Consider the following 1,066,564-nt stretch of genomic DNA (forward strand, 5'->3'; position numbering starts at 1 on the left):
CTTAATATACCACAGCTCATGTGACAATTCACCAACTGAAGACCATCATGGCTGAGTCTACATTCTGGCATTTGTGAATCAATCTGCTTCAAACTTGCAAATGCCAGCACTACCTCTGCCCTCTCTTGCAGACCCAATAAAGGAATTCAGATTCTCTTGCAGCCACCCAGGGGTGCTGCTCCGAGGTTCACTCCTGATGAGTAATTTCACTGACCCGATGATATCTTTGTGCCAGGCATTTAGGAGTGCCTCGCCATTTCCAGAGATAAATGGCAGGCTGCACATTTTGAATTTTCATCTGTTTTGCATTCCCAGGTAGGAAGAAGTTGGCTAAAAACTGAGATGGTGGGGTTTCCTCTGGTCTCCACTATCCGTGGGAGAATGCTGAAGGGATGTTGAGGGATCCTCGAGTGTGTGACATTATATTCATTTTTTTTGCAGGTTTTCTCCCCAGTTCTGGCAGAAATAGGCAGAGCAGCATATGGGTGAATCACCAGGACCAGAGCATTGCAGCTTTCATTTCCTTTTCCACTATCAGGCCAGGCACATGACGTGAAATGCCCATGTTCTAGTTACATAGGGACAGTTTCTTCTTATTCTTTTTCTGTAATGCATTGGTAGTCACTACCAAAAAGGAGAGAGAGAGAGATAGAACTCCATTTGTCTCATTTCAGACTCAGATAAAATGTACAGAAATACAGTGAGGAGCTCCCATGGACTCTCTGATCCAGAAATTGATAGCATTAGGCAGGGCCAGGGTTTGTCTTTATTACTAGGCCTTGAAGAGCACTGTACTTCTTTATCCACTGAACTGTTTCAATGTGTATCTGCAGTATATGGATGGAATAACTAGAAGTTTTGGAAACTTAATACTGACACAATGTTACAAATTAATTCTGAAAGCATGTAACTGTTCCAATAGTGGTTTTGTTTAGGTTTTTTTTTTTAATAGCTAAATGTTTTTCTGGGTCAGAACTGAATCTTGGGTTCCTTGTAGCATTTGGTTGAATGATTCTTTTGACCATTTACTCTGACCAAGTTCTTCCAACCACATGAGTGCTTTCTTGGTTTGAAAATTAACTGAGAACACAGTCTTGTCCTAAACAGCCCTGTATCGCCAGCTGTCTGTTTCTCTACAAATGACTTTCCAGTTACACAAAAGAACACACTTTATCTCTCTGGCCCTAAGATATCCCAACAGTGTATCTCACCATTCAGACTAGGCTCATACTGAGCCTCCCGTACAGCAGCTCTACTTCTGACAATCGCAACCCCTCTGATGCAGATACTAGTCAGCAAAGGGGAATTGCCTCTGAAAAATAATATTTCTAAAACACATCTTAGAACTTAGGGATCTCTTAAAATCCCCTCCTTTTTCATTAAGTTTGAAAGGTTTGAGTAAATACTCAGAGCCTTCACATTCTCAAAGGAATTCCCTTTAGAAGCCTGGTACTTTTTATTTTTTGTGGACAATGTGATCAGAGCTCCTTCTTGCCTTCCTTTTAGAGAGGAAAAGAACAATTTCCCTGTTGTGTCCAAACACTGCTTTGATGATAACCTGTCAGCCTGCCACTTGGATGAAAATATTTTGCTGTGTCTCTTCCTTGGTCTCCTGGCACAGATGTTCGCCTTATCTGTCAACTATTTAATGGAGCCTTTTAGAGTCTGGGGCTGACTGTAACTTTGGTTCCTGTTTGCCCAGGTCTTCCTTTCAGTGCGGTGGAAACCAGCTGTGATTTCGAGGAAGACCTCTGCAACTTTTATCAAGACAAAGAAGGCCCGGGTTGGACCAGAGTGAGAGTGAAACCGAACATGTATCGGACCGGGGACCACACAACAGGGGCAGGTGAGTCAGAGGCCTATCAGGCCACACGTCTTGGGTTTTTTCTCACACATCACTTGCTATTCTCATTCCATGTATGCAGAGGCAATGTGGGGGTGGGGGAGAAGAGAAGGAAAGGATGAGAATGAGGAAGTGACACTTGGTGACAACTGGGCGCTTTTAAAGGTTGTCATTCAAGATGTTGCACTATGGCAAAGTGTTCACCATTCCGCTCATTAGATATTTGAAAACTGAAAACTGTTTTGCTATTCATTTCAGATAAAATACTAAAAAAAAAAAAAAACTCACTGGATTCCATCTGCATGAAATCTACAGAGGAAACCATAGCGACATGAGGCAGATTAGTGGTTGCAGGAGTTGAGGTGTCAGGAATGCAGTGGCTGTGGAATGGCGGAATGGCATGGAGTTTACTTTGGGGATGAGGAAAATGTTAGGGAACCAGAGAATGGTGATGGTATAATAAATACCATCGTGAGGAAAAAGGTACTGGGGAAAAAAAATTGAGTGGACACCTCATGGGCATATCTGTCCCAGAACCCAAGGTCTGAGTCCTGCTTGAGTATTGAAAATACTTTAATGATATATACTCAGGAATACCACTCAAGGGGCACAGGACAGGCAGAGGGCTAAGTAATTCTGTATTTCATTTATTTATCTACATCCTGGGTGCTATGATGAATTTGCCATGAAGCTGAGAGAGCTAAATTTCTAGTTGTGCTTACTCACATAGACCCCAAGATGGCCTTGGAAAGGGCCTTGCAATTTTATGCCTATAATTTTACATTGTTTTCTTACAGGTAGTCTAATTTGAGGTGGAAATACAGGCCCTACAAAGCATTTTCTGAATTTTGGCAAATTAACCTAGAGAGGATAAAATAGTGATATGAACCTCACTCCCTTGGCTGAGAGCCATTTCAAGGAGCAAAGAAAGTGATAGATAAACATATACACAAATGAACACGATTCCAAGCAAAGCAAAGGGATGAAAACTTGTCCCCTTCTCTCTTACTTTCGATAGCCAAGGCTGACAATTAAATGGACATGAAGCAAGTTAGCAAGAGAAAAATTTAACATTCTAGTAAAAATACTTTACATGCACATGGACACCTTCACAGGGAGAATGAAGACTAGAAAAGTGCATAGGCCTGGAAGCTTCTGTATCATTTTTAATAAAAATGATAAAGTTGCATAAAGTAGCAAGATATGGCAAAGGGAGGGATGGTAAATTTATGAAAAAGCGACTAGGAAATCTATGGAGGAGACTAATAAAAGACAGTGGCTGTGTTGCAGGTTTGTTTGTAAGGATCCACTTTGGTGTAGTCTCAGTCTCGACTACACTGACTGCCTAAATAGGATGTGTGCCTTGCTCACAGGACATTTTATGGCTAGAGGGCAGAGACGCCTCCCTGCCTCTACTGTCCTCAAGTGCCCTCCGCTCAAGATAACCAGTGTGCCTTCAGTGCTCCGTCAGAGAATAGAGCAAGGAACTGATTTTGGTTGGGGACTTAGGAGGGGTCTCTGCAAGGGAAGCTGCAGAGGACAAGCATCTGTGAGGTCTTTCAGTGTGGAGAGAACTGGACGTAGCAGCTGTGTAGTAGGAGGGGCAGCAGGGCTGCCTTTGGGGAGATGGGGAGTGCAGAAAATTGGGCAATGAATGACAGGTTGACAGAACAGAGAAGCATGGAGAGAGGGGGGGTAATTATAAAGGAAATAAAAAGTCACTGAGAGGCTTTGAGTGGAGAAGAGGAGGGTGATATTTAGGTTACAAAAGGGCCTGGCTGCTGTGTGGCCATCCATAGTTGTTCATTGCCAGAGCAAAGTACCACAGATTGGGGCCTTTGTTATATTCATGAGGCTGGAAGTCTGGAATCTGGGAGGCCTTTCTTCCTGGCTTGCAGACAGCAGTCCTATCACACAGTGTCCACACATGCCCCACCTGTGTGGGGGAGAGAACAAGCCCCCGACTCTCCTTACAAAGATGAGAACTTAAAAATGTTTTGGGAAAACTAAATTGGAGAGCAAACACTAAAGTTGAGGAGAACTCACAGAACTCTGTTCTGTTCTGCCTACCTTTGCATACAGGGATCCATTTTAAGTTGACTATGTGGGTAGTAGGGTTGGTGGTAAGGGAACCTTTGCTGCTAGAAATTTCCTCATGTTATTTAGAGGAAACAAAGAAATGGAACACAGCCTCAGCACCTGGGAGGGCCCATCCAGTTAGAAACACAGTTTACAGGGACAGGTTTAATGTGTGTCAAGAGAACAGCAGGTTCTTCCCAGACACAGAAATCTCAAATGATGCCAGGCCAGCCTGCCACTGAGTGTGACTCAGAACCAGATATCCAGAGAGCCAGACAGCCAGTAGTCCCAATCCCATCCATTCATTTTTGTGTTATAAAAAGTATATTTCTTAATGAATGCCATGAATCGAGTCTGCTTTATGACATTTGCCTGAGTTTCTAAGAGGTTTCATTTGCATTGGCGGTATCAGATGTTTCTGTCACTTAAATCACAGATGTTAGGAAAAGCATCTTCATAGTTTGAAGCCTATGGATGGATTCTCTGCTGGCAAACTCCATTGCTTTGGCCAATTTGCACCTGGCAGTCTGCACTACTCACTCTGTGTTGCTATTGCACTAAGTGCTTTGTTTCCCTCACAGGGCATTACCTGTTGGCCAACACTAAGTTTACATCTCAGCCCGGCTACATCGGAAGGCTTTATGGCCCCTCTTTACCAGGAAACATGCAGTATTGTGTGCGTTTTCATTACGCCATCTTTGGGTTTTTGAAAATGAGTGATACCCTAGCGGTTTATGTCTTTGAAGAAAACCACGTGGTTCAGGAGAAGATCTGGTCTGTGCTCGAGTCCCCAAGGGGTGTTTGGATGCAAGCTGAAATCAGCTTTAAGAAGCCCATGCCCACAAAGGTACAGTAGGACCTGCACTACCTGTGTCCATTTTTAGTTGCTAGATATGTTTGCGTTTTCTGTTTAGTTACTGTGCACTGATGGTGTTTCTCATCTTCTGTCCAGATTAACACCTGCATTAATACATATAACACACATGACCTGCCCCCAGACAGGCACATGTTCAGTCCTCCATTCTTTTGCATTTTCTGAATTATGCCCACCTAAGAAACCAGAGAGTGAGAGAGAGAGAGAGAGAGAGAGAGAGAGAGAGAGAGAGAGAGAGAAAGAGAGAGAGAGAGAAAACAACACTGAAATATAAAAGATGAGATCACTGTGCCTGAGTTTTCACTGTGGCTTTAAGTCAACACTTAAGGCCCTTAGCAGAGCACAGGATAAAGACAGGATGATCACTAGAGCCAGCTGACCCCACTCAGAGACTGACACTGCAGCCATCAGCAGCTGCTTTTGATAGCAATGAGAATACGCAAACAGACCTACAAATCAAGGAGAATACAAAACAATGGCAGTAACCTCCCAAGCTTAACAATTCATAAACTCTAAGGAAGTTTCACAGATGCAATAAATTCTGTGAACTAAGACAGGGAACCAGTGTGGGAAAATTCATTTTACTTTGGCCTGTCAGCCAACTAACAGATTTTCCACTCTGTGTAAGAAGGAGGCCCAAAGATCACAAAGGTACTTTCCTCCAAATGCATCTCATACAATGGGAACTCAGTAGGTATTGTTGAGTGAATGGGCAAATTAGCTGATCATAACACCATCCAGGAGGTACCCCAACTCTGAGCCCCCAAGAAAGGGGAGGGCAAGACAATGCTTTAGCTTGTTGCCTAGACAATCCCAAATGTGTTCCCGATGAGTCTTTCTTTGTATAAATGTCATTCAACACTTTCACTTCCTCTTTGATCCATTGGTGCTGGAGCAGCCCGGCTTCTCTATACCTCTCAAGTATCTCCAAGAATGAAAGTGTTTTCCCATCACTAGTCATTTAACTCTCACAAACAGTTATCACAACAGGCACATACACAAACACATACATATTTCAGTTTCACATAATCAAGGGTGCACCAGAAAGTAGAATTTATGTTACGTTTTAAATTAAATTTTATTGATTTTTAAAGGAAAATATAATAAGCATCTCATTTATTTGACTTGCATGTATTTATTCACTCAACCATGAGACTGTTTCCTATTTCAACCATCATTTATTCTGCATATGTTTGATGTAAGGTATATAAAGATAAATGACTCTCGGATCCTATTCATGAGATGGTGATCACATTTGATAGCAGATTGAGATACGTTCACTGAATGTCCCTACCCCACAGAAAGATTGCTCAGAAAGTTATAAAAGTGGTTCTATTGACTGTTAGTGAAAATAATGTCATCCAAACTTGGCAAACCTAATGTTTGGAGGGTCAAAGTTCAAGCTATGATGGCTTCTAAGCCCTGCTGTTATTCTCCTCTGTAACCTCTACTGGCAACTTCTGGGCTGTTTAGGAGTCTGCTGGATCCTTTACAAAGAGTCCCTGATGTTACCTGACTCCCATGAAGCTGGAGAAGCCTCCAAGCAGATAAGGCTGCCCCAGAGGTTCTGCCCAGCCACTGCACAGTTCCTCAGCCACAGCAGGGAAAGCAGAGTCAGACCCAGTCAGGGTAGGGGAGCTCTTACAGCTCTTGGAAGGAACTGCTCATGGATTCAGATGGAAGTTCAACACAGAAATTTTCAGGTGCATGTCTGAAGCTGGCTTAGTTCTAGACGATTTCTGCTGGACAGAACTAGCTCTTCGGAGTTGGAGATGTGCAGCAAGTGGAGAGGAGTAGAAGCTTTCTTACTTACGGTATATACACACGTGGACTTAGGTCTTTATATGCTATGTTTCCATCTGTTTATACACATGAAAGCTACTTAAGACAAGGATAAAATGTTTTCCATCTACTTCTGTTTTTTTTTTTGTTTGTTTGTTTGTTTGTTTTGTTTTGATTTTTAGGAGTTTCTTTCCACATTTGTAATGTTTTCCTCCACTAACTTTAACTGTGTTTGCTGATTCTCTGCTATGAAAAAGTTAAGGACTTCTCATAGTTTTTTAGTTGTTTTTATTTTGGCTCTTAGAACATAACTTTAACTATACCTCATTGTCAAACTTTAGATACTGTCTGTTTACACCTATTTTGTAAGATGAACAAATTCCCACTCTTATAATTTTCCCTTTGCTTTCTTTGTCCATCTCAAATATATAGTGTTTTTATGTTGTTATGACTTAAACATACACTTATATTCCTACTGAGCCCTCTGTGCTCAAACTTGAACAGCTATCCTATGTAGGCCTTGTTGACATTATAAGGCAAACAATTCTGACTTTGTATAGAGCTGTCCCTCCAGATTAATAAATTTTAAACTTCTATGGTTATTGCAACAACCGAAATTATTTGCATATTTCTAAATGACCCCACATGTGCCAAACCATTCTTGGATGAGAACCATTGCTCTATAATAATTCTGTCTAATTGAAAGCCACGTTTGCTTCCCTGCCCTTTGTTTTGTAGCAGGGTTACAATGAACCTTTCTCTTGCCACAACCCCTTATCGTCTTATTTTTTGTGCCTACATGTTATCTTTTGTTTTTCTACAGTACTGGAAATTGAACTATACTGAACCCAGGATTGGTAGACTAGCAGGATTTTAGCGGGTAAAGATCTAGGCAAGTGCATGTTTTGTGTGAATTCCATGCCCAGTTCTCTTACTCTGTGATGCTGGGAGATGTCTCTGCATGGCTACAGACTTGGATAGGACTCTTCATACCCCTAAGAAGGAGTTAGATGTGTAGTCCTTGTGTAAGCACCCGTCAATGCCTCTGAGAAAAAGACTTCAGAGGTACTACACCAAACCTGTGAGATTGTTCCCCACATGTGGTTCCTGTCCATGTTTCTCCAAATATTCCTCACACTTAGAAAGGATTGTAAGTCGCAAAGCACTGAAAATAGGCACAGGGTGAATGCTTGTCAGCTGATATATGTTGTCTAGAAGCTTCTATTGGCTGCTTTCTACAGTTTAATCATTCAATATGTATTTTAACTTATTACAAACTGGTGGAAGCTTAAGAGTTTTCTGAGCATATTGAGCTTTGCATACATTTTTATAATAGTTGGAATTTATAATGACTAAGATTCTGAAATGAACCTGCTGGTACTTCTAGAAAGTTCCAGATCAACCCAGGTCAAACCCTGGGTGGCTATTCATCACATGCCTACCTTATGCCCTGCAGTGTATTCCCTCACTCCCAATCCTTAGCATCCTCCAACAATCCATTTAGAGAGGAGGACCCTGAACCCTCAGCATGTTAGAATGGCTTGATTAATCTTAGTTTCTTGGTGCTCTCCTTCAAGCTGCAGGCAATATCATTACACTGGGGTTCTAAGATTCATTTCACACTTGTTCTCTCTGTCTCACTTGCCACCCCTCACACAAAATCACCACCACGTTCACCTCAATGGTGAGGATACCTTGTTATTTTGTGTGACTCTGGCTTGTAGCTTCTCTGCTCTGAACCAGCAGCCACGTTACCTTCCATAAACAGGAGTCAGCAGGACTTCCACAGCCTTCAGGACAGAGCTGCCTCCCTAACTACAGCTTCTAAACCCCACGTGATCTGCGATCATTGCTGAATTCTACTCCCTCTGCTCTGCTCATAGGCACATAGTCAAATGCAACTTCTCTCTGTCCCTGAGTGTAAAGGCTATTCCTTCGCCCTTTCAATTGCAGTCTCTTCTTGACTGGATATCCTTCCCCACCAATTCCCATATCCCCCTGGTTCAAAGGCCAGCCCCTCATGAAGGGCTTCCTCTCTAACAGGAACTCTGCAGACTACTCCATTTATCAGCTCTTTCTCCATCCTCGGATTGTTTGCCCCATCATATTGTCTGATTTTGTATATCAAAGCTATCCAAATCCAAAACTTACTTTTCCTCTCTTATTAAAGCCTTCGTTTAGACAAGGAGTTTATCAGCTTTAATCATCTCTGTGTCCACAGCCAATTTCTGTACAAATATATTTTGTTTGTGGATATGCGGTGAATGAATGAATGAATGACCGACCTTTCTAAGGGTATTATGTGGCAGCACTGGGGAATGAAATGTGATATTCTTAGCCCTGAGGCTTGCCCCTTTGTGCAGGAGAACTCTGTGAGGTACAGGTCCAGGTCTGGTCTTAGGGAAGGCCCTTTGTTGGGGTCTGGGTACCATTTATTATTTTATTTAATTCCCATAATTAACATACTGGATCTCTTCGTAGAGGGAAAGAGGAGGAGAGAGGGGAGGAAAGAAGTGAGAGAGGGGAGGAGGAAGGGAGGGAGGAAGAGAAAGAGAATGAATGTAAATTCTGGTCATGCACAAAGATTCATCCACAGATGTTTGTTCAAGTAGTCTTGGTAAAACTGAGGAATGGAAAGTAGCAGGTTACCTATTATTCAGAGGCTAAATAAATTGTGGCATAGATACAGAGGGGTTAGTATTATGTGAGCTGTAGCCCATGGCTCTCTAGTCAACTTGAATGTATTTGCCTTGGGAATTGCTGCTCATATGGATAACACTTGCCTCAGATATGAGCTGAGCAAAGCAAGTATTACTATTTGTATACCTACAGGAGGCTGCCTAAGTATCTGCTGTCTTCTGCTGGCCATGAGCTGCTCCTTTGGAACAGAGTGAACCCTTGAGAGTCAGAAAAACTAGTAAAGTCTTCTTTTTCTGCTCTTTGCTGACTGCATTCTGAATGTGTTCTAGTGGATCTGACATTTCTATGTCTCTTTTTGAGTGAGCTGCAACAATAACTCCACGGTATGGCGTCTGCTCTTGAACATGACATGCAGGGAAAGGGAATTCTAGCTTTTATCACTTCCCTTAGAGAAGAAAAGTTCTAGTCTCTACAAGCTGTTTTTGAATGACCTGGAGACAAAAGTATAACAGGGCATCAGCAGATGTCTACAGGGTTGCTGAGTTCATTCCCTAGAATGCGCCCACAGGAAAGAGAGAAGACTGAGCTGCAGAAAAAGGGAAAGTGACAGCTGCATACATTCCAGATAAGAGAAGCCTGAAGCTGGAAGTCCTTTAAATGGTAGCTGACTCAGGTACTTTATTTATAGACCTCTGGACCCTCCCTTTCCACTATTGATCCTGTTTAAATGTTGGCCCCATGCCTTCCCATCTTTTTCCTTATAAGGTTTTCTGGGAACAATAAGCAGCCATGATGGGAGATGTCATTCTGTAAATATGCTTCTCTTATTGGTTAATGAATAAAGCACTGTTGGCCAATAGGAAAGCAAGATAGGCGGGACTAGGAGACGAGAATTCCGGAGGAGGTAGGTAGGAGATTCAACATGGAGGTCAGAGAGAGTAGAACTCTCTCCAGTAAGCCAAGACCACGTGGAAACTTAGATTAATAGAAATGGATTAATATTTAAGACAGAGCTAGCCAATAAGAAATGCTAATAATAGGCCACCAGCATTATATACAGTATCTCTGTGTATTATTTGGGGCTGGCACGGCTCTGGGGCCAGGCTGGCGGGAAAACATGCACATAACACAGCCATCTTAGGAAGTCTGCTTTCCTTTGGTAGTCTACCTATGTCACTCTAATTCTCCTTCTGAAGGGCAAGAAAGTTTGCTTCTGAGGCCCTGCCAATGTCCTTTAGTTCCAGGTAGGTAGTAAAGCATAATACTTTCAGAGCCCCAACTCTGAAAACTCTTAGATGTAAGATGGAAGTATCTGGTATAAAGTCAGACCCACAGCTATTTAACTGGGCAGTTCTAAGATCCCATCTTTCAGAAACTTATCTTCATTTTATTTCCCTTTTATTAAAAATAGATCTTTTTTCTCACATAATATATCCCGATTACAGTTTCCCCTCCCTCTATTCCCTCAGTTCTACCTCACCTCCTCTCCTATGTGGATCCACTCCCTTTCTGTCCCTCATTAGAAACAAACAGTTTCTAAGGGATAATATTTAATATAGTATAATATGATAAAGCAAACACTAACACATTGTAATTAAATAAAATAAAGGATCAGAAGGAAAGGAGCCCAAGAGAGAATACAGAATCAGAGACCCACTTGTTCACACTCAGGAATCCCATAGAACACTAAACTGGACACCGTGATACATATGCAAAGGACCTGTGCAGACTTGTGCAGGCCCTGTGCATACTGCCTCAGTCTCTGTGAGCTCGTACTGATTTAGAGGCCTTGTTTTCTTAGTGTTCTTCATCCTCTCTGGCTCTTACACTCTTTCTGCCTCCTCTTTTGCAGTGTGGGGTGGGGTGTATGTGGGTGGGGGTTGTTCCTTGAGCCCCAGGAGAGATTTGATGGAGACATCCTGTTTAGGGCTGAGTGAGGAGTAGTACTTTTAAGGACCTAAAGGCAGGAAGGAGAAGATGAGCAGGATGGTATAATTTTCCCCATCACAGATGTGGCAAAGGTCTGCTGGTTTGTGCTTGCATATGCAGCTTGTGGTCATGTGGATTTGTCTTGCTCTAAAACTGATAGATTCTGAGGTCTCTTCTGCCCTCCCCCCCACTTCCCAGGGGCAGGAAGATCCAAAAATGATGCATATTTTTTTAGTCAATGAATTGTGAGGTTTGAATGTTTGCCACCCAAAGAGCAATGAAAAAAAAAAAAAAATTGGACATGGCCTGTATTTTATCCCAGCATGCCCTCTACCTCAAACAGAAGGCATATATGAACAAAGAGGATTTTGCACTGGGAAAATCTGGAAGCTGATCAATCTGTGTTGCTTGTCAAAGCTAGAAGTTGAATTAAATCAGATGAGTCTTTACAAAAAGAAAAAGAAAACAGATGGGTCTGAGAAGAAAGCATTGGTCAGCAAAAGACTTGTTTAAAAACACATGGTCCTTTTGTAGTTTGTGGGACATGCAAACCAAATATAGCATCTGCAAGAGGCATGCTGTTAGGGTTAGCAACAGTTTCCTAAAATATAGCCAGGAGCTAAGAATGCCTAAATCTCACACTCTTTTCCAGGTAACACTCCTCTTAGCTTGTCCTTGGAAATGAGTGAAAATTCCTTCGTTTCCACCAAGTATCTTCATGTTGAAATTTGTGTTGTTTTCTTTGTGTTTTTGTAGTTTTAAGAATCAAACACACTAACTGTTGAAAGACTCGCAGAGTGTGGACCTTCATGCTCCCATTTGGGGGGAAAGGCTGCCCCCCCCAAATCACTCATGAGAAGTGGTCTTGATGTAAAAGCATGAGGTCTTTTATATTCCAAGTACACTGGGGTCCACAATCATGCGCCACACAGGAGCAGAGGACCAAGGACCACGAGGGCAGAATTAAGATAGCTTTTATAGGGTTACAAAGCCTGTGCATCGTAAGCCAATCATCTCATAGCATCCAGAGCCTGTGCAGTGTAGACCAATCAATTTAAACCATCCAAGCCAATCAGTTTCCTATAGCCCCGGAGGTTTGCAAACACGTGGGTCCTGGGTGGGTAGACAAAGCTCATGTACTTACAGGTCCTGACGAAAGCAAAGAATGTGACCTTTTGCCTATTTATTGGCTGAGGGCAGGGTCTGGAATTTAAGGTTTAAACTTCTAGCTTCCTGTGGTCAGTGGAGAGTTAGGATGTATTTTTTTTTTCATCCTTTCACTGTCAGTCATTTAAATGAGTGCAATGATATTAGATGGTCCATAATATTCTTATGTCCACAGCATCTTAATGAATGGTTCTAGAATTTCTATAAATTTATTATAGTAATTTTATGAATAATTCCACCAATTCTGTACCTACCACACCAAAATATATATGTGCAAATGATTTCAAAGAGTTTTAGCATCACAAGAAGAAAAGTTCCACTTAATATGGGATCTGAGATTGAGGCCCATTATTGATAACAAGAAATAACTGAGGTCTGTTGACATGGCTTATTTATGGTTTTACTGGCAGAGGATTGAGATGTTTTGACCTGATGATCATTTTTGGAGCTGTCCTTCACATTCTAAATATAGGCCTAACAGGGCTTTCCACTGCAAAACTCACCAGGCCACTACTCAAACAAGCCACAGAAATGTCTTTAGAAATCACCATGCAGTTTGGCCAGGTTAGCTCTTTAATACAGACAATCCTTGTTAATGGGTCAGCAAAGGCCATATTTTATTAAATTCCACAGCTTTTTACAAAGCCTGATCTCCTCTGCCTTGCAAATCCTTTCATTGTGCTGACTAGCATTTGCACTTTGACACCTCTAAAGTGAAAATTGGTAAATTTTTCTGAAATAACCTGATGCGGTTTGGCTACATGAATTCCTGATAAACTATTTCTCCAGGTCGCCCCCCCCCCCATGGCTCTAACCAAGAACTTACCAAGACTTTCACTATCTTAGGGACAGTCTGGCCCCTTTGACTAACAGAGCCATGAGTAGGTTTTCACACAGACCCTCACTTCATCCTCCCCTCTAAAATCAGCCACATGTCTTGCTTGCTCAGCACCCTAAGTTCTTCTGCTTATTATTACTATCTTGTTTCTAGAGAGTAGAACATTATGAGAAAAAGATGAAAACATAGATCACTGAGCCATGCTACAGGACCCAGAGCATCTACAACTAAGAGTCGTCTGTCTTTAAAGTATCAGTAGCACTAAGACTGAAACACCCTGCTGTGAATAAAAGAACAAATGTGGTATTTTTTTTCTAAGCACAATGAAGACTAAGTTAAACGCTAATATCTGTTGCTGCTTAACTATAATGTTTGCAAGAATATTTGTGTAGTTCTCATTTGCTATGTATTTATTTTCAAAGCTAGTCTAGAGAGATTTCCTCAGTGATGAATATTCTCCATCAAAACAAACACTGCTCAAGTGAAACCCAAGAGCAGACACCATCAGGCACTGAAACACACTGATTTAATGAGTATAACTAGTCCTGACTTCTGAGCACGACTGTAGAACCAGAACACCTGTCTAAAAGATGCTATCCATCGTCATGCCTAGGAAACACTGTTCTTCATCTTTCTCCTTCTTCAATATATTTTAATATATATTTGAGCTAAGGTTTATTTCCCACTTTTTAGAGATGGTTTACTGTCTTTGAAATATGATCAAAATTGATATAAACATTGAGATTTTAAATCTATAAATAAGAGACTAATCCTCTCATGAACTTAGATTATGCCTGATCCTTTGACAGTCTCATCTCAATCCATATAGAAAGGGTTTCTAGTGGATATTCATTGTACAGAATCATGGGTTGTTGGTTTTTGTTTTTGGTTTTTGTTTGTTTGGTTGGTTTGGTTTGTTTTTGTTTTGGTTTGGCTGGGGTTTTGTTTGTTTGTTTTTTGTTTGTTCGAGGCAGAGATCCACCTTCCGTGTGAGGTTGTTATATTTTTATTCATATACAAAATGTACTTTGATCATAAGCCCTCATCATTCTCGCTTCTCATTCCTACTGGTCCCCTTTCCTCTTTCCATGTAGTCCCCCTTTTATTTTCATGGCTCACAAATGTAATTTCTGTATATAAGAGGAAATGTGTGGTATTTATCTTTCTGTGTCTGACCTGTTTTACTTACATGACAGCCTCCATCCATTTTTCAGCAAATGTCACAATTACCTTCTTCTTTATAGCTCAATAAATTCCACTGTGTATATATTCTTTATTTATTGTGAGTTGGACACTTAGGCTGAGTCTACAAATTTGGTTATTGTAAATAATACCGTAAGAAACATAGGCTCACCACTATGCACAGACAGAGTTCTTAAGAGCCAGCAGCAGTAGCAGTTTAACTTTTGTTTTGTCCTGTACAGCATCAATGCAGGGTAAGTCAGCCACTCCCTCAGTCACTAACTTCCTGAAAATAACTTCTCCATACCAAGTAGCTTACAAGAGCCATAGAGCTTAGTATTATCGGTGCCTAGGTGGAGAATGTCAGCTGCTAGCCTGGTACGTCTTTCATTTTCTGGAATGCTCACAGAGAATTGCCAAACAAATGTGAGGTTTGAGGTCTTAACCTACATCTAGTCAGAAGCTGATGGGTTTGGGAGCTCTGTGGTCAGATAGAATGACATGAGGGCTGAGTAGTGTTCTACATGTGGGAGAGTCTGAAGTAGAGACAGCCTGGTGCTGTTCCAAACACCTTTAGTATTTTGTTCAGCATAATTGACATGGGGGAAAAAGGAGCAAAGTATGTTATTTGGTATGGCAAAAGAAGGAGCCAAGAAGTCCATTCAATGTTACTTTTTACAATTAGGGAACTCTATGTACCTGTTGGTTCAACTCAGTTAGGCATTTGGCTGCATTTAGTACTTTGGTATGTGGTTAATGAGACTGAATAGCTTTAATTTAGATAGACTTTATGCCTATGGGCTGTAATAATAAATAACACTAGTCTAGAGTAAGTATTAAATAACTCATTATTCTACTGTTGTCTATATCTTGCTGGGAATTGAACCCAGTCCTGCGCATGCTAGACAAGCCCTCTGCCGTTGGGCTACATCACAAACATTCCATTTCTGTTGTAGATATCCTGATTCTTTTTTCAACAGTAAAATAGCCATAATTTTATAAGTCTAACATAATAATTATATAGATAGTAAGTTTTCTAGGCCTCTTCTATTATTTTAGAAGAACTAGAGATTGTTTTCTCTTTTAATCAGCTTTATATGTTAGCATTGTAAATCTGTATCTGTGGCTACGAATAATTTTCACAACACTCAGATTTAATGATCACCTATGCCTCATACTGTTGTATTCTAACTTATTTCTTTCCTTTTGAAATTATAGGCTATTTCATATGTTGCCTGCCTGCATGCTTCTTTGGCTTAATGATCATTATAAAAATAGTGCTATAGTAAACATATAAAAGCATACTAATATTTCTCATCTTTAGAATGTATTGTTATGCGAAGTGTTTGAGCTTTCTACAGGGACATATTTAGAAGGTGGATTATTTTACTTCTTTATATTCATTGTGCAAAAGTACTCTTCCAGTGTACTTCTGAAAAACTGACTTTAAAGCTGACAAAAGAAAAGAATGCCATTTTTCCCCTCTGTAGCACAATCAATTCCATAAACCATGAGACACACCAATGTATTTCTTCTAATATAACAATAAAATGCTAATAGAATGTGGCACTGGTTGGGATTGATGGCAGAGATCTTTACTTCCCAAATACAGAGTAAGTTCCCACGCATGAGCCTAGAAAGTCAAATACTTTATATACTATTTAGATAACCTCTACAATCTCTCCAGAAGATTTAAAAAAGAATCATAAAAGCCACCCTGTGTTGTTTTGTTCTGTGTAAATCCACAGAGATAAACATTTATATCTCTTAGCTATCCTATTTATATAAGGATATGAACACAGAGCCAGAAGACATTCACATATCAGGCGATTAGAGCTTCCTCTGGGGAGATTAGCTTAGGACATTTTATAGTTTGCATAGTGGCAAAATGTCACACAATCTAGGATTTTTCTCTTAAAATAAATTCTGTATTCTAATAAATCTGATCATCATGAGCAAAAAGACTAATAATAACACTAATAATAAAATCACTAATAACACACATAAATCAAATTAAACCACAACAAGCATAGTAGAACCTAGAAAGTCAAGTTCTCTCATTAATTATAAGTAGAATTTTTGCTTCTGTTATGTCATCCTTTGTCTTTTTCACTTGAATGAAGATTTGCAGTTGGAAGCCAGGATATGGACCATCATAGCTACATATATGAAGCAGCTCAATCAACTACAGTGAAAATGCAACATAAATTTTTAGGAAGCACTATTTAGACAGGATATATCTTTAACATACATTTTTAAACTGGTCCAATAATAAAAAAAAATCAAAATCTCCCCCAACTCTTTCTCTCTTTCTCCGTCTGTATGTGTGTCACACACACACACACACACACACACACACACACACATTCACACACACACAGAGTATGAATTTTTTCCTTCATATACAACAATAAAACTACCAAGGCTGATAAAATAAACATGTTAGAGATTTTATTCATCTTTGTCTTGGAAATGGAGCAGAAGTTTCTGGACGGGTGGTCAATGGGACTTTGTGCATAGTGTAAATAAAGCACACTGCTAAGCAGTTCTTTCCAAAACAACCAATAATGTTTGTACTGGAAATGTGTGAAAGATGCTTGGGAAACAACCACTACTTCATGTAGCATGAAAAATAAGACCCACAGACAGATATCAGGGTTCAAGCTTCAAGCTGAAGATCAGAGAAGGAAAGCAGTCAAGCCACTAGAAATAGCAATTCTGTCTCCATGAATTCTCAGAGGCAAAAGCTCTGAATTCCTGTCTCCTCTTCTGTTTATCCCTTTCTGAGCTCACCCATATCCTCCTGTCTCCATCTCTCTAGTGCAGGGATTAAGAGCCTGTGATCCTAAGTGCTGGGATCAAAGGTGTCAACTCTTTTACTCTTCACTCTTTTGTAGGCCAGGGTAGCCTCGGACTCCAAGAGATCCATCTGCCTGTTTCCTGAATCCTGGGATTAAAGATGTTTGCCACAAATGTCTAGTTAGATAGTATGTCTGCTGGTATTAAAGGTGTGCATCACCTCTACCTGACCTCTATAGCTTGAGGCTTGCTTTGCTTTCTGAGTCCTCTGGCAAGCTTTAATAAACCATAAATAATATATCAATACATTTCCCCCTTTCTGTATAATACAAAAAGAAGGCTACAACTAACATTAGGAAAACTATAAAAGTAAGTACATTAATTATATACAGTATATATATAGATAATAAATTCTTCAACAATATCTAGTCCATTTGCATTTGACAAATTCAGAGAAAATACTTCATTATCTATTCTGTCTTGGTGAGTCCAAAGTCTTGTACCTAATTTATTTTCTATTTTAATTTGCATTATCACATTATCTTTTTATGTCTCTCAACTTTATATATTCTACATTTCTTGAGTTTCCTTTCTGAATCTGATAAACCAGGAAAAGTATGATTGTCTAGTTAGTCTTCAACTCCCTCAGAGACCAAAGATGGAAATAATAATAACGGAGTAAGCAGGAAGTGTGAGAATTGACAAAAACAGCTGGCTGCCTGGAGAGTCATCCAAGGAAAGGGCACTGTCTTGTCCAGTGGCTTATTTTTGCCACAAAGAAAGTAAACTCCAGGTAGAGTTTCTTCAGTGCCCATCATCTCTGTAGTAGATTGGTGCTGCCAAGAGCAGATATATCTCATTGTAAAAAACAAACAAAAACTATGCTTTTAAAACATTTTAAATGTCATACCTTGCAGGTCTCTGAAGTGTTTGAAGACAACCTTTCTTTCTAAAATATATCTTTTTGACCTTGAAAATGTACCTAATGTGACTGTAAGTTCGATTCTAACAGTTGACTAACTACTAACCTACATTTCCTTTTTGTCCAAAACGAAAACCTTTGTTCAACTTTCTTCCTAACTGTAACCAACAACATTTTACAACCAATCCCCCTAAACAATGACAAATATCCATAACCCAATGAGTGATCAAAAACCACCTCTTGGGAATGTGGACATAGTGTTCTTAAAGTTATTTCCTGCTGTCTGGGGGTGATAGCATCTTTAGGAGATACTGAAAAGAAAAATTTGGGTTAATTGTCAAGTCCTGGGAGAGGTAGCTGTATCATTTATTGTCCAGACTCCTACATAATGGGAAGGTACAGAGCTTGTCTCAAGTTCTGGCTAGAGTAGTATATGAGGATGGATCATCTCAGCTGGCCTCCTTGAAATTGTTCTGAATAGTCCAAAGTTGATCTTTAGTTGGTATTGTTCGGCTAATGGTATTATCATAGTCCTAGTGAAATTGTCATTGCGGGTGCCACTTCCTCCTCCTCTTCTTTCTCTTCCTACTCCTCCTTCCTTTTGAGACAGGGTTTCTCTGTGTTAACAGTCCTGTCTGTCCTGAAACTCACTTTGTAGGCCAGGCTGACCTCAAATTTACTGAGATCCACATGCTTCTGCCTCCCAAGTGATGACATTAAAGTCATGTGTGACCTCCACTTAGCTTAGATTCAATCTTCTTTTGGAGACTTCTGAGATCGCATTAAGTCAGATTCTTTTCTTGGTAATTTTTTCTAGATCTCTATTCTTCTTTGGATGTTTATTTGTCCAAAGGTCTTAAATTCCTCAAGATGTTTGTTTTTATTTTCCTGAAAAGACAAAAACTCAACCAGCCCTAACTTTTGAGAGATTCCTAATCTAATCTTTTATCAATTTTAATTTATGATCTCTCCTGATTTTTTTTATCTTCTAAAGCTCTCCTACTATCCAGAGCAGTATGGTTTCTTACTATAGGCATTAGGTTTTTAATTACTATGAGAAGAAATTTCCTCCAAGATTATAGGAAACGACTGAACATAATTTGGCACGGGGGTGGGGTGGGGGGGTGGAGGCTTTGAGAGGCCCCTCAAGGCATCTTCCAAAGGCAAGGTATTGCCTTGGACATTTCTTGTTGATCTACATTCCTTAGTCCAATGCCTGCCTTTGCCACACCTTCTGCATAATCCAGAAGGGCAGAGAATTCTGTTTATATTTATAAAAGTAATTGTTTCTGGAAACATCCTGTTTACAATCCCTTTTCAGGTGACCTATCTGGCACAATTAAAACATTTGACATTCAATTTTTCTTTAAACCTCTTGAAATCACCTCTCCTATCCATGTATCATCATCATGGTCATGAGCTTCAGTATTGATTGTATCTTTGAGCCAATCCTCCAAAAGTGCTGACCTTGCTTTTAAAGGTTTAATTATCTTTTGCAATGGTCAATAGCATTTTCAAAAGCCATAGTTTCAATTATTGTTTTTCTAGCTTCTGAATCTGGTATCATTCTATTTACTGCTAATGACAGTCTTTATAAGAAATCTGTGCATGCTTCCTTTGAGCACTGTATAACTTTTGTAAATGATTCAATTTTCTTCCCTGGTTCTCCAATTCTGTCCCAAGCATTTGAGGCTGCTATACAAGCCCAAGAGATGATCATCATATAGATATCGCCTTATTATATGCTTCACAAATGGTGAATAGATGTCATATGAGACTACTACTTCCTTGAGTTTCCCTAAATCTAAAATTGTCACAGGCTTCCAAGTAGCTCTCATAGAACCTCTTTTATTTGGCACTTCCTGTAAGGTTACTTAATATATTGAATTTGGTTCTCTTAAGACCTTAGAGTGTTCCTTTTTAACCTCAAAATGCAGTGCTGAACTTCTCCCATGTAATTCCATTGTCTGGGTTTGAACATCTCTATAATCTGCTTTTATAAGTTTTTCTAAGGCCTACATCTAAACACTCATCAACAAACGTTTTTAGAGATAAACTAAAAATTATCAAACTGACAACAAAGATTATCAAAATGATAATTAATGGTATGTCAATTCCATTTAAGTTAATTATCCCTTCATTTAATTGTTCCATTTTAAAATCATCCATTAAGTAGTCATATGGAGACCCAATTCTCTCCATTTTAATAGTGTTCTCCATTTTTTATTTTGGGGGGAAACTCTCTCTCTCTCTCTCTTTTTTTTTTTTAACTAATCTCTTCCTTTAAGAATTCCCAATAGACTTAACAAATCTGCTGTCAATATCAGTGAACTGCGAGGCATAGCATAGCTTGTGGCCATGAGCTGAGAGTTTCAGCCTGAGGAGAGGGGCTCTAGGAAAAGCCTGAAAGCCTCCCGAGTTTTGGTGGCAGCCAAAGACTGTTTTAAAAAGCAACAACCAAAATACCCCACACTTGCTCAAAGATTTCAGAAGGAATCCTAGCTGGTCGGGCAGGGACTCAGGCAGGAGAGACTCAAGCTTGGGTCTGGGTTGGTGGTTGGTGGCCTCTTTTTTGTGAATTTGTACTTTGATGTTGGGCACCAATTGTAGCATGAAAACTAAAAACACACTGACATATATTGAAGTTCAAGCTTCAAGCTGAAGATCAGAGAAGCAAAGCAGACAACTCAGTAACTTTGGGGACTATCAAGGGAAGAAACTTAAAACTTTATAGGCTTTTCTCTATCACCTAGCTAATTGCTTGCTTTCCCCATAGCAGCTGTCAATCTTTAGAGACTACCTCTAGTTTTTTTTTATTAATTTACTTTTTACATTCCAATCCCAGTTCCCCCTTCCTCCTTCCCTCCCACTCCCTGAACTCCCCCCTCCTCCCATCTGCTCTACAGAGGCCTTATCCTCCCATAGGAAGTCTACTAAGTATGTCCCATCATCTAGTTGAGGCAGGACCAAGGCACCTCTCCACCCCCACACCCCTGTATCTAGGCTGAGCATGGTATCTCTCCATAGAGAATGCTACCTCTAGTTTTTATATTCATATACACAGTGCATTATTGTGAAGTCAACTCTGCTTAAAAGAATGCAACTCCAGTGGCATATACCAATGGTAACCATTCTTCATGACACTGTTTCCTGTTACTCATATAGGCAATGAGAGGATGTTTCAAATTGCTTGTGTAGATCTGTCATGTTGAGTAAATCTCAAGGTTGAAGGGTTTCTGTTTTCAGCTAACAGAATTCATAACTTTATTTTTATGAATTACAGGTGGTTTTTATGAGCCTATGCAAAAGTTTTTGGGACTGTGGACTTGTAGCCTTGGATGACATCACCATACAATTGGGAAACTGCCGGTCTACAGGTAAGAGGATCATTAATCATTCCAGCTGTTTGTCTCTCCACACTTTGATGGACATTTCCAGTTCCTCTAAGAACCTCATACATTTGATGCATGCTATTCTGTCCCTTGTTTTCCTTAATACACACATTCTCACAGAACTTTGTAGTAGATTCTACAAAGTGAAAATATAGACCCCGGTGTTCAGTGTGGCTTTGTATGTATGACTTGGCTTCCATTCCTCATTGTAAGGAGAATTAGCAATGCCTCCCTGAATGTTGGAGACAATGCACATACATACCCTAACCCTATGAACTCTAACCCTTACGAACTGTCTCCAAATAGTACTTTAAAAGCAGGCACCCTCTATCCTAACTAGTATTATAATTATTATTGTACTTTTAGAGAAGGCACATTTTCAATATTGATGGCATTGCTATTTAACAAATACTTATGAGAAATATACCATTAAATTTTTAATAAAGCCAGTACTTCAGTACTTTCTAAGTCAATTAAGTGGCAGTAAAACAATAGACCCTACAGCAGCAACAGGAGACATAGCCTTGTATTATGTTGCTGATTATAGCAGCTTAATGGTTATTTGTTGTTTTATTTTTCAGTTCCTTTAAAGTTTTGTACAATGTTGTTTTGATCATATTTATCTCTCCAGCTCTTCCCAGAATGATTACTTTTCCCCTATTCACCTAACTTTGTGGGTTTTTAAAAACCCTTCGAGACCAATTTGTGCTGCCTAAAATATTCTTAGATGTATAGTCTTCCACTGAGACATAGTCAACTTGTAAAGGGCTACACTCTTTGATAAATCTGATCCTTCCTTTCCCAGCAGCTATCAATTGTGAGGAGTAGGATTATATACCCATCACCCTGTTGCATGCTGGGATTTAGTCTGGCTTGGACTTGCACAAGTTTTGTGCATGCTGTCACAAATGTGAGTTCATATGTGCAGTTGTCCTGCTGTGTCCAGAATATGGTTCATCTATAGATGCTGGTTCTTATACTCTTTGCACCCATACTCCCACAATGATTCCTGAGCCTTGGGATGAGGATGCAGTGGTTCTTTCAAAGACCTCAGCTCAGGCTTCTATACCTCAGGAAAGAATCTCTCGATAAATAAGAAGCAAACTTGGAACTTAATAAGAAAAAGTTTTAACACAGATTTATGCTCTAGTATCAACACAAGATGCTTAGGAAAAGTTAAACACCCAAGACACGACCATGGGGCTTCTAGAAGAGAGAGTCTTCTCTCTCTCTCTCTCTCTCTCTCTATATATATATATATATATATATATATATAAAAAAAAATTTTGGTGGCCTCTGGAATTACATTGGTCAAAGGGTTTCTAAGAACTTTTTCTTTTTATGATGAAAGAGATAATAAGGTAGTTTCTGGTGTATACTGATAAACATAAGGGCTGTAAAGAAGATAAAACCATGGGCCACAGGGTTGATGGATTCCTTACTATCTTAGCTACAAGGGGGTTGAGACATAGTTTGTCTGCAAACCAAGTTCATAATCTTGTTTGTGAGATTCTCAGGACATATTTCCATATAAAAAGTAGAGTAAGGTTAACTGTAAGTCACATAAAAGGCTCACTGCTATTTTAGCATTATTATTTAAAATAGTTCTAGACTTGTACCAAATCTTCCACTCTTGGCTGGCTTAAGACTCTAGAATGAGCTTCCCCAGCCATTTCTTCCCCTTTATTTTTATCTTAATTCAGACTAAGCATTGATGATAGTGAGAAATGGTGGGCAATGAGTAAATGGTATATTTCTCAATGATTCTCAGTATTCATCTCTAACAAATAACCAAAGTGTAATAACAGTGTGTTTGTGGAGAATAGTTGAAAACTGTATTAGGGCCGGTGGCCTAGCTCAGCAGCAGACACTACACAGCTTACATAGGCTCTGTGTTTGCTCCTCCTGATATAAAATCAATTTAAGACACCTTGCTTTCAGACCCTTGGTTTCTGAGTCCTTGGAAGGACAATACCAGTAAGAGTATCCGCACTCAAGGCATAGGACAGGGAATGGGGCCTCATTGATTAACACTGTATATAAAACAAAACACAAGAGAAACATAAAAAACAGAGTATCATTGAAAATTTTACTAAAAAAAAATATGGATGTGGGGAGGTGTTAGAGGCAGTGCATCTCCAGTTTTCAGCGCTTCATAATTCCACTCACAAAATTCCCAGTGGGGTGGGGGTTGTCTTGTTCAAAGTAACCCAATATTTCAGATCTAGGTTTCTGATTCTGTGTCATGATAGGACCCATGATGGAGCACAGATTAGCTGAATATAAGGCTTGGTAGGCCACCTGTGGGGGTCTACCTCTCCATAGGTTTGACATTGGGCCAGACACCTCTCAGACATGCAAAGTGGGCTGATAGGAGCCTTGCGATTATACATATTCACCAAGTGTCTCAGCAATTGCAACACCTGCTGTTTCCTTGCAGAAAGACTTCCACCTCCGCCTGGAGAGTGCACTTTCGATCAAGATGAATGTGCATTTGCACAGGAGAAAAGAAATCCGAGCAGCTGGCACAGGGCGAGAGGAGAAACACCCACCTCTTACACAGGGCCCAAGGGAGATCACACTACTGGGGTAGGTGAGTTATGCCACACGGTGATATTTCCTAAGAACGTAACTTAGCATACTGGAGGTCATTTACTGCATTTTGGATGCACAGATTCATGTCTTGTGGCTAGAATGAACTACATGTGATGCTATACACATGGGATTTTTTAATAGGTTTATTGGAAAAATAGTCTTTTATATTTATAATACTGATTAGTGTATATTGTTGCAAAGATAATTTAGAGCTAGGTTTAGAAAACTAAAAGGAACAAAAGTCAGGGGAAAGAAGTTAATCAAAATTGGAACTGAGGTTTGGTATATAAATGTACGGGCAGATTGGGAGCATGCAGATAAGTTCAGATCCATGTTTCTATAGCTGAAACAAGGACAGAAAAATCTCCCATGAATTGTGATTCCCTGTGTTGTTGTGATAACTCAGCAGGAGCAGACAGTTGGAGGTACAGATAATCAGGTGATATGTTATCTATCTCCTCCTACCCCCAGACAAAGTATTCTTCAGAATGGCCTAGAACTCAGGATCTTCCTGCCTCAGCCTCCTGTGAGCTCAGTGATGTAGATGTATCCTGCCATGCCTGGCTAAGGAGTATGTTTTCAACACAGAATGTGCAAACTATAATAGGACAAACTCAAGGTTGCTTGATCTGTTACTACTATATATCAGCAAGTGAAAATGGTCTGTGGTAAAATACGCTCCCATTATCAGTTAAGGCACAACCATAAGTTCATAAGGAAAATTGTCCCTGAACTAAACTCACAGAGATCCTTGACACTAAGCTTCGGGTCCTTAAAGAAAAGTCAAGAGGATATGGTGGTGGTGGTGTGTTATACCGTGCTTACCTATAGAGCCCTGGTTGGCCTGACACTTGCTATTAGGCAAGGCTGGCCTTAAATTTACAGATTCACCTTCCTCTATCTGCCTCAAAGTACTAGAATTACACCATGTCCAGCCAAACTGAGACTTATTGACTCTGAATAGCAATGTCATGAGGGCAGAGTACGATATAACATTGAATTCTCACAGTACTTATGACTCATACAAGATTCATATGCAAAAAACCTTTATAAGTGAACAAATGCATGAATTAGCAAAGTACTAAATGAATGAACAAATGAAAGCCTTTACTGAAACACATAAGAATGTTCATTATTTAGCAAGACCTCCAATAACTAGCACAGTGATAACACACCTATAAGCCCAGCACTCAGGAAGCTGAGGCAGCACTTTTACAAATTTAAGTCCAGCCTGGGTCATATAATGATATCCAGGTCACAATGGGCTATATAGCAAGTCCTGCCTCAAAACAAAAAACAAAACCAGCAAAACCCTCTTTAGAAAAAAATAAGATTGTGGGAAGATACTATTTTTAACATCCACTTCATTTTGAAGAGCCAATCAATTTAGCTCAGCTGTTATGAGATCCCCCCCCAGGAGAAAGTTGGGAGTTTTTATTCCTTTTATGCAGGCATAAAGAAGGCTTTAGTTAGAGGTATGAAAAGATGCTATGGAAAATAAGCATAAGATGACTTTGGGGGAAGTATTCTGGATAATGAAGATCATGAAATGCCTTGGACATGGAAAACAGGGGTGAATCAAAGTACTAAATAGTGAAGGAGCCATTCCTGAAAAGAGCAAAGGGAACCAGGCCAGAGGTAGAAGAGACCCATAGGCTTTGGAGTTGGGAAAACTCAGCATATTGCATTCATTGGGTATGGCCTTAAGAAAGCTACTTACTTCCCAGTTTCAGCTTTGGCATCTAGAAAACAAGATACCTACAACTACCTACTCATTTACATAATTTTAAGGAGTGATCCAAGATCAAGATGTGTTCCCTCTATGCCAACACATCTCTGATGCCTCTTTGGTTATGACACTTGTATTGAATCAGGATCCACCTTAGCAATCCTCTTTTAATTCAATTACATCTTTAAAAGCTCAGTCTGTAAAAATGTAACCACACTCTGATACACTGGGGTTAGGTCCTCATCCTGTGTGTTTTGGAGAGATGCAACTTAACCCATAACAGACATCTTCCCAGGAATCAGTGTCATGGGCTGAATATTGAAGGAGAAGGAAAATTCTCTCAAGTTAAGTGAGTGACAGGCCTGCCCCTGCCCCTGCCCCTCATGGCTTTATGCTACAGTCTGGGTTTGTCTCACTCATAGAACATGTTCTATCTCTTCCTCACACATTCAAAACTATGAAAATCTACCAAAAACATGTGCAATATAATACATAATTCTAGTCCTTTACTGACAATCATTACTGAGCTATGGGGACATATGTTAATTAACTTGGGGTGGCTTTGTTTGAAGATGGTGTGGTTGTGTTTTCTTTGTCTCTTTGAAAACTTAAAAAAAAAAAAACATGTTTCAACTGGCTAGGGTGAAACTTCACAGCAAAAGAATGAATGCAAATGTTTCCGTATTTATTCTGAATGAATACTAGATATATTAAATGAAAGTCTCTGGTGCACAGTGTAGAGAATGTTGATTTTAAAAAGTAAATTATTTCAGCCAATTCAATATTAAATTCCAAAAGATTCTCAAAATGCCTTTAAGATTTTAACTCATAAAGTATTTTTATTCCTGCACATAATCATGCAAGTAAGAAAACAAATTCTACTATACTATGCCCAAGGTACTATAGATGTATATAGCATTTGGTCAGGGCTATCAATTACTTTAATAACCCTTTCACTGTAAAGCTAGGGATCATTTGTGAACATTTACCCTGGAGGCAGGCCCTGTACCTAGAATCTTTATACCCTTCCTATAATCTGTAAAGGAGGTGGAAGGTCCCATTCAGACAGGTAAATAAAAGCTCGGAGATGTTAAGTGCCCTTTCAAAGCTACATACTAATATCTGGTAAAGCAGGGACTGGGTTTTAGGTTTGTTTGGTTCCAGTGACCATATTCTCTCCTCAATGCCTTATTGGAGTCTCCCAGCATACATGACACTGAGACATCATACATGACTCATAATGCATGTGGCCATCAGAAATAAACAGGTTTCTTGAACTATTTCTAGTGTCTGTATTCTGGTATTATGAGCGTAACTCTAGGAGTATACCCCATAATCCTTATATATGGAAAAGTAGCTTTCTTGTCTCCCAGACTTTAGTCATGTGAGCTAAATAAGCTGATAAATGAACTCTCAGGTCAAAAAGAGAGAATTGGGGCTGGAGAGCTGGCTCAGAGTTTAAGAGCACTAGCTGCTCTTCCAGAGGCTCCAAGTTCAATTCCCAGCAATCACATGGTGGCTCACAACCATCTGTGATGAGATCTGGAGCCGTCTTCTGGTGTGCAACCACACATGAAGACAGAACACTGTATACATAATAAATAAAGACCTATTTTAGAAAGAGAGAAAGAAGTGTGACCTACTCAAAAGTGAAAGCATAAACAAAGACTCTCCTAAAACAACTGACAGGTGTTTTCTACATGTTTATTTAATTGGAGAGAGAGAGGGAGGGAGAAAGGAGGGAGAGAGAGAGAGAGAGAGAGAGAGAGAGAGAGAGAGAGAGAGAGACCACATGCATGCGCATGCCACAGTGTGAGTGTGGAGGTCAGAGGTCAGAAGACAAGTTTCTGGAGTTTGTTTTCCATCTACCCTGTGAATTCCAACCAATCTCAAGTCATTAGGCTTGAGGAAATCACCTTTACCCCCTCAGCCATCTCACCAGCCCCCTAACAACTAGCTGTTCAAGCTACCAGCATCAGAAGCTACATGTATATAAGAATCAAATATCTTGAAATGGAAGTTAGCATTAGTATCACACAATCCAGGGTCTCCATTTGATTCATTCCACATCTCTAAGCACTCAGTATTCATTACATACCAAAAAACAATCATCCAAATGACTCAAAGCTACAAGTAAAGCAACAAAGGTCAAGATCTAGAGCTGATGGAACAATGCAAGGCAGCAGCTCTCCTTGGCAGTCTCTTAAAGGATGAACCAGAGCAGATTAGGAATGGTAAGGAATATGAGCGCATGTTTGAATGAAGAAACAGCAGGCATGGGACAGCTTTCAGGAACTCTAAGTTACAATACTGGCCATAGGATACAGTCAACCAGGAGTTCCATGAAAAACGGAGCCTCAGATGCGACCTTGTATGGAGGGAGTACACTTAAAGCTGAGTTCCCACACCAGGAATGGGTACAAGGTCATATGTCAAGGAAATCGTCCATCCATGCAACAGAGATGCATCCTTGACTTGGCCACTGCTACATCCTATTGATTGCTTGAGATAGTGGGGACAGCTAATAAACCATGTTGAATTATGTCTCACGGCCATCAACTAGAGAGTAAAAGGGAAAATACGTTTTCATACACTCCTACCCTCACTGGCCTAGATATGTGCCCATTTAGCACCAGCTCCTCACTCCTACCTCATCACATGGGTGCAGAGAAATTCTGCAGAGGTTAAGCTAAGAGTGACTGGTGATACCTCTACACTGAAGACCAAAAAGCCATTGGTACCTGCCTTGGGCCCAAGAGACGGCATCTACCAAAGTGTTTTTTAATCAGTACTATCTCTTCACTTTCCCTGCTTAAAGCCTGGCAGTTTACAGTTGACAGAACTCAAACAATGGAGGAAAAAAGAAAGGTAGGTGGGGAAGGGAGGGGGATGCAATCCTGTTTTATAGACAGCTGCATTAGATAAACAGTCGATACATGTCCAATAAATGAAAAGAAAGGCTCAGAAAAGCCACACTATTAATATGTCAAGCTGCTGTGTGTCTGTCAGAATCAATATATCATCTCAGGTTAAATAAAGACAAGCCCTGTGAATGAAGCTCTTCAATTTAGCTGCCAAATGGGTCAAATAATGTTGATTTTCCAGGATTATGGTGTTTGGGAATTGGCCCACCTGTTCTGACTCAGAGTCTCTGCCCATCCTGACCTTGCAAATGTCTTAGTCATAAAGCTCTTAGTTTATAGTTCTGTCACAGGAGAGGTGCAGATGGAACGAGGCTGAGTAAAAACTGTCACTGTTCTTAGCAAGAGCCAAGCATTTCTCTTGGACAAGCATTCTTGAGCTGTTAGGACTGTTGGTTAATTGCCAGAATACTGAAAAGGTTAGCTTCGATCATTTTGCTTTTTCCAGTGTTCTTCTTGCTTTTGTGGTGATTTTTAGATCTTCAGAAGTCCTTATTCTGCTTCTGGAACCCTTCTGACCACCTGCTTGTTTTTTAATTGATTCAAGTTCATTGGTGAAATTCTCTATCTTTCCACTTTCTTGAATGTATCCACATATTTACATATACATATAAACATGTGCGTGTGTGTTATAGTGCTGAGGATTGAACTCAGGGCCCTGTTTATACAGGGCAAGTGTGACATTATTAGTCTATATCTCAACCTTTCAAACTTGTTATTATATACTCAAACTATTAAACTACAGTCTCTTATATAAGTCCATGTCATGGTTACCTCTTTCCCCAGATGGAATTTGTCTGTGTATACACACATACACCTTAAAATCTATAATAAATTTGACTTAAATCTAGATGTTGTAAATGTAAAATTACAGAGCACTTCTGTGATGGTGTTTCCCTCTCAGAGAATAAGAACTGAGACGACGTGAGGTGGCTGTGCCTGTGCTTTCTTGGGCACCCATCTGGTTCTGCCTACAGTCCAGGCATATTTTCCAAGAATGGAGTCTGGAGTTTATTTAGGAATTATCTTCTCTAATATGTACTAAACTTAAACTTTGTCTCTAGCTGGTGAGATGGCAGAAAACCTTACTTTGTTTTGCATTTTACTTTCTGTTTCTTGGCCTTTTCAAGTTAAGAATGTGACAAACGCCTCAACAGAAGATTGCCAAGCAACGTGTCCTCTTTCTGCCCCTCTTTCCTCATAAAATGTGTCCCTCCCAACCCAGCTACTTGAGCGACTTTGAATACTGGTTACTTTCTGCACACATCAGTAAGTTTGTTGGTGTCTCTGCCACAATGTCTAAAGAGGGAAGCAGCTCGGAGAATCTTGAGCTCATTTTGTGCACCTTCCATTTTCTCTGAACTCTGTTGGTTCCTCAATGCCTTGGAGCTTGAGACAGTCTCTGATAGCTCTGAAACAGGTTCCTCCCCTGTTAGATCAGGATTGATCAAGCCAATCTGAAAATGAAAGAGGGGAGCTATGTTGACAGAAGTGGGTTGTTCTTTAACCAGAATAATGAAGACAAGCAGGAGTGAAGACAGACATGCAGGGGGGTGGGGGCTGGACTTTTATAGGGCAGAACAGAAACTCTTCTAGTGGATCTGTTCCCTTGCAGTCTCAGGGTTGCAAATGCAAACAGAGGTTGGAATGCTGACCTTGTCAGGAGTTGCTTGACCTGAGTCTGCAACTTTCCTGTGGGATTCTCAGCTCACCTGAGGCTTTTAAGTCATTAACTCTTCAAGACCCTGAATAGTTTTTTCTTTTTCTCTCTCTCTCTTTTCTCTTTTTTCTTTTTTTCTGTTTGTCTGTCCTAAGTTTCCTCTAGGCATACTAGAAGTAGTTCCAGTCACACACTAGAGCCAGAAGAGGCTGCTCTGATATCAGGCATCTTCCAAAACATCATTTATTTACAACAGATTTTTAAATAATTTATTTATTTTTATCATGTTTATTGGTGTTTTGTCTGCATATATGTCTGTGTAAGGGCGCTGGGCCTACTGGAACTGGAGTTGCTGACAGCTGTAAGACACCACATGGGGCTGGGAATTGAACTCAGGTCCACTGGAAGAGCAGCTAGTGCCCTTAACCACTGAGCCAGCCATCTCTCCAGCTCTCACAACAGATTGTTTTTCTCAGAGGTTAGGAGCATTGCTCTGTTCTGAACTACAAATGAACCAATCATATTTTTAAAATATTTTTATTTATTATTGACAACTTCAAACATTTATATAATGTATCTTGATCATATCCAACCCAAATCACTTTTCCAACCATCCCCAGATTCTCCCCTAAGGCATCCCCTTCCCACCTTCATGTCCTCTTCCTCCTTCTTTTCTTTTTTTTTTTTTTTTTTTTTTTTTTTTAGAAATGACCCATTGAGTTTGCATTTGCATGGGTGTGGGGTCATCTAGCAGAGCATGGACCTATTAGTGGCCACACCCCCAAAGAAAAATGGCTCCCTCTCCCAACAACCATCAACTATCAACAGCTCCTCAATTAAGAATGTAATATAATGAACCTCTCCTATACCCATGCCAGAATGTTGATTGGCTTGATCTTATGCAGGTCTTGTGTCAATAACCATGGATGATATAAGTTCATGAGTATAATGGCCATGACATGCCTAGAAAACAGCATTTCACAGCACCCTTCCACATCCTTGAGTTCTGCCTTATCCACTGTGTGTCCTAAATCTTAAGAGATTGATTCAGATGACCCATTTGGAGCTGAACATTCAATAGTTACTTATTCTCTCAGCATTTTGGATCAGTTATGAAGTTCTGCATTAATCACTGTCCTATACAAAAAGCCTTTTGACTAAGTTTGAGAGTAGCACTAATTTATGGGTAGAGACACAAATACACAGAAAGCACTTTGACATCATGTACATTTACAAAACAACAGGAGTAAGTTCTCCCCTAAGATTTATGACCTCCCCAACCATGGGTTTTTGACCAAGTTTAAAATGCCAGGCATCAAATCCCTCATATGGAGTAGATCTCAAATCTAATCAAAAAGCAATTGCTTGTCGCATAACGCCCATGCCACTATTGCACAAGTAGGTATACCTTGCCTCGCAGGTCAGTATTGCAGCATGTAGGATCCGCCTCTAGCAAGTCTGCCGATGAATTTTCTCCCCCAGTAGCACTATGAAAACTAGGAATATGCTGCTATTCCTACTCCCGTTAAGGGCCTTTCTGCTCCCCTCTCTCTATGCCCCCTTCTAGATTTTGACCTCTAAAGAAACCCCAAATTAAACACACAAACAGAAAGATTTGAAGCTAGGATCTATGTATGCGAGAGTACATGCAGCATGTTTTCCTGAGCCTCAGTTCCACACATTTTTTATAAATAATTGCATTTTTATTTACAACTGAATAAAATTCCGTTGTATAGATATATCACATTTTATTATCTATTCAATTGATGAACAGCCAGGCTGATTCCATTTCCTAGCTATTGTGAACAGTGTGGCAATAAATGTGGCTGGACAAATATCTCAGTAGTACAATGTGGAGACCATAGAGTATGAGCCCCCAGAAATGGTGTAGCTGGGCTAGGTTATATGGTAATTCCAGTTTTAGCTTTTATTAATATATTTATTTGTGCATTTGTGTATGTGTGCTTTACACTTTGTATTTTCTTCCCTTAATTTCTTTGGCAGTCAAATCATGGGCATAAGAAAAGTGTACACAATTCAAAATGTTTATTAGTAGTAGTCATTACTGTATATGTATATACACACACGTGTGTGCCACCAAGAACATGTAGAGGTGTTCATTTTCTCTAAGACATTCCTGAGCAATCTAGCAGTGTTCTTTTGTACTTATATGTGAATTTTGAGATTGTTTTTCTATTTCTGTGAATAATGTCATTAGAATTTTTATGTGGATTTCATTGAATTGTAGACTGCTTTCAACAAATAAATTTATTTTACATGTATGGATGTTTTGCCTGCATGTATGTCTGAGAACCATGTGTGTGCAATGTCCACAAAGGCCAGAAGACAGGGCATTGAACCATCTGGAACGAGTTTCCTATCTATCATCTTACCCATAAGTCCCTCTGATCACAGTATTTAGAATGAGATCTTTACATCTGTAGCCTCTTAAGACTATAAGTATTTGTTGGTGTTTGCTGCCTCTGGCCAAAGGACTTGTTATATATGAGATGATATTGCATAGTGTCCTATTCTTTGGCAAAGGGTAGCAGGAGAATAATAAAATTTACACAGACTGGCTGTAAACTGCCCAACAGAGGGTGTCACTGTTTGTGGCTTTCCTTTTGTAACTCCCCATCCTGAGTAATACATACCATGGCCATTATCTTAAGAAAAATACCTCAACTGTACTTGTTAAAGCACAGTAAGGCAGACTTTACTGAAAACCATTGTGGCAGGAACAAGGTTAGTGTAATTTTTTAGTAGAGGGGAGAGACTGGGCCCAACCTGAATACAACATGGCCAAGGAAGAATTGAGAAACAAGTTGCTGCATGAGATCAGGCCATGGAAAATAAGCAGAAAGAAATGTCCGGGGCAAGAAGGACTCTGGATGAGTTGACCTACCAGGATTCTTGCTGAAGGCAGCCCAGGGTTATCATACATCACCTCTGGGATGGTGGAAGGTGAAGGAAATGATCACATAGTTCCTTGATTAGACGTCAAGGGTGGAAAGTTTCTGACTTGGAAAACCCTCTTATGTGATAGGATCTTGTGAGGAAAGGTTAGGTCTAGGCAAAGATTTAGAAGCTAAAGTTGGGTCAAGCAAGAATCATTTGCAAACTCTGAGTATTAAAGTACTGTAAATGTCTTCTTTTTATTTGGCTGTCAAGGAAAACACTTAGAAAACCATATCATATTATTTAAAGTGACTTGTATAGTTAAAAAAAAATAAGTGACTTGTATAGTTAATAGAATTTTGCTTAGATAGATAGCACTGAAATTTTTCTTAAAATAATATATTTTGAAATGTTTCATTTACTCAACAAATTAATAACAGTTCATAGATTTTTAGAATACTGAAGGTAGACAGCCTATTATAGATCAGCTAAAGCAAGATATACATTACATGTTATGGAAATCCATTTAGTTTAGTTTTAATAATTATCTGCTGTTATCCTTAGGTAGAAACATTAAATTTCTTTGTTACTAAGTATATACTGTAAACAACAATGAATTGCATTGGGGGGGGGTAGGTAGAGAGCTAGTGCCTGCATGGGTGACTTACTGCATTTATTCCTAAAAAACTTTTCTAGGGCTCCTTTTAAAATATATATAATAAGATAATGGTAGGAACAACTTTAAAAGCTGGGACTTTCTATTTTATACATTGGAAAGTGTTCCTCTAAGACTTGGGGCCAGTAGCACAGTGTGTTTCTCCTTGATGCTTACCATATATGTTGGCCACAGGGCCCTTTTCAAATTAACATAATGCATTCTAGGACTTTTGAAGGATGTGCCTCTATCTGTAGGCTGAATTCTACCTTTTCAGTTCCCATCCTTAAAGCCTATCAACTTACAGTTGGAAAAGCATATATAGGGAAAAAGAGGAAAGGAGAGAGGCATCAAAGCTGGTTCATAGATAACTATGTTAAATGGTAAATCAATATATATTCATTAAATAAAAAAATTCAAAATAGAAGAAGAAACATCCATAATTTTGTGCCTGTCAGGATCAATACATCATCATATATAGCAGTTTCAAAGGAAATACAGTGTCTGTCTTCCTAAAGAACAATGTAGAAAGACCTTTCCATATTCTGAAGTTAGCATGATATAGTCTAGTAGAAAGACAAAGGATCCAACAGTGAACTGTCCCAGCTCTTTGCTAGCTACAGAGCCTAGGGCATGATTACATGGCCTTCAGTTTCCTCATACATAAACCAGCAATAACAGTTAATGCCCTACCTCTTAGGGTTGCTGTGGTAATTAACTGGTAATATATAAAAGCCACTGAAACATGGTGTTGTGATTTCCACAAGTCGTGAATATTTTATTGAATCTGATGTCTGGCTCTGTAATACTTTCCTAGACTCTATGTTTAATGCCATGGGGGCATCTATAAAGTATAAAGCCATTGCCTACAACCACTAATAAACCTTGGTTAAAAAAACTTGGTAGAGTTATTAAACCAAAATTTTCCCTAATCTCTCTATCTCTAAGCATATCAACTTATGAGAGTATGGATATTTTTAGGTTTGCCAGTAATACCCATTGCAAATGAAAAACCCATAACCAGAATGTTATTTCATAGATGTGTAACTCATTTTCTGTTTTCATGCTGACATGAAGCTTCTTGTTTGGATATATATATATATTAGAACTATTAAAAGAAAATGAGTACAAGTAAACTATTGAAAGGAAAATATTAAATGCAACTAGCATATGATAGACAAAAAGTATAGAAGACAGAATCTGTACTTGAAAGTTTAAGGAATGGTTATCAATAAATTATTGACTAAAATAACAACAAAGACACCCTCCAAAAAAAGTCTTGCCCTACCATTTCACTGCCATTAAAAGAAAGCATTCAGCGACAGATGGTATGTCACTTGCATCAAGGTGGCATGGACTTTGCAGTATTTATCTCTGGTTCCTACACCATCTGCGGGAGTAGCTCTGTCCTACAGAACCAGAAAGTTTCCTAACACAGATGCCACTGTGTTTCTTATTTACCAGACAGTGATAATGGTCATAACAAACTTCCCAGGGTTTTATTGCCATTTATATACCAGGCTGTCAGACTTCTTTGTAAGCATTTGTTTTACAAGGTTTATTTTTTTTTTAATAGTGACGTTGTAGCCAAAGGATAATGAATAAATAAGCCAACAGATAACTTATGAGAAATCTCTCCTACCCCCATTGTCTCAGCTCCTGGCCCACTGAGTCTCCAAACAAGTGGACTGCCATGGGTCTCTCCACCCCATCCCTCCTCCTCCCAGAAAAAGCAGCTCCATCCACTGTCCTAACAACTCCAAAGAAAGACACCATCACTCTTCCAAGGTGGTCTTTGATGTTTGTTCTGGAAATTAAATTATCTTCCAACATACTAATAATTAAAAGTAGGAGTCTTCTTTATTTATAAAAACACATATGAAAGAATAATTTATTTATAGAAATGTGCTATTAAATGAAAACTCTGAATTTGCAATGTTGCTTGGGTTTAGTTTCTTTGTTTCATTTGTCTTGTTTGTTGAGCCAGGTGGCTGCAAACTTCTGACCTGGCAGGATTATGGGCATGTACATGTGTGCCTGTGTGTGCGCATGTGTGGGTATATCAGATTGAGGGCCAGTTTACTTCAGGTCCTTGTCTTTAAGAATCAGATGCTTGCCACCCAGGTTATGTAACCTAGCTGGTCTACATTGTTTACGAACTCCCCAGGGTGATCCCACAGTGATGTTTTCATGACAGTGTCTGATACCGTCAGGTCCCACCAAAATGAAACCCATTGCTCCATATTCTGCTACAATTCTGGACATCTGGTGGGGCTGACTGGAATGCCCCTCCCCAATACCTCACCCTCATTTCTTCCAAAAATCCTTTTAAAGGCCCCAAGAGTAGCAGCCTGATGGTGCCTGTAGCCTGGGCCCTTCCTCCCTCTTGAGCTCTCACAGGTGACTTTGTAGTACATGTCTCTCTGAAGCTCACATCGGTGGTAATATGTACATGGTAAGTGCTTGGTGCCACTAAGCACGTGCATATCTCTGTGCAGCCACCATCCACCTCCATAAAATTTCCACCCTCTTAAGCAGAAAGTATATCCATTAAACACTAACTCCTCATTTGTGACAGGCTTTTATGTTATTAATTAAGTTTACTCATTTATTTTACATCCCAACTGAAGTTTCCTCTCCTCTCCTCCCATCCCTTCCCCTCACCTTTCCCCCTCCCTGCAGCCTAAGCCACTCCCCTGTTTGAGCTCAGAAAGGGGCAGGCCTCCCATGGGTGTCATCAAAGCATGTCATATCAAGTTGAGGTAGGACTAAGCTCCTCCCCTTGTATTAAGGCTGGGCAAGGCAACCCAGCATGAGGAATAGGTTCCTGGAAGCCAGTCAAAGCATCGGGGACAGGCCCTGCTCTCACTACTAGACATTCAACAAGCAGATCTATATATACAACTGTCACACATAGGTAGGAGGCCTAGGCCAGTCCCAAGCATGCTCCATAGCTGTTGGTTCAGAGTGTGTGAGCTCCTGTGAGCTGAGGTTAGTCAGTTCTGTTGGTTCCCTTGTGATGACCTTGACCCCCACCAATCCTCCCTTCCCCTCTTCAAAAGGATTCCCCAAGCTGAGCCCATTGTTTGGCTGTTGATCTCTTCATCTGTTCCTATCAGTCACTGGATGAAGGCTCTCTGATAAAGGACAATTAGGGTAGTCACAAATCTGATTACAGGAGATGGTCAGTTCAGGCTACCTATCCACTTTTGCTGGGAGTTCTATCTGGGGTCATCCTTGTAGATGTGTGAAAGTTTCCCTTGCACTAGGTTTCTACCTGAAACCCAAGATGTCTCTTTCATCCACTCTTCTCCTTCATCCACTCCCCCAACCTAACCCCTCATGTTCCCATCCCTCCTGGCCACCAATCTACCCAGGAGACCTCTTCTATTTCCCCTTCCCAGGGAAATCCAGGCATCCCTGTTCCCCTTTGGCCCACCCTTGTTAATCTAGCCTCTCTGAAGCTGTGGGTTGTATGTAGCACTGTTATCTTTTACTTTAGAGTTGGTATCTGCTTATGAGAGAGTACATACCATGTTTGTCTTTCTGGATCTAGATTACCCCACTCAGGATAATTTTTTCTAGTTCCATCCATCTGCCTTCAAATTTCCTGACGTCATTGCTTCTAACAGATGAATAATACTCATTGTGTAAATGTACCACATTTTCTTTATCCAGTCTTCAGTTTAGGGACATCTAAGTTATTTTCAGGTTTTGACTCTTACAAATAAAGCTGCTATGAACATGGTTGAGCAAGTGTCCTTATGATGGGAGATGTCATTCTGTAGAGAAACATATTTACAGAATGACATCTCCCATCATCCTTGTGGTATGATTGAGCATCCTTTGGGTATGTGCCCAAGATTGGTATAGCTGAGTTTTGAGGGAGATTGATTCTAGTTTTCTGAGAAACTTCCATATTGATTCCTAAAGTGGCTGAACAAATTTGCACCAGCAGAGGAGGAGTGTTCCCTTGCTCCATATCCTCTCCAGCCTAAACTGTCATTAGTTATTTTGGTCTTAGTCATTCTGACTGATGTAAGATAGAATTACAAAGTAGTTTTGATTTGCATTTCCCTAATGGCTAAGGATATTGAACAATTCTTTTAGTGTCTCTCAGCTATTTGAAATTCTTCTGTTGAGAATTCTCTGTTGAGATCTGTTTACCCCATTTTTAAATTGGACTATTTGGTTTTTTGATGTCTAGTGTTTTGAGTTCTTTATATATTTTGGAGATCAGTCCTCTTTCAGATGGGGTGTTTGATGAAGATGTTTTCCCAGTCTGTAAGTTGCTGTTTTGTCTTATTGACAGTATCTTTGCCTTATAGAAGCTTTTTAGTTTCATGAGGACCCATTTATTAATTGTTGATCTCAGCGTCTGTGCTACTGGTGTTCTATCTAGAAAGTTGTCTACTATGCCAATGAGTTCAAAGCTTTTTCCCACTTTATCTTCTACCGGTTCAGTGTAACTAAATTTATGTTGAAGTCTTTGACCCACTTGGACTTAATTTTTGTGTAGGGTGATTGATATGAATCTATTTGCATTCTCACAAGTACTAGGATTGCAGATGTATACTACCACACACACCTAACTTAATATGCTTAATTGAGTATGGTTTATGGTATTATCGAAATCTGTGCCACTAATTTGCACATAGGAAAGACAAAACTCCTTAGTATATGGTTTGATGACATACCACAGCCATTTTCATTCCTTACCCTTGTTTTTCATGGAACTAAATTAAATATACTTTTCCTTATGATTGTGTGTGTGTGTGTATTTGTTTACACTGACACTAGCTTAAGCAGTACAGTAATATAGAAAATACACTAAAGTTTTCCTGGATGGCTCAATGTGAAAAATAAAATAAAATAAAATAAAAACACCCAATGGAGCAATTTTTTGTGCCAATGAACAATGAAAGTTACACAGTTAAAGATTATCTATGGAGCATTTTTTGAAACAAGGTCTCAAGTTTTTTTTTTGTTTGTTTGTTTGTTTGATTTTTGTTTTGTTTCTTAATATAGTTCCAAGAATTTTTTTGAGATAAGGTCTCAAATAGCCCAGGCTGGTCTCAAACTCAAGGCCAAATGTGACCTTGAACTCGAGTTTCTTCTGCCTCTGCCTCTGCCTCCAATGAGCTGAAATCTCAGGCCTGTACCACTACTCCCAGCTTTATTCATGTTCATTTTTAGAAATACCCCAGATGCTTTGGAACTTGTTTGAGAACATTTGCTTTACTAAGACTGTGATTTTATCACTTCTTGGGTTTGTAGTAGCTTTGCCTTAGAGCATCTGAGTCCAAATGCCTTTCTTATTGCCAAGAGCTTCATACTTTCTGTGTGAACATGGTGGAGCCATGTGCTCTAGAAATGATCAGACTTGTTTGTGGCTTAGTACTATGAGAGAAAATATGCTCATCCATCCACTCACAAATACTTTTGAACATCTACCGTGCCTAGAGTGCTGCTCTTGGAACTAGGGATAGGGTACTGAAATAAACAAGATCTCTATCTGTGCTACAGGGAAGAGGGAAACAAAGATTAAAGAGGAAAAAAATTAGGTGACCCATTAAATGGCAATTAAATGTTATAGAAGCATAATAAATTAAAATATAAGGGATGAGGAGTGCTGAGGGAGCAGGTGAGAAGGGGAGACAGCAACCTGAACTAACTAGTGAAGTTACAATAGGAAAGGTAGCATCTAAGCAGAAGCTTAAAGGTGGAGGGAGAATGAGTGTATCCTGAGTGTATCTCCAGGAGAGCCAGGGTTAGTACATGCAAAAGCCTGAGGTGACATCCAGGAACAGTAAAGTCCACTTAATGAGGGAAAAGAAAGATAGTACTGAAAAGAAGGTGGGGATGGGCAGGTTGTTCAATCCTGAGGCTGTCAGCCTAGATTTTGAGCTGAACTAATGGAAAATTTAAACAAGACCATGGTACAATTCAGCTTTGAGGGTTTGGAAAGATGCTCAGGAGACAAAAATAATGAGGACCTGAGTTTGGATCTCCAGGAGCCATGGCTGCATCAGCATCAGCATCCGCAATCCCAACACTCCTATGGGGAGAGGCAGAGACAGGAAGATCCCCAGAAGCTCACAGGATGGATAACCTGGCATTTACTACAGAAAACCAGCACATAAACCCTCTCTCAAACAAGATGGAATGCAGGGCCCAACATCCAAGGTTTTCTCTGATCTTCACACAGGCATGGTGGCAGACACAGGCTCACCTTGATATGCACAACTGGGTGTGAACACACACATGCCAAGCATTTAGAAAGACTGCTACAGACAGATAGTACTGAGGTTAAAGTATAGGGGACAAGGTAGGAGCAAACACATGAGACAGGAATCTGTCACATTAGTTCAAGGTGACATGATTGGAGCAGTACAACAGGAGTGGAAAGAGTGGCACGGGGCTCTGGATTTACTTTGAAGGTAGAGCTATCAGGGTTTCCTGATGCCTAGAGAGAAAGGAGAGGGAGGATGCTGTGTGACTTCCAACTGGAAGGGCTAGAATACATTGGGGGAGGCTATGCTTTGGTTCTGTTGGACTACTGGACAGCTTATAAACAACATGTATTTGTTCATCACAGTTGTAGAAGCTGGGAAACCCAAGATCAAGGCATCGACAGATTTGGTGCTGGAGAGGGGGTGGGGGCTTCTTCTTCGGCTGTGGCCATCTGCTCACACTCCTCTCTCATGGCATAAAAGATGAGTTAGTTTCAGGAGTCCTTGATGAAGATGCTGATCTCATTTTGGGGTCACTGCCCTTGTAATCACCTCTCTAATATGGCTATCTTAGGCATTAGGACTTTAATGTATGAGGCTAAGGGAATACAAAATCACAAACAATTCATAGTATTATCTGTGAAGTACTGAGATCAATTCTGATGTAATAGTTATACTAGTGACGTAATACTGGTGCGGTAATTCACTTCTTTCTATTAAACTGAATTATAAACCATTAAATGAAAAAATCATTTTGTGGTTTAATCCTTACAGGATGTCTGTTTTTGTCGGATCATGCATACTCTCCAGGATAATAAAACCCTTTTCTCAGTATACTATAGCCAAAGTGCCTATGTTTCCAAGAATACTACAAAGGAAGAAAAATGTGATTAGGTTCTTTTTTTTTTTTAAACCATGCCTGTTTTGTATTCCTCTCAAGGCTACTACATGTATATTGAGGCTTCTCACATGGTGTATGGACAAAAAGCACACCTCTCGTCCTGGCCCTTAAGAGGCGTCCCTGGGAAACACTGCCTGACTTTTTTCTACCACATGTATGGAGCAGGAACTGGCCTACTGAGCGTTTATTTGAAAACAGAAGAAGAGAGTAAAGAGTCCCTGTTGTGGAGAAGACGAGGAGAGCAGAGCATCTCCTGGCTGCGGGCACTGGTTGAATACAGCTGCAGGACACAACACCAGGTAAGCCAGGAGGGATGTGAGTCCACCAGGGAAACATGAACTCAAGTGTCTGGTGCTCTGTTACTTGCTACAAAAGAAAATACTTTGTCCTTTTTCAGAGTCAGAGATAAAGGCAGGATTAGTTGAAGAGTAAACATAATTACCCTGTTATTGATTAACTTCTAAGCAGTGAATGGAAAATTAGACAGGGAGCTAAAGCTTTGGACATTCATGCATAAAGTGATTGTTTTTTACAATTCAAGGATGAAAGGATTCCAATTCTGTCTTAGTGTGCTGTGAATGTCAAGTACTTTTCTCCCAAAAGGAAATCTCCTTCCTTCTAAATACACTAGTACTGCTCCTATTACCCATGATTCACTTGCATGTAAGGGCTTTTGTTCTAAACCTCCACTTATGAGTGGTAAGCTTTTTAAGCCTCTGTATGCATTACTATACCATTTTAGAAGAAACTGGGGGTCTTAATACCAAGTCCACAGTCATCTCCACCCCAGACCCCCAACTACCCATGTGCTATAGAAAGCCCTTGTCCTAGGTGTATTCAATCATTCTAGTAGGTGGGTCTAAGCAACTACTGTAGCCCAGAAAGCCTAGACTTGCCTTCCTATAGCCACAGACTTCACACAGTCACCAAAGTTAACGTTCTGGGAAAACTACCTTCAGACTCTCAACTGTTATTGAATTCACTCTATGGAATTCTGGCATGAGCATGCTCTCCAACCAATGCTACATAAACCTCCTGGGACCACATTTAATCACTGGCTAGCTACCTGGCCTAAGGTCAGGTCTTCCTGAGAAGATGTAGCCAAAATATGGATTTTCTTTTTTCACTACTCCACAACACAAACTGATTTTCTAAAGGTCTAAACTTAAGAAATTGCAACTCAAGCTACAGCATTGATAAGCAACACATGACAGGAGGAAGATGTTCTACTATCTAGGAAGGATCCATCAGCTAAGCATGAATAAATGTTTGGAGATCTATTAGAGAATGGCAGATTGCTCCAGGAAGATTTTTTTTTATGACTATTATGGAAGGAAGGTACATGAGCCAGATGAAAACTTACTAATGTAATTGATCATCATTCAGAGATGGTGGCACAATCTTGTTAGGCTCCAGGGATGTCAGATCCTTTATCAAATGGTTCCCAAGGTGTGATCTATATACCAGAAGCTTCAGAAATACCTGAAATATAAGTTCATCCAAAATGTTAATTCTCAGACTCCACCTCAGAATACTATATCAGAAATTCTGGAGGACTTTCGAGACTTACTTTAATATGCCCCCAAGTGATTCTGATGCAATCTAAAATTAGAAAATCTCCAAACTTAAATGAATATGACTCTATGGAGGAAAGTATCTGAGAACACACAAACACACACACACAGACCAAGCAAGTGTTCCCTCCCTGAGCTATACTCCCAGGCTAGCACTATTATTTTTTAATCTCAAATGACACCGATAGACAAATGCACTAAAATTTGAGCTCTGGGAATCAGCACACATGGCCTTGCTTGCTGGGTAGATTGTCTTTGAAAGTGTTTTTGTTTCTGCTTTGAGAGGTCTGGTTATATAGCTCCAACTCAGGATTTTCCTTCCTTAAATTCCCATTGCTGGGATTCTGAGCATGCACCACTATACCCAGCTTGAAGTACGACTTAAATGTAGATTGGCAAAGCATCAGGGGAGTAAATTTAGAATGTTGCAGTTCAAAGGGTGCAGAATAGTTAGATTTTCAGTTCACAATCTAGAAGGAAGACTGACCCCTTTGGCTAGTAATAGAATAGAAAATCAATTTCTTCCTCTGCATATAATGCTCACTTCAGGAATCCCAAATGACTCTAGATGGTCTAGGATGCATAGTGCTGTCTATAAAATACAGACACATTGTACATATAGCCTATCCATCTGTTACATAGTGGGTAATCTTAGTGCTAAGAGCTCTATGTAAGTTGTTTCAATTGATCTCATAGCTCCATTTCATAGGTAGAGAAAAGCAAATGGCTGGTACAGAACTTACACTCAGACTTACCTAGTGCCATAGTCTGTTTCCATAATCACAGTACTACCCTGTAGAACTGCCACCTGCCCTGTAGAACTTCTAAACTGTCCTCATTCCCTTAGGGTCACAAGCACCAAGTGGCCTTGGATAAACCTTATCTGTTCTGGGATTGTTTCTACATATTAAAAATGGGTAAATAATTCCCATCATACTGACACCAGCATCAAATGGGATTGTTTGTGTGAAATGGTTTTATAAACTTCAATGTACCAAATTATTAAAAAGTGTTTCACTGTTTCTAAAACTACATTTTCCTCCCAGACTTCTCTGGACTTTAACTCTCGTTAACATGGCAGAAATGGTGATCTCATTAGCTGTTTCAGACATACAGAGTTCTTATAGTTTAATAGAAAAGTTCTCATTTTCATAAATATTTATTGACCACATGCATGTAATACATCCTAAATTTCTACCATACATATATGAAGTAGTTCTGAGTTCCTTTGGAGTTTATATTCTTGTGGGAGAGTAATTTACAAAAACACTAATCTATGAGCTTGGGACTGGAGAGATAGTGAGATGGCTCAGTGGTTAACAGCACTTGTTCTCTTCCAGAAAATCCGAGTTTGCTTCCCGAACCCACGTTGGGTAGTTCACAACTTCTGGGAACTTCAATTCTAGCTTCCATGGGCACCTATGCACATGGCATAAACACACGCAGATATACATACATACACATAAATGAAAAACTTTTAAACCGTAAGCCAAAAACAGATAATGTAATATCAGTAAAAATAAGTCAATGTGAACTCAGAGCTGAATAAAGGACAGCCGAGGTGAGGAAAGTCATGGAATGATAAGTTGTGATGGAATGTTTGTAGTAGAATTTTTCTGTCCTGCCTGCCAGTTCCCAAATAACCACACTAAGACTTCTTAATAATTATGAAAGCTTGGCCAATAGCTTAGGCTTGTTTCTAATTATCTCTATAACTTAAATTAACCCATTTCTTTTCATCTCTCTGCTACCCCAGGGCTCATTTATTTCATCTACATACTGTCCATGCTGCTTGTTCTGCATCTGGCTGGCAACTCCGCCCTTTTTTCCCAGCATTCTCTCTGCCCCCAAAAAATCCTGTATAGCTGTTAAACTCTTTATCACACCACCAGCAATACATTTTCACACAATGCACAGGAATATTCTGCAACAAATGATAAGTTGTGATGGAATGATAAGTTGTTGGTGAAAGGCTATAACACGTGAGATAGACAAAAGGAACGAGCTTTGAGATCTAATTGCACAACAAGGTGACCCCAGTCAATAATGATGCATTACATATTTCAAAATGACTAGGCTAATAAATTTTAAATGTCTCATCACCAGAAAAATGATGATCTATGAATAATCTGCTTGATTTAATCTTTGTGTATTGTTAACGTATATTCAAATATCATGTTGAACCTTATAAATATGCAGAAGTATGTTTTGCCCATTAACAATAATATTAATTGGGGAGAGAGAGAAGAGGAAATAAAGATGATTATGTGATAAAGCCAAAGGAGTACTGGGATAATTTTTGCAAAACTTCACAGGACATGGTAAACATTTTGAAATTGTTCCAAAAGCAGTAAGACTCCATCAGATGGTTTTACAGCAATGATCTGATTCTAAACAGTAGCTCCAGCAACTACTTGGAAAGCACAGCATAGCAGGGGCAGGATATTTGGGGCCTACAATACTAACCCTGGCAAGAAGTTGACCAGGAAGCAGCAGTAAGAAAGAGAAGGCTACAGGGTCTTGCTAGTATCCCCTTCTAAGATGCAGTCAAGGCTGGTTTTGAGTTCAGAATCCTCCTTTCTTAGCCTGTGATTATGGGCATGGACCATCACACATACCTGCACTTTGTTGTCTTATAGCTGCCTGACTTGGTAATCTTGACCTGGTTTTCTTTTTTCTTTAGGATTTTCAAGACAGGGTTTCTCTGTGCAGCCCTGGCTATCCTGGAACTTTCTCTGACCAGGCTGGCCTTGAACTCACATAGATCTGACTGCTGCTGCCTCCATAGTGCTAGGGCTAAAGGTGTGCACCACAACTCCCAGCTTTTGGCATGGTTTTCTAAACCAAAAGAAATACCTATCAGCTCCATTTATTAAGTATTTAGGTCCAAATAGCTTAAGAAAAATTATATTCTAATGACTTAGTAATTTCACATTTATGCATATATAATATATAACATGCGTATATGTATGTATTATATATATATATGTATACATATATATATATAAAATTTTATGTACCTATTGGGTATAGAACAACTTTTCACATCAGCTAAGGCTTCAGAGCTTGTGAAAGTTAGACTAGTTTAGCTATATGACCCTCATTCAAAGTTCTACGCAGAGTTTTACATGTTACTTCCTTTTAATTACAGCTGCTACCAAAACCACAACTGAATAATGATATTATCAAAAGGAATATAGGCCCATCTAATGTTGAATCTTTGAATGATTTTCAACTAGTTGTTCCCACAGTATTGCTAAATGTTGAGTATTTCTGTCTGTGGTGATATCTTGTTTATACTCTAACAAATAAAGCTTGTCTGAAGATCAGAGGGTAGAGCTAGCCATTAGCTAACCATAGAGGTCTGGAGATACAGACAGACAGACAGACAGGAAATGAGATGGCTGGGCAGAGACAGGAATATAGGTGGGAGGAAACAGGAACTCTGTCTCTTTCCAGTCTGAGGATTTCATAGAGGTAAGCACTCTAGTGGATGGCTGCTCTGCTTCTCTGACCTTTCAGCTTTCACCCTCTAATATTTGACTCTGGGTTTCTATTGTTACGACCTATTGGAACATATGATACATCTGCCTGAAATTTCAAACTTTCCTACAGCACCCTTGGCAATACACTTGGATAGCTCAGCCTGCAACTTGGGAATCAATAAGAAACCTAATTTAATCCTATATTTATTATAGGTGTTCCATAAATAAATATTTGTTTATTAGTTGCTACAGGATAGGGTTGGTTAGGCTTAGAACCCAAAGATAAGCTAAAATAATTTTGTAAATGAAGAAAAAGGAGAGCTGCTACCACATATCTAAACTCATGAAATGGAGTCCACCAACCCCCCCCCCAAGTCACACTGGGGTATGCCTTTGATGTTATAGTATTTAACATAAGTTATCCACTATCTTTTGGTCAAGTTAATTATTTAGCAGTATTATTTAGCTTTTCCACCTAATGCCAGGTTGTTACAATGGAAGCCTAAAGAAACTGAAGACACTGAGAGGAGCTAAACAAAGTGCTCTAAGGGGAAGTGGGGGGAGGGTTACTAGGTCCCTAGGAAGCATTCTTGTTTAAGCATCTCTGGAGAACTCCCTAAAGATGTCAAAGAGTCATGAAGCATCACACTTCACTGTGAAAAATTTCAACTCCAAATAATCTAATTTGAATTTGTGATTTTTTTAATTTTTGTTTGGTTATTTTAGAGATTGGTTCTCACTATGTTTCCCTGGCTGGGCTCCAGCTTGCAATGTAGGCCAGGCTGCCCTAGAACTCACTATGTAGTCTACACTGGTTGAATTTACAACAACCCTTCCGCCTTAGCCTCTTGATTTGTTAGATTTCCAAGGCCAGACTTGAATTTGTAATTTTGTGTCCTTCTCCTTGGAGTCAGTCCCACCAGTTATCAAAGCTTTTAGAGCCACAAAGCCTAGATCTTCCCTAATCAACACAGTTTTACCAACTTGACTCTATTTCTAAAATCAAACGTCATTCTTTTTCAGATAATTTTTGAAGCTGTTCGGGGAGTGTCAATAAGAAGTGATATTGCCATTGATGATGTTAAATTTCAGGCAGGACCATGTACAGGTAAAATTTCCCCAGTTAAAATAACTTCATTCATTGGGAAATGGATTTTATAATGTAATCTCAAATTTTAAGAATTCAAAACTATCTTTTCTATAGAGAAAATAATTACTGTCTGTCTTTCCTGGCAGATGTGGAGGATATAACTCAACAATCATCAGGCTATTCTGAAGACTTAAATGAAATTGAGTATTGAGAAATTATCTAAATTGGATAAAGTAGACAAAATTTGCACCTCTCTTCAATCAAAGTGAAAACAGAAGAAATAGATACTGGATATTCTTAACTATTGCATAAGTTGAAATGATGTCAGAACATCCCTCTTGTTACTTTTGAAAACTATATATATATATGTGTGTGTGTGTATGTATATTGACTCAGGGCTTACCTTTTTTATTCCCCTGCACATTTGACAACTGTTACTAGAAGTACAGGCTACTGGTTTTACACAAACCATTTCATCTTAATTTTGGTGCCAGTTAAAAATACAAACATACTATGTTGTAGCCATTTCAAAGTGCACATATAAAGGGCACAATCAAGATTATTGTGCTTATTTAAGTCTGCATTCAGTGAATGTATTGGAAGACTAGGTCTTGGTGGTTTTCCTTTTGAGTTTCAAGTACAGAAATATTTTCTTAAATAATGCAAGGTGTCAATAATATCTGCAAAATGAATGCAGTTTTTATGGTAACAAGTTACTCTGGAAATAAAGCCTTATCTGTATATTTTAGTCACAGGAAACAAAAAGCTATAAATCTTTAGTATTTCACCATAGTTATAGGAAAGGAGCTTTCATGGAGCCCCAGTGTAAATCCATACTAATTAATGCTGCATACAAGGCAAAGCTACCTTTGTTGTTTTTCGTTTGAACTACCATGACAGTCACTATGAGCACATGGACAGAAATGCACCTTTTCAATAAGGCAAGCTTGAATTTTTCATATGTGCACACCCAATGATATTTATAAACTTGTTCAACAATTTGACTAATTTTTATAATAAATGTTTTGGTGAAGTTTTGAGTATATGAACTCAACTATATTTACTAAACTGTTGTTTTTTTTATTTACTAAGAGAATTGTATATGTGCGTGCAGTTTTGTGGCCATGTAGCTGTTGTGAAACTTCAAAATTACCTAATAAAAGATAATTTGAAACTCCTTTCATTAGCAATTAACTCATTGCTACATTATTTGTCTTTATCAGAACATATTCATTATATGATTACAAATACTAATTTGAATCTCTATTCTGCCATAATTAAATGTCTGAAGTCACCTTATTAGTGACATGAACACTGCATATGTTTATATAGTAATTAATATTTAAAGAGTATTTTATTTTCCATAAGCAATCTCAATTTCCCTAAACTTTATCCATAGAATCAAACTATAATGACACAAATTCTTTTCTTTTATCTTTGAAAATTAGACTTACTTACTGGGGAGGGGCACATGAATGAGGGAGTCGCTTCTGTTTTATCACATGGGTCCTGGGGACTGAACTCAAGCTATCAGGCTTACCAGCAAGCACCTCTAACACTGAGCCATAGAACCAACCCAGGACATGGACTCTGTTGTTTACCTTGATGTTCTTAATGCCCAGAAACAAAATTGAATAAACAGATGGGTTTATTGTCTCCGTCATCCCCTGAAGTGGAAATAAAATTAGCATTTTCCTAGATGTGAAAGCTAAGTATCAGCACTGAGGACATATAGCTCAATGATGGAGCACTTGCTAAAAGATCTTATCTGACCTTAAGCATCACAGACAAAATGAAATGACTGAGTATCAGAAGGTGGAAAGCACTGAAGTGGTGGCATGTAAAAATGGATTGCATGGCTATAAATCCATTGGCCTCATCTGTAAAGAATACCACACCTCTCTGCATGCCACATTACTTAGAAAATAAAAATACACAGCTATTCAAAATGAACATCCTAAGGCTTATAGGAAAAACTATTTTATTAATGACATTTTCCTATTATGATTATTTAGCCACAGAGGTACATTTGGAGTTTGACATACATTACACAACATAAATCCTTCACAGAATTATTCCCACCTGTAACTATTACATTTGCTAAATAAAGGAACGTAGAGTGTGTCTCCAGAACCCACACATATCTGAGTACACAGTAAGGGATTTGTGCTATGTGACAAGTGAAAAAAGTAGTTCACTGGCATCCTTGATGGTGACATGACTCTCATGTAATCAGTCATTCCATCTAACATTTATGGAATACCTACTGTTTTCAGAAACAGGGCAAATATGTTTTTATACTCATTAACTTACTGAATCCTGACAACCCAGGAAGTAGACCCAAGCAGCAGTTCCATTTTATAAATAAGAAAACTAAATATGTTCAAGATCAGTAGCTAGTGCAAGTCCTGGCTTTGAAACCAAGCCTGTTGCATTGCCTGTCCTGTGCTCTAATCTTTCTAAAATGGCCTCCTAAACCTGCCAGAACTCCCCTAAACTCCAACAGCAATAAGGATTACAGACTATCCAAAGGTTCCTAGTTCCCCTTTTCTAGACTTTATTGGCTACATAAATAGCTCCAATATGGAACTTAGGGGAGTGCTCAGCCTGCCTTGCCATCATGAAGACCTCAGTTAAGATCCCCATGCACCCTTGGTAAAAGCTTGGCATGGTGTCAACTAGATGAGCTACAGGTTCAGTGGGGGACCCTGTCAAGAAAAAACAAAAACAAAAACAAAAACAAAAAAAAAAAAAAAAAAAAAAAACGAGCTTAGCAGGTTGGAGAGATGCCTAGGTGGCTTAGAGAATTATTTGTGGGTAGCAAGCAAAGAGGTAATTATTACTGGTGGTTGCTAAGAAACAACAGTTGTTTTTTTTAGAGGCAAGGAGGTAAAAAGTGAGCTGAGTGACTCGCCTTCTCTCACTTAAGCTCCTTTGCAAGATTCCACTGTTTCATGCCTTGGTTCTCTTTCCAAATGGCCCTTAGCATTTCGACTATATTTCATGTGGATGAAAATATAGGCAGATGGTAAGCACAACATAGTTTTCCCAGGTTCAAAAATGCCCAAAGAAAGGCACACTAGTTACTAAGTGCTCCTTAACAATTTAATCCTAGTCTTTGCATTTTTTTTCCAACTCTCAGCAGCACCTAAACACCCAAGCTCTTTAAATAGAAACAGCTTTCTACGCAGATTGCCTTCGCTCTTACAATTCACCATCTGCAGTGGAGGTTATTTATGTATAGACAGCGGGAATGGCATAAAAAACAAGAAAATAGTACCTCTGGTGTAGGGTCTAGCTTAATATGGAAGAACAGAGTTCAGAGATGATTTCTTCAGTTACTATGTTTGGAGCATCTTACCAAGCATGGAGGTTTACAAAGATGCTCACAGATTAGTGAAGAAGGAGAGATATAAGACATCCAGCAAGCACAATTTCAAGAAATAATGTGGTCATATGCTCAGAGTTTACAGGAAAGCCTGGGAGGGGCATCTGACAGCAGAGATCCATAGTATAGCATTCCAGAGGCCTGGATGTGTTCTTGTTTTACTCTTGGAGGGATAAAACATGGGCTCCTTGACTTCTCATCCCCATATTTCCTCCATACAACCAGATGGAGGAAAAATAAGTTTTCATAACTAGTAAGTTTCCTAATACTACTAAATTTCTGGTATGTGGATCACTGTAAAGATATAGCAGAGCCCAGAAATTAGATGTCCTGCCTCCATTCAAATCCTGGTTCTGCAGCTTACAAACTATAATTGACATCAAGTCATTTACCCTCTTTGGCTCCTTTTCCTGCTTTGAAAAATGAGGTAAGGTAGTTGCTATGAAGAATACTGAAAATAATAGATGGTATGATGAGGCCACATGCCTTCAATCCCAGCACTTGGAGGGGCGGGGGACTGGAGGAAGGTGAACAGAAAATTCAAAGCTGTGTGGTTAGTTCAATAAGGAATTCATGGCCAGCCTGAACTATATAAAACTTGGTCTGAAAACAAAATAAAGCCAATAAAATACCCAACAACAACAGCAATATAAAACCTATAAGAACATAGACATATTTAGTTTCTGACACAAAAGTCTTCCCAGTTCATATGATAAGGAATTGGTGAAATTTCAGATAAATCTCAGTTATTTTTGTGTCTCTTTTTGTATAAAGAAACTGTGAGCTTATAGTGCCATCTTAAGGATAAAACAACCATATAATCTTGTCATGCTGCCATCTTTTTAGCACTAGGTGCTTTTTTCAACACTCACTAAGTAGCAGTTAGTCAATGTCCTCTCCTTGTTCCCACAGCAGTTGCTGATTATGATTCTTCTGAACTGTACATGAATTTTTCGGAAACCATATGTTAAATTGGACTTCCTATTTATAGACCCATCTTTTCAAAAAGTGTCACCTCACTTAGCTTTTATGAGGTATTTCTGGATAACTAAATGTTCAAAAAAAAACCCCACTTATTAACCACTAACATGCACATGGGTTCCGAATACCAGAAGGGTTATAAAAGATCCTTTTGGAGGTCTATGTAAGGAATAGGTTTTTCCACCTGCCACTGGTCTTGTCCCGCTGCCTCATCAGCCCCAAATAATGCACCGAGATTCTGTACTTGATATAACGCTATTGGCCAGGTACTAGTTTCTTATTGGCTAGCTCTGTCTTAATTATTAATCCATTTCTGTTCATCTAAGTATTTCCACGTGGTTTCATCTTATGGGGGAATGGGCTGACGTTGTGCTCTCCCCAGTCTCTCCATGTTGACTCCTCCTTACTACTTCCTCGAAACCTCCTTGTCTCCTAGTCCCACCTATCTTGCTTTCCTATTGGCCAACAGTGCTTTATTCATTAACCAGTATGAGAAACATATTTACAGAAGGACATCGCCCATCAGGTCTATAATAATCTCACTGGTCCTTTTTATGTATTTATCTGGATATTACTGTCCCCGACTTAGCCATCTTCTAACACTTCTTAAGTTATTAGGCTTCACAGTGGATAGTTGCATATTGCAAAATATGCAATAGATTCAAACCCAACCACACATCTTCTAAAACCACCTTTTAAGTAAGACAAAACAGCCAGTTAGATGACTCATCAAATAAAGACGCTCACCATTAAGCCTGATAGACTGAGCTGGATTCCCAAACCCCATATTGTGGGAAGAGAGAATGACTCCTGCAAGTTGTCCTCTAAGGGCCACAGAAGCACATACATACTGGATGGATGGATGGATGGATGGATGGATGGATGGATGGATGGATGGATGGGCCACCAGGCAGACAGACAGAGTTAAAATATTTTTAGGAAAATACAGCAAGAAATGACGAAGGTGGAAATGAGGTAAAACAGAAAAGAATATCAAACATATTTTACAATATATATCTATTGACATGTTACTGTTCAAATATTAAATTAAAAATATGGTAAGAAATAAATTCTGGGGGAATGCTGAGATGGTTCAGTAGTTAAGAGCATAGAGACACTCACACATCCTAGCTGACTGCTGCTCTCTTCACAAGAGCCAAGATAAGGGATCAACATTTATTGTCATTTATTTACTTTATGATAGTCATTCTGACTAGAATGAGATATAATAATCTCCAAGCAGTTTAATTTGAATTTTCCTAGTGACAAAGGGTGTTGAACACTTTCTTAAAATATTTATTGACCATTTGTAATGTTTTAGAGATTACTTTCTGAGAATTATTTGTTCAGTTTATGTCTAGTTTTTGTTTTTGTTTTTTTTTTTTTGTTTTTTGTTTTTTTGTTTTTTTTTTTTTTTTATTTTTTTTTTTTTTGTTCAGATGACTTTGGGTTTTAGTGTGACGTGTTCCCAGTCATTGATAGTTGGGAAAGCTCCCCTCTCATTCCACAGATGATCTCTTGATTCTGCTGATTGTTTCTTTTGCTGTTCAGAAACCTCTTAACCTAATGCAATTCCATTTATCAATTCTTGGCATTATTTCCTTAACTACTACAGTCCTTTTCAAAGACCCTTGATGATGCCTGTATCTTAAAGCACTTGCCTTAAGCAATTTTAGGGGTTTGGGTGTTAAAGTTTTTGGTACATTTTGAATTGATCTTTGTATGCAGTAAGAGGTAGAGATCTAGTTTATTTTTGTGCAGGTGGATATCTACTTTGCCCTGCACCATTTGCCCAGAAAGTCTGAAATTAGCTGGGTAGATTTCTTTGAGTCATCTACTTTATTCCATTGATCATGTATGTTTCAGGGGCAGTACTGTGCTCTTTGCTATTTTGGGCTGTGTAGAACAATTTGAAATCAGGTATATTCCACCTCCAGAACTGCCTTAGCTTAATGTTGTTTTGATTATTTTTGTCTTATGTGTTTCCACATGAAATTTAGTGCTGGTTTTATTTTTATTGTTGTTACTGTTTCCTAGTTTTGTGAAAGATGTCATTAGAATTTTTATGGGGATTGTATTTAATCTGTAGTTCATTTTTGGTAATAAATCACTCTGGAATGTTCTGTTAATCTTTAATTTTGGAGAGCTTTCCATCTTTTAGCACCTTCTTCCATTTTTTTTTCTTCAGTGTCTTCAAGTTTTCATTGTTTCCTGGATATGTTATCATTTTGAAGCCATTTTGAATGGGTTCATCACCCCCAATTTCTTTCTAATGTATGTACTCTTCTAAACCATCACTTATGTGGATTTATATCCTGCTACATTGTTGAAAGTGTTTAACAGTCCTAAAGGTTTTCCAAAGAGTTCCTTCTGCATCACCCTACATGTGAAGTGGGGGTGGGGGGATGGGATAGAGAGGGAACTGGGATCAATATATAAAATGAGAAAAATAAATAAATAAATAAAAATAATATATCCTTAAAAAAAAAAGTTCCTTCTGGGTAGGTGAACATCACACCATCTATACATACAGACTATTTGAATCTTCCTTTCCTGACTATATCTTCTTTATTTCTCTTCTTATTGCTTCTTATTGCTCTAGTAAGACTTGAAGTAAATGAGAGTGGAACAAGTGGAAATTTTGTCTCATTCCAGATGTAGCAGAAATGCCCTTAAGTCTTTCCCATTCAGTGGATATAGAATTGCCACGTATGATCTTTTCTTTTCTTTCCTTTTCTTTGTTTTTTGTTTGTTTGGTTGATTGGTTGGTTGGCTGTTTCTAGACAGGGCTTCTCTGTGTAACAGACTTGGATGTCCTGAAACTCACTCTGTAGACTGGGTTGGCATCGAACTCACAGAGATCTGCTGCCTCTGCCTCCCTAGTGCTGGATTAAAGGTGTATGCTACCACGCCTGACTCAGATATGTTTCTTATATTCCTGGTTTCTTCAGGACTTTTATTATCATAAGGGTATGTTGAACTTTATCCAAAATGAAAATAAAAATCTGTATCTATTTAGATACTTAGGGTGCTTTCTGTCCTTAAGTCTATTTATATGGTAGAATAATTTACATTTAGTGATTTGCATATTTTGAACTAATTTTGCGTCCCTGAAATCAAATCAATTTGGTCATAGTGTAAGATCCATCAATTTTTTTCTGCAATTTGGTAAGTCTTTTGACTTTGTAGTGTTTATTTCCTCTTCCTCTCTTGCTTACTGTTATTCTAGTGTGGTTTATTCTTTCATGGGTGGATTTGTTTGTTTTGTCATTCTGAAAGATTCCTTCAAGTATTTTCCATAGAGCAAGCTTAGTGTTCACAGATTTCTATTTTTTTTCCCTCGTGGGAAGGAAGTTTTATTGGGGGAAGGGAATGGAATGAGGAAAGGGGAAAGGTAGAGAGAAGAGTGAAAGAGCGAGGGGGTATAGAAAGGGGGGAGAGAAGGAGAAAAAGGAGAGAGAGGGAGAGATCTGTCTGCCTCCTCAGAGAAATGGCTCCTTTATTATTATTTTTTTAACCGTGGCCACTTTACTTTTCCTTCAGTTATAATAGATAGCTGTGCTGGTCTCCATTAGCAGGTGTTTTCCAGATCATGAAGCATATATGTCCAGGGTCTCTTGTCTTTTAAAGTTTCAGTTGAATAATCTGCTCTTACGATGGCTTGTCTGTGTATGTGACTTCATGGTTCACTATTGCCACTTTCAATATATTTCCTTTGCTCTATGTATTTCGTGTTTAACTCTAACTCTAACGTAATGAAAGGAGGTTCTTTTCTAGTCTTGGCATCCTTAATTCCTCTTGCACTTTTATTAGCAACTTCCCCATAAATCTTGGGAACTGGTTGCTATGATTCCTTTAAAAAATATTTTATTATTTTATTTTATTTGTATGGGTGTTTTGCCTACATGTATGTCCATTCACAAAGTGCAGTTAGTGCCTTCAGAGGCCAGAGGAAGGCATTGGTTCCTCTGGAAGTGGAACTATACGTGGTTATGAGCCACTATACCATGCTAGGAATTGAACTTGGTCCTCTGGAAGAGCCATGAGTGTTTTTAACCACTGAGCCATCTCTCCAGTCCCTCCTTTCTTTCTTTCTTTCTTTCTTTTTTTTTTTTTAAGAATTTTCTATGCCTTTAGGAGATTCTTTTCTTTCCTCTATATACCTATAACTCAGTCTTTATAGTGTCACATAAATCTTGAAATTTCAATTATTAGTTTATCTGTGTTCTTTGATTGTTCAAGTTACTCCACAATGTCTTCAAGCTCACATATTTTGTCCCTTCCTCATCCATTCTATTGTTGAGATTTTCCACCAGGCTTTTTACTTGACTTACTATATTTTTCAGTTCCAGCATTAGAGATTGGGTTTTCTTCAGTATTTCTAGCTCTTTGTAGAATTTGTCTTTCCATCTTGCATTACTTTCCTTATTTCACTCAGCTGTTTGTGTCTTGAGTATATTTACATTTTTTTTTGTTTTCTGCCTGAGATTTCATCTATGTAGTTCAAAATAAATATTCCCTCATGCTAGAAGTTCAAGTGCCAAGTATAAGTGCTATATTACTCCAAGTAGGTTATTAACTGAGACAGCAATCACAAGTGTTTGGTATTATCATTATGCAATTGTCATCCTAGACAACTAAGAGTGTCCCTGAGAGACAAAAAGATGGCTCAGCAGTTAAGAGACCGGAGTTAGCTTCCGAGCACCCACATCAGACAACTCATGATTGTATATAATTTTATCTCTAAGGATTCAGTATCTCTGCTTTTGCCAGTGCCTGCACTCACACACACATACCCACACAGACATATTTTAGGCTGACTAGTTTAATACAAGTTCAATATTTTTAAAAATAAAAATAGTTGTGGCCCTTTAGACTTCAAAAACTGTTTAAAAGTAAACAACGAAGGATAATATGGGGTACACCTAGTTTTAGTTAATAAGATTAGTCATGGGAACAGTATTACAATGGATAAGAAATAAGTATTAAATCTATTACTATTTCGTGGGAAATAAGATTCTGGGACACAATATAGACTGAGGATGTTTACTCAGGGAGAAATCACTTACACTAGAAACAGATGACCGCCACTGGTCCCCACTCCAAAGATGCCCCCGGATGCTCTCTGTCTCCAACCAAAAAGTAAGAGAGTGAGATGGGGTCCAGGACCCCAGACCTAGTCCCCACTAATCATGTTCACACCTGTTCCCATGCCCCAGTGGGTGTGGTCAGTACAACAGGTGCAGGCAGGGTGGATACTCACTACAATTACCCTTTTAGTCTAAAGAAAAGATTTAGGCTTGATACAAAACTATAAATAAAGACAGTAAATATAAAGTATGCTCTAGGAGAAGGAAAAATAAGAGCATACACACTTAAGACCTATTGCCAATGAGGTGACAAGGGCAAATGGCAAGAACTACATATCCAGTCCTAGTATGGAGGCATAACAGAGATTACTATAGAATTGTCCTAAGCTGGAAAGTTTAAGTCTTGTACATAATATTTCTATCTAGGAAGAGAGAATAATAATTGTGACAGTCTAATCTTCAACCTCATCAAAGACCTAATAAGGAAGATAACAATCTAGGGTAGGCAGGAAGTGCAGGTGAATAGCTTCCAAAAGGTGCAGTGAAGACAGAAACAGCGGGCTAAGTGGACAGAATATTGTGCTGCTTGATCAACCTGCTTTCTTATATAACTCAGGATGACCTGCCCAGGGTAGTACCCCCATGATAGGATTAACCCACCCACATCAATTACCAATCAAGAAAATGTAGTACAGACTTGCCTACAAGTAAATCATACAGAGGCAGTTTTCTCAGTTAACATTTCCTCTTCTAAATTTGTCTGGGCTTGAGTCAAGTTGAAAAAAAAAAAAAAAGAAGGGAGGAAGGAAGAAAGAAAAAAAGAAAATAAATCAGCACAAATGACCTGTTATCCTGTTTCAACTTGACACACAAACATCATTTACTAAGCCCCAACTTTTCCTTACTTGTTCATTCCCAAGACCTCATATTAATTATTAATAGCACAATATAAAACATTTCAACTTTTGAAAGCACCATAATCCTTAAAATTCAAATACTTTTAAAAATTTAGTCTTTCAACTGTGGGCTCCTTTAAAATTAAAAAACAAATAAAGTGATAAAATAACAATAAATAAATAAAAACAAGTTGATACTTTCTTAGTACCAGAAGAATCAGGACAAAGACACAATCAAACAATATAACAGTATAAAATGATCAGTGTCAGTCATCTAGGTATCACTCACTATCTCATGAGCTCCAAAGGGCTTGTGTAGACATCTACAAAACATAAATCTTGTACCATCAGGCTAGCTCTACTCCATATCTGATGCTGTCCTTGGTGATAATTCTCATGGTACTGATATCTCCAAAATGCAGGGTTCTCTGTTATAACTAGGTTGTACCTTCACCAATATCCTCTCTTGGGCTCTCTTCAGGGATTCTGATTCTGCCACATGGTTCCAAGCCTTAAATTCTCTCCATGACTCCTTTAATCCCCTGGACTCCTGTTGCAACTAAGGATACACTTTCACCAAAGTCCTTTCCTGGACTCTCACAGAGCCAAGACTCAGCTGCTCTCCATGACCCCTTTATGCCTTCAAAACTTACACACAAGGACTCTTGCATGTTACCAATTTTGATTACCAGCACAAGACACAGTCTTGGCTCCTCCTCCAGAACACAGCTTCTGTGTGCTGACCCTGAAGAAACACTTCTCAAAATATTTCACTCAATGATGCTTGTCTCTTCTTAAAGTTAATTTCTTGGCTACAGCTAACTAGCATCAATTGTCCCAACAAGGTGGTTATGGCCTCTTATTAATCACAGAAGGTTCTTCAACCCCAGCTGACTAGAACCACTGCTTCTGATTGAAAATATTAAATGGACTTGATCAGAGTCTTTAAGGAACTCAACAACTTCCCTCTTAACTTCCCAATCCAGACCTGCCATCAGCTGCCTTTCTCTCAACACTCTTACCTTCCAAACACCCACAGAACAACCCACTGAGCTCTGAGCACTTAATGGCTTTCCTAGCCCAAAGTCCAAATGCCACCACAATCCTCCCCAAAACACACAGCCAGGTCTGTCACAGCAACACACGTCATAATCTAACACCAATTTTGGTGTGTGTTAGGGTTTCCATTGCTGTGATAAAGCACCATGACCAAAAGCAACTTGAGGAGGAAAGGATTTATTTCTACTTACATGTCACATTAACAGTCCATCACCAAAGGAAGTTAGGGCAGAAACTCAAGACGGGAACTTTGAGGCAGGATCTGAAGCAGAGGCCAAGGAGGAATGCTGCTACTGGCTTGCTCCTTGTGTGTGGCTTGTTCAGTCTGCTTTTTTATATCACTCAGGACCACCCACCTGGGGTGGAATCATATCCCATGAGATGGACCCACCTACTTCAATCCTTAATCAAGAGAATGTACAACAGACTTGTCTACTGACCAAGACAGCACTTAACTGAATCCTGGGGTATGCAGAAATCAAGTTGATACTCTCCTGGAAGCTTTATCCCTACTGGCTAGCTCTCATACTGTCAGAAGGTGCTATGCATGATGCTGAAGGAGAAAAGTAATCATCAGTCTTATTCAGCTGTGAACCCTGTGAAATACGATAACAACTAGCCTAGCAAGGCATGCCTGCTGGTGCAATAGTGGCACAAAATGTCATAGGTGTAACCATCTTCTGATTGAACCCACATCAAGTGCCATTATCAGGGTCACAACCTGTGGTTGAATGAGTCATAGGTCTTAGGGGAGGATTTACTACTATTATTCTTGTACACAATATTAACCAAACTCCTAATGACTTACTATTATACCCATAGCTTAGTACATCTCTCAACTCCCATCAACAAAGCTTCTTTCTTCAGTCGCAATTTATACAGAGATATACAATTGGATGAGGTGCAGTAAATAAGAAACTGTGGAACATCTCTATTATAACCACTCCTCCCCTCCAAGGATTAGGATTGTGATCCAAATTTGTATTTATAATGTTGTGTATCTTACGAAACTAAATAAGCATCAGGTCCCACAGAACCTGGATCTGGAAGAAAAAGGACACTAGAAAAGGTGTGTGTGTGTGTGTGTGTGTGTGTGTGTGTGTGTGTGTGTGTTGTACACTGTTTGACAGAAAGGTTATCAAGCCACTCTCGTTGCTAGAGAGACAGAAAGAGAAATTTCTGATGTGGTTTTCAAAGGATCATAGTTCCCAAGAAGTCTCCATATAAGCAGCAATAACCACAGTATTGAGAAACTAAAGGAGAATAAAATATATGGCATGTGGTCTGGTGATTCTTACAATCTCACCTAGACAAATGCTTGCACAAAGGTGAGTTCAGCCAGGCATAATCCTAGTCAAAAATCTGAAGCCACCCGGTCAACATACTGAATGTAAGGCCAGCCAAGGCTGCATAGTAAGATTCTGCCTAAAAAAAAAAAATAAATAAAAACAAAACAAAAACTCATTTTAAGGGATAGTCTCTGAAGTAAAAAACTGAAGGCCATCTATAAAGCAAATCACTGGAGTAATGGATAAAGTATGATATACCCAGAAAATCTATAATAGCTGAAGAGAGGCCAGTCTTGTATTTGTCTATACTGGCATATCTCAAAAACATTATGACTATAATTATTTTATTATAAGAGATTGAATTTTGGATTTTTCACATGCTAAGCAAGAGTTATATGACTGAGCAATAGCCCCAGACCCTAAAAATTACTTATTTTGCAAATTAAAATCCATGTTGTATAGCTATTGCTACTGTATTTTTATATGTATCCATGTAGTAATGTAATGAATTCACATTCATAATACTACTACATATTTTTGAAGGAAAAAATGGATGTGAAACACAAAAATGGCTTGGAAAGGTATATTAAATGCTGAACAATTGTGTAAGAACAGTGAACTCCAAACCAGGCTTGACACTCATGCCTGTAGTCCAAGGACCTGGTAGGCTGAGGCAGGAAGATCTTACACACGTGATCTGGAAGCTCATATGTATCTGATGTCACCCTGGGCCACCAGTGAGCTTCCAGCTAGCCTAGACCTCAGAATGAAACCCTGTCTCCAAAAACTAAACAAAATGAGGCACTGGAGGGGGGGGGGCTGGCTCACTAGATACAAGGCTTGCCACACAAGTGTGAGGACTGGAGTTTAGGTTCCTAGAACTTGAGTAAGTGCCGGTAGGGAATGTAAGATGCTGTCATTGTAGCACTTGGGAGATAGAGGCAGGGAATCCTTGGCAAATCTGCCTAGATAGCAGCCAGTCAGTCAGTAAGCTTAGAGGCGCTGCTGCCTCAATAAAGCAGGGAGCTATACAGGAAGACACAAATCTGTGTACTTTCAGTTCCCTTGTGGTAAGGGCACTGGTTGCCTTCAGGAATTCTCATTCAAGCCTAGGTCTTTCTCATCTATTGTTTGACTGCATTGGTTAGAAATATGTTTGTGTGGTGCTGAGTGTTGGGGAGGAGATTTGTTCCTGGATGCCAAGACTTTGGGTTTTCCCATCTGATCTTTTTCTTCCCTCCCTGTCAGGTCCCTGAAAATTCACTTCTCTGCTTTATGAATTTGCTAAAAGAAAAAAAAAAGCAAATGTGGTATCCCCTTTCCCTTGTTATTTAAACCAGAGACTAGTTCTTGGAGTCCTAAGTGTCTTCATTAGAAGAGGGATAGCAAAGTATCCCAAAAGTGATCACAGCAGAGTCTGATCCATGCATCTTATCCCACCTTCATGCTATTGTGTATGCCATTTGCAAAACCTGAGGTGAAGCCAAGAAAGAAAACACAGAAGAGCTTACTAGGTCTGAATGTTTGTGACCTAAAATTTCTATGTTTCAGTGTGATGTTATTATGAGATAGGGACACAGGGAGATATCAGGTCTTTTGGGTGCAGCCTCATGAGTGGGATTAGTGCCCTCACATGGGGCTATCAAGACTAGTGTTCTTCCTTTAGCTATGTGAAGACACCATCTAAAGGGTTTATTTTTGGGAAGCGGGTCCTCATCGGACACCAAACCTGCTAATGCCTTCATTTGGAGCTTCTCAGTTTACAGAACTATGAGAAATAAATTTCAGCTGTTTAGAAAGATGTGGGATCCTCTCATAGCAGCCTAAATGGGCTAAAACAATGGTATTCTAATGAAGAAATGTATTTATAATTCTTGACCCTAACCATATCTGCCAACTTTTTAGGTTTTTGCAAAATTGGAAAGCTGACATCCAGAATGGCCCCTGGTCACTCAATCCTTAGGCAGTAAATGCAGTCTCTTTGCCATATTTATATCCCATCAAAGGGAGGGTGATGATGTTAGTTGGTGACTTCCATGGGAGATAGTCTGGAAGTTGGTTCTCTCCTTCCACTATTGGTTCCGGGGACTAGAATCAGCTAGTCAGGCTTTTTGAGGCAACATACTTTATCTGGAATAATGTCAAGCCTGTTGTTGTGGCTCAGGTATCATTAGCACAAAATTCCATGTAAGTGAGGTTATTTCTGAACATTTTCTCTGCCTCCTCAACATTACCTCTTTGAAGAACATTTTTAGATGTCTGTGTGGGGTAGGTAGTACACTTGAGTGCAGTTGCCTGAGGAAGCCAGAAGAAGGTAAGGAAACCTCTTGTAGCTGGAGTTGCATGCAGTTCTGAATGTTGTGGAATATTCCTTTACACTGTGTAAAGATGTGTCACTGTGACTAGTTTAAGAAAGAGCTTAATGGACAATACCTAGGCAGGAAGAGGTTAGGCAGGACTTCTGGGGACAGAGCAGTTTTAGGGAAGAAGAAAGGCAGACACAAAGGGAGCAAGACATGCTGGAGGAGAGGTAAAAGCCAGGAGTCATGGTGCCAACACGTAGATGAATAGCAATGGTTAGTTTAAGTAATAATAGCTGGTGGGACAAGTCTAGTTTTCATGATTAATAGTCTCCATGTTTTGGTATGTGTGTGTGTGTGTGTGTGTGTGTGAGAGAGAGAGAGAGAGAGAGAGAGAGAGAGAGAGAGAGAGAGAGAGAGAGAGAGAAGAAAGTGTGTGTGTGCTGGTGGCTCAAATTAAAATCCACCAACTTCTGAAAGTTTGAAATGGGTGTTGGGAACTAAAACTCTCATCTTCCACAAGAGCTGTTTATACTCTTGACTACTCAAAATAGTTCTTATCAATGGAATTAAAGACTCCTGATATAGCAAAGACAAATGTATGTACTTTCATGCATGAGTGAAATTTTTAAAGCATATTAAAAGGTATGTGTTACTAACAGTCTACCAGAGTGTCTTTGGTTCATATTAATTTTCAATCACACAGAAGCCAACAAAAGTTAACTATGTAAATCAGTTAACAATATATTGTAGCACAAATACTAATTGGTATTAATAACAAAAACTCTGAATCAGCTGTCACGGGATGGATGCTAAAGGATCAGAGAAGCAAAGCAACCAGTCACTACAGTTCTTACTTCTACCAATGCTCAGATGTCACACTGACTGCCTCAGGCCATACTGCTCCTCAGACTACTTCCTCAGACTGCCATGAACTCATGTCCTCCTGCCTTATATTTCTCTCTCTGGCCAACCACAGCACTTCTGTCTCCACCTCCTTAGTGCTGGGTTTAAAGGTGTGTCACTCCGCATGCTGGGATTACCTTCGTTTGAACTCTGTTTCTCTTTTAGACAGGATCAATTTCGTGTAGACCGAGTGGCCTTGAACAGAGATCTGTCTGCCTCTGTCTTCTGAATGCTGGGATTAAAGATCTGTGCCACCACTGCCTGGCCTCTAATGGCTAACTAGGGTGGCTAGCTTTGTACTCTGATCTTTAGGCAAGATTTATTTGTTAGATTATAAACTAAATATCACCACAGTATATGCATTCGGTAAAATGCTAATTTCTTAAGACCATGTTATGAAAACTATTTAATGGTATGAAAAGTAATATTTTAAGAGGGGATAAATACAATATAAATAATGTAATATGTATATTGTATTATTACCTTCCTTGAGGAACAAAAGGAATACACCACACACATACAAGAAAAAGGACACCAAAACTGCACTAAAATCTTAATGATTAGTTGGAATAAAGGAATTACGAGTTTTTCCCTTTGTAATTGTTCTTCCCCAAATTCTTGGGCTTAATGGGTATTGTTTTTAAGGCTGGAGGTAAATCCAGTGACATTTTCCTTTAAAAACAAAAATTCAACCCTTATTTTTTTTTTTTTTTTTTTTTTTTTTTTTTTTTGTGTATGGTGTTGTATGAGTGAAGGCACACATATAAGGGTCAGAGGACAACTTTCAAAAGTTGGTTCTCTCTTTCTACTATGGGACCCCAGGACCATAGCAGATGCAGTTAGGTGCTAATCATCCTGCAGGTCCAACCTTTTCCTTTTTAAAGGATGGTATCTGTTAGGTCCCAGGCAGGCAATATATGTAGAAATGAAGTCAAGCAACTATAGAAGGATTTCTGACAGTTAGATAAAAGCCAGCATTCCTCAGAAACTTGTCAAATGGTTTTCTGTCCCCAAAAGGACACTGCCACTGGCAGAAGGGGCGTATGGCTTCACTGACAAGCACCTGTGGTTACATATCAAACTCTCCATGACACTCTGAGCTCGAGGCCAGCCTGGTCTACAGGGTAAGTTCCAAGGCAGCCAGGCCTTCACAGAGAGAACCTGTCTCAAAACAAAACAAAAGCCATGCTAGCCTCCAGGCTCCCTTGTAGTAGTACCTGTTATGCATTCCACAGCCCCTATACTAACATCTTGACCCTTCTTACCTCCTACCCATTCTCTTTAAGACACTCAAGATTCTTCCCCACTCTCTCTCCTTTCTGCTTTCCCTGGGCAGACAACCTTGGCAGTTTGGAATAAATGTTTCCCTTTCCACCCACGGAGAGTCCATTTCCATGGTTTCTTTACTATATCCTCATATACAGTGTCAATTATGACTAGGTGGTTGAAACACATAGTATGGCTGTATTTCTGAAGTCATCCAACTTTGGGGATTTACTCTTACCTTTCAAGTTTACAAACACAATTTCAATAGTATTCTAAAAGCCTAATTCTGGCATGAGAATGGTGAAGCTGGTGCCCTACCCTTAATCCCCACCGTTGCTGCCTGTGTATTTATCTGTCCATAGATTTCCTCATAACTAATTACTTCTTCAGAGTGTGGCTCTCCTTCTCTTCCTCCTCCTGGATAGAATTTGTGATCCCTCTGGCCAAGGACCCAGAATATTGAGACTGCCAACACATGTTGTCATGTTTGGCAGCATTTAAACTTTTGAAGCTACTTTTCAACAAGTACATACCAGCGATGTATGAAGGAACAAACAGTATGGTCTCCTAAGCACTAGGTGTTTTCATTTCTTCTTGTCTTGAGTATTTCACAAGTTATTCCTTAATTTGCACTAAAATAAATAGATAAATAGATAAATCTAGTGCCCGTGAGAAGTTTACATGCGTCCTACAATGATTTTATTTTCTTTGCTTATAACTGTTAGTGAGCAGATTCCACTTGTGTAAGAGGAAGAAGCAGGAGCTTGCAGAAGGAGTTTTGGTCTGCTGTCAAGAAAGGACTCCACTGCAACAGATTTCTAAATGTCTTCCCCCACGCCCACATTTGACACCTTTCAATTAATCTCCATACAGCAAGCAGAATGACTTAAAAACTTTAATTCGATCACAGCCCTCTCCTACTTAAAACCATGCACTGGTTCCCCTTGGCCTGCACTCCCCATTATCTATTTATTCTCTGGTTGGTTTTGCACTCATCATTGGTTAGGTGAATCCTGTCTATGGCGCTCTGTGGCACCATCTTTGAAAGGGCTACTGAGAAGAATGTGAGCATACTTTAAAAGCCACTTTTAAAGAAATTCGCTTATTCTGGTTCAAGGATTTCTGGAAACCAACAGGGAGCTTAAGCAGGGAATTAAGGAACCTCCCGCAAGAATCCAGTGGCCTGCACTGGAACCCTATCACCAAGGAAATAGAAGCAAATGAGTTCAAGACCAGCCTGAGATGTACAGTGAGTAAGTAGCAGGCTGTGCAGAGCTGTTTAAAGAGTCTGTTTCAAAAAATAAAAGGGCAAGGAAGCGTGCATGGGCGGGTAACCAATGCAGTGAATTCTTCACAATTTTGAGAGCGCCAGAAGGCTGCTAGCGCCATGCTTCAAACAACCGGTACAGAGCCAATGGGGACGAGTACCATTTATACTCTTTGGAGAAGAGAGGTTATTTTGAGCACCGGAGAAAGAAACCACAGTGTAGAACCAATGACAGGTATGACCCTGGGTTCCAGGGAGCAGCAATCGCAAACTCGCAAGCGACCCAAGTACGGGAAGTGCCGAGGTAGGTTTCAAAATAGGAATTGCAGTTCATATATTGCTCAAAAGTTAAGGTTCTCTGAGAAGAAAACCCCAAAACCTACGGAAAGCTGTTTTCGACTCTCAGCCCTTCCAGAAGCACAGGTAATCAGCATCTCCTGGCCTCTCAGGCCAAGCTCTGCGGCGGGCGGGCGCTGGGGCGGGGTGGGGCGGGGCCTCGGCTTTCCCGGGTAGAACTGCGCAGGCGCTGCGCGGTCGCGGGGCGGGGTCAGGAGGGGGTCAGTTAGCGCGGGAGCCTGGGCTGCGGCTCGCCGGGAACGGAAGCCGCTGCAGAACGCGGAGGAAGCCAGGATGGCGACTCCGAGTGGGAAGCCTGCGACCGTGAATCCCCAGGCTTCCAAGAGGGCTCTCCCCAGAGATGCTTCCTCTGAGGTCCCGAGCAAGAAAAAGAACTCGAACCCGACGTCGACTCTGCCGCGGCCATCCGGGCCCTTCGTGGAGGGCTCAATCGTCCGCATCGCCATGGAGAACTTCTTGTGAGTGGCCGCAGGCCGCGCCTGGGCGGCAGCAAGCGGCACACAGGCCCCGGGGCCGTGGGGTGTGCTGGGCGGTGGGGAACTCGTGCCAGGTTCCCCCGAGGCCGTCCCTACCTAGGCCGTGGAGACTGGCAGGGTTAGTTGTAGTAGAACTGTCGCCTGATTTATATATATATATATATATATATATATATATATATATATATATATATATAAAAATTTTATCCACTCGCCAATGGTTTTGGAAGGCATCGGATGCAGTCAGCTGATATACTAAAGGGCCAGGTCTTCTAGAATAGCTGCCAGTCGTGGTCTACCGAGGAGTTGTGCAATTCACAAAACTCAGGAGGCAACAGTTAGAGCGGAGTGGCAGATTTTGAATGTGTAAACATTTTCTGAGTGGGCCTATGAGGTGGTAATGGTTATTGATTGGAGATTAGAGTCCGTATTCCCTGATTTGTACCCCCTTGCAGACTCTTGACCCTTCAGATCCACATTTCTTCCCAGCCCTCGCCCCAACTAGTTAAGTAGATTCTAAATGTTACCAAAAATATCTTAGCGTCTTCGTTGGGGGGACATTTTTTTTTAATGTAGATTCAGAACTCTAGTAGCAATACTACCTTTCTTTTCAAGCACTTAGTACCAGGTACACATCTGTCTTATTTACACATTGCTGTTTTCTTCCTTTATTGATGATCTAAGCTGAAAGGTGGTGTTTTTGCCCAGGTTTATATAGATTCTAGTAGCCGAATTTCTAGTTGAATAGAGATGAGGAAAGGCAAACTTATTCAAATGAGGTATCTGCTGTAATTTAACTAACCAGGGTTTGGTAGGAGACGCTCTGAGAAGGATGTATTAAAATTTGAAAAGACAGGAAGATGATGTACAAAGAAGGAATTGCCTGAAAGCCAGTTTGTAAGTTAAGAACATATGTGGCTAGAGGTCAGAAGCCTTTGTCTCCTCTGGTCTGTTGCTGTGTAGAAAAACTCCAGTTTCCTCCTGAAGGCAGTCAGCAACCTGGAGGCAGTCTGTAGGATGATTTTCAGAGGGTGTTAGACAGAAAGCAAGAAGACTTCAAATATGAAAGCAAGAAACAGAGCTGGGCTGTAGTGGCGCTCACCTTTCATCCCAGCACTTGGGAGGCAGAGGCAGGCAGACTTCAGTGAGTTCATGCCAGCCTAGTCTACAGAGTGAGTTCCAACAGCCAGGGCTGTTCCACAGAAAAACCTTGCCTTGAAAAACCTAAATAAGTAAATAAATGGAAGAAAGAATGAAATACAGGATGAACATAGTAGGAGGTGAGAGGAGCAATATGACAAGATCTGCCCACAGATTGTGAGGCATGAAAACAGTAGTTCATTAGTTCTTTCCAAGACTCCCTTTCAGCTAGCTGCTTGGTGTTATCCAAGAGAGATTGGTGTGGGAGAATAAATGATGAATGCAGTTGAACGCCCGTGTCTTGAACTTCCTTGTGGGATATCTAAGAGAAACAAATGTTCTATAGGTGTAGTTTATAACTGCTTGGAGCTCAGAGGCAATGTGAAAAAGTCACAGACTTGGGAGTCATATGTATAGGTGATTCTGATGTTGCAGAAGTTGTTGAAACTACGCAAAAGGAAGTAGAAATTCGAGGCATAAAAAGCCTGTTTATTATAAGAGTGAGAGGAAGAGCTCATGGGGACTGCTTTCAGGGAAGCTAAGTCAAAGTACTGCTTCAAAAATACCAGCTCCATTGAATCCTAATGAGACTGAAGCCTCCTATACTTAGCAGTTGGGAAAATGTTGCCCCTTTGATAAAGCAGCACAAAAGAAAACTTTGTAGACCAAGGGGGAACAAGGAAGGGAAGCTTTGACAGAAACAGCAAAAATAAAAAGTAGTTGAAAAATGTAGAGTTGGGTATGGTTTGGGGAGTGTATTAGGATTATTATTTAAAAGAGCAGAACTTACAGAATGAATCTATATGTGTATATAGAAAGGACACTTATTAGAATGACTAACAGGCTTTGGTCCAGCTAGTCAAACAATTGCTGTCTATCAGTGGAAAGTCCAAGAATACAGTAGCTGTTTAGTCCATGAGGCTGGATGTCTCAGTATGTTCCAGAATCCCAAGCAAGTTCTAATGCTAGTGAAGGAATTAATGGGCTTGTGAGAGTGAGGGCAAGCAAGCAGGCAAAGACAGCAAACTTCTTCCTTCCATGTCCTTTTGAGGCTGGTAGCAGAAAGTATAGCCCAGGTTAAAGATGGATCTTCCCACCTCAAGTGATCTGGATTAAAAGTGGGTCTTTGCACACAGGTCCAATGATATTAATTAAGAAAAAAATTCCTCAAGTGTACCCAGCTGCTTGGGTTTTAGTTAATTCCAGATGTAAACAAGTTGACAACCAAGAATAGTCAAGAAAAGCTGAGAAGTAATAAGCAAGTAGGAAGGCTAGGTTTACAGAATTCAGAAATGTACTAGAAATAATACATGAATTTGCTATGAATGAACTAAGTCTAGTGGGCTTGAAAATGAAGGGAAACAGTTCTAGGCTATTGCAGAAATTAGTCAAGAAATTAAGAGAAATATATAATAGAACATAGGATTCTGAGCAGAGATAGGAAAGCTGAAACTAGGACTAAGTTACAAAAGATCATTTTCCCCTCGTGTGTGTGTGTATCACAGATTCCTTTGGAAGCCAGAAGAGGACATCATGCTCCTTGGAATGCAAGTTATAGGTGGTTGTGAGCTGTCCTGTGTTGGGGCTAGGAACCAAACTTGGGGCCTCTGGAAGAGGATGAACTCTCATGACAATGGCACTATCTCTCTAGACCAGCCCTTTAGCTTTTCTTTGCTTTTTTTTTTTTTTTTTTTTTTTTTTAAACAGGTGATACTAGGTTTCATGTATATTCATGTAGTTGTTTGTCACATATTTATTTTTGCTATCACCTGGGATTTTTAAAGTTTTAAGTATTAAAGTTGGTGTGTGTTGTTTATTTATTTAGCATGTTAGTAGCACTGGCATTTATCTTGGGGAATTAGGTGTTCCTGAGCCTAAGCACTAAAGACTTAGAGAGGGAATATTACTTATAAATTCCAATTAAGGATTTTGAAAGCCAAAGTGGTTTGCTTCATGTCTTACCAAAGCTGTACCCAACAAATGAGGATTAAACAGATAAAAAAATTAATAAAATAGATCTGAAAAATATGGAGAAAATCATTTAAATGAGAAGCTCACAGAGGCAGTATATGAAATTTATAGGTACTGAATATAAGTTAAATATGTTTACCTCATTTAAGTATGGACAAGCTGTTCACAGCGTGAGAGAGTACTAGACAGCATGGTGCATGCGTGCAATCATTACAGATCTCTGGTCATGCCTTCTTTGCCTTCTCCCAGAGAAACAAGAATTATTGAAGCCTAACCTGTTGTAGATTCTTGGAATCTTCTTGCAGTATATTAAAGGAAATGACGAGCTTTTTTTTAAATTGATGATAAAATGAAGCTGTTGATTTGATAATATATCTTTTGTCATTTGAAAAGAGTAACAACTGTTAGATTGCTTTAAACATTAATAGATAAATATAGATAAATAAAGTATAAAATATTAGAATTTATAAAATAGAATGGCTATTGTTTTAACTTTTAATGTAGTTTTAAGACATTAGGAAAAAAGCTACGGCTTCTTGTATAAATTTGTTTTAATTATTTTACTTGTGAGGTAGCTTTGTTATAGTCTCCCCAAAGAGGATAAATTGTTTCAAACTTGGGTATTGTGTGTGTGTGTTTGTTTGTTTGTTTGTTTGTTTGACAACAGGATTTTCTGTGTATCCCTGACTGGCCTCAAGTTCACAGATATCTGCCTGCCCCTGCCTCCTGAATGCTGGAATTAAAGACTACCACCATACTCAGTCCCTGTGTTCTTATTTTACATATGCATTATTAGTTTTTTCCATTGATAGAGGTTTCCCTTTATAAGTTGATTTTTAAAACTTAGAGGGCTAAGGATATAGTTGGATGATAAAGTATTTACGAAGCATGTAAAAGTAAAAGGCCCTGGGTTGAACCCTTAGTACCTCACTCCTAACCCCCAAAATATATAGTATTATATTCATGAGGTTAGCTAGCTTTCAAATGAATTTTAAAGGGGTTGCGGGCAGTGATGCTGCAGAAAAACGGAAAATGCACCTGCAGAGAGAAGTCTTTCCTCTTGGTTCTGTTTAATGACTTTACCTCTTTACAATTCAGAACGTATGATATCTGTGAAGTCTCTCCTGGACCCCATCTGAATATGATTATTGGAGCTAATGGAACAGGGAAGTCCAGCATAGTGTGTGCCATTTGCCTTGGACTAGCAGGCAAACCTGCATTCATGGGACGTGCAGATAAGGTGAGTTAACATACTAAGTTTTTAAGAAAATTGAGGGCCCTCTGTTTTTAGAAACAATTCAGTTTCTACATTTCAGGTTCTTGAGTATACCACTGCACTTGGTTGCATTCTCAGTCTGTACAGTTAGAATGGGTTCTGCTGGTTTTATTTTAAAGAAATCACATCTCTTCTTGGAGTTGTAGGGTTTTTTTAAGGAAGGCCCTGGAGTATAGTGGTTCTTAAATACAGACTGTTGGCCTTCTGTATCTACATATTTAATATTTAATTGAGATCCAAGCTCTCAGCAAGAATACTTTAATATATTTCTGTTTAAATGTTAGTATAAAATTTTACTACAAGGACAATCTAAATCATTTATATGGGTATTTAATATTAAATAAAAACTGCTTTCTATTTTTACCCCTCATTAGTACCAGATATTTTAATTGTTGCAAGCCAGTGCACAATTAGGTCCTTGCAAGATGTCCTTGTTTTCTGCATAAGTAAACAATGTTAAATCATCTCTCCAGCCAAGGCCAGATAACTTACTTGTGCATGACAGAGTTGTGACTTGAACCTATAGTAAAATTTTAAGATAGTATTCTCAGGGTATGAGAACAGATGCCCTTCCCCCATTTTTCTGATCCTTAATTTCATCATCTATAAAATGGGTATAATATATACTTCAGGGTTACCAATTGAATTTGGAAACTTGCCAGTTGATCTTAATAGCATATAATAAATGGTAGTTTATTTACAGTCATGATCACAAATCATTATTAAAATAATTATTGCAAGGCCTCATTCCTTTTTATTTTGTTTTATGAGTTATATGTGGCCAGGCAGTGGTAGCATATGCCTTTAGTCCCAGCTCTCAGGGGGCAGAGGCAGGCAGATCTCTGAGTTCAAGGCCAGCCTGGTCTATAAAGTGAGTTCCAGGACAGGCTCCAAAGCTACACAGAGTAACCAACCCTGTCTTTAAAAAACAACAAAACAAGAGTTGTGGAGCTAGGGGTGTCCTGTGGAGGCCACAGGAGGGTGTCAGATTTACAGTTAGTTGTGAACTACCCATGTGGAAACACATCTCAGATCCTTTAGGAAAGCATGCAAGTACTCTTGACTCTCCAACCCTTGTTCTGCTGGTCACTACATTCTGATTAAATTTTTTTCTATTGTTGGTGATTTTCTGAAATTTACTTCTCTGTATATTTTATAGTACTTTAAAATATAAATTTTATGATGCTGTGCCCACCTTATTTTGTATTGTTGCTACTTGTCCTTATTTGTGTTGTTTTAATGTTTTTATTTATTCTTTTATAATAACATACAATATATTTTGATCATATTCATCCCCTCCCTACTTGTTTTGTAGTTTTGAGACAGGTTCTCATGTAGCAATAGCTGACTAGTGCTGGTATATAATTGAGGGTAACCTTGAACTTCTGATATTCCTGGCTCTCCACCAGATAGATGCTAAGAAGTGAAGCCACAGCAAACTTAAGATTTGGTTTGATGTTTCATGCCTTCAGTCTCTGTTGTGTTTAAGCTCACAGTAATAAGAACTAGTTCAGATGTCTATTTTACTATGTAAATTATAATTTTATTAATCATTTTTAAAAGGTACTTGATGACAGGTCTGTCTTTAAAACAGGATAGGCACTATTAGAGTGGTATTAATGTTTAATCTATATACCTCTGTGGGTCTCTGCCACTGTCATAGATTTGGTGCAGTGCTCTGTGGTTGTAGTGTAGAACTTGTTCTCTCTGGGGTTTAAACTCTTCTGAGAGTACATAGTACATAGGCTCTGGGACCGGATTGCCCAAATTTTCATCCCTTCCATCTAGCACCCTGAAACCAGCTTTGTAAGAGTCTTAACTGCCTGGCACTGAAGTGATCCATGATTTCTATTGTGTAAGAGGAGTATGGAGACCTAGCCTTTCTGGTAAATGGTGAGGATGGACATTCATGTTGTCACTGAAAAAAAAAGTCTTGATTTGAGGAACAGTAATGACTTTTCTAGATCTCTGATTGTTAGTCTGGAAATACTGTTGCTGTAGCTCATGTATTCTTTTTACACTGTAGGTTGGGTTTTTCGTGAAGAGAGGATGTTCCAAGGGCTTGGTTGAAATTGAACTGTAAGTGTGAAATCTTCCAAAATATCCCTTCTCTGTATAATTTTCCAGCTTGTGTTTTTACTTTATTGGTAACGTTGGGAAAGAATATAAATGTAATATTGTGGCAAATATAGAAAATCATATTTAAAGAATATATAAAGCAAGTGAATATTTTTATTGTGTTTTTTAAACAAATTTTAAAAATAGTTTTGAAAAGTTCTTTAAAAGTTATAGTTTAGTCGGAGTAATGGAACAAAAGTATATGACTGAAAATATACACTAACGTTATAGCCAAGTTTGATGATATACTTCATAATTTTAGCACTTAAGAAATAGAGGCAGGAGAGTAAAGAGTTGTGTGGTATTCAGGAGAATCAGGAGTTTAAGGTCATCCTCCACTAGATAAAAGTTTAAGTCCAGCCTGAACTACTTGTGACCTTGTCTCAAACAACAAACACACAAGAGAGAGGGAGAGAAAAATTGTAGTTTTTCACAAAATTTAAGGCTTTTTGACAGTTAAGAAATACTTGGACTAGAATATAGGGTAGTGGTGGAGAGCTAACCTGATATGCTTTAAGTCTTGGCTTTGATCCCCTTATGACAAAGGTGGATAAACAGGCAGTTGAAGCAAGTACTTCTGAAAGCATGACATAAGTAAATACTCTTCTTTCAGATTCTGTTTTACTTAACGGTCCTTTATAGGCTTATACTTATAGTTCTCTCAGGATTCAGAATGGAGAACATTGTAAGCAACCCATGATTTCACCGTTTTGGGCAGAGTTTCTATTAGAGAAATTCCTATGTGGAAGTCAGTTTTTATTCATGCATTTTCCAAATAGAGGAAGTTTCTGCTGACTATTATGTTATATTAGCTTTTAATGTACTAATCTCTTTTAAATTGCAGTGAGTGTATGTGACTGAATAGTGTAATGCTTAAAGGATAAGTAAACTTGATGTGTTTGGTGATTAGTATTGGCACTTGTTTTAATTTCAACAATTTAAGTAGTTTTGAATGTTAACTAAATAGTAACTGACATGGCCAATTGTGGGATAATTACAAACAAAAAGCCAAGGCTTCTAACTTGGAAGGGTTCTAAAAATAAAATTTTAGTAATATTTCTTAACCTTGGATATAAGAAAAGTAATAGAAATGTTATCCTTAGTCAATGTGTATTTTGAATATAAAAGCTCTTCAATTATTCTTTAATTAGGTTCAGGACTTCGGGAAATCTTATAATCACCCGTGAGATTGATGTGATAAAAAATCAGTCCTTTTGGTTCATCAACAAAAAACCTGTAACCCAGAAAATAGTGGAAGAACAAGTTGCAGCCTTAAACATCCAAGTGGGCAATCTATGCCAGTTCCTGCCTCAGGTCTGAGAAAATACAAGTGAACATGGGAAAATTTGGGGTGAATGTTTGGCTTTATGCCACAGAAAACATAAATATTATTCAAGAGATATTGCATAGTATTTGTATCAAATGCAGCATTAACATTTGTAATTCTTTGTAAAAGGAAGCATCCCACCACTTAATGCTGTTAATTTCCATTAATAAGAATAGTATTACTCTTTACATTGAGCATAGCACTCAGAACTTAACTGTGGCATGTGGCATGATGACACATATCTATAATTGTAGTGCTTCAGGCCGTGTAAACCTCAGTCATCCATATATTATGTTAATAATTTTAAGTTACAAAATGTTTTTAAAACTATATATTTTTTCACGTATATCTATGTGGTGTGCATTAGTATTTGAGTACACGCGTGCACATATTAGAGGCAGAGGTTGACATTGTATGTTTTTCTCACTTACTCTCTGCTTTATTTATTAAGATGTGGTCAGCAACAGGATCTTTTCAGTTTGACTAGAAGATTCCATATCTCTGCCATAAATGTGGGATTACAGGCAGGTTGCCATGCTGAGTACTAGAGATCCAAACTCTTGTCTGTCCTCACACTTGAAAGCACTTTATCACTAAGCTATCTCCCCACCCCATGAGATGGGTACTTAAAGTACAGAGTAGAAGCAGTACTTCATTTACAAACTTTGACATTTTTCAAGGAACAGGGTCTTTAAAATATTTTTATTAATCCTTTGAAATTTCATACAATGTGTTTTGATCATAATTACCCCTACTTTCTCCCCTTAACTCCTTCAAGATCCCTCCAACTCCACCTCCCCATCTACTCCCAACTTTGTGTCATTTTTAATTTTTTTGTAATAACCCATGGAGTCCAATTTGTACTGTGCAGATACTCCGTGATTTGGGCATTGCACTGGTTAATGTACCAGAAGCCATAGCCATAAAGAAAGCTGATTCTCCCTCTCCCAGAAGCCAACAACTTAATTGTTCATTGCTAATTAGGTGCTGGGATTCATGAACCATTTCTAGTTAGAATATTAACTGACTTGGGACAGGAGAGATGACTCAGAGGTTAAGAGTACTGACTGCTTTTCCAGAAGACCTGGGTTCAGTTCCCAGCACCCACATGGCAGCTAGCAACTGTCTGTAATTCCAAGATCTGACATCCTCACACAGACATACATGCAGGCAAAACCCTGATGCACACAAAATAAAAATAAATAGGATATTTAAATAATACATATTAATTGGCTTGTTCAGGCAGACATAGCTGATCCTAAGAAGCCACAGTTAATGAAGAACTTTTTGTTGTTTTGTTTTGAAGAGAGGATTTCCCTGTAACCCTGCCTGTCCTAGAACTTGCTCTAGCTAGCCTAGCTAGCCTTGAATTCAGAGATGTGCTTGTCTCTGCCTCATGAGTCCTGGATTTAAAGGCATGAACCATCACACCCAGCTTAATGAACAACTTTTAATACATTTGCATGAAATAATTTGGTTAAGATAAAATTCTTTTGTGTGTAGGTGGACTTTCTAAAGTCTAGTAATATTTTTATTTATTAATAATAAAATATCCTGGTCTGAAGAGATGGCTCAGTTGTTAAGTGTATATGCTGGTCTTTCAAAGACCCGAATTTGGTTGCCAACACCCACATACAGCAGTTTACAACTACCTGTAACTCGAGCTCTAGTGGATTTTATGCTGCTTCCTTGACTCCATGGACATTGCTTTCACATGCACAAACCCACACATAGATACACACATATAAACAGTGATATAAAAGAAACATTTTAAAGAACTTTTTAAAAGTCCTGGTAATCCACATTTAAATTTATAGTCACATACTTTTTGTTTTAATGTTGCTAGTGACTACACTATAGCTTATTTTCTTCACAAGCATAATGATTTGATTTAATAAGTCCAAATTAAATGCAGATTTAAAATTTGAAAGTTTTATAGTTATCTGTTCATGTCACATTATCTCTATACAGAGATGTTTTAAATTTTTCCCCATTCCTGTAATTGTTAGTGATCATTTTAGTCTGGAAGACTATTTGCTTTTATTTCCAACTTGTTTGTTTGTATAAACATTTCTACCTAGGAATAGTGACACAAACATTCTTTGAAGATTATAAAAAAACATGCTGTTGTTTTTGAAACACAGTATATAGTAAAGATTATATGAAGATTCCTATCTCAAGATTTTTTTAAAAAATAAGATCCATTTTTTTAAATGAGACTCATTTTGGTAAATTTAATGTATTTTAAAGGTATTTATGGATGATAGTTGCTAATACTTAATTTTGGTGCTGTAGGACAAAGTTGGAGAATTTGCTAAGCTCAGCAAAATTGAACTACTTGAAGCTACTGAGAAGTCAATTGGTCCACCAGAGATGCACAGATACCACTGTGAACTCAAAAACTTCAGAGAGAAGGAAAAACAGCTGGAGGTATTTAAAATAAACAACTCATTTCTGTTGTCATTTACTGATTCTGTTGTCTCAAAATGTGCAAGAATGGGTAGTATTTCGGTATATTGAGTAAATTCATAATTGTGGTTGATTTTTTTTTTTTTCACCCCATCTTGTATTTCCAACATCAACTGGTGGCAGAAAGTGAGAATGATTTTGATTTTATGAAATTTGAAATATTTGATTGTTTCAGTAAATACATGTCACCAGTTGGGTTTTTAAGGAACTTTTTCATAGGAAAGTACATTTTTCTTTCATTTGGTACCAATGAAACAGCTGTCATGTGCTAGGCACTGTGTAAGGATTTGAGTATTACAGAAGATAAGGATGTGGTGTTTAAAAACACTTCTGTTGATGACTCTTGAGGTATTTTTTCTTAATTTTTCTTCACTTTTCAAATAAACAGTATAAGCAAAATTATAGGATCAGCTGGTGTTGTAGAATTAGCTGAAGTGTTAATTTTTAATTTTTATCTTTAATAAATTGATACATAGAATTGTATTACCTATCATGTTTAAATATGGTTTAGTTAATGGTTCTAGTTCTGGATCCTTAGATCTTAAAGCAGTATGTTTTTAGAATTAAAAATCAAAGTGTGCCTTCTCTTTAAGTATAACTGTCTATGATAAGTATTTTATTAATAAGACATTAGTTTTGTTGGCTTCATCAAAAGGAATTGGTTCAAGATTTTTGTGATTATTCAGTTCTGTGTCTGGTACTCCTTCAATTCTTTTGTCTTATTTTGCACCAGTCTAATATTTCCATTTGAAATAGATTTCTAAATTACCTCCCACCCACTGAGGGTGACAAGTATTTATTTTTTCTTCAAGGCTCTTCGGTGCATCTTTGTGTTTGTTAATATGCAATAGAAAGATTTAATTTTAGCTTTCTGTCATCTCAAAGTCCTTAAGTCCTAAGCATTCATGAATACTAATCCTGATATTACTTTGCATTTATATGCTATTTTTTATGGCCTTTATTAAGCTTTCATCTGGGCAGACAGGACTAAAATCTAAACTGCTTTAAACTTCAAATACTAGATGGCATATGGATGTCTACAGAGCTTCAGTTTAGGAGTATTTTAGAGCTTCAGATTATAGATGCTTAACTGGTAGTTGCATCCATTCACATACTTCAAAAGTAGAAGCACTTTTAGTATTATGCATTTCAAATAAAAGATATTTAACCTGTATTAAGTGAATTGCTTCTTTTATCTTTAGACAAAGCTTAGAGATGTTGACAAGACTTCCTCATAGTTGATATATTTTAGAACCTTGAACCAGAACCTTTCTGCATGAGTGTTACTTTCACCTAAGGGTTTTTTTGTTTTGGTTTATTTTTGTTTTCCCACTTGCTTTTAGATAAAGTCTTCTGTAGCCCAGGCTGGCCTTTAACTCTGTGTAGCTGACAATGGCATTGAACATGTGATGTTCCTTCTTCCTCCTCAGCACTAAGGTTACAGATGTGTTGTATCACTAGGCTGGTTTAAAACAGTGCTTGTGATCAGATCCAGAACCACATGCCTTCCAGGCCAGTATTCTTCCTAGCCTCATTTACTTTAATTTCTACAGTATTCTTTTTGTGAAATTTTGGTTATATTGTGTTTCATTGTTAAAAAAAAATTTGATTTCCCCATATTTTAATTTAAACCAATTGTCAACAAATACTTATTTTAGACCTCTTGCAAAGAGAAAACTGAATACCTTGAGAAGATGGTTCAGAGAAATGAAAGATACAAACAAGATGTGGAAAGATTCTATGAACGAAAACGACATTTAGATTTAATTGAGATGCTTGAGGCAAAAAGACCATGGGTGGTAAGTGTTAACTATCTGGGGTAACAATAGGTGGGTGACTCTTCAACTATCTCAGGTTGCTGCTTTCTATTGCTGTGAGAAGAAAGTGTTTATTTCAGCTTATAATCATGCTCGATTCTCAAGGGGTGTCTGGGCAAGAACTCTAAGCAGAAGCCTGAAGACAGAAACAGAATCAGAGGCCATGGAGTACAGCTGCTTCCTGGCTTGTTCCCCATCTCTTTGTCAGTTGCTATCTTATTTCCTCAGAGCTACCTGCCCAAGAGATGGCACCACCCACAGTGGGCTGGGCCCTGCCACAGCAATCATAATGTAAAAAACTGTAGGTCAGTTTGATGGAGGCAGTTTTTCAATTGAGGGTTATTCTCAGATGACAGTAGGTTGTCTGAAGTTGACAACCAAAACAAAACCCATGAATGTAGTGACTGAGTACTTACCAAGTCCCTTTTTATAAGTAGGCACTCACTTTGTATTCAAGTTAGCTACTGTTTTTAAAGTTTACATTAAATGTCATGACTAAGTGTTTTTCTAATTCTTTATTTGATACATGCTAATTAGCACATAGCAAATATTGTGTCACTGTTGTTAATTCTTCAGTTTTTAAGTCCTTAACAGATCTTTGCTTTTCTCCTTAATGTTAATGAACTAAAGTATTTGTTTATTCATATTAAAAATAAAATTGGGGAGGCAAGGGCCATTGCTCATTGCCAGAGTGCTTACCTAGCATGCTTGATGTCCTGGGATCAGTCCTCAGTGCCACTGAAAATATTTGTGTGTGTGTGTCCCTAGTAAGGTCAATAAGAATTCAGTTGAGGTGTGCCACTTGTAATTAAAATATCTTACTGTCTTCTCATACTTTGTAATTTTCCTAACTCTGCTATACTTCTGTTTACAATATGACACAAATTTATTGCCTATGACCAGTTTGGAATGAATAGTGGATTCCCCTGATAACATTACTTAATGGATGGAAAAACTAATTTTCCTAGTGTTTGTTCCATGTCTTTAGTAGAAACAGTTATTAGTGTGAAAGTAAGGTATGACCATATGTATACACCCATGTATACATATAAGTGTGTGTGAGTGTGTGTGTGTGTGTGTGTGTGTGTGTATACATATACATACATACATTGTTTTGGGTTTTGGGGGGGTTGTTTGTTTTTTGTTGTTGTTGTTGTTTTTTATTTTTCTAAACAGGGTATCTTTGTAACAGCCTTGGCTATCCTGTAACTCACTCTGTAGACCAGGCTGGCCTCAAACTCAACAGAGATCTGCCTGCCTTTGCTTCCCGAGTTCTGGGATTAAAGGCAAGGACTACCACTGCCTAGCATGACCATATACTTACGGCACTCTTTCTTCCTCCAACCAGGTTTTACAATTTCATTATTCTTAACTTTTCTCCTTTCTATATCTTATTGCATTTTTCCTGTTTATTATTTTTCACTATATCATTTGAAGTATTTTAATTCCTTCTCCTATTTTTAAAGATTTATGTATTTTTACGTGCATTGGTGTTTTACTTGCATGTATGTCTGTTTGATGGTGTCAGATTGCCTGGAACTGGAGTTACAGATATTTGTGAGTTACCATGTGGGTGCTGGGACTTGAACCTAGGTCATCTAGAAGAGCAATGAATGTTCTTAAGCCCTGCCTGAGCCATCTCTCCAGCCCCCAATTCTTTCTTTTTTAAGAGATTGATTTTAATCTTTTTTATTTAAAATTTGTAGAGTTTATTTTTTTTTCTCTCTTTTGCTTTATTTCATTCACTTTTTGCAAAAGATTTTTTTATTTTTAATTGGGGTTGTGCTATGTACATAAGTGCTGTACCTAAGGAAGCCAGAAGACATATGATCCTTTAGAGCTGGAGTGCTGAGTTTCAACTGCCCCTTGAGTGTACTGGGTCATCTGAGCAGGAAGCATTCAACTGCTGAGCCATCTCTCCAGCCTCCCCAACCCCTATTCACTCTTATATCTACTTTAACATTCTCTTTTCTTGTTATTCAGCAAATATTTGGCTAATTCCTCTGGAGTGACACCCCTTTTTGTAGGAGGTTGTTCTTGATTTCACCATGTGAGCCCCAGGAATTTAACTCTTGTCAACAGGCCTAATACCAGGTGCCTTTACTTGCTAAGCATGTCTCTGGCCCAGACATTGTTTTTGTTAAGCTAGTAGCTGCTACATATTTCTTTTTGGGTTCTTTTTTTTTTCTTCTGAACCAATTTTTACCTTTGAAAATTGATAGTTTTGTTTTGTTTACCTATTCCTTAATCTTTATTAATAAGTTTTTAAAAGAAAATCACTACTTATACTTTGGCTTTAGTATGTGTTAAAGTACTTGATGTATTAATTTCTGTTTCTTGAATAATATACAAGGAGTATGAGAATGTCCGGCAGGAATATGAAGGTGTGAAGCTAGTTCGTGACCGAGTGAAGGAAGAAGTCAGAAAACTTAAAGAAGGGCAAATCCCTATGACACGCCGAATTGAGGAGATTGAAAGGCAGCGTCGTACTTTGGAAACTCGAATCAAAGAAAAGGTACTGTGTTGTTCAGCTTTGGTTTGTCTGAATTTTATTTAACTTAGACAAAATAAGTACTTCTCATGTCTTTGAAAGTATTTTCTAGGGTTCACTTTCAGCTTGTATTCCTCAGGTTCTTTAGGAATTAATTATGATTTTCAAGAGCTTGTTATTGTTACAATTAGAGAATTACTACCCTAAAGAAACTTCAAAATGATTGTTGCTGGGTAGATTGGCGTCTCCAAAAACTCTATGAGCCCATGCTTATGTAGAAATGTACATGGTCCATACATAATATTTTAGAACTCTTCCTGAAGAGGTGCCTGCAGCTCATGAAGTGGCACATCATATCAGTCTGTGTATTTTAAAATTACTCTAAATCATGTAATAGGAATAAATAGTTAATTGTATTCACCATATTCTTACACCTCTCTTTTTCAGTAGAAACCTTTCTAACACTCATTGCTTTTCCCCAAAGTCCAGAGAGGCGCTGTAATGATAGAAGCCATTGGCTCTGAATTCAAACACATTGTATTGTAAATGCTCATGCTGTCATTTAAGGGTTACCTGGTCTTGTTTTCTTCACATAGGAAGACAAAATGTCTAGTCATCAAATTGTTTTCAAAGTCAGACCAAACATCATATGAAAACAAATATGTAGAAACAAATATATGTACATGTATTGCTACACCCACTCTTTAGTATTACCATTAGTAATTTTGGTGATAATTATGAACTTGTTTTGAATTCTAATATGGAAAAGTGTTGTGTATTGATTCACCTAATATTTGGATGGATGGGACCATATAATTGCCTTAATTGAGTTGTTAATTAACCTTTCCTTTCTGGTTCAATCTTGCAGGCAACTGAGATTAAGGAAGCATCTCAGAAATGCAAACAAAGGCAAGACCTTATAGAACGGAAGGATAGACATGTAAGACTCTCTACCAGAAAGTTGATTACCTTAACTTACCATAACTTGTTTTCAGGTGGGGACAAATAGTTATTGTAATTGCTTGGAAACTATCCAAAATCCTCTTTATTCTGTTAGTTTCTCTGTGAGGGAAACTAAGATTTGTAAGTGTAGTAGAAGATGTCCAAAAGATAATTGGAGGAAATTCCTCAAAAGATACTCATGTGGCTACATCTCATATGTTTTATGGTGTTTTTGGTTAGTTGGTTGGTTTGGTTTGGTTAAAATGCTGTAATTTTTATTATTTCTCTGTCTGTCTGTCTATCTGTCTGTTCTACTCAAGACAGTATTTTTCTATATAGCCTTGGCTGTCCTGTAAGCCACACTGGCCTCAGAGATCAGCCTGCCTTTGCCTCCTGAGTGCAGGGATTAAAGGTGTGAGCCACCACACCTGGCTTCAAATGTTGTAATCTTTAGTGTTATCATTTGGCTAAGATTGCTTAGAGAATTTTACTATTTTAATTCCATAGATAGGTGATTGCTTTAGGGACTGGAGTGGTAGGGAGTGAAGCTAGGGTTCTACTATACTCCAGCTTCCCATATTCAGAATTTAAGGTGTGGGCTGTGGTGGTGGTTTTGTATACCGTGCAAAATGCTAGTTATATTGCTATAAGATCACTAAATGTAGCCTTTATGACTAGAATGGTTCTTTAATTTTAAAATTACATTTATCTATTTAATATTTATGTGCATGTACTACAGCATATGTATATAGGTCAGAAAAAAAACTTGTAGGAGTTGGTTTTCTCCCATCATATGGGTTTTTAGCTTGGCACCTTTACCCATTGAACCCTTAGCAGTCCTTGAATCTTGCATTTCAATCCAGCTACTTGTCTCTGGTCTTTTGATTGAGGAAATGGCACCATTATATTCAGTTTTTATTGGAAGGCCTATATTGGCATTTTGTTGATTTTGTGTGTTTGGTGTTTTCCTATTCCTTGTTTACCTCACTGCTATTTCTGGTAGCTTCTTCTTTGTAGCAGTGTACTCATGCTGTCTTTCTCTTTAGTCTGAAGGATCCCTTCAGTCATCTTTCCTGGAGCTACATTAGTCATAAATTCCTTTAGCCTTTTGTTGTTTTGGGTGTTTTTTTGTTTGTTTGTTTGTTTGTTTTGGTTTTTTTTTTTGTAGAATGCTTGTCTTTTTCCTTAAAATGGGACAGATTGTTTAGCTGTGTCTAGTAGAGTGGATTGGCACGTGTTGTCTTTCAGAGCCTCCCAGCCTATTGGAAAATATATTGTTTTTCTAGTGAGCCTGCCACTCCATGTGATTGGTGTTTTTCTCTTGCAGCTTTCAATATACTTTCTTTGTTCTGTACATTAAGTGTTTTAATTATAATCCATTTGGTGTTCTAAATGCCTTCTATACCTGGATCAGTATCTGCATCTAGATTTCAGAAATTTTCTGTTATGATTTTGTTGAAAATATTTTCTGTAGATAGGAGGTTTTTGTCTCACCAGGTCGTACAGCCATTTAGTCCCAAATAAACAGACAGAGGCTTATATTAATTATAAACTGTTGTCCGATGCCTTAGGCTTCTTACTGGCTACCTCTCTCTTAATTATTAACCCATAAATATTAATGTCTGTATTTCCACATGGCCTTATCTTGCTGGAGAATACCCTTGTATTCTACCTTCCCTGTAGCTACATGGAGTCTCCCTGGTGACTCCTCTCTGCTTTCCTCTTCCCCGCATTCTCCTAGTCTGTAGCCCCATCTGTACTTCCTGCCTGGCTACATCCTGCCTGTCCATTGTCCAAAACAGCTTTATTCATCAACCATTAAGAGGAACATATATTCAGAGCATACAGAGGAACATCCCCCATCAGTTTTCTATGCTTTTGGCATGAAGTTATTCTTTTATGATCATGATTTGGTGTTTTGTCATAATACCCCATAGCCCTTGAATGTTGTTTGTACCTTCTGTTTTCAAACTCTTAATTGTCTTAAGTATTCCAGTTTCCTCTGCCCTGTGTTCAAGTCTCGATATTCTTCTGTACTTCCCTTAATCCAGTATGTTGGTAAGGGTTTTTGTGATGCTTTTTATTTGACTTAATGAATTTTCTGTTTCTGTTATTTCACATTTACTCATCGATTCAACTCGTGTGTGTGTGTGTGTGTGTGTGTGTGTGTGTGTGTGTGTGTGTATTATGTGCCATGATAGGTGTGTAATGATCAGAGAACTTGTGGGAGTCATTTCCATCCTTCTACCATGTAGGACTTGGGGACTGTCTTAGTTTGGGTTTTATAACTGAAGAGACACCCTGTTCGTGGCAACTCTTATAAAGGAAAATATTTAATTGGGGCTGGCTTACAGTTTCAAAGGTTTGGTTCTTTATCATCAAGGTGGGGAGCATGACGTCACGCAGGCAGACATTGTGCTGGAGAAAGAGCAGAGAGTTCTACATCTTGATCTGCAGGAAGCAGAAGCAGCTCTGTGTCACACTGGGTGTAGCTTGAGCAAAGGAGACCTCAAAGCCTGCCTTCACATTGACACACTTCCTCCAAGGCCACACCTACCCCAACAAGGCTACACCTCCTAGTAATGCTACTCCCTATGGGCCAAGCATTCAAACACACAATTCAGATCACCACAGGGTTCAAAATCAAGTCTTCACAATTGCTGGCATGTACTTTTACCTAACTTTGAGGAGGCTTTTAATGAGAATTTAAATATGTCTTTTTCTTGAACTTACTGTGTACCTAGCCCATGATAATCGTGAACTTTGGCGTCTCCTGTCTCTGGTGTGTACCACCACTCTGGGTTTACGCAGTGTTTAGGATAGAACATGGTACTTCATGCGTGCTAGGCACTCACTCTGCCAATTTAGGCACTTCCTCCACCCTGTCTTCAGTTTTCATGTTTGTCTTGCTTCTTTATGAGACTTTCCTTGAGTTTATCCTGCTTAGAATTCATGAGTTTAGTGGTTTTCTGTGAAGTTGGAAAATTCGGGGCTATTTGTTCTTCTCATATTCTTTTTACCTCCTCATCTTCTGAAATACTGTTTTGCATGTTTGATAAAACACAGGTCTCTACAGATATGTTCATTTTTCCTTTTTGTTTTCAAACTGCATAATCTCAGTTGACTTTGTTTAGTTTACTTATTCTTTGTTAGGCTTTTTTAGATTTGCCTTTGAGTCCCTCTAACTAATCCTTGTTTTGATTGGAACACTTTCAGTTCCAAATTTCTTATTGCCTGGTTTTTGTGTTGTTTGTTTCTAGTGTCTGTATTCATTGATACTGTCTCTTCAGTGAAGCTATTGTTCTTTTTAGATACAGTTTTCTTACATTTGTAAAATATAAATAGATGTTTTAAATAAAGTCTTTAGTCTTCTCTGAGTCCATTTCTGGGCTTGTTCTGATGTTTTTTTTCTGTTGACTGTTTTGTTGTTGTTTTGTGTTTTCTTCCCTGTGTGGGTGCCAAACTTTCTTATTTCTTAGACTGTATTAACCATTTTTGGTTTTTGGTCAAAAGTGCACAGTTTATGTAACAAAATGTGGCAAGTCTAAAACTCCGTTCTCTTTCTTTCACAAAAACATGATGTTCTTACTCAAAGATGATGAGTGTCTGCTTGTTTGTAATACGAAGTCTTGAACCTAGGTTCCTACTCCAGGCAAGCCTGTAGCACTGAGTTACATCTTCAGCCTCATTAATGATGTTAGTGATTATCCAGTGGCTTTCCTCAGTCTTTAAAGTAGTGTTTATTGGCTTTTAAGTCAACGTTGGGTTAGTCTTCTCACAACTGGACAGATTTCTTTACATGCCTGGAACCATTATGTGTGCCAGACTTTGGAGAGTGGATGTGTTGGTCTATGCCCTCAGCACAGAGTTCAGTCATGTTCTGTTTGTTAATTTCCAGTCATTTTTTTTTAAAGTGTTGCCTCGATTATAATAAACTTGGGATCATTTCTATTGCAAATACACACATCTGTTCCAGCCTTCACTTCCTGTTTTTATAAAAGTCAAGGTGAAACAGATGAGAGTTCAGGTCACCCTGGTTATTCACAGTCCTGTTTATATAGGTACCACTCAGGATGCCAGAAGCTTCCAGAGGCCTAATTGAACAACTCAGTCCCAGTGTCTCTTTAAGATATTTGATTTGCTTGTTGTTTGCTACAAATGTTATTCTTATCTCTCTTCAAGCAGCTATGACAGTAATTCTGCTGATTGATTTTGACAAGTATGTTCAGGAACAAAATTGTTTTGTACTGAGTAAGCTGTGAGTTAGACTGGATAAAGACAATACTGTTTTCTAGGAAACTGCCATACAGAACAGATAATGACAGTTCTCCTAAAGTTGTTGGGTTGCTGACTTTTGCTATCACGTGGGTTATTATCGAGGATATGGTAGAAGTGGGGAAACGAGATAGGTTTGGGAATGGGGCATGTTTAGAACTTTACAAAGCTTACAACTTTTACCAAGATTCATCGTGGATTTGGTTTGGCTAGTTAACGTTTCCAGGTTTGCTACGAACATTTAGTTAATTTTGACTGTTTTAGGATTGTTCATTGGTTTTATAGAGAAGAGGGTTGTGGAGCTCCTTATTTCACTATTCCTGATGAAATCTAAATCTTTTCTATGTCTACAGAAAAGTGTTGCTGGGAATTTAATAAGAATTGTGTTAAACCTTGGGGGAGAATTGAAATTTTTACTGTTTTGAGTTTTCCACTCTAGGAACACAGTATGTGTCCATTTATTTAAATTTGCTTTTCTTTTGTTAGCATTGCCTCCTTACAGTACACATTTCATCTGTGTTTTGTTAGTTATAAACTTTAATCTGCTATTCCTTGGCTCTCTCCTCTCCAACCAGACTCTGTGGATATTCTTGAATATGTAAATAGGGAAAGCCCTAGCTATTCTTTTCTGAATTGTTTGTGGTTAGTTTCCTTTTCTTGTCTTACTCCATTGGTCAGTCGTTCTAGCACTGTTGGATAGCAGTGATGAAAAGGCTGTCTCGTGATCTTAGGAAGAATTGAATTTCTACCATTAAGTATGTATATTGTAGGCTTTTATAAATAGTATGCACTTTATAAGATTCAGGAAGTCTCTACAGGTTGTTTCTGAGAATCTGTATTTTGAATAAAGTTAAATTTTTGTCAGGTTCCCTTTTATCTGTTGATATGTTTGTAACATTTTCTTCTTTACACTATTGATATGATGGATTTACATTAGTTGCTTTTTGAATAGTGAATCAACCTTACTTCCCTAACATGAACCCCACCTAATTTTTGTGTATAAATGGGCATCTCTTTTTCATATATGAGTGACATTGCTAACATTTTGTTAACGGATTTTTTTTTTTTTTTTTTTTTTTTTTTTTAACTGTGTTCATGGAGGATAGTGTTTTTCTGTGGTTTTCTTTCTTTACTGTCTGTTTGGGTGTTGAATAGTAACTAGTTTCCTAAAGTAAACTGGGAAGTGACTTTCCAAAAGATTGTGTATGGGACTGTGCTAATTCTTCTTTAAACATTTTACATAATCCTGAAGTAGGACTACTTGGTCCTAGAGGGTTTTTAAATTTATTTTTAATTAATGTATTTATATATATGCTTGTAGAAGTCAAAGAACAATTTGTAGTAGTTGGTTCTTTCCTTCCACTATGTGGGGATCAAATCAGCTCAGGTTATCAGGCTTGGTGGTGGGCACCATTACCAGCTGAGCCATTTTGTAGGCTCCCTAGAAATTTATTTTAGAAGTATTTAAAATTTTGAGTTAAATTTCTTAAACATGGTTTTCAGATTATTCATATATCCTCTATTTCATAGTCTTATAAGTTTTGGTAATTTGTGTTTAGAAAGCAAACTGGTTTGCTTTGTTCAAATTGTCAAATTTATGTGTATCCTTGTATCCTCCAGTACATCTCTAGAGACTATAGTGAGATCCATGAGTTATTTCATGGGCAACTTATATTTCTTCCAATTTTTCCTCCTAGTTATCTTTTTAGTGTCTTTCCAGAAGTTTGTTAATTTTACTGATTTACCCTCTTTGTTTAGCTTCATTGCTTTTGGGTGTTTTTTTTATTTTGTTTTGTTTTGTTTTGGTTTGGTTTCCTACTTTATTTTTCCTTTCTGTTTATTCTTGTCTTACTTTTCTTCTGCTGCTTGCTATAGTTTTATTTTGCTCTTTTTCAGGGTTATTGAGATGTAATTTACTGATGTGAGACATTTGTGAACACTCTTGGTGTTACACATTCCTTTCAACACTGCTTGCGCTCTACCCTGTATGTTTTGATATGTTGTATTTTTATTTTCATTCAATTTAGTGTGTTCGCTCGTTTTCTTAGGATAACTTACTTGCTATTTAATAAACTTTTAAAATAGTTCCTAGCTTGAGAGCTTGAGACTGTTAACTTCTCTGTAAGTATCCTTGTGTATCTTTGCGTTTGTGTACATGTGGATGCTGGCACTTACATGTGCCACAATGTAAATGTAGAGGTCAGAAAACGTCAGCAGCTAGCCCTCATCTTTTATCTTGTTTGAGACAAGGTCTCTTTTGTTGTTGGCCACTGTAAGCTAAGCTAGCTGGCCCTTGGATTTCTGAGGGTCCTCATGTCTTTGCCTCTATAGGAGCACTGGAGTTACAGAAGTCCAGATTTTACATGGGGTCTGGGCTTCTGTCTTAGTTAGATTTCTATTGCTGTGATAGACTATGACCAAAATCAGCTTGGGAAATAAAAAGTTTATTTCACTTATAACTCTCAGGTCACACACAGTTCATCATTGAGGCAAGTCAGGACAGGACTGGAGGCAAGAATGTCGAGACAAGAGCTGAAGCAAAACCCATGAGAAACTCTGCTTACTGGCTATCTCCTCATGGTTTTCTCGGCCTACTTTCTTAGAATCCCAGGACCATCTATCTGCCCAGAAGTGGCATTGCCCCCACTAGACTGGACCTTCCCACATCAGTCATTAATCAAAATAAATATACTTTAGACTTGCCTATAGGCCGTCTCATGCAAGCATTTTCTCATTTGAGGTTCCCATTCCCAAACAACTCTAGGTTGTAATAAGTTGACCAAAATCAACCCATACAGGATCTAAACTCAGGTTCTCACAGTTGCACAGCAAGTGTTTTACCCTCTGAGCCATCTTCCAGGCATTTGTATGCCTTTTTGAATGGCCTTATGCTTTCATTTCTCTTGGAATTCCTAAAAGTGCATTTGTCTTAGATTGTGTGTTTCTTAAGACATCTATTGATATTTTATTGTAATAATAATTGATAAAACTAGGCTTACAGTGTCTTGGGATAATTTCCAAAGGTTTTTCTTTACAAATAATTTGGAAAAACTCACTTGAAGTGGTCTTGGAGGGGATAGAGTTAGGTATTTATAGGAATTGGTCTTACATTGTGGATGATGAAAACTGCAGATGTGATGAGTTTAAAATAAGACAAGAGGAAGAACACTGATTTTTAAACTATTCTTTCAGTGGAGTGTGTGGCAAGGACATGAGCTGACTTAATAGTGGGAGACAGCATTAAGGCTTAAGAATGGAAGAAATGAGAAGAATTTACATAAGAGTGCAAATGTGCCCATAGTAGTTTTGAGAGCCGTTTTTGTGACTATAAATGCAAAATTAGGCCAGTTTCCTAGGATGCTTTATCTTGTTTCAGTTGCTTAGATATAGCAGAAACATGTAGTCAGAATTAAGGTTTTTCTTTTCTAGTATAACATATATGTGGAGGATCAATGGGTCTTAGCAAGGGAATGATTGAGTGGCATGTTATGGAACCCAGTTGACTAAAGAAGTAAAGGAGATGATGGATAGAGATATTAGTAAATGGGTCAGTATGTCCTGTGAATTTAATTTAGATAGACTGGGGATATAGGCTGAATATAGTGGAAAAAAGGAAGTAATTAATAAGTTTTCAGAAATACAGTTTTCAGTAGCAGTGTGGGTTTTGGTGATTTACATTGTCTACAATATAAGGAAAATGTCATTGAAGTTAAAGAAGTAAAGAAACACAGAGACCAAAAAAGATTGACTTTCTGTGTTTAGGTTGAAGTCACATGACCCACAGGCATAATGATGGATTAAAGAAGACAGTGAATCAGGTGCTCGAGTCATCAGTCTGTAAGTAGTGAGGGAGAACTTTGAGGGAAGTAGTTAATCCACAAGGATAATGGGTAGCAAAGTCTGAGACCATGGCATTAAGAGGAACTGAATAGAGTGCAATGGAAAAGGAAGGAGAGTAATTGTCATGAAGGGGACTTCTGCCTGTGGCATTAAACTTAGCATAAAGGTTTATGGTCAGTCACTACTTGGGAGAGCTCAGTAGAGAAATATCTTCCAGAAATACCCAAGTTTTTGCTAGAGTAAGAAAGTACATTCAGAGAGATTGAGCAACAGTAAAGTAAGATCTAACAAAACCTGGAGATGTAAGGTTTAAACTTGCTGTGTCCTCAAGTTCATCATCATCAGTACCAGTCATGGCTGGACTGATGTGATTATCGATGGTGTTGATAGTATATAGGAAGAAGGTAGCAAACATGTTACAGTTGAGAAAACAACCAAAAAGGAAGGAGTCATTGGGGTGTGTTTCTATTTTTTAAGGTCTAAGTTTAAAGACTTTCTGGCAAACTTTGCCTAATCCACGGTATTTTTTTTCTTTTTTATTATTATTATTATTATTATTATTATTATTATTATTATTATTTTAATAGCATGATGCTGAGAGTATAAAATTTATGTATGTTCGGTTTCTTGTCTCTTTTTTGGCTTAGACATTTTCATGTGTTTAGTAGTTTCTTGTTCTTACCTTCTGACACAATCACTTATTCTCCTGAATGATTTGGATTTTGTGAGTTTCATGGCTGAACACTGTGATTTCTTGTCTGTTTCTTTAATTTTCAGTGTGTGCATATATGTAAACATTCTGTTATTTTCATTTATTTCTCTGAGTTTGATATACAAGACAGGATTTGGCATATGTTTATTTTCTTGATAGCCCCAAATTTGAATTTTCAGAAAGGAATTCCTAACTATAGGGAATAAAGTGTGGTGCTGTCACATGACAAAACATGATAACAAACTAAAATTTTATTTTGCAAGAATATGTGGGGAGGATAGTGAAAAAGCTTCCAGTAAAGCTTGAGTGATTCCATTTAATACAAATATTTTATAAATAAGATACAAGTAGGCATTGAAGTATAAAATCTTAAAGACGTTCCATTTTAAATTATTTTATTTGTTCTAAGTTTATATTTTCTGTATTCTTTATTATAGCTTATAATGGAAAAAAGAAAATGTGAATTAGAAATAAAATTATATAGTGTGATAAAATTATCTGTTTTAACACAACATTCTAGTTATAAAAGTAAATTAAATGTAGAAGTATGAATTTGTGTATATCTGTTTTTGTTTTTTGGTTTGTTTGGGGCTTTTTAGGGGTTTTTTGTTTTGTTTTGTTTTATGTATCTGGTGTTTTGCCTCCTTGTATGTCCGTGTACTATGTGTGTTCCTAATGCTCTCAGAGGCTACAAGAGGGTAATGGATCCCCTGAATCTGGAGTTACAGATGATTGTGAGCTGCCATATGGGTGTTAGGAATTTACCCAAAACCTTTAAAGGGCTCTTAATCACTAGCCACCTTACAGTCCCCCATTTATATATGTTTTTAAAGATAGTGGTATTTCTTGGTAAACTATTATTTTGATTAAATTCTGTTGACAACAAGTGACAGCTAATACATCTGATTTTAAAAAATAATTTATGTTGATTATAAGTCAAAAGTTTAAATATCAAGATTGATGATAAAAATTTCAATGTTAACTTGAACTTGGTAGAAGATAATTTTGTTGAAAGAAGATTCTTTTGGCTTAAAAGAAAGAAGTTACAATTAGTATCATTTCTTTTTTAATTTTGGTCATATGTATGGTTTACATTTACTTTCTGTAAATATTTAGGCTACTGGTTTTATATGTTTTTATTTACTGTTTTAACGATCACTAACTATATGTTAAGTTGCTCTTAAGTACTTACCTGCTAGTATACCTCTCTCTTGTTCTTGTTGTTTTTTGTTGTTTTCGAGACAGGGTTTCTCTGTAGCTTTGGAGTCTTGTCCTAGAACTAGCTCTGTAGACCAGGCTGGCCTTGAAATCACAGAGATCCGCCTGCCTCTGCCTCTTGAATGCTGGGATTAAAAGGTGTGTGCCAACCACTGCCTGGCCCTATACCTCTCTCTTTTAATGAGAGGAGTGCCCACAGTGTGTGAGTGCATGGTGAACCAACTAACTCTAGGTCTGTGTATTAAACAAGTCAGCTCTTCCAGTGGGTACCATACCACTGCCCTAGGCAATTTAAAACTGTATTACTGCAAAAAATGAATAGACCAGGAGAAAACAATCTCAGACACTAACTAATCTACTTTTTTGTTTTGTTAGATTAAGGAACTTCAGCAGGCCTTAACAGTCAAACAGAATGAAGAGCATGACCGGCAGAAGAGGATAAGCAACACCCGCAGGATGATAGAGGACTTGCAGAATGAGCTCAGGAGTGCAGAGAACTGCGAGAACCTTCAGCCTCAGATTGATGCCATCACAAATGATCTGAGGCGAGTTCAGGAGGAAAAGGGATTGTGTGAAGGCGAGATCATTGATAAACAAAGAGAAAAGGAGATGCTAGAGAAGCAGAAACGGAGTAAGTTTCCTGGGGGCAAAGAATAGTTTATAAAATGGAGACTTGCTTATAGATCAAACTTGAGAGCTTTGATCCATTTTTATCTGTTTATCAGAATACTTGGTACATACAGTTGAAAACAATTCAGGAAAAGTGATGCTCCCCATCAGACCCATTGTTTACTGGGACACTCCTGCTTCTATTATCACATCGTATTTCAGTGTTCCTTAATTAACTTTACATACCTAGTTTTCTCTGAGTATAGCTTTTAACTCAAATTTCCTCTCCCCTCCCTCTTCTCTCTCCCTCTCTCTCTCTGTCTCTCCATTTTTCAAGATAGGGTTTCTCTTTGTAGCCCTGGCTACCCTGGGACACTGTAGTCTAGGCTGGCCTTGAACTCACAGAGCTCCAGCAGCCTCTGCTTCCCAAGTGCTGGAATTAAAGATGTGCCACCATCACCTAACCTCCTTTTTATTGTAATTCCCAAAATTACTATATTAGTAATACTGACATTTGTTACTGTAGTAGTTGTCAGTATTGAGTGAACATTTTATATGCTCAGGTACTAATGCAGGATTCCCATCCTTACTTTTCATAGTCAAGCCTCTCCTGTCTCTTTTTGCTGTTTTCAAAGTAGTTTTATTGGGACCATGACTGTATATGCTTTCTTAACAGACTTCTAAACTTACCTATAGCCAGGTATATTATAATTGGATTGCCTCATAGTGATAGATTTTTAAGGTTTTTAATTTTCCTTTTTTTTGAAAACAATATTTGTTGTAGTTTATTTTTGTGGCTGAATGTACAGTTGCTACTGAGCACACACAGAGGTCAGAAGACAGTCTTCTGGTGTTTCCTTACATTCATCTCACCAGCCCAGCATTTCTTTAAATTTGGAAAGAGAAAAACCTAACTTTTTTTTCTTAATTCTGCCTCTTGCTATCCTGCTCTCCATCTAACCAGGTTGTTTCCAAGGCCGCCTCTGTGGTCCTCATCTGGGATTTGTCTCCTGCCACGCCTGCACTGAGTAAATCTATTCCTAAATTCTGTCATTTTCCCCCAGCCGCCTCTTCCTCCTCTGTTTATTTTTTTACGATTTTAGTTAACTTTCTAAGAAAAGATACTGAAAATTAATATCAGTGTTTTTGTATTACCTGAGAACATTTCAAATTTAGTATTTCCTTTTCCTGATTTTGTTATGTGTTCAGTTCTACATTAAAGGTGGAACTGAATATTCATTTTTTTTTTCCTCTCAAAAATAAAATTTTTCATGGTCCATGCTACTGTCTTTTGCTAGGAAAAAAAAAAAAAAAAAAAAAAATACTGTTGTTTTTTTGGTGTGTGTCTGTGTGTGTGTGTGTGTGTGTCTTTTAAATTTTTTATTTATTCATTTTTCCCAGGTGCCCTGCTTTTCAATAGCTTCAGGGTCTTTTTTTTTTTTTATCTTAGGTGTTAAGTAATTTTAAAAAGATTTTGGAAGATTTGTCCTCGGTGGTATTTATAACCTGTAGATTGAAGATATTCTGTATCATTTATAGGTAGATGTACTTATGTGTCCAGAGTAATGATACTTTTCTTCCAATTTAGGTGTGGGTGATCATATCATACGTTTTGACAATCTTATGAATCAAAAGGAAGATAAGCTGAGACAGCGGTACCGGGACACATACGATGCAGTCTTGTGGCTGAGAAATAACAGAGAGAGGTTTAAGCAAAGGGTCTGTGAGCCCATAATGCTCACGGTAAGAAATTTCATTCATTTTTGTAGTATCAGTTTTACTATTAGAGTAATTGCAGATTTTTATTGATATAAGAAGTCTTATTCTTGTTAAGACCCTGGGGTTTTTAGGTTTGTTTTTGTTTTGAGACAGGGTTTCTCTGTATAGCCTTAGCTGTCCTGGAACTCACTCTATAGCCCAGGCTGGTCTTGAACTCATGAGATCCGCCTGCCTCTACCGCCCTCCTGAGTGCTGGGATTAAGGTGGACACCTCCACCATCCATCTAAGACCCTGTTTTTTCATCATTGGCCTTGTAGTTGCAGGACTCAGTTCATAATGAGCTTTTTAAATGCCCTTAAACCATAGTAGTTTATAAGCCTGTGGATTTTTTTTTTCTAGAAAAAGTTTAAAAACTAAGGGGCTGGAGAGATGGTTCAATCTATAAAGTACTGATCATGCAAACATGAAAACCATAGTTTGATCTCCAAAAACTGTATAAAAAGAGGAAAAAAAGAAGGTGGATACTGGTGATGGCATGCCTATAATCCCAGTACTGAGGAAATAGACAGTAGGATCTAACTTCAGGTTCAGTGAGAGACCCCCATCTCAAAATCAAATAAATTGAAGCAAAATTGAGGGAAACATCCTACATCAACCTCTGGCATCCACATGTACGTGCATACATGGGCACACCCTTTTTTTTTTTTTTTTTTTTTTTAAATTATCTCTTATAAAAATATTCTGGGGATTTTGTGAATGAAGCAAGTGATTGATAGTGTTGATGACTGGATCATCGGGAATAGAAAAGCTGTGGCAAATAATGTAATGAAATTGGTCATGAATTTAATAGAGTAATTTCCATCAAACTATCAAGTGGCATTATTAAATAAGTTAAATAGAGTATGTAGAAATTTTTCATTTAAAAACAAAGTGAAACAGGAGACTGCATCAACCAGATGCTCTTAAGAGTGGTATATCTGCTATACTTGCCAGTCTAACTATAAAATTCTTTTAAAAGTTTAGTTTCCACTGAATACCAGAAAGAAAGGAGAAGGATTCTAAGAAACAGTAAGTTGAAGAACGGGTGCACTGTATAAATTTTACTTAAGGATATGCATTTACCTGGAAAAAAAAATTATCCACTGATAGAATTACACACATTGGCTAGTGACCAAAATGACTACTTTTGAGATTTTAAGGAATTGTCCATAGAATGAATTGCTTGCACAAGATGAGGGCTTTTGGTTCTCAAATGGAAAGATATTTCTAATAAATACACCCTGGAAAAACTTCGAACCAAATCCTGTGCTGGCTCATCCAGAACAATTATTTTTGTCCATTCTAGAAGTTAAAGTGAACATCAACTTACATTTTCATTCATTTGCACTTCTTCCAATAAAGAAATTGAATATGAAAAGAATGTAAAATGACAAACACCAGATGTTTATAGAGGGTGTGCTTAGATGATTGTATCTTACATAGATTGTTGTCTGTGTGCATTCCCATTTTCTACACTTGCTGATATTTTCTAGAGAATAGTATTGGCCAATGTTTGTATAACAAACCTTTTTTTTTAACCATACTGTCTTTTTAAAAAAACAAAACAGTATTACATAGTAGACAAGTGTTTTCCCACTAAGCTTTATCGCAAGACCAAGGTCCTGGTTAAAAATAGTTTGTTTCATGATAAAGCATCCTGTGTGAATGAATACCTTGTCTTTCATCTAGCTCTCCTGTGAAATCTAATAGCACTTTCTAGTGTATCTTTGTTAATGAGAACTGTATGTATGGTGCTTTGCTTTGTATTTTGCTTATCAGTCTGTAATAAATATTTAGTATTCTTGAGACAGTTCTTCCCTTACCTGTCTTAATATCTTTCATAGAAGTGAGTCATTTATGCTATAATGTATAATTAGTAAATATTTTTTTGACATGTTAGTAGAAGTTGTGTGCAGCTGTATATGCCTGTAATACCAGCACCTATGAAATTGATGTGAGAGAACACAAGCCACATAATGAATTGAAGGTAGAATCACACAGTAGGGGGAGGAAAAAAACCCAAATAAATAAATTTATGTTGCAGTGATGCAAAACTTTACTTCTCCAAGGCTCCAATTGGTGATTGACATAACAAGGTTTTTTATGTTTTTGTACCTCTAAGCTCTTACCAAGTATAATAGAAGATTTTTTGCCAAGAAAAGTATTGGCCAAGCTGTGAGGTGCCACACCCCTTTAATCCCAGCACTTGGGAGGCAGAGACAGGCAGATCTCTGTGAGTTTGAGGCCAGCATGGTCTACAGAGCAAGTTCCAGGACAACTCCAAAGCTATAAAAAACCCTGTCTGGGGGAAAAAAAGAAAGAAAAGTACTAAGTTTGGGGAAAGGGGAGAACTGTTTATATTCCCACCCTGACTGGGATAAGTCTCCAACTTCAGTGAGTTAACCAGAAGAAACTAAAGCTCTTTCTAAGATAATTTAAAACTCACTGTGCAGCAGATCTTCATGTGGCTGTTCTGAGTAACAAACAAAATGCTTTAAAATTACTTAGCAGTAAATTTAGTCTGATGAAATAAATCCAAGATATATGTGCATATACTCAAATTATCAATGGATTTCAGAAAAACTAACTTTTTCCTTTTTTAGATTAATATGAAAGATAATAAAAATGCAAAATATGTTGAAAATCATATTTCATCAAATGACTTAAGAGCCTTTGTGTTTGAAAGTCAAGAAGACATGGAGGTTTTCCTCAAAGAGGTAGGTACTAACCAACAATATGTCCTCATTGACAAGGCACCTTCTGAGTTTCTCCTTTATGAGTTTGAATTCCCCTTGTGTATTTTCTGGAAAATATCCCCTTTCTTATCCTCATTTTTTTAATGTAAAATGACCTGAAAGAGGTTTTAGAATGTAAATATGTCCATCACAAGTGAAACTCCTTCCTTCTGCTGCCTCGGCATTCGTTGTTGTGTCTTTTGCAGTATGTAAAAGGTATGTCATTCCGGTTTGGTTTGGTTTTGTTTGTTTGTTTGTTTGTTTGTTTGTTTTGGTTTAGTTTGGTTTTTATTCCCTTTGGAGTGGAGATGGTTGTTTGGTTTGATTTAGGTTTCTTTGAGACCAAATTCCTTACTCACCTAGAACTCATCAGTGAGAGTAGGCTGGTTGGCCAGCAAAGTCTGAGAGATCTTCCCATCTCTGCCCTCCCCTGCACTGGGATTACAAGTGTGCATACCTAACCCCCACTCTTTATATGGACTCTGAGGATCAAACTCTGTCCTTGTGCTTACAAAGCACAAACTTTACCCCTTAAGTCTTCTCCCCAACCCATGTATGTTTTAGATATATTTTCTTAAATGTGTGCTTTATGGCCTGTCTTAGTTAGGGTTTCTGTTGCTGTGAAGAGACACCATGACCACAGCAACTCTTATACAGAAAAACATATCATTGAGGCTGACTTACAGTTCAGAGTTTTAGTCCATTGTAATCATGGCAATAAATTAGGTGTTTTCCTTTTCTTGTGTCCTAGGCAGCATGTGCTGTTATATTAATCAGGGTTAGCTAAAGATCAGAACTGATGGAATGAACATATATACATATGAAAGGGACTTACTGGAGTGGCTTACAGTCCAAGTAGTCCAATAATACTGTCTCCTGATGAAAGAGTCAAGGATCCAGTAGTTGTTCAGTTCATCATATTAGACGACTCAGTAGTACCAGTCTAGTGCTGGAGTCCCAGGAAGGTTCTATACACCTCTGAGTTTTCTGTCCAAGTTGGAATCCCAAGGAAGTGGGTCCTAACACCAGCAAAGAAATGGCTCGGGATAGAAGAATTTGCCAGTGAGTGAGAGGGAAGCAGACAGAAAACACAAGCTGCTTCTTCCATGACCTTTTATGTGGGCTGCCACCAGAAAGTATGGCCCAGATTTAGAGTCGGTCTTCTGACCTCAAATGATCCAACCAACAAAAATTCCTCACAGGTAAGCCCAGCTGCTTAGGTTTTAGATGCTTCCAAATATAGTCGAGTTGACAACCAGGGTGAGTCATCACTGCTGTCAGTTTTTATTGATTTTCCCACCCTGACTGGGATAAGATGAAGTTTCAGAGTAATTTTAATTTACATTTCCTAGATGGCAAAGGGTGTTGGGCATTGCTTTGGGTGTTTCTCAGCTTCTTGTTTCATCTTTTGGGAACTCTGCTTAGTTCATGCCCCATTTTTTAAAAAGTGGCTTATTTTCTTGATGTTCTACTTTTTCTTTGCTTATTGTTATTCTTTATATATTCTAGACACTAACCCTCTTCTTTGAGTGAATTTATTTTGGATATTATACATTTTTATCTAGAGTTTTTATTGAATTGTTTACTTACTATGTTGACTATGGTTGGCCATCAGTTTATTTCGTATGGTAATAGTTTTCTTGAATAAGCTTAACTGCTTTAAAGTGTGTGTGTGTGTGTGTGTACTAAATGTGACATTTGTGTTTCTGTGAGGTCAGTTCTCTTGAGTGCTTTTCCTAGCTTTGGTGGAATTTAATTGTCATACATAAGAATTATTGTAGTTCACTAGAGTTGCAGATCATACTCCCAGGATCAGTTACTTTCTGAAGAGACTGGCTGTGAACTTAATTGGATTTAAACTTCAAAGTGTGTGTGTGTGTGTGTGTGTGTGTTGACATATGGAATCCAGAGGTCAACATCTGGTGTCTTCCTTTCCATCCACCTAATTTTCTTTGGTTTATTACATGATATAAAAATGTTTGCAGTGACACTTGGGAGAACAGGCCTCGCTGAGGCAGCACAATAGAGCCAACCCTATTAGTGCAGGTGTAAGTGAACCAGCCCCAAAGTTGTGAGCATAAGAGAGCTGCCCCTATTTCTCATCTGTCTTGTGGAGGCATGGGTGGGAAAGTAAGCCCTCCCCACACCCACCAGTGCCTCAGGCAAATGGGAGAGCTGTCTCTGTACCTATCCAATGTGTTGCTTATAGATGCATGCTACCCTAGCCAGCTTTTATGTTAGGGTGATGAACTCATGAGAGGCACTTTATGCACTCCCTAGCCTCTCCCATCCAGGCCCCCTCCCACTTCTGTCTGTTGCTTTCTCATGGTTCACTGGAAGTATTCTGTGTATTTATGGTTGAAGGATCAGCCAAAGATTGAAACAGGTTTGAGTATTCTGAGGCCTCACTTGGCAGAATCCTTCCAAGAATCTACACTTTCATTTACATAGCCATTCTAGTCACCACAGATGCCATCCTCTGATTTCTTCAAGCCACAGACTACATCTTTCTACATAAATTTCCATTCCTATAACTCCTGCTGGATTAAGGAATGTTCTCAAGACACAAGTCACATAGACTCAGATTGTAGTTAGTTCCATCCCTCCAGTTTGTTTTCCCAGTACTTTAAAAGTTATTTGAAATTTTGTCTAGAGTTTATAATCGTTATTGACAGATAAGTAAGCGAGATAATCTGTTTTTTTTTTTTTTTTTTAAGATTATTTATTATGTATACAGTGTTCTGTCTACATATATCCCTGCAGACCAGAAGAGGGCACCAGCTCTCATTACAGATGGTTGTGAGCCATTGTGTGGTTGCTGGGAATTAAACTCAGGACCTCTGAAAGATCAGCTAGTGTTCTTAACCACTGAGCCATCTCTCCATCCCAAGATAATCTGTTATTAATGAAAGATAGCTGCCATCTATATATTTTGAAGTCAATTCCAGACATCCTATTTCATCTGAAAATTCAGTACATATTTCTGAAAGAAATGGACTCTCAGATGGATGTAGGGGCACATTCCTGTAATTCTAGCCCTTGAGAGGCTGAGGCAGAAAATGGGGAGTTTGAGGCTAACCTGGAGTAAGTAGTGAGTTCCTGTCCACAGAACAAGTAAGAGCCTGTCTTGAGCAGAGAACCCATAAAGCAGAAAAGCTCATAATGAATTTAGGGGGGTAAAGGAAAATATAAAAGATAATGCTTTGCTTAAATTTCTGATCATCTTAGCAATGCCAGTGGTATTGTACCTACCGGGTTTCCTCAACCTCCAAGGAAGTGACTCCCGACTGCAAAAGGAAAAGGTTTTTATTGCTAAGAACCAAACCAGCTGGGACCTCACTCTATCAGAAGAGTAAGGTGCCCACTTAAATTGCAAAGCGTTTTTGGGGAAAGGGAGGTTTGAGACTGCTAATCTGGGCCCATAAGGTTTCCAAGGTTACAGAGATTTCATAGATACAAAGTTTTTACAAGGCAGGATTGTTTAGCACACCTGCAAGGTTAGGGTATTTTCTTTCTCTAGGACCAGCGGGCTTAGTGGCCTTGTCCTTAAATAATGGGTGCCAGGGAGAATGTACTCTCCAGTCAGGGAGTTATCTATATCTATTGGCAGAAGCACTTGTTCTTTCTGGTTTTCCCTTCTTGCTATGAGTCCTGTATCTTTTACTTATTAATTTTCCCTCACAGTGGGAATACAGTGACTTTAAAAATTATTTCAATTAAGCACATGGTAATTAATACTGTCTGTTTCCTGAATTCAGGTCCGTGACAATAAGAAATTAAGAGTAAATGCTGTTATTGCTCCCAAGATTTCATATGCAGACAAAGCACCTTCAAGATCTCTGAATGAGTTAAAGTAAGTTGAAAGTATTATTAGAACTGATTTGAACACTGAATAACCTTAAATGAACTTTAATTCTTCTCATGTTTGTTATAAGCTGTATTAGATCTGCTGAAGTCTCAAGTTGGGGAAAAAAAAAAAAAGAATATGTCAAGTTTCATGTTTCATAAATGTGATTTTTCAGATTAGTAGAATAGCATTGGATTAGTTAAACACATTAAATATCTTTTACTAAAGATAAAAGGCATAAGTTAGCCATTGGAAATAGGCAGTGATGTATCATTTTCTAATGCAAAAATAATTTCTGTGACAGGTGATGGTGGCACCCGCCTTTAGCCCAATCATTTAGTGAGGGAAGCAGACAGAAAACACAAGCTTCCTTCTTCCAAGTCCTTTTATGTGGGCTGCCACCAGAGGTATGACCCACATTTAGAGTGGGTCTTCTGACCTCAAAGGTCCAATAAAGTCCTCACTGAGCCCATCTGTGAGTTTAAGGCCAGCCTTGTCTTCAGTGCAAGTTCCAAGAGAGCCAGGGCTGTTAAGTAGAAAAACCCTGAGTTGAGAAAACCAAAAATAATAATATTAATAATTTCTGTAGGGGCTAAATGTAAAGAAACACAGTTTTATACAATTATGTAAATATCTCTGGATATAACTAGACATTCTTAATATAAAAAATTAAGAACAGGAACAGAAAAAAAATAGTTTGTAAAAAAGTAGATTGTAATCATAAAAGGCTTAAGCTTAGCAGCAAGGAAGAAAATAGCACAAGTGATTTTAAAATCCTCTATCATTGTTAAAGTGTCTGTCTTAGTTACTTTTCTTTCTTTGTTTTTTGGGTTTGTTTCTTTCTTGTTTGTTTTGGTGTTATTTTGAGACGGGGTCTCACTGTATAGCTGTCTGTTTTGGAATTCACTCTGTAGAACAGGCTGGCCTTGGACTTACAGAGACCCACGTGTTTCTGCTTCCTAAGTGCTGAAGTTAAAGGTGCGTGCCACCACCTCCAGCTTAAGTTACTTTTTCATTGCTGTAAAGAGACACCATGACACCACCTTATAAAAGAAAGAATTTAATTAGGGGTTGCTTACAGTTCCATGACCATGATGGTGAGGTGTGTGGCATCTGGCTGGCAAGCAGGCACAGGAGCAGTAGCTGATCCACTGGCACAAGGCAAAGAGAGAAACTGAACCTGGTGTGGACTTTTGAAACCTCAAAACCCACCCCCAATGATACCTCCTACTCCAATAAGGCCACACTTCCTAATCCTCCCAAATAGTTCTACCAGCTGGGACCAAATATTCAAACATGAGCCTATGGGGGTCATTCTCCCTCAAACCACTGCACTGTAGTTACTTAGTGCTTATTGACTGCTTGTCAGAAATCAGGTTGTATTCCTGTGCGGACATCTGTGTGTGCGCCTATGTATAGAAGACAGCCTCAGGTGTCGTTCATTTCTCATACTTTACCATCTCAAACTCTTTTTGGGGGGGGGCACAAAATCTCATACTGTCCTGGACTTTACCCAGTACGGCAGACCTCCCCATTTGCATAATAAGCCAATGCCATTGCCCGGAGATTCTGTATAGATAGTGGGGCCTGAACGCCAGTCCATTGCACCCAGACTTGCTTGTTGTACTTGTAAGGCAAGCTTTTCATCTGCTGAGCCATCTCCTCAGCCTACTAGTCAGGTTTTTAAAGTAATATTTTAAGAAGAAAAATCAATTCAGACATTTTCTTTTCAGACAGTATGGCTTTTTTTCATATTTGCGAGAGCTATTTGATGCACCTGATCCTGTGATGAGTTACCTTTGCTGCCAGTATCATATTCATGAAGTTCCTGTGGGAACTGAGCGGACCCGAGAAAAAATTGAACGGGTAAGAAAGAAAAGATGTAGAAACTCTTCATATTTAACAGTTGTAATAGGACATAAAACTGTGACCATTAAGGAATATTTTGTAACAGAAGTGATACAGAATTACCTAGAAAAAAATAATAAATATTTTAATTTTAGAAGAATTGAGTAAAGTTAAAACCTGGAATGCCTATATGCTCTTAGCTGATTCTGCCTTGCTTGATATGTATAGGGTGATTTAATCTTTAAAAATCTTGCACTCTGCTGGGCTGTGGTGCACACATTTAATCCTAGCACTCAGGAGGTAGAGTCGGGCAGATCTCTGTGAGTTTGAGGCCATCCTGGTCTACAAATAGAGCTCCAGGACAGGCTCTAGAGCAACAGCGAAACCCTGTTTTGAAAAACCCAAGATAGATGAATGAACGGACGGATGGAAATCTTTCACTCTATATTAGATTATCTTTCAAGTGTACTTAGAATGGTAGACTGGGATATAGGTCTGTTCTGGTAAACCTTTGCCTTGGTAAGCTTTCACCTTCTTAACGCTTTTATTTAAGACTGTCTCAATAAAACAAATGGCCACTTTTCATAAGATTTTTTTATTTTTTTATTTTTATTTTTAGCAAATACATCCTTAAGCTTTTTTGCAAGCAGGAACAGAACAAATCTCTCTTAGAACAGGCTTTTCTCTTTAGAACACGTTTGTTGTTAATTTTCTTTTTTGTTTTCTGAGACAGAATGTCATATTCCCAGGCTCTCCTTAAATTACTGTGTCTGAGTCTGGTCCTGAATTCCGTTATCTTCTATCTCGGCCTCCCAAATGCTGGGATTACAGTTGTGCACCACCACGCCCAGCTTGGGCTTTTGCTTGTCTTTCATACTACTAAGTTTATGTTTTGATACTATGTGTGAACTGAGAATTAATTATATTCCTACCTTCAGTTCTCGTTATTCTCCTCCTTTATGTTTCCAAAACACTTACCTGGGATACATTAAACCATATTTCAGAGGTGTTAGTTAGACAATGTTATTTTATAGGTGGTGTATTGGTCTTCTAGAATTCTCCTGGTTCATGTTCTTAATTCTTTAGTGCTTTAAAGCATGTATCATAGTTTTTATTAGAATGTTTATGAATTCCTACTTTACATTATAGGTAATACAAGAAACTCGATTAAAACAAATTTATACAGCAGAAGAAAAGTATGTGTTAAAAACTTCTTTCTATTCAAATAAAGTTATTTCTAGTAACACATCCCTGAAAGTAGCTCAGTTCCTCACTGTCACAGTGGATCTAGAACAAAGAAGACACTTGGAAGAACAGCTAAAGGTTGGTTCACTGCACAGTTACTGAGTTGTTGGCTGGGTTTTTAATACTTTAGAAATTTAAAAGTTTTGCTAATAATTTGAATATCCCATAGGAAATTAATAGAAAATTGGAAGCAGTGGAATCGGGATTGGTGACCTTGCGTGATACAAACAAGCATCTCGAGCTCAAAGACAATGAGCTAAGACTGAAGAAGAAGGAACTTCTTGAAAGAAAAACCAAAAAAAGACAACTGGAGCAGAAAATCAGCTCCAAGCTAGGAAGGTAACTTGTAGCTTGGGTGGGGAGCTCAAAAAAACATGGCCTGAGTGCCTACTAGTTCAATCCTGTAATGTCAACAACAGTTTAATTTCTAAAGTTTCACTATTAATGCTCAAATTGCAGTTGTGATGCAAAGGGCAGTCAGACTAAACTGTTTTCTTTCCAGTCCTTTGAACCATTTAATGCCTGTGTGTTTAGAATACAGTTAGAAATTGTATTGGCACAGGAAAATGGCAGTTGTAGGCCTGTGACCTCTCCAGCCATGGGTAATTGATTAGGTTTATAAAACCAGGCGTGAAATACCTCTTATTAAGTGGACCTTAAGTCCAATTAGATAGCTATTAGTTACGTCCAAGATAAAAGTGCACTTTTTAGGATATTTTGCTGGTGTGGTAAACATGCCAACATAGAAAGGGATATTTCACCCGTCAGTAAAGAGCTATAAGCAGTCAATAGCTTCAGATAGAAGGGGAATCTCACACACACACACACACACACACACACACACACACACACACACACACACACGATAATGGTGAATTTGAGAGGGATAGGGCATAGAGTAGTTGGAGGTGAGTAAGGGTGCAGTGTAGAAATTATGTGAGTGTTCTATTCTAGTTATACTGATTTCTAGGAAAATAAATTTGATCAAAATTTTTTTTGAAGAGGAAAACAAAAGTGTGTTAGAAAATTTTTCTTTGTGTTTAAAAAAATAGCTTCCTTTCTAGGTTTTCTTTTTCAACTTTTAGCATTATTTATCATCTTCAACCCTTCACTTTAATCCTACCCTTCAACTGTTGATAAACCACTTAAGCTTTACTGTTGGACCTATTGCTTAAAACTTTCTTTTCTTTGAAGAATCTAATGATTTTACTTGCCCATTACCAGCCCTCTAGTTTTATTCGTGATGTCCACTGTACACTTTGTGCTTCTTTGGTAATGGTTGGACTCTCCATGCAGTTCATCCAAAATATATTGCAAAAGCCTTTTTTTTAATTTGTACTTTTAAAGAAAATTTGCCAGCCTCCACGTAGTGCCAGCCTAAGACTGGCTTTTACAGTTATTCCTCTCCAGCAACCCTTCCTTGTACACCATCCACTGTACTTGATGGTTCTTATTTATTACTATTTCTGTCATTTCTTTAGTCCTTTGGAGTCACCTTACTTAGTGGAAAAGCCATGAACACCAAATTAGTGTTAAAGTTTTCCTACCAGTTAATACCCATAATCTTAGGTGATTTACTTAACTTTTTTTTTAATTTTAATGATTTATTTATTTTTGGTTATTTTATGTGCACTGGTATTTTCTTTGCAAGTATGTTTGTGTGAGAGTATCAGATTCCCTGGAACTGGAGGTACAGACAGTTGTGAGCTGCCATGTGGGTGCTGGGAATTGAATTCAGGACCTCTTAGAAGAACAGCCAGTGCTCTTACCCACTGAGCCAACTCTCCAACCCTGATTTACTTAACTTTTCAAACCTTTGTTGTGATTGAGCTTAGCTCATGTAGGCTGGCCTCACACTTGATGTAGCTGAGAGTGACTTGTGATTTTCCTGTTTCTGCCTCACCACCACTCCTGATTAATGCTGTTCCCAACCTTGTGTTGATTTTCTTCTGTTTTTTACCTATGAGTCAGCTCTGCCTGCCTAATGATTATGTTTCATGAGCACTGTAGTAACAACTTTTATTAATAAATAAATTTTGGACCAGGTATTATGCTATGTGTGTGATTTTTTTTTTTTTTTTTTTTTTTCTCCAAAGTTCAGTGGGAAGAAGTTTCATCCTCTTCAGTCTATAGATGAAAAGGCTAAAGCTCCTTGTCAAGTTCTGCTTATTGGTGAATAACAAAGGGAAAATTCAAACTCCCTTTCTGACTTCACATTCTGCATCAGCACTATTACTGATCCTAGACAGCACTGGTCATATAGCGCCGTGATATATTTTGATCCTGAGTGATTTCATTAAGAGATGCTTAATCTAGGAGCTAGCATTTATACTTCTGATTACCATTGCTATATAACCCATAATAGTTCAGGGGACCTAAGGCTTTGGGCTTGGTCCTGTGTTTAGTTCTGATCTCTCCATCATTATGTGTTTCTCTTATACAGTATAAGGCTGATGGAACAGGATACCTGCAATCTGGAAGAGGAAGAACGGAAAGCAAGTACCAAAATCAAAGAAATAAATGTTCAGAAAGCAAAACTTGTTACTGAATTAACAGGGCTAGTGAGGGTAAGATATTTTCTTAATTTCTGACATATTTTAAAAAATACCTGCTTGATAATAAAATTTAGTAATTTTTAGAGGATTTTGTGGGAAATAATCTCTTAAGTGTTTTCCTGTCTTAGTAATAATAAGAGATTTTTATGATTAGTTTCAGCTTGTTTAGGTTTTAATTCTTACACAGAATTTTAAACATTATTAGGCTAAATTTTCTTTTTCCAGATCACTTAAGTATGTAGGAAATTACTTTTTTTTAAAGATAGTTTTATACTGAACTATTTGGAGATGTCAATCATAGTAGAAAGATTTTAATTTTTCATGATTCATAATTTTGTCTTGAAAAAACTGGTGTTTTTCATAATTGTAAAATATAGGCAATATAAAAATAAAATTCTTATGGGTTGTTTGTTCATAGATTTGCACTTCTTTGCATATACAAAAAGTCAATTTGATTCTTCAGAATACTACAGTGATCTCTGAGAAGAACAAATTAGAAGCAGATTACATGGCATCATCTTCACAGCTTCGTGTCACAGAGGTAATATATTTTTGTCTTTTTTTTTTTTAATTTTGGAGTTCATCCTCAAACCAGTTTGAAAGTGTACATCACATACTATCATTTGCAATATGCAGTTGTTGTATACTATATAAATTAAATTTTAGAGTCCAGCACAGTAGCCTATTGGTTAAAAGTGCTTGCCACGTAATGGCACTGACCAAAGTTTAATCTCGAGAACCCAGGGAAAGGTAGGAAAGAGCTGACTCTACAGAGCTTCTGTGTGTATGCCTTTGCTCTCAGACATATTAATAATCAGTACTAATAAAATAAAACAACACATTTTGTTAATAAGGAAACGATACTTGATGTGTATAAGACTGGGTGGATAATCACAACAGTGTAACCTCAACTTTAATATTTGGCAGTGGAGTGTTAAAATTGTTCTGGCAAAAGAAGTGTGGAATAATACACAAACTTAATTCTAAAGATGTAGCATCAAGGTAATGGTGACAGTTATTTTTCATTTAGTTTTTGTTGTTACTTAGTGTTTTAATCTCTAAATTCCTTTCTCAAAAATAGAAAAACAGCTTTTCTTCTAAGCATCCATGGACAATCTGTGCAGTAACAGCTGAGCTTTAAGGCAACTCTTGTCAGTGACCTATAATCCTGTTCTGATGCTATCTGTATGAAGTTAGCACCAAATTGGACAGTTTATAAAGAATACCCTACTAGACCACTCAGAATACCCCAGTAGACCACTCTTAATTCACTGGCTATAAGTTCAAGGCTCATAGACCATCTGTACTTCTGACTATCTACTGCAAAACCCTCGTTTTCCATGGCTCTTTCATGGTTGCTAATTCACTAGAAGAGTACACGACTCTGAACAGCACTGACTTTTATCATAAAGAGATATATAGAACAATATCTGAGAGGGTCCTGAACAGAGTCTCACTGCCCTTCATGAGGAGTCATGCTGTGTCTGTCAATCTACTGATAATTCCTTGTGCTTACCATCCAGGAAGCTGCATCACACTGCAGGGTTCCTGTTGAATTTATTTCATGAGCATGGTTGCACCATTAGCCATGTGGTTGCACTCCGTTTCCAGACCTATCTTAATTTGGAAAGTTAAGTGCTGATGTCATATGGTTCAAAACTCTGTAACTATAAGGTTAGTCTTTCTGTCATTGTCCATTAACATCCTGAGTTCACCCCCTTAAAATACACTCAGGTGTGATCCAAGGAATCCTTGAATTAAAAAAAATGATCTCTCAGCATCCATTTTTAAAGGTTAATCACATTCTTCATTTCCATCTGAGAACTCCAGAATACAGTGGGGCAACGTAAGTTGATAGGAACATCAAAACTATCCTGATGTTACCAAGAACCCCAAAAAGAAACTGCCAGCAGGATCTCTTCTCTAAAGAGATGAGGCCCTGTTAACCATAGTCCAGTATCAAAAGAGCTAAAACTGACTAGGAATAATGCTGGCATTGCCTAGACTTAAGAATCTCAAACTTACTGAAAAGTGTAAGAGCTATATAATTAAGGGACAGTGATACATGTACTAACTGTGTGGTTATAAGTCAGATATATAACTAAATTCTCTGAAGAGGAAAGGTATAAGTAAAATGGCATATATTTGCTGTTGGTTTTTTTAGGTACAGTATTGTTATATCAGTTGATACTTTAGTATAGGGAAATAAGGAGTGTTTCAGTATTTCTCACTGTGAGGAGCCAACAGATAATTTCTTTCCCAAGAAGTCAATATATAAGGAGGTATGAATAGCATGTAAAGTATAGTGATGTACAAAGAAGCAGTATTAAGAGCAGGGGCAATAGAACTCAAGTAAAAATTACTGTTGGAAAACACAGGTGGAATTAAGGCCAGGCAGATGCATGACTGTAATCAAAGCACTTGAGAGGCTGAGACAACAGGATCATTTGAGCTCAAGGGATTGAGACCAGCACAGGCAACATGGAGCCCCATCTAAAATAGCCAAATATAAATCAGATTACTAAATTTAAATGTCTACAATTTCTCTACCAAAAAACAATTTTAGGCCAATTCTAACATCAACAGAATGTGCAACACATATAAAAGAAAATATGTTTGAGAAAGTGTAAAAATACAAGAATAAAGTTATCTTTTTGGAGTGATAAAAATATAACATTGGATTTATAATATTTGTACAGCTATGTAAATTTACTAACAATCACTGACTTATGCTCTTATATAAATTCATGGGAGTGGGAAACTAAAGTCTTACCTCTTTATTAGGAAGTTACTGGCATCTTACAGATATCACTAAGTGAAAAATAAAAAGGAGATATATAGTATTTCTACTTTGTAGGAAATGGTCAGGGGAGGGTGGTGAAGCCCCACAAGGCCAACAGCTTTCCTACTTGTTCATGGGGTTGAATTTTAGTTGTTAGGGTTTTTTCCCTACTTTGAAATAACCTACAAATAAAATTAATTTTTCTTCAAGACAAAAGCAAAATGAAACATAATCTATTTTTGTTTTGAGTTAGCAGTACAGCCTCACAGAGAAAAAAAATCTTCCAAAATAATTTGATTCTAAACAGTAAAAGACATTTCAAAAAGCATCTTAACCTGTTTTCAGTAATTAAGCTGCTAGTATCTGTGGTGTTCTTATACAAGTGAAGAAAATAAATGATGCCATTAGGATACTTAGCCTAAAAGAAAACAGCTTCAGTGTAAAATAAGGATGTTAAATAATAAAAGCTTTGAGGACTGAGTTGGGAATAGCCAGAATAACTTCACAATTCATTTTATCTAAATGGACTGGGACTGGGAAGAGTGGGTGAACAAGCCCAGCATGGTGATTCATGACTTTAATGCCTGCACTTAGGAGGCTAAGTCAAGTAAGTTTGAGAACACCCTGTACTACATAGTGGACTCTTGTTTCAAAAAGAAAAGAAAAATCACCCGCCCCAAGAAAATAAAACATTTCCTCATTCTATTTACGTGACCTCAAAGTACTGTTTTGTACTAAAATGGCTCATTGGAAAAAAATGCTTGATTCCAAGTCTAGAAAAAAAAAGTATGTATTTAAATAATTTTAGGTAAACTTTGATGATTTTGTCATACATTAAGACAAAACAAAGAATCCCAGATGACTCTTCCATAAGAGTGTCAGAAATGTAAATTGACATTGAGAATGATTCTTTAAATATCTTACTAGATTAGAAAATGTTTACAAAAGCCAATTTACTGTTTTGAATAATTCTAGACAATTAAGCATTTATCCTTTTGTTTGTTTTTAAATAGTGGGGGTAGGATAAGAGAAGGTCTTGCTTTTTTTTTTTTTTCCTCCTTGACTAGCCTGAAACCGAGCTGGCCTTGAACCCACAGAGATTTGCCTCTACCTCCCAAGTGCTATGATTAAAGAGGTTCAATTATTTATGTGTGTGCATGCATGTCTGAATATATCTGCAACTTTTGTACAGATGCCTGCATAGGCCACAAAAGGGTGTTGGCTCCCCAGGAGCTAGAATCATAAGAGTTGTGATCTTCTGCAAGAGCAGTATGTGCTCTTAACTGATATCTCTCCAGCCCCATTTCACACATTTCATATGTGAACTGTTACTTATTAGGAATATAGAAATAAATGAGATCTTCTTTATGGACATATTCTAGCTGATGAATGAAAAAATTATAGTATCAGAGATGTGTGTCCTGATGTTATATTGCCACTTTTGAAATGACACTGGGAAAAAATCAAACTTCTATCTGTATAAGCCTCTATCTAGAACAGGGTATTGTGATGTCAGAACTATTGGCATTTGGACCAAGTAATTCTTTCTGTAAGAGACTTACTATCCTGTGCAGTAGCAGCACCACTGACAACTCTACCTAAGAGGAATGAATAGTAACACACACACACTCTAAAGACATTGCCACATATACTCTTGGGATCAGTACCACCCACTTCTAATACAGAACCTCCAGTTTACTTTTGAGACGGGGTCTCATGTGTAGACCAGGCGGACCTCAGACTTAAAGAGATATCTGCCTCTGTCTTTTGCTGCTGGGATCAACAGGGTGCATCACCAACCTGGCAAGAAATGGGTTGCGTGGGTGGCTCAGTGGATAAAGTGCTTGCTGTACAAGCATGAGAACCTGAATCAGAACCCATGTAAAATGCCAAGCATAGCACCATGTCTGTAACCCCAGTGCTGAGGGAGCATACAGGTGAATCACTTAATAATCACTGTCATAATTTTATGTATCCCTCACCTGAAAAAGTTTGTTCTCAGAAGCATTTCTTTCCCATTTCAGATTCAGATTTTAGAGATTTGTTTTCTACATAATGAAATGGGATCCAACGCAAAACACAATCACATTATGTTTTATGTACACATCATACACATAACCCGTACACATAACCTGATATCTCCGTGTGCTGCAACAGTTTTGACTTTGGCTTACCATTGGTGAATTGAGGAACTTTCCACTCGTGACATCATGACAATGTTTCTGATTAGGAACTCAGATTTTCAGATAGGGATGCTCCATCTATACTACCAGAGTTCTTTAAATATAGATAAGTCAAACTTGTAAGCTTGTGTATTGAAAAAGTCAGTTTAGGGCTATGATTTTTAAATTTCAAATAGATATGAAGATTTCAAGTTAGCATTTAAGAAAAATAACGATTTTCCTGTTTTTAGTTATATATTTTGTCTAGCATCAAAGACACAGTTAAAAGTCAATCAGATTGGAGCTGGGAATGTAGAGACAATCCCATCACTGAAAAAAAAATGAAGAAATAAGTTAATTTATAGCCAGTGTTTTACTAATGGTATGACACCTAGAACTGTAATTCTGTTCATACAGGAAGTAGTATTTATTTTGTTTGAATCTTTATTTGATGAAGTGTTAAGTCAAACCAAAAAAAAAAAAAAAAAAAAGGTGAATAATTCTTTCTTCCACAAGAGGGCCTTCTAGGAAAAGCTTCTCTTCGTTTAGTACTTGACACAGTATTTCTGCACAACTTTCATAACAATTCAACTTCATGTAGAAAGAATTTCAAAGAACAGGTAATAATCAGTTCTTCAAGATATATGCTTAATGTTTTTCTCATATATTAACTATAGATGTTTTTGTAAATTTTGGAATTTTCTGTGTGTGTTTTTTGTTTGTTTGTTTTTTTTTTTTTTTTTTTTTTCTTTTATGGTGAAAAGGTGTCTGTTTGGAATTAGGCAGGGACTCAGCTTAGATGATCCCAGTTTTGTTGGCAACATTGAGAGCATCATGATCAGGAGCCAACCAAACACATGCCTTCTTCTCTCTGTCAGGCTTTAAGAGGGTGTTGGCTGTTTGATCTGGTACTTGTTGGCCTTGACATCACAATGAACACAAGCATGTTGTTGTCTTCTTTCTTCTTCATGGCTGACTCAGTGGTCAAGGGGAATTCATGGTGGTCATGCTTGTTTCTTCTGGGCACACTCTTTCAAGGGTGGCCTCCAGAGCCACTGGGTCTTGGACCACCAGAAGATGAGTAACGTGCTGACCTTTTTGTGTCTGGACGCCTTTTAGTACTTCCTTCTTGGCTTTCAAAATCTTCTACTTTGACTTCAGCTTTGGCAGAGGCAGGAGCTTCCTTCTTTGCTTTCAGCTCCATCTTGGTGAAAAGGTTTTGTATATTAAACTGATAACATTATTTTCTGTACATTTATTTAAGGCTAGAGTAGAAATAGGAATCCAAATAAAGTCTTTGATTAACTTGATTTTACAGCTCTTATATGAATACATACTCCCTTTTTTTTTTTTTTTTTTCCCCTGTTACACCAACAAAGATCAACAAGAGTTGTGCTTTAAAGTGATGGAACTTTTTTCTTACTTAACTGCCATGGAGCTTACACTGTCTTTGGCCTCTTCCTTGCTTCCCCATATCTTTTGTATTTTTTAATAATTTTTTTGAAAATTTTGTATGTGAATGTACTACATTTATATCAGTTTTACTCCATCTCCAATTCCTTTAGAGGTTCCTCCAATTCTGTCTCAAGTTCATGACCTCTTTTTTTATAATTATGATTGTTACATACATACACATTTGTGTGCATATGGTTGTGTATATAGACATGTAACCTATTTAGTGACATTTATATGTACATACATTTAGGGCTGACTACTTGAGATTGAACAACCTATAAGAGGTCTCTACCACCAGGCGATGGTAGTGCACACCTTTAATCCCAGCACTCAAGAGGCAGAAACAGGTGGATTTTCGTGAGATAGAGGCCAGCCTGGTCTACACAGCAAGTTCTAGGACAGACTCCAAAGCTATACAAAGAAACCCTGTTTTGGAAAAATTAAAAAAAAAAAAAAAAATAGGTAAAAGGTCTCTTCCTTCAGCAGCCAGTGGTTGCCTATAGTTCTTCATCTAGGTGGGGAGCATTGTACATTTCCCTATTTCCTTTAGTGTATCCAGTGGTGTGGTCAGTGTGCAGGTCTTATATAGACAACCATGTTTTTAAGATTTCATGGCTATAGTACCCTTCTTACATCTCAGTATCTAGCAGTAAGCATCCCTGTCCTCTGGCTCTTAAATATTTCCTCATCTTCCATGATGTTCCTTGGGCCTTAAATGGAGGGGGGGTGTGTATCATAGATGTACTAACTGGGCCTGTGTATCCCTGATTCACTTGTTCTTTACATTTTAACAAATTGTAGATCTCTGTAGTAGAACAGTGTGGACAGAGTATGTAAGTAGGAAATGGGACATAAAAGGTCAAATGGCTGAACTGTGCCAACTGCACAGTTTTAATGGGAAAAATTTACTAAGAAGCAGTTATAAAAGAAATTTCAAGAATAGAAGATTATGAATATATAAGATTGGAAGCATCAAAGATGTTCTTCTTACTATGTAACCTAATATGGCTGGAGGAAAGGAATGTAGAAGTATATAAAAATTTAGTCTTACCAAAGTGGACAAGGGACAGACTTTCAAGTTTCATGTGTGATAAGGAGGATACCTAAACTATCTAGTGCCACTTCTAGACCAAAGTATTATCATAACTACTGTTCCACACATTAGTCAGTTTAATGCCCATTATGGACCTAGGAAATGTGTTATCATTGAGATGTGACTGAGAGGCCCTGAGGCTATAGAATTAGGATTGAGGAGGTTTCTAATAAAACATGTTTGTCTTACTCTGTACTAAATTTCAAACTAGTTTTCCTATTTAACAAAATAAAACATAGAAGTAGGGGTTTGATGCCCAAGTCATATCTCAATTCTGTTTGATTAATGTCTCTGAGGGACTTGGAGAGCACTATCATTAAAAGGTCTTCGGGTGATTTATGTTTACCGGTTTGACAACAAACAAATGAAAGAAAGGTAATGCTATAAAAAATAAAAGGTTATGTACTGGATTGAACTGAAATAAAAGCAAGCCTTTATCTAATTACTTACTACTATGGTTCCCTTAAATAAATTCCTCTAGCCTGAGAGAAATAAAAATTAAAATAAAAAAAAAAAATTAAAGCTTCCCAATTGCCCTACTTTACTCTCTAAGAGCCATTAGCAATGTAAAACAAGGGACAGCTGGGTAGAACTCAGCATTCCTAAAGACTTCTATTCCTATTCCTGTTCCTCTGGACTTTGCTAAAATGAAATAGTAGGATATTATAGGAATGAAAATATCACTGAGCTGATTATCTGAAGGTCTAAACTGACTGAGAAGAGCCAAAATTTCTGTTTGGTGGCATTTGCCTAACAGTTTTTATCTGAGAAAAGACTTACTATTACATACTTATATGTGACATTACCTCATAACAAAGTCCCTGTTCATTTTCTTTTCATTTTCATATAACTTGCTTTCATTGTCATTATTTTGACAAAGAAGCACATAGTTAGGCATATGTATACAAGTGTATAAAGTGTATATGCAAATGTATTTATTTTACAATACATGTGGATACACAAGGGAGCTGCTAAATAAGAATTCATTTGATAGAGAGATTATAAACATGAAAGTTGCCTGGCCGGACGTGGGGGAGGAGCACACCTTTAATCCCAGCACTCTGGAGGCAGAGACAGGCAGATTTCTATGAGTTCGAGACCAGCCTGGTCTACAAGAGCTAGTTCCAGGATAGGCTCCAAGCTACACAGAGAAACCCTATCTCAAAAATAAATAAATAAGCATGAAAGTCAAGCTAAATTAGAAAGATTTCATTCATCTTCTGGAGAAAGACACTACACAAAATACTAATCTGAATAAGTAACTCCAAATGCAGATTTTAAGTTTTTTGCTAAAGCTAATTTAAAATCTGATCATCTTCCTGTTGCCTGGATCATGGAGATTCTGAATAGGTAAAGCATGGTACCTTATGACTATAATCAAAGCCCTTGTGATATAGAAGCCAAAAAAGAACTCCAACATTAGTGTTGGCTACATAGTAAGTTTGAGGGGAGCCTGGACTATATGAGACCATAACTCCAGGATAGCAGGGTTGTTTTCTGTTTTTGTTTTTCCCCTTTTGGTTTTTAAAATTATTTATTTTGTTTGTTTGCTTGTTTTTAAGACTATACTATAATTACAACATTGTCCCCTTCCCTCCCTCTAAATTCTCCTACATACTCTCCCCACTCTTCTTCAGATTCATGGCCTCTCTTTTTAATCAGTTGTTACTGCATGTACATATATGTAGTTTCTTATACATAAATATTTCTAAATATAACTCAATATAATTGAGTTCCTATATTATTGTATATATGTTTTTCAGGTTGACCATTTGGTACTGGAGAACCAATTTGTGTTATCTTAAGTGTTTATTGCAAAGACCTATTGATCTGGTTCCGGTCCTTTGGTTTCTGCTGCACTATCACTGTTGGGCCCTCACTGGGACTCCTTGGATATCCTGCTGTTGCCCTGTGTTGTGGGATCCTGCAGCTTTGGGTCTGCAGGACTGGTCCCTTAACATGCTCTAGCAGATCACAGGTGGGGTGGATGTTGGGGTGGGCTGACTCAGCCCTGGTTCTGGGCCTGGGTAGTTGCAGGGTTGGTAAGCCCACAAGCTCTCCCCTGTCTTCACCACCTGGTGAGCTCTTCAGCATTGACCTTGCTAGTTCATGCCTTGCCAAGGGATGGAGCCAGTTCTCCTGCTTTCACATCCTCAGGGTCAGCTCTCTCACACCTATACCTTCAGGACCAACTTTACTGTGTTGCCCAGGCAAGATGTAGGGCCATTCTCCCATGCTTTGCAGCTGGTGAGGGGCAGGAACAGCTCTCTAACAACCTCAGGGCCAGCTCTCCCACCTGACACAGGCAGTGCAGGCTCAGAGGCAACATCTCTCCCCTAATATGAGGGATGATGTCAGATCTCACATGCTCAAGTTCTTGGGCAGTTCACCTGCACCCAGCTCAATAGGGTCAGCTCTACTATGCTGCCCAGGTGAGGAGCGAGGTCCACTTTCCTAAGGGCTGCAGCTGCTAAAGAGGAGGGGTCAGCTCCCTTGTCTTTCGTAGGCAGGGAGGGGCAAGGGATAAAGTGGGGGACATCTTTTTCCAGCCCACACTGCTACATGACAGACAGTAATAGGGACAGCTTTCCCACAATCACAGCTGTGGGTCTGGCTCACCCACCCACCTCCGCCAACAGGGTTAGCTCTATCGTGCTGCCCAGGTGAGGTGCAGGGCCTGCTCTCCCAAACGCTGCAGCTGCTAATTTTATCTTTCTTGATTATATGTATTTAGGTGTTGGGGTATGTGCACATGGAGCTGGAGTCACAAGCAGCTGTGAGCCATCTCTCCAGCCCCCTTTTCAGCCTATTACTGTATAGTGTTGTGGGAAATAAAAGATACATTGTCTTGGCAAAGGGCTGTGTGACTATAATCTCCTTGCTTAGAAAGCAGGAGGATCAGGAGTTCAAGGCCAGTCTTGGCAACATATAGCAAGTTTGAAGCCAGACTGGTCTACATGAGACCTTACTCCACTAGCACCATGTCCCCAAAATGGAAAAAGAAAAAAGAACAAGCAGGAAAAGAAAAGAAAAGTTAGATGAGAAGCACCTATGCAAGGGCCTGACAAACAAGCACTCAGTGGATAGTACCTATTTCTGTTGTGATGTTGCTTCACCTTGCAGTATTTAATTCAGATTGTTATGTGGGCATCTCATAGATCTTGCAAATCATTTGATGGAGAAAATAAGTTCATGAGTAAATGATAAATAGGTAAAACATACTTCGAAAATTATCAAAAATATTTTTTAAAGTTTATATTTAATGCTGTTTTTTTTTAGTGAAGTTAATGTGTGGCAATATTAAAACTAAACATTCAGAAAAGGGTAAACTTCAGAGTTCTTGTACATTAGAGAAATACTGGCTCTGATATATTTTAAAGTTTACTTTAAAATTTTATTTTTATAATAAAAGGCTAATGTACCTTTATAATAAAAAGTCATGGTTCAGACAATATGGTTATCAATCAGAATTCAGCAATTTATTGGGTTGTAATTGTTTATACGAGCCTCTGATTTAGTAGTAACATTTTTAATGTTTACTATTTTCTTAACAGCAACAGTTCATTGAATTGGATGAAAATAGACAGAGATTGTTACAGAAGTGCAAGGAACTTATGAAGAGAGCTAGGCAAGTATGTAACCTGAGTGCAGACCAAGCCGTTCCCCAGGAATTTCAGACAGTAAGTATAAAATATATAATGCTGTAGTTGCCATAACACAGTATTTTAAATTTAAGATATCCCACTCTGGGCATAGTAACAGGACATGAAAAACATGAAGTGTTATTTAAAAATACCCTTTTCCCCATTCTTGTACTGATTATCATATACATAAAGTAATTTTGCTTAACTTCCTCTCATATTTAGTCACCAGTCTTTGCTTAGTATTAAAATTCTTAAAGTATGGGAAATTTTTTTATTTTTTTTTTTTTTTTTTTTACTATTAAAGTACATCTTTCCCCCTTGGCCATATTTGAGAGGTTGGCAGTGTGAAATACTCATGGGAACTAGTTAGTTTGTTCTTGACAAACAGTAAGCAGGGGCAATATTTAGAAAAACAAAAGCAAAAATAAAGGTGTTTTCCTTTATTTTCCTTAGAAGTCCTGTTGTTTAATTAGGGCTCATCAGGTTCTCAGTCTTCAGAGCTGGTATATGCTAATTCGTCAAGAGTCCAGTCAAGCAGTGCTGCCTTTCAGTTCACACTCCACTGTTGACGTTGCTCCCGTGTTTTATCTGACATTGAAGCCTTTCTGTGTACCTATTCAAATTAATATCAAAATAGTTGCTAATGCATTTTCAGTAGTTTTTGTGCACTTTGTAAGATCTTAAATGTATCACTTTTTATAGATGATGAAATATCCACTAATCATGGAGAAAGACTACTATAGTTGTCAGACCCTGGTAGGGTGTATTTTATGCTCTCAGACATAGAAACCAAGCATGGGTTTGATTGGGTACAGAGTCAGATGAACAGAAACTTATAATGCTAATTGAGACGTTTGTGTCTAAAGATAATTATAGACCTCATCTAAAATAAGTTTGTTTTAATAAAATTGGTGTGATATCTGTCCTATAAGTTATAGTTTTTGTGTGCTGGGCATAGTGGCAGTTGCCTGTAGTACCAGCTCTTGGAAGGTAGAAGCAGGACGAGCCTAAGTTCAAAGTCTACCAGGCAGCAAGAGAGACTAAGAAGAAAATAAAGGTGATGAAAATAAAATAGCAAGAAAATACAGTAGCAAGGATGGACAGCTGCTTATGGATGGTTCCTTTGAAATACTATTTGCCATAAGTGCTAGATGAAGAGAAGAAATCAGTCAAGCAGAGAAAACAGCTCATACAAAGCCACTGAGGTGCAAATATATTTAGCATGTGTTAGAAGCAAAGGAATCTTGGGGGGATTAAAAATTACATTCCTCAGATGGACATGATTGCACATGCCTGTAATCCCAGCACTGGAAAGACAGAGGCATGTGGATCTCTGTGAGTTCAAGGACAGCCAGGGCCTGCTACACCAAAAAAAAAAAAAAAAAAAAAAAATGCATTCTTGCCTTGCAGTGGTGGCACACACCTTTGATCCCAGTATTTGAGCAGCAGAGGCAGACAGATCTCTTGAGTTTGAGGCTAGCCTCATAGTGAGTTCTAGGATAGCTGGGGGGGATACACAGAGAAACCCTGTTTCAAAAAAGAAAACCAAAAATTACATTCCAAGCAGAGAGGCACAAGCCAGATTAGTATGGCCTTATAGAGTATACAAGGTGTTTGAAATTTTTCTTTCTCCCTTTAGTGTTAGAGATTAGGCAGGTATACCACTAGTCTATATCCTTAGCCCTGGGCTCTGTTCTTTTTGAGACAGAACCCACTGGGGGATTTTAAATGCAAGAGTGGTAGTGTGTTCAGTTTATAGGTGAATACTCTTAACTGCTCTAAAAGAATAGACCTGTAAGAAAGGAAACAAGAAAACCACTTTGACCATTATTATTTTGACTAGGGAAGAGATTTCTGTAGTAGCACAAATGGCTAAAGGAAAAGGGACTATTACTTTAGTGATGGATATGAGAGAGGTAAGAGAGAATTCCTAAATGTTTGCCTGGACAAACTGTGAAGCTCTTTCCTGATAAGAAGTTGATCTGCTGGCAGGGTGGGGAAGGTGGATAAGGTAGAAATTATGTTTCACTATCATAAATTTAGTATGCCTGTTAGAGTCTGGTGAAGATACCACCAAGTAAGTGTCGGAACATAAGCTCACACACACCTCAACAGACAAGCCAAAGATGTAGCACATGTACATAACAAATACCTGGAGTCTTTTGCAGAGACTGGACTGTGTTCTAAAAGGTTAAAAAAGATACTAATCAAAGTTACCCTGTAATATTTATAACTCATCAAAACCTTTTTTAGGGTTTCAGATACATTGCATACCTTTTACTGTATGGCTCTGCAGGTTGTGCTAGACAAAACAGTGTACTGCATGCCTCTCCTTGTAGGAAAGTGTCTATCCTAATGAGTCCATGGCATAGATTCAGAAGGTAGTCTTAATGAAATTCTGTCTCAGTGATTGAATTCTAAGGATGCTTTTGTAGGTCTTCATGAGTACAGTATAAAGTTCTAACTTCTTGCTCTCTTTCAATGCCCCACATATTCTGGACCCATTCTACCAATTCAGCAAGTACCCACCATTCCAAATGGACACAACTCCTCACCCCCCATGGTATGCAGTACTCATTCTTTTTTCCAAGTCGTTTTCTCCTTTTTGCATTGCTTTTCCCTAGCCATTGCTTTGAGACCCGGAGATAAATTATAGGCCTTTGAATTCTTTTAACTCTCATGTAGCATGAACTGACACTTCATTATTTTAAATTCCAAAGCCTATATAATATGTACTGCTTATTTTAGACTCAACATCAATACATTGCCTTAAGGTACTATCCAACATGTATACATTCTGTTTTCTTTAAAGTGTAAGCTTGTTAAAGGCAAAATTCCCTGTTTTAAGATTCCTTTGTATTGCTGTGTGCTAGCATGCTATTAATCAGATAGTAGATATGTAGCAAATTAATTTCTTTTAACTATTCTAATAAAGCTTTCCACTATTCCATTTTTAATGATAAGACTTTTTTTTCTCTCTTTAGGCTTTCCAAGATCTTCCAAACACATTGGATGAAATTGATGCGTTATTAACTGAAGAAAGATCAAGAGCTTCCTGCTTCACAGGACTGAATCCTACAGTATGCCTCTTTCTCTGCTTCTGTTCTACAGCTCTCACACTGCTACCTTCCCCCAGTGCACACGTACACACGTGCATGCATGCATGGGCGCACACACACACACACACACACACATACAGCTCTCTCCAGTACTTGCCTCCCACTCTGTACTGGAGCTCTGGGTAATAATAAGCTAGACAGCAGGAACAATGCCTTAAATGCCAGATTCTGAATCTATTAGAATTTTAAATAGAGTCTTCCTAAGGAACACAGTGTTCTGTGCTTTTTCTTTATAAAAAGAATAGTTGAGTTAACTTGAAATACAGCAGTGTGTATTTTTTTCAAGGATTAAAAAGTAGCACTTTCAGTGTGCAATAGCATAAATTAATTACATACAACAATGCAATGCAATTGGCATTTTTAGCTAATAGCTTTAATTGATGCAAATTTTTATATAATTTTATTCTTTGATAGATTTTTCTTAAAGAACTTTTTTTTTAACCAGGTAGTTGAGGAATACACAAAAAGAGAAATAGAAATACAGCAGTTAACTGAAGAACTAAAGGGGAAGAGAGTTGAACTCGATGAATACAGGGAAAACATTTCACAGGTAATTTTTCATCTTTTTTCTTCTGTGTTGACCACTGATGGAATTAAGCATATAAATTATACAAATTTTATGCTCCTAAGAGAAATGGTGTTTTCATGACCAGATTGACTCTGTTATATAATTTGTTTTATGTAAAATTTTATGTCAGACTGGGTAGTACTGCTTTCGCTTTGTGCTTTTGTCTTTTATTTGTAGGTGAAAGAAAGGTGGTTGAACCCCTTAAAGGAGCTAGTGGAAAAAATCAATGAGAAGTTCAGCAACTTTTTTAGTTCCATGCAGTGTGCTGGTGAAGTTGATCTTCATACAGAAAATGAGGTAATTGCATTGGGGTTGTATTTTATGACTAGAGTTTTAATTATGTGCTGAGGATGCATATAAATGTATTTACTTTAGAATTAGACGTACTGAAAAATTATGAAAAGGAAGGAAAAAGACCATCTATGGATTCCTAACATTAGGTTTGCTTGATTTTAGAATGGGGATTGTGTTTTGTTAAGTGGCTAAGGCCTATCTATCTGTCTTTATTTTTAGGCAGTCTGAATAGGGATTATTCAGCTGTGTTGAACGAGTACAATGCTTTATAAATCTACCACCACTCTACTTAATTGCCATAAAAAATTAGGAAACACAACTGGAATACAGTTTATATCAATGAGGCTTAGTTTGTTTTTCTTGTTTTGGGGTGTGTGTGTGTGGTAGTGGTGGTGTTTTCTAATTTTTTTTGAGTCAGGGTCTTAAATAGCCTAGGCTGGCCTAGAACTTGCTATGTAGCCAAAGATGACATTGAACTCTCCTGAACCTCTTGCCTCTACCTCCCAATTAAGGCAATAGGCTTCCACCACTATGCTCAGTTTCCTTGGTTTCTTTTTTTTAACCACAAATTTAGAAGATAATAGGAAATGTGCTAATTTCTTGAACTACAACTTTATGCATTGCTATTTTGAATAAAACAAAATTTCCATTATGAAAATTGTGTGAAGAAAGGCAGGAGGCATAGTGAAATGAGGTGGCTCAGCTGCAAGAGGCCCTGGATTTATTCCCAGCACTAACTGTAAGCAGTGAGGAAAGGAAGAAGAAATGACTGATTTCTTTGAAAATAATTGGGAAAGTAAAATAAATGGAAAGGAGTATAGCTGATAAAAGATTGGCAATTTTTGATCTTAGTTAAAAGTTTTTGCTGGTACACTAGAGTCATTTTTGTATTTTCATTTTGCATGTGCCAAAATGTTTCAAAGGTGAAATTTCTTTTAAATAAAAACAACTTAATAATGAATATTTTTATATATTTAAAATTTTGCATTTTAGCAAGTGTGTACCTTTTCATTCTGTTATATATATATAAACATAAAGCAAATTAGCACCATTTGTTCCTTTGGGGAGTCTTGCCTTACTGTAACTAAGAAATGTATGTACAATACTTAGTTCCTGATATGCTTCCTTTGTTCCAGGCACTTCTAAGTTTATCGTACTTAATCTCTTATAACTATCCTATGAAGCAGGATGTTACGTCTACCCTATTTAGAAAATTGAAACTTACCATTATTTTACTGAAGGTCACATTGCTATCGAGTGGCAAAGACTCAAACTTCTTATCCCAGACAGAGAGAGCCTTAGCTCTTAGATAAATTTGATTACTGTGTGCATCATCCTGCTCAAAGTAGCAACAGGATCTTTATCATTTATCAGTAGCTTGACTGTGTGGGGTCTAAATGTGATCCAGTAAGCAAGGTGAGGCCTGTGTTACAGAAATCCCATCCTTTATGTCCTTGTACATGGTACTCCTCTTATCTTACAGTGTTTCTTCTCAACAGTCTTTCTGTTTCAATGCTATGGATAAACCGCCTGTGGCTTCCAGTGTTCTCCTGGACCTTCCCTCTTCTCTACCTTTCACAATTTCTCCTTTCTGTTCTAGCCTCCTTCCTATTGGGAAATGATGTGAGATGGGAGAAACTAGAAGGAGGCAGAATAAAAGGATGATCAATTTCAAGAGTCAAAAAAAACCTCCAGTAAATCAGAGCCCATGTAGTCAAAAAGTGACATAGTTTTAATAAAATCATTGGGGAAGAAATACGGTTTAAAAGTAATCCTTGGTAATTAAAACTATTACAAATTATTACAGTTCTACCTTTGTTGTTGTTTTGTTTTTCAAGATAGGGTTTCTCTTTGTAACAACCCTGGCTGTGCTGGAACTCGCTCTATAGACTAGCCTGGCCTCAAAAGCACTGAAATCCTCCTGCCTCTGCATCCTGAGAGCTGGGATTAAAGGCATGCTCCACCATGCTCTGCTCAGTTCTGTTGATTGTTTATATAGGGGGTGGGGTGAATGGAAATGTGATCACATTAAGAGTACTTACTATTTGTAAAGCTTTTAAGGCCTGTTTGAACCCATTTGCATTTATGCTTAAAGCGGTTTATAGTTTGTAAAAGGAAACTCTTCCTTTCTCATATGTCAGAAATTAGAATGTAGGACTCTCTTTGTAGCAGCAAAGTCCAAACTGCTGGCAAGGATCTTCTGCTGTTTGACAGATTATTGTTAAAAGGAATGCAGCCAAAAATGTAACCAAAGGTGGCAGCATGCTTCTAGGAGGGTCTCAAGGAAAAGTTTTGCCAGCAGAAATGATAGCTATGGGATAAGAATCTACATGATAGCCTGGTACTGGTGGCTCACGCCTTTAATCTCAACAGAGGCAGGAGGATCTCTGTGAGTTTGAGGCCAGCCTGGTCTACAGAGCAAGTTCCAGGACAGGTTCCAAAGCTACAGAGAAACCCTGTCTTGAAAAACAAAAAAACAAAAAGAAATCTACAGGAAAGGTGGAAAGATTTAGCCAATTATTGAGAGAGTTGACACGGTTCTTCCAGAATATGGAGGCACTACACTTATAAACAGGAATTGTTTCTTACTTAAAGGTGGTGACATTATTACAAAGAATGTGAACTGAAATCATTGTTGAGGTGATCTTCCGTGAACCTGCCCATTCCACTGACATTCTGAGCTACTTCATCCATAAAATAATTACCACACCTCCTTTATGAGTAACTGATTATATCCAAACTAAAATAATAAATAAAACAATTTTTGTTGCTCTTAGACCTCTGCTATGAATACCTGCTAAATACATATAATTTCAAAGATTTAGTATGAAAAATATACAATATTCACAGATAACATTTTGTATTATGCTGTTTGAATATATTGGGTTAAGTAAAATACACCACTGAGGTTAATTTTACCTATTTTCTTTTTATGTTTTAAAATTGTGACTGTTGAATTGCCTGTTTCTTATACTCTGTCTCTCTTGATTAGACACTTATCTAGACTAGTTAAGTTTTAGCTAGTTAATGTTTCCCTTTAAAGGTAAGTCTGAATATTAATGACCTAGAGTAGCTAAGAGAAGTAAGTAAACCTTAGAGTGGTCTCAGAGTTGGCAAAAAGTTATAGAACACTAAATATTTCCCTTTTTATAAAATAAAATTTACATTTGTGAGTGTGGCCACACACATAGGCACTCAGGCGCTATTAAAATTTCTTATGTTTTACAGGAAGACTATGATAAATATGGAATCCGAATTAGAGTAAAATTTCGCAGTAGTACTCAACTGCATGAATTGACTCCTCATCATCAAAGTGGAGGCGAAAGAAGTGTGTCTACCATGCTGTACTTGATGGCACTTCAGGAGCTCAATAGATGCCCATTCAGAGTAGTTGATGAGATCAATCAGGTACTGTGGTTCTTTTCGGGGAGCACACTGCATCCTCTAAAAGATACAAACATAACAATATTGTCATGATGATTTTAGGGTATGGACCCAATCAATGAACGAAGAGTGTTTGAGATGGTTGTAAACACTGCCTGTAAAGAGAACACTTCCCAGTACTTCTTCATCACACCAAAGGTAAGCGAATTCATAGAAGCCATCTGCTCACATGCCCTTGGGCTAAGATGTGAATGTGAGCAGGAAGACTCCCTAAAAAGGAGCTAAAAGATTATAGTAATCTACAGTCTTAGAAGGGACAAATTCCAGTGACATACTTAATGAGAAGCTTCATCTGAGGAAGTGAGGGCGAGGCACTTCATTATGTTCTAGAACTTAGATCTCCTCCTTGCTTTTGATACTCATTCCCATTCTAGAACAGCTCTAAGCTGCCGAGAGATGACTAGGAATGCAAACCCCAAAACTCTGTCATGTCAAATATGGCCCTTGTCTTTATTTCCCACTGCTGGTACCCTAGCCCCAAAGAGTCTTAATTACCCAAGGTCTTGTACTGACAGATCACTTTTTATAACAACATAGTTTGTTACGAGTCCCACGGCCGCACCAGCCCCAATTAACGCACTGAGGCTCTGTATTTGATATAATGTTGTTGTCCAGTGACTTGTTTCTTCTCGGCTAGCTCTGTCTTAAGTATTAACCCATTTCTATTAATCTAAGTATTTCCACATGGTCTCATCTTACTGGGGAGTGGGGCCGGCATCTGGTCTCCCCAGTCTCTCCATGTTGACTCCTCCTTACTACTTCCTCGAATCCTCCTTGTCTCCTAGTCTTGCCTATCTTGCTTTCCTTTTGGCCAACAGTGCCTTTATTCATTAACCAGATGAGAAACATTTACAGAATGACATCTCCCATCATCTCCTCTTTTCTGTCTAAAAAAAGGGAAGGGTTTTAACCTTAACAAAGCAAAAAATATAACACAATTAACAATATCTTGTCCATTAACATTTAGCAAGATTTGAAGAAAATATTCCATCATCTATATTATCTTTGTGAGTCTAAAGTCCTATATGTAACTTATCTTTAATCCTAACAGCTTTAATCCTATCTAAGGAAAACTACAACCATAACTATTTGTCTTCAACTCCCTCAAAGACCACAGAAGGATAATATATAAACTCTAGAAATGACAGAGACAACTCCACTGCCTGGTCAGTCACCCGAAGTGTTTCTGTAATCTTTCATCTTCAGCCCATAGGCCGTACTGTGTCTGGCAGACTCTTCAGCAAAGCGGGAAACTTTAAACTGTCTTCTTGTATTGACAGTTTGTCATTCACTTTTCTCTGTGTCCTGCAGACGGTCTGGCAGACTCTTCCATGAAGCAGGAATCCTGTAGCATTGTCCATCTTGCATCAGCAGTTACTTTCCTGTGGGTCCTGCATGTCCAGTTTATACATCACAAAGTCAAACAGTCCAGACAAGAGCAGTATCTTGCCCAAATGGCTAGTCTTGCCATATTGAAAGTAAACTCCATACGTCTTTCTTCTATATCCATCTTCCTTTCTGACATAGGTGGTGTTGCCAGGAGCATTTATGTCTCACTGTCAAGAAAAGCCCTAAACCATTTTAAATGCCATATTCTGTAGGTCTTTGAAAGGTTTGAAGAATGCCTATCTATCTCAAATACATCTCTGTGTATCTTGAAAACCTAACTAACTTAACTCTAAGCTTTGACTATCATAGGTAACTATCTATAATCTGTATTAAATTATACATTACATTTCTAAATGAGCTTTAGAAACACAATACCTAAATAAGAGGAGAAATATACTTACCACAAGATTGACCTTAAATTTGTATCAATAAATGAAAATCCATTCCAAAACAAAGTATTCATATCTATATCATAATCCCCTTTTTACCTTTAAAAGGTTATTGGTTATGATCATTAACCATTTATAACCAATCCCATTTAAATGAAAACAAACATTTATAAACAATATTTGGGAATTTGGGCGTCATTCTTTCCAAACTACTTCCTGCTGGTAAAGGGCGCTGTTATGGGGGATCCCAAGAAGATGAAGAAATCCTGGCTGTATTCTGCAAAGCTGCCTTGTCCCAACTGTTTTGAATGTTGGATCACCTGTGACTCTGTTTCAGGGGGTCTGGCTTGATCAAACCACCTTAGTCTGGAAGGAATCCACAGCTTTTCATTTTCTGTGGAAACAAAAATAGAAATCCTTTTCCCCAGTAACTTGTTTTTACATTTAAATTTTGAAGTCAAAGCATTTTTAAAATATATAAATTGAATTAATCCAGCAGCATTTCTTTTATCAGTTATTATTTCCTCAGCAGTCAAACAATAAAGACAGCAGAATAGCGTATAGTATCCACAGTTTTTCTGTGCTTTCCATCTTTACGTGGCTTTTTTATTACTGTTTCTTTTACTTTTTATTTTTTCATTTTTTGAGACGGTTTCTCTGTGTAACTTATCTGTCCTAGAATTCACTCTGCATACCAGGTTTACTTTGCAATCACAGAGATCTGCTTGGCCTCTGTCTCCTGAGTGCTGGGATTAAAGGCGTGTGCCACCACACCCAGCTCCTCGCTGTATGTTTAAAACAATTTTATTCCTTTTCTCTCCCAAGCCTACATATATTTTAAAACACACTGTAAATCTTTAGAGGTTTTCTTAATGTGAATCTGTCTTTTCTGTAAATAGTTATCTTTTCTGGCCACAAGTCTTTTATCTGGTAAACAACAACATTGCTAAAATGAAAGTCATAGCTGTGTTAGCCGCAGTCTATCCAAGGTGGTGGCAGGTACTTTTACTGCCAGAACTGAGAGCTGTGCTCACTGCCTTGGTCTGTGCTGCCATCCAGCAGCATGCTGGCGGTTTGGAGATGTGGTCACTGCCATTGCCAGCTCTAATAACACACCAATAAATTGTTAGCAGAGTTTCTTAAAAGCTGTGCAGTTTTGCCGCTTATGCTGAGTCAGGATATCTCCCTTAAAGGAGCCGCTCAAATCTGTCTTTAGCAAAACAAACCCAACCAAGAAAATGCTGCTACCAAAAAGCCTTGCTTTTCTCTTTTTGTTTTGTTTTGTTTGTTTGTTTGTTTGTTCCTAAAACCCTTTTATAAGCTTTTGTTAAATTTTAAGTGGAAGTTCTTAGCCACATTGTGGCGTCATATGTAAGAAATAAGGTTTTTCCTGCCGACCTGGACCCACCATGGCACCAGCCCCAAATAACACACAGAGACACTAGGTTTGCATTCCTAGTCATGTCTAGCTCTAGCTCTCTCTGTCATGTCACATATGGCCCCTGTCTTTATTTCCCACTGCTGGTACCCTAGCCCTAAAGAGTCTTAATTACCCAAGGTCTTATACTGACAGATCACTTTTTATAACAACATAGTTATATTCAATGGTTATATTCAATCTAGTGCTGTAAGTTATCAAGTAAATGCACTCAAAGATGTGTTTATTACTAACCAGACCTTTTCTTTTTTTAACTAAATATTCATAGATATCTCAGTAGAGAACCCACCTAAATGTACATTTTTTTATACTTAATCATCTTTTATCATCATATCTGTGGACTAGTCAGATCTGCCTCTATTCTGTTTCTTACCAAACCCTTTGTCTCAGACACCAAACCTCCCCCACATTTCACACAACTGTCTATCACAATGCTTAGCCATAGAAGTTGTTGAAATGTTTTGTATAGAAGCCAAAGTGCACATTTTTCCAAGGTGTCAAGGTTCTTGTTGGTTTATGAATAGAGGATTCCCAAGCAACTGGAATATTCCAGGTCAATTACTAGGCCAGGCTTTAATTATGCTTATTTAGGAAGTTGTCATGGTTTGGCAAGATGTATTTGAACATATGTAAGACTGGAAAAGTATCTCTCTCAGTATACAATTTAATTATGTGGCAATTTGTTTCAATCCTTACAGCTTCTACAAAATCTTCCTTATTCTGATAAAATGACAGTGTTATTTGTCTACAATGGTCCTCATATGTTGGAACCCAACCGATGGAATTTAAAGGCTTTTCAGAGGCGGCGGCGAAGGATTACTTTCACTCAACCTTCTCAGTGAAAGAAAAGGGAGGGGACTTCAGAGGTTTTTCTTTTAACTGTTTATACGTGTGGCTCAAGTGAATAAAAGTTAGCAGATTTACTGAAAGAGAAAGATTGGTTATTTTTGGAAACCTGCTTTTAAAAACAAATAGGTTGATGAAATGGAGACTGCAATGACTCTGGAACATTTTCTAGTGACAATTAACTCTTCTGTTTGCTTGAACTTGACTCCTTAGTCCTCTGTGAGCACTGGATGGTGTGTAAAGATGTCTGCTGCCCCATGGTGTAGTGGCTCCCGTCTAATCCAGCACTTGGGAAGTGGAGGCAGGAGATCATGAGTGTGAGGCAAGTCTGAACTGCAAAGCCTGATCCAAACCATGTAGGCTGTATGTAGAGTGGGATCATGTGTCATAAAAAGGGTATTTCCTGTTGGAAACCAGAGGTATGGGAGAATGAGGTTGCACTCACAAAACATTTACTAAGTGTGGCAGCTCTGAGTATTGATTGCAGGAGAACTTTCTGACTTTCAAAACTTAAAGGCAACTCATAATTAGAAAAATCCCACTTTTCTTCCAGTGCTATATTTAGTTTTTAAAAACTGATATAGGAATGTCTACTTCCTGGATACTGGTTTGTGGCAGTTCTGTTCATTTCTTTGTGAAGGTTACCTTATTTTCATAGAAAGTGGGCCTTTAACACTGTTAGGCAACTTGATGCTGTAATTTTATTGGTATTTCAAAGAATTGGTACAGCATATACACATGGACCTTCAAAGTGGCAGCAGGATTTTAAGAGGTCACAAGGTAAAGATGACAAAAAAATACAGCCCAAACATTGGCAGAATGAAATCAGGTGGCAAAAACTCAAAGAATAGCACTATAAACTACAAGTTTTGTGGTGGAGTTCCTTGTTCTGTTTTGGGTTTTTGTTTTGTTTTAAAGTCAAATGTATTTTACATCTTAAATTTCTAAAAGCATTTTTATAATTACTTTTACTAAGCTTTTTCTTAAGATTTCATATACGAATTTCTCTAATTTGTATTTGAAATTTCTCAGTGCTGTGTAAAGATAGAGAAGTATTGATTTGTTTAAAATCATAATGTTTTTAGAATATGTAGGTACTTCTTTACAAGGTTAATCAGACCCTGTATTTTAGAAAAATCTCATCTAAATTCTTTTCTTCCAGCTTGAAAAAAAAAAATGAAAGGAGAAAACCTTTTCGTTGAGTATGCTAATTAACAGTGCCAAACAAATTTTTAAAATCTAAATCTTGCAAGAAAATAGAAATGTCTTTGAATAGTAGACTGGACCATGTCTCTGCTGATACAGACTTGCTAGCATGAGTAAACCAAAGTTCAGGTTTTGGATGTTATTGTAATAGCCACTTGTATTTAACCAATAATAGGTTAAAAAATAATGAAATATGAGCATATGTCATCTCACTTAGACATTTTCTCTTTTAAAAGTTGTATTTTTTTGTAAAACGTGCAAAAGAGCCCTCCCCTTCTAAACTTGGTCTCATACATGTACAACAATATTTTTAATAACATTTTTACCAGCATGAATAAGTCAAAAAAAATTTACAAACTTGATAACATATTAGTGAAGAATATTTTCTAAACATTGTATTATTGCTTGATTTTATGATCTAATAACTTCACTAATATGTGCCTTATGTAGTTTGGTTTTATCATGTCAGTGTATAAACTGACTCAAGGTTAAAAACTGAAAAAAAAAAGATTGAAGATTAAACATACTTAAAATTTACATCAGCAATTCTATTTTAGTTTACATATACCAAAATTTACTCCATATCATGTTTATAAGCATTCAGTGAGCAAAATTAATGTTCTGTTTTATATTGAACTTTGGGTTGGGGAGGATAAATTATGTATCAGTTATCATATTAAAAATAGTCAAACATAGTATAATGTCATATTTTCTGCAACTGTTGACTTTTTAAATTACATGTAAAAATTCCAAGTAAAAGCTTGATTTGATAAATAAAATACTTAAAACCTGAAGGTTACAGATATTTTTTGATGACTAAATCTTTACATTGATTTGCCAAAGGACAGCCTCTATGGAAAGGTCTTTCATTTAAGAAAAGAAGAAGAAGCTGGGGCTGGTGTTTTGTTTTTGATTTGTTTTGTTTTTTTGTTTTTGTAATGTGTATGATGATTTTGCCTGAATGTATGTCTGTATAGTACATAAGTGTCTTATACTTGCTAAGGCCAGAAAAGTGCATCAAATCTCCTGGGAGTGGAGTAAAAAAATGTGAGCTGTCTTGGGAATAGAAACTGTGTCCTCTAAAAAGATTGACCAGTTGTCTTAACTGTGATCTGTCCTTCCAGAGAGGTTTCTTGCTACTTTCCAATAGCCTTGGACATAAGCCTATAGCCTGTAAGGGGTATCTTTTCATTCTGGTACGTGTAACTGTAAGTGATTAAAACTATGTTGTGTATACTACTTTGTTGGTAATAAATACATATTTTTTTCATATTTTGGTATAGGTTATTTAAGATGAGAGATTTTTAAGTACTTTAAATTTTCTTAAAAGTCATTTTTGTTTTCAGGATTACAAAAAACTTTTCAGTGGCTGTTCAAGTGTCTGCCATTAAGATGCAGTGTTTAATAGTCTGTTTGTGTTCCAAAAGATAAAAATTTAGACTTTTTGTCTATTTACAGTCGAATTAGAATCTAATAGCAGTAAACATGAAAAAGCTTGAAAATACCCAAAGAAGCCAAGCTAGAAGGCAAGTATAACTGTTTGTGTTGAGACAGTAACTTTTCTAAAAACATGCCCAGTAGTCTTTGTTATCTTAGTATTTCGTACATTGAACCTTTTAAAATGTATCTTGAATCAAATTCATTACCACTTACATTCAGCTGTTTCCGTACTAGCAATATGAGGACATACCTAATTCATAATTTTTAGATGAGAATCAGGTCTGTGAGTGAACATTGTTGGTGCTTTATAAATTTTCTGCTTTGTATGAAGTGTTGTCTGACTTGAAGGCAGGATTAGCATAGAGACTTTTATGTGTTAGTGATAATGTTGTTCACAGGATACATATAGTAATGGACTTCACATAACAGGTACAAAATTTTATATACCATATTACTTTCATGAAATCTGAATATAAGTAAGATGACTGAACCTATTTATAATAGTTTGTTATATTACTTCATAGCCAGCCATATATATTAGGACAGCGCATTACTAATAGAATGTGTATACTTATGTATACTTGGGAGATTTGACTGTTAACAATTTGAACTGTTTTTGTTTTGTGTTGTTTTTGTTTGCGAGACAGTTTTTCTGGATAGCTTTGGAGCCTGTCCTGGAACTTACTCTGTAGACCAGGCTGGCTTGGAATTCACAGAAATACACCTGCCTCCTGAGTGCTGGGATTAAAGGCATGGGCCACCACTGCCCAGCAACAATTGAACTTTTTATTCCCAGTGGAACAATTGAAGGTGTGGAATTTTATCTTTTTATTTTTTTTTCTCCTCTTCCTTCTTTTATTGTGCAAATGTATATAATATAAATTTTATTATTTTAAAGTATAGAGTACAGTGGCAAGAAATACATCTACAATGTTGTACAGTCATCATCCTTATTTACTACCCATTCACTATAATCCTAGTGTGTTACCTTGTATCTGTTCAGACAGACTTTCCATTTCCCTCTATACTCTAGCCCATGGAAAACTCTTCTCATTTGTCTAATTTGTAATAGTAGCATTAAAAACCAGAGTAAATGGTTTCATTATGATATTTTCATATATATATGTCACTGCTGGGTTCCTATTCATTCCCCTCCCTTGGCTGCTGTTCAACCCCCTCCCTCCCCATTTCCCTCTTCCTCAAAATAATGCCCCCCTGCCTCCTTTCAGATCTCATGTTCTCCTTCCTAGTTTCATGAGCAACATACATGTATATGTCCACACATTACCATGTCAGCATATGACAGGAAACATGAAATATTTGTCTTTCTATAAATGGAGTTCTTAATTGGACCAAATAATAAAAACCCAGAGTCAGATATAGAGGAAAATCTGAGAGACCAGAGAGAGAAGGAGGAGCAAGCCAAAGCCACTTTTAATTAATTCCCAGTGGAAAAGAGTGAGTTCCTGTTTCTGCTCACTTATATCCTCTCTCGGATCAGCCATCTCACTTCCTGTCTGTGCAGACATCCAGATCTCTGTGGTTAGCTAGTGACAAGCTCCATCCTATGATTTTCAGACAAGTTTTATTTGTACAAGCATGATATCACCACATCTTTCTACTTATTTTGTTTGCTTAGTGGGTAGGCTTTAATATTTCAAAAGCCTAGACAAGGCATAATGTCTATGTCCTGGTTTGGCTTTTCTGTCTGTCTCCTTCCCCTTCTTAACCCCTCTCTACCTGGATCAGGGTGTAAAGATCTCCACTACTATTGTAGCAGATTGCCTTGAAAAAAGTGCATTTATTGACTACATCATCTTGATAGCCCCTGTTGTTTGGTTTGGGTTTTGGTTTTTATTGTTTTTTTTTTTTTTAGCTCAGACTGGCCTGCAATTTGCTATGTAGACCAGGTTAGTCTTCAAATCACAGATAAGCCTGTCTCTCCTCCCATGTGCTGCGACTAAAGGTACATGGCACCGTAACTTGTTCTTGATGAATTGTTTTCTTTATTAAAATCTGGTGACCTTCTTGATCTCTTCTAAATAGGGTTTGAAGTTTTTTATTTTATCAGAATGTCTATGTGAATTTGTTTTGCATGATAGGTTGACTTTGATCGTTTGATTCTCAGTCTTTGGGTATCTTTGCCAGTGAGTTGTATTACTTGGACACAGTAGATAATTTGTCTAGATACTTTAGTTTTCATTTTGTTTTTAATGGTCATTTATATTTATGATCATGTATGTATGCCTGTGTGAGTTTATGTGCACAGGCCCACAGAAGCCAGAGGGCATTGGGTCTCCTGGAACTGGGAGTTGTAAGCTGCCATGTGTGTGTGCTGTCAACCACACCTGGGTCATGTGCCAGAGCACTATGTGCCCTAACATCTGAGCCATCTTGCTAACCCTGAAGTAGATCTTTTAATTCATTAAGCTAATTTGTGTCTTTTCTATGCTAAGTTGAGGCCATTTGCATTGAAGGTTAATACTTAGAGGATTTGGTAATTTCTGTGGACTTTTGATTGTTTTCTGTTTGGATTGTTGCTTTTCTTCTCTTTCTAGGAAATTGTGCCAAACATGATGGATTCCTTCTTTTTTTTTTTTTTTTTTTTTTTTTTTTTTTTTTTTTGTCTTTTCGTCTCACAGAATGTATGCATGCTTATAGTCCTGGGATTGAAACTGTTTTTGCTCCTGCCCTGTGTTCGATTTTTCCTTTAAATGTTTGCTTCAGTGCTGGCTTCCTTGCCATTCATTATTTGCCTTAGTTGTGTCTGTCTTGAAATAGCTTTATTTCTCTGTTAATTTTAAATGGTAGCTTTCCTAGGTATAACTATTGTCTTGGTTCTTTCTAAGTTTCAGGACTTGAAATATATCCTTCCATGGTTTCTTGACTTTTAGAATTGTTGATTACACTGGTGGTGTTCTGATGTTTGTTTTTGCAGTTGCATTGAAATTTTCCCTCTGCATTGGTTCATGGGGGGAGTATTTTTATTTTTAATTATTTTATACCTATTATATATGTTTGTGTATATGTGTATGTATATGTATGCATAAATGTTTGTGTGTCAGGAATGCATGTGTTCAGGAGTTTACTTATATGTTTAAAGAATGTGCTTGTATGTATATGCATATCTACTGGAGGCCAGAGTTCAATCCCAGATGTTGTTTTTTGGGATGCATCCATCTTGGGGTTTGTTTGTTTGTTTGTTTTTTGATAAGATTTCTTACTAGAACTCGGAACTCATTGATTAGGCTAGTCTTACTGGCCAGCCAGGCCCAGGAGTCTGCTTATCTCTACCTCTACCTGGAATATAAATATACTCTTCCATGCCTGGGTTTTTACACAGGTGCTCAAGATTGAACTCAGGTCCTTCTGATTGAGTGGCAAACACTTAACCTACTGAGCTATCCCCAGCCCTCCTGTGCAGTTCTGACATCTTGACCTCTATGTCATAGAGACTTTCATCTCTAGTCATGTGTATGGCAACTTATAAAAGAAAATGTCTGTGGTGGCAAAGCAAAAGCATGGCAGCAGGAACATCTGAAAGCTCATATCTGTCTGCAAGCAGGAGGCACAAAGCATACTAGGAGTGGCTCAAGTCTTTTTGAAACCTCAAAACTTATCTCCCAGTGGCATAACAAGATCACGCCTCCTAATCTTTCCCAAACAGTTCCACCAACTGTGAACCAAGTATTCAGATATATGAGCCTATAGAGTCCCATCTTATTGGCCAGTCCTTAGCCCCCATAGGGCCATATCTTAATGCAAAATACATCCAATCCAACTTCAAAATTCCTTGTGATGTTTCTACAGTCTCTACACTGTTCAAAAAATAAAGATCTCTTTTGAGACTCAAGGCAACATCTTAACTGTATTCCCCTGTAAAATCAAAAAGCAAGTCACATACTTCTAATATATAATGACACAGAATATAGCTTATTATGCCAAACCAAAAAAAAAAAAAAAAGGATAAGGATATAGTGAGGAAATACTGGACCAAAACAAGATCTAAATGTGAGATCCATCTTCCTTTGTCTCCTTGGATTAAAGGTATGTACCAGCACCGCCTGATCTCTATAGCTTGTGACTGGCTTTGCTTTCTGATCCTTGTAAGCTTTAAATTAAATATCACCGTAATATTCATTGCTAAAACATAACAAAATAGTCTGTAGTTCAGTTGCTAGTAGTTTTCTCCTCTGAAACTTCCTGAGCTCAGCCTCTGCAATCTGCACAGCTCATAGCACTACTGTCTTCCAGGCTCCTGCTAGGATGACTAGTGAGCTTTGCTTATATAACATTCAGCAGCTTTCATAGTGCAGTGTCTTCCACTTTCCTACAAAACAACAAACAAACAAAACACTTGGTTGGGTCTGCTGCAATGATAGTCCCAATTCCCTGATTTGTATTGTCTCAGTTACTTTTCTGTTGCTGTGACAGAATACCATGAAAAGTGTTGATTGGTTCCGGAAGATTAGTGTATATGATGGCAGAGCAAAAGTGACAGAAACAGCTGTATTCCACGAGCAGGAGACAGAAAGCACACACACTAGCAATAGCACAGGTCTGTTGAAACCTCAAAGCCCAGCCTACCCATAGTGATACATTCCTTTCAATAACACCACACTTCCTAAAACCTCCCAAACATTTCTCTAACTGGGGACCAAGTGTTCAGTCACATCAGCCTTTGTGGCCCTTTCTTATTGAGATCACCACAGGGTTCTTAAATGCTTCTTGTGTGTAGATGTCTGTTTTTCCTCTAGAATTGAAATAGTTTGTACTAATTCTTGTTTTTGTTATGTGGATATCAGTGTGTATGTGTGCCTGTGTACAGACAGATGTGCACAGGCTAGGTGTTAACCTCAATTGCCATCTTCATGTGCCCTTCACCCTGTTTGTAGAGAGAGGGTCTCTCAGATTTGGTAAACTCAAGATTCTCTTATTCAAAGAGGAGAATAAGTATTTGGGTTACAATCAGTACTCTCTGCCACTGTTGCCAAGAAATAACCTCACCATAGGCTCACTGAGAGTGTCCTCAGATGAAGGAAGACTTGGTAGATAACCCTTTGTGCTCTTAAAAATTGGTTATCTCCGTCTTTGAGGTTACTTACTTGTTTATGGTTTGGTTGGTTGGTTGGTTGTCTTGGTTTGTTTTAGTTTTTTTTGTTTGTTTGTTTGTTTTTGGGTTTTTTGTTTTTTGTTTGTTTATTTTTTTTTGTCTTTTCTAGTAGAGTATGAAAGTTCTCTGAGGAAAATTACTTCGATGTATTAGTTGTTACCTCCCCAGAGCCTAGAAAAATGCTTACTATGTAGTAAGCACTCAATCACTGAGGCATGAAGGGATGGTCTTTCTAGCTGGGTGTGGTATTGCCTGCTTGTCATACCATCCCTTTAAGGACTGATCACTGCCATAAATCTGAGGCCATCTTGAGCTACATAGTGGGTTCTCAACCAGCCATAGTTTTATAGCAAGATCACATCTTGAAAGAAAAATGCTCTCGATACTGTTGATTTTAATGTGGGTCACTTGTTTCTTTTATGTACAGTGAAAAGTACTTTGTATTCTCAAGTTTGAGGAATAAAATGTTTTGTATGTCTGTGGTTCCATTCTTAAGCCATCTAGCAGGTTCTGTACAGCCTATTATTATGTGATCTATCATAAATTGTACACTGCTGGATCAGAGAGGACCTGAGGGCTATGGGGATCAGCAAGCCTTCATAAAGTTACAGAACTAGGTACTTGGAGTGAGCCTTTGGAAAAGAAGAAATAGAGCATGTAGGATGGTAGACATGGTGTGTTAGAGTAAGTTAAAAAGTGTTGGTTAACAACAGACATCACACTGATCAAAGACTTTATACTTTGTGAAAAATAGGAATAGTCTTTGAATACATACCTTTTTTTTTTTTTTTTTTTTTTTTTTTTGAAAGTGTTAGTCTCCTGGAAGACCAGACTGACCTTAAACTCACAAAGATTTGCCTGTCCCTGCTTCTCAAGTGCTAAGAGTAAAGTTGTGCACTATCACTGCCTAGCTTTAATACATGTCATCAATATCTCATTTCTCAGTGAAAACCTATTTCTCATACTCATCATGTTTATTATGAGCCATTAGTTTACTTTAAAAAAAAAAAAAAAGCAAAACAAAACACTGACCTTTGTGCTAACAGCGCTAATGTTAATCAATGGATAGTAGCACTTAGGACAACTGCTGTTCTCTTCACTTCATGATTAGAGCACTTATGTATGAACTAGTGTCAGAGATGACTGACTAGACTTGTAATTTACCCTAGCATGTAACTTCTGCTTATGCTAGAGTATTTAAAGAGAATATATAACAATAGCTAAAGGCACTAGTAAAAATCATTTAAGAAGGTAAAGTAGATTAGTGATGCTTGACAGTTAGTGCAGAATACAAGGCTGGAGAAGGCTCCAGGGTGTATGTGTGTGTATATGTACTTTTTGCTGTTGTTTTTCAAGACTGTTTTTCTGTGTAACAGCTTTAGCTGTGCTGGAACCAGGCTGGCCTTGAACTCACAGAGGTCCACCTGCCTCTGCCTCCTGAGTGCTGGGATTAAAGGCATGCACCACCACTGCCCGGCTTAAATAAATACTTTTCAGATCTGGGACAAGATTGAGAATTTAATTTTTGCTTTGGATGGGTGGGAGTTAAGATGCCCTCATATAGCTCAGGCTGACCTCACACTTAGCATGTAACCAAGGCAGTCTTGAACTCTGATCTTTCTTTATCTCCCCAGTACTTGGAGATTGGATTCAGGGAGTTCATTTGGCTGGGCTGATTTGGATGGTGGGCAGAGTATGTGAAAAAAGCAATGAAAAGAGGAAAATAAAGGATAACACCAAGATATTTACTGTATCAAGAATGGAAGTGGTGTGGAAAGTATAAGAGTTATTTGTTTGTAAAAATAATCAGCTTTGATCTATCATTTGCTGTTAGTCTTTTAACATCTCATTTAATTTTCTTGGAGGTTCTGAAGTGGGTATTTTCAAGGAGGAAGAAGACTTAGAAAATCACATTGATTTTTGCAAAGTTTAAACTGGTAAATGTTTGTATTGAGACTTAGAGACAGGTGATGTTCTGGAAAGAGTACAGACAATGATCACTCAGGAAGGTGGCAGTCTCACAGTGAAAGACACATAGACATTGTTGGTGACTACTCTGATACCTCTTTATTGTGAGAAGCTTAGCAATGTGTTTAAGTGAGAATCCCCTTCGACCTAATAAACCCACTTACAGAAATTCATACTGTATATATTCTCTCACATGTATTTCTAGACATGTGTGAAAATACCAAATTTCGTATTATTTCAAACAACTATATATGAGGACCAATTAATTTTGATGCCTGATGTGGTCAGATCTCTGTGTGGTTAAATAAAAAGAGCAAAGTGCATATCTGTGTGTTTGGTTTTATTTCTCACACACTTACACAGAGCAAGGTTTTCTGTCTCTGTAGAAACTTAACAGTGGTTGTTTGTGGGAGAAGTAATCCTGGAACTGGAATTACAGGTGGTTGTACACTGCCATGTGGGTGCTGGAAAGCAAACCCAATTCCTCTATAAGAGCAAGAGCTTCTTGCTTCTCTTACCCACTGAGTGATTTCCCTGACCTTATTTCTTTTTTAAGTATGATCTCATTGTGTTGCCCAGTCTAGGCTCTCAATTTTTTTTTTTCTCCTTCCTGGAAAAGAGCATGAATTTTGGAGCCAGAGTTGATTCTCTTATTTAAATACTTGTGTGGCCATGGGCTAGGACCTTTGCTTGTGTAAGCATACCTCTGTTCCTAAGCTACATACATGTTGTAGTTTGAATCTAGAATATACCTCAGTGGCCCAGGTATGAAAGGTGTGGTTCCTCAACCCATAACCCTTTTGAAAAGGATGGGACTCCGGTCCTAGGAGGTAGGGCTAATGGGAGGAAGTTGGGTTACTGAGGGCATACCATTTATAAACATATTAAGACTAGACTCTTTCACTTAATGCTTATCAGAATCCTTAAATCCTGCCATGGAAAACTGCCTAGTATTGGTTCTGCAGTCATGCATTACTACATATGTTCTATCTATAATATAGTCACATGAAACAAAAAAACTCAACTTGGAGGTTTCCTTGCTTCACCACCACAGTAGCAAACATCTAAGATAAATCAACTATAGGGAAAGGTTTATCTCGGCTCATAGTTTTAGAGTAATGCATGCCTGCAAACCCAACATTAGGGAGGCTGAAGTAAGAGCCTCCCTGAAGGCTCTGAAGACAGTCTGAATTACAGGAAATACTTTGTGTCCAAAAAAAAAAAAAAAGAGGCAGGGAGATCCATCTTATAAAACCAATATTGTATGATATAATTTCTGTAAAACTTTGTAATTCTATCTGATCATTTTTAAAGGCTCTGGCTATAAAACATTTTAAACTTATTACAAAAATTAATAAGCCCTTATGAAGTACACACAATGACTTATTCATGAAAGGTAGAGGAAGTACCTACATATATATGTACATATTGTTCAGTAAGTATACCATAATTTCCTGTTCAAGTATGGTTATCCTCTATTACAAATACACCCTGTATAATCGCACTCTGAGGGGGAGAGGGGGATGATATTTACTAATTTAAATGGCAGACAGAGCACTGAGTTGGTGCTAAAACAATATAGCTTATCTTGCATATGCATTTCCCTAGTTCTATTTATTTATTGCTAGATACATTATTATGTGACAGTACATCATCCATTGATTTCTAGTGACTGTCAGAGATTCTCACTATGCTTCATTGATTATGAGGGCAAATGCAGGGTTTACCCAGAATATACAGAAAAAATATGAGCCATAATTCATTTTCTGATCATGTTAAGGTTATCATTGAAAATTGTATAGCATAAATGTAAAACCAAGTATTTTGTAGCATTGCCTTCACATAAGCTTTAAGCCATAATCACTTTTGTCCACAGCCCTGCCTTCCATACACTTCCAGGAAAAGAAAGGTATTAGAGTCCCTGTTTACACAAGAAGTATCTCTCATTCTCATGATTAAAGGCCAGCCTAAAATGTCATGGTGTTGCTACCTCAACTGGAGACAAAACTGAGCACTAGTGGAAGGGGCCCACGGCATTGTATTATAACTGGAGGAAGTGTCAGGCCACCCCTGGAGAACTGTTAAAGGCAGAGCTTGGGAAGAGGGGTAAGAGTTGAATCATGGGACCTAGAGCAAGGTATCTGCTTGTAAAGCTGTCCAGATTGACCTAGACCCTTCATACCCAAAATAGTATAAACAGGAGAAAGGAAAAATCTTTGAAAATGTGTAAGTGTACTAAATATGCAGAGGATTTTTTTAATCATTCTCTAAGTAATATATCAGCTCTAGAGTAGTTAGATCTTTTCTGTCTTGTCTGGTTCCCCTGGGTCATCTCTAGCCTGCCGGTCCCCGAAACTGTTTATTAAATGATTATTCTATGGCTTAAAATTAATTACAGTTGTTTGGCCAATGGCTCAGGTATATTGCTGACTAGCTCTCACAATTAAATTAATCCATATTTACTAATCTGTGTATCACCACATGGCTGTAGCTTACCAGTAATGTTCTGGCATCTTACCTCTACAGTGGCTCCATAGTGTCTGCGCCTTCATTCTCTCCGTAACTGTTTGGATTTCCTACCTACCATATTCTGCTTGGCCATTAGTCAAAGCAGCTTTATTCATCAATCTGTAAAAGCAACACATTCACAGCATACAAAAGGGCATCCCATATCACTTTGGACATTATGGTTGCATTGTATTAGCTATTATAGGTAATGTAAAGATAATTTAAAGTTATGGGTGGAAATGCAGTGGTTATAGGCAAATGGTGCACTATTTCATTAAGACTTGAGTAGCCCCTATTCTTGTTACCTATGGCAGGGACCTCTACAGAGACACTGAGGAACAAATGTATTTTACTTTGGTCGCTCTCTCTCTCTCTCTCTCTCTCTGTCTGTCTCTCTCTCTCTCGAGGTAGATGTGATGCTAAACATTGACTGTCAACCTCACATTATCTAGACTCATTAGACTCATCTAGAAGACAAACTTGGCACACTGGTGAGAGGTTATTTGCCTGAGTTAATTGAGGTGGAAAGACGACTTTAATTACAGGTAGCACCACTCCATAAGCTGGAGTCTGCTTGATTATGTTTGGTTGGTTGGTTGGTTTGGCTTTTGCCTTCCATTTGTAGTCCTGGTTGTACTGTCCTGGAGCTCACTATGTAAACCGGGCTGACCTCTATCTAACTCACACAGATCCTCCTACCTTTGCTTCCTGAGTACTGGGATCAAAGACCACCATGCCCAGCTTGGAGTCTTAAACTAAAGAAAGAAAGCAATAGTGAGCATTGTTCTTCCCACTTGAAGATGCAGCGTGACCAGCTGCCTCCTACCCCTGCTACCATGCCTTCACCGTAGTCAAATGTATGCCCATGAACTGTAAGCCAAATAAACCCTTCCTCATATTGTTTATGTCAGGACATGTTATCACAGCCATGAGAAAACTAATTCAGGAGGACATATTTGGCATATTTGGCTCTTGGTTTAACAGGAGTATAGTCCCATCATGGGGGGAAAGGCACAATGCACCATATATGATAGGAGAATATTATAGTGCAACGTGTTACAGCTCATCACATTATGAAGCAGAGAAAGCCTGGGCTGTAAGCAAGGCTGGCTATAACTCTCAAGACCTACCATCTGGCAATCACTTCCTCTAGCAAGACCCTATCCCGCCCCACCACACACACACATATTTCTACAACCTCCCAAAATAGCTCTACCAGCTGGCTACCAACGTGTTCAAACATATGAGCCTGTGTAGGACATCCAAACTATAAAGCCCACAGTCTCTTCTGAAACTCAAGGAAACCTTTTAACTGTGAGCCCTTATAAAAAGCAAACTAACTTAATGGTATATAATAGCAAAGTGAATATTTTTTTAAATTAAGGCTTGCCTTATGGCCTATATAATGCATTCAACTTTAGAGAAAGTCCCATACACCAATGAGAAGAATTTGTATTCCCTATCTATTGGGTGGAAGGCTCTGTAGATACCTGGTAAAAGTACAGTTGGGAGCCGGGCAGTGGTGGCACATGCCTTTAATCCCAGAATTTGAGAGGCAGAGGCAGGTGAATCTTTGAATTCGAGGCCAGCATGATCTACAAAGTGAGTTCCAGGCCATCTAGAGCTACACAGAGAAACCAACCCTGTCTTGAAAAAAAGAAATGTTAAGTTGGTCTGGATTAATTTAGCTCTGAGATTTCTTTACTGGCTTTTAATTTAGAATACCTATTTAAGTGGGAGAGTGGAGAATTGAAATCTCCCATTACCACATCTGAACCTATGTGGTCTTTAATGACCTTTTAGCATTTTTTTATGAAATTTGGGCCCCCAGAATTCAGTACATACATATTTATATTAGTTATACCCTCTTGATGAATTGTCTCATTATGTTTGGTGGCTTTTGTATCACTTCTGACTTACTTTTGTTTGAAACTTGCTTTATAGCCACAGGTTCTTATTTGAGGCCCCTGTCCACCTTTGCCTCTCAGCTTTTTGTTTGTTTGTTTGTTTTTATTTTTCAATACATGGTTTTTCTCTGTGTAGCTTTGGAGCCTGTCCTAGTACTTGCTCTGTAGACCAGGCTGGCCTTGATCCACCTGCCTCTGCCTCCAGAGTGCTGGGATTAAAGGCGTGCATCAACACTGCCCAGCTGCCTCTAGGTTTTTAGAAGTCTTTCATAAATAGAGACAGAAAATAGTTGGGTGGTTTTAATCCAGTCAGCTGGTCTATGTCTTTTAATTAGTTGTAGCCATTAATAGTCACAATTGAAATTGAAAAAGGTCTACCATTTCTGATCTTGCTGCTTGCTTTTCTGGCAGATTGATTGGTAGTTCTTTTCTCCCTCACCAACATAGTGCAGTTCTCTGAACTCATATAGTAGTTTACAATCACCTGTCACCCCATTTCCAGGGGACCCAAAGGCTTCTTCTGACCTTCTCCAGTTTATGTATATAAATGGTGCTATTCATATATAGAATCGGGCACATGCACATGCAAACAATATAATTAATTAAAATTTTTCTGTAGTGCTCTTAGTTGCCTTAACTTGCATTATCTTGAAATATTTTTATTTTTATTTTTCCATTTTAATAGATAATTTTACCTGGTATGACAATCTTGGTTAACACTTTCAAACCTTGGACTGTATTGATGATGGGAGATGTCATTCTGTATATGTTTCTCATACTGGTTAATGAATAAAGCCAATAGGAAAGCAAGATAGATGGGTCTAGGAGACAAGGAGGAAAGAGGAAGGAGGAAGGAGAGTCAAGATGGAGAGTCTGGAGAAAGCAGTATGCTGGCCGGCTGGCCGGCTCCCCGGTAAGAGAAATACATAGATCAGCAGAAATGGGTTAATAATTAAGACAGAGCTAGCCCATAAGAAACTAGCACCTGGCCAATAGCACTGTACCAAATACAGAGTCTTTGTGTGTTATTTGGGGCTGGGGCTGGCGTGGCGGCGGGACCAGACCAGGCGGCAGGCGGAAAAACCGTACTCCATATTACTCCTTGCTTTTCTGGCTTTTGGCGTTGCTGAGAACAGATTTGTTATTATTCTGCTATCTGTGTCTTTGTATGTTAGTTGGTATTTTCCTTACAGTTTTTTTTTTAATTGTTTCTTTGCTTTGTATTTTTGACAACTTGACTATGTGTCACAGAGAAGTTCTTCTCTGGTCACGTTTCTTTGGGAATCTAAATGTTTCCTGTGTTTGAATGCCTGCTCTTTTCTCTAGGTTTAGGAAAGTCTTGGTTATAATTTTACTGAAAAACTTGCCTAAGCCATTGGCTTTTATCTCAACTCTTCCCTCTACCCCATAAGTCTTTGCTTTGGTCTCTTCAGTGTGTCCTAGACTTTTTGGAAATTTAATCATGCATATTGATATATGTATTTCCTTGCAGAATTTTTCTCCATAATCTTGTTTTGCCTCCAAAGTGCTGATTCTTTCATTCGCTTTGAGAACTTTGTCTGTGTCTTGAGTTGGTTCCTTAGGTTCCTTTTCCATGTATTGAATTAAATTCCTTACCTATTTGAATCCTCAGCTTGGTCCTTGAACCTGTGATCTTTTCCCAGGGATTCCCATCGTCTTTGAGAGACTGTCAGTCTGTGGGCTGTCAGGGTGATGGCTCTTATTTCCAGTGTTGAAGGGAAGTCAGAGGAGCCTAAATAAGATCAGAGGCAGGTAGTTTGTCCTGCCTGCAGAGTATTTTGGGAGCCTAGCAGAATTGTTGTCATCAAGAGACTTCATCCAGCAACTGATGGGAGCAGATGCAGAGTCTCACAGCAAATGTTAACAGAGCTCAGAGTCCTGTGGAGGACGTGGAGGAAGGATCAGAGGAACCAGAGGGGTCAGGGACACCATGAGAACACAGCCCACAGAATCAAATGGAGCATTGCAGAGCTCAGTCTATAGGGGTTTGACCCTAGGCTCTGCATAGACATTATGACTAACTTGATCTTCTTGTGGGATTCCTAATGGTGGGAGAGGAGACTGTCTCTGACCCTTGCCTACATTTGGGACCATTTTCTTTTCTACTGGATTACCTTGTCCAACCTCAATATAATGGTATGTGCCTGGTCTTTTTGTAGGTTGTTATACTGTAGTTGGTTGATGCGGGCAGTGGGGGTGGGGATCTGGGAGAGAGGGGATGTGCGGTTTTCAGGGAGAGAAGGGAGGGGAACTGCAGTTGGGGTGTAATATATGAGAGAAGAATTAAAAAAAAAAAAAAAAAAGAGCGGAGACAGGAATCATGGAAGATCCCTGCTTACTGGCTTTCCTCTCAGTGTTTGGCTCTTGCTTATACAACTCAGGACCACCTGCCCAGAGGTGGCACCACCCGCAGTGGGCTGGGCCCTTCCACATCAATCATAGCTTTGCCTATAGGCCATCTGGTGAAGGTGTGTTCTCCATTGAGGGTCCCCTCAATGGTTTGTATTAGTTAACAAAAGACTAAGCAGCTGAGGGTGCATGTGTCCTGGTTTGTAGGTTTTCTCCCTCTTCATTCTGTGTTTGTTTGTTTTATGTGGGTGTTTCTGGTGGCTCTCTTCACTAGGATTTATGTTCAGTGTTGGCAAGATTGACTGCAGCAACTATCATGAAGATTTGACAGAAGGAAGTGTCAGGGTCAGCTGCAAGAAAACTGCTCTTTACCTGTTGCAGACCTTATAGGAGTGCTAGGCCCTGGTTAGGCAAAGTGTCTATTTTAAGTAATGGCAAGAGTGGGTCAAGTAGGAGTATGGGGAGCATATGAGATAGTGGTATGAAAAGCAGTAGAGAATATACTGTATATTAAGTCTTGAGAAAGTGACAGATACAATAGCTCTTTCCAGCAGGGTACAACTTACAACTTAGTTTTTATATCTGAAAATACAGAAATGTGTATATTAAGAAAAACTTTATTTTAAAAATAACAAAAAATTAAACAAGATTTTGTGTGTATGTGTCTCTGTGTGTGTGTCTGTGTATAAATGTCTCTGTGTGTATGTGTGTGTGTGTGTCTGTGTATAAGTGTCTCTGTGTGTGTGTCTGTGTGTGTGTGTGTCTGTGTGTCTGTGTGTGTATGTTTAAAGATAAAAAAATCCAAATGAGCAATAAACTGAAAGTGGTTTGTTGAAGATTGAAACAGGTGTGTTCTCAGTCAACATTTCCTCCTGGTTGCAGGAGAGACAGCTCCCTGATTTACTTCAGCTGTCTCTGTCTGGACACTGCAGTAAATTCCATCCCAAACTCACTGAGCTGGGTTTTGCCCCTTCCTGCTGTGGCTGGGCAGAATTCCTCACCCCACTTCCACAGTCACTACATTCTGTGTTATCATCGTGGAGCCTGTAGTTTCCGTGCAGATGCAATTCCCCAAACTGCTTACATACTTCCTGTGGTTCCAAAGGCTTTCCTGCTCCACGTGTATGCACGTTTTTCAGCTTTTGGGACCCTTACCCATTCTTAGGCTGCTAGAGGGTGGCAGACTTCTTCACTGAGGGCCAGCCAGCTGAGGATAGCCTCTGCAGTGATGAAATCTCATGTGTGTTCCTGGCATAGTCAGACTTCTTCTCAGGAGATTGTGTTTGTTTTTCAGAGGGAGTGGATTCACTGCTCAGGAGTGACCAGGTAGGTGTAGAATTGGGGTGCTGTTTCTCTGCTAGGCTGGTGTTGTAATACCAACTTGAACCCCAGTATGCTTTACCAACCTTGCCTGCATGGAGTTGTCTGTGATCAAAGACTGCAGGGTAGCTGGGATGGCCCTGTCAGGTGGGTGTCTCTACAAGGATAGTCTGTTTTAGTTTTGATGCCCTCCCCAAATCATTCTATCATCGGAGAACACTGGTTAATGCCTTTGTTGAGTCCTGCTTCACATAATATTTTGTTTCTAGTAGCCTTTATTGCTTTTCCCATTGTATGTAAGATTTCCCTTTATTACATTTGATCTTTCTTAATAATGCATAGATTATTTCTGCTAAGTCCCTTTTATTTTATATTATTTCTGATATGGTCTTCACTTCTGTAATCTCTTCCTTGCCTTAAATTGTACCTGTTTTGGGGTGAGTGGGGTGAGGGGGTTGGTGAATAGGTTTGGATTTTCTCATTGTTCCCATCTCCCTTGTTTTCATCCTGTTTTTTACTTTATAGTTAAATATTTTGTACTTGAACTCTTTCTGAAGTAATTTTTTCATTAAAAATCCTCCATTCTGCTGATACTTGATGGTTTCTGTACTGATTTGGGTTTTGTTTGTTTTGGTGAAGGAGAGTTGTTTTTGTTTGGGGTAGATTTTTTTTCTATTTACTGACTTATTCTGTATAGTATATTTTGATCATATTATTTCCTCTCCCCCAACTGCACTCAGATCCTTCCTACCACCCAACCTCATGTTCTTTCTCTCTCTCAAAATACAAAAACAAGGGCTAGAGAGATTGCTCAAAAGTTAAGAGCACTGACTGCTCTTCTAGAGGTTCTGAGTTCAATTCCCAGGAACCACACGGTGGCTTACAACCCTCTGTATTGAGATCTGGTGCCCTCTTCTGGAAGGCAGACAAACATGCAGACAGAACCCCATACATACATAGTAAATACATCTTTTTTAAAAATACAAAAACAAAACAAAAAATAACAACAAAAAAAAGCATGCAAAAAAAAAAAAAAAAAAAAAAAAAAACCATGGCGTTCTTTTTGTGTTAACCAAGTACTGAGCATGGTACCTGCCTTGTAGTATTGATGATATACCCAGTGTTACTCTATTGGAAAAAAAACTGATTAGCAGGTATGAATTGTAAATAGCTTTTGGTAAGGGATGGGAGTTTGTGCCCACTGACCCTCTCTGCTAGGATTTTGTCTGGCTTGAATTTGTGCAGGTCTTGTGAGTGCTGTCCCAGTCTCTGTGATTCAGTCCTGTTGTGTCTGGAATGTGCCATTTCTTTGACGTTTTCTGCTACCTGTGGCTCCTACAGTCTAGGCAACTTTTCTTCCTTATAGACCCCTGAGCCTTGAAAGGAGGGGTTTGATAAAGACTTCCCATTAAAGATTCAGTACTCCAAAACCTCTCTGCACATTGTCCAGCGGTGGGTCTCTGTGTTAATTCCCCCCATCTGCTGCTAGAAACAGCTTCTCTGATAAGGGTTGAGGAATGCTGTGATCTATGGGTATAACAATATGCCATTAGGAGCCGTTTTTATGTTCCTTTAGCAGAATAATAATAGTTTGTCCCTAGGCCCACGACCTGTCTAGTCTCATATTCTTGGTCACTTTAGCAGTGTTGGGTTTGGATTTCATCTCGTGCAGTGTGCCTGAAATCCAATTAGATAGTGGTTGGCTATTCCCATAGCACCTGTGCCACCATTGTACCTTTATACCTTCCAGGCAGGTCTCTGGAGATCACAGGTTTGTAGCTGGGTGAGGTTAATCGCTTTTTTCCTCTGATGCTGTGCAAGTACCTTCCAGCACTGTGCATGCGAGTCAGTAGAAGTGAAACATCTGGTCAGGCACCTCCATATTTGATGACTTAAGTGATGTCTTTAGCAATAGCACCTTATTGCCAAGTTGTAGAGAGCATCCAGTAGCCTTGGCAATACATGATGCTTGCAGGAGTGGTGGTCTCGTTTCTCCCTTACCCCTTTGTAACACTGTATTCTGTTCCCCCTCCCTTGGTTTCTATTTTTGCTTTTTTCTTTATAGTTTAGTGGTTGAGTTTTTTGTTTGTTTGGTTGGTTATTTTTTGGTTTTGGTTTTTATCTGAAATGCTTTGTAACTTTTTTTCTCTCAAAACACCCTTTTCTTCTCACACTTGGTAGTTTCTTTCCTGGTTTGGGTTTTTGGGGAGAGAGTGAGTTGTTTGTTTCTGTTTGCATTTGTTGTTGTTGTTGTTGTTGTATTTTTCCTTTCTTTCTCTTTCTCTTGTTGCTTTGCTCCTATATCTTTCCCCCTGTATTTAATTCTTGTTTGAGTCAAGTGAGGTGGAGTCTGGTTAATACTTGCCCTGCACACTGACTTCCTCTCCATCCTGTTACCCAGGAATACTGAAAACATTACCTGGAACTTGGTACCTAGAGCTGGAATATTGGTTGTACAGAGGTTTACCTGGTTTGCTGCAAGCTTAGGGAGGTGGGGCTCTTTGCAAGCAGAGCCAACTGGTAGTTTCAGTTCAAGTTATTTTGATCTCTTTTATCCATTTTACCAGCCATTTTCAGTGTAGCCACATCCTGCTGTTCCCATGGCTCTGTCTTTGTGTCTACAGGAAGGGTTTAACCAGGCCCTTCTGCAGTGGCTGGAGTTGTGCACCCTGAGTTGGCAGCAATAATAGCAAACGCCGCCACCAGGCATCATTTTTCAGTTTCATCCAGAAGACATTGCACCTAACATACTCTTCCTGTGTCTCCGTGAGGCTATAATTAGTGCCTAGTTTCAGGATCTTCAGGTTTGCTATATTTTATTCACTTTATTTTAGTGAACTTCAGGGAAAATGAATACAAGGAAGGTACCTTTCTGGAAGCCCACTCATATACAAATATATGTATTTTCATTTATTTATTATTTATTGCAGTACCGGGGAGTGAACTCAGAGCCTAGGCAAACTATATTGCCAAGTTCCACTCTTATTTTTATTTTATTTTATTTTTGAGATAGGGTCTCTTGTAACCCAGTCTGGCTTTATGCTACTGTGTAGGCTGAGAATGACTTAAACTTTTGGTCTTTTTATGTCCCCCTCCCACATGCTGGGATTGCAGATATGCACTACCATACCTGGTTTATCTTGTCTGAAGAGTTCAACCTACTGTTGCATGAATGCTAGACCAGAACTCTACCAACTGAGCTACATCCCCAGGCTCTGAGCTCTCTTTTTAAAATGGTATATTTCAAACCATGCCTCATTTAAGTTGCCCAGAATGATGTAGAACTCATTTGATATCCTAGACAGGCCTCAAGCTTGTAATTTTCCTGCCTCAGCCTCCTTAGTAGTTGTAATTCTAGGTCTTTGCCACCTGGACTGTCTGTCTGTATATTTTAATCATTTGTAATCATTTCACATAATTTGTAATGTTGCTTATCAGTATTTTATGTACAACATATTAATCTTTCTGATCTTTTTCACTGCTTTGGATAATTACATGTGCCTTGAAGACAGTTAAGGACTAGACAGTGTTGTACCTCTAAATTACAGTGGTCACCTAGGGCTTGTTTGTTTGTTAATATCTCTTTACTTCTAACTCAAAACAGCGCAGTGGCTTTCACTAGTCAACATCACTGATCTAAAAGAAAGTTGGTATCTGAACTCAAGTCTGGCCATTGGGACCAGTTAAATATTTTGCAGGGTCCCATGCAAAGTAAAAACAGAGTGCCTGCTCAAAGTTAGTAATTTCAGGTCAGGGCCAATAGGATGACTCAGCCTATTGAGGCACTTGCCTCCTAGCTTGTGACCTAGGTTCATTCCCCAGGATCCATGTGGTTTTGTTGTCTTCTACATTGTGCTTTATACACACACACACACACACACACACACACACACACACACACACACACACACACACACACATATTTTAGTTTGATTTGGTTTTGGTTTCTTCAAGACAGGGTTTCTCTGTATAGCCTTGGCTGTTCTGGAACTGACTCTATAGACCAGCCTGGCACATTGTGTGGTATTTCTCAGAGTAGAAAGCCAGTTCAACCTTAAGCAGTACTGTATTTGTTAGAGTTTGGTGTAAAGTATTCAGTGTAGGGAATCATAGAAGCTGACATGTCACAAAGGGTAGGAAAGCCAGTGAAAAGATGAAGGCTTGCTCTCCTGGGCAGGGATCGTGATACACAATCCCTGTTTTCATTTTGTGTTAGTCTTTCACATTCTGGTCCCAGTTCCCACTGAGTGGCTTTTCAGAAGCTAGGTGTTGAGTCTAAAAAGAGAGCCCTATAGCAAACGAGACATGTGGGATATCAAATGTTTTCCCCACTGAGATTTGAATTGGCTGCTAGAAGCATAATAAATGTGTGTATAGCCTATGAATAACACATGAAAATGACAAATAATCAATAAAAAAAAATGTAAAAAGAGACACTGAGTGACTTTATTTTGGGGACTAGGTTTCTTTGTGTAACAGTCTTGGCTGTTGTGGAACTCTCTCTGTAGACCAGGCTGCCTTAGCACTCAGAGATCTGCCTGCCTCTGCCTCCCAAGTGCTGGGATTAAAGGTGTGCATCACCACTGCCAGGTGAGTGACTCTTAAGTGGAGCTGTTTGTATAGATACTTTCTTTGTATTTATCATACATCTTGCCCCTTTAAAAAGGTACCATAACAGGCAGATTTCCGTGAGTTCAAGGCCAGCCTGGTCTATAGAGAGAGTCCTAGAACAGCCAAGGCTACAAAAAGAAACCATGTCAGAAAAAAAAATAAAAATTAAAAAAAAAATAACCATAGCCACAAAAACTGCTTCCTAAAATTGTGCCCATGTGCATGGAGGGCTCCTGTTTCCACAATTTTCTTGTTGGAAAGTTTTTTTGCCAGATCAACTCCATGTCTCTTCTTCACAGGTTTTAGTTATAAGAGCAATCTTCATATTTACGTATACTTTTCCCAAGAACTTTTCCACAAACTGCCTAATTGTCTAATACAGCATATATATAGCCATTACACTTCTGTCCACTGCTTTTTTTTTTTTTTTACTTTTTATCTTTACATAACATCGGGCCATTGGATCCATTCTTCTGCCTCCTGCTTGTTGTCTTCCATGTTTCTTTGTTCTTAAGAGTCATTACCCTTCCACTCTTCTCTTGTGTTGCATCCATCAGTGAGTAGCAGAGAAAATCAAATTTGGTACAGCAGAGTCTGAGATTCTAAAGCCTAAAGACCTTCATTTTCTTGCTATTCAGGACCAGTGCCTATTCTGGACCAATAATACTGAATATGTGTTTCTACTTCTTTAAAATGGTTATATTAGTGATAAGTGCCCTATAGAGTTGTAGGAGGTATTGAGTGAAATAATATACAGTCCACGAAGAGCAGCTCCCTTCCCACCTTTTTTACCAAATAGTCCCAAGATCTTCTCATCAATCTGTTAATACAGCATTAGCCAGGCCTCTTCCTCACCAAAGCCTGTGTGTGTTCACAACACAAAGCCTGGGTGTGTGTGCATGTGTGTGTACATGTGTACATATGTAATTTAATCATACTAACTCTGTTAGTCTTGACACTAGCCCTATTTCACAAAGGTAACAAGGCTTACAGAAGCAGTTTCACTTACTCAAGATCACTGAATGTGTAGCAGGAACAACATTTGAACCCAGCTGCTGTGTGCTAGAGTTTGGCCTGCCTCCTTGGTTTTCTGTATTATCTCCATGCCCTTCTTTTCAGTGTATCACATCTTATTATTTTTCTATAAGATATATTGATCTAATCACCAAATGCTTTCTAAGCAAAATATGTATAACTAAAAGTTGGATATTAATATTTAAAGCCTGTTATAAACAAGCCATTTCCTGTGATTCTCATTTTTATTGTATTGCTTTTGAGCCTATAGCCACATTATACCACTGTAGCAACTGTGCCTGTAAATACCCTTGACTTCTTATCATCATTGAGATTTCTGGCATTTTACTTACATTTTTTTTTTCATTGTTACTTTAGCTTTATTCATTCCTATTAGCCTCTTTCCCTCTCCTATTCCTGCCATCCCCTTATATCCTCAACTAGTCTACTTGTGTGTCTGTCTGTTTCGGGGAATCTTTCCTTCTTCCTCCCTTTCTCCCTCCTTTCTTTCATTACCCACTGGTTGAAGTTACTTAAAGGAACAAGAGTCAAGAGTCATGAGCAAATTGCCAAGAAAATGTCTCTTCATCCTCAGGTAGAGGCGGAACCTTGTAAGTCCCTCCACCCTCCAGAAATGTTGCTGCAGATAATCAAGGCTGCTCTCAGCTCAAGAGTGCATGCCTAGAAGATGGTTCCCTGCTCCTTCCTCTGGTCTTTGAGCTCCTGCCTCCATAATGTTCCCTGAACTGTGGAAGAGTCATTTATTCTCAGCACTTGACCAGTTATGACTTTCTGCTAGATTTCCTGTTGTTTAGAATCCATGCTGTCCTCTCATGCTTTTCCACATTTGTTATGGCCTTGTTTGTGATTTGTCATCCAGAGGTACATGGGCTGGGAGCTTAGTGCCCAGTGTCATGGTATTAGAAGGTGGAGTGTGACTCTCAGAAGGGAGTCTATTGCACCTCCTCCTGTTCTGTCCCCCCTTGCCTCTTGCACCAGAAGCCAGTGCTGGCACTATCCATTTAGACTTTCCAAACTGGGGTTAAATTGCACACACCCATCTCTGCCTTTCCCTCCCTCCCTACTTTCCTTCCTTTCATATTTATTGGAGCAAATCTCACACTGTAATCTAGGCTTGCCACAACTCCGTGACAATCCTCCTGCCTCAGTCTCCCAAGTTCGAGCCACTACACCAGCATTCTTTGTAAAGTCCCAGGCTTCAGGTGAATGAAGACATTGTTTCTGTGCATCTCATCTTATTCTCTGAAAGGAGAAGGCAGCAGCATCCTGTTTTCCCTCCAATCTCTACATCATATTGAAATAAACTAATGGGAAATGGGTTTACATTGATGAAGCCTCCTTTTAGCTATGGTGAAGAATCTTCTGTTGCTGTGATGCAACACTGTGACAAAAGCAACTTAAAAGGAAGTCATTCTGGCTCCCGGTCTGGTAGTAATGCAGATACAAAGGCAGCAGGAACTTGAAGCAGCTGGTCATGTTAGGACCGCGGCCAAGAGACAGCAAGGAATGCATGTTCAGCTCACTTTCTCCATGTTACACATTCAGGGATCCCCTATCCCTGATTGGGACCCCAGGGAATGGACTCACCTACAGTTAAAATAAGTCTTCCCAAATCCTTAGTGTAACCCAGACAGCCCTCTTCAGGCTGCCCAGACGTCCATCTCCCATGATTCCAGATCCTGTCACATTGATGGTCAACACTACCACACAAGGCCAGCATCCTTATCATAGGCCAGCATCTGCAGTCACACTTCAGTTTGAGGCGGGGATGGTGTTTGGGTGCTGATGCTTTTATCTTCATTTCCTCCTCCATTTTCCTTTGCTTCAGCAAAAGACTGAAATCTTGCAAGCACCTGCGCATCTGAAGCAAGCTGATCCTCCTCGAATCCACGTGAAATCCCCGTGTTGGCCTCTCACGCCCTCTGGACAGATTTAGGAGGCCTGGCTCACTTCGGGCCTGTTCATACCTTCTGAGCTTCTGTGTGTGTATGTCACATGACTTTTGCTTCAGTGTCTGATGTCACCTCTGAATTTCTCATAAGCCAGTACATTGCTTAATCTTTATTTTTTGTTGTTTTAGTACAGGCAGTTTCCACTATCCCATCTTTTTTTTGTACTCCTTTAGTATTAATAATCCATATTTTAAAGATTATTATTATGTGTGTGCATATATGTGTGCATGAGGGTATGTGCACGTATGTACAGGTTCCTACAGAGGCCAGAGGCATTGGATTCCCTGGAGCTGGAGTTAAGGTAGTTGTGAGCCAGCCAATTGGGAACTGAACTTGAGTCCTCTGAAGAACATTAATTACTCTTGGCTGAGCAATAGCCCTTAATATTTTAATAGTCTCCTTTTTTATGATTTATGCTTTCATGGTTTTGCTTGACCCTTACTCCAGTTTATCTAATATACTTTTAATTCACTTCAACAGTGGAACACCACAGAGAAGCAGACACACTGAGTGAGTGATAAGTGGGTATTCTGGTCATAGATTTGCAGCATCCTATGATTCTTTGGCCTTAACAGATGATGCTACTTAAAGGGGAGATTATAGTTGCTGCACGTAATTTTACATTTTAACAGTAATGTGTTTGCTTTATGCCAGGCATGGTGGGACATCCACCCTTGTGATCTCATCATTATGGCGGATTACCATGAATTTAAAGCCAACTTGCCTACTTAGTTACTTAAGCCAGCTAGGGCTAAATAACAAGAACCTTGGGATATAACTCGGTAGATTGCTAGTCTAGCATGCATGAAGTCCTAGATTCATACCTAGCACTGCATACAACTAGTTGCAGTGGCACACACCTGTAATCCCAGCGTTTTGGAAGTAGAGATTGGCAGATGAGGAAGTTCAAAGTCATCTGTTATCATAGCAAATTCTGACTAAGCCAGACTGTCTCAAAAAAAAAAAAAAAAGGCAATGCAGAGTTTTCATTGCAGGCATAGTGCTACTCATCTATAACCCTACAACTTGGGAGGCTGAGGCAGAACTTTTGTGAAGGCCACTTTGGGCTACATAACAACCCCTCCCCCAACATCTCAACCAAAAAGAAAAATAATAGTGTTACTAATTGGAAAGGTCATACAACATATGGTTAAAATGTTCAGATACTACACTAAAGCTAAATGGGGAAGTTTCCCCCTTACCTCAAATACCCCCAACACATACTTCCTGGAGAAAAATCACATCAACACTTTATTAGGTAATCTTCCAGAAATTTGCAAAGCAAACATGAATAGATAAATAGAATAATTTAGAGCCCACAGACAGGGCCCTGCAGATGGTTCAGCAGATAGAGGCACTTACTACGAACCTTTACAACCTGAATTGAATCCAAAGAACCCACATGATAGAAGAAAGACCAACTCCCAAAATTGTCCTCTGACTCCCCACATGCATATTGTGGCATTAATTTCCCAACCCAATAAATAAACAAATAAATAGAACAAAAATAACCTAACCCCATAAATAAATGACAAAAAATAAGACCCATAGCCATCTTTTAAACTACACTTTTATATGTTATGTATTTGCATGTTTGTTTAAACGGACTATCTTTGTGTGTGGTCTGTACTTGTAATCAGTACTTGAGAGGCAGAAGGATCAAGAGTTCAAGATGCCTGTTGTGGTAGCACATACCTTTAATCCCAGCACTTGGGTGGCAAAGGTGTGGGGTCTCACTCTTCCTTGTGGTCCATTGGCCACCAGTCCACGAGGACAAAGGGAGCAGAGGCAGCATGCAGGGCTTTGCAAGACCTGTGAGTACCACAGAAATAGCCTTCCAAAAGTCTGCTTCAGTGAGACAGCTCAACTTTATTTCAGAGTAAGGGGAATATATAGGATTCGGACTGTGACTGGGGCATCACCTAATTTGCATTTGACAGCACCCTCCTACTGTACAGCTGGAGCACAATACCTAATTATAATATGGAGATCAGAGGGGGAGCATTTGCAGGGAACTATGTCAAAGGTCACACTTAAGTCAGCCATCCAGGCTCAGGGACAGCTTCCAAACAAAGTCAAGTATCTGGGCCTAGAGACACTATCCAATAGGGTAGGGAGGGAGTACTGCTGCAAAGGGAGGTCTCCATAGTATGTCAGACTCAGAGACTGCAACCTTAAAGGCAGGGGACTCCAACACAGAGGCAGGCAGATCTCTGAGTTTGAGGCCAGCCTGGTCTACATAGTGAGTTCTAGGACAGCCAAGGTTACATGTCAAGACCCATTCTCGAACAGAAAAAGTTATTCTACTGTACAGCAAGCTCAAGGCCAGTCTTGGATACATGAGACCCTGATCTTAAAAAAGCAGAAACTATGTATATATTGTCATATATATGTATATGTCTATGAAATATGTGTTGGTACAATAGTATCTGCACTACATATAATAAAAAATATACATACTGTATATATTTTATAATACTATATATAATAACAAAAAACTTATAAGCTTTCTTGTCAGACTTTCTTTTGTGACTGCTAGCCCCCCAATAATGACATGGAGACTTATTAATTATGAAAGCTTGGCTTTTATCTTAGGCTTGTTCCCAACTAGCTCTTATAACTTAAATTAGCCTGCTTCTGTTTCTCTACCTTCTTCCATGTGGCTTTTTACCTCTTTTTCATTCTGAATGTCCAACTTACTCTGTGTCTCTCTGGCATCTCCCATCCTTTCTTCTCCTAGAGTTCCTCTCTCTCCCCAGAAGTTCCACCTATTATCTCTTGCCTAGCTATTGACCATTCAGCTTTTTACTAAGCCAATCACATCTTCACACAGTGAAAACAGATTGCAACACTGTGTGTGCCATATTTACACACAATATGTAATAGTATATAACATGTTTTCTTAAAAACTTCATAAATAGTCAGGTGATATTCGTGCATGCCTTTAATCCTAGCACTCAGGAGGCAGAGGCAGGGGGAATCTATGAATTCAAGGCCAGCCTGGTCTATAGAGCAAGTTCCAGGACATCCAGGGCTACACAGAGAAGCCCTATCTCAAATATATATAAATATATATATATTATACATATAAAATATGTAATATATATGTAAATATAGTATATATGTATATATATTAATGTAGTCATGAGATTCAGAGACTTGTCTGCCCTAACTTCTATTTCCCTATTGTTTGGGACACTATCTGGCATTCAGAAGGTGCTCAATAAATAGTTGTCGATTAAATCATCTGTTCACGAAATGCATCTTGGCAATTGCTTCCTGTCACACATACTGTATCTCATTTTTTTCAGCTGCCAATTTTATTGCATTTTTCCAGATATGTCATAACAGCATCTCTGATAGACATTTTAAGTTGTGTCTTCACACAGACAGTGAATGAGAAATTGTCCTGACAATGCCTCACATTCCAGTGCTCACACAGTTTTAGTCTTTTCAGGAATGTGACATTAAAACTTGAAATTTGAAATTTTTCTTTTTGAATAAAACATATCAAAACTGTTGGAATGTAAAATACCTTGGAGTTTTAGCCATGCAGTGGTGGCACACACCCTTAATCCCAGCACTCAGGAGGCAGAGGCAGGCAGATCTCTGTGAGTTCAAAGCCAGCCTGGTCTACAAAGTGAGTTCCAGGACAGCCAGAGCTACATAGAGAAAACCTGTCTAGAACCCCTCCTCCCCAAATAAATAAAATGATTAATGTATTGGATTAAGGTGGAGACTTTTAAAATATGCTTCTTAGGGTCTGCAGAATTGGCTCAGTGGTTAAGAGCACTGACTGCTCTTCAAGAGGACTCAGGGTCAGTTTCTAGCACTCACAGGACAGCTCACAACTGTTTATAACTCCAGTTCCAGGGGACCCAGCACCCTCACACAGGCAAACATCAATACACATGGAATAAAAATGAACAAAATATTTTACAAATGCTTCTTCTTAAGGCATGGTGGTGCATGCTACGGTCTAGCACTAGGGAGAGGGAGGCACAAATAATAGGCTATCATCTACTATGTAGTGAGTTCAAGACCAATGAGGCCCTGTTTCAAAAACAACAGAGTGTCTGTGCTTTGTAAATTTCTCTGGAATGAACTGATATCAATATGTGAATTAATTGTAGAAAATAATGATTTTTTTTTTTTAAAAAAAAAGGCAATTTGCTCATAGGTGATTTACTTAAAGACAGAAAATTTTCTAATGATAACACTATTGCTTAAGTAGCAAAATAAGTCTAAATAATTTTTAAATCAGATATATCCAGAGGAACTTAAAAGCTTGTCAGGGGTTGAATTCAGGAGTTCATTAAAATTACTACCTGCCTTCATCCCGAATTCACTTCTGGAAAAAAAAAATGGTTAAAAACTCACTATTCAATGAAACATTATGATCCTTTTTGGCCTATAACAAATTAACTAGCCTAAAAATCATAAAAGACTTGAAATAATTCTTTGTTACTTTTACATTTTTCCACCAACTTGTCAAAACTTAGATTTGTGCAGAATCTGTGGTAGAGAGTTAACAGAGGCCTCACTTAAATGAAAGCAGGAACAGGAAGTAAGGTGTTGGGGAGAGCTCCATTGATAGGGTGGCCACACAAGCATGAGGGCCTGAGTCTGAATGCTGGAAGTGATGCTGCATGCCTGTGGTCTCATTTCTGGCAGAGTAAATAAAGGGATCGTCGGGCTCCTTGTCTGGCCAGGTTAGACTAATCCAGGAGTCCCAAATCCCAACACGGACCCTGCCTCAGAAATAAAACTCAATGTAGATGACTTTCAAGGTTGGTTCCTGGTCCCCGTATGCACAGGGGACTCCACTCCCTCACCACACACACACACACACACACACACACACACACACACACACACACCAGTAAGCCCAAAGCTGAAGCTGAGGTTCAGGTACAACTAGGTGTACAGAGATTTCCTACCACATCTACAGGCTCACCTGGGTTCCATGTCTGCCCCTGGCTCTGAGTTTTCTCCTGCTGGGGAAGCCCTTTCATGCAGCCAGAAAAGATAACTTGGCAATTTCAAAGAAAATGGAGAAGGCAAAACCAGTGCTCTTTCCCCCTGAGGACTAGGCCGATCTAAATGGCTAGAGGAAGACTAGATGTTGGAGCACCCAAGAGGAGGGGTTACAATGCTAAAATAACCCAGTCAGCAGGAAGACAGTGGTGGCATATGTCTTTAATCCCAGCACTGGGGGGGGGAGGGGCAGAGGCAGGTGGATCTCTGTGACTTTGAGGACAGCCAGGGCTACACAGAAAAATCGTGTCTTGAAAAACCAAAACAAACAAAAAAGAGAATCCACAGTCTGGCAGCTAAGAACCTAGGAGAGGGAAGAGGGAACAAATGGATAGACTTGTATAATTTGTCATGTCACTGGAGCCCCAAAGACTGACCAGATACTTGTTTTAATTTTTTTTTCTTAGATTTGATTTATGTTTATGAATGTTGCCTTCATGTATGTATGTTACCTGAAGATGGGTGCTGAGAACCAAACCTGGGTCCTCTGTAAGAGCAACTTAACCACTTAACACTTAACCACTGAGCCTTCGCTCCAGCCTCTCCGATGCGTATTTTAAAATGGATTACTTTAGTCTTTCCACAGTGTTATATACAGATGTTAAAGTGTCTTGATGTGTTCTATTTATAAGTATTTGTTTGGGTGGGAGGGAATGCATTTAGTCTAGAGATCAGAAGACAACATACAAGGGAGTTGGTTCTTTCCTCCTACCATGTGAGTCCTGGGGATTGAACTCATGTTGTCAGGTTTGACAGCAAATTTCTTTACCCTCTGAGCCATCTCAAAAGCCCCCTGTGTTCTATTAACAGCTGTTGTTGTTGTTGTTGTTTACGTAGTTAACAATGCTGTCTGAAGTGGAAGGCCCTAAGGCTTTCCCTAGAATTAACAGAAAGCAAGTCTTGGAAGAAAACCTGAATGCTGTCTTCAGAGAAATGTGTGACTTCTGCCTGAGACAACCTGAGGACATCTCTTAGAGTAAGCAGATGACTTTGGTGTGGTCCTGACTCATCAATGCTTATGCAGCCATGGCTGTGACCTTGTATAGCCTGGTCTCATGTCGTAAATGCATTTAATGAGGCTAGGGATTTGGCTCTGAGATTGCCTGCCTTGTCCACATAAAGACCTGGGTTCAATCCCCATCACTGTGTAATCCCCAGCACTCTGGAGATGGGAAGCAGAGAATCCTTAGCTGTATAGAAAGCTGGGCCAGCCTGGAACAAATGAATTCCTGTCTCAAAAAAAGATTCCTCACATACTAGTGACAAATACACACTGACAAGTATGAAAATGGTCACACTTGTCAGAGGAGCACAGATCCCTTAATCTTAGTGATGGGGGTATCCTTCTGTATGCAGTGATACATGTTTCTCGTACTGGTTGATGAATAAAGCTATTTCAGCCAATGGAAAGGCAGGATGTAGCCAGGCAGGAAGTCTCCAGACTAGGAGAAAGCTGGGAAGAGAAACAGAGAGTGAGTCTCGCGAGATACCGTGTAGCTGCCGAGGAAGAAAGAAATCCAGGCATCACCACTAAGCCAATACCACGTGGAGGTACACAGATTAATAGAAATTGGTTAACATTTAGGAGAGAGCTAGCCAAAAAGAAGCCTGAGCCATTGGCCAAACAGTTTATAATTAATATAAGCCTCTGGGTGTTTATTTGGGACTAAATGTCTGTAGAACCATCTTAGTACTTCGAAGATGTTTATGTATCAAGTAACAAGGGGTCAGTGTCCAACAAAAGCATCCTCAGGTGCTGTTGATCAATGTGGATTTGCAATTACAATAAAAATAAGTCTGAAATATCTTAAATGGAAATGTGCAGCCTGAAAGCTGTTAACCCTAAATGCTAATCTTGAGCAGTAACCTAGCAGCTCCCAGCCAACAGACAAGCAGAGAAACCAGAAAGAAAACTGCAACCTTAGCAGAGTAACACTTGTAAACACAGACCTTTTGTGGATTCAGTGGGATTAGGAGGACAAAAAGCAAGGCGTTCAAAAAGTAATCAATTTGTTTACATTTTTAAAGATGCTATTCAAGCTTGGTATGGCAGCATGTGCTTTTAATCCCAGCACTCAGTAGACAGAGGCAGGTGGATCCCTGTCTTAGGGTTTCTATTGCTGTGAAAACACACCATGACCATGGCAGCTGTTATAAAGGAAACATTTATATTCATTTATATTTAATTTAATTTATATTTGTTACATTTGTATTTAATTGGGGTAGCTCACAGAGGTTCGAGGCTCAGTCCATTGTCGTCACGGTGGGACATGGCAGCATGCAGGATGACAGGGTGCTGGCAAAGGAGCTGAGGGTGCTGCATACTGATCCTCAGGCAACAGGAAGTGAGCTGCCACACTGGTGTAACGAGTATAGGAGACCTCAAAGTCCCCACAGTGACACACTTCCTTCAACAAAGCCGCACCTACTCCAACAGTGTCACACTAATAGTGTCTCTCCTTTTGGGGCCACCTTCTTTCGAACTAACACAGTCCCTGTGAGTTTGAGGCCAACCTGGTTTACATATCCAGTTCCAGGCCAGCCAAGACTACATAGTAAGAGCCTGTCTCAAAAAACAAAAAAGGAATTCAATGAGCAGCACCCTTCTTGTTTTTAAACTGGCTTTTAAAAGCATACAGGTGGTGCTGGATAGATGCCTCAGCAGTTAAGAGCACTGTTGCTCTTACATGAGACCTAGGTTCAATTCCCGGCAACCAAATGGTAGCTGAATGCCATCCTTAATTCCAGCTCCAAGGAACTTGATTCCTCTTCTGACCTCCTCAGCAAGAGGCATGCACATGTTACACATATATACATGCAGGCAAAGCATTCATATGCATAAAGTAACAAATCTATCTTAATTACTCTTCTTTTGTTGTGGGGAAGCAATGTGACCAAGGTAACTTTTAGAAGAGAGCATTTAACTGGAGAATTGTTTACACTTTCAGAGTCTTAGTCCATGACCATCATGGTGGAGAGCATGACAGCAAGCAGGCAGGCAGGCACTGGAGCAATAGCTAAGAGCATGTATCTGATTTCCAGTTTGCAGGCAGGCAGGCAGAGAGAGAGAGAGAGAGGGAGGGAGGGAGAGGGAGAGAGAGAGAGAGAGAGAGAGCTCAAATCCTACCCCCAGTGAAACCGTTCCTAGTCCTTCCCAAACAGTTCCACTCACTGGAGGCCAGCATTCACACATGTGAATTGATGGGACCCACTCTAATTAAAATACCACAAACTTAAAATATAAGAAAAAATTACAGAGTCTTGGAATGTAGTTCTTGGTAGTGTTTGCTTAGGACTCAGAAGGCCCTGGGTTTGATCCCAAAACCCTTATACATAGAGTGTGGTACAAGCCTGTAATTCCAACACTGGGCAGTTAGAAACAGGAGGATCAAAGTTATTCTGGACCATACATCTCTCCCATTTGGGGGCCAGCCTGGCTACCTAACACCTTGTTAATAAAGAAAAACAAATAACAACCAAAACCACTGTACTAGGCCTAGTGGAACAGGTTTGTCATTGAAGCAGGAGAATTATAAATTCAAGCCTTGCCTGGACTATAAAGTAAGTGGAAGGCCATCCTGAGCCATCAGTAAGACCCTGTATCAATAGTGAGAAGAGGTTCAGGGATAGAGCTCAATGATAAACACATATCTAGTACCCATGAGGTTTTAGATTTGATCCCCAATATAATCTTCACCTCCAAAAGAAGACATAATAGCTGTAAACTTGTCCTGTAAAGTCACTGTGGACTGTGTAGTCTCTGTCACAACCATTCGGCTGCCTTGTGGTCACAGGCAATATATAAATGCCTATGAATAGCTGCATTTCAATAGCATCTTATTATAAACACTTCCATTTGAATTGCATCTATTCTCCATGTGCTCGGGAGTACAACTCTCTTTTATGCTTTCAATCATAAAGACCATTCTCTCAGCTTACGGCTGCACTAAACTGACCGTGGGCCACAATTTTGCAAACACCAAACCCCCTTTTCCAGGTTGTTTTCATAAACAAAGCTAATGTGAGAACAATGGACTCAGAGGGGAGAAAAGATTTCAACTCTCACTTGAACAAGGGTATGTGTACCCTGAGAGAAGAAAGGAAAGTTGAAACCCTAGAGCCTGCTTGGTGCAACCCTAGATGTTTACACAGCCTGCTTTCTGCAGTGAAGCTACAGGATATTACATTTGAACTTGGCGTTTCTTAAGAGGACATGGAGCCTAAGAGAAATTCATTAGACCCAGCTCAGAATGGAAGATGGGTTAGTTTTCTCAGCAAACTTTAGATGTGGCATCTTGACCTAGTAAGAACTGAATTTATGGTGGCAAGAGAGAGTAGAATAGACTGAACTCAACCCCTGCTCTGGTGCAGAAACACAAGAAGCAAGTGTTTTACTGCCAAGGTCAACAGAGGAGAGCTGATGAGACAGCTTAAGAATTCAGAGCTCGCTGTAGCTGTCTTAGCAGTCAGACACGGCCCTGTGTCAACCTAAGTGGACTTACAGGGGTGATCCTGGGGTGTGCTGCCTCAGGTGGGCGGGGCGGGCAGTACTTTAGTAAACAACAAACCTCGCTTTCTTAAGAGCACACAGCAGGTGCTCACGTAGAGCAAAGGGCTTGGGCTGCTGTCCTGAGATGATGGCATTAGAGTGATTTTCTGGACGTGTCTTTTCTTCCCCCTTTATAAACAAAATCTATACTCATTCTAGAAATTTGACCATTGGGTACATATGGGACATGGTGGGACATCACTGAGCAGTTGAACTTTTCCCTACCATGCCTGAGGCCCTGGGCTTTTCCTAGCACTGAAGGAAAATAATGGTGGCTATGGTAGTTCGTGTCTGTAATCCCAAGTACTTGTGAGCAAGGCCCTCCTCAGCTTTACATCAAGCTAAAGGCCTGTTAGGACTACTAAAGAAAAAAATCCAGATTCCTGCTGGTCCTGCTGATCCCCCTAGCTTTATTTTTTCTAAACACATCTCTTGGATGTTTTAAATTAAATAATAAATAAAAAGACTTTAAAATGAATTTGCAAAAATAAAATAATAAGGGGCTGGAGAGATGGCTCGGAGGTTAAGAGCACTGGCTGCTCTTCCAGAAGTCCTGAGTGCAATTCTCGGCAACCACATGGTGGCTCACAACTGTCTGTAATGAGAATTGGTGTCCTCTTCTGGGCTGCAGGCATAGACAGAACACTGTATACATAATAAATATATAAAACTTTAATAAATTAATACATAATAAAAAGGCTGCGCATATTTTTTTACAGTAAATATATCATGAACATATGTAATGCTTAATCTCTTGTCAGCTGGAGTTAGAATCACTTAAGTTACCTCTAGGCATGTCTAATGAGGGCATTTCTAGAGAGGTTTAACCGGAGTGGATATTTACCCTGAATGTGGGTAGCACCACTCCATGGTCTATGTTCCCAGACCAAATAAAAGGGAGAAAGGGAGGCCCCACAGTATTCGGCCTCTGCTTCCTGTGAACTGTGACCAGCCTCCTCATACCCCTGCCCCCACATCTACACTGTGTTCCCCTCTACACCTCTCCTGCTATAACTATGTCCTTAAACTCTGAGCCAAAAGCAAACCTTTACTACCTTTGTCAACTGCCTAAGCAAATAATGCTTCATTATTGTACAATGCATACCTTTGAAAGTATAGAGAACTGTTAAATGTTCATAAAGTTTCATTTTAGATTACTTGTCGGATTTTTCTCAGTATGCATCCATCTTCAAATGTGCACTTGTGAGTTATGTACTGAACATATTAATCCCAATGTTGTAATGGAGCCCATGACTTTATGTGCTAACTAAAAATAGTTCATTTTAAAGTGATGTCTCTACTTACTATTTAAAGTGCAACACAGGCCAGTGAGTAGACACATGGTTCATTGGGTAGAGGCACTGCCATGTCCTGCGGCACATGTCTGTCCTCCCCCACTACACACACTAACAATGCTTTTATCGTGCATATACCTTTTTAAAACAAGTACTTCTTAATTTTTTTTTAATATTTTAGTCCATTCATGTTTCACCCACCAGAATTTTCTTCCTTAGAAAATCAGTGGGTTTTCATTAAAATGTCCAAAATTATTAGCATGTTGTATCTATAGCTATGTATTTTTCATTCACAATAGATAGTTTGTTGTCGCTGTTTGTTTGGCTTACCACACTGTAGCTAATTTACTAATCTCTTTGGAGCTCTATTTTTGGGATTTATATTTAAGTCCCATTTTATGCCTCCTTGAATTCACTGTCTCTTTTATTTTCACACATTCATGAAATATAACAAGGTATGTGAGTGTCTCCAGGATGATGTACAAAGTGAGTTCCAGGACACTCAGAACTATTACACAGAGAAACCCTGTCTTGAACCCACTTCCCAGAGAGAGAGAGAGAGAGAGAGAGAGAGAGAGAGAGAGAGAGAGAGGAATTTGGTGCTCACAGTTTCAGAGGGTTACAATCCAGGGCCATCATGGCAGCAGGCAGGCAAGCAGGCAGGCACGGTGCTGAAGCAGTAGCAGAAAGCTTACATCTTAATCCACAGGCATGAAGCAGAGCTAACTGGGAATGATGTAGGCTTTTGAACCTCCTCCTCCAACAAAGCCACACTTCTTTCATCCTTCTCAAACTGTTCTGCCAAATGGAGACTAAGTATTCAAATCCATGAGCCTATGAGTCCATTCCCATTCAAGCCATCACAATGAGACTTGGAATTTTTCTCTGTTTAGGGTATATTTTGAATATTTGAGTATTTTTTCTACTTCTATAGACTTAAACTCTATGTATTGATTTTTCTTTGACCTCATTTTTAATAAAGATTTACTATTGTTTTTAATGTGCCTGGGTTGCAGTATGTGCACTTGTGTGCAGATACCCCTGGAAGCCAGAGTTTTTGGATCCTCTGGTTGAAGCTGGAATTACAGGCGGTTATGAGATGCTGGCTGTGGGTGCTGGGAACTGAACTTGAGGACAGTGAAAGCAATATATGCTCTTAACTTCAGAACAATCCCTGCAGACCTTAAAACTTAAACAATCAATAAGCAAAACAAACCAGAATCTCAATAGGTATACCTGGCTGGCCTGGAACTTGTTACATAGACCATGCTGGCCTTGATCTGCCAGTCCCTCCCTCCCAAGTTGGCCAGTACACTTGGCTTGACCTAAGAGTTTTAAAGGAAGTCAGTCACCTTGTCTTCTCCCTTTCCCCCTGCCCCTCTCCCTGGTCCCCCCACACTGGCCTTGAACTCATAACCTTTCTGCCTTCCAAACACTTTTAGCCCTAAAATCTTTGTTGATTCTGTTAAGTACTCCCTTCATTGATTGCCTGGTGGTCAGAGAATGTAGTCTGGTGGTTTGAATGAGAATGCCCCCCATAGGCTCATTGATGGAACTGTTTGGAAAGTATTAAGGGGTGTGGCCTTGTTGGAGGAGATGCATCACTGTGTGGCTTTGAGGTTTCAAAGCCCATAACAGTCCTAATTAGCTCTCTGTGCCTCTGTTTGTGAATGGAGATCTGAGCTCTCAGCTACTGCTCCAGTACCATGCCTGCCTGTCTGCTACTATGCTCCCTGCCATGATGATCATGGATAAACCCTCTGAAACTTAAAAGATCCCAATAAACTTTCTTCCACAAGTCACTTTGATCATAGTGTTATCACAGAAATAGAAAAATATCTAAGACATAATATATGTGTTGTTTATAGTCTTACATTACATACTTTTATGGATGCTTAAAAATAATGTGTAAATGTGCAATGATATCTTTCACCATTCAAGAGGTCCGGGTAAAGGGACTGCTATGAGTTTGAGGCTAACCTGGGCTACTTCCAGGGCAGCATGAGCTATTTTGTGAAATACACATTATTCATATTACCTTTGGGGGTTACATTTTATCAATTCTTTATCATTTTACTTTATATTTTAATGGAAAGTTATTAGTAATAGGTTTTTCTGCCTCACCCCACCATAAAAATTTATCCAATAATGCAGTAAGCCAGATCAAGCCAAACTGAAAAGGCATTAACAGGTATGTTTAAGCAGAGTGACTCCCAGGTGAGTTCTCTGGTCCCAGAGACCAAGGCCAGAGAAGTCTCGCCCCCAAAACCAAAACAGATTTTGTGGGTTGTAGGCAAGGGGTGATGATGTGTTTGCCACAAGCTGGGTTTGTGTTCAAATATGGTTTAGTGCTTTGGTGGGGACTTGGACGGGGGTGGGGGGGGAGCAACTTCACGGGAGGAAGCTGGTATAGCCACCAAGAATGTGGAACTGGGCTCCTCTCTGAACACATAGGGTTTGGAGACAGAGACAGGATAGGGCTGTAGGAATGAGTTTGGGGTTCCAAAGAACAATTAGACACTGTTATGTCTCCACATAATAGATGCTGACAAAATTATCTCTGTGATCCAGTTATTTCTATCTTAAATTCTATTAGTTTTATCTGTTTTGATATTAGTGACTGAACTATGTTCTTTGACCTTTGTGTTTTAACAGCTTTGCTTTTTAGCCTTTGCCTTTCTAGTGAGTTGCTAAGATGACAGTTATACCCACCCCCACATAAGGATTCGAATATAAGTATGTACACATATGAGTATGCATATACAAGCATGCACATGCAAATGATTATGCAGATATCCATACACAAGCAAACACACACAGTTTTGGTTTTACTCAAGTTGAGAACCTATCATCTAATGAGGAAGTTTCTCTCAATGACACGTGGATTCTATTTTCTTCTGTCCCTTCTTGTGTGTCACCCTTTTCCCATATCTTACTATATACAGATTAAATCTATATTGCAAAATATGCAATAACTGACTCCATTTCTTTGTGGGTTTCCCCTCCTACTTGCTCCTTTAAATGCCAAATCAGATTCAGCATTTGAGTGAAATGCCTCCACCCAGTCACCAGTAAGCTCAGATTCCTCAACATGGTGGGGGCTTTTCAGCACTGGCCTTACCTCAATACCTCAACACTATTTCACACAAAGGATTCTCCCCCACCGCTTATGTTGCCACCCTCAAGTTTCCTGGCTCTTGTTTGCCTTGTTCCCTGAGTCCTATGTAGTTGTGTTAACCATGCTAGCCCGTGTAAAGGAATGATCTTTTTGTACACTGTAAAGATATGTCTTTGCCAAAGCACTCTCTGATTGGTTTAATAAAGCGCTGAGTGGACAATAGCTAGGCAGGAAGTAGTTAGGCGGGACTTCCTGGCAGAGAGAAAAGAAGGGGAAATGAATTTAGGCAAGGAGAGGAATCAGGGCATTCAGGAGAAATGTCAGGACCCATGCAGCAGCACATAGATTAAAAGAAATGGGTTCATTTAAGTTATGAGAGCTAGTTATAAACAGGCCTAGGCTAAGGCTGAGCTTTCATGATTAATAAGTCTCCATATTATTTTTTGTTTGCTGGTAGCCCAAAGAAAAATTCATCTACAGGCCTGAATTTACAGAGATCTGTGCTTGGATTAAAGGTATGCACCAACACAACTGGCCCTTCAGTTTTTGTTCTGGTTTTCTTTTTTTTTTTTTTTTTTTTTTTTTTTTTTTTTTTTTTCTTTTTTTCTCCACTTCTCTCCTGGCCCTCTGGCTGTAGGCTCTGACAACTGCCCGGGGACTTTCCTCTACTCTAGTTTTAGATAATGTCACCTATGACTATGATTACTAACTCTGCAGTGTAGACTCTTATGAACTCTTAAGTATCTCTGATTGTATTCCCAGATGAGAGATGTCTGAGGAGGAATCCACTGTAGCAGGAAAAATAAAATACCCAGAGACTGATACTGGGGTTCAAGCTGAAGATCTGAAAAGCAAAGCAGCTGGCCACCAGCTCTTTCCTCCACCTCAACTCAGACAAAAGGAGCAAAAATGTTCCCGACTTCACCGTTCTCAGATTCACTCAAACTGCTATGCTCTCCTCAACATGGCTGGGCACTAATTCACAGACTGAATGCCTCTACCTTTTATACACCTCAAATTCTGAGAAGTGTGAGCTCTGTTTCACTTTCCGGTAGCCCAACGTGGTCTTAGATACATCTACCTCTTAATCCTGAGTCCTGGGATTAAAGGTGTGTACCACCACTACCTGACCCCTATAGCTTGAGGCTGGCTTTGCTTTGTGAATCCTCTCAGGCAAGCTTTAATAAATCATAAATAATATACCACCACAATCCATGGCCTTCCTACTGCCACCAACCACTTCATCTCTTCTATCCCTAGTGACCTGTTGCTCGGGTAACAAACTTGAGGTCATTATCAGGAATCTTGCCTTCTCACATCTTGATGTCAACTTCAATGGTATCTGGACCTATTTCTTGGAACTAGTCATGTTTTTCTACCTCCACTGCTAATGACTTTGTGCTGTGACCAACCTAGCAAGGGTGACAGCCTCCTTTCTGGTCACCAAGCTTCCACTCTATTGCCTATACTATCCATTATCCATACAGCAACCAGAAAGAGCTTGTTAAAATCCATTATTAGACTTTCACACACTCTGCCTTTGAACCTTCCTTAGGGACCCTTCTTTCTTATCTTTTCTGTTCCTATGTGGTCACCCATCTCTCCTCCAGGTCCTCCTGGGATGCTGATCACATGCCAAGCTCCCCCAACCTCCTGCCACATCTATGCATGCTGGTTCCTTTATGTCCCGGTGGAAATGGTGAGTGACCTTGGAGAAACCTTCCTTGAATTTTCTCCATAGATGAGCCTTTCCCAGCTCACACCATTGCCACTCATGGCATTGTCATCATCATCATGCTTATCTAAGATCATGGAATAATTTGCTTCCTTGTTCATCAAGTGTTTTCCTCCACTTCCATGTAACCCTGACTGCAGGGACCTGGTCTATTTTTGTCACTTTATGTCCACATTGACAGCAATTCATGGTGCACAATAAAATAAGTCAGGTGAATTACTACCCTCTCAGACACAGGCACAGAAAGAAAAGGGGGTTCACTCAGCAATTATCTACAACAAAAATTGAGCATCCCTAATCTTTAAATCCAAAATGCTTCCATGATCGGAAACCTTGAATGCAAAATGATTACACAAATAGAAGATTCCATGTGTCATTATGGTTTGCAGTCAAAGTGCAGATACACAAACCTTCAGGGTATTTTTTTGAGTTGCATTTGAAACAAACATGAATTCTGAGTCGACTATGGCGGCATAGCCTAATCCCAGCATTAGAAGCAGGAGGGTTGAGAGTTCAAGGCCAGATTGGGCCACAAAGGCAGTTCTTGAGCAGCCTCAGTTACCATTACCAAATGAAGGTCAGCTGAGAGGAAAAGACACAAAAGGGAAGTGTGTGCATTTGGGGAGGGGAGAATTGTTAAGGGAGGGAGAGAAAGGCTACTTCACAGGAGGAGAAAGAAAAGGGAAATCAAACCAACCCAGGCCTGGGAGTGCAGGTCTGTAATCCCAGCAACTCAAGAAACTGAGGGAGAAGAACCAAGTTCAAGGAAGACTTGGGCAACTTAATGACTGTCTCAAAACAACAAAAAGGACAGCCAGGTGGTGGTGATGGACACTTTTTATCCCAGCTCCCTGGAGGCAGAGGCAGGGGATCTCTGTGAGTTTGGGGCTAGCCTGATCTATAGGGTGAATTCCAGGGCAACTAGGGTTGTTACATAGAGAAACCTAATGGGAGCTGTCATTCTGTAGATGTGTTTCTCATACTGGTTAATGAATAAAGCACTGTTGGCCAATAGGAAAGGAAGATAGGAGGGACTAGGAGACAAGAAGGATTCGAGGAAGTAGTAGGGAGGAGTCAACATGGAGAGACTGGAGAGAACAGAGGTCTGGGCCCACTCTCTGGTAAGATGAGACCACGTGGAAATACTTAGATTAATAGAAATGGGTTAATACTTAAGACAGAGCTAGCTGATAAGAAACTAGTACCTGGCCAACAGAATTATATCAAATATAATGTCTATGTGTATTATTTGGGGCTGGTGACACTGTGGGTTCAGGCCGGCAGGAAAAACATACTCTTAACAGAAACCCTGTCTCAAAAAACAAAACTGACTAAACAAATAAACAAATTTTAAAAAATAAATAAAATAGAAGAGGGCTAAAAGCTGTAATCTGGTATGTACAAGGCCCTGAGATCAAGCTCTAGCAGGGCAAATTAGAAATATACATGATTGCTTTGACAAGGTGTTTCCATGAGAATCGATACATATGCAGATAGTATTCATTAGGTATATGCAAATAATCCAAAATCCAATCTAAGCCTCTCAAATCCAAAAGCCTCCTGGTCCTAAGCATTTTAAAGAAGGGACACTCAGCCTGGGTTGTTTATGCTACTTACATTTTTTTCTGCCAAGCCACTTGTTCCTCAGTTTCCTCACCTAAAACATAGAGAACAGCAAAACCACAGAGCAGCTGCAGGGATTAAACACTTGGTACCATGGTTTGGCACACAGTTTAGAGCTCAATAAACAACAGCTAGTGTGTTACAGAAATCATTGCCTACACACACATATACAGATAGACATACACACACTCCCATGCTCACAGACACACACATACATTTACACCCTCTCATGCATATAGATAAAACACAACTTGGAATTCTTTGCTTGCCATGACTTCTCCTGACTTGGGAAAACTGTTTATGTGTTCCTAACCCACAACAGCAAGAGCTCAGGCCAAGTCTTTAGTATCTTCTGATCTGACCCTACCATATACCCCATAGAGGTCTGGGAAGAACACACACACACAAATTTAACCCAATATGGCAAATGCTAAAAGGCACAGGGTTAAATCACCCCGGGACTTGTCATGGGATTCTGTCAATACAGTAACAAAATGACTTCCTACAGAGTGAAATGTGACCCTACGGAAGAACAGAATGGCAGCAACAATTTAATCTTTATCATTTATTATTTTTATTTGGACAACATATATACATATGTACAAAATACCTACGGTCAGAATCCTCTTTTATAATTTCATTTGATTTACAAAAACGGGACAGCAAAATAACTTAGGTCACTAATACTGTACAAAAATAAAACTGATTAAACAGTTGTAAAGATCAGTATCTTACAGTGTTACAGACCATTCATCCGCTGTGAAAGAACATCTTATCTATCCAGAGTGATGAGTACTGTGCTAAATCTATCTGCAAACTGACAAACTAATTGGTTTCTGTAATTGTAACTACCAAATATAATTCTCAAAAGAAGCGTGATGTGGAGCTTAAAGCCAGGGTGTCATTCCACAATGGTGAAGGGCTTTCTTCTTCCCTAACCAAGGAGAGGAGATATCTTAACTCTAAAACTAGTATATTTTCCATGAATGACAACTACTTACAGTATTAGATAAAACGGCTTCTCTTTCTTTTTAAACACCTGCGATAGTCTTTCAAAAAATTCAGTTTGGTTAAAAAAGTAAACAAAAATTACTATCCTGCATTTGGATTTTTATACGTTAAATCCATGGTCTTTTTAATATAAAAAGTAATTGTTTCATAGTTTTAGTGTTCAATGAACTCTAGTAGTCCTATTTGAACCATATCTCCGTGTAGTAAATCTAATTAGAATGCTGCTTCCTGTTCTGTGACGCAAAACAGGACTTATCACAAAGAATAAAAAGCCTTGAGTGTATACGTTAGGTTACTAGAACATAGAAGAGAATATCAAATGTGTGTCTGTCAACAACTTGAAAAGGCAAGTAGCAACTCTTCCGGGAAGTAAATTGTGCATTTTTTTTTTTAAACAAGTTGCTGCATTTATATCCATCTAAGTGTTTGACAAGAGCCACATACAGATTTACTCCTGAAACAATAAAGATTGTCTTTCACTGACTTGGTTTTCCTTCATTTCTTTCTGTGAGGGAAAGCTGAGTTTATACAAGTTAGCAAGTTGCTAGGCAACCTCAAACTCCTCACTCACTAAAAGGCAGCGTGCAGAGTACCCTATGCATAGCCTTTCCATGAGCTCAGGAAGAAATAGGCAGCCTAACCTATTTCATATGGAAGAACAGATGTCCTTAAAACTTATTTTGGACACAGAAATTAAAATTTGGTTTAAAATAAGCGTTTCAAAAATCTGAAACAGAGGTAGAAAGTGTTCTTTATTTTTCCTGACATGTTTTCTCGTGAGAAAACACTTTCCTTTTTAGCTCACGGACTGCTCCCAGTCCCTAATGTTAAAAGCAGTTCTCTTGCTAGAACTACTGATACAACTCCATTGGTTAAACAGAAAACGCTGTGCTAGTGATGGCTGTTGTATTGGAAGTCGGAGTCAGCTGTGCCCCGTGCCGGTTACAGGAGCACCGGCTGCTGAGATGGAAGCGAGCATGTCCTGGGTGAAATGTGGAGCTCGTTGCAGGTGAAAACCCCGAGTTTACACACCATGTGCAGCACATGGCTAAACCAGAGTGTGCCATAGCTCCCTGTGTTAAATATCAGATAAAATCACCAGAAAAGTGGTTATTTCTGAAGGAAAGAAAATGTAAACATTTCCCCATGATCACTGCTGACTCCCCTCAATTGAGGTTTTTTGTTTTGCTTTCGTTTTTTTTTAAACTATGAAAACTAGTTTGTTTTTCTGGCCGTGTGGAAGCCAAAATGAAGTTTTCAGTAAATGGCATAGGATGGATATAGTGGTTCAGGCCATTGTAGACACCTAAATACAAGCTAAGTAGTGGCAGGGCTACTGATGCAGACAGCTGGTGATGTGATGTCACTCCTGTGGGTTTCTCTGACCTGTGTTCACCAGAAGGTGCTGTTCTGCAGGGTCACCTTTGAAATTAGTGTGGTGTCTTCCCTTGATACCACTTATAGGGGCAAACTTTTTCTCATTTTTCGTATTTCAGCTCCCTTTCTTTTGATATAACTCTTGCACCTTATAGTGAGTCTCACAGGAACACAAGAAAGCGACCAAGAAACATCCCCCCCCCCCCAAACAAACAAAAAAACAAAAGAAAACAGGCATTTCCAGGCCTGGTGACCATTATGCACCCATTGATCAGCTAACCCTAGACAGAGCCCAGTGCTCTGGCTCTGTGTCCTGGTGCCACGAGTGTAATAAGATGACGTTGTTATCTGAAAGGACGGGGAAATCTGAATTCCTGAAGTTAAAATTCTTTGCTCACTTTCACATTTTTGAAACACTATCTTCTTCCCCCTCCTCCTCCTCAGCATGCGTTTTATACACTCTGCCCTCACTCACATCTCTGCCGTGGGTTCTCAGGGAAATGTGTATACTGGAAAATAAGCAGATTATAACGTGGTGCCAAACAGAACGTCTGCTTCTACCCTCAAAGCATGTGTTTACCTTATCCACCCTCGGTATCAGAAAATAAAAGTGCAGTTTATGTTCAGATAGTACGATTCATACAAAGCAGGGTTTGAAAGTTCCGGACTTATCATGACCTCTCGAAGCTTTGTCTTGATTAGTGTGAATTCGGACTCTGCTTATCCATTGACTATAAGTAACTTTTTTTTGTTTTGTTTTGTTTTCAAGTCTTTAGATGACAGATCATGCTGGAGTAGATGTGCTCAATTGCTTGCATAAAAGACAGCTGTGCTATGGAGGATTTTTTTTTTTTAAATCTCAAAAGTTAAAGTGATTCAAGAGTGGTTTTGCTAAATAAACTGAAGCACACTGGTCGTTACATTAAAGAGAAGAAAACAATTCTGAGAGTCGACAAGCATCAACGACCCATTGTCACTGTGGGAGGCCAGGGGTCAACTCACCCAGTCAGACATATGTACACCAGTGTGAATCTTCAAAATCCTATCCCGAGTCTTGGCCTTGCCTCCTCCCTCCCACCCACCCCCCCAAAACAAAGGAGAAAATACCAAAAGCATTTGCTTGCCCTCCAACAGTCAAGAGACGGTTCCAGGTTGCCTCTGCAAGCCGACCAAATGTTGACTTTGATCTTAGGCTACCATGTGCTTTTTGGAAACAGGACAGGGAGAGAGTATCAGACTATTGACCAAAGAGCGGTGACCTCCTGTGGCCGCGCGCCTCTGCTCGGGCGGGTTTCCACATGTCCCATGTCCGTCTGTTTCCTGGGAGCTTTGTCCTTCCGGGGACCATCTCTGCCTGGCTGCCGTGGGGAGCACCTCACAAGGGGCTGGCAAGAGCCTTTTTTGATCGCTTGATCATGCTGGGGTGGAACTCGGTGTGACGCCGGGCGTGCTTGGTGAGGTGGTCACTCCTCATGAATCTCTTCTCACACAGCGGACAGCGGAACTGCTTCTCACCAGTGTGGGTCCGGTAGTGGCGGGTGAGCTCATCCGAGCGAGAGAACTTTTTAAGGCAGTCTGGCCACGTGCAGGGAAAGGGCCGTTCACCTACGAGAAGAGAATCAACAAAGAACACTGTTGAGACGCCATGTCAAAAACACTCTGAAGGCCATCTACGGATGACAAACCCTATGACACAATCCCCTTGTCATGAGTTTTAAGGGCTCTGCTGAGTTTCTCTCAAGCTCTCAGGTCAAGCCCTAACCCCTCACACACATCCCAGAATGTGGCTGTATGGCTGTCCCCCTGATCCATGGGGTCCATATCCGGAGTCAACCAATAATGGATAGAAAAATATTTGGAAAGGAAAAACTGTCTCGTGTACTGACGTTTTACCGTCATTTTCTTCATGATGGAATGCACGTTTACCCTGTATTAGAGATACTGTAAGCAAGCAATATCTAAGCAAATAAAAACTTGCATTTAAAAAATTTTAAAGATTATGTATGTGTATGTACACGGGTATCTGTGTTATGACTCATATGGATGTCATGGGGCAAGCTGTGGAGTCAGGTTCTTCCATTTTTACTGGGGCTCTGGGATTGGATTCAGGTCACCAGACTTGCACAGAAGTGCTATCTGCTCAGCCACCCCACCATCCTGAATGCTCACATTTTTGTTCAGAGCTTTGCACCTGAGAGGATCCTGGCATGGAAGAGGGTGGGGGGCTTGGTCCCTACACCGAGTCCTTAAAGAGGTAATGGGGATTAAATGAGGTCACTGGGGGTGGACCTTCATCCCATGACTGGTGTCCTTGAAAGGGGACAGGGCAGGGCCATGAGAGCACAGTGAGAAAGCAGTCACCCTGAGAGAGACCTCCGTGACAGAGATAACTGTTGACCCAGCCATAGGATGTCTGTGGTTCCTTCTTCTGGCAGCCCTCGCAAGCCAGGCCACAGGGAGTCGCTGAGAACCCTCTAAGCAAATCAGCTTGGTCCCCATACCCAGTGATCACTCACAAGTCTTTTTATACCCACTTCTAATTTTACCCTATACAATTGTTGGTTTCATGAGATCTTCCAATCAGGCCAACGGCCGAGCCCTTTGCTACATTTCCTGGCATTGTAGAGATGAAAGAAGGAAACTGAGAGGCCACCTTCCCTCCCACAACAGGCACTTCCCTTAGACCTCCCCAGGACTGTAGCCACCTAGCATCTTCCAGCAAGTCTGATGACAGGAAGCCACTACCTGGGGTGGCAGCCTGGCACTGCTTGAAGAGAAGCTGCACAGACTCTTCTGTGTGAACTGCACCCTTCTGCAAATCTGTCTTCTATGTCAGTGTCTCAGCACCCGGCTGTCACTGTTTGATTAGCCATCTCTTCCTCAGATTAAACAACCCAGCCCCTCCATGCTCCTGCCATTAAGAGCAGGCAGACAACTTCCCATTCACTGTTTCACTGGCTTCTCACAGGGTCCCCCACATGGTGGCCATCATACAGATGAGAAAATGTAGATTTGGAGGGTTAAAGTTACTTGCTCGGAAGCCAGGAGCTCACTGTCTGCCTGATGCCCTGGGTTTCCAGCTACTCACTCAGCTGTCCTGCCTCTCATGGGTCATGGGGATTTGGCACTTTTCCCACATCCCTCCCGGTTTCTAACTTGCTTTCTTAATGTTGGAGTCACACTAAATCTTGCCACACTTAGAATACAGCAAAATGCAATCTGGAAGACACGCTCATGGTAGCGTTAAGAGAAACCCACCCCTTACACACCCAAGATACTAGCAAGGGGGGTGGGGTGGGACGGTGTCATTACCCCAGGACACATACCAGCACAAAAGCAGACTATGCTGGTTAAGACCTCAGTTGCTCTTCCAAGTACCTGTCATCACCCTGCTCTGGGACCACCTGCCTGCCCTTCACACTGTTCCAAGCACAGCCCAAACCAGCTGCTTTGTACACGCAGGGCACCCAGGCCCCTGTTTCCACACAGCTCTCCAGACAAGCCTTCGGTAAGTGTGAGGAGCGATCATTTTCTCACTCCTGACCCAGGCTTGCTGGAAGTTGGAAAGACACTGCAGAGGCTGGGAGCTGTCCAGCACGATGCATCTGAGTCATCAGGGAGTCACTCTGTCCCTTCTTCACCTGCACCCATGAGATGCAGAAATATGAAGCCAAGCCAGTCAACTATACCTGCTACCTGCGGTGTTATATACGTGCCAAGCGGAGGAGCCCAGGTCTAACGCTGCACAGCCTGGTCATTCTGATGGGAACGCAACTGGGCAAAGCATAACTACATACAAGCTCAGGCTAAACCCTGACAGCAAGAATGCTGGAGCCAACCACAGATGAGAGCAGAGAACCAGGAGTGATATCGGCGCACAGAGAGTTCCCGAGGGGGTCAAGAAAAAAAGGCAACCGGAAAGCTTGCCCTCAACAATCGAAAGCAAATCCAAAACAAAAAGGCAGGGGCTGCAAACTCTTGCCGAACAAAGAGCATTGCACCGACTTCAGCAGATCTTGGAACACAAGTCGAAATCCAGACTGTAACAACTCTAGGATTGGGCTTCTTGTGACTTTTGTATTACCTGTTTTGTCCAGCATTTATGGAATGCCCAGTACCAGTGGAGGGGGGGCTCCAAGACCCCCACCCCAACACAGAGACCATAATCTTAAGACTTTCAAGGTCCTTGTAAGACTGTATCTTTTTATATTTCCATATATCATAAGCACATCTTATATACTTTCAAAGATCCCTAGGCTGCTTATTTAAACAGCTGTTATATTTCATTGTTTAGGGAAAATATCAATACATGTTTAGTAGAAACACTTTTTTTTTTTTTTTTTTGGAAACAGGGTTTCTCTGTGTGAACAGGCCTAGCTGTCCTGGAACTCACTCGGTAGACCAGGGTTTCCTGAATATTTTTTTATCTGTATTTGATTGATTCAACTGATGTGGAACCCACAGATTTGGGACCAGGGAGGGGTGTGTATGTGTGTGTGTGTGTGTGTGTGTGTGTGTGTGTATTTGTTTCCAACCCACTAATATTGACTAAAACCTTGTCAGAAACAGACTTCAGAACTAGTCTAGAATTAGGTTGCACCAAAGTCCTTCTAACTGCAAAAAAAGTATCTATAGGGATTTTTTTTTTTAAATAAACAATGGTATGCTAAAAACGTAGTAACAGTCAGGCAGTGGTGGCACACACCTTTAATTCCAGCACTTGGGAGGCAGAGGCAGGCAGATCTCTGAATTTGAAGCCAGCCCAGTCTACAAGCTAGTTCCAGGACAGCCAGTGCTACACAGAGAAACCTTGTGACAAAAAACATAAACAAACAAACAGAGGAATAAGTAAAATAACAAAAAAAAATTAAAAAAGCAAGCTGGGCTTAAGATCCCAGCATCCCGGCTATCGAAAAAGGAGAATTATGAGTTCATAATAGCCTGGGCTGTGACTCCTATTATAAAATTCATATTATATAATGGGAAAGATATGACATAGAACTCATAGAATAAGCTTCACACAAAAGAGAGACAAAAGCTCTTGCATTTACTCTTGTGACCTCTTATCTACTGCTCTACGATGCTCAGGAAAAGCGGTCTAAAAATAAAAAAAGTCTAAAATAAAGCTTTTGTCTTCCCGGAGTTTGTTAGTGAAGTGGCTTTCTTGGCAGCAGATCACATGGTTTAACTTTCTCACTGGCACCTATAGTTATGAGTCAACTGAGTCAGAAAAAGGAGGGGTTAATCCCATGATCTGTGTCTGCATCCAGGGGAAAATGTTCCCAAGGGCCACTCTATTGCCAGAGCTACCAAGGAGAAAGGGTTGTCCCCCATTTGGAAGGTAGCCGCATGCTAGGCATGGTGGTACACACCTTTAATCCCAGCACTCAAGAGGCAGGCAGACCTCTGTGTGTTCCAAGTTAGCCAAGTCTACAGAGTTCCAGGACAGCCAAGACTATTACACAAAGAAACCCGTCTCCCAAAACCAAACAGAACAAAGAAGATGGCTACAGAGAGGTGTCACAGTGGAAAGTGTCACAAATCAGTTGTAAGGACCACAGGCACACTGTTCATGTTTACACTTATGTAAGGAGAATGTAAAGGGCACATAGGGTTTATTCTCACCTTTTGTGACTCTTCCCATGGCACCTAATGCAGCTGCTGTCACTGGGGAGCCTCCTAGTCCCTGAGTGTTTCAGAGAGAAGAGACTAGGCCAGACTCCAGAACCTGGCCAGAGCCAAGAACAGCCTTTGCTGGACTCAGTTCACTTGTATACCAAAGCCAGCAAGCAGTTCACAAGCAGTTAAAGCGAGCTACAGCTGTAACAGCAGGCTTGAGTTTTCTTATGGAGTTCTTTTTGAAAAACCATCAGTACTTTGGAAAAGCACCCAACAGGGTGCTTGCCAGAAGCCAAGACCAAATGCTTAAGAGAAGGGTGCCCCGTGTCAGAGAAAGTGGGTCCACAGTCACCTGAAGAGTGATAGCCTCTTGACAGCCACACAAACGCAACACGATTAAAACCAGCCAGCGGTGTAAACGCAGGCCTGACTCTGCACGGACACCTACTTACTGTTTTCTCCTCTTCACCCCAGTGAAATGTACAGAGAACCTATTATGGGATACATGGTGATATGTGAGTGGCAGAGACAAGTTGTCACTGACTAGTGATCCGAGGTTTGCACCTGAGAAAGCCAGGCATGGTGGGCAGACTTGTAAACCTGACTCTCAGGAGGCTGAGACAGCAGGCTTGCCTGTCTCAGATAAGCCTGTGCTGCATAGCAAAAGCCCATCTCAAGGAAAACGAGGAGAGAATGGAAACTCGTTATTCAGAGAGGAGCACAAGGCTGAAAGGAACAGAGACCTTGCTGAGAAGGGAAAACAAGCCTAGGAACTGTGGCCTACCATGTCATAGTTCCGCTCTTAAGGGGGAAACCAAGTCAGGCTCCCTCTTTCAGCTTTGTGCTAAGGTCAAAGGGCAATCACTGGCCAGCCTTCTCCATGGCACTTACAACAAGGCAAGCATCAGTCAGAGGGTCCTTAAGCCCACCTGCAGTGTTAACGAGAGTTACCATTCTCCTGGAGGAAATGCAGGCTTGTACAGGAATTTGTTTCTGGCCTTCTCAGGAAAACACACCCAGAGGCAATAAGGCAATAAACTCTGCCTTCCTGGAGCAGAGCTGCTGCTAAGAGCCCAAGTTGCTGAATTCTCTTTATTTACATCGCACTCCCCACCCCTCTCAGCACAGGCTAGGCATCCCTGTCAGACAGACTCCTCAGAGTATAAAATAAATTTGACCATAAAAGCTACTGAACTTGGCACAGACTTGCTCTGTGGAGACAACCAGGCCTCCAGAATGCTCCCTGGCCCACCATGGCAGGAGACAGGCTAAGGAGGGCCTTCCAGTTATGCTCACAAAGGACCCACATTGCTTCTCAGGAGGAATTTCCTGGCTACTAGCAATTAGTCAGTCTTAATGGACTGGATCTCAAATGTGTCTCAGAGATTCCGGTGTTGAAGGCTTGGGTCCCAGCTGATGGTATAAGAGGCGATGGGTCGGCTAGGAAATGGAGTCTCACGGGAAAGTTAGGTCATCCAGGGCATATCCTTGAAGGGCATATGGACCCTGGCCCCTCTTCTCTCCTAGTTTTTCAGCTACCATGAATGAGATGAACATCTACTACCCCTCACACTTCCACCATGATGCACTGACTGCCCTACAGGCTCAAAAACAAAACAAAACAAACAAACAAAAAAAAAAAAACCTCAGGCAACCAACCATGGACGGATCCCTCTGAAACCATAGCCAAGATAAACCTCTCCCCTCAAAACCGACATGCCTCAGGTGTTTTGTCACAATGACAGGAAGCCAGTTGATACAGCCGATGGCAAATAAAGCTCATTCTTATGGAGAAAGTCTTGAGATGAATGGAACTGAGGCCCCACATATCAGAAGTGGGAAGGGTGCTTGGCGGGTACACAGCCTGTCTGCTGGCCCTCCTCAGCACCTTGCAGGCTCCCCTGTGATGACCCAACCAGAACCAAGAGAAGCACAAGCCTGTCCTGGACCCCAGACCAAATACCACATGCTCACCTACGCTAACCTACGCACCGTTTGGGCATGGCCACAGGTGAGGCTGGGTGGATCTCTCACGACATCCCCATCTTCTCAGCCAAGGCTGCCATTGAGGGTCTGAACCTGGAACACAGAGACCTCTCTCTGCCTTCAATCCCTCTATCTCCTGGTTTTTCTCACCTTTCCTTCTTTAGCCAGAGAGGGCTCAAGGGGGGGGGGGGAGTCCTAACCTTGTCACATCAAGGTTACAAATCCAAAATCAAAAGCTCTCCACCTGGTAACCAACCTGGTAACAAATTCAAGGGAAGGAAGCTTCCTTTCCAGAACAAAACTCTACCAGTGTCAATCAAGAATCCTAGCTTCCTCCAAGTACATTAAACCAAACCTGCTTCTTCAAGAAAAACAGGTTTGTTTTTTGACAGCAAAAAATACACTAAAAGTCTATGGGCAAAAAAAGAAAAAAAGAATAATTTGGTATTGGAAAATACATTACTGCTATGCACTTACAGGTGCACACCTTGATAGATGCAAAACACTTGATAAAACTTAATGTTCCTCTCTAATGAAAGCTTTCGGGAAAACAGAAAGAAAATTATTCAACAAGTTTAAAGAACACAAACCTGAAACCTTCCTTCAGCACATATCAGCAGTATAATAAAAGTCCAAAGCCGTCAGGGAACACCTGCCCTGTCGTTACAATGGATCTCTGTTCAGCAAATGGGAGTGGATGCAGTTAGGGGAGGAAACAAGAGTGAAGGAAGTCTATGATTCGCAGCTGATACACCTTTTTTAGCTGGGGGGGGGTCCCATCTAAATTACAACAGCAGGAGCCACAGCTTTGTGATGAGCCGCTCAGGAGCACTCAGGATGGACCTGAAAATGAAGGCTCAGGACCTTCACAACTGTACCACAAGGATCAAAGAAATAATGAAATAGTTCTCGTGTCCTCAGAGGGTGAAGATCGGCGGTGGGAACATCATAGTTCTGCACAAGCTCACCTACGACATTCACACATACCGTGCAAATTTCTTTTTCTTAAACTTGACAAATTTCTGAAGTTCACTTATAAGAATAAATATGCCTGGCTTGCCAGGATAATTCTGCAGAACAGTATGTACTTACTTGCAAGAGTACTTGTTAAAATATATTATTAAAGCTACAATAATTAAGATCGAGAGACACCAACCAGCTCAGCGATAGAAAAGAAAATTGAAAACAAACCCAAGAATCCATTGGGATTGAATATGTGATTTAGCACATGGTTAAATATGGACTCTATAGGGATTCTGTATATGGAATATTTCAAGTCAATGACTATATATATATTGTTTTTATAAACAGGAACAGACAAAAAATTAAATCTGCACTCCTATATTTTTTTTACTTAAAGGAATTGTAATAGGCTATAAAGGTAAAAACTAAACAAAATACAGATCAATGTTTTTGAATCACTGTGGACTAAAGAGTTTCTAAACATAAAGCCAAAAGCAAAATTTATCAGGATATTTTTTTCTTAGTTTTTGTTTTTGAGACAGGGTCTTTCTCTGTGTGGTTTAGACTGACCTCATATTCACCATCCCCCTGCCTCAGATTCTACATGGCAATATATATGTATAAAACTTTATACACATTATAAAACTTTATGAAACAAGAACTTGAGCAATGGATTCATGAGATTATAGCACATAATAAAGATTAAAATCTATAATACAATTAAGAACACTTGCAAATCAAATAGCAGGAGGCCGGCAAGATGGCTCAGCCAGTAAAAATGCTTGCACCAGAGTTTGATCTCCAGAACCCAGTAAAAGATAGATGCGGCAGCACACATCTGTGCAGCATTCCCAGAAAGATGGGTAGTAAAGGCGAAAAAACCACTTAGAGGGTGGAGGGCCAGCTTGCCTGTAAGCAGCATGTAAAAACGAGGTACTCCACCCACAGCATCTGAAAGAAGGAAACCAAATCCTAACACACATACACACACCCCTTACAAAAATGTTTTAATACATTAAGACTCTACACAAAGCTGGGTGGGGGAGAGATGGTGTTTCCCAAGGAAGAGCACATCACTTGGTTTCCCAGGGCCAAAGGGGTCAGCCCTGAAAACATATATACAAATTAAAGAGGTTTTATTTACACACACACACACACACACACACACACACACACACACGTATGTATGTAATATCAATTAGTGAAAAAAGAGGGTTGGAGAGATGGCTCAGCCATTAAAGGCTAGGCTCACAACCAAAAATATAAAAAGAGGCCATGAATTTGAAAGAAAGCAGGGAGGGATATTTGGGAGGGCTTGAAGGGAAAAAAGGGAAGAGAGAAATGTAATGTAATTACATTATAATATAGATATAATATAGATCAGTGACACAACACTTGTCTAGTATGTGCAAGACCCTGGGTTTGATAGGTAGCATAGCCCAGGGCACACACACACACACACACACACACACACACTTGGGCTCTAGGGAGATAGTATAGTGCTTGCTATGAAGACCTGAGTTCCATCTCTGGCACATACTTTAAAAAAGAAAAAGAAAAGCTGGGTGTAGTAATATGGACATGTAATCCCAGCATTAGGAAGAAAGACACAGGAAGGTCTAAAGTTTGACAGTCTAGCTGAATTGGTGAACTCCAGGTTCAGTAAGACACAAGCAGATCTTTGAGTTCAAGGCTAGCCTGGTCTACATAGTGAGTTCCAGGACAGCCAAAGATATGCAGAGAGACCACCCCACCACCAACTCAAAATTAGTGAATTAAATGAGGGAGGGAAAGAAAACTGGTCGAGATGTATTGTATGAAAGAATAGATTTTTAAAAAGTGGAGATTGACTAAGAAGGACAAGAGGTCAACTTAGTATGCACTTACACAGACATGAACACACACATACATACTCATACAAAATAATAGTCTAATGTAATAAAAGTGGACAGGATGCAAATAGGAAATTTACAAGAGGTACTAATGATCAAGCAATACTACATACCTATAGGCGTGGTGGAGCACAGCTGTAACTCTACACTCTGAAGGCTCATGTAGGGGGATTAGACTACACAGTGAGACCTTGTCTCAAAAATAAAGAAATTCAACATTACAAAGTCATCAAGACATGTTGACCACGGCACAAATGAGCCAGGGATGGTAGCTCACATCTAAAATCCCAGTACTTGGGATACTGAGGTAGGAGGATTGTCATGAGTTTGAGGCCAGTTTGAGCTACTTAGAGAGACTATCTCCTAATCAAAAAAGAAAAAAAAGAGAGGGAAGGAAAGAAAAAAGGAGGTGGGGGTGTGGCTCTCACTTGGTAGAGTGGCTGCTTCCTATCGTGCATGAAGCCTAGGGTTTGATTTCCAGGACCACATAAACCAGGCAGTGGTGCGTGCTTGTAATTGTAGCACTGGGAGACAGGCAGGAAGGTCAGAAATTCAAGTTCATCTTTATAGTGAGATCTAGTGAGCCTGAAGTCAGCAGAGGCAGCAAAGGAAAAGTCATGTCCATTCTCCTGTGCTCCCATGTGCAGATTAGACAGACAGACGTCTAATATTTAAAAGAGCATGGTGACATATTACCTACAACCCTAGCATTCACTAGGCTACAACAGGGAGCTTACAAATCCAAATCCTGCCTGGTTTACACAGTAAGTTCTAGGCCAAACTGAGTTATGTGAAGACATTGTTTCAAAAACGGATAAATGTTTTCTATGTGGACATACACATTTATTGAAAATGATGATGCATTTGAGCTAAAGCTGTTCTACAGATTATCAAGCAATATTCCAAGATTGGTTGTGGTGGCACATGCCTTTAACTCAGCCTTTGGGTAGCTGAGACTAGAGTATAGAGTTTGAGGCCACTTTAGGTAGCATAGTGAGGCTCTGTCTCAAAAACAAAAACAAACAAACAAACGAGAGAGTCAGAGTCTAAGGCCAGCCTATACTGTGAACTCCAGCCAGCCAGGTGTTGGGATACCCAAAACAAACAAACCAATGTGTTCTGTGGGAGCCTAGATGCATACTTCCTATGGACAAGTTAGTGGGTACTCCAGGTTCTAAGACATGAAAGAAGTCAGTGTTTCCTACTGGGATACCTCACTAGAAAGTGAGAACCTTTTGGGATATAAGGCTGCTGTCCCATACTTCCCATGTCTCCTTCCCCTCCCCTTTCCATATATGACCTAGAAATGGTGTTGGGATACCCAAAACAAACAAACCAATGTGTTCTGTGGGAGCCTAGATGCATACTTCCTATGGACAAGTTAGTGGGTACTCCAGGTTCTAAGACATGAAAGAAGTCAGTGTTTCCTACTGGGATACCTCACTAGAAAGTGAGACCCTTTTGGGATATAAGACTGCTGTCCCATACTTCCCATGTCTCCTTCCCCTCCCCTTTCCATATATGACCTAGAAATGGCCCTAAGTAAGCACAAACAAAAGGCGCCCTCCTCCTGAGTGGTGTGTTATGCCCCACATCAGGAAAGGCTGTCCAATTACTGCCATCCTTGCTAGGAAGAGGGCCAGTCCAAGAACACAGCCTCACTCATGGTGGTTGATGGCCGGGTTCCACACAGACCTGCCCCACTCGCCTAGCTGTCCACTGCCACCTTCCCTCCACCCATGGAGCATCTGCAGGGGCAGAGCAATCACAGCTACCTCCAGTCTCCAGTGAACTCACGTGTAAACCCAACCTAACACAGTTTGGGGACCTCTCAGACAGAATCCCATCCTGTACATAAATCATTTTCATGAACACTGAAATCAAAAATCAAGACACCGACTGTCTCCTCCTCACCGGAAGTATTGTCACACCCGGAGATGTTCTGAATGAGCAAGGATGCCTGGCAGTCTCTGAAGGAACAATCCTGTCCCCCATGGTTACCGATCTCAGTACCACCTGCTACACCTCACTCCTGCAGCCTTTGTGGTTTTATGCCTTTTATGTTTTTTTTTTTCCTTTGATGTGCGATATTAGTGCTCTGTCGGTACCACCCATATCTGTGGGAAGGTATCTGTGGGAAGGAAAACAGCTTGTGCTCCAGTGTAGGCTCTTTAAAGGAAGTGGGTGTGTCCCAAGGCATACTGCATCACAGCTACTTGGTATCTGTGAAGCAAACCTGCTTGCTATTGCTTGCATGGCCCCCACACTCAATAGACCTGGGAGAAACCCACAAGTAGACAGGATTCTATGAGGCTCCAGGTACTTAGTACAGCAGGAACTGAGTCTTGTGACCTCATCGCAGAAACCCTAAAACCAGTGCAGAGGCAAAATAGGAACCCCAAACAGATTTTAAAAACAAGGTCTGCATCTTGGTATATTCACTAGAAGGCATTATTTAAGTCAGTCACAGAATTTAGAACTGGAAGCTCCTAGCCATGCTCCCAAGGCCCCACGAACACACACAGCTGGTTCCTCAGAAACCAGATCCCAGCTTCCATGAGCTGGTTGTCGGATCAGCCTGACTCCTACCTCTGCCCAGTCTACTGCAGCTGTGAAAAGTGAATGGCTGAGTGGGTCTTCAATATCAAACAAGAAGCAAATGCTCAATAACTCTCTTCCTCCCTCCATTTCTGTGATCAATGATTTCTAACTGGTCAGGTTTCACAAACAGCCAGCTCAAGGGGCGGGTAATTTGCCCAAGGACACTGCTCCAAAGTGCATGACCAGTTTAAAACCCAGTTCAAATGCTTGCTTCAGTTTCATGACTACAAAGAGACTTGAGAAAAGAGCTGAGGCTTCAACTGAATAGAGAGAAACTTTCATGCCAGATTTTGCTTCCTGGCTTCCTGGCCCTTCTTTCCATATGCGTTATTAGGGGGCAGGGGTAGCATTGTTAAGGCAATTAAGTGGCTATCCTGCCAGCTTTAAGTTTCAAAGTAGCATTTTTAAAATGTAGAACACCAAGTCTGGAGCTGTGGGCACACCTGAAATTGTAACATGAGGGGCTGACTCAGGAAGGAGGATCAGGAGTTCAAGGTCATCGTTGGCAGCCTAATGAATTAAGACTAGTTTAGGGTACATGATGAAGCCCTGGCTTTTTGTTGTTGTTTTTGTTTTTATTGGGGGAGGTTGTTTTTGTTTTGAAACAGGGTTTCTCTGTTCTCTGCACTCATTCTGTAGACCAGGCTAGCCTTGAACTCAGGGAGATTCTGCCTCCCAAGTGTTGGGATTAAAGGCATGTGCCACCACTGCCTAGCTGAAGCCCTGTCTTAATGAACAAAAAGCTATACACCTTAAGCCTACTCTCCCTGGATTTGCTAGCACTTCCCTACTATGGCTCTTCCTAGAATCTAAGAATCTAAGCCTGAAGAGTCGTTCATCTTCGTTGTAGTGCAGAAGCAACAGGACTCAGTAAAGACTGTACTTGAAATTTGATCTTTTCCTGGGCACAATACCCTCTGCTGATGCTGGGCAACAGTAAGTTACAACCCCAGCCAGCCACAATCCGGAAAGAAGCCCTATGGTCCATAGTGGACTGTGCTAAGTTATGTTTGAGGCTTACATGGATCTTTTCTACAATAGGCTTGTGATCAGCACAGGGACAAACAGCCAGCATCTGTGCAGATGCTAGAGGACTCTAGGGAGCGCCAGAGCTCTTTACTCCCTTTTCTTTCTTTCTTCTTCTTCTTTTTTTTTTTTCTTTTTTTTTTTTTCTTTTTTCTCTACTCTTTGTTTTTTGAACTCACAGAGATCTTCCTATCTCTTCGCTCCCTTGTAAAGACAGACCAGGAAGCCAGGTGTTGGTGGAACAAGCCTTTACTCCTAGCACTCAGGAGGCAGAGGCAGGCGGATCTCTGTGAGTTTGGGGCCAGCCTGGTCTACAGCTTGAGCTCCAGAACAGGCTTCAAAGCTACACAGAGAAACCCTGTCTCAAAAAGACAGACCAGGAAGTAACCCAAGAAAAGCTGCCCTTGCTCAGCCTCTCCAGAACACAAGTGAAGCTTGTGTAAGCTCAGGTTAGGCAGGCCCCCCAATGACTAGTGGCCGAGTGGGTCATTCCTCTACACAGACCTGGGTTTCCTCCCTTCCAAATGGGTAGAGAAAGGACTAGATGCCACTGGAGGAAGTCAGTGTCATGGAGCCCAGGGTTTCACTCCTGTAGTTGCTGTGCAGAAACCCTCGTCAGCGCAGGCTACCAGTGAGGATGGGACACACAGTGGGTTTGTGACAGTCAGGGGAGACCGCCACCAAGCTTACAGGAAGGCTTATCACATGGATAACCCTTCACGATCCCACAGCAACAGGTGAGTCGGCTATTTCAGATGAGGTATCACTCCAGGGGAGTAAGGCAAAGGACCCCAAGATAGAGCGGCTGTTTGGAACTTTACCCTAGAAAGACAATACAGTGTCACAATTCTGTAATTCCAGAACTTGGGAGGCTGAGGCAGAAGGATCACCTTGACTTTGAGGCCAGGGTGGCCCTAAATAGAGAAGTGACCAAGAACTCCTATTTTCCAACAGAAGAAATGGGAAGTCTGGGGGCCTGAACAGTGCTGGAACCAGGGAACAGCTGTGGTGACACAGTTGTACTCCACACAGGTCCCCATGAAACAGCTTGAGCCACCAATTCCTCCAAAAAAAAAAAAAAAAAAAAAAAAAAAAAAAGTCACAGATTACCCTGGCTTAGTGTTTATTACCAGAGACTATGAAGTATTATAGGTCTGAGCTCTCCAAACATGAAGCAGCCGCAGTACCATGTCCCCACAGGAGCTGGCCAAGTGACGCAGGCTGGCCTTGGATACTCTAAGAATTCAGTCCTCCTGCCTAACCTTTCCCAAGTGCTCAAACTAGAGGCATACCCTTCACGCCCAGCCTCATTCTGCTATTGTCTTTGAAACAGTAGTGAGTGATATAAAACTACAATGGAATATGGCAGATCGGACATTAAATTCGTGTGTGTGTGTGTGTGTGTGTGTGTGCGCGCGCCCCCGCGCGCGCGCATTTAAGCTCTATGTTCTGTTTCTTGTATTTATCGTGCTGTTTCTGTTGAGTAGTGTGAACACTGAAAGGATTCTGGAATCTCAATGGAAACCACTACATAAATGGCTCATCTTTACACAGACCTTATCTATTAGCACTGTGGATAATAAATGTTCATGTGAATGACTCGCTCCTCCAGGCACTGAAATAGACAATCTGGAGCGAAGATCGTGTAAATACCCTTGAAGATCACACTGCTGCTGATAAAGCTGTCTCATGTGAAGCTTTTGGTCTTAGATCTATCTCCTCAGGAGGGCCTGTGGGTAGTGTGTGAGCACTCGCAACACATGTTGAAATCACCTGTTCTCTGCAAAGTCCTTCCTGTCCATTCACTCACGGCCCCCACATTTTCCACTAAGCTCCAGAGAGCAGAGAAAATAAATGCTGCTCTTTGGCACATCCTGCTTGCAAGCTAGGTGGACATAGGTGTTCAATTTGCCTTGTCTGGCCTGTAACCCTCTCCTTGTAAGGAAAAGAGAGTGCCTTGTTCCCTCCTGCAACTGATCCTTCCTCTGACTCCTTGTAGTTCAGGAGCTGAGCTCACACCTTCACACTTGACAGGCTTGGATGCGATGGAACCCAGACCTGCCACACTGACGGTTTTCACGAGGGACACACAATTTAAGCTCAGCTGTGGTTAAATGCCTGGGTCATTTGCTGGAATCATTACGAACGGGAAGTAGTCTTTTCCGTGTGTGTGGCTTTGCTGAATTGGCAGGAAGTGAGTCTGGTCTTGCTTGGCAGCCATTTTAGCACCATTCAGAGAGAACCAGCTCATGAATGAAGCCAGAGCCAGCAACAGGGTGGCAAAGCCATAGAGAGAGGGGACAGAGGGAAAAACACTGAATGTCTGCATCCAGCAACATCTGAACCTGGAGCTCTATTTTCAACTAAAAAAAAACAAAAACAAAACAAAACAACAACAACAAAAATGAGTTTTGCTAAGTAGCCATGACTGCAGCCTAATGCCCAAGCCAAGCAAGTGTTAGGATTATAGGCGTGAGACACCACACTTGGAGCACTGTTTTCTATTAAGCAAGCCTATATGCCCTTTCTTGCTTGCAACCTGTGTATGGATCCAAAACTCAGACCCTGCGGTTGTTGTGGCACTGGCCTATAATCACAGCTGAGGCAGGAAGACATCCTGGATCACAGTTTTAGTCTGGCCTGAGCTATAATGGCCAGACCCAGTCTAGAAAAAAAAAAAAAAAAAAAAAAAAAAAGAAAGCCAACAAAATAAAAGCAAATTGACAAAATAGGTTCTTTTTCCAGTTAGAAGTAAACAATTTCAGATGACACAGCTGGGAGTCAATATCTCTGTTGACTTTCCTGACCAAGGCTCATGAAAACCATCTTCACATCAGAGCTGGGACACAAAGACGACAACTCAAGATGGCTCTAGGGCCACCAAACACAAAAGAGCCACAGGAAACACAGAATCTCTTCTCACTGGGAGAAAGCCAGGAGGTTAAGGTCAGCAGCCCTCACATTACAACTCTTCCAACCTAGAAACATAGTTGGAATTGGTTAACTAACTAGTCTGATCCCCCCCCCATTAAATGGAGAAAGCAGTACATTTTCTGTCTCGTGGGATTGCTGTTTAATCCAAGACCTGACATACTACATACTCAACATGGCACTCACAAAGTCACCATGGCCATTAGCTTTTACAACACCTTTCACTTTGTCACTCCGTATCATCTAATGATAACTGAGTCCACCTAGAATTTTAAACAAAAAGTTCTAAGACCCTCAACAGTCAGGGTTAGGTCCATGAAGAGTATACTAAAGGCCCATGCTCCCAATTATGATACCCCTGCCTCCACGCTGAAGGTAAAGGCTCTTCTGGAAGCCCCTTACCTTCCAGCTCCTCAGAGAAGATTGCTCTGATGAGCCAGGGCCTCCTCTTCACTGACTAAAATCTTAGTGGAGCCGGTCCCCTAGAAAGGGCAGATAGTGAATGTTCAGTAAGACCCTAGGGGGGGCAAATGTTTTGGACCCCATTCTCTTCAATATTAGTCTTACACTTGCAGAAGGCTACTTGATGCCAAGACAAGACAAATACACTTGACCTTAATGCACCAAACTGGTATTGAAATTCTAGGAGCCTTCCAGGGAGAGCAAGGACTGACCCAGGGCTTTGCCTGGCTGCTTCAGTAGTGGAGTTGGCTGGTAATAAAAGGACAGAGGCCAGGCCATTCCGCCAAGCCCCTTTAACCCATTAATCCCTATGAGCAGCATCTCAGGCATAGATTTAAAACAACAAAAGTAACACAGTGTTAATTACAGAGTCAAACCCTCAGGAACTCACAATGGAGGGAGGACCGAGCACTCACAGAAGCTAGCTGCAAGCCACAGGCTTTACCGTCTCCTACTGAAAACTGCAGGCACTAGAAGATTCCAGGATAAGCTTGGAGTCACATGCTAGTGAAGGCAGGAGGCCTTTTGTGTCCTGGCAGTGTGCCTCCAAATCTCCTAAATTCTTCCAAAGGCTTCGGCCCAAACAAGTCCATCTCAGAGGGTGGGCACATGCTTTCATAGACAAAATGATGGATGCGATGACCTTTCAAGGTCATTTCCAAACTCCAAGGTCTATTCTTTTCAGACCAACAACTACTGATACCAAGTGCTCTGAGTTTAGGCCTAGGCCTGTGACTAACTTCCAACAAAAAGTGGGACATACTGGACGCCAGGGTTACCCACGACCACTGCTGGACGCCAGGGTTACCCACAACCACTGCTGGAAGGATCACTCTTTCCCTTTTTAACATCAGTGGGCTTGTTTTTCCTCCCCCCTTCTTTTCTGCCTCTCCTTTTTGCGTGTGTTGCATAGAAACAGAAAGTGCCTTTGTACCAATTACTAGGCATTAATTTACGCTCCTCCGTGGGTGCTGGGCTTGCTGGAGAAATACTAGGGAAGAGTGGGAGGGTGATGTGGGGGAGGTTTCTAGCTGTAAGTCCCCCCCCCCCATCCCTGAGAATAGATAAGGCAAGAGAGAAAATAAAAACCAGCCTGAGAAACACAACAGGCCCTGTGTTGTTTTTCAATACCAGCAATGCTAATGATCGTTAGACATCCAGAAACCAGGCTGAAAGCAGGTTCCAAAGCAGAGCTGGTCCTGTGGTTTTAGGGGCTGCTGAGAGAGAGCTCAGGAATCATCTGCCCACTTTCCCCCTCAATGAACTTATTAGGGAAGACCTCCACCAGCCACTTTCCCAATATGTCCTCTGATGTTTCTCCCTGGGAAGTTCACTTTGGGAGTTTTCCACAGAGACTGCAAAATGACTGGTTTTTGGGATAAGCATCAACAACTCCGGAATGGAGCCCTAAGAGAGTCCACTTGCCTCCTGTTTAGACCATTGTGCAATGGAGTGCCACCATCCAGAGGACCCTGTTTCCTCTGGTGCCTCCCTTCTCCAACTCCGGGCGCACTCACACTCTGAGAGGGAAACCAAGGAAACACCCATGTGCTTGGTAATTGTGCCCCATTTACATTTCATGCTGTGAATCGAGGATCCTTGCCAGCTTCACAAGAAGCTTGGGAGGCTACCCTGCTTTAGTCTGTGCTAGGTCGAGGAGATGGGGCAAGTAAGAGACGGAGGAGGACTCCTTCATTTAACTGGTTCTTGAAGAAGTCTCCCAGAACAAGAGTCACCACGGTGGGTCTCCATCTCAAAGGCCACCTTGTCTGGAATTCACTAGCAAACCTACAAGAACCCAACAAACTCGGGAACCCATCTTCCTAGGGGCAAACTGCATGTGGCCCTGTGCTTGCTTCTCTGCAATGTATTGCTATTTCTCCACACAGGGCACTTGAAAGTGGGTCTAGACATTCTCACTGGGTGGGTGGGAGAACGCCATCCCCTGGTAGGCAAAACTCTTTAATGGAAACAGTCTTAGATATCTGAATGATTTGTGGCCTTCTAAAAGGACACAGTCCCTAAGTAGCTCTATAATTTATGCTCTCAGTGTTAAGAAACCATAGAGTATAGGTGGGCATTTGTAAAATATGGTCTCAAGTCATCTCTTCACCACTCAGGCAGGGTTAGTTGTAAATATACCCAGGAAGGATGCAGTTTATGAAATACTATCCGCATCAGTGTGGGGAGAAAGAGGCCAGAAAAGAATAGAGGCAGAGAGCACACCTTAAGGACCAGAGCACAGGGTTTTCTTGTGCTCATACAGGAGAAAATGGTGGTGGGGGATGGGGTGGCACATGCCTTTAATCCCAGCCCTCAGGAGGCAGAGGCAGGCAGATCTCTGTCTACAGAGTGAGTTCCAGGACAGGCTCCAAAGCTACACAGAAAAAAAAAAAAAAAAAAAAAAAAAACCTGTCTCAAAAGGCCAAAACAGAGGAGAAAGTGATAAGGTCCAGGTGACAACACTTAAGCCACTAAGTCTAGGATGTGGTACCATAGATAGAGCTGATGCTGGCCTTGAAATCCTGCCTTTGGGTGCTAAGAGCTGAACTCAGGGCCTTGGGCATGCTAAGCATGCACTTTGCCACTGAGCACCTCTAGCCCCTGTAAACAGCTTCACATCACATTTCTTTGTTTGAGACAGGGTGACTCTGTAGCCCTGGCTACAGCCCTGGCCTGTAACTTGCTATGCCTCTGTCTCCTAAGAGCTAGAATTAAAGGCATGTGCTACCACATCCAGCCATATCATACTTAGAACGACATTAAACTCTCAAACAGGTGACTCCAAAGCCACACAGAACACTGACAGCCAGAGTGCAAACTTCCCCACCTGAGTTAGAATTGGCCAGCATAGGCATTCCTAAGGAGACCAAACATTCTATTCCAAAATTGGAGGAAGGCTTCTGTTATGGATGCTATGCCAGTCCCTTCTGCCAGACACTGAGCATCCAAGGGAAAAATGTAAGTCTGGTATACATGCCAGTAACCTCAATATTTGAGAGGTGGGGGGCAGAGATGGTCAGGAATCTCTCAAATTCAATCCAGTTCGGCTAATTCAAAAAGACCCTGTCTCCAAAAACCCAAAATAAAAATAAATAAATAAGGTCCACCCAATATAAAGCAGTTCCAACCAATTGTTGCTAGGCAAGGATCCGGACCCACTCCCTATTTGCCAGATCTTCTGATTTTTCCAGAGAACTAGAAATCTGGCCTTATGCCAGAATCCTGATTTTTAGATGCTGGTAACTAATGAAATTTTTATAAACTCTGTGCCGTCCACAGCGAACAAATCTATGCAAAGCAAATTCTGCAGCAGCCTACTCCAGTTTTCAAACCCCAAATTATGAAGACCTGCTAGGGTTGGAGTAAAACCACAAACCAGATCCTAGTTTGGCCACCTCAACTGTGTCCTTCCCTGGGTCACCATGGAAGGAGCTCCACTGAATTAAATAAAACACTTTTTGAGATGATTCAACTTCCAAAGCTGCTGGCGTATGGCAGCAGAGCTGTTCAGGGCTCTATAAGGAAGTGAGCAAGCAGGGGGGGGGGGGATTCTCCAGGGAATGAGTTGAGTGTACTGAACTCGGGGGGTGTGGCAGGGACTTCAGCTCTTAAGATTTTCACAGAACGCAGATGATCCAAGGCTGTCTCCATGCACCTTCAGGATTTAAGAACCGGTGGAAATAAAATCAGGAAGCTCCTTAGCTCCTTACCCCACCCAACCATGATCTAACCTGAAGCTGCTGCTTGAGAATCCAGGCGCCTAAAACTCAGCTTGGCATGTGCCTCCTCATCAGTACACTCTGGGCAGGATCTGTGGAGGCTAGAGGTTTTGTCCACACTAGCAGGACAGAGAGTCCTTCACCCCCATACCCCGTATCCCTGCTCCCCCAAACATAAATAAGAACCCTGCAATCACCACACCACTAGAACCAAAAAAATGAACAGTAGCATTTAAAATGGAAAGAGTATTTGCTTCACTTCCTGTGATCTGTGTGAAGGCTTCTCCCGAAACAGCTGAGCTGATGTGCCTTATGGAGAATTAAGGAGCAGCATGCATGCCCGCACACATAAGCAGCCATTTCTATAAATGCCCGAGAAAAGCACTCAGCCGAAATGGCCCAGAACGCTAGGTATCTACTGCTGAGCCACACAGGCACTGTGGGCCTCCCCACTTACACCACTGGGCAGCCCTCCTGAAGGAGAAAATGCCTTTGCTCAAGGTGGCAGTGGGTGTCCATGTAAGCAACTGAACCCTGGGAACATGGCTGACATGGCTGGCCCGCCCAGCAGCTGTGGTGAGTAACAAGCTGAGTTAATATACCACTCTTCACCTCCCCGAGCCCTACTAAAGGTCACACCCCTCACTGAGGGTACAGGCCTGTCTAACTGCCTTATAGATTCAAACTTTCAAAGGTGCTGTTTCATTTGGCAACCTAGATGTGGACCCCAAGGGCACCTGTTTTCATTATCACTAGGAAATTTAGATTTATATGGGTGCTGGCAGCCACCTCCAAGAGACTTCTTTTTACAAAGGAAATAAATAGGAGGTGGTTACATACTACTCCTTTAAAAGGCAAACAAAGCCGAAAACCCCAACAAGAGTACCATTTTGAAACCAAAGGTTCAGGATTTTCTTCTACAAAATATCAAACCTTCACACCAAAACGTCTCTACGTCTTCCCCTACAATGCCAACAATTTCTAAAACATGCTGTCTCAGGGCAGAAGGGACAGGCCTGCTGCGTGACCATAACAGACAGCCGTTACAAATGACCCTTCCCAAGCTAATCAGACAGCACGCCCACATGTGAATGCTTTCCAACGTTTCCCGTACATGTGTAATTAAAACAACCAGAGCCAGTTGACCAAGGTCCTTCTAAGTCCCTAAAGCCCATTCCACATAGCTGGTGTCTTTACAGCCATGTTGGTGTGTGCTGCTTGGCCTACAGCTAGCAGAAGCACCCCACATTCACCCCCCCCCTAGGCCTTGAATTCCAGCAAGGACCACACCTCTCTAGGTAGGGTTCAGGCATGCTACCTAATTAGTTACATGGGGACAGATCAGCACTGAATCACGTCCCTTAGGAAGGCTAACTTAGTCAAGAAGTTAATCCACCAACCACTCCTTCATCGGTCTCCCCTGCAGCCTGAAGCAGTTTTATTTTAAACCTCTCAGGGGACTCTTGGCCAAATTTAAAACCACCTTGGCAAGCCCTGAAAAAAGTAGCCGCCATTTAGCTAAATGAGTCCTTAGTCATCCCTAAAAGGATTCACACAGAGTGTGGCTTCCCCCCATGCCGCGACCCCTCCGCTGCAACCCCACCAGGGAAATGGAATAAAAGCTGCGCCATCTGACTGCCCGCCGCCAGCGTCTCCCCAGGTGGGGCGGCCCCGCAGCAGCAGGGTGCGGAGTCCTGGGGGCGGGGCGGGCAAGGGAGGGGCGGGCCCGCTCCCAGCCAAGCCACGCAAAGCCACTCTTTCAACCCGCCGGTTTGGGGCTCCGGGTGGCTCCTAAAGGTTGGGGCCAAGTAAGGAGAGGGTGCAAGAGTTAAACAGCATCTTCTCCAATATGTTTGCAGCCTCTAGGCCGAGTGCGGAGTCCTGGGCACCCAGTAACGCTGGCCGGCCAAAGGTTAGCTAAGCCCGGAGCGGGGGAAGAGGCGACGCCGCTAACCTGTATGCACTCTGTAATGGGCTTTTAGATGGGAGGATTTTCCATAGACTTTCCCACAGCCACTGTAGGGGCACTTGTGCCTCTTTTCGGAGGCGTGTTTCCCCTTCGCAGCCACTCCAGAGTGGAGGAGGGAGAGCGGGCTGGGCGTGTTGCCAGAATCCTGTCTCTCCTCCGGGCTGTGGGAAGGACTCGACCCAGATTCAGTGGTCACGTCGCTGTCGGATCCTATATCCTCATCGGGACTCTCCAGACTGTCGCTGCACACCGAGGGGGTCTGGATGGGTCGGTACTTGTTCAGGTCCAACAAGCTCTTGGCGATGGTGACCAGTGTGCAATAATCCTTCCAGGTGTCCCCCGGGTCACCGTGCTCCTTGGTCACCTCGCGCTCAGGTAGTCTCAGCCGCTCGGCGTCCGGAGCGCCCCCATGTTCTGGCACCGCGGTGCGGTTGGAGATAGAAACCAGACACTGGGCAGCCACGAAGTCCATGTAGGCGGCCGCGGACATGGTGCGGGCGACGGCACCCCGGGCGGTGCGGCCAAACTCGACGGTGGCTGCGGAGCTTCGGCTCGCCCTGCCCTGGCCTCGGACGACGAGCGCGGTGCGGCGAGGCCGAGGGGGCGGGGGCGCGGGAGCTTGCGACTCGCGGGAGCGCCGAGGCGACCTCAGCCCCTCATCTTTACGTAACCGGCTGCGCCTCCGCACGCAGCAGCCGCGGCCGGCTCCGCCGCTGTCGCCGCCGCCCTGCCCGGCGCCCCGCGCGATCCCCCGACGGGCGCGCCCTCCTCCTGAGCCGCCTCCTTGGAGAGATGCCACACGTGGCGGTCGCAAGTTTATTCGACTGCAAACGCGTCCGAGTCGCCGGGACAGGCAAATGCGAGCCAGGCGCACGCCCTCGGCTGCCTCTCCGCCGAGCTCACGCCCCGGGGCATCAGCCGAGTACACCGACGCGGGGGGCGGGGGCCGAGCGAGGTGCCGCGCCTACAAGACACTTCTTCGCACGTCCGCCGACGGCCACCGAGCCCCTGGTCCTGCCGCGCCGCGCCGCTCCGGCATTCTCCAGCTCAGTAACAATTTCGCAGAATCCCATCACGTCACAATCCAGGCCCCCTCCAATTGGCCAGTGGGGAGGGTGATTCAACTCTGTTTACTTTCTCCCCCTGCCAGTCAGAAGGGCCCTTCGGTGGAGAGGTGCGTCTAGAACTACAGCGCGCGGCCAATCCGACCGTTCCGTTCCGCCGCCGCGTGCTGCCCCTCCAGCCCCGGAACGCTGACATTTAAAAGGGAAACTGTTCGGAGACGAGCGGCGCATCCCCGCGGATGCCGCCCGGTCCGCGCGCTCGCCCACGCCTCCCGGCCCACGTGCCAGCTGGCGTGGCTTGGAGACGTATCTCCCCCAGGCGGTTACACCCGTCCCTAGGGACGAAACAGAACTTCAGCTTCGGGTTTCCAGCTTTCAAACAGTTAAGTGACTTCCTGCAAACGCTACAGTCCCAGCAACCAGCCTTCCAATCAAAAGTAAGTTGGTTGATGTCACTGGCATTGGCTCAGCCAATCAGAAGGGCGTTCCGAAAGCAAGCGCTCGACACTTGTAAACCTGCGGGGCTGTAGTGAAACTGGACATATCTTTACATTTTGGGTTGCTGGTGGTAACCCTGAAATATAGATGGGAGTACGGGGTGATTAATAAGTGCAGTGTGACTCTATAACTTTAAACAAACCCTCAATATGGCAGGCCACATTGCCCAAGGACAAACTCTGAGGAGACAGCATCAATTCGTTCCTGTTTGAATTGCAGCACTTTGAGGATGGTTAAAAGTTCTTCCATCCCACACATAAACTATGAGAAATTCATCGAAAACATTCACAGCTAACAAAACATCTGGTTCCAGAATCTTGCACAGAAGCACCATATCTCGGTATTTTGCTATACCCCAATGTTTCTTCTGCCCCACGTGCCATCTTAATCCGAGGAAAGCCTTCGAAAGCCCTCATTTGCATAACTTTAAAAACCCTTTTCAGGGACTATTCCCAATTCCTGCCTGGTACATTTCCTTCCCCTTGCTTTGCAAATGTTGGAAGAACAAGACTTTTCTAACCTTATCAGGTAGATAGTAGCGGGACTCAGTAGAAACCACAGGGTTCCTGATTCCCAAGTCTGCTTTAGAAGAACCAAGTCCCGGTGAAATATTAACTAACTAAATGGATTCTTAAGAACTGGAATCAGCCAGAAATCCTTACCAACTGAACCTGTGGCATTACTTGATCAACAATTAGTGTGGGTTTGTCATGAATGCTGGGGTTGTTTTCCATCTTGATAGCTGAGCAAAGAATCTAATGCCAATAGCCCTAGCAGGGGCATACGGTCAGGGGCACTACTGATTCAAAATGCATCCACTTATCCTGAGTATGAAAGGCTCTTGTCTCTATGAGATGCTAATTTCACAATATCCAATCCTGCCTCCCACTACTGATTAACCTTTAATGTTTGGGATGGTTCCACAGCGTTCTTCTGGGTCTCAGATGAATCCTTCCAGTTTGAAGCATAGGGTAAATTATTTTGATTTTTAAAGTGATGTAGGAAAGACACCACCCAAGGTTATTTCCTGGGAAAGGAACATGTAGAGAGGAGGGCTGACCTGTGGAGAATTACCACCATGATCGCATCAGTATCCAACCCCAGAGAACATGGAGACTTGCTCTGTGCCAGGCCCAGGCTCAATTTATCCTCATGGACACTTGTAGTAACTATGTGAGGTTAAGTAAAAGTTTAGCACACTATGTAACACGGAAGCCATCTTCGATTTTTTCTTTTTCTTTTCTTTCTTTTTTCTTTTTTTTTTCATTCTAAAAACCTTACTTTCAGGAAAGAATTCACAGAAGCTGGCCAAGATGGTGTACACTTGAAGTTCCAGTAGTTAGGAGGATGGAGCATTTGAGGAGGCCAGCCTGGCGGTCGCCTGGGCTACAGAAGGAGATCCTGTCTCAAAAAGAAAGGGAAAGGAAGGGACAGAGGGAGGAGGGATTGATTCTGCCTAATTTGTGATCATTCTTTTCTAGAATAGATGCTGTCCCTAGGATACAGATTCTTGGAATTTGCACCTCTACCTGACTCCTGGGCACAGCACAGACAACCAGAGGATTTCTCCAGGAGCCCCCTGATCAAGGCCTCCCAGACCTGTGTTTTCACTGGCATGAGTTACACTCATGATAATCTCTGACCTAGGTCTGAGCGGCTACCAAGAACTAAGATTAACATCCGAATTATTCTCAGAAAAGAAAAAAAAAAAAAAAAACCCTGCATCTTTCCTTAAAGATTATGATTCTAAATTTGAATATAGTAACTTCAGGATTTTTTTCCCTATATGTATAAACTTTAACTTCCCTTACTTCTTGTGGCCTTCTCTTTAGTGCCCTTTAATTTCATGTGGTTTAGACCAAGTTTTCTGATACCCTCAATTCAGTTATGAAGAAGATCAAGAAGGCAGATTCCATCTGTGTGAGTTTCTCTTATAGATTTGTCACTTGATTTAGAGAATGGTCTCAAATCCAGCAAATCTAGCACTGTACAGCATGCTCTCCTTTCCCTACCATTCATCCTCAGACAGCTTTGTTCTTGGCAGAGAGGTAGACATGAGGACAGAAATGCAAAGGGAGTCTGCCCTAGATGAGTGCTACATGTTAAAAACATACATGTGTTTAATGACATATAGCACAAGAGATAGTAATTCCTGCGTCATGATTTTTCCTTGTATTTCTCAACAATATTTTCCTCGCTGTGTTGGAATGTACTGTAATAGTTTCATGACTAAAACCAGCTTATGTTATTTAGCCAGAATGCCGTTGTCTCAAAATTTGGTAAATTACCCCATTAATATTATGCCACATAAAAATAAGAGGTTTGCTTTCCCAAGTTAGTCTTTATTACATTTCTACTCCAAATACCCCCACCCAAAGGAACATTAGAATTCGAAGATTGTAATTTTATATTGATTACCTCTCTGCATTCTTCCTAAGCTTTGTTTTATTATTCAAGTTTTCAAGGCTATGGCTCATAATCCTGATGCCAGAACAATGAGTCTCGTTTCCAGCGCTTCCTAAAATAATTATCATTAAATTATCTAGTACAAAGTAGTGCCTGAAGGTGATAGGCCTCTTGGGCCTAAGATGAGATCTGTGACCTCACCCAACCTCCCTGAGCCATTTCCTTATCTGTAGATTGATAGGATTAGAATAATACAGTTGCACAGACTCTTTCAAACTCCTGCCGTGCAGGCATCTTTAAAAATTCCAAAAGGCCAGGTTGGGGTGTGGAAGGACACACCTGTAATCCCAGTACTAGGGAAGAAAAGGAGGGGAAATTGTGGGTTACAGGCCTGAGTAGGCAGCAGGAGACTCTCAAAAATCTTGGGGCAGGGGCCACTAGAGTAAGATTTGATCTCTCAGAACATTACCATGTCTATTTACAGCACATGTTACAGCAGTATGGGTTGGAGAAACTTAGGTCTGGTACTTAATGAGAAGACTTTTTTTTTTTTAATTACTCTTTTTCGAAAACAGGGTCTAGGCTAGCCTCCAGCTCTAACACCTCCCAAAAGCTAGAGATAACATACTTTTTTCCCCTAATTTCATAACCTCACCTCCACCCACTTCTCTCATTGGTCTATAGGAAGTGGCCTGGAGGCTTAGAATCTGTCCTTTTTCCTAGGTAAGCCCCAGGAAGATATTTTCAGGCTAATGCTGCTGATTCCTCCCTGGAGATTTATTTAGACCCAAGCCGGGCTTCCCCATCTTGATGGGTGGGGTCAATCACCTGGCATTCTGTTTAAAACACAGATGGCCCGGTATCATCCCTGCTCTATGACCGAAGTTCAGCCTAAAGTCACATGCTGTAGATACAGGGTTCTGCCGATTCTGGCTTTTAGCAGTCTTTTCCTGCTGAGAGGCGTGGACTGTGCCTGGACAGAGTTTGCCAGCCTCCCGGCGGGAAGGAAGAAGAACAGATGGCCCGCTGGGGGTAGGGGATCACGTGTCAGACCTCACATTGGGCAGGATCCACACCCCTCCCTTTCCCGGCCTGGGCTCTGCAGCTTTGCAGATCCCACCCAGTGCACAAAAAGGGCCTACCGGGGAAAGCTGTGTTCGTTTTAGTAAAAGCAGAATTGGGGAAGGTGGTGGGCTTGGGGGGCAGGGGTAAAGACAGAACTGAAGGGGTGGGCTCTTCACTACAGTGATGTACCTGGACCTGAAACCTAATCCGATAAAGCCGGATCTGGCAAAACGATTGTAGCCAGGTTGAGTTAACACCCAGTGTCTAGAGGGGGCGGGGAGCTCCAGCAAGCGCGAAAAGTTACACGACGCCCTACTTTAATCTCGCTCCACTAAGCAGCCTACCGCAAACTCCAGGCCTCTCCATTGCAGAGCGGAAAGGCCATCCGTTCATGCATATGCAGGAGGATAAGTTTAGCCCGCAGCCCCCTGTGTTCAGAGCGGCCCCGCGTGGCGCTCGGAGGCGGGTGCTCTGCTCCGGCCGCAGAGTGGCGGGCGGTTCAGCCACTTGCGCGCCGAGCGTCTGGGACTGGCATCGCCCTTTTAAAAAGTCTTCCGCAGGCGGCCGCCGCAGCAGCAGCCGGAGGAGGCAGGTTCATCTGAGGACAGTCCCAGTTCTCAGAAATCCCTTCCCTGCTGGAACATCAAGCTCCCTTTGCTGCAGTTGAACAAACTGCCCTAGATTGGGGGACGAGGAACCCGCCCCAAACTCGTGCAAGGAGCTCCGGGCGCCTGCGCCCACGTGAGCTAACCTTGAAATTAGCCCCCACACCTGAGATGGGGGTGGAGCGACTCAGGAGGGTTGCTGGCCCCTCGGGGCTCTAGCCACCGGGTTTGCACCCTCCACGTGCGCGCACCACCCTGTTTCGTAACTCTAGAGAATTTTTTTTTTTCTTAAATGTCTGCGGTGCCATGGGTGTGAGGTGTGCTGAGAAGGCAGGCCACCTTCCACCCTACCCCCCCACCCCCCGTCCTCGAAGATCAGGAAAACCTGCCCTGCGGTACCCCCTGGGAACACTGCGGAGTAGGGTGTCACAATGACATCAGCCTCTAAACATAGTCCGCACCGCACCCCAACTCTGGGCGCTGCGAGCGAGGCGCGAGCAAGACGCGGGGGTGGGGTGGCTGGTGCTGCTGTCCCCGAGCGGGGCGGGGCGGGGCGGGCTGACCGGCCGGCCAGGCTGTGCGGTGAAGATGACTTTGCAGGAATCGTGCTCTCGGCAACTGCAGACATAATCTCTCCCGCGAATGACCCGACCATGCGGCTAAAAACACAGTAATGTCTTTCCGCGCCCTCCTTTACCCCACAAAAGCTTCGCGCACACGCGTCAGGCCTTCCGACCCAGTGAACCTTTTATTTATAAGCCAAGCCATCCCCAGCCTGGGTACTCGGATTTGGTCCGGCGACCCCCACCTCCCGCCCCCGGCTCCGGTACTGCCTCGGGGCTAAGATTGCGCTGGGGTCGGCGCGGCCCTCTGGGTGAGTCACAGAAGGGCTGTGTTTCCTGTGGTTGTTGTGGAACAGTTTGTCCTTTTTACCCCCTCCCACCCGTCTCCACCCCCTTGGTAAATATAGCGCTCACGTTTCATCATCTCTTTGTCCAACGAGCGCCAGACACCCCGGCCCGCGGCCCACGCCGCCTCCCTCCTCCTCCAGGCTCGGTTACCTCGCGTAACCCCGCGCACTGGCGGCAGCAGCAGCCGCCCCTCAGTACCGGCGCCGATCCCGGCGCTTCCCACCACAGGACACTCCCGCCCTCTCTCATCGCCTCCCCTGCTTCCAAGTCCCGTCCCCCGCCGCCCCCCCCCAGACTCTGGCCCCACCCATTCTCCCTGATGACCCCTACTAGCTGGGAGGTAGACACCCCACGCCCTGGCCGCTGGGTCCTCCACCCCCTCCCGTCTCAAGTCCCACGTCCCAAGGATGATGCCATGTTTCCCTCCCGAGTGAGCATAGGGGACAGGCGGCTGAGACAGTTCTGATTCACCGACAGTTGCTCGTACTTAGTTAGGTGTGGGTGCTTGGCGAGCTGTCTTCCTCCCACCTCCTACCACCCCTACCCCAGTAGGGACGTGGGCTCCAGGGTCGGGAAGGCGAGGTGAGTGGATGACAGGCAGAAAGTGTGTGCTTGTTCACTCTCCACGCATACAGCCACCCACCGGGATCGGAGGCGGCGGGTGTTCACTGAACACCGGGAATTGGCTCTCTCCGTGGTCTCGTGTTTACTTTCCTCCTCCTCTCTCCCCCTCCCCTCACCCATCACCGGGGCTGCCTCCCTCCTGCTTAGAGCAGCTGGGAAACCTGCCGCAAAACATTGCAGTCCTGGGACTTTCCTGGGCCCATGTGCCCCTAGTTTGCCTTGTCCTGTACTGCGACTGCTTGGGGCACGTCTTCGAAAGGATGGCATTTGGGGCTCCTAATCCAGCAGCTCTCTCCTTAACGCTTGTCTCCTCTGCCCCCCACCCCATACCTCCCTGTAGAGGCAGGGCCTGGCAGCCTTTTTTGGCTGAGTTTCTGGGCCACCCCCATGAGCAGCCACCTGTCTGGGGAACAGCTGACAGATCCTAAGAACTCTGCGCCCAGGAGGCAAGAGAGCTGGCTTCTTGGCCACTACAGACTGTCCTGTGTATGCCCGATGCCCCAACTTTTCCCTAGTGCCCCCCCCCAAATCTATTCCCAGGGACACACCCAGCGAGAGGCATACCCTCCCCTTTCAGGCTTGCTTCCCTGCAGGAAGGAATTCAGCTTTTCTTAACAGTTAAAATGAATGAACAAAAGGGCCTTGAGGACAAGAGGTTCCAGCTCTGTATGCCGCCTGCTTGAGGTTCACCCCGTTTTAAAAACCACCTCTTTGCCACCCTCTGCTCACTGCCATGGTTACCACCGCCCTGTCCTTGAGCAGCACTGGTTGTATAAAGGCAGAAGCAAACAAGGGCATTTTAAGTGTTCTTTTAAATACCCAAAACACTGGGTTGGTATTTGGGAAGCAGAGAAATAGGAAATGAAAGGTCTGGCTGTTGACTGTTTCCTTCTGACTCCAGGACCCTGAATAAATCCTTTACCCTGGATGTCCTCCTACTCCCAAAGAGAGTGGAATTCAGAACCTGTTGTCAACATGGGCATTGTTCCCCAAGTTGGTCTGTCTCTCACGCCTGCAGCTTTAGACCTTGTCCCCAAACTATGCTCATCCTGCCTTGTGCCTTTCTGCTGACTTTCTTCTCCTTCATGCTCCAAGAGTCCCACACACTTGACTCACAGCTCTCCACCCCCACCCAGCACTGTGAACACTGCTGATGAACTTAACAGTCAGGTAGGTAAATAGCCCCATCTGAGACCCTAGTCCCGAATCACCCCATTGTTATACAGGTACCCTAGACCTTTTGCAACACCAGATACCACAGCCATTTCGGAACTCCTGTCCCCTACTTCCCGACCCACACTTCTTTCTCTCCTAGTCTATTTGCTTCAATAACCATGTCTGAACAATTCTTGGACTCAGTTTTGGCCTCCAGTCTCCTTCTCCTTGTCCTTACATCCTTCCTACCCAGCTATGACATCATGGTTTGTACGCATGCACCCCTCACCTGGTTCCTGGGACCTCTAGGCAAACACAGTTGCCCTCCAACTTGCCATGCTGAACTAAAATAGCAAGGCTACACTGTTGCCACTCTAAATTTATGATCATGAGTCTCCAGTGGGCTCTCAATACTGTCCTTCTGCATATCCCCAGGGACTTTCCCACACTCTGAAATAACTAAATTGCACCTTCTGTCCTCAGACACCCTCCTCCTTCCACACTCTGAGCCCAAAGCCCTGCTGTTTATTTTACTGAGGAAATAAAGGCAATGTGAGAAAAGGCTTCACCTTCCACCTACTGCACCCTCCATGCTCTCTGTCTTTCTGTGCAGGTGCTGGCCACACTTCTGTCCCTTGGATACTCATCCATACCTCACCCACAGCACCAGGATGCCTCCCTGTTGTCTACTGTTATGGGTAGGATATTCTTTGAATGGCCCCACGGCTTCATGTGTTGAAATTTAATCCCTCTTGTGAGATGGGAAAAGAATAGGCCAGGATAAGCTGCACTGGTAGAGCATGAGAGTATCATTTAATCTGAGAGTCCAAGGTTCATGTCCCTGCTCACTGCTTCCTTGGGCTTTATGCCTGTTGCAGAAGCAAGAAGACAATAGTTTAGATTCCCAGGAGCCATGCAAATGCATGGTGGGCAGGGCAACCTGCTCATAATTTCTGACATCCACCTCAGGCTTCCACATGCATGTACACATATGTGCCTCCCAACACACATACACATGTGAACATGCACACATGAAGAAAGAAAACTTCTGACTACCGTGGAGCCCCCCTGTTGCTTGTTTTTCCCTCCCAGGAGGAAATGTAAGCAACATCTAACTAACTCTTTTACCAAGACCCCAGCAAAACTCCAAGGCAGATTCCTGCCTAAATTCACTCTGGGTAACCAATGACAGTAATGGGCTTTCTTACAGAGCACAAGTAAGTGGATACTTACAGGGGTGTGAGCTTTCCTCCCCCTCCAATAGGCCACCCCAGGAAAGCCTTTACCCACCCAAGTGATGAGAGCTTCCCAGCAGTCTTATAGACTGAGCTTCCCTCCAGAAGTTTTCTCAGGCCTATAATCTTGACCCCCTCCCCTTACACGTGAATAAGAGGTGCTAGATCCTCATGTGAGGGTCTCCCAGTCCCCCCTACCTCTCTGTGTCAGGCTATAAGAAGTCAATAAAGCACAGTGGGATAATCCTTTTGGAAGGGGGAATATAGCAGTTGCTTGGCACAAAGGATAGTCATTGGCAACACCCCCAGGAGTGAATCCTACTAGCTTTATAAGCAGGTGAGAGGCATGTTCTAACATCCTTGTCTTTTGCCAGCTGATGTTCTATGCCTTCAAGACTATCTTTACCCTCTCAGGCTTTGTATCCGGAATCCTGAGCCAAACTATACCTTTCTTTGTGAGGTAGTCTGCCTTGTTTTGTTACAGTGGTGAAAAACAGATTTAAAAAACTTTTACCATTATTATTACTGTTGTGTATATGTATATTGTGTATAGATAAGTGTGGGTTCATGAGAGCTGTGTGTGTGTGTGTGTGTGTGTGTGAGAGAGAGAGAGAGAGTGAGAGAGAGAGAGAGAGAAATAGATGACTTTCCTGGGTAGGGTTTAGAGGCAAGCACTCTTACCAGAGCCATCTATTAATAATTTCTGGACTTAGCCCCACCTTCTGCTCATCATCAGAATCATTCACATTAGTACAAAAATGTGTTTACTTGAACATATGAACTCTTAAAGCCAATAGAAAGTCTTTATTTGCCTACCAGTGGGCTCTTACCCAAATTGAGTAGCTACTTGCTTACCGTTCTTGGCTTTTTATGCACAAAAATCATTTCCTGGTTGACACACTTTGATTAGTAAGAACAGTTAACAAAAGGCAGAGCTATAGAAGTCAAAAAGCACAGTTAGCACACTTAAGGACTTTCCCAGAATCATGGCCTATGATAGATTAGGTCTGTATTATTGTTTTTTTGCTTGTTTGTTTGTTTTTCTTTTGTTGGTTTTTTTTTTTTTTTTTTTTTTTTGGCAGGTCTTGGGGTCTGTGTGCTGGGCTTTAGGTCAGAATTGTGTGTTGCAGCCTTTAGCATGGTACCAGTTTGTTATAAGGTCTGAGAACCTGTTACATATTCTCCTGTCTCTGTACATGAGTATTCATACATGCACATGAGTATTTTTCAAGGACTCCATACTCCTCTGTAATCTTTACTCACTGTTTTTACCGGGCTGCACATACCCTGGGTTGGTAGCACTCACTGCACACTCCTCCTATTCTCTATCTATCTGAGGCCTGTCACACTCTGACCCATCACTAGACCAGAACCACTCTTGTCAAGGTCACAAATGACTTTCATCCTGCAAAACCTCAGCAAGTTGTTTCTCTCCATCGGCTACCTCAAAGCACAGAAGACAAGGGAGAGGCAGCAAAACATCACGAAAAGAACAGACTCCTAGAAGCCAAGGCCAAGAGAGGCCAGTTCCTCAGCCGTCTCCTCCAATGCCCTCCATTCACCTCTTTTTTAAAAATGTCTATTTATAAGAGACTAGAGAGATGGTTGTACAGATAAGAACACTTGCTGCTCTTCTAGAGGACCCTTCATTTCCAGCACCACATGGCAGCTCACAACTGTAAATCCAGTTTCAGGGGATCTGACATTTTCTTCTGGCCTCTGGGGGCAGAATTTGATGCACATGAAATGAAGTTGAAACAAAAAACAACAAAGGCCAGGCATGCCTTTAATCCTGCCATGGGGGAGGCAGAAGCAGGCGAATCTCTGAGATTGAAGCCAGCCTGGTCTATATCAAGCTACAGGCCAGCCAGGGTTATGTAACGAAATCCTGTCTCATAGAGGGAGAGAGGGGTGGATGGATGGATAGATGGATGGATGGATGAGTAAATATTATTTCATGTCACAGTATCTATGGAGATAAGAGACCCCTCCTTGTATTTTGTGGGCTCCAGGAATCGAATTCAAGTTGTCAGGCTAAATGCTTTTACCTGCTTAGTCATTTCTCCAACTCTCTTCTAACTCTCTTACAGCCAAGTGGCTCCAAAGCTTTGTCCTCATCTTTCCTACCCCATTGGTGACTTCATACCTTCTGTTCAGTGGTTCCCTGTATTATTTGGTGGCTTGCATCAAAAGCAGATGTGACAGATGTTCATTTAAAGACAGTCTCACTGTGTAGCTCTGGCTGGTGTAAAACTCATAGTAACTTTCCCATCTCGGGCTCCGGAGTATTGGGGTTACATGTGCGCATCATGATGCCTGGCTATCCCTGCCTTTATCCCGTACAGAAACTTCTATTAGTCAAATTCCCCCGATGTCTCCACAACCTGACCTTTCCCATCACCTCCACCATGCCATCTGCATCTCTTGCTGCAGTCACTGCACTGGGCTCCCAGCAGGTCTCCTTGCCTCCCCCGGTCCTGATCTCTCTTCTCACACAACTCCTAGAGACTCCTTAAAATACATCAGGTTACAGGACATCTCCTTGTAAAACCCCTTGTGTCCTACAGAGCACCTGCTTTAACCTGCACAGTGGGAACAAGCCCCTCATTGTAGGGCCTGGAGTAGCTTCCTGAACTTTCTAAGCCCTCTTCTACTCTTTCCTTCCACCACTCCCGCCACTCTGCTCCTTTTGCATGGGAGCTAACCAGCTGCTCTGCTGCCTTAGAAACCTTCACAGAGGCACAGCTCATTATCCTCGAACCCTGTTCTCTAATGTCCTGCACAGCTTCCCTGTCCCCAACCCCCACCCGGCAACTCCTTGTTCTTTTTGGTTCGTTCATTCGTCCATCCATTTATTTGAGACAGGATCTCAGGTTGACCTCAGGTTCTCTATATGGCCAAGGCTAGCCCTGACCTCATGATTTCCCTGCCTCTACCTCCCAAGTGCTGTGATCATAGACATGCAAACCATGCCCAGCTTTCCTTCACTCTTTTCAGACCTCTGCCCTTCTGAGAGAAAACTGCGCTGGCCAGCCTTGCAAACCCTGCCACTTCCTATTGCCCCTGGCTCCCTTTTACATTTTCTTTTCCAAAGAAAACATTTGTGGTCTTTTTTTTTTTTTTCCACCCCTTCTCGGCTTAGTTTCCTCATTCCATATTAATTGTTAATTCTGGGTCTCTCTCTCTTGTTGGAATACAAGCTATTTTGTTCATTGATAATATTCTTCATTCCTACAACAATGCCTGGAAGACAATACATTCCCATCGAATGCTGCCAAAGCCAAATACAGAGGATAAAGTCCTGTAACATTTGAACTCTTGTATTTCCCAGACACCGATAAAATATGCACTCTGTGATTGGGACACTCCGTGTTTATTGATGACGAAATTAAGGTACAAAGCCAAGGTCACACAGGGGCAGAGCTGGTATCTGCTCTCAGGACCCTGCATCCAGAGCTCCTGTTTTTGAGTGTTCCATTATCCTTCTGCTGCCTGTGAGTAAGGCAAAGAACAGTAAACAAGCTCTTCCTGCTGTGGCTGTAGTCAGCTGCTGAGAGACACAGGCATTTCCAGATGTCATCTGTATGTGTGGGGGAGCAGGGTGTGCCACGTGGGCCCTTTTCCCTACTCCAGACACAAACACTGAGGAGAGAGTGCCTGCCATGCAGAGTGAGGACACAGCTGTGTGTTTGTCTTGGCTGGAGTACTTGATTCCTCATGACGCTGAGCATGTGTAATGGCGTCATAGTGTAGTGGGAAAAGCTCCTGGCCCGAAGGGCCCACAGACATAACGTGATCATAACACGATGTCTCTTTTCATCTGCATACTCCGATAGTCTAGCCTCAACATCACCTATTCTCCCCTCCTCCTCTCGCCACTCTGCCATCACAGTATCATTTTCCTCCGGGGCCATTTCCTCACACTGGGGGAAATGCCAACCAGGGGCAGTGGTATAGGGTTCACATTTGTCATGATAAAGAGGGAGATACCCATGGCTTATGCAAGTCTTTCCTTTGGTTTGATTGGGCTAACTTAACTTACTTTCATGAACCTGTATCATGGCTGGGGGGTACTTGGTGAAGATAGCTTTGGCAGTCTAGAAATCCAGCAGCCCTTTCTAGAAGGGTTTGGGAAATATATATATATATATATATATATATATATATATATATATATAATGAGTAGCAATGTAGCAAGCCTTTCATTGGCTGGGAATTGCATAGCAAGGAAAGAAGACACATTGACTGCAATGCTGGCCCCTTTGAGAAGCAGGATGCATTGGCTCATACCTGATGCCCCAGGGATTAGGAGGCAGAGGCAGGAGGATTGCCAATTCAAGAGCAGCCTGGGCTGCTGTCTAAGACCCTGTCTTAAAAAAAGAATGGAAGGAAGGAAGGAACAGAGGGAGGAAGGGAGGGAGGGAAAGAAGGAAGGAAGAAAGGAAGGAAGGAAGGAAAAAAGAAGGGGGTGGGAGAGAGGGAAGGAGAGGGGAGGAAAAGTGGGCAGGACCCTAGGACTTATTAGAATATACTTTTGGATTTTTAAGTGGATTTTGTTACTATGATCATAGTGAAGTGTGTGACATTTGAGATATTAGGAAGGAAGGATAAGACAGGAGCCTCTGCAGGCTACCTCCACCTGCTTTATACACCCCTCTTTTGCTAGCCTTCAGAGATGGACTTGAGTCAAAGTTTCTCACTGAATGTGGAGCTCATTGTTTTGGCTAGACTGACTTTCCAGTTAGTCCCTGGGATCCAGGTGTCTCCTCATCCCTCTCCCACAGCACCGGGGTTACAGGTACATATCACCACACCTGGCTTATGGCTCTTTATTGGATGCTGATGATTTGAACTGGAGTCCTCATACTCCCCAGAAAGTACTTCTGTGTTTGAGTTCTTGCCCCGTCCCCACAGCAGCTCTCTTTGTTTTAAGACAGCTCTCATTACATTGGGCAGGCTGGCTTGGACTTTGCTACATAGCCTATGCAGACCTTGAACTCTCAAGCCCCCTGCCTTCAGCCTTCTGAGTAGCTGAGATGCTAGGCCCACCTGCCAGGCCCTGATCTTTTTCAGTTTTAATTATTTAATTCTTTTTGCTCGAAGTTTTAGAGTTTTATTTATCACTGTTGTGGGTCTACATGATGGGCCCATTTGGATGGGCAACTTTGTGGAGTTAGTTCTTTCTTTCCACCTTTATGTGGGTGCCAGGGACGGAACTGAGATCAGCAGACAAATGTCTTTATCTGCTGAGCCCACTTGCTGGCCCTCTTTTTGAGACAGGGTTTCCTTATACAGCTATTATATATATTAGAACATAATAGGTTTCAGACTTGTGGCAGTCCTCCTACTTTACCTGCCTAGTATTGGGTTAGGGTGTGCGTACCAGGCCCTGTTTCTTTTTGGTTTTGGGAACAGGGCTTCTTTGTGTAGCCCTGGCTGTCCTAGAACTCACTATAGACCAGGCTGGCCTCGAACTCAGAGATCCACCTGCTTCTACTTCCTGAGTGCTAGGACTAAAGGTGTGGCCCACCATGTCTGGCCTTCCCAGACTTAATATGAGAAATTCTATGCATTGGAAGCTACTGTGTGTTCTTTCTGGAGAGGTGCAATACACTGAGTGGACATGCTCTAAGGTCAAGCCTGTTAGCCCTTATCAGTTGGATTCTACCACTTTTTATTTCTTCTAGAAATTCATGGATGGAGGGGTGTTATTTGTTTTTTGAGATGAGGCCTCATTCATCCCAGGCTAGCCTAGAACTAGCTACAACGCTGAGAATGACCTTGACTCTCAGATCTGCTTGCCTCCACCTCCAGAACGCTGGCCTTCCTCCCACACACCACACACTGGTGTGCATTTTTTCAAAGACAGCCTCACTGGGTAGACCAGTTGGCTTGTGTACTCTCGGCTGTTCTTCTGTATCATGATGACAGGGTTTACAGACATTAGCCGCTACACATGGCTCTTAAAATTTCGTCTAAAAAGGGGTAAAAATAGTACCTCTTCACAGAATCGATCTAAGTACAACATGTTATAAATGACATGGAATTCAGCACAGGGCTTGGTGCTGAGCAAGTTCCACCTTAGTGTTTGTGATAGAAGCGAACCTTTAAACAGGTAGGTAGCTTCTCCAAAGACAGTCCCAGGGAAGGAAAAGAGCAGGTATTGGGAGCACAGTTGAGATCCTTTCTATAGGGAAGCCTCTTACAATTATCCATTCCAAGAATGGGGAGCAGAGGGACTTATCCACCAGCACTACATCCTCACTGACCAGAGTCTCTTCCAGGAAGATTAACCTCTCCATGTCTGGGCTCCTCAACTTTGAAGAAAGCTCTAGGGCAGAGGGTATTCAGGAATCATCTGGAAATTTGCACTCCACAGAAATGTTTGGTGCAGCTGAGGTTAGAGGTGGGTCATGAGTGTTTGAAGAAGAGCACTTGAAGCACCTATTGAAAGGGCTCAATCTGTGTTAGCCATTGTTATTAGATTAGATGACTCACCCCAGTACACCTCATCTTTATTGAATGAGAGGCTCACCTGGGGAGCTTGTTAAAATGAAGATTTTGGTTCAGTAGGTTTGGGGTGGGCCAGAGTGCTACATTTTAATGAGCTCCCGTGTGGTGCTAATGCTAATGGCAAGATTTTATTTAATTGATACACACTTATCGAGCCCCTCCTCTGTCTGAATTACTGTGTTAGAGACGGTGGCGGTTTTGGATTGCTTACTCAGTAGTCTCCCCAAATGCCCACGTCTGCATCCTCAGCCTTTAAATATGTGACATAGCAAAAGAAGTATTCAGACGTGGCTCAGTTGAGGACCTTGAGATTGAATGTTTATCTTGGATTAAAGGAGTAGGTGTGACATGCTCACAAACTCTTATGAGAAGGAGAGAGGAGGCTGGAGTGATGATGCCACACCTAGCTCTGAAGGTGGAGGAGAGGAGCACAGGCAGCGATGTTTTCCTCAAGAACTTCTGATGGACACACCCCTGCAGACAGATGCTGAGATTTTTTTATTATTATTAGTTTTAATCCACTAAAGCTGTGGTACATTGTCCCAGCAGCCACAGGAACTAATACAAATGAGAACAAAATGAGGTCTGGATTAGTCAGGAAACGTTAGGCGAAAAAGCTATAATAACGCACGACTCCATAATGTTAGTTGCTTAAATGAAAAAAAAAATGTTTATTATTCAGAATGTATTCAAAACAAAGATGAGTTGATGTGTCTGTCAATTCAGGGACCAGATTGATGGGAGAGCTACCATTTGGAAACTTGAAAGCAGAACCTCCACTCACATCTCATATGTAGTCATCCTACCCTTAAGGGGAATAGAAAGCACGATTCATCCACATGCCCAGAAGGTAGAGAGATGGAAATAGCTGTTGGCCCTATATCTAGTATAGCTGAGTAAGCTCCTGCTATATATTCATCTAGATACAAAAACAGAATAAACTATATACTCTGTATTAAATATAAAAATAAGCTTGCCGTGTGGTATATATCTGTAGTCTCAGCACTAAGGAGGCTGAGGCAGGAGGATTACTAGTTTGAAGCCAGCCTCAAACAAAACAAAGCAACCTATATAGCTCTATAAAATAAAACTCTAGATGAAAGAGAAAACAAAACAAAGCAACAGTTTGGGCCTCGGGAGGACAGCAGAGCAGTCAGTAGAAGGCAGCTGGTCTTTTGAAGAAGGCATTGACAATGAAGAAACTCACATTGGTAGAGATAAAAGAGGGTGTTGACTTTAAAGGCACACACCTTTACTTGTAAATCCAATAAGTTCTGATGTCTAAGGTGGTAACAGGTGTGTTAATTCATTTGATTGGTGTAGTTAGTCATTGCTATCATGTGCATATATAATATTTGTTTATTTATTTATCTTTGGGGACAGGGTTTCTCTGTGTAGCTTTGGAGCCTGACTTGGAACTTGCTCTGTAGACTAGGCTGGTCTCAAACTCACAGAGGTCCATCTGCCTCTGCCTCCCAAGATCTGGGATTAAAGGTGTGTACCACCACTGCAAATTTTGACAAACCTTTATTTGCAATCAAATATTTAAAAAATTAGGGATTCAAGGTATAACTTCTTGCTTATAGCAGCTTTTAAGGTAAGGGTAGATCCCTCAGTGATGGTTAGTCATTTGTCAACTTGATACAAACTGGGATCATCTGGGAAGAGGGAACCTCAGGTGGAAAAAAAATGCCTCCATCAGCTGGGCATTGGTGACACACCTTTAGTCCCAGCACTTAGGAGGCAGAGGCAGTGGCAGAGGCAGGCAGATCTCTGTGAGTTCAAGGCCAACCTGGTCTATAGAGCTAGTTCCAGACAGGCTCCAAAGCAATACAGGGAAACCCTGTCTAGAAAAACAAAACAAAACAAAAAAAAACAAAAAACAAAAACAAAAACAAAAAAAAACAAGCAAACAAACAAAGAAAAAAAAAAAAAAAAAAAAAAAAAAAAAAACCCTCTTCATCAGATTGTCTGGTGAGGAAGTCCATGGGGCATTTTCTCATTTTCTTCATTAATGACTGATATACAAGGGCTCAGCCGACTATGGTCAGGGCCATTACTGGGCAGATGGTCCTGTGTTGTATAAGAAGAAAAAGCAAACTGGTATGCATCATTTCTCCATGCTCTCTGCTCGACATAAGGTTCCTGCCTGAGTTCCTGCTCTGACCTCCCTCAGTGATAGATAGTGACCTGGGAGTTGTAATAAGAAATAAATTCTTCCTCTTCAAATTGCTTTTGGTCATAGAAAGCAAATGAGGGCAGTATCAATCTATGCCATTTAAAGTAGTTAAAATGTGAACAGGGTGTGTGTGTCTACACAAATAGTCTCATCTTTCTTTTTTGCTTTCCTTTCTTTCTTCCTTTTTTTAAAAAATTTTTTTGAGACAGGGTTTTACTCTATAGTTTAGGATAACCATGAACTCACAGAAATCCTACATTTGTCTCCCAAGTGCTAGGATTATAGATCCAAGGCACCACACCTGCCTTTATTGTCTTTAGAGTCAGAGGACAGAGTTTGGGTAACCTTAGCTGATGAAAATCTAAGGAAGAAATTCCAAAAGAGTAAGAGCTAAAGAGGAAAAACTAGGCTGTGGTGGATGCATTATATACAATGCCCAGAATAGATTTTAAACTCAGCATGTAGCAAAAGAGAAAATCATAACCCGCTACCACCAGAAAAGACCGTCATGGATAGAGGTTGACCAGGTGATGGGTACTAGAGCTAGGACTTCTAAAGCAGCTATTGTATGTATAAATGGAAAGAAAGAATCTATTCACAATGAGTGCATAGGAACCCTCAGCAAGAAATAAAAATTCAAATGGAAATTCTAGAATTTGAAAACATATGTGAAGGGCCTAGAGATGTAGGCGGCAGAGTACTTTCAGAGCAAGCACAAGGTTCTGGGTTCGATCTCCAGTACTACACAGACAGAAAGAAGGAAAAAAAGGAAGGAAGGAAGGGTGGGGAAGAGGGATCGAGGAATGAAGCAGTCATTGTAAGGGTTAACCACAGACAGCGATGATTAACCAAGAGTCAATGAACTTGCTGATTGATCAGTTATAATTATGTACTTAGAGGCACACAGAGGAGAAAAAAAAAAGTTGAATGAAGAAACAAAACAAAAGGAAGAGCAAGCCTTGGGGACTTGGTGAGCAACATTAGAAAACTTAACATTTGCACTGTGTGGTATCAGAAAGAGAGAGTGAGTGAGACAGCTGGTGTATTTGAAGACATAAGCCCAGCCTTGTTACCTACTGTCAGCTGCAGGTAAGAAACATGAACACAATACAGTAAGATTTTACTTATATATTTTTATCACATTTATTTATTTATTGGTTGGGGGGACATGCATGCTATGGCACTTCTGTTGAGTTTAGAGGATGTTGTGCAGGGGTCAGTTCTCTCCTTCTGTAATGTGAGTCCTAGGGATAGAACTCAAGTTGTCAGACTTGGCAGCCAGTGCCCTTACCCACTGAGCCATATTTCCAGCCCTATATATTTGTTTTGAGACAGAGTCTTGCTATGTACCCTAGAATGGCCTCACACTCGTGATCTTTTTGCCTTTGGCTTTCCAAGTACTTGGATGACAGTTGTGCAATACCACACCTGGCTTACCACAAGATATTTTGAGAGTGGCAGGAGAGGGAAAGAGAGAGTTGAGGAATCATATAATTTTTATTACAGTTATATTGTTATAATTTTCTGAGGTGCAGAGGACAAAACCCATAGTTATCTAGGCAAGCTCTCTATCACCGAGCTACAGCTACAGTCCATTAATATTCTGTTTTATTATTAGTTATTATTAAGCAAGCATTCTGTCTCTCAGCTCCACCCCATCCTTTAGTTATTCCCGTTAATCTCTTATTTTGCTGAATTTATTAATTAATCTTTATCCTTGACACACACATATATATGTAATATAATATATCTGTATTATATGTTTGACTTGATGTTATCTGTGGTTTCAGCATCTCCTGGGAGTCTTGTAACACATCCCCCAAAGATAAGGGAGGAAGAGCATAATAAGACATATACTGACAGATGCAAAAACCTCAGTGCAACTTAAGCAGGATTAATACAAAGAAAATAATAAGTAGGCATATCACAGCCCAACTCTGGAAATGTGAAGATAAAGGGAGAATTTTAAAGCTGTCAGAGGAGTAGTCATCCGGTAACCACAGGAACAGAATCTGAGTAGCACAGATTTCCCATCAGAAGCAACAGTGGCATCTTACAGGACTGAAAGAAAAACTTCCTGTCAGCCAGATTTCTGTGTCTACTGGAAATACTCTTCAGGGATGAAGACAGAATAAAATACTTTCCCGTTAAAGGAAAACGAGATGACCCATATAAGAAGTTTTTGATGATGAAAAAAAGTGAGTTCTAATGTGTAATGTGTAATGGGGGAGAGTTCTTGTTTCATTTGGCTTCTAATTTGTTTCTTCCCCACCCCACTCCCTTCCCCCCCCATAGGATCTTACTTTCTAGCCTAGGCTGGCCTAGAACTCAGGGCAGTCTCCCTAATCTTAGGGGGTGGCTAGGATTATAGATATGAGCCATCAGGAAAGAGTGCAGAGTCTTGGCAGTGATAAATATGTGGGTAAATTCAGGCAACATTTAAAATATTTATTATGAGGCTAGACATGGTGACACATGTCTTTAATCCCAGAAGTGGGGAGGCAGGAGGATCTCCAAGTTTGAGGCCAGCCTGGTCTACAGAGAAAGTTCCAAGACTGCCATGGCTACACAGGGAAACCCTGTCTTGAAAAACAAATGAACAAACAAGCAAACACATGTTAAGTATTTAAGTCCAAAATTATAGCTTTATGGGGTTTATAATAAATTCACTATATGCAGCAATTCTAGCATAAAGGATAAGGTAAACCCATACCATTACAAGTTTTCTATGTAGTATAATTTAAAATGTGAATTGATATAGTTGATGTACAAATGACTGCAACAGTATATCTTCCCAAAGATGTCATAGTATGGTGAAGGAAGAGGTTTTCAGATCATCACAACACAGCTCTTTCTTCTTGGGAAGGTTTTTCCTGGAAACTATTAGTGCTAGACTATGAAGGGTGATAGAAGATAAGAAAAAAGGCATCTTGTAATTGGCCAACAACAGGAGTGAGGCTGTAAGAGCAGACAGTGCCACACACATTTAATGTACACAGCAGTCATTGGGCTTGACTTCTGAGAGTGGGAGGGACTATGAATACACCATGAAGGCCCTTGTATTGGTACATGTACTGCTAGGCAAAGTGTCATAGTTTGGGTACTTTAATGAACTTGCACGTTAGTTCTTGAGGCTGGGAAGTAGATGACTGAAGGATAGGTAGGTCCAGTATCGAGTGAGGGCTCACATCTTTCCTTCTAAGTTGGTACCTCAGATGCTGTGTTCTTACACAGCTGAAGGAATGAAAGACCCCCCCCCCCATGCAGAATTTACTCCCTCTCTCAAGTCCTTTTTGTAAGCACCCCAATCCAGTCCACAAGGCTGTAGCCTTCTGATGGGGACTCACCAAAAGTCTCATCTCTTAATATCATCACATTGGTACAGTGTATGAATTTTGAGGACACCTAGTCCACAGCCTCACCACGAAGAATTGCTATGGAATAAGTTGGGGGATAAATTCAGGCAGACAGAGCTAGGAAGCCTGAAGAAAACTGCAAGGTAATTATAAAAATCTTGATTAAAAGCAGGGCAGTGCATTCCACATAGGACTCTCTCTCAACATAGACACATGGGGGAGGGCCTACGCCCTGCTCCAAATGATATGACAGACTTTGAAGACTCCCCGTGGAAGGCCTCACCCAAGCTGGGGAGCAGAAAGGGGATAGAATGGTGTTGGGGGGCAGGGGAGGAGGGGAAGGAGAGAGAACTGGGATTGACATGTAAAACAAGCTTGTTTCAAATTTAAATTTAAAAAAAGGAAAAAAATAAATAAAAGTGGGGTGGTGGTAGCACACCCCTTTAATCCCAGTGTTTGTGAGTCAGAGGCAGGCAGATCTTTGTGAGTTCGAGGTCAGCCTGGTTTACGAAGCAAATTCCAGGATAGCCAGGGCAACACAGAGAAACCTTGTCTCAAACAACCAAACCAAACCAACCAACCAACAAACAAACAAAACTTGATTAAAGATACAAAAGCCACACCAGGGGGTGGTTTTCACAGCACTCAGGAGGCAGAGACAGTCCAATCTCTGAGTTCTAGGACAGCCAGAACTACAGAGAGAAACACTGTCCCAAAAATCCAAAACCAAACCAAACAAGCAAAAAACAAAACAAAAGATACAAAAACCTGAACCAGGGCCTGGGCAGTGGGATAGGATGAGGACATGCTAGGAAGGTCAGGAAGAGCATCAATAAGGGCTCAAGAATGGTTGGAATACTGAAGGAATCTAGACAAAGCTCAGGTTCCTGACTCTGAGGGCTGGTATCAACTAAGACAAAGGAAAGGCAACAGAAGAAATTGAAGATAGAGGCACAAAGGAAAGAGTTCATTGAAGTACATAGCGAACAAAATTCAAGTGCTTGAGAAGGAAAGAGAAGGCTAGCCACACTGTTCTCTGAAGCAGAAAGAGGAAGCTGAGCCTGTCCAGAAATGGGAGAAGTCAGGAGATGGAGAATTAAAATAAAAGGGGGGGGGTTGGGCTTTACTGATGGTGGTATTTGTTTTCTCTATTAAACAAAGGGAGGTAGTTTGTGTGTGTGTGTGTGTGTGTGTGTGTAAGTGTGTGTCAGAGGCACGTCGACAGGGGCAAGAACTTACAGGTCTTTCTGACCTATGACCTGTGCTCAGGATATGGCATGTTCTGTCTGCTGAAACAGTGAGTTGGCTCTATGAGATCCATGGGGACTGGTTCCAGAACCCTTTGCTAATACCAAAGTCTAGCTATCCAGGTCTCTTACATGAAGTGGTGTAGTATATGCATATGACCTTTGCACATCATTTAAAATCGTCTATAGTTACTTATAATACCAAATGACATGTAAGTCTGTACAAATAGTCATTGAACTATGTTTACAGAATAACACAAAAGTGTGTATATGCTTACTACATACACAACCCCTAAACTTCTTCTTCTTCTTCTTCTTCTTCTTTTTTTAATTCTTTGTTTTCAAGATAGAGTCTGTATAAACCTGGCTGTCCTGAAATTCACTCTGCAGACCAGATTGGCCTTGAACCCACAGAGATCTGCTTGCCTCTGCCTCCCAAGTGCTGGGAGTAAAGGCATGAGCCACCACCACCCAGCTATATACTTCCTTTTTGAGCCACACTTGGAACCTATACAGAGAACTGTGTCATCAAGTACAAGAATTGTTTAGCTATTGCAGCTGTCTCCCTGAGAAAGAAAACTTAATTTAAAAATTAATTTATTTTGCATATTGTATGTGCACACATTTGTAGGCACAAGTGTGTATATGTATATGGCGCAAGGGTGGTGTGGGAGGGTCCATGTCGATATGGGTGGTGCTGCTCCTAGGCAGGCAGTCCTAGGATGTATAAGAAAGCAAGTTGAGCAAGCCAGGGAAAGCAAGTCAGTAAGTACCATTCCTCCACGGTTCCTGCTTCTGTTCCCGCTTGAGTACCTGGCTGACTTTCCTCAATGATGGAAATCAAATATACCCTTTCCTCTCCAAGTTGGTCATGATATTTGCCTCAGCAACAGGAAACAAACTAGGACACTGTTTGCAAAAGAAAGCTGTCTTATTCTTTAGTTAACACCCCAATTCATGAGGTCATAATGGCATTTTCATACAAGCTTTGTTTCTGGTGCCCCTCCCCTCCCTCACCTCTCCCACATGCCCCTACCTTCCCACCCTTGTGCCCCTTCTTCCCAGTAGTCCTTTCTCTTCATGTCCATGTGTTTTACTGCCTTCCCCATTCCTTCCTTAAAATCCCTTTCCCTTCTCATGCTTACCTTCAATCCTTCTCAGGATATTAGATGTATATCTAAGTCACTATACATACCCTCCCCAGATGTACACACAGTTACTGTTATAAAGGTACTGCATCTTACCTTCCTAACAATAATAAATCTTGAAGGTTATAACATGAAGGTCAACTAAATATTGATCTTCAATACATAATTTGCCCATGTTTAAGGGCTGCCATAGAATCCCAATAGAAATGTACATTATTTTTCTTAGCAAATTCTCTCTTGCTCAGCATTTAAGTACACCAAAACTCTTGGGATTCCAAAGACTATCATATTTTTTTGTTTTGGTTTTTGCTTTTTTGAGACAGGGTTTCTCTGTGGCTTTGGAGGCTGTCCTGGACTAGCTCTTGTTGACCAGGCTGGTCTTGAACTCACAGAGACCCACCTGCCTCTGCCTCCTGAGTGCTAGGACTAAAGGCACACTCCACCACCGCCCAGCAAAGACTATCGTATTATAACAAACAACCTTTTCCATTGGGGCAATATAGTGTAACGTGAGAGTTCTAGAAACCCAACTGCTGAGTTAAAGGGAACATACATTAGTATCATTTTGAGACAAACCCTATATAAGCCAAGTTGGCTTTAAACTAGCAATCCTTCTGCCTCAGTCTCCAGAGTACTGGGATTGCTGGCATATCAACATGCCCAGATCACATTTGTAATTTTAGTAAATGTTAAATTGCCTTCCTTAGGGTTTGTATCAGTTCATATCATTTTTACATTTTAAGGTGCTCTTTTCCTTTTTTATGTGCGTAAATTTTCATTGGGTTTCATTGTGATGTTTTCATGCATGCATATAACATACTTTGATCACATTGTCCACCATTACCTTTCTTATCCCCTCTCCTCCTAAGTTTGTTTCCTCTTCAGTGAGTATGTTAAAACTGTGTTTGAGCTGGATGGTGGAATCCCTGTGAATTCTAGGCCAGCCTGGTCTACAGAGCAAGTTCCAGGACAGCCAGTACTACATTGAGAAACCCTGTCTTGGGAAACAAACAAACAAACTGTGTTTGACTTTTGCTAGTCTGATTGATAAGAAATGATATTATTGAGATGGCTTCAATTGGCATCTTTTCACTGTAGGAAGGTTGAGGAATATGTTTGAGGGCTCTTACTTCCTTTAGTCTCTCTCTTTCCCATTGACCTCAGATTCTACAGACTTCTCCTCTCTAGAGTCTGTGACAGGAATCACAAATACCTTTTCAACTTATTTGCCTTTTAACTTTGTTTTTGAATTCTAGCCAGCCAGAAGTTTTAAGATCTTTGTCACAGGGGATGGAGAGATGGGTCAGCGGTTAAGAGCACTTGTTGCTCTTGTAGAGGACCTAGACTTGGTTCCTAGCACCCATACTTAGCTTACAATAACCTGTAACTCCAGTTCTATGGGATCTGACACTTCTCTCCAGCTGATCTCTGATTGTTTCCATGTTTGATTTTACTTTGCTGTTACATGCTCACATCAGCCTTGAGGAAGGACATCTTTTCTTTCCTGACATTCAAGACTTTTATAGCTTTTTCTGTCTTGGTTGACTTTGCTACAACTCTAGTAAAATGTTGACTTGTATAGAGGTAGTAGGCACTGTAGCTTGTTTTCTACCTATCTGAGAGCAGGCAGGTAAAATTACTACCTATGTGGCTTTTCTTATCTATCTACCTACCTACCTATCTACCTATCATCTATCCATCTTGTATAAGTGTTTTATCTTGTGTACATATGAAAATCAAAGGACAATTTGCAGGGCTCTGTTCTTTCATTCCACTAGCCAGTGAATAACAGGGACCAACCTCAGGTCATCCAGTTTGGTAGCAAGCACCTTTACTGGCTGAGCCATCTCCGTGATCCTGGCTATGTGTTTTAAGACTGTTATTCACAATGGTTTTTTTTTTTTTCCTTTTTCTTTTTGCCAACCTGAACCATACTTGAGAATATGTGTTGCCTAGGAAACCATAAATAGTAAGTAAGCTTAGCTGTGTTTTTTTTTTTTGTAGATGCCCTTTATCAATCATATTGAGAAAGTTCTCTCTTTATTATTAGCTTGTTGAGAGTATTTGTCATGGATTTTGACAAGTGCTTTTCTCTTATTGGTGGAAATCATCTTGCTTGACCTTTATCCTTTTAATGTGGTATTTATTTATTTTCAAGACAAGGTCTTGCTACACAGCTTAGGTTGGCCTAGAACTCACTATTTGGCTATATTGTCCTTCCACTCAAGAGTCTCTTACCTTGGCCTCCTCAGTGCTGGAATTATAGGTGTGTATCACTTCACTCAGTGTTTTTGTTTTGTTTTTTGCTTTTCCTTATTTTTTTGGTTTTTCAAGATAGGATTTCTGTGTGTAGTCCTAGCTGTGCAGAACTTGCTTTGTAGACCAGACTAGAAATCTACCGGCCTCTCCCAACAGTGTTTATTTCTTTTTAACTATTAATTTGTTTGGGGGAAGAAAGCCCAACTATCATTGGCAAGACCTTCAAGGTTTAAGGGTTGATCTAACTGAGGCAACAGAGAATGGAGAAACAACAGGGAAACATAGAAAAGGTGGGATCAGGTGGGGCTGTGAGCTCCAATGGAGATATGCCAGCACAGCCCGAAGACTCAGCCAGTTTATTGTATACAACATGAACAAGGAGGATGCAGGCTAGTTGATCTCTGTAGGGCAGTAGTTCCAGGTTGCCAACATCTAGGAGGAGGAGAAAGCTGTGGCTAATGGTTTCTGTATACACTTGTTTTAGCTAAAGGTCAGTAGTTCATAAATGCCTACTGGGACCAGAGGAAGATTTTGCTGACCCTGGGGAAGGCTTTGTTGTTCTCCTGGATATGAAGTACTGGGGTCCTTGGCATGGTTGTGCTCACATCAGCTACACACATCACTTAGGACTTAATCCATTCCCCACAGGTCGTGATTTATTATCCTTTTAATGCATTTATTGAGTCTATTTACCAATTCTTTGTTAATTAAGTTCGTATTTTGTTCATATGAGATATTTTGTTTTGTTTTCTGACAGTGTCTCCTTGTGTAGCTCTAGCTCTGTAGATCACAGATCCACCTGCCTCTGTCTCTCCGGCGCTGGGATCAAAGGTGTGCGCCACCACCGCCCAAAGGAGATCTTTTGGTCTGTAATTTTCTTTTCCTGTCTTTACCACACAGCGACTTGAAAGACCACCTGAATCGTATACTAATATCCCATTTCTGGATTTCATGTTACACTTTGTCCCATTGGTATTTGTCTTCCCTATCTTACAACGGCTGCATTGGTAGATATTAAGAGTTAGGCTATTTCCTGGCTCTGCTCTTTTAGCAAGGCACAGGAGACAAAATGCAGTATCAGTTTTGTTATGTCTCTTCCCACTCCACAGTATTTTCCATAGGATGTAGCCTTCCGAATTGAACAGCTGGGTCAGTGGGGAAACATCATTTTAAGGACCTAGCCATTTGTCAGCCAGTGTCTCACCAGGAAATTAGAAATGGTACTAATTGTTTTAACCAGGGGCCTTGATTTAAGGAATAGTTGTTAATGTTGGAAGAGCTGAAGGAGCAAAATGGGAAGGTAGAGTAAGCCTGAGGGCAGTGACTTCAGGAAACTGCTATTATCCCTAGGAGTATGAGAATAGGGAGGAGTCGGTTTTACTAGAGCCCTGAAAGCACTCATTGCTGTCCCTGCTGAAGACAATGCCTGCTGCTGGAACCAGTGGCAATGTTCACTCCATGCTGGCACGCTGCATAAGGACTACCAACAATGGACTGCACATTTGCCAGGGTCCCCAAAAATATAATGAAGATGAAAAGCCCCTTATGCTTGGTGCCTCTGTAAGCATAAGAGCACAAGACAATGAATTTCTCCCCGTGATGATTCTGATCTAAGCACACATACTGTGTGGCCAGTGCTATAAAAGAATAGCATGTATCATTATTCATGTCATATACTACTTGATCGTCATAGCAAATGGAGATGCTGGTGGTTTTATGTGTCCATTACACAGTAGTCTAGCCATTATTTTAGAGTGGCTTTTATTATAAGATAAATGTTTACTGTTGGGTTGGAGGAGATGGCTCAGCAGTTAAGAGCATTTGCCTTTCTTACAAAGGGCCTGGGTCTCCTTCTCAGCACATCTTGGCAACTACAACCATCTGTAACTCCAGTTCTAGAGGGTCTGATGCCCTCTTCAGTACACAGACACATGCAAGCCGTTCATACACATACACATTTTTTGGAAAATGTGTACTGTGGCTGGCTATGGTATTGTGTGCCTGTATTAATCCCAGCACTGTTGAGTTTAACATAGCCTTGGATACACAGTCTATTTGGATCAAAGATCTCACCCCAGATCAGGCACCAATGTCAGCCCAAAGATACGATTCCACTTCAGTCCTGCTTGGTAAACCATTAGATGTATTGGCCTTGCTTCCAGGAGCATGCGTGATCCCAACAGCAGTGGAAGTCCCGGCCTAGCATGGATGATGACTTCTTACAGCTGTGCCATGAGGGTCCCCCTTCAGTCCACTGTCTACTTTAGTACAGAGGCAGAGTCACAGCTGGGAGGGAGACTCAGGAGGCAGTGAGAAGAATCTCAAGGGATGGTGTGATGACCCTCTCTAATATTATTATTAGAATATGAGCATCCTCCCCTTGTTAATCAGCTCTTGGGGGGCAGTCATAGCTGCTGTGACCACACTTTTGCTCAGAATATAGTGTTCTACAACACAGGGATATGTAAGGGAACTGTCTTAACCAAGTTGAAAAATATTTACTGTAAACCAGTTTGATGTAGCAATGGCTTCATATATCTTGAGTTTACTGTATTCTGGTCATAGCACCTTCTCTCCTGCTTGACTTAATGTAGGGTTTTGTTCCTCTGTAGCCTTTGGAACAATAGACTGTACCATATATGTATCCCATGTGGTCTAGGTATGTGATATGCTATACTGTGTAGGTTTGTGTAAGAACATTGTATGATGCTTGCGCAAAGACAAAGCCAGCTAAAGAAATCTGAAAACATGTCTCCTTTGCAAAACTACAGAAGCCTGGTTAGAATCCCTGCAGGATGCTGGAACCAGAGTCATCGGCTGCTGCAGCTGTTGCATTTGTGAAAAAATGATCTTCCCTGTTGTGGGAAACTTCAGAGACAGCTGCGGCAGCAGAGGAATACAATGTTTTCTTCCTCTCTGCCCTCTAGTCAACTCTGCCAGTGTCTCCTATCCAATGAACTAACCAGAAGCAAACAGCAAAGGAGTTGGCAGGGTCCAGCTTCCCAAGGTGCAGAGAGAACTGTGGGCATTCTACTTGTGCAGTCACCCAGGGCCCCGCCCTTAAAGAGCCCCGTGCTTGGTTTAATGTTCCCTTGTCACTGTCTAGAAAATTTAATTTAAACACAAGCGTCTCACACTTTTCTTTTGCATTCGCCCTGCAGATTATGCAGCCGGTCTCACAGACCGGAGCATGGAGGGGCATGAATGAAGCAGACAGCCAAGAGGGAAATGCCAGAGCTGCTGCATGCCAAATTGCTATCCTCAAAGTTTATAACAACTCAAATGTCTTAGCAATGTAGAGAGTTGCCTGGGAAACCATAAATGGATTTTGGTGCTGATAGACAAGTTTCTAAGGTTTTCCACACACTGCGTGTAATAGTTCCAAAAGCAGCAGTGTCGAAGTCAACACACTGGGTCTTAGGTCTTCAATCTAGAGCATCATGTTATAAGGCTGTCGAGTGTCATTTTCCAGGCTCACTCCTTTAGGAAGAGACCTGGCTGGGAGCCAGCTGGTTCTCAAGATATCTCCATACCATTGCCTTGCTTTTGTATGTCTGGTGGTATTTAAGTCCATCATATTTGCCTGCTAGTGTCTCTCTTCTAGCGTGTTGGTGTAGAGAACATGGTGGGTCAGATACTCTCCAGCACTTGGAGTCTGTGAGATTCAGCAGATGCTAAATTCCAGCACCCTGGAAGAAGATGGCTCCTGATTGACTCCAAATTATCCATTAACAACAAAGGAAGGGAAGAGGCCGAGGAGTTTCAAAGTATTGGTAGAGTGGGTAAGCTATTGCAGGGACCAGAGCACAGTCATCTCATAGAGGGGAGTGGGGAGGTGACAAGGAAAAGTAGAGGAATCTCATAAGAGAACCCAGAACCACTGCTTTGGCCCTTTAAGACCCAAGAAAAGCTCTCTTTGAGATCTGGAACTTTCAGATACACCTGGCAGTTAACTAAAATGTGCTTCTGGACATCTGCTTCTTTGAATTAAATCACAGATCCCATAGGCAGTTTTCTTTAACTCTTTGTAAAAGATGAGTTTTTTTTGTTTGTTTGTTTTTGTTTTTTTTAATCCCAGCTATAAGCCAGTGTGTATCAAGCTGGAGTTGGATATGCTAGTTTCAGTTCCCAAGGACAGAATGGTGAACTAAACAGGAACAACCTCGACCTCCGAAGACCTACAGCCTGAAAAGGGAGGACAATAACCAGTAGCAATATGGTGTGACTAGTACTGTGGCAGGAGAATTGAAGGGTGCTTGAAGAAAACATAACAACTCATTAAAACGTCCGGGATAGCCTGGGAGTGTAGCTGAGCAGCATCAAACCAAGCAAGAAGGGGGAGATGGGTGGAGGATGGCCCTTCCAGAAAAAGGAAGCAGCCAGCACAAGTTTCCTGAGGTGACAGCTTACTATGCATGTAAGAACTAAAGAAAATACAACATGGATAGAAAGCAATGGAGCTGGGGTGCTGGGAAGGCAGGGGCGGGCTGGATCTTAAAGGACCCACTCTCTTACCACATACAGACCCTAGGTTGATCTCTAATACAGCAAGGAACAAAGGAAGAGCAAAGTCTGAACTCAGTTCAAGATAGCTCTTTGAATACCCATGCCCTTTACCTAAGGGCAATGGCAAATGATTCCGGGCTTCAGTCTCAGGAAAGAGTCATAAAGTACAAGTCATCATTAGTGCTGTGATCCTAGCACTCAGGAAGCTGAGACATGAAGATTGGGAATTGCAAGCCAAACTGGAACGTGTCTCAAAAAATGTATCGAGAGAGGTTTTTAGGCAAGCATAAAGACTCGCCTTTGGAATGAGTTGAGTCTGTGGTCTCTGTGGGTTGATCAAGTGGAGTTGTCTAGTAGATGGATGTTAATTATTAGCCGCTAACTGAGAACCTTAAATTACTTGAGGGGAGCCTAGCAAGCTAGTTGCTTTGCAGCTCTTAAAGGAACCAAGTGCAGATTCTTTTGTTTTGCTTCAGGGTAGACTCAAGCAAAGGCTAAAGCAAAGAATCTTTCCCATCAGATTCCTACATCCATCGAAAATCTATGGCTCCTCCCAGCTAGCTGCAGGGAAGGTTCCCTATGTCTTAGGCATTTGTCTCGTTGCTTTCCTAGTAGTCTGCTTCCCCTGATTAAAAATTAGAGTAGATTAGGTTATGAGCTGGAGGCAGGATCTGAGCTGAATTCATCTTTAGGTTCCCAGTGCTAGATTCCGTGAACACAATAGACTCATCTTTACTGAATGACTCTAATTGGTATCTTAAAATTCATCTGGTGAGTCTAAAGGAAATTAAAACAACTACATATCTTAAAGATAGCCAGCATTTTTCATAAACAAAAATATGTAACTTAAACAATGAAATTACATTTTGTCTTTTTTCTTTCTTTCTTCCTTCCTTTTTTTTTTTTTTTTTAAACAGGGTCTTAATACGTAGCCTGGCTAGCTTGGAACTGGACATAGACATATAGCTTGGACTACCCTCAAATCATATCAATCTGTCTGCCTCTGCCTCTCAACTGTTGGGCATGCCAAGCTTTGAAAAATAATTTAAATAACAAACAACAACTTGAAAGTTAAATGCAGGTTTTTTTTTTTTTTTTTTAAATATAAACTGTAACATTGAACATTTGTACTTTCTCCCCTTTTCAGGTTTTTAACCTTTTGATGACTTTTACACTCATACTGAACTAAAAATAAAGCAGAGCAGAGAAAAATACCTCTAGGTCAACATAAAAGCTAAACATGTGAGTGCTTTGAAATGCGTGGGGGCTGGGGCGGGGCGGGGCGGGGCGGGGGGGGGGGAGACTGGGGCTCGGTGAGAGAGTGCTTGCTTAGCACAGACAGGTTCAGTCTGCACTGCTGCAAAACAAGCAGATAAGTAAGCCATAATCTCGTTACTCAGAGGTTAGATCTAACATTTCAAAAATCAAAACAGAAGATAGGAGTTGGGGAGGCAGGGAGGAGGGCAGGGGCAGAGAGACAAAGAAATAGTAGTATGTATATGGAGATAGGGCATGTTGCTTAGAAAACGCCAAGACACTAGGCTAGGCAAGGGATGTGTGTCTGGAGTCTCAGCTCCTTCACAGGCTGATGGAAGATGTCTTGAGAGCCATCCTGTGTGACAAAGTAAGAACTTGTCTCAATGACATAAAAGCCAGGGGTGATATTCATCACCTTTCAGTCCTCTCACTTAGTGTGTGTGTGTGTGTGTGCGTGTGTGTGTGTGTGTGTGTGTGTGTGTGTGTGTGTGTGATAATGTGTTTGGTTTAACCAAACATGGTTCACGATTTACATTGTTTCTAACAATGTTCCCTGCAGTTAGCTGTTGAGGAAGTTTTTTGGTTTAGATTTATTATTATTAATTAATTAATTAATTATGTTTCTCAAGACAGAATTTCTCTGTGGCTTTGGAAGCTGTCCTGGAACTAGCTCTTATAGAGGAACTAGCTCTTTTAGACAAGGCTGGCTTCGAACTCACAGAGATCTGCCTGCCTTTGCCTCCAGAGTGCTGGGATTAAAGGTGTGTGCTACCACCACCCGGTAACATATTGCTTCTTATTCACTACTCTGAATATGTAAGTGGAAAGATTATTATGCCAAGATAAATACAATGAAAGGAAAGAAAAGGAAGAGAAACTACAAATAAGGTGGCATAGACTGAATATTTGAGTGGAAAGATTATTATGCCAAAATAAACACATGATGAAGGAAAGACAAGGGAAAGAAACTGCAAATAAGGTGGCATAGATTTTCACGGGCTGTCAAATTGAAGAGTTGCCAACATGTACAAGAAAATATAGAAGAAAGCTGAATGAGGAGAGATGGATAAATGAATGGTTGACTGAACAGTGAATGATTAGTAAGGCCCACTGTCAGTAGGACACCTAGTTCTATGAGACATGACCAGGAGTCAAGGATGCATGTCATGATGGAGGAGATTATGGAATCCAAATAAAGAAGACAAGTTCTGAGAATGCCGATGTGAGAACATTCCAGCTGTCTTGTTGGGGTTACTGATAGAATTGGCTCCTTTGAGACCTCAATATCTTGCTTTGTAAGGAGGAAAACCTCTTGTCTAAGGCTAGACACAGTTCTGTCTCTCCATCATGAGCCTTTCAGCAGCACAATTCTATGGAATATACATCAAGCATTTTACAGGACAGCCAATTTTCAAGATTCAGTTTCATCATCAGGCCTAGTAAGTGTTTAGTTTGGAAAGTATGGTGGTCACAGAAAGACTACAGAGACTTGGGTTGGAATAGAAATAATGGTTAGTGGTTGGAGATAATGTACTTGGAGCAGAATATCCAGTAATACGGTATACTTCACGGCTTTGCACAGCTTTTCTGAAAGAATGTCCAAAGGGGATACTAAACTTTCATTGCCATACCAAGGGCTCACTTTGACCTCAGCCTCCCTGTTGTAAAGTAGGAAATCAGAAATCAAAGAGAGGTAGCGAATGAATAAGTAAAGGACATTTTCAATCCATCCCTTTGTATTTTACCTGGTCCATTCATGAGGACTCCTGCTTATTGTTCACCATAATACCTGGGCAATCAGAAGAGTAAATCTTCTTAGAGTCTAAGGAGTGGATTTAAAGGGTATAGTAGTTTTTTTGAAGTCCTGTATTAGTGATATATATATCACCAATGTGTGTATATATTATTTAATGTAAAAAATTTAATATCCCAAATTATTAATCCTATTTTCATCCAGAAAACTTGCTTATATGATGTATACGGTTTCTTCCAAGGTAACTCTCATCTCCATTATTGCCACATTACCAGAAACTCATAACCTGAGATACACACCATGACAAGTTCAAAAGGAAATTGACCAATGAACTTTGTCTTAACATTTAAGCAGGCATTTTCTTGCCAACAGCTCTGTCTTCCTTTAACTACAAACTGCAGAGGAGGGTAAGTCCACCAAACAAGGGATGGGTGGCAGCTTGCCACTACTACTTCCTTTGGTCAGGTGCATAATTAGGAACAAAGCCAAATTAGGGAAATGTCCGGGGAGCCACAGTGATGATCCCAACTAAGAATCTAAGCAACAGTGGAGAGGCTACCTTAAATGCCCTTCCCTGATAATAAGATTGATGACTACCTCAAATGCCATCCTAGAGCCTTCATCCAGTAGCTGATGAAAGCAGAAGCAGAGATCCACAGCTAAACACTGAGCCAAACTCCTGGGATCCAGTTGTAGAGAAGGAGAAGTGATGAGCAAATGGGTCAAGACCATGCTGTGGAAACCCACAGAAACAGCTGACCTGGACAAGGGGGAGCTCATTGCAGATTGATAGCTGGGAAACCAGCATAGAATCAACCCAAACCCCCTGAATGTGGGAGTTAGTATGGATGTCAGTTAGGAGGCCTGGGCAATCTATAGGGCCCACTGGTAGTGAATCAGTATTTATCCCTAGTGTACAAATGGACTTTGGGTCCCATTCTCCATAGAGGAATACTCTCTCAGCTTAGATACACAGGGGAGGGCCTAGGTCCTGCCCCAAATGATGTGTCAGACTTTGATAATCCCCCATGGAAGGCTTCACCCTCCCTGGGGAGTAAATGGGGGTTGGATGGGGGATTGGTGGGGAGTATGGGAGGAATGGAGAGGGAACTGGAATTGGTATGTAAAATAAGATTGTTTTTAATTTATTAAAAATTTATTTAAGAAAAAAGAAAAACAGCTGGGAGGGTGTTGGTGGCCCATGCCTTTAATCTCAGCACTTGGGAGACAGAGGCAGGCCAATCTTTGTGAGTTCAAGGCTAGCCTGGTCTACAGAGCTAGTTCCAGGACAGGCTCCAAAACTACACAGAGAAACCCTGTCTCGAAAAACCAAAAGAAAAAAAGTCTCATCAGATGGTGGTGCACACCTTTAATCCTAGCACTTGGAGGCAGACAGATTTCTGAGTTCAAGGCCAGCCTGGTCTACAAAGTGAATTCCAGGACAGCCAAAGCTAGACACAGAGAAATCCTGTCTTGAAAAACAAAACAAAACAAAAGAATTAGCATAAGACTACCATCAAGATTGCACTGTAATTTAATCCTAGCATTTAGGAGACAGAAACAAGCAGATCCCTGAATTGAGGCCAGCCTGGTCTACAGATCAACAAATTTCAGACAGCAAAGGGCATATAGAGAGACCTTGTCTCAAAAACAAAAACAAAACATAAAAAAGGTTGTACTGTGGGCCTGGAGAGGTGGTTCATAGTTAAGGGCATTGGCTGCTCTTGCAGAGGACCTGGGTTCCATTCCCAGCAACCACATGGCAGCTCATAACTGTCTTTAACTTGTTTCAGGTAATCCAATACCTTCACACTTACATATATAGAGGTAAAACATGAAAGAACATGAAATAAAGGTACATAAAATTAAAAAAAGATTGCCCTGTAAACTTATGACCTGACTATTATCATTGGTACTCCAAGGTACCAATGGCAGACAAAATAAACAGCGAGGAAATAAAATACATAGAGGATACGCATTTGCCATTCAGAGCAGACCTGAAGCAGCTGGGCCAACTGAGAGCAATCATTTGACACAAGCCGTGGGGGAACCCTTGCTTGCTTGAAACAGAGCCTGGAGGAGTGCATGCGCAGCAAGACATCGAAAGCTGGCTTCTCTGCTTAAAGCCAGGGTCTGCGAGGCATCATTCCCCCTCCACATCTTTGGAAGGGGGGAGAGGCAGGAAGAAATTAAACTGGCCATTGCCTAGGTTACATAGGGCAGGGGAAATAAAAAAGGCAGAAAAAAAGCAGATGGACTCTTGATCAGGATCTAAATCAAGTTATTTCTAGCAAAAATGCAGCTATTATCCTAGATTATCTCCTCTAAACTGTAAATTATAAAATCTAGTTGTAGTTCAGATGTCCTGCAGGTCTTGCTTGAAAGGTGGTGGTTGAACCATTTTTATTTTATTTTATTTTTTATTTACTTTTTTTTTTTTGTCTCATAATGTTTTGTCAGAGCATTTCCCCCTTACAGGTCATTTGCATGTATATTATGACTTTTGGGTTGACCCATCTTTAGACTAGGAATAGTGGGGGGAAAGTGTAAGAGAAACTCTCACAGAGGGACAAGCTTGAAACCAAAATACTGAGGAAAACAAAACTGAGAAACAGTGCAACAAAATCAACAATGAAGAGATTAATTGGTTAATCTGAAAGTAAGTTAAAATAAGTATGTTTAAGACACCCAAAAAGCTGCAATGACTCACACAAACAATCATAGAACTCAAAAAGCTGAGGCAGATGGATTACTGCAAGTTTGAGGCTAGCCTGGGCTACACAGAATGAGATCCTGTTTCAAAAATATAAGTTGATTAATTAATTAAAGACGCTACAAAGTCTGCAAGTGCAATAGTAGCATGGCCATTATATGTGCAACTAGCTATATTTTCATTGGATTTCAGGTCCAATGAACAGAAGGGAATTCATATCAGATACTATAAGCCTGGTCGAAAGCTGTGACTGAGAAAATTCATGTTGTTGCTGTTATGCCTGCATCATGATTCCCCCAGAAACCACCAGGAGTCTGAGTTCATATGCAAAAGCAAAGAGCCTTTCTTGCAAGCTCCAGCTTGGGCTCTCCATCTGCTCTGACACAGTGGTTGTATCAGGGAATCAAATTACCTTTTAAATATTTATGTTCATGTCCATATATCAGTGTCACTATCAGTTAGAAGCCCTTCTTTTTATAGTAGGGATGGTTTCTTCAAAGACTTTGAACAGATGTTGTTGAATACTCGGTCTTAAATGGGACATCTATATCACTTCCTCCAAGGCTCAGGGAACATAATGGAAAATGGGGCAGAAAGAATGTACAAGTTGGAAGAAGAAAGAGGTGAAATGTTATGGAATGCTGTCTCCTGGGCATAATACAGCTATAGCTACCTGCACAAGATCTGAACAATATTGGATCAGTCAATGCTCCATCAAAATAGGAGGAATGGTCTCACAAGGCCCCACCCCTGCTTGAGGATCTTTAGGAAGTTAGTGGTTGCTGAGAAAGGGAAAAACATTTCCTCTAGTGTGTATGTAGTCCTTGGTAATTTGCCCATGTTCCTGTAACTAGCATTACCCATATTCCTAGAAGTTAAACCAATGAAGTTAGGAAACAAACAAACAAACAAAACCAGCCGTGAAAGCAGAGAGGGAAACTAGTTGAGAAGAGGAAGGAGATCATAAAGAGTGGAAAGGGGACAAGAGAGGGTAGTGGGAAATGTTCAGATACATTATATATGTATAAAATGATATGACGAACCTATTGTATGTGAGTTACTGAAAAGGGAAAATGGAAATATTGATTTGATAAAAGAAATCATGAAATAGAGACAGATATACAGGCATTTAAATTACCATATTTACCTTACTTACTAGTTATTGAGAAAATTTGAAAATAAATTAATTAAGTATTATAGTAAGAGGATACTTAAAATGGTGGTATAAATCTAAAATGGTATAATCAGGAAAATAGCAATAATAATACTATAATGAAGTAAAATAGAAACCAAGAAATTGTAAAACTGTGGCAAACAAAAGCTGACTTCTTGGAAAATCTAATAAAATAGTCAATCTCTGGCAAGCTTAGTCCAGAAATAAAAGGGAAAGCTGTAAACAATATTGAGATCATTCTGAAGATACTTAGAGATTAAAAATATTACAAATGATGAATACAAATAAGCCCATGTCACTAAATTTCTAAACAGGTAGAATAGGCAATATTTTAGAAAATATGTCATCCTAAAATTGAATCAAGAAAGAGAACTGGCTGGGCAGTAGTGGTGCACAGCTTTAATCCCAGTACTGGGAAGGTAGAGTCAGGCTGATCTCTGTGAGTTCAAGACTAGCCTGCTCTACAGAGTGAGTTCCAGGACAGCCAGAACTACACAGAGAAACCTGTCTTGAAAAACAAAAACAAAAACAAAACAAAAAAGAAAGGGAGGAAAGGAGAGAGATAAAGAGAGAGAACAAATGAACATGTTCCTCTACATGTACACACACACCACACACACACACACACACACACACACACACACACACATATATATATATATATATATATATATATATATATATAGTCTTCAAACCATTAGAACTAATATTAGATCGAAATCTTAGTGTATATGCTTTCAGCCTTTACTATTGACCATTAGCTGTCTACTAGAAGTCAGGTACAGTGGTGCATAATGGTCTGTAGCTCCAGCACTTAAGAGGCCAAAGCACAGAATTGCCAAAGTTCAAGGCCAGTCTGGGCCACAATTTGTATACAGGTCAACCAGAGATGTATAGCATGACCCTGTCTCAAAAAATTCAGACAAAAATTGAACTGTATTTAAGTATAAAATCGGTACAAAAATTTCTGGAGAATTTTTTTAATTTAAGAGAAATACGAAGGAAGAACTAATAAAAGGAGACATAAGCTAATGTCACAGACAGAATGAATTAATATTTTAAAGATGTAAAATAATTGAAATTGTTCTACAATTTAAGCTATTCCGACTAAAACCTGTGAGACATCTTTGAGAAACATCAGTTTAGTTAGTTAAGTCCTCTATTACCCAGATTTCCACTCATTGGTTGATTGTGGCTAGCTGAACTATAAGAAAATTCTAAGCAATGATTGAAATGTGGAGACAAAGCAGGAACTATTTTTGTGCTATGAAGCTCAGCATAGTATAGGGCTAGGCTCTGCTGTGACAAATTCTGTAATAAGTATGTCAACTGTGTGGTCCCTCTGTGATGAAGGGTGCATGCTGGCTTGCTCTCAGAGTCATACATACCATCACCAAAGTTGAGGCAATGACAAACTGACATAGGTTCTTGACTTTGTTTTCATTATTTTTGTTGTGTTTCATTCATCTTCTTCCTTTGTTAGTCTTGTCTGATTTTATATCTGACACCAGGCATAGTTCACAGCTTACATAAAACACACGACTACCACAATTTTGTAAATTATAAACCCTCTAAGAAGCCCTTTAATTTCTGTCATTCAAAATGGTGCTGTTTCTGATCAATGCCCAGTGAACATCATGTAAAACAGACATTCCATAGTAATTGACAAGCTGGTCCACAAGTTAATTTGGAAGATGAAGTGGCCAACATTAAGCCAAAAGAATTTTGGGGGGGAAAAAAAAAGGAAGTGAAAAAGGAGAGGATGAGGAGGAGTCTTGTTGTGACAGATATCAAGAATTAATCAGCTATTTAGTCAAAGATGGTACGATGCCAGTAGATTTTAAAGCAGGAAGACTAACAAAAAAGAATCAAGTCCATAAAGACACCCAAACAAATGCAGAGATATGATGTGTAAAGGAATGGGCACTATAACTCAACAGGGAAAATGATGGACTAGTCAGCAAATGCGGCAGGGGTAACTGATTATCTACCAGAAAAAATAATTTATATGCCTACACCTTATTATATACACAAAAATGCAGTCTTGAAAACCCAAATTCTGAGAAAGAAAAACACTATCTAAAATGAATTATAAGAGACTATCATTAAGGATAGAAAAAATTTTATATGCAAAACACTAACATTGTAACTATAAATGAAAATCTGACATACTTGACTAGATTACGAGAAAGAATAAAACTCTTGGATGATGAAAAGACACCAAAACAGGAATTAAAATACAAATTACACTTTGAGAGAACATTTTTGGATATATATAATCCACAATGGCGTGGCATCCACAAGATGCAAAGAACATCAGCAGAAACTGGGAAATAATCTACTAACAACAAGAAGGGAAGGAAAATGGGGGAAAAACTTCAAAAAGGCAATTCACAGAGGAAAAATATAGGTATGGATGCTATTCCAACAAATAATCATAGAAATAAGATTGGAAGTGTTCATTTATACCTATTAGATTAATGAAGACTGAAACTTAGTGAGGATGTGAAGGGTACAAAAGAAAAGATTCATTGTTGGTGTGCTGGCTAGTTTTAAGTTTGCTTGACACAGGTAAAGTCATCTGACAGGAGGGAACCTCAACTGAGAAAATATCTCTATAAGATCTGGCTATACGCAAGCTTGTCATGCATCTTCTTAACGACTGATTGATGGGGAAGGGCCCAAATCACTGTAGTGGTACCATTCCGGGGCTGGTTGTCTTGGGTTCTAGAAAGTAGGCTGAGCAAACCATGAGGAGCAAGCCAGTAAGCAGCAACGCCCCCCTACCCCCATGGCTTCTGCATCAGTTCCTGCCTCCTGGTTCCTCCCTTTCTTGAGTTTCTGTCCCAACTTCCTTCAGTGATGAACAGTAATGTAAGCCAAGTAAGCCCTTTCCTCCCCAGGTTGCTTTTGTCATTGTGTTTCCTTACAGCAGTAAGCATACACTGGGAGAGCTATTATATGTAAAACTTGTTACCATCTGTGGCAGCTGAAGATATATGTGTCTTTTCACAGGTCATTATGTCCTAGAGAAACTCTTGTAAGGTTGTCATTACAGCCTTGAAATGGCAATAATGTAAACCAAATGTTTGTCAAAAGAAGGGCTATTCATATAAGAGCAAAATATACAACAATTAAGTGAATGAATTGTATCTACAAGTAGAATAAGGATAAACTAAAGAGCCAGAAAACTTAAAATTAAAAAGCAAGTTTCAGGATATGCATTATCTTTTAATCAAAGTATAAAATTAACTACAGATAATAATTACTATTTATGGACACACACACACACACACACACACACACACACACACACATGTTCAGCATGAATAAAAACATTCCTAGAGACAGATATTGGGGTTCAAGTTGAAGATCAGATAAGCAAAGCAGCCGGCCACTAGAGAGTTCTCACCTGTACCAATGCTCAGACTGAAGAAGTGGTCCACTGAATCTCAGACTGCATCTTCAGAGTGCACTGCTCTCCATGAAACCTCAGAACTTAGACTGATTTGAGACAGCACTGAGCTCCTTATGTACTCTCTACTGCTGGGATTAAAGGCATGAGCTCTGTTACTCTTTTAGACTGATTCACTCTTGTGTAGCCCTGGGTGGCCTTGAACTCAGAGAGACCCATCTGCCTCTGTCACCTGAGTCCTGGGATAAAGGCATGTGCCTAGCATCTATGGCCGTGACTCCCTTTGCATTCTGATCTTTAGAGGCGTTATTAGATCATAAGTAATGTATCACCACATATATGATTTAAAATATAAAAAGGAAATAACTTGAAGGCTAAATACAAATTTCATGGTTGTAATTACTTTGTAGGAACCCAGAGCAGGGCCCACAAAAGGTTCAAGTGTAGATATAACATTTAGGATAAAGATCTAAGCCTAGATTGGTGCAGCTCTCTGACCTTATCAGGGAAATTTCTTTGTGTAGTGGCTGGTGGCTAGTGCAGAGATTTACATCTGGTTAATACAAAGAGAAAAAAGCATCAATGGGGTGCTCAACCACAAAGGGGAAATCTATGTATTGCCCTCGTCCTCAGGACCACTTCAAAAGAAGGGGTAGAAAGATTGTAAAAGCCAGAGGCTTAGAAGGACAGGAGCCATCAATCCATGTCTTTAAGAAATGATGGACCACCAAACTCATGAACTCATGGCAGCTGTGGCTGCATGCATAACATTCTAGCATGGAGAGGGAAGTGATTTACCTGCCCTCATGGCTAGATGAGAGGCTATTGACTTCTGGAAAGAAAGAGTTCTCTTTAAGGATGTGGCTCCTGGCAGGTTGAATGGTGCATGGTCCCACACCCAGAAATGTAGACAGTACAAATTGGACTTGATGGGTTATTTAAAAAAGGAGTTGAAGTTGCCAGGAGGTAGAGGTGGGAGGAGATCTTGGAGGAGTTAGGGGGAGGAGTAGGAGTGAATGTGATCAAATTATATGAAATTCTTAATGAATTTTAAAAAGATACAAGCTTATTATAGTAAAACATTCACATTGTAAGTTGACTTTTTTCTTTTACTATTTTATTATGTAGCTTAGACTGACCTAAAAAAAATCCCTATAGATAGGATTATAGGCATAAGTCACTACAACTGTAATCAGCAAGTTTTCAGAATAAGATAGAGAGAGAATCTGGGTACAATAGCATGTTCCTGAAATCCCCTTACTGGAAAGGCAGGAGATTTTGAGTGGAGGCTGGCTGGTCTGCATAATGGAACCATGTCTCAAGACAAAAAGGAGAAAGAGGGAGGAATGGGTTGGAGGGACATGACAGTCTGTACCAATTTATACTCCTCACTTACCTATTGAAACCCTAATCCCCAGTGTGAGGATACTTGGATGGGGAATTTAGGAGGTGATTGGATCACTAGGGTGGAGCCCCCAAGAACTAGGTTAATGCCATTATGAGAAGATCCACAAAAGAAATTATCTTTCCTTCTCAGCCATGGAAAGTTACAACTGCCCACAAACCAGGAAGAGGGACTATAGTAAGGATGGACTAAACTGGTATCTTGGTCTTGGATTTCCACCCGCTAGAACTGTGCACAGTAAGTATCTGTTTAAGCTACCCAGGCTATGCCATTTGCCATTGTAGGCCGAAGAAAGGCTAGTGGGAACCTATGATTTCCCCAGGCTCAATGCCCTTGCAGAGAGCTTGAAGTGCTTCATAGAGTAAGGCATACAGCCTAGTATTACCACTTCAGCAGTTCACTTTGCAAGCCAACCTTTCTTTCAAGTTTCCAGAGAATCCTCTACATTCTTCTAAGGTTGACCTAGGGCAGGCTGTGCTTAACATTGTTAGAAACCAGAATGACACATTACCATATGACTTTAGTCTGACAGGTCAGCCTGTCCATACCTGGGTCTTGGATAACCCAAATTTCTGCTCCAGTTTAGATCACAAATGGTCTTACTTATTTTCTCACTGCTGTGATAAAATACTCTGGCAATAGCAACTTCAGGGGGAAAGTATTTATTTTGACCCACAGTTCCAGAAAGATATAGCCAATCATATCAAGGAAGGCTTGGCAACAGGAGCAAGGAAGCTGGTTGGTCACATTACATATCCACTTAGGAAACAGCAGACAGGAAGTGGGGTCAGGCTATAAAGCCCTCCCCCAGTGACATATTTCTTCCAGCCAGGTTCTACTTCCTGAAAGTTCCAAAGCTTCTTAAACAGTACCACCAGCTGAAAACCAAGTGTTAAAACACATGAGCCTATGGGGGACATTCTACACTTAAACTTCAATATAAGCACGACGTCCATCCCTCTCCTACGGCCTCAACTCAGAACAGTCTGGAACCAAGAAGTGTTTGTTTGTTTGTTTTTTATTTTTGACTTTACAATCTACACTAGATGGTAAATATCTTACAAGCCTTCTTCTCCCCCACTCTCTTTTTTCCTTTTAAAACTTTAATTACTGTGGATACAGCATATGCCCCATGGTACACATGTGAAGGCCAAGGGATAACTTTTTTTCTTCGAACCCAGGCTGGAACCCAGGCTGTCAGGCTTGCACAAGAATGGTTTATCCTCTGGGCTCTCTGTCTGGCCCATCACTTCTTACTTTTTCCACTTGCATCTCTGGTTTGTTTTCAGGATCATTGTTCATCCTGTATATCTGTTTCTCCCCATCTCTGGTCTGTCGCAACTCTTCCTCTTCTGCTGTTTCTATCTTTCACTTGTATTTCTGCCCACTTGTCCACTCTCTGGTTTGCCATATTGATGTGTATGGGGAGCAGGGAGTCTCCTATCCTGTAGGCCAGCAGGAACCTATAAAGAATTCTGAGCATTGTGTGAATGGAGGTAGAAGAACATAGGTTGCAAACAGCCTTAGCATTACAGGATCTGAAACCCCAGATGGGAGCTATTTAAATTCCATATAGCTTTAGCGGAGTATTATTTTAGACTCGTTTTGTTGTTTGAGACAGTATCTTTCCAGGTTGGGCTTACACTTACTGTGTAGCCTAGGGTAGCCTCCAGCTTGCAATCCTCCGCTCCTACTCCAGAGTGCTGGGATTGCAACTGGGCATTGTCACCACACCTGGTTTATTTCAGTCTCTCTGAAGCTTCTAGTCCTATCTATAGCATTCTCGCCAGGCTTGGGGCTATTGGCTCATAGATTATTGGGGCTGAAATATGATGGTAGAAGAATCTTCAGGGGTCTATGATAATCCTAGGAATATTCTTCAGTGTTTTTCAGCCAACACTTCAACTTCCAGTCCCTGGAGCCCAGTGTGTTTGTGTTTGCAGTACAAGAGGATTACAACTTTCCCTAAAGAAGAGAGACTTTCCTTAATCCCAAAATCGATTTGGTAGAAACTAAGAGAATCACATGACCTAAGGAAGTTGTGTGTTGGTGTCAGGCTAATTTCAGTGAATTATAAATTGAATTAGCACAAACAAACAAATTGAATTGGGTGTACTGGAGGAGCCTTTGATCCATCCCTAGTTAAATGAACTGGGGTTTAGGATGTCAGTGCTCTTGTTTTTCATATGCCCATGCTGGATATAAATGGGAATTTTACACTTAAGGGAAGCATCATGGGTGAGTTATTTTAGAAGGACAGCAAAGTGTCTTTGCATCACACTTCCATCATTTCAGTGTTTTATGTGTCTTCATTGCCTGAGATGGAGGCAAGCTTTATCATGGGCATGTCATGGATGGAGAGATTGTAGGTACATGGGCATTAACTGACTTTCACCTTGTAGAGCTGAGTCATTCAGGGTCACAGGTGCCCTTTTTACTGCTTATTCTACAGGGCAGCAGCGCCTCATGGCCTTTGAGTTAAACATCTCCGGATGGCTCTGCTGATGAAGGCAGTCTGCTGGTGACCTTGAATGACTCCGAACTCTTTCTGGATGCCTGCTTGCTTGATTTAACTCTGGATGGCAAGCCCGTACTTCTGGTTATATCCTGCTTTCATTTTCTTTTTAAAATTGGCAATGATGACTCACCAATGAGTCAGAAGTAAGGGATTCCTCGGTATGTAGAAGCATAGAATCTCTAGGTTAGAAAGCTGGGGGTGGTGGTGGCGTCGGCACTTGCCTCCGTTATACCAGCACTCAGGAAGCTGAGACAGGCCGCTTGAGAATTTGAAGCTAGTCTGACCTACATATGAGTTAGAGGTCAGCTTGGGCTATATAATGAGAGGCTGTCTCAAAAGATCAAAAGAGGGAAACCAAGCCAAATAAACAAACAGATCTCCGGAAAAAAAAAGAAAAGGAAAAAAAAAAAAAAAGTCAGCTGGCTTACCCTTGTTTCTAAGTGGAATTAGTGAAGGAATTAAAAGAATTGAGATTCTAAATCCCCACCCTGGATCTACAGAATAAAAAAAAAAAAACACCAAAATGAAGAGAGGAGTCTGTTTTAAGAGCCCCTCTGTGTGCCCCATGTAGATTTAGAAACCATGGCTTCTAAGGAACTCCTGCAAGTGTGAGAGGAAATGCTCACTGCAGCTGATGGGGGGCTGGGGTGGTCAGAGGTACAGTGTCTCTTTAAAACAATGAGCAGATGGAAAGTGGGTGGGTGTTGCTGTTGAGAATCCCTGTACCTTGTTTTGGTCAAGGAATCTTAGAGCCTGAGAATGGAAACTAAAAAGAACCCTGAGCAGAATGAAGCTCAGTGTCAACCAGCTGTGTGATCCACACCCAGCCATTCCCCCACATCTGGGCCTCAGTGTATTCATCTGTGAGATGACACGATAGACTTTATTTTTGATATGGGGTCTCACCATGTAGCCCTGGCTGGCCCCTCACATGTAGACTGGGCTGGCCTCAAACCCAGAGATCCTCCTGCCTCTGCTAAGGTGTGCCACTACACCCACCACTAGGTAGACTTTGTCTCTGAGTTGCTTCTATGTCATTTTGATACAAACATGGTATACTCAGAAAGGGTGTTCAGTTATTATTTGTTTTATCCCCCCCCCCTTTTTTTTGGCTTCTTTCCTAAAAGAGAGAGAGAGAGAGAGAGAGAAAAGAAAAGAAAATCATGCTTTGTAGGACCTAGCACTTTTCCTGCTGAGTCTGTTTCCAGTCTTAGGCCATCCTGAGCAGCAAGGATGATGCCCGGGAAACTCCAATCATCCCAAGATGATTCCATTCTATCTCAGCCTGGGAAAGAGGTCCAGGAGGGAAAAGAGCCCCAAAAGGACAAGCTCCAAGGAAGAGGTAGACGTCTGGAATGAAGAAGAAAAAAAAAAAAAAAAAAAAAAAAAAAAAAAAAGATTTGGAAGAAAAGCTGGTTCTGGTCTGGTCTGAAGAGAGTTAAGTGTCCCGCCAGACACATCTGCTCTGAGTGAGGGTAATTCTATCTGTGGCTTGCCATTTCCAAAGGTGACCAAAGAAGGCTCCAGCAATTGGCAGGGACTAAATGTTTTGCAGTTACCGTGCTCACCTTGCTCCTGGGTCATGGCAGGAGGAATGTGAGGTGGTTAATGTTACTGGCATCAGCACTGGCCAGTCAGAAGAAGAGAAAGGCCTGCAACAGCGAGCAGCTCTATGGCCAGGGAGGACCAAGTGCTTGGATCACTGGCAGGGATCCCACAGACAACAGTCTTGATAGAAGAGCCTATGACCAGGAGCCAAGCAATGGATTTTTCTTTTCTTTTCTTTCTTCTTCTTTTTTTCTTTTTATTTTTTTCTAGAGTCAGGGTCAAAGGAGGACATATTATCCAGCATTTCTCAATGAGAAACTACACAGACAGCAACTCGGGAAAACATAAGGTTTCAGTTTGTATTTTTTAGTGTTGGCAGTCTAACATGGCAATTCTTAAGAACAGACTTGGGAGCCAGGTATAATGGAGCACACCTTTAATCCTAGCACACAGGAGACAGAGGCAGGTGGATTTCTGTGAGTTCAAGGCCAGCATGGTATACAGACAGCCAAAGCTATTATACAGAAAAACACTCTCCTGAAACAAACAAACAAATGAACAAGAACAGACTTGGAGAAATGGTTCAGTCATTCAGTCATTAAGAGTGCTTGCTGCTCTTTTCTTTCTTTTTCTTTTTCCTTTTTTTTTTTTTTTTTTTTTTTTTTTGAGACAGGGTTTCTCTGTGGCTTTGGAGGCTGTCCTGGAACTAGCTCTGTAGACCAGGCTGGTCTCGAGATCTGCCTGCCTCTGCCTCCCTAGTGCTGGGATTAAAGGTGTGCACCACCACTTCTCAGCTAAGTGCTTGCTGCTCTGACAGAGGACTGGAGTTTGGTTCCCATTCCCATGTCAGACAGTTCAAATCATCTGTAACTCCAGCTCCAGGGGATATGACATCCTCTTTTGACCTCCATCAGTACCTTTGAGTACATCCACAAATCAAATAAATAATAAATCTTAAAAACAAAATTCACACTCAGTATGTTCATTCTACTGAGGACAGGATGGCAAGGAAGAGAATCTGTAACCAGAAAGGGAGGCAAATGAGAGATCCTTTGGGGTGGGCTTACTTGGGAGTTGGAACAGGACTTTGCCAGAAGGAAAAGGGAGTGGACAAGCATTCCAAGCCGAGGAGATGAAATTATCAAAAACAAAGACAGTAAGTATACAGTATATCTGAGTGACAGAAAGCAGGTGAAGCTATTCCAAGGACAGAGGGATGCTCCCATGCCCAGGGAAACTTCTAGATCTTGCTGAACAGTATGCAGGTGAAGCAGGGTGGTGAAGGAGGCTCTTGTTAAATAGTAATATGCAGAGTTTAGCCAAGAAGCACAGTGGAGGGTATAGGGGTAGAGAGCAAGAACAGAACAGTGACAAATATTAGATCTGAGAAGAAAATCCTTGGCAGAGAGAAGGAGGCTATGTTTCCCACCAGCCTTCTCAGAGTGGGTCTGATGGCTGTCCAGAGACAGGCACTACAAGAGGAAGCAAGGAGCATTCTTACTGTTCTGGTCTGGCTAAGATCCATGCATCAACATCCCTCACCTTTCCTCATTTTCTCTTGTTCAGTTGGCTGAAGTAGGACCCACCTACCAACTTTTCTGTCACGTGATATGGTTTGAAGGTGAAATGTCCTTCACAAGGTCATGTGTTTTGAGTACCTGGTCACCACCTGGTGGCACTGTTTTGAGAGGTTCAGAAACAAAAGGCAGTTCAAGGTCCTTATAAACACTCAAGAATAGTAAATATCCTTTAAAACTTCTTTAGGAATTGTACATTATTTAGAGACTGACCATCAAGCTTGGACCATCAAGCATGTGCATAAAATTGTTCAGCATTGTCCCCATGTTGAAAAATGTACAAAATAGAATATACAGCTCAGGGACTGAACGTAAAGCAAATATGCACATAGCTCTGGATGGCCTCACATCTCCTCCCTGGCATTTCCATCCTGTCCAGTCCTCTCTTACCCCTGCAAAAACAACTATCCAAATGAAAGTACTTTAAATCTTTTTCAGGACCAAAGAAATGGTTCAATGGGCAAAACCACTTCCTTCAGCCTAGTATGAGCTTGATCTCCTATGGGATAAAGAGAGAACTAACTCCCACAAGTTGTCCTTTGACTGCCTGTTGGTATTCAGGCATCTGTACTGGCCTGCCCTTGGGGTTCTGACAGGATACACCCTCAGTTGCAGCCACTAAGAGCACCACCTGTGCATATGTATTCACTACATTCCCTTTTTAAGAGTCCTGCTCCCCATCCCTCTTTCTATCTCTCCCCCTTTCTTCCCCTTCCTCCTTTCTCCCCTGCATATTCTCTTCTGCTGCTCCTGCTCCCAGAAGCCAGTCTTCTGCTTCTCTCCCCTTCTCCATTCCATTTCCCCTAATAAAAAATCCTCTCCACATGATCCACACGAGTCCTGTCCCACGGTATCTTTCTCTCTCATACTCTCATCACACTGCCTTTTCAATTATACCTCTATTCATGCAGATGTCCCCATGCTCAAATACACACAAAACTAAATAAGTAAATGCAAAAAAACAAAAAAAAATCTGAAAACATTTTTAAGAGGCTATGAAAGAAGAACAAATCTTTGTATTTTCCCCTTCTAATTTCAGATACACCTTCCCCTTCTCCCTGGACCAGTTGTACCACCTGGTTCAACATATGCAGTAGTTACCCACTTCTACTTATGTGTTTGAGCGTAAGTATATGGCAAGTTCAGGTACCCTTAGAAGTCAGAAAGGGATGTTAGATTTGCTGGAGCTACAGTTACAGTTGTGAGCCACCTGACACGGGTTGTGGAAACCGAACTCAGCTGCTAGAGAGCAGTGCACACTTTAAGCCACTGAGCCATCTCTCCAGCCCCTCAGTGGACACTGCCATAAAATTCTGATGGGACTATGTGAGTTAAGCTGTGGCCATTCATTAATTAATCACCTCTGTGACCGTGACTCTCTGTAGCTTACTTTCTTCTATCTTAAGAGAAGCCTGTTTTTATATAAACAGGAACAAGTGCTCCTGGAACCATTTAAAGGGCAGGCAGAGAGAAGAAAGGAGTGAATTGTTGAGTTTGGCAACTTCAAATGGACTTATATGGGATCTGGGCATCTTGAAGTGGGCTTAAAAATTTTGTTTGGTGATCCTTCTTTGAAAGCTATGGAGTTTAAATCTGTGGCTAGACTTGCTGGCTCCAGTACTCTCTGATACTAGGGAAGGAGTGAGTTGTATGGAGTAACGGTTTGTTTAGATTGATGCATATGAGACACTGATGAGCAAGCGAGGTGGGCCACATGGGGAGGTTGACTGGGCACTGGGACAAGGTGTGAGGAAGTCTTTGGAAAGACGGGAGCACTGGTAAGAAGGCAGTAGCCACTGGCTTCTGACGTTGCTGAAGGCACACTGGGCCTACCCTCCCCAAGTTCATGGCGAGGTTTACGAGGCCCAGTGTGTTTGTGCTGCACTTGACATTTCCACAGATTGCTCTGTAGTTGTTTTTATTAGTTTTATTCCAGCTGTTGCTCAGGGGATTCTCTGGCAGCCAGGTCCTCCAGGCCAGCTTGGAATCTCTCATTAATTGACTCCAATCATGAAAAGGAGACATCAAGCCTGCTTTGGTCTCTTTCCCATTGCAAGCCAGATAAATCCCAGGCAGGCACCATAAGAAAAGCAGTAATGAGGTTCACACCTCCAGTTTCCAGTGCAGAACTAGCCTGGCCAAGTGTTAAGTGCAGGGGTAAGGTGTGAGCCCAGAGGAACCGGGCCTGAGGAGGAAGCAGACCCTGAGACTGTCATTCCTCCTGGGTCCTGTGTGGGAGGGTGCTTCTCAGCAGTTTCAGCATCTCAGTGACCCAAATAAATTCACAGGTATAGGAGACTCCCTGTGTTTTCACTTCACACCACCTCCAAAGATGCACCTAGCTTGAGAGAAGCTTGACCTGAAGTCTCAGTGAGATTTTTTTTTTTTTTTCTAGGAAGCTGTAAGTTACAGAGTAAATAGGAAAGTAACTTGAAGTCTAGAAGAAGGCTGTTATCAACAGGGTATAACTGATGTGTGCTGCTGTTGCTATAAAGGACGTTTTGTTTTGTGTTTATTATTATTAAAAGGCCATAGTGAAGGCAGCATTAGCAGAAAAAAGCTCTTACTGCCTGTCATTGAACATTTCCCAGTAGTTGAGTTTTTAAACAGCAGTGTGGCATCAACTGTTGTGTGAAATTAGCTCTCATCTCTTTTGTACATAATATCATCACATGGTCTCTCTCAAAATGGATCTAAATCCAATCACAAAAGTTATTTAAAAACAGAGGTCTAGCTGGGAGGTGGTGACACTTGACTTTAATCCCAGAGAGAGGCAGATCTCTGAGTTTGAGGCCAGCCTGGTCTATAGAGCAAGTTCTAGGACAGCCAGTGCTACACAAAGACATCCTATTTCAAAACAAATCAAGAAACAAACAAACAAACAAAAAACCAAATCAAACAAAATACACACACACACACACACACACACACACACACAACAGGAGTCTAGATTTTGCCCTGCATCTCTCAGACTTTCATCTCAGTCAGAAAGGAATTAAGGGAAATAAAATCAGGGTTCTTATGTCTTATTAGTTTAATAGGGAAGTTGAGTCATTACTGGAAATCAGAAAACAGCGTGTTCACAAGGTTTGGAAATAACTATCTTAAAACAACCCAAAGCCAGGTGGTGGTGGTACGTGTGTGTCTTTAGTCCCACCACTCAGGAAGCAGAGGCAGGCAGATCTCCGTGAATTCAAGGCTAGCCTGTTTTACAAAGTGAGTAGTGCCAGGACAGCCAAGACTGTTACACAGAGAGAGATTCTGCCTCAAAAATCCAAAAACAAACAACAACAAAATCAACCATAGCCCCAGTGTAGGGTGTGGTTTGGGAATGACAGAAGATGAAGGGGGGTGGGCAACCACAAATTAGAGTTTTGCTTTCATTTTATGTGTGCGTATGTATGTTCCTGGAATCCAGAGGGTGTCTCAATTGCTTTCCCCCTCAGTTTTAGAGATTGGATTTTTCCCCCGCTGCCTGTAGCTCATAACCTGGGCTAGTCTGGCTGTTCAGCAAGACCCAAGGATCCAGTCATCTGCTTCCCCAGCTCTTGGATTACAGACGTACATCACTTTGCTTGGCTTTTTACATGGGTTCTGAGGGACTGAACTTATGTTATCATGCTTGCATGGCAAGCACAATACTGAGCTATCTCCATTGCCTGTTTATTTTTAATTTTTAAAACAATGTAATATTTTAATCAATTATTTGAGAATTTCATACACGTGTACAATGTATTTTGATTATCTTTACCTCCCACATTACCTCCCATCTCCTCTCAGATCAACCCCTACCTCACTAGCTCCTCCCAATTTAATATTCTTTTTTATTATTTTAATAACCCACTGAGTCCATTTTATGCTGCCCATGTACTTGAGTGTGTGGGGCCATCCACTGGAGCATGGGCAATCTATCAGAGTAGGTACCTTAACAGAAACTGACAATTCCTCCTTTAGCAGCCATCAAATGTCAATAGCTCCTCAACTAGAGGTGTCAGCTCCTGAGCTCCTCCTGTTCCATGCTGGAATGTTGATTGACTTGGTCTTGGGCAAGCAACCACAGCTTCTTCAAGTTCATGAGTGAAGCAGTCCCATTATGTACAGAAAACAGTTTTGCTCCAGTCTGCCCAGCCTTAGGTGCTTACAATCTTTTTGCCTCCCTTTCCACTCACTGTCTTCCTGAGTCTTGGGGGATGTGATGTGATGTAGAGATCCTATTTGTGGCTTAGCACAGCACAGATGCTCATCCTCTACACTTGATCAGTTGTGAGTTTCTATGTTTAGCCACTGCCCATTGCACAAACAACTCTCTGTTGGAGTCTGAGAGCTATACCAATCTACCCACTTAGCAATAGTGTCACAAATGTTATCAGAGTAGCCAACCAGTTTCTAATTGGATTTAAGACTCACTCCACAGAAGGAAAAGTATGTTAAGTACTGTAAATCTGACCAAGAACCGGTATTTGGAGAGTGCATAAGCCTAGAAACTAATACATTTCTTTGTTAATGAAAATAGAATTATATTGCCTCCTTAATTTTTATATTTTTCACTTTTAAAATGCTTTAAAACCTTTTTAGTTAGCATACAAAGTAATAGATTCATTAAGATTTGTTTTGCTTTTATTTATTTATGTATATGGCTCTATAAATGTATGCCAGATGTCTGGGTGCCTACAGAAGATGTTGGATTGTCCAGAGTTGGCCCTGAAATAGTAGGCTATTGTGAGCCACCCAGTATGGATGCTGGGAACTTACCTAGTGTCCTCTAAAAGAGCAGGAAGCTCTCTTTATCATTATGCTATCCCTCCTGGCCTTATTAAGTTGTTTTTATACATGTATCTCACTCTATTTTGCTCATATTCACTACCTACTCTTTCCATCTTCACTTTCTGATCTTCTAGGACTTGGAGAGATGACTCAATGGCTGTTCTCCCAAAGGACCCAGGTTTGATTTCTAGCACCCACATGGTGGTTCATAACCATTTGTAACCCCAGTCCCAGAGTTTCAGATGCCCTCTTCTGGCCTCCACAGGTACCAGGCAATACATAGTGCATGGACAGACATGCAGACAAAATACACACACACATAAAATAAAAAATTAAAATAAAATTTAAAAAGAGATGTATCAATCCCATGCAAGTCTATTGTAAAAATAAACAAGCAAAGCATGGGATAATCAAGGAGATAAGCATACTGGATGTTTGCTGACATTAAAGAATACTACTACTACTACTACTGCTACTAATTGTTATTATTATAGTTTGGTTTGGTTTTTCAAGATAGGGTTTCTCTTTGTATTCCTGGCTGTCTTGGTACTCACTCTGTAGACCATGCTGGCCTCAGACTCAGAGATCTGCCTGCCTCTGCTTCCTGAGTGCTGGGACTGACTGCATACACTACCATTGCCTGGCTCTAATTATTGTTATCTTTAACTTAGACAATATAATAGTATTGTGGGCACATATGGACCCTGTACAGGCCACAGAACTGCTATGGGCCCATGAGGACTCTGATGTGCACTGGGCAAGCACAGGGTTAGAGCCAGGATTGAAGCTGTAAAATGGCTGAGCAGGATCAGGATCCTGAGGGCATTAGAGCCCTTCAACAAGGGGTGGCTCAGGGGCCGGGCCATTTCCCTCTTCCTGATTCCCCTGGACATGGTGAAGGTCTACCTCAAGTCTCAAAGGCCTGCAGTAGCTAGCTGGAGAGCTGACACCTGCCAGATTTGGGAATCTCTCCTACACAAAACACCCCAAAGAGAAATCTGGAATCTCTCCTACACAAAATCTCTCCAAAAGAAACACTGCCTCTATTGCAATGGTGTCCCACAACAGTGTAATAAGCAAGGCCTTTTGGTGGGCATCTGGAAGACCAGATTGCTGTTGGAGACACAGACAAGAAAGATTATGCTTGAGAGATTTCACAAGAACAAAACAAGGAATCTATCAGAAACCAGTGTAAAGCCATTCACATTGTCATATTCTGGCCAAGAACCTGGCCACTCCCATGGCCTAGAAACTTGAGTGAGGCTGATTCAAGAGGAACTGACTAAGTTGTTTGGAGGAATCTCAGTGCTCAGGCTGTGCTGTGATCATGGCTCACGTAATTCTGGTGCAGAGAAAGTGTCTGAGAGTGTTAGAGGGATAAGTGTCATTAAATAGTAGTCACTCTGGGACAATAAGAAGCAGGCCTTGAGGCAAAGATCCCACCCATGGAGAGCTGCTAACTGTAGAGATGCAAATTCACTTGAAAGGAGAGTTCCTGAAAAGATTGAGCTTTAAGATAGCCTGCTGGAGTGATTCCCTGGGGTAAATCTTCAAAGCATCCTAAAGACCTGCCACAGAGGGGCTGAGGTTATAGTTCAAGTAGAGGGCTGAATTTGGCTTTGTCCTTGTGCTGCTGATTCTGCAGGGATGCAGGATTCACGAAGGAGGGATGCTTGGAAGCCTGCACAAAGATTCAAGAAAGCCACTGAAGCTGAGCACGGTTTGTCTGGATTGGATTCCCTACACTGAGGCTCTCAGAGGACCGTGCTCAAAGCTATGAAGATGAAGTCTAAGTTGCAGTGGAGACCCTAGGTTATTTATTGGAGATGTCAGAAACATGGGGCATTTCAGGTCCAAAAGGAAATCTACAGAGCTTGAGGGCAGGGTCATGAATAGCTGTCCCTATGATGTCACCAAGAGCTCAGATGCTACATGGAGTTACATGACCTGCACTGCTCTGATTTAGGTCTTACCTTCATATGCCCTCTATTTCCTTTTCAGGAAGAGGATGTTTACTGTGAGGCATTGTGCTGGCTAGTTTTATGTCAACTTGATGCAAGCTATAGTCATTTGAGAGAAGGGAGCCTCAACTGAAAAGATGCCTGCATAAGATCAGGCTGCAGTCAAGCCTGTAAAGCATTTTCTTAATCAATAATTGATGTGGGAGGGCCCAGTTTATTGTGGGAGGGGCCACCCCTGGGCTAATGGTCCTGGGTTGCGCAAGTCATGAAGAGCAAGCCAGTAAGCAGCACCTGTCTGCTGCCCGTGCTTCGTCTCTTACATCCAGGTTCCTGCTTTGCTTGGGTTCCTGTCCTGACTTCTTTCAGGGTTGGAGATACAGAACGTGGAAGTGTAACCCAGGTAAACCCCTTCCTCCTCAGCTTGCTTTTGGTCATAGTGTTTCATCATAGCAATAACACCCAACTGAAGACAGGTACCGTATGTTGGAAGTATTACTTGAGTTTTGATTTTATAGGAGCTCATGGTTAAGAGTCTGTCTTGAGTCTCAGAAGAAACTTTGGACTTTTGAGCAGTGTTCGAACTGTTAAGACTTTGGGGACCTTTAGATAAGGCCAGAATGCAATATGCATTATAAGGTGAGCATGAGGCTTTGTAGGTCATGGGTGGAATGTTATGGTTTGAAATGATGTATTTGAATGAAAAGGGAAAAGGGAGAGAACCCAGTGGTTCTTAACCATTCTACTGCTGTGACCCTTTAACATAGTTCCTCATGTTGTTGTGATCCCCAACCATAAAATCATTTTCCTTGCTACTTCATAACTGTAATTTTGCTACTGTTATGAATCATAATGTAAGTATCTGATATGCAGGGTATCTGGCATGCAATCCCTAAAGGATTGCAACCCACAGATTGAGAACCACTTAGCTAGAACTTGTTAAACCCCATGGCTTCAGGCATAGCCCTAATAAACTCCTTAAGCACCCATTTCTCTCTGCTTCTTGATGTACATTGGTGTGATCAATCAATCTCATGGACTCGCTAAACCATAGGTAACAAGAATTACTTCCTCCAAAAATAATGAATGAGCATCAAGAATCTGGGCATGGCTTATGGGGATCTTCTGGTCAAACGACTCACAGAGCTTCAGTCAAGCAGTGGTCTGAAGCTATGATTATCTGAAGGCTTAACCTGGGAGAATGTGTACTTTAGAGTTCATTCATGTGGCCATTGGCAGGCCTCAAATCTGCTCCTACATTCACTCGTGTGAGCCTCTTCATGCTACCGCTCATGGCCCATGGCTTCTTCCAGAGCAGAAAGCCCAGTGGAGAGCATCACACAGGAGCCCAAGTATGGTCATAGTTTTGGAAGTGAGTATTCCTCTTTTCTGCCTAGTCCATTGTTGAGAAGGGAGTCATTATATCTCCCTTGGTGATCAACTCATAGACCTTTCTCCAGAAGTTCACTGATATTAGCATGAACATCTCACATCTTAGGACCTCTCTGGGCAAACCAGCTTGATTGATTATCCTCAATTCAGTTTATCCTCAAGGGGCGGTCCACAAGGATGTAGGAGATGGGGTCACCGGAGGCCACTTATCACAATCACGTTTTAATATTCCGCTCTCTTCATTCTTTTTGTCTGTCTGTCTGTCTGTTTCTGTTTCTTTATTATATGCTTGTATTTCCCAAGCTTGTCATTATCTCAAAGAATGCATCAATGTTAGTATGCTAGTTTTCTTTCTTTTGATTTCTAGAATTCTTGGCCATAATAAAAATCTTCCCACAAAGGAAAAGCTTAGAACCAGATGGATTCACTGCTGAATTCTCTCAAATGTTCAGCAAAGCTCTCCTACCAATCTTTAATTTGTTCCACGAAATAGAAAGAGAAGGAGCATTGCCAAATTCATTCTTTGAAGCCAGTACCAACCTGGTACCCAAACCAGGTAAAGATACAACCACAAAAACTACAGACCAGTTTCTTTGATGAACTTACATGCAGAAATTCTCAGCAAAACACTTACCATTCAAATTAAAGAACACATTATGGATATCATACATCAGGATCAAGTGAGCTTCATCCCAGAGGTGGAAGGTTGGTACAACATATGTAAATTAATGTAATAGATTATGTAAATAATCCAAAGGACAATGAACTCTAAAAGAAAGAAGTAGGAAAAGTACTTCATTCATAAAAGAGTTCTTGGCCAGATTTATAACTTATTTCTCTTTTGAAAATATTTACTGTTGTTGACTCTAAAGACAAACTCCATTTTACACTTCTTGTACTATGGAAAAGTAAAGAGAATGTAAAAAGGGTGATGCCTGAAGTCTTTTGCCTATCTCTGTGTTTATCTTTCACACTTTGTGTTTGACTTTACATCTTGTACCATAATACAACTTTGGATCCTGCTTCTTTCTGTTCCTATTATGAGCATTTTACATCTTAGTACAGTTTGTCCACTGCTGTATTTATTCACAAATTCAAGTAATAGTTCTTTATGAAAGCACCAATTTCTATTCAAGTTTCTTCTATAAAAGTAGACAAAGCAGCTTCATAACCTGTAGTTGGCCTTTCCTTTGGGTTGCCATTCATCTCCCAAATAAAGACACAGAGAATTATTAGTTATGAATGTTCAGCCCTATCTTATGCTTGTCCCATTAGCTCTTCTAACTTATTTTAATTGGTTTCTTTTCATTTACGTTTTTCCTTGGTGCTTTTTATGTTTCTTTCATTCTGGATGTCTTACTGGCTGGCCCCTGGCATCTTCCTTCTTTTCTCCCTCATTCTCACCACTCTCTCTCTCTCTCTCTCTCTCTCTCTCTCTCTCTCATTCCTCCTTATTCCCTCTGCCTACCACACCCACCTATCCCTCTACTGCCTAGCTATTGGTTGTTCAGCTTTTTATTAGATTAGTCAGATGCCTTAGGCAGGCAAGGTGAAATAACAACGCATCTTTAACATACTTAAATTATGTTAATTAAGCAAATGCAGCATAAACAAATGTAACACATGCCTAGTTAAAGTCATATCCCACAACAATAACCAGAGAAAACCAGAAGCTGAAGACAGAAGCTAAGTGTAGCACAAATTCTTTTTGGTCTTAAAAACTAAAACCCAGAGTCAGATATTAGAGGTGGGGTGGGGCGGGGAAGCTGAAAGATCAGAGAAACAAAGCAGCCAGCCACTAGCTCTTACCTCTACTTCAGATCAAAGGAGTGATCCTGTCTCCAGGAATCCTCAAACTGAATCCTCAGACTGAATGCCTAGACTGCATCTGTCTTTCCGAATCCTTAGACTACATTTCTCTCGTCTCCTCCTTTCTTATATTCCTCTCTGCCCAGCCATTATCACTCCTGTCTCCCTCCATCTCCCTAGTGCTGAGATTAAAGGGGTGTGATCCCAAGTACTGGGATCACCTTTGTGTGAGCTGTTTCTCTTTTAACAGATTCAGTCTTGAGTAGTCCAGGGTAGCCTTGAACTCACAGAGATCTGTCTGCCTCTGTCTCCTGAGCGCTGGGATTAAAGGTGAGTACTGCCACTGCCTGGCCTCTATGGCTAACTAGTGTGGCTGCTTGGATTAAAGGTGTGTATCACCACTGCCTGGCCCCTGTAGCTGAGTAGTGTGGCTAACTTTGCACTCTGATCTTTGGGCAAGCTTTATTTGTTAGATCATAGAGAAAATATCACCACAGCCAAGTTCTGAGTTCTAGTGGTTGAAAGTGAGACTGCTGAATCCTGGCATGGGTGGGAACGAAGGGCTGCAGGACAGGTGAGCTGTTAACAGATCCTCTTGGTCTTTCCAGTGAGGAAACCAGAAGTAAGAAAGATTGAAAAAGGGGAGACCAGCTCAGAGACAATTTCAGTGGTCCAGGTGAGAGACAAGGGACCCGGACCAGGGACTCAGGGAGATGAAGAGGGCTCTTTAGACTTGTGTTGGAATAACATTTTTACCTTGGTGATGGTTTGGACATGGGGCACAAGAGAGAAGGGAAGCGGGTGATCTTTTAAAAACAGTATCTCCGGGGGTTAGTGGTGCCATTACTGGCATGGGAAAGGAGCCTTGGGTTTGGGTCATGTGTTATAAATGGCATTAGTCGCCTCGCCTATGTGATTTTCCCCCCTGTGCTACTGAAGTGGAACTAAGGATGTGGATCTTATGTTCCACCCTCAAGTGAAGTCTGAAGGATGTGTGTAGCAAGCGCCAACGAGCAAAGGCTGTGGCCATTTTCTAGGGCATGGCTCCCATCATGTTGGACTATGGCTATAAACTCAGAGACAGAGAGGTGAAGGAGAAGTGGGAAAGATGCTGAGTCCACAGTGAGGATCAGAGAGATGGGTGGGGGGAGAGCTGGAAGAACTGGAGGGTGTAGTCTGTTTCACTTGGTACCCACAGCTCAGGGTACACAGCAAAGGCTTAGTGAGGATTTGTTATTTGGCTAGGTGATTGTTGTGATCTGGGTAAGTTTAAGAAACTAAAGACTGCCACCTCTCTCCAGTACTGTTTCTTGATTTGAGTAGTTTTCTCCTTCTTCTCCTCCTCCTTCTCCTCCTCCCATTTCTATGTAGCTCAGGCTAGTCTCTAAAAACAATGTATTATTTTGTTTATATGTATCCATGTGTGGATATGTGCATTTGAATGTGGATGCCACAGAGGCTGGATCCCCTGAAGCTGAAATGGAGCTGCCCCATGTGGGTGCTGGGAATGGAGGGCAGTGTGCTCTTAACCCCTGCCATGGAGCCATCTTTCCAGCCCTGTTTTCTAATGCTTGCTCTGCCCGTATTCACCCACCAAGTGGTGGGGTAAGAGGTATGCACTGCCACACTTGCCTGAATCATCTTTTTGAACGTTTCTACCCTATTTTCTCCACTTTCTTCCTCATGGGGGTCCAAACTTACGAGCTTCCCTGCTTCTAGTCACTGGTAGAGAGTACATGATGTAGTTACTGATGACAAATCCTACAGTCACACTAACCTCTCAGGGTTGATCTAGACATTTCATTCATTAGATTTATTCATTTACTTATCCATCTATTCAATAAAACCTTGTTGCATACCTACTATGTGCCACTCTCAAGTTCTTGGGGTTGTCAGGTACCCAGATGAATGGATGAGTAAATGTCCATAAAAGTTTGGTTCATTAAGCTGCTACAAATAGCACCCGAGGCTCTGGTCATGAACTTTATTGGCTCTCTGCCCTTCATACACAGTTATATTGAGATGAAAGGAAAGGAAAACCTTTATTCCTGTGCCTGCTGTGTTGTTTTAAAATTTTATAAAAATGTACAATACTCTGAAGAGGCTCTGGCAGAAATAAAGCTTTCTATGGTGTCTAAAAATGGACAGCCTCATCTCTCTAGAAGCTGCTGGGGGTCAGCAGTTATGCCCCACAAAGGCAGCAGGCACAGTCTCCCTGTTAAGATTTTTAAGGCCACTGTAAGTTATTTCCCCCCCCCCCTTGTTTGGTTATGCTTACTGCCAAACCTTCAGAATTGGTGTATTTGTTATTTTCCTTGAAAGACCGGGAATTTTGATGAACGGTGTCAGCCATCTATTTTATTTTCCTGTACTGTCCTCCCCACTCCAGGCAATGTATGAAGTCCAGTTGAGGCAACGGGCTTGCAGGTGGTCATAGTACCAGGCCCTTCCTCTGTAGTATTCAGCAGGTTGGAGGGGCTGGTCTCATGGGTGCGAATGAGCAGTGGTGCTCTTCTTGTTTGGCTAATGGATTCTTATAAACCCCATTAAGGCTGAGACTGTATTTCGGCACCTGTTGGTACTCAATAAAGATATATGTTGGATGACTACTTGAGTGAATGTTCCTGGGGAGGCCTGAGCTTTGCAAATCCTTATAGGGTTGACTCCTTTGATTTCTTTAAAGGTAAACAGTAACATCTCTCTTCCGCACTCACACTCAACACAGCACAGTTCTGAGACAAGCTATGTGTGTGTGTGTGTGTGTGGTTTTCTTACTCACCATACAGGTCTCCAGCATAGCTTAGCTGGTGTCCTCTAATTCACTTCTGTGCCAACACCATTTACCTGGAGATAGCAACTGATCCCACAGGTTGAGGGCTTTCACAGTACAGAGCCCCCTACTTCAGATACCCCTTGCAAATAGCAAGTTGCCTCCTCTTTGACCAACCTACTTTCTATTAGAGTTCTTACTGTCTGTCTTTAGACTTGATTAATTTCCTAGGGTGACTCACAGGACTAAGGAAAGCACATTCACTGGCTTTATATGTATCATATATCTATAAAAATAAAAGAAGCTATTAAAAAGATATGGCAGACCAACTGGATGGTCTGCACATACCTACATATGGTATTGTGGTGGGGGGTTGGGAGGGGAGGGTGTTTAGAGTGCATGTGAGAGGGCAGCGAGGGTAAAAGGGAGGGAAGGAGGGAGGGAGGACTGGAGGGGAGGGAGGGAGGGAGGGAGAGGGAACTGGGATCGACATGTAAAATAATAAAAAAAAAAAAAAAAAAAAAAAAAAAAAAACGCTTTGACTCCAAAATTTAAGTTGAAGAACAAGTTACTGGGGAAAAGGATTTCTATTTTTGTTTCCACAGAAAATGAAAAGATGTGGATTCCTTCCAGACTAATGTGGTTGGATCACGCCAGACCGCCTGAAACAGAGTACAAGCTGATCCTACATTCCAAACAGCTGGACAAAACAGCCCTACAGACTACAGCCAGGATATCTGAATCTTCTTCGAATCCCCCAAGACAGCGCCCCTTACCAGCAGGAAGTAGTTTGGAAAGAACGACACCCAAATTCCCAAATATTGTGTATAAATGTTTGTTTTCATTTAATTGGACTTTGTTATATAAAATTAAATAAAAAAATTATATATATATAATAAAAAAAAGAATCACAAAAAAAAAAAAGATATGGCAGAAGGGGCATGAAGCTCCCATGCCTTCTGAAGGGTGTTGTCACCTTGGTTGTCCACAAGTTCAGTCATACATACGCCCACTGAATCTCATTGTTGAAGAGCAAAGTTTATGGAACCTGATTCCTACACCCTTGTCCTCTCCCTAGAGGTCAGTGGCTAGGGCTGAAAGTTGAGCACAGAAAATGTGTGTGATTATTTGCTGAGCCCTGTGAGAAGCGCAAGAGTTGACCAATCAAACATCCTTACCAGGTATTTGACCTCTCTGTCAAGTCTCTTAGCTGTAGACCCTAAAGAAACTGCTCCAAAGAAGGGGACAGGTCAAACATCATAGACTTCTGATAAATGTTCTAGTTTATCAGAACAATCTGTTCATGCCATGAAACATTTACCAGCTTGCTTCAGGAAGAGGAGGGGCATGCAAGAATTAGGTTGGTTCTCTACCTGGCCTATCCTAGTGAAGACATGATAAATATTTAATGACTGTATTGACAACCATTGCAGTGTTTGCAAAACAGGGTACTAGGACAATGGCTAGGGAGGGACATGTTTAGAGAAGCTGTTGTATTTGCCACAACTACAAGCTAGGAAGATGGGACCTGAGGCTTTCCCTGAGGCTTAATACATATTTACCTTAGCTGTGTGTTTTCTTTATAGCCAGTGCCTACTCGGGGATTTTTCTCTTTCTCTCGAGTCAGTCTGATGGGAGCAGAGCAGTTTACTAAGTTTGCCTTGTATAATATCCCCTCTCCTGTACACTTGGGGATATAGGCATAAGGACAATCACATTTACAGTGGCCCTTAGGCTGGGAAGAACATTCCAAATGAACAGCTGTGCTCTGTCCCAGATGTGGTTGGACATTCTCAAAGGAGAAAGCAAAATGACTATAGGTCTCTGGTGTGTATACGAGACTCTGGCCAAGAGCTGTTATTATTTTCACTGTCATTAATTAAAAGTATTCACTGATGATAGGTGTGGTGGCCTTTGACCCCAGCCCTGGGGAAACAGAAATAAGGAGATCTCTGTGAGTTTGAGGCCAGCCTGGTCTCCGTTGTGGGTTCTAGTACAGTCAGGGCTACATAGACAGAATCTCTGTCACACACACACAAATGCTAATCATTTTCTCATTTGTGAATGTTATCTAGAAAGGAAAGGGTATGTAATTTGACTAGTTATGTCTGTAGTAAAAGGCAGAAGGATTCAAAGCAGATTTCAGAGTTCTTGCCCTTTGGTTCAAAAAAAAAAAAAAAAAAAAAAAAAAAAAAGATCTAAGGACTGAGTTACTGGTGATGTCATGATGGTGGATACACACCGAAGAATCACTAGCATGTGATGTGAAGACATCAGTTCACCATGTTTGTATATTGTCAGGATTCATTATTGAAGTTCAAGGTAGGTGATTTGTTTGATATAAATGGCAGGAATATTAAGTTCACCAGATTGCTTCTTTGCTTTTTTCAGATAGACTTTCATTATTGTTGTTGTTTATTGTGATGGTGGTGTTGGGAATCTAACCAAGGGCCTTCATAGGCCAGGCAGGGATTCTGTCACTGAGCTGCTACACCCTAGGGCCAGATCACCTCTTAATTGTTCTAACTAAGGAAAGGCATTGTTATTCAACTAACCGGTGTCAGGTCTAGGTATATTACTAGCCAGCACATCAGCAAGGAGGATCATGGAAACCTGGGTGAAGGGACTCCTACATGATCATTTTATCCAGGTATTTCCCAATTTGAGGATTGCTAATGTGGCAACACCAAGTTGACTTAAGCTTGCTTTGCTTTCTCTTCACTAACCACTGGATAAGTGGGTCAAAGGTGAATACCCAGGAGGCTGTGGAAGAAAGGAGGGACAGGGGTTATTCATTTCTTGGAAGCCATTGTTTGAACCATTAATGATCAGTGAATGATGGTTACCATTCAGAATGGCCTTGTTCTTCCCTCTCTTATGCTGTTTCTTTAAGGTTCTAAATGTTTTATTTATTTGTTTATTTTATTTTGTTTTGTTTGTTTGTTTTGGTTTTTCAAGACAGGTTTCCCTGTGTAGTTTTAGAGCCTGTCCTGGAACTTGCCCCTATAGACCAGGCTGGTCTTGAACTCACAGAGATCCACCTACCTTTGCTCTCAAGTGCTGGGATTAAGCGTGCACCACCACCACCCAGCTCTAAATGTATTTTGTTACATTGTTCTTGATAATATAGGCAAGTAAGGTACCATTGCCTTCAAGAATGTGCATGGATAATCCCAGCTATAGAGGAGGCCATGTCAGGACAATTGCAAGTCAAGGCAGGTTAGGGCAATTTAGAGTTCTGTCTAAAAGGAAAAAGGAAAAAAAGAAAACAAGGGTTGGGAACGACTTTCCTGGTAGAGCATGTACCTAGAACATGCAAGCAAAAGGAATTAAATCCCTTATATAGGAAAAAAAAAAAAAAAAAAAAAAAAAAAAACCAATTGAGAGAAAGACAGAGAATATTCACAGAGAACTTTGAACCATCCTCTAGTCATTGTCATTTGCAGAGATTCTGATGGTCCAGGCGACCAAGTCTAGCCCTCATTGAGAAGGCACAAGGTATTAGATACTAATTCAGTGGTGTGTTATTTGGCCCAGGGTGTTAGGCAGGCCTGGGTGACTCCTTTTTCTGCTGCATTCACACTTACAATTAATTACCTGCCTTGGAGGAGAATGCTGATGGCCTATTCTTTAAACTCGGGTTTTCTAGATAATTCCATAGCCTCTTAGAGATCAGCTCCAGAGAATTGGCTGGAAACACATGCTCTGTCCTTTCTGTGCTAGATCTGACTTTTTGGTATTTCCTGCTGGAACACTGCTTGGGTGGAGTTCCCTTTGGAAGCGCCAGGGTTTTCCTGTTTGTGCAGTTGATTTCCAAAAACCTTAAATAAACTCTGTTGTGTATCCAGAACAGTAACAACTCCACAGTTCTTGATTAAGTACCTATTAGGGGCCTGCCGTTAATTGTTCTAGGAGCTAGACACCATAGCCCTCCATAGCCCCTGCTCTCAAAGGGCTCCCAGTCTGCTTCAGGACTGAGATTAGTAAATAGGCATTTGCCTTCCACGTGGTAAGTTCCATGCAGGGCAAAGTACAGAGTTGGGGATGGGAGGGAGGGTGAATGAAACCTCAGAAATGTCAGGGCTTGAGGACAGGTGCAGTGTCCTGGGAGATACTTGCTAGAACATGAGACAACTCAATCGCATGCTAAATATGAATGTGACTTTTCTAAAAACTTTTCTCAATTGGCATGCAAGTAGAATATTCTAGTTAATTTTCAGAAAAAAAACCATTCCCCAACAAGTTGTTTTGTCATGGCTTAAGCATCTCCACAACTCTCAACTTCACTGGAAGTGAATGCAAAATAAGTAAATAAATCATGAAGGCAACAGCACCACACTCATAGCCTGCTTGAAGGAAGGCTCACATCTGGGTAAGAGGCAAGCAGAGATGGATACAGGCAAGGAAAGTGAGGTGCTTGCTAGGTCCCAACAAGTTAGGTCCTTCATTATTTCTTTAGAAATAATGGACATGTTAAATAGACACAGTTCTTAGTTATATATCACTTGATATAAATGACATGGTTTTTTTTTTTTTTTTTTGTTGTTGTTCTGGATACCCTCCTCCCCACTATTGAAGACTAACCTCTTGCCATAATAAAAAACTAGAAGGTGATAATAGATGTAAAGACTTCTGTATGTTTATCTAGTTGGGGTTTCTTATGGTTATTCTTGTATATACTGTGTGTGTGTGCACATGTATGTGTAGGTGCACATGTATGTATTTGCTTGTGGGTGTGGAAACCAAAGGTAACCTCACTTTGGGTGTACTTCCTCAGCAACCATCTACCTACCTTCCTTATTGAGACAAGGTCTCTCATTGTGGCCTGAAGCTCATCACTGAGGCTAGACTGCTGGCCAGTGAGAGCTAGGGAATCTTATTATCTTTGCCTCCCCAATGCTGGGATCACTAGTGTACACAACCATAAATGATCTCTTATGTAGGTGCTGGGGATTGAACTTAGGTCCTTAGGCTTTCATGGCATGTACTTTACTGACTGAGCTATTTCTTTTTTGATTTCTGATCAGACAACAAAGTGCCTTGTTGCTCATTTTCAAACATCACTTTATTGCCAGGTGTGGTGGTGTATACCTGTGATTCTGAATGTTGGGAGGCCGAAATCAGGAGGATTACAGAGAGTTTGGGCCTAGCCAGGGTAACGGATTGTGAAATCCTGTCCCCCAAAATCTCTCTATAAGGTTATAATTCAGATATGATAAAATATACTCATTTGAAGCATATAGGCCTAAGAATTTCAGCATAATGAAAACACTGGTAGAGGCTTGAATGCTGTCTTTCTTCACAGTTGCCTTAGTCCTGATGGCAAACACCTACCGACCTGCTTCCTGCCTCTGCAGATCAATTTCCCCGGATTGAGAAGTTTTACTATGACTCATCTCACGTGGAGGCTTTTGTGTCTGACTTTTTACCCCCTCCCTTAGGATAACATACGTGAGATTCTTTTTCCAGTTTGCTTTTCTGTTGCTGCGATAAAACCCTTTGACCAATGGTAACTCAGGGGAAGAAAGGATTTATTTCAGCTTACACTTCCAGTTCATAGTCCAATGTTGAGGAAAGTCAGGGGGTTGGGGGGCAGACTTGAAGTAGAAACCATGGAGGAATGTTGCTTGCTGTCTCTCTGCATGCTGATCTTGCTGTCTTGGGCAGCCCAGGTCACCCTGCCTAGGAATGGTGCTGCCCACCATGGGCTTGATTCTTCCACATCAACCATCAGTCAAGACAATCTCTTACGGACAGTTCCTCAGCTCAGGTTCCCTCTTCCCAGGTGATAATAAAAACTAACTAATACAATGTTTTATATGTAGGGTCTTTTTTTAAATTTAATTTAAAACACTGATTTTTCTCAAGTAGCAAGTAATTGTTGAATTGCTCAGAAACAGTTCTACCATGTTGCCCAGGATAGGTGGCCTAAGAATTATATCAGGTTAGTCCACATGCACATTCATTTCTGAGCTCTGGGAGCCTGGGAAGACGGAAGATGAAGCTACTGTGAGTGATAGAATGTATTACAGGGGCTGACAGCACTATTTGCTCAGTTCTGTTATGAGCTCAGCAAAATGTGACAGTTCTGAGAAATATAAATATATATTGCTCTATTTATATGTGTGTTTGTCTCAGGAGACTTGGCAGGGAGTGGTGGGAAGGGTTTCCTGAAGACAGAGTGGGCAGAGCTAACTGGGCAAAGTGAAGCCTGTTGATGCCTGGTGATAAGCACACATGACAAGAACCAATATTGATTGAACACTTAACTATTATGTCAGGTCCAGCTCAGCTCTTTACAAGCACACTTTAATTTAATATGAATTCACATGCTAGGTAGCAAATAGTTCTTTTGCTTAACCTTGCATCCCTTTGCAGTCTTCCTGCATGCCATGATTGCCTGCTGTTGAACTCCCTGCAATGCATGGGTCTCTGATGGAACAGTCTTCAGGCTATTGGAGCATTCTGCTCCTTAGCCAGGACAGGAAGGACAGGAAAAAAAAATTTTTTTTTTAACTTTGGGACTTTACCTGTTACAAATGGATACAGGAAAACAAATGCTCCCAGCTCCCTCCTGTGTGATTCAAGCTATCTTCTGCTTCTCTCTCAGGGAGGCTTTGTTTGATTCTCAACCTTGAATAGCCCCTTTCTCTTCTTAGTCCATCTCCTCAGCTTTTTATCCACCTTCCCTCAGGAATATATCAAGTCCTTATAACTTGCCTTTCCGTGTCCCCCACTTACAGTTCCTTCTGGTCAGCCCTGTTAGCCAGTCCTTTTCCAGGTGGGGGAATGAGGAAGCTTTTCCCTATCTAACCCCTGCTCATTCTTCATCTGAGCTTCACTCTTATGCTGCCTTCCACGACTTTTCCCCACAGCCTGGCTTATTTTCTCAGTCACCCTTTGTCGTGTATCACAGTACTAAGTTTGGAACCCTCCCCAAACCAGATGGCTGGCTCCAGGATGTCAAGGGCCAGGTCTACTTTGTTCTTAGCTGTATTTCTAGGATCTTGCCATGGCTTCGTGAACATAGTAATTGCTCAGTAAATTTTTACCAGTTGAGCAAGTGATTTGAACTTCCTTCTGTTCTCTCACAACTGCTCATCCACCTTTCGAGTAGTTTTTTTTCCCTCTGTAAGGACTGTGCCAGAAATGTATAAAATATAGCTCTTGTGATTGACCTTATTAGTCTGTTGCCCATGTCGTTCTTTGGGGTGTATAGAGAGAACGATATCCAGGTCAAGGAGACAGAATTGCTCCAGGGAACCAAAGTTTAGTGCCAACTGGAGAACAGTGGGTAGAGTCAGGGTGAATTATAAGGAGAAATCTGAACATTTGAGTAGCATTCAGATTTCATGAACATTCTGAATAAAATGTTCACTCTTAGATCTCACTATTTCCATCAAAGTGCACTTAGTCTGATGTTCTCATTGGGACTTGTTAAGTATCTACATCACCTTCCTGCTATGGTAATTTCCCACCTATATAAAATTCACGAACTGCCTTGGAAGCATTTATACAGAAAGGTACCCCGGCTGTGGCTGTTTTTGAGGTTGTTGAAATGTCACTGACAATCCTTCATCTGCCAGGATGCAGGGCCTGAAGGATCTTGGCACATGGAGATGTTGGTGCTTAGCAGTGAAGTAAATACTGGTATGTTGTATGGGCGAGGTGGCTATAAGTAAGTCATGGCATCCTTTGGGGCAGTTTGTCTCTAGAGACCCATCACTTTTTATTTTACTTTTGCTTACTGATGGGCTGTTAAGAAACCAATGACTTCACATCTTTTGAGAGAAGTCAAAATAAAAAGATCTTTGTAAATATGCAACTTGGAAGTTATTTGAAGGTTAGTGTCCTGGATAGTTTTATGTCACATGACATAAACTAGTGTCATTTGGGAAGAAGGACTCTCAATTGAGAAAATACCTCCTAAGATTTACCTGTAGGCAAGTCTGTAGGGCATTTTCATATTAATGTGAGAGGGCCCAGTCCATTGTGGTTTGGGATACCCCTAGGATGGTGGTCCTGGAGTGTATAAGAAAGCAGGTTGAGCAGGACATGGGGAACAAATACTCCAGTAAGCAGCCCTCCTTGGTGGCCTCTGCTTCAGATCCTACCTCTGGAATTTTGCCTTGAGTTCCTGCCCTGACTTCCCCTCATTATGGACTATAAGCTGTAAGATGAAATAAACCATTTCCTCCACAAGTTGCTTTTGGTCATGACGTTTATCACAATAGTAGAAACCCTTCATGATAAATGGGATATACTTGTTCCCACAAATCCTGATTGTTGGGTTAGGTTACTGATCTTGTTCCTTGTGGCTTCATTCCTTGTATTTCTGTGCATCAATGTTTGTTTGGAGATGTCAATCAAACCAGTGCTTTTGCATATGTAGCTCTTAGAGTCTGGATAGGGATGTGTTACACTCATCCAATTATGATAGGGTATTTTCTGGTCTTTCATGCCTTTATGAAGGGTTGCTGGGGACTGTTATGTTACTTTTGTTTATGCTGCATTTGTTTAACTCTGTGAAGCTGTGATTCTTTACCTGTCTAAAACACCTGATGGTCCTAATAAGGAGCTGAACAGCCAATAGAGGCAGGAGCAAGAATAGGCCAGGCTGGCAGGCAGAGAGTTTAAATAGGAGAACCCAGGACAAGAAGGAGCAGAGAACAGAAAGGAGAAGGACTTCAGAGGCAAGCCACTCAGCCACCTAGCCACCCAGCCACTCAGCCACCCAGCTACACAGCCAGACATGGAGCAAGAAGGAAAGAAAAGGGATACAGAAGTAAGAAAGATAAAAGCCCAGAGGGAAAGGTAGATGGGATGATTTAAAAATGAGAAAAAACTGGCCAGAATCAAGCCAAGCTAAGGTCAGACATTCAAAAAAGAATAAGCCTCTGTGTATTTATTTGGGGGCTGGGTAATGGACCCTCAAAAAGTAAAAAGAGTAAAACTTCACACAACAAAGGGTGTCTTGACTAACTGTTGTTCTGCTGGGATGAGCCACTTTTTCCTACATAAATGTGAGTGCTCGCATCTGTTTAACAAAACAAGACTGTCCTTTAGGGACTCCCTGCTAATTCCCTGTGTCCACGCTGAAGCCAGGGTCAACACTTGACCGCAACCCACTTGCCCACTTGTGAGCTCTTGTCACCTGCCAAAGCATCTCAGGAATGAAGGCTTTGTTGAAATGTTCACAAGAGAGAAAATTTGAGGGCTTCTACCAAACACCATGTAACCAAACTTAAATCCCCACTAAAAGTGTGTGTCCATCCCAAGAGTCCCATCTCCTCTTGCCTGCTGTTGCCCTGTTTCCTCCAATTTTCCACTAGCCACTGAATACAGTCTCCCTGGATTTCTTACCATCATTTAGCATTTTAGTTCCCTTAACCCTCCTTCCTTATCTTGCTTCATTGAAGTTTTGTTTCTATTCATCAAAATATCTCTTGTTATCAATCCCTCTTAAAAGGCAAGGTCATTACACATTTATTCTCTTTATTCTCTTGCCAGAGACTGGAGGTAAAACTTCAGGGCAGTTTCACCAGGTTTGTGCCTTATACAATATGTGTTTTTTGTTTTGTTTTTTAATAAAGTCTTTTCCTTGTCATATAACTCTGGCTAGTTTGGTACTTGTTATATAACCCAGGTTGGTCCCAAACAGATGGCAATGGTCCTTCTTCTGGTACTGGAAAAACATGTGTATCATCATCCCTAACTTGCATTTGCATTTCCTTGCTTAAGGTCCTTCTACATCATTTTAGCTTTTGCCTTGGTCAGCAGCCATTTCTGCCTGGCTCCATCACTTTGCTCCCATATATCAGTCCTCTTTCTATCAAGCCCACGGTGGATAGTCTAATGCTGCAGCTCTTCATTCAGGCTGTCTCTCAGACCTGTAGTAATTTAGGTCATTCATGAGTGTGAGTGGTGGGATACTATCATTCTTTAAAGATCCAGTTCAACACAGCTGCTTTTGTAGGCCCATTCAGGTTCTCCCCTCTCTCCCGATTCACCATCGATTTCCCTTGCTCAGCATCCTTCATTGGGTTCTCCAGTGTAGACATAATTCATTCTCTGTTGTACTTCTTAAGCCTTGATGTGCCCACTCTGAGGGAAGTTCATCTTTTGGCTTTGCACTGTTGTGGGATGTGGGTTATAAGCCTTCCAACTGGAACCCAGACTATAGTTGTTACTAAGGCTACTCACTGTATTTTGGGGTTTTGCTACATTACTTGGCTTGTAGTGGGTTTGGATTTCTCTTAACCCTTGATGTTCTGCGTGTTTGATTTGTTTTGTACATAAGTAGGAGCAGGTCCATCATGAGCTCTTCTAGGGGAGAAGTTATTGGGAGAAGATGGTTTAAGCGATGGTGAGTGACTGACCATGCTTTCCTTCTTAAATGATCAGTACTGAAAAAAGCTGGTGGTTTTCTATCAGCCAAGACCCTTGAGTTAAAAACCCAAAAGGGGGACATGGCAACACCAGGAAATAAACTTCATTGAGTGAAGCCATTGAGATCCAGAAGTTATTCCTGCAGCTTCATGGCTATACAAACAGAAGTTCCTTGAGAGCTGTACTTACAGCTAACCCACCTTTCTGTGTTGTGTAGGAGTACACAGAGCCTAGCACCTCATGGGCATTTGGAAAAGTTCTGGTTGATGATGTAAACTGGAGTAGGATGAAATGACTATGAGGCTGGAGAGTGGGTTTTAGTATCAGAACTTCAACTCGAGATTTCATTGTGAATAACAGAAGGAAATAGGCAAGACGACACAGTTAAAGCTCTCGCCACATAATAAGTGGTCAACACATTTTGTGACCTCAGGTTTTTCTTTCCAACTTCTTGCTGTATCTCAAGGAACTCCTTCCCTTCTTGGACTCCCCCTGAGGTCTCCATTACTTGCCTAGCCTCTGAATTTATTTGGTTCGATGTACCTGTTAGGTCCTGCTTTTATTGTTCTATGAATACTCTGCCTAGTTGAGAAGTTCCTGTGTAACTGGCTGCAGTGGGCAGTAGCCCTTGGCAAGGACTTCCACTGGGGAGATTGTGTGCTTGAGAGAGTTTCTTTGCTTCAATATTGTGAACAGGGTCCTCAGTGAGATGGTAAGAGCCAGGGAAGTGGGGAGAGGGGAGGAGATAATTTCCACAGGAAGAAAGCATTTAGATGTCTCAGTGACTGGTTCCAAAGACACCCTACTTGGGCCTGGCTTTGACTCAAATGGCCTGTGATTGTCTTCTCAAACCCTAGGAGACATTGGCAGTGTTAGGGGAGTCTATGAAATTATCTTTGGTGACTCATTACTTGAGCAGCCATCTAGGACTTGGTGGAGCGGCCTTAAGTTTTGTTATAAGTGGGGGAGCTTGGGTGTTAGGAAGGTTTGAAATGGGGTCTGCTATGTAGCTGTGGTGGTCTGTATGAGAAATGTCCCTCACTCTCTTAGGCATTTGAACACTTCATCTTGGGTGGATGGTGCTGCCCGGGGAGGTTCAGGAGGCCTTGAAGGATGCTTGCCGCTGTAGGCAGGTTTTGAGAGTTTAAATGCCCAAGGCATTTGTTGTTTGCTCTCTCTGTTTCATGCTTGTGGCTCAAGCTGTTAGCTCTCAGCTAGGGGTCCCAATGCCAGGCTTGCCTCTTACTGTATGCTTCCTCACCATGAGGGACTTTTCTCTCTCTCTAGAACCGTCTTCTTAGAGGTCCTGCTCATGGTGTTTTATCACAGCAACAAACAAGTAACTAATACAGCATCCCTGGCTGGACTGGAAGTCACTATGTAGCCTAGGTTGCTCTTGCATTTGTGATTTTCTTTCGTCGGCCTTGCAAGTATTGGGATTGCAGGTGTGGGTCACCACACCTGGCAAGGCTTCCCCTTTATTGGTCTTCTGGCCCAGTGAGCATTGGTTTACAGATGGACACAGTGTCCACAGCTGAGTCCCAGAGGCCATCTTCCACACCACCCTCACACACACTCGGTAGTAGCAGTGTGAGATATTAGTGTTTGTTCATGCCCTAGAGGTGTTTATGTAACTAATTTCTCCAGTCTTGGCAGGAGCCCTGGGCCCGAGGCGAGAAAGGGTGTTTTCATTCTTCACGTATAATCCCAAGAATGCCTTGTCTCAGGGCTGCTCCAGCTCAGCTCCCCACAACTGCCACCCCCCCCCACCTCCCCACCCCCGTGTCAAGCACCCTCTTTGTCTCTGGAACAGGCTGCCAAGGCCCACTTCGAGGAAGCATTTGATCCGTGCCTCAGGTACTGCCTGGATCAAATACCCTCACTCGGGAAGGAGAGGATGCTTCTTATCCTGAAGCTGCCCCCCGAGGCTGGTGCCTGGCACAGAGCATGGTGGCAAGTGAAGCTATTCAACACCACTCACTGAGTCAATAAACTGTGAAAATATGTGGGTGAGAGCAGAGTTTAGAGTACACGTTAGTGGATATTCTTAATCAGCACCTAAGAGACAGCTTGCACTGACCCACACTTACATTCATAATAACAATGGTTATTATTTACTCAGTGGGGCACATTCTGTTTTCTTGAACCCTTATGGGCCAATTCGACAAAACAGGTGGCTTTTTCCCAGTTCCTAACTGAGCATGCTCAGTCATCAGCACAAAGTCTGAGGCACTTGCCTGATGTCCCAGGGATGGTAAAACAGGATGCAAAGCCACCCTGCATAAAACACCATTAGTACTTCTCCTTGCCCTTGACACCTGATGCTCTCTTTTTCCTGCAATGGGGCAGGGCTGGGTTACCTTGAAAAGAGGCTTAGCCAGGCCCAACCCACAACCCCTGCAGGGAGGTTTGGTGCAGTTTGTGTCTCCCATTCCTTTTGCATCGGGCATGAATGCCACTGGGAAGATCCTTGGGAAGCGGCCATGCCAGCTGCCTGCTGGGCTATAAACTCCCACCTGAGTTCAGGCCCTTCCACAGCTCAGTCTTCTGCCCTCTCTCCTAGCCACCCCAGCTGTGGTCACATAGCTTTCTTCTTTTCTTTCTGTTCCCTTCAGGCCTCTGGTATGGAGGCCGTGTTTCCATTTTGCTTGGCAAAAATCTTGCTTCAGGTACTATTTTATGAACAGGCTCTTGTACAAAATCAGCATTGGATGAATATGCCGTTGGATCGTTCTCTAAATTCTAGACAGATGAAAAAGCTTTGGATCCAGGAAATGGAAAAGTTGGGGGCGGGTGCAGTGTGGGTCTGGGGCAAGGGTCTTGACTGTTGTTCTCTTTGGTCTTCTGTCCTCTTTCCCTGCCCCCGCCCCCACCGCCACCTCTTGGCGCAGGCGCGGTCTCCGTAGCTTAGTTAGTATTGCCGCTGTCATCTGATCACAGAAACATCCAGATTGAAAAGCTCCAATCGAAGCCAAAACGGAAGTGTGCACACAGGGGCTTGTTTCCTTGGAAGTGCTTCAGTTGTGATTAAACTCCAAAGAAATATGCTAACAACCCCCTTGACCCTCCAGCTAGAAACAGCGGAACTGAACTCCAAGGACCAGAAAGGCATCTCTGGAGGGCGGGGTGCACAGGCCTGAGCCTGCTTTTGCGGCCACTGTCCGCAGATGGCTTCTGCGCTCGCTCAGGCTGGCGGCTGTGCCTGCTGCTGCCTGGCTGCGGCTGAGATCATTTTGTTGATCTTGTTTTACACAGCGCAGCCCAGCACAGGCTGAGCACAGAATGTTCTCTTCTGTGAACCGAGCTTGAACTCTTTCAGCCCACTTTGTTTGAGGAACCACAAAGACACAGAGGGAAAGGAACGGGCAGATAACTCCCAAATCGTGGAAATCATGGTGTTCTTTGGGATTTGGGTTTAGGCCATCTGATTTTCACTGACTGAAGTGAAAAATATTTTTTCCCCTCAAGCCTTGCTTTCCCCGGAAGAGTGAAACGCCCGTGATGTCCTTCCTCTTAGGACTTGGCACCAACTTTGGAAATTAACAAGTCTGTCACTGTCTCTCTTCAATTTCTTTTTCTCCTCTTAGGCATTCAAGGAACAACAACAATATAGTTGGTTTCCTATAAAGGAAAGATGAGGTCCCTTGTGCTTGTGACTTCTCCCTGGGTTGTGGAAGCTATCACAGTATTGTAAATTGTGTTCTCTGACTTATTGCCATGGCTGGAGGGATGTGATGGGGATGGCTTCTGGCCAGTGGCCTCTACACAAATGAGCCATGAAAAAGCTGTGAAATGTTTAGGGGGGTGGCTCTCTCTCCCTCCCTCCCTCCTGTTTCTCTGTGTAATCACCCTGGCTGTCCTGGTACTCACCCTGTAAACTAGGTTGGCCTCGAACTCACCACCTTTTTGTTTCTTTACAAAAGTATCTTCATCTTGATTCAGGAGTAAGTGTGCAGTTTGAGAACACAAATGGTTTGGGGGCTGAAGGATGCTCTCAGAGCGAGACTTCTGTAGGTTAGACAGTGAGGTTCAGTGTAGTGGTTTTCCAGCTCATTAATAATAGCAATAATATTTCGATAATAACAGTACTAATGATAAATTCAAAGAGATGAGATTCTGCTGTATTACCTAAGCTGCTTAAACTTCCAGACTCACCTAGCCCTCCCATCTTGTCCTACCAGGTAGCTGGGATGATAGATGCATAGTGACATACTATGCTCCTGCTGCTATTCATATTATTATTATTATTATTTGTTTACTGAGACAGGGTCTTACTACATAGCCCAGGCTAGCCTTTTGTCTGAGAGTCTTCTGCCCCAGTCTCCTTAGAATGAGGATTACAAACACATACCACTACTATCTGGCTATAATAATGAATAGTTTTTTTGCACTCAAATTCCCCCCCAAAAAAAAGAAAAGAAAAGAAAAAATGGGTGTATCATACAGCTTTGTATGAGATGTTAGGATTTCCCTTTTCTTTTGAGAGTTCATGTTATAGTGGACAAGTCATGTCTTAGGCTTGGCCTTGAACTCATAGAAATCAACTGCTTCTGCTTTCCCAGGCTGGGAATGAAGATATGAGCCATCATGACTGGCCTACTTATTTATTTGCTATTAATACTATATATATATATATATGTAGTATTAATATATATATTCATACACAAACACACACACATACATATATGTACATACACACATACACACATATGCGCACGCACACATGCACACACACATATATATCATAAGCTTGCCTCTGATTTGAGACCCCCCCTACTCCAGGCTTCAAGAGCTGAGATAATAGGTATTTGCTATCACACCTCACTCTCAAGGAGATATCTATGTGAATTTTGTTGCTTCTGAGATGGTTTTAGTTCCAAGAGATTCTCTGGTAATTTTTTTGTTTGAAAAGTCACATGTCACAATGCTGTCAGAGTATTAGCTAAATAGTTCATTTATTTTATAATCTTTTATTGAACACCGACTATGTCTATATTAGTGATGAGGGTTTGAGAACTGCCTAGATGAGCAAGGCATGTTCACTGTCTCCAAAGACCTTATTGTCCTGTGGAGGAAGTGGAAACACACATGATATGTAATATGCACACAAACATCTAGACAGCCGAGGATGTTGGCATGCACTCAGAAGTAATAGTCTGTGGTGGAAGAAGACATCAGGAACCAGGTGAGATTCCCATTTGAGGAAGTCAAGGTAAGAGCTGACAATGAACGGAAGACATTATGGAAACAGGAGCTATTTGTGGTGAAGAGACTTGCACGGAGCATCCAGCAATTGGTAAGTGTTCTTGTGCTGAGTGGTGGATGTTGGTGTGCCTAGGAAGAAATGTAAAGCTTTTTTTCATTTGTTTTGTTTTTCATGTAGATTAGGAATATCCACTTCTCTATCTTGTGCCTTTATTACATTTTTCTGCTAAGTTTGTACAAAACCCCAGGCTCCCTAACAGTGTTCCAAGCATCAATAATAACTCTGTTGACACTGGCACTTGAGGTGACTCATTTGTCAGTCCTGAGTTGAGTCTGCAGTACCATGCTTTTTTGTTGTTATTGTTTTCCTTTTCCTGCTGTCAATGTCTCATGAGGCCTAGTCTGGCCTTGAACTCAATATGTAGCTGACGATGATCTTGAACTTCTGATCATCCTGCTTCCAACTCTCAACCCCTAAGATTGCAGCCATACATTACCACATCTGGTTTTTGCAGTGTTTCAGCTTGATCTCAGGGCTTTATGCCTGCTAGGAGCACACATAATTATTTCTCTCTTCCTTTCCCTTCCTTCTCTTCCCTTCCCTTCTCTTCCCTTCCTTTCCCTTCTCTTCCCTCTCCTCTCCTTCTCTCCCCTTCCCTTTCCCTCTCCTCCCCTCTCTCTTACTACAGGATCTCTCTATATAGCCTAACCCTATTCCCATCACCCTTCTTTCTTTCTGTAGGCTCTCCCTATGTAGCCCTGACTGGCCTAAAACTTGATATATAGACCAGATTGGCTTTGTACTCATAGAGATCCACCTGCTTCAGCTTCCCAAGTGCCTGGATTAAAAACTTGTGCCAGCATGCCTGATATCATCTTATTTGATGATCTTGAAGGATTCTTGAGTCAATGATGTGATTCAATGTGAGGTAGCTCATGGTTTGGGGAAAAGCTAAAGCCTGGAAACAAGATGTGAAAGAAGACAATGCTAATCACCTTGGAGAGTTGAAGACAAGTTTCTATCCCATCTGGTCCTCCAGCCACTTAGCCCCAAATAAATATACACAGAGGCTTATATTAATTATAAACTGTTTGGCCGATGGCTCAGGCTTCCTAATAGCTAGTTCTCTCTTAACTATTAACCCATTTCTATTAACTATGTATTGCCACAAGCTGCGGCTTATCCATAATGCTCTGGCATATTACTCCTTTGGCAACTACATGGTGTCTCTCCTGGTGACTCACTGTTGTTGCTCTTCCCAGCCTTCTCCTAGTCTGTTAGCCCCGCCTATATTTTCTGCCTGGCCAGTCAGCATTTATTTACCAACCTATAAGAGAAACACATATTCACAACATTCAGAAGGACACTCACCATCACAGAGTGTATCACATTGTGCTGATCAGGTACTAAGAGCTGGCACTGGCAGAACCAGAAAGAAGATGACAATGAGCAGGTTTTCTTACTGAAGTCACTGATCACTCCTGGCCTCAGTGCTGCTGGCTGACTTTTGGAGTTTGCTCACAGATGGCAACAGGGACAGGTTTTGTTTGTTTGTTTGTTTGTTTGTTTGTTTGTTTTTTGGAGACAGGGTGTCTTTGTAGAACATTCCTGGCTGTACTTGAACTTGCTTTACAGATCAGGCTGGCCTCAAACTCAAAGAGATCTGCCTGCCTCTACCTCCCTAGTGCTTGGATTAAAGGTGTACACCACCATGCCTGGCCCAGGAAGAGTTTTTGTTTTTTGTTATTTGGCACAGTCTCACGCTGTGTGTGACCCAGGCTGGCCTCTAGCTTGGTCTTCTTCTTCAGGTTCCAGAATGCTTAGTTTGCCAGTATTTGCCATCAACCTGGCCAACAAAGAGATTTTGCTAAGAATATCCTTGTCTGAGATGGTTTCAGTTCTAAGAGATTTTTTTTTCTATGAAAATATTACTTATGAAAAGTCACATGTCAACACACTATCAGAGTATTGGGAACAAGACACGGAACACAGGATGAGGACTTTGACCTTAATTCTTATGAAGAACAGATGATGTACTGAGCTGTACACAGGCTGAAATAGAGGAGTCCAAGGGGCTTCACTTCTGATTTCAAAATATGTACCTGGAGTCAAGAGTTCAGCCACATGGAGAAACCAAAAAAAAAAAAAATCATAAATCCTGGGAGGAGAGCCATGTAGGACATGTAGAAGAGGGAAAAGAAGAAAGAAGAACAGTACATGACCTTAAGAGGTGCGGGTATTTAATCAAAACCCAAGGAAGAGAAGCTAAGAAAAATGCATTTCTCTTAAATTGTTTTGTTTTTTTCTTTTTCTTTTCTTTTCTTTTTTTTTTTTTTTTTTTTTTTTTTTTTTTTTTTTTTTTTTTTTGAGACAGGGTTTCTCCCTAGCTTTGGAGCTTGTCCTGGCATGCATACTCTGTAGTTCAGACTGGCCTTGAACTCACAGAGGTCTTCCTGCCTCTGCTTCTCAAGTGCTGGTATTAAAGGTATGTGTCACCATTCCCCAGCTCCCTTTACATTTTTATTTTATTTTAATCTATTCTATGTTTTTGGGTGTTTTGCCTGAATGAATGTGTACTACATGAAAACTGAAATTGGGCTCTCTAAAAGAGCAGATGACAGTGCTCTTAATTGCTAATACATCTCTCCAGCTTCTCCCTCATTCATGTAGCCCAGGCTAGCCTAGCACTCATTATTTAGCCTCGGGTGACCCTGAGCTACTGACTACTGATCCTCTTTCTCACAACTGCTAAGATTATAGGTTTTTACTACCATATTTGGCTAGAATCCAATTCCATCAGTATGGGATGTCATATCAGTCCTCTGTCTTGATTGATTTTTTTTTTTTTTAAATACAAAGCAGCTTCATTTGGAAAGGGCCTGGTGGTGTCTTGTGGTGATATTTTGTTTATGACTTAACAAATAAAGCTTGTCTGAAGATCAGAGTGCAAAGCTAGCCACACCAATTAGCTGTAGAGGCCAGGCAGTGGTGGCACACACTTTTAAGCCCAGCATTTGGGAGGCAGAGGCAGACAGATCTCTGTGAGTTCAAGGCCACTCTGGGCTACAAGTGACTGAATCTGTCTAAAAGAGAAACAGAGCTCACACAAAGGTAATCCCAGTACTTGGGATCACATGCCTTTAATCCAGTACTAGGAAGGTAGAGACAGGAGTGATATGACTTTGCAGAGAGGGATGTAAGATGGGAGGAGACAAGAGAGAGGTGGTCTAGGTGGTTAGTCTGAGCAGCCATCGCCCCCCTCCCCCCAACCAATGTCTGACTCCTGGTTTTTATTATTAAGACCAATTAGAATTCGTGCTATAGTGTCTGTTTAAGAAGTCAAGGAAATTGTTTTCTCCAAACATCCATGAAGGCTACATTTGTCAGCCTCTTCTGTTAGTTGACCATGAACTGCAGTGGGAGATATTTTATATTCAGGCCCAGGACACACATACACCAGGAATTGTGTAATGAAAACAAAAGGCTTTGTGAAACAGGAACTACCTGATTCTTCTGCAATAATGATGCTTTTATATTATTTTATTTTATTTCAGTAAACAAAGAAAATTCTAATTGGGTTCCACAAAGTTGCTATCACAACCACTGATGCTTTTCAAAGCTACAGACTGGAAGAGACTGGGTACAGGGGCTATGTTTTCTGGTAGTCCATCCTCCCTCTAGTGGTTGGAATCTCTCAGAAGAGACAGGAAGCCTGCAGTGTGAGCATAACTTGAGGCACAATGTGGGAGAGTTTACCCCCTTTCCTAGGCCTTTCTTGCATGGAGGCACTTTAAGCTTTTGGAGGGAGTGTCTGAACCCTATGAGCAGGGTTCCTAGTGATGTGCCTAGATACAAATGATAGTAATAATGCAGGTTACACAGTTTAAATGATAAGGCTCAAGAAATGCTAGATTGTTGGAGCAGTTGGGATTTTCCAGTTGGAGTCACTCAACCTAGAAAGCCTATGCAAATATCCCCAGATCTGAAAAACTCCAAAATCTGCAACACATCTGTTCCTTAGCCTTGCAGGTAGGGCCATTCCACCTATAGTGGGTATTTTTTGAGTCTGGCATATCATATACATTATTAACACAATCTTTATAATCAAGCTTTAGGGGAGAGTTTAATTATTACTTTCTTTTTACAGGTGGGAACTACTGAAGCTGGGAGAGAAAACTCAACCAGTAAATGCTAATTCAAACGTGGTCATCCAGTCAGCTGGTTCATAGAATGAAGGCACTCAACTGACATTCTAGGAAAGACGTTTTCAGAAATTGCACTGGTAACATAGATCGACCATTGAACTTGGTCCACTTGCGACCCTGGCTCATCTCTATCACCATGTGTCTTTCAGCAAGCCTGGTCTTGGCCCATGGACCTCTTCCCAGCTCCTGTCACTGGAACCTCCTTCAGTTTACACGTTTCTTGGATGCAAACAAGTATCTGACATGCTTTCAAGAAGTGGGACAGAAAACCAAGCAGGAAAGAATAGTGGGAGTGTACCAGTGAACGGGTGGATGGAAGAGGCTGTCTGTAGTCACAGAGTCAGCCTTGGTCACCTGGCAGCTTTTTGACTGATTCCCTTCACCCCATCTGTCCAGCCACACTCCTGAAGGTTTATCTTTCTAAAGCAGCAACGGCATTACCACTTGCCACTCCATACTTGCTGCTGATACTGCGGTCTCATCATGGCTTCCCTCCCCTCCCCTCCCCTCCCCTCTCCTCCCCTCCCTTCCCCTCCCTTCCTCTCCCCTCCCCTCCACGCCCCTTCCCTTCTCTCTCTAGGACATTGAGGATTCAGGTCTAGCACAGTTGTCCCATCTCTCCCACTATTCCCCTACATGAAGCTCTGCCTGGATGGTTTTTACTCTGTGTCTGGATGGGTGGTACCTGTCTAATCTCAGTACTGTGCCCATTTTAGGTTCCTGTCTATAATTCACTGCTTCCTTCTCCCTCTCCATCCCTGCCCAGTCTTAAAGTCAAAGGTCAGATCTGACTTTCCTGCTATGCTCTTCCAGCAATTCTTTTTAGTTTCATGTATTTTTTTTTTTATAAATATAGTATTCATTTAGAAATAGCACCAAACTGTGTTTTAGGCTCCCAAATCCATCAATCCATCCATTTGAAATGATTTTTCAAATTGTCTGTTAAATTTCTGACATAGAAAATTATTCAATGACAACAAGACTAAGAATTGGTCTTATAACTCCAGAATCCACAGAGAAGGCTGTGGTAATTTGAATGATAAATTTCCCTTATAGTCTTGGATATTTAAATGTTTTGTGCTCACTTGGTGGTACTGATTAGGGAACTTTAGGAGGTTTAGTCTCACAAGAGAAGGTTTATTACTGGGGGTAGGCTCTGAGAGTTAAAAGTCATGACATTCCTAAACACTCTCTACTTCATGCTTCTGATTCAAGATGTGAGCCCACAGTACCATGCCATCGTGTCCGCCACTTGCTGCCATGATGGGCTCAGCCCTCTGCAACTGTAAGCACAAATAAAAAATTCATTCTAAAAGCTGTCTTGGCATGGCATTTTATCACAGTAATAGAAAGGTAACTAATACAGAAATTGGTATCAGAGCATGGGCTATTGCTGGGACATGTTAAATGCTGTAAGCAGAGTTTAATGGGTCATGCTTGCAGGAGCTTGGAATACAGTTCTGAGAGCAATGTGGACTGTGTAGGCCCAGCTAAGAGATTTTCGAGGATAAGAATATTAGCACCTGGGCTAGAGACCATTTCTGTGGTATTTTGGCCAAGAATCTGGTTGCCTTCTGCCCTTGTCCTAAGAACTTTTTGCCTGAGGCTGAATTGAAAAGTAATGAGCTAATCTATTTGACAGAGGCAATTTCAAGACAGTGTAATATTGACTCTGCTCTGTGGTTAGAGTTAATCATGCTAAAGCAGGTCTATAATGAAAAAGAGCAAGTGGGGTAGGAAAAACACGACCCCCATCATGTCAGGGGCCATGACAGCAGGCAGTTATAGTATTGGAATAGTAAATAGTTGAGAACTCACACTTTGAGGCAATAACTCATGAGGCAGAGAGAGAGAGAGAGAGAGAGAGAGAGAGAGAGAGAGAGAGAGAGAGAGAGAGAGAGAGAGAGAGCGAGCTAACTGGGGGGAATAGTGTTGGAGTATGAAACCTCAAAGCCCACCCCTAGTGACACACCTCTTCCAACAAGGCCACAGCCCCTAGTCCTTCCCAAACAGTCTAACCAAATGGGGAGCAAATATTCAAGCACATGAGCCTATGGGGGCCATTACCATTCAAACCACTGCAGCACTGCATTTAAAGTCATGAAGGGTACACGAGTAAAGGGGTTGTGGAACCTTCCTCTGTGGTTAAAGAGAACTTCTGAGGTTAGACAACATGTGGCAAGGGGAGTCTCTGTCTGCATGAAGCCCCTGAAAGGGCAAGAGGCTTGAGAAGCCATTGCATGAAGCATTGGAGATTCCAAGATGTTGGTAATGCCAACAACAGAGCTGTGAGAGATCTGTCAAGGAGAGTTGCATCTAAAGAGAGGAGAGAGGGGTGGCAATTGCAGGCAGTAGGCAGCAAAGCTGGAGGGGCAGATCCATCTAAGCCCTTTGAAATTAAAGTCCCAGACATGAGACACAGTTTTGGTGTTTTCTCTCCTGGTTCTTGGTTTTGCTTTGGTCCAGTATTTCCTCAGGATACCTCAGTTCCTCCCTATGGGAATGGTAATGTATATTCTTTGCCATTATGTGTTGTACATAAGTAATTTGCATTTTGATTTCACGGGGGTTACAATTAAGAAGCTTTGAGTTTAGAAGGAATTTTGGGCTTTCAGAACAGTATCAAGACGATAAAAGACTATGGGTATCTTTGAAGTTAGACTAAATGCATTTTGCATTATGAAATGGCCATGAGACTATGGGGGCCAGGGAATGTGATGTGGTGGTTTGATTAATAGATGATCTCCATAGTCTCAGGCCTTTGAATGCTTGGGGTCCAGTTGGTGGTACTGTTTGGAAAGGCTTGGGAGTTGTGGCCTTTCTGGAGGAGGATTTGAGAGTTAAAAAACTTTTATGCCACGGGGCTGGAAAGATGGTTCAGTGGTTAGGAACACTTGATGCTCTTCTAGAGGATCCACATTTGATTCCCAGCACTCACAGGGTGGCTCTCAACTGTCTATAATTCTAGTCCTAGGATGGGGTTCCAATGCCTTCTTCTGGCCTCCGTGGGCACTGAAAGCCTGCGGTACACAGATATGCATCCAGGTAAAATCCCCACACACATTAAAAGAAAAAAAAAAAAAAACAAAAACAAAATAAAAACCTCCCAAATATCCTCACACTGTTTCTAGTCCACTCTCTCTGCTTCATGCTTGCTGTTGAAGGTGTGAGCCCTCTGTTTCCTCTTCTTACTACTATGGCTGGCTTGCTGTCTTGTCTCCCTGTCATGATGGATTCTTATCTCTCTGGAACCATAAACCTAAATAAATGTTTCCTTCTGTAAGTTGCCCAGATCATAGTGTTTTGTCATAGTAATAGAAAAATAACCAACACCAGGGCCAACACAGTGAGTAGAGAGCTGCTGTTTTTGACACCCTGTTCTCATTGACCACGTGGATAGCTTACCATTATTAGTTTTCTTTTCCATGGTACTAGTGACCCACTCCAACACCTTGGCCAATGAGTCAAGTGCAATACTTATGACCATTATCCCAAGCCCTCCAATTTTCTTTTGGGAATGTCTTCCTGTAAGTCTTAGTCTTTGTGTCATGACCAGGGTTAACTTCTCTCCATGACAGCTGTCGTTCCGTGGCCACATCTTCTGGTTATAAGATGAGGTTGTAATTGCAGCCAGACCAGTGGAAAACACCCCTGAGTGTTTTGCTGGAACTGTCTGGAGCTGTAAAGGAGTTTTAGGGGAGCTCCCCGACATTTATATGCAGAAGACTTGGGTGAAGAGGTAGCCACATGAAGGAAATTTGAGTTGAGAGACAGACAGCAACTGATTCTGTATAACACCTTTGAGAACTCATATTCATTCAGTACTGTACCACATAGAACATCAATTCTCTATGGTTTAGGTAGGTTTTGCTGGGTTCCTCTAGCTCATAACTGAGAATACTAACTATCAAAGGACTCCTTCATGATCTATACAGTGCACATGCTTAGCTGCAAGTGAGTAATAGCTCAAAGCATGTTTCTCTGGCACCTGAAACAGGCCCCCTGATCTGACTGGCCTGGATGAATTCCTATTATAGTCCTTGTTGCATTGAAAGTCAAGATAAAACTGAGTTGATGCCTTCCTGTGGTCCTGGGTATTGATGAGTGGATGATTTCTGCCTATTCCTGCTTGGAAACCATGGTGCTTTGCCTGGAAGTGTTGAATCTTAGAAGAATCTGATGTTTCCCAGCTGGCTGTGTCAACTTATTGGTACATGAAGTTTGCTTTGCATCTCTTCTGAAAGGAGGTGAGATCCTTACTCTGGGCATGGTTTATGGTAATGTGGCTATAAGCCTATAGTGGATTACAGGCTACAGTGCTGGGTTAAGGTAACAATAGGTTAAGGGAAAGTGTCACCTTCATATTAATAATGCTCCTGTTCAAGTGGTGGCCCTCTGATAAATTCTTATAAATGTACCAGTCTACCAATCAAAGGCATATCTTTAACAAGCATCAGCTAAAGACCCAAATCTTTTATTAATATTGCATATCCCTAAGCCAGTAGTTGCTTAATACTTACAGAAATTAATAAGGTGTCACAGCTTTGAAGTAAATTTGAGGTCAAAATCAAACCAAATAGAGTACACATTCTTGGCTCCCAATAAAGGATTCATCTTTACATCTGATTCAAGAAATGACCAAATATTTCTTAGCTAGGGTAGTAATGTTTTCCCTCCCTCTGGCATTTAGTCTTGGCTTATTGTAATATTGTCAGTCTCCAAAGTCAGGGGTTGGGGAACATTTTAAAATGCTTTTTATCAAAACAGGGTACACTTTGAATAAAATCATTGGCTCACTTTAAGTGTCCCCAGGCTGTTTTTGACTTCCTGTGCCTGCATTTAGTTCCTGGCTCAGGCCTTACATGGACAGTCCTTGGGCTAGTCCTAGGCTGAACTTTCTCCAGCAAAGGTGACCTTCTTGCTCAACTTTTTCTGCCTGGGGAATCCTTGGAGAGTTTCATGTCCTCACTAACCCCTCTTTAAAATAGTCACACAGTGAAACCTTAGTGAAGTGACTTCAGCAATCTGCTAAGGCAGTTCTTAACCTGTGGGTCACAACCCCTTTGGGGGGGCTCTAATGACCCTTTTACGAAGGTTCCCTAAGACCATTGGAAAACACAGATATTTACATTACAATTCATATCAGTAGCAAAATTACAGTGATGAGGTAATAATGAAATCATTTTATGTTAGGGTCACCATATCATAAGGAACTGTACCAAAGGTTCATAGCATTAGCAAAGTTGAGAAACTTTGAGCCAAGCAGAGTTATAAGCAGCCCTGCCTAGAGCCCCACCATCTGCATGTGAGATGAATGGGTAACAGGACTTTTTCCAGGGGAGGGTGTTGTAATTCTAACCTGTTGGGAATATGATCTTCTACTTATATTCTTATCAATAAAGCAAGTCCTTTTCCGAGGCAGGATAACATACTCTCTTGTGTATGTATCCCAGGAATCATTAGACTTCAAAGATCTGGCGAGAGTTCTATTTCTTCTAGTTGGGAGCCAGGAAATGTTGAGCATGCCTCCCGATCCCAGAATCCCTAGCAGCTACTTGTTTCAGGGCAAGCTCTTGGGCAGGGCCTTCTGCCTAGAGGATACATTAGAACCACCCAGGGCTTTAAACATTCCTGGCACCTGGGACTCACCCCTAGTGATTCTGATTTGTGTGGTGTGGGCTATATCCTGATATCACATGATAAAAATATTTCTGAAGGACTGGGTGTTGGTGGCACACGCTTTTAATCCCAGCACTCGGGAGGCAGAGGCAGGTGGATCTCTGTGAGTTCGAGGCCAGCCTGGTCTACAGACTAGTTCCAGGACAGGCTCCAAAGCAATACAGAGAAACTCTGTCTCAAAAAACAAAAACAAACAAGAAAGAAAGAAAGAAAGAAAGAAAGAAAGAAAGAAAGAAAGGAAGGAAGAAAGGAAGGAAGGAAGAAAGGGAAACATGTGAACATTAGACCCATGAACTGTCTTTTGATGAGTTCTAAAGCTTATGGAGGGACCTTTCTTCAGTAAATCTCTCAATTTCTCCCTCCTAGTCACTGTTTGGAGCATGTCCTATCCCTTTTCCTGCTTCTTAAAAACTAGAAGCCATGGTAGCCTGTTCTGATGGAGTTCAATGCTTGTGGGAAAACATGCTAAGCTTGATGGAGGTTTGTGTTTTTGAGTCTGGAAAACCTTCACTCACCGGTTGGTCCTGGGTTAGGTCCTGGGTTCTGTCTGGAGGGGGGGGTGGTATCTGAGGCATTTGGATGTTGACAAAATTCTTTAACACAACATCCCTGATAAGGGGCAGCAAGGATGCCAATGTACATGGAAGGCAGGAAAGCCTCTGACAGGAGCCTGGTGCTGAGTCAGGCTACATGTCACAGAAGCTCTTAGAAGCTGCCAGAGTCTGCAGAGCCAGCCATAGGGCTTCTCATTCTTATGACATTAGAATATTCCCAAAAGGAAGAACGAATATCAGAGGAAGTGGAGAATAGCCTCTGTTTGGGTACCAGTCTCTTAATAAAGCCAGAAGCGATAAGGGGACTGTTAAGTCACACAGGATGCTAAATTGATTTATGCTGAAAACTGCTGCACCAGAAGTTTGTTTTCCCACACTTTCTTGGAAAGAATCCTTGGTTCCTCCCCCTCCTCGTTGCACAAGACAGTTTATAATGGCCTCTCAGAAGTGGGGACAGAGTTCCTCAAACAAAACCCCAAAGCAAGTCAAAAGGTCACAGAGCGATTTCTTCAGATTTCTGACACCATGGCACTTTGGTATCTGGAAGTAAATAGAATAGAGAACTGTGTAAACCAGTGTAGCATCTGTGCCCCACCTTAGTGGATACATTTTGTGAATCTAGTTTTTTCTTTTAGATTGGGTACATCTGTGTCCTATCAAGAGTTCACCCCCAGAGTGAAGCAAAGTTGGAATGACCTGCAATCACTCTTCTCTGGTTTCCCTGAGCTTCCCTGATTCATGTTGGGAGTTACTCTACATGTTAGAGGAGGAGAGGGGCTCTTGTAGCTTTAATCCTGTCTTACAGATACTTGCAGTTTCCTGGGAGAAGTTCTGCTTCTGTATCAAGAAATCTGGTTTGGTGAAAGCTAACAGTTTCCAGAGCCCATTTTGACCCCACCCATCTTCGAGCATATCTTGCAAGTTCACTTCTTCTGCCTGGGCCAAGGTGAACCCACAGAGGGTCCTCCAGATAATGACAGCACCTGCAGCAGCTCCTTGGACTTCACCGTTGGTACCAGCTCTCCAGGCTTAAGTGGAAACCTACCTAACAACTGGAATCTGGTTTTCTAAGATGTCGCAATGAAGGACCAGTCTGCTCTCCTGTCTCACTCATTCACCCTTGCCCCTTCTGTACTGCCAGGACACTTCTCCATCCCCTTCTTTCTAGCAGTTATCACCAATGGCAAGCCCCATTGAGAGGGTCATTGATAGCAATCTATTTTTCTTCTGGCAACCTGCCTTCTCTGCCTCAAGGAGCAGGTGCCTGAGGTCTACAGGATGGCAGCTGACCAAATGCTTCTTCATTCAGACCACCCACTGAGTGTGATCCCACTGACTTCCCCCACCTGCAAATTATCTCGGGCTTGTGACTGGTTCTAGGAAAGTCAGCAGGGCCCTATTAAGTCACTTAATGGGCTCAGGGAAACCAGAGAAGAGTGATTGCAGGTCATTCCAACTTTGCTTCACTCTGGGGGTGAACTCTTGATAGGACACAGATGTACCCAATCTAAAAGAAAAAACTAGATTCACAAAATGTATCCACTAAGGTGGGGCACAGATGCTACACTGGTTTACACAGTTCTCTAGTCTATTTACTTCCAGATACCAAATGGGGTGGGCTCCCTGTCATCCACATTGCCTTCATTCTCACATATAGGGCATCATTAACTCTAGACATATCTTCCTCTATGCTGGAGATCAATGGGAAAGAGAGGGTCTCTTCCCATCCCAGCCCCCAAAGGCTGCACAAGTCTCTTGCCCTTCACTGGCTCTCCTGTGGTCATGTGCTCATTCCTGGTCCAGCAGAAGGGCAGGGCAGTATTCAGAATGGCCAGTAAGAGGCTAAAGAAAGTAATTGGAGACTGGATGGAAGACAAGATCCTCTCTGCTCTGGATGGATCCCATGATGCCTGTGGATGGAGGGAGATTTTCTGAGTGAGCAGACCTTTTTTAAAAACATATTTATCTCTTTGTATTGTGAAAAGAACAGAGAATTTGAGATCACAGTGGCAGTGCCAAGAGTCCAAGCTCCACAGTTACACGGGAAAGGATAGATTTACATAGTTGGTTCTGAGGCTTCAATGAGATTTCCTACTAGAATTGACCTTTGAAAATGGGAAGGGCTCATCACAAATGCATTGTCGCTCTTACTGTGATTATTAGACTATTACTTCTTATCTCCTCCGAATTGTGCCCACACAGGTGGAAGGCTTTTTGTTTTGGTTTGGTTTTTTCTTTCTCAAGACATGAAGTGTGAATGTACCATTAACAACAATAAATCTAAGCACAGCTGCTGTAAGCCCATATTGCATTTTTGGTAGAATCTGCAACAGAGCTCTCCCACCTCCAGACAGGACAGTCCCCAGGAAACAATGGGTCCCTATAGCAAGTGGGTAGCATCTTTGTATAATGAAAAAGCCACCTTGCTTTTTTAGGCCACCTTGCTTTTTTAGGCATGCTCAGGTGTGTTGCATTGTGGTTTTTTTTTTTTTTTTTTTAAACTATAGCCACACCCTTATCAAGAGGGGTGGTTGTGGAGAGGGGAGGGAGTGCTATAAAGTTTACACCATGCACTGTTTCCTGTTGTGTTTTAGGGAGGAACCACTGAGCAAGTTGAAGTCTTAAAGGCTTACTATCCATTTTTCTGGCAAAATTCATCTACCGGACTAGGACCACTCACCACTATCCCCTTTCCCCAGCCTTTTCACTCCAGGCTGCCGAATATAGCAGTGCAAGTTCTTTCTTCTAGTTAACAACACAGCAGGGAGTGATCCAGATTCTGGATTCCACTGTCCTTTGCCTGTGCTTACCTGCATTTCATTTCAGCTAAAGGAGCTGAACCCTCCCTCTTTAACTGTGTTGATGAAACACTTTTCCAGAAGGCAGCCCATTCTTTTAAGACACAGAGCATTGGTTGGCCATCATTTAGTGTTGGAATATCAGGGACTGAGTTCTTCAAAAGGCCAGGGGTGGGGGTGGGGACTTACACACACATACACACCACACATACACACACACACATACACCATATACCACACACACACACACATCATACATACTACACACACACACATATACACCATACACACCATACCCACCATATATACCACACATACCATACACACCATACATTTTATACACCATACACACCATACACACCACACACATACCACATACACATATACACCATACACATCATACATACCACACACACCATGCACCATACACACCATACACACCATACACACTACACACATACCACATACACACCACACACACCATACACACCACACACATACCACATACACATATACCCCATACACACCACACACACATATATACACCATACATGCCACACGCACATACACCACACATACCACACACACACACACACCACACACACACACACACACTGAAATGAACAATACACCAGGCTTACCTAGACTACCACTATTGTCTCTGTAAAGAAAGGATTTGAACCAGATCTGTCTAGCTTTGAGGATCCAGGGACTGTGTTAGCCTTTGTGTTACTAAGATAGGCTATTTTCCTGTTTTTGAAAGATATTCTTGCTCTTTGAAGACAGAGGATGGCTAGGTAAAGGCAAATGCCTTGCTGCTGTATTGCTCTGTAACAATTTACATCTTTTATTTCAGCCTCGGGATCTTTGGGGTTCTTAGAGATGCCTGCTTCTAACAGAAGACTTTCAGAACAACCTTTGCCAGGATTATCCTGTCACCAAGACATCAGGAGTGGCTTGGCTGAATCTGGTGTCAGTTTAAAGCATGATCTGTTTGTCTCTTTCTGTCTCTAGCTTTCCCCACCCCCAAAAAGTGCCAAGTTGAGACCAGAGCTCCCTGTATGGCACAGACATTTTACCTTTGTGTCACATCCCCGTCTATTTCTCTTCTTTTTAATTAGTTATTTGTTTTATGTGTATGGGTGATTTGCATGCAATGCTTATAGAGGCCAGAATAGGGTGTCTGGTTACCTGTAACTGTAGTTTCAGATGGTTGTACAAGCAGCTATGTGGGTGCTGAGAATTGAACCTGGGTCTTCTGGAAAAGCAGCCAGTGCTCTTAATGGCAGAACCACCTCTTCATTTCTCTCTCTTCATTATGCATGCAAGCAACAACAACAACAAAAACTAACCAAACAAAAACAATCTGCTGCCCTGACTTTTGCTTCTTGCACTCCATTCTTGCTTTCACTTACCGAGAATTGGTTAGTTTTTATGTTGGGTTCCTAATAGATACAATCTCTTTTCTCTCCTTGTGTTCTTAGAATTTGCCCAAAGGAAGGCACTGGAAGAATGGAAATCTAGACAGTAGTAAGATGGAGCAAAGTTTCTTCATGGGGAGGTCTGAGTGTTGGGCTGTGTCCTCCACAGCCATTCCCAGAGGAGACACTGCTTGTGTCTCCAGATTCCCCTTGTCTCCCAGCCCTTCATGCATGAGAGGATAGCAAATGCTTCATATCATCACTAGTCTCAGGTCTCACTACCTCCTTGGCGCTCGCTCTCAGGCCCATCCATACCCAATGTGGCCCCTGGGTTTAATCCTTTCCAGTTCTGCTCTCTGGAGTGTGTTTCCTGTAACATGATAAATAAAAGACCCAGCAACTGATGTTGGGGTTCAAATTTCAAGCTGAAGATCAAAATAGCAAAGTAGCTGGCCACTAGCTTCTTACTCCTTCCTCAGCTAAATGGGCTGATCCTGTGGACTTTCCCTTCCATGGTGCTTAGGATATCAAATCTCTCCTTGCTTTCTATGCATTCCAGTTTACTATAGCTTTGCTTGGTGGGGTTCCAGATGAAATCCTATCTGATTTAATACACATCTCTTTTCTGTTTAAGGACAGGAACCTGAGGAGGAAAATGGGGCGACTTCCCTCACTGCCTGCCTGCTCTCCCAGGCTTTCCATTTTTCCAGAGGAACAGGAGGACAGAGGAAGGAACACACTCCTATTTTATGAGCAGGTACTGAAGTGCTGTTGGTTTTTAATCACTAATGTCTCTGGTTCACACTGAGCCCCAAACAAAGTCACCAGGGGGCCCAATGCTGGTCCCTCCAGGATGAGGAGGATGTAGGAAACCACCTGAGACTAAAGTAAACACAGACAACAGCAGCTTACTCTCTTTATACCCTGTGTCCACTGCAGGCCAGCAAAGCCTCAGCTCATGCTTGCTTGCACTCAAGCTTATAGGACAAAGTCTGCATCCGAGCAAACAGAGTTCCAAGAAGACCTTGTATCAGGACTTACATGACCAATCCTTGCATTTCCCCGGCCAGAGCTAACTAGTCACATGGTCCCTCCCACATAGAAGAAATTACAATCTTACTATGTGCCCAGAACAGGACACTTTGTGCTTTGGAAAGATTTGGGGATGGTGTCAATGATTCAGTGATTAAGACTACAGTGTGTGTGTGTGTGTGTGTGCGCGTGCGCGCGCGCACACACACACACACACACACACACACACACACACACACTAACATCATAGTATTCAACCCAGCCATTTTCTTTTTTGTTTGTTTTGAGACAGGGTTTTTCTTCATAGCTTTGGTTCGTGGCCCATCTTGGAACTTGCTCTGTAGACCAGGCTGGCTTTGAACTCACAGAGATCTGCTGCCTGCCTCTGCCTCTCAAGTGCTGGGATTAAAGATGCCACTGCTTTGTTTTGGAGTGAGGCTCAGTCATTGAGACAATAACCCCAGACTTGCTTACAGGCCAGTCTTAGCATCTTCCATCTTCTCAAAACCCAGTGTCAAGCTGACAAAAAGTAAAACAACAGAAGAAGGGAAAAATTTTAGTGGAGAATGTCTTTAACATGAACTCAGTCCATCAGTCATTAAAGGGCACAGTTGAGTTGAATTCTGTGCCTTTACCGTGTTTGTAGCCATCACCACTCGCTGGTTTCTAAACATCGCCCAGGGAACAGCCACTCTCCCTCCTCCCCTGCTTCCACTCCACCATTCTGTGTTCTCTCTCTGTCTCTCTGGATTTGCCCATTTTGGATACTTCCTATCAGGAGAACCATACAGCCGGTGGTCTTGTGTGTCTTTGAGCCCAGCTCCTGTGTGAGTTGTCCTTGTGCCCCACAGACAGCCTACAAGATGTCATACTGAACAGTGATGTACAGGGGCTCCTCAGAGTCCTTTTCCCGACCTGTGGTCACTCCTGATTTTCTTTCTTCCTTCTTAGGAGCTCAGCGTCCTACTGCCAGAGCAGCAGGGGACTTCCTGCTTCCAATCCTTCAGATCCTGAGTCTCCTCAGACCTTCCCAGACTCTGCTGAGATTGGCCTGTGAGAGCAGGGGTCACACCCGTGGGTGTGGGGGGCAGGGAGGAAGACCAGGTGTGGCCCTGGGCCACTGTCATTGGGAGACACTGCACTTCCCTGGGCTAATCTCTGCACCTGTGGATCCCTCTAAGTCCTTTGTAGCTTAGGTGGTTGCCAATACAGTAGAAACCAGTTACCAATGAGAGGGTAGTGTGTATTGACCCGCTCCCTTCCTTGGCCTGTGTTTATTGCAATAGACATTGCTTAAAATTTTGTCTTAGATTTATTTGTTTTAATATTTTATGTTTATGGGTGTTTTGCTTGCTGTGTGTGTATCATGTGTGCCTGGTATGGTATATATCCCGAGACTGGAGTTAGAGATGGTTGTGAGCTGCCATGTGGGTGCTAGGGATTGAACCCAGGTCTTCTGGAAGAGTATCAGGTGCTCTTAACCACGGAGACAACTCTTTGGTCCACGGTCCCTTGAAGTTCTTTTGCACTGCTGTTTCCAGCTGTGGCCCCGAGTGCCCATAGTGCCCCGACAAGAAGGGTTCTGTTTGACTTTTTCTCACCTAAACATCATCACTTAATAATGTTCTTTGCCCGCTCCGTGCCTTTCCATGATTCCTTATTATGAGTGGAATAAATTCTGGGCATTCAAGGCTCTCTACAAACTTAACTCCAGGAGAGCTCGCCAGTTTTCTCTCTTAATTCCCCCCAGGGGATCCTTTCCCTCCAGCTAACCTGCACATCTCTAAGCGGTCCTGCTCAGTTTGCTTTGGGGCCCTCTACTCAGCCACACCCACCTGGAGGGTTGCCTCAGTTTCTGCCTGAGAAGTTTTTCCTCTCAGCTCTCAGTACTCCTGTGCTCTCCTCATAGCATTCTGGTGTGGTATTAGTTTCTGGACATGTCCTGCGGCCTCCTGTGGTTGATGACCTCCTCCTGTCTTGTTCTGTGCCAGGAGCAAAGTTAGTTGGAAAGCACAGACTAACTTCTTGCAGCTAGCCTAAAGGCTCACCGGCTATTCCCACCACTTAGGTACTTAACAGAGGAAACCAGTCAGTCAGGCACAGGGAGCCCAGCCAGGGCTGAGGAGTGCACCCATTTTCCCAATCGTTGAAAAGAGTGTTAGGAATGTACAAAAGAAGACAGGAAAGGTTCAGTCATCTCCCGGGCTCTTGCTGAGAACACAGATTTGGAAGAGATGGCTGACGATGAACTGTTATTTCAGGATGCGCTAAGTACATTTTGTTGATTCCACCTTTGTATGAAGAAACGAGGAGAGAGAGCACATTGGGAGGAAGAGCAAAGCATGCTGGGGAAGGAAGATGAGTTAGAAATACAGACAAAAGGATGAGTCAGTGTGGGAGGGTAGAGGAAGGGGAATGGATTCAGGAACTGCAAACCTTGGCTGAGAAGCAGGGTCTCAGTTTTGTAAAGGGATGGACCTTGCTGCGTCTGTGCCTTCCCCTGCCAGGTTACATAGCACCCTAGTCCTTCCGAGCTTGCCTGGACATCTCAAACAAGTCTTCCAGTGTGACCTTACTGTCATGGGTACTGTGTTGGCCTTGCTTTGGCTTTAACCTGCTGATTGGGCCTTGGAATTATTCCGAGCCTTGGAGGAATGCCCAGAAGTAGAGAGCCACTGCCACATCTGCAGTGTAGGCTGACCTTTCTCACAGTGGCCCAGAGCCACCCTTGCATCAGAAAGTCCCCTGGGCCATGTGGGAAGAGGGCATGTCCCCTGTTAAGGACTCTATTGGCAGGCTTCTGTTTGGGGATCTTCTGACTTCGATACTCTAGAAATGAAGAAGGAGACTACGGGCTCAGGCAGCAAGACGATCATAACTCTTTATATTTCTCCATGGCCATGATCTGGCTGCACTGGCCTTGTGTTTCCATGTTATCTCTGTATTCATTCCTGTTCAGGAGCACCTCATCTGGACTTTGCCAGAAGGAGGCTGGGCTCCAACATTCCCCTCCAGTCTACCCATAGCTATTGCACTGTTTTTGCTAAAAAGCCCCGTCCAATCCTTCTAGTCATCCACTTAGAAGCCATCCATGGAGTAGGAGCTGGGGAGTGAGTGCTAAGCTCAGTAGTAGAGAGCTTGCATGGCATTATTGAGTCCCTTGGTCCTCTCCTCAGCATCACAGGGCAGAACCAAACACACCAGCTATGCAGTTAGTGCTAATACCGCCCCTCCTGAGAGAAGGTGCCAAACCACAAACCCTCCCTCATTTCTCTGGGGACAGGCTTAGGTGCCGGGAGAAGGGAAGGGCAGTGTGGAGGGGACACTCTTCTCTGCTGTTGGCAAAGGGTATGATGTAGATTCTGGCTCCTGGATGAACCTGCTTCTGAGTGTCTTTTATATATGGACCTTTCTGTTTTCATCAGGTTCTGTTGTATAGGACTATCCCATGAGCCAAATTGCCACATCTTTATCAGCTCAGCTGTGCAGGCTTGCAAAAGATCATCACAGCTGGGTTTGCTCACAGCTGACCTGCGCACCCTCATTTCTGTCCACCCACACCTTCCAACCAGCTGATGCAATTCTGCCCTAATAGCAATTGGCCTCTGGGAGGGCCAAGGGAAGGGCTCCATCTTCTCAGCCGTGTGGTGTCACCAGTCATGCTAGGTGCAGACCTTCCAGCATGGCTGCGTTAAGGCCACCTCTGCCTCTCCCAGTTTCCTGTCACCTATTGCTCTACAAGTAAGCCTACAACATTCACTAGTTCCCCAGGGTGAACTTTGGCAAAATCACACCTCTACTTGTTGGGACTGTGGGAGGAAGGGGTTACATCATGTTGCTTACATTGCCAGGAAGCAGTCTTAGTAGCAAGCCCTCTGGCAATATTGAGTGATTTTGGGGAAAGACTTCAGACAATAGCCAGGGACAGCTCTTCCCAGCCCCTATATTGTCACCTCGTCTCCACACTCACTACTAGTCCAGTTTTGCCCTCTGAGCCCAGCTGAGATCTCACAAGATCTTTCAACCTACTGCAAGAAGTGCCACCAAATGGCCCCCGGGATGTAAGCCATTTATCATCCATGTGCCTGGCTCAGGAGTGAATGATAATACTCATTGAGACTGGATACACAACACGGGCAGATCAGCGCTGTGAGATAAGCCCATTTGGGGCATTTAACCAAAGTTTCCTCATTTCCTTTCTACACTTAGTGCTGTTCCTTGCATCCAGAGTAGGAACATCTGTCTTTTCTTTTCTTTCCATTTCCTTCCTTCCTTCCTTCCGTCCTTCCTTCTTTCCTTCCGTCCTTCCTTCCTTTTCCTCCCTTACTCCCCACCTCCTCTCTCCCTCTCTTCTCCCTTCTCCTCCCTGCTTTCCCTTTTTCTTCTAGGAAGACAGGATTTCACTTGTGACCCAGGATGACTTTGAACCTAACTCCCCTCCGCTCAGTCTTCCTAGTGCCAAGGCTATAGGGCTGTGCCACCATGCCTGGCGGTTGCTTTTAGCATATGGTGAATAAATAATTCAGCAAGAGTCTGAGCGGACTTTCAGAATTGACGGCTGAGATGGTGGTTTTAGGGAAGGTGTGTGTGTGTGTGTGTGTGTGAGAGAGAGAGAGAGAGAGAGAGAGAGAGAAAGAGAGAGTGTGTGTGAGAGACATAAAAAGTGTGTGAGAAAGTGTGTGTGTAAGAGAATTTGTGCAGGAGAGTGTGTGTATATGTGAGAGAAAGTATGGGCGTGAGAGGGAACATTTGAGTGTGTGTGAGAAAGAGTGTGTATGTGTGAGAATGTGTGAGGGTATATGAGAAAGTGTGTGTGTGAGTATGTGTGTGTGTGAGAGAGAGAGAGAGAGACTGTGAGAGGGAAAAGGAGTGTGTGTGTGTATGTGTGTGAGAATGTATCAGAGTATGTGTGAGAGTCTGAGTGTGTGGGAGAGGGTATGTGAAAGTGTGTGTATGAGAGAGACAGTGTATGTATGAGAGAGAGAGAGAGAGAGAGAGAGAGAGAGAGAGAGAGAGGTTTTTAAAAAGCGGAACTTTGAAGCTTCAAAAGCATATCTCCTGAGGGGACTCTGGCAGATAGAGTGTTGAACCACTACAAAATAAGCCCAGGAGACGCGGAAGAGCTACCTGGTGGAAACCAGCAGTAGGTTCTTTTGTCTTTCATGTCTCTGCACCATGTGTTGGTGAAGAATGATGGAGGCCCAGGTGGGTTTGGGAAACTGAGGTAGAGGAACCCTGACATTGGCACGGATGAGAAGCAGTGAGGCTAGATGCGAAGAAGAATTGGAAAAACATGGCAGGAGACTAGCACAGAGCTGCTTCTGAGGAGGTGTCGCTCCCTTCCCATGACATCATGGGGGCTCTAAGGACATAGATATATGTAGGTACCATTGTCACCCAGGTTGTATTTCTAACAGTAAGAAGAGTAACTGTACTAGATACAGCTGTAATGAAATACCCCCCAAAAGCAACCCCTCTGCCTAAGTCTTGATGGTTCTGGGACATGCCATGCCCGGCTAGTGAGAGATACATTTGAGGCATATTTTAGATGGTATTTGTATGAATTTCATGTAGACACCATCTATGCTATGCTTATGAGCTGGAGCTCTTTGTCCCAGCTGGGGAGGTATGCTGAGTGTTTCCACTTAGGAAGTACACAGTTCATTGCAAGAACATATTCTGTCTGGGGCATAGGATGAAGACCTTGCTGCTGTCCTTCCTGAAAGAACTACTTACTGTCTTTGGAGAAGATTCAGCACAGTCTGGAGAGTCAGGCATGTTGCTGACAGACCTTATAGCTGTGAGACTAGGAGGAGGCTTAGTCAGCACTGATGAGTTGATTTAGAAAAACAAAGCAATCCCCTCCCCTCCCCCACAAAACAACAAAAACCAAAACCCAGTCCCTGAAGTATGGTGACTGAATTAGGCAAACAACTTTTACGATGTCTCTTCAATTTGCCCGTAATAACCCTGACTCTTAATCCCTTTCTCTTCCAAAGTGCAAGGGGGAGGCTTCTGCCCAAGCTCCCTTCTCAGGTGGAAAGCAATTATTATGAAAGCTCATTAATGAGGAAAGATTAACTACCCAGGAAGAAGAGACCAAAGGTTTCCAAGTCCAGGACAGCTGCCCAGACAGCATTCTCTCTCTCTCTCTCTCCCCCTTTCTCTCCCCCCTCTCTCTCTGTGTGTGTGTATGAGAGAGAGAGAGAGAGAGAGAGAGAGAGAGAGAGAGAGAGAGAGAAGAAGGGAGAGAGAGAGAGCTTTCTTCTCTCTCTCTGTGTTAACAATCTCTGTAAGTATTCTAGGCTGGCATCAACTTCCCTCTCCACTCCCCAGACCCATTACTGGGATTACAGGTGTATGCCACTATACAAACCCAGATCCTGCTGTTCCAAAGGCAGTTCCTGGGAGACTATCTAACAGACTATCCACATAATGTCATCATCTTTTGGGCTCTACCAAGGGCCTGCCAGGGAGGCTTATATTTTGTAAACGAGCCCATGCTGTGAAAGTCTCCTTGTACACATTGCTATGTGCATCTCTCCCTCTGCTTAACCTGTCAGTTCGTATTGAGAACTTTCAGAGAGCCAAGGGGAAGGCTTCTTTCACCTGTACATTGGCAAGGATAAGAGCTGACATGGTAGGTTATTCATTATCTCTAGGTACACTAGATATGTGTAAAATAAGCTCATTCTTACCAGGGTTTACCGAAGATAGTGCATTCAGTAATATATTTTCTGAGGACTTTTTTTTTTTTGTCTTCCCTTTTGAAACAAAGGCTCAGTGTGTAGCTCAGGCTGGACTTCAGATTCCCAGGTTAGAGGCATGGGCCACCATGCCTTAGCTTCTCTATGACAATTAACCCTTTCCAAACTCTTATGCTGGAAGTTATGACAAAGATCCCTTATTATGACAGAGATCAAACCCAGAGCTCTGGATTATGCTACATAATTACTTTCCCACCCACCTACCCACCTAAATCAGTCCTGGGATTTAAATTATTTTTATTTATTTTATTTATTTATTTTGAGACAGGGTTTCTCTGTGACTTTGGAGCCTATCCTGGAACTAACTCTTGTAGACCAGGCTGGTCTCAAACTCACAGAGAGCAGCCTGCCTCTGCCTCCCAAGTGCTGGGACTAACGGTGTGAGCCACCAATGCCCGGTGAGTCCTGGGAATTTTAAAGAAGGATTAGTTTAGGGTTTCCTAGTTGTAATATTATTGACCTTTGGGTTAGCTCTGACTTTGGGCATGCATTGTAAGATGTTCAGCAGGAGTCCTGGCTTCAACCCATTCATTAGCTATAGTATTTCTTCCAGACTGGGACCCTGATAACTGTCCAGATACTGATATTTCTCCTTGGTGTGGAGAGAGGGTAAAGAATCAGTCTAGGAGAACCACTTGTTTGATGTTTCCAAAGCATAGGTCATAGAATAGTGTCATGCAAATAGAAAGTGAGGTCTATGGTCAAACAAGCCTGGGGATGCTGAACACAGATCTGAATGCTCACCTCTTCCAAGTTTGTATATTGAAATCCTGGACCTAGGATGACGGCCTTTGGGAGATGACGAAGTCAAGAGAGTAGAAGCCTCACAATTGGGATTGATGTTGTTATAATGAGAAAGGGAGCTAGAAAATGACCAGTTTGGAGCAGGGCCTCGGAAGCAGCCATTCTGAGTCTTGGTCAGAAGCTAGGAAATGTCTTTGGTTCTTTTGCAAGCAATGCCAGAAGGAGGCTCCTGTTCCTCTTCCAGTTTCTTGTTGCCTTTCTTGTTCTAACTGGGCATCCCTGCCTGGAAATTATACACGAGGATGTGAATGGAACTGAGACACACCTGGACACCTTATGGATGTTTGTTCATGCCTCACCTGTTTTTGCCATAAGTCCCATGGAAAGCCTAGACCAGCAGCTCAATGGTACTCCATTTTTTAAAATCCACCTGTGCTATGTGAGAGTGTTGCCTTATTCCTTTCCTTTAAGCTCCCACCTAGAATCCTACAATACCACTCTTTCTAAAACTTGACCTTCCATGGTCTGTGAATTCACTCTTGCAATTCATGACACAGGAACTTGGAGCCGTGGGCTTAGTGAAAGTTTTATGAGATCAGGAACTTCTGTGGCTGCTTAAATCATGAGTTAAAGCCCATTTGAGGCTAGAAGGACACTGTCACTCTCAAAGACACCCACTTTTCCTATATCACTCATATGAGATGCCAGGGAGTTCACTTCTTTTTTTCATCACTTGAGAACACAGCAAAGATGACTATCTATTAGGCAGCACACTGGCCCTCCCAGACCCTGAATCTACCAGATCCTGGAATTGGGACTTCCAGGCCCTAAGCTGAGAGAAAGACATTTTTGTTGCTTATGAGAGTGGTAAGTCTATAGCACTAAAACTACCGTCAAAGGGTAAGATTACAACTTGAAGATCTTAAGTTTTGATGCAGAAATTGGGAAACACTTCATTCCATAAAATTGAATGAGTGTTGCAATGGCCAGAACAGAAGAGGTTGGTTTTTCAGATAGAAAAGGACTGACAATAGTAGAAACAAAACTCAAGGTAGATGGGTCATTCCAAAGTTATTTCCTTTCTAAGGCAGGGCAGGGAAAGTGGGCAATAGGAAAGCAATGGTTGATTAACACCAGGGTATTTCAGGTCAGTTCTTTTGTGTGAAGGGAAGCCCAGGGAGTTTTGTTATTATGCAGAGATTGTCCTGTTTGGGACATTTGGATTCTGTCTCTTTAATATTGATTGCTCAGAAGTTCAGATAGGCAGCTTAACGTCAGCTTGGCTTCATGAGATTCCCCACCCCCCCAGGCAGGATTTCTTTGTGTAGCTTTGGAGCCTGTCCTGGCATTGTAGACCAGGCTGGCCTAGTACTCACAGAGATCCTCCTGCCTCTGCCTCCTGAGAGCTGGGATTAAAGGTGTGTGCCACCAATGCCAGACTTGGCTTCATGGGATTTTAACAGGAGTGACTCCATCATCATCATCTTCATCACCATCTCTACCTCTCATTTCTGTTTGATACAGTTAATGTACACTTTAACTTTTAGTTTCTGGCACCGAGTTTTAAACCCAAGGTCCTGTGCATGCTACATGTATTCTTTTACTAGCCCCCAAAGTTTGTTTGGTTCTCTCTCCTTTCTTCCTTCCATTGCAAGGTGTGTGTGTGTGTGTGTGTGTGTGTGTGTGTGTGTGTGTGGTGCATGCATGGAAGCAGGAGGAGGACTTTGGAGTTCCTGATTCATTGTTCACAGCCTTATTTCCTCAAAACCGGTCTCACTGAACTAGGCTGATGGCAGACAAACCCCAGTGGTCCTTCTGTCTCCACCCAGGAAGTGTTGAGATTCGGCTTCCTGTGAGGGTGTTGGGGACTCAGATTCATATCCTTACATTTGCACAGCTAGTGCTCTTATCCATCGAGCCATCTCCCCGGCCCCTGGTGCACACCTTGGATTTCAAAGAGAAAATGTGGGATTGACACTTGGTGAGTATTTGCTGGGTATTGCTGTTAGTTACTTCTCTGGATTATAAGACATCTGATTGGTAATAATGAACGTGTTGTTATTACACCATAGTTCTAGTGTCTGCCAAATAGATTTGTTTTTCCTTATTACAGTTCTTCAGAATACATACACATTACTTCTCATAGAGAAGAGAGGTGGGACTCGTAGAGTGAGATTATTTTCTGATTGCCACAACGGCTGCAAATAGGCAGAGTGGGTTGTCACTGATTTTGGTTTTGAGGTTACCCATTCTCAGTGAGGTTCTCTGCTACCTTGGGGTATGGCTCTGAGAATTGGAAATCAAGCCAGAAGCCAAGTGGATCCTCATTCTGAGTGACACTCACTCTTCTATATTCAGAGTTTCTTGGAGAGGTACTGTCAGCTGGGCCTCACCCCCATTTTCCTGGGCAAGTAGCAGGCTCTATGAATGGATGTTGGCTACCCTCAGTGTGATGGAGAAGTACTACTGCTCTTACCTAAACCTTGTTTGTCTTTTCTAAAAGTGGGAATTACACAACTGTGTTACTTATTCTTCCCCTCTGGTTTTTAGGAAGCTCAGGTCCAACATTTCCATCTTCCATGATTGTACCATTGGTTCTATTACTTTTCGTCACATGCACAAATCTCGTCATTGTTTTTCAATCACTCCCCCACCCCCACCTTCCTGACACAAGGTCTCATCAAATATTCCAGGTCAGAAATTATAATGCTCCTGTTTCTGTCTCCCAAGCGCTGCAATTACAGGAAGGGTTTTAACATGGGGTGCTGTGAAGTGACAGTAGGTACACACAGCTGTTAGAGAATGGAAAAATGTCCTCACTATACCTGCTTTATTGTATGTACTTTACCTTTCATTTGTATGTGGTGTGTGCCTATGTGTATGCATGTTCATGTGTGCATGTGCCATGCGCACAAGAGGCCCCCGGTTGTATTCAGATATCATTCTCAATTTCTCCCCACTTTAGTTTTCTGAGGCAGTATCTTTCTTTTCACTTGATCCTAGAGCTCAATGGTTTAGTTAGTCTATCTGGCCAGCTTGTTCTGGGAGCCCTGTGTGTACCTTCCACACACTGGGATTACTGGTGGGTTGCCACGCCCATACGGGAATGATGGGGATCAGAACCCTCTTCTGACACTTATGGGGCAAGCACTTTACCCTCTGAGTCATTTCCCCAGCTCCATGAAGGCACTTTCTACAGCACTCGTATGTTGCCTCAAGCTCTTAGTGGAAAGAGAGGATGTATTGCTATTGAGAAATAGAGCTGGGTGTCACACACCTTTAATCCCAGCATTCAGGCAGAAGCAGGCAGATCTCTGAGTCTGAGCCCAGGCTGGTTTACAGAGTGAGTTTCAGGACAGCCCATGTCTCACAAAACAGAAACAAAACCGAAAGCAAGAATGTTTCCAGTACCTGCCACAGCGATTCCATCTGGCTTTATTTTCTCATCTTGTTGGAGAAATCTATGCTTCAGTTATAGCTACAAGTGGTTCTATTTAGGTGGAGATTAAGGAGCCATTTCTGGGGATAATTTATTACTTTTTAATTAATCACATTACACCGATATAAATGTAGTGCTTTGGGTTGAATTCATGTCTAAGCATTCTCTTCCATAGTTCAGTCAATTGCCCTCTTGAAATACAGGTACAGACATCACTAATTACTACATGCATTAGACTGTAGATGAGTAGAACCAAACTCTAATATTCTTTTTTAAAATTAATTTTTATTTAAATTAATAACAATCTTATTTTACATACTAATCCCATTTCCCCCACCGACCCCCCATCCTACCCCCATCCACTCCTCAGGGAGGATGAGGTATCCCATGGGGGATCATCAAAGTCTGTCTCATCATTTGGGGCAGGACTTAGGCCCTCTCCCATGTATCTAGGCTGAGAGAATATCCCTCTATGTGGAATGGGCTCCCAAAGTCCATTTGTGCATTAGGGATAAATACTGATTCCACTGCCAGAGGCCCCATAGACTGCCCAGGCCTCCCCAACTGACACCCACATTCAGGGTGCCTGGTTTGGCCTTATGCTGGTTCCCCAGCTGTCAGTCTGGGGTCCATGAGCTCTGACATGCTCAGGTCTGCTGTTTCTGTGGTTTTCCCCAGCATGGTCTTGACCCCTTTGCACATCACTCCTTCCTCTCTACAACTGTATTCCACGAGTTCAGCTCAGTGCTCAGCTGTGAATCTCTGCTTCTGCTTCCATCAGCTACTGGATGAAGGCTCTTGGATGGCATGTAAGGTAGTCATCAATCTCATTATAGGGGAAGGGCATTCAAGGTGGCCTCTCCACTATTGCTTAGATTCTTAGTTGCAAACCCTAATATTGTAGGTGACTTGGTTTTGTTTTCTAGAGTGGTGAATGGAAGAGTTTAGAAATAGGCCTCCTCTGCCCAGTGCACACATCAGGGACCTGAAGGAAGGTGGTGCAAGCCGCCTGGATATATGGATTTAGACCTCTTTCTCTTTCCTCTCTCTCTCTCTTTCCCTCTCTCTCTTATTTTACCTCCCCTCCCTCTATTTATCCCCTCTTTCTGTCATTTCTATACCCATCATCTCCATTTCCCCCTCTACCTTACCTCTATTGGCAGTACTGGGAATTGAACTCAGGACCTTGCACATGCCTGGCAAGTGTCTCGCTACTCTCATACCCCAAGCCACCTAGTTTCTCCTTTCCAGTGGAATCCAGTGAGAGTCAGAGCCCTCAGTATTGTGTCTAGACACACACCTTCCATCAACAAGATACAAAACAGCCCACGACTACATGATTTTTTAAAAATTTCATAAAGTTATAAACTTCTCCAGTTGTACGACTGAATGCTGGATCAGGAACCAAAGATCCCTGAATGTGACAGATTTTGACGGCAGCATCAGTCTGGCAATTTTCAAAGCAAATAAGTCAACTGGGGACATCTTCATTCTCAAGATTCATTCGACTTTGGATGATACTAATTTTAAATCAGCCATTACTAATAAATACTAAAAATAGACTACACAAAACACCTAGTGTAGGTATTACTTTTTTTTTTTTTTGGTAGCACTCCTCAGTTGATGTTTGAGCCCTGCCCCCAATACCTTTGGCAGCTTCATGTGCTGTTTTAGGTTTAGGGTTTTAAAATCAGCCAATGAGATGGAGTGTAGGGTCACAAAGCTGCCAGGGAAGGAGAAATATTGTTTCTTTTTAGCTCCAGAGAATGGCTGGAGCAGCTCAGTGACTTCCTGCACACTATAATCTCAGAGTTTTGGGTTAAAAAAAATCATTTCTTTCTTGGGAACTTTGCCTTTTATCTGCCTTACAGTACAAATTAAGAGGAATTAAAATTAATGTCCGCCTTTTTGAAAGGTATTGTTTATCACACTCTGTTTCCTTTGATGTCTGGTCACAGATAACAAGCTGGTCCACTGTCACCGTCAGTACATGAGACGGTGAGACCACCTAGCTTGGGACTTGTCCTCGAAGGACTATTTGTTATTTAAGGCCAGGGTCCTATTCTATTTGATACCTTTCCTTAATAAAGAATAAGTAATTTTGCGTGTGTGTGTGTGTGTGTGTGTGTGTGTGTGTGTGTGCGCGCGCGTGCGTGTGTGTGCAATAGGAGAATGTGTATGTATTGACAGCATGCATGTGTACATTCATGGACCAGAGCAATTGCTGACTTTCCACACTGTGCCCTTGAGACAATACCTCACTGAACCAGAAATTCACCTTTTTAGCTAGCTTGGCTGACAGTGAACTTCTAGGCTCTGCCTGTGTTTGCCAGGCAACATTGGTGTTCCAGGTTCATGCAGCCATGCCCAGCTTTTACTCTAGTGTTGGGGGTTCAAACTTGGGTCTTCATGTTTGTTCAGCAATCTCTCTTATCCACTGAGTCATCTCTCTGGCTTCTCGATTCTCTTTCCTAATTTCCTATGAATTTGCTACAAAAAAATGGTCAAAGGATAAAGGACTATTTGTTGGTTTGACAGTCATGCCTTGAGTCGCTCTCATTTTCAAGTATATGGGATCAAGAGCCTTGCATGATGCAGCCACAAATGGGACTAAATTATGCTAAGCAAAAATAAATTCTCGTATTGAGAATTTCCCAGGAGTTTTGATATTTTTGACTCTTACTCACTAAATATGGAAAAGATTGAGACACTGAGAAGCAGGGGAGCTGTTCTGCCTTTTTTTAGACCTTTGAAGAAGCCATTTCATCCTATCCATTGCTATATTAGCAATATACTAAAAATCTCTCTCTGTTGAAAAGTCACGGTTCTCTGCATGCTGATGTTCAGGAAATGTTCTTTTAGCTTCCGTTTTTATATAAGTAGCAATTAATTATATAATTAATATATTCTAGTGGTCTGGGTGTTATTCATATATGGAAATGATAGAAATAGACATTTCACTGATTTTTTTTAAAAATTATTTTTAAAACAAGGACTTACTATGTAGCTAGGCTGGCCGGAACTTCTGATCCTCCTGCCTCAGCATCCTAGCTGTTGAGATTACAGGCCTGTGTCACAATGCCTGGCTGAAATCCCATTATAACCCTCTCTGTGTTCCTCATTTAATGCAGGTTTATGGTGTTCAAAGTCTGCAGCTGTTGGTGGAAAATACATACAAAGGCTAGGGAGGGGATTTTGTCCTACTTTGCGGCTGGCAAGGCTGCATCTTAAGAAGTATTGACGGAGCCAGATGGTGGCAGTATACACCTTTAATCCCAGCACTTGGGAGGCAGAGGCAGGTGGATCTCTGTGAGTTCGAGGCCAGCCTGGTCTCCACAGAGAAACCCTGTCTTGGAAAAAAAAAAAATAAAAGAAGTATTGATGGAGGCAGTCAGGAACTTCAGCTGATGGCCTTTTAAGGATGTGGTTGTAGAAGGCAGGAAGAGGTGAACTGAGCTGGCTGGCTCAGCAGCACTGGGAACATGTGACTTGCTCAGTGTCAGGCACTGCTCACTTAAGAGTCCTAGGAGTTTGGTAGCTATGGTACCAAAGGTTATCAGAGCACTTGGCAACCTTCCAACTGTTCCACAGCTTCGCCTTGTAGCACATAATGTGTTTCTCTGTCCCTTGTGCCACACACAGAACCGACAGAGCCAGATGTTAGATCAGCTCTGTCCCCTTCTATGACTCCCTTCTCTGTCCCTCTCTATCCCATTTCTCTTACTGAGAACTCAGCCCTGGTGCTGTACACAAAGGTCCAAAGGTCTCTTTTCCCTTAGGGCTGTGAGCAGCCATTGATACTCATTGCTGAGATCCATTAATACTCATTAGGATGACACAATGATACAATTCTACTTTTACCAGTTAGTTTGACTCTCTGGAATGAGGAAGTGAAGAGAACTTTCTCCTAGAAATTATTTGATCATCTTGACACACAGTTGCTTTGGAAAATCAAAACAATTGCTTCATTTCTTCTGTTCTTTACCTTTTATGTTAATGCTTTAGCATTTTACACGTTAATGGGGCCATTTTCTGCTTTGTTTTATGAGATAGGCTCTCATTATGTAGCCCTGGCTGTCCTGGAACTTGTGGAGATCAGGCTGGCCTCATGCTTCCATAACCAGCATTTTACCCACTGAGCCATCCCCCTTGACCATGATGATGCTTTAAACAAACAACTATAAACATATGGGTAGTGACATTCTTGCGTTTTCAATTGCCTACAGTCTTGGTCTTTATTGATGGCCTAGTCATTCCATCTGCAGACCAGTGTGTTGGTTGCTTAGAACATCTTCATGACCTTTGTTGCTACTTTGTTTTTCAGCCTAGAAGATGTTCCATTTAGTCATTCATTTTTGGTTTCAGACTTACAACCAGTTATCTATCTGAGTAGATACACTCTATGAAGTAGAAAACAATCTTTAGAGCTCACTGATCTGGGGTGGTCATTATTTTAGCAGATAGAGCTGGAAAATTTAATTTCCAGATCTGGGGATTCAACCTGGGGCCCCAGGCATGCTAAGAATGCGCTCTACTACCCAGCTACACCCCTATCATGTCCTCTATTACTAAACCACACTTCAAGCTCCTGCATTTTACTTATGTTATCTCTCTCTCTCTCTCTTCTTTTGAGATATTGTCTCAAGCTGTAGTCCTCCTGCCTCAGTGCCCTACATACTAGGATTATAGGTGTGAGGATTTATACCTGGCTAATTAAAAATTTTAAAACAGCAGAATGAGCATAGATTTATTAGAGAAAAGCTAGAAAAGAGGTTGAGTGGGAAAGTCCCAAGGGAGGATGACTCCTACTTTACTTTTTAAAGGTAAACCATCTTGCCAGGCATGGTATCTTACATGTGTAACCCTAGCACTTGGGAGGCTGATACAGAAGGATTGCTGTAAGTTCCAGGCCAATCTGGACTATAGAGCAATACCCCTATCTCAAAACAAAACAAAACAAAAACAAAACAAACCAACAAACAAAACATTTCATATATTCAAAGAGAAACTTTGAATTGCTTTATTCCACACTATACAAACTAGTCCCAAAATAACAAATCACAACCAATAATACACAAGTACCTGGGGTTTGAATTAGAATGGCTCCCATAGGCATATATATATATATATATATATATATATATATATATATATATATATATGCCGGGTCTACAGTTGATGGAACTGTTTGGGAAGGAAATGGCGATGTAGCTGTATTGGAGGACATGTGTTATTGAGAGCTGGCTTTGAGATTTAAAAACCCACACCAGCCCCAGTTAGCTTTCTTCTCTCTGTCTCATGGTTGTCATCTCAAGATGTGAGCTCTAGCTACTTCTCTAGAGCTGTGCCTGCTGGCTGCCATTTTCTCTGCCATGACTGTCATGAACTCACCCTCCAAAACTGTAAAGCATCCATTAAACTCTTTCTTCCCTAAGTTCCCTAATGGTTATAGTGTCACTTCACAGCAATGGAAAAGTAACTAAGTATCAACTCTGCATGCTTGCAGTTATAGATTATAGATTATGATAAAAGTAATGTGGAAATAGTTCATCTCTTTGATTAAGCCACTGACTGGACACCTTGTTAGGTTTATTTGCTTTGGGTTGTTTTTGTATTAAATTAACTTTGGGGCAATCATGTAAAATATTAAGTATCTTGATAATCATACCAATAAAACAAACTATTAAAGAATCAAGCCATTCCCTTGCCCCCTATTCCTAATTACCCCTCTATGTATATAAGCTTTTGAAAAATTATGGCTTACTATTCCATTTTAAAACCCAAGTAAATAGTCTCTACTTCTATGTCTGCCTATCTTAGACAGTGGATAGGTAGCTCCTCTGTAGCATCTATAAAGAGATATGGGGTATTTTCTTTTTAAAATTTGGTCTTACTATGTATCTCTATGTGGACTGGAACTTGCTATATAGATCAAGCTGGTTTGTCTTTCTATGCTTCCTGAGTTCTAGGATAAAAGGTGTGTGCCACCACACCTGGTCCAATGCTACTTTTTTTGGTTTTCTGAGACAGGCAGAGGCAGGCAGATCTCTAAGTTCGAGGCCAGCCTGGTCTCCCTAAAGAGTTCAGGACTGCCAACGCTATACAGACAAACCCTATCTCAAAAAACCAAAACCAAAACCAAAAAAGTATGAATTAGATTAATATGTAATAACATGATTTTTTTAAAGTTTAATTTAAAATAGGAAACAGGGCATAAATCAACAGCAGCATATCATTTCTATAATATTACAACCTACAACACATAACATGGGTTGTGTTTGGATGCATACTTGGCATACTTGGTAATGACAGTACAGAAACATGAACAGGATGGATACTCAAGCATGGGTCTAAGGACTCATGTGGAGGGAACAGAATGGCACTTTGTAATTCAAGTGTTGTTTTAACTTTTTAAAAAGCCTTGTACCCATCTCTCCAAGCATTGGCTCCTGGAATATACATAACTAAGAAAAAAGGAATAATGAAAGACAGATATACAGACACAGAAAAGCTGGGAACAGGTGGTCTGGACTCTTGGATGGAGAAACTGTAGCACCTTGCAAACTCAATGTGTTTATTGTATGCAGGGAGGCAAGGTCATTGCATGTAGCTGAACAAGGAGGTGGGGTTATTACATATAGATAAAGAGGCAGGGGTATTAATTACATTTGAACAAAGAGGTAAGGTTAGCTAAAATCGGTAGAAGTCGTTTTCTGTAGGGGAGCAGTAAACATGGGGAGGGGGAGAAAACAATGAAAGGCTTTGCTACCACCATGGCTGAGCCATTGGTCACTGGCATCACTGTGCCTGTATTAAACTATACACATTTGCTTGGGGTTCCTTATGTGTTCCATTTTGTTTTTGAGAATTTTACCCAAGTACCCTCCCTTCCTTCTCCCCCTCCCATGTCCCTCCAACTTCCCTCTCTATTTTTTTTAATTATTTTTATCACACACACACACATTTATATATCAATACACAGTGCAAATCCATTTAATGTTGCTCATACATATATGTGTTTAGTGCTAACCTCTTGAAACTGTATAATCTGTCAGATAGCTTATTCTGGAGAAGACTGATGACTGATGCTCCCTTTTTTAAAAGCCATTAATTGACAGGCCTGCCTGGCACCTTGTGGGACAGCCTGGCGAAAGACAACTATCAGGCAGCCAGAGACCTGGGTCCTCAACCTTCAGACTGCCTGAAGCATTCATGCCTGCCTCGAGCTGGGTGGTTGGGTATCAATATGCTGAGAAAGTAGGTATATGGTACTGAAATGGGGGAGAGAGAGAGGCACAACAGTTCCTGTGCTGAGGTAAGAGGCTGTTTTGAAGAAGTGAGGGCTGTGAGGAATGGGCTGGTGTTGGTAGCCTGCTTGTCACTTGGGACCAGAGTGATGTCTGAGTTTAGGCTGTGCTTATGGCTATATCTGAGTCTGTGATAGCCAGGGTCTATGTTGTTGTTAATAACCCATGTTGCCATCAAGGAACAGGGGTGCCAGGGGTGTGAGCTATTTATTACCTGTGATGTCCATGGGCCCTGCCATTATTGGGCCATGTTGATCTGAGTTGCCTAAGCTACCAACTGTGGATGTGATGACATCGGGCATGGGTTGCTGCTGGGGCCTTGTCTGGGTCCATGCCCCTGCAGTACCCAGGGTCTGCGTTGATGTCCAAGGCTTCAGTAACCACTGAAGACCAGTGTGATGACTGGGTTATGGTCAAACATCTGAGTCCTGTGGAGCCATGCTAATCTCTGGAAGGCCTGTGCTGCCATCTGGGGCCATGGTGACATCCAACCCTGGGCTAGGTTGAGGGGCTAACTCTAGGTCCATTGCCCTATAGCAGCCATGGTCTGTGTCTTGGGGTCTGGGCCACCACCTGTGGCCATGTTGGTATCCAAGGGCCTCACTACCTGCACAGTCATACCACACCAGGCCCAGACTGATGCTGTGGTCCATGTCTGGGTCAGTGGCCCCAACAGTGGCCAGGGTGTGGGCTGATGTTCATGGTTTGTGTTGCCACAGGGGGTCTTAGGAACCATGGGTGCTGAAATCCAAGGGCCATGCTGAGCCATCCCTGTCCCTCACTGGCCCTGGCCCTGGATAGCTGTCCCTGCCCCTTGATGGACACTATAAGCAGGAGAGAGCTGGTGCCTGCTGCTCTCCCCTCTCCCCCAATGAGTGAGCTGACCCAGCACTCAGGAGAGATGGCCACACCCATACTGTGGGCCAATGTTATGAACCTAAGAGAGTTGGCTGTGTCCCTCACTTGAGTGGGTGGTCCCAATGGCCCAGACAAACCAGTTCAACTACCACCCAGCCCGCATCCTGGGCCCTGGGTATCTTTGACCTGCTGGAGTGAGTGAATGGACTAGTCCTCCAGAGATAACCATTGAATCTCCATGACTTGGGACAACAACAGGACATCCAAGAGGAATTTTGATGAGGGCCCACCCCAGTGATGATGGTGTACCAGAAACCAGAGACTTTTAACCAGACTAGTGACTCATTGCAATGAATGTTTTGCAGGTGGGGCTGACTGGATAAAAGGGGTACACTGCATGACACACCACAGGTCCTGATGCCACTGGGATGAATGAAGAGGGGTTGGAAAGATGGAGAAGCAAGGTAAGGTTGTTTGTTTATTTTGTTCTTTTAAAATTAATTTGGAGGGCATACTTCAGGGGTGGGGGGTGGTATAGACCAACTGGGAGGTGAGTGAGATTGGGGTTCATGATGTGAAATTCCCAGACTCATTTCCAAAGAATCAATAAAGGATTATGTTTAAACTAAACTAAACAAACAACAAAAAACCAACCCAAAAAAACAAAAACAAACAAACAAAAAACCAAGCCATTAATTGCCTAACTTTCCTGCTATTTCCTTCTAGTGAGATTTCCCCATCCATGTTGGGATGTCAACTGGTGTTGTCATCATGTAGGTCTTGTTTCCACAAACACACCGTGGAGACTTCATGGGTGTAGCTCCCTATCACATACAGAAAACACTTGCTTGAAGCATACATCCTCATCCTCTGGCTTTTACAAACTTTTTGTTTCATCGTTCACAACGCTCCCTGAGCCTTAAGTGTAGGGTTGTAATATAGATTTATGAACATGAGATGGGCACCCTGTCAGCTGTTCTCTGCATTTTACCAGTTGTGGGTCTCTGTCTATTTCAAAAAAGAAGCTTCTTCATTGAAGTATGGACCTGTGGATGTAAGGGTAGATATGTCGAATGTAGTTGGAAATTGTAAAAGTTTAGAAACGTAGCAGGTTCTACTCTAGGATCTATGACTTCAGCCACTAGTTGTGGGTTAAGTTTACAGTACCAGGCATGGATTGCTTCCTATTGAGTGGGCCTTAATACCAATTAGATGGCTGTTGGTTACTCCCAAGGTATAAGTGCCACTATTACAACATTGAGGACATGCCATTCTGGTCATTGTTGGGTTTGTAGACTTTACAGCTGGGTGAAATTATTGATTTTTTTTGTTTCTTTGTTCCTTGGCAGCTTGCATAACACCTTTGCACACTCTGAGAGCAAGTCCTCAGGGATGAAGCTTCTAGGTGAGTTCTGGCTGGAATTCTCTAAGTCCTATGTCTAAAGTGTGTGGTGCCTTGAGCAATAGGGTCTTAACCTTCAAGTCCTGAGAGACACCAAGGGCAATGACAATAGCCTCTATTTTTTTGGGAGTCCCTTGGACTGCCTTGACTGGCAACTAAAGGGAGCTTTCCCATGTCTTGTACTAGGGTTTTTATTAGATAGTCTATGACTCCTGGGGGAAACATTATCATCCTGTGTGGTGAAATTGTCCTGCATTATAAGAAATAAGATTTAAGGATATAGGACACAAACTGATAGCACAGACATGTTTTGTTAAAAGTTTTGGAAACTTTTGAATATATGTATATCGGTGTGTGTGTGTGTGTGTGTGTGTGTGTGTGTGTGTGTGTGTGTAGACTTTAAAAGTAGAAGCACTTAAATATAGGGAGTTTTCACATCTAAAAATAAATTCACATTCTTGGGTTCTCTTGAAAATCAGAAGCTTTATCTAGTCTTTAACTAGTAGCTGTAGGTGCTGCCCCCTTCAGGTGAGCTGAGTACCCTTCACAGGACCTGTGTGTCAGCCCCACAATACGTGTCCCTTGCTTGTTAGAGCCATCAGCCTGATTCCCACATGGCTAATGCCCTGCTGAAGGAGGAAGGTAATGAATAGCACTTGTGTTTCTTGCCATCAACAGCTTTTCCTCTCCCCAAACATTTCAGTCATGTGTCTCCAACTGGGTTCAAATTGAATTTCGAGTGCTTGAGAGTCAGGGCTGCTATGCCCCTGATGCTCTTTCTCAGGGGTATGTTTTAAATGGGAGTCAGGCTGGGTGAGCCAGTTGAAATTACCACCAAAAGTTCCTTGAGTCCTTGCTGTGTTGGTAGTAGGAATGTTGTGTTGGAGATTGTTATTGGTCTCATGTAGCTATAAAAGATGGCTGAGGAGGAGAATCAGAGTGTTCCAGATAGCCAAACTCATTTTCACAATCTTCAGTGCAGACCACACTCCATTATTTATAACATCCACAGCAACAAATTCCCCAAGAACTAACTCTGATTAAGAATTCCTGCTCATGATCTAGCTTGGAAATAGATCATAATGAGTCCCAGGTCCCATCCTTGCCTACATCATGAGGTGTAGCTAGGAGGGGGAGTGCCTCCCCTCCCCCCAGTCTCCCCAAAGAGTTGGAGAAAAACAGCCTAACAGCAGATCCAAATGGGATGTTCAATCAAGGGACTCTTGCCTTTAGGGCAACATTTTTTTTTTTTTTTTTTTTTTTTTTGTGGGGAACCTCCATTTGATGTCGGTCAAATGAGCCCGTGGGGGATGAGAGGGATACAATAGATGCTGCCAAAGATGTGGCACAAGTAGGATTCATGCTTCTGTAGCTGGAATTTTCCATGAGGTAGCCACATGCATGCTGTGAACCAAGGAATGATAGGTAGGGATAGACCAAGGGATACCTTTCAACCCCAAGTATTTGCACAATTTACTTTCAGTTTTCACTCCCCTATCTTTCTGATACTCCATTACTGGGCAAAATCTCTTTATATCCAGACACTGTTTTTAAAGATACCTCCCACACCCTTTTCATAAGTGTATTTGGGAGAAGCTCTGAAAAAGCCTTTTGGGATTGGAGATGCAACTAGGTTGGTAGAGTGCTTGTTTAGCACGCAGAAGTCCTGGATTCAAGCTCCAGCTCTATAAGAATCTGGGCATTGGCACATGCCTGTAACCCACATGCCTCAGAGGTGGAGCTAGAAGGACTAAGAAAGAGTTCAAGACCATGATTGTCTACTTAGTGATTTTGAGGCCAGCTGGAATATATGGAACTATCCTAAAAAACAAACAAACAAACAAACAAACAAAAAACAATGGGGAGCCTATCTGTCTGTATCAGGCTCTCTCTTACGCACACACTAATGCTAAGATCACATGACTAGTAAGTCGATGATCAGGATTTGAGATCTTTTGATCATACATTCATTCATGTACTGGTAGTTTTCAATGTGTGATCATGGAACACTCTGTGGGGAGGGGCTAGTGGAAATCTTTTCAGTGAGTCTGTGAAGTTAGAATCGTTCTCAGAGCAAGCCTTTCACTCTTAGTCTCTTATGAATGTGCAGGGACTTTTCCAGAGTCTGCATAGCATGTGCCAGAAAAGGCCAGGCTGCAGAAGCAGACATGAGGAGCCAGCTGTCTTCTGTTATGCCAAACACCATAGAAGTTTGCAAATACAGAAAACAATGCTGTTCTTCTCACTAATTTTTGTTTGTGTGGTTTTGAGCTCTCTGGGAATTCTCCATAATTTCAAAGAGAATAAAAAAACCAGAAAGCAAAAAACAAACAAACAAAAAACCCACACAAAACTCACTACTGGACCAAATACTGGAAAATCACTGCTTTGTAACACAGCTAGCAGCTCTCCTAGCCATTCTTATCTGGGTGTCTCCTTGTCTCTCCGATGGCTGGTGTGCTGGCTGGATTTATGTCAACTTGACACAAACTACAGTCATCTGAAAGGAGAAAACCCCCTGTTGAGAAAATTACTCCATAAGATCCAGCTGTGAGCCAGCCTGTAGAGCATTTTCTTAGTGATTGATGGTGGTAGACCTAGCCCAATGTGAGTAGGGCCATCCCTGAGCTGCTGGCCCTGGGTCCTAGAAGATAGCAGGTTGAGTGAGCAATGTGGAGCAAGCCAGTAAGCAGCATCCTTCCATGGCCTCTGCATCAGCTCTTGCCTCCAGGTTACTGCCCTGTTTGAGTTCCTGTCCTGGCTTCCTTCAGTGATGGACTATAATGTGGAAGTGTAAGCCAAATAAACCCTTTCCTCTCCAACTTGCTTTTTGGTCATGCTGTTTCACAGAAGCAACAGAAAGCTTGAATAAGACAGCTGTGAAGAAAGGCACTTGGTGGGGTGGAGGTGGGGTAGATCTTTCAAGGGAGATTGAAGCACCAAGAGCCTCTGGTGGGAGGGAGGGCAATAGGAGAACCCAGGAGACCCTAGGCACAAGACTTGCCCTGGACTGGTAATCATTATGGCATAGAGGCAAGGGCAAAGATATGGTTTAGAAGAGGGCAGCAAAACCACTTAGCAGCTCATGGTCTGAACAAATCACTCAACCTTGCTGGACTTGACTTTCTTTGGCTGTGAAACAAGAAGGCTGGATTAGCCCAGAGTTTTCAAAGTAACACTATGGGGAAATGACACATATAGTACTCATAACAGCACTTAGAGATAAAATGATAGGTAAGTCAGCAGTTTGTAAATGTTTAGTTTAAATTAGGCAGATTTAGGGTCATCTGTTATGAGCAGTTTTCCCGCCAGCCACATCAGCCCCAAATAACATTAGGTATAAAGCTGTTGGCCAGTTACTAGCATTTCTTATGGGCTAGCTCTGTCTTAAATATTAACCCATTTATATTAATCTAAGTGTTTCCATATGGTCTTATCTTACCGGAGAGAGGGTCCAGACCTTCTTCTCAAGTCCCTACATCTTGAATTTCCTACTACATCTCCCAGAATCCTCCTTGTCTCCTAGTCCTGCCCATCTTGCTTTCCTATTGGCCAACAGTGCTTTATTAATTAACCAAAAAGAGAAACATTACAGAATGACATTTCCCATCAGTAATCTCCTATAATAATGGCACTCTACCTGATGTAGGGTTTGTTTGTTTGTTGAGAGAAGCTCTAATTATATTCTCAGGATGTTTTAAGTTACTGAACTCAAGTGATCCTTTTGAATTGGCCTCTTGAGGCTTGGCAATTCAGATGCATAAAACTGAGTGGCTCTATCTTTGAGATTTTATCCTCCCTGTAGTGCTGGAGAGTGAACCTATGGTCTTGTACATTCTAGGTGGGTGCACTATCATTAGGCTACATCCCCAGTTATACTCAAGGTGCTATGTTTGTGTGTGTGTGTGTGTGTGTGTGTGTGTGTGTGTGAAAGAGAGAGAGACTGTATGCAGCCCCAGCTATCTTGGATATTTTGGAAGTTGCTATGTACTTTTGCTGTTGTTGTTTTGTTTTTCTAGACAGGGTTTTTCTGAGTAATAGCCCTAGTTTTCCTGGAACTCATTTTGTAGATCAGTCTGGCCTCCAATTCACAGAGATCTGCCTTCTTCTGCCTCCTGAGTGCTGGGATTAAAGGTTTGTGCCACCACACCCAGCCACGGAAATTGCTTTGTAGATCACAGAGATCCATCTGTCTCAGCCTCCTGAGTGCTAGGATTAATAGCAAGCACAGTGCCTGGCTTTTACTGAGTTTTGATACGTTTCCTTAAGTCAGCGTACTGCAACCACAGAATGGCTTGGCCTAGGGAGAAAACGGAATAGGATAGACGAGAAGCCCTTGGAAGTAGACAATTTGATCAGGCTTTTTTTTTTTTTTTTTTTTTTCTTAGCTCAAAATCTTAGAAGTTGAAATTGTTTGGTTCCAGGCTGGTACACAGAAGCCTTCACAGAGCTGAGGAGGTATAGTTTCAGAAAAGGAGGGTGAAAAGTCGTCAGGCTTTCTGACTACAGACATGAGGTTACATCTCAATGCTGCCACCTGACACTGTGTTCCCAAGCAAGAGATACCATTCCATTAAAAGGGGGCACCGACGCCTACCTCATGGTGGTGTTGTAGCTATTTAACGACAAAACACATATTGAACTAGATGGCTCAGAGCCCGGCCTCAGGAAACATGGGCTGTCTTTTCTCCAGTTGAGAAAGTAGACAGTTGAAGACACGTGAACAGACTTGATGGGAGGGAAAGGTGAGGTTGCAGCACTAACATGCTAAGTAGGAAGAAAAGTGGATTGTGATTCTGTAGTCTGAAGTTTAAGAGGCCTGGGAAGCCATTTTGGTGGTCTGTTTCCCTCTTGTCTGCAGCGTGGAATATATCAGCTCCCCTGGGTCTGACTTCCTGGAGACATGATGGATGAGCTGCAGTCAGGAGCCCTTCATTCCCCATTTATCATCTCTTGGCTTACTCAGAGGAGCCCTGGCTTTCCAACAGGTGAGTTGGATTAGATGGATTGTGTGTTGTCAAAACAGTAAGTAATGGGATGTTTTGGTCATCCTTTTGTGATGTAGAAGCAGGAGACATTTACCCATTTCAAGTTAGATTAACAGCAAGCTCAGGAAATGGACATTTATGGTTCCTGGTCCCCCCCTCCCCTACCTGTCATACCTGTTTTTAAATTTCCACCCTATAGTACCTTGTTCAAGTTTTAGATCTATATTTTTCTTTAACACAGGATTAGGCATTGTTTTTGCCTAAATAGATACAGTGAGCAGAGATCTGTGATGACGATATTTGGTTCTGTCTCCGATGCTTTTCAATTGCTATGATAAATCACCATGACCAATTCATAGAAGAAAGAGTTTATTTTTGGTTTATAGCTCCAGAGGGATGAGAGACCTTCACCACCACAACAGAGAAGTTTGGAGGCAGGCAGGCATGGTAATGGGTGCAGCTAGAGTGTCTGTCCTGAGAGGCAAGCAGGGAGCAGGGAGAGCAAACTAGAAATGGCAGGAGCCTCTAAGTTCTCAAAGCCCACCTTGGTGACATTCTTCCTCTGACAAGGCCACACCTTCTGAGCCTGCCAAAAAAGAGTACTGTCTACTGGGGACCACGTGTTCAAATGCCTGAGAATCTGGGGGACATCTATTCAAACCAACATAGATTTCTTGGTTAGGTCTATGAAATGAACCCCGTTGAAGAGTGACTCTTTGGCAAAGTTAGAGAACCCAAACCCAGGCTTGGACATAGATTTTTGTCACTCAAGAGAGCTGGGTTTAAATTTGGGTTCCAGTTTTTGCTATACTTGTGACATTATGCTTTTTGGTCATTTTGAGCATGTGTGTGTGTGTGTGTGTGTGTGTGTGTGTGTGTGTGTGTGTGTGTGTGGTATAGATGTAGTGGGATATTCACTATGTCTCCTTCTGTGGCACTGACCATGCCCATTACGGGGTGGAGCCAGGGGCAGAAGTGACTGGTGGAACTAGGTCTGAGGAGGAGCCAGGGAATGCTCTCTTGCTGGTGGGACTCGGAGAGGACAGTATCCGGTGGAACTTGGTGGTGTTTGTCTGTCTAGGTTTGTAAGTTATTTCTCCCTGAACCCCTGTCTGTTTATCCTGATCCTTATTAAACCACAATATCTGGTATCAGAAGTGGGATGCATATAGGTGTATACATATGTATGTGGGGGCCTGGCATTGATGCCAGGTGTCTTCATTAATCAGTCTCCCTGGTATACGTTGAGGCAGAGTCTCACAGGAAACCTGGAATTCACTGTTTTGGTTAGTCCAACTAGCAGGCTTGTGCTAGGGATTTCCTGTGTCTGCTTCTGGTGGATTGGGATTACAGGCAGGCTGACACACCCACCTGACTTTTATGTCAGTTTTGGGGCTCTGGACTCTGATGTTTAGAGTTTGCTTTACTTGCTGAGCTACCACAATACTTTTGATTCTTCATTTTCACATAGTTGGTATTGATAGAAGCTGCCTGGTAGAACTTCTTGGAATATTAGGCATGATGTATATAAAGTATATTACAGATGCTTAATGAATGCTAGCTCCCAGGAGGGCAGTGATGTCTATGCAGGTAATCCAGTATGCTTGGTTTGCTTAGAGTCATTTTACTTCAATTGCTTCAAAGTACTACTATGCATACCAAAGTATACATGTTTTGGGGGGAAGTTATTATAACACATAGAGTCATAAGATTCACAAATAACTTTATGAAGAAAGTTCTTAATAGCTATAAAACACTCAAACACATGGGTATCTGTAAACACAAGATGATTGCAGGTACTAGATAAGGGAGAGAGTGTAGGAGTGCCCAATGGAGATTAAGCTGAGCTTACATTCTCCTCTGTCCAGAGGACCAGCAATAATTTTGGGTCCTGGAAGGTGGAACCTCTTGAAAGGGACAGGTTGTAGCTGTCACCTACAGAGACATTCTTAGAAGGGCATATTGCATTTAAGTTATGGGCTTGGCTTCTCTTAGAAGGGTGCATGAAGTTCTTTATAAGGCAGGTCATTTCTTAACATTTGAGTGGTAATTCCTGTTTCTACTTTAAATTTTGCTATTTTTATTGGGAATAGAAATTTTTAGAGGAGAATACAAAAAGCTATAAACATAAAGGGAAAGTTAAGAATACATATTCATAAAGGGACACAACATCTGGAAAGAGAGGCCTTGGAGAAGAGCAATAACTGGCAACTCCTATAGTTGGCAGAGGGCTTGTGTGTATGTGAAAACACCCCCTATAAACCCAGGCATGAAAGAAGCAGGCGGTTGGAATGCAGGGGAAATTCAAATGACCAAAAACAATAGACAATATGCTAATTAGCAATCAGAAGAATAAACCGTAAAATACAATGGAATATCATTATGCATTTTCTACAAAGGCTAACACTAAATAGACTGACAATAACTGACAACACGGAGCAGAGCCAAATTTCACACATAGCGGGAGGGGAGATGATTTGGTATACTATTCACTGGAAGTTTATGTAATCCACTAAAGTTGAAGTAATACTTACCAGACTAATCAGTGACTTTAATCTGAAGAGTAGATTCAACAGAGTACTCGTTACTATTTTAATGGCCCTGAGCAGGAACCAGTCCAAATGCCCAAGTAAATAGTGGTCTAATTCTATACTGGTGCTCTGGGCCTCCATGAAAATCATCTTACTGTAGTTACTTTGAGCATCATTGATGACATTCCTATACAAAATATTACCCAAAAAAGGCTCAATATTATTCTAATTACCTAAAGAAGAGGGGGTTTTAACCTCAGGTTTCTGAAGATGAACATTTAAGCAGCAAAATCATGGGAAAAGGAGGCAATTATCATAAATACTGCCATCTGCTAGAGCTGTGTTGTGCTCTCAGGACAGCTGATTATGGTGTCAAGACATACCTTGGTTAATAGTCTAAAATCAGTAATAGATGGAATATTCACGTGATGGAAACTAATAAAGTCTGCAAATCTAGGGCCTTTCTACTCCCTACAAAGTCCTTAAGCACATCCTAGCATATCACTGCCTGAGAGGATGGTACTGTTCTCTTTCGTGGCTGGCAGAAGACAGTTATTAGGAACCGCTATATTTAGATCTTTTCTGCTGGAAATCATTGAGCTTATTAGCTGAAACTTTAGGTGCATGTAGACTTTCTGGTATGAGTTATGTATCTGGTTTTTCAGAAATGAAAGCACATGCAGTAAGGCAAGGAAAAAATGGCAGGAAAGGAAGAACCGTCAAACCCACCTGCTGCCCTGTGGCAGGGTCTTTGGGGGACAGAATGGAATCTCTTCTGTCAGGGAATTTGTGAAGTAGAAGATGCTGGACCAATAGTGAAGTGGCATTCCAGGGGTGAGCTGTTGTGTTGAGAAGAGTCTGTGCGAATTGGGGAAGGTAGGGGAAGGGCATGCATACATAGGTCCACCTAGTACTGAGGGAGGGACTTGGCCCTTTGTGGAATACAGCAGCCTGTTCGGAGGTCTGGACAAAAGTGGCAGGATCCAAAGATGGACCAGAATCCTCAGACAGTGCAGGAGTAGTCTTCAATGGTGATAACAGGAAGCAAAGGCAGTAACAAGTAGATCTGACCTAATTGTTTGTTTTGTTTTGTTTAGTTTATCGAGACAGGGTTTCTCTGTGTGGTCCTTGATGTCCTGGAAGTCACGATGACAACCAGAATGGCCGCAAACTCAGAGACCCTCCTGCCTCTACTGGGATTAAAGGTGTTTGCCACCACCATTGGGCCTGACCTACTCCTTGCCTCACATGGTTGTGAGAGTAAGACTGTAATGGGTACTCCAAAAGGGATCGAAGTACCTTAATACTAAAACAGTCCACCAGAATTCATTGAGAAAGAAGACTTGGGGCTCCAAATATCACTTCCTAGTTTTCATCTGAATTACCAAGGTAAGATGTATCTTTACACTGTAGAAACATGGTGGTGGCCACATTAACCATGTGATCAAGGACAGCATCACTTCTAATGGGAATAGCTAACTTGGTGACCTCCTGGTGTGACACCAAAATGTGAAAGATATTTGTAAAGTATTCTTATTAGGCAAGCCTACTCTCCATTCTTCTTCCCTCCCTCCCTCCCTCTCTCCGTCCCTTCCTTTCTCCCTCTCTCCTCCCTCCCTCCTTCCCTCCCTTCTTTTTTGTGGCACTAGGCTTTGAAAACAAGGTTTTGAGTAATAGCCTCATCTTTATCAAATTTTTTAAATCAGAGTATGGTCTAACTACCAGTTTAGAGGACATACAGAGGCTAGGGAACATGACCAAGACAACGGGAAACAACTACATGGCTTCAGAATGTGAGACAGTTAACAAGATGGTTGGCCCGCAGTCTTTGGAAACTCAATTTCATGAGAATTAAGAGTGTGCTGTGGGAGCAGCTGTTGTCTGAAAGGCTAAAGAGCTGTGACAATCAAATGTACTGGCTCAGAAAACACAAATAGTCACAAAAGTGAATTTGGAAACAATTGTGGAATTTGACTTGGACTAAATGTTAGATAACATTGGGATCGTTGTTGCTGTCTTATGCATGATAACACCACAGCAACCATAGGGGCGAGGTATTATTATTATTGGGAGATGCATTCAAGTCTACAGAAGTGAAATGCTTTGATTAGTATGGCTGTAGAAGGAAATTTATAGAGATGGAAGAAGCAAACAGCAAAATGTTGATGATTGTTGTATATATGGAGGATGTGTAGATGCACACTTTCTTATCTTTCTGTGATTATGTGTGCTCAACAATTTTATAATTAGGAAATAGAGGAGCTGGAGGATAACTCAGAGGTTAAGCACACTGGTTGCTCTTTCAAAAGACTGGGTTTGATTCCTAGTACATGTTCACATGGCAGCTCATAAATATCTGTGACTCCAATTCCAGGGGATCTAACTTGTTCTTCTGTACTCCCTGGGTACCATGTGTAAACTTGGTGCACAGACATATGTGCAGGGGAAATACCCATACCCATTCAAATGGATAAACAAAAGAAATAGAGGAAGCAAGATAACGTTGGGGCAGTCAAAGAATTCCCTGGAACAACCAAGAGACGTGACAATTGTGCACACGGATCAGCAGCTTTTGAGCACATGGATTCTCTTCACTAAGAGCATCCTTTGTGACAGCAATGTATCAACTCCATGGAGCTGTGATAGGCAAGGCTGCTTGCTTTCAAAGGGTGGTGTTCCTATTAGCAGCCAGTCTCTTCAGCTGGTGGAGCAGGAGACAGCTTTCCAGACAATCTGAGGTGACTACCGTTCTCTCATTTGCAGCCTCTATTTTTTCCAGCAGACCTAGAAGGTGCAGACCATCCCTCTGCCTGCAGCAGGAATAGCTTGACTTGCTTGATTTGGGGTCCGACTGTCTCCTTTGGTGTGTTTGTTAGCATCTGCGGAGAGCGGTGAGCGTTGAGTATATGCTGTGCTTGCTGTCTGTGGTACTGATGCAGACAGCTGTCAGCTGGGTCTCCTCTGCAAACAGAGGCTCCAGGTGACTGTGTACTTTCCATTTGACAGCCTGCAAGGGGTCCTGTTGTGTCTTAATCTGGGCTTCCCAGAGGTCTTCCCTTGGTGACTGTGGATGAGCTTGAACTATTCTGTGGATGAGCTTGATCTTCTTTAAATAGCTGTACAAATCTTGGCTCTCCACAACCCCCTAAGTGTTCCTAGCTTTCAGCACATCATAGTAAATGATGATAAATCAAGAACTTAAGGAATCATGGGCCTAGTCCAACCTGTAAACCTCTGTAGCAGACAGAGGAATTGAGAGGATGTGTTAAAAAAGTGATCAGATTGGTTTTTGGAATTTTTTGAAGTGCCCATATAACATGACAGAGCTGACCTGCTTTTGGTCCACTGCAGACTGAGCTAATGACCCAGCAAAATTGATCGAATAAAACTGAACCACAGGAGATTTTATTTTCAGCCTAGAAGCCCAGAAAGCAGAGACAAGTCTGATTGAAAGCCTACAACAAGAAACCCAGCTCTTCCAGTCTCCAGAAGTCAGTGACGACAGGCTACATCAGTTGTCTTCTTATGCTTGGGATTTTTATGAACTCTAAGGAAAAGAAGTTATGAAAAGCATCTGTGATGTTCTGTGATGTTAGCCATAATGTGGCTCATGTCTGTAATGTCAGCATTTAGAAAACATGAGAAGAACAATCACTGTAAGTTTGGGGACCAACCAGAGTTACAGAGTGAGAACCCTGACTCCAAAACAATGAAAAAGGAGCAAAACAAAACAAAACTCTCTCTCTCTCTCTCTCTCTCTCTCTCTCTCTCTCTCTCTCTCTCTCTCTCTCTCTGTGTGTGTGTGTGTGTGTGTGCGCGCCTGTGTGTGTTAACATTCCATTCCATCATCCACTCTTCTCTTTACCTAGTCTACATTTGTCCTGTTTAGCAAAATGGGTCCCTTGGTAGAACTGACACAAGGGATGCCAGAGATCAATTTTATTTGTGGAACAGGGAAAACACTTTAGGGAATGGGACATGGTGTGGTCAGTAAATAAACAAGGTAAGCAGGTGTGGTGGCACATACCTTTAATACTGGCAGAGATAGGTGGATCTCTGAGTTTGAGGCCAGCCTGGGCTACATAGGGAGTTCTAGGACAGCCAGGGCTATGTATGCAGAGAGATACTATCTTAAAAAACAAAAATAAAAGTAAGCAAAAATTCCAAAAACCAGAGTTTTTAAAATGAACTTGAATTTGACAGGGCGAGGGGGTGGACAGAGAGAACAGAACCATAAGCAAGAACAATATAATTTAGATCATGTTGGGAAGGCATTTATCTGGGTGTTGTAGGGAAGGACCCTTTGGGTCCCTAGGCTGCCTCTCCTACAAGGTGGGATGGCTCTGGGTTGTGTGGCTTGCTGCTCTCGTTCTCCAGTCTCTTAATCAGCATATCTTGCTATCAGCTGCTCATGAGCATCCAGTGATATGGGGGCCTTCCATTGAAACTCTCCTATATCTTCTTCCATGGCCAAGTTAGCTTTCACAGCATGCCTGAGATGCCACAGAGGGACAGCTGTTGCATATTTTACATTTTCTGTTGCTATTAGATTAAGGGCTCACAGAGCGCTTGCTCAAACTATCTCACAGGGAAGAATGCCTTGGTGACTAAAGCGCTCTTGGCCACAGTCCTCAAATACTTTTCAGCTCAGATTGTATTTCAAGTGAAAGGTCTCAAATATCTTTGATTTTATTCTTGTGTTGTTTTGTCACTTTTTGCGTCAAGGACTGTCATCATTTCTTCATTTAATTTACTCATTTGACTTTGTTTCATAGTTTATTTGTATCATCACTCATCTGTGGGTGGGGGTGTGTGTGTTGGCTCATAGTAACAATACACAATTTCCCCCTCTATATTTCTAGGGTCACATTTGAGACTTAAGACCTTGGTGTCATCTTCAGTTTTCCCCCTTTTTACTGGTGAGTGTCTTTTCTTGCTTTATTATGTTCATCCAGAAGTTTCTTCTACATTTAGCACACTCGGCAATCCTTTTATCTCACTGGTGAGTCTTGTCTGTTTCCCACATTAGCTCTTTTATTGTTTGCCCCTTTGAGTCATCTTTAGCTCTAGCCTAGATCAGGCTTTTCTGGACCTGTCCTTTTTTACTTACCACACATTGGAGAGTGTACTCCAGCCCCAGTGAGTCCCCCATCACCTTCCAGGGTCTGCTGCATCTTCATGCTGTCAAGACTTTTGAAAAAAACCAGGTTATACCTTTGTCATTGAATCTTCTCCTTACCTTGGCATTCCACCCATTCTTCACAATTGAAATATGCAAGTTCAAATCTCACTCTTCCTGAGAATCCCACCCTGGTTCCTCCAACTTGGCTCTGTATCCATTGCAAATATGAATGTACATTAAAAGCATACGCTACACCCAAGGGAAGTTTGTTTATATTATTTATGGTGCTTAGCAAAATCAGGTTCATATGGTGACATGTGTTAGTGCTACTCAGTAGGGAATTGGCCAAGGGCCTAAGATGAAATATGCATTTATTTCTTTATTCATTCAGTATCAGGTTCTCATCTGAGCCCTAAGAATGTGCCAAGGGTCTGTCTCCAAGGACTGGCTTGAGAGGGATGAGGGACAAAGAAACTCAGCAGTAGAACAGAGGATAGAAGTAAGGCCTGAAGGCTGGGAAGCAAGGCAAGATCATTGGGGTGGGTTAGAGAATGCTCCACAGAAGTAGCGATGATGAAGCTTGAAGGGTATAGATCCTTATTTTAATAATTCTAAATGGTACTGTCTTCCCCTCATCTTGAATCCAGGATTTTTTTTTTTTTTGACCATTGTATACATTTATTAAGCCAATGTTTCCCTCCAAGCCCCAAGCTTGGAGGTGTAGGTACCACTATACCCAGCTCAATACCATATGTCTTAACAGTACTCAGGAGGCTGAGCCAAGAGGGTCATGTGTTTGAGGCCAGCTTGGGCTAGAACATATCTCAAAGACAAAGACAAATGTACAGCAGTAAGATTTCCAAGGCTACACACTATAGCTTCACTTTTAAAGATGCTGGGTGTCGGGTTGGTTGCAGTGTGTCCATTCCCTACTGCTGCTTTGAGAAGTCATTGTGATGCTCTGTCACAGTTCTGCAGGCCATCAATTCAGATGCATCTTAAGGACCTGAAACCAAGATGGCAGCAGGTCTCCCAGGGACTCCCAGGGAGGAGTCTAATCCTTATCTTTTCCAGCTTCTAGAGGCCTCCTGCATTCCTGGGCTTCTGGCCCTTTCTCCAGTTTACTTCTGTTGTCCCTGGTCTTCTGATTCTGACCCCTCCCCTTCCAATCAGACCAGCATGAATAATCCAGAGTCAATCCCCCATCTCAGGATACTCACCCTGACAAAACAGGTTAATAGCTACAGGTTCTGGGGATTAGAACAAAGGTATCTTCGGGGACATAATTCAATGTGTGACAGAGTATTTATTTTAAGGCTACTGCTATGTTTTTTAGAGCCTAAATGTGGGATTATAGCTACATCTCAGGAAGAATCTAGAATCTTTTTGGTTCCTACATCTGCTCCTGTCTTTGTGACTATATTCCTCTCTCTTGTTCTTGGCAGACTGATTCCCTCTGCAATTTAACCAACTTGTATGAGCATGAGTGCTAACAACCCAAGGTTCTGGGCTGCACTTTTATTATCCAGCTTGCCCCTTTGTACCATCTCTAGTCTCAATTTCCAAGAGAACTAATTGATACTTTTATTGCTACTACTACCATGATTATTATTGTCTTTTGATCTCACAATGTAACCCAAACTGAATTTGATCCATCTTCCTGCCTCTTCTTCTCAAGTGCTAGGATCACAGGTATGCACCACCATGGCTAGCTGATTGGCACTCTTAGACGAGTGAAGCCTGTCAAGCCAAGAATGCGGAAGCCTAGGATAGAGCTTCAGTCGGAGTGTAGAGCTGTTCTCCATGGCACAAATGCTACTGGAAAGCAGGCATTTGAGGCGTAGGCCTTGGGCATGTACTCAAGCATAGACTTCTACGGAGAAAGACTTAGCTCACCAGAAAGGTGAGTGAGAGGGTGCTGTTTCTAATAAAGGGCGGTTGGCACTTGGTCAGTGTTTGTCAAACGGTAGTCATTCAAGGGACATTTCTGAAATTGCACTGTGAAGCTTCCTTTCACTCCTGCCTGGAAGGGAGTCCTTCAGCAGGTCCCACTGCCCCCTCTGCTACTAGCCATACTGTCATGTGCCACATGCTCTGTCTAGAATTCTTCAGCCACTTTCTTCCTGTCACAGGAAGAAGCTAACCTGGCACTGTTGTATGGAATGATGAATCTCCTTTTCTCTATCCAGGACAGAATAACAATGCCAACATCATAGGAATGTTGAAAGGATTGAGTGAATTGCAGCTGCCACTGTACTTAACAGTGTTTCTTGGTGGTAAGTCCTTCAAACAGAGCAGGGTAGCTTCCTACTGCTCCCCAGGAATTGGTTTTATTTTTTCTCATGGTGGTGTCTTGTTTTTCCTGGGACTCTAGCCTTGGGAATGCCTGACCCTAATCCTTAGTCTTACTTATTCCTTTAGGTTCTGCCAGGCTAGGGTTCATTCTTTCCTCTTAATTCTGAAGACTTTCTAGTCCTGTTCTCCAGTCTCAGAATAGGTTATGTAGTCTAATTTCCCACCTAAATGTGGGAAACCGTCCACGCACTGTCTTCCCGGGGGCCATTAGCTTCTACTTGAGTGCTTTGAATGCTGATGAGCCATACTTAGGCTGCTTGTTCCCATTTTTTTCAACAGCTCTAATTAAATAATGAAAACATGCAATTATCTTTTTAGTCATGACTGTCTTGCCTTTTTAATAAAAATTTCAGTTCTTTCATAGGAACAAAGTAACTGCTCAAAAGGCATTGATTATATTTATGCCTTAAATGATAATTTCCTGACATTAGTAGTTAAACCATTTCTCCCATTTTCTTCTAACTACCATTTGTTGGAGGAGATGGCTTGTGTTGGAAGCCTTGTGATCATTGGATGACGCCTACAATGGACTTTAACACAAAGGCAGTAAAGGAAACCTTAAAGGTGTGTGCCACCCAGCTTCAGGTCACCTTTGATTCCTCTTACACATTAGAATTTTCAAGAGGAAAAGTTATATTATGAAACCTTTACTATGTTTTGAGGCATTTCTGCAGTCTTTTCATGACTTACATGCAAATATATCAACATCTTTATATCTTGTTTGGATTTTTACAGAAATTGGGATCAAACAATATGTTCTCCCCTGTACTGATATGTGTGTGTGTGTGTGTGTGTGTGTGTGTGTGTATGGGGGAGGGGTACTTGGGAATGCACTGTACCTTGTACACGGAGCCTGTACATACTAGTCAAGGGCTCAATCACCCAGCTATTGCTACCGTATATTCAGCACCTATTATTATCATCACCACTATGATGGGTTCAGTTTATTTATTTTAAGATATGTACCACTGTATGTCTCTGACTGCCAAGAATACTCTATGAAGACCCATTTTTCTTCAAAAGCATGGAGACCTGCCTGCTTCTTTCTTCTGAGTGTTGGGATAAAGACATGTACCACTGTGACCAGCATCATTTTGTAAGACAGTTGCCCAAGCTGGCCTCACATTTGGAGCACTCCTTACTCAGCCTCCTGAGTTCTGGGATTACTAGTATGAGCCACCACATAGGAATGTATTTTAATTTTGAAACAGGGTCTTACTATATATATTATTTAGTTAAGCCTCAAACTCACTATGTAGCTCCTTTAAATATTCTTTCTTACTATTTGTGTGTATGGTATGTGTGAAAGTGTGGGTTTTATGTGCCCTGGCATATGTGTGGAGGTCAGAGGCACACTTTCAAGGGTTGGGTCTTTCCTTCTGCCTGTATGTGGTTCTGGGGATTGAACTGAGGTTGTCAATCTTGTGTAGCAAGTCTACTGCGCCATCCCAATGTCCCTATATTGTCTTTAAAAAAAAAAAAAAAAACCAATATAACAATAATGGATTTTCATGTCAAGACATGAAAATTTAAAAGTTTAATAGCTTCATGTTTGGTATAATTGTTTTATCATTTTTTTCTCCTTTTAGTTAACCCATTTATTGTTTTGGATTGATTCTTGAATTCTGTTTTCTTTACCTTGAAAGACATGAGAAAGAGCAATGACCTCTATAAACCTATGTACAAATTCACTCACCATTACAGTTTGAATTTGTTCTTTCCCCAAATCCATATGTGGATGTCCTAGTCCTGAGTACTTCAGATGTGACATTATTAGGGAAAAAAAGGTCATTGTAGGTGATGGGGCTAATATAACAGGATTTGTATTGTTGTAAAAAGGAGACATTTGGAGACAAAACATGGGGAGAACATCATGTGACATAAAAGCAGAGCCTAGAGTGCTGCTTTTGTAACCAAGCAATTCCAATGAGTGTCAGAAAACACCACAAAGCAGACAAAGACTGTGGAGAAGAGTCTTTCTCAGGTCCTCTGAAGGGAACAAACTTACTGACATCGTCACTGGACTCAAAATCTCCAGAAATTGGAGATGATGAATTTCTGTTGTTTAAGTTTCCACGTTTATGCCACATTTTTAAGGAAGTTCTAGAAAACTAATATATCTAATTTTTGAAAATGGGTGCTTAATATTTGAAACAGAGCATAATAGAGCAAAATTCTGATGTCAAGTGACAGTCTTTCTAAGATAACTGGGTACCACTAGTCTCTATCTCAACAATATATTGAAAGATTATGACCATAATACAGGCCATAACTTCGAGGGAATGGCTTGAACTTTAACACAGTGATGAGTTGAAACATTTGGGTAAAAGTCAACTAACCGGTGATTTAGGGAGGTAAAAAAATAATTATTAAAAATTCCAGTGATAAGGATGTGGTTCTCAAAGACTTTCCTTTTATGATAGACCAGGTTCTCTGGCTTTCAATTAAGTGAGGTAACATCTACAAAAAGTAATGATAATTATGACTGCAGAATTTATTCTTCTCATTTGCATCATATATCATTCAAGATCCATGCTGGTCTATATTTGAAATTTTCCAGGGTACTTGATTGAATGCTTACGTGTATTATGAGTTCGAGAGCATAACAAGTTTCTTTCCATTACAAAGGATTTGAATAGGCAAGGCTCAGTCCAATGTAGCACTGCCCCCACAGGAGAACATTTCTTCTCCTGAGACATAAAGCATTCACTCCTTTAAATCTCTAGACTTATTTTTTTCAGGCTTTATTCTTTGGGCAACTAAATGGTAATGATATGATCCCACTCTCAGCACAGCTGTATATAAAGCCTCACAAGAACATGGACTTAGTTTACTTAATTCATATCAGTACCTTTTTGGGCACAAATTATTTTTCATAAAAGGAATAACTAAGCACAATAGCATGCACTTGTAGTCTTAGCTAACTAAGAAGCTCGAGGCAACGCTCAAGTCCAGGAGTTCTATGTCAGCCTGTGTAACAAAGTGAGGCCCTCTCAAATGAATGTATGTATGAGTGTGTATATATTTTGTAATGTGATTTTCTATGCTTTTTAAAAAGTAAATCATTTATAAAGGCAAGAGCTATTGCTTGTCCTTAATGGGATCTACAGTCAGAGCTGTAAGCCAATCTAATGAATATTTTTCATAATGTATTTTAAATGGGATAATGAAGTCACACTTGTTCTACATTTTTAGCTCAAAGATAAGGTCCTCAAGCCAGGTGTTGGTGGCACACACCTTTAATCCCAGCACTCGGGAGGCAGAGGCCAGCAGATCTCTGTGAGTTCGAGGTCAGCCTGATCTACAGAGCTAGTTCCAGGACAGGCTCCAAAGCCGCAGAGAAATTCTGTCTCTAACTCCCCTCCAACCCCCCAAACCCTCCCAAACAAAGATAAGGTCCTCTTATCTTTTTTCCCCCAAACAAATTATTACCCCAAGTCTTTTCTATTTCAGTATTCTAAACTTGCTGCTAGCCTTCTACATCCTTTAGTCCTGACACTCCAGTGCTTGTATGGGCCTTCCAGGAAATTTCAACAAGTGAAGGAAATCAGGTGAGGGGCAGTAGGGAGAGGTAGGGACTGTGAAGTATTGGAGAATCTGAACTCCCATTGAAGTGATATGGTATACTATTTGGTTCAGTTGTATGGGAATATTTTAAGTCTATTACAGTTAGATTTTCATGTTTCTTAGGAGGTACCAGATATATAGAATTAAATGTAATATCTGTCAATTTGAAAATGTTTCAAATTAAACACACACACACACACACACACACACACACCAACCACATTGGCGTATAATATCCATTCTTTGTTGGTGAACACATCCCATAGTTGAATAATTTGTAACTTCTATTTTTCCAGAATGAGTAACTCATGGAGCTCTGGATAATGATTCCCTAGGAACCACCAGGGACTTTTTAGCATGAGAATGGTGGAGAGCAGACACATAAATGCACAAGGAACTCTGAGTCATGTTTTGAACTATTTGTATTTTTTTTTTATTGAAAACATTTGTTACAGAAATTCCAGAAAGTTCTTTGCCTATAGTATCTGCCAACTTCTGCTTCAAATTATATATCTAAACAGACAAGCTCAAAGTGCATTGTGAATCCAGTAACAGTTAAAAAAGAACAATGCCTATATATATATATATATATATATATATATATATATATATATATCCATAGTGTCAGTAGATATGCAAACCTCTTTCTATCATACATGAAAGAAGGAAAAGATGTATGTATATTTAGTAAACCCAATTTCAAAATCATTGTATTTATAGGAATTCATTTAAAAATGGTATCTGAATAATTTCCCCCATTATAAACTATGGTTAGAGCATTTACAAGTGACAGTCTAAGTGCTAGACTATGAAATGGCTATGAGGGTAGTGTACTGACTACACGGACTGTCTTACACAGTGGTAGCAGCAATATAAACTCAGGGCAGGTGCCCCAGTGACAGGAAGCAAGTCTTTACGGGCTATAACATTCTTCTTCCTCATAGTCTTCCTCACACTTCTCCTGTGTTTAGATCCAGTAAAACATGCCAATCAACAAACAGGGAAGTCATACAGGAGTCACCCCAAATAGGGTGAGATGCTTCTCCCAACTCCAAGTTCTTGAGTGCATTTGATGGGTTTGCTCTCTGTTCCAGAATCATAAATCAGACCCTGCTTGGCTCCAAATCAGAGGTTCCCAAACATGGCCATTGAGAATACTGCTGGTAGACATGTATGTGGCTAGCACAGGGGTTGAAGATTCCAATTTTTAATCTTTCTGTGGGATGTATATGTCCTGCTTGCAATGTCTTGCCTAGGCCTATTCCTTTGCGTTCTAGATCTGGGTCTTGGATTGAATTTGTAATCCCTTCGTTGAGAGGCAGGCGACTGGACGAAGATGGAGAGAGCCTTTCAGGATTCAGATGGGCAATTCAGAATCAGATGTGACACGTGCCACAGCAGCCATGTCATGCTAGGAACTTGGCAGAGGGAGGAGGTAAAGTCAGTTGGAAGATCAGACCTGGGTCAAATTCAGAACAGTCATATAGTTGATGTTTGGGGTTACTGTTTTGGGGTCCACATGATTATGAGGTAATGGGGTGAGTCTGTTGGTCTCACATACATGGGGGGGGGGAAGGAGCTAGTTTAGACTAAAAAAAAAAAAAAAAGAAAAGGGACAAAAAAAAAAAAAAAAAAAAAAAAAAGCTGTGCCCCCAAGCCCAAGGCTGATCTCACCCTGTCCCTCCCATTCTTCAGCAATCTGCCTTCTCCAGGGACTGGAATCATGGCTGGCACTGATGCCCCTCAGAGTCTATGGGCATCTCATCTACATAGATGTTTGTCCTCTTACTTTCCATGTGGGGTTCCATGTGCTGCCAGCAGAAGGTGACCAGTTATTCCAGGAAAGTTAGGAAAGGTACACCTCTTCTGATTAATCTGGATGATCTGGTCTCTTAGACCTCCACATAGATGACACACAGAGATCAGTATATCTTGATTTTTATTAAGGGTAATCAGTGCAAAGAGGTCACGAGAGCAAAGGTGACACTAACATGAATTTGAAAAAGAAAAAAGTTGTTCTTCTTTTATCAGAGCCAGCCCCTCTTTTATTGACTCCAGTCTGAGAGACAGGATGCTTGACTTGTAGAAACAAGAGACAGCACAGGGCAAAGCTGGTGGAGAGAAAGGTTTCCCTGCTCATCTTGGAAGTATTTAGACTGTGCAAGTTGGATCCGTCCCTTTCCAGACATTGAATGGCTTATAGAAATGAAACAGCAACTTCTTTAAAGACTTTGGAGTCACCTGGTGCTTCATCAAACAATCACCCAGTTCCCACCTTTGGGCCCAGCTCACCCACAGGGTATGAAAGCCCAGGACAAGAAGGGAGTTCTCATCCATTACCTCAGGACCATTCACTCATAGCGATCTGTGCATTTCTGTCCTGCCACCAAGGACCTTTGGCTTTCATCTCTGGTTTAGCAATTTGCACCCAGGAAGCCCTAAAGAATCCAAAATGTGTCTTTCATATATCACAGATGCCCCCACACCTAGACCTTGGGACTCCAGAGTGGTGCTGGCTTGCCATCTTTGGGTCCCCTAGCTATTGCAACTTGCAGTTGATACTTTATTTCATATTATTTGTTCAGAGCTTTACAAAATTGAAAACAAAACAAAAAAAAAAAAAAAACCCTTGATTACTTGTTTTTCAGTTTTGAAAACTGAAAGTAGACCCAGTTTAAGAAGCCCAACAATCTGAGTGTGTCCCTAACTGGTTTAAGGGTTGCAGCAGACAAGAGAAAAATGATGTAAATGCACTAAAATGAGTCAAAAAGAAACTCATACAGCACAACGTGCATTGTGCCAACACAAAATTAAGACTGGGTTCAGAGAGGGATTACTTCAGTCAAGTCACATTGTTATTGTAAAGATTACTGAGTTGAATGCAATATCTAGGCCAAGTATACAGCCGCCTAAACATAAGCATCATTTTATCTAGAACAGACAGCGTTACTGAATGAACATATATATATATAAAATACTGTACACTGCTTCCACATGGGACCAGCAGGCGTAAACAAACAGCTAATTCAACTGGACTTTAAAGTATTTAAGTTCACTTGTTAGATAGTATTTTGCATAACATGCCAGCTTGTCCATCACAGAACCATACCCTGCTTCTCACAGCTAGCGGGGCCTGGTAGAAGATGCACATCAGCTTATACAAATATTTTACAATAGTCTGAGGCACGTGAACAACAAAGTGTAGACCAGGAACTAAAATGCCCATTACCGGAGCTGCTAAATAACATGGAAATGGGAGCATAATTGATCCTTGCCACATGTGCTTCTTTATTGAATGTTACAGATTCATAAATGATTATAAAGCTGTCCTGTAACGTTCATTAATACAACCACATGCTACAACTATGCTGGGTTAAACACAGGTTACAGATAGGTTTACATGTGTTTTATAATACAGCATTGCCCAACATGTCTCATGGCATAGCCTATAGATATAGCATGGTGGATAACTGGATAATAATTGTCTTGAAAGAAATCAAACAATAGCTCAAATATCCAGGAAGATTAGACCATACAGCCGCAGAAAGGAGAAAGAAACGTACTATCCAGTGATCTACCATAATGTTATCTATAGAAATCAAATTTTAAAAGTACATTTGTAACATTCAGAAGAAACACATTTTGTGTTTTCACAAGTACACCCCCCTCCCATTTCATTATTCGGGTATATGTATGTATATATATATGTATATATTTATTTTAGGGGAAACTTTCAAAGTGCTAAATAATATCTGGCCCTGGAAGCTTCAACTTTAAAGAAACCCAGTTCTATAAAGTGCCACACTCTGACCGTCCTCCTTTGGGCTTGCAGACACACTAACAGGCCATGACAATAACCCTCTTGCTTTCTAGCACTCCACTCAAACCTATCAGTTTCTAACCGTAAATATAAAATATGGCCATTTTTATAAAACATCTTAATTTCTTTCCCCAAAGGAACAAGCAAGCAGTTTAGAACAAATCATTACACATCGCAGTATATAAAAATTGGCACCTATGAAGCAGACGATTAAATAAGCTATCTCTTTCTTGAGCCCTCTATGACTTTCTTTATGTATGGTTCCTTAGTGGTTGGCGGTGTAGTTCACAAAGTGGGTAGTTAAGGTCTCCTCCGTCAGGGACATGTAGAACAAATGAGCTGAACACAAGCTGTCTGTGCAAGGCCACAGAATCAATGCCACACTGGTGCGCGCAGAAGCCAGAAATGGAAGATGGAGTTGAAAACAACATACAAGCATGTGCACAGGAAAGAGATGGCTTATGAGGCCTACACAGTTTGTGTCTGAAGTTGTTTACGTTTGGCTTAAAGATTTCACACACTTCATCATGGATGTTAGCACTTAATTTTCATGCAGAACAAAAGCTCAGGACTGCAAAATGTTTCCTTTCCCAGGTCACATTCTTTCTCTCAGGCAATCACAACAAGCAGAAACACTCAGGCTTGTCCTTTCTCTCCCTTGATTTCAACGAGATCCCAAGCCAGGCCCCAGGGTGCTTGGTACCCTGCTCTATGGTCACAGATGATTACTTCATTTCCTTGGTCTCCTCTACGGATTCACTCAGAGTCTTTGCTTCTGAGGATGCTTTGCTACTCAAAGTCATGAAAATGTTAGAGTGTAATGGTAACCAGCTAACCATATCTACTCTAAGGAACAGAAGTGCTGAGACTTGGCCTTCTGGAGAATCACAGGTAAGTTGTCTACAAGTGTATATTCCAGCTTGACTGATGATGAACAAGGTCCCTATCCTCACCAGTCACTGTGGAACCAGGGGAATCATGAACCTTTTTAAAGTTACCTTGTACCTTAACATGGAAGTGAACTTGGGGTGTGTGTGTGTGGGGTGGGTGAGTGGGTAGAGGACTCAGAGTTTACATGAGGTTTTCCCAGGGATTCATGGCTCAAGGAAGCTTAGAGTTAAATGATTTACTTTTAGGTTCAACATATATCTGCTGGGAAGGAGATCATCAATAAGAAAGTGTCTCTAGCACAGTTATCAATGAAGAGGTTGGGCGTACCTAAATTCCAAGCTTGAACTTGCCACTTTTTTCAGCTGAAAAGTTTGTTTCTTAAAAAAAAAAAAAAAATTAAAGCCTAGAGGTTTTGTGAGGGACTGATTGACTTGATTTTACCAAATGAGATACATCTTGATACTTACAGCTACAATTAAAAGAACCAGGGGGCATATGGAGCCAGGGGCATGAAATCATGTTCTTTTTCTGTCTTCCTCCCTTCCTCTGGCTCTTCCCCTACTTCCCCCCTCCCACTGGGGATTGAACACTGGGCCTTCTGAGTATGCTAAACAAGTGCTGGGCCACTGAGTTCCCTAGTTCAAAACAGTCTTCTTTCTTTCTTTCTTTTTTTTTTTTTTTTTTTTTTTTTGTGACAGGGTCTCATGTAGTAGACTGGCCTTGAATATGATGCATAGCAGAGGCTGACTCTGAATTCTTCACCCTCCAACCTCTTCTCTCCAAGTGCTGGGTCACAGGTGTGCATCACCACTATGCCTGGCTCCAAATAATTTTTCTTAAAGACTTTATTTTAAAATGTTCAATGATCCAAATAGGAATCCAAAGTCTTGTGGTCAAGATTTCTTCATCCCACTTCAAATCTGGATTCTAATATAGAGACTTATGCCTCCATTCTAGACTGTGTAATACAAACTGGCTTGCAATCACACATCTATTCAGATTTATTCTGTGGTAATAGCTTCGTGTCAGAGAAACCAGAGTGAAAGAGATGTCACGACAGTGGCTGCTTCCAAACAGAAGGAGGCAGAGGGCAGGGCTGAGCTGACAGTTTTTGTTCAGTGTAAGGAAAGAATAAAATGACAGAGATTTTCTGGAAAGTATAATTTCAACAGTGGGCCCAATAGCACAGTGAATTTTTTTTCCAGTGAAACCTCTTCGATATTACAAAAATAATCTTAGTTATACTTTCAGATGATAGGAAGTCAAAGTCTCTTAAGAAATCTCTGTGTCTATTTATCACTCTATACAAACATGTTTCTGTGTATGTGTATGTATACATAAGCAGCATAGACTATAGAACTGTATGTATATGGTATATTTGCTTTCTATTTTGGCCTACTGCATCTTTTATTAGAGCTCTGTAAATAAGAAACATATTCATGGTCTGACTGCAACTGATGGCTTTGGGTTGATGTCAAGCCCCTAGTCAAGTCTATGATTATTTATGGTTTTTAAACTTCCTTAAAAAGTAATTTGAAGCCAGGTGGTGGTGGCATAAGCTTTTAATTCCAGCACTAGGAAGGCAGAAGCAGGCAGATCTCTGTGAGTTCAAGGCCAGCCTGGTCTACAAAGTGAGTTTCAGGACTGCCAGTGCTGTTAACACAGAGAAACTGTGTCTCAAAAACGAAGTAAAATAAAAACAAAAGTGCTTTGGAACATTTCCATAAAAAAGATACCAGCCCTTGAAAAACTCTGATTAAATTTACGCTGAGCCCAGAGTAGATGGCTAAATACTACATATGAAAATATCCACATATAACTATGTGTTCAAATACAAAATGGTCACATGATGGGTGGTGTGGAAATTTGGCAGTTACATCTTGGAGGTGTTCAGAGGACATAGTGGAGACATGCAAATGATGAAGGCCACACAGCAGCATCACACATGATGAATGGTGAGACTCTAACAATATCCCACGTGGCAATTTAGTGTTAGTTCTTCCCACTGTTTTTTTTCTTCTTCTTCTTCTTCTTAAAGTTCAACATTACATATTTGATGAGTGAATTCACTGATGACAGGTGAGATACAAAATAACTTAAAAATATAAAATATCTAATTACATTCATCCTGAGCTTGCTTGACTATATACTTGATTGCCCATGGTATATTATAAATCATATGACTTTTGCTTTCAACATCAATTCTTCATTCATTTTGATTGCAAGACAAAAATAAAAAAAAAAGGCATTTCTGTTCCCTTATTTTCTTCTAAAGAGATAAACAGTTGTGGCACCAGAAGTGAATATATAAGAGACAGGTGAACTGTACATATGACTGTTACCTTGTTTTTCTTTATAATGACCAATTACAGAAGTTGGCATGAGAAGGATGTGGGACGTTAGGTAGAACTGCTTGCTGCCGGCTTATACTGAATAAAAAGGATGTTCTTCATCAGTCACCAGTGATGGAACCAATGTGAAAAGAAAACAGAATTGAAGTTTAGAATATCACATCTTGTATGCTGGCTACTTTATCTCATTTTGCAATTTAGCCCTGTCTCCTCAACACTCGATAACAAGGCAGGAGTCCCAAGATGCCTGCTGGTATGGAGAATGCTTGAACCCGGTTGTTCCCCAGAGCTCATGGCCTCCTGTGGTGCCTGGTGACACACACTCATCTCTAAGCCCTTTCTGTCCCCTCCCTTCCCAACAAGTGTGAACATGCCTTAAAACCCTGTTATTTAGCTCTGGGCCAGATGGAATGCTTGCTTGACCTGTGGCCCGAGGTTACCTTTGAGTTAACATCTCCCAAGGCATTGTTTTGCTCAGCTAAGAGTAAAGCAGGTATAACTCAAGGAAGGGGGAACAAGGTGGATATGGGGAGAATTTTAGTGCTGGATTCTCGAGCCTCCTGCAACACACGGTAAGAAGGTTTAGTTGTGCTTGCTTTCAAAGCTATGGAAAGCCGACATTCTAGACAGTCTTCTCATGGATAGGCTATCCCCTCGGCCCTCCGGCTTGGAGGACTTACTTCTCTGGAAGGGATTTCGTAGGCTTGAGGTGTTCCTCTGTCTATCAAGCTTGTCACTGATGGAGAAGCTCTTCCTGGTATGTGCATATGGCGCGCTTGGCTCCTCTGCTGAGTAGCTGTTGGCGCGCTCTATCTTAGGAACTGTGATGTTGTTGGATAGGGTTCTGTCTGCATTTTCAGCCTCCTGAGAGGAGATTGGATTGGCAGCTCTCCGGCCTCTGGCCTCATTTTCCTCACTGTCAGAGCTAGGATGGCTCAGCTCTGCTTCTCGCTCAGGGTGGCAACAAGATAAGTCCTCTACTTTGTCTCCGAGACCTCCAGGGAAGGTGGCTCTGTCAGCAATCGCTTGAGGGGCATTGACACACCTTGTGTCAATACAGTCTGTAATACTTGTGTATTCTGCTGTTTTCACGGGCACCCCAAAGTTGGCATAGTAACTCCTTGAAGGAGAAAACATAAAGCTATGGGATTTTATAATGGGGGCCTCTTCCAGAAGAAAAGGTGTGGTTGCTAGGTAGCGGCTACTCTTGGAACGCTCGATGGTATGGTACATTGGAGGGTCGGTGTCCCAAGGGTTTTGGCACTCTGGGAGGTGGGTATAGTCTGAAGAAAAGGATCTAGTGTCCATGGAGGTGAGATCTTCAAAATCAATGCTCCTGCTTGGAGGCCGGTCAGTAGGTGCAAGGGTTGCATAGGCACTACTTGAAGGGGCTGTGGAAGGCGCTAGAGCTGAAAAGCTAGGTTCGCCCAGCCCAAGGATGTTCATGGAATTATCCAGAGGGTCTATATCACAGTGGAGCTCATCCATGGCAGAGACATAGATGTCTATGCAAGACGAAGGTCTTCTGGAGTCAGGAACAACGGCCAAGGTGTTTGCAGGGGCTGCAGGAGCTTTGGGTTCTTTGGCTACTGAGTGGGAGCTAGTAGCTCGGTGTAAGCTCAGGGACCTTTCCTTGAAAATGCTTTCCAACTTTTCTATACCACCTTTGTCTTTCACATTGACTGAATAGAAAGAATGGCTTCGCATACGGGGCATTAAGGTTGGAGAAGTTGGGGACATGGTCTCCTCACCTGCAGGGTCTATACTCTCTTGAAGTTTGAAGGTGTTCCCCTCCTGGCTGTTGAAGCTGCTCTGGCGGACGATGTAGGCTGCATCTGTGCAGTCTGAGGAGGTCCTTGAGCGGATCTTATTGGACTCTGCCCGCTCCAGACCGGTTAGACGCTCCAGGGCTGTGGCCATGCGCCCGATGAGATCTTCCAGCTGTGCCAGCCGGATGTCCACAGTCTGAAGTGAAGCCTTCATAGAGTGTTCTCTCTCATTAACTTCCTCCAGCCTCATGGACATGTTCTCCACCCTGTACCGAGAAGCAGAGAGTAAGAGTCACTTGGGCCAGGCTCCTCTGCTGGGGGTGTTAGAGGATAAAGCTAGAAAATGGCAAAACTGTGCTCTTCTCCAAGAGGAAATCAGCAGGGGTTATTATTGCGGTTAAAACCTACTCGTAACAGGTTATGGGGTAAAGGGAGGGGCTGAAGGGGCGAGAATGCAGGAGTCATGGGTAAAGGGAGGGGCTAAAGGGGAGAGAGTGCAGGGGTCATGGGTAAAGGGAGGGGCTAAAGGGGAGAGAGTGCAGGGGTTATGGGTAAAGGGAGGGGCTAAAGGGGAGAGAGTGCAGGGGTTATGGGTAAAGGGAGGGGCTAAAGGGGAGAGTGCAGGGGTTATGGGTAAAGGGAGGGGCTGAATCACAGGATCTGAATGTTTTTGTGCTGGAGGACATTTTGGAAATGACCTCATCCAGGGGTTCTCTTTAGTTTTAGTAGTAATTTTGAAAAGATGTCTCTCTGTGTTACGCAGACTGGACTTATCTCCCAGTGATACTCTCCCTTCAGCTTCCTAAGCAGCTGGGACAGCAGGCAAGCTCCTCCATGCCTGCCATAATCCAGAGGATTTTAGCTTCAGTTCAGCGTACCCTAGGTGCTGCTACCAAGAAGTATTTAGTGCTAGAAGAGTAGTAAAGAACAGAGTAGTTACTCTTCTGTCATCCTTTCTGGAGCCCAGTGGACAGGGGGTTGATATCTGAAGGGGATAATGGTCCTATTTTGGCATAACTACATGTGATCATTGGTCTAAGGGCTGAGAGATGTCTGTACCATGGCCTGGATGGTGGGGCCTCTTTGTCTACTGTCTTCAGAATTACGGTCCTGGATCACAGAGAAAAGGAGAAAGTGAAAGTCAGAAGCATTGAGGCTTAAGGAGGCGGGGGGGGGGGGGGGTTCAGCTGGACTCAGACCCAGGAATCAGGGAGAGTAAAAAGAAGCTGGGGTACAGAGGGAAGAGGCTCTCCAGGTACACTAGAAAAGTTCTGATGGGAACCATAAAAGCAAAGCATCACAGACTAAGAAAACAGAGCTAACAGAGCTAGAGCTGGCAGCCAGCTGCAAAGGGGCTGAACTCTCTCTCTCTCTCTCTCTCTCTCTCTCTCTCTCTGTCTCTGTCTCTAATATACGTACATAAAGGGTCTCTATAGCTCTGGCTGTCTTAGAACTTGCTATGTAGACCAGGCTGACCTTGAACTCACAAATATTTGCCTGCTTCTGCCTCCTGAGTGCTGGGATTAGAGGCATAACACACTTCACGCAGTTCAAGAACTATTTTTAACCAATTCTTACTACTTCTCTGTGCTCCTATGCAGTTGCAGTTGGTATGTTAAATCTTGTAGAAAACAGGGAGGGCCAGTGTTAACCCATTTTCATCCACCATTCTGGGTATGATTAAGTATCTAGCCATCCAGTAGACTAATGATGGGGACATGGACCTAACTGCAAGGAGCTTTGAGTCAAATTAACTTTAAGTTTATTCTGTAACTAGACAGCTTCTTTTAAACTTATCTTTTTCCTTGAAAAGTTTAGGACCAGTGAGATAGCTCAGCAGGTAAAGTCTGATTGTCCGAGTTTGACCCCTGGATGTACATGATGGAAAAAAGAAGCTACTCCTACACACACACACACACACACACACACACACACACACGTGCGCACACACACACACACACACACACACACACACACACACACACACAACCAACATATTCAGTCATGACTGTGGCCAGCCAGCACTGATTATGGTCAAATAGCTTAAGCAACAGAATGCAGACACAGCTGATAAGAACTTATGAATCAATAGGAATCCTCAAGAGATAGACACATACAGTGACTAAGTTAAAGAAAGAAGGTCATTGTGAAAATCACGATGTTATATGGAAAGAAACCTGTCTTTAGCTTTCCTTCCGCCCCTCACATCTCCAGATGGAAAGTGGTTCATTTCAGATTAACTCAGAAGGTGATGACAACAGGGTACAGAGAAGATGAGAGGTGGCACATGCTCACGAAAAGGGAAAAAACTCTTAGTTCTTCTGATTTCAAATCCCTTCACTCAGATTGTATAACACAAGGGTACAATTACATAATATTCTTTCTGTTATATGGACTCTGTACAATCAGGAGTGAAATGCAACCATAATCATTCCTACTGATGTATCTACACACAGACCCATGTGTGTGAGATTTTTTTCCCCCCAGCTCTCCTTGTCTCCATTAAGAGGCTGTGGATAAGGCAGATAATATGAACCTCCACTCCACTCAGAACAGACATATCCTGGAGGATACTGATGTAACCAATTTGGATGCCCTGGTCTCTTGGTGGGTTCCCAATGCATCCAAGTCACTTCTGTTGTGCTTACATATCATCCCATTGTTGGAAGTTGCTAGTTTTTGGTTTTCTTAGAGATGCGAAGAACCCAACAATAACCACAGTAAAGCTCCAAAACTCTGTAGAAGCCACAGAATCAGAATGAGGACTGGGCTTGTGGCCCTGAGCTTGCTCAGGAGGCCATGCTGGTTCTTGAGGCCTGGTCTTCCTATTGCCCCTGAACTAGGAGAGCAGGATTTTATTTCATTTTGCATCCCTGGTACCTTCTCACTCCACTAACACTCTGAGAAGCCACCTTGGCAGGCCAAGGGAGGGAGCAGTCCTGCAGGGTTTGCTGATGTGGAGAGACTGGTTTCTTTCTGGGTTTCTCAGAAGGAGATGTTGACATGGTCATAGTATATTCATGTGTGCCAGCATCTGGGCCTCCCTATCCTATTTCCTCAGAGAGGCAAAGACTTCCTGGCATCTTAATATGCCTTTCCCATCCTGCCTATTTTTCTTTTCTTTTTCTTTCTTTCTTTCTTCCTTCCTTCCTTCCTTCCTCCCTTCCTTCCTTCCTTCCTTTTTCTTCTTCTTCTTCTTCTTTTTTTTTTTTTTTGCCTACTAGGCCTATAGTTTTTCTGAATTCAAAAAGCATTTGAAAGACCTGAAGACATATGCTGAGAAAATGTGTCTCAACTATGGTAATATTCCCACATGGCACAATTTTCTGGAAGCACACGGCTGTATGTCCATTCATAAACAGCTTTCCAAGGCCTCAGAATGAGAGAGAGCTTTGGAATATCATCTCCTTCCTCTGTTTGCCAGAGAACTACTTTATAGCATATCTCTATTTTCTAGTGGTAGAGGTGAGTAAAATCCATGCACACCCTTAACACTTATTAATGTTGGCCTGGTACCTATGGATACAACCACTCATTGGCATACATGATTATACATACATACACAGTCTGCAGTTTTAAAAGAAAGAGAAAGGGGCCAAAAAAATTGCAATTTATGTGATTTCTACACAGTTAATAAAGACTCTTTGATGTGGGCACACAAAGTGCTGTTTCATGAAGGTTAGAAATAAGTCCCTTTAAATCTTTGAAGTGCCATGCACGCTGACTGCAGCTACCAGTCTATGATGTCCTACACGATTTACCATTTGTTCTTTCTGTCTTTATAGTATAAACAGTTAAAGTGTAGTTACATTAGTTCTTTGTGACACTCTCTGAGTGTTCTTTTGGAAGCTAGTCCCAAAGCTGGGTTATGAATATACCAGCTGGGAATGGTGGTTTTATTAGTCTATAGTAACGTAAGAGACACAAGAAAATGTAAGAGTGGTTGCCCAGATTTAGAACTGTTTGATATCAAAATTTCTGTGGTGAGTGTGTATGTGTGAGCATGTGTGTGTTGCACATTACTTCTGGGGAGTGGGCAGGATCTCTCTCTGAATCTGGACCTTGCATTTTTTTTTAAAGTTAAGCAAGCTCCAGTAATGCTACTGTCCCTACCCCTGGCATCACCATGGCCACTGGTGCACACAAGGCCATGCCTGTCTTGTGATATAGATGCTACCACCTGAGCCCAGGTGCTCCTGTTTGTGCAGAAGAGTTTTCATATAGATCTCTTGGCTCTCAAAGCCATTTGTTAAGTGATAAATGAACCTGGATAGAAAAATTTGTACAGATTTCTTTATTTTTAATCTTTTCTATAAAAAGGAAAACAACAAAAACAGTTCTTGGAAAAATACCAATCATTATTCTCAGTGATTGACAGAACCCTTGCTCTTGCTTATTCTAGAAGGCATGGGGCTTTTCTCTTCTGGGTAAGAATACTCAGTAATCTATAGTATGAAACATAAACCTGTTGAAGACTAAGTTGGGGCTGGGCCTTCTTTGCTTTATGTCTGGGACAGAACTTTCCAGTTTCTGGTCCAAGACAGATCTGTCCTAGACTCACCAATGCTGTGTCCAGGCAGGAGCTTTCACTTTGTCCTGAAAAAGTCCAGGGTCTTTAAGTCTGGACCTTATTCTGTGGACTCATCAGACAATGATCTCTTTCAGGATGTCTGTGTTTTCTTGGGCAGTAAAAATATGTAAAAGAGGTCTGTGTTTTGGATATGTGAGAATTAATTCATATGGTAACATGGACAGTGGTAGGAAGCATCGATGTGAGGCAGAGCCAGCGAACACACCTTTCTGACGTCACCCGGATCCTCTCATCATTGGATGAATTGAAGCGATCATCCTTCTCTCTGAAATACTCCTCTATGCACTGCTCTTCAAAATCGTGTACTTTCTTGAGCTCATCATCAGTTATGAAGAGTTCTGAGAGGGAGAGGAAAAAAAAAAAAAAAAGAGAGAGCCATGAGACAGAGCAGGGACTGCAACAACATCTGGTCTGTGGCCTAATGACTATTTTAAAGAAATCCAGGCTGGGGGAAGTCTACCAGATTCTATTGTGAGTTCCAGACAGAATCCAAATCTAATTAGGCCTTTTGAAACACCAGCTCCTTCCTGAACTGTAGTTGTTGTGGTTTCTGGAGCCCACCTGGGTATTCCTGGGTACCATAGGAGCTGGGCTTAATTAAGGAAGCAGCAGTACTGACAGCATGGGGAAAACAAGGGAAAGAAAGCATCTGGGAGTATGATATTTCTTAAAGGCTCCAAATTTTCTGGGCTGTGTAGTGTGACATGTCAACATTATTGATTAATAATCTTTATGCAACCCAGTTCTCTCCCTGTCTCCCCCCCCCCCCACTACAGAGGTAGGGAAGCCAAATGAACACATTCCTCGTCATCCCTGAAATTACTTGCAATCACAAGACTCAGTTTAAATCAAGAAATGAAAGAAATCTACTGCATGGAAGGATGGTGTGTCCAACAGAGATTTTGCTCCTGATTTAAAAAAAAAAAAAAAACATGGTTACTCTTTCTATATTTTTTTCAGCTTCCTTTCTTTTTCCTGACTTCAACATAAGCATTTGGTGATGGGGGCCTCGACAACTATTCTGTGACTTTGAAAACAACATCACACAAAAGGAAAAGCTGAGCTGAAAACTAGAAGTTTGGGTCTTTGACCTCAGTGAGCCATGGCTGAACTTTGGACCATCTCCTCACTCTCTGTTATGTAAGAACAAGATGCCTTCTTTATTTTTGCTATTGTTTGCTATTCTGGATTTCTCATAGAAGGTAAACATTTCCATTAATAATACAACAACAGAAGAACTGTGGACATTTAAATGGTTTCTGGAACAGGGTTAGGACAAGAGAGTTGTGGATATTCCCCAAATCAGGAAGTCATTCCCATCCTGGGCCACTGAGATGCAGTAGGGTTGAATCTCAGCTCTGTGGGCCTGTGTGGCCTTAGATCACTCTTGCTTGTCAAGAAACTTTGGTTGGAACTTGCCAGGGGCTGTAAAATATGTCTGGAAGAGCTGCTGGAACTATAGAAAATATCAGAAGTCAGACTGCATTTCTCAAATATGGCAGGCTCCTAAGGTGAGGGACAGCTGTGACAGGTAGGGACACCTGAGATGTGGTCATGCACTCAGTTACATAGAGCCATAAACATCAGGGTCAAGAAGGAGAGAGGCCATGTATAGACTCCCTCTTTGACCTCAAAGACCCATGATGTCCTCTGCTAGGGATGTTTCTGAGATCCAAAAACACCTTACAAGTGCCTTGTTTGACTTCTTGACTCTCTCTTTGTAGCAGGAGTTCTAATAGGTCTCAATAATAAAAACCCGGAGTTAGATATCAGGGTATATGCTGAAAGATCAGAGAAGTAAAGAGAAACCTCTTACCTCCACCAAATCCTCAAACCAAATGGGTGATCCTGTCTCTAGGAATCCTCAGACTGAATGCAATGAGCTCATGTCTCCTCCTGCCTTATACTCCTCTCTCTGCCCAGCCATATCATATCCGTCTCCACCTCCCTACTCTACTGCTGGGATTAAAGGTATGTGATCCCAAGTGCTGGGATCAAAGGTGTGAGCGTTGTTTCTCTTTAGACTAGATCAAACTCCTGTATCCCAGGGTGGTTTTGAACTCTCAGAGTTCTACCTGCCTCTGCCTCCCAAGTACTGGGATTAAAGATGTGTGCCACCACTGCCTGGCCTCTGTGGCCAACTAGTGGCTAGCTCTGTACTCTGATTTTCAGGCAAGCCTTATTTGTTAAAGCACAAACAAAATCTCTCTCTCTCTCTCTCTCTCTCTCTCTCTCTCTCTCTCTCTCTCTCTCGTGTGTGTGTGTGTGTGTGTGTGTGTGTGTGTGTGTGTGTGTGTGTGTGTGCTGAAGTATTACTGCTGTCTTTGTGCCTGGCATTTATGTGCAAGCTCTGGATCCAGATTCAGATTGTATAAAAAGCCCTTTACTGACTGAGCCAAACCCCAAGCTCCATGCTGCTTTAAAAAAAATATTCTTTAAAAAGCCCTATTACCATGTCAGATTTTACCCTATAACTCTCAGTTTACTCTTTTTGAGGCTCAGCAAGAATTTGGCAGTGCTCTGGGATCTTTTAATGACAGCTACAGACTGATGGGGAGAACTTCTTTCTTCCCTGATGGGTAGACACATGCAGGGTCTGCCTCTCTGCTCTTCACTCTTCTCATCCTGTCACATTTTCAAGATCCTCCTTCTGGGAAGGAAGTCTCTGAGGAGCCTGTCACCTGCTCCTCCCTGCCACATGTCCAGAGACCTGGTGATACATCCAATGCTACTCTGGCTGAAAATAAGAGAGCCATGAATATGGCTGGGGGTGGTGGTACCTGCCTTTAATGCCAGAACTTGGGAGGATCCAGTGAATTACTAACAGTCAACAGTATGGTGGCAGCCCCATTTATATAGGGAGTTACAAGGTAGCCAGGCTATACTGTGAGACAGGGTCTCAAAACATAAAACACAAACACAAATCACATATATTCTAGAGTTTGGTGGAGCGTCCTTGGACCTATGAAATGTGCTCTGAAGTAGAAAAAGGAGTCTGTACTGCCCCAGCTATGGTTTGAACATGAAATATCCCCCTTAGACTCATGTGTTTGAATAGCTAGTCTTTAGAGGGTCATAATGTTTTGGGGTATGTAAGGTCTGTTTGGGTCATTGTAGATGTATCTTTAAGATTCATAGCCTGGCAAGGATGCTTATTTAGTTTTTTCTGCTCTCTGATCTCCCAAGGTGTGAGGAGCTGCGTGGCCCTCATACTGTTGCAGCTATGGAGATCCATTGACGCCAGGCCTTCCTTGCCATAATAAATTACATCTCTATAAACTGTGGAATGTGCTAAGTATCTTTCCTTTTAGTTCCTTTTGTTAAGCTTTTGGTCACAATGATGATAAAAATAGCTCACACAGGCCTCTGTCATGTACTGTACTTTGAGTCATCTTGTGCCTGATAGCTGAGCAAAGTTTTCTACTGCAAATGCTCATGCTTTATTGAAATTGACTTGGAGCCCTGAGTTGACCCCCCAGTGCAATCTTCTCTATTATTATTATTATTATTATTAAATTTATTTTACATCCTAACTGTAGTTTCCCTTCCCTCCTCTCCTCCTCTCTTCTCATATCCCCCCTCCCATAGTCCCCCCTCTGCCAGTGCAATACTCTTACAGCATTTCTTGACTAGGATTTGTAGGATTTGACCATGCTGGAATGATTTGAGTACAAAATATCAGGGTACCCAGCTTTCTATTTGCCTAAACTTGTGTTTCAGAGGGAAATGGTAATGGAATTGCCAGGTCTTTCCAATGGTCCAATTTGAATGTCTAAAAAGAAGTTGGGCATTGCTTTGTTAGGGAGATCATCGAGAGCTTTAGGCTTAGAGAAACAGTTCTCTAAGGGACTCTTGTTTTAAACCATTGGTATACTGGTATCCCAGGGATGGATGTAGAATCCTGGACCATTATTCCAGAGGCTTCTGACTGTCGATTTAATGTAGATGTAGGCTTAACACATTTGGAAAAAGTACAGTAGATTGTCTATAAGTCATTGCATTTCCAGTGGCTCCTGAGAGTTGGTGCCCGGGGGCATTTAGGAGCCTGCAGGAGCCACTGGTACTTGATGTGCAGAGATGGATATGCTAATTCTTCTGCAATGTGTGACACATTCTTACATAGTGAGGAACTCTTCCAGCCCAATGCCATCCAAACCTCCCTTTAGAAACACTAGGCTAAAAGGAGAGTGGTGGATGGTAGGTAGTGGAGAGGCTGTTGTTCTCTCCTTTGAAAACATGGCCCATTCTCCACAATATCATATAGGTATAATGCCGAAGGCTTAGAAAACATTTAAGATCTGGAATAATGATAAGCCCCAGAAATGAGCACGGAAGAATAAAAGTCAGGCCACACTGCTTAAAAATGATTTCTAATAATAGCACTTGGTACATAGTACCAGACATAGTAATGTCTGATTTGTGGCAGGATCCTTGGAAAGTAAGAAGTATATGAAGGTGGTAAACTTGCTCTGCTGGAGAGTGATTTTCTCTTACTAAGAAGTGGCTAAGAATTCTGGCTTCAGCTCATGCTATGCTGTCTTCCTTCTATCCTGTCTCATTAAGCAAGTCCTTTCCTATTCCCCTCAATATGCAGGAGGCAGGAGAACCAAGGAGGGCATAGGTCCCCCTGACTCCCTATGGGGATTGCTGGGAACTTCCAGCTGCAGGTGCCGGCTAGCTGCTCACTCAGGCCGTAGTCTCTTTCATCTGGGTCACTCTCGTGCTTCCTCCACCGACAACACACATGTTGGAATATCATGGTCATGTGGCTGAAGATGATGAGTGGTGGGGGCAGAACTGGCCTCTCGTGGAAAGTCATGATGAGTTGGTACCTCTGAAATTTCCATACTTGGTTGGATATTGACTTTACCTCAAAAAATGTATTGCTGAAACAGACCAGAGAGTCATATGACCAAAAATAATCATTACTTTTTGAAATATCAGCTCCCTCCCTTTATGTTGCCCATGCATCCACCCGTACGACTGAAGAAGTGGCCACTCACTTGAAGACGGCAATAAGGAGGTTGACCAGAAGGATGTTTGCCACCAGGAGGTAGCAGGCCATGATGGCTGGCACAATCCATGCTCCTGTCTTGCATGGGGGCAGCTGGATTGTCTTGCCATCTTCTCGGGTCTCATTCTGGCCACAGGGAGCTAGAGGAAGTGACAGACACAGTTAAAAAAAAAAAGAGAAACCATGGAAATTTAATTGAAATTATACAGAGAGATTTTAGATGAGGGGTTTAAATGGAAGAAAAAAAAAATACAGCCACCTCCAACAGCAAAAGATTTCAAAAAGCCAAAATAGGAAAATGAGAGCTTCATGAATATTCAAAGGGCCACCACTCTTGAGGAGAGGCAGTTCCACCTGTGTCTGTCATCAAACTGTAAGAGGTATCTAGAGCCACCTGCCTGGTCCCTTAGTCCCTTGGCCCCTGGCAGTGGTGAGGAGGGCATTTGGTATTCCTAAAATGCTTGGTGAGGGCTTTTGGAGAAGCCAGAGTCCTACCTCCTGGCAAGTTACTTTCAAAATGTGCTGTAGAGGCCTCCAGCGGACAGCTTGGAGCCAAGCATGGCAGGCTATTGATTGGAAATTAACACCAGGGCAACTGTTAATTGCTGTGAGAAACAATCCACGGCCTCAGCCAATGATTTGCTGTCTCAGTACAGAAGGAACAGTACAGGGCAGCACCCTGGGAAGCACCTAGAAAGCTTGTCACTTGGTGCCCCTGATGAATGAGGAGGATAATAGGGAATGGGGTGACAGGGAGGGACCACAGAACCCAGAGCTACTTCTTAAAAACAAAACAAAACAAAAAAAAAAACCAAAACAACAACAACAACAAAAAACAAACCAACCACATTTTTATTCCAAGTATGTACATTTCAGAGACAAGACATAAAACCTAATTGTAGCAATAACCAAACAGCAAAGGCAGGGGTGTCCAGGGAGATGTGGAGGTGGGAATGGGGAGGAAGACGATGTGTGGGATTGGGTGAGCAGAAACAATGCACTAATGAGGCCAGCTTGGAGTTTCCTGGTAAGTGTGTGTGTGTGGGTCCCCAATAAGGCTTTATAGCCCTGTGAACTGTGGCTCATAGTGCCTGTTACTGTTGTTTGTTGCTGTGAAGAGACAGTGACCAAGGCACCTTATAAAATAAAGCATTTAGGGGAGGGGCCTGCTTCCAGTTTCAGAAGGTTAGTCCATGACCATCATGGGGAGAGCATGCCAACAGGCAGGCAGCCATAGCCTGGAGCATTAGCTAAGAGCCCACATCTGATGAATGGACAACAGGCAGAAAAAAAGAGAGAGACTGGGCCTGGTGTGGGCCTTTGAAACCTCAGGGCCCATCCCTAGTGGCTCATACCCTCCCACAGGGTCACACTTCCTCCAACAGGGCCATGCCTCCTAATCCTTTCTCAACAGTCTACTAGCAGGGAGCCTATGGGGGCCATTCTCATCCAAACCACCAGCTGCTTTACCTTGGCCTTTGAACAGGGTAACCTCATGTCTGTTAGCAGTGGGTAAGAGCACCCCAGAAAGCCCCGGCAGCTCCTATAGGCTTAGGATGTGGAAGGAGGGTTGGCATGGGGGATCTACAAGACTTGAGTAGAACAGCAAGGGGACCCCATTCTTCTCCAGAACTCCTTCTGCCATGCATTGCACTTTGCAGGGTTCTCATCTCTGAATACCCAGGGGTATTCAGATAGTTTGAAGCACTACTAACATCCAGCTCTTACCCAGAATTGAACTAAAAGCCCCCTGGGGTCATAGGTATGCCATTTCTTCTTAACCTCTCTCATCACTTGCCACAGAGGTTGAGTAACTGAGTTTTTAGTTAGGCTGGAAAAGTCACACAAGGGTTTTTTTTTTTTTTTTTTAATTAAAACACACCTTTGCAGCTGGAAAGGGTTTTATTAGCACCAGGCCACCAAGATCCTGATTTTATGGCCAGGATAAGATGGCCAAACCACTCTCTTTGGCTCCATATGCCAGATAACTGGATGTGGGAATGTGTGTTTTCTGGAAGGCAGAATCTTGAACATAGCCACCAAACCTTAGAGTAAAGCAAGTGAGTTCTAGAAGCGGCACCATAGGGCAGTGTGAGCACAGAGGGGGAGTTTGGCTATGACTACTGAATCTACACAGTTACAGTCAAATTTGAAGGGATCCCTGTGCCTCATCTATGTGGGTCATGCTGACACATCACAGGGAAGAAACTGGAAGCGCCAGTTCCCGCTAATGATGCATTCATAGGTAGAAATGGACAATTGGGCTTTGGAACACACTGATGGGCTGGCTATCACAATCTGGCAAGAGTATATGGGCGATGAGAAAAGCTACTCCCATACATTGTGGAACAGCATTCCAGTGATTGGAACTGCCCCTCCCCCATAAGCCTTAATAACAGCTAAGGGGCTGAGCATATAGCTTATGATAAGAGAACTTACCTAGCATGAGTAGGACCTTGGCTTCAATTCCCATAACTGAAATAGGTAGAACCTAATCTGAAATAAGGATCAACACCATCTTTCCTAGAATATAAGCCCTGAGACCCGAGTTTTTAATTTCTCTTGTTCACCAACAAGCCTCCTGAGCACAAGCTGGCACATACACTTGCTGAACAGAGAGATGCAGCTAAACATGGTGATGCTAGACACCTGGGTGCAGTGTCATGCATTTCTCTAAGTGCAAACTGATGTCTATTACCAGGTCAGAGTCTGAGTATCTGTCCTATTTACTCTTAGGCCTCATCTTCTATCATAGGAAGCAAAATCCTGACAGAGGGAAAAAAATAGGATTTTCCTCCCAAAGACTTTGCCCAGAACAATACAACTCTATATACTGTTGTATAACCCTCCACAGCAAACCAGCCTTCCTACCTCATCCAGTACTCACGCTAGACATTGCATAATAAACCTTACATTCTCTCTCTTTCAGCCAAGATGTTACTTTGGAATCCTTCTCTAGATAAAACTCTTGGAAGTATGGCCAATGAACTGTAATTCACACAAGGCACAGGACCATCCTTAGCCCTTTGCAAAATAGTAATGAAAGGGTTGGGGTAAAAGATATTTCCTTCCTATCTCTCTTAAGGCTCCCACTCAAGTCCACAAGGTTTGGCTGACCTTTGGCCTATATCCACTCTTTCTCATGCGGCCTTGCCGTTGTGCTAACACTAGAAGCAGCTACTGCATGCTCAAATGCAAGGTCTTGAACTTAAGGTATGATCTCCATAAATTTTTGACATGATAGAAGGTCAGAAAGCTTCAAAACCTTTGCTAGTGTCTCAGGAGAATTCAAGAAGAACAATGGAGCCATCCATACAAGCCAGGTCCATGACAGTCTCTTTCCTCAGTGCCTCTGGAGAGGGAACAGTGCAAAGATAGGGGAGCCTCTGAACTACACACAAACCAGGGGATTTGATAGGCACCTGGTGTTTTTTTGTTTTCTCTTTTTTGTTGTTGTTCTTATATGAGTAACCATCCTGAACTGTTGAGATGAAGGTAGAGGTCAGTGGTGCTCTTTCAAGGTTAGAGCACGAGAGGGAGAACAGGCTCAGAAGCAGGAGGAGAGGCTGGTGTCCCCCAAGTTTAGACCCTTGCCTTTTATTTTTCTCTCCTCCTGTAATATTCAGTGAAAGAAAATGTTTATTGATTTATTGCACATACCACATTGCTCCCTCAAAATCAGAAATATTTAAACGTAAAGACTGGCCGATGTTTGGAATGACTGACAGTATTCTTAAAGATAAGACAAAGAGAGTTGTTAAGGATGATCACTTCCTCTCACATCTGAAAAATGCCTATAAGCTTAATCCCAAAAGAGTTAGTTGAATATCTGATTTTTGTTTGTTTTTTGTTTTGGATACAGGGTTTCTCTGTAGCTTCAGAGCCTGTCCTGGAACTTGCTCTGTAGACCAGGCTGGCCTCTAACTCACAGAAATCCCCCTGTCTCTTCCTCCTGAGTACTGGGATTAAAGGCATGTGCCACCAATGCCCGGTGAATACCTTATGTTTTAAATTCTATTTTATTTTTTAAGAGAATGGTTTTCAACTAAAAATCTGTTTTGAAGGCTGGCAATATGGCTCAGTGGGTAAAGGAGCCTGTGGTCAAGGCTGATGATGTAAGGTCCATCCCTGGGTCCTACATGGTGGAGGAAGAAAACTAACTTCTGTAAATTTTCCTCTGACTGTCGCATATGCACCATGACACACTCATGCTCCCTGAAGTAAATAAATAAATAGACAATGTAATAAAGACTAAAAAGTCCATTTTGAAAAGACAAGAAGACAAAGAGGACTACTCTATCAGTGAGGTGGTTTGAAAGAAAATGGCCCCCAGAGGGAGTGGCACTATTAGATGTGACTTTGTTGGAGTAGGTGGCCTTGTTGGAGGAAGTGTGTTATCGTGGGGGTGGGCTTTGAGGGCTCCTTTGCTCAAGCTACACTTGGAATAGCACATAGGCTGCTTCTGCTGCCTGCAGATCAAGATATAGGACTCCCATCTCCTTCTCTAGCACCATCTCTGCCTGCATGCCACCCATCCTGATGATAATGGACTAAACTTCTGAAATGGTAAGCCAGTCCCAATGAAACGTTTTCCTTTATAAGAATTACTGTGGTGATGATGTCTCTTCACAGCAGTAGACATCATAAGTAAGATGATCAGTTTCACTGAAAGATCTGGAGTGCTATGGCCATGGTCCTGGTTCTCTAAGGGATAAAGTTCAGAGAACTTCCCTATATTCTTTTTCATACTATAATAATCTTCAGGAGGAAATAATTGTAGATGCCTCTCTTTGTATTGCTACCTCTTTCCAGAATTTTCATTATTTAAGGGTTTTAGATTGTTGTAGATCTAGGTGGAGCTAAAGACATTTTCTACTGCTTATAGGGGATGGCAGACAGTGTCCCATGTTGTAGTCAAGGACAGAAGTTACAAAGGTAAGTGTAAACCAGGTCAGACTGAATTCTGTACAGAGTGACCATCAGCTAGTTTCTGTCTTATTACTTCTTTTATGACTGGCTTCTTTTCCTAGTCTGTAACTCGGCTGCCAGAGATGATACTGACTTCTTACAACATGGCACAGCAACAGCCATTAGGATTTGGCAGGATGCCTCAAGTCCTACATCTGTGAATGAAGAGAGTTAGAGTATTGATTTTCCCCAGAGGGTGGCACATTCACAGGTCAGGGAGTCCATGATGATTTTAGTGTATGAGAACAGAGCATTAAATAGCATTGAGTCATTGGTAAGAAAATGACATTTTCAAAACTCATTCAATCCTTCCTGACTTTATCAGGAAGACACAGTCAGTTTGAGGACAATGTTTGCTTAACTTACCCCTTACTAACCCCCTTTCCAGTAAAGCCGAGGCAGGTTTAAGCATCTGCCAAGAATTTCATAACAGCCTGGTGTTTTCCTTTTGTTTCTTTTATGGTCATCTTATATTTACATCAAATCATAGTTATTTTCAACTTATGACCATGTTATAATTTTTAAAAGTAAATTGAATTTTAAAAAGTGAAAAATTACAAGGGACCAGATACAAAGCAGAGAATATGGCTGATTAAATGTTGAGAAATACTAAATTAGATGATGTTCAAACTTCATCTATTCCTAACATTGTATTGCTCCATGATTCCAAGAAAAGTCATGAGGTACAGGAAGCCTGTACCACCTGGGTATCAGTGACACAGTCTTTTAACTCTTTAGGGCCGTCCTGGTATGTAGTCGCTGGTTATAAGCATAGTTATAGTTTTGAGCTGTTCATAATCTATTTCAATTTAATGGCTTAGAAAGCATGATGTCCCAAACCTAGGTATATTGTGGATATGTTGAGGGGTGCCTGGGGTGGGGAAAAGGGAAGAGAATCCAGTTCTTTCTAACAGCTCAGTGCTATGTTCTCGATACTCTACATATATATTGTCATTTATTTGCCGTTTTTGGAAAGAGCTTCAACATTCCAGCCTTGGTAGTTCATTGTTTTGTTTTAGGAATTTCTATCAGGATAGTTATATCCTAGTCTCCCTAGGGAAGGCTGCGTATATATAGAAGGCTCTTCAAGCCACTGAGTTAGAGTCATCATATAGTGGGTTGATTGCTTCAACAGTCCTAATTTTCCCCCTTTCCCTATATCCTTTGCCAAGTTCTCATTGCATGTGTGGAACCTGCTTCCTTGCTTTGATTCTGAATTTGGCCATGTTGGTGAATGGGATATTTGTCAATGCACCCTATTTGAATGTCAAGATAGCCCTTGTGTGTCTTCTGTTTCTACTCTGAGGGGAGACACATCTACATGGAACCTCTGTCCTTACATGCTTCTGTTGTCTGAGTTGAAGCTGTTTTGGATCAGCTGATGGTTGATTCCCTGACAGCTGGGGAAGACTAACCACTGTCAGTGCATGGGCTTGTAAACTCAGTAAGTGCTATGGGTTAAAGCCATGGAGTTTAAGATGGGTTGTCCTCTGGCACAATTGAGTCTACAGATACTTTTCCCTACTCATTGTGGGAAGTTTTTTGTTTACTTTTTTCTCTCTGATGAAAAGAGATTGAATTCTCTCTCCTCTCCCCCCCACCCAAAACACCTCCAATATACCCACAACATATCTAGGTTTGGGACATCGTGCTTTCTAAGTCATTAGATTAGAATAGTGAATGGATTTCTGAAAAGCCCAAAGCCACAACTGTCTGAACAAACAGCTCTAAGCTAAAACTGTGCAAATAGAAGCAGGTGACCATAAGCCTAAAGAGTTAAAGGCCATAAAGCTTTAAAGACTGTGTCACTGGTACCCAGGAGGGACAGGGTTAAGAACCTTCCATCTTTAATTCAGGTCACAAAGGATTGGAACACATCCCATTGCTGCTCAGTGACCAGAGGCTAGTCAGACTTGGTCTTCAGAAGTTAATTTGCAGGGCAGAGATTCTAACTAGACAATGGCAGATACTTAATTGAAAAGACAGGTAGAACTAGGCCACATTAGTCCCATAAGAGTGAAGCAAGGTATCTAAAAGGGGGAGACGGGGAGGGAAGGGATAAAAAAGAGAGCCAGGGAGGATGAGATGTGACATGAATAGGGGCTGGAGGGTAGAGAGAAATGTAGATGGTGGAGGCCATGTCTTCATGGCCTCCCAAACCATTTTCAGTTTCATTATCGACTGACCTCATACTGTATTTTCTGTCTACAAATGCCTTCATGGTGTTCTCTATTGGGCTCATAGTCAATCTTACTTTAACTTAGTTTGGGTGGTTCTGTGTTCTTTCAACCAGTGTCTTATTACAGAGAAATAACTTCCAACTAGTAGCTCATCAGAGCAAGAACATTTTCAGAACATTTCCCTTCTGGGTAGTGGGGACAGCAATAAGATGGGAGAAGGGTCTTCAGAGGTCAGAGAGATTGTAAATAAATATTGCTTAAGTCACAGTTCTACTGGAGACTCACCTCAGCATCACACACACACACACGCACACACACACACACACACACACACACACACACACACACACACGTCTACTTTGATATGAACCTAAACAAAAGAGAATCAGATGATCTTCTTCAAACCAAAACAACAATAAAAACACAGAGACCAAATATAAAGGAAACTCTTAGTTGTAAACTTGATTGGATTGAGAAATGCCTATAAAACTAGTAAAGCCCACATTTTGGGATATCTCTTGAGAATGCCCTTAGGCCATGGAAATTCTGACTTAACAAGTGTATGAATCCTTGATGGTTCATGATATAATGATAAGGGTGTGAGTGAGAGGTCAGAAGTGGAGACTCAGGTAGTAGAATAGGTCACTGGAGATGCACCTTTTGGGACTTTATACTGCTCTGGCCCCTTGCAGTATTCCTCCTCTGGTTCCCACCCTTCACAAGGTGAAGCAGCTTCTTTATCATTTATTTCTGCTGTCATGATGCTCTTCCCAAGGACTGTGGGGCTGCTCTCTCTGAAACTGCATACCAAAATAACCTCTTCTTCCTTTAAGGTGTTTCTGTCAGGGTTCTTCCTTCCCTCCTTTCTTTTTTTTCTCTCTCCCTTCCTTCCTTCCTTCCTTCCTTCCTTCCTTCCTTCCTTCCTTCCTTCCTTCCTTTCTTTCTTTCTTTCTTTCTTTCTTTCTTTCTTTCTTTCTTTCTTTCTTCACAGTCTCACAAGATTAATGAGTAAAAGTAAAAGTCCATGGTTTGCTTCTCCAGACTTATGTGTTGCTGTCACCTCTATGGTAACTTTTTGAATTTCTGATCATCCCACCTCCATTTACCAAGTACTAGGGTTACAAGAGTGAGTTGCAACACACATTTATATTCCATTGTAATTTCTTAATTTGAGACAGGGACTTTCTTTGTAGTCCTAGCTGGCCTGGAACATGCTATATAGATTAGGCTGGCCTCAAACTCCTCAAGTTATCACTTGACTTCAGAGCTCTGAGGGCAGGAGATAGTATTATAGGTGCAAGAGAGCAGATTCCATTCTCAATACCTTGGCCAGGAAGAACTTCCCCTGAGAGGCTACACCAGCTTGGTTTGCATGCCACACATAGGGGAACATGTGTCTGCCTGCCTGCCTTTCTTTCCTATCCTTTCTTTTCCTTTCCTTTCCTTTCCTTTCCTTTCCTTTCCTTTCTTTTCCCCTTCCTTCCTTCCTTCTTTCTTTCTTTCTCTCTCTCTTTCTTTCTATTGTGATTGCATGCTTTTTTCAGAGACCATACATCTCCAATGAGTCTGTGTCTGTCAAGATATCTGAAGAGGGATGAGCCGGAACTATCTTCAAGAGGGACTGTCCTATAATAAAGAAACTAGTAACAGAACATCAGGGCTGCTTGTGCCTGGAGAGATCAGTGCAGTGATCCAGATGGCACATCTTTGCCTGGATGCACCTTAGGGGGCACACAGCTGTAACAGCACCACAGAAATGATCCATGGCTCCCATTGACTCTCATTAGACTGTGGCTTGAGGCGAATCACAATCGCGGAAGTAATCTATATGGCCCCTAAAGTTCAGTTCATGTACATAGACAAACTCGAGTTCTTGCTGACATTATTTACACATTGTCTGGTAAGTGACAATGCAGGAAAGCCATCCGTCCTGGAGACTCCTACCCAGTTCTCATCCTCTGGCATACTTCCCTCTCCATGTCCCTTGCTCCCCTTCTGCACCCCAGATGCCAAGCTCAGTCTCCTGTCTCCTCTCCCCCGTTTCTTCTTATGACTAGAGCTGTTTCCCTGCAAACTGATGATTCTTCAACTCTATAGACTCAACACTGCATGCAGTCCATGTTATGCTTTGAACCTGAACAACTGTTGGCAGGCTCCGATGCCAGCGCCTGGCTTTTGCTGTGGTGTTGGGAATGGCCATTCACATGTAGGTTGAATATCAACACCACTATTGTTACAATAAAATAGGTGACAGGAAACTTTTATACACTGGACTAACACTGATATATGTCACTAAAATAAGCATTTTAATTTTCGTAGGTTTATTTGTTAAAATAATAAGCAAAAATGTTCATTAAATAGGATTATGGGAAAAAAGGGAAGTGGAGGGAGGGCCTTTTGCTGTTTATCATAGCTTATCTATCCTATATCTTACATTCTCTGTTTTGATAGCTATCTGTCACTGGTCTATCTCATTAAATAACTTCTTGAAGTTACTACTTACAAAAGTGCTTTCTTGGGCAGGTTCAGGTGGAGCCCTCACTCTGCCATAGTCAGCTATGTATGCTTGGGTCCACTCATGGGTCAGCTTCTGTTTCTCTATCTTTAAGCCTGAGTTAATGATATTAGCAATGCCATTATTATTAATGGCCTAGCTTCCTTGGCCATTTACCTAACAAGTATTGGTAGAGCACCTGTAGGGGGCAGGCTACTGGAAAACCAATGGATAAAGCTCTAAAGACCTGTGTTGTTCGATCATAGGCACTGGGGAGGCAATGGTTGTGCCGAGGGGTGGAGGTCATGGCGAGTAAACGAAAATGAAACGAGAGCATAATGAATGAGCAAACAGTAGTGTGTAGGGAGGTGATTGGCACTGGAGCAGGAAGGCTCCAGAGTGTGTCCAGGTGGCCAAGAGACCACACTGGGAGAGCATGTTGGGAACAGACTGGTCTCAGATGGAGTTGTTGGCCGAGAGGGGCTAAGGAAAGGCTGGTCCACGTAGCAGGCACTGCCAAGCAACGGCTCTGAGGTGGAAGCCTGCCTGCTGTGTCCTGTGAGCTCAGGAAGGTCCCTGTGCCCGAGGCCACGCTGGGAGAGCAGCTGGAGAAGTGGGGAGGGTGAGGGCAGAGAGCATCACATGGGGGATCTGGAGAGACCTCAGAGAAACAGGTTCTGAGGTGATGGGCATGCTGACAAAGCATTGTGTATTGTAATCCTGGGTTTAATTCAAGTAACTGACTAATTTTCCTTTCTCCACTCATGCTTCTGCCTGATGGTTTTGAAGCCCTAGGTAAGCCATCCTTTCAGGGTTTTTATTTTTATTTTCCTCTTCTGGTTGTTTGCTATGCCCTTAACGAAATAGGGGGCACCTCTGTACTCAGCAGGGTGCACCGATGCCTGTCATCTGCAAATATCACTCATAAAGAGGAAGGCTAGTGACATGTGGCAGCTGGGCACGGTGGCACAGGCCTGTGACCCCAGCACTTGGTAGAAGGGTTTTAGGTTCAAGGGCAGTCTTAGGAAGACATTGAGTTTGAAGGCAGCCTGGGTCATAAAGCCAGACACTGTCTCAAAACAAAATCAAAATCTCTAACAGAGGATAGGAGCAGGGCTCTCCAGCTGTCTCTCTGTCCCATCCGTAAAGCTTGCCCTAGCTTTTGGCCAAACAGAGTCCACTGAAGGAATGCTGATTTCTAATCAGATTTGAACGGAAGTAACTTTTACAGATAGATGAACGCCCTCACAGCATGAGAGAGAGAATAGCGTTCTTGTGGATGGCATCAGGGCCCAAGCCTAGCTCTTCTCTCTGTAGCTGTGCTCCACCGTGGTGCTGTTCAGCACACACTGTTCAGTGCACCTGCTGTGTCTACGAACATTAAGCCCAGGTATAGGCAAACTCTCTCACTCCTTAAGTGCCTTAAGCTTTGCTGAAGCAGGAAGACCGTGGGGGAAGCTAGAGCCAGCAGGAGGGCTGAATATTCTCTAGATGGTTTGACTCATCATGTGACATACAGGAGAAGACTTAAATTCCCATTTGACACCTTCATGGAGATAGGAGTAGTCTAATTTCAAAGATAAAAAGTGGCAGAGATGGTTTACAGAAATTATATGTTAATAGATTCAACCTGGTTGATAACATTCACCAAGAACACTGGAAAACGAGATAGCTTCCCTTTGCCATTGTCAAAACAGCCCAGCTTATACAGCGGTGGCCTGAGAGCGCTGATCTGAGTTTGTTGTTTAAAACCCTGGCTGACACAGTTTTAACAAGCTAATGCTTCGTGCAGCTCCCCTCTGAACAACAGTGGATGAACAATGTTCCCTCTGGCCAAGTTGGTCTGAATAGAGCTGTGGGAAAAGTCCTAAAACGGAACCCCAAGCAGTGTAAAAATTGGCCAGTTTCTAGGTTCTGCATAGAAAGGAAACAAGCTGGCCTTTTTGGGCTGCTGCCCCTTGCCTCTTCCCAAGACAAAGGCTGTTTGCTGTGTTCTCCGACAACGGGACTTGGGGAGTGTAGACTTGTACAACTGTTTAGAAAAAGGAGGGTGGCCAATGCTCAGATTCTGTGCTGCATTCTCAGCATGCAATCCAAATGCATGCAATAGAAGCAAATGGCAGCAACTACTGGACAGAGAAAAACACAAGGGAAGGAGAGCTGAAAGAAGTCAAGTTCATGGACAGGAGGTAGAGGGACCCTGTGCATGCATGATTGCAGTTAGAACTGCATGTAAGGACGGAATTCCATGTGAGGCGACATAAAACCAACGTACAGGGAAATGTCTGGGCTATGGTGGGATGTCCTAACTTGCACAGGTATGAGGTTGATGGATGAGTTGTTCTCCATAACTCTTCAAGGAGCAGAGCTGATACAGGTCTGACAAAGCATGTTTCAGAGTCACAGACAGAAAGGCCCTGTGAAGATCTAGCAGGCATTTGTATTTACAGCCATCCTACAGAAGGGCCCAGCAGGTTCTAAGACAGGCACTTTCCCATCTGTCCCCTCATTTGATCCTCACAGCAACTGACACAGTTCTATAAAAATATCAAGGTCAGATAAGGAAGATAAAGTGGACTAAATCTAGCAAGGAACATTTGGAAGCTCTTATCCATTCACTTAATTAAAAGTTTGGCTTACCCAATACTAAGCACTTGTTCTGTCCCAGGAATTGTTACACATGTTTTATAAGTTTCAACTAAGAAATGAGTAAAAGGCTAAGTGGTGGTGGCACATGCCTTTAATTTCAGCACTAGGGAGGCAGAGGCAGATGAATCTCTGTGAGTTCAAGGCCAGGCTGGCCTACACAGGTAGTACAGCTTGAGCTGCTACACAGAAAAACCCTGTTTTGAAAAATAAAAAAGAAGAGAGAGAGAGAAAGAGAGAGAGAGAGAGAGAGAGAGAGAGAGAACACACGAGGAACACACTTTTATTAGGCCCATTTTAAAGATGAATAAACTGAGTCAAAATAGCCAATTAACTTGTCCAATGATACACAGTTAAAAGGCCTGAATCCAGACTTAAATTTCTATCATCTTTAAAACAAAACAAAAATCAACTGACCAAACAAACGCCACTACCATAGCAGAGCCTCAGTCTGTATCCCAAGCTGGTCATGAACTTGAGATCCTCTTGCCTCAGCCTCCTTACTGTTGAGATTTTAGGCATGTTTCATCATGCCAGGTCCTATCATTTTAACATTTTAGCTCCCATACCATGCTACTTCTAATAGTGAGGGGTTTCCCCCCCCCTTGAAGATGGGGTTTTACTATGTAGCACTGGCTAACTTGAAACTCATTATGTAGATCAGGCTAGCCTTGAACTCACAAAAATCTACCTGTCTCTATCTCTAAATTAAAGGTATGCACCAAATGCCTGGTCATTGTGAGGGTCTTGAGAATTATTTTAAGGGAGGGTAGACTGACGGGCTGATGTCTGAATTCCATCTTTTCTTATGTCAGGCCAGTAACTATCAAATAGTGATGTTTACAAATGATAATTTTTTTCCATATGTAACTTTCAGTGTAAGTCCAACCATAACAACTTTTGGCTACCATGCTTACTTTCATTTTATATCTATGTAGACTATACATTTGACAAATGGAAAGTTGCTCACGAGTTATCTAATAAAAGAACTCAAAATGCCAAGTTTTCATTTTCCTTTTTGGTTCAGCAGGTCCTTGAGAAATGGAGTTGACTGACAGATACATATTATACAAGTGCATTTTTGAAGTGTTTATATTGTATTAGATAAGGTCACCTAGTCCACAGATGTGAAGACTTTAAATAAGAACTCGTTAGGTGTTTATCCTGAGATTTGTTTCCAATCCATGGGAACAGAGACCTCTTTATTTCATTGGATGGTGCAGATGGGTAGAAGGGTAACCATTCTGCCTGAGCATAGCTGTTTGGGGACACCTTGACTGACAGCTTCACTCAGCAGGTTGGGTTTGCAGTAGAGACTCAGTTGAGAAGAGGCTAAGGACCAGCTACAAGAAGGCTTATATAAAAAAAAAAAAAAAAAAAAAAAAAAAAAAAAGAAGAAGGCTTATATAAGCAATAAACAAAACACAAATCTTGTTTTGCTATCTGTCATGAAGAATAGTCTATTATTTCATGTTAGTAGGTGACTGAAGGGACTAGCTCCATCAATGGTTGTCATGGATATGCACTGTTCCAACTGTTCCCAGATTATAATAGAACCAGAGATGCTGAGTTTAGGAATGTCAAACAAAGGGATCTGACATTCTAAAACAGTGGAATTCTATGTATTGGCATCTCAGACTAATCAAGATGCTCACAGTCACATCTATAGCTTCAGAACTCAAGGGATTGTTGTAGCAAATGCTCTTACTGATGGCAGGTATGTAAGATCAAATGCACAGAGCCATGCCAATAAGATCTTCATTGCTGTGCTCTCTAATTTAATTAATTTATATATAAACCATATGTAAAATTATACTCAAGTGCACAGCCATCCTTGTTTATGTCTGCCTTCTTCTGCGCACATGAACTGATTCAGAATACTGACCTGTGATCAGGGTACATGGAACATAATCTGTTCTATTTTGAGATTTAAAGAGCCACACTGCGGAATCTCTCTGCTCTTGTGTGCATTTGGTGGTCTGAACTACTTTTGGCTCAAATTTGGAGCTACTTTGGATTCTATGACTCTGTATAGAATGACTCTGTATAGACCATGCAGTCTGTAGCTAGGCTAATTTCAGACATGAGCATGTCAGAATAATGGAGCTGCACTTAAAAAATTCTATAACCCAGCATTTTGGCTCTGTTAGATTTACCTGACAGAATTAATACATTAGTTTTAGGTCACATTATTAAATAATAATTTAAAATGTATATTTTAAGTGACATTTAGCTACCTTTCCTCTTGTAGTGAACATCTTTAGTGTAAATCAAGTCAACTGGATATTAGATTATGGCATGAACCCTACAGAAAGCAGAGTCAACCATAGAATATCCACTGGCTGACCAAAAAACCATTCAAGAACATGGAAAAAACAGGACATTTCAAATGCAATACTCACTTTCCAGTATCTCCAGGATGGGGGCACTGACGTAGCTTTTATATTGAACAATCATTCAATTGCTCACAATCTCTCTTTTCATTCCATTTTCTTTCACCTCTCATGCACTCCCTTGCTCCTCTTTGATCACATTATGAGATAAACTTTCCCATTCCACCAGAATATTATCAGCCACTTTGAGCTGGTGGGTAAATGTGTCTTCCTTCTGAAATTCCCACAGATTGAAAGTGTGATAGGAAAAAATCTCTCCTCTTCAGACTGTCTATCTACAGGGAAATGGACAAATGTCTCAGTTGAATCCTGCCGATCCTCTAAACACACAAGAGACATAGAATATAGGATCCAGGTGTGGGACCAGTCAGGATGCCTCCAAACCTCAGCACTGCCATTCATAAGCCGTCCTATGGCAGGACACATAAGCTCTCTGGGACTGTTTCTTCAGCTATCAGTGGGTCATAATCTCTCCAGCCTGGTGGTTATAGTTTTTTGAGCTAGGATCTCATCTAGTTGAGATTGGCTTCAAACTCACTTTGTAGCTAAGGGTGACTTTGAACTCCTGATGTCCTGCATCCATCTCCTGAGTTCTGGTATTGCAGGTTTGTGCCACCATGCCTAGCTTCATGCTAGTGACATTTATTTATTTATTGGGCACAGGCTAGGCAAACATTCTACACTTGAGATGCATCTTTAGCCCTTCACCAGTGATGCTATCTTTAGTAACATTGCATCACTTAACAAAATACAATTTTCATAGCAGACTCCTCACATGCTACATTAACCAAGAACCTACTTGGAGATTGTAAGCAACTAGATCCCTAAAATAGCATCATTCTGGACACTGAACAAACTTGTTCAGACCTGACATCTTTTTCATAACTGGTTTCTAAGATCTCCTTTACCTTTCTATGGTATAGTTTATCTGTATACATAATCATGGGAAAATCAATATAATGAACAGAAGGAACAAAAGAACAAGCATCTGAACTTATAAGCACTCAGGCATAAATATGCTAGAAGCTGCTGTGAGGCAGTTGTGTTTGATTATAGAGAGGATTTCCAGGAATGGGACAGACACACATGTAGATGGATGTAAGCTCCAAATACAGTGAGTGCTTTGTCATGAGAAAGTTGATTTTCTATGACGGCAAACCACCCTAGAGAAAGTTCCACAGCAAACAAAATGCCACATCCCTTGATTTTCATGGTGGTTTCATGACTGGAAAAATACATGACTTATTAAGAACATGAAAAATATTGCATTAATGCATTGAAATGGAAGGTGGAATTAGGTACAGATAATTATAACCAGGTTTTTCATCCATAAGATTATTTTCTGGTATACTAAAAATCTGTAGACAAAGAACAAGGCTTGATTGTTAGATCTTATCCCTTTAAGAACTGGCGAGAAAAAAAAAAAAAAAAACGAGATCTTTAATACAAAATTTCAAAGATACAGAGGTGATATTGCCTCAGTCAAAATCACCAAGAGCAAAGTTGAATACAGTCACTTCATTTTACAGGGAGGTAGTAGGCTAGGTTCATATGGCCTGCTCTTTAGGACAAAGCTGAACTAGAAGTCGTTTGCCAGCTACTAATCTATAGGACTGGGAACCTTGGGATCAGTGCTAGTGTGGAAGTCAAATCATGCGAATCATATCACACAACATGCATGCTCATAGGCTTTCACATACACAGGTACTCGTCACCATCACTATCATCTTCCTCAATGTTCATATCAACTCAGTTCTTACAAAGGACCATGCCTACGTTTTACACTGACAGAGATGTGAGTTCAAACCTTTATATTGCCTAAAAGGCCCATGCAAGCTAGCCCTTATCTGCCTCTAGTTTTACTTGGTGTCATTTCCTCCTTACCCATCATGTTCCCAGCTTGTTGGTCTATTATCAAGTTCCCAGCAGAACTCACTCTCTTTCCTGCATCAGGACCTTTGCGTGAATAACTTAACCTCCCTAGGTTCTTCTGACAGACTTCTGTGCATTATGCATCGCATGGTTTAAAAAAGGCACTTCCTCAGAGAGCTTTTCCTTGAGGGAAAGCAGTCCATCTTTCTTTTTTAAAACTTTTATTTAAATTAGAAACAATCCTATTTTACATATCAATCCCAGTTCCCTCTCCCTCCCATCTTCCTATCCCTCCCCCGTGACCCTCCCCCATCCCACTCCCCTTCTACTCTGCAGAGAGAGTGAGACTTTCCATGGGGGATCATCAAAGTCTGTCACATCATTTGGGGCAGAGCCTAGGCCCTTCCCTGTGTATATAGGTTGAGAGAGTAACCCTTCATGGGGAATGGGCTCCCAAAGTCCATTCATGCACTAAGGATAAATACTGGTTCCCATGCCAGAGGCCCCATAGACTTCCCAGGCCTCCTAACTGACATGCACATTCAGGGGGCTTGGTTTGGTCCTATGCTGGTTCCCCAGCTGTCAGACTGGGGTCCATGAGCTCCCACTTGCTTAGGTCAATTATTTCTCTGGGTTTCCCCAGCATGGTCTTGACTGCTTTGCTCATCACTTCTCCTGATCTACAACTGGATTCCAGAAGTTTGGCTCAGTGTTTAGCTGTGGATCTCTGCTTCTGTTTCCATCAGCTACTGGACGCAGGCTCTAGGATGTCATGTAAGGTAGGCATCAATCTCATTATAGGGGAAGGACATTTGAGGTAGCCTCTCCACTATTGCTTAGATTCTTAGTTGGGATCATCACTGTGGATCTCTGGACATCTTTCTTAATCACAGACTTATAGGGCTCAAGCTTATGTATTTTTTTCATCTTACATATGTGAATGTTTTGCTGGCATGAATATCTGTGCACCACATGTATGTTCTGGATGCTCATAGTGACTGGAAAAAGGTATCATATCCCCTGTAACAGTTACAGGCAGTTGTGAACCACCATATGGGTGCTGGGAATCGAACCCAGATCTTCTGGAAGAGCAGCTTGCATTCTTAACCACTGAGACATCTCTCTAGCCCAAGCTTATGATATTATGTATGTGTTTCTAAGTTTATTATCTGATACCTCCAATAGATTGTGAGTCAGTGAGGGGAGGAGGTGGCAGCAGCTTAATCATCTTCATCATTACCAGCACACAGCACAGAACTGCTGGACCCAAGAATGGATGAGTAATTGGGTCAGCTGCCCAGCATGACCTTCAGACTGGCTGGAAAGCAGACACATGGCACAAACAATTAGGATGTCTTTAGTGATGAGAGCATCATAATCATTGGTTCTAACTTGTCTTCCAGAGAGAAGCATACTTATTTGAATCAGCTTGTTTTGGCTTACTTGTTTTCAACTAAAGACACACAGAACAGGAGCGCCTCACTGTTTGGATGAGTTGAGGCTCTCCCATCTGTCCCGGAGCTGGCATCCCTGCTGGAAGAAACAGCAGCTTTGTGAAGTTTGGCTACCTAGGGCTCAACCATACAAATATCCCCTTTATCTTTTCAGTGTTATCACCAGTGTCTCATCTCTACATAGCTTGGTCTTACATCTTTTGTTTTGTTCTTTTCTCAAACTTTTGCCCTTGGGTATCACTTTCATTAATCTGGCACACCTGCACACTACCAGCTCTGTTACTATTGTTTTTCTGTATAGGTAACCCACTTTGACATCAATATAGAGTTTTGGTTTAATAAAAAAAAATGGCAATGTGCGTGAACTCAGTTTATGAGCTCATCATATTCACTCTGCAAGGCATGCTCTCATACTTAGAAGTATTGCTGTGAGGGAGACCCAAGGCAGACCCAAACACAGTTTCAACAACGCCCTGATGGTCACATCTGGTCTGTCATGGGCTGTCCCTGTTTATAGCCTGGTTCTCCACCCATCCTGTGCCCACCATGAATATGAACTGCTTAGGATTAGAGTTAGGGTTAGGGTAAAGTTTTCTTAAGTGTGTTACCTGCAGTTTAGTATTGCCTGCATCCCAGGACACACTTTTTAGTTGCCTCTTCCTTACAGCACTTATCTGCTCCCCCAACCCTTTACAAATACTACATTCTTGTTGGCATTACCAGGCTATTCACTAATTTGATGTTGGATGCTAATTTATATCCTCATAAATGCAGCAGAGACTCTGCTAGGAAGACACAATATGTTTTTCCATGCTAGTGTGTCTAAATCATCCATGATGAGGGCTTCTGAATGCATCTAAAGTGTTGCTATTCAAAACTATAGTCACCTTCTGGAAGACCAAAGGATGACCCTTAATTGGACTTCATGACCACTGGCTTCTGGGAGTTTCTTCATCCTCTTGACAGTTGGCATTATGATAATACATATTCAGAATTGCCAAAGACTGTTGTGATTCCTACATCTTCAGTGTCGAACAGGGTACTTATTAAGAGATTACTAAGTAAATGTGTGACAGGACTCAGGACCGTAGAGAGGTTCAGGGCAAAGAGCAGAGATCTGGAATCAGACAGAAGCAGCCTTCTGCTCCCATGTAGGAAGTAAGACAGACTTGGGCATTGGGCCTGGGTTCCAATTCAGCTTCTGCTGTAAACCTGGGCAAGTTCTTCACTCTTCCTTACAACCATCAGCAGACTTGGACTAGGGAGCTGCTGTGTGTCAATAGCCTGTCCTGGTGCCAGCTACTTACGGCATTAGGGACTCCACAAGTGCTAATTGACTTTCCCTTTGCTAAGTCATGCCGAAGAAGCCCATGGAGCCTGTGACCCTGCCTTTGTCACACACTTAATAGTTTTTGATATTCAGTACAATCTGCTTAAATAGAACTGCTGTCCATCTGGCAAAAGGCAGTGGCATTTTTGATAACTTGATAGGGTTTGTAATCTTAAATCTACAGAATATAGTCTTTTAGTGCTTGCCCTGCTTAGAAGAGGTATCCCCTGCCCTGTATATTCAATTACTTACTGCATAATAGAACCACATGCATCATATATCGTTCTTTCTGTAGGCGAACATCATGTTCCTCAGGTGGCACGAGTGACTTTGAAGTACTTGTCAGCAACTGGCCTTCCTATGCAGTACTGTAGCCATTCGGTTCACAGTGGCATTTTACTTCTGAAGCCCTTGTTCGGAATATTAAAAAGGGCATGCGGCAGTCTCGCTGCTTTGCTTCAAGAACTGAGCATTTGCGAAGCTGAGCCCCATGGTCTACCCCGCAAAGTCACGGGCCCCTGTTAAAGAACTGTTTTGAATTTGGTTTGCTGATATTGAGTGGTAACTGTAACTACTGAGTCCCTTCAAGGTGGTTTGTTTCTCCTTCGTGTTTCATCCCAAGTGGAGTGCTAGGTTGATAGAACTGGGTAATCCTGTTAGGACTTCTGAGGTCATTCCACCACCTTTATCTACCAGAACATCACGGTGATATCCCACTACCTGTGAAAACTGACCGACGAAACATTAAGGTTGACTTCATCTGGCTCAACCAAATACTTATGGATTCTGACTGACGGGTTAGGGTCCCCAGGTTCTTCTCATTCTTATATAGCAATGATATCTGGGTTAATTTTATCCAAATGGCTTCTGGAGATCAGGAGACAAGGTCTACTGTAGTTTACCAAGAGCAGTTCATCCTCTGGCCATCTAGATGCCTTCTCTGTGTGCTATCCTAACTCAGATGAGCAGAGAGAGATGTTCCAAAATGCTGCAAGGGGAATGGCAATGGAGACCTAGCACTTTCCAGGCCAGGTTTCAGTTTCTTAGCATTTGGAGACTCCTTTATTTTATTTATTTTTTTTTAAATGTTCATTTAGGGCTTTCTAAATAAGGAGGCAATTGCATTGTGGCTCTTCCCTTTAAGAAGCAATGATTGGGAATTGAATTTTGGATGCTATTAGGCCAGATTTTTTCAACCTCAGTGCTGGTTAACGTCATCCTCCAGTGTCCCATACAGAACTGCCCCATCCTCCATGTTAACCAATGCTCAAGGTGCTGAGAACAAATGACAGTTGGGTGTTCAACCCTAAACAGGACATTTATCCCAGCAGCATGGAAAGGGTCAAGGAGCAACATGGAAGAGAATGGCAGAAAAAAAATGAGAATTGGAAGATAGGGAGAGAACTTATAAAATACAGTCATGCAACCAATGTGATCATGACCTCATGGCAGCTGAGACTGTCTGTTACAGGCATATATAAGATGGGGCCTATTAACAATCCAGCATGAGTGTGGTTGGACTTTACAGGGCCATGACCATTGATGCTGAACTACTAACTACTATTGGTGAACACTGTCTTTAGCTGTATAAGCACCAAATAGTCTACCAGGCTTTAGTGGATAGTTCCAAACTACGGCCACACAGACAATCCTCTAAATCCTGCTAGTGAGTTGCAACAACAGTAAAGTAATTAACTTGCAAAGGGGACTTGTCAGGAAGAACAGAGGAAAATAATAGAGGTGGGGAGAGATAGGGGTTATAATCAGATTTCACACTGTTAGTGTATGGAATTGTCAAAGAACAAACTCCATGAAGTTCAAAAAATAAAATAAATAAAAACAAAGTTTCTAAGCCAGATAGCCTCTTGTTGGGTGAGAGTGAGTGGCTACATTATCCCTGGTTGAGGATCAATGAAATAGACTTGAATTTTGGGAGGCCATCATATCATCATCATCATCACCACCACCACCATCATCATCATCATTATCACCATCATCACAGTCATCATCATCATCACTTATTTGGCAGTGTTAGGGACTGAGCTCACAGCCTTGAAGACACTAGAGAGTGTCCTATCATCCCAGATCCTGGGAGATTTTTCTGTGGCCACAAGAAAGCCATTTTGGGTATATTTTAGCTTCTTGTGGCAGTCCTGAGATGTTTTTGACCTCCAAGTTTTCTGTGTATTTTCCTATAGGTTGGTATAAAATGAACTAAGAATTAAAAAAAGAAAAAAAAAAAAAAAAGAAAAAAGAAAAGAAAAAGGTGAGGAGGGAGGGAGAGGGAGGAGAGGGGAGGAGGAGCAAAGGGAGGGTAAGAATAGAGAGAGAGAGAGAGAGAGAGAGAGATGCATGTATAGGCTCTTCTCCTCCCCTCTCCCTGTGCACTTCTGTAGGGCTGAAAGAGGGAAGGTAATGTGGAAGGAAAATACAGGCTGAACTGGCGATGCTGGTCTGTGGAGGAACTTGGGGCTAGGACTTTGGACCTTCACGTAATCCTGATACTTAAAACAGACATTAGCAACGTAGTGCAGGCAGCATAAAGACGGTTTTTGGAGGAAGTGAGATGTCTGCCAAGGTGCTTGGGAAAACTGCCATGTAGGCACAGTCCTTTCACCGCCACCATGCCTCGGCCCTGCTCCCGGCCCTGCAGTCACACAGTTGCCTCATGCTGCCCTCTGGCTGCTCAAAGCCTACTTCATCCAGGCTGAGCCATCTGCTGCAATATTTCCTGTCTCACTTCCAGCCCTTCTTCCCCGAGTGCTGATTCCAGCTATTTGGAGAGCTAAGATTAAACACGCAAATACTTTTACACTGAGGAGAGATGAGTCTGCAGGTTTGACCTGACCAGGGGATTCTGGCTCTTCGAAGGGAAGCTTGCTATTCCTCAGTCAGGGGAGTTTTGGAACAAGGAGCATCTGCCTGCTGTCCCCGGCTTCCCTGAAGTGAGCATGGGTGGTGTCTTTTCTAGCCATGATCTCTCCACTTCTCTCTCACTTGGCTTTTTAAGTTCCATATCTCACTTAGAAAGAGGCTCCACAAGATGAACTGTGAAAAGACCCACATTTCTTAGCTTGGCATATAAAGTGTTTCTTAGCAATCTGTCTTCCTAACCTCATCTCCGTTCATTCCCTCACGTGCTAGTAGACAAGATGGGCACAGCCTTTGACCCCAGCTCCTCCCCTAAAAACAGAGCTGGTGCAGCAAGTGGTCACATAAGAAACCAGATGAAAGCAACACATCAAGCCAGGGTAGGTCCAGGAGGCCTGGGAATGCCTTGCGTGTGGAACTAACCCTGGGGATTAGTTCCTGGCTGGCAGAGTTGGGGGACCACCTGTCTTTTCTCTTCCCAGTCCCATCTGCTAACACCTGGCATGCTTTGTCATCTGTCTCTGATTTTGGATGTGATAGTTCTCTCTTTAGAATGGCTTATTTGTCTGAAAAGCTCCAAATACCAATCCAGCTTAACTCTTATCACCAGGCAAATGTCTCAGACTGCCCATTGCTCTGCGTCTCTGCTTTGCTATGGCTTCCTGCCCTACTGCTAAACTGTATTCCTCTTTCTTTTGAATGAAATCTTTATCAGTCACCTCTATGGAACTAAATCACACTGATTTGTAATGTTCTGCTGATATGCCAATCTTCCCCATTACATAATGTTCTTGAAAGGCAAAGAAGTAAAGTCCCCCTTTAGCACAGAGCCTGGCATGTGGAAGTGCTTGGTATCACTGAATGGACCCATTCAAACTGAGGATAGAAGGCTGTTCCATGCATTCTTTTCTGTATTAGATGTTGAGGTTTAATGCCCATATAAAAGTATCCACAGAGCATATACGTCCAGTGTCACTACCGCCTAGATCAAGAAATACTTACTTAACTACCAGAACTGAGGATGCCACTAAGACTCAAAATCCTATATTTCACTGAAAAACTACTGGTGTCTTCTAAACAGAACTCATCTTAAACTACGGGCCAGATATTCTGGAGACCAAAGACTTGTCCTAAAGCCAAGCAAGTTTCAGTTAAACATCCCTTGGCAGATGTGGCCTAAAATCTAGCTGCAGGAAGCTATTTGCTCTAGGGGACATTATCTCCCCAAATCTCTGGCACCTCCCTTCCTGACACACTGCCTTCAGGATCTTGTGGACTCTGTCACATTCTAGGACAATTAATGTAGGTGCTTGCTGGAATGGTCTGCTAATTGTTAACCTGCGTGCAGATTAGTCTATTTGTTGGCTGCTGTTAATACAGATCCATTAAAAATCAAAATGGGTGTCCTTGGCTCCGCTTTCATCGGAGATCAACCATCTGCCTTACTGGGTTTGGTCAGAGCACCGTGATTTGGAAAGGCTGTGGTTACAGGATGTACAGCAGTTATCTCCAACGTGGCACAGCTTAGAGCAGGGGACTCTGCAGCACCCATTCTGTCCTGCTGCTAGGATTGTACAGCTCTCTCTCCCTTTCTCAGTACTTTCACAATGAAGGGCCTCCCTCCCTCCCTCCCTCTCTTTTTCCCCTTCCTCTTCTCTCTCTCTCTCTTTCACCTCTTTATAGATGTCCAGCAACTAATTTGTGTGTATTTTATAATGATGGCTTTGTCCCTGATATATTTCTTGAACCTGGCTGCAATTTTCTAAAGAACACACTTGGCTAAGTTTTAGGTTGTTATCAACTCTTGGATTCCCTCTCAGGATATATTTCTCCCCTTAACTCGTCACCCCATGCATGTGTGTGTTATGAGTCCATGATCATGCCTGCCAATGTAACCCCAGAGTGCAGTTCCTTCATATCCACTCAGTTCCTTCCCATTGTCATGACTGACATCCCAGGTATCCTGATTTCTCTAGCTGCCTGTCTCTTCACAGAAATCTGCTTGCTTGTTTGGTTATTTAAAGCCATTGACAACACTGCTTTGCTCTGTGTCTTGCTTCAGGGTGTTTAATCCTGCATGGGAGACTTTCTGAGCTGCTACTTTGTGCCAGACACAGCTTGAGCCGCTGAAGCTACAACAGGGAACAGATAGACATGATTTTTGCTCCCATGAAGTTGGCATACCAAAGGAAGCTCTTTGTTCTAGGGTGGCGCTGTTTGATATGGCACCCACTCGCAATATACAGCTGCTTGAGTTCAAATCCCAATTAATTAAAATGAGATAAAATAGGAATTTCAGTCCTTCATCCACACTGGCCACACTTCAAGTACTCAGAAGCATGGGAGACCAACAGCTGTGGCACTACATAGCACGGTCCTATCACAGACCATTCACTGCACAGAAGTATTCTAGAAGAATTTTCTAGAGCCATTATCATTCCTTGACTCTATAAAACTTTTGTAGCCATAGAGAGAAATGATTTAGAATGACATAACTACAGATCATAATTCTTCTATTGTAATTTCCCTTAGAAGAATAGTTTATGAGTAGTGTTTAGGAACCTATATACTTACTTTTAATTACAAAATGGCTAAATTAATATGGTGAGATACAAGTTGGCTCACTGTATCTGAAGTTCTGCATTAACCAGAAATGGAAGGGAAACACTGGAAAAAACCATCATCTCTACTAAGCACATTATTCCCTAAATCAGAGAGGATAAGAATGTTCTTAGCACTTATACTGTACTGAGTATTTGCAACTTGGAGATGACTTGAAAGTATACAGGAGGATATGCCTAAGTTATTTTATGTAAGGAATATCTGTCGATTTTGGTAGCCACAGGATGAGGTGCAGTCCTGAAGCCAATCCCCGGTGGATACTGGGATGACAAGTCCATCTCTTTCCCATCCATCCTGTGTTTTGACACACGTGTTGGCTTTGTTCTCACAATTTCATGAATAAGAGAGACATCATCGAGAACCCAGAGAGAGCCTGTGTATCTTTCTGGTTATTCTTTTACGAATTCCCAGGAATGTGAGAATGTGTGTAGAAGGAAACACAGAAAGGAAGATTTGGGGATTGTATTCAAATGCCCCGGCTGAAGCAGGGCTACAGAAGAGAGAGAGAAATGGGAGCCTGCACGCACATGGGAGTGTGGATGAGAGTGAATGCTAGTCCTCCTGTGCTTTGTGGGGCCAGGCTGTGTGATCCTGGGAGTTCTGTTACAAGTAGCAGGGTTTCTGGGAAAGAAAGTTCCTAGAATCTGGGACTGTGGAGAGACATTCTAACTTTTCAGGACTGGAAGAGTCACACTGACATTAAGCAGGAAGCTATATGGACTGGCAAGTTAGCCCTGCATCCTGCCCCACCCATCCTAACACATACTCCACAGTCTCAGGCAGTAATTACCTCCCAGTTATAAGAGGATAACTTCAAAATAGAAATAAGTGGAATTATAAGGTAAATACCAGCTTCCTGGCAGCATCTGTATTTGTGGTCTGGAAACAAGATCCACCCAGAAGTAATGTGGTTTCCTTCTACACACATGAACCTAGGTAGCAACTGGGTCTTCTCTGCTGGGCCATTTTATCCAAAGCATTAGAATGACATATTCCTAGGAAGTAAGCACATCTAATGCCTTTGGAGAAAACTTGGGTAGTGAGGAAACTGATTCCAGTCTGGAGTTCAACTGACCCCTGCAGGAAGAAAATCAATATACTTATTGGCTTAGTCGGAAGTCTAATCAGTTTGTGTGGCTGATCTGGCCTGCCTTCTGTTCTTATAAATAAAGTTTTATCAACACATAGCCATATACACTAGTTTATTTATATCAAGGACCACCTTGGGTGTACAATGGCAACATTGCAAACTGTGACAGAGACCACATCACCCTGAAACAACATCTAGTCATTTCTGGAAAATTGTTGCTCACACCTACCTGGCCTGGTTTACAAATTCCTAAAAGAGAGGACTATGTCTGAATATTTTCCCATTTCCTCACAGGCCTTGTGGGTACAGAGCAAGAATTTAAGAATGAAGAGTAAAAGATCCCAGGACTTGAGTGACTCTTTCAGTTTCAGGCATGACATTTTGAAGAGACTCCTGGGAACATTATGTCTTCCGTTACAGTTACTGATCTCAATCAACTATTAAAGAGGGCACAGCCATGTTTCTATCAGACATGATACTATGGTTTTACTTTTCTTTTTGGGTCAGGGTTTCACTCCCTTCCTTAGCCTCTGAAGCTGCTGGGATTTCAGGTCTGTGCCACCATGCACGGCTCTACAATGCTGGAACTTGTGTGTGACTTGACCTCCAAAGTACTGGAGGCTAATGATGTATGGTGGTGTTGAGATAGGGAAACCTTTAAGAGCTAGGTTCCACTTGCAGGTTCGGGACACATCCCCAAAACGGATTAATGGCAGTCATGCAGAATGGGCTCATTCTCTCAAGAGTGGAGCTTTATAAAACAGGGTAAGCCTGGCTCTCTGCTAGCCTCTTGTTTCTTGTGTTGCCATGTGATTTCTTTCTCACACGTTCCCACCATTATGACAACATCCATCACAAAGCCCTTACCAGAGCCCAGAAGATGCCAGTGTCAAGCTGCTGTGTTTGAGAAGCTGCAGAGCTGAGCAAACATGCCTTCCCTCCGTCTTCTCTTTTTCTTTTATGTCTCTTTTAGAGGGATTTTTATCAAACTTGTGAGTCTCCAGTTTTAACCTTCAAGTGCTGGGATAATAGGTGTGCATTAGCATGCCTAGATACATCTCTTTTATTGTGAAGTCCCCAGCCTTGGGGATTTTGCTATATCAATACAAAGCTAAGAAGTGGGTAATAGGAGAGATGATTGTCACATTGTAAATGTGGGTGGGTTGGATCAGCCATCTGCTGTGTACCTAATCCAGGATGCTCATGGTTTCCTACCTTGCTAGGAAGGCGTCTCTAGTGTGAATGATGTTGGGTTTTAGGTGAGGAGATTTAGAGTCTGAGGGCCTATGTCAGGCTGGTTTCTTCCAGAAACACTGCTGAGAAAAGCATTAAAATGAGCGTGATTTATTTACTAAAGAGAATATGCACAGTGGGAGCAGAACAAGGGGGTGGGGATAAAAGCCCCCCCCCTCTCCAAGAAAGCGCAGCTTCAGGTGAAGTTTGAGCCCACACCTGATACCACTGGGATCTCCAGGGTGTAGGTTGTACCAGACATTCAGAAAGGTACTCTGCAGTTTAAACGTAGGAGTTTGAGGGTTTCAACAAGAGTCAAAATAACTAAGCTTTTATATTCCCTGCATCCAAAGGGTAGAAACAAAGTGCAGGATTCCTTTGGATACCCAAACTCTCAGGTCATCTTAGGTACTCTGGGTAATGAAGAGACTACAAGGGTCCTGGGCCAGTTATCTGAATGTGGCAGGTAAGCCCAGTATTAGAGACCACAGAAACAGTGTGTGTGTGTGTGTGTGTGTGTGTGTGTGTGTGTGTGTGTGTGTGTGTAAACCCTGGAAAAAGGGACGAGAGGGAATCTGGGAGGTGAACCAACGGTATCCACCACATTGCCAACTGGATGCCTATGTTTATTCATGTGCTATGAGGTTATACATCATGTCAGCTGTGTGTGTGTGTGCATGTGTGAATGTGTGTGTGTGTGTGTGCGCGCGTGTGCATGTGTTTTGAGACAGGCTTTCACTGTGTAGCTTAGGGTAGCCTCAAACTCTAAGTCCTCCTGCCTCTGCCTCCTGAGTACAGGAATTCCAAACTTGCACCACCATGCCTGGCTTATCCTTGCCATTTCTGTGATGTGCCCACTTCATTTTATGGAAGAATCATCTATTTCCTCACCTTATTGTTTTTTCCTTCAAAAATACAATGGTTTATTTGGGAATACAAAAAAAAATGCAGGCTTTTGTTGTTTTAGGGGATCCTACTCTATTCATAAAACCTAGGAAATGGAAACAACCTACACGTCCTTCAACTGATGAACGGACAATGAAGATGGGGTCCATTTACACAACGGAACCTCATTCAGCTATTCAGAAAAATGAAATTGTGAAAATTTCAGGTAAACAGATGGAGCTGGAAAATGTTTTTTTCTGAGTGAGGTAGTCCAGACCTTGAAAAACAAATGTCGCATGTTCTCTCTTATTTGTTTCTAGCTCTGAATCTTTAGATGTGATATACAATCTGGAGTAATTGTATAAGCCAGGAAAGTAAAAGGGACCATGGAGGGCTCTGTGGGGAGAAGGAGTTCTAGAGAGGTGGACAGTAGGGCACAAGTGCTATGAAGGGGAATGGGAAAAGTGTGTGTGTGTGTGCGTGTGTGTGTGTGTGTGTGTGTGCGTGTGTGTGCGTGCGTGCGTGTGTGCATGTGTGTGTGTGTGCGCGCGTGCGTGCGTGTGTGTGTGCGTGTGTGTGCGCGCGTGCGTGTGTGCGCGCGTGCGTGTGTGTGCGTGTGCGCGTGCGTGTGTGTGCATGTGTGTTAGCATTGAATTTGATGTCCCAGACACAAAGTCAACAGCTTGGGGTTAGGTAAAGATAGTCCTTGTATCCCTTTTCCCCCATATGGTTATAGATTATGGTGCATTTAACGTCATTTGGGGGTTGCTCTACTATTATTCAATGTGCAGCAGTTATCTTTCCTGGTCTGCATTCCATTACAGCTAGGCAGAGGAAGGACAACTGGTATTCTTTTACAACGGCTAATTTTATCTGAAACCATCCTTAGTAAACTGGCTTCTGTACTATTGACACATACACACATAACCTCTTTTTGTGGGTCTCTACTGCTGGTTTGGTTTCCATTACTGCTGCTGATTTGAAAGTTTTTTTCTTACCCTAACAAACTCCTATTTTTTTTAAAGATAATGTTTTGTACTTATTGAAGACAAGCTAAAACAGAACATTTAAGGAAGTGTACTGACTTGTCTCTATGGAAAGGGACAAATATTTCCTAGATTGCTTCTCCCTACCAATAAATTAGTAGTTAGGTGACAAAATAGCTCCCTAAGCCAGATGGGAACTCAATATTTCTTCTCATTACAAATTGTGGGGGTTTAGTATAGAGGATTAGGAGAAGTCATGGGAATTTAAGATGTATTGCACCCCTGGGAGATTCTTTTCTGCAGGGCTACCTAGGACTCACTTGGAGGGATCATTATAGAGTGGACAATATAGGGACTTTGGGGTCATGCCAACCAGGGTGGATCAGAAGTGCTCTGTTGATGGTACTAGAGTAACAGGCCTTTGAAGAAAGGTCTCTTCAAGTGGCTAGACAATTATCTATCTCAGGAGAGACTGGAACCCTAGCACAGAAATGAAAATTCTTGACAAGAAGGTCACTAGTGAATCTTTAAACATCCACCTAGTCAGCCCTTTTCTCTTGGCATTCTTTGCCATTTTTGATTCTGTTCTTCATATCCTATTCCAGTCTCTCTTCTCTCTATACTTGTGTTCTTTACAAGTGCTCATCCATCATGGTGTTCCCAGGAAAAGACATTGCTCCTAAGATCTGCATTTCTAGTTCAGCTCTTTTTATTAATTAATTAACTAACTAACATATACACACGTGTGCCTGCTTGTCTGTATGTGTAGAACATGCATGCAGGTATCCACGGAGGCCAGGAGAGGGTATCAGATCCACTGGAACTGGTGCTACAGGAGTTTGTGAGCTGCCTGATGGGGTTGTCGGGGCCTGAACTTGGGCCCTCTGTAAGAACAGCAAATGCTAATCACGGAGCCATCTTCTCAGGCCCCCTTTTCAAATTTAAATTGCTTTATAGTTCAGCTCATCCTATTGAGCTTCATAGATTCCCTGGATTCTATAGGATTTATGAACTCAATCCAACCCCAATGGGACACCAACCCTGGGTATATTAATCTTCCCACATTTCTCAAAGAGTTTTCCACTTTAGACTAAGTCAGAGATCTCAGGGCAAGCTCCAAATCCCCCATTTGGAATCCCTACCCACTTCTATACCCTCTGGACCATCTGATTTTGGCCCAGGTCTTTCTAACGTACCTTCTTCCAGTCTCATGTTGCCAATCTTTCCCATCACTACTGCATTAGGGATGTTCTTTCATCTCTCACTTCCCATCTCCTTCCCTCCCCACAATCTCCCTTTCCTTCTCCTTCCAGACCATCTGTCCTGCTTCCTGTCTCCTACCTCTCACTCTACAGCGAGCCATACTAAATCATTTTTTTGTGCCTGGAGCTTGCCACTCTGGGTCTCAGTTTGGAAAGCTATTCTTTCTTCACACCCCCTGCTCCCATCTGCCTAGCACACATCTGTTCATATTTCAGGGCTCTGCTCAGCATTCTTCTTCTTCTCTGCTTGGCCTCAACTACTACATCCATGCTGCTAATCCAAGTGGAACAGACTGACTTCTTTGAGCTTTGCCTCGATACATAGGCTGTCAATGGCAGCTTGCCCCTTATGAACTGTAAGCTTCTTGAAGGCAATGCCTCTTCTATGTTTATCTCCAGGCTTTGCTTTTCAGCTCATAGGATATATATATATATATATATATATATATATATATATTGAATGAAGAATGGACTCGAAGTAGAGGACAACCTGTGAGTAAATTACAGTGCATATCATGATAGTGGAATGCATACAGATCCCAGTAGTGACCTAATGCAGAGACACCTCTGTTCTATCAAAATCTCACAAGGCCAAGTTTGTATTAGCAAACAAGTCATGTGGGCATTCTTTGTGGTGTGAGCTGACTTTTTCAGAGACAGCCCTGTATTGGCCAGCTTCCTTATGAAGCCTAATGAAACCTAGTGAAACAATTCTCCTTGCCTCCAAAGTGGGCACTGGCCCAAGCTTTTCTTTCCCAGAGTCCATTTCCTGGTTGGCAAGGCACCCCATGCTCTAGCCGTTAGGCATCGGGGTGCTCTGAAGCCATCAGAGGTCAGTCTGAAATACCGAACAGAAGCTGACAGTCGAGCTCTGAGAACTGGCAGGAATGACTGAGATGCACACCACTTGCCATCCTTCCTCTCTGCATGTTTCACGCTCTACCATCACGAGTGTAGTTCAGACACCTGAGCTGTCTTACTCCCACACCCAAGTAGAGGAACAATTAATTGGAGACTGAAAAGAAATTCAGGACAGTACTTGAGATTTCCATACATATACTAGACCCTTGTTTGAATCAAAACCACAAAGACAACCTGGATGCCAAAGAGCAAGGGTTGTTTTAATAGCAAAATGTTGTATTCAATCAATCAATCAACCAACCAATCAATCAATCACTCAATCACTCAATCAATCAAAACAATAAAACAAAACAAAATAAAACAAAAGCCTCCTTGTTCAGATTACCTATTCATTTCAAACAAAAAATCCCCAGGTAGTAAGACAAAAAAATGACCCATCCACTAAGAAGACTCGATATTTAATTTAGAGTGGAAAGGCCTAGGTAATATTAAGCTGTCATGGTAGAAAGCAGGTCCTGGGCATTCTGCTTTCACAGTACTATCTAAACTTGTAAAAATACCCAGAGAGGCAGAAAGGAGACCTAAATTTAGACCCGCATTTAATGCATTCAAGAGCATGATTCATTTCTCTCCTGCCTTGGTGCATCCTGGGGAATGTGAATATACAGCAGAATGCCTTCCTGTAAGTAAGAAGCAGTCCCATCCAGCAAGAGCCTAGAGCACATGGAGATACCCTGTCTCTTCTGCTAACCAAGGTGAACTTCTAGGCATCCAACCCACCAAACCAAATCTCTGAGCACAGGAAAAGCCATTCAGGTTTAATTTTACTCCAGTCTTGGTGTGGATACTGCTGGGAATTGATTTATTCTGTTGTTCTGTCCTTTAAATGCATTTTCCACCCAAGCACCTGTACAGTTCTGGCTAGCCCTCAGAGGCAATGTAGTAAGAGTCACCCTAATAAGACCTCCCAGAAGAATGTTGTAGTTGGTATTGGTGTATTTAATGTAATGGAATGAATTAATTACTTTGTGGCACCAGAGCCCAGAGCATCCTGTGGGTAAGGCAAATGCTCTGCCATTGAGCTACAACCACTGGTTGGTATGTTGGTATGTTTAACATCCCAGAGTCCAAGTCACCATGGTAGCCCTTAGCCGGGCTTAGCAAAGTAATACATGCAATGTGAATACTTAACGTCAATAACTGATTATCTGAACAACAACAACAACAACAAACAAGTATAATAAAACCAAATACCAACTGACCAAAGTAACTAGTCAGCAACAGCAAGTTCAGTTTACATGAAGAAGCAGAGCATGGAGCCCTACATCCAGGTTGAAATGCCTGTGGTCTCTTCTTGGTTTTCATCATACTCTACTTCTAATCACATTCTTGCACTCTTCTGCTTCCAAGCCAGAAGTCTAACTCTGTCCTCTCAGATAATTTAGACCAAGGTTGGTCTATCCTTTGTGTTAGTTCATGATGGCTTACACGGCGAATGTACTTGTTATTTTGTGATTTTAAAAATTGTGATTCCATTTTTTTTCCTCTTAAGTTTTTAAGCACATTTGGAAAGTAACCTTACAGGTCTCATCCCTTAGTCTTTGGATTTTTAGGTAATCTCTGTCTAAAATGACAGGAAAATAGATAAAATATATATTTCAAAACAAAAAGCTACAGTTAGTTAACACTGCTTCCCAGAAGTGAGGGCATTATAGCTGTCCTCCATTCTGAGGTGTGACACGGGTGTGAGTGACACCTTCTGGGGGCCCCATTGCATATTCACATCAACCAGTCCCAGTTAAGAAAGAGATAATTTCCCCCAACATGAAATGGGTCCAGCAACGGAGAAGTCAAAACAACCAGAGTTAGATATGGAGTCAGCACGTGCATCACGTTAGAATGAGTCATCTGGAGTGTGTGTGGATGAGCAGCACTGGGGAGGGGCCACACGGGGCACATCCACAGCATGGGCTTGGTAGGCCGTGGGAGGGCAGCGGGTCCGGGTGGATATGAGATCTGATCAGCCTGAATACATGCTTTACACACCAACCTTGACACGGCACAGAGAGAAGGCCACACACTGCAGCGCAGCATCAATGATTTGTACCTTTCTCAAACAGTCCCTTACTGGTTCTCCAGGGCGGTTCTGAAGATGCAGGTGGGGGCAGTCATCCAATATCCACTGGGCCCATAGTATAGGCATTTGAGTCAATAGGACAGTGATGTCCTGTGACCTTGGGTGAGTGTTATTTGAGATTTGGGGACAGTCATCTAAGTCCATTTGAGAAAGGACAAATACTCTTTAGCACTCTAGACAGAAAACTGGCTGATTTAGCTTAGAACAGCCAACTTCAGAAGATCACAGAGGGAGAGGGCAGGGTCTCAAGAAAGTTGTACCCATCTAAGGCTAGGTCAGTTATTTGCGGCCAAGATTTATCCTCACACACATAGAGCGCTACATATCCAATTCACAGAGCGGGGAATTTGTCTATTTTCATACTGCAGTCACACAAAACACCTCTATTCTGTCTTAGGGGGTGGTGGGGAGAGTTTAAGTTCTAAACTATAATCAGCCCTTCTTTTTAAAATAGCAATACTAAGTCCTCGTATTCAGCAGATGGTAGTATTTGTTGCACTAGGCTGGGTTCATAGTACAACATCAATAAATGGCCACTTGTAGAGGGACACACAGAATCCCATTTATAAAACACATCCGTACCTCCCTTTCTTTATCTCTCTCTCTCCCTTTCTCCCTCCTTATTTCTCCAAATGCCCACATGGTCTTCATCTCATTCTTGGAGAAAAAGGGACAACCTCAAAAGGCAAAATAATGAAACAGAGTGGAAAAGCAATTTCCGAGGTGGGGGTGGGGTGGACTAGCATGCTCAGTCTCTGAGGAGACGCATCATAACAAACTTTTAAGAGTTGTTTTGCCTGTAGAGACAATTTGAAAGGAAATTCCTGTCCCTGGGAAACTGCCTTCTGAAGGCTGTGCATTGTCAGCCAAAGATATTATAACTGGAGGATGGAGCTAAAATTCTTCCTCCATGAGTTGGCTAAGTCTTATGGAACAAATATTTGTTCCAATTAGGTGTTCCAAAAAGTCTTGCTTGCCTCAGAGCCTCAGATAACGTGTTTTGAGAAGGGAAGTGTATTTGTTCAAAATCTATCATGGAGGGGAAAATGACGTGTTGCTGTGTTCTGTTGCCAGGATACACAGGCTCTTCACAGGCCCGAGAACTTCCAAGCTCAGATCTCAGATGTGTTTTTTTTTTTTTTTTTTTTTTTTGTTCTTGTGTTCCCAGGACCCATCCTACCTGGGATGAGGAGGGACAGTGAGGTGCTGACTAGACTCTACTCCCACACTTATTAAACTATGCTGTTATGTGACCCTAATCTGTGTTCCCAGTCCAGGGCTCAGATGGCTGGCCTGTCAGAAAAAAAAATCTGAAAAATGTTAATTCAACAGTGTTGGAGGGTTGTTATTTTCAGAGCTGAAGTCCTCAGGGAAAATGAGAAAGAGCTGCTCCTGGGATTCAACTCCACAGTGAAACACACTTCTTCCCTGATGCTTTTTTTCCCCAAGTCATTTCCTGATGCCTGGTATGCCCTGACATTTGGTTTAGATAAAATCCTGGAACAGACTTCAGGATTACACTGTCCTCCAACTCCACACAAAAGGAGTTGTTTATCGTGGAGATTTAGTATATAGTAGTCTGAAGGTACTGGAGGCTGCTGGCTCTAGGTCCACACTAAATCACTTTATGATACAGATACCCTCCACCCTGGCATTTACAGCAAACAACTCAGTCTATGACCTACGGGCATTTTCCATACTTCTTGGTAATGAATTCTGGCTTCATCTCTGTCTCAATAGCACTTAACAATGAGAAAGGCTGTTTGGGAATAGTTTCTAGCATGAGGAAAATACCATACAGATGTTTGCCCTTAATCTTGAATTCTAACGATGAAATTGAGAATTGTTTATTTGTTCTAAAGTCAAGCCCAAGGAATTTATTTTCCAAAGCCTAGCAAGCTGAGGCATAGGGTAGGAGTGTGTAGTTTTGATATAATATATTCCCAGTAATGAAATATGAAAAAATTGGCCTTCAGAGTTACACACAAATTTATAACATTTAAAATGGTTAATTTCTTTGTGTGTGTGTCAACTTTGGTCTACTAGATGTCTGTTTGTATCATAGGAAGGACATACCTGAAGAAATAGTTGATGGCTACTTGCTAAAATAGTATATTCACCTTCAGTGATTGTTTCCACCAAGATAGCAAACTAGGAATCGGTCCTCTATCTTGAGCCATTTATTGAAGACAAACAAATGGACTTGGAAAAGACATGACTCAATCAAAGTTAAATACCTGACTTTGGTGTATGAGAATCATAAACTTGCTTACGGTCTATCTGGTCTGCAAACACTTCCCCATAAATCATCCAGTATGGCATGTAGAAGATATTCTTGGCCAGTTTCCAAGATGGCTCCTCATTGGGAAAGAGGATGGCTTGCCTGGCGACCCCAAAGCTCATCAGCACCACCAGCATAATGATGACAAAGTACATCATATCTATCATCTGGAAGGGCAGAGAAGGAGAAATAAAAGAAGAGCCATGTGATTGAGGGTGCCCGTGAATGCTGACATTGAAGGAATCCCCAGCTAAGTGGATTACTGAAGTTGATGTCTACACGCTAAACACTTATGACAGTTGCTAAAACCTTCTTCTTCTTTTTTTTAAAAGCAAGTGCCCATATGATGGAGCATCCTTCTTTTTTATGGATGTCTGTGGAATATATTTACATCCAAGCACAGGAGTGCTATTCCTCAGAATTTGGGTTCTCCACATGGTTCCAACGCCATTTTTAAAAAACTGTTAATAGAGAAGGCAACTCACTGGTTTTGGTTTCTTCTTAGGAAAATTAGAATTGGGATAGTTGAACTATTTTAAGAACAAGTACAGCACAGTATATTCCTACTCTAAGTTCTAAGAGACTAGCGCAAGAAAACACGGCTTACAAACAGACCTAGGGCAGGGCAAAGGGGAGTCCATCACATTGCTCAATTCTTTGCCAGTCTCTCACAGAGCTGTCCAGTTTCGCTATCTCTCCTGCAGGGCATCTTATTATGGAGGGTTGTAGAACCATGTGGCTTCAGAAGCCAGACCAGTGCCGTTGTTGACATGATGGATTTCTTCCTTGGTGAGTTTCTAATCTGATTGAAGCCCACCACCTTTCTCCACTTTTATTTTTCCATCCCCTGGTTTGCTTCAATGCTGTGTGACTAGACACCTATTTTTCACCCACCCAATTGCTACCTTTTCAACACTGAAAACTGATAAGGGTACAGTAAGTGGTGATTCTGTCTGGCTCCAAACACACAGCATCTTTCTTTAAGAGATAGTTCCAACTGATATGCCTTGGAAGGCATTGTGGGATCTCACCTCTTGTCAGCCATGGTAAGGCAGGCATGTGACAGAAGATATGATCACTAGAATACTCAGAACTTTTTTTTTTTTTTTTTGAGATAGGGACTCTGTGTGAGCCCAAAGTATCTTGGAACCCACCATGTGGGTGACCCACCATGTGGGTGATGCCTGGAACTTTGTGATCCTCCTGCTTCAGCTTCCAGTGTGCTGTGTTTACAGCCTGCTCTATCATTTCTTTAAAGCAGAAATAGAGAAGTTCCCTTTCATTTTTCATAATGTTCATTCTTTGTAACCATGTAGCATGCTGCAGGCTGAGTTTCTCCACCAGTGAATGAGCAGATTATATAAGAGAAAGAGAGCTAGTTCTAGCAGTGATCAAACCCCTGTCTCAGTAGTCTTTATGGCCAGTTCCACCTTGTCCTCTTTTAAGTCAGCATATCTCTCCCATACTTAAGTTATGGAGATTGGTTTTCACTCCTTGTGTTATACTGTCTGACATTAAAGACTTCCTCCTCTAGGATATTATAGAATAAGGGGTGCCCACCCACAGAGAATGATAAATGCTAATTATCAGTGATGAAGAAGGTCCTAGATTGTTTTATTTATTATTGTTACTGTTGTGATGGGGATTGGACCAAGGGCTTAATGTGCACTAAGCACACACCCTACTATGGACCTATTTTCTCCTCCAGCTTAAAAGAGAATATTCCATGGTACGGGTTCCAGTACTGTAAACAATACAATCTTCCTGTGCCTTTGTACACAGGTCCCTCAATATATTTTAGATCAATTCATCAATTTTCAAGACAACTTCAAAATGCATCTGCCAAAAAATTTAGGGCCTTGAAGCAAGATAGGAATTTCTCCAAGATTCCTCCTTTCCATGACTTCCCAGACACAAGCTCGTTGTTATTCCTTCTCCCCGCTGGTGGACACAGGTCTCTAAGTAGGTGAGATGGCTGGGTTGAAACAGGTTCCTAGGAAACCCAAGTCTATGTTTCATCTTCTCTCTTCTTTTTAGTTTATAAAATTTTTTGACCACTCATTTACAGAAAGTTGTATATGATGGGCCTTCATGTTACATTTGTTTACACAGATGACAAGATGTGTGGGGAGAACTAGGTGTACACACGAGAGTGCAGAGCTAGTCTGGCTTAAGAAAACCCAGCCAGTAACTACAGAAACTGCACCAATTTAATTTCTCAGCTTTTAAAAAAAGATTGTTCCTAGTATCTATTCACAGGGTCAAAGCATTAAAAGAAAAAACTTCTTTCCATGTGCTGAGCCTTCTCTATTTCAAAGTCTTTACTACAGTAAAAATATCAGGATCTGAGCCCCATTAATAAGAAGGCAATGGGACTTCTTTTGTTTTCAAAGTTAAATTATCCAGTGAGTTCAATGTTAAGATCCTGCCCAGTCTTATGAACACCTCTCAGTATGTTCAACAGAGGACATTTACAGTGGTGATGAGGCACATGCTGCTAGGTGCCAGACAACCTGGGTTTTGATCCCAACAGCTAGCAAAAATAGCTAGCAAAAAAAAAATCCACCAAAAAAAAAAAAAATCTTTCCCTGACCATTTAAAAAGAAAAAGAAAGTTCACTAAGTGGCCTGGAGCAAGTTGCTTAATCTTGTTTTTAAATGTTGTAAGCAGGATAATAATAACAATCACGCGATTATCTTTGACTAAATGTGATGGCTGTGCTGTAAGTTCTCATAAATGCTAATGTGTTGTTATTGGAAGGTCAGGACCTGGAGTCAGGAGTTTGAACCTAGTCCCTGTCTCTCTCAGAGTCTGTTTATTTAATATATATAGGAGAGTTCTAAGATCTATTCCATGGGGTTTAACAATGAGGACTGAGCTGTGTCTTACATGGTGCCTGGCACAGTAACACATAATTCCCATCATGGTTTCTTTCTGTTCTGTGTTACACAAGTGACTTAGTATGAGGTTTACAGAATTCCCTTGAGAAATGAAATATAAAAGAACAGAGTCAGGATTTCAAGTGAACCTGGACCTGCATCCCAACAGGACTCACAGTGGGAACAGATGAAGGAGGTCTGTGCTGTCAGACATTTATTTGATGGGCTGGTTTCTTCTACATTGCCAGCACAGAAACCCATTTCCGAACGAGCACCTGGGCATCCTATGTTTTGTCTCTGGATGTGAAGATGCTGGGCTACCTGGGTGTGGAGTATTAAAGAGGTGGCCTCTAAAGTTGAGGGCTTTGTATGCAACACATCTGGGAAGATCTTTGGCTTCCAGCTTGCAGTCCATCTGGCTTACTGATAAACTCTAAAGATGGATTTTATCTATCTTCTGGATCGATGACTCAATTATTGAACTAATTATCTTAAAAGCATTCTGTAAGAACTCAAAGTCCCCAAATTCCCTACTTATTCCTGACTGATAAATGAAGTCATTCATAAGTTAAAAAGGAGAGAAAAGGCATCACAGCCCTCCTGCTCGTGTCTTAGTAAGGTTTCATTCTAGTCAAAACCAGGGTAATTACGCCGTTATTAAAATGATAGGCATGGAAATTAAGATAATCTCACTGTATTAATGTAACTTTAGATATTTCATATATTTAAATGCCACCTAGACTTTTAAAAATAATTGACTTGGTTTTGGGTCTTTGAATATTCTATCTGTTAAAATAAGGTAGTCATTACGGAAAAAAAAATCAAACAACTATCAGATTAAATAGTCCACTGATGTAGTGGTTCTTGACAGAGGGTAGTTTTGAGCTTCAGGGGACATTTGGTAGTTTGGACACATCTTTGTTGTCCAAGTCCTCTCCTCTCCTCCTCTCCTCTCCTCTCCTCTCCTCTCCTCTCCTCTCCTCTCCTCTCCTCTCCTCTTCTCTCTTTCTCTCCCCCCCCTCTGTGCATGCATATGTGTATGCATGCATGTGTGTGTGTGTGCGCATGTAAGCTGCTAAACATCCTGTAATATACAGGAAGGAGACTCTTTAACAAAGAATCACAAAGTCCCAATTGGGTGTGGTGTTTTGCCTGCAGTCCTAGCACATAGGAGGCAAAGGCAGGAGGAGGGTAAAATGCAGGTCAGGGTGAGTAACATGGTGAGATACCCTTTTAAAAAAAGCAAAAAAAAAAAAAAAAAAAAAAAAAAAGTATCAAGGTGGAGAAAAATTGGCTTGATTTCCAAGCTGTTATAGTTTGGTATTTTTTTTCCCTCAGTTTATTTGGAAATACATTTGAGAATCTTGAAAAGGCCCGTTCTCTCCAGAAATCCATATGCATATTTGCCTATGTAAGTTGGGAGCAGGGATCCATAGGTCCCCTCCTTCAAATCCATTTCACAGAGTCTACCTCTAGACATAAGAATTTTCACCCAAATCTCAAATCCATTGTTCAATGAAGACACAATGGCAGAACAAACAAATAATATGCACATTTCCCCCCTTCTCAAACAATATCAAGTTGAACTAGGTTCAGTCTGGGTAACTGAAGCTCCAGAACCCATGTTTCCTTTCTCTAGAATGTCTCTGGGGCTGTTTACCCTAAGTGATGCTGGTGTGATAATTCCAAGCTTGTGTACAAAAGGGTTGGTTGTACAGAAGAACAGTGTGTTTATAAACTTTTCTTTCTTCAGTGTCCTTTAAAAAGACAATGTAAACATAACAATAGGAGACATAATTTATCCACCAGCTATTGTTCAGCACGTGCCATTCCCAATTATCACAGCTCTACAAAGTACATGTTTATTGTTCTTTGTTGCCTTAGAAGGCAGTGAATTGAATATCAAAGAGTAAAGAAAATCCAGTGTGAATTTAATTTTTCCTTTCTTTTCATGGATTTGTTGTTTTTTAATAGGAAGATTTTGAGTTGTTTAAGATGTATTTCAGTAGAATGCATGCACAGGGGTTTAATAAATACTGAATTAGCAATGATGCTTATAGGAAAACTTGAGTGGCAGTAAAAAGGGACATCAATAATGCCACTTGCTGGTTTCAAAAGCTCATAGGATGGAACTAGAGATGATTCCAAAAAGATTCTTATGTGGGGATATTTTTCAAGGTAGGGCAGATATGCTTAACTTTCCACATCTCAGAGATGTACATGTTGGCATCAGAGAAGTGGATATCAGGCTCTGGTATCTAGAGTGTCCGAGAAAGGAGCGCATGAACCAGTACCCTACTGCCACCCTACTCCACACCTGTCACCAGGTTCACAACGATGCCAGCCACCTCAGGCTCAGTCTTTATGGGAAAATTCTGGAAGCTGGAATATAGTCAGGAAGTTGAAGTTCTCAGACATTTGTATAAAGGTACATTCATTAATTCACCACTTGGGATTCTTTTATTTTAAACCATTAGAGGAGCAGGTGCCTCACCCAGGAGCCAGGTTTAGTCAATAGTTTTCCCCAGTACTCACAAAACCCCTGGTATTCAGACTCCATCTCTGTAACTCAACATCAACTCAACACCACCCACCCCCCTTTGTGGATCAGATGCCACTTTTTAAAAGAGCTTTATTTGATCTCATTTTACATTAGGTTTTGTTGCTATGTAACTCTGAATGGTCTGGGATCTGATGTCCTTAGCTCTCCAAGTGGGGTATTCTAAGTGAGTGCAAAGCACCCAGCTTCAAATGTCAGCTCCAAAGCTCATCTTTTATGAGTCTTCAAAATCTGCTAACATTTTTAGTGGAGACCACGTCCTTCTCCAAGCCTGACCACTGTGAACATTCTGAGTGAGCCTGCCTGTCCTGACCTGTGATTCTGCTGGACTTCACAGGCATCACTGTAAGGAGCTTTTCACCCTGCATGCAAAGGACTTCCCTTCCTTTCTCTATTGTCTCAGTCTCATGAAATAGCATCTTTGCTCAACCATTTTCTTTTTCTTTTCCTGGACAGTGTCTATCTGTATAGCCCTGGCCATCCTGGAACCCATTCTGTAGGCCGGGCTAGCCTCAAATTCAGAGATCTGTCTGCTTCCGCCTCCTGAGTGCTGGAATCAAAGGCGTGTGACACCACTGCTTGGCTTTGCTCTGCTCTTAAGCCAGTGCCTGGCATAAAGCAAGTGATCTTTCCATATGTATCAGTTAGTAAACAGGTGGCTGATTATTGCATTCTTTAGTTTTTATATAGCAATAGAGTCAAATTTGCAAGCACTCAAAGGGAATTAAAGCACCGAAACACCCCTGGGGGCCATCTCATGCAGACCACAGTGGCAAACCCAAATGAATCACATCTCTCTTTCTATTATCACAAATCTTCCTCTGGGAAAGGGTAACATGGAACCAAATGACCTTGCTTACCATTTTCCCAATCATCATTACATATGGGCCCAGATACTTGTTCACGCCGAAGATGTCTAGTAAACGGATGTACCAATAAATGATGTTCACACAATAGATGACCCTCCCATCACTCCTGAAGGGCTGGTCTTGAAGACGAAGGATCATTCCCACGGAGAAGAGAAGGATGGCTATGAGGTCTGTGACGTTCCAGTACTCCTGCAGCCACACTTTCACTTTCTGCAGCAGCTTGCCGGGCTCTGACATCAGGATCTACAGAGCAGCAAAGAGGGTTAGGCCTGCTTTCTCCTATACCCTCCACTCAGCTGGAAAGCGCTTTGTTAGCTGACGGAAGGGGCTGTCTAGACCTGTGTCTAGTTGAATACCTGTATGCTATGAATGCATAATTGAACTAAGCTTAGGTAATCCAGATGTGCTCAGTCTAAAAGCAGATGTAAACAACTGGTCTGATCCTTGGGATTTTCTGGCAATTCTGAGCCACTGCAGGCTTTTGCTATAACATTATACTTTCCTAACACACTGCAGATCCCCACAATGATCTCAGGAAACAGCGCTCCAGTACTGAGTGACATGGACCACTCCTACAGGACACCTCCATTCTTCTCTTGTATCAGCAAGTTGTTGTCTGAAGTCCAACCCTGTTAATAACTTATCATCATCTCCATGATTGCCACTGAAGTCTAAGTTCCATTACATCAGGCCCATGGCTGCAACTGTCTTCTTATGGCGTATCTGCCAGCCTTACCATCCATTTTCTGAGCAGCAACAGTGAGCTCTTTAAAGACCCAACCCTTGATGTGGTTGGCGACTACACAGTTGCTTGCGTAAGCAAAGACTCATCAAGCTGTTCCCTGAGCGGGGCTTCCTTTCATTACCAGTAAATTATACCTCATGTCTTAGAAAAACACACGAGGGACAAGCAAACCACGATAAGTACATACTTAAACTTTCTGATGGCTTTCATTATAAACAGACCAAGAGCCAGATTCCTTACCATGGCCCACTTCCCATCCGACTGCATTCTCTCTCATTCTCTCCCTACAGCCAGACTGGCCTGCTGGGAAGCGTAATACATTCAGCCTAAGCTCAGGGTACTTGCACTTAATTCCTTTCACTTTTCCAAGAGTTTGCATGTTTGCCTCTTTCTTACCCTTAGGCTGTTTATTCAGATGTCCCCTTCTTAGGAAGACCTCTGCTGACCATTCCAGCTGCAGTAGCCTCCACATCTCCAAAACACAGATGCCTGAGTCCCATCACGGACCTCCTGCTTCAGCAGGTATGGGGTTAGGCCGGGGGATTCACTGTCCTGACATGTTTCCAGGTCATGCTGGTGACCATGGTGGGAGATCCACTGTCCCACCTACCCACCAGCGCTCCCTGCAACCGTTGCTTCTCTGTTGGCTCCTCACCCTCTAGTTTCATCTTAACTAGGTAAAAATCTGTGGATGTGCATGGCAAAGGTGGGGCAGGGAGGATGGACCACGCTTTAGTGGTTCCTGACCCTTTGTTCATGTGTTGCTAAGATTACTATTAGAGAGGGAGGGAGGGAGGGAGAGAGATGAGGGAAGAGAGGGGGAGAGAAGAGAGGGGAGAAAGAGGAAAGAGAGAGGGAGAGAGAGAGAAGGGAGGCAAGGGAGAGAGAGAGTGAGGAAAGAGAGAGGGGGCTTAGGAGAGCCCCTCCTCTGCTCCCACCACTGTTAAGCCAGCCTGTAGCACCGGCCTTGGTATCCTGGGACCCAGTAGAGTATCATGGGGGAATGGAAAGGCAAGTTTCAGATGACTCAAACAAGTTTCAGACCTCGCTCGGTTCCCTAGTTGTAGCACACCAAACAATTGCTCCATCTTGTTTCCCAGACCTGTAAAGCAGGGATGGATGTAATCATGGCTGTCACTGACCTCACAGACTTGGGGGAGCACTGGGTGAGATAATGTCTAGTAAGGCTTGCTGTAAACAGCCACATACTATTCAGGGATTGCTGTGGCCGCCTCTGGTGACTGCATGCAGAAGTATGTGGTGAAGAGAACAGGCCCAGCAGCACATGAAACCACAGCCTTCCTTGTGTTTGTTTGGGAGGCACGGAAGCATGCAAAGTTTTCCAGGCTTCCAGGATCTTGCATCTGGGTTCCCGAGGGCCTGTGTGCCAACCGCAAGGAGGCAGGAAGGCTGGTGCTTGTGGGAATTTTCACCCACTCAATAGTCTCTCCTTCCAGAGTTCAAGGCAGGGACATGGGGTGAGAGACGACCTCGCCGATTGCAGAGAGAAAGATCGGCACAGAAATGTCCACCACCCCACTTCCCACATCTCCCTCAGTGGCAAGCACAGCACTCCTCAGCTGACCCAGCCCTGACCCAGTATCGGAGCCCCACCCTGCTTGCCATGACATGCAGCTTCACAAGAAATGGATGGCCAGGCCTGGAGGTTTCTGGCAGCCTGCCCACTTGGCAGCCTTTCTAGAACAGTCCGAGGAGTACAGGCTGCTCCCCGTCTTCTTCCAGCCTAGTCCCTGGACAGCCTCCAGTCTCCACACTCTAGTCTTTCCCTCCTCTGCTTGTGATGAGGAAGGAATATGTGGCTGGGTGTTAAGTCTCTGGAGTGCCAGCTGGCACTACACGGAGGCAGGGCCCCTGGCGGGAGCAGGCTCACTTCTCAGAGCTACACAAAGTCCCAGGCAAATTTGTTGCTGCCTTTTCAGTTTACAAGCCCACTGCACTGCTCAAGCAATGGAAGGCACTATGAATGGTGGGACATGTGTAGAGGACTAACTGAAGCAACAGGAGGCATCTCACTGCCTTAGTCCTTGGTTGTTTTAACTATGTCTCTAATCAGGTGGGGCTTGTGTACCACTCCCAAGCTCTCAGGAGGAGGAACTGCCAATTACAATCAAAATAGCACCCACACAGCTCCAGAGAAAGGTGCTGAATGCAAAGGTGTGTGTGTGTGTGTGTGTGTGTGTGTGTGTGTGTGTGTGTGTGTGCGTGTTGCCATCAAATTTAAATTCAATAGATACAGCAGCTTTCTTCTCTGGAAAACATTTCAGAGGTGAAATTCACCAGGGCAAGAACATTTGAATATGTCTGGGTGATGAAGGTGGGTTTGCAGCCCCATTTCATTGGGTGCCCACCCACTGTAATACAGACACCAGGATTGTGTTGGAGCTCCCAGATCTGCACAGACTTCACAGGATCCTTTCCTCCTGAAAAGGCCCCTCCCACTCACTGCAGTTTCTGGGAACACGCAGAGGAGTTGTCTCACCTTGCAAGCCTGCCTTCCCTGCAGGTTTTCTCTGGTGAGGTCGAGTTTCTGGAGAGCACTGAGCAGGATTGCTGCGCCCTCTTGTGGACTGTTTCTTGACCACATAGACTTTTAGAAGCTCTTGAAATCTAAAGGGCCGCCCTCTGGGGTTAGTGTTTGCTCTTTTTCTTAAATTATGGTGGAATGGTGTTGACACATCACCCAGAGACTAAACTTCATATCAGGGTTTACTGTTGGTAGGGTGCATTCTATGGGTTTCAACATGTGAAGAATGATACGAACCCATCACTAGAGTAGCATACAAAGTATTTTTTGTAACCTTAGAAGCCAGCGTCACCTGTCACCTACCATCCCTCCAGTGTCCTACCCCAGGCAACCACCAATCTTCTTACCACTCCACAGTCCCCCCCCCCCATCACCATAGCTTCCCTCCCGTCTCCGTAGGTTTTTCCAGAATTTCATATGGCTGGAATTATAAAGAATATCCCATTCAGACCCCTTTCTCTTTGAAACACATTTCCCATAGTCTCATAGCTCATTTCTTTTTTAGCATGGAATATTTCCTGTCCCTGTGGTTAGCTTTGACAGCAAACAAATTATAAAGGGGGTGGCATTTCAATGGTTCCTCTTAGTGTAAGTGGTGGAAGGTGAGGAGAGAAACTACTACATCTTCAACGTGAAACATCAGAACTGTGTTCCATACTCCATGGTGCTCCCTAGGAATGGAAGGGCTGGTAGGTGCCCAGCATGGGGGTGATAGATGTTGAGAAGGAATTAACTCAAGAATAAACCGAATAAAGGACACATGCAGAGTATCTATAAACTCCCCTGAAGTTGTTTCTTTCTGTCCACCATGTGGGTTTTGGGTATTGGGTATTCAGGTCATTGGGCTTGACGGCAAGCTGCTAGAACACATTTGGAGAAGTTGATATTGGATTGGTGGACAGTGTCCACAGAGATCCCAAGTAAGGGTTTGGAATGTGAGTTAAAAATAGCAAAATTTAAAAAGTCATCTTCATAGGGATAAGAAGAAGGAGGTGTAAATGATGTTGAAGCCCTCTGAAGGATGTCTTGGGGCAAAAGGCATGTGAGCAGAAAATAGACTTAATCGCCCTAGGAAACCTCTTTAGGTTTGACAAAGAGGAAAGCTGCAGCCCTCAGCAACATTACAAAACCCAGTTTGGGGCTTAGTTTGTGTCCCAAGCATCCCTCTTAATTCTCCATCCTCAGATATGATGAGCCACCATTTCCCTCCTGTTTTCATTTATGAAGCAGTTACCTCTCTCATCTTCTCTATTCCCAGAGTGAAAATGTAGGAGATGACGATCCATTCCTGAGTGGAAGGCCAGCGCTCCATCTTCACTAGAACGATGTAATTGAAGAGCATCAGATATCCGATATATGCCAGCTGCAAGGAAAAACAATACAGTACTCTAACTGCAGAGGCCTGGGAGCTGGACCCCAGGCAAGACCACTGCATGGCAGCACCGAGCAAGGTCAGTAAGCAGGACAGGGACTCCATGACAAATGAGCTATAGAGTTTTAAATAACAAAGAACATTTATTTATTTCTGTGTGCATTCCTATGGAGGTCTGCAGAAGTTGTTTCTTTCCATCCACCAAGTTCTGGGCAAGTGCCTTTACCTGCTGAGCCGTCTCTACTGCAAACATTATTTTTTTTTTTTAAAAAGGCTATAATAGTTAAAGTAGTTGCATATACAGTGTTTGCTTTTGACTTTTATATGCGTCTCTGGGATCCTAGTACCTTGATTAAACTTTTGTATCACCATGTATGAATTTGTGTGGCAATCACCACTAATTTTTATGTGTGCGTGTGCGTGTGTGTGTCTGTGTTCTGGTGTTCTGGCTTAGAAAAAAACCTGGCCTATCAGGGTTCTTCTTGCTTAAGTGAAGACTTTGCTTTCCATACTAAGGTCATATAGTATATTTTCTTTCCCTGAAAGATGCCAGATAGATTAATTCCCACCAGAAGGAAGACACATATAGTACTTATAAGTTGGTAAAACTTCAATGTAAGCAGCCTAGATGTAATCTTAAAGCCCTACTCCCATGATCTCCTGAGTAGATGTTTTTGACCTACTGTGGTTTGGCTTCTTAGGGAGGATGTTGACCTCTTTCCCACTGTCCTATCATCCTGCCTTTCCCTGTTAGAACATTTGAGTTCGAGTTCTGCTTTTTTTTTTTTTTTTTTGAAACCAAACAAGAGAAGATAAAGCAGTTTACAGGAAGGCATTGGGTCTGGGGCCTATTGTTCACCAGAGTGGATTTAATCTTCCGGAGGCACCAGCATCTGGAGTTTGAGTCCTGATGTGACTGGGATGAAATGCTGGGTGTGGGAAACACTCCTCGGGGCCCAAACTTGGAGTCTGTTGCTGAAAGATGCAGTGATGTCAATGTGGAAAGAAGAGATGTGGTGGGTGCTCTTGCAAAAGAAAATTTACCCCAAGGGGGATGGCAGATGAGTGAAACATCCTGCAGGCAATGCTTCAAGTTGAGCAAGGCACTGAGTGGCCTCAGGGGCTGCGAGCAGGGACCCAGAGTGAGCTGACTCAAATCTGTATTCCTTGTGGGTGGTGTGGCAACGAGAGCAGGGCAGCATGTGGGCAGGAGGGTTGGGGATTTGAGGTGCTGAGACATTGGGTGACTTTGGGACTGTAAAGGCAAGTAAGGAGGCAGAAACTGCAGCCTGGTGGGGAGATAAGAGATGTGGGATCAGAGAGATGTCTTATGTACCAGTGGGCTTCTTCCTTGATTTTAGTAAATTGAATAGACTTTTAATGTGAATCAAAGGTACCTCTGACACCCCCATTACCTTGATGACACATGTTCAGGTACAACTGTGGCACAGAATTCCCTTTCTGATAAGACAAGACCTGGCCATAATAGGCAAACACTCTACCACTGCGAGCTACTTCCCAGCCAGCCCTCCTTCCTTCATCTAAAGGGTGAAGCTATGACAGGGGTAAAGGCTAGCACACCTGGGACAATCAGATTGTGACAGAGAGTGAGTGCTGCAGCTGCTGAGGGCTACCTGAGTTCTTCCCCCTGGGTGATTTGGTTTTTATATCCCCATGACTACTGTTACACTAACCCATGTCTACGTTCCCACAGATTCCCCACTTAAGAATCACTAGGGAATCACGGAACTTTTGCACGAGAGAGGCATCCTTTAAAAACTGATTCCAAGTGGGACTTGGTTTGCATGGTTTCAGGTTATGATCAAGAAAACCCTGATACACTCTGAAGTCCTTGTATGCATAGTTACAAAACACAAAGGAAGGGAGTCTGTGAGAAAACTCTCTAATATACTCCATTTCCTTTTGTCTGGAATTGCTTCTGTCTTCCTGGTCACTTCCTTCCTTTCATTTAATAAAATTCTGTTGCGTCAAGGTGGAGTGACTCTTCAGTGCCCTGGTTTAACATTCTATGAAGTTCAACGCAAAATGTTCCAAGGCATTGTCTCCTCTTGTCACATGTTGGCCCAGTGACACATGAACTCATTTCTTCAGAAATTCCTTGCCTTAGAACTTAAGTAACTTTACTAACAGCTCCCTCTCCCCCCCCCCCCCCCCCCCGTGAACTCAGGTCTACTGTATTTGGAGCAGGGGATGTAGGCAGAAAAACTTGGAGTGGAATTTGGGTTTAAGTTCATGCATGTCACCTTGTAAGTCACCTAACCTAGGGCCTCTGGGAAAGTACCGTCACTACCGGGGAAACCCACAGTATGCATCATGTCCTCTGACCTGTGGTCACTTTGTGCCCTAAAATCTTCTCTGGCTCATAAATGAGAAAGATACTCTGCACAGACAGGGGCTGAGAGCCATTTGCATCTGCTTCCTTCTATCTTAGAACCGAAGAGGGCCCACCTGTTCCTCTGGGAAGCTTAGATTAGGACAAGAGGGACTAGGGGATTGAGGTGGGTGTTCTCTTTGTACAGAGTGGCAGAGAGGAGGAAGGGAAATATTGTTACAGAGAACACAGGTCACAGCAAATGGGGCCATCAATCTGACGATGAACTTTACTGTTAAGCAGTGTCGGGGTCTCAGAAGCTTGGCCCTCTCATTTACCTCGAGGCCTGGGTTTTGTCAACATCTGAACACAAACTTCTGGGATTGTTTAAATATAACTGGGAAATGTGGTGTGATGGATTTACTGAGGCTAACCCAGTTATAGGAGAGAGAGAGAGAGACAGACAGAGAGAGAGAGAGAAAGAGAGAGAGAGAGAGAGAGAGAGAGAGAGAGAGAGAGAGAGAGAGAGAGAGAGCGCTGGATACCTAACCCCAGCTGTCAAAGATACAGCTCCTGCGGTGGTTTGAATCAGAGTGGCCCCGTGGCTTCATATCTTTGAGTGCTTGGTCTCCAGTTAGGGGCCATTTGAGGTTTCAAAAGATTCAGTATTTTGAGTTAGCTTTCTCTCCTCGTACTTTGCAGATCAAGATGTGCTGTTCCTGCCACTGGGCCTGCATTCCATCATGGTGGACACTGTCTGAAACCATAAGCCTGATTAAATGCTTTCTTCCATAAGTGTTTTTATTTTTTCACAGCAATAGAAAAATAACTCAGTGTGTCAAAGCATGCTGCAAATGGTCTTTGAAGCAGTGTATCCCAGGTTTTTGTTAGCATTAGAGACACCTGAAACTTTTGGTAAACACCTCCCCATTTATTTCATAGAGTTGATTCAGTTGGGTCCATGTTGGATCTTTGAATTGGGATTTCGAGTAAATCCTTTCGATCCTGGGCATTTTAGAAAATAATAGGCTAAAACTCACTACTCTTTGTTCAGAGTCAGGGCTTTTTAACCCCAGCTGTTCATAATAATGACCTGGCCAGTGAAGGCTGTACCCAGAGGGATCACATCAGAGCCCTGAGGGTGGAGGCCAGGCTTTTAAAGTGTTCCAACAGATGGACATGACACATCCCTATAATCCCAGCCTTTGAGAGGCACAGGGAAGGTGATCATGAGTTTAAGGAAAACCTGGCTTAAATAGCACCAACACCAACAAAACCAAACAAGCCAAAACCCAAACCAAAAAATGTAGTGGGTGATTCCAATAACCTTCCTACAGAGGTGCTAAGGTCAAGAGCCACTGGCCAGGACACTAGTGAAAAAAAAGCATTCAGGGTTGAAAAGGCCTGAGTTGAGTCAATGGGGAGCAAGAGAATCAGGGGATTCAAATGATGGGAATGTGGGGCCCCAATGAAGAAGAGAAAGCAGAAGACTTGGAAGGCTGCGTGAGGTCAGTTTCATCCAAGTGCTGGTTAATTCTTTAGCAATTTCCTCCACCAGGTTCTCCTATGCTTCACACCAGGAATCAGCTAACATTAGCAAAAGGCCACAGGATGACTCTTCAGGGTTCTGTAGGCCAAGAGGTGTTTTTTGGTTTTGTTTTTAAATTAACTTTTCTTTTCTTTCTTTTTTCTTTTTTTTTTTTTTGGTTGTTGTAGCACATGTGTGGCCAGGTATGGTAAACACCGAAATTTGATTTTCATATTTCACAAATTGATCCTTTTTTTTTTTAAAAAAAAAAAAACTTATTTCAACCTTTTAAAAAAAGGTTCAAAACAAAACAAACAAAAAACAGGCTGGGGTTGTAGCTCAGGGGTACTGCACTTGCCTCGCATGCCCAAGGCACCGGTGTGATGCACAGCATCACCGAATAAATAAAATAAAAATGCAAAAAATGAGTTTGAACATGTGGATCATAAGAGTGGAGTTTCCTTTGTGGCTATAGTTTTCACACCCCCTTCTTGGTTTTGACAACTGAGTCAGAAGAACAGAAGGAGAAGGACAGATGTGGGCATAAAAACAAGGGACAGATGTTGTATTAATGAAGTCAGTGGTAGCCTCAGGAAAGTTATTTAGGAAGCATCTGGACCCTTGCTTAAACACAGTAGCTGCTCAATAAATGATGCTTCTGTTGTGGAGTGGACAGATGAATCTGGCATTGATTACCTCTCAGAGATGTGACTAGTTTAGGAATAACACTAGTTACTCCCATGTTGTATTGACAGATCCAGACACTATTGTAAGTGTTTCATATCGTTCAGCACATCAATCTTCATAAAGTAGGTAGTAGTATTACTTCTATCCCACAGAAGGACAGAATGGGAAAGTAGCTTGTTTGGGGTCACAGCACAGAGGGACACAGGTAGACCTGTGTGTGGCCTGTCTCTTTTCAGGCTACACAAAATCACAGCACCACTGCTTTCTATGGGGCAAACAGGAAAGAGTGCTGTAAAAAATGTAAACTGACTTTTTGAATGTATGTTCTTTTGAGGTGGTTATTATTTTAAAATGTCAGTACATTCAAAATTTTACTTTACTAAAATGAATATAAATGTGGCATGTATTTTTATATTCTCTCATACCCGATTAAAAGCATCCCTTAAAGTAGCTGCGTTTACTGGGCTAGTTTTTATCCCACAAATGTCTGTAAACATTTTGGCTGTCATCCTTAAAGGACAGAGTGTGGTACTGGCATCTGGTGGGTACAGATCAGGGATGCTGCTGCATGGCAAAGAATTGTCCTAGCTAAACTATCGCTAGCGCTGAGGCTAGGAAGTCTCCCTTTAAAGCCAGTGTTGACTATTAGTATCTTGGACTGCACAGGAAGCAACTTCCATGGTCATTTGAGCCCTCTTGTTCTCAGACCTAGATTACCCTATTGTTGGCTCAAATGATTGTTCTGCAGCTGGTTATGAGAAACTCTAAAAATACAGAAGCATCATCCTGTATCTGGTGTAGCTCTACCAGGCTGTACAGAATCACTAAACTTCCATAGTTTTCTGTGGGTCATGACCCTTTGGGAGTTCAATGAGACTTTCTGGGCTCTATTCATAGGGGTCGCCTAAGACCATCAGAAAACACAGACTCATAACAGTAGCAAAATTACAGTTATGAAGTAACAATGAAAATAATTTTATGGTTTGGGGTCACCACAACATGAAGCACTGTATTAAAGGGTCACAGCATTAGGAAGGTTGAGAACCACTGGAAAGCGTCATTGAAAAGGAGAAGGGAACCCCAGCAATGTTCCTATTTATGATACCAGTCATCATTTTGTGGCTTTGCAGACAGGAAGCGTGTGTAGGGTGTGATTCCTGGAGGATATTTACCAGGATTGGAGGTTTTCTAGCTTTGAGCTGCATGCTGTTCAATTGTGCCTGAGTAAGAAAGTGTGATTGATGTCATTACCAGGTAGGAAGTTGTTACTTATAGATGCTGTCTGTCCCTAGAGGTGCTACATCTACACCATGTGCCAACCTGACCCACAAATATTCCCCTGAAGCCCAGGATGAGCATCTGTAATGGGCCACTCTGTCCTAGTTCTCATCCATGCGGCAACACAGGAATGCTCTGGAAGAGGACATTTGTTTTGGTGTTGAACTAACTCATACATATCTCACATCTGTTTCTATTATGTCTCGCCTCTGTCAGTTCCTTTACTTTCTGTGGCAAACATTTATGTTTGCCTTTAGGCAGTCAATGGAGGATGCCCAGCAAGGTCCACAAATCTTGGGAAACTACTGGAAAAACAAGGTCACAGAGCTTTCGTTTCTGCACACGTGGTACTTATAATGCTGCTCAGACAAAGCCATGCAGGTGACTGAGAAAGGAACGCCTTTTGGAAAGGGGGAATGGAAATGCTTACGGTATAGAACCAGAACTTCACAATGGGTGCATTGTAGAACTCATAGATTTTTCGGCCCACGGGGATTAGTCGGTGCCTGCTTTGGACTTCTTCTTCGTCCTTTTTCCTGGATGACTCCCCGTTGTTTCTCCCCAACATCGCCTACAGTGTGAGAGAACAGAGACCATCATGGCTGAGCTCCATAGGCCACGTTGCAGAGGGTAAGTGGATGCGCATGGCACCTACTGAGTGCACAGAATCCAATATAAGCCCCACCCCCTGGAGTATAAAAGTATGCCTTTCCTATTATGTATAGGCTTGCACTAAGGATGGAAGGCTTGGGGGATATTTCTTGAACCTTTCTTTCTTTTCCAACCTGGACCCTCTGAATGAGGTAGGTAATAGGATATACACAGAGTTCTGAGAGGGATAATAAGTACTGTTTGGGAAGGCCAGGCTACAGGAATCTGTCCCAATTCTGTTACTTTCTTCCCATATGTATATGAGACATTTGAGATCTGGATTGAAATTATGTTTACACCTGTGCTAGTGACTTTCCAGTCAAAGGTGGATTGATTGGACCAAAGTCCATTATATATCCAAAGAGCAGAAGTATTCAAGGTATAGGTCATCTGAAGTGCTTGGAGTTTAGTTAGGCTAGGAATATCTCTACCAATATCAAAGCAAGTGCATTGGTTCCTCCATTTGCAACTTTGTAAGACTGGAATCCCTGCTGTTATCAATTTTATTGTCACTTCTGAGTATACTGCCTTCTTCTGCAACCAGGAGGGTTAGGAGAATGATTTGAGGCAAGCCAGATCTGCAATGGTCCTCATCTGTAAGCTGCTGGAGAGCTCCCTAAACATGGTTTCCCTTGCTGTTCATCACAACAGTAGCAATATGAGTAGTAGTGATCAAATACCATAAAAACAGCAGAATCTAAGGAAGCCACAACAGGATGTCCCAGAAATGACTGAAGATCCTAATGGTGAATGCTTGTAAAGGCTTTGGATGACACAGATGGGAAAATGAGTTCTAAGATGAATACTCAGACTGTGGACTCTTGAGCAAGTTATTCTAACCTCTCTGAGACCTACTTTCTTTAGCCATAAATTGGTTCTTGGTCCTTGGGGGTCTATGCATTAACATCTGGCACCTAATTAAGCACTCAATAACTACTAGGTCATCTTCACAGTAAACTTAGACCTTCTTAGATACTCTACTGTGAAGGTCCCTCTCCAGAAAGGTGTGCATGCTATGGGAGTCTCTAAGGGCAAAGTACTGGCTTTAAGTCTTCAATATTGTTATAAGGCATATAAGGTTAATTATACATTGCTGGGAAATTGATTTTTTTCCTGTGCTGATATGTGGTGAATGTGTGATGTATGCACATATGTGTATGGGTGGGTGTGCATACAGAGGCCAGAGGAGGATATTAAGTGACCTGCTCTATAATTCCCCATTGTATTCCCTTGATGCAGGATCTCTCACTGGACTTGGAGCTAGTCTGATGGCCAGGAAGGCCCCAGTGATCCTCCTGTCTCTGCCTACCTCTCCTGGCACATGTGGCCATAGCTGGCTTTTTATGTGGTTCTGGGGACTTGAACTCGGGTCCTTATGTTTTTACAGCAAGTTCTTTTATCTCTGAACCACTCCCCCCACCAACCCTGAGACTCTCAACATACACAAGACTAGGATAAGACATACATTATAGCTGCTCAGAATTGACAAGGATTTGGGATATGACACAATACTTGGTGTATAAATTTCAAAATAAGAGACCTAATTATAGCAATGATTGCAATTTGTAGTGACGTTGAAGACAGAGATAACTACTACATGACTTAGTTTTCAACCACCTGACACAACACATAACCAATATTAGTTTCAAGAATTTCAATGATTTCTTCATTCAGATGTATGACACTCACAAATGGTTATGTCTATCCTGTAGCATTTCTGGGGAAGCAGCCTCCATTCCTTGGTATAGCCTGAGAAAGGTGCCTTGAGCTAATGGAAGGAAGATTTCCCTCTATGGCTCTCACACATGTCTACTTTCATTAGTGAACTGAATCAATATTCTCATGGGTTGAGCACAGGAGAGTCCAGTAGAGTCCTACTAACACTGGTCACTGGCCTCAAGAGACTGGCGGAATGAGATGTTTGTCCTATAGTTTATGTAACAATTATTCTTCTCCTGTTCTTGCTTATTTCTATGCTCAATAATTGAGCGCCATTTGGGGATATGATGGAATGAAAATAAAGACAAGTTGACATTTTTTAGGTGTCTTAGGGAGTGACATCTTAGGGTAACCTCTAGGGACAGCATCTTTCCTCGCAAAGCATACATAGCCCTGGAGCTCTGCACATGCTAGGGCTGTTTGAGACTTAAGTGCGGGATGGCATACTTCCTTGGCCATGCAGGTGGAACAAAAGCATTGCAGCTGCCTATCCATTGTTACTCACATATGCTCTGAGGAATGGGGTGCATTTGCAAAGTCTTGTCTTTTACGTGCATACCACGACACCCGTTCCAGCCTTAGCAGCTTAACTCTGATTTTGTTGACTTCTTTCCCCTGTAATCAAACATTTCCGTTGATGCTGCTTAAAGCAGAACTGAAAAGGGTCGTTTATGTATAAAAGGAACACTTCAAATAGAAAACAAAAATATTTTCTAGTAGAAAAAGAGGTTTGAACAGGGTTAAACATATCATTGTTCAGTGCAGATTTGAGACCCTGCCAGCTGGATGCAGGTGGCAAAGTGGCGACAGATCTTTTAATGCTGCTAAAGGCTACGGACATGGTGCAAGTAGAGACTGATACTTTTAGGTGTCATTTTGGAAATAACCAAGGATGTCCTGTTCTCAGAAAGGATGCATTCATGTTCTAGAGGCTCAGATATCATCCCTGAGAAGGGAATGGGCTTGTCAACAACCTCCTTTCTCCAAACCTGTCTAGGCTGAGATGTTCACCAGAGAAGCAGGAGGGGACAAAAATTGCCATCAGGGTGAAAAGAGGCTTCTTTTAAAAACAATGCTGTCCCACTCAAAGCTTGCAGCCCACACGTCCCCACATTATTCTTCTCTGTGAGGTTTATGCTCATCATCACACCTCCTACTCAGGTTCACAGTGAACAGTGTTAGGATCTATTCCCTGGCAAGCCTGTTGTGCTCTGGGACTAGGGAGTCATCTTTTACAGTGACTTCCTGAAGGATCATAGTCCCCAAAGCTCTTAGTAGAAAAGGGAAGCTCCTTCCTCTATAACCAGCCACTGAGAGCATCTTGCAGCTTCTGGATGTCTTCCCAGAATGGCTACCTGTGAGAGAGCCACACCATCCTTGATCTGGGACACTTGGCATCCCTTGGAGGCTCTCTACTGTAGTAAACTAAATCCACTAAGCAGGACCATTGGAGAATAGAATAGAATATAATTCTCTCTTGCCTTTGACAATTGACTGAGGTTGTTAAATGTATAACAGCCAATCAAGTATGTATGCCTGGATTCTAATCTCACTTTTGCAACTAACCAGTTGGATAAACGTGGGCAATTTAAACTCTGAGTCCTTGCTTTCTAACCTGGGAAGTAGAACAATGTGCATCCAAGGGCCATGATGTGGTCCCATGAGTGAGGGCAGATAGAGTGTGCAGTACCATTTTTGGAACATAAACAAATATTTGTTAATGTTCAGTTGTTAGTCTAAGTAGTTTACATGTATGTGTCTGAGAAGTTTACTCTTTAAACCAAGTAACCACCTGAGAGGCAAACACAACTATCCTGGCACTATTGAAGGGATAAAATTATCTGGAAGGTCATACAGCAAGTAGGCAAAGGGTCAGGATTCTGACTCTGGAGCACATACTCTTTACCTCTCTGCTAGCAAGAATTCAGAATCAACACTAACCATGATTTCTCATCTGAGGAGTTCAGATATCAAAATTACAACACTATCTGCAGGGAAGGCAGTCTCTGCTGCTATTGCAAGGCAGGGCAGGACCAATGCCTACATAGATGTTTACAAAGATCTGGGAACTGAAACAAAAATTGCTTTTCATTCAGTGAGTGAAGGGTCATATCTATCAACAGATCCCCAGGAAGGAGTTTCTAGAAAGAAGTTCTGTGCATATGGAAGAACATGGTAGTCCCAATGACAAGACTCACTCAAAGTCTTTTTTTTTTTTGTCACCCAAAACAAACCAATTTTCATCTTCTCCTCTTACAGATCCTTCTGGGTCATTATTCCTGTAGCCAGTGGCTAGGGTGATGAGGGTGGCTGAGGCTCTTCAGAACTGTCCCTGTGGAGTTGCTGTTTGATGCAGCTCTCCCAAGCTATGAAGCCCTATTTGTCCCTTTAATAGCACAGGGTATTTTTAGCCTTTGGATACAAGCCAGTGGCAGTCATGTTGCTTGGGTGGGGGCTGCAGGAAGTGGTTCCATGCACAGCTGTCTTGTTCTCTCTGCAGAACAAAGCATCCATGTTCTATAATTGTACCAGGAAGCACTAATAAAAGCTTTCCACACGAACCTCAAAATTCAATTAGTGATGGCTTTGTGACTTTGACCCTGAAGACAGATACAGGCTTAGCTTCTGACCAGCAGAATGGTCCCAGCTCAGCAAAGCTGGCTGCTCACGGCTCATGGCTTCCCTTTCTTTCTTGTATGTTAAGACTGCCAGTCACATCGTCATGTTTATAAACAGTACGCTTGCCTGGAAAATTGAGGGCATCTGGCTCTGACTTTCATCAATTTGTTCTGTAGCACATTGGCAGAAGGCCTTTCCATACAGTTGGATCCTATAGCCTTGCTGTTTGCACACAAAGTGGAAACTTTTATGATACTGTAATCTCAACACTTACAACATTAGACCTGGCAGGAGACTGGGGAAGTCTTATTTCAAGCATTGTTGAACCTCAGCAACATCAATGCCTGAGTGGCTTGGGGGAGTCTCCTCAGGGAGAAAAACTGCATAGTGTTTTCTTACTGTTAATTCCATGTCCTCTTCATCTTTTTCCTTTGTGGTCTTCTCTGGCTCCTCTGGCTCCTTCTCTTGCAGATGAATTTCTTGGGCCTGAGTCATATAGGGCATGTCGTCTTTGTTCTTGAACTCCAAGCTGAGAATTGAAGGAGGAAGTAGAATTCCCAGAATTACCTAAAGTAATAACAATGATAATAATAATAATCACATTTAAAGGATTAAGATTACGGTGGTTAGAATCAGAGAGCCTGGGATGTGGCATATGGGTGTGTGTTTGTGCACATATATGCACATCCGCAGGTTATTGTATTAGGTGTTCAGGGATATGGACATCTGAAAATCTAAACACACAAGAAGGTGATTTTTTGGTCCATGTAGGAAACACTTATTTTGCTCAAATATATCTTATCGTATTACTTTTTACTTTATGGAGGAAACTGAGGAAAGAGAGCTTACTCAAAGCAAAGGTGGAAAATATGAGATTTCCATTTAGTCATTAGCACTTGGCCCTGTAAAATAAATTCATACACACATTGACATTTTTTTTTGTGACTGTATCAAGTAGCGTTGATGTGTCAGCTGGTGATCTCTGTAAAGCAGTGCTTCTAGGTTGCCCTTGAAGACACATGTAGAAAATCACTTTTTCTACTATAGAACATTCTGCTGGCATTGGCTAGCAGAAACGCCCATCTCCACAGATTTCTCTGTATTTGTCAAGAGTAGTTGGTTCCCTTGCACAAAAGCCCCAGGAAGGCTCACACTGCATTGCTCTCAAAAAACACCACATTTGAATTTCAGTGTCAGGGTGCTTGCTACTTAGGTCTTCTTCATGGCAGAGCAATCACCTTCAATGTCAGAGTCTTCCCCAGCTTTTCTCAATTCTAAAATGGTTCCAGTGTACAAGGTTCCCAAAGATGAGCCTCCCTGAAGACACTACCCTGGCGGGAGGGTGTCAGACAGATCCTGAAGTGTTAGTGAATATGATTTCAGTCCTATGGTCCTGAAATACCCATGGGGACTTAGGGCTAGTCAAGAGAAAAGGGCCAGAACTGCCTCTGAGGTAAAGGTGTTTTGGGAGGCTCAAAAGGGGATGCTGGCAATCTTCATAGGGTACAATACCCTGTCCTTGGAGATGACAACCGGCTTGGCTGATCACCTAAGGCCGGCCTTGGCAGTTACTAGCAGCATGACTCTGGAATGTAATACATGACCCACTTTATAAAACCATTTTTGTAACTTTGTGCCAAGAGCCTACAAGAAAGGTGGAGTAGGACAAATAGTGCTGGTCCAGTAAAATAACAGTCATAGAGGGCAAGATGCAAAATTGTGGTGTAAGCATGTCTAAAAAGTTTGTGTGTCTCAGGAACAACATGGTCATGATGTCATACTACATACTAGCAAGTTGTTAAGAGACTGTATTTTAGCCAGTCTTACCACCTGCAAAAAAAGAGTCAATGGGAAACGATAAATATGCTTGACTCTGGCAGTTGTTTCATTGTGCACGTTAAATCATCATATCGGCATCTTAAATATATATAACTAAAAACAGGCATCATAAAATTAAATCAAATAAACACCCTTCCATTTTTCTCTTGATCATTTCTCTCTCTTTTAAAAAAAATTCTTTCACTTTGATGTTTTCCTTGAACATCACTAAAAAGGAGTAGGGGAAGCAAAAAGTGGGCTGAGTGTGTAATCCTTTTAACATGGCCTTAGGTTGTGTCAACTGGCCTGTGGCTCACTTTTTATCATTTGAGAATAGCTCAGAGACTAGGGATGTAGCTCACTGCTGTGTATGAGGTTCTGGGTTTGATTTCAAACTTTTTTTTTTTTTTTTTTTTTTTTTTTTAAGTGAGTAATGTCTTGATGTATAATCTGTCTCAATTTTAGTTCAGCTGAAGTTTCTTAAGCCCATGTTATCAGAGCCCATGTCACTATGATATAATGTGATTCAAGGATAGCCTGGGTGGGCCCAGGAGGGTATACAGCCTCCCAGGGCACTAAAGGGTGGCCTTGGTGAGACCCCTATGCTAGCATGGCTGTGTAGGAGTGTACAGTGCCCCTATCGGAACTGCGTGTACTCTGCATCATTGGATCTGAGAACAGATTCTGTTTTAGTAGGCCTTAAGAGACCCTCCCCCCACCAATCCATGGCCTGTGAGGATAGAGGCAGAATAATCAGTCAATGACTAGAGTGTATGTAGCATGCTTTCTTAAATGTGTCAGACCCCAAGTTCAAATCCTTGACTCTAAATGAAAATTACATCTAATTACATTCTAATGAACAGTAGTGGGCTAGCATCACCTCCCAACATAAGATAACCCCTAGACCCATCACAGATTTGACTTGAGAAACTCCAACCATCCCATGGACCCTATGGCAATATCTTTTTTGGGTATGCTGACCTTGAGGCCTGAGTTCTTGCGCATGCGGAGCCGGCCCATCCACATGTCAGTAAGCAACATCTGGCTGCACGTGTGTGCAATGAAGTCACGGTGCTTGGCAGCCACGGCCAGCTGCAGGCATGTGGCATTGCTCCAGTTCTTCAACTCATATGTTAGCAGTTTCATGGCCAGTTGCTCATCCTGCTTGTAGGATTGGTCCAAGAGTTCCACAGCCAGCTGGCCAAAGTCCCTGAAAGACAAGGCACAGGAGAGTCTTTCAGGTCAACTTGGAGACTTCCATGAACAATTTATAAAATTTATAAAAGGTAGCTTGCTATATGGAGTAGCTATTTCATGTACGGTCTAGTTTATTCATAAAGTCATCCAGTCAACATGCTTTAAGTATTCACTATGTGCTAGGTACCATGTCTAGCATTGAAGATGGTAAGTCAAAGCTTGATTCTTGCACTCAAGACTCCCGATTCAGGGCATGTGAAGGTAGAGGCAGAATAATCAACCACTCATTAGAGTGTAGTGTGTCTTATTAAGTGTGGCAGAACTCAAGTTCAAGCCCTATTCTTGCCAACCATGTATGATCTTGGCCAAGTTACTTAAATTCTCTGAGATGATGTCCTTAGTTAGATGAAGTACATGATGATATGACTTGGTGCTTGGGGCAGCTGAGTGGATGAATGAAGCAAGTGTAATCTCTCTATCTCTATGCAACATTGTGCACAGTAAGGGTAAATTACTTATGCCCACCCTCTGTGTACCTTAGTGGGGTGACTGTTACCCTAGAAGGTTTTGGGGAGCCCCAAACTTCTGGCATTTTGAGTCTACCTTTCCTTCACTCTCCCACCCTCCCCATGACTGGTTGGCCAACCTGGAGTTGTGATTCAGCTCCTGGGAAATGTCATCAACCATGTCATTCTCAGAGGCCTCATGAGCCATGGCTTTGCAGAGCTTGCAGGCTACCAAGGCTTTGGCCATGGCCTCCTCTCCATGCTGCCAGAAGAACAGGGCCATCTTCTGCCTCTTCATTAGGACAGCCCACACCATCAGCTCATGGAAGGGGAATGGGAAGTGATTGATCTCAGGGTCATCCAAGTCAATGTCTACCTCTTCTTCACGCTTCTTAGTTGTCTTTCTTCCTCTCCTCAAGGGAATGTCATCCTGCAGTTTTAGAGAAACAAATCAGATTTAGAGAAAATGAATCAGACGTTATTAGATACTTTATTTTTACTTTCCATTGGCTCAGCTCTGAACCACACTGAAATGAACCAGACCAGTTCTTATCCCCAAAAGACTCACAAGCTCCTTTGGGCTAATTTAAAAATAAAATGTAATAAATGCATACTCAACGACCAACATGTCAGTTTATGCTTTACTTTAAACAAAACAGAACAAAGCAAAACATTTTTTTAAGCTGGGCATGGTGGTGAATCCCTAAAATCCCAGCAACACCTTGGAGTCAGAAACAGGAGGATGGAGGGTTCGAGGCCAGGCTGGGCTACATAATGAGAGTCTGTCTCAAAAATTCCAAGCATATTTTCATAGGCCATTTTCTTTCTTTTGTTTGTTTACTTTTATCCGTTTCTTCTTCCATAGGTGTGGCTGTCTATATCTCACAATGGACAGCATTAGCATGCTTCTTTTTCTTATTTTTTTTTTCTGAAAAAGCAAGTATATGCTATACCTGTGTTTCCACATAACAACAATAAACAGTGAACCAAAGATGGGAATAAAACTGCTCAAGTTTTTACATCCCTATTAGATGCATCTGTGAAATTCTTTGAGTCTATTGCTGTTGGTAAATATTTCTAATTGATTTTGCCTATGGAGTTTATACACTGTTTTCAAGTTAATATTTATACTAGGATTTATTTATTTTTGTTTTCCCCCAGTGCTAACATAAATTCATTGTGGAATTTTAAAAGCTACTGTGAGCTGCCACCATGGCACTTGAAAAATCTGTATTTACTTATTTTAGAATCATGCACTAAGCCTTACTATTAAAATGAACTCATATATCTTTTAAATATGTGAGAAAGAGAATAATCGACACTAATAATTTGAGCAAACACTAACCTCCATTCCCAGCAGTTTCAAGGCTTTGGGCTGTTTAAAAAAATGTTGTGAACAAAGTTAGATCTTTCTTTCATTGAGGTAAGAAACGAATTCTACTATATTGCAAATAAGTAATATAAGAATTCTACAGTACCATATAGCATTAATTTTATGTCACTGAGTAAACACAATAAAAATAACATTTTTTTTTTAAAGTTAGAAGAATTAGGGACATTGTGATTTTGGTGAACCACAGCGAATTAGGAAACTGAAGAGATATAATTGAAGGCTTAAAATGACTTTTGTGAGTCAAAATTTCTTTCCCTTTCCTATAACTGTCCTACTTGTTTGGCACCTCCAGGACATCTAGCACTTGAATAAATATATGGTCTGAATGCTCCTCCCCATCCATTCTCATCGTATGATGAAATTCTAACTGAGAAGGTGTTGGTATTGGCGTGGGTATTTGGGGGAGACTGGTCATGTTGGAAAACACCTGAGAAAAAGCTAAACCCTTATCAAAAGGCTGCTGGGAAGGGCCATGAAGCAGAAAACAGGTCCTCTGTCTATGCTTAGCCTGTTGGTACCCCATTCTTGAACTTAGAGCTGTGAGCAACATACGTTCATGTTCCTTGCCAGCCTCTTAGCCTATAGCAGTCTGAGCAGAGAAGACAGATGAAAACTGAAACAATCAACCAGTCAAACCAGGTATTTCCCAAACCTCTGGAGAACTTCTACTATGCAGAGACTTGGCGAATTTTCTAGATGGTTTTTCTGACTGTCTTCCAGGGCTGCAGGGTAGAGCAAGGGTGTGTGTGTGTGGGCCAGAGCAGGTGCTGATGGTGGCACAAGCAGCTCAATGGCATGGAGAACATCACCACACAGGGAATGGCTTCCTTGGCCATGCTGGGAATGTGTAAAATGGGCACATCTGAAGGCCACTCTGGAATTGTACAACTTGCTTTGTTTTAAGAACAGGCGAACAAAATTACACCTGTAGGCCAGCCAGGAGTACCGACCCTGTGTTCTAAGTGCACCAGAGCAGTGGGTGTCACTTTGGAAGCTACTGGGGACATAAGAATTATGAGCTGACAGTTCCTGCAAATTAGATGTAATTATATAAGTTGGAGTAGCTTGAAGCTGTCTCTCCCCTTTCTCTGTTGGCTTCTAAATGACCATAAGTCTAAACTTTTTGTCATTATTTAAACTTTTTTTGTTCCCCCTCTCCTGGTTTTCTAATAGCCCCACTTTCATCAGTGGAAAAATTTGTTAAAAACAAACAAACAAACCCCTAGAAAAACAAAAACTACATAAAATAAAGGTAAAAATCACATCACAAAACCCAAACATTAAGAAAATCATAGACATTATTAAAAAGAGAGAAAAAAGAAAGAAATGTCATGCCACTACCAGCACAGACAGCAGCTCTCGGGATGTCATTCTGGGGTCCTAATGGTCCTGCAGCCCCTCAGGAAGTGAAGCCCACACTATATTTATAGTAATAACAGGCCTTTGAGATTCCACTGTGTTCATGAAAGTCCCAGCAGCCCAAGCTGTGGGGGCCTAAGCTTGACAGCAACAGAGGCCATGCAGCAGCCTGGCTACTGTTCTAGATCCCACTGCTAGGCATACAACGAACCAATCAAACACCAACAAACCAAACAACCAAACAACAAAAACACAAAACAACTTCACTTAAGAATATCCTCAAGATGTAAACATTGCAGTCTTTGGCTAAAGCGGTTCATGAGGGCACGTCCTAGACATGCCCTGTTACCAGCCTGTGGAGTATATGAAGTGGAAGCTGTCCCTACCTGGATCACTTTTGCCACAGACTGACCCAAAGAGATTTCCGAGGAAAAGTACATGTTTTGATGCCATTGAATTGCAGACATAAAAATGCAAAATAAAAAAAAAAAAAAAAAAAAAAAAAGCCTGTCTCTCCAATGGAAGAATCTTTTTTATTTGAAGGAAAGACCAGCTGAGAGACTGTAATCTTTAGACTGCAACACTAGACAGACATTTTTAGGATGACCAAAGTGAGACTGTTACCTCAAAGAAAACAACAGATAGATTTTTGTTTGACCAGTATTTTAAATTTAATAATAAATTACAGTAGTTTGGATGGGAAAAGAGGGAGGTGTACTTTCTGTCTTTTCAATTTGTTTTCCTTTGGAGACAGAAGCCATATCCCAAATTTCTTGTCCCTAGTCTTCCCCAACACAGACTAAGAACATGCTAGAAGCTCACCCTTTTGGGGCCAAACAGATTGTGGTACAGGGTCCGGAAGCGCTTGCGCGTGTAGTTGCAGCGGTAAGCCCCGCCCATCAGGTACTCAATCACCAGGCCAATGTCTATGAGGCTGATTCTGTAGTCCGGGGGCAAGTTTCCCTATTGGGGACGAAGGGAACAACAGACAAACCCAAAAAGACGGCGTGGTTTACTAGGGGTTCATTGGCAAGTGTTCTGTAACTATTTTAGAGTAAAAATTATAATGAAAAAAGAAACATGAATGTATTATTATGCTGGTTAATTAATTCACCTTAAAATAGATCCAACCGAAACCTGGATACTCTCGCTTGGAAAGAAGACATAAGTTAAATAAGAAGATGCGGTAATCGCCGGCAATAACAGAAAATCAAATTATTTATTCAAGTCTTCAGCTGGGGAGAAAAAAACACCAGTGTAGCAGAAAGAAACACAGGCTAGGCAAGGCAAGGGCTATCATTCCCAGCTTCTAGATGCAGGGTCCCCTGAAGCTACTGAACCCCTGCCTGACCCAGGCTGCCTCTTGCAGGCTCTTTGTTTTCTCCCCACTCACCCAAGGAAGACTCCTTTCAGAAGATGAGAGTCATTCATTACCAGGGCGGGGACCACTTAGAGATGAATTCTACTTGGACACAAGACCTCTGTTATCTGGTCACATGCACTGGCCCTCCCCTAACCCCCAATAAATAACGGATCAGGGACGAATTTCATAGTGTCAGAACCAGAGCTGTATGAGTGTCCCTTCTGCTTAAAGTGTGTGTGTGTGTGTGTGTGTGTGTGTGTGTGTGTGTAAGTGTAACAGGAGAAGAAATTTTTAACATTGGAATTAAAACTTTCACAAAATTAGGGTAGGTTTTTGTTGTTAAATAGGTTTGTTTGGCTGGGGGGGAGGGCACAGTTTTAGGATGGATCCCAGGACTTTGTATATACTAAGTAGGAATTTTAATACTGAGGCACACCTCCAGCCAGAGTAACATTTCTTGTAGACCAGGCTGGTCTTGAATTTACAGAGATCCTCCTGCCAGAAGTATGGTGTATCTTTTAGTCTTTATTACATTTTTTTCCTTTTGAGTGCTGGTTCGAGGGCTGGAACACAGGGATTTGTTTATAAAGATGATTCAAAAGAGGACTTTTTGAGCCCAAGGAAACTCTCTATTCTGTTAAGTCAAGGAAGAAGGGATAGGGATACACAGTGAATTCTAGAGGGCATAGATGACCAGCAGCTCTCATTGGCTGGCTCAACTCTGGATGCAGGACAACATCCTCTGCCAGTGATGGCTCACAGCACATACACTGTGGGGAATCCGGAGACTATGTGGTCTGGATTGTATCCTGCCTCATCCAGTGTGTTGGACATCTGTGTCCCTCATTGCCTCCTCTGGGTGGCTTCTGATGCAAGCCTGGATTTGTGGAACCTCTTCTCTACCATGTAAGGCTCAGGTGGCAATCTAGTCCACCTAGGGATCTCCAGACTGTGATAGGGAAATCTGTGTTAGTAGGAAATCCATTTAATTGGTTAAAGGAGGCTTCAGTGTAGCCTGTCACTAAAGCTATAGTTTTAAATTTTTTTCTTGAAATTTTTTATTTTTATGCTTCCTCTGCCTTTTATAACATGTGAGGTGTGGTTGGTTCTTGGGATTTTTGCTGTTGAAAATATGTATCAGTGAAACAATGAAATTAATTGGCATGGCTGGGATACGGCCTGGGTTGGGTTTGTGTGTGTGTATGTGTGTGTTATGTTCTCAGTAACAAAATTAAGTAGCTACACATTCTTTGTCACTTCTGGTTGGGGTAACTGTGTCTTGGGTAGACTCTGAAGGTAATGGCAGCCTTGCTGCATGATGAGAATGATGGCCTTGACTTGGTCTGGTCTGTACACATCAATGATGAAGCATCTACATTGCTTATCCTAGGACATAATTGTTGGGCAGGAGAGTTGCAGGTATTTATGCTAAGAAAGACCAGAGAAATGAGTCCCCAGGACAAACAGTACTGGGCTAGCCTCTGTTAGTGCAACCCTATGTGACTCTCTATCATTTTCTATATCTCACTTTATGCTCTAAAATTAGGTGACCTTGGCCATTGCTCCTCGGGTCCCACCTGTTTCTAGAAGCCCAACTGTTAATCAGTGCCCTGCTTTTATTTTCTACTCCCCTTATTGGGAAAAGATCATTGTGCAGAGCTCTGGGGGTTGGTGTCCCCTGGAGTTTGATGTGTGGGGTTGGGGGTGGTCACAGAACTGACGTGGATGGACCTGTGTTTTCACTTCACCTGCTCTGGAGGAGGAGAGAGGATGAGTGGCACCTTGAATGCCCAACAGGTTGTGACAACAGCCTCTGGAGGAGTCTTCCTTTGCGTTGGATCTTTCCAAATTGGAATTCAAGAAAATGATACTAGAGTCATTCTTACTCTGTCTTCTGTTCCTAGTCCTGCCCCCACCATGTGGGTCATGACTTTGATGATGCCAGAGCCTCAAGAAAAATTCCCCATTTCATGCCTTAACAACACAGGGTAGGTCCTGAGAGTCAAGTGACTTAAGAGAGGATTGGGAGGTAGGTTGACAACTTGAAAATGTTGTTTTCATGCCATGAACTGTTACTTGAAGGTAAAATTTAAGTCATGCCATGCTTAAAGATGTCCTTGAGGGAAGTTCAAACTCAAAAGTTGAATCTGCTCTTCAAAATGAACTGTCCTTAGGTGTCAGCTCATGGTATGGCTGTCTGATTTGAGCTGTTTAGGTACACTGATTTTTTTTTTTCCTTTGAAACTCATAACAAGCCTTGATAAAAGGCTTGTTTCCTCTGGGGTGTGGAAAGTCTCAAATGATTGCTGATTTTCAGATTCACCAAAGGAGAGTGTGGAAGAGACTTAGGGAACAGGCTTGATGGGGAAAAACAGTTATTGGGTGGGGCTCAGTCTGGGGAGCAGTTGGGAAGAAAGGAGGTTACCCATGGTTTAGTAGACTGGCAAAGTGAAAACCAGGCAATTGATCATTTTAAAAATAAGAATGCGCCTACAAATTTGCATGAATTTATTATATGGGCTTATGAAAATCTCCTTTCCTTACCCAAAGTTTCAAAAAGCTTTCCCTTCCCTCCCTCCCTTTCTTCCATTCTCTCCTCCCTCCCTCCCTCCCTCCCTCCCTCCCTCCCTCCCTCCCTCCCTTCCTTCCTTCCTTTTTTCCTTCCTTCCTTCCCTCCCTCCCTTCCTTCCTCCCTCCCTCTCTTTCTCTCTCCCTCCCTCCATCTCTCCCCTCTTCTTTCTTTCCCCCTTTCTCTTGAATTCAGCAAAACTAGGTCTTTGCTCCCATGTAAATGAACTTTAAACCTTAATTTCACCCTGGCCTCTGTATTCTACTCAAATCACCCTCCTCTGGTGGTGAAAGACAGCACAGATAATCTGAAGTATTAGCACATTTTAATTGAAGAAAGAGAAACCACTGCTTGAAACATCCGGAGCCACAGATTGAGCAGACAGCTACTAAAACGGAAGGTTATATTTTATGGAAGTGCAGACAGACTTGAGCCACTAGTTTAATAGAAAAGCCATGAGTATAGTCGATGGATTTATGCATGAAACTGTTTCCCTGAATTGGTTTGGTTTGTATTAGTTCAAACTTCTGCTGGACGGAGAATAGCAATCTTTACCACACTACTTGTAGCTTGTTCTCTAGATATAAAAGAATTTGAGATCTTGAGAGTAGCTTGGAAGCATTTCTCCTCACTCATTTCTGCTGTTTTCAAAGAACAGTGGGGCTTGCAGATGACCTGATTGGCTCATGGCGATCTGATAATGATGAAATGTGTCCTTGGGTTTGTAGGCATCATTTACATTTAATTTAGCAACATCTCAGTAAATACTTTGCTTAAGGTTCAGAACTATGTTTCTAACTCATGGACAAAACTGTATATGTGTTAATTATGACTACTGGTTACAACTTTTACAGAATAATATATATCCCTGTTAGGAAGGAGGCACTTATTATATTCCTTAATTTTAAAAATTAACTGTCCCAAGACATTCTAGCATTTTAAACCCAGATTTCGAATCTCCTGAGTAAGAACTTTGCCTAAATTAGAGAAAGCCATCTGGGACCATGGAGGAAATTTGTACCCACATTTTAATTTCTTTGAGAAACATACAACAAAGAGTCCCATTGTCAGCCCATTTCACACATAAATATAAACTGTTGATACATCTGTGTTTTTGGGGGTGGGTGGGAAGGCTATTCATTCCTTTCCTCCAATAGCCAGAGGTTCCCCTTATCAGAGAGACAAGTCTTCATTCCCTGTTTGTACTTTTTCCAGGAAAACTAAAACCACAGGCATTGTCTTTGCCCTCCTCTTACTAGCAGCTCTCCAAGTAAAAAGAGAAACTGTTTCTAGGCCAGTTCAGTGCTATTCTGGGTGAGTTTTAAAGTCATTCCCCACAGTCCCTAAGTAAACGAGTGACTATCCTCTTATTCTGTTATTCTGGTCACTCTTAAAGGCCTCCTCTGAGCTAACAGGCCTTCCTTCCACGTTCTTAGCACCCTTTTCTTATTAATCTCTATCATTTTCAAGGCTCATTAACAGCCAAGAAGCTTTGAAAAAGGGAAGAAAGTACCCCAAGGATGCACTGCATGCCTTCTAATAAGACTCTCATTATAAACAAATGCAAGAGGCAGCTCAAGGACCTTCAGCTAGCAGATAGTGATCTTGCAAAGTGGAAATCTAGGAGAGGAGAAGCTAATATGGGAGATCCTGATAATTTATATGCAAAGAACTATAACTTCAACAATCTCCTTGAAAACCAGGCAAGATCTTACTGCCGGGAAAGGGAATATATGACTTTTCCATTGCTGGGGTTGGCTGATAGCTGGGATCTGGGGCCAAAGCCTAGCTACATTATCAGAAAGCCCCGCGTTCTAGCTGGACACAGATTAGTCTGAGGTGAGGAAATGCTGTCATATTTATTATTATATAAATGTCCAAAATAATTTATAGAACATGAGAGTCAAAGTTTAGTAAGGAATATCTTGAGTATGTGGGACCCTAATCATCTGAGATTAGTTTCCAGAGAAATTTAAGCCAGGATAAATTAAGCCAGAGGAGAACGTTTGCTGGAGACACAGATGCTGTATTGGTTTGGAGTGGGACAGACTGAGGAAAACCGGGATCTCAGTAAAGCAGTGATCGGGGTAGACAAGCTGCACAGGGTCTGCTTCTCTCCATGTCAAGAGCTACAGGCTTTGCTCACAAAGCTGGACATCATTATTGGGTGGAGATGGAAGGAAGAAAAAAAAAAAAGAAGTGTTTTTAGGTGGATGTGGATTTTGTTTTTGTTCTTATATCCTTTACTTATTCCTAACTAACGTCCAGCAGGTTAAAACGGACTAATTATAAGCAGCCCCCAGGGCCTCCAGCACTTTGAAGACAATGTCAAAAGTTGCTTACAGTTCACTAAGGGTCGTCTAGTTGGGACTTTCTATGAGTTGATACACTTGTCCAGTTCTTTTCAGCTGAGTATCAAACAAGCCCAGGTATGGAAAAGAAACTTAGTTCCTTGTCTAAAAACAGGAACATGCTTAGCAAGGCCAGCAATGACCTGGGGCCAGGGCTCTGGGAGAATTGAGGTTTCTGATCCTGGGAAAACTCCCTCCTTCCCCTCCTTTGAAGGGCTGTGGTGATCAGTCAAGGCTGCTGAGCCATGGTGCATTTGAATTAGCCACTGTTTCCTTTGGGCAGCGTTGCTTGATCAGCTTCTTCCTGACACTGTCCATTGTGTGATAGGTTTCTGCTGACTCTCTTTGTTTTCCCACAGGCTGCATATAAGGTGCAGTACTTCTCAATTAGCTTACTTAGCATTTGACATAGCTTGTGCAAGACTCCCTGATCCCAACTTTCCTAGCTTCTTTGTTTTCTGATCCTATGGTACTCCCTCTCTGGAATCTGGCATTAAATATCAACCTGCTGGTCCAAGTCATTTCTTGAAGTATGTCCTCGGGTTCTGGTGTAGTACTGTAGCATTCCTATGAGGTGGGGGAAGGTCTACAATTTCTGTTTTGTTCTTTGGAGTTAAAGGGTCTGAAGTCAAGATACTCTTAAAAGAGACTGTTTGTGGCAAAGGAGCAAGTATGTGCTAAGGTTAAGCATAACCTTCCTGTGTTCAACTTGAAATGAGAATGTTATGCAACAGTAATAAAGACATTATAATCCTACGTCAGAAATATTTCATGAAGAGCTTAAAGTCTGTCTAATGCTGTGTATCCATCACCAGGAAGCCTCAGCCATTGACGCTTTTCCTTGGTACAAGATCTGTGGTGATGTTAGCAAGTTAGCAAGTTACTAATGAATATAGTCATCACATCCTTACCCTTCAACTTCCTCCATAAATTGTGAATAACCCACCATCTTTAAAAAAATTAATGAATAGATGGGCATAAAATATATTTTGGAAAAATAAAGTGTTAGGAGGATGTAATGCATAGTGCAGTCCCCTTTCCTCAGCTTCTAACTATCTTATATGAAGGTAGATAGGATGTTCTGAGGAGCTGGCAGGAAGGCACTCATGTGATCAGCTACCATGGAAACTAATACCCCAACAGTAAGGGGCATTTGAGAAGACATAAGTAATGACATAAATCCACGTTGGCATGAGAGAAAGCCTAGAATTTGCTATAGAAAAGCACTACATCCAATGAAAGCATCTAAATCCATGGCAACCGGAAGAAGGACCATAGCAGCATTGTCAGCAGAACTTTCCAAGCCACAAAGCAGATGCACATACACCGCTCTGCAATGATGGGGAGGGGGGTACTGGCAGGGACATGGAGACTGGGCAGCTCATGCATAACAGGTATAGTCTATCACAGGAAGCACTCAGAACAGGGCCTCTGACCTGTGGTCTAGAGGATTCTTACCTTTTTGACATCCCTGACCAAGTGGTACAATGTATTTGAGGGCCCATGTCTCTGAAAACGATAAAGAACAATCAAACAGTTTTGCTTGTCAGGGGCTGTGGGTGGTGAGGCAAGAGGGAGCTGGAAGGAAGGGTTCTGGCTAGTGCAGCGCAGGGCCTTGTTCTAGTTGCTCAGTTGTGTCTGTCACTTTGAAACCAAGACTGGCTGGATTTTGGATCACATGTTCTCCAGAAAAATGTGTTTGAAGTTGTAAGTTCAAGTATTGTAAGGCTGATTGTCAACTAAGAGATACAAGGGCCAAATGGTATAGAAAGAGCTAATTTTACAGCAAGACAAAGCAGAGGAGTTTTTGACACACTGCCATAGAAATTTCTTAATTTTATTCTATGTAGTTTTCCAAGTTGTCAACAAAAACTTGTCTCAGATAAGCACTGGCCAACTTTCTCTGCCAAAGGCCAGTAGTGAATGCTTGTAGACTCTGTAGTTTTTCTCATATCTGTTTAGCTGTTATTACTGTATGAAAGCAGCAGCTACAGGCTATACGTAAATAAGTGATCTTGGCTATTTTTCAATAAAACTTTATTCATAGTCACAGAAAATCAAATTTCATATAATGTTTTTAGGAGAGGGTTTTGCTGTACAATCCCAGCTGGCCTCAAACCTCAGGCCTCCTGCCTCAGCCTTCTGAGTTCTGGGATTATGCATAGCTGTTATTCCATCTGGCCAGATTTCATCAATTTAAACATGTCATAGAGTATTGTGGCTTCCTTTGGTTGTTTCAACCATTAAATGTTAAAGAAAGTCACCCTTGGCACCCAGGCTGTACAGAAATAGTGGACTGGCCTTATATTTTGGTGATAGCTCCATGACATCTGACTTAAGATAGCCTGGCAAAAAGAGGTCAGGAAAGGGAATGCATGCATGGAGGCTTAGAATAAAGTAGATGATTTGTTATTCTGCAATCTCTCAGGAGTAGGGATGCTAAGTAAAGGACAGAAACCCAACCTAATTTGAATTTCAGATGAGCAATGATGCCTCATGCAATACTGGGAATAGATAGTCAGTCCTCCATACTCATGATGTCTGTATTTTGGAAATCCTCCAACTGGATTGAAACTATTTGGGGGAAATTATGTGTGTGTTGAGTATGTGCAGGTATTTTTCTTAGCATTTCTTAGAAATAGTGCCTCTCAACTACCCTAATGCTATGACCTTTTAATACAGTTCTTCAGGTTGTGGTGACTCCAAGCAATAACATTATTTTGTTGCTACTTTCTAACTAAAATTTTGATACTGTTATTAATCACGATGTAAATATCTGATATGTAACCCTATAGGGGTCATGGCCCACAGGTTGGAAATACTGCCTTGGAAGATACAGGCTAATAACTATTTATTTATCTTTTATTGGGGATTGTACATGAGTGTGCCAAGTTCCTGGTTTAGCTGCTTTATTATTTAGCTTCCAGAAAGTGGATACTTAAAAAAAAAGATATATCAGATGATGTGTGTACAGTCAATGCACATCTGATGTCATTTAGATGAGGAAGTTGAGCATTCTAAGGCATTTCTTTTCTTCTGTGGTAACTCCTAGAATGAATCCTATGAAGAACAATCATTGCTTATCTGAAACCCAAATGTTGCTGTTGTGCTGAAGTTCTAAATCAGTGATGATGCTCTGGGGCTGAGGTTCTTGATCCTAACCCTAATTGAGTATATAGGCATCACAGAGTTTGCTGTGATGCAGTCTCTCCTCATCACAATGAAGAGAATAACACCACTTCATCTGGTAGGGCTATTTAAGGGTTAAGTGACACAATACTTCTTTAAAAGGCTATTAAATAGTGCTTGGCATTTAGTAAGTGATAGATACCAGTATTATTATTGTTGCCATTGCTGACTCATAATTTTTCTCAACACAGTACTGCAGGTGACCATCACCAATTGATCATAGTAATGAAGCCTGTTGGTCTAAATTCCAGGAACAGGGTTCTCTCATTCTTTCCTTCTTTATTTAGGATTTGGAATAAACCTTTCCACCACCATCACTCTCTAACTGATGCCCACATCTATTTATTTCTCACTGTAAATCTCAGTGTGTCAAGGCAAGGCAAGCTTGCAGAGAAAACAGAAACCTGGATCCACTCTGCCAGCTGGCTTCCTTCTGCTAATGGGGATGCTATTGAGGTGAAGCACGATGCTATTATCTATCACCTACCTCTTGTTGAGGAACAGTCCATAGCTCTGTCCCATTGCACTCACGGTGCTGGGACAAACATTGTGGCCAGTGCATGGAAAGGAAACTTCTGAGAAGAGGCTTGAGTTTGGTACCGGATTCTTTTTGTTGCTGTTGTTCAGAGGTGTAGTACCTTCAATAAACTACTTCTTAGCCCCTGTCTATGCTTTACACCTCTGTGACTCTAAAAAATTCATGTTGAGCTTCGTGTCAGTACAGAAGCGTGGAAAGGTGGGGCTGTTGGTGATGGTCACAAGGGTATGTACTTTGTAAGTGGGATTATGGTCTTAAGAGGACAGCGTTTGTCCCTTGCAGTGGATACATTCTGGAAAGAGAGCATGGTTCTCACTGCATAATGAACCTCCTGGCCCCTTGATCTTGACTTCCAGCCTCCAGCAATTGTGAGAAAGAAATATATGCTCTTTATACACATTACCCAGCCTCAGGCATTCTGTTGTAGCAGCACAAATAGGCTAAAGACAGTCTCAGTTTTCTCATCTGTGAAATGGTAAAAAACAGCATCAGTTCTTTAAACTTGGCTGGCTCTTTTGGTGAATGCCACTCCAAAGAACAACAACCACCACAAAACATGTTTGGACGACTCCAAGATATTGTATACTATCCTGGGAGAAGTGAGCTTCATTGCTCTGAGGATGAGAAAATGACACAGGATACTTAATCAGCCTGCTTTGGTGCTTGGTGCTAAACCAGGCCTCCTATGTAATATTTGTCTCAGACACCCCTGGGCTTACATAGTACACGTGTTCTGACTGACAGAGACTTGCTGGTGGTTTTGTGTTAGAATCTGAGAACAAGGCCCTCGGGTGATCACATCCCTTTTTGCCTAAGGTGCCACAACTGAGCATTTAAAACAAGTAAAGTCCTGGTGACTTGGTGTCTGTCGCCTACCCAGGTGTAAGGGGGTGCATGTGAGGGACAATCCATGCAGTACAGGAGAGACAGGAAAGATCCGCAGGCTTAGGGGCAAAACAGGAGAAGGTAAACAAAGAGATGAAGAAGAAGAAGAAGAAGAAAAAAAAAAAAAAAGCTGGAAGGCATCTTAGCTTGGCCCTACCGTGTTGTACAGTTCCTCTAGTCTGGAGATGGTGAGAAAACGGTGCATGCTTACTCCATTCTCTATGAGTAATTTCACAAAATCCACTCTGTCCAGAACCAGGGCATCCAGCATGGCTTGCTCCAGGGACCCTACCTGTAATTCAAGACACTCAATTAGTCTGCCCCCAGCAGAGAGGTGTCATTCCTCATGCTCACCCAGAGGGCTTGGAACAGATTGGGAACATGCGCAAATATGCCGGAGAGACCCGGCACCTGCACTCCCCCTCCACATGCCACTCCTGGTCCCCTAGGCTCATGTCTTGGGAAACAGAGTCAAGGACTTCCGTATCTAGAAGCTACCCCCATCCCTTTTATGTTGTGGAGCCTTGGGACCCCAGGCTTTCCTTCTGATTCCCTGGTTAGTTTTCTGCAATGGCTGTAGAGGTAATCCTAGATATTTCCCTGCCTTCATTTTCTTCTTCCTTAGGTTCTGAATGAAAGTCTTGGCTGACTCGAGGATAGGAACCCAGGTAAACAGAGCCCAAAGTCCAATAGGCTTGGGATCTGTGTAGAAATAGACACCCCAGAGGCAAACTGGGGCCTTAACTAAAAGAACAATGTATTTTCTAGATGGAATACTGGCAGGGATTTGTATTCCTTCTACAGTTTTTATTTTTTTCCAATGTCTAGATTCCTTGACAAATACACCCCAAGCTAGCAGTCTCTGAACCCTGTGAAGACAGGTGCTCAGTTGTGGCCAGACCTCCTGGGGATGGAAGGTTCAGAGAGCCTTAGTTCCAGGCTGCCACCCGTGGGTATGTGCGCACATCACCCAATGGCCCATTTCCCAAGTTCTTATTTTTGGCAGCCACGCGACAAAAGAAAGCCACGGACAGTTATATAAAGCTTTAGTTTGCTTGTGCCGGGCATAGGGGCAGACCTGTGCTCAGCCACCAGGACCAGATGGTACCTGCACACAGAGGCCTGGCCCAGTTGCAAACCAGCATGAATGCCACCATTTGGCGGCAACAGCTTCCTCCTTCTGCTCTCCTAAAAGATATCCAGAAACATTCAAATCCTCTCCTTCCTTTATTTTAACTCTGTCTTATCTGTATCTTTAAAGATAGAATAAAAAGATAGGACTTGCACTGGAAAATCGCTGAGAAGAGCCAGGGAACGTTTGGTGGTGGGCTTAGTTATATCTTATCTTCCACTAGGTGGCAGCATGTCTTCAAACACGAGAAGGGCGCCCAGGCCACAAGCGGTGGTAAGGGTGATCTCTCCTCCCCCTCCCACCGAGCCCCAATTTTTGAGCCTCTTTCAAAGGTTCCTTAAAGACCATTGCCAAGCACGTGAGCTTTTCATTGGTAACGATGTATACTCTACCGGCCACTGTTGCCCGTAAATAAAGATCTGGCTGCGAGCGATGTCAACTCTGTTCCAGGCTAAAGCTAAGCTCAGTTGGTCTGGGGCCGATGCATTGGCTCCTGTACAAAATGGTACGGAAAAAAAATTCAAATAAAATAAAATAAATAAAGAGAGAAGAGGGCGAGAGAAACAGTAGTTAGTCATGCCAAGAAGACTCTCAGCCACTCCTTCATCGATCCCTCTTCCCCAGGGGCAAACTAAGGAGCTGTGTGACTCCATTCCACTACAGAACATTTGGGGAGGATCCTTTGTCACGGTGCTTTCTCGTACACTGTAAATTTATTTTATTATTGAATTAATTTATTTATTTGAGATAGAATCTCGATATGGAGCCCAACCTGCTCTCAAACTCATGGGTACTCCCAGATTGGCTTCCTGAGTGCTGGGATAACAGGTGAGTGCCTGCCACTGGTTGCGGTCCAGTACCCAACAGCCACCTGCATCATTTGTATCTCTACAGAAGACTGTGCTGTGATAGACAGTCTAGATGAAGCATGCAGCCCTCAGCAGCCGTTTGTGTAGCTGAGAACGGTTCAGGCTAGAAGGCAGTGGGGGTATCTTGCAACCCCTGTCCATCTTGTGTCTGGGTGAGCAGGAACCTCTACAAGCCACTCTCCTGCCATCTTTGAAATGGAAACAATAAGAATCATCTCATTTTATTCATTCAAGATGCTGTGAGACTGAAATGGGATTATGTAAGTGAATTCACACGCCAACAGGTTTTTTAGTTTTCACACTTTATTGACATCCTTGGTATGTGGAGGAAGAGACCACTGCACACTGGCTCACTTTTACTCTATTGAGTCACCTATTAGCAGGGGAGAAGGGAAAAGAGAAAACAGCTTCCTTTGGCTCAAAGAATTTGAAGACTGAATTTACGTTTGGCAAACTATTAGGGATCTCCACATATTGTGATAAGAAATTCCCCAAGTCATTCTGGATATTGGCTCTTGCCATCTGCATTGGACCCTTGAAGATACTCAAGTCTAGACATGCTAGAGTGACACTAGGGAGAGTTCCTAACAGAGAATAAATGGAAGTGTTCATTATGGTGCAGTAACATTACTCCCAGAGCCAGTTCTTGTGGATTCTGCCCAACAGGGAAGGTTAGAATCAATATAAGGACCCACTTCCTGTTCCTGTTCACCACATATGAGTGTATATGACTCTTACCATCACCACTTGTCTGCATTACTGGGTGATTTTTATATTATCGCTATGCCAACCCCCCCATACCAAAGCAGTGACATTGCTTGAAGGACTGCCTACAGCTTCCGGATGTTTCCAATATACAGCAGGGGCAGAGAACTAGTGGCTCACATGTCTCTTCATGCCCACACCATGCCTTCTGGACTCTGCAATATTGATGCTAAAAATTAGGCAGACAGGACTGGGGAGATGTAAAATTCTTGCTAAATGAACACAGGGACTTGAGCTCCATGCCCAGAAGGGACATACAAACTGGGCATGGTGGTTTGTACCATGATCTAGTGCTGGAGCAGTGGGGTGACAGAGGTAGGAGGGTCCCTGGGGCTTGCTGGCTAGCTAGTCTAGCTGAATTGATGCTCCAGGTTCAGCAAGATAGTGTCTCACAATAAGGACTAGAGGAAGCTGATGAATAGGACTAGAGGAAGCTGATTGAGAGGACTAGAGGAAGCTGATGGAGAGGAGTAGAGGAAGATTATGGAGAGGGCTAGAGGAAGATGATGGAGAGGACTAGAGGAAGCTGATGAAGAGGACTAGAGGAAGCTGATGGAGAAGGCTAGAGGAAGCTGATGAAAAGGGCTAGAGGAAGATGATGGAGAGGAGTAGAGGAAGCTGATGGAGAGGGCTAGAGGAAGATGATGGAGAGGTGCTGACCTCTGGCTTGCACATGAACAAACATACACATATGTATATACAGCACACAAACCCATGTTTGTACACACACACACACACACACACACACATGTGCGTGCACACACACACACACACACACACACACACAGAGAGAGAGAGAGAGAGAGAGAGAGAGAGAGAGAGAGAGAGAGAGAGAGACTCTTTTAGGTAACCGCTAGACATGGTATCTCATTCCATAATCCCAGCACTCGAGCAGCTGGGACAGAAATGCTGCTGTGAGTTCTAGACCAGCCTAGGCTGTAGGGTGAGCCCCATCTTGAAACCAAACAAACAAATGGGGCTGGAGAGATGACTCAGCAGTCGAGAGAATCGGGTGTTCTTCTAGAGGACCTGGATTCAATTCTCAGCACCTACACATCATCTTACAACTGCCTGTAACTACCTTCAGGGGATTCAATACCCTCACACAGACAAACATGCAGGCAAAACACTAATGTACATAAAAATAGAAATAAATCAGCTATTGAAAGCAAACAAAAACAAATAAACAGACCAAAGTGATCTATGCAAACAGTGTTCACCAGAGGACTGCTTTCAGTGTGCCTCCAGTTTGTGCATACGTGTCTAGCCTGGCATGCCCCTGAGGATCCTTGTGTCTCATCTCCACAATTTGACTGAGCAGTTCAGGGGAGAAGCCGGGAGTTTTGCATTTCTTTTTTCTTTTTTTGTGAGAGACGAGACTGAACCCGCAGCTAGGTGAGTGCTCCACACTGAGGTACATCCTATCCCTGAGTCTGTACATTTTTGTCAGCCTCTCAGGAAATGCTGCTGTCCCTGTCCTGGGAACTACCTTGAGTGACAGATTCCTTGAGAGCTTTGGGTTATACTCCCTTCACAAGTCTGACCCTGGTGTTCACAAGTTGGTGGGTTTAGTGTAAGCCACATTCTTGGATTGAGTTTGAAATAATGCTTATTCATTTGATTTACACAAAGAATTTTCCATTAAGAAAATCATTTATCTTTCAAGATAGCAACCAGGATTGCAAACTCATGCCAAGGTAACTGAAATATGTGAAAATGTATGCTACTAAGTTGAAGTGGAAAAAAAAAGTGAGGGTTCATGCTACAAATCGCAAAATCACACAGTGATTATACAGCCAGCATATCATGAGGTAATTCAGAAGAATAGAAGAATTAAGAATTCTTCTGATGGATGAAACCAGTACAAAAGCATATAATCTCATGAATGAATTGGTTGTTTTTTTTTGTTTTTGTTTTCCTGTAGATTCTTCCTGTAACTTATTCCTTTCTGTAACAAAATTAGAATTTACTTCTCACAGTTTAGCACTATCCGATCATTTCCTGAGGACAAATTTCTCCTATGCATTTGAAGTTTTACTGATTACATTCCCTAGCTATGTGTAACTACCTGTTCTCCATTAACAGGTCCTAGTTTACTGATTATATTACTTAGCTATGTACGAGACCTGTTTCTCACTATCAGGTTCTTGTTCCCCTCTCCATTGTAATTGTACATCTGTCTTCCTGCAGTTATCTGCATTGACAGGTATTTGGTCAGTGTTTAGGGCCCAGGTGAAAGCATCCCATCTAAGACATTCCCAAATATCTAAGGACATAGAATTACTATACGTCCAAAGTTGTTGATTCATAGCTGCCTAGATGGATAGAAAAAAATAAGCACACCCTTGGCTTTACATCATTGGCAAATAGAGAAATGATAATTTAAACTAAGCCTACACTAAAAGATTCTCAAACTTCTTGTTGTATTAACTCAAGATTCTAGCTCAGAGATTTACTGCTCCCTCCTGTTTCCTCTGAGATGATAAAGACAAAGGTAATCATCCCATTTGCTCATCCTCAGGGAAAAGTCAACTTTCCTGAAGGCCTGTGTTGCCACTGAGGCCAGAACATCCTAGACCCTCTCTCTGACCTACAGCCCTAAGTGACTGATGCTAAGAGTTTCTCCTAGCAGTTTTAGCTTATTGTTCTGTATGTAAATCGTATCTGCCTTGCTGACCTTGAGAAACTTAAGCCTCATATTGTACTGTAAAGAGAGTTACTGTTACAAATGTATATATGTATATATATATATATATATATATATATATATATATATATCTGTATCCCCCCCAAACTGGGGAGAGTTACAGGGAAAATGAAACAGAGAATTGTAGAGACAAAGAAATGGAGAGAGACAGAACAACAAGAAAGTCCGTAAAAGAAGAATAAAGAACAAGCAGAGGAGTAATTGTGTGCGACTCAACTCTCTTTTCCCTCAGATTTTAGTTCCCTCGCTCATTTGTAGTTCCTTTTTGTTTTTGAACTCTGAGCAAAAAGTTTAGAAGCTGGACTTCTAGAGTTTTCTATAGGCTCACTGGGATTGCATTTGGATGGTGGCATTTTATACTTGCTTCTTATTTTCTTTCTTTTAAAAGTACATTTTTAATTTTAATTGACACAGCGAGTGTACATTTGTGGACTATTGTGTGGTATATAGGCCCACAGACACTGTTTATGCAGGTAAGATTAGGTAGAGACCATCAGAGAACATTTGTGTATGCACTGAGACCATTCAAAATCCCCTCTATTATCTATTTCCAAAAATGTAGTCAGTTGCGAATCCTAGTTTTCCTACAGTGCTACAGCACAGTTACTGCTCTTAGCAGGCTGTACTTATGAATACATTTAACACCCCCACTGTCTTCTCCCCTCCCACCGTCTGTATCTCCACTTCTGTGATATCAATATTCAGTTTCCAAATCTAAGAGGAACTTCAAGTATTTGCCGTTGTGTGCTAGAGTTTCTTTCTTTCTTTCTTTCTTTCTTTCTTTCTTTCTTTCTTTCTTTCTTTCTTTCTTTAACTTAGCACAGTGTCCTCCAGTTTCATATGTGTTGCTGCATGTTTCTCCAGATGCAGAATATTGTATTCTGTATAAATACACCACATTTTATTTAGCCATTCATCTGAAGACAGACATCTGAGTTAAATCCGTACCTCGAGTATCATGCTGCAATAAACACAAGAATATGGGCATTTCTTTGTTGTACTAATTACATTTATTTGTGTGATATACCTGGTTACGGGGATAGCTACATCACACAGTAGGTCTGGTCTTAGTTTTTCAAAGAACATAACTTCCATGCAGTTTTCTCTAAAAATGTGTGTGTGTGTGTGTTTAAAGATTTAATTATTTTTTGTGTATGAGTGTTTTGCCTACATGTATGTATATATACCGGGTGCTTGCCTGGTGCCTGTGGAGGTCAGAAGAGGGTGCCAGATCCTTAGAACTGGAGTTATAGAGGGTTGTGAGCCACCCTGTGGGTGCTGGGAATTGAACCTTTGTACTTCACAAGAGCAACAAATGTGAACGGCTGACCCATCTTTCAGCATCATCTTCACTGTTTTTTTCTTTTTAAATAATGGTTATATCAATTTAATTTTTGGAGAGAGAGAGAGGAGACAGGAAGGAGAGAGAGATATATACACAGGAAGGGAAGAAAGAGATAGAGAAGGAGGGAAGAAGGGAGGGAGGAGAGAGGGGGAGACACAGAGGGACACATAAAACAGAGGGAGAGATAGATAGATAGATGATAGATAGAACTCACGTTAGCTAGCCTGTTGGCTGTTGTTTACATATGTAATGTTTTAGTCATTCCCTGCATCATTTATATGTCACAAATGTGTATGCTACCCAAGTCAATAGCAGCACAAGCTGGAGTAAGAAACCATGGGGGAAGAGGTCAAGGTGAGCTACAAGCCTGAATGTAACTAGGTAAATGTCAAAACACGAAGCCAGTTAATTTTGGCTTTTCAAAAGTTGAAAATACATCACTCAAGAATTGTCCTGGGTGACAGACAGTTTGAATCAGCACAAGTGATGAACCTGCCTGAGTTGTCAGTTTTAGCACTGAAATTCCTTCATTCGGGGAGATGCCTCAGTCATGAGTAAGGCTGGATGGCTGCTCACACTGTTCTTAATTGGTTGTACACTGGACTTTTCCACAGAAGTTTAATATACTCTTGCCTCAGATTCATCCTTAGAGATCCTGGTTAATCTGGTCTTAGGCACTGTATGGTCTGAAAAGCTCCCCAGGTTATTGATATAGTAAGACAAGGTTAAGACCCTCCAGTGCAGGTAATATACACTTATTAATTTGCTCACTTTTCACTCATGTATTTTTGCATTTTAACATATTTAATTCATGCCTTCTCAGATGCCAGGTATTATGCCAGTATGGACACCAAGATGAAACAGACCAATACCTTTGTCTTCAGACTTTACCGTCTGGAAATAAGAATGCTCTTGTTTAATATCCCAGCCACTTGATTTATCTGCTCAACATGTATGTGTTGAAGATGTTTGTTTCCAGGAACTGTTTGGACATTGCACAGCTAACATGGTCAGCAAAGCTGCAGTCACCCTCTTAATGGAGGTAGCAGTGTCCTAGTCATGGTGGGTGAACATTCAGAAAACAAGCAAACCAGTACACAGCGAACCTTCAGAGTGTGTATTTGTGCTATAGAGGACCAGTGCCACAGCCAGTGTATGTGTATCTATATAAACAAATGATTGTGTCAGCAATGCTCTGGCTTCCCAATCTTGCTTGTTGTCTTGACAATATTGTACCAACTATTTGGCGGGATCCATTGGCAGGCTATCCTCAATAATTAGGGCTGGAAATTGTGTCTTTGAGTAGCCTGGAAGTTACAAATATTTGAATTCTTTGGGCTTTCTGGTTGACTCCACATGGAAAATAGAGGGTTGGAAAAAAAACCCTGAGGAATTGAAATAGGCTGGGATTCTATATAGGTCCCGACTTAAGCGCAGGACACTCACTGATATGCCCAGTTTCCTGGGCTGGTAGGTGAGGAGGGTGTCTTGGTACCTTTGAGGAAAGTCCTTGTAAGCATATATAGAGGGTGAAGATGAGTGACAAGGGCAGTCTCAGAGGAATAAGGACGAGTAGGCAGGAAGCATATGAAACCATCCAGAAAGAAATGGTAAAGTACACTGCCCTAATGTGGTCACGGGTACACATCAGTACAAAATGTAAACAGTGGTTTCGTTATCTTATCTTTCTACAGTAGAATGATTAAGTAATTGTACAAATTATGACCACGCAGAGTTCTGAAGGATGGATTACTGGACATTTCAGTAAAGAATAATGCATGAGGAAAAGAGGGATTCAGCACACTTCCATCTACTGTTGTATTTAAGAGCTCAGAGCAGTACGTGATACATAAAAGGCGTGTCTTAGTCTGTTTGTGTTAAAAGACAATGCCAGAAAATGGCAGCTCACAAAGAATAGGACTTTATTTTTGACAGTCAGGAGGCCTGAAAAGCCAAGATCAAAGTGCCATCAGATTTGATGCCTGGTGCAGGTCCACAGTGCCTCCTCACCTGCGTTCCCACCCGCGCTGGGACAGTCAAAGGGTGGAAATAGTACTACAGCGCCAGGGCAGTGATGCTGGCCACTGAGATTGCCTAAGGGACCTTCACTCATGCTTCTTGGAAGTGAAACAAGAAATTACCTGGTTTGAATAGGACAGAAAAAATTACGTGGCAAAGTTGCCAAGATCCACAGGAAGAACAAGTATTCTCTGTGACAACATTAAAGAAAGCCTGTGTTACTACAGATGTGACAGCCACAGTGTGTGCTGTTTACACCTTTGCCCTCTTCACCTGCTTACATAAGGATAGCCTCATCTTACGTCACAACGGGGATGAGCACAGTGCATATACATGCTTATAGTCTTTGTGCATTCGTGATGATGATGGTGTTGGTGGTGGCGGCCGTGGTGGTGGTAGTGGTGTGTGTGTGTGTGTGTGTGTGTGTGTGTGTGTGTGTGTGTGTGTATTCCTGTTTGTGTCTGTGAATGTGGGCATGGAAGTGGAGGCTGGAGGATAATGTTGAGTGTCAGTCCTCACCTTCTACCTTGTTTGAGACAGTGTTTGAGACAGTGAATACAGCACACTAGCTGGCCTATGCACTTCCAGGCTGCTGGGACTCAGCTGTGTATGATACCACATTGGGCTTTACATGGATTTAGGGACCTGAAGTCAAGTCTCCATATCTACAGAGCAAGTTCTTTCCCCACATAGCCGCCTTCCTAGCCCCAGCCAAATTATTTGAGAGATCATGTCTAAATAGGTTCTATTATAGGACAGTGCTATAAATATCCAGCTTTATTAGTTGTTGTACATATTTAACTTTACATTGGTATGAAAGTATGTAAAGGAACACAGCATATATGGACCCTGTTTCATCTGTGGTTTCAGGCATGTGCTCAGGGTCTTGGAATGTGTCCTCACAGATGAATGGCAGCTACTGTATTCAAAGTTCATCATTTTTTCCCCCCAGAAACATCCTTATAAAGAATATGATTCTTCCGTTCATACATTTTGCTCTTTTGTTATTTTCCTTAGACTAACTCTGTGTGCAGTCTATGCTAATCCATTTTTATTATTTATCATTTAATGAGCTGGGTTATAATGGGCCCAGGGTAGCATTCCACACAAGTTATTATTCACAACTGGAAGGCTTTCTTCTAAGCCACGCCAAAATCAAACTCCCTCCTGCAAGCATGGCTTATCCACACAATCCTGCATGCATCCCTCCTCCTCTATTTCTATGCTCTGAGCTGGGGCGAGGGAGGACTTGAAGCTTCTGTGCCACGCTTGTTCTCACACCTGCTGCTGCAGTCAAAGGAGGGAGTCCTCACGCCCTGGGACAGACTTGGGTGCACTGCTGCTGCCCTTTCTCTCACACTCTGCCCTGTTCTCCAAAGTGGAAGGTTGTATAGATGAGAGGGTTTCTTAACCAGGGGTCTTCACAGAATGGCACAGTTCCAACTGAAGGATGAAGACAGACGGGCAGGAACATGCTTAGCCAGAAGCAGGAGGGTCCCATAAGAGGTCACTGTAGTCAATCAAATCAAGAGTCTGAGATGGGGGAAGGGTAACCAAAAATAAGGCTATACGAAAAGCCATACGGAGACCTATTATTTCACAAGCCTGTAAAAAATATAATCTAAAGCTGGGTGGTGGTGGTGGCGCACACCTTTAGTCCCATCACTGGGGAGACAGAGTCAGGGGAATCTCTGTGAGTTCGAGACCAGCCTGGTCTACACAGCTACACAGAGAAACCTTGTCTAGAAAACTATATATATACATACCACAGTTTCTCCTCTCTCTCCCTACCCCCACCTCCTCTCCACCTTCTATCCACTCCTCAGAGAGGGTAAGGCCTCCCCTGGGGAGTCAACAAAGGCTGGCATATCAAGTTGAGGCAGGCCCAACCCCCCCCCAAATCAAGGCTGAGCAAGGTATCCCACCATAGAGAAAGGGCTCCAAAAAGCCAGTTCATGCACCAGGGATAAATCCTGGTCCCACTGCCAGGGGCCCCACAAAAAGACCAAGCCACATAACTGTCAACCACATTGAGAGGGCCTAGTTTGGTTCCATGCAGGCTCCCCAGCTGTCTCTGTGGGTTTCCTCATCATGATCTTGACCCCACCCCCTTGCTCATATAATTCCTTTCAAAGAAATAAAAAAAAAATTCTGAAGGCTTGGAGTGCTTCATTTGGCATACATTGTCTTAATATAATCTTGCTTGATGGGCTGGGGTGGGGATGGGCAGGATGTATTGATGGTGTGTCATTCATAATAGTATCATGACTCTGGTGTTGGGGATGAAGCACCCATTCCCCAAATAATGTTGAGGAACACGGTTTTTCTTGTTGAAGAATTTGTATTCTTCCTTGTCTTCCATAAAGTATTTTATCTGGATTAAATGTGCTTTGTAGCCAGGTGTGGTGGCTCCCACCTTTAATACTAGCTTTTGTGCAACAGAGGCAGGTGGATCTCTGTGAGTTCAAGGCCATCTTGCTTTATACAGTGAGATCCAGGACACCAGGGCTACACAGAGAGATCCTATCTCAGTGTATATGTATTTCCTGATTCTGTGTGCTGCTGCAGTCAGATTGATGTAGTCCTTGCATTAAAGAAGCTCCTTTTTGTGGAAGATGGAGACCATTACAGAAAGCTCAAATGCAGATAACAATTGACTCTGCTCTGTGGTCCCCAATCCCAGTTAGTACACCTATAACACAACTTCTGTTCCTAAAACTCAGGGAACATCAAGGGAAAGGGGATAGAAAGATTATGAGAGCCCGAGGACTAGGAATCCTGTTGTGAGATTGTGTCTTCCAGATATGACAGGGAAGCCACACCCATTAGATTTCAACAGTATAGATGCCAGAAAAACGATAACACCCACTGACATGCTAATGTGGATGGGGGAAATCATCCCCCCTCCCCACCAACTCTAGATAGTGAGCTACAAGCAATTAACGACTCCTGGAGATGGAAAATTAAAGTCTTCCCCAGGGATAAGCCCTCTAACTGGTTATCCAAATCTAAGTGGTCAGCCCTAAAACCATACAATACCACCAACACTAATCAGACTCAGCAGGTTGTGTTTATATATTTACACACACACACACACACACACACACACACACACACACACACACACACACGTATCTATACCATTTAAAGAATGAGAGGCCATGAATTTAGGAGGGAGTAGGATGGGGTTGGGGGACATGAGAAGGATTGGAACGGAGAGGGGAAGGGAGAACTGATGTAATAGTATTTTAATTAAAAAAAAATGCTTCCTGTAGTTTCATCCAGCATCCCTTTTATTTTGTTTATAAATGTTGCAATTGGGTCTCAACCAAACAAATCCATCTGCCTTTTAATTAAAAGACATCAGATTCCCTAACTACCTTTAGATCAGTAATATAGGAGGAAACTAGCTGGAAGGCCCTATCACATGACTTAGGTTGCTAGGATACACCTTCAATCCTCTCTCTAAGTGGAGTTTGCAACTCAGGAGCCTCCCTCAAGAATATGGCTGCTATGTGGAGAAAGACTGAATTCAAAGCTGGAAGCACACACACACACACACACACACACACACACACACACACACACACACAGAGAGAGAGAGAGAGAGAGAGAGAGAGAGAGAGAGAGAGAGAGAGAGAGAGATGGGGTTTATATATAATTCATTGTCCTCTATATTTTATTGCCTCAAATGATAACTGCCTTCTCTTGGTAAGAATAACTTTAAGTGAATCTCAGGAGAAGGCTAAATGGGATCAGGAAAGACCAATTCAGTTTTAGCTGAAGAAATCCCATTTTTATATGAGAGAGACAAAACAAAGCTACCTGAAGGAAGATAGGGTAACTTCCTTGAGTTCCAGGAAATAAGAAAGGTAAAGCTAACATTTATTTTATGTTAAACTTAAACCTACAACAGTTAGCACAGTTTCTGAGAATTCATGCATTGTATTCTTGCAGTCACTCACAAGGTGCCGTTACTCCAGCTTTACAGATGAGGGAATCCAGACACAGGAACTTATCTATGTTGAAGCAGTCAGGAAATGTCAGAAGTGAGATTCAAACCCAGGCAATTTGTTTTTGCAGTCCTCACCCCCAATTATTTTTTTAGTTAGGGTTCCACTGTGTAGCTAAAACTGGCTTCAAACTCGAGTCTCCCATCTCTATTTCCCAAGTATTGGGTTGCATCCAGTGTCACCCATTGGCTTTCTACTGATTTTTTAGTTCATTTTCCTGCCTGTGCATCTGGGACATGGAACAGGGGATCATTCAGGGACGAGACCTGGATTTCTGGCTTGTTTCATTTACTCAAACATTTTTTACTGAGCTTTAGTTCTCTTCCAGCCTGTACTGTAGACGCCAGTGAAATAGAGTGAACCTTCAATGGAGATAACCCCCCAAACATTTACATATGTATTTCTTTTCCCTTTGGGTTTTAGTAGAGAGTTTCCCATTTGGATGAGTCCTTCTTTTACTATAACACTTTCTGGTGGCTTCAAATAAACCCAGCATTCGTTTCCCTTGAAATAGTAAATACTAGTTCTAAATGGTTTCCACCCATCCCTACCAGTTCTATTCATTTCAGACACTTTGTCTTGATTGCCATTCCTCCCTAGTCATCATAAATACAGCACTCAGTTTAAGTCATCATGAGGCAAAGATAAGTACATACAAACCAGAAAATTAGGTAATATTTATTTTATAAAATATTTTTTTTATAATGTATTTACCCTTCTGTCTAGATTGGAATTTGCATAGAGATATAAATAAGATATAGGTCAAATGATATAGCTTATAAGTACATCTTAAGAGGCTATTGATTAGGTGACATGATTTATACCTGGGTAGGCAAAATGAACCTTCTTTGGATTTTGTTATATATGCTATTTAATCTTCTGTATTAATAAGGTCTTTAAAATTGTACATTTCCCTCAAGTTGAAACTGTTCTGCAAAAGAAGCTAGAAGCTATCACATATTCACTATCTAATTATTCCAGCTACTTATGAAGAATAGGCATGGTTTTGTCTGTAAACTTCTAACGGCATTCTGAACAGTTGCACTACATAATACATTCTGCCTGAGCTCAGGGGTCTTTTACATTTAAACTTTAAAAATGTTTTGTTTATTCCTTATGATCTCTAATTATGTAATATTTTGATACAGTTTTAAATATCTCTGAAGACGTCCCAGCATAGATGACCCTAACTTATATAGAGAGATGCCTCAAGAATTAGATCATTATCTTTGATATTATGGCTGACAGTCTGGACTCTTAGAGAACTGAGATTCCAGCCAGATGGATATTTCTTGCATCAGTTTTGGTCCCTGACATAGCAGGTGAGTAGCAAATACACTTGTGGCCTGTAACTTCTTTGGCTCAAGGAGAATCAACACTGACCTGATTTATTATCCATGATGCTTGGGAAGTGTTTTAGCTCCTCAGGACTTAGCTCTTTACATGGAAAACCAAGTAACTAATATCTGTCTTAAAAGATGGTTTTTTAGATTAAATGCATTGATAAATGGAAAATGATGATTTGTCTAAGCATTATGCCAGACAGGATAAAAAAAATCAGGAACCATCTATTTTCTGCTCCCAAGAAACATGTATTACCATCAAAGAGAGAGACTATCTTAGAATGAAAGGAGGGAAAAATGTTACAAGTAAACAGACTAAGAAGAAAACAGAACTATTTTAATACCTGAAAAGACAAGCTTTAATTCAAAACTGGAAAGAAAAGATTAAGAGGGGTACTTCATAACAATTATTGGAAACATTCGTTAAAAGGACTTTACTATTTAAACATATATATATATATGTTGAATATAGGTGTGCCCAGTTATATAAAATGAATACTAATAGATGTAAGTCACAGATTAACCCTAGCACAGTATAGTGGATACTTCAGTATCTCATTCTGAGCAGTCAATATGTCTTCCCAGCAAAAGTTAAGCAATAAAATATACAAATTATATGACACCATAAGTCAAATGGATGTAAAAGACTCTACAGAAACCCCATTCAAATGTTGTAGAATACATGTTCTTCCGAGCAGCCCATGGAATATTTTCTACAATAGGTCATATATCAAGGCATACACAAGTCTCTACGAATATAGGGAAGCTGAAATAATTCCTTTCATCCTACCTGACCAAAATGGTAAAAAGATTACAAATCACTAGCAAAAGAAACCCTAGAACACATACAAACTCATGGAGATCCAACACACTATGGAGTGATGCATGGGTCCTTACATAAATCAGGAAGGAGATAAAAGAATTTCTAGAATCAAATGAGAATAAAAACATAGCATATCAAAACATGAGACACAATGAAAGCAGCCCCAAGAGTGGAATTTATAGTTCTAAGTGTCTACATTAAGGAACCAGAAAGATCTCAAATAAATAACTCAACGATATATCTTAGGCCTCTATAAAACTCAAGTCAGTAGATAGAAAGACATCCTGAAAGCAGAAATTAATGAAGTAGAAACAAGATAGTAAATACAGACAATACAAAGAGTTAAACAAAAAGCTGTTTCTTTGAAAAGCTAAACAAGATCGACAAACCCTTAGAGAAATGAGAAGATGCAAATTAATATAATTAGAGATGAAAAGAGAACCATTACAATAGATACCAATGAAATTCAGAAAATCTAAATAACACACTTTCTAAAGTGGAAAATTTAAAATAAGTTGATGGATTTCTGAATATGCACGATTTACTAAAATTAAACAAAAATGAGATGATATATAAAGATTTTATCATTTTTATATGTATGAGCATTTTGCTTGTACATGTTTGTGAATCACATATGACAGTGATAATGGAAGCCAGAATAGAGTGTTAAACCTTCCAGAACTAGAGTTACAGAAGACTGTGAGTCATCCCGCAGGTACTGGGAACCTAATGGGGTCCCTGCAAAATCATCAAGTGTTCTTAAGCACTAAGTGATTTCTTCAGCTCTGAGATAAACAGTGTAAACAGATCCACAACAAACAGTTAAGATTGAGGGCATATACCTTTAATCCTAACATCTGGGAGGCAGAAGCAGTCAGATCTCTGAGATTGAGGCTAGCCTGGTCTACAAAGAGAGTTCCAGGACAGGTAGCACTGTTACACTGTGGCAGTATTTTTAGTAATAATTCTGGAAAACTCTTCAAAGTATAGTCATAGTAAGTACTTTATGAACAAGTCTCTGATGGCTCAGGAAATAGGACCAATAATTGACAAATGAGATTTCATGAAATTAAAAGGCTTCTATTTAGAAAAAGAAACTACCAATAAGTGAAAAATCACCCTACAGAATGGGAAAAATATCTCTGCCAGCTATATATTTGATAAAATATCAGTATCTAGAATTTTCAAAGAACTCAAGAAAATGAATATCAAAGAAACAAAAAATTTAAAAAATGGATCACAGAACTGGACAGAGAGTTCTCAAAGGAAGAAATATGAATGGCTAGCAACATTTAAAAAGTGCTCAACATCATTATCCACAAGAGAAATATAAATTTAAAATACTTTGAGATTCCCTCACACCCTACTCAGAATTGCTCTCATCATGTCAACAAATGACAACAAACGCTGGTGAGGATGTGGGGAAAGAAATCCCTATCCACTATTGGTGGGAGAGGACATTGCTGCAGCCACCATGGAAAACAATGTGATCTCGTTGCTCCCATTAACTCACAGCAGCTATGGTTTCCTGCACAGAAATTGCATAAAATTTATCCAGTCAATTTCCAAGCATTGTTGGGAGAAGGACCCAAGAGTTTCTTCTCCTAGCTGAAGAGCAATTGACAAGTATTTACTGTTGGGTGAGGGGAGGGGAAGGTAGTTTTTCTTTAGTGTTCTGGCTGCAAGGACATGAAGTTAGGAGGAGGAAATATTGGGGAGATCTGGGAGGGTAATTGTGAGTTTTGGGTTGGATGTGATACAGATATACTATATTAATACATGAAATTGTCAAATAAGATAATTTAAGAAAGCACTATGCAAAGATTTTTTTAGTGTCATATGTACTCTTGACAATAACTATTATCAAATTAATAATAATTATTCATGCCAATTGGTGATGTTATTCCATGTAGAGCATTCACAGATGGAGAATTTACCAGTTGGACCATCATTACAATGGTTTCTGTTGTCAATGTGAATGACTGGCTTCCATAGACTCCACAAAATGACACTACACGATAAAAGAGAAATTCTGATTATTAAGTTCAGATGATCCTTAAATTTCTCAGGGCTTATGCATGTCAGGATTGCCAATTTATATCAAAGCGATTCTCTGACAGAGCACGAGATGTCAATCAAATCTAACATTTGGCTTTCTTTTCGGCTTCTTTTCTGAGTGAACCGAAGTTTTTCAAGGTTAAGATAAACAATATAGGAGGTCAAGTTACAATGTGGGAGTTTGAATGAAGATGTGGGCACTATGTTTAGATTATAAAATTATATTGTTCTTAGGAATGTAATTTTGGATGTGCATTTATATGGGTTTAGGTTGTGAACACTGGGAATTCTCCATATGAGCCACAGCCTTATGGGTGGCTTCTCTGGCAGTATCCTCAATGCTGCCTGGTACAGTGAGATGTGTAGTTTTGATGTTCTGTGGTAGGCCCTGGTAGCAAGTAGCCAATGTAACTGTTTTACCTGTCCTGGTGACCAGTCACCTGTCTTCACTGGTCATGTCTGACTGATAGTTCTTCAGGAACTTTGGGTCCCTTCTCTCACTATTGTGTCTTTCCTGAGAGATCTGGGTTTCTCCATCACCCGAACCCCTTGATTTCCTCATTACTGGAGCTAGGGATGACAAGAGGTGGTGCTTCACATTGATTTGATTCTCCTCTTATTGTCTGGGCTCTCTTGTTTTTCAGTGGAAAGTCTACTTGCTTTGAGTGTTTTTACTTTTAATTTTGGAGCCGATTATTAGTCTTTTGTGGACCAAAGCTCAAAGTCAGGAATTTAAATATGTACTCAGTCTCTTTGGTAATAGATGTGCCAAGAGTTTTTACAAGTAGATAGGATGAATGGACTTATATAGTTTATGATTAATGATATTGTAAAACTCTGTGTGTTTCTTTTTCTAAACATTCAATTAAATGAATATGTTCTCTTTTGTTGTGCCCTTTCTGCAGTACAGGAAGCCAATACTTCACCAGCCCCATTTGTTTACAGGAAACCATGGAAAAGTGTTCCTGTTGTATGCACAATAGGCAAAGTAAAGAAACATAATGGATGCGAAATTGAGAGTAGAACAAAAATTCTTACTCTTGGGCTGATTATTTGAGATATGTCAAATAGGCATTTGTTTTTACAGCTGTGTGAATAAAATTTCTGCTATTACCAGCAAGGTGCTATAGAAACCTATGCCCCAGGGTTCTGGGATATTTTCTGTAATTACTGCATTGATCACCCCTTTTTATTCTCCTTTCTTTTACTCTGTCTCTTCCTTTGGGTGCCATGCAATGCAATGGCCTTATGTCATTTGTTCTTACTAAAGTCACACATTAAAAAGTTGAGCCATTGATTCCTCTTAAATTTGCTATGAAAAATCTCTATCTCATTTTCTCAGGAGGCCAAGGTCTCAGCATCCAATATGCATTTGCTTATTTAGTCTCCTGTCCCCAGCCTCCTTTCAGACCTGTATCCCAGACTGCTTTTAGCATCTGGTCCTCTGTACCAGAAAATCTGTTTTGACTTCTTTAGAGAATAAGTCTTTTCTTTTCAGTTGAAGAGGGTTTTGTGGAGTGGGGGAAGACATGGCAATCTGGCTGCATCTTAAAAAAGACTTAACAAATTCTTTCATATTTTTCCTCCCAAATATTTCCTTTTGGATTTCTTATTGTCCCACATTCTGGGACTTTTCGGCACCACAAAGTGTAAATCAGCTTGAAGCTAGCTTAGAATTCAGTTTTCTTTTCTGGTCTGCTATTCCCCCCCATCTGTTCTCATCTTCCATGTATAGAAACCACATACCCCAGTCCTAGTGTCATCTCATTGGTCATAACATAGTCCCACAGTCCTAACATCTCTACAAAAGAAATCAGAGGTATTTAGAGAGGATGATCAGTACAGGAAACACCTAATGCAGCTTCTGAACTAACACTTTTGATTAAGACCTCACACTCTTGTTCTAGATGTGTTTTTTTTTAGGAAGTCATGGTAGACCCTTGGTTCAGTGGCCACATTTGTCAGTCTCTGTGTTTTGTCATGTACCAAGAAAACTATAGTTGTCATTGACTTTCTAAAAACACACAAAAATAGGGGCACTGTTTAAAATCTGGCCCTGGTCATAAATATCATATACAGCAAGTGTGAGTGACTCAGGGAATCTGGGTTTGTGTCCAGATTCTACCAACTTCTAGCTATGTGACCTTCGCCAAAAGCTTAGTTTTCCTGTTTCCCATTGTTCCTGATGGTCCTTTCCCTGTAGTCATCTTGTGAAGATTAAGTTAGTTAATACTTAGAATTGTAACCACTTATGTGTTTGTTGTGATTGTTACATGCTAGTTTTATTATTATTATTGACATAGCAGAGGGAGACAAGGACTTAGCTTTGGTTATGACCTTATCTGGGTTCTTGTTGTGCCAGAGAGGGAGTTGTGCACTCCAGGAGAATAACCTGTACACTCCAAGGGACCCTGAATTCTAAGAGTTCAGCTAGAGTTTTCATATATATACTCTTGTAGTTGTGATGTATAGTTGATTTCTTGCACACATCTCCTCCATTCAGTCTCTTGACTCTGGAAGATCCATGTTTTGTCAAACACCTCCACTCTTTCCTTGCCCCTAGAAATGTCCTTCAAATTCCCAGAACACTCCATCATTGTGTGTGTGGATTTGGCATAAGTTCTTCTCATCCCTCAAACCCCAATTGCAGAGTTTGATGCATCAGCAGCTGACTTATCTTCTTCCTTCCACAAAAAGGAGTGCTTTTGCTTCAGTAAGTCTGTTATGGTTCAAGACCTCTTTGTCTATCCTTGAGTACTTTTGTCATTGAGGTCAGGAACTTCTGGGACAAGAGTCAAGTGACACCATCTTTATTTTTATTATTTTTATATACTATGTATTTTAAAATTGTGTTGCTCCCAGTCCATATGATCATATAATTGAGACTAGCCAGTGACTGATTGTGCTATTGATGCTGATTCATGGTTCTCAAATAAGTCAAGAGGGAAAAGGCATGGCTCCTTAGTTCTGCTGAGAAGTCACAGCAGTGAGCTCTTCACTAGTGGAGAGCTAGTGGTGGATTTGCCCTGAACTTTTCTGGGTCCATGTCAGAGGCATGCAAGTTGTGGATGTTCGAATGAGAATGGCTTCCATAGACTCAAATACTTGAGTGCTGGTCTGCAGTTAGTGGAACTGTTGGGAAAACATTTGGAGTCATGGCATTGTGGGAGGAAGTGTGTTTCTAGGGGTGGATTTTGAGGTTTAAAAAAGATGTCATCATTCCTTGTTCTCTCTCTGTGTCTGTCTGTCTGTTTCTCTTACTCTCTCTGTTTCCTGCTTATGGACTAGATGTGAACTGTTTGTTACTGTTCCATTGCTATCCCAGCTGATGAGCTCTCTGCCATGATAGTCATGGAACTCTACTACACTCTGGAACTGTGAACCCCCAAATAAATGCTTCTTTTTATAAATTGCCTTGGCCAATGGCCTCTCTTCTCAGCAGTGAGAAAGAAACTAAGACAGGAGCGTTACAAAGTGAAATGATGCTTAGTTCCTGAGGAAAAAGTGACAGGGTCTGCTTCATTAGGATTTAGAAACAGCCACATTGCACTAAAGAAAGAGAAGAGACCTGGGGTTGATCTGACCCTGATTCCATTTCTTCTCCCAAACAAGCCAGGCATAGAGCAGTTGCATCTGGAGGAAGGAGTAAAGTAGAAACTAGGAGGGTGCTGCTTTGTTTGACAGGAAAGAAGTGTATTTCATTTAGAGGGAAGCAGGAGAAGGACACAAGAAATATGAGTAGGAATGTTGGGAACTTGAGAGATGCTGTGATCCCAGGTAGTCACATGGAGGGGCCACCGGGAATCTTGTGTAAAGTACCCAAGAATGTCAGTCTTAGAGATGCCGTTCATTTGACATCATTTGTGTTATTGACAAATAAACTTCATTTCTATCTATGTTTCTAGAAAACTCTATGGTTCACTAAATACCCTGTAAAGTAAGTTGCATTTTCTTTTTTTCATTTTGAAGTTGGAATGGCCAACTTCTGTATTTTGACTTCTTTGATGAAGAAAAGAAATAACATATGGAGTTAAACTAGAAGGCAGGAGTGAGCAAGAGAATGGAAGTTTTTTGTTTTTGTTTTTGTAACCCCGAAGAGAGTGTCATGTTTGTTGGTCATTGGTCATTGACCTGAGAGGCTAGAGCCCTCCCCAGTAACCTTCACAGGCAAGGGTACCATAGCTTACTCCTGGACTGGCTTTGGCTAGTGATTGACTGATATGGGAAATAACCTCACTTCTATTAATAAGTAGTATTTATTAAATTCTGCTATTTGTGAGCAATTTTGCTGGATGCAGAGAGAGAGAGAGAGAGAGAGAGAGAGAGAGAGAGAGAGAGAGAGAGAGAGAGGATACATAGAATGCAAGCACATGAACAGAACCCCTTCTCTGTGGAGACGGTCATTAGCAGGGACATTTGTAGCCAGGGCACTAATATTCTGACTGCCTCTCCTTGCTTTATTCCAGTGGCACTAGCATTACTATCACTTCTTCCCTCCTTCATGCCCCCAAACAACCATTTTGGAGATAAATTATCTGATAATCATTCCAAAGAGCTGTGAAGATTAAATGTCAAAATTTCTGTGAAAAACTTGGTGTGAATCACAAAGTTTTATCCAAATGAAAGGGCATAAAGCATTTGAGTTCTTTTATTGCATTCTCTGATGGAGATGAACAGTAGTGTCTGAAATTGCTGTCTACCTTAGGCCCAGTTATCACTCTGAGATCTGCTCAATTTTGCAAGGGAATAAGCTTGTCACAAGTGAATTTTTATTTTAAAGCAGAGTGGTATGTGCTTCATCATTTTCTAGATTCCATTTCTTTGTGATATACTCAGGATCCTTCTCATCGGTATACTTGATGTTTTCTGTATTTTACCTTAAGCGAGTACTTTGAAATTCACGGAGCCTTCCATATTTAACATCCTTTAATTTTGATGGGTTTAGGAAATGGGTTTAGGTATCTTAGCACCCTGGGAATTTTTAAGGACTGCTTTTGAATGGAAATGGCTCTGTGGTAAATGGGAATTAGGAAGGAAGAGAGGAAGGGAATCGGCCTCAGAGAGCATCCAGAGCAGCCTTCTCAGATGTCCTCTACATCATCCCACACAAGGAAAGTGCCATGAGGTCAGCAAATACACATTACACCCCTTCTATGTGGTAGAGATTGTGTGCACTTGTACACAGTGTGTTCAGACAGATGTGATTCCCTAAGCTCTAGTTTGCCATCATCATAATCATTATCTTCATCTTCAGCCAACAACCACGTATTTGCCTGATACCGCATTAAGGGCTTTACTCTCATTGTCAATTAAGACGGTCACCATGACAGCAAAAGGATTCCTACTATTATCTCAGATTCATAGAGAAGGAGACTGGGGAGCAGTGAGGTCAAAAAAGTTTCTAGTCAAGGAAAAGAAATGTTTGAAGGTGGCCACAAGTCTTGATGCTATAAGGTGTCTCACCCTTCAACTAGGGTCTCCCTGTAGTAAGTGCTGTATGGAGAGGATGGAGCCAGAGATGGGAGGGGTAAGTGAAGAACACTTGGGATACTTTGGCCTTCATAGGATAATCTTTTTCTAAGTAATAAGCTTTGGTCTTAAGGGAGAAGATAGTAAGTATACAATATTCTTCAAATTAGAAAACATGACCAAGTACTAAAACTGAAGACTGTAATACTGTAATAATACATATACACAATGAATACTTAGTGGCATAATTAAGTATATCTGCTGTGAGCTTTGTGAATATGTTTGCATGAATGCCTGAACCTTGGTTAGTATTCATTGGACCCAGTTCCTGGTTTTGTCTGCTGAATGAAACATTGTATTTTGGAGCACACCATGCATTGGCACTGAATGAAGACTATAATCATGGTGCATTTATTCTAGGATACAGAGTTTTTGGATATTGATACCCTTTGACCCTTACTACTTCTTTTAACATAAATGTAGAGGTTCACATTTTTTAAAAGTCATTTTGGATATACCTTTTTATTCTCTTCCTTCTATAGAACCTCATGGGTTACTCAGACTTGGGGTTGACAAGATGGTTTGACAGGTAAAGGCACTTGCTGCCAAACCTGTTGACCTGAGCTCAAACTCTGGGACCTACATGGTAGGAGAGAACTGACTTCTGAAAATTGTCTTCTGACCTTCACATGTGTCCCCTACCCTTCCCCAAAATAAGTGTAATAACACTGGGCATGGATGAGCTGCCCCATCCCATTTCACAGGTCCAGAATTTCTTTGTTTCCTTTGTCACCCTTGTGACAAATTGAAGATGGGCACTTAGAAAATTAAGCAAGTCCCCATTCTTCTTGGAATCTTTCTTCTATAATTACCAGGGTGGATGGTTATTTCTGATTGGCATTTTCTGAGCTTAGGCGTTAGTTTGTCACTGATGAGGTGTATTTGGTGACCCAGGTATAGGCTAATGGCTCAGGGCTGGAGGGCAGACCTTGATGACATTAGTGGAGTCCTAGTTTTCCTTTTGTCTGAATTATCCTTATCCTTAGAGTGTCCAGCCAGGTGAATCTACAAATCCATCCATTTCTTTCAGCTTTGGCTGGTTTAAATTGTGTTTCTGTTACTTAGATGATTTCTAATTGTATGGATACTTCACTGATTACAGTTAAATAACTCAAGCTTCACTTTATACTTATGATACGTTTACATTAGGCGAATATGTGGCACTTTTTTTTCTCTCTTGTTAAAATGGTTTATTTGGAACCTGGAGCTTTGCAATGCAGTTGGACCAGCTGAATCTGTGCTTTCTCCCTGTGTGAGTGGTGGGGAGGAAAGAGTGGGTGAGAGGCTAGCACACAGCCTGTGGCTCAGACTATCACACTCAACACGAAGGGACATGTGATGTCAAAAGGACCCCTGTTGCCATTTGAAGCCACCTGGGTTTCCAGGCTCTGGAGTGTCATTCCTTTTTTCACTTTCTTTCTTTATTGCATTCATTTGAAAATGCTTTATGGGAAAGGCATCTGTCTAAGGTGTGAGGAAATTCATTCTCTTAATTGCTTACTGATGCAATGTTTAAGGGTGCATCAGAAGGCTGAAAGACAGCTCAAAAAATCATGGAAGTAAAGACGTATTTTCACCATGGACACCTAGTTTCCCATCTGCCTTTCCTATTTCCCCCAGTGGACTTAGGAAGCAGTCGTTTGCTTCCTGGGTTTCTTCCAGTCTAACTACTGGTTTTGTTAGAGTAAAAATTGGACTTTACAAATTACCCCTGTGCATTACATAATTGAAAATTAAATATAATTGTGAAAATTAAGTGTTAAGCCTGTAACTTGCCTTGGCTAAACACATAGAATATAATAAAACTAAGAATCTAAAATGGATGTAAATATATATATATATATATATGCTTGATCATCAAAGAAGTCAGCCAAAAATATGCCCAATTCCCTTTCCAAATCAAGTAGGTCAGTATCGGGGGGCATTTAGAAGTCTTTGCAAAATAGAGTTGACATACTATAATTATTTAATGGCACAAATTCACATTAGCATAACTGCTGCATAAATAATGTTCATTATAGTGATTAGAAATGTTAATTTCTTAGAGCAATCAAAATTTCCTTTCATCTCCAATAGCAGTACTTTTTAAGCTGCAGGTTTATGACCCATGGAATCAATTTAGTAGGGAACAATCAGCATTTGGGAAAGTAGATTAAAGGAGAAAATATTAAATTTCATTGCATATTGTCCATGTAAATATCATCCCAGATGCCTTAATTTCAATTTTTCAAAGTGCAGTATATATAACTCCTTGATTATGACATACACCATATTTCATTTGTAAAATACCATGCTAAAAATAGTTAGAGGACAGGTATTCTGTAGTATAACAAATGCATTCTAGTGCTGACTTGAAAATGATCCATAATTTCCAGTTTCACAAATTGTTAAAGACAAGTATTTTAATTGAAAGTTATGGTCACTATGTTTTCATATTCCTTTGCCATTTACTATGAAATTTTTTCATGACAGTTATTGTCCGTGGAATGGGGAATATCTTGGTTGTGCATATGAGAGCTCAGGTTTGGACTGAACCGTTCTCTAGCCGGATCTTATATCCGGGTCCACTCTGACTGGCTCCATATCTCAGGTCCCTTACTTATAAGTGAGCCTTGTGCTTGTGCAGAATCAGTGAACGAATGCATTAAGAGCTCTTTACAGTGTTGGGCACATAGTGCCCAATGTTCAACTAACACTGCTTATTGATATTATTGCTTTCCTAATTATCCTTACATGAGAATAGAAAATATCAGACTTTCTAGACTCAAGTTTTACCTTTGCCTCTGGTAAAGGCAGCACAAAGCCCAGAGTCTTGTGGCTCAGCCTATGCATAGCCACCCAGACCCTTAATTCTCCTCCCCAGCACATATATTTGTAGTTGAGATTAAACATCTTACAGTAATGTTCAACCTGCGATAACCCCACACACTATGAGGGATCAGGACTCTTCTGAAATGTGATCAGGAGTCTGATGAATGCATATAGATACTCAGAAAGTGGGTAGGGAAGCCTGATAATCACATTTGTCTAAGGGTCTCATGTGGTATAGTGAGAAGCCCAGTATGTTGGGCCTCAGTCCAGGCATAATAACTAATTTTCATTGTTTAGCATGTTACTTGTATTGCAGCTTTTCTTTCTCCATTGGCAAAGGGTAGTAAGTCCCTGAATCATATAGTTGTTGCCATGATTAATGTTTACTGTAGTTGTAAAGAGCTTGGCACAGCCACTGCCACATATCAAGTCCTCAAGAAAACAGTGATAGTGAAAGAAGAGTAATAGACTAGAAACAGAGCATGAAGTAACTGTCCTTTTAACTATGAATTATAGAACACGGATTCTATCACTGGATCACCGAGTAATCCATTCACTTCTTTATCCAACAAAACCTGAATGCTGTATGAATTGGGGATTAACCATGCTGAGAAGTTGGATGAATAAGATAGCTTTTCTGCTCTTGTTGAGTTTATAATCTATGAGGTCATGGGTAGGCAATGACCTGGAAGGTGATTAGTGCTGCTGCAGGTACATTATGGGGCTAAGTAAGAACATAAATGTTTGCAACTGACAATCATATTCAGAAACATTTATGGTTTGCCTTATATGTCCAACCTGAAGTTTAGAAATGAACATGCCTCTTTCTTGTGTGTATCTTTATTTACTAAAAGTTTTTCCAAGTGTAATTTGCTTACTAAGGTATACTAAAGAGGAGATTTGATCTATGTAATCCGGAAATAAGTGGTTTTTAACTTGGATATGGCTCCAAGGATGAGGCCAGGTAGTGAGACATCTTTGAAGAGCTGGGTCTAGATAGTAGGACAAATATTCACCTTATAAATTAAAATTTAATAACCTTAGTATTCCCATGTTTACCCTAGTGTTCCCTAATTAAACAGAGAATCAGCATTCTGTCTAATGCTCAGTTATAACAAGGAGTACAGGCTAAGTTTTATTTCTTTCTGCTTTTCTCTTAATGATATTTGATTTTTAGTTTTAATATATACATACACACATTTAATTTTAATATGCATATCTACAACCACATCCATGTAGATGGCTTTGAAAATAAAGTAATAATAATTATTAAATAACTTTAGATATCTTCATATTTTACATGTTACATTAACATTTTCATGTACATTTTTATGATTCAATGAACATAGTTATATTATGTTCAAAACTTACAAAATTGAGCCACATGCAATATGTCTGCATTAAAAGGCTTCAATAGTGGTAACAGTGTCTTACACAATGGGTCAATGGGCTGTCAGTAATTAGATGTGACACAAAATCATTTGGGGTTAAGTCCATTAATAGGAGACATAAGAATATCCATTTAAATTACTTTTTGTATTCTATGGATAGAAGAACTCTTACCTTTGAGTAATGCTGTCAGGATAGCTAAATCAATGTCCTGGTGGCCTTCTGATCCCATTCGAAATACTGTGATCTGCAATTTGAGGCAAGGAGATGGTTAACAACACATTTGTCCTCCAGAGAGAAATCAAATAAATGAAACCACTTCTGAGCAGTGCTATTTTACTGCCTCTGAAGTAGGTTACCAACCAGAGGGCAAGCATACATAATAAGGATCAGAGCAGTGAGCTCTGCCATTTGTTAGGAGGGAGAGGGGTCAATAGTCTCCAAGTGGGGACAATCTTACACAACTGTATTGTTAGTGGTTATCAAGCAAAACTTTCAAGATGCAAACATGTAAATTGTAATCAGACCCTGAGTGAGGAACTGTGCTTAAAGAGCTGGCCGCTATGCTCTGTAGAAAATGGCCCACTGCATAGACACATATGTCCACTATAACCATCTCTACACTCATTCCTTAGCAACAGGCATCTGCGTTGGTTGGTTTTTGTCAACGTGACACAGCCTAGACATATCTGAGAAAAATGATTCTTCACTGAGAAAATGCCTCCATAAGATTGTCCTATAGACAAGTTTGTAGGGTGTTTTCTTGATTAATGATTGATGTAGAAGGGCCCAACCCACTGTGCACAAGACACTCCTGAGATATGCAATAAAGTAGGCTTCTGGAGCTTGAGAGATCGGGCAGTGTTTAAAAGCTCTGACTGTTTTTTCAGATGATGCAGCTTCAGTTCTGAGTACCTACATGGCAGTTCACAATTGTTTGTAACTCCAGTTACCTTTGCAGGCACCAAGCATGTATGTGGTACACAGAAATACATGTATGCAAAATACCCATATATACAACAGAAAATAGTAATAATAATAATAAAAAAGAAAGTAGTCTGAGAAAGCTAGGAGGAACAAGTCAGAATTCTCCTGAAGTCTTCAGTTCCTCCCTTGAGTTCCTGCCCTTACTTCCCTCAATGATGGAGCATGATCCTGGGGTTGTAACCTGAAATAAACCCCTTCCTCAACAAGTTGCTTTTGGTCTTGGCATTTTATCATAACAGTAAAACCCTCAACTAAGACATCATTCAAGGGGTTTTGACATTAGGGATGCATCACTGTTCTGCCCTCTCAGTGACTTTGAATATCCTTTAGAATAATCTAGCAGTATATCCAGATGGTAAGAAATGTACAGAAGGCAGTAAAATAACTTCTTTTCCATGTAAAATAGGAGAGACACACAGTCTCTGGGGAAGAATAAGAGGAAGAAAACAGAAGAAACATCAGTGAGGAACTAATTCTTCCCTGAGACATGACTGTTGACAAGGGAGAGAGCTAGGAGACTCATTCTAGAGGAGATGTTTTTGCTAACAATTGTTATTGCTACCATGAACTAGCAATTGGGAATAATCTCTACTTTTATGGTACTGAAGAATTCCCCCCATAACCTTAAACCTGGCTGACATTGAAAGAAAGCCCCAAGAAATGTCATTTATATGCATTCACTATGCTCTCCAAAGGCTCTCAAAGGGCAAAGACAAGTAGCTTACCATGAACTAGCGATTGGGAATAATCTCTGCTTTTATGGTACTGAAGAATTCCCCCCATAACCTTAAACCTGGCTGACATTGAAAGAAAGTCCCAAGAAATGTCATTCATATGCATTCACTATGCTCTCCAAAGGCTCTCAAAGGGCAAAGACAAGTAGCTTCAGCATGTGGCATGGGCAGCATTTTAAAGGTAGAATTCAACTGGAAGAGGAACAAAGGGCAGAAGGACACATACCCTAGAAAAGAGTAAGACCCATTAGGGAGTAACTAGGAAAGGGTACCTCATCCACATTCCAGCTGGTTGTTGGAGACAACAGTGATTCATGGCTAAATATTGGTTTCTAGCAGGGAGGAGCTAAAGAATGGTTTTGGAGCAAAAATTTGCATGAAAAACTTAGTGAAGGATTTTTGTAACAGAACAAGGCTTAGTTTACTTTAAGGAATCTTCTTGCTATCTTCATAAACAATTAGTGAAGATTATAATGGGGAAGTAAAAACATTGCTGAAGGATAGGGAAGATAGGTAAATGATGCATGGCCTTAGCTAACTGATCAGACAGTACAATTTGAAAATATGCCAGTATCCAGTAAGTGAATTTACAGTTAGTTGTAATTTCAGTAAAAACCCCAAAAGTGTTTTTGTGGCTTTGATAGACTGATTCTAGGACCACATAGAATTATTTACCAAATCAAAGATTTTAAAAGCAGTATGATGTTGTTACTAGAAACAATGAGTAAAATATGAAATATGAATATAACCCAGAGATATTCCTACACATATGTGAACATTTGAGGCCAGACAAAAGGGTCATTGGAAGTCAGTGGGGAGGAAGATGCTTGTTTTCTCCATTCTCATCTCCTTTCTTTCTCTCATCTCTTTTCTTTAATAAAAGAACCATGGTATGTTGCTGGCCTCAGAGTTGCAATCTATGGCCCCAGCTCCCCTGGTACCTAGGACTGTGGGTATAAATCACCACCCTGAGCAAAAAGTGATATGGAGACATTATACATTTCCATTTAAAAAAATATGAATTTCTTTTTTACTTCACAAATCACACATAAAATTCCAGATGGATTCAATATGTGAAAATGTATAAAAATTTATGTAAAATACAGAATATCATACTAAGTACATATTTTTTTGGAATGTAATTCTTAGATTTATTCCCAAATATAATGTAAGAACAGATAATATACATTAATATATTATTTTTGTGTTATATGTGCCTTTAAAATAGTTTTTAAAACTATATGACACATTTTAAAATTCTATTTTTGAGATTGTATTTTAATTACAACATTTTTCTCTCCAACCCCTCCACCCTTCCTTGTTCGCCATCAAATTCTTGTCTCATTTTCACTAATTGTTAATGCGTTTATGTACATGTATCTATACATATATTCTTAAATATTATCTCCTAGTAATATCAGAAGGTAATCCATAAAATCTCACCAACACGAGTGCCCAAACATGTTCTAAAAATAGTTATTTTGGAGCTACTGATTCTAGCTATTATATACTTGGATTGGGTAATCCACTTTAATTTTTGTGCCTAGAGTCTACTAAAATATATGTCCTTCTTATGGAACATGGCACTTCAGTTAGACTTGTTTTTATCTGAATGAGCTACATAATAACCTTCTTTCAGGTGTCCTACCCATGGTTTTATAGGTTGTCTGTCTTAAATCCTTATGTTGAAACCTAGAGCTTCTAGGATGTAGGGTAATTAAGGGGGTGTTAAGTCTTGATTAAAGATTGCTATCAATTATTATCATTATAAGAGAGCCTATATAGAACTGCCGAATTCTTTTTACTATGTTGGTAGAGTACAGTTGACCGTGGATTTGGCACTAGGAATGTGTGACTGTCACAAAGTCTCACATTTTGTTTTGTCACTTTAGCATTCAGCTTCTCTGTGTGACTTTGGGAATATCGTGCAGATTCTGGGATAGAAGAATTGTTCCAAAGAATGCTTAAGAAATCATGGAGACACTTAATTTCCATGAAGAGAAGCTATGTTAGTCACCAAAAGGGTTATCTGAATCTCCATGGTGAGTTACTGTTGCACTCTCTGTACACAGCAACCTGTGGGATAATAATAATAATGCTTGCCTCTTTCCATTTATATAGGAAAGAAACTGTGTAGGATTTTTCAGCAAATAATTCTAAGTTTTACCACTGTGAAGGAGAGGATAGATGGAACCATAAATTGTTAAATTACCAGTTGCCTCAGGCCCAATCTGCTTGCCTAATCAGAGACTAAGTAGTGTGGGCCACACAAAAGTTAGGAGAACTCTGAAACTGAGCAACACCTGTGAAGGACAGAAGAAGACTATTACCACCTGCCTCTTTGTACTGGCTTGTATGTGAAGGTCAGAATCTGGGATGACTATGAGTCAGAGGATGTGAACAGAACAGCCTTCTGTTTGGTTTGAGTTTGAGATGTTTTTCCATTGGCTCATGTGTTGAAGGCTTGGTTCTCTGGCACGATTCTGTGGTGTGTTAGGAACATTAGTTGATGGGCTTAGTTGGAAGAAGTAGGTCACTGGGGAGGGAGTGTATCTTGGGTGCTGTCTTGTTCTGGGGTCCCTCCTTTACTTCCTGGTTGCCGTGAGGTGACTAGTGTCTTCCACCATACTTGCTTGTTGTGGCTCATGGCTCATAGCAGTGGAGTCAGCTGACCATGAGCTGAAACAATGAGATAAAGTAAATCTCTCCTTTAATTTTGCCCCCAAAGGTATTTATCACAGAGACAAAAGACTAACATACCTTCATAGGCATTTGAAATAAAAGAAGAAGAAAAATGGCCAAACAAAACTCATCTATGTGGCATGTTTGAGCTATGGTTACAGCTGCGTCTCTGGTGGGTGCTTCCAGGAGGAGATGTGTGCTGACAGATTTTCATAGTGGTCTCGTCTGCATAGCCATCTGGATATTGTACCTAGAAGTTATTGATAACCTCATAGATTTCAGGTAGGAGATGAGAAGGGGCTGTACCATGTTTTGAACTCAAGATGGGATGCTGGAACAGAAGATAATTTGCCTAAGAAAGAACCCGAGGGCAGATGTGTTCATTTGACTAATTGTTTAAGTGACCTCTTTTCTGCAGGGCTGGGTGGACTGAGAGACATTATCTACCATTCATCAAGCATTTAACTGATGGCAAGATGAAGGAATTCAGAGTAGCATTTGAGCTCATTATTCAAAAGAATGAAAAAAAAAAAAACCCACGCAGTATCAAATGGGGTTCTTTGAACATCTGACCTGCTCATCTTTCCAGTGTCTAAACCTCACTGCATAATTAGAGATCACATTTCAGATGGAAATCCTCCTGATGCAGTAAACTGCCATGTTAAATTAACCCTGAAATACAAGATTATCAGGTTTTCATAGCAAGAGATGTGGATCGGGTGTATGTGTGTGAGGGGAATGATGAGTGGGGATGTTTCTTTTTCAGTCTTTTTTTTTTTTTTTTATTTTTCTGTGATAGTCCTAGCTGTTCTGGAACTCGCTTTGTAGATCAGGCTGGCCTCAAACTCACAGGGATCCATCTGATTCTGCTTCCCAAGTGATGGGATTAATAGTATTCACTACCACCACCTGAGTGGTATAGGGGAGAAGCTTGTTATAAAGCAGCCTGAGATGGCACTGGTATACAAGGGATTTGTAGGTTTTTCTTTTTTAAAATTGAAGTGTGGGTATGGTTGCCTCCTTGCCCATGTGCCACCCTAGAATGCTGTTGTTGAAGAACACAAGGATCTGGGATCTTCAGGAGATGCCACAGGAGCACCAAGGGGAGCTGGGGACTCCAAAGAAGACATGTTTTATATTATAATTTCCTTGACTGATCAGAGATGTTATTTTGTTATTACTATTCTAAAACTGTTAAAATTTGAAGTAAAAACATTGTGGAAATTAATTGTGAAGAACTGTTCTACCACTTTGAGTGTTGATGGCTTTATACACCAGTCAATACTTTGCTTTCCCACTTGGCAGTTTATTCTGAAGGGCAGTGCTCTCAGCTGCAGAGGTGGGCATCATGATTTGCTACTGGCCTACTGTTTCATTATATGCTTGCACTCTAGTGAATGTAGCCCCCATTCCAAGGCAGATTGCCTTCGTCTGTCATTGTAAACATTGTTCCACTGAATATCCTCATGCTCTGATTTTGTCTATAGTGCCTTCACTCTTTCCTTTGATATTTTGATTCAGTGTGTAATTGTTTTTGTAATGATTTGGAAACTCTAGTTTCCCTTTTCTCTTTTTTTCTTCCTTCCTTCCTTCTTCCCTCCCTCCCTCCTTCCCTTCCTTCCTTTTTTTCTCTTTTGGTTTTTGAGACAGGATTTCTCTGTATTGCTTTGGAGCCTGTCCTGGAACTAGCTCTGTAGACCAGACTTGTTTTTGTTTTTGAGATATGGTTTCTCTGTGTAGCCTTGGCTATCCTGGAATTCTGCAGACTGGGCTATTGACCAGGGTGGCCTTGAACACATAGAGATCTATTTGCCTCTGCCTCCTGAGTGCTGGGATTAAAGGCATGTGCCACCATGCTCAGCCTAGTCTCTTGTTTTTAATTCAGAAATAACTGAAAAAAGTCGTGTTCCTTCCTATAGTATCCTCTTCTTTCTACCTACATGCTAAGCATAAAACAACAAAAAAAGTATATATATTTTGGTTAATTTTGTCATTGGAGGGGCAGAAAAGGAGATACCTACGTGTCTCATTTTATGAAATACCATAAGTATAGTGTAATAGAAAATGTAAACTAAATAGAATGTTAACCTATCATATTATAGATAATTTTTCAAAGGCTGATTTTTAAAAAAACTTACTATAACATTGACATTTTCAATGTAAACACTAACTCTAACTTGTCTGACATGACTGGTTACATTTTCAAAGCATTATGGGATACCAGATACAAAAGAATAAATGTAGAAACTATTTCATTAAAAAAAAAGTTTTCCCCCAATTCAGCTTTCTTATGGACAAACTACATGAGCTTAGATAAAATTATGGCTTTCATACGGAAGGGAATTGGAGTTTAAAAATTTACACTCTTCCCTTATGTTCTACCCCTTCAACCCGGCAGCCAACCAGCTTCATTGCTTGTCTTCATTTTCATTTCGTGTCCTCTTAAAAGTCAGAAATTTGGTCTCTGTACTTGTCACTTCTAATTTGTGCATGGTATTGATTCATCAGGCTACTTTACTGATCCTCTCTGCCCAGTCTGCTGAGTGCAGAGGATGCAGTAGCGAAGCAAACAGATAAGACCCATGCTTTCCCAGAGTTGGCACCCTGACAAGGGGAAATGAGAGAGTAGGTGCAGTATGTAATTCCACGCTGTGTAATGCTCTGTACAGCACTGCCCCTGCTTGCTCTCTGTTCCTGCCCTCACGGCCTTGGGTCAGCCCATAGCATCTTCAGTTTTGCGCTGATTCTGGTCTTGTTTCTCATCTCCTGCTTCTTCCCCGCGAGGCTAGTCATGCAATCTTCTGTATTAACTTCTTTTAAAAAATATTTTTAAAATGTATTATGTATACAGTGTTCTGCCTGCATGTATACCTGCATGGCAGAAGAGGACACCAGGAGCCTGCGTGTGGTTGCTGGGAATTGAACAAGCAACAGGTGCTCTTATCCTCTGAGCCATCTCTCTAGCTCCCTGTACTAACCTTTATAGTGACTTCCATCACTACACAAGACAGAGATTCTTAGCAGGGTAGTCAAGGATTGCTGATGTTGTATTCCCAGCTTGTTCTTTAATGTCTCTTGCCAATTGCATACTTGTTTTCATGCCTCTTGTTGCCATCTCCACCGCCACAGCCACAACCCGTGCTCACACACCAGACATCCCACTGTGTGGGGCAACCTACTCCTTTTTCTGGAGACCCTGATGTTTTTGGTTTCTCGGCTTTTGTCCACTCAGAGGATTCTTAGCAAAACCCCTTTCCTTTCCTTGGTGAACTATCTGTAGTTCCACTGGACACAAACCACTTTAAGAAACTCTTTTACATACCTAGGGGAAAACTTTCTTTGTGCTCCTATTATTCTGGAAGGCACTCTGGGACTCTGCTTTTCACCTTCTAGTACTCCTATGTGCACTCTTACCTTTGCATAAAGGAGCGATAAACTTCCGGGAAGAAGTCCCAGCCCCTGCTCAGTAAACATCTGTTGAGTGGATAAACTATCACCAAATGGTTGTTTAAAAGACTGATTTAAAGAAAATAAAAAATTTAAAAGGAAGTAGGATATGCCTCACAATTGCTAAGAGTCAATTTTAGCACAAGAGTCTACTGGATACCATGATACTGTTGCCAGATTAAACAGGTCTTATGTGAAGGAGGGTAGGATGTGTTACTTAAAAGCATTGTTTACTGAGACTTGGTTTAAATAAAGGGACTTGAGAACTTACAGCAGCATAAGATACCCCAAAATAGGTTTTGCAAAGGTATCCAAATCCTTGGTTCCATGTATATTAAACTACACTCAATACAGGAAAAAGACTCAAAGTAAAAATGTACTACAGGGAAATACAGCAGAAACATAAACTGACTTAGTGGGCAGCTTAATTCATTTTTTTTCCTTGGAAATAAACGAGGCTTTTCTCACTGTGAAAATAGCAAAATAGAGGGTATGCCACTGAATTAATCATAGACTTTCCATTTTTCAAATCCAGCAAGTCTCAGGCCAAACAGGAAGAAGGTATGGAAGAATATACTGGGAAAATTAAACCAACTCACTTTCAGAATACCCATTTATCAGCTTAATTTGTGACATATTTCTGTCATAGTGGGCATAAAATCTGTGAAAACAGACACAGATACTGAGTAGAGCTTTTTGAAAATGAAAATAACCGTGATATTGCACTGAAAACCAGGCATAAGCTGCAAGGACATTTTGGTTCCATCGATCAGAAATAGAAAGGAACATTCCACACTCATATCCTGCTGCTAGCTGTTTGAGAGATGACATCTGAGTTTGACAAATGGCTTGTAATGTGTCTGAGAAGTTTACAGCAAAACTATAACTACAAATAGATGATCAGCAAAGGAAATTCTTGCAATTTCAAAAACTCCATCTACAGTATTGTTAACCAAATAGACTCAAGGACACTAAAACACCACATTTCAGTTTCTACAGAAAAAAAATTTCTACCTGGAAATGGTGGCTCATGCCAGAAAACCAGTGTCAGGAGGCTGAGGTGGGAAGCTTGCTTGAGTTCCATGTCAACCGAGCTACAGAATAAAACATTCTCTCAAAAAATAAATAACAGATACCCTACCTCCCTGCATAGGACATAACATATTTCTGACATGTTCTCTGTTTGAATTATGACTAAATTCTTTAGAGGCTTCAGAAGAAGGGAAGATGTAGACCCAGGAATTCAATCACCGAAATGCAGTGTTTTTATTTTATTTAATATTTTATTTTTAGTTCTTTTTTTTTTTTTGACAGCCAGGGATCATAGGAAGGGCCTTGTACATGCTAGACAAGCATTCTATCACTGTGCTACAATCCCAGTCCTGGTGCCTTTTAAATTTCACCTGCTTATCATAACATTTCCCCAATGAATCACTAGTATTTAAAGTAAATTAACAATTGAATAATTAATAAAAATGCAAAAATATATTCTTATTAAAATATGGGATGATAAAAGGATGTTGTCAGGGAAAACAGGACTCTCAGTTGGCAATCAAGGCTTTTAAGCACACAATGGCTTTAGGTTTCTTTCTGGCCTTACCAGAGATGACTTGGTACAGGGGGAGAATGATGAAGCAGAATACTGGGAACCTGAAACTTCGTATTTATTCCCCAGCCTTTGGAAAGATGAAGTTTTTGATGAAATTGTTAAAATTGTCACTTGGTCAAAGTGACTGACTCTAGTAAGGGACATGCATATTAATATGCAAGAAGGAAGGATATAAGAGGAAATTCAAATATAATTTCAGATGAGAAAACAAAGCAGCATTGGAGACAGAAATGCAAATTTAAAATTAGAGTGTTAATATCAGATTCAATTACTTGTACCAAGTTCCAAATGAACTATAGTCATCCCCTGGTATTCATGGAGACTGACCCCAGTACCTCTCATAGCCACCACACTCAGAGGATAAGCAGGTCCCCTTGATTCAACAGAACTGTGACGTCTAGATTATGTATAACCTTCCAAACAGGTTATGCCAACTCTGTGTGAATATCTATTGCAAGATAAATGCTTGCAAATAATGATTCAGTTGTATTGTTCAGTGAACTATGACAAGAACAGATGCAGCTCTTTTCAAATACTTTGGTCTGCATCTGGTTGAACCTGTGGCTGTGGGACCTGTGGACACAGATGGGATACTGGGCTAATTCTCCATGGAATATTTCTGAACAAGCCTCATATTTTGCACTGAGCTACTTGAATAAAAAGTGCTGCAGAGACAGAAATTGGGTGACATTAATATAACTTCAGCATATTCTATAAAGCTTTTGTGTATATAAATTTACATATTATATGTTTTTTTCCTTGAAAAAGGATGTGTTGTTATACTGTGGGCTTGTTGGTTTATTTTCATCCCTTTGACCTTTGTGACATAATTTGACTTAGGTTGTTTTTAGAGGAAGATTGTCTTATAGAATGAGTCATGTCTACATCATTGTTCAGTTCTGTGTTACCCCGAAGGACCCTATAGACAGCAACTAGGCAGTTAGTTAATGAAGGGAGCTGGAGAAAGATGGGTATGCATTGTACTCTAATCTTAGATTCCCTTTTTACCTTTTTAATCCTGCCATAATTTTAAAACACTAGAGGATTTCCCACCAACAAATGTAGTTAAGAGGCCAGAGGTATAGTTTTTTTTCTTATAAAGATAATATGCTTGCACACATGTGTGTGTCCATTTTCTTCCCTCCCCTCCCCTCCCCTTCCCCTCCCCTTCCCTTCCCTCCTTTTCATCACTTCTTGCCCTCCCACTCCTTCCCTTCCATTCTCTCTCCTTCCCTCCCTCCCTCCCTCCCTCCCTCCCTCCCTCTCTCTTTCTTTCTTTGTGTTTCTTTCTTTCCCCTTCTCTCTCCACAGAAAAGAAACAGGAACATATTTTGAAATATTATTTTGTATGCCATGTTTTCTTTTCTTTTTTTTTTTTGATACACTCATTGGTTTATTGGGATTGCAGATGACTTCAGTTTTACAAACTTCTAGTCCTGAATGTAGAGAGACAAAAGCAATAAATTGAGCTGTGAAATCTAGCTAAAGAAAACCTTGCCGCCTCTAAGCACATACATAAGTGTCTTTTCAAGTACACATTTTTCTTGCTTATTTCTGAAAGTTCCTAGTAGCATCTGTCCCATGGTGTAAATAAGTGCATATAATTTTCATAGTGGTCTATTTCATTTGGATGTCAAAGATTTGGAGAAGCCTATGGAGCCTTTTCCATGGTAAATTCACTTTCATTTATAGTTTCTTAAATTCTCAGGGTTTATCCTTTCATCTCATTACAACATCCCATTTAATACGAAGCCACCTTCAGAACTTACTAAAAAAGGAAGATGTTACATCTTCCAGAAGATGTTTTATCCGTGTTATACTCACCCTTTGCTTCTCCCTGACCTCTCCTTCCCATTTACCTTCCTAGTATAGAAAACACTGAAGTCCAGCACAAAAAAGCAATGCCTCTTAGACTGAAGAAGTACAGAACCATGCTTTCCCTGTGATATCCTCATGTGGATAAAGAGACATCTCCCAAAAGGACTACTGCAAAAATATTTTTTAGAAGTACTATACTTAAATTATTTAGGTCTAGGAAGATGGTTCAGTGGGTGAAGTTTTTTGCAAACAAGCCTGATAGCCAACAGGAGTAAATAAAATAATGTAAAAAACAATGTAAAGAGAATTACTTTCAATGGTACCTGGCCCCTCTTCCCTGTTACTTAGGCAGATGGAAACAGCCAATCAATACTCTGTATGTAAAGGACCTTCAATTTTTAAAATTAATTGTGATTTTGACATTGATGTCTCCTGACATCTGCCATGTTTTCAATTAACATTATATTTATGAATTGTTGAGAACTTTTCAAGAATATCATTTAAGTATTTTCAAAATATTTTATCTGATAGATGTAATGCAGTTCTTTTAATCAATGCCCTATGGTGAATCAGTTACATTGCTTCTAAATAAATGCTGTGAATGAAGATAGGATGTAAGTTTGGAGTGCAGCTCATGTTCTGTATTTAGCATATAGTCCTTAGTATAAGTTCTTGGACATGTGCAGCTTTTGTCATAGCTAGAGAGGAGTCTTAGCATCAAAGGGAGTTGAAGTCAAAGGAAGCTTGTCTTGTCTTTGAACCTGATTTGCTGTGTTAACACTCCAAACCTAACAAATGCCCATGAAGAGCCGCTTGTTACAAAATGATACTGGAGAACAGACCCCTGCCTCTGTTGGTAAAGCAAACTGGATCAGATCTTGTCTTCACTACTACCAGCCACCAGGAGGAGCTTCAGTTCTTGTTTCTCTCCCAGTTTGACATGCCTGATTTTTCCCTTCAGCTCTCTGAAGACACCTTAGAGTCTCTAGGCCATTCCAGCTTTATATAACTGTGTATGTGAAAGTGAAGTCATTCAGTGAACATACTGCATGGGGACTGCTTTTTTTTTTCCAGCACGTAAGCCATATCACAGTTAGAAAATTTAAAATATGTGTCAGTAATTCACCCGAGGCTTCCTAAACTCGTAATTGGCATATTGAAAGAGAGTGCTCCCACCCTAAAATGACATGTAGGAAGGACATAGCTTCTCTTCTGTTTCTGTGATGAGGGCAAAATGTAGGGTGGGGTGCAACTCTTCAAGTAGCTCTCACCTTCTATAGGGTGGGGACTAGATGGCCGTCTGTCATCTACTGTCTTTCTCTTTCAGTTCTTTACCTGATGGTTGATATTTGCATATTCACTTATCATATAAATGTGTACTATGCTAATGGGACAGATGCCATAGGACCTGCAGTCACATTTTCAGGAGCTTCTTTGTAAAGCTCTTGACAGAGAACAAAAAACAAAGAATAAAGAACAGAGAAATAATTGTTATTTATACCTTGTCAGCCTATCAGATAGATGAGAATTAATTGAGCCCAAGGTTGTATTTTTCATTTCATGGAAGAGCATTGCTGGTTTCAGGTGTAGTTCTTTCATATATGTTTAAGAATAAGTATAAATATCTCCCAGGAGTAATAACCAGGACAACAGCTGTGCTTCTAGTCTAACACCATATGCACTTTTTATTGAGCTATAACATTTTTCTTCTGCTTTTTTTGGTAGTCTTTTTTTCCTACCCCTTTCATCACCACAGGACAGTACTACATCGTTACCCCCTTGTTTTTCTATCATATATATACCATGACATCACACATTTCTTTAGTAAAAACACTTCTTTAAAACACTGTCACTAGGTGAGAGATATCACAAAGGCACCATGAAGTGCTCCAGACAGAGGAGGTTCTCATTTCCCTCTTCAAGGTAGTCCAGATGCCTGGTAACAGCACTACTGTCAGTTTCAAATTTGGGTATACCAGATGTCCTTAGTTTGCCTCTCTGGGAATCTGCCCACTTATTACTGGGTCAACCCCACTTTTCTGACTTGAGCAGTACAAATCCAAGACTGAGCAGGTGAGAAATCTTTGAAACTAAGGAGAATAAGGATATAAATTAAGGGGAGCTAGGGTGGAAGGGAGAACTTCGGTTGGAATGTAAAATAAAATAAAAGATAAAAAATGGAAAAAAGTAAAAAAGAATTTAAATTAATATAAATTTCTTTGTATATTTCATTTCTTCTTCCATTTCCAATGATAAGGAACATCAGAGACAGATGTCTTGAAGTTATGGCATGACAGGCTCTCTGATTTCGATTAGATGGGCTTTTAATACCATATCCAGTGGAGCACTGGGGAGATCTGCTTAAATTCCATTCCCTTCAGAGCCTACAAGATTGTGGTCAATTGAAATAATTGGGAAGAAGAAATTTTTTTTCACCCGGGTCTTCAGCTTTAGCTTAGGTTTTTCTCTCTATGGTTTGTAGGATGAGGTTAGTTTAGTTTGTGAAATGACCAGGACTAAAGGAACCCTGGTGTATATGCTCTTATGTCTCAAAATAATTTTGACTGGTGGTCACTGCGACTCTCTTTTGCCCTAGAGGCTATACATCTGTGTTCTCAGAAAGGCAAGAAATATGCACCAGGACATCCTAGTCCAACCTCCTACCTGATACACTAATTTCCCAACAAAATTGGAAGATTAAATCTTGATTTTTTTTAATTGGTAGTACCAATTGAAAAATCACATTTGCTGTCTTATGTAGTCTGTTCAATGGTTTAGGGGAAAAATTAAGTTGAAGCATCTCCCCCTCTTATGGTGCTGTGTAATGAATGGTTCCATAATCTTGTTCTCTGCCACAAAAGTCATATTGTTGATGGTAACCCATGTTGGCATATGACAATCTTGCTTCCACTCAGAAAAGACTATCACTCTTCAGCTCATACTACCTCATCTGTGCCCAGGGACAAGGACTCATGAATGTGAACACTGGCATGTACACAGTCTGTCTCTTGACTAGTCTCTACTCCTTCCCAATAGCTACGCACATTCTGTGTTCTGTCTTGAAGATGACAGACCATGAACAGAGCATGGACTTTGAACAAGGTGGGACCAAGGAGGGGATGATGCTAGCTAATAGATGCATAACTTATGTCATCCATGGTACCTCTCTGAGCTTCAGTACCTTCCTATGTGTGGGTGAAATGGGGGACAACTCTTCATGTCAGCATTACTGCACAGTTGATGTGGAATCCGTTTCTACCATCAGGTATGGGTGTGGGTCATGGCAATTCCCCTCCCTCTACTCTCTTTGTAGGTTTCCCATCTCTGTCTTCTCCTGCTGGCCTGATCCATCCAAAAACTCTGCCTAGCTTTCTGCTCTTTGAGACAGAACTCAAGCATTATTTCTTTCATGCCCACAGTCTTGGCAACTGTGACAATTTCCTTATCCCAGTACATAGACTCTGACAGCATTGCATCAGTACTTACAATGGTTGCTCATTGTGCATTTGCAGTGTCTCAAACACTGCATGCATGTCACCATCATGACTTCAGTCAGTCTCACAAATAGCCATGACTAGTTACTGTCATTGGCCCCATTTCACAGCTTGAAAACATGTGGCAGGTTATGCAGTATGGTAAGGCTGAAATATACTGGAGACCATACTCTTAGGACCTTGCTACAATAAATTTCAGATTGAATGTTTGTATTGTTTGTGATTAACATGCAAATCTACAAGCAAAAGTGAGTCCAGAGTTACTGAGGTTTGAGTCCTAAAGTGAAACACCAAGTTTGGCACGACTTTACTAGTGTGACTGGGGACATTGGGAGGGAACTCTACCTAGGCTCTGGGTGAGAAATATTGCAAAGACACACCTACACTGTGACCAGATCTTAAGCATAAGATCCTGGTCAGCCCCACCTAAACCCAATTGGGTCAGCTTACCTATGGCTACATATGTGCTATCTGAAGAGTAGAGGTCATATGAAATAGTATTCCTATTATGAGAGATAGTGGAGTGTGTATTTGCCCCAAGATAATCCTGTTTTGTTTGCTTGAGTTAATATTTTTGAAAGCAGTTGTAAATGGAGCTATAAGATATCATCACATGATATTATTGTCTTAAACAAAGACAAATAACAGAGCAAATAAATGAGAAAATCACAAAGGCCAGTTACTGGAATCAAATCCAGCCAGACCCTCCCCTGTCTTGAATCGGTCCTGTGTGCCTGGCTTCAGTCCCATGGGCAGAGACTGTCCCTTGTTTATTTACACAATGCTGAGCCTGGAGACACTGTCGTTTTTCTATTCCCTTTTTGTAGTTTTTTATTTCAACTTGGCTTCCTCCACAGCTTTTTTTTTTTTTTTTTTTTTTTTTTTTTTTTCTAGAGCCATTGGGGAAGAATGAAAAGCAAGCGGGGGTTGGCGGGCCCTTTCTTCACATGACTGAATGGAAATACAAAAGGAAACAAAATGTAGCCCCAATTGGCTTTGCCCTTAAACCAGCTTGGCAAATTAAAAAGGAAGCTGGTGGGAGAATGAAGCCTTCATACAAAACTGCATTTTCTGACCTGACAAAGGAAGAGTGTGACATTCGTTCAGTGGTGAAAGGGACGATTAGTCTAGGGTCACATTATCCTGACCTACAGTGAACCTTGTTTTGAAAAGTTTTCTATTCTTTCAAGCTCAGATGGAATAGATTCAAAGAAAGAACAATTCAGTGTGGCAGCTTTATTGTTTCTCTGGAAGCCAGAGTGATTTCTCTCCTCTCCTAGTGCCAGTATGAACCCAGAGCCCTGAGAATTCCTGCTCCTGGATTTCTTTCTTTCTTTTTTTTTTTTTTTAAATGTCACATGTAAAAAAATTAACCAGACCTCCCTGATAGCTTGTTAGGAAGTCTTAAGATGAATATTTGCCAGTGTAACTATCATCAGTAGTGAATATTGTCCATGCTTTTGATACCTCCTTTATACTGAGTCCAGGATTTGACCAATGCTCACCATTGCCAGGTGCAAGCTACTATCCTCTCTCCTAGGTTATTGCAGCATCCCCATTGAGCAGTACCCTTGCTTCCTCCCTGCCTTTTCAAGACCATTGTCTGCATAACAGCAGAGCACTGAAGTCAGCAGTCTCTGGGGTCAACTCTGTTATGCTTCTCATTGGCTACACTTGCCCCTGAGTAAGTTCACTTCCATCTGGAAACCTCCATTTCCTCATCTGGAAAAATGGGAGTCATTGCCATTCCCAACATACTCATTTTCTATGGAAGGTCAAAAGAGATAACTGCATGTTAAGTTCTTGGCACAGGCCTACTATGTGTGAGCATTATTAGTGAGTTATAAAAGGGGGTGGATTTTGACCAGATTAAAAGGTCTATAGGGACATCTATACGGAAACTACATAGATCCCATGTATAGAAACAACATTCTATTGTGTGTATTAGTGGTAGATAGAACAGTTGTCTAGCATGAGTGATATCCAGTACAGAAAAAACCAAACCAAACCAAACCAAACCAAACCAAACCAAACCAAACCAAACCAAACCAAACCAAACCAAATAAAGCTTAAGTCTACAACTTCAATTCTCATTGGTTCAAAAACTTTCAGACCTTACAGAAAGACAAGGGGTGGAATACATAAAGCGCAACAGGGAAATGACATAGTTCTTTCTGTCCCTTCCTTAGTTAAAGCCCTGGTGAATAATGAGTAGCTATGGATGTCCCCATGTACACTGAAAGTTTTTAAAATATAATGACATACATTTACTTGGAAAAATAATGATTTTTTATTTATTTTTAATTTTTTTAAGGATAGCTCTTTCAAGTATATCACGTTCTTTGAGCATATTCAGCACCACACACCCTCTCCTTTCTCCTTTTCCTCTATCCCATTCCCAATAGCTCAGGTGCATTGTTTGCTAACATGGCCTCTTCTGTTGAGAAACTTAAAAATGTGTGGAGAGGAATGAAGACTTGAATACTGTAATTCATTACTTAACAGCACCACTAGGCATCTCCATCACTGTTGCAAGCATCTTAGAATGTATGAACAAAGCTGGGTCACCTGATATCTGGACACCGTCTCTTATGCTAGCATACATTTTTTTTTTGTAGTGGCGATTGAGTTAAGGGCTTCACACATACTGAGAATCATTCTACCACTAAGCTGTGTCTTTAGCCCTTTTTATGACTTTTGACTATTGAACAGGGTTACTCAAGCCTGAACTCACTCTGTAGTCTAGGCCAGCATTGGACAAACTTAGCCTTAGCCTTGACAGTAGCTTGAGCTATAGGCCTGCAGTGAACTCAAGAGGAGGGGGGGACTCCAATCAGTGCAACACCTCATGTTATTTTACAGTTAATTTTTTATGGGACTGAATATTCCCAAACAATGATAAGGGTGTATATACATGTTCTCCTCCCTCCTTGAACACGAAGGAATGGATGGTCGATTAGGGGGAAGGACAGAGAGGGGGAGCAAGGAAAGATATCTTAATTGAGGGAGTCATTATGGGGCTATCGAGAAACCTGGCACTAGGGAAATTCTCAGGAATCCACAAGGAAGACCCCAGCTAAGACCCTAATCATCAATGGACAGGGTCCCTAAACTGGCCTTCCCCTGTAATCAGACTATATGGGTTATCATCATAGAATCTTCATCCAGTAACGATGGGAGCATATGCAAAGGTCTACAGCTAAGCACTGGGCTGAGCTCTCAGAGTCCAGTTGAAGAGTGTGAGGAGTGATAACATGAGCAAAGGTATTAAAGACCAGTTTGGGGAAAACCACAGAAACAGCTGACCTGAGCTAGTGGGAGCTCACTGCCTCTAGACTAACACAGGGGCAACCTGCACAGGGCCAAACTAGGCCCTCTGAATGTGGATGGCAGTAGTGTGGCTTGGGCAGTCTGCAGGGTCACTGGCAGTGGGACAAGGATTTATTCCTAGTGCTCAGACTGGCTTTTTGGAGCCCATTCTCTTTGGAGGATTACCTTGCTCAGTCTAGATATAGGGGGGAGGGCCTTGGTCCTGACTCAAAGTAAGGTGCCAGAGTTCCTTGACTTGCCATGGGAAGCCTTACCTTCCCGGAGGAGTGGTTGGAGGATTGGGATGGGGGAAGGGGGAGCAGGGAGGAGAGGAGGGGAGGGAGTGGGAACTGGGTTTGGTATGTAAAATGAGAAAAGATTGTTTTTAAAATAAAAAAAATGATACTGGTCTATAGAGTGAGTTCCAGGACAGCCAGGGCTACATAGAGAAACTCTTTCCTGACAAAACCGAAAACCCAAACCAACAAAGTAACAACAACAACAACAACAACAACAACATATTCCATTCCAGTTGGCTCTCTCTGCTGTTTCTCTGCTAGTGTGTAAATATATGAGTTCTCAACTACTGCTTCAGTGCCGTGAATGTTGAATGTCTGACTGCTGCCACACTCTCAACCATGGTCATGGATTTAGCCCTCTGAAGCTGTAAACACCCAATAAACCATTTCCTCTATAAGTTGCCATGGTCACGGTGTTTTATCACAGTAACAGAAAAGTTACTAATGATGAGCGATGGTGGTGCACACCATTAATCCCTGCATTTGGGTGGCGCATATATACGTGTGTATGTGTATGTGTGTATATATGTATATATGTATGAACCAGTAGCATGGTGGTTCATCATCCTTACCAAGCATGATGTTCCATATGCTATACTTTTATACAAGTGTCATACATACAATAGGCCTTTACACCAATGTTACTAAAAGCAGTGAGCAATGTGTGCTCTGATGCCATGGTGCCAATCATGTTTGGAGGAATTTCTCACTCCTCTTACAATCTTGTGACCTCAGTGTCATCTGAAGCTCAGCACTGCTGGTGACATTGTTCTGTGGCATGTAACTGTATAATGAAAACCAGGAAGCACTGACCAAAAGCCACGGGGGAATTCTAGTTAGAGAGGGCCATGCCTCAGAGGGACTCATCTATGCTTGTGGAGAAGGCTGATATTTGATTGGACATTGTAGGCTGTATTGGAGCTTCAATGGGAGGATTTTCTTGATGGGGAGGAGCTGGAACAAGAAAGTGTAAGTAAAACTAAGAGAGAATATTATGTCTGAATGTGTACTTGGCTATGGCTATGGGTGGAGGAGAGGCCATTAGTGATGTAAGACTGGAAATGAAGGATGGGAACAAACTGCAGATGATCTTCAGTGTCACAGCATTTGGACACCCTATGCACTATGCCTTGTGCTATTTATTTATGTCAATGTCATCTATATACTAACCCACAATCAATTTCGTTAGGCTTGGTGAGTAAGCACATTGCCTAAGATCATTTATGTGATGAAAGAGAAACAGAATTCAGACCTGGTCTCAAATCCCTCTAGCTCACATGAAGATCTTTTGCTAAAGCCGAACAGAGGCAGAGGCAACTGAAGCTTTGAGGGGCGAGGAGGGGCTATAAGCAGGACCTGGCTTCAGGATGCTGTACAAATGTTTGTCGCAGAGCAATGTATACACACTTGAGAGGAAGACAGAACCTCTGATTAGTTCTCTGGAGAGTAAAACTAAAACTATGGGGTGGTTTTATACTCATCCACTGGTCCATCCTGGCTAAAGAAGGTATGCCCATGTGTTTCAATAGACAGTGTTTCTGTGAGACCCTGGGCCATGTTAAACATGGAAGATGCTGTGTATGCTGAATGTCATTCCATGTGATGCTCTGGTGTGATTTTACTATGGTTCTCCTGCGACAGAGAGCCACACTCTGTGCAGAGACTGCCGCTTCATGCTTACCACTGTGGTCAAATGCCAGAGCTTTCTCTACATTTCTCTATTAAATTGCCTGGGTTACATGATGGTGTCCATTTTATTTACACATATAAAAGAGTGGAGTAATTATTCACATAGAAGCAAACTTTCCAGTAAACTACAGATTATTCACTAATGTCAAATAAAAGTAAGTTAATTCCCACATATGGAAATGCAATAGATATTTGGACATAATACACTTTGTGCCATACATATCTATCTCCATCTGTCTGTCAGTTTATCTAGTCTACTTGTCTGTCTATCCATCCATCCATCTATCCATCCATCCATCCATCCATCCATCCATCCATCCATCCATCCAATATCCTATTAATCCATACATCAATTTTGTGTTTTGGAGAGTAAATTAATTGCCCCAAGATCACTTTTATCATTACTATTTCCATTTTAGCTTCAGCAAGACTCCATTATTTTCTTTTGGGACAAATTTTATGAACTCCTGTCTCATTGACTGTCAGGGATGGTTGAGTATTGGGGCTTGTCTAAATGACCCCAGACTACTCACATGTAAAGTTCATCACACACACACACACACACACACACACACACACACACACACACACACACACACACGTCAGAGCAGGGCTGAAGGTGATGAAGCTCGGGGTGTTTTGCACTGAGATAAAATCCCAGCCCTCAAAGTTTCTCACTTATTTTTAATACTTTGTGGTGATAGAATTGAATCCAGGGCCTCATATGTGGCAGGCAACCATTCACCTGCCACGCCATAGCCCAGTACTATGTCTGCTGTTCCAGGGCCTTATCTCTATGGTCTAACAATTGCACTGCTCTCAGGCACGTATGTGACTCCTCTTCCTTAACCGAAACAAGTGGGAGTGATAACTTTAAACTGAGCAGAGAGTCATGGTTCTAGTGGTATTTGATACCCAGCACTGTGCATGATCTGGTGGGTGGGTTGTCTGATAATGTCAAAACTCAAATTAATGCTTTTCTTTTCTATTTCATAGACCTTGCATGTATTCTAGGTCACTAAGGACATCATATAGTTTATATAAATTGGATACTGCTATATTATTTTCTAACCTTTAGAAAGATTTATTTTTATGTATGTGCATGTGCACCTGTGTGCAGTTTTCACAGAAGCCAGAAGAGGGAGATAGAGTACCTAGAGTCGGAAATACAGGCAGTTATCAACCATTGGACAAAGGTGTTAGGAACCAGATTGAATCTCCTGCAAGAACAGCAAGTGCTCTTAACTGCTGAGCCCTCTCTCCAGCCCCTCTGCTTTTATTTGAGTTCTCTAATATTTATGAGTACGTGAAAGCTTTAACATATCCAGACTCTGAAGGCAAACAGTTGCTAAGTGAAGCCATGTCTGCCTGTGTAAGTGGGAACAGCCAAGCTCTCAGTGACAGCACTCATGGTCATGCTTCGGCACTCCTTGAAGCCTTGTGCCCCTGTCAATCTCACTCTTTTCAACAGCACCGAGTGTTAATCGTGCCTATTTCTCCAGTGGAACTAGCAGTGACTTAAAAACACCCATTGAGAGTCAGGGAGGTGGGATTCCCTGCAGCGTAAGCACATAGTTGGAGGCATCCCCACTCATACCAGATGACTCATTGTGGTTTTATGGATTCTAGGGAGAAACAGAACAGTTTGATGCCTCAGTGGGGCCAAGATTGGTCCATATTTGTTGTTGGTAGCCAGTGCTTCCTAGGAAAGGATCTGCTAAGAGAAGGGGTTAGATGTGAGAGGCCCGGTTGCTCTGCGGACACATTGAGTAGCTGTTCTGCTATTGAAGCTCCTCTCTCCTTCCGTAGCTCTATCTTCCTACCTAATGGGTCATTGAAAGAAAAACCCACTAACATGGGGAGAAAGAATCATGCCTATTGACTCTTCCTTCGCACAGACTTGCTCTTTTAAAAAATATTATTAATCCTGGAACTCTGTCAGATAACAAGCCAGGGTAAAGAAAAACTTAGTTGGAAAGAAAGACACAGGGCTACTCTGCATCCCTGGACTGCCTTGTCGTGGTTTTGGCAAGAGTGACTCCTGCTTGGCCAAATTATCCAAATGTATTTCATCAGTGACCTTGGGCTCCTTTATGTTGTGTTTCTGAAGTACAGAATTCCTTGCACACCTGCAAAAAGCTCTAGTGTGAAATAAAACAAAATGCTAAAGAACAGGTTGAGCTACAAAAACTGGCATTGTAACTGGTACACTGGCATGGTAAATGTCAGGCCAGCCTGGTGAATGACATGTAAAGGTGTGCATTTGTAGTTAATAATACAATCTAAGATCTGCACAAAGTAGAATCTAATTATTTTCTGTCCATCACTTGGTATTTATTTCTGGATTCCAGGGAGAGAAGTTTCTTCCTGTTGAATCTTTCCCTTGTCTGACCATTGCAATAAAATGCCTGTCAGCGTCAGTTATGTACAGATAGTCACATGGGGACATTTGCTGTGTGGGGGATCCCTGTCTCATGCAATATTTCATTTATTCTGGTCACATTTCAGCTTACTCTTCTTTTTTTCTCCCTCATTTCTTCCTTTTCTTTTTGTAAAAACATTAACTAGGAGTCTTAGATTGCCATCAAACTGGTACAACCCCCCCAGTTTTTTTTTTTTAAGATAGGGTTTTTCTGTGTAGCTTTGGAGCCTATCCTGGAACTCACTCTGTAGACCAGGCTAGCCTCAGACTCACAAGTATCTTCCTGCCTCTGCCTCCCAAGTGCTAGAATCTAAGGCATGCACTACCAGTGCCTGGCTCCATTATGTTATCTCAAAGGCAGGGTATACACACTTTGAACTATCCAGATCCAAGCTAGTACATATACACTGATAGGGAGGATGCATATTATGAAGGGTGTGTACATATAAGGATAGGTACATACTGTGCATATGTGTGTATATACACATATTTCCTTTATGATCACTCTTGGCATTTATCTCACATTTTAGATGTTGAGTAGAAATGACCAGATGGGTTAGTAAATATTTGATAACCACTGTTTAAAGATATGGGTATTCTTTGTTTCTGCACAGAGAAACTGAAGTTAAGTAGACTTAATCAAAGCTTATAATTTCAAAAATGTCATCAGGAGAGCAGTTTGAGATTGTGAAAGAGTAACTGTAGTTTTTAGATAATGAGCAAGATGTGCCTTTTTCCGATTGTGATTTTTCAAGTAAAATACCCTATAGTAACAGATAAATGAACCTAGATTTATCAGTGGGGAATATTACAAGATTATGCACTATACAGCAGGCTCCTGAAACCTTAACTGAAAAGAAAATGTTGACTCTCAGAGAAGGAATTGGGTGTTATTTTTATCCTCTCTATAACAAGACTCCAATTCTGTCAGGTAGTACAGTCTAATGGCAGCATTTCTGGCTCCTTATAATTAGGAGCCACTCTGAAAGAGGAACTAAGGCCATACTCCAGCAACCATGCAGACCATAGCCTTGTGAGCTTCAGGCTCGATGGAATCGAGGTAATCTCTAAAAAAAAAAACAGACTGAAAGGTTTTTTTTTTCTTTCTAATATGTATAAATGATAGGTTCTTTAATTACCAAAATATTATTTACTTGATTATAGTACACGCCACTTTTTATGGTGATGAGAGGCAAGGGCAACCATGCGTTCAATCAAGGCAAACCTGGGCTGAATAGTGAGACTTATCTAAAAAAAATAAAAGACAAATCCATTTACACACAACTGTCTCACTCTCCTTCATAAAAAACCACCTAGAACATACCCTCTATGCTACAGGGAACCATCAGGGAAGCTAACCCTCCATCTTTATCATCCCCAGAGCTCCAGAGAGAAGACTTAGGGCATTTTCCCAGTTGCTTGGGTTTCAGAGCCTGCCTATCTGTCAGACTGCTTCAATCCCATGAGAATTCCCAGATGTGACAGCCAGTCAACAGCTTTGCTGGGCATGACAAGTTTCATTTCAGGCAGCTCAGCTTATAATTTCAAAGGGACTGACTGCTGTTCTGGGCCGGTCAACTGCAGGTTTCAATTGCTTTTCAAGTACCGCTTCACTGAACATACTCAGCAGATACAGTGTGGCCTGGGCCAGTGTGACAAGGACAGAAAGACCTCACAGGCCCTTAAATAAAAAGCACAGATTATCAATTTTCTAAAACCATTATCATAATGTACATAAGAAAATTTCCCCTCATTAAAGTCTAAAAGTCATTTGGTCGTTGCGTCATAATCATACCTATTTATGGGGAGTGATGTGTGATGTTCTGATATATACTCAACTCTCCAAATACTATATATCAAAACACAAGCTTATTACTCATTATGCGTTATATATTAATATAATTGTGCTATAATACAGCACATAAGTACTGCAGATAAGATTATTTTGCCTGTTAGTCTTGCTACTTGAAAGCCGGTCATCTTAAATGCTTGTGTTATAGATAGGGTGTTAACAGCATGTCCATCATAAGACACAAGGGAAGTGAATTAGCAGCTATGAAATAATAGAAAGGACCCTGCTGTATCCTGGGGAAATCTGGGTTAACTGACATCTATGGCGAAAAGCTCTAGTAGACACAGATTGTGTCCACTCAGCAAAGCCTGCTGCTATTGTTTCAAGTCCACTGTCCTCACTGGTCACAGAAGGGCTGGGTCTACTTGCTCAGCCTACAGTTGTGTGGTGGATACTCTGCACACTGCACCTTAATTTCTTCTGGTGTGATCAGCATCATGTATGAAGATAATGTTTAGTACAAATGAGAGCTTACCCTGCAGTGTTGAGGGACCACAGTGAACCAGCAGGAGTGTGTTTTGCCTTGCCTCATGCATGTAGGATTTTTGGGTTTGTTCTTTTTTATACTGCTGGAATGATGAGATGATAATAATTAGGTGATTTCCCCTGGGAGTAGGAAAACTTGGTCTGGCTCCACATGCTTTCGGACCCAGAAGGAGACTCAGGTCAGCCTTGACAGGAGAAGAACAGCTTGTCAATTAGTTGTCTGAGCCTCCCGGAGGCTCATTTCAATAAGATAATTTCATGTTGTAGATCCGGGGGAATGTTTGGACAGGACGAGGGCCAGTTGTTGCAGTAACTGCGGCGATAAATCCTTCATTCCCCCGATAGTGGTTCCTCCCACTCAGATACCTTACTGGGCAGAGTAAATGCCAGTCACGGGGGCTGTAGACCATGTGAGATCAGGCTTGTCCAGGGGCTATCTTCCGTATTCTCAAATGCATGAAAAAGTGTTTTTAAATAAAAAATGGAAGCCTGGAGGAGTCACAAAGCAGTCAGGAAGATACAAGTTTTCGGTGTAGTGACTGTCAACTGTTCCAAAGGAGAAGGGGACAGAGATGTGGAGTCTTCTTCAGAGGATGGGGAAAGGGGGTTCGCTTTGGAGATTCTGATCTACTTATAATGGTGTAAGCAGCATGACTGGTGGGGCTTGTACAGTGACCTCTGACCCCTTCAGAAGTAGAGCAGTGCTTTATGAGTCAGCAGCGGTCAGGAATCAACCTTGCTGGTTATATCACACTAGGAAATAGGATTTACAGGGAGACATTGCTGCTCTGAAAGCACATTGATGGGAAACACAAATCCTAAGGGAGGCGGGGCTGGCAGTTCATTAGGGGAAAGCTGCATTCATCACAGCCAGGACAGGGTAGGTCTTCATGTTTCTTTTTGTCATGCGATTACTTGATTACTTCTTATCCTGTGGTCCCTTCACTGGGGCTGTGTTCTTGGAACAAGGCTCCTTTGGTAGGCTTTCAGTAAGGTCAAAACCCACGATGCCTGAGAGTCAGTGCCTCTCATCAACACAGGAAGTTGCCCAACTAAGTGCGTGGACATTAAATAAATTAAAATTCATTGTATTATATGAAATTCATGAGTGGGAAGGGCAAGTAGGAAGGGTCATCTCTGTATTATAAGGTTTAACAATGACGCCTATTCAAATGTTATGGTCACAGGCAATCTTTAGAAGTCTCCTAAGCAGCACTCCCACACAACTGTTGGGGAGGTCTCTCTTAGGCAGATGTGGGACTAGCATGTTTGTCAGTCCTAAGTGTTTAGATAGTCTTGATAGGTCCGTGGTATTGATGTCAGGATGACCCCAGTGGTGGTTCTTACCTGCCAAGCAGATGCCCTGTGGTGAAGATGGAGGCAGATCTTAGGAGCACTGACCTGGGAACACTTAACAATCTGGCACACATTCTTCAAAATTTAAGCACTATTGGTACTTTAGCCTAGTTTTCAATTCAGTCCAATGTATGCTGCACTGAAACTGAATGATCCAGCCTTATTTTTCTGGTGTGTGTTTCTGTAATCTCTCTCTCTCTCTCTCTCTCTCTCTCTCTCTCTCTCTCTCTCTCTCTCTGTCTGTCTCTCTCTCTGTGTGTGTAATTGTCCAATATCAGTATGTACCAGATGCATACAGCTAATTTTTATTATATTAACTTATTTACTTGTAGCTTGGGAAAACCATGAACTTCTTCGTCCTCCTGCATCCACCTCCCAAGTGCAGTGGTTTCAAGGGTGAAAACCCTACCACACCATATCTGGTTGCATCTGTGGCTCTACCTCACTATGCTGCTCTTCTTATTATTTGAACTCTGACTTCTCAATGGACTTGAAATGTTTTGTGTGTGTCATGTGCATATGTAGTATGTGTGTGTGAGTGTGCTGGTGTGTATATCTGTGTACACATGAGGAGGCTAGAGCAGGGAGATGGGTAGCTGTCTTCCTTTGTCACTCACTGCCTTATTGCCTTGACACTGAACTAGAATCTCATCATTTCAGCTAGGCTAGACGGCTAGTGAGATCTTAGGATCCAGTTGTGTTTTTACCTAATGCTGGGCTTATCAATTCTGATTATATGCCCAGCTTTTTATGTGGGTGCTGGGACTTGAACTCAGGCCCTCATGATTGCACAGCAGATATTTCCCTAGCCTCCATCTGAAATATTTTGATGCTTTTTATTTGTGTTTAGGAAAGAATGAAGATTTAATCTCTCCTTTTGCTTAATTGTGGTAAGCACACCCAGAATGTGAAGTGTAGAATATGGCATCATTAACCACACTGGGCACATCACTAACCAGGTACAACACTAGTAGGCCTCTCCCTGCTTCTTTTTACTCCTGTCATCAGGCAACTTTACTCTCTGCTTCTCTGAGCTTGACTCCCAGGATTGTGTAGAATAGGTAGTTAAGATCATGGCCTATTTTTCTAATGGACAAGTGATCTCTCAGTCCCTATAATCCCCCAATTTCTTCCTCGTTTTTCTGCATTTACTGAAATTCCTCAGAGCATTTTTGTTTTCTTGCTGTCTCAACTTCCCATTCCCTCCGCCTCAAGCTCTGTGGTGTGTACAGTCAGAATTTTCCTTCAAAACATGGACATTTTCCTTATCCAGGTCACCAACGAGCTCTGCCTTGCTAAATCTGTTGGCAGATTTTAATATTTACAGTGTGGAATGCATCAGAAAAGAGCACCTTTTCCTGGAAATTCCTTCTTCACTTGGCTCCAGCACAAACTGTTCTTTGTGGGGTTTCCCCCTTCCTCTGTCTCACCAGCCTTTTCTCTGGTCTCCCTTGGAGCCTCCCTTCTCTGCTGGGTATCTAAACACCATGGTGCCCCAGCTCTCATCCTTGGCCCCTGTCTCTCTCTGCATTCCTTCCCCAATAGCTCATTCTATTCCATGGTGCAAATACAGTAAGTATGCCAGCCACATACCTCCCACTCTAATTGTTCCTGAAGCCCAAGTTTGTAAACCCACTCACTGCCTTATGGTAAGTAACACCACTCAGACATCCAATAGGATGGTGCAAATGATCCTTTCCATTTCTTTTTAAAATTGTTCTCTCACCTTAATAGAGGGCCATGTGATTCTCATTGTGAGGCCAGACATCTGAAAGTAACCACTGCCTCTTCTTTGCCCACTATTTATCATCTGGCTTGTCAGAAAAGTCCTGTTAGTTCCAGGCTCAAACACGACTCCCAACCCAACTCAGCACCCTTTACTGTCTGTCACTTCAGTTCATATCACCATCCATTTTGCTTAGATTACTAGGGACATCCCTAATTGCTAGGGAAGCTCCCTAGGTTTCCTTGTTTGCCAGGGCCAACATGTTCTTTTGAAGACCTAAGCAAGATCTTGTTACTCAAAACCATCGACAGGATTCCCATCTGATTCAAAGCCCAAACTCTGCCATGTTTGCTTGGGACCTGTACTCCTTCTCCAGGCTGCTTCTGCAAAAACATCAATCACCCCAGTCCTTATTAATTTTCTTTCAGGTACACTCACCTTCTTGCTGTATCTCTAATGCTGTAGGGACCTCTGTTGCCTTTGCACCTAATGCTTCAATCTTCTTGGAATAGTCTGTCTTTAGATCTTTGACAGTGAGCCCACCCTTCATTGTTTTCCAACAGCCTATTCAGTAGTAGATACTGAAGAAGGACTTCTCTATTCTTCCTTTGTATACACTCATCAAATCCATGCTGGGTTGGAGTGATTAGTCACAACAGAAAGTAACACCCACATCAGAAGTTTTGTTTATCTTGTCCTATGTCATTGCTGTCTACGAATCCTGCTTTTAAGCTACCTGTGTCCTGTATATTTTTTCTTAATTCTTAAATATTTACTTTGCTCTCCCCTCCTCATTAGAAGGTGGGCAGAATGAAAATACATATGGTGGTGCTAGAATAGTACATGGCAGATAGTAGACATGCTATGTATGTTGTTTCTGGAGAAACAATTAAAATAATGGTTTGGTGAACAGGAGACTGCCACAGGCGACATGCCAACATGCAGGGGCTTTGCCCTTGCTCTTTGTGACTTGGAAGGGACTCAGCTCTAGGTGGAATGTGAATGGATGTTCCAAGTTGAAGCATACTCCATAGATGCCTTCAGTAATTCCTGAGCACCTTCAGACCTCCTGCTAAGCATCTTTTAAAAATTTGTCATGAATGATGACTTGGCTTTTAAAAGAGATGCCTCCCCTACTTGGATGTTTCTAACAGTGAGTTTTGGTTGCATATGTCCATGTTTATTTATATATGGTGTGTGCTGTGCCTGGCATCTGTTATGTTTCCTGCTCTTCTGTGTGCCTGGGGCCTAGGGGTATGTGTGACTTTGAAGGCATGTTATAAGGTACTTGGAATATCCTTCTTTTGGAACCCTCTGGCTTATCCTATTTGGCCTCAGAAAACAATCAAGTGTTGCTAAACTGGCTGAGTGACAGAATCAACCCACATACAAGGAGACGAGGCCATTTCAATAGGGATGGAGATCTTCTGGGAGCTGGTGATAGGGAAAGGCAATGAGATTAGGTCTCTTGGATGGCAGATGGTGGAAGTCTGGTTAGAAACGGTGTGTGGACTCTAAACACCCTCCCCTCCCATCCCCCCACCCCAATTCCACATGTAGGGGAATGCCATCCAGTTGGGGTCATGTAGATCTGACAGGTCCTGTGAAGTAGGGACCAGGGCTTCTCTCCTGTCTCTAGACCAAGGCAGTTAACCCTCCATGGGGGATATGTTCACAAAGTCCTTTTGTGCACCAGGGATACATCCTGGCTCCACTGTCTGAGGTCTCCTAGACTGCTCAGTCCTTCTGGCTGAGACCCATATTCAGGGGGGGCCTGAGTCAGTCCCATGCTGACTTCCCAGCTATCAGTCTAGTGGCCGTTAGCTCCTCCTTGTTCAGGTAAGCTGTCTCTATGTGTTTCTGCTGCATGGTCTTGTCCTCTCTATCTGCTTCTGGGTTCTAGTTCGACTCAGTGTTTATGTATGGGTGTTTGCTCCTATTTTCAACAGGCATTAGTTGAGGGCTCCATGGAGAAGTTAGTTGTTGATCTCACTCTCCGGGAAGGGCATTTATGACAGCCTTTCCACGGAAGCTGAGATTGCATGTGAGAGGGCAGAGAGGGTGAGGGGGAGGGAGGGAGGAAGGGAGAGGAAACTGGGATCGATATGTAAAATAATAAATTAAAATTAAATTAAAAAAATGCTTTGACTCCAAAATTTAAGTTGAAGGACAAGTTACTAGGGAAAAGGATTTCTATTTATATTTCCACAGAAAATGAAAAGATGTGGATTCCTTCCAGACTAATGTGGTTTGATCAAGCCAGACCGCCTGAAACAGAGTACCAGGTGATCCTACATTCAAAACAGCTGGACAAAGCAGCCTGACAGACTACAGCCAGGATTTCTGAATCTTCTTAGAATCCCCCATGACAGCGCCCCTTACCAGCAGGAAGTAGTTTGGAAAGAATGACACCCAAATTCCCAAATATTGTCTATAAATGTTTGTTTTCATTTAATTGGACTTTGTTATAAAAAAATAAAATAAAATAAAAATAAAAATAAAAAAAAAAAAAAGAAACGGAGTGTTTGGAGAAACCTTTTGTCTTAGCCAGGGCTGGAACATTGGCAGTTAAAGCTGTAAAGTCTTGTTGATTTTGAGAGCTCTGCTGCAGGCCTGGGGCTTTCTCCTGTATCACTCTGCCCTCATTTCTGTCTCTAGTGAAGCTTGTACATTGGTCCTGGTGAGTCAAGAGATTGGGATGGTGGTGGCAGTTATTTGGGCATGCTACCTTTGTTCCTAAGACCTCAAGTAGACCAAGCTACTTTTTTATGACTTGGGGCTTGGGCATGGTCCTAAAAATTTGGTGTTTCAAGATTTTCATTTTCATATTCATGGTGTACTTCTTGGCTTCTTGGACCCTCTAGGTTTTTTTTTTTTTTTTTTTTTTTTTTTTTTTTTTTGGTCCCTACCTTGGCCAGATAAAACTAGCTTAGGTATTCTTTGGAACCAGGAAGACTTGAACTTTCCTTTCTGACTCTCAAGTGCCTTGTCCCCTATGCTGAGGACAGAATAGTAACTTCTTGCTTGTCCCACACATAGACCCAATTTCCTCCTCTCTGCAGCCAGGCTTGTGGAAACAGCATGTGTATCTAGGCAGTCTGTTTGTTATCTTGGATTTCCATCCAAGACTAAAGTAGTGTATTTGAATAGAGAGTAAAACAGAACTGGAGGGGCAGGCAGAGGCTAAGTCATACTTCTTGCTAGCTGAGCAAACCTGAGCACAGTACATGCTCCAAGCATGCATTATGTTTTGCCTATGAGGAAACAGCATTACCTATCTCATAGTTTTGTGGAGATGATAAAATTATCAAAGTGACCTTTATGGTAGGAATTGGTTCTTCTTTCTTCTATCACACTTTGTTCTACTAGCCAATGCACCCCCCACTCCGTTTTTCACTTGCTACCCAATAGCTCAACTGTAGGGTATACAGAGTCTACAGTGTGGTGGTGAAGTCCAATCCTTCTTACCACTTATTATTAATGTTATGACCAAGCACATGGAGAAAAGAAACAATAAAACATTGAAAATCAAGTCAGCTACAGCAAATTCCATCTAATTATTCTGTCTGTTCTGGCCCTGACCAGGCCTGCTCCTGATGCATGATAATGCTTTATTTGGAGTGTCATTGGAAAAGAATGATTTTGTATAGGTAAAATTTGACTGCTTTTCTCCTTACAGCAAATGATGGCAGATCCTTTTGAGGCCAAAATTAAATAAGGTACAGGGAACATTTTTAGCTCCTCAGGTGATTTTGTATGTAGCCAAGGTTGGGAACCACGGCTGTATAATTTACCATTTTTTTCTTTTTAAGAGCATTGGTGTTTTGCCTGCATTTATGTGGAAGGATGTCAGATCCCCTGAAACTGGGGCTACAAACAATTATGATCTGCTATGTGAGAGTTGGGAATTGAAACCGGGTCCTTTGGAAGAACAGTCAGGGCCCTTAATTATTGACACATCTCTCCATTACCAGATTGTATGATTTTTTAATAGGCCAAATCTCTGCACTATCTAGTTTTTATGATTTAAAAAAAATGATCTATTGGATGCAGTGTATTTGGCTTTATGTTGAGGTCTTTGATCCATTTGGAGGTGACTTTTGTGTGGAGTGATAAGAATGGATCTAATTGTACTCTTCTATGTGCAAACACCCAGTTTGAGCACCATTTATTGCAGGTGCTGTCTGATTTTTTTTTTTAAATAAAAATCAAGGTATCCATAGGTGTGTGGATTTATGTCTGGTTCTTCAGTCTGACTCCACTGATCAATGGCACAGATGTTGTGGGAGTAACCATCCAATGTTTGATTTGACTTAAGGCCCACCCCATGAGACAGAACCAATGCCCAACACTGATTGGGTGGCCAAGAACCAGAGACAAATAGGTCAGAGAGCTAGGGTAAAATCCAAACTACTGACCTAAAAACAAGTATCAGTCAAATAATTCCTAATGATATTCTACCATTCTCATAAATCTTCACCTTACTTAGTCATAATCAGAGAAGCTTCCTCTTGCAGTAGACAAGAAAAGATGCAGAGACCCATAGCCAGGCATTACACAGAAAGAGAGTTCTTGAAATACACAGATCTATATTGGATGACTCCATTAAGTCCCTTCTTTCAGAATTCCTGGGAAGAGGAAGTAGAAGGGTATAAAAGCCAGAGGACACCAGGAAAAGGCCTTCTGAATCAACCGAGCAAGGCTCAAGTGAACTTGCAGGGATTCAAACAGAAAGCCAACGCGGGTCTACATCAGGCCTTCTGCATATGTACTATAACTGTCAGCTTAGTATTTTTATGAGGCTCCCGTGTGTAAATGATAGGGTCTCTCATTCTTCTGTCTGCTCTGCTGGCTCTTTCCTTCTATTGGGCTGCTGTGATGAGATGGTCTGAGTTTTATTTTACTTAATTTTGTCATATCTGGCTGTTAGCTCTTAGAAGTCTGTTCTTAGAAGACAGTGGATGAGTAGATGGAGGGGAAATTATAATTAGGATATGTTGTATGAGGAAAAAAAAATCAATTTTCAATACAAGGAAAAGAAAAGGAAAAAGATAAAGAACATGTAGCTAATCATGGCTATGTGGCTGTCACAGGCTAGTGCGGGGCCCACAGGGTTGGGTGAGCAAAGTGCACATCAGGGTAAGACATATCATGATGGAGGCCTGCATGAGCTGTTAGTGACAGAGCCAGGCATAGGCATCACAACTGACAGCCAAGTGGTGGTAATCAGCAATGGAATTTGGCAGGAAACATAACAAAATTCTGAGAAGAAGGACCAATGAGGAAGGCTAAAGAGTGAAAGAACGCCTCACCATAAAGGAGACAAGGCATTTAAGTTTCCTTCAGAGGAGAAGATTGATGGGACATGTCATTCTGAAAATATGTTTCTCTTATTGGTTAATGAATAAAGCCCTGCTGGCCTATAGGAAAGCAAGATAGGTGGGGCTAGGAGACAGGGAAGTAGTAGGGAGGAGTCAGCATGTAGAGACAGGAGAGAGCAGAACACCGGCCCCTCTCTCCGGTAAGATGAGACCATGTGGAAATGCTTAGATTAATAGAGATGGGTTAATATTTAAGACAAATCTAGCCGATAAGAAATTAGTACCTGGCCAACAGCTTTATATCTAATACAGCTTCTCTGTGTGTTATTTGGGGCTCGTGTGGAGGTAGGACTAGACAGCAGGAAAAAAACATAGTCTAACATAATGGCGCCTTCAACGTGGCTAATTAGGACTTCCATTTAAAACTTAAGAAAAGCTTAAGAAAGGGTTTTAGAAACAAAAGAACAAAGACAACCAAGACTTCTTGGTAGCAGCATTTTCCTGGGTTGGACTCTGTTTTTCTAGAGACAGAGATTTGCGCGGCTCCTTTAAGGGAGGCTTCCTGACTCAGCAGCAAAAAAAACCCCAAGGCTTTTAAGGAGCTCTGCTAACAACTGAATAGTGTGTAGGAGGAGCTGGCAATGGCAGTGACCACATCTCCAAGCCAGTAGCATAGACCAAGGCAGTGAGCACAGCTCTCAGTTCTGGTGGTAGAGGTGCCCGCTGCCATCTTAGATAGACTGCGGCTAAAACAGCTGTGGCTTTCATTTTAGCGATGTTGTTGTTTATCAGATAAAAGACTCATGGCCACAAAAAGATAAAGATTTATAGTAAAGACAGATTCAGATTAGGAAAAATCTCTAAAGGTTTACAGTGTGATTTAAAATATATATAGGCTTGGAAGAGAAAAAGAATAAAATGGTTTAAAAAGACAGAGAGTAGGTGCATGTGGTGGCACATGCCTTTAATCCCAGCACTCGGGAGACAGAGGCAAGCAGCTCTCTCTCTGTGAGTTTATATATTATCCTTCTGTAGTCTTTGAAGGAGTTGAAGACAGATAGTTATGGTTATAGTTTTCCTTAGTTAGGATTAAAGATAAATTACATACAAGACTTTAGACTCACAAAGATAGAATAGATGATAGAATGTTTTCTTTAAATTTTGCTAAATGTTAATGGACTGAACATTGTTAACTATGGTTCTTATTTGATAACTGTTTGTTATACATTTTACTATGTTAAGGTTAAAGCCCTTCTTTTTATTTAAACAGAAAAGAGGAGATGATGGGAGATGCCATTCTGTAAATATATTTCTCTTATTGGTTAATGAATAAAGCACTGTTGGCCAATAGGGAAGCAAGATAGGTGGGACTAGGAGACTAGGAGGAGAGAGGAAAGAAGAGGGAGGAAATTGAAGATGGAGGATGGAGAGAGAAGAAAGCCAGCCCCTCTCTCCAGTAAGATAAGACCACGTGGAAATACTTAGATTAATATAAATAGGTTAATAATTAAGACGGAGCTAGCCGATAAGAAACTAGTAACAGGTCAACAGAATTATATCTAATACAGCATCTCTGTGTGTTATTTGGGGCTGGCACGGCTGTGGGACCAGGCCAACAGGAAAAAAACCTATTCATAACAGAACATAGCTAAGTGAAGCAGATAAATCCAAGGACAGACAAGGTAAGACCATGGGAATAACAGCAGCCTCTGGGCAGTGTACACTTGTCCTGTATCCCCCACTGGGGTGCTTTAATCAGGGTTTGGATTTGATTAAAGCAGACAACAAACTTGGACAGTGTTACATGTGCTCAGTATCAAGACTATCGGCCATGGCTGCAACCTTGAAATGTGAAGAATGCCTTCCTTTTTTGAGCTTCACCATGAACAAGAAGCAGCCTTAGTGGTGATATGAGGCCCTGTGGATGAGTTTCTATTACAGGAGTGTTTTATGTGTATTAATTAGCATGGGAGAGAAAATGATGGGTATCTTGTTTTCTGATCCTAGGTTGACTGAAGACCTGTAGATGTAAGTGGCCTTTGTAGTTCCTTTCAATCCCTCTCAGCCTTATACTCCATCCAATGCTGGATCAAATACAACTTCATAATTGTACAAGTACAAATTTCAATCACATTTGGAGAAAAAAATTGCAGTGGAAGATGGCAAAAAGCCTAGAAATATCTATTCTGAAGCAGTTGTTTCCTAACTTTAGTCCTATGGCTTTAGTCAAAGGCAGTATCACTGGGAAAGTGTTAAATAACCAAAATTAATTTGATATTTTTGTGAATCTGGTATTGAACACAGGACCTTACACTTGCTAGATAAGGACCAACCATTGGGCTACATCCTAGTTCCCCAAAATTAAATAAACCAAGAGTAACCAGAGTTTTATTTTAAGCATTCATCTTTCTCCCTGCTATTGATATGCTTAGAAACTAGAATTTGGAAATAATTTGCATATAAGAGTTGAGGTCAGAAGGAGATGTCTGGGAAGAATAAATCGGTGTGGCAGCTTGCCCTGTTGTAGCCTTTCCCACCTGCATCTCTCACCTTGCTGTCACTTGGAATGCTAATCAGTAAGTTCATTTGGATCAGAATGTGTCCTCTGTTGAAAATTCACATATGTTGCAAGGTTAAAAAGCCACCACTCCCTCATTATTGGAATAAACATCATAATTACTGGATCCAGGTTCTCAGGGTAGCAGTACAGAAGAGGAATGTGAATGGGTAGGAGGTGGAGGCCACTGGTCAATGTGGTAAAAGAAGATGAGAAGTTCTTTTCTGGCATTGAAAGGACCGTGGGAAGGGGCTCATGGGAGCAATCCTGCAGAGGAATGGAAACCACAGACTTTTCTTATATCTTTTATCTTTAAAATAATATTTATGTGTATAGAGATATATGGTAGCATATAGATATATGTTTTTGTTGATTCACAGTGGTTATACATATCTGTGGGGTGCAGCTTGTCATCTCTGTTGGAGTATGTCTTTCTATATGCTGTGACTATATGTTTTTCTTATTGGTTGATGAATAAAGCAATGTTTTTGCCAACATACAGTCAGAATTTAGCAAGGCAGGTAATCCAAACAAAGAGGCAGAGAGAAGGAAGGCAGGATTGAAGGGACACCATGTAGGAGGCATCACCTAGGTAAGCCAAAGCCATGTGGGGTGCACAGATTAATAGAAATGAGTTAATAATTAAGAGAGAGCGGGCCAATAAGAAGCCTAAGCCAATGGCCAAACAATTGTAACTGATGTTAAACCTCTGAGTGGTTATTTTATAAGTGGCTGCAGGGACCTGGTGGGTGGAGAGAAACTGGTCCAGTAGGACTGAGATAGATGGAGAATGTTCACATTTCCTGTGTTCTATGACCTGATAAACAGTTGTCTACCCTTATCCCAGGCTCTTTACCTGTTACTCTACTCTGTACTTATGTGCGGTAACCTCTTAGTTTCCACATGTAAATGAGAACTTGTGGCATTGTAAGTACTCTCTGAAGTCAGTTGTCTCCCACAGAATGGGGTACCTTCCTTGCTTCATTTCTTGTTCATTTCTTGATTTCTTGTTACCAATCCCCATAAAAAACAAGAAATTTGCTGAAAGATTTAGCATGTTTTATGAGAAAATATGTTTCAGTCTGTAAGTAGAACATTGTATCATGGATTTTCTGAAATTCATGATTGACTATTTCACACAAAAGAGATTACCTCTGCAAACTCAGTCAATGAGAAAGGTGCCATTTACACACTTACTATGAGAATATTATATATTTGTCCAGGTCCAGCACCTCTAAAGGCAACGAGGAACTTATGGGCTCCTTATAAAAAGATTTTAATTAATTGATTAATTAGTGTGTGTGTGTGTGTGTGTGTGTGTGTGGTGTCAGGAGAAGGCCTGAGATATACCCTTTACTGGCAGATATGAAGAACCACTCGATGTGGGTGGTAGCAACTGAACTCTTTTGTAGTTTATAAGACAGTGAGTGCTCTAAACCATGGACCCATCTCTACAGCCCCTTAAGGAACATTTGTGGCTCCTCTGATCCTTATATGCAGCAGCATAGAGCTCTTAACTCCTGGGAGTTACTGCTACCTTGGGAAATTGAAGGCATGTGTATATTTCCCCCCAATGAAATCATGTACATGAAATCTTGCATTTATTTTCAGAAGGTTCATAGGAGTTCCCTACAGACTGAATTGTTCAGGGGTTTTAGGCTAGTGATTGCTGCTTTAGTGACTGGAGGGAAAACACCAGCCTACGAATAAAGGACAATTCCTGTTTAGCAATGGCTGTTGGGGTAGGACTGGAGGATCCAAACTGGGGTTCAATGTATTTAAGATTGTAGCAGTCTAAAAATCATTTGAATAAAGAGTTGACATCAGAAGATGTCTGGGAAGAATTAATTGATGATTGCAGCCTCTCCTACTTTCTTATCTCTGTCATTCTTACTGGAACACTAACCAGCAAGTTCATTTGGATCAGAATGTATCCTCTGTGAAAAGTTCGCATATACTGCAAGGTTAAAAAGCCATGCCCCCATACATGGAATAAACTCAGTGAGCACTAGTTTAGGTCAAGCATGACTCTGAAGTCTTGACCCTCCAGGGTTCATCTTTGGAGTGACAGGGGTTACATTATAGCCTATGTGCTTCTACCACCCCATTTTTAGGATGTCCTGCAGATCTAACCCAGGGCTTCTGATCTGATAGGCCAGTGCCTTCCCCTCTGAGCTGCATCCCCAGCACCCATATTTATTATATGAATAAGACTTTATTATTTAAAAATGTTTGTTTCTCTTGTATAATACAAATACAAATGCTAGAGAGCCTGTAGTCTGCCCTGTAGGCCCATCGCATGGGGATTCTGAGAAGGTTCCACAGTACTATAAACAAGAAGACTGGATACCCCATAGAAACATTGCCAGAAGACAGGAAACAACAATTTCTTTTTATTTGTTATCAGATATTAATCACTAATTATATGAAGGGACACTGTGCTAGGTCTTTAGGGGGCACAGAGACATAGAAGTCTGTCTTTTACTTATTTTTTCTTTAAAATTGAGTTGCATGCTGTCTTTCAGCAGGCAAACTTTACATCCTGGTTCAGTAGTGTTGAAGAGAGACCTTTCTGGCCTGGATTCAGCTTATATTCACACCCACATTTGTCCCACAGTTGTGCAAGGACAGGGAAGGGATTCTGCCTTTGTTTTCTTGTCTGGAAAACACAGATCACACTCAGGGTGACCATTCAGTTAGTGTTCTAAGTTAGGACACTTCTGAAAATGGGAGAGATGCCATTGATAATCATACTGGGCTTCAGGCACCAGGTGAATGCTGCATGGAATCCTCTAGCATGTAGAGTAGTCTAAAGATTGCAGCGGGCGTGATGTGGGATGCTGTGGGGCTGTGTAAAGGGTTATGTGCTGTGACTCACATTCCAGGTACTCACAGGAGACAAAGTGACATTTGAATTCAGGAAACAGAAGGATGGTTAGTTCTTAAAACCTGATACTTGTTCATTTATTTGGTGGATTGGGTCTCATGTAGCCAACATTGACCTCTAATTCATTGTGTAGCCAAGGATGACCTAGAACTTCAGATTCTCCTGTTTCTACCTCCCCAGTGCTAGTATAACAAGGGGGCATTATATTACCTACTTTTTAATTTGAATTTTTTTTTGTGTCCATGTATATGAGGATAAACTGGCCTGTGCATATACATGTGGAGGTCAGAGGTCAAAGCTAAGTTTCTCCATTACTCCCATCTTTACTTTTAAAGGCAGGGCCTCTCATGTGGAGTACCTAACACAAACTGATATCTTCAGAATATAACTCCTATACCTAAAGTTCAGGGAACATCATGTAAGGAGGGCCAGAGGACTATAAAGCAGGGGACCAGGACATCTTATGGGAGATACTGTCATCTAAATATATGACAGGGAAGCTGCACATGTGAAATCCCAACCATATGACTGCCTGAACAAGATCAGTACAATGACAACACCAGTTGACATACCAATGCGAATAAAGGAACTCTCATAAGGCCTTATCACTATACGAGCAGCTAGAGGCAGTCAATGGCTGCTGAGAGGGAGAATTAGTCTTCTCCAGTGATAAGCTTTCTCGGTCAGTTATCTAGTCCCAAGTGGTCAGACACACACACACACACACACACACACACACACACACACACCACTAAATAGACTCAACATTCTGTGTGTGTGTGTGTGTGTGTGTGTGTGTGTGTGTGTGTGTGTGTGTGTGTATAGCAATAGCAATTGAAGAAGAGGCCATGAATTTGAGAAGCAATAGTAGGGACACAAGACAAGAAGATTTGGAGGGCAGAATACGCACATAAGAAATTCTCAAAAAAAAAAAAAAAAAATAAATAAAGGGCAGGGTATGGGACTGAACCTAGGGTTGGCTGTTTAGGGGACAAGAGCTGGCCAGCCAACCCTCACACTTTCCAGCTCTTAGGGTTTCTATTCCTGGTGCCTGACCTTTATGTGGCTTCTCTGGCTCCGAACTTGCACCAAGAGCACTTCACATGCTGAGCCATCTCTGCAGCCCCTATTTTATTCTTTTCTTTTTTTTGTTATAAAACTGTTGGCCTGTTACTAGAATTTCTTATTGGCTAGCTCTGTCTTAAATATTAACTCATTTCTATAGATCTAAGTGCTTACCGGAGAGAGGGTCGGGACGTCTCATGCCCCTTGCCTCCTACACTTTGACCCTCTCTTCTATACCTCCCAGAATCCTCCCTGTTTCCTAGTCTCCCCATCTTGCATTTTTATAGGCCCACAGTGATTTATTCATTAACCACTAAGAGAAACATATTTACAGGATCTCCAATCAGAATAATGGATGGGTTCCTGTCATCTTTAATTTATCCTTCTCAGATAGTATTGATGTTAGGCTAGCTATAACTTTGTCAGCTTGGTAGCATCAGGTAATCAGATCCTTCTGCAAGGCTATAGCCACTTTACCTATAAAAGCCAAGTCTTAATATGGCCTCTAAAAAGGGAACATAAATAATGTAACATGGAGTGATTTGACAAAAAAGGCTAAAGTCAACTCATTATTCCTTCTGCTGATGGACAGAGCTCTAGGTTACCACATTCTGATGTTCTGTTTCCTTAAATAGGGAGAAGAAACAAGGAAGTGAGAACTCTGCAAGGCTGTCCCCTTACGAGTATGCTCCCCAGATGTCTGTGCCTTTGAAAAAGTTTTAGTTTTGTGTGTGTGTGCCTACTTTCCTTTGTGCATCCCATGTGTGCAGTGCCCACAGAGGTCAAAAGAGGGCAGCAGATCCCCTGGAGCTGGACTGACAGTCAGTTGTGACCCACCTGATGTCAGTGCTGGGGACCAAGCCCAGGACCGCTGAGCTGTAGCCCTAGCTCCCAGAAGTTGTCTTGATTCCCTCCTGGTAACCTACAATCTGAGATATTTGATACTTTCTGAGATATTAGACACTTTTGTTCCTTAAAGTTATAATGATTTTTCTGGCTCCTAAAAAATTAGGCAAATTTCCGAAAAATATATTGTTCATTATAATTACATTTTTAAAGCAATGAAAAAAATCATGCACATAGTTACGTTTAAAAATCTTAAGGTATGGAAATATATGTAAACAATTACCTTAGTTATGTAAAAACTATACATAGTAAAACATACTAACATAATAATGCTATTTATTTAAAGTTCTCAATTATTACATTTATTCTGTATATTTTTATAATTAGAAAAACAACACAATTATTGTTGTCAATATTACTAGTTTATAGAAGCCTAATGTCCTAGCTTTGTTACCCAGAACTGTGTACAGTTAGACACGTGTCTTAGCATCTCTCAGACAAGTTACAGGTAAACACTGTGTGTGTGTGTGTGTGTGTGTGTGTGTGTGTGTGTGTGTGTGTGTGTGTTGGGACACGATTTCTGTATGTAACTTCCATAACTGTCCTGGAACTGGCTTTGTAGGCCAGGCTGGCCTCGAACTCATAAAGCTCCGTTTGCCTCTGCCTCCTGAGTACAGTGTTTAAAAGTGTGCACCACTAGGCCTGGCCACTTAGTCAGCTTCTTTATGGGAACAAAGTAATACCACATGCTTACTTTTATTTTTAAGTATAAAGATATTTATATTTTAATTTCCACAGTAAATAGAGTACTTGTTCTTTTCCTTTCTTTTTCAACTGACATTTCTTTTATGACTGTGGATATAGGAGGCCCTAGGCACTACAATTCTGCAGTTTTAGCAGCTAGGAGCTAGAACCTTATGACCCTGATATGAAGAGATGGGATCAAAGTGACATTTGCATTCTCTCCCATCCTCTTTCCAATCTATTTCCTTCTTCTGGTTAGAAGAAGAACAGAGACAATCTGACTTTATGGTTATGTGCTTCAAATGACACAAGGCGTGCAACATAATTTTGCATATATAAAGAATTTACTATGTAATATATCACAGGAGAAGGGGTGTTACTATTGTCTGCTGTCTTGACAAGGGATGCTCTAAACAACATTACCTTCAAGTTCCCTTTTTTCTTTCATTAAGTATTGTGAGAGCATAGGAATATTGGGCATGGTGTTTTCATTATTTTCAAAGGAATTTTAGCCTGCAACATGGGGGCAGAGGGCATGTAAGAATGCCAAACATCAAGGGAGCCCTTTCTTTCCATGAATCTCAAATTTGAAAACAAAGTGGGTTCTTTAAAATGACTCTAACTTGTCTGTACTTGTCAGTTAGAATCTGTAACTTGCAGAAAGATGGTCTTGGTTTAAGATTAATTGTAACAAACTAAGGAAATGACAGTGTATCTGTTATTTAGTATCATTGAGAATTTGTTATTAATACTATCACAGCAAACTTTATTTTAGTGTCAAATAAGATAATTTGAAATGCTGTTTGTTAAATATAAAGTGATATACAAAAAACATTGCCATCAGTTGCAATAAAATATTTTTGAGTGCTTATTGTGTTCTTTGCATATGTTAGTTCATTTAATCCTCATCTCATGATTTAGGTATTGTCACTTCACTTTTCTGGAAGATGAAGCAAGGGCCTGAGGACCCATTCCCAAATCATTTGGCCAGCGTTAAAAGCATTTCATGGAGGAGCTGAGATTTAAGTAGGCAAACAATTCTCAGGCCTGCATCACCTTTATTCCTAAAACAGTGATATTTCAATTGCCTAAGAGTTTCAGAACCTCTGAAAACATATCAGCAACTCCTAGTGTGTTGGCTCTCACTTTTTCAAGACTTAAAATATTAATTCTGTGTATGACCTGTGTGGGTATGTGGATGTGAGATGGAGTGACAGGTGATTGTGAGCCACCCTGTGTAGTGCTGGGAACCTAACCCAGGGCTTCTGCAAGAGCATCATGCATTCTCCACCAATGACCCATCTCTCCAGCCTCAGTAGATGTTTTCTAAGAAGCTGTGCCCTTCTGTCCCACAGGCAGCGAGAGCCTATAACTTGTATTTGGTGTTTGGAATACAAATTTAACTGAAGGCAGGCTTGTCAATCTTTAGGTGTACATCTCACCTAACTGATACATCCCAGTGCCCAGAAGTAGGATCTTGCTTAACAGACTGTGTTTTCAGCTTTCCCAGCTTTCTTTAAAGGGAACACTCAGGTATTAGCTGGTGCAATCAAATTAACCCACCCTCTGCTCCTTTAAATAGAGTGCTAGTTTCTGAGCATGCTCTCTCTGTGCCTTGCTCTCCCCATACACCACAGGATGGAGGACTATTTCTGAATTTATCACACCCACTTTGCCCAGGATTTGTAAGTAAAAAAAATACCTGAACTAGTTTTCTATTGCAGTGCTGTGTTGAGTTTGTGCCTTTTGTGTGAAGAAAGATGAGCTGTTCCTGGGTATGCTTTCTCCTGGGATGCCAGATGGAGTAAGGTGGGAAAGTCACAAGATCTGGTTCCTAGTAGAAGATCTAAGTCAGGCAACAACCACTAAGCATAGCTTCCCAATATGAATACTTTTTTCACAGAAGGGACCCTGCCATCAACAGCATCTGTCTGCATAAACTGTTTTGTGTGTTGGGATTCCTTCACACAGGGCAAACTGCTAGCTAGGCCTCCGACCCTCCACCAGGTAAAAGTACCCTATTTAAGACCCACACTAGATGCCCATCCCCCTTCATTTCTCTTCAGGACAGGCCAGGTAGCTGCTCTCATATTGGAAGCCCAACTTAGCGAGGGGCTTTCAAAACATTCTCTAACTCATTGAAAGTGTTTGAACTTAAGTTATTAAGGTGAAGTTCAGATAAGATTTAAGTAGTTCAGGGATAGTTCATTATCTGTCTTAAGAAAAAAAATTCTCATTTCTTCTCAAACTATGTATACTGGTCTGAAGCTTGATCCATGACTGAAGACTCTTGTCTGGATGATGAAAAGTTTCTTCTCGTGGCCATAAGACGCTTATGGGGTGTGTCTAGTCATGGGAGTTACATAAAGCTTGTAGAAGACCATTGACTTGAGCTGAGTGTTTTTGAACAGGCCTCCAAAGATGAAATCAGTATGAATATGATTACAGCAAATGAGTTTTGCCTGGTTTCAGGAGGTACTATAGCGTATGAACATAATTAGTTGTTCATTGAGTTGTAATCAATTGAGTGGCTGACTGACCAAGGTGTAGTCAATTAAGTTTTCTGTGCCTGGTGTCTGTTAGCCTAAGATTGTGAACAGATGTGCTGAAGGGTAGTCAGTGATTTTCCCTATTTGTGAGACCTTGTTTATTTTTCTTTAGACAAGCATACTAAGATTAATTAGTCTAAGGAACTTTCTCCTCTGCAATCATTTGATAGAAGATGTAGAGTAGGAACTTGAGTGATAGCCTGCCCCAGCATCAGGTAGCAGGAACAGCTACTCAGAGTCATAGTGTGGGTCCTATGATTTTGCTACACCTGAGGACAGTGGGTAAGTACCCTCAATTTTTATGGATTTGTGTGTAGAGTGTTAAGCTTTGATTTAGATGATTTGTTTGGAAGTCACAACAAACTGGCTTGCATTCTGTAGGAGAGGCCGTAGGTGTCTGGGTCAGACACAAAGCTACAGTGTGAAGTAGCCAAGTGATAGGAAGTCATGGGTGTTCTGAATTTCAAGGAGTCTTGGACTTCATTGCCTACTCTAGGGTAGTTTTTGCTGAGGAGGAACATGGGACCCTGTGGCAGACACTATGGGTCACTTTATGGCATATGAGAGCTTACCACCTCCTGGGGTTTAGTTGTGTTGCTTAGGTAAAGCTGAAACTACATTGAGTCCAGCATCTGGAACATTCCAGTTTGGAACTTCAATGAATTTCATGGATGAAAATTTCTAGAACCTATGCTTTATTTTTAAGAGAACTGGGAGGAAATAGAGAACCAGAAATAATTTGGAATTTCAGTGGTTACAATTTGAAAAACTAATTTTGTGCCAATGATTGTGCATAAGGCTAAATTGCCATACAAAAGTGATGAGATGGTTTTTCTAGGGTGGGGGAGGAGGTGGTCATGGGGTGAAGGCAATGTTTCCCTATAAAGCCCAGGCTGGACCTGCAATCTTGCCTCAGCCTTCTATGTGTTGGGATGAGATACATTAAAACAAAACAGGCACGGAAAAACTTCAAGAGGACTAAATGATCAAAACACATTATAGAAATCCATCCCTCAGGTCACTAAAGCTATCAGCTTGGAAGTGGAGAGAGGTGAGAAGCGTTCTAATTTGGCATGGAAGATGCTTGGCCTGACCTGTCTGTTAGGAATTCTGCTCTGAGGTCAGTCTGTTCAGAAAACACAAGGGAGAGAAGGGAGTGAGCCTATTTTTACCACCCTCCCTTTTTTAAGGATTTTATTTATTATGTATACAACATTCTGCCTCCATATATATATCTGCACACCAGAAGAGGGCACCAGATCTCATTACAGATGGCTGTGAGCCATCCTGTGGTTGCTGGGAATTGAACTCAGGACCTCTGGAAGAGCAGACAGTGCTTTTAACCTCTGAGCCATCTCTCCAGCAACCCCCTCCCCTTGAGTTCTATTTTAGTGAAAGAGGCTGTGAAGAGGGACATATCCCATTACACATTGTGGGGAGGGCAAGGGAAAACCATTGGAAGTGTTTCCAGTGGAGAAGGCAAAAGGTTTGGTGTCTATATAGTAAATCCTATCTTTGCAAAGGGTCTGTTGACTCACTCCCTTGCTGAAGTCAGAGAACTTGTGTGAGTGTTGGAGGAAGTGTATCTTCAGAGTAAACAGACTAGGGCAGTGGTTCTCAACCTTCCTAATGCTGTGACCCTTTAATACAGTTTCTCATGTTGTGACCACCAACCATGAAATTATTTTGCTACTACTTTATAACTGTAATTTTGCCACTATTATGAATCATCCCTATTGTGACTCACTGAATAACTATAATGACACTAATAAACTGAATGCATCCTAGGAGCCACACACTTTACTAACACTCTTTAAACTTGCCGATTCTTAACTCTCCCAACAATATGGGGGAGGAAGTACTGATGGTTCCTGGGAATATTCACATGATGCTGAGGCTTCAATCTTCCAGGCTACACTAACCACTCTTGTTAATGATATAAGAGTCTTGCATGTGTCTAATTTTGTAAGCAATAGGCATTTGGGAATTTGAGTTTATTTCCCAAGAGAGGGGACTGCTTTAAAGATTATGCTTGCTTGACTTTAATGAATCTATGAAAGGAAGGATAAAGTTGCCCTCATTTTCCTATACAGAGAGATTTGTGCTTGAATGCCAGCACCATCTTCTGCCCTCACAGAAACAGTTACTTTCACTGCATGGGATGATGATGGCATTTGGATATCTGGAGACACATCTATAAGGCATAGACAAATCTTATCTAGTGTCTAGGGGAGATTTATCATCCCTAGAGGCCAGGACTCTTTTGTAGAGCACAGGAAGACATGTAACATCTGGATATATCTTAGCTTTGCATTTTTTTGGGGATATTGGACTTGAAGAGGACTCAGAGAATCCTTAATCTTCTAGTAGATTGATGTTTGCTTTACTAAGTTTGGAAAAAAATCAAAATGTGGTCTGGATCAAAATGCAATAAAACAGATTGCAGAACCCAATGAGATTATGGTCACTCTGTTTTAAAGCTGAGATCCTGAGGATCAGTGTTGGTTAAGCCACTGCAGTGATGAAGCCAGGATGGAATTCAGGTTTGCCTGCTTCTGGAGCTCGCTCCTTATTGTCACCAGATTAGATGGTTGTCCACAGGTGAACAAACTCAAACAGATGGCCCCAGTCAAATCTAGGTCAGAAACTAAATCTGCAACTCCCCAAGGAGACGTGCTTTTGTTAGCAAAGATCTTATGAACTACATGGATTCCAAGCATTATTCCCAACCTGAGGGTTTTCATTCAGTAATCCAGTAAACAAACATTTGCTGAATATCTGCGTATGTATATTCTGTGGCACTATGTACAATTAGATATGAGTGAGTCTAATGGAAAAATGAATAAAATGTGGATTTGCATCTTAAGAATGTATATACTTATATGTATTCTTATATATGTCTATATAACTATAGATATTATATATGAATATATGATAATGAAGGTAAAGATAAAGGATTTAAGAATTAAATGTGTTTTACTTGTGTGTATGAGAGTGAAAGAGAGAGGAAGAGAGAGATGAGAGAGAGGAAGGGGGAGAGGAGGGGAACAAGAAAAGCAGGAGGAAGAGGTAAGGGAAGATCTGGTGATGACTATGGTAAACAGAATGAAAACATGTAGGGGATTAGGAAATGAAAACAAGTAAGATGTCAGGAAACATAAAGAATGAAAGGATTTTCAGACTGAACTATAGGAAAGCATCACCATCATTTATATTCAAATGAGTGGTACAATTCCCTCTGTATGTCAGCAAGGAGAACCTGGCATTATTATAGCAAGGAGCCAGCACAACTCCATCTGTTGAAGTTCTGTTAATGGCTTGGTTTTCTGTTCAGAATGGCTTTAGTTTTACAGGGTTGTTGAAGAACAAAAGCATATAGAGTGTGCCTGGTTCACAAAACATTAAATAGTCTCTACTCTTTATGGAAATTTGCCAATCCATGCAGTGTATAGGTAGGGATAATAGACCACCAACCAGGCTTTCATGGATCAGTGGTGGTCAGTGCAAGAAAGCATGAGAGTCTGAGCGAGGGTGTAGAATGCAGATGATGAGACTGGGTATTTGTGCATTCAAACCTGGTCTTATTGCGGCAGAAGTTATAATAGCAAACAAAAGGAAAAGAATCACGGACCCATCTGTGATAAACATCCCCTTATGGAGCTGGGAAGGAAAGGGTGGAAAATGGAAAGCAAAAGTGAATTTAAGAAGTGCAAAGAAAAGGGAAAATAGAGAGTCTAAATTAGACCCATAGAAGTTTCAGAGTTAAGAGAAAATTCAATGCCAAGTATTTCAGAGAAGTGTCTGAAAAGGAAACAAAATGGTGATCTAACGTCCTTGTTTCCATTTACTCTAGTAACACATTGTTTTTAGCTTTAGTTTTTGAGAATTTCATACATGAACACCACAGCTACATCCCTCTTAAGCATCCTTCCTGCCTCTTACCAGAATATTTTTTATTTCCTTGCTTTACTTTCCCACCCTACCCAAGGGAGTCTATGATGCTAATGAAGTATTACAGCTTCAGCTGCTCTGAGTAGACTATCGACCTAGCCCATCAGTTGAGCTTATCTGATTGTGTATCTGTTATGTTCTAAGTTAAAGGTAGATATAATGTGCCCTTCCCCATATTTACTAGCAGATAATCTTTATAATTGCTGTGCTCTGATATTTGTGACCTGGCCTCCATATTTTGTGTATTGAATCTTAGTCACAGGCATGATGGTATCACCAAGTGGGGTGCTTTTGAACTTATCCAGTCATAGAGGCTTCACCCTCATGAATGGGATTAGTGTCCTCAGAAATATGTTCTGAAGAAGCTTGCTTGCCCTTTCCCATCCTGTGGAGGCTCATCAAGAAGCCACCATATATGAGAAAGTCCCTACTAGATCCCCTGTCTTCTGGTACCTTGCTCTGAAATTTACCACCTTTCAGAACTTTGGGCAATGAACTTGGTTTAATAAGCCACTTACTAAGGTGCAGTCTAAATCAAGGTTGGACAGTAGTCCTTAGATGCTTTTTATCTGATAATGTTTAGGGAAAAATTGGTTAATTTTCACTCCTGTCTATCTTAATTTGATAAACTGGATAAATGACCCAATACCATTTCACTGTTATTGATTTTAGAACCATTGTTGCATATGAGAACTGGCTAGTTCTCCAATATACAACCGAAAACCAAATTAAATCATTGGTCAGCTACATTATTCTCAAAACTGTAGGTTAGGAGTAAGAAATAATAGTCGTGTAATTACTACAATTTTTGAAGCTTTTACTTAAAATTATGTGATGAAGTGGGAAAACTGGATAGTCCTCTAGATTTCAAGATAAGAATACAATTCAGATCCCCCCCACCATGTTATAACTCCCAATCAAGTAGTTCTAGAAAGTCATCTTGGACACAGCAGTAAATGAACTTGAAATCATTAAACTTTTACTTAATTTTTATCTTCTAACATAAATATGGAGTCACATTTTGCCTTTATGGGGAAAATCCGGTATTTGAATGCTTTGAAAAAAATGTCATGAACAAAATGTAGTTGTTCCTGATGTAAACTCAATAGGTAATTATTAAAATCAACCTCATAGGCTCACTCTCCTGTCACTGCTATCGGTTCTTATTTAAAACACAGGCTATGTAATCCAGGCTATCACAAAGACTGCTAGAGGGTACACATAGTAAACTGTGTAAGGGACCCAATGTGGGCAATGATGCAGACCAACTTCCACCACAAGCAGCTTAGAAACGGGCTTCAAGGCAACTGTAATCTATTCCCTGCCCTTTCCTGTTGGAATTGTACTCAGCAGTTATGAGATGTCACAACTGGATGCTCTTAGCTGCATATGATTTGAACAAGTGCGAATGACAGCAGAAAGAATGGTTTGTTTTGATTAAGGGAACAGGAGATGTGGGAACCCTGAATTACTCGATGGAAGGCAAGGTGATAAAGGGAAGTGATCATGTGGTAATGACATGCCCAGCTGCATCCAGAATAAAAAGTACATTAGTTTAGACATAGTGAAGATAGCCAAGGAAAGGGATGACAAAATCTGAACCAAACTCTCAAAAGGTGAAGGTTGGAGCATGTGCAGAAGACTTAGAGGAAGAGAGAAAGGTTTTCTTCCCAAGATCAGGAGAAACAAGCTACATTGTCTTAGTGAAGAAGGTGAGAATAGAGGCTACTGAAATCAGGTAAAATAGGCAAACACAAGAGACAGTGATGATAGAACACCAAGACAACTTGGCAATTACTTGCTGGGGTGTTGGCAGTGTTGGCAGAAAAAGGGAGGAGCTGAAACTCATAGGACTGAGGAAAGGATGTGACAGCAGAAGGATAGGGCATTACAGAGATGGAGGAGTGGGCTTTTTAGGCAATTGGAGAGACTGATGTTTCCAGACTTTGAAAAATTGAAATAACAATGGGAAACCAAGCAAGGCATCCAAAACAAGTTTCAATTATGCTTGTGGAGACAGAGAGAGGTTAAGGCCAGAAACACACTTTTATGAATAACATCCAAACAGGTTATTGTTGAAACCAGCAAGAGGTGTGAGTTATTTTCAAGAAATAGGGAGCACTATATGAAATACTTAAAAGAGGCTCAGCAGGTGAGACTGTCTCATTGACTGAATAAAATGTAGAAGAAGTTTATTTAGGGCAAACAGCACATGCAAACAGGCTAAGCTTACTATATTAGCTCTATTTAAATGGTAATAAAAATTAAAGCTATATATCATGCAAAATGCACCTAACAGTAAAAAAGAAAAGATTGGAAATGGAAAGAAAAAAGGCATGGGTGCTTTCATTTCTGGGGAAGTGTGAAGTTAGAGAAGCTGATGTAGTTGTATTGATACCAGATGAGCTGAAATGCAAGACAGAGACATTGTCAGGAATGAATAAGATGTTGAAGAATGGCAGATAAGGATTCGCTAGGAAATACAGCCAATTGTAAAATCTTATGAGCCTAGGAACACAATCTCAAAACACATAAAGGAAAAATTTGACAGAATTTCAAGGAGAAATTGATGCAATTTCCCAGGGTAGAAGATTTTAAATTCTCTTAAAAATGGTACAAAGGATTTTTTTATTTAACTTATTATTTTACATGTCGATCCCAGTCCCCCCTCCCTCCCTCCTTCCCCCCTCGCTCTCTCCCTTTTATCCTCTCTGCCCTCTTTGACTCCAAAATTTAAGTTCAAGGACAAGTTACTGGGGAAAAGGATTTCTATTTTTGTTTCCACAGAAAATGAAAAGCTGTGGATTCCTTCCAGACTAATGTGGTTTGATCAAGCCAGACTGCCTGAAACAGAGTACGAGGTGATCCTACATTCAAAACAGCTGGACAAAGCAGCCTTGCAGACTACAGTCAGGATTTCTTTTTCTTAGAATCCCCCATGACAGCGCTCCTTACCAGCAGGAAGTAGTTTGGAAAGAGCAAGGCTCAAATTCCCAAATATTGTCTATAAATGTTTGTTTTCATTTAAATGGACTTGGTTATATAAAATAAATAAATAAAAAATAATACAAAAAGGAAAAAATGATACAAAGGGAAAAAAACTTCACACGGTGTGGCTTCAATGGGTGAAAGGCACAAGAAAGGGAAGGGAAGGAGAAGACAAAAAGGGAAGAAGAAATAAAAGTTTAAGGATGAATGGAAAACGGTGCTCTTTGCAAAGCGGGAATAAAGGTGGAATCCCATAGAAGATTATTGTTAAAAGTAAAAGCTAGCACCCTTCGTAGTGCTAGATCACAGAGGAAGTAGGATATGAGGGTGTATGGGGCCTGTGTTGGGAGAACCATTTTAGAATAACCCCTCCTCTGATACCAGATAAAAAAGGTAGAAGCATAGATGAGGATATTTTGCGATGAAGGGGAAACAAATTGGCAAGTTTATGAGCCTTGATGTATCTCAAAGACAGGCCTCTGTTGAATATGAGGAGATGAGTCGTTAGTACATTTGCTGTTACCGTCTAGTAATGTCCATGCATGCAGATTTGACAATATAACTTTACAATTCATGTGTGAGCAGAGGGCAAAATAGCTGGCAATCCTGGTGTGGGTGGGGGGGTTTCTTGGTGTGGGTGGGGGGAGGTATTATTTTCTTACAAGGTGACATATTTTGAGTAAGCAGAGGAGATGAATTTCAAGAACTATATGAAGCTAGTAGAATGTATAGTTCCTCTGAGATGATGCCAACAGGGCTGCCCCAACTACTAGAACATCATGGACCTATCTACATATGTGTTAGAATGTACAGGACTGCCTCACCTAACAGAGTCATCTACACATGTGTCTCTAGTGCTGCTCTTTACTGTGCGAGCTAACTGGCTGTGGCCAGGAGCATGATGTTGCATTAGCCATAGAACTGGAGCTTTAGCTGAATTGGTTAGATTTGCCTTAGAATTATGTCTCATGGAGCTTTTAAAGGCAATCAGAGGGCAGCTGAAGTATAAGAAACAAGACGTGTTTTCATCTCAAAGTCTCTTTTTTGTTCTGTATTCCATGTTGCAGTCTGATGAGTTGGGATTGCTTTATACCAAGACCCTCCCAACTGGCTCTTCTGGACTGTATGTGGACACCTTACCTCTAAATGAGGTGATGCCCCAATTTACTCTTCTGCTTTGACAAAAAGAAAAAAAAAACATTACCCTCTGTTCCCCTCATTTGTAAAGCATCTAATACTGTCCACACTGTTCCTCAGAAATGGAAATCATTAAATTAAGTACGACTTCATGAATCCTTAATGTTTCTGCTCATATGTGGAGAGATGAGCACTTACTGCTTGCTCAGAATAAATTTCCTTAGTATGGAGCTGGGAGTGTTACACATTTATTTTGTCTAGAAATGCACTCAACCATTTCCTCAGTGTTTATGATGAGATGACAATTATCCAGCAGAATCCTACAGGACAGTCTCATAAAACACCCTGACAAAGTCCATCCAATATCATTTAATTTTATAACCTCTCATGGCTCCTATGTTTTCTAGAACTGCCTTTGTAGGAAATTGCAAGGCTACTGAAAAATCCTAGTCATGGTGAGGGTTTCTCATTAGCCATTAGCTTTGGCATCTAAACACTTTTGGAACTCAGAAGCAGTCTCATGTCTCATGGAAGGACAAATATGGCGGTCTCATGGCCATAGGCTCTAACTGCTTGTTTATTCTCCCTATATCAGACAGCAGGGTATGCACTTGGACATATAATTAGATATTCAGGAATTAGAGGTGCCTCCACTTTCTCTGTTCTCATCCCAAACCTGGAAGTTCTGGAAGCCTTGACTAACAAGGGTGTGCAGATGTCTTCTAAGAATGCCTTGCTTACTGAACATGTTATTTCATCTAAACATTTGGTTGCTTTCATTGCCAGCTCAGTTGGCCTTTGAGAATATTTTCTTTCCTAAGAGCCTAATGGGAATCTTCCCAAAGTGGGAAATTTACTCTGTCAGTTTGGATGAGACAACTGCTGAATAAAATACCTCCCACAGTGACTGACCATCACTGGTTTTGCATCTCATTTACTCACTCTTTACTCACCAAGTGAGTCTCAACTTCCTCAAGTGCAAGGTAAATGCACCATTTGTTTCTCTTATTGGGAGAGCTGTAGAGATCACCTGTGTTAATAGACAGGAAGACTCATCTTTTTGCCCGGATCCTTAGCATTAGCTCACATGGTTTCTCTACACCTTGCCAGACTGTCTCTGGTTATTCCACATCTGTAGGACACTTTAAACTGACCAAAGAAACTTTTAAGCAGCATCTAGACAGCACTACAGGAACTTCACACAGATGTTCCAGAGCTTCTGAGGTACTCCATCTATTTTATATCTGTACTATTTAACATATTAACTTGGATGCAATGTCATTAAAGATTCAGTGACACAAAACATCCAGTGACTCTCAGCTTACAAGCAAAGTGGAACCCCACCCCTATGAGAGGCTCAACTGAACATTCCTAGGAGGAAACTGATTTTATATTCTCCTTGGTTCATTTGGTTGAGATAATCTGAAATATTTGGATGAACTGAAAATGGGAAATATGTGGGAAACCTGGCTACCCACACTGCACACACACACTTCATTAGAGCCAACAGTGAAAACTCCATGAGTTCTAGAGCCAGTGGAAGCTCTGGAAGACTATGAAAGCAAGGTCAGGAGAAGAGAAAGACACAGGATTGAAGCCAACATTTGGGAACATGGAGAGTGTCCTTCCATCTACGGGGCTGACATACCAGTTCCTTCTTCTTCATGCATTCCATGAGGATGATGAACAGATGCTGAGCTTGGGTACGAGTGTACGTGAAAGTCTTCTGTATTGTCACCAAGAGCTGGTCCCTCAAAGATTCATTGATAAGTCTGCAATGGAAACCAAGGTCAGTCAGGTCAACACAACTACTATACAGTGTGTGTGTGTGTGTGTGTGTGTGTGTGTGTGTGTGTGGTTGTGCTTATGGTGTGAGTGTATTATAGTTTATCTTATTTACACATAATTGCTCATAGTTGATAGGGTTGTATTTGAATACATTAGGGACTACAGAATAATAAAATCAAGGTATTTACCACATCTAGCACCTTATATATTTATCATTTCTTTGCAGTGATAACACTCAAAACTCTTCTAGCTATTTCAAAATATCCAATGCGGTATTTTTTTTTTAAATCATAGTCACTCTACAGTGCATTGGAACATTATGAAATACAAACAATTACTGAGGATTTATTTTTTAACCAAGTTACTTCTTCCTATGTTTTCTCCACAATATCTGTTGTTTTGAATGTGAAAATTTACAAAGAAGTGCATTTAAAAATAAACCCATGTCTCAGAACCTCACAGGGTGAAATAGGAAGTAGACTTAGTTACTTGCCGCCATTTTTCCTTACCCATAGCCATAAGTTTAGTGGCTACTACTTCAAATTCTTTTATTTGTGGCTATTTACTTCAAATTATTTATTAATTGCATTATGTACATTTTGGAAAGGGTTTTCTGTGTCATTTCCCCAAAACTGTAATATTATAACTAATTACTGGAAGAAAAGTTACATCTAAGCAACATAATTTTTGGCATCAATGTAATATATGGACATCAGTAAAATGCGTATCGTACGAACATGAGGATTGGAGTTTGATCCCTAGTACCCCTGTAAAAGCCACATATGGCACACACCTTGTAGTCCCAGTACTGGGGAGGCAGACACAGAAGAATCCCTGTGGGTCCCTAACTGTCTAAGTAGCTAACCAGTGAGTTCTAGGTCCCAATGTGAGACTTTCTACAAAATGAAGAAGGTTAGGTAGCTCCTCAGGAGTGACACTCCAGGTTGACTTCTGGCTTTCACATACACATGCATGTATACATAGACACTCATGTGCACATGTAATTCCCTGCAGAAACAGGCACCCCCCCCACAAGTGGAAAAGGGAGTTAGATTACTACTTTAAGAATTTTAAAATTTATTTTAAACCTTAAAAAGAGGTTTTACTTTTGTTTTTCTAGTGAACTAAAGTGTGATCAATAGGAAGCAACATTTCCAAAGTTCAGTACTGCTTACTTCAGCATGCCCAATCAGTGCACACTCAGACTCCAGCATACCCAATCAGTGCATATTCAGACTCCACCATGCCCAATCAGTGCATATTCAGACTCCACCATACCCAAATCAGTGCACACTCAGACTCTAGCACACCCAATAAGTGCACACTCAGACTCCAGCACACCCAATCAGTGCACACCGAGGTCTCAGCTACTACATCTTAACTCCTCTCAGCAGTCTGGTGAGAAAAGCATCTGTCAGCCTCCAAATGGCAAGGGCGTGAAAATGTGTTTTGCTCTGAGGAGATAGCTGTTCAAAATCAGGAGGATAAAACTCTTCTTGAAGACACTGGTAAAATAATATTTTCTGCCTATAATTTGTACATTTTATAAGTTACACATTTCTTTCATGATTGGAAGTATCAGCAACTCCTAGATAAGATAGAAAGAATATTATTTCATTTGATGCCAGTAGAAACCCCATAGGTAAAAGATTTTTTTTCTAATTTTGAGAGCATGGATTTTAGCCAGACTGAGCCAAAAACTTAGACCCACACAGCCAGTAAGCAATCCCAGGAACCGAATGCTGTGCTCCACACCATTGCCTCTCTTCACTGCTGTGGCTACTACAGCAGACAGCTGTGAGATTTCCTTCCATAGGCCAGCAGGCCAAGCATCTTGAGAATGCCTTTCTATCAGTGGACTGATATGCCCTGGATATGCATGGTTCCCATGAGCACAGAGGGTTGCTCACTGTGGTACCCTTCCTTTGAGAAAAGTGTAAGTCCAAGGATCCTGAAAGTTCTTTGTCTGAGGATCAGAAGGTTGGGTCACCTCACATTCACTCCTCCCTCAGGAAGAATGGTGTACATTATTAGAGAAAAGGGAGCTTGGATGAGGATGAGAAGGGACATCCCAAATATTCTCTTGATATTAAGTAATGCTGGATGGATGACTCAGCAGTCTTAGCATCAAATCAGCTTGAAATCACCCATCTGTCTGTCCATTGATCCATCCACCCATCCACCTATCCATCCACCCACCTATCCATCATTCACTTATTTAGAAAATTTTTATGGATGTCTCCTTGGTGGTAGGCACTGTGGTATGTGCTAGGGATATATGGATATATGTAGTATGGTCACTCTCAGCCTCCAGTGGAGTAGAAAGACATGAATTAGGCATTCATCCACAATTCTCAGTGTAGGAAAGTAGAGGAGCTTGTGAGAGTGACCTAGAGAAACCTGAGGAGATGGAGCTTTACCTGACACCTACAGGGAAGGAGCACTAGAAAGGGTTGAAGGTGATAAGGGTGGGAAAGAATAGACAACATGACATGAAGAGGCTTGGTTTGGAGAACAGAGAAAAGGGTATTATGGGTGGAGCTTGTGAGCACTGTAGTTTAGATACAAAATGTCCCCTAAAGGTCTCTCTGATAAAGGTGTGGCCTCAGTTTAGTGCTAGTGGGAGGTGGCAACATCTCAGAGAAGTGGTTTGAGTGACAATGTCCCTTACAGGCTCAGTTGTCTGCCAGTTGGTCCCCAGTTGGTGCCTGTTTGGGTAGGTTTAATGGTCATGGGCTTGCTAGAGGAAGTATGTTACTGGGGCTGGATTTTGCGATATCAAGAAGCCACATCCTACATGCTCTCTCTGCTTCCTGCTTGTGACTTAAGCTGTGAGCTTTCAGTTTCAGCTCCTGCTGCCATGTTGTCTGTCTAATGCCTCCTCCATGCCATGATGGACTCTTAGCACTTTGCAACTGTAAGCCCCAAATAAACTCTTTTCTTCTATAAGTTGTCTTGGTCCTGGTGTTTTATTGTAGCACAGAAAAGTAGCTAATATGGAAGCATTGTTTAACAGAAGGTTTTGAAATGCTGGGAATGCACCCTCAAAAGGATCCAGGCTGTTTTTCATGTCCCAGCTGGGAGGTTAGATGGCTTTGTTCTGTTTTATATCCCTGCTAAGATCTGTCACCACACCAATGGACCAATTATTTATACATTCAACTACGCAAAACTGTGACTCCCCAAATCCTTTCTTCCCCTACAAGGTAAAGTTGTTAACAATAACTAAAAACTATTGTGTAGAACAAAATAAAAAGATGAGGTACAGAGAGTGTTAGCCATCACAAGATCATGGAGGCCTTTGGAGACTATGCTAGAGTTTATTTAGTTTTTGACATACAGTCTTGCTATATACCCAGGCTAGCTTCAAATTCACAATTCTCCTGCGTTTACCTTCAAAGTGCTAGAATTACAGACAAGTGCCACCATGTCTTGTGAGATCTGTGGCTTTGTCTCTACAGTGGTGAGAAGTGTTTCAGCAGGAGAGAGAGACCCATTTATATTTATGGTGCTAATTAATTCTCCTAAGACTCAAGGCTTGAACAGTCACACCTGGTCATATGTCTACTTGACAGGCAACCCAAGAGGGTAAGTCCAGAGAGTTCTGCAACATCAGATTGGCTTCAGAAGGGATTTTTCTGATTAGCCACTTGATAGGTCCAATCATTCATCAGCAGGTGTTTAATTTTGATAACAACTCAAAATTTGTTCTCTGCTGCCAGCCATCTGTAATGAAATCTGAATTCCCCGATGTTATTAACTGTTTGAGAGAGCTGTCTATCACTTCCATCCAGTCTACCAGTTTGTGAATTAAAGAATGATGTATGATTGACTTAGCCACAGCTTTCACTAGCTAGGTGAGCTTAAAGACTCAGCCAAGAGTTTTATTGTTTTGAGTCCTATTTGGCTCAATCAAGTAGCAAGAAAAAACATACAATGGGAACAACAGGTTGCAGCTACAAAGCAGAGAGGCTCATCACTGATGGAACAGGGAAGATGGAGGAGAGATCCATCACACATGGAATAGAGATGATTGGGAAAGCAAAAGTGACTTGGTCCATATGAAACATCATGTCATATTTGCTAAACTCCAACTCTGCTTCATTTTTTCCTCCACATCCTTCTCAGTACATCAAAAGAAAGTATTATTGGTGCTGTGTCTCTACTGTTAAAAGCTCCCCATTGTTGCCCCTTTCTCCTCTTAACAGAGAAATAGCACATTTGAAGCTCATATGTCTTTGGCTGGAGAGGTTTAATGACATTGTTTTAAGAGCAATCCTATATTACACTTCCTGTATTCATAGAACCTCCTGGTTTACCATACTCCATGGGAGATATGGGAAAATAATCCATGTGAGGCAGGCAGGTGGTCTATTTATGCAGAGGAAGAAACTGGTAAAGGTGCTGGAGGGATCTGTCACATATCCTGGTGACATCATTGTCTGGGCTGAGTCTGTTCATTTCACTCTTGTCCCATGATGCCAGTTCTGCTATGTCTTCTATCACATTGTTATTCAGTTTCCTAATCATGTGCATCACAGGGAGATATGTAAACTCAGTGATTAAAGAAAACTTTTCCTTTATATATGTGTGTTTATGCATATATGTATAATGGACAGACAGACAGACGGACAGAGATAGATGGAGAGAGGAGGGGGAGAATGGGAAAATGAGAAGGTTGGAAGTATTCTGAGTGGCTTAGGGAAGATGAGTCTAAGTGGGGTCTGGTAAAAGAAGATACTGCCAGAGCATTTGGTAGCGTGCAGGCTTTGCTGGCTTTAGACTCTCCTCTGGGTGCCTCTTTGCTGAGTTTCTATCCCCTGTTTGTGACAATGGTTCACTCTGTTTCCCCAACTTATTTCATGAATACACATTTAGTGTCCCCGAGAAACCTGCTTTCTTGAAATTCTGATTTCTTTTTACTTATTCCCATTTTTACCATGATATTTGAACATCAATGGATTTAGAGTCAGCCCCTTGTTAGATTTCTTTTTATGGCACTAGAGTAGTGATTGAAAGCTTCTTGACATCAAAACATGGTTGTAATATTACATGAAACTGTAGCTTTAGAACTGGGTCTATGACAGAGCCCTTATTTATAGAAACCACTAATTTGTGGCTCCATTTATGTCAGGGTTATTTTGGGTACACCTCAAACTAGTGGGTTTTTGTGACTGAGGAAAAAAATCTCTGCACTGTGACTCTTGTGGTTCAATTTAAATGCTGCATGCATGATCTGTAGCTTTTTTTTTTTCAGACGAGTTACAGAGTAATTTAAAATAGGTCAGTGTTTACCCAGGGCTCAGGATAGCCAGCAACATGCCCCATACTTTGCAATTAGTATTTTTTTCAAATGTTGGGAATCCAGCCCACATGTAGAAATTCTTCTCCCAGAATAAATGTAATTATCTGCAACGTTAGATTTTTGTTCTTAGATTTGAAAATTAAAAAAAAAAAAGGATCTAGAATTCAGTGAAACTCCAAGAGCTAATCTTAGGTTAATTAACAGCTTTCGAGGAGAGCGGTCCTCCGGAGACCCCTGCAGATGCTGTGAGATGCTGCAGACACAGTGTGAGAAATTTTACTTATATAAATAAAACTGCGAATAACCACATTTGGTACTAAAAGACATCATTTCCAATGGCATCTCTAGTTTACTAAAGAAAACAGACATTTTGTCCTGTATTTGAAGCCAATGCAAATGCCTAAATGGTATATAAAGGACACCCAAAATTGTCTTTGAATTCGGTCATAGAGAATGGCAGTCTCTGATCGCCCATCTTCCCTTTATTTTCCCTGTTCTCCTATTTTTGATAAAAGCTAGCACTTTCTTTCAAATGCTATACCTCTTTTGCCATAAGTAATGACATGGCTCATATGTATAGGATGGACAGCCTTTACTAGGCTCTCAACTGCTGGCTGTGTGATCTTAAGGCCTACTTAGCCCTTATTTATCCCTTTCATATATGTATATAGCATGGAAGTGATAAAAGTGTTTTTTGGAGACATGAATTGAATGAGTCCACCTCATAAAGGGCCTGGTGTGTGGCTGACTATGTGAGCATTTGCTGTAGAAGGGCCTGTGATGGCAGGAGGGAGAGAGAGAGAGAGAGAGAGAGAGAGAGAGAGAGAGAGAGAGAGAGAGAGAGAGAGAGAGAGAGAGAGAGAGGACAAAAAAGAGGGAGCCATTACAGGATTGAAGAGAAAACTGAACCTAAAGAAATGTTCAGAGGCCTACAAGACTGACCCCAACTAACAATTTGAGCAACAGTGGAAAGGCTACCATAAATGTCCTTCCCTGATAATGAGATCAACGACTAACTTATCCACCATCATGAAGCCCTCATCTAGTACCAGATGGAAACAGAGGCAGACACCCACAACTAAACACTGAGCTGAACTAGAATCAAGATGCAGAGAGGGAGAACAAGACCAGGTTTCAGAAACACATAGAGACAGCTGACCTGAACAAGGAGAAGCTAATGGGCCCCCAGACTGATAGCTGGGGATCCATCATGGGATTGACTAAGACCCCCTGAACATGTGTCTCAGTTAGAAGGCCTGGGAAGTCTAAGGGACCTCATACAGTGGAACCAGGATGTATTCCTGTGTACGAAAGGACTTTGCGGGCACATCCCCCATGGAGGGATACTCCTTTAACCTAGAGACAGGAGAGAAATCCTAGTCCCTACTCCAAATGACTTGACAGATTTAGATGGCCTCTCCTGGATGGCATCACCCTCCATGTGGGGTGATGGGAGGGGAGGGTGGAGGGGGTGCATGTAAGGGTGGGAAAGAGGGGAAGAGGGAGGGAGGGAGGGAGGGAGGAAGGAAAAAGGAAGAGGGAACTGGGATTGATAATGTAAAATAAAAAAAATACAAAAGAAGAATTATAATTTCTCAAAGAGAAGTAATTTTCCCACTTGAGAGAAATTAAGGAGCTGCAGTGCTTTCTTTCTTTTGGGAAATTGAGGTGTTTAGATTTATGGAAGCTTAATTAAAATGGAGCTTTGCCAACACCCCACACAGTCATTCTCATGTTCATCTTCCCATTCATTCACTCATTCCACAAATCCCATTACTGTCATGCTTTCTTAAGAGTGGGTTGAGAGCTGAGTACCACTCAATCTTAGCATCAAGGGGCTAGTAGTGTTATTCCCTCTTAAGTAGCCGATGTGGTTAAGAACCGTGTGTCCTTAAAAGTAACCACCTAAGCACTCACACATATTTTCAAAATACTGCTGCTTAGTTCTGTGTATACAGCCTTCAACCTTTTCCTTTTGATTAAGGGCTTATCTGCATTTACTTGGTACTCATGGTGTACCTGAGTATTGCTTTTAGACTTTGTCACCTAGCCCGAATCCATTTTCTAGGGATAGCATTCTCATACTTTTATTCCTGTCAAAAGCTGTATGTAATGGACAGTTGCATTAAAATCTGTGTGTGCTTTGGGGGAGCTTTAAATGAACAGGGCAAGTCATCAAACTTGTTTCTCTGAGGGTCTTTATTTCATATTGGGGTCTGCTTGGGGTGATAAGGCAACAATAGCACCTGCAGCCTTTAGTAGCCGGTTAGAAATTCCAGCACAGAGAGATCAGAATTCCTGAAATACTGTCCCAGCTCACCTCATCCTCCATGAACCTTGGCTTGGGTCTGTCCTATCTTACTCAGCTGGAATAGAAGGACTGACAATTGGTTTCTTCCCTATCTTCGCCAGGCCACCCTCCATGGTATTGGTTAAATGGCTTTTCTACAGAGGGATCTTGTTCTAGAACACTCTTTTTAAAAATTTTATGATACTTTTTAAAATTACATTTGAAACAAGCTTGTTTTACATGTCAACCCCAGTTCCCACACCCTCCCCTCCTCTCCTGTCTGCCCAGTGCCCCCTATCCCATCCCCTTTCTGCTCTCCAGGGAGGGTGAGGCCTTCTATGGGGAATCTTCAAAGTCTGTCATATCATTTGGAGCAGGACCTAGGCCCTCCCCATGTGTCTAGGTGGAGAGAGTATCCCTCTATGTGGAATGGGTTCCCAAAGTCCATTAGAACACTCTTAAAATTCTGTAATAGTTCCCCATCACCATCCAGATGTATGTCATTTTAGACTATCTGTGGTCTGTCCCCTAACCTAGGCTCTCTTCTGACTCCCTTATATATTTCCCATGAAAGTGGAACCTCCCAAGCCAATTGGCCTCTTGTATGCCTCTGTGCCCTTGAATATTATCTACTGTACAGAATAGTCTTGTCTCCTAAACTCTCTAGTCAAAGCTTGTTTAACCACAGCTGAAACTACTTCCTGTGTGAAAATCTCTGATTACTACTTGCTAGATACTATAGGAGAAGATAACTTGATTCTCATAATGCTTAGGGCAGTTATTCATAATAATGCTTACCATCTGAAGATACTCAGCATTTCAGGGATACCAAGGTGATTTCCCAGATACAGAGCTTAGCAACTTTGGTAACCGGAAGTAATTTTATCACATGGATTTCAACACAGTAAGTATACATAATAAATAATTGGTAGAAGATATAGTGATGTAGTCAAAAGACTTCAATATAGTGCCTCTCATTGGAATCTATTCCCTTTCTTTCCTTCTGAGGACTCTGAAATAAATCATGTAGCTCTATCATTATTATTCTATTCATTTGTTAACAGATCTAGTATATGTCCTGAAAGCTAATGTCTTTATGTTAAAAGGTCATGTGTGAAAAATACCTAGAATTATCCCTGACACTTTTGTTTTTGTGTTGATACCATAACTTTGTGCACCCCACATGCACCTTAGAAAGTACTGTTTTATTATTACCCATGTATTTAACTTTGCTAGACTCTAAGCTTCACAAGGGTAGGGCATTTTGTTCTTTTGGCTCCCTTGTGTGTTTTCGCCAGTGTCTGGGTAGTTCTCAAATGAATATAGTTCTCAAATGAATAACTAATATTGAATGACATATGAAACAACACAGGGAATCAATCAGAATTCAAGCATTTCTAGTTGGTAAAAACTCATGGCTAAATGAAGAACTGTGGTATTCAGTGTGGCTATCATTAGCTGTGAGGGACCATTTATGTTAATTACAATTTAATTCGATTTCATAGCCATAAGCCAAGTGCTCAGGGCTTGTCTGTCTAGTGGATGACAGAGGCAGGTACTACCATCCCAAGAAGTTCTGTTGGACAGCATTGCTCTTGAGGTTAACAGCATTGTCAAATGTTCTCTCTTGGGCTATGACTAGGGCTAAGGCTGGGGCTAGGGCTAGCAGGATATTTAAATATAAAACTCCGAACAGTGCTGGCTTAGTGTGTGTCATTTTCTCTCCTCCTTTGCCTGTGGCTATGAGTATGCCAAAGAGTGAAAAGGAAGCATTCCAAGGAATACAGCAACCACCACATGGTCAGGCAGATTTTTCTGCCAAAACTGCAAGTCAAGCAATATACTCTGAGTTTGTTCCAAGTAAAACCACATGATCAATGAATGCCACATGTAGCCAGGCTAGGAGGACAGTTAGGATTTTATTGTTTTAGGCCCTGCATCAAAGTCACAATCAGAACTTGTTTAAGGAGTATATGGACTCCCTGGGGAGGTCAAGCTGTGAACATATCTCCAATGGATATACATTACATGTTGGCTCCAGATTTATTCAGAGGAGAAGTTAACTAGCATGTGAGAGAAGAAAGCTGGATGCATTCTACTTTCTTGTCTGAAATAACTCAGATCTGGGGCAAGCAAGATAAGCCTTCTGCAGTCACTGGGCCATCTTCCTAGGATACAATATGGTATGAGTGTTAAGAGTATAATTCCAGTTGAGTCTGCCTGGGCAGACCATAGTGCTACTAGGAGAAAGTTAGCAAATGACATGACCCTTTCATCCTATGTTTCCTCATTTCTACAGTGGGATAAATACCACCATTATATTACAAAATAATATATTTAGATCAAGTTTTTGCTCATAGAAGCTTTGCAGTGATATATAAGAGATACATTCATACTTATAGATTTGATTAACTCCAGTGTGTCAAGGATATTGTTGGAGATAGGGCAGAGGGGCTGGAGAAGAGAAATGCTATGTTATATCTCTAAGTAGTTTGCCAGATTACTCCTTCTCACCCTAAATTTCTTCTGAAAACAGGTTAATAGATATGGGTTGATAATTAAGAGAGAGAGCTAGCCAATAAGAAGCCAGAGCCACCAACCAAACAGTTTATAATTAAGATAAACCTCTGTGTGTTTATTTGGGACTAAAGGGTTGCAAGGCCAGATGGGACAGAAACTACTGTCTACAATGCTCTCTCTTTGTGGTACCTTCTGCCACCTCAAGACTCAGTAAGATTACATTGAAAACTATTTGTTATATTTGTTTACATGAGATTGCATAAACAATCCTGAAGGAAAATTATGTTCTCCATAATACCCTTAGTATTTATGGTATCATTACCTAAACAATTACTAAAAACTACCCAAAGATTCGGATTTATATATAAAGATTTAAGTACTTATACATAATTATATGTGAGTAAATATTATGTTACTCACTTTACTAAATTTGTTACACGTGATGCATTGAATTTAAGTATAGAAATAAAATGTAACTACACATGCACACACATACATGCACACAAATGCACACGCATGCACACACATACAATACTAGTATACAAACTCAAAGAATTTCTCTCCTTGAGCACTTATAGTAGTTTATGCTTATTGTTCACACTCTCAGGGGCCTGAAGCAGGAGGATTTAAGCTCAAGGTCAGTAACAAACAGTCTCCTCTGCCAGTTTCTTTCGTTTCATTTGGATTGAATCTTTTTTTCAGGGTTGTTGCACAGAGAGGACTGACTATTTTTTCTTCTACCATCTAGGCCAATCCTTATTAAACACAGAGTTGATCAAAAGGGGGGAAAAGGAGAAGATTGATTATATGGGCGTTTAGAGATAATTGTCAAATCATAGAACTCTTGTTGGAGATGTCCTACTCAGTGTTTTATCTTGTTCTGTTTAAGCACCTTTTTTTCCTTTTCAGAGCCCACATGACCCTGCAGTCATGTGTTTCAATATTTGTTACAGTGTGTCTGAGAGCCAGGGAGGACTATGCCTTGATCATCTCCCAACAGTTCTGTGCACACAGTTGGTACTCTACAAATGGTGTTTAGAGAAGTAACAGTAAAAGCACTTCTAATCTTTGTCTTTGATGTTTCTATATTCTTTCAAGAAAAATGAGAAAGAATCAGTTTGACAGTTCTTACAGAAAGTTCTAGAAAAGAGATGAGGCAGAGGAAATTAATGAAAACTAAAATGTACACTTGGAATCAGCTTAGTTGACATCAGTTTCTTTCTTTCTTACTTGACATTCCAATTATGTCTATTTCATGCTGGGGTGCAGGCCATCCAGGTCAATTACTTTCTGTAGAAAGTAATACAGAAAAATGATAGGGCTTTGACATCCTTCAATGTGAGCAGAATTTCTAGAACAGCAGGAGTAAACATTTGTGATCATTGCACAGAATGACAGGCCCCAGGGAATACTGACTACTCCTAGGTTCATAATACACCTGATTTTCTGATGACTTTCTCTTGTCTTTGGACCTATGATATGTATTTGGAGAGAAACAAGAGTTCTTGCTGAAATCTGCAGTCATAAATGGGAAACCATGCAATGTAGTTTCCCCTTTTCATAGCTAATTAATGTTCTCATGCTTTCACCCTAGCTCAACAAAAATATATTTTCAATAAAAAGCAATGGCTAATATCAAGGAAAACAAAAACAAGCAAAAGAACCCATGAGAATTCTTATTAAGTTCTCTTTAAGCATAAAAGTCTCAGAATATTTTTAACACACACACACACACACACACACACACACACACACCCTACAGTATTCCACACAATTTTCATACCACACCCACCCCATACCAACCCCCATCCCAAATCACATACACTTTCTACATCCATCACACCCTCACTTCTTCTCTTCCTCCATACCACACCTCTACCCCTCCACACACACCACACACACCCCACACACCACACACACCACACATATCATCTCACACCCATCACCCCCACCTCTTCATACCACACACACACACACACACACACACACACACACTTCCTTACACCCATCACACCAGTCACACCCATCACTCCCCACCATACCCACTCTCTTACCCTTCCACAGACCCCATACTACATAGCACACCATTTTTTTTCTTCTTCTACTACCAAGAGTAAGACTGTGCATTTAATCCCAACATCTGGGAGGCAGAGGCAGGCAGATCTCTGTGAGTTCAAGGCCAGCCTGGTCTACAGAGGGAGTTCCAGGATAGCCAAGGCTATGTAGAGAAGTAGAGAAACTCAGTCTCAAAAAGGTCAAAAAAAAAAAAAAAAAAAAAAAAAAAAAAGAGACTGCTCACATGTTCTTCAAAGTCAACCCTAATTAAAATGCCACCAGAGTTTTAGAATGTGAATATGTCTCACTAATAATTTCCTAATAGTCATGAACAAATTATTAAAATATTTCAAGGAATTTTTGTTTTGTTTTGTTTTGTTTTGTTTTCCGTTTGGGATACTTGCTGGTTCTGCCTCTTTTCCAGTATCTAAAATGTAGTACATCCAGGTGATAAGTTTTGAGCAAAAACTCCACAGTAAGTATAAGCACTGGTAATAAAATGGTGATGGATGAGGGGCATTGACTCAGAGCACCCATGGACTCAGATGAAATTTTCATGCTGACACTGTTCATTGTCAGGTACTTGTTCCCATGTGTGACACATGAAGGGGTGAGGTCACATTTCTCTGCAGCTTGAGACCTCGAGGTTGATAGTTATCAGACCAAGGCATGTCTGATTTCAGCATCAGGAAGCTGCACCCTGAAAGGTGTTCCAGGCACCAGGCAATGCTGTTCATCTGCTTAGTCAGACATCAGAAAGCAAAGTCATTGTACTTAACCCTAGATAATTAAATCTAACAATTTCTGGCAGTATTAATATATGTGATTGTGGGGTTTTGTCATTTGCCATTAAGAAGAAAGCTTTGATAATATTTCCAGGGCAATGGGATTAATTATGGAAAGTGCTTCCTGATTCACTCTGAACTATGACAGGTAAACAGAAAGCCCATTGTGACAATAAAGGAAATATGGACCTTGGCCATTTCTTCCAGGTACCACATGTCACAGAACAGATAGGGAAGAAAAAGATGAAATGTAGTATTTAAATTGATCCTCGGCACCTCACACTGAAAGAGCATTTAATTGTGATTGTCTTCTAAGTATGTCCAAACCCATTTGTACTCTAGTAGACATGGTCTATCTGTTTCCATCTCAAGCAATCTCATTCAGGGGAGATACTCAGTTTGCCAATTATAATTCACTTTCAAAGTGATTCTTTTCCAATTCATAGTCTCTTTCCAATTCATGTTCTTGGAAAGGAACTCAATGACAAGCTAGAAAGGTCACAATGTAAAGGGAGAAAAGGTCATCACTTTAAGATTTTAAAATGTAAAGCAAATAGCTGAATACACACTCTCACCGTCCTTATAGTGCTATCATTTAACAACCCATAAATGAAATTAACTTTAAACATATGAACCCCCAAATAAAACAAATCAGTAAAATTAATGTAGACTGAAATAAAACCTTTATAATTAGGATGTGTATACTCCGTATGTAAATTTTATTTGGAAAGAAATGCATTTACTTATATAGGTTTGCTTATATAAATATGTATGTACATATTATGTAGTAGAATGTTCAATTCCATTGGATTTTCAAAAAAATCAAAGAACAACTCCTTTCTTGGTAATGAAGGCTAGCCAAACCAGTGCTTTCCTTTCCTTTCCTTTCCTTTCCTTTCCTTTCCTTTCCTTTCCTTTCCTTTCCTTCCTTCCATCCTTCCTCCCTCCCTCTCTCCCTCCTTCTCTCCCTCCCTCCCTTCCTCCCTTCCTTCTTTTCTTTCTTCTGTACACTGCTACAAAATAATGTCCTTTGGAAATGACTTTAAATTGCATGCGACTGTGTGGTTAAATAATTTCTTATCAAGCTAAATAGGCATGACTAATCCTGGCAGTCATTCAAGTGAGACACAGAGACATTATGGCTTCATTTCTTCATGATAAATTTACCACTGATTTCATAAGAATGTAGGGTTTTATCATAGCACTGTGCATAGCATCTCTCTCTGTATTGACAAACATATCTGTGTATTTTAAGCACTGTAATAATCTTGGAACAATTTTAAAGTTTAAAGACACCTTGAAATAGATATATTTAATTTTTGCCTCTGTTTTAATTATGTGGGTGACTTCAAATTCTTTGATAACTTCCCATGGTTCACATGTTTATATTGATGTTATATAGATTGGGAATTTTATACACTTAGACTATAAAATAGTTTGAACTAAAAATTCCAATTAAAGTTAGAGGTACAAGGTCCTTTTTAGTCTTAATTTAGGGATGTATGTATGATGGTCTAGGTAAGGATAGGGATGGCTATATGATAGTCTAGGTGAGGATGAGAAAGGAATCATAACTTGGAAACAAGATGATAACCAAGAATGTACTACTTTTGTATGCTAGGAAACATATAATTTAAACATTTAAATAAAATTATTGAAAAAAAAGATGAGTAACTTTTGTGCACCTGAAGTTTAAAGGAGTCATTGAGGCCCTTCATAGGCAGGACAAAAACATGCACCATGAAACACACTCCAATCAGTTTTGCTAATAACCTAGATGGAAAGCTAGTCTGAGCTCATGGGCTGTGCAGGCTTGGACAAAGTATTTAACTTCCTGTCTACTAGATGAAATTACCCACTGCCCCTTCCAACTTTAAATGCATAACTCTTACCAAATATTTTAACAGAAATAATCAGAGACATTTTTATGAGAGATTTTAATATGTTCAAAAAACATAACTTAAAACAATGATAAATAATAGGCACTAGACTCTGGCTGTCACTGAGACGGTCCCAGATAGCCAGAAACACTGGAAAATTCCTTCCTTCCTTCCTTCCTTCCTTCCTTCTTTCCTTTCTTTTTGTTTTTTTGTAGGAAGGGAAAGGAAATCTGCATTCCAAATAAAAACCGTATCTGCTTTGTGGGTGTATGACAAAACTAAACAAACAAACAAACAAAAATAAAAACAATCAAAAGCTAAGAGCTAACTATTTTCAGATGAAAGGAACATATTGCTATATTTAAAGAAATGAGGACTATGACAAAATTTTTAATTAAAAAAACAGTTAAGGTTATGGAACACTATTTTGTTAGTCAATATAAAGATCATTGGGCAAATGTCCTCTTTTTAGGTGTCAGCAATAAAATGGATTAGTGTCTACTTTCAAAGAAGATGATGATGGCAATTTAATTAAATTTGTCAGTGAGTAAGCTGTAACTTCAATGAGGATTTTTCTAGAGCTACCAAATCTCCAGGTATCAGATCACTGTCGAGGCGTTCAGTGCTGGGGTAGAAGCCTTGGCCTTCCACTATTCTCCACACTTGTTGGTTCCACTACAACAGGTCTGGCTGTTTCAATGGCTGATGGGAGTGCTTGCCTAAACCAGGATTAAGATGGCTAACATGTGGAATCTACTGTCGAGGAGAGAGGTGGAAGAGGGAATATCTTCTACTGGGTCGGCCCTATTTCCTGTGGAACTTCATCACCCTAACCACATGCAAGAAACATTGGGTAAGAAGTGTTTTGCTTTTTGTTTAAGTTAATGACTCGTGTGTGTGTGTGTGTGTGTGTGTGTGTGTGTGTGTGTGTGTGTTTGTGTGTGTGTGTGTGTGTACTTAGGGTTGACCACTAGGTATCTGGTAACCTATCAGAAGGCTTGTCTGTGGGGAAGAATGAATCTCCCTCTCCCAGCAGCCATTAATCATCAGTAGCTCTTTATATGAAATTCTCAAAAACAAATAAAAAACCCAAAACAATATCCACCAAAAGCGTAAGTTAAGTGACTCCCCCTGCTTGTGTTCCTTAAACTCATTCCCACCTTGTTTCAATTACTTTCAATGATCTTCAAGAGTGCTCAGACCTTACTATGCCACTGTAGGAGAGATATCTTTCCAGAGAGGTTGGAGCTTTAGACTTTAGAGGGTAGAATTTAAGAGCTGGTAGTGAGAGGAGTTCCAGGAGCAATTCACAAGTACCAGTGCTTTTATCAGTTATAGAGGTTTTACCTTCCAAGACAATAGAGAAATACCTGCTAACACAGTCTTCCAAAGGTGTTTACAGCAGCTTGCCCATGATGGTATTTAGACTCATGCCCAAAGGTACCCAGCTTTTCTTAGAGGCCACCCTGCACTGTTACTCAGATTCTGGTTGCTTCATTTATCATAACTCAGTGCCTGTCTCTCCTTCCTTGAGGGAGAAGAGGGAAAGATAAAATGACACATGCCTTAACTTCCTTTCCTCCTCTCAATGTGGCCTCAATGTAGTAATCATGGACTTCCCATTGCAGGGACATTTTAGAGGATATCCACTGTTCTTCCTCTCCACCATCCAACAGTCAATATTTGGATAATTGTTCATTGCTGCTTAGAATGTGAGGTCTTGCCTGAACTGCAGAGAACATGCTCTGATGTCCTCTTTTCCAAGCTTTGAATACAAGCTTTGTATTCAGGACTGTACCATGGGGCCTGTTGATTTACCTACCCGCCTTCTTCTGAATATTTATGCCCAAATGCCAGGATGTCGGATGCCCGTCCACTCCCATCACAGACCACGACTGGTACAGGAGGGGTGTCACGAAGGTACTCCAAAACAATGGAGATCACGTTGGGTCCTCCTTCCACTATGAGTGCCACCACTGGAACCCCTTGGCCGATTCCTGCATTAAAAAAGGAAAAGAAAAGGAAAAAAGGAGAAAAGAACACAAAGCCAGCAAACCAAATAAACAAAAAGAGAAAGAAAAAAAAGCACAAACTAAAATTACTGAGCATGGGGGGAGGTAATGAGATATGAAGGAATAAAATACTGAGTGACATTTGCAGAAAACTCATTAGTAGAATTCCCACCCCCAGAAAGTCCATGTGACCTGCCCAAACCCCACAGCTCACAAGAGGGATATTAATCCACTTCATACCTGATAACCTGAGATACATGAAGAAGGGAAGTATCTAACAGAAAGACTGGGCCATTAGTCAAAATGTTGGAAGCCATATTCTGATTGTAAGAAGTGTCTTATCTATCTAGTAGTTCTGTCTGCTGTATAAAAAATTGGAAGTTAAAAATTTCTAATGCCTGGTTACCAAAGGGCCTTTTTGGATTCACTGCTGGCTGCAGTATGGGTCTGTGTATTCTAGCTATAGCTGATTGGCTGAACAGCGGCTCTGAGCACCGAGCAACACCAGCATCATAAAAGTCACTGCTTTGGTCACATGGTTTTCTGTGCATCCTGCACTATTGAGTAAAGTGTTATGTGCACGATGACACTCACTACACATCTGTTGCATTCAGTTGAATGAAGGGGATTCAGAGTTGTTTTGTAGCACATTTAAGCTATTATTTCAAGCCACAAGACACTGCAGTTTTCATCTAAAAATTTCCGTAACGTCAGCATTGCATGTGTGATTCAATCTAACATATGAAAGAGAAGAATTGAAAACCGATGTCCATTAGAAAACAATGAGCCCCAGATTCAATTTATTTTAAACTGACGTTTTAAGTTTCATTATCATCATCGAATAACTTACTCTTGTTCAATTTGTTATTGCATTGGGTTAAACTGAACAACATAAAAATGAGTTGGTTTTATGAGGGGTCCAAAAGTGTTTTTACAAAAGTTGTAATTGAAATTTTGTGCCACCTCTGCTGTAAATATGAGTTTATGTAAAACAAAACAAAAATAAGATAAAAACTTTGGTCATATGACTTTTCCATTTGGCCTTTGGCTGTCATTTTATCTTGTGCCAGGAAACTACTTCCGAGTGATAATTAATAGTTTGGGATTTGGTTTTTGCTCGATTGTTAGGTTTTATTGGATGTGTATGATTTGTTTTCCTTCTAAAATCTGATCAACTCTAAGGTACAGAAGATAGATTTTTGTTTTCATGGTTTGATCTTAAAGGATCCAAAATGTTGGTTGCACATTAATTGTTTTACATCTCCATCAAAAACATGGGGAGAAAAGAATGACTGTGGGTCAAGGTGGGGGGGGGCTGTGAGTTCTTTTCATGCTCTAATGATAACTGGGAGAGGGATGAAGCCTGGGTTCCGGTAGTTTTTGGCAGATGGGGAGGACTTTGAGGATATTCTTGAAAATCTAAGGACATGGCAGTTCTAAGGAGAGGGCAGTTAAACATCCTGTGGCTCTCCTTTCCAGGAACTCCTTCCAACCCTGAAACCAGACTTTTTAAAGAAGTCTGTTTGGGTGTCTGGGAAGGAAGAGTCTTACCAGTGTTACTTGCTGTAACTATTAAGCAAGTTCTTGAAAGATATTTGGGAGAGAAAAATTGAACTGAAGACCTTATGCAGCATGCCTCTTTTAGTGGAGGATTTTCTGTCACAAAACACTCACTATGTGGGAGATTTGTACACTAATGTATATTGAGAAACACAGCTCCTGAGGATAGATCTAGACTCATTCTGATCTGGGGATGCAGCCTAGTGGTATTCCACTCACTAGCATCCACAATGCTCTGGGTTCAACCCCAAATAGGGAAAGGAAAATAATAAATGGAAATTTCTAAATTTTCATCTTGAGCAAAGCTTCTGTCAGAGTGACTTCAAATCAAAGTAATAGACTAAGTGGATTTTTCTTTAAGATCCATTCAGTGTCATTGTGGAGGGAGTGGTTTTTGACTGGGCCTCTAGAATGTCCCAGTGTTTTAAGGGCTAGTGGAAAGAGGCAAGAAAACTGGTAATAATTTTCCCAAAAGGATAGCCTGTTATAAGGGATCAGTTTTTGGACTAATTTGATTGTAATAAATTTCAAGTTATTTCCTGAAAATATATTTGTCAGTATATCAATGTTATAATTGCTGAAAATACAGAAGTATTTTCATACAGAAGTATGGTAAAAATTTCCCATATTTGGAATGAAATTGGTTATTGAATAATTCACTTAAGTTCAAGTGCTAAAATATTGGGTGGAACAAAATATTGTCTCCCTTTTCATAAACATTTTATAATATATCTATACCTCCAAATTCTCTTTCCTTTGGTGACAAAAAATGAGGTTTGCCCAGTGGTTAAAAATACTTAGCATTTAAATAAAAGCATCTTGATTTTGTTATGGCAGAGGCCCTTGTTATGCTTAGAAATACTATGCTTAACACAAATAGAACTTGCCAAGGTCTGGCAACATGAAGCTTTTTTTTCCTGGATGAACACATGTACACATTGGTTTTGAATCTGAGAAGAGGAAAGTATATTAAATAAAAAGTGATGTGCTAAGCCACGAGGGTTAGTTTGTTGGTAAGAAAATTTTATAGAATACTTGCATGAATATGATGAACATGAGAAACTCTTGCTCTACAAAAGGAAGTTCATGTCTAGACAGAGACAAAGCTGTTTCTAGGCAACTTAGTTGGGTTCATAAATCCCCAAAGCTCATGAACATGTACACAATGGGCCTTACTTACTTAACCACATTGAAAGATTTGTGCATTAATTTGTTAGTTTATGATCCTCATGGAGACTAATTCTTAGATGGCTTTTCAAACTAATTTCTACATCTGAGGAAATTCTATTCTATTTATTTATTTATTTATTTATTTATTTATTTATTGCTCTTTTATGTTGATTGGGAAAACCTTTCCTGGAAAAACACTGTAGGATGTATCCCTTCTCTCATTCCATCTGCCTTTCTCTCATTGCTTAACTTTTCCACTCACACTTTATTTTCTATATCACATTTAGGACATAACATATTTTGGAAAATCTCTAGAAAAATTAACAAACTAGAATCTGTAGAATGTTGCCACACAGGATGAACTAGCTTTTTACAAGTCAAGCACCCTGCATTTTTTTTTTTAAATTAGTGACACAAATGAAACATTTTGGGAATTTCTTTTATCTGTAGCTGGTCTAGATTTGCTCAACTCACTGCCCTTTTCTTTATGCCTATTGGAAATTAATTTAAGTTCCTTTAAAGGTCTTTGCAAAGCTGTGCCTTGCTCAGCTGAAACTGTGGGCTGTTTGCCTGCCAATCCCTCTCCCCAAAATTATTCAGATTTACTCTGGAAAAAAATGAAACTATTTAAAAAGACGTTTATATGTAGATTGCTGAGGATCCCTCTTTTAGATTAGAGAGAAAGTAGGTCAATTCCTAAGTTAATTGCAATCACTTAAAATTTTCTTCTGTATCTGACAGATATTTCTATTAGAACCTAAGTGTTTTAAGCAAGAAGATGTGACATAGTGGTCACATACCATATTCAACAAGAATACAAGCTCAGGAAATAGACATGATTTCAGCAGGGTCCAGCTGAACCTGGGCTCTCAAACTATATTGAGAGCCACATTTTTCTCTGCACAAGATAACATATTTGACTTTTATCCCATCTTTTCCTGGCTGGTATGCTATTCAGAAATAGTTCCTTACCTCCATGTGGGAAGCATCTAAATTGGTGCAAATAAGGATTGGGGTGAGATGGGCATTGTGCAGGAGATGGTTGGCAGGAACAGAAGACTTAAATTTCCAAATAATTAAAACTCATTTCGGTTGTTTTGTGTTTTTGAGTAAGTTTTGCCTGCCTGGATGTCTGTGCATCACATATATGCCTGGTATCTGCAGAGCCCAGAAGAGAGTACCAGATTCTCTGGAAATAAAGTTACAAATGTTTGTGAATTGCCATGTGGGTGCTGGGAACCAAACCTGGATCCAGGAAGAGTAACCAACTGATCTTAACTGCTTAGCCATCGTCCTTGCTCTTAAAAAAGCTTCTCTTTCTCTCCCTCTCTCCTCTTCCCACCCTTCTGACATGAATCCGTAGTCTATATCAGTTCGGGTTCTTACAGAAGCATTTGGTGTGTTCTACAGAAATGTCTGGGTCACTGAGAAGAATTTGTTTACACTAACACTCTTTCTATGACAAGACTATCAGATAGTCCACAGAATAATTTATTTTCTGTTGAGAGGTGATTCATATTTATATAAAGGTGGAACATACAAAACTGACCTCTTCCTAAGTCTCAATGACCACAGGCCAAGCTTATGAAATTACAGTCTGTGTCATTCGGAAAGGAGGTTCCTGCTCATTGTATGGGATGACTTCCTAAAGACAGTGCCAAGTCTGTCATTGGTGGGGAACCAAGGAAAGCTTATGGCAATAACATGAACTTGGTGAATTTCTGTCTTTGTCAGCTCTGGGAGCACGTGTTTTTTAGTGTTTTAAAGTTTGCCTGGAGCAAGAATTTATATGTTTTGAAATACTGCATATTGTTGGAATTTATCAATGTTTTGAGTTGCCCAGATTTAAATTTGCATAATTATAATGACAATTAAAAAGCTTCACCCACCCGCTAACTCAAATATCATGGGCTCTAATTCAGCACTTGGTTCTGCTGATAAAAACATGGTCCCCATCGCCTATATTTACATATATGAGTGGCCAGCAAAACCAAGTAACCCATAAGTTGCATTTTTTCCAACAGAATCTCCCACACTTTTGAGGGTTATTAATAATAACTGAAGTGATAGAACCTATACAGTACCATAGCTTTTTTTCATTTTAGATTCTCAGTACCTGTAACTAGATATGATGTGTCTTCTGTGGTCTGCAAAGTGTGAAATGTATATAAGAAAATTAAGCCAAATTGTAATTTGAGCAAATAAGATGGAACAGTGGGTACATTTGATTTCAGGGACCCACATGGTAGAAGGAGAGAACTAAAAGTTGTCCTCTGACCTCCACATATATGTTGTAGTGCATGTGCATGCACACACCACACACACACACACACACCACACACACACACACACACACACACACACACACAGAGCTGTTGATTGGTTGTCTTAACTGACAAAAATCTATTCTCTTTCTCTCTAGGCTTAAGATATTTCTTGTATGTTTCTCTGTTATAGGTAGATAAATATTCAGGCACAATTATGGAAATGTTATGTACAAAGATGGAACTATAGTGAAACTTTCTCCAAGATGAAACAGTAGGGATCTCAGGTACTTCAAAGAAGAGTAAGTCCAGAAAATATAGAGGAATGTCGTAAGAGAAATTGCATCTTGTTTTAAGGAGTGTCTCTAAGGTCCTCTATGAATGCAGAGGCTTTAGAACTGCTTTGGCTTTTGGAAGTAGTATGTGAAGTCCATTTAAGATAGTTTAAGGCCCCACTTGGGAAGGTATAATCTGGCTAGGTATGTTTAGTGACTTGTGATAAAATACCCAGCTGAAAAACCCAATACAGATCAATCTTATCCATGCTCTGTTATTACAACACATTTTTTTTTGTATAATTCTACACTAAAATTGTGTTTGTGGAAATATATAATGCAGTCAAAATATTTGTGGGTTTTTAGTAGGAAGAAACACCTTCAGAGATGACCAGAATCTGTCATTGAGATTGGGACTATGCAGAACCCATGTGTCCAACCCACTATGACTGAATAAGGGTAAAAATGACATGAATTTTGTCAATGTCCTTTTCTGCCTTTGCTGGTCTATAAGAATCCCTATGTTTGATTTTAACTTAAAGGGGTCCCTTCATAGACATTTTCTCCATGTTTAAAGTCACAATAAGTGCACCAGAATAAACATCTCATATGTTTTACCTTGATATGTGACATTTCAGATTTGGTCAGAGATAAGGCCTTGTCAAGATACCAAAAATAGAGGGTTTGGATTGATGGAACTGTTTTTCCCAGGCAGTGATTAAAAAAAAAAAAAAAAAAAAAAAAAAAAGGAAAACTAACAAAGCACTGTATTTCTTATCCCTCAAATGGAGACCATAAAATCTATTAATATGGCCAATTTAGTTTTCTATTTTTTTCCTGCTGCATGACCTATTTGAGGCATTATTTATGCCTCAAATATTTACATAGGAATCCTATCCTAGCCCCTACTGAGTGCCTTTCATTTAAGTATGGTCTTCTTATTCAAAGCACAGAATGGTAGAGAGACTTGAGGATTAGATGAATAGGAAAACTTGTCAGCCAGCCTAAGTTCTGTGGAAGTTCCACCGGAAATGCTCATCACCTTATTGAGGAAACTAATCTGTATATAGCACTGCAGAGGAGGCCTTGTCTGACTTTCGTTAAGGTCATTTGGACACTAGACCTACATTAGGAATTGGTGTTCCTGAGGGAAATGACTGGCAGGCAGGCTGTGAAAGCATGCTTGCACAGGGAGTGAATCCTTGGTTAATAATAGTGAGACAGAGGAGGGGAAGGTGGGTATATGGTTAAGTAGGATTCAAGTAGGGAATAGTTTGTCAACCCATCCTGTTTATTCTGCAAAAAGCTCTATGGCAATCTTCACCTATCTTTAAATACTCTGAAGAATCTTGGGGGTGGGGCATTTCTAAGCATAGAAACCTAAGGGGGAGAATATACTTGTACTTGAAAATTATTTTTGAAAGAGGAATTTGGGGTAGAATTGTGGGATTTTTGCTTGAGGTGAAGTTGTAAGAAAAAACATGGAAGTCAACAATAGGTATGAAGCTCTCGTCTCTGCTGGTATTAAATGGAGGCTTCGTGTTGAGGCAGAAGCGATGATCAGGTGGAAAGCCCATGCAATGGACCTCTCTCACAGTAAAGGAGGAGTCACTCAATGCACCCTAAGAACAGAAGTGGGGGTTCAACCCCATCTCTCTCTAGTAGTCTTAGAGCACTGCCTATGGCAGTCTAAGCCTAAGGGTAGGATCCCCTCCCTCTTCTGATAGCCTTAGTGGTTCCTTAGAGAGCAGGACCTACATTGGTACCCAATCATAACATGCTGCTCCCTGCATAGCAAAGGCTCTCCAGGCTCAATTCTTGCTTTGACTTCAGTGGCATTCCTGGGAAGGCATTGCTTCACACCTGTTCCATTTTTACTTCATACTCTGGAAGTCTCAATTGACTCACTCTGGGAGGACTCTTTTTCTTAGACTCTGGGGGTGCCCTGTCTAGAGCTGGGCAGGATTTGTTACCTCTTTTTTCTCAGTTCCATAATGGGTGTTCTTACCCTCTATCCATGTTGAACTTCCCATACATTCCTACTTGCTTTCACTGGCTCTCAGCAAGTATGCCTGTTTCTAGTGTATCCTTGCCCTGACTGCCATCACCAGACACCCTGTCAGGATGGCTAGACTTCATATAGCACATTAGCTCAACCTACTTGTCCTAGAATGTGAAAAAGGCAATTTTATGGACATAGATGTACTAAAAATGTATTTTGCCATTTTGTACAGTATGTAGCACACAGAGTAGGTCCCTGGTTTATGAGATCATCAGATTGATAAAGGCGTTATTATATATGAAGCATTTAGAGCAGAGCTTGGCACTCACTCACATAAATATAATGATGATTATTTACATTCATTAAGCTTATAAAAGATTTCTTCTTTAAATATATAAATGATTTGTGAGATAGAAGAAATGTATGCAATTTATATATTTAGACCAATTATATGTTCTGATAGAGAAATACTGGGAAGCATATCTCTCTGCAAATGTGCCTCGTTTCCAGTGCAGACCAACAGTATGTTAAAGCTATATGCATTTATGTTGTGCCCCAAACCCAAAACCTGCTGGTTTAAGGTAGATGATCTTTAAAATTAAATTAATTTTTCCTCCTAGATCTCAAATTATTCTTCTTAGTGCCTCAGTCATTTTATTAAGTCTTTGGAATGGGATGAAAAAAGAGATGTAAATAAAACCAATAAACCAAATCCAAGTATTTTATATGCTTTCAAACTCACTTAGCTTTTGACTTAATGGGAAAAGTTATGGCCAGACAGCCCTGATTGAAATATTCTGCTATTAATGTCAGTATACTCCTAGGTCATGCAAGTGGCATTGCTGTGAATAATTTCAATAGAAAGGGACATCTAGTCCCATGGGCTATAAAGAGGATATTACTTTCAAAAAAGGCAAAGCCAGCATTATTTTCTTTGGGTCATTGTTTGAAGACTGAATGTTTTAATGTAATTGATCTAAGCTGACAAGAAAACTCATCCAAACAAAGCTATAATCTTTGTCTCTGTGCTGTTCAAAACCCACATCCAAAGGCTGACCTTGCCTTCTCAGATGTGGGGTAACTGGAGAAGTTCCAACTCATTTTACTTTAAAATATTTTTTTTGCCAACACTCTTCTACAAATGTTCCAGGATCCAATTACTCGGTCCATGCAAGTGCCTGCACTTTGTGGAAAAATGAATAAAGAACAAGACAGTTAAGGCAACTATGGGTTGTGAACCCAGGGAAGGATCCTGCCTGTGTTGCAGTGAAGAGCTGATGGAGAGAGGGGAGGTGTTATTGCCAATTGTATTAACTGGCCATCTTCAAATTACATATATGTCTTTGCTTTGCATCTGTTAAGGGAGAACACAACTACTTCCTTTAAGGAATGCTTTCCTCCACCAACCCCTTTCTATGAGAACTTTATCTTTCTATCTCCAGGTTCAAAGACAGGTCTTCTTAAACCTCTTCCCCTTTATGACTAGGTAGAATTAAACATTTTGCTGTGTTCTTTTATAACTTAAAAAGAACTCTCTTTCATGATTATGCCCTATAAATTTGACAATCAGCTACAACGATCTAAAGAGGAAGGCTCTCAAGACCCCCGTGTCTCTTGATTTTTTTTTTTTTCTCTTCGGTTATGTATCCCAGCATCCCATTCCCCTACCTGGCAGATTTACTTAGTAATTCAAGCATATCACACAGTGTTCTTCATGTAGTAGTTGACCACTAAAATTTGGAACAGGATCAGGAAGGCAGAGTGCTTTCCCCCCTTCTGCCCCAGTTCTGCCCTGATGATTGTCATGACAGTGTACTTCCTTCCCAAGAAAATTTTCAATATTTTACAACATGAGTAATTTATCATGAGGTAACTGAAATAAGATTTCCAATGCCCCCAAATCAGATAGGCAAATGCCCCATATCTACTATCACTTGTTTTCATGTGGTAAGTTCCAGGCCTTTGTATGAGTCTTTCTGTAACAGCTAATCATTATTCATAACTACAATCTTTCTTTAAACATCTAGTGGGCTTTCACTGCTTATTAGGAACAAGCTGAAATCCTTCTGTGGGATATATAAAGCCTCTCTTCCCCCAGACTCAGCTCACAGCTGTATTGGAGGGAGAGGGAACCGGATTGATATTTAAAATAAGATGGTTTCTGATTTAAATTTTAAAAAAATCTAGGAAAAAAAATGTCTTTGGGCAGTTACTCTGACTTGGCTTAATGGAAGTTTTTTCTTTTTTCTTCCCACCTCTACATTGTAAGTTCCTTGACAGTGATCTCCCCACCCATCTTAACGTACTGGCTCCCGAATGCATCATGCTCAGAAGGTAGCTTGAACAAATGCTTGCAGCATAATAAAACAAAACCAAGATGCACAACACCTTGCAACAGTGCAAATGAAGGGACAGGAACACATCAAGTGTTGCAAAGAGACGACCACACCTCAACACTACTGAGGCATTCTCCTGAAAGTACCGGTGGCAGCTGTCTAAGTGGCTCTGTGGTACCCTATCCCAGATCTTTACTACACAGCTTCAGCAGTGGTCAGAGAGCCCTGGGTGGATCTCCTACTGTAGCTTTCCATCAGATGGCATTAGAAAGGCTCAGATGTTTAGTGATGGAATACTGGCTATACTTTTAAGTGGAAGTTGTGCTGTTTCTCCAGGATTGGATCTAGCTACAGGGACAAAGCATCTGAGCCACTGGGGAGGAAGATGTAAACAAAAGTTTACATTCTTCCCCTTGCTAGAAGAATGCCAATGAAGTTATTATCTCCTTTGGTTGAAATGAATAGAGGCTATATGATGGAAATTGAAGCCAAAATTTCTTCCCACTGAGCTGATTGATATGTTTTAGCATAAGGCTAGGGATGACCTTCACTAGCAAGGTATTAAAACAACAAAAATAGCAGGCTGCCATTATTAGACCCAAGACTAAGGAAAATGTATTGGTTATCTTGGATCCATTATTACTTGGATCATTTTGGATCTCCAATTGTTGGTCTAATTCTGGACCAATGTACAAAACTGGATAATTATTTTTACATGATTATTTGTTCATCTATAAATTATATCCAGTCTGCTCATTCTTTGATGAACTGCAGGAGAAACTAAGACTATATTACAGGGAACTGTTTTCTGGCTTCACACTTCTATGTCCATGGATCTCTTTCCCATTACTGTAGTGTTCCCATTCCTGATCATCTTGTTTGTTTGCTTGCTTAGGGTAAATTATTACTGGGTTATAGCACAAATAGCAAAAAACCAGAGACAGATATTGGGGTTCAAACTGAAGATCAGAGAAGCAAAGCAACCAAGCTATCCCAGAGAGCTCTTACCTTTCTACTAGGGCAGGGCTGGCTATTGTGACCTCAGCATGGCTGGAGACTATTTTCTAAGACTGAATGCCATCTCTGAGACCCCGTTTCTGCCTTACATTCCTCTCTAGTGCTGAGATTAAAAGCATGAGCTCTATTTCTCTTTTAGACTGATTCATTCTCAGGTAGCCCTGGGTGGCCTTGAATTCACAGAGATCCATCTGCCTCTGTCTCTTGAGTCCTTGGATTAAAAATTTGTGCCACTACTGTCTGGCCTCTATAGCTGTGGCTAGCTTTGCATTTTGATCTCCAGGCAAACACTATTAGATCATAAACAATAAATCATCACACTGGGTAATTGAGAGTGGCCTCAAATTCATGATTCTCTTATCTCAGGCTCTTGGTGCTGGAATTACCAGGGTGCACCATCATGCCTAGCTCTATGGTTTGCTTCTTGACTGGTGAGGGCTAGTTTCTGGGAGTCCTTTGAGGAGTGTTTTCAGTCTTTTTCCTCTTTTCCCTCAGGGGATGATGTTAGTCAGCTTCCTAGGTAAAAGTGAGTATTGGAGAACCTGTTTCTTGACTGGTAGGGTATGTGGGAACTGACACCCCACACTCCCTCATTATCTTCAATAGTATTATCATCAACAAAAAGGACATTTCCCTGTCTGTCTGCCTGACTGTGGTACCTGTCAGTTTGGTCCTTGTCAAGAGTTGTCTGTAGTGTGGTGGACTTTCAGCTCTCAGACTCTGACTATGATACTACTGTTTCAGCTCCAGAGTCCACTTTGCAATAGCACCGAGACAATGTGAGCCTGTGCTCCACTTTGGAAATGTAAATCTACTTTTATGTGAAAGAACACAATTTTGCTTGTATGATATTTTAACAAACAAATTATGGTAATACAATTTTTAAAGAAGGTAATTAGAGATAAGTCAAAACAAGGCTGCTTATAAAAATTTTGGGTTTGTGGTGAAGTGTTGTCTTGCACTAAGGAAACAATTTAATTTATTATTTAATTAATTAATTCACAAGTATGTGTATGTGTCATTATTGACAATTACTTCAATATTCCAGCTACAAACCAGAACTGCTTAATTCTGGACACACCACTGTGTACAGTTAACTCTACCACAGTTACAATCTCAAGGTCATTTCTGGCAGTTCTTAAAAGTAGACAGCAATTCTTTGGTGCTTAAAAGAGGCCCTGGGTTTGTTTGAGGTTTTAGGGCCCCATTTCATGGGTTCAGTTTTCTGCCCCCTTCTAAACACAGCTGTTTATCATCAGAACTATTCTCCTATCTGCATATGGAGAGATGGTGTCCCAGAGAAGGACTGGATTATGCAGCAAAGGAGTACAGCGACAATCAGAGGCACCTGTGCCAATCCCTTAGTGGGAAGATAGTAGTTCAAAACTTTCCCCAGGGTCTAGTATGACCTTGATGGTGCAGGAGATACTTCCCTGCTGCATATCTTCTGGAGACAGATCCTGTATCACATTCTCATTGAAACTCATCAAGTAGGATGATGAGAAACTGGGAGATCGCTATTTTACACCTACAGGTATGCAGTAAGTTTTCTGAGCCCTCAATCGTTGGGAGTATTTAATCCTCTTATCTTTTTCTGTATGTCTGTGTGAAATGGCCTTTTGTACCTGCTGGCACCAAAAATCTGTGTGGCTGCAATAATGACTCCTGACCTTATTATCTAAAAGAGGGCTATCTTTAAGATTATTAAGTAAGGACGACATCTTTTAAGGGCTGCCTTAAAAACCACAGTCCTCATGTGCAGAGGCCATTTGCCTAGGTGAAAATGATCAGAAGAAAGGGTGTGTGGAAATGTCATGTCCATGTCTGTGCTAGGATGGAGGCTCATCTTTTAGGCCTGCTAGAGTCAGCTGAGGGGCCACTGCTTGAAAGCACAGCCTGGCCCCAACCCTGGGGATCACAGTTTGAGAGTCAGTGACTTAGCTTAAGCTGCAGGGGGAGGTAGTGAAAATGACATCTAAAATGTGCCCCTCTCAAGCAAAAAAAGGAAAAGTTCATGGGGCGAGACTGAAGGCATCCACAGTGTTCCTATGAGTCTACTTTAAAGCATGAACCACCAACAAACTTCTTCCTTACAGGGTCAGGGAGGAGAGGATTTTCAGCTTTGCAGCCCGGATGGACTCTGCTAAAGGACTCTGCTTTGTGATTGTGGTACAGAACTTTACAGAAATACTTTACTTAGGACAACATTTATGTTGCAATAAATGTCTATTCACAAAAATAGATGGCATGCTGGGTTTGGCTCCTGAGCTACAGTCTGCCTGCCCTTGGGCCTAGATAATGTGCTAAAAATTCATAGAAGGAAAAATCAGTTAGTTTAGTTCATTTATCCTGAGTGTGCAATGGGAAATGACCAAGTTGGAAACATGGATGTGTAAGTCCAGCATTGATGCACCTTTTATTGTATCAGTGGCATATTGCTTTCATTGGCAGATGAACTTCCTAGCAATTCAACCCTTAGACCTGGCTACTTGGGACTGCACAGAATCTTCCCCTGCCCTATCCTAATAGGAGTTTCACTGTGCTAGTGAAATTTCTCATATTTACCTGCATTTTCTTCTTGGTGGTTTGTTTAGAAGTAAAGAATGTACTTACTAACATATTCTTATTATGTAGGAGAATTTACGGAGTTCTGAATTAGATTTTGTTTTCCATTTGTTTTCCCCTCTCCTCATTTCACGAAGAGCCATTTGGGTGCATTTGTACCCACTTCATGACAGGTTTGTGTTGTCTGATAGAGCTGCTAAAAGCAAAATTGCTTCAAGATCAGCTTTCTAGATGGCTTTTGTGAAAAACCAAACTCATGCCCTGAAGGGGATAAGAGAAAGGGGAGTGTCTTTGATGGGGACAGGTGAGACCAGGTGGTTTGTAAGGAAGCATCTACCACTGGAACCAGGGTAACAGTAGCTGGCTCAATTCCCAGGACTTCTTATTGGCTATGAGGCACATGAGTCCCGTGTCCATCCTGCTGATGGAAATGCATGCCTTGCTTGGCTTCAGACAGTCCTTTACCTTGGATTGCTCTCACCTCACTAGCTGTTTCCTCTCATTCATCTCTTGTGCTAATTCTTTTTTCTCTCTGATAGTTGGTATTAGGGCTGCCCTGTTCTTGATTCTCCTCTCACTTCTCATTTTTTTTCCCAACTCCACAGCCTCTTCATGTGTTTCCCATCCTCCATTTAAAACGATGAGATTCTCCACAGGTCTTACTTGGCCCAGGAGTGCCAGAGGTGCCCACTATGGAGCAACTGAAAAGATTTGGACAACTTCTAGATCATGGGGAATTTAGAGCCCTCCCCCTTCTAAGTTGTCTGTAAGCAGGAGAGTTAGGGAGTTAGGGAGTATGTGGGAGTCTTCTACCTGTGATTTCTCAAAGTATGCCTATCAAAGGCTCAGTCTCCAAAATGGCACTAACTGGGACATGGGAAAATAATAATAAGCAGGCCTACTAGGAGCTCTGTAGCTCTTTGCAGGCTTGCCCTTGAAAGGGATTGTGGGAATCGTATCTTCTCTTTCCCCTACTTCCTATCATGAGATGAGCAGTTTTGGTTGGTCATGACTTTTACAGTAAAGACCTACCTCACCATGGGGCCCAAAGCAATGCAGCTAATCACCACTCAGGAACCATGTATTCAAAATTAAATCAATTTGAAGTTGATTTTTCTCTTTCTCAGTTTTGTTGTCTTTCTCTACAGCTCAGGCTGTCTTGGCCTTCCAAGAAAGACCTGTAAGTACAGGGGTGTCCAGCTCAAGTGCTTCTTACAGTGATTTAAAAAAAAAAAAAAAAAAAAAAAAAAAAAAAAAAAAAAACTAAATAGCACAGGGCTGGTGGTGGTGGAGACTAATGTTGATGGCCAGTTTGAACTTAACAATGAGTATGTGGAGGGGGATGTTGGAATTGATTTGAATTAAGGAAAATGTTATTATGTGGCATTTCCTATGAGTCTGAGTTTATGAACATCGATCCATACGGCCACAGTTCTTAGCATTTGACTAATGGAAACATACAGATCAACAGGGCAAAACAAATGTGGTTGTGTTTCAGCGGGCCAGGTTCTGAGGCTGGGAAGCAAGGGTGCAGGGAACTGCTGCCTAGACTTTTCGTGCAGGCACGCTGTGCTCAGTTGCTGCTTGCTTCACAGCCTCCCCCAGGATTTCGTAACAAACCCTAATGTGCAGCACAGACGGTGCGCACTTCCTGTGTTCTCCCTCTGGGTGGAAGAAACGCTGCTAATGAGGCAGGGCTCTCAGCTTGGATTTGTTTGATGACCAGGAAAGCTGACTCTTCAGTCCTCGCCCTCCCTGTTTTGGCACAGACACACCTATTCTTTTTTCCCCCACTCTGCTTCTTTGAAGCAGGAACTGCCCACAGATCCCCATGTGGACCCAGAGACGCCAGGGCTTGTTAGGGTTGTGCATTCCCCTGTCTGTGCTTTAGGACTTGAGTGTGTGTGTGCCTGCTGGACTGTGGCATGTAGACCTTTGCTGAGTTTGGAAATCTGGCCTCCAGTGTGGAACAGGGACAGCCTGTTCAGTGAGGGGAAGAGTGCTGTTTTATTTCAGCCAAAAGAGAGGCAGGGGTGGAGGGAAATCTGCTGCTTGCCTACTTGGCTATTAGTATTAAGGCATGAAATCTCTTTTTTTCCTCACATTTTTAAAGGGTTAATGAGCTGAGAGTTTAAGGTTAAATATTTTTTTTTATTGTTAAAACAATGATGGCTTCATTAGTGACTTTCAGAACCCCTGTTTTATTCTCCAGAACTGTACAAATTACATTTTCCTTTTTACATCCATTCGTTTCAAGAGCTTGAAATGTTCTGAACAACATTTTGCAGGGATTAAAAAGAAATTATTAACAATCTTCAAAAGGGACTTTGGAGGTCCTGGGTTGAGTTCTTCAACTCTGTTTATCTTCAACAAATGAAAGTTTCAATCCACGTTCCTTTGAGACCCCTGGGGAGAGAAGAGATACCATCTCTTCTCTAAATATATCTGTGAGTTGATGATTATGGCAGAAAAGCATCCAGTCAGCACAAGTTTTCCCATCTATTTTATTTGCCTAACTTTCTATAGTTTGCTTTGCACTGTTACCAAATGAGTTGATCCTAATCTAAACTGAAAAGAAGACATAGGTGACTATTATTTTGGATCAGTGGGGAGAAATCAATAGATATTTCTTTTTCTGTATAAATAGAAATACTGAAGACATAATGGCATCGGCTAATGAAAAAAAAATCTTCTAAGTGTGTTAGTTGGAAATGGTTTAACAATAATTGCCATGGAATAAGAATACACTCAAATGTCCCAGACCAGTCATGGTGCTGGTGATGATCTTTGCCTAAACACCTTCCCATTCAGTTCTTCACTGAGTCTCTCCATCATGCTAAACTCATTTGTCTTTTCCTTTCTGGACCACATTGTCTAAGCCCTCCCATGGATCTCTGTGTCAAGCTGGAAACCAAAGCAGAAAACAAGGCTAGGGAAGACTAAGCATTGCCCTTTACAACACTGATCTCCTGAGCACCCATTTGCATATGCCAGGGACTGCACTGAGTTCTCAGGATGATAAAAATGCTTAAGATACAGACCCTGTTTTGTGCAGTCTCAGAGATTGCAGGTGACAGGCAGCTGAGCATGGCAATGGGCACATAGTCACTAATGAGTAAGAAGTTCTACCACAGAGTGCTATAAAGTGGGGATGTGGAAGATGTGAGGAGTGTGGGCCTATGTAGTACATCAAAGAAGGGAAATACTTGGATGGAAAGTAGATTCTTGGGCCAAGAGTGTAAAAGAATGTTGCAATTAGTAATAGGAGAGGATTGAATCCTAGCAGGTATCAAAAAGAGACAAAACATACCCAACGGGCTATATTATTTCAAGGAAACTGTAAGCATCTTAGAATGAGTGAATTAGAATGTCCATGTGGTATTGTGGGAAAAAGAAGTTAGGAAAGAAATGGCAATAATATGGAGGGTCCTTCACTTAGCAATGAAACAAGAAAGGGACTAAGTCCCACCAGGAAGGTCCTGTTATCATGAAAAGAATCTAAATGTCTAGCAGAAGTAAATCTGACTGACGATGAGAGCAAAAGTATCAATTATTTCCAACCAAAATCTTTTTAATCTACAAAGATTTCTCACCATTCTTCACTCCATGGAGAAGTGCCTGGGGATTCCATTTGAATACTGGGTGGATTATCTGCTCAAACTTGTTTAAAAGAACTGCCCCCCTCCCTGAACAAGTAATTTTAAAGTGAAAAAGTTCCTTTTCTCAAAAACAGAAGGATCCTAGTTTGACTGGAAAAGGGTCAGATGGACAAGTCAGGCAAACACAAAGAAACCACTTTTCTTAAAATTTCTTCTATTCTCCAAAGTGATTTTGACTTCATTGTTTTGATTTTCAAAGTGACTATTAATAAGGATGGCTAATATTTTACACAACCTACTTATACCAGGTCATTTCACCAAGTAGAGAGAAGTCAAGGCTGAGATTGTTGTACCAGCCTCCCCATACCCCAATTATCCTTTAGATAGAAGGTCCTCTAAAAGGCAGAGAGAATTTTGAATAACTGAGGCTGATGAGAGCATTTGAAAAATGGTATAGTCATCACAATCCACAGTAACTGCTCATGACTTTGGTACTCATCACTATACTCAGTCTTGGTCTTTGGTTGAGACAGAAGAAAGTCTAGATTGGTCTGAATAGACCAAAGCATCTACAAAAGGCACTAGGATGTTCTTGACATACATGTGGCTGCCCAGAGGAAGCTCAGTTTTCTTTACCAGTTAGTCTGCCCTTGGGACTGGTTGATAATATGTGAGAGTCTAATTCACAGTTTCTCACTTCATGACTTTCCTGGATAAGGTTCTATGATGTATAGAGTTGTTACCCTGTTTTGGGAAAGTTATGGGCTCAGTGATGGAAAATTTCATGTATGGTTATCCTAATGCATTTGATGATGGTGCAATGATCAAAAAAGATGCCAGCGATGACAATTGAACGTCCCTTTGCCTTCCCAGCCTCCTTCATATATTCTCAGGCATAGGATGACAAAGGGAAGTCCACGAGTCACATGAAGAAGGACTGTAGCAGCCATGGTACACGGTCGGGAGCTCCTCCGCTTGCCTCCGTCTGCCTCCTCTTAAGCACCCTCCCCGTTTCCTGCTCATGTTGTTTCTCTAGCATCTTAGCCACTAACAAGCATTCTTCCCCACATTATTGCTGATTGATGACTCATTTAAAGCAATGATTAATCAAATCCTGAACAGAGTGAGTACTCAACTAGGTGCTGAATGAAACAATGCTCTCAAGCTTTCAAAGGTAGCCAAATTTTAGGGAACTTCTTGAGTGAGCTAATACCTTGCATGTGAATGGAAAGGGTTTGGGAATCATATCAGTCTAGGTCTATAAACAGGTGCCTGAGTAATTGGATATAAAGTTAAGTGTATAACCTATTTGAGATAACCTTTTATAACTATAAAAAGCCATGTAATTTCTACCTTTGATGGCTTTTCCAAGTATTAAAAGAATCAATATATATGGAAATGTCTTGCATAGTATCTGGAACTTGAATAAATGCTTCCTTCTTTTAGTCATATCTTAGAATATTGCTAAGTTATCCTAGGTGTCTTCAGGGTGACAAGTCAAAAGGAATCACTAAGCTCTGGTTCAGATAGATGTCTTAGAAGAGATGAATAGTAGTCAGGAGAGTGATGTGGTTAGGAATATTTAAAGGAAATGATAGCTTCTATGGTTAATTTTTTTGGTTGGGGTTTAAGAGGAAATTCAAGGTTCTTGTTAATCATACTTACCAATTGGGTCTAATTGGCAACTACCCCAAAATGAATAAAACAAGCGGGAGTCAAGAGAGAAAAACGGCAGGCATCCTGTCAAAAAACAAAAGCTTTGAAATTTCTACAACCCAATGGTCAGATATACATTTTATTAAAGCAGATGGATCACCCAATTTGTGTAAGTCTGTGTGAAACCCACTCTGCACATGCAGAGCTGTGCAAAGTATCCCACAGACTTCTCACAACCAAACACAAGTTTAGTAAGCTCAACATGTCTTCTGCTGGAGGAAGCATATCTTGTCCTTTCCTAGTCTAGGATGCGTATAAGAGGTGATTAAGACACATTCATAGTACGTGTTTGTTCCGGTGCTCAGTGTTGGTGAACCCCAGAAGTGTTGGTTGCTGGTGTGCTAGGTCCAGAAGTGTTGGTTGCTGGTGTCTTAGGTAAAATGACAATTATAACTCTTTGAGTTCTGTGTCTTGTAGTGCAGGACAAGAAGCAGACTCATGTCTGTCTTGTTGCTTCCTTTTAGAAACATTTCTGTGAATTTTTTTTTTTAAAGAGAAACATTCCTTTGTCAAACAATTAGCTACATATGATTTACATTAGCTGGTGGGTCACAGGCATATCACAACAGTGCCATTTACTGAAACTTCTCGTTCTTTTCTTTCTCTCATTGGCTAGTCAGAGATGTGTTCCCAATGCCCCCTCTCTGTGTCTTTAAGAGGGTCACAGCCATTTCAGTATATCAGGTTTCCTACCAAGCTTGCTTTTCTGCCTCCTACCTGGGAGAGACATTCAATGGTTAAGTTAGCCAATGGCTGCTATCAAATGCGGGCCTCCTAAGGGAGCCAGTCTGTATGCTCTAACCCTAGAACAGCATATAAGAGAATTCCAGACCTCAGCTTCTTAGGACTGAGTTAGGCTTCCAAAGAAGCCCCAGTTTGTGGAATTTGCTGGGATTATGAGCTGGGCAGGGATGGATGACTGGTGAGAGGCACTGTGTCTGTTTGCATGGGTCATTACTGAGACATTCCTCAAGTCTACCACCTGATACATCTGTATTGTTAGGGCAGTGAGCACATTGAGAAAGGCACAAAGCAGCAGCCCTTCAAGTCCAGGATAGGGGTCGCTTCCTTTAGATTCTCTATTGCTCATGAAGCAGCAATGCAAAAGTGACAGTGTCACATTTCCCAGAGAGTCCATAGTGTGCTTCTGAGGACACAAATTCAGCTTACAATTGTGTGTGGCACTTGTTAATACTATAAGGAAAGCTTCTAATAGATACACCATTCACTGCCCTCCCCCAGATATTTAATGTAAGTATTATGGATGTAATTGAGCAATACCTAAAATGTATTAAAGTTAAATAAATCTGGCTTTGTTGCATCTTTCCTTCAGAGTGAACCACATGCTGGTATTTTCAGTTTATTCTTTCCCTTGGTATATAAACTCCTCATGAAGAAAACTCTCAAAGGATGTTTTGCTAAAGGGCAGGGCAAAGAGAGGTAGTTTAGTTAAAAACTGGAATGTCAAGGCAAAGGGATGCATTGATCATGGCCCTGGTTGTCTTGCTATTTCCTTCATGACCCCTCCCCCCCCAGTGCACAGCAGAGAGATGATGAGTGAGAAGATGGGGGATAAAGGATTAAAGATTTTGTATCAAAACAAGATTGATTCCACAAGTGCTGTGTTGGCATATGTTGCTAAGGTGCACAGAGAGGTTTATTTATTTCTTAGGGCATTGTCCCAGAGAACCATTCCACAAACTAAGATAGTGACATGCTGCTGAGCCAGGAACAACAGACTGCATGTAGTTTGTGTTCTGGTAGAAGCTCTGTAAAGTCAAGTTACTGTGAATTCAGATAGGACTGATGGCTCTCTCCAAGTGGCTTTTCTACATAGAGAACGAAAGCAGTTAGCTATATGAGATCTACAGATTGTCTATATGTCTTTGTGCATGCAAACACACACACACACACACACACACACACACACAGTACTATTTAGGTTTTGATTCTATATTCTACTTTAGACTCTCCCTAAGACTCTTAGTAAAAGAAGTGCAACATACATGCCTCTCCTTATGAGCTTAATAATTTATATGTTCTAAAAAACTAACTTGAGTTCACATGTTCTCATTCACATTTGCCCCAGAAAATTTTCTTGTGCCATTAGAGGATAAAACTTAGGAGAAATTAAACAAGTTTTGAGTTTATGTACTGCACTAAATTTCTGCCTATTGAAAGTTTCTACCTGCATGGAATGTAAGTGTACTGCCCACATTGTGCCTGTCAAATCTTGCTTGACAGGCTTCCCTATGAATAGTCTATCCAGAAATGTCTTTGTCTTAATTGCCACTGTACTTTGTAACACAAAGGGCATGGAGCACTTGCTGTTCTATAGTGCAGCCTCTGCACACACAGCCAGCTCTTTAGAGCAGGTCAGTACAGTCATGAGCTCAGACACAGACTTCCTGGGTCTGCCACATAGTAGCAGTCTGACCTGTGGTGGCCCATTCCTTGGCCTCTGTGCTTACTAAGGAACAGATCAAGAATGGCTGTTGTAGGGGTTAAGTACGCTATTCCTTGTAAATGATTTAGGGCAGCACTCGATAAACACAAGGTTTTGTTGACATCTTTGGTTGACTAAATTGTTCAAGCACAAAGTCTTATGCCTTGTGTGCTTATGTGCCTTGCAGCTTCTACAGTGCTTAATGTAGTATAGGCACTTGAACAAATCTGTAAAAAACAAAACCAAAAAAAGTAGCATTGTCATAGGAAAATGGAATGGTGCAAGCACCATTTGTTTTAAGTGACAGGAGCTTTTGTCACATGTTTAAAAAGTGAAGAAATTAAATGAATATTTTGCCTGCATAGGAATCATCTTAAAATTATAGTGATATTAAGAGTATATTGGAGACACTGTGCTACAGTGAACATATGGACAATATTCAATATGAAACAGCTGTTGAATGAGCTGCAACTTAATGAGGAGAAGGGAGCTGGACTTTGGTAGTACCCAGGAGCATAATGAAAGAGAAATGACTACTGGTTGGACTGCCATATTCTCCTCTTTGTAGGGACACAGATGTAGGGTGTTTCTAGTTTCCCCACTGCAACAGGACATCTATTTATAGTTTAGTACTGGGAATGTGTTTAAACTGCATTTTAATCTGAAAACTCCAAAGCAGGAATATGACTTGTGTTCTGCTTTTAGTTATTATTAAATACAAGCAAGAAATTAGTTACACAGACCCCCTAATTTTTATAAAACTTTCATATGTGACTTAAGAATATTGCTTGTGTGACTGTAGCCAGCCTCTCTTCCCTTGTTTCCTGACTGGACCCTTTGCTGAGTCTTTACTCCTAAGATAAAACCAAGACTGCATGGTTCAGGGAAGAAGTATTTGAATGCAGTGATACAGGTTGACTTTACTGGTCAGGTATGATGGGGGTCAACCTTGAGCTGGGGTAGGAAAACAAAGAAATGAGAGCTAAAGGATCCAACAGTTGAAAGAACAATTAAAAAAATAACACACAACATAAGAACTTCAGTAGACAGTGGTGTGCTATTTTTGGAATTTTTGCCAAATGAGTAGGTTATGGCTGTGTATCATAGGGAGGAGATGGGGAACTATGTGAGATAGTTTTACTATAGATATGCCTTTTAATTCTACTTTGTAGACCTTAGTTATACATAATACCTATTTTAAGGCATGGTATGCATATGTGCAGGGAAGGAAGGTGTCAAAGTCCTGTGTGACAGGGATAGGAAGACTACTTTCAAAGGCTGGTTCATATTCTCTTTGGCAAAAATTGTCTCTGTTTGCTGTAAAATTCAATACCAAGATGGCTATATTTATGCCAACTTGACACAAGCTAGAGTCACCTGAAAGGAGGAAACCTCAACTGAGAAAATGCTTTCATGAGATCCAGCTGGAGGGCATTTTCTTAATTAATGATTGATGGGGGAGGGCCCAGCCCATTGTGGATGTTAGCATCCCTGGGCTGGTGATCTGGGTTCTCTAAGAAATTAGGTTGAACAAAACATGAGGTGCAAGCCAGTAAGCAGCATCCCTTTGTGGACCCTGCATCAGTTCCTAACTCCAGGTTCCTGCTCTATTGAGTTCCTATCCTGACTTCCTTTAAGTGATATGGAATCTAAGCAAAACACCTTCCTCTCCAAGTTGCTTTGGTCATTGGTTTTTCAACATAGCACTAAAAATCCTAACTTAGACATACACCAGAAAGTCTTAAAGTCAAAATGTATAGGTATCTCTTCCTGTCTTTTGTCTCCCACCTGGTTCACTATAAGAACTATTTACCTAGGCACCTTAGTATCCTAGAATACTTAGGGCTATTATATAAGCATATGAGTATAAAGTGTCAATATGTGATTCTAGTAAGCAAACAATTACATTATAGAATATATTTTTGACTTAAAAGATAATTTTAGATACCGTAAAAGATACCTGTAAGTATCTTTTATATGAGTTCAAGCAGAATTATTTTATTATCTACAGTAAGTTGAGTACTTCATTATATGTCTTTATAAGTTTTTGAACTATTGAGTAATAGATTATTTCTGTTTCGTTACTGTGAGCAATATTATAGTAAATATATAAATTCCTAGTAGTAAAATTGTAGACACAAAGGGTTTGTATATTTAAAAGAGATGGCAGAGTATTTGCTAAATAGGTTTCCATATTTACACACATAACAAAAGTGGTATCAATTCATATCTATATGGCATTTATTGACATTGGATTATCTTGACCTTTGATTTTGACAGTTTGATTGATAAAACTTTTTTATTGTTGAATGATGTTAAATCTTTATTTTCTTCCCTTGACCTTCGTATGGCTATGGCTATGTTTTGCTCAATTTCCAATAGGTTGTTACACATTTTTGTTTTTGATTTATAAATAATATGCATATCATGGAAGTTGGCTCTTTGTCATGGTAGTGAATATAGTCTTCATTTGACTGGTTTTTAAATTATTTGTGTGTGTGTGTGTGTGTGTGTGTGTGTGTGTGTGTGTGTGTGTGTATGTGTTTTCTAATGGGATTTCTAAGCATTTGTTTTCTGTAGAAACCTGTCTTGTGTGAATGTGAAAGTCACAATACTTAACATTTTTGATAGTGATCAAACATCCTTAATCTGAAAATTTGGTGGCCCCAGTTTTCTGAATTCTGTAACACAGGCTCTCAAGCATTTTAGATAAGGAATACTCAAGCTATTTTATAAAATTATAGTGGAAAAAGATACACAGCCAGAAGTGGGACAAAGAAATTGTCATGAACAATGGAGTGTAAGAGAGAAAAGAAAAAGTTTATTTTCAAAGTTCTTGCTGTGGCTTCATTAAATGTGTAAGTTGATACATATACCTTGAGTTTGTTCACTCACTAAGTTGGAACAGAAACTGCATCTACATTTAGATCTAACACTTAAGTTGGACTGAAAAATGCAAGTTAAAAATCAAAGGAAAAATTAAGGTTGAATTGATAATTAAATGTATATGATCTCTAAAACAAGAAGCATAGTGAACTAGTTATGAAGATTAATTATTGTCATACATTTTTAATAATTTCCACTAGAAGACCTGCCCATTCATGTATTTATTATTCCTCTGACGACTTCATTAGCACCCCATACCCCAACGGCTTTATCTGTATAATGACTAGCTACCACTTCAGGATTATTCAAGTGTAAGAAATCAAGACTGGATAACTGACATACGGTGTTGGCACACCTCTTCATCTTCTCTTCAGTCCCTCAAAGATTGTCTCCACTGAGTCAAAGAATGAGCTTCTCTCTTTCCATAAGGAAATTCTCTTTTCCTTCTCACAGAGGCATTTCTGTTCTTCTACTGCGTGTTGCCAGGACTATAGCCACGTGTAGATCACATGAACATTGCTTTCTGGGATTCATCTTTGAGTTGTTCCCATCAGGCATATGATGTCATAGAAGCACAGTATCTGTCCTCCTATTTTTACTATTTTGTCATTTAAAATGTTACCTAATGTATAACAACATATTTATGCATTGTACAGTATAGGCAATTATTTTGAAACTAAGAGGATCTTCTGTTGGATTAGTTAGCTTATGAGGTTAATGAAATCAGGGTTGAGGTGTAGTCCAGTTGTCACAGGATAGCTTAGTTTAAATATGATTTCCACTACATGATACTAAAAAGCTCAAAGGTGATGTGGGAAAGTACAAGCTTGTCTCCTATGCTATAGGCACTGTTCAGGGTAATTTTCCCAGTGAGCATCCTGCATAAGACCGGCACGGTATTTATGAGTGACAGACATGCTCTATCCATAGGCCAATCCTAGCTAATATCCAGTAGCTATTTGAAATGTTCCATTTTAAAGGTGTAGTAAATTTTTCAGCTGTCTTCCAGCAGTTTTCCTGCCCTTCCTAATGATAACATTTTGGCTTGCTACCTATCTCTCAGATTAAGACTGTATCTCTATGATTAGTGACTGACACAAGATGAATATAAAATATAAACCAAAATAATGACTTTCTTATTGAACTTCTGAGGTAGGTGTGTGTGTGTGTGTGTGTGTGTATGGTGAGGGTGGAGGATGGGTTTATTTACAACCCTGAGTTGTTCCTTGTTTCTGACTCATTCTGGCCAGAATGTAGGGCAGTTAATGGGAACCACAGAGATGGTGGTGCAGAGCAAACCAAAGAAGCCTTTTGAGTCCTGGCACTCATTAGATTTGTGTTCAGAACGACATGTACGTGGGAATAGTCATCTCCGATCCCATGTATGCCTCTTTGCTTTTGGTCACTGTCACAGTGACACCTGGGTCCTAACTAGGATCAATGGTTTTGAGTTTTAACAGTGTATCAGGAAAAAGTGACCTGTGAGGATTGTGCTGTAGGTCATCTTTATGTCAATCATAGCATCAATTGCTAAAATACACACAACTTTTTTTTTTCTGCCAGTAGAAACAACTAAGAATTTAGAATTAGCACATATTCTGGCTAGTTTTAAGTTGACACAAATTAGCATCACCCTGGAAGAGGGAGCCTCCGCTGAGGCATTGCCTCAGCCATACTGGATTATGGGCACATCTACTAGCATTTTCTTAATTGCTAGTTGACTCAGAAGGACCTCACCACTCATGCCATCACTAGGCAGGTGGGCCTAGGCTGAATAAGAAAAGCAGTTGAGCAAATCAGAGGGCTCAAGCCAGTAGGTAGCATTCTGCAGCGGTTTCTGCCTTGAGTTCCTGCCTTGTCTTTCCTCATGGTAGTACTGTAAACTGTGAAATGAAACAAACCCTTTTCTCCCAAGATGGTTTTGGTCAGCTTTATCACAGTAACAAATAAAGTAAAGAACATATAAGGCATTAGGAAAGAAATATGTTTGGGTGGAGGTTTCTCTCCTTTATGTCACATGTCTTTTTTCTTTCTTTCTTTTTGACCCGTCCCCCTTCCTTAGCACCCTTTACTTACTTTTGGTCTCCTCTACAATTATACATTATATGTATATATTACAAACTTGGATAAAATTATGAGAGAGAACATGTGTTACCTTTCCTAGCTTTTATCACTTTACCTGATATAATACTTTTTAGAGCTATCTATTTTTTCTTTGAACATTAATAAAATTTAACTGTGCATATGTACCAAACAGTCATTGTCCATTCCTCTGTTGATGGACATCTAGGCTGCTTTTAATATTTCGTTTAGGGATAAGGTAACAATAAATGAGTGTACAAGAACCCCTGTGATAGGGTATGAATGCCCTGGGGTATATGTCCAGCAGTAGAATAAACTAGATGAGTTCACTGCTGAATTTAATTCAACTTTCAAGGAAGATATAATACCAATACTTATCAATTGTTCCACAGAAGAGATGTGAAAGAACACTGTTAAGTTCTTTTTATGAAGCCTCTATTATTTTTGATATTAAAACCAGATGAAGACAAAAAAGAAAGAAAATTGTATAACAATCTTCTTGTTGAAATAGATGCATAAATTCCCAACAAAAATCAAGAGCACTTTAAAGGAAATCATATATCATAATCAAGTGGGTTTTACCATATAGATTCAGAATTGTCTCACCATATGCAAATCAATAAGTAAAATGGACCATATAAATAAGGACAGAAACCACAAATCAACTTGTTAGATGCAGAAAGGCACTTGACAAAAGTCTCACAAGCCTTCATGATAATAAATCCTGGAGATATCAGGAAAAAAACTTAACATAACTTAAAAATAAAGGCTATACTAATAAGCATATAGCCAACATTAAACCAAAGGGGAAAAATGGGAAGAAAATTTGTTTTAAAATTGATAATGAAACAAGGCTGTCCCCTCAGACCTCTCTTATTCAACATAGCACTTTGAGTGTCATTTAGAGAAATAAGACAAGAGAAAGACATTAAAGTGATAACACTAGAGAAGAAAGAAGTCAAACTATTCCTGCTTGTAGACAACACAGTTTTGTACTTAAAGGAGCCTTCATACCCTACCAGAAACTCTTAGATCTAATAAATACACTGAAGAATAAAAAAATCAATGCAAAAAATTCAGTAGCTCTCATATAACAGTGAACTCAGAGTTCTATCCTATTCATAATAGTAAAAAAAGAGAAAATTATCTAGGAATGAACCTAATCAAGGCAGTGAAAGACCTCTACAGTGAAGACTTCAAGACATTGAAAAACAAAATCTAGAGAAGATGCATATGATGGTAAAACCTCCCACATGTCTATAATGGCGAAATTAACATAACGAAAATGCTATATTGCAAAAAGAGATCTACAATTTCCATGAAATTTTCATCAAAATTCCACTGTCATTCTTCAGAGAATTAGGATAAAATTTCAGACATTTGTAGTTTTCACATTATTTACACTAATGTAGCTGGGCAGGTTACTAAGTGTCCTTCATATCCCAGTGGTGATTACTAGGTAGCACTGCTGCCCATCAGTGTCAGTGATGTTGATAAGCATGTTGGTGAATTCAACAGGTTCTTTGATTGATACCAACCTTGCGGGAGAATTGACTTCAAAGTTTAATAATAGGAAATATGAATATATGTATACATGTGATCTACTATAGTCTAGGGATATGAAATATATATGCTACTTGCTATATATACAATGTAAATTTTTTAGAAAAATTGCCTCATGGTGCTTGCTTCATGAATTACTCATTTGCTCAAGATTTATGTTGCTTCCCTGCCTCTAACTTCTAGAATACTTCTAAGTAATTTATAGATAAAAATTAGCATTTTTTGTATGTTTGCATCTGGTGTCTATTCTGGGAGAACCCTGATTTATTAGAATGTTCCCTGGGCAATGCCATCTAAAGAGTGAACTTGCCAGGGTCTCAGAGGTAAAGCAGTTGCTTTTCTGGGTTTTGTCTCATCCCTATGTTAGCCGGCAATTGTAGACTGTGGGGTTTTTCTGGACACCAAAGGCTATGACAGGAGAGTTCCCAGCTTGGAGCACTAGGATCACTGATCCTGAAACATCCAAAGCAGCAGGCTAGAAGTGGGTGCTGCTGCATTGGAAGTTCTGATTTGATTTACAACATGGGCTGGTTCTGTCAGGCAAGTCAGTGTGTCTCTTCAAATAAAAAGCAGTTTGATACAGCCATGATGGCACAGCAGTCAACAGCTCAATCCCCTAACTCCAAGTACATCAAGGGTTCTAATATAGAGATGCCATTGGGCATCTCTAAGAGAGAATAGGTTTCATTCTCAGCGCTAATGGAGTTTGATATTACAGAGAATTTTCCACATACAATGATAGTATCATGTATCAGAGCTGGCATCTTGCATTATGGGTTTAAGGGCACCAAAGTTCTTGAAGATTGTTAATTATTTTTAATCTCACTGCTATTCCTAAGTGATGTTTCCTTTACATGTGTTCAAATAACAACCACATCCTAAGGAATGCCATTGTTGAGAACCAGGAGTTCATTTGGAGCTGTCTTACACATCATAAGATGTTAGTATTCTTGCCCCGATCTCATGTACCAGAGATTGGAACAACTCCAGATTCCCTCTCTCATTTTAAGTGTCTATTAAGGGAGGCTGTAACAACATAGGTGAAAATTATGCAAAAAGCCATCTTTCAGAGTAGTCACCAAGTATGGCAGTAAAGAGATGAGTGTTTACTTCTAATTATAGAAACCTTACTATCATTAATTGCTTTAAATTGGTGGGTATCTCATAGGCACATACCAAACTTCAAATCCAATTTAATTTTAATTTTAATCAACTGAACTTCTATAATATCTTGTAAACAACTACCTTTTACAAAGCTTTAATTCACCTTGTGGACCAGTTTGTGCATATGACCTATCTCAGTGGAAAGGTAATGCTCTCCACAAAAATCTGGGATGTATTACAGATACCATTCTATCCCACTGGCACACACCCCTCTCATCACTGTTATTTTTTGCAGTTTGTGTGAATAAGTATAAAGTCATATATGAATAGGTTTATTGCAACAAGAACTTTATAAAAAAATTTCCCTCAGAGACTTCTAAATTCCAATATCATTTGATCGTATATTAGGAATTCTACAATCATTTCAGTTTCCTGTTTACTTAAAAAAATAAATGTCAAACTCATTTTAATCTGCTCCTTTAGAGAAAAGTGCTCTGGGTGGCCTCATCAGGCAAGGCCACAGTTAAATGTCAGATGTTATTCTGGGGCAAACAGCATCAAATTATCTTTCTAGCAAACTGGCAGTGTGGAAACCTCAATGCACTCGGTGACACCTCCATTAGCTAAACCTCAAAGCACACATGTCTTCAGTGGGCTGCCATGAGAGGATTTTTTAGATTGGATTTAACCTGATGGAGAGTTCTCATATAAACAGAGAGGAATTCTAGTTTCATAAAGATGTCCCAGACTGATGTGCACAATATAATGATGTGTTCAAGAAGAATAGAATTTCCATTTGGTAAAATCTGAAAATGTAACATGGTGAGCCACCTCTGCCTTTAATCAAATGGATCCCCAAAACAACTTGAATCTGGTCTTTTTCTCACAATGTCCTTTGCTAAATTAACAAAAGAAAATCTAAGCGTTTAGATATTCTGATTCAATTTGTGTCAGCCCAAGTTCTTGCCCTGACACAGGCAGAATACATGTCAGCCTAATTAACACTCACGTTCTCTCCTACACAGGGGATCAAGTCCAGCTTCTCCTGTACTGTAGACTTGGGCCCTAGTGACACTGCATTTTCAACTATATGGAGAAAACTAGAGATTTCTGGTTATTACTGCAGAGACTAAGAAATTCTATTAATTATCACTCAATAATTAGTGTTAATAGACACTTGAAACATGCCAGGATATAACTTTTGGCTTTTCTCTCTTTGGACTTTCTCTATAACTAACAGAGAAGGTGGTGAAGATATTCTAATGAACACATTGGCTCTGACAGGTTGCTGAGCAGAGGCTCAGGGTGATGGTTGGACATAAGGCAGTGAGACTATATAAACATGGTCCTCAGCTTCTACTGAGAGGCCAGAAGGGACCATAGGTCTGAACTGCAACATGGTACAGTTCTTTCATGTGTTCACCATTGAGTCACAACTGTTTGAACTATCATTGTGGGCTTACGGATTCACAAACAATACTAGGAGAAAGCTGAAAAATCGCCTAAACTTCTAGGACTATGATACTCTGCCCTCCAAAATCTGTCTGCCTCTGCCCTTCATAACACATGCAATAGGCAAACTTCCTCTTCTCCCCAAGGCAATAATCCTTCTTTCAAACTCTTAAAAGAAAGTTATAGCTTTAGGGAAATTTATAACCTTTGTTACTGAGAACTACACCATCTATATTGTTTTTTGGTAAGCTGAAGGTAGAATTTGACAGTGGAAGAGAGGATTGTCCAACATTAAAGATACATTTTCAACAGTAAAATAGTATATTTTAAGTGCTATATTCTTTAAAAATTTTATACATGTATACAATGTATTTTGAATGTATCCATGGATGTGGTTGTGACCAAAGTAATTCAAGAAATGGATAAGAAACTAATGTAGTTTTACTAAGAGTATTTGTCTTTGTGGAGTACATGATTGACAGCCACACAGGTACTCAGTAATCAAAGCAGAGTAATAAGAATTTCCATGTTTTTCAACATTAGTCATCATTTTACTGTGTATAGTAGGACTTCCAAATGTCTCCTCCAGTCACTTAAAGGCATATGGTAAGAAGAGTTAACAAGAGTTGCCTGTGTGCTACAGCAAACCAGAATGAATTCTCCCTATTTATTTTGGTGCCCTCAAAATCCATTGTCATTCTTGATCTTTATTTTTTCAAGAAATAAGTGAATTTTTAATGATTTCTAGATCACTACCATTATGATAGCACTCAGTTACAGCCCATGAATGGCCAATACAAGATAGAAATATTTTGGTACTGAGGTATTTATCGGTGAGATTATGTGCTGTCTGGACTTCCTTTGGCATTATCCAAGGATGCAACTTGTGGGATGTGCACTGAGGGAACAGGAGTGGGCTTGAGTTGGCAAATGCAGTTAAGATGTAGTATGTGTTATTGACAGTCAGATGATGTCTGTGCTATCAAAACATGCTCTAATTTTTCATATGTTTGGAAATTAATCCTGAACTATATCATGGAGACTCTTAGATACTCCTTTCTGGGACAGCCCGTCTATGTTTTATATCCTGCATCTGATCAGACTTACAACCTTTTCAGCAGCTTACTCAAACAATACCATGTCTGCCCCACATTACTGTGAGATTCTCCTAAATGCAACTTTGGCTTTTCATTTTGTCCACCACTCCATTGCAATCTCTACATGCCAACAGATTGATGTCCACTATACATGTTTAGAGTGACATCCACCACCCAGTCTAATCTCTACATTCCTTGGAGTGATGTTTTAAAGCACAGTGGTGATCATATTTAAGTTCTTAGATGCAAACTCTTTGTAATAAAATCTGAGTCTTTACTAAGGTTTTCATGCCTTCATTGAGGGCCATTTGATTCTGTCCCTGCATGCTACCCACAATGCTCCTTCTACAGCTATTGCTCTCTTCATTCAAGCTCCTGCTTCAATGTCATTCCTTCTGCAGACCACACCTGACTAATATAAATGATCCTCTAGACATGTATCTGGCTTTATTTATCTTAATAACACTCATTACTATCAGATAACACATACTTATTTTCCTATTACCCATTATCTTTGACTTAAGCTCAATGATTTATTTCTGTTTTTCTAGATCTTAACAATAGTAAGTATATCCTAAGAGCTCAGTAGATATTTGCTTACTAAAGGAATAATTGGCATTGTCTTTGTTAGGTTAAGTTTGCAGTTTAAAAAATTGCAGATGTTGAATAGTTTAAAGCAAGCAACTTCTCATGTCTAAAAGAATTCTCTTTTATAAGCAGAGCCCTCAATAATCCCTGACAATGCTTTCCTACTGACTTGTGGAGAGGGATGTGGGTGGGATAATGGATGTCAGAGTCCACGTTAAATGTGAAGACATTCAGTGTTTTTGTTACTAATGATTGGCATGCTGATGAGAAAGGGCTTAAGAATCTATTGAACAGGATATACTTTAAGTTTAACAGATGTGTGCTCTAGAAGTTGATACCATTTGTGTGTAAATAGGCTTTGAAACCTCACTCCTGATTGATGAGGTTTGGTATTTGAGAAGGAGAGTGCTGAGTGTGTCCTGATAATCCTAAAACCACCATGGATATAAAAGGTGGTGGGCAGGATTATTACTGTAGAATGGAGTTCTTTGAAATTTCCATTTTGAAACAGGAGATGCAAACCTAAGTGGAATTTTTAGAACTTGTATAGTTAAACTTAATTATTAAAAGGATGAATCACTAATCGCTAATTATGATAACAAAGCAAAAAGCATGCTCAGATAAGAAGGTAGAATTGCTGTTTCAAACACTGAGCAGGGTTGCCACAAATGATGATATTCTTAGGCTGATACATGTTATAGCCAGATCTGTTCTTGGGACTTCTGTGGTTGTCATGGGAATTTTTTCATGCTGAAAAGTGAATGGAATCTTCTCAGGGAGCCTGGGTCACTTCTCACATCCGAGAAACTTGATGTTTTCTTGTCCCTTTGGGTCTGAGCACAGTAAGAAGTGAAGTGTCCATTATAACTAAGGACTCAATCACTCATCTAGTGACTTCTCATCTCACAGGGTTCAGGGACAATGCCAGGTAAGCTTCAATGAGTTTAATGCCAGAATGGTAGGTTCTAACTCATGACATTTACTGCAGCTCCCAGACATATCTCTTCTTAGATTCCTGTGACTTTTGGGGTCTAAAGGGTTTCTTTAATCCACTTCCTGCTACTGCTTATACTAGAAGAGTAGAAGGACAAAAGAAGCCCTTCAACAATTGGATCCATGTTCCTCTTCTGTATCCATATTCCTTGTATGTGTTCCCACTTATGAATATGAACCAAAAATGTTGCCTTCTTTAATAGTAAAACAATGGTCCAGTGTCTGTACAAATAAGATAAGATGTGTCCCTGATGAGTTATCACTCCAGAGACTACCTCTTGTTGGTTCTTCTCTAGTGTCCCTAGCCACCTGCCATGGTAGAATTTGTCTGGGCTCTGCTGCTCACTGGCATGAGGTGATTGTTCAGGGTCTTCCATGCCTGTCCCTTATTCAGTTGCCCCTTTCTTGGAAGGCAAGTTGTGTATTCAGCACTTTAAAAACCTTTGGATAAAGGCATCCTTCCAGGCACATAAATTATATGCCAGAAGTGTCCTCTCTGGAATGAACAAAAGGCACCCTATCATCTGGGCAGGTGTCAAGCATAAGGCTCAACTAACAGTTCTGGCTAATCTAACTCCACCTTGTATATCAGCTGGGTATCTAGCTCATGCAACTACACATCTATCTCTGTTTTATTTATACACTGCTTGCTGCAAGTCTGTTGCAGGAGCCACTGGGCAGGGATGCGCTTTGCTGGTCTAGAGAGAGTTTCTTATTGTCTTCTCCTCAACTTGACCTTGAGTAATCTCTTGTGTCCTTGCTCTCATGTCTTTCAGTTTCCAGCTTGTTTCCCATTAAACTCTCATATCTAAACCAATAGTGAGGGGGGTACCATTATAGCCTAAAATAACTTAAAATAGTAATAATTATATAATATCTCCCCATTCATTCTCTCAAATTCTGAGATGATGGGAAGCACTGATGGCAGTGGCTGATGACAATGGTCTCTTCCAGCTTTTGAATCAGTTAATTTTTTTGGGTGTTTTTATTGCACCCTTCCCCCACAAGCTACAGCTGCCAAAGGTCAAAAAAGGAGTTTCCTAACATAATTCTCATGTCAGATGAGCCAAATTTACTATTCAAGATTTTACTCTGAATAGAATGAGAGTATGAAGCTTGGCTAAGTTAGCAGGAGGGGCACAGAGAGAGGAGTGCCTAGGAAGAGAAGTCGAGGCCAGAGGGCCTGACATCCCAGCTCTGTGGGGAAGGTGGCTGTAGGAGGGAAAATATTTCTGGGGCAAAGGCAGTGAAGATGGGATTTGGACCAGTTGAATCACATGGCACTGAACATTTGAAAAGTAGCCAAAGAGAATCTAGTATTTTTTGGGATTACTGGCTTTAGAATTGTAATAAACTTTATCCAAGCTTCCATGGTATAGACAATTATACAGTCTGAACTTACATGTCACTTTGTGAAAAGAATTTTATTCTGAGAGGACACTTAGTAGATGACCAGGGGAGCATCCTTTCATTTTACTGCCAAACATTTATATGACAACTTCAGTACAGAGCTCACAAGTCCTTGGGAGAAATGATTGTAGCTGTCAGATATATACCATGTGGCATAAACAAGTGTTCAAATACAATACAGCGAATGCGTAGCTGGAGACAGTGAATGTGTATCCACATAAATACAGAAACAGTGGTAGAATTTGAGCAACATGTCTGACCAGCATGCTTTAGTTTAGAAGCACATCCAACTCCCTTGAGATTCCTCTGTGATGAGATCAAAGCCTGATTTGTTTTGCTTTTTTAGGCACAAAAACAAACAAACAAACAAAAAAGGCTTAATAAATAGCAGCCATTTCTCTGGAGTGGCTTTCTTCTCTGGGGTACTGTGCAAAGGATGTAGGAAAAGTTTGAGAGAAAGCTTATCTGCATTCCTAAACCTCAGATGGGGCTGACTTTTGGATGTGTGAAAAAACTGAGCTTGAGCCCATTAGTTATGTTAATGTTCTCATGCTTCTATGATGTTCCCCTGGATAGATTCCTTCATTCAGTTCACTGACTAAGGAAGAAGGATGGCTGGTACATCATCCTTCCATACAGCTTCCTTGAATTTCCATATCATCACCACATAGGATGCTTAATTACTTAGTGTGTTTTCTAGGAGGCATGGTAGTGGAAAGAGTGGCTTGCTTACTTGTGTTTATCTTCTGGAGTGAAATGTGCTTTTCCAGTTGTCTGCGGAGTTTCACCTCTGCTCCATATTTTCCTGTGGTCCCATTGTCAGCAAGGATGAAGTGGGAATGCATGCTATTGAGAACGGTGAGCTTGCTCATGGGGTTGGACATGGTCTGGTATGGCCGGACTACCTAGAGGCAGCAAAATGAAGCCAAAGTCAGAGAGGAGAAAAGATGTGCAACAGAGGATGAGAGAGATTGAATGAAAGCACAGATGACACACTCTTTCTGGAGTTAGAGTAGAAGGAAGATTATTGGTAACATCCCATTTGAAAGAAGAATATCCTGCAAGAAGTGTTTCTTACCAGATCTACAGTTAGTGCCTTCGCTGTGTTAAAGAGTTATATACTGACAACTGTTTCATTCAAAATGGATATCTTGTTACTGAGCCAAACATCATTTTAAAATTTAAGTGATATGTTTCTTTCTTCCTTTCTTCTTTCATGTCCATGGTTTAATAGGTACTATAGAAGTTCATATTCTGGAGAATGCGGGTCAGGAGCTGGGGAAAGGGACAGTTTTGTTGTTCAGTCTCACTTAGCAACCAGAAACTTGTTTAAAATCAACAATATTCTTAATAACAGTCCTTAAATACAAAAGAGCTTGACTATAAAATTACCATCTCATGAGATGAAAATGAATCAGGCCTAAAAAGTTTATCTCTGTTCTGTTCCCCATCTCTCCTGTTTTTATTTTAGTTTCGTAATGAATTGCACTCTGTAAAATAGAGCAATTTCAGCACAGCCTTTGACATTTTTACTATCAAAAGCCATATCTATCTCGACCTGTTCCTCTTTATATAGGATCTGTATTCTGTGTTACAATCCTATCTGATACATTATGTTTATTTTATAGATGGGAAGGTGAAGAAATAGGTGAGTTATCCAAAAGTTTAGACAAATAATTGGAATTTGCATCCAGGCCTGATTTTTTCCCATGCTGCTTAGAGCAAGTTGGGCATAAATTGTATTGGCAAACTATTGCTAAAATATCTAGGTTAGAGCTTCACCAGGAAAGGAAGAAAAGAGGCTGTTCAATAAGCTCACTGTTACACAGTCCCAGCATGGTTACTTCTTCACAAAAATCATTGAAATTGACAGGACAGTAATAGATGCTACTGGGCTGTTACTTTTGTGCCTTTGTACAGTGCATCCATTAATTATACAGATGAGATGCATTTGCTTCTTCCGGCATGTAATAACTCAGCATGTGATGCTGGAGTAAGATTGAGTCATGTGTTAAAGGCATTACAGAGTGATTTAGTGAGGGCAGTTTTCAATAGTGAAGAGTTCATGTAAGTCATTTTTAGACCTTGATCCTGATTCCAGACCTACAGTGTAATGTTCCCGGAAGATGAAATGTACTCAATAAACGGAATGAATAGGCAAACCTGAGACAGGCATGCTTTTGTTCAAACCTGGGAAGGCAATGGATCTCTTCTTTTCAGAATTGTTAGGGAACTGATCTGATTTAAATTTAAAATGTGTCTATGATTCTGAGCTTTTGAAATGGTCTTCAGTCCTGTTATATGTATTCTAGTTCTTAGACATAGGATTAATATAATGCTAATGCCCAGTTTCATTTTAGTTGCTCTTCGTTGATTTCAAAAGCTGATAACCTTGATTATTGCCTTGAATGACCCCATGGGCAGTAGTCAATTGCTGCCTTGTCCAGAACAATGAGTAGGACTCTTCTAGTGGCGCCTGTGCTGGGAAGCCTGTCCTGTATGCTGCAGCACTGGAAGACTGGGTGGCTTGTGGCTGAAATTTCCATTTGTTGCCACTCATATTTGATCATAAAACATTCATCCTACAGGGGAGTGCATGCTGATAAATATTAATGCTTGGGGGCTTAGCAGAAAGAACTTCCCCTGTTCTGAAAGTGCCTCGGCACTGCATACTGGGCAAAGGGAAATGCATTAGTAACAGTGCTGATTTTCAGTGGCAGGTCCTGAGGACTAAATGCCTAGGGGGTACAGAGGGCACAGCAGCTCTGTGAGAGGCAGGAGACACTGGAGTTTGGGTGTTAAACAATGTGTGAAAGTTATTTGTGCTACCTATCTCCCCTCTCCCCACTTTAAGTTCTGAATCCACTTAAAGACTATTAGTAAAAGTAAAAATTTCAAGAGGGAAAAGAAAAGCAATGAAGACTCCTGTGAACTCAGCTGAGTACCAGATCACAAAATAAAAGGCAATTATACTGCCTTCTAGTGACCACCACATCTCTTTCCACCATTATTGAGTCCTAAGTTCACTGGTGCTTCAGTCTTTGGGCATGTGGTAACTCTCTCTTCTGAAATATAGCCTAGTTGTGGTAACCCTCTCTTGTGAAATATAGCCTAGTTGTGCTTACAGATCTGCAGATTTTGATTTCTTCATTATCTGAATCCCCTTTCTTTTGATCTCATGTGTAGCAAGTTATAGGTTGCCAAATTTTTGCAGAGAGGTTATCTGTTGCACAATAGAGGGTATAAATCTGAAAACATAATGAGTAAAATTCCCCCATATTTCTCTCTTCTTTGGAGGAATCTTTGCAGAGTACTAGAATATCCCCAACAACATAAATCAAGGAAGGAATTGTAGTTCTGTCTATGGCTGTTGAAACCTAAGTTTCTTAGTGTGTAAACAGGAAATGGTAATACAATGACCTCAGAGGGACTGGTTTAGATGACATGTGCAAAGTACCAGGCACAATGCCCAGTCCCTACCAAGCTTTCTAACAGTACTGACTCCTTACCTAGCTCTGCTCTATCTACCAACTATACACTTCCAGCTGTAAGCCAGAGACCCAAACATGATATGGAATAAATCACTCATTGTTGATGTAAATCAATGTAAGGAGAGGAAGAAAATCAACCATCTGTTGGCAAAATATGCCAAGTATGTTTAATTTTCACATCCCCCAGGCATCTAAGAAGCTGATGGCATGGAACTATTTGTTGATTAACTGAAAGTTTGGAAATAATTTCCAAATACCTCAGAGAAATATATTTTGGTTTAACTTGCCTATGAAATCCAGTTAATATTCTTCATTATAAACATGTCCACAGTCTCTTTCTATTTGCATTATAGTCTGAATATATACAAATATTTCTTGATCTTTCTAGTATGTTTTCCAAATAGAACAAATACTTTTTTTTAATAACAGGAATACAAATGAGCTTACAGAGCAAAAGTATGACTGTCTTTGGAAGTTTGTATTGGTAGGATATTGATGTTTCATGGGGCACTGGATGACTATGGATTCTTCTCAGTGGGACTTTATGAGAGGGTTAAGTCATAAAGATCCATAACTTCCATGGGGGTAAGATGTTCACTTTCTCTCCCAAGAAATCAGAGAGTAGAAGCCATGTACTCCTCCTAGGGAGAATTGAAAAGGCAGATACCCAAATCATTTTTTACATTTCATTCTTGAGATCATAACCTGAATTGAGGAATGTTGAATGAAAGGCTTTTTAATCACTCTTCAATACTGGTAAGTCTACTAATAAGTGAACCCCAGACCCTCTCTGTTCTCTGTCCATCACTGGCCACAGTGCGTGTACATAATGATTTTTTTCCTTGTCCCTCAAGAGTAAGTGAATATATCTTTACCTGTTTTCCCATTGCATACCATTTAGTACTGCACTGGGTGTTTGATAGAATTGTGGTTCATGCCTCAGTATACACCTTAGCTCAGACAGAGAACACATCTGATGAGTGCAATCTTGCAAGTGTTTATACAAGGCATTAGTATCAGGAAGTGCCCTTTATGTGTTGGTCATAGACTGCTACATTTGCATTCTTCACATGGGCTTATATCAGGCATTGGGGGCTGTTTTACCATAGCTGCTGGAGTTTTTCTATATATGTTCAGTCATGTCATGGCCTAATTTAGGAGTATTTATAGGAAATCAATATCTAGAGGCTGTAGTTTAGATTCTATAGCTACTACCTTGTAACCTGGGGCAGATATCTGAAGTTACTGCTTATTAATTCAAAAATTTGTGGAGGAAATACAACCTATGATAGCAGTATGCTGACGTACATGATGGTACCTGAGGACCATCACCATACATGATCATATGTCAAGATAATGTCTCCTAATACATTTTCAAGATGCGCTAAGGTTTCTTATCTGTCAAGTATTGGACTTATAGCTTCTGGGAGCTTCTTTCCTCTAACACCAGACAGAGTCTGTAGGAGCCATGTTAGAAAGCACACTTCTAATTCGAGTCAGTGAAGAACAAAGACTTAACATAAATAAGGCCACATTCCTTCTCACACATTGCAATCTCATCCCGCTTGCAGTGCTTTGTATAGTTCAATGGCGATTTGGTTACCTGAGCATTTCTTGTCCTAACAGAATTGAGTTGGGATAAATTAGGTTTTTGTGTTATCCATCAGAGGCCCTCTGCAGTTCCAAGTCCATGTCTTAGTGTTTGTGTGTTAACATGCCCCAAATAAACAGCAGGGTTGGGGAGAGATGGCTGGAAGACTCATCTCATAGTAGTAACATAGTTTTAATTTAGACTAGAGGAAAACAAGCATTCGTTGACCATGTCTAGCGTACCATGTTCTGTGAGGACAAGATCCCACGGAGTAATGTTTTGCCTTTATTTTATCCAGGGAACTATAAGGCTTTGAGATGTGAGGTGTCTTGGCCAAATGTGTCCTACCATTCATTCACATCTAGATATGAAGTTCCTCTATAAGCTAGCACATATTAGGAAGGAAAAGGCAAAACTCTCATTTTAAATTGGTAGAGGATGCTGTGGTTGGCTTTGCTGCTGGGTGTTTTTGTTACTGGCTTTGTGATCATTCAGACAGCTGAGCACACTGTTTCTCTCTATCTAAAATGGCCTTTTAGGAAATCAGGGAAGGTACCAGCAGGGGGCCAGATGGGTTTGTACTTTGGTGAGAGAGAGATGAAAGGTGTGTTGAGATTCTCTAAGGATTCTGGCATCTGTGACTGCCAGGGAAAAGGGGTACTGCTGAGAAATGGGAAACAACCTTTGTTTGAGAGATAAAGGAACATTGGGACTGAGAGAATAAAATGAAAAAAGGTCAGGCTTCCCAGGCCTTCACAGTCATAGAGGCATCAGCCAGTGAGGTACTGGCTGCACATCTCACGTTCAGTCAGTGTAGCTGTTAAGTTTGGGTATAAGCCAGCTACTCTGAAACCCAGGTGCTATCTATCGACTCAGCAGTCCACACCAGGAGCCAGTCAACCCAGGATTCATTTTCAAAGAGCACACAGATCCTTGAGCTGTGGGAGTCACACTAAAAGCCACAGGTGCATCCCCTTGAATACGTGTCCCTCAGTGTGTGTCACACAGAGAGTTCGGTGGCCCTGGTACACTCAGATGGACTCACCTCCTTTTGGCCCATCCTGAGGAGAGCCATGTGCCACTTACCACTGGCAGTGAGAAAAGGCTCAGAAGAGGGGTTCCTTTCACCAGCAGTCACCGTGACCCTAACAGGGGGTGGATTAAAACAGTATTCAGAAGTTCTTTGAAACTCTTAGTCTGTGCTGGATGCAATGACTCACTTCTAAGGGACAAAGTAAACACTGATAGTGTGTAACCATAAAAGAGTCTCCCTTCATTTTCTTTCTGTCAGATAATTTACTCTGGATAAAGCCGGTGCCATGTTGGGAAGATGGTTTCACGGGTCTACGAAGAAGTACACATGACCAGGAACAACATACAGCAATAGGCTAGTGAGCACACTGTGAAGAGGGCACAGTGGTTTCAGACGAGAGTGCTGCCCAGCTGCCATTTAATCATTGACTCACAAGACCTGCATCCAGAGCTTTCTAGATAAGCCATTCACAAACTCTTTCCCCAGGAACAGAGAAACCAGCGTTTTATTACCTAAGCCATGAAGTTGAAGGTCATTTTTATGCATCCATAGATAAAACTATCCTGTATTATTATTATTATTATCCTGTATTATTATTATTATCTTTCTTTGAGACTTTAAAATATACCTTCTCCTCTTTCCTGGACTGGTTGATGTAAATAATTTTATGACTGCTGGTACCTTTTGCCTCTAGGCATAATTCCTCTGTGTTGCCTAGAATTCCTGCCCTGTGCTTTTGATCAGTTTTTGTGTATTCTCTGGGTGGTGATCAGCATCCTCCAGTCTCTTCATATTGCTGAACAAATCCCCCTCCCCTTTGGAAGATTGTTGGACTTCTGTTCTTGCTAGTTGCTTATCGTGACTCTTGAAATTGTGTTTTTTGTGTCTCCCTATATAAATTAAAGCTAGTGTTGCAATCACCTTATTGAGATAAAAATCCCCCATATGCAATGCTGAAACCTGTGCATTTTTAACTTTATGAAGGTACAAAAAGCAATAGCTATTCAGTAGCAACTACCAAGTTTTTCTAGGTTAGTGATATTCCATCATGATGCTTTGTAGTGGCAGCAAACCATTGCATTCAGGTATGCATATGATTAGAAAGGTAAGAGTTGATTTGGTACTCTGCAGTAGCCTATGGCCATTAAACTATTTCATACTTTACTTCAAAATAGGCTCAACTGTAGGCTAATGTAAGTATCCCATGCAGGTCAAAGCTCACTGGCCTAAATTATAATGTTCATTGGGTTAAGCATATTAAATGCATTTCAATTTATATTACTCATGACTTACAGTGGGATTATGGTATATAACCCCACCACAATACACTCTAAAGAGTAACTGAGACACAAATCTTAAAGAATAATGCACTGAAATCAATGATTGCTGTTATGTGTAATATTGCTTAGCAGTAAAGGTATAGTATTGGCAATCTTGTTTTAAATCCCAGCCACAGCCTTTACTGATCATGGAACACCTGGAAATTGACTTAACCTCGCCTTTTGAAAAAAAGTTTTGAGATTTTACTTATTTTATTTTATGTATATCTGCTTTTACCTACATATATGTCTGTGTACCATGTATGCTAGAAGAGGGTAACAAATCCCTTGACACTAGAGTTATAGATAGCCGTGAGCTGCCACATGGGTGCTAGGATTCAACCCTGAGCCTCTGGAAGTATGGCCGCCAGTTCCCTTAACCACTGAGCCATCTTTGTAGCCCCAGTTGACTTAATCTTTTGTTGATCAGGGTTAGCATTAATAAAATGGCCATAATAAGTGATAATTATTTATGAGCACCCTGTGGAGAATTAAATGAGTTTTTATGCAAGAACCTACATATCTGATGATTCTTAGGAAGCAGTACAAAACTGTTAATATAATAACTGATAACAACAAGCTTTCATGCTAAACTCCTTTTAATGTCTCGACACAACTTTTTATTTTTCTTTTTCTTAAGATCTGGGCTCTATTATCTCATCAACCTTCTAGGTTAATTTTTACAGGATTATCATATGTCTTTCCATAAATCCCTTTCTATGACCAATATGTGATAAAACTCAAATCCATCTTGTCTTGAGGAAGAGTCCCATGGACTACTCCATCTATTTTTCTTATTCGCCAAAGCACCAATAACATACATTGCTTTAATGCCTTGCATCATGACTTCCATAGACAACCCCATCCCTCCCCTGTTCCCTGAAACAGTGGTACCATCTCTGCTGCTTCCCTTCTTATGATTTGTGCTTGCCCTTTTGTCTTTCTACTAAATCAGTTTTGGTCAGTATGCCAGCAATGTCTCAATAACAGTTCCAGGTCCCCATCATTCTCAGTCTGTCATTAGCACTTGGCTCCCTTTGCTCTGCCTCTCTGAAGCACAGTCTTCCCCTGGTCTCCATAACTTACTCTTCAGTTTTTACATCTCAGACATTCATATGTCCTCTTTGCTTGCTTTTCCCCCTCTGCTTGGCCACTAAGTTGTGGTGATCCTCAGGAACTAGTCCTTGTTTTCCTCACTGTATACCTTCTCATGGTCATGCCAACCACTGGGGTAGCCTTTTTGCCATCTATCTGAGATGACCTCCAAATCTAAGTTTATAGACCAATCTTTCTGCTTTTACCTCACATACTGAGTAGTTTGCCAGAAAGTCTCCTGGAAATGTCTCAAAGGAACTTCAAAGTAAATGTGGTCAAATCCAAATTCATCATTACCTTCACCAAAATCTTATTTCTGACAGAAGTGATCCTAATGGTTGCCTTGGCAGTTTGCCCAGAATCTGTGTGGTCCAGCCTCAGCAAGCTTTGGCTCTATCCTATACAACTAACAGATGCAGGTATGTTTCCTTGCCTGTGACCCTTCCACTAACATCTTCTGGGTACATCTTATCTAACCCAGTCATAGAAGTCCAAGAGATCTCATGCTGGGGACTCTGTTGGGACTTTTTCTTTTTGAATTCATGGTATGAAGTCATATTTGGCTTGCCTCCAAGATAACCAACAAATGTATAGAGTTGATTACTACATTCAATTCAGTAATCAATTACATTATGGACTTTAGTGGTTCTTGGCTTAAACTGCAAAGATAGCATTAAAAGGGCACTTTTCATAAGAATTCTCAAAGGCCATAAAAATCAAAGAAGATAAACTTGTAAATTGTTGAAGTAAAACATTGAATAGAAACATTTTAATAATTAGACATGTCATAAAATCTGCCAAACATAATGTTCATCCTTAAAATAAAATAAGTTAAAATAAAACATGGATCTGTGTCTGGTTAGAGATAAAGATTTCAGAAATTTTTCAGTCACCTCCTGCAATTCTGGCTAAGTTGTTTTCTAAAGTAAGGAATATAAATTTAAAGTGTGTTAAGTGAGAATTGGAATTTGCTAGAAATTCTTTCCTGACTTCACACTGGAGGTACTTTTATAATTATCTGTCTAAGCCAAGATTTTTTTCAAGACAGTAAAGAGTTTTAGTTATCTACTGAGTATATTTTCAAGTTTAATTTATATGAGTTAAGATATTTACCAGAGTCCTAAATAATAGCCAAAAACATTATAACAAAAGAGCATAGTAAATTCTATGCATCCCCCAGTTCATCAGCTTTGGGAGAAGAAAGCAGCAGAGTGGCCAAAGTTCAATAAATCTTGGTCACAGATTTGTTAAAAAAAACTAGGTGACCATTATTTTTTTTTTCAGTGCACTGTGCAACCTGCCATTTTAATTTCCATTGACAAAACAAATTTTGACTATATAACTTTTAAAAATGCAATTGAATCATGCGAATTGATTATGAATACTAGTTGGGCTCACCATTGATTTCTCTATGTGCATATAGCATAGACTGATCATATCCAACTTCCTTCCTTTCAATTACCCATTCTTCCTAATCTATGGTGATCATTCTCACATCAACATTTTAAAAGCTTCTACATATAAGAGAGACCATGGTGTGCTTGATTTCCTGTGTCTTGTTTATTTTACCTGATGTCATTAATTCCATTTTACTTCAAATGACAGGGTCTCATTTTTCTTTATGACCAAGTAATATTTAATCATACATATAGTATATTTTATCAGCTATATATGTATATGTATGTATATATTTGATCATTTGTTGCTGGATAACTAGAGTAATTCCTTATTTGTTGTGAACTGTACTGTAGGCTTTGGTGTGCTGATTTTTCTTCCTTTGGATACATACCTAGAAGTGAGATACCTGGATCCTCTGATATACTTATTTTTAGCTTTTAAGGAACCTCTATATTGTTCTCCATAATGGTTGGGATAATCTATATTACCATCACCAGTATATGAGTTTCATTTCTGCATATCTTTGCCAGATTTTAAAATTTATTTTATAATACCTGTTTTTACTGTGGTTAAGATTTACATTTTCCTGATGTTATTCAGTGTTTCAGTATGTTAAGTAGCTACATTATTTTCCTGTTTTCAAGTTAGATGATTTGCTTAAGTTTTTTTAGTTTCCAAGTATTCTAGCTATTACCTGATGGGAGATGTCATTCTGTAAATATGTTTCTCTTATTAGTTAATGAATAAAGCACTGTTGGCCAATAGGAAAGCAAGATAGGTGGGACTAGGATACTAGGAGGGGAGAGGAAAGGGGAAGGAGGAGATCCAAGATGGAAGACAGAGAGCAGAATGCCAGCCCCTCCTTCCGGTAAGATAAGACCACCTCGAAGTACTTAGAATAATAGAAATGGGTTAATAATTAAGACAGAGTTAGCCGATAAGAAACAAGTAACTGGCCAACAGCATTTATATTTAATACAGCGTCTCTGTGTATTATTTGGGGCTGGTGCGGCAGTGGGCTCAGGCCAGAGGGAAAAACCTACTCATAACAATTACTGCCTTGTCAATGAAGTAATAGCACATATTTCCTCTCATTCTGTAGGTTGCCTATCCGTCCTGTTGCTTCTCATGTTCTAGACATGTTTTTTAGTTTGATTTTGAGTTTAATTTTATCCAAACTAGTTAAGTTTTGCTTTTGTTTCCTGCCATTACAGACCTTCTGCAGAAACCCACAGCCCCTATGGGGGCCTTGAGAGCCTTCCTGTTTTTCAAATTATAGTGACTCACATATCATTAAGCCTCTGATTCCAAACATTTCAATGATTTTTTCCCTTTTATTGAAACTAGATTCTTTTTTTATAAAATATAACCTGGTATGGTTTCCCCTTCCTCTATGACTCCAAGTTTTTCCTCATCTTCCTTCCCATCTGGTTTCATCTCGAGCAGAGAGTGAGAAATAAGGATCCAATTTGAATCCTTTGTTTGAGGGATATGCACTCTTAGCACCATTTCTCCATTGATAAAAATGGCAACATGTGAATCCATGGTATCCCTGTTCAGATTCATTGTGCCACTTGTTTCTTTTGCCAGTGCTACAGTGTCTAGGACACAGCTGCTCCAAGATAGATTTTGATATCAGATTTTGTGATGCTTCCAGCTTTTATCCCCTCAGTATCCCTTTGACCATCTGGGGTCCTCTGGTTCCATACAGACATTAAGGTCATTATTTCTAGTTCTGTGAAGAATGTCATTGACATTTGGATAGTGCTTATATTGAGTGGAAGGTATATTTAAAGACTATTAATTCCTATAATCCACAAACTTGAGTAGCTTTTACATTTTTAATGTCTTCTTAAATATGTTTCACCAGTGTCTTATAATTATTATTGAGTTCTTTCATTCCCTTGATTGTTTATTCCTCAGTATTAGTTTGGCAGATATTTGTTGCACTGTCCACAATCTAGACAGCACATGCTGGTTGGGTTCCTTTTGTGTTGCAATACTAATGCTTTGATGGATATCTAGCACATTTAGGTTACAGTCAGTCTGGGATGTTGCAGACCCCCAGCATGGACTTTATAACCCTAAAAGCAGTTGTGACACTAAAGGGAGCTATAGTGCCTTTGGTATTTGCTGAAAGAAGCCGGGCTATTCATGAAAAAACAAGATGAGTGCTGGGAAGCTCTACTCACATACTTTGGATTTCACACTTTATTTATTTATTTTACTTTCCTTCCAGCTCCCCTAGTTCTCTGTGAGTTGTGGATTGTTTTTATTAGATCTCTGGGATTGCGAAGGATGAATGCATACAATTTATGGTTATATGAGTACCTTTCCATACCCTCTGGGCTAGCACCAAGACCATTTTAATTGGGAAACCAGAAAACCTCTCTCAGCTCTACTGGCATGTGTACATTCCTATTTGCATGTGATGGAGAAGTCATAAGAACAGGAAAATGAAGCAGTACTGAGTGTACCAACTCACAAGGGAGAAATAAAACAGCAGTCTTTCTTCCTGCCATTCTGTGACATTCACAAGGTCAATAAACATGGCATAGGATAGGCCAGCATTCTCTGCCTATGCTTAGATCAATGAGGTTATTTTGTTACTGTGTCTTGAAAACAAATACACAGCTATCACTTATTCATAGTTTATGTGAATGAGAAAGTTCTAGAATCACAACCCCAGTTAAATAATAATGTTTATGATAGAGACACATGAAACTTCTAAAATGATTTCTGAGCCATTTGAACATTTGCTGTAGAAGGGCCTGTGATGGCAGGAGAGAGAGAGAGAGAGAACATAAAAGAGGGAGCCAATATTGGTTTGAAGATAAAATTGAACACAAAGAAAGGTCCAGAGAACTACAAGACTGCTGCCAACTAACAATTTGAGCTTCCGTGGAAAGGCTACCATAAATGCCCTTCCCGGATAGTGAGATCAACGACTAACTTATCCATGGAGCCCTCAACTAATGCCTGTTGGAAACAGGAGCAAACACCCATACATAAACACTGAGTCGAAGTAGAACCCAGATGCAGATGAAGAGGACAAGACCAGGTGGCAGAAACACATAGAGACAGCTTACCTGAACAAGGAGGAACACCAGACTGATAGCTGGGAAGCCAGAATGGGACTAACTCAGGCCCCCCTGAATTTGGGTCTCAGCCAGAAGGACTGAGTAGTCTAAGGGACCTCAGACAGTGGAGCCAGGATGTATCCCTGGTGCACAAAAGGACTTTGCAAACATATCCCCCATGGAGGGATAACTGCCTTAATCTAGAAACAGGAGAGAAGCCCTAGTCCCTACTTCACATGACCTGTCAGATCTGCATGACCCCAACTGGATGGCATTCCCCTACATGTGGAATTGGGGTGGGGGGATGGGAGGGGAGGGTGGTTAGGGTGCATGTGAGAGGGCAGAGAGGGTAAAAGGGAGGGAAGGAGGGAAGGAGGGAGGGAAAGAGGGAAGGAGGGAGGGAGAGGGAATTGGGATCGACATGTAAAATAATAAATTAAATAAAAAAAATGCTTTGACTCCAAAATTTAAGTTCAAGGACAAGTTACTGGGGAAAAGGATTTCTATTTTTGTTTCCACAGACAATGAAAAAATGTGGATTCCTTCCAGACTAATGTGGTTTGATCAAGCCAGACCACCTGAAACAGAGTACCAGGTGGTCCTACATTCAAAACAGCTGGACCAAGCAGCCTTACAGACTACAGCCATGATTTCTGCATCTTAGAATCCTCCATGACAACAGGAAGTAGTTTGGAAAGAACGACACCCAAATTCCCAAATATTGTCTATAAATGATTGTTTTCATTTAAATGGACTTGGTTATATAAAATAAATAAAAAAATAAATGCAGAAAAAAAATAAAGGAAAGAAATGTCTATATAGTATGAGAATGATAAGATTGAACTGCACAGTCTCCTAATAAAAGAATCAGTTTTGAACCAGTTGGTTCTCAGTCTTTCGTGTCTTATTTTGGTTCCAACAGATCTCTTGATGAAAAACTAGCATAAATGTTTTACTCTCTGTCAGGCTTTGATTAAAGAAAAGTGGATTGATCTAATGTACCGAATAATGATAAGAATCTTGTAGAGTTATTGGAGCAATAAACTATAGTCATCTGCTCATTAGTTTATCAATTCTGGTTGATGCACTTTTGAGAAGTTATATAGAGGGCAATGCCATTGGGAACATGGTAAATCTGCTTATGTTTTATAAGGAGATTCTCCAGGGAGGAAAAACAGAAATAAAATTACGACCTAGAAAAAAATGGGGAAAATTGCTCTAGAGTTCTGGTTAGTGTGTGGCCCTGGGCATAAGAAAACAGAGACTGGCACTATTTTTTGACCAGGGCATTTTAAGGCAAGATGGAAATATATCATAGCCAAGTATTTAGCAAAGGAGGGGCCAACAAGGGAAGTCATGGTATTGTACCGAAGGTACTCCCTACGGGCTTTTCTCAGTTGGGAAATGAGCATGCTAATGCTACATACAAAAGCCAGCACCTTGCAGTGGGAGAGTCCTGCTTTGGTGGAGCATCATACTGATGGGCCAGCCAGTTCATGTTGCCTGATGTTAACCTGGCATAAATGCGGGTTGGTATTGCCATGCCAAGAACATGTGGCTTGGACAGAGGAAGAGCAGGTCCTATATTTGACTTTTCTTGGTTGGGAGAATTATGAAGGAGTCATCTAGATAGTTAGGAAACCAAGTAATGATACGTAATACAAGTTTGACTTTGAGTGATGGACTCAGAAGTATCATCCGGTATGTATTATAGATACTAGGAGAAGTCAAATAATAGAGCACTCCCCATGACTTACATCTCTTCCAATCAGGTCCTCCTGGTTTTCCACAATTCCCCAGGGGGCGATACCTATGGTACATATCTTCCCTCGAGATTTAGATGCATGGTCCTTCAACGCATCTCCAACATGACGAATGACACCTAGGAGCAGAGAGAGAGAGAGAGAGAGAGAGAGAGAGAGAGAGAGAGAGAGAGAGAGAGAGAGAGGCATTAACCTTGTCTTTTAAGGGCAGTGACCTTCTTGTCATTCTGCAGGAAATTAATGAGTGCTTTTAACTTGGGGGAGAGTATTGAACACAGAATTTTGACACATTTGTATAAAAACTACATTTATAGTGACTTCATATGAGTGGCTATAATGCAGATATATTTGTCAGATATAATAAAAATTGAAACAATGCATTTCTTTAATTCATATGGAAAAAACAGAATACCTAGTGTCTATAAAGAATTAGTTTAATTAGAGTACATTAGAGGACCCCTTTCCCATAAGCATAGTGATTTATTGGTATCCTTGCATCCTTGGAATAAAAAGCACAAAAATTAATTTATTCTATAGTCTGTGAAAGAATTAGGGTCATTTCTGTAGTTATTTACCTAAGATTTTATTAACCTCAATTTCCACTTCCTATTTATATCACATAATGTGGAAAGCCTAGTAATAATGCTGTCTTACTCAATGGCAAATTTATGCTAAAATATTTAAGTATACCTTTAATATTCATCATTCTATTTGTTTCCTCCTCCTGTTAATGATTGCCTCACAGTTAAAAGCAAAGATACTCAGATTGCAGCAGTAGGTAACCCAATCTTACTTTAAGAAAGCATTTAAAGGATATATAATTTCTAATCTTCTAGCTTCCTTCTTGAGCAACCGTTTCTATAAATGACTTGTAGAATACATTTTCTAAGAATACACTTACCAACATTCTCCCCATCCCCCAAGAAGCATTCATCCTCAGTGCCATCCCTTCTACAAATATTAAGTTGGATATAATTTCTTATGTATGTAAATCTTGTGAGTCCCCAACAGCTCCATGTGTCACTGCTGCATTGTCCAGTGAAGCATAACAGTATGTAAGATGTGCTTGCTCTCTGACAGGAGGATGGGATGGTCAGTGTGTTGTGCAGCTTGTGGACCTTGAGGGAGAGTCTGACTCCAAATAAGGGCACAGAAACCATGTGTTGAATAGGCAGAACACACCAAGAACTTTCACTATGGAGACATCATATATGTTTCAATAACTCATCTGTGAAGTATACACGAGATCAGACAAGAGTTTCCTTTTGGAATCAAATAAAAGTATACTTGTGCACTAATCCACAGTGTGCTGTTTGTGGGTGCGGGGAGATATCCTTCTCACCTGTTAGCTTATCACTGTATCAGCTAAGTAAAAACATTGCTGAGTACAACTTTCAGACAAAAATTATATCCATAAATATTAATATTAATGGACAAAACACATCAGGGCTGGGTTGGACAAGAAATCCAATGTTATGGTATGCCTCTCTGCCAGTTTTCTCTACCTACTACCAGCTTTAATAGCCACTCTTAAAGTTCCATACTCTAAACCAGAGAAGAACTGTTTGGTATATAGTATTTAGGATGCAATTCCCCTCTGCTTTTGAATGCATTTAACAAAGGCAGAAAAACAACTATCAATCCAGCTTTCTAAATATAGAAAATTGGTTAAAATTTCTTTCGAGCCCTTCGAGCCTTGCATTGTGTGGGTCTCTCTACACCAGGAAAACAAAAGCCTAAACAATTACAAGCAAGTGCTTTCTACTTAGTGAAGAGGAAAATGTGGAGGCTAAAATCTGGAGTCACTATAATTGCTCTTTTTACAAGATTGACAATAAGAGCAGACTGAGCAGGTCAGCCGAAGATGTTGCCAGTTTATGGGGCTGGAATTTTATAACACAACACAGGGCGTGGACCATCTGCATACTTCACTGCCAAAACATGCCTGTTAGCTGTGTATTGACTGCTCACAGATTCTAGCTGTGTAGGAGATTTCACAGTTTCGCTGTCCCTTAAACATCATCCAAGCTAAAACTTGATTATTGTTTAATAAGAACATGTAAGCTGGTCTAGAGTCATGAACTCTGGATGTCCCACTAACACCAAATGTGCCCACGAGTACAGGCTTTGAGCCTTATGACTTTGAATTAGCTTATTACAAAGTTACTGGGATACATCTGCTGTTGCTTTGGGGGGCCCTCGCTGGCCCCCTCTCAAGCTCTGGGTATCCTGAAACTCATTATTATAGATCAGGCTGGTCTCAGACTCACAGAGATCCACCTGCCTGCCGATGCTGAGTTCTGCCATTAAGGGCATGTACCACTATGCCTGGCATTGGTATGCTTTTTTATAGGAATTTCTGACTCAGGGTATCTCGTAACCAATTTTACTCCATTATTTGTTGATACTAATCACGTTCTGAAGATAAGAACCTAAGTGTAAGTGGTTATTAGAATTGGTTTAATAACATGCCTGTATCATAGTATGGCAGGCAGGAAAAAGTATTTGGAAACCATGGCACTTTGGAATCCCTGTAGAATGTGATGGGAGATGTCATTCTGTATATGTTTCTCATACTGGTTAATAATAAAGCACTGTTGGCCAATAGAAAAGGAAGATAGGAGGGACTAGGAGACAAGGAGGAAATAGGAAGTAGTAAGGAGGAGTCAAGATGGAGAGTCTGAAGAAAGCAGTATGCCGCCGGCTCCCCGGTAAGAGAAATACATAGATCAGCAGAAATGGGTTAATAATTAAGATAAAGCTAGCCGATAAGAAACTAGTAACTGGCCAACAGGATAATATCAAATACAGAGTCTCTGTGTGTTATTTGGGGCTGGCGGCGCAGCGGCAGGACAAAACCAAGCGGCAGGCAGAAAAACCCGTACACGTTACAGATGGCGCCCCACGTTGGGCGCCATCTGTAACGAGTACGGTTTTTCCGCCTGCTGCCCGGTCTTGTCCTGCTACCACGCCACCAGCCCCAAATAACACATCTCCCCGGTAAGAGAAGGCCATGTGAAGATACATAGAAATGGGTTAATAATTAAAGGCAGAGCTAGCCGATAAGTAACAAGTAACCGGGCCAACAGTATTGTATCAAATACAGAGTCTCTGTGTGTTATTTGGGGCTGGTGGCGTGGTAGCAGGACAAGACCGGGCAGCAGGCGGAAAAACCGTACTCGTTACAAGAATGTTTTAAGAAACATTTAACATTATAAACACGCATGGATCTGAAGAGATGTGCAGTGGTTAGGGGCATGTACTGCTTTTGCAGGGGATCCAAGTTTGGTTTCTAAGTACCCATGTTGGGCAGTTCACAACTGCCTGCAAATCCAGATCCAAGAAGGATCCAGTGTTTCTCTGCTTCTGAGGGCACTACACTAATGTGTTCTCTCTCTCTCTCTCTCTCTTAATTAAAAATAAAACATTTTAAATGAGCATGTAGTAATCTAGTCTTAACCTTATAATTCATGTCCCAGATGAAATGGCATTAAAAAAAATTAGGGCTGGGAAGATGCACAATGGATAAAGCACCTTCTGTACAAGTATACGGATGTGTGTTTGAATCACCAGAGCCCATGTGAAAGCTAGGTATGGTAGCAGTATGAGCATCTGTAGCATGCCTATAGAGAGTTGAGTGACAGAGAACAGAGAGTTGCCGGGGGGGGGGGCTTACAGGCTAGCTAGCCTGGTGTATACAGGAGTGTACAACAGAGAAATCCTGCCTCAACAAGAGTGAATAAACACCAGAGAAACCCTGTCTCAATAAAGTGAAAGGCAAGGACTGACACCTGAAGTTGTCTGACTACATGTAATAGTCATGCCATGTAGTAGCTATGGAAGCTATGGCATATACAATCTCTCTCTCTTTGTCTGTCTCTGTCTCTCTCTCTCTCTCTCTCTCTCACACACACACACATACTTAAACAATTTAGTTGGTACCAAGCTTAGAATTACTTAAATAATAAAGGCAGACATTCCAATTTAAAACAAAAAGTTATTCCTTAAAGAGTTAGTGGATACCTATGGTAATTTAACCTACTAAAACCATCTTGTGAATTTCCATTCATCTTTTATTCAAATTCTGGAAGTCATTGAACAGTAAAGCCATTTCTCATATGCAGCTCTTCTTAGTTGAAAATCATCTATATAACTCTCACTTAGGCAAAGAAAGGAGGAAAAGAGAAGGGATGAGCAGGTAGATGATGGCATGTATGGCAAAGACAAGGCAGCACATGAAATATGGAAATTTTCAGTGAGGCAAAATTATCCTAGACAGCACAGCATCACAGCTGCCTTTCTTTATCCCACTCTGATTACCTGTGTTGACTCCTCCTGTGAAGATCCACGCTCCGGTTGTCATGGCTGCTTTGATGAGCCCTTTCCCGAAGACTTGCTTGAGTTTGGGCTGGAGTTCAAAGTTCTGCAGCCCTCCGTGCACAGAGATGAGAAGTTTAGGGAGCTCCAGTTGCCATTCCTTGGTCATCAGGTGTAGCAAGAGATCAGGTTTCGTATCAAAAGATACTCGGACGTACTAGAATAAACATGGACAGTTAGGGAGAGGGACAGGGCTGCTTGGGGCTGTTCATCTTTGTGACAGTTTTATGTACCCAATGGGAAGAAAACGTGTTATGTGGAATCAGATATTTTAAAGAGACAGGATCATTTCCTTATCAAAAGAGGCCGCAAGAGACAAAGTTGTTCTCACTTTTAAAAGTTTTTTTGAAAATGAGTTATTTCCAATTTGAAAATTACTTATTTTTTTACAAAATGCAGTTTAAATACAAGTCTCCTGGTGAGCTCTTTATCTAAAACAATTTATGTTGATATTTTACCATTGTTTATGTTTGTTCAGTACTTCAAACATGCCTAGTATTTTCAATATGGTCACTCTTTTAAATAAACCAGATGTAAATATAATTATGTCTTTGTGTTTTTTGTGATCCTGTTGTGATTTTGAGATTCCAGAAGATTCTAAAGTTCTATATAATACAATAAGAAATACAATAAAAAATTTTAAATCAGGCAATAGCAGGTTATATTTAACAGTAAATGTATCTCAAATAGCCTATTATCTACCTACCTATGTAAAAATTATGTATCTATGTATCTATCAATCATCTCTATTTGTTTAATTTTTATGAGACACTATATAGCTATGACTGGCCTAGAACATGCTATTCTGATCAGGCTGACTTCAAACTCAGTGATTCTCCTAATTTCATCGTCTAAGTGATGAGATAAGAGGTATGTGGTATCACATCCATTTCAAATGTTTTATCTTTAGAAGACCAGTGACAGGAGGAATACCAGCTATTCCTATAGTTGAAAATGAGAATTTATAGCAGAAATCAAGGCTTTACTAGACACAACAGAAAATTCTAAGTATATATAACAAAAGCCATAAGTACAATGATAATATATAGGACCATGGACACATACACACAAGTAGTTTTAGCTCAACTACATAGTTGATATACAAGGCAAACAGAAAATCTTTTGAAATATTCTGTTGTCTTGGCATGAAATGCAGAAATACTCAGTTTCTAACAAAAGTCTACTTGGTAGCACAGAGCAGAGCTGGACCTGAGAGGCTCCCCCAAACCCTTCAGCCCTTCAACATCTGACCTGAAGACTTTTTCAAGTCTGGGGAATTCCTTGCAGAGCTACACAGAAAGCTAGTACACATCAAAATTCTCAACTCTGAAACATTAGGAGGAAAACCTAAGGAACTATATAAAAGAAGGCTGTAGGGAAATTTGCTTACCTCAACCATGGAAGGCTGAGGGAGGTTCTGGTGGACTGAAAAAGAATTCCCATTCGATTATGACTAGCATGAGCAGGACCCTACACAGATTTGCCATTGGTACTCTTAATGTGGTTTGAGACCTAGAAAGTGGTATGTTAATGTCAATTGTTTTGGTGGAGTGGTAGCTCCAGGTAAACAGTAGAAGCAAACACAGACCCTCTGTGAAGGAATATGTAATAAATCCAGATTGAAAATAGTTGCATGCCAACAGATAGCTGGGCTAGACCCTTTGAGACAGTGAAATGGTTGGTCATAGAAACAGACACATTTATCATCTTATATATGGATATTTAAAAAAAAGGAAGAAGCTGTAACAACCTTGGGCATTTGAAATCCAGAACAACATGCAAAAATTAAAGTGAAATACTGTAAGTGAAATTAGCATGCAAAAAACATATTGACAACGATTCTTAAAAATTAGCCACATGCAGCCTAGAAAAATGGGTTGGAAAAATACACAGAAAAATAAAAACAACTAAAGATGCTCAGGGGAGTGAGTTAGAAATTCTAGATTAACATGAAAGAGCACTGCTCAAGGAGGCATTGGCAGACTATTTCTCAGATATACTGAAGGAAACCAACTCTCAGGTCCAGGAACTCAATGGATCCTGGAAGGATAAATGACAGGAAACCTCAATCATGACATATTATAGAAAGCACCCCTATAAACAGCTGGGATAAAGCACCACCTATGAAGATTCTAGACTAGAAGCTCATTCCTCACCTGCAGCAATGGAAGCCAAAGCCAAGAGAAATGGCCTGTCAGTCTAGAACTCCACATTTTCAGGGGAAAAAAATGACATTTTCTTTGCAAAATTTGGAGAATACATAGCCATTTTATGAATGCCAATGTTGCGTTTCCTGTGACAAATTTCACTGAAGTAGAATTGAAGCTTATGTGACCCAAAATTATGATCTCAAACACAAAGTGGAATGTAATAATAACTACATGGTAAATATAAAAGCATGATGCTTGCATAATATAAAACAGCAATCATGCCTAATTTATAGTGTATGGGAATAAAAGTAAAGCATCAGGCAGTAAATTAGTAATCAAAATTATAATATTAAGAGCATATTACATGAGGAATATATCTCAGTTGAAGAATGCATGTCTGAAGCTCTTGGTTTGGTACTTAGCACCACATAAACAGTATGTGATGGTGCCTGCTTGTAATACCAAGATTTGAGGGGTGCAGGCAGGTAGTGAAGAAGTTTGGGTTCTTCATGAACTACATGAAATTCTGTCTCAAAACTCAAAATAGCAAGAACAAAAATAAATGCTGGGTCCTTGAGATGGATAGGGAGTAAGGCACTTCTTTATCCTCAAGCCTGAGGACCTGAGTTCAATTCCTGGGATCACATGGTAGAAGGAAAGTACCAACTCCCACAAATTTCCTCTGACCTCTGTATGCCCACTATGGCCCACGTGCATGTGCACACATAGATACCCACAGAAAATTAATTAAAAATTTTAAAGTGTTGCATGGGAGAGAAAGCAATTAACCAAATTTGTGGCACATTACTGTAATCATCACTTATAAGGCAGAGACAGGAGCTTTAGGATTTCAAAGGCTAGCCTTGAATACATACTGAATTTGAGGCTAACCTGGATTTTATGAAATCTGTCTCAAAAAACTCCAAGTTATTCATGATCTTTTGGCCAATTACATTCAAGTCTGTTTTGTGTGTGTGGTGTATGTGTGTATGTATTCATTTGTGTATATGCAAGTTCATGCAGGTGTGGACCATAAATTAATTTTGAATGTCTTCCTCAACTTCTATCTTTTAATTTATTTTATTTTATAGATTTATTAAATTACTCTCTTTCTCTCTCTCTCTCTCTCTCTCTCTCTCTCTCTCTCTCTCTCTCTCTCTCTGTGTATATTCCTACATATGTAGAAACTAGATTGTTCACCACGCCAATGACCTCATTTGCTGAGTCAGCAGCTTCACACTAATTGTGCCTGGAGAAATTAAATAATTCCTATTACATTGTTAATATGATTTGAAATTAGAAGTTATTTTAGTTGTCATGAGAACCAATTTATTTATTTTTTAATTTTGGGACAGGGATGGCATTATGTGGAGGTGAGAGGGTGGTTTGTAAGAGTCAGTTCTCTCCCAGGGATTGAACTCAGGTCATCAGACTTGGCTGCAAGCACCTTTACTCACTGAGCCATCCCTCCAGTCTATGATAAGCAATTTTGATGTCCATTATGAGTCCATTAGTCTCTAAGGCATCATATTGCAAATAACAAGACATCCTCCTAACATACATTTTAATGTGGTTACCTAGTCATTACTCTGGCTTGGCACTGTTTAGAAATTTCAAACCCATTCCATTATCAGATGCTAACAGTATTGGTCATTTGGACAATGTGAGTATCTCACCTGGTATATAAGACCAACTCTGACCACTGAACAGGATACTATATAGTAAGTGCAAAGCAGGTAAAGATTACTTATAGTCAATCTATAACTGATCCAAATCACATGCTTTTCAAAACAGTCTTTATTTACTACTCTAGTTCTATGGGGATTGGGAGGGGGGAGCCTTGTCCTCTCATTACAATGGGCAATTAGGTCTCTAGTTGATCAAATGAGAAGTTGAGATCAGGTAAGGTATGTATGCATGTCTGTAATGACGTGCCCCTTTCTCTTCCTGCTGTTAGCTCTCCTGTCTGATATTGGAGGCCTGTGCATGTCAAGTGGATGGCTTTTGAAGTGGTCTGTGTAAGACAGAAGCCAGATTTAGTTGAGATTGTATAATTTTATGTTCTTGAGTACCATGGAATCAGCATTATTTTTACATGAAGATATGCCTTAATTTCCAGACAAGAAACTAGAAATTACATTTTGTGAGACTCCGATAGGCAATGAGAGCTTTTCTTTCACTTGAATGGAGAAGACATTGGTAAAGACATCCGTAGAAGTCAGCTATGCCTGATACTGGGGTTCCTGTGCTGGGCAGGTGACTTTCCTACTGAATTGGCTATTACAATGTCAGCATTCCAAATGTTTCAGCTTATTTATCAATGCTATGGAGCTCACAGGGTGTCATCAGGCAGTGTTCTTATTCTTCTATCATATCTACATGGGGTAAAGACTGGATGGGGTGAGGACACAGTCATTACTACTTAGAGCAGATGGAGTTGTTTCCTTTAACAAACCAACCAAAACCTCCACAAACCTCTATCGGAGGTTTCAACTTGAGCTTCATAGAGCCTTTGGTTCTGCTAATTCACCAGTCACTTCTTTAGCCCTAGATTTTTACCCATGTAACTTTGCCCAGCTGTCTTAATGAAAATGAAAATGGCCTGCAGTACAATAAATCTTGCCACACACTTGGAAATGTTCAATGAAACATCCTCCCCTTTCACTGCAAAGTCACCATTAATTCTTATAAAGAACCACTTGGTCCTTCTTAAGCAGTGTTTGCCCTGATTAATGGGCCTACTATTGTGAAATCTGTTTTAACAGTCTCAGCAATACCTTTCTTTTAAGCCCACAGTGGGAAATGTTGCCCATTCTCCTCTCTGTTGAGAAATGTGACAAGCATCATTTCATTTCCCAATTTTGGTAGCCACATATAAAAGGGGTACTTCTGATAAAAGCTGCAGCCAAACACAATATGTCACATCAGAGATAATTCTGCTGATAGAGGCTTCCCAAGTCCACGAAGTCTTTGTGTGGCAGCTGGAGTTTAATGCTTTCAGTGGTTCAGTAGATGGGAGAATGTTACCAGAAAGAAACTATTCAGAATCCATTCAGTGCATCCAAATTTCTAATTTGATGACACTCAAATCTTTGGGAGTAGAAGTGTCATTACTTTTGAAGTTTCCCAATGTTAGGTATTAGACATTTATATGATTAATGTTGGCATTGGGAAGCACAATAGTGAGAAATAACATATAATAACACAAAACACATACAGAGGCCATGGGGGTTAGACTATGGGATTTCTGTCAGAGTTAAGTCAGTATAGCATTTTCTAGAAGCAAGGAAGTGGGATGGTTTCCTGAGGAGATTTAGTTTAGCCTACTTTACATACCTATAATCTGGATGAGAAATATCAACCATACATTCTACATTATTTTTGTTGTTGTTTCTTGAGACAGGGTTTCTCTGTGTAACATTACTGGCTGTCCTGAAACTTTCTTTGTAGACTGGGCTGGCTTCAAACTGCCTCTGCCTCCCTAGTGCTGGGATTAACTTGTACCCCACCTCTACCTTAATTCTTAATTTCAGAGAGACCATCTGATCCATTTGCCAGCTTAGCAGCCTTCAGACTGCAAGGTGCAAACTGGAATCAGTGGAGCAATCCCAAGGTTTCTCCAGAGCCCCATCAGGCTGGAGGAAGCTTTGTGTTAGTGTTAGCTATAGTGCAATGAGTGGCTGTTCATATGTGTGAAGAAGAATCATTTAATCATTTCCTCCATGGCATTTGTTAATCAAGGGTTCCCAGATCAAGTTTGCAGAATGCAAAGAAGGAAAATTTTTAAATCTCAAATTCCATCCCTGAAACTCTCTGAGAGTACATGGTTACAGACACCATGCTAACAGGGGCCACCTCCCTTCTCTATGGTCTCCTCCCTCTGAGCTCAGAAAGCAAGAATTCACCCTTGTGGGATTAATAGACAGAGCTTTCAGTGTGAAAACAAGGGCTAGGGACAATTTTCTGAATTATATGAAAACTGTACTGAGGGATGCCACATGATCTAATAGGCAGATTAAGTAACAGGAGAGCCAGAAGAGAATTGTGTAGCTGGCTTGAGAGGTTTAACTGCAAGCCCTTAATTAGGTTTAGTCTTACCTGGCCCACAAGACAGCTCTGCATTAATTAGAAGAGATGGTTTGTAAACAAGTGACTCCATATTCTGCTCACTTTATGAATCATGTGGGAGCCCTCAATAGACAAGTCTCCATGAATCCTCACGATGTCTGCTGACAGGGCCTTTTTTTCTGTGGCCTAAGGTGGTTTGAAAATTATGAGATATCCCTGTAAGCGATCTGGTGCTCAGAGAATCCAGGATGGTTTAGGGTGTGTCATGTTGAAGGACACATTTTGGGAACAGGCAGGATGTCCAGCTCCTTTCCTCACTGTCAGCTAGGATTGGCTCCTTCCTTTGCCATAGTTTCTCTCTGCACAGTGTGGGTTAAGCCTGGACACTGAGTTCTCAATGCCACAGGACACTTGAAAGAACTTGGCAACTGATTCTAATGATCTAAGATGTAACTTTGCAAGGACTTCCCCCTGCTCAAAGCTTTTAAAGTTTAATTAACCTCATTAAATATTAGTGATTTAAAAATGCTGCTACAAAACAGGATAAAACCCCTATTAAAAAGGTAGAAGTACAATAGTAATTAACTTCCTTTCAGTCACCTCCAAGTAACTGTCATCTGTCCTAGGCACACATGACAAAGAAAGGAAGGATGGAAAGGGGGTCATTAGGAAGCTGTGTTCAAGAACTTTCTCTGGGAAAATAATTTACTTTCTTGGGGCTTCAATGATCTCATCTGTACTGTAGGAAGAGGGGATGCAGATTAAATTTTCCAAGGCTGCAGAATAGCTGCTATGTATATATCCAGAGAGCTTTGGATGCCCATGTTTTCACCAAGGCTAATAAATGAGACTCCAGCTGTGAATCTTAGATATGGCCGTTTGTAACGGCCTTCCCTGTTATTTTGTGCCCCCAAGTCAAGAACCACTGATTATGACCCCCAAGTGCCTTTGATGCTTAAGGGTCTGTGATACACTGCTGTCCCAAACATGTGGTAGGACAGACACCTAGCTATGGCTCTCAAATAACTGGAGGCATTTTAATCCCGAGTCTGTGCCCCCTGCTGCCTGCCTTACTGTGTGCAGTCCACCTTAGCATTTGGAAAAAACTACAGCTATATCCTGGGCTGCCTTGAAGGAAAAAGTTAATGTTATATCTTCCCTTAATTAAAAAAAAAAAAAAAAAGTCAATCTTGCCCCTGGAGTGTTTTGATGACTTTGCTAAAAAAAAAAAAAAAAAAAAAAATTGCTTCAAGGACACCTTTCAGAAGCGATGGCCCAAAGGCACATTAAGTTTACTAGCCTGTCTAGCTGCAGTTTTGTAGAATAATTAACCATACAGTGCTCTCATGAAGACTGGCTTTTTTACACAGGAAGTGGGTGCCAAGTCTGTCCATCTAAACTGCTGGTTTGCTCAAGAGGTTGGGAAGCAAGGGAGGCTTAGGTTGGCAGGCATCCATTGCCCTGCCTCGTAAAATCAGGCCTGACAGCACCACTTCTTTGTTTAGAAGGAGAACAACTCTGGGGTGAGCTTTCAGAGTGCACAAGATGCTTGTTTGTGTCTGAATGAATGCTGGGGATTTCCACTCGCTAAATACCCAGTAATAATGAAAAGCAAAGCTGGGCTTCATTAGGCTAATTAGGCTTGGACAGAAAGAAAGGGTTGCCCTTAGAGTGACTGCCCTTAGACCACCTAGGGCCACTCTGACCTCAGGGCCAGCATCACAGTTATGTGGAAAACAGTGCCCAGAAATGCAGTGCTTAGAGTTCACTTCCCTATGGTTTTGTCTTGAAATTCTTAGTATCTGAGAACTGGGACATAGCTCAGTGGTATGTACTTGCAGATCATGCATGGGTTTGATTACAGCTCTCAACAAAATTTGTCAGTACGTGTTGAGAAAATATTGCAGAATAGTTGGCTACTCATTTATGATCATGACTATTATTCATTACAGGTTATGAAAGAAATTTCAGAAGCATTTTTCTGAACACTTTGAAGGGCACATGCTAATAAACTCAGTTTGAGTTTTGTTCTTCAGGCTTCTGGAGAGGGGTGGGGGGGTTGTCTCTCAAGTTCACTAGAAATTTTTAGGAGATGAAAAGAATTTCCTGTAGAGGAAAGTTATACAACAAAAAGGTGCTTGCTGTGCTCATTCTAATGTCACATCCACAGCAGGTTAGTGATGGAAGTAGACAAGGACTAAGATGGGAAGGAAGTACCCCAGGTAACGTAACTCATTCTGATTTGCTGGTATGAGTGACTGCTGGGGCTAGAGAGAATGTGGACATCAGTTCACAAACCTCTAGCTGACTTTCCAGATGGTGACTGTCACTAATGCTGTTCCTCACAGAACAGAGAGAAACTATAGACACAGGAAAGCTGATGCCCCTGTGGAAATACTCTAATGGATCTTAAGGTTTCCAGGAAGTACAGGACATTTTTCCCCCCTGACCCATCTCTATCATTTTCATACATCTATTGAGCACTAGCTATGTATGGATCCGGTGTCTATCATCCTCATGCACCTCACAAAAGGCAACTTTATCAGCTTTCTAGGAAGAGCACTTGAGGCTCATGCAAATTAAATGGCTGAACAAAGAGTTTCCAGTCAGATGTCAGAATTTATCTAATTCTGTGACTTAAGGAGCACACTTCTATTGTGATTGATTATAAAGTTTACCTCAGAGTAAACCTTCTATAGCTTTAGCACCAGGCATCATTCAAAGCCCTTAATACACAGAGGCATTGTTAATCCCTGAGATAGTCCTATGTAGTAGAAGCTACTACCCCATTTTACATGCAAGGAAACTAAGAACCAGGCTTAAACTGACAATCACCCAATCAGCAAGTGACAATACCAGGCTATGAATAAAATGCCAATAGATTCCTATTCAAAAGTCAGCCAGTAAGCTACAAGGTTTAACCTTTCAGAATTATACAAGTATTGCCTGAAAATGTAAATTAAAGTATATGAATTAATAGAAGCATGGATCAAAGGGGCATCCTTTAAAGGATGAGTCAAGTGTTTCTCCAAGTTCTCTTAGAGTGTGGGAAAAATAAGAAGGTGATTAAATTCACTCACATCCATTGACACATCCAGCGCTGTGTTGGTGTCTTGTACCCATTATCTAACTCTTTCAACAGCCAGAAGCAAGCCTGCTGAACTACAAAACTTCCAGAATTTTCAGAAAACTAGCTATACTTTTCATTCTTTGAAAAGTTTGAGAGTCACATTAATTGTAGTCTATAGGAACTAGAATTTAGACATGACAAAAATCCTATACATTTCTCAGTTCCTCACTAAAGGTATTTTCCATTCCCACTGAGAATATTATTAACTTGGATACTTGGAGAGAAGGTACATGATATGGATTTCAGGATCTCTGTTAAGACCGGGAAGGAAACAGCCTGGGAGATGCTGCTAATAAAACAAAATAGAAACCTATATGAAACATGGTTTTTTTTTCTCTCTCTCTCCCCAAAGTTGAAGTAAGTGATTTAGAAAAAGGCTAAGTAAAGGAGACATAGAAAATAATGTTACAAACTGTAAATAGCCAGAAAACAGAAACAGAAACAGAAAACAGAAAACAAGCCAGATTCAGAAAGACAAGTATGACCTTTTCTCTCATACAAGAAGGGCAGAGAGCAGTGGATCTGAATGTAGGAGTGGTTGAAAGAAGATGAAAAAGGTGTTGATTGGGGAGGTGAATTAAGAGGTGATGGATATGGGCACTACTATGTATACACATACAGAAATGACATTGAATTGCATGATCATATACAATGATACAAGTTAACCAAAGTAAAAATTAGCTCATTGGGACCTCATACTAACAATTTAAAAAGTCCAGGGGAAGGTTTCTTTCCCCTGTTTTATAGACACTTTACTGGGAAGTGACAGAGGCCAGCTAGCCTGAAACCTACAGCCCAGGCTCTCAGCTGTTCCTTTACAGGATGAGAAATTGTATCCAGGAATGAGTGAGCAGCCTTTTAAAAATTTTTTATTACCATGGCTTTGTTGGAATGGCCGCCTCCTTGAAACTCAATGGTCCCAAAAGCATCTGTTGGGCTGAGCTGAGTATGTTTGCTGATGGACCACTTCTCAGACTGGATGTCATTTCGGGAGAGACGACTCTCATTTTTCTCATTCTGAAGCACAGAGATACTGGGAGTGAGTCCGACATGCTGGCCTATTAGGCGCCCACAGCAACACCTGTAACATGAGAGGTTAAAGTGAGTCTCTTGAATCAGTATTATTAGAACACACACCCAAGTTGTCAGTTACAGAAACCCATGGACCATGCTGACCCATTTTGGGTAAAATCCAAGAATACAGCCTTATCAGAAAAATGGTGGAGGGAGGGAAGCTTCCCTCAACACCCCATCTACTGCCCTTCTGACCACCCAGTTTATCTTTATCAATATACTTCCTGTTCTCTTCCACCCACACCTTAAAGTACTTGGCCTATTATCTGGGACAGGGCAATTGTGAACAAAAGTTCTCTAGATTTTTTTCCCCACTTTTAACTGCCCCCATTGCATGAAGGATGCTGAAGAGCTCAGAGAGAAGACTTTTGACATGTATATTTAAACCAGAACTCTCACTTATGTGTGAGTCACAACCTAACTTGTATTTCCAATTGATATTTGAGTTAAATATTCAATTCTGAGAATGAAAAATCTATAGGATTTTCTTTGAAGGAGAATTGAAAAAAAAAAATCGGGAGACTTAAAATTTGTTCTGTCACCAAAATGTCCTTCATGTCTTATGATGACCATTACTAATTATCACAATTATTAGTAATGATAGTTACAGAGCATTCTTTTAAACACTAACAATTTAAGATACACTGATAATAAATTATTGCAGCACTGTAAGCTTAAGCAATGTATCCAAGGTTAGGCATCTAGTCTATGGCTGTAAAATCTGCATTTTAAGTCACCTTTTAATATTGCCCATTCAAAAGGCATTTATTTCCAGATGCCAATGTCCTATTTCAACTTCCTGCATTATACACTGCTGATTTTCAGGAAGGTAACTACAGTACCAAAAAAACGTGCAGAGGAATCTGGAGGTCCAAACCTTAATTAATCCCCTAGGTGTCTTTTACTCAAGACTTTCCTTTTTACTATAGCAGGACATGTTGTACCAATGAAACAGTTTGAAAAAAATGTTAAGGCAGAAAAATAAGTACTTGTAACAAAAATATAGTATGTTGTTATATACAGGGTTCAATCTTTCTACAATGGTGGATCTGTTACTCTGTGTACAGACACTTATCTAAAGGTAACTTTAGCCATGGATATTAAGCAGTTCAATAAATATTTGCTTCAAATATATATTTAACTTGACAGTAGTTCCCTTGCAGAGATAGTAATTACTATTGTATTCTATCCCTATAATTACCACGTCACATTCTTAATGTATGAAAGGCCACAGGATTACCTATGGGGGTCTTTGGTGCTGGGTATGATGTGAACACATTCTCTTTTATAAAATGCTCTTTCAATCCAGGATTTCTGAGCCTGAAAAAAGAGAGAGAATGAAGAAAATTGAGCATAAAATCTAAATATTTTTTTGGCTAGGTAGCAACACCATGTAATCACACAATATACTGTATATATCATAAATGGATTCCACACTGCATATCATCCAACCAGCCATTCTCAGAACCTGCTGCCTGGGTTAACATTATAATATTGTGAAGTAAAGGAAATAGCCAGGCTGGAAAAAGTGTTAGTAATGGGACTGTAAACTTGTTCATTATGGTTCCGAAAAGACAGAAACATAAGGCTATTCATAGAGAAAATGGAATTGAAGGACCAGAACATGGCATTTATAATCATGAAAAGAAAGATTCAAAAGTCAGAGGAAACACATCTAGTTCTAGATCAGGTTTTCATGGTCGAGGCTCCCATTAGATTTTCCTTATAGAAGTAAAGGAAAATGGCAGAGGCAGTACATAACTCAAAATCCCTGTTACATCACTAAGGTTTCTTAAATCCAAGTTTGTGATACAGAAAAACAGAGAAGGACAAAAGGAAATGGGGAGACAGAGGATAAATGTAAGCATAACCTCAAGGTTCCCAGGTAATACTTGCGTAGGAATGGGCACATTTCCCTTTACATCCTACATACATACACAATAGTATGGCTTCTTAGAAAAGGTGTTGCTGAAACCATCCACTAGAACCCCTGCCATCAGTATGGGGTTCCTAGATGGGCAAAGGACATTCTGTCAAACTGAAGGATATTTTTCGGGCAAGCAGCATCTATCCTGCATGTACAAGCTATGGGTTGCAGAACACATTATCCAACCATAAATACGAATGAATTCCTGCGCATTTGCAGATAAAAACATCATGTCATGATGCCAGAAGCCTGGAGACCCTGGACCACTTCCTTCAGAAGCATTTGAAACAGAAGAGATGTCTCAATGAAATCTGCTAAATTCCTTAAAAGATTCCTTTCCAAGTATTTAAGATGGATGCTACTGGAACAAATCTTAGTTCATATGGCACTACTTCACTTTCATATCTAAAATCATAGTCTTAAAATATTCTGGCCCAATGTACAATTGAACAGTCTACTTGACCCCGGTCAATAACTGGTGGGAACTGTTACCAGCTTCCACTTGCTAGGTATAATTAGTTCCCATTCCCTGGGCACACGGTGCTATCTGAGCCCTGTGAATTCTGCTGTCCACTTATTCCCTTGTCCCATACAATGGAGATCTGTATATGTATGTGGCATCCAGAGCCATAGTTCTTTAATACTTACAATCATGCATATTCTATACCTTGCTAAACGGAGGACAGATGAGGGGTATTAAGGCACTGTATTCTGTTTCAGTAATGGTCACAATGGGAACATGTATTTTATTTTTTCCCTAGATTGTCTTCATTTAAAGGAGCAGCCCACCCTGCCTTCTAGGTCTCCAGGTTTAGACGAATCATGCACCCTCTTGCACACAGAAGACACTTTTAGTTTTGTTTGTAGCAGAGCATGAAAACTAAATCTCAGAGTTTCCTTATTAAACCAGTAGAAAAAGCTACAGGCTCCATCTTTGCAACAGAAATGAGCTCAGCAGCGAAGCTAACCCATCTTTATCTTTGTAAAAAGCCTGTAAATGAAACTATTCATAGGCCATCGTGCTGAAACCCTGAATACTTTGGTTGATGTTATCTGATGTTCCTCACTGGACATTTGAAACCCACTTTCCCTACACCTTGGGGAACAGTGGAGAAAGAATGTACTTGTGTAGCCCATCCTGGCAAGCCTTCAAAAGAATCTTTTGGGGCATCATCTGCCTGCTTCAGTGAATACTGGCCCATGTTCCAGGAGAGGAAGTTGGAAAAGCAGCATGGGTAGGATGTAAAGTCTACAGCTAAGAAAAGAGCATGAGTATGACTCTTGTAGATGAGGAGACGTAGGAATTCTTTTTAATCTTCAATTTTTCCCAGCTATATATTGGGTGAAATAATAATGCTTGACATATTGTGTTGTTATTATTTGGGGAGTACCATGCTTGACTTCAAGAAGAGATTGGCCTTGACTTTTGTTTGTTTATTGAGACAGGTTCTCACTCTGCAGCCCTGGTTAATCTGGTAATCACACTTAAGTCTAGCTAGCTAGCCATAAACTTGCAGCAATAACTATTCTGAGCCTCTCAAGTACTTTTAGTAAGGCATGCACCATCATGCTAAACTTCTGGGCTGATTCTTATACTATAAATTCATATAGAAGGACATATGTGGGTTCCCATCTATGTTTGGATCATAGAGCATGGGACGGGCCACTAACAAGATATAAAGAAAAGTTACTTACCTTCTCTGAGCTTCATGTATAGCATATAGATCCCAAGTTACTAAGCAGGGTTTTGTGATAATCAGACTAAGAAATTAATCTTACACCTAACCCATGGTAGGAGCTCAGCAAGGATGCATAGTCACTAATATTTGTTAAGGGTCCATTACATACTTAGTTCCACAGAAGAGCACTGATGGGGAGGGGCCCTCTACAATACTACATGTATTTTATTATTGAAAAAAAAAAATAAAGCCAGAGAGATATAGCAAGTGAGTTCCAAAGCCACAGTTTGACCTTGCACAACTTTGCCCCGGGATCTTTCCTCTTAACCCTTGGATACATTGCTTTGCCAGAGGAGACAATACTTGTTCTGAACGTCCTTTATGTGTGCTTGGGACTACTGCTGTGTTTGGACCACACTGGACTCCTAGTGGCACGTGGAGAACTAGTTCAAACTTGTTTCTTCCCCTTCTTCCTCCCAAGTCTAGCCCTCACACTTGGGGGTAGAGATTAACTCTCTGTCTCCTGTTCTTCCTCTTCCCTTGGGGTTATGGATGGGATGCCACTTTAGGAAGACCCTAATATATGAGACAGAAGTTAAAGAAGGGGGAAATGTTATTATTTCCACAGCACCCAAGAAATGGTATCACAACCGGACTTTAAACTTGAGAAAACAGGGAGCTGTGCCAAATGAATCAGACACTTCAAGGACACTGTTATTATTAGTTTCAATTTGGGAGGTCCTGCAAGCTTCAGTAAGATGCTGTGCAGAAAAGTTATTACATATGGACTGTCAATTTGTTTGTTAATCTTTCAATGGAAAGTGATTTGGCTTGTGTACAGTCCAGCAACTTAATTACATTCTTCAAGAACAAAAGCAACCTCTTTGTGGGTGAAGGGATGAGAAACTACTTCTGTTTCTTCGCATTAGCAGATTAATATGTTCCCTTGCCAAGGCACAATTTGGAGGAAAAGAGAGGTGAGGTAAAAAGGTCTTCCTATCACTCAAAACGAACTTGGACTCTTCTTGTTTATGAGACGAGTATAATTTATCATAGGAAGAAATATGTGCATAACATAACTTAGGACTTCTCCAAAACATGCATAACTGATTCTGCTATATTGTTGGGTTGACTTCATTGTGCTTTTATTCGGGTTGCTAGTGTGGACAGATACTGGATTTAAGTTTTTTTTTTTTTTTTTTTTTTTTTTTTGAAAGGGCATATTTTGATGTACAATCATGGTTTAACTTGTTGCCTAGATTAATTCCCCTTTTCTTTTGTTCAAGGACTTTGAGCTACTCTGCATGAAACTTTAGACTTTGCTCCAACACGCAACAAAGTTAGTGCAGAATGATTACTCTCATTGTTGAAAAGCATGCAATACATCTGACATGCATTTCCTGCTGACTTCGGTTCTCTTCTATTGCAAAACTTCAGTGGGGAACTTGCCTTCTTAGCTTTGCTTTTTAATTATGCTGCAGAAGTCTCCAGTCCTCCTTTCTGACCATTCTTTTCTGGAAGCAGACCGGTCAGGTAACCAGACTGACTGTGTCAGCGGCTGTTTCTTTCTTGTCTTTCTGCACTACCAGCCATGTGTGATGTGTAATAGGGAAATGTTTTCAAAGGCTAATAATTAAAGAACATTTTTTTTTTCAAACCAGAAACAGGGCATCTGCATTTTGAACTAAGTATAATGGTTACCCTAAGGAATAAAAGCAAGAGCTACTTTTGAAAATTAAACATGCAATCAATAAAGCATTACGGTGAAAGAAGGCAAAACAAATCTGTAAATAATCTGTAAATAGTGTCTTATACCAAAGAAACATCAAGTTATTCCACTTAAACAGGTTTCACTCTTTTTCCCCTGATCTCTGCTGCCGACGACATTAAACCACCAACAGTTTTGCTCTGTCTTCCTTTACCTCCATACTAGCAGTAGATGCAACCCTTCCCCAGGAGAGAACAGTTGCAATACAAATTTAGCAGCTCAGTAACCCAGACAAGTAATCCAAAGATGAAAAAGAAAGGAAGATGAACTTCTGGGGACAAAGTACGAGGGACACTTCTTTGTGCTGCTCGCCATCAGTCTCCAGTTTCAAGAGGCCACCCAGTCTTTATCAGAACAGAATACCAAAATATATGTTCATTTCTACCTGTTTTCTCTCCACCCCCTCTGTGTGTTCCTCTAAGTCTACACATCCAACCTGGAGAAGGCAAACAAGAGAAAGGTTAGCTGAAATCGTTTACCTGCGCACCGACTCTGGCTGGTAACAAGACAGTCAACTTACACAGCTCCTGTTGCTTTCATTTTGCTGTGACTGGGGCTGGCCATCCCGCTAATAATGCTCGGATGACCGCCCACTGAACAAAAAAGAAAAAAAAAAAAAAAAAAAAAAAAGTCTCTTGCCAGGCTCTTCCCCCAAGAGACATTTCAAGTAAGCAATGAACTTGGGCAGATTGGCCCCCTTGGAATGTGCGGGTGCTCCAGGATTAGCCTTGCTAAGAATCCCATGGACATTCACTCACAGTTCTTACACACTGCTTGATTTGAACATCTAATCCGAAGCCAGAAGAGAAACAAATCCCTGGAGAGATCGGGTTTAACCAGCACAAGTCCTAACTGCTTCCTACCCCCACCCCACCTATTTTTTTTTTTTTTTTTTTTCCATTTTCAGGGTAGAAAAAAAAAAGCTTGCAAGAGTGTGATAAGGTGCTCTGAGTTCTGAAAGTTCAGCTTTGGAAAGTGAATCTCTCTAAAGAAACAGTGTATTAATGCTGCCAGTAGTTTGAACACACAAGAGACATTGTTCCCCGGCCCAACAGAATGGAACGATAGTATTTCTTTAAAGAGAAACTGTTAAAAAAAAAAACCCTCACTGCTTCAAAGGGACCCTCTGGTCCCTGAACATGAGCACCAGAATGCAGTTGGGGTTGGTCAGATTGTTGACCTTCCACAACCAGATGTCAGTAAAACTTGCCTGATCACACCTTTTTGTCCACAGCTCTCCCCTGCCAGGCACAAATGCACAGAGACCTCTATTCCCTGTTTCTTTCTATACTGAAAAGTGATCTGCTGAGCATTCCCAGGCTGTAGGTACAGACAGAAAGCAAAGAAGCCTGTATGATGAGCCTGTGTTTTTACTAGGAAACTGTTGCCTGCAGGAGGCCACATAGAGAGGGCACTTTGAGAGATCACCCAAGAATGAATGTTTCTGATGATAGATATTAACGAGGTAAGCGAATATACTGGGGAGAAAAGAGTTCAAATTTCTATAAGGCAAATGAACTCTTAAGAGGTGAATATCTAAGCACTGTGTCTCTTTCCAAAGGTGACAGTCACCTAAGAGGTGGTACCTTCAGCAGCAAGCCATCCAGGCTGTAATCAGAGAGGGCAGTGAGGCTTTGATTTTCATTTTCCTGTTAGCTTGTGTCAGAGTGAATAGTACGTGTCATGTGTGCAGTAAAAAACAACGGTAACCAAGTGACTTATTTCACACTTGGATTAGCCCACGAACCAGTTATCTTTACTGTCTGTGCTCTTTGCAGGACTGATTTTCATGTTTACTGGTCTTTCACTAAGCCAAAACTTGCCCCCAACACAAGGAGCAATCATCCAGTCACCTTGCAACTTTCATGGATGCAACATGGTAAAAAAAGACTTAAGTGAATGACATTAAGCTTTACCATGAAACACAAGAGGGAATGCTGGGAGGGTGGATTCAGTTTTCTGTGTGAGTCCGGGGTCCTGAGTTTGAGTGCCAGAACCCATCTTGCTATTCTTCTGGAATCCCAGCATTCCAGTTGCAAAACATGAAACAGAGATAGGACAATCCTTGAACACTCCTCAGAAAGTTAGTCTGGCATATGCAGCAGTAGACAATAGAGAACTTGTCTCAAACCAGGTGGAATGGTAGACTGGCACCTGAGGCTATTCCCTGATTGCCACACAAGCACAGTGGCATCTATGTATTCTCTGATTTTTCTATTTTCAACACTTCACATATTTTTTTGTAGAAGGTACAAATGTCCCTCACCTGTCTTTAGGAATTAGCCACGGGCTTGATGCCATACAGCCCTTTCCTCTGCGTACTTGTGACCCTTAAGTATCCATTCTAATCCAACCATTAGAGATTGTCTCTACAGCAGTGTGTAGACTCTGGAACTGGAAACTAAATAAATTATGCTTTATGCCACTTGATGATCACAGCAAGGTTTCAGGGAGAAACATACATTTTCATGTTGCTATGTGAAAAGCAGACCACAGAAAGATAGGAAGAAACATGGCAAATTTTAAATAGAAAGATGATTGGCAACTATGCTAGTTTTCATTTTATTCCATTTGCTTTTGAGTTTCTCCTGGTCCTTGTGGATACATGGAGTGATGATAACGTGCATTTTGTATTTGCTTTTCAGTTAGCACATTCTGTCTTGTGCTCACAGGAGGGGACGGGGAAAGTGCTCAGGACAATATTTAGAAATAAGTGCATGAAGAATGAGAAGAGGGGCTCCACAGGGAGATCCTGGGAAAGAAAGGTTTTTGTTTTGTTTTTTAAATATGGGGTGAGACACGAAGAGAGAAAAGAACAGAGAGAGGTGGGAGGAAGGAAGTGGAAGGGAACAGAGAGGGGATGAGATAAGTGGGCAGATATGTCTTTGAAAGACCTACTGAGACAACAGTGTAGGCAGGTATAATATTAGATCAGTTGGCTTTCAGTAATCTTCCCAGTGTAGAAAGACTCAACAGTTCACCTTCTTCAACACCTTTTGTCAGTAGATCTCTCTGATAAAGTCTTTTATCACTTTTCTATGCATTTATTGTTATTCAGTCTAGTCCCATTTTGGCAGGGGGGGGGAGGGAGGGTTGGTTTTGCTTGCTTTTCTTTTCTAAATAGAAATATTCAGTAGAAAATAGAGTATGAGTTGCTGTCCATCCATGCAACTTACACCAGAGATGAAAATATTGCTACAGAGCCCTCTGCCTTTTGTGGGAGTGAAGACAGAAAGCTCCAGGTGAAGTCTGCAGAATGGAGCTTTCACATGAGGTAGGGAGGACCCTTTGATTGAGGGAAGGTAATTAGCTCCAAAGAGACTTGCAGCTCAGAGCAACTTTGCATATGGATCTCTTCACACTTAGAGCATCATTGCCCAAGATGCAGCTCCCGGAAGGATCTATTACCAGGCTGCTTCAGGTGTAGAGAATTTGAACTCTAACAGTGGAAGACCACATGCACAGTGGTAGCTATGGACATTCTTCACTTCTGCTTGCATGCCATGGCAGAGTTCCTTATTCTCCAAATTTATTATTACTAAAACACTACATCTGCAAAGACTACACTAAAAAGGTTTTGTTGGCACATACTTTTTAAAAAGTGCAATTAGATTTTCTATTTGCAGAAACTTGATTTTTGATATATAAAATGCGCACTGCACTGCCACAAATACCTGCAAAAAAAAATCTGTTCTTTGATGTTTTTATTTGGTAACAATAACAAAGAGCATAATGGCATGGCTTGGGGGGGGTCAGCAAACATTTCCAGTAAAGGTCAGATAGTATTACTTAAGGACATTAGGGGATAGTGAGTCCCCACCTTAATACCTAACCACTTGGTTATCATGAACAAAGTAGCTACAAACATGATCATGGCTGAGTATATTTTATTACAAGGAGGAGGGTAGTGGGCTGCAACTGATGTACACTGGTCAAACTTTGAAACAGAAACAACAACAAAACCCAAAATACAAACAAACAAATAAAAAAGTGGATTCTACAATGGGTTCTTGGGGAGGCAGTGGAGGGTCTCTAGGTTTTGTGGCACCATCCCCCAGTTGTTTCTACTCTTCTTCCTGCATGGTAAGCAAGTTCTCTTCAGTCAGCTTTGCTTCTCTTGCTTTTTCCTGGGATAGGTACATCTTCAGATATCTCACTGCCTAGCAGTCTCTGACCATCCTAGTCAAAGGAACACCATGTCATTCTATCAAGTTACACCCCCTCCTCTGTATCTGTGTGTATGCCCCTTACTTAGAAGTTTCCAAGGGCAGTAATTTCAGTCTGTTGCCACCATCAGCATAGCACTTGGAACTGTGACCTAGGTGACCTAGAAAAGCATTTCATTCCCCAAAGAGTAAAACCTGCTCTTGGAAATGGATGGCATCTGGGGCTGGAGAAGAGATGACTCAGTGGTTAAGAGCACTGACTGCTCTTCCAGAGGACCTGGGTTCAATTCCCAGCACCCAAGGGCAGCTCACAACTGACTGGAACCCCAGTTCCAGGAGGTCTTGCACCCTCATCCAGACATATGTGTAGGCAAAACACCAATTCACGTAAGATATAAATGATTAAATTATTAAAATCAAAGAGAAATGGATGGCATCAGATGGTCTTATGTCTCCAAGAAGGGGGCTTAGGAGCTAATTATGTAGGCATTTATGCTCGGTTTACAACAATGCATTAATGTATAAGGAAGGGATATAAATGACAAAATATCATCATCTGGGGGTTACATTTTTTTTTTCTTATTTGGAAGTGTATTTACCAAGCCTGGTGGTTCAGGCCCATAATCCCTGCTACTCAGGTGGCTGAGGCAGGGATATCTTTATGTTCGAGGTTTACCTGAGCAACAGTGTGAGTTCAAGGATGGCTTTGGCAACTGAGGGGAGGGGGGCGTCTCCAAATAAAAAGTGAAAAGAGTGCTGGAGACAGAACTCAATGGTAGGGTACTACCAGTTTTGCTGTCTAGAATGCACAAAACATTAGCTTTAATCCTCCATAATAAAAAAACAAAAAAAGATGTGGAGATGAAAGTCATGATGTTATCATTCAGTGACTGTCGTTTAGGAAACACAGACAGCCCCTCTTAAATGCCCTGTAAACCTTTACTCCTTGTTTTCATTCCAAAACATGAAAATAAATGTGTTGTGGTTTTCACCATCTGAGTTGCCATTGACCTATAAACAATGCCAGAGGACACGGTAAGGCCAGTGCTTCTGGATCACACTGACACCAGCATGTTCCTCCCCAGCAAATGATCATACTGTCCCCTATCAATCCCTATGTGTCACCAGAGCCCACTCATGATCAGCTCAGTATTGAAAGGCTTCTGCATATGACTCTTGAAGTGTTTGAGTGCATGCCTTTGTATCCCTAATTCTGCATAAAACACTTTGTTCTTTGAGAGGCTTGGCTAGCCACTGCAAGCAAGAACAACCATGACCTTGTTCTACTTCAGTACTTTGCTCTCACTCAAATCAGTGACAACCTCATGCACTATTCTAATTACTGCAGTCTGGTTCAGTGGGTATGCTTACCCATTTCCACTGACTATCCCCTACCCATCCTGTCTGTGTCTACTATGACACATGAAAGCTTGGACCTCCCCTAGAAGAATTCTCTTCTTCCCCATCCTAGTTTCCCTTTGTTTCTAGAGGACTACCCCTCATTTCTAGACTTAGCTTTTGGAGATTAATGTGGTTATGGACTGAAATTACTTGAAATAGAACTTACTTTGTAGCATCCATATTTACATGATGTATTTCTTAACATACAGTAAAAGACCCATTTTATATATTTATCTTGAAAATATTCATCAAGTTACACTTTCCAGTTGCAAATAAAACTCATCTTTTATACACAGGCCATGATGTGAAATTTACATGTAAATATGATCAGAATTTGCATGTAGATTGGTCATTCTACAGAGTCATTTAGGGAATAATCTCTTAATGTTTTTATGTGTAACTGAAAATTTCTCCATTATGAGGCAATTAATCATTGCTTAACCATAATACATTATATTTTCACAACACTCTATTACACACAGAATGTTTTTGAACATAGCATTTCATATAACCTTTGAAGTAAATTTATAAAAGAGACATCACAATATTTTCTTATATAAGTGAAAACTGGTATTTACATAGATTAAGCATCATGCTAAGTTATATACCAGTGATTGGCTTAGACTAATGACCTTGTGCTTCTATTGGTACTGAGGTCTCTGCATCCTTTATTCTGTCACTAATTTTAAGGATGCCAAATAATGCTTTTCTTTAGGGTGTGGTGGATTAATGTCATCAGAATCATCCTGAGTTTATTAAATCCACATTTATTTAGTCAGGTCTAAAAGACTCCAGTGGAAGAGTTGAGATGAAGATGTTGGCTTCTACTTCAAAACTATCCAATAACCACCAAGGATTAGCCACAAGCTTTGTTACAGTACCTGTTTCCATACTTAAACATTTATATGCTACATATACACACTTAGAAATTCAGTCTTTGTTCACCCAAATAAAGAGAATATATATATATATATATATAATACATATATATTCATAACCATATATATAAAGATTGAAGCTTGGCATCTGCCTGAGGGGCCAGGAACTTTAAAATGATGGACCACTGTCAGTAAACTGTATCACTATGATAATGTCAGCATAGACGTGTGGTGGGGGAAGGTATTTTGCATTCAGAGAGGCTGTGCCTGTAACTTTGTCAATGCAAAGCCATCCTTTAAGCACTCAGTTCTTTATAGTAGCTCATTTTTGCCATTCTGATTTTGTTAGGAGGCATTGCTTCCCACCCCTTTCCTGCCATTGTGCTGAGTCATATAGTTAGAGCATTTCACGTTCGGTAGAAATGTGGATGGAATTTATGTGACAAGCCATGTCCGGTGCAGAGGCCAATTTTAATTTTGTTTAACTCTTTTGTCCTGGAGGGATGATGATGCTGAGAAAAGCACAAAATGAGAACAGATAAATAACTACAGTCCAATTTTTAGAGCATTGTCTTAGCATGATTGACTCTCAGGGAAATCTCTATCTGCCTGTCTGGTACAAATTTTATTTTATCACAGTTCTAACTACCTTTAAATACTTAGGGTTCAATTTTGAAGTAAAAAAAAAAAAAAAAAACGTTTACAAAATAGAGTTCCACTTGGCCATAGGATTTTATTTCTGAATAAAATCTGGTAGAGGCAGGACAGACCAGAAATCTTGAGATATGAATCCTGGCCATGACTTAGTGATAACCAGGTTCCTAATCTTGGAGAGTGATGCACTCTTGGAGACCTTTAAAGTCAGCTACAGGTCTTGAGGCTGAGGATTCTGGGATACAGAGACCTGCAGCTTTGTTTTTATTCCCTCATCAATGTGTATAAAGATGGTAGAGAGGCTGTTTTGAAAGACGGATTATTTCAAAAATCTTTACACGTTTGTGAAATTGTTCTTTTCATAACCAAGGAATGAAAACATTGCAGAGTGCAAGGTTTCTGGTCTATTCAGCACAAAGTACATAAGAAGATTTGAATTAATAAATAATCCCCAAAAGAATTCTCACCAGGCTTCTGCCATTCTGAAAAAATGTCTCTGGCTGAGCTATTCAGCACATATATAAAACTGTAATTCTGTTTCAGTGAGAATCCAAGTGTTATTAAGACATTATTATGATTAAATAATAACTTGGCATTCTGCCTTTTAGAGAATTTCAAAAACTGGAACATGGTGTTCCCTTACCCCCTTTTCCTTACCAAATGACAACCCAAACTTTAATATTGCCATTCTAGTCAAGATTTATAAAAAAAAATATCCAAGATTTATAATCTTTTTTTCTCCCTCAAATCTAATAATCAAGAATAATTGAACTGGAGTGTAAAGACAACTCCATTTGTATCATTGGAAGCAACTTTCCAGCATACAGGCCCAGCAATGTCAATGTAATATTATTGTTCCTACCATTTCCTTTGGGAAATGGAAATGGTTTAGATATCCAGTTAATGCAGCATAAATATATCTATCTTGATCTGCTAGTCATCACTCTCTGTCAAATTGCTTAGTTGTTAAGTAGAAAATGAAACCATTCACATAGACTCTGCCTTTGGTGAAGTGCTAACGTGACAGTTTTCATGTTGTTGAAGGTTACCTAGCCTACCTCCAAAACACTGTTAACACTGTCTTCCCTAAACACCAGCTGCCAGCGTCTGCACTGTACTGACTATGTGTGTCTTTATGTGCTAATATAAAATCTCTTTGGAAGATTTTAGATCCTGGGGTAGATTCTATCTATATTTTACATTTGATGCACAAAGTAATTAATATGAATTAAAATGTATGCATAAAGAATCTTAGAAGCTAGCACAAAAATATAGGTGTAGGCTAATATGCAGATGCTAGTTTATAATGTTTATATGGGGATATGTAAGTGAGTGTGGGTATAGGCTATGATGGTATAGAGGAGACTACAAGGGGAAAGAAGAGGAGGTAAGATGGGGGAAGACAAAACATGGAAACAGAGGCCATGGGGAGTGTGGAAGGATGAAAGGGGAGGAAAGAGGGGTAGAGAGAGAGAGAGATTACTAAACCAAATTTCATTTGGAAATGCCACAATAACACCTACTCATATATATGCAAATTTAAAAATTTAAAGAGAAAATATAAACAGAGGCTCTGCTGAGAAGTTCTAATTATATTAATATGTGTTATTAAAGCCAGTGATACCTAGATCTTGGCCTTGAGTCAGTGCCTAAAGAATTTGAAAATGGGCAATTAGCACTGGGCTCACTTGTGTCTCTTAAAATTGTATTGTTTGATTTATTCATTTTATTTTATGTGTATTGATGTTTTGCCTGCATGCATGTATGTGATCCATGTGTACATATGGTACTCACAGAGGTTAGAAGAGGGTGTCTGGTGTCCTAGAACTGGATTTACAGGTGGTTATGAGCCAATATGTGGATTGCTAGGAACCAAACAAACCCAGGGTTTTGTTGGAACAGTTAATGCTAAGTCATCTCTCCAGCTCTAATTACTATACACACTGACCATCAACTGTACAATTTGGGACAAGTTGATTCTGTGGGCCATAAGGGCATGTTCCACTGGTTGAGGCCACGAGGAGAACATGGCCCACAGACATCAACTAAGTAGAGTTAATCGGGGCTCACAGAGAGTGAAGCAGCAATCACGGAACCTGCATGGGTCTGAGCTTGGTCTTCTGCATATATGTTATGGTTTTTAATTTGGTGTTTTTGTGGAACTCCTAATGGTGGGAGTGGGGGTGTCTCTGACTCAGCTGCTGTTGGGACCCTTTTCCTCCTATGAGGTTGCCTTGTCCAACCTTGATATGGGGGTTTCTGCTGACCTAATCTCATTGTAACTTGTTATGCCATGTTCAATGGATATCCCTCAGGACCTTCCCCTTTATGAAGGGAAATGGAGAAGTGGGTCTGGGGAAGAGAGGAGGTAGGGTGGGTCCTGGGAGGAGTGGAGGGAGGGGAAACTGTGGTGCAGATGTATTGAAAACAAAAAATAAAAAAATGTCTTAAATAATAAAAAAAAATAACAAAAAAGCCATGAAAAAGAAAATTCATGAATATGAATAAAGTCTGAACTAGGATCAATAAAAACCTTGAATTCAACATAAAGCAATAGTTTCATAGAACACCGTATAACATGATCATGCAGTTGGCTTTGGGTAATGTTAAATTGCTATGGTGGTTTCAAAATGTTTATTCTCAATCTCTGTGCCCTGATCACTCACCATTGGCTTAAGGGGCAGCATTCAATCATGGACCACTGGACATGAATCTGTGTGCAGTGGTCTGTCTGACTGTAGCCACATCCACACTATTGGGGAACTTGCTAGAAATGTGGATACTTACACCTCACAGATCTCTAAATAGTGCTAAGTTAAAGCACTTCTCTGGCAACCCCATCACATTAAATACAGTGTTGTGGGGGTCAACCAAGGACAGTAAAGAGCCCTTTAATACTAGCAGCAATAGTGAACAGTTTCATTGCTCCTGAATAAGTGGTCTAATTATTGTGAAGTTGTTACTAACTTGAGCCTTCTCACAAACCCGTGAAGCAAGTGTTTACATTTTATGCTCACTTTGCAGGTATGGACACCAAAGCAGTAGACATAAAAGGTTCCATGTTGTTCAGTCAGAAAGTGGAGTGCATGGACATAGAACACCTTATGAGACACAGATGTCTATGAGGGGCTCTCAGATCAGGGAAGTCAGTTTTGGTTAGAAGGCTGGCCTGGCCCATGGGTGGTGTGTACTGGCGGTACAAGATGGATGTTACATTTTGGGAACTTTCTTTGCATTCATTGAATAATGTGTTCTTTCTTAATTCCATAACGAAAGTGATATAACTTTATTTTAACTACCTTTTCTTAACCTCCATAATTTTAGAGATATATTTAAATTTTTCTTTCTTATTAAATCTACAATGGAAGGTGTTTGCTTCCAAGTATTTTCTCCTTTCTCTTATACACTACGCATTCTGTTATGACCAGTGTTGTTCATGCATCCTTATCATCCAGTCTTCAGGTCTAGGCTTAGGACAATACATCCCTTTTAGCTTTTTGTGTGTATGCATGTTTTCATGAGTCTTCAGTTGTCCTAGAAACACTAGCCTGGTCTCAAATATGTAGTAACCATCCTGCTTCAACCTCCCAAGTGCTGCATTATAGGCGTGATCCATCATGTCATGCTGTCTATTTACCTTTTAATTCTCTTTCCAGATTTTAAGAGCCTAGCACATGGTCAAAATTCAACAACAGTTTTTTTTTTAAATAATGAATAACATTACAGATATCTAGAAAATAAATCATTCAACTGTGGAAGGAGTATTCTGTAAGATGCTCATTATTGGAACAATTTATTTTTGTATTTACCTAACATATTCTGTACAAATGGATATGTCAGGCCTTAAAATGCCAGACAAAATGTAACTGTCAGTCTTGAAGCACTGCTACTGTGTTGAAAAGTGATTACAATGAATCACATGTGTGTGCATGCTGTGTGCACACATTAATGATTTATTTTCTGTTGGTATTTGGCAGACATTTGACAAGTTTTGTGTTTTCCAATTCTACAATACAGATAACATGCTAGAAATGGTAGAAAAAGAAAAATTATATATATACACACACATATATCTTATATACTATATATAATGTATATATCACTGTTCCTTTGTTAGTTCACTTGAAGAATAATGGGTAGTTGTACTCACATGCATAACCCTCCACACACAAACACAGTTAAAATAACATAGGTCTTTAAATTTCTTTTTTAAAAAAATGGACTCATGTAATCATTATTGAATGTCTTCAAATGAATATTAAGAGACACAGATGTTTATGAGGGGCATAAGAAGAAAATAGTTTTCAGAGTGCTCAGATTACCAAATGCTTTTGGGGGAGGGTATAGAATTCTCTCTCTAATGTTCAGCAGGGTTCTTATTCCAACCTGGACATTTGATAAGCAGCTTAATTGCCCATTGGTTATGTTTCTTCGCAGTTTGGATCACATTAAAATTTCCATTTGTTCCCATTGTTTGTGTGTATGTTTGAGTGTATTGTATGCATTGTGGTAGGTGAACTTGTGTGTAAGGTGGAAGTGGTGCATATGCATCTATGCACATGTGAGATCAGAGTTTGATAGGAGATGTTTTGGTCATCCTACACCTTATTAGTTGAACCCAGAGATGGGACTAAATTGTCTGGCTAGTGAACCCTCTAGAATTCTGTCTTTGTCTTCCCAGAACTAGAATTTCAGGCATGTGTGTGCATGCCATATTGGCTCTTTACTGTGGGTGCTGGGGATTGAAATTGTGTCATCGTGCTTGCACCAACTGTGTCATAGCCTGAGCCCCCTTCTCCATTTTCTCAAGTTATATTTAACACAGGCTAGTATACAGTACCTTAAAATTAATTTTGGTAGCCTAAAGGTTAATGTAATGAAGGAGAACAAATATTTATCTCTTAGATGGGTTTCATATGATAGCATTTAAATCAACACATCGGCCATTTTTCCTTTTTCTCTACACTGGCATCCCTCTCTGCAGGATGGTATATCAAAAATTGCTTTGTTTCACAATTAATAATAATTGCTGGTCTTTGCTAGCCTTACTCAAATAGAAACATCTGTATACTCTATTCTAAAAAGGCTGTGCCAACAGAATTATAAATAAGTTGACTTTTGTCAATATTCACATATCATATGGGTATCTGTACACAGTATAGATAGGTTTACATGACATAACTCACTCCACAAGTTTGAGGATACAATCCTGAAATGTGTTGTTCAGCTGGATGTCAGGACTCATTCTTCATGGCCTTAGATGCACACATCCTACCTTTCTCTGTACAGCTCTGTTATCACATCAGACCTGACTGTTGAAGTCCTTGTGGCACCGTCCCTGTGAGTCTAGCTTTTATGTCAGAAAATACAAATAACCTGGGGAAAATGCACTGAACCCCAGTGCTGCCTAATTAGTGACACTGACCTCCCAATGCTGCGTCATTTGAAAAGGACACTGTGGTGAGGTAGTGACCTCACCCATGCTCTCAGCTATGAATGGTGACAACCGTTTTTTGTTTGTTTGTTTGTTTTGTTTTTTTTTTTTGTTTTTTGTTTTTGTTTCTTTTAATTACCCAGGTTCTCCTTTGCAAATAGAAGAGTATAGTCTCCATTTTGTTACCTCTCTAGGAACTGTGGTTGAAACTGATCAATACTATGACAACCTGAACAACTTGTGTGTCACATGAGGACAATGCAGGTGTGCTGGCTTGTGGACAGGCTGACACATTCTTTCATGTACTGTCTTTATAATTATAGGTGGCTGGATTTTAGCAGCTTTAATTACATTCTTATTTGACTTACAGCAGAATCTTAATTTCTTTTGGATTAAATAAGCTCTATATAAATTAATTTGACCCTCCTCCTTCTTCTTAAAAAAAAACTGTTAGGAATTTCATTAGATTTAAGTAACATGGAATTTGATCACACAACATTCTGGGGTTCAGTCACAGCAGGCATGGGTACTAGACAGGCTGATTACAACTCAAGCATTGTTTCAATGTGATTTTGCAAAGGATTTCATTTACTGCAGATTAGTACGTTTATTAAGCTGTTGATAATTGAAGCCTCTTAGGTTTGGTAAGTACCATCCGGTGAGGTAGATTAGTGGGGTTTAATTTGTTGTTCTCAAATCATACATGAAGACTTAGCAGAATAATTACTTTTCCACTGTGGTCTAATAAAGATGACATTGCAATGGCACTTCTGGCTCCTTCTGTATTTGTGTGATTTCCTCTAAGATACTGCATTGGCAGGGGGTACTCCGTCTTCTCCCTCAAGAGAAACCCAAACCTAGGGATAAACTGAAGATATAGTCATCTAAGGTGTGAGCTGCAAGTATCAGAATGAAATGTACTACAGTAGAATTGATAACAAATAAGTAAATAATGTCCATGTTTCTTCTATATTTATTTGATTTTTAGTATATGTCATTCATTATAATTGTTTCATGTTTGTATGGGAATGAATCTGAAGCCTAAATATCTCAGCCTAACATAACTCTTGTTTTACAGGATAACATTCTAAGACATTCATATTTATGTGCAGGTCATCATTAAGGTTCTAAGTCCAACATATATATTCATAGTACCCATTACACTTTCCTCTCCAAAAGGAATTATTGCTTAGAAAAACAACACTATCTCTAGCCACTTAGTGTCTTACACAAATACATATCATGTCCTGAATGTCTGGCAATGGAACACCTAATGTTCATAGTAGTCTATGCTTAAAAGTATGATTGCCATCAAAAGTGCAGGTATGCAGGCTAAGGCACCAGACGAGGGAGATAGTTTAAAATCTCTCTGTCCATGACCTATGCAGGTACCATCCATACATACATAATACATACACACACACACACACACACACACACACACACACACACACACATATATATATATTAGCACTTACAAACTTCAAGTTAACTTCACTCTTGTAGCCACCCACTTCATACTGCTGATCATAAAAGTCAATCTTGAACAACTGCTAAAAGTTTTCCATGAAATATTCTACCATGTGACTTTGTAAGGATGCTTGACTATAGATCATGACAACTATTCCTAATAATTTCACAATATCATGACAAGAAGAAGAAGAAGAAGAAGAAGAAGAAGAAGAAGAAGAAGAAGAAGAAGAATCCCCAGTCTAGAGACAAGCTGAGCACTCTTTGGATAGACTGTAAACGGAACATGTTAAGTTCATATTAGTCTGTATTACATTTTTTTCAAGTCTCACTTTGAAAACATAAAGAAAATGAGCCAGGAAGCATGAGGCAGAGCATTTCCTAATGGAAAGGGATATTTATGCATTAGCAGAGATGAGGTGAGGAGAGCAGTTGTTAACAGAGTACACCACAGACCTATGAAGTTACAAGTATGAGAGAGAACTCAGGTGGCCTTTGAGAGACAGAGTTAGAGGAAGGTGAATCCTTCCCCCAGACTCTACTCAGCTTCTGGGTGTCAGTGAGATGATAAAGTGTCTCCAGTAGGGACCCGAGTGCACTCATCAATGCACTATCATTTAGGAAATGATAGTGAATATCTATGAGTCAAAGATATATAAGAATATTTATTCATAGTTCATAGATCCAGATCATAGGAGAGCATCTCACTGAACCATCTGACCTTGTTAGTGGAAGAAAGTGGCATCCAGGGAAGGGATTTGACTCATTCAAGGTCATAATACTAGCACCTCATAAAGCCAGTTCTTGGAAGCCTACATCCTTCAACTTTCGAACTGCTGTCTTCCAGTGATATCACACCCACTCCTTGGTGTGGAAAACAAGCTAAGCTGTCTTTTAAGACTCATCATTCTCATTTCTAGAAAGATACTGAGTGTGGGGGAAATGCACAGAGAGGCCATATGTTCAAAGGTATGCTAAAGGCAGGATTCTGGGAATTATTTGGCTTCCTAGCTGTGAGTATCCTTGGGTCTTGGATACTCTAATGCTCCTCTTAACATGATTCATCTAAGGGTATTTGACCTTCAATACTTGTGCAGTTGTTAAAAACATGTCATAGAAATCTCAAGTCACATGGGTGCATTTACTTTCAGAGATTTACCCCCTACCTTTGTCATCTATAATGAATGACTTTCTGGGAATTTGTCTCTTTTACAGTTGTTTCTACCTCTTGCTATTCTGTGTCCAAATACAGATTCCTCACTTGCCTTTTTTATTTTTTTAATAACTCATCCTGTATATTCTTTCTGTATTATGAGCCACTGTTCCCTTTGATTTCATTCTTACCCAGGAGCTCTGTAACCCACTGGTTTTTCTTTTTGGTAGAGGAGTGGACAATACTCCACCAGCTTGCAAAACAAATGCTGGATTAGTCCCTGGGATTCAATGTCCTGGTGAAAGCATGCAGAACTGAATTAACCATTCATCTGAGAATGTGCTGGCCTTGCATGGGACAGGGTGTGTGTGTGTGTGTGTGTGTGTGTGTGTGTGTGTGTGTGTGCATGTATGTGAGGGTGTATGTGCATGAGCATGCGCTTGCAAGCACATGTGTGCTAACTGGAGATAGCTCTGGTGTTGGATAAAGTATGCCTGTAGCATATGGCCAACTTGCTCCTCACCATAAGGAAAGACATGAAATCTAAGTACTTTCCCAGTTTCCAGGTCAGAGGAGGTAAAACCTTTTTGGTTTTCCCATAAGCCTTCACAAGGAGGGAGGATTTGATGGAGACATCCCATTTAGGACTGAGTGATCCAAGGTGTTTCATTCTCTGCAGAGTGTCTGGCTGTGGGTTTCTGTGTCTATTTCTATCTGCCTCAGGAGGAAGCTTTTCTGATGATGACTGAAAAGGCACTGATCTATGAGTATAGCAGACTGTCATTGGGGGTCATTTTGTTGCTACTTTTTTTTTTTTTTAAAGAAAAATAGCATTGGGTTTAACTTCTAAAGAAGGGTGACAGGTAATTCCATAAATGCATTGAACAGAATTTTTCCTTCCTCATTAGCATTTCTCCAAGTAGGCCTGGTTGAAAACTAGTGTACTGTTATTTACTGAAGCTATTTTGATGTCATTTCTGATTCTTCCTTATCACACATTGGCACTTGAGCCACAGTCTCTAAGATGCTTCTTTACCCTCTGTGTGTAGCCTCATTCAGTCTTCCATGGTGCTATGAGAATGGCATTCTTAGACCACAGTTCTTTAGTTTTGATATGACTCTCACAGTACTATTGACTATTGTGCGTGGTGTGGTTGTCTTGTGCCTGTAGAATGTTTAGTGACATCTATATTCCTTGTGAGAACAACGAAAATTGTGTCCCATTGGAGCATCCTGCAATTAAAGTTATAGTCCACCACATTCAGACAGCGTTCTGAGCTTGGGGTAAAATGGAGGACTCCCTTTATACCTGAGCTCCTACTCTATCTGGGTAGTGTCTCTAGGCCCAGAGGCCTGACCTTATTTGGATGTTTTCCTAACGCTGGATGCCTGATGGGTCTCAAGAATGACCTATGACACAGATCTCTGTAGATGCTCTCCCCCTATTGCTCATATGGTAATTAGGTTTTGTGCTCCCTGCTGTATGATAGGACCATGCTGCCAAACACAAAATTAGGTGGTGTCCCAGCTGCTGTCACATCCTATATATTTTCCCTTGTTCTGAAATAGAGCCAAGCTATAACACTGAAGCAGTCTCCCAGAAGGTTATTTTCATTCATGCTTACAGCTATCTGAATCCTGTTTCCCATTCTCCTCTGTCCTCCCCTGCCTATAGGTGGCCAATGATCCCTGAGGAGCAGGGAAACCCACAGTTTCCAGTCATTACTAAATATCTCTTGGGGGAAAATTGTTCTAAAATGAAAACTACCGGGGTGAATGGGTCAATCTATTCTATGATTGTCTGAACAGTTATGAAGGTAACACACCTATGTCATCTGTTTCCAAGGCCACACTCCCAAGCTTGTCTCCTGGTAAGCTTCTCTCTGATTCTTACTTTTCACTAAACAAAGGCATGTACTTGCTGTGTTCATACTTCTGCACCCCTTCTACTATCTGTCATCAGGTCTGAGCTCAGACCTTCCCTTGCACATTTTTTTTTCAGGATAATTTGCCTTCTGTACAGTTTAGCTCAAAACCCATTTTTCCAAAATTTTCCTGGATTCTTTCCTAATTGTTTTTATTCTCTCTGTTTATATAGTACACATTAACATTTGCATCTATCTGGAAATTCTTCATTCAGCTTGTTGTATGTACATTTCTTCATCATTTCTTTCTTCTTGGATAGCCAAGTCTACACCTTATTTCTGGCACTTAACAAAGAGCTGACACAAACTGTTCTCAAGACTATCAGCATAGATGATCTGAGAGTAAATCCAAGTGACCATAAAAATTCCACTGGAAAATTCCTACAGCTGATAAACAGTCTTAACAAAGTGGATGGATACAAAATTAATTCATAAAAAGTCAATAGACCTCCTATATACAAATGACAGACTGAGACAAAAATCATGGAAACAACACCTTTCACAATAGCCTCAAATAATGTAAACTATCCTTAGGTAACTCTAAATAAGCAAATGAAAGCCTTGTATGATAAAAACTCTTAAGACACTGAAGAAAAAAAAATGAAGACATCAGAAGATGGAAAGATCTCCCAAGCTAATGATTTGGTAGGATTAATATCATAAAAATGGCTACCTACCAAAAGCAATCTATAGATTCAATGCAATCTCCATCATAATTCCAATACAATTCTTCACAGGTCTTAAGAGAATAATTCACAACTTCTTATGGAAACAAAAGAGGGAGCCAATATTGGTTTGAAGATAAAATTGAACACAAAGAAAGGTCTAGAGAACTACAAGACTGCTGCCAACTAACAATTTGAGCTTCCATGGAAAGGCTACCATAAATGCCCTTCCCAGAGAGTGAGATCAACAACTAACTTACCCATGGAGTCCTCAACTAATATCTGTTGGAAACAGGAACAAACACCCATACATAAACACTGAGTTGAAGTAGAACCCAGATGCAGATGGAGAGGACAAGACCAGGTGGCAGAAACACATAGAGACAGCTTACCTCAACAAGGAGGAGCTAACGGGCCACCAGACTGATAGCTGGGAAGCCAGCATGGGACTGACTCAGGCCCCCCTGAATATGGGTCTCAGCCAGAAGGACTGAGCAGTCTAAGGGACCTCAGACAGTGGAGCCAGGATATATCCCTGGTGCACAAAAGGACTTTGCAAATACATCCCCCATGGAGGGATAACTGCCTTAATCTAGAGACAGGAGAGAAGCCCTAGTCCCTAGTTCACATGACCTGTCAGATCTACATGACCCCAACTGGATGGCATTGCCCTACATATGGAATTGGGGTGGGGGGATGGGAGGGGAGGGTGGTTAGAGTGCAGGTGAGAGGGCAGAGAGGGTAAAAGGGAGGGAAGGAGGGAAGGAAGGAGGGAAGGAGGGAGGGAGGAAGGGAGAGGGAATTGGGATCGACATGTAAAATAATAAATTAAATAAAAAAATTGCTTTGATTCCAAAATTTAAGTTCAAGGACAAGTTACTGGGGAAAAGGATTTCTATTTTTGTTTCCACAGAAAATGAAAAGCTGTGGATTCCTTCCAGACTAATGTGGTTTAATCAAGCCAGACCACCTGAAACAGAGTACCAGGTGATCCTACATTCAAAACAGCTAGACCAAGCAAACTTACAGACTACATCCAGGATTTCTGCATCATCTTAGAATCCCCCATGACAGCGCCCCTTACCAGCAGGAAGTAGTTTGGAAAGAATGACACCCAAATTCCCAAATATTGTCTATAAATGTTTGTTTTCATTTAAATGGATTTGATTATATAAAATAAATATGTATAAAAATAAATAAATAAAATTTGTCTGGGAAAAAGATAAAACAAGCAAACAATTAAAAATCCCAAAATAGTTTAATAAAATCTTGAATAATAAAACAACTGCAGGAGATATTATTCTTCTTGATTTCAAGTTGTATTACAGATATACAGCAACAAAAACAGCATGGCATTGACACAGAAACAGACATGTCGATCAATGAAACCTGACTAAAGACCAAAGGAAAGAAAGAGAACACCTGAGTTAATAAAATTAGATGTAAAAAGGAGACATTAGACAACAGTGAAATTCAAAAAGTCATAAATATATGCCTTTAAAACCCATATTCCACTTACTTGGAACATATAAAAGACATGGATGAATTTCTAAATGCATATGACTTACTAAATTTAAAGCAAGATGAAACATATAGACACATCTACAAGTAGCAATAGGATTGAAGCAAAAATTTAAATAATTTCTCAAATTCAAAATAGCACAGGATTGGATAGAGTTCTGTTAGACTTTCAAAGCAGCACTAACATCAATACTACACAAATTATTCCATAAACTAAATAAAGAAGATTTTAGCACTACAGCAATAATATAAAAAGTTTCAACATCCTTAGCCATCAGGGAAATACAAATCAAAATAACTCTGAGATACCATCTTACTCCTGTCAGAATGGCTAAATTCAAAAACACCAAAGACAGTTTGTGCTGGAGAGGATATGGAAAAAGGGGTAAGTACACTCCCTCCATCAGTAATGGGAGGGCAAACTCGTATAGCCACTTTGGAAATCAGTATGCTGGTTCCTCAGGAAAATGGGAATTAGTCTACCTCAAGATTCAGTAATTCCACTCTGAGGCATATATCCCAAAATGCACATTCATACAAAGAGATCTGTTCAAGAGATATGTTCATAGCAGCATTATTTGTATTAGTCAGAACCTGGGAGCAACCTAGATGCCCCTCAACTGAAGAATGGATGGAGAAAATGTGGTATATTTACACAGTGGGGTACTACTCAGCGGAAAAACACAATGGAATCCTGAAATTCAAAGGGAAATGGATGGAACTAGAAGAAACCAGTCTGAGTGAGGTAACCCAGTCACAAAAAGACAAACACAGTATGTACTCACTCATATATGGACTTTAGACAGAGCAAAGGATTACCAACCTACAATTCATACCACCAGAAAACCTAGGAAAGAAGGAGGACCCTAAGAGAGACATACATGGTCCACCAGAGAAGGGGAAATGGGTAAGATCTCCTAAGCAAATTGGAGGGGAGAGGGAGTTAGGAGGAAGAGAAGGGGAGAAGAAGAGGGGAGAGATGGGCATGAGGGGACAGGAAGATTGAGACAGGGAAAGAATAGAGGGGAACAAAAAAATAGGTACTATAATAGAGGGAGCCATTTTAGGTTTAAAGAAAAATGACACTAGGGAAATGCACAGAGATCTACAAGGATGAACCCAACTAACAATCTAAGCAATAATGGAGAGGCTACCTTTAATGCCCTTCCCCTATAATGAGATTGATGACTGTCTTATATGCTATCCTAGAGTCTTTATTTAATAGCTGATGGAAGCACACCTAAACAATAGCTGAACTCCTAGAATTCAGTTACAGAGAGGGAGGCATGATGAGCAAAGGGGTCCAGACCAGGCTGGAGAAAGCCACAGAATCAGCTGACTTGAACAAGGGGGAGCTCATGAACCCAGTCTGATAGCTGGGAAACCAGCATAGGACCAACCCAGAGTCCCTAAATGTATTATTTAGGAGGATTGGGCAGTCTATGGGGCCTCTAGTAATGGATCAGTATTTATCCCTAGTATATAAATGGATTCTGGGAGCCCATCCCACATAGAGGAATATTTTCTCAGCTTAGACACATGGGGGAGGGCCTAGGTCCTGCCCCAAATGAAATAACAGACTTTGAAGACTCCCCATGGAAGGCCTCACCCTCCCTGGGGAGCAGAAAGGGGATGGGCTGGGGTTTGGTAGGGGTCATAGGGGAGGATAGGAGGGTGAGGGACAGGGGATTGACATGTAAAACAACCTTGTTTCAAATTTAAATTTAAAAAAAGGGGAAAAAGTTTCTGAACCAGGTGTTTCTCAACTTGAGGTTCTTGACCCCTCTGTGTCCCCTCTGTGTGTGTGGGGGGGGGGCTGTCAAACAACCTTTGACAGGGATTACCTAAGATTATCAGAAAACACCGATATTTACATTGTGATTCATAACACAAATAGCAAAATTACAGCTCAGCTCTGAAGTAGCAATGAAAATAATTTTATGATTCTGGGTCACCATAACATGACAAACTGTACTGAAGGGTTATAGCCTTAAGAAGTTTGAGGGCTACTGTTCTAAACTTTTTTTTTTTATAGCTAGTATTACCTCAGCCAAGTAAAAGTGGTTTTGTTTTTATTTTATTTTATGGATGATTGATCAGTGTGTACAAAGACTTGCAACTGCATCTTCCTCCTCTGGAATGTTTACAGTCTGAGACTGCTTACCTATGGGAGACATCCTATCAAGACTACCCAAAGCCTACCCCTGTATTATACATAATAAACATGCTAGGATTCCAGGTTGTTTACAGAGTTGGTGCCACTCCATCAGCATAGGCACAGCCCATCTGATCCCAGGCTTTGCATTTGGGTGTCTGTCGTTTCTTCTTTCCCTCCCCACCACTGGTCAGGGGTCTAGGACTAAGCCATGTTCATGGGCTCTCCTATTTCTGAAGACTTTAATTTAGGCCAAGGCAGAGATAAAGTCCATAAAGCACTTCTTCTCCTCTTCTCTCTCCCATAAGAGTCAATCATATTATGAAAAATAACGTCAATAGTTATGTAACTGCAGTATGACAAGTGTGAACCCTATAACTGGTCAACTGGACCAGAATGATGAGGTGCTTTTTTTCTTCTCCTCAAACCGATGTCACTGCTAATCTATTACAACAGTAATGAAGAGCCAAGCAGCCCAGTTCCCACGGATATCTTCAAAGCTCTATAGACTGCCTCTTCAACCATTCTTTAATTGCATCTGGCATAGATTGTAGCATGCTCCATAGAACTAAGGAGGCATATTAACTGGATTTGGCTATCCTCAGGTCACAGTAAGCATGCAGCTGCAACTGATTGTGGAGGATTGCCTTCGGGATTTTCTGTGTCCCATTGCAACTACCCAGCACACAGTGGGCACCTGGAAGTGTGAAATTTTATAGACTATATTCACTATTTTTTGTTTGATTACCAGGTGCTAGGTGTATACTTTGCCCTTATATTTAGGCTTATGTGTTTTATTCATAAAATTTCTTAGATAACAAAGTAAAATTGGAAATTGTCTATTATATGTCATCTCAGATTTTTATTGGTAATGTTTTATTTATTGGGGATTTAACTTATACATTTTTATTATTGAAAGGTACATGTCTTGATTTCAACACGCACATGTCATCTTACTTCCATTGTTAACATATACTGAATTCAATCTCTTTTTCACATGTTAGTGGTGGTAGTATGGAGAGACCTGTTTCACATCCTCTTCTTGAGTCGGAGAAAGTTCATTGTTGCCACCTGCCTACCTGAACTCAGTAGAGACACTGATGACTCCTGGACTTGTGTTGAGAAGGGAAATGGAATGTAGTATCCCTCTAGTTAAGGTTTGTAATCATGTCCATTCTAGAATAAGAAGGGGTCTGAGGTTTATTAGCATTTCTGATCAAATGTAGATAATTAAAAGTTTATAGTTTTCCTGGTTCCTTTCAAATATTTTCCTAAATGGATAGAACACAGTAAACCCCTCCCCCAAAAGATATAAGCCTCCAGGACAAGCTCACAGGAGAGATGTCCTGGAAGCATGAGGGATGCTAGCAACTTTTTGGAAGCTTTATAGTGAATGGATGGGAAAAGTAGAATAGTTGATTGGAGAATGTATGGAGTTGAGACACTGGACTGGAAAGCACTGGTTAGTGCTAAGTAAGCTGACCCCTAAACTGAACTCACAAGCCTGGAACAGAGGTACCAGATAGTTTTGAGGGCTGTGGAAATGATGGAGCTTTAGGACTAAACTCATTTGGGATGCTCTTTAAAAGAAGCAGCCAAATTTGCTTCTAAATCCCAAAAAGTTGGGAACTGCCCTTCTTACTCTTCTGGAGAAGAGTAGAAATTTATTCCTTTGAGAAGCTGACACTTATGTCATATCCCAAGGCACCATGAATTACCTAGAGATCTTCCAGAATCCTACTCTCTCTGGGCTATTAGACCACAGCCAGTTTGGCTAAATTTCTTCCCCATGACTCCCCCACATTTGTCTATCCCACTCTACAGACCTCTTCACACAGGGATGGTTTACTCCAGAAATATTAAGAGAGCACCAAACAATGACCTAATTATCTTGAACTTGGGGACATCCTAACACTATGTTGCATATTCATGGAAAAGATCACCTGGTGTGGACAAAGGATTAACAATTTGCATTCTAGTGTCTCCTCGGGGAATAAGGAATGAGGAATGCTTCTTTTATGAATGACAGAAGTCAGCAAAATCAGCAGTAAACAGTGCAGGGAACCTGAGTGACAGTATTACCATGAGTCTCATCCCCCAGGCCAGGGGGATGAGAGGCTGTGACAACAAAGGCATCTCCAGAATGGGATGGAGTGCTAGAAACCTGAGTGATATGGCAAGAAAAGAGGAAGGAGGGAGAGAATGGAGCCAGAGGGAGGGAGGGACAGATGGAGGAAGGCACAGAGGGAGGGAAGAGGGAAGTCAACAGAAGTACCAGATGAAAAGATCACTAAAAAAATAGAATAAGGAGAAAATAGAAAGCAAAAATAAAAATAGTGAAGACTCATAGTAAATGTTTGGTGGTAGAAAGGGAGAGATAGAATGAAAATATAATATTTGGCCTCAAGATATGGTTTGCTGATATAGTTAAGTAGGTTTGCCTAGCATACACCAGGCCCTACATATGATCCCTAGTACAGAATAAATTTAAGCAAAAATTGTTTTAGGGAAAAAAATTCTGGAACTGTAGAACATAAATTTTCAAGTTGGATGAAGTAGACCTAATGCAAAGTATAAAGGCATAGGATTTCCAAAGAACAAGACAGACAGAATGTTCCCCAGTCTCTGGTTGGGGAAATGGTTTAATAAACAAAACCAAGAACAGTAATACCTAGAAGGCAAAGGGGGTCACTTGAAATTATGAGGACAAGCAATGTTAAGCAAGTATGAAAATAGGACATATTTCAAAATGTACCTTCATATTCACCTTTCCCTAGGGAGCTTCTGGAAAATGTGTTCTATAAGTGTATTGAAGGAAGATGTCTAAGGAACAGAGGAATAAGCATGGGACAGAGTGGAGAGGATTTACAAGAATACAGAAAAGCAAAGTGTCCAAGAGAGGAGGCGGCTCTTCTCAGTCATGCGACAGCTGTTTTACACTAGAGTTAAGGATCAACAGGGACAGAGCCAGAATTTTTCAAAGGAATGTGGAGAGTGTGGCAGTGTGGTGAAACAGAACCACAAAGCATGCACACACACACACACACACACACACACACACACACACACACACACACACACACACACACACGAAAAGCAAACAAACCAGCAGCAAAATGTAACATACATATAGCCTAAAATATTCTTTGGGAAAAGAAGTAATTTAATAATGTCATAACTGGACTTAGCAGTAAACAAAAGTTAGAAATAAATGTTCGAAGGACAGTTTTCTAAATTTATATTGGGAGTAAGGGGAGAGGGAAGCCTGCTGGAGAAGAAAACAATGCTAAACTTCACCTTTTACCTTAAAAATACTGGCCATGAAAAAAACTTTTAAAAAGGAGGATTCTCAAAATGCTATTTAGAAAGAGTTAAACGCCACAAAAATGTGGGAAAAGAGACAAAGGTTGATGACAAATCAAAATATAGAGTGAGGAAGGGCTGAGCACAGACTGGTTTTGAGTCAAAGACCTTTGTGTGCCAGTTGGCTTTCAAGTCTCCATAATAAAACTATTTAGCATAACCTTAAACCATTAGGCATCTTCTCATTTCCTCCTTTGCAGTTATATAAAACGATTGCATATTATTTACTGTGAACCACTGGGTTAGATACCACCTCATTCAATCCTGATAAGATCCGTAGGAGGTAAAGCAATTTTGCCTTCACATCCCAGACAGAAAATTCAGATTTAGAGTTCTAAGAGATTTCCCAAGACCACAAAGAAACGGGACACACGAGAAGCAAGATCTGAGACTTTTATTCTCAGGATGAATTGCCCACACTGTTTCTATACCTCTGTCTTGAAACTCTGAAAGGCTATATGTGGAAATTAATTATTCATAGCTTATGAAATGTAGTTTTGTAGCTGCAAGGGTACCATCAAAAGTGGAATGAAGTAACAATATCTATCAATCTTCAGTGAAAGAACTCTCTATTATTGTCAGAATGCTATACTATACATGTAAATTGATAACAAATACAGAAATGGGGTAATTCTCCTAGACTGACACTTCTTGTCATTTACATTAATGGGGTCAGATTCTAATTTTGAGGTCATGCAGGAAGCCAAATTTGAATGTTTTCTAGGCAACAGTTTAAGCTGGCTCTGGGGGCAGACAGTAGGACTTCACATTCTTTAATCAAATGACCATAGTTCAATTTTGGTTACTGAAATCTCTTAGGCTTTGGAGATTAAAACAAAATGCTCAGTTAATGCTCTTGCTTCATCAGCTTGCAGATTTGTGTTTACTCAATGATTCCTAACTCACTAAAAAATAAGAAAAAGAAAAAGACAAAAGAACCAAAAACAACTGATAAATGAATGCAGCCTGACCACTGTTTGAAGTAGAATAGAAGTTACCTGAAGGACAATAAATACTATAGGCTTCATTTTCTGGGAGACACTTATCTTCATATAAAGTGTCTAGGAAAGCTGTACAATTTCTATGTGACCAAACATGCACAGGAATAAAACTGAGAAACTCTTAGTGTCTTTTTAAGGTTGTTAATATACTACAACAAGGAAAGGTACTATGAAAGGCCTTCCTTTTTCCCTCCCTCCCTTCCTCCCTCCTTCTCCCCTTCCTCCCTCCCCCCTCCCTTCTTCCCTCCCTCCCTTCTTTCTTGTTTCCTTTTTCTTTTAGCAGTTCTGGGGAAGTACTCTATCACTTAGCTACACATTCCCAGCCTAAGATAAGTAAATAAATAGACACAAAACACTATGATTTACAACATAGTCTGGAAAAAAAAAAGCTGACAATAATCTGTTTTCTCAATGGAGAGTTCTCTTGAATTAAATTACTACCATCACAACTAGGCACAAACATTGCTTAAGTTAGTAATAATGCATTTGCTCCTAAAATTATTTCCATAGGTTTCCCAATTCAAAGGATTACATAGCTAACTATGTTGGGGAGTTAACTTGGTGAACCCCTGTGGATAATGCCAGGACCTTTGGTCAGAGGACTAGGCATTGTCACAAGGAACCTTGTCAGTTCATTCAAATACCATGAGCTGAAGTTTTCTCATTTATAGAAATGCAGTACACTCTGCTTCACAGGACTTTGGTTAGATTTAAGAAAATGAGGACTATGAATGAGAGTGGAGGAAGTATTTTTATAAATGAAAAATACTGTAGAAATCCTAATCATGATTCTATTGAGATTAAAACTAACATAATCTGAATATAGAAATGTTCCAGTGGTAACCCCAAAGTGGATGGTATATCACATATATTTTTAATAACTTCGTGATGACTTTGTGGTTGGAAGCACACATTGCAGGCCAGGAATGGTCATGCTCTTTCCTAGAAACAGAACATTGTAACTCGTGGAAAATAACATTTCTTTGGAGAAAAAAATACCTTCTCCCAAATCCCACATGTGAGCAGATTAAAAGACTAATAGTAATTAAAGATTGACACTGAGTGAATAAGATTAATATTAGAGGAGGATTACATCAAAAAAGATTTACATCAAAGGGTTCTTTCTCTTTCCTCCCTTAGAAAGCCTAGCACATTGAAAGAGGTCTTATGCAAAACACTCTAAGCCTCTCAGTATTTTCAAAGAAGCTGAAAAAATATGAAGAGGTAAGCACAAATTGATTCTACTGGAATATGTCAGAATTTATAACACGCTTAAGGTTTTACCCCACAGAAACAACTGTGTATTTGAAGGTGAACTGGTTATGGATATCCAGGAATGTGGGAATTCTATTTGGAATCTGGGACTATTATTTGGGATAGTGTTGGTGGAGAACAGATAGCAGAACCAGCATGAAAAAGTGCCATGAGCCATCTAATCACATTAAGAATAGCTAGTCAGAACTACCTAGACACAGGTCTTCTCAAGTGACATGTTCAAATGCAATGGGTATGTCTACAAAATGCATATATAGACCATTTCATGAACAAACAATAAGGCGTATTTCCAAAGTCCATTCCTATACAAGGGATAAATACTGATCCACTATAAGAGACAGCATAGACTGCACAGTCTTCCTAATTAAAACCCACATTCAGGAGGTGGGTCCTGTGCTAATTTTCCAGCTATCAGACTGGGGTCCACGAGTGCTCCCTTGTTCAGGTCAGCTATTTCAGTGTTTTTTTTTTTTTTCCAGCCTGGTCTTGACCCCTTTGCTCATCACTTCTCCCTCTCTGCCACTGGATTCCAGGAGTTTGACTCAGTGTTTAGCTGTGGGTGTCTGCTTCTGCTTCCATCAGCTACTGAATGAAGGCTCTAGGATGGCATATAAGATAGTCATCAATCTCATTATCAGGGAAGGGCATTTAAGGTAGCTTCTCCACTACTGCATGGATTGTTAATTGGGGTCATCCTTGTAGAACTCTGGACATTTCCCTAGTGCCATATTTCTCTTTAAACCTATAATGGCTCCCTCTATTATAGTACCACTTTTCTTGATCTCCTTTATTCTTTCCCTGACTCAATTTTCGTGCTCCCTCATGTCCTCATCTCCCCTCCTCTTCTCCCCTTCTCTTTCTCCTAACTTGCTCTCCCCTCTCCCTTGTCCCTTGTCCCTTGGGGCCCTCCTTGCTTCCTAGCTTTTCTGGCAGTGTAGATTATAGGCTGGTGATCCTTTGCTCTATGTCTAAAATCCATATATGAGTGAATACATACCTTCTTCATCTTTTTGTGACTAGATTACCTCACTCATATGGTTTCTTTCAGTTCCATCCATTTGCCTGAGAATTTTAAGATTCCATTTTTTTTTTCCTGCTTAGTACTCCATTGTGTAAATGTATGACATGTTCTTCATCTGTTCTTCAGTTGAGGGGCATTTAGGGTGCTTCCTTGTTGTGGCTATTACAAATAATGCTGCTATGAACATAGTTGAACAGATCTCCTTGTTGTATGAATATGCATTTTTTGGGTATATGCTTAAGAGTGGAATTGCTAGATCTTGTGGTAGACTAATTTCCATTTTCCTGAGGAGCCGCCATTCTGACAGGAATAAGATGATATCTCAGAGTTGTTTTTGTTTGTATTTCCCTGATGGCTAAAGATGTTGAGCATTTTCTTAAGTGTCTCTTTCAGCCATTTCTAGATTCCTCTATTGAGAATTCTTTATTTAGTTCTGTGACATACTTTTTAATTGGCTAAAATCAAAACCACCAAAGACGGTTTATACTGGAGAGGATGTGGAGAAAAGAGAACACTCCTCCATTGCCGGTGGGAGTGCAAACTCATACAGCCACTTTGGAAACCAGTATGGTGGCTCCTCAGGAAGTAGTCTGACACACTGGATGGTATCCTGAGTATATGAAAACTCAAAGCCTGCTCCCACAGTGACACACTTCCTCCAACAAGGCCATGCTTACTCCAAAAAGCCACACCTCCTAATAGAGCCATTCCCTATGAGATAAAGGGACTATGGAGGTCAATTATATCCAAGTTATCACACCTGCTATATCTTGTATAAAATATTAGCATTTTCAATGAATATAGGAGACTACAAATATTTGATATAAATTTACACTGAAGATATATTTTACTGGTAAAGAATGTAAATCAGAAGGTAAAATGACCTTAGTTAATTATAAAAATAGACCACAGATAAATACTCTAAGCAAGTGAAAAGTACAGAAGATGTCTCATTTGGAATAAACCTGGAAGACATCAAATTTAACTAGAGAGACTCAGGTATTATAGAACTCTAAATCAGAAATCAGGCAACATGGGGCATTAACTGTAGGTGATTCCAATGAAATTTAATCACAGAGGGAAAACAGCCTCTTTTTTTTTTATAAGAACTAAGTATTTCCTATATCAGTTTTAATTAAAACACAAATAAGTATTTCTCTTTCAGTAATGGCAAATGGTTCAAATAATGTTGAACACAAATCATTGACTAATACAGGGCATTAAGTATGAACAGACTTTTTTTTTTAAGCAAAAGAATAGAGATTATAAAGTCTTTCTCTAGTCAAATGGCCCAGATGGACAACAGATGTCTCAAGTTTCAAACATGATCTACAATATAGTTAACTGATAATTGGTCACTCAGTCACTTTTAGAGAATAAGAATATAGGGGCTGGAATAGAGTCACAAGGGAGGAGTAAGTTCTAATGTTCTATAGAAGATGAATATATATGTATTTAGTTTATAATCAACTAGAAGAGTTCAGAAGTTCCCACCGAAGAAATAAGAAATGTTTAAAGGAAGGGAAAAAGCTAACTACATTTCACAGATGTGCATACTCAATACCAGATCAAACAATAAAACAAAAAATAGTGTTTAATCACAACAGATGTTGTGTATTAAGGTGTATTAATACTGTGTATTAAGGTATTTTAGTATTTATTAATAACATTCTATCCTGTTTATTTGATTGTGTTTTTCAGTGGATTTAGGCAGAATTCTTTCTTTGAGAACTTCAAACATGAATATATTTTGATTAAACCCACCCTCCTTTCTCACCCAGGAGAAAATTTACTCTCCCTCTCACTAGTAGCCATCAATTGCCAATAGTATTTGAGTTAAGGGTGGAAATCCAGGAGCGCTTCCCTTTTCATAGCTTTTGTCTTGCTTGATCTTGTGTGTGCAAGAGCTTCTGTAAGTTTATGCATGTAAAAACACTATCATGTCCTGATGGGAGATGTCATTCTGTAAATATGTTTCTCATACTGGTTAATGAATAAAGCACTGTTGGCCAATAGGAAAGCAAGATAGGCAGGACTAGGAGACAAGGAGGATTCGAGAAAGTAGTAAGGAGAAGTCAACATGGAGAGACTGGGGTGATCGGACGCCTACCCCACTCCCCAGTAAGATGAGACCATGTGGAAATACTTAGATTAATAGAAATGGGTTAATAGTTAAGACAGATCTAGCTGATAAGAAACAAGTACCTGGCCAACAGAATTATATCTAATACAGAGTCTCTGTGTGTTAATTGGGGCTGGCGCCGCGGTGGGACAAGACCAGCGGAGGAAAAAAACCTTACTCATTACCTATGGCGACCATGAAGGGACATGAACCACCAATCTTCTGATTTCCTTTGCAGACATCAATAACTTCTGGCCCTTATAATCTTTCAGTCTCCTCTACAGTGATCCCTGTCCATTAAGGGGAAGGAAGAGATGTGATATAAATGTCATATTTAGAGCTAAGCAATCCACAATCTGTTATTCTCTGCATATTGGCCAATTGTGGGTCTTGTATTAATCATTGCCTACAACAAAATAAAAATTCTTTGGTTGGGTTGAGAGATGTACTAATCTATGGATATACAGCTAAGAACTTAGGGTAGTTTAATATTGGGTCTAATTATAGTATTAGAGTCTTCACTGTGGTCTATATAACCTAACCAGTCATGACATTTTGGCCCAGTTAATGGTACCATGGATGAATTCTGTCTTGTGGAACAGTTTTTAGTTCTAATCTGAAAGTATTTGGTTACTTGCATAAACTTTTACCACTATTGCATGAAAATATTTTGTCAGGCCAGCCATTATCATAGCTCATAGTATTCACAGCTGGGTAAGATTATTAACAAATAACAATAATGTGTCTTGTATGTATGTATGTATGCATGTATGTATGTATGCTAGATCTATGCCTTATAAAGGGGAATTTCTGTAGTTTATATGTTTTCTATTGTCATTGTGGCATAAAGAACTCCCTACTATCATAACATATCTGGATACCAAGTAGAGTTATATGAAATCTTTTTGATAGGGAAGAAAACTGAAGATCACAAAAGATAATATATATATATATATATATATGGGGCAGAGCTAGACCCTCACTTCTAGCATTGAAGACTTTTTTTTTTAATTAGACTGGACAGTGTTAAAATCTTCATAAAATCTAGGCTGAAGTTTTCCCAGAGGACAGTTCTTATAAAAATGATAAGAAGTCTGTTAAATGTCTCCAACTGGGAAAGGGAAATGACTTCATTTAATAGAGAGCAAAAACACAGTATGCTAATGGCTTGAAAGATGAAAGAAACAATGGTTTCTAAATTATGCCAGTAATGTAGGAGAAAATTCTGTTTACTGCTGTGTATCAACTCACTAGCCATTAAGGGCATTTGTAGTTGAAGTTCAAGGAGGGCCAGATGAGAAAATTACACCAGGTCACAGATAACCAAGAGTTTAAGGCAAAACAAAACATATACACTTCTTTTCTTGGATTTTGCTTTGATCTGAGGATTCCCTGCTTGAATAAGATCCCTGACAAGGGCTATCTACTCAATGACTCCAGGGTTAGCCTTTGGGAATTTGCATATGTAAATTATCATCCAGCAGCCTACAAATCTAAAAGTACAAGTATTAAAAAACAAACAGAAACCACTCCTGCTTCTACTAGTTTGAAAGGCATCTGAAGACACCCAAAACTCTAACAAACAAGGAGCTGAGCTAGGCTCTCTAATTTGAACCTTGTTGGGAATGAAGGGGTTCAAATGGCAGCCTTGGTGTGGGGAGGCTTCCTCAGCTGGCAAACATATTACCTGTATTAGCTTGAACTTCAGTGGTAATGAGAATTACTACAGTGAGAGTAATGGGAAGCCATGGACAGAGTTTATTATGTATTTAGAGAACCTGACAATTACTGGAGAGAGGAAGAAGCAAGGCAGCTAGACTACTGGCCAGAACCTAAAGCAATGGGGCAAACCAAAATTCACAAAGGGAAAGAGATATTTCTTTTTGTAGAGGGACAAATCCAGCACCACCCCGAATGTGGTCTTAAAGACGATTTGCTATTTCTGGAGGAAGTCTGTTTATTTTATAAAGAAACTTTTATTTTTGTTTGTTTTATTGTGGAAAAAACTGATTGCATCCTCAGGCTATCCCCTATTTCTCTGTCTATGGCCTCAGCTACCCCTTTGGTCTCTTTTTGTTTCATATGATCTGTTGTCTAAAAGACTCAACTAAATCCTGGTGTCATCTATAAAGCTTCCTCTACCTTGTGCCTCAGGTCTCTGCTTACTGCATTGTGTCCCAAGGATGCTTAGACCACAGGGATGACATCCATCATCTTTAGCCACCTACCTATTGCATTTTGTCTTCTAGACTTGAAACTCTTTTGGATTAGGAATGCTCATTGATTTGTCAATATAAGTATAGGACATAGCAGCATGCTGCAAAAGCAATGTCCTAATGCTTGACTGATTAATCAGTCAGCCAATGGTGAGACTTAGCTGTACTGCATTATACCTTGAAGTTCCTCAAAGAGTCTAAGACTAATTCCTGCATATACTGCATCCTTAACTTGTTTGGGATGAAGTATTTAAGACAAACTCAGGCTTTGAAGGATGCTTAAAGTAAATTTATAGAAAGAGAAATTAGGGACCATTACTTTGGTCATGGAGATGTGACAAAACACTGAAAGTGAAGGACTAGCCGGGACTTGATGGCCCACGCCTTTAATCCCAGCACTCGGGAGGCAGAGACAAGCAGATCTCTGTGAGTTTGAGACCAGCCTGGTCTACAAGAGGTAGTTCCAGTACAGCCTCCAAAGCCACAGAGAAAGCCTGTCTCACACACAGAGAAAAAAAAAGTCAAGGATGAAATCTCTAAAGAATCAAGTGAATGAGGTTCCAAAGGAGGTCCCACATTTAAAGACTTCTTTGCCCCATGCAGTCTTGATATAAGTGTTTGTGTCTAGTCTTCTTGTATCTTGTTATGCTGTGTTTGATTGATATACCTGGGAAGCCTGCTCTTTTCTGAAGGGAAATGGAGGAGCAGTGGATCTGGGGGAGAAGGAAGGTAGGGATAAAGAGAAGACAGGAGTAGAGTGAGGGGAGGCTGTGGTTGGGATATATTGTAATGAGAGAAGAATAAGTGAAAAGTAAGTAAATAAAAGAAAAATAAAAATTAGTAACGGAACTGGAAATTCAAGCACAACTAGGAATAAGAGCAGAGACTGGACCAGAGCATTATGACCAAACAGTCACTCCTGGAGGCATGCACTGTAACATATAGCACACAACCAGGAAAATCAGTGCATCCTTTAGCATAAGTTGCTTTGTCTGCTATTAAAAGCAGCTCATTCAATGAGGCCAACCTTTGCAAATACACCCCTCTCACTTTTCTCCTGGCCAGTGACCCTACATGCCCTTGAATGGAGGGCAGGACTTGTGACTTTTGCCCTTAATCACAGCAATGGTCTGACCTAATCCTTGGTTTGTGGTTCACGGGACTGACAGAGAGACGAGGCCAGTGAGCAGGAAGATGAGTTTGGCCTTAACCTGCCCAGACACTCAGTGCTTTCAAAAGAGCACTATTTTCCAGCTGGGCTGAGACACTATGAAACACATGCCTTTGAGGGTCTGAAAGGCTTCTAAAACCATTTCCTATCATTTCCCCAGTAGGATATAGAGGGTAACTTTCCGCATTTGTCTTCAATATAAATTGCAAGTTGGTTTGCTTTAATACTCCCCTTCCATTCTATGCTATTTATATATTGTCTTGTTCCAGGAGGAGCCATACAGCCCCAAATGAAAGGAGCATGAAAAGGAGGGGAGAACTAGGGTGGAGGCCTGGTATATCACTGCAAATCAGGTAAACTTCTAACAAGACTGGCCTACTGGGTGCATTTGTGACAATACCAATCAGAGCTAAACATTACGTTGATCATTGAGCTCCCTTGGCACTGGACACTGTGGATTAATGGCTCTATTTTAAGCATTTCCAAGAAAAATAGTTTAGGCTAATGTGTCACTTTTACAGGTAACTGCTACACCATTTAATTAATACAGAGGACTTAGCATCCAAGGCACCACTTAGGGTGAATCCCTACGAAGATGGAGGGAGAGTTATTCAAATGCAGTACTAATATCTAGAGTCTCATAGCTAGCCCAATGGTTTGTTTGCCTGTGTGAGTAAACTTATTAAGATATAACATTCAATTGTTTGTTTGTTCATTTTTTTTTTCTTTTGAGACAGGAATCTCACTATATAGCCCTGACTGGCCTAAAACTCATTATGTAGACCAGGCTGGCCTCAAATTCACAGAGATCAGCCTGCCTTTTTTCTCCTAATTGTTTGAATTAAAGGCGTGTGCCACCAAGCCCAGCCATCATGGTCCTATTGCCCAAGGCTCTAAACACTTTGGTCAGGGAACACAGAAAAACAACTTGGTGCTGGCCTGGAAGCTTCCTCCCTGTTCACTGGTTTTCATAGTACCAGAAGGTTTGATGTATGCCACTGGGGAAAATGTCATCAACAGTTTTATCCAGATGTGAATCATGTGAGTTACAAAAATGACTCGTGTGCCCCTAGGTATCATGGTGGCATGAATATTATGAATATTATGGAGTAATTAACAGCTTTCTGATTGGATTTAAGACCTACTCCATAGAAAAAAAAATACCTAGTACTATAAATATGGCCAAGAAACCATATCTCGGTAGCTCTTAGGATCTAGTAGTCAATCTACTACTGTTATAGACTCAAAGCCATCTAAATTTGTATCTCTATACTCATAGAGTAGCACATCTCTCTGCTGACCTCATCAAAGAAGTTTCTCTGTGCAGTGTATTGTCCACAAATTGGATATCTATACCATAATAGCTCCCCAAGGCACAGGAAGTAAAATACTGTAAAAGCCAGAGGTCAGGGAGGGCGGCAGTGAAATGGTCATGATGGGACCATTGCACTTATCAACTCACAGCAGCTGTGGTTGACCACAACTATTAAAGCAGTAAACAGTCCAGTTTGAAGTGGGGGGCGGGGCTGGGGATTGGAAAGCCCAATATTCCTAGCTGCAGAGTTATCAACAGTTGTTAGCTTCTAGAGGAAGGAGAGCCAGGTTCTTAAGAGTGTGGCCCCTTGCAGGCTGACTAAGCTCTTGTGGATGGCCACAAATCATGAATATATAAGCAGCAAAAAATGGCATTGGTGGGTTATTTTTTTAAAAAAAGAGCAAACAGGAAGGTTGGTGGAGTCAATATGATCTGGGAGGAGTTAGGGGTGAGACTACCAAGTGATTGTGATCAAAACATATTGTGTGAAGGTCTCAAAGAATAAAAATTTGTTTTTTAAAAGAGAAAAACTATAGGATTTGAAACACGGTGTACTGAGAAGACACACAGGGAATTTTATATTCAGAAATAAATTCAATGAGTGAATTTGAAAGTAATTATCAGGTACAAGATAAGCATTAAAAAAATAAAGAAACTAGCTTATAAAGGGAGACTTCTTAATAATTATTAAATTTGAAATGTACCCAGTAGCTGATAGAAGCAGAAGCAGAGATCCACAGCTAAACACTGAGCCTTCTGGGGCACCAACATATGACTGAACCAGGTCTCCTGAACTTGGGTGTCAGTTGGGAGGCCAGGGTAGTCTATGGGGCCTCTGGCAGTATTTATCCCTAGTGCAGGAATGGACTTTGAGAACTCATTCCACATAGAGGGATACTCTCTCAGCCTACACAAGTGGGGGAGGGTCTAGGCCCTGCCCCAAATGATATGTCAGACTTTGATGGTCCCCCTGGGAGGTTGCGACCTCCCAGGGGAGTGAACTGGGGGTGGGTGGGATGTGGGGTTAGTGGGGAACAAGGGAGAATGGGAGGAAGAGGGAACTCAGATTGGTATGTAAAATAAGATTGTTTTTAGTTTTAATAAAAAAGAAAAGAAAGCAAAAAATGTTGGGAGCTTTAATATTTGGAAGGTACCTGATGGTGCAAACAGAGAGAGGAAGTGTTGCTTGCTTCCCGGTTATTAATGTCCAGGTTTTAATAACTAGTTAATGGCCCAGCAGATAATGTGCAGCTGCAATTTGAGAGACTATGTAACACGTACCTGCAAGTGTTCCATAGTGTGGACACAGCTGTTATTTGTCACTGTCCTACCTCTAGGAAATGTTGCATGGTATGCTTGCTGCATGCCTGAATCACATAGAATGAGCTCTGTGGACAGACGTTTCTCCCCCACCCCCAAGTGGCTGGCTTGGGGGGGAGGGGTCACACAGAATGTGAAGGTCAACACTGAATATCTCCTCTGTAACACACAGCAATATGTGTGTAATTTTCTTTCACCAAGGCTTCTGTTTCCAATAAGTATAGCTGATAAAGGGGCAAACTCACCACACAGAACCCAGTGAGAGAGAGCAAGGATGGACAAGATCTGAGACATCTGGGGTACAGATATGCATAAGCTGGCAATTCCGAGTGCTGGTCCAGCATGGCTGGGGTATGCATTTTCACCAAGCAATACTCCATACTTAGTAGAACAGTTGTGAGAGTTGTCGTTACTGCATTCCAAACCTGGGAGCCTTCCTGTCTTCTGTGTCAGACTCTATGTGTTCAGCAAATGCTGTCACTGAGCAGGAACTGCATGAGTTTGTTACCCCAAAAGAACACATTTTCATCTGGACGAGGACGAAAGAGGGGTGTGGGGTTCAGATTTTGTCTAGTTGTATGAATCAAGTTAGTCATTTGGTTCGTCACCTGTCACTTATGATTTGAGTAGGAATCAGGTCAACGTTTTAGTTTATCTTCTGGAGATACTACAAGGGGAAAATACAGTATATTTGTTTTGAGGGTCTACTTTGTCCTGAGTATAACAACAGGTGCCAAGGATCCTTGATGTGTAAGTCTCAGCTCCTGGTGTCTAGTTCATCCTCTGTGGGTGTGGATGGGTGAATAAGCTGTAACTTATCTCTACAATGTTCAGGAAAAAGAGAAGGTTGTTGGCTGGAATCTCAATAAACCTTAGGAACTGCAGGAAGCTCACAGCACTGAGCCATAGGGCAGATCATTCATAGCCCCTCCTGTCCCATGTCTTCAGCTTCCAGCCTGGTAACGTGTCTGTCAGTACTATTCAGAATACCAATACAAGGCACTGTGTGTTTTTCTGGAAATGTAGAAGAGAAGGTGAAGTGGACAGGGGATGTAAAGATGTTATCCACTTAGCTGGCAAGAGAAAAATCACAGCATGTCCCTTTCCCAGGAAGGAATTCAGAAACCAAATCCAGTACAAAGGAAAGATGAGTCCTGTTGGTTGGAAGCTCATCATCATTTCCTGTGTTGAAACATTAACATTTTCAGACATAATGGGCTTCTTTTTTCTTTTTTTCCAGGCCACTAAGCACAGACAATGTGCTCAGGCACTGCTCAAAGCTGGCTCAACAGCAGGGCTTTGCACTTGAAACAAAGATCTGGATTTTCCTGCCTGTTCAAAGAGAGGCAGGACATGAAGACACAGACAGATGACTGGCATGTTTGGTTGTGAGGATTAGCTGGGTTGTGTGGAATGCCACGCGGGAACCCTGAGCTTGCACTCTGCATCCCTCCATGCCACTGCCTTAAAAAGGAATGCCCCCCTTCCTCTTGGAAGCATTTGGGGGTACTTATAAGGCAAAAGAACTTTCAGAAAAAAAGAAGGGACTGCAGTGAGGAAGAAACACATTTCTCACACGGAACTGAACTGAAATGTTGTAAGTGACTTGCCTTTTTGGTGAGGTTGGTTACTCTAGAGACAATACAAAAGCATAATTCTGAACAGAAAACACAGACAAACCATACAATTGACATCAAGAGCCAGGCTTCTGTTAGTTACGGATTGGGTCATTTCGCTGGTACCTAAAAGGTTTGTCTTATGTAAGTCCACACTGAGTAGATGTAGTCAAACACTTAGATAATCGCGCATTGCAGATAATCAAGAAAAAAAAAAAAAAAAAAAAAAAAAAAAAAAAAAAAGGTGGAAATACTGCTTTCCCTGAAATGTAGAAATTGGTAAAGATTTAAATTGCCAGAGGTTTTAATTGTTATATTTTAAATTCATTGATAAAATATGAGTAAATTCAGCTCTCTTAAAATGGCCTTGAAAACCAGAATCTTGAGATTATTTCTAATCAATGAAACACTAGACAGGTGTTCATTCTAGGCCGTTCTGTTCTTCTGATCCACCTTCAGTTTCAGTTTCCAAATGTATATTATATAGGTTTTTTTGCTTGAGAATAGAAACTGCTCCAGGAAGGCTCTGAGGAAAAGGAGGAATTAAAAAAAAAAAAAAAAAAAAAAAAAAAAGGGTTACTGGGCATTGGTGGCACACATCTTTACTCCCAGCAGGCAGATCTCTGTGAGTTCGAACCCAGCCTGGTCTACAGAGTGAGTTCCAGGAAAGGCCCCAAAGCGATACAGAGAAAAACAAAACAAAACAAAACAAAACAAAAAACAAAGGGTCTCAGAAGAAGACGGGAAGTAGGCAGTCCTTTCAGAAACCAGAACTTGAAGGGCCCCATGGACTGTCATAAAGAGCCAAAACACATTGACGGACCTGGAGCAGCCTGGTTGTACTTTCCATACAATTTTTGATGGTACCAGGATGGGATGCCCCAGGGAGAGGCTAAACTGGATTTAGCAAATCCTGGGAAGACAAGGTGGTCATTCAGAACATTTTCTTTTCAAGGGGAGTAATATAAACTTTTAGTAACATCAAAATATTTTTAAGAGTTATTAATGACCTGTTTTTTCACTGCACTGTATTTACAACTTTTTTTAGATTTATTTGATATATATATATATATATATATATATATATATATATATATATATATATATATATATATATATATATATATATATTGTCTGCAAGTGTGAAGTATGTCTGTGCATCATGTGGGTGATGTGGGTGAAATTCCCAAAGAAATCAGAAAAAGGTATCAAATACCCTGGAACTAGGGTTACAATGGTTGTAAACCACTATGTGGTATGTGGGTGTAGGGAACTGAACCTGAGTCTCTGCAAAAGCAGCAAGTGCTCTTAATTACAGAGCCATCTCTTTAGCCCCTAATATTATGTTTTTATTATGTATTCTAAAAGAAGCCCCTTTAATACCCCATTTATATTCCAGAAAGTAAAGTGGTTTCTGCTGGGAATGTTCTCATAGTGAACTCAGTATCAGTACACATTTCTAACTCACAGTATGGTTTAAAAAAGCAGACAAACAAAACTTCAACTGCTCTGGCAGGTTTCACAACAGGTGAGATGCCTGTTAACCTATAGAACCACTCTCAGAGCATCCATATCAATTTGACGACTGGACATGACTAATTTTCATTCCATTACTGGCAAGTCTATGCTCACAGTGGATCATGTTCTAGGACAGTACATCCTGAATCCATGTCTTTCAGTGCACTATTTCTGCAAGGGTTTGCTTCAAAGGGTTGTGAAGTTAGGCATTGGAAGTAGATAAGAGGGGATAGAGAGAGGAAAGGGAAGGGAGGAAATGATGTAATTATATTTTAATCTCAGGAAAATAAAAAACTATAACAGAAAGACACACAAATCATAGACATCTCTTGTATCAGTACTTATGAACCTCACAAATAAATTAGTCAGATATTAGATGCAAGTTACAAAACCATATGACACCATGATTCTTACAAAATCTTCAAAAACAGGGCTGGAAAGATGGCTTAGCCTTGGCTAGGCTCACAAAAAATAAAACACTGAGTTTAGATCCCTAGAACCAGAGTTTTGCTTTTATGTGTGTGTGTGGTATGTATGTATGTCTGTCTGTCTGTCTGTATGTATGTATGTATTTGTAAGCCAGGTGTGGTGGTGTAGGCTTGTAATCCTAAAAATGACAAGACAGGATGCAAAGATTAGGTGGGTGATTCTTGAAAAGAGGAAGGCTAGGCTTCATGGTTTTTCATGTTTCTCATGTTTTACAGTTTACTGAAAATAAAAATGAGGAAAATATGAGACAAACAGAAACGTATCTATAGAAAATGAATTGTTGGGCTGCTGTGTCACAGCTCTCTGTTTAGTTCTGACTATAAAGGTTCTGGGACCCCATGTGCACAGTCGCTGCTCACTACAGGCCACCTCCATACCCATGCATACAGTTATAGTTTCCACCCTCTGGCAGCCCTAGGTGTTTATTAGTCTCATTGTCTGAGCTTGCAGCCATCCCTGGCGCTGGCAATGTGTACCTTTCCTGCCTCACGCATCTTTGACTTTGTTGTAGTGTCACGACACTTGTCTCACCTGATGTTCAAGTACCTGGGTGACATGGCTGTCCTCATGAGACAGTTCCAGGTGTGTAGTGCTTGACAAATCTTTGTGGACCAGCATGTTTGGGACCCCTACATCACACAGCCTAAATAATTTCAATATTGAAGGTCTTCTCAGATGAGGGCCACGAAAGAGGGATGTGATAAGGGCGATCCCCAAATCTGTTGAGGTTACAAACTGTAGGGCTGGTGTTGTGAAGAACACAGTGGGTTGATTTTATTTCATGACTACTGTTTTTGTCCCCTTCCTCCCCCGCCTTTCATGGCCATGTTTGTCTCTTTGTCAAGGTCCTGTTTTAGGACCATTTAAAAAGAATACTAGTATTTCCCCTGAGGCTTCATTTGGATGGATGTTTCCTTATATTACTGCTTCTTTTCCTGGCTAATAGCTTATAAAATCATGCATCAATTTAACAAGGCAAGCACAACAGTGGCCCATTGTATATGTCCTAGGATAACTATGAATGAAGCAGAATACATTTGTAGATGACAGTGTCCTGTCCTAATTAGTAAAAATCACCTCTGGAACTTCAATGATACCCACACGAACCTATCTCTTCCTTATCTATTTCCACATATAAACACATCTTCTACCTGGTTCCAACTGGAATCTTCCAAAGTACCTTTAATTTCGACTATCCAAATGAACTCATGAGATTCTATTAAAATCAGCCTCAATTTTCTTTTCTTTTCTTTTTTTTTTTTTTTTTTTTTTGTCTGTTAATAATCGTGGCTATTGCCAGGCCATCAGATTCCATCAGAGACCTGGATGCCCATTCAGCCATTCCCACTCTCCAGCTGAAGGCCACCTAGCTCTTTGGAGTCTGGTTTTTGGGGATTTCCTTTTGTCCTTATTGTCATAGCATCTGTTCCAGTGACCCCCCCCTTCACCTTTCCCGGCTGCGCCACCACACCACCCACATAAGAAGCCCATCACAGGCAAAGTAGCTTTTCCTATCATTGTCTCCATTGGGGTTGATGGTGGAAGACAGTTGTGGCCAGGGTAAGTGAGAATGAGGAGGAAGAGGAGAAAAATGAGGAAGAGTGGGGAAGACTGAAAGGGGACAACTGAATATTTAAAACGATTAGTATCTTCTCTGAGAACCATCATAGTGAAATTTTGTGTTTGAGGCAGCCAGCCATAATTCTCAGTATTATTTTATCCAAAGGTATGAGGTAAGGATAATAGCTACAGATTAAACTTACGTGTTAAAACTATAAAATATAACATTTTTTTTTTTTTTGTGAGACACACATTATTTTGGGGGAAATCATTTTGCCACTTGTTGAAAAAGTCAACAGCTCTCCTAAGATGTTGTGAGGACCCGAGGGTTGGATCAGGTGAGGGAATCTCTGGCCACCTGATGCAAGGCAGAACCGCTTAGTCCAGCTTCTGCCCAGCTGGGAGAGTAAGAAGACAGAATAAATGGGGCTGTTGCACTCTACAGGGTAGACATGGAAACATATTCAGGTAGTTAATCATAAAAGCTGTACTGGTGTTTACAAAACACTGCCCAGTAAAGGAGCAGCCTGTGGGAAGTCAAAGCAAAGGTGTCCACTGCTCCTGAATGAGTTTGTGAGGGGAGTCTTGGTGAGGGAGCCTGCCAAAGCAAGCGATGATAGGAGAGAGAGCTAAAGACATGCTGGCCACCAGCCCCTCTAAAGGCATGGTGTGCAGTGGTCTACGCTGTGCCCCTGATACTCCATCTGCCTTCCAACTTTCATGGAGTTAATAAGGTACATGTGATGAACCTTCCTCTCCTGCAGTGTATAACTGGATGAGATGAACACACAAAAGCATCAAATCACCACTACACATATGTACTTTTCTATCATCTCCAAGATTTCTTAATCTGTAATCTTTACTTTCAGACCAACTTCAGGCTCAACAGGTACCCAACCTATTGAGAGGATCACTATAAATATTATCAAATTCCACAATTTACAAATGAGTACACTGTCCTACAAACAGAATATATATATATATTCTGAAATTGGTTAAGCCATCCTTACTGATTTTATTTTCTAGGATGCTAACTCCTCCAGCATCATTCAGAGGTATGAACTCAGAATTCTACCTATGAACACAGAGAGGCCAATAATTTTATTTGATTTGCCCAGAAATAAATTGCTATTATATTCTTACAGCCACTGCAGGTCAGAAACCTGACTGCAGTACAGAGTGACCTCTCCACACTCCACTGCCCAGAGTTATTGGCTCCCAGGCTTCCTGCTTTCTGTATCACCACCATAAATGAGGGTGCCCTAGAAAGGAGCATGGAGCAGAAAACAAAGGTCAATAGGTTCCCATTCACTTTTTAATACACTGTTACTAAAATCTCAAGGCTTCTATAGCAAGACATGAATAGTTATAAAACAGTGAATCAAAAACAAAACAAAACCCAGTGAATCAATTGAATGACTAATTCGTGTTTCCAAGAACTAGATAGACACAGGAATTTTTAAAAAAATGTTTGACACTACCAACATTAATACATCAAACTGTGATACATGAGTGATTTGGATTCTTATAACATAAATGTAATTTACCGAGTATCTGGGTTATATACAGCAATTCGTAGCAACCACTCTACTAATTCTTCAGGTGTAAAATATTAATTTATGTATCAAGGTATTAACAACATAAAGAAGCATATCTCAACATAGAGGACCACACGTGATAAGTCAGAAAGCAACATTCCATCAAATGGGGAAAGCCAAAGCACTGGTAGTGAAAGCAGGCGTGAGAGTGGGCCCTCCACGCCCATTCAACACCATTCTTGAAGACTTCACTTCTTCAAGGCGGCAACAAGGCAAACGAAAGGGATACATACACAAGGGAGAAGTCAAATTGCCAGATGATCTTCATTTGCAGATGACACCAGCCTGTCCTTAAAAGTCACTAAAGACTCCACCCAAAACATTCAGACCTGATTCACACTTTCAGCAAAGTGGCAGATGACAAAATCAACATACAGCAATCAGTAGCTTTGCCATATACTTGTAAAACAAGCAGAGAGAGAGAGAGAGAGAGAGAGAGAGAGACAGAGACAGAGACAGAGACAGAGACAGAGACAGAGAGAGATCAGGAAAACAATCACATTCAAAATAGCTTTCAAATGCCCAGGAGTAAACCCAACTAAAAAAGTAAAAGACATCTACAAACAAAATTTTAAAACACCAGGAAAGATTTGCTGGGTCTGGTGACACAAGCTTAGGGGCTTAGAGGCAGGAGGATCAAGTGGCTCAGGACCAGCCTCAGCTACCTAGGCCTCAGCTACCTAGGACAAACAATGTCCCCCAAACCGAAATCAAAACCAAAGAGGCATAGATCTTCATCAAAAGAAGAGAACTGAAGAAATTAAAAAAGACATTAGAAGATTGAAAAGTCTCTTGTGCTCACAGGTTGGCAAAATTAATATTGTGAAATGGCTGTATTATGAAAGTGTTCTACAGGCTTCTCACAGTTCCTATCAATTTCCAATGCCATGCTTCACATAAACAGCAAAAACAACCCCAAAATTCATACAGAATCACAAGAGACCTTGGACAGGCAAAGCAAATCCTGATAAAGAATCATGCTGATGTGTATCATAATACGTAATATCAAGTTACACAACAGATTCACATAAACAAACATTGTATGACTGGCACACAGATAAATGAAACATAATGGAAGGCCCATGCAGTGCCAATTACCTTATTTTTGACAAAGATGCTAAAAAGTACACATCAGAGAAAATATAGCATCTTCAACAAATGGCACTGGTAAAACTGGATAGTCACATGTGACAGATGAAATGAAATGCCTATGTATCACCTGTTCAAAATCAATTTAAAGTGGATCAAATATCTTAATGTAATATTTGAAACCCTAGAGCCATTAGAGGAAAGACTTCAAGATAAAGACACAGTAAGGACTTTCTAAAAGATGGCAGCTTCTCAGAAAAATACCAGCAATTGAAAATGGGATGGCATGAAGTTCAGTAGCTTCTGAACAGCAAAAGAAATAATTGACTGAGGAGACAGCCAACAGAATGGGAGAAAATATTTGCTATTTATAACTGACAGAAGATCAATATCTAGAATATCTGAACAACAACAACAAAAAAAACCCAAACCAAACCAAAACAAAAACCACCAGAAACACGAACAACCCAACCAACAAATGAATGAATGAAATGAATAGAAAGTACTCATAAATGAAATAAAAATGTTCAAAGAACATATGATGAAATGTCATTTTCCTCAGCCATTAGCAAAATGCAAATAAAAGCTCTGAGATTCCATCTCATCCAAGTCAGAATAGCAGTCATTAAGAAACACAAATGCTGCCAGAGATGGGGTGGTAGTGGCACATCTACTATGCTGGTGGGAATGGAAACTGGCCCAGCCACTGCAGAAATCCACATGGAGGCTCTGCAAACATCTAAAATTAGAGCTAGCATATGGCCCACCTTTACCACTCCTGTTTGTGTATACCAAAGGGCTCTCAGTCAGCATGCCAGAGACATTCTTACATACATGTTTATTGGAGCACTGTTCACAGCAATCAAATTATGGATCAATGATTTAAGAAAAGTGTGTGTGTGTGATATGTTCAGTTGAAAGGAAGAATAAAATTATGAAGTTTGATAGAAAATGGATATAATCCAATATCATCATATCAAGTAAAACAATCCATACTCAGACAACACAACATGTTTCCTCTCATTCATGGATCCTAGATTGTATATAGTCATATAAACACACACACACACACACACAGACACACACACACACACAGACACACACACCCCATAAAAGCAGGAGGGTGAATAGGGGAGGGGGGATACTAGAAGGAGTAGGGTAGAGGGAAAAGAGGAAGAAGTGGGTATGATAGAAGATTTGGTTACAGTCCATGACATACTTAGGGACATTTTGTTCACAAAACCTATTATGTTATATAATTAATATATACCAATGCAATTTTAAAACAAATTTAAAAATAAAAAAGAGGAATGGAGTAAGATATCTAGATTCTCAGCCAGTAGAAGAGAGCCCTGGCTGGGGCAATCAGCAGACATGGAGTGAACCCCATCAGAGCAGTGAGTAGAAAGAAGCACCTGGTGGCAAATGAAGCTGGTGCATCTGAGCTACAGAGTTGGAACAATGCATGCTGCAAGTTCCTACATCACAGTAATGATGAGGAATATGTAATGCCTGATGGTAGCTATGGGAGAAGACACTGTGCATGTGTCTCATATATTTTTTCATGTATTTGTTTGTTTGTCCCAGGTAATGCAAATTTTCCCTCAAAACATTTGAAAACTGCACGAGACTTTCAAGAACCCAATCAGAAACTCTACGTGTTTGCCTTTCCACTGCAGGTGATTACATTTGAGTCTGCAGTACTTTTCCTTGGTGGTGGACACTATGTGGGAGATGTCTGTCTTTCTGCATCTTGTCTCTTTTCTTTCCCCCAGACTGCGTCCCAATTTACCCAGTAATTTTACTACAGCACACAGTTATCACCTCAGTGAACCATTCCCCCAAGGGGCTCTCATTTGATAAAAAAGAAAATTTAAATGGCAGAGCATGGAGATCAATTCCCTGTCCTCTGTGTCACTTCCCTTTTTCCAGCCCGGTCATGCATTTCTCTTTTTCAGGCTCTTAATGCCACAGTAAGACAGCCCTCCCACCCTATACTCAACCTCCTAATAGCTGTTTGGTGGCCTTTACATGTGTTCAGGAATGCACACACCTATGTGTATGGCAGTCAGAAATCAACGTTGGTTTTTTGGGACAGAGCTGTTTTTGTGAGTGCTGGATTTGAACTCAGGTTCTCATGCTTATGCAGCAAGAACTTTACAGACAGAGCTATCACTCCAGTGCCATAGTTTCCTGAATGCTAAACATCATTTTTTAAAATCATTTTCCTCAGTCAGAATGAAACACACCTTCTCTGTAGTCCTGTGATATTTTGTTCATTCCTTTATTTTGTATTCTACTTGCCTTTACTATGTCTGGCCATGACTGACATTGACCTGTGAAAGTACAGCTTGGTGTATATTTGCCCATCAAGCAATGCAGATATATGTAAATGTCATGAAGAATATGGGGTAGCAACACTATGGCTTCCTAAACATGCCATGTATCATAGCACCACCAGTTAACATACCAATGTGGACAGGTGAAGATTCACAAGGCTCCACCCCTAGATTAAGACTAAAGGTAATTGAAAACTTCTAATCGATAGGTAGATAGAGAGATAGATAGAAAGATAATAACATTTTTTCTCCAGGATAAGGTCATTCGTAGACATGGATACTTATGTATAACACTAAATGGATTCAGCAGGTGTAAACATATGTATACATATATAACTGTAGAAATTAAAGTAAATGTGTCATGAATTTGAGAGGGAGCAGGGGGGGCACAGGAGGCATTGCAGTTGAAGGGGGAGAGGGAGGGGTGGACATAATATAAATACAATACTTGTATATGAAAAAATCTAAAAAAAATAATTTAAATAATAAAAAAATTATCAAGATCAGACTTTCCTTAACATTTATTGCACTGACCTTCAGGAAAATAGTTGTCTCTATCTTATCTGGGTCTATGGAGGGCATAGGTAAAGGAAACTGACAGAATGCAAAGATAGTGACTGCAAAGAACCAATGGTCACACATTCAGCAATGTCAAATATATTAAGAAAGGCAAAGACTATTATCTTTTCTTATTACTTCACTTCTAGTGCTTTCTATACAACAGGGATTCACTCACCCATTTTGTAATACAAGGCCCTCTCTTCCCTCGTTTGATGGCAAACATCTTGACAGTGAAGAGTATACTTTGTATTTGTTCTTCTTACAGTCCCTTGCACACAGTAGATGCTTACAAATCTTAATTTGATCACCTTATGAGATAAGTGTTTCTAAAAAGTCTCTTGAGTTTTTTTGTTGTGGTGATTTTAAAAAAATACAGAGAATGTGGTATATTAATAAAAACAAAAACAAGAACTGAAGTGATAGGACATTTTGAGAGGTCATTTAACTGCTACACTGTCAGTTTCCCCGACAAAACTTATAGGAGGAAGTCTTTAACATGAGACAACTGATTACAGCTGCTCTGTTTCCTGAAAACTTACTATTTCCAAAAACACAATTAAATACAGCAATAGAAAAAAGTCCCTGGAGATGTTTGAGGAGAAAAATAGCATGAAACTCTCAATGTGAAGTCATATTTCTACCCTCTGTATTTCTTCATAAGAAAAAGGAAATATTAAGACTTAGAAATTGGAAATGATTCATTTTAGAAAGAGGGAACACCTTAAATAGAGTCATTATGTTAAAAAAAAGAAAGGATTGTGCTGCCTTTATTTCAACCTGAGTTGATAAAAATCTGTGATAGATCATATTGGCACTTGTTTTCTAGAAGAATTTTAATATAATGTGCGCACGCTTAATTAGAGCATCCTCACTGTGTCTATTTAAGTGCTGGCAAGCAAACAGGCCATTTTCTATGGATGTGTGCATCTCCCTTTCAGTCTAAAACCCTGTAGCTTTGAATTGCATTTTTATAGTCTTGAAAATGTCTGACAGCTTCACACACTGATGCCCTGAGAAGTAGATTCATTCATCCTCTGCTCATTCCCTCTTCATTCTTTGTCCATTTTACTCTTCATCAAACAAATGGTAGTACTTCTGGCCCCAGGTTTTCTGGTCTCAACCTTTTCTTTGATCACCACAGCCTTCAGTTTAGTCCTCATTTCCATGGTACAGTGAAGCCAACTCATATCATCTTTCTGTTTTGTTTGGCCTTTTAGATTAAGGGCACTCTAGTAGAACACAAAACTTTCTTGCCTCTGTTTTGCTGAGATGCAAAGGCTGACCTATAAATAATTGCTGACTCCCTTCACACCACAAAGTATAATGCTAACTCATGCATGTGCGGCTCACAAAGAGAAAAGCTCCAAACTGCTCTGGTGTTGTCAGCATCAACTGGGACTCCCACAGCTTTGAATGGCCCCAGAGATTGAGTATTTGTGGAATACTGAAGGGCTGTGACACTTCTCTACTGGGAAGAGAAGCCTGGATCTCTTAAGTGTTTTACTGAGGACACTGCTACATGCCTGTCAGAGGGAAGATTGTAGGAAGGACAAAAGTTCATGTCAGTCAATCAGTCTGTCTGTCTGTCTTTTGGTTCTTTTGCTTAGTCTGATGAACCCAGATGCTGTGCTGGGATGTGCTGTATGGAGAGAAACACATGATGAAAAGAGTATGTTCGCAGCAGATATCCAAAACTATTAGATGAGCTCAGACCAAGTTTGATTTCTAGAAGATCTTTAAAATGAGTTGGTAGCCCCAGTCAATACTCTACAGTCTTCAGAGAGTTAGAGTTAGAGGATACAGTGGAGCCACCTAGGATGCTGAACTACAAAAGAAACAGACAAACACATCCCCAGGACATAAATATTTGTGGATGTTTGTTATAGTCAATAGATGACAAATGTGCCTGGGAATCAACTCTAGATTGTGGTGGCCTAAAGTGGATTTTGCCAAAGAGGATTGATGGTGACAGCTTTTATTGAGAAGGTCACCATTGGAAAGACAAGATCTCACAGAGGTCATACTTGATCAGTCAGAGAGGAGAGATACTGCCTGAATCAAAGGATAGAAAACAGATCCAGGGACTAGAAGTGGATTAGAATCTGAGAAAATAGTAAATACATCCCATATGTAGAAGTATGAAAAGTCTACATGGTGTATCCAGGAGTCTATGATGTCAAATTGCAACCTCATCCATCCTTTAATTCTTTGGACACTCACTGGCTTGGAACTGGGACAGATAACTTGCCTAGGGATCAGAGAGAAGGATTGGCTCACCCCGTCCTTTTCTGCTGTGTATCTTTAGTAGAGCTGGATCTCATGATGAGAAATGCTCCTTCTGAACAAGTTTATAACTTTCATACTTGAGCAGATGTCCCTGGAATTATTTGATAATTTTCTTATTGACAGTGGGCATAGGCTGTTTTATTATCTTGGAATGACCAGGGAAAACATGGGTTCTGTTAAGACATTTTCCCCTTTTTGGGAGCTGACAAAGGCAGAAAGTGAGTTTGAAGTAGGGGTCTTAACCTGGGCTGCTGACATTTAGGCTGTGTCATTCTTGATGCAGAAATGGGACAAAGTATGCATTAGGAGATGGTTAGTGACATTCCTGGGTTTTTGTCACTAGCTAGTACTGCTAATTCCAACTTAGACAACTCATAATTTCTCCAGACAATTGCTAGCTGTTACCAAGGGGGAACAGAGTATTGTCCTTAATGGAAAATTCACTACATCAAAGAAATATGGTGAAACAAAAATGCTGTTTCTCTCTGTGCTAAGAATTTACTGAGTCGCTGGACAAAACAGCCCTACAGACTACAGCCAGGAATTCTGAATCTTCTTCGAATCCCCCCAAGACAGCGCCCCTTACCAGCAGGAAGTAGTTTGGAAAGAACGACGCCCAAATTCCCAAATATTGTGTATAAATGTTTGTTTTCATTTAATTGGACTTTGTTATATAAAATAAAATAAAATAAAAAAAAAGAACATGTTGACATGAGTAGGTAGGAAAATGGAGCCAAATGCATAGGAGATTTTAAATTGTATGTGATCAGTCAATTATACATGATGACAGCTAATTATGGAAACTTTGTCAAAATGATTTTATTTTTTAAATCAAGACAGGAAACCAAATGCTATTCCCATGACCTAAAAGAAAATCATAGCATTTAGCAGTATTTCACTTCAGATGTTCTTAAGTGAAGTGTCTCTAAGGCCATGTGTGTTTGCTCTGTCTAAAAGGGGAAGCACACTTTGGAGGCCAAGAACCAAAAAAAAAAAAAAAAAAAAAAAAAAAAAAAGAATTTACTAAGTCTAACTAGATCAATAAACTGAGCATACAAATACAATAGAGACATTGGAAGGACACAACTCTGTGGGACTTTGTCTAAGACAATCTTGGGGAGGTTGGATCTGACATTTGGAAAAAAAACAAAACAAAAACACCCTGTTCCTTTCAGGGATAACCAGACACAAATAGAAAAACCAGTGATAAGCTATGGTACCTGTCTATGGACAATTGGGTGCATGTCAGAGGTTGTTTGACTTTGCTGCAATTTCTTGATTATGAATTTGAATAAACTTAGTTGATGAAAGAGAATCTTAGAGAATGTTAAGGAACATGCTTCTTGAAATAGCCATGAGTTTTCATGGCCCTTCTGGCCTTTTATTTCATGGCCATGACCACTCTTACAATGAAGTGGATTTTGTCTGAAGATGATGTTGGAAGAGGCAGAGACTGTGAAAATCATGGGGTCCATATGAGGATGTCAGCAGCAAGAACTGAGTGTCTACTTCCTAGCCTCTTCCTATGGCTTATTAATGCTCATTTAATATTTCTCTAACAACAAAATAGTGTTAATCATAGGGTATTATGTAAAGTATAGAAAGTATTAAAAGCAAATAACACCACAATCCTCTCCTGTACATTGTGAAATGTACATAAAGTTACATCTTTACTACAAAAGGAAAGGATTGTAGGTCCCTTGGGTCATCTGTTATAAAAATCTTTGTTCTACCTGTACACAGGTGTGTATCTCCTGTGAGTTTTTCTTGCCACATGTCAGAGCTATATCCTAATGATTTCCTTTCTAAAAGACATTGAGAATTAGCTAGTTTTCTCCAAAAGATCTGCATCGATTTCTGCAATCAACATATTAATCTTGTTGCTTAGAAACACACAGACAAGGATGTCCCTGAAGTCTTTGCCTTTGTCTCCTTTAAAATAGTGAGGGTGGTTTTGCCCCTGGGTGTTTGGCAGGGTCTGGAGACATTCTGGGTTGTCACATCTAGGTGAAGAGATGGCCATGGTATTTAGTGAATAGATGTAGAGAATGAGTCTAGATGTGCTCAGATGCACAGTCCAGCCCCACAGACACAGCAGAGAACAACAGAGCCCCAGGTGCTCACAGGATCACTATTGGGAACAGTTTATTCTGTGGCCCTTAATATCTTTTTTGCTTGCTTGATTCCTCCCGCACCTGAAATCATAATCACACTGGTGAGCAGCATTTTTCACAAAGCTTAGTTATATGGTGACTACTCCTCCCATCATTATTCTTCAAAGTGTGACATTTAATGCAACATGAGCTTCTAGCACATGATGAAATAGTTCCCCACTAATGATCACTACCTCTACTACCTCAGCATCATAAACAATGTTAGGATGAACATTCCTGACCTGTTTCTATTTAGCTAATAATTGTCTTTGGGTGGGTTCGTAGAATTACAATTATTGATTCAAATGAAATGAGCTTGTTCTCTTGTCACTCCCTACCTTTCCCTGTGGAATCTCTCTGGTACTGTGCTCAAGTACCCAAGAATCCTCTCTGCTACTGTTTGCTTTTCTCAGCTAACGGCTGAGCTTCTCACATCAGCACTACATCTTATAGCCTGTGTGTGACCTAGAGGCTTTGACTCGCAGCTGACAGCAGTACGAGGCAGAAAATTCAGGCTCTCAGAAAATTCAGGCTCTCTGTCTATCTTACCCTAATACACAGCTACAAAGTGATTTCTTCAAGGAATATGGCTGTGAAGATAGAGGAAGGACAGGGGTTGCCAAATTTCCCTGTTCTGGGAGCTGAACCCACATTACCTCATTTTCACTGAAACGGCCACACTATCATCCCATGACACAAATACAGATGTATGCATACACACATTAGGTAGTTAAGCTTTTGGGCCCACAGGTTTACTGGAAAAATGTAATTCCCTACCTGCCCCTTTCCAGCAGATGGTGCTGTTTTTCCAAGCTTTACATTCACTACACTGCAAATGAGAACTTTTGATTGATTGTTCAGGGCTGCTCAGGGTATTTAGTGAAGTCTACTTTGTACTTTGCTATTATTGAAACTGCTCACAGGCCCCAAATCGAATCTGAAAATGAGATGGCACACCTCACACATAAAGCCAGTCTGCTCAGAATTGATGAAAACAATGTGTTTTGAAAGTACCGAGGGCAAGCAAATGATGAATCATCTCCCCACAGCAATGATGGATTAAACTTACTTCCTAGCGACATAGAAGAAAGTGATTTGGGGACACCATGGAACTCGGGGATGGGACTTGAACAGGGCAGTTAGAGAAGACTGAGTCATTGTACAGGTTTCATGTTGCTTTCATGGTGGATGCCTACATTGAGTATTCCTAGAACTTGAATTAAAAGGCTGGGTGTCAGAATTACTCATTTTCCAAAATAATTTGCTGTTCAGATGGAAGAAGAGGTATAAAATCTCCTTCTGACCAGCAGGAGGTGATATAAATACTTCTTGTCTACATGGATTACAAGACCTCGATAACAAAACTGGGAGTCACAGAAGAAGTCTCCTTTCTTCTTTGAGGAAGGGCCTACAGTGAGGAAACTAGGCCAGTCTGACCTTCCTGAGAACAGTGTCAGTCAGGGTAAGGATTCAATTTCAATAAAGTACCTTGTCTTCCATTCATGACCAAGGAAGAGAAAGGCCTACTTAGAATGGAGAGAGAACAAAGCGAGACTCACAGAAAACAAGACCACCCTTAAAATTCAGCCCACGGCCTGCACATCCCCAGCATCAATCCACAGAGAAAACACATCCAAGATTCAGAAGACCAAACACAATTCTCAGGCTACTGGCAGTCAGTGGGATTGCTAAGGAGATGAACTATAGTAATTTATGCTCCAAGTGTGTATACTGACATACGAACTTGTTATATATCCGTCAAATAAATGAATGTACATCACTAATTACACGCGTGAGGTTCCCCAAGATCAAGGTGAGACAAAACAGCATTTCTAAAATAGTTCTGGTCCAAACCAGTTATGGTCATTTTTTATATAACCTGGTGATACTAAATGTATGAGCCCTTTTTATTTCACATGAATATATATGATTATATATAGAATCTTAAAAATCACAAAGAGCATCTCCTCCTTCAACATGGCGGGCATCTGAATGGAGCTGGGAGAGAACAAGAGTGGCGCTACTCTTTGAGATCCAGTGACATAGGATGACGTCTCATAAACAAGTCACAGCTTAAGTATGCTAAGTGTTACTTCAAGGCCATTTTTATTTAACCCACTTCTAAGCTTGGGCTTTCAATACTAGAACTTAACAAATAGAACCATTTGCAACCCAACAGGTGTTGCCTCGGAAATCTCATCTGTTCATCTCTACATAAGCTCCATTTGATGCCCTCAGCTTTTTTGCTCCTTGAAATATATCCCATCTGATAATCAATCTTATTTCTGGGGATGCTTAGGGTGGGAAATTTTTAAACTAAAATTTCAAAGCTATCAGTGACTTTATAGATTGGAGATTATAAATATTCACATTGCAAAATATATCAGCTAAATCTTCCAGTCAGAGAAAACCTGTGGTACCCACTCTTCCCATGTCAGGCAATGGATTCTAATCACACAGTTTCCAGCTTAGTGGTGAAAATGTACTATATCTGAGGAAATTCCATTTCCAGCCATGTGGAAACTGATGTGAGAAAGCTCCATGACCGTCACAGTTGGAGGGCTCACACCATAGTTTATTATCAGCATCCTGAAATATGCTTTCTCAGTTATCATCACTTTTCATCTGAATTCTTTGCACTCTGCCTCCCTTTTCAAGGGAAGCTGGGGGAACCAGAGAAAAGTTATTTTACATGTAAGCTGGAGTGAGCGCATTTCTCTCCATTTTTGTAGATAAGCAAATTTACTTTCATATGATCATACTCTGCACATAGGAGATAAAAATAGTCAAACTGTGGATAAGACACAGTCAGATGTTAGTTAAGTGATAGGAGTAAATGCTATTCACAAGCAGATATCAGACCAATGGGTAAAGTTAAAGAAAACCCACACCCTAAGAAAAAGTAAAGGGTTTTAAAGGCCATCAGCAAGGAATTTAAGACAGTCTCATCTTCCAAGTCTACTTCATTCATTAGAAAAGTACATTCAGTTTTCTGATGGAGTGAATGTAGAAAGTAAGACACATTCTATACATTCTATAGACTTTCTTGGACTGTGTTTCCAGTGATTCTTTAGAGGTCTCTGCTATTTGCAATGTCTTTTTTAACATCGTTCTGTATTCTTTAAGTACGTCCACTAGGCCTTGGCACTGTGTAGGGTGTCCCATTTCCTACAAAGGGGAGAGTTGGCAAAGTCACAGCCACCTGTCCTGCCAGCGGTGTGATTTATGGGAAAACTATGGTGCAAGAATAATCAGTTTGGGTCTCTTTCCCCAGTTTGGCTTTGCCATTTCTTCTTTTTCTGAGCATGTTCTACTCCAGTGCAGCTTTCTCACCAGTGAGAGGTTTCTAATGACACAGGTGTGTGTATGTGTGTGTATGTATGTGGGGAGAGAGAGAGAGTTCTTGAGACTTTTCTTATTTCTAAGTCAATGCATGCCTAGCTTGAGAGCAGAGGCTGGTTTGGAGATTGATCCTTTTTGAATTCTAGTGAGTTCGGAATAATCTTCCTATCTTTCAGGCTATCTGGATATTTAGGTAGTAGGAGAAAGGGACACACAAGCTTGGGGCCAGAGCAGAAGATCTGGGATGAAGAACTTCTCTGTGTATGTATTTTGGTATGGGATATTCCCAAGTAACACAGAAAATATGGCCAGGATGTATAGAAACTAAGACTCTGTGACATTAACAATCCTGCTTGCCTTATAGGGCCTCTATGTTTAGTTCACTGTGACTGGAGGGTGAGCATTTTGATTGAATTCCAAGGAAAGTCCATGGCAAACATGAGCCATGGGTACCATGGAAAAGCAGAAATCAGGATGCACCAAGAAACATGTTCTCAGGATCTGTGGGAAAGGGAGCAGGTGTGTGCATAGGAGGGGTGGTGATTGGGCAGCATCATGAGAGGCTGTCTGCTGCTCTGTGCTCTTTATGTCTGAGAACTCACCCTGACATTCAGCCACCTCCTGTGGAAACAACTTTGAGTGTCTTTCTGTTGCTTGCATCCAGACTGACTCTAAGAAAAGCTTTGGCTTCTATTCTGACACAGAATGGCATTTGATGTATGATGAGAACTGTTGTGATTCCAGCTAGCCAGCCAGTCATGGTTCCCTCCATGGTCCAGGAAAGGCTCAGTACACAGTGAGGAGAAAGTGGAGTCTACAAAGCCACCCCAATGAATGCTAGAAAGGAGTTCTTGGTTTGTCTAGTGGCTGATTTCCAACAGTCTTTAAGCCCTCCTTCTCTTCCCCCGACCCCATTATCTACAGCAGATACAACTGAAGACCCCTGGTGGAAATCAGAAACTCTGGTTAGACCCATCACTTGTGTATGTATAACTTTATTTTGTATGTATAACAGGTACAATAAGATATTATTATGGGTCATGATAAATTCGGCCATGATAACATATTCTAATAGTTAAAGGTAGTTAAGGCTTATGAATATTTATTTTTGGAGTTTTATATTTAATCTATTCAGATCACAGTTGTCAGAAGGTTGGGTTCTCAAGCAGTAGTAGATACCCCAGAATGTGACTGCATGGCTGTTTGCTTGTAATGCAATGTGGTCTATATTCAAATATGTTCAATCTCAAATTATAACTCTACTTTCAGTAAAAGAAAGAGCACTTTTTAAGATATATACTTAACACAAGGCAAAGCCTTTCCAGATTGTTTTGTTAAGATGTTGAAAAAACAGGAAAAGCAGAGTGAAAGGAATTAGTTGATGGGGAAAAAAATAAAGAGTATACTCCTCTCTGTTTAATGTACTATTCAAGGATAAAAATGTTTGTAAGTTAAAACAAAGAGGTCCTGATACCTGACATCATACAAGCTCTGCGTTGCTTAGGAGAAGAAAATACCTTTTTCCCTAAAGTGATTTTGTTGTTGATTTGAAAAGTTGTAGAACTTTTCCTTATCTTTGTTGAGTTTTTTAAGAGTTGCAGTAGTCCATAGTCAGTGGCACTTTGGGCAGCTCTCAGATTTGTTAGATTCTCATGACCCCCTATGTTTCTGGCACAGTGGGAATGGTCCTAATAATAGTAAGCACATTTACATGTAGCAGCCTGATGTTTTAGGGATAAATTGAAATGTAAAATTTGCATGTAGAGAAAACAAAAAGTGTGAAAACCTTTTGTTTTCTGAATGTGTTTTGGGAACAATAATCAAAATAAGCAAAGAGAATGTACTTTGAACAGCAGCGTACTCAGAATACATTTCAAGAAAAATATCTCAATAATTAAGACATATGAAGCACTTCAGAAATGTGAGCCCATGGTGGCTGAAACTGGTTAGACAAAAAATCAAGAAAACAGAACTGAGCTGTAGCTACAGATGAGGACTCAGCCGCCTCCAAAAGGGAGCAATGGAGGTAAGTTTGAAGAAAATGTTTCTTATGAAAATTAAAAGGCAGGACTGATCACCATCACCATCTCACACTTTTGTTTTCTGCACCATTATTCTTTTGTAATGTAGAAAAATGATGAGAAAAAATGATAAAAATTTTTTTAGAGAAATGTTCTTTTCTCTAAATGGCAAACTCATGATTTCTGTATTAGTAGAAAACATTAAGGTCAACGTTTTACAATCAATCTTAAATTTTGACTGCCACAGATACATATTTCAGAATAATAAGCATATGGCTGAAAATCCTTTTTCTAAACTCAGTGCTGGGAATCAGATGAGCATACATTTTCATTCTCTGAATTCTCTTACTTCTGTTTCTTCAAAGCACAAACCAGGCCTGAGTCTTCTTAGCTTTCTAAGATCAGATGAGATGGGTGCATTCAGAGTGGCACAGCCATAGATTTTTCTCTTGCTTTATTAACATGCCAAGGCTATGGTGTTTCTTTGGGTTGCCCTAAACTGAATATTTAGGGTACTTTTGTGAGTATTTCATCATTTTTAAATGCATGAGAGAGTATCAATATGTGCTAAGCCTCAGGCAGATTCAAGAATGAACAAGAAAGGGTATGGTTGTTAAGTCTCACTGAACATTTAAGACAGTATAGAAGGAGAATGGGAGCAATCACTAACTGATGATTTTCAGATTAGGTTTGGATAAAGCAGAGGAACCCAAGATTGTAACCTCAGGTCACCTTAATTTCCTACCCAACTTATTAAATGACAGCTAGTCCTCTTGCAAGAACCACTGTCTTTCTTTGGACTGATTATGAAGGATGTAAGGTAAAAAGGAGGAAGGGCTTGTATATATATATGCTATACTTCTTGCCAACATGCCTGCTTCTCTGTTTCCCTTCTGAAGTTTTTATTGAGCATCTCTGTGCTCTAGATCCCGTAGCAATCACCAGAAAGGCTCCACATTTCCTGTCTGTGTAGGGCTTACAGACCCACAGTTCAGACAGATAGGTACACATTCATACCCTTAGATATGTAATTAAAAGTTGAAGCAAGATGTTTTAAGTAAAGGAAAGCAGGTTGCAGAGAGTTCACACAAGGCCTGCTGACCTAGACTGACTCAGGATTTTAAAAGGTTATGAAGAGAAGAAATCAAAAGGCAATAGAATAGTTATAGAGCGTGTGAGCATCTACAAAGATGGAAGAAATAAGACCCTCAAAGAAGAAAAGTTGACTTAATGGGGGCAGAAGCCAGGAGTGTATTGCTCTATGGTCTCTCATCTCATTTGAACTGCACTACATGGTGCCTCTGCAGGGATTCCAGTACTGGAAGTTGGGTGTTTCACACTGTGGCTTGTAGAGATTAGAACATCTTATACATAATACCATGGCAAAGATAAGGAGAGCATTTAACAGAGTATGCTACAAGCACTAAGTAGCTAGGACATACCTTAGCTCATGTAGATAACAGGAGAGAGAGAGATGGAGAGAGAGAGGAGAGAGGTGTGTGTGTGTGTGTGTGTGTGTGTGTGTGTGTGTGTGTGTGTGTGAGAGAGAGAGAGAGAGAGAGAGAGAGAGAGAGAGGAGAGAAGTAGGAATAGCTGGTTTTTAGATATACTTCAAAAGTCAGGTGGAGATTTGGTTAGGTCTTGACAAGTGAGGTACGAAGAGAAAGTGGTTTGATAACGGACGGATTAATCTGTAACCATTAGGGTGAATGTGGCTGCAGGCAGTGACATAGACAAAGTTAGGAGAGGGAGAGAGATATTTGTTGCATTATTTTGTGCTTCCTATATTTTCCATTCTTTTGAGATGTTAGGGAAGACATATTTACTAGAGTTTTGTACGGGGCATGGAGCCAAACAGGAGATGAATTTGATGGTCACTGATTTATGGATAGTATCTGAATTTTTAGTACCAGTTAGTGTAGCTACAGCTAGAATGAAGGGCAACATAGATGAGGGGCTGTGACTAGATTGGGACTTATGATTCCAGCAGTTAAGATCATTTTTGGAAGGTAGGAAGAAATCCAGAAGGTTATAGAAAACAGGACCTCAGAGAAGGAAGCATTTGGGGAAGATGAGGCAAAGGTTAGTGACAGAAGGGTCAGGCTAAAAGCTGTCTGTGAAGTGCTGGGAACCATCAGGAAGGTTCAAGGAGAGAGAACAATGAGGCAAAGAGAGTTGTCAAGACTTTCTGAAGTTCTCTTACAAAGGGAAAGGCAGAGAGGGGGTGCTATGGTTTGAATGTAGTTTGTCCTCAGTGAAACTTGAGGCCCAGTTACTCCATAAGGCAGCATTGAGATGTGGGGCTGAGAAGGAGGGATGGAAACAGCCTCATAAATTTCCTTAAGGGAATGGGTTAGCTGATTTAGGAGTGTCACCCCCTTCTTTCCCTTCTGAGAGCACATAACCTCTTCCACCTGCTTTCTACCATGTGTTGAAACAGCTTATAGCCTTCATTGAAGCCAAGCAGATACAAAGATCTTATCTTGAACTTCCTGGTCTCCAAAACTATGAACCACAGTGAACCTGTCCTGTCTATAAATTATTCCATCTGTTGCATTTTCTTTTACCTCCATAGAAATTGACTTACCCAGGAGCAACAGCCCAAGAGTCATGTTCCTCGGAACTGAATTTTCTTTTAAAGGTAGTATTTGAAGCTGAGTGTAATTGTAGAATAAGCATTGAAGAGTTAAGAACTAGAGTTAAGAAAGACAAGTGGATATGGAGCAGAAAAAAGAAAGGTGTGATGCATAGCCTTGGGTTCCTGGGCAGGATAAAGGGGTAGGATTTATACCTCAGGAACAGGACTGGACTTGAATGAGGGGAGAGTATTACTGTGGTAGAAAGAAAGAGACAGCAGAGTCAGGCCAAGCAAGGTTTAGCTTGGTAGTGACAAGCTAAGAAAGTTACTCACATGGATACTTTAATCTTTGAACGAAAAGCCAGTAGCACAGTGCTCATCACTGGGACCTTATGTAGACTTAACTCTATATATGTGCACTAAGCCAAAGACATTGTCTGAGTTTAATCTACCAGAAAGATGCAGTTAGGGTAGGGCAGTGGTTCTCAACCTATGGGTTGCAACCCCTTTGATTGGTTGAAAGACCTAAAAGCATTGGAAAGCACAGATATTCACATTACAATTCATAACACTAGAAAAAGTACAGTTATGAAGTTACAATGGAATAATTTTATGGTTGGAGATGTCACCATATCATGAGAAGCTGCATTAAAGGGTTGGAGCATTTGGAAGGTTGAGAACTGCTGCTGTAGGGTAAAAAGTCAAAGCTTACTTCTGGGTTTTGTTTATTTATTTATTTATTTATTTATTTTTATTTAATTTTATATAACAAAGTCCAATTAAATGAAAATACTTCTGGGTTTTGAAAAACAACCAATACCCACCCTTGAAATCTCCACCCTGGACACTCTGCCCGCAAGAAACTGTACATAAAGCCTGACTCCTGTTCAGTTCTTGTCCAAGCAGAGACAGCCTCCCTCTTGCATCTTTCCCACTGAATCTTCTGTGTGAGTTTTTTGTTTTTATTTTTTAATGTGGTATCACTTTGTGGTATTCCTTGGCTCCATACTACCAGGATACTTATTGCCTCAAAGCTGCATTGTGGTGGGGAAACTTTTTCCCTCAGAGCTGCACTGGAGAAACTACTCCCCTCACCCCTGTCAGGTGTTAGTAGGTCTGTGTCTTCTCTCATGGCTCTATTATTTTCTTTTAAATTTGATACAGAAATTTCATAATTAGTGCCTGGGAGCAATTTCAGTGGCCACACTCCTCAGGTTACATTTTAATATCTTTAGTGTTACAATCCAGAGAAATAATTTCCATAGAAAGTGTTGAATTGGGAAGAAGGGGGAAAAAATGGGTTATAGCTCAAGAAAATCCTGTTCAGTGATAAATGTAGCCCAGTCTGATGATGCCCCAGGAGAGCTTTTCATCTGGCCTCTTGGCTATAAAACCTGGCAGTGAGAACTCCACTGCCTCTGAATAAAAAGAAAAGCCAGCATAGCTGTAAATTCATTTCAACCTTGAGAGTATGAGCAGATGTGAGCCGAAAAAGCCTGTACAGGCATGGCAAGCGGCTAGACTTCTTATCCCAGCAGCCCCTTGAAGAAAGTTACTTAGCATTACTCAGCCTTGTTTCCTCATCATGAACGGTGAATTAAATCTAAACTCTCAGAGTTGGGCAGATTAAAAAGATACACTATATAAGATATATTATACAGGCACCTACCTGAAATACATTCATTATCACATCAATTATAGTAGTGAATTAGGGCTATTATTTTTACAGATCCATCTTCTCAACTTTTTACACTACAATGAAAACTTCATAATTTCTAATTCATAAACTTGAACATAATTGTTAACTGCAGGTACAATTGTTTTCATGCTATCAGAATGAAGATGTTGCCTTTCTTTTGCCCACGGCTTCTTAAGAGGTGATGGGTAGTTGGAGCATAGTTATGGGTTGCACTGCAGAGTACCCTGGACTGTGTCTTTGGAGCTTTGATTGGGTGATATGTTCATGGAATGAAAAGAAACAGTGGGTATGCATGATGCTGCCTCACACAAGGCAAATGTAGCCCGAGGACCTTTTTAGTGGTGACAAATACTTGAAAAATGGCTTACTTGATTATTTTGTGTTATTGTAGCAGAATACCTAGACAAGATAGGTTATAGGGAACAAAGAATTCCAACTGCAGTGGTGGCACATGCCTTTAATTCCAGCACTTATGAGGCAAAGGCAGGTGGATCTCTGTGAGTTCAAGGCCAACTTAGTCTACAGAGCTAGTTCGAGAATAGCCAAGGCTGATGATTCACGACTGTGAAGATACGAGGAACATGTGTAAGAAGAGAGAGAAAATGTGGAACTCACATTTAGGATCCCCTCCCTCAATCACTGATTCACTACTGCAGTGGTGGGCACAACCTATTTACAAGGGCAGAAGCTAGTGATTTAGCCACTGCATGGCTGTCCCTCCTCTCCATATTTCTGACTGGGGTACAAGGATCCAACATACAAACATTGGTAGACATCCTCAAATCACAGTGAGAAGGGAGAAAATTCTTTCAGACCCTTTTATCTTTTTTAAAATTTATTTTATATAACCAAGTCCATTTAAATGAAAACAAACATTTTTAGACAACATTTGGGAATTTGGGCTTCATTCTTTCCAAACTACTTCATGCTGGTAAGGGGCACTGTCATGGGGGATTCTAAGAAGATGCAGAAATCCTGGCTGTAGTCTGTAAGGCTGCTTTGTCCAGCTGTTTTGAATGTAGGATCACCCCTACATATGGAATTGGGGTGGGGGGATGGGAGGGGAGGGTGGTTAGGGTGCATGTGAGAGGGCAGAGAGGGTAAAAGGGAGGAAGGGAAGGAGGGAGGGAAAGGGAACTGGGATCAACATGTAAAATAATAAATTAAATATAAAAATGCTTTGACTTCAAAATTTAAGCTCAAGGACAGGTTACTGGGGAAAAAGGATTTCTATTTTTGTTTCCACAGAAAATGAAAAGCTGTGGATTCCTTCCAGACTAGTGTGGTTTGATCAAGCCAGACTGCCTGAAACAGAGTACCAGAACCTTATATCTTCAGACCCAAACTGCTCCTTAGCAGTGACTTCCTTCCAAACCTCTCAGTCTCCAGCCCTGACTACAATGACTGCTATTTCTCAGTTACATAAGAGTTTTTTTTTCAGAGATTTGAAACATTTCAACCTGCAGGGAAACTCCTTGAGGAAGAAGGTAAACAACTCAGGATAGCTTCCAGAAGTCCCTGAAACTGACCAGGTTCACAGGGCTCCTCCTTGTCAGAGTAAGCAATGAAAGCCAAGACTCCCTCTCAGACTGGAGAAAGCTGAACCACAAAGACTGCAGAGCTACCAAGAAGACTCAGATACACTAAGCTGCAAAGATTCTGAGACAAGACTAGCTGCCCAGAAAGAGCAAAAACCAGCTGAGCTACTTGGAAGATGTTTAGACTAACTGAGGCAGCTGGGAAAGGACACTCTCTAACCTGTTGATCCGGCTGCAGGCTATGCAATGTGCTCTAGGATCCCAGTTTAGTGAGTTGTCACCTGTGCTGGGGTGAGGCTAGGTGACAAACTGCATCTGTCTTTGAATCATCTCTGCTCCTGTAAGCAACCCCTCACCCAATAAGACTCCTTGGTTTACCTTGTTGAACTTTGGTGATATCTGTACTTTAATTTGTTGTAGTTTCCCTATCTGGTATGGGTAGATGTGTGTGTGTGTGTGTGTGTGTGTGTGTGTGTGTGTGTGTGTGTGTGTGTCTTGTTCTTCCTGGGAAAAATTTTGTCATTGAACAGTCTCCCACCCACAGTGGAAATGGCCTTTTCTGTGAGGACTTCCCCAATGCTCCAGGCAGTTTGTCTCTTCAGAAGGCTCACAATACTTTCAGGTTTTGCATATATTTCCATTGTAATACTTTCTGGGTTGGATTTAATTAGATTGTTAATTACTTTACCTCTCTCATCAGATTTTAAGCATCTAAGCAGCAAAGGACCCAGTACAAATTTGGCAACACATTAGTAATACTCTGGTGCTAGAGTGTCATGTTGTTTAATAAATGTCGAAGTAAAGAATGGATGCTGGGGGTATCCTAAAGGACAAGGCTGAATGCATAATTACCTAGTGTGTTTATCTCTTAGAAGGAGGAAGTACAGGAAGCTGGTTACACATCATGATTGCCTATAAATATACCTATCCCCTTGTCTACAAATATTGAACCTGCATGGCATTATCTATTAGCTTGTTCTTTCTCTCATCAATGTGTGCCCCTATGTATCTGTCTGGGTTATCAGACAACAAGAACTCTGACAAAAATAGCTATTTCTAATAATATGTTACTAGAATAGTAACATACTCTTGTCAGAGTATGAGCAGAATCATGTTTGCATTTATGATACACATAACAAGAAGGGCAACACTCACAGAATCCTTGAGGAGGGAGTTGTAGAAAATATGTGATATGAAAGTAGAGAGAAGGAATATGAGAGGTTAGAGGTTTTATAAGAATAGGGACCAGGAGTGGGAAAGGGAGATGGGAGATGGTTAGTTAACCTAAACCAATGATGTATAAAAAAAAGTCTTATAGAGACACACTGCTTTGGAAGCCAAAAACATTCCTTTAAAAACAATCCAACTTAAAAAAAAAAAGGAGTTTGGAAAGAGGTACCCTTCGTGAATGATCAATATTTCCATTAGAAGTCATGGCTTATTAAATGGAAATCTCAGTGTCAAGCATGGATACCTCCCTAGGTCAGAGAAGCCTGAAAGAACCCTCAAACAGCACAGGCTATTGCCATTGATCTTGGTTGCTTACCATAATTAGGTGGTAAGACTCTATAGTTGAGGACAAAATCTATTTGGGTTTTAGGACATAGGAACATTAAGCTGGGACTGACCTAGAAACCTCTTTTCTGATGGCTGGCTTTCATGGTGCCAAAAGATACATGAGCTGTTGTGGGAAATAACTCACCATGGGCTTACTCAACAGTGTACTCTGTATGTTATAATATCAATCTATTATGCAAGTTGTGCCTATTGGTGTAATAGTGGCATAGCACTTATGGGAGCAACCAATTGCTTTCTGATTTGATTTCAGGTTTGCTCCACAGGGAACAATTCATGCCTAGTATTATAAAGCAGCATTAAATGTTATAATCCTAAAATCCTGGCCCTAAAGGCCATAAACACAATGAAAAAACCTACTAGTGTTGTGTTTCCAAATGGACATGCTAGCAAACTGCCTTCTAAATATGTATGCTTATAATCATTGATTAATACTGTTCTCAACTTGGTCAGAGAAGCTTGTTTTTGCAGTGAGCGGCGACATAAAGACTCATGACTGTTGAGTACTCAGTCCCAAATAGGACATTTGTATCCACTGCTACCCCAAAGGCTCAGGGAACACAGCTGAAGAGGAGGCACAAAGAGTCAGAGGATGGGAAATATTGCTGAGAACTGCTGTCTTCTGGACACTACATGGCCATTGCACTTATGAATGTATATCAGTTTACGTTATCTGAAAAAGACCCATGAAAGGTCAAACCAGTCAGCACACCAGTATGGATGAGAGAGTGCTTTCACTTGAGCTGAGGAAATGCTGGCAACTAATGGCTTCTCTCTGTGTGTATTTGGGGGGGGGTCTCAAGTTTCTTTGGGTATGTGGTATTGGTAGGTTTCCCATGCTCCAATGTATGTCTATAAAGGCAGAATTAACTGGGCCCAGCTAGTTATAAAAAGAAAACAAAGAGGAAGAAGAGCAGGCAATAGTGGCAATGGGGAGTATGGGGTAATTTGGGCCAGATATGATAAAGATATGTTATATACATGTCTGAAATTGTCAGAGAATAGAAAAATTGAAAAAGGTGTCCTTTGCTATGCTGTTCATTCAGACACCTCCGTGGAGCTTCACAGCTTAGAGAAAGGAGAATGTGTGACCTAGTTACCCAAAGAACAAAAGGCCTGTGAGTATCTGTGAATTTTCCTCCTTTCTCTCTCTCTCTCTCTCTCTCTCTCTCTCTCTCTCTCTCTCTCTCTCCCTCTCATTCCTCTCTCCTTCCTTTCTTCCTTCCTTCCTTCCTTCTTTCTTTCTTTCATTCATTCTTGTGATTTACAATAAAGCCAAATACCTGACATTTATCTCACCAACAGGATTTACCTAGGCAACAAAACGCAACAGACACAGCTTTCCTGGGGCGGGGAGGAAGGGGTGACTGCTTCATGGAACAACTTTCTAATTTAAAGGTTCAGCCTCCAAGATTTTTAAACTCAATTGCATGACCTAAAAGTACTATCAGTTTAGTAAAAGTGGTAAATGAAATAGTAAACAAATGATGAAGTTCACCAGTCCTTTAATAAAAACACCCACTACTTTATCTTCAATGCATTTTTAGAGACTTTACAAAGCCAACCCTTCACTCCATTACATTCTTTAAGTTCTATGTGGAGACCAAGCGGTCACAGACTTTCCCTGAAACAAGAGAACTATTTCCATCATCTTTAAAAACAGTGGCTAAGGATGAGGTTCTTTCCTCTAATGCTATTGAAAGAATGTCCCAGTATTAATCCCTGGGACCAGGTAGTGATATTAAAGATAAATGGGTGGGAATGGCAAATTTGAGTTGGCAAGTCATTGATTTATTTAGCGACCACACGCAAGTTAGTAGGGGTGCAGTCATGAAAGCTGAGAGTGACCTGATAGATACCCACTCACCTGCTGGTTGTTTTGATGAATCTCAGGGCGAATGGACAGCTATGATTTTACCCATTGGGTTGTCTGGTGACTTTTATTTTAAACCAGGCTCTTCGACACCCTGCGATGTCTTGACCAGAGATTTCATATTAGAGCTCACTGGAATTGACTCTCCTCTTAGAAAAACTGTCCTTGTAGTTGGCTTTGGACCAGAATCCTGTGTTGAAGCTCAGCTGACATCAAGCTTTGGCATAGGAGAGGAAATTCAATGATGTTTCTCTGTTATTACTCATCACTGCTAAGCTCTTCCAGATCCCAGATCTCGGGGTCACACAAAGGACACATGGTTGATCACTACTTTTCCATCTCCACTCTCAGAAAAACCTGTAGAAGCAAGTTCAGTCTCTGCCATAAGCCTTGCCTTTCTGATTCACACTCACACAATGGGAAACTGTGTTTGGAAGCACTTCCAGAGTGTTGAGGGACTTGCTTTGTTCTACATGTTAGCACACCTGCAGCACATGGGAAGGAGTGAGGAGACCTCACTTTTCACAGCTGTGCATTGTAAAATGGGTTAAGTTTGGAAAGTAGCTGGTTAAAATAGTAAGTGTTCACATAAGTAGATAGTTGAAGTGAAATTATATAATTTGGGGTGATAATGCTCTGTCCAAGAACCATAGACTAGCTAACAAAACCCCAGCATCTGGCATGAGAAATCCCCTTTCAAACTGTTGTTTAGAGGAGTTAAGAGACTCCCCAAACAATATAGGCTATGGCTGTTGACCTTAGTTGCCTCCCAGAAGCTGAGTCCCCTTTGCTGAAGAACCCACACACTGTGGCCACAGGGCTCAGAGGAGTCAAACTGAATTTGACTCAAAACCCTTACCCCCCTGTACTGGAAGGGCTTTGCAGGCTGCCAATGGAATAAAGCAAATGGTTCTACCCAGCTGTGATTTCTATGAGCTACAACATTGATCAGCATGGCAAGATATCCCCAAAGATGAAATAGGGGCATTTGTATCTTGGCAGTAGCCAACAGCCATCTAAATGGAGTTAAGGCCTGCTGAACAGGAGAGAAAACATGACTGCACTGAAAACCTAGCCAACCACTTGATACTAGTCACAGCTAATCAAGACAGGTCACAACTGAATCTGGAGTGCCAAGCCCCAACTGATACCTCTACAGTGCATCCCTTACACCTAAAACTCAGGGAGAATTGTGAAAGATGGGGCAGGAAGATTGTAAGACTCTGAGGACCAGAGATTGTGTCCTCTAGATATGATGTGGAAGCTCCCCACTTGAAATACCAATACTACAGATGCCTAAACAAGGCATCCTTGTCCTTTTAAATAATTTCTGTTTTTCATTTTCGTTTCTCCCAGTAGAATTTCTTTCAATAAAATTACTAGATTGATTACCCACATCACCAAAAAGTGGTAAGAAAGGGGGCTGTAGAGATGGCCCAACACATAATAGCACTGTACTTCCAGAAGATTGAAGTTCAGTTCCCAGCACCTACATATCAGGAATATATATGGTATACATACACACATGCAGGCAAGCATTCATACACAAGAAAAATTTTTTGTATGTGTTTCCAAGACAGGTTCTCACTAAGTAGCTCTGCTTGTCCTGGACTCAATATGTACACCAAGCTGGCCTTGATTTTACAGAAATCTGCCTGCCTCTGCCTCCCTATACTAAGTGCTTGGATTAAAGGCATGCACCAATATACCTGGCTATAAAAATATTTTTAAGTGGTTAGAGAGGCAGATTTTATAGGCACAGGTAGTGAATGTGGAAGTAGGCTTATATTCTAGTCTGCATGCTAGCCTCACTTCGCAGCTGTTCATAAACTAACATCTTTGGACAAATTTTTAATCTACCATTAACAAATCTAATTTATATATTACTTACTCCAAATTCAACATTTTAAGGGTCTAAATAATATGAGGTTACACTGAGAATATAAAATATGCTGATGTTTTAAAGTAATGAACTTCATTTTTGCTAGTAAATCTTTGCCAGGTTATTTTAAACAATAATGTCAACAGCCACTGAAGGAATGCAAATCTCTTCATGAGAAGAACAGAAACATATTTTCTAGTTTTAATCTTTTCAGTAATTAAACACATTAGCCAGTAGTACATATGCCACTGACCCTTTGTGATGGAACTTCACAAGAAAAGTAACTTTGAAATATGGCTATCTAAAAATTAGGGTCTTGTTGGACAAACCAATGGATGTCTATTTCATAGACACTGAAACCGTCTTTCCAAACTCCTGGGGCAGGAGATTATAGCCTTGAAATCCAAGATGTGCTGAGATTCCCAAGCACATCCTTCAGAAACCAACACACACTCAAGCCAAAAAGCTAGCATTTGGAATGCACACACCCACAGGTTAGCTGTAGCATCTAAAGGCATCACCATGTAACACAGGTTGGCCAAGAACTCACAATCTTCCTGACTCCACTGTCTGAGTGCTGGAATTTCCCACATATGCTACCACATCCATATCTATTTTATACTTTCCAGTGCTGATTGTTTAATCTAGCACACACTTAACGATGCTGTGCAGCTTTCTCTTTTGTGCTTCGCTTTTTCATCCTTCTGGCTTTGTTAAACCCTAGCGTGTCTTTCTTTCCACCTTTGCTGAATCTTTCTAGGCTTTCTTCACAGATTTTGCATTCTCTAAATATTTTTAAATGGTGCTGCTTGCTTTTAGCCTTCTTCTCATTATAAAATGTTTTAATTATCAATATTATTTACACCTTCCTCTCCCAACTTAGCAGCTAAAATTTTACTTTTAAATCTTCATCTATAATTCACACTGTATAAAGCGATAGCCTATACAAGGAATATTTGTCTAGAGTAGTTGAAATATAAGTGATTTTCCATGCCACTTCTCTTGTGAAAGATGGGTCATAGCAGACGGTGGCCCTCAGTTTCAAGCAACCACGAAAAAAGAATAGGGTACTGGAAGGGCATGGGGAACACCCAAAACTAGATTTGTTTCCTTTACAGTTTTGTTTAAGGTTGCTACCCAGAATGCTTTCCAATGGCATTGTCCTTATATATTACAGAAACTTCTGAAGAGAGTCAGGGCACACAGCTGCTATTGGGGCTCATTATCTGATGGTCCCTAAAGCTTCACACAAGCCAGTGATTCTTCTTCCCCTCTGCTCCCATGTGTTAACTCTTCAGAAGGATTTATGACTTACCACTCTGATGTCAACATGAATATAACAGCCAGTCAGCCTCACCCTTTCCCACTTTGCAGGCTCTGCATTAGCAGCAGTGAGATTTACCTTAATTCTTTGAGGAACAGTTTCCTGAGTTAAATCAGCAATTTCCTAATTGGCCTATAGTGATCCAATGTACCCACAGGGTTAATATTGAAAGTAGAAAACTGAAAAGAGACACCTCCTAAGAAAAATGCAATCAAAATTTATATTGGGAGCTACACTAGAAAGTCTACAGGCAAGACAGCTCAATCTTTTAAATGCAGTGCTGAATTATAAGATGACTGCAAAGGCTTCCCCAGACCTCTTCATTCAGGCATCCTCTGGCCCTTGGGAAGACTGTTCTCTTCAGCATTCTCATCTATTGATGAAATTAATTAATCCTGCTAATGACATAATATGTTGCTCTCTGAAATGGGAAGCTGACAAGGAACTAGAGATGCCTTGGGGGTTCCACCTGATGAGTCAACTCTCCATAATTACAGGAAATACATTCTAGGTGAAGTTAAAGAGTAGAGTTGGGGATGCTTGTCTACCACGTCTGAAGCAAACAACTCTATCAGATGAGTGGCTTCAACCATGAGGTCATAAACTTGATGTTCCTGTAGGTCATGTTCCCTATAGCATTTCCATCTTTCGAGCACTGGTCTGTATTCAAAGATCAAGACTTATATTGAAATTTTAAAGGCTAGATGCAAGTTTTCAAGGTAGATACAGTTATAACCTCCAGTTCAGCAAGGAAAAAACTCAAAGGTGTAAGAAAATACTGAACAAATTCACTAAGTGGTAATGTGGGAAGATGTGATCAGAGTTTATGTTCATCATCAGGTTATTTTAATTCTAGGATTCTTTGAAAACTTTTTAGGACTCCATTGGATTAAAGAGACTGAATGATTGGAAAATAACAGGTTGGGCACCATCAATACAAGTACTTCTTGAGCATCTACTACTTTGCCTCCCACTTATGGGGCCTGGAATATAGTGAGAAGGGAGAAGAAATGAAGTAATTGAAGAAATACTTGTCAGAGAAGGCCTTGGTTTTTAAGCTGAGGACAAGGAGGCATCAATGAGGAGTTGGCAGACAGAGATGGGAGGAGAAGGAAGAGTAATGCTTTGTCTGAATGTATTGACTGAGCTCAGAGCTCCAGGAGAGGAAGGGTTGAGACATATTTAATAATTGAAGTAGTGACTGGTTATCTTATTGAGGGTCAGCACTAGACCTCTCCAGGTAAAATAATTACTTTCCATTTTTCTTTAATATAACAGCTGTGCTATATTTCTAGAGTTTGTCCATGAAACATGCAAGCCTAGCATTTTAAAGCTATGGCATGCTATGGGAATTTTATGGGCATCAGTATGGTGTCTGCCCTGGGCCAGGATAGAGAGCTGGCAGATTCTGTTGGCATATTATGTGATGTTGAAAGGAAAGGGATATTAAAGTCCCCAAAATGTCAGCTTTTAATGTACACAGTGAAGGACCCAGTTGTTGGACTGTACCAACTGAGCACCTGGCTCCAGTTTTCTTTAGCTGAATTTCATGTACCTTCTGAATACCCACACCACTGTCTGGGCTCCTCAAGTCAACAAGTAGTTCCCATCCCCACATCTGCTACTTGATAAAAACAAAATATATATTTCCAAAAAATATCAACCAGAAACCTCTTCAATTCTTTCTATTTTGCTTTCAACCTCTAGTTTATTTCCTCTCAACATATTATCACATGCTCTTTCATTTTCCTTTTGGATTGCATCTGATTATTATCTGACACAAATGATCATGCTGTCCAGGTTAGCAGAAACAACCAGAGCAACTGGCCACCCATCAGCAGAAGTATTTCCAGAAAAAAAAAAAGTTTTAAAAGTAGAAGCCTCTTTTTCTCCAGAGGTATGTACATAACCACCCTTGTTAGAGCTGACTTTGGTACCCTTCATCCCTCTGATGTGTACACAGTGCACACATGGAGATGAGTTATCAGTTCAGACCCAGTGAGACAGTGCAAGCAAATGAGAGATGGGCATATACATTTAGGTCAAAGTGTAGGGAGTCCAAGAGTTCAAGGAGAAAGAAGATGACAGAATGAAGACATGAGAGTAACATCTAAGCCACCCTCAGTGGTACTGCAGCCTGCACCAGCTGTCTACAAATCAACTCTGAGTCAAGAATAACCAAGGCGTGATGGGCAATTTCACTGTTGAGGTGTTTTTGTTTTTCTAACAGGAGTTATGCTATTCCTTCCACCTTTCTCCATAATGAAAATCAGTTCTTTCTGGATGTGTATATGCCTTCTCTGGCTATTGTCTATGGCACACCAAGTTCAGAAACAACTATATTTTGGAGGCAACAGGATTAAATCCTGACTTCAGTGGTTTATTAGCACTACACTTACTATCAGATCACTAACCTTGGATGATCATCTATAAAGCAAGTAATTTTGACCAATGGCTTTCAATTTTTGTGTGAGCTAATGAAAGGCACGGAAGAGAAACACATTAAGGTGCAGTAAGGCCTGGACCTTAATAGTTTTTTCAACTCCCACACTATTTTGAGATCACTGCTTTGGGGGGATTAAAGACAAATGGAGGTAACAGGCACTTGGCCATCCATCACTGTTTCTGGGGATCTTGTGGTGAAATGAAAACAGGCATCTCACACCAAAACTCCTACGTGAGTACCATCATTAAGTGGATATTTGGGTCAAGTCATTCAACTAATGTCATCCACGGTGTCCTCGTGTACTGAATAGAAACAAGAATGCCCATCTCTAGGTGCCATGGGTTGAAAGGATTAATAGAAGCTACTGACAAATACTGGTTGAAGTTAATTCTTTTTTATTTTACATGTGAATTTATATTTTTATCTAGAATCTTCTAGACACAAACTATTTGAATTTGACTCCATGAAAGCTGTATCATGATTTTTCTAACAGATTGTGTATCTCTTGCATATTAGTACTGAACATGTGGCTGCCATTATCATGAAAGTATACTTTTGGCTTAAAAGAAAATCCAATACTTCAATTCTATTATATACATGTTTTTGCTTCTCTGTTCTCACTTTTAAGCTTTATCCTATTTCTTAATAACTTGAATTGACCTAAAAGGTTAAGGAAATACTTTGCTCTGAGGCTTAAAGCAGTAACTACTTACTATGATGATCCTCTTAATTTATGACAAATAACTTGACGAACTACAAACACAGATCACAGTCACTATACCAAGTCTCCCAGATTAGCCTTATACTTCATTAACCTCTCCTATCTATAAAAAATAATCTAGGTGAAGATTTTATATAGTTATCAATATAGATGAACCCAAGCATAGTTTTAATGCGTTAGTTATTAAGAAAATGATTTTAAAATGATCCCCCATGCTCTCCGGGCTTTGGCTTAGGTTCTGGCGACATGGCTAAACGTACCAAGAAGGTCGGGATCGTTGGGAAATATGGGACCCGCTATGGTGCCTCCCTCCGGAAAATGGTGAAGAAAATTGAAATCAGCCAGCACGCCAAGTACACTTGCTCCTTCTGTGGCAAGACTAAGATGAAGAGATGAGCAGTTGGCATCTGGCACTGTGGTTCCTGCATGAAGACAGTGGCAGGTGGGGCCTGGATGTACAACACTACTTCTGCCGTCACAGTGAAGTCTGCCATCAGAAGACTGAAGGAACTGAAAGACCAGTAGGAATGCTGTTGCTTGAGACCCCCCAGCCTCTAATAAATGGGTTAATTTACGTAAATAAAATAAAATAAAACGATCCCTCCTAATGAGATGCAATACAAGTAACAGAATCTCATTCAGTCTGACCTCTGCTCTAGTTGGCTGTTCAAGGAAGGAAGTCATTGGAGAGCTGGAGGTGGATGAACTGACGCCAGAGGAAATCAAATGAGCAGCATCCTTAATGGCCACCCTGCTGGAGGATGCCAGCAAGCAAGAGGGAAGTAACCAGCTTAAGAATCAGCCTTGGAGCAAGGCATGTGTTTCTATGTGAGCCCTTGTTTTCTTATCTGACTTCTGCATGGGTTCAACTGTTTTGAACCACAGAGCCTACCTCCTTGTCCCTTTCCATACCTCCCACTTCCTTTAGTTTTGTTACTCCTTTTATTGCTGTCCCTTTCTTTTCCTCTGATATTTCTTTTTTCCTTCCATAATGAAGGAATGGGTTGAGAATTAGTCTATAGCCTCATAGTTAAGACCTCCTCTTGACAGATGGCTCTTCTTGCCTTATGGGGAAAGGATGGGCCATAATATCATTTGACACCATCTCAGATGCCTCCATACTGACAGATTACACCAACAAATGGCATTTGATTTAGGGACACTCAGCACAGAAATACATAAAAAAATTTTACAGTTTTCTTCTGTCTTCCTTGATTAGATGGTGTTCCTTGATTAGATGGTGACAAGGACAGCATTAGTAGAATAAACAAAAGCTTTTAAGAGATCTTTCATAGTTTATAAGGAAATGCCCCCCCATTTTATGGCAAGTTTGATTTTCTCTCATCATAGAGAGGCACATTATGTTGCTCCTCAAGAAAACCCCTACATCATAGCCTCAGTAAAATTAGGTGAGTGATCAGAATCAATGTAAGTTTGCTCAAGATTTACAGGAATCAGGGATCAGCAGAAGTAGTGTTGTCATTCATTGGGCCACATTCAATTGCTCCTTGCATTTCTAGGCAACGTGCTTAATTTAAAAGTTTTAGGTAGGGAGACAAAAAGCATAGGAAGATTTCCTGAGCATTGCAGATGATCAGTAGTGAAAGTCTGTTAAGAATGAAAGGACAGGAAGATACCATCCCTAAGTTACTTGGAGCAGAAGAGAACTCTTGCCTGTGACCTGCCAGTCACACCATTGTCCTCATTTGTTCTGATGACTTGTCTCAGAATGTTAACCCCAGGATGATATTATCTTCATATGCTTTGTAATAGTGGTCTACACAGCCCATTTCTTCTAAGAATATAACTCCTATAGGGACATGGAAAAAGTATTGGGTTCAGCAAAGTTGAATTTAACAAATGAATTCAAACCTGCTAAGCATCAATTTTTTTTTTGCATCTGCTTAATGAGCAAAATCATACAGCAACATACCTTACTAGAATGCTGAGCTGACTGAAGAAAAAAAAATTACTTTCACATAAAACAAGGAGGGTAAGATTAAATCCCAAGGAATGTTACTCCAGCTTCCACAAGACATTATGCTATTCCAAATGTTTACTGGCTTGAAGTTTCCAACTTTACCTCCTTTATCTGATTTTAGCTGACTGTTGTTAAGTTGTAAATTGCTTGCCTTGTTGGAGAAACATTAAGTAGACAAGTTCTTGTCACTTAGCAACCATTAGCAACTTTAAAATGTTGAGCAAGTTAATTTGGAACTAATTTTGAAATGGAGGGAAGTCTGAGTGGTGTGCATAGGGAGATGGGGGTAGGGAAGGAGAGGGAAGAAGAAAGGCAGCAGGGTGAGCATGATGCTGGCATCGAGGCTACCTAGGAATGACAAACCGCCTGAGCTAGGGAGATCACTATTAGCCTTGGTCAGAAAGGGAAGCAAGCCCTGCATTTAAGTTTAGCTGTTTGTGGGGCCAGGCAGCTCCCTCCTTTTGTATCACTTGATCCTTGTGACAAGCCATTTTTATTCTAGGGATTAAATATAGAGACTTCAACATGCCAGCAAGTACTCCATCACTGAATTCTACATCCCCAGTCACATCCTTTTCTTTTCTTTTTCTATTTTGCGATAGTCTTTCCACATTACCCAGGCTGGTCTTGAACTTGGGATCTCATTGCCCTAGCCACCAAGTAGCTGGTCTTATAAGTCTGAGATACTAGGTGTGGTCAGAGCAGACCAATGTCATATTATTCCTAGTTGAAAAAGACAACTGGGGACTGGGATGATAACTCTGTCAGTGAAGTTTGTCACACAAACAGGAAGAACTGAGTTCAATAACCAGCAGACACATTATCACCCCAGTGCTGTGGAGGCAGAGATATCCAGGTGCCTCTCTGGGACTCATTGTCAAATCTGCAAGCTCCAGGCTTGTGTAAGACTGTCTCAAAAAACAAGCTGGATAGCAATGGCAAGTGAGGAAGGGCATTCAAGGTTGACCTCTGGCTTGTGCCCATGTGCATCCTCCCACATATAAACATGCATACACACATACACAGAGAGAGAGAGAAATAGAGAGACAGAGGGAGAGAGACAGAGACATAGAGGGAATGAGAGAGAGAGAGACAAAGACAGACACAGAGCGAGGGAGAAAGGAAGAGAGGATGATAGTCAAAGGTTTAAATTTTGAAGGAGGCAGACAATACAGGGGCAAAGGAACTGAGTCAGAAAGTAAGATCTAGCATGTATCCACTTGGGGAGGTGACTTATGTTTGTGTTTATTGGGTCCTCTGGAAATCATAATAAGAGCGAGTATTAATATTTTGAAATCACTCAGAAAGTGGGCTACATATTTGCTCTATGGTTGTAGATAAGGATCTATGCAGTTAACAGTTAGATACAGGGTCTTTCAAAGCTTTAAAGATTATATCTTGGTTATTTTTCACACACGGAACATAGTCATGTATGAGCATCCAGACCATGAAACAGAGTATTACTAGGTTCCCAAATAACACCTAACATTAGTTACTTTCCTCAGCCCTGTTTCAGAAATAAGGGTGAAGAGACTGATCATGGCTTGCAGCTAGAGACAGTGTAATTCATTCTGGAGGAACAGCACTCACTGAAGGGGTTCTTCGCGGCAGTGCGAATTTGGAGCTGGACCACTTCAGGTGTTCTGTGGACCAGGAAGTAGAGAACTCCATGTGAAAATGGCCAGTGTATGACACTCAAAGCCATTTGCCACTAGTGATCTACTCCCTGTAAACATTCCCCATCTTCTAAAAATACAACAATTTCACAAAATAGCACCTCCAACTGAAGCCCAAATGTTTAAACACATGAGCCTTCAGGGGACACTTCATAGTCAAAAAATAATTTCTCTTGTTCCATCCTTTATACCAAAGTAACTAACATCGTGACTGCTAAAAACAAAAGTCTGGCTGATCTTTGCACCTGTAGAAAAGCAATTGAGCAATATGGAACCCTTTCTGCCTGCACTTAATGTTATGTTCTATGAGAATGCTAGTGGCAAGTATTTATTTCACCTGGAAGGTATTCTGTTTGCAAAAGTATGACAATATGTAGAGCCATTCTACAGTTGATATTCATCTCAATGGTGCCTGGATTTAAAATAGCAATACTAGAAATGCTCTGTTAATACCAAGCAGTAAATATGTGCATATGTTTTACTAGGTTATTGTTTTTTTAAGTAGCAGTTTTAGAACATAATGTTTGAATCTACTCAGGTTTAGAAGAATAGTATAAAAGAATACTTCCACTACTTGTGAGGATTCTACTTTGATTTTTCCATTGTAGATAGACTGGGGAGGGAGCGCCTCATTTGTTTCCTCTTTGCATTTCCTCAATGACTAATGAAAAATGAGCACCCAATACTGGAAAATGACACCAAGATACGAACATCACTTCACCTTCTCTGAGCCCACCATTTTTTTTAATAGCTGCCTTCATTTTAATTAAAGCATTACAGGAAAATACAAGTTCCGGTTTTGAAATTAAGGGCCTTCACCAGTTTTATTTGTATGCAACTTGTATTTCTTTTGAATATGGAGAATTATCCTCTGGCAATAAGAAAAAAAAAAAGAGAGAGGGTCTGCCCCAAAACAAGATTCCTTTTCCTTCTGTTGCTCTTCAAAGTGGATTAAAACATTATCTCTGTTCCTCAGGCAGCACAGAGCTCAGAGAGGAGGAGGGGGAGACAGTGAAGGGAACTGACCTACTTCGGGAAACTCCTAGACACCCTTTTTCGGTGACTGGAAGATGCTTTCAAGAACCATGTGTGTGTGCTGGGAGGGAGAAGGCTGAACCTATGCATGACAACATGGAACCCTGGGGTACTGTGTGGAGGACTTTGGGATGGTAGCTTTCAGTTTGAAGTTTCACTTTCTACTCTCAGCATGTGCACAGGTAACCAAATTCTTCTGAGGGAAATCCAGTAAGAGAAAAAAAAAATCCAATAAATAAAGAAAGAAATCTAGTACAAAGTATAAAGACACTGAACTGTTCTATCTACATTTACACAGGTGCAGAAGTATCAGTGGTCCTTAAATCACAATAGGCTTGGCATCAGCCAGGATGCACCGCCTTCATTTTATACTCACATAAAGAAGCCACTTTGTTGTCATCTTTTAGAAATAACACTAAACTGCTCCTCCTTTACATATAATGATTCCAGTGTGTGTGTGTGTGTGTGTAAGTGTGTAATTTATTCTTTGTTTATAATTCAAACCACACAGATTCTACCTTCCTGTAGTTGAAAGTAATATCTTCCCTAATGACCTCTTTAATTTATGTTATTTATAAAGGTACATGCATTTTTTTTGAATGGGGAGATACAAGCTGAGTCTATCTGTTATACCATTGGTGGAAACAAAGTGGTCATGACTGCCTCCTGTTTTGTGTCTTCTGCCCACCTCTGTCTTCCCAGCCTTTCACTATCATGACACACTGACATTGACACAGAGCCCTCTGACGACCTTACATTTTTATTTATCTGTAAAACACTACCTCCATAACCCACAGAGTGGGCTGTGGGTTAAAGATTAATGCATCTCTTTGGAATTGGGGAAACTATCTTCAAAGTCATGGTTTAGGTCATAGAAAGTCTATTAAACAGACATCACCCTCAGGAGTTTAGAGGCAGCAACTATAAGTTCTGCTGTCCCAGCAGGTGCTATATTCGAGCCACTATGCGTGCTGAGTGGAAGCTCTATCACTAGTGACCCCAGAAGTGAGTGCCACAAACTCACACCAATATACTGAATCCAGAATCACTTCTCATCATACATTTTCCTGAACGACTGACACCATTTGCCTGATTACAAGAACATTAATGCAGGAGGTCGCTAATTGTTTACTATATGTGTGTACTGTGCATGGATGTTCATGTGTGTACTATAGATGCAGGGGGTATGTCAGATGACTTTGTTTATCATTCTTCAACATATTGTATGAGACAGCATTGCTCACTGAACCTGGAGCTCACTAATTGTCTAGCCTGGCTGGCCAGCAAGCCCCAGGTAGCTTCCTATCTCTGATCCCAGGGCTGGGATTACAGATATATACCACCAAGCCCGACTTTTTACATGGGTACTAGAAGTCTGAACTCAGGGCCCATGCTTATGTGGTGACAAACTGTTTGCTCACTGAATTATCTCCTTGGTCCCATGTACTCATGTTTTTACTCTCAAGCTTTCATTTCAGAATGAACACAGGCCTGCTGTGTTGATTATTGTGGCATTTTCCTTAGCTTGTGATTTTAGGGAGAGAAATTCAATGCCTCCAGCTTATATCCTCATGACATGACTCAGCAATTGTGCCAAACACTATCTGTTCATTCAATCAGCATATAAATGCCTATGATTATAGGCTGGGCATACAAGCAAGTCTTAGGCAACCTGTGTTTTACTAACAGTTATGATATGTGTATTCATAGAATACAGGAGGGGAGTGGTTGTGATGTAGACCCTTAGATGGATGGTTGTGATTGTTGATAAAGCTAAACACTGATTTTGAATAAAACTAAGGTGTAAATTGTGGTTCTGATACTCTGTGACTATGTGGTTTTGGACAAGCCATATAACTTCTTTGTGATTTAGCTTTCTTGTCTATAAAATGAAGATAATAACAACCTAATGCAGGCCTGCCTTGATGAATATGAGCTAATATATGTAAAGATGCTTATAAAATGTCTTCTGTATTCTAAATGTCACTGTTGTCATAAACTGAACTGACAGAGATCTGCTGCATGTTGTGCAAAACACAAAATAGCTTAGGTAGCTATCTCATGAAATGTCCTTTAAAATAATTTTGCATAAAAATTAGAGACTATAGTAGGGATATAAATGGTGGCTATCTCAGCATGATTTTAATTTCCTTCATTTCTACATATGTCTTGTATTGCTAATTGTTTGTAATTAGCCTCCATTATGTTTACTCAGATAAAATAATAAAACAAATGCCTTTTTTATAAAAAAAAAATTACTTTATGGTTTACATCCCTCATTGTTGAAGTCCTCCAGGACAGCGGTCTCTGAAACCTCTGCATAAAAGGGCAGTTAATTTATTCTTCCTTGACTTCTTCAGCTTCACTCTAACATTCTAAGCATGAGCCTAGGCACTGGGGAAACAATGATAAACTTGCTGGGTTGACTCCCTATAAAGAGCTTGCAGTACAGTGAGATAAACATAAACTATGGGAACACCAAGTCCTATAAGGGCCAATGGCAATCCTGGGTGTATGAAAGACTCCCTTATACTGCCCAGGCCTTCTAAATGACTTGAGAGATTTTAATGGTCCCTCCTGGAAGGCATCACCTTCCCAGTGGAGTGGCGGGGGTTGGGGAGGGATAAGAGGGAGGTAGGGAGAGGGAACTGGGATCAATGTGTAAAATAAAATATTATGGAGGATGTTACCCCATTACTACTAAAACACAGGTTGAGACAAATGGAATGAGGTAGGGCAGAGTTGGGCTTTTAAAGACATAAAGATGATGGGGATCACATGTATAGTCATGTGAGGTTTTGACAAGAATGATGCAGGGCTCTGCAATAAAGTTACAGCCTTTGTTTTTTAATAGTGGAATTAGTCCCCTTCTGTCATGAGCTGGAAGCCAGTGTCAGTTCCATCTGCTTTTCTTTCTTAGGCTTTAGCCATGGGGCACACCAGCTCCTGTTAGAATTCCCATAGACCTGGAAGCTCCCTGATTGCTAACTCACCAATGGAATAATGCAAATGAAATTTGCCTTGGTATGACAGATGAGATGTTCATACCCTGTTTACTAAGACTTGAGGAAAAATGACTCAAAGGCTCTCAGTACAGTCATGATCTTTCAAATTGAGATGGCAAACCTTCTATAGCATTGTAATTTCTAGCTAAATCATTTAGAGCTGCATTAAACCATAGAGCAAATAAGAAGTGAAATGACTCATGTTATAAGCAACACACAGGAAACTTACAGTGGGATATGTCTTGTGGCCTTAAGGCACCTGTTAGAGAAACTGCCATTGGCTCCTAGAGAATGCACATTTCTCAAGCATCTATGATACATTTGTTTCCCTATTTGACCCATTGGAAGTGGACAGAATATTTTCATGGAATCAGGTGACATGGCTTATGTACTCTTTAGAGTGTCACAAAAGGAAATGGGAGGCAGTCAAACACAAACACAGTTGAGGTTACCTTGCACTACAGAAAGTACATAAGAAACATCTGGAAAATGGATTTCTACTGTTTGAGAAATTAGGCTCTTTGAATCAAGATGCTTGGATAGTGTTCACTCCATATTTAATGTGAAGGCAAACGGAATTCACTAAGATGAGCCTAAGAGATGAAAGCTGTAATTACCCATGAGAACCTGAAAGGAAAGCTAGAGAGATGGCTTAGTGGTTAAGAGCATTGCTCTTAACTGTTCTTCCAGAGGACCCAGGATCAATTCCCAGCATCCACTGGGCAGCTCAAAACTATCGGCAACTCAGCTTTTAATGGATCCAACTCCCTCACAAAAACATGCCAAACAGCAATGTACACACACACATACACACACACACACACGCGAAACTGAAAGGGTCCTTTAGATCTCATCCAGCTTCTCCAGTCTTCATCAGCATCTCTTACTTTGGCACATATGTTTGGTAATTTTTAAAATCTATTTTTCAATTTCCAGCCTCCAGTGTTTTCTGGTCTCTTACAAGAAAACATTTGGCTGTAATCAACTCAGCTGAAGAATGCGAGAAACAATTGCCAGTGCTAGATTTGTCACTTCAGAATTCATTCTTAGTAGATGCATTAATAAGTAATTATGTTTGAATGGGTGGATGGATAGAAATGTCAGGAAATAATGATGAGCCTCATGAATATTTCTTCAGTTCAGTGTGTATCTGATATAACACAATCTGCAAACCATGTGTAAAGGTAATTTTAAAGAGTGAACAGTGAGGGCATTCTATTAATGCTACAAGTAATCAAATTGTAAGTTAGAATAGTTAGGCAGCTATCATCTCCACAAACAAGCTTCAGCTTGTCCATCTGCTTTTGAGTTCTCTAGAAGTAGTAAACTCAAGTTGGACAGAGATATGTCTTGAACCCCAAGGCTGACTCTCTACCATATTGGGTACTACAGGGCATACTGAAATATAGTCAAAATTGGTTTAGGGAAGTATAAGGCAATAATGTTCCCTGGGGTGCCTAATCTGGGAAGCCTTAATCAAATGTCCAGAAAACAAATGCAATATCCTGGGATGAAAAGTCCAATTCCAGCCATGAAGAGACCACAATGACTTAATGCTAATTATTTTTCATTGTTTGATGAATCCATGACACTAATAGAAGCACATTTTCCTTCAGTACAATTTTTTATTTTATTACTCACTTTAAAGCTTGTATCCATAGGATGGACTGGTTTTGACACTATGCTGTTAATTATGGTGGTTTCTTAAATGGTGCCTGAGAATGTGACTTTAGGTATTTGTAGTAGTATAACTCTTAATGGGTGTTTTGGTCATGACCCAGAAGACCTTTGTTAGTAATGTGTCATTGAAATGAAATGTGCAAGTTCTATGTGAACAGAAGTCTCTTGGTTTTGGGGTGAAGAGAATATAGGAAACATACACTTCTGCAGTCCCTTACAGGCGTGGTGATTTGTTTTGAGCCCCTCTGATGGACACCAGGAATTTGCATGTTCACAAGGTGTAGATGATGTTTAGAGAAACTTAAAATAGCTTCAGAAAAGATTGATATGAGGAGTGATCAGGGAGGGAGTGATGGGAAGCCAGGTAGGGATGAGCTCATGAGCTTGCTCCCTCGCTAAGAGAGAAGGGAAGTCAGGCACTCTTTGAGGCTGGAATGAGGTGTCTGATGGGAGATGTCATTCTGTATATGTTTCTCATACAGGTTAATGAATAAAGCACTGTTGGCCAATAGGAAAGGAAGATGGAGAGACTGGGGAGACGAGACGCTGGCCCCTTTCCCCAGTAAGAAGACTACGTGGAAATATTAGATTAACAGAAATGGGTTAATACTTAAGACAGAGCTTGCAGATAAGAAACAAGTAACCGGGCCAACAGAATTATATCTAATACAGAGTCTCAGTGTGTTATTTGTGGCTGGCGTGGCGGCGGGACAAGACGGGGTGGCGGGTGGAAAAACCATACTCATTACAGTGTCTGTGGTGGTGTTTCTTATAGATGAGTGGGAACCAGCTGCTGTAAAGTATACTAAAACAAGGCAAGACATGGTGGACTGAACCCAGAAATGTAAGGGAGAGCCACTGGATGGACATTTAAGCACAGATGTGACAAAATTCAATTTAAACTGCCAACAAATCAGAAAAGCATTTAAAGTATTTTTTTTTTTCTGCCACCATGCCAGATGCTGCATGGGTGTGTGTGAGGGGTTCTTATACGGACCTATGTACCTTAGCCATGCTCTGAAAACTAGGTACTCCATACTGGCCTACACTGGACAATGGTCTCCAGCAGTGGAGCCAATACACCTCATGAATAATGAATAGAACTTGTACAGCTTAAATTAAAGTTGAGATATTCGACATGTTCTGAGACTTTCCTTCACCATGGTGAGGAGGCTTTCCTGAGAATGTTCTGGGTAATGGTCATTCATTTTAAAGTGCTGTTGATTTTCAGGGTCACATACCCACTTGAGTCTCTGAGGTTTCGGCTGTTAAAAATTAGGATTTATGATGGAGACAGTGTATCTGTAAGCATCCTTTAGCCTAGCCTAAAATGAGTCAACCCATTCAAGGGAAGAACACCATGAGGGACATTTTCCTCCAATTCTCCAACAAAATGAAATTAAGTCAGTTAAGGTAACTTAAGGTAATAGCATTTCTACAAAACAAGTGGCATGCCAAGGAACTTAAAGTACTTCATTTAAAACACACATTCTCTTTTCAAAAGCCAGAAAATAAATACACCCTGAGAATCTTGCTTATATGTTATAATACTTAGAGAGTATTAAGTGAACTTAGATGCCATTAACTAATACTAGTTCAGATTATTGTAGAATTTGGTTAAGAACATATGGACCTGGCCCATAAGCTACCCATAAGGTTTCAAAAGAAACTCATATGAACACAATCCCTAAACTCAGTACAAAATATGCCACTGAGCTAGGAAGGATCACACAAAGAACACTACGGCTTGAACAAGGTAGGTTGTAAACACTAAGTACAAACACAGCCTGAAGGAGATGCCTGTCCTAAAGCCTCTCTACCAACCCGAGAAAGTCTTTTAAAGCTGGACTTCAATGGGACCGCCTGTAATTGAGAAGCTTCTGTAAGGCAAAGGACACAGTCAACAAGACAAAACAGCAGCCCGCAGAATGGGAAAAGATATTCACCAACTCCACATCTGACAGAGGGCTGATTTCCAAAATATACGAAGAACTGAAGATGCTAGTTACCAAAACACCATATAATCCAATTAAAAAGTGAGGTATAGAATTAAATAGAGAATTCCCAATAGAAAAGTCTAAAATGGCTGAAAGATGCTCAAGAAAGTGTTCAATATCCTTAGCCATCAATGAAATGCAAAGCAAAACAACTCTGAGATACCATCTTATATTCCTGTCAGAATGGCTAAAATCAAAAACACCAAAGACTGTTTATGCTGGACAGCATGTGGAGAAAGGGATACACTCCTCCACTGTTGGTGGGAGTGCAAACTCTTACAGCTACTTTGGAAATCAGTATGGCAGTTCTTCAAGAAAATCGGAATCAGTCTACCACAAGACCCAGTAATTCTACTCTTAGGCATATACACAAAAGATGCACATTCTTACAATAAGGACATCTCTGTTCAACTATGTTCATAGCAGCATTATTTGTAATAGCCAAAACCTAGAAGCAATCTAAATGCCCCTCAAGTGAAGAATGGATGGAGAAAATATGGTACTTTTATACAATGGAATACCACTCATTAGAATCTTGAAATTCTCAGAGAAATGGATAGAAATAGAAGATACCATCTTGAATGAGGTAACCCAGTCACAAAAAGACAAACACAGTATGTACTAACTCATATATGGCTTTTAGACACAGAGCAAGGTATTGCCAGCCTACAATCCACAGTGCCAGAAAAGCTAGGAAACAAGGAGGACCCGCAGAGAGACATACATGGTCCCCTGGAGAAGGGGAAAGGGACAAGATCTCCTGAGCAAATTGGGAGCATGGCAGGGGAGGGAGTTAGGGAGAAGAGGAGGGCATGATGGAGCAGGGAGATTGAGTCAGGGAAAGACTAGAGAAGAAAAAGAAAAGATATACCATAATAGAGGGAACCATTATAGGTTTTAAGAGAAATCTGGCACTAGGGAAATGCCCAGAGATCTACAAGAATTAACCCAAGTAACAATCTAAGCAATAGTAGAGAGACTATTTTAAATACCCTTTCATGATAATGAGATTGATGACTATCTCATATGCCATCCTAGAGCCTTCATCTAGTAGCTGATGGAAACAGAAGCAGACACCTACAGCTAAACACTGAGCCAAACTCTTGGAATCCAGTTGCAGATAGGGAGGAGTGATGAGCAAAATGGTCAAGACCAGGCTGATCTTGCTACTGACCTGAACTGCTGACCTGAACAAGGGGGAGCTCATGCATTCTAGTCTGATATCTGGGAAACCAGCATAGGACCAACCCAGATTCCCTGAATGTGGTGTTAGTTGGGAGGACTGGGCATTCTATGGAGCCTCTGGTAAGTGGAACTATATTTATCCCTAGTATATGAATAGACTTTGGGAGCCCATTCCACATAAAGGGATACTCCCTCAGCCTAGATACATGGGGGTGAGGGGTGGGGAATCTGGGCCCTGCTCCAAATGATATGATAGACTTTTAAGATCTCCCATGGAAGGCCTCACCCTCCTTGGGAAGCAGAAAGAAGATGGGATGGGGGTTGGTGGAAGGAACAGGGGAAGACAGGGAGGAGTGTGACAACTGGGTTTGATATATAAAACAAGCTTGTTTCTAATTTAAATTAAAACTATATAAAATAAATACATTAATAGAATGTAATACATTCACCAGCAAAACAAACAAAAAAAATGGCTGGGCTTCAGAAATAGGGCACACACACACACACACACACACACACACACGCCCCTTTTAAAATTTGATTTTATGCATCTGAGTGTTCTTCCTGCATGCATGTCTCCGTACTGCATGCATGTAGACCCAAGTGAGAGGAGGGCATTGGATCTTCTGGCACTGGGATCACAGAATCACAGACTTTCTAGCCACCATGTGGGTGGTGAGATTCAAACCTTACTCTTTTGGAAGAGCAGCCAGTGCTCATAACCACTGAAGTGTATCTTCAGCTCCAGAACTAGCCCTAATGAACTGCACTGGAAATGAAAGGCAGAAACAGAGCAGCTTCTGAGAATGAACAGGAGTGCTCCACTCTGGACCCATGGAGCCAAGGACAAGACAATAATAAAAACCTTAAGTTGGATATGAGCCTACTGCATGCTCTAAACAGCCATGTTCTTACTATTAAAAATTGCTGCTCTTACAGAACCATAATTGTTTAATTATGAAAAATAATCATATTTCTCTATCATAATTCCTTAGCATGTAATATATCAAGTTAGTATTTTTTTATTGGATTGTGTCAGAAAAATAAGTGTATCTATGTCATTAACATGAACATTTGCATTCATCTTCAATAAATAAAATTACATACCTATCAAAAATTATTTTAAAATAAATTTCCTCACAATTGATTACCAGTACCAGTAAATGTTAGCTTTTGTATGCCTACTTTATATACCTACATATGTAGGGTCACATAAAAGTTTCTCTGGTGAAAAAGGGGTTTACTAGGCTCTGCAGTAATCTAGCATTCAGTAGAACACTTTGAGGGTGCGTCAGTGTGGAACAGGATTGGATAGATTGTGCAGAGGTGTGTGGAAGGAACAAGGGATTTCCAGCTTCCCTTACTGCAGCTCTCCAAGCTGCAGTAACAGGCTGCTTCTTTGTCTTCAATATTGATTTTTTATACTATTAACAGCATCTTTTAGGGGTGAGGGAGGGGCATGTCTCATGTGGTGTTTTAATATTTACTTTGAAAAGCTCTTTCTAAATTAATGATTCACCTCCTACGCAGTGAAATCTTAGAATAGCAACTGGGTGATACATAACGATACAGGAACACATTCTAGTTACATATTTGAAAACTTAACAAACAAACTCTGATTTGCCATTTGGACATTTGGCTTATAACTTCAGTCTTTTCTGTGCCCATGTGAGCAGAGACACGGGGAAGCAATCCTGTGCCAGCTTGTTTTCTGTTGAGTTTGCATTACCTCTCATCTTGGGGGAGAAGCCTGGGCTCCCCACTTCTTAGGGCTCCTTGCCAGTTATGCTCCAATATGAATTATGCCCAAGGTTCCACTTGCAGAGGATCTGGAAAGCAAATACAGCAGCAGCCAGGGCAGTGGACAGATTCCTGGTATGGCTTTCCCAGGCTTTCCCGGGGAGCACTGTGAGTCATTTTCTATGTTGCTGCAGGCATTAGAATGTGCAGCCACAGCTTCACTGGGCTGTGTGTGCCAGAGTTCCTGAAAACTATAAGCCCTGTTCTCTCAGCTGAGCTTTTGCAGCCCACTCAGGAGTTGTAATCAGTCTCTAAGTCACAGAGACTGCCAAACATGTGGCCTGTCTTCCTGCCTCAGTTACTCCTCTCTCTCTCTGCAAATGACAATAGTAGTGTAATATCTTACTAATCTCCTAGGTGCTTCTCCATTCAGTCACAGTCTTTGCTGTTCAACATTTTTAGCCTACTGAAAACAAGCAGAAATCATACTATTTTTTCTCTTCTAGAGAATACTTCTCTGCCAACAGGCGACAATAATACAGACATGCACTTTGGAGCTGTTTCTGTATTGAGGTTGGACGGTCCTCAACTAATTTTCACTTGTTTTTACATTTCACATTTCTGCCTTTACATATTCTTCTCTGTTCCAGAGGTCTGCATATTAATAGTACTGGTAAGTACTGGTAAGCACTCTTAATACTTGATGTGTACTTGATGTGTGTGCGCATGTGTGTATATGTGCCTGTGTATATGTGTGTCTGCTTCACTTGATCTTTACAATAACTTAGAACTTCCAATCAAATGGAATGGTGCTTATTTTACCTTTCAGAAATCTAAATCCCAGGTAGCTTCAGTGACATTACCAGGGGAAGTTAGGACAGGTGTTAGGATTACAACTGAAAATTATTTATCATTAATAATATCCTCCCAGGTGACAAACTAAAATGGCAGCTGACAGGTATGGCCTTCCTGAGATGGGAAAGTGTCTGTCAGGATGAGTCCCATGTATCTAAGTTGTCATCATCCTTCCTTGTAGGCAGAATCCCATTGCTTTGATTTTTATTCTTCAGCTGAACATGGAAAGCTCAGTGGTGGCTATAGGGTCACTGGGCAGCTTAGCTGCTCCCTGGTGCCTGATATGCTCGGTGTACTGGGTGAGTAGAAAAGTAATGAGGATGACAAGATGTCATTAATGCTGACAACCTTTCAGCAGCCAATACTAATTATTGGGCTAGTCTCTAGCAAGTGGCTAATCAAATAAGAGGACCTCCCACAATGCTAATTGATCTGTTTGGCAATGTCACTTGAAGGGCACCCAGCTGAGAATACCAAGAACTTAAATGTTTACTTGTTCAAGGATAAGCTTATCCAAGTAAAGATAAAGGCACTGGGTTAGATCTGAAGTGACAGACTGCAGGCTGCACTTACCATAGGCGTGGATGTAGAACTCAGTTTTAAGTATTTTTCTCTTCTAAAAAAATGATGCAAAAAATGAAGAGCCAGATTCCTCTCAGAATAAATCAAAATTTTCCAACTCAAAAAGCCATGGATTCTATTAACCAATCCAACATTTCCACTCAACAATAGTACTTTTAAGTAAGAAGGATGAGGGAAAAGAAGTACCTTGCAAAATGTCAGCAAGACAAATAAAACACTTGTAGCCACTCTTCAAGGTAAAGATACCATAAGTGACTAAAATAGAGGTGTGTGTGTGTGTGTGTGTGTGTGTGTGTGTGTGTGTGTGTGTATGTGTGTGTGTGAATGTTCATGTGTGTGCACACATGGACATGTATGCACATATGTGTGTTTGCAGACAGAAATTATAAATGAATAATTCTTTAATGACCCACTTATAAATTAAACAGATCTAATTTTGAATTATTTAAAATGCCTTTTCACTAGACTATGCACAGTTACCACTGACAAATTACAGTGCAAGTGGAACCCCTCTCTTGTGAGATTATCTCTTTTCACTTGGCAGGATGGAGACATTAACCCACTAAGTGAGTTTGTGAGCATTCATTATAGGTTAGCCATGGGTACACGTCTCATTTACAAAGGAGGGAAACATTCTTGGTCCAAAGGACTGAATTTGAACACCAGACTTCAGATTTGCCACTCAAAATTTTTAGAATAAGGTATCAGGTACTATTTTGCAAATTTTGTTTTTTATTTAAAAATGTCACATCTTCTAGAAAATATCAGGTTTAACATTAGTTTAATTATTTAGTATTATACATGACTCATAGTTGATTAATGAATAAACGTTCCCTTCAGTTTTTCACAAGTCTCATAATAAGCAGACCTTTGTCCAATGCCCTTAAGTACAGCAATTGACATTCTCTCCTTGCCTCTAATTTTCCTAAATGTCACCTGGGACACACTTCTCTGGAGAGAGTGGCCCAGTGATGGAGAAAGATGTTTATTTTCCTGAATATCTGATTAGCACACGAGGTAAGTGCACTCAGAGGCTTGCCTTTGCAACTTTTGGGTTACACAGAATGGAATTGAGGATGACTTAAAATCACTGCCATAGGTTTGATCTGTAATAGCCCCCAGAGATCCACATGCTAAAGTCCTGTTCTCAGCATTACCAGAAGATGATGGCCTGTAGGTCACAGGGAGTTAGCCTCAAAGAGGAATCTGGGCTCTGATTGTTTTCTCTTTCATTTTTATCATTGTTGCATGAGGCAAACAGGTCACTTGGCCATGTACATCATCCAGGATGTGCAACCAACCTGAAAATTCAATTATCAAGTCTTATAGGAAGTAAGGTGGTAACCAGCCATGAACAGATACTTTCCATGCTTTGAGTCAAAGTAAGTCTTTAAGTTAATTATTTCAGGTATTTTGTTACAGTATCAGAGAGCTAACAGTCACTTTTGCATTGGTGTTTCTCCCTAGTTAGCACAGTGCCCACTATATGGTGAGAATTGGGTGGTCCCACTCTGCCCCATTCCCCAAATGTGGAAAACAAGTTTTCAAAGTAGGTTTTTATTGCTGGAATCATTTGTTGGTTTTGCTCTACATGGGTATGAAACTCTTTACAGGCAACAAACATGCACATGAATTCATTCACTTGATAGTGACAGTTACTTCTCAGTAAGTACAAAAAAGCACAGCTACCTTATTTATCTATCACATAATAAATGATTGTTTGGGTATGTGTGTTTTTCAACCTAATGTGACCCTAGTCTCCAATACCTCAGTGAGTAATTATGATTTTATACAGCCCCAATCAAGATGATCCTGGCAACAGAAACAACCTCCCTAGCTCTCCCTGGGCCTCCCATAGTTAGAAGGATTAGATCTGAGTGAAAACAACATGAAGGAAATGAAAAAGCATCATTTTTTTTATTATTATTATTCAGAGAAAGAACCAAGTAGAGTAAGAAGAATGGCATGTTTGCTTGGCTGCAAAGGGATACATTCTCCTTAAAAAAAGCAACACTCTGCCAAGTCTTTGGCTTCTGTTTGTTGTTGTTTTAAAGGTAAACACAATTAAGAGAGAAAATAGAAAGTCTTCAAAAGCACAGCTGAGTGTTTATGTTTTCCTTCTAAGGCTTCTGGGCTTGTTTCTGTGGATCTTATTTACCATTGAACATCACAACTGCTCAACACCACCAAAATAACTTCTGCTGCTGCTCAGCTGAGGGTGGGAAAGAGCTTTGACTTCACAATGTCCACCTTTGCAAGGCTCCTTTGTAAGCCTTTCAAGTTTCAGTGCCATTGTTACAATTTTCTCTCCTGTTTCTGAGGAGACAGCTTTGTGCCCTGAAAACTCCCTGTTGTCACATTTTACAAGGGATACACTTTGCACTACCTGATGGCATCTAGTGGCTCTAGCCTAGATAAGTAGCTGGACTGAGGATGGGAACTCCAAATGTGTTAATTACTGTTGCAGCACATTACTGGGCTGGCCCTATGAATTTGTTTTACCAGAAAGAAGAGCTTAGCTCTTGCCTGTATGTTAGTGATAGCTCCCCTCGCCACCTTTTAACCCACTGCAAATCTGCTAATTCACTGGATTCTTTTATTTCAGACCTGTGTGGAGACAAAGCTAAAACTAATTCCAACAAATTAAATTTCTAAATCAAAATTCACAGTGTATGACAACTCATTTTAACTTCTTGGCAATGGGACAGGAAAAGAAAAGCCGAATTAACACAGTGTTCCAACTCTGCTGTAAATGCCATTAATCAAGCCACTTCTGGGAACCCCCATTTCTTGGTCTCAGTGAGCCACAGAACACTGTTGCAGCTTGCATAAGGTCTCATTGCAGGCAACTTTTTAAAGTTAAAACATAACCATAGGATTAGAAAACCCTTTGGGATGCCTGGAAGATTCTTTAGAGATACAGCCCACAACTCTCTTAATATTTCACATTCCAAGGCATTCAAGAAAGATGGAGAAGACTCAGAAACAAGAGAGTTTAAAATTTACCCACGTGCTCAAAAGAATATTCAGGACCTGAAACTGCCTGGTATCCCATACGAGGTGAACATCCACTGAGAGCAAAGTGGCTGCACTCACAGTCATAGCTGTGGGGACTGTAGGGATGCTTTCACAGGCACATACACTGCACACATAACCACACTGAATCATAATCATGCTGGGTACATGCTGTTCAAAAGCAGATCCAGTAATCCGTATCCGTTTCCCTATGTCTACCTCGTCTGCCTTTCTGCCTTCCATTGTGTGCTTTGTCCTTGTTTCTGCTCAGATCAAAGTGCCCAGTAGATTTGTTCTGTGCAGGTCACATTTCAAAGCATACCACTTAAAGTCCTTCTTAACATGGTGGAAATAATGGCTCCCACCAAGGCCCACATCCCCTTAATCCCTGGAGCCCAAGACTCCTATTTCCTTCTTGGCACAAGGAACTTTTGTGATGAAGCTAATCTTGAGATAAGATGATCATAGAGGTCACTGTGATCTTCAAAGTTCTTAGAGAGGAAGGAAGAGGGCAGTTCTCAGAGCAGAGACAGGATGATGCAAGCACTGTAGATTGATATGCTTTGAAGATGGAAGGTGAAGCCACTACACAACAAATGCAAGTGTCTAGGAGCCAGGGACACTAAGGGACAGGTTCCCACTTAGAGGCCCAGACAATGCACTTCTGCCAATGCCTTGTTTTTAGACTTCTGAGATATAGAAGACAGTACGTGTCTGAAGCAACTGTGCTTGTATTGATTTCATGAAGCAGTAGTGGGAAACCAGCCCACCTCTCTCCCTGTCTCTTCTCATTTCCTGAAACACTGGGACCTTAAGCTATGCTTTGTCAGCAAGCATGTTTTACATCCCTTCAGCTCCTGGACAGCAGCCTGACACAATGCATGATTCTCCTCCACATCTCAGGGAATCTTTCTAAGAACCCATCAAAGGCCCTTTTCACATGTAGCCAGTGTTAATAAACAGCATTGCTGCTATGACTTTAAGCAAATGTTTAACTTTCTGGAAACTTCCTCAAATTAACTTCTCCAGAACTCATGTCATATTAATTTCTTGTTTTACTTACAATTCCTAGCATGATATCACATGCAAAATGTGCTAAAATAAAGGCTCTAAATGTGCATTTATCTGTTATTTGCAAACTGAGATGCACAAAGTAATGATGCAAGAGCATTTACTATATGCTGCCTTGTAGTGGGATATTCACTTTGTCTCCTTCTGTGGCACTGACCATGCCCATTGGGGGGTGGAGACAGGGGCGGAAGTGACCTGTGGAAGGAGGTCTGAGGAGAAGCCAGCAACACTGGCGAGAGGCAGAGAGGAGAGCATCCGGTGGAACTTGCTGGTGTTCACCTGTCTAGGTTGTAAGTTATTCCTCCCTGAATAAACATCTATTCAGCCTATTTGTTTAGCCTGATTTTAAATATCCTTATTTAACTTCAATACTGCCTCTTCCCAGCAACTTCTAAAGATTAACAGTGGCAGACTACCTCTTTTTATGAAGCAGCATTCTAGAATGACTGTATAGGGATGATGAATAGTGGAAAACAAAAATATAGGTAAAAAATTTTATAAAGATAATAGGAAGTTAATGACTGGACCAAAGAAGGCATTCCCCAGAGGTACATTATTCAGAAGAACCACTATGCTTTAGTAAACCATAACAATATAAAAATGGATTTATCCTTTAAATTGGAGCACTTTTAATGAGACATTTATGAAGCCTGTGGCCTCCAAGCTGTGTTCAGACACCCAGGACATTTCCCAATAAAGAGAGAGGAGAGACAATGATAGACATTTGCATTATTTTTAAAACCAAGAACCTTTCCAAGATTGAGCTGAAATTAAAGATAACAACCTCTCCTAAAAGACTCCAAGAACACATTTTAGGACCTACCTGAACAAGGATTTGCATGGCACAAAGAAAGACACACAGGCACACAAGTATACAGGCATGTGCACATAGGTGCACTCATGCTTGCGCACGTGTGCATGCGCACACGTATGCACACACAGTAAATACATAAATGAATGTAAGTTTTAAAAGAGCCAGACTCTTAATAAACTGCCAAGGTTGGCATTCAAACTCCCTTTGTTTATGGTCAGGTAGACTTTCAAGCCTCTCTGTCCCCTGTCCTGGGGATAATATAAATACCTGCTCCACACTTCAGTTGAAAGACTGAAAAGAACTAACACATAAAAAGTTATCAGTAGAATGCCTGACACACTGAATCCTGAAAGATAAGCTATAATTACTGTCAACTCTGAAGCTCATTTTAGGTTACTTATATAATCTTCTGGAGCACAAACCAACCGAACCTGTTTATAGATAAATGGAGAAGGATCAGCACCTCCATGGGAAGAAGGGACATGGAGTATAGGGAATTACCCTGCAGGATTAAAGCTAATGTTTAAACAGTAGGCCTTGAGACAAGGTAAGCTCTATCAAATGCTGTGACGTAATTCCTACCTTCATCACTAGCATTGTGTGTGTCCATGCTACCCATGGGAGTAGCACAGGAGATAAAGCCCACATCTTTTCTGGTAACTGGATGGAAATCAAGCATTTTCTATGTGGCATATCTCCAGTATCATTGTTGTAAGTGACCACAGCATAAAGAAGGAAATATGTGTTCTAGGACTGTTAATGGATGTTTGCAGAAAGAAGGTTGTCATGTTTAAAGTTGAGAGTGGTGACTCTGGAGAAGAGAGAGGGCAGGCAATTGAGAGGGTCCAAGATAACTTTGTGGGAGACTGGCACTGAGCCATGTCTTGGTGGTTGCACAGATCTGTTTTGGTGATAATTCCCTGACCTTCACAATGACATCGATGCATTTCTGTAAATGTACTTCCCACTAACATGGCTACATAAAGAGGCTTAGAAGGGGTGAAGATGTAACCACATTCTCATTGGAAACATCTAGCAAAGCATGGCTTTGTGTCTGTATTATTCACCATTCAGCGGCTGTGACAGGATGCCAGACTCAAGGCAATTTATATGGTGCAAGGTGCATTTGAGCTTATAGGTCCAGGATAACTAGAGTCTGTGGTGGGGAAGCATAGAAGCATGGGGCAGGCATTGTGGCAAGACAAGATGCTGAGGGCTCACATCCCCACAAGGAAGAAACAGAGGCGGTGAGCTAGATCTAGGCTTTTAATGTCCAAGTGTGCTGCCAGTGGCACACTTTCTGCAGCAAGGCCACCTGCTGGTGAACAAGTGTTCAAATATCTGAGACCATGGCAGAACATGTCTCATTTAGAACACCACAATACCCATGATTGTCAAACTAGGCAAGAAACCCAGAGACTTTGCAAAAATCTGCTGCCTTTACAGTGAATGGTCAAAGAGATCAAAGACTCTGAGCCACAAGCTCCCACCCCCCAAGTTTGTCTATCAGAAACCTGTATGCAGCCATAAGTGTTTTAAAGCAAGGCTTTAACATTTTAAATTTTTTCTCCATTTTTTCATTTTTCCTTTATTGAAAATATTCTTATACAATACATCCTGATTATAGTTTCTCCTCCATCTATACTTCCCAGTTCATCCTCAACTCCCCTCTCCCTGGATCCATTCCCTTTCTGTCTCTCATTAGAAAAGAACAGGCTTTTAAGAGATAACAAACAAACATGACAAAATAAGATAGAAGGTAAATAAAAAACAATCAGTCAAAGTTGGACAAGACAACTTAACAGAAGGAAAAGAGCCCTAAGTGCAGGCACAAGAATCAGATATCAACCGGTTCTCACACTCAGGATTCCTATAAAAAATACTAAACTAAAATCACACACACACACACACACACACACACACACACACACACACACACACACGAGACTTGGTGTAGACTCATGTCAGCCCTGCAGTTGCTGCTTACAGAATTTAGTTTTTGTAAGTGCATATATGCCTTGTTTAGTTGATTCAGAAGAGACTCTTGTTCTCCTGGAATTGTCCATCTCCTCTGACTCTTACAGTCCTTGTGCCTCCTCTAAGGGGTGACATTTGATGGGGACATCCTATTTAGAGTTTGTCTTCTCATAATGTCTGGATGTGGGTCTCTGCGTTTGTTCCCAACTGCTGTGGGAAGAAGCTTCTCTGTTGATGACTGAATAAAGCACTGCTCTTAGGTCTCTGGGCTATCTAGTCTCTGGTTCTTGGTCATCCAAGAAATGTTGGGTATGGGTTCCATCTTGTGGGCTGGGCCTTAAGTCAAATCTTGACTGGCTACTCCCACAAGATCTGTGCCACTATTTCTTTAGCATTATGCAGGCAGAACTGATTGTATGTCAAAGGTTTTGTGGCTGGCTTGGTGTTTACATTTCCCTTTTAGTAGCCTGCATTCAGAGTATCCTCTTGCATCAAAGACACCAACAACCTGTTCATGATAAAAGTCCTGGAGAGATTAGGAATGCAAGGGATGTACTGAAACATAATAAAGGTAATCTACAGAAAGCCTGCAGCCAAAATCAACTTAAATGGAGAGAAATTCAAAGCAATTCCATTTAATCAGGAACAATATAAGGTTGTCCACTTTCCCCATATGTATTCAATAGAGTACGTAAAGCCTTAGCTAGAGCAATAAAACAACTGAAGGAGATCAAGGGGGTACAAATAGGAGAGGATGAAGTTAAAATATCTTTATTTCCAGATAATATAATAGTTTACTTACACGACCCTAAACATCACAACAGGGAACTCTTACAGTTGATAAACACTTTCAGCAAAGTATCGGGATACAAGATTAACTAACAAACTCAGTAGCCTTCCTATAATACAAATGACAAATGGACTGAGAAAGAAATAAAAAAAATTCATCTTTCACAATAGCCTCAAATATTATAAAATATCTCGGGGTAACTCTAACCAAGCAAGTGCAAGACTTACACTATAAAAACTTTATGTCTTTGAATTAAGAGATTGAAGAAGATATCAGAAGAAACATCTCCCATGCTCATGGATCAGTATAATTAATACATTATTAATTCTGACCAAAGAGCAATCTACAGATTCAATGAAATCCATATCACTTCCAATACAATTCTTCACAGACCTTGAAAAGATAATTCCCAACTTCATATGAAAACAAAACAAAACAAAAAAAACCCAAAAAAAAAAAAAAAAAAAAAAAAAAAAAAAACAACCCAGGATTTCTAAAAACAACCCTGAACAATAAAAGAACTGGAAGTCTCACCATTCCCGATTTCAAGTTGCTCTACAGAGTTATAGTAATAAGACAGCATGGTATTGACATAAAAATAAACATGTTGATCAACAGAATCAAATTGAAGGCCAAGACTTAAACACACACATCTATGGACACTTAATTTTTTTTAAATAAAGGAGCCATAAATACACTCTGGAAAAAAGCATCATCTTCAATAAATAGTACTGGTTTAACTGGAGGTTGGCATGTAGAAGAATGTGACTAAATCCATATCTACCTCCCTGTACAAAACCCAAGTTGAAGTGGATCAAAGACCTCAACATAAAACCAGATACACTGAGCCTGAAAGAAGAGAAAGTGGAGAATAGCTTTGAATGCATTGGCACAGGAGACAACTTCCTGCACAGATCACCAATAGCACAAACACTAAGCTCAAAATTTAACAAATGAGACCTCATGAAACTGAAAATTTTCTGTAAGACAAAGGGCCCTGTCATCCAGACAAAGCATCCTTCTGAATAAGAGTGTTTTTTTTTTTTTCTAGTCAATTCTTCATCCAATAGAGGACTACAACTTTAAATTTTTAAATGATAAAAATCATTTATTGTATCAAAGATCCTAATACAGCACTCTTTTTCCTGGAAATTCTGATTTTTTTCCCCTCAGGCTGTGTCTTCAAGTGAGAAAAGTTTGTAACCCCACATTTACTGCTTTGCATGCTTTGTTTCCCAGATAGTGTATATAAATCAACTTAAACAGTGATTTCTTAGAGAAAAGGTAAAACATCTCTCTACCTATGAAATATTTTCCGCAATGAGCCTTGAGATTTACTGTCATTATTTTTATTTGTTTCAGTAACCCTGATAATGACTAGGTATGGTCTTATGTTTCTTTTTCCTTGGATCATAAGCATTAGGATGGCAGATATTAAGCCTATGGTTTCTCAGTATACATCCTATAACAAACAGATATACCCAAGGAAAAGTAAAGGAATGAATGTTTAAATTTGAGTGAATTGGTTAGGAAATAATATAAAGACTAAAGAGGGTTTAGAAACGGAGGATGTTAATGAAGGACAGAGATATGTTCCCCAAGTGAAGGAAACAATCTCATTGTCTCTGCTGACTCTCCCTTGAGGATCCTCATTTTTTGTTTGTTTGTTTCCTCAGATGATTAGTCTGAGTAGCCAACATTCACTGAGCAGCAACTAATGCTGGGTCTGTGCATGGGCTGGAATAATCTAGAGCAGAGCCCTTCCGGTTAAGATACTCTCAGATAAATTTCTACTTTTAGTCTGAGCTGATATGAACTGTCATAAATAACAAGTTTGAATTACAGCCTTAGGTAGGACTCTTCGACTAATTTTCATAAATCATAATTTGTGTTTGAGCAATGAATATGTTAACTACCCACTGGGTTTCAGATAAATCATCCTTTGTTTAAATGTCTAATTTTCTATCAACCAATCATGAGCATTTTACAAATCATACCTTTTTTGATGCTTTTCTATTACATAAACCAATGAAAATTTACAGAAATCTATGTTTCTCTGCCTCATCATGCAGTAAACAACCCTGTGACAGACTGCCTCTGTATCTGATGTTGCTGATGTCATCGCCTGCCATTTTTCTAATTCTCCTGTGTTCCTCTAGTTAACCTCTAATTTCTTCTCTAATTTATTCTGATAATTTTTTAAATTAATACTTAGAAGTATCTGTGTATTTTTAATTGTTTTAGATGAGTGTGTGTGTGTGGGGGGGGTTAGTTTATATACAGATGACATTGCCTGTGGATATTCATGGAGGACCGAAGAGGGGATCCTATATTCTCCTCTGTTACTTGCTGCCTTTTTTTCAGACAGGAGTCTCTCTCAGAACCTGGAGCTAAAGCTTTCTTTGCTAGGCTAAGAGCCAGCCGGTTGCAGAGATCCTCCTATGACCCTTTCTATGCCTGCTTTGGAGCTAGGGTTAAAGGCATCTACAAGGATGCCTGGCTTGTGCCTAGGATGCTGGGAACTCCAGTTCTCATGTTTGAGGAGCAATGGGCCTTAACCACAGAATTGTCTCTCTAGCCCCCTGTTGGCCATTTTCCTATTATATATACTACATGTCTACTGATGCTGTACCCATAGAAGAACCAAGGAAAACATGGCTTCTATACTATTTAACTGAATAACACTGAACCTTATTTTACAACTTGGTAATATTCAGTAATAAAAATCATGCTAAGATTATTAGAAATATTGTATCTCATCATTTTTCTTTAAAAAGTGAAGTTTGTGAATACAAATCATAGATCTCAATATAGGTGGGAGCTGTTGCATGTTAAGAACAACTAAGAAGTCACACAAAGAAGCAAAAAGATTCTGTAAAGTTTTTGTTTGTTTCTGTATTACAAGATATATATATATATATATATATATATATACATATATATATATATATATCTCCAGAAATCTGTGTCTCAGTTTGGAAGACCTAAGCTTAGTGCATTCTGACTAAATGAGAACTTTGTAATTATGACCTTGTTATGAACTCACAAAAACAAAAGTACAGAGGAGAGGACCCCTTTCCCCTAAGTATTGTTCAGAGCCTGAGGCTTGGCTGCCTTTTCTTTTTAAGCTGTGTTTCTCTCACAATCCTCCTTCTATCTTCTGGCAAGTGTGTGGCATAATTCCAGTTCCATAGAGATGCTTCCAGAGCCCCAGTTCCTGGAGAACAGTCAGTACCGAGAAGCTCCATAAACAGCAATCTCTATGGGTTAGAAAAGGGTGATCAAAATTTCTGTGAAAGAAGGAACTCTTGACCCTCATTTGAGTGGTCTGCATTTGAATGGCAAGATACAGATTTCAAATGTGCTTTTGTTTTCAGTTTTTAAAAATCCCAAGTAGGAAAGGGCCATGAGTAAAAGGAGTGCTAAAATTAGATACACTTTTTGATTTGAAGAAATTCTAAGTTTGTGAACTCTAAAACAGCCCCTAACAGAATGAGTCATCCATCACTCTACTTTATGCAACAACATACCTCTTGTGTACTGATGTTTTCTTCTTGGGCTCATGGGGCCAGTGAGATGTTAATGCTCAAGAAAGGAGTGCTGTGAGCCAAACACTCAGGAGCCTCCTTCCTGAGTAAACAAGATTGAACAGTTTCTCTTGCACCTTCTCAGCACCATTGTGAGCATTTATTGAAAAGATGCACATTCATATAACAAGGACATCTGTTCAACTATGTTCATGGCTCCATTGTTTGTAATAGACAGAACCTGGAAGCAACTTAGATGCCCCTCAAATGAAGAATGGATGGAGAAAATGTGGTACATTTACACAGTAGAGTACTACTCCACACAATGGAATCCTGAAATTCTCAGGCAAATGGATGGAACTAGAAGAAACAATCCTGAGTGAGGTAACCCAGTCACAAAAAGACAAACACAGTATGTACTCACTCATATATATGGATTTAGACATAGAGCTAAGGATTATCAGTCTACAATCCACATTGACAGAAAATCTAGGAAACAAGGAGGATCCTGTGTGTGTGTGTGTGTGTGTGTGTGTGTGTGTGTGTGTGTGTGTGTGTGTGCATGAGAGAGAGAGAGAGAGAGAGAGAGAGAGAGAGAGAGAGAGAGAGATACATGGTCCCCCTGAGAAGCAGAAAGGGACAAGATTTTTCTGAGCAAATTGGGAGCATGGAGAGAGGGCAGAGGGAGTTAAGAGAAAGAGAAGGGGAGAAGAGGAGGGGAGAGGTGGACATGAGGGAACAGGAAGATTGAGACAGGGAAAGAATACAAGAGAGAAAGAAAAGAGACACCATAATAGAGGGAGCCATTATAGAGTTAAGGAGAAACCTGACACTAGGGAAATGTGCAGAGATCTACAAAGATGAACACAACTAACAATCTAAGCAATAGCAGAGAGGCTACCTTTAATGCCCTTCCATGATAATGAGATTGATGACTACCTTATATGCCATCCTAGAGCCTTCATCTTGTGACTTAATGGAAGCAGAAGCAGACACTCACAGCTAGACACTAACCAAACTCCTGGAATCCAGTTACAGAGAAGGATGAGTGATGAGCAAAGGGGTCAAAACCAGGCTGGAGACACCCACATAATCATCTGATCTGAACAAGGGGGAGCTCATGCACCCAAGTCTGATAGCTGGGAAACCCTGACTCCCTGAATGTGGGTGTTAGTTAGGAGGACTGGGGAGTCTATGGAGACTCTAGCAATGGATTAGTATTCATCCATAGTGTACAAATGGAATTTAGAAGCCCATCCCACATAGAGGGATACTTGTTCAGCCTAGACACATGGGGGAGGGCCTAGGCCCTGCCCCAAATGACAAGCCAGACATTGAAGACTCTGCATGGAAGGTCTCACCCTCCCTGGGGAGAAGAAAGGGAATTGGCTGGGGATTGGTGTGGGTGATAGGGGATGATGGAAGGATGAGGGAACAAGGATTGACATGTAAAACAACCTTGTTTCAAATTTAAATTAAAAAAAGGAAAAAAATAATTAAAAAACAAAAAGATGGTTATATGTTAGAGGCTTTTCAAAATTACTTTGCCACAGAAACTTTCTTTTGGGTGTTTCCAGAATCTAATGGTCCTTAATTAGACTGACACATCTGGTCTGATGTGAACTCCATGGACACTAAGCTGCTAGTATCATCCCACTTTACAGAGGAGAAGTAGCAAGTTTCTACAGCCATACTCAAATCTGTTGTTACTACTCCAGACCATGTGAAACTTGGTCTGTGGGCTTTGGATTATACACCAAGATCAGTATCCATCCAGACTCTACACAACTAGGGCACTGTGAGCAGAAGCTTGAGCAAGGAAGGATATCAACAGACAGAGCTGTATCTGAATCTTAGGAAGCAGGGTATTCTTACACAACCTGGATGAATCAGTAGAGTCTCTAAACTTTATCTTTGTTGATAATGTGGATGTTAGAATCTATACTGCAAGGTGGTTATGGACATTGGTGCTAATGCCTATAAATATTCCCATAGGAAAAGCAACCTTTCTAGTTAAAGTAAAACTAAGTGATGCCAAGTAGGGTCATGCTAAGAGGAAACTCATAAGACCCAGCAATCTGGATCCAAATCCTGGGCATTTACCTGCACCAGAGTTGTGCTAGACTCTCTATTAGAGTACTATGAAAACAAAGATAAATTAAGACTAACTCATCAATGAAATGTTAGAGATTCTTCCAAGGAGGGAGCTGGTGCTGGTGAAGGCACTTCTGGGGCAGGGCACCTGTTTTCTGAGTACTAGCCTGGTCCCTTTTCCTACCCACTTCTCTCCTCTTTACAACCAGTTTTCCTTCCTGAGTTTTATGTTAATTCCACGAACAGCATTTATGTGGCATTTTTGTCTCAAGTGCACCCACAGTAAATTGAAGAGCTGAAGCTGGGAGAAAACTGAAGGAAACAAGCCTGTGTTATGTCTCCCATCGAGCCCAGTGTGACTGTTTCTAGGCAGCAAGGCTTGTCTGTGTGACACATCCCTGACCAGATATAATGGTCCAGCTGGAAATATTTCCACTTGGGACTCATGTCTGTCCTCACTCCCATCCCACTTGCTGGCAGATTTCAGCAAGAACATCTGGAGAATGTTGTTTACTACAGATCTTGTGCATGAAAGATATAATCCTACAACATGACATTCTGGATTTTAAAAAAGAAAAACCCAAACTGAAAATTTAAATTCTCTTCTCTCCCTCAATTGACAGGTAAACCAGACCCAGACTCACAGAAATTTATTCCGATGTTTTTGATCTTTTGTTTTGTTTTTAAATCCCACTTCGTGTCGTGAGGGAGTATTTGATGGTGGTTTACTTTCTCAGACTCTCCAGGGCCCCATGTATTCCATGCCTATCATCACTTTTGCAAAATTTGAGCAATTCTTATTCAATATCATTCCAAAGTATTATGTTTCTGTGTGAGCTCAAATCCTGGACTTGTATAATTTAAAAGCTGGGTTTATCCCCCACACCTTTCACTGCCTTATTTCTTCACACCTGTGTCCCTAAGACACATTCTGTGACCTCTCTGCTAGCAGCACATTGAAAGAATTAAAGGCCATCACCAGAAATGGTTCTGGGTCCCCTTGTGTTTTCTGTTCACTCCTTCAGTGATTTTTATTACTTTGCTACTCAGGCCATGAGGACCAGCCTCCACCTGCCATTCCATCAGCACACACTTACAATAATGATGTGAACAATGACAGCAGTATTCTCATGAGGATCAGGAATATATTCCTGGGGAGAAGACTGTGAGCAATCCTGAGTATGAGAAAGTGAGCAAACAAATCAGATCTGGTGAGAAGAATAGGGTCTGGAAGAGAAAGACTAAACACAGAGAAGGACTTTGGAAGGAGATTGGCAGATGTTCATAAGATACTGAATGGCAGAGGTGTCCAGAATTTGATACTAGTCTGTTTCTTTGAAAGTGGTAAACATTTCTATCTTGTGACTGTTCTATGGGAAGTGTGTGTGTGTGTGTGTGTGTGTGTGTGTGTGTGTGTGTGTTGGGGGAAATCATGGCTAACCTTGATTTTTTTGTGTATCTGTGTGAGAACATAAAGAACTTATATAGATAGAAGAGTTTAAGGTAGAAGTGACTAAGATAGACCGCCCAGCAAGAGGACTTAGTAGGTAAAGGTGCTTGTTTCATAGTACTGACAACCTGAGTTCAATCCCCAGAGTGGAAGGAGAAAACAGACTCCATGCCCAAACACTGCCCTTCCAATAATAAAATAAAGTGTTCTGAAAATAAAATAAAATAAAGTGTTCAGAATCCTAGTATGTACAAAACCAAGATCAAGGATCTTAGTAATTTCCTAAATACAACTAAAACACAAATTTTTCAAAAGCTGACAAATTAGACTACATTAGAAATGAAGAAAGTTTGAGCAAAGAATGCCACTGAGGCAACTGAAAAGAGCCTAAGAAGGTCATGAGCGAGGGTGTGGTCTCAGGAATGCAGCTGAAGAGGAACAGGACAGCCTAGGCCTTCAGAGAACAGGAGGAGAGTTATACTTGACCACATCTATTAAAGCCTTTCTAAACAGCTAATGGAAGGGATGTTAAACATTCTAAAATCAACGAACTGATAGACATCTATGGAAATAGATATAAAATTACCTTGAGCTAAGCGTTGCACACTGTGTATATACATTGAGGCACTCCAAAATGCACTCCGTAAATCTGAATAACTTACCCATTACAGATGAAAATATACTTTGAAAAGACTGTGGATACATACCTATAGACTGAAGATGTTTACTTTCTAATCAAGCACTTATAAGGAACTTATATATACAATATTCAAAGAATTCTCACAACTTACTAATTAAAAGACAAGTCATTTGAAAAGTGAGGAAAGGATTTGAGCAGGAATTTCTCCAAAAAAGTTAAAGAAATTACCTATATGCACATGAGAATGTGTTCAGCACCACCAGAGATGTAGAAGACACAATGAATTGCTATTCCATACTCACTAGGATGGTCACAAAGCAAATGTAAGGCAATAACAATTGATGGCAGAAGTATGGAGAAGTCAGAACCCTAAGCCATGGTTGGGAGAAATGGAAAATAGTATAGCTACTTCTGAGGGGAGCCTGCCAGTCAGAGTTAAGAAATTATCACAGGACCTGGCCTTTCCCTTCCTGGTAGACAACCCAGAGGAATAAACATCCCAAAAGATGCAGATCACCCTATCATTCAGAAAGAAAATAGACATAACCCTTGTGTTTCTCAACTGTTGTCATATACATCAGGATGAAATATTTTTCCACTTACCAAGGCAATGAAACTATGATGGCACACTAGCAAAGATGCAGCTTTGACACATGATGTTAAAATCACACACCAAAAACACACTAAAGGCACATTGAATATGATTCAGGGGTGTGAATATTCAAAACAGACACATCTACAGAGGTAGAATGCAATGTTTGCAAGGGTCTGGGAGGGGAAGAAATGCTAATTAGTGAGGGGTTTCTTTGTGGGAGATAAAAATGGTCTGAAATTATTATGGTGATGGGCACAACTCTAAGACAACATTAATATGCACTATTCTGTGCACTTCTAAAAGACAAACTTCATGCTATGTGATTGAGGTTTCAATTGGGCTGCTATTTTTTTTAAATAGTGGTTTTATGAGAACTTTTTTTTTTTTTTTAAGATCCTGAATGTCAATGAGGATTTAAGTTAGCATAGATTATTTTGCCTCCTTTATCCCAAGGGGCAAAGACATTACATATGTTCCCTATCTGCCTCATGATACTGCTAAGGTTTCATACACCAAACTTTCTTCAGCTGGTTGCGCAGCTTGGCCAACTACATGGAGAAGCCTGGCTTCAGAAGCATAGGCTCAGTTTAAGTGTGATCTTCTTTCTCCTACCCTCACTTCAGAATCTAAATCTTACAGAGACACAACCACCACTGAAAACCTGTCACTATGTGATACTTTGGCTTTTCAGTATTGTGATATTTATGTTTTTAATTTTTATTATCTCTAATATAAAAAGGAAGAAACTGAGGCCAACTTCATTTTTAGATGACACAGACAGGAAGCAACTGGAGGCTTGGTCTGTTGAATGATAGCTTGTAGGGTTTGGTGCTTGTAGTACCATGGTGGCACTTATACAACTTTGGAATATTTTGAATTTGGGTTTTTCTGTGCTCAACCCACAATAACAGAACACTCAATTCAACAACTCCTTCTGAGGCTGTCTTTAACATCCTCAAGAAACTGATATTATTTAGTTATTCTGTAATTGAAATAAATTTTTGAATTTTGTCTTTGTGTCTTATTGAGACTTTTCTAAATTCCATCTCTCTTCTTTGTTTAAAAACAAGAATGACAAAAAGAAAACTCACTTTCTTCTGAAAACTGTCAGTCAAAAAAAAAACTTTACTGCATGTGAAAACTGCATTTGTCATGTAAGCCAAAGAACAAAGGATTTCTTTCTAACCATAATGAATGGCTTCCTATTCAGAACTGGCTTGCTGACATCTTTGGTTTGTAGATGTTTAACATTTCTTAAGTACCACTGCCTTTTGCCTCTGTAATGCATATATCCATTGCAATTACTATATATAATGCCATCCACAAATAAAACACTTAAATTGTTGTGAAGATTGCATTTTTAGGTATCAATTGTTTTATAAAACTGTCCTTTGGTGAGAAATCTTAACTCTTTCAGAAAGAAATGAATCCCATATGATTTACAGGGCTTTTTGAAGAACTTGTTCGGAATAATTTGTTCCAGTCACTACAGTAATCCCTTTCTGATTTTTCTTTGTTGTTGTTTTTCTTTCTTTTCAAATAGAAATAGTTCTTCAGTAGAAAACTGATAAATAATTAGTTACTAGATAGGTGAATGTTTTATAAGTAAGAAAAAAGTACAAAAGACCAGGATTTGTAGTGTTTGTCCATTTTGATGGCATAAATGAGCAGTATGACCTACATGATGTTCCAGTGTAGAGTGAGCAATGGTTGCTAGGATCATGAGTGTCACTGTTGCATTTTCTATCTTAAGGAGCATACCCTAAAAAAAAAAAAAAGAAGAAGAAGAATCTCATAACAGGTAGATTATGCATATTCCTTGAAGTCATTCCTGTGTAGGTAGCTAAGTTTATGAGTTTTATTTACTTATTTATTATTATTTTGTTTATCATTTATATAAACCAATCAAGAGGAAAACTACCTGAACATCAGTATATGTGTATTAATCCTTCTCACTAGGAATGAAACAGAGTTGTATATATGTGAGTCCTGCTCAGATCTGTGCTAATTCAGTCAAAGCAGGCTCCATGTGATGAAGACAGAAAAGGAGACCCTGCAAAGACCTGTTACTGACATGACAGGTCAGTTCTGTGCGTTAACTAGATTTGCACAGTCAGAGACAAAGTGGCCTCAGATCAGACTTCCAGTTGCTTCCTACCTGTGTCTCTTCCAATCCAGACCTCAATTCCCAGCTTGAGACAGAATCAGTTGGCAGTTTCATTTAACTGCTTCTGGTGGATAACCAGCTCAACCCCGAAGGTCCCTTAGAGTTTTGATTCCTCATTTGTTAATCATGTGAAGTGATCTCCTCTAATTTTCAGAACTTATTTTTAGAAGGCATCTTAGAAAAGGAATGAACAAAGCAATGAAGAAACCCCCCCCCCTTTTTTTGCATGTTGAGTAACATACAATACTATCAATCATAACCCTTTCCCTCATTTCTGACATAAATTGTGTGGGTTTATTCCCAAACCAACCAAATCTCCACTTCTGCACATACCACGTGGGTGTTCTATAACTCAATTCTGATACTAACTGCCTGGAGTTAGTGGGAAGCTCATAATTTAAACATTCTGTCCTACAAGACTGTATCCATTTCAGATGTCTGCCACAAGTCTAGACCAACTATGTTCCCGAATGATCAACAGGATATGGAGTTGAGGATTCCTACAACTCTTTCCTCGAGTTCAAAAAATGCAAAACAGCCCACAGAACTCAGAAAACCACATTACTTCTTCTATTCCTTTCTCCTTATGTAGGGACACAACTCTGGAACAGCCAAATGGAAGAGATTTGGAGAGCCAGATATAAGGACAGGTGTTTCCCTGATGTTTCTGGAATATCAGTAACCCCTGTGTCTCCCAACCTAGAAACTCTCTCTAAACCCTGACACAGGGTTGTCTATTATACAGATATAACTGAGTGAATTACTGGTGGTTAACTTCCACTTCAGACCCTTTCCCCTCCATGGAGCTCTAGTTTGTACCTGAAAATTTTAACCTTCTAAAGAATGAAGCATTGGTCTTTCCAGGGACTGGATCCCAACCTGAAGTCACCCAAAAGCCTACTAATCAAGCTTTTAGTAGAACAAAAGACACCCTGTCAGCCAGAAAATTGCTAGTTTTAGAAGCTCAGTCAGGAAAGATTTGGACAAGGACCAAGTAGACATTTTTTTAAAAAATCACCATAGTCAGTGCAGCAATGATTGACAGCTCTGTACATGAGAATTGAAAGTTGTTTTGATGCTTCCCAGAGCCTCTGCCTGCTTCTACTTTTAAGTCTTGTGATTGAAGCAAATGAAATCTTGCCAGTAAAGTATCAAAAAATGCTTCATCATCACTTTCCTTCAACACTACACTTTGCTCTTGCCCATTGTCCAGTCAATTAATGTTACTCTGAAAATCCCATGAGGATTCCCCTCCTCAAAACTTAAGTTCTTTCCTTTCCAAGAAACAATAATTATTTATCTCATCTACAACAGAGATGACCTGAGGGCCTGAGAGACTCTAGCTGCTGATGGTTATTTCCAGTACTTTCTCTTCATGGTCTCTGAAACACTGTGTCCAGGAGAAATGTACTGCACTTCCTGCTGTGGGACAAGACATTGATTGCTCTTGGTATTAATGTGCCATCCATAAAATCGAAACATTTCATAAAGCATAATTGGGACAAAATTGAAGCACATTAGCTTTGGTAGGAGACAGCTTGGATTCCTGGGAGGAAGTTTGTAAGTCTCATGGCTATAGGTTCACTGGTGACCTACAGTCTCAAATCATCCTGGGCAGATGCTGCCCCATTACAGGAGATGAACGTACTTGTTTTGAAGCATCATACTGATACCTTCTCCACCAATATCAGACAGAAACATGAAAAATGGTACTTTCTCCTTCTAGGAAATACAGAAAATCAAAAGTTTGTGTGTTTTTGCCCCTGTTGGATATCTTGATATTAGTCAAGTCTCTAGGGAAGAAGTAGTAAACTACCTCTTGGTTAGTTAGATTATGCGTCACTTCAACACCAGTGTTAGGTCACTCCACAGGGTCCCCTTTGTGCCCAAATGGTGCATCTTTTCAATCCCGAGCCTTCTGATTGGTTCCCCTTATCTCCTGTACATCCCTGCCACTTCAGTGTTCATTTACACCCACAGACCTGAATAGGCATGGCAGTCGGTCCTTTTTATTTGTATATGTGTGCCACATTTTGAATGCAAGATGAGGATGTATAACTAGATCCCTAGTTTTATAGTAATCTCACCGTATTTAATATAATTTCTGTTAAAATCACAGCCCTTCATCTGAAGAATTATCCCAGGTCTCTGTGGGTTGATAAAGTAGAGGTGGCAGAATGCCCTGGCCTGTGACTGTCAACTTCCCCACATATGGTTTCCAAGATGCTTTGCACTTCAGAGTCAGCTTCCCATAGTTAACAGACTTTTTATCCCATGTGACACTGAACTGAATTCTATCTTTTCTCTATATAGAAAGTGTTTACCTTACAGCCTTCTTTACCTACATTTTACCTCCCCTTTCTTTGACCCCAAACATTTCTTGGTACTTGACTTTTCCTTTTGTCTTCCAACTCACAATCAGGCTACTAGGAAACCCTTCCAAGTGTATTTGATTTTATTGCTATTTCCAATATCTCTTATAATCCCTGTTTCAAATGAGTTTCACATGTCCAAGTGATGATGGTGGCATCCTGTGAGGTCTAGAGATTAATTTCTATGGGATTCTGAGAAAATCAGCTTAAAATGTAGATTAGTTCATGCCATCCTACCCTCTGTGCTATGGGGATGGTAAAAAAATCAGAGCCCTCATAAACAGTTTACCTGCTTAGCTTCACCTCTGACCCCTCACCTCTCATTCCCTCCCACTCTCCAGTGACCCTAAACAGAGCTTGTGCATGCCTGTCTAAAGTGACTGCTTCAGCTGTTCTTATGCCGACATCCTAGCCCAAGGATGACTTCCTTGGAGGCCTTCATGGCTAAGGATTCTTTTAAGGGTTTACTCAAGTCACCTTTGCATGAGACCCATCCTGACCACCTGTGTCAAACACTAGCTAGCTTTCACCTTTTCGACCCTCCCATTACTTTATTCTCCTGTCTTTTGCCAGGCCACTTATTCCTTTCTTCCATATTGGTGCAATTTGCTTCTTACACCTTTCGTTTTACTATGTAATGATTGTATGGGATCTGCTGCTATCACCAGGGTTGTGCTCTGAAATGAAAGGTGGCATTTCCAGTTATAGAATTTAATTGTTCATATCCAGCACACTACTGGGATGCCCCTACTCTCTGTAATGCTGTGACAGAGAAAGCAAGAGGAAGCAGCAAGGCTTGGCTGCCCTAAGGCTTAGATTTGAGAGCTATTTGTCCTTACCAGGCCATTTGACAACTCTGATGCATACTCCATGGAGACATAGAGCCCAGCATCACCCAGTTGGGGATTTAAGACTTTTCCCAGCTACCACACACCCAACAGATGTCTGAGAATGTTCTGGAAAACTATTGTCTGAATACAAAACTATATACTTACTTGCTTTACATACAGCCCCACAGACATAGTCAATGTTTGCAGACTGATAGGCTGTGGACAGGAGTGGGACTATCAGCTTGATTGTCAGTTAATCTGGATGCTGATTAAACTTACCCTCAAATGTCCTGTTTCTATTGGTGAAGAGAAAGTACCTCAAGTTAGTTTCATGGCTCATCTCAACAAGTTGCCTCCAGGGCTGCAGTGATCAGCCCTGTGGTTCAGACCTTTACAAGAGCCAGCTTCCAGCTTTATCCTCAGTAGGCGTGGGTGGGCCTGGGAAGCCCTGTCTGTCACCTGTGATGATTATGTGATGATTATGATGACAATGTAACCATCACACTCTAAGAACCACTGTATTTAACAAATAGACAAATGTCAACTCTTTAAAAAAAATCAAGAGATAGTTTTAAAATGCATCTCATGTTTTCAAAAGAATTTCAAACTAGCCATCACAGTTTCCATATCATTGAGGATTTCGATAGGGGTTATGACACATCCTCATTTAATCAGGAGACTTCTAGGGTATTCCAACTGTCCTGATCCATGCCAATCACATGGATCCTTTAGTTCTCATAGCTGACCAAAGGCAAATGATAAATTGTGTGGCCATTCTGCTTATACAATTGTTTAAGGTTTAGGGCCTCAAAGGTCTTAATCCTAAACAGGTGGTAGCCTTGGGAAAGAGGAAGCCTGAGGAAATGGGTGAGGAATACCCAGCTCTGGTCCTTGATCTTGAATCTTCTTTGCTTCCCATGGGAATCAGTGGGGCATCAGTAGTGGACATGGGGATAGAAATGGCAGGTGAAGAGAGGTTGAAGCTAGACTCCTCTAACTACCCCAAAGCCTGAACAAGTTGGGATCCACCCTTAGTGTACAAAGCAATTCTAGAAAGGTTCTCAGGATGAGCATTTAAAATGTCAGAAATACTGACTCCAAGAGAACAGGAAGCATCAATTTAGCCTTTCCGACCCCTCTACAGTAGGAAGAGAACCAGACTCATTTTTCTGATAATGGACCACTTTTAGCTTGTTCTCACAGCTATTTCAGAGGCTTATAAAGGGCCAAAGTGTGCATTTCATTCACCTCACCAAAGCCTAATGGTTATTTGGAGTGAGTCTGTAGAATACTTCAGTTCCTACCTGAAGAAGCTCCGCTGGAGACCCATCTCTTTCTAGAGCAGAGAGGATTTCCTGATGCACTCTATGGAGTATAAGCCAGGCAGGTCCAACAGGGAGGATGAGTCACTGTATTTCCCTCCCCTTGTGACAACTTTTGTTATTTCCAGGCTTTTCATGACTTTCAACACTAATACTGATTAAGGTGATTAAGAATAATGATATTTTTCAGCCAGACTGTCATCGCTGCCTGGTTCTTGATAACCGCAAATATTTTCATCTGCATCCATTTTCCCTATCTTCCTAATGCTGAATATAGCTGGCTAAGCTTTAGTACAACAAAAAAATGTGGCCGAATAGGCACCCTGTTTCATCTTGAAGTTATTTGATAACTTGACTACAGTTTCTCTCCAAAATCCTAGTTTGGGGAACATGGAAGTTTAGAGAGTGGCAAAAGGAAACATGAGGGAGAGAGCTGCTTACCTAAAGTGTAAAAGACAGAAGACATTTGTTATCCCCAAAGCAAAAGAGTAGGCAGAATTTACTCATATTTATTAAACATTTTCTTTATGGAAATATTATGCTTTGGAGGGTAAATAAAATACCATAAATTGACAGTGCTAGCCTCCTGGGTGGCCTAAATTCAACCTGAACTCTTTGTAACTGCTGTCATTGGTACCCACGCACAACTGTCATAGAATGCTCTGGCTGCCGTAGGAAAAAATGTAGGAGCAAAGTTTCAACAACAAAATTCATATTCTTACAGTTCTGAGGCATAATTCCGAAGATCAAATTCTGGCACTATAGCTTCTGGTGAGGGCTTTTTCCCTGGCTTGCAGATGGCAAGAAGAAGACCATGCAGTAGAAACACAGACAGCTTATCTGGACAAGGAGGAGCTAATGGCCACTAGACTGATAGCTGGGAAGCCAGCATGGGACTGACTCAGGCCCCCCTGAATATGGGTCTCAGCCAGAAGGACTGAGCAGTCTAAGGGACCTCAGACAGTGGAGCCAGGATGTATCCCTGGTGCACAAAAGGACTTTGCAAACACATCCCCCATGGAGGGATAACTGCCTTAACCTAGAGACAGGAGAGAAGCCCTAGTCCCTACTTCACATGACCTGTCAGATCTACATGACCCCAACTGGATGGCATTCCCCTACATATGGTACTGGGGTGGGGATATGGGAGGGGAGGGTGGTTAGAGTGCATGTGAGAAGGCAGAGAGGGTAAAAGGGAGAGAAGGAGGGAGGGAGGGAAGGAGGAGGGAAGGAAGGAGGGAGTGAGGGAGGGAGAGGGAACTGGGATAGACATGTAAAATAATAAATTAAATTTTAAAAAAATGCTTTGACTCCAAAATTTAAGTTCAAGGACAAGTTACTGGGGAGAAGGATTTCTATTTTTCTATTTTTGTTTCCACAGAAAATGAAAAGATGTGGATTCCTTCCAGACTAATGTGGTTTGATCAAGCCAGACCTCCTGAAACAGAGTACGAGGTGATTCTACATTCAAAACAGCTGGACAAAGCAGCTTACAGACTACAGCCAGGATTTCTGAATCTTCTTCGAATCCCCTATGACAGTGCCCCTTATCAGCAGGAAGTAGTTTGGAAAGAACGACGCCCAAATTCCCAAATATTGTCTATAAATGTTTGTTTTCATTTAAATGGACTTTGTTATATAAAATAAATTTAAAAAAATTAAAAAAAATTAGGTACTAGCATGTGCAGGCAATAGATTGAGAAAATTCGGTGCATCTATTCTTAAACTGTAGAGGCCTTTATTATTTCATATTGTTTAAAATTATAATGAACAAAATTTTGCTTTTGTAGCATTTGATAAAAAAAATAATTCACTGGTTAAAGAAGAAGAAGAAGAAGAAGAAGAAGAAGAAGAAGAAGAAGAAGAAGAAGAAGAAGAAGAAGAAGAAGAAGAAGAAGAAGATACCTTCAGTATCTGCTGGGCGGGAGCAGGGCAGAGGGGAAGAGGAACCAATTTCCCTCTTTTTACAAGGCTTGTAAGCCTATGGGATCAGAGCTCTACCCGCATAACCTCATTAGCCTTAATTACTTTCTGAAAGCATGTCACATAGTCATGAGGGAAGAGAACTCTGCCAAATGAATTTTGAAGGACCACAGTTCCCTCCCCATCCTGTGCATACTCAGGGCACACTAGCTGGTGTGGTACTGGCTGAAGGACCTGGTTATGAAACAGTTACAGGAGGAGAAGCTGTTCTGTTTAGGTCAGGCCACCAGGTGTGCATCAGGAGTGGAGGAGCCTGCCTTAGGGAGGAGGGGTCAGCCCTTCCTCTGTTGAATTACCAGGAGAGGGGCTCTGGGCTTTGCCAAGCTCTTTAGAGGGCAGAAGGAAAGATCAGGTGATAATGGAGAGAGCAGTAAAGGCAGGCATTTGGGAATTGCAGGAGAGATCAATGAAAGGGTAGGTCTGGGACAGTTTTCAGACTTCTTCTTGCTTTTCTAAAGTGGTTTTTAATGCGTTTTCCTTTGTGGTGCTGATGTGAGAAACTAATGGGAGATGGCTGCTCTTTCATCTCCCCAACTTTCTCTTTTGCTCATTGTCACCTGCTTCTCATTGGGTTCCAAGGAGGCTGCTCCGTTCTGTTTCAGCCTTACTCATCTCACCATATTCATTCTCTTCCAGCTCCTTTCCCACACCCTGCTCACTTGACCAGCATCACTGTACCTGACTGCAATAACCTCCTTGCATCTTCCATACCTAGATGTCAGTCTGGAGAGGAAAGAGTTAAACTTCTCTTTAAATGTAGGAATCCCATTGTTGGGTACTTGGCATTATTATTATCACTTTTTAAATTTCTAAGTTGGATGTCATTTCCCACAGAGATACAGACATCGACAGACACTCCCCTCCTCCCCTTTCATCTTTTAGGGTTTTAGTATGTAGAATTCCTTGTACTAAGTTTAAAGAATATATGTATGTATGTATGTATGTATGTATGTATGTATGTATGTATATTCCTTCACATTTAAGAACAATGCATTTTTTTGGTGATTGAGGGGGTCAAGGGTCATATCAAAACAGTTTTCCTCTAATTAGCATGAGCCTATTGTGTATGCATACTACTGTTCATGCAGATCTGCTTATGCTGCTAAGACAACAAGATGATTACATCCAGAGTTTCATGGGTTTACTTCTAAAGACTATAGCACATAATAGATTGAGAACTGAAGTGTAAAAGCATCATTTGTGTGAGCCTGGATTTAAGCCACTGCTGCAGAAAGTCTCTAATAAATTATGAATATGATGTCTGAGAGTACATGATTAAACCATTAGCAAAATTGTTTTATTGCCTCCGTTGACAGGGAGATAGATGTGTCATCTTGGGGAGTGTGGTGTCAGGAAATGTCTAAGCAAACAGAGATTAAAGGAAGACAGTTGCAAAATGGACCGAGATGTCCTTGAAGCTAACTTCTGCTGACATAGCAATGATGCTCATGAAGGTTTGGGGTTCTGATCCATACCCCACCATTTCCTAGCTAGGGCATCTCTAACCAATTACAAAGCCTCTCTAAAGTTTTGTTTTCAGATCATAATGTGGAAGTAATAGGGTAGCAAGTCATACATGTATTGGGAGGATGGCCTGAAGAATATGGGTAGCATGATTTGAACATGGCTTGGGTGTGACACCCAGGGGTTCATCTGTTTAAGGCTCAGTCTCCTGGAAGGGGTCTTAAGAAGTGATGGGAGGTGAGGATAATGAAAGGTGACTGAGTCATAGGTGATGTCATTAGAAGTAGGAATTAAGATAGTTCTCAGGAGATCCTTAGTTTTCTTGAAAAGATTGTTACAGAAAAGATTAAATGGACCCTTCACCTTACTGTGGTTTTCTGTTTTACCGATGCAGTTTTCTTTTCCATAAGTATTCTTCCTATGCTGCCATCTACCATGATGTGGCATAGTCAAGGGGGTCCTTTTCCAAGCCTTTGCTGCTTGGGTTTTCAAGTTCCAAAACTGTAAACTTAACTATGCAGGGGTGGCACACACCTTTAATCTCAGCACTTGGGAGCCAGACAGTTCTTTGAATTCAAGACCAGCCTGGTCTACAGAGCTAGTTCCAGGATAGCCAGGGCTATACAGAGAAACCCTGTCTTGAAAAAGAAACAAACAAAGTAAGCAAACAAAGAAACAAATAAAGACCCTGTAAATTAAAGAAACCTCTTTTCTTTATAAGTAACTTCAGCTTCAAGAATCACAATAGAAAAGAAATGAAAAACTTGTCAAACATTAGGCACAAAGTCTGGATCATTGTAAATATTCAATTAATACTAGTAATTATTATCATGCAAGGATATAGCACCTTTTATCCTATTATATTTTGAAGATCAGATTTATAAGACACACAGAAAAGGGTAGCAAAATAATTTAGAAATACCTTCATTTTTGCAACTTATCATGGTTACCCTTCATGGAACATCAATTAGATAGAGATGGATCAGTGTTCATCAACAAAATTTACTGATGGGATAGATATGTTTTATCTGGGCCCTATCTCTTCACATATGTCTCGGGTGACTGAGGACCTGGGTTTTGATTTTACTTGGTATTAATTCACATTAAATACAAGGATTAGAACAACCATAATTAATGTCCTTGAGTAGAGAAATATCATTTTTTCACTAAATTGAAATGCATGAATACATATTAGTGAAATGATGATGATTCATCCAGAGCTACAACAACATAAATAAGGCAAATAGATAATCTTAAAAGACAAAATGACACCCAATTCAAGCCAGATACTGGATCCAGTAATCAATACAAGAAAGTAAGATGCATTTTATCATTTTATCTGCTTGTTCAAGATGATTGTGGATTTGTGTAAATTTGTACTTTCTGCTGAATTTTGCATACAGCTTACAGCAGATGCAACTTCTATATGGTCTATTTGTTGCAGACTGAAACATGCAGAATGAGAAATTCTGTCTTACCTTCCCATTTCTTATACCATGTACCTATGAGAACTGTCCACATTCTGGGCAAGCACTCTACCACTGAAGTTTATTCTGGCTACAGCTTTTGGGGATGTCGGGACTGAAAGTACAGCCCTCAATCTACTTGTCAGTAAGATGTATATATATATATATATATATATATATATATATATATATATATATATAGCGCATTGGTCTTGAAATTATGTTCGAGCAACTAATTTTGATGATGTTTTGAAATCTGAAAACCAGAAACTAGGATATGTCCCATTACAATTGTCACTAATAAGTCAGAATATGAACATTTAACATGTATTTGGTTTAGTTTGCTTAAGTAATACCTATCAGTAATTTTTGTGAACTGTAACAACTCTTCCAGGAAGATCAAATAAGTCATTTTTGCTGATACTCATACTGAGAGGTGGTTATACAGTATAGTATGTAATGTTGTTGTTAATCTTATACTCTTAAACCTCAGACTTTTTTATTAAAAGTACTTTTTATAAACTAATAAAACAAAAATAAAAACATGCTGAGACTTAGCATGTCTTTGTAGTTTTCACTTTTCTAATACTATGTTATTCACATATTTAAATTATATTAACATTTTATTTAATAGCCAATGAATACATTGAGCATGTTATCCAAATGATTTAAAAACATTCCAGCTATGCTATAAAACAGTGGGTCACAAACATAGAACCTGGGGCTAGTGTTCTTTCTGTAAAGCTGTTGTTTTCCAATGAACACATGAGAGGCATATAAAAGATTATCCTGTTTTTTGCAGTTATGTTCTTTTAAATGTTTTGGTATTAAAACATCTATTTTTAATGCGAGAAAACTTGTATTAGCCATAGAGGTTCCTTGGTACACATGGAATATGCTGAGAAAAAGCACTTCTTCTTTTAATCATGATTCTCAGGCCATTACCAGTTGAGTCAGAATTCTAGTGTGAAAGGCTTGTTGGGAATCCATAAGCATCAAGTAGCTGAGAAACCCAGATGTGGAAGAGAATAGACAGGCCTTAGAGCCAGACACCATCAAAAGAAATTCTCACTTGTTATTTTCAAGTTGTGTCATCTAAGATGTTTCACTTAAAAGTTCTTCCACCTCTACTGCATCACATGTAAAATGGAAATGTTGCTAGAATCAGAAGCATAAAGGGTGTTCAATGGGAGAGTACTTGCCTGATATTTGAAAGGCCTTAGTTCCTCTCCCATCACTGCCCCTGCCTACACTACCTCCCCTCCCCACCCCACCAAAAGCATAAAAGAAAACCCATTAGAGTCAGGGACATGACTCAGTGGGTAGTGTGAAAGAGCTCTAGACTTCTTTTCTTTCTTTTTTCCCAAGACAGGGTTTCTCTGTATTGCTTTGAAGGTTGTCCTGGAATTAGCTTGGTAGACCAAGCTGGTCTCAAACTCACAGAGATCTGCCTGCTTCTGCCTTCCAAGTGCTGGGATTAAAGGCATGTGCCACCAACACCTACCTGAGCTCTATAGTTTCTTTTCTTTTCTTTTTTCTTTTTTTGTTTTCTTTTTACATTTTTTTAATTGCTGGAATAAGACACCAAGACCAAGAAAACTTAGAAATGAAAGTATTTATTGGTTTCATAGTTTCAGGGGTTAGAATCTATGGCCATAATGGTGGAGAGCATGGAACCAGACAGGCAGGCATGACATGGAGCCATCTTGAGGCACAACCATGAGGCAGAGAGTAGGGTACTGGGAATGATGTGTTTTGAAATCTCCAAATTGTCCTCAGTGACATACTTCATCTGACAAGATCACACCTTCTAATCTTTCCCAAATAGTTCTACCAACTGTGGTCCAATTATTCAAATAGATGAACCTATAGGAAATATTTTCATCCAAACCACCATAGCTCTCAAGTCTGAGGACCAAGTTCTATCCCAAAAACCCTTAGAAAAATCTTACACAGGTAACATCAGCACTCCAAAGAAAGGAATAGAAGCAGAGACGCGAGAGTGGGACAGAGGTGCTTAAGCTTGCTAGCCTGACGTATATAGCACAGCAGGAGAAACAAGAGAGATCATCACTCAACAAGGTAGATATAAAAAACCAACTTCAAAAAGATGTTCTCTGACCTCTTTGTATAAACACACACACACACACACACACACACACACACACACACACACATACTACAAAACAAAACAAAACAAAACAAAACTACTAAATACGGAGTTTCTGACATCAACTACTCTTGACTAGGAATTCTTTCTGAACCTGTTAGTGGAGTGGCCATTATATGCCATTTGTGCATGAATATTTTGGTAGGCAATTTCCAAAGGCATCTGATAATCTATCATACACAAATCTAGGCAGTTTTATCTGTGAAGGAATTTTGTTTATGATGTACCACCAGCTACTCATCTGCTTTCCACCAGAATGGCCATGGAGTAACCCTCTAAAACTGTAAACAAGCCCCCAATTTAATACTTTCCTTTTGTAAGAGTTGCCTTGGTCAGCCAGGCAAGGTGGCACTTGCCTTTAATTTCAGCACTTGGGAGGAAAAGGCAGGCATATAGATATCTGTGAGTTTGAGGCCAGCCTGGTCTACATAGAGTATTCTAAGACAGCCAGCTCGGCATACCAATACTACCAATAAATAATTACAAAATAACAATAAATAATTACATATAATAAAATAAATAGATAAAGAGTTGCCTTGGCTATGGTAGCTCTCCATAGCAATAGAATAGTAACCAGGATCACACTTTAACCATAGAAACCTGAAAGAAATTAAATTTGCAACAACCTAAAGTAATTGAGTTGAATCTTTTCCCACTTGAACCTCTAATTTGGTTCTCTACTTCATCTCCTAAAAGAGGAAGTAGTTATCCCATTCCTTCCTTAATTAGATTTCCTTTTTCCTTAATATAAATCGAACCCAGGGCCTCATGCCTCCTATGCAGTTGTTCTACTTCTGATAGCTTTGGGCTGGCCCAGACAGAACCCAATCATGCGAGACTTGCTTCTTATCAAACTTTGAGAGTTAGTTGACCTTGTTTTAAATGTCTAAATTCCTAAATTTATGATTTTTGGATCCATGATGATGAACCATATCTACTATGTATGTAATGAAACTGAATGTTTTAAAAGGCAATAATACTTGGAAAATAAGTCCCTCTTGATTTTTCACAGAACGCCTAAGCTTCTATCTATAACATAAATGAGAAGTGACAAGTTCTTACCTTCGAAGGGGCAAATGGAAAGAGGAACAGCATTTTGACTCTCTCAACATAACACCGAGGCCTACAGAAATACTCAGCTCTCTCACTCCATCTCTTTCAGTTTGTTATAAATGCCCTGTAGTGCAACAACCTGCCCTTCTCCCATCACCACAGGCCTAGCTAAGATTCTCCAAGTACACTGAAGGGAATCATCAGCTTGGTTGACAGCAATCCCCAAAGGTTTGCATCTGTGAAGAGCTTTCTTCCTTCCTTCTTGTAGCTGCTGAATTTTCCTTTTTTTTAGCTCTTCTATATGGTTCTGGGGACAAGGGTAGTCACTCTTTGCCTTTTCTGATCTTGACTTGGAGCAGTAATCTTTAAATATTCCTCAAACTAAATTTCATGTGACTGGGAATGTTTTGACTAGTTACTTAAACATTCAACCAGATTCTACCTTCTGATGTCTTTCAAGGGAAAACAAACCATGTCTCTAGGCCTCATGAAAATCACATCTAGTAAAAACGTAACGGTCTGCGTATAACCTAGAGAAACTATTAACAAATGTCTATCTTTGTGTGGGAGGCCATGTGAATTTTTCATGATGGTAGAAATGGCGAACCTTCACTTTGGTTAAGCACTTACTTATGTGTTCATCCCTGAGTAGGCATTTTATGTGTCCTAATTTACTCAATTGAAAAAAAAATCTTTCTCTGAGAAAGGTATTATAATTTCCAACCTTATGCCTTTTGTGCATCAAATTTAAATAACTGGCCCCAAACACACAGCAAATAAAGGGAGGGGTTCACATCTCAGAAACTGTGATCTCTAGGTTGTGTAATTTGCTGCTTATAAACTGAGATGAGACACACTTTCTCCCAGTCATCACATGCAAAGTGCACCACTCAGCAGAAGATGAAGGGCCCTTCTGACACAACAAATTATCTCTGCTCAGAGAGGCCAGTACTCAAATACAAGAAAAGCATTCCCCATTTCTTACCATAGCTATTGGCAGTAAACATGAGAAATGAGTGAGTGTGCTTTCAAACTTCTGCCTGAAGCTGAAAAAAATTTCACTGAAGCACCATAAGACAGACAGAACAGTTTAGTAGTTTGTAACAAGACAGAAGCTTTTGGTTCAACTTGTGAGATAAATGGGGCTTCTAAGGTGATTGCCCCAAACCTGTTCCTTCCCAAGCCCCATTTCCAAATGCTTGAGTTGAAACAGAGCAGCAAAACCTCTCTTGGTCCTGGGCTATGTGTTACTCTCAGTGATGAATTTACACTGTGTGTGCACACAAGAGGCATTTTTTTTCTTCCCTAGCAAAACAGATTATGCAGCTATTCAATTTATTTATCATTGTTCCAAATGGGTTTTGAGAAAACCTTCACCACTGTCAGGCTACTGATATACTGTGTTTCAGAGGCTTGCACATCCTGATGATCTGCCATCCAAAATGTGTCCTGAATAATGCAGGAAGTGCATCCAGTATAGAGGATTCTTGATGGACCCAAGCCAAAGTAAATAGCTACTTTACAGGATCTATTTTGAAGATAAATACTTGCTTCATTGGATTTAAATTAAGAGCCCAATATAAAGTTCTTCATCTCTTATCTAAGTATGGTGATAAGTAACAGCTTTCTCTGTCTTCAACCCCACAATATGCACCTCCATTCTTTCCCATTCCCAAGTTCATTTTGCATACTTCCCATAGAGGTTCTTAATCTAGATCCATGATGGAATTTTGTGGTTCTATGTAGATGAGAATTATTTATTTATTTGCCAGATTTTAACTGAAACTTGCATTTTCTTTTATCACAAACTTTAGTATTATGTGCGATAGTTTTGTACTTTACTGCTTAACAACAATCACAGATGTTTCTCTGTCTCATTATAGTGCTAGCAAATATACTCAGACGAATTGTGTCCATCACCAACTCAAATTATGATGGTTATTAGAATTGCAACAAATGCTTATTTTCTGATTTTGACAACTGTATTTCTAAGTAGTTAGTCTCCTTTTAAATCTTATTTATGTATTTTTATTTTACCCTGGGAAGGGAGCCATTAGGCTTTCTAGGTTGCTAAAGATACCTATACCAAAACCAGAACACTCACTCTAGAAGTGTTTTTCTAAAACTAGGTGTACAACAGCACTTTCCAGTAGAAGTTTTCACACTGGCGGACATAATCTGTACCTGTCTGGTTCCATACAGCCAGGTACAGTGCTAGTCACCTATGGGTGTAGAATACTTGACATGTGGCCAGCATGATAGAGGAAGTGAAATTTTAACTGTATTTTATTCACTTAGCTGCAATAAGGAAGGTTGGCGGTGAGTACCATGTTGAGAGTTCACTTCTAGAAGGTATGTGGTAGACTTGAATAAGAAATCACCAGATAGTGTGAATAGCAAAATTCTGTTACTTAAAGTGCCTGTGCAATGACTCATGGTGACATAGCCATCGTGGGTCAGGGGGTATTCATTGAAGAGGTGACATTTGAGCTGAGACGTACAGGTTAAGAAATATCCTCCTGGAGGGAGAAATTGAGAAAGTTGGTGTTAGGCAGAGGGATGAGGAACACACACACACACACACACACACACACAGAGAGAGAGAGAGAGAGGGGGGGGGAGAGAAGTCACATGCTGATGTGTGAGACTAAAGGCTCAGCTACCTAGAAAGCAGGAGGAAGCAGCTGCAGCAGGGCGGGGAACCCTGGGAGAGCTGGGGTGACTGCCACTGCTCAGTCAATGACCATAAAGATTTTGAGCTATTTTTATCCAGTTGTAATAGGATACCACTAGAGGGCTTTTAAATGGGACAGCCTGGCTTTATCAATATTTCCTAAAAGTCATACTAGTGATTTGAACTGTACGAGGCTCAACTTATAGAAACCCTTAGAGGAACCAGAATTATTAAACTTGGGGCTTTTTTTTCTTCAAAAAAAAAAAAAAAAAAAAAAAAAAGACACCTGTTCATGAGGAAGGCTGGAGTGGATGTTATCTAACAACCTGGTGATTCCTCAATGGAGCCAGCCTTCATCTGAATCTCCACAAATTCTGAGCACTGTTTAGGTTCTAATCTTGAGCTGTGACTCAGGACCTTATGAAAGAGGTCACATATACTTTGCATCCTCCATCAATAGAATCTATCCTTACTCTTACACAATTCCTTCCTCTCTAGACCCTTACCCTGAGCTCTGTTTATCTGTCAATAGAACTCATTCTTATTGTAAAATCAGAGGTGCTTTGCTACTTAGCAAGGGAGTTTCAGTGTAGCCATCCTTGAAGTTTGTTGTGATAATTGTCACATGGAGACTTTCCCCTTAAGTTTTACAGTGCTAAGATATATAAGAAAAAGTAAACTATGAGGTTAGATTCTCCAAGTTTTGACCCAGAGCCTCCTAAAATGGTGCTGACCTGAGTTTTATTCTTCACCCCAGCATTGAATAATGGATCACAGGATGGAGGCTGAGATCCAGTTGGAATAATTATAGGCGTCTCAATGTGAGCTGTATGGCAATTTTGTATAATGTCATGGTGATAGCAATGGCTGGGATCAATAGATAGTCTAGACAAAATGAGTAACATCTTCTAAGGGGTTGTTGGGGATTGCAAGAAAGATAGGAATAAATATTAAATGAGTAATGCCACTGACCAAGATTATATTGGGATGGGCAAGCTTAAGCTGAAAAATTGACAGTTCAGTTGTAGTTATCCAAATAGAATGGCAAGCTTAGAATTGTGAACTAAGGGAGGATGAAGAATTAGAATTCGAGAGTTGCAGTAGAAATGGCTTTACAAGATATTGGATGGAGTCCATCTGTCACCAGCCCAGGCAGGCAGAGCAAGAACTCAGGAGTGGTGGATATGGCCAGCATGTAAGTAGGCTGCTTGTCCCCTACAGATAAAATTCATTCTCTACTTCATGCAATCTGAACAAATCCCAAGAACTCAGTCACTGGAGATCCAGCATACACACTGCTAGAGAGTATGCTGTTTGCAAAACAACACAAAAGGGTAGAGTTGAAAGAGAGAAAACCAAGAACTATTAAGGAACACCAGGTTCACCCATGAACCCCAAAAAACAGATCAGAGCATCTGTTCCATAGGGAACAACCCTGGAATATAACACACAGTCAAGCAGACCCAAGTTAAAATACTGACAACAATATTGGCTCTATACTATAACTCCGACATGGTAGGACTTAAGCCTGTAAGGCATAAAGCCTGATACCTAACACAGGAGACAATACTCAAAACACACCAGCTCTTAACACAAAACACCTTTCTCAGTGTTAGTAAGCAGTTGCTGTGCCACAGGCTTAGACAATGTACTTAAGATGTGTACAAGAACAAAGCCTGTGGTCATGCTAGCATTGACTCCCAGCTTGAGAACTACCTGAGTTGGGCTCTATTTCTTACTTCTCAGCTATGTTTCTCCAAAGATCTTCACAAATAATTTACATTTCCGTGACCTTCTAAAAACTGGATACAGGACTTCCCTGCCTCCTAGGTCTGTGTCCTGCTCTCTGGCAGGCAAATATAGGTGCCTACATTTCTCCTTTCAAATCAATACAGGCTCCAGGGAAATTTTCCCTCTTTGTTATTTTCCCCTTTCCTCTTCCAGCCCACCTTAGTCTCTCCAGGAAACTTCACCAGCTTACTCAGCATCCAGGGCTGAAGCATTGCTGCCTCCACAAACTGTCATTAAACATGTACATTAGCTAAAGTCCTGCTGAGTTGGCTTTCTCTGCACATCCTATGTAATAAACCTCCAGCTACTTTGCATGTGGAAGACACAAAGAAATGGTAGACAATTTATTTATCCCAGCTGATCGACATGTAACCTGGAGCCCTTCCAAGAAAAATGTCTTTAAACCTTTCCTCATTTCCTGGTATGTGTGTTCTCCATCTCTGTTTAGTGTGTGCACAGCACAGGTAATTCATGGGCTTAGGGGGAACACTTCAGATGAGCAATCTCCGTGGCACAAGGGCACTTTGCAGTAATCATAGTAAACAGGCTTAAATGGCACACACTCTCCTCTGTTTCTCTTCCTCTCACTCTTCCTCTTTTCTTCCCTCCTTTTCTCTCTCTCTCCCTCCCTCCCTCTCTCCTTCCCTCCCTCCCTCCCTTCATCTTTCTTTATCATTTTCCTGCCTTATACTTGTTTGATAATTAGCCTAGGGCTCTCTATAGTACAGTTCACAACACATGGGTGCTATTTTGTTTAAAGTCAGCATTTCCTAAGGTTAGAGGCCCTAATTAACCATCCTCACCAGGTGCATTTATTCAGGGACACACTAAAACTAGCAATTAAAGTTTTCTCTAGAACCAGATGAGAAGTGGGAGAGAGGTGGCTCATTCTCTGCTTTTAACTTATGGGTCTCCTAAAAGTGTGTGTGTTACATGATGGCTATATGTATAAAACTCTTGTCAACTTGGACTCCAAATGAAAAGATATTGGATCTATTTATTTTTCTTCATTGGTAGGTACTTAATATAATACCTATAGGTATCAAGAGACAATTTTACACAAATCTATCAGGTACTTGATCATATTCACCATCACTCTCTTTTTTCTCTCCTTTCCCATTATTCAAATTAATCTCCATATACATGTATGATTACATGCATCTACATAAATACTAGGATCCACAAATGTGAGAAAACATGTAATATTTATCAGACTGGAGTCTGACTTTATTTCCCTTATTATAGTATCTCTGGTTGTATCCATTTTTCTAAAAATACCACAATTTCATTCTTTGTGGCTGAATTAAATTCCATTGTAACCATGCACTAAATTCATTTTTCTGTTGATAAACACCCAGACTGATTTAATGATGTAGCTGCTGTAAATACTATCAGAATAAGTATGGTCGTGCAAGGATTACTGTGGTGTGCTGACTTGGAATCTTTGGGGTATATACCCAAGAGTGGTATGCATAGCTAGATAGATCCTTTGATGTCTTGTTTTCCATTTGTCATCCTTGCACATCTTGTGCCATTGTAACAATTACCAAAACTATCTGGTAGGATATTTTGACCTTTTTTCTTCATTAGTCTGTGTCAGAATCTAATGAAGAGTGAGATGTTGCTTGTCTGTTTCTTCACAATGCCACCATCACAGCCATTTGTTTTAATTAGCTATGTCAGAGGTGCCTACCATCTTTCCAGATGTGTTGAAAAGATGATGGATGGACACAGCATGCCAGGATCTTAAAAAGTAATTGTTCCAAAAATAAAGCCCTGCAAAACCTAACAGTGATCTTCTCTATACAGACAGATGCACAAGCATGCATAGTCACATCTGTTGGCTCAAGTTCACTTGGCTATCATATTTTGACATCCTAACTTTGGTCCTTAATTGCCACCATTTCTGGTCACTTTTCTCTCTGTAATTCCTTGGATCCATTAGCTCTATGTGTCATTTTACTGTAATGCAAATGCATTTTTCAAATTGGCTGAGGCTTGTTTTCCCCAGTGGACAGAGAACTGCTTAAAGACAATTACTGCTTCTTCTCTACTTCTATAATCACAGAATCTAGAGCTTCCCCCATTGAAGGTACAACACTGTTGAATTAATCAAAGGCTCTTTTGAACCCTTTCATGCCCTTGTGATTTGTGAGTGGCTGATGTTTTTCTCTCTCCAAAAACCCAGGGACCATATTCACATTTCTGCACATTATTTTAAGGGATAGAGAACTTTGATCTAAACACATCAACTCACCTTGCTCAGTGTAGTCAAAGGCCAGGACTTAGATGATATAATACATAGACTCGATTTTGTAATTGGAGGTTTCAAGTTTGCTGACAAAGTGTTCCACTTGCCTTTTAATTACACTAAAAGACCTGTTCTATCCATGTCTAAGGCTCAATAAGATTCAAAGTCAAACCAAATGAACAAGATACTCAGGGTCATTTGGTCACTGATGAATCAAACAAACAAGGATGCTAAATATATGTTCCCCATTCACATTCACATCCATGGATGTGGTACTCAGATAATATCCAAGACCAACATGGAATTACTGGCTGAAACATAAAGCTATGTCTCTGCAAATGTCCAATTTTGAGTAAACTCATAGAATATCTTCTAATTTAGTAGTTTATTATGTTTTCTTTTCACTTTTTAAAAAATATCATCGTCATTATCATCATCATTATTTCATGTCTCTGTTCCCTGTGTATGCCTGGTGCCATTAGAGGACAGAAGAGGGGTGTTGGATCCCCTAGAACTGAAGTTATAGATGGTTGGTAGCAACCATTTGGGGACTGGGATTTAAATGCTCCTAACCACCAAGCAATCTCTCCAGTCCCTTCTTTTCACTTTTTAACATGTTTTTTATATAATTATTTTATATGAGGTATGTGTATAACATAGATGTCTAAATGCCAATGGAAGTTAGAACAAATTGCCTGGGCCTAGAGTTACAGATGGGTCTCCAGAAGAGTAGCCAGTAATCTCTTACCAATTGGGCTATCTCTCTTGTCATATTATCTTTTTGTTTAAATAGTTGATTCCACTCACATTGTATTCTGTTGAATTGTTAATGATCTAGCTCAATAGTTCCCAGAGTTTTAACTATCTAGTGTAACTACCTAGAATTTTTTTAAAATTCTAGCAACATGGATTAATGTTTCTTCTGAAGTTCTTTGGGTTCAGGAAATTTTTATAAGGTCTATGCTGAGGAACATTCCTTTACACTGTGTGCATATATATTATTGTAATTGTAATTGGTTTAATAAAGAAGCTCACTGGCTAATAGCTGAACAGGATAAAATTAGGCAGGAGAGCCAGAGTAGGAGAATGCTGGGAGGAGGAAGGGTGCAGTCTGAGTTGCCAACCAGATGCAGAAGATGAATGTGCCATGCGAATAAAGGTACCACCATGTAGCAGAGCATAAACAAGAAATATGGGTTAACTTAAAAATGTCAGAGTTAGTTAGTAATAAACTGAGTTATTGGCCGAACATTTATAATTAATACAAGCCTCAGTGTGTTTATTTGAGAATGACTGCAGGACAGAATACTGCCTGAAGTTTGTCATCCTTTATTATAAATAACAAACTTCAAATCACACCCAAATATCCTTTTAATAGGGGAATTTGACTTCTGCTTTTTCTATGGGTTGTATGGCGGCCAAACACAGCATATTCTCTGTAATATGCTGTGATCCTCTGTGATCCATGGTTTGGTATGCTGGGAATAGTTTGGTGCTGGTGTCTTTGGAGGACTGAAAGAAACCATGCCTTTCGAATGAAAGAACTCAAGAACTCAAATTTATAGCCCATGACACACACACACACACACACACACACACACACACACACACACACACACACATCCAATCTTAAGGCTTTCTTTGGTTTCCAATTTTTTCAAAATCTGACCTCTTTCATAATATTTACTGGGACCTTTTCAAAGTAAACTGTAGAAGAAGTCAAAAGCTTTTTGTCCTTCCACATAAGAACAGAGGCAGGCTTACTTAGCCGAGCTCCTATTTGCTATGTAAATCCAGAGATCTACATGGCCCAGGCTGTAGTTAATTTGATAGATTCCCAATGGGTTTCTGTAAGACATTTTACCAGTTTTCATCTCTTGGGGAACCTAACAAGACCTCCAGGCTTTATAATAACATGTCTCTATCTTTCAGGGCATAGAGTAACACAAAATACCTTGGCCATGTGTTTTCAAGACTGTTCCTATTGTTCTTGGGTTAGAGAACCATTCCACTTTCTTTCTTTCTTCCTTTCTTATTTTCTTTCTTTCTTTCTTCCTTCCTTTCTTTTTGTTTTTCTTTTGGTTTTTCAAGACAGGCTTTCTTTGTGTAGCCCTGGCTCTCCTGGAACTCACTGAATACTCTATATGCTTTGCTCTGGTGATACCTATTCCCATTTCCATACCCGAATACTCTGTTTTATAGGCTGTTCTTTGTATCACTTTCACTATTGTTTAGTGATCCTGTTTTCAGAGTAATTCTAGAGTCATGAAATGCTGATAAAGGGCAGAGATTTCTCATACATACCCTGTTCCTAGACACACATGGCCTATTCCACTAGCTATATCTCCTGCTATAGTGAACACTTGTGACATCTTAAGAATCTCACACAAGTCCAGTTTTCCCTAGGGTTTGCTGTTGGTATTTGCATTTTACATGGCTTATGCAGAAATTCTTATCAACCACCACAGTTTCCCATGCAGGATCACATCACTGCCCTAAAAATTCTTGCCTCCACCCTTTCCTTTTTCATTATCATCTTGTAGTCCTTTCCTTCTCAGCCTCTGACTGTTTACTTGCCTATATAGACCCATTCCTTACCATTGAACCAAAGAGTAGAGAACTCTGACATTCAAGCTTTCACTACTACAGCTTAGAGGTTCTAGAACTGACTGCTTTACCTTATTTGGCAATGCTTTCCTTTTCTTCCTAGTCAATCCCTGCAAGTCTATGCAGTGTGGTCACCATTTTCATATTTGCTATGGTTTATTATCACACCCTTGTGTATATATAGGACGGTACTGGTGGCCAAACAAATTTACCAGGTACCTCCTAGCAAAGCCCCTTGTTTGTGGCAGTCATTTCCTTTAGGCCACTGTTCCTATTCAATCTCACTTCAAGATGAATTTTCCATTTTACTTCAATTTTAGCTTACACTCAGGTAAAATGAGGAAGAGAACTTGTCCGCCCCAGCAGAGCCTCACTGGAAAGCAAGAGTCACAAAGGTAATTGGTTGTCCATCACACTTGAAGCACATTGCTACTGTGCTGTCCCTTGAATTAATTGTTCCAAGCTATTTATGAATAGAATTATCAGTGAACACCAACTTTATCTTTCCAAATTTTCCAGGCAATAGCTCATTCCAGAGTTTAGCATCCAAAGACTTTAGTAGGACAGGGCACTCATTCTTCTGAAAATGATCAGAAATGACAGACAGGAGTAGTACTGCCCTAGGTGAATCTATGGTTCTCAAATGCAAAAGAGTAAAGAGTTCAGTAGGTACCCTGAGGGGACGTTAAAGACTGGAAACCCCGTGTAATTATCTCTCCCATAATGAGGCTTCTTGGGAACACTTGGCTGCCACAAGTCATATCATGGGTTCGGTATGCTTTAATTGCCAGTTATTTTCAGCACGATGGCATTTTAAGGTTTTTGTTCCCTAACAGAAGAATGGATAAATACAGCAATTGACTCATGTGTTGATCCAGGGCTATTTTTACCCTTCAGCACCTTCCATTGTCATCCCAGAAGAAGGTGCAACAGTTTCTGGGCAGTCCTCCCACAGACGATCTAATATATCCACTTGGATGCATCTCCTTGGCTCTCAAGAGCATGTGGACCTCTTAGAGGGATGCAGCAGCAGGAGGCAGTGGGGGAGGGGCGAGGGGGAACTGCAGCACAGACCATTTTCAAAGTCAAACTCCTCTCCAGAGGCAGGCGCATGCCAAAACTTTTTCATATACTGAAAGCCTGGTGTTTCTGATCTCATTTATCCCAAGAAAGCTGTCAGGGATGGTCCCTGCAGGGAGGGCTGACCCAAATTGTGACTTCTTTCATGCCAGGGAAACCCCTCCAGGACAAACAGGAAGCAATCACTGAGCATAATATATTCTCACTGGGAACAAGTAAACAGTCCACTGTTCAGTTCAAAGCAATGAATCCAAGACCGAAAGTTGGTTTTGGCTCAACACGACCCTAAAATCAAGTCAAATGGAATGAGTTTACTAATTCAGAGCCTGGAGATTTGATTTGGTTGAATAATCCAGTTGAAGTGTTGAATTCCACCTCATCTTAGTCACCTTAGCCATTTTGAAGGACTTCTTGTCTTTACAAAGAAAATGCCAATGTTGGTTTCAGATCCTTTCCTAGGTACAAAAGTAATCTCCCCACATATGGTTTCAAGTGAAAGATCGGTTTCAAAGTACAAACACAGTAGAATGAAAGTTTTATTTCTGTCATTGCGATCTAGAGAAATTTAGATTTTTCTTTTTACTTTATTTGCCTCTCCTTGGGTTGCTAACACTAAAACTTACCTAGTCTAATAACTAGCAGCCAATTAAACAAGGTTTTCCACTTAAATAACAATACCTGCCGACACAAAGCAGCAGCTCCTGCCTTTAAATTCCTTAAATAAGATGCTTAGGTGTTTTGTAGAGGTAGCAAAAAACCAACAAGAAAATGTATATATGCTTTCTAGTGGACAGGGTCATCTCACTCTGAGAAGTGAAGTGTGGTAGTTCTGCTATGTTTCATTAGTGTTCACAGAATAAACATATTCTTAGAATCAAGATAAGTAGCTCTTTCTTCCAACCCATCATTCTTGCCAACTATATGGAAGGAGCAGAGAGTCTGATGCAATTATTTCTATAAACACAATGGTAGCTAGACAACAGTCAAATGTTTTTCCTTATTGCAAAGACTTCAAGAAATTCAGCATATAAAGGAGTAATTTTAGAACACACACGGCTAACACACACGGCTAGATTTCCTGAGTTCTCCTTAATTGCTTTGCATTGTAACAGGTGTCACATTGGTGTGGTAGAGGCTTAAATGGTATTTCATGGAAGGGTGACCTAGCAAACTCTGATTATCCCTATTTTTAGAATCCAAAGCCATTTTCAAAGCTCTCTAGTCTTGGGAACAAGAGTCCAGGCTGGGCAAGGTATTATGGATTTGGAATCCTAGGATCTACTCAAATAGTGAGCCCCATGTCTGGCCTGTGTCTGTAGCCAAGGCAGTAATCCTGTGCCTTCTGATTGAGTTTATGAATGCTGGGTAATTCATAAATATAGAGGTAAAGAAAGAGACACACCCCTGTCTGTTTCCCCCTGGGTTCTTACACACTCTTTCTACTCTGGGAATCAAAACAAACAAACAAACAAACAAACAACAACAACAACAAACCATTAGTGAGGTTGGGTGTGGTGGTACATGTTATCTCCATACTGTCAGCATGGGGCAGGGAAGGGAGATCCTGAGGCAAGAAGTTCATGACTTAGAATATAGAATATAACCTGGGCTATAATGTGAGAGTCTGTCTAAAAAAAAAAAAAAAAAAAAAAAAAAAACTAAAAATAAATACCTGATGCATCCTGCTCATACATGCTGAGATAAACTTTATTTTTCATGTACTTATTTATAAGCAGGGTCTTGCTATACAATACAGCCTGTCCTCAAATATAAAACTCATGTGCCTTTACCTGCATCATCATATCTGGTTCCTGAGTTTAGTTTCAAATTCTTGGAGCCACACATAACCCTTAAGGACAGTGGCCAGGGTCAACATAGTCATTGTCAAAAACAAAACACGTTATTCAACCAGCCTTCCCTTAGAAATAGTTTAGGCTTAAGAAAAAAATAACCATTCTGAAGGTGAAGCCAAAAAATAAAGTTTCTCATTGAAGAATGATGGCAAGATAATGGCATTGATGGTGGACCTCTTGGGTCCAGACAGTTGACTGCTTTCTAGCAAAGGAGGCAATTTGAAACATGGTACATTGGGTATGTGGCTATAGTAACTTGAACTTTAGTTTTGTTTGGTTTCTTTAGCTGGCAGAGAGATATATATGTGAATGATCAGTGTGGACTTCTTTTAGTCTTTTTAAAAAAATAAATCTAAGGAACATCGACAACAGTCAGCAGGTGAAGCACCAATCAGGTACTGGGTCTTGGGTGCCCCCTTGTGGTTAACACACTAACACAGAGGGAGGATCTACTCTGAGGACTCTGGGATCTGAGGAGCATAGAGGTAGTTTCTGGTCTTGCTTCTTGCTGTGCATCATTCTGAGCTTTCTATCCTTCAGCAACACTGCCCTCTTCTTAGTCCTCAAATGTACTATGATGCCTTCTTGTGTCTGTTCTTGCTTATATCTCTTCACATCTTTGTAATATTCTTTCATTAACTACCTGTATCTAGTTAACTAATTCATCCACCAGTGTTTCCATTGACTTCTGCATGGAAGAATTCGATGATTCTATGTACTAGGCCACTTTTTTTTTTTTTTTTTTTTTTTTTTTGTTGTTCAGTGTAAAAACATTAAGAGATACACTACTTATTTTGACTGAACTTGAAGACCTTGGTCTTAGGGCTTGTCCCTTGAAATGGAATGACAGTCTCTAGAACTCCATCTAACAAGCACAATGGTTCTTTATAATGAGACCTCTCAGAAGAAAAGAGCAGCTTTTTAAATATACAACACAATTATTCCACACGGACATCAGTAAACTTCATCCAGAACACTAATCATGTTTTTCCATGACTCTTTTCTTGTACTGTATGTCTGAACTAGGTTCTTTTGTCTTCTTGTATAAATGTAGTATGACAGATAGATAATATATGTTTATTCAGTTATGGTGACTAATACACTACTTAAAATTTTATTATTAAAATGTGAATACTAGTCCTGAAGAGAAACAAATACATCCTCCTTGAATATTCTCTTTGCCTCCCAACTTTTCATTTGAATAAAACTAAGCTTGCAGAATAACTGAATCAAAGCCACAGCCATGGTGAGCATCCAAGTACCTTCTGCTCAGTCTTCTCTGTTCTCCCTGCTTCTCTTCCCCTTCCCCTGAGTTAGAGAAGAGTACATATAAGTGAGAAAAGGAGTCATGTTGAGAAGACATTAATTCATCCCTACTTTGTGTTAAACCAAGTCTCAGTGTCTAATTTTATTAAATGCTTTTCCCCTATGGAGATAATATGATTTTTCTCCTTAGATAAATTGCTATAGCAGATATACTGGTGATTTAATATTACACTATCCTTGCAATTTTAAAATAGGTTTTTCCTTTGCCATGATGATTCCATGTATTTTCCATGTGAACCCAGCCTGCCCCTTTATTTCTGTAACACCATTATAATAACTAATTTCATTGCATACTTGCTTTAGGAGGTTCCTTTGAAGATTTTGTCATTATTTTATTTCTGTGGTTATGAAACAATTTAAGTGTATTTGGAATGATGAAGCCATGGAAGTTTTGGTAGAATTTACTTTGACCTTTGATAACTAAATGTGTTTTGCGTAAATTGGTCTGTTTAAGCTTTCTTTCTCTTAAGGCCAAATGTACTGAATTGTCTTTACTTAGGAAATTGCTTATTTCAGTTAGATTTTCTAATTTATTTGCACAGAGTGGGACAAAGGACCCTAAATGATTTTTTTAAATTTCCTTCATTTTATGACATTTCCCTGTTGTCATTTTTTATTCTATAGATTTTATAACTTTCCCATGTATTCACTCATTATCTCCTTTCAGTTATCTTTTGTAATGTTTTTCATATGATGATTTTTCTTGTAAAGAACAATATGTTCTCTTACTTTTTATTCTAGTGCTTTAATTTTGACTATAAGGATGTCTGCTTTTGTGGCTATTTCTTTCTTCTTTCATTTGGCTTAGTTTTTTTTTTTTTTTTTTTTTTTTCCTCCTTAGGGATTTCTTTGGGATCTGAATTCTACATTAATTAATAACAGTATATTGATCCAAAATTTCTTAAACTTAAAATTAATCAAATGAAGATAGGGAAGTAAGCAGAGTCTTTTTTTTAAGATACCCCCACCCAAGCCTTAAAACTGAAATCCTACCCCCCACCCTGAGAGCAGAGGGTTATAGACATGGATCATCATGGCTGCTTCCATTTCTTAATTTTTAGCTTTCAAAACTCAATTTTAGGCTTATTTTACATATACAGCATTGATTTGAGTTTTGCATCATGAGCTGGTGTAGTGAGATATCCCCTTTGTCCACACCTACTGCACTTATCACGCCCATTGTGGGTGGGGACAGGAGCGGACATCACTTGGGGGAACTAGGTCTGGGGTAGGGACCCTGGGAGCGCTCTCTTGCTTGCAGCACTGGGACAGAGGACAGAAGAGCATCCAGAGGCATCCTTGGGACCTGGAACCTGCTGATGTTCATCTGTCTCTGTTGTAAGTTATTTCTCCCTGAATAAACATCTATTCAGCCTGTTTTTCCTGATCCTTATTAAACCACGATATCTGGTATCAGAGGCAGGATCTGGATTTTCACAGGACTTGCAAGCAGCAGATGCTGCTCCCTTCCCCCACCCCAGCTACTTGACAATCTCTTACAGCTCCCTCGTCCCCACCCCCTAATGGGTGTGGTCAGTGCCACAGGTGTAGACAAAGAGAATATCTCACCACAAGCTGATCTTAAAATTGTTCAATTTCTTGTATACTAGGCTTAATCCACTTATGTTTGTTTATTTATATGAATGACATGTTTTGCCTCAATCCAATATACTGGTGTATTTGTTATGATTGCTATGTTTTCAGCTTTTTCTCTTCATAACAAAAACCTGCTGAAAATAATTAATGGTTTACGTTAAACCTCTCTGGTCCACTGAGTACTTTTCATTTAGCTCATTTTTACTAGGTATATTTTGGCTTGACAACTGAAAACACAGAACTAATATAAGATTTCCCTAAATAAATACTATTGTTTTTGTTTCTTTCTGTATTTTTTTCCTTACCTGTGTGTGTGTGTGTGTGTGTGTGTTTAAAAGAGACAAAACCAAACTGTTTTAAGGCTAATTCTCCTTCACAGCTGATCTATGGGTGGAATGCTGATAGACTCACATGGGACACAGGCCAGCCCTACTTTAGTCAGTGCTCTTAGTATGGGTCTTCTGAGGACTACTCATGAAACCCCAAGAACTGAGACTCATCTTGTTGCTTTGCCAACCACTCAGGAGAGCCTGCCCTACCTCTGCCAGATATAGGTGGTCCTGCTGTAGAGTCTTAGACAATAAAATATCAATACAGTCATCATTCTAGCCAGGGATTGAGATAACTGCAGACATTCCTAGTCATGGAAATTAGGGACACGAGAGGGCTCACACCAAGTAGAAACCAGCCATTGCTTTGAGTTGTGCCATGCACAAGGCATGGTGAGAACATTTCAATGAGAGTTGTAAACTTCTATGGAGACCCGGAAAAGAAGTATCTGGGTTTGGTGCCACTTAAAGAGTGACTTCTTCATCAGTAACCTTTGTGCTTCACCATTAAAGTCTCTCACAGTTGTTCTGTATTTTCAATTGATAAAGCAAAGCTTTTCTGGTAAAAGTAGACTAAGCAGAAAGAGAATCAATGAGCCAGACACATTCAATTTCATTCTTGAAAGGCTGTGAACAGATTTTTGTTTCAAATGAATATTCACATTTCACAGAAAACATGGACAGCCTCTTTCTTTGACAGAGTTTCCTTTAGCCTGGCAAGAGTTAATCATGAACGAGAAAGAGTTTCTGAGGCTATTACCACACATGAGCACATTACATATCTCTTAAGAGTCTGTGTACATGTGTATGCATACACATGTTATCTTTAAATGTTCAGTGAATGACTTTAAGCCACTGCTGTTCAGCCGTCCTCAATGTCCAGCTTTCCAAAAGAAAACAATATGCCCAATCATTCCTGCCACCATCTTCACTGTCAATGCCTGACAACCACCATTCTACTTTTAGTGTCTGTGAATTTAATTACACTAAGTGCCTCATATCAGTGGAAGCACTCAGCATCTGTCTGTGTATGCCTATTTCACTCACTGTGTCTGTACATGTTACAGCATGTGTCAGAATTCCTGTTCCTTTTTAAGACCGCATTATAGCCCATTGTGTATGCATACATTTTTCATGTCCATTCTTCTGGACAGGGACATTTGGGTTGCTCCCATTTGGGGCTATTGTGAATAATGTAGCTATGGACAAAAATGTACAAATCTTTTGAGTGAATAACAAGAAGTAGGATTTGTGGGTCACTGTAGGAGAAACTGCTACCAGCCTACCCAAGCCACAGTGGCCCTGCCCTCAGTGTCCAGGCCAGCCTTCATGCATATGCACATGCACAGCAGGCACTTCCTCCCTGAGCCACACTGCCAAGCCTGCCTCAATGCCCAGAGATGCTGACAGAGCGACACCTGACCCGAAGACATCAATGAAGAAAGGGCATGCAGCAGAGTCAGCCAATAGGACCTTGGGATGAGATATAAAGGCAGGCTTAACTTCCTTAATAAATGAGTCTGCAGCACACTTTGCTACTCCCAGACTCCCAGTGCTGAAGTCCTTGGTGCTGCATCTTCTCACCTCCTCCCCCAAGGAGTGTCCAAGCAGGGTATACTATGTGCTACATAATCTCTATAAAATCTATAGTAATTTTCACCTTTAATGAACTTGTAATATTTCTCCACATTGGCTGTACCTTTTTGTGTTTACACTCGCAATGTGTAAGAACAACCATTTCTCTACTGACTGACCACACTTACATTTGATTTTTTGTCTTTGCATTTATAATGCAGCACTAAGTTATAATGATGAAGCTCACATTCAGTTGCCTGTCCAAACATTGTGTCCTCTGTGCTGTATTGTGTCATATGCTCTCACCAATAATTTCACATTCACTCTGCACAGAAGGCTGTGTGACTTTCTCCTTTTAAGTTCTATATCAAGCTGAGACTAAGAGTAAGATCCTATCTCGGAACAACAAGAATAACAAGAATAAAAAGAAAAGGACAGAAAGCAAACAGATAATAATACTATGATGAAATATTTAACTAACTGTGCAATTGTTTACACAAAATATATGAGCGTTAGTGCTGGAGAGATGGCCCAGTGTTTAAGAGCACTTATTGCCCCTGCAGAGGACCAGGTTCCATTCCCAGAACCTACATGGTGGCTGACAACCATCACTAACTCCTGTTTCAGGGGATCTGACATCCTCTTCTGACTCCCATAAGCGTACGTGTGGTACACAGACACACAAACAGGCAAAACACTCTTTCATAAGATAAACACATCTTTAAAAGGCCTGGCATATAAATAGACAAAAATAAATGTTCAAGACTGTCATGCTAAGTTACAGAAGACTATCAATACTTGATTCGAAACTAAAATTATAAAAAAATACATGATTGATAAAAAGATACAATTTTGAAATAAGAGATGAAGAATATATACCATGGAAATCTAAAACAAAGGAAGACATGCTGATATTAGATAAAAACTTTAAAAATTACAGATAAGAAATTATTTCATAATGACAAAAGGCCAGACTGAATAAGACAAGTTATATGCATATATACTTAATCATAAGAGCTTAAAATAACATGTGATATTGATGAATCCAGTAAAACACACTTGTAGTGAGATATTCACTTTGTCCACATCTGTGGCACTGACCATGCCCATTGGGAGTGGAGACAGGGGTGGAAGTTACTTAGGGGAGCTAGGTTTGAGGAGGAGCCTGGGAGCGCTGTCTTGCTTACAGCTCAGGGACAGGTGAGCATCCAGAGGCATCCTTGGGATCAGGAACAACTGCTGGTGTTCATCTGTCTATGTTGTAAGTTATTTCTCCCTGAATAAACATATATTCAGCCCATTTGTTTGTTCTGATCCTTATTAAACCACAATACACACATATAACAATAAATTAATAGATTAATAGCAGAAACCCTAGTGATTTTTTTTCTCAAGAATGACAGAATAAATGGGGGTGGGGAGAATCACCAAAGACATAGAGAATATATGATGGCATATTCAGTATTTTAACAAAAATGGAAAGACAAAAGATAGATTGACTTTAGTAGCCCAAGACCTTATATATTATAGCAGAAAGTAAACACATAACACAAAAAGTGATGAACTAAGAGGTGGGATTCTACACACATTCAGGGGCAATAGTGATGATGTTGAGTGGTAGTGGATGTTGCATTTCTCTTCCTTTTTCACATGTGTGTGTGCACATCTGTAATGTATGTGCTTATGTGCATACTGGCAGAAGTCAGATGAAGACATTAGGAGTCGTCTTCCTCTATCTTTTTCCACCTTAGTGTTTGAAACAGGGTCTCTCACTGAACCTGGAACTCACCTATTATCTAGATTGACTAGCCAGCAAGCAATCATGATCTTCCTTTGTCTGCATCCCTGTGCTGGTAGTACTACACACACACACACACACACACACACACACACACACACACACACACACACACTCAATCTCACAGTGCTTACTAAGTGGATGCTAGGGATCTGAATGGTTCTTAGACTTTCACAAGAAGCAGCTACGGAACAATCTCCATGGCACAGTTATTTTGATTTTCCTTTTAAAGTAAAAATAATGAGGCCATAAAAACATGGGCTCAAAAGCAGCTAAAGTAAAATTGAAAGAGAAAGTGAGAGTAGTCACTCTACCAACAGCCAGGTCTCGCTGTGCAGCTGTGTTCATCAAGGAACATGGAAAGGAGGGCAACACTCAGCACAGTCCAGAAAACCCTGACACTGAACCGCATAATACAACTCATTATCTTCCTGAGATACTCCATAGCCCAGGTTAGCATCTTAGCCCAAGCTAGGCTTGAACTTGCAACTTTTCTGTCTCAATCTTCTATGTACTGAGATTGAAGCTGTGTAGCAACACACATGATTTTTCCTAAAGGTACAAATGAAACCCATTGGTGGAATGATGATAGTTTTTTCATGCAATGCAACTATGTTGACAGGATATCCATAAGAAAAATTAATAAACAAGTGAAAGTCACTCTGTATCTCATCCCTCAAGCAAAATACTAATCCAAAAAATCATGCATAAAATGGAAAAAATGATTCTTTGACATTTGTCAAATGACACATTTTTGCTAAAAATATCCTTCTAATAATATGAAAAGCAAGTTATAAATAGTGAAAAGATGTATGGGCCACTTGTCCATCAAACAACTATTACATAGACTGCTTAAAGAACTCTAAACCTCACTGGTAATAGTAAACTGTCTATTTAGAAGACCACCCATGAGACATATACTTTACCTAAAAGGAAAGAGAGATGGCAATTAAATGATGCTCAACAGTGTTGGCCACCAGAAGAGAAATCCAAGTTAAATCACAGAAAGATGTTGAGGATTAGACCAAAATAGTCAAAAAACAAAACAAACAAACAAACAAAACACACACACACACACACACACACACACACACACACACACAATACTAGCAAAGATCAGGAGAAACCTGTGTCACCTGATGACATCAGATGACAGCCCCTCTGGAAAATCACTTATCAGTTTCTAATAGAACTAAACATTAATCAATGTGTAGCGCATATCTGGCCTGCTTTCTAAGATAAACAAAATCTAACAGTCTCACAGAAATTTATGTTTGAATGTGCATAGGAATATTGTTAGGCTAAAGTGGAGAAAACACAGAGTTCTTTAGTGGGTGAATTGTTGAACCAACTATAGAATACTACTCAAAATTGAAAAAGAATGGATTTTAGACATATGGAACAATTTGAAGTCTCTCCTGGAATTATTTCTAAAGAATAGTGCTGAGTACAAAAAGCTAATCCAAAAAAGTTATGATCTGCACTACTTCATTTATATTTAACATTTTGAAAGGAAACTATTTTAGAAAGGGGGACGAACTTTATAAGTTGTTCAGGGTTAGGGGCAGAGGAGGGAACATGAAAGAAAGAGATGCCGTCACTGTAAAGGGGAACACAAGGGTTTTTTGTGGGAATAAAACCTTTCAGCAGATGGCTGTGATGTAGAAACACAAGAACACACATCCCACAGTCCAGCACCAAGCCACCCCTAGCACTGGTTAACCTAGGTCTGGATATACTGTAGTTATACTGTGGATATCCTGGATATACTGTTAGCCTGGTCTTGGATATACTATGGTTTTCCAAAATGTAAAAATCTAGGGAAAACTAGTGCAAAGGCACATTTCATACATCTTTACTGTTTCTTGCCATTGAATGTGAATCTATATTTGGCTCAAAATAAAGTTTTAATTGATTAATTATTTAAGCACATATATTCAACAAAAGATTTTGTATATAGACATATTAGGGCAGAGCTCCTGAATGCCAAGAACCGAGTTATTATTAGGTTCTAGAAAGAAAGAGGCAAGTAGACTCAACAGTATCTAGAAAGTAGGGGGAGTGCTTAGTAGTATGAACTGGGGACTTAATCAGAGAAACACAGCTCTGCATCAGAAGGGATGACAACAGAGAAGCCCCAACTCGGTGTCTCCTGAACAGACTGTATCATAACTTCTAAACAGATAGTAAAGTCTAACTGTTATAAGTGTGACTTCTGAAACCGACTTCCTATGACTCAACATCTGTCATCAGCAGGATAAAACTTTTTATGTGCTTAGGCTTCTTTTTTCCAGGTAAATCACACTTAGAACAGAGCCTGGCATTCAGTCAGCGATCGCTAACTGCATTAGCTTATAGCAGAACATTTGTCATGTGTGACAATATAAGCATTGGTATTTTTTCTCATTATTTATTGCCTTTTGGTGCATAATTTTCAGATTTCATCCCACTCTGCCTGGAGGAACTGTGTATCCCTGACATCTCAAGGCCACTGCAGACACACAGGCCACCAAAGCTAAGTACTATGTGGCAGCTGCCTGCTTCCCTGGCACACGAGTGAAGACAAAGGGAAGCACTTTTCACTGGAGTCTGTTCCTCTTTTCTGGCTGTGGCTCGCAGTATCTTGGTTTCTGAATTCAGCAAAAGGTAGCAATCACTGTTGAATTCCTTCACTCTCACAGCACCAACAACTTTACTCTCTGTGAGAGGACAAGTGCCCCTTAGTCCATACAACACCTTTTCACTGCAGAGTAGCTGCAGCCATCATTTTGTGCCCAGCATGTTAACTTCTGTTTTGTTTTGCATTCTTGGTTTATGAGGATTGACAGACAATCGGTGTAGACTGATGTTGTGAGCTCTGGATTCTCTACAGACAGGCTTGTTCTGCTTGTCAGAGCTGTGTGGAAACATCCCTGCAGCCTGCGGATGACAACTGAGAGAGGATATACATATAAAGGAGCCTGAACACTCTTGGCAAAAAATGAGTATATGATTCATAAAAAAGAAATAAACATTCTTAAATTTCTGAGGATGAGACATACAAGATTAATTTTCTAATGAACCATGGATAATATGATCTCTCCTAGGAGGGAAAAAAATCACATTTTGGTTGGACTAGCAAACTTCATCTTTAATAAGGACAAGTATTGATTGCAATGGCCAGCTGGCACCTACCACTATAGGTGCAGTATACATAATATGTGAAACCAGAAGCCAAAGCTATGTGATAAGAACATCAGAACTGGCTTCATCCTGTGGCTTCTGTGAATGCCACTAAAGGCCACAGGCAATTGTCAGAGGGAGTGGTGACCCTCTTTGTTGGTATCTTTAGGAGTTTAGATACCTAGCTTACCATTTTCACTTTCCCCAGTAAACCCCTTTTAGCAGGCTGCTGTATATATACTAACCTGCTTTATCCCCCTTTTCTATTAATGTGGACAATTGCTACCTATGGAGGTGAACCATGGAGATCCGCTATGGACATGTGGCAATGACTAATATTGCTTAAATCAATTCTTTTTGAGAAGTTAAATATTTCCCATTGTGGTGATTTGGATGTGTATGACCCCACTGGCTTCTGTATTTGATTCCTGGTCCCCCAGTTGATGGCACTATTTAAGGAGGTTTGGGAGGTGTGACCCTGACAGAGGAAGTATGTCTCTAGAGGTGGGCTTCGATTGTTTTAGGCCCTACCCTACTTACAGTTCCACTCTGAGCTTGTGGTTGAGATATGAGCTCTCAGCTTCTACCTGAAGCTACCATGCCTGCTGCTAAGCTGTCCCTGACATTATGAACTTTAATCTTCTCGAACAATCAGTCAAAACAAACTTATTCTTCTATAAATTGCTTTGGTCCTGGTGATTGATTTATCACAGCAATAGAAAAAGTAACGAATACAAACACATGATTAATACATTCCTCTCCATCACACTCAGGGTCCTTAGAATCATAAAGGCTCATGGTTCATTCAAGTTTCACCCTCAAGTCAAGTGTGAGTGTTTCCTCAGTTCACTATTGTGGGAAACCCCAGAGCAAAGTTAGCATCTTAACAGCCATCTTTCCTCCTGCTCTCTTAGATACTAACATACTGATAATTTCCCATTCCCCTAGGACTGTTTTCTGTTAAGCATATGATGCAGCCTTACCCTGGGAGAGTACCAGCTGCAGGCTTATCATAGCAACTTATCTTATAGTTGCATTCTGCTTGGAAGGGCATTCTGCCTCCCTCGCATCCTCCCTTTGGCCCATTCCCTCATTTCTCCACTACTTAAACCCTGTGGCTATATCCAATAAATGAGACTTGATCAGAAACGGCCTGGTCTCCATCTCTTGTGTCAATTGTCCCTCCATTCTCACTCCCTCTCTCAGGGTCCTTGTAGTAACCGCTCACTCAGCTTCCTTCCATTTGCCTGTATATTTTTGGAAGTAGAGGCCAGAACCAGGAGCACACCTCTGCTATATGACAAGTGAATACACAATCAGAATAACATTCTTTTCTCTCTAGGACTATTCTTGAGGATTGTCAAGTTTTCAGGGATTGGAGTGGGTATAAAGGTGCTCCTTTCTTGCTGCAAAGCCCTGTATTTTAGGAAATAGCCAATAGTGACATCTGGAGCCCAAAGGAACTTCTTCCTAGAATTGCTTTTGTGAATTCAATTACTTTACCTTATGAAGTACACCTGCCAATCAGACTAACTTGCCAACTCAATCACTGGATGAGAGTAACATCATCTATACATAGATTAGATGCTTCGCCATGTACATTATTTAAGGACATTTCTGTTCACTATTCTCCATATATTTCTAATCCTTTTGTTTGCTTGGAACCAAATTTTCATCCAGTTTTCCAAGTTCTGTGGTTATCATTTTTAATACAGAAACTAGTGAACAGATATCTCTAAAGTATTAAGAAACATTTTTCTGGATGGTACATCAGTCAAGGAAATATTAAGTAATGATTAGGATAATGTATATAATACATTTAATGATAAGGTCACTGGCATATTTTAGATTAAACTGTTGATTTAAAAATCTATGCTATGCTATCAGCCCATTTTATTTGCCTTAGAAAAATATTGGTAGAATATATCAAATAATATGTAGTTATTTCTGAGTGATAAAAAGGTTTACTATTTATTATCAAAGAAAAACAGTTGAATTTAGTGTGGTTTATATTATGTAGTTTTAAATAATATGTGTAATAAAATCTTCTTAGTATTGAATTGGATCTTATGTCCATTTAACTCTATTATAAAATCTTTAATATTTATTGCCATAATTATATATTGGCACATTATCCTAATCTTAGGGGCACTAAAATAAATTGGTGGATGATACTTTTATTCTCAAACAGATCATATGCATAAAATAAACTATATCTATTTGCAAAGAAAATCAATTATAATAAAATTCAACCTTTCATCAACATATTACATGTGTAGCATATGTCAAGCAATCGTCATAATTTCAAAATAAAGATTAACATAAATGATAATGGAGATAGGAACATCTCTGTGGACTATATTAATGATAAAGTCACAGATGTTGCCAACACTTTTGATATATTGTCTACATATGTAATTAAAGTCTTAGTATTGTTTCCTCTTGCTGTGAGAACAATTCCTGACAAAAGAAACATAAAGAAAGGAAGTGTTTATTTGGTTCACAAACCCAGATTCCAGTCCATCATTGTGGGGAAGTTAAGACAGCAGGAGCAGGAACTTGACAAGTCAGTTATATTACATCCATAGACAAAAGCAGAGAACGATGATTTGTTAATGTGCGTATGCCGGTGCTCAGATCACTCTCTCCTTTTCATTCTGTTCAGGGCCTAGCTCATTCATTAATACTACTCATGTTCAGATTGGCATTTTACCTCTTCATTAAACCATGAAATCATTTAAAGGCATGTCCCCTGGCTTTAAAGGAGATACTTGATTTCTTACTTTGTTTTCTAAGGTTTATTCAGTAAATATACTCTATTTTTTTATAGCTAAGGATAGTGTTTAAATTATTCTTATGGTATTTTGCAATTGTTATGCTGTTAGCTGTATCAGCATTTTTCTGGATAGGGAGGAGTTATAGCTTTCTGTTGTGACAGAATACTAAATTTTAACGAAACTTAAAAAATCACTAAAACAACACCCAGTGTTTTCCTCAACTAGTCAGGCTGAATGATATTTTAAGAACATAAGACATTATTTGGTATAGGCAAAATGATTCATTTTTGACTTAGTGTGGTAACTCTCGGTAGACATAATGAATAATTACATTGATTTGTAATAGCATGCTCATGACTCAACACAGAATGCACAGTCAATATTAATTGGCATTTTTACCTGCAATGCAAATGTTGGGCTTAGAACTATTTTTCCTAGAGCTCTTCATTTCAATTCATTGCATTTTTTTATGATGAATTTTGAAAAGGAATTACATAGGTAAGGGATGTTTTTTGTTCACCAAAGCAATTATCTAATTCGGATGCTGGCTTACTGAGCTCATGGGATTTGGGATTTATTTCAGAATCTTTGCGTATTGTAGCTTTTTTTAGATTACATCGTTGACTCCCACTATTCTTTGGTGCTTCCACTGAGCTAAAATGCTACAAACATTAAATGTCTGAAAATTTACTTCATTAAATAGCATAATAATTTTTAATTTTTATTTATTTATTTAAATTGAGCTAAATATTTTTCCCCTCTCCCTTTCTACCCTCTCCCTTGTCCCCATGCTCCAAATTTACTCGGGATATCTTTTCTTTTCTCCCTTCTTAGGCAGATCAATGTATGTCTCTCTTAAGGTCCTCTGGGATTGTGTCCTGTAGTCTGATTGTACTTTGCTTTCTGTCTAATAACCACTTATGTGTTAATACATATTATATTTGTCTTTCTGAGTCTGCATTACCTCACTTGTGATGGTGTTCTCTAGTTCTATAAAGCAAGGAACAGTCAACAAGACAAAATGGGGGAAGATCTTTACCAATCCCACATCTGACAGAGGACTGAGCTCCAAAATACACAAAGAACTCAAGATACTCGACATCAAAAGACCAAATAATCCAATAAAAAATAGGGTACAGATCTAAACAGAGAATTCTCAACAGAAGGATCTCAACTGGCCAAAAGTCACTTAAGAAAATGTTCAACATATTTAGTCATCAGAGAAATGCAAATCAAAACAACTCTGAGATACCATCTTACACCAGTCAGAATGGCCTAGATAAAAAATGCCTATGACAGCTTATGTTTCAGAGGATGTGGCATATGGGAAACATTCTTCCATTGTTGGTGGGAGTTCAAATTTGTACAGTCACGTTGGAAATCAGTATGGCAGTTTCTCAGAAAATTGAGAATCAACCTAGTTCAAGACTCAGCAATACTGCTTTTGAGCATATACCCAAAGGATGCACACTTACATCACAAGAACATTCGCTTAACTATGTTCACAGCAGCATTACTCATAGTAGTCAGAACGCGGAAACAACCTAGATGCCCCTCAATTGAAGAACAGATAAAGAAATGTGATACATCTACACAATGGGGTACTACTAAGAGGTAAAAAAAAAAAAAGACATCTTGAAATTAGAAGACATATAATTATTCATTTATATGGAAAATATTCTTTCAACCCCCACACACATATCAAGTGACAAACAGTTTATGAAGTGTGAGAAATACTAAGATGAATAAGTTCAACATTATCTCAGCTCTCAGAATTTAAAGCTGAATTGCAGTAGCAAAAAGAGAACAGAATGCTGTTTGGCGTGATTTGAGTTTGAATACTCCTCCCTCCATTTATTCTCCTAAACTTTTCTAGATACACATGTGTAACTTTACAGAAAATTGGCTATGTGTTTATCATATTGCTATTAAATAATGGATCCAAGGTGGGTGAAATACCTAGCATAGTAATTACTACATAGTATTTTAGAAGGCCAGGTACCTGGCAAAAAGCAGATATTGGAAAAACATAATATCGTTATTGATTGTATTTGTGATTCATAATATTTTAGTGATAGTAAAGATTCTATGTTAATTCATATTCTACTAGTGCTATGGAATTTTTTTGAGATCATGGGAGATTAGTATGCTCTTTGCCTATGTGAATTTCTCAATTTCATAATTCAGGCTAGAGATTATGGACTCATTCCATCATAAATGTATTACATTAGTGACTCTTATTAAATATATTTCCCAAATTGTAATTTGACTAACATTGAAATTGAATATTTCTCTTCTTATTGACCTATAGGAAACACACAGGGTCCTATCATCTATGTGTTTACAAATTGCAGATTATATTTAGAAATATCAGGTTGTAAAACCATCATTAAGTTCAATATACAATTGAAAATAGTCTCAATATTGCAGAACTGAAACAAACAGGACAATAGGAAAAAGGAGCAATATAGGAGTAGTACAGAGTAAAAAAATGACACAGCCATTTTAATCTACAAAAATGAGGAACATTCTCCAAGAGAAGATATGAAGACAACTGGGCCTCATAGTATGAAAAAGTGACTTTTCTTAAAGTCTATTCTACCTCAATACTGAAAATGTATGCATCTATTTACTTACTATCACAATCCTTCAATGTTAGGTTCATTTACAAATTTGTCTTAACTCAGCTGTTAAGAGAACTTGGTCTCTTGCAGAGGACCTGGATTGAGTTCCCAGCACCAATGTTGGATAGCTTCCAACTACCCATAACTTCAGTTCTAGGGGACCCAACCTACTCTCACCTCTGTGTAAACCAGCATGCAATGGTATACACACACACACACACACACACACACACACCTAAAAACATAAATCTTAAATCTGTTTTAGAATTTTTGCCATCAGATTCTGAGATAGAAAGTATTTCATTTACCAGAAAAGAATTCTGTCATCATTAATTTTGCATTACACAATTTCAAAGATAAAACGTACACCTTTGTTTTTAATTGGCAGCATTAAGGACTTAATTGGATGAATTTAAATAAATTTGTTTAGAAGAAGATAATTTCAGAAGAGTCAGTTTATTGGTCTTCATTGTCTCATTTATGTAGTATTGATAACGAATGCTGCTAATAAAATAGTCATGAGTTCAAAATCAAGAATTTGCAAAACAGTTTCCTTGTTGTCAGGTGACAATTATATCCTTGGATAAAATGTTGCCTTCCTTCTTGACTTATAGTATTTTACTTTCTCTATTCCATTTAACTAGTCATCATATTTCCAGTTACTTTCATGAGTACTCTGCGCTTTGATTTATAGCCAATTATTGATTATAAGCAGAGTCAAACAATGAGATCCTATTTCCTTTTGATGCTTGACAACCATTTAGCATTGATGAATTATCTCCTTATCTGAAGCAGATTGTGTATTCCAGTCTCTCAGGCAAGGCAAGAAGGGACATACTAAATAAAGAGAGAATTACAAGACCATTGGAAGGATAAGGGAGATGTCTTGGTGGTTAAGAACACTTGCTGTACAAACATCGAGACCTGAATTCAAATCCCCAGTACCTATGCAAAGAGTCAGGCATGGATGCACATACCTGTACCCTGGCATTGGAGACAAGGGCAGGGACAGAGATATGTAGATATGAGAGCTTGCTAGTCAGTTAGACTAGTTAAACAGTGAGTTTCTAATTCAATGAGAGGTCCTGTCTTATGTGTGAGGCAAGAAGTGATTAAGACTATCTTTTGCATATATGTGCATGGATGCATGCATTCCACATTTACATGTACACACCAGACATACAACACATATACATGCCACTCATACACACTCACCCAGAAAAAAAAAGTGACTGGAAAACCAAACAACCAGACCCATATTTTAAGATGCAGGTTGGCTGAGAGCAAGGCCCTGGGGCACAGATACATTTGGTAAAATATGCCAGAACTTTATAGGCTCCCTTTCTGATTGTCATGAGAGCCATGTTTCTGTTTTACTTGGAAGAGTAGAGATCAAAGCAGCTGAAAATTACCTTGTGAGGACTGATGGATTCTCACGTTTATCCATCAAATATGTTTCTACAAATTGACTCATGTCCAAGAAGAGACAGGCATGCTTCCTACCTCTAGTGAGCTGACTGAATGAAAGAAGGGACAAAGGCAGGTGAATGTTTAATTCTTACAAATTGGCATTTGGGGTCACCTCTGTGCATCATCATAGGTTCCACTCGTGGAATATGTAAAGTTAAAAGTGTTAGAGGATGGGATATGCAGAGGTTACCTGAGCTGCCTCGCCTGAGTGTGAGCGTGTGAGAGAGCTGATGGTGTTAAGTTTTCCCAGCCATAGATGCAGGAATCATGATTAGCATTTTGTAGAAAGCCATGGCTGGGGAGTTATATTGTGCCATCAACAGGGCTATGAATGAGGGCTTTCACTGACTGTATTTTCCAGGAAGCTTTTGGGTGACACAGCATTTACCAACATTTCATTCATCATGTGCACATGCACATGGAAATAAAAAATTCATCTGAAAGAACTTTAAGTCAGACATGACCCCACTGGCAATGAAAAAGACAAAGAACAAAAACCCAGCACAACTGTGCTGCAAGATTTTGCTATGGAACATTCTCTCAATACTGTTTTATATGATATATATATATATATATACATATATATATATATATATATATATTATTTTTTTCATGGTGACACTGATCCTAGGCTGTTGATAATTTCCAGCCTTCAGCAGGCCCACCCCTTTGTTGATGTCTATCACGTTTATTGCAGACATTTTCTTCTTTATGTCCAGTTGATTTTGACAGCCACTCAGCTATCTTCATCCATCCATAAACTTACAGAGTTTAGATTTTTTTAAAAGATAAACAAAGGAAAAAAACCTATCATGATAAAACGTTGCTATGATTTGAATACCCTTATGGAAATCTGATTGCCATGTGGCATTGTCTTGGTCAGGGGGCGGGGGGTTAAAGGAGTTACAGAGAGACTAGATTCATTACCATAGAAAGAAGTGTAATGCCAGGCCGTGTCCATTGCTTTGCCCTTTCTGTATGTAATCACTCACTCCCTCACACGGTACCATGTCAACACACCCTCCTAGGTACTGCCACTTTGCCCTTGTACTTCCTGCTGCATGAACCATGAGCCAAATAAATCTCTTTTCTCTTAAGTTAGCCAGTCTCAGATATTCTATTATGGTAGCAGAAACATATAAAGAAATGACCACTGATCAAAATCTTTGCATTTCCCCTGAAAACTCTTCTGGTAATAACCCCTGAATCCAGAAGGTACTTTTTATAGACTCATGAACAGGCACAAGAAGTCACATGGGTGGTGATTTAAATATCACACAAATACTCATTATAATTATTCCTCTTGCAGAGGATGGAGAGATGGCTTAGTGCTTCGGGGCACATCCTGCTGTTGCAGAAGTCCTGTGTTCAGTCCCCAGCACCCACATCAGGCAGCTCTAACCCATCCATAACTCTTGTTCTGGTTGATATGACACAGGCTTCTAGACTCTGTGGGTACCTGCACTCACATTCTAGTTCACATACCCACACATAGACATACATAACATAAATAAAATAAAATCTTAAACTTTCTTTTCCACATAAAAGCTTTTTGGAGATTTCCTATAAATACATCCTCCCAAAAATCTTATATTCACTATCATTGCTGAGGTTCCCATTTATAAATATAGACCACTCTCTATTAAATAGAGATACACAGCGCCTGGTGCACAAAAGCATTACATTTTATGCACCATTGTAAACTTCCCTTAGTGTTACAAGTCCAGATTTTGAGGTCTGTGTCTTGATGCTCATTTTGCCATGGGGAAATTTTCTTCACTATTTTTCATATATAAAATAATTATTTTTAACCAACTCCAACTTTATGGTTTTGGAATCAGAAATTTCAGGCTACAATGCTGAAGTCCCTATCTTCTAAGCCATAAATAATTCCCCACTTTGTCCCACTGCATTTCCACAAATATGGACATTAATTTCTTAGCCTTCAGCTGATTAGAAGAGTTGGCTAAATACAGTACCTTCTTCTGCAATGGAACTAGCATCCTAAAGTGTGATTGTAATTGCTTCTTGCCCAGATGACAGAAGGCAATTTCAGGACCTGTTTTACTTAATTAGGATGGATGAGCCTGGACCGTTAGGTCACACTGCCTCTAACTTAACATTTCCTCAATATTTTTTGAGGAAGTTCTTCTGTCTCTGCAACCTTGAGATGTGTTTAGAAAGACCTCACTATCTCAATGCCTCCAAATTTCACAGGAAAGTAGAAATATTATTGACATAGTCTTCAGATTTTACCCCAGGTTCCAGAGTTTATTTACTAACTTGCTGGGAATTAAAGGGGAAAACACACTATTGGTTGACACACTATTTTCCAAGAAAAAGGCAAAGGTCTCACTACAATTTATTTTGTGTAAGAATTCTGAAACAGGGACCTTCGGCATCAGGCCCAGATTGAGAATAGTTTGGAAAGAAGGCCTTATTTGTGGCAGTCTGAAGTAAGGTAGCTTTCTGTCTCCAGGTTGCAACTTGCAAGGCAAAGCTGTGTAAAAGGACAGCTTTGTACAACCTTTCCAGATAATCATGGAGTATCTCACGGGGAGTTGTAGAATTGACAGACATGTGTCTCTAAGAATGAGAAAATGTATAACTTGAAGATAACACAAGCCTGTGGCTTCAAAATGATTTGGCATTTGAGACAGCCCTCTGCAACATGACCAGAGCATTTAGTAAGCACTTATGATGACATGAGGCTCTGGCTGAGGTAAAGGAGAAATGAAACATAGCTGACACATCTCAATAGTGCATTATCAATAAAATGGCAATAAAATGCTATATAATAGCATTCAAATATACAAAAGTGTCTTTATTGAATATATTGTATGGTATGTTGTGATAAAGTCTGTAATTGTTTCCTTAGGCTATTAACTGATCATTCAGTGCTGGCCAAGTTTTTCTATGACTATTCCCAACTTGTGACATGGGAGAGTTTTTCCATTTGGCTAATTAGGTATGTAAGACTACTTTACTATAACCAAATAGATATCACCTCTGAAACCTGTCAGTGAGTTTGATAGCTAGGGACATTGCACATGGTCATTTTTGAATATATGACTCAAGTTCAATACCTTGCATTTATTTATTTTTATTGGGAGGAATCTAAGCTGTGCCTCAAATTCAGTGGGTTTACACAAGTAATGTATTGTAATCTTTGTATTAGGCAAGCTTATAAAAATATGTGAGTGTATTCAACACTTCTTCATGATGAAGGCCTTGAAAAGATCAGGGATACAAGAAACATATCTAAACATAATAAAGACAATATACAGAAAATCACCAGAAAACATCAAAGTAAAATGGAGAGAAACTCGAAGTGATTCCACTGAAATCAGGAACAAGACAAGGCTATTCACTCTCTATATCTATTCAACACAGTACTCTGTAACAAGAGGTTCTTTGTCACAGCAACCTGATCCTACAGATGTGTCAGCCCCAATAAACACACAGACACTATATTAATTATGAAACTGTTGGCTGGTGGCTTGGGCTTCTTATTGGATAGCTCTGTCTTATTTATTAACCCATAACTAATAATCTATGTGTTTCTACATGGTCTTATTATACCCGAGAATGTCTGACATATCTCTCTTCCCAGGATCACATAGCAACTCCTCTTTGCCTACACTTCTAAGAATTCTCCTCTGTTAGCTCCACTTTTCCTTGCTATCTGGCCACTATCCAAACAGTGCTTTATTCATCAACCAATTAGACAAACATATAGTACAAATTAGAAAAGAAGTCAATCTTTCGCTATTTGCTGTTGATATGATAGTATATATAAGTGACCTCAAAAGTTCTACCAGAGAACTACCACAGATGATGAACACCTTCAGCAATGAAGCAGGTTACAAGATTAACTAAAAAATATATAAGAAGCACTCCTATATATAGATGACAAACAGATGGAGAAAGAAATCAGAGAAACAATACCCTTTACAATAGCTACAAATAACATAAAATAGTATGTACTCACTCGTAAATGGATATTAGATGTAAAGCAAAGAACAACCACCCTCCAGGCCACAACCACAGAGAACCTAGGTAACAAAGATTACCCTAAGCGAGACGTACATGGATCCTCCTAGAAAAGGGAAAAAGACAAGACTTCTTGAGTAAGTTGGGGACATGAGTTGTAGGGGGGAGAGGAGAGGATGAAAGGCAAGTGGGGAAAATGTATAATAAAAAATAAAATTGACTGAAGACAGAAGACAGAAAGAGAGAAAGAGAGAACATAAAAGAGAGAGAAAACATAAAAGAGAGAGCCATTATTGGTTTGAAGAGAAAACTGAACCAAAAGAAAGGTCTAGAGACCTACAAGACTGCCGCCATCTAACAATATGGGCAACCATGGAAAAGCTACCATAAATGCCCTTCCCGGATAGTGAGATCAACAACTAACTTATCCACCATCATGGAGCCCTCATCTAGTATCTGTTGGGAACAGAAGCAAACACCCATACTAAACATTGAGTCGAACGAGAATCCAGATGCAGAGGGAGAGGACAAGACCAGGTTGCAGAAACACATAGAGACAGCTGACCTGAACAAGGAGGAGCTAACGGGCCCCACAGACTGATAGCTGGGAAGCCAGCATGGGACTGACTCAGGCCCCCTGAATATGGGTCTCAGCCAGAAGGACTGAGCAGTCTAACTGACCTCAGACAGTGGAACCAGGATGTATCCCTGGTGCACAAATGGACCTTATGAACACATCCCCCATGGAGGGATACTGCCTAGAGACAGGAGAGATGTCCTAGTCCCTACTTCAAATGACTTGACAGATTTACATAACCTCACCTGGATGGCATTGCCCTACATGGGGAATTGGGGTGGGGGGATGGGAGGGGAGGGTGGTCAGGGTGTATGTGAGGGGGCAGAGAGGGTAATAGGGAGGGAGGAAGGGAGGGAGGGAAGAGGAAGAGGGAACTGGGATCGACATGTAAAATAAAAAATAAATAAATAAATAAAAATTGAACACAAATTAAATCACAAAGTGTGTGTGTGTGTGTGTGTGTGTGTGTGTGTGTGTGTGTGTGTGTACAGCTTATACACATCACATGCACAGAAGAGTCCACAGTCAATCTACCATCTATCCAGTCAATATAGCTCTTCAAAAATGGAGGATTATTTTTTTTTATTTCACCCTAATGCAACATAGCTGACAGTGTGGTTAGCTTATTCTCTTGGCTAACATCCTTCAGAGCATGGGTACAATGCCACAGAAATATACAAAAGCCTTTCATCAGAAAACCTGACACCCAATCCAATGTAATGTATAAGAGCCCATGGCCTGGAAGATGAAAGCCAAATTTGCCTTCGCCCAGTCCATTCTCAGTTTTATAAGGCATGGATGCTACAAGAGAAGGACAAGGGAAAAAAAAAACAAAAAACAAAACAAAACAAAACAAAAAACAGGAAAACAACATCAACATCAATCCTATGGAAAATGGCATTTAATTCAAGCAAGTGTGTGGCACAGCCTATTTATTCTTGCTGATAAGCTTTCATCCTCTTCTTCAGAGTGTTTACTGATTACAAAAGAACTGAGGTCTAAGAAATGATTTTAATGATCCTATTGAATTTTCAAGCCTTAGACAGCTTAGTGAGATAAAAGCCCAAATGACAGAGTGTAAAGTGTTTTCAAACAGATTTGCATTGTTCAAGTACATGGGTTGTTTTGTACTTTAGGGAGTTGGAAGACCTGTGGAAAAGAGTGTATTAGGCATTTGAGGAAACTTACTGCTAATGATTACAGATGTGGAGAATGATGTAGTGTGAAGATATCTAGGGTACTTCTTGCCTTCAATAAAGGTTCAAACCTTTAGTTTAGTGATTGGGAAACAGCTGTCTGGGAAGAGGAAGCATTGAACTTGCACTCATTTCTATGGGCCATTATTCTGGTGATTCCCCCACCATAGCTTGTTTGTTGAATGACCCAGCTGAAAACATTTTTACATCGTTCTCTCTTCCCAAATGCCTTTCTCCCTTACAATACATCTCTCTGCTTCCTTCTGTTCCTGTTGTTCATGGACTTTAACAATCATTTCCTGAGCATCAGGTGGAAGCATAGTGCTAATGATGAGGAATTCAGAGGGAGCCCTGGACTCATGGACTCACACAGTCTAACAGGATAAATGGACACAGCAGGGCTAGAAACATGTCCTAAGAGTTCAAGATCTCAAAGGTGAGTAGGAGATGGCCTATTATATGAATAGTGAGCACCAATTCTAGGAAGGAGAAGCAACATTTCCTAATTTGCTTGTGGGAGTTTGGATGAGAGTAGCCCATAGGGGCTCATATATTTGCAGTTCTAGTTTCCAGTTGGCCGACTTTTTAGGAAGGATTAAGAGGCATGACCTTGTTGAAGGAGGTGAGTACTGGGAGTGGGATTTTAGGCTTCAAAAGCTTACACAGCAAGCCAGGTTCTCTTTCTTCCACTATCTCTTTCTGCTGTGTGCAGAAGAGAGAAGAAAGTGGACCAAGTGTAAACTCACAGCTATTGCTCCAGTGCCATGCAAGCTCACCTGTTGCCATGCTTCCAACCCACCATGATGGCTGTAGAACTCTGTGGGTTCCAGGCCAGCCTGGTCTACAGAGCTAGTTCAGGACAGGCTCCAAAGCAATAAGCAATACAGAGAAACCCTGTCTCAAACAACACAACAAAAAAAAGTGTTATATGCTAAGTTTCCTGATCATGGTGTCTCTTCACTATTACTACAAAGTAATGAAGATAGTGCAGAGTAGGTGGCTGTTCCATCAGTTTTAAGACAAAGAAGATTTTCAAGGAGGCATGAGCAGAAAACAGCAATATTACCATTTGTCTTCCTCTTCAAGGCCAAAACTCCAGACCTCAGCCCTGAATTCTCTCTAAAACAGGTATTTCTGCATAACCTTTAAACAAACAATCCAGAAAGAACTATTTTGATGCTTTATAAAAATAGAGAAAACTGTATCCCATATCCATACTGAGACCCCAACTCTCTGACCAAGAGTGTTACTGTCCTCACACACTCCTCGCTGAACCCTTGTGAAAGCCAGGGCTCAGTGGAGACAAGTTGGGGACTCTGAATCAGATAGAGCATGGACTTTAAGGCTAACTTGAAGTCTTCTGGTGCCTCATTTTGGAGCAAATATTTCAGCCAAAGATTTGGTGTTCTCCTGTACAGGATTAGAATCCAAAACTGCCCAAGTGTGTTATGCAGAACACAGCCCCACAAAGTGGCTGGAACATGAAGCCCTTACAAGTAATGATTAATTGGGTAAAAAGGAGTAGAACATTTAAAAAGTTTATGTTTAACTACAGCCATAGATTTGTAGAAAAATAAAAGAAATACATAGTATACATGTTCTACCTAAATGCTGCTAAGAATAAAATAATAAACATTTTCCAAGAGAATATATTGACTTGGAATCATGTGTGATCACAAAAAATAAAAAGATGATATTTAGCCCCTCAGGTCATAGACATGGTCAGTTTATCCCAAAGCTATGCCAGCCAATGAAGATAAACACACACAGATTCTAATTCTCAGCAGGCATAGGTAGAGTTCCCAGAGTCATTGGAAACAAGATGAAAGCACTTCATTCCTCAGGGTCTCATTTCATCTTCTGCAACTAAGTGGCAATGCCTCCTTGGAGGCTCTGGATCAAATAGAGGCAAGAGAGACAGAAACAGGAAGATAATCTACTTACTCATTAATATTAGCTATAGCAGTAACAGAAGAAGTCATTTTCCCTGTGTCTGTGCCATAGTAAGTATTCAGTAAATGTTATGCTTTTAGAATTCATGGAATACTGTCATATTTTGTAATATAGGTCTGAAATTACAACACTTTGATAATTCTATTTTAATGACAATACTAAAATGTGATTTAGGGGGCTGAAGTTATGGTTCAGTGACTTTGAACAGCCTCTTCAACCATTTCTGGGCTCCAGAATGTGTGGCTCAACCAAGAGTCCTAGTTAAAGACTCCCTAGAATAAGTCCTCTGCCCCATTTGCCTGCCTAGCAGCCACCTCACCTACTACATTGGTATGGGAACACATGAAGTCTTCAGCCAGAGTCTGAACTGAGACTTCAGATAGGAACTCCTAGAGTTGGTTCACTACCTTGCCCAACTGTCAGCCATGTCACCTACTGACAGCCTCCAGAACCACTTGGAACCCAACCCAGAGCCAGTTATAAAATTCCTAGAGCTAGTTCCCTGCCCCCACCTGCCTGCTTAGCAGCCACTCTACTCACCACACTGACTTAGGAATACATGGAGTCCAAATGCATAGAATGAACTGGAACTTTAGGTAGCAACCATCAGAACCAGACCACTCACCAATCTGAATATCAGCTAATCCATCCACTGTCATCCACCTCACCTAAAGCTCTTGTTAGAGATCTTCAGATCTGCCTAACTGCCTATCAGTCAACCTACCCACTGTAAGAAGGCCTACCTAGGACTCCAGAGTGGCCTCAAGCTTAAAACAAAGCATCGGTTAATTGGTTGGCAACCTGACAATTTGAAATAACAACAATCAAAGGTCCAAAACTCCTACCTAGCAGAGCCAAGAAAAATATCCATACCAAGTAATACCACAAACAACTTACACAAGCGAGGGAGAGGATGCCTAGAAACCATTTCCAAAACACAAACAATGTGAACAAACAAGACAGTATGTCTCCTTCCGAAACCAGTATCTCCCTGGTAATATTCCTGAAGTTGATGCACAAGACAAGGACTTTAAAATGGCCATTATGAATATGTTTAAGGAACTCAAAGAAGCCTAAATGAAGACTGAAAAGGCATGATGAGATAGAAACAGTAATTGAAAATCTCCCAACTAGGGGTTGGAGAGATGGTTCAGCACTTAAGAACTCTTGCTGCTTTTACAGAGGACCCAAGCTCAATTCTCAAATAATCACATGATTGTTCATAACTGCCTGTTATTCCAGTTTCAGGGGATCCGACACCCTCTTCTCACCATTTCAGGAACCTACACAGTTTTGACATACATAAACTCAGGCACATAAATATATAAAATACATAAATAATATTTTTTGAAAACTATCCTAAGTAAAAGAAGCTGAGACATTGACGGATACAGTGAAGAATTCTACCAGGACATCAAAGAAGTAACAGCAATATTACTCAAATTCTTTTATAAAATAGAAAAAGAAGGAACGTTTTGCAAATTCTTTTTAGGAAGCCAGTGTAATATTATCATAATGCTCAAACAAAAGACTCCAAAATTTATACACCAGTATTTCTGTTGATAGATACAAAAGTACTTAATAAAACACTTTCACACTAGACTCAAGGACACATAAAAATGATTATATTCTATGATCAGATTGATTTCATCACAGAGATGCAGGGATAGTTCAACATATGTAAACAGATAAGCATAATAAATAAATAAACAAAAGGACAGGATCCACGTTATCATCTCATTTGATGCAGAAAATATAAATTTGAGAAAATTTGTCATTAAATGTTTGATGATAAATGCCTGGGAGGGACTGGGAGATACAGAGACACATCTTAACATAATAGAGGTAATTCACAGTGTGCCTACAGAGAATGTTATTCTAAAAGGAAGGAAATTTAAAATGTGTCCACTTAGATAAGGAACAAGACAAGGATGTCCACTCTCTTCACTCATATTCAATATAATGTCTGAAGTTTTAGCTAAAGCAAAAGGAAAAGTTAGGACTATTACAGGGCTGTTAATAGGAAATAAAAAAGTAAGAGTATTTTTATTATCAGATGATAATTTTATATATAAAAGACCTAAAAGATGAAACCAGGAAATTACAGCTGATAAATGCATTAAGAAAAATTGCAGGATATAAGATTAAAGAACAAGAAATCAGTAAGTTTCTAATATACAACTGACAAACATACTGAGAAAGAAATCAGGCAAGTGATCCTATTCATAATAGCCTACAAACCTTGGAATACATATAAATAAGGAAGTGGAAGATGTATAATAAAAACAATTTAAGATACTAAAATATTAACTGAAGAAGATAACTGAAGAAGATGGAAAGATCTCCTATATTCATGGATGGATTGGTAGGATTAATATTGTTAAAATGGCCATTCTACCAAAAGGTATTTATAGATTCTGAGCAATTACCATCATAATTATAACATGATTCTTCACAGAAATAGAAAAAAATCTTAAACTTCATATGGACACACACCCAAGGATAGCTAAAACAATCCCAGACAATAAAAGAAGTGGTGGCAGCATCACCATGCCGGATTTCATGCTGTACTCAGAGCTACACTAATAAAAACAACCTGGTATGGTCCTGGCATAAAACAGACACACATATTGAACAATGGAGTGGAATCAAGAAACTTGACATAAGTTAACACACCTATGGAATCTGATTTTTGGCAGAGAGTCTCCAAAAATACACACTGGAGAAATGGCAGCATCTTCAACGATAGCACTGGTCACACAGTACAGCTGTATGTAGAATAATTAAAGTAGATACGTGTCTTACCCTGCACAAAATTCAAATGAATCAAGGACTGCAACATAATATCCTGAATTTGGTAGATGAGAAACTATGGAATACACTTGAACTACCATATACAGAAAGGACTTCCTGAACAGGACCTAAAAGCTTAGGCACTAAGCCTAACAATTGACAGGTAGGACCACATGGAACTAAAAGTTTCCATAAAGCCAAAAAAAAAAAAAAAAACTACTTCACAGGACCTGTCAGATCTACATGACCCAAACTGGATGGCATTCCCCTACACATGGAATTGGGTTGGGGGGATGGGAGGGGAGGGTGTTTAGAGTGCATGTGAGAAGGCAGAGAGGGTAAAAGGGAGGGAAGAAGGGAGGGAGGGTTGGGGGGAGGGAGGGAGGGAGGGAGAGGGAACTGGGATCGACATGTAAAACAATAAATTAAATTAAAAAAATGCTTTGACTCCAAAATTTAAGTTGAAGGACAAGTTACTGGGGAAAAGGATTTCTATTTTTGTTTCCACAGAAAATGAAAAGATGTGGATTCCTTCCAGACTAATGAGGTTTGATCACGCCAGACCGCCTGAAACAGAATACAAGCTAATCTTACATTCAAAACAGCTGGACAAAACAGCCCTACAGACTACAGCCAGGATATCTGAATCTTCTTCGAATCCCCCAAGACAGCGCCCCTTACCAGCAGGAAGTAGCTTGGAAAGAACGACGCCCAAATTCCCAAATATTGTGTATAAATGTTTGTTTTCATTTAATTGGACTTTGTTATATAAAATTAAATAAAAAAATAAAAAAAAACGTTATGAAGTGAAGAGAAAATCTACACAATGGGAAAAAATATTTACTAGCTCTACATTTGACAGAGGGTTAATATCTAGGACACTCAAAGATCTAAAGGTAAATAAATAAATAGAAAACAAACAACCCAATTAAAAATGGGACATGGAACTTAACAGAAAGAAAAGATAAAACCCAAATGACTGAGAAACATTTTTGTAATTGTTCAACATCCTCAGCCATGAGGGAAATGCAAATTAAAGATACCTTGAGATTTCCTCTTAACCAAGTCTGAAAGTCTGAGATCAAAAACAAATGACTGTTGATGCTGGGAAGGATGAAGGAAAATAGGAACACTTATTCACTGCTGATGGAGTGAAAAGTGGTACAGCCACTGTGAACATCAGTGGGGCGGTTCCTGAAAAAGCTAGAACTAGATCTTCCCTAAGATCAAACTGCTCAACTCTTGGGAATGTTCCCATAAGACTCCATTTATTACCAGAGATACTTGTTAATTTCTGATCTGTGCAAAATATCCAGGAAATGAAAACAGCTTAGGTTTGGGTCAGCTGAAGAATGGATAATGAAAGTGTTCCATATTTATGCAAGGGAATATTATTCAGCCATTGAGAATAATGAGATTATGAAATTTGCAGGTAAAAGGATGGAACTTGAAGCAATCATTCTGAGTGAGGTAACCCAGAAATGGAAAGACAAGCATCACATGTATTCTCTCATATGTGGTTAATAGATCTTAAGCTTTATGTGTGTATCTTTCATGAAGAATAGCCAGAGAGGTTATGTAACTAGTAAAGAACCAGAGAAAACAAAAGGATCTTTCAAGGAAGGATCTATAGGACAATTAACGAAGCCAAGAATCTGTAGTTCATGGGACCTAGGGGAGAACTTACCACTATTATTCTGCTAAATAGCATTAAAATGACTCCTAATGGCTTGTTACAATCCCCACACACCCTTATCAGAGAAGCTTATATTTGCCCAAGATAGTGGTTAACACAAAGACCCACAACTGGTAACATGAAGAGAATAAGAAACCCTAAATGAGACATTTATATCACACCCAGCCCCTTAAAGGTTAAAGGATCCATGAGGAAAAGGGGCAGAGAAATTCTAAGACACATAATTGGCAACAGTGTGGTTTCTGGGCATAACAGGGTAATTGCACATATGAACTTATAACATTTGTGACAGCACAAATGCACAAGACTTGCTTAAGTTTAAGTCAAAATATCAGCATGGAGGGGAAGAGGTGAACATGAAGCCCCACCCCTAGCTGAGGAGCTATTGGCATTTGATGCTGCCAGGAAAGGGAAAGTTTTGGTCACTAGTACAGTGACCATAGTCCAGAGTAGACCTCCTGGACAGGAGTAGGTGGTGAACAAAAGTTGGACTTGACATGTTTAAAGAAAGTGGGGATGGAGAAGGAGAGAGAAGGAGGGAAGAAGAGAGTAAGAGAGAGTGAACAAGAGAGAGAGAGAGAGAGAGAGAGAGAGAGAGAATGAAGCTATTTGGATAAGGATTAAGGAGGTGAGGAATGAATATGATCAAATACATTGTAAAAATGCTGAAAGAATTAATAAACCATTATTATTTTTTATAATATTTTTAATTTAAATTTGAAACAAGCTTGCTTTACATGTTAATCCCAGTCCCTGCACCCTCCTGTCCTCCCCTGACTCCCCCAACCTCTATCCTACCCCCTATCTGCTCCCCAGGGTGGGTGATGCCTTCCATGGGGGATCTTCAAAGTCTTTCACATCATTTGGAGCAGGGCTTAGGCCCTCCCTCCTGTGTCTAGGCTGAGAGAGTATCCCTCTATGACATTATTATTTTTTAAAGAGTATGTACTCCTCTTGCAGAGATACATAGTTCAGTTCCCAGCACCGAGTTTGGGTGGCTTACAATTGCTTACAGCTCCAGCTCCTAAAGGACCCAATGCCTCTGAGCTTAATGGGTACCTGCATTCATATGCATGTATCCACTCCCCATATACATAGCTAAATATAGAAAATAAATACTTAAAAAGCATCTGAATCTCTTGCTTTGCTCAATGCATCTCATAAGTTAAAAAAAAGTCCATGTTTTGACATAATTTCCAAATATGTGGGAGTCCAGTAAAGAAAAGAAAAAGCCTGTGGCTCTTTTCAACCCCGGTTTCAAAAGCTCATATGTGCTTTCACTATAATACGAATGAGGCTGGAGCTTTCATAAAGGTGAGAAACAAAGCACTTTATGACTTGGAGCAGGATGAACTCTTGGTGGCCAAAGCTGGAGTCTTTATAAAAAGTTTACTGTGAGGGACATAATAACCCTCAACATGTTCTAACATTAGTGACAAAGCCTCTCTCCAGAGCAGCATGCCATGCATAGCTGCTCCCCAGCCTGGTGCTGCCTTTTCAGAAATGCTGTCCCCATGATACTGACTGTCACAGCTGGTGTTAGAGATATTTTTTCATGCTGTCTATGAATCATTTTGTTTTCAGGATGGCACTGTGTAAACTAGAGTGACTCAACAGGGTACTAGCTCTCTGACTGCATACATTTTAACTGTGCCTTACACTCTGAGTTAGAAAAGCCCCAGTTTGGCAGCCATCACAGCTATAAACAGTTTAGAAACAACCCCAGTGGATGCCAGAACAAGAGCTGTAAACTTTGATTACTAACTGGGGTGCTCATCATATGCAAATGAGGCAGAGGGGAATAGAAGGGAAACCTAGGTGAAGCAGGTGTCAGCTCCACACAATGACAAGAGCGGACATGAGCATCAGTGAGCAACTGTCCTTGGTGCCACTAGGTGTGGTACACAGAGCTGATGTGAACATCAGTTAGCAGCAATTGCCCACATGCCACAACCTGCTTATAATGATAAGGAGATGCCGGAAAAAGCATTCCGAGAGAGTTACCAAAATCTTGAACCATATTCTTAAAATGCATTAGGAAAAAATGCATTAGGAAATGATGATGGAAGACAAAGGTACTTCCCCAGAACACAAGAAATTGGAGATGCTGGGCTTGGTGGTACATATGTGTGGTCCCAGCACTAGGGAGGCTGAACCTGGAGAATAGAGATTTTGAGGCCAGCCTGAGCTTCAGAGACAGGTCCTATCCCTGAAACAAAACAAATAAAAAAGAATGAAGGATCTTAAAGACAAGTAGGTAGGTGCATAGATGAATAGATAGGTACTGAAGAACCTTGATAATAGAGACAATATGAGCCAGAAACTTTTCCCTCCTACTTAGACATTTGGGGACAACTGGCAAAAATGTGACCAAGTTATGCAACAGAGAATGTCCTCTAGCTTGAGAAACACTCAGTACTATGTAAAATGGGGGAGAAGTGTGTGATGGCCTATGCCTGTAATTGTAGGGATACTGAAGCAGGGAATTAGAAGCTCAAGGTCATCCTTGGCTATATAGAAAATCTGAGGGCAGCCTGAACTTCATGGGACTAATTCAATTCAAAAGAAGGAAAAATACTGAGTAACTTTCATATGATGCATTATTTAGATTATCATATGCACATACACATAAATGCAAAATCTGATCTTTTCACTTTCTGTAGCAGAAATCTATGAATCCCATTTTTAGAGCTCATCAGGCTGAGAATGAAAAGGTTAACTGTCTAGCTGTGTCCTTTTCGTACCTAATTCCTAAACTATGTACCTTAAAATGTTAAAGTTGTTATTTAAAAATCATGCAAAGGGGCAATGGTCAAATGAACTTGAGATATGCTGTATTTGATGAAGCCTATCAATTATCTTCATGTCCATCATTCAATATAGGTCAGTGTTTATGTGTGGTAGGTACACGCTCCACTTAGTATTCACATTATAGCCAGCAGCATGTTTCAAATGACTGTTTACTGTATTGTGTGCAAATGTCTTGCCTTTCACATAGTGTCCCAATAGTGGGTATTTATAGCTGTGCCTTGTACTTAATTTTCTTTCCCATGTTAAGCCATAGTAGGTTGTTTAATATATGCCCCCATGATAACTGGCAAGGACTGCCTATACATTCTCCTTTCTTTCTAAGGGTCCCTTAGTTCCTCATTTTTCACCCCTATGGATTACTTACATTTTACATATATGCTAAATGACCTCTGGATGTACTAAAGCAGGATCCTAATAAATAGTGGCTTCAGCCTTCTGGCAGCCTTTGGTTACATTTGTGTAACTCTTCATTCTCTTTTTCATCCAGGTAAGAGCAGAATCCCCAAAGTATTTGAACAACAAAAGAAACAATTTAAATAAGCATTACATACCTGGCAGTTGGGGAGAAAACGAAAGTGCTATAAAACAGTTCATCAGGAAGCACCATGCTGTGTTAAATTATAGGTAATAAAGTCACAGTGTCATGAAGAAAGCCACTATGCAGACCAGGAAATGACTTTCCTAAGCTGTGAGAGTCACTTCATTTCTATTTCCTGGGATTACCCAAGGGACATGGCTGCATTTGGATGACAGTAAGTACCTGCTGCCTGCCAGGTCCTTGTGGTTCTGTGAGAAGCACCGAAATTTCGGTAGTCTTGCAAAACAGATATTGAACCCTAAAACTCAGACACTGAAGAAGGCACACATGGCTGAATTTTCTGGGCTTAAGTGAAGTTTGACTTACTCTCTCCCAACACTCCTTACACATAGCATCAAACAATGCTGCAGCCGAACACAGGTGCTGGGGGACAATTGTGACCCAGGTGGCAGATGCTGGATAAAAGGTAGAATAAGGGACTCTGGGGGAGAACAGAAAGATAGGGGAACTATGAAAAAATGGTACCATTTAAGATTACACTTAAGAAGCTCTGGCTACCAGAGTAAGTAGAAGAAAGCAGGGTTCGATTAACATAATCTACACTGCTAGGTAAAATCTTCAAAACCATGGCCTTCTCCCATTCTCTCTGCATAGGCAATTATTTTGAATCTAGTTCTACTTGCTGCATGGGGCACACTGGTCAGTTACTCTTCTATTCTTTGGCATCTATTACAATCTTCTAGTCATTCTACTGAAAAGTATTTTTTTTTATTATTTTGCTGTGTTTTTAGATGTGTTCTATGGCCTCTCAAAACCAAGAGCATCAAGGAATGTTAGAGGTGCACATTTTCTTGCTTCACTATGTATAGATATAAAAAAAAATCAGAAATGTTGGGCAAGAAAGAACTGGTGGGTGACCTGTATTTTAGAAACCTCTCTGAGGTTGTTGAGGGATATCACAGCTTGAGCATTGCTACACTCTTGGAGACAAAACCCAGTACACTGTGGTCTCCCTCCAGATCTGATCGCCTCTCTTCTTGAGCTTTCCTGTCCCTGACTTCCATCAGTCTTATAATACTCCAGATTTCACTTGCCATCTTATATTACTTTAGCACATTCATTGATTCCTTTTCTTCTAGTTATCTGGGATTTTCCACCATCAAATCTTATATCCTTTCCCTTTGTACTTTCTATCACTGTTATCAACTATTTTTCTATAACCCTAAACCTCAATTTAAATTTTTTGTCTCATTATATTATGTATATAAGTGTTTTGCTTGCATATATGTCTGTACCACATATGTTTGTGGTACCTAAAGAGGTCCTAAGAGGGGATCACATATCCTGGAACTGGATTATAGATGGTTGTGAGCCATTGTATTGCCACTGAGAATCAAATGGAGGTCCTCTGGGAGAGCAACAAGCATTCATAGCTGCTGAGCCAACATTTCAGGCCCCAGTTCTCAAATTTTGAGACACAGGTATTCAACCTAAGCCTCATTATTAATCTCAACGTTTCCATTGTCTGTATGGAAATGCCACCTCTCCATTCCATGGCCTTTTATAAATAATATAAAAAACTCAAACACCATTCTCAAAGTAGTTGAAACTAGTTGCTCCTATATACCTATATACCTACCTACCTACCTACATACATACCTATATATGTATATACCTATATACCCATATGCCTATATACCTAAATGCCTATACACCTATATACCTATATACCTCACCAGACTTTCAGAAAGAAATCCAAAGGCTCAGGCTCATATATATATATATATATATCACTGTGTAGCTGTAGCTGTCCTGGTACTCACTCTGTAGACCAGGCTTGACTTGAACTCACAGAGATCCACCTATCTGCCTCTGCCTCCCCAGTGCTGGGGCTAAAGGTGTGTGCTGCTACCTTGATTTTTCATTCCCTTCCTGAATAACTGTTTGTGAAGTCTCAGATGTTGATATATATATTTTTTATTTCTTCCAACTTTTCAGTAGGCTCAACATCTAAATATTTTTCAATTTAGCTTTTGCTAATGATTGCTTCTCAGTTAACCTTCTAAATGTATTGCTTTAGTATTTTGTTATATGATTCAAAACTGCCACTTCAAAGTCAACAGACAATAAAGGGAGCCAATACAGGGAGCACTTCAATAGAAGGACTGCATAATTTCTCAGAGATACTATAATTTTACTTTCTCATGCTTTCACTCAATGTGGGATGCCATCTTAGCTCTCTTCTATGTCCTGTTATTATGCTGTCTTTATGTAGATATTATCTGTTATTTTCTTATTTATTTATTTAACTCTTTGGGGGCCTGATACCCAGCTCCCAAAAAAAATACATGTCGTCTTATTTTTTCTTAAAGAATGCTCAGCCTTACTTTGGTTTACTTTTAGCAAGGTTTTCTTAAATTATCCCATCTACCTTTTGTCTCTGAGCTTTTTCCTTTCTCTAGTCTACATAACTTTGCTTCATATATCCTTTGCTGGCTGTGTGGCTATGTGGCTTGCCCCTAGCATCCTCCCTCCTCCTTTTCTCTCTCTTCCCTTTCTTTTTCTTATTGATTCTTTTTGCCTGGCAATCTTGCCTATTTCTCTCCTTCCTAGCTATTAGCCATTTGACTAATCAGATGTTTTAGGCAAGCAAATTGACACTGCTTTAACGAGTTAAACAAACACAACATAAAGGAATGCAGCACAACTTTGCATCATTAAATAAATGTTCCACAGTATAAACGAATGTAACACATCTTCAACTAATAATCCACAATAGTCATCTTTGCTCTATCCTACCTCCTTTACAACTCTGTCGTGACAGGTGGCCCATCGGTGAGTTATAACAATGAACACTATAACTTCTCTTCTTGGCTAAACTATAAAATGAATAGACAGAGACCAAGTCTGTCTCTGAAGTTTTCTTTCTTTTCTTGTATATTTCCTTCCCTTTTCTTTTACCTTTCAGCTGTGTAACCCTGATTGATCTGGTTCTATGTACAATAGGCTGCCATCAACTTCATAGAGACCTACTTACATTTGCCTACCAAGTGCTAGGATTAAAGGCATGTACCACCATGCCCAGGCCCAAAGTTTTCATTTTTATCTAAGTACCTAGAATACAATCTTCTTTAACATGGATGCTTAATGTGTATGTTGAATAAACATATCTGCCTGTAGCATGCTTATGAGACAGCTGGTGGATCTCAGAAAAGAAGCATTCAATGAGAAGATGGCAGAGGGGCAAATAGGAAGGACATAAAGATATAGACAGGAGATTTCTGAACTCATGAAACAAACACCAGAGTTTTCTTAAATGATAGAAACTTGAAGTAATGTTGATTTGATTTTAAATGTGGAGTTCTAAGCACAGGCTAAGGGACATCCAGAGTAGAACATTCATAGTTTCTTTTACTTCTGTGTCATCGTAATTTTTTTTAAAAAGCAGGTACTGCTAGCTCATACAAGCAAGGGTTCTGCAGCTGAGTAAGTTGGGGAAAATCTATCAAATGTAAGCAAAGAACATTATTTACTGCTTCATGTCACAGTAAATGGAAAGCTAATTAGAGAAGGGCCATCATATGTGAGCATCTTCTTTAACAGCTTGGAAATGAAAACACCATATGTGAGCAGAGATCACTGGGTTTTGACTGAGTACAGGTATAAATATTCTATAGTCTTTAGTCAGTTGTGGATTTTCTGTTTTAAACATTATCCTAGGATCTCTACTTTTCTTGGTAAGAATCAAAACTTCCAGCCTGAATTAATCAACAAGAACTAGGCATTCACATTTTTTTTTTCTAAAAGTCTTATCCATTATTTTACTTGGATGTCATGGATTCAGGATCCATCATTAATAATTTGAGCACATCACCAGTAGTATCAGAAAGAATTCAGTCACTAGGTTGCCTTTGCGGAGGAACTGAAATGTTCTGTACTAGATTAGGTTGCTAAGCCTCTGCAATCTATGTTATCCTCTAGATAAATAAAACATATTCCATTTTTGTTATTTCTCTTTAATAATGTTGGAATAAGACACATTCTGTCCTAATGTGTTCACTAGATGCAAGGAGTCAATCTTTGGGTCAGTGCTAAAACCAATCTTCAGTAAGAACTAAAAATCTTCATATTGATTATAAATGTTGAATAGGCATGACCTCTTATTATATGCATGAACATGTCTCAATGAAACGGTTATATTCTACCGCTGATATATGTTAATAAAAAAACTACAAGCTGATTCATATACAATTGTCCCAGAAAGTAAGTGTTTTCACGAGGCAAGCATAAACAGATTGTCCTTCTGGGGAAAACAAACATCTGTTGAGCACTGTCTTTGATTCTCTCATCACCATGTCACTGAAATATCAGTGTTTCATAGGTCACCTGGCACACAGAAAGTATTATTTTATCACCATTTTTTGAGTGAAAAGGTCCATCTTTTCCTATTCTGCTCATATTATGAGTCAAATTAAGTATTGAAATTTCATATTGTATGTCATTGTCAATTTTGATGCATTTCATCACTCTATCCTAGACACTGGCTATAAGTGCTCAGAAATTAGTCAACTGAAAGAATGGCTAAAGCACTCGCTCCAGCTTTTTTATTTTAATTTTTCTTATTTTACGTATCGATCCCAGTTCCCTCTCTGTCCTTCCCTCTCTCCTACCCTCCAATGCCCCCCCGACCACTCTACCATCCCATTCCCCCCCCACACTCCACATATAAGGTGATGCCTTCCTGGAGGGGTCATCTAAATCTGTCATTTGGAGGAGGGACTAGACCTTCCCTTTTGCCTCTAGGTTAAGGGAGTATCCCTCCGTGGAGAATGTTCTGCCAAAGTCTTTTCGTGCACCAGGGATACATCCTGGTTCCACTGTCAGAGGTCCATTAGACTGCCCAGGCCTTCTAACTGAGACCCATGTTCTGGGGGTCTGAATCGGTCCAATGCTGGATTTCCAGCTATCACATTCAATTACCTGCCAGGCTTTACACCAAAGAACTCAATAGCTGTTCTCACCCAACTAGGTTACTTTTTAGGCCCTCATTTAGTTACGAGCTGTCTCAAATCCTTACTTCTGGGAGTTCTTACTCAGTAACAATACATGAAGTGTCAGATTCAACTTCCCCACCAGGCATGCTGAGGTCCTGTGTGGTGTGCCTTCATTAGTCACTCTGCAGCTTCTTTTTACCATACAAGTTGGGAGAATTCCTACTGGTTCCAGGTTCCTCTCCAGGTACTTTATCACTCTGGTCGGGGGGAAATTTTGTTTTGCTCACTCCATATATTCCTGTGATTTGAACCATTTTGCTTACTGTATACATTAAAATTTGAGACATAATCTTGGGAAGAAAGTTAACATTGCAATCAAATCTACCCCTTGAAACTGTAGGGAACAGAAAACGGGGCCCAATTTTTTGAGAGTGCTTCAGAAAAGCAAAACCTCCCCCTGACACTGATGTGAGAGGAATGCCAATATGGATTTCCTAGAGGTATTAAATTACACAGATAGTGGAAATCACTCATTCCTAATGTGGAGGAGACACAGTCTTCATCGGGCTTGAGCTATAGCTGCATTCTGGCCTGCCTTAGCCATTCCAAGATGAAAGCAGATGGAAATTATTCACGCTCTTCTAAGTCAATTCTTAAATGCTGTCTTATAAAGCTGTGTTAGCAGAGATCTTCCAATTTCAGAGGAAGGAGGAAAATTAGTCCTTCTTCTGCACAGCCTGATGCTACTGCCTTCCCCAGCACATCATTGCATGTTGTTATGTTCTACACCATCCTTGCTCAGAAGTGTCAGGAATTATGAGTAACCCCATCTCACTAATATTAATTATCATTAGGTACACTCAGATTCTGTCACACAAAGCCATTCTGATATATGTCTTGATTCTCCTCTACTTCTACTACTCTGTCTTTTACATCCATCAAAATTCTTAGACGTATTCATAGAACTGAATACTCATCTTTAGGGGCACAGGAAAAGGTCTGCAATGTGTATGATATTGATGCATACATTCTCAAATATGTACTCTATACTAACATAACATACAGTATGTGTGCTCCATAGAACATACTGCATTAACACTGCAAGGAGACTCCCAAGTTATGAAATATCATCTGGAAATTGTGTATTCAGTAGACAAAAGTAATCAAGTTCAATACAGAAAGGGGTGGGTGAGAATGAGATCAAGGAGCCCATGCCACTGATAATGCATAGGCCTGGAGGAAAAAGTGAAGAAAAGGATAAATAGAAAGTCCTTGACAGTGATTGATACTTGTGCATTTCTACCCATTTTGTTATTGTAAGTAGGGTGTGCTGGTCTATGAACTGAAAATCTTTGGTGATAGAGGAACTGACCTTTTATGATGGAGAAGTGTTACAGTTTATTCAGAGATTCAGAGGCCTGGATTATAATCCCATTCCCTCCGCTTTCCAGCTGTGTGAGTCTGGGGAAACTCTCTGTTCTGTATCCACTCAGATAATCACCTTCTAGATCCATGAAACAGCACTTGGAATATAAGTGGACTGTAGATTTCAATTTTAGTTCAGAGTGGCGCTTATTCTAAGTGTTGTTCTTTACTGCCACACTCTCTCCCCCCTTGAAAATGCATGTGCAATACATACGTGTACATGTGATGTTAGTAATAACTTCCTATCAGTTATTGTGAAATATGAAATTAAATTAAATAGCAACTGGACCTGGAACACAGACTGTGCCCCAAACTCTAATCAATTGTGTTTGATAAGATGCCTTTTTCTCTATCCTACAATTATGAGGAATGCTAAATTATTGGAAATGCTAAACGACAACTATGAATTTCCTCTGTTATTTCACTGGTGTGGAGCATAGCGTAGTACATGGATATTTATTTTTTGTGTGAGATTCATGTAGGCATTAGTTATACCTTAGCAACAGAAAATTAAAAATTAACCATGAAGAAGTACAAATGTCCTACCAAAAGGACAAAAAGAGGGTATGATACTATTTCTAGGAGTGAAAGTGCTACCCTGACTAATCCTAAAGTTTTTGCCATGCCAGTCAAGAAAACAGCAATAAAGGGTTTTAGAGACAGAAGTATATTACCAAGTTCATGTACTAAGCTAATGATGTATAATTATCATTGCATAACCATCTAATAGGAAACTTGTATTCTATGCAAATTGTTTATCACAATGAAGATGTGTCTTCATATACCACCTATTGCCAAGAAGTGTCATTTTTAATTGTGTACTTAATCATATCCACAGTATATCTGAGCTGAATCTGACCTAAAAACGCATTTCCTATGGTCTAGCTTCCATTATACCAGAAAATACTATGCAAGCTGCCAAAGGAGGGAAGCAAGTAAACAGTCCCATTACCTATGAACCATGACAATTACCAGTATGGCAAGATATACATAAAAGAGTAATAATTGACATTCACATATTGGTGATGATCAAGAACTAGCTAATTGGACTTGAGGACCATTTAACAGGAGAGAAGTCATACCTGGTACTGGAAACATAGCCAGCTTACTGGGGCAAGTGAGGTCACTGATATTAAAAAATAATCTACTACAGACATTTTAGTAGTTCATCATAATTTCTTACTATATGTTAAATCTTATCTTCATACCCACAGATAAGTGTAGCTACCACCCCTCACCAGAGAAGCCTTTAACAGTAAATAGAGACCACAGAAAACCACAACTGGACATCACGATGAGATCAGGATATCATGGATAGTCAATACACAATGGGTACATTTACATTACAGCTCCTGTACCTAAGATTTGGGGGAACATCTGAGAAGAGGGACAGAAAGATTTTAAGAGACACATACAAGAAAGCTGAGAAACAGTATCTTCTAGAAATGGTTGCATAAAAAAGACTGGCACAATGGCAATATTAGTTGACATGCTATTGTGGAAGGGGGAAATTCTGAGGGGTCCCACTCTTAGAAAAAATTGTAGGCAACTGATGACAGTTGGATGAATGAAAATTAGCCTCTTCCAGGGATGAGCCCCTTGTTGAATGTCCAATGCAGAGTGGTCAGCCCCGAGTTCATGTACATACAAACAATAAAAATAGACTCAGCAAGTTGTGTGTGTGTGTGTGTGTGTGTGTGTATGTATGTATGTATATATTAGGTATGTTGTATGTATGTATGTATATGCTATCAACTTGCGAATGAAAGTCACTGGAGGATCAAGGTAGAGTAATTACAAGGAGCTGGGGGAGGGAAGAAAGGGAAAGGTTGATGTCATTCTATTGCAATTAAAAGAGTCCAAAAATTTAAAAATCTGTTTTAACTATTCTCTTTTCATACTAAAATTTTCTCTGAAGAAATTGTTGCACTATGAAAATCTATTAGACTGACGATCATGGACTCTGTGTCTCCACTAGTTTAACTTTATTTAACCCAGTTTTGAGCATTTCTTACAGGACTCAAGAATGTGTTTAATTGCTCAGCAGTTTACCAGTTCCATTGCCAAATTCACTTAAACAGATTTGTTTGTTATCTAATTTAAGCATTGTGATCAGTCCAAGAGAATTCTCCTCCATTTCTAAGAGACGGAAGCTGAAGTTCATAAAAAGAGCCTGTATCTAAAGACACCAGGGGGCTAGAGATGGAGCTAACCCATAGACACGTGGATTCTGTATCATGGTTAGCGGGGCTCTTCTGCTGAATACTGCTTCAACTGTATAGAGGCCTCCCCTACTCCAGGCCATGCTGTACAAAAGATGGGGAGAAAGGTCTGTGTTGTGTTATCTAATATTCCTAAAGAAAATGGGTATGATACTACAAACCTGCAATTTTAGCACTGGGGAGGCTGAAGCATAAGGGAAGTTTTAATTCAGCATGGGCTACATAGAAAGACCCTGTCTAAAACAAAAATAAAAACACCCAAGAACAAAATGTGCCTTGGTTATTCTGGACAATATATCCTGTCAATGGTTCTCTTTTCTGTCACCATGGGATACTGTAGAATAGAGTTGTGTTGCACATTTCAGAAATATCTAGGACATATGAAGGGAAATTAATTATCAGTTAATTTTACACAAATTAGTACACAAGTCTAGCATAAATTGGAATCTATTTCTCTGTTGCTTCTAAATTTCTTCATCAAATATATTCTTCATATTAGGATAACCAAGTCTGAGGGGCAGGGAAAGAGTAAATTCACCATGGTGGTCTCTGTACTGCTGCAGAAGGGTAGGGTTTAGAGAACAGTGCCATTTCATGTAAAGGAAGCCACTATGCACATTAGTGAGCCCATTTCATAATAGCGGGAGCTGACACTTGGGTAAGGTAAAGAATCTTGCCAAGGAAATACAGCTAATAAAATGTCAGATGAAAAGTTTCCATCCTTGTGTTTTCAAAGTAGCTTTTCAGAAACAGGTAAAACAAAGTCACAGTACAGGGTTAAGAGCTGACTAAGATAAGTGAGGCAAAGGTAATATTGTTTTGTGTAAACCCCTTATCTGTCCCAGAGTGAATAAATGTTCACTGAAGCCTGATTGACTTCTAGAGTGTATTGGACCAAATAAAACCAAAGAACAGTTTTATCTTAACACATACAAAGGGCACATGGTAGGCTTTGGTTTAGGAACAGATTCTCATTAGCTAGTAGAAGCATTCTAAGATATACTTTTCAGAAGGTATTCTGAGAGCTTGGCGAAGATGGTAATAAAGAGTAGCACACTTGATTAGCTATGTCTGTACAGGTTGTAAGGAACAGAAGTAGTGGCATGTGTGTCTCAGATTTTGTCATGCTTGCTTTAGGCACTTATTCAGAAAAATACCTAACAATAGCTTTCACAAAAATGTTTCAAGAGCTTTCATCTACATCTATTCGTTAGCTGAACCCAAAACCACACAACAAACCTGTGAGTGTGCCGCAATGGCAAGGTAGCATTGATAGCTCTCTTCAGTGTATATGCAAAGCACACCTCACTTTCAACAAAGGAAATGGACTTCCAACTAGTGAGAAGACAGAGATCCTTGACAAATAATTACTCTTTGTGTTAGCTAAAATAGCCATTACAAGCTAAATATTCTCAGAAAAATATTATATTACCACAGAAAATACATTAACAAAAATACTTTCACAGCTGTCCCAAGTGAATGCCAATAACTCTGGCTACCAATATTCTACATACAGTTTCAACTACAGAAAATTAATATACCTCTTTTTAAAATCCATTTTCTTTTGTGGGGGAAGAATGAAAGGAAAGGGACCAAAAAGGAATATTGTCTTTCAAGGCTGAAGTAAATGTTCATAATCCCACAGTCAACTTCTTTGGTCTTCAGGATTGGATTTTAAATCTACCTGCTAAAGCAATGGAAGGTTGAAGCCAGGCCACATTGGCACTCAGAGAACAGCGGAAGTTTGTATTGCCCACACCAACTTCCCCTGCCTCATTATTCCCATCCATATGCTGTAGTCAATCTTACTCTTGATATACTTTTAAAAGTACATCTATGGCCTTCCAACTTCAAGGGAATTTTAAAGGGACAGTGACCAATACATAAAAGAATTTATTATTTAATGTACAAAATGTAGTCCTAAAATGTTAAAATCTTTTCAATATACCCCCTGACCTGGAAAAGCATGGTATGTGTGTGTGTGTGTGCATATGTGAACATGTGTATGTGTGTATGTAGCAACAAGGGCTTGTGGGAGGGGTAGAATATATGACCAAAACATATTTAAATTAAAAAGTTTTAAATAATAAAATATTATGTATGCGTATATGTGTATACATATATGGAAATAAAGGCCTTAAACTAGAGAGAGAGCTGGGGTGGGTGGTACATGGGAAGGGTTGAGGTGGAAAAAAGAGGAAGGAGAAAATGATGTAATCATATTTCAATTTCAAAAACTAAGAAAATATGAAAAGGATCTCTAAATTAACAGAATTGAAGGAAGAATTTGGACTAGTAAAATGGAAGAATAGTATGTTCTCCTACAGAGCATTCATGAGCTGTAAATGGAATCACACACAAGCTACAGTGTGCTACCTTTACTATAATCATTTTGTAGTACTCAAAGAAAATCAAATTCTTCTAATTTTAGACATTCTAACAACAGTGGCCATTTGACTCTGATCCTGAAAATACAGCACACAGACATGGACAATTAAATGAAGACGATTGTTTACAGTAACTGTAGGTTGTTGCTTTGCTATGTGCTAAATAACAGAAAAAAAAAAAAGTCATCTGCAGAAGCTCTGGCGACAATGCCACAGAATGTAGCCCTTAGGAGTCAGAGTTTTCCCCCATAGAGATCCAGTGCTTGAGATAATCAGTCTCCAAAAACAATGCACATTTCTTTTGTAGTCTTGGAGTTTCCAGTCCAAGATCAAGTGAACTCATTCTTTGTGCCTCTGACAGGTGTGTCAGATGGCAGTGAAAGACCGTCAGCATGGTGGGATAATCTGCTCAGCTCAAAGTCAGGAAACAATAAAGAAGAAGGGAGGAGGGAACATCCCTAGTGATGTGAGGTTCTTCCACAAATGCCCATGCCCTAAAGGTCCAGGGTACTTTCAAATAGTTTATCACAGAGAATGAGTCAAGTCTTTTGGATCATTGTTGAATGTTCAACAATCATACTATTGCTTCCACTTTGGAGATAAGGACATACAGATGCAAACAAAGTTAGTCATCAGGGTAGGCCCTAATCTAATATAACATTCAAGAGGAAACTGAGGCACAAACTGGCATAGAGGGGAGACATTGTAGAGATGGAGAAAAAAGCCATTTACGAGCCACAAAGAAAGGCCTCAGAAGATGCCAAGGCTACTGACAGCTTGATCTCAGGGTTCTGGTTTACAGATTTGTAGCTTTTAGGTACAGAACATACCATCCATCTGTGATACTTTCTTATGGCATTTCTAACAAGCTAATCAGCATAGCATGTATGGATCTATATATGCTCCTGGCTTGACTCTTGACATGTATCTCTGTGTACTAAGCAGGCAAAAGAGTAAAAGGCAAAGCCTTGGGACATAAGGTAAGTGGCAAGGCATAGATGTTGTCTTCACATTGAGTTGCAGTCTGTAGAGTCATTTTCATTTTGTAACATTTTCAGACACCTTAAGGAATCTCCCTGTAACACTTTGTACACAGTTTCCCTTGCTCTGACTATTGCTTCTTCTGCTAGTGTTTCTATAATGAGGCTATCCCTCTCTCTGCATCTTTAACTGGAACTCTAAAAGCACTTTCTGAACAACTGAGTCTACTTCTGTAAAAAGTCTTTCCCGGCTGGCCTCAAGCACTGCCTCTTTTTTACTCTGCTTCTGTAGGTAAAGATAGTCTCAAGTGCATAAGTGCTACCTCTAAGCAGGGTTAGCTAAATTGCCTTTTGATTGCATTGATGCATTCTTGTGGATTTAAGTAGAGTTTCCTGTCCTTGCATCTTATAGATTTCTATCCATTGTTCTTTCTTAACATCTGTTTCATTTTCTTTGAACACTAAAAGCAGAGTTTCTATGTAGGGAGTGCCCTTGGTATGGCTGGCATTTTATATCATCCCCAAACCTACCAGTCCTAAAGATTAGGGAGCAGGTGATATGTGTGATCATTTTTATATGTAAGAAATACATTATCTTAAAAGACTTCACTGGGCTGAAATTTTAACAAATTGAATCTAAACTCTAGCATTTTCTAATAGTCGTTTGCTTTGAAATGTTAGTCAAATTTATGTCATTGTTCCTCTCTTTACCCTGTTTTCTATACTGGTTATGCTACTATTTACTTATTTCTTTTTATTCAACTGAAAACTTCATCTTTGTATCACTTTAGATAATATGCAGTTAGATGGAAATTGGAGTTTAAATGTGTAAACATCTTGACCAGAGCAAAGGTATTCTGAGGAGAGACTCTTAGCTATCAGACTATTGAAATAATATGTCCTGAAGGAATTGGAATTTACACAGAAATCTCATGCTGGGAGAAGGAAGAGGCTGAAGCCTGGTATCAGTCAGAAAGATACTTATATTCCAGGAAGAGAGTTACATAGTGTTGGCAACTTGTCCAACAGCTTTACAGGACAGACTAGAGAAGAAGTATTGATGGGTTGGTGCTGGGCAGGACTATGCATTAGCCAGGTCTTAGTGATATATACCTCTCACAGGATATTTAAGAGCAGACATTCTGCTAAGAACCTGAAGATGAACCTGGTGGGTCACTAGACTTCTTTGTTCTTCCCAGTGTGAGAATATCAACTACCTCCCCTTTTATTGTCTGCCACTGTTAACTTGTGTCATGTGACTAGCCAATTGAAAATTGTGGCTGTGCCTAGCTTGTTGGGGCTGTCAGAACCCAGGTTTTGACAAGAAAAACCTCAGTATTAAATGTTTATGGTAATGTAATATGGTAACCCATATTACAACAATATGCATTAAAATAAATAGCCGTACATATCTAACACAGAAACAGCCATTCAAGAAACAGCTGACATTACCTTGTGTCCCGGATGGCACTCTTTACACAGAAATTCTGCTTTTAGTGTTTAAAGAACAGCTATGACTGTTGAGTGTTGCAGGCTTCGGCTGTTTTTGAAATGGCACACCCCATCCCTGTTCTCTTGTTTTTACCTGCTGAGTCTTCAGCTGTTCAGAATCTCTTGATATTAATGAAATGAGGAAACCAAACTATTGCCAGAGGTGACACAGCTGCAAAGATTAGGAGAGCTGGTCATACCGGATAATTGAGTGGTGGCAGTGCTTGGAGAGGTCAGTGTCTTAGCAGGCATGGTGGACAGATTTTAGAAACGGAGAACAGGACACAGCTGTTCTACCTGGGGAACCCTGTGCCAGTTAAAAAACAATCTCCCTTCCTCCTTGCCTTTTGGATTGGCATTTGATTACAACTCTATGATACATTTTTCAAAGTTCTGTCACTACCCATAAATGTTTTACATTTAGTTTTGGTCACAGTAGTTTTAGGCTATTGTATGTAGCAAATAATGTCACATTGACACACTAAATTTGCCCCTGTTGTGAAAGGTATTTTATAGATTTTATTCATTTCAACTATCAATCAGTCTATCCTCCACAGTGTGAATAGGTCTAAGTGAAGACCCTAAAAGCAAAAATTGAGGTTACCCGGGAAAAAGAAATGCTATCTCAACTGTATCTCCTGAGTGCTTTCCCAACTGATTTTTATAAATTATGGACTTGCCAGTCCCCAGTAGAGCAGTCCATTGAATTTCTTTATGAGCACACGTGCACATGCACACACTACACAAATACACACTATTGGCTTTGATTTTCCTCAGCACCCTGACACACATGTGCAAATGCAATATGCATCAGGAAGGCAGCCAAGACTGCAAGGAGTCTGAAAACCAGGAGGATCCCTCATCTGTAGCAGGTGTGAAAAGTCACTGGAAGTGATAGTTAGCTAGAATAAATAGGAAGATGGGAAGTCTAAGTGAGATTTCATAGCTATCTTCATGCGTTTGAAGGTTTAAATATGGGGAAATCAAACTTATTCCTTATACCATCAGAATAGTGCTCATTGCAAGCTAAGAGTTGGCTAATCATGAACACTGAGATGACTTCCCCTCAAAACATAGAGTTCAGAGGGAGCAGCTTCCAGTAAGAACTATACTATGAAGTTAGAATAAGGCCTCCTTGATCAAAAAAAAAAAAAAAAAAAAAAAAAAAAAAAAAGTGTGGCCTGGAAGCTTTCCCTGAGCTCAGCAGATTCAAAACCACAGCTCCCATTTACTGTGCACGTTTATGTGCTGAGCACTGTGCCAAGCAGTCTGCACATTTGAATACTCAACTTTATCATTCCAAAGCTGAGATGGGCTTTTACATCCTTGCTTATAAAGAGTAATGAAACTCATGAAAGCTTGAAGCTTCCCCAACACAATTCAGTAATTCATAGTACTAGACTTCAAGGCAAGACCTGTGTGAATTTTCAGGCTCCCTGTAGTTCTTACAATAGAGAGAAAGCCCTTGCAGCAGAAATCTACTTTCCTATACTAGTAAAATTCAAAATTTAAACACAATCCACCAGCTTATGTGTTTGATCCATAACATAGTTATCCCAATTATAACTTTCTTTTTCAATCTTCAGTCTAATGCATAAAATGCATGTGGCAAGACCTTGTTTGTTAAATGATTCAAAGTATAAATTATGGATTCTTCTCTTAAACAAACACAGTTTACTTCAGATACTTCTTATATAGGAACATAGCTACCTACAGGCTAGGCATGGTCCCTGCCTTACCAAGAAACTTATTCTCAGCTCTGAAAATAAATACTAAATTGAAATGTGTCCCTAAGTATTCAAAGATAAATCGTCACCAATGCAGAGGAAAAGAATAGAACTCCCAGAATATTTTGTGAGTCTTTATCTCTTCTGGGATGGGAAAAGATATCTCTCCGTAAGTGGCTACAGGGTGAAGGGTGCGTGATGTTTAGTAGGGATAGGGTACAGCATGGCTCTGGGGTTGTAATATACTAGAATCTTGAAGAACTGATCAACAGCTATTGTGGCTGCTTTGTGAGGAAAATAAGCAGAGGGTCAGAGACATGCGATGCAGCTGAAGAGGAAGATCAAGGCCACTTTATGCAGGGCCATGGCAAATGTGCAGTCTTTTAAAACAAATGCATTAGAGATGAAAATAACTTGGAGGCTTGGACGACACAACTGTAAGTTTGCAGAGAAAATTATAGCTAGACCTTGGGTTGTGTATGCAAAGGTTATACATAGCAGGCCTAAACTTTCTTGGAAAGTTTCTGTTTTCAAGGCTAGCATCAGAAAACCCAGGCACTTCAAAGTCCCCAGCAGAATAAGAGTATGTGAGGGTCCCTGAAAGGTGAAATAATATGGTTTATGCTGAACATGTGCCTGTCCTCCAGGACTCCAGACAGAGGGTGGCTACATGAGCAATCCCCAGGAAAAATCATGAGGTGATGAACCTTCTGAAATATTCCCTGGCAACACTTCACAAAAGCTGTCATCTGTTGCTGGAGGGATAAAGACATTCTGGGAACTTCGTTGCATGGGACTCTTGGAAGCTACTGATGGTTTCCTTGGGTGTCTACCTACTGCAATTTCTTCCTTTGCTCATTTTACTTTGTGTGCTTTTCTCTCTAATGAATCTCAGCTATGAACTTGACTACATGAGCCCCACTAGTCCTAACAAACCATTCAATTGGATGGGAGCATTCTTGGAGACTCTTGGCATAGGAAGAATGGCTCCTCTGACCTATAAGCCCACAGAGACTACAGAATTCAAGCATTCTAGTTGATCACAGAAGGTCTAAGAGGCAGGGCTGGAATAGCCTGCTGCAGCTGTGAAATTGAGCCTTTGCATTTGCTTTACTACTCTAGGGTCTGGAAATTTCTACAGTGATCCACAGCTGGGTAATCAAAATTTAAAGACATTCACCAACTTTCAATGAAGACTCATAATAAATATTAAACAGCCACCTGCAATCCCAGTGCCACTGCCCTAGATTTTCTAGGAACATGCCATGTTACCTTTGGAAGATCAGAAAATTCATTTCATAACTCTACTCAGTTCTGACTTATCTGTCCTTATTAGAATGCAGGATGCACTAATGAGTGTAATAAGAGGTGAACTTCAGGGTATTTCAATTTTATGCCTTTATATTAAGTCACTCAATCTTATGGTTTAATGTCCTCTTTTGATGCATAAAATTTATTAAACAGGGCCAAGAACAACAAGGCATGCCTTTGCGTTTTATCTATTAATTGCAAAAACTAACAATAGAAACACACTCAAAATCCACCACGAAACGTTTTCCACAAAATATGGCAGATTTCACTGTGGCAACTAGACCAATACTTAGAAGCAATGACTTTGTTTACTGAATAACTTTTGTTTGGGCAGATGAAAATTCAATTGTTTTATTCATTCTTTCCCAGGAAAGAATTAAAGGTCATAAAACATTGATGAGATGAGACACTGGCACAGAAAATGATCTTGCTTTCTAAAGGAACAACTGAACAACATGACTCTGTTTTCTTTCTGTGGGATCCATCTGCTTTGTTTCCAATGTCAAAGATCTGAGTTTATATCAAAAGCACAAAACTCACCCTCCTATCATGAGCTACCTCTTGGGAAAGTCACAAAGCTATCATACCTGACACCCCTAAGGAGCCTGACACACTGTCTCTATGGGAGAGATCACCAATCAATATCAACAAAATGTCTTCACCTTGACAGAGTGCAAGTAGAACTCTTACAGATATGTACAGGTCACTGCTTCATAAGGTGCTTGTCATCTGAAATAATCTTTGTTAGTTAGGAATGGTCCTAATCTAGATGTATTGCAATACTGAAAGGATAAGGCCAAGTGTTAATCAACAGATACACATTACTATTACCCAGTCATAAAAGACAAACCTTTGTGGAAGATGAAGTGTGTAAAGGAGGGATCTACACTGAAGTATAGGAACTGGAGGGGTTTGATGGTCAGAAGTGAGATAGCATTTCTATGGATTGACAATGAGATAAATGACCATTTAGGAAGGCATGCCTTGACTAGGATGGCTGAAGGAAGGACATAATCACAGAGGTAATGCAAGGCAGGGCTGGACAGGCTTGCCCAGGGAGAACAGAACAGGACAGTCTAAAGCTCATGATGAAGTGTGGGAATGATGTCTTTGGAGCAGGGGTTCTTTGTTTGCAAGGTGACATTTCTGGAGACACCCACCAGAAGGGAGATGTTGAACAAACTGAGAGCCACCGAAAGAGAGTTCTGGAAAGACCCTGGACATAAAGAGCAACACATATGCCTATTGAAATGATATTAAATTATACCAGAAACATAACACCGAAGAAAGATCTCTCTCTCTCTCTACACACACACACACACACACACACACACACACACACACACACACACACACATCCTCAGAATGTACTGAACCTCAGACTTGTAATCTTCATCCAAATTATAATGAACCATTTAGTAGTGTCATTATTGCGTTGTTGTTATTTTCTTAGCTTCTCAATACTTGAAGATTGGGATTGTGTCTCAAGTGCCTGTGGTAGGTCCCTCATATTGTAATTATTCAAAAGGTGTAATGAATATGTAGGCATGCTAGGAGTAACTTAAGCAACACAAACTAGAGGGGAGTGTGTAGCCATAGTTGCTCATACACAGCTTCTTAAATTGTGGGTCATACCCTCACATGAGGCTGTGTGATTAAAAGGGGGAGGCATCACAAAAAATCTGACAACATTAAGAGATTTCTGAACATGCAATGCCCCAAAATTAATTAAAAACAAATGTATAGTTAATATGAGCTATTTATGGCAGCATTCAGCAGTGTTAATGTGGCACAAGGTGGCCTTGTTTTTGAAAATACAGTACACATACTTCATACTGTGCATACTATCCCATTAAGTTGTACCAGGGAACTGTGACTAAAAAAATCCAGGCTCAGATCAGAAACCATTGTATACTATGAATTTTAGTGTTTTTATTCACATGCAACAATGTCTACTCTTACAGAAGCATGATGTTTTTAAGTACAGAAAACAAAAGATGATTTTAATATTTTGCTATCATCATTCTATAATATAAATTAGTATATATTTGTATGGAGCTCTGTTAAAAATTTTATTTTAATAATTATTATTTGAGAGGTTAACGGGTATAACTGTGATCAAAATGCAATGTATACACATGTAAAACAATGTCACAATGAGACCCATTTTTATGTATAAGTATATGTTAATAAAAATATTAAAAATTATTATTTGGTTTGATTTGGTTCTCATAGAAATAATAAAATTTTATTCATGGCTAAACATAATTCCAACAATTTTTCAAAATGTACTTCTACCATGATGTACCATTTATTTATGGGATTTAGATTTTCAGCAACAGTGATTACAAAATCAAAACATCAATCAACTCTAAAAAATGCTCAAGATGCAAATACTCAATCATGATATAATGGTTTAATTATTCTCATAAAATAAATCAGTATATATATATCATATTACCACACAAAATTTCTTTGTATAGTTATATACAGATAGTTGTATACTTATTTTTATGTTCTTATGTACCTCAGTCACATGAAATTTTCTCAGGCAGAAAAAGGCCACAAGTAGGAAAGTTAAAATGCCCTGATTTTTATCACATTGTACTAGAGAGTGAAGTAATAGGGCTTATAAGTATGTGGAACATCAGAGGCTTCTTGAACTTATGAGTGACAGTTGTTCAAATCTCTGAATTACATAATGGACTACATTATTGCATTGAGTGTAATTGAAGAGGTAACAGTGAATAATCTCAAGGCTATTGGGTGAAGGAGCCATGCCCAAGAGCATTGTGAAGTAAGATGATTTTCTTTTCTTTTTCTTTCTTTTGTTTAAAATATCTTGTCTACTTTACAGTCTCTGTTTGAGTGGTAATCATTTTCCAGCAATAATTTCTAATCAATACACACTTTACAGGAACAGGAAAAAATTACATTTACCAGATGACAATGACAAAAAGTTATATAGTATTTTTGCTACATGTGAGTAAATAAATTTGCTTTTTGGGTCGGAAGATGACTTTTCATGCTAAAGTGGAGGAAAAGGCCTAATCCATATACAGTTATTTGAGCATTATGAAAAGTTATGAGGCTATTTCCTTTTGATATTGAGATCATTTTGGAAACAAACACAAATTGCTTCTCTTTAAATATCACCTTAATGAGTAAATGAATGAATGGTTGAGGGAATTAGAACTAGAAGACTCTTTGTGCTGCTACTGATTAGCTAAATAATACATCCAGTCCCCATTGTAAAATTCTGTGACTCAGTAATTCATCCCACATTCTAAATAATAGAATGTTAATGTCCTTTAAGAGCATATAGTTAAGCTAAGTGAGTTCATTAAGAAAACATTGACTATGATTACCAAGCCTACAGCAAAATGTTCCTTACGTAAAACCATTTACACAGTCACGTCTCCTATCTAGAGCCATCCTAGATTGCAAGTGATTAAAAAAAATAATCAAAGTATGTATCACATCTGGGTCCTCCAACTTGTGAGTTTTATGTACTTAACATAATCCAGTTTTGAAAGAACCTAAGTAGGGCACATTTCTTGTCAGCTCCCAAAAATCCACAGTAGGAGCAGAGTGACCCATTGCTAGTGGGGGTGAGGAGGGAGGCTGTACAGATGGACATTCGCAAGAGTAAGCAACACCATTTAGAAGTAGGAGTGTAAGGAAACAGATTTTTAAAATCCAACAAATGCAAGCACGCAAGGTGAACCAGCACAGAGCACTGGGACTCACAAGGAGTGGACAACTGCTGTCTACATGTCAGTGCTTCCCAAATAATCACACCTACATGAAACTGATACACTGCCACCAGAACATTCCCCCCCCCCCGCCAAAGATACAGGAAGAAATCATATATATTCATATATTCATGTTTAAAGTTAGAAAAAATAACCCTCAACACCTTAACGTTATGAAATTCAGTCTGCAAAACTTGACTGAAGTAGGATACATTACAATCTGGTGACAGTGATATCTAAATAAGACTTGACTTCATGATCTTTATTATTAAAATATTTTTAAAATCCCCATGACGGAATTTGACACTTGAGAAATGCCAAGTTTTTTAAGAAACTGGAGTATGATCTCCTTTCCCTACCAAAAAAGATGAAATTCTTAGGAAAAGCTCCTGTGCTGGCTTTCTAGGAAACTGCCTCTAACTTCAAAATGGAAGTTGGAACAAACTATGACAACTTTTCCTGGTGGTACACAATATACCCTAAAATGTCTTGTAATTGGGGTCTTGGCAGATGGAACTGAGCATGTTTAAGCCATACCAATATTATTTTGTAACAACTTAAAACAGCAGGACTTTTTCCAGACTGACATGGAGAACAATGTTACATGTATGGCTCTCTCCAATAACCAATTTGGAGTTTGGACATATCAAGACACATGTAAGAAATCATTGTTGACTAGCACTAAAGGCAGCTGAACACTAAATCATACACACACACACACACACACACACACACACTCAAACCAAAACCAAAACTAAGATGCAGAAACAAGGAGTGATAAAATCTTTTCTTCAGACCACCTTTCTTCTATGGTCTCTCTCAAAAGCTTCCCGTTGCCAGGTCTTTTGTGCACCTCTCTCTCTTTTCAGCTATTCTCCCCAAATATCCTTCCTTTGTTTACTTTCCTATACCTCAGTGAACACTTATCACCCAGTCAAACAGAATCCACATGATTTTAAGTTATGTATATAAATGTTGGAGAGAACCTGTTCCTTTCTGTTAATTAGGGTGCTTGTACATCAGTATCATATTTCAACCCATTAGAGCATGAAGTCAGTTCTATGAGCCCCTGATGCCCAACTTTCGTGAAAGCACTACAGAGACAAGAGGACTGCAGAGGCCTGACACCTGGAAGTGAAGTATTGGCAGAGGTCACGGATTCTTAAGTAGTGTGAGGCAATGAAGTTATAGGATTATTGCAATGTGTATTTTAAATAAAATACAAAACTGCTTTCAATAAAGTATATAAAAAGAAAATGTAACAATGAAAAAAGTGCTTTTCCTGCTTATAAAAAATAGTAGCCATACTTACAGAAAACTGAAAGAAAGAAACACTCCAAGAAAAATTAGATTTTTTTTTTTACATGACTCATATATGCCCACAGCTGGCATTTTGGCATACACCCATCTAGTTTTTTATCATGGAGAACCTATCAGTTCTGTTTCCTCCATTAGGGCCTCATCCTTAAGCACAGAAATAAATATAGTCAATGTAGCTTTCTACACTATTTCATGAGTACATGATAAACAAAAGTTTTGACAGTCATTCTCCTAGTTAACGTTTTCATCAGTTCAGAGAAAATAAATGGCAGAGCACTGTGAGGAAGAATATGGATTGTAGAGCTAGAGAGTTGGAGTCTAGATTTTGTTAAACAATTGAGCCTCCTGGCACTTAGTTATCTTTCTCATAACTAAAATATGGGGGAGGTGATAAAGTTATAGCAATAACAATACTTTGTGGAGTTATTATGAGAATCAGATGGGCTAATCTATAAAATACTTAGAACAGAACCATGACAAGTTAAACACACATTGGACACTTCCAGTTATGGAGGCTGCAGATGATGCAATGGATTATTTAGTTCCAAGTTCTCACTAGGTGATCTTAACATAATATATTATTTTCACAGTTCTAAAAACGATAGGACCAGCTATTCACATCCTCTTGTTAGGACTCAGTCTCTGCTTCTGATCATGTATAACCTTAGTGTGACATTGGATCATTGCTTAAAATCAGTAAAATGAGGGCATGGTGCTTTGTTGATGGTTCCTAATCATTTGAGATCAGGAATTTTTCTAACATAGCAATTTATTCATGATCTCAGGGCTTCCTCCTTCTAATGGACTCAAATGAGTAATCCCCTATATCATGTCTGTGATGGTTCTTCAATATCAAACATTCAATTCCAGGGATAGTCCCCCATTGTAATGATTTGTTACTTGACTACCATGACAGAAGGGTGAAGGCGAATGTTTGGGGAACAACTCTTCCTCATGGAAGATTTCCCTGTTTTCCATCTTATTGAACTTTGTAATTAAATTTCTTTCACACACTTTCAACTCTTGTACTCAGAATAGGGAATCTAACAGCACTTATTTATATGCTAATTTGCTACAGATAATTGTAGTCTTTCTCAATCCCAAAGGAACAAGAGATGTTCAGTCTCATGCTTTGTTGCATCTACTGGAGTCTGAGACAGTCTGTACAAAGTCAGGGTGCAAAGAGCCCTGGAAAACAGGCCTGGTCCACAGTGCCACAATGAACCAACTGATAACGGGATCAGTAATGCTGCTGACTACCCACCATGGCCCAATGCCATATGTAGTCTACCTATTGTTGCATATCTTTGAGAATGGTGAAATCATCATTGTCCCTAAGTCATATAGGTGTAAGATCAAAATAAAGACTGCTAAGCAGGATTTTCTTATTACACCTTTTGCAGGTGGCAAAGTTTGAGTTGGGCAAACTGCAATAGTAACTTTCTTGCAACTTGCTCCTAATATACTGATGAGAATTTATGAGTCTTGATCTAGGAATCTGCATTTTCAATGGAATCAAATTATTTTTATTATACCTATAGTTTGGAATTTACAGCTTGGAGAAATCTATTCATGCGAGGAAAGATATTTAATTAAGACAATTCAATACTTCAGAGCTTACTATCATTTTTATCCTGATGTCTTAGCATGATGTAGCATAATAGACATCACCAGGGAGAATACTATAACCATTCCCAACTTTGGTCTTCTTTGAAAATTTGGAAGGCTAATGTTTGTTTCAGGGTGGTAGTTCAGCAGTAAAGAATGCCCAATATGTTGGCTAAATAAACTCAACTGTATGCACACAACAGAGAAATATCTAGCTCTACAAAATCATGAGAAGGCTGCTTATATACCCATCTAAAAATCTCTCTAAGAAATTCCCAAGAATCCACAAGGATGACTCCAGCTAAGGTTCCCAGCAATCCTGGAGAATGTGCCTGAACTGGCACCCTTTAATCATATTAAGGACTACCTTAATTGTCATCATAACATCTACAACCATGGAAGCAGATGCAGTGACCCACAGCCAATCACTGGACTGAGCTCCTGGAGTTCAGCTGAAGACAGGGAGGAGGAATCATATGAACAAAGGGGTCAAGAGCATGATGGATGAAACCACACAGACAGCTGACCTGTGGTAGTGGGAGCTCATGGACTGCAGACTGACAGCTGGGAACCTGCCTGGTACAAAACCAGGCCCTCTGACTGTGTGTGACAATTATATGACTTAATCTGTTTTGGGGGGGACTGATAGTGGGGCCAATCCCAGGGGCATGAACTGGCTTTTTGGAGCCCAATCAATGGTGGGATACCTTGCTCAGCCTTGATGCAGCGAGGAGGAACTTGGTAAGCCAGACTTTGTTGACTCCCCAAGGAAGGGTTCACCCCATCTGAGGAGTGAACAGGGGTTGGGAGAGGAGAGGAAAGGGGGGAGGAGAGAAAGGGGGAACTGCAGTTGGTATGTAAAAAGAAAAAAAGAATTTTTTAAAAGCAAAAAAAAAAAAAAAATCTAAGACCTAAGAAAAACAAAGTACTCATATGTATATATCTTCTTTACATATGACCGTTTATACAAGAAAAGGGAATAAGAATATATATTTGCATTTTATTTATACATAACGGAATTAAAAGTGTTTGCACAAAAGGAAATTAAATTACAGAGGGCCTCTTTGCAAAAATAGAAATAAGTATGACTTGCCTGATAAAAGTAAGTCAAAACTCCAGCACAGCTTTAGGAACTTTCCCTAGCACCAACCTTCTTGAAGCAAGGAAAAGTGTATTTAAAGGCAGCCATCTAACAATTTCACTTGCTAAGCTCTCATCCTTCTGCTTAGTTTGGAATTTAATGAGTGCTGACCATGAAATTATTATATTTCACTCCAACAGTTGCCAACTCTCTTATCGCTCAAATCAGCTTGCAAATCCGGGGGGAGCTATCTGGATGAAGTGTTATTATCAAAATGTATCAGTAATTTGTTTCTGAAATGGGAGGAGGAAATGTCTTACATCAGCAGAAAACGAAATTGGAGAAGTCTGCAGCCTACTGTAGGACTGAATCTTTGCGGCGGGGTTTCTGCATCGATTGTTGGGGGCTTTTCAGCTCCATCCGATCATGAATGATAAATGGTGCTACAGCACAGTCAGCTAGGCGTTTTCCATGGTGATTGGAACAGAGCAGACTTTTGGGAAAGCAGAGAAACATGGCTTCGCCTCGCTTTTAGCTTGTGGAACAAATCCACTGCATTTTCTGTAAGCTTTGTTTCTGAAATTCTCTTGGGTCAGATTTCTTATCAGATGCATTTAAAATTCAGAACAACAAAATAATAGCAAAGTATTTTGGAAGGACAGTGTGTGAAACTCTTAGTTACATAATATTTAGAGTCAGTCCATATCCATGCAAGTAGCATATTTACTTTTTTCTTTTAATTTGTGAGGCTTAGAAAGAGGATAAGAAAAAGAAGAGATATTCAACTTTCTTATCAGTGAAGCAATTGCCTTTTATTTTGTGAGACAAGTTCTTATGCAATTCAAGTTGACTTTTACCTCACCATGTCCAAAACAGAACCTGGAATCCTGATTCTCCTGTCTCCAATTCCCCAATGCTGGCATGCACCACCATGCCAAGTTTATATGGTCCTGGTAACTGAACCTAGAGTTCCATTCATGTTAGGAAAGTACTCCACTAACACCTATGATCCCAGCCCTTGATTGCTGTTATAATGGAAGCATCTGTCACAGTGCCCATTACTGGTCTCAAATAGAAGTCTCATTTTTCTCAACATAAATGTAGCATGTAGCATGTTCAATCTTGGAAAAGCTCTGGAGACTTCTCTTCAACTCCTGGTCTTATAATATGACAACTGCTGTATTTTTCATGCTCCAAATGCTTATTTTCTGTACCAAAAGTGATGTCACTCTATGTCGATGACTTTCCAAAAGCAAAAGTATATTCAGTGAGTGAGGCTTGCCCACACTAGAGAGGCTAAGAGATTTGATTATCTTTGATATAAGGAAGTATTAAGATACTTAGGGAACCATTAGTTTTTAAAGGTAAATCAGAAACTACTGCATGTTTCTGATCTACAAGGCAGTTGGACAAATAAGATGTGAGTGTCTGTAAGAAACTACTTCTGAGTTATCTGTTTGTCTTAGACTCTCAAGGAGAAACGTTTTGAAGATGACAAAATGTCTGCAAGTTCTGGAATGTTGCCGGTAAAAGATATAAACCTCCCTTGCTTCAGCAACTGTTCTTTGGGATGTCTTCATTATAAACGAATACTTTCTGCCTTAACTGATAAAGACAGCTTGTGGAAGGGAGTCTTCTGGGAGTATAGCTGTGGTGATCAAGATTAGACAGGGTCCCAAGAATAGAGAACAAAAGATTGTTGGGAGGTTAAAGCCATGTGTCTACAATGATAAAATGAATATTAGCCTAGCCATAATAACCTTAAACAGTAGAAAATGTGAAACTTACAAGGGGATTTAAACCCAGGTCCCATACCTTTAATAAAGATTCCTAGTTGCACAAGATCACATTAGTGCATTGGAGTTCCCTCTTTGTCCACAGACTCTGTAACAGAGTCATTAGAGATTCAGAAGAGACATGAGGCTCTTTGCTCATAGAGACCAACGCAGCATTTTGAGAGATGTCAGGATGTGATGAGAGTCACAACCTGAATCTTGTGCTTACTAAAGTATAAGGTCCATGCCTGCCCATGATATCAAGATGATGATATTAGGAACTTTTAGAAAAGAACCTGGTTCATACAAACGTAAGGAAATCAACCAATGTCAGGTGTGTCTAGGCAATGGCATTAGACTTATTTGGTAGTGGGTACTTGATTATGTACTAGATCATAAGATTAGAGCATCTATTCTTAAGTATTGTGTTTATATAATCCATTTAAAAATGTAATGTACAATTTAGTATAGATTATAGGTACCTATAATAGTCAAAACTTATAGTTAAGTTACTTATGTTTTCTAGATATTCTTCTAGGCATTCTTCAAACCTTTCAAAAACCTATAGAACATGATTTATGGCTTTTTTTTTTTTTTTGCCAGTGAAGGTGCAACTGCTCCTGGCAACACCAACTGTCCAGCTGTGTTAAAAAGGAAGATGGACATTGAAGAAACTCCTTATGGAGTTTGCTTTTAGCATGGCAAGACTAGTCATTTGAGCAAGAAACTGTTCCTGTCTGGACTGTTTGACTTTATGCTGTATAAAATGGATATAATGGACCTACAGGAAAGTGACTGCTAAAACAAGATGGACATTGTTACAGGGTCCCTGCTTTATGAAAGAGTCTGCCAGACATTCTACAGGGCACAGAGAAAAGTGACTGACAAACTGCCAATACAGGTGGACAGTTTAAAGTTTCCTACTTTGCTGATGAGTCTGCCAGACACACTATGGCCTATGGGCCAAAGATGGAACATTACAAAAGAGCTTTAGGTGACTGACCAGGCAGTGAGTAGTTTCTGTCGTTTCTAGAGTTTATGTACTATCCTTCTCTAGTCTTTGCTGGAGTTGAAGACAGATAGTTATGGTTATAGTTTTTCTTAGTTAGGATTAAAGATAAGTTACATATAAGACTTTAGACTCACAAAGATAGGATAGATGTTAGAATATTTTCTTTAATTTTTGATAATGTTAATGGACTAAACATTATTGAATATAGTTCTTATTTGATAACTGTTATATATTTTACTATGTTAAAGTTATAGCCCTTTTTTTAGACAGAGAAGAGATGATAGGAGATGTCATTCTGTAAATATGTTTCTCTTATTGGTTAATGGATAAAGCACTATTGGTCAATAGAAAAGCTAGATAGGCAGGACTAGGAGACAAAGAGGATTCTGGGAGATGTAGTAGAGAGGAATCAAGATGTAGGATGTGAGAAAAGTAAGAGGTCCATCCCTTTCTCTGGTAAGATAAGACCACGTGGAAACACTTAGATTGATAGAAATGAGTTAATATTTAAGACAGAGCTAGACAATAAGAAGCTGAAGCCATTGGCCTACAGCTTTATAACTAATAGAGTCTCTGTGTGTTAATTTGGAAGTGATGAAGCTCTGGGACCAGACTGGTGGGGAATTGCTTCTAACAGTGTATGGTCCAAAAAACGTCTGCAGAGAATATTTAATTTTGCATGAATGAATGCCTATTTCAGTGTATATTGCAAAACGTGAATATTTCAGATCTGCTTTGAAACACTTTTATTAAAGGCAACTTTTATACTTTGCTCTTGGCTATAGGTGGTCTATATCAGTACTACTCTTTGCTTATACAGCACATTCATGGCAATTTTTAAAAGAGTAAAGGAATCCTACTATTATTTCTACAATGTATTTTATCTTGTAATCACCTATTTGCATTTTCTTCAGAGTAAATTCCTCCATCTGTCCATCTCCTCAGTAGGTAATACTTACTGAGCATTTAGTCTGTGCTAGATACCTTCAAAAGTACTTCACCTATATGAATTTGAATCACCTCAAACACTTTAAGAAGTAGGTACCATTCTAGATGAAAATGAAAAGTCAATGCATTCAGCAGTTGCTGGCCAGGAGCACATAGCTTCTGAGTGTTAAAATCAGGATATGAACCCTAGAAACTGAGACCTTGTTCAAGAACTCAAAGTGACTTTTAAAACTTAACCCCTATAGAGTATCCTGCACAGAAACTAGAAGAAAAAAAAATCTATATCTATAAATAGAAAGTTAAAATGCGAAGTTAAGCAATAAGGATATGAGTGAAGGTGGGAGATTAATCAAAAATACAGGCCTAATGCAAGATCCCGCCTTTGAGCCAAATTCTTACTGGTGAACTTGGGTGTTGAGGCACATACAGAAAATAGAATATGTGGCATGGTTTTCCCTACACAGTAAATGATCTATGATTGATGTTCAAAGAGAAACATACCATGTCTTTTTTGGCTTTTCAATAAATTTTGAGTCCTGACTCAAGAAGGGGCACAAGTCCCTTCTGTGATTAGCTCTTGACATTATCTAATTGCTTTAATTTTCCTGGCCAGAAATGCAGCTTTGACGGCAGCTCATCTTCTAAAATGCCCACTGATACTTTCTCGAATAAGATTTCAAAGGAAGCTGCAATATCTTTCCCCTTTCTATTCCACACATTATCAAGGAACAATAAACCAATTTGGCTAGAAAATTTCATTTCTTCTGTTGCATAATAATAATGTAGCTAAGAGCCTCACTTGTCAAAACTGCTGGCTGAAATATGGTATGCATTCTATAGTAGAAGAATTAAATATTATTTAATAAAAATATCCAGAAAAATATTGTGAGCGATAAAACTGAAAAAGGAATGCTGAATTTCACACCATGGCAGCCTTTAGGATTATTTTAATTTTATTTCTCTAGATGGGAATTTAAGATGTTGGAAAAAAACTAATATAAGGAAAATAATAGGCTTCTATCATGTAAATTATTCTAAAGTTTCACTGCTAGACCATCTTTCATCTATGTAAAGAGTACATTTGATCCTATTACACTGAGGCTTTTCAATTGTAATAAATAACTTCTGAGGTTGCAGCCTGCTTTTTTCTGCATATGATTATGAGGCTGGTGGTATCAAAGGCTGTTAACCACACTCTATTGTAGTTACTATCTAAACAGGTAAGCTCTATGAGGTTAGTTTATTCCAATATTGTTTAAATAGTGTACAAGATTTTTTTTCTGTATATAAAGCACATAGCCAGGGCTTCTATTCTAGCAGCATTTGCTACTCTGACTTGAATATGCATAAACAAGTCACAAGGAAGAACATTTGCTAAGATCCATATTTCATTTCTATTCACATAACACTCATATTTCCAAGGAGAAAAGGGTGTACCTTTTGGTTCCTTTATCAGAGTTTGAGGAATCATGAGTCTGAGCTGTCTTGGCCTCTTTGTGTCAATGGTGAATACCAGCAGTGGGCTTAACATCAGAAATGGCTCATCCCTCTAGTAGCAAATCATTCAGTGTCCCCCATTTTGCTTGCTTCATATTAGAAGGACAAGGGAATTTTACATCACAGGATATAAGATGGTAAGGACAATACCTGCAAGTCTTTTAGAGGATGCAGTCACAGTAGAATTCCACAGATTAATTTCCCACTTATCGTTGGCATTATATAAAGAGGAAACATTGATTTCTAGGTTCTACCTCTAATATTTCAAGCTAAATCTCTTGAGTTAAAGTCTTACAATCTGCATTTTTCCAGTTTCCAGCACCACAAGACACAGGCCCTCCCAAAGACCAGCCAAGGGATTAGGCAAACTCAGATTTCCCAGGTCAATATGATCATAAGTGCCATCATTTGACCACATTCTTCACATATCCCTCAAGGCCACCTCAGGTCACCTTTACCTCACAGAGAAATTCACTCTCTATTTGAAATCAAATCTCTCTCTCTCTCTCTCTCTCTCTCTCTCTCTCTCTCTCTCTCTCTCTCTCTCTCTCAATTTTCCCTTTCTGCCTTAGGAAAAACTCTCCCTCTCATCTATCTTTATGTAACACACACACACCATGGAAAGGACAAACATGCAGAAAATACTAGGGAGACATTGACCACTGTGGCATCCTGGGCAGGGGAGCCCACATCATCCACATAAGCTCTCCATTGTCCTCCATCTGGGCATCTGCAAAAGCAGGTGTTGATTTTAACCTATTCAATTAAATGTACTACTTATGCTTTATTACCCTCTTTTGCCATGCTGCTGTTGTTTTCTTTAAAGTGAGTAATCTTAGGAACAATTCATTTTGATGCTTGTGTTGGAAGAGGCACTTTCGGCTCCAAATGGCTTAGCCAATGTTTAGGATTCACCCTTTTGCTAAACAAGAAAGAGTTGACATACCACTTTGTCCTGAACTTCACATAAATCAGTTGAGATATCCGAGGGACAAAAGAGTAGCACAAACATTCTCTCTTCTCTAATGCCACTGCAGCTAAGAGACCTTCCCACCTGGACTTTACTATGTTTAGCTACAACCCCATCCATGATGGAATCTACATTGTCAGCTTCTAGTTACGTGAGGGAGCTTATAACAGAGATTACCTCTTAAGAAGTAGAATTTAAAACTAATTGTTGGTGATGAAATGTTATAATATTGTTTGTGGAGTGCTTTCTTATGTATTTATGTTGGTTTATTTCCATGTTCTGTGTTAATTTTTCAATTGATGTTAAAATAACTTTAGAAATCACTAGATCAAAGAGTCTTAAAGTGTTTAGACTTATACCCATTCATATAGAGTGAGCATAAAATGTTATTAAATAAGCATCTGCAAAATTAAGAGGGTCATCAAATGTACTTCCTGCTAATTACCTTGTTTGTTTTTAACACTATGACAGTGTTTCTATAGAGAGTACCTAATAGGGGAATTTCAGCTAAGCTCACTGAATGTTGATTCAACTTAAAGCATAATAGATACAGAAGGAATCAAGAATAAATATGTAAGCCCTCATAAAGTAAATAGGTGCCCCAACTGTCACCCTTTTCATTTTGCCCTGGAACCCTGGGGAACACAAGGCCTGCTTTCCCACTGAGTCTGGATGCAAGATCAGAATCGTCAGCCGAGAAGACAGAGAATCACTTTCCCTAGTGGACTTAAACTTTGTACCTTAGACCTGCTTTGAAACCCAAGGAGGCAGAGGTGGAAAGCTACCACTGCGGGCTCAGGATATGATTGCCCAAGCCAAATGCCTCAAAGGGAAAGAAATATGACAGAGGCACTGGAACTATTAGAGGCTATTAGAGGTGGTGGCTGGACCTTAGCAAAGCACAGAGAAATACACAGGATGGAGAAGGCAGGGAGGGAGAAGACATCTATTTTGTCTGAGAGTACAGGCAACCTGTGGTTTAGGGTAAGGGAAGAGTGTAAGTGTGCTATTTCTCACTGTTCCCTCTGATCAGGTTCTGTTCCCATGAATTTGAGCCAGTCTCCAAAGGGGCTGGTGCTGTGTAATAAAACCAGGCCATGTGAGGATGGTATCTCTGGAGAGTGTGACCTCAAGTAAGTTAATACCCCCCCAGAAGCTCCTCTTTCTGTTTGGTAAAGTGCTTGTGTGAGAAGGGGTGTTTTCTAAAGTCCCATTCAGCTTGCGTATCCAGAACTGTACCCTTTGTAGATAAGCTGAAAGTAAATAGTCCTCTATTAAAAATGCATGTGAGTCTTCCCAATGGAACGCAGAGCCTGCTTATGCAAGTGGCTTCCATCTGCTCCCACTCTGGCTTCTGAGGAGTCAACAACACTTGTCAGTGAATCCACTGTAAAGTGATGGCAGTCCTTTATGGGTTTGAAGTAGCTGGGAAGTCTGAAACATCCTAGAATGCTTTTCCATACTCCACAGACTGCCCCCGCCCCCAGTGCTCCCTGTTCACCATTGGTCAGCTCCCAAGGACAGCTCCCAAGGACAGGAAGGAGACACTGTGCTCTCTAGGATTCTAATTTTGCCATAAGAATGACTCAAAAATAATGTCGAAAGAAGCTATAATTCTAGTGGTGGGTAGTTGGAGAAGCTGCATCTGAGCTTCCCAGCAGCTCCCAAACCCTCAGCCAAATCGAAGCAATAAGGGCAAACGGCCAGCTTCTTGGGTGTGCCATGAGTGCAGCGACTAGACTCCACCTTCACAAGGGAAGATCTTCTCTTGAAGTTCAATCATGTAAAGTTGCTAGCATGACACACTCTTATTAATTTTATTTTGGATATGTATTCTATAAACGTTGTCCAGCGGACATTGGTGTAAATGTCAGAGATATGTACCCAGGCTCAATGGCAGACCCATCTCTCATTATCTTCTTGGGAAAGATACTTTTTCACGCCAATACAACCCCACCAAGCACCCACCCTCTCTCAGACTCCCTCCATTGGTAATCTAAATGTATTTACCCAGTGAGCACCCCATGCTTGAGTGGGCACAATATTAGTTAGAAAGTTTTAATGAACATGAATAGTCAAGAGAAAGACCATGCAAAGAAAAGTAAAACACATTTTCCTTCTTTCTGAATAAGGGCTAGTGAATTTTTTTTTGGTGCTACACCTGGAAAATTGTATAGCTGGTTATGTATGTATACAGTAAGCATGGAAAATTTCAAACTTATCTGTTCCCGGGATTGCTTATGATAATACCTGCTGTATCCACATTTTAGCATCAACTACACCCCTGACAGGAATGTAACCAAAGAGCAGGATGAATGGAGGCAGGAAATGAAAATTCTAGGCCTCCTGAAGCTGAGTGCCTCTTCCAGCACTGACCTAGTCAAGTCCAAAGGCATCCTTACCAACTCAGCTTTCAGCACATGAAACTAAACAAATCATTATCAAATCCAATTACTCTGCTTTCAAGAGGATAGAGATAAATTTTAGCCATAATGCATTAATAAGCTTTTTGGAAAGCTCTGAAGGAAAGTTAATAGTCAACTCATGAGGCATTCTGTGGAAGTAACTAGAAAGAGGCACTTTTCATCATAGGTTGCCTGGAACCAGCCTCTGACTCTTCACTCTGGGTGATTATATATAAATGGATCCCTGTCTTAAGTGTTCTCATCTTTAAAACTGAGATAGTATGAATAACTGAGAATTAAATACTTAGGATTGTGTCAAAGTGAGAGTCCTTAAAATATTACTTTGTTAGCATTTCTGACAAAGCAACTAGCTATTTCTGGTAGACTATCTGGATGAAAGTACCTATGTCATTGCCTGAATATTGCTACACATGGGGACATTTAAACTATGAGATTTGGCTTAACTTAATGAGTACAGTGCAGCTTCTGAAATGATTAACATTGGTTTTTTCCAATCTTGGTCTTGTTCCAGAAGTGAGAGGTTTAATAAGAGAGTGCAAATATTTGTCCTATATCCTACCTCCTTCCATAGCTACACAGACCCATTGGACATAGGACTTGGGGTAATTCCAAATAAAATAAAAGCCACATCTGCCTACTCACCCATGCTTTAACTTTTCCTAGCACAGTCTTCTGCACCTGTACAGACATAACTATTTCAACTGATTTTGGAAAACTATGGGGGAGAGAATGTTGAAAAGGTATACTTTTCTGTCTATGTTTCCATGTACCAAGGCAAGTTCTTAAAAAATATACCAGCTTAGTTAAGTCACATACTACCAACTGACCCTCACCAAAGTCTTTAACATTGAGGAAATATATTGAATGGATTATAAGCATTGATGACAATTCATTTGCTTTTCGTCTCATTTTGTGTTCTGGAGTAAAGGTTTAATCCCTAGGACAGTATGCATAGATAGGCAAATTGTGGGTATTGTAAGAAAATTCCAGGAAAGCAGTGTAATGATCCTCACTTCTCTGGTGCTCATGGAATGTTATCTTCTTAACAGGGCAGTATAACTTTACTAGCCTGGACTTTCTTCTCACTTATGCATATAAACTTGAAAGTTAAAGGGAAGGTACCCATTGGGCACGTTAGATATGTGCTCTAATTTTGTTCTAGGTGACTAAAAGAAATCTGTTTTTGAGGTTAAGATAATAAGTCAAAGATCCTATTGAATGATATCTTACAAGAAATTGTATTTATTACTCCAGTGGGTGAGAATTTAGACAAGCCATGGCTCTACTTTCCACCAGCTCATGGGTGTAGGGAAGGGAGCATCCTCTAAAGTAGTAACTGGATATCTTATGAAAGCCTTCAAGCTCTAATACTCTATTATCCTATTGTTAGGGGATTAAATGATCTCATGTGGCCTGATCTTCTGTCAAATCAAGGAAGAGGTAATAGAATGTTACTGTAGAATTCTTGGAACAGGGACTTGAAGGAAATTAAAAAAAAAAGAGTGTTATTGTGATTAAAGTGATCTTTATCAAAGAAAATAAATCAAAAGGTTAATAATATATCCAACGACATTGACATTTTTAGGAAGAGTGCCTTTTGGTGGTGGCTGAAGCAAAAATAGTTATATGAATACAATAAGACATAGAATTGCATTTTTATGTAAGAGATGGGACAACAGAAAGCTAGAGCCAAACAGGCAAAACAGAACAGATAACATGTTAGAAGACATGGTGATTTACTATGGAGATTTCAACCTTGTCCCGAATAGTGAAGCCTTAAATTCTTCTCTGTGTGTAATGAAACAGTTCTTATTTATACAATACTATGTGACAGGTAATTCATTTCACAGACTATATCGAGTGCTTAGGGAGAAATGTATTTGAATTCTAAGTCAATCATGGGAAAATACAGGATCAGAACATCACATGGTCCTGCGAGAATAAAATGATTCATGAAATGTAACCAGCATAGGTTTGATAATTACTACTTATTAAGTACATTGCAAGCTTCAGGAACTGCATCAGGTAGCTGTGTCCATCATCTCATAGAATGCTTACCACAGCACAATGGAGAAATTTAATATTCAGAAGGCCAAACAAGCTGACCAAGATTATAGGTATAAATAGTGAGTTAGAACCAAAGTCTGACTGACTGATTCAAAGCTCTCCTCTCTTCCCTCCCGCCCCACCGTGTTATCTTTTTGTGTCAATCTTATGTGTCAATCTTAAGAGATGCTTATTCTAAAACTGGAAACTCTAGTAGCCTGAAAGCAAACTGAGATTTTCTAGTGAATGAAAAAAATATGATGGGCATGGATGAATGGATTTCTTATTTTAGTAACCATTTCTTTTTTTAAAGGTGTTTTAATTTTTATTAAGCTTGTGTGTGTGTGTGTGTGTGTGTGTGTGTGTGTGTGTGTGTGTGTGTGTGTATACTTGAGTGCAGAAATCTGTGCAGACCAGAAATGGGTATCATATTTATTGGATCAGGAGTTACAGGCATTTGTAAGCCACCAATGTAGATGCTAGTAAATGAATTGGTATTCTCTAGAAAAGTATTACAGATTAAAAAAAAAAAAACCTTAGCCATATCTCCAGCCCCTTAATGACTATTTCTTTAGATATTATTTGTTGTTGTAACTAGAATTCTATATACTGCAGGATATTTAATTTTATCTAGTGCAGCATGTAAGGCCAAATATTATTATTGCTTCTATCTTATAAATACATATATGTACATACAAATACATACTATAAAATAAGCAAGTAATTTTAACTAACTCTTCTAAGAAGTGGTAAAAATTAAAATCTATAAAGCAAGTAGAACAAAACACTGAAATAATAATTAAACTTATCTAAGCATTGAAATCCTCAAGTGAGGTAAATTGGTAGGGATACAGTCTATGGGAGATACAAGGATTCTATAGATTTCTACTTGAGAGAAGGGAAGAGATGTCAGTCTTTGATATTGGGGTCAACACTCTATCAGTGCTGTATCAAGCAGTCTCTAGACAGAATGACTGAAGATATAGAGACACAGATGTTATTGGTCTGGTGGTCACATCTAATGCATGCCAACTTTCTTGTCTGTTTTTATGGAGATAGGGTTTCTATACATATTGCTGGCTGTCCTGAAACTCACTAAGGAGACCAGGCTAGCCTTGAACTCATAGATATCTACCTACCTCTCTGCCTGCTGAGTACCAGCATTAAAAAGATGTGCCACAAGGTAATAGAAACTAATTTTTGTCATATTATATAATTATAAAATAAAACCTGTACCAAGAATATGATGTTAGAAAGACTAAGAATCTGGGCCAGGGATACACAAAAGATACCATTTTTTTGTTTGTTTTTGTTTTGTTTTACAAAAAAGAAACCCATTCAAAATTGTTTATCCTGCACTTCCCAGCAACCTTTGAAATAAAGGACCTTAAAGGACACTGACACAAATCTGCTCAGAATTAGATGCTCCTTCACCAATCAGCTAAGTATGCTCTATCCTCTAATCAGATGCAGACTTAACTGAAAGAGGATAGAGACCTTGAGATAATATGCACATTGTATGCAAATGCCCGTTGCTGGCTGAAGGACAGTAGTTTCCTCTCTCTCTTCCTGTTCCTCATCCTCATCCTCCTGTTCCTCCTTCTCCTCCTCCACCTACCTCTCCTCCTCCTTCTCCTCCTCCTTCTCCTCTCTTTCTCTTCCTCCTCCAGCTCGGAGGATCTGGAGATCAAATCCAAGGCTTTGTGCATGCTAAACAAGCATTCTACCATTGAACCACACATTGAGCCACACTCCTAGTCTTTAAGTTTTATTCCTCCAAAACTGGGTTTCTGTTCTATCTCACTGAAGGACAAGCCATCCATAAAAATCAGTTTGCCCCCTCTATTTGAAAAAAAAAAGTGGCTACTCTACCTAGGCAAGTTTTGAGCCCAGCACTGGCAAGGAGAAAAGGGGGATACAATGAATATCTTTCAAGGGTTGCTTATGACACATTCTACAAATGGTCTGACCAAGAGAATGTTTGTGAGTGATGTGCCTTGTTGTAGAATATTACTTTAACTATGGAAAGATGTGTTGCTTTTGTTTATGCTGCATTTGTTTATTTACTATGTGAAGATGTGCTGCTCTTTTGCCTTGTCTGCCTAAAGCACCCGGTTGGTCAAATAAAGAGCTCAATGGCCAATAGGTAGGCAGTAGAGGTGTATATAGTCAGAGGTTAGAAGCTCAGTTAGGCAGGGATGGTGGGCAGAGAGCATATGCAGTAGGAGGAATCTAGGCTTGAAAGGGAATGAAAGAGAAGGAGATGCCAGGGGCCAGACACAAAGGGAGCAGGAAAGTGGGACATACACAATGAAAGAAAGGTAAAAGCCCTGAGGCAAAATGCAGATGAAGAGAAATAGGTTAAAATAAGTTATAAAAGCTAGAGGAACAAGCACAAGCTAAGATCGCTAAGACCCAGCACTCTTAACAAAAGCCTCTTGTCCTGATTTCGGGGCTGGTAGTCCAAGAAAGCCTGCTGCAGTTCCATTTGTTTCACTGGAGGGGCTCTAACAATAGATACCTTCTCATGTATGTGTGAGGCACTCCAGCCTTGTCTGTGCTTGAGAAACTGGGGACTGTATGTGAGCAACCAATCCTTACAAGATTACCAAACTTCCTGCTTCTTGTTATCTCTGTCTCCATTGACTCAAGTACCTGACTCTTGAGAGCATTTGAATGTTAGGCCTATCTTTCCTTTGCCTAACCTTAACAGTTTTTACATCTCTCCAGTGTCTGAGAAATTAAAACCAGATCCTCACTTCTTCTCCAAGAACTTTCAATACAAATCTTCCCGCCACTGTCATGGCTTGGATCAGGAAAGCTGGCAAAGACTCATGTGTTAAAGACATGTTCTTCAGCTTGGCACAACTGAGAAGAAGGTAGGAAGAACCTCTACAGTGTATGGCCTGATGGAAGGTTTTATGTCACAGGAGGTGTCTCCTTATAGGGGATTTAGGGCTGTGAGTCTCTTTCTCTCTTTGCTTCTACTCATCCAAGAGCTGATTGACTGGTTCTGCCATGTATTCCTGTTGTGATGTACTGTTGCCTCACCCCAGCAACAAGCCAACTAAATACGGACAGAAACACCCATTATCTGTGACAGCAAACAAAATTCCCTCTTTTAAAATTCTCTCTCAAGTGATCAGTTACCATCACAGAAAGCTGACACAGTAAACTTACCATATGTCTTATGACTATTCACCTACCCTAGCCAGGCTAACAAGCTTGCTGCTCCATCCCTGAGGCCAAATGGTAACTTATTCTTAAAAGTTTTCTTTTCTTTTCACCTCACACTGTTTATTTCTAATGTTGTATACCTACCTCACAGCATAATGCAGTTACCAGTTCCTAGGAAACATCTTTCATGTCCCATGAGAAATGAATGCTTTCCTTCCTCTTCCCCCACTGTTCCTCATTCACAATATTTCGAGTGTGCATATCTTAGTGTGCCTTTTATTTAAAACAAAAAGCAAACGAAGTTACTTCTATTTATAACTGTTCCAAGACTGGCACTTTGGATATGTCTTTGTAGAACACAGTAGTAAGATCGCCTGGTGGTCCCTCAAGTATTTGCACCTCACTGCTTGCCTAGGTGTGTTCTTTAGCAATGTAAAATGCACTTGGGTTAATATGCTTTCAGGGAGCGAGGGAGGAAAAGAGGTGAAGAGCGCCCACCAGTGAGCCAGTGCATGCAAATGTAAGCTAATTTCCTTCTTTCAATGAGCAAAGGACATTTTAAACATAGGCTATTGCACATTTAGGCCAATTCTACTGAGCACAAAGACTAAGAAAACACTTATAACTAATAAATGCCTTTAGCATGAGAACATGGTATAATTGCAGTTTGAAAATTACAGTCTGTACAAATACAAAGCAAACATGTATTAGAACTGCAAATATTTAAGAACTTTTAAAAAGTATAGCCACAATGTTCTTTGACTTCAAGTGTTGACAGAAAGACACTGCACCTGTAATAGTCCATCTGCCTTGCCCCTTGTGCTGCTACTGGTTCTTTAGTTGGATCTATTGTGTTCATTGTACTTGATGCTGATCTGGGTACTAAAAAAAAAAACAATGAAGACAAGCCCTCTACCCTTTAATGAACTCTTGTGCATAATGAGCAGCAGCCACATATGTCAGGGTATAGCAATTCCAGAGCCAACAGTGGAAGGAAAGTCACTGGAGGCCAGCCCTGGGAAAGAGACTGTTTAAGTGCCCAAACTGCAAAGAGGACAGAACACTTAATTGTAACTGAAAAGAAAATGAATTTAAAGATGGAAGAAATTCAAACTCATTATGAGTAGAACGTCTCCAGATGGCAGAAGAGGAACTTCATTTTATGAAGTGGGAACAATACAGAGATGTAAAAAAACAGCCTGGATCAGCTCAATGTATCCCCAAACTTTATATACCATGTTCTTAAAGACTGATATAAAATATCTGAATGGCAGCATAATCTATAGGTAATAATTTAATATGGCTTATTATACAAACTCAACTGAAGTTGTTTGGTTACCAAAATACTTTCAAATAACCAAAAACTCCTTGCTCTATCTCTAGATTCAAGTGACTTAACTTACTTTTATAAAGTCCAAAAGTGCCTGTATGACCTAAGCAATAGGCTGGAATTTTGAAGTAGAAGCAGTAGAGTTTAAAAGGCAAAATGAAGTTCCTTCACTCTTAACCACCCCAGGGTAGAATAATTACTATGTGGGTGTAAGTAGTCATTCCCAGATCTGAAACAGTCAATCTTCCTCTTTAGAGACTCTTCATGCATCTTTGACATTGTAAGTTACTTCTAGGGATGTGGGATGTTGTGAGAAGAAAGAGTTCTACATTAATAAAGGTACTGGAGGAACCACAAGAATTCTTAGAGTCAGTGGTCTGGAACTTACTAGAAGGACATGCCTAGCTTGGTGTCGGTGTTGAAGGGAATAAAGAAAGGAATCATGAAGTAAGCTGCATTTCAAGTGTGAGGGGCAGGTTGAGAGGAAGTAAAAAGTCCTCTGGGCAGAAGAAATGGCAGATAGAGGCAGCTGCTAGGAAGACTTTGCTTAGCTGTTAGTTAAGTCCTCAAAATATCTAGCAAGCATTTTTCATGAAATAAAATTCATACACTTTCTACAAGCCATTTCTCACAAGTAGGTGGTCTTCGTGTGCCTTTCCTTTGATGAGGTTCTTCTCATACAACAGGCTCCAGATCCATAACTATCCTTGTTATTCCTCACTCTGAACCTTCATGTTTTTTCAAGGGATCCTCTAAGATAGTTACTCTACTATTGTTATTTCCCTTGGTGCATACATCTATATATCTACATCTCTCTATATGTAGTAAGATAGCTGCTTTTGTTTTGACTTATGTCTATTAATGGAGGAACTTAACAGCAAAGGGTAAATCATTGTCTCTCAAACTTGTCCCTTGGAGTTAAGCTTGGGTTCAAGTCTGGGTGTGGCACTTGTTCACATTATGATCTTAGACTATTTGTTGAGCTTTTTTATGCCTTAGTATTAAGTAACACTAATGGCTAACTTACATGGCTACCTTGACAATTAGCCTAGTGTTGTGTGATGGCTAATTGTAGTTGTCAATTGAAACATAAAATGGAACGTCGATTGGAAAATTGCCTTAATTATATCAGCCTATGGACATGTCTGTGGGTCTGTAGGGCAATTTCTTGGTTGTTAATTGATGTGGGAGGAAGAGCTCATCCATCTGTAGGTGGTGCTGATCCTGTCTTTTGACTCCAATCCAATAAGAAACAACTTGAAATATCAAACCTTGGAAATATAATGCTTACCATTGTCTTAAAAATTAAATAATTCATTCTTAAAAATGTTGGCAACTTTCGTTACAAAAGTTGGTTTCTGAATGGGTAAGGAAGGTTTCTCATTTTAGCCACTGTAGTTCTATTTCTGCTGTTTCTGTGCCCAGTATTCCTCTCACACTTCTGGTAACTGAACTCCAAGCTTCTGGAAACCATCCCAATCTCGGCCTCACTCTACTGCTTAGCTGGAAAAATCTACCTGAGATAGGACTGGGACACATAAAGCAAACTTCAGCCCATTGGAACAAGACTTTAACCTATGAGACCTATTGATAAGGACTTGTCATAGAGGTGTGACCGAAAGCTTTAAAGTACAATGTTGTAGATCAGGAGTTGCTGCAGGCATCTTGAATAGCAAGAGGAGATCCTGACTGAGAATCAGTATGACCTGAGGAAGAATTACAAGGATCAAACAAAACACTGTCTACCTAAAGCCAGGCAGCTCCTAGGGTTCCAGCTACAGGAACCAATATGCTTCTTGTGTGCTCTAATTTGGTTTAGACTTAAATTTTCTATCCTCTTTAACAATTTCCAACCACACAAATTGCTAAAGACTGTTGGGATACATGCCCAAAAAAGGCCAGACTCCAAGCATATTACAGTAATCAAAGGCCATGTAAACAGAAAGTTCAATCTACTGTGAAAGGCAAAAGTGTATAAGCACAACAATGAATATTGTTTGGGTGCCTTGAATTTAAAATAGCACATTAACCTTGGATTTCAGCTATGGGAACATGTTCATTTACAAACATTTATATCTTTATAAAGTCTATGTGTCTGTATCATCTGATCATCAATTACATCTGTCTGGATAAAGATATAGTCACATCAGTTTATTGTTCTTCATTCTAATGGATAATGCATCTACTTCAAGGATCATTCCTCACTCATTTATAGACTTCTTGTCCAATGTCTGACATAGTTACTCAATAAATCCTAAAACAAAACACATTTTCACTTCAATATGAAAAATAAACCTCTATTTTCAATCAGGAATCCTTTCCTGTGGGTGCAATGTCTACATAGAGAATATCACGGGCAATGATATAATGTAATGGGAAAGCCAGTCTCTAGACTTCATTCACATGGGCAGTAAGTGAGTGATGTCTTCTAGAGCCGGGCAGTGAGAAATCGAGACTAAACTAACTTTCTAAACTACAGAAAATGAAACAACACTAGCTGGAATTTAATGTGATTCATCACAATCTTTTTCCCTAAAAGCAGTAAGACTGAGTTTTTCAATTTACTAAGAACAATTTTTCCAAATTCTCTTAATAAATAATAAATTAAAAAGTATACTCGAACTTTCAGCAACTTATTCTAGAAAGATATATTAGAATTTTTCTACTGACCCAAGAGTAACAAAGACAAATTAGGTTTTAATATCTTACAACTATAATTCTAAATTTGTGAATATCTATGACTAGTACAGTATTCATTTAAATTGAAATTAGTATCCTTGATTATTATTGTGGTGTTGATTTTTCATTAAACACTGTAGGATGTTTCTGTCTACAGATAGCTGTAGACATTCATTTGTTTAGATATTTTTGGCCAGTTTCATTTGCTGATCATAGTGCTGGTGCTAAGACTGTGAGACTGAATGGAAAACACAGTTCTCTCACTTATGGAAATTTTTTCTGACATACTTAGAAGTAAAAATTTGATTCTTCTTTTATAAATTCTTATTTTATGAGCTTGATTGTTTCTCTGTGTTCTTTCCATTCGCAAGTGTTGAGCCCTGTTTTCCAAAATCCATTTTATTCCATGAGACATAAGAGTTTATCAGGAGGAATATACCAGAGGAAACCTTCTCTTAGGGAGCAGAGAAGACATGGGGTTTTCCAGCAGTAGTAAAATACTCAACTAATCAAGTTTAAGTGCTTGTGGGTGTTAGAAATGGCCATCTTCATAGGGTTGATAGGAGAACTGACTGTATTTAAAAAATACCTGAAAAGTGTTCAGTGCAATCCTTAGTTCAGGGTAACCGTTCTGTGACACATTAGATTTATAAATAAGTATCAAAAATCAGATTGTGTAGTATTGAAGGAAAACTACATTCTCATAATAAAATGTTGACAGGCAAATCATTAAGGCAGCATTGATCTAACTACTTGTAGCTCGATGATCTTCACTCAGGGCTCAGAAAGGAAAGGGACAAGGACCCCAGGCTCCAGAAGGATCTTAAGTCACTCATTGTGCTTCATCCAAAGCAGCCACTGTGTATTCAGGATGAGGACCATATCATCCACACAGATGACTATCTACCAAATGGACTGTAATCCAAGCCCTGGGAAAGTCCTCGGGTTTTGCCTAGAGTAAGGCTCAAAGAGCCAGAGACTAGATCCCTTGTGCTTCTTAGACTGCCGAGTTTCTAATTACATTTGGCAATTAGAACAAAACCCCTTTTGTTTCCACCAACAAGGGATTCACTTAAGTTAATACAGAGGAGGTTTGCTAACTCTATTGTCACATATAAGAGATAAAAACTACTGTCCAGATTATTTTTTTTTTCTCAATTAAAAAAAAAAGACTGTGAGAGCAAGGTGAGGAGCCAGGAGTGCTTCTTCTTTCTAAAGCCTTAAACAGTGTTCATGCCATCTCAAATGCTAACTCATGTAGCAGAGAAACACAATCCCCCCCTTCCAAGGTAGGAGAATTTGAGAATCTTTCGTGTTATCTTCTAACAGCCACCAGGGCCTTTTCTATTGTTCACCCAGATAGCTACTAGAGATATGGAGTTGATACTGGAGATTTTCACCAGGGTGATTTCTCATTGCATTACAGTTCTCTTCTATGTGATCAGAGAGATCAAAGATTTAAAAAAAAATTAAATGTATTCATTGTTATGTTTTTTTCGAAAACAAAACACAAAACAAAAACAAAAAACAACACATGGTTTTATCTACTTCAGAGTTAAAGATAAGCATTTATTCAAGCAGGATAATGTTTCAAGATTGGCTCTCCTACTTCTAGAAGACTGAATTTAAATTTGAGTGAAGTTAACATTTCAAAAATAAATTCATTTACTTTCATTTAAATATAAACTAGTGATCAGGGAGAAACGTAAGTTGAAAATGTTGCCACCACAACCTATTCCACATAGAGGGATACTCCCTCAGCCTAGACACAAGGAGGGCCTAGGCCCTGCTCCAAATGATGTGACAGACTTTGAAGACTCTCCCTGGAAGGCCTCACCCTCCCTGGGGAGGAGAAAGGGGAATGGAGATGGGGTGGGGGGGCATGGGAGGATAGGAGGTTTTGGGAACTGGGATAGACATATAAAACAAACTTGTTTTAAATTTAAATAAAAAATTATCAAATGTTAAAAAAAATTGCTGCTCTCACACAGAATCAAAACAGCACACACTTGCACCTCCTTTCTGGTGACTTTTCCCTCTATCTGTCTCTCTACTGCAACTAGTTTTCTCATTTCTGAAAGAAGATGATAATCATGTCTAAGCTCAATTTTTCTTTTTTTCCTGAAAGCCACAGGATGCAATTAAAATGGGACATAAAGTTAATTGTTTTTTGAGTTTCAGCTCTATCACAATTGTGTGAGTGTGTGTATGTGTGTGTATGTGTATGAGAGAGAGAAAGAGAGAGAGAGAAGTCTATAAAATATAAGTGGTACCGAAAGTATAAAACTCTAATCAGAGCTCCATGACTTTAGAGTGGGCATTCTAACTGTAGAAGTTCACTGAAGTGCATAGAGTTTGGGACTGGGCAAATGTTTGTGGCAGTGGCTACATTAATCTAGCTGCGCAATATTTTTAACGGTGAGTTCATTACAATAAAGTGATTATAAAAAGAACAAAAGAAAGCATGTCTCTAGAACCTGTGAGAAAGCTAAGAGCCCATGCTACATTGTTTATGAGCTCTATACTCTTCTTGAGAGAGAACAAGTTCTCCCACAGAGTGTTGTAGAGCCAATATCACACCTATGCATATACACATGGACATGAGTACACACATTCAAATAACACATTCAAATAAATGGTGAAGGGATACAAGAATTTCAAATGACACTGGGGTTTTTCTTCATCTAGAGTGGTACAGTCATCTCCACAGACAAATTCTCCTCTATAATTGAACATTAACTTCTAGATCGGCTGGAGTCCACTGAATTTATATTTTCATAATTTCTGTGAGGAGAGACTACTCAGCATTTCAAAAGCAGTAAAAATTGAGAATTCAATGATCAGATTTTGCCTCTAGCCCATCTCACAGCTCATCAGTCATTTCATGGTCCTTTACACTGTTCTGGCCCACAATAGCTGTTTCTTCAGAGAAGAAAATGAGGGAGAAGCCAGATCCTGTGGCCTATTTGGCCATAGCCCAGGAAACATTTGCAGTTTCCTGAGCCCTTCCTGATTTTTGCAGGTTTGTTGTGATTACATGGTTTGTTGTGAATGAGACTGGAGGATAGACCCGCTTTAAAATATTTGTCCCTTTTCCATAAAAATGCTGCATAATTTGTTGAAGAAAAAAACAGAAGAAAATGTATGAGAAGATACTGTTCATAAGTCAAAAATACATTGTTAATCTTTGGGTTCTATGTGCATATCACACACAAAGCTTACCACCATTGAATGTAAATGTACACACATATGTATACATATTACAAATTAGTCATATGTTATGTAGTATTTATAATTAATGCTATGTATTTTTAAAAGATGCATATATGTTTTCTTTATGGATTCTTCCAAATTTCTCTGAGTTTGGAAAGAACTACTCAGGACTTTTTGATACCACTGACTTTCTCCTAGAACCAAATATGTTCCCCATAGGAAAAAAGTAAGCCACATCCCAGTCATCCAGCTTATGAGTCCCTGAAAGATAGGACCTAAAAATAGAAGAAATGGAAGTTTTAAGAAGCCAGCAAGTACACTCCAGAAGGGACTCATGGGTGACAAAATAACGAATCAATGGTTTTGAAGGGCATTTCCAACAGAGTATTTTCAGCTTCATCTCATCCAAAAGATGTGAGGCCTTGGATTTAACAAGCAGCCAAATATCACAGATGACTTACAAGTGGAGACATGTAGCAATGGAAGGATAGTTCTGTGAAGAAAGTTCTTTAAGCCATCTAGGATTCCCAAGAACATCTTGCCATAGATAAAGTAGAAGGATATGAATACATACCCAATACCTGAAGATTTGGCTTGTGTGTGTGTGGTGTGTGTGGTGTGTGTGTGTGTTTGGCTTTTGTTTTTACATCCTTTTCTCAGGAGAATGTCATAGAGCAAGATGAATCTACAGTCAACAGCAGGGCCTGTGTGACATGTCTTCTTATCTGCTATTAGCCCGATTACACCTGGTGCCCTCGCTACAAACTCGACTGAAATCAAAGTATAATGAATGAAAGTGAAAGACAACTCAGGAGAAGCCGTAGAAATCAACAATTCACAGTGGGAGCCCCGTGGCATTCTAACATTAATTTGTGTAGCGTATGGGAATTGAAGAAACTTGTTTTTGCATTATCAACTAGACAAAGACCTTTAAAGAAAGACAAAGGAACAGATATGTTCAGGCAAGTTGGGCTGACATAAGTTTATAACAAGTTTCCTGGTTTAATGGCAACTATTCCCATGCACTCTTCATCACTGTTTATGTTGTGGGTCAGTAATGGCCATGTGCAGTGGTGAGTTCTTGTCAACATTAAAAATAAATACACACACTTAAGTGTATGGAGTAACATCAGCCACATGTTTGTATAGCATTTATTATACCCAAGCTTTGTTAACATGTGGCATTGCAAAAATCACTCACTCGTCTATGCTCAGGATAAGGGACAAAATGGGACCAGATGTCTAATTATATTCTTTCCAGGTTAAAATTTCTATATAATCCCCATTACTCAGACTACACTTGCTGAGAAGAGGTTTTTAAATAATAATCAATCATGGCACATTTCTCTAAATGTATGGGTACATGGATACATTTAGATGGATTTCTATAATCTATATAGGAATAGACACATATGGACACACATATGTGTAAATTTGCATGTATACAATGCAAACAACAGAAATATTTGGCTGAATATGCATACAAAAATATGCACATGCAGCCATAAACACATGTGGATACATGTAGATGGATATACATGTACATAATCCATATACAAATAGATATATAATCAAGAGAAATACTGGGTTCTCAAAGCCCAGCTTCATTCCTTCATTGTCAGAAAGTTTTGGTTTCTGGAGACAGAGGTCAATTTCAAATTTCAGCTCAGTCATATAGTTTCCTGAATCTAATTAACTAAGAGTTCTCTGTTCTAAATAATCTCATTGTCTTTACTATAAACAACAAGAATATTATTCCCTACCTTCCCTTTTAAATTTAAAGATTAAATAAAATAATGTAAATGTAAAATATATAATTGACAGGAAACTACCATTTCTTCAATGTCAACTGCAAAATTTCAACTGATTAAATAGGGCTTGAATTTTCTTTCCTTCTTCAACAAAATCTTTGCAGCTTTAGCTGGTTCTTTTCTTTTAGAAGACACACTATCATTCCTTATTAACATGGTTAACACTTACTGTATGCCCATCTTTTGTCTTTGGTACAATACATGTTCACTAAATGCTAGTTATTGTTATTTGATTCTGAGTGCATAAAAGTGAATTTAGAGTCATCACACAGCTGTAACAGAGATCTTAGATTGAGCCTAAGTTACATTTTGTATCCTAGTATATTCTATAGCTCATTCTCTCTTCTTACCAAATTGTGCACTTCTGGTCATGCATCTACCTGAAGCTTACCTGTTATTTTTTGTTTGTTTGTTTGTTTGTCTTTTTGTTTTTGCTTTTTTCTTATCCTCTTGAAATAGTACACTCACTACATCTTCTTCCTGCTATTTCAATTAATGAGGCATCTAGTGCCTCTAATATGTGTGTAAGGGAATGAGCCATGGACCATGGATAAGACATGATCCTTGCTCTTGGGATGTGCCCACCATAGTCTTCCTCAACCATTCACCCACAACTATGCAAATTGTTCATCTTGTATGGGTCATCATTCATTTCCTCCCTCTATAGATACTGACATGCAAAATAATAAAAAGTAATAATAAAGACTATATCAACTGGAGAGGGAGCTGAATTTCATTTGTACATATAACTAAAGACTGATAAAAGAGCAAAGTACAGAATGTAGTTGGGTGGGGTGAGTAATTCCCAATGAATCTGATTCATACTCAGTCAAGGAACCCTAAACATTGGCACGTGGTTACATTGTAGAAGGTGAACCTCCAAAAACAGTTCTCCTGCAATGTGTCCAGGAATCATAACTCATTTCTTCAAGGTAACAAACACACCCAGCACCACTTTTCTCAAGGAAAAGAATACAGTCAAAGGGCTCTTTGTGGGCCTTTTGTCCCAGTTTCAGGACTACTTTAATATTCAAAGGGCAAATGTGTCCTCTTCACTTTGGAAAACTTGATGTTTAAACACAATTTAGGTCATTGGCTCCTGTGACAGCTTTTCCCTAGCGAGGAAGCTGCATTTAAGCCTCATCTCTTGTATTATTGATAACAAAACTGGTAAAGGCCCGAGAAAGCCAACAGCTTTCTCTCAGGGCAGTTCAGAAGAAGCAATTAAATCTAAACTCTATTCTAGTTTCCCTTTTAGGGGACACCAAATCTGCGAAAGCAGAGTGCCAGCAGGATTTTTTCTTTTCAAATATATTCCAAGCTTTCACTCCACAGCAATGACATGATAGATACATTAACTTTTGGTTAGCAACATAATTATTTTTCTCCGTGGTAGAAAATGGATTATTCTCTTCACAAAGCAAACAAAGCCTCTCTTTCTGCTTCTAATTCCCCCGAGTTAAGCAAGGGAGCCATGTGCCCTCGAGTTACCATTGTTTCTCTGCATGTCTAATGCCCCTTGAGATTCTGAGAGCTGGTTCTGAGGTTCCTTTATTACTGTGTTCCCATGCCTGGTCCAGACTGTGCCACATGAATGATCTCTGTAAATATTTTTTGAGCACATTTTCCCCAAAGAATATTTTAGAATGTTTAGAAAATGCAAAATCTAAACTACTGAGCAATGTACACAAAAGCCTTTCCCACTGCCCTCCCAGCTTCTGCAACAATGCTTGCTTTCTCATCCCATCAACCTCCTCAGCTACAAGAACATCAGAGAGCCGCCCAGTGGGCCATCCGTTCACATCATAATGCCTTTGTACAAGACTTGTTTCTCCACCTAGAATGGCTCCTCCCACCTCCTGTTTTAATATTGCACAAACCAGGGCTTAGGTGTATCTCAGTATAGTTCTAGCTTAGATTGTGTGAAGCATTGTCTTAAATATCTACAAATATAGAAAGAAGAACAGAGTAGCTAGAGTGGCACATACCTGTAGTCCCAGAACTTGGGCATCAAAGACAGGAAGAAGATGTGTGTGAGGCCAGACTAGTCTGAGTAGTAACAATGTTTGGATAACCAAAATTAAGCATAGAAACGATTTGTCTAACACCTGGACAGTCCCTTAATGAGAACTTTGTTTTTCCCAAGGAAAATTAGTTGTTTCATAAACTGCTGTCTCACAGCATCTGTCCTCTTGGCATGTTTTTCTGTTATTAGAAATACTATGATTAGTCCTGTAATTTCTACCATTAGTTCTAGAGTCCTAGACTTTTGAGGTTATTATATTTTCATCATCATGTTACTAATGTGTGTGGGCTTGGGATCATCAGAGATGCTCAGAAGTATTTATTGAATGAAAAAAATTCTAGCTTTGAGGCTGGCCCAGGTGTTGCTCTTTCCTGATAAGCCAGTGTAAATTCTTGCCATGCCTGTAACTCCTCATCTGTGGATTCTACCACTTGTGGGTTGAAAATATTCAGTAAAATAAAAAGCATCCAGTCTTTCCTCACTAAATACAGACTGCTTTTCTTGTAGTTAATTTCTCCATAATGTGGAATGGCCACTCTTCACACAGTGGTTACCATATATCAGGTGTTCTGAGTAACCTAGAGATGACTCAGAATGGGGCGGGGGGAGAGGGGCAGGTACCTTACGTGTGCATGCTAGCCAATCTTATTAAAGTGACTAGAGGGCCACAGATTGTTTTCATTTCAACAGCCTGAAAACAATCCTTCATAGAATATGAGGGATGACATCTCAAAGTTTTCCCCTTCTACCATTTATATTTAACAGGATTTATAGACACAGTTTTAAAAGTTTAATTAGAGAGCTGATTTTTAGTTTTAAGTAAAAAACATTACCTCAAATCCTTCTTGGCATAAGATGAAAATGAGTAAAATGTGTAACATCTGTGGTCACTTTTAAACACCCACCTCTAAATTCCAGTTGAATCTTCTCAAATACTACTTTGCTTTTCCCACTGGCTCCTGATTGTAGCCAAAGTAGGACCCTCTAATATATTTTCTTTTATAAAGTGAACATTATTTTTAAAATGTGGCAGTTGTCTTCTCTCCTAGTTTGCCCAGCATCCTGAGAACCACTCTAGTGGTCTAAACATAAAAGCTTAAAGCCGTAGATGGAACATGGATGAGTGGATACAGCATGCTCCCAAAGAGGAAGCCAACCATAATTACTTTCCTAGTATTTATTTCCAGTAGACAGCATAATATATTGTGCATAAGATAATTCCTGGTGAGGTCAGGGTTAAGTAGGACCCTGACCATTAATTTACAACAGACTATGCTGTCTGTTACTTTTCTTGTGACAAGATCCATGGGGACAGAAAAGTGAGCAACTGAAAAAAAAAAAAAAAGAAAGGGTTTATGTTGGCTCACAGATTGTGGCAAGAAAGTCATGGTGGCAGGAGCATGATATACCTAACATTTCATGTCCCCAAACCAGTACCAATGGCTCCTTGTGCCTTCTATGTTGACCCTGAAGAAACATTTCCCTAGATGTTCATTTTTTTAAAGCAGGGACTTCCTGTGGTTAGATTCTAAGTTTAGGTTCTCTGTTTTCAAATGAATTTGCATTTGAAAAAGCTGGAACCTTGAAGTAGATAGGGTACAGTAAAGCAAGCTTTCAATCTCAGGACAAGGAGAGCAGAGGAAGGTGAAGTTTTGTAAGTTGGAGGAGGCCAGCCTGGTCTACATATTGAGTCCAGCCAAGGCTACATAATGAAATCTTGCCTTAAGTAAGCAAGTAAACACAATAGAAAAGATGGAGCCTTTGATTAGGAGATTCTTGTCCTCAACGCATTTCTCCTATTACCCCAAAGAAAAGTGTGTAGATTCTCTTTTTCTGCACTTTGCCTGTCCCCAAATATTAACCTTGCTGACACTATTTTCAAAGTTCACATTCTTCAACTCTTTTGGTATGATTTGCTGATCTCACTTGCTCACTGTAGACCTGGGTAACAGCAGTGAGCAGCACCATGTCACCATCTGAATGCTGTGTTGTAAGTAAGTCTGTAACTGTTAAATTGCACCTCACCAGAATTCTCAGGACACATGCAGAACTCAGCCAGATTCTCTTCTAGAGTGTTTTAAGAATAGCAATGATTCCAATTCTCAAATGCGTCCTTGGGTTCTCATCTGAAAATATTGCTCCTGATATTGTTTTGTGAAGCTCTTTCCACTTGGAGATTTCTAAAGCTTCTCTAGCCCCCATCCCAAACTCTTTACATTATTCCTACAAACCAGTTCTAAAGACCTAAGACACACATGCTCAGATTCATCATAGGAACAGCCCACTGTTGGGCACTAATTATCTGTACTACTGCTGTGACAAAAGTTACACTAAGGGTGGGTTGTTTTCATTCAGTTTGACAGCGTAGTCTATCATGTTGGGGAAGTCAGAAAGTCATACTCTGCCCATGTTCAGAAAGTAGAGATGATGTTGCCTTTCTATTTGCTTACTTGTTTGTAGTCATCCAAGAATCTAGCCCATAGAATGGCCTCACCTACATTTAGGATGGGTCTTCTCATTTAAATCATCCTAGAAGTACCCCTAACAAGTGCCAGATATGTTAATTAGGGGATTCTATATCTGTCAGTTAGACCAGAAGGATTAACCATCACACTCATTCTAAAATGGGAACCCTTTCCATCAAAACCTACCACCATAATTGTTTTTTTCTAACAACAATAAGACACATTTGGTTGCTCTTTATAAGTAAGCCTATTATCCTACTCACTCAGGTACAGACAATATTTTGTAAAATTTTCTGGGGGGGAAAGTCAGGCTCTCCTTAGGAAAAGTAATGAATGGCCTTTATAATTTATAGCATTATTTCATAACAGCAAAAACATATGGAATACCTTTTCTTATGTTGAAGGTACTGTTCTCAAAACTTCACACAACCTCCTTTATTTCTCATTTATTTCTCCTGATCATAGTGCAAAGTAATTAATATAGCATCCTTACATTGCTTTAGCCTCTCTTACATTCTTTATCAAAAATTGATAGAGTAAAACTTATTACCAGGGTTAAATATGAAGTATATAATATCTTGCTGTTTAGTCACAATAATGCAGAAAATGTTCATTTTCCTCTCCTTTCTGCAGTTAAACCCATAAGCTGTTACTACTTTTAAAACTCAGCACAAGAAAACTCACTATAGTAGCCATTAGTGAAGTACAAATTATGATTACTGAGAGATTGAATTGATAGATGAATATATCCGTATCTATACAAGTGCATAGCAATCACATTATGATTGTTGTAGAAGAATTATTTAGTTGTTTTTACTAATGTCAACTGTTTATACCCTACAACTACAATCATGTCCCTAGAGAGCCACCCAGACAAATGAGTACATATGTCCACAAGTATGTCTGCAGCAACTTCCACTATGGGACCCACAATAAGAAATAAAAGAAATGCCCATAAATAAAAAAATACTATAAACAGAAAAACCAAAAGACCTTTGAATATCACTTTGAATGAAAAGAAGAACAAAATGAATGAATTTCAGAAACATTGAGTGGAAGAGGCCCAATGTAAAATACATTTGATATGACTTGATTTGATACAAAATCAAAGACAAAGTAAGTCTGACATAGTGTCTTGGATAGCAGATCCATGTGATGACAAGGCCCAGAGACAGTCATGGAAGTGGAAGAGCTCAGGAAAAGAGGCACTGGCCAAGAGGCACAAGGCCACTTGTAAAACAAAGATCAAAACAGGGGCTGGTGACCAGGAGGAAGGCCATTTGGAGCCTGCACTGCTAAGTGTCCTGGGAAAATGAGGCAATCACTTTGAGACTGGCCAGTTTGTGTACTTCCTTGGGCTCTGTGCTATAGGATGAGCCCTAATTGTCTGGTACTGGGACAAGTTATGGTTAAGACACAGGAACGATGCCTTATGGTGAAAAGGTCAAAGACAGATAGGGTGTATCTAGAATACTTGTATATTAAAGTCTGCTCCCTGCTGAGCCATTGTTATTTAGGAGAATTGGCTGTCCCTGAGAGGTGGCAGAGCCTCCCAGTCAGGAATAATTTAAGATGTCAGAACAAAATAACACACAGAATGCTTAAAAAGTGTGTGCATCTGTATGCACACCTTCACACACAAGGATGCTAGAAGTCTGACAGTGGTCACCCTAGACGCACAACATCGATGGTAGAGGCATCCTTGACTGGGAAAGGCACCAATGCAAAGTAATGTGCTTTGGCAACAGTGGTCACATAGTGATGTATCTATAAAAATTACTGAGGTTATGGTAAAAATTCATCAATAATGCTCAATATAAATTCTATCGTGTTTCAGGAAAGTTTTCTTTATGATGCTCTGGTATCACCTTGATAGGTTACCTGTTGGAGGCCTTCAGAGGCTTCTGGAGGTTGTCCACCACAGAGAATCAGTTCAGAACTCTAGAAGGTATGGAATACACCTACTAGTTGATGAGTGAGCTGTATGAGGGCATACCTCCCTTCTTACTTGGTGACAAAAACTGAGCATGTCCATTCTTCCCTTTGCCTTACATTTTAGAGATTTCCAGAACAACACTTGTTTTCTATAATTCCATGATGGTCACTACCATCCTGGACAAGGGACTTTAGAATGCATATATACAATGAGATACTTCTTCCTGAAGCAGTTTGGCAAAGTTTGGCTATGGAAAATGAGCTTGCTGGGGGCACAAAAATAAAAATTAAAAAGAAAAGAAAAAAGAAAGATCAGTGAAGCCTCCCTCCCACAGTGTAACCATCTCAAGAGCATCCCGCTGCTGCTGAACAGTTCCCACATTAAATGACTAATGAATTTGGGATCGCCCCTGCATTTGCACAGCTGGGGGAAGCGGCACTATCTACAAAGCTTTGAGGCAGAGGGTGAGGAGGTGGCAACATTGCACTTCAACTGAGCAGCCTAAACTAGGCAGTCTGCTGAGTGAGTCCGAGCTGTACCGCCCAGTTAATGCACACCCCACACCCTCCTAGAAGCAGCCCTCAGCTTCCTGTGTCTCTTGCCCTGCTATGCAGCAGCCCTCAACCTTTGCATGCCCGCTCCCCTTCTCAAGGTCCCTCTGTGTGGGACACACTGTCCTGGACAATGCTCCCTGTCATTCCACATTTCATGGCACTCTGTTTACCCATAGTGTTCTTTCTTCCTCATCTTCCCACATCTGTCATTTTTCACCAGATGTTGCCTTCCCTAAAAAAGCCTGCCTGCCTTTCTTGGTTGTGTTTGGTGTCTGCATCTAAACTCCCCAATACAGAAACATACTGTCCTCATTGTCCTTCTCTGTTTTCCTAATGCCATCGTTAGCTATTTTTGATCAAAGGATTAGTGCTTTTCATCTTAGAACTTCTAATACAAGCATGATTTCTGATACAATGCAGAAGATTATTGTAGAATAAACAGTGTGGAAAGAATACAAAAATGAATGGGGAGTAAAGCCAGTTTCACATACTTTTGTGTGAATGTGTGAATTACTTAATGTGTGGGAAAAAACCAATACACACATTGAATTTTAAATTTGTATGAACTTGGGGCCTTCAGAACAGTGCCAGTAAAAACAGGTCAATTTTAATTAAAATATTAATAATATGCTGTATACCGAACAACTTTTTGCATGATAATTTGGTGTGAATTGTCATAAAATCTTATTTGTATTCAGTTGGCTATTATATGGCTTATAAACAATGAGCTATTGCACTTTTTATTTTTTCAAGAATACAAATTTGGAATGGTAAATTTTAGTCAGCTGGAAATTCACAATGAAATTCCTCCAGAGGGGCCACCAAGAAGCCGATGCAAGGAATGAACTCCAGGATCACTTAGAATGTGGTGCCATAGCAAATGTTAATGGGTTGGAGAGGAAAAGAAAAAATCAGGCTCCAAAAGAAACAGATGGACCAGGAAGAGCAGAACTGGTAGTCTATGGGTCCCCTAACAAAGAAGGCTACATACTTCTGAGGTTAGTCAGCACTTCCTTTCTAATTACTGGGCATGCTAAAGCTTAATTTTGAAAGAAATTTTCATTTACATTAGCATGAGTAATTAGCAGTGACTTATATGATGGTTAATAAGTGTCAGCCTGTCTGGGCCAAGGTGTCCAGGTATTTGGATTTGGTCAAACATTCCAGATATTTCTATGAGAGTGCTTTTAGATGTGGTCTACATCTAAATCAGAAGGCTTTGAGTAAGGCCTCCATAGTGTGGACTTGAGGGCTAGATGTCAAAAGTGGGCCAACCTCTTCCAAGCAAGGAAGAATGTCTCTTCAGCCTGCTGTGGCATCAGCTCTTCCAGGTACAACAGCAACTCTGGCTTGACCTCTCCTGAATCTCCAGCTTGCTGGCTTCCAAAAACCTGAAACCCTGAAGGTTTTAGACTTGCCAGCCTCTGAGAGCAATGGAGCCAGTAATTCAAAATAATGCATTCTCGCTCTTGCTCATATGCTCTTACAGACATATACATATACATGCAGACATACAAAACATATATGTGTTCACCATATTGGTATATTTCTCTGAGGAACACTAACACAATACACAGAGATAAAAGTGAAAAGTAGTTGCTCACAAATAACATGGATTCTACAAGTGCCATTTACCCAAAAAAAATTTTAATTTTGTTCATTCACATTGTACCATTTCTCCTTTATTAGGTTGAAAAGAATAATTTATATTTACTGAATACTGATTATAGTCTATACTATCACTACATGTATTAATTTTATAATTATTCAACCTATCATTTTAATTTATAGCAACGAAAGACTCATAATTAGTGTCTTACCCGTGATCATTTTGAGAACGTGATTTTAAAAGTCCCTAAATCATCTCTGGGTTTCCATTATAGGTTCATGAGAGAACTTGTACATACTAGCTAGACCTTAGACAAAGGAAGGAAGTCAGAGGAGTTATATATATGATCTAGAAGAACATAGGGAATCAGAAAAACTGGCTAACACAAGGTTTAACTTATCTAACCTATGCCATTCCATCTAAAAAAAAGGGGGGGGGCATCATCGGACCTACTAAAGTTGTTCACAAGACTATGCCCAATGTGCTGTGAAACTCTTTTCTTTTTCTATATAGCAAAATAACCTCAAGCTGAAAAGTACATTTAAATTGTTGAAGTGTTAACATTTCATCTTCAGTCCTTAGATATTTTAATATAATCTCTGAATAATGACATCTATGGAAGATCTGAGAATATATATTTTAAAGAGAAGGAACAAGTATTTTGTTCATCATGAGACAGTTATTCTACAGCCTACTGATCCCAATAAGCATATAACCATGATGGTGGACAAATAGACTTCTCTCAGCTTCCTTATGAATGAGGGAATGCTATGATATTCCTATCATCCTTCTGTAATAAAAACATATTAGAGTGGGGATTTTTACTTGTACCTATGCAGGTCTCATGTATGCTGCCACAGTTTCTGTGAGTTCATGTGTGCACCAGTCCTATTGTGTGTGGAACACATTGCTTGCTTGGAGTCAACTATCACTTCTGCCTTTTCCCATCTTTCTGACTCTACTTCTGTACAGATCCCTGTACCTTATACTCACTTTATGCACATTGTCCAGTCATGGGTCCCTGTAATAAAGAGGAAGTAGACACAAAGTCCCACCACTAGCCAAGAAGCTATTTGCAACTAATACCTCTTGGGAAAGGGAAAATCAGTTTTCTCCACTGGAGTGTCACTGGGTATAAACCCACACTCCAGAGAAGGTCCTGTACCTAGTAGTTAGCCAACACAAAATAAACTTCAAGCCTGTGTATGGAAGGGATGGGAGGTGGTGGGGAGTTGTCTCATTTTGGCATTTTGCTTTATTGTTTTAAATTCTTTTGAGAGACAGAACATGCAGTGTAAAAGAGTTGCTTGTCACAATACAGAGTTGATTGCCTACAAAGAAGTTTCAACAAAGGCTCTCTGACCCACAAAGCCTAAAATATTGATGATTTGGCTTTTATAGAAAAAAATTCACTGGCCTTGGTGTAACCATCTCTCATTATACAAGAGAAAACTGAGAAACATTGAAGGTAAAACTGTTCTTGATTACTCAACTGAGTTTTAATTGAATTCTCTAATTCAGTTTAATGTCCATTTGCTCACACTGAAGTTAACGACCAAAACTTAGCTCTAGTTATAGCAATCCTTAAGTGAGATAGCCCCCCCATGTAACTCCCTAATTAATCTCATATCCTTGCTCACATGAGCTAATGCCATGAAAACAAATCATATCGAAGTATAATGCCTTCATATACTCATCGAATTGGACTTTGTGTTGAATTTCCTTTGACAGTTCTAAGTAGATGTTATTACAGAACAAAACAATGATACAATTTAAATATTTCACTTGATATATCAAGCAAGATGGCACGTTCTGTTTTCAGTTTGCAAAGCAACACTATGGAATGTTTACTTTCACAGAAATTTGTCACATTCACTTTTATTAAAGAAGTGATTGACAGTAAGATGAGGAAATAATTTGAATCTTTCCATATTTAGTGAATAGTACTTGACCAGTTCTTCTAATGTGAGCTGAATTCCAGACTTTTGTTAAGCAGAAAAGTGTGTCTAAAGTTAGAGCATACCTTTCCAAACTCTAGGAAATATCTTTTGAGAGTCTAGAAAAAAATCAACTGACCTAACCAAGACTTAAAATACTTATCTTTAAAAAAGGCACTTGAATAGAAGCCATTGTCACCTTGGGATGCGGTTTCACTTCAAATCTTATTTCTCAAAGTGTGGAGACAGTTTCAATTGGCACTGTGAAGGCCCTGCTTTGTATATGCAGTGCATGGAAACCAAAGGCACTGCTACAAGTCTTATAACACAGAGAGCTGAAAGCTCAGGACATCAATAGTACTGAGGGTATAAGGAAGTACACAAAGCATAAGACACATCTGCAAGTGTAACTGTCAGACCCCACATGGTTCAGCCATCATTCAAGCCACTGTAGAGCAAATACTTATCTGACAGGTCACGCTATGTAACATTTTCTTCCAGCAAGAAGGCAGAGATAATGCCACAGACAGTTACATACCATTTATCTAGTTTCATGAGCTATTGACTTTAACCAACAACAGTGAGATTATTTCCTAAGAATTTTAATCTCTTCCACAAGGTAGTTATTTTTCATCTATTTTTCTTTATTAGAATTTGATAAAGTAAAATTGCCACTTGACATTGAGATATAATAACTCATGTAGTAACATATTCCAATGCACTCAGGAAAGTAAATCCCAAATCACATGTATCCAAATATTTCAATAGGTTAGCACCTATGTTGTTATCTCTAGATTTTCCAGACTCACAGTTAAAGATAAATCAGGAGAGGTCAAAACAGGATTGGCAGTGCTCTTCTTCTAATAATACTTTCTAATTACTAATAACACAGTGTAATCCAGCCAAGAACATTATTAAAGGAAATAAGTTCTATTAGCTTACTAAATGAAGGACTACATTCACTCTAACATAATCAATACATGAGGTAATTTCATTTCTCACTCTTCTTTCAGAAAATATTATTAAAACAGACACCCTGTCTGAACTACTTAATGTCTTCTTGAGCTCACAGTCATTTTGTGCTGCTTTTACTAAGCACTGGACTGGCAATTGCTTTAATTATTTAATTTTCCAATGTAGGGAACACATAAAGTAAATAGCCCCAAGTTCAAAATATCCTTTAATTGTCCAAAAATACAAAGGTACTGTAAATGTCATTTCATCTTGTAAGTAGCAACATCATTTGCCTTAATCCAGCACATGACTTCATTTCCTCCGACTGTTACCTATGCAAGAACTGCTCATTTCACACCTACCATGTCTAAGGTTCTCTGTTAAATGTCCCTGTACAAAAATAAATGAAGTAGCTTTCCTGACTTTGAGAAGAACGTCAGTCTCGGGTTGGTTTGGGAGAAGGAACAGTGATTAATTTTATAAACATGCAAAGAAGAGCTCCATCTTGCTCTTTTTGGAGATCTAGGAGATGGTTTTCTGAACTCGTTCTGCTCAGCTGAGTTGAACATTTAGAAGGACAGAAGTTGGTGAGGAGAAGGTGTGGTTCAGATTTTTCAGGTATGGAAATCACTTGTGCAAAAAGACCAGCTATAAAGAGTTCTACAATTGGAGCAACATATGAAGTCAGAAAACTAGAAGAGGCTTGATCATGGGAGGAGAACTTACTTACTGGGTCAAGAAGTTCAGATTTTATTCTATAGGACATGGAGAACCATCAAAGGACATCAGACACAGGCACAGCCCAGCCTCAACTCACTTGCATTTCAAGTGGACCATTCTCAGGGGTATGGGAAGGGACAATATCAGGTGGACAAAACTGGAGACAGTTATAGTATTTTGGGTCAAGAAAGAAAGAGGCCAAATTTGGGAACTAGGAATAGACAGAAGGAGGCAGATTAGAGACAGTTAGGAGAAAATCTGGCGGACTATTTCTCAGATTATGTAAGGACAAAAACAAAACAAGGCAGAAAAGGCATCAACCTTTCTTTTTTATTTGGAGAGATCTGGTTAATGAGTGGCTCAAGCAAGTAGGAGGAAACCCAAGGCAAAGGTGGCTCTGGTGGACTTCTCTAGCTCAGCAAGAGCCACGGAACTAAGCAGAAGTCAGAGCTAGGATTATTTCTTTAAAGTTTCTCTGTCATCCTCCATGAAAGCACAAAGCATCTTAAGTTAAGAATTAGATTGAAGTGCTGTCCTCTCTTCTAACCCTGGATGCTACTAATGGATTGTATCGCTCATCTCAGTATGTAAAATAGGTTTCCTGCATCCCTAAAGAAACAAGTGTAATAGTCCTTCAGTGCTCTGTGAACACAAGAAATTACAAGATGTGAATGAAGGATGAACCTGTATAGATGTATAGAATGATAGCAAGTGCCCAGGTTTTAATGATAAAATTGGATACTGAGGTGCAGTCCTGCCAGAGGCATAATTTAATGAGCCAGTGTCTCTTCACAGACATGTCATACTTTAAAAGGGAAGAGTTTCACATTTTATTTATGCATAAAATTTCTAGTGAAATGCTGATTCTCAAGGTTCTTCCATCATTGTAACCCAAGCAGAATATTTAGAACTGTGTCTATGTCAAACAGTCTTTGACCTCATTGAGAAATACTCTTTGTGTTGAATGAATAGCCTCCTCCTCCTTCTTTTCATCTCTTCCTCTGTCCCTCCTATTCCTCACTCCTTCCATACTTCCTCTCATCTTCCCTTTCTCCTCGCCCTTTCTTTCCTTTCATACTGCCTTAACTCATCTAGTATCTACAGTTACGTTAAATCTTGAAATATTTTTATTTATAAGAAATAAAATAGATCAATACCATCCCCAGACTATAATTATTAGGTATATGTGTCTGAAAATGAGTTAGAGCAGAACCAACTGTTGGAGAAGAATTCCCAAATGTACTTAAACCAGAATTCCCAAACGTACTTAAACACAAACTTTATGTGTTCTAAAACTTAAAGGTCTCCCTTGAATGATCAGAGTCAACTCATGTGCTCAAGAAAAGGGGTAGTTTTGTTGAGCTCTATTCTCCCATATATAATATTTAATGAAATGAATCATTTAAAAATTCCATGTGTTGATTGAATTTTAAATCTGAATATGCTTTTTCAAATAGAGCATGGAGTGTTTTTTTTTTTTTGCCCCATGACTACCTAAAATTATTGGATACTTCGGTGACTGTCAAGTAGGTCTGGTAGGATCCTGGAGCCTCTTGTACTGAGGGCATCAGTTATGGTTGCCCTGGTGAGTGCTATCAAATACAATTTCAATCTAAGGGGCAGGTAGACTGTGTATCACACATGTCAAATCATACAGGAATATAACAGATTCTTAATTACTAATACCATCTTTAGGAGCTATGCTTATAACCATGCCTCAAATAAATTCAAGAAGAAATAAAGTGTAAACTTTTATCCATGACTCAACCATACAAAAGAACAAAAAACAGAAAAAAATGATTATATAAATAAACAGAAAGTTAAAGTAGCGAGTACAAATATCTCTTCAGATTATGATGCTGATTATCTACAACTCAAAGCAGGGCAGCTGAACTCAATTTATTTCTCTCTGTACATGATATTTCATGATTACATTTTGAAAGTCTGTGAACTGTTTACTTCAAACCCTTAGCTTCCACTGTTGACTAACACAAAATCTGTTCAGCCCAGATGCCAGCACATGACAAACCACTGAAGAAAGATTCCCTCCAGCTCTGCTTCCCTCAACGTGGGTTCCATTCTTATAAGAGCTGTGGGCAACAGGCTCTCAGGGATAGCTGGTTAAAATGCAGATTACTGGGCTCAGAACTGGGTACACTATAAATTCTGGAACTTCGCTTTGTTACTGAATCAATAACTCTGAGACAAGGCTGGGTAAAGGAAGGATGTAATGTAGCTGTCCGGAGTTCTGGGGTCAGCTGAGGTTACACCAACAGCCAGGAGATGGTAGGCCTGGAAACCCCACTGCAGAAGCAGGAAGTCACCACAAAAGGCAGAGACAGAGCTTGGCAGGAACACTGCTATGACCCTGTGCTTCCCTGAGTGAGGTGGCCCTGGACTTGGACATCCCAACCATTCCTCTCTCATCCCCATGACCACAGATTTTTATTCTTCTCTCCAAAATAGAGACAGAACATTGGAAAGCAACAAGAAGGTTTCTTCTGGCCTCAAAAATTCTCCTCAGGCTATCTGGGAACATTTCACCAAAAGCCAAGTCACATGTTATAGGATGCAGCATGAGTAAGGTCACCATCTGAAGAGAAGTATGTCAGACAGTCCCCAGAACCATCAGTCTGGCCACATTCTTCTTCCTTTTACCATTTCTTCCTCACTTCTTTCTAAGAAGAAATTGGAGGCTAATATTCTATGAGATGGAAATACAAAGGTTACTTTATGTGTGGCATTAAAATTCTATTTAACATCACACCTTGTTTTTCTAAAAACAGTTATTCTTCATATTTCCTATCTGTAAGGCTCTTAGAGATCTTGATCCACATCCAGTTATCTGGGCTTCCTCGAAAAGGGGTGTGTTTCATTGCTGGCTTGAACTTAACTGCTGATCACTACTATAGTTCAATTGTGACCTGTCCTTACTAAGCAAAACCTGGGGTTTGCTTCTTTTTCTACCTCTTATAGAAAAGTCTCAAGCCAGGCCATGGTGGTGAACTCCTTTAATCCCATCACTCTGTCTTTGCCTCCTGAGGCAAAGACAAGTGGATCTCTGATCTACAGAGCGAGTTCCAGGACAGGCTCCAAAGATACACAGAGAAACCCTGTCTTGAAAACAAAACAAAAACAAGAGAGAGAGACAGAGAGAGGGAAAGAGACAGAGAGACAGAGAGTCAGGGAGACAGAGAGAGAGAGAGAGAGGAAGGAATGAATGAAGGAAGGAAGGAAGGAAAGAAGGAAGAAATAGAATATTATTTGTGATTGGAAAACACATTGAAAGTTGGTTGTGGTAGTTCTTGCCTATAATCCTAGCATGTCAAAGATTAAGGGAGAATGATTGTCCCATGTTTGAGGCCAGTGTCAGAGAGAGAACTCTTTCAAAAGCATAAATAAAAGCAAAGGTTTAAGTTAGTCTCTACATTATTATTTGTTGAGAACCTGAGAGCAGTGAGACTCAGTTCTTTTATGGAAGGACCACCATTGACTGTACAGTACACATCAAATCTCCTTGTTCAGTATGATCTTGCTTTGCTTCAGGAATGGTACACTGACCATGTGATAACTTAATAAGGAATTACAGAGCATAAAACTTCAGCCCAGATCTCCTAGTAGAATCATTGCTCTCCCAGGTAATTCCCTTTAGCTACCCAGGTAACATTAATTAATTCTAATATATAAAAGTCATAAAGGTGAGAAAAATAGAATAAATATCAGCTGAAGTTCAAAAGATTGGGCTGTAAGGAGGGACATTAATTGGTGAAATGATACATAGTTTAACGAGAATAGTGATGCCACATTATAGTTAATAACATAGACATGACACCACTATTAGTGAATATCATTTACTTCAAAGTTCTCTTCTTCAATAAGACCCACAGTCAATTAGTGAGACAGAGAGGCACAGTGTTGACTTCTGTTCTGACTAATTAGTCAGCAGTGACTCATCTTTCAAGATCAGCAAGAGGATCACAAAGTAGCTCCACCCTTCTTTCTTGGAAGCTTTGTTCTTAGGTCCTGGGGATTTCATCCAATTATATACCAAAGATGGAAACTCAAAGATTATTCTAGGTTCTCTCCGAAGACACCTATTATTAATGCAACATGCCCCTATTTAATTTACTTCTATTACTTTGGTTTTAGCCCAGATTCTTAGAAATTCTCCAGGTCTCTTAATTGTGCCATCCATCTTCCACTTAACCATGTCTCACCAAGTCATTCTATAGCCAGAATGAGTATACAATACTGAATATGGCAGTCACCTTACTACAAACATTTCCTGTACCCATCTGTTTTGGGATAATGTTCTAAATGACTTTCTTAGTAGACAAGACCCTCTGTGCCTTGAATCTCACTATTATTTCATTTCTGTTTTCCACTAGAATATCCAATACTTTTAGCTCAAATATAGTGTGGTCTTCCATTCTCAGGGAGCATGCAGGCATCACCAAAGGGCATCACCATGGGATCTCTTCAAGACTAAAATCCTTCATTCTAAAAAAGACTCCATGTTACAAGGACATTATGTAGCCTCAAGGTCACAATGCAGATTAGAAAGACAATGGAAATTGGACACTGTAGTTAGACTTAGCTTTCCCAAATATGATTTAATATCTGTGTTAAAAAGATTTAAGTCAGATGTGATGCTGCATGCCTTTCATCCCATCACTTGGGGGGAGAGAGGCAGAGACAGGTGGATATCTGTGACTTTGAAGCCAACCTGGGTGACATAGTGAGTTCCAGGGTTATGTAGAGAGACCCTGCCTCAAAAATCAAAAGGGAAAGATTGTGTGTATATTGAGTGCATCATTTATCTATGGGTGTTCATAGTTGCCAAAAGAAGGCAGATCCCCAGAGTCTGGAATTGGAGGCAGTTGTAAGCCTTCCAACAAGAGTGTTAGGAACCAAACTCTAGTCTTCTGGAATAGCAGCAAGTGATCTTAACTACAGAGCCCTCCTTTTATCCTATTTTTTTGACATTTCTCACTCAAAGCATAGCATTATTCAATATAAAGTGTTCAAAATCTTTAGAATAATCAGATGCTCTTGATTAAGAAATTGACATAAGTGTGTTTATTCAGTGTGTTACATAGCTCTTCCTTTTGTTCCAATGCAACCCATTTTCCAGAAGCCTTCCCTTCAAAAAGTCTGCCAAGACTTCACTTCTAAGAAAACTCTTTGCCCTAAAAATAATATTCAAACTCAACACAAGTTACCAAAATAAAATCTCCTAAATAAAACAATGGCAGAGACAGACCTGATAATGAATATGAAATATGCTAAGAACATTCTGTCACTGAAACCAAATTCACTTTGTGTGTGTGTGTGCGCGCACGTGTGTGTGTGTGTGTGTGTGTGTGTGTGTGTGTGTGTGTGTGTGTGTGTGTGATTAATGGTTGGATGGAGTCTTGAACCACATAAGAATGAAGCAACTACAGCAGAGAAGTCGCCTGGAAAGGGTCCCATCTAAAAGGCATCCATTTCAAAGCAGGCTCTGTCTTTTGGCTATCATCACCCTGGGCCTGTTCAGACATTCATTTCCAAGTGCTATTTCCAAATTCAGCTCCAAATGCAGAGTAAGAGTCAGTTGGCATGTTTAAAATTTGCTTTGGGGTGGACAGAACAATGAAATGTTTTCAGAAGGAATAATGAGTGCATTCCAACACTTGCTGGGTTTAATTCATGTTTTAGGACTGCCTCCTCTTCCTGATTCCTTAGCACCCCATTTCCAGCAGGACATGGAAAATTAGAAAGAAATTAGACATGAAGCTATTTCTGACTACCCATACGGCACTGAAGTAAGTTAATAAACGAATGAACGATTAAGCAAATAAATAAAAACTCAATACATTTTTCTTGGGAAAGAATGAGAAAGGAAATCAGCTTGAATCCAGGTTGTCAGAATTGGTGAGTGATCTTCATTTAAGGAGGTCTAATCAGGCCACCAGGCTCCATACTACATTTGCTGACAAATCTCAGGGCATGTGAGAGGGCAACACTTATCAAGACTGTGGAAAAAGCAACAAAAATTACCTGTTGAATGGAAGAATTGGCTTTGTTAGCTAAGGGTTTTGATAACTCTGGATGCTCAGAGAGCCTGTCCAAAAAAATTAACATGATGGAGGTAGAGTGGGGGAGGGGGAGTCTGAGGCAAAAGGATGACAGAGAGTAAGGAGGGACATCAAGAAAAACCATTATTAGATATTTAATATTTAGCCTGAGACAAGAACATTTACCGAAGATGCAAATTATGCAAAAAATGCTTGCAGTTTTTACACAGAAGATTAAAGCAGTAGAAGAATGCATAGGTAGTAAGCCGAGCAAAAATGGGGCCACAATAACCTAGACGGGAAAACACACCATTGTGTTCATGTGGATGGTACGTTTGCTCCTATTCAAAAGCAGCTGGACGGTCTAGTAGTGGGCACAGCTGCCTTCCAAAAAGGAGATAGCATTTCTGCCTAAATATTGCTGAAAGGATTTGGCATCACTTTATTTTCCTTGTAAGATGTTGAAATGTGCTTACTATCTGAAGTCTCGTGGGGTAGCTATACTCTCAAATGCACAGATGTCATTTCGAGAGAAAGTTCCCTAATAAAATGCATCCCCTCCTTCCCATGCTGGAGTCAGGGAAAGGAAGCTCACTAATGCCCTTTATTAGATGAAATGTTATCAAGCACCACATTAATAAATGGCATAAATGGAAGGGTGGGGCAGGATAAAAATGCAAGCATCAGTCTCCTGGCTATGGTGTGTATGGGATTGTGTATTCAATTTTAAAAGATGACAGTTCTTCTAAAAATAAGTAATCTGTCTCAAATACGAACTTCTTTCCTGGCTTTGTGATGAGTATATTAATAACAGTTTCTATTTTTAAAATGAACACTAATGAATAATGCATTGAGTATTCATTAATAATATATACATATAACTGTTAAGACGAGTTAAAAAGCATCACTTTGGGTTCAAGCCATTGAATGGCATTAGCTGAAAAGGTAGTTCTTATTGCACATGGGACCACAGAACTTCACTTTCTCAGTCATAGTTGATTTGCCAAAACATTCTTTTTCCTGGTTTTGATCGACTACTAAATCTGGAGGGAAATCCACATTCATTTGTTAATACTCTGGCTTCATTCTTTTTCATGCTCTATTACACAAGTTGCTTCAATACAGCAAAATCTCCCATTCCCTATGCCCCCAAATGCTTTTCCTTCCAAATATTCCTTGGGAAGCAAGTCATTGCCATGACAACCATAAGATGAGGTTTGAAGGGCACTTGGAGGCACACTTGGTGAAAGTTAATACCAGTTTGTGTTTTACAGGCTCAGGGAAACTGAGACAATGGGTCATATTTGGCAATGAGGCACCACTTAGCTATTTAGACCTGTCTACATCAAGCCTCACCCGAATTTCACTTTAAAGAAAAAAAATCAGAGCGATTTATTCAGATCCATCATTCTTTCATTGTAGCAGATTCCCTCTATGCTCACTAGAAATTAATTAAAAAAAACACATATAATAGTAAAGAGAGAATTAAGGATTTGCTTTGCCTGACAAACTTTAACGTGAAACATTCAGTTATGCACGCCCCACCCCCAAAGGATTAGCAGGTTTTTCTTTTCTAAGCAATACTTTTTTCTTCAATACCTTCACACACAGCGCCCTTCCCTGTCAGGCAGGTGATGAAGGTAGATTCCTGAAGACTTGTGAGGACCTTTTCTGTGTCTTTAATACATTTGCTTCGAGAAACACGGACACTGGACACGACTAGCAACTGCAGCTCAGGTGTAGTAGCAATCTTTTGTGTAACTAGGGAGCTAGAGACGGCGTCCTCCAATGTATGCGAAACAATACTTTCTCACACTGACTCCAGTCCAAAGACCAAAGAGCTAGCTAGAAATGATCATGCCTTTAAAAAGTCACTGTGTGATAAGGTTCATTCCTTCTTTGTCTATACCTGACTGACCACCTAGCCAGGGAGTGTTTAAAGTAAGGAGGAGAATCCTTTGTTCTCTCAGGTTCCATTTAAGGGAAAGTGGGTCGAAGGGCTTCCCCAGGGAAAGAAAATGAGCTCTGGAGCCAAATGCAGACTAGGAAGAGATTTCATGCCCACTATTATTCTCATCCTCCCCAAGAAGTGAATTAATTATTTGGCAAACTAATGGTAAGAAAGGTGGGGGTGTACACAGGTAACCCCATTCCTGAGACCATATCTAATTCCCTAGTGTAGCTCAGGCCATCCTCCAGGCTGGGTGAGGGTGGGGGTGGGGTAGGGGTGTTGGTAACTCTCTCCAGCCATGGGTAATACAGCAAGTACTGCATGCATTCGCACGCCCCAAAACTGGCGTCCCAGCCCAAGTGCGAAGTTGGGCGTTTAGACCTGAAAAGCACAGTAAGAGGCATTCAAAGCAGCAAGTTACAGTACCTTGAGAAGTCTGACAGATGGGAGGAAGGCTGCGTGGCATAGCTTCCGGATTGTCCAATTTAGGGGTCGAGAAGCATCAGTCTGATTCATGACCCCTTCCAAATTCCACCGGGAAGACAAGAGACTGCAAATCTGGACAATGCCTAGAAAATAAACGGTCCCCCACGACCCTGGCACCCCATGGTCATCTCCACACCTGCAAATTCCATTAGGGCAGAGGCTTCCTGGAACTTGGGAGTCTAGTCAAGTGGCGTTTCCTGAGCCCCTGAACCTTCTTAAGAAAGCCACCTCCCCTCTCCCTGCAGCCTTGCTCATGCATACCAAATGTGGCCGAATGGAGGCACACTGCCTGCTGCTTCGGGGAGGGGATGCTTGATTTCGAAGGAGAGGGACAGGCTGCACAAAACAGCCTGTGGTCGGAGTCAGAGCAGCCTGCTCCAGAATGCGCGCTCCCTCTCCCGCTCTCCTCCCAGCTAACGCAGGTCAGGCATTGGGGGGGAACCCGGGCCATTTGCTTTTCTCTCTTGTTTTGGGGGGAAGCCAGGAAGAGAGCAAAAAGGAACAAAAATGAAGCCAGAAGGAGAACTTGTACTTTCTTGCACAAAGCATCTTTGAGGGGCTGGAAACTGGCGCAGGGGGAGGGGCTAGGACACTGGGAGGGAGAAGGGATGCCTCTGAATGATAAGATAAATGCTTCCTTTTTGATTTGTGTGACATAATACATTGAGAGCTTTCGTAAAATGGATCTATAGTAAAAGGAGATAGAACCCTGCTGTGTTCTGTGATTGACAGTCTTCACCCTGATATAAGCACCATATAGATGATAGATGGGTAGAGGCTGAGTCAAACTCACACATACACACGCTGGGAACAAGCAGTTATTCCTGTAGTAGAAAGCCTTGCAAAAAGAATGCATTTGTGGCTTGCCATTTTAGCAATAGTAGTTTCTAAATTAGGGGATATCCCCACAAGACAGACCTCTTGCAAGGAAGCTTAACCCTTAAAGTGCCACGTAGAACCCTTAAAGTGCCATCCACATAAGATGGTTTCCTCAAGTATCTCCCCTCTTCCCAATAATTTTTGAAGGAGGCTTTATGAAAGAGTGTAGCTGCCTTGGGGTAAGTAATGTGTAAAGCTTCCATGGTGAAAAAATAAAATTTCCATTTAAAGGAAGACATTGGCTAATTTTACTTAGAGGAGGGGAGTTCAAGAGGGCTGGGAGGGGTGGCTGTGTCACACCCTTCACCTGCACTATGCCCTCCCCACAGGCTTTAAACTTTAGTGGTAGTATAGACCAAAGACTATGCCCAGGAGATTCCCACACCCAGAGTATTTAAAACTTCCCATTTTATTTCCCTCCCAGTGACTGCAGAGATTTTCCATTTTTAATTAACTAGAAGAAATGGGAAACCTCCTCCCATGACTACTGTGAATTCTGGGACAAAATCCAGAGAGGTGAGAGCAGATGTGATAGAGATACAAGGCGGCATTTTAGGATCAAGAACAAAGAATGTAGCAGACACCTGACACCTTCACCATTTCCTAAAGTGCTCCAGAGACAGAGATGCAGAGAACTGCAGAACCACTGACTGCAACATAAGCATGCATGCATCAGGTTAATTCTATTAAAGCAGAATCCGTTTAATGGAACTCAAACGCGGCTCATTTCCTGTCACCATCCTATTTCCACAATGGCTGAAGAATGTTTTAAAGTGTTAACAAGCTAGGATGTATGTATGTATGTATGTTGGACATTTACGTCATACAAACTCATACCAATGACAGCCCTCCAGAGCAGATGCTATCATATGCCTGTTTCACAGATTGGACAAACAAAGTCCAGAGAAAGTAGCCTGGATTGGAGTCACATTAAATGAACTGCAAAGATAAACTTTCTGCTCTGTTTCTTTCATAATTTGAGATGACAATAATAAAACTTCAGTATTCTGGCCTTTAATCTGATGTAAGATTTGTAATAAAAGATGGAACAAGGGCTCAGGATGTCCCTCACACAGTGCTGTGGCATGGCACTGAGGTCTCCTTAGCCTCCTGAATTCTAAAATCAGAGTTCAGGGTTTACGGTGAAATCCTGACCCTGGTCTTAGGCAGTTTTCTCATCTCCTCTGTGAATTGAAGTCTTTTATCTCTGAAATAGAGTCAACCACACATCTACATACCTGGGGTACTTGTGAAACCAAGTGGGCTAGACCCAGTGGAACGTTGAGTACAGTGCTTGGCCTCTGCCAAGCCCCTTATACCATGGCCCTATTCTAAGCAGCAGGGTCCTATTCTACAGCAGGCACCCTCTGACATTTTTCATTAAGGGTACTTTGGGTATGCGTTTGCAGTACCAGGTAGTGAAATCAAGCAAGACAAATTAAACCTGGATGTTTTCTATGAGCTGTGAAGAGTCTAGTAAATGATGTAACAAAGAAAGCAGAAGACTGAAAAGACAGTGGGACTTCCCTCAGCCTTTTCTTACAGAAGGCTAGTCATCAGGTTGCAAAATGTGAGCCTGCCAGGGGCCAGCATTTCTTGGCTACTAACAGCCCTTAAGTGGTTTCTTCTCAGTTGTGACAAGTAAGCTCCAGAAAAATGCAAGAAAGACCATTACAGTTGCCCACCCTTGCCCCTCACTGTCCCAAAGTGTTAAGAACATCATAGGAACAAAAGCATCCTTCCGAAACCACTGTCTTTGATCCTCCTAGTTCCTTTAATTTTTAAGACTAACTTTGATCAGAAACAGGAGTTGTGTGAAATGAGAAGGGGGAGGTGTCACATCCTCTCTAGAGGTTATTAGAGGGATGGGCACAAATTTTTCAGGTATTTGGAGGGGATGAAGATCATTCAAAAGAATGAATGGCTTAAGGGGGCATCCTCCTGTCATTGGAGTAATTTGTGCCAGGATTATTTACTGTCATATATCAAAAGAGGGGATTTTTAGGACCCTCCTTCTTTTAGAATAAATGGTGTTTTTCATATAGAATGAGTTCCTCCATGATTTTAGAGAGGGCCCCAAGAGGAAAATCAGAAAAGAGGAAGCTTGGCTGGGACAGTTAATGTCTCATACATTTACAATGCTCATTTGACTGTGAATGTTTACAAATCTAAATGATCAGATTAGTTTTTAATATTTCTAAAATTAGCAAGTGTGGGTTTTTTGCATTCTAAAGCATCTCTTTCAACATATTTCCAATCTCTTTTACTCTATGCAAGCTCCTTTCCCATTGGCCATCTTTCAGTTCAGTCTCAGAGCAGTTACTAAGTCATAATATAGCTTTATCATATATTTTATCATTCTATCATTCAAGCACTCTTTGGAAAAGTCAAGACACTTTGATAGAACACTGGATCACACTCAATCTTTTGATACCCCTCTAATAAATATGGGCTACACAAGGCAATGCATAGTGACTAGGTAGACCAGAATGTCCAAACCTTTCTCAAGTGCGTTATACAAACCACACCGTCCTAGTTTGCTTTCTATTACTGTGAAAAGCACCATGACCAACGAAACTTGGAAAGGTAAAGGTTTATTTGCTTTCTAGATTATAGTCCTTCGTTCATGGAAACCATGTCAGGAATTCAAGGCAATAACTTGGAATCAGGACCTGAAGCAGAAACCACAGAGGAACTCTGCTTATTGGCTTGCTTTCCATGGCTTGCTCAGCCTGCTTTCTTATATAATTCAGAACCATCTTCTTAGGTTAGCAAAGCATTTGAGTATTGTAAGCAGGGCTTAGGAAGCAGTGTTAGTAGAAGCAGAGAAGACAATAAAATCTTCTTTTGTAAGTTGTCTTGATTATGATATATTTCTTATCAATAGTAAAGTATGAAGACACAAATCCAGACTCAAAATGTTCCAAAGTAAGTTTTTACATTTTGTTATTATTATTGAAATCTTTGGGTGTTTGGGCATTAATTGGATGTGTATTTCAGGATCTTATTCTTTGATATGATCTGCATAGGGCTGATACTACAGTATGTCTGTAGGTATCTTCCTCTACTTCAAAATTCTTGAGTAATCTTAATATTCTGCTTAATTATGACTGGACTTAACCCATAGTTGTCTTTTTTATTTTTTGAAGGTGTGTTTTTATTTTTATGAATGTGTGTATATATTTAAGAGCTAGAGAGGGAGAGAGGAGAGAGAGAGTGAGTGGAGAGAGAGAGAGAGAGGAAGAGAGAGAGAGAGAGAAAGAGAGAGAGAGAGAGAGCAGAGAGCCCATAAGACAACTGTAGAACCCCTGGGACTGGTGGTTATGGGCTGCCTAATAGGCTTTTGAGAACTTAACTCTGGTCCTCTGGAAGAACAGTAAGCATTCTTAGCTGCTGTACCATTTCTCCAGCCCTCAGCTTTCCAGTGTCCTGCCATCTCAATAGTTTTGTCAAAAAGATCATTTTTGTTGTGGATATTATGATAATTTACACTTTCTATCTGAAAACCAGGGTTTTGTTTTTAAAGTTGCTTTTCCTTTTGACTGTTCTCATATTTATAAAAAAAATTTAGGACTTCTCTGATGTTTCTACAATAGCCTTTAAAATATGAAATTTCATTGTAGACCCTATGATATATGATACTGTTATTTATTATTTCCAAATATGTTGTTTTTCAAATAGATTATATGATTTTTTTCTCCAATTAAACTATTTTTCCCTTTGAGATTCTTTTATGGATGATAGACTTGGAACTAGATTAAAATATATTAAAATGAATTACTCATTTTTAACTAGCCTATGCAGAATTTATTTCATATAAAAACAAAAGTATGTCAGAATGAGAATGATGATCTTTTCTCCAGCACCTGCTTGTTTTCCCTGCCTGTTCCTCACCCTCTGCATAAATGCGTTCAGTGACGTGGACTGGGGAGTTTTGAGCAGATTATTCCATGGTTGGGCAGGAGGTAGTGAAATGCACCTCCTTGGTGATTTCTTAAGTAAAGTTGCCTTTCCAAGGCTAGTTTCCCAAATGCCTTTCTGGTCTGCGCTCAAACAGACCAGTGAAGTCTGCTTTTCCTTCATAGTGGACAATCCCTCTTCTCACCATGGCATGCAGTTCTTTGTAGAACACCCTCTTCAGGGTCATAAAAATTCAGCCTCTTCAGGGGATGCATTCAATATTGTGTCATGAGGGTACTTAAAATATAGTAATGTTTTAATCCTCTTAAATACTTTGAAATACTTCTCACAAAAGTCTTTTGGGGAGCTTGAAGGAAATTTACTAATAGTTTAGCCTTTTATGAAATTTTCATTAGTAAGCCTATGCTATATTGATGAAGTAATAGCAGCCCAACCCCCTTACAGAAAACTGTCATTCTATCTCTTGTACACACAGAGAGAAGGGGGGGAAGGGAAGAGATGAAGGGAGGGAGTGAAAGAGAGAGGTGGAGACAAAGAAACCAAACTGAATTGATGAGGATACATTCCTCTTTTTAAAACTTTGTAAGGGAGGTAGGGTGTAGTGAGCTAATGGGAATTCTACACTGATAGTAGGAAAGCAGCCTTGCCTATCTTCATCTGATAGCTCTGAACCAACTATATCAGCTATCAAAACCTTAGTTTCTTACTGTAGAAACAAGGTCCACTATATTCATATTTTAGAAAAATAGAAGCAATTATCACAACACTAATATAAAGAAAGCCACATATGACTGCATTTTTTATTTACATTAATATGGGTTATCACATTTAATAGCTCTGGCTGGTTGTTTATAACACAGCTAGATTTGTAATCCAGCTTTACCATTTAAACGATGATTTGAGGATGTCACTTAATCTTATGGCGCTTTGGTGTCTTCTCTGCCAACTGAAGGTAATAATGATACCTACATTATAAGAACAGATGCAGAGGCCACAGAAGGGGACCCCACCTGCTATCAAAGCTCAAAAATATTAGCAGTTTGCGATTATCCTAACTGACGTCACAGGTTCTGTCCAGTTCATTGCCACTGCTTTGAGGAAGCAAAGAACGTCACAGGAGGAAATTGCATTTAGATCATAAATGGGGTGATCCGTGAGTGGTTACAATGCATGCTAAAGAAGAATCAAATGAAAAATATTTTAAAACAAATAAAATTTAAAGCATCTCCACCTCTCCTTCTCTTTCTTATTGATGTAGGAAGAGCCACTTCAGAGATCCAGAAGATAAAGATACACACTTGACTTTTCCATCAGCTTCCCTCTCTGCAAGTGAAAGGCAGTGCCACATTTATGAATAAAATATGAAACTAATGTATAAACATGTATCACTTTGGGAAATTAAAAGGTATGTAAACAGCTTGTGTCTCACTGAAAATAAAAACTACATATGTTAAGTGGAACATATATATCACACCCCCTTCGCCCAAGGCTCAGGGATCACTGTAGAAGAGAAGGTGGAAAATAAGGGAGTAAGGCAACAGATGACTGACTACAAGAAAGCATTGTCCTTAGAACATAGACAGCGGTACATATGAGCTCACAGCAGCTATGACAGCATGGACAAGACCTGTGCATAGTGAAGCCAGAACAAATCCCAGTGTGGAGAGGGGAAATAGGCCTGGAGTCCTACCCCTATTGGCGGTGCTATTGGCAACTGGTAGCTGCTAGGAGAAGAGGAGTCAGTCTTCTCTAACATTAAGACCCTGGTTAAGTTAATCATATTTTAATAGAAGGCCACACAACTAAGAATATTTGGGCAGCACAAATGGTCTTGATGGATTAAAAAAAAAAAAAAAGACACAAAATTGAATTTGTAGAGAAGGGGGTTTGATTTGTGAGGAGCCAAGGGAGGGATGTGCAAATGATCAAAATACTTCATGTAAAATTCTCAAGTAACCAACAAAACACTGTTCAAAAATCACACTCACACATGTAAAGTGTACAGCAAATTACAAAGGCCAGGAGCTAAAACACATCCTCATTCAACTTTGAAATCCTATCACTTCCATTCACAATGGCAATAATTTTTTTTGCAATGATTCTAAAATTTTAATGAGTCCTTGGAGCCTAGTTAAAAATATAAAAATTTGAGATATTCATTTTTAACTACTTCATAATCACAGCTTCCTGATATTTATGCTGCTTTTTGTTATTGCAACTCTTTTCTCTATTCTAAGCTTAGGTATGTGCACCACAAGTGTGTACAAACTGTTACAGCGCTGAATAGAATACCTTAGACAAATTTGTTATGAAATTTATCAACCTTACCATATTTATAATGAACTCATAAGTTAATACCTGTGAGGTAAGGAGACTTAAGCAGTTAATCTTCACTTCCTGCTTGAAGAAATTGTATCGGTTGAAAGGAAACACAGAAATCCATTGCTAACAGTTAAAGTATTAGTGAAGGGATACACAAACTTGCACACATTTGACTCAAACCTTAGGCACACTCCACAGTTATCCTCTCTATCCAAACTAGAGGCTTATCCCAGCCACCCCAGTGTGTTTTGTGCATCTCGAGGCTTGATGCTCATGGCCAGCCAGCATCACATCAGAACATAAGGTCTGCTCACCTGGGAAACTGAGACATACTGTGATCTGGAAAATCTTCAAAGAGCTGGCACTGCTTGGGAGAGGATTTTCATGATGAAAGCTAATGAAAATTGTACTTATTGTACTTGCTATTTATTTTTGTCATTCGTCCAGAAAACATGTCACTGTATTTATTCTGCTATCTTATTTTCAACAACTATGAGTCTTATTCATAGTAGCCCAGGAATTATATGATTTTAGTCAGTTGGCCAGTTTTGTGTTTTGCATTTTATTTTGTTCTTCTTGTGAAGGGGATTAAAGTCAACTCAAGTTACATGAATTTTGAAATCAGGGTGAAATGGATTTGAAACCCTGTTAAGATACCTGACAATTAACATAATTTTATAAATCATACCTCTTACCACATTCAGGAAGTGTTCAGCGTTATCTCAATATTACTAACAAAAGAACAGTCTCCCAAGTCATTATTCCTTCAGGAGGTCACATATCTGATTCTTTTATCTATACATTTACCTGTTACAAGATACTGATGACTATTAGAAAGGAAAAGGGGTAAATAAATTTCTTCTGACTCTCCATAAAGCATTTGAGCTGTAGAACTTGAACAAAGAGCAAAGCAATGCTGGAGAATTCCCCTCAACACCAGAGGCTGGACTTCATGGCTGGGCCAGAAGTCAGTCAGTGGCTCTGGCTTTGTTTTCATTATTGATCCCTACTTCTCTTCCTACTTCATAGTTCCAGGGGGTAGATCTCCACAGTGAGGCATGTTCATTTAGCATGCCCAATATTTATCAGATCCCTTCCAACATGGTGCTTACTAAATTATATTCCTGCATTTTTTCTGCACTATTACTCATTTAATTCTTATTACTATCCACTTTTTATTCCCATCTACATTTTCTAGATGAGGAAACCAGTGATTAAATTAAACGTTAAATATGAATGTATAAGCTCATCCTGCAAGGTTAAGAACCATGATGGTTTTTATATATTTTGTGAGGTTTAATTATTAATTTAACAAAACTTTTTTTGATGCCTGTATTTTTTTGTTTCTTTAAATTAGAAACAAGCTTGTTTTACATGTCAATCGCAGTTCCCACACCCTCCTGTCCTCCCCTGATACCCCCACCAACCCCTATCTCATCTCCTTTCTGCTTTCCAGTGAGTTTACTTTTAAGGCAACTGAAATGGTTTCAGGTGTCTTGTGAGATACAACATTCTAGATACTTAAACAGCAACAGGTAGTTTCAGCCACACAATGATGCACTTGGGCCAAAACTTTATGTCTGTCATGATCAATAAAAATCAAAGATGTCTAAACACAATTTGAATTATTCAAGCCTATTTTATTTTTATATAAGGCATTATAATACAAAAGAAGGCTAATGTTACTGAGGGGGGAATCTTGCTCAATAGTTGTTTTGGTAAACAATAGATAAAAATGAAACCTTTACATTAAGGTTCAGGGAAAATAATGGAAGGGGAGGCAGAAAAATTGTAAGAAAGAGGCCAAAGAACCAGGACAACTTGCTGGACACTATTCTAAACATGACAAAGAAGTTGCATTATGCTATCTAAACAATATGGCTGCTTAAAGAAGATCTGAATAATGACACCACCAGCTGACATGACAGTGTGGACAAGGGGCATTTTACAAGGTCCCATGCCTAGATGAAGAGTTATAGTAAATCAATAGTTACGAAGAGAGCAAAAGTAACCTTTATTCAGGAATGGCTCCTGTATAGTTTGTCCAATCCAAAGTGGTCAATCCTAAAGAATATATGTATAAATTGTGCTAAATACAATCAATAGGAATATATATATACACAAAATATCCATATGTATATATACATATATGAAATCTTGAATTTGAGTGTGAGTCAGAGAAGGACACTGGAGCAGTTGGAAGAGAGAGAGGCAGGGGTAGAAATAATATACACACAGTACTCATGTATGAAATTCTGAATACATTAATACAAAATAATAGGTAGATAAGGTTATTGTCCCTTAATCTTGTCCCTTAATCAAACCATACGTGAGTAAATGCATGGCAACAGAACAAATGGAGGAATGATTAATTCCACTTTATAAAACTATACAAGATTATAAAACTATACAAGATTATAAAAGACCATATTAAGTCACTGTCGTGAGTAAAACCATCCTGTCCTCTCTATGCAACTGGGAGACACTCTACTCCCAATTTTGGTTTTCAGTATTGTGACTTGCTGAATCTACTCATCTCTTCAGCCTTAACTGTGGACTGTTATCACTACTCACCATACTTCAGTAGCTCTTATTTCGTTTAGCTTCTGGGTTTCCTGTCACAGGACTATTGTGTTTACTCTTCTCTGTTCTGCCAGTGCCCCTCCTCCCAACTCCTCACAGGAGTGGCTCTTTCTCAAGGCTGAGAGCTCAGCTTGAGTATGATCTTTGAGAGTCCTTCTAGCACATCCCCAGCAGCTTCTCTACACCTACTGAATTTCTCTCTCAAATTCTTTTCTACTATTTAGAATGTATAACTGTTTTAATGGTTGATTTACTTCTTTCTGATCTCCCCCTCCTACTTGTGTGTAATTTCTTGAGGACAGTCATCAACGGTATACTAGATCACAGCAGAGTTTCTGAAACATGGTGTGAAGTCAATCAAAGTCTGTTGACTCCAGAAACAAGTAAGAATAAATGGACTAGGCATACTTATTATAACCATTTCTTTCAAGTTATTTAGGAGAGTCTCATGCTGCATAGTTTTTATTAACAAACTGAAATTTTCTTCAGGGTCTTTTGGCTTAAAAGTCTAAGAACTGCTACTAAAAATTAATGAAAGAATAAACCTACAGGCTTTTATTTCAACTACAGAACAAGCTCTAAGCACAGAGGTACTCGAGAAAGAGAATCAAAACAAGCAATAGGGAACTATAAGTATAAGCAATGAGATCTGAAATAACTCATGTGAAAGAACCCAGTTACCATTCATCATACCATAACTGTGTCAGACATTCCCTGTGATGACAATTCAGGATGAGGCATATATCTTTATGAAAGAAGTCCTGTATTATATTATATATAAAGGCACATCTCCAATGAAAGGTATAGGAATAGTCACCCACACCTCAGCAATAATAATAATAAATCTGATATTGATTCCTCACAAGTATATTATGATTCCTTACCCACAATTATACAGACACATTGGCATGGAACATGTAATAAAAAGCTGAGTTTTGCAGATGGACCAGCAGACTCATTGAAAATGGCGTGACTGACCCTGTTGTCACTAGCTTCACTGCCTCTTGTACCTTTCATGAGGCTCTGTGTTCTCTTCATGATAAGGCTATTCTTAGAGTGAACTATATACTGAGACTTCTTTCAAAACATATCTTCAGAAAAAGATGGTATATACAGTAGCATAAGTACAACTCAAAATCATAAAATTCTAGAAAAGAAAAACCAATAGTGGCAGAAAAGAGAGTCACGGTTACCAGCAATTGTTAGGGAGGATAACTATTAATGGAAAGAAGAGGAAGAACCTTCTCAGAGTGGTAGAAACAATGGATTTTCAATTCTGTGGCAGATGCTCTCAACTTCAGCTATTGCTAGAATTCAGCAAACTATACACTCAAAGACTTTTGCATATAATGAGCTAAAGAAAATATATTTATTTTCCCTCTTATTATAATATGAAAATTTTATTGTTGAAAAGAGAAAATTAATTACCTATGCTATGGTTTTTTAGCACCAGAAGTTTATGTTTTAATGGTTACTCATCAGTGTGGCCTCATTAAGAAATGATGAGACTATTTGGAGGTGAATACTAATTGGAGTCTTTGGGTCACTGAGGGCATATCTTGAAGGGAAAACCAAGAACCCAGATCTCTCCTCTCTCTTTTAACACAGTTATGTGGTAAGTGACTTTGGTTGCCATGAACACCTACCATGATATTTTGGCAAAGCAAACAATGTCAACCAGTCAAGAACTAAAACCTACAAACCTGGAAGTTACAATAAAATACTTCTCATTATAAATTGTTTACCTTAGGTATTTGTGACAGTAACAGAAAACTGACAAAACAAAACAAAACAACACAAAAAAATCCTACTGTGGATTTTGGATATTTAATCAAGTATTTTTAACATCATAATTCATATACAGCTTGCTATGATTGTATCATTAATTAATGTATAATCTTTTGACTATTCCAAAACATATTCAATGCCAGTAGACAATAATCAGCTTGCTTCCATTTTAATGTTATCAATACTTCTATAATGAATGAGTGATCATACATTTATGTGTACAACATTTTGGTTTCATTTTAAAGACACAATTTAAGCCAAAGAAAGACTACACTTTTCATAGATATTTTCACACTGTCTTATAAGAATGTATAAGTTCACATGCGCTTCAGCAACAAATAAGAAAGAAAAATCTGGCACTAGGGAAATGTTCAGAGGTCCACAAGGATGACCCAACTCAGAATCTAAGCAATAGTGGAGAGACTACCTTAAATGCCCTTCCCCAATAATGAGATTGATGACTACTTTAAATGCCATCATAGAGTCTTCATCCAGTAGCTGAAGCAGAAGCAGACACCCACAGCTGAACAGTGAGTCAAACTTCTCGAATCCAATTGTAGAGAGGGAGGGGTCAAGATCATTCTGGGGAAACCCACAGAAACAGCTGACCTGAGCAAGAGGGAGATCATGAACTCCATACTGACAGCTAGGGAACCAGCATAGGACTGAATTAGGCCCCCTGAACATGGGTGTCACTTAGGAGGCCTGGAAAGTGATGGGGCCTCTGGCAGTGGAACTAGCATTTATTCCTAGTGCACAAATAGATTGGGAGCCCATATGGGAGACACATGGGGGAAGGGCTTAGGCGCTCTCTCCCAAATGTGACAGACTTTCATGATCACCCATGGAAGGCCTCACCCTCCCTGGGGAGTGGTTTGGGGTTGGGATTGGGTGGTAGTGAGGGGCATGGGCTAATGGGAAAGAGAGGGAACTTGAATTAATATGTAAAATAAGATTTTTTTCTAATTTAAATAAAAATTTATATAAAAAAGAATTAGTAAATTATTGATAAAACTGGGAATCTAATTATTTTTACTTCTGACCAAGTTGATAAGAGAAAAATAAACTTATGTATTTCTATTTTGCAACTTACAAAGCTCCATTTCCTTATGGTCATTTTAAATTCTACCAAATGATTTTTTTTCCAATTAGAGTTTAATTTTTCTCATCAATTCTTGAATGTTGTTTTTATATTAAGGATATTATCCCTTATCATAATAGTCATTAATAGCTTTCCATTCATCTTTAATCTTTTATATTTTTATATTGAAAGAAAATTTTAGCAATTATGTACTTGACATATGTTCTTTGAAGAACTGTCATTCCAGCTTGTTTAGATAAAAGCTTGAATGTATGTGCGTGTTTTTTAAATATCTGCCATTGAGTTTTAAATATTAGATTTCCTTACTTGTACTTGACCAAGCCAGCCACAGCCCATATTTTTATTCTTTATTACAGGCTCAACAAAGCACTGTTGTAAAAAATTTCCAATTTCTGACTTTGAATATAAAGATTTTCTGTTCAATGATAAAAATTTGTGATCTACCCCTCACAGCAGCCAGAGGTTATTAAGAGCATTTTCCTCATTCCCAAATACTATTTACACAAATGAAAGAATCCTCAGGTCTTAAAACATTTTCATCTTGGCCTGGGTAAATCAAATCCAGTATCACGCCATGTGTCAGTCATCTTCATCATAGAATTGACTGGCAAAAGTGAGTGAAGTGCTGTTTCTGAATAAATGTAACTTAAATTCCTGAGTCTGTTGGAATCTCAGTCTCTAGAGACTTTGAAGACTTGTGCAGACACCGAGTCCTCTGGATGGAAAGAGAGAAAACAGAGAACTTGCGTTTCTAGAGCTACCAACTTGGCACAAAACCAAATAAGGACAGACTCAGTTTGAGAACTCATTTACCACTCTCAACAGAAATGGTGAAAAGACTCACAGATAAAGAACTCAAGAATGATTCTCACAAATACAACCTTAAAAGAATGAAACTACCCAAATCCAAAAAGGGCTAGATAATCAATTATGATCATCTTTAACATAGCTGAATTATTATATTAGTACTTCCTCAAGCATTCACTAGGAACTAAAATTTATTTTGATCTTAAAGCACAGAAATTCCTGTAAATGGCATTTTCTGTTGGCACCTTTCCTGTAAAATAGTCACACATTCTTGCTTGCCCTTGAGCTTGATAGTTCCCTTACTTGTACACAAATTCTTCCATGTGTTACTTTCAATTTTGTGCATGGGGACAGAGGAGAGGGTGAGAAATGAAGCCATGAAGACATCATTGCATAGTGTAGACCACTCTGAAAGCCAAAGCAACTGAATTCTTGAGTTATCCCAAGGCCTAGCAGGGTAGACATGGAGCAGTTTCAGTCTGATCCTCCGAGACTTGGGATAACAACATAAAAGTAAATGTGGTGTTGATGTTTTGTTGAGTTAATAACACAGCTAACATTGTTTTTAAAATTTAAGACCAATCCCATAGATGTTCCTATCCATTTCAAATTTGCCACAAATAAAGCATGTTCGATTACTTTTTTGAAAAAACTATAAAGTGACTATTGTCAATTACTCAATGCAGAATCTGTGTAGCAACACAGCCTTAATCCATTCAGAGCATTGCCAAATCACAGATATAAGAGGAGAGTTCTACAGTGCTATGGGAGTTTACTCTGTGAGACAACTGGACCAAATATACCTGAGCATATGCATATTTTCAGGCAAAAAAGAAAATACCAGAAAATTATAATATCTTTTATTCTCTTAGTAGACTAAAAATCATATTGCCAATGCTTTTCATTATTAGTACAAATAAAATTGCTTGAAGACCAACAGAGGTATATATCTAAAGGTATGACTCTTTATTTGCCATTCTTACAGCATGGCCATGTATTTTATATTTTATCAAATTTATGAGGACAATATTTAAATGTGACTAAATTTGTATTGACTGTTCCAGATAGATAAATGTGTTAACCCAGCTAATGCTGAGTGTTTGCTATGCGTGTAATCAGGCAAAATCTGATAATACAAATAGATTAATACACAATGCTCTTAAAGATGAAACATCAAAGTAATTTAGTTGAGGGAACAGGAAATTCACACAGCGTAGAAAATGAAAAAGCAAAAACTGGACAAAGAACTCATCTCTCTAGAGGTGAAAGCACAAAAGTCTTTTTTTTTTTTTTAATTTAAATTTGAAACAAGCTTTCTCACATGTCAATCTCAGTTCCCTCTCTTTCCCCTCCCCTCCTCCTCTGTCCTCCATCAATTCCCTATCCCATCCCCTTTCTGCTCCAAAGGGAGGGTGAGACGTCACATTGGTGATCTTTAAAGTTTGTTATATTATTTGGAGCAGGGCCTAGGCCCTCCTGTGTATCTAGGCTGAAAGAGTATCCATCTGTTTTAGAATGGGCTCCCAAAGTCCATTTGTATACTAGGGATAAATACTGATCCACTACCAGAGGCCCCATAGATTTCCTGGGCCTACTAACTGACACCCATATTCAGGGGGCCTGGGTCGGTCCTATACAGGTTTTCCTGTTATCAGTCTGGGGTCCATAAGCTCCTCCTTGTTCAGGTCAGCAGTTTCTGTGGGTTTCTCTAGCCTGGTCTTTGCTCATCCTTTGCTCATCACTCCTCCCTCTCTGCAACTGGATTCCAGGAATTTGGCTCAGTGTTTAGCTGTGGGTGTCTGCTTCTGCTTCCATCAGCTACTGGATGAAGGCTCTAGGATGGATGGCATATAAGGTAGTCATCAATCTCATTATCGGGGAAGGGCATTTAAAGTAGCCTCTCCACTATTGCTTAGATTCTGAGTTGAGGTCATCCTTGTAGGTCCCTGGACATTTTCTTAATGCCAGATTTCTCTTTAAACCTCTAATTGCTCCCTCTATTATGGGATCTCTTTTCTTGTTCTCCTCTATTCTTCCCTGACTCAATCTCCCTGCTCCCTCATGTACTTCTCTCCCCACCTCTTCTCCCCTTCTCTTTCTTCCCACTCCCTCTCCCCTCCCCCTTGCTCCCAATTTGTACTCAGCAGATCTTGTCCCTTTTTTCCCTCTCTAGGGGACCACTCTTAGGGTGAGAGCACAAAATCTTTAGCTACTGACTCAAGAAAGTTTTATCCTGTCTAGGATAAAATAGAAGCAGTCATCAAAAGCCTCCCAACCAAAAAAAAAAAGCCCAGGGCCAAGAGGTTTCACTGCAGAATTCTACCAGAAATTCAAAGTTAATACTAGTACAAATAGAAACAGAAGGGTCACTGCCAAACTCTTTCAATAAGGCTACAATTACCTTGGTACCCAAACCACACAAAGAAAGGAAACTACAGACCAATCTCCCTCATGAACATTAATGCAAAAATACGCAATAAAATACTGGCAAATCAAATCCAATAACACATTAGAAAAATCATCCACCATAATCAAGTAGGCTTTTTCCCAGGGATGCAGGGATTTCTCAACATATGAAAATTCATCAATGTATTCACTATATAAACCTATTGAAAAATAAAAACAACATGATGATCTCACTAGATGTTGAAAAAGCCTTTGACAAAACCCCTTCATGATAAAGGTCTTAGAGAGATCAGGGATAACAGGAACATATCTGAACATAATAAAAGCAATAATCAGCAAACCAACAGCCAACATCAAACTAAATGGAGAGAAACAACACAATTCCTCTAAAATCAGGAACAAGACAAGCTATCCACTCTCTCCATTTCTCTTTAATATTGTACTTGAAGTTCTAGCTACAATAATAAAAGGGGATTAAGGGGATACAAATTGGAAAGGAAGAAGTTAAACTTTCACTATTTGCCTATGATATGATAGTTTACATGAGTGACCTGCAAAATTCTACCAGTGAACTCCTACAGCTGATAAACACCTTCAGCAAAGTGGCAAGACACATGCTTAACTCAAAAAAAAAAAATCAGTAGCCCTACTATATATAGATGATAAGTGGGCTGAGAAAGAATTCAGAGAAACATACCTTTACAACAGCCACAGACATCATTAAATTTCTTGGGGGTAACACTAGCCAAACAAATGAATGACCTATATAATAAGAATTTTGAGTCTGTAAAGAGAGGAATTAAAGAAGATACCAGAAAATGGAAAGATCCCCCATGCTCTTGGATAGGTAGGATAAACATAGTAAAAATGGCAATCTTGCCAAAAGCAATCACAGATTCAATTCAATCCTCATCAAAATACTGATACAATTCTTCACAGACCTTGAAAGGACAATATTCAACTTTATATGGAAAAACAAAAGACCCAGGATACTCAAAACAATTCTGTAAAATAAAGGAACTTCCAGAGGCATCAGCATCCCTGACTTAAAACTCTATTATAGAGCTATAGTCCTAAAGACAGCACACACAAAAAAAGACAGGTAGACCAATGGAATAGACTTTAAATCCCTGATATTAACCCACACACCTACAAACACCTATTTTTGACAAAGAAGCTAAAATTATACAATGGAGAAAAGAAATCCTCTTCCACAAAAGATGCTGACATAATAGATAGATCCATATCTATTGCCATGCCCCAAACTTAAGTCCAAATGAATCTAAGACCTCAACATAAACCCAGCCACACTGAACCTCTTAGAAGATAATGTGGGATTTACTCTTGAATGAACTGGTACAAGAGACCTGAACATAACACCAGGAGCACAGACATAATTAATAAATGGAACTTCCTGAAACTGAGAAGCTTCTATAAGGCAAAGGACATAGTCAATAACACAAAATGGCAAACCACAGAATGGGAAAAGATCTTCACTAACCCCGCAACTGATAGTAGGCTGATCTCCAAAATATACAAAAAAACTCAAAAAGATAGTCACCAAAACACCAAATAATCCAATTAAAAAGTGGAGTACAGAACTAAATAGACAATTCTCAATAGAGAAATCTAAAATGGCTGAAAGACACTTAAGAAAGTGCTTAACATCCTTAGGCATCAGGGAAATGCAAATTAAAACAACGCTGAGATTAGAACTCCTGCCTAGCAACACCAAGATCCTGAATTACATCCAAAGATAACAAGAAAAGTGAAATGCTTTTAGAAACAAATTGGAGCTGTTAAGACTATCAGGAGGAAAACAAACCTTACCAACTGAAAAAATAAACATGAGATCTTCAGTGATCACTAACAAACTTTTCTATGATCTATAAGCTGGGGATAGGATTTCCCCAGTAGAGTTGAGGTCTGCAACATGCAGAATGTGTTCCATAATGCATAGAGTTAATTTTGTGATGTGGCTTCTCCTTAAAGCTTTCCTTCACAAAGGATTGAAATTCACACAGAGACAAAGAAGAAAAAGATACTATTTCAGAGAAATCAGGGTTAAATGTAACCATTTTCCTGACCTTTTACAGACAAAAGCTACTCCTTTTGATAGTGCTTCTCTTGTAGAGAGAAGATCAAATAAAAGTCTGGTGTTCTAATAAGGATCAAGCGAACAGATTAACTTTTAGCTTAAGCACTTAAATAAATATTCAAGACAAGCTTGCCTGAGTTCAGCAGTAACATGGAGAAATGAGTTCTGAGGACCCATTAGAGGGATTATAGACAATAAATCTAGCAATTATGCCAGTCTTGACTCTGCTAAACCAGCTGAGCAATTACAACTATCTTATCTATTTCCTTGAATAAAAGGTAGTCATTCTCTTATTTCTCTTTAATTTTCCAAATTCAACGCAAAGCTTTGAAATTAAATCCACACCTGTTTCTCATTTTGATATACCACCTAAGGACTTAACATGGAAATGACTCCAAGTTTCTGCAAAATATTCAAAAGGAAGCTCCAGGCTTGGATGACACATTTTAAATATTCTTGGTAAGTAGTATTTTACCCTGTTTAAAAAGTTTTAAATATGTGTTGAAGGAACTTTTACAATTTAAAATAGAAATCGGTACTTTGCAGAGAGAAAGTATTATGAATCATGAGAGAAAATGAAGCCTAGCCATAAGTCCATTCTGAATCCTGCACACCTGTCCTCTCTTCCTTCAACCCCTCTACTCCACCTACTGACTCCTGGGTATTTGCACCACCCAGAATATTGATGGCATGCATCTCAAATAACTGTGTACATTTCTGATTGTTCTCATATATGAATAGAATTTTCAAAGTTATTATTTAGTTTTCTACTTAGAAACATGAAAACACTTTTTTAAAGAATTTGTTTAGTTGGTTTATGGCTAAAGGCCACTGACAGTGGAAGACCCTGTGATTAGCATACTGAAAAAAATTTTAAGATCCAGAGGATGAGGATGTGGTGAAATTATGCCTTATGGCTAGGACAGGGAAGCAACATTCATGAAAACTTAACAACATAGCTGCCTATAAAAGAAGATCCAGCAATTCCACTGTTGAACAATTATACATAATTATAATTATGCAAAAGATGCACAATTATAGCATGAGGACATTTGCTCAACTATGTTCATAGCAGCATTATTTATACTAGCCAGAACCTAGATGCTCATCAACTGAAGAATGGATAAAGAAAATGTGGTACATTTACAAAATAGAGTACTACTCAGTAGTAAAAAGACAACAACACCTTGGAATTTGCAGGCAAAGGAATGGAACAAAATGGAACAAAAACAAAAGCAAAACAACAACTAAAAAAACCCATCCTGAGTGAGGTAACCCAGATCCAGAAAGACAAACACAGTATGTATTCACTCAAAAGTGAATATTATATGGAAAGCAAAGGATAAACAGGCTGCAATCCACAAGCCCAGAGAAGCTAGGTAAAATGGGGGACCCTAGCAGGGATGCACACGGAGGGCTCTAGGAAGGGAAAATAATCAAGATCTCCTGGGTAAACTGGGAGCAGAGGGGGTGGAAGGCAGGGGGTAGGGGATGGGAACACAAGGGATTAAGAAGAACAAGTTGGGGGGAAGGGCAGAGGGGAAGAGGAATAAAAGAAATATCTTGATAGAGGGAGCCATTATGGGTTAGAGAGAAACCTGGTGCTAAAGAAATTCTCAGGAAACCACAAGGATGACCCTAGCTAAGACTCCTAGCAGTAGTGGAGAGGATATCTGAACCGGCCTTTCCCTTTAAGCAGATTAGCGCCTTAATTGTCTTCACAGAACCTTCATCCAGTAACTGATGGAAGCAGTTCCAGTAACCCACAGCCAAGCACTGGGCTAAGCTCCTGGAGTTCAACTGAAGAGAGGAAGGAGAGATTACATGAGCAGGGGGTGTCAGGATCATGATGGGAAAAACCACAGAGATAGCTGACTCCAGCTAGTGGTAGTTCATAGACTATGGACTGACAGCTGGAGAACCAGCATGGGACCAGACTAGGCCCTCTGAATGTGGGTGACAGTTATATGACTTGATTTGTTAGGAGTGGGGGGTCTATCAGAGGCATCAGGACCTATTCTAAGGGCATGAACTGCCTTTTTGGAACCCATTCCCTATGGTGGGATATCTTGCTCAGCCTTGACACAGGGGGTAGGAGCTTGGTCCTGCCTCAACTTAGTTTGCCAGACTTTGTTGACTCCCTGAGGAAGGCCTTACCCTCTATGAGGAGTGAATATGGGGAAACTTGGGTTGCTATGGAAAATGAAAAATAATTTTTTAAATAAAATAAACAAGGCGTCAAGGGAAGAAAAATAAATCAGAATGATTTCAACAACAGTGAAACAGTGAACATCCCACTGTAGATGGTAAAGATATCACCATGAGGCCCATACTAGATCATTCCTGAATTGGTCATCTCACAAGAGGTGGTCAGCCCAAGAAACATACACATGTAGGCTACTTAATGGTCTCAGCAGATTGTATTTATATATTGATTTATTTATATGAGTCTGTAACACCAATGATTAAAGAATAGGGGTCCAGAATTTGGGAGGGAGGCAAGATGAGCCATAGAGAGGGTAGGAGGGAGGTTGGGGAGGGGAGAAATGATGCAATTATATTTTCTAATCTAGTTGCTCCTACACTACTGAGACTTCTGTCAACTCTAGAATTGCCTTTGCATCCTTTGAAAATGAGATCACCATGACTATGGTTGCATACGTTTGTATTTGCTCTTCCATTTTGTTGGCTTTATGCCCATATCCTTTGCTTTGCAATATATTTTGATTTGAAGAAAATAACAAAAAAGAGGCCCTTTCATTTTATGGCATCATGAACTTGGTTGTAGATTTTTTTTCTTTTTAATTTAGTTTTTCCTGATCTCCAGAAGAGACCTTTCATTGTTATTGGTTTTGTTTACTTCTTTGATACCCTCACTTGATTCCTTGGATATATACTATTTTATATTCTCCACTTGATCTCCTTTCTCACCATAATTCATGATCTAAGGGCAATAAGCAATGTCTTCAACAATTAAGATTATGGGAAGAATACATTAGATGATGAAATTTCCTGTTAGCTAGAGGTGCATTGAAATGGGTGAGCAGCAAGGTATTATCTCAAGTGGTTCGCTGCAATGAAAATTTCATAACTTATGACGCTCTCAGGAACAATCCAACCTCAATGCTTGAGGCTACATAAAAAGTAATTGAAAACAATCCTCACTTGTTTTAATTGATAATTTAGGAAAACCACTATAATATTTGTCATTCCCCAAAAATGGAACAAACTACTTTTCATATCTGGAAATTTGTGCAAAACCCAGTCAGTGGAGGCAGAGATAAAGGAGGCACTGAAAAGAGTAGTAACAGCAGCAATGTATGAAATTATAAATCATTTGTAATCATATGTTAGTTGGAAGGAACTGGTCTACTATCCCACAGGAAACATTATCTTATATTAGAAGAATTTTCTTTACCATAGCCTAGAGCGGTGAATAATAAAAGTAGCAATTAAATACTTATGCTGTGCCAAGCACAATACTAGCAATAATATGCCCCCACCCAACAGTTGGTATTCATTTAGTCCAGCTATTCAATTGACAGCTCACCTTCTTTTGTTACTTATGTTATTATCATGGAGGATAGAAAAATAAGGTGTTGGTTTTCAGGGTTCCATTCTAACTAGTGTTAGTCAATAAGTGGGGGGAAATGATGGTGGTATGGGAGGAATCTTTCTTTTAAAAAGAGAAAGTCCACAATCCTTGTTACGCCCCTCACTGAACCCCATTCTTGCCCTACCTATGGGACTATGCTACCTTAGGATGTACCATCTGATTCTATATCGAGAGTCTGGATACCAGGAAGGGGGAGCTAAAAGTCAGATAGAAACCCCTCAGCCTAATAGCACCATACATGCAGTGGGAAGCCAAGTTATCTCAGGTCATCAAATGCGTTATTTTATTTTATAACCCACAATCGGTTTTATGTTGCCAGTAGTGGGATGTGTCAAAAAAAAATCTCTATAAAATGAATTGTGAGTGAGATTAGCATTACTCTCAAAGCTGCCCCACTGGGAAGTGGCAGAGCCACATTTGGACCCTCACACCATGCATTTGGTGTTTCAGTCCCTACATGCAACACATTTCTGTTCTGAAGGAAATGTCATGAGGTTTGAAAAGCTTATCTCCCTCCTCCTCCTAATTTGTTCTAATCCTAGCCTTTCTCACCACTTTCTTTCCCTCAATGTAACATACTAGCATTGCTCCAGCTTTGGAAATTCATGACATTCAGGAATGTTTGAAAATATTTTAATGGCACAGTATCTTTTAAGCCAGTAGAAACTAAACAGTCCTCCATGGTTGCTTCAAATTGACCCTCTTTTTTTTTTTTTTTTTTTTTTTTTTTTTTTTTATTTTACATATTGATCCCAGTTCTCCCTCTTTTCCTCCCCCTCCCTCCCTCTCTTCCTTCCTCTCCCTCTCTTCCTTCCTCCTGACTACCCTCCCATCCCATTATCCTCCCCCCAACTCCATAAGGAGGGTGATGCCTTCCAGGAGGGATCAACAAAATATGACAAGTCATTTGGAGGGGTTAGGCCCTTCCTCCTGCCTCTAGGTTAGGGGAGTATCCCTCCATGCAGAATGTGCTTCCAAAGTCCTTTTGTGCACCAGGGATACATCCTGGTTCCACTGCCCAGGCCTTCTAATTGAGACTCATGTTCAAGGGGTCTGAGTCAGTCCAATGCTGGATTCCCAGCTATCAGTCTGAGGGTCCATTAGTTCCCCCTTGTTCAGGTCAGCTGTGTCTGTGGGTTCCTGTAGCCTGGTCTTGTTCCCATTTTCTTATCACTCCTCCCTCTCTACATCTGGATTCCAGTTCGGTGCAGTGTTTAACTGTGGGTGTCTGCTTCTGTTTCCATCAGCTACTAGATGAGAGCTCTATGATGGCAGATAAGTAAGTCATCAATCTCATTATCAGGGAAGAACATTTAAGGTAGCCTTTCTACTGTTGCTCAGATTGTTAGTTGTGGTCATCCTTGTAGACTCTCTTTTGATAAGATAAAAAGTTAGATTATTGAATTTATTTTTAAAAAGCAGCTACTAGTTTTAAATATTTTATATTAGTATGGATTATTACATTTTGATACAATTTTAAGGTTATTTTTGTTACAGCATACTGTACATACATTTTTATTCTTGTTCAAGGTATTGTACCCAAACAGCTCATCTAACAATGTAATGCAAATTTCTACTCCTTAAAATTATTATTATAAACTATTTAGGATAATAAAGTAATGCGGGTTAGCTAGCCACCTATTACAAATGAACTTATATTCATATTATGTAAAATTTCAAGGTCAAACAGAGATATATTTTAGATAGACATGTCATCTTCAAACACTTCAGAGATCTACAGAATATGGTATTTAAGATGTTTTAATAACATACAGTCCTTTTTAATGGCAATGACACATGTCTGCTCCTGGCAGCACCAATCTACATTGGAGAAGATGATGGGCATTGAAGAAACTCCATATGGAGTTTATTTTCTCTATTACAAAAATAAACCACTGGGCAAAAAATTGCTCTTGCCTCAACTGCTGAAATTATGCTATCCAAATTGGACAAGCAGGACACAAAAGAAAATGACTACAAAATCTTGCCAAGACAAGGTGGGACAGTCCTTGTAGAAAAGTCTGTTGAGTATTCTTGGCCTGAGGCTGAAGATGAATGCCCCAACATTACAGAAGAACTTTGGGTGACTTTCCAGGCAGCCAGCTATTTCTGTTATTTCTCACATTTGTTGGAAGTTGATTCCTTACATTTTCTGCTTACTCAGTTAATATTATTTCCTTCTCAGGTCTCTGGGGGAGTTGAAGACTAGATAGTTACAGTTACAGCTCTTCTTGTTTGCTAGACTTAGAAAAGAAACTCACTAAAGAGGTATGAAGTGAGCCGTGAGTTGGTGCCACATGCCTTTAGTCCAAGCACTCAGAAGGCAGAGGGCAGGCAGATCTTTGTGAGTTTAAACCCAGCTTGGTCTACAGAGCAAGTTCCAGGACAGACTCCAAAGGAATACAGAGAAACCCTGTCTCAAAAAGAAAAGAAAAGAAGAGAAAAGAAGGAAGGAAGGAAGGAAAGAAGGAAGAAATAAATGAGGTGTAAAGTGGATAACATTGAGACATGGGAAGATAATTTTGATAAAGCAAATTGGAATAGAAAGTGAATTAGGTAAAACATTTTGAACTCACCAAGATGGGATAGATAAGGAATATTTTCTCTGAATTTGTCAAATGCAAATGAACTAGACATGTATTTATTGCCTTATGCACTGTATATATTAATTGTACTTACTGCATATAATTTTTCTTATATTAGTCATAACCTTTTTTAATTTAGAGGAACAAGAAAAAATGTAGTATTTTGTTTGTGATACAACAAATAAAGTTTGCGTGAAGACCAGAGTGCAGAGCTAGCCACTAGTTAGCCATTGAGGGCAGGCAGTGGTGGCACACACCTTTAATTGCAGCACTTGGAAGGCAGAGGCAGTCAGATCTCTGTGAGTTCAAAGCCACGCTGGTCTACATGAGATTGATTCCTTCTAACAGAGAAACGGAGCCAGGTGGTGGTGGCTCACACCTTTAATTCCAGTACTCCGGAGTCACACACCTTTAATCCCAGCACTAGGGAGGTGGAGACAGGAGTGATATGGCTGGGCAAAGAGAGGAATATAAGGTGGGAAGAAACAGGAACTCATAGCATTCAGTCTGAGGATTCATAGGGACAGGATCACCCCTTTGGTCTGAGGATCCAGTAGAGGTAAGAGGTCTCTCTTGTGACTGGGCCCTTTATTTCTCTGACTTTTTAGCATTTACACTCATACCTGAATCTGGCTTTTTATTAAGATTTATTAGAACTTGTGCTGTACTCTTTCCTTTCCTCCTTCCTACTTCCTCCCCCTTCCTTCTTTCACAACAGAACATCTACTGTGCCAGGCATTACTATAAGATGATAAGACTATATCCAAGCAGTTTAGCCACAGATACTTCAGGAAATATCTGTATTAGTAGACTGCACACATGCACTACCGCACACTGCATACTTAAATGTAAAAGAATATTTTTAGAAGAATAAAGCAGTAAGCTGTGCCTGAGGAAACACTGGGGTTCCCAGAGGGGTTTTTCAGATCAGACATCATCATAATCAAATCAAATTTGTCTCTATGTTCAAAAGTGGCCAGATGACCTTGATATCTAGTTTATTTGTCAATTGTTCATTCATGTTAAAAATATGGGGAAAAAAAGAGATCATGTGTATCCTGGTTTTCCCAGATCACTGAACCAGTTGTATCTGGCTTGTAAAATACAGAATTCCTCAACAAAGTGAGTGAGCTTATTTTCATGGTCTTTGGTTTTTGGTGAGCTATATTGAGGCTGAATTCTAGAACTGTAAAAATGGCTCAGCTACTAAGAGTGCTTGTTGCATGACCCCAGATACCATGAGTTAGGATCCCAGTACCTATGTGACAAGCCAAGAATCTTGAAAATGCCAGTAACCCATGCCCTCTTACAGGCTCCATGCTTAGATGTACATACACAGTTGCATGCATGTAAATAAATGAAAGTCATCTTTAAAGCTTAATTCACAACCATCACCAGTGTGCTCATCTTTAGAGAAACCTTTACAGACCACATGTAGCCAAGTGAGGGGCTGGTGTCCTCATAACTTAAAAACATCAGGAGCATATAAAGCAAAGACAAAAATGCTGAATGTATATGAAAACTGGATTTTGGTAGTCACAAACAAAACTAACTCAAGAGGACTGTAAGAAGCCAGAGCTATTAGTTTTTCATTTAAGGATGATCATGACTCCTTTGTCCACTGACTCTGTGTCTATTCTTTTACTAATAATATCAAAGTAATATTCTTAGAAAACTCTTAGTCCAGATTATTATATTTCCTTGTATCATTTAGTAGGCTAAAGGGGATTTTCAAACAAGAATGTCCTGAATTAGTGTGGTAATATGTACAATACAGGAATGTCTAAGTCTGAAATAAAATAAGACACCATTGAAACTCAGAGTCCCTGAACAAATAAAATTACTATTAGTTACAATACATTTTATTATATTTCATACAGAGACTAAACTACCTTTTCCAGATGCAACATTAACTCATGCATATAGTTCCATTAGTTGCCTTGTTTTAAGACCTCAATCATTTTGACATCAGCTTTTGATTTCTTATGAAATTAACCTGCTTGTTCTGCATGACCATCTTCAATATTTTGTCCCTGTACATGATATGTTTTGACGGCTTCTGAAAGTCTGTTCATTCAGTCTATAATGTATGCAGAGGAATATCTGGATGTCTTTATAATCAAACCTTCATGTTATATAAAAATGTGTGAAATGTTGAGTTCACATAGGGCATAGGCTTGTAGTAAAGAAAGAAGAACTCTTTTTCTGCCTCTCCTATTCATGACTATGGAGTAGGCTTAAGTCTTTCTGGATCCCTGATATCCTACTGCTCAAGTGAATGTCTTTGGCTAGATGGCTTCCCAAAGCCTCCTGTGCAGGGTGACCAACCAGCTTCTCGGCCATTGCCTTTCTTATGTTTTATTCTCCCCTGGCAAACCTTAAAGTGAGAGCTTACACACCAGGAACACTCAGTAGTTGTTTCAGGAAGCACAGAAAGAAAGTGATAGATTGAGACTAGAAAAGAGAAAGAAGCAAGGGAGTGTGTTCCGAGTGTGGGAATTCTTACTGATGGGCTACATGGGGACATGATGTACAACTTGTTCTCCAGAGTTATTCCCTCAAAGGCAGGCAGGTGAGGATTTCTGTGTCAGTGCCAATCAGTGATTGGTTGTGAGCTTCTGTGACAGGATCAGGAGGTGGTGGCTGTGCTTCCAATTCACCTACATTTCCAGCCTGCCACATAGTGTCCTCAGGCTAGAAGGTGCTGTAAGGTGTAGATGAAGATGGGAGGAGTTATAAAATGGCATATGTGTACTGAAATGGCCTGAAGATACAGATGGTCCCTGATGCTTATGCTAGTGTCCCACCCTTCCTCTAATTTTTGTGGCAGTTACATGACATAGTTAATGCTTCAGATTAGCTCCGGTGGCAGATCCTCTGGGCATCTTCCCTGATGTCTGAGCTCTGGTAGCATTTCCATACAGTATTAGTTGCGAAGCTCACACATCTACCAAACTCAAAGTTCTCTCTATCTCTAGCTTAAAGTCCGCCTACATCTATTTGATGGATGCTGTTGAATAAGTTTGTGGTTCTTTTGGAGAAACTCAAATAAAATCTGTTTTTTATTTCTCTAAGGAAACAAAATGCATAAATTACTGAAGTGTTTGTGCCAAATAGCTATCCTTGTCTCTGTCTATTAAACTGTTTAGACATCTAAAACAGCACAGTAGCTGATGCTCACATTTTAATGTTACTATCAAATTCATAGCAGCAAAAACTTCGTGAACAAAGATGTTTAAAAATTCATTTGCTCATAGCAACTCTAACAGGCATATTACTGGATGTGCAAGTTCTACAAAGTTCCATGCAGCACGGCTCTCTTCTCCATGAGTCTTCATGTTTTCGTTCATATGGTTAAACATATGCCTATGTATGTACACACATTTCAAATACACTTTTTTCTGTTTTGTGATATATTTTAACAAACTGATATGCCATATAATATAGTCCCTATTTTATGGTCAACCCTATGAATAAGAAAAGAGTGGGAGAGTTCCAAATTACTCAAGGTTTGTGATTCTAAAACCCTGTGTTTTCTAGTTTTGACACTGTGCCCCAGCACCATCATACTCCATCCCAACAGTTAGTTTAAGGAGATCTGACCCATCGCTATGATTTCATCTTAATCTTACCTACTCAAAATAAATAAATAAATAAACCCTTTCCAGTTACCTTCCATCCAACTCTTTGCTCATGAACATCCTGACTTAGGTCTGGCTCTGCATATACATCCACTATGTCCTCTCCTCTTTGATTCTTGGGAATCAACAACTCTTTGCTTCTAGTCCATTGTTAATAATGGATGCAATGCTCTGAAGATAGGCAGAATACCATCAGTCTTGAGGATTTTTCTTAGTGGGAAGTAAGATTTCACTTTATTTTTCAATTGGGCCAATTAGCTTCCTATGAGCTCCCTCGTGGATTGTTCTAATTCTAATACATTCTAATGAGCATTATTCTCAGGTTATATATAAACCTCATTTGACATATCTGCTGGAAGAAGGACTAGCAAAAGTCAGCCTGAACTGCTGGTCAGTCATTCTGACATACAGTTTAAACTGTGCCCTTGGGCAAAAAAAAAAACATTAAAAGAAAAATTAGCAGCAATAATCTTAATGATCCTAGTAGGAGTAAAATCAAGCACTGTAAGAGTTTTTCCTTAAGCTATACTACATTCTAAAAATAAATAGTAAGTTCTTTATAATTTGATGAGGTGAAATTCTATATGTGGGTATCCATGGTAACCCAGGTTTGAGCTATAAACACTAGTGCCACCAGAAATGTGTAAATCATATGAACAGATATAATAAGACAAAATAAAGTTTCCATAAATATCTGTTGGGTAATAGTTCAAAAAACTTGACAGCAGATCATAAATTATGAAGCGTTTTAAGTATTATTTTTAGGAAAACCAGAAAAAATGTTTATTGATGCAAATATAGTGAAGGCAGAGTAGTGTCAAGAGTCATATGCTCTCTCTTCTATAGTAAGGTCAAAAGGGTTGTGAAAGTATGAGAAAGCATGCATTGCCTCAAATAACAAATAAAACTTCATCAGGAAATCTGAGAGAAGTGCTTCCCCTTAGACCTTAGATATTAGCAAATGTCTAGGGCTGGAAGACTGGAGGAGTTAAGATGGGCATTCTATCAAGGGTTGTTTTTCACCTTGCCTTTTTCCAGTTATAAGCATAACTTTCTTTAAATGGGAGGCTTTTAGGCTGTGCTCTATAATGCTCTTAGAAAGCAGTAAAATTGAATCGCTTTTACAGAGACTCTGAAGCCCTAATTAACTGTTCTGCAGTCTTACTTTGCTTTGCTGGCATAACTGGACTTTGGAGGAAAGGAAATCTGAGTTCTAAGAAGGGACAATGCCAACATTTATGGTGTCTCTCTTCCTATGTAGAATTCTACTTTTATTTAAATGTTTTTTTTTCTTTTAATGCAGAATGGTTCACTCTACTCTATGATTATAATTTGGGCATATAACACTCTTTTTCAGGCACATGTTTGCTATTCTGTCAATTCTCTAATCCAAGACAAAATAAAATAAAAACATCTTCCTATCTTTGTGTATTTGAAAATGGAGGAGGTATGAACCAGCTCTGTTTGATGTTCTAGGCTTCTCCTGGCACGTCCTTTATTTTAAATGCATCTACACAATGTCATATTGGAAAAAAACCTCAATTTCCTTAGGCTTACAAGTGAGAACAATTCAGCTTCCAAGCCAGCCCTGTGTTGTCCTCCCTTGCTGTCTGGTCAAAGGCCCCAGATGGCCTTATGCATTTTAGCAGCTGGTCCTGTACTCCTCACAATAAATAATACACCACAGGAGAAAGACAAGAATTTGACTCTTCAAGAAGCAGTTTGCTCCTATCTGTTTGTTACTAGCTTGTTAGAATGTTATTATAACTTTAATATGTGGGGTTTTTTTCTGTCATGATTACCCAAAAAATAAATTTCCTTCCTTTCCATTACACCATCTGTGGCCTTGTAGTGGGTTCCTCTGAGAGTTCAAAAAGTTCCAACATCTACCTTGAGTTACAAAGTAGCCACAACCTGCTTCCCACTTCTGGAAAGAGCTGTTCTGTCCTAAGGACAGTTGGAGCTGTGTATCTATCAAGCTATCTTCAACTAGTTGGCTAATTCATACCCTATGAGGCATTACTAGCTATTATATAGAAATGAAGCAAACCAATTCAGGGACAGATCCAGAGATGCTGGACTACTGTTCTTGGAGGAACATTCCCTCCTCTTCCTGTCTACCCTATGCTCCACATACATATTCTGAACATTGTGGGATGTGTGGCCATGCACAACATGGTCCTTTAAAGTTATATAACAATCCAACTCTGTCAATAAGGGTAAGGGAAGAATCCATTGTTGTGGAATATTTAACTATGTAAAGATGTGCTACATTTGTTTATGCTACAGAATATTACTTTAACTGTGTAAAGGTGTATTACATTTGTTCCTGATGCCTTTGTTAATGATGTAAAGTGATGGGAGATGTCCTTCTGTATATATGTTTCTCTTTTTGGTTGATGAATAAAACACCGTTTTGCCAATAGCCAATAGAGGTAGGAAAATAGGCGGGGCTAGAAAACCAGGAGAATGCTGGGAAGAGAGACAGATAGGCCTCTCAAGGAGATGCCATGTAGCCTCCAAAGGAGTAACAGGTCTAGGCATTCTCTGGTAAACCAAGACAACATGGAAATATATAGATTTATAGGAGTGGGTTAATAATTAAGATGAAGATAGCCAATAAGAAGATCTAGCCATTGGTCAACAGTTTTATAATTAATATAGCATCTGAGTGTTTATTTGGGGCTGAAGTGGCAGTGGGACCTGATGGGACAAGAAAACTTCAGTTACAGTAAAGATGTATTCCATTTGTTTATGCTGTATTTATTTAATTAAGCAAATATGTGTTGCTATTACACCTTGTCTTCCTAAGGTACCTGGTTGGTCTAATAAAAAGCTGAATGTCCAGTAACTAGAAGACAGATAAGTGGGCAGAGACAAGAAGAGAGCAAGAGAGAAAGAGAGTGATCCAGCAAGGGCCAGAAGCCAGGCAGCCGCCAGCCAGCCATACATGAGAAGCGAAAGTAGGACATACAGAAAGGTAAAAAGCCCCAAGGCGAAACATAGGCAAAGAGAAACAGACTTAAAAAAAAGAAGAACAAGCATTCATAACTACTAAGTAGTCTCTGTGTCTTGATTTGGGAGCTGGTTAGTTTAAAAGAAAAAGCCCGCTACGATCCATCCTTTCCAGTTCCAGGGAGATTAATCCTCTCCCCTCAGGAACCAGGGAAAAGAACCAAGGGCTCTGGAACCCTTGAGCCTGCTGCTTGCTTTGCAGAAGACCCACTTTATGCTATTTCTTCTAAAGCAAACTTTTTTTCTTATCAACAGGCTGCGAGGGCACTCTCAATCACTTGCTTAGTCACCAGGAAATTGGAAGCCTTAGCAATTGTAGAGACCCTGTGATAACAGCAATAGCCATTTACTTAGCATTTTGGAAAAAATAGTATGCTTTTTTTCCTGAAGATCTTAATAGCTTGCAGCCTTTCATAATTTATTAATATGTCCTCACTGAACAAATATTTGCTCTAATACTATCTCATGCAAATCACTGCCTCTAATCAGAAAAATTGAGCAAACATTTCTTGCCTTTCAGGAGTTCACAATTTATTATAAACAATAATTATGAGAATAATGAGCATATGTGTATAATTATTACAGTATTCTGTGCCAGGCATCTTTCTAAGTTTGTTGCTTACATGACCTCATCTAGACCTGCTGAGAACCATTTACATCACTCTTGCTTTACAGATACTATTAATAGCTTGTCTAAAGTCACACAGTTAATAAGGCTCTGGGCTATTTGATGTCTACAAATTCCAGGTTTATAAACACCTTACACATGCATTTAAAATAAACAAAGAAATAATTTAATTTGCTCTCCTATTGAGTAAGAATACATCCAGAAAGAAAATGCCAGAGGTGTGACCTCCTGGTCATGCACACAAGCCAGCCCCTGTCTTCTGAAAAATGACACTGGATATTTATCAAGCTCCAAAGTCAGTAACTGCCAAATACTTCACAAAACTCCCCACCAGTTTCAGATACTTGCCAAGCCTTCATAGATCTTACTTTTGATTTTAGGAGTAAAAAGACAGGATTTTCTATTCATCTGGGTTTCTCCAGTTGATGATACATAGCAAATGTTGAACTTAAGAAAAGGAATACAAATATATGCCATATCTTGAGCTATACCTTTGAAAACAGGAAAACTTAGCAGCTACTATGAGGTTTTATAGTGTCTGGAAAAGCATGGGTTAATTTGATCTTGTTTTAAAATAGCTGTGTTAAAAATAGACCTTGGCACCCTTAAGACATAAATTCCATATGTGTACTACATAAAATACATCTGAACTATGGTTTAGGTAACTATTTCTTTTTAATATTTACAGAAAATACATTTCTAGCCATCAAATACTCCTTCCCCTCCATCACAGTAACAAAATGGGAAGTTATTAAGAAAATGTTAATGGAAATCAAACTCAGCTTCTTGTCCTCACAGAGATCTGGGCAGAGGAGCTTTCCAGACCAAAAAAAAAAAAGGACTCTCAAGGGATCCAGACAGGACGCTGAGGGATCCTTTTAAACCAATCTCCCCTTAGAACAGAAATCAGGTTAAGACAGCATTTTGGAATTCAGCCTATTTAAAGTGCCCTAATCACAAAACAGACTGAAGAATTAGCCTCATCTGTTGTCAACTGATGACATCGCACAGGAAGTGCTGCCTGCACTTCATCCTGCTGGGAGAAGCAGCAGGATGCAAAGGCCACTCAGGGAAGCCTAATGGGGGTGCACTTTTTGACCATCATCTCCTTCCCTAGGATTCTAGAAGTAAACACCCTTTCTTCCCTATCTTGGCAAAAACTATACAGATAAAGAGGCACTTCACTGAGGAACCCAAAGCCTATGATAAGAAATCCAGCCAGCACACTCTCAGGGTAGCACAAGCTCCTTCTCACAGTAGTACACATTCTTCCCACACCAGCACACACTCCCTCTCACGGTAGTTCACACCCTCTCTCACATTAGTATACACTCACACTCACAGTAATTCACACTCCCTCCCATGGTGGTACACATTCCCTCTCCAACAGTAAAAAACTCAGTGCCGGATATCTGTGATTCACTCAGAATCTTCTAATCTTCACTTTTCCACTTTGACTTAGGCTGAACTGTCTCCAATAACCTCTCACAATGTGAGAGGCCTGAGAGTTTCTCCATTCCCCCTTCAAACCCTGTAGCTCTCAGGTTGCCAAAACCACCACCAACCAAATGACAGACTCTTATACATTACCAAGTCAGGCTATCAGCTTAAGATGCAGGCTTTGCCATCCCCACCCCTATTCTGAACACTAGCTCTGTGTGTTGACCCAGAGGAAATCTACCCAGAACATTTCACCTCAATAATGTTGGTTTCTTCTTAACTGCTGCTGATCTCTCAGCCCCAATCAAATAGCTCAACTGTCCCAGTAAAGGTTTCATATTAGTAGTTCTGGTCTCTTGTTAATCACAGTCAATTCTTCAGCCCCAGCTGATCAGAAACCATAAATGTAATCCAAAACACCATTCAAATAGTCCTGATAAAGTCTTGGAGAGACTCCCAAACTTCTGTTCAAAACTTTACAAGCCAGGCTTCTAGTATCTTCATTACTTTCAACATTCCTATCTTTCAAATTCTCACAGAACAGCCTATCAAGCTCTAAACACTAGATGCCTATCCAAGGCCAAAGTTCAAAAGTCCTTGACTGTCCTCCTCAAAAGTAATGTGGCCAGATTTGTGCCTGCATTATCTTACAAATTCGGTCTTAATTTTTTTCTACTGCTATAACAGAACATTCTGACAAAAATCAAGTTGGAAAGGGAAGGGTTAATTTCATCTTACAGGTTATGGTCCACCATGAAGGGAAGTTGGGGGCAGAAACTCAAGGCAGGAACCCACAGAGGCCATGGAAGAACATTGACTGCTTAATGCTTTGTTCCTCAGGTTCACATTCAACTACTTTTCTCAGGAAAGACACTGCCTATAATGTCATTGGCTGGGTCCTTTCACATCAATCATTAATCAAGCAAATGTCTCCACAGGCTTGACTACAGGTCAATCTGGTGTCAGGTTGCCAAGAAAACCAATTGATACATGGATAAAAATCTAAAAGGTTGATATATATAAGTGAAGATTTTTTTCTACCTCTAGTGGGAGTGTAAATTGGTAAAAGTGCTAGGAATTGACAAATTTGCCCATCATTACCAACAACAAAATAAGGTATTGACCTAAAGACTTGGAACTTTTGCTGCGAGAAATTTATTCTGCTGTGTTCCTATGATAAACCAAGCAGCACATTCATGGTGATACTCTTTGAATTGTTAAAACATTAGAAATACAGAAAACACTCTTGGGCATCTGTAGGATGTTAACTACTTTCCATAAATCCCCATGAAGGCATATTATGAATTCACAAAGAAGAGCGAAGGTACTCTGTATGTATGAATACACAGCGAGCTCCACTTAAAGAAAGAATAAATATATAGTGCTTCTAGGTTGGCAAAGGCATTTGCTGAGCTCCTGTTTGAAGTATCTGTGAGTTTTCACTATTTCCTGTCAACAAGTGAAAAATGCAACAGGTGAAAACATGCATCAGCAAGTGAAAAATGCATCAACAAGTGAAAAATGCATCAACCAGTGAAAATGTATAGTACAAAAAGCATATGGTACACCTCTCTTTCCTTCTCAGAATACACAGAGGAACTACAGCTTGTTTTTCCATAAATCTATGTCATAGCTGATTTCATGATGAGGGCTTTAGAGATCTAGAAAGAAATCATAAATAAACATTTGTCACACATAAGACTGTGAATTTCTTGTTGGTAAGATTTTATCACCCCCAATTTGTTCAGAAGTAAACTGTAAGGGGAATGATTCTTAGACTTACTGCTTAGTAACTAGACTTATTTTTCAAGTTAAGTCCACTGCTAAAACACAACTCTCTATGGGAGTTACATGCCATGGGTCCTCATTTAAGGGCACTAAACGCCACCTCTTAAGATGCAATGACCTGAAAAACTTCTGCAGAATTAGTCATTGTGAATAAACCAGTCACTAAAATGCATCCAACCCAAAGGCATCTTTAGGACTGAAAATATAGTTTGGATTAAAAAGCTCTAAATTTCATTAACCTAGGTCATTAACATTTAGTGAAAATAACATAAATATGTGAGAATTTTATTTTTATTTATTATTTTCAGCCTGTTAATATTTCAAAACACTGGCATACAAAGAAGAGATCCAGTGGGAGAGAAGTAAACACAGTTTGCCCTCATATTGATCTACTCAACACAGCAGAGCAAGCTTTTATCACTACTCAAGAAGGTTGAGCCATCATGGGGCTTTGATGAAGTGCTTAGCCTGCTGTATTAGCTCTTCTTCCCTTCAGGGCAATGGTTGCCCTGTGAATGACTGTGTGCACTCATCCTTACATGTAAACAGACCCTTTTCACATCAAGCATTGAGCATGACAGAAGAATAAAACAACTATGGGTTTACCTGGCTGAAAGTATTCACTGGCAAGATGGCTGCTGAGATGATAATTAAGGTCAGCAGAATGTTCAACTTTGAGAACTAAAAAGGATCCCCAGGAGCCAACAGCCAGTAGTGATACAGCCAAAGTAGCATCCATGTGAAGTTCACTTATTTTATAACACTGTGAGTTGACATTGCCAATGGACTGTGGTAAACACTGTCCCACTGAGCCCATTAAAAGCAGTTCCACAAGAGCAGCATATAAAGTTGCATGCCTAGGTATTAGGAACAGTGTTTGACACCTCGCGAGTATTCTATCTTAATTACTCTTTCCAGTTAATTGGGCGCGAGGCTGGACCAATACTATGCCAGTAAGTGTCACATTGATTTTAAGGGTAATGTTTAAATGTTATCATATAAATGTCCACTCTTCCTTAATGTTGATGGCTTGGTACATACCCCTGTTCCTTCCACCCTAGTTCCTATCTCTGAGTAATTCTACAGCTGAGCCAAAGCAGAATCAGAGAAACCCCATCTGTCTCTTGATCTAAGTGCCTGACTCCTGGCCACAGAGTGAGACATGTGCCCTTAAGAACTGACCTTCCCAGGAAATCCATGTTTTAATGGCTGATTTCCAGTGGGAATGTGAATCCTATGTCCACAAAATGTGAGCCAATATGTATGCTTGCACCTTCATTTTTCCCTTAACATAGCAATCTGACTTGCCTATAGATAATCTAATATAAGACATATTCCTTGGAAATCTCTTAAGTGTTTTGTAGTTTGAAATGTCTATTTCCTGAAGTTAGGCTGTGTTAAAACATTAGAGGAAGGATTTTTTTTGGTTCAATGAGAGTGAACTTTTAAGGAGTTGCCATGGCAAAGTTCAAACTTTATGCAGTGAAGTGTAGTTTAGGATCCCAGAGTTAACCAAATAAAGTAATCTAATTTGGGTCTATACAGAAAGACGTTAGTTTTGAGCTGCTGTTCTTCAAATAACCACTCATGCTTTATATCCCTGACCTCATCACATTTTATACTTATAGCATAAAGTAGGAATTTGTAAAGACACTTCTAGAATAAGCAGAAGAGACATCCATAGGCAGGGAGGCAAAGCACAGGGCTGGACTGCAAATCCCAGTGGGTCTAGACTCCATTCTCCTTTCTGGCTCAGTCTCTTCCTGTCTGAAATGAAATGGCCACATTAATTGATCTGCAACATTTTTTCCACTTAAAGACAACTTGGATCTTGTTGTTTTGCAGGTTAGCAAACTTCACCTGGCAGCAGATCAAAATGAATGAATGTATGTATGTATGTATGTATATATGTATGTATGTATGTGTGAAATAAAATCTAACTGGCCTCCTCCTTCAGCAGAATTTAACTGAAGAAACCTTCCACATCCCTCAATAAACACAGAGATTGTATTACTCCAGAAGCGAGATCTCTTTGCTATTATTCTAGGAGTTTGTTCTAGGCGCCAATATTATTTTAGAACCTATCATTCTGAATACGTAGACAAAAGACTGGGGCTCCTGTTATGAAATATTTTAATCACTTCTGACTTTCCAACTTCCATTCTCTATGCAGGAACTTATTATGGACCAACTTCATTTTATGCAAATAATACCAGACCAGGGGCAGAGCTGTTAGAATGAAAACCTTACTGGCAGGAGGAAATATTGGTCAAAATGTAAGCAAGTTGAAAAAACTCTGAGGCCAAGCGGACCTTGGCACACTAGTGGCTAAACTTTTACTTGGCAGTTTAATATCTGTAACTGTTTTGTCTTATAATTACTTCCTAGTCCAAGCATATTAAAAATTCAAGTAAGGGACATGCTTGAAGCCTGTCCTCTGATCATCCATGTCCTATAAGACAAAGCTTGCTCTAAAAGTGCATCCATGGCATTGAAAAGATAATCACGCTAGAATCCTATTACTCTGTAGAAATTCTGTGGGGAAGGCTGATGCCCAATGAGTGTTGATGGCCACCACTCTGGATGAGTCTGTCCTGCTAACTCTGTTCTGCTGGACAGACTATATACTGGTTGGACTTGCATTAGTCTAGTGTAGTAAGAGTTTGAGAAAAGCATACAGTATGGGAGTTGAGAGTGATTTCTGGTGTCTGGGCTCTGCTCCATTGAGTGCTAGCTCATCAGTTATAACATGTGCACTTTGTTCTACAGTCCTTCATCCTTTTACATAAAAAGTAGGAAACTACCAGTGGTAACTTTTAGTTGATGGATATATAGGCTTGTCACTGAATTAGGCACCTGTCATCTGGTCAGTGAATACCAGCTTTTCCTCTATATGAAATCTAAAATATAATTTTAAGTTTTCTTGATTAACACATCTATCTATGTATCTATTGTGGATCTATGTAAGTATGTATGCTTGTATGTATGTTCTGTCTGTCTATCATTTCCCAGTGTGTGTGTGTGTGTGTGTGTGTGTGTGTGTGTGTGTGTGTGTATGTGTGTTGAACATCGGGTGTATTGTAGTGACCATCTCCCTAATCCCTCAGGTATAACTTTTGATTTTTTAAATAAGAATATATTGCTACTAAACTGCAACAAATATAACTCCATATAGCGATTTTATCAAAAACTTTTGTTATGAGTAACAAAGTATGTTTGTATTCTAAGTTGTTCATAACTGTACTTTGGAAAACTTGATATAAGTATTCTTCAGGACTTTTAAGAGAGTTGCAGACTTATTTTTAATATGAAACAGAAGATGTTTATCCTGTCAAAACCTTTCAGATTTGAGAAGAAGAATGTTTAGTATCATTGTGTTTGTAAAGTAGTTTAGAAAAGAAAAGCTTGAGAACTCAGTGTAAGAATGGGCATACTTATGAGGGAAACTTGAAAATGCCTTTGACTTTCAGCCTGGTCATAGCAGCTTCCGTGGGAGTTGGGTCTAGGAATATCAAAACCCAGTACTATTTCCTCAAAATACACATATTCAAATGCTTCACTTATGCATTTACTCACAAGCATGGAGGAGTGAGACCATACCTGTCTGCAATTGTCCACACAGACACACCCTGGCTTTTTGAAATTCCACATTTATTTCCCAAACATTGGGAGGAAATGAATAACAGTACATTATCAACCAAAGCATGACACCTACACAATGCTGAGAGAACATTTTGGTTTTCTGAGCTAACAAATGTTACAGTTCCGAAGGCAGGGAATATTTTTACTAAATAAAAACCAAAGTCTCACAACTTACAAAGAATGAGAAACAAATTACCACAAATGTGTCTATACTGCTGTCTAAACACCTCCAAAAGAATGATTTTTATTTTGAAAAATTCTAAAGGCTATAGCCCCTCAATTGGAAAGCATGATCACATCTAATACTTTTAATCCTATAGTCATCTAAATATACATGTAACATTGTTTCCGAACTCTTATCTCTTTCACAAGGGTAGGGTGAAAGTAAATGAAAGACACTAGATAATCTGATTAACTGTAAAGGCAACATCAACTAAATCCTCAATCCTAAGCAAAGCCATTCTGACTTGGTATTCTAAATAAACATATAGACACTAAAAATTCTTCTTCAAGTTCAGTAATTCAGCAGACTACTAGCCTCAAGTGCTTTGCATATTCCAAGGAAATAAAGATTACAGTTTTGATGATAGTTTGCATGCAAACAATGTTAAATAACAACAATAACAACAACAACAAAACAAAACACCACTGAGTAGAAGGGATACTTTTTTTAGTTATTCTTTGGTAGGTGTGGGGAGCCAAGTAACTTAGGAAGAGAAGACTCAAGCTGAGGAGCACACAGACATATTGTTGAAACTGAAATAATTAAATTATGCAAAAGCTAAGAGGACAGATTGTCAAAAATGTCTGTATTTGACACTGCAGAGCACTTGCCTGGGTGAAATGAGGTTAGTACAGCTTACAAGAGATGGGTAATGTGCATTTCTTATTGAAAACCTAATTATAACATCAAACAGTAAGATAGTCTGTGCAATCTTAAAGTCATGACATATCTTTAGCTATTAATTCAAGATATAGAAATATTCATTGACTGTATAAATATTCAGCTGACAAAAGCTGAAGTCCTGTGCAATCTAAAATACATCCTTATTTAATTTTCCCTGCAATGCAGATACAACAGTCCTCATTTTATATATCAGTACTAAAGGCTTTAAACTAAAAATAATTTCACCAAAGTTATGTGATTTGTAAGGGGCAAACACAGCATGTCAAGCCAGAACTTTTAATTCTTCCATACCACTTAAATTAGTCTAGAATGACCTATCTAGCAAAGGCAAGCACATAGTTCTTATCAACCTGCTAAACATTTGTTCCTTCTACTGGAGTCTAATTACATACTTTCAAAGTATGGAGAAAGGTTGAAGACAATTCAATCAAGTTAAAACCACACAGCTGATGTTATAGTTAAAATTGAATAGGAATATAGCTTGAGCAGGATTATTTAACCTTCACTGGTCTCAGAGGCTTTTCTACAAAATGAATAGAACTCCCTTTTACAGAACCTATGAAGGCCAAATGTTACAGATCAGCTTGTTAACAGAAGGTCATGCAAATAGTGAAAATAATTCATGAGCATGGCTGTTAAGATGGTTGCAGCATCTGATTTGGTAGACTTATTAATGTGGATGATCCTCCTTGATGTGGGCAGGCATTACTCAGATCATGTAGGGGATGAATAGAAGAAAAAGGGGGCAGAAGAGGGACTTCATGAGCTGCCTGCCTGCATGAACTAAGTAAGACACTGCTTTGGTCATGGCCAAAGCACTTGTCGTTGCCAAGCCTAAGAAGTAGGCTGGAATTTACACTACAGATCTTCAGGTCTTAATAATAGTAGATCACAAGATCTCTTAGCCTTTACAAATGTGAGTCAATACTTTGTATTTATGCACATATATGAAGGTGTGTGTGTGTGTGTGTGTGTGTTCCCATGAAACCAATATAGAGCTAATTTAAGGATTAGGGAAATTACAGTGAATACAGAATGGGTCATAGAAATATACTACTAATATACCCTGAACATACAAATATGTGTTTCTATTGATACAATTACACATCTGTGTTTTATGTTATATGCAAAGCTTATAAACATATTCTTGTATCCATCTATCTGTAAAGTCACACTATATATGACTTCTTTCCTCTTAACAAACCTCTTTGAATATCTTTGGACTAAAAATTATTTTCAGTAAAAACAACTCACACCTGCTTTGTCTAATGCAACATGGGTATGATTCAACTGGGAACATTTAACAACTTGAAAGATCGCTTCCTTACTTTCTGAAGCTTATTAAAGTCATCTCCATTCCAGAGATTTATGAGGCTGAATAAAATTTTGAAATATTATAGAGACCATCTGTTGGCATACTCCTCATCCCTGGCAGGGAAAGCTGCACAAAACACTGGCTGTATATCTCCTATGTGACAGCAAAGGCATGGAGCTAGAGAGTTTGGAGGTCTCCACAGAAGAAACAAGAAAGTCCATGAAACTTTGTCATACTTCTCATTTCCATTCCCAGGCCTGCCATGTGCCTCTTCCTCCACATCTTTGTAGGGATAGAGCTGTGTCCACACCTGTAGAACTGACCATGCCTTTTGGGCGTGGTCACAGGTGTGGACATGACCAGTGAAAAGGAAGGTTTCAGGTGCCCGAAGCCCCTTTGGGTGACAAAGAGCATCTGGAAGCTTCTTGTCTCCTCAGAGCAGGAATGCCACAGCAGTTACTTATTGCTTTCCACGTAAGTTATTTGCTAATAAACTCCTCTTTAATTTACTGGCCTGTTGAATCCATATATCCATGCCTTTATATCTGTCACTGCTCTCCCAAAGACTTGACCAGTTTTGCTAATGTGTGTGTGCAATTCCTGAAGACAGCATCCATTACTTTGGCTTTGTAACTCATTTTCTGGAGCATTCTTCCTCAAGATCTCTGAATAGCTTTTGCCCTCATCATCTCAAGTCTCTGCTCAAACATCACTTTTCCTATGAATAATGTTTGGTCCACTTGCATACATTCCACAGGGAACTTGTAATTTTTCTTACCAGCTTTTTGATCAAGTAATTTGTCATATTCTAAAATCATTTGTAATTTTTCTATTACAGTACTATATACCATTTGTCTTTTTTGCCTTGCACATATGAAGCTCTGAGTACCTGCTGAATGTTGGTTTCAGAATAAGCTATGCCTTATAAAACTTTTGGTTTGCCTAGCATCAGATGTTTGCCTCAAACCAAGAACATTATTTATCTTGGATTTTTTTTAACACTTTTAAAATTTTTTTCAGCGATGAGAATCAAATCCGAAAACTCACACATATTTGACAAATGCCATACTACAGGTTTATACTCACAGTTCACTCTGTGTTTTATCCCAATGCATAGTATCAAAAATAGTGTCTAAACCTGTTGTGCTGGCTAGTTTTATGTCAACTAGAGTCACCAGAGACAAGAGAGATTCAATTGAGAAAATGTCTCCATTAGATTGAGCAGTAGGAAAGCCTATAGGGTATTTCCTTAATTCGTGATTGATATGAAGGACCCAGACAATTGTGGGTGGTGCTGTCCCTGGACGGATGGTCCTGGGTCCTTTAAGAAAGCAGGCTGAGAAAATGATGGCAAGTAAGCTAGTAAGTAGCACTCATTTGTGACCTCTGCCTCAGTTCCTGCCTTTAGCTTCTTACCCTGTGAGTTTCTGTCCTGACTTCCTTTGAGGATGAATAGTGATATAAAAGAGTAATACAAGTAAACACTTTCCTCCCCAAGTTGCTTTGGTCATGTTGTTTCATCGCAGCAATATCAACCCTAAGACACCTGCCTTCCACTTGTTTAAATCCAGCCTGTCCTCAAAGCCTGCTCAAATTTGCCTTCATTTCAGGCCTTTTGTGATGTCACTATCAAATCTTCTTTCTTCTTTTCCATCTCGTTTAGACTTCAGTAGTGTCCAGAATGAATGTGTCTTTCTCAAGCTATTTATGAAGTTGCAGCCTGTAAGCCAACTTTATTTTCTTTGTAGAACCCTGCAACAATTTTCAGGCCTCCTAATCTAATCTATAAGATTTAGCCAGTTCAAAAAAAAAACTAACTTAGACATAATCAAACCTTATATGCTGTACAGAAGGTATTTTGCTCCTCCAACAGTCAATGTAAATATACTTAGCCTGATCAAAAGTGGTTTTGAGTGACTTGTCACTGATCTCAGAAGTGACTCTGAATCTCAATAATCTCTTTAGAGTATTTGCAAAAGTAATCACATTTCTCTATCAAACAAGTGACACAAATAATTTTAGAGATATCATTACTTGTCTTGTAAACATCTTACCATTAGCTTTCATAGATTGTGTTTCTTGAGAAGAAATCTTGGCAGTTTTCATGGACCCTTCTTCACCTCTCACTTGCCTTTGGTTTGCTCTCAATGCTCCAACACAGCATCCTGCACTAGGTGACATTCAAACATAACTCAAGTATCTAAGCCCCATGGCACTAAGGGCTAGGGTGCTTTATTTTATTGACCTAGGACACACAAAACTTTTAGTCAGCATTGGCATGCATATGTGTGCATTTTGTTAAGAGGGAAGCCTGATCAGATTCAAGGGTCCAAAATCCCAGAGAGATTAAGAAGCACCAACTTGACTTTCTGCTCAGGTTCCTGAAGATGCCCACAGCTTTGTGGGGAATATTAGAGCACTGATGGGTTGAGAACCCTCTCAATGTGGTGTGACTAAAAAAGGACAACTTCAATACAGGTTCAAGACATGGAACATGCTGAGCATCAGGCACAATGCAGAGGATGGAGTGAATAGAGGAACCTATTGTAATCCTAACTGCAGACACTGGTTACTTCAGGAAAAGGCTTAGATGGAAAAAAGATGCTAGAGACAGATTATTCCAAGAGAAGATTCTCAGTCCTTTAAAACCTTGTGTAAGTGTCAGGCAAACCTAAGTTTACTCTATTCTCATTACTGAATTTCTGCAGATAACAGAGGACCTTTTAAAGTAATTTAATTAAAAAGAAAGTCACTGAATGGAAGATTAGAAAAAAAGATTAGTTCTAATAAAATATCATACTTGTTATTTCATGTCCCAGGTCTACCATACAATAGTAATTGACATTCACAAAAACCACTGGGACATGGCATTAAACCACTGTGAGGAAAACATAACCACACAGAGCAGTTGCTTTTCTCTGTGCTATATTGTTTCCTGATCTAAAAGTGGGTATACACAATTCACATAGTATTAGCTGAAATATACAATTAGGAAGAACAAAGAAAAAATTTAAATGGAAATGAAATAGTTTGAAGACGTTATTTGAATTTTTAATTGAGAAAATGTTCTAGAACCATAATTTTCTTCATGCATTTCATTTACTCAATTATATATTACTATTCTCCAATCGTTCATTGATAAGCAATGATATATTGGGGTTTGGTTCTCAGGAGGTAGTGAGTAGGGTTTAGACTTGAAAAAGAAACAGGCTATTCTAGGGACCTGCTTTAAACACTAAGGTATAGATATATGTGTGCAAGATGCTATAGCTACAATAAGAGGGACAATAGGATGGGCTAGGGTTAAAAAGAGGTATCCCAAGAGAGGGGATGCTTCACATCCACCTCACAGATCAGGCACAGAGGCTTGAAGGCATTCTGAACAGTTTGTGTGCAAAACATGACTGCCAGAGTAATTGATACAGGTCAGATGTCAAAGATTAGAGGGAGAAGCAGGGGCAAACTTGCAAGCATCCTACATTTATGCTAAAGAGATAACAAAGCATCAGATATGTGAAAGCAACTTTAACCCCTAGGAGTGACATTGGAATGATGCATTAGATGCTCACTGGGGACCACAGTGCACAGGAGAGTCTGGTGGGAGTTAACATCAGGAAGAAAGGAAACTCAAGAGCAGGTACAGGCCTTTGTATGGGAAGATGCAGGGCTGTAAGGACACAAAGAAGATAGTGGAAAAATAAAGAGGAAGAAGGAAGAGGAGGGAGAAGTTGCACTGAAAACCATTTACAATTTCAAAGACAGGGTTGCAGGGCAGCACGTGACAGAGCAGACCTGAACAACTGAGGAGGCAGGAGTCAAGGCAGCCTTAAGACCAGCATTCTAAAAGATTTTCATCACTTTAGTAGCAGGCTTGAAAGCCACTGCACTTAAAGTCAGTTTTTCAAAAGCCAGTTCACCAACCAGTTCTCTGTCTTTACTTTTTCTTTTAACCATTCGATATGGTTACACAGAAGTGTGTTAGTTGAGCCAGTCTTACTAGCCTGTGATTTGTGAGTACCTGTGTCAACCAGCTTTCTTATTCTTTTTTCATTCTATAGTTATAGTTTCACAAACATCAGCTTGTTCTAGAACCCTGTTGAATTGTACACAGAAATAATGGAGGTGGTTTCCAAAATTAAGCCCATGATGGTTAAGTTGCCAAAATTCAAGGCAAGCAAAAATGCCATATAATATAGCTAAAATGATTGTTTGAACTAATTATTCATCTAGAGAAAAATCACACGAGGACAAAGTAAATGAAGCACACTTATTTAAAATATTTTATCTGGCTTTTTAAAAAATTGTTTACTACATTTTAAGGACACAAGAATGACTTGATGAGAGTAATACTTACATATGATTTTAATATGCCCCATAGTTGCACACATTACAAAACTTGGTCCCAACCTGGCAGTACTGTTTGGGAAATAGAACATTTAAGACAAGTGCCATAGTTTGTAGAAGTAGACCACTGTGGAGAGAGCCTTTGGAAGTTACAGCCTGGCTTGGCTTTGGGTTCCTTCCAAACTGCAGAACAAAAGTCACAGTGATATTGCAGGATGTGTGGGACTTTTCAGCTGTCATGTTTCTCTGAACCATGAGCCAAAACAAATCATTTCCCCACCACTTAAATTGATTCTGTTAAGCCAGGTGATGGTTGCGCACACCTTTAATCCCAGCACTTGGGAGGCAGAGACAGGAGGATCTCTGTGAGATTGACTCTCTGAGCCTTTTATTTTCCAAGCCACAATTAAAAGTCTCCCCACCAAAAAAAGTCTAGGTCAGATGGTTTTAGTGCAGAATCTACCAGACTTTCAAAGAAAAATTAATGCCAATACTCCTCAAGTTATTCCACAAAATAGAAATGAGAAACATTGCCCATTCATTTTATGAGGCCACAGTTACCTGGATACCAAAATCATATAAAGTCTCAACAAAGAAAGGCAATTACAGACCCATTTCCTTTATTAAGATAGAATTTAAAATACTTTAAAAAATAAATAAAATACTTGAAAACCAAACGGAAGAATATAAAAAAAAAAAAGAAAATCATCTACCATTCCACCATGATTAAGTGGGATTAATCCTAAAACAGGCAAAATGATGGTTTAACATCTGAAAATACCGATTTTCAGAAATATCAGAAAATGTAATCAATTATATAAACTAAGTGAAGGAAAGAAAAAACCCACAAGATCATTTTATTAGATGTATAAAAAGCCTTTGATAATATCCAACAGTCCTTCATTATAAAAACCCTGGAGAGATTAGGGATACAAGAGTCATACCTAAATATAATAAAGGCAGCTTACAACAATCCCACAGCCAACATCAAATTAAATGTAGAGAAATCCAAAGCAATTCCATTAAAATAAGGAACAAGACTGGAATGTCCACTCTCCATATTTATTCAATATAGTACTTGAAGTTCTAGCTAAAGGAAAAAGACGAGGTATTAAGAGAAATCTGTCCAGAGATCTACTATAATGATCCCAACTAACAATCTAAGCAGTAGTGGAGAGGCTCCCTTAAATTCCCTTCCCCTAGTAGCTGATGGAAGCAGAAGCAGACAACCACCGCTAAACACTGAGCCAAACTCTTGGAATCTAGTTACAGACAGGAAGGAGTGATGAGCAAAGGTGTCAAGACCAGGCTGGAGAAACCCATAGAAACTGCTGATCTGAACAAGTGGGAGCTCATGGACTCCAGACTGATATCTGGGAAACCAGCATAGTACCAACCCAGATTCCCTGAATGTGGAGTTAGTTGGGAGGACTGGACAGTTTATGGGACCTCTGGTTGTGGGTCAGTATTTATCCCTAGTGTACAAATAGACTTTGGGAGCTCATTCCACATAGAGGGATACTCCCTCAGCCTAGACACATGGGGGAGGGTCTGGGCCCTGTGTCCACATGATATGACAGACTTTGAAGACTCCCCTTGGAAGGCTTCACCCTCCCAGGGAAACAGAAAGGGGATGGAATGTGGGTTGGTAGGAGGGACAGGGAAGGACAGGAAGGTACAGGAACTGGGATTGATATGTAAAAAAAAAAAAAAAAAAAAAAAAAAGACAACTGAAGTAGATCAAGGGGGTACAAATTGAAAGGAAGTAGTTAAAGTATGGTTATTTCCATATGATATGATAGTATACTTAAATGAGCATAAAAAGTCCACCACAGAACTCTTACAACAGATAAATACTTTCAGGGAAGTGGCTGGATACAAGATTGATTAAAACAAAATAAAAAAACAAAACAAAACAAAAAAATCAGTAACCTTTCTAGATACAAATGACAAACAGATTGAGAAAGAAAGCAGACAAACACTTTCACAATAGCCTCATATGATATGACATAAAATAGCTAACCAAGTAAGTGGAAGACTTGAGTGATAAAACCTTCACATCTTTAAAGAATGTTAAGAAGATATCAGAAGACCTAAGAACGCCCATGCCTATGGATTAGTAGGACTAATAGTAAAAATAGCTATTCTACCAAAAGTAATCTATACAATCAAATTCCTATAAAAATTCCATCACAATTCTTCATTTCATAAACCTTGGAAGGACAATTCTCAACTTTGTAGGTAAAAGCAAAAAGAGAAAAAGAAAAAAGAAAAAGAAAGGATAGTTAAATCAATTCTGAATATTGAAAGAACTACTAGAGGTATCAACATCCCTGATTTCTAGTTCTACTACAGAGATATAGTAATAAAAACAACATGGAATTGACATAAAACATTAACAATGATCAATAGAATCAAACTGAAGACCCAGACATAAATCCCCACATATATGGAAACCTGAATTCTGATAAAGAAGCCAGAAACACACAATGGAAAAAAAGACATTATCTTTAATAAATAGTTCTAGTTAAGCTAGATGTCTGCATGTTGAAGAATGCAAATAGATCCATATTTATCACCCTGCACAAAACTCAAGTTCAGGTGTATCAAAGACATCAACATAATACCAGATACACTGAACTTGATAAAAGAGAAAGTGGGGAATAGCTTTGAAGGCATTGGCACAGAAGATGACTTTCTGAACAGAACACTGGTAGCATAGGCACTAAGGTCAACAATTTATAAATGGGACCTCATGAAACTGAAAAACTTCTGTAAGGCAAAGGACACTGTCCATAGAACAAAATGCAGCTTACAGAATGAGAAAATATTTCTGCCAATTCCTCACGCAATAGGGGACTAATATCCAACATATATAAAGAACTCAAGAAAGTAGATTATCAAAACATCAAATAACCCAATTTAAAAATGGGTAAATCAGGGTGTGGTGGTGCATGCCTTTAATTCCAGTACTCTGGAGGCAGAAGCCCCCGAATCTTTGTAATTCTAGTCCACCCTCATTTACAAAGTAAGCTCCAGGACAGCAAAGTCTGATAAATCAAAAAAAAAAATCCAAAAACAAAAAGAGAGAGAGAGAGAGAAAGAAAGAAAAAGAAAAAAAAAGGAAGAAAGAAAAGAAAGAATTAAACATGGGGTACAGAATTCTAAACAGATAAATTTCAAAAACTGAGAAACACTTAAATGTCAGCATCCTTAGCCATCATATCTACTAATCAAATCAAAACGACTTTGAGTTTCCATCTTATACCTTTCAGAATGACTAAGACCAAAACACAAGTGACAGTTCATGCTGTTGAGGATGTGGAACATGAGGAACACCCTTTAATTGCCCATGGGAATGCAAACCTATACAGTGACTATGGAAATCATTATGGCAGTTCCTCAGAAAATTAGGACTGGATATCTCTCAATACCCAACTATACCAGCCCATGGTCGTATACCCAAAGGACACTGCATCTTACCGCAGGACATTTGCTCAACTGTGTTTGTTGCTGCTTTGGAAACAACCTGGATGTCCCTCAGCAGAAAAATGTTGTAGGAATGAATTCTACTTTATAAAATTGTTGTTCCTTGAGTTATAGTTTCAATGGTGGTCTTGCATTTGGCAATAGATAGCTCAGTAGGGAATTATTTATGGAGATGTCTGTGTTCTTTCTGAGGAGTCTCCTAGAGGCCATGAAAAAGAACAGATCTGTACATGCCAGCAAAACAGTGTTGGAGATGAGCATATAGGACTGTTAAATGTTTTTTTTTGTTTGTTTGTTTGTTTGTTTTTTGGAGGGGGGACATTCATCTAAGGTGAGGTGATATTGAAATGGCCACAGGATTGCTTTAGTAAACTCTTATTTTGTTTTGAGATTTATTACCCAGGAAAACCAATTTATTTCTCTAATTAACTTCTTCCTTGTGAGCTTTTACTCATAGAAAGACAAAGAATTTTGATTAGCAAGTAATTGATATGGTCCAGACACTGCTTTGCCTTATAAATTGCTAAAATAAAATCATTCTACATTCACTACACTCAGAGATAAACCAAATCACAAAGATAATCATCTCTAGTACAGAGAATTTTCTAAGAAGAAAAATAGCCCAAAATCTTAACTGATTGCTGCCACTGCACTGGATTATATAATTGTCATGCCAAAAGGGTTTGTCTCTACCAGCATTTATATTTTCTTCCCCCAAATTAAAATAAATCTGGAAAAAAACACTCTGGGAAGGTATGTCAGAGGGAAAACTTTGGAGGAGATATAAATTTTTAAATTTTAGGCAAGCAAAACTGCAAGAAATGGCAGGAAGATTAAGTTGAAATATCCAGTAAGCTTCTGAAAAGGAACATACAATTTTGGAGTGAGATTTGTTGGAAGATTTGTTTGGGAAATCATGAAAATACACTTAATGGGTGAGCTCAAAAAGAAACAATAGTGAAAATCAATAGGAAAAACTCAAGACACTCACATTCAGACTCAAAGGGTAAGAGACATGCAGCATGTAAGAGGAAGAAAACCAGGAAAGAAGTGCAGATTCAGGTGCCTGGGAGCACTTTAAAGGGGAGCTGCTATAAAGACATCATGACAGGGCTGTTCCTGGAGAGAGAGAGAGAGAGAGAGAGAGAGAGAGAGAGAGAGAGAGAGAGAGAGAGAGAGAGAGGGTTGATTGCTCTGTTGTCAGAACAGGGCAAATCCTGCTTGGTGAGCTAGGAGGAAGAAACAGATCTACTGAAAAAGGCTGAGAAACAGGAAGAAGGAGAGGGTCGTAGACAGAATTCCCTGGAGGAGGGAGGCATAAGGAGAGGATTGGGAGGAAAGAAATGATAAACAGAGCTGCATAACCAAAGATATAGAACATGTCCCTTCTAATGTAGTCATCTTGAAATACCTATGGGAGTGAAGGAGGACAGGAATGTGAGAGGAGAAAAAGCAAGTCCTGATGGCCTCTGGGGAAGAGAGATTAACATTGCACAAAGGGAATCTAGATGATGCTTCTTCAATGGCCAGACTAAATGTGTGTGGCTCTGTGATAGCATTGTTTAATTCTATACTTTTTCCTACCAAGTTGAGCAGCTGAAGAACCAAAGAGGGAGGACCTGAGCCAGTGCACTCCCAAGCAGTTCAGCACATGGAAGAGACTCCAAGGCTGGCCAGCAGTCAGGAGAATGAAAAGGAAGCACCCACAGCAGAGATAGCAGGCAAAATCAGGGCAGCATGCAAGGGGCCAGGGAGAGGGCAGAAGCACTGGAGTGGTGGCAGTGGACGGATGGCAGGCAGCACAGGCCTGCGGGGAGATCTCCAAAGGAAAGTAATGACTGTCAGCAGGGTCTGCGTGTCCATTGCTGGTAAAGAGCTATGCCTTCAGCAAAGGCAGAAGCCAGCGATGGAAAAGAAGGATTGGCATTGAAAAACACGAGCACCAGAGCAGAAACAGGAAACCTTGCAAGGCAATTGATGGTTTTATGCAATGACATGGAAAAATAGTTCTTGAATGAAATGAGTACCCAAGTTTTCCCACAACAGGGTTTTCAATCGTTCATGCATTGGATCAACCCATTTTGTTCTGTATTTTTAATACTCAACTCAAGAAGACATGGCTAATATTCTGTATGTCATAAAATGTTCCCAGCCAGGTCCCAAATTTTCCTTGTCTTCTGCTGTTGTTGTTAATATTGTTTCCTCCTGTTTTCTTAGCTTTAGAACCAAAGTACTCAGACAAGATCATGGTATCCTGACAATGCCACACAGAGTTATCTTACACAGACTTCTACCAGATTTTTGTTTCTGTTTAACTTGCCTCCTTTAGGCTATGAATCACAATATAAAATGTTTTTATAGCACAAAGAGAAAGAATCAAAGGGAGGGGCTGAGAAAGGGCAGAAGGGAGTATGAAGGAATAGAGGAAAGTAAGAAAGAATAGAACAAAAAGTAACTTCCCATGAGCCATCTCTTTCTGAAAGAAGATTCTTCATATGTGAAGTGAAGACATAATCCTACCTCGAATAAGCACTTTTGAGGTCAGTGCGGCTTGGGATCTAGTTTCCTCTACATGAGTTTTGTATCACACAGTTGTCTGGCAGAAAGACTAATAAACCTACAATCCTTCACCACGGCAAGCACAGCAATAGCAAAGTTTAATTTACAGCATATGCTTGTATTTATATTAACAGAATACACCTTAAGGAGATATTTGTAGACAAACCTGTGCTTCACAAGTTGAAATTTAATCGAAGGAAGCATGATATAGCACACATAAATTCACTGTATATTTGTAGTATACAGTATACAGATATTATAAGTGGAGTAAAATATATCTCATAGTAGTTTTGTACAAAACCTTCCAAAGAGAGTAGATCATTTACTGAAAAATGTTCAAGTGAAACATGGAGTTACAAACAAAATTTAGTTACTCTCCCTCCTGTGAGAAATGAAACTATTTAATTTTCATGTTCAAATTTGTCATGTATTATTACCCAGTGAAACTCGCATCCAAACAAATTTTAAAGTTGTCCATGTCAAAGACTTTTAAGGGTTAACAGCTCTATGATGGGAATGTTACACTTACAAAGCATTACTGTGAAGATGCGAATTTCCACTGTGGAGTCTTGTAGGGGTGTATTTTCTTTAGTGTATAATCCTTATGGCCCTGACAGTTAGACAATTCTAATTTCAAACATGACTAGTGAGGCTGATTCCTATCGGGATGCAAATAATCATTTGAAGAGAAAAATAGCAATTGTCCAATGTTCATTCCATTTGTAAAGACATTTTCCAAGTATACAAAAGGTACAGACACTCCACAGTGACATCCATTTCACAGCCATGAGCTCCTTGTCATTCCAATCTGCTGCTGGAAAGCACTGTCTCTTCAGTAACTGACAGGCACAGTTGCCCCTCCTACTGCAGAGGAGTTCATTCTTTGAAAGGTAACTAACCTATTTAATTCCCCCGTGACTCTCCAGCTGCCATAGAACCAAGATTCTCCAAATTTACCTTAACAAAAGTTATTTATTTTTTCTCGTGTTTGGTATTTTGCCTGCATATATGTCTGTGTACTACTTGCATTTGGACCAGATACTCTTGGAGAACAGAAGGCATCTCCTCCCCTGGGACTGGAATTAGAGAGTTTGTGAGCCACTATGTGGGTGCCAGCAATTAAATCCTGCATCCTGTGGAAGAACAGCCATCTTAGCTGCTGATCCATTTCTCTAGGCCCTCCAAAGTAACTTTTATTTAAAATTTAAAAAAGTATTTTAGAGAATAGTTTTAACTTTTTCTTAATTAAAATTTCAGGCACCAGGGTAGACTTAATTTAAAAAAATAATTCAGAAGACACTGAACCCTGATATTCTTTGTCTTCCAGATCTTTCTGGTACTTTGAAGAACTGAACTGCCAACTCATTCGGAAAGGAAGGGGGGATGCCAAAGTCACAGCCCTAGACCCAGTGAGCCTGCATTCAATGGGGCTGGCATGTAAAAGAGTCCGCTGAAGGTCAGCCTTCATCTGATAGAACTAGAATCCATGGGCTGCTAAAAGAACCAAGGAAAGGAAACCACTCCAGCCACAGAAAGAGCTCAGCAGCCCCCATGTTGCACTGATACCAAAGAGCTTTGTCCTCACTTCCTCCCCTCCGAAAGAGCCCCCACTCAACCCATGCTTCTGCTCTTGTCTGTGCCTTACTTTAGTGGGCGCCAAATGCAACTGCGAGTCATGCACAAATGGAAGATTGAGTATTTGTTGTTGAACTGAGATAGCTTACCCGATTCCGGACAAACAAACTGCTGAAAATTAAAACCTACAGTGCAGAATGAAACTACAAAACCGAATGGCTACAAGAGAGGCCAAGCACCCAGAAACTCAGCCTTCATGGTTTTTTGTTTTTTGTTTTTGTTTTTATTTACTGAAAAGGCAGGATGCTGATTTTGCCAAGGGCTTTGGGATTTGCAGGAGCCTAGACAGAATTTAGAGTCAGTGTACCAGAGTTCCTTTTGGGGGAATTTTCCATTGGAGGAATAATTTTTCTATAAATAGTCTGTGAAACAAAATTTTAAAATCATAATGAGACTTCTCTAATCAAATCTGCCTCCTAAAATCAGAAATAATTTTAGTGGCTCTCTTGACAACAGCAGCACAATCTGCCACATGACCTTAATGTGCCTGGGACTCAGCTCATCACTGTAGGAAATGGTTTAGCTGAACTGCCATTTTGGAAATTGTCCCGCTCTCAGAAGAATACAATAGATTTTATATTACACAAAGAAAGGTGATAATTAATTTACCTTTCTTAGAGAGAGATATTTTCACCAAATGTATTCTCAATTCATGTTCATCTAAAAAGGAATTTAACCTACACATAATTTTGTAGAGCATGGGTCATAGCCTGACCCCAATTTAAGAAAGATGGCTATACTTTGTGAAGCTACATATGTGAAATAAATGCTAGTATAATGACTTTACCCTTCTTTAAGACACCATTACAGGGTACTCCAAAGCCAAATTAATTTCTGTAAATGTCTTATTGGATATGAGGGCAAGAAGGTAGAGTGGGCATTCCTGTTACTGACCTTGTAGGAGATCGTTCTAAGGTTGTCTGAGACAGTCTGGGCCAAGTATGTGTTGCTAGAGAAGTTTTTAGGATTAAGAAATGATTACAGTAAGGTGCTTTAATCCTGTAGACACTGAGATTGGACATGTTCTGACATTAGTTGAGATACTTCAATCAGGCCCTCACACTTAATAAAAGGCTAATAGTTCTCAAAGCAAGGGCCTGCTTTCCACTTTCAGCTTCTCACACGTTAGATCTTACAGTTGCAGAATAAAGGTACTATTTAAAGGATGGTTCAGCACCATGAGAACTAAGTCACTGTAACAAACAGATCATGAAAGCCCTAGAATATTTATTTTCTTTTTGATGATTTAGTTGGGTTGAAGGGACTACCCTTATTTGGGGAATCTAATACTTAAAAAGAATTCATTTCCAAAAGTTAATGCAGTTTTTAAAAATGCTTTATTTTTTTATGCTTCCACTTTATAACGTAGGAAAATTTGTGTACTCCCTGAGGACAGAGGAGTCATCCCGGTCACTTACCACTCACTCACAGACACACTTATGTGGAAACTGCCATCCAATCATCACAGCTCCACACAAGTCCTACATAGAAAAGTATTGGTGTTTTCAGATTCTTTAATTTCTGAGGTCATAACATAATGGCTTCATTTTTCCCTTTCCTTTCCTCCCTCCAAACTGTCCTTGCTATATCTCTGGTTTCTTGCTATATATCTGGTTTCTTTTTTCATTAATTGCATTTTGACTGGATGGGATTTTTATTTCCAAAATATTTGTTTCTATAAAGAGTAATGGAGTAGGAAGTTGTTACTTTTTTTTTGAATTAGGAGAGGGTGGAGTTCCTTAGGCTACAAGATGAGAAATAGGGCAATGACCTTAGGTTAGCTCAGTCTATTAAGATAAAGAAGCAAACTGAAGGCTTGTGGCTGAATACAGCTGCTGGTAACAGATAAATAGATACATAGCATCTACTATGTGGCTGTTTTTAACAATTTGTTTTCCATTTCTTTTTCTTTATTTATCTGTTTTAAGACAGCAACTAACACACTATGTAGACCAGATAGGTCTTGAATTCACAGAGATCTGCCCTCCCTTTCAAGAACTGGAACTAAAAGTGTATGCCACCATGACTGGTGTTTATTTTTACTTTTAGTTACATGCATGCATGTCTGTGTATAGAAAGGGGCAGGTGAGTGCTTGCACTCTCAGAAGTCAAACAAGGATCCCCTGGCATTGAACTTATAGGTGGTTGTAATCCTCTGTCAAGGATGCTGAGAACCATGGCTGGTCCTCTGCAAAGGCAGTGCATGCTCCTAACACCAAGAACATATGAAATATTTTGTAGTTACTAAGTGTTCCCTCTGTGGTACAATTATCATACATCTATAGCCGAGGCGTTCTTGGATCTTATAGAAATGATATTGATTTATTTCAGGAACACAGAAGCCATCTTTTACATTCCTCATAGTTGCTATCTATTATCACTTGTTCACGTGGGACTATTAGGATGAAGTGAGTTGAACTAGACCTGCATTTGCTTCAAAATGTGACCCAGGTGTCCTCTTAGTGTTCCCTGCACTACCAGCATAAAACTATCTGTCTTTTTTTTTTTAATTAAAATGACTATTCCACAATCATTCCATCAATGTGGGATTGGATGCACTTGAGTCTCCCCATGGTAACGAGCTACTAATGTACTACTACGCACACTAGAGGATGGATACCAAGGTGTCTATATGAATACTATCCATAAAATAGATGTTTAACTTATTTTCTATTAAGACAATATTTAATCAGACACATGTGCCTATGAAATAAAATGTTATTGGGGTGCTGTGTGTGTGTGTGTTTATGTTTGTGTGTCTGTGTCTCTATATATCAAACACTTCTGATCCACCAATCAGAATTATAGGAGCACAGAGCCCAACCCTTGACTTTTCTTCCTCAAACAGTGCCTGAGAAAAAAGTAAGGCCATTTATGTGTATGCCTCTGAGAACTTGGTGACTTGAAATCCTTGTCTATCTGACTAACTGAGGTGGCATATAGGTCTCTTGATATATTTCTCTGAAAATATCTCTTCCCTTCAAGAAGACTGAACTTTTTCCAGACTGTATAGCCAATTAAAAATAAGCCTTGAGATCCCCTGAGATCATAATGTACTTAATCATCTATCCTGTGCATGGTTAACCTTCCTTTAAAACAGTGATCCCCCTCAAGACCCAGCAATACCACTCCAGCATATACCCAAAGGAAGCTCAATCATATTACAAGAACACTTGCTCAACTATACTCATAGCAGCATTATTCATAATAGCCAGAACATGGAAACAACTGAAGAATGGATAAAGAAAATGTGGTATATTACACAATGGAGTATTACTCAGGGGGGAACAAACAATGACATCATGAAATTTGCAGGTCAATGGATAGAACTAGAAAAAAAAAACATCCTGAGTAAGGTAACCCAGACACAGAAAGACAAACACAGTATGTATTCACTTATAAGTGGATATTAGATGTAAAGCAAAGCTGCATTCCACAGTTCCAGAGAAACTAGCTAACAAGGAGGATCCTAACAGGGACATGAATGAGAACATAAGGGAACTGGATACTTGAGTTGCAGGAGGATAGAGAGGGAGAGCAATGAAAGAGATATCTTGATAGAGGGAGCCATGATTAGGGTTAGTGAGAAACCTGGTGCTAGGGAAATGTCCAGAAATCTACAGGATGAGCCCAGCTAAAACTCCTAGGAAGAGTTGGAGAGGGTGGCTGAATTGGCCTTCTGTAATCAGACTGGTGACTATCCAAACTGTCATCATAGAACCTTCATCCAGTAAGTAATGGAAGCAGATGCAGAGATCCACAGCCAAGCACCGGGCTGAACGCTGGAGTCCAGTCAAAGAGAGAGAGAAGGGATTATATGGGCAAGGAGAAGTCAAAATCATGATGGGGAAACCCACAGAGACAGCTGATGATTCCAGTGAGTGGGAGCTCATGGACTACTGACTGACAGCTGGGGAGCCTGCATAGGACCAAACTAGGCCCTCCGGATGCAGGTACACTTGCCTTGTTTGGTCTGTTTGTGGGGTGTAATGGACAACTGTTACAGAGTCCAGAAAATCCCAGATAAAGGGAAGTTGGGTCTTTACTGGGGAATCACCCACAGGTAGAAAACTACCAAGGTCTTCTGCCCTTAGCTGCTGGATACTGCCATCCAATTCTGAGCACCACCCAAGAGAGCCACTGCCTGCTCCCAGGCCGCACATGGGCCAAATGGACCTGTACCTCAAAGACTATTGGCTAAAAGAATTCTCTCAACAGTGGGGCCTCTGGAAGGGGGGACCAGGATTTATCCCTGATGCACAAACTGGATTTTTGTAGCCCATTTCCTATGGTGGGATACCTTGCTCAGCCATGATGTAGCAGGCAGGGCCTTGGTCCTGCCTCAGCTTGATATGCCAGGCTTTATTGACTCCCCACAGGAGGCCTTATTCTCTCTGAGAAGTGAAAGGGGGTGGGGGATAGAGGTGGGAAGGTGTAGAAGTAGGGAAAACTGTGGTTGGTATGTAAAATGAAATAAAAATTTTTAAAAATTAACTAAATAAAACAGTGATTCTCAATCTGTGGGTTGCAACCCCCCAGGGCAAACCTCTGTCTCCCAAAATATTTACATTATAGTTCATAACAACAGCAAAATTACAGTTATAAAGCATCAATGAACTAGGTTTGTGGTTGGGGGTCACCACACCACCTCAGCATTAGGAAAGTTGAGAACCACTGCTTTAAGGTGACAATGCAGCCAATCTTACTAGGCCCTGGTTTGCCGAGCAACCAGCTTTTTACAGCCTAAGATAAATATATAGCTTTAACTTAAATTGTGTACTCTTCCATGCCCCTGACCCAGAGTAATATATGCATACGTTTGTGTTCTGGTAATCATTTGCTGAAAGCAGCCAATAGATTGAACCTTAAACAAAACAAGTGCTCCATAAATATTGGAAGCAGGACGTGGATATGGACTGAAAATGTCAGTTTGCTGCTCTGGGTCACTTGAGGTCTGGAAAGTTATTTCTTCCCTTGTAAAAGTTTGTTAAAACATTTCTGTAAGGAATCCATTGGTCCATTCCCAAAGTCCTTTTGTTAGAGAAAGACCCCCCACATACACACACCAGCCAGCAAGCTCAAACATATAACAGACACAGGCACAACACACAGGCAACAGGAACAGACAGATCACACAAACACAACAGACAGAAAACAGAGAGGCCAGTAGCTACAAATTATAGACAAATGGAAGACACAGGAAAAGAAATGGAGAATTCAAATTTGGGATCACTCTTAAACAATTCCACAGGGAGTTTTGACCTTCATTACTTAATACCATACTGACACATGTCCTCTCTGCTGTGACATGGCTAGACACCACAGAAGCAATGGTTTTAACTTCATCTATATTTACTTAAAACCTATAAGGGAGCTAGTTTGATCTAAAATACCACTTAATTGACAGCTCTTAATTTTACTTTATTAAATCCAGCATAAACTATAAAATAGCATGATGGCTTAATGATGCTAGTGAAAACATTTATTGAAAAATTTGAAAGCACATCAGCTAATAGACTAACTTAATTCATCTCATCTCCCACAATGTATAAAAAGGTCAGTAAGTAATTTGGTAGTCAGACATGTCAGACAAGACAGGGCATTGTGAGGGGGGCTATAACAAACACAAATAAGTTTAATTAACTCTCCCATAAGCCAACATTTAGGTAAAACTTAAACATCTGTGGTAAACAGCCCTAACCCACTGCTATGGACAATAAAATCCATGGTCAAGGCTACAGCATCTGCTCCTCACTGTAACCACATATAATGGGTGTAAATTTGATGACTATGAACCCAAAGCAAACATGACTAAGACATGACAAAGAGAAATATGTAATAACTGTACTAGGCACAGAGAGCATCTGAGTTATTTCTCACACAATGCCCTCATTAGGAGGACCTAAATACATCCCTATAGAAAAGTGTCTTAGAGGTAGGCAAATGCCTGAGCATGCTCAGTTTCAGGTCATAATTTAAGAGAGTAAAGCAGCAGACATACTGAAGACATGGTTAGATCAAGGCCACAGATCTTGTGTTTGAAAGGTTAACTGGTGAACAGGATGCCTCTGGGCATGCTCACCTGGTGTCATAACATTTAGCTGAAAACAAAGGCAAGGGTATTTTGAAGTTGCATTGACATAAGAGTATGCCCTGTAGATGCCAGGCTGGCTTAGTGGCTGACATCTCTGCCCCTACCTCTTCACCGGGATAATGAAAGTTGAAAAACAAGAAAAATCTCTCACTTAGACCAGATCTTTTTCTTGGAAGCTCTCCTCAGTTGAGATGCCAGGGGCTTATCTCCCTCTAGACATCCAGCACTTTGGTAAATCCTTTCTTCTCTTCTGTGCTTTAATTTCCTGCCTTATTACAATTATTGGCTCCTTCCTCTCCTGGAACCCAGCACGACAACAGTCCTAGGCAAGCACATTTGCACTGAAAGCTTTGTGGTAAGAGTTGCATACCAGCCTGCTCTTTTCCAAACTTTGTTTATTAATTTCACCCTAATTCTACAGTTTGTATCAAAGATGGTTTTGTTTTGACTATCTTCACCTTCAAATACAGAATTTGGAATATCTTACTGTAGGTAGTAGCATTTAGCATACTAATAACATATATAGTAAGGGTGAAATGAGTTTCTTACTGTCCTCCATCCGTGAGCATGCATGTCTAACCCAGTTAAACTATAGGTACACTGCAGAAATAAGAAAGAACATGTTTCCTTTATAAGAATGCAAACCACAGAACAGAGGATGAAATATAATTAGCCCCTGTCAGCTTTACTCAAATACTTACTCCTATATACACGAGAACACTAGAGCTAATCACCTAGTATACTACCAAACACCAGCAACCAATAGCTCTGTAGTTTTACCATTAAGTTATCTCTCCTACCCTCAGCAGGATAGGTCCAGTCCTGCCATCTAACTGGCTTCAGTACAGACAGGCAATCAGCACTTGGCATAGATTTCCAGACACAGCTGTTGGGAATACACATCCAGATGTCATCAGCATGCAGAGAGCAGAGAAGCCAAGAAGACCTCTCACATGGACATGGATCAAAACACATGCAGTGGTGGTATCCATCAAGGAGAGAAGTGGGGTACATGCTTAGCAAAAGCATCAGGTCTAGACTGCTGGCCAAGAGAGTTAACTGGCTTGTCTAAAATATACTAATTTCACTGTGATCACTGTTTATAGACAAGCCACACTATCATGGCAGTGACCCAATTTTGTCTTCTCTTTGCTTGCCTTTCCAATCATCAATATTATCAAAATCTTGAAAAACAGAAGCAGCCCGGGTCCCCCCAGGATTTGCTGGTCCTTGGTTCCATCCACAACTATTTTCTACATTGACATTCTCTGAGCAGATTCCAAGTGTGCACAGAGCACAAAGATGATCTTCTTGCTATGAAGTTTCCACTCAGAACCAGCCTTGGGCAGCATCATGTACCAGGCAAAGTTCTCAAGGGCAATGTCAGTTCTTCTGACATTCACTCAAGTCTCTGGCCCATTAAATACTCTCAGGGATGATCTCAAAATAACCTTTCAAGCTCACCCAAAAGAATTTGCATCTAGGCTCATTTCCAATTGAGGGGAAAATAGGTTCAATTATTTAAAAGAAAAGTAAGAAACAGTTTACGAATACACAGGTATCATCAGAGAAATGGGTGACCCAAGATTGGTGAGTCTGAAAGTACACTGATGGATAAGTCATCAGCATGTTTGGAGAAACTTTGTACCTGGACTCTTAAGTGTACTGGATTCTTAAGTGAACTTGAGGGAATACTTGAGGACAGCACAGTTGTCTGGGGGAAGTCAGGAACTCTAATGGAAATTGTTTGCAACCGATGCATGAAATGAAAGAGGAGACATTAGGAATAAAAGAGTCAAGGCACAGCAACTCTTTGTACAAAACTCCAGTATGTAAAACATCCATCTATTTCCACCAATGAAAAGAATAATCAACCCTTAATCTAAAGCCAATGTATTAACTTGCAGAAATCTACAAAACTCTAAATGGTGTTCTCATTCAGAGGGGGGACAAAAGCCCAAATAAAGCAAACTAGAAACATAAAGTGAGGAAGCTTTTTTGGAAGTTGGTAAATCCTATCTTTTCTCCTGATATGTTTGTCAAGGTCAAGAATAAGCATAATTATAGCACAGGTTCAGCTTCTCCAACCCGTAGACTAATCATGGCATACCACACAGGGCAACTCCTGTAGCATCTGATGCCCTGTTGTATTCAGAAAGGGGACACAAGGGACTTCATGTTATTATGCATCCACTATCCTGTACCAGGCTCCAGGCTAAGTGTTTTATGTGTGGCTTTGCTTTGTAAATACAGCTATTGAATATTAGTCTACATACTTAAAAAGTCAAAAAATGGGTTCACAACAACATGCCAATGACCCTTTAGCTTGCTGGTACCCCAAGATATCAAGATCTTCTGGCAGAGAATGGGGCTCTGCATATAAAAGCAACATACCCTCATAGTCATAGGGCTTGATTCCTAAGGTTGTCTTATGTGACCATGAGCTGGATAGTAGAAATATGTGGTCTTCGAGTCTAGAGGACAATAGTCCAAATTGAAGCTGAGAGCAGATCCAGCCTTCCTGTCTCCTCACAGCTCTGGCTATTTGCTGACTGCCTTTGTTATTTCTTGATTTGTAACTGTGAAGCTGTCGTTAATGTCTCCAGCAGTACATGGCATTACAGCAGTGTGTCTCCATCTTCACATGACTGTTATTGTACATGCTATGAGACTAGGTGCCCATTCTACCCTAGTGAAACCTCATCTTACCTAACACATTTACAGTGACTGTTTTTAAATAGCGTTCTAAGCTACTAACTAGGGAGTTACGCCTTATGTATATCTCAGTTTGGGGAGGAAGATGTGTTTATGTTGTAAACATGTGGGAAGACCAGTTTTTTAAATTTTATTTCTTTATTTACCTTTTATGTGTATGGGGTCTATCCACCTATAAGAAAAAGTGTACACACCAGTTGGGAGGACAGAAGGGGATGTCAAGTATCCTGCTCTATCATTTTTCATATTTCCCTGACACAAAATCTCTTGTTGAACATAGACTCACTATTTTTGGTAGACTGGTAAACCAGCACACTTTCAAAATCCACCTGTCTCCATCCCGCCGCACTTGGGTTACTGGTGTTAAGTGGCAACACCCAGTTTTTACATGGGTTATAGAGATTCAAACCTAGGCCCTCATACTTGCAAACTAAGCACTCTTAACCACGGAGCCATTTCCCTAGCCCTGAGTAAAACCATTCTTAAATGTTTAAGTTCCTAGTTTATTTAGTATAATAGAAACCACTTTTGAGGTTAACAAAAATCATAAACTATTTGTAAACTGTAATATAAAAATGAATGTAAGCATATTATAAAAGCTGCTAAATCTTTTTAATCTCATGCCCATTCTGTCTTGTATCACATGGTTAAATCCTATATTTATTCTAATGTTCTGTCTCAAGGTATTTAGCTTATGAATTAGAAGGAAACAGATTAATGTCCACAGAGCAGTCTCTGCTGAGAAAAATGCAGAAATGAATCTTAGAATTAGGAGGAGACTGATGGAAATGGGATGTTAGGATTTTTCTTCCTTAGAAACTGCAAACAGACTATGCTTTCCCTTTTCATTGTATAATTTTATTCACTTTATCAAAAATCAGGTTCCATAGGTGTGTGTGTTTATGTCTTCAAGTCAATTCCATTGATCCACCTGTCTGTTTTTATGCTGTTTTTATTACTATAGCTCTGCACTGGAGCTTGAGTTCAGGGATGGTGATACCTCTGGAAGTTCCTTTATTGTACAGGATTGTTTTAGTGGTCCCAGGTTTTGTTTTACCATATGAAGTTGAGTATTGTTTTTTCAGTGTCTGTAAATAAATGTGTTGAAATTTTAATGGGGAATGCATTGAATCTGTAGGTTGCTTTTTGTAAGATAGCCATTTTTACTATCATAATCCTACTGATCTGTGAGCCTGGGAGATCTTTCCATCTTCTGATATCTTCTTTCTTCAAAGACTTGAAGTGCTTGTCATATAGTTTTTTACTTGCTTTGTAAGAGTTACACCAAGATATTTTATATTGAGGCTATTGTAAAGGGTGCTGTGTGGTGTTATATTATTTATGATTTATTAACGCTTGACTAAGGATTCAGAAAGCAAAGTCAGCCACAAGCTATAGAAGCCAGACACAAACCTTTAATCCCTACAGTCAGAAGCTAGGAGGTGGTGGTATATACCTTTAATCCTAGGACTCAGGATTAAGAGATAGATGGGTCTCTGTGAGTCCAAGGTCACTCAGACCTACATAGCAGTGAATCAGTCTAAAAGAGAATTATAGCCCACACCTTTAATCTCAACATTAGGGAAGTATATAAGACAGAATCAAGGTCTCAGGTATTCATTCTCCAGCCATGCTGAGGATATTTTACAGTCTGAGGCTTGGTGAGAGCTTGTAGAGAAAGAATCAGCCCCCTTTCAGTCTGAGGTAGAGGTAAAAAGCTAGTGGTCTCTGCTTTGCCTTTCTGATATTCAGCTTGATGTTTGAACCCTAATGTCAGTCTCTGGGTCATTATTTTTTGTTACAGTATTGATTCTATGATTTCTTTTTCAGCCCATTTATTGTTTGCTCATAGGAGGAATACTGATTTCTTCTGAGTTAATCTTGTATCCAGACATTTGACTAAAGGTGATTATTAACACAAGAATTACCTGGTAGAGTTATTGGGGTCACATGCATATTATCGTATCATCTGTGAATAATGATACTTTGACTTCTTCTTTTCCAATTTGTATTCCCTTGATTTCTTTTAGTTGTCTCATTGTTCAAACTAAAACTTCAAGTACTATATTGAATAGGTATGAAGGAGAGTGAACAACCTTGCATGTTCTTGATTTTGGTGAAATTCCTTTGAGTTTCCATTTAATTTGATGTTGACAATAGGCTTGTTGTATATTGCTTTTATTATGTCAACAAATGGTACTGTTCTAATTGAATGTTGGCGTGTAGAAGAATGCAAATAGAGTCATTTATGTCACCCTGCACAATAATCACATGCCAGTGGATCAATGACCTCAATATAAATCCAATTACACTGAGTCCGATAGAAGAAGTGGGGAATAATCTTGATTGCATTGGCACAGGAGACAACTGCCTTAATAGAACACCAATAGCACAGACACTAAGACTGACAATTAATAGATGGGACCTCATGATACTGAAAAGTTTCTATAAGGCAAAGGATACAAAACAGATAGCTACAGAATGGGAAAAGATCTTCACCAACCTTACATGTGATAGAGAATTGATTTCCAAATATATAAAGCAAGAAAACTAGATATCAACAAATCAAGTAATCCAATTAAAAATGGGATAAAGATCTAAACAGACAATTCTAAATAGGAGAATTTCAAATGGCTGAGAAAAACTTAAGATGTTCGAAATTTGTATACATAAGGGAAATGCAAATCAAAACAAGTCTGTCAGAATGGCTAAGATCAAAGACACAAGCTATAGCTCATGCTGAGAGGATTTGGAGCAAGAAGAACACTCTTCCATTGCTGGTGGCAGTACAAATTTATACAGTCACTTTGGAAGTCAGTATGGTGGTTTCTCAGCAAACTGGGAATCAATGTACCACAAGATTCAGCTATACCACTCTTGAGCAAATACCCAAAGAAAGCTCAATCATACCACAAGGACAGTTTCTCAACTATGTTCATAGAAGCTTTATTTGTAATATCTAGAACCTGAAAATAACCTAGATGTCCCTCAACTGAGGAATGGATTTAAAAAAAAAAATGTGGCAGAGTTCCAGAAATCCTGTATAAGATGGGGCGAAGGTATTGTAGGAGCCAGTGGGGTCAAGGACTCCACACACACACACACACACACACACACACACACACACACAAAAAAAAAAAACAACAACAACAACAACAACAACACAGAATCAATTAACCTGGCTCACAGAAACTGAACCCACAACCAGGGAGCCGGCATGGTACTGACCTAGACCCTCTGCATATATGTGACTGTTGTGTATTTTTGTTTGTTTGTTTGTTTTGTGGGACTCCTCTAACAGCTGTCTTCAACTCTTTTATTGACTTTTGGGACCCCACTCTTCATACTGGGTCACCTTGTCCAGCATTAATGCATGGGGAGATGCTTAGTGTTACTGCAACTTAATATGCAATGTTTTGTTGACATCATGGCAGACCTGTCCTTTCCTAAACAGGAACAGACAAATGGATTGGTAGGTACAAACAGAGGGAGGGTGGTGGAGGGACTAGGAAGAGAGGAGAGAGGGGAAACTGGCCAGATTGGAAAATTAACCAATTAATTAATTTAAAAGGAACTGGAAGAAACTGTAGGTGTTATTACAAACACATTAGGAACAATTAATGGTTATATTTTAAGAAAAATATGTGTAAATTATTTTTCTTATATTGTTTTTTAATACATGAAGAAGCATATGAAGATGAGCTACCAAATGTCTCTCTCATACTCTGTCCATTACATGCTCATCTATGACAAATCTGAGAAAGCCATACAATTTTAAAGAGGACTCAAAACCATATTTTCCACTAATTAAAAATTCTTCCTATGGACGGTTTCGTTTAAAGCATAACACTCTACCCCATGAGACTGTATAACTCTAGGCCATGTCTAATTAACAGAGTCTGCTTTATAATTACTCACATGCTTGAATGCCAACAACTAGGTCACTATATCTTTAATATGAGCTCTAGATTAAACAAGTCTTTGGGTACCATAACAGTGCTACTACTGTGCTTGGCTCAGCTCTTTTTTGTCGATCAGATGAAGTTAAATTTTACTTCAACATACATTCAATTAGCCTGTCATTGCTTCACCATTTCAGAGAAGAGATACACCATAGTAATTTTTCTTTATATTTTTCTTCTATGTACGTTACATGTAGATGAAGAGTTTCTCTTCCCTCTAGGAAAATCTTCATCATGGTACCAACAGAACCAAGCCCATATCTTATATCCCATGGCATCCTCCTGAGTGCCCAACAACTTATGCCCACAGGCTGGAAGAAGATCTGGTGGGAGCATGTTCTGTCATAGCTCTTTGCTAACATATAAACTCTATACTTGTTACTCTAAGGAGGTTCTGTAGACCCTGGAGTGGGATGCCTGGATGAAGCAATCTCAAAACCAAAGGACCATCTGAGGTTAAAACTGTAACAAAATTTACTTTTAAAACCAAAGATGATTTAAGTAGATAGTTTCCTTAAACATTTAAACAATATAGAAGAATCTTAGTTGAAATTTAAAAGCCCTAGCTGTGTGGTGGTTGTACATACTTTTAATTCCAGCACTGAGAGGCAGAGGCAGGAGGATCTCTGTGTGTTGGAGGTCACCCTGATCTATAGAGTAAGTTACAGAACAGGCTCCAAAGCTACACAGAAACTCTGTTTCTAAAACCTGGAAAAAATTAAAAGCCCTTGTTCTATTACCCAATGCTGGAAACTCCTAACATTATTCCTTCATACATTATCCAAAAATAGAAATCATACACAGATACACACTTTTCACAACACTCTTAGAGTTCCTAGGGTGAAAAGACACCATGACCATGGCAACTCTTATAAGGGAAAATATTTTTTAAAAAAATATAGATTAATATCATTTAGTTCTTTTCTATCATTTATGTTTTTTTTTAATTTGAAACAAAGTTGTTTTACATGTCAATCCCAGTTCCCTCACCCTCCTATCATCCCCTATCACCCCCACCAAATCCCAGCCCATCCCCTTCCTGCTCCCCAGGGAGGGTGAGGCCTTCCATGGGGAGTCTTCAAAGTCTGTCATATCATTTGGAACAGGGTCCAGGCCTGACCCCATGTGTCTAGGCTAAGAAAATATCCCTCTATGTGGGATGGCCTCCCAAAGTCAATTCTTATATTAGGGATAAACACTGATCCATTACTAGATGCCTCATGGACTGCCCAGTCTTCCATACTAATACCCACATTCAAGGGATCTGGGTCAGTCCTATGCTGGTTTCCCAGCTGTCAGACTGGGGTCCATGAGTTTCCCCCCTTGTTTAGGTCAGCATTTTCTGTGTATTTCTCCAGCCTGGTCTTGACTCCTTTGCTCATCACTCCTCCCTCTCTGCAACTGGATTCTGGGAGTTCAGCTAGTGTTTAGCAATGAGTGTCTGCTTCTGCTTCCATCAGCTACTGGATGAAGGTTCTAGGATGGCATGTAAGGCAGTCATCAGTCTCATTATAGGGGAAGGGCATTTATGGCACACTCTCTTCTATTGCTTGGATTGTCATCTTTGTAGATCTCTGGGCATTTCCCTAGTGACAGATTTCTTGTTAAATCTATAATGGCTTCCTCTATTATGGTATCTCTTTCCTGTTCTCCTCTATTCTTTTCCTGTCTCAATCTTTCTGTTCCCTCATGCCCACCTCTCTCCTCCTTTTCTCCCCTTCTCTTTTTCCAAACTCCCTTTTCCCTCTCTCCATGCTCCCAATTTGCTCAGAAGATCTTGTCCTTTTTCCCTTCTTCAGGGGATCATGTATGTCTTTCTTAGGGTCCTCCTTGTTTCCTAGTCTCTTTGGTGGATTGTAGGCTGGTAATCCTTTGCTCTTTTTCTAAAACCCATATATGAGTGAGTACATACCATGTAAAGAAAAACATTTAACTGGAGCTGGCTTACAGTTTCAGAAATTTAGTTTATTATACACATGGTGGGAAATATGGCGGCATGCAGGCAGACTTGGTGCTGTTGAAGGAGCTGAGAGTTTCACATCTTGACCCAGAGACATCAGGAAGTGAACTGGCTTGAGCTTCGGATACCTCAAAGTCCACCCCGTAGTGTCACACCTCCTCCAACAAACCACACTGCCTAATAGTGTCTCTTTCTGTGAGCTTTTGGGGGGCCATTTTCTCTCAAACCACCACAAACACAGAAATACTTTCTTCTCATTTTTTATGATGTCTTTGTTTTCATACACATTTCACTTTAAAATAGAGATATGGAAGGGTAGGCACATCCCACAGTTTTAAGGAGTTAATTACTATCCATCTATGTGCTAGACTACAGTGGATGAAGACAGTTTGCTTCCATGTTTTCCATAAAACAAATGCAATTAAGTCCTTTAACTTTCCTGTGGACATAGTGCAAGTCTGACTGAAAACAGATTTCTACAGGAGGCAGATTAAAACTGTGCACATTTAAAAACTTAGAAATATCCCAATGCTTTCCTGAAAGGTGGTGTAGTAGTGTGGGTGTGCATGCTCTGCATCCATTTAATAAGACTAAGCATCATCACACACACTAATATCTTCCTTTGACCTGGAAAAGTGAAAGGATTTTTTTCTGAAAGTAATATACATGCAATATTCCTAAAGTGACTGTCTGTGGATGGATAATATGCTTTTCATATGGGTTTGTATCATATAAGTAAATATTGCAAGCAACTTTCTTCTGTTTTTTATGTTCAGTCCACTAGATGATATTTTGATATTATCATAATTTTGACAATAATGTATCATCTAGTGAACTGTAAAGTATGTGGGTCTCTAAGACTATGAGAATCCTAGGAATCAAGGAGAGAGTTTGTACGTCCATTCTACACTTAAAACTTGCCCATGGCAGATGTGACATTACTGCTTCCCAGACTCAGCTGTACCCACGGTGGTCTGGGAGTCAGTATGCACATATTCTATGGCAGCCAGCTAGTTATTCCTCATATAGTATCTTCAACTTTCTTTCTTCTGCAAAACAGAAATAAATAGTAACTATTTCTTACAATTGCAATAAAGATCAAACAAGATGACATAATAACATAAGTACCATTTCTGACCTGCAATAAATGTATTTCATTGACTTTTTTTTAATTACTGTGTTTGTGGTCATGCCCCTGTGAAAAACTACATATTTTACTAATTCAAGAAGGGAAGAAACTGTGTGCATTCCCAAGCCTTGAACAGACACAGTTTCCAGGGCTTATTCGAAATCAATCTTTTGAATTTCAGTCAATAGTAACAGTCTCTCCTGCTCAGAAATTGAGGATAAAGGTCAGCCAATCCCCAAACATCTTTGCTTCTAAAAGTTCTTTTAACTCTATATACCTCTGAGGTTTCAGGGTTCTGCCCAAATCATCCACTCACTTTGTACTCTATGTTAGAATTGCAGCTCCCTTTGCTTAGCCAGGAGCATATTTAGCTGCTAATCTCAGACACAGAGTGCCAGGCTTTTCTGCATTTGCTATTTTGTGTAGAAATACCAAAGCTGAATTTTACTCCACATATTTGATGCACAGTGAAACGAGCTTCCAGTCCCTTAACCACCTCTAAATTTTCATAAGCTAGGTTAGTCAAAGTAAACTGTGCTTCAAAATGAGAAATAGCTCACTCATTTCTCAAATTTCATCTCAACCCAAGAAAAATTCTATTTTACAGTGTAAGTTCAAAATAGATCAGTTTACATGAAAAATATGTTATTGTTGCCATATTAACCAACTGTAATAAAATTGTGGTTTGTTTGTGATCTACCTGAATGCATGTTGTTTAAAACAAAATTGTCTATAAGTCAAACACTCAGTGCAAAATGCACATACACTCAAGTGTATCCTAAAGTGCTTATCTATTACACGTGCAAATTCCTTAGATGGAAAATAAGGTTATTTGCAATTCTGGAACTCTTGGCTTCTTTGGTTTAATTGTGTTATTCCCACTCTCATGATTCACTCACCCTGACCTTCATGGCTTCCAGACAGCTTCTCCCATTCTGACTCTTTATTTAGCCAAGCTCTTCCTTCTTCTTCCTTCCTGACCCAAAATATTACTACTCATCCCACAAGGACCACATCATGCTCTGCCCTTATCTCTCACTTTCTTCTCCCACAACTCTGTACATGTCAGTTACTGGGACATACATATTAAATAACTGTACATATTCCCATTCATGGAGATACTAATGTGTGCATCCACTTTTTTATCTCCAGGATAAACAACAAGTTCTATTTCCTCAAATTATATTGAATACATAGTATTTATATATAAAGGCATCTACAGAAGATATGAAAAGCAGCAGAGGATTGCTTTATTTCCTTGATTGATTTTGATGTCATTCTTGTACACATTCTAATTTCCAGATCAATTTCCCTAGTGGCCATCAAAGACATAAGAACTAGAAAGCAAAGCTTTACTTTTTGTCCCAACTTTCCTACTAAAATCATATGGACATAAGTGTGTGGGCAAAGATGCCATAGGTCTATGCCATTTTACAGTCACCTAATGGAAAAGAGGCAGTGGTAGTCCTAAGATCACCATTCAAGTCAGAATTGTGAACATTTAACATACCAAATAAAGTGGGCCAGTGCATCCTGTCCCTAAGATACTTACACGAACAAATAAATAATAAACCTTGAGGTAATAGTTCCTAAGAAACACCAGAAAGTTTTACACCATTACAATTAGAGTTCTCTCATTCACACCAAGAGTCCCAAAGAAGCTTTTGACCCAGAGACTTGGTGTCAATGAGCTCAAAAACAATGATTATTTGCAGCATTGAATAGTCAATTTACAACATATTAAAAAATATCCAAGTATCCCAGTAGAAAGCCCTATGTATAACAGAATGTGGACAGCAGAATGAGGCATGGGATAAAGGAGACAGTTAGTAGGGTAAAGGAACCCTACATTGTTAACATACAGTTCTGTACTGCACACATGCACTTGAGTGTCTATGCAGGAAACCAAGGATGCCAAGGCTTAGGAACCACATTGTCTGATGTGTCCTCTCAATCTGTAATTACTATCATCACAACACTCACAGCAAACCATAAGGATCCTCTCTGGCCCATAGCATATCTCCAACCTTTACCCCTGGTATTAAGACCATCACTGATAATGCCCTAAACATACTGGAAAGATCCATCCCACTAAAGGTTAGCTCCAACCTAGAAGAGAAATACCTTGTTTTCTGCATATGTGTTATACATGGAGATTTTTGTGCAGCTATATTTCCTATGGACAATTAGTTTAAAAAAAAAACCTGCCAAGGAGTCATTTAATCTTAGATGAAAGTGAGAAATCTGAAGTGAGACTATGATAGATCTTTTATAGTGTCACACCCTTCAAAATGATAGAATATGAGAACTGAGCCTAAGCTCACCCCCAAACTTCAGTGCTGTGTTTCTAGCTTGAATTCAGCCAGTTCCATGGTGGCCACCAAGGGACTGGGTGTAGAAAAGATCTTCCATGAACTTGTAGTTCATAGACAGTTAATCTATGCTTAGGAACTTAAGGATGGCAATGTCTTGAGATTAAATCAGAGAAAAACATTTATTTTTTAACAAGAAGCCTAAGGGACTCCATTATATGTCGCATTTAATGTCTTCTTCCAAATCTAAATTTCAGGAACGAATTGGAAATATGAAGCTTTGCTATCTGGAAGCAACTACTCAATTTTAAGATACTGATGGATGGAAACTTTTTAAAATATTTGTAACAAAGAATTGCATGTGTTCTGATCTTTTTGTTTTTAATTGGCAGTAAAATTTGTGTACATATTATATTCTTATATGTTCACAATTTGGAATGATTAATTCAGTTTCATAAACCTATCCAATTGCACACATGGTCATTTTGTGGTAAACACAATAAAATTACATTTTTAGCAATTTTGAAATGTTCATTTCTTATTTATAGCAGCCATAATTATCTACAATTAACTACTACTAAAGCCTTCTCACCTTACATGAAATTCAGTACATTTAGATCAACGTTTCTCTGCTCCTCCAATAAATTATCTCCTCTGCAAACCATCGTGTTCCTCCCCCTTCTTCATTCAGATCTCTTGATAACAGCTATGAGATCCCATTGTATTTCCCTTGTGTGCTAGCTTATTCCACCTAACATACCTCTCACCCATTTTCAAGTCTTTTGCCCCCTCTACTCCCTGGAATGCCACTGGTGGCCTCCTTGGATTCTAGGTAATAATGCTTTCACATCTCAATTCCCTTGACTCTCCCACTCACTTCTTCATCCAAATTTTTCTCAAGCTTAGTTTCTTTAACTGATTCAAATCCCAAATTCTATCTCATCTCCTCCTCCTTTGTGCAAGTGCTTCCTACAGTTCATTACTTTCCAAGTTATGTCAGAGGGTGACTAATATGCTAGTTACTATCACTGTATAGTCAACCTTTAAAGCTTTATTCATCTCCCAAAATGAAATTTAAATTATCGATTAAATCCCACAGAGCATCTGGCCATCGTGACAGAGTGTAAACTAAAGATTGAAACAAAATCAGACATTTTTGTTTTTTTTTTGTTTTGTTTTGTTTTGTTTCTCTTTCTCACCTTCTCTCAGCCATTGTATTCACTCTAGTCATCATAGTAAGAAGTGTCCATGTAGAAGGGAGGTGTGGGTTATGGAAAATATTGTAGTAAGTGATTTAGCACTGAGGAGTCACTTGCTATAACTGAAGGTTGTGTTCCTTACACTTTCAGTAGTCTCTGGAATTCCAGCATGAGTACTTGGTGAATGCAGAATCCATCACATTTAGGTGAAGTTAATATGAACAAATATATATACATACTTGTAAACTTTAAAACAACAATAATTGTTTTACAAGTGATACTAAAATGGTTGTGTATCCTTGACAAGGAATACACTGTCTATAATTTTAATACCTATCCCCTTCAAGTGAGAATGATCACATGTAGGAGGCAAGAAATACATCTATGGTGAACAAGAGGGATCACTCTAACAGATTAAGTACTCACTAAACCCTGTTTCTTTTGCAACTTAGTTAACCTCTAAGTAAGGCCCTGTTGAACCTTAATCAACAGAATTTGGCAAAAGAACCAACAGAATTTGGCTAATGATATTTCCACTTGATAATCCAGTTGACTCACAAAATTCTTCACAGGTGATGTTGACCAACTGGAGTGACTATGACCCAGGAGGTCCAGAATATCATATACTTACAATGTGGAAGCTACATGTGCAGAGCACAGGTCCTGGAATTATTATCTGGAGCACAGTCATCCAACAAGTTCATTTTTCTCATTGAACTCTGGCACCAGTGAGAATCTCACTGTTATCAAATCACTGGGTTTGTCTGCCACAGTGGCAAGATTTACCTTAGTTAGTAGATGCACATTAGAAATGAGTTTTCCCATGTACAAACAATTCTACTATATGTTCAGATGATTTTCTACACTTGGCTATGTAAAATTTATTTGGCAAAATAAACACGTTAATTTTGATTAGAAGTCAAATACCTTATGTAAAATGCCTGGAACCAGAAACATTTCAAATATTAGGTTTTGGAATGTTTTCATACATATAATAAGATATTACAAGAATGATTGTCATGCTTTGTTGACTCCCATGGGAGGCCTTACCCCTTCTGAATGAAGAAGGAGGAGGAGTGGAGGGGGGGAGTAGGGGAACTGAAAGGATGTTGAGGGGAGGAACAGAAAGAGAGGAGAGAGGGTAAACTGTGGTTGGTATGTAAAATTAATGAATAAAGCTCAATTTTTAAAAAGATATTACAAGGATGATACCCAGTACAAAACACAAAACTTACTTTTCAAGGACGATCCATGCACATAGCTTGGTGGTAAATTAATACAGCATCTGAGTTCACCTAAAATTTTGATTGTGACCTGTCACACGATGTCAAACATGGATTTATGATATTGTGTGATAGTCATAATTTGAAACTTTTCATATTTCAGATTTTCATATTCTATCTGTAACTTTAATAGCTCAAATGGACTTCAAAGGGAGTTCATGTGTAACCAAAATGCACACAACAGCAATAAAATGACCAAAAATAATTGTCTTCAGGCATTTTGTAAGCAAGTAACTCACTAAGCATTATGACATTCATATTGCAGTAAGAAACCTTGACATCATGTGTATGATTCCATTTAATATGAAGGAACAATTTAGACAGACAACACGGTTTGAAAGAATATTATGATAGCACACATACTACGAACTACTGGTGTGCACATATTTGCTTAGTTTGTGATACTTGTATGATTTCCTGAACATTTGATCTTCTTTCCTCTTTTCATACTCTATTTCCTATAGTTCTGAAGCAATGTAAAGCAAAAAATAAATTCAAAGTCCAACTTTGTGACAGTTAATTCAGTTATTTACATTTGATTGTCAGTTATTTACATTTGATTGTCTTGAGTCAACTAAGAGACCAGCCTGTGCATGCCTAGAAGTGATTATCCAGATCTAGTTAATTGCACATGGGAAGACCTGCAGGCTCTTAGTAACATGGTTCCATGGGCTGAGTTTGGACCAGATACAAAGAAGAAATACAGAATGATCTCTGCTTGCTGACTACAAATAGGATGTAGCCAGTGCTTCAAATTCTTGGAGCCCTAACCTCCCAAATGTATACATTCTATTCTTGAAGTGTGAGCCAAAATAAGCCTTTCCTTCCATATGTCGTTTTTCTCAGGTATTTTGTCATAACAATGAGGCAAGGTAATAATACAATCCCCAAGTGGATCTTTTTTTTTTTTTTTTTTACACTCTCTGTTCCTCCTGTACATTCACAATGTATTTGTATATTTCTGCTGTATGACATTTGCTAGATGCTCACTATGCTGATGGTACAAAAACAGTACAAATTATCTAGAGCCAGGCTGCAAATCAGTGCCTTGAGGCTGGCACCCACCCAGAAGCATCTGGTTTGGCCAGCATCTGTGAGAAACTGGAACTGCCTCCTTGGCTCTTGCTGATGACACACAGTCTCTGAGGGAGATATGTTTTTAAAAACATACAGAAACTTTAGAACAGAACAGGTCGGCTGAGAAAATGATCTTTACCTTTGCAATGTCACTTACAATGTCCTAACCTCTCAGTGTTTCCTATCCAGACATCTGCAAAACACCCCATCACAGGGGCCCGCTGCCTTGCTCATGACACAGATACGTATGACTGCTCCCTCCTAATATATCTTAGTAAACTGTAGACAAATACACTGTACATGGCTATACCAAAGCCCAGAAAACATGTATCATACCCCTACTTTAGACTTGTTTTGGTTATTAAGTCATCAATATATATTGAATCCAAGCCCCAACAGAGGATATAAAACTGAGTAATGATGTCTTTCAAGCAGCATTATCATATAGACATAATGTCAGTGTTGAAAGCAAAGCTCAGCTTTGGCTCAGCAACCCTTGAAGTATTACTTGACCTGGTTATGTCTTGGTTTCCTTATCTGTAGAATGGAGACTATAGTTATGTTTGCTTCCTGAGCAGTTAAGGGAATTTGTGACTTAACACAAGCACCATGTTTTAGATGATGTCTAGCACAGCACAAGGGCTTTGTAAAGTGTTGGCTGTCATTACTATTTGCCTCCCTCTTACACATCTTCGTCAGTCCAGTTCCACATGTAGCGCTAGTTACAGTTTTAAGTGTAAAAGGAGTTTTCAAAGAATTGCCTCTAGGAAAGCCAATACTTCTTTCTGCTATTACTTTCAATCTTCGAAAATGGCTCTGTATTCCAGGCATGGGAGTATTTAAGATGCCCTCTGATATTGCTTGACCTTTATGAGTTTATAAGTTTTTAAGACATTCTTTTCTAATTTTGCCTAAGTTTTATTTTTATATAAGTTTTCCAAGTGTCCAAGCCAAGGTGTGGTTTTTGTAATTTATGGGGTAGAAAGTAGATGTGGAAGAATGGAGCTTTAGAAAGAGAGTAAAACATGTGTAACAGCATTCACGCCATGCCTATTGTCCAAACACTCTTTAAATAAATTACATGAAGTAGAAACACTGGGGGCTTTCAGGGGACATGAATGAAATAAGTGTTAAACTAGTCATGTGCTTTCCCAGAAGCCTGTGCTGATACATTAAACTATACAGAATATAGTTAGAAAGGCTTCAGCTCAAAAGTAATTACTCAGCCTTCCCCGGCCCATGTCCTTGTATAGTGGGAAAAGGTGACTCATTCACACAAATTAGTAAATGTCTCTCACCTATGATTGTCATCAGAATGAACAAATTGAACTGTCTACAGATAGTTTCCATGAGAAATAACACAAATTACTGTGCTTATATGCTATGGGTTCAGTACAAATTGAAGTGTAAACAAGTCATGACCTCAGGGGATGAAAGCAAACACTTGAAGCCTTGGTTCCCTTTGCAAGAACACTCAGGGATCTGGATGCAGAATGGAGTTTAGAGATGAAGGATATTAGATGGCTGGGGTAAAGAGATGGGAAACATACAAGTTTGAAAAGTGCTTTGCAGAAGGAAACATATTTCTAATGCATCCAAAGATTTATCCATGTTACTTTGGGTATTCGATTATAAACCAGAGGCTAGCTCAGGCAGTCATTGAAATGTCCTCTTCAACTGGATGTGAGTTAAACATAGAAGTGAAGTAAGGAGATTGGAGAAGACCAGCTTCAGATAAATAGGTAATGTTATAAATTCAGACTTTCCTCAGAGGGCTATCTGCCAGAAAACTGTGATTATGAAACAGAACTTTGAACCTCTTAACAAATAGTCACTTTCAACAAGTTTTGCTAAGATGACTAAACGAAAGGAAAGCATGTACCATGCTATTGATAGTTATAGTTCTGATTACTGGGCTAGATAACATAGCCTGTGTACTTTTACCTTTATTTTAAATTCTTCCCTTAATATTTAAATTTCATACTGGATTGTATCTTTCATTTGAGCCTTTTAAAATTTCCTCCTATTGGGTTGTCTTGTCCAGGCTCAATATGACGGCTTTCTCCTTGTCTTAATTTATTTTTGTTTTGTCCATTTGGCTATCAAGTCTTGGAGACTACTATTTTCTGAAAAGGAAACAGAGAGGAAGTGGATCTGGTAGAGGGGGAAGGTGAAGGGCAGCTTGGTGGGGGAGTGGAGGGAGGGGAAATTGTGATTGGGATATATTGTATGAGAGAAGAGTCTTTTTTCCAATAAAAACAAATTTTAAAAATACTTCAACTTGTTGAGAATTTCTTACAATGTATTTTGGTCATGTTCTTCTACTCCAAAATTATCCAAGATCTACCCACCAAATTACATGTCCTCCTCCCTTTTGAAAGCCATCAAGTTCAATTTGTGTGCTCAAACATTCTTGGGTATGGGGCTTACCCTTGGGTGTTATTAACCTACCAGAGTTACAGAATAAAAGCAATAGTACCAGGAACAGATTGCCCTTTTTTTTTTTTTCTTAAATAGTAGGGTCCACAGAACCACAGACTCCTAAATATTACAGGCTATTGTCATTGCTCTTGGTTTCCTTTCAGAACTTGATGAGACCATATTGCTGAATACACCACATACTTAAGTGATAAACATGGTAAAATCAAGCTGGTATGACCTTGAAGCTTTGAAGCTTTAAGTCTAATGTCTAGCTTCCATAATTCTGAAAGGTTCTATGCATGCTATCAGAGAAGAATAATAATCATTAATTATACCCAATTGCAAATCCTGTGAGCTGCAATATTTGTCCTGACAAGATACCCACTAATGCAAAGGGGCACAAATGTTATGGGAACAACCAACCAGTTTCTGCTTGGATTTAAGGCCTGCTTCATGAGATAGAACCCATACCTGGCACCATTATTGGGCATAACAATCTGTAACTAGGTGAATCATAACTCTAGTCAAAAGCTTATTAGTATTACTTAGATAGAGGATATAGTATTATAACAAGTTTTAATGATTCATTGCTATACCCATGATTAGCACATCTCTCAGCCTCACTGGAGAAGCTTCTTTTTGCAGTATGGAAACTGACAGAGAGACTCAAAATTGGCCAATCTATTGGTATTTGCTAGGATGAGGAGGTGAAGATGGAGGGCCAGTTTTCTTGAACATTTAAAGATTATTTTTGCTTTTAAAAAATAAAATTAATGTTCTTTCTCCTTGTAATTTCTGGTCATATCCAAAGTTCTTATTTAACTTATTGACCATTACAAAGTTAATGTTACTTACACTTATAACAATGTGATAGCTAAGACAACAAGCCAAAATTAAAGACTATATTGAGTCTTTAGTAGGATGTACCCATTAAATAAATTGGCCATTATCTTTTAGCTTTTATAAAGAGGTTAAGAGATACATGAGAGATGCACTAAATACATCTGTTAATGCCTTTTGCAAACCAATTGGCAAATTCATCACCAGAAGAAAAATTGGCACTTTTAAATATAGTGCTAGAAATTTTCTAGACAATAATGAATAATGTAATCACAGAAATTCTGATTACCTCTACTATTCAAAATAAGGATGACTTTACAATATTTTTAGATTTTTCACACCATGTAAAACTATTTGATCTTTGTAATACTTCCAACAAATTTCCTCTAAAACATTATTATTTTTAAAAAAAATGAGTGCATGTATTTTCATCAGTTCCCCAATACAACTTAGCTTGACTTTTCTTTCTTCTTTAAGTGCTCCCAAATTATGTCATTTTTGTCGATGAGACTTGTTTCCATATTCCCAACCTCTCCTTTCTTAGCTCCACCCATGGCTGATGGAGAATGGCCTCTCACCACACAGGGTGTTAGCTGAGTCAATAGAATCCATTCTATATTCTTCTGTCTGATTCCTTGGAGTGGAAAGGGGAAGAAATTTGGAATTCTGACACAAGATAGGCAGGACACTGCTTACATTTAAGCTGATTATTTCATCTTCCATGTCTGTCTAATCAATAGCTGACATTGCCTCAGTTATAACTGACCATGACCATGGATCATAGTGCAAAAGAATGCTACTGAAACAGGTACTGCCACAAGAATATACATGTGATTATCTGAAAAGTTTAATGTAAGCAAAGCATTCACAAAAATCTAGCAATGTGTAGAAATACTGTATCTTGACTTTAACCCTTTGTGAAAATTTCAGATACAAAAATCACAAGAGGATGTTTCCCAGTGGTGGGGGAAGAGTGCTAGGGGAAGCATTATGAGTTAAAAAAAATAGGGACAATTGTGTGGTGGGAGATGTTATTCTGTAAATATGTTTCTCTTGTTGGTTAATGAATAAAGCCCTGTTGGCCAATAGGAAAACAAGATAGGAGGGACTAGAAGACAAGGAGGAGGGAGGAAGTAGTAGGGAGGAGATGGAGAGACCTGAGAGAACAGAGGTTGCGGCCCTCTCTCCAGTAAGATGAGACCAAATGGGAATACTTAGATTAATAGAAATGGGTTAATATTTAAGACAGATCCAGCAGATAAGAAACTAGTAACTGGCCAACAGAATTATAACTAATACAGCATCCCTGTGTGTTATTTGGGGCTGGCACAACAGAGGGCCCAGGCCTGCAGAGAAAAGCCTACTCATAACAAAAATTGTGTATGATTATAATCCAAGAATTTATCAGACAGAGGCAAGATGATCAAGAATTCAAGCCAGTTTGAACTACATAGTGATATGCTTGAGAGAAAGAGGAACAGGAGAGAGAAGGGAGGAAGAAGGAGAGGGGAGAAGATAGGAAGATAAAGTACATGACAGCTCTCCATATCTTTAGTTTCTACATCCACAATTCAACAAATGTTTAAACATTTTAAGAAGTCATAGGAGCTGTGATTGCACTGCATATGTGCATTCTTACATATCTTATTGAAAACATCTAAGGGCAGGAGCTTTCTCAGACAGGGAGAAAGGTGGTATTTCTTCCTGTCATATGAATATCAAATCAACTGGCCCAAAGAATATTGTTCTTCTATAGTTAGCAGTAGAATATTGCCTCATTCTACTCTCATTGCTAAAACAAAATACCATAAATTCAGTAGATTAAACAACAAAACAGTCTATTTCTTACTGCTTTAGCTGAAGATCTTCTTTGCTGAGTCTGTCCACCTTCTTAGACTCTAAGTCAAAGGGTGTGGCTTTCCCTCATCCTCTCTGGCACACTCCTCCCCCCCCAGAAGCTACTGAGTTTTACAGTTTGCTTTCCCTGTATTCTGTTAGACATCAACACAATGGTTCTTCCACTTCCCACTGAGTTCTAATTATATTTTTTTCAATGTGACTAAGAACCCTCAAATGGGACCCCTGATTTCCTGGTAAACCTTGGTACTAGGGTTAGGACTTCAACCTATTCATGTCTTTTAGAAAACACAATTTAAACCCTAACACATTTGATAATCTTTTATAAACTGTACATCCTGAATTATGGTGGGCTCTGGAAGCCCCAGAGGTTGGAGTTAGAGGACAGTTGGAAAAACTGAAAAATGGACCTCAAGTCTCTTCTCACATGCTTCAGCTTAGACAAAATGATTCCATCTGTTTCTAATACTGCAAGTCTCTGTAGTACTAAGTGTCTGACTTGGTTTTCCAGGTAAATAAATTCATCTTATCTTGAGAATCAGTGTGGAGTCAGTGTTTCCTTGAGCTTTCTATAGAAGAAGACTAATTAGGGAAAAAATGCTTTAATGGGAAAATACCGAGTGAAGTAAAAATAGACAATGTCTTTCTTTACAATAGGGATCCTTGGAACATTCTATGCATAAATGTCTGTTTTGAGTAGTAGAGCATGGTTTCCACATAAGCCTTGGGCCAGCATGAGAGAAAATCACCTTCTAGAAGAAATATATTTTCAAAAATAAGACTTGATGGATTCCCTGAGGTAGTGGTTCCTAACCCATGGGCCAAAACTCCTTTGGGGTCACATGTTATATGATTCATAACATTAGTAAAATTATAGTTATGAAGTAGCAACGAAATAATTTTATGGTGGGGATCACCACAATATGAGGAGCTGTGTTAGAGGTCATGCATGACTTTAGGAAGGTTGAGACCCACTGCTTAAGGGAACATAAAAATACACAGGGAAAGGAAAATGGCTGAGCAGAGTATTTCCATATTAATATCCCTTATATCAGAGATGTTATACTGTGGTAGCCATAGCCACAGTTAGCTTTAGCCTGATGTGTGTGTGTATACTAGCAGTTTACTTTTACTTTTCCATGCACGTATTCTGGGATGTGGAAAACATGGACCAAAGGTAAAGGCGAAAATAAACCAAGATACCCAATTCTCAAACAAAAAATACACTTATTTCTAATTAAATATGTCAAACCAGTGTGAGTGTCATAGATTCAACTATGTCATACTAAGTGTCATACAGAGATTCAACTATGACTGGCACACCTTTTCTATTAGTCTGCCAAAGAAATGCTCTAAGTTCTGCAAGGTGGATTGTTCTCTATGACTGTTTCCTGAGGCACTGAGCAGGACCAGAGCAAGGGCCAGGGTGCTCAGTGATAAGTGGCAATGTTCCAATAACATGTTTTCTGGGAATTATTGACTTTGGAAGTCAGGCATTTCACATGTCACAAATTGTTTGTCTTTTGAATTATTATTCCTTAGGAAGAATAATATGCCACTGGCTAATGATGATGTGAATGAAAACAATCCAGATTGGAGTTTGCTTTAAGCCTTAGTTTGTCATCTCTAAACTAGAAGCTTCATTTTATTTCTGTTTCTCATTTATTACATTTAGACCCCTGGCATATAACTCGGAAGCATATTTAACCTTGGGATGAGGTCATCAATTTATTTATTTTTTCTTCATTCCAAAGAGAGAAATGGAAGAGATGGAAATCATGTGTTATTCAGGGGGGTTACTCAGGGCACTAGGAGGTCCTGGGAACCCTTTGACAATTGTAAAATTAAAAGAAATTTAAAGCAAATTTAAAATCTTGACCAAAAATATTACAACGTGGTACATATATATCCCATGTAGCCTACAAATTCTTTTAATATTAAATTTTCTTATCCACTCATTTTGAAGTCTAGAAGAGTCCATCTATTCTTTTTTTTCCTAGTACACAAACAGAGTAAAACAACAGAGCTTGGTACAGACATCTTTATTTTGAAAGCCAAGGCCCAAAGCCCCTTGTGTTGCAATGTCTTCTATCTTTTCTTAAAATGCTTCCCTTTCTGCCTCTATATTTCAAAGCAAAATAATTTTACTTGAGAAATGAGATGCTTTAAAAAAAACTGTTTCAAAATGTCTAAGTTTAAGGTTGTGGAAATGAATAATTATGTTATAGTCTTTGTCAGAGAGAATTATCTCCCTCTGATATGATTTTTCATAAACAAGGTCTACAGCTGGCTGCTAACACTGGCAAAATGAAAAGACTGAGGAGACGAAAGGGTTTGTTTAAAAAGAGCACCAGCTGGAGAGATGAACTCAAACCACGGCTTCATGTTCCAAATGTGACACAATGTTCAGGCATCCCGGATATATTAGTAAGAAAATAGATGGACACTCCTTTAAAAGTGTAAAGCATATAGTTTAGCATTCCCAATCCTGAGTAACTGCACCCTGGAATAATGGAAATGTCATCCCATCTAAAAATATTCATACCAAAGTTGTGGGATACATAATTCTAAGAGATACAAAGAAGTAACTCACATGCTCTCAACTGCTCTAGAGACCGGAAGCATCAATCAAACTGTCCAGGCTTTTCTCACAGTGACTGCTCTCACTGTACATCAGGTTTTTTTTTTTGTTTTATATTTCATATATAATTTTTATTTAAATTAGAAACAAGCTTGTTTTACGTATCAATCCCAGTTTCCTAACCCTCCCATCCTCCCCTGTCCCCCCCACCAATCCCCATCCCATCCCCTTTCTGCTGCCCAGGAGGGTAAGGCCTTCCATGAGGAGTCTTCAAAGTCTGTCATATCATGTGGAGCAGGGCCTAGGTCCTCCCCCATGTATCTAGTCTGAGAGACTATCCCTGTATGTGGGATGGGCTCCCAAAGTCCATTTGTATACTAGGGATAAATACTGATCCATCACCAGAGGTCCCATACACTGCCCAGTCCTCCCAACTAATACCACATTCAAGGAATCTTGATCATTCCTGTGCTAGTTTTCAAGCTATCAGTCTGGCATCCATAAGCTCCCCCTTACTCAGGTCAGCAGGTTTTTTCTATGGATTTCTCCAGCCTGGTCTTGACCCTTTTGCTCATCACTCCTCCCTGTCTGTAACTGGATTCCAAGAGTTCGGCTCAGTGTTTAGCTGTGGGTGTCTGCTTCTGCTTGCATCAGCTACTGGATGAAGGCTCTAGGATGGCATATAAGGTAGTCATCAATCTCATTATTGGTGAAGGGAAGTTAAGGAAGCCTCTCCACTATTGCTTAAATTGTTAGTTGGGGGTCATCCTTATAGATCTATGGGCATTTCCCTACTGCCAGATTTCTCTTAAAACCTATAATGGCTCTCTCTATTATGATATCTCTTTTCTTGCTCTCCTCTATTCTCTGTTTAATCGTATGCCACTTCCCTTTGAAATATTTGGTGGCCTCCTCTTATTGCCAGGATAAAGCCCTAACTGTAGAACACAACACGCTACAGAATCTCCCTTACAGATAATATCTTGAGGTGTCTGTCACAAGCCCTTTTATTCCACACTGCTTCATATTCCATACCTCTTTCTAGTTGATTGTTGTCCCTTAAACTTCCATGACCCTATGTTGTCCAGCCAGAAACTCAACATTTTCAAGATCAAATGAAATTGCCTTTCCTCCTTGATACCATCCCCCGTGAATTCCCTTATCATTTTGCACTCAGAGACCTCTTTATTACCACTGTGATTCTATCTTTTCTTCCTTTTCTCCCTTAAACTTTGCAGCTTCTAGCAATCTGCCCTTTAACAACAAAAATCAGTTCAAAAGTATAGTGTCTATGAGGATAGGGAAAATAATCCATGGAAATTTAACACAAGTTCTCAACCAAAAATAATGCTTTACAAATGTGAGAAAGAATTAATATCCTTGAACAATATTACCATTCTTCCTAGAAACAAGCTTATATTTCTAGTTTACTTGTAACATATCTCAATATAGAAGTGCTTTTGGCTTGCATATGGGCCAGATAGGGAATAGCATTCATGTAAACATGCAGGTAAGTCAATGGTAAAAAAAAAATCAATGGAATCTGAGAGGTATTCATCTATGTGCAACAGTTATCACCCCTTATAGCCCCCACTCCAGGAAATAATACAAGATCGGTTGGACTCAAGTGCTGTGCATTGCACCTTTTCTCTTACTCAAAACAGAAAGTTTAAGTTCAGTCTTCATGGGATTATAGACCCACCTAAGCCCCAATTTCCTTGAAGCTTAGAAGATTTAGCTGGAGTGGATAGAATTTAATTCAATTGGCTTTGAGTTTCTTAACTAAATAAATGTTTAGATCACTACCAATAAACACAAAACTCTTTGTAACATTCTTACAACTAATAAGTAAACTGGGAGATTTAGGAGACAGATTCACTTGTGTGTGAAATAAATAGAATAAAACCCCTCAAGAACTTGGTCCCACTTTGGGGAAGAACTGAAGTTTTTCTTTGTCTAAGTCCTTCACTCATACTGTTTTAATGACTGTCCTATAGCCTTCCTTCGATTTATAATGGCAGAATGAACAGGAACTTTAGTATAGAGCAGAGGATGGAGTGGAAATTGCTGACTCTGAAGGACACTCAGTTTCTTGGGAAGCATGGGGTGTCTTCCTCGTAGGCTCGCAGTGGGAGGCAGAGAAACGTGCCCCAGCCAAGAATGGAGCATTAGTTTATAACCTGAAATGGGTGACTTTATGAAAAATGGCCCTGCTGTGAAAGGTAAGTGCTTGATGTTACACCTTCACTGTAATTATGCTTGGAACTGCTGACAGAATTTTCCTCCCAACAAAGGAGACCTATAAAATTCTTTGTTGTTCATGAACAGATGTGAGTTTATTAAAAGCAAGAGAATTTAGTTCAAACAATTGCATTGTAAATAGATTCCTAACTAATAGGAATACTAATTAATCTTCCCTAATTTGTACATATATTAAAATGAATTAATCTCACAGATACCTGCCAAGCAGATAGAATGCATTTGACGATCGTTATGCTTATTTTTCACTCATATTTGCTTACTTATTTGGGAGGAAAAAGAATCCAAGATCATAAATCACATTCACATTGCACTTGCCTGAAGGACCATAGAATGATGGAACTTGAATTTGCATAGGACAGCAAAATATAGCTATTTCCTTTATTAGGATGCTATTCATCTTACTTTGGGGCTTTGTGTTCAGGGAATGTTTACATAGACTCGAAACAAACATACTAGAGAGACAAGTAGCTAGTTAATCTTCCCTTAGGTTCAATGGAAGGTGGAGGGCCAACCAAAGGACTCAGTTGAACCCTGTACTTCATGACATCTTCCATTTAGACCCTCTTCCATGTAAATGGCTTTATGAAATGGGGGGACTTCTATTATATTTCACCTCTATCTTAGCAGTGCTGGGTAGGTAACACTAAGTACTCAATTTATGCTTGTATGATCACATTAAATTGAGTACTAGCTTACTGGCATCATGCTACTGGAAAGAACAAGTACTTTTAAATTTCTTCCTCCAAAAATATAATCTTCATGAAAATATAGACTGGAAACATTACAAATGAACTCTATGAAGTCAGTTTTGGTCAGGCCTTGCTTATGACACACAGACTCTCTCACTACTGTAGATTCCAGACCATACCCTAAGGATCATGGTCATGTTTAGTAAAGACAGAACATACAACAGTGATCTTGTCCCACCCCTGCAGACATAAAAATGTGGGGTTTATAATATAGCTCACTCATGCTACCTTAGCACTAGGGAGGTTGAAGCTGGAGTATTGTTACGTGTTTGATGCTTCCCTGGATTACACAGTGAATTTGGGATAGCCTATGATATGGAATTAGACCTTTGTTTGTGTCAGAAGTAGGAAGATTAAGACTAGGGGTGATCTTAGCTGTTTTCCCCAACTCCTTATGAACCAGAATTTGTGTCCTTGGCTTAGAGCAGCACCACATGTATAAAACATACATAATAAAACTGTACAGGTTGATTCATGTCATTTGGTAAAACACTTGACTAAAGATAAATAGAAAAATCTTTTGACATCTAAATGTTCACAGCAATGTGTTTTAGTTCAGATTGAAATCTAATTTTTTTCAATTAAATCATCTTCTTCCCAAGTAGACGAAGACTCTATGACACTAACAACACATGATCAAATAACACATTGTGGTTTGGTTGCTGTACAGATATTGGTTCATGTAATCATAGTAATACAATCAACATAATGCGTAGATCGATCCATTTTGGAATAATTTTCAATTCCTCTTGAAAGTCATAACACAATATTCTTAAATAAATGTCTTAAGGCCACATAGCTAGTAAACACTAATACCAGGATTTGACTTGAGGTTCTAATTCCCAAACTCCTGTTAGTATCCATTAAGCTATATGCAAAATCCACCAAAGAACATTACCAAGAGTTGATTGTAATTTCCTATCATCCACGTGTCAATAAACATTGACATGTTTATTGTGTCTATATCTGATGACTATACACAAGAGGCCATGCTTAAAGTTAGGGATACAAAGATAAATGCAACTAAGATTCTATTATACTAGCAAAGATAGGCTCAAATTCCAATAAATGCTACATAACTGACTCAAAATTCAATAGGAGCACAAAAATGCGGCCAACTAGTTGCTTGTCAAGCAATACTGTATTTCACACAGTGAGTAGCAATTTTTCTAAGTCGAAAAGGAAATAAAATATAGTGACTGGTGGTTTCATGATTATATTGTCACTGTGATCAAAATTTCCACCAAGAAAAAAAATTGCATTTCTGTTTCTCTGAAGCAGATCTATTTTTAAAAAGCCAACATTTGAGGAATTCTAGAGACAAAATAGAAATTTTGATTTCTCTTGATTCTTTTGCTGTATTTAAAAACCTTCCAAAGTTTTATGGCAAGCATACCCACAGACTTGCCACCTGATAGCAAGTGTCTGTGTGCTGACTAAACTCTAAGGTATTGGATTGTGGATATTGCTAGTGTTCTTCATAGACAGTTACTGGACGTTCCAGTGACCTCTGTGATATTTGAACATGCATCTAAAAGCCCTTAAGTGATATGCGTATGTTTTTCTTCTTGCTGTGACAAAATACTTGACAGAAACTTAAGGGAGCAAGAGGTGTGTGCCTCAGTGTTTCAAAGAGGTCAATCTATTTGAGCAGGGAGTGACTGGATGAGCAAAGCCACTCATAGCATGACAGCTCAAGAAGTGGGGAAAGGGACAGTTGTTGCTTTGTAATCACTCCCCCCAACACACACACACACACACACACACACACACACACACACACACACACACACACACATTTGGTTCTGTTCATGAGCCCAGCCTATGAAATGGTTTTGCCCACATTCAGGTTGGAGTATATTCACTCATGTAATCCCTCTGAGACAGACTAATCATTTGCCTTTCCTGCCTTGTGGGTGATTTTAAATTTGGTGAAGCTGACAATGGAAGCTAGTACAGTGTTAGCCTGTAATCCCAATACATAGGAAGCTGAAATAAAAGAATTCCAGTGAGTTTGAGGTCAGCATTGGTTACAGGATAAATTAATCACCAGCATGAACTGGTAAGACCCTACCTCAAAATAAAAAACAACAAAGTTGACAGGGGAGGAGCCACTATCATAGGACAGAATTACTCAGCCTCATGACTTGTAAAATATTCATAACACTGTCAGGAAAGTATAGACGCTGTGCCACATACCAATAAAATTGTATTAATAGAATTAATAGAAAAAAAAACCTGCTAATTCAGGAGAAGTACATACTGTGCCATTTTACACCATAATTTTACAGAGGATTTTTTGTTTGTTTGTTTTTTTTGACAAACGTGCTCAAACATATTTCCGATTTGCAGAAATAATCTCAGATACTGATTTAGTATTAAGTCTTCAAGTGGTACATCAGGAGAATCAGGAGCCCTTGGCAACATCACGTTGCTCCACAGAGATTAACAAAGAGCCACAAAAGTGATAGATAACACATAGGGCTCAGAGAACAAAGCAAAGGCTAAAACCTTTGATTAAGCCCCAAATTAGAAACCTGAAGTGACCTACTATTGGCTAGAAAGCTCTGCATGTGCTCAAAGCTACATTTCCCTAGGACTGATTTTACTAAACTCTCAAAAATTTCTTCTTGACTGCCCCTCAAGTACAAAGAAAAAATAATGTTCAAAATCATTAGACTCAGACTTTACGCCAGTGAGAAAGAAGTTGCTATAAGAGCCTCACTGTTTAATATACAGATTTACACACCTAGTGAACTGGATAATACCATGAACCATAAAAACTAAATCTCTTACCTTGAGTCAATCATAGTATAAAAAGAACCACAAACACTACATTTGACACCAACCATGCTTAATATGAATAATGTCTAGTATATAAAATGTTATAAAAATCCTGCCTTTGGGGAAGTAGGATAATGGGTAGTAATTATCATTATTTCAAATTTTACCTACTGTCTGGCTTTTTAAAAGCCTAATTTCTCATGCTTAGTTTACCAGTTCATCTAAATAGGCAAGTTAGAGAAGAAGGCTAATCTCAAGCCATATGTTCCCACTAGGCTTATTTACTAACTCAAAGACCAAATAACATTGTCTCAGTTGATGGCTTTGCTGAGATTTTGGTGTAGGCATTCAGGACAGTTAGAAGCAATATAAATTAACAAAGAACAGGGGCTTTAATCTTGGGAAGACCCCCAGCTCCAATCATAGCTCTGCCTCTTGCAAACTGTGTTCATTTGAACACTGAACATTCCTAACTAATTATCTCCTTGCAAAATGAATTTAGTAACACTTTGTTCATTTTTAAGAACACATAAAGAAAACACATGCCTTAGGTAGGGTCTACACATAAAAGTAGATGCCCACCGTCCCATTAAAACGAAATGCTAGCAAACTGACATCCGTGCCCTTCCCCCATCCATACCCTCTGTAGTCTGCCAAACCCTTACTTTGTTTTGTTTTCAATTCATTTTCTGAATTAATACACACAGTCCTGGGATTCCTGTGGCTTCTTCGTACAGCACTTCTTTGTTTTAATGGTCTGTCAGGTAAACCATTTTCATTACTTGCTTAGTGGGTGGTCTTTGTGTAAACTTGTATTCAAGATAATTATAAGGTATAAGACAAGCTAGTGAAGAGCATTTTTGATAGAAAGGGGACAAAAGGAAAGAGGGGGCATTAAAATAGGGTGATAGAAGTTAAAGAGATGGTGATGGGAGTTAAGAAGACAAAATAGCACATGTTTTCTCCTGAATGAAAGATGGGGGCTCAGAGAATGAAGAGGACTTGTAAAGGGAAGAGGGGACAGCAGAGGGTAATGAAAGGTGCAAAACTAAGCAAAATATAATTATTTCTATATCTGCATATATGTAAAGGTATAATGGAAGCAAGTGTTTTCTCATCAATTCAAATTAATATAACTTATTAAAATTAGATAACGAGAGCATTCTTGACATCCTTGGTAGATGTATGCAGGTGCTTATGAGTTTCAATGACTTCTGACAGAGGTCAGAAAATAAGGTAAAGTTGCATCACTCAGTTGATTTTACTCACTGCTCTATGTCCCAGATCTAGTGTCTATAAACTATGACCTTGGCCCGAATATTCACAACCCCTGTCTTTGTCTACTCAAAAAGAGCCACAGTCTTTCATTATAGCTCAGCTGTGACCCAAGCCAAAAAAAATTTATTATCTAGCCATTTACTGGAAAAGTTGATGCCCTACAGCAGGGCTATGCAAAATAATGATTCAGTGTGGTTTTAAATTTTAATGCTATATAAAATATATGTTAAATGTACACAACTGTGCTAATATTTTTAAAACCATAATTCTGTTGTCTTATTCATCAGGATATTTCATTACTACATATTTCATTACGACCTTTACACACGTGTAGGTTCTGTACTTTAATCACATTTACCCTTCCCATCCCCTGCTACATGGTCATTCTGGTCATGGTCCCCACACACACTTAGTTTGTCAAATTGACAAAGCTAGGGTCATCTGGGAAGAGGGAACTTCAACTGAGAAAACACCTCATCTATGGGGTATTTTCTTGATAAATAATTTCTTGGGGGGGCAGCTAACTGTGGGTGATGCTACCATGGGGCAGATGAGCTTGGGTGGTATAAGAAAGCAGCTCAACGAGTCATGGAGAGCAAACCAGTACACAGCATTTCTCCACGGCTTCTGCTTCTGTTCCTGTTTCCAGGTTCCAGCTAGCATTCCTGCCGATTTCCCCCAGTAACTATGATCTAGATGTATAAGCCAAATCAAACCACTCCTCTTCATATTTATTGTAGTCATGGTTCTTTTCACAACAACAGGAAGCAAACTAGGAAATACACAATTTTCCATTCTAGATTTAATATTTTATTTAATCTAATATAATACAAACATATGGAAATTGTCTTTGGGTCTTTGTTTTCATTTCAGGGAGTTGGTGTGTATTTTAGGTCTGAACCCACCATGGCTATGATGCTCAATTTACACATGTGTCTTCAGCTGGTAGGTAGCATGAGGCTTATCCATGGCATGACAAGGGGAGAAGTAACCGTAGCACCAAGTCTTGCCCATATCAATGCTCTGAATGAAGGCATATAACTTCTGAGAATTCATGAGGGGTTAAGTAAGCCCAGAAGCTATGTGAAACAAATCAAGGATTAAAAACCTGGTATCCAAAGCAAGAGGACTAGAGCATGCCCAAGGATGATGGATGAAGGGAAATGATGGCCTAGAAGATAAAGCTGCTCAAAGCTATAACAAAGTATGTACCAACTTGCTGAAAATTATAAAATTCAATGTTGGTCTCCCTACCACTTAGATTTAGGACAATCATTCTATTCTTTAAAGGACCATCAGTTATTGAAAGGCTAGGATTATGACTAATTTATCTTATATGATCAATGTTTCTACCAGTATATACAGCCTATAGAATACGCTGAAGGTATGTATGTTACTAGAAGGTAAGTTTGAGCAGTACACCATTAATAAAAAGATAATGAATGTCCCAATGAATAATTCATTAACAATGTAAAATAAACCTCCCTCCCCTCACCCTTTCATAGCTGAAAACATTTCATTCTCTTTAGGCTGCTTGACATGTATTAAAGACCAGGATCTGGAAGTTAACGGAATTAAACACCAGTGACAAACATTATGTGCATCATCTGTAAACTCAACATGTGACCCTTCATGTATTTTGTAGTTTGTTTGAGGTAAAGGGAAGCAGAGATATGTGTGCTTGGTGCTACTGACCACAAGTTACCCTCGCTTATTCATGCCGGTAAAGAGACAGACAACTTAAATGAGCAGAGTCTTTTGAACCAAGTCTCCATTAGAATCATTTCTACACTCACAAGGTGGAGTTAGCACAGACTACCATGGATCCCATCATTAGTATCCCGATCTACATACACTATAAAACAGTGTGGCTCTAATTGGATCTGAACTGAAGACCACCTAAGGCTTCCAAGATCTCAGTATAGTAAAGGCTGTTCAGTGCTTCCTAAGCCCCAGGTCTCAGAGCACATATTCCCTCCTTGGCTTGCAGGTTGTCTCTTCCTCACATTTTAAAGGCAAACTACAAATTACCCACATCACAGGCAAGAAGAATTTGTGACAAGGAAGAAAGGAAATATTCTTAATTTTTTTTAGGTTTCAGAGCCACAGCTTCGCCAATATGAGCCACCTAAAATCCCCAGCAATGATATAGGGAATAGGGTATCATATAGTATATGCTAATATGCACATTGTGAAAAGCTCAGTGACAGCTCCCCACCCCCAAGATGTCCACACTCGGTGCCCAGAGCCTGTATGTTACCCCCACATGGCAAAAGATGCTTTGCAGATATGACTCAGTTAAGGCTCTTGAGATGAGGAGATTATCCTGGATTATCTGGGTGACCTAGTGTAATCCCAAGAGTCCTTATGAGAGGGCAGAAGGAGGGTCAGAGTCAGCCAAGGAAGTTTAATAACAGAAGCAGAGGGTAAAAGTCAAAGAAACAGTAAGATGCTATATTCCTGGTGAGGAACCAAGAAATACAGGTGACCTCTTTACTCTGGAACATGACAGTACAGACTGTCCCCTAGAGCAGTCACCTAAGTAAAGCTCTCCTGATCCATTTTAGAAGATGTGACCCAGGACTTTAGAGGAACACGTTGTACTCCACTCTATTGTGCCTCTAAGTTGGTAATCATGTATTACAATAAAAATAGTAAACTAATATGTATGCATTATAGTGTTGATAGATACAAGTTATACATTTACCTAACAGACTTAAAAATCGGGTTACTTACATTTTGGGTCCATATTACTTCTTTTCAGGTATTGAACATAAAAGGGCTCCAAAGGCACACTGTTCTCTTGGATACGTCAAAGATGCCTGCTGGCTCAAAGAGTGGGGTTCAAGCAGATACTGAGCTAAGTGTGTAGAACCCAAGGTAAAGGATATGGAATCTGGATAAATCTGAGTTACAGTCTAGCAATGGACAAGTACCTAGTACTGTGCATCGTCCAGCATAACACCCTGCCAAGGTCATACTACCGAGTAGTACATGGTTGAACCAGAAGTCAAACTGAAACCAGTAGAACTAGCTTTCCCTAATATGTTCACTGCAAGAACATGTGTCAATTTTCCTTACTCCATCTATTCTTTAAGAAATCACAAGTCAAATCCAATGTGAAGGTACCCACTCTGTAACCTCTCTCCTTCTTTCTTCCTGTTCTACATTCAACTTTATCTATATTCTTCCTGGGCCTGTGCTGTGATGAGTTAACTCTGTAGCCCTCATCACACTTATCAGCTGGCTCACCGTGTACATGGCTTTCCTTCCACAAGCAGCCTGATGTTTGCTTTTGGTACTTCCCACATCTACCCAAAAGTGACCCAACTCCACAGATAAAATGAAAATACCACATGTGACTTGGAAAAGTCTTACCAGGCTTTTCATTTGACACTGCCGCTTTACTAGTCAATAATGTATGCTGTCCTTACCCAAATAGAATAGGATCAGGTAACCAATGGACCTAGTTAAAAGATAATCTACTTTTCAAATAAAATGTATTTTGTCCTTTTTGAAAATTTATTTTCAACTGATATATAAAACATGAAGATGTGGATACAGAGGGGGTATTGTGTATTATTTCCAATTGTGCATATGTGTCATAATATTTAAATCAGGTTAAATTTGTTGCCTTAATATATTTATAATTGTATGGTAAAACTTATAAAAATACTTTAATTTTGCTAGTTAGATGCTACCTATAGTAACCCTCTGTGCAGTAGAAACTTATTGCCCATTGATCAGCTTTTCTCCACCCATCCTGTGCTTGCACCAAGATTTAGCAGAAGAAGAGCAGGACCACATTATGCCAAGGACTGGCCTTTACTGTTCATTTTGTAAAAGCTATACTCTCTTATAGTCAAAAGCATATCCCTTCTCTCTGGGTTCAATTTGACAATTAAAGTTTCAGTATCAAATATTCATCTTCTAGTAAACAGCTGTTTTAATTATATGTAGATCTTGTCAACTGTTGGGTCCTTGATACAGGTAGTTTATGCAAAATTAAAAGACATGCTAGGATGGGAAGGACTCATGTTTTAATTTTCAAAGGCATCATCTACATCAAAAACAAAAGCCATCATTGCATGCATCTTCCGGGGAAGAGCTTTGATCATTTTAGAAAGTTATACAAATTCTAGGAAACTAGAAAGAACTGCCGTCTTCCATATTAAATTGAACACAGAAGTTAATGTAGGAAAAAATGTGCTTTAACTCACAGTTAAATGATTTTTAAGTGTGATTATCATCAGAAATTCTTACAGAGTTTGAAAATAGGCATTTTTAAAAAAGACTCTCCAGACAAAAATTCAGCTGGGCCTTTAAAATATCACCCCAGGCTCCGGATTTCTCTGCAGCAAAGCTCAAGTCTTTTTCTTTAATTCAGGCTGAATGAAATCCTGCTGACCCACTTTTAGATTTACCAGAAGGAAGGTAGCTACATTGCCCCTGTCCCTTTCTCTTTCATTTTTACATTTCTAATCGGTTGCTACAGAACCAAGTGCCCCCAGACCGAGTGGTTTATGATAACAATATACAGTTATTAGTGGACAGTTCCTATAGGTCAGGAACACTGTGCGAGTGTGCCTGGGCGGGGTCTCGCTCAAAATGTGTACTGAGGCTACAGCCGGGGTCGTGGGGAGCTGAGTTTCTCACTAGCGTGCTCAGCTGGCAAGGTCTGAGTTCTTTTTAATGTTAGAACCTCTATATGAAGCTACAACGTTCTTACAATGGGGCAGATGGTTTTCCTCAGAGGCAGTGAGCCATGACAAAACAAGTGTCTTCTGTGATTCAGCCTTGGCAGTCACCTAATTTTTAATCGGTTACAGACAAGAACACAGTTCAGTGTGTGAGGGAACCGCAGAAGGGCGGGGACAACAAGATGCTGGAATCACTGCCAAGGCTGTCATGGTAGCCCTCAACAACACACTGGAAGGTTCTGAAGACCCATATGTACTTTATCCTGGCTGCCAGAACAAAGCACTAAAGATTTGGGGACTTAGAAAACAGAACCCTCATCCCAAACCCCACATATACCATAATTCTGAAAGCTACAAATTCAAGACAGCCCAACTGCTGCCAGCATTAATTTCTTCTGCAGAGGATGCTTTTATTTTGTTTTCTCATCCTGTCTTCTCCAGGTCTTTCTTGTGTTCCTGTCTGGGTCTTAACCTCCCTGTGGGAAAACATGTTGCCACTAGATTGGGGCCTTCCTTAATGCCATTTTAACTTTTTTTTTTTTTTTAGACCTCATCTCATATATAGCCATATTCTGAGACATGAAAAACTACATCAACAACATGTGAATTGGAAGGATCACAGTTCAATGCATATCAACCTATTTTCTTCACAGTAGCTGTCATCCATCCTGGGATTTGTAAAACCAAAAATTCAGACTCCTATTCGGATTCCACACATCTTTTGACAATTGCCGATCTAAACTGTGAATAATAGGGCACTGCTGTAATCCCAGAATTTTGGAAGTGAAGGCAGGAGGATTGGTTCAAGGCTAGCCTTGGCTACATAAAGAGTTTGAAACTAGCCTGAGCTAGGTGGGACCTTTTCTCAAAAATAAAACTAACAAAAACTAATGTAAAACAAATAAGCACTAATAATAAGCAAGCAATTACTTCAAAGATACCTTTATAGATGGCATTGGCTCCAGAGAAAGTTCTGGCAAGTACTTCATATTTCTGAGCACAAATTATGGCTTGCCATATATGATCTTGCCCCTTGTGTGAACCTCAATCTACTCCGCACCATGCTGTATGCTCCCCACTCCACCCCAGCTTACTCCTTACTCCTTAATGTTGCAGAAGACTTATGCCCCGGCCATTTTCTCTGTAGGTATTCTGATGTCCACTACAAGACTGCCTTATTCTCTGGTTCTGAACTCTCTTCAAATCACCACTCATCAAAGAGACCTACGTGCCCATCATTCTATTAGGACCTCCCCCCTCTGCCCAGTCATTCTTGGAACTTCCACTGTGGTTTCCCACAGTACAGTTTAAGGCCAAAATTATATTATAAAATCCATTATTTGTTCCTTGCATACCATAGTGCCACAGTATATAGTGCATAATCCATACACGCATGTTGAATAAGTGAGCAAATGGTTACCAATTAAGTTAGCACATGCAGCCTGACATATGAGCCAGAGAAATAGGAGTAAACGCAGAGTCTACTCTTCATGATTTACATTTTCCAGAGTTCCTGATCACTAATAGGATCAGTTTGTTGCTCTGATGAGATAATTTCAGTAAATTACTTTAATTACATTGGATATTACTGGTAAGTGTTTGTTTTCCTCGGGTATGGAATGCTGTGATTCAGATATTCCATTTGAATGTTTAGCGGTGAAACATACAGAAAAGGTGAGAATGGATAAGCTTCCCAGAAATTCTCAATGCTGAAAAAGTTCAGGTTCCTAGAGTTGCAAAGGACTCTCTCTGTTGAGGCAAACTGCTTCTGAGCATCCCCCATGAAGACAAAATATAATCTTTATTGAAATAGGATGGTATTCACTCAGTTCTGAATTTCTTACATTGTTCATGACTTCCTTGTGTGTTGAAACTATATGTTTATTTACTAGAAAAGCATATTGTCTGTCTATGATTAAAAAAAATGGCCTCAAGTAGTGACTGTAAAAAATAAATATCCCAGCAAATTTCTATGGTCTCCAGCATAGTAAGTTAATAGGAGCAACACTAAAATGCATCCAGTGACACAAAGATTACCCACCCTACACTGAATTTGTTGATTCCTTTGTGCTTAGAAATACCTCTTGGTTGAGAACTGAACCACCTAACTTTTAGAGTTGGATGTACAAGCATCTTAATGTATAGACTGTGATAAAGCATTTTAAATGTTCCAGGTATCAACTTCTTTTTCCATAAACTGAGGTGACATGGTACCATTTGTCCTGTTTCTTCCAACCACAAGAGCCTATCATTTATCCCCTGTCCTCACTCCTCCTTTCTTCCCTATATTTGCAGAAAGAAATAAAATATAGTATGTAAATAATATTGTGTAACAACCATATTCACTGATGGCAAGAATGTGTACTTAGATTTCTATATCCTAGATTGCTTCCCTGATCTCCAAAGACTCTTCTGAAAATGAATTTTACTCTAAGGCAGATCTAGGAGATATATATATATATATATATATATATATATATGTATGTATGTATGTATGTATGTATGTATGTACATGTAGAAGATACCAAAGTGTATATTTAGATGCATATAGATAGGATGATCAACCTGGAAGAAATTATGCATGCTTCTGCTAAAGGGAGACACTTGATAACATTAAGATAAGTATGTACTGAAACAGTTTTGTGAGTTACATAAAAGATGGGTGCAGTGGTTCTGAGACTATCCCATCTATAATAGTGACTGATGCAAACCCTTCTGATGCTCTAGGAGGAAATGCTTTTCCTTTGTCTGAATAAGGGAGGATAGTATGAAGACAGTTCTTGGGTAGGCTCAATATGAGAGTTTAATAGTCTTCTACTATACCAGCATTTTATTTCAGAAAACCCCATTCATCTTACAAAATGGCTGGGTTAAAAACATGGGGATAGTATTAGGAAGTGCACATTTTATATTTTTATTTATAAAATGTTCTGGAAAATAAGTCCTATATTATAAATGTAGATGTTTCTGATGAATCTTAAAATTTTTCTTTTCAGTGTTTCAGCATTTTGATAAAGAAATGAACATGCCCCCCAGGAAAAGACAGAAAACATCCAAAAGATGACTGGCAGATTTTTATCCTTTATATTCCATGTAGCAGGGGTAGGTTATACCTCTCAAATTGCTGAACTCTCATTGCAGTAAACATGTAGCTGAAATTCACCACATTTTGAAAAGCAACTTCTTTTCTGTTTCTACCACGCTCCTCACTCTACTATACAATGATTAAGTAGCCAGGCACTCAGGTGTTATGTCACTCATTTTACTCTCAGCAATCCTGCTTTCCTTCTGTCTCACACATCACAAACAATGCCTGTCAAAGATGATGTCTGAGATTTTAGGGACTGTGCTTTCCTCCCCTGTCTGCTTCATCCCTCTCCCGAGTAAATCACAACTTCCTCTTCCTCTCACAGGGACTATCATGCCCTCCTTCCTTAATTTGTTGACACTCTTGTTTAGTTGTGGCTGTTTCCTCAGACCTCACTCCTCAGGTCTCCATAGTGAAGAAAAATCAGCCAACCAAATAAAAACAACTCCCCTTTCTTCATCCTGTTCCTAAGAAAATGCTCTTTATGTATTCTCCATGGGTAAATATTATCAATACGAAGGTGGATACAATATATATCTTACTGTCAAGGACTATCTATTTGCTAAAAGGACGTTATAAACCCAATACATTTCTAAGTGGTAGAACTTTAAACAGTGAGACCATGGAGGTATGTTTTCATGGGTATAGAGGCTTTACCAACGTAGCTTTAAATTGCCTCACACAACCATCTTTCTTCTGAAGGAAGCAGTAGGGATTTCCCATCTTTCAAGAGTATTGATGCTACCTTCGAATGCCACCTTTAAAAACACTCCAGCCCTTGTTCTAGGAATATTCTCATTGACAAAGCCTTCTACCAATTGAACATATGGCCAACAAAACACAATGGATTGGGATCCCAGTGATCTTTGGCTGAATTATTGAAGTGTGACTTCATCAGAGCAAACACATCTCTACTGAGGTGGTGTTTTCATCCCCCTTCCCTTGAAAATAAAAGAATAACGGCAGCAAAACACACCAGATATGGAATATTTAACATTTCACATGGTGAAATTTAGCTTTAATCCATTTTTTATTGACTGTACTTCCCACAGTAGAAGAACAGAACAGCTTTTCTAACATAATTATTGATAGGCTTTGCAAAGTTTTCCACAGATAAATACTTGAAAACACATAGCTCTTCCAATTTTAACATTTAGGGCACTTTTGAATGCTTGAAAATATTGCTGATTTCACTGTAGTTTGAAGCATAAAATTTATGCTTGATTTCCATTTAGCATGATGTGGAAAAATTGGTATTTTCAAAGGTGGTTTTGCCACTGGTTGTGGTAGCATATATCTTTAGTCCCAATTATTGGAAAACAGAAGCAGGGGAATCTCTGTAAGCTCAAGATTAGCCTGGTTTACACAGTGAGTTACAGACTAGCCAAGGCTATATAATAATACTCTCTCTCAAAAAAAATGGCTTTACCTATTCAGGTTTTTGACTAATTTTAAAGGATATTTTATCATATTTATTAAGTAAAATTAATTAGAGCAGCCTGTGACATTCATTCACTACATTTTCCATGTAATAATTTATTTGCCTGAGGGATTTATTCTTTTGCCAAGGATTACCTGAAGAGACCTTTATGGCATCTAAGTATAGCTCAGAAGGATAATATCGTGCATCTTGGAACTCATTACATAAATGTGAAGATTCTCTCTATGGACCAGGATGAACCTTAGATGTATCACTTCCTGCCTTTAGTAGATTTTTTTTAATTGATGTTATATCTTGTAAATTTCAAAATATTTTTCTACCTCATCACTAAATTAGTATTAGACTTTGGGAGCAATCTTATTCTTTTATAATTTTCAAAATGACTGCCAGGGGAAGTGAGGTTGGCCAGACTGGAACTTCTTAAACTTTTCCCTTGATGGCCCCTTTTTATCTAAGAACATTTGATGGGACCCAGGTGCATAAGAATATAAATATAAAGTTTTTTTTTATTTACATATCTTTTAATTATGCATGCTATGCTTTAACTAGGCAAAATATACATATAAAAAAGGCAGTGTCAAATTTCTTCCAAGTTTACTTTTCAATGTTTTTGAGAAAAGCAAGTGTTCCTGTAGACCTTTAGAATACAGCCTACAATGAAGCTATCCCAGCTAACACTTCACTAAGAAGAAACACATGAGTCACACTTTCTGGTGGCTGGATCCCCTTCCAAATAAAAATAAAAATAAAGGTAGTGGCATATAATATTTTCTGCTTCTGATAATTTTAATTATTCTAGACAATTTGAAAATAAACTCACATTTTAACAAAATATAAAGGTATCTCTTGTTTTTATTGTAGATAAAGAATCCTACAAAAGTACACAGTTGAGTCCATGAAGCACTTTCACTGGCCATGTAGATATTTTGAAATTAAATATATACAAACGTTCTTATTAAGCAATACACTGCAGGACACTGCAGAAAAGCTCATGTAATTAATGAAAGCTGAGCTTTATGAATTAAAAGCCATTGTCTTCTACACATAATTTACAAACAGTCATGCATTTAAAGGTGAATGTTCTATCTCATAGGAGCACATTTTCCCAGGCAAAGGCTGGTATACAAATATTTGTTAATGCCAAATAAATAGAATCTTCATGAATTATGTATTAATATTTAAACCTAGCAAGTTGAAACTTGGTATTTCAAAGTTCTCTCCAAGTGCAGGAAAAGCTCTAATTCCTTTGCAACTCAGTAGGGGACAGAAATTCCTAACGAATTTAATTTTTAGACATTTTTTGTGTACATATTATTTTACCATGTACTTAAAAGGAAAGCAGTTTAAAGTTTACCTGCTTATGAGATAGCATGCTCATTCATTTTTATATGGGCAATTAAATCCTTCCTTTGTATTGCTGGATGTGGATCATCTGTAGGTTTTGTTTGTTTGTTTGTTTGTTTGTTTTTTGGTGTTGATTGATATTTTGGTTTCTATCATTATCAATACTAAGATAACTGTTTCACATAAATACAAAGTACAAAATGGCATCCATAAGCTTGGCACATCATTTAAGAAACTTGTAATTTTATTTTGCTATTTATTATGAAACTACTGTCGGCATCTCACACAGCAGCTTTAAAAAACTGAACATCGTAACACAACACAATCTATAGATGTGCTAATTGGATACATGCTGAAGAATGATACCAGAAAAATATTTTAAACCATTTATTTTATAACGTGGCCACTGTATTACTTTAGAGCACACTTTTATGTACAGGAACACACTTCAGTTCCTAACACAGACAGTCTGCACCTGAGCTGAGGTGCTCCAAGCAGTACTCTTTACTGTGCCATGAACATGCACACTGCAAAATGGACATGTGTGTTCAGAAGTAAGGCTTCGGTGAAGTCACGTGAAAACTCAATCTGCTGTTGCTTGAAGTAGCTCAGATTCATTAGACATTTGATTATGATTAGTTTGTTTGGTTGTTATGCCTTTAGATAGCTTTTATGTGACCAAATTTTTCATGACCCCCATATTAGTTATGAACCACATCTTAGGAATCTTGATGAGGACATTGGCTCCAAGCTCCTTGAGGGTAGGACATATGATTTATTCACTTTTCTATATTTGGCATGCACTTTACTAGAATAAGTCTTAGATAAATGTTGTCTTGAATCAGTGAGTTAAATCATTATAGCCATGACTGTTAGCCAGCATCAGTACCATATGATTTTACTCAGCTAATCTTATCCAAATCATTATTGTCTCTTGTACAATTAGTTTATGAAAGTTTCAACATCTTAATGTTTGCATTAAACACCCCCAAAATTTAACAGTAATGAATATATCTTCCCTGATTTGAATCGAGGATGGGAGTATAAGATAGCAATTTCTCTTCTTGAAGACTTCTGCAAACAAATAAAGAAATAAATAAAAGTAAGCGGAATGCAATCCCCTAAGTGGGAATAAGTATTGACATTTGTGGGTCAAACTGAAACATTGTGTAATCTACCCATCTGAAGATTGGTCTGCTGAAGGAAATTCATACAGGTGGAATCCTTCTTATTCCATGGGCAAATTTTGAACTGAATGAACTCTTTTGTCTTCAAGCAGGATATGAAATTTTCTTTGCTGAAAATTTATTATGATGTAGATCACACTTTCTTCACTTGTCAAATCATTAGACCTTTGGTGAACCTTGGCTACTCTATAAATTATTTCTTTACAAAGATAAAAAGCTTTTAAGATGCTCCCAGTTAACTTTCAATACTCTCAGGAAAATTAAAAACAGGAAATTACCTTCAAAGCATCAGTTCTTTCCACGAATGTAAGTAGATGAAGCATTATCTATTTCTACTAAAATCAATGGCTTGCAAGTAGACCTTGAAATGCAGCACTCCAGAATTCTCCTGTTTCTTGGCTTTAAATGTGAAATCTCCTCTAGTGTGTACACCATCAAATATCCAATGTTTCTTTCTGATACTTCTGGTAGCTACTTTCAGGAGGGTCCTATTGCTGTTCTTAACAATATCTAGCCAAAACTTCAGTCATTTCAGAAATAAAAATATCTCCAGATGGAAATTGCATCCAACTGATAATTTTCTCTTGGAGTTCTGGAATATGACAAATTGAGGCTTCATTATCTTACTGGTTGGAAATTTCAGAAACTCTAAGCTACTTTTGGAAAAATAAAGTCAGAGATAGAAGCATCCTGAGTGATATATACATTTACATTTACTTACATTTAAACATTTAAGAAACAGGTGAGTTTGGACTTTGGATGAATTAATATTAGATTTTAAGAGTCAAGGGAAAATGTAGCACCCATGATTTTATCCAGGGCATTCACTTCACTAGCCATCTCAGTGCTACCCAGTGCTGTTCACCATGTTAGTGGGCACAGACAGTCAGAGTGACTCGTGTGTTACTGCTTTCTTAAGGAGATTTCAAGACAGAACTATAACCCTCATTGCCTATATGACAACCAGAGAAGCCATGTCCTTTTAACAGTTTTTAAGATCACTAGTGCAGCAGAGAGTTGTGGAAATCAGCATTCTACGTGTAAGCTAGGGTTATCTTCAAAAGTACAAGGTACTGGTTATGTACAAAGCATGGCTGTGACCACAGATGAAATAACTGGAGGACATGGAGCCACAGAGATTAACTATTCACTGCTCCCTGGGAAACATCTTCAGAGGGACTACTAGGTCTAGAGGCTGAGTCTATGACATGGCTAGCTGACTTAGGAAATACCTAGGTTTCTGTAGTAGTCAAACACCCTGGATAAACTCAGCATCACTGTGGAAACTGTGGTTATCAGATTAAATGGAGAGAAGGACCTGTTAATTTAGGCTTGACTTTTGTCAACATTACAATATGCCAGGGAAGGATCATGAATTTTGAAACAGGGATGCTTACATGTGTTGGCTACCTGAAAATTGACTCAAGCAGTATTCAATTCGGAACCTGTCAAGTCAAGATAAGCCTACCATTGCTAGAATTGCAACAGCAATTTGCAACAGCATGTTGCTTTTCATAATTGTTAATTCTGCTCCTGATACTGTGCCCTTTGTGATTTGAGCTGCATTTTGCTTTCCTTTATAGATTTCAACGATACTGCAAAGATGACTTTAAACAAAAACCATTAGAATAACAGGTAATTCCATCTCTGCAAATGCCTTGAAGTTCTTATTATGAATGCAAAGCTCTGCTAAGTGCTTCAGGAAGAGAAAGGAGGTGAGAATCTAACAAAGAAAAAAATGAAAGTGACACAATGGACATTGTGGGGAGCAAAGGGAGTAAAGTAGTGTGGTCACCCTATGGAGTATAAATGAGTCATGGAGAGCATGTGGGGTTACTTCTGACTTGTGTTTGGAGAAAGCCAGAGGCACTGAAGAGGACTGTGGAAGATGAGGACGACTCAGTAGTAGGATGGCTCAGGGTAGTTGGGGGAACAAAATGAGCAGATGTGTGACAACCACAACAGTTCCAGACATTGTCAGTGTATCCATGTGGCACCTCAAGGATGTTCCTGAGGAAGCCGGTACATAACCTCAGTTGTTTAAGATCACGGATGAGGCAAATCTATACAAATCAAGAAGAGCTTTCAAGTGCATTGGCTTCCTTCAAGTCAGCAATAGAAGACATGGGAAGGGACTATAAAGGGGTTAAAGGTACACGAATGGGCTTTTGCTTGACTAGGAGCTTCAGGAATGGGCTAGAAGGACTCAAAGGCACAGAGCCTGGGTAACTGGAAGTGCAGTGGTTCCAAAGGCCAGGAGAACACAGATCCACATGTTAAACATCACAGGCTGGAGAGGCTGTTGCAAGAGGTTGCCCAGTGGGGCAGGGGTGGGGGAGAGTTCCAGCAGAGAAGCAGAGTAAAGATGATTTAGCCACGTTATTGAAAACTGGATATTTTCTCAGTGAGTCAGGACCTCAAATTATGAGTAGACAGAGAAGATACAAGCCTGGCTCAGGTTCTGAACAATGTTTTAAGACATTTAGTTCCTTAATGGTACTTAAATGGAGGCTTGGGAAAGTGAGTACTGGAAAATGTGAATTATTTGGTTGGTTCCTTAGAGTGAGTGATCTAATCAACAATGGTAGAAAAGATAATTTCTGAAGCACAAGCTCTATCATTATTAAAAACAAGGTCAGGCATATCTCTGTGAGTTTGAGACCAGCCTTGTCCGAGACAGCCAAGATTACACAAAGCCTTGTCTGGAAAAAACAAAAAAATACAAGCAAACAAACAAAAAAAGGTTGTTTCCTCATCTACCTCTGGTAGCTAGATTTTTTTTTTAATCTTCAAAATATTTATATTTTAAAAAATTAGGGAAAAAAAGCGTAGTTGTCAAATCTAAGAACAACTTTGGTCACATTAAATTTTTATTTAATTATTTTTAAATAAATAATTACATTAATAATTAAATTAAATGATTAAATAAAATGCAAGAAAATTTTAAAGCCTGTGCATGTGTGTGTGAGACATGGTGTGGTTGGAGTATGCTGTGTCATAGCATGTTTTGTGGAGGCCTCACGATGCCTCTTGGAAGTTGGTTCTCTCTTTCTACCAAGTGGGTCCCAGGATTTGACATCAGACTACCAGGCTTGATATCAAGGGCTTTTACCTACTAAACAATCTTGCAGGCTTCAATTTTGGATTTTTTAATGGAGAAAAGTCAGTGAGGTGAGAGAGTAGCCAATGGACCATTACATATATAGTAACAGTAGCCCTTAAGGTCTGGCTCCTTCGTGGGCTTGGTACATGGACTTAAGATTGGAACTAAATGGAAATAAGAAATGCAAACAATGGTTTTTAATGAACAACAAGAACTGAATCGTCCTCATTTAATAGCAATTTATATAAATAACTGGCTTCATAGAATTTACTGGCATTTGCCTACAATTACGTCAACCTACTTTCAGGGTATGAATAACAATAGGATTTATTTTGCCACCTCCAAAATTGGCCTCTGTAAACTCCAACAGTTCTAATTTATCCCCTTAATAGGGAAGATTTAGCTGTGAGACACTTTAATTAATGCTCTTTCTGCACTTGGTAGTTAGTTCTACCATTTTAGCCTCTTTAGGTTTCATGTGCACCACGTAATTCTAGTGTACTAAAAAGCAAATATAGGTTACAGAAAGGTTACCGCTCAGAATATTTAATAAAAGTAAAAAAAAAAAAAAAATAGCAAAACTGAAACCCTACTTCAAATGCCAGACTGTTATAAAGCCGAATTTGGGGAACAGAGTCTGCTGATCTCTGAGACTCTACAATGACTTCTGTGAGAAATAACAGGAGCACGGGGGGAGGAGACAATTACCCAGACAATCCATAGCAGCTGGCAGCTCAGCGCACCAGGTGTCAAAGACACTCTGAAGTGTCCAGCTTCCATGTCCTACAGAATTGGGATGACAAAACTTGAGGAATCCACAGGAAAAGGCAGGAATCAAAGACACAAGTTAACAATTAACATCCAAAGGGAGGAGTGGTATTCCGCCTCAAACACTAGGAAGGAAAGGAGGGGAGCCTCTGATGCTGAAGGGAAAGTCATTTGGTGAAATTCCTAGCAACTGAACCTTTCGTCTAAGATAAAGTAGACAATTATCATAGAATAAAGAGAGAAAGAGTTGGCTCTGAAATGTCCCTGAAGGCCTCCAAGGGTTCTTCTCCACCTGGTGGCAATCTTGGGAGATAGTGGGACCTTTAGGAGACAGGGTCTAGTAGAAAGGAATTAGGTCATTGGGGACAAGTCTGAGAGAAGATGTTTGGGCCACAGCCCCGCCTTCCCTCTCATCCTCACCTGTGCTTCCTTTCTACCATGAGGCAGCTGTGCCCTCTGTCCCATCCCCCTACACAGAGATACAGAGATGCTACTCCACCACAGACACAATCCAAAATTGCAAGTTGGCCATTGGCCAAAACCTCTAAAACACTGAACCAAACAAAATTTTCCTCCATTTAGCTTAGTAATCTCAGATACTTTCTTCTTACAGTAATGAGATATGGGCTAGCATGGAAGACAGAAATCAATCACTTTCTGGTGTCTGGGGATCACTGTTCCACAGTTAGGAACTATGCTTCAAAGCAGGAAAGCCTGGAAGTTTAAATATTTATTTAATAGCAAATGATTCATTTTATTAGCTACAGGAATATTTAGAGGAAGTAAATAGAAAGACATTTGCGGAGACACCAAGTCTTCTCTGGACTGACAGCACAATCTCAAAGGTGGGTGGATCATTGCCCTCTGGAAATGCAGAAACCTCCAGAAACGCATTCTCACTCCTCTGGTAACTGAATTTGTTCACATTCCTCCAAACCACCAGTAAGTGTGAACAAAGTAAAGCATCAACAGTGGTCGCTTGTCAAGCCCAATCCCATTTATACTCCTTACATGTTTTCCCTTCGGAAATTCTCCCCTTTTTTGAGTGACTTAATGATAAGCCTAAGAGTTCAAGCTTTGATTGAAATCAAGTTACCCTACCACTGGCAACCTAGAAGTGAGTATCCAAGTATCGCTGGCCAAAGAGACCTGAGGGTGTTGCCTGGGGAGACTTAGATGATCTCTTATTCTTTTGAACACCCTGATATCTAAGCATGACTTCTAGGTACATAGAATGATCTAGTGATCACCTGGGGACAAGCCAGAGGACAGAGATGACAGATGTGAATGTAAAAGGAAAAGTCAGAAAGGCTATTCCTTCGACCCCATACTAACCAACCTGTGGCCAGCACATGTTACCTCATTCCTTTGCATTTTAATTTAGCTAAGAATTTGTGTCCTTATGCTGTTTTTTTATTGCTAATCCTATCTTAACTGATTTCAGGGGTCAGTGGGGGCATATCAAGCCTGTATTTCCAGCTAATAACAACTTGGTCATATGTTATTGTTCTTGACTTTCCCATTTAGCCACAACACTCACAGAGTCTTGTTGTGCTAAACAGGTGTTAAGTTCAATGACTACTACATGCTTACATAGCCAGCTGTGGTTGAGAGCCTCCCAAGCACTGGCACGTTGGGTTGGAAGGACCCTCAAGATTTTACTCACAAGCCTTGTGTGCTTTAAAAGCAGACATTTTAAAAGAAGGCCTTAGCAGATAATATGAAGAAAGACCACTTGGTCGTCTACAGATAAACATTTCATGCAGGGCTGGGACTGGCTGGCTCACAAGGTTCCCATCACCCCACTGGGTAGCTTTTTGCAGTCAGCGACTTCTGGAAAGGGAAGAGTCGGTTTCCGTAAGGAGTGTGGCCTCTGGTCCATGCCCCTGCTAAAGTGGATGACTCCTTACCCACCCACATACAAGCAGCACTGATTTAATTCCAGGTGATAAAAATGGTGACAGAAAAGGGCATGAAGCCAGGAGGGGTAGGCTAGAGTGGGCCCAGGGAAGTTTGAGGGACACAGTGGACATGATCAACATACAATGTATACAGGTGTGAACTCCTTAATGAATAGAACACGTGTTATATTAAAGGTCTTTCCCATAGGAAAGGAGATGTACCTCAGAACAGTTTATCTCTAATGGGCTTTAAGTCATCTGTGATTTGCTGTTCCACAGGAGGCTCTGAAAGCAATGCTCCATGTGGAATAAATTCTCTGACTTGAAGAGCACTCTGAAGTTCCTCCCTGTCTAAGTGCTGCCAAACTAACTCACCAGGAGCACTTTCTGCACACCCTGAAGAACAATACCTAAATGCACAATCGCTTAATCCTTTGTTTTGTAAGATGCTCATCCAAAATTCTACTAGGTTCAAGCCAAGCTAATGAGAATACAAATAAAGCCAGAAGAAATACATTAATGACTTTGAAACATTTGTGTGAATTATTCCAATCATCCCAAATTATCAGTTACTTTGGAGAGTTGATGAGGTTGTATATTCTGTAAGAATGGTTAAAAGTCAGAGGTTTTCGTGAACAATGAAAATATAGAGTCCTGTGCTTTAGTACAGGAAGTACAGTTTGAGGATCCCTAATGCGAAACTACAATATAATCCAGTGACGGGATGCTACTGTGAACGCTAATATGAAGCCTTAAGACAAAGGCATCACTTGTATCCACTCAAATAAATACATTAATTATTGACATATATGCACACAATCCTCTCATTGATTTTAAAGAGTCCTATATGGCTTTTATTTCCTTTAAATGAAGATTTTTTTTCTTCTGGTTTAAAAGTATAGCTAGGTTATAATGAAAAAATAAAATCATGATTAATATTCTTCAATGAATTGTTCCAAACATCCTCTCCTTAGAAGACATTACACATAATTGTTTGGGGAGGTGGGGTATGCTGTGAGACAGTGAAAATTGCGGAACAGAAAACAAAGCATCTGGACATAGAAGGAAACAGGGAGTCACTGTGCTCTTGAAAACAATGGAGTGATGCCATCAAGTGGCAGAAGGAAGAATTCCTCGACAGAGAAAGGGTTTTCTCAGACACTGCCACCTGGTGGCCATATTAGGGAATTGTTTTAGACTCTGGTATTACTTAATAATGGATTATTTATTTCATGTGGTCATTAATTTAAAGCCTGAACAGTCCCCACTGCCGTTAATGGGGTAAATTGTATTAACAACTTTCATAAAAAAACTTAAAGTGGTGACAGAATCAAAAGAATTATTAACAATGTAATATCATTCACATTCTATAGGAAACACCTTGAAATTTATTTAAGAAATAATTTGGTAAATTTCTTACCTAATATCAAAATGAAAAATACTACACATTTTAAATGAAACAGCCAAATATTTACTTTTCCTTTCTACATCTATTTGCAATCTAATAATTTTGCTATTTTAACCCAAATCAGAGTTTATTAATCATCTAATAGATTAACTCATTTATGTCAACCTTTAAGGTTTCTGAAGTGATTTTTGGATCTGGGTACCAATCTAGTCACTTGGAAGACCATATGAGCATAATGGACTTAGTCCTTGGCATTAAGTTCTTGTCATTAGCTGAACGGCCACATGCAAAAGACCTGTGTGGGGAACCAGTAAAGACCTCAGTGAATATGTACTGTTTGACACGCGTTTGGTCATGTCAATGACCCCAATGCCTCAGTACCATGGTCATGCCAAAGCCTTCCCAGATGAAGCTCAGAGGGGTAGCAAAGCCTTTCTCTGACCTAAGTGTGACTGTTTGATGATATGTGTAGAAAATGTTCACCTTAGCTTTCTCTCTCTGGTATTTATGGCCTGAAGACTACTCCTAGACAGAGGCCTCTCCTAATGAGATCAGCCAAGCCTGCCTCTTTGTTCAGTTGTATGCAATAACCTTGCCTCCCTGCTCAACTGTCTATAACAAATGGAGTGAACTTCCAGAGTTCTGAGGTATCTCCATCAGAGAGACCAGTACAATGAGCCCAGCTGTTTTGTATGCGATGTGTCTGTCATTTTCTTCATTCCTTCATCACCCTAGTTAGGTCAATCATTGGAGCCATGATGGTCACAACAGACATATAAAAACAAATGTTAAATGGATTGAAGACCTAAATGTGAAACCTAAAGCACTAAAAATGCTAGAAGGAAACAGAGACAATACCCTACATGATATAGGAGTAGGAAAGGACTTTCTGGAACTCTATTTGCACATGAATTGAGGCCCACCAATGGGACCTCATGAAACTAAAAGGCTTTTTGCCTTTTAGCTAAAGAAACAATTGAGTAGAAAGGATGCCCACAGAATGGGAGAGAATATGTGCTACCTACACATTTGACAGAAAAATAATATACAGAATGTATAAAGAACTCAAAGAACACAGAGTCAAACAGCAATAACAACAAGCAAATGTCCCATTCATAAAATGGGCTTGGGACCTGAGCAGAGAGTTCTCAAAAGGAAACAAAATGGAAAACAAACAAACAAACAAACAAAAACAAAACAAAACAAAAAATCCTCAAAACATGTTCATTGTCCCCAGCAATTAGGAAAATGCAAATGAAAACACATTTGAGATTCTATCTTATCCCAACAGAATGGCAAAAATCAATACAATGACTGACCACAAATGCTTGATCTGGTATGGAGAAAGGGAACTCTCAGTCACAGCTGGTAGAAACCAGGGTAGCAAAAACAATCCTATACAAAAAGAACTTTAGGAGGTATCATCATCTTTTATTTCAAGCTATACTACAGAGTTGAGGTAATAAAAACCACATGGTATTGGCATGAAATAGACACATTGGTCAATGGAATCCATTCAAAGATCCAGACATAAACCTACACACAGACACCTGATTTTTGACAAACAATCCAGAAACACACAATGAAAAAAAAAAGAGCTTCTTCAACAAACAGTGCTGGTCTAACTGGATTGTCTGTATGTAAAAGAATGCAAATAGATCCATATCTATTATTCTGCACCACTAAAATACAGCCCACACAATCAACTGACAAGGACTCATAGGGGCTCCTAGAGACCAGGGAGTCTATAGGGGACTCACCTAGATCTCTGAATATATGTTATGGCTGAGTATCTTGGTGTTCTTGTGGGATTTCTAACAGTGGGGGTAGGGGCTGTCTCTGACTCTTTTGCCTAGTTGTGGAACCCTTTTCCTCCTACTGGGTTGCCTTATCCTGTCTTCATGTGGTGGTATGTGCCTAGTCGTATTGTAGCTTGTTGTGTTTGGTTGATGTCCCTTGGAGGCCTGCTCTTTTCTGAGGGGAGGCAGACATGAAGAGGGAGGGATGCAGGAGGCAAGGAAGAGAGGTGGGGGAGAGCCTTGGGGGAGGAATGAGAGGGGAAAGGCAGATGGGGCAGGATGGGGTGAGGGAGAGAGACAAAGAGTGCTTGCTGCTCTTACAGAGGACCTGGGTGTGGTATCAAGCATTCAAACTGGGCAGCTCACAGCGGGCTATAACTATAACTCCCAAGGGATCTGATGTCTTTTCTGGCCTCTTTAGACATCTGCATGTACATGGTACATATACACTTGGGCACATAACATAAAAAAACCACATCTCTAAAGATACAAATTCATGGGGCTCTTTACTGACTTCTGAGAGCATATAAGCATAGTTAATAAGTGAGGAAAAGCAGAAAATGGTGAATGAATGCTAGTAATTTTATTCATCAGTACTAGGGCTTAATCTCAAAGCCTTGCACATGCTAAGCAAGTGTTCTACCACTGAACTACACCTTTTATTTACCCTTATTCTATCTTATGGGGGAGTAGGTCAGAGTCTCTAGTTTGCCCAGGGTAGAGCCTCTCTTGGAGCTCAGGAAAGTGTTCACCTTTCAGTTCTCCTGCCTCTGCCTCTTGAGACAGTAAGATAACAGCCTGTGCTACATAATCCAGAGGACCCTAAACATTGAGTGACATGTATTGTAGTGATGCAATCTCAAAGGTGCCTAATTAGATGCAATCTGGAATCTGCCTGAAGATTGGTGTCAGTGGGCAAGAAGTTAGCATTATAGATAAGACAGTGGAACTGTGGGATCAGAAGAAAAACAGTTCTATGGAGAGCACCCAAAAATCAACTATAGCAAACCTCCATCAATTCAAAGGTCAAGACAGGCAAGGAATGAGCACACAGCAGAGTCCATGGGAGCAAAGCAGAAGGGAACTTTGGCGGAAAATGTTCTAAAATAGATAAGCACTCTAATAGAAGTGTGGATACAGCTCAGTGGCAGAATGCTTGCCTGGCTGCTTGAGGCCTGAGTTCCAGCTCCATCATCCAAAAGGAAATAAAATAAATAAATAAATAAATAAATAAATAAATTTAGATAAACAAATGCATAGGTTTTACCTTCTACAAAAGAAATGTCTCCATGCAAAGACAGAGACTATTACAGAAAACCACATCTGATCCAAATGCAGAGAGCAAGTGATCATGCAGGACCCAGCTCCAACTTAAACTTCTATAACACAATTCTTGCCCCTAAACCTCAGGGACCATAGGGAAGAGGGTGCAGAAGGATTGTAACCTCCAGAGGACTGGAAAGTTTGCTCTGAAATTATACCTCCTAGAAAAGTCAGAAGACATCCATGAAGCTTTATTCAAATGGCTGTCTAAACAAGACCTGAAGAGGGGCAACACCCAAAGACATACTAATATTAAAGGGGAAACCTCATAGGGTCTCAACCCTAGAAATAGCTTTTCTCAGGAAAGAACCCCCAAATTTGTTGTCCAAGACCTGGTTGTCAGTCCTGAAGGCATATGCATACAAGTAACACTATATGAACAAGCAGGCTATATTTATATATTTAGGATACACATAGAAACACATACACACACACACCAGGCACACTGACACACAGACACACAAAGAAACAGAGAGAGAGAGAGAGAGAGAGAGAGAGAGAGAGAGAGAGAGAGAGAGAGAGAGAACTGGAGAGAGAGGGAGGAGAGGGAGAGGGAGAAAAGGGAAGAAGGAAGATGATGAAATTATTTTCATCTTACAGAGGACCCAGGTCCAGTTCCCAACACCCACATGGTTGCTCACAACCTTGTATAACTCCTATATGATGCTCCCTTCTAACCTCCATGAACACTGAACACATGTGGTATATTTCACACACTCACACATATGAAATAAGAAATAGTGAATATAAACGAATCTTATAGTCTAGTACAAGTGATCTATGTACCTGCTTATCCAAGATGCATGTGCAGAAGACACACTCTTTGTATGCATTGCTTAAGGAGACATCAGTGGGCAGAACTGAACCTATAAGGATTCCTACTCTTGAGAAGGCTCTGAAGTAAATGAAATCAGAGACCTTTTGGTGGAAATAATATTCATGCTTTGATATGAAATAGGAGAAGAAGCTAGCAGATAGAAGGGCAGGAATCAGAGGCCAGTGGGAGAGGCTACACAAATAAAACTACTGACATATGGTGGAAAGCCAATAGCTGGTAGCATAGAAAGAAACAATAAGGGCAGACAGGAGGGATTGAGCAGGTCACTGAGGCATCTTAAAAAGGAGGACTGGAACCTGGTCCAACCTAAGGGCAAAGGGGACTGCACTGAAGAGATGGTGTCACAGAGTAACATTTATGTTACTTCAGAAACAACTGACAGAGACAGTTTGGAGGTTGAATAAATAGACAGATGGACATAGAAGAAAGGGCCTTATATGCACTGAGAAAAGGTTTCCTCCTGATGCTTTTTATAACTTATTTGACACCCTGACTTCTGCCCCTTTCTTTAATTCTATTATACTGTTAACTTACTGTTGATTTGGTTTCTTCCTGTTTTGGAAATGATGATAATTTGCTACAGCAACCTCCCCAACAAATGCCCACATCATCCTCAATGAAGCTAATAAACTCACCCTCTAAGAACAACTTTAGATTAAGTGTGTGACTGTTACAAGGAGGAGTTTCAGAACTCAAATTCACAACTCCTCTGCCTCTATAGCGTGAGAAGGATTCAAAAGTCCCAGAGGGTACACAGATGTGACAGAGGAGAAAAACTCTGGCGAATAATACAGAATCCCATTATTCAGCTTCTCCAAGTCTTCATTCTGAATTTGATTACATATCCTTCAGGCTGCCAAAGCACCATGGAATTGACCTTTACAGAATTACAACCACATCCCATAGCACAATGACTTAATTCATGCAGCTGCTTTTCTTTATTACAATTGAGTCTGAGGGAGCACTTTCTTACACATTCCTGCCTCTCTCGTATCCAGTTCACTATAAAATTTTCAATACAAGTTTGATTTAAAAAAAAAAAAAAGACTTATCAGCTGTAGCTTTCCAGGGTGGTGGTAAATATTTACAATACCGGAAGTAAGGAGGCTGAAAGGAGAGGGGCTTGAGTGCTAGACCAGCATGGACTACAAAAATCTTATCTTAAAAAAGAAAAGAATAAGGCTCATTAATATGGACTTCGGTTGTTGCTTTGTAGTAAGAAATGGTACTGGCTGGTGAGATGGCTCAGCTTTGCCACCAAGGCTGATGACTGAGTTCATTCCCTGAGACTCACCTGGTAGCAGGAAAGAACTGGTTCCCTCAGGTTGTCCTCTGACCTCCACATGCCTGTCATGATGAGTCCCATATCATAGACAGACAAATAAATAAATATAAGTGTAAACATTTTTAAGGAAATAACAAAATTCTCAATGAGGGGTAATTTTGCTGTCCTTCAGATACTATGAATAAATAGAGACTTTTTTGTTGCTATAACCTTGTGTGTGTGTATGTGTATCTCTGGGTGTGTGCATACATGTGTTTGTCTCTGTGTCAGTGAATCACAGTGAGCCATCTAACAATTATCTAATTGTTAGAGGCTAGAAATGGTTTTAGCTATATCTTGTGACACACAAGAACCACTCAAAACAGTATTTGATTGCCAAAATAGAAAATTCACTGTGCCAATATCAGGCACACGGACTTAGGTTTAGGCTTGCTGCAGAATTCTCCACAATGGCCAAGATAGGGAAGCAACCCATGTCTGTCATCAGCTGAATGAAGAAAATGGGTAAACACACATCATTTAATACTATTTAATCTTAGAAAGGGAAAATCTGTTGTGCCCTCTCATGAGGGCACATGAGGACCCCATGTTAAGTGAAGCAAGCCACCAACCACAGAATGACATGATCTCCCCTGTATAAATGGAATTTAAAAACACTGACTCATAGTAGCCCAGAGCACATTGGGTGATTGCCAAGAGCCAAGGGCCAAGAGTGGGTGTGATACTGAAAATCTGATCAAAGCATACATCTATCCCATCTATGACCTGATAGAGTACATAAAGAGTCCTGTGGAGTCATAGCCACAAGGTCTTCATGACTTGGGGCAACAGCAGGACATCAGAGGGGAGTTCTGGTGAAGGTCCAATACTGAGGTGTAGCAGAAGCCAGAGGTCTTGAACCAGACCCACAACCCATTGTGATGAACACTTGTAAGTAAAGTTGCTTGGGGAAATGGGTATACTGTGCAACCAGCAACAGCTCCTAATACCACTACTAAGAATGAATATGTTACTGAGAAGTGGGCAAGAGGGAGGAGGGAAGTTGTGGGGTGTTTTTTTGGGGGGAGTGAGGCTACAAGGGAGGAAGGTAGATGTGGAAGAACTGGAAAGTGAATGGGAGTGAGGTGTATGATATGAAATTTCCAAAGAATCAATAAAAAGTATGTCAAATAAATAAAATTATTCAAAAGGAAACCAATTTATCTTTGTCTAAAGTACAACTTAGCAAAAACTACCTTTAAAGAAAGCAGCCTTACAGGCTACAGCCAGGATTTCTGCATCTTCTTAGAATCCCCCATGATAGCACCCCCTTACCAGCAGGAAGAACGACGCCCAAATTCCCAAATATTGTCTATAAATGTTTGTTTTCATTTAAATGGACTTGTTTATATAAAATAAATAAAAAAAGAGTTCATGCTATTTGCAAAGCATGTTAACATCCTGTCTAGTATGTCTAGTTTGTAAAAGCTTTATATGTTCATGATAATGCCCCTCAAATAAAAGAAAATGAATCAGTAAGCAGAGAAGAGGAAAGAAACAACCTCCCCTTCCTTCCCACCCTGAATAAGAATGATTGAAGAGTCCCAGTTAGTAACAGGAAGCCCCCACCAACTTCAGAGTTAAGTTTCATTTCAGAAAAGCTATGCTAGTTTTAGATTCTACTATGATGCTATGCAGCCTTACCAGGCTCAAGTAATCCAAAAGGTTTTGAATCTAAGTCATGATATTTGTCATCCATTTGCTGCTGCACGAGATGTAAGAAACCTGGCAGAATCTCACATAGTGGCCATCTGCACACTGTCATCTCTGATCCATTGTGTCTAACTGTCTAGCCTACTTGAACTTGCAAAAATGGCAGAGTGTTTTTATTCATTTGTGGTTCTCAGGCCTTCTCTCGTGTGTTTCTTGAATATTCTTTTAACTGTCCCTCTAAGCAAGGGTGAAAGCACAAAATGTCAGTCTGGCCATTGTGAAGCTGAACAAGTCTTTAATCTTATGATCCATTCATTATTTTAGGTGTAAATTTGGCTCTATTTGAGCATGTTAACTGTAAGTGCACTATAAGATCATAGGTCTGAAAAAAAAATCAGTGAATTTCTTTTCTCCTGGAGCAAAGCCAGCCTTGCCTCTTGCTTCTTACAGACAGCCCTTGCCACAATTATCTTGTTTTCAAAAATGAGTGATCTACAGCCAATCAAGAGTGAGTGGTTCAATCAAAGGAGGAAAAAAAATCCCTATTTACTGCATTCCTTCTGATCTCCTTCCAAGACTCAGGACCCAACATATGCCACAGGGATTTCAGTCCCTCTGAAGGCTGTTCCCTTTTTACTCTCAGAGGTATGGCAGCCATGAAAGCAGAAGAGAGAGAAGGTAGTAAACAGCCTCCCATTAGAAATGCCCAGCATCGGGTTTGAGGATATGGCATTAGTAGGCAGTGGTGTCAGAATTCAGATGCAGTTTCTGCAGATGAAATTTTTATTTCCATGGTTAAAGTTCCCATGCATTTGAGAACTTGCTGCAGTTCTGACTTCCTACACAGTGGTTCCTTCAGTCTGCTTCCTACCACAGGGGAATGCTGTTCCTTTCCTGACACAACATAAACTATTCGGCAAGGGCTGGTCATACAGCAGTGAATAACACTGAAAATTAAGGATTCCCCTATTTCAAACACTGTGAAAAATGCTTGAAACAAGTTTTAGGAACAAGGATGTGTTTTGACTTGTGATTTCTGAGGCTTCCATCCATTGCTGACTGTCTTTACTTTGGCCCCAAACAAGCAGGAACATCATGGTAGCAGAGGCATGCAACACTCACAGTAGTCATACAGCAGACAGTCACAAAGCAAGATATGAAGGACAAGATATATTTTTCCCAGTCACACCCCCAGGGTCCCTCTTTTATCAACCCCTTCTTACCTAGGCTCTTATTGGTGCCATTATGTTATGAATCTAACAATAGGTACAATTATCAGTATAGAACACCATGAGAAATTCCTAGAAATGTAGCCAGAATGGAATATTAGAAGAACCGTTTTAATGTCACCCTTTTAAATTAATGTCACAGCTGAACTAACGTCTAATGACTTATCTCTATGCCCAACCTGAGTTCTTTTGAAGTGGGTGCTGATTAACACAAAGAAGAGAGTGCAGGATGCTAAACCCTAAGTGGGGCATACATGTATTATATGTACACAATTATTTTACCGCTGTATTTTTTCTGGATGCAATCCATGAGATAATTCAGGAGAAGACACAATGTATAAGCATTGAGCAGTAGTTTCGTGGTACTTGTGGGTGATCTCAGCACTATTGTCTAGGAGAAGCCTTCCTTAAGTATAAGGAATTCTGTCTTCCATCCCTTCATATTGTCTATAACACTTCAAAGTGTTCATGAGTCCATACAGGGACCACACAACCAATTCAAGAATCAGACACTGGAGATCCCAAATATGAAAATTGTTTTCATTCTAAATTATTCTTACGTGATGCTCCAACCCATGGGTTCAGTCTGACTTATACTTGACTCAGTTGTTAATATTCTCAAGTGGAAAAAGAAAATACGAAAAGAGGGAAATACTGAAGCAAATACTGCGGAAATGGCACTGTGCCATATGGTAGAACCATGCAATGGATATAATGGTAGTGCCTGATTAAAACATTTCAGAACACAACACTTCTATTTGTTGATTGTACCTCAGAGCAGTGTAAGAGTGTTTCATTGCATTAAGTGGTCCAAAGGAAGGTTCCCAAGCAGTGGAGGAATGCCATAGTCTCTCTTCTAAGAGGCATTGTAGCAGTTTTCATTGGCCCCTGTTAATTCCAGTGTATGAGGTAGGAAACCCCATTTCCTTCCTTCTGGGTCAGGAATTGTGTTTGGGAGCCAAGGTCTTCTTTTAGCGGAGTTTGAAAAAGTCTACAGACAAGTATATCTGAAAGCTGCACCTAGAGCTAGTCCACAGTTTGCCTCCCTTTGTACGTCCTTCATGCATCAGAAAACATTTCATTTTCCACCTCTGCATACTAAAGCTAAGTATTTCTATCAAATGATATATTTTTAAAATTTGTTTAATGCCAGCACTTTTTAAGTCCTTATGAGTGGGCTGGTTGCATGTGGGTGTAATCATTTCTCATTAATAATAATACAGAAAGGATATTTAAATCATACTACAAGGTGCTATAGCAAAGAAACACATTTAATTTGGATGATTTCGAAGAAAGATATTTTTAAGTATGATTTTCTTAAATCTGACTGTGGGAACTTTATTATTTTAAAAGAAATTCCTGAAAAAGAGAAATTAGAACTTATATAACACAAAGAAAATATGGATAATAAAGCTACTCTCCTAACTGTGTTACTTATAATATATATACTTATATACTTATATATAATATAATATAATATATACATATGGTTAAATATCAAAATTATTTTGTGTTTTTTTAAGTTTTTAAATAGGAGTGTGTATGATGGAGAGAGAGAGAGGGAGGGCAGGAGAAAGGGAGAGAAATGAGTGCAGGTATCTGCAGAGGCAAGAAAGGGGAATTGGACCCCCTGGAGTGGAGTTATAAGCATTTGTGAGCCACCTGACATGGGCTCTGGGATCTGAACTTGGGTCCTCTGGAAGAGCAGCAATGGTTCATAAATCATAAACACTGTGTCATCTCTCCAGCTCCAACTTCTTTTTATCTTTAAGAATTTGGAAGCATAAGACTATATATAGGGTAGAATCTGGGTAGATGATCAGAGGACAAGGCATCTTTCTGACAGCAACTTTAATCCTTAAGGGACTCACTGAGATTACTCGTTCATGTCCTTTAGAAGAAGAAACTATTTGGGTAAAAGGAACTAATTAAACAATAAGAACAATTTGTAAAGTGTTTGGAAGTGATTCCCTGTGAGATGAGTGGACCTGTGTGCTAATAGCTGTTTCCTTTTGGTCCCACCACAGGAACCAAGGTTCAAGGCATCTGATTCCCAGTGCAGTAACTGTTTCCTAGGCTTCCTTACCCCAGCATTGCTTTGAAGCATTTCTTTTCAGAAGTTGCTAAAGCTTCTCTTCAACGACTTTGCCTTCTTCATCATATGCATGCATCTAAGAACTACCAGTGTGTCTGTTGTGGGGGTGGAGCATCCTGAAAAAATCATTTTCATAGCAAAAGGCAGCAACATTTGTGTTCATGTTTCTCTAATATCCAACACTTGGATGTTTTCTTTGACTGTCATTCATTCTTTTCTTACCTTCTGAGCCAGTGACTGCTTTCTCTATTTTTTACCTCTTGCTTTTTAGATGCAAGAGACCTGTTTAACTGAAACCCAACACTGGCACTTTTGTTATCAATGGATATTGTATCCTGAGTTCCTTTTGAGCACTGATAACGTATTCTACCAATTTGTCTCTTTAAAAGAAGAGAATTGATACCTGTCACCAACTCCCACATCATAAGCAGTTGAGGCTATAGAGAAACATTAACAAAAGTAGTTCTGGTGTATTCTAGGCTATCATATTATTTTGATACTTCATATCCTGTGGGTAAAAATGCTAAACGTGCAATCCAGCCCCTTAAATTTTTGAGATTGTGCAACACAGTATTATAAACTAAAGGTTCCATGTTGCATGGCAGAGGTGTGGCCTTCTTCATTTTGCTTAATTAGAACTTCATGGCAATTGTTGGCAACTTTCCAGTTCCTGTGACCTCCAGTCTTTGACAGTCACTTTTCATACTTTAACTATGAGTACTTTAGCTATCTCATATGGACAGCACCATGCAGTACTTGTCTATGATTGCTTTATTTTACTTAACATAATACTCAGTGTTTCTATTAATGGATATAATTTTAATCCATTGAGTGTGGGGGGAAATCTCTTTGGAATTATTCTTCTCTTTTGACTCTTAAAATCTTTCCACCTCTACTTCTGAATAGTTCCCTGATGCCTGGGGAGGTAGGGAGTGGGGAGTTGAAGATATCCTGTTTAGGAATGAGTAATCCAAGATTTCTCACTCTCTACAAACTATGCAGTTGTGGGTTGACACAGATACAATCTCATAGACACTGTGGCAGTAGGCATAGGGCCTGTAAAGGTCCAAGCCAGACAGAATCTTATCACTGAGAGGGGAACTGTACATGAGCTCCCATCGCTAACCAAGAATCCCTCTCCAATGGACAGTCACTTGCAGAGGAAAAACTGTTTTTTCTCTAATGGAGTCACATTGGGTGTATACACCACGAGTGGTCAGCATTAGATGGTCAACACACAAAAAAAAAAAAAAAAAAAAAAAAAAAGAAAGAAAAAGAAAACTCAGTGGTATTTTATAGATATTTTTGTCATATTGTTTTGTTTGGGTATTTCTTTTAATCTTACTGGTCTTTTGTTTATATATTATGTTTTCTAATTTTGTGTTTTTAAGGTGTGTGTGGTTTATTTTCTTCTGTTTTTTCTATTATTGTTGTTGTTTTTATTTTCCCGATTGATTTTCTAAAGATAAATAGAAGGTGTGAAGTCAGTTAGACTAGGCATGGAGGGTCTAGGAGGAGTTGAAGGAGGGAAAACTAAGATCAGAATATATTGTATGAAAAAAATTCAATTATTTTTAAAAGAAAATAGTCATGTTAAGTGTTAAAAGTTTGCTTTCATTCCACATGACTCAAACTGTAAAACATGGATAAAAGTTACCCATGAGTCCTCTATGATAAACTCAGGGAGAGTGTCACAGACACTCTTCCCTTGCCTAGAATACTGTATCTCTCTTTACTTTTTCCTTGCTTTTTCCTATGTTCCAACTCCCTTGCTTCCTTGACTCATCCTCCAAGTCTCAGCATACATTATGTCACCTCCTAAGACCTCAGCTAACACCCATCTCCACTATCATTTACTCTTATATCACCCCAGAATACAGACTACTTAGCACTTAACAAAACTGTAACAAATAAATCACGTGTGATCATATTTGTCATCCCACACAAATGGATACACCATGAAGACATGACATCTTTTGGTTTTACTTATCACTGTGACTCCACATCCAGCAAATGTCTGCCCCTAGGAACACAAGGCAGATGGTTGTGGAATGAATAAGTGACTGAATAAAAAATGCACTGGATTGCATCATCTACCCAACTCTCCACCAGGCCATAGGGAGATATGGAAGACACAGGGAATTTCCTTACTCAAACCAGATCCCTCACCTCTGCTGGTCATCCTACCCAGGACTTGACAGTCCCTAAGCTATTTCTCACTTTAAGTGAAGAAACGTCTTCATATTTTTCATATTTCTTACAGAAATATGAATAGTCATTTGTTTAATGTTTCATATTCTGAACTGGAATAGATGAAGCTGAGCTTCTGAGCATCATTTTCTAATATTCTCAGGGGTGATAAATGACAACATTCATCATCACACAAATACTACAAACCCCAAATCTCTGAGCTGCTGTTCTTATACCTACCAGAGTAGCTAAGAGAGGGATTTCCTGGTTTCTCTGCATGTCAGACTCTTGCAAGTAGCCACCCTGAGGGTGTCCCTGTTCTCTGAAGATGTTACAGGTTGTGATGAGCAGACTTACCATGACTAACTTGCTGAGAAACTCTGAAATACTTCATTTCAATAATGTAAGTGGTTTGGCGTAATTGGATCATGTGATAACTTGTATTGAGCCTATGATGTATGAGGCCACAGAGTGACTGATTGATCAGGCAATGCTGGTATGTGAAGTAAATGCTCTAACAGAGGTCTCAATGTCCTCTGATGAGGGTGTGGCAATGAGTACCAGACCTGCTTCCAGGAGTCATGGGTAACTCCACAGTGAAAGTACTGCTGGAACTGAATTTTGAAAGAAAGACAAAATGACAATTCACAAGGGAAACTCAATCAAAGGCTGTTACAGGCAAACCACAAAGGCTGATATGAGAAAAGCATGTTGGATAATTGGTGGTGAACCACAGCATAGGGTGGGAAAGATGGAGAACAACCCAAGTGTTTTAGTGACGATTCTATTGCTGTGAAGAGACACCATGACCATGGCAACTCTTTTAAAGGAAAACATTTAATTGGGCCTGGCTTATAGTTTCAGAGGTTTAGTTCATTGTCATCATGGTGGGAAACATGGCAACCTGCAGTCAGACACGGTTCTGGAGAAAGAGCTGAGAGTTCTACATCCAGAGAAGAGAATGCCACACTGGGCATAGCATGAGTATCTGAGACCCTAAAGCCTGTCCCCAGAGACATATCTCCAACAATGCTATATCTCTTAATAGTGGCAGTCCCTATGAGCCTATAGGGCCATTTTCATTCAAAGTACCATATCAACACACAGATTTGGGCTTAATAATGGAGGTGCTTTCCAACTGTTAGAAATACATTACATAAAAGCATTTTAATTAAAAACCATGCAACATTAGATTTCTAACTAGAGAGTTGGTTCATGTTATTCATGGCTTAGAAATAAGGTATAAGTATTTCTGTTTTCAAGTAAAACTAAATCAATGTAACATAGTAGAGAAGAGGAAAAAATGTTGCAACAAACTATTAGATATGAAGAATGGGGTTAATTTATGTATATGGGCACAATCAGAGATCACGAATATTCTTGTCTTCTGTAATCTATTATTCAAGTATTTCAGAGGCATGGCAGGGACCATGAAGATATATTCTGTTTAAAAGGGAAAAGAACACATTCCTTCTCTAAGTCAATGGCATGTGACCTGTATCTCAACACCTACACAGGTAACAGAGCAGAATAATCTCATTTGAAATAAAAGTTGCAGGGAGGAAGATTCGTCATTTATCTGTGAGCTAGGAGAGCCAGAGCCAGAGCTAGAAGAACAAAGAAATATTCTTTGATGTCCAAAGTCAACATTTTAAAAATTAAATTCTGATTTCTAACAACATGAAAAGGAGTCAGAGAAACTAGAAAGGACAAGGTTGTGTTTGAAACACAGGGTATTACAGAACCCAGCAAGCAAGAACGCACCTTGAAAGATTTATAAAGTATCCTTGGGGATCTGCTTGCCTGGAATTCCCATTGGACTTTGGATTTTATGAATGTTCAACTGTAGAACCACTTGTATTATGATGGCAGAACAAATGTTAGAGATGTTAACACTTCAGATTTAAATCCATGGTTCACTTTGATATCACTCAATAGAACGGAATAACTCTCTTCATGTCTCATTGTATAGGAGATCGCAGCATGACTGAGGAGCACAAAAGTCAAGAGTCTGGAGCATGCTCATTCTGTCTAGTATTATAATTTTATGGGTCCAGTCTAGTTTTTGTTCAGAATTATACTTCTGTCCAAATGTGGTTATGCAGTATATGTCCTTTTCTCTATTTAAAATGTTTCAAGAGTATAAACCCTCCTCAGAATATATCTCTGACCTTTATAAAGTCTTACAATCTGTCCCCTAAACCCTGGAGTAACCCCATCTAACTCTTACACTGACTGCAGCAAATGCAGGGTGCATAATTCATGGCACCAAGCTTCCCTGTTCTTAGAATCCTAGAAACACTCCTTCTTAAACTAGAATGTTCTTCCCAACTAGAAGTTCACTTAATAGACTCCTTTTAATTCTATCCTAAACTCAACTCTCCTTGACTATGTGGCAGGACCCATGAAAAGGAGTCCATTCCATCTTGCCACAAGTTCAGGGAGGTCAAATCTGTCTTATTATTCCATAAAACATTGGTGGCTACAGGATGTTCTGGCCTTGGTGGTGGATATCTCTTATCTAAATAACAATAGACTTGGGCCCAGGAGCCTTTACTCTGGACCCTGAAGGCTGGATAGCAGGTGTGGCTAGCAAATATCTAGAGAATTAAGGAAAGTAAGTCTCTTTGCCCCTTATACATGATAATAGAAGTCTTTTACCATTTTGTCCCCATTGTTGGTCGAAAACATAAAATGGTGAAAGAATAAACTAGGTGCATTCAATATGGATTGAATGGTCCTCCCAAAAGATATTCTGTATCTCTGGATTCTTAACCCCTTTAGCTAGCCTTTCTTTTGTCCACACTCCCCCTTTCGGTCATAAATCTGGGGCTGCTCGGCAAAGACAACTGTATTAAGCAACAAGTAAGATGGCTCCTAAGGATGCTCTCTCCCTGGTATGCACATCTTCTAACAAGTCCCCTTCTCTACTATCAGCACCAATCTGTATGACCAGAAGAATATGATAAGAAGACAGCATGTGACCTTCAATAGTAGAACATAAGATGCCTGCTGCTCGACCAATATTCTCCTGGATCTTTTGTTTGGGAGGAATCTGTCAACTTGTCATGCTCTGACTCTAATGAAAATGGTCCTTGAGGGAAGTACTGACACCTCTATGCTAGCAGTCAACAGAAGTAAGCCTTCTGGGAAGCAGACCTTCCAGCCCTGTTAAGCTTTTACACACTACCAACTTCCTCAGACCCTGAGACAGAACTATACAGTCAAGTTATTCCTCAGTTCTTGCCTGGAAAACAAACAACCTCACAGAATATTGTTTTTAATTTGTTAGTTTAAGTAACAATTCTTACACTGCAAAGAGTAACCATGGTGTATTTTCATGCTGGTTTCCCCAGTACATAATCTAAGGAGACCCTACCATCCCATAGTTTATGATTCATCATTTTACATTCTTTCTTACACACATGCACAGCCTGTTATCTTACTTTTATTTGGTTGGTTATTTCTTGTCTTTCTCAAATAAAGCTTAAAATCTTTGAAGGCAAAAATTTTGCCTGCTTCTTTCATCAAGGCTTGTGATCAGAACTCCATCATCTAGACCTGATAATCAATGAAGATCCATTTAAAGAATGCTGTACCAGACTGGAATTTGTATTTCATTTGCTTCTTCATGATGAACAGGAAGTCTGTGAGTAAAATTCCTACAACTAGCTCTTTGATGTCCTACCTAGTTCAGATTCAACACAAGATACAGGAGACATCTATGTTCATCAAGGTAGGGGAGACAAACCTCTCAGATACTTTCTAAGTAAAGCTTTATGCTCTGGACTAAGGGCCAGACAAAGATGCTTTTGAGTGATTAGTATTGTTTACAAAGGTTTCAGGGAGTGGATACAGTCTAGTAGAAATGCCAAGGTGTAGCAAAGATGACATTTAAAAACAAGAAAACACTGGGTAATACATTAAGGCACCAGAGCCAAGGAGATGACATAACTATCATAAAACAAAGACATGAAGCGGTACATATCAACTCTCATGAGATGAAAATTCAATTCAAACATTAAAAATACAGTCTTTTGATTAACTAAATCACCCCAGAAATTTGTACCTGAGCTGTGCAGAACTGGATTAAACACCTCATTTGGGGTGATTTATTCTATATCTAGCCATGATCTTTCAGTACAAAGCATGTCTTATTATTTAGCCTAGGAATATGTTTCCTACTTCTTAAGCATACAGTAGGCTTATGTGCCTACTTAAGCATACAGTAGGATGTATGTGCAGGCTCATGACCCAGACCGCAGGTGGCAGATCAGCACACAGTATGCCTATCTCCTGTGTCCACAGCTTGTGCTTTCACGGAATTTCTTTAGAGTTAGTGAGGGAAACTGAGTCCACCTCTAGGCTTTTCTTTTTCTACAGAAGGCCTCCTTAGCTTCTCTGGTTTGGATCTTATTATTTTCAAAACTTCACAGATGTGAAGTGTCTTTTTAATTATAGTTCCGAAGAATGAAGAATTAAACCTATTCCTGCCCACCCGATATGCTCCTGCACGGTGTGACTTTCCAGTTACATTGCCTGGAAAAATACTGGTATCCATCACATAACATAAAAACAAAGCATTCAGGATGCCAAAGTTGGATAACTGCATTTGTTTACATGGAGTCTTATTGTGTAGGCCAGACTGAGTTCTAACTCACAATCGTCCTGCTTTGAGTGGCCCAGCGATAGGTCATGGGTATAGGCCGCTATATTTGACTTCCCATCAACATTTTTAAAGAAAAGAAAATGCTGCTTTCCTAATTTTATGTGGGGTTTATCTTCTGTGAAAGTAAACATCTTGGGGAGCTACAGGCTTGTGTGAGCATGTCAACCACACAGTTTTCAACAGCTGAATAATGACATAAGTCTTGACAAACATGAAAACACTAGTATTTGCCCTTTTCCTGTCCTAGCATTCAAGACACACACTGACAAAACGTCTCTACATTTAAAACTGCTAAGTAGGCTTCCATTCTGAGATACTGTATCCTCTTGCATTCACAGCATCACAGATGGAAAGGAAAGTGTCTCATATTTCTTTGAACTTCGCCTATTTTGAGGAATCTTTTCACTGTGAACACAACTCAGCAGCAGTTCCCTGACAAAAGAAGTACCATCTCTGGTGACAAGAAGAGACATGTGCACTTCTAGTGGGCCTTGCTAAGCAGGGAACACTGTCTTCTGGAGTGAAGGAGTCTCCAGATAATGATAAAATAAATAAATAATAAAAAAATTTTAAAGCCCAAATATAAAAGACCTCCAAAGTGCTCCTAGCAGGGGCAGCAAACACACCTCTGTGGAATTTTTCATGGCAGCTCAGATATAGAGAGCTGAGACATTTTCCACCCATGATTCAAAAAGACATGAAGGGAAAGGGTGCCAGGGTTGTGATGAGGAATGATAAAGGCCTATTTACTTTATATCCCGGGGGTCAAAGCCCCTCTTCTGAGGAACTGTTCAGTAGCACTCACCCCTCACTCAAACTCCAGCTGGCAAAAATTTTGCCTGCTTCTTTCATCAAGGCTTGTGATCAGAACTCCATCATCTAGACCTGATAATCAATGAAGTTTGAGGAGTAATTGGGGTAACAGAGTGAATACTGTTTAACACAAAATGTGAGAGTCGTGCTTGAAAGGCATCTTGGCAAATGAGCCCTGCCAGTGAATTTAAACCACAGTGAGAGTGCATCCTCCTCGAGCAGTGTCTGGCCATGGAAAGCCTAGATGTATTTCCTTTTTGCTATCTTCAGCAACTAAGACAACAAAAATAGCATAGAGAGAAATGGGTGGATATAGGTTCATATATCTCAATTCTAAACATTACGATCGACCTCATGGTGCAAAAGCTTGGATTGTGCTGTGGAACCAAGCAGCTTTGTTGAAGGAAGCTGATGGTTCTTGGACTTCATTAAGAGTGACACAGTCATACAACATTACACACTTCCCTTCCCACAATGTACACATTCCTAATAAGGTGTCAGCGAACAAGCACATCAGAGTCCGCATTCACTCAAAGGCACCATCTCATCCTCCAAGAAAATCTACAAAGACAATTTCATCCATCAGCCACCGAGCTGCTCTCAAACACAGGGACCTTTCCACAGGCATCCTTTGTAAAACTGTTCACTGCAGTGATACATTGTTTATGGTCTAATAAAGCTTGCCTCCAGATCAGAAAGCAAAGATAGCCACAGCCATAAAGGCCAGGCAGTGGTGGTAAACACCTTTAATCCCAACAGCCATACTAGTTAGCCATAGAAGCTGGGTGGTTGTGGCACATGCCTTTGATCCAGCACTAGCGATGTATATAAGACAGGAGCAGGATCTCAGAGCAGGCACTTAGTCTCCAGCCACATTGAGGACAGGATTGCCCAGCATTGGCACAGCTAAGAGCTCTCTGATGACTTGGCTGCTTTGCTTCTCTGATCTTCCGCTTGAACCCAATTATCTGTCTTCTGGATTTATATTATTCGTGCTAGCGTCCACAGGGAAAACAAAATCCTCACCTGACATTGGCAATTGATGTTGACAAACCAGAACAACAGCCTTATGTTAAATCTGTTTGTGAGAAGCATGTGAACTTCAGCCTACAAGCTTAGGTATATGAGGCTGAGTCCTGAGAGGGGTCACAGTTCCTGATTTTCACCATTGAAATAATGGAAATATTACCTTTGAGTTTGCCTTGAAAGCTGTTTACATGGATGGCTGTTCCTACTACTTTCATTTACAAAGATACAAAGATTGGATTCGAATGAATAAACCATCTTCGTTGTGATATAATTCTGCTTTGTATTAGTTTTTGTTGTTTGGATGTAGGATTTGAAACACTAATTTGAAAACATAATATGTAGACAAAAAGAATATTATGACACTGGGGCTAGTGAAGTTTGTACATCAGAAACTGAGATTTAAGGGCTACAAAATATATCCACATAAGCAGCTCAAGGACAGAACATCATCCCAAGTAGGTATCACCCAGAGTGCAATGTGACGATAATCACAGGACTCTTCCAGTGGCACTGACCTCAACAAATATCTACCCTGGACTTGGAGAAAATAAGCCATTCACCTGGCAGAAACACTTCATCACTGTGTAATCCACATGCACAGTGAAGTTCAGCATTACCCTCCACAGCCAGGAATCTTGAGTGGGGTTTGAAGACAGAGGATTGTTCATCAAAAAGGAAGAAAAACAACCAAGAACAAAGACAAAGGAAAAGAGGGTGACTTATAAATGGTAGGTTAGCTACAAAATGCATTCTGGTCCATTTTCCTCTGATATTCCCACAGTTTCTGCCAGAGATTATACAGGAAGTTACACTGTGTGCACTAAAACCACAGTTCTACTCCCTGGACCATGAGAAGAAGCTCTTGCTCTATTAATTCAGTTCAGATAAGAAGAAAATTAACTGCAGGTTTGTTATAAAAAGACCATCATCCCACATGTTAGAATCAAAGCAGTCCCAGTGGAGAAGTGGAGAAGGCAGCCATGCCTGTGGAAGTGGTGTGTTCAGAGGGAGATACATACATTAGGGCCCCCAAAGGAGCATGGGACATTGGCCAGAAAGTTCAAGAAGTTTTCTAGAGTGTACAGAAGAGAGTATAAAAGTGTTAGGTGGCTGAGACTGTGAGTTCTGTGTCAGAACCAAACAGGAGATTGCAAATCAGAGAAAGCCAGGCCATAGCAGAAGAATACATTTTTTAAAACATCATTAGCAAGAATGCAAAGCCTGTTTCCAAAGAACCAAATTATTAATATTACTTCCTATTAGGCATATGGAAAAACTCATGAAACTGAAATCTAGAGTGATAAAAATTTTGGGTTTATCGTCCAAGGCATAAACTATTTTAGTTGAGCCATATGTAACTGTTATTTTTAATATTTAATGCAAAGAAATAGCACCAGTGTTCAGTAAGAAGAAAATGCTGGACATACTTGACTGGAAGTAATCTGAAGGCATATGATTATATATAACCATATCCATGTATAATATGTATAGATATCTTACCTTAGAATGACAAAACAAACTACATATCAGGTAACAGACATGAATAAACATTACAAATGAATAATCAATAGTCGTAAGTTATAAGTAGAAATGCTCTGTTGCAATTGTAACCAAAGAAATGCAGATCTAGTTTATTTCTTAAGATTTTTCTTCAGCACACGAGCACGAACACACACATACATGGGACACACATAGGACAGTTTATGATTATCTTCTTTTCCTCAACTAAAAAGTATGTCCTGTTGTGAGAATGCAAAAGAGGGATTTAATTTCTTTAAAAGATTGGTCAACACTGTAAATATTCCTTGGATGCAGCTATTAATTCCAGAATGCATATCCACACATGGGAGGGCAACCTCTTCCAGGAAAAGTCTCAACCATGTGGAGTGACAGGTGCACGATGTGAAACAGAGTCCCCAGATATGGAGACTTACACAACAGAGCAAAGGTGGCTGGCTTGCGGAGGTTCTTCCAGGCAAGAGGGGGTGTAGTTAAATATCTTTCCATCTGGCACTTTTGGAAAAAACAAAGCATTTATAAAAGAATTAAATTTAGATAAGAAATGTTTTCATCAAAATGAAAAAATTGCAACTTTTCCTCCAAGCACACGTGCCAATGTTAAATTAAAGACTGAGCCAATAAAGCAGGCTGGGGCATGATACAGGGAATATCCTGGACTCTACAACATCAGAGGCAGTATCATAGGTTAGAAGATACCTCTGTATCACCTGGTGAAGGAAAAGTGTCACATAAGAATAAGAAGACTTTACTGCAAAGACATAGAGAGAAGAAGGGCATTAGGAACCCACAAATGAGTCAAGACAGACATCTGGGAAATGCAGAGCTGCAGAAGGGTGACTGATTGAAAAAGAAGAAAGCTGAGATGTCCATAAAGTTCCAATCACATGAATTCCCAGAAGGAAAGGGAAGTGGAAGCCCCAGCTAAAGGCAAGCCAGTTGTCCTTGGTGAAAAAAGACCAGCTGTCCAAATAGTGGTAGCCCACAACTCTCACAAAACTAGCCTCTTTGTGGGTATTGCTCAGGGCAACTTATCTGGTGTGACAAGTTGGAAGTAGAGATGAGAACCCCTATTTCAGAGGGCTGTGTTTGCCTACATAAGGCCTGTACAATATCAAGTCAGCCAAAATTCCAGCATAGATAGAGAGAGGTTCATGAAGCCAACCCTTAGCTAAGCAATTGGCAACTGATAGTTCCAGAGGAGGGAGAATTCATTTTCTTTAGGGATGTGTTACCTGGTCATTTGTCCATGCTCCAGTGATTGATCCATGCTCATGTACATACTCGAAGCACTAAATGGATACAGAATGTTAGAATAGAGTGGAGTGGAGAAGTCAATACAGTGAGGGAGGAGTTGCAGGACTGTAGAGGGGGTCAATACAATTAAAATACATTTAAGGAATATAGTTTAATTTATGAAATTAATTTGGAAAGCTTAATGAGTAAATAGAAAACATGAAAACATCACAGATATACAAAAATAAATGAGCTTGTTCTTTGGGTAAAAATGCTAGACAAACCCATAGCCAATCTAATCAAAGGAAAAAGAAACACCCAAATTAACAATTTAGAGATGAAAAGGCAGATGTTAAAGTGATTTCAACAAAATCAAGAGGATCATTATGGAGTACTCTAAATGTATTTTTCCAAAACTAGAAAACATGGAAAAAATAAATTCCTGAATACATCTTAACAAAATTAATACAAAATAATATAGACCATTTAAGAAGATATACAACAAGCAATGGTTTGAACAATAAGAGTCTTCCAACAAAGAAAAGTTCAGCATCAGATGGATTTGCTGCCAAATTCAACCCAATGGTCAAGGAGCTAAAAGCAAAGCTTTTCAAACTGTACCATAAAATACAAATAGAGGAATAGTACTAAACTCATTCTATGAAATTAGCATCACCTTGATACCTAAGGTAAATGACACAAGAACAAATCTATGAGCCAATATTTCTGATGAACATAGATATGAAAATGATAGTAAAATGCTTGCAAATGAAATTCTACAATACATTAAGGAGATCACACACCATGACCAATTTGGTTTTATTCCAGGATATAAGGATAGATAATTCAACATATGCAAATCAATAAAGGAAATGCAACATGTCACGTGAGGCTTTTTGTCACAGCTAGGCACTAACACTGCTTCAGCCCCAAATGAACACATGGATGCTATATTAGTTATAAAGCTGTTGGCCGGTGACTAGCATTTTTTATTTGTTAGCTCTGTTTTAATTATTAACCCATAACTACTAATCTTTGTATTTCCACGTGGTCATACATTACCAGGGTATGCCAGACCTGCAACTACTTTGCCTGCAATTTCCAATGTACTGCTCAGTGTCTCCTCGGGGAAGCAAGTGAGCTCCTGTTTGTTCCCTGCTTATATCCTGATTCTGCCCAGCTATGTCACTTCCTACATGGCCAAACAGTCAATCAATGTCTTATTTATTAACTAATAATAGAAACAAATATATAGAAAGACTTCCCCCATCAACAACACATAAATAAATATAAGGATAGAAACCATATAGTCAACACAGTAGACACAAAAGATCTTTGACAAAGTCCAACATCCTTTCATGATAATGTCATTGAAGAAGGTGAAATTAGAAGGAATTTAATCTCACAGAGTAAAGGACATATAGAACAAACCTAGGTACAACACCATTATAAATTTGGAAAAGACTGAAAGTGTTACCTCTAAATTGACATAAGACAGTTGACCGAATTCTATTAGTCAATATGGTATTTGGGGTCTTAACAAGAGCAGTAGGACACGAGAAAGGAACAGAAAAGTAATAAAAAGTCAAAGTAGTATATTTTCAAATGATATGACCCTATAATTAAAAGAACCAAAAACACTCCCAGAAAATATTTAGGATTCATAAATACTTTCAGAAATTGGAAAAAAAATTACAAAAGTTACAAAACCAGAAGGTTTTCTATATACCAGCAATGAACCTGCCAAGAAAGAAATCAGGGAGTAAAATCCCATTCATAATAGCTCCCAAAATAGCTAAGAACTAACCAAATAGGTCAAACAAATCCACAATAGTAACTCTAAAATAGTAGAAAATGGATGCATACATGGCCACAATCGTGGATTGGCAGAGTATTGGAAATTGCTTTAAAGCTGAAAGCAGACTAGAGCAAATAACATAATTCCTGTCAAAAGCTCAACAATATTCTTCACAGAACTAGAAAAATAACAATTTTAAAAATCAAATGGAAACATGGACAATCACAAATAGCCACAATAACACTAAGCAAAATGAGCAACACTTAGGATGTTACAACACCTGATCTCAAACTATAGAGACATGACAACAACAGCATGACACCATATGGAGAAGACACAGGGGACCTGCACAGACTAACACAGAATAGAGGACCCAAAAGGAAACTATCTAGACTATAGAAAGAACTAAAAAGTATCAATACTGTAAAAACAAACTATTCAACCAATAAATGAACGGAATGAGATGAATAACTATATCTGGCCAAAAAAGGCATCCAACATCATTAGCCATTAAGAAAACACAAATTAAAATGGCTTTGAGATTCCACTTCACCCCAGTTAGTTTGGCTATTACTGAGATAACAAATGAGAATAAGATTGTGGGAATGGAAAGTGACACAGCCATTGTGGATATCATAGTGGACCTTCCTAAAATACAACTACCATATGATTCAGCTTTATAATACCTGCTATATAATTGTGGGTTAGTTCTAAGTCATCTAGGGGATACTGCTCATCTATATCTGTCATTGCATGAGACACGGCAGCCATTAAATGGAACCTGCCTATAGGTCTGTCTACAGAAGTCACAATGGAATTTTACTACACCATAAAGAAGAGTGAAATCATGCAGGAAAATGGATAGAACTGGGGGGACAAGCTGTTAAATGGAATAAGCCAGATTTAGAGAAATAAATAGAACATCAGTAAATTTCATGCACATGTGAACCTAGATTTAAATTCATATATATAATAACGATATACACATATACAGAACATGAAAACAGGAAGGGTACAGTGAGAGGGGAGTAAGACTCTAAAGGAGGGAAGCAAACGGGTAGTGGGATATATGTGATTTCAAAACAGAATGGGGAGGAAGTACTGGGGATAAGGATCATCAGTGAGGAAGGAAAAGAGGAGAAATGTCAGTGGGGGTGGTAGATACATGATAAAGTGTATATATAAAAATGTCACAATGACTGCTCATGCTGGTGAGGATGTGGAGCAAGGGGAACACTCCTCTATTGCTGGTGGGAGTGAAAACTTATATAGCCACTGTTGAAATCAATATTGCAGTGCCTCAGAAAATTGGGCATCAATCTACCCAAAGACCCAGCTATACTACTCTTGGGCATAAACCCAAAGGATGTTCCTAGGGTGGACACTTGCCAAACGTTGTTCATTGTGGCTCTATTCATAATAGCTAGAAACTGGAAATAGCCGGGTGTTGGTGGAGCAGGCCTTTAGTCCCAGTACTGGCAGGCAGAGGCAGGCGGATCTCTGTATGGCTTCAAACTCACAGAGATCTACCTGCCTCTGCCTCTGCCTCCTGAGTGTTGGGATTAAAGGAGTTCACCGCCAAGGCCTGGCCAAATATATTTTTTGTTTTAAATAAGTAATAGGTAGAGACAGATTTTCCAAGATTCATGAGGTGTCGGAGACGAGGTACCCAGTAATGGTTCCACACATCTCATGTTTGGAAAAATGGACTGAAATTCCTACCTTCCTTCCTTCCTTCCTTCCTTCCTTCCTTCCTTCCTTCCTTCCTTCTCCTTCCTTCCTTCCTTCCTTCTCCTTCCTTCCTTCCTTCCCCTTCCTCCCTCCCTCCCTCCCTCCCTTCCTTCCTTCCTTCCTTCCTTCCTTCCTTCTCCTTCCTTCCTTCCTTCCTTCCTTCCTTCCTTCCTTCCTTCCTTCCTTCCTTCCTTCCTTCCTTCCTTCCTTCCTTCCTTCCTTCCTTCCTTCCTTCCTTCCTTCTTTCCTTTCTTCCTTTCTTTTAATGCCTGGTCTCCTACATGTATAATCTTGAGGTGCCAGTTCTGTTATTTCTCTTAGAAATAATCCCAGACTTGCATTCTTATAGTAAGCCACGAGAGGGCACAAGAAGCATTACTTAAAGAGATGTCTCCGCCTCTTTTTTTTTTTTTTTTTTTTTTTTTTTTCCCTTCTTCCTTTCTGTTCTGTTTTGTGTACTCAGGAGTAGCAGACAGTATTGCTCTTAGGGCTGAAAAGCTGCCATCACGAGACTAGTGTAGAAGAAATGTCTTATAGGGCCCTGCGGTCGCCAATGTTTTTACTTGGCAAACTCAGGAGTAAAGCAAGGCCCAGCTTGTCCCTGTTTAACAACGTCGAATGAAAGGCCATTTCATCTCAGGGCTGTTAAGTCCAAATCGAATAATGCCTAAGCTGTTTGGTCCCAGCCATCTCAAGTGCTCCAGCACCAGGCAAGGCTTTCTTGGCGGATGATAAGTCCCACTCCCACTGTTCTCTCCGTGTATACGACTTGACCCTGCTTGATTCCCCTGGCACCCCATCCCAGCTGGAGTTTCCAAATCAAGTCTCTCAGAACCATCACCTGACTGGCTTGACAATCACTCTGCGGGTGCAAATTAGCCCATTTGCTTCATAAATTTCAAACAGTGCCTTTCTCTTTCTACAAAAGCAAAATGCTGCCACAGCAAAAATTACACACATCTGCCTACGACTTTCCTCTGAGTCCTTTACCCTCCTATGCCACAATCATGCCAGCGATCTAGGTCTGGGTATCTATGACCCACAAGATCAAGGGCCAAACTCCTATTCCTAGATAAGGCAACAATTTTGCATATGCGAATTCCCTTTTACTGGTCCCTGGTAGAGGGAGAAGAGGGGTTTTGTAGCCACTGTAACTGCTTTATAGTTTTCTAATCAACTTGTTGCTGGTAAGCAATAGTAATTCAAATTAAACAAAGCCAAGGGAGGGCGTGTAATTTATTCAAAGCTGCAATCTGTTTATTGCAAGAAGCCAGGATCTTGCTGTGATCTGCCCTTCATGCGCAAGGCTTGCTTGCACAGTCCATCTCCGATCCTGAGGGAAAAATTTCTGCCCAGAGACTCCAGACGATTAGCACACTTTTTCTTCACTACAAAGGAGTTTCAATGAGAATGCAAGACCATACTAATGAAGCGGCATTTTCCAAGGCCAGTAATCTAGGTCCAAGCACTAGCCACAAACTTCAGAGGGAAGAGAGGAAGTGCAATTGAGGCTGGTGTAAGGGATTCCATCCAGTGCTGCCTGGATGGTGCTAACTGAAAGCTGGTTTTAGATAATCCACCCACTGCCTGTTTCTCAGACTTGATCTATCCAGTGATTTGACCCCCTCTGTGGATCCAGCTACACAGCATGCTTCCTGTTTTTCAGAATACCAACCTCTCCCCCTTCCTAGGTTGCTCTTCTCATGCCAGCCCGGGGAGGTTTTCCTAAGTTTCAGCTTCCCTTAGGCATTATTTCCAGTCCTGTGTACATGTACTCTTTTCTCTTCCCATCGTCGCTAAGCCAAGGCAAATTCTTGAACATTGGGACCCTTATCTCTTGCTCATTAATGTGCATCCAGAGCCCAGAAACTCTTTTGTATGTGTTTTTTTTTTTAAATTAGGCGCTCAATAAATAATTGATTTATGACTGACTGCAGGATATTATTCTCAAACATTTAATTGTATTAAGTAATTAGTATAACAAAACAACATTGAGGTTCCCATGCTGTGGGGATTAACTATCTAATGTGAGAAATGTGTGAGAGAAACAATAGGTGACTGTATTGCATAAGTGTTACAGACAGAAGGATGGGTCCTCTGGAAAGATCAATACCCAGACCAACCTTCCTTCCTTCCTTCTAGAAGCTTCAGTACACACACCGGGGAGCCTTTAAAGTTGCCTGTCTAGTTTCTATCCATACACCATTGTGCTATGAACTCACACAATTCATAATACCTCAGAACAGGAAAAGGAGGAAAGCAATAATCCAAGGAACAAAAAAAAAAAAAAAAAAATGTATGTGGCATTGGAATACATGAGATGCTATATTAACATTAACGTTTAGCAACATCAGAAAAGAATAGGCTTGTGACCGGAGGAGAGAGAAGGACCTTTGAAAGACAACTGCAGGACTTCCATGGCTACCAAAGGTCACAACTTCAGAACCTTACACAGAAAAATAAGAACTGATACTACTTTGTACTGTGGCCATAGACTGTGTACCAGCCAAATGAGCTCTTTGTCTCACAGCACCAACAGGATGCCATGACATTTATGATCCCTGCTATTCCATTGCTCAGCTGTTCGACATTGCCTCATTTATTAAGCAATGTACTACACACAATCACAATCTCTGCTGGGTCCTGTCAACACATTTAAAAGTGCCTGAGAAGGGGAGTGTGGATTAAGGAAAGAAATAGGCAAGAGACAAGAGATAGAGTTGGGAGGGTACCCAGCAAATACCAGGATCAGCCCCAATTTTATTACTCAAAGCTCTTATATATCAGAGTCGAAGGGGGTGGGGTGGGGTAGTAAAAGACTTCCTTCCCAAGATACAAAAAATAAGCAAGCATAATTACCTCTTTAACACCCAAAACACCGAGTAAACACACCCTAAACCTAATATCCCTTTGTTGAGGTAAGATATCCATTAGTTATTCCTTAAGCCAAATATATTATTGTCAAGACAAGACACACAATAGCCACACCTTAGACCAGACATTTGGTTGTATAACCTTGAATGAGTAAGAGTGGGTTTGAACTCTGACTTTAAGTCAGGAGGAAACGGAGCCACTTCTATGGGCCTTGACAACACTCACACACATTCTATATACACACATACCCAAGTTCATATATTAAGAGCTGAGGATTGAACTCTGGAATGGACTGCTATCCACAGGGAGGAGCAGTTCAGAGAGATCTAAGGTGAGTTTCCTAGACATTTACAGACACACGGGGATACAGGTTAAGTGCTCATGGCTCTGAACTCACTTTCCTAGAATAGAGCTTTACATTTGTCTCATTTTGATGACTTTCATCCTAAAAGTTGTGAAAGTCAGCTGTTCTTTGTTGGATACAGAAATTTCTTTTGATCCCTTAACTAAAAACTACCAGTATTTCTCAATTTAAACACCTGACACTTTATTCAAATTATTACATTGAAACAAAAGAAGTACCTGGAGGAGAGATGAAGGCATGGTACTCTGAGCCTCATAATATACAGTGCATGCTATTTCTGATGAAGGTTGAGGATTGATTATCAACCAAATTAAAACTCACTAACACTGTTTACATATGCTATTACATGATTTTATATTCATAGGTAAATCACCCTTATACACATGTGTACACAGAGAGACCAAAAATGGGACCCACAAAAGAACAGTTTTTCACACACATATGTTGGAAATACACAAGAGCTAAAAAATGGTGATTCTTTTCCCTCTACTGTATTTCATTTCAGGATAGGCTGGTGGGAAAATTAAGAGATTTTATAGGTACTAGTAGGATAAACGAAGAAGATGAGAAGGAGGAATACAGGAGATTCGAAAGATGAATGCTGAAGATGAAGAACACAGAACTCAGATGTTTTACTGTAGGCAGAAGACCACTCAAAGGGAGACAGATTCTGGTGCTTTTTAAAGGCTGTGTGAGAAAAAATATAGGAGTAAACAAAAGCTTAGTGCTCAGCATATGGGTTGTGAAACTGTCCTTTATTTATGGGGCTGGGATCCTCAGAGATTAGCTAGAAAAAAATCTCCTGCAGTGGGGAGGCAGCAAGGTGTGTGTATTTTCCTGGTCTTGACTCTAGGCAGGAGTAGGGGAAATTTCTTCTTTGAGATGTTCTGACCCTCAGCTCAGTTGTGCTTTGAGAGAGCACAAATAATACAACCTGACTTTAAAACTAGGAGTGACTGTAAAACCACAAGACAGCAGCAAGGATTGGCAGAAAATACATCCCGGAGGATATCTGTAAATCTGCCAGCTGTCTAGCATCCATAACTGCACTTAAAGAGAACAAGATGATACCAAGAGTGTATCAAAGTAAAGCAACAAGACAATAAAAATTAAGTACAAAGTTTGGTGGAGGGTGAGTAATAATACTACTGGATATAAAACATAATAAAAAGCAGAAACTCCATGTATGCATTTTCCAGATTTGAATCACCTGAAGAAAAATGCCGGCCCTCCACGAGAGAGCTGAGGAAATTATTGTCAATGCAGCGCTGAGATGAAGGCGAGGCTAAGTGGAAAAGAAGCTAAGAGGCTGGGGCACAGAATGAAAGGGTAAGCACAGATGCATTCAAAGCCCATAGAAGGCATGAGAGGCAAAATGGGACTGAGACAATTTTGGGAAACATAATGACTTTGCATCCCTGAGAAGTATAAGGCGCAGTGCTATACACTTTAGACATTCAAGACAAACTGTAAGAAAGGACTAGCTCACATGTAAATATATTTCCGTGGAATGTTACAGCTCCAAAAGTGAAGGAGGATACTTTAAATGGCCATTCAAACAAATGACAAATGAGACAGAACTGTGTTGAGTGCTGTTTTACCTGTATAGTTGAGACTCACATTTGGAATAACCACAAATTTCATGTCCATGAAAATGAGAATGGAGAAAAATCATCTTCAGAGCATCAGATCCAGAGAGTGTACAAGTGATAGACTTTTCCAAAGTCATCTTTGTCATAAAAATGTCATTAAATCTTGTTACAATGACATGACCCCTAAGTGAATACATGATATTCAGGAAGCAGAGCCTGTGAGCTAAGAAGGTGAAGGGGCTTGCTGCACAAGCCTGGTATCAGACCTGGATCATCTAATCGGTTGAAACCCATAGAAGGGGGGGGGGGGGAATCAACACCCCACACACAACACAACACACACACACACACACACACACACAAATAATAAAACCCATTTCTGAAAAGATTCAAGAAATGGTCATGGAACTCACAAATATATGAGTGCCAACATAACAAAACAATACAATATATAACTGAAGAATTAAAGAAATCAAGATGGAGCCAAAAATCTGTGGAAATCTGAAGTAATATCATTGAATTTGAATTGTTCCACAGCCCTCATTTGGAAGGAGATAAAATATTTACTAGAGTTTGCCAAGTTAAATATGTATATTAAGATGCATATGATCTGAAGGAGTAAGTCTTGTGTGCATAAATTCTGAAATCATAGATGATAAGTATAAAACCATGAGAAGGAAGAGCTGGAAAAGAACCAACACTGCAAATACGAGAGGATCTCATATACAGCATAACATAACCTGATGTAAGTCAAGGTTAAAAGCCTTACACACACACACACACACACACACACACATATATATATATATGTATGTATGTATGTATGTATGTTATTAACACACTGGCACTTAAGAAAAGACAGAAAAATTGAGTACTACTATCAGCATGTTAAAGTAAGAAAATTGACATGGAGTCCTGCTCCTAAACAAGGAATTACAGACAACTTATGGCTAAAAGACAGGGAGAGCCAGCCTTTCTCAGGAATGAGTTCCTTAATCGCTTATCCAACCAATGCAAAGTGGTAAGCACTAAAACCATACATACAAAAGCAACAGAAATAGACTCAGCAGGTTGTATTCATGTATTTGTACACACACATGCATATGCACAGTTACAAACACATATATACACACACACACATACACACACACACACCAAAAAATAATAATCAGGGAAGAAGGGACTATCAATTTGAGAATGAGGCAGGACATGGAAAGATTTGGAGGGAGGGAACATAAGAGGGGCTGCAGGAAAGAAATTGACTTAATTATATGCTAATTAAAATGTAAAATAAATAAATAGATAAAAATAGGTGAGTTCAGCCTGACATACACAGAGAAACCCTGTCTTGAAAAATAAAAAAAGAGTAAGTGAGTTGTTTAAAAATCTCTGAAAGAGATTTCTCTAGAGCTGCATTTTATAAGCAAGTTCTTAGAAACCTGTTAGGAATCAACAGCCTTAAAAACATCGTGAGGTTCAGGAAAGAGAGGGGCAAGAAACTTGCTACACTATGTGATATGTCTAATTTCTCCAGTAACAGAAAGGTGATACTAGGAAAAACGAAGGATAATATTGTCCTAACCATAAAATAACTATTTATCAATGTATGTATATAAATATACACACATGTGTAATGTTTGTATATAAGTATACACACACATATATATGTGTGTGTGTATATATATGTGAATATATATATATATATGTGTGAATATATATATATATATATATATATATATATATATATATATTCAAGATCCACCTGCTTCTGCCTCAAAAGTGCAGGGATTAAAGGTTTTTTGCCACCACTGCCTGGCCTGTATGATATATAATGAACCCCACATTAACTATATATTTTCAGATAAAATACCAAACACAGCACTGCTTCCAAAGTAAATACATTTGGAAACATTGCTTTCCTCAAGGATATAAAGTTTGTTGAATATTAGAAATAAAAAATGTTATTCATTACATTTACAGATTGATTGGAATTTCTAATTAAAACATCTATAAAACGCATCATTTCATAATAAAAATGGTTTGAAAACAAGGACTCAAAGACAATTTTATAATCTTATAAATGTAATCTCAAAAATTATAATTGGGAAAAATTAACTGGTAAAGATGATGCTCAATAATGAAACTTTTAAACCATTCCCTTTTAAATCTTTTAAATCACACACAGAGAAAGGCCCATTATTATAGATTACCTTTGATGCTTGAGTCAGGTCACATGAGTAAAAATGTATATGTGTCTTAGAAATAAAGCATTGTTACTGGATAGCCTACTTATATGCAATAAATTTGAACATTTCAAACATACTAAAAAATTTTAAAGATTATAGCCTCTGATAGAAGAAATTTGAGATGCATTTTTTAAGTTACAGCTTTTACAAATTCAGAAGGGGGACATCTGGGAAAATGTTTAGGATGTGCAAATCTATGCAACAAGACAAAACTCATTTGGAGGCCTTACTAGAGAACTAGGGGAGTAATGAGAAATAGTTATGAGACTTCTGGCAGTGGACTTAGTATTTATCCATAGTACATGAACTGGCTTTTGGGAGCTCATTCCCTATGGAGGGATACTCTCTCAGCCTAGATACAGGGGGAAGAGCCTCGGTCCTGCCCCAAATGATGCGGCAGACTTTGATGATTCCCTCATGGGAGGCTTCAGGGGGTTGGATGAGGAGATGGTGAGGGAAATGGGAGGACAGGAGGAGAGGGAACTAGGATTCATATATAAAATAAAATTGTTTTTAATTTAAATGAACCAATACTGCTGATATCAGCCCTCTTTCCATATTCATCCATGCTTTCAGTACTATTCCAGTAAAATCCTAGAAGGATCTTACACAGAACTACATAGGTTGATTCCAAATAGTCTCATGTAGAAGTAAAAGATTAATATAATCAAAGTAGTTGTTTCATGTATTATTAACTTTATAGCAATGTTAGAACTATAGTACTGCCCAATGATTCGGTAGATTGATGAAATAAGCAAATCTACAAACAGACTCATGTATTTATGGAAACTATGTATATGTAAGAATTAATACTACATATTTTCCAGGAATGGGTGGGTTTTAAAAATAGACTGCCTGGAATAACTGAAATCCATATAGGAAACGATACAGATTCAATTCTTAGAACATACATGGCAATTTATTCTAAGTCTTCAATGAGAAGATTAAGGCTGGTTGAGAAAAATGTATGAAAATCTCTTAATGACATTAAAAGTGTTTAAGCCCATATTAGATACCTCAGGGTAACAAATTAAATGTCCAGTGCTAAAAATGGGTTATCTCTTTTAAAGTTGTTGTCCAATAAGGTTGTATTGGCCTCTAAATACTAGAGGCTATTGCCATTGCTTCTTATTATTCTCCAGAACTTGATGGCAAGACCCTACTGCTGATGGTACTATACACTTGAGTCATCAAACATGGAGAAATTGAGTTGATACTGACCTAGTACTTCATGCCTACTGGCTAGCTTTCATAGTGCTTAAGGCTACTAGAGGAGAATAGTAATTATTAACCATATCCATATGTGGACCATGACAACTGCAATAATAACTAGCCTGGCAAGAAATGTCCACTGATACAACAAACAAAATGGACTAACCCACCACTTTCTGATCGAATTTAAGGCCTTCTCCATAAGATAAAACCCTTACCTAGCACTGTTATTGAGGCTAATGACCTGTGGCTAGACAGGATATCCCTGAGAACCTACTATTATTATTCAGTATAAGTAAACTGAATAAACATGGTACTAAATGGATTCCTGATGACTTTTCATTATATCCAATGATTCATTCGTGCATCTCTCAACCCTCATCAGAGAAGCTTCTATTTGCAGTCAATGGTAACAACAAAGAGACACATAATGGGTCAAAGTGTAGAGAATAAAAGGCTGTAGAATGTTCGGCCACCCACTTCTCCCAGGGCTCAGACATCATTGTGGAGGAATGGGCAGAAAGACTGTAAAAGCTGGAGGTATGAATCAGTACAAGGAATCAGCATTCTCTAGACAGAGCAGGGCACATGCACGTATGAACTCACAGCAGTAGTGACAGACAGCATGCATAAGTCCTATACAAGCACAAGCCAGACAAAACCCCAGCAAAGAGCATGAGGTCTGTGTGAAGTCTCATCTCAAGCAGAGGAGCAACTTGCTTGGAAGGGGAAAGTCTTTGTTAAGGGTGTGGTCTACCATGCTCCAATGAAAAATCCCACATCCAGGAGAAGATGGGTTGCATAAACTGGACTTGATGAGTATAAGAAAAAAAGAAAATAAGAGAGAGGGTGAAAGGAAGGAATGGACACAAAGTTGAATAGAGTAGATAGTAAATGGGATAGGTCTGTGGGCTTGGGAGGAGTTAGACTAGGGGATACATATGATCAAAATACCCTGCATGGTTTTCTCAAAGAACTGATTTTTAAATGGCACAAAAGACGATGTTATGTACCAATTATTTTTAAATGTTACCAACAAATGCAACTATATTATAAATGGCAACTTTTGGGTTTCCAGAAGACCAATTTATTATAAATCCAGAAATAAGAAGAAAATTACTTGCCAGATCTGTGACACTCAAAATTCATGTAGACTGTGTAGTAAGACATCTTGTACATCAAGAAGATAAAATCTAACCACTCCACAGAAAATAAAATGAAAAACATTTCCCATCAGAGGGAACTGGAAACCTGAATCAACCAATGAAAGACCTCAGTCTCCATAGTATGCAATGAAATGCAGATGAAAATCTCACAAAGCTATCATTTCACACCTGCCAGAACAGCAATACTTTAAAAGGCTGACAATCTTCTTGACATACGCAAGAAGATTTAAAGCCCCATGAATTTTCATGTACCACTGGAAGGGGATATAATTTGATATCACTTTGGAAAACAAGTTGGTGTCACAGAGTAGAACTGAATAGGAGAATATTTTATGGCCAACCAAAACCAACTGTTAAAGTGTAAACCTTAGAAAAACTCTTGTATGCATTCCAGGAAACATGGGGAGGTGTCTGTAGTAGCATCATTCATAAGAGCAAAATCCTCTGAGCAGCTCATACACTCATCAGCTAGATGGAGAACTAAAGTGTGATTTGCTCACATAGTGTGGTTGTATTCCAGTGTGAGCCTGCCTGACTCAGTTATATTCATTGGGACAAGAGTCTCAAATACACAAACTAAATAACAAATCAGGAGACAATGCACAAACATAAGATTCCATTTATATGAAATGGAGAGAAGCAGACATAATTAAACATATAATTTAAGGATGCAAAGGAAACAGGATGACTGTTACCAAATGTGCCTACAGTCACCTCTGTAAAGGTAGGAGAATGCACAGGGACTGTCAAAGATACTTTTATGTTCTATTTTTATTGACAATGAACTGGAGATGCCCACTTTATTGTTATTCTTTAAGAAGATCCTGATTGCCCATGCCACATCTTATAACACAATTTTCATTGCACACAGTCGTATCAAACAATATGGGTCCTGGAATTTGAATCTTGCTAATTCACTATGCATGTAACATGAAGATGAGCATGAGAGGAGTGAAAGTTAATTATTCAGGAAAACTGAGGACAGTAAATACTCTCAAAGTTTGTAAAGAAAAGAATTAAATTATGGAGTTGAAGAAGACAGAATAAAACAGTATAGAATGAGGACTCACTGTTAACTCCAAGGTCAGCTGCTGTGAGTTTGCAAGCACAACAGGTAGACCGTGCTCAGAAATGTCCTTTTGCTGCACACCTCCTCATCCACTGCCTCTCTTTTGCAATATTTCCTGAACCATGAAGGGATGACAGGTAATACTGATGTCCCATGTAGAGCTAAGCACCAGTGGGGACTTTAAAGGTCATGATTAAATATTCAGAAATCTTTCTAATGTACTGAAGAATGTTACACTCTCTGGTATGTTTTAAATTAGCCCTCTAATTTATAATGGTAAAATAACTATGGAAAACCAGACACCATTCAAAGATTACTGTAGGATACCAGGGAAGATATGGTGGTGGCTCCCCCTATAATGGCCATGGCAATAAAAATCTTAAGAGAGCTTCTTTGGTCCATGTTTCAAATGGGGACCATATAGAATTTAGCAATCGGGTTTCCAAGTTTTTATTAGAATACATAATAGAGACAAACAATATTGTCAAGAAGAGACTTGATGAGATAAAAGTTAAGTACCACATGAAGAAAAAAAAACATGGAATAAGGAACTTTCTGTTCCTTTCTCAATATCTTCAGAAGAGTCAGTAGCTGCATTGAGCAATAATAGTAGTTATGTAACATTGCAAAGACATTAGTAAAAGGTACTGAGCCCTTTGCCCTTGGTTAGACATGTCTGTGTCTATCATCACATATTTCATGATAGAAAACAAAGTATGAAGTTTCTGAAGTATGCTAAGTTTAATGACTGGGGGAAGAAGCCGAGTTTGTAACCAGGCAACTTGATTCCACATTCCTCACTGTTGGTAGTCACACCACTGGACAATGCTCTGGCTCCCTTAGCTGGAATCTAACTGGCTCTGATATGTGATAAAAGATGGGTAGATAGGCTTACCACACTTAAGCTGATCTCCAGACCTTTTAGATTCTTATATTTGGGTTTTGAAATAAAGCATCAAATTGTACACTGTGAGAACTGATGGATACATTAGAATCTGAGGGACAGACAATCTGCCATAGTTACTTAACTGTCTTCAGAAGCAAAGCTAAAGTTCTTTTGGTAAACTGAGTCAAATAATTAAATGTTATTATTTAAACTGTTGGTGGTGGTCATGGATTTTTGAGGCTAGGTCTCACTGTGGAGCTTAGTTCTTAAATACTATCCTCCTGCTGCCACCTTTTATCAGCTCACAGTACATGTGTATGCCTGCCATTACACTCAGCTTAAATATGGCTCTTACTACAAAAAAATCTAAACTCTTTACTTCACTAACACTAAAAAGAGTGCAGCATAATTTATGTCCTATTTGATATTGAAATCTGCAATGTTTATTTGTTTGCTTCTTTTAATCTTAAGCTACCATGAGGCATATCCCACAGACCCATCTTAATCAATGTCATGCATCCTCAGTATGCACACAAGGAAATTGACACAGTAAGATGAGTTACTTGGTTAAGCTTCAAGCATAGAATTAAGTCTGTGGTCCTACTCATGGTAAAACTGGTCCTCCATACTATGAAATAAGAAAGAACTTTAATAATAATCTGGTCAGGCCTGGAGAGATGGCTCAACAGTAAAGAGCACTATATACTCTTCCAAAGAACCCAAGTTCCAGTCCCAGGCTCACATGGTGGCTCACAACATCTGTAACTCCAATCCCAGGGGATCCAACACCCTCTTTTAGCCTCTGAAGGAAAAGCATGCACATGGTACACAGGCAAAAACACCCATATGCCTAAAAGTTAATAAAATTAAAAAAACAATATGGTCATCAATTTCCTTATAGAATTGAGGATAGAAGAGGTAGTGTGATTTTAAGTTAATTCTGTAATATAGAATTTAGGTATATATATATATATATATATATATATATATATATATATACATATATATATATATATATATATAATCAATAGGGAACTTTATTGAGACTATATACTATTAGAGGATTATAGACTCCTTTTTGTCAGGTTTGCTTCTCTCAATAATAGGAATGTGTATGTAGACAGGTGCTCCATTACAGTTTGGACACGGCCCAGGAGCAAACTGCAGGTGGCAGCACATGAAAGATCTCTACATGTGACCTCTCTACACTCTCTGCTGCTATCTTCTGTTCAGCACAGGCCTCCTTCAGAGAACTTGCGTCACTAGGCAAATGTGTTCTCGCCTGCAGAATAAATATGAGAATCTTTGTGGCATCCTTTGTCTTAAAGGGAGAAAAAAAAAGGAATCAAAAAGAATGCAGAAATAAGAACGAATTCAGCCAATCAGAATCCTACTTTGCTAGGCTAAACAAGCAATCCCATGGTCGATTCTTCATATTTTTACAAAAGCAATACCAGTAAGATCTTTGCCCCAGGAAAGAAAGGAAGGAAGGAAGGAAGGAAGAAAAAAAAAAAAGAAAAAATTTAAAATTGCATAGCTGAATTTGACTTGCTAATAGTCTTTTTGGACTGAATACTTTTTTTCTAGCCAAGCCTAGAGCTTTCTAGTACTGTACTGAATGACGGGAACCAGTGGTTTTTCCTGCGGAATGGAGGAACAGCTGATGTGATGCGAAGCAAGAGGTCTGATTTTGAATGCTTTCTTTCTATCAACAAGTCAAACTACACAAAACAACTCAAATGACCCTGCTGTGCTACCTTGGGGGATATTTGTGAAGTCTAAGTCAGAACACTGCATCTATGTTTACTGAAGCACTGTTCATTATATACCAAGACATACCAGCTTTATATGCCCATCAGCTGCATACAGAAAATGTATTAGCACATGATGGAATTTTATTAGGCCATAAAAGAACAAAATTATGTCATTTGCGGGAAAAATGGGTAGAACTGAAGATCATATTCAATGACTTAACCCAAACCAAGAAGACATGTATCACATGTTTCATTATATATTATGAGGAAGGGCAACACAAGAAAGCCCAGTGAGCATAGACATGAGCAAAGTAGATGATGTACTTGTATAAAAAGTCATGATGAAACCCATGATCTTGTAAACGATTACACACTAAAACAAGTAAAAGAACTCCAGGACCCTGAGTTTCGACTGTGATAATGTTCCTCAAAGATGAGAGAAACTTGTGTGCTTTACTTAATCACCCACAGTTGCTGAATGTCTGGCATGGTGGGTGCTCACCTTCCGTCTTTAACAACCGGATAGTCTCCAAAGCTTAGTGGTCAGGATGGGAAAATCAGACTTCTTGTCTGGATGGCACAGCTCCTTCATTGCAGAGAATCTGACTCCAGGAATGCTCTAGGGGAGCATTGCTATGGGCCTTAGGCTTTGTTCTACAGTCTACAAAACCACACATTTCTCTTGTAGCCCTCAGAGATCCATTGCTTTCACTGAGGCATTATACCCAATGAAATGCTGTGTCCTTAAATATCAGAAGCACAGGGCACACTGGATTTTATATATTACAAACTTAGTATCCATTCAAAACCATGAATCCATATAAATAGAAAGAAAATGTTTAATCTTTAAAAAGTCACATGACTGATTCCTGAATGTATAAGGCTGGGCACTGTCCATGTCCCTAGATTCAGACGGATACTCCAAGTATCCTGTTTTGATTCCCTGTTTTAAAGCCTGCGTACCTTATAGTACAGCAACTGTGGATACCTGGCTTCATAAAGCATGCCAGTGAAAGGAACTCACCCAGCCTCCTGTTGAAAACAGATTACCTGGACCCAGTGCTCAGTTCTCAGAGGACAGAAACTGCTGTCTTCTTTCCCTCAAACTTCTGAAACCTTCGGTGTTCCTGCATGCTCCCTGCAGGGCTGAGCATTGACACGGTCCAGGGACCACAGCTCTGCTGAACAGGCACTCATGGGAAGACTGAAACATTGGAAAACAAAGTCCTGGTGGCCACCTGGGACAATGGGGTATCATGGTTTTGGCTCTCTAGGAGGAGATAAATGTCTGTGAAGCTCTGAAATCAGTGTGTTTAACTAGATTATTATATAGAAGAAGAATTTTGCTTTCAAAGTCATTCAAGTGCACCATGGGAGAATAAATAGAGGTGAGGGGTAGAAAGAAGAAAACAGAATGGGTGCTCTGGTTATTTCACTGTGCCTTCACAGTATCACCTGTACAAGGGGTCCTTGCTATACAGTACAGCTTAAAAGGTGAACTAGAGGGTTGGAACACATGAAAGTTACAAAAGAAAGCATTTTGATAAAAGTACCATATGGTATAATATCTTTAGTGTGGAAGAAATTAGGTAAATGGAAAGATCTATCTTAACACTACAAAAAAAAAATAATAATAATGTAGGGCTAGGGAAATGGCTCAGAAAGTAACACCTTTGCCATTCAAGCGACACAACTGGAGGGTCACTCAAATCCACACAAATGCTAGCTTTGCATGGCTGCCTAAAATCCCAGCTGGCAGGAGGCACAGATAGGGGCTAGGCATCCTTGAAACAGCAATGTTTACTTTAAGCAAGAGACCCCATCTCAAAACATAAGGTATAGAGCAACCCTGGAAGACATCCAATGTCAACTTCAAGTCTCTACACAGGTGAATATGAATATTTGAAAACATATACTACACACACACAGAGAGAGGAAAGATTGCACAGAAAGTAATGGAGAAATAATGAAAGGAAAAGGGAATGTAAGGAGGGAAGAAGTGATAAAGTTGGATAAACTATTCTACGTTGTCACCTGCACTACTGTTCACCTCTCATCTGAAATATGCCTTCTCAGTTCTTTGTGTGTGTGTGTGTGTGTGTGTGTGTGTGTGTGTGTGTGTGTGGTTCAAGGTCAACACCGTATCTGGTGATAACCTTCTTTTTTGTTTTTTTCAATTTAATTTATTATTTTACATGTCGATCCCAGTTCCTCTCCCTCCCTCCCTTCTTCTTTCCCTCCCTCCCTCCCTCCCTTTTACCCTCTCTTCACCATCACATGCATCCTGACCACCCTCCCCTCCCATCCCCCCACCCCAATTCCACATGTAGGGCAATGGCATCCAAGTGGATCATGTAGATCTGTCAGGTCATGTGAAGTAGGGACTAGGACTTCTCTCCTGTCTCTAGGTTAAGGCAGTATCCCTCCATGGGGGATGTGTTTGCAAGGTCCTTCATCAGACAATTCCATCTGGAAAGTTGTTGTGATCTGCAAACATTTCATCATATAATGTTTTCCATTGAGTGACTCATATACCTTCCCTTAAACTTATCTCACATGCATTTATAATTACAAGAAGTGAAAACATATGAGAAAATATGGCTATTAAAGGACAAACTCCAAATAAGGACAAGATGATTCTCTGAGATTAAGCAGACACATCTCAGTGCAAGGAATGGGATGAGTGGGAGGAAGTCCAGGAGCAAAGCACACCAAGTTACAGTCTCATTAGCCTTTTCATAATGGAACTGTATACAAAATGGAAACAGAGTTTCCAGCTCAAATCATCTCTTGGTTCTTGAAGCTTAAAGACTCAAAGCTTACATACCAGCACCGTGCTTCATTTCATGTTTTTATTTTATATCCATAGAACTCTATAATATGGAAATATTCATCATAAAATAGCTGAACAGTGACTTCAACATTAACTTTATACTAGCTTAACTGTATTTTTCCTGATGGCTAGAATATCTTTTGGAAGTTCATGTAACTGTGAGCTGGATTAAGTAGCTTTATCATGGAAATCCATGACTGAGATGTCTGCCTATGAATAGACTAGCACATGATTTAATTGGTTGTCCTCTCCATCTAGTTGTAAAACAGATGCATTTCTTAGTTTACAGTAGATCTTTTAGTGAGTTCTTCCCAAGAAAGGTCCTTTGTTAAAACAGTCACACACTCAATCACAGTTTTCACATCCAAGCCCTTTCAGCTCAGCATAGTTCTGTCTGAGAGGCAAACACAGGCTTTCGCTGATGTGTTTGTAAGGATAATATTGATTAGAAGTTTAAATAAGATTACAAATCACCAACATTCTTACATTTCCCAGTTGATCTTTAAATCTTTATAACACAACTCATTAATTGAAAAAAAACATTGGCCAACGTCCTCTGAGTATATCAATTCCTAGATAATCCCTTTGATTATAAAGAGGAAATAAAACAAAGACAATGAGACAATTTGATAAGATATGATTTAATATTTAGGACAATGAGTGAAGTTTCACTTTATAGGGTGAGCATAGAGATTAAATATTTTTATTTATCAGGAGTGGATCCTACTGTACTGCATGTTGACTATAATTATTCTTAATTCCCAATAGTTCCTGTCTTAGAGCCCAAGCATGTATTCAATGGTACTCACAATCACATGCTATTAGACCCAAGCATACATTCACTGAGTTAGTACACAAGAAAAATCAGACTAAATTCTCACGTTTTGTGGTAAAATAATATGTCATAAAATGTATGCCCTTAACTAATCAGTAAGTTTCTTAAACCATCCCAAATCACCAAATTCAAAAATGACATTGCTGATGAGTTTTGTATTTGTCAGTAGGTTAAAAGAGAAAATAAACAAACAAAAGTCCTGATCTGATTATATACCAACTGTATCAGTGTAAAGTGTTGTCTTGTAAGAATTACCCACTTAAAAAGAGACAAAATAAAACACAACACACATGTGAACTTCTATTGCACAGTCTGTTTTCAGTAGATGCTTCATAAATATCGATTCCATTTATTTTTCTGTGGAAGCATAGGTTTATCCTCAAGGGAGTTTTTTGACATTTAAAAAAAAACCTGATCAGTTTATTCCCCTTCCAATTATGTAATGAGTGAAGTAGCTTTTCTATATATGCCCCCTCTATTCTGAGCAATGAGAAGTAATTGCCACAGCTTTGGGGATAATGGAACAAACTCTAAATGTCTATATAAAACAAAAACATGTATAATTTAATGTAATAAATCAACTCCCACACTGTACATTTCAAATTACTTTCTAGATAGTTGCAGTTTTAAAGTTCTGTATAGCTGGAAAATCACCTGCAGTTATTTTAATCACAGACTATCATTATGGTTACTCTCAGATATGTGCAGGCTCATAAAAGTTCATCAATGTATACTAGTAAATATTTATGTAGCCTCATTACCTTTGCTTTATGGTCATATTGAAAAGCCCATAGTCTACTTGATTATAAAGTGCTATTTACTTAGTTGACACAAAAGTCCCACACCACCAAAATACCCCATGGAACAAAAAGGGACCAACCAATAAGCCAGACCTGCAGCACTCAAGCTTATTTGAATTCTGAAACGCTGTACAGTGTAACTTCATTTCTACAGTTCTTCATTGCCCTTAGTTTAGTTTAGCTCCTGAAGTTGATGTATTCATTGGTTTAGAAGAAAAACCGAATTCAGCAGAGAAAGATAAAATCGTATTTGACTTTGAATTTTAAGATGGCCTTGATACTGCCTTCATAGACAACACCCTTAGAGACAGCAGCCTTTGTTGGTGGGGGCTGGGCTTTGCTGAGAGGTTGGATGCAAAAGGATCCCAGAGATAAGGCAGGAAAACTCAGCATAGACAAGACAGATATCAAGAATAGATTATGATGTGCAATATTTCAAGCTAGGAAAGGTAATGAGGGAGGGAAGGAAGAGAGAGGAAAAGAAACAAAGAAAGGAACAGGAATGTTTAACTGAGCCTTTTGGAAACTATATTATACACTTAAGGAAATAGAAAGCAAAAGTCAAGAATTAATAAAGAAACATGATTTTTTTTGTGTCATAAGAAATCTGGGAAAAGGCAAAAGATCAGGAAGAAACTGTACAGACTCTAGCTTGATTGACAAGAGACTGAAAGGCAGATGCTCTTCCCCAGCTCACACATGAAACTTGGAAGAGAGTAAAGGTGGCTTCAGGGAAGTGGAAACACAGGACACCATACACTTCAGGTCATTCATTTTTGCTCACTGTGCTCAGAGCTAAGTTATCTAGAAACATGCCTACAGCATCTCGAAGAGCCCTGAGAACACCCTATACCCTACACTACCTCAGTGTGTGTAAGCATTCCTTACTTCCCCCAAAGAAAATTACTCTGGGGCCACTGACTTCTTAAGAAAAAAGGCCAGATTACTGACAAAGTATAAAGGACTATTGGAAAATATGAGTTTATTTTCCCTTACCAAAAGCTGAAGTAGGAGCATATGACCGGGTTGAGTTTAATAATAGAAAATAAGGCTATTTTCTGAATATTTATCACCTACAGCATAAATGTTAAGTGGCCCTAGTGTTTTTCTAGATGCAGGCTCATCAGCCATGGTAGAATAGGAAAGTGGAGATGCCCCATAAGGATGTCAAAACTGATACGTAGAGATAGGGAGGCCATCACAGAGAGCTAAGAGAGGCCAGGTCATTCTCACTGCAGCAGGTTCAATCCTGCATGTTTCCAGATGACTCACTGCTTTTAAATTTTTAGCTCATCAGTAACAAGAGATGAACTCTTAAGAGGCAGAGCGGGGGAGAGAGGGAGCCCTGTGGCATAGCATGGCAAAATGAAACCTAATTACCTAGCTTGTTGCACTATCTTATTAAAATACAAAGATACAGGATTCTATTATCAGAACCTCAAGAGAAAAGGTAGACTGCGTTATATTACCTAATAGGTTTTTAATGGAAATACTGAAGAAAAGTGAACTATATTTTATATTTATTATAATGCAATAGTTTTTCAAAAACCTGGGGGTGGGTGAGGCTTGCAAGACTCTTGAGTGTATGATGTGAAGCAGGAGGACCTGAGCTCCAGTCCCCAGCACGTAGGCATGACAGTGCATATCTGTAAGCCTAGTGCTGGGGGAGGAGACACGGGGGGACCTCTGGACCATCTAAGGAAGCCTGCCTGACCAAATTAGTGATCTCAAGTTCACTGAGAGATCCCCTGGATCAAAAGAAAAGTAAGATGGAAGTGACAGAGAAGAACATCTGACATCATCCTCTCTACCCTCCACGGGTACATCTACATGTGCACATGCACATGCATACACAAATGCAGACACACGTTAACATACAAAAATAAAGCATGGGGAGATAGATTCCTGTGCAACCCATGTTCAAATTCCCAGAGGACACAAACACACAAAGTAAGAGATGCCAGGCAGAGTTCCTACAGTTGTTTTGTGTAGTAGGATGAAAAGGCTGTGCTGTAAGGAACAGTATATGATCTGAATAGGTATCTTCTAACAGGGCATTGACCACATGGTGACAAGATGAAGGGGGTTTATCATCTTCAAAGTGTTTCAGTCCTACATTTATGGTAAAGACTATCTTCTAAGTTCCAGTTTAAATTAAACCTAAAGTGAACTCTTCCCAAGAGTCTGCATCTCACTCAGTGCCCTATGGACATATATTTCTGTATAAATAGAAAATAATAGTACTAACAACTCGGTCAGAAATTACAGCAATACTGTGCACTTAAATACTTTAAAACCTAAGTCATACCCTGTGGCATCATGTTTTGAAGGTGCCAAGCTACAGTTACAGACATCCAATTTTAGTTTGGATAAGGGATTTTGGTGAATATCTCATTTTTGTTCACAACATCCTCTTCCTACCTAATAGTTCAGGGCTTAGACGCCCTCATCAACTCTGAGAATAGTTCCCACCTATCGTGCAAAGTGCTGCCAGAATGAAAACATGGCCTTCCTTACTGAAACTGTTCTTTTACGCTGCTCAGAGGCAGGGATTATTCTCTCAGTCTGCAAATTGGGAAAATGTGGCTGGGAATGATCCAGCTACCTATCTTCAGTTCTAACTAGTCACAAGAATTAATCTCTAAGTGTGACTATAATCCCAGTTCTATATGTCATACCAACTGAATGCATTTATCATAACTGCATGGACATTTGTTTCAATCTAAAATTATTGTCCACTTCTGTTTACAAAATTTAATGACAGTCAATGTGTCTCAGAAGAAGACCAATATTCAAGGTTTAAAAATGATCCTTAGACATGCTAGTAGAAATAACCTTCCTATGAGTGGCATTTCTTAGAAAATGACTGATTGTTATCATACCAGAAGGATAACATGGAAAGTCATCTGTGTATACTTGATTTAAGAGTCCTGAATGTCAACTGGAAGGTGGTGGCTCACATCTTTAATCCTAGCACTTAGGAGGTAGAGGCAGGTGGATTTCTGAGTTTGAGGCCAGCCTGGTCTACAGAGTGAGATCCAGGATAGCCAAGACAACACAACACAGATTAACTTGGTCTCAAAAACCAAGAGTGTGGAGGGGGGGGGGAGAAAAACAAAAGATGCCACTGATGGTATTTATTCTGTAATCAAAGGGGCTGGTAAATAAATAAATACATTTTCATGAAAATAGTTAGATGGACCTCTCTGAAGGTAATTGATATAGGTAAAAATAGCTCAGCTGATAAATTTTTACATTTGTTTGAACAAAATGCAATTAAATGGGCCCCAAGGTAACTTAAAACATGGATTCCAAAATAATCTTAGTCTATAAGAAAAGGTTCACAGTGGATTTCAGTATGAGATATTAGCCTGTCACCTAAGTTGGGGTTAATATGGCCCTAACAGCAGAGGTTAGAAAAGAGGTTGGGCAGGCAGTGATGCTTGTAGCTCACATCAGCATCAGTGTTAACAAAATCAATGGCCCTGGAAGAATGGTGGCTGCAATGATATTAGCAGCAACAGCACAGGCCATGTTAAAGATGCAACACTCCACCCCCCTAGGCCTGCTCAATTTTAAATCCTAGAGCTTGGGGCTGGTATTTCACATCCCACTAAGCCCTCTAGGTGGGGAGCCTCTTGCAAATTTGAGAACCATTGATTACATGGGTGTGGGGTTGGGGTGTAAAACATAACATGCCATACTCCATGCTGGGACATCAGGTATAATGAATCAGAGTAACATCAACACCCCCTACCCCACCCCAAGAAGTTGCCTAGGGAATTCTTGTCTCAGCCAGTATAAAGACAACTGGCCTGTTCTTCAAATAATGTTCTAAGGAGTACACACACACACACACACACACACACACACACACACACACATACACACACAATATCCTCCCTGGAAAACAAGATAAACACATAACAATCTGGCTGAACTGAACACACTAATGCTTTTCCTCTCCAAATAACTCCGACCTCCAGAGAGTTCAATTACTGGGTCCATTCCATCCTGACAAATGGAGCTGCACTAGCTAACATCGTAACAACAAGGAAATCATAAACAGCTTCCAGGATGTGCTTCACAGATCCAACTGTCTTAAAAGCCATCACCAGATACACAAAGACCTAAGAAAAAGACAGATGCTCTATTTTCAACAGGGCAATCCAAATCATTCAAGGGCCTCGTGGCTCGCAGGACTTCACCATTCCCGTCAGCATGTCAGGCAGTTAGCAAGTGTAGAATCACCACCCATTGATGGTCACCAAACAATACATTTACATATTATAATATGCATGTAGGAAAACCACATGGTCCCTAAAATTGTCAGTTTGTAAAATTGTCAGCATCAACTTATGGGATAATGGTGCATTTCCCTTACCCACAGGGAGTAAGATGTCTCTAGAGACCCAGGGCACAACTGAAACCAGAGCACCACATCATATTTTAATGTCTCTTCCAACCTAACAAAGCACTTTGCAAAAGCAATTACCATTTTTGCAGCTTAAAGTGATAGCAAACTTAGCATGTGGAAGGACTCCATCCAGCCCTAGCAAGCCAAACATGGCTCTGGCAGGCCTGTCCTTCCCCCCCCCCCCCCAGTTCCCTCTGTCTTGCTAAACAAACAAACATTAGATTACTTCCGAAAGGTAAGCATTAAGGTTTATTCCCTTCTTTGACCTCTCCTCCTCCTGAAGCTGACTACCAAAGTCCAGCAATCAAACTATTGATGTCCAACATTCAAAAACCCTCTTTTGGCTACCCTAATTAACATATCCAATTAAAATTAAACACCTCATCCTAACATGGGGTTTCTGCTTTTACCTTTATAACCCTCCATTGTCCTAGGGTACATCTCTCTTCTCTATCTAGAGGCAGTTCCTTGTTCCCTCTAGGATAAATATTTCTGCTCCATTTTCTTGTTCTTATTTTCTCTCTTCCTTTATCTTCTGCTTTTATCTCTTATTCCCTGACGTTTATTGCTCTGGAGCAAATAGCTCTCCTTTGTGCTGAGAACCTTGTCTTGGGGGTCTTGAGCTAATACTGTTCCTTCTGCATGTATGTGTGTTTTGTTCCCCAAAATGTTATGACTAGAAGGTTATTCTTACCACAGATCTTACCAACCTCTGCATTTGATCTTCTTTTCATCAATTGTTAAGTGGAGAATACCTACCTGTTTTCTCAAAGGGTGCATATTTTGATTTCTTTTTTCTTTTCTTTTCTTTTTTTCTTTCTATTTTTTTTATAAGCAAATTGTCATTATTTCCAACCTTACATTTCAGGGCCATTGTTAAGTAAAATAAGGGTTAGCTGAGCACAAGCATTTCATCACTGCTATGGTTGATCTAATAATTGTGTGTCTATGCCATGGCTAATGGCAGCTAGCATAGACAAGTGTGGATACTGTAGATGAAGAGGATGAAGTGCATCCCAGGGAGGATGGAAAAAGATGGGGAAAGAGATCATAATACTATATAGGATGGCATGCAGTATGAAACTTACAGAATTAAAATTTTTCCATTTCATATTTCTTGACCAGAGGTGATCATGAGTTTGCTATTAAGAGTTAAGAGAGGTCAATGTTATCATTTTCATTCAGCATTTGTTTCTCATTTTACTGTAAGAAGTCTACTGATGAGGATATGTGAAGAGCATCATTTCCTGCTGACTCAGATACAGGATAAAGAACCAGGTCAGTGGGAACCTTAGAATTAAACCTCCCAGGCCTGGAGATCTAGGCATGTGGATTACAGCAGCAGCACCCAGGAGCGTATCAAAAATCAAGATTCCTAGACCTGCCCCCATCTTCTGCTCTGCAGCCCTGGAGGTAGGCTTTGAAAATCTCCCAGTCCCCTTCTCCCATGCCTGTGGGGATTGAGAGACATATGATGAATAGTACATCTACACATACATAGCCTAGTCATATAGTAGATATTTTTCCCAACAGATTCTCCCCAAGAACCAACTATAAGGAAAAGACCCATAATATATCAAGTCAGCATTTTGAACTGAGGTGCTAATAAGACCCAGTCATGATTTCCACATCAGGAAATCCACTGGTGTTCATCAAGACGAAGGTTTATCCAAGGCCACGACTCAACTACTGCTCTGTTTGTTTTTTACATTTCAGTGTCCCTCTAACCAACAACTGCTGATCTGTGAACTTTGTCTTGTCCTTAGTAAGGGATAATTGCATAACACCATTCATGATCAATCTCTTTGGCTGGCACTTAACTGGGTCATACTTTTGACACTAGGTAATTGTTATAATGCAACATCTGTGTTGTTTATCTCACATCCAAATGACTGAATATTTCTCAAAGTATACAAGCAAGGCAACTGATCTTGGGGCCTCAATAAATAAACCTCATACAAGAAAATCCATGCTTCTACTTCAGCAGCCACTTTTAGCCTACAAGCAGAAAATCCCCAGAAGTATGTTGACCGGCATCATTAAATTACATCAAAATTTTTTAAAAATTGAGTTAATTCTCAATGTTTAATAAATGTCTGTTTCTACACACAAATGTGAAGTTTGACTTTCATCTGAAATACCAGGCCAAAGGGCAGTGATGGCGTTTCCCAGGTGAGGACTACACAGCAGTACTGAGGACCATGGCCACCTATGTAATCTATAGCCCTTGTTTCTCTTCAGCATCATACTAGCAATTGTGTTGTCACACAGCAAACGGAACATCAAGGCATCTCTTATGCCTAAGGTTCTATCAAAATTAGGTGGATAAAGACTAATATAGGTCTGAATTTCAGGAAAGAGATGAAAAGTTTTGCTTATTATGAGAGTTCAAACTGTTCTTGGGGCAGAATGAAAAGGAAGCAAGGAGGAGACATGGGAAGTCATAGAAGCCACTTGTTGAAATCTAAAGGGGAGTCAGGATTTCCAACCAAGTAAAATTTGTTGTCCTACAGACATCCCAAATGGAATTCAAAATCAACCAGCTGTTTAAGCAGGGCCAGGACACTTGGAACCCTAAGTTTGAGAATACAAGCATTCCTTTGTCCTTCATAAGCCCAATGATAGTAACCCACAAAAAAAAACACCTTATAATGTAATTTACAGAAGGGAATTCCTCAAGACTAGACAAAGGAATCAGCCCCTGTTTATTTAATTTTTAAACCTTCCCTAAACACTATGCATTGATTTATATTTAAACCCTGCTGTGCAAATGACATCCTTGGAACAATGTTACTTAAACAGCTCCAGAATCAACTAAACCACTGTTGCAGGCACCTAGGTTCTCTTGAGAAGCCAGTGCTCATGCCTTAGATACATACTTGGTGTTCCCTGAATCTGCCTTCTTTTGCTCCCCGCTCCCTCCTTGCCCCCCTCTGTGTGTGTGTGTGTGTGTGTGTGTGTGTATTTCACTCAATACTCATGCTTAAGCATGTACCTTTGTTTATCATAACAAACTTACTAGTTCTACTTCACCCTTGCTTGCCCTGGTATTCTTTTCTGCAACAGTCAAGGATCCAGCTTTGTTTGAGTGGAGTTCCTGGAAGAGGAAGGGAACCCGTCAGGCTGTGGGCAGCTGTGACGGACTGTATCTTCCAGATTACTTGGTTAGCATGTAAGCCAAACATCTGTTCTGAAATCAAATGACTAAAGGGCTACACAAACATCCTGACCAGCTTCACCATGCCCTCTTCGCCAGGCCCCCACAGACACTTGTACACACCACCACAGTCTTTGAAATAAACTATGATCTCAGAGTCTATTAAGAAACATGTTCTCAAAATTAACTGCACATCAGTGCTACTAGGAGAAATGCAATCATGTTATTACTTGGGTCCCCAACCCAGAGGTCTTTATTTTAACCAGGCTGCATCATGGCTTGGGTATTTTTTTTTTTCAGCATCCAGCTGAATAGCCAGGGCTGTGGACAATTTACCTGAAGGAGACAGAAGATGGGAGTTCTGCAGCTTTAGAAGTTTTTGTTTGTTTGTTTTGGTTTTGGTTTTTCATTTTGGTTTTTGTTTTTTTTAGGGGTTTAGCATTGTTTCTTCCTCTCCCAATCTGTTGCTTTGTAATATGAGCTGATACGGCTTTAATTTTCAATTCTAGCTACAAGGAAAATAATGAAAGTGGAGTCCTCCACACACATGCAATTCCCCACTCTGCAATTCAAGTTAGCAGTCAGACCCTCCTACTGTCTGCGTATGCAGCTTGCACACATGCATATCGTTTTGTTTGTGTGGTATCTCAAGCAGAAATGCAGAGGGTACATGGCTTTGCCACTTAGTAACTATCAGCACAACTTAAGGTGGTTAATTACAGGTTAGCAAATGGGGACACAGCATCTAAGCTACTGAGATCCTACAAAATACTGCAGCTAAATGCTGGACTGAGCAGGAAATCCTTAAAGATTTGATAACTTTTTAATTTTTTAAATACAACCAAACCAGCCCTTCTTTCTTACACAGAGCTTTGATGGGCTGGGGATGAAGAGCTTGGATCCTCTTCAAAGCACACATTTATGGCCAGGGTCTCTAGAGAAACACTGCCTGGAGTGAGGGAAGACACTCTTGCAATCTTTTTCTTCCTTCCTTCCTTCCTTCCTTCCTTCCTTCCTTCCTTCCTGTCTTTTTTTCATTCTCATCCTACCATCTCCTATTTTTAGTAAATTCTAGATACACACAGTACAAAAACTTTTCCTCCACTAGTGAATTTAATTTGGAGGTTGTTTCTAAGTAAAAGAAATAAAGAAAATAGATTATGAACAATTACCCTATTCTAATATCCACAGTTCACTGTCTCTGTTCAGATAAAAATTTCAAAAGTCCTTGAAATACTTGTCTCCATATTACTCCTTACACATCACTGTTACTGTTTATAAATGTCCCTTTGACATTACTATGAAACATAATTTCACATATTATTCACTGATTAGATTCCTTCCAATTCTTGGTTATAATAAATGTTGTGCTGAGCATTTTATCATTGAGACTATGTCAGGGGCCATGAGAGATACAGCAGGTGTTAACTAGTGTTTACTTTTAGCAGCCTGCCTTGTTCTCTTACTCAGACTACTGCACACAATTAACTCGCTTTCACCTCAGAGCAAGTTCAAATTAAACTAAGGCTTTTTGTAAAAAGGAACCTTTACACAGATGTCTACCAAGGTTACTAGGAAAAAACATATTAATTCTTCACTTGCCAGTCTACTAACAATAGATCTGTGTCTCAAAGTTGTCACTGGGCACTGTGCCCTCCCCTGGCTGGCCATGGTTTTGGTCCGGCCTTGGACCCTTGTGTTGTCATGGAAAATAATTAAGCTCCTTGTCACTTCCTCTAGGAATGCGATTTTGACCAATGAGAGAAATGGCTTTAACATTTCAAGGCTCCTGAAGGAGAAGAGTTTTGAGAATAGAAGAAGAGGCAAGGAGAAGTTAGAAGTAGGACAGGATTCTTAGAGTAGAAAGAGAACAAAATAGAACACATGAAATAAACAGCATGACCCACAGATTGTGTGTGAAGTTACGATAGAAATCTTTTACCAACTCCTTGACTCCTGATAAGCAGGAACCCTGGGTAGAGGCTGGAGCAGGTCTCAGCCCTCACAAGACTAATTATATTTGCTTTACTTCTACTGAGGTTACTTATTGATATGCAGTATAGAATGGAGTTACAGTGTCCAGTTCAGGAGACATTCTCCAGGATTAGCCCATCATGCAGGGAGGGGCTTGGGCTACTGGCCTCCTTGGTGGTGTGCTCATTTTCTACTTATTTTCTCTCTCTTCCCCAGTATTTCCGAACATAATATATACCTCCCTCTCTTTTTATTATTTTTTTTATTTTTACTATGTACTGTATGTTCTGAAAGTTATTGAGGAATCTACACAATATATGTGTCTTACTTAATTTATCAACAGATTGTTAACTGTGAACTTGTCTTCTCTCTTTTTATTTGGAAAAAACTATGTACTATAACTTTATTTATTCCATGGGTATCTTTTGTTTGCTTCACACATCTCTTAGGAAAAGCTTTATTCTGAAGATCTATTTTGAATATGTAGACTTATTTATAAACTTGAATTTTTTTAAACTAGAGGTATGCTTGTTTATTCTTGCTTGCTTTATTATTTCAGTGAAATTTTATAAGAAACAAGCACTATATTTGCTGAGCCATATTTACTAAGATAAATTAATATTTCTAATATAAATTTCTTCTCACTTTCCCTAATAAGTCATTTACTTTACTGTTTTCAAAAAATTACCTTGTAATTATGGACTTTGCGTCAGCTCTCTCTCTCTCTCTCTCTTTCTGTGTGTGTGTGTGTGTGTGTGTGTGTATGTGTATGTGTGTGTGATGCACGTGTGTGTGTGTGTGTGTGAGAAAGCACATCTCAGGACTTACATGTGTCAAACTTATGCTCTACCACTGAACTATAACCTTATTATTATAACCCTAGCCAAAGAGCATTTTGTGAAACAGTTTTAACGATTACAATGACTTCTCCTGGTTATTCTAATGCTGCTATTTTGGGAGTCAAAAATACATTCCTTTTATCAAATCTCCCCCACCCCACCCCAAAATTAAAAGAATATTTTGGCTGAACTGATCAGAAATAATATATTCTATATTTTATAGAAATAAAAATATTTTAGCTTGGTATAGTTCAATAATGGTTTTGAATCCATGTTCACCATATTAAGGAAGAACATATAATTTGAGTGACTTAATAATCATGCTCATGTTTCTTAAATGTCTTTCCTCCTTCTACACATGTAATGATATTGGTCTCTTGAAGTTTTGCCTGAGACATTGTATTCTAATAGTTAATTATTTAACTTTCATGTAAGTTCCAATGTATTTTAAAGACTTGGGCTTTCCAAAGGCAAGTGATATGTGTTGATGGCTTATATTAATGATCATCAAGAAATATTTTTCAGTTAAAAAATGACTATGGTAATTGGGGAGATAGCTCAGTTCACTACAGTAATCACCATGCAAACATGGGGACCTGAGTTCAATTCCAGCACCCACATAAAATGTCTAGCTAGTTGCTGATATGTGCTTATAACCCCAGTGCCAGAATGAGAAACAAGAGGACCTCTGGGGTCAAGGGTCAAAGGTCATCTAGCTTAGCGCATTGTTTAAGATCAAGTTCCAGTGAAATTTTCCCCAAAAAAAAAAAAAAAAAAAAATGGATGGCTCCCGAGAATTGACATCTGGCCTCCACATTGCTCACACACAGACACATGTATCTACACACATGCAATCACACATACACACACTCCTCTCCCACGGATATACTTTAAAACAACAACAACAGCTAGATCCTGGCTTGTTTTTATACATTGTCATTGCCTAAGTGTAAGGGTGATTTGAGATATGGATCCAGGAGAATGGAGGGAAAGGCTAGTAGGGATATTTATACATCCAATGTAATAATCAGGTTTTGACTACTATACTTATCTGGTCTTGTTAGTAATTCCAGCAGAATCTTGTTGTCATAACTATTTAATGATCTGTTATCACTTCATTATAGAGTTCTTCCTATGGGAGGTATTTAACACCCTTAAATTAAAGGAACTAATCATTTTCTTTCCTCAGTACCAGTAGAGGTTTGGTTGGTCTTGTTCTGATACCAAATGAGAGCAATTTTACACCTCAGCAAACAAAGTAATGGGGGGTTTTGGTATAAGCAGTATCGCTGTACTCTGTAATTGAAGCTCAGAATTGGATGTGAAATCAAGGCAGAAAGCAAATGTTCAAACGTAAAAGCCCTTCATACTTCTGCATAAGGTTGGTGACCAGTCTTCAGAGCACGTGACCACGAAGCCGGTTCTGATGCCCTGAGATCTGTGATGGAAGTAAATCATGTGCCTCCTATGTCACTCTCCAAGGACACTTGAGAACATATCCTTCCAACATCAAAGTGACATCATGACTTATGAGTGATTGAGTCTTTAATAGGTTATCAGAGTTTTCCATTGGACAGAACCTGTTTGTCACCTTAATATTTGAGGTGTCACTGTATGTTCCAAAGTCACTTTTAGAAACACCTGAAGAATCAGAATCATGTCACATGTAATATATATATATATATATATATACCTACCGCCAATTAAAATTTACAGTTAATCTTTTAATGTGTTGGAATTTATAAATTCCCAGATGTTTTACCCTTTACCAAAAAAAAAAAAAAAAAAAAAAAAAAAAAAAAAAAAGAAAAGAAAAGAAAAAGAAAAATACAATTACTCATATCCCATTTCTTTATAGCTACAAAATGGGCTGAATTTGTTGTAAATGTCACTTCATTGGCATTAATACAAATAAATTCAATGTCTCATACAAGCAAGTCTTATACTTTTAGGAGAGATACCACTTCATTACCCCAAGGAAAATGGACACATGCAAATGTTACAGTAGAAACAAATGTGGGGGTTAAAAAATTAATGTTAGGGTTTCCAATCCTTGTAGAGGAATGGCAGCAGGGAGAAGAGGTCTTGGATACAAGGTAACTATTGCAAACACTGCTGTGTCTTGGTAACTGCTGGTCAGAGATTGGTCTCTGTGTCCCTGATGTCCATTTAATTGCTGTTGTTTCCACAGTCACAAAAATGAAGGACACCCAAATACTGACCAAGGGTCTCTATTCTCAAAGACTTGAGGCCATTATAAATATCATTTGCAGTGTGTTTGGACAGGACTACTTTTTTGTGGGGACCTAGAAAGAAACACCCTAAAAGGGAGATCAGGTTCACCATGATTTGGGATAGAAAAGGGGTCATCTCACACCATGATTATATCACATGCCTCATAAATATTTCTTTTTTTTTTTTTAATTTGACAGCCCAGACCCTACTAGGTTGCTCCTCACTTTGGGCCAGATCATAGCCATCTCTCTTCAGACTGTTTGCTTAGCTTTTCTGAGTAAACTTCTGCTCAAACCATTTATGTCTATTGGAACTGAATTATTTCTGTTTAGAAGACAAGAACCAAGAGAACCCTCTACACACCACCACCACCACTGATAGAGATTCAAGGTGAAATATGCTTAGCTATTTAGGAGACATATGCAAAAGACTCAAGCCACTATTATAGACATGTGTCACCCCAAAATAAAGTAGAATGTTGGCAAGATCCACCACAATTTGAATTCCTCATGCCGGTTCCTTAGCTATTTTCTTGTACTTACAATTTTGGTGTAATTCTGAAATAATGGGCTCATGAACAATACACTGCAGTTACTAAACATTTTGGAGGAACACATAACTTGAATACCAAGTTCATTGTTTCCATTTTCTCAGAATTGCAGCCTGCCTGCAGCCAATGTGCTGACATGCTAATTTGTATCTGAAAGGCATACGCATTCATTTTCATCAAAATACCATGAAAAAAAATGGTGGTAGATCTGACAAAGATGACAGCTGGGAGAAAAGAATCCCTCAGCATGGTATCTGCCTTTGACTTTCTGATGCTGATTTGGGGCCTAAAAGTTGAATAAAAGATTTACAACATCATTCAGACCAGGAGCAATGATTTCATAACAGAAATCAAACTGTTAAGAAGAATTTGTTTTATTATAACAGAAACAGGCACAATGTATTAGGAGAGATGACTAAAGTAACACCATTTGTAAGCTATCCAAATAAAATGATATATAATTACAAGGCTGGCCTTAGGTGCATAGAGCCTGATTTTATAAGAAACTCTGAACTTGAATGAGGCAAGAATCAATGCAAAATGTTGGAATTCAATATAACCTGTCATGTTATTACATTTAGATGTTTCTAACATGTTTCTTTCAGCAGCAACAAAACATAACAAATCATGAAAGTAGTGTTAAGTCTACAAAATATTGGAAGCTAAAACCAATGTTTCATTGTACTTTTATTATTTTTTATTTTTTTAATAATATTTATTTTTATATTATACATATTGGTGTTTGACCCACATGTATGTCTGTGTGAGTGTGTTGGATCCTCTAGAGTTACAGGAAGTTGTAAGAGTATGTTGGGAATTGAATGCAGGTCCTCTACAAGAGTAGCCAACATTTTTTTGAAATTTATTTTCTTTTTTTAAATGTATTCTTTTAAATTTTATTTTACATTCCAACCACAGTTCTCCCTCCCACCCCTCACCCCCTGCTCCTTGCCTTCCCCATCCCACCCCCAGTACAATCCTCCTCATGGGTAAGGTCTCCCATGAGGAGTCAACTAAGTCTGGCACAATAGGTTGTGGCAGGCCAAGCCCCTCTCCCATGCATTAAGGCTGAACATAGCATCCCACCATAGGAATAGGCAGCCAGTGCTCTTAACCACTGAGCCATCCCCAGCCCCTCAATGCACTTTTTATTAATAATGCATTATATCAATAACCCAGAATAAGCTACAGAAGCCTTGAGGAAGATATTTAGACCACTCATCTGATTATTATAATAGGAAATTCCCTGGAGAGTCAAAGGGCAAAATACAAAATATCCTTGAAAGAAGTACCTGTTACCTGTTAAAATTCAATTCCCATTGCTCTAATTTCACAACCTCTGAGATCATTTTCTATTTATGTAATCAGGTCTATTCACTGGAGGGGAGTGTGTGTTACACAGTTAGCTGACAAAGTCCTACATGAAGTGTTACTTATATCATGAGTTAAAGAGTGGGCTGAATTTACAATGTTATGTCTAGTGATTTGGCTACTGTGAATCAGTCTTTGAGGATATGTCACCTCCATATAACCATAGGTTCATATTTCAGGATACAATATTCTCAAAATTCTTATCAAAAGAAACCCAAAGAATCAAATTCAGTTTAAACTGATTTTTTCCCTCTTTTTCTTATCAGAATACACTAGGGTAACAAAAGATGAAAGAAACATAATAATATATAATGTAATGTTTATATGCCAGTTTCTTTCTCTGTCCCTTAACTGACTTTTCAGCCTACAATCCTCACCTCCAGAGATGCTAGAAAAGAAGGAGGACCCTAAGAGAGATATACATGGTCCCTGGGAGAAGGGGAAAGGGTCAAGAGCTCCTGAGCAAACTGGGAGCATGGGGTGGGGTGGGGGGAGTTGGAAACAGAGAAGAGGAGAAGAGGAGGGGGCAGGAGAACATGAGGGATCAGGAAGACTGAGTAGGGGAAAAATAGAGGAGAGCAAGAAAAGAGATACCTTAATAAGGGGAGCCATTATAGGTTTAAAAGAAATCTTGCACTAGGAAAATGTTCAGAGATCCACAAAGATGTTCCCAACAAAGAATCTAAGCAATAGTGGAGAAGCTACCTTAAATGCCCTTCCCCTACAATGGATTGATGACTACCTTATATGCCATCTTAGAACCTTTATCCAGTAGCTGATGGAAGCAGAAGCAGAAGCAGACTTCCACAGCTAAATACTGAGCCAAATTCCTGGAATCCAGTTGTAGAGAGGGAGGAATGATAAGCAAAGGAGTCAAAATTGTGCTGGAGAAACCCACAGAAGCAGCTGACCTGACCTAATGAGAGCACAGAGACCCCAATCATAAAACTGGGGAACCAGCATTGGACTGAATCATGCCCTTTGAATGTAGGTGCCAGTTAGGAAGCCTGGGAAGACAATGGGACCTCTGACAGTGGAACCAGCATTTATCACTAGTGTACAAATGGACTTTGGGAACTCATTCCCCATGCAGGGATACTCTCCCAGCCCAGACTCACTTTGATGATTCCCCATGGAAGGTCTCAGTATCCTTGGGGTGTGGGTGTGGGTTGGAATAGGGGGCTGGTGGGGAGCAAGGAAGGATGGGAGGAAGAGGGAACTGGGATTGATATGTAAAATAAGATTGCTTCTAAATTAAATAAAGTACTACAGTAGTACTACAATAATCTATTCCAAGAATATTTGTCTGTCTTCATCACAAAATTATAAGAGGATGACTCTAAAAAGAACACACAGCACTACAATCTAATATTATCTTAAGAATTTATTGAATACTATCTTTATAGAAATATGTGATTTAAAGACCTTATACATGTGACCAATAAGATGGTTCAATAGATAAGAGCACTTGTTGCCAAGCCTGACAACCTAAGGTTTGACCCTGGAGACCTGTGTGTTAAAAGGAGAGAAACAGTTCCATCAAGTAGTCCACTGACAGCCATAAGCATCCAAGACACGTTACATACAATATATAAATAAATACATGTAATCAAATCAAGCAAAAATACTTATACATCAAGAGATTACACTAAGACAAAATTGTCCTGAGAAAATATTTTTTGTGAATCTTTCTTATTTTACATTCTCCAAAACACCAGTACTGATTTTGACATTAGAAAAACATGCTCTATAAAAACTTCAATTATATTTTAGAAAATTTTAGTGAAACACAAGTAGGACAAATTCTAGTTTCCACGAGTTTGAGAGAGTGAATCATTTCACATCATTGTGGTATTTTCAAAAGAATAGATTATTTGATCAGCGTAATAATAGATATCCCAGAAATAGATGTCTATAAATATAGCCAGCTGATCTTTGACAAAGAATCACAGACACTGCAATGGAGAAAACAGATTTTAACAATATTAGAATAGCTAGACAGCCATATACCAAGCAAAACCAAAGACTAAGGCAGAGTATGGGTCAGAGGAGAGAGAAGCTAAAGACAGACTTACACTATTCCAAAAGATGACCCTAATAAACCGTAGTCCTAAATGTAAAAGATAAAATTATAAGACTTCTAGAAAATACACTGTGCAGAAACTCTATACCTGCCCAGACACGAGTTTTCAGACAGAATACCAAGGATGCTACCATGAAATAAATAACTGGTCAGCGGACATTCAATAAAACCAAAACATTATATGTGGAACACACAGTTAAGAAAATGAGAGGACAGAAACTGACTTGAATAAAAATATATGCAAACCAAACACCAATACAAAGTAGACAAAGGGCTCTCAAAATTCAACTGTTAGAAAACAATACCATTAAAAACCAATCAACATATGTATAATCAACTGTCTAGAGAACATGTACCAATGGGAAATGCACAAACTAGTTGCTCCACATCACATGCTAGGAACAGCACAGAGTAAGAACAAAATGTCCTTCATTTCCATTGAAATGGCACAAGCTCCAAACATGGCACCACCCAATCCTGACAACAATATCAAATATTCCTCATTCATTGGTTAGGGAACACAAAACACACAGCCACCTCAGAAGATAGACTGGCATTTCTCCTCACTACATTCCTCTTTCCTTTTTTTTTTTTTTTTTTTTTTTTTTTTGTAATTATGTAGGTAATTACTCTACCTCTGAGCTGTATCTGGTAGTTGTTTCCAGAACCATCTACAGACTGTGCTTCTTGGTTGTGATGACTCACTTGAGCACCTTCTTGACGGGATTGGGAAATACCTAGCAGATTAGCAAAGCAAGCTTCAAGTGTGTCAAGTGTGTCGGTGATGTGTCTCCCAGAGGCTACTAACTCATGGGTATTCTGATAGAATCAATGATTTATTCAGTGGATGGATTCCAAATGTGAGTTGAGTACTGGAATGTGGTGGAAACTCTAGGTGTTTTTAGTAGGAGGAACTACTTGGAAGAGTGTCTTGGCTGGATGAATCTCATCCTGGCCCCTCCCTATTTTTACTCCAATTCCTGATTGCTTGGAGTTGATGTGCACTGCTCCACCACAGCTCCCAGCATTGAAAACTGGATGCTAAAATCAATCTTTCCTCCCTGAAGTGGTTCATTTATTTGTCACAATGGAGAAAAATTTGCTAGCACATTGGTGTGCACCCAAATCACCTGAAAACCTTTTTTCACACAGAACCCTGCACAGATATTTATAGTAACTGTATTCAAGTGGACAGAACTTGTGCTGTTGCCCTCTTCAAATAACATAAATCTTTCTTGTCTTTAAATTGCCAGCGTGGAAGCATGCACTAGACTGTGCTCTTCCATGGGTGTTAACAGCAGTGCTGTGTCTAGACAGTGGCTATCATTCAGTGCTGATAAGTGACTTATCAAAACACAAAATGATACAAAGGATAGTAAGCACAAAGTGAAAAAGAGTAACCAGTCTGTAGAGTCTGCACATTGCATAGTTGCAATTTTATCACACTCTGAAAAGTCAAACTCATGGAGATAACACATTCTATCTCAGCCAGGATGCCAGGAAGTGAAACAAACAAACAAAACACTATAGAAAAGAACAATGGCTGCTAAGAATCTGAGGAGGGACAGATCAAGGGGCAGAGAACAGCAGGTTTTGTATGCTCGTGAAACACTCCCATCTCCTTGCATGATATTATTCATATTTTAAAACTCATAACCTGCTCAACTCTCATAGAATATCCTGCTGTAAACTATAGGTGCATTGTGTGTGATGGCAATGTGTCAATCAATGTGGGCTTGTCAATTGTTACCAGTGTAAACCTTTGGAAAAGAATGCAGACGTTTAGAGGGGCTGTGCTTTGGAGATGTGCATGGAGAATTCAGTCTCTGCACTGTAGTGAGATAGTCCTTCTGTGGCACTGACCACGCCCATTGGGGGGTGGAGCCATGGCCGGAAGTGACCTGTGGAAGGAGGTCTGAGGAAGAGCTGGGAAAAGTCTCTTGCTGGCGGGACTCGGACAGGAGAGCATCCGGTGGAACTTGCTGGTATTCATCTGTCTAGGTTGTAAGTTATTTCTCCCTGAATAAACATCTATTCGGCCTATTTGTTTATCCTGATCCTTATTTAACAGCAATATTGCACTTTGAATAATGCTGTAAATCTAAATATCCTCTGAAAAAAGTCTGTTAAAAATAAAAATATACAAACCTAAATGTTAGATTTTCAGGAGTATATACAACCTAAACCGTTGCTCACTGATGTGTGTACTCAAACCTTATACTTTCAGTAAAATAGCTGGTATTTCACAGATGAGTTCTAGTCTTGGATGACCTATTTTCAAGCAAAATTAACCTTATTTTACAGGAAGTTGTTAAAGGATAGCAAATGTATTAAGATGCATTCATGTTTCATATAAGATGCTTCATAATTGTGTATTGTGGGTCACAAGTAAAACCATACCATATTTTAATGCATTAAAGCACCTGTCTTTTGTGACCCCTGGTACTCCTTTATTCATCTTGATTCATCTCAAAGAACTTTGGTTTCTTAACTTTCCTTTATGCCAAGATAGTTCTTGAGGCTGTGATCAGTACACGAATTCATGAAGCTTCAATCTCAGAATGGGACAGAATTCATCTGACTTTTAACAGTGAGGGCCTCTGGCACACTCTAGTGCCTCCTGCTCCTTTGAAAACATTTGTAAGTTCTTCTGCTTCCCCACATCTATTTGTTTTTCCAGTTGTGAAACAACCATAAGATGATGCAGAGACTAACTTTGTGGTAAGAAAGAACTCTCCAAACAAACACTTCATAGTTAAGCTGTGTTTAGATTCTTCCTGGTTTTCAGTAATTACAAACATGTCATGTTTTTAACTTTCAGTCTGGTTTTTAAGCATTATTATGACAGTTATTCATACTAGAATTATAAATTATTTGTAATCATTATAAATATTCGTAAGTACCCTATTGATGCCTGAGGATGTCACACCAGAAGTTGGGTACTTGAGCCATTTTCTACTGCTAGGAGCTATAATGTAATGTAATGGGTTTCTACAGTGATATTTAGAACTAGTATTTTTTTTCAAAGTAATGTTAGCCTGCATTTGAAGTACTCTTGACAGGGAATTTTCAAAATCATTCTATATTTGCCATAAAAATAAGTCATGTGTAACTGTAACAAATACACTATGAATACCATTGTCATTCACCTGTTTATCAAATAAAAATCACATAACTCTGCACTGACCATTTTATCAAATACATTTTCTCCTATATTCTACCATCTTCATTTGTCCCCAAATAGGAGCTTTTCCCTGCTTCTTAATCCTGTGTTAATAACTCTTTTTGTCCTATCAATTCATCTCTGATCCATATTATTTAAGAGATTATTTTAAAATAAGGACAACTATATTTCAGCTCACGTCTACCCCACAAATGCTAAGGAATCAAAGGAAAGTTTCACACAGGTTGGTATGACAGGCACAGTTTGAACCCCACACTGCCCCCACCAATGCTACATGCCTTGTGTCTCCAAAGGGGATTCTAACCCATGAGTGAGGCCAACAGACTGGGCACACTAATAACCATGCTTCTGGGAGAGCACCAAGATTCAGTAGCCAAAGGCGTTTCTGATTTGTGGATCTGAGCTGCTTTGTGATGTCCTAGAAATATGTCATGGTTTTAAGATACTCTGCTTCCTAGATCTTCTCAATTGACAGTTCAATTAGAGAAGAAATAAAACAGCAGAAAAGGAAAAGGCATTATGTTTCAGGTAGTCAGCGTGAGCTGATAGGGAAAGCAAAAGCTGTGGAGTCAAGGCTCCAAGAGTTTTGTCTATGCCACATCACCATTCAACTGATGTGGATAGACAAGAGTCAGCAGCCACTCCCTTCCCTGAGCTCACATGCTGTCCCCTCCTGCACCCTTCCCTTTCAGCTGACATTCAAGGAAGAACACACTCAACTGCACTGGAGTAAGGGTGCAAGTCAACACAGTATTAATTCATACTTACGTGAATTAACTTAGAGAAGAGGACCAATCATCTCCCCTATACAGATAGGTCAGATAGATATCCACTGTATGTAAAACAAATATTACTTTTGTTACTTTACAATTATCAATGGTGGGGAAACTCTCACAGGGTGTGCACATTTGGGTTTAAGGGAGGGGAGGAGAGGAGGGTATGTGGGACTAGGAGGACTGAGTCAGGGAAGGAATAGATGAGAGCAAAAAAAAGAATTTCCTGTGACATTCACAGTTGTCTCCCTGGTCTGGACCTCAGCTCCATCATCTGTGACTGATTTGACAGCTTGAGCTGTAGGTTTCAAACAGTAATTAATTTTAAGGCCATGGCCTCCAGCTCTACTTGTAGCTGGCTGTTAAATTAAAAGGAATATTACTCTTTCCCAGCTCATTTGTTAAAAACAATTGCACTAAAAAAATAAATAAATAAATAAATAAAAGGACTGAGTAGGATACTAAAGGTATTTACTTAAAACAAAAGAGTAAGATACACTGGTTGTTTTATTTTTCTTTGTTTTGTTTTGGTTTTTTAAGATTTCTAAAGCATAATCTGCCTTTTTTTCATTACTTATGTTTTCTGCAAACTAAATTTTACTGTTCTAGTTTGCAAACTAAATCTAAATCTTGCCCTTCATTTGATGTACATATATCATAGCTTTATTTTCCCACGGGAAAAAACCATTGCCTCCCAAAGGCAATCTTTATAGAATATATGCTGTTTACTATTATTTTCTTGTGCATCCTGGATAAACTTCAGGCAAGAAGTTCTGGAATTATAAACCATCAAGTTATTTTTTGTTGTCAATATTTTCAACCATTTTATTCCAATGCTTTGAAATGTCAAGCACCTAATGACTGGGATCCATCTGCTACTCTGAGAAACTGATGTCAAGCAGGCCCAGGAGAGAACTAGTTGATTTGATGACTGAGTGAACAGAAAGGATTGCTCTGTGTGTAAGGTGGGGATGTGGGTAACTTGAGAGTGTTACCTTCACACCTGCTGTTTTGTCTGCTGGTGATTTGTTTCCTTTTCTAGTGGACCCTTCCTGAAAATCACACCAGTAGATAGCTCCCTAAAGCACACCCTTCAACCTCTTTCCGTGTCCTTATCTCATCCCCTGAAGGCTCTAGTATCATATATGATAATTAGAGCAATGGCTTCCCAAGATGCCCAGATAATGATCTTTGGGCCTTGTGAATGAATGTCCTTATCGTGCATGTAGACAGCTCAGAATGACTAAGACCCTGAGACTGAGAGAACATCCTGGCTTTGCAGTTGTGCCCAGCTTTATCACATGGATTTGCAAGAGATTATAAAAGAATTCTGATTTGAAGGCAATGGTTCCCAACCTGTGGGTCATGACCTCTTTGAGAGGACCTATTCACAGGGGTCACCTAAGAATATAGGAAATATCAGATATTTACATTATGATTCATAATAGTAGCAAAATTACAATTGTGAAGTACCAACAAAATAATTTTATGGTTAGAGATCACCACAACATGAGGAACTACATTAAGGAGCTGCAGCATTAGGGGAGGCTGAGAACCAGTGGTAAGCCAAAGAGAGATTACAGAAACATACAACATAGCTGTCTGTGAAGCTGGAGGAAGGGGGGCAGGGTTATGGGCCCAGTCCTAGTCTTCCCAGAAGAACCTGGTCTGCTGCCACATTTAGTTCAGTGAGACCCACACAAGACCTCTGACCTATACAACTCTAATATATTTTCATTGTTCAAGCCACCTAGGTGGTGGGAATTAATTAAAAGAACAAGAGAAAGCTGACACAAACCCACATTAAGGGAAAAAAATTGTGCAGGCCAAATTACTGTCACTTTTCAGATGCCATTCACAAACTCTACAGTGTCACTTTTGACCCTCGTCCATTAAGAGAATCTGTGGGCTCTGGTTGCTCAGTCTGTAGCATAGAGAGCTAAAGGAGGTACCTAAGCCATATTCACTGTGTCTCCTTCTGGTTCTACTATTACACATTGCCTTCTCTCTGGAAAACGGGAAGGATATACCTTTGCCCAAATAATTACATGACATCATGGTGAACAGGAATGGTGAGATCAGAGGTTCAAACATAAATTATGTGTGAGAAAGAGAGTGATTTGTTATTTCTAAGGAAAGGGATTTGTGTATATTTGGGCCAGAATGGTAACAATGGTTTATAAAGTTAAAAAGGGGCAGGAGGGACTGATATATAAAAACAATGCCTGTATTTTCTATAACGTGGCAAATACAGTGTTTTGTTTGATTCATTGTTCTCTCAGCACTCATAGTTTGTATTCAGCTAGTAGCCAGGCCAGCATTGCAGGGGACTCTGATGGATGAGATCCTCTCTGACAAAGCCAGTGGATGGAAACTGGTCATGGGTACCCCCAATGAGCTGTTCCTGATGCTTGCTTCACATGTAGCATCTAGAGATCCATTGCCCTTTGGTCCCCTCACCTCTAAAATAGACATTGAAAGTTGGAAGGTAATTAAAAGATGTTTTTTTTTCTTCTTGAGTCACAATTATTTTAAAATTCTGTTAAAGTATATCTAAAATAGAATTTTTTTATAAAATTTTACTTGATTGGTTTTGATAACCAAAAAGTTCCACAATGTAGATAATGAACACATCCCTTACCCGCTAAAGTGTCCTTGCATCCTCTCTTATTAAGTACCCCTCCTACTAATACCCCCAACTCCCAGCTCAAAGTAACCATGGGAGTGCTGTTGTTCTTACAGCTAAACATACATTTTATATACTCTTACACAAACACATTCACATAAACTAAGCTCTTTTTTCTAGAACCCTTCACTTAAAGCCATCATTTTAAAATTCTCCTGTTTTGCTGCATTTTCTAATTTTTGTATCATTTCTTAGAGTTTTAGAAGCTAAATTAAAAAATTCATCCCAGGTCCCACAGTGGGAAAATGAATGTGCTTAATTCCCAGGGATCTCCACAGCAGCACAGTTTTTGCTTTTTATTTGTCCATGTCCCCTAGAGAAAGAGGAGAATCATCAGGGTACAAGCAGACACATAAAAAGTGGTTTTGTAAGCAGGAGTGGCTGAAGTAGTGGCGGGGACAGAATGGTCCCTTGATAGGCTGTCCAGAAAGCCAGTGCTGTTGTTTCGGTGAAAATCTAAAGTTCCTGCAGGCAAGATCCTTGACCCCCAAAGCCGGGCCCCTGCCAAAGAACGAGGTCTCAGCTGGAGAGCGCCAGTTTCCAGTGAGATCCCACTACCCTGCAAAACCTTCTCAAGTTCCAGCCCAGCCCTCGTCCTCTTCTGCCGTCCTCTTCTGCCGGCTATTGGCCAGAGGTGAGTCTGGGCCCAATCGGGGCTGCCTGTCCCCTTCAACCTCTTTTCCCCCCTCCCCCGCCTGAACTCCCTGGATTGGCCCCTATTCCTGCTGCTCCTGTCTCCGGTCCCCTTTGAGAGCACCCTTGGAGCTCTGATACACCCCCACCCATCCCAACCTCCAGCCTACCCCCCTACCCTGTGCCCTACCCCACCTACAGTCCTGCCACTCTGGTTGAGCACTGGGACAGAGGGTGGAGCCAACAGTCCACCCTACTTCGGAGACCTCTCGGAGCAACTCCGAACAAAGGAGACCTGACTATCCACGTGGGACCACCTGTAATTTCCACCGGCTTGGTCCCTGACCCCGCCTCCAGTCCTCTGCTGGAGTCCCAGGCCCCTCCCAGAGATCCGCCTATCTCTGCAGGTCCACTTGGAGTTCCTGCAGGCAAGATCCTTGACCCACAAATCCGGGCCCCTGCCAAAGAACGAGGCCCTAGCTGGGGGGCCCAATTTCCGAGAGAGCCCCACCCCCCAAAAAAACCTCTCCCAATTCCAGCCCCCCCCCCCTCCTCCTCCGGCGGCTTTTGGCCAAAAAAAAGCCTCTTAGAGGCTTGGACCACACAGAGATACAGACATTGAATCTTTGATCCACATAAGCCCATCTGGGAAGGACCATAGAGAGAGGGAAGAGACACCACCAACACCTACAGGAAGAAACTATGGGAAGAAGGCAATACAAGAGAACACCTAACAACAGAAAGACAAACATGACACCACCAGAATCTAGGGAATCTACACCAACTAGAATGGAACACAACAACAAATCAGAGGAAGCAGAAGGGTACGACTTAAAAATCACCATCATAAAAATGATAGAGGCCCTCAAAGAAGATATGAGAAAATCCCTTAAAGAAATAGAGGAAAAAACAAACAAAAAAGTGGAAGAAATGAACAAATTCCTTAAGGAAAGTACAGAAAGCCAAGAAAAAACAATTAACCAGGTGAAGGAAAAGGTTCAAGATTTGAAAACCGAAATTGAGAAAATAAAGGCAACACAAATGGAAGGAAAGCTGGAAATTGAAAAGCTGGGCAAAAAATCGGAAACCACGGACACAAGCATAACCAATAGAATTCAAGAGATGGAAGAGAGAATCTCAAGCGCAGAAGATAAACTAGAAGAAATAGATTCATCGACCAAAGAAAACCATAAATCCAACAAATCCTTAACACACAATATCCAGGAAATGTGGGACACCATGAAAAGGCCAAACCTAAGAATAATAGGCATAGAGGAAGGTGAGGAAGCCCAGCTCAAAGGTGCTGAAAACATATTCAACAAAATCATCGAGGAAAACTTTCCAAATCTGAAGAAGGACATGCCCATGAAAGTACAAGAAGCATACCGAACCCCAAATAGGCTGGACCAAAGAAAAAAGACCCTCGACATATAATAATCAAAACACCTAGCATACAGAATAAAGAAAAAATATTAAGAGCAGCGAAGGAAAAAGGACAGGTAACATATAAAGGCAGACCTATCAAAATTACACCTGACTTCTCCATGGAAACCCTCAAGGCCAGAAGGTCCTGGATAGATGTTCTAAAAGTATTAAGAGAACACGGATGCCAGCCTAGGCTACTATATCCAGCAAAACTCTCAGTCAATATAGATGGAGAGAACAAGATATTCAATGACAAAACCAGATTTTCCCAATATGTATCTACAAATCCAGCCCTACAGAAAGTATTGGAAGGAAAATTCCAACCCAAGGAAGGTAACTACGCCCACAAAAATGTAGGCAACAGATAATCCAACTACACCAGAAACCTAGGGTGAAGCAGAACAAATATATTCACAATACCACTGCCAACAACAAACCTAAATCAAACAACCATCAACAATCAATGGTCCTTACTCACCCTCAACATTAATGGTCTTAACTCACCTATAAAAAGACACAGATTAACAGAATGGATACGAAGACAGAATCCATCCTTCTGCTGCATACAAGAAACACATCTTAGCTCCAAAGATAGACATTACCTCAGGGTAAAGGGTTGGGAAAAGATTTTCCAATCAAATGGAAATAAGAAGCAAGCAGGCGTAGCTATCCTAATATCTAACAAGCTAGACTTCAAACCAAAACTAGTCAAAAGAGATGAAGACGGTCATTTCATATTCATCTCAGGAGAAATCCATCAACACAAAGTCTCAATTCTGAACATCTATGCCCCTAATACAAAGCCACCCACATTCGTAAAAGAAACACTACTAAAACTCAAAGCTCATATAAAACCTCACACACTTATAGTGGGAGACTTCAATACACCACTCTCAACACTAGACAGGACCACAAATCAGAAACTCAACAAAGAAACAAAAGAATTAACAGAAGTTATGTCTCAACTGGGGCTAACAGACATCTATAGAACATTCCATCCAAAGACAAAAGAATATACCTTCTTCTCTGCTCCACATGGAACCTTCTCTAAAATCGACCACATACTAGGAGACATAACAAACCTCAACAGATACAAGAGAATAGAAATAGTCCCCTGTATCTTATCGGACCACCATGCTTTAAAATTGGAATTCAACAACAATACAAATAGCAGAAAACCTGCAAACTCATGGAAACTTAACAATGTGCAATTGCACCACTCCTGGGTCAAAGAAGAAATAAAGAAAGAAATTAAAGACTTTCTAATATTCAACGAGAATGAGGATACAACATACCCGAACTTATGGGACACCTTGAAAGCAGTGCTACGAGGGAAGTTCATTGCACTAAGTGCCCATATGAAGAAAACAGAGGATAGTCACATAAATGAATTAACAGCGCAACTGAAAACCTTAGAACAGAGAGAAGCGAATTCACCCCGCAGGAGCAGACGCCAGGAAATAATCAACTTGAGGGCTGAAATCAACAAAATAGAAACCAGGAAAACAATACAAAAAATCAATGCAACAAAGAGTTGGTTTTTTGAGAAAATCAACAAGATTGATAAACCTTTATCCAAATTAACGAAAAAGCAGAGACAGAACATGCAAATTAACAAAATCAGAAACGAAATGGGGAACATAACAACAGACACAGAGGAAATCCAGACAATTTTCAGGTCATACTTCGAAAATCTGTATTCCACAAAAATTGAAAATTCAAAGGAAATGGACAAGTTTCTGGATAACTATCACTTACCAAAATTAAACCAAGAACAGACAAACAACTTAAATAGACCTATAACCCGAAATGAAATAGAAGCAGTCATCGAAAGCCTTCCAACGAAAAAAAGTCCAGGGCCAGATGGATTCAGTGCAGAATTCTACCAGACATTCAAGGAAGAACTAATACCACTACTCCTCAAACTGTTCCACAAGATAGAAACAGAAGGTTTATTGCCAATCTCTTTTTATGAGGCCACAATAACTTTGGTACCCAAACCTCACAAAGACACAACTAAGAAAGAAAACTACAGACCAATATCCCTGATGAACATCGATGCAAAAATACTCAATAAAATAATGGCAAACCGAATTCAAAAATACATCAGAGAAATCATCCACCATGATCAAGTAGGCTTCATACCTGGATTGCAGGGATGGTTTAACATACGAAAATCTATCAACGTGATCCACCATATAAACAAACTGAAAAAGAAAAACCATATGATTATCTCCCTAGATGCAGAAAAAGCCTTCGATAAAATTCAACACCCTTTCATGATAAAGGTATTAGAGAGGTCAGGGATAACAGGAACATACCTAAACATAATAAGAGCAATATACAGCAAACCAACTGCCAACATCAAACTGAATGGAGAGAAACTTAAGCCAATTCCTCTAAAATCAGGAACAAGACAAGGCTGTCCTCTCTCTCCATATCTCTTCAATATCGTACTAGAAGTTCTAGCTAATGCTATAAGACAACAAAAGGAGATCAAGGGCATCCAAATTGGAAAGGAAGAAGTCAAACTGTCTCTATTTGCAGATGATATGATAGTTTACATAAGCGACCCAATAAACTCTACCAGGGAACTCCTACAGCTGATAAACACCTTCAGCAAACTAGCAGGATACAAGATAAACTCAAAAAAATCAGTAGCCCTATTTTTTTCAGACGACAAAGAGGCAGAGAAAGAAATCAGAGAAACATCACCCTTTACAATAGCCACAAGCAACATAAAGTATCTTGGTGTAACGCTTACCAAACAAGTAAAAGATCTATATAATAAGAACTTTGTGACTCTAAAGAAAGAAATTAAAGAAGATACCAGAAAATGGAAAGACCTCCCATGCTCTTGGATAGGTAGGATAAACATAGTAAAAATGGCAATCTTACCAAAAGCAATCTACAGATTCAATGCAATCCCCATTAAAATCCCACCACAATTCTTCACCGACCTTGAAAGGATAATAATCAACTTTATATGGAAAAACAAAAGACCCAGGATAGTCAAAACAACCCTATACAATAAAAGAACATCAGGAGGCATCACCATTCCTGACTTTAAGCTCTACTACAGAGCTATAGTTCTGAAAACAGCCTGGTATTGGCATAAAAATAGACAGGTAGACCAATGGAATCGAATTGAAAATCCTGATATTAATCCACGCACCTATGAACACCTGATTTTCGACAAAACAGCTAAAATTATACAATGGGGCAAAGACAGCATCTTCAACAAATGGTGCTGGCACAATTGGATGAGGGTGTGTAGAAGACTGCAGATAGACCCATGTCTGTCGCCATGCACAAAACTCAAGTCCAAATGGATCAAAGACCTCAACATCAATCCAGCCACATTGAACCTCTTAGAAGAGAAAGTAGGAGGTACCCTTGAACAAATTGGTATAGGAGACCGCTTCTTGAACATAACTCCAGGGGCACAGACACTGAAAGAAACAATTAATAAATGGGACCTCTTCAAACTTAGAAGCTTCTGTAAGGCAAAGGACACAGTTGACAAGACCAAACGGCAGCCCACTGACTGGGAAAAGATTTTCACTAATCCTATATCCGACAAAGGGCTGATCTCCAAAATATACAAAGAACTCAAGAAACTAGTCAACAAAACACCAAATAACCCTATTAAAAAATTGGGTACAGAACTGAAGAAAGAATTCTCAATGGAGGAAATCAAAAAGGCTGAAAGACACTTAAGAAAATGCTCCACATCCTTAGCTATCAGAGAAATGCAAATCAAAACAACTTTGAGATACCATCTTACCCCTGCCAGAATGGCTAAAATTAGAAACACCAGTGATGACTTATGTTGGAGAGGATGTGGAGAAAGTGGAACACTCCTCCACTGCTGGTGGGAGTGCAAACTCATACAGCCACTTTGGAGATCAGTATGGCGGTTCCTCAGAAAAATGGGAATTAGTTTACCACAGGACCCGGCAATCCCCCTCTTAGGCATATACCCAAAGGATTCATATCAATGCAACAAAGACATCTGTTCAACTATGTTCATAGCAGCACTATTTGTAATAGCAAGAACCTGGAAGCAACCTAGATGCCCTTCAATTGAAGAATGGTTAATGAAGATGTGGCACATCTACACAATGGAATACTACTCTGCAGAAAAAAATAATGGTATCTTGAAATTCGCAGGCAAGTGGATGGCACTTGAAGAAACCATCCTGAATGAGGTAACCCAGTCACAAAAAGAGGAACACAGTATGTACTCACTCATATATGGATTTTAGACCTAGATCAAATGATCACCAGCCTATAATTCACATCACCAGAGAAACTAGGATACAAGTTGTATTCTAAGAGATTCATATAAAGTCCCTCACAGAACTGGGAAGGGACAAGTCCCCCAGACCTCAGGTATAGTGGGGGAGGACAGCTAATGGAGAGAGAAGTAGGAGAAAATGAGAGGGAGGAGAGGAAGGCATGTGCGACCAGGAGGATTGAGCCTGGTTAGGAATGGAAAATAGGAAAGAGAGAGAGAGACAGAGACAGAGAGAGAGAACATAAAAGAGGGAGCCAATATTGGTTTGAAGATAAAGTTGAACACAAAGAAAGGTTGAGGGAACTACAAGACTGCTCCCAACTAACAATCTCAGCTTCCGTGGAAAGGCTATCATAAATGCCCTTCCCCGGAGAGTGAGATCAACAACTAACTTCTCCATGGAGTCCTCAACTAATGCCTGTTGAAAACAGGAGCAAACACCCATACATAAACACTGAGTCAAACTAGAACCCAGAAGCAGATGGAGAGGACAAGACCATGCGGTAGAAGTACATAGAGACAGCTTACCTGAACAAGGAGGAGCTAAGGGCCACTAGACTGATAGCTGGGAAGCCAACAGGGGTCTGACTCGGACCCCCCTGAATATGGGTCTCAGCCAGAAGGTCTGAGCAGTCTAAGAGACCTCAGACAGTGGAGCCAGGATGTATCCCTGGTGCACAAAAGGACTTTGCAAACATATCCCCCATGGAGGGATAACTGCCTTATTCTAGAGATAGGAGAGAAGCCCTAGTCCCTACTTCACAGGACCTGTCAGATCTACATGACCCCAACTGGATGGCATTCCCCTACATATTGTATTGTGGTGGGGGGTTGGGAGGGGAGGGTGTTTAGAGTGCATGGGAGAGGGTAGAGAGGACAAAAGGGAGGGAAGGAGGGAGAGGGGGGGGGGGGGGGGGGGGGGGGGGGGAGGGAGGAAGGGGGGAGAAAAAAAAAAAAAAAAAAAAAAAAAAAAAAAAAAAAAAAATAAAAGAAAAATTAAATTAAAAAAAAAAGTGAATATGGAAAAAAATTGATATTTTAAAAATATAAAAAAAAAAAAAGCTTTGAATACATTCTGCTTAATTGTGCTTCTGCAACCAAAAAACCGGACAAAACAGAGCCCCCATACCTAAAAGAGACACAAAAAGGCCCCATAGAGAACACCAAAAAAAACTGAAACTCCCTAATACCCCCAAACGCCCCCCCTACCCCCCGGAAAAAGAGTAGGAAGGAAAATGACAAAAACCCCAAATAAATAATATAAAAGATAGTATTAATTTTATTAAACTAAATTAAATAAAATAAATAAAAAAAAAAAAAAATATAATAAAAAAAAAAAAAAAAAAAAAAAAAATCTAAAGTTCCCAGGGCCAGTGGAGCCAAGCCTAGATCACAGTGGGACCTAGGACCCATAGGCATGCATATCCAAGGACAGAAGAACATGGGCACCCCAACTCAAGAAGAATGAATTCACCCTGACTCTGATAGTTTAGCCTAGTCAGGCCCTAAATAGTCTGGATGACACCTGTTCAAAGTGGTAAGGTACCACCCTCTCTCCAGAATCTAACACTGACATTTTATAAACATCTTCATAGATATACCCAGAAGTCACATTCTGTAACTTTCAGTATGCTTTACAAGATAACATTAGATCAATATTATTATATTAAAACCCATTCACCTCAGTCCCAGCAATCTTGCTGTTTTGGCAACAAGAGACAGGCAAGCAGATCGTAGGCATGAGTAGAACAGAACTATTATTGCATCACATGGGAAAGACAACTTGAGAGAGGAAAATGGAAACCCTCTGACCATTATCTTTAGCTTTTAAAATACCTGGAAAATTGAAATTATAGAACTTGAGGCAATGCTAGATCTTTCCAGCTTATTATTTTAAAGACTGAGCCACCATAATTAGCTCATGTGAAGAATTAGCCAAAGACAATTTCTGATAAAGGTTCAGAAAGGAAAGGAATTAAGAACTAGTGACAAAAGGCATTACTCTTGGGGCCACAATCCCAGCTCGTATTTCTTCTAAAGTATGAAAGATAGGAGAAAATTATTTCTAAAACTTTGCTTTCTAAACTTTTGGTGTTGCAACATATTAGCAATTTCTAATTAAAAAAAAAAAAAGAAGCAAGCACCTCCCCCAACCCACCACACACACATACATGCACACAAATTCCTTTTGAGACACAATTACTTTCTACGTGTATGTTCATACTTTATTGGTTCTGTTTTCCTGGGGAAAACCAAGGAATAAAAGCATATAATACCTGGTAATGGAGATGCTTGTGAATTAATTCCTGTGAATCACTGTTTACCATAAGAATCTCCCAGAAGGGACGTGACCAACAACAATTAATGTGGAAATAAAGTATCAATGCTGGTTAGAAAAGAAAAATAGAAGTCTTATAACTGTTCTTGTCCTTTCAGTGTTCTTGTTTGTAAACTCTGTCTTCTACCCTCTGTCTCTGTAGCATTAGCTCTCTTCTCCCTTCATGCAGCATGCAAATGCTAAAGTCAGTCTGTCTTCCTGTCTCTTTGTCATTCCCTCCCCATCCCTTTATTGTCCCCCACCAACCAAAGAGTATTCAGCCTCACTCACTCACATAAACATATGCACAATTTAGATCTTCACATCTCTGAATGTGAACATCCACTCACCTTCTTGAAAGCTCTTTTGAAAGATTCTAGATGTTTCTTAAAAAGCATATGCCAAAGGGATGCTCTTAATCTAACTCCTACATAATATCCTTTCTTTCAATTCCCTCTCCTTGTCACCAATTCATATTCTGACCCATACATAGTAGATCATTCTTGACAGCTCTATTTCCTTCATTCCTTTTTTATACCCAAAATAGCAAGCAACATGTCTTGCCTACACTCTGTGAACACACTCCTTCTCAAACTGGCTCACTTCTATCCTTCTATGTTGCTTTACCCTAGTCTAAGCTACTATCATGAACTGCAATTGATCTGTAAGAAGTCAGTTCATATCTTTGACAGTTTCTTTATTTTCTGAAATAAAAAAGTAAACTTTAAAAAGAGATGGCATCCTCCTGATGAACACACACACACACACACACACACACACACACACACACACACACACACACACACACAAAATGCAATGGAACCCCTAGTTTGTATAAAAACAGCAAATTCCAATGAAAAAGGAAATAACTTGTAAAAATGCCTATTAAATACTTAATGGATCTGTCTACCTTAATCTAACCCAGTGTCACTAAATGAGATCCTGACATCATCATCATCTTCATTTTCATCTTCTTGCTTAGATGATGCCAGCCAGTCTGCAGTTACTCTTCTTATCACCTGACCCTATTTCTATTACCTGGTTTAGGTATCCAGCCAAAATGTTCTAAAACAGAAGATTATACTCTTCCTTTGTTTAAAATACTAAATGTTAGAATGTGGATTGGAACTTTCAGGACCAGTTCTATAGCCTTTGTCAGGTTTCATATTCCTGCAGTTCTACCTAGGACTGAGTTAAAAAGCTGTCTGTGATGTAACCTAAGAGTAGTTCTTGATTTGTGTTTATACCCTAATACTTGGCTCCTCTGTGCTCTTTGTCACACGAGTCTCTCTGGTAATGGTTAATACAACTGACATCTTGGATTTTTGTGATGATGAGAATGATAGAAGTATACAATACTATTTAATATGATTTGATATTCCATCATGTTCTTAGTAGGTGCTCAAGTCCCTGAAGAGCTTAGACTATTAAAATTGATTATTCACTTAACCATAAAACATTTTGAGAATCCAGGAAGATATCATGGCTACATTACTTACATTTTAGCTTAAAGAATTAGTAGACACTTCATTGATAAACGAATCTCTCAAATGGCCCATCCAAACAGACGATGATAATGTAAAATATCAGTATTAAAACTGTTCACAGAAGACATCAGAAAATACTCTGAAGTGAAAATTCATTAAATACTTTTGTAGGTAGTTTACAATCTCGCCTGATATTTTATGCCAAAAATGGCATCAACAGTCATATTGCCTCAGGTAACAGCTAAGTTAGACTATGCCAGGATGTTCTGTGTGACTGGGAAGGTTATGACAAAAATGTCAAATTTTGTCTCATTAACAACATTGTAGGAGCAAGAATGAGTCACTAGCCTTCTTCTAATTTATATTTTATGGTTTCAACAGAGACCATTACAAATAAGCCATATTGGATAGAAATTTAGTCCAGAACCTCACAAAAAAGAACATTGTGTGAAAAAGAATGTTTTTGATATAATATATGACACAATTAAGCAATCCTTCCCAGATTGCATTTGCCAAGTAAAAGTTGAGTTCTTTTTTTATGCAAATCACAAATTCATTGCACTGGCTGGATTAAAAAGTGGTTCAGGTAATAATTAATCAAGGGTAAGAGATCAACTATAGAGTATGTTTGCTCACAAAAGATCAGCCACTTTCACCTTTTTGCAATATTTCTAAGTTTTTTTGCCCTTTTTAATAAAAAGGTGATACACTGTAAATGTCAAGATCTGGTGATATATTAAATAGTTCAGCATTTGAGGAGATAAAGCACTTCCATCCTTGCTCCAGTACAGTTCTTATTAATTTAGATTCATTTTATTCTCTCATAATTGAAACCCAGTGGTTCTGTTCATCAAGCCTTCTAATAAACAGCATACTTGGAATCAGAGTTTTTCAACTTAGACTGAACTTTTGTTGATGTTGTGTTTTTGAAACAGGGTTTCTCTGTATTGCTTTGGAGCCTGTCCTAGAACTCACTCTGTAAGACCAGACTGGCTTCAAATTCACAGAGATACACCTGCCTCTGACTCTGGAGTGCTGGGATTAAAAGCATGCACCACCAATGGCCAGCTTTAGATTAAAATATTAAATGAACCAGTTCTAACCTCTCAAGTATAAGTCAGGTGCTAAATATATCCACTTGCTCAGAATCAGTAGTCGAACTCTGGTTGTCCTTTCCAGCTCCCATACTCCACACTTCATCCTACAATCTCACGTATGTTGTTTTATGTGATTCCCTACACTGTCCTGCAAAGGAATTGCCATTTACTTTCTTTTCTGATGAAGATGTTAGCCACATTTGCCAGTGAATAGGAATTATACTATAAAGGCATAGAGATTGCAAGCACCTTTCTCATCAAAACTACCAAGGGATCAAGAACAAACAACTGACACAGCCTCCATACACCAATAGAATAAATGTGACTTTCTTGAAAATTTAAAACCAAATCCATAATATTACAGTCTGTGGCTGTAGGTATCAGAAATAACAAGGCTACTTTAAAGTCTGAGAGACTGAGAAAAGCTGTTGCAAAATTACCGCCAATAGACAACAGGTAAGAATGGGAAATGAAGCTGACACACCAAAGGCAGAGAGAAGATAACATGAAGGGAACCAAATAGATTAAAGGGGGAAAATAAAGAATAGAACGGGAGGAAGAAAGGCAGGTAAGGGACAAGGAGGGAAGGGGAAGGGAAAAGAGGAGAAGGAAATGGTGGGTGAAAGGAAGAAAGGAAGGAAAGAAGCAAAGGGTTAAGGAAGGAAAAACAAACAGACCTTCCTGAAGAGTCCAAGGTCTGACTGGACTTTTCTGCTTGGTCCTGCATGATAGCAAAAGTGACTACTGAAGGCTCACTCTAAATCACCTTGCTTAGGCTAGCCCTGATGGGCAGGATCACACCAAAGTTGCCTTCTCTACGACATCACAGTAGAGAGCTCACAGAGTCCCAGTGGAAATAGCAAGCTTTCTATTTCTTAGGGACAGAACATGCTCACCTCCATCTACAATATATTTGTTGTTGTTATGCCTCTATAGGTAATATTGTTATGTCTCTGTATGTACTACTGTTATCATAAATTGGGGAAAATCTTTAGACTGTTATAAGAAATGAAACAGCTTTAAAAAATAGGCTCTTGAATAAATAGTTGAAGATTTTCAATATTTTCTGCACCCAAAACCAAAATGTAGATCTTCTCTAGAAGAACAGATGGCCACGTAACTGTGAAACAGGACCAACTCAACAGAAGCTAAATTTTGTTTTGAGCCAATGTGTTAAGAAAGAAAAGGTGCTGACATGGCAATAAGCACCTTCCTCTTATTACTGCACGCAGTCTCTGACATAGTCTCTAGTATGTGACTAATAACATCCTTACATATATCTTATAAAGATAGTATAACCCCCCTTTTACAGGTTGGGACATTTGAGGCTTGCGTATCAAGTCTAGGGCCATGGACATGTTGACTTATAAGTCTACTTTTACCCAGAGACAAGGAAGGATGGAATACATTTAAAACTATCTTTCATACATAAATTTGTAGAGAATGAGAATTTCTTGGGCAATAGAAGATAATCAGGTTAATAAATGATTCTACAAATCTTTCCTGTTTTCTTCTCAAATATTTTCCTATTCCCCCATGTGCAAACACGCATTCACATTCACATGCACACACACACACAAACACATACATACACACGAGAGAGAGAGAGAGAGAGAGAGAGAGGTGCTAGATTTGCCATATACTTTGTTAAACTGGAATTACAATCTGATAATGACTGATAATAATTTTTGCTGTTGGTGCTATACTCTTCTTATGAAAACCATTGCACTAAGCATTACTGGACTTCACCTAGGGATTTTTCATGCCTGTGTGGCTGGCAAATGTGCACAGGATAAGTCCCATCTCAAGAGTGGATTCCAGTAACACTATAAACATTGCAATGCACTTTACATGCATGTTTACTCTGGTATCATTTGCCCCCATCATAAAACAACAACAACCTTGATTTCATATGCTATCATATGCTAGAAGACTTTTTTTTTTTTGGTTTTTGGTTTTGGTTTTGGTTTTTTTGAGGCAGCATTTCTCTGTGTAGTCTTGGCTGTCACAGCACTTACTCTGTAGACCAGGCCATGAACTCACAGAGATCTGTTTGTCTCTGCTTCCCAAAATGCTGGGATTGACCATCAATCTAATATCCTCAGTCAAGTGTTTGATGACTGTGGCAAAAATCTTATATAGTTATAAAATAACATTTTTTGCATTTTATAACCAGAATCCAATATTTATTTCTTAGAACCACAACACTGCATTGAAGAAGAAACTAAGAATTTTGAGACCCTGAGAAAAAAATTAGAGACAATTGCATATAATACTTCCATTTCTGTATGAGGGAACTAGTTTCAAGTGTCTGAGACATTGGTCAGCACTACATAGCAGGTGCTCTTCGGACTCCATGATGTTGATTCAGTACAGGAAGAGACATGGGGGAGTGGAGAACATGTTATTTCACTAGTTACATCTGTAATACCCACATATCTGACTCTGTGAGTGTACTATTTAGTGTTGGTTTCAACAACATATACACAAAATGAAACTTAATCATGAGTCATCAATAAGTTGGGAAAACAGATTATTTCTGTTTTGATAATGCAGTCTTTTCTTTCATTGATATACAGTAAGTGTCTCTGATACTCTTTAAAAGAATCTAGAATCTCCTTCAAAGGTAGGGAAGATGCAAGGGGAGATAGAAGCCAATTGGAGCTTCCCTAGGTCTAGAAGAACTCTTGGCCTCATAACTCCATGTCTTGGTGACAAAAAAGTTCCATCTTAGCCCTTCCTCTGACTAGATGAGAGGCAAGGCCAGTAATACTTTATTCTTTCCTGATGAGTGTGCACAAATAATAGTCCAGCTGGCAAGATGACAGACAATAAGACACTGTTCCTAGATGAAACTACATGCAATGCCCTATCATGTGTGCTACTTGCATTGACTCATCTAGTCTAGAAAATTACCTCTAATTATTGATCCAGACTAATAGATAAGCTACACCTTATACTAGTTGAAAGGCTTGCTATTTGGAGGCACACTGTTTCTCTATCCTCCTTGAGCCACAGTGTCTGCCTTCCTAAGATCAAAGACTTTATGTCTTAGTTTTTAGTAGGAAGATACTAAAGTTTTTGTGTCATTATGTTCTTGATCAGATATTATGACAATCAAGAAAACATCACAAAGAATAGAGATGTGGTGAATAATGGGCCAATGCCTCTGTGCTAGTATTTGTGGGAATGTCTAGGAAACATTATCCTGGAGCAGACTGATCAGCTATGTTCTACACATTGTCTTCACAGGCAAGTCTATTCAGAAGTGAGATGGTGATTTCCAGGGATCTACAATGGGATTACATGTGCAATATGCCACCTCTATGCCTTTGAGATCAAACCATATGATTAGAACTGTGAACAATTGAACATTGATGCACAAATCATCTCCATTTTCAACCCCCAAAGTACATAGAATGTATTGGTCTTTTGAAAGTTTTCGGCAATGCACCATAGTTATAAACTCTGAAAATCAAGAACAAAACTCATGCTATTCTTGGGTGTCCTCAGTCCTTTTTCATCTTCTGCTTCCTCAGACTTCCTTTCAGAAGGCAGCTTTACTTCAGAAACAACCTGTGCCTCCTAACATCTTCCTGACAGCCCCTATCAATGTTTTAAAAATAGCTGTGATGCATTAATTATTACACCTTCCTATTTCTGAAAGGAGTAAGAGGGATGACATTGTGAGTGTTAGCCATGAACGGCTCTTGAAATAAAGTCATCCAGATTGACAGTGAGTCAATGACCTTCCCTGAAGTTGAGCTAGCCACTGTACCACTCTAATGGGCTGGATTCATCTGGGATATAGACTGACCATGGTCCTCAGACAGAGACAGAATGATGGCAGATGGCATTTGTTAACCAAACAGGAACTACGCTTTCACGGAGACCAGGAAGATGTTGGTGTTCAGAATGAAGATATCATAGGTCTCTAAGGCACTGTGGAGATTCTTTTGTTTCTTTTCAACATTTACCACATCACAGGAAACTCAGCTCACCCAGGCTGATCATCATGTGTCCTATTGTGCTCCTTTAGGTTTTTCCTCACCCTCGCCTCACCTTCTCTCTTCCCCTCAGGCTAGTTAATAAACATCGAATGACTTGTAATCTAGCGTATGAATGAAGCATGGTTTCTAGAACTCTGGCCCAAGGAGACAAATGTTTGAACTAATTAAATCCAAGATCTGTAGGCCACCTGTCATTGTTACTAAGTAGCTGACACAATGTGCCATGCAAAAAAGACTGAAGTTCTTTCACACAGATATTATGACTGAGTAATTAAAGGCATTTAAAATAGCACAAAAAATTAAAAACATTTTTAAACCAAGTTGTTGATGCACAGGCAGTTCACATTCAACACTCCTTTGAAAAACATTGTTATATATTTTAATGTTTTAATTATTAGAATTACTATTAAAAATGTATTCAGACAGCACACAAAATTCCCCCTCCTCTTTTAAAATTATCTCTTAATTGTGGAGAAATAAAACAAAAACCTTGATGGACAAGGACCTGGAATTTCAAGTTCTAATCCAAGATCTGTCTCTAGCCCTGAGCTTCACACAAATCCTTTGGAAGCTTTTGGCATACTTTCACATTTTATCTGATCATAGCAATAAATGTAAAAGCACTATAATTTATAATAAATATATATTTATGGTGACATGTACTATGTTGTTTTTGAAACACAAATGGGTATCCATCTGATTTGTTCTTTTTATTCTCTCTTGTTTTGCATTATAGGCATAAGTTGTTTTTAACTGATATCTTCAATGCATTCACAGGATTTATATACCTGTGACCCAGAGACCAAGGTCTTCCATACACTTACTGAAAAACTCATTATCAATGAAGTATAATAAGCAAAAATGACTGGAAACTCAGCTGTGTTTTAGGCAGGTAACTTCACTTTTGAGACTTGTTTTCTATTTCTATAGAAGAGGGATAACACCAGAACTTTTCCGACCACAAAATTAATGGGATTGGGCAACAAAAAAACTTGATACTACAATAGTCCCCATCATTCACACTTTAAATTGTCTGTGGTTGATAAGGTACTTTAAGAGTAAGTAAGACCACATTTATGCAACTTTATTTATGATTTATGAAGTCATGCTATTTTGTCAATGTTTAAACTTTATGTGTGTTTTGCATGCTTGGGAAAAATAGTGTCAAAGTTCTCACTATCTGCACGTATTACTTGTCTTGCCACTTAGTTCAAATAGCTGACAAGAAGCAGCTGAAGAGAAGGGCAATTTATTTTAGTTTACAGTTTGAGAACTTACAATCCAACATGGCAGAGGAGGCAGGGATGCAGGCATGGCTTGTCACTATAACAACAGGAGTATAAAGTGAATAGTTAACACCATATCAGACAGGAAACAGATCAAATGGGAGCTGGAATCAGGCTGGAACCGAGTTTCTTTTAGCTACAATCTCAACTCTCAAAGGTCCCTCTATCTCCACTAGCTAGGCACTGAATATTCAAACACATGAGCCTTAGGGGACACTTCATATAAATTACCTAGAGACTGTGGAATATGTCCAGTTGTACAGTAGCACCCATAGTACAAAAATGAGCTGGACTGTTCAGCTTTGTAGCACACAAACACACAGAACAGCAACAACCCTAGAGCATCAATGTGTTTCTATATTTAATTACCAACCATTTCAAAGTCACCTTCTCATTTTGTGTTTATTTTGTCTCTCAAATTATCACCTAGAGAGAAGTGATTAGATATTGTAATTGTCTGTGATTTGCCATGTATCTAATGTAATGCCAGGTATTCAGTAGATACCAGAGTAAGACAGCTTTATTTATCCAATGGTTCCTTGATATGTCAATTGATCAAAAAGAATTGATCAAATCCATAAAGCTGATCTAAGCCTTTGGGGGTACAGCAACAGTACCAAAGGGGTCACATAAAGACCACCACTTTAAACAGCTTACAAGCTAGAGAAATTGGGTAAGGTGAGGGTGGCTGAATGATGGGGTGAAAAATATTGTCAAGGATTAAAAAAAACCCACTAATTTGTAATGATGATGATGAGTCAACCCATCCCTCAAAACCTTTGATATTTTTGGGTTTTCTACAGTTGTTCTGGATTCTTTCTTCTAAGAGAAGTAGCTGTGTGCCTAGTCCTCAAATTTTGGGCTACGGTTTCCCTATTGCAGAGTGTTTATGTTTCCTAAATCATATGAAGGGAACTTCTCATTTACTTGTTATGTAAAGAACATCTAATAACTAAAACACAAGCCTGCATCAACTTCTATAAGAATAACATACAGATAATTCCTTGGAAGTAACTATCTTCTGTTTTGAAGAAATTGTGGGATATGACTTGACAGATAAGAAAACACGAGAGAAGAGGGCCAAATTTAGCAAGACAATGAAAAAAGACAACACATTTGAAATCTCAGTCTGCTACCAGCTGGATCGTGTTCCCAACACAGTACCCAAAACCATCCTCCACAAGCCCGGGGCCTGCTGCCTCTTTGTGTAGGTAGCTTATTCAGAGGAACAGCTCATTCGTTGCCCCAGAGTCTGAATTCCCAGAAGACTAGATTGAGATGCTGTCTGGTTATATAGTTTAATCACTTTTAGGGACACACAGAAATGCAATTAGGTTAACAACAAAAAAGAATCTGTTCTTTGGATTCTTTGGAGACCTGCTTTAGTGAGAGCAAAACATTTGTACAATCTTTGCATAGATGTGCTCATAAGTAGCAATGCTAAGATTCAAATTCTTATACTGATTATTTACATGAAATGAAGGATAATGAGTGTGTTTACTAAATGCAGTCCTCTACCAGTTATTATGCTGTTAATGGCCACAGCGTCTCTGAATGTGAGAATTTTTGTCTTTCAACTCAAAGGAATTAGTTTCTCAGTGTGATACAATAGGAAAAGTACAGAATAGCTTTCTGATTTCTCTTTGTCAGAGAATCAGGGACAATGGGTATCTTGAAGACTACAGGGCCATGTCTAAATGCACACAACTGAGACAGGAATTTAGAGAACCACCCCAAATGTAGATGGCTCCAACAGTCTAAAAGACGATGCCCCATGTGGCTGGGCAGGTTGTACACAATGCACCAGGGTTGTTTGATGGGCACATCCTTCACATTGTGGCATTTGTGTTACGTCCTAGAAGGAATACAGGCATAGTTTACAGGTGTTGTTCCTGGGAGAGAAAGTTGGAATTTCAATACAAGGCAACAACAGAATAAAACACAAGGATACCATGTGGTCAAGGGGAGGATGCGGACTGATATTGGGAGGACTCCTCCAGAATAATGCCTAGATCCTGTGATCACAGGAAAGCCCTAATCTACCCTAGAACAAAGCTTTGTAGCTCAAGAAAAGACCTAAAATAGTTTAAAAACAAAGTACATATATATTTTACAGATCACTGCACAGTTGCATTGCTTACAAAATGAATTCTATGTAGCTTAATGTGCTCATGGGATAGGAAATCCCAGTGCTTGAATGCACTGATTAAGTAACATATTATATCTACCTTCACAATAACCTCTGTGCTACAAATGTTTTGTTATATGCTCTAATCTTGGCTTGTTAAACAGATAACTTTGGAATCTTACTGCTCTTGGAAAAACAGAAAATTAACTTTTACTCTAACAGGCTCATCTACGCTTTTTTGTTTGTTTTATTGTTAAGAACAATAAAACTTCTACTTGAGATATCTTTTGATAAAGTCTGTTTAACCTGGAGGAGAACAATTGATCTAACTGATTTCCAGTCTTTGCTTATGCCACAAACCTTCTGCCCCAGCGAAATAATACACAAAGTGGTAATTAGCTAAAATTGGCAGTGTATTAATATAAATAAGATCATAGTTTTTTAAGTTAGTAATTACTGTCTGTCTATAAGAATATATTTTGTACTATGAGGTGTGAAAGCCTGTTCTTTTCTATTAAGAGGGGAGGCGAGACAAGGAGGAATTGGGAGGAGTAGAGGGAGATAAAACTATAAGGAGGATATATTCTATGAGAAAAGAATCTATTTTAAATTTAAAAAGTCCTAACTGCTTTATTGCCAGTTTCTTCACATAATTCATTTTAGTTGCATAATTCCACAATGTTTTCACATCATATTGAGCATTCATGTACAGTTTTACATTTTTTTAAAAAGTCCAGTGTAGTGTTTTAATCCTTTAATTAACAACCCACTTAAAAAAGTTTCAAATGCTTGTGAGCTTTGCCCAGAGAACTAAGCTGTGTCACTGTCTAAATATGACAATGTTTCTACAATATATTCTAGGAAATTATCTTTGAGAGTGGAGGATTTTTTTAAAGTGTTTATTTAAACAAATCCAAATCGGTATTTGGAGAAGTCCTAGATAACTCCATCCAAATGGCATTGGTTAATCACTGGTCTGTATTAAATCCTGCCCATCCATGCAGGAAAAGAAGGCAGAACTTTGCATCAAATATTTATAGTGACAGTGGTATTAAACAAATATCGCAAACTCAATTAGAATCCCAGAAGAGGACATAAACCAACCAAGGGGATTGGTTGAGGTTGAATTAGAACCAATGATTTCATGACCTCCTCACAGGGACTCTCTCAGAATTCGCTAACAAATGTCTGTACTGTGACAGTTCAGCAAGGATGAGCGATCTAGCTTGTAACCTGCTCCCAATAGCATCTACCCCAGGAAGTCTCCACACTTCCACACCATGCATGGTAATATGAAAGTTTGGAGGTGGCATGGAGCTGCCACATATGAGGAAGGCACAGGAAGATTTTGCCCTACATCTCCTGAGAAATGGAACTTTCCAGCAATCCAGGCATGAGGTGGAGTGACCTCTTTCCTGGGAGAGCTTTGGGGTAATTTCCAAACTTGCACTGACAAACTAACAAAGGAAACACCAGAGGTGATGTCCAAAGGTGTGTGTCCCTTATAAACACATGGGATGAGAAAAATAATCCTCTTAAAAGCTTAGAGCAAAGTTATTTCTTTCTCTTGTTTATTTAAAATATCAACCAAAACTACTGGCATCTTGAGAGATAAGAAGTTTGTGTTCCAAATATAACAACTGGCAAAAAACAAAGATAAAAATAAAAAACAAACTATAACTAATTGGGCAAATCACTGGAGACTGGGAATCTATCAAAGTTCTTATTAAACCTGCTTCATACCTTTCTTGTGTGTTTCTCCAGAGAGATAATAAGCAAGCAGTACAGAAAAATCCAAGAATTCATTTGCTTTTGAAATTTCAAAGACTACACTATGGTTAATATACATGAGCTGCAAACTGCTAGGGAAAAGAAAACAACATCTAATACAGAAAGGCACTTGGGAATATGTCACAATGAAACATTTCAAGACAAAGTGTTTCTATAAATTTGTGCCACAGACTTACCACAGAAGCATGTGCTCTATTATGGGTGATGGTGAACCCTGCCTTATACACTCTGAACACTCTGTTTATCACTTCCATGAGAATGAATCCCAAATATGCATTTATATGCTCCATTATGTCCCTATGTCCCTAAACTCTAATCCTTTATCTCAAATTGTATTTTCTCTTTGCTATGCTATTTCTTATTCAGCAGCCTTTTTTTTTTTCTCCCCAAATTGCCTCATCCTTTTCTAACCCTTTGTGGTTATCAGATCTGATTAGATATTCTTTAACTTTATTTCTTCAATTCTCTTAACTATTATTTTTTCTATATGTCTATAAGAATGAACTTTATGCCTGACATCCAACTACTGTATTGGTTTCATCACCTTTTTTTCCTTCCAACTATTTATCTCAATTACTGATATAGTATAGTTTTTATATGCTAATATTGAGTCCCTTAATATATCACTCAATAAAATAACAATTTCTGGTGATAACTTATGATAGGATTAAGTCTATATTCAAAAACATATTAAAATGAGAAAAAAATATATTCAATGCTGAAATTTTAACTGTCATGTGGAAGGAAACAGACTTGGGGTTACGAAGAAGATCATGAATTACCAAAAGCCTGTGAATAACAACTATAACCAAGTTTAATAAGAATACATCAGACTTGAGATGTGACCATCACTCAGAGGAACACTGAGTCATCTCTCCTCCTTGATAAGATTTTCTATTTAGCAAGGGCTAATACTATACATATCATAAACCCAGGTCTTTCCCTGATCCTCTGGATAGAAACTGGGAAAATCAAATTATTTTAGTTTATATTTTATTTCAATATGGCTGAAGACCAATTACACAGAGCCAGAATTAAGGACATAATGCCTCATAAGTAGTTTAGTCATCTTTAAAGCTAACAACTAGTAGTTAAATTCTCATATACTGAGTGCTCTCAAAATAGAATGTACCTTTGTAATGCCCATTATGTGACTCACACTGAACACTTTATAACTTGATGGTGCTACAGACGATAGTATCTTTGCATGTCTGATAGGGAACACTGCTGAAGAAAATTGCCAAAATTAATTTTGCCATTTCCAAATGAAATAATATAAGAAATAAATCCTAAATAAGTCTGCTTCATTGTCTCTTTGACCAATTAACTGGGTCATCTGGAGCACAAGCAGATAACTTTTCATAAGCCAAATACTCTCTTAAAGATTTACCATATATATCTCAAATGTTCAAATTAACTTTATGAGTATAAGGACTACTTTACAAGTGAGGTTTCCTATGAAGTAGAATGCAACATGTAGAAACCAGTTTGAGGTTTCAATACTAAGTGTCCTCCACCCCCTTTAGAAATGAAAAGAGACAATGTTTGTTTGTATCTAGCTATGTATACAGTATAGGTGCAACAGACAGGCTCACCCAAATCAGAACAGTCATCATAAGAAATCTGAGGGCCTGTTTAGGCCAACAACTTACAATCAGTTCACTTAAAACAGATAGATTATTCAGTCACCTACACCCTCCAGATTATTCAGTCACAAGCGCCCTCCAATGCCACCAGCTTTGGAATTAATTCCAGTCACATTCATCTTGGTTTTGGCCTTTAGATTCAAGTAATGGGCGAGTCATTTGAGCCACTCTAAACTTCCCACCAGGACTGTAAAAATTCCAAGGACAATACTCAGCATCTGCTTGGAGTCTTTGGCGAATGATCAAAAGTAAACAGGAAGGGGAAAGGTTTCGCTACTGAAGAAGGCCCACATATTTATGTCTATTCTCTAAAAATACCACCCATTTTTTCTGATGAGGGGTTTGAACTCACTAGAAAGTGATGACTCAGGTTTAAATCTGTGGCCACTAGAAAACTCAGTCTAGTAGGAAATCCCTTCCAAAAGACACATACGAAGTGGACAGCACAAAAATGTGCATAAAATTGCTTTTAAGACACATGCATAATTCTCAACTGCATGTTGTCATGTTAAGACTACAATTAAGAGAGAAAAAAGAGAGATCAAGACATAGACATATAGATAGACAGAGGCAGACTAAAATGATGGAGAACTTGAACAGCATCCTGGAAGTCAGAGAGGCTTGGTAAATCCCTCATTTGATGATGGGGGAATGCCTTTCTGTATATCTGTTTCTCTTATTGGTTGATGAATAAAACACTGATTGGCCAGTAGCCAGGCAGCAAGTATAGGCAGGGCTGCAGACAAGAATTCTGGAGAGAGGAGCCATCAGAGAGACACCAAGTAGCTTCTGGGAAGATAGAACACTGTGAATTCACTGGTAAGATAAGGGCATGTAGAAATATATTGATTAGTAGCTATGGGTTAATAATTAGAGAAAGCTATCCAGTAAGTAGTCTAAGACATTGACCAGTTTATAATTAATATAAGCCTCTGTGTGTTTATTATGGACTAAACTCCTGTAGGACCAGGCAGGACAGAAACTCTGTCTACAATTTAATCTGCAAAATGTCTATGTTCTTGAAAACACAAGTCTCAGCCGTGACTTAAATAGTTCTTAGGCTGGGAGCAAAACTGGAAGCCAAGATTCCAGAAAATCAAGATGACCTGGCAGCAACATGACTGTGTGTTAGAAGAGTATTTAACACCAAATTTTCCTCACTGTCATTTAATTTCCACTCTTAGTAAAGAACCATAAAAATGACACTCATGGTCCAGAAAAAATAATCAAGAGAAAGCCCATGTAGAAACTGCGCAAAAAAATTTAAATAATTAACTTATGATTGATGTCAAACTGTAAATAAAAAATATATATGAATAATGGAGATTTCAGAAGAGGGGAAAACCATAGATGACTAATGAGAATCTAAAGTTGATAAAAAGCTGTCTCAAAAATACTAGATACTCAATTGTCGGTGAAAAAGCTTTCACAAGATTCAGTACCCACTTCTTCTAATAACCCCTGATGTGATACAGACCAACAGACAGACAGACAGACACACACACACACACACACACACACACACACACACACACACACCTTCATTCATTCTTAGGAGAGAAGAGAATCAATACTCTTACTAAGACCAAGAGGAAGTCAGGTAAACCTAATAAACCTTAAATTCTGACACTAACATTGAACTGAAGGTATGACCAATGCAATTAGACATGAAAAAGAAGAAATAAAAAGTATGTTTGTAAATTATATAAATATATATCTAAAACTGCCAGGAGAATCAATGATAAACTAATATAAGTAATAAAAATATTAGTCAATTATGGAACCTTATATACAAAAAGATAAATAATACTTAAATGATAAATAATTAATAATAATAGTATTTAAGAGAAAATGATTTAAAATGACAATAAATGTACTCATAAATTAATAAGTATTTATGATATAAAATGATTTTATCAAAAAATTATAAAGATATAAATGGAGAATAGCATGAATTGAAAATATTCTTGTTACTTTTCAAATCAAATATTGAAATCTGAGATTTCTCAAAATTAAATATTAGTTTAACATGAGAACCATAAAAATCTTTTTTTCCAAAGGGAGATGAACAGATAACTCTACTCGAATGATACAATAATTATATATGAATAATTCAAAAAACAGCACAAAAGAACCCTGAGGAAAATATAGCTCTCTGTGGTACTTAAATATGATACAATGTCTCCTTTAACTCAAAGCAGTGTGGGGGCTGGTGTGTCACTACACAGATGAAACAGAATAAGGGGGCCCAAAATAGAGCCAACAACTTCTGGGGCTGTAGCATATGATCAAGGTGACATCTCAAACTGCTAGGGCAAATATATACACTTAAGTACTGTTGAGTAATTGTTAAGCCATCTGGAAAAAGATAATAATAGATCTATTCTTCATACATATACTAGAACAAACTCAAACTTCATGAAAAATGAATTTCAAAATGAAGCTATCTAAATAATGGGGGGAGGGATGAGTGAATCATTCTGTAATCCATGTATCAGGTACTGCTTTCCAAATGTGATACAAAAATTCACATTCAACAAAATTATCATAACTTTGGTGAGTGTGCATAAGAAACTTCATATGACAAAATGTCATAGTAAGGGAATTAAAGGACAGCCTATAGGCTGACTAAGAGCAAATATTTGAATTCTTATCTTTCATAAATGAATGGTGTATAAAGAATACTTAACATTAAAACTAGGAAAAACAGCCATTAATATTCACCCTCTATCTCCATTAGTGTGGAAAAACTGTGCCAGTGAAACGGTTGTACAAGGATGTGGGAGCAACTGCAACTTTCATGATGGTAAGGCTAGTGTGGAAGCAGTTTGGCAGTCTCTTACACACCTATGATTCATTGCAGCAACCTCTGGTTTAACCCCCAAGAAAAATGTCAATGCATGCTTACAAATGTATGCATATTAATATTCTAATGCCAGAAAATGTGTGGCAGATCAATATAGTGAAATATCACTCAAAAAATGCAACAACAAACTGTTGGTTCATATAATAACGAAGTTGAACTGAGTATCTATTAGAGTAACATATAACCAAAACATTAAAATAAATCTTTATAACAAATGACAGGTAACTTTGAAAATAGTATTGTGGCTCAACAAGGTAAAGCAGAAGTGATAAAGAATCCCACACAACAATTTTTCAGTTTGTAATTTGTTTCACTTAAGAATCTGATGTAATATTTCTTAAACTTTGTATATGCCACATAATGTGTAAATGCATTGTAGATAAAGGAATCCATGTTCACTGATTGAGAAAGAAGTTCTCTGTAAAGACACAATAAAAGCTATAATAAACCTAGAAGTTCTTCATTGGGTTGTAAGCACCATAATGGATTGTTATATATACATTTATAAAGAGAAACATGGGTGTGAGGCATGAATTCATATATATCCCTAAATGTCTCCTCTCAGTAACAACACCGGGTATGGACACCCTTAGCAAACAGACCTTTCACTAAAGGGAAAGAAGCAGTTTTGCATTAGAAAAAGATAAATATGATGATATACAGAAATAAAATAGAACAACTATAGCAACAGTATAGGCATAATTGCTATAGGCAAAAAACAAAGAATGGATATTACATTACAGGCAGATACAGCAGAAACAGAACATTTGCATGAGTCTTAATGCATCTTCCCATCTCCCATCTTCCACCAAAAACTTATTTCTTTTTTTTTTCTTTAAATTTGAAACAAGTTTGTTTTACATGTCAATCCCAGTTCCCTCACCCTCTCATCCTCCCCCTATCACCACCACCAAACCCCAGCCCATCCCCTTTCTGCTCCCCAGGGAGGGTGAGACCTTCCATGGGGAGTCTTCAAAGTCTGTTATATCATTTGGGGCAGGGCCTAGGCCTTACCCCATGTGTCTAGGCTGATAAGTATCCCTATATGTGGAACATTTCCTATTTCTAACCAACCAAACAGTTCATTTAAAGAAGCCTGTCAGTCATGAACTTAACTCAATGACAGAATTATAACTACAAATAATACAATGTTATCACAACACCCTCTTCATATGACACTGAAGAGAACACACCATTGATGTGGTGGTTTCTCATGACTCACAACCTCAATCGAGTCACAAGAAACTATTGAACAAATAGCATGATTCAAATTGCCAAGGTAATGAAAGACAAGAGTAGATGGGACTCTACCAAAGGTTGGAGAAGAGGGGGACACTGCAGCCAAATGCAATACATCAACCCAGCTGGATCCAGAAAATAATGCCAGTGCAAAACCAGAAATATTTGGATAAAATACTCTGATTAGCTTCAGAGTACACCAGTGCTAACTTCTTAGGTTAACATCTTAACTATACATAGAAAAATTATCAAAGCTAAACAGAAGGTAACAGAAAAGATCTATGAGTACATTTTACATTGGAATATGACAATACTCTACTCTCTTCTTTATTAGATACTATACACATAAACCAAATCAAAATATACACTGAAGCTTGAGGAAAAAATTATGTAGAGGAGTACTTAATATTTAATATAAATATTAAAGGGAGGAAGGCACAAGAATCTTATGAGATTGGCATGAAAGAGATTTACCTCTTCTAAATAATTTCAGGAAGAAATTTCATAAAGAGAAAAGTTTAGTATAAATTCATATTCAGCCTCAAACCAGTAAAGAAAAGCATTCCATTAAGACTATCATTGTAGCAATGTACACACTCAGTATTCAAAAGTCTTCCCAAAACGTTTCCCCTCAGAATGAAACAAGGGCCCAGGGAAGAATGGCTGAGCACAGCAGAGATAGATAAAGTTTAAGATGAGCTTGATCCATCTCAGGAAATCATAAAGTACAAAAGTTGGTTTTTAAAATGATGAAACTATTTTAAAGTAATAAATATGTAGCTTCAAAGGGTACCCACTGAGTATATCTGGGACAAACTGAAAAACAAATAAAAGTAAGCAATTTATTATAAACCACCTAATAAACATGGCCTATTAATCCATACTAACCAAATAGCTGATAGATGGTAGATGGAATGATAGATGATAGCTGTTAGACTATCATCTAAAATTTAGCAACAACCAATGAATGAGATAAAGTAGGAAATCTACCACTTTTAAAGCATCATCAAAAAATTAATGGTGTAAGATATGTCAAAAGATATTAAATCTAACAGGGAAAATTTGGTGAGAATTGAATGTTTGATTGGCCTTATAATTTTTTCAAAAGTTGCCAAAAATTGCAGGGATTAAAATCAGTATCTCCATTGGAGAAATATGAAAGTTATGGTCTTAATCTTTAGAAGACAACAGTAATATTACATCACTTGACTAACAGGCTTCTTCATTCAGATTCAAAACATACTAATTAATAATTACAAACTATTGAATTTGTATATCTATTTATGAGAAGATTAACATGAAGAGAGGGAAGAAAATGCTCACAATACATATGTATAAAACTGATATAAACAGAATATGAAAAGCATTCTTATGATTAAATAATGAGGAAAACATTCAATTCAAGTTTTAAAAATGGCAAAAGAGTTGAGTAGACAAGTCACAAGAGACATGTGAATTTTTAGTAGCAATACATAATATGCTCAGGATCATTAATCATTGGGTAAAAGAAAATTAAAACCACAAGTTACATCATATATTTTTCAGGAATGACAATACAGAGAACTGTCAAGGGTATGAAGCAACTAGAATATTATTTGCTTAGTACAATTGTCTTAAAATGTTTAGGTGCTGGCAAAATTGCTCAGTGTAAAAAGGTACTTGCCACCAAGCATGGCAACCTGAGCTTGATCCTCTTAGCCAACATTGCAGGAAAGAAGCAACACCTGTTGTCCTATGGTTTTCATACACATGCACACATATGAGAGAGAGAGAGAGAGAGAGAGAGAGAGAGAGAGAGAGAGAGAGAGAAAAGCCTTTATCCAGTACCTGATGGAAGCAGATGCAGAGATTCACAACCAAGCACTGAGCTGAACTCCAAAAGCCCAGGTGAAGAGAGGATGGAAGTATTATTTGAGCAAGCGGGGGGTCATGATCATGACAGGAAAACCCACAGAGGCAGCTAACTTGAGCTTGTGGGAGTTCACAGACTATGGAGAGACAGGTAGCTAGGGAGCTGCCATGGGAAAGACCTAGGCTTTCTGTAGGTGATAGTTGCATAGCTTGATCTTTGTGGAACCCCTAGCAGTGGGACCAGAACTTGCCCCTGATGCATGAGCTGGCTCTTTGGAACCTATTCTCTATAGTGGATGCCTTGTTCAGTCTTGAGGCAGGACTAAGGATACAGTAAGTATTCCATCTAAAGTGAGATGGAGGCAGAATAGATGAGGCAGGGTGGAGAGGAGGTGGAGGGAGGAAACTGGAGGAGAGGAGGGAGGGGGAAATTGTGGTTGATATGCCAAATAAAAAAATGAAAATATGAAATGTAAAGATAGTAATTGCACCATTAAGGATACTATCCAAAAATTGAAATCTATATCATCTAAAAGAGTTAAACAAAAATATTCATAGTGTTTACAAAAACATTCTGAACTTGGAAACAATATATACCACTGGATATATTATTAAATCACATGATATAATTCATATAAAGTAATCCTATTCATCAGTTACATGGAATAAACTCTTATCACATGAAGCAAGGATGATTCTCTAAAATACTAAATGTTGTAGTTAAGTTTGTTTATTTTAGTACATATAATTAAATGTTCCTTTTTAAAATTAATTTTTTGATTAAATTAAAATTTTAATTAAAAATTAAAACAGGAAAATCTTAGGTCTTACTATTAGGTCCAGTTTTATTTTAGATGACCAACAGACAGACAGATAATTAATATTTTGTATCTCTGTGTCTCTTGATCTATAAGCATTCAACAATAACTGAACCAGTCTCTTAAGAGTTTATTAGTTTTTCCCATATATTCAAGAGTGTACTTTAAGAATATTGATAAAATAAGCAAATACAAGGTTTGGTATAGGAGCTAGTTAACGTTAATCAACTTCATAGTAAATCCAACACAAGACACAAACAAGAAGCTCAAACTCTTTAAAAATAAGTCAGTGTTAATATTGGTTGTTAAAAACTAGAAAAATATTTTAAAAAATCATACTAAAAATGTCTTCTTGAACCATATCAATGATCATCAATAGAGAGAGTAGTGGCACACATGCTATTGTGACAACCAATGGCTCCCTAAAGTAACTTTAGGCCCACTTAACAAGAGGGATACCATGCCCAGTACTGGAAATCTAGATAACTAATAAGTGCTAGCGAAATAATGGTTAATGGAGGAATGTCTATAACCACTAATTCACTAAAACAACACAATCCCTAACAACAACTTATAAACATTTGTTCATATACCCACAGACAGGTATAGTCTTTACCACTTATCAAGGCAACCTCTCTTTGCAACAGATGAGATCACTGAAGAAAACCACTATCAATCAATATGCAGTTGTGAAGCCCAATCCTAATGGATACATACATAAAACTCTCTTGCACACCTAAGGCTTAGGAAATATTGTAGAAAACATACATATCAGTAACATTATATATATTGACTCAATGGGTTATATTTGGCATAAATATGTATATAACATACATATATGCTGCCAATAACATTTGATGAAAGAGGCCATGAATTTGAAGGACAGTGGAAAGGGGTATATGGGAGGGAATGGAGGGAGAAAAAAAAACAGTAGGAGTGTAATGAAAATACAATCTAAATTATTTTTAAGTAAAGAATGAAAACAAAAAAAGGAGGAAGAAGGAGAGGAAGAAAAAGACAGGAAGGAAGGAAGGACAAAAGGGAGGGAGAAAGAGAAGGAGGGATGGAGGGATAGAAGGGGGAGGGGAGGGAGGGAAAGAAAAATGTTTTCTGAAAATGGGCAAAATGATGGCATTGAGCCAATGAAACTGGAGGAGGCTGAGGGAAAAAGAAGGTGTGGCTTCAAGACAAATAATGGCAAATTTCTAAAATGCATACTGTGAGAGGGTTCAGGTGATTCCACCCAGGTGACTGGAATCTAAAAGGAACACAAACAGGCACTCACCAACAATGTGCAGGTGGGACCAGAGAGGCAAGTCTTTACACACACACACACACACACACACACACACACACACAGAGTGGTGTGAAAAAGGCATGAGAGAGGCATTGTAGTGCCTGTCTGTCTGCTTTAAAGGACTGTTCTGATGGGCTCCTGTCAAGGTCCAGACTCTTGTTTTCTGGGTATGAATGTTTAAAGTATAATATTTTTCTGTCATTTGGAAAAGACATATGGTCAAACCACCCATGAACTCTATCTAAGCACAACGTATTAGTTTTTTTGTTTGGTTGGTTTTTGTTTGTTTGTTTTTGTTTTGTTGTTGTTGTTGTTGTTTTGAGCTAGGAGATTGAATAAGAGCTTGCATCAGCCTGGTATTACAATACCTCCAGAAATGGTGCAGTCCTTGGAGAAAAGAACTCTCTAGTAAGAAATGCATTTCTGACTAATTCATTAGCAAATCTATAAACATGTGCTTGGGATTTGGAGGAGCATAACCCTCTGGTGAGCACTCACACAGCTTCTCACAAGCCAGGGTGGATGTGCTCCAATGGTCCTGGTATCACACCTTATTTAGCATTTTAGGCAGTAAGTTGCCTGGCCACTCAAGTGTGGTGTTCTAAGAGGATTAAGCATGATGAAGGCAGACATGCCTAACCTAGGGTCAGCCATTCAGTTCATGTCACGTGTTCCTGTAATTCCCCTTGCTCGTTAACATTCTGCGAGCATCTGCAATATTCTTTGAGATAATTAAATTTATTGTTTTGCTTTTTGCCTAGATACCAAGAAGGCATTTTTCCATTGACTTCCCTCAAGTTTGTTCTTTTTTGTTGTTGTTGTTGCTTGAGTTACCTTTATTGAAATACACTATTTCATATATGGGAGAGAACTGTTGACTTTTTTAAATACTTGAGTGGTTTCTTTTATAGGTATACTGTATTTAAATAGTATATTTTGAATTAAACAACTTAAAAATTTGCCTGCTGAACAAAAAGTTTCTAATCTTTAACACAACTCTACATTAAGAAGAAATTTATCTGATAAAAATAAAATAAAATATTAGATTTTTTAGCAGGTGATGCTTAAAGATCATATTATAATTGGAAATTCCTTCTGAAATTGAAAAAATCAATAGATATTTCCCAAAAGGAACAAGAATATTCATATTTCCCAAGGAGTTCTCTGTCCTTTGGATAAGGAAAACATCTAAATGGATGACCCTCAGAAGCCTCAGGGCTTTCTATAAAAGGGTCAAATGACATAGATAAGTAAACCACAAAAGAACAGGTTATTGGCAAGGATTACTGAAGGACATGAATAGTTTAAATCCCTAAGAGACAAATTACCTTCAAACTTTTTGCTCTAATAGTAAGAACTTAAAAGTTATACATGTACATTTTAGTGAACAATGGTAACAATGATTCAAGTAAATATTAACTAATCAGAAATGTCCCAGAAAAAAATTGTGTAGGTTAGTTATATCATTGCCACATGCTACTGACATCTGTCTGTTAGACAAAGGAATATCTTTGTGTTCATGTTTTTTTTAATGAAAGTTCTGTTGTTTTCCTACATTATAGCAGATGTTACTGCCCTAAGCAAATTCACCCATGTGTAATTCTTTTCAATAACTAAATCCTCAAAGAAATGCATTGCCTTCCCCGTGTTCACATACAGAGACTGTGTTGAAAATTCTGCAGTCCAGGTAGTCACTCGGGTCCTCTGTTATTCCTGGAATGGCCACTGAATGTGCTTATACAATGTGCACTAAATAAAGTGATTGGAGAATAGTTAAGCCAGTCACAGTGTAGAATAAAAAATAGCTAAAGTATCTTATGCTAAAATCCCACCTTCTGGGAACTTAGGAGTATTATACACTTCTGAGAAGTACATCATTTTTTAGTAGCCTGCTCCAACAGTCCTTGATAATACAAAGACAGGCAGAGGCAAATCCAGAAAGACATCTCGCTACAATGTTAGGGTGGCTCTAAAATTACCTTCCAATTGTTCCAGGATCCAATTTCACACCAGTATTGAAGAAAATTATAAAACTCTGTTTTCAATGACAAAAACCTTGAATTCTTTCAAAGGCTCCACAGAGGTAGAGGTTGTATAGTAGACAAGGATGGAGCTCCTACTCCAAACACAATACAAACACCCATTTTTAGAGGCTTCACCAATGCTGAATAACCAAGATCCAGCAATTTACAATCCAGAAAAATCAGAAAAATAATTATACTATGAGAAGTGTCGGCATAGCATTTAGTAAAATTTTCATTTAGCAGAGACTAGCTAACTTTACACATCACTATAACATGTTGACTTTGTAAATTTGCCCCAAAACAAAAAGTAGTAACATACATTAAAAGAGGACGAGAAAGGATTGTAGGAGCCAGAAGGATTAAAGACACCACAAGGAAACTCACAGAATCAACTCACTTGGGCTCATAGACACTTAACCAACAACAGGGAGCCTGCATGGGACTCACCTAGGCAGTCTGAGTATATGTTACCATTATGTAGTCCTCTTGTGGGACTCCTAACAGTGGGGACAGGGTTGTCTCCAACTTTACTGGCTTTTGGGACCTTACTCCTCATATTGGGTCACCTTGTCAGTCTTAATACATGGGGATTTACTTAGTCTTATTGCAACTTAATGTGCCATGTTTTGTTGATACTTAGGGAAGAACTGCTCTTTCCTAAACAGAAATGCAGGAGAAGTGAAATTGGGGTGGATAGGAGCAAAGGGGGAATGGGATAGAGGGATTGAGGGAAGACAAGGAGAAACTGCAGCCAAGAAGTAAAATAAATAAATTAATAAATATATTTTTTTAAATGTTAATTCTCATAGGTTCATCTAAACATGGTTACCAGCAGGTAATGGAGTGTCTTTTCTTTGGATCAGTGTAAATATGTTTGCAGAGAGCCTGTTCAATGGAGTCTCTCTCTCCCCAAATAGTTTTTTTTTTGTTTGTTTGTTTGTTTTGTTTTGTTTTTGTTTTTACTGTTAGATAACCAAGGACTTCAGGACTTCTCAATTTCCCAGAAGGAAACTCTGCATCCTGTGTTTATCTCTGATAAGACAGAGGGAAGTAACAGCATGGACACCCTTGCTTTATCATCACACCCCAAAAATTAACACTGCAGCATATATGTAGACTTCAAAATCAATTTGCATGAAACCAAAGGACGCAAGTTTACTAACACTAGGTTGATACACTTTCATCAACAGATGGCAGATTTTAAACTGTCTATATATAATTTGTCCCATTTGGAAAAGCTGTCATGAGATAGATCCACAAATAAGTCAGAGAATTGCTCATACAATGTATGAGAAGTCACAATTCACACCATTTCCATTTCATTTAAATGCATTCCATGTCAAACATCAGACATTCATAACACTGGAATTCTAGTAATTATAAAGAAATTACTCTTCTAAAAGTTCTTCAGTGATACCAATTCCAAACATTTTGGTACTAAGGTCAGTTTCCTGGTCATCAGGCCATCCATGGTCCAGTGGCATTACTAATGCTAGAACTCTAAAACACTCTTGTCATTTTGACTTACTCCTGAATGACAGTTACCACTTACTGGGGGCTGCTACTTCCTGTATGTGAAGTTGCACCTATGGCTACTGCTGTCTATGCAGCATTGAGTTCACTGTCTTAGCTGCCCAGCACTAATGACCTGTTAACGGAAGCACATGAAGCTCATCATCCGCAATCCTCACACGAAGTTTGCAAAGTTGACCTTGTCCAGTGTCCTTTCTCTGATTTTTTAAATTCTCTTCTTCTTAGTTCAATTATTTTTCTTTATTTCCAGTTCTTTCATTTTCCTTCCATGAACTTAGCGACTCTGTCATCTAACTTCAAGTAATTTGCAAGCTTTACCTCATTCCAAATTTAATAAGTACTCTCTAGTCAGAAGGAGGGATATGTCTTCTTGTAGAGGACACTCAAGACATAAATTCTAACTCCCCTGGAAGGACACTCAAGGCATCAATGATAACTCATCTGGAAGACAGTTAGGAAATGACTATCCACTCTGGTGATGAGGCTACAATGATGATGACCTCCATGCTCAACAAAAAGATGTCTCTAAGCAACCTGGAAGTCAGAAACTACAGAAAACAAAGGCCTGATTTTGTAATTGTGTGACTTTCCTTACAAAAAGTTATTCTTTTAAAAGAGAACCTGCTGAGCAGACCTGAAAATGCTACCATGAAGACATTTGTTCCTGTAGATAACAACCAATGTATTCAGTCTATTTAATAAACTCAGTAAAGCTAGGGTGTACATGGTTATAAAACATAACCCAAACTTCAGAGCTATCCTGAGAAACTACCTGCTCTCCATTTAGAAAGGAATGTATAGTTTAGGTTGGAAGGCTGCGTACAGTGCTTATGTTGTAATAGAATTCATATGAGTCAACTTAGAAGGTCTATCTGTCATCTGTCATCTATTTATCTTTCTGTCTTTTTCACCATATTGTCTTTCTTTAATCACCTTACTGAGAAAAATAGTTCTATAACAATAATCATAGAAAATAAATGGAGAAACCTATAACTTGCAAAGATTAAATGACCAACTGTATCTATTTAGGGAACAGTAATTCGGTGAATAAACCCTGATGTTTTTCAATGAAATATTATAAAGCAACAAAAAAAATCAATGTGTTACTGATGTATGCATGCATATTTTAAACATAATTATAGGCGAAAAACTTGTGGAATGATTTATATAACAAGATATATTATTTAGATATCTTAAAATATCAAAATGACTATTTTATATTACCTAGATACTTTCAATGACTTTAGTATTAAACACCAAGATCAACCATAACAGTTATAAGAAGATAAAATTGAAATGAGAAATAAAGAGGGGGAGATTGCATTCAGAAGAATTTCAAAGTGAATAACATACATTCAGCACTCATACAACTTCTATTTTATTCTTTTATGTATTGAAAGAGTCTTAATATAGAAAACACATTTTACAAATTTTAAAAGAAGCATGAACTGATAATTTCTTATTGACCATGTTGAAGTCTAAACTAAACTTATTTCTCCTGAAAGATAGCATAAAGCAGTGTGACTTAGGGAGCCCATTCCCTAGGGAAGGATACTATTTCAGCCCAGATACAAGGGGGGCCTAGGCTGTCCCCCAAATGATGTGACAGACATTGATAATGCCCCATGGAAGGCCTCACTATCCTTGGGGAGTGGTGGGGATGGGTTTGAGGATTTGGGGGGACATGGGAAGATAGGAATGGGGGATTGATATGTAAAATAAGATTTCTTCTAAATAAAAAAATAATCAAATAAAAAATGGTGATATGCTTCCCCAGCATTTGATCTATGAAATTGATGCAAAGTACGTTAGTGATAAAATTAAAATGTTGGGCTAACTGGTAATGGGTTTTGTGTGTGAAAGAAGACACATAACTGAACATTACCCATCCTGGCTGAGAGACTATCAGGCCCACTGAGAAGCAATCATTACCTTAAAATACATTCTCTTTCAAGGAAGGCACGAGGTCCTCATCGGAGCACTTCAGCATCTCTTCCAACACAACCCCTGGCTAACCTGTGTCCTCCAGACTGCTCTCAGAACAGCTAGCCTCTATCAATCTCTGTGCCCAAATCTACACAGCATCTTGACTGTCATCACCTTCTAGATCTAACTACTTTTTTCTTCCAGTTCCCTCCCAACATTAGCAGAAATATCTAGTTTGTTATTCCTTAGAATCACTCTCCTCCTAATGAGTCTGCAAGAGTCAAGCAGCAGAAAGTCAGGGTTCACAAGCCTGGAATCTTCCCCAGTTTCTAACAGAATAAATATACAGGCCTCCATTCCACAAGCATAAATCGGAATATCAACTAATGCTTAAGTAGCCAGATGAACATTGACCCAGAGTGAAATGCCTGGCCCTTAGCTTTCACTGCTGCCTTTCTCTGCTCAACAGCCTCCTCCTTCGTTACCCAGTTCCTTCTCATTCTTCCTTGCAGCTCAGTGCTTTCTACATTAGTCTGCTGGCAATCTATCTCCGACCATCTCAGCATTTCTACACTGTCACCCGGGCCCCTTAACTGCTTGCTTTCTTAACTGAAGAGAATGCACAAAGAAGACAGGACCTGGGTTTCTCTTGCCCAGTTAAGTCTTTAGCTAAGTGCATAGAAACTGTTATATAAATGAATGAACACATAAGTTTGAGAGGTTCAAAGTCGCCGCTATATGCTCGCTTTCTTTACCACCCACTGTCTGTGTGTTTACCCATGGGGAGCCTTATAAAGCAGGGGTCATGGGCACAGGGTTACAGTTAGGTTACCTTTAGGTTACGCTTTTCATGATTGTTTTTACAAATGTCTCACCTTTCCTTGTTTCTTCTCCCTCTAGGGTTGTATCAACACTAAACTCACAGGAAACACTTCCAACAGTGTGTTAACGAGATGTTTTCATTATTATACCACGAAGATACATATAACTTCTGTTATGATGCTCTTGTTCCCAATTCTAAGACATTTGTTTCTAAACAGTAAAAGTTTTATGAATACTAAGACAAAAATGAGATATTACATTTAATTTTAAAGATGAATAGCTAAGGCTAGTGACAAAGCTTGGTCTTCTGTCCAACTTCTGTCCTAGTTTTTCTGTTTCTTATTGTCTCTTATATCAACAAACTTCTGGTCTCTGTGATCTAGGCTGTTCACACTATACCCTGACTATAACTACCCTTTTATTTCTACACTCTTTCACTTTTAGTTGACATTTTAGATGGTGGTACATGCAAAAGTTCCAGTTGGGTAAGCGTGGTTTGTATGTTGGTGCCTGTGAGCACAAAAATCCCTCCTTAATATGGCTACAAGGAGGAATATATAACTGGGGGCCCCAAAGCATTGCAGTCATCAATATCCTTAAAGTCCTTCCCCAATAGTATCTCTGTTATTAGAATATTATTAGCATGCCAATCTAAGTGGTTTATAACGACCATCTCCCATGTATTGGTTTTCTGAGATGTATACCCTTTCTTAATCTCCAAGAAAACTTCAGAAGTATAACACTTTTAAAACTTCAAAAAGAATAAAGACCTCACTGGCATCTTTTACCATCTCTTTCTGTGACTCCCTTTTTAATCTTAGGGCCCAACTTCACCTCTGTGGCCCTGCTATTGATTAAATTTGCTTCCCAGGCGATATGACCAACTACCAACAAAGGGTCATTGCAACTATGAAATGAATTACAGCTAACTATGGTGACTAACTCCTGTAATTGTAGCATTTGGGAAGCTGTCATTAGGACAGTCATGAGTACAAGGCTGGTCTGGATTATACATAATGAGTTCCCAGACAGCCAGGCCTAACTAACAGAGACTCTGCCTCAAAAAAAAAAAAAAAAAAAAAACAAAAAACAAAAACAAAAAAACCCAAACAATGTCAATTAAGGTGAATATTAATTTCCCCCAACAAAGAACAGCATATATGCACAGAGGCAAAGATTGGAGTGGCATTTCCAAAAACAAGGAAAGCCACAAATTATCAACTAACATCAAAAAACAAAACAGGGACCAAGATGTGGAACAAATGTTCATTCATGTTTTAGAAGACCTTAACCTACCAACATCTGGATTTCAGATGCACAGCTAACATCTATGAAATGACAATTTCTGTTGCTTTATGTTTCCTAGTTCATGACCATTTGCCATAGTAGCCATAGGGAAATGATGTGACCTCCTTCTAAGACAGTCCATTGGGGCTAAGTGATTGTTGCCCTCCCCCAAAAGAATGAATACATGCATTATCTGCAATCAAAAGCAATTACTTTCACATAAGAGACCTTCTAAAATCCTCTTCCCTCTGTCTGGGGTCTCTAACATTCTACAATGAACACAGGTGTGTAGGGTGAGCTGGGGCAAAGCCACTGGTAGATACGTTTACATTGGTAAAACACTGTTTTGTTTTTATATTGATCTACATAGCTATTTTATATCTAAAAGGGATAAAACATGCCTAACAAGCATGAACTACTTTAATGAACAACTAAAACTTACATTAATATCCACATCAAATGACCTGTCCCACTTAGAAAACCTTCAACCCAGGAAACCCAATTGCCAGCCAATGGCTAATTAGCCTTCATAGTGTCTCATTCTTAAAGAATGTCCCTGAACATGGCATACCAGGCAATAGCAAGTCATCAAACCGAAGTAACCAGTGACCAAGCTAACCTTTTAGCTACCGGAAGCAGCTTCACTGACTGTGGCCTGTGCTTTTAACTGAATCATTATCTCAGATGGTGAATCAGTGAAGTGGGCAGAAGGATGAGTGAGTTGGAATTCAGATCACAGCTCCTTTTCAAGGATAAGCATACATGTTCTAAAAAAAAAAAAAAAACCCAAAACCCTCCACAGCAATCCTCTCACTTGCTTGCACACAAAGAGGACTTGTCAGTCCCTTCTCATTTGTATGAATTTGCATCCATCAACTTCTATCTGGTCCAGCATTTAATTAACAGCAATGTGCATCTGGCAGATTTTTTTCTTTTCAGGAACCAAGAACACTGTCTGCAGTCAGGTCACATGCCAAAATTAGCTGGCCCTCTCTGCACAAATCACAGTTCCTCTCATGGAGACTGTATTGGAGCAGGCTTCACTGTTTCACATTCAAATGATCCTCTTATCTTTATCCCTCCTTTTCTTTTTCTTAATAACATACAGACAATCCTAGATCCAAATAACTGCTCAGCTCACAGCTTTCTTACAAATCTGTCACAAAGGATGATGACTCCAAAAGCAATTGCAAAGCAATATGGAAGATAATATTCTACTTTGCAAACAAATTTCTGACTGTTGAAATGGGCTGGATTACTCACCAGACTTTTCTGTCCCTGGCCTAATGGAACTGTGGCCTTAGGGAATAGGAAAAGTGAAGAAATGAGTGGGTAATATAGAAATAATCATTTTTGCTGTAATTTAAAAGAATGTAATGTTTCCCCAATAGAACCTTAGCACTGACCAGGAGACAGCAATCGTCTTTATCTTCAACAAATTTGATCAGCATAAATTCAAATCTCACTTTGAGCAAAACAGCCTGAAAAGTTTATTAGCCACCATAATATCAGCTTGTTTTGTTTAAAAACATGTCTTTGCTGTTGTAAATTCCCCCCTTTTTTTGGCCTTTTCTGTCAATAATGCACTCATTGGTAGATTTTTTAATAAGTCCAAGGTTATAGGCCCAATTGCCACATGAGTGTGTTCATACAACATCAATCTCGAAGTCACAGATAAGTATCAGTGCAGTCAATACTGGAGGACCAACTGAAGGAAGAAGACCTCCTCACAGACCTCCTCACAGAAGTTTGGGATGCAAACTTCAAAACCTAGAACTGCAAAGGAATTTGTTTGCCCAAACCTGCTGTTCTTGTCTTCAGATCCCATGACCCTTGAGTCTAAAGGCTTTATAAACCATGGGCAAGCCTTTGCAAAGATGGTACAGATGCAAACCGTAAACATAAAGTTGCTAGAAAATAATATCAAACAGGCTGTATCCAGGAAACCAAGTGAAGTTTGTAAGCATGAAACAGGAGGAGCCAGAAGTTCAAAGCTGGCATCTCTTACCACCAAGTATGTGAGCATGGCAAATATTAAAAACGGACTCTTTCAAATATGTTGCTTTACTTCATGTATGTGTGTTTATGTTAATAAAGACAAAAACAGTGCCCCAACTAAACATCTTATTCTATCTAGTAAAACCCTCAGTGCTAGAAATGGGTATTTTATTGAGTCATTGGCGAAAAGGGTTTCATAAACACACACACACACACACACACACACACACACACACACACACACCACAGCCTATTGGTTATTCTCCTCCATAACCTGATGATAAGGCCCTATTGCTAAAGATCCAATAAATTTATGTCATTTAACAATACAGTCATACCATTTTTCACAGCATCAAAAAGTAACTAATATATAGCTACCCATCAAAATTTAAAGGTAAGACCCTATTGCTAAAGACACCACATACTTTGGACACAGGATGTAGAGAAATCAAGCTAGTACTGACCAAAGATATTATTCTCTTTCTGTCTCTCACAGTATTGGAAGGCACTAAGCAGGATGATGCAGGAAATTTTCATTAAATCTTTCCAAGATGCGAACCCTATCTACTGTGGTAATGACCAACATGGCAAGATATGCTACAGGTGCAATAGTGGCATGAATGTTATGGAGATAACCCATAACATTTTTTTTTGCTTGGGTTTAAGGTTTATTACACAAGAAAATCACATGGCTGGTACTGTAAAGTTAGTGAGTAACCCATGGCAGGAGATCTCATATCCTCTATGGGTGAACCCACTATGATTTTGCTTAAGTATTGAGTTTTCTCTAAATTTATGTCTATAGCTTAGTGCAGCTTTCATTATAGACTATTTCTTTGTGGACTGGACTGCAGGTTTGCTGAAACTCACAGCTGGCAAAAGTACAAAGGATTAGTACATTTGGGAAGCTCAGCCACAAATAGAGCATCCATATCACCTTGATCCCCCTAAAATTTCAGTGACTATTATTGAAGAACAGCCAGAAAGATTTAAGAGCCAGAGTTTGGGGAATGACTGGAGCAAAATATTATCTTCAGACATGATGACTCCACACCTATGTGTATATGAGCAGCACAAATTGGACTTGATAGGTTACAAAGGAAGGAAGGAAGGAAAGGAATGAGGGAGGAAGGATAAGAAAGGTAGGGAAAAGAAAATAAGTTGAAAGGTAGATGGAGATATGGAGTAGCCTTTAAAGGAATTCAGTAGAAGATTGGTGATTGAATATGATATAGTCACATTTTACGCATTCTCAAAGAATGAAAGTATTATATATTTTTAAACACTTTTAAGTGATGTTCAGATACTACTGGTAAATCAGGGAATGCGTCCATCTCTGCAAGTTGTCATCATTTTGTATTCTATGCTTTTTCCTCATATGAAACTAAATTTGTGTGCTCTATATGGATAACTCCAAATAAAAATTTTTAAGAATATGTTTACCCATATTTTAATGTTATGATGGCTCATATGTCTTCTTGAAGCCAAATGTCAATGTCATTTATCTAAGCATGAAGCACAAGGATTCAGGGAAGACTATAGCAATCCCTTATTCTACATAAAGAGAAATAATTAGGTAATAGGAACCAACAAATAAAAAAGGAGGAGAAGTTCTGATCTTCAAGATGAAGCAATGAATCTGTTGGAATTGAGAATAGTCAAGTAATAGTTAATGAAGCAAATGGGAAATGAATTTGCTTTTATGTTTTTTATCTGAATCACAAGGCAAAGCCACATCCATGAAGAAGAGAAACTTCTCTTGACTTCAGGTACACTCACAACTCTAAAAATTACAGGATTCATTATTTAAGCTTGGTATAGGGTAAATAAATACCATATGATCTTATATACATGTCCCATCTCAGAAGTTGATCCAAAGAGACAAAGCACAGAATGATGAGAGCGTGAGAAGTTCATCAAGAAATACAAAGTTCCTGGTAGAGTGAGTTCTGATGTCTGTCACAGGTAGAGTGACTATAGCTAACAGTAATGCAATGTGTATTTAAAATAGCTTGAAGAAATAATTCTATGAGGCAAAGGACAGTCATTCAGATGAAGCCGAAGACCACAGAACTAGAAAAAAAAATGTGTAACAACACCACATCTGATAGAGGACTAATATCCAAAACATAATGAACTCAAGAAACTGAATATCAAAAAAGAATAATCTGATTTAAAAATTGTACACAAATCTAAACAGAGGATTCTCAATAAAAGCAAACTCAAATGGCAGAGAAACACTTGAAACAGTTAATTTCCTTAGTGATCAAGGTAAAGGCAAATCAAAACTACCATGAGATTCTATCTTATGCCTGTCAAGATGGCTAATAACACAAGTGACAGTTCATACTAATGGGGATGTGGAGCAAGGAGAACACACCTCTATTGCTGGTAGGAGTGCAAACTTGTACAGCTACTGTAGAAATAAATATGCTGGTTCTTCTCCTCTGGAAGTCAGGACTTGATCTACCTCAAGAATTAGCTATATCACTCTTGGACATATACTCAAAGAATACGCTATCCTACAACAAGGATACTTGCTCAACCATGTTCAGTGCCAGAAACTGGAAACAACTCACATGTTCTTCAACTGAAGAATGGATAAATAAAATTCAGTACATTTACACAATGGAGAACTATTACTCAGCTTTTTAAAAATGACATGAATCTCTTAGGTTTCTCCTTGTATCCTAGTTTCTCTGGTGGTGTGAATTATAGATTTGTGTTCCTTTGCTCTATGTCTAAAATCCAAATATGAGTGAGTACATACCATGTTCTTCTTTTTTACGACCCTAGGTTACCTTCACTCAGGATGGTTTCTTTAAAGTTCAACCATTTGCCTGTGAATTTTCAAGATTCTCTTGTTTTTCCTCGGCTAAGTAGTATTCCATTGTGTAAATGTGCCACATCTTCTTTATCCAATTCTTCAGTTGAGGGGGCATCTAGTTTGCTTCCAGGTTCTTGCTATTACAAATGATGCTGCTATGAACATAGTTGAACAGATGTCTTTGTTGCATGGATGTGGATCATTTGAGTATATACCTAAGAGTGGAATTGTTGGGTCCTGTGGTAGACTGATTCCTATTTTCCTGAGAAGGCTACCTTAAATGCCTTTCCCTGATAATGAGATTGATAACTAACTTATATCCCATCATGGAGCCCTTATCTAGTAGCTGATGGAAACATAACGGACACCCACAGCTAAACACTGAGCCTAACTCCTGGAATCCAGTTGCAGAGAGGGGAGGGAGTGATAAGAAAATGGGGTCACACAAGGGCTATAGAAAACCCACAGAGATAGCTGACCTGAACAAGGGGTTGCTCATGAACACCTAGACTGATAGCTGGGAAACCAGCATTGAACCAACTCAGACAACCTGAATATGGGTCTCAGTTAGAAGGCCTGGGCAGTCTAAGGAACCTCTGACAGTGAAACCAGAATATATCCCTAGTGCATGAAAAGACTTTGGGAGCACATTCCCCATGGATGGATACTCCCTTAGCCTAGAGGAAGGAGGGAGGGCCTAGTCCTTGCTCCAAAGGACTCCACAGATTGTGATAATCTCTCCTGGACGGCATCACCCTCCCTGTGGAAGTAGGCAGGGGAGTGGAATGGGAGGTGATTCAAGGCCATAGGAGGGAGGGGGGGGAAGGAAGGAGAGGGAACTGGGATCGATATGTAAGAATAAGAAAAAATAATGTATATGTGTGTTGTGTGTGTGTGTGTGTGTGTGTGTGTGTGTGTGTGTGTGTGTGTGTATTTAAATGGCATGGATGAAATTTTCAAGCAAATGGTTTAGCTGGGAAAAAAAAACTGAGTGAGGGAAATCCCAGGACCCAGAAAGAGAAATATGGTATGTATTCACTTACAAATGGATAGCAGCAATTAAGTAAATGATAACCAACCTACAATCCATAGACCCAGAGGAGGGGAGTCTAGGAAGGACACATGGATCTTCCTTGGAGGAAGAAATGAAATAGATATTGGGGGGTGACTGGGGGTGGGGGAAGACAGGAGCAGAAGGAATTAAGAGGCATTTGATGGATGCCAAGGAAGTCTAGCGCAGTGGAAACTTCCTAAAATATATGGAAGTGATTCTTTTGAGGTTTTCTAATAATAGAAGATATGGGATCTCAACTGCCCATCTTTTATCACCAAATAAAGTTTTCAGTAGCAGGACTGGATTACATTCAATTGAATTCTTCTCCCAGGGGGTTCCACCGGAAATCCCCAAACACCCTGGCTGTTGCTAAAACAATGGGTTGCTCTCTGAAAACTGACAGTTGGCCTCCATTGCTGAGGACAGCACCCATACAACTCACTGAACATGAAGAAGTCAAACTGTTGCCTACATGGAGCCTTTACCCCTAAGTCTAGTGTCTTTGGGAAGGAAGGTACTCTGAAAGCTTCCAAAGGAAGAAACATAAACACCAACCCAGCCACAAAAACCTTAGACCAACAATCTGTCTGCCTCCAAATATGCAAGGACGGTGGAGGTGCAGAGTTTGCAATAGTAGACAACAAATATATTATTTGACCTAAGGCCCACTCCATGAGATGGAATCCTTACTTGACACTACTAGGGGCAACCAAGAACCAGAGACTAGATAACCCAGAGACCTAGCATAAAACCAAATATTTCTGGTCAAAAAAAAAAAAAAAAAAAACAACATAAGTAAATATGAAAAACAGTATCAATAAAATGACTCCTTTTGATATTCTGCTATAGTCATAATCTGTGCCTTATTCAGTTATCATCAGGGAAACATCCTCCAGAAGCAGATGGGAATAGATGCAGAGACCCAGAGCCAACTCTTCCATGGAGGGATAGGGCTAGATGGGAAGCTCCATCAAATCCATCTCCTCAGAGCTTAGGGAACCCCAAGGAAGAGGAAGCAGGAAAGAGGATAAGACAGAGGGGTTGGAGGACACCAAGATAACAAGGCCCTCTGAATCAACTAAGCAAGGTGCTTATGAACCATAGAAACTGCATCAAGCATAGGGGCCTCCACACAGATCTGGACCAGGTCCTTCTCAATCTATATTTGCTTAGTAACGTTATGGGACTTATAAGTATGAGAAAAAAAAAATGGTACTCTGATTCCCTGTGTCTGCTATTGGGACTCTTCCCTTCCTGTTGAGCTGCTGTGATCAACTTCAACATGATGTTTTTGCTTTATTATATTTTATTTTGTCATGTTTGGTTTAAAAAGAAGAAAGAGTTCCAAATGTTCTTGTCACAGGAAATGATAGAAGTCTGAGGTAATCAATATGCTAATTACTATGACTTAATCATTATACCCTGACACAACAGAAACACATTTCTAAAATTCACATCTACCATATAAATATGTACAATTGTGTGCACCTTAAAAATAAATATTTTTTAACTTAGGGAAAAACTACTTTGGAAAAAAAGGAAATGTTGGCCAGAAGTCACTGAAATATTGACAAAACAATTTTAAATGTGTCTTAAACTGACTTAACATACCTCACACTAAATCTATATTAAATTAAGGCAACATAATTTAAAACCATGACATTTCTGAAATTCCCATGATAGATCGGTGTTTTGTTTATTCTAAAATACAAACAAATTTATATCCATTCCATGATTTTTTTCAACCTAATGGGTAATTATAAATATTATGACTACTCTCCCATAGTTCTTATTATTTCACTTCTTAAAAATTTCCATCTCATGCTTCCATCCAAGATTTTAAGATGTTCTTTGAGCTACACAGTAAGCAGAACAGTATGTTATGCTCAGAATATAGGCTGATGAGAGGGCCGCACAGGTGGTGTGTCTTTAATCTCAAGCAATGGTGACAAAACTGCTTCTGAGTAAAAAAGCTCATGCATCTAATCAAGCATCACCTCCACCTTCCTCACAAATGTCTGAAGTGTGTTACTGGCTTCCTTTTAGAGTTCTGTATGTTAGTTTATATCCATTAATTCTTCTTTAGAAGACTTAGCAATGCAGGGCCTCTCAGACCTGATTTTACAACATGTTTCACATGTGTGTTTAATAGTTCTCACCAAGGCAGGGGCATATGCTTAAGAATGGAGTCTCATTTAGGAGAAGCAAACTGCCTTTGGGTGCTGACTGTTTAACACCTTTTTTAACACCTTACCAGTTGGTGTATTCTCTACTGAAAGAGAGAGAACAACTCTATTTTGAAAAGTAGCATTGTGATTTCCATATTGTTGGTTTCTCACTGCTTCAGCCCTGTTGAGTGAATGGCATCCACACTCCTTACATTCCAATGTGCTGAGCTAATAAAAGTATTGTGCAAATTTTACTCTGCTTCCTAATCTTCCCTACCCTGTAAAAGTTTTTCAGTTTTCAATTAAAATGAGTGCTTATGTGGGTAGAGTTTAAAAACCCATCTTTCTCAACTTAGAATCCAGTTTGCTATTGCCTCATCTCAGGGCACATCAATTATGCAGCTCAGGGAATAAGCACCAGGAACATAAGTGTCCCCTTGTTGGCACTAGCCACATCCTGTCACACACACACTCAAAAGATCCCTATCACATCAAGGATCTTAGCTAATACGTCAGTGACTGATCTGGAGAACAAAAATGATCCTCTACTCTCCATCTGAGGGTTCCTGGAAATGGGCTACAATATTTGGTACAGACCTGCTTGTCCTGTGTGGTTTCCCACCTTAATTACAAAGCCAAGAAACTAAAGTAGAGCATAAAAGTGTGGCTATAACAAAAGCTATGGCTGTGGTGTTTGCTTTGGAAACAGAATCATGTTATGGCATGGATCATAAAGCCAGTCCACCTGAGTTCAGACTCTGAATGTCTCATCCTACCACATGTCCCTTGGTTTAAGAGACTTTGACTCTTGTATAAATAAATCCAAAGAATGACTTTTATCAACCACTAGTAAAAGATGCACAAGAACGGGAATTTGGGAGTCACCTGTTGCTCCACCCTAGCCTTAAGAAGAGTGTCCGATTCTGATATGCCCTTAGTACGATTCTTTTACCATTCAAAGAAGGAAGCGTGAACAGTCATAAGTAGCTTGACACAGCTGTAACCAATAACTGCTGATTATCATTTTGTCATTGTAGTTATAAGATCATTTTGTTCTAATCTCTCCTTCTCAGATATAAAGACCTCAGGATAACTATTCTAATTCTAAATTTCCTCTAGAGACTTGGGAAAAACACTGCTGAGACAGAAGGAAATGTCCTAGCCTGAAACAGGAGTTCCATTCTACACAATTATTCAATTTTGGACATTTTCTTTTACCATTTTGATAATTCATGAACAGAGAAGATGGTATTATAAATATTTCTTATTAACAGTGCAGAGTACAACCAACAGATGAAAGTGTTAATACACCAGAAGAGAATATTATTGTCACCAAGATCAGAAAAAAATCAATTAGATATTTAACTATTAGTCATTGTATTGGATAATATAGTTAGGAATAAAAGAACAGTAAAGACCCATTCAAATTTAAAATAGTAAAGTACTAAAGGTGCCTAAATTTAAAGTAGTAAAGTAACTAAGATACCACTTCTCTGAGCTTACCATGGAAGAGCCAATTTTTGAGTAAAACAGTCACACATGATCTCTACTTGGCTGTCTCAGGTTCTGTGTCGTTATCTGTTTGCAATCAGGTCAGATGGTGTATTAATACTTCTGTGTAAATGAACTAAATTTTCCTAAAAGAAGACTTAATAGGGCTATTGATGATCTTCTGATCAAGACAACAGTTTTTATTAACTAAAACAATGGAATTTGAATTAAAATGCTTCAGGAAAACAGTGGAGAGGACAGCCAAAACATTAACTTATATGCATTACATACATAATAGATCTATATATTGGTCTATACTCCTTTCTTATTTTGTATATATTAGGATTTTAAGAATAAAAATATAAAGATAGATAACAACAAATCTTCTTCAATTGATGTTTTAATTACAAAGTTATATCTCATTATCTAGATGTCCCTGTGATATGCTGAGAGCTCATGGAATGATAAGAAGTTAAAATGCATTGAAAGCTTAAAAGGTTATAGGTACAGGAAAAAAAAGTCTGAGAAAAAGAGTCTATAACACTTTATCCTAATTTTGCAATTATTTGATGGTACTGGCTGATTCATGCCTTGTCCCTGTGACTAGGAAAACAAAAAAACAAAAACAACAACAACAACAAAAACCCACATTGCTATATTGTAGCAGCTATAGGAATTAAGAGAGCTCTCTCTCATCAGAGATGGTACACTATCTAGGAGAGAGGACAGGTGTTGGGCCGTTATGTTTGTCTACTCATAGCCAAGTCCCTGCTGAGTCTAGACTATTCATTTACTGGTGATACTACCATGGCATTGTCACAGCACTGGAGAAACTTCTGGGTGTAACTTGCCTTCATTGTTCCTAATTTCTAAGATTTATTCCCCATGTGATTCCTCTAGACTTTTCACAGTCTAGTCTTTACAACTCACACCAAAAAGCTGACACTTGTTTAATGAATCTGTGTTCATGACAGAATTGGGGGCCTAATGATTTCTCTCTGGTTATTTTCAAACATATTTGAAAAATAAAACCTTGTCATTTTTAATTTACCGCCCCATAGAAAAAAAGTATGCAAAGAGAGCAAAGAAATTATAGAATCACACAGAGTTCACGGTAAGGCCCCTTCATTCTGCAGCAACAGAACCAAGACTCAGCTTTAACATCACGCATTGATCAATGTTACCATGCACAGGATGTCAAGCTGTCTGCTCCCGGCCACTCCTTGCTCTGCCACATTTGTCAAGTCTACAGAAGGGGACCCTGGAAGTTGTACTTTGCATACATATAGATAACTAAACAAATGCCAGAGAGCACCAAGGTCTCTTTACAGATCACCTCTCATTGTACAACTTTTTAAAGGTTTATTTACAGGAATAATTATCGAACCTGTTCTCCAGGCAAAAGATGCATCTGTAGCCATCAGTTGCTCAGAACAAAATGTCTACAAAGAATCAGAGATGCTCTGATCAAGGTGAAGTGCAGCCAGGAGGATTGTGATACCAGGGAATAGTAAAGATAAACTGTGCCTCCTTGGCTATTTCCTACACAGCCCAGAAAATTAAAACTCTACCTGGTTAAGACAGATTCCAACAGAACAGAACATATATTTAGCTCTCTAAAAAATATAGAACTAAAATCTACTATTCATTAGAATTCAATCTACTACTCATTAGAATGATCCTTTCCATTTAACATTAATGTCTGTCTCTATGACTACAGATACACTTCTGAACATAATAGGTACAAAGTCATAATTGAAATTAAATGCATTTTCTTCTGACATACTGACTTAAAGCTAATATTACTAATTGAGTTACATTTGTAACTATAAAAGTTAAGGCATCACATATGACTACAGGTAATGACTGCTTATAAATTAGTTCCAATTTTTAAAATAAAAATAATGATCACTCCAAGAACCAAGCTTAAAGAACACGAGTCTGGGAACCCTACCATTATTTCTCTGGGATTTCTAAAGAGGATAGAGAAACGATTAATTCATTAAGGCAAGTGAACAAGCTGAAAAGTGGTAAAGGTATCTTTAGAGTCATTCATGAAAGACAAGAAACCTTTCTGATGCAAAGCCTGATGTTAATTGTATTCATTTTACCACCTGCAAAATTCCTAAGGGACCAGATGGTTATTATCTTCAGAATACATGGCTCTTATTGAACACAATGTACTACTGAGGAGTCAAGATATAGAGAAATTCCAGTGAAATAAGACTATACCTGAGACTACTTCCAGGGGTTCCACCAGCTGGCCTACCATCACTGCCTGGTGTAGCAGTAGATTGTTAGGCTCAGATCTTCCCTATGCTCGTCAAGAAAGCAATCCACCTGCCAGCAATCTAGTGTTCTACTCTTTTCCATGTCCAATTGAGACATTAGAGATTCCATTAGTTAGTCATTGTTCTATTCTTAGCATGAATATTTTTTATGTTCAACTATCCTAATTAACCCTAAAGTCACTGGCATGTGGAAATAGAGACTTCCAGATAATTAAGTTACCCAAGTTAGTATATGGCAAAACCAGAACACACACTGTACCTTAGTTTCCTGCCTGTACAGTAACTGCTCCCCATGCTATATTGTTTAAGTTTGCCATGAATGGCTTCCCTGAAACAAAGACTGAAAAACTGTTGAGGAAATTCCATTTATCTTTTAAATAAAGAAAAATAGAATCGAAATGTGTACTCTAGAAACACAGTGATGAAGCACTACAAATGGGAAAACAAAAAAGGTCATCTGACAGAACTCCAGGGACTAAGGACTGCTGGAAATAGCAGTAGTCAAGAGTAGGCTGAGGCCCTAATTGGTATACAATGCCAAATGGTCAGCCTTGAAATTATTAACATACTAGCCCATGTTAAATGGACTGAGAAAGCTGCATTTATATATTTATATATATATATATATTGTGTGTGTGTGTGTGTGTGTGTGTGTGTGTGTGTAAAACAGAAAGAGGCCATGCTTTCTAGATGGAGCAGTGTGGGTACATGGGAATGGCTGAAGAGAAGGGAAAAGGGAAAGAATGTAATTACATTTTAATTTAAAATGGTTTTGATTTTTAAGCAGTCAGCATAGGTTCTTAGGACCAGAGAGAATAAGTAATATTCACATCACATCTAAGATTCACACTTAGATCATTTGAAACTGTTATCAACAGCAATGAAGTTGTAATGATAATCTCTGTCTTTTCTCTGTGGACAAATTTGATCTTGATAAAAGAACCAATGTCATGTTATATATACAAGATCAAAGTTTTTCACTCAATTTAAATATCTTTCAATAGGATAACTTACTGGGTTGCAAATGTATAATGTGATGGACAGCTTTCAGATTCCTCTTAAGAATCCTGAATAAGTAACACAGTTAAGACCTAGACTTTCTTATGTCACCAATATATGAAACTTCAGTAGAAAGGAAGAAATCAATCCTCAACCAACGTGTTCAAGGACGCACTGCTATTAAACATCAGGGATGAGATTCAAACTCAAGTTCCCATCACTCTTTTGACATGCTACCGTACTAACCGTTATAGTTTGAATTACATATTAAATGTCATGTTTTAGTTAACAAATTTGTCTATATAATATACATTTTCCAGAAGTAGAAGCTCAGTAACCTAAAGGAGTAAAGAGGAAGCTTTTAAACACTTATTTTCTAAGCTAACTCATTCTTGCTCATCAAGTCTCAGCTTAATTTCAACTTCCTCCAGTAATTCTTCATGCCCCCGCCGGTAATCCTGGCCTGAAGGGCCCCTAGTACTTGTTCCCATGGGTACCATAACACAAACTTCTAGACTTAGGTGCTTGATGACTTAAATACCCTCAGGTGCATATGTTATGTAAGAATAAACTCTGATCCTGGCTTAGAGTCCACTGTGTCCCTAAGCCTAGCATACAGTAACTGCATAAAAAACATTTACACAATAAATGAATGATAGAATTGCTAAATTTGACATATTAAGTTTCATTTGGCTTTTGAGAGCTTTTAAGTAGTGTCAACAAAGAAAAAACAGTAAGATTTGAAAAGGATAGGAGCTGTCTTATATTACGATGATGAAACATCTATATTCTAAAAGAAAGGGGGGGGGTTGGAGTAATAAAGCCTATGTACTGTAATAACACCAGAAAGCATGAGCTGGGCTCTCACAAAACAAAGCCAAAGCATGTTAGAACTCCTGGGTACACTTGTTAGGACATATCATTTCCAAATCAATATTGAAAGAGAACATTCACAGATAATATGAGACACATGCAGTGATCCTTTGTCTATGCCCAATTAAATGGGATATCCTCCTGGACATTTCTACCACTAATTGGTCATGGTACGACACACATGGAACTGGGGGTGATTACCTTAACACATCTGTCTCCCGGTGGTGTCAGGAGAGAAAGCAAGAGTCATTAGAAGAAGGGTGGCTAATTGGTTTGCTTATCTCAGAGCCCAACAAGTTAAGGATTATAAATCCTCTTGGAGTTTAATGTGCAGCTCAGAGATAAACTGGGGCAAGGAAATGCTTTTAAAACCTTCAGCCCTAGAAGGCAAAGTGGTAAGGATCCCAGAGACAAGAAAATAAAATAATATTTATACCTAACAGTGTGAAAGCAGTATGTCTCATTAAATAGACCATCTTTTAGCATCCTGAGGAATTACTGACCCATAATGACAGAAAAGTCCACAATTAAGCTGTTACTGTGAATCACCAAAGACACAGAAGACATCCTTTTCCTTTATAAGTGAATAATCCCATGGATGGTCATACCTATTCATCTTGGGGAAAAGACTTTTTTTTTTCCAGAAAGGAAACAAAATAATCATGCAATCTTGTTTCTCACTAGAATCTGTTCATTTTTAACAATGTGGACCTACAGATAAAAAGACAGACCCTAGTGTTAGTAACACTAAGCTAGCTGATGGGGCAGAAAAAGGAATGCACAAAAGGAAATAAACTAACAAGGGATACACAACAGTAGAATTAATTTGGCATTTATCTCAAGTCAGGCCAACAGGCAAACATGCAACTTGAGAGTCTCCAATGTTCAGTGACCCTTGGTCCCTGGAACAGGCAGTCTACCTGTCATAATGAAGATTTCCTATACCAAATTGCATCATAATATGGTTTTCATGAGTTCTGTCTTCCTACTAAGAGATCCCCAGGCACAAAAAAAGGTTATAATCAATGATTATTTCTTGATTATATTTTTACAGTTTTCTCATATCTGTGTTATAGGTTGGATTGATGTCCATGTCATTTCTCTTCATATAACAATGTTCCCTTCAAACTTGATTGCATTCAACATCTCTTTACCTTGGATTCTGAAAGTTTCCCACTTAGGACATAACTGGTCTAGCTGAATGGGTAGAAAAGAAGGCAAACCATAGTTTATGACTTTAGACATTCTGACATGTGAAAATTACTAAAATATATCCCTTGGAGAGTTGTGTAATAAGCCATTTATCCATCCTTGGCATATTTGTAGCAGGAGAAGTTGCATCACAGTCTAGAATGGATACAAGCAAACAAGCCTGTGTCCTCCTTTGCTACTACCACTTCCTGTGTAGGTGGAAGTTCATCATTTAATGATTTATTTATGCATGTATTTTATGTATAACCATCTACACAACAGTGTTGGATCAATTGGGACTAAAATTATAGACATTTGTGAGTTGCCATGTGGGTGCTTGGAATTAAACTCAGAACCTCTGGAAGAATAGCCAATGCTCTTAACTGCTGAGCCATCTCTCCAGCCCCAAAGTTCATCATTTAACTTGAGATGTTTCTCTGACTATGGAGATATGAATAATTATATATAGTAGAAAATAAGCAAATATGCAAATATTAGATCCAATGCTATTGTGATAAGTGCTATAAAACAAATGGAAGAGAAACATTTGTTTGTCAATAAAAGGGGATGGGTATCATGTCCAACAGAAAAGCATAACTGAGGTTCCATTTCAGCTGAAAGTGAATAAAATGAGGCCAAGTCTATTAGAAGATTTTTTCAAAGGTTGAGACATAGAAAAAGATACTTATAAATGTAGGCTGTAGGACTTCTTAGCACATGTAAGCATCCCCAAATAGTGCTACAACTCCAAAGGTTGTATTTGTTTTCCTACCATTAAAGACAAGCTATTTCAAGTATGAAAAAGAGCATCCCCAGGTACCTACTGCGCCTGTGGTGGCAGTGAGAGATAAACTTAGAGGACGAGGAATGGAGATCTAGCATGTGAAGCGCCATGGCTGAGAAAGAGTGGAACCATGCTTAAGCCCCCAAAATCCTGCAGCTAGCTGGAGCTTTGGGATACATATGTGAGGAAAGGTCAGCCATGGTGTGGGGGGAAGAGCAGAAAGAGAAATAATAATATCCAATCTAAACATGGTATTAATCAGTTTTCTGATGTTATGACATTGCAGAGTTATTATACCTGTTGCATCAGTATATTAAAGATTCCTGTCTTAAAATATCTCAAGATAGCATCCTTCTACTTTTTTTTAATCAATGGAACTATAGGTCAAGGGCAGAAAAGTTTCTCTTTAGATATTCACAGTGTGTGTGTGTGTGTGTGTGTGTGTGTGTGTGTGTGTGTGTGTGTGTGTGTGTGTGTGTTTTCCCCTGGGGTAGGAGGCACGGGAATTATAAGAGCTCCCTCAGTGGGTTTCATGACTTCAATGCAGATTGCCATCTAATAGAAAAATTGTGACCACAGGAAACCCATACTTTCAGAAATGTAAAATGTCACAGCAAATTCAAATGATTTTTTTTAAATAGATGTGATTCCATCAATTGAAAGAAACCGAATCTTCATAAGGCAAATGTGCCTATTTAATTGACTGCTTCAGAGTGTCAGGCAGATGGAGGCATCAATGTCTGTGTGATGAATAGTATTAATAAGGAATCTTACAGTTGTGCTTTGTTGTTTTGGAACCATTTTTTTCCAACAAGAAAACAAGCAATACTACTCTGAGAAATGTACTACACACTATCCTCAAATCCAATTTTCCTCCTTAAGACTATAGTTTAAAAACATATGAAGAAACTAGCAAAGCTTTACCCCAGACTGAGGACTGAGTTTGCAAAGAACCAGTATGTATATCACACACAAGCACTTGGGGACAGCTCATGCAGTGACAGCTGGCTAACTTGACTATCTGCTTCTATTTCAGATGCTTGGGACCAAGGCATAATCTTTAGAACTCCAAGAGAAGATTTTTGCCATTGCCCTTGCTAAAGACAGGAAACGGGCATTAGCTGGAGTTAGCCAGGTTGGGCAGTTACTAGCAAAAAAACACATTTGTTGCTGTGACATTTCATGCAATATTTCCCTTTATTTATACTTCTTTTGACTAGGGTAAATTGTATATATCATAAAAAGAAGAAGAAAAAATGTTATAGGAAAATGGTGGTAAGAGCTACAATTGTAGTTTCCTACAACCAATCCCTCCAGACATGTTTTCTCATCTAAATAGATCTAGGCAAGCTCCAAGCTTGCCATCACAATCCCATAAGAGGATAAAGGTAAAAATGCTTCATAAACTAAAGAGAACAAGGGATAAGGAGTGAGCAATTTCCCCATGTTGCTAAGTTACCAGTGAAATTTCCTCGAGAAGTGACTACCTCCTTTTAGGAATATATACAGTTTGTACACTACCATAGCTCTTTGTAAGTGTTGGGGAAGTGCGCAGTTACTCTTCAATGCTCACATATTGCTTTTGGCATTCTCACAATCCAGATTTTCCCACCCATTTCATATGTTTGAAGTCATTGGTCTCCAACTTGCTGTCTCAGGTGACCTCCTGGAGAAAATCTGCTATATAGTTCAAGTTCATTGAACCAAGCAAGGATCATGATATGCTCACACCTCTCCTGCGATTGATCATCTGAAGAGAACACTCTGCTGTTGAATAGACCATCATGACCTTAAGATCATTCCTTTATTGGTAAGGTGGGATGAGAGACCCAATGGTACAATTTCCTCTGATTGTGAGCACAGTTGTGGAAGCTGATTTGAAAAGCCTGATTGCTTGTTTCACAGCTGCCAAGTGTATCCATTAGCTCTGGGACTGCTATTACCCTGAATCTTTGGCTGATAAACAAATGATCTGAAAAAATCCCCTGGTAGCCAGTCAGATTTCCCGGCCTGACCTTCCAAGTGAATCCTAGCAATACCTAGGAAGCCTTTATCCCAAGAATTAACAGGAAAAAAAAATTCCACTAATTGATTTTATTTTTTGTCCTGCAAAGGAGGGACAAAATGTCCTACCCAGGACATGAAAAGAAAGCTGACCTCAGGAGACCACACTGCTATCTTCAATCCCATTTTCACAGCAGGGAGTAGAAGGGCTAGCACAGAGCAGCACGCTGTCCAAACCATCGAATTAATGGACTCGCACAAACCCAAAGCTCTGTTCTGTGCAGAGGCCCTGTAAGTTCATAAATTAAGTCTGAGATAAGAACAACTCAAAAATGGAGCAAAGAAGACAGGAAAAGAATATTGCCCACATCCTATATTCTTTGTAAAAGATTCCAAAATAACTTGCAAATGTATTTACCATTTTTTTTAAATGCCATGATTTAATCCAGAGAATGTAACAATTCAGATCACAGGATTTCCACCACCTTTTACATACTGTGTGTCCTGGAGTTTCCTGCTGAAAACCTTTCATCAAATCACATAAGGTCTGCAACCTAATCAGTAGAGCTGAGTGGTTGGAGCAGACAGACAGGAAGGGGGCTGCCTCTTCCACAGCACACAATATGTAAAGGAGGCCTGTGTGCTTCAAACTCCATTCTATCATTTTTTGATTGAGAATTTCATAAACACATATAATGTCATTTGAGCAAGCTATAGGTTGTTTTGTTTGTTTTTTAAAAGGCCTTGAGTTGGGCTCTGGCTGTCCTGGAACTCATTATGGAGAGTTAGATGGACCTTCAACCCAGAAGAAACACACCCGTCCTGACTCCCAGGTGCTGGGATTAAAAGTGTCATCCCCACAACCAGTTCAAATTACAATTTGATCCAACCAGACCACTTTTTTTCTGCCTTTTACAACTTCCTTTCTCTTTCTTTCTGTTTGAATAGAAAAAATAACAATGAAACACTAAGTGCTGTTTGACTTATTTTTTACCATGATAATTAATGGTAATGATAATTAACTAGTCAATGGTGGCTCACAGTAGCCACTTAATTTGTTCTAGTAATAAAGAACAATAATCTAATATTTATAATGATATCATTGCCTAAATAAATGAAGGTCTATTTTAATTTCACATTTGTAAACTTAGGTAGTATTCACCAGAACCCATATACTCTAAAACATGAAATGAGATGGCTAGCCCAGAATTATTGCTTTGTCTTTCAACTCTGATCCTGGGATGAGGGAGAATCGAAATCCCAAAGACACCTTAAGGATAATAAGCTCATTTTGCTCATAAATAGAAGAACCACCCCATCATGGTATTGCAGAGTTAGTTAAATATGTCACTGCTAACCATAGTGAGAAAGGGCTGCCGCACCAGGAGGGAAAGGTACACCCACAACATCACTGAAGATGTCCATTTCTCCTGTGGGTTTTCTCATCATTTCACATAACATTTGTGGCCGCGCCTGCCTCTAATGCATCAAAATACATTGTATACATGTATAAAATGCTCAAAGTATTAATTAAACTATTATATACACACACACACTCTCTCTCATATATATATGAAGAGAGAGAGGGAAAGGGGAGAGGGAGAGGGAGAGGGTGTCTCTGTGTGTGTGTGTGTGTGTGGGTGTGTGTGTGTATAAAAGTCTTGACCTGCAACTGCAGCCTGAGTGTCATACTCAAAAATCTAAATGATAACTTTGTATTTAAAACTTTGTATTTAAAACATCAAGATGAGGAAATAGAATAGAAGCACAATTGTAACAAATTCTAAATGTGGATTCCATTTGGTGTTGTAACACAAGTAAATACTGATCAGACAGTTTAAAATATGTATCTCATTTGTTCAAATAGTAGCTTAAAAGTGTCGCAAGTTATTATTTCTGGATGCTATGGCACTGTTCTATAGAGCCCTCAGGATTTCCGCACAGAAAAGAAATACTCTTCATGGTGGTTTATGAAAGCCTGTCCATACTTATTTTAAATGATTTCCTTTTACCTTGCTGTAGGGAAACAATACTTTGTCTAGCAATGAAGCCATTCCTCATTACAGGCATTGTGTAATTTATGTACACACTATATAATGATATTTAATGTTGAGTAGAAATTATGGATTATTGATAATTATAACAGTAAGAAAGGTTTCTTTCCTAAGATGCCACAGGCATATTTATTCTGTTGCCTCTTAGAAGCTATGAAGTCACCCCTGTGACATGTTAGGTAGGTTTATGACTCTCAAACTACTGCCATTATTCCCCCCTGGAAAGCTCAATGCTTCATCATTTTTGCCTTTTGATATTAAAAGTTTTACATAAATAGCAATGTGTAAGCAATTACAATCATAAGTCTACTAATTATTTATTTTTCCTTAACCTTAAAACTTGAAAGAAAACTTCCTCCCCTATCAACTATGTTTGAGTAGCACCCTGGGTGGGTAGACCTCCAAATGTAATTCAGATGCAGTGTCAGGCCAAATGAGCTTAGCCTTATATGACTTAGATAGCCATAGATTATAAAGCAAGGTTAAAAAATGTTTAAGAAACATAAGACTTATTTATAACATGTTTCTTATATGCAAATGTTTTTTGACTTTAGTACAGTTGCATGTAATGATTTCAATGATTTACTTCTTCAAAAAATTTTCTTATACCTGATCTTCAGTAACAAAGAAATCTCTGGCTCGGCACATATAAAAATAACTTTATGATATGATAGACAATTAGACAAAAGTAAATACACTAAAAATTCTAAAAGAACTGCAAAGAGAAAATGGACAGCACTAGAAGACATAAGTGCAGAAAAGACTTCCAAGAACTTCATATGTTCAAGAATTAAAACCAACAGTGGACAAATGATGCCTCATAAAACTAAAAAAGCTCTAGACCACCAAGGAAACAATCAACCAAGTGAATAGAAACCCACAGAGTAGAAGAGAATGTAAACATCTAATAGGAAATTAATATTCAGCATATACAAAGAACTCATTGATGTAAAGAATAAATGGGAACAAATGGCCCAGTTTGAAGTGGGCTATGAATCTTAACAGGTAGTTCTCAAAAAAAAAAAAAAAAAAAAAGAGAAATAAATGCCTAAGAAACACACTGAGTGATGCTCAATTGAAATTAGGGAACTCAAATTAAACTACTTTGAGATTTGATTATTCCCCCCCCATCAGAATAGCTAGGATCTGGTAAACAACCAAAAGCAAATGATGGCCAGAGTGTGGGAAAAGGAAACTCATGCTCTGTTGGTAGGTGTGTGGAATTTATGGATCTATTAATTTCATTATGGAAATCTGTGTGGAGAATTCTCAAAAAGCTAAAGAAGAATTCTATTGTATACCCTGCTATACTACTCTTGGTATATTCCCTAAGGACTAGACATCCTACTTCACAGATGTTTGCTCGACATGTTCACTGCCCTTTGCTCTCACAAATGCCAGGAAATGGAAGATATAAGCCATCATCACCTGATGAATGGATAATGAAACTGTGGTACCCATACACACTGCAAAACCATTCAGCTATAAGGAAAAGTGAAATAATGAAATTTGTAGGTAAATGAGTGGAACTGGAAATAATGTGGTGAGTGAGGAACCCAGGCCCAGAAATACAAATGCCACGTTTTCTCTTATTTGTAGTTCCTAACTCTGAATTTATAGAAATGAGTATATAACCCGAATTAACGTGCAAGATATCAGGAAAGTAAAAGGGACCACGGAAGGTTCGAGGGGGGGGCTCTAAAGTTGGACAGTGGTGCTATGAAGGGGGAAATGGGTGGGATCTACCTGGGTCAGGGGAAAGTATTCCAGAGAAGGAATAAAATATTCTCACTAAGAATATTTGAAAAGATCTAGGAAACATTGTTTTCTGTTTACTTAAAAATACATACATAATGTGTGTATGCATGCATGTGTGTGTAGTTTGGAATGAAGTTATGCCCTTGGGTGATAATGCTGCCTGCTAGAGCCATAGACTATCTAACAAATACTCTGATGCCAGGCATGCCCTTCAAGCTAACAGCAAGCAAAGTCCAAAAGACACACATCAGAACAGACCATTGCTAAAGCTTTTCATTGCCTCCTAGAACTTGAAAGTAAGAAAATATTGCTGACCACACCACAATTTTCAGGCCAAATACAGGTAGGACAGACCTAAAAGCCTCCACCTGGAGGGATTCTCTCATAGTATCTAAAGGTGCTTGCAAGCTACCAAGGAGAAAAGCAATCAGTAGTCTTACACAGTTATAAAACCTATGAACCATGACACTGACCAGTGCAACAAGACATCCCCTACGTACAGTACAGTGACACTTATATCTTGAGGCCAACCAACCACCATGCACTCCGACTAAAGCCCCGGCCAATAGAGAGAATTCATAATAGGCTCTGTAAATCCAGCCAACTACCCGTGGTCAAGGAGGCCAAGAATACTAGAGGAAAACCTACTGACTGCCACTTCCTGAAACTAGTATAATTCCTAACTGCATTCTAAATCCTTGTTGCTTATACCCTATGTGTAAGTGTAGGTCTCACCCTTATCAGGGATACTTTTTCTAACACACAGAGACCATCACAGCAAGCCACAGCGGCCAAAACGCAGAAATGACTGAGTTCCCAAGCCCAGTTAATATAGCCACAACACAAACTTCTTACCCCTCAGGTTTGGGGAACAACATGGAAGAGGGGATGGAAATATTTTGAAGAGCCAGAGGCACTGAATGTCTACAAGAAAACTGTTCTCTGAACACAATGATTACGTAAGAACTCATAGTGCTGAGATATCAAACATAAAAGTTGGACAGACTGGAAGTCATAAAAACCTCAGCATAGAGGACAGTGAGCCTGAAGCTCATCCTTAGCTGTGAAATGATTGACAACTGATAGTTGATGTGAGGCAAAGACTTCTTTAAGGGCGTGGTCCCAGTAGATTGAACACATTCCAGTGGATGGCCACGTGCCAAGAATAGATAACCAGCAGCAACTGGTGAGCTTACGTGCTTTAAAAATACATGAGGATACAAAGTTTTGCAGGCAAGTGGATGAAGGTGGAGGTATTTTGGAGGTGTGTTGGAGGAAGAAGCATGAATATAATAAAACATGAAATTCTTGAAAGAATTAATAATTATATATATGTATATATGAAACTGTAAGGAAGGTCTTGAAAAAGTAACATCTATATATTTCTGGCAAGACTATAATTATATTATTTTTCCGCAGGAAGATGGAGAACATTCCAAATTCCACTGGAATTAACCTAAATAAATGAGAAGAAATATACCTTAATATACCTTTGTTTTAGATTAAGGAAGATCACACAAGATAGTATTAAATATTTTAAAACCTACTCATAGGCAGTTTTAAAAACAATTCTCCTTGCAGCTGCTGCATGGGAAATTACTTAATAAGATTTTAAGTCTACATTATTGTGTTGATAATTATAAGTAAATGGATATATAACTCAAGTAATTTTATCCAATATATATTTATAGCAAGTTTTAAATGATGTATTAATCCTTTCCTTTCCTAACTGGTATAATACAGTTAGTGTTTCATATTTCCCAGTTATTGAGACTGAACAGGGAAATGTATTTATACTAACAACATTGTCTGCCATAAGAGGGTTTGACCTTCGCTGAGAAGGAAATGGATGGATCACCAACTTCCTCAGGCATTATTGGGATCATAATTCTTTTTCCAAACAAGATGTGTGCATATGGGTGTAAAATCGTCAGCCATTTATGTAAAAAATTTAATTGAATAAAATATAGTGCATAGTAAAAGGTGGTGCTTTGGATAGCTACTGTGAGCAAGTGGACACCAGGAGATAAAGAACAGGCTAGTTTCTGTGCATAATATCTCACTTCAACTTGAAAGTATTTTCCATCTTCTTACATTAGCCATGCAATTTTGTTTTTAACTCTGTCTCTGCAGTTTATATTTACAGGATAGACTTTTAAATTCAAAAGACAAGAAAATCTATAGAGAATAATCATCTTCAATTATATAGCTGCTATAGAACTATGTTTTTCCCTCTGTTGGTTTACAAAAAAGAAATGTCTCCCAAAGAAACAAAAAAAAAGCAAAAACTAATACGTGGTGGAGCTGAACAATTATTATGGAGCTACCAGATTCCCCACTTGCTTGTACTGGGATACTGTGATAAAAACATTAAATACATCCGTGATGGCTAGTTTATAAACTTGATGAAAGTCAAAATAAGGAACAAACTTTCAATTGAAAAAAAAAATCCTTCATAAAATTGGCCCAAATATGTCCTCGCAGTGTTTTTCCATTGATGATTAATGAGAAAGAGTAAAGACCACCTTTGGGTAGTGTCATCCCTAGGGCAGGTGGTTCTGGGTATATAAGAAAATAAACTGAGCAAGACAGTGAAAGACAAGTCCAGTAAGCAGTATCTCTCCTCCACAGCCTCTGCATCAGTTCCCGCTCTCCTGGCTCCCTGCCCTGAGTTTCTGCTCTAACTTCCCCTGAGGATGGACTGACTCCAAGCTGTAAAATGAAACATGCTCCCCTGCCCCCACCAAGTTGCTTTTCGGTCATGGTGTTTTATCACAGCAGTAGAACTGAGCAAACTGAAGCAATGGCCATGGCCATGCAAGATCATGCCTTTTTTCACCAAAGATGATTGGCAGCAGTTCACTACAACAAAGCTGAATTATATGGACATTTAAAAACTGTGAAGAAATTACCCTTTAGTTTGTGATGAGTATTTATCATTATTCAAAGACAAACAATTGAGTCATTTTAAATTAACGGATCAGCTACATAGAACTTCACAGTTTGTTTTCTACAAAACAGAATCTCAGGTAAACCTAAGATAGAATATTATTTGGCTCACCAAACTGCTTGTATTGAATAACTCAATGTTTGATGTGGAGCTTAAGCCCAAAATTAGCTCACTATGGAGTTCTATTACTGATGATCAATCACTGCCCCGCTTTTCATCATTTCTTTGAGACTTTATGACTTTGAAAGCTTATTCTACTCTTGTTTGTACTAGTCTCTATATATTTTGCATGCAAAGTTTATATTGTACATAGAAACTTTTCTACATGTAAGAAAAATATTAAAAGAGTGCAATAATACGGCTTCATGAGCTTTTCCTAGTGAATATAATGGTGTCGGCAGCTTATATATGAATAGCAGTCAAACAAGACATACCTGCATTCCTGCTTTCATTGGCTACTTTTCACCCATTTGCAAAGATGCAAGAGTCATAGAAAAAATGTACCATAATCTATCTTAGAATATTTTCATTCAACAAAATGATTCAAGATTCATCTGTGTTGTCTGGTGTATGAGTAGTTTATTTTTCTACTGCTCTATGGTATTACTACACAGATGTATCACAATTTATATATATAAATTATGTTTTGAATTAAGATTATTTTGTTTGGGTAGAATCAATGTAAACTCAATTTTTACCTTTGGAAACCATTTAAACTTATAGCTTATCAATTGCATATATTATTTATATCTATCCTGCATTAGTAAATGAAAATAAAGAATTGTACAATGATCACCAAAACACACTGATGTAAACTTTTACCATCCTTGGAAGTTTATCAATAGTGAAATTAGACTTTCTAAGTGCTTAAGTTTAAAAATGTGAATATTAAGATAAGACAAAATTTTTTACATAGCAAAAACTCTGTACTGCTCTATTTTAGATAGTGTATTCACATAAATTTATTAAAAATATAGATAAACTGACTGAAACAAGGCTGAATTTCTATTTCCTTTCTTTTGAATCCATAAATAATTTGAATAAAAGTATAGGTAAGTACAAAATGGTGGGTAGCAAATGTATAGTATTAGGAAAACATATATGTCTAATTATATCTTTATTTTCATAAGAGTGAACTTACAGCTCATGTAAGTCCCAACCATATAAAAAATAAAATATATTACTTCTTGCACCAATAATTTAAACCATTCAGATTTTCTGTTTTTTTCTGGTTGCGTATTCCACATTCTTTTTCACCATCTTTATAATCCTTCAAACAGTCAACCCATTAAAACAAATTCTCTGCATCAATTTCTCTTATTCAAAACACTCAGCATTTAATCTAAATTATGCTTTTAGATATTTACATTCTGCTAAGTATCCAACATGAAGATAATATATGCTTCACAAGAGTCAACTAACAAAGGAAAGTATAATCAAATTATGGACTAGCCAGAAGACAAAACCTCTGGGTTTTATGACTGGCTGGCTTCATGATGCTAATTTGTCCTTTCCATAGAGAATACTCTATTCTTTCTGGAAATTTCTGTTTAAATTATTTTCTCACAAATTGTAATTATTCATAACCAGATATGTACATGAGTCTTATCTGTAAGTCTTGCTCAATATATATATGTGTGTGTGTGTGTGTGTGTATGTGAGTGTGTGTGTGTATGTGTGTAAGTGTGTGTGTGTGTAGGCATACATATATACATATGTATGTATATGTGTATATACATATATAACTGTGTGTGTGTATATATATATTTGAGGTAAGGAGGTAGAATAATACAAATTGATAGCACACAAGAAGAGCCACACTGAACAGATCATAATTCTTCATTGTCAAGGATTTCTAAGGATTGATAAAAATGAATTTTGCCCTAATTTTAGTTTTTAAAACCAAAACGAAGTCTCATCTACACAAAAGATTCAAGAATCAACTCCCCACCCACCCATTCTGGGCAAGAATGCATGGAGCTCAGATAGAGCACACAAGCAACAAGACAAGAGAAATAAAAAATTATTGGTCAGATGTTCTAGCTCACTGAAATTTTTTAATCATTAAAAATAACCAAATAAATTTATTTAATTATCCTAAATTATTCTGTATACTTATGTAGTCTTCAGAATCTCTAAGTCATTAAGTTATTTAATGCACATATATATATTTTTAAAAAGATATTCATGATATAAATTTTCATTGATCCATTTTCTCCAACCAACATAACAACATAGTTGTTTTCTTTAAATTTAATGTATTTAGAACACAAATGTGGCCTGATTTGTCACCTGCACAGCACCCTTTGCACACCATTTCCAGTGAGTGGACTGTTTCTCAAGGATCGCCTGGGGACTCTCTCCAGCCCTATTCAGCAGTTACTGGAATGCCAGATGAGGCTTGCATCTTTGCAAATTTACCAAGCTGTTTTTCATTTATGGATTTCTACTTTCATTCTCTATGCTAATTCCAATCATGCACAAACAGACTCTAAAAAATCCACCACTTGAAATCATTTATGCAGAAATTTCAGTCTAGAAAATTCCTCTGTATTTTCCTCGGAGGTATTATATAAATGTTCTCTCTCTCTCTCTCTCTCTCTCTCTCTCTCTCTCTCTCTCTCTCTCTCTCTCTCTCTCTCTCTCACTCACTCACTTTGTGTGTGTGTGTGTGTGTGTGTGTGTTGCACTGTGTGATGTTGTGTGTGCATGTATAGGACATTAAATCAAAGTGGAACTAAGAGAAGGTAGAAGAGATTGAGCTTGAGGAGAAAGCTGGAAACAGGAAAGGAATTAAAATATACGTGAAAAACAGAGGGTATATCTGGGAGGAGGAATGGGACCAACAGGAGAGAATCAGGAAGGGGGAAGGGTGACACTCAGGAGAAAAAAAGAATAAAGTAAAATAATATATACATGTAGAAATGTTACAACCAAACATATTATTTTGTATGACAAAACCATTAGTAATATTTGGAAATTTTCTGTTAAGAAAACCCTAATGAATATGCTATGCAAAAGGGTAAAATCTCCATGGGACTCACCCCTAGACAAAGAACTACAGACAACTAATGACTACTAGGAGGAGTCTTAGCCTCTTCCAGGAAAGAGTCCCTTATAGATTGTCCAATTTAGGAGTGGTCTGCTCTAAATCAATATACATTAAAAAAAATAAAATTGATTCATCAGGTTTTTATTTGTATATTTGTGCATATATATGTATATATGCATGTCTATGTATGCATATACCTCATATATACATGTATAAACATATGTATTTAATATGTACATATATGAAACAAAGAAAAAAGAGGTTACTCACTTGAGAGTGGGACTAAGTAAAAAGGGTGGGAAGGAGAGTAGCTTGGGGGGATTGGGGGAAGAAAGGGGATGGAAGAAATTGGTGTAATCCTATTTCAATTAAAATATATTTTAAAATATTAAAAATTTAAAAATTAAAAAAATCTCTATCACCCTGCTCTCCTAACAAAATCTTTCCTTTTCAAATGTGCTATTAAATTTTCCGAGAAGCAGATATTTTTTCTTCCTCTTCATCTCTCTCAATGTCATTTTAGGAATTCAAATGGCTAACTACAGATAGACTACATCAATCACAAAATAATAAAGAAAACCCAAGAGCAACCTTCAGAAACAAGCTAAGCCATCCCTTCCTATGGAAATGTATTCCCACCACTCTGGGTATGCACCAAAAGCAAATACATACCGTAAAAATAAAATGTTCATCTAATTTGAGAAACAAAGTCCTCTCTCAGAGTTTCTGATATTGGTTGACTGCAGTGGATCAGACTATCTTTCTAATGGCCAGTTTGGAATACACAGATATTGTTATGACAGATTTTGTTATAGAAGAGAAATGTTGAGCTGACGTGGACCTTAAATCTAGGTGCTCATGAGTATTGTGATGATTTTTTTTAAAATATCTAAAATAATCAAATCTATTTAACTGGACCTGGTTGAAGACCTGATGTTCATGGCTAAGAACCACTGGAATAAATGAGTTTTTCCTTTCCTAGTTGGAGTTGAATTGTTAAACTAAAAAAATAAAAAATAAAAAAGAATTACCCAATCAACCCTTATTTAGTTAATAAAATAAGCTTTATGTTCATTCATACATCAAATATGCCTGCCCTCAAAGATGTCACATATTCAGCAGGGAAGAAACCAATTTTCCAGTTTTTAGTGCTAGTCTTGCAGGGTATAGTAAGAGGATAAAGACATTGCATGTCACTCATTGCCACAGAACATTCAGTAACTCTTGACATGTGTGCTACAACCTTCTGTTAACTGCCTTATATTTCTTTGAGTTTATAGTTTGAACTCTGGTTCTTTGTATATCAAGTTTTAGGGAGGGGAGTCAAGGCAGAGGTAGAAATGCATTTCCTGATGGTTCATATGTGCACCTATATTCTAAGAAACACAATTCTAAACATCTATCATCCAATCTCCAAATATAGGAAGTGACCCTGGTTTTTGTTCAATGTATAGTAGTCTTTTTGGCTATTTGCTTCAGAATTTTTTTTTTCTTCTTAAAAAAGAGAGGCTGATAAAGTATCATTAATGATCAGAGTTTTTTAACGCAAGTCATGGGTTATTCCAATCCTTAAAGATTATATACATGAGGGCACAAGAAGATATTGTTAAAGCACAGAACATTTTGTAAGAGCTTTGAATCTTTGCCTGAGAACTTGTGTAACAACCAGTCAGACATACAGCGAGCTCTTTTCTCAAGCACCATAATGAAGAGGGTAAAAGCTTAAATTTGTTTTTCATGCTGCCAATCATTTCATTAGCTAAGGGTAGCAGGTCATCTCTTCCCTGGGTAAGTAGTGAAAACGGTGGACAGAGTTGGGACAGGACCCCAATAATCCTTCCCAAGAATCAACAGTGAAACAAAATTCATCAACAGAGGCTGAAAAACAGTATAAACAGCATCTGGTGTTATTTGACATTGTGTGCTACAAAGAAAATGAAAGCTATTGAATCTGAAAGGTTTATATCTATTGAACCTTGTATCTTGAGGCCCTGCATCTTCCCCTTACAACATTACCCATAAGATCTCTCAAATAACTGGAGAATCTGCCTGAGAGAACAGGTCTTGACCTTTAGCAGTGAGGATATTTGAGGATGAAGATCCTGGCTCAGAACAACTCAGAACTTCCTAGAGAAGTTATGTACCTTGGTCATAGGTAATGAAGGAAGAATGCAAAAATAATGAGCTGGGACTGCTGTCATACTCAGTGAGAGGATGTAACACACATGTAGGAAGAGGAACAGACCAAATCAGGCATATAAAAATGCAATGTATAATAAATTGTCCTCAGCAAAGTGAATCTTGCAGCATATACCAGTGCTTATGCCTCCCTATCATGGAGCTTGCATCACTCAGACAATGGTAAATGTTAGTGGAGAGGGGAGACTTTCTGGAAGAAGCATATTGAAATTAAAGCATTCAAACCCAGTGACTCTCATCTAGGCAGAGATATAGCTCAGTGGCAGAATGCTGTCCTGTCCCATGCCTGGATTTTGTGTCCATCCTCAGCCCCTTGTATGTATATGGACAGGTAGGAAGAAGAAAATATTGGTGATGTTAGATATAATCAAAATTTGGATGTAGAAGAAAGTAAGGTGTTACTTGTAGACAGAGGGCCAGAAGGCATCTAGAGTATGGGCTTGTTAAATGTGGCTACTGTAAAGGCCTGATACAGGACATGTAAGCCAAGCGGTATTATTGGTGACAGGAGAACCACAGAAAACTGTTAAGTCCAAAGAGAAAAACAATATGGAGCTAGATTTATAATGCACTGAAGTATTCCTACTAATAGGTACCACATGTTGAATGTTGATTTTTTAATGGTATACAATTGCTCATAATAGTATAGCACAGTGTGTTATTAACCACAACCATGGGCCAGAAATACCAGGGAAGTTAGCCATTCATTAAATAAGCACATGAGTAAACCGGTCCCAGAGCCCATAAGTTCCCTGCATTCTGCTGTTTCTCTAGTGGTAGGCATGGTTTGTGTTTGAAACATTCGAAACTTTATTCTCTCCAGTATCCTGTGCTTCTGGATTCCTAGACGGATTTAGACCTCCAGTGTTGAAAGCCCTCCCTCTCAACCTAGATCTTACCTTGTGGTGTGTGCATGGTGGGGAAAGAGGGAAGCTGACAGACAGTTACAATAAACTGTGATGCACACCAGGGTGTAGTAAATAATGAATAAATGTTTAAAATGTGATATTCACTAAGAATGTGTCATTAGTGTGAGATTTTACTGTGGATCCCACTTCTGGTATTATCCACTGAACACATGACTTGGCTTCTCAAAATGTATCAGTTTTCTCTTATCCACAACATGAAATTTTTAATGAAACTTAAAAAATATTTACTTTTAAACCTTTCTGGAAAACCTACTCTAACTGGCAAGTAACAGACCAAATTCATTTACCATGTTCACTGTGCACCATTGTGTGAGAAAAAACTTCAATTCATCCAAACAGTTCACCGTTGTTTACAATCAACCAACCAGAAAAAACCAAATAAGTCAGGGCCAACAAAGAAATCTATAGGCAGCAGTTTTCAACCTGTGGTTCACAACCCCCTTTTGGGGAAGGGCCACATATCAGATATACTGAATATCAGATATTTACATTACTGTTCATAGCAGTAGCAAAATTAGCAATTATAAAGCAGCAACAAAATAATTTTATGATTGGTCATCATTACATTATGAAGAACTGCACTAAAGGGTTGCAGCATTAGCAAGGTTGAAAGCACTGTTATAAGAGGATAAAATAACAAAAAATTCTTACCCAGACCCTGTATAGGTGGACTTCAAATGAGTGATATTATGGTATTTTAAGAATAAAGAACTGCAAGTCACCTGACCTGTTCCTTCACAGACCCTTCTCGCCACTGAATTCCCCAGAGGGACCAGGAGGTGAACAAAGGTCCCAACATCACACACCATTCCTGCCCTGCCCTCCACCCTCGGCTAGAGAGAGGAGAGAGAGACCCCTGTACGCACTGGAAGAAGAGATGGGAGGACTACAGTATAAAAACACATCCAAAGACAGAAAAGACTTTATGACACTACCAGGTCAAGGATTCTAGCCAGCAAGACGACCCAGGCAAATGAGCAGAAGAGAAATGAACTAAAAACAAACTCATGAAAACAGATAGAGACTCTCAAAGAGAAAATCCCTAAAGAAATTTAAAAAAAAAAAAACAACAAAAAAATGCAGAAATCATCAACTCCCTAAAGAAAGCAAAGCAAGAAAAAAAAAAACAAACAGATGAAAAAAACAATTCAAAAGTAAAGGACCTAAAAACTGAAATAAGACAATAAAGAAAACACAAACTAGGGAATCCTGGAAATAGAATACTGAGTAAATGATTAGAAACTACAGAGACAAGCAACCAAGAGAATATAAGAGATGCAGAAAGAAGTAAGTGCGGAACATAAAAACTAGAGGAAATAGATTCATTACCAAAAAAATGTTATATTGAACAAATCCTAACACAAAATATCCAGGAAATGTGGAATACTGTGAAACACCAAACCTAAAAATAAAGGCTATAGATGTAGCCAAAGAAGCCCAGTTTAAAGGTACAGAAAACATATTCAACAAAACCATTGAAGAAAACTTTCCTAACTGGAAGGACAAGCCTTGAAAGTACATAAACTTACCATTAACACCAAACTAGACCAAAAAAAATCCTCTTCCCACATAATAATCAAAACTAAAGAAAGAATATTAAGAGCAGTCAAAGAAAAAAGGCCAAAGTACCTATGAAGGCAGACCGACCTAATTACACCTGACTTCTTCATGGAAACTCTGAAAGCCAGAAGGTCCTGGATAGATATTCTACAAACACTAAGAGACCATGGATGCCAGCCTAGACTACTATACCCAGAAAAACTCTCAATCACTATAAATGGAGTAAACAAGATATTCCATGATAAAAAAAAAAAAACAGATTGTTACAATACATATCCACAAATGCAGCCCTACAGAAAGTTCTGGAAGGAAAACTCCAACCCAGAAAGTTAACTACATTTCAAAAGCATAGGCAATAGATAATCCTACCTACCAGAAGCCAAAAGAAAAAGCAGGGTAAATCTACTCACACTACCAACACAACAAATGCAAACAACGAGAATTATCAATCAATGGTCCTTACTTTCCTCAATATTATGGCCTTAACTCACCTAAAAAATAAAAATACAGGTTAATGAATGAATATAAAGATAGAATCCATCCTTCTCTCTACAAGAAAACACCTCAACTTCAAAAGCAGATATCACTACCTCAGAGTAAAGGGTTGGGAAAAGATCTTCCAATCAACTAACTCAAGAAAACACAGTTTAGCTATCCTAATATCAAACAAATTAGACTTCAAACTAAAATCAGTCAAAAGAGATGGAGAAGGTCATTTTACAGCCCTCCACAGGAAAAGACCATTCTGATGAAGTCTCAATTAGGTTTTCATTTTATTTTATATATCAATCCCAGTTCCTTTCTCCTCCCTTCCTCCTCCCTCCCTCCCTCTTCCCTTCCTCTCTCTCCCACTCCCCATGCCCATCCTCCTCCCATCCCCTCCCACCCACATGTAGGGTGATGCCTTCCAGGAGGCATCTATCAAGTCATTTGGAGTAGGAACTAGGTCTTTTCTCCTGTTTCTAGGTTAAGGGAGTATCCTTTCATGCAGAGTCAGGGCTCCTAAAGTCCTTTTGTGCGCCAGGGATACATCCTGGTTCCACGGTCACAGGTCCCTTAGACTTCTCAGGCCTTGTAACTGAGACACATGTTTAGGGGGTCTGAGCTTTAGTCCAGTGCTGCTGGATTCCCACATATTAGTCTGGGAGCCCATTAGCTCCTCCCTTGTTCAGGTCAGCTGTTTTATACTTATTGTTTATAACACTTTTTTAATCCATACTAGTTCACTTAAACATACACATAAACACACACACACACACATATATATATAGTCACTATTCTTGACACTGTGAGATCTATGTTATTTCTGAGCACACTGCATATTTTTCCTTGCTTTTTTCCCCGTCGTTTTTCCCTTTCTCTTCATCTGAGACCGACTTTAGTGAACTACATCTACTGCTGTCTGTGAGCTTTCGCTTCTGCTGGCTTCCCCTGACAAGATGCACCACTGAACATTGAGAAGGGAGAGCCAGGGCTAGTAGGTTTAGCTACGCATCTATGGTTGACGCAACTTCAGATCAACTGCGAAAGGGCATTTTGCCCCTGTCAGGGGGCCATCCCTGACAATTTCCTTCACATTTTCTGGGTAGCCTCTTTTCTCTTGTACCTTTCAGCCAAGGTGTTTGACTTCTCCCAGCCACTGCTAGTCTTTGGCTGACCCATGCTCCCTTTTATTTTCTTAAATCTTGATAGTTCTATGAATCCTACGTTTTCTTCGACGATAAACAAATCTATTTGACTAGGAAATTTCTAATAAAATGCTTATATCTACCCAGAAATCCAAAATACAGATAGCTTCACAAAGCATCTTGAACCCTAAGTGATGTGCCAAGTGTTTGTTTTTGTGGTTGAGTTTATCCTACACTGACACACAGTATATGTGTTCTCAATTACACACACAGCTTCTAAAGTCAGTTCCATCCCCTTATCTCAAGTTAGAGAGTTCAAAACACAGCAGCAAGAAAATCTATCCAAATCTTCTACAAACTGAAGCAGAGGAACAGCTCATAGGTGATAATTACACTGAGTTTTTCTATCTCAGGACAGCTATACTAACTCTGGTCTCTTGAAGCATAGGCATACAGGTTTAACATGTTATACTTTCTGCAGTAGATTTATGTTCATAAACACTAAAAAGTTTAAATAATCTGCAATTCTTTTACATCTCTAGAAGTACTGTCTCCTCAGAGATAAATGTTGAAATTGCAAAAGCAACACATTCTTACAAAATGTATTCTCTGGGTTCTCTATTTTAGAAATGTTGCTAAAGAAGTCATTTCTGAATCAGTAACTTCTTTTATAATACAAATATTCAGAATATCACTTTCTACAAAGCACTGGAACAAATAAAATTTTATTTTGACTATGCAACTTTTAGATAAAAATGTAAATAGAAAAGATATTGATTTTGCAAGGATTTTCTCAAAATAAGCCAACAAGCCTTTAAAACAAAATCTCACAAGCATACATTTGCCCATTCACACAGCTGTCGTCATGGAGACCAATCCCTGGCACACCTTGATGGTGTAACTCACACATCTTTCTAGCCTGAAAATTTCCCTTGTTGTCATGGAAACTGCCAGTCACTAGCCTTTCTATTCTTTTGATGCTCCCAGATACCACTGAAATTTCAGCTGTGATTTTCCCACTCCCAACGATCTTAGTGTTATCAGACAATGCTAGGAAGAAAACAAAATAAAATTTCTACAATTTTCTCAACCAAATGTACAATCATTTTCATCCATAAAACCCTGCAATAAACTCATTAGGGACTAATTTGCTTTGCAGAAATCCTAGGAGATACTTAGCTGTTGAGGGCACTCAAGAGTTTAACAAAAATAATTATTTCCATGTCACTTAAAAAAAATTAAGCCATAAGAGTTATTAGTACTATAGTAATTTTTCAAACTAAGAAAAAAGCTGAATTCAATGGACTTTAAAGTCTACTCCTTCTG

General features: G+C 39.8%; 4 protein-coding genes, 1 long non-coding RNA gene and 1 pseudogene across 20 annotated transcripts in view; 4 read left to right on the plus strand and 2 right to left on the minus strand.

Moving 5' to 3' along the window:
- Mamdc2 (MAM domain containing 2) overlaps positions 1–48,366 on the plus strand; it is a 146,091-nt gene extending 97,725 nt beyond the window's left edge. Inside the window, exons 8-14 of the mRNA XM_051200155.1 lie at positions 1,703–1,846; positions 4,504–4,769; positions 21,339–21,432; positions 23,888–24,040; positions 41,079–41,338; positions 47,122–47,206; positions 47,335–48,366. Of these exons, the coding sequence (XP_051056112.1) occupies positions 1,703–1,846; positions 4,504–4,769; positions 21,339–21,432; positions 23,888–24,040; positions 41,079–41,338; positions 47,122–47,206; positions 47,335–47,399 (1,067 nt within the window). The 3' untranslated portion in view covers positions 47,400–48,366. The remainder of the gene's footprint in view (positions 1–1,702; positions 1,847–4,503; positions 4,770–21,338; positions 21,433–23,887; positions 24,041–41,078; positions 41,339–47,121; positions 47,207–47,334) is intronic.
- Positions 48,367–66,170: 17,804 nt separating this feature from the next.
- Smc5 (structural maintenance of chromosomes 5) lies at positions 66,171–131,280 on the plus strand. 2 transcript variants are annotated; one of them, XM_051200152.1, is made up of 25 exons: positions 66,171–66,445; positions 70,673–70,814; positions 72,877–72,929; positions 74,120–74,282; positions 76,591–76,725; positions 78,423–78,563; positions 80,935–81,096; positions 81,941–82,012; positions 92,435–92,690; positions 94,257–94,411; positions 97,031–97,144; positions 100,921–101,015; positions 102,743–102,875; positions 104,007–104,180; positions 104,272–104,441; positions 106,546–106,669; positions 107,076–107,198; positions 117,704–117,829; positions 120,312–120,356; positions 120,778–120,873; positions 121,358–121,462; positions 121,658–121,777; positions 125,003–125,182; positions 125,261–125,356; positions 129,133–131,280. In XM_051200152.1, the coding sequence occupies exons 1-25, from the start codon at positions 66,261–66,263 to the stop codon at positions 129,274–129,276; spliced, it is 3,309 nt and encodes a 1,102-aa protein (XP_051056109.1). In that variant the 5' UTR covers positions 66,171–66,260; the 3' UTR covers positions 129,277–131,280. The 2 variants fall into 2 exon arrangements, with proteins under 2 accessions (XP_051056109.1, XP_051056110.1); XM_051200153.1 differs by lacking the exon at positions 120,312–120,356.
- A 44,007-nt stretch (positions 131,281–175,287) lies between these two features.
- Klf9 (KLF transcription factor 9) lies at positions 175,288–198,116 on the minus strand. The gene is made up of 2 exons (XM_051200154.1): positions 197,612–198,116; positions 175,288–176,060 (listed from the first exon to the last, which is right to left on the minus strand). The coding sequence occupies exons 1-2, from the start codon at positions 198,114–198,116 to the stop codon at positions 175,831–175,833; spliced, it is 735 nt and encodes a 244-aa protein (XP_051056111.1). The 3' UTR covers positions 175,288–175,830.
- A 30,082-nt stretch (positions 198,117–228,198) lies between these two features.
- LOC127233612 (uncharacterized) lies at positions 228,199–230,235 on the plus strand. Its single transcript, XR_007835493.1, has 3 exons — positions 228,199–228,289; positions 229,545–229,639; positions 230,214–230,235. It is a non-coding gene; the product is annotated as an uncharacterized LOC127233612 (long non-coding RNA).
- Positions 230,236–335,554: 105,319 nt separating this feature from the next.
- Trpm3 (transient receptor potential cation channel subfamily M member 3) lies at positions 335,555–820,063 on the minus strand. Of its 15 annotated transcripts, none has more exons than XM_051200144.1 (28): positions 819,488–820,063; positions 584,095–584,174; positions 582,657–582,861; positions 572,376–572,589; positions 568,050–568,174; positions 554,019–554,190; positions 537,614–537,688; positions 518,971–519,145; positions 502,174–502,297; positions 448,745–448,817; positions 423,292–423,392; positions 421,925–422,059; positions 418,614–418,664; positions 411,987–412,022; positions 411,695–411,835; positions 409,466–409,495; positions 408,261–408,550; positions 407,399–407,627; positions 404,999–405,166; positions 400,041–400,181; positions 393,648–393,776; positions 389,115–389,366; positions 382,772–382,982; positions 347,240–347,390; positions 346,923–347,122; positions 342,442–342,574; positions 336,557–337,911; positions 335,555–335,972 (listed from the first exon to the last, which is right to left on the minus strand). In XM_051200144.1, the coding sequence occupies exons 1-28, from the start codon at positions 819,575–819,577 to the stop codon at positions 335,950–335,952; spliced, it is 5,109 nt and encodes a 1,702-aa protein (XP_051056101.1). In that variant the 5' UTR covers positions 819,578–820,063; the 3' UTR covers positions 335,555–335,949. The 15 variants fall into 15 exon arrangements, with proteins under 15 accessions (XP_051056101.1, XP_051056108.1, XP_051056094.1 ...); XM_051200151.1 differs by having other exon boundaries at positions 337,628–337,911; positions 819,488–820,057; XM_051200137.1 differs by lacking the exon at positions 335,555–335,972 and having other exon boundaries at positions 336,340–337,911.
- On the plus strand, positions 660,897–661,214 carry LOC127233611 (60S ribosomal protein L37a-like; annotated as a pseudogene).
- Positions 820,064–1,066,564: the final 246,501 nt, after the last annotated feature.

This window comes from Phodopus roborovskii, unplaced genomic scaffold, assembly GCF_943737965.1.
Source record: "Phodopus roborovskii unplaced genomic scaffold, PHOROB, whole genome shotgun sequence".
Lineage (NCBI taxonomy): Eukaryota > Metazoa > Chordata > Mammalia > Rodentia > Cricetidae > Phodopus > Phodopus roborovskii.

Bases quoted from the DNA above. Each gene is read 5' to 3' on its own strand.
- Smc5 (XM_051200152.1), top strand. From the start codon at position 66,261: ATGGCGACTCCGAGTGGGAAGCCTGCGACCGTGAATCCCCAGGCTTCC. The intron at 66,446-70,672 runs GTGAGTGGCCGC...TTTACAATTCAG, and splicing joins ATCGCCATGGAGAACTTCTT to AACGTATGATATCTGTGAAG. The intron at 102,876-104,006 runs GTAAGAAAGAAA...TTTACATTATAG, and splicing joins CCCGAGAAAAAATTGAACGG to GTAATACAAGAAACTCGATT.
- Trpm3 (XM_051200137.1), bottom strand. From the start codon at position 819,577: ATGAATCAGACTGATGCTTCTCGACCCCTAAATTGGACAATCCGGAAG. The intron at 502,298-518,970 runs GTAGGTAAATCA...TTTCCATTGCAG, and splicing joins AAATATTCAGAAGAAGGCGG to ACTTATCAATGAATCTTTGA. The intron at 422,060-423,291 runs GTAGAGTATACA...CTTGAATTACAG, and splicing joins TTTACGGGCAACAGTGGCCG to GTAGGGTCCCTGGAGCAAGC.
- Klf9 (XM_051200154.1), bottom strand. From the start codon at position 198,116: ATGTCCGCGGCCGCCTACATGGACTTCGTGGCTGCCCAGTGTCTGGTT. The intron at 176,061-197,611 runs GTTAGCGGCGTC...CTCTTCTCGTAG, and splicing joins CCATTACAGAGTGCATACAG to GTGAACGGCCCTTTCCCTGC.